General features: G+C 40.5%; 6 protein-coding genes across 7 annotated transcripts; 4 read left to right on the top strand and 2 right to left on the bottom strand.

Annotated features, from left to right (window-relative positions):
* Positions 1-16,531: 16,531 nt before the first annotated feature.
* Positions 16,532-46,520, top strand: LOC140727840 (superoxide dismutase [Cu-Zn]-like). Its single transcript, XM_073045674.1, has 5 exons — positions 16,532-16,630; positions 17,638-17,731; positions 28,066-28,135; positions 36,648-36,765; positions 46,249-46,520. Exons 1-5 carry the CDS (start codon positions 16,544-16,546, stop codon positions 46,357-46,359), a joined length of 480 nt encoding a protein of 159 aa, XP_072901775.1. The 5' UTR covers positions 16,532-16,543; the 3' UTR covers positions 46,360-46,520.
* Positions 46,521-60,193: 13,673 nt separating this feature from the next.
* LOC140727839 (superoxide dismutase [Cu-Zn]-like) lies at positions 60,194-111,160 on the top strand. The gene is made up of 5 exons (XM_073045673.1): positions 60,194-60,284; positions 66,704-66,800; positions 85,236-85,305; positions 104,977-105,094; positions 110,445-111,160. Exons 1-5 carry the CDS (start codon positions 60,207-60,209, stop codon positions 110,559-110,561), a joined length of 480 nt encoding a protein of 159 aa, XP_072901774.1. The 5' UTR covers positions 60,194-60,206; the 3' UTR covers positions 110,562-111,160.
* A 14,753-nt stretch (positions 111,161-125,913) lies between these two features.
* On the bottom strand, positions 125,914-205,557 carry scaf4a (SR-related CTD-associated factor 4a). Its single transcript, XM_073045671.1, has 19 exons — positions 205,342-205,557; positions 171,116-171,199; positions 170,598-170,642; positions 170,349-170,510; positions 169,683-169,824; positions 163,663-163,802; positions 162,919-163,068; positions 162,651-162,745; positions 162,231-162,351; positions 160,727-160,915; positions 160,551-160,642; positions 153,614-153,804; positions 153,221-153,321; positions 144,154-144,267; positions 143,563-143,719; positions 138,591-138,706; positions 137,472-137,631; positions 128,603-128,701; positions 125,914-127,529 (listed from the first exon to the last, which is right to left on the bottom strand). The coding sequence occupies exons 1-19, from the start codon at positions 205,369-205,371 to the stop codon at positions 126,673-126,675; spliced, it is 3,045 nt and encodes a 1,014-aa protein (XP_072901772.1). The 5' UTR covers positions 205,372-205,557; the 3' UTR covers positions 125,914-126,672.
* Positions 205,558-316,661: 111,104 nt separating this feature from the next.
* prrg1 (proline rich Gla (G-carboxyglutamic acid) 1) lies at positions 316,662-335,590 on the bottom strand. 2 transcript variants are annotated; one of them, XM_073045669.1, is made up of 4 exons: positions 335,495-335,590; positions 329,067-329,106; positions 326,204-326,364; positions 316,662-318,024 (listed from the first exon to the last, which is right to left on the bottom strand). In XM_073045669.1, exons 2-4 carry the CDS (start codon positions 329,074-329,076, stop codon positions 317,548-317,550), a joined length of 648 nt encoding a protein of 215 aa, XP_072901770.1. In that variant the 5' UTR covers positions 329,077-329,106; positions 335,495-335,590; the 3' UTR covers positions 316,662-317,547. The 2 variants fall into 2 exon arrangements, with proteins under 2 accessions (XP_072901770.1, XP_072901771.1); XM_073045670.1 differs by having other exon boundaries at positions 335,500-335,570.
* Positions 335,591-339,321: 3,731 nt separating this feature from the next.
* Positions 339,322-936,300, top strand: LOC140727211 (cilia- and flagella-associated protein 47-like). Its single transcript, XM_073044476.1, has 62 exons — positions 339,322-339,526; positions 358,274-358,428; positions 360,423-360,538; positions 371,310-371,448; positions 386,456-386,681; positions 390,153-390,322; positions 393,743-393,876; positions 400,521-400,750; positions 402,264-402,456; positions 412,777-412,999; positions 416,981-417,127; positions 422,686-422,863; positions 432,298-432,394; positions 434,457-434,673; positions 447,373-447,617; positions 455,497-455,627; positions 459,983-460,105; positions 466,920-467,051; positions 467,186-467,263; positions 469,440-469,584; positions 472,181-472,275; positions 487,036-487,201; positions 511,517-511,715; positions 529,767-529,973; positions 541,368-541,468; positions 543,754-543,891; positions 545,958-546,168; positions 549,720-549,884; positions 553,606-553,687; positions 556,715-556,822; positions 557,418-557,616; positions 565,643-565,740; positions 566,865-566,981; positions 567,675-567,809; positions 579,085-579,197; positions 582,897-583,047; positions 583,926-584,014; positions 585,213-585,326; positions 644,167-644,225; positions 649,038-649,183; positions 654,927-655,035; positions 657,916-658,145; positions 665,883-666,063; positions 719,061-719,260; positions 732,554-732,697; positions 741,791-741,964; positions 742,901-743,012; positions 745,954-746,100; positions 754,311-754,408; positions 775,104-775,279; positions 789,787-789,894; positions 798,515-798,626; positions 801,004-801,108; positions 807,399-807,555; positions 811,708-811,803; positions 855,987-856,146; positions 867,432-867,526; positions 871,265-871,414; positions 883,113-883,281; positions 885,483-885,644; positions 891,152-891,320; positions 935,617-936,300. Exons 1-62 carry the CDS (start codon positions 339,383-339,385, stop codon positions 935,839-935,841), a joined length of 9,195 nt encoding a protein of 3,064 aa, XP_072900577.1. The 5' UTR covers positions 339,322-339,382; the 3' UTR covers positions 935,842-936,300.
* A 116,390-nt stretch (positions 936,301-1,052,690) lies between these two features.
* On the top strand, positions 1,052,691-1,087,167 carry tmem47 (transmembrane protein 47). Its single transcript, XM_073045668.1, has 3 exons — positions 1,052,691-1,053,295; positions 1,068,387-1,068,527; positions 1,086,067-1,087,167. Exons 1-3 carry the CDS (start codon positions 1,053,073-1,053,075, stop codon positions 1,086,243-1,086,245), a joined length of 543 nt encoding a protein of 180 aa, XP_072901769.1. The 5' UTR covers positions 1,052,691-1,053,072; the 3' UTR covers positions 1,086,246-1,087,167.
* The last annotated feature ends 46,467 nt before the right edge of the window (positions 1,087,168-1,133,634 follow it).

Here is a 1,133,634-nt window from a genome sequence, read left to right as displayed (position 1 = left end):
CTGGATGAACTCAGCAGGCCGGGCAGCATCATTACAATGTCACTTTTATTTTGAGTTTCTCTGACTCAAGAATCAGCAGCAAACTCGTCCTCACCATTGAGAGGGAGAGTGCAATTGCCTGAGTGCAGAGCCTTTCGACAGCCTCATCCGCTGTCGCAGTGCGATATTTGTTCTCCCACAACGCCTCAGTTGGCAACACTGGCATGGAACTGGTTTGTCCACAGCTCTGCTGGGCCTCTCTCTGAATATTGTACACACGTCTTCCAGACCATATCCTAGGGGTTTTGAAAACAGCCAGTTGGCGAGCTCTGGAAGCGAGAACCATCACTGTAAAGAACTACAATTTGAATGCAGCTGTAGATCACGGACTCTGACAGAACCCCATCCACCATGAAAAGGAAGAAAGAGGAATTAAAGAGGAGAAATTAAGATGTTTCGCAGATGAGCTCAAATAAGCCATCCTCTGGTGACATCTTAGCTCCACCTCACTGAAGTTATTCCCACTAATTAGACAAATGATCAAATCTGAGGGAAATTTATGGGAATGTGGAAAAATAAAAACGGGATTAGTGTAGATGCCTGCTTGGTGATCAACACACCAAATGATCTTTTTCTTTGCTATATGACACTATGACCAAAACTTGAATTGGCGTTGCAGCACAGATCCAGGACAAGTGTGACTTGTATTGATAGTAGTTATTAACATAATGAACTAATACCTAGGGTCCTGCACTATTGATTCAACATGAGTTTGAATCCCAAATCTGTAACTAAAAAATTTAAATTGTTACTGTAATTAAATTAACCTGGACCTTAAAAAAACTAAAATCAATTATTACCATGGAAGCTCAGGATAGCTGTAAAAACATTAGGTTTACTAATTTCCTCTAGGGATAGACCTATTATTTTTATCTGATCTGGCATATATATTAATCTTAAATTTCTGCTGAAATAGCCTAATTAGTCATCGAAAAAGCCAATTAGGAAGGCAATAAATGTTAGCTTTGCCCATGATCCACATCCTGTTCATGAAGAACTTTGTGTTGTTTTCTCTGTTGTTATAATTTGGTGAACCTTTTATCAAGTAGCTTCATTTGTAATGAAGGCTACATATTTTAATTAGTAGGTGCGGAAAGTAATAGCAAATAACTCAGAGAACAAAAATCATAAACTTTCTGTACAAAGATTTAAATAACCTTTTTTTACTTCAGTGCATTAAAAATATATGCTCATTAGATATGAAGGAACTCTACATTTCTATACATTGAAAGTTCCACTTTGGAAGCAGGGAGATTTGGCATTATTGTTTCTTCAAGTCAGGTTGGTCTGATACTAGCATGGGAAGTCTTTAAATATCCCAAAGGCAGAGCACTTTCAATTGCTTCAGTTTACCAAGAGACTTGCAACTGAAATTTGCAATTGCTGGGGCAAGATCTTTACCCACATTCACAAGGGAAGCATAATATTGTCTGTATCTGTCAAGGTTATTACTTGAACTTTGGTGTTTCAATTCATTCCAATGTGTTGCGTCAGTCTTTTTAATACATTTTCCTAGAACCAGAACAGTACAACACAGTACAAGCCCTTTGCCTCACAATGTTGTGCTGAACTTTTAACCTATTCTAACATCAATGTAGCACTCTCCCCACATAGACCTCCATTTTTCTTTCATCCACGACCTTATCTAAAAGTCTCTTAAATGTCTCTAATATATATCCCTTTACCACCATCCATGGAGGTTCATTCCATGCACTTGCCACTCTTTGTTTAAAAAAAAGCACTTACCTCTGACATTGCTGTTATATTTTCCTCCATTAACTTGGAATTATATCCTTTTGTATTAGCAATTGCTACTCAGAAAAAAAAGTGTTGTCTGTTTATTCTATCTATGCCTCTTATCATCATATACATCCATCAAATCACCTCTCATCCTTTCTTGCTCCAAAGAGAAAAGCCCTAGTTTGTTCAGTCTTTTTTCATAAGGCATGTTCTCCAATCCAGGCAGCATCCTGGTAAATATACAGTGCACCCTCTCTAAAGTTTTCACATTTTTCCTTTAATGAGGCAACGACCACTGAACACAATTCCAAGTGTGGTCTAACCTGAGTTTTATAAAGCTGCAGCATTACCTTGTTGCTCTTGAACACAATCACCAAACTAACAAAGGCCAATACAGTACACCATATGTCAACTTGACCAACCTATTAACTTGCATGGCAATTTTGTGGGATCTGCGGACATGGGCCCCAAGAGCCCTCTGTTCCTCCATACTGCCAGGAATCCTGTAATTAATATTCTACTCTGACTTCATGTTTGACCTTCTATACTGTATCACTTTACACTTTTCCAGATTGAACTCCATATGCCACTTCTCAGCCCAACTCTGCAACCTATCAGTGTTCTGTTGTAACTTACAGCAGCCTTCTACACTATCCACAACACCACTACCCTTTATTCATTTATTTATTTTTATTTGGAGATACAGCACCCATTAGGCCTTTCCAGTCCAATGAGCCGATGGAATATAGTGTAAGGAAGTGTACAGTGATGCACTTTTGTAGAAGGAATAAAGGCTTAGACTATTTTCTAAGTAGGGAACAATTCAAAAATCAGAGGTGCAAGGGACTTCCAAAGGCAGTCCTTGTGCAGGATTCTCATAAGGTTAACTTGCAGGAAGCAAGGCATATGCAATGTTAGAATTCATTTTGAGAGGACTAGAATATAAGAGCAAGGATGTAATGCTAAGGCTTTATAGGACATTGGTCAGACTACACTTGGAGAATTGTGAGCAGTTTTGGACCCCTTATCTAAGAAAGTATGTTCTTGCATTTGATAGGGTGCAGAGGAGGTTCCCGAGATGATTCCAGGAGTGTTTGAAGAGCATTTGATGGCTCTGGGTCTGTACTCACTGGTGTTTAGATGAATGGGGAGAGGTGATCTTATTAAAACTTATTGAATAGTGAAAGGCCTAGATAAAGTGGATGTAAGGAGTATGTTTCCTATAGTGGGTGAGTCTAGTACCAGAGGCCAGAGCCTCAGAATAGAAGGATGTCCTTTTAGAACAGAGATGAGGAGGAATTTTTTTAGTCAGAGAGTAGTAAATCTGTGGAATTCACTGCCACAGACAGTGGAGGCCAAGTCATTGAGTATATTTAAAGCAGAGGTTGATAGGTTCTTGGTTAGCTAGGGCAACAAAGTTTACGGGGTGAAGGCAGGAGATTAGGGTTGAGAGGGATAATAAATCACCCATGATGGAATGGTGGAGCAGACTCGATGAGCTGAATGGCCTAATTCTGCTCCTATGTCTTATGGTATTATGGTCTTATGGACTCTACAACTCATGTTTTCAGTTTTTATTATTTATTTATCTATCTATCTATCTATTTATTGTGATTATTTGTTTTGATATTAGCATGTTGTCTTTTGCACATTGATTGCTTGTCAGTTTTTTTACTGATTCTATTGTATTCTTTGTTCTATTGTGAATACCTGCTATAGAATGAATCTGCAAGAAAATGAATCTCAACAGTGTTCGGTGGCATATACATACTTTGATAATAAATTTACTTATAACTTTGCAGTTAAGTTTTCATTGGTCCCATCCTCCTGACTTTCTGTCAAACACCTTAATAAAATCCATATACACTACATCTACCACTTTTCTGAGGATTTTTGAGGGATACTGAGGCCTTGGTTAAGAAGCAGATGGAGGTGCATATCAAGTGTAAGCAGCAAGGAACAAATGAGGCACTTGAGGAGTAGAAGAAATGTAACAGAACACTTAAGAGGGAAATCAGGAGGGCTTAAAGAAGATGAGGCTGCTCTTGTAGACAAGGTGAAGGAGAATCCCAAGGGTTTCTACAGATATATTAAGAGCAAAAGGATAGCTAGGGACAAAATTGCTAGGGAAGATCAGTGTTGTCATCTCTACATGCTACAGAAAGAAACGGGGGAGATCCTAAATGAATTTTTGCATCTGTATTTACTGGGGAGATTGACACAGTCTATAGAAGTGAGGCAAAATGGTAGTGAAGCTATGGACTATATCCAGATTATCTTGAGGCAAATTAGGGTGGATAAATCCCCAGGGCCTGACAAGGTGACAAGTGTAGAAAATTGCAGGGGCCATGTCAGAGGTATTTAAAATGTCCTTAGATAATGGGCGAGGTGCTAGAGAACTGGAGGACAGCTAATATTGTTTTGTTTAAGAAAGGCTAAAAATAAGCCAAGGAATTAGATCAGGTGGGTAAATTAGACTTCAGTAGTGGGTAAATTTTTGGAAGGTATTCTAAGGGGCAGGATATACATTTTTATATACATTATGTACAAAAATATACATTTTTGGATAGACAGGATGGGATTAGGGATATTTAACACAACTTTGGGAATGGGTATGTAACACTTACCCAACAGGCTGGTATATGTCTAGGGGAAAAGAAGATTCAGCCACTCACCAACCCCACCTCCCGTACATGCAGGTGCTGTGGGAATCAGGTTTATGTCGCACGCACACACACAATATCAAACTCACACCAGATACCGTTATGGAATACACTTTAAAGATTTTACTAAAACTAAAAGAGTACTATGCAATACAGTATATATGAAGGAAAAGAAAATAAAGTAAAAGGCACTAACTTATCAAAGTTCAGTCAGTTTAGTGCACATCGTTGTTGCTCAACCATCGAACTATTCGACCCCTCGTCACTTTCCTCCGACCTCCACTCCTCGCACCTGGGACCACCCCCGGTGGTCAACCGAGCAGTGCAGCACACGTCCACCTTCCTCGGCGTCTCCTTCCCGCCTCCCCTGAAAAGACCGCAAAACCCCCAAGCTCCCAGCCTCACAAGACAAAATAACATTCCCCATTGGTTAAAAAATGAATACAATCCCCTTATCAGCAAGTCCAAAGTTAAATAACTGCGAGAGAAAACACATCAACATAAAAGCATTCCTACTCTAGCAAACCAAAGCAGCCATTTTGATTAACATACACAGTACATTGTACAGGTAGGTCATGCATAACCAATTCTAAAGATCTGAAGGAAATGCAGTGGACATTGTCTACAAGGACTTTAGCAAGAACTTTGTCAAAGACCCAGATGGGAGGCTGGTTCAGTTCAGTTGTTTAGCATTCAGGATATAGTAATGAATTGGACTCAAAAGTAGCTTAGCAGGAGAAGGCAGAGATTGGTAATAGAGAGTTGTTTCTTTGACTGGAGGCCTGTGATTAGTGGTGTGCTGCAGGGGTCAGTGCTGGGTCCGTTATTGTTTGTCATCTATAACAACGATCTGGACGAAAATGTGGCAAACTAGATCTGCAGATTTGTGGATTACACTAAGGCTAATAGTGTAATGGACAGTGATAAAGACCATCAAAACTTGCAGCAGGATCTGCACCTGCTAGAAAAATGGGTTGATGAATGGTAAACAGGATTTAATGTAGACAAGTGTGAGGTGTTGTAGTTTAGGAGGACAAATCAACGATTCGGTTTTATATGGTGAACGGTAGGGCACTAAGAAGTGTGGTAGAACAGAATGATCTGGTAATCCAGATGCTTAATTCCTTAAAAGTGGTGTCACAGGTAGATAGGGTTGTAAAGAAAGTTTTTGGCACATTTGCCTTCATAAATCAAAGTAGTGGAGGTGTTTTTTTCCAAATGGCATATGACCAGTGATGTGTTGTAGGGTTAGGTGCTATGAACCCTGTTGTTTGTCATTTATGTAAACATTTTGGATGAGAATGTAGGTGGGATATTTAGTAAGTTTGTGGATAGATCAAAATAAGTCAGGTAGTGGATATTGAAGAAGCTTGTCTTAATATGACTGGAAAGTGGGGTAAGGAATAACAAATAAAATCTAACTTATATAGTCAATTGGCCTGATGGTAGGAAGCAGCCAATGATGGCAGAAGGTTGCTTTTTGAACTGGAAGCTTGTGACTAATGGTGGTCCCCAGGGGTTGGTGCTAGGTTCAGTACTAGTATTATGATTACATGTGTAATGGATAACGAGAAAGGCTATCGAATCTTGCAGAGGGATCTTCACCAGCTGGAAAAATGGGTCAAGAATGGCAGATGGAATTTAATTCAGACAAGTATGAGGTGCTGCACTTTGAGAGGACAAACTAGGGTAGGCTTACTCTGTGAATACTAGGGCAATGAGGATTGCGGTAGAGGGGTCTGGGAATATAGATCCATAATTCAAGGAAATCACAGGTTGTAATGAGAGTTTTTGGCAGATTGGCCTCCATAAATCAGAGTATTGTGTACAGGAGATGGGATGTTGTATAAGACATAAGGGAGGCCTAATTTGTAGTAGTATGTGCAGTTCTAGTCACCTACTTACAGGAAAATACTAATAAGATTGAATATACAGAGAAAATTTACAAGCATGTTGCTGTGTCTTGAGGACCTGAGAAATAGGGAAAAGATAAATAGGTTCAAATTTTATTCCCTGGAACATAGAAGAATGAGGAAAGATTTGATGGTGGCATGGAAAATTATGAGGGGTATAGATAGGATAAATGCAAGTAGTTGGGATTAGAACCAGAGGTAATAGGTTCAGGGTGAGAAGAGAAATATTTAACAGGAACTTGAAGGAGAACTACTTCACTCAGTGGATGGTACATTTGTGTAACGAGCTGCTGGATAGGTATATAGATGGGAAAGGTATGGCAGACTATACTCCAGGTAAAGAGTAAACGGGTATAGACAGAATAACACTTCAGCATGGACTAGATAGTCTCTAGGGCCTGTTTTTGTGCTGTAGTGGTCTATAGCTCTATGGTTCTAATGTTTTTTCAAAAGTTCCCCTTTCTTAACCATGACTTATTCCACCCGTTTAACTTGTTCTACACCGACTTTACATTCCTCAAGGTTAGCTAGGTCAAATTGGAACAGGTGAATGTAATACCCATCCTGTTATATGCCTTGTTGGAAAAACAATGACATGAAGCTTGGCTTCTGAGCATGTTTCCATACATTACTAGCTTAGGTTGTGGACTGCAGTAACAGCAAACTGAACAGCTTCACTTTAGTTCTAAAGATCAGCTTCAATAATACATAAAGTTTGTTGGAGTTGAGATAAGATGCAACATTGTAGAACAAAAGAGAAAAAATGTTGGTGCAATGTCATTACAGAGAATGGTTGAGTTTTAGACTTAACGGTTAATGATATGGCTTGTATGTGTTGTCAGGCAAGGATTTTTTAAAGATCCGATTGGTTTGAGATGATCTTTTATTATGAGGATATTGCAGAGGAATGATAAGTAGCAATTAAATAGAAAGACTTCTTTGGATGTGTTGCATTTATTGAAATATTGGTCTCAGGTCAAGAAAAAAAATCCTTTATTTCCAGCAATTTGTTTGTGTCCATCATTCCAATTAGTTTGGGCATTCTTCAGGTTAACACAGCTGGATCAAATTCCAGAACATCCCAGGATCAGATTTTGACTCAAATAGCATATTGGAGTCAAAGGTAATTAATATACTTTTCATTGTCTAGAATTACAGTAAAGTGCAAACTAGAATGGAAAATGCTGGCAATGCTCAGCAGGTAAGGCAGCATTTTTTGAGAAGCACAGCTGATGAAAGATAAACGACCTAAAATGTTAATTTTGTTCTTTCTCCACAATTGCTGCATGATCTATCATATGTTTTTTTTTGTTTTTACCTCAGATTGCCAGCAAATGTGTTTTATTGCATTTGCTTTTCAACTCCAAGGAACCACACTGCAATTACTAGCTGTGTGTCAGGTGGGGATCTAGGGTTTTGTCGAATGTCCTTTTCCCTCCATGTATACTTGACCTGCTGAGGTCCTCTAGCTTCTTTTTAATAATGGAGAAATCTTGATATCCAGGAATTTATCTGCCACATCCACGTTGCATTAGGAACATGGGAAACCACAGGCATAAAAGTTCAGAAATCTATTGTCTATCACCATGAGCTTATTTATTCGTGTATAAAATTTAACAACTACACAGATAAATGAATATACAAAGTAAACACATACAATTAGCAGTGCAATTTTCAAATACAGGGGGTTCCAGTTGATTGGTCCATTGGTTAATTGGGGCAGCTGCTTATTTGGGACATCTCTTAAAGAACAAAAGCTAATCAAAAAAATAGCCAGAATTCCCTTAATTTATTTGAGATACTATGCTGATGTCACTTAATAGCGACAAGAGATCATTGTCAAATAGTTTCCAACTCGTGTCAGTCATGTGAACTTTTGTGGGACCATTAGACACCACACTGTGCTTAGAACGAACAGTTTTTAAATAGTGTGAGTTAGATCTGTGTTCAAAAAGCAGTGATTATTTCCACTGTTGGAGAGAAATAAGCAGTAAGAATTTAGAATTGTTTTGCTCATCAAGGTTTTAAGCATTGAGGCTTGGAAATGCCAAAAAATGGGCGGGAGTGAAAACGAAACGATTTCAGTACTTCAGCAAGTTAGTAACTATGAAGATCTCGACAATCATCTTGAATGTTACAATGAAAATGAAGATTTGGAGGAAGTCATCGTAAAAATCATTGTATGAAGGCAGTCCATTATCTACACTAGGTGTCTGTGTTAATTTCGTTCATTTACAGTGAATCAAAAGAATACAGCAGCATGTTGATTGTCTATCATATCCAATGATGACAGTGAAATCTGTGCTGGAGAGTTTTAAAATAGAAACCCTAATGCACTGGGACAGTTCTGCTCTCTCAACCTCAGAGGTCTGGCTCTAGTGGTATGAGTAGTTGTCGTAAACTGGAGTCCTTCTTGGTTGCAGTAGATGACCATGGCTACTTCTGTGCCTTATCATGTCCTTCACTCTCCACGAAGTGTTGCAGAACCACCTTTATGACCGTTGGATCTCACTGTTGATCTCATCTGCCCAGTCCACAACAGCTGGGTTCACATGCTAGGACAGGCATGTCCATGTATCACTGGGCTATGAGACCCACCAGCCATCTTCAGCTGGTTTAGCCCGCCTGTTGAAATGGTGTAATGGAGTGTAGCTACTGTTGTATGCAAACAGCTACTTGGTGCTACAGGTGAGAGCTGAGTGTCTGGTGGGGATCAAAGGTGAATAATTTTCCCCAGAATGGACATGACAATCCCTTTCACAAGAGGTGCTACTCCTCCCAGAATAACCTATACATGGCAGTGTATCCTCAGTTTTATGGTACTGTAGTAGCATTGGCAGTGTTCTAGTTTGTTCTGTATTTGATTGAAATACATAATTTGTTACTCATTTAAACAGTAGTTTGTCATTTTTTATACCTTTTTACTTTCATGGAACTTTGGCAAATTGGTGCAGCCACTTAACTGGGCCAAAATGTATGATTCTGATGTGTCCCAATTAACTAGAATATACCCTTCTTCCTCTTCTTCTGACTTTTTATGTGGTTGGGCACTCCAACTTAAAGGTGCTTTACTGCCGCCAACTGGAATAGAGTGTGGTGTAGAGAACTGGGGGAAAAAACCTTACTGTGGCGACACACTTCCTAGCGCACTCAAACCGGCTCACAAATAGCCAGCGCGCCGGCATAAAGGCCAGTCCCAAAAGGGCGTCAAGTCTGCTTCACCAACAAAGGGAAAAGCCCGCGCGGGACTGTGAATACATGCCCCCTACAGCATCCGCGCGCAGGACAGCACTGTGAATACGTGCCCCCTACAGCATCCGCGCCCAGGGAGGGCGGGATCAAGGAGGCTTTAAAGCGAGGCCGCGATGTTCGAATAAAATATTTTTTAACTGCAGTTTACCGACTCAGTGTCGTTATTCCAGCGCTGTGTGTAACACACCGCTACAATTGGTGACCCCGACAGCCCAAACGATATTTGGGCCGAAGATGACCGACGCCACATCTGTTCATGCAGTTTCGTTGAAACTGCCAAGCTTCTGGATGCTGCGACCTCACCTATGGTTCCAACAAGCAGAAGCCCAATTCCACGTTCGGCAGATAACCTCGGAGGACAGACGTTACTACTACGTGGTGAGCTCCCTCGACCAGGACACAGCGGCCCAGGTTGAGGAGTTCATACAATCGACCCCAGCGGACGGCAAATACACGGAATTCAAAGCCCTGCTCATAAGGACTTTCGGACTCTCACGGCGCGAGCGGGCTGCCCACTTACTGCACCTGGATGGTTTGGGAGACAGACCTCCATCGGCTTTAATGAATGAGATGTTGTCTCTGGCCGGAGGACACAAGCCCTGCCTCATGTTTGAGCAGGCATTCCTGGAGCAGCTGCCCGAGGACATATGCCTGCTGCTGTCCGACGCAGATTTCAGCGACCCCCGGAAGGTGGCAGCCCGGGCGGACTTGCTGTGGAACGCCAAGAAGGGGAGTGGGGCATCCATCGCACAGATCACCAGGCCACGCTCCCAGCAGCAAACCAGACCAGGCCTGGCCACAGAGCCCGCTAACCCCAGAGGCAGGGGTGAGAAGACCAACGAACAATGGTGCTTCCACCACCAGCGGTGGGGTGCAGAAGCCCGCCGCTGTCGCCCGCCCTGCAAGTTCCCGGGAAACGCCAGGGCTAGCCGCCGCTGATGGCTACGGCGGCTAGCCATCGGGATAGCCTCCTGTATGTGTGGGACAAGCGGTCGGGATGCCATTTTTTGGTCGACACCGGTGCCAAGATCAGCGTCTTACCTCCGACGAGTTACGACACCCGCAACAGGGCACTGGGTCCCACCCTGAGGGCCGGGAACGGCAGCACAGTAAGGACCTACGGCACCCGTACGGTTCGGCTACAGTTCGGCTCCAGCCAGTTCACATGGGACTTCACACTGGCCGCCGTAGCCCAACCGCTCCTGGACGTGGATTTTTTGCAGGCTCACAGCCTACTGGTCGACCTGCAAGGGAAGAGACTGGTCCACGCCGAGACCTTTCAGACGTTCTCCCTGGGTGAAGCCCAGTTGCCGGCCCCACACCTCAACTCCATCACGCTGTCCGACAACGACTTCACCAGAGTCCTGGCGGATTTCCCATTGGTTCTGGCACCGCAGTTCACGGCAGCCATGCCCAGATACGGCGTACAGCAACACATCCCGACCCAGGGACCACCCCTCCACGCCCGTGCTCGAAGGCTTCCCCCGGACAAGCTCCGACTGGCGAAGGAGGAGTTCAAGAGGATGGAGGAATTGGGGATCATATGGCGGTCCGACAGCCCATGGGCCTCCCCCCTGCACATGGTGCCCAAAGCGACAGGGGGCTGGAGACCATGCGGCGACTACCGCAGGCTGAACGAGGCTACAACACCGGACCACTACCCTGTGCCGCACATTCAGGACTTTGCAGCAAACCTGCATGGTGCACGGATCTTCTCCAGGGTAGACCTCGTCCGGGGATACCATCAAATCCCGATGCATCCGGACGACGTCCCCAAAATGGCACTCATCACCCCGTTCGGCCTTTTCGAGTTCCTCCGCATGCCATTCGGCCTGAAGAATGCCGCACAGACGTTTCAGCGGTTAATGGACGCGGTGGGACGCGACCTGGACTTCGCTTTCATCTATTTGGACGACATCCTCATAGCCAGCAGCAGACATCAGGAGCATCTGTCCCACCTCCGTCAACACTACGCCCGACTGAGTGAATACGGCCTGACAATCAACCCGGCCAAATGCCAGTTTGGGCTTGACTCCATTGACTTCCTGGGCCACAGGATCACTACAGACGGGGCAGCCCCTCTGCCAGCTAAGGTAGACGCAGTCCGCCATTTTCCCCAACCCATCATAATCAAAGGCCTTCAGGAATTCGTGGGTATGGTAAATTTCTACCACCGCTTCCTCCCTTCAGCTGCCCGAATCATGTGCCCCCTGTTCGCCCTGATGTCAGGTCCGGGCAAGGACATTACCTGGGACGAGGAGTCCGCCGCCGCTTTCATTAAAACGAAAGAAGCCTTGGCAAACGCCGCGATGCTAGTGCACCCCAGAATGGACATCCCTACCGCCCTCACAGTGGACGCATCTAACACAGCAGTCGGTGGGGTACTGGAGCAACTCATTGAGGGTCGCTGGCAACCCCTGGCGTTTTTCAGCAAACACCTGCGACCACCCGAGCTCAAAGACAGTGCTTTCGACCGGCATACCTGGCAATCCGGCATTTCAGGTACTTCTTTGAAGGTAGGCCCTTCACCGCGTTCACGGACCACAAGCTGCTTACCTTTACGTTCACGAAGGTGTCCGATCCCTGGTCATCCCGCCAGCAGTGCCATCTGTCCTACATCTCTGAATACACGACGGATGTCCGGCACGTCTCGGGTAAGGACAATGTCGTGGCGGACGTGCTCTCTCGCCCTAACATTCATACCCTTTCCTAAGGGGTAGACTTTGAGGAGCTGGCAGAGGCGCAGCAGGCAGACGAGGAAATCCCTAGTTACAGAACTGCAGTCTCCGGTTTGCGGCTCCAGGACCTCCCCGTAGGCCCAGGTGAGAGGACCCTACTCTGTGACATCACCACCGGCCAACCCCGTCCCGTCGTCCCGGCAGTCTGGCGGCGACGCGTTTTCGACTCCATTCATAACTTAGCGCACCCCTCCATCAGGACAACCGTCCGGATGGTCTCCAGCAGGTTCCTTTGGCACGGACTCCGCAATCAAGTCAGTGAATGGGCCAAAACGTGCATGCACTGCCAGACGGCCAAGGTGCAGCGGCACACCAAAGCTCTGCCACAGCAGTTCTACCCCACCCACCAGCATTTCAACCACATTCATGTGGATATCGTGGGCCCCCTGCCAGTGTTGCGTGGAGCGCGGCACCTCCTCACTATCGTGGACCGGTTCACCAGATGGCCAGAGGCAATCCCGCTCACCGACATCACCTCCGAATCTTGCACCCGGGCACTAATCGCCACCTGGGTATCCCGCTTTGGTGTACCGGACAGAGCGTACCTCTGACAGAGGCGCCCAGTTCACCTCTGGCCTGTGGTCAGCTATGGCCAGCCTTTTGGGTACACAGCTGCACCACACAACTGCCTACCACCCGCAGTCGAACGGCCTGGTGGAGCGTTTCCACCGTCACCTAAAGTCGGCTCTCATGGCCCGCCTGCGAGGAGCTAACTGGGTGGACAAGCTTCCCTGGGTCCTACTCGGCATCCGCACGGCGCCCAAAGATGATCTGCACACCTCGTCGGCCGAGTTGGTGTACGGCGCACCCCTGGTCGTCCCGGGGGAGTTCATACCAGCCCCAAGGGGGCACGAGGAAGAACCCGCAGCAGTCCTGGGCAGACTACACGAGAGGCTCGGCAACCTGGCCCCCATGCCCACTTCGCAGCATGGGCAGAACCTGACCTGCGTACCCAAAGACCTGCAGAACTGTAAGTTTGTGTTTGTACGAAGGGGCAGGCATCGGCCACCGCTACAGCGGCCCTACGAGGGGCTGTTTACGGTGATCAGGAACAACGGGTTCACGTTCGTGCTGGACGTTGGGGGGAGAGAGGAGGTTTTCACGGTGGACCGACTCAAACCGGCCCATGTGGACGCGGCGCAACCAGTCGAGTTTCCGGCACTGCGGCGCAGAGGCCGACCTCCCAAACAGGGTCCAGCCCAGACTGTGGACATTGGGGGGTGTATCGCCGGTTCTGGGGGGGGGTTATGTGGCGACACACTTCCTAGCGCACTCGAACCGGCTCACAAATAGCCAGCGCGCCGGCATAAAGGCCAGTCCCAAAAGGGTGCCAAGTCTGCTTCACCAACAAAGGGAAAAGCCCACGCGGGACTGTGAATACGTGCCCCCTACAGCATCCGCGCCCGGGACAGGACTGTGAATACGTGCCCCCTACAGTATCCGCGCCCGGGACAGGACTGTGAATATGTGCCCCCTACAGCATCCGCGCCCGGGACAGGACTGTGAATACGTGCCCCCTACAGCATCCGCGCCCAGGGAGGGCGGGATCAGGGATGCTTTAAAGCGAGGCCATAATGGTGACAAAACCTACGCAACCCAGAATGATGTTTTCCAATGAGATACAAGGAATAATTAAGCATGTTATGCCCAATCACAAGTTATGTCATTTAATACTCAAGAAAACTGAAAAGTAATCTGAACAAATTCCAACTTCACATGGACAAATTTCCTTCACCCACTGTAAACCTAAAATGATGGCAACCAATTCTGTTGTATGTACTGTTAAATGGTTAATCAGTCATTTCTTTATCGTTACCAGTAATTCAGGCACAAAAACAGCCACACCAGTATTCCTAGTTAAAATATCTTCTGATACACCTGTAAAAATGGTTAACGTACCATAAAAATTTTCCTTAATATACTCATGAACCAACAGACTCTCAGACATAACAGAATCCTTAGACTTTATAAAAATCATGTAACCTAAAATCAACTGAAGTTGTTGGAAAAAAACAAGATGGGGTTTACCAAAAAAGCAACAAGACATATTGCATATTCCAACAAACCCACATTCCCAGCAAGATAAGAACCCAGCCTCCCAAAGCTATAAACACTCTTTTTGTGATGGTCCCAGCAGTCCTCTAACACACCTTTTAACAGGACAAACATTTTTTTGCCCCCTCAAATTAATCCAGTATGTTAACATCTACTTCAACCTCTACAATTTTAAGGATAATTGTCCCATTTCAACCAGTAAAGTAGAAACAGGGGATGACCTTATTGTACCACAACACAATCTTAAAGCCTGTGCTTGTATCATATCCAAGCACTTTAAAGTTGAAGAGGAAGCTGACCCATAAGCCACGCAGCCACAATCAAGAACAGATCCAATTAAACAAGTATTTTCAAAGATTTTCATGTAACACCCCAAAAACACCCATATAGACACCTGAGAATATTTAATACTCCCTTACATTTATCAATTATTTTATTGATATGATGTTTCCATTTCAGCTTATTTTCCATCCAATATGCCTAGAAATCTTACCAACAACACTTCTTGAAGAGTTTGACCATATAATTTCACATCAAGTTCAGGTCCATTAATCCTCTTTGTTAAACACATAACTTGAAGTTTAGCGACTGAAAGCTTAAATCCCTATCTATTTGCCCACTGTTTGATCTTATTCATCGCTATTGTATCCTATGTATAGTAAAATTAAAATTTCTACCTTTAATCTATAAAGCTCCATCATCTTCATATAGTGATTTACCCACCCCAGTCCTTATCTCAGAAAAAAATATTACTGATCAAAATATTAAATAATAAAGGGTAGCAAAAACTGCCTTGTGGGGTCCCATTCTCTATCTCTTAGAAACCCCAATATACCTTGCCCAACCTCACCTGCATAGACTGTCCAAAAAACTCAAAAAAATTATACAATCTCCCCCTCACTCCTAATCTCCGTAGTTTAATCAAAAGTCCTTCCTTCCATTATGTATCATATGCCTTTTCAATACCAAATATACTGCTATAACAATTTATTTATTTACCTGTTTCCTAATAGCATCTTCCAAACAGAAAACTGAACCCAATCTCAATCTACCCTTCTGAAATCCACTCTGATAAAACCTTGTATCACCTCTCTTTTCCAAAATATAATTCAAATGCTTTACAAGTATACGTTCCGTAAGTTTACACAAATGAGATGTTAACAATATAGGCCTATAACATGAAGGATCTGATGGAGATTTCCCAGCTTTAAAACAGGCCATTTTCCATGAGGAAAGAAGATGGCCAAACCACCAAAAATGATTCAACGTTTTTCTTATATGATCTCAGAAGAGCTGTCAGTCATATGTTCAATCAAATAATAACATATATCACCCTTTCTCAGAAATGTCTGGCCTGCATTAATGAAAGCCTTGGTAAATTCATGCAAAGAAAACTCAACATAAGTAATACTATAATACAGCTCACTTAGAACACATCATAGTCACTATCAACTTTATCCCTATTGTTTAACCACTTCACTTAAATTATTTTATTATGAATTGCAGCAAATGACCTAGCCAGTAACTCAACCTTCCCTATTTCAATAACAATTATTTACCCTCATCAATCAAGACTGAAATATTATTATCCCTACGACCCTCTCCCCGTTTTCATAATCATTCTTCAAACATCTCCGTTTAATATTCGTTGCATTATCACAATATGACCTCCAGTAAACTGCTTGCGCGATCTTTACCATTTTCCTCACCAAGGCCTGTGCCCTTTTATGCTAAATAATGTAACTTGGAGAGTGCTACTGCTTGACTTTCTTAAACTCCTTATTTCTCCGCCTAATTCCCTCTGCACACTCCTCAGTCCACCATGGTGCAATCTTTCTCTTAGTAAAGCCGTTTCTAATCGGAATCATTTCCAAAGCAGCTTCATGAATAATGTGATATAACTTTTTATTACAAAAATCCACGTCGTTATCAACCCTGACAGACGTTTTCCCAGACAAAACCTTAAACGTTGGCACAGCTTTTCTGAGAGGAAATCCACTGCATCCCGTCCATTAAGCATCGCGCGTGACCTTCGTACCGCGAGGCTTCGTCTTCACTCACGTGCCTCGATTTCCGCGCGCACGATGGAAGCGGAGGGACGGGAGGCGCATGCTCAGTTCAGTCGGTGCGAGTTGGTTAAAACATGATAGCCACAGGTACCTGTTTGCTGCGAGGCGACGAGGCGGAACAGGATAATTCCATCCAAGGGATCGTCACTTTCGAGTGGGATGTAAGTATCAGATTCAATTTGGTGGGTGGGAATGTGTAAACACAAACAATTGTGGGATGACGATTATTGATGTCTAGAAACGCCTAAAATAAAAAAAAAATCTTAGATGAACGATGTTACTAGCGTAAGGAGATTTGGTGTGATTTCTAATGGCCCGCGCGATTTTCTCCTGATCTAACGGTTCGGGGTCCTCGCGGCGATGGGCGGGGCGGGACCGGCTCTGCCGTTGCCCCTCTCCCTCCCCGATGGCGGGAGGAACCGTGTCTCCGGTCAGCGTCCGTGTGTGTTGCCGCGGGACTCATCGCCACTTAAACCGGATTTTGCGGGGGAATACGGGCATAACTTGATCTACGTGGAGACTGCCCGCTTGTGATCGACTGAGATCTGATGTCCAACAATGTTGCGTGAGTGCGAGTTTGTCGGGGAATCTGCTGAAACCACCTTGTTCGACGCACCTTATTATGAGTTATACAACAAGTTTTCTTCCACCCCCAAATTACCGTTCTTCAGATAATTTTGCATAAGTACTCAGCTTTCTAGATCTCGGTCAGCAACGGGCCTACCGAGAACTGCAAATTCTACCTCAAAACCTTAGGACGTTTGGCCCAAAATTTAGTCGGTGATTGTGTTTACTAGAGAAGCACCTTCAACGATTTCGTATTCCATGACCATAAGGTTTCTCTGGCCCTGCCCTCTCCCTCTCCATTTAGAATGTATCCCTATCTTTCTTATTTCTCATTTTTATGACGCCCTCAGCAGCACCAGTTTCCAGGTATTCAGAACTCTAAACCCTCTAACTACTACTGTCTCAATTCATCGATCGTCATGCTGATTGTCCAATATTCATGAATAGATGCACTGAAATTCCCTTCAATTAAACTGGAGAAACCCAAAATTATTCACTTAGTCTTTGAGTTCATGTGCATGATATATCCCTGAATTAAAAATACTTTTTAATATAAAAATACAAAGATTTGATGACTGAACAGGAAAATTGTATTTTGTAGGAAACTGAAGAAGTGCTCATAAAAGGGACCATTGAGGGACTCAAACCAGGAAAACACGGTCTTTACATTTCAGCACTGGGAAACGTTTCAAATGGTATCCATTATATCAAATTATTGTATTTATATTTTTAATCTGTACTTACCAGTATGCTAATACTTTCAAGGAATATCTGAACAATTAATTTCTCAACATTGTAATTGTGGTTAAAAGACTACTGGTTCTTGTAAACTGTTTTATAGTGGGCGCATCTTTCATTTGGAAATAAAAAAACTTGTTTATTCTCTGATAGGTTAAAATATTGTAAAATATTGTAGCTACTAAATTGGACTCTATAGTGTTTTATTGGTCATGTGCCTATATTTTCAACACAATTTGTTGTTAAGAGTTTGTATTAGGCATTGTTTGTGCATGGCAAAAGTAAGATAGAGAATGAGATTGTAATGTCGTCTAGTCATGAGGTTTGGTACCAACACCCCCAAATTGGGTTTCAGTGTTCAAATCTATGTCATGGATAATATAGTACAGGCATTCCCCGGGTTACAAATGACTTCCATTCCTGAGTCAGTCTTTAAGTTGGATTTGTACGTAAGTTGGAACAGGTACATCCTGTATTATTTAGCGTCAATTAGTGAAATGTTTGTCTTAATATATAGTATATATTTTACCTTTCTGTGCATATAAAACACTTAAGAAACATATGTATTCCGATAATTAAACCACTGCGTTGCTTAGTAATAAGTGTAGCTTTCATCAGGGCAGGGCCTTTCACATGCTCCATTATTCTCACTTTATCCTTTAAAATTGTTCCGATTGTTGACCGACTGTAGCCTGACGCTTTCCCAATGACTGATGACGTTTCACCTCTTTCCAAACGCTTTATTATTTCCACTTTATTTTCAATTGAGTCGTTTTCCATCAACGGAACAGAAACACTGCAGGCAGGAGTCCCTCCCTCCGCCAGCTCCCGAGGTCCACTGGGTCCTAAGGACTACCGCACTGAATTCCCCAGGTCCTAAAGTCCACCACACTGCGACAGATTAAACGCACTGAGATGGGTTAAGTGGGGGCTGTGCTGGGTTTGGGTATTTGATCCTCCTTGATATTCCACTTGGGAATTTAAACTGGAGGTGGCAGTGTTTTTTTTTTGAGGTCGAGTTGCGAGCTCAACATCAACCTGGCATGGATGGTACGGGGGTCACTGGATGGTCATCAACCCGGCACAGGAGCGATCTGTCACTGGATCAAACTCGGGAGCCTCTGTCTTTGAGCCTGGCGCTGATCTCAATGCGCCACCAGCCGACCAGAAGGTGGGGGGGGGGGGGTCGGGGTGAATCTTGCTAAGAAAAATCTAAGCCAAATACGAAGTTACACACTCAGCGCAGTGTCAACGGCAATGACTTAAAATGGTTGAAGGCATTGCGATCTGACTTAAAATGGCGGATGGCATTCTCCTTCCTCGGTTCATAAGTACGAATTGTTCATAAGTCGGATGTTCATAACTCGGGGACTACCTGCAATGGAGAATCTGCTCTTGCTACAAAAGAACTGGATATTTATCTATTGAAATGGATCAATATTTCCTGGCAGGTTTGTTAATAATTTACTGAAAAGAGAATTGGTTGTTTGAATTTGCCAGAGTGTTATTTCTGGGTAACTTTGGGGTTTGAAATTTTTTGAGAATTCTGTGGGTGAAAGTATTTAATCTTGACTTTGAAGTAGTTACTGAACCACATGATCTCTTCAGCATGAGCACAGATTTGGTTTACAGTGAGTGGGAGGGTGTGGTAATGTAATGAAGATTGGATGAGTAGTGCAGGGACTTGCAAAAATAATTTAGAGATACAGGAAATTTAAAAATGCATCTAAAATTAAATAGGTAAATATCAGAAATGGCTAAGTTACTGTGATTCAATAATATTCATTAGGGAAAGAAATCTATCACCTTTTCCTGGTCAGGCCTATATATGATTCCAGAGCCATACACTACTCTCCCCTGAAATTCCAAGGAAAGCTATGCAGTCCAGGAAATGGGCAACAAATATTGGCAGTTTCTGGTGGCAAATTCATAAAGTGAAAAAAAAGTAATTCAAAAAGAAAGAATGGGAAGAGCTTTAAGCACTCCTTATTTGCATAGGATTTTTCTACTAATAGTTGGCCTGTGCCTTCTAGACCAAAGAGGTTACAATTTACCACAAAGATGTTTTAGCTGGATGAATAATTACTTTGGTTGTAAGAGTTTACCAGAGCAGGATGTTTTGCAGTGAGTGACTTGAATTCTGCCACTGCAAAACCCTTGGTCTACAAGGCATGTGAAAAGTATAATGGAATTCCTTCACTAGTGATTACAGCTCAAAATGTGACATATGTGCTGAGGCTTTGTCAACATCTGTCTGACGGTGAATCCACAAAGAAGTGCAGGCATATTGTAGTTTCACAAAAGATCTCGCATCTTCTCAATTTTGAAATATATTTGTATTGCTTCATTGTCACTAGATCAAAATCCTGAAATTAATTACTCTACAGCATTATGGGAGTACCCTCTGCAGAGACTTGAGAAGACAGACCCCTCAGCTTGAGGATAATTGGGGAAAATGCTGACCTTAAACATGGTACTTAAATCCCAAGAGTGACTAAAAGTAAAATATTACACCATTCAACAACATTACTTGCTGATGTTGTGGATCATCCCAATTGACCGCAATTGATAAATATTATTATGGATTTTTACAGTATCCTTTGGAAGGAAATGCCTTAGCAGTAAGCCAGATACTCATACCCAGGCATTCATCACAAGCTCTCAGTCTTAATGTCTGAACAGATGTTTGTGAATGTTGCTTTAATTTTCTCATGGCTCAGCTGTTGATCAGTTGTGTTCTTGATGTGGTATGCACAATGATAGCCCTATTAAGAGGGGAAGAAATAAGCTTGTAATATCATTAACTTATAAGTTATAGGTAGTTTGGGATGGATTGGAAAAATGGGAGGAAGATGAAATATCAGCAGTCCCATCCTTTTAATTGGTTCTGTGTTGTCTTTTGGCCACAAGCTCTTGCAATCATCTAATAGTGAATACCACACTGTCTTTCTGGAGGTAGTAAGCTGTTAAAATGATGTTTGTTTCTACTGTATTCATAATAGACACAGTAAATGCAATAGTAAATGAATGGATACATCATTGCATTCATTCATTGTGCTACCAGTTCAATACATTTTTTAAAGTGCACCAGTGCCACTTGTGTTTCTGCAAACGATGCACCCATGGAGTATTTGAGAGTCTACTAGACAGATCCAAGCCCCTTAGGTTCCACTGGTGGCAGTACTGTCTCAGCATGTATTCCTCCACCTTGAAGTGTGTTGATCAGTAGCATTTTCCTGAAGATACCTCTACACTGGAAGATCAAGTTTTCAATAGACTGAGTTGATGTTCTTCCAGCAAAATTTGATGTTTGTATCAGTTAGTGCCTGAGAACAGTCAATGGGTTAGAGTCATGTAATGCAGCTGCAAAGGCAAACCTTAACAAAGGACTACTGCATCATTTTCTAAACCTTGGCAAATGCAATTAACAAGGAGGTGAATGATTGGCTCATCCTCATGCAGCCTTCTTGAAGCGTGTGTGTGGTGGGAGTGAGACTTTTGCCTGTATATGAAGAATCTGTTGGAGTATTTTTGCTGCCAGCCAAATGAGATCTTGATGCTTGTTTTTAAGATCTAGAAATGATATTGTGGTGAAGTACATATACCTGTCTGGACAGGCCCCCCCCCCCCCCCCCCCCCCCCCACCGCTGACTGCTCCTGTGGCTCCTCCCACAGACCCCTGTATAAAGGCGATTGGAGGCACTGCTCCTCCCTCAGACTCCAGGGTGTTGTGTGGTGGTCGCTTGCTGCTGACGGTGCTTTCTTCCAGCTAATAAAAGCCTACCTTGACTCACGTCTCCAAGAGTTATTGATGGTGCATCAGATATATTCTGCAAAATGACTTTGACAGTCTGCTTGGGAGACTATCTCACAGGAGCCATGGTGTCCTTCTCAAAAGACATTTTGTGTTGGCCACTGCCTGGTTAAAGGTGTTTCTCTGAAGATCAGGTAGTCAGTCAGGTCCATTGAAATGAAACATTGCCACAATGAGGCCAATTCATCCTTTGCAGTGCAAGGACAAGTAGAACTTAACAATAGTGACATTTGGTCTTTGAGCATTCTAGTTGTACTTACAGCTCAATACAGCCACATAAAGCTAATCACTTGTATGAAGACCATATTGTTTTATTCCCCTTTTTCTCTGAAGACTTGTATGCCACAAACTGACAGACTTGATCCATTCTTCTCTCCAGCAGAAATGGAAGATGACTTGGCTGATTGTATGACACAGGAGTAGACTATGGGCCACACCCTGTGCCATGTAAAGTAACCCTGAGGACATCTTGCACATGATGATGCTGTTCCCACATTTCTTATTTCTTGCCTATCTGTTCCAGCCAATTCTTGACCTGTGCCCAACAGACTAGACTCCCAGTACCTTCGAGTAATTGTGAAGGATACAGAGGATCAGTCAAGCCAGGTGCCACAAAACTTTTGGTCCCTGAGGTCTGTACAAACTGGTAAAAGATACTGATCAATCCAAATACCAGCTACAGGTTAGAGCAGAAGATGGTCCCATTTTAGTTCCTCAGTTTTGTGAGCTCCGCACTTTGATGTTTAACTTGAATGCCAACTTGTAAGCTCTGCAGTCTTCCTGTAGGTGACAGTCAGCCTGAAGGAGGGAGGGACCATTGCCTACTGGTTACTTGTCACTCAACTTGTGTCACTATCTCCAGCAACAGGAAAAAAAAGTGTCAATTTTAAAAGTTTAAGAGTTTAAAAGCGAGCATTGAAAAGGTGAAGGCTATTTCTTCAGCAGTTTGAACGGGGCACGACTGCGCAAGCGCATGGAAGTCGGCCAGTGAGAACAGCAGGAAGAGTTTAAAAAGAAGACAGCTTTACAGAGCGGACCGCGTTAGGGAACTGGAGATGCAGCTCGATAATCGTCTGGTCAGGGAGAGTGAGGAGCTATAGGCAGGTCACACTAGGGCCTGGGGAGACATATAAGGGATTGCTCACAAATAGAGAAAGCTTGGAGACAGTGTGAAAGGGAGGATAGGCAGGTGATAGAGAAGGGATACACTCAGACTGATGGTTTGAGATGTGTCTATTTTAATGTGAGGAGTACTATGAATAAAGCGGATGAGCTTAAAGCGTGGATCAGCACTTGGAGCTATGATGTTGCGGCTATTATATTACAGAGACTTGGATGGTGCGGGGCAGTAATGCTTACTTCAAGTGCCAGGCTTTAGATGTTTCAGAAAGGACAGGGAGGGAGGCAAAAGAGATGGTGGCGTGGCACTGTTGATCAGAGGTAGTGTCATGGCTGCAGAAAAGGAGGAAGGCATGGAGGGGTTGTCTACGGGATCTCTGTGGGTGGAAGTTAGGAGTAGTAAGGGGTCAATAACTCTATTGGGTGTTTTTCATAGACCACTGAATAGGAACAAGGACATTGAGGAACAGATAAGGAGACAGATTCTGGAAAGGAGTAATAATAATAGGATTGTTGTGCTGGTAGATTTTAATTTCCCAAATATAGATTGGCATCTCCCTAGAGTGAGGGGTTTAGATGAGGTGGAGTTTGTTAGCTATGTTCAGGAAGGATCTTGACGCAATATGTAGATAAGCCTACAAGAGGAGAGGCTATACTTGATCTGGTATTGGGAAATAAGCCTGGTCAGGTGTCGGGTCTCTCAGTGGGAGAGCATTTTGGAGATGGTGATCACAATTCTATCTCCTTCACCATAGCATTGGAGAGGGATAGGAGCAAACAAGTACCGTAGATGCCGGATTATAAGCTGCTACTTTTTTCCCACGCTTTGAACAGCTTTGAACACTGCGGCTTTTACTACGGTGCGGCTAATGCATGGTTTTTTTTCATGCCGCCAAAAACATTTTGCCTCGTAACAGTAGACCAATAAAATTGATGAGTAGTTCACAGAGGTCCAATGAAATTGTACGATAAATCAAGCGCACTTTCACAATTATTGTAAATCAGTCATTTGTACTCACCCTCATCAACATGGAAAACACTCGAAGAAAAGCATATGATGCAGCTTTTAAGTTAAAGGCGATCAATCTGGCGGTTGAAGAAGGAAATTGAGCTGCTGCACGTAATCTTGGCATAAATGAATCGATGGTGAGAAGGTGGAGACGCCAGCATGAAGAACTGAGTCAATGCAAAAAGACGACAAAAGCTTTCAGAGGTAATCATAGCAGATGGCCCGAACTTGAAAACTTTCTTGAAGACTGGGTTAACACACAGAGAGCAGGCGGCCGCGGTGTTTCCACCGTGCAGATCAGACTGAAGGCTAAAGCAATCACCACCAAAATGAAAATCGAAGATTTTAGAGGTGGGCCATCGTGGTGTTTTAGATTTATGAGACGAAAAGGCCTGTCCATCAGGGTACGCACGACTCTCTGTCAGCAGCTCCCCCCCGACCACGAGGAAAAACTTGCTAACTTCCACACATTCACTCAAACAAAGATAGTGGAGAATTCCATCGGGCCAGATGAAATCATAAATATGGATGAAGTACCTTTGACGTTTGACCTGCCTCTCACTCGGACTGTTAATAAAAAAGGTGACTCGTCCATCATACTGAAAACAAGTGGCCATGAGAGAACGCATTTTACTTGTGCTCTGAGCTGCACAGCATCCGGACTAAAGCTTCCACCAATGGTGATTTTTAAGCGGCTGACAATGCCAAAGGAAAAATTCCCAAAAGAAATCATGGTGAAAGTCAATAAGAAAGGTTGGATGATGGAGAGTCTAATGAAGGATTGGCTCAGAGAGTGCTACGCCAAGTGACGGGGGATTTTTTCACAGAAAAAAAGCGTTGCTCGTTATGGACAGCATGAGGGCCCATATAACAGATTCAGTGAAAGCTGCCATCAAGAGTACAAACTCAATTCCAGCTGTGATTCCTGGGGGCACCACGAAGTATTTGCAGCCACTGGACATCAGCGTGAACCGGGCATTTAAAGTGGTACTGCGCGTTGAGTGGGAGACTTGGATGACGAGCGGCGAGAAATCCTTTACCAAAACAGGCCACATGCGAAGAGCATCTTTAACTCAAGTCTGCCAGTGGATCCTAAATGCGTGGAGCCATGTCACAACATCCACCATCACCAACGGGTTTCGAGAGGCTGGACTGCTGCGTGATGAAGAGGATCGCGTGCGCTCAAGTGAGAGCGACAACGAAGAGACTGAAGTGAGTGACGAGATCCTGAGGTTGTTCAATTCGGACACTGAAGAAGAGGACTTTGATGGTTTTAGTGCGCAGGAGGAAGATGAAGAAGGCGATCAATAACTTTTCCTGGTAGGCTGCAGTATATATATATTTTTTACCAGTCGTTAGGAGATGTTGGAATGTTGTTCGTGCACTGTTCAGTAAAAAAGTATACGCAACGTAATTTGTGTGTTACATACGTATCGGTATATTTAAAAGTAGCCGTGTTACAGGCAAGGTTCGAAAAAAAGCATTTGCAATATGTATTTGTTTATGTTGCCATACGGGTTTAATTAAAAGTTAAAAAATCCTCACGTGTAATATCTTTCTGTGTAAATATCTCATATTACAACGTGGGACACCTGCGGCCTAAAATCCGGTGCGGTTTGTACAAGTACAAAATTGATTTTCTTTCTAAAATTAGAGCCTGCGGCTTTTAATCAGGTGCGCTCTGTAGTCCGGAATCTACGGTACTTAATTAAAGTACTTAAGCAGAAGTACTTAATGAATACTTTGCTTCAGTATTCACTGTGGAAAGGGATCTTGGCGATTGTAGGGATGACTTGCAGCGCACTGAAAAGCTTGAGCATATAGATTTTAAGAAAGAGGAAATGCTGGAGCTTTTGGAAAGCATCAAGTTGAATAAGTCAGTGGGACTGGAAGGGATGTACCCCAGGCTACTGTAGGAAGTGAGGGAGGAGATTGCTAAGCCTCTGGCGATGATCTTTGCATCATTAATGAGGAGGGGAGAGGTTCTGGAGGATTGGAGGGTTGTGGATGTTGTTCCCTTAAGAAAGGGAGTAGTGATAGCTTAGGAAATTGTAGGCCAGTGAGTCTTACTTCAGTGGTTGGTAAATTGATGGAGAAGATTCTGAGAGACAGGATTTATGAACATTTGGAGAGGCATAATATGATTATGAATAGTCAGCATGGCTTTGTCAAAGGTAGATCATGCCTTACAAGCCTGATTGAATTTTTTGAGGATGTGTCTAAACACATCGATGAAGTTAAAGCCATAGATGTAGTGTATATGGATTTTAGCAAGACATTTGATAAGATACCCCATGCTAAGCTTATTGAGAAGGTAAGAAGGCATGGGATCCAAGGGGACATTGCTTTGTGGATCCAGAACTGGCTTCCCTACAGAAGGCAGGGAGTGGTTGTAGATGGGTCATATTCTGCATGGAGGTTGGTGACCAGTGGTGTGCCTCAGGGATCTGTTCTGGGACCCTTTCTCTTTGCGATTTTTATAAATGACCTGAATGAGGAAGTGGAGGGATGGGTTAGTAAATTTGCTAATGAGACAAATGTTGGAGGTGTTGTAGATAGTGTGGAGGGCTGTCAGAGGTTACAGCAGGACATTGATAGGATGCAAAACTGGCCTGAGAAGTGGGAGGTGGAGTTCAACCCAGATAAGTGTGAGGTGGTTCATTTTGGTAGGTCAAATATGATGGCAGAAATCTAGTATTAATGGTAGGACTCTTGGCAGTGTGGAGGATCAGAGGGATCTTGGGGTCCGACTGAGTCCATAGGACACTCAAAGCTGCTACGCAGGTTGACTCTGCGGTTAAGAAGGCATTGGCCTTTATTAATCATGGGATTGAGTTGAAGAGCCGACAGGTAATGTTGGAGCTTTATAGGACCTTGGTCATACCCTGGGAATGTATTATACAGAGCAAACATGTCACATGAGCAGTGGAGTTGGAGTTGGACTATGATGCACAGTCATCAGAGGGACATAGGCCAGTTAAGTGGGGAATGGTTGATAGACCATAATGTGTGGAAATGTGATGTTATTCATTTGGTAGAAAAATAAGAAAAGTATTTTGTTATTTAAATATTAGAAGCTGGCCAGTGGTGCACAGGACTTCAAGGCGAATGGTCCTGAATTTGAATCTGGCCAGCTCCTCGGTTGAGCTAGCAATTTGACGTTATATAAAAATAGAACAGTCAAATGCTATGGAAGTGGCAAAAATACTGCCCAGTATGCCACAAGGCACAAAAAGAAACAAAATAACATTAGAGGTGATGTGCAATTCATAAATGCTGGTTGATAAACAAAACATTGCAAATTTGAAAATGTGAAATGAAAATAGAAAATATTAGAAATATTTGAGAGGTTGGACAGCAAGAGAGTTGTGTATTGAGAGATGACCATTAAGCAAGAGTCAAACATGTTTAGAGTTAAAGAGAAGTAGGAAGGTTGGACAAAGAGCTGAATGACCGATGATAATGGCATTGGTTGAAAGAGGGTGGCTCAGGTGACTGGAAGAAGTGTAAATCAAAGAGGTTAAATGAGAACAGTTTAACAAAACACTTCTGGTGCTGAAAATAACTTGTCAGATCAGGCAGTGTCAATGACGAGACAAAAATGCTAATGTTACAAATGGACATTACATTTAAACCAGCTATTTTTAACTGGAAAGGCTGATCATCTGAAATTGTTCAATTTAGTGTCGAGTCTTTACTGCTGTCATGTATCTGGTTGAAAGAGGAGATGCTACTCCTGGAGCTTTCGTGGACAAAGATAGATTAGAGTTGGAATGGGATGGGGCATTATGTGTACCTGCCTTGTGATTGTACCCTTCCATGCCTCTCTGCATTCCATTTCTAAAGCATTTAATCTAAGATGGGTAGCTGCTCCTGCAGCAAAAAGTTCAGGTAACTTTCTCATTGATGCTTTGCAACTTGTTCACATACAGCTGAAGTTCCTTGAGCAGCAGACACTTACTGAAAAAGTCCATAAGATCCCAGGTACTGCAGAAGCAATACATTGCATGTCATTTTTAGTAAATAGTTTATTGATTAAGTTACCTCATTTAACTTATTACAGTTAAATTAAGGTTGGCTTATACATTTATGCCTCTGGTAGGGAAAATGAGTAGTGAATATTCCTTTTTGTGTTGGATCAAAGAGCTATAAATCTACCAATACAAACACATGAAGTTAATTGAAATGTAGTAAAACACCATATATAATTTTGTGTCTATTTTATATTAAAGGTAAGCAAACATATAAACCAAAGTTCCAAAAACGAATTGTCAATTTGAAATGAGTATCAAAACAGATATGTCTGAGTTGTAAAACTTAATACAAAGTCATTGTTCAAATTATTTCAGGCTACACTAGTTCAGGAGTGCATTATAATCCCTGTGAGAAAAAACATGGTGGACCACAAGATGATGAGAGGTGAGGTTTATGAGTGTGTTACTAATAAGCACTGCAGTTAGCATGCTTTATTTAGTTCGTAAGTAAATCTGTAGAATATTTAAAAAATCACTGGTGAGTCAGCCAATTTTTATTTTTATTTTTTTTTTGCAAGTTCTTTTAGATAATAAACTTTTGGATAACCAGTGCTTTTAATCAGATTATTTGTCACTTCATATTGTATTCATGATGGTTGTTTAGTTCTTTTTAAAGTGCATTTATTATCAAGAGAATCATTATAGTTATTTTGTATTGACCCAAATCTTAACACATGCAAAAAAAATTGACTTTTAAGTGTAATTTAAATATTTCTCAATCTAGTCCCATTTCTTCCTTGTCAAACAGTTATTATAAAATATTTATTTAAACAAAACCTTCATTTTTTTTGTTTATTGCTTTAATGCATTTTCCTTACTTGTTCTGTCGGCAGTATCCATTCGTCTTGAGAGACAATGGTGTGACGGTTTTCTGATGGTTCCTGGGGTTGTAGACTTGGGGCTGTTTGCACTTTCTAGAGTGGCTGTACAACCCCCACTCTAGAGTGACAGTCTCTTTCACAGCAGGTGATGGAGGAAGGTGCTCTGGGTGATGCAGCTTTGGCGTTTCTGGCTCTCTTGTTGATGAGCATGTTGGTCCTTGCTATCTTAGCACTTTGTACACCACTTTTGACTGGCCTCCCCGTGCTGTCTGGTCTTCAACTGTTTTGTCCTGTTACAAACCCCGTAACTGGGTCACTTACCAGCAAAGATAGAGAGGTCCATTGAAGCCTGATGATACGATTTTTAACAGTATTTAATAGTAAACATACACAAAAATAATATCAATGCAAACATACAGATAATATACGTCGTCAATACTAAATCTAAAAGTGCGGGTATAATAATAATCAATAAGAAATAAGCTCTATCATTGTCTAAGGGATAATGTATTGTCCGATGGAAATATAAAGTTACTCAGTTCATGCAGGCTGCAGCCTTTGGGGACCGCTGGGTTTACAATGGTTGGAGAGAGAGAGAGATTTGGAGAAAAACTTGCCGACTCCTTTTATGATTTCGATCTGTCGGAGTCTCATTGGTGTGGCCGTTCACTTGTGGCCTCTCCTTTAGCTAAGCCGTTCTTCCGTGGTGAGCCCGCCAATCCCAGGCAAGGGAAGGACGCACAGGAGCCCCCCACCGGCTGTCGCTATTAAACGCTGTCACTGGATTTCCAGCGTTTCTCCTGGTGCATCTTAAGGGATTGTTCCCCAGACCCTCTTTTATCCTTACTCACGGGGTCTCAGATGTCAATCAGGTTGGGATGATGCAATCCCTCAACCAGCCCACTCTGGTTGTCCCCTGAGGGGCTTCAATGAATAGTACAGTACTCAATACACAATTCCGTCTCCAAGAGACAATAGCCGTTATCAATGGTTTTGTTTCGCTGAGGCCAGGACACATTCCAAACTTTGTGGATTCTCTCTCATTTCCTGGGTCCCAGACCCGAATTAATAGCGATCTTGCGATTCTCAAAAAGGAGGGGGCGACTTTGTACCCTTCGGCCCCTCAGAGTTGTGGCACATTTGTAACACCCCCTTCCTTGTAAGATTTTTACCACCGTTAAAAATGAATTAATACAGAGTCTTACAGGATTTTCAGAATCTAACACAATACAAAAGAGTTTTTTTCACTACAGAGTAATAGTTATACATTCAATTCAGCATCTAAACAGTTAGTGATTACATTGTCACTTCCTTTAATATCTTAACATCTTGTACCTTAATAAATTCTTGTAGCATCAGACTCCAATTTAATAACCACCTATTTTTATTCCCCTCCTTCAGCAAACAAAAACTAGAGTTGTGATCTTAGCTTACGTGTATATTACAAAAGTTCATGCAAACACTAATCTTTATTTTACTTTCAATCTTAACAGTCAATCTTCCATGGGGGTTGTCGTTATTATTCACATGCTTTGTCGAAATCCCTTAAAACCGGATCCTGTTATTTAAAATGGCATCCCGTCAACCCTCGCCCCTTTTCCAGTTAACTCCCACGTGGTTAACTTGTATACTAGTGTGGAATAAGCTTTTGCATGCTCCTTTCATATGAGTTATTTTATCAACAATTTGTTCCAAACTTAGACCATTTTCTGAATTTCCACACAATTCTTTAATTTTAAGCAAGTTGTTAGCATGAGTTTTCAGTTTAAACTCTGCAAGTGATCTCTCTTTGTCCAAACAGCATTTCAAATTCTGCCTCTTCACAGCACTCCCTTGAATAACAATAGTGTGTGGGGCACCTTTACATTCCAAATCAACCTGTAATTGATTCACAGGCACCGTGTTACCAAGCCATTGACTCTGTAGCCTGGTTGCTGCTGCTGACATCAATCCAGACTTTAAATTTTCTTCATTCAATTTAGGAACTACACTTTTCCCTTTTCCTTCAATAATAATATTCATCTCACCACCTTTTATCTCTTCACTAACTTTTAACACACCTTCGAACACAAACAACTGGGAATTCTCACTTCCCACTATTACCAAGGTTAACCCTTTCTTCACTGAACCAAGTCCATCTGACCCACAAGGACTGCATTCCTTTTCAACTGAATCAAATACCTCAGACTTTTTCTGAGCTCCATTACTAGGTTCAGTACCACGTGCATCCACATCTTGAACACACTCAAACGGGACATCTGCCTCTTCCAGGCTTTCAATATCCGTACCCTTTTCAAATTCTAAATTCCCCTGATCCTCCCAGTTACTCTCTGGGCAACTCCCTTCCGGAGTAAACTCAACCCCGCAGGCTGGAACAACCTCATCTGCCAACCCAGCAGACTTCTTCAAGGTAATGGCATCCTTTTCATCTAGGACTGCCCTCATTTCATTATCGGGAACGCCTTTAGAATTTTCAACTTCTTCAAACAGTTCTGCCAAACCAGACAGATCATCCATGTCCAACCCTGGACCTTTTAACAGCCTTATCTGTTTCTCATCTTCGTGCCTCTATAAATTTCCTCCTGGCTAAGGGCAGGTCTACCTCCTCTCCCTTACTCTCTTTCACTTTCCTATTCTCCATTTTACCACCCTCTAACTCCTCTTGGTACAGGGTCGGTAAAAACGTCTTGGCCAAATCGATACTGGCAGGATTTAAACTGGTCTCTTTCTCAGCTGCCTTTCTCGACATGCTGCGAGTGGTCGCGCATGCGGGGTAGATCTTTGAATCTAGGGGCGGGACCTCAACACTTACAGGCTGGCTCGTCAGCTCCATGGCCGACCAAACATCACCACCAGCTAAATCGTTACCCAGAAGGATGTCTACGTCAGTTCTCGGAAATTCTGATCGCACCCCTATTTCAACTGGTCCAGATACCAGCTCACAATTTATAACGATCCTATGCAAGGGCACTGCTTCTGTCCCTTTTCCTTTGCCTCTCAAAGCTACCTCTCCAGCCTGAGGACCAAAATCTAGTATCTTACTGTGAATCAATGACAGTTCAGCTCCCGTGTCTCTCCAGATCCGCACTGGAACTGGTGTGTCTCCCTCTTTCACAGACACGGTTCCTTCTGAAATACATTTCTCAGACCCCTCTCGCATTCTGTCTACCTTGGGCTTACTCGTCGATTTACTGATCACCACAATACATCCTGTAGGGACTGCTGCTCTCCATTTTCCTGTCTCCTTCCTCGGAGCAAGGCGCTTAGATGCAATATGACCCACCTTTCTACAATTAAAACAGGTCAAGCCAGGACCTCTCCTGTCGTCTTGCCTTTCCTCCTTAATTTTACCACCAGCTCCCGGCGGGATCTCTGCCTCAGCCGGCGGGCTTTCTCTACCGTTCCCACAGTCTCTCTGGTAACCTTTATTCGAGGAAAACTTTGTCTTGTGGGTTAGGGCATATTCATCTGCGAACCTAGCAAATTCGGAGATGGACTTATTCGGCTTCTCATTCAAATACATCCGGATATCATCCGAAACACAACCTTTAAATTCCTCAATCAGAATTAACTCCCTGAGATGCCAAAAATCTTCTTCCACCATTTCTGCTGCACACCAACGATCCAAGAGCACACCCTTCTCATAGGCAAACTCTGCATACGTCTAATTCCACCCTTTAAATTTCTGAACTTTTGTCTATACGCTTCAGGTACCAATTCATAGGTCCGAAGAATGGCCTCCTTTACGTTCTCATAATTCTCAGACTCCTCCTCCTCCATGGACAATGCTGCATATGCCCGTTGTGCCTTCCCTTTTAACACACTTTGTAACAATGCCACCCACTGATCTTTGGACCACTTCTGACTCGCTGCCACCTTTTCAAAATGCAAGAAATAACTATCAACATCCGTCTCCTCGAACGGAGGTACTAGCCTAAACTCCGGACTAACATTAAACCGCTCCTCTCAGTCTGACCCTTGAGCTCTTCGCTCTTGCCTTAACTTCTCCATGTCCAAGTCATGTTGCCTCTGTTTCTCTTTCTCCTCATACTCCTTCTCTTTCTCGGCCCTTTCCTTCTCCTTTTCAGCTGCTTCCAGCTGTTTTAACTGAATTTCATGCTCCCTTTGTTTCTCAGCTCTTTCCTGCTCCCTCTTCACCTCTAACTCCTTTAGCTGGAGCGCATGCTCCCTTTTCACCTCTAACTCCTTTAGCTGGAGCTCATGCTCCCGTTGCTTTTCGGCTCTTTCTTTTTCCTTTTCGGCTTTTTCTTTTTCAGCTGCTTTAACTTAATTTCATGTTCCAACCTTAATTTCTCCAACTCTAACTGAGCCATCCCACTAGCTGGTACCTTTTCAGGGATATTTTCCAATACCTCAGCAGAAAACACGTTCTTCACAATATAGTACTGAGTTATGGCCCTCCGCACCTCCCGCTTTTTCATCGACAACCTCACCTCTGCGAGATTTAGTCCTTTCGCAATATTTATCAAGTCCGACTTTGTGGCAGCCTCTAGCGCCTCCAGAGTCGGGTTTTCTATAAATTCGTCAACGTCCATCTTTGCTGGTTTCCCGTCTGGTTACCCGTGCAACCAGACCCACGTTTGGACTTAAAAGCCCGATTCACTGGCCCTCCAATTTGGTATCAAATCTTGAGACGAGGCCCCCACTTTGTTACGAACCCCGTAACTGGGTCACTTACCAGCAAAGATAGAGAGGTCCGTTGAAGCCTGATGATACGATTTTTAACAGTATTTATTAGTAAACATACACAAAAATAATATCAATGCAAACATACAGATAATATACGTCGTCAATACTAAATCTAAAGGTGCGGGTATAATAATAATCAATAAGAAATAAGCTCTATCATTGTCTAGGGGATAATGTATTGTCCGATGGAAATATAAAAGTCACTCAGTTCATGCAGGCTGCAGCCTTTGGGGACCGCTGGGTTTGCAATGGTTGGAGAGAGATTTGGAGGAAAAACTTGCCAATTCCTTTTATGATTTCGATCTGTCGGAGTCTCGTTGGTGTGGCCGTTCACTTGTGGCCTCTCCTTTAGCTAAACCATTCTTCCGTGGTGAGCCCGCCGATCCCAGGCAAGGGAAGGACGCACAGGAGCCCCCCACCGGCTGTCGCTATTAAACGCTATCACTGGATTTCCCGCGTTTCTCCTGGTGCGTCTTAAGGGGTTGTTCCCCAGGCCCTCTTTTATCCTTACTCACGGGGTCTCAGATGTCAATCAGGTTGGGATGATGCAATCCCTCAACCAGCCCACTCCGGTCGTCCCCTGAGGGGCTTCAATGAATAGTACAGTACTCAATACACAATTCCGTCTCCAAGAGACAATAGCCGTTATCAATGGTTTTGTTTTGTTGAGGCCAGGACACATTCCAAACCTTGTGGATTCTCTCTCATTTCCTGGGTCCCAGACCCGAATTAATAGCGATCTTGCTATTCTCAAAAAGGAGGGGGCGACTTTGTACCCTTCGGCCCCCTCAGAGTTGTGGCACATTTGTAACAGTCCCATGTGTTGAGATCGATGCCTACCAGCTTCATGTTGAGCTTGCAGACATCCCTGTGTAGTGAAGGCATGGTCTTTCTCATGGGTGGTAGCCCTCACTCAGCTCACCATGCAGCATGCCCTTGGGACTGCATCCCTGGTTCATCCATTTGACATGGCCCAACCTTCTGAGGTGTCTGTGGCTGAGTAGTGCATGGATGCTGGAGATGTCAGCCTACTGCAGAACTTCTGTGTTGGTGATTCTATCTTGCCAGGAGATGTGCAAGATATACCTGAGGCAGCATGGGTGGAACAAGTTTAGCCTCTTGGCTGATGTGTGGTGTCCAAGCCTCACTGGCATAGAGGAGTGTGCTGAGTGCACACACTTGCTACATGCAGCTTGGTCTTCTTTGTACTTGTTCTATATATGGATCAGAATTTGTAATTACCTCAGACTGTTTATGTTGGCTAACACAGCACCCTTACTCTTCAAATAAATATGATATCTGAAATTGATTTGGCTTCAAATCCAAAGATGAAATTTATTTTAATAGACCCTGGCTCCAGTAGAAATTTAGAAGATAAATAGTTAAAATTGTCTAGCTTGTAGAGCATCTCCCTGTAATGTAAACATTCTTTGAATTAAATATAGTACCTTGCACATTTCCTAGTTGCACAGAACATTGAACAGCTCTTTAATTAGGACAGATCTGTGTTTCTTAGTATCAGAAGTTGCTTTCTTATGAGCTACAGTGTTCAGTTCTGGAGTTGTTGGAATACAAGCATTATGCTGAACTTGCTGAATTGCTTTGAGAACTTGTGATGCACTGTGTCTAAATTTGCTAGCTCATTTGCTCATTTGCCTAAATTCTGGGACTTCACCTGTCACTTATAAATTATGACTGCGACAAGCCTAATGGAGTCTGGAGAATTGGAAAATGGAACAAAAAAAATCTGAGCATCAAGTAGCATCATTGGAGGCAGAGATATAGTTGACTTTGAGTTGAGACCCTACACAGCACAAGGGGAAATGACCAGTTTAAAGAACTATTGCTAAAAAGCAGAGTGACTGGAGAAGCTGAAGGTGGGTAAATCCAAGTAAGGAGTGTTTGATGGCCAGATGGAGCTGGGTGTGGGAGGGAGGAATGGAGATAACAACAGAGTTTGGGAGGTGGTGGTGGAAACAAAGAGTTGCACATCAGAAAACCTGATAAGAAATGAGAGGTGTGAAAACAGTTAAGGGAAGGATGCTTGGCAAAAGGATAACAGCGAGAAAGAGAATGTGGTACCAAGTAGTTGGAGTAAGTAGACCAGGGGTGGGGAGGTGGGAGAAACTGGGAAACCGTAGGGCAAGAGGACCTAACAAGAGAACAACAAAACAAACCCTTTCTCATTCCACCCCCTCACACAGATGCAAGCAGGCCTCTAACCCCAAGATAGGCTTCCTTTGGACCTCCATTCCTCAACTCCGAACTCTTAGGCTCAGAAATATCAAGCCTCTGACTTCTGACTTTGCTCCAGGACTCACCCGTTACAGACTTGATATGGATTAGATAACCTTTGCAAGTTGTTACCTAATGCTGTCAAAATCAGTCTTGCTCCAAATAAGGGCTTTAATTTGTGGATGAGCCCTGTATTTTTCCATTGCTATTTAAAATGAAAAAGATTGTCACTGGTCCCAAGGTGCACTCCCTATTGATACTTCAGCCATTTTTTCAGCCTCATTTCCTAATAGTTTGAGTGTTGCCTCCTTTCTACTAGGCCCATTTGCATATTAACTGAGAAAACTTTCCTGGACACACTTAACAAACTCTGTCCCATCTAATCCCTTGGGAAGTTGCCAGTTCCAGTCAACTGCCTGTTCCAACTCTATTGTTCTTGCAGCTATGAGTAATCTTCCTATATATTTGCTCCTCCGATTCCTGCCGAGATTTGGAGGCTTAATAGTACAATTCCACCAAAGTCACTTCTTTTCTATTTCTAAGTTCTATCTAACAGCCGCAATGGACATTCCTTTGAAATATCATTCAAGTTCTTCCATAATGCTGTGGGATCAGAGTGAATAATGGGAGGCCTCTCTTTTTAATGAAGGGGATCAAGGACAAGAGTCCACAAGGGAAGAAAATAGAGTGACATAAGGAAAGTTCTTGATGCAGGTCATGGTTGAAATGTAGAATGCATTGCCTGCATGTGTAGTGGAGCGAATTCTATTATGGCCCTGAAAAAAAATTGATTAAATGCTAGGAGGAAAAAATTTGTAAAGTTGTAGAGGAGACTGATAGATGTAACTGGAGTGTATTGCTTTGATAGAGAGACGGTGTGAATGAGATGAACTGTGTGACACGTGTCATAACCATACTGTGTGGCCTCCCTTTTGCATCTCTCCATTGCCTACCATTTCTGGGGTTGCAGTGATTCCCTGTCTTCCAAGGAGTCATTGGATTGCTTTCTTTTGTCTACTAATTGTTCATATATATCTTTTCATTAAATATACTACATAAATATGTTGTGGATGTGCTGTTTATCATTTGCTTCTTTGTAATTACTAATATTTAATATATTTAATTTTGTAGACATGTTGGTGACCTAGGTAACATAGAAGCTAATGATGATGGAATTGCGAAGTTTGAAATGCATGATCGACTCCTTCGTTTGGCAGGAAATTATTCAGTAATTGGACGCACTTTGGTGGTAAAATAAGTATTTTGTGTTATTGCAACTGTTCATGTTGGAGTGCAGACAAGACTTGTTCAAATTACAGTAGAAACTTAATTGTGCACCTCTGAATTTTTAAATATAATTTTCAGTGAAGCTTCAGTAAAGGAGGAGAGCCTAGTGAGAAGAGGGAGGATTTTTAGGTCACTACTTTCCCTCCTCTGCAAATAATGTTAGGTCTATCCAAACACCAAATCCATTAAGTACTAACAGAAGGCACAACATAAAAATTTTCTTGGACTTTATTGGGCATTTCCAGTTCACTGTGGTTGGTTCTCCTGTTCATTTGTTGTTCTCAAGCCACGTATCTAGCCTCTCAATTATTTTAGGATAGAACCATACTCATAAAATTGAATCTTGTTGTGAAGATTATCTAATTCCATTTTGAAAGTGAACTGGATCACCCAGCAATTATATTTTGTGGTTAAATAGTTCAAATTAAAGTTCAGTTTTGGTCATTGAACCCTACACGTGTATGCTGCCAAATGAAACAATGTTCCTCTGGACCAAGGAGCACAACACAGTACATATAACTCGTTCATAAAGTAATGATGCCACATTTTACAAGTTGTAAACAATGTAATGCTCCTGGTACTTCATACATGATGAGAGAAAGTAGTGAGGTTGGTGTTCATGGGTTCAATGTCTATTCAGAAATCTAATGGCAGAGGTGAAGAAGCTATTTCTGAATCATTGAGTGTGTGCTTTCAGGTGCCTGTACCTTCTTCCTGATGGTAGCAATAAGAAAATGGCATGTGCTGGATAATGGGGATCCTTAATGATGGATGCCACCTGTTTGAGGCATCACTTCTTGAACCTTTTCATTCCTGGAACCTCCTCTGAACTCTCTGCAATATCAGCACATCAAATTTCATGTCACAAGCCAGTGATAATAAAGCTGATTCTGATTCTTAAATAAGGGGCCAAAATCTATTCACAGTACTCCAAGTGAGGCCCCACATATGCCTTATAAAACCTCAGCATTACAACCTTGCTTTTATATTCTAGTCTTCTCAAAATGAATGCTAACATTACATTTGCCTTCCTCACTACTGACTCAACTTACAAGTTAACCTTCAGGGAATCCTGCACAAGGGATCCCAAGTCCCTTTGCACTACAGATTTCTAAATTTTCTGCCCATTTTGAAAATAGTCTACACTTTTGTTACTTCTACTAAAGTGCATGACCATACATTTTCCCAAACTGTATTCCATCTGCCACTTGTCCATTCTCCTAGTCTGTTTATGTCTTTCTGCAACCTCCTTGCTTCAATACTACCCACCCTTACACCTATCTTTGTATCGTCCACAGACTTGGGCATAAAATCATCAATTCTGTCATCCAAATGATTGAAATATAAGAAGATAAGGTCCCACCACCAGCCCCTGTGAAACACCACTAGTCACCAGAAGCCCTTTGTTCCCACTTACTGCCTCTTGCCAATCAAAAAATCCTCTACACCCAATCCCGTGGATTGTAGTTTTGTGCTAAAGGCAGAGTTCACCTGGGGTAAGAACTTGAGGCAGGTGAAGGCTTTTGTGAACTTGGGGGCAGTGGAATTTTTCTGGATATAGAAACCGTCCATTGATTTGACATACAGCTGCGAGAGTTGAGCCAGTCCTTGCCTGCAACTGGTTCAGACGACTAACCGCTAGGTTCCGGGCATATCTGGCAACAGATTGTGGAATGTTAGATGAGGATTGGGGATCCTGTGGAAGACATTAGTTTTTACCTTATTGACTTTACATTCATAGCCCTGATAATCAGGTACCCTTGGCTATCCCAGCATAACCCATCTGTGGACTGGAGAGAGGGGAGAATCATTGTTTGTCCAATCATTGTAAGAGGTTTTGTTTACAGCATAGTATTCCAATACCCAGATTCTCTTTCATTTTCGGGTTTCATCATTTCTAACAGTAATCTCGAGGTGGGCCCTACCAAGACCCAGGCAGTCAGAGACTGGCCACCACTATCTAATATCAAACGGGTCCAAATTCTTGGCACTTGCTAACTTCTACCGGAAGTTTGTCAGGAACTTCAGCTCTGCTGACATTGCTAACTAAGAAATCCACAGGCTCTTTTGTCTGGACTACTGAAATGGAGGCTGTTTTTGCTTAAACCACAGTTTACCACAGTTCCTATCGTGGTTTCTCCTAACCGGAACCTTCCCCTCATTGTGGAGGTGGACACCTCAGACATCAGAGCAGATGCCATCTTGTCTCAACGATCACCTTCGGACAATAAACTGCAGCTGTGTGCATTCTTCTCCAAGCAGCTATCCCAGGGAGAGGAACTATAACATTAGGAATCAGGAGTTTCTTGCAGTTAGGTTAGCTTTGGAGGAATGGCATCACTGGCTGGAGGGGGCTAAGAACCCTTTTATCATTTGGACTGATCATAAGAACCTTGGCCTATATTTAGGAGGCCAAGAGGCTAGATTCCAGACAGGTGAGGTGTTCTTTTTTTTTTTAACTGGTTTAATTTCGTCTTGGCCTATCGACTGGGGTCTAAGAACCAGAAGCCTGATGCCCTGCCCCACCAGTTTAACAAACTGGAACAAGAGGAACAGCTTACCACCAATTTGCCCCAAGCCAGGGCGGTAGTGCCAATTAGTTGGGGAACTGACACTTTAGTTCACAAGGCCCAAACACAAGGAGAGGTTCCTGAGAATGGTCCTCTGGGTTGGCTGTTCGTTCCAAGTTTCATCTGGTCCTAGGTACTGGAATGGGGACATTAGTCAAGAATGACTGCACATCCAAGGATCGCCAGGACCCTTGAGTTTGGCAGTATGTGTAGACATGCGAGGTGTGCGCCCGCACAAGGAGCCCATAGTAGATCTCAAAGGCTCCTCCACCCCCTTCCTGTTCGGGGAAAAAACCTAGGGCACACATCCCCATGGACTTTGTCACGGGTCTCCTGCCATCCAAAGGTAAGTCGGTCATCAATATGGTTGTTGATCGGTTTTCGAAACCCTGTAACTTCATTGCATTGGAGAAGCTACCTTCAAAGGCGGAGATGTCCGAGATGATCATAGAAACATAAAGAGCCTGCAGTACTATACAGGCCCTTCAGCCCACAAAGCTGTGCCGAACATGTCCTTACCTTAGAAATTATCTAGGGTTGCCCATAGCCCTCTATTTTTCTAAGTTCCATGTACCTATCCAGGAGAGTCTTAAAAGACCCTATTGTATCCACCTCCACCACCCTCACCAGCAGCTCATTCCACGAAATCACCACTCTCTGCATAAAAAAAACTTACCCCTGACATCTCCTCTGAACCTACCTCCAAGCACCTTAAAAGTGTGCCTTCTTGTGTTAGCCATTTCAGCCCCAGGAAAACTCTGTCAATCCATATAATCAATGCCTCTCATCATCTTATACACCTCTATCAGGTCATCTCTTATCCTTCATTGTTCCAAGGAGAAAAGGCTGAGTTCACTCAGCCTATTCTCATAAGGCATGCTCCCCAATTCAGGCAACATCCTTGTAAATCTCCTCTGCACCTATTCTATGGTTTCCACATTCTTCCTACAGTGAGAGGACCAGAACTGAGCACAGTACTCCAAGTAGGGTCTGACCAGGGTCCTATATAGCTGCAACATTACTTCTCGGCTCCTAAACTCAATCCCACAATTGATGAAGGCCAATCCACTGTATGCCTTCTTAACCACAGAATCAACATGCATAGCAGCTTTGAATATCCTTTGGACTCTGACCCCAAGATACCTATGATTCTCCACACTGCCAAGAATCTTACCATTAATATTATATTCTGCCATCATATTTGACCTACCAAAATGAACCACTTCACATTTATCTGGATTGAACTCCATCTGCCACTTCTCAGCCCAGTTTTGCATCCTATCAATGTACCACTGTAGCCTCTTGACAACCCCCCACACTATCCACAACACCTCCAACACTGGTGTCATCAGCAAATTTACTAACCCATCCCTGCACTTCCTCATCCAGGTCATTTATAAAAATCATGAAGAGTAGGGGTCCCAGAACAGATCCCTGAGGCACACCACTGGTCACCGACCTCCATGCAGAATATGACCAGTCTAAAACCACTCTTTGCCTTCTGTGGGCAAGCCAATTCTGGATCCACAAAGCAATGTCCCCTTAGATCCCATGCCTCCTTACTTTCTCAATAAGCCTTGTATAGGGTACCTTATCAAATGCCTTGCTGAAATCCATACACACTACATTACTGCTCTACCTTTATCAATGTGTTTAGTCACATTCTCAAAAAATTAAATCAGGCTCGTAAGGCATGACCTTCCTTTGACAAAGCTATGCTGACTATTCCTGATCATATTATGCCTCTCCAAATGTTCATATATCCTGCCTCTCAGGATCTTTTCCATCAACTTACCAAACACTGAAGTAAGACTCACTGGTCTATAATTTCCTGGGCTATCTCTACTCTCTTTCTTGAATAAGGGAACAACATCCATAACCCTCCATCCTCTGGAACCTCTCCCATCCCCATTGAAGCAAAGATTATCGCCAGAGGCTCAGCACTCTCCTCCCTTGCCTCCCACAGTAGCCTGGGGTAGAACTCATCCGGTCCCAGTGACTTATCCAACTTGATGCTTTCCAAAAGCTCCAGCATATCCTCTTTCTTAAAATCTATATGCTCAAGCTTTTCAGTCTGCTGCAAGTCATCCCTACAATCGCCAAAAACCATTTCCGTAGTGAATACTGAAACAAAGTATTAAGTACGTCTGCCATCTCCGGTTCCATACACACTTTTCCACTGTCACACTTGATTGGTCTTTTTTTCTCACGTCTTATCCTCTTGCTCTTCATAAACTTGTAGAATGCCTTGGAGTTTTCCTTAATCCTGTCTGCCAAAGCCTTCTCATGGCCCCTTCTGGCTCTCCTAATTTCATTCTTAAGCTCCTTCCTGCTAGCCTTATAATCTTATAGATCTCTATCATTACCTAGCTTTTTGAGCCTTTCGTAAGCTTTTGTTACACGACACTCCTGTACCATCCTTTCTGTCTCATTGGAACATACCTATGCAGAACTCCACGCAAGTATCCACTGGACATTTGCCACATTTCTGCTGTACATTTCCCTGAGAACATCTGTTCCCAATTTATGCTTCCAAGTTCCTGCCTGATAGCCTCATATTTCTCCTTACTCCAATTAAACTTTTTCCTAACTTGTTTGTTCCTATCCCTCTCCAATGCTATGGTAAAAGTGATAGAATTGTGATCACTGTCTCCAAAATGCTCTCCTGCTGAGAGATCTGACACCTGACCAGGTTCATTTCCCAATACCAGATAAGTACAGCCTCTCCTCTAGTAGGCTTATCTATATATTGTGTCAAGAAACCTTCCTGAACACACCTAACAAACTCCATGCCATCTAAACCCCTTGCTCTTGGGAGATGCCAATCAATATTTGGGAAATTAATATCTCCCACCACGACACCCCTATTATTATTACACCTTCCAGAATCTGTCTCCCTATCTGTTCCTCGATGTCCCTGTTACTATTGGGTGGTCTATAAAAATGCCCAGTAGAGTTATTGACCCCTTCCTGTTTCTGATTTCCACCCACAGAGACTCCGTAGACAATCCCTCCATGACTTACTCCTTTTCTGCAGCTGAGACACTATCTCTGAAACACAGTAGCATGCCCCCACCTCTTTTACCTCCCTCCCTGTCCTTTCTGAAACATCTGAAGCCTGGCACTCTAAGTAACCATTCCTGCTCATGAACCATCCAAGTCTCTGTAATGGCCCCAACATCATAGCTCCATGTACTGATCCATGCTCTAAGCTCATCTTCTTTGTTCATAATACTCCTTGCACTAAAATAGACACATCTCAAGCCATCGGTCTGAGCGCATCCCTATTCTATCACCTGCTTATCCTCCCTCTTGCACTGTTTCCAAGCTTTCTCTATTTGTGAGCCAAGCACCTCTTCCTCCGTCTCTTCAGTTTGGTTCCCACCCCCCAGCAATTCTAGTTTACTCTCACCCCAATAGCTGTAGCAAACCTGCTTGCCAGGATATTGGCCCCCGTTCTTTTTGTACAGATCACCCCTGTCCCAAAAGAGGTCCCAATGATCCAGAAATCTGAATCACTGCTCCCAGCTCCAATCCCTCAGCCACACATTTATTCTTCACTTCATTCTATTCCTATACTCACTGTCACATGGCACAGGCAGTAATCCTGAGATTACTACCTTTGAGGTCCTGCTTCTCAACTTTCTTCCTAACTCTCTGTAGTCTGTTTTCAGGATCTCCTCTCTTTTCCTACCTATGTTGTTGGTACCAATATGTACCACGACCTCTGGCTGTTCTCCTTCCCACCTCAGGATATCGTGGACATGATCAAAAACATCCTGGACCCTGGCGCCTGGGAGGCAAACTACCAACCGTATTTCTTTCCTGCGTCCACAGAATCGACTGTCTGACCCCCTAACAATAATGTTCCCTATCACTGCTGCCATCCTCTTCCTTTCCCTACCCATCTGAGTCACAGGGCCAGACTCTGCCAGAGACATGGCCACTGTTGTTTCCCCCAGGTAGGTCATTCCCCTCCCCTCCAAGAATACTCAAGCAGGAGTACTCTGTAGCATCTGCCTCTTGCCCTTCCCTCTCCTGACTGTTACCCACTTATGACTTCCGAGGCCCCAGTGTGCTACTAGCCTATTGCTCCTACCTATCACCTCCTCATTCTCCCTGACCAGACGAAGGTCATCAAGCTGCATCTCCAGTCCCTAACGCGGTTCCTAATGAGCAGCAGCTCGTTGCACCTGGTGCAGATGTGGCCGTCCAGAAGGCTGGGAGTCTCCAGGACTTACCACATCTGACACCAACCACAGAAAACCGGCCTCGCATGTACTTCCTGTCTGTATTCTACACAAGTAACGAACCTCGCCTCGACCTGTTATCACTGAAGCCCAGTTGAACCAAAGCCCTCCTACTCTGTTGCCCGCTCTATAAAGCTGTCTCCTTTAAACTCATCTTGCTGTTCTAACTGGCTGACCTCCATGCGCTTGCGCAGTCATGCTTGCCTCGATCCTGGACCAGATCTTCATGGTTCACGGGTTCCCGGTGGACATTATCTCAAATCGTGGTCCACAATTCTCACCGCATTTATAGAAGGCTTTCTGTAAACTAATAGAGGCAACAGGAAGCCTTTCCTCTGGGTTTTACTCTCAGTCCAACAGCCAAAAGAGTGGACTAACCAAGATTTAGAGCATATCCTGAGATACCTGGCTTCAGAAAGACCAGATGAGTGGTGTGACCATTTGATGTGGGCAGTGTTGGCCCACAACATCTTATAGCACTCAGCGCATGGGATGTCACTGTGTGCTCGTTTAGTTATCCTCCATCTCTCTTTCTGGAGCAAGAAACTGAGGTTGGGGTCCCTGTCAGAGAAGATCTTGTCCAACACTGCAAGGAGAAATGGATGAAGGCAAGAGAGATTTTGCTGTCCTCTACCTGGAGAGCGAAAACCAGGGCAAACCAAAGGAGATGTCTGGGACCCACATTGCAGCCTGGGCAACGTCTGGCTGTTCACTCATGATTTGCCTCCCTGAGTGGAATCTAGTAAGTTGACACTCAAGTTCATTGATCCGTTGAACATCCTGAGGAAAGTAAGCCCAGTGGCTTACACCTTGCAGCTCTCCAAGACCCAAAAGATCTACCCCACTTTCCACATCTTTAAATTAATACCTGGCTGCACCAGCCCCTTAACCCTACCACAATTGGCCCCGCTGCCAGCCAGGTCAAGGGGGACCAGGTCTTCATGGTGAAAAGAATTTTGGACTTGTATTCTTTGAGGCATTCAGCAATACCTAGTAGACTGGAGGAAAGGTGCTGGGTGCCAGAAAGAGACATCTTGGTTCCAACTCTCATCCACAATTACCATTACTGCCTCTCTGAGGAATCAAGGCTCTCAGGAGTCAGCCGTGGGGGAGGGGGTCCTGTTATGAGAACTACACCAGCTTCTGGGTTTTAAACACACTAACTCTCCGGAGAACAGATAGCAGGCATAGCCTCTTTAAGGGCTTAGGATATTCCCTCTAACTGACAATCATGTTTTGGGCACCAGGACTCGAGTATTTAAGGAACATCTGAATATAGGTCCAGTGCTCGATTGTAAGCCTCCCAGTGATTTCATCTAGCATTTGTTTTGTGCTCAGTTTCTCAATCCCGTTTGAGACAGTGTCTCGATCCCAGTCTCAAGTACTCCAGCATTTGGGTCCAAGCCATCCTTGTCAAGGACTGTCATCACAGATTGGCTAGCTTACCTTCATATTTCATCTTTTCCCTCCTTATGACTTTCTTAGTGGCATTCTGTTGGTTTTTAAAAGCTTCCCAACCATCTAACTTCCCATTAATTTTTGCTCTATTATATGCCCTCTCTTTTGTTTTTACGTTGGTTTATATTGTAGAGGGCTGAACTATCATCTTGGCTTCTGATAACAAGGAGGGCAGAGATTCTTTCAAGGCTACCACTACAGAAGCTAGCAACAATTATATATAATATATATAGATACCTTAAATATTATTTATCTATACATATGTGCAATAATGATTAATCCACTAACATTCCCTTTCTGTGTTCTATGGGGTAACACTTGAGGCTTGTACCAATCACAGATAATTTTCTGCAAAGAACAGAAAGTGACCGTTTCCTATATTTTGCAGAAGTAGAAGATCTGAATGTAACTTCTCTTTCCCAGAACAGGGATGTATGGCAAAGGTGTGAAAGGCTATGACTAGGAGGACCATTAAATCATCCCTTAATGAACTCATAGATAATGAATTACTGAGTTCTGGCACCTTTTGGGCAAAGCTTCATCTTTACCTTGTTGGTTCAGCTGAAGGTGGATGTCACAGTGGCCCTCTATTTCTTTGCCTCTGGGTCACCCCAAATAATGTATTTTGAGGTTTGCCGTATAAAACACATTGAAGTACAGAATGGGGATTTCTTTAGTCAGAGAAAAATTACTCTTTGCTAGAGTGTAACAGGCAGGGTATGCATATAGATTTCCTGGGATTGTGGTCTCGTGGAGACAATCTATTTATCAAGCCAAAATGTAACCACACTTCCCGAACATGCACACAGTGTGTGATCTCCATCAAAGGATGTTAAACACTTTCTGAGCTGTGCACACAGGGCATTTGACTAATTTGTTGATTCATTCTGGATGGTTTAATATTCCTGCAATATTTTCAACACAAAGATGTAATTCCACTTTCCTCCTCTATCTTATTACAAGTGAAAGCAAAGTGAAATCATAATTGAATATTTAAGCCACAGTGTCAAAAGACTTGAAAACACTTTACATATAGGTGAATTGATTTTTATCTGTCAAAAAATCAGTGAACTGAAAAAAAGCAGATTAAGCTATTTTCACCAGTAATTTTTAGAAACGTTACTATTTCCATTTGCAGATGTGGAACTATCTTTTTTTTTATTGAAGGTTACTGAAAATGAAGATGATCTGGGTAAAGGTGGAAATGAAGAAAGTCTTATCAGAGGAAATGCTGGAAAAGGTTTAGCCTGGGGTATCATTGGAATAGCTAATAAATAAATTAACATGATATGCATTATTCAAATAATAATATTGAATAATTAAATTAAATCAGTTGCCCAGGTAAGCATGCAACTCACTAAAATTTCTATTAAATTGTTGAAACTAGTCTGAGTAAAGATTGAACTTGTATTGCAACTCTTTTTTTTTGTGTAAAATGCATTGCCAAAATTGTAAATTGTATTGTTTCTTGTATCATCAAATAAACATATTGGTTTTAATTGTATCTTTGTTAATTATGCCTCTGCTGTGTGACCTTCATATAATGCTTTTCTTTGTTTAGAAGAGTAAAACAAAGCATAGAATTTTCTGGAGCATTTAACTGGTCAAATTTAAATCAAATTTAAATAATTATTATCATTTATTATAATGAATTGGGAAAATGTTGAAAAAGTGTGGAGGGATCTTGGTGTACATTCTGCAGATCCTTGTGCATAAGGAAACATTTAACATTTTATAAGTTTTTTTAAAAAAAAGATAGGAATAGGGTAAGCCATTCGATTCCTTGGATCTGCTGTCATAATATGATTATGGGTGATATTCAATCTCAATACAAAATCCTTGTTCTTTCTCTGTATCATTGATGTTTTTTATGTCCGGAAATCTCTTGTTTTGAAAAATATTCAGCATCTGGGCATCTTGTCGTTGTCTCCTAAACACAGTCCTGCCTCTTGCCCAAATAAGTGATGGCAACTCCTAATTCCAGACCACCTCACCCTGTCTTGCCCTCTAATGGCAAACATCCTCTCCCAGCATCTAGTCTCTTTGCTCGGAAAGAATTTTGTAGGTTTCAATGAAATCCCCTCAGAATCATCTAAACTATAATGAATAGATACCTAGTTAACCCAATCTTTCCTTATTCAACAGTTCTGCCATCCAGTAATTGTCTGAACTTTTGGGAACAGAGACCAAAACAGTGCAATACTCCATATGTGGTCTCATCAAGGCCCTGTATAATTGTATTAAGACATCATTTCTGCTGTACTTAAAACCCCTTGTAGTGAGGGCCAAGGATCATTTATAATATCTTAAAAAAAAAATCACCTGGGTTGCTCTCCTTTATTACACACGACAAAGAATTTGAGAGCACTGACGTTAGAATTGCTTATTAGGCCAGAGCTTCAATACTGTGTGTCGGTTTTGCCTATCATGATACAGGAATGTTGTGATTGCATTTAGAAAGGATGTATTGATGATTAAGGAAGATGGTACAAAGTCTGAAAAATTTAGCCATGAGAAAATACTGGATAAACCCAAAGGAGATTGAGTAGTGACTTAATTGATGTTTATAAAATTGAGGGGCCTAACTGAGAAAGAGTTGGGGTTTTTTTTTCGATATTGATTCCGGTGACAGGGATCTTGCAGCACAGCTAGCATTTAATTGCCCATCCCCAGTTGTCCTTGAAAAGTTGGTGGTGAGTTGTCTTTAAGAACTGTTCTTGTTAGCTGGAAGGTTGCATAGAGTTAAGTTTAATTTAAGGGAAGCATTTGAGAAGTGCTGATGAAGGAGAAAAAGATTTAAGCCAAAGGATGATGAAAATGTGGAACCTGAAAGGAGGGACTTTGAGTACAGAGGTAAGGTTAGAAATGGAAACTCTCACTTTATTTAAAAGTTCCTGGATATTGTACTTTTAAGGGCTGCCATAGGAACTACAGCCAAAGTGCTGGAAGGTGAGATTAATTTTGAGAGCTTTTTCTGATGGGCAAGGGTACTATGGGCCTTAATGACCTGTGGTGTATATTTTCTGTTTATGAAAAAAAGGATTCAATAAAAATAGGAGTTTCAAAGTTGTTAATAAGCAAAGCCCATGCTGTTACAGGTAAGATAGTTCAGCAGTTAACTTCATGCCTTTTCTGAAAATGCCCTCATGGAGTCTCTGAAAGCATGTCACTGAGGATGTTTGAAATGCAGAAATATCAAAAGTGTTTCACCCTCCACATATGCTGTATGACCTGATGAGTGTATCTATTACCTTCCATTTTTCTTCTACTTCATGAAAATTGCTCTTAATGAATGCTTGTGAGCTAGATATTTAGGTTTCCATTTTAGTGCCTCCAGTCTCAACATTGAAATCAACAAAAGTTTTAATATTGAGGTCCAAAACCTTACATTGAAATAACATGTCAATAACAGTATCTTTAAATTTTCATTTCCATAATAGGAAGAAGCAAGGAATATGGAATGAGCACAGATATTTGGAGTTGCGTGCCCAAAAGGCACTAAAACCTAGTATTGAGACAAATTTTAATTTTAAAAAGGTAATGGGTTGTTTGGCTTCATCTCAAAAGCGAAGAAAGTAATATTACAGTCATATAGAGGGCTTGATTCATCTCAACTGCTTTTGGAACCTATGTACATCAGTAAGATACATTGACCTTTAAGTGGATATAGAACAGATTCATCAGAAAGATATGGAGCAATAATGCCATACTTGCATTTCTGTGAGTGCCCTAAACTTAGTGATGAGCCAGCTGAGATACAACAGACTGTAGGTACTGGAATCTAGAGCAAATAACAAACTTCAAAGAGCTCAGGAAATATAGTAGCATCTCTGGAGACAAAGGGATGGTTGTCATTTTGGGTTGAGACATTGCATCAGTCTCAACTCCTTTGCCCCTTCAGATGCTGTTTGATTTGTTAAATTACTTCAACGGTCTTGTTTGCTGTTAATTTAACTAGAGTGTCTTTCATTACTAAAGGTCCTTAGTAATGGGTAGCTCTATCTTGAGGCACAGCCTGTTGAAGATGACCTTATGGTGGGGAGGGTTGTATCTGTGATGATGCTGACTGAGTCCATAGCCTTCTGCAGCCTCTTACAATCTTGTGTATTGGAGCCTACATAATGCAACTAATCTGAATGCTCTCAGCCATACACCTGTAGAAAATTGCAAGTTTGGTGACTTGCCAGATCTCCTCAAACTCTTAATGCAGTAGAGTGACTGGTGTGTCTTCATGATTGTATCAATGTGTTGGGCCCCAGATAGAAGTTGAAGCTGCTCACCCTTTCCACTGCTGATCAATGTTGACTATGGTCTCATGATGTAGAACTTGATGATCCAGTTGCAGAGGGGAGAGACAAAGGCCCAACTTTAGAGGTTTGGTGATTAGTACTGATGGGGATGATGGTACTGAATGGTAATTATATTAATGATAACTCAGTGACAGGAATGAGTGTACTGTGGCCAATTTGCTGATGATACAAAGGTAGGTGGGCAATTAGGAGAATATAGAATTGCAAAGAAATGTAGAAAGATAATGCGTTGTAACAAGATGGTATATGAAGTACAATGTATGGAAATGTGAGATTGGTCAGGCTGCATGAATGGAAAAATGATATTGTTAATTGGAGAAACACTACAGACTGCTATTTTAGAGAAATATAAAAGTCTGCAGGGATTGTTATATGTTAACATGCAGATAGGGCAAGTAATTTGCAAGACATAGAATACACTGTGAAATTAAAGAAGTCTTGTTCCAAATTTAGTTACATGAGGAGGGGGAAGGATTATGTTATCAGAAAATGGTCTACAATCACAATTTTCTGCAGTGGAAAGCTGCATTATCTGTATGTACAGGAAATGCAAGTTAGAATTTTTTCCCCACATAAATTCTCTGAGAGGATTTTATTCTGTATCTTAAATATTTTGTTTGTAACTTGTGAAATCTGCAAGAGCAAATTCTGTTGACTAAACCACCTTTCTGCAACTTGCCTTTGAAGTGCCTTCCATGGTCATTGGGAAATGTTACAAAGGATAATTTAATTGAATCAAATGAAGTCAGATGAGGTAGCACAGCAAAGTGTTTAGAAATGAAACTACGAAAGCATGGTGATTCTTAGAGTTTAGGCTTTCGAGAACATTACTTTGTTAAATGGAGTGCTTTCAGAGCTGCAACAGGGAAAATCTACAGCATGGTATCACAGATAAGTCAGATGAGTGACTAGTGCTAACTACGGGCAATGTATAGCATTTAATTAAATTGTGACAATTGTAATTGTAATGTTTTGGCAGGCTTGTTATATCGCAAGCAGTCGCTTGTTTGTGGAGATTGAGTGTGAGATTTAAAAAGCAAGGGGAGCCGTTTGGAACTTTCAGGTGGGCTTCAGATATTACTGTTTATCTTGCACTTGGCAAAGGCCTGTAAAAAGTGAGCTTTAAGTGGAGTGGCCATTGTTAGACTGGACTGCTTAGAGTGGAGAGCTTGAGGCTTTGGCAAGAAGATGTAGGGTCAGGTTGAAGTTCTTGTCAAGTTTCTCTTTCTTTGTTATTGCCTAGCTAGAATAGTGAGAATGGATCTCAGGTCAGTGATGTGTTCTTGATGCCAGATGTGGGAGATCTGGGAGACCTCCAGCCTCCTTGATAGCCACATGTGTGTGACGTGCATCCACTTGCAGCTCGTTACAAACTGTGTTAGGGAACTAGAGCTGCAGCTGGATGATCTGTGGCTCATTCGGGAGAATGAAGTAGAAGATGAGAGTAACAGAGAGGTAGTCACCCCTAAGCTGCAGGAGGCAGGTACCTGGGTGACTGTCAGAGAAAAAGAGAATAGTCAGACAGTGCAGATTACCTTTGTTCCCATTCCTCTCAATAACAGGTATACTATGGATACTTTTTTTTGGGGGGGGGGAAGGAATAGACCTACTAGGGGAAAGCTGTTAGGGCCTCCGGCATCAAACCTGGCTCTGTGGCTGAGAAGGAAAGAAGTGAGTGGTGGTGGTGATAGGTGATCCAATAGTTAGGGAAGCAGTCAGGAGATTCTATGAACATAAAGAAACTCCTGCGTGGTATGTTGCCTTCCACAACATTATAAAGGGGGAGGTGAGTGACCAGAAGTCGTGGTACAAATTGGTACCAATGTTGTAGGTAGGAAAAAGAATGAGGTCCTGAACAGAGAATATAGAGAACTAGGTTAGGAAGCTGAAAAGCAGGACGTCAAGAGTAGTAGTCTCTGGATTGCTGCCTGTGCCATACACCAGTGAAAGTAAGAATAAATATGGCAGATGGATATGTGGATAGGAATTCGTGCAGGTGGCAGGATTACAGATCTGTGATCATTGGGATCTCTTCTGTGGAAGGTATGATAAAAGGACAGGTTACATCCGAACTTGAAGGGTCCAATATCCTGTGGGCAGACTTGTTAGAGCTATTGGGGAGGGGGGTTAAATTAGTTAGACGGATGGAACCCAAGTGATAGATCACAGGATGGGGTGGTTGGTGTGCAGATAGATGCAGCATGTAGAGAGACTATGATAATAGACAAATGACAACAAAATTAATGTCAGATAAGTCAAAGTGGGCCTATTTTATTACAGAAATATCAGAAACAAAGGTGATAAACTTAGAGCATAGGTCAGTACATGGAAGTATGATGTGGCCATTATGAGGACTTGGCTGTCACAAGAGCAAGAATGGCTGTTGAATGTTCTGGAGCTCAGATGCTTCAAAAGGGATGGTGGGGGTGAGAACATAAAAGAGGTGGAAGAATGACATTGCTAATCAGGAATAGTATCACAACTGCAGAAAGTGAAGATGTCAGAGGGATCATCTACTGAGCCAATGTAGGTGGAAGTCAGATACAGGAGCAATCACTACTGATAGTATTCTATAGATCCCTCAATAGCAACAGAGATACTGAGGAACAGATGAGGAGGCAGATTCAGGAAAGGTGCAAAAGTAACAGGATTGTTGCCATCGGAGATTGCAAGTTCCCTAATACTGATTGTTACCTTTACAATGCTTCCTTTGAATTTATACACAAACCTCACGCATCCCTATTCGCACCCAGACCACAGACATCTAGATGAATTTTAATCAGTATTCTCTAGTCTGTGATTCAAGGCTTTTCGGAACCTATTGTTCAGAGTTGCATTTTACATCGAATCTACAATCTATATTCAGGTTTGAAGATTTGTGGCAGAGGTTATTTGCTATATGTGCTAAACCCAAAAATCACTCTTAACACTCCCTCCTTGTAGCCTTCCTGCACAAAAATAAATTTGCATCAGGAAAGGCCAACTTTAAGGAGGATCTACTCAAATAGGGCAGTAGAAATGCCCTGCCTCAGAATTCACCACCTTCTCCCCAATTACTGTGTCTGTCTATATCCACCATATCATCCCTGATCACAACTTACAAAATGCTAAGCAGAGAGATTGTTCCAGAAATTTGAACAACAGTTTTTAGAAATACGGCTGTGTTTGTATGCCTGGTAGCTCTTTCCTTGCTGGGCGATTGCAGCTTAATCACATTCCTTGACTTCACTCAGCGACACACACAAAATGCTGGTAGAACACAGCAGGCTAGGCAGCATCTATAGGGAGAAGTGATGTCGACGTTTTGGGCCGAGACCCTTCGTCCCGAAACGTCGACATCACTTCTCCCTATAGATGCTGCCTAGCCTGCTGTGTTCTACCAGCATTTTGTGTGTGTTGCTGTTTGAATTTCCAGCATCTGCAGATTTCCTCTTGTTAGCCCTTGACTTCACTCCATTTTCTGGAAGCTAAAACTCTTTCCAGGGGCACCAGCAAGGTAAGTGTATCAGGCTCACAGGCCCCTTCATTGAAGTATAGGAAGAGGTTGGAGTAGTCTCCATTTGAATGATTGCAAGGACCTCTCCCTGATGGCACCCCTTTCTGAACTGCCAGTTGATCGCTGGCCCCAACTGCTGAAAGGGGCCAGCTCACTTACATTCACTCCCCATTCAGGCTAGGGTGACTGCCTTCAGATGCTATGTGTAGTCTTTCTCAGTCTGTCATGTATGCCATCGAAGTTGTGGAACCTGATGTCTCTGTTTTAACTTAAATCTCTCCCCATCTATTTTCCCCAATATCTTTTATATCTTTGCTATTCAACTAATTGTCTACCTTCAGCAACCAGCCTTGATTACAGAGTATGGTTCACCATCACACTTTAGTATGCTATTCCTGGGTTTCTGTTATGCTCTCATTGTCTTCTACCTTTGCATTTGCTGTGGGTGTGTTTCAATCAACTGTGGTCAGGCCTGGTGTGGCTGGCTAGTGTTCATCTCTTAGGTTCTCTGTCATTACATGGTTACTGGGTACACTTGATACCCTGTTCTGTGGGGTCTACAAGAAGGTGAGTCAGACAGTTTAACATGAGTCCAATGTTTCCACTGGCTGCCGCACCAAGTCTGCACACAGACACAAGTGTCATTTGTTAAAAGTACCATCAGTGGTCCTATCTATCTGGGAGCAAACCCTATCCTTTCAGCAGCACCCTCACCATGACCTGGTCACCCAGCTCTTGGAGGACTGTCTCCTTTTCATCTGGCTCTCTTTGATCAGCAATGTGCTGTTGTTGTTTAGCTCGGTCCTTCAACACTTTTAAGTTGGTTACAAAGGTCTTTCATCTCCTGTGTCATTCCATCCCTGTAAGCCCCAGGCTCACCGCAACTCATAATTACCACATAAAGGGTCGTATTGCTCGCCCCATCAATAATCCGTAGGGGCTGAGACCCAGGGTGCAGTTTGGAGTTGCTCGCAATCTCATCAGGATTCCTGGTAATACATCAACCCATGTCTTTCCAGGCTCAGCTGTAGCTTTGGCTCAGGCATTCTTAATTGTTCAGTTCATCCTTTCTACCATTCCTGAACTCAGAGCATGGTAGGATACTTGGAACTGTTGTTGAATCCGTAACAGTCGACACATTTCCTTCATCACTTTCCCTGTGAAATGTGCTCCTGATCCGATTCCACCTGGACTGGGTTCCCCACCTTGGGAGGATTTCCTGAATTAGGATCTGTGCAGAGGTGCTGGCTGTGCAGTCCCTTGTTGGGAATGTCTACCTTCTGGGTGAAGTAATCTATAATTACTAGACAGCAGATTTTCCCCCTGCTTTTTGTCAGCCCCACCCCACCCTGTGACGTCCATCTGGATGTTTTCCCAGGATGTTGCCAGCTGTAGCTTTATGCCCTTACTAGGGCTATGTTGGGCACAAATGATAGAACGGTGGCAGAATTTCTCAATATCCCTGGCCAGTGGCACTCCTGCTGGGGAGTCATGATCATGCTCTGCCTTCCCTGATGCATCATACCATGATATAGCTTCAGTAGTACCTGCCTAATACATGGGGCCACCACTACTCCTTCCTCCCCATGGATCCAGCACTCATCTGGTCACTCCTTTGACCCTTTTCTCCTTCATTTTTCCTTCTTTTCTGCCTCTGTCTCTCGATATAATTTTACGAAACTGGCTTCAGTTGTTTCTTCCCACACACTTGCAATTTTAATTGCTTTCTGTACCTCTGCTGCCTTCTTCACAGTGATGTCTGCCTACTCATTTCCTTTCTGCTCCTTACTCTCTCCTTTCTGGTGAGATTTTACTTTTAATCACTGCCACCTCTGCTAGCAGACTCACTGCTTCCATCAGTTCTTGTAATAGGTGCCCGTGATGAACACCTGCACCCGTTGAGGTTACAAATCCTCGTCATGCCCACGCAATCAGATAATCATGCACCACCCCAAAGGCATACTGGTTGCCTGCATACTTGCTCGTCTGCCTTTATTGTAGCGCAGTGCTTTTATCAGGGCCACTAGTTCCACATCCTGAGTTGTGCAACCCCCAGCAGTGGTCCTGAAGCAAACTCTTCATCCGTTTCCTTCACTATGGCCCGTCCAGCCTGTGGCTTCCCATCTAAGTACCTCTAAGACCCATCTATTAAAAATTTTCTCTGCTTCCCCTTCCAGAGGTGTTTCCTTTACACCGATATCTACTTCCTACTTTATTTCCACTTTGCACTCGTGTGCCTCCCTCTCAGTTAGGATGGTGCTTCTGGGATTCATGCCAGTGTCCCTAACTATCATTACTGTCCTGTGTCAGCAGTCAGTGCGTTAGGTTTTCATAGGATACTGCTTATGGGTTTTATGCAGGCCCTCCTCTATATTAGCTGGTTCATCTTGACTCGACCACAATCTTGCTTGTGTCTAGCCCTCATTGTTGAGAACTGCTGACAAAGTAAGCAATGAATGCATTCCCGGTAGTTGCCTATGTACGTACTATCCCGCACCTCCTGGGCCACATTGTTCCACATATTCCTCAGGCACTTCACTTTTGCCAACACATGTATATCTTTGGGGTGCAAATGGTGAAATTCCAACATTTTCTCAAGCTTGCACCAGAATTCCAAATTCCCATATCCAACTTTAAGTGAGGGCAACTCTGCCAAAATGCTCTGTTTCTCCCCTGGGGCGAAGGGCTTCTGAATGGTTGTAATCAGAGTCAAGGCTGGCTTGGATCATCAGGGTTCTCGACCTGGCGTTGTTTGACCTCAATAGGTGCCATCTTCGACAGATACATCTGGGTAGACCCTCTTCCTAAAATATCTCCACACCAATTCCCACGCACGCAAAACTTAAATGACAGATACAAGTTAAAACCACAGAGTATGCACTTTGCAATTTGGCACATGTGCGTCTAAACGCATGATACTTGCTATTTTCCTTTGCATCACACTCACAAAATATGTATGTTAAAATGCAGCTCCTGGAACGAGTATACACTGGCGTCCCGAACCTTTAATAACCACCCTTCACAACTGGTGGCTCCTTCTTACCAAATTAACACACAAAATTTTGTCTCTTACATAAACACACATGCGCGCGTACACACTTTTATACCTACCAGTTCAGCACTCTGCGTTCGTGATACTTCACATTCCTGTGTACTACCATCCCTAACAGACCCAGGCATGAGTGCTAATTTTAAAGATGCTCACCCACTTAGACTGCTAAGATCACTGGCCACACGATGGGTCGCACAAAGGCATCCCACTGCTGACACCAAATGTTATTGCCTGAATGAAGTCTCCAGAGAAAAGTACTGGTATATATGAAGCAGCCTCTATATTCAACAAAATATGATACAGCAGGCATCATATTGAGATGCTTTCAGTGGAAATGTCTGGCTGGCCCAACGCTACCCGACATTTTATGTGCTAAACATCAAAGGACTATTCCATATTTTCAATGCATCCACAATGCTTTCTTTGAAACTATATACAAGCTTTACACTTTCTGATTCACATCCATACCACAGACATCTAAATGAATTTTAATTAGCACTGTCTGGTTTGTGGTTCAAAGCTTTTAGCAACCTATTGTTCAGAGCTGCATTTTAAATTTAATCTGCAATCTATTTTCAGCCTCCTTAAAAATTAGTAGCATTGGTGAGCTTTCTGATTGTGTAGGATGTGTTCTGGGATCATGAGAGGCTGCGTGAGATATGCATCCCCAAGAGTTTGAAACTGCTTGCAGTTTCCTCTGCTGTACCATTGATGTAAAGAGGGGTATGGATGTAGTGAGTTCTCCTGAAGTTGATAACCACCTCCTTTGGCTTGTTGACATTGAGGAAGAGGTTATTTGCCTGGCACCAGATGTCGAGCTCTTCCACCTTCTCTCTAGGCCATCTCATTACTGTTGGTGATGAGCCTCACCACTGTTGTGTCATGGGCAAACTTCACTATGTGATTACTAGGGTATTCGGCCATGTAGTTGTATTGTAAGCAGAGTGTACAGCTCTGGGCTCAACTCACAACCCTGATGAGCACCCATGTTTAGTGAGTACTTGTAAGGGGTTCTGGATAGGTTTGTCCCATTGAAAGGATAGTAGGGTGAAAGAACCATGGTTCATACAATATGTGGAATATTAATTTCAATAGGAAGATGGAAGCTTACTTAAGACTTCCATCTTAAGTAAGATGGAATCAAATAGGCCACCAGAGGTTTAGAAGGTAACCAGGAAGGAGTTTAAGAATGGAATTAAGAGAGCCAGAAGGGGGCTTGAGATGCTCTTGGCAAGTAGGATTAAGGAAATCCCAAGGCATTCTACACGTTGGTGAAGAACAGGAGGATGACCCGAGTGAGGGAAGGAACAGTTAGGGATAGAAGAGGAGACATGTGCCTAGAGTTGGTGAAGATAGGGGAGGCCCTTAATGAATACCTCAGTGAGAGTGACTTTGATGTTTGTGAGGACAGTGTAAAATGGGCTGATGTGCTAGAACATGCTGACTTTAAAAAAAAAAGATGTGCTGGAATGTTTGAAGAACATTAGGATAGATAAATTCCCATGGCTGGACTGGATATTTCCCAGGTTTCTACAGTAAGTGAGGGAAGAGATTCCTGCATCTTTGGCAATGAGCTTTGTGTTTCCACTGGTCGCAGGAGTAATACCAGATGATTGCAGGGTGGCAAATGATATTCCTTTGCTCAAGAAAGGGAGTAATGACCAGTTAACTGGTACATCTTTGGACTGTGGGAGGAAACTGGAATACCTGGAGGACACCTACATGCTCACAGGGAAAACAGTGGCAGAATTGAACTCCAACACCTGAAGCTGTAAAGGCATTGCACTAACTGCTACACTACTGCGGTGCCCATGATGGTATTAGAAGGATTTGCATCCCTGCTCCAATCCAATATATATATTAGGTTCATGCAGTCCCTGTGATGAAGTGTGGGGACTGCAACAGGTGAAAGCCACTTGGCAATAGCATTGTGGTGTGGGAAACTGTTCAAGTTAAAAGGAATGTTGTACTGGAGAACAGTATAGTTCAGGGAATGGTCGTGAGAAAATGAACAAAGGCTGTTTTGCTGGTAGTGCTAACGTAAGGGTCATTTTACCTTAATATGATGAATTGATACCAAGGCTTTTGGCCTACTCCGGGCTGCTCTGGGGATTCGGATCAATTTGGTTCCGAATGCTGCTGCTTGCTTCTACTGCTTGAATGATTTGTGTTTTTTTTCCCTCTTTCTTTGCTCATTGTGGGTTAGTCTTTATGTTTTTAATTGGGTTCTTTTGCGTTTCTTGCTTTGTGGCTGCCTGTAAGCAGACAAATTGCAAGGTTGTATAATTTATACATCCTTTGGTAATAAATTTGCTTTGAATTGTTGTCTCTGCCCCAGCTGTTGGAAAAGGGGAAGATCCAGTTTTCTTTATCCCCACAGGTATCAAGGACCTAAGGAATTTTAAGAAAGCAATTTTGATCAGAGTTTGTGCAACTAGAAGCTAACAAACGCAGAACCATAATCTGGGTCATTACCCAAGACACAAAAGCAATATGGAACAGGAATAGGGGTATTAAGAAGGTGATTATGTAATATACACAATGGAATGAGAGAAGTGGTTTGCAGAAGAAAGCGCCTCCATCAGGAAGGACTGTACATAAACCATGTAGGAGTTCTAGTTAATTGAATAACTAAGGATGCAAGTGAGGTTTTACACTAACTTAAGAGGAGTGAAGGGAGAATCTAGAATAATAGAGAGGAACCAGAAGGAAGCTGAGTGGGGAAGTAATTGAAGAACACGGCATGATAGAATGGCACTGAGGCAAATGGGTCTAGAGAACAAAATAAAATTACATCTCACAATCAGAATCATGTTTATCATCACTGACGTATGTGAAATTTGTATATGACATGGTATGTCATGAAGTTTGTTTTGCGGCAGCAGTACAGCACAATACATAAAAATTACTAAGTTGTAATAAGAAATATAGAAAGTAAATGGGTATTACAAAAAAAAAGCAAAAATGAGAAGTGCTATGATCTGGATGGTGAGTGTCCTTAATGACAGATGGCACCTTTTTGAGGCATCACCTTTCAAATATGCTCTAAATAGCTGGGAGGTGAGGGCTCATGATGGAGCTGGCTGTGTTTACAATCCTCTGCAGCTTTATTCCTGGTTGCATCTCCAAACCCAACAGTTCTTCAACCAATCAGAATGCACTTCACTGTACATCTGTAGAAAGTTGCTATCATCTTTAGCGACATACCAAATCTCAAACACGTAATGAAGTACAGCCATTAACACTTCCTTTTTGCGATTGCATCAATATGTTGGGCCCAGGATAGATCCTCTGAAACGTTGATACCCGGAAACTTGGAAGCTATTCAGCCTTTCCAGCGCCGACCACTTGATCAGGACTTGTGGGTGTGTTCTTCTGACTTCCCCTTCCTGAAGTCCACAATTAATTCCTCAATCTCACTGACGCCGAGTGTAAGGTTGTTCATGTAACACTACTCAACTCGCCAATCTATTTCACTCCTGCACGATCCCTCCACATCCTCTGAAATTCTGCCAATAGCAGATATGCCATCGGCAAATTTATAGATGGTGTTTAAGCAGTGCCTTGCCACAATATTACAAGGAATTGTTTGTAAATGCTCAAAAAATAACAAAATGTATGAAATAGGGTAAGGGAGGCATAAAGGAATAAGATTAGATTGTGGACATGTAGGGTGACCAAGGCTGTGAGCTTATAATTCAAATATTTTGGACAGTGTGTAGAATGGCTAGGTGGGGAATAGGCTATTCTAGGCTCAATATTGTATTATAATAATCTTTCTGTGCGGGGTTTATTTGGAGAGAATGGCATAACTGATCAAAAGCAGTTAGGTAGGAAACCAGAGACCTACAGCTAAACAAAGGTAACTGGGGAAGAATTGAGTGTGACAGAATAAGAAGCTGCAGTAAAAGATATAACAGATAATGGCTAACATTAGAGAAATACATGCAGGGACAAGAAGAATTATACATTCCTGCCCAACATGAAAAAACAAAACGAAAACTAGCCCAATCGTGGAGAAATTTAAAGATTACTTTAGTTTAATATTTTAACTTTTTTTGTGCATTTCACAAGATATAAAGAGACGACTGTGTTAATATGCCAAAGATTGCTCCCAGAGCTCTCAAGAATTTTTAACCCTAAATTCTTCGTTTTGGTTTACGGATATGAAACACGTTCCCCCAAATCGCACGTGCTCCGGGGCCGCGCCGCAAGGCGCCTGCGCAGTTCCTTCGCCCGCATTCCGACCGTTGTCAGGAGGAACATTATGGAGGTGGTCCCCATGGCGATTTGCGTGTTGAAGGGTCCTGGTGGTATCACTGGAATAATTAATTTGAAAGCGGGGGTAAGGAAAAAAAACACAATTGTTTTGGATTTGTGGTGACATCAGCTCTTGGTTCTCGAAACCGCGTGGTTAAGACGCGGCGGAAAAGTTAGTTTGAAAACGAATGTCTTGCGTTGGTGCCGTGACTCTTGCGCTCTGTACAGCCGTTAATCGTGCGATGTGGCGAGTGCCGGACAGCCGGGAATACATCCGGCGGTGTGGCCCAAGGGGAATAGGCCGAGGACGACGTGAATTCAGTCCTCGCGCCCTGAGAGGCAACGGTCGGCCGGCCGGCAGCGCCACTGGTGCCCGGCCGCTGTGAAAACCCCGCCGTATCCATCCGTACAAAAGTTGTGTTAGGTTGCTTCTCTCCCGCATGACTTTGGTAGACCTTTCAGTGATTTCTGCTCCATCGCCCCGATTTTCTCGAGTACTCTTTGCCATAAAACAAACCCGAGATTTCTTGAAAACAAGTATGACAGAAAGGCGACCAAGGAATCTGGCAAGTGGGAGGGTCTTCAAAGCGAGATAGAGAATAGTCCAAAGACAGTATGTTTCTATTGGAGAGGGGAGCAAGGCTGGTAGGATTAGGGAGCAAAAGAAAATTACTGGAGGAAAATAATGGGCCGATAGTGCAGGAGGGAGGATTTCAGATTTTTTGGATCATTGGTCTGTCTTCCAGGGAAGGTAAGACCTGCACAAAAGGGACGTTTTGCACCTGAACTGAAGGGGGACATATCCTTGTAAGAAGGTATGTCAGTGCTGCATTGGGGGGGGGGGGTGTTAAACTAGAGTTGCTGCAGGATGAGAACTCGAGTACCACAGCAAGTAGTGTTTCTGGGGATAGATGTTAAGTATATGTACAGAGTCAGAAATCGAAAGCTTGAACATGGAGGGACTAATGTTCTGAGTTGTGAATATTTCAATGTAAGTGGATTGTAGGAGGGGCGGATGAGCTTGGGAGGTGGATAAACACGTGGAATTGTAACACTGTAGCTATTAGTCGGACTTGGTTGCAGGAAGGACAAGACTGGCACTTCAAACGTCCAGGGATCTGTAGTTTTAGACGTGATAGAGCTGGAGGGATTAAAGAGGGAGGAGTGGCATTACTCATCAGGGAACATGTCATGGCAGTGCTCAGACAGGAGAGTGGAGGGCTCAACTACTGAGGCTATATGGGTTGATCTGAGGAATAAGAAAGGAATGACAACGTTAATGTAATTATATTACAGACCACCCAACAGTTCGCTGGAATTAAAGAAGCAAATTTGTAGAGAGATTGTAGACTGTAAGAATCACAAGGTTGTGATTGAAGGTGATTTTAACTGTCCACATCTATACTCTAAAAGGGCTGGATGGGATAGGGTTTGTCAAGTGTGTTCAGGACAGTTTTCTTAATCAGTACATGAGGTTTTTAATCAGTACATGAGGTTTTAACCATCGTGCGATACCAGATCTCCTATTAGGGGATGAGGCAGGCAGAGCAAATGACAGAAGTTTGTGTGGGGGAACACTTAGCAACCTGTAATCATATTGCAACCAGTGTCAAGACAGTTATGAAAAAGGATAGATCTAGTCCTCAGGTTGAGATTCTAAATTGGAGAAAAGCAGAATTTGATAGTATCAGAAATAAACCGGAAGTATGGATTGGGACAGGTTGCTTTCTGGCAAAGGTATACATGGTAAATGGGAGGCGATCAAAAGTGAAGTTTTGAGAGTACTGTACAGAGTTTGTATGTTCCTGTCAGAATGAAAGGCAAGTATAACAGGTTTAGGGAACCAAGGCATTAGGTTCTCTAGCAGATAAGGTGAAAGTGAATCCCAAAGGTTTTTACAAATACATTAAGAACAAAAGGATACCAAGGGACTAAAATTGGTCCTCTGGAAGATCAGAATGATCATCTGTGCATGGAGCCAAAAGAGATGTGGGAGATCTTAAATGGATATTTTTTGCATCTGTATTTACTCTCTGACGGTGATGTCTGAAAAGAGGATGCTGTCCAAGTTGCATGCCATCTTGGACAATGACTCCCATCCACTCCATAATGTACTGGTTAGGCACAGGAGTACATTCAGCCACAGACTCATTCCACCGAGATGTAACACTGTGCGTCATAGGAAGTCATTCCTGCCTGTGGCCATCAAACTTTACAACTCCTCCCTCGGAGTGTCAGACACCCTGAGCCAATAGGCTGGTCCTGGACTTATTTCCACTATTATTATTATTTAATTATTTATGGTTTTATATTGCTATATTTCTGCACTATTCTTGGTTGGCGCAGCTGTAACGAAACCCAATTTCCCTCGGGATCAATAAAGTATGTCTGTCTGTCTGTACTCGGGAGATTGACGCAGAGTCTGTAGAAGTGAGGCAAAGCAGCTGAGGTCATGCTCCATATACAGTTTACAGAGGAGGAGATGCTTGCTGCCTTGGGGGCAAATTAGGGTGGGTAAATCCCCAGGGCTTGACAAGATTTTTCTTCAGACATTGGGAAGCTAGTGCAGAAATTGCAGGGACCCTAATAGAGAAGTTTAAAAGCTCTTTGGCCTTGGTTGAGGTGCTGGAGGAATGGAGGATAGCTAATGTTGTTCCAGTGTTTAAGAAAGGCTCTAATAATAAGCCAGGAACTTATAGGCTGGTGAGCCTGACATCAGTAGTGGGTTAGTTATTGGAAGGTATTCGAAGAGACTGGATGTATAAGTATTTGGTTAGATGGGACTGATTAGGGATAGTCAACATGGCTTTGTGCATGGGTCATGTAGTGAATATTGAAGACGGCTGTCTTAATGTAATTGGAAAGTTGCAGGTGTAATCTAACTTGGATACTCAATTGGTTTGATGCTAGGAAGCAGAGAGTGATGGTGGAAGATGGCTTTTTGGACTTGAGGTCTGTAACTAGCGATGTTCTCCAGAGGTTGGTGCTAGGTCCATTACTATTTGTCATTTATATTAGTGCCTTGGATGAGAGTGTATGAGGCCTGGTTAATAAATTTGCACTGAAATAGTCGGAGTTGTTGACAGTGGAGATATTTACCAGAACTTATAGAGGGATTTTGATCAGCTAGATGTGGGTCAAGGAATAGCAAATGGTATGTAATTCAGATTTTTTTTTTAGATTGTGAGGATACTCAGTCCTCGTTTATTGTCATTTAGTAATGCATGCATTAAGAAATGATACAATGTTCCTCCAGTATGATATCACAAAAACACAAAACAGACCAAGACTAACTTACAAAAACCACATAATTATAACATATAGTTACAACAGTGCAAAGCAATGCCGTAATTTGATACGGACAGACCATGGACAGGGTAAAAAATCTCAAAGTCCTCGATAGCCCATCATCTCACGTAGACAATAGAAGGAAGAAAAACTCTTCCTGCCATGAACCTCCAGTGCCACAAAGCTTCCCGATGCCGCCTCTGAAAGCATCCGACCACAGCCAACTCTGAGTCCGTCCAAAAAACTTCGAGCCTCCGACCAGCCCTCCGACACTGAGCACCAAGCACCATCTCTGCTGAGCGCTTCGACCCCAGCCCCGGCTGCCAAGCAACAGGCAAAGCGGAGGACTTGGGGCCTTCCTCTCCAGAGATTTCCCGATTGCACAGTAGCAGCGGCAGCGAAACAGGCATGTTAGAAGTTTCACCAGATGTTCCTCCGTGCTTCTCACGTCCATCTCCATCAAAGCAGGATTGTGCACGGCCCCTACTCACAGATAACAGATATTCATTCCTGGAGTGGCCGCGCGCACTGCTGTTGCGCCTCCATTTTTACGCCAAACATGTGATATGCTCAAGGTGGTGCATTTTTGGAGAGATAAATCAAGATAGGAGTTTCACAGTGAATAGCAGGGCTCTGTGAAGTATTGTAGAACAGAGCAACCTAGGGATACAAGTGCATGTTTTCCTGCGAGTGGCATTGTGGCTAGACAGGGTGGTGAAGGTGGCTTCTGGCACTTTGGCCTTCACCAGTTAAAGCATTATGTCTAGAAGATAGGATGTTATGTTATAGTTCCCTCTTCTCTCTTTTTTCATTCACCATTCTGAGCCACCTTTGGAATATTGTATTCAATTTTTATCACCCTGCTAAAAGGTGAAAAGAGTGCAGAGGAAATTGACAAGGAAGTTGCCAGGAATTGTGAATTCCTGTTTTGAAGGGAGGTTGAGCAAGTTGTGACTTCTTTTCATTGGAGTGTAGGAGAATGAGGGGTGATCTTATAGAGGTGTAAAAAATCACAAGGGGTTGAATCATAGGGTGAATGCAAAAAGTCCCTCTCCAAGGACTGGGGAATTGAGAATGAGGTGGCATTGGTTTAATGTGAAAGGGGACATATTTAATAGGAACCTGTTGGACAAAATTTTCACCCAGAGATCAATCAATATATTGAATGAGCTACCAGCAGAAGTAATTGAGGCAGGTACATGAGCAACATTTCAATCAAATCACATTGTTTGATTATCATTTAACCATACATGGATACAGCTGAATGAAACAGAGTAAAAATTATTTAGACAGGCATGTAGCTAAGAAAGGTTTAGGTTAGAGGGGATGTGGGCTAAATGTGAGTAAATGGGACTAGTTTAGATGGGAATCTTGGTCAGCACGGACCAGTTGGGTAAAATGACCCTTTTCTGTAACTTTGGGAGACTGGATAGGCTGGGACTGTTTTCCCTGGAATGAACAAGGCCTGAGGGATGGAGATATATAAAATCATGAGGAAGCATTGATCAGATGGATGATCACTGTCTTTTTCCCAGGGTGGAGGAAATCTAAAACAGAAGGCAATAGGTTTAAGGTGAGAAGGGAATGATTTAAAGGAGAGCTCAGGGGAAAGCTTTTCACACAGAAGATGGTGGGTATTGTTATGATACCAGCCCCCTCCTTTGTGAGAATTGCAAGAGCCCTAGTGAAAGGGGGGTCAATGACCCGAGAGAGAGCAAGAGAGAGAGAGAGACATGCCGAATGGACACAGGAAATGGAAAGACAGCGACGTGCTGGATACCGCATTCCACTGGGACAAAAGCTGGCGACTGTGGCATTGTTCTCAGGAGACACCTGGGAACTGCAGACGTGCCAACTCGCAGGGACATTGTAAAGCCCTCGGGCAAAGTGGGCTGGTTGAGAGAGAGATTGCATCACCTGCAACCTGATTGACACCTGAGATCCCGTGAGGCAGTATAAAGAAGGGTCTGAAAGAGGACGACCCTCAGACGCACCAAGGAGACACCGAGAAGCACGATACCGCTTCCCGTGGGAACGGGAAGCCATTTTGAAGGAAGCCACGTGCGTTAAATTCCGAATGCGGAGTTTGTGGCTAGAACCAACGGAAAACCGCTTTTATTTAACACCAGGGAAGCCAAATCCTCTGAGGCTGAGGATTTGATTCATAAAGACAACGGCAAGTGTTCTCTTTTCCTAACAATCTCTCTCTCTCTCTCCAACACGTGAAACCAAAAGGGAAAAGCCTGCAGACTTCAGAGTGACTCTTTATATTTCCAATTGGACTCAGTATTATACCCTAGACAACGAAAGAGCTTATTTCTGAGTGATTATTAATGTACCTGCGTTTTAGATTGAGTATTGACGCATGTTATCTGAATGTTTGTATTAACCTTAATTTTTGTGCCCCTTTATTAATAAAACTTTTGAAAATAGTACCATTGGACTTCAACTGACATATCTATCTTTGCTGGTAAGTGAAACCAGTTACTGGTTTCATAACAGTATATATAGCTAGGGTACAGTTAGAATGTTTAAATTGGACAGGTCCAAGGTTTAGAGGGATATTGGCAAAATGGGTAAATGGGACCCGCTCAGAAAAGCACGTTGGTGAGCTTAGAGGGGTTGAACTAAAGGACCTGTTTCTCTCTTCACCCTTCTCTCCTTTTCCATTCACTATTCTGGCTCCCCTCTTACCCTTTCTCTTTTTTTCACCTGCCTGTCACCTCCCTCTAGTGCCCTTCGTCCCCTTTCTCCTATGGTCTATCAGATTCCTCCTTCTTCAGTCCTCTGCCTCTTCCAGCTAACACCTGCCAGCTTGCACTCCTTCCCCTCCCCCACCTTCTTATTCTGGCTTCTTCCCACTTTCTTTCCAGTTCTGATGAAGAATCTCTGCCTAAAACATTGACTATTTATTCCTTCACGTAGATGCTGCATGACCTGTTGAGTTCTCCAGCATTTTGTGTGTATTGTAGATGTGTCTTAGTGCTATGTAACTGATTCTATAGTTCTTAAGGCCTGATCGTTAGTGTCTGCCATGGTCTCTTAGCCACAATCTATCCAGTAAGTTTATATCATGACTATTCTTGACAGTTGGAAGTTTGAATTTGCACTATCTGTGCAAATACTGACTAGCCTGCAGTATATTTTCTACACTTCCATTTTTGCATGATACTATTTGTCAATATTTCTGAGATTAAATATGTAATATTTTTGCAGGAAGGTGGCCATACAACCATTGTGACAGGGGAAATTTCTGGATTGACTCCTGGAAAGCATGGACTACATGTGCACTCATTTGGAGATATTTCCAAAGGTATGAATATTTCTAATTTTTTTTGTAGAACTGTTCTGTTTTAATGAATGAAAGGGTGAAAGTTTTGCTTAGAAACAGTAGGGTTTTACCAAAATTTCATTTTGCAGACTACAAAGTAGTTTTTAGGTTAGTTAGCCAACAGTTTTTAGAATAAAAAGGCAAATTTCAGCCCTCTACAAATTATGACTTATTTATCTCCTTATTAGCCATCTAAGAGCCTTAAAAAACTGGAGATAAATTCTGAAGGACTGCTTAAGAAGATAGCTTGAGAATGTTTGATATGGAAAATCAGTGGAGATGGTGATTCCCAGTGCGGTGCTATAGAAATAAGAGCCAAAACGGCCTTCCTTAATGTCAACTTTGAAATCTGGCAATATATTTTGCATTTTCTACCTTTTATTTGGGATGACCTAAGTGACCAAATCTATTTGTGCCCTCATGATAAAATAATCCCATAGTGCTGTTGGTTAAAAAGTTGCAACAGTTAAAGTCTCAATGTGTGAATATTTTTTTAAACAAATAATCAGCCTAGGATTGCAAATGGCTTTAAGGAAACTTATTGGTTGTAGCTTGCCTTGCATTGCTACAGTATTTGTTAAATGTTTTATTGGTGTCAGATTTTTTTCTGACATCTGTGGGACAGCCCACCTAGCTGGGTTGCCCCCAAGTGAGGATATTTATTTTTCTCCTCACTTTGAGATTCCGTGGAATTCACCAAATTCTCTTCTCATCAGAATCATTGGGACTACCTTGGACCAAAAAAAATCAACAATGGCTGCAAGAGTAGGTTGAAGCAGGTCCTTTAGCCACAAGTAACTTGCTTTTTGATTACCAAAAGTTTCAGTATTACTTACAAACCAGTAATATGATGGAACATTCACCACTTACATAGATGAGTACAATCACAACAACATTTGTGAAATTTAGGACATTGCAGTCTAATGATGGACATCTGAATCACCTTCTTAGACATTCCACTATTAATCCACCTTTGCTGCCATATGTACTATTTACTAGATTTCTGACTGCAAGTCCTTACAAAGGATTGCAAGGACTGCTGAGACAATCATTGGGGTCTCGCTTCTACCTATTAGAGGTATTTATCAGGAGCTCTGCTAATGCAGAGCCCTTAGCATTGTCAGTGATCCCTCTCATCTGTCCAACAGTCTCTTTGTCTCCTTATCATCAGGCAGGAGATGCTGTAGCATTGGGACAAGAACTGTTAGGATGGGAAACAACTTCTTCCCCAAGACTGTGAGACTACTGAACTCCCTGCTACAACCCAGATCTCATTAGATATGAAGTGCCAGTAGCATTATACTCTTTACTTTTTAATTTGTATATGCACTTTACTGTTTGATAATTTATTTGTGGTTTGGAGGAGCGTTGTTTTATTTGGCAGTATACACATGTATGCTTGAATGACAAATTGAACTTGAATGTACAGCAGTACTAGCCTCCGTAGTACCCAAGATATCTTCAAGGAGCGGTGCCTCAGAAAGGCGATATCCATTGTTAAGGACCCCTATCCTTACTTTCTGCAGCCTACCTGTTTCTTCAACACTACTTGTCCCTCCACCAGTCTTTGTATCATCTGCAAACTTTGCAACAAGGCCATCTATTCCATCATCTAAAAATACAGCATAAAAAGAAGCAGTCCCAATGCCGACCCCTGTGCAACACAGCTAGTCACTGGCAGTCAACCCGAAAAGGATCCTTTTACTCCCACTTGCCGCCTCCTAGCAATCAGCCAATGCTCTAACCATGCCAGTAACTTTCCCGTAATGCCATGGACTCTTAACTTTGCAAGCAGCCTCATGTATGGTACCTTGTCAGAGGCCTTCTGGAAGTCCTAATATACAACATCAACTGCATCCCCTTTATCTATCCTTAAGGATGCCATGCTGACTTTGTCCTATTTTGTCTTGTGTCTCCAGGTACTCCATGACCTCATCTTTAACAATTGACTCCCCACATCTTCCCAACTACTGAGGTCAGGCTAACTGGTCTATAATTTCCTTTCTGCTGCCTTCCTCCTTTCTTAAAGAGTGGAGTGTCATTTACAATTTTTACAGTCCTCTGGCACCATGTCAGAGTCCAGTGATCTTTGAAAGATCATTACTAGTATGTCCACAATCTCCGCTTCATATACAAGCATATCCGTCATCATATACAGCCCTGAGATTCATTTTCTTGTGGACATACTCAATGTCTATAGAATATTAACTATAACAGAAGCAATGAAAGACTGCCCAACTAGGACGTTCAACTGTATCTCAAATGTAATCCTTTAAATCCTAAAAATCTGGTTGACCTATGTTGCATTCTTGCCTGAAGTTTGCTGATTAGAACTGTTTGCATTATTCTTGAAGAGATCTGAAACTTTCAATCCCAAACTGATGTGTAGATTTGTTGTGACCATTTTAAGAGCAAGCAAGTAGACTTTGTTATATGAAGCTGAATAGGGTTTCAGCGAGCATAGTAAGTAAATAGGTATCTTTCTTGTCAAATAAAGGACCTACTCTATTTCAGATACCATAGGCATGTAAATTTTTGTTGTGTTTTATTATGTTGAAGATTTATAACATTTATAATTATAAATTATAATTTATTTTTTATTGTCAGTTGTCAGTTTACTTGATTAGAAAGCAAAAGGCATAAATGGCTTTACCAGTTCTTGCTAAACACGTTTGCTTAGAAGGTCAGCAACATTGGCAATTGTGAATTCATCCTAGACAATATAAAGAATCAATCGAAACAACAGATACAAGATGCTGGAGGAACTCATCAGGTCAGGCAGCATCTATGGAAAAGAGTAAACAGTCGATATTACTGGCTGACTGAGAAAGAAAGGGGTAGATGCCAAAATAAAAAGCTGGCGTAGGGGAAAGAGGCTAGCTGGAAGGGTGATAGGTGATGCCAGGTGGGTGGGAAAAATTGAGGGCTGGGAAAAAAAGAAACTGATAGGAGATGAGAGTGGACAAGAGGAGAAAGGGAAGGAGGAGGAGACCCGGGGGAAGTAATAAGCAGGTGAGAAGTAGTAAAAGTTCAGAATGGGGAATAGAGGAAGAGGTGGGAATTTTTTACTGGAAGGAAAATCAATCTTCGTGCCATCACATTGGAGGGTTCCCAGATGGAATACAAGGTGTTGCAGACCACTCTGAGGGTGGTCTCATCTTGGCAGAAAAGTAGGCCATAGATTGGCAAGTTGGAACACAAATAGGATTTGGAATTAAAACATTTGGCCACTGGGAAGTCCTGCTTGTGGTGGGTGGTGCAGAGGTACTCGATGAAGTGGCCCCCTAATTTGTGATGGGTCTCACTAATGTAGAGGATGCCACTTTGGGAGCACCAGACACAATAGACCACCCCAGCAGACTTGCAGATGAAGTGTTGTCTCACCTGGAAGGACTGTTTGGGACTCTGAGTGGAGGTGAAAGAGGAGGTGTATGGGCACGTGTAGCATTTAGGTCACTGCAGGGATAAGTGCCTTAAGGGAGATTAGTGGGGAGGGATGAGTGTACTAGGGAAGTGCGGAGGGAGCAAACCCTGTGTGGAAGTGGAGTTGGGGGGAGGAGGTAAAGATACGTTTAGTGGTAGGATTCCTTTGGAGATGGTGGAAGTTGCGGAGGATAATGTGTTGGATATGGAAGCTGATGGGGTGGTAGGTAAGGACAAGAGGGGCTCTATCACTATTAAGGGGTGGGAAGATGGGGTGAGCGCAGATGTACAGGAAATGGAGGAGATGCGGGTGAGGACCACATCAATAGTAGAGGGAGGGAAACTCCTGTTCTTTAAAGAAAGAGGATGAGATCTCTGATGTCCTGGAATGGAAAGCCACATCCTGGGAAGAGATGTGGCAGAGGCAAAGAAACTGAGAAAAGGGAATAACATTTTTAGGGTACGAAGAGGTATATTTGAGATAATTATGGGAATCAGTACATTTATAAAAGATGTCGGTTGACAGTTTATCTCCAGAGATGGAGACAGAGAGATTGAGAAAGGGGTAGGAGGTGTCAGAGATGGACCAAGTGAATTTAAGGGCAGGGTGGAAGTTGGAGGCAAAGTTGATTTAAAAAAAATTGACGACCTCAGCATGAAGCAGTGCCAATGTAGTTGTCAGTATAGTGGAGGAAGAGTTGGGGAGTATAACTGGGGAAGGCTTTGACCATAAACTGTTCTACATAGCTGATGAAGAGGCAGGCATAGCTGGAGCCCATGCGAGTGCCCTTGAGTTTGGAGAAAGTGGGAGGAGCTGAAGGAAAAAATATTGAGGGTGAGGACCAGTTCTGCCAGACGGAGGAGGATGGTGGTGGAAGGGTATTGTTTGGTTCTTTTGTCAAGAAAGAAGCAGATAACTTTGAGGCCTTCATAATGGGTGATAGAAGTGTTTAGGGACTGAGCATCCATTGTGAAGATGCGGCGGTCAGGGCTAGGGAATTGAATGTTACTGAGGAGATCTAGAATCAACTAAACCTGTAAAGATTAGAACTATGTGTATATTTTAGTCTGAGATAAATTTACAAGTGGGCTTTTTATTTAGAAATTAGCAATGAATTCAAAAATCAGTGAAGCCAAATGAGAATAAAAGTATTACTATGTTTTAAAACTACTCAATGTTGTTTTGAATTCTGAAAATGGTTTTAAAGAGTGTGTATAAATTTCACATTATTTAAGCAGCATCACTAACTTAAATATGGGCTCCTGTTATCTCAGGGTAATATATGGTGATATTTTCATACTTTGATAATAAAGTTACTTTGAACTTTGAATGTAGATAATATAAACTGCCTTATTTTCTTCAATCTTCTGGGTCATTTCTTTAAATAAACTCAGTCAAATTTGTGAAAGATGATTTCCTGTGCATAAAGTAATAGTGAATCTCTCTAATCAGTCTTAGTCTTTCTAAATGCAAATATATTCCCTCATAATGCCTTAAAATAACTCTACCACTGCTGATGTATATTTTAAAATACCGCTGTCAGCACTTGATCAGTAAATCGTAAGGTGCTGATTGGGGTATCAATCAATCAATCACAAGCTATTTTGTCCTCAGTCAAGTATCTTATGTATTGTTGATTTGCAGTAATACAGTCAAGTAGACAGAATATTCTGTCAAGTTTTGGACCTTGTAATATTCTTTGCAAATATTTCCCATCCATTTGAAAGAGAAGGCAATTCCTCAATTTGAAAGTCTGCACCAATATCTCAGGATATTGCACATGTGGTCTAATCGTGAGAGAATGGTAAGTTGTACCAGTTTCCCACCTCTTGCATTGAAGAATTTACTTAACAACTTGGATGTAGTTAGCCCTGACATAGGGACAGCTTTATTCCTTTCAGTATAGAGAGCTAAGTTAAGAGGAGTTAATTTAGAATTTTTAAGAGTTTTAATTCTATTTCTAAAATATTAATAGTATTTGAGCCTGTCAATGCTTACATAATACTGTATAAGTAAATCACAAATTGAGTTGCAGTTTGTTAGTTCCTTTTTACATTCTGTTGTTACACTTTCTTGGAACATCTTGTTATCATTATAATTCCTATGCATGAATTTTGAATATATAAATCTGTGTCACAATGTATAAGTTATCTGTTGGATTTATGTTGAACTACAAACTGATTTTTCAAGCACCATTTTCCCCTCAGTAATTTATTTCTCATAGCCAAAGGTAAAGGTTTAAAATTATTTTTGATCTACATGCTTCACAAGGGATTCAACTTATTGATCGTATTGTAAGACTGAAGCCATAGTCTGTTAAAGACTGCTTTTGTAAATATAATTTTCACATTTTGAGCCAAACATAGATAGGAAATCAGAAGCACTATGTAATTTGTTTTCTTTTACAAAAAGAGGGAATTTATACAGGCCAACAAGCCCACTATGCTTTTCAGTGTTTGTGTTTTAACAAATAGCGGGAGTTGACTGTTATACATTGTAGTTTTGTGAATGTGATTTCCCACTCTCCTCAAGTTTCATTGCCACCCCCACATAATGAGAACCAGGATCCCACTGCTGAGTTTGGGACAATTACAGCAATTTCTTACCAGGAAAATCAATCTCCTTTTGTAGATTAAAAGGAAATTTACAGAGGGAATAGATTTTGGCTCTGTGATAGTGACTCTGCAGAAGTGTAAAATGGTTTATTCACAAAGTTGGTGGATGGTATATCTACAAACAAGAGAAAATCTGAAGATGCTGGAAATCCAAGTGTAGCCTCCATGCCCCCAGTTGACCCCCATTCGCCTAGGGTAAACTGCCGTCGCCCCACCAGTAGTACAATACTTCTGTGCAAATACAGTGTAATGCCCCCCAGTACATGCTCACAAGACAAATACTAGACAATACCCAAAAGCGAGTAAATAATTGCTACTTTATAGTGATTTCTTAGTGATGGGTTAGTAGTAACCTAAAGGCGCCAAAGTAATAATCAGTTTGTCAGTTTGTGCACATATTTTAATACGTTGGAGCTCACACCTCTGGTTCCCTTCCAAAACAACCTTCTGAGCCTTCGGCCACCGTCCAAACCGCTGACGTCCAGTATCCGTTGCTCTGGAACCGCTGCCCGCTCCACACATGTCCGTCCTCCTCACTTTCCTCCCGAAAAAGACCACAAACTCCCACTCAGCTTACACAGACAAGATAGCATAGCAATTCTCCAATGGTTATTTTTCCGTTTATCAATACCCATAACCCAAGCATATGAGACACAGGATCCCACTACAGCATTACAGAGAAGCCATTTCATTATAAAATACAGAGAAGCCATTTTGTTAGCCTGAACAGTTAACACCACTGTTACTGGTACTGAGAACCCTACACAAGCAACACACACAAAATGCTGGAGGAACACAGCAGGCCAGGCAGCATCTATTGAAAAGGTATAGTTGATGTTTTGGACCGAGACCCTTCAGCAGGACTGGAGAAGGAAAAGATGAGGGATGGAGTTAAAAGGTGCTGAGAGGGGAGGGAGAAACAAGGTGATAGGTAAAACTGGGAGGGCAAGGGGTGAAGTAGAGAGCTTAGAAGTTGGTTGTTGAAAGAGATGCGGGGCTGGAGAAGGGGAAATCTAATAAGTGAGGACAGAAGGCCATGGAAGAAAGAAAAAGGGGAGGAAAACCAGAGGGAGGTGATGGGCAGGAGAAGAAATAAAGTGAGAGAGGGAAAAGGGGATGGGGAATGGTGAAGGAGAGGAGGGGGAGTATTACCGTAAGTTCAAGAAATCAATATTCATGCCATCAGGTTGGAGGCTAAACAGACAGAATTTAAGGTTCCTCCAACCTGAATGTAGCCCTCATCACGATAGTAGAGGAATCCATAGATAGACATATCGGAATGGGAATGGGAGATCACTCCTGGGACTTACCCTTGCAAGCAGAACAAGTGCTACATTTGCCCCTATATCTCCTCCCTCACTACCATTCAGGGCTCCAAACAGTCCTTTCAGGTGAAACGACACTTCCCCTCTGAGTTTATTGGGGTCATATACTGTGTCTGGTGCTCCTGGTGTGGTCTTCTGTATATCCTGTTGGCTGCTCAAGGAACTTGGATAACTAAGGAAATAAAAGAAGGCATCAAACTAAAAGCTCGTGCAATCAAAGTCGCCAAGAGTAGCGAGAAACTGGAAGAGTGGGAACACTTTAAAGAGCAACAAAGACCACTAAGTGAGCAATAAAGAAAGGGAAGCTAGATTATGAAAATAAACTAGCACAAAATATAAAAACAGGTAGTAAAAGCTTTTATAATTATATAAAGCAGAAAAGGGTGGCTAAGGTGAACGTAGGTCCCTTGGAGGACAAGAAGGGGGAACTGATATTGGGTAATGAGGAAATGACAGAGGCTTTGAATGACTATTTTGTGGTCGGTCTTCATGATGGAGGACAAGTCTAACGTGCCAAAGAGAGATGCGATGGGAAGTGAGGACTTTGATACAATAGCTATCGCTAAAGAGGTAGTGCTGGTGCTGGGCAAACTTGTGGGCCTGAAGACAGATAAGACCCCAGGTACTGATGGAATGCATTCCTGGGTACTGAAAAATATGGCAGAAGTTATAGTGGAGGCTTTGGAGATAATTTACCAAAATTCTCTGAACTCTGGGCAGGTCCCGGCAGATTGGAAGATGCTGATCACGCCACTGTTCAAAAGAGGATGTGGGGAAAAGGCAGGCAACTATAGGCCAGTTAGTTTAATATCTGTAATTGGGAAAATGCTTGAAGCTATCATTAAAGAAAAAATAGCAAGGTATCTGGAAAGAAATGAATCCATCAGGCAGACGCATCACGGATTCAGCAAACACAGGTCTTGTTTGACAAACTTACTGGAGTTCTTTGAGGATATAATGAGTGCAATGGATAGATGGGAACAGATGGACGTTATTCACGTGGATTTCTGGAAGTGTTCGATAAGATGCTGCATAGAAGGATTATCCATGAGATACGGATGCATAGAAAAGGGGGTGATGTATTAGCATGGATAGAGGATTGGTTAACACGTAGAAAGCAGAGAGTTGGGATATATGGGTGTTACTCTGGTTGGCAATTACTGGTGAGTGGTGTGCCACAGGGGTTGGTACTGGGCCTGCAACCGTTCACGCTATACATTAACAATCAGGAAAATGGGACCGAGTGTAGTATATCTAAGTTTGCTAATAATACTAAATTGAGTGAAAGAGCGAATAGTGTAAACGATACAGAGTGTCTGCAGAGAGATATAGATAGGTTAAGTGAGTGGGCAAGGGTCTGGCAGATGGAGTACACTGTTGGTAAATATGAGGTCATCCACTTAGGAAGGAAAAATGAAAGAGCAGATTATTTAAGTAGTAAAAAAATTGAAACATGCTTGGGAGTGTTTGTGCATGAATCACAAAAGATTGATTTGCAGGTGCAGCAAGCTGTCAAGAAGGCATATGGAATGTTGGCCTTCATTGCTAAAGGGATTGAATTTTAAGAGCAGAGAGGTTATACCGCAACTGTACAGGATACTGGTGAGGCCACACCTGGAGTACTGTGTGCAGTTCTGGACCTCTTACTTGAGAAAAGGTATACTGGCTTTGAACGCGGGTACAGAGGAGGTCACCAGGTTGATTCTAGAGATGAGGGAGTTTGAGGAGAGATTGAGTCACCTGGGACTGTACTCACTGGAATTCAGAAGAATGAGAGATCTTATGGAAACAGGTATAATTATGAAAGAGATAGATAAGAGAGGCAGGAAAGTTGTTTCCACTGGTAGGCTAGACTAGAACTAGGACACGTAGTCTCAAGATTCAGAGAAGTAGATTTAAGCTAGAGATGAGGAGGAACTGTTTTTCCCCAGAGAGTGGTGAATCTGTGGAATTCTCTGCCCAATGAAGCAGTGGAGGCTACCTCAGTAAATATATTTTAAGACAAGGTTGGATAGAGTTTTGCATAGAAGGGGAATTAAGGGTTATGAGGAAAAGGCAGGTAGGTGGAGATGAGTCCATGGTCAGATCAGCCGTGATGTTATTGAATGGTGGAGCAATCTCAGTGGGCCAAATGGTCACTCCTTCTCCTATTTCATATGTTCTTGTATCAGTGAGACCCAGTGTAGATTGGGAGACCACCGCTGAGCAAGTACGCTCCATCCACCAGAGAATGCAGGATCTCCCAGTGGCCACCTATTTTAGTTTCACTTCCCATTCCCATTCTGATATGTCTATCCATGGCCTCCTCTACTGTTGCAATGAGGTCACACGCAGGTTGGAGGAACAACACCTTATATTCTGTCTGGTTAGCCTCTAACCTGATGGCATGAACATCAATTTCTCGAACTTCAGTTAATGCCTACCCCACCACCTTCACCATTCCTTATCCCCTTTTCCCTCTCTCATCTTATCTCCTTGGCTGCCCATCACCTCCCTCTGCCTTCTGGAGTTCCTTCCCCCTTTTCTTTCTTCCATGGCCTTCTGTCCTCTCCTATTAGATTTTCCCCTTCTCCAGCCCTGTATTTCTTCCACCAATCAAATTTCCATCTCTTTACTTCAGCTGTCCTCCTCCCAGTTTCACCGATTGCCTTGTATTTCTCCCCTCCCCTCCCCCCACCTTTCAACTCTACCTTTTAACGATCAAGGATGCCTACTGAGCTTTTCCACGCCCTCACTTCAGGAAGTCTGATCACCTAGCTGTATTTCTGCTCCCTGAGTATAGGCAGAGACTGAAGACTGCAACACCAGTAGTGAGGACCAAAAAGGTATGGTAAGAAGTGCCTACAGGACTGTTTTGAACCGATAGACTGGACTGTATTCAGGGATTCATCTTCGAACCTGGATGAGTATGTGCCTACAAACACTTGCTGTACATTTCCATACCAAAAGCTGTAGATTAACCAGGAGGTATGTCATCTGCTGAAGGCTAGATCTGTGGCATTCAAGTCTGGCGACCCAGGCCTGTACCAGAAAAGCAGGTATGATTTGCAAAGGGCTATTTCAAGGACAAAGAAACAATTCCAAACGAGGTTGGAGACGACATCGGATGCACGGCATCTCTGCCAGGGTCTGCAAGCCATTACTTCCTACAAAGCAAAATCTAATAGCATGAATGGCAGCAATGTTTCACTACCAGATGAATTCAAAGCCTTCTATGCCTGCTTTGAAAGGGAGAACACAACTACAGCTGTGAAGATCCCTGCTGCACCTGATGACCCTGTGATCTCTGTCTCGGAGGCCAGTGTCAGGCTGTCTTTAAAGAGAGTGAACTCTCGCAAGGTGGAAAGTCCTGATGGAGTAGCTGGCAAGGCTCTGAAAACCTGTGCCAACCAACGAGTGGGAGTATTCAAGGACATTTTCAACCTCTCACTGCTGTGGGCAGGAGTTCCCACTTGCTTCAAAAAGGCAACAATTATACCAGTGCCGAGGAAAAATAATGTGGGCTGCCTTAATGACTATTGCCTGGTAGCACTCACATCGACAGTGATGAAATGCTTTGAGAGGATGGTCATGACTACACTGAACTCCTGCCTCAGCAAGGACCTGGACCCATTGCCATTTGCCTTTCGCCACAATAGATCAACGGCAGATGCAATCTCAGTGGCTCTCCATGGGGCTTTAGACCACCTGGACAACACAAACACGTATGTCAGGTTGCTGTTCATCGACTATAGCTCAGTATTTAATACCACCATTCCCACAATCCTGATTGAGGAGTTGCAGAACCTGAGCCTCTGCATCTCCCTCTGCAATTGGATCCTCGACTTCCTAACCGGAAGACCACATGATAACATATCCTCCTTGCTGACGATCACCTCAGAGGTGTGTGCTTAGCCTACTGCTCTACTCTCTATATACATATGACTGTGTGGCTAGGCATAGCTCAAATACCATCTATAAGTTTGCTGACAATACAACCATTGTTGTTAGAATCTCAGATGGTGACGAGAGGGCATACAGGAGTGAGATATGCCAACTAGTGGAGTGGTGCCACAGCAACAACCTGGCACTCGACATCAGTAAGATGAAAGAGCTGATTGTGGACGTCAGGAAAGGTAAGACGAAGGAACACATACAAATCCTCATAGAGGGATCAGAAGTGGAGAGAGTGAGTAGTTTCAAGTTCCTGGGTGTCAAGACTGAGTCCCAACATATCAATGTAGTTATAAAGAAGGCAAGACAGCGGCTATACTGTATTAGGAGTTTGAAGAGATTTGGCATGTCAACAAATACACTCAAAAAACTTCTATAGAGGTACAGTGGAGAGCATTCTGACAGGCTGCATCACTGTCTGGTATGGGGGAGGGGGGCTACTGCACAGGACTAAAAGAAGCTGCAGAAGGTTGTAAATCTAGTCAACTCCATCTTGGGTACTGGCCTACAAAGTACCCAGGCCATCTTCAGGGAGCAGTGTCTCAGAAAGGCAGCATCCATTATTAAGGACCTCCAGCACCCAGGGCATGCCCTTTTCTCATTGTTATCATCAGGTAGGAGATACAGAAGGAGGAAGGCACACACTCAGCGATTCAGGAACAGCTTCTTCCCTTCTGCCATCCAATTCCTAAATAGACATTGAATCCTTGGACACTACCTCACTTCCTTTAATATACAGTATTTCTGTTTTTGGTACTTTTTAAAATCTATTCAATATATGTATACTGTAATTGATTTACTTGTTTATTTATTATTATTTTCATTTTATTATTTTTTCTCTTCTAGGTTATGTATTGCATTGAACTGCTGCTAAGTTAACAAATTTCACGTCATATGCTGATGATAATAAACGTGATTCTGATATTCCTAATTTTTTTTTGCTAGTCCTGCTGAAAGGCCTTGACCTGAAACATGGATTGTACTCTCTTCCATAGATGCTGCCTGGCCTGCTGAGTTCCTCCAACATTTTGTGTGTGTTCCTGGTATTATATCTAACTATTTTTTTCCATTCACCAGATCAGGAGATTTGCTAGCAGTGCCCCTAATGCACCACACAAATCATGATAACAAGGCAACAGCAAACCCTGCTCTAAATGTGTATAACTTAGATACTCTCCTTCGACTGTGTGATTTCAGCACTTTTTACTTGAAATCATTAAGTTACTTTGAGATAATGGTGGACGTGGTTTCAATGTTTCCAGGTTGATCATGGGAATTTTCAATTGTAGCAGGGAGTGCTCTGCAGGATTAATCCTTCAGTATTGATTTCAATGAATGTTATGTGCCATTACTCTCCCTGCCAGAAAATCATGATGATTTCAGCATTCAGCTATTCTGTTCCCATACTTGATAAGTTGCACACACAACGTGCAATATTTTGAATGGGTAGCTTCAGTTAAAGACAACATGAACTCCATGCGTTTTCTTGCTGGAGGAGGTACAAGCTGTCAGCTGGACATAAAAATGGTATGTAAAAAGGGCAGTGTTACAGTCGTGATGGGGGATTTCAATATGTAGGTGTATTGGGAAAATCAGGTTGGTGCTGGATCCCAAGAGAAGGAATTTGTAGAATGCCCACAAGATGATTTTTTAGTGTAGCTTGTGTTTGAGCCCACTAGGGAAAAGACAATTCTGGATTAGGTGTTGTGTTATGGACCAGATTTGATTAGGGAGCTTAAAGTAAAGGAACCCTTAAGAGACAGTGATAATAATATGATAGAATTCACCCTGCAGTTTGAGAAGGAGAAGCTAAAATCAGTTATATCAGTGTTAGAGTGGAGTAAAGGGAATTACAGAGGCATGAGAGGAGAGCTGGCCAAAGTTGATTGGAAGAGGACACTAACAGGGTTGATGGCAGAATAGCAATAGCAGCAATTTTTGGGAGCAATTCAAAAGGTGCAGGATAGATGTATATCTAAAGGGATGAAGCAACGGTAGATGCCTAGGGAAGTAAAAGACAGCTTAAAAGCAGAAGAACGTATATAGAAAAAAATTAGTAGGAAGTTAGAGGATTGGGAAGCTTTTAAAAACCAATAGAAGGCAAATGAAAAAGCAATGAGAAAATAAGAAATACAAAGGTAAGCTGGCTAATATAAAAGAGGATACAAAAAGTTTTTTCAGATATATAAAAAGTAAAAGAGAGGTGAGACTGCTGGAAAATGACACTGAAGAGGTAGTAATGGGGGACAAAAATGGCAATCGAACTTAAATATTTTGTGTCAGTCTTCATGGTGGAAGACACAGCAGTAGGTCAGAAATTTGAGTGTGTCGGGCAGAAGTGAGTGTAGTCTCTAAGAAGTAGGTACTTGGGAAGCTGAAAGGACTGAAGGTAGATAATCAACCTGGACCAGATGGATGACACCACAGGGTTCTGAAAGAGGTAGCTGAAGAGATTGTGGATGCATTAGTAGTGATCTTTCAAGTATTACTAGATTCTGGAATGGTTCCAGAGGACTAGAAAATTGCAAATGTCACTCCACTCTTTTAAGAAGGGAGAGAGACAAAAGAAAGGAAATTATAGACCAGTTAGCTAGCCTGACTTCAGTGTTTTGGAATATGTTGGAGTCCATTATTAAGGATGAGGTTTCGGAGAATTGCAGGCACATGATTTTAGATAAAGGCCAAAGTCACCATGGTTTCCTTAAGGGGAAATCTTTCTTGACAAATCTGTTGGAATTCTTTGAGGAAATAAGAGGCAGGATAGTCAAATGAGTGTCAGAGGATGTTCACAAACGAGTAAATCTGCAGATGCTGGAAATCCAAGCCGCATGCACAAAATGCTGGAAGAACTCAGCAGGCCAGATAATCATCTATAGAAAAAAGTACAGCCGATGTTTCAGGCCAAAACCCTTCGGCAGGATATCGGAAGGATTTTGGCCTGAAATATCGACTATACTTTTTCTATAGATGATGCCTGGCCTTCTGAGTTCCTCCAGCATTTTGTCAGTGGATGTTGTTTTCTTTGATTTTCAGAAGGCCTGGAATGAATTTCTATGTACTTGAATTCTTTGCCACAAAAAGTTAATCAAAGGGTCATTCAATGCTTATCTGCAATCGCATGCTTAGCCTTGGATACTACTTAATTAGACACATTTCCATCATTCAAATACCAAAAGTCTTTTAGAGGAATCATGGCCAGTATTCAGATGATCCACCATATCATTAGATGTTTGTAGTCTGCACATACCAATAGCCATTTAATAAAGATGGCCGTGATACTTAAAGTATCATATTACTCTTGTTGCATGTTCTGGCTAACCAGAAGGGAACAGATGAACTACATATGTGGTAACACCTGCAGAAATGATGCTGACCTTCTCAATTCTTCTTGGTCTATATACTCTTCTAATTTACAAATTGAAGTTGATGGAAACATATCAACTTTGCGGTTATGTCTTTTCAATTTTGAATGCTCAAGTACAGCAACCTTGAAAGAGTGAAAGAATAGCAAAAGGGTGATTGATCTGCTGCAGCCTTTGATTTTCTGTGGTGGTTGAAGAGCAGAGAATACAAAGGACTGCTGCTAGAAAATGAGGCATTGACCTACATGATCTAACTGTGATCATATGCCAGCTTGAGGATGAAGGTGTGACATCTCTTTCAGTTCTGGTATAGTTGTAGTTGGCTGTTTCCTACTGGTGTCTTTGCAGCAAATTGCACCCTAATTCATTGGAAATTTGTAAATCTTGCAGATCGATGGACTTTGCACACAAAACAGAATGAAATGTATTTTGCTATCTTTCAATTTTGAGCCTACAACAATGAGGGGTGTTTAATGAGATGCTGCAAATTACTTCAGCCTGGCAATGTGATCCTTTTATTGTACTGAGATTATAGTTGTGGCTGAAACAGATGCTAGATTTCATTAAGAACGTGCTTTGTTTTCTCCCTACTTTCCCTGGATACCTTTTGTGCAGATATGATCTACTAAGAGTTTTACTCCTGTCTTACTGTTTTTCCAGCAGGTTTACTGGACAGAAGTAACTATCTCATACAAAAGGTCATTCAGCAATTGTACCATGCCCTCCAGAGTTATGAACCCTCATTCAGTAATGGAACACCAAGTACTGTAGAACCATGATAACAACCAGGCCAAATTTGACTATCGTCTAGTTTATTAAATAATTGATGAGCTGTTCAAATTGTGTGGATTGGGTGAGGAGTTGGTGCTTCCTTTACTTTACTTTTATTGTCACAAAACAATTGATACTAGAGCGTACAATCATCACAGCGATATTTGAGTCTGTGCTTCACGATCCCTGAAGTACAAATTGAAGTAAATATAATAAAAATTTAAATTATAAATCATAATTAGAAAATAGAAAAGGGAAAGTAAGGTAGTGCAAGTCAGGTCCGGATATTTGGAAGGTACAGCCCAGATCCGGGTCAGGATCCCTTCTGCAGTCTTATCACAGTTGGAAAGAAGATGTTCCCAAATCTGGCCGTACAAATCTTCAAGCTCCTGAACCTTCTCCCGGAGGAGGAACCTTCTTCCTGCTGTTGAAATTATGTCAGTCATACAGAATTAAGAAGATTCTACTGTTTAACTGAATTTCTGTGTGTATTGTATGTCAGATTGGCTTTTATATGCTGATTTATGCTACCATCTTCTTCCTTCTATCAACAGATGTTGGCTCCTTGTTGTATATAATGACAAATTAGAAAATCATTTGGTAGAAAGAATTTAGAAAATTGCACCCATTTACTATCTATTGAGGAAACATCAAAATTCTTTGTGGATAACTGTCTTTCCATATGTATACAGAAACTATTCAGTTTATACATAAGATCTTGAAGAATAGTGAAATAACTATTGAAAAATGTCACAATATCTTTATCATGGAGGAACAACAGCAAGGGCCAAACTGTCCCAGGCCATCAGAGAGGCAAAGTGTGCACATGCCCAGCAAATCCACAGCCACTTCCAGAACAGCGGTGACACGCGGTGCATGTGGAAGGGCATCCAGGACATAAGCAACAACAGGACAACATCACCTGACTGTGCGGGTGATGCCTCCCTCCCAGATGCACTAAACAACTTCTACGCTCATTTTGAGGCGGAAAATGAAGTCCACCCCTCCTCCAAATGACCAGGTGCTGTGTCACACCGTGGCCGATGTGAGGAGAACCCGATGCAGGGTCAACCCACGGAAGGCTGCTGGACCAGACAATATTCCTGGAAGAGTGTTTAGAGGATGTGCAGACCAGCTAGCAGATGTTCTCATTAACATCTTCAACATCTCCGTGAGCAGTGCCATCGTTCCAACATGCTTCAAGGCCAGCACCATCAACCCCGTGCCAAAGAAGTGTTCAGTGTCCTGCCTCAATGACTACTGTCCCGTTGCACTCACATCCATCATCATGAAGTGTTTCGAGAGATTCGTCATGAGGCACATCAAAACCATGCTGCCCCCCTCACTGGACTCCCTGCAGTTCGCGTACCATCCCAACTGTTCAACAGATGACACCAGTGCCATCACCCTCTACCTAGCCCTAACCCACCTGGACAAAAAAGACACATATGTTTGAATGCTGTGCATAGACTTCAGCATTCAACACAATCTTTCCTCAGAAACTGATTGGAAAGCTGAGCCTACTGGATCTGAACACCTCCCACTGCAACTAGATCCTAGACTTCCTGATTGGAAGACCTCAGTCCGGATCGGAAGCAGCATCTCCAACACCATCACATTGAGCACCGGGATCCCCCAGGGCTGTGTGCTCAGTCCACTGCTGTTCACTCTGCTGACCCATGACTGCTGCAACATACAGCTCAAGCCACATCATCAAGTTCGCTGATGACACAACCGTGGTGGGTCTCATCAGCAAGAACGAGTCAGCATACAGAGAGGAGGTGCAGCGGCTAATGGACTGGTGCAGAGACAACAACCTGTCTCTGAATGTGAACAAAACAAAAGAGATGGTTGTTGACTTAAGGAGGACACGGAGCAGCCACTCTCCACTGAACATCGACGGCTCCTCAGTAGAGATCATTAAGAGCACCAAATTTCTTGGTGTTCACCTGGCAGAGAATCTCACCTGGTCCCTCAACACCAGCTCCATAGCAAAGAAAGCCCAGCAGCGTCTCTACTTTCTGTGAAGACTGAGGAAAGTCCATCTCCCACCCCCCCCCCCCACCCCCATCCTCACCACATTCTACAGAGATTGTATTGGGAGCATCCTGAGCAGCTGCATCACTGCCTGGTTCGGAAATTGCACCATCTCTGATTGCAAGACCCTGTAGCGGATAGTGGGGTCAGCTGAGAAGATCATTGAGGTCTCTCTTCCCACCATTACAGACATTTACAACCACACCGCGCATCCGCAAAGCAAACAGCATCATGAAGGACCCCTCCTGCCATTTGGGAAAAGGCACCGAAGCCTTTGGGCTTTCACGACCAGACTATGTAACAGTTTCTTCCCCTAAGCCATCAGACTCTTCAATACCCAGAGTCTGGACTGACACCAACTTACTGCCCTCTACTGTGCCTCTTGTCTTGTTTATTATTTATTGTAATGCCTGCACTGTTTTGTGCACTTTATGCAGTCCTGGGTAGGTCTGTAGTCTAGTGTAGTTTCTGTATTGTTTCATGTAGCACCATGGTCCTGAAAAATGTTGTCTCATTTTTACTGTGGACTGTACCAGCAGTTATGGTCAAAGTGACAATAAAAAGTGACTTGACTTGAAAACAGAGGAGTGCTTGAAACATTATAACAATGGAGAAATAACAATTGCATGAACATTTACACTGGAGTAATGATACAGGAAATAAAAGAAATAGCAATATTATAGATACCGCAAAGGCTAGAAAGTGAACTATAATCCAATATAAATTAGAGTTGGGAAGAGGAGTTGGTTTTTCTATTTAAAAATCTCAAGGCCAAAATTGAGACTATTGATTCTTAAGCCTATCTGTGACCTAGCTCCTCAAAACTATGCCAGATCCTTGTGTTTACAAGAATATGTGCAATGTTTGTGGCAGTTTTCACTGTTTATTACTAGTATGTTAATGAAGTGAACAATATTTCAAGTAATACAAAGTCTATTAAATATTTTTAGGGTCTGCCTGTACAGGACCTCATTTCAACCCCTGTAATGAACAGCATGGTGCACCACAAGATAAGAAGAGGTAAGTTTTATCTAAACAGTAGTGCTGGAAATGCTGTTATTTTTGATATCTTTATTTGTTACCATATACAGTGTACATTACTACATGATGCTGACTTAATCTTATTCATTTATCAACTCGGAATTTTCATAAATAAAATTACTCAGACCTTTTTTAGAGATTTTTCTTCGTTTGAATGCCTTTGTAAAGTTGTTATTGATGTGGATTAAGTTGTAATTCTTCTTAAGCAGCAAGATAATGATTATGCAAACTTCATGTAATTGGTTCCAAAATACAGTAGATAAATACATGAAGGTAGTACAAAGAGAAACGTAATAACTGAATGCAGAACATACTGTATTGCAAACGCGAAAATCTGCAGAAGCTAGAAATTTGAGCAACACGCACAAAATGCTGGGGGAGCTCAGCAGTCCAGGCAGCATCTTAAAAAAAAAGTACAGTCAACGTTCTGGCTGAAACCTTTCAGGAATTTGAAGCTCTCTACCACACCGGTGACACATAGAGGAGCATGTCTTTCTAATGTCAATGACCAACTCTTTTTTTTGCCCACATGCCAGAATTATTCTGGTTCTGCACCGCATTAATATGTTTTTGTTACTGGGTCTTGTCAAGCATTGGAAGATTAACTGTACCTTAATACTTACATTTTAAAAATCTCATTGCTTTGCTTACATTGTGAAACATTGATTAAATAATAAAAATGAGATATCAAAATAGAACTGGGCCATTTGGTCCACCAGGTCTATTTTCGAGTTTATTAGTTCCATAGTAGTCAGTCCAGATAAAACAGGAGGCAATGTCAATCTATTCATTAGTGTGGAACACCAACCCCTATAGTGACGATTTAATTATCCAGAGAAAAATCTAACCAAGGATCAGCAGACTTCCAGGGTAAATATGGTCAGTCATACTGGATCTGCAATATTTTAGTCCAAGAAAAACAACTTTTTTAAAAGCCATATTATCATACTTGATGTACTTAGTGGTAAGATCCAGTTGAAGCAGAAGTTATGTTGATTGATGTGCTGGATTTGGAGACTCATGGGATGGTGGATAAGGATAAAAGGAACCCTGTTTCTGTTATGATGGCAAGAAGATGGGGGTAAGTACAGATGTGCGGGAAAAAGAGAGAAATGCTGGTGAAGGCAGCATCTATGGTGGTGGAACGGAAACCCCATTCTTGGTTAACTCTGAATTTGACAATTCCACCAAACTCCTGGTTACACCCTGTATAAACAAACTCATCATCCCTAGCTGCATTCTAATTTATACTGTTTCTCGGTATTATGCAACTGGAATCACTATGTCTTTGGACATGGGGATTCTGCTAATATTTGGGTTTGTGGCATTAAAAATGCTACAAAATTAATTATAATCCAACCCAAATTGTGATTGCTTTTAAGTATTTATGATTTCAAAGGTTCAATACTTCATTTATTATCAAAGTATGCAACTCCAAAATTCTTCTCCAGATAGGCATGAAACCAAGAAAAGAAAGGCATCAACCCCCAAATACCACCTCTCTGCACAAAAAAATGAACTAAAACAGAACAAGTATATTAACCTCCAAATCCCCCACCCCTGCACACAAAAAACAAGAAAGACTGGGCGAAAAGCAGAATACTGAAAAAATCTGAAGACTAAAAAAAGCCCACAGTCCAAGTCCACATCCAGACACAGAAAACCTAGGCAATATTCTCCCTCTCCATAGCAGAGTAATCTCATCAGCAATTAAAAAGGTAGGCTCCAAAGGTTTCAGAATCACATTCATGAAAAACAAACGTAAAAGACATAAAAGAAGTGAAAGAAGGTTTCATGATCTATCCAGAAGACATCGACCAAAGGAGCGTTATATGCAGGTGCCATCTTGACAGGAAGATTTCCATTGCTTTTCATTTAAACAATGCCTCAGTTTTTAATATTCACATCCTTACTTTCAAACTTCCATTGTTTGACCTTTTGCTAGCGGAAGCCTTCTTCCTACTATCTCTTGCAATATATTTTCTCTAATTCTAGCCACCTTGAACATCCTGGATTTTAAATTTTGCATGATTAATGTGTGACTTTTTTATTAAATAAAAAATAATTGTCTTAATTCTTTTTTTCTCTATTTTAATATTTTTAAATAATTTTATTATACAATAAAAGGAATCTAATCCCACTACTAAGACTGAAGCTGTTTGGTAAAGAAAGAAATTAAGGAAAAAAATCCTTATCATATAGTGAAATGTGTTATTAGCCAACATCTGTACTTTAAGAGCAAATCAAAGGTTTTGAAAATAGTTCAAAAATGGTCCCCAAAATGTTTGAAAGTCTCAACCAGATTCAGAAATTGAACAACTGATTGTCTCTAAATTTAAGCATGACATAAGTTCAGATTCAGATTCAGTTTATTGTCATTTAGAAACCACAAATGCAATGCAGTTAAAAAATGAGACAACATTCCTCCAGAATGATATCACAAAACCATATGACAAAACAGACTGCATTAGAAAATCCACATAACATTTGGCAATCCCCAATCCAGAGTCCGGAGAGGCTGCTGCGTATTAATATCGTGCTACCGTCTTAACGCGTTCCCTGGAAAGGAGCTCCAAATCCACCAGACAAACAAGACCAAAAGCTAAAGCTACAAGACCTGCACAAAACCACGTAGTTACAACAATGCAAACAATAGCATAATTGATAAAAAAAAACTGACTATGGGCACAGTAAAAATAGTCCAAAGATGTTAAAGGACTATAAGTTCAAAAGAAATCACCACACAGTTTCCACAAGTCCCCAGGGTCCCGACAGACTCGCCATCCCAAGCCGGCGGCAGAAGGGAATACCCCCGCTATGGACTTCCACGGTGCCGCCCGACTCAGCCTCACAGACGCAGCACACATCAAAAGCAACCTGACCGCAGTGGACTCCGAGTCCATCGAACCTCCGAGCCGACGACCATCCCCTTTGGCACAGCTTCTCCAAGCACCATCCTCTGCCGAGCGTATTAAGACGGCCCCGCCAACGGCCATCGGCAACGCGACCCCAAGGACTGGGGGCCTGTTCTTCCCAGCAGAGTCCCGGACCTCGCAGCAGCAGCAATGAAAAAGGTTTTCCTGGAGATTTCCTGATGTTTTTCCATGCTCCCACGTCCATTTTCAATTGATTATGATTGTGCACAGCACCCCACTTCACAAATAACATAATAAGCTCCGGAGTGGCCGCTGCAAGCTGCGTCGCGCTGCCATCTTGGACATCGCGTAAACATTGAGCGTGAGTAGGCAGAACGACATCCTTCCATTTAAGCAAGAGCGCCCTCCTAGCTAAAAGAGAAATAAAAGGCAAAATGTACAAATCAGATGTCTGCAAAATAATATCTTTTCCTCCAACAATACCGAATAAGGCAGTCAAAGGGTTAGGCTTCAAATTTACTTTGAAAAGTACAGAGAAAGTTTGGAATACTTAAACATAGAACATAGAATAGTAGAGCACATTACAGGCCCTTTGGCTCACAATGTTGTGCCAACCCTCAAACCCTGCCTCCCATATAACCCCCCCACCTTAAATTCCTCCATATACCTGTCTAGTAGTCTCTTAAACTTCACTAATGTATCTGCCTCCACCACTGACTCAGGCAGTGCATTCCACGCACCAACCACTCTCTGAGTAAAAAAAAACCTTCCTCTAATATCCCTCTTGAACTTCCCTCCCCTTACAAAGCCATGTCCTCTTGTACTGAGCAGTGGTGCCTTGGGGAAGAGGCGCTGGCTATCCACTCTATCGATTCCTCTTAATATCTTGTACACCTCAATCATGTCTCCTCTCATCCTCCTTCTCTCTAAAGAGTAAAGCCCTAGCTCCCTTGATATCTAATCATAATCCATACTCTCTAAACCAGGCAGCATCCTGGTACATCTCCTCTGTACCCGTTCCAATGCTTCCACATCCTTCCTATAGTGAGCCATACTTCCAGTATTTTTCAAGACTCAGACATGTCCAAAACATATGAATTAGTGAAGCTTCTCTATTGTTACATCTATCACAATAGGGAGATATATCCGAATAAAAACGAGATAGCTTATCCTTGGTCATGTGAGCCCTATGAACCACCTTAAATTGTAGGAGGGAGTGGCAGGCACATAACGATGAAGTGTTAACCAATTTAAAAATTCCATTCCAAGTTTCCTCAGAAATTGAAATCTGTAAATCTTGATTACAAAGATTTTTAATTTTGTCTAAAGGCGCATTTCTCATTCCCAGCAACATGCCATAAATATTGGATATTGAACCATTATGAAAAGGTTTCAAATTAGAAATTACATCTAATAAGTTCTATCGGGACTTTTAGGAAATATATATAATTGAGATCGCAGGAAGTTTCTAATTTGTAGACATCAAAAAAAGTGAATTTTTGGTAAGCTATATTTAGCTGACAATTGCTCAAACAAAAAGAGACTTCCTCCAACAAACAGATCCTGGAAACATTTAATACCCAATCTATCCCACTCTTTAAAAACTGGATTGGTCATCGAAGGTTTAAAAAAAAAATTAGAAAAAAATGGGACTTGAAAAAGAAAATCTCAATAAGCCAAAGTATTTTCTAAATTGTACTCAGATCCTTAAAGTAATTTAACTACCAAATTGTCAGTTAATTTACTTAAAGGTAAAGGAAGTGAGGATCCAAGAAGAGAAATGATAGAAAATTTATTTACAGAATTAGCTTCTAAAGAAACCTATACCGGACAGTCCTCACAGTTAATATAGTATGACCAAAACGTAAAATTTCGTATATTGACTGCCCAGTAATAAAACCTAAAATTTTGTAAAGCCAAACCTCCATTCTTTTTAGCTTTTTGAGGATGATCTTTATTTAGTTGAGAATGTTTGTTTTTCCATATATAAGAAGATAGAATAGAATTGAGAGAATCAAAAAAGGATTTAGGAATAAAAACGGGTAAGGCCTGGAAAAGGTATATAAATTTAGGTAAGATATTTTAATAGAATTAATTCAGCCAATCAATGATAACGAGAGGGGCAACCAATTTGATAGTGCCCTTTTTACATAATTCAGTAGGGTAAGAAAGTTTTCTTTTTAAGTAGGTGTTTATAACTTTTTAGTAATTGTTACACCGAAATAGGTAAATTGATTTCTTACAATTTTAAAAGGAAGGTTAGTATTAATTGATAACCAAATCATTCAATGGAAAAAGTTCATTCTTATGTAAATCCAGTTTATATCCTGAAAACTGGCTGAAACAGGAGAGAAAAGAAAAAACAGAAGATAACAAAGTCTCGACATTAGAAATAAAAAGCATAGAACGAAACTTTGTGGGTAGTACCTCTCCTCCTTAAAATACCAGTGATGTCACTACATTCTCGAAAAGCAATGGTTACAGGTTCTAAGGCCAGATCAAAGAGCAAAGGGCTAAAAGGACAGCCTTGTCTGGTTCCACGCTGAAGTTTAAATGGTTTGGAATTCTGAAAATTAGTAAGAACCCGTGCAGAGGGAGATAGATAAAGAATGAAATTGGGCCCAAAATTAAATTTTTCTAAGGTTTTAAGTAAATAATTCCATTCAACCCGATCGAAAGCCCTCTCAGCGTCTAAGGATATCCACACATTCTGATATCTCCTTAGAAGGAGAATAGATAACATTTAATAAATGACAAATATTAAAGTGGGAATATCGATTTTTCGTAAATATAGTCTGATCATCAGAAATGACAGATGGTAAAATATTTTCAATCCGATGAGCCAGAACTTTGGATAAGATTTTAGTATCAACATTAAGTAAGGAAATTGGTCTATATGAAGAACATACAGTTGGGTTCTTATTCTTTATAAGGATAAGCAAAATAGAAGTTCATCAAAAGATTGTGGCAACCTACCCAACTTAAAGGAATCTGAAAAGACTGAACATAAAGGAGGTATAAGTGGTGAGGAAAAAGCCTTATAAAATCCTCCAGAAAATCTATCAGGACCTGGAGCCTTCCTCGAGTGCAATGAACGTACAGCCTCGGCAATTTCCTCATAAGTAATAGGTTGATCCAACTGTTTTCGGTTATCAACAGAAAGAGTAGGAATGTTTAATTGGTCTAAAAATTATTCATTACAGTGTTATCTTTAGGAGAGTCAAAACTATAAAGTTTAGAATAAAATTCTGTAACGGTATCATTTATTTCTAAATGGGTCAGTTGTCCGATCACTGTTAACTTTACAAATTTCTTTAATTTGCCGTTTAGCTATAAAGGTTTTTAATTGGTTAGCCAATAATTTACCTGTTTTGTGTCCATGAATATAAAATTGACTTTTATCTTTTAGGAGTTGAGTTTCAATTGGATATGTTAAACAGATCATATTTAGTTTTAATTTCAACATGCCTTTTATATAAAACAGGATCTGGAGCCAAGGCATATTTTTGAACTAATTGTTTCAACTGATTGGCTCAATGAATTCTCTCTTTATTAGCTTTTTTCGTAACACATGCAGTATAAGAAATTATTTGTCCTCTAATATAGGCTTTGAAGGCATCCCATATAATAAGACTAGAAGTCTCTTCCAGCGTATTCTCTTCCAAAAAAAAAGAATAATTTGTCTCTCCAGAAACTTTAAAAAATCCTTATCAGATAGCAAAGTTAGATTAAAACGCCAAAGTCTGTTTATTTGAGGGAGACCAGGGAGATTTAAAGACAAAAACACAGGAGCATGATCTGAGACAGTAATCTCTTTATATTCACAGGATCGAACTATTAGAATCATTTGGCTATCAATAAAAAAAAATCAATCCTGGAATATGTATGATGGACATGAGAGAAAATTGAATACAGGTTTTCCCCGCAATCCGAAGGTAGAGCGTTCCTATGAAACCATTTGTAAACCGCAATGTTGTAAAGCGAAGAAGCAATTGCCATTAATTTATACGGGAAAAATTTCTGAATGTTCCCAGACCCAAAAAATAACCTACCAAATCATACCAAATAACACATAAAACCTAAAATAACACTAACATATAGTAAAATCAGGAATGATATGGTAAATATACACCCTATATAAAGTAGAAATATTGTAGGTACGGTGTAGTTTCACATAGTTTCACTTATCAATATCAGGAAGACAACAAGCCAAAATCAATTTGGAGAAAAAAAATCGGCACGTACACGCATGCGCAAACAACTGCCTGCACAAGGCTTCATAATCATTGTAATCTTTTTTGGGATAAAGACTCATATAAGGCTGGTGTCTTTTTTTCGTAAAAGCAAAAATCCTCTTTAGTTAGCGAAAACAGGTACTAATGTAGGTCTTTCGTAACAGCGAGTTGTCGTAAAGCAAATGTTAGAAAGACAGGGGACACCTTTACTCACTGTCTACGGAATGTAACAATTGCCAGACATCAACAGTACTACATTTCATTAGGAAAGACTGAATAAACAAAGCTGATTTATTGAGTGTCTCTGGTTTAGAAGATGACTGATCTAAAATTGGATCTAACCAGCAATTAAAATCTCCTCCCATCACCAATGAGTAAAGACTCAAATCTGGCAAAAACGGAAAAAAAACGCTCAAAGAATCCTGGATCATCTATATTCGGGGCATACAGATTAGCAAATACCATTAATTTATTATCTAATTTTCCTGACACTATAACAAAACACCCATTAGTATCAGGCACTACTTTATGTTGGACAAATGGAACTGTGTTATCTATAAAGATTGAAACTTCCTTAGACTTATTCTGAAAAGAGGAATGAAAATTTAGGCCTCTCCATCAGCTAAAAAGGCGTAAATTGTCACATTTACGTACGTGAGTTTCTTGAACAAAATAATTGGGACCTTAAGTTTCTTAATATGGGCAAAAATCTTATTCCGTTTCACAGGGTGATTTAACCCTTTCACGTTAAGACTAAGTAAGTTAATAGTTTGATCCATTTTTAATACTATTTACAAGAAAGGTTAAAGTAATAATCATTGGAATATATATTAAAACCAAACAAAAAACCTTGAGATAGGGTAACCAAGCAACAGATTTGGCTGAGAGTCCAAAACAGCTTCCAGAAAAAAAACCCATAGTCCCAACCCTCTTCCCAAAGTCAGAAGTTCGACCAATAGACAGTTGACAGCTACACCTAACGATAACATCCCCACCCCTCCCAAAAAACCTATTGGTTTAGCTCCAAATTGATTTGAAAGTTGGCTGCATTCCAACCTAGACAAAACAACAGACGGAGACAAAACTTAGCTCTCGTAACAAGAACACATATAGATTAATTATTAGTTTCAAAATGATAAAATGAAAAATACCCATACTTATTGATATAAGAAAAACCTCAAGAAAAATAAGTATAATATAAAATAATAAAAAACCTATCAAAATTCAAAACATATGAACACACAAGGTATTAACTCGTTAAAATCTCATTCTCTAAGTAAACCATTAAAAGGTTCGAAAAGAGAGTTAGCTACAAAGGTTTACCAAAAGTAAAAGAAACAATTATTCATGTAGAAAGATACTGAACTGTCAATCTATAGATTCCAAGAATTCCAGGGCTTCTTTGGTCGAACGGAACCATTCCTTAGAGCCATCCTTCAGTATAATTCTGAGCTGAGCAGGATACCGAAGAGAACGCTTGAAACCTTTGTTGAAAAGTTCCGACATAACCTTTTTGAAAGCATGCTCATTCATGACCTCAGGTGAAAATTCCTCGATGATTCTAATCTTCTGGCTATTATAATCAATCATTCCTCTTTGATGGGATTCACAAATTAAAAGTTCCTTTGTTTGAAATTCATGAAAACAGATTATTACTGATCTGGGTCTTGCTCCTGGAGCTGGCCTAGGCATAGGCGATCTATGAGCACGATCAATCATAGGTAAAGACAATAAAATTTTGGGAAATAATTGTGCCAAAAAACTTGCAAAGAATTCCATAGGCTGATCACCTTCTGTTAACTCTTCAAGGCCCAGAATTCGTAAGTTATTTTTTCTGCTTCTATTTTCTAAATCGATAATCTTCTGTCTTAATCTTTCATTAGGCTTTGTTTTTCTCAAAGCTTTTGTAGGTCATCAATTTTTGCATCAAAAATTGTCAGTGTTGCTTCATTCTCTTCATTTATCATGTTCAGTTAAGGTTTTTTGAATAGAATCCAATTTTGCATCTATTTGTTTAATTTCAGCGGAAGATTCTTTTCTGTGTTTTCGAAGCAGCTCCATAATAGATTCCAAAGATGCAGGAGGATCTTTTTTAGTACCTTTGGCACCCTTTGTATTCATAGTAAAACAATATCATGTTTAAAAGTAAGGTTTCAAAACAAGTTGGAAACAGTAAAGTAAGAAAGATAGGAGCAATTGCAAAAAGCTGCTACTCCATTGGCAACCAGGAGGAAGTCTGACCTTTCAGATATTGAGGATTGGCTTCCTATAGAACTCCATCCTCCCCTTGAGGTCCTTGTTTCCTTTAAGGCTTATATTTTTGACCAAGATTTTGGTCTTCTCCTCAGATTTCCCACTGTTTAAAGCACTATCAACCTTTGTATGATAATGTTTCTATGTAGCACCTAGAACAAATTACTACATTAAATTCTGTCTATAAATGCATGTTAGCTGTTGATTTCCAGGAAGTTGACTCTCCAATATGAACTGAGGATTTCTTATGTTTTGAAGGGAATTTCTTAGTGTGTGCACAGAGAGTTGTGAAACTAATATTCTTCAACTCAACTGGTAAATGGAATTATTGAGTATATTGGAGGTGGAGATTCATTGACGTTAAAGCTATAGTAGAGAGAAGTATTGAGACTAAGATTGAATCAGCCATAAACTTACAGATGTTGCAGGCTAATGAGACATATTACTGCCTGCACATCACATATATTCTTATGTGATTTTCTGTTCTGCCCATTGTTAGAGATTTCAGAATTACAATTTTGGGGAAGCTTTGAGTTATTTCAGTGTAAATTGCAGATTGTTCCCAGTAGCCATTTTGTACCAGTGGTTGAGGAAATTAATGTTTAAATTACAGGTTGCATGCAGTCAGTTGAATTGATTTGTTGTGTGTGGAATCATACATTCTTAAAGTTGCTAGACTTGCACTCAGTTATTTTTTCTTCCATTATACCATCCAATTGCTGTGCCACAGAATATCTGATTTATTTTTCTAACTATAGTGTTTATGTGGCTTTTAATTAGTGGTAGACTGCCACTGGATAGGAGACTGGAAACGCTAGGGCTATTTTAGCTGGAGTGAAGGAGGCTCAGGGGTAATATTAATTGAGGGCATGATAAAAATTGTGAGGGACATAGATAAAGTGAATAGATGGTCTTCAGAGCTGAGAAGTCTAAAACTAGAGGGTATAGGTTGAAAGTTAATGGGAGAGATTTAAAGGTGAGCTGAAAGGCAAGTATTTCCACAAAAGATGGTGAGTAAATGAAACAAGCTGCCAGATGGTGCAGGTAGGAAAGTTTACTTGAGCAATAAAATTATTTATTGTGATTTTTATTTGTGAAGTAATAGAACCACCAAGCAAGCAGTTGAGAAAATCTAATTTTTTCCTTTTATAGTTGTCATAATGATGATTCTTCAACTGCGTAAAATAATGGAGATACCAGTTTGAATATTTATAGATATTGATAGTTGAAGATTTTGATGCAACTTGGGTATTGATTCACTGTTTTGAGCGATTGGCCTATATAATTTGAATACCCAGTTGCTACTAAACTCACCCACTTCTTTAAAATTACAAAATAGAATGAGTGTATGAACCAAATAGAGTTTAGTTTTTTGCTACAGATTTCAGGAACTACAGTTTTATGTATTGGTGTTCCTTTTGTGGGCTTTTTATTACTTTGGACCCCATTATAAATTAAACTGGAAGAGCTTTTTTGGTTAAGTAGCATTTGTGGAGGCAAAGGGATGGTAGATGTTTTCAATCAAAACTCTGCATCAGGACTGGAGTATAGATGCTGCAGGAAAAGTAGTTCCCCATGAGTTTCGAAGATTAGGTCTATTCCACATTACTATGCTAAGTGTTAATGATCATGTGCAGTAACAAGCCTTAGAAACTGGGACAAAGTTAGACAATAGACAATAGGTGCAAAAGTTGGCCCTTCGAGCCTGCACCGCCATTTTGAGATCATGGCTGATCAATTCCTATCAATACCCGGTTCCTGCCTTGTCCCCATATCCCTTGATTCCCCTATCCATAAGATACCTATCTGGCTCCTTCTTGAAAGCATCCAGAGAATTGTCCTCCACTACCTTCCGAGGCAGTGCATTCCAGACCCCCACAACTCTCTGGGAGAAGAAGTTTTTCCTTAACTCTGTCCTAAATGACCTACCCCTTATTCTCAAACCATGCCCTCTGGTACTGGACTCTCCCAGCATCTGGAACATATTTCCTGCCTCTATCTTGTCCAATCCCTTAATAATCTTATATGTTTCAATCAGATCCCCTCTCAATCTCCTTAATTCCAGCGTGTACAAGCCCAGTCTCTCTAACCTCTCTGCGTAAGACAGTCCAGACATCCCAGGAATTAACCTCGTGAATCTATGCTGCACTTCCTCTACAGCCAGGATGTCCTTCCTTAACCCTGGAGACCAAACAAGCATTGATAATAATGAATTTGGTCAGACTTTTGTCAAGTTATACTTGATTTTAAAAAGTGGGTGGCTATTTTTTTTAAACATCAGTTTTTCTCTGGAGGTAATTCCCACATGATTGAAGCCTCCCTTTAAAAGTCATTTAATGTGATAGAACTACCTGCTTCAACAACCCACAATTTCAACATCAGTTCTGGAGGAACCCATCATGAGTTATTCTGGACTAGGCGGATGTGACTATTAATTATTTCTCTAGTAACTTAATGGAATATATTCATAATATTTGGTTTAAGAGGGCGCTACCAAAGATGCGTGGCAGCTTACTGATAGTTCAAAAGCAAAGGAATTTGATTAAAATCATTATTAATAACACTTTTTAAAAAAAGTAAATTGTGATAAACTGGCACTGTAAACAATGAAGAGGCAAGTAAAGGCAAAGTTAATTCGTGAGATGTGCCCTGCTGGTGTGTTGTAAAATCGACACACTTGGAGTTGGAGCCATGCTGGTGGAAGTGGGCGATTTGGAGGGGAGATGGGACAGAGGAATTCTGATGCCCGTCCAACTAACCCAGGTGCGAGTGTGAATTGCTCTAAGTACTGAATACTGGCTTCTTTGGCAGCGAAATCCAGTTCTGAAGTGAATCGCTGGGCAGTTTGTTCTAGGCCCAGAGTGATTTGCCGTGTGGTGAGGCCCAGGTCCTAATGCATGGTACAATATGCTGTTTGGACAATCTAACTGCTGGCCCAGATCAACTGGAAGGCAGGGTGTTGGGCAAGGTTGGATCACTTTGGGAGCCAAGCCGATTTGGAGAGATTGAGAATGGCTTTTCTGGCAGCAAAATCAGGCATGAAGCAAATTGCCATGGTAGGACCAGTTCCTAGTGGGAGGTTCGGACAATTTAAATGCCAGCACAGTTAGTTTGGGGGCTCCTCTCTCCATGATGCTAAGGCTGTGAGATTCCCCCCAGTTGCTGTGCTTCGTGTCTGCGAACTTTGCGGCCATTTGTCCTGCTAATACGATGAATTGAATATCAGGGCTTTGAGCCTACTCCGAGCTGCTCCAGGGATTGGGATTTTAGGACTCCGCTTGGTTTGGAATGCTGTTGTTGCTCACGTCTATTGTTTGCATGATTTGTGTTTTTGTTCTCTTTCTTTGGGGGTGGTCTTATTTTTTTTAAAATTGGGTTCTTTCAGGTTCCTTTCTTTGCGATTGCTTGCACGCAAACAAATCTCACGGTTTCTATTCAACCTTTCTCTGTAACTTAGTTTCTCAAGTCCCGGTTTAATTTATACATTCTTTGATAATTAATTCACTTTGAATAATCACAGTAAATTAGACATGGCTTTTTTTCCTAATGGGATGGGTGTCATGTTAGCATAGCAATTAGCACAACACTTTACAGTGCCAGCTATTGGGGTTGAATAACTGCTAGTTAGGAGTAAGGAGTTTGTGTGTACTTCCTGTGACCACATGGGTTTCTTACAGGTTCTCCAGTTTCCTGTCACATTCCAAAGGGGTACAGGTTATGTTTGGATAGGCAGAGCCTTGTGCATGGGAAGTTGTGCTTGAACGTTTCAGGGTTTCTTTTTGAAGAGGTAAAAAAAAAGATGTGGGTAGGGTAGTGGATGTTGTTTCTATGTAGTTTATCATCTCTGTGGGTGGAGGTTAGGACCGGGAAGTGGTTAATAACTTTACTGAGTGTTTTTTATAGGCCGCCCAATAGTAACAGGGATATCGAGGAGCAGATAGGGAAACGGATCCTGGAAAGGTGTAATAATAACAGAGCCGTTGTGATGCGAGATTAATTTCCCAAATATCGATTGGCATCTCCCTAGAGCGAGCGGTATGCCTTCTTAACCACAGAGTCAACCTGCGCAGCTGCTTTGAGTGTCCAATGGACTTAGACTCCAAAATCCCTCTGATCTTCCACACTGCCAAGCGTCTTACCATTAATAAAATATTCTGCCATATTTTACCTCCCAAAATGAACCACTTCACACTTATCTGGGTTCAACTCCATCTGCCACTTCTCAGCCCAGTTTTGCATCCTATCAAATTCCCGCTGTAACCTCTGACAGCCCACAACACCTCCAACCTTTGTGTCATTAGCAAACTTACTAACCCATCCCTCCACTTCCTCATCCAGGTCATTTATAAAAATCATGAAGAGTAAGGGTCCCAGAACAGATCCCTGAGGCACTCCAGTGGTGACCGACCTTCATGCAGAATATGACCCGTCTATGACCACACTTTGCCTTCTGTGGCCAAGTCAGTTCTGGATCCACAAAGCAATGTCCCCTTGGATCCCATGCCTCCTTACTTTCTCAATAAGCCTTGCATGGGGGTACCTTATCAAATGCCTTGCTGAAATCCATACACACTACATCTACTGCTCTTCCTTCATCAATGTGTTTAGTCACATCCTCAAAAAATTCATCAGGCTGGTAAAGCATGCTGATTACTCAATCATATTATACCTCTCCAAATGTTCATAAACCCTGCCTCGGTGAGGATCTTCTCCATCAACTTACCAACCACCAAAGTAAGACTCACTGGTCTATAATTTCCTGGGCTATCTCTACTCCCCTTTCTTGAATAAAGGAACAACATCCATAACCCTCCAATCCTCTGGAACCTCTCCCATCCCCATTGATGATGCAAAGATCATCGCCAGAGGCTCAGCAGTCTCCTTCCTTGCCTCCCACAGTAGCCTGGGGTACATCTCATCCGGGCCCAGCGACTTATCCAACTTGATGCTTTCCAAAAGCTCCAGCACGTCCTCTTTCTTAATATCTACATTTCTTAATATCTTTCTTAATAGCTCAAGCTTTTCAGTCTGCTGCAATTCATCACTACAATCACCAAGATCCTTTTCCATAGTGAGTACTGAAGTATTCATTAAGTACCTCTGCTATTTCCTCCGGTTCCATACACACTTTCCCACTGTCACACTTGATAGATCCTATTCTTTTACGTCTTATCCTATTGCTCTTCACATACTTGTAGAATGCCTTGGGGTTTTCCTTAATCCTGCCTGCCAAGGACTTCTCATGGCCCTCTCTGGCTCTCCTAATTTCCTTCTTAAGCTCCTTCCTATTTACATTATAATCTTCTAAATCTCTAAGATTACCTAGCTCTCTGAACCTTCCGAAGGCTTTTCTTTTCTTCTTGACTAGATTTGTTACAGCCTTTGTACACCACGGTTCCTGTACCCTACCATAACTTCCCTGTCTCATTGGAACGTACCTATACAGAACTCCACACAAATATCCCCTGAACATTTGCCACATATCTTTCGTACTTTTCCCTGAGAACATCTGTTTCCAATTTAAGCCTCCAATTTCCTGCCCGATAGCCTCATAATTCCCCTTATTCCAATTAAATGCTTTTCTAACTTGTCTGTTCCTATCTCTCTCCAATGCTATTGTAAAGGAGATAAAATTATGATCACTATCTCCAAAATGTTGGCGCATAGCCAAGTGGTTAAGGCTTAGGGATGGTGATCTTAAGGTCATTAGTTCGAGCCTCAGCCGAAGCAGCGTGTGTGTTCTTGAGCAAGGCACTTAACCACACACTGCTCCTGCATGTTTATAGCCCAATGGCGGTGGTTGGTGCAGTGTGGACAAGACAAAATGCTCTCCCACTGAGAGATCTGACACCTGACCAGGTTCATTTCCCAATACCAAATCAAGTACAGCCTCTCCTCTTGTAGGCATATCTACATATTGTGTCAAGAAACCTTCCTGAACACGCCTAACAAACTCCACCCCATCTAAACCCTTTGCTCTAGGGAGATGCCAATTGATATTTGGGAAATTAAAATCTCCCATCACGACAACTGTTAATATTGCACCTTTCCAGGATCTGTTTCCCTATCTGCTCAATATCCCTGTTACTATTGGGGGGGCCTATTAAAAACACCCAGTAAAGTTATTAACCCCTTCCTGGTCCTAACCTCCGCCCACAGAGACTCCATGGACAATCCCTCCATGGCGTCCACCTTTTCTGCAGCTGTGGCACTATCTCTGATCAACAGTGCCTCTTTTGCCTCCCTTCCTGAAATACCTAAAACCCAGCACTTGAAGTAACCACTCCTGTCCCTGAGCCATCCAAGTCTCTGTAATGGCCACCACATCATATTTCCAAGTACTCCACACTCTAAGCCCACTCACTTTGTTCACAACTCTCCTTGCGTTAAAATAGACACATCTCAAGCCTTTGGTCTGAGCGCGTCCCTTCTCTATCACTTGCCTATCCTCCCTCTCGCACTGTCTACAAGCTTTCTCTATTTGTGAGCTAACCTCCTCTTCCCCAGTCTCTTCAGTTCAGTTCCCAACCCCCCAACAATTCTAGGTTAAACTCTCCCCAGTAGCCTTTGCAAACCTCCCTGCCAGAATATTGGTCCCCCTCGGATTCAAGTGCAAACCGTCCTTTTTGTACAGGTCACACCTGCCCCAAAAGAGGCCCCAATAATCCAGAAATCTGAATCCCTGCCCCCTGCTCCAATCCCTCAGCCACGCATTTATCCTCCGCCTCATTCAATTCCTATTCTCACTGTCGCGTGGCACAGGCAGTAATCCCGAGATTACAACCTTTGCGGTCCTGCTTCCCAACTCCTTGATGTCTTTTTTCAGGATCTCTTCCCTTTTCCTACCTATGTCATTGGTACCAATATGTACCATGACCTCTGGCTGTTCTCCCTCCCACCGCAGGATATCTTGGACACAATCTGAAACATCCTAGACCCTGGCACCTGGGAGCCAAATTACCATCTGAGTTTCTTTCCTGCATCCACAGAATCGCCTGTCTGACCCCCTAACTAGAGTCCCCTATCACTACTGCCATCCTCTTCCCTTCCCTATCCTTCTGAGCCAAAGTGCCAGAGGCACAGCCACTGCCACTTCTCCCAGGTAGGCTGTTCCCCCCCCCCCCCCCAACAGTACTGAAACAGGAGTACTTATAGTCATGGGGTGCAGCCACAGGGGTACTCTCTGGTACCTGATTCTTCCCCTTCCCCCTCCTGACTGTGACCCATTTGTCTGTCTCCCTTGGCCCCGGTGTGACCACCTGCCTATAACTCCTTTCTGTCACCTCCTCGCTCTCCCTGACCAGGCAAAGGTCATCGAGCTGCACCTCCAGTTCCCTAACTCGGTCCCTTAGGAGCTGTACCTCGACACACAGGGTGCAGATATGGCCGTCCGGTAGGCTGAAAGACATCTGACACCGAGCACAGAAACTGGCCACCTTTCTGCAATTATCACCTCATCCCATTACCACCTAAATCCGTTGAGCCAAAGCCCTATCACTCAGCTGTCCGCTGGATAGCACGGTCTTCTTTTTAAACCTTTTGCTCTCTACTGGCTGACATCATGCGCTTGCGCAGTCTCGCCTCTCTTTTACCCCCAGTAGTAAAAAAACTCCCTTCGCTCCGAAAGATCAGCCATTCACTCGCAGCATTCTTATTCCGAATCAAAAACCGTTGAAGATTCCTTGCCTATTTAAACCTTTCGCTGTCTACTGGCTGACGTCACATGCCTGTGCAGTCTCGCCTTTTTTACCTCAGGAACTAAAAAACTCCCATTGCTCCAAATGTGTGCCATCACAAAAATGTTTGAACTACTTCAATATCAATTTCCTACAATTCCTACCTTTTAAAAAGAACGACAGCTACAGGCAAAATTGAATATTCAAGCTGCATATTGTTCTGACTCAAATATATTGCTTACGTAATTCATCATTTGATTCTCTGCTTCTAATAGCATTGTAAGAAACTTCACCGGAGGGATGACAGTGATTCAACGCAACACCTATTTTCAAGGGCAATAATTTTTAGTCTGGTCAGTGATACTAAATCCTCTCAAGAAGGTAGACTCCCAAATTTAAATATAATGTTGTTTTAAACTTAACACAGGTAGACGTGACTATTTCTGGATTAGTAGATGTATTTTAAGAGCAATGATTCCTAATGGATAAAATAATAGATTATCCCCTAGCCCCATCCTGTTTCCTGATGGTTACTGATAGCGACAAGAGTTTAGTGCATTTATAGTGAATGCATAACTGTGTAGTGGGAGCAGGAAGCCTTAAAGGAAATGAAATAAAACGTGCTTCTTAGTCAAGGAAAGGTAATCAAACGACTTGTTACTTTACTTTATCAAATGGCTTATCTGAGAGTTGGTAAACACTTTAAAGCTTTGATAGTTTGACATTCTTTTCACATTAGGCTAGAGTTTGAAAAGGGCATGGAATAAATTCCACCAGTATTTTTCAAAAAAGATGACATGTTTACTTCTTTTCAAGGATAGGGATACAATTAAAATAGCAAATTGCAATTCATAGGAGTAAAAATAATAAAGAAATCATTTGAAGAATCCAGTTCTGATCATTCAATATTAGTCTTACCTGTTAGAATCTGATTCATAATTAATATTTTTGTTCAATAAAGTGTTTATAAAACATCACAGGTCTTTGGTCAGAAAGAAGTTGAGGGTGGCAGGTTCCTTTTTCTGAAAGATAGTATCACTTTCAAAACTTGGAACAAAGCAATTTAAACATTCAACCTTGATTTCTAAATAGGCATAAAAAAAGCTGAATAATTCTTCAGATTGGAAATCCAATTTTGTATCAGATCTTTTAAAATGTTTCATTACGGCAAATTTAAAAGTAGTATTTTAGAATTAGATTTAATTATATTTCTTACTGAAGCAATTAAATTTCCAGAGATAATGTGAAAAATTCTGCAGGTATACTACTTAAACTAGTCATGATTCTGGGGTTGAGTGAAAACTTGTAACAGAGTTCAGCTGAGCTGCTGAAGTCAATTTGAAGACACAAGACCATAAGAAATAGGAGCAGAATTAGGCCTTTCAGCCCATTTACTCTGCTTCACCATTCCATCATGGCAGATCCTGGATCCCTCTCAACTCCACACATTTGCCTTCTCACCATATCATTTGGTGCCCCAGCCGATCAGGAAATGATCAACTTCTGCCTTAAATATACCCACTGACTTGGCCTCTACTGCAGTCTGTGGCAGAGCATTCCACAAATTCACCACTCTCTGGATAAAAAAAATTCCTCCTTATTTCATTCTAAAATTGCCCCTCAATTTTGAGGCTGTGCCCGCCTGTTCTGGATACCCCCACCATAGGAAACATCCTCTCCACATCCAACTATAAGACATAGGAGCAGAATTAGAACATTTGGCCCATAGAGTCCACTCCGCCATTCAATCATGGCTGATCTTTTTTTGCCCTCCTCAGCCCTACTCCCCAGCTTTCTCCCCATAACCTTTAATGCCATGTCAAATTGAGCACATTGTCTAGCCCTTTCAGTGTTCGGCAGGTTTCATTGAGATCCCTCTGCATTCTTCTAAATTCCAATGAGTACAGGCCCAAAGCTGCCAAATGCTCCTCATAAGTTAACTTCTTCATTCCTGGACTCTCTCCAATGACAACACATCCTTTCTGAGATGTGGGGCCCAAAACAGTTGACAATACTCCAAGTCTGGCCTGACTGGTGTCTTATAAAGCCTCAGCATTACTGCATCTCCTTGCTTATATATTCCATTCCTCCTGAAATAAATGCCAACATTCCATTTGCCTTCTTTACCACAGACTCAACCTGTAAAGTAACCTTCTGGGAGTCTTGCACGAGGACTCCCAAGTCCCTCTGATGGTTGAACCTTCTGCCATTTAGAAAATAGTCTGCACTATTGTTTATTTTACCAAAATGCATTATTATACATTTCCCAACACTGTATTCCATAGGCCATTTGTTTGCCCATTCTTCCACTTTGTCTTAAGTCCTGTGGCAATTGCTTTGCTTCCTCAACACTACCTACCCCTCCATCTATCTTCATATCATCCACAAACTTTGCTACAAAGCCATCAATTCCATTATCCAAAATCATTGACAATGTGAAAGATAGTGGTCCCAATACTGACTTGAGAAATACTGGTAAATAGATTTGGGAAGTCTTAGCTCCCTCTAAGCCTTTAAAATGCATTGTCAATGAGAAAAAAGGCGTCACTTTAAACATGTATAAACGGTGAGCATTCCTTTGATTAAATTAAAATGTTTCAATTTATACAGGCATGTGGGTGACCTAGGAAACATTGAAGCTGATGGAAATGGCATAGCCCGCTTTGAACTGGAAGACCGGCTGCTTCGCCTGGCAGGAAAGCATTCAATTATTGGACGTACTATGGTGGTAAGTGTTAAAATTGTACTGCAAGCAAAATAGCAAATAGTGTTAATAGTGGAGAAAATGATTGAATTAATTCAACCAAAATGGATCAAAAAGTTTGAACTTCCCAAATTAGAATCATGTTTCAATTCCTTTCTTCACTTGAATTAATGAAAGACCACAAAATAGCTGTTTGTAGCGATGTGCTACACACAGCGCTGAAATAACGACACACAGTCGGTAAGTCGTTTCGAGACTAGTTTATTCAAACTCGTGGCGCTGGCATTTAATCCCTAGCGCCTGCCCTCTCCGGGCAGAAATGATGTCAGAGGTGCATTACCAAAGTCTCCCCCCGCACGCTGGCTATTTGTGAGCCAGTTAGCCTGCGCAGAAAGTGGGTCGCCACATAACCCCCCCCCACCCAGAACCGGCGATACACCCCCCAATGTCCACAGTCTGGATCAGCCTTTGTTTGGGAGGTCTGCCTCTGCACCGCAGTGTCTGAACCTTGACCGGCTGCGCCAAGTCCACATGGGCTGGTTTGAGTCGGTCCACCGTGAAAACCTCCTCTCTCCCCCAGTGTCCAGAATGTACGTGGACCCGTTGTTGTTGATCACCTTGAACGGCCCCTCGTACGGCTGCTGTAGCGGTGCCCGGTGTCTGCCCCTTCGTACAAACACAAACTTACAGTCCTGCAGGTCTTTGGGTACATGGGTCAGGGTCCGTCCGTGCTGTGAAGTCGGTACAGGGGCCAGGTTGTCGAGCCTTTTGCGTAGTCTGTCCAGGACTGCTGCGGGTTCTTCCTCTTGCCCCCTTGGGGCTGGTATGAACTCTCCAGGAACAGCCAGGGGTGCGCCACACCAACTCGGCCGACGAGGCGTGCAGATCCTCTTTGGGCACTGTGCGAATTCCAAGCAGGACCCAGGCAAGCTTGTCCACCCAGTTAGGTCCTCTCAGGCGGGCCATGAGAGCCGACTTCAAGTGACGGTGGAAGCGTTCCACTAGTCCGTGGTAGGCATGATGGTGGTAGGCATGATGCACCGTCAATAACTCTCTGAGACGTGAGGCGAGATATTGGCTTTTATTGACTGGAAGGAAGAACAAGCAGCAATTAACCACCATGCTACATCCTGGAGATTGAGGGGCAGGGCTCAGGCCCCAATTGCCTTTATACCGGGGTCTGTGGGAGGAGCCACAGGAGCAGTCAGCGGGGGGGGGGGGGGGGGGGGCGTGTCCAGACAGGTATATGTAGTTCACCACAAGGCAGTAGTGTGGTGTAGCTGCGTTCCCAACAGGCTGGCCACAGCCGACCACAGGCTGGAGGTGAACTGGGCGCCTCTGTCGGAGGTAATGTGGGCCGGTACCCCAAAGCGTGCTACCCAGGTTGCAATCAATGCTCGGGCGCAGGAATCGGCAGATGTGTCGGTGAGCGGGACCGCCTCTGGCCACCTCGTGAACCGGTCTGTCATAGTTAGGAGGTACTGCGCTCCTCAGGACACTGGCAGGGGGCCCACGATATCCACATGAATGTGGTCGAACCTCCGGTGGGTGGGTTCGAACTGCTGCGGCGGGGCTTTAGTGTGCCGCTGCACCTTGGCTGTTTGGCACTGCGCGCACGTTCTGGCCCATTCACTGACCTGCTTGCGAAGTCTGTGCCGCGCGAACTTGCTGGAGACTAGCCGGACGGTTGTCCTGATAGATGGGTGCGCCAAACCGTGTATGGAGTCGAAAACTCGCCGTCTCCAGGCTGCCAGGACACTGGGCATCTCGTCGTCTGCCTGCTGTGCCTCCGCCAGTGCTGCATAGTCCACCCCCAGGGACGGGGCCTGGACAGCTGGTCTGGAGAGTGCATTTGCCACAACGTTGTCCTTTCCCGAGACATGCTAGATGTCCATCGTGTACTCGGAGATGTAGGACAGATGTCACTGCTGGCGAGCCGACCAGGGATCGGACACCTTCGTGAACGTGAAGGTCAACGGTTTGTGGTCCGTGAACACGGTGAACAGCCTGCCTTCTAAGAAGTACCTGAAATGCCGGATTGCCAGATACAGTGCCAACAGCTCCCGGTCGAAAGCACTGTACTTGAGTTCGGGTGGTCGTAGGTGCTTGCTGAAGAACACCAAGGGTTGCCAGCACCCCTCGATGAGCTGCTCCAGCACACCACTGACTGCTGTGTCAGATGCGTCCACCGTGAGTGCGGTTGGAATGTCCGCTCTGGGGTGCACCAGCATCGTGGCATCTGCCAAGGCTTCCTTGGCTTTAACGAAAGCGGCCGCGGCCTCCTCGTCCCAAGTAATGTCCTTGCCTTTACCCGACATCAGGGTGTACAAAGGGCACATGATATGGGCTGCTGAAGGGAGGAAACGGTGGTAGAAGTTCACCATACCAACAAACTCCTGTAGGCCTTTGACCGTGTTGGGCCAGGCAAAGTGGCGGATCGCGTCTACCTTGGCGGGCAGAGGTGTTGCCCTGTCTTTGGTAATCCTGTGGCCCAGGAAGTCGATGGTATCGAGACCGAACTGGCATTTGGCCGGGTTGATCGGGGTCACCAATGTAGCGATGTGCTACACACAGCGCTGAAATAACGACACGCAGTCGTTAAGTCATTTCGAGACTAGTTTATTCAAACTTCGCGACGCTGGCATTTAATCCCTAGTGCCCGCCCTCTCCGGGTGGAAATGACATCAGAGGTGCATTACCAAAGTCTCGCCCCGCACGCTGGCTATTTGTGAGCCGGTTCGCCTGTGCAGAAAGTGGGTCGCCACATGTTCACAGAATACAAGGCCACTGAAACACAGTGAATTATGTAAACAAATTGGAAAAAGCAGGTAAAAGCAATAAAAGTGGTACATTTTCAGAATACCTTTTGATAAAGTTCGACTTTGAAGACTTAAATTCTTGCTACTTATGAACCAAGTAGCAGATTCAATTGAAAAAATATGACGGAAGGAGTAAAAGTCAGAGCTTGATCCAATTTACAGACAATGGGAAATAGCAAGCAAATAGTTTCAATTTCAGTATAAAATGTCAAAAGGTGTTGATTTCCAACAGGAAGGTAAGCTGACGAAAGGAAAATTAAGTTAATCATTTTGGCATAAACTTTAATTCTTAAAAACTTAGCAAACTAAATGGAGCAGAAACCAAACAAATCTGGCATGGATTTCTAAGATACTAAAAATATTTAGATGGGTTGAGACCATCAAAGAGCAAGAAAATAGTAGTAGGCTTTACTTATAAAGGATTACAATTTTTAAGTTAATTTGAGTTAATTAAATATTTTAACAATTACAGGAATGCAGCTATGAGAATGACTTTTTCGGGGACTTATAAGAAAATGTGATTTCTTTATGAATTTTTTGTAATTTTACTTGAAAACAAAAACAATTGCCATTTCTGGCCTAGTGCAGAATGGGGACGTGTAAAAGTAGACAACTTAAAAAGTGGATGTCAAATTTTTCTGCAGAGTGCTGAGAATATGGAGAGGTTGAAACAGGTAATCCCAATTAGTGCAATTATAAAACTTGAGTAGAGGTCACTTGGGTTAGATTGTCTGTTTCAAAGTCGCACAAATCTTGATGTAAGCACAAATGTATTGTTCATATCTTGATTTACTGAAGAACCCCATCTCCAGAGTTAAAGAATGTGATAAACAGCAGATATGCAAAATTCATGTTAGAGAATGGCAGTGTGTACAGAAAGCACATGTTCTACTCTTTTGTTTAAGATATAGCGCAGTAGCAGGTCCTTCTGGCCCAAAGAGCCTATACTGCCCAATTACACCCATGTGACTAATTAACCTACTAACCCATATGTGAGGGGAAGCTGGAGCTCTCAGAGCAAATCCACATGGTCATGGGGAGAATGTACAAACTCCTTACTGACAGCAGTGCAATTGAGCCCAAGTTGCTGGCACTGTAATAGTGTTAATGCTAACTGCTGCACTACCATCCCATCTTCCAGCATTTTCTGTGGTTGCTCAGTTCCTCCATCACCTTCTGTGGGTTTCTCAGGAATTCCAACAGCTACCGAATCTGTTGTGTTATGGATGTAATGAAATTAATTAGGGAACACAATTTGTATAATGTGGGCCAAAATGGTTACAGCGTAATTTCAGTTGGGTTGTTTTGGAAAATGACAAACAAATGTCCTAGGGAGAAAACTACTTAACATGTAAACTCCCAACTATTAATCAAGCACCATTTTTTTCTTAAGAACCCATGCTGCTAGGTTCAGTGGAAAATGATAAGCAATCACTTTTGATAATTGTGCAACCATTTGATAACCAGCACCCTTTAGATTAACAAAGTAAATTTACAGCTGTTAAAAGCTCCTTTATTTTTGAAAATCTTGCAGAAAACTAACTTCGTTGTTAGTCTGAAACGCCAGCTCTTGACCCTTTTTGCCATTTGCACAATATTTTTATTACATGACAATGATGCATGATTTCTTAGGAATGCAGCCATCACATTACAGAACTCCCTGTACCATTTAAAGACAGGAAACACTGAAAAGAGAATTGCAAAGATAATCTCAAAACATTTTAAAGTTTACAAATTGTGATTTATTATTTATTGATTTATTTTTAGATGTGACACGGGGCATCTTAAAACAAGTTAATTAAAATTGCAGTACAACAGCAGTTTTTGAATTTTGTGTTTTAACTTGAATGTGAACTATTTGAAGAGCTCTTTAACATCTTAAAAACAAAATGTAAGAAATTCAGTCTTGTAGTGGTAACTTATAGCGGCATACTACTGAAGAATGATTACCAGGATACTGGTGAGAGTATGTGTGTAAAATTGAGGTATCCCAAATAACATGGCTCCGTGTCCTTTAGCTGTTTAGATTAATGTTGTGGGTTGACAAGAACTTGCTTACTGAGGTGCCTCTCTCAATTTTCCTCGTCAAGGTGAAGTAGGATTATGTATTTTATTAACATTGAGGTTATGATGGGGCAGATCTGCTCATTTGGGTTACTATGGGAACATTGTGCAAAATATGTAAGCATTTGGTATTTTACTGCTTATGGATAAAGAACTTCAGGAAGTACCATACTTACACAATTGTAGCAACAGCCAGTACAAATTACAGGAGAATTAACACACTGGAAGTTGATTTCTTTTAAATAACACTGACTGAGCAGATCCAAGATTGTGCCTGTTCTTTGAGTTAGTTTGTGAAAAGTTACCAAGAGCACTGAGCCAATTCAGTATTTTCCTGATCAAATCATTCCTATTCAACTATTCCAGAAATACATTTTAATTTATAATTTTTGTTGTAATCCTATATGCTGTATCTGTGCAAAGTCTTTCCTGATTTGAATAAAATCTTGACTACTTATGGAATAAACTGATAGATTTTTCCCTTGCTTAAGGTTCACGAGAATGAAGATGACCTGGGCAAAGGTGGTAATTCAGAGAGTCTTGAAACAGGAAACGAAGGAGCAGGTTTAGCTTGGGGTATAATCGGAATAGATGAAGACCCCAAATAAATATGTAGCAGAAATTCTAATTTGAGACACTATGGCTGTTATTACTTTTCTTAACTGCAGTCCTTATTACTGCACAGCATTTGATTCAAAATTACATACAGATGCTGTAAATACAGATTGTGTATAGTAATATGCAAATAACTGTGCACTGCTAGAAACTGCATCCAGGCCTATTTTAAAGGCAGTGTTTTTCAAAGGAAAATTGAGATAAATTTTAGTTCTTTCCTTTAAGTATGAATATTGACTTCAAATGAATTAATTGTACGTCACTAGGCCCAGCAAACAGAATTCACATGACAGTGCTAGACTAGGGTAACCTAGTTTAATAACAGTATTATAGGTAATTAATTTTGGTACAGCATCGGAATAACTGACCTTTAAGTCAGTAACATTTATTTCATTGCTTGTTCAAATTAATCAATTACTTCTAATTTTAAAAGGGGCAAATGTAGGGATACTCCATATGCTACTTAGGAAGATAGAATAGTTTATTTTAATTTCTTAAACTAAAATATTTACCTAACATTTAAGTTTTTGAAATTGTCAAACTTTTTTATGCATCTGTTGGCAAGTCTGTCATTTCTCTGAAGTGGTCAAAATAAAGGTCTTCACTGCATTCACCTGTATGGTTGCAACTTTGTTCGATAAATGACATTCACCAAAAAAAATTTGGGGCGAAGTCAGAAGAATAATTGATCCACATTTCGTTGAGTTCTGGATCATCATACCAAAGACTATGATAAAAGTACAGTTGGATTTTCCATGCTTCAGAAATGCTGCAGTTTTAAAACTTCAAGATCGCAAACTTCTGCCAGTAATGAAGGACTGGAGGAATAGTCTTATCCCTCTGACATTTTCCCTTCTCTTGCACTTTAAATCAAAAGCCAATTCATTACAAGACACAAATGTTGTATGACACATACTCATTGGTGTAGATTTGAATACTGATGACCCCAATAGAAAATTGAGATGAATATTCATAATATAGATTTTGCAAATTTGTAATTTCAGAATAGAGGTATACTGAGCAAATCAATTTCCAATTAAATAAATGTAAACTGATGTTTAGTTGGAAAAATACCACAATGTTTCAATATTATGAAGCATACACGTTCTGGCAAGGAAATTAGATGTACGGTACTCAAATCACTAACAGCAGCATAGGAAGAAGACTATGTAAAAAAACTAGTCAAGCTGTAGGTTCACATTGAGTAATACTTAAAGCAGAATGGTCACAGCTTGAACTCTACACAGTTCTGCCTTCCAGATTTCAAGAAAGCTTTTGGAAGTAATGAGAGTTTTAATCTTAATACATGAAGAAGCACCAAAGCTGATACCAGAACATAGCATGTACTTTGTCAGTTCTAACAGAGGGACTGTAAGAGTAACCATATTAAGGTATTACTTAGTGTTGACAGGATATTACCTCTTGTGAGCAAATTTAAATCACCAGATCACACATGTAAAATAGGCACAAATGAGTCAACAGATTTAGAATGTTAAAGTTCAAAGTAAATTTATTATCAAAGGGTGTATGTGTGACCATATACAACCCTGAGATGTTTTCTTGGACGCATACTCAATAAATCCAATAACTGTAATAGAATCAATGAAAGACCACCCCCAACAGGGTGGTCAAGCAGTGTGCAAAAAAACTACAAATATAAAATTCAAAAAATAACAAGTAATAAATAGCAAAAATGTAAAACAAGTAATAAATGGCAAAAGGGTTGAAAGTGAGTCCATAGGTTATGGGGATAGTTCAGTGTTGGGACGAGTTAAGTTATTCTCTCTGTTTCAAGAGCCTGATAGTTGAATGGTAATAACTAATCCTGAACCTGGTGGTGGAGAGTCCTGGTGCTCCTGTATCTTCCTCTTGATGGCAATAGTGAGAAGAGAGCATGACCTTGGTGGTGGGGGTCCCTAACGATGGATGCTGCCTTCCTGCGACAATGCTTTGTGTAGATGCGCTCAATAGTGGGAGGGGTTTACCCATGATGGACTGGGCTGTATCTATTACTTTTTGAAGGGTTTTCTGTTCAAAGGCATTGGTTTTTCCATACTACACTGTGATGCAACTAATCAATATACTCTCCACGACGCATCTGTAGAAATTTTGTTTCAGATGACATGCTGAATCTTCGCGAACTCGTCAGGAGGTAGAGACGCTGCTGTGCTTTCTTTATAATTGCACTTACATTCTGGGCTCTGTAAAGATAACTCCGAGGAATTTAAAGTTGCTAACCCTCAAGTCAATCAGTTGCTTTGTTTTGTTGACATTGAGAAAGAGTTGTATTTGCTCAGCCAGATTTTTAATCTCCTTCCTTTATGTTGATTCATCAACTTTGATTTAGCCAATAACAGTGGTGTCATCAGCAAAATTAAATATTGCATTTGCTTAGCCACAGTCATAAGTGTAGAGCGAGTAGATTGGGGGGGGGGGGGGCAAGCACACAGTCATGTGATGTACCTGTGCTGATGGAAATTGTGGAGATGATGTTGCCAATCCAAATTGAGGATCCAATTGCACAAGGAGGTATTGAGCCGAGGTCTTGAAGCTTATTGATTAGTTTTGAGGGGATAATATTGAATGCCAAGCTGTAGTTGATAAGGAGCATCCTGATGTATGCATCTTTGCTGTCCAGATGTTCCAGGGTTGAGTGAAGAAGCAATGAATTGTCTCCTCTTGTGAACCTATTGTGATAGTAGGCAAATTGGAGCAGACCAAAGTTGCTTCTCAGGCAGGAGTTGATATGTTTCAGCACCACCTCTCAAAACACTTCATCACTGTGGATGTAAGTGCTACTGGAAAATAGTCATTGAGGCAGGTTACCACGTTCTTCTTAGGCACTGGAATAATTGAAGCCTGCTTGAAGCAGGTGGGTACCTCAGACTGCTGAAGCAAGAGGTTAAAGACCTCAGTGAACACACCAGCTAGTTCTTTAGTACTTGGCCAGATACCCGATCTGGGCTGGAAGTTTTCCTTCTGCAGAATGCTCTCAAGTCGGCTTTCAGCTAAAAATGATAGGAATGTGAAAGGGGTGGGGGAAGATAGAGCAGAAAAAGTGGTGTGGAATAATTATCTGAAAGCTGTTTGAGCAGTGTATAGTCCACCTACCACCTTACAATAAGGCAACTCAAGTCACTTCCAATGTAGCAAAGGCCAGTCACGTAAAACAGTACATGCTCCAAGATGTAGTGCAAACCTTTTAAACTATTCCAAGATCGATCTAACCCTTCTCTCCCACATAGACCTCCATTTCTCTTTCATACATGTGCCTATGTAAGAGACAATTTAACTGTTCCTCAGGTATCTGCCTCTACCATCATCCTTGGCAATGTTCCATGCACTTAACACTGTAAAAACCCCTCTCTGACATTCCCCTCTGCATTTTCCTCCATTCACCTTAAAAATATAAGCAGTTGTAACAGAGATAGTCTCCTCTCATCCTCCTTTGCTCCAAAGAGAAAAGCCTTAGCTCACTAAACCTTTCCTCATAATACATTCTCTCCAATCAAGGATTCCTGGTAAATCTCTGCTGCACCCTCTCTAAAGTTTCCACATACCTCCCGTAATGAGGTTATCAGAACTGAACACAATATTCCAGGTGTGGTCAAACCAGAGTTTAATAAAGCTGCAAAGTTTCCTTGAGGGTCTTAAACTCAACACCGCCCCCCAAAACTACTGAAGCCAAAACACCCAATGAAAGGTACCATGATGGGACAGCACTACTACAGCTTGGAGTGTTACAAAACTCAAGAGTTCAATTCCAGTGCTGTTCTGTAAGGTGTCCCTGCATATCCTACCTGTGGAATGCGTGGGTTTTCTCTGGGTCCTCCTGCTTACTCCCACAGCCCAAAGATGTAACGTGTAGGTTAACTTGCCATTGTAAATTGTCCCATGATTAGGTTAGGGTTCAGGGTGAACTGCTTCTCAGCCCAGCTCTACACAATTTGTTTTCCTGTAACGTACATCTTTCTACACTATCCAAAACACTATTAACCTTACAAGTCATCTGCAAACTTACCAACCCACCCTTCCACTTCTCATCTAATTATAAAATTCTCAGTAGATGTCAAAGAACAGATCCTGCAGAAACACCACTGGTCACCAAACACCAGACAGAATACACTCCATAATCTATCACCCTCTGCCTTCAGTGGGTAAACCAATTCTGAATCCACACACGTTTCCCTGGATACCATGCAGAATGCTGTTGGGACACCTTGCTAAAATCCATACATGTCACATCCACTGCTCTACCTTAATCTATTTGTTTTGTCACTTCTTCAAAGAATTCGGGTGCAGGTTATTCTCAAGAGGGAGGGCAAGAATCCAGATGTTGTGGTCCATGTAGGGACCAATGACGTGGGTAGGATGAGTGAAGGGGTCCTGCGTAGAGAGTTCAGTGAGTTAGGTGCGAAGCTGAAGAGCAGGACCTCCATGGTAACAATCTCAGGATTGCTACCTGTGCCACGTGCGAGTGAGGCAAGGAACAGAAAGATTATGCAGATTAATATGTGGCTGAGAGGATGGTGCAGGAGGGAGGGATTCAGGTTTTTAGATCATTGGGCTTTGTTCCAGGGAAGGTGGGATCTGTTCCGAAGGGACGGTTTACACCTGAACTGGAGCGGTACTAACATTCTTGCAGGGAAGTTTGCTAGTGCTTCTTGGGGGGGGTTTAAACTAAATTTACAGGGGGCGGGGATCCAGAATGTGAGCGGGGATAGCGAGAGGAAGAATAAAGGACAGGTGGGGACTACACGGTTCCGGAATATTAAGTGTGTAGTAGAGAAACGTGAGGCGGAACAAGTGATAAGGAGGACACATGTACAGAGGGATGGTCTGACGGAACATGGAGTTAAATGTGTTGAAAGAATAAGTAAATTTAGGAAGGACAACAAAATTCTAGGGGCGTATAGCCCGATGGGAGTTCGGGGAGCTGGGTTAAGCACAATAGGCAGCGATTCAAACAGAGAGAGGAGAAATGGGCTAAAAATTCTATATCTGAATGCACAAAGTGTCAGAAATAAGGCGGATGAGCTTGAAGCTCAGGTGTGAATGGGTAACTATGATGTTGTTGGGATAACGGAGACATGGCTGCAGGGAGATCAGATCTGGGAAATTAATGTACAAGGGTATACGTGCTATCGTAGGGACAGAAATGTGGGCAGAGGGGGTGGGGTGGCCCTGTTGGTGAGGAATGAGATTCAGTCCTTTGCAAGGGGGGGACATAGGATCAGGAGAAGTAGAGTCTGTGTGGATAGAACTGAGGAACAGTAAGGGCAAAAGGACCCAAATGGGTGTTGTCTACAGGCCACCAAACAGTAGCATGGATATTGGGTGCAAGTTGAATAGGGAGTTAACATTGGCATGTGGCAAAGGTAATGTCACAGTAGTTATGGGGGATTTCAACATGCAGGTGAACTGGGAGAATCAGGTTGGTGCTGGACCCCAGGATAGGGAGTTTGTAGAGTGCCTACGGGATGCATTCTTGGAACAGCTTGTACGAGAGCCGACCAGGGACAAGACTATTCTGGATTTAGTGTTATGTAATGAACAGGATTTGATAAGCGATCTTGCAGTAAAGGAGCCATTAGGAGGTAGTGATCATAATATGATGTTTTTATCTGCAATTTGAGAAGGATAAGGGCAGCTCGGAGGTGTCAGTGATGCAGTTGAACAGGGGAACTGGAGCCATGAGGGAGGAGCTGGCCAAAGTTAACTGGATGGATATCCTAGCAGAAAAGACAGTGGAACAGCAATGGCAGGTATTCTTGGGAATAATGCACAAGGTGCAAAATCAGTTCATCCCCCGGAGAAGGAAGGATTCAAAGGGGGGAAAGGGGCCACAGTGGTTGACAAAGGAAGTCAGATTGCATAGCATGAAAAAAAAGTATGACAGAGCTAAGGTGAGTGGGAGGACAGATGATTGGGAAGTTTTTAAGGAACAACAGAACTTAACTAAAAAGGCAATACGAGGAGAAAAAATGAGGTACGAACGCAAGCTAGCCAGGAATATAAAGGAAGATAGCAAAAGCTTTTTGTTTGGTATGTGAAGAGAAAGAAGATAGTTAAGAACAATGTTGGGACCTTGAAGAATGAATTGGGTGAAATTGTTATGGGAAACAGAGAAATGGCAGAAGAATTTAATGAGTACTTTAGATCTGTCTTCACTAAGGAAGACACAAGCAATCTCCCAGATGTATGGATGGGCCAAGGACATAGGGTGAAGAGGAAATGAAACAGATTGACATTAGGAAGGAAACGGTGATGAGTAGACTGATGGGACTGAAGGCTGACAAATCCCCAGGTCCAGATGGTCTCATCCTAGGGTACTAAAGGAGGTGGCTCTGGAAATTGCAGATGCATTGGTAATCCTTTTCCAATGTTCCTTAGATTCAGGATCAGTTCCTGAGGATTGGAGAATGGCTAATGTTATCCCACTTTTTAAGAAAGGAGGGAGGGAGAAAACAGAGAACTATTGACCTGTCAGCCTGACATTGGTGGTGGGGAAGATGCTAGAGTCCATTATTAAGGATGAAATAGTGGCATATCTAGATAGCAGTGATAGGATTGGGCTGAGCCAGCATGGATTTACCAAGGGTAAATCATGCTTGACTAATCTGTTGGGAGTTTTTCGAGGATGTAACCAGGAAGTTAGACGGGGGAGATCCAGTGGATGTAGTGTACCTCGATTTTCAGAAGGCATTTGATAAGGTCCCACATAGGAGATAGGTGGGTAAAATCAAAGCTCATGGCATTGGGGGGAAGACATTGACATGGATAGAAAACTGGTTGGCAGATAGAAAGCAAAGGGTAACAGTGAATGGGTGTTTCTCGGAATGGCAGGTGGTGACTAGTGGGGTGCCACAGGGCTCGGTATTGGGACCACAGCTGTTTACAATTTACGTCAACGGTTTAGATGAAGGCATTGAGAATAACATCAGCAAATTTGCTGATGATACTAAGCTGGGTGGCAGTGTGACATGTGATGAGGATGTTAGGAGAATTCAGGGTGACTTGGATAGGCTGGGTGAGTGGGCAGATACTTGGCAGATGGCGTTTAACATGAATAAGTGTGAGGTTATCCACTTTGGAAGAACAGGAAGGCAGATTATTATCTGAACGGTGTAGAGTTAGGTAAGGGAGAAATACAAAGAGATCTAGGAGTCCTTGTTCATCAGTCACTGAAGGTGAATGAGCAAGTGCAGCAGGCAGTGAAGAAGGCTAACGGAATGTTGGCCTTTATTACAAAGGGAATTGAGTACAAGAGCAAGGAAATCCTCTTGCATTTGTACAGAGCCCTGGTGAGACCACACCTGGAGTATTGTGTACAGTTTTGGTCTCCAGGGTTAAGGAAGGACATCCTGGCTGTAGAGGAAGTGCAGTGTAGATTCATGAGGTTAATTCCTGGGATGTCTGAACTGTCTTACGCAGAGAGGTTAGAGAGACTGGGCTTGTACACGCTGGAATTAAGGAGATTGAGAGGGGATCTAATTGAAACATATAAGATTATTAAGGGATTGGACAAGATAGAGGCAGGAAATATGTTCCAGATGCTGGGAGAGTCCAGTACCAGAGGGCATGGTTTGAGAATAAGGGGTAGGTCATTTAGGACAGAGTTAAGGAAAAACTTCTTCTCCCAGAGAGTTGTGGGGGTCTGGAATGCACTGCCTCGGAAGGTAGTGGAGGCCAGTTCTCTGGATGCTTTCAGGAAGGAGCTAGATAGGTATCTCGTGGATAGGGGAATCAAGGGATATGGGGACAAGGCAGGAACCGGGTATTGATAGTAGATGATCAGCCATGATCTCAAAATGGCGGTGCAGGCTCAAAGGGCTGAATGGTCTACCTTTGCACCTATTGTCTACTTACACCTATGACTGTGTGGCTAAGTACAGTTCCAACACCATCAGAATACAAGTTTTCTGATGACACCACTGTTGAGGACATTAAGAAAGGTGGTGATGAATCAGCATACAGGCGGAACACTGAAAATTTAGTGAGTGGTTTCATAACACCCTCTTACTCAATGTCAGTAAGACCAATGAACTGATCGTAGACTTGAGAGAAAATTCAATCAGGCTGGCGAGCCACAACCTGCCCCCCAAAAAGCCATGCTGACTGTCCCTAACTCAGACTATGCTCCTTCAAATGCTTTTAAGTACCATCTCCAATAGTTTGCCCAGTATTAATGTAAGACTCACAGGTCTATCATTCCCAGATTTACCTCCATTAACCTTTCTTGAACAAAGGAATAGTATTTGCCACTCTTCAATCTTCTTTTGCTACTCCTGTGGCCATTGAGGATATAAGGGCCAACAGATGTGGCAACCTCTTCCTATCCTAATTTCAGCAGGTACTCTTCAACATAATGGTAGCTTAGAAATTGGGACAATGCCATTACAGCTTGGGGTTTCAAGAGTTCAATCTGGGCATTCTTTGTAAGGAGTCTCTGTATGTCATCTCTGGAATACATAGGTTTTCTACAAATCCTACGGTTTCCTCCCCTAGTTCAAAGACACATCTGACAGGTTAACCAGTCATTGTAAATTGTCCTGTGATTAGGTAAGGGTTAAATCAGGGGTTGTTGAGAGTTGCTGGGTGGTATGACTCCCAGAACTGGAAGGGCCTATTCCATATTGTATAAAAATAAAATTAATATTGACATTTTCCAGCATATTCATGTGTTCTAGTGACCTCACAATTGTCAAGGTGCCTCTTACTGATAATACTGAAGCAAACTATTCATTAAATACCTCCCTTAGCTTTCAACTCCAGGTACATTTCCTCTTATCTACCTCTTGACTAGCTGATCCACTTCTCTTGTCAACTGTGGTTCCCTCACTCTACCTGAATGGGACAATCTTATCCAGAACCCCTGGCAAGTGCTCCCTAAACCACCTCCACATTTCCTTGGTACATTTCTCTGAGGACATCTGCACCCAATTTATGCCCTTAAGTTCCTGACTTATAAATCAGCTTCGCCTGTTATACTTTACTATACCATCTGCTCCTATGCCTGTCCAAGTCTATAGTAAAGGTCAGTTGTGGTCACTACCCCTAAAATGCTCACCACACCATGAGATGTGTCACCTGACCAGGTTCATTGCCTAGTACTCAATCCAATATGGCATCTCTTCTAGTCTGCCTGTCTACATATTGTCAGGAATGCTTCTTGGATACACCTAACAAATTCTGCCCTATCTAAACTGTTTGAAATAAGGGGGTGTCAATCAATATTAGCCAAGTTAAAGCCAACCATTCATCCATTACAATCATTATTTTTGCATCTTTCCAAAGTTTCTAGAAGCCTGTTGCTTGGTGTCTCTGTTCCTATGGTGGGGGGAGACACACTATAATCCCTACATGACACCCACCCCTCTGCAGCTGTGACACTATCCCTGATTAGCAATGCCACCTCTTTTACCTCCATTATTGTCTCTTTTGAAAGATGTGAACCCCGGAATGCCATTCACACCCTTATGACAGACAAGTTTCTCTAACAACTACATTGTAATTCGACGATTTAATCCATGCTCTAAATTCATCACCATTGTTCATGATCCCTCTCACATCAGACATATTTCAACCCATCCTACTGACTGTATTCATGCCCTATCCACAACGCAATCTTCCTTGCAGTCTCTGTACATGTTGCACCTACCTCTAAACCAACTGCTCCATCCTCTGACCCATCACTCTGATTCCCACTCCCTACCAACTTCATTTAAACCCTCAAAGTTCTAGCAACCCTGCCATAAGGATATTACCCCTCACCCTCAAGTTCAAGTGTAACCAGACCCTTTCAAAAAAAAAAAGCTCATACCTTCTACATAAAAAATCCCAATTATTCAGAAATCTGAAATCCTGTTCCCTACACCAATTCTTCAACCACATCATCCTATTCTTAACCCTCACTCATGCATGGGACAGCAATAATCCAGATTGTCAGATCTTGCCTTTCAGCTCCCTATCGAGCTCTCCATATTCTCACTTCAGGACCTCATGCCTTTTCCTACCTATGTCATTGGTACCAATATGTACAAAGACTTTTCGCCAACCTCCCTAAGAATGATTTTGACCCAAACGGAGACATCTCTGATCTTCCCACAAGGGACGCAACATACAATCCAAGAGTCTCATTCACATCCACAGAATCTCCTGTCTGTTCCCCTATCACCACCACTCTCCTCTTCTCCCCACTTCCCTTCTGAGCAGAGCCAGACTCTTTCGAAGTCATGTTTGCTGCAGATTTTCCCTCGTAGGTTGTCGCCCCTCCCCCAATGCATCAAAGCAGTATACTTGTAATTGAGGGTAACAGCCACAGTGGCACTCTGAACTGTCTGCCTACTCTCTTTCCCTTTCCCGTGTCACCTGCCTCGTGTAACTTGTGCATGACTGCCTGTCTGTAACTTTATCAACTCATTCTCCCAAATGATCTATAGGCTCCAGTTCCCTAATGCTATCTGCAAGGACCTGCAGCCACATGTACTCGCAGATGTAGTCACTGGGGACACTGAAAGTCTCCCAGACTTTCCACATCGTGCAAGAGCACACCACTGCTTTGTGATCCATTTTCACTACTCTACCAATAAAGTAACATATTCAGATTATTCCAAAATCCATTAAGCACACAATGTTTTTGAAGCCTTGAAAGTAATAAAGTTAACAGCAGTCAATGAGTTCATAGTGAAAATTCCTATAATGCTAATCAAACCAAATTCCCTGCATTAAGTGCTCAACAAAGAAATTAAGCACAATACTCCAGTTCAAGCTAAGTCAGGGTTTTATAGAGGTTCAGCATGACCCCCTGCTTTTATTCATGGTACCTCTAGAGTTAGCCTGAGCTGGAGTATTGTGCCCAATTTTTTCTTTATAGCAAGGGTATGGAGAGATATTTATGTCATTTGTTTATGGGATGTGATCAATAAAGATGGATTGAAGAAGCTGATACTTTTATCTTTAAAAGAAAGGCTGAGAAGATTTGATGTTGGTATCTAAAATGATCAATGGTCTGGATGGAGTGGATATAATGGCAGGTTGTTTCCTGGATGGAAGGTTCTACAATTAGAGGTCAAGATAAATGAATTATAAGTCACATAAGGAAAATCCTGTTAAAAATGTGGTTGCAAAATGGAATACAGGGCAGATGTAGTGGAGGCCCTTGAAGAGGGAATTGGATAAATACGGCAAAGGAAAATATACAAGGCGATGGGAAAAGGCCAGGTTTATGGAACCTGAATTGCAGCTGATACAGCAGGCAGATACAAGGAGCCAAATGGGTGACCATTTAATGGCTTGCTGAAATGCTGACAGCTCCCATTCTCATACCAAGATAATTGGTAGAATCTTGTATTGTTTATGCAATTCCACTGGATCTTTTATATACTTTTGGAAACAGGAAGGCTCATCCAAAAGCAGCACCTCTAAGCATAATACTTAAATAATCTAACTGAAGTGCATGCTTAATTCATGTAGTCAAGTTCACAGTATAACAGGAACCAATAATAGGCTTGGAAATATGCCTGCCCGATGAATGACACCAACAGAACACACTAAAAATCTCATCCATGAAAAGCCATGAAATAATGGAAGTGAATCATTGCTGTGACAGAGGTCCTGAATGCAATTCCGAATACCAAATCTGTATCTTTTGAACTTGTTAATCAACCCTTCTTATATCACTACAGGAATTCTACTTTGATCCTTTAACATTTACATTAATATTCTAAATTACAGATGCCAATTTATATACTCAGACCATAGAACATATACTCAGAGTCTGTTCTGTCATTTCACAACAGCTGATTTATTATCCCTCTTACTCCCATTATGCTGCTTTCTCCTCACAACCTCTGACGCTCTGACTAATCAGAAAACCAACAACCCCCACTTTAAATATGCCCAATGACTTGGGCTCTACAGCTACCTATAGCAATGAATTCCACACTTAGTAACCTCTGGTTAAAAAAAATGCCTCCTAATCTCTGCTCTAAATGGACATCCCTCTAACCTGCATCTGTGCCCTTTGGTCCTAGACTCCCCCACTAAAGGAAACATCCTCTCCACCTCCCAAAGGCCTTTCAATATCCAATAGATCTCAAATCATTTTTGTGAACCTCTGCTGGACCCTCTCCAGTATTGGTTCCAATAAGAGTCATCTCGATCTTAAAAATTCTCCTCCTAAATTCATTTGCGTTACCCAGGCCATAAATGACAATTACGAAGGTTGCTTGCCAATTTGCAATTCTCCACATTGTTTTCTTTTTATCTAGTCATCTTTTGGCAAACTCTATATACAATTTATGTGTTTTAAGTTATCCTCATTTGTTGTGACTTCATTATTTAATCACTTCCCAAGAAAAATAAGTTGAGATTCAATGATGTTCAAGTCATCAGTTACTGCAACTGCAAGGATCTGCTGGAAATCAATCATATGGTGATAATAGGGCTTCATTTAAAGGCACGAGTGCATACAACTAAATTTGGTGCTGGGAGAGACAAACCTGAAAAATACATTTATTTTATTTTCTAGTAAGGGATTTTCACATTAATTCCAAAGCAGGAATCATAATTAAAGGGAATTTAGCAGCACAATCTCATAAAGCTGATACTCATCTGCTTATCTTTCTACATTCAAAAACAAGGAGACTGCCAGATCCTCATCCTCAGAGATCCAGGTATAGATATTAATATTTGGCAATTTCAACAAATAACCAATAAGCATCCTTGAAGACATCTCTAGTTCCACTTCCCTCAACGTAACTAATTAAGATTTTCACTGACTGACAAAAAATGCAGGAATATTCTTATACTTTGAATCTTTAAACAATACATTGAGATGACAAGAGTACAGTAAGAAATGAAGCTTGTATACCAAATCAAATATGATTTAGTAATGTAACATGCATGACATTTACCTTATTTCACAGAAGCTGAAGAAATTTCGCTTGTGACTGTTGTGATGAGAATATTATTATACTTCCGATGATTTTTAAAACAATGATTTTTACTCTAACTGGAGAGCAAACATAATCACCTTGTAAATTACTAGTTTGTGCTAACATAAGGGTGTTTAAAAAGCCATCAACCTCCATTCTTACCTGGAAAAAGGCAAACATTTGTGTATTGTCTATGAAAAAAAATGCCAGTAAATGTTAAGGGGGAAGGAAAAAATCGCAACTTGTTTAGATGGTACATTTTCAGGATATTGCCATCATTTGACTATTCTTGGAGCCTTTTTAAACTGCAAAGACAAATTATTAGCATTTTCAAGTACAGCATTACACTGGTGTATAATAGTTTAAAATAGTTTCATAGGAACGTTGGATGGAAATTGGAACAAATCCACAGCTTTTAAGATTAGGTCCACTTTAGAGTAACTATAATTTTAAAAGTACAGTATCAAGGCAAGTCCTTTTTAAACAGTGAATCAAGCTATTTATAGACACAAACTAATTCCACAACCGTTCGTCTATCAGTGAAACAATCAAGATAAACATCAAACTAAAGATGAAAATAGTATTGATCTTTCGAAGATAAATACAGAAATCACTTCTACATTTTCAAGTCATATACTTGCCCTATACAGTCATATACAAATCATGATCTAGATGGAATTTAAAATAATTAACTTAGCAAATGGTCACACTAGAATTATTCAGACATTGGATTACAGGAACTGGTGTACTAAATCCTTTAAAACTAAGTTTGAGCTTTTAATTAAGATTACAATATTTCCTTGACATCTTTCTCCAAAATACTAAATCATGTACTTAATGTGTCTCCAATGAATTCAAACAGAATGCCTATAAAAGTTATGCATTACTGAAAAGTCCTTTTGACAAGACTGTGAAACAAAGTCAAACAAATTTCCTGGTTAAAAAAACTACTGCCAGAAGGCAGTGCTGTGGCCCATTAATGCATTCTTCCTGAAAATTTTCTTTAATAAGCCCAAGAATCCAATTAAATGTGTAAGGAATGGTGTCTAGACATGTAAACAGACCATGAAATATAATCTCCTAAATCCAACATTGCAAAATAGAATGTTCATTTCAGTCCCATGACAATAGGAAGAATTTTGCAATAAATGATAGTAACACCAACTTGATTTCAGTTGCCCATCATCTCTCAAAATATTTGACTAAATCCTGTTTTAACATCAGCGAAAAGAAATGTTGATAGTGTGGCACATGAAGATCATTTTGAATTCTCTGCTGCAAATCTGGAGTGGGGCTTGACCCACAACTCCAATTCAGAAGTACATGCTATGACTGAATAATAGGTGAAATGAAAAAAAATTAAGTACTTCTGAGGTTGGAGGTAAGAAAGGCTGAAAGAACTTATTTATTGTAAATGCATCCTTTGCTAACTGCAGAAATATTCATTAATGATGGAGAAATGAAGGAAGCTTTACTTTGTACACATGCTGTAATTTATTTGGGACTGCTTGATGCTTGCTGTAATTCTCCAAGTTTAGTCCTTAATGTTAACAACACTCATACATCACTTTGTGAAGAAACTTACCAACAATCACGAGAGAAAATGAGCTTTGATGACCTTTTACAATCGGATCCTACAGATGGGGAGAAAAAATGTTCTAACAACTCATAAAAGGCCCAAAATCAACATGACTTTTCACTGGATGACAAAATTAATGAATGAAGAAACAAGAGACTGAAACTTAATCAGAGTCCAAAACAAATACAACTATTCTTGCAGAGGAAGCATTACTAGAGGCATTTTATTCTGACTTATTTTTGAGTAGAAAGGAAACCCTCCAACTAAAAGGTGAATTGTTGGAATAAGAGGCATCTGAAGTAAGTATCTCTTTGGTGGAAAAATTAAGATTCAAGTTGCAATACGAGTTATGTATCAACAATTCAAAACCCCTACTTTGAGAAATATCTCAGAACCAGATACAGACAGCCCCCACATCATACCTGTTCACCAATTACTACCAAAACCTCGAGGCAGAATAATTCACTCTTATGGAATCTACATGAAAAATAAAAACATTCTTCTTTCAAAGTTGTGTTTCTTGACATATGTGCGGATGACACCATTTTGAATTGTGGAATCTGCCAGGACTGTCCTCTATGAATGCAGCGCTCTGCCATAAATACAGGGGCCGCCCATCCAATTACAATTTTTTTAAAAAAAGAGATTCATATTTATGAGAAATGAATGAATAATTTATGCTAAATTATGATTAAATCAATACTCAGCTATATATTAAATCTACACATTCATAACCTAGCTGCAATGTTGATGTCTATTTTTAAAATGGTAAACATATTTTTTTTGCAATTATGTTAACATTCAAAAGAGAAGAAAACAGGAAAACTGTTTACTTTTAAGAAACAGTCTGTATTTAAGGGCAACGAACAAATAAACTCCAAGAAACGTTCTAAAACAAAGTACTGTTCAGGCTATTCGTTTCCTTATCTTGAGTGGGCAAATTTATAATTTTTTTCTATACATCACCAGTGAAATACATTAATATTTTATAATACACTTCGCAAAGCAATCTGTCTTGGGTTGCAGTTGGTTGTTCAAAAGCAATTTCTGATTATTTTTTTTAAGAACACATACTAATGAGAGTCTAATTTAGACTTGCTTCCAATATAGAAAACATCAAACTTTAGGGTGTTTCACAATCTTATTCTTCCATCCCATGACATTCTTTTCTTCACAAATCTGAGGAAGAATATCACACGCTCTAAAGTTTGTTAAGAAAATAGAGTTTATTAAAAACAAATCCTAAGCTCAATTTTTGGAGGAGGTTTCACTGTTATCTTTTTTTTTAAATTAAAAAGAATAGAAAGCACTTCTACCTTACGTCAAAATTTTAAAAACATAGCAAAAATTTGATCTGTTTTCTGGTCATCAGGTGTTCAGACTGCAGAGTAAATTGTGTGGTCATTCTGAATACTGGGGAAAGCAAATAATTTGCTTGAAACTTTAAAACTAGACAGGACGGTGGGACAGCAGAAGCAAATATTTATACATCATTCTTTATACAACTCTAAAGCTTCATGGCACAATCCTGTGGTGAATACATCAATCATCACCACATTCTGTGCTTTATAACAATTAGTTTCTCTATCACTGAGCCTCAGCTATTGCGCCTGAATCTTTCATATCAGGTTGATCAGTAGATGAGGTAGGCGCTAATTCCACCATCCCTGAAGCTTTCAATTCCACATTTGATGAATTACATTCTCCTTGAGCAGAATTAGGAACTGGGATCACATCCAATTGTTTCATTATTTCTCCTTGTGTGTCTCCATTAGAATTGTGATGCTTTTCACTGCCCTCATCCATTTCTTCAGGTTTTTCCTTTCCACGTTGATCCACATCTCTTTCCCTGCGTGATTCCCTGTCTCGTGAGTCACGATCCCTATGTCCACTTGACCGTCTATTTCTTTCCTCTGAGTCTCTATATCTTTCTCGTTCAGCGCTTCTTCGTCCCCATTCCCTTCTCTCGCGTGCACCACAATGCCGATCATCTCTTTCCTCATGTCGATTTCCATAGCGATCACGGTTCTCATTTTCATTTCGATTTCCACCAAAAGGACGATTTCTAAACTCAGATCTGCCAAAGCGTTGTTCTTGCTCTCGATCCCTTCCTGGAGGAAATCCATGTCTGTCATTCCTAAACTGTCGCCCATCTCTATCTTCAGACACTCCAGGACGAGGAAAAACATTCTGGGGTGGAAAGGGACCCCGCATGGCATGAGGTGGAGGTACTCCAAATCCTCCCGGTCCTGGAGGTGGTGGACCTCTGTGTAGTAAGTGTGGCAGCAGGGGACGTGGTGGAGCAACAGGAAACCTCTGTAAATGAGGAGGGGGAACTCCAGGTGGTCTCTGTAAGGGTATTAATCCAGGCCGTGCACCCAAAAGACCAGGAGTTGGGGGCTGCACATTCATCATGGGAGCATGAGTTGTTCCACTCTGATTTCCTGAAACACAAATACATTAAAGTACATTAGGTAAAATTATTCACAGACTCTTATCATCATGGAAATTGTAATAGAAATCAAAACTCTCAAATTAACTACCAAGAGAAAATCTGCAGATGCTGGAAATCTGAGCAACACATACGAAGCACTCGAGGAACTCAGCAGGCCAGGCAACATCCATGGAAAAACGTACAGTTAATGTTTCAGCCCAAAACGTCCATTGTACATTTTTCCATAGATGCTGCCTGGCCTGCTCAGTTCCTCCAGCATTTTGTGTGTGTTGCTCGAACTTCCAGCATCTGCAGATTTTCTCTCATTTGTTTCCAGGTTGCACTAGCTGGGAAACCAACAGAATTCTACAGCTGACAATGAATGAAGGCTACCAAGTTCAAGACAGATGATTAGTGCTTATCCATTCAATCTGCCCATATGAATTAGTTACATGAAAGTGTGCTAAAATGTTGTGCAACCAGTTAGCGTCTTTATTACTTTTCAGCCACTGTTCTACTGCTAGCTGGAAGAAAAAAAAGTCAACTTTTCTTGCCACTTAAGCACTTATGTTCAAATTAAGCAATTTGCAGTTTTAAAAAAAAGTCCAATAATTAAATGGAATATTTTATGCATTTAATTATATAAATATTCAAAATGAATATTTTAATCAAATAAAACACTGCCTGAGTACATTATCTAGTCAGTTGTATTCTGTAAGTGTGCAATCAAGGTAATGAAGTGATATTGGATTTCAAGGAATAAATATAAAACAGATACAACTTTTATGCCTTTACTGCGAACAACAATGGATTTGCAAACGTAAAGACCATAGTTGAGGTACTTTTTGATTAATGAAACCTTGCCGAATGACAACCTACTCATTTAAGGCTATTTGTGGATGAACAGTCAATGATTAATAACATGCTATCAATAATAAAAGGCATTTAAAAGTTAACGGAGTCTGAAAAGTGCCATTTTGTTTGAAAAATTTAAAAAAACTTATGAATAGCAACAAACTTTAAAAATTGGACTCATGGTTTAGGGAAATTCACTGAAGGATAAAGTAATGGAAAATGTCTAACCAGGAAGCTGGGATGACTCGCATGTTGGAATGTTCGTTCCTGTATTCCCAATGGGCATTGCAGCACTCAGTGGAGGCATAGGTCCAGGTGGGAGGTAACCTGAAAAATCAGAAATATCGAAATAAATTAAAATTAAAATGGATCTTTCAACAAAGACAGTAGAGTCAAAACATGTTCTCACATTTCTTGTCTTTACATATTTCACATACATCATATTTCAAGATTAATTTGACTATACTGCCACAAGAATTTACGGCAAGTTCTTTTATGCTGATGTCATTTACTGAAGATTTAACCAAATCCTCCTCCCCTCACCTCCCTTTCATCTAGCAGAACTATTTCAACAATTTCCCTTTTGGCACCTCCCACTTTCTTCAAAGCAAAGGTGAAGCCCCAGCAATGCCCCTCTTTTCATCAGCTACACAGAATACTCCATGTTCCAAGCCAACACCAGTATTGCTCCCCACTCTTTATCCATTACATCAATGATTGCACTGGTGCTGCTTCCTGTGTTCATCAATTTCATCTCTCCTCTCTTTCTCAAACTCTGTCTCTCCATCTTCAGAGACAGATTATCTACTGACCTTTTCTACAAACACACTGACTCTTAGTTATTTTGACTCCACCTCTTCCCACCCGTCACTTACAAAAATGTTATTCCCTTCTCTAAGTCCCAACACACCTGTAGCATCTCACGATCAGGCTTTCCATTCCAGAACATTTGGAATGTCCTCTTTTGGCTCAAGACAGAGTTTCTTTTCCGCCATTCACTTGCATGTCCTCTATTTCCAGCAATCTGTCCTCGCCCGATGCAACGTCCCCTTACCACCAAGTCAAAGAACATTGTTCTCACCACCTAATTTCCACAGGGATAGTTCTCAAGGTGATTCACTTGTCCACTCATCTCCCCACAGATATACCTCTAAATCTATCCCTATGATTGGGACAAGTGCTTCACCTGTATGTTTATTAATTAGTGCAACTCTTTTTACAATGGCGAGACCCAAGTCAGACTGAAGGACCACTTTGCTAAGCGCTCTACCTCTGTCTGTTGCAACAGCCAAGATCTCCCAGGGGCCACCCATTTCACTCAAACTTCCCACTCATATTCTGGCATATGTGCTTATGCTAGACTACGAGTGGGATGATGAGACCAAACTCCGGTGGGAGGAACACCTTATATTTCCATCTTATAGCATTGATTTCTCTACCTTCCAGTAACCACTCCACTCTTTTTCAACCCCAATTTCCCCTCCCCCCACACTGCCCATTTTGGTGGCCCTCTCATCCTTTCTCTTCTCCCCCACTGTCATGACCTCCCTCTTGTTCCCCACTTTCTTCACTTTATTCCATGGTCTACTGTCCTCTTCCTCTGATACAATTAATGCGCATTTGGAAAAACAGCTTCCTTAGGGAAAGTTAGCATGGAATTGTGCAGAACAGGTCATGCCTTACAACCTGATCTAGTGCTTTGAGGAGGTGATGAAGGTGCTTAAAGAGAGAAGGAAGTGGATGTTATCTACAAAGACTTTAGTAAGATATATGATGTTTCCTCATGGTAGGTTGATTCAGAAGATAAAGATACACGGGATCCAGGTGAACTTCAAGTTTGGATTCAAACTGGCTTGTCCACAGAAGACAGATTAGTGGTGGAAGGTTGAATTTAAAGGTGGAGGTCCATGACCAATGGTGTTCAAGGATCAGTGCTGGGAACTTTGCTGCTTCTGATATTTATCAATGATTTGGATGAAAATGTAGATGGATGGATGAGCAAATTTGCAGATGACAGCAAGCCTGTAGGAGTTGTGAGATATAGATCAGTTATAGATTTGGGCAGAGAAGTGGAGATGGAGTTTAGTTCAGGCAATTTGAGATGTTGCATATAGGAATGTCAATGAAAGAGGAAGTATACAGTTAATGATTGACCCCTTAATAGCAGTGAGGTACAGAGATCTTGAGGTTCGGGTGCACAGAAGTGGCTATGCAAGTAGAAAAGATGATAAAGGCGGCATATGGCATGTTTGCCTTATTGGTAGAGGTGTTGAGTATTAAGAATATGCAAGTCATGCTGCAACCATATAAAACTTTAGTCAGACCACACTTGGTGTACTGGAACAACACGCACACACGAAATGCTGCAGGAACTCAGCAGGTGAGGCAGCATCTATGGTAAAGAGTACAGTTGACGTTTTGGCCAAGACCCTTCATCAGGACCAGAGGGGAAAAGAAGGAGTCAGAGTAAGAAGGTGGGGGGAGGGGAGCAAGAAACTCAATGTGATAGATGAAACCGGGAGAGATGATGTGAAGAGAGCTGGGAAAAAGATACAATGCTGGAGAAGGGGAATCTGAAAGGAGAGGACAAAAAACCAAGGAAAAAGAAAAGGGGCAGGAGCACCAGAGGGAGGTGATGGGTGGGCAAAGAGGTAAGGTGAGAGAGGGAAATGGGAATGGAGAATAGTGAAGGGGGTAGGGGGTCATTACCAAAAGTTCAAGAAATCAACGTTCATACCATCAGGTTAGAGGCTACGCAGAGGAAATATAAAGTGTTGCTCCTCAAACTGAATGGGGCCTCATTGCGACAGTAGAGGAGGCCATGGATTGATATATTGGAATGGGAATGGGAAGTGGATGGAGCCTAGGCGCTTACTGAAGTGGTCTCCCAATCTACGCTGGGACTCACCAATATACAAGAGACAACACCAGGAGCTCAGGATGCAGTAGATGACCCCAAAAGACTCATAGGTGAAGTGTTGCCTCATCTGGACTGTTTGGGCCCTGAATGGTAGTAGGAGCAGGTGTAACACTTGTTCCACTTGCAAGGATAAATGCCAGGAGGGAGATCGTTGGGAAGGGACGAATAGACAAGCAAGTCGCTTAGGGAGCAATCCCTGCGGAAAGCAGAAGGGTGAGGGGACAGGAAACGTGTTTGGTGGTGGGATCCCGTTGGGAGATGGAAGTGGAGAATTATGTGCTGGATGCAGAGGCTGGTGGGGAGGTAGGTGAGGACAAGAGGAACCATATTTCTGGTGGGATGGTGGGAGGATAGGGTGAGGGCTGATGTGCACGAAATGGAAGAGATGCAGTTGAGAGCAGTGTTGATAGTGTAGGATGGAAAGCCCCTTTCTTTGAAGGATTAGTACATCTCCTTAGCTCTGGAATGAAAAGCCTCATCCTGACAGCAGGTGTGACGGGTCAGAGAGGAGTTGGTTTTTATTAATACAAGTGATAGGGTGGGAAGAAGTATAATCCAGGTAGCTATAGACATCAGTAGATAGGCTATCTCCAGAGACAACTAGAAAGGGGAGGGAAGTGTCAGAAATGGAGCAGGTAAATTTGAGGGCAGTGTGGAAGTTGGAGGCGAAGTTGATGAAGTTGACGAGATCTGCAAGGGTGCAGGAAGCAGCACTGATGACATTGGGGAGTGATAGCAGTGCAGGCTTGGAACATTGTCTGTTGCACATAGTTGACAAAAAGGTAGGCATAGCTGGGACCCATACCAGTGCCCATGGCTACACCTTTTGTTTGTAATGTCGGAGGAACTGAAGGAGAAATTATTGAGGGTGAGGACAAATTCCACCAGATGGAAGAGAGTGGTGGTGGAAGGGGAACTGGTTGGGTCTGGTGTCCAGAAAGGGCAGCTTTGAGGCCTTCCTGGTGGGGCACAGAAGTGGTGTATAACATAAGAACATAAGTGGTATAGGACTAGATTCTTCGTGAAAATAAGATTATCAGGGCCAGGGAACTTTTAAACCACTGAAAAGATCAAGAGGGTGTGAAGTGTCACATATGTAGGTAGGAAGGGACTGAACCAGGGGGATAAAACTGAGTTGAGGTATGCAGATAAAGTTCAGTGAGGCAGGAATGAACAGAATCAATGGGTCTACCTGGACAAGCAGGTTTGTGGATCTTGGGTAGGAGCTAGAAATCGGAGCCGTGGGGGTGAGGGAACTATAAGGTTGATGGCAGTGGATGGAAGATCCCCAGAGTTAATGAGGTCAGTTATGGTGTGGGAGACAATGGCCCAGTGTTCCTTAGTGGGAGCCCATTTGAGGGGTAAGTAAGAGGGGGTTATCTGACTGTTGCTGCCAGGTCTCATGAAGGTAGAGGTCGGTCCATCAGACTACTACAGCACCCCCCTTATCTGTGGGTTTGATGGTGAGGTCAGGATTAGTGTGGAGAGTGGAGAGCAGTGTGTTCAGAAGGAGTGAGGTTGGAATTGGAGAGACGAGTGGCAAAGTTGAGACAGTTGATGTCCCATCGGCAGTTAGTGATGAAAAGATTCAGAGCAGGCAGAAGACCACAGCGGGGTGTCTAGGAAAAGGAGGGGGCTTGAAGATGGGAGAAGGGGTCATCAGTGCGGGGTGGAGAATCCTTGCCAAAGAAGTTGGCATGAAGACAGAGGTGGCGGAAGAAGAGCTCAGCCATGGTGGGCGCAGAACTTACTGAGGAACAGGTGCAAGGGGACAGAAGTGAGGCCCTTACTGAGGACAGAATGTTCTGCCTCAGAGAGGGGAAGGTTGGAGGGGATGGTAAAGACCCAGTATGGATGACAGCTGGGATCAGTGTGGGGGGAGGGGTAGGGGATTGATAGTGTCAAAGCAGCAGTGAAAAGATCCCGAGCAGTTCTGGAAGGATGTGGAGACTGAGGGGAAGATGCAGAATCAGTTTACCAGAATGCTGCCTGGATTAGAGGATATGAGCTATAAAGCTGGACAAACTTGGTTTGTTCTCCCTTAAGAGTCAAAAGCTGAGGGGAATTGTTTTAATCAATGACAGGCATAGGCAGGGTAAACAAAATTTTTTACCGGGGTAGAAATGACACACCCAAGAGGACATGCTTTTAATGTTAGAGGGGGTATGTTTAAATGCAACATGAGAGCCTTTTTATTTTAAACATAGGGATCGGTAGATGTCTGGAATAGGTTATAACATATATGTCAAACTCAAGGCCCGCGGGCCAAATCCGGCCCGTGGTGGAATTATCTTTGGCCCGCGAGATAATATCTAATTACTATTAAAGCTGGCCCCAGTAATCGAAGCGGCTATGGCGTATGATATGGCTAATGCTGAGTTTATTCAGGTACCAGGTTTTCAGGGTTTTTAGTGTTTATTCGGCAGTCTTCTTCATACGAAACGGAATTTGTAAAGTGAAACACTTAGTAGTTATAGCAGAGACTGAGACACATGAGAGCAGGCTGAAAAAACAGAGGCAACGAAAGCTGCGTTTGCACGCGTCCGATTGATCCGGCCCGCATGAAGCTGCATTTTGCTCAATCTGGCCCGTGACCTAAAATGAGTTTGACACCCCTGGGTTATAAGGTTATAGTAGAATAGAAACATATGAGTGATATAGAGGAAGATATTTAGTATAAATTGGCATCAAGATCGACATATCACAGGCCGAGTGGCTTATTCAATGCGATACAATTCTATGTTCTATCCACAATGTGCTTTCTTAACTACCGCTGTTATCAGCATCATTCATACCTTTAGTCCCGTCACCAGTTATTTACATAATGTGTAAAAACTTGAGGCACCAGCAGTGATCCCTGCAGCTCATTACACCATTATAATCATGGGAACAAAAACATTTGTTTGACAGCCAGCCAGTCTTCTATCTAAACTAATGTTACCTCCTGCACCATGGCCTTATCTTTGGTGCAGCACCTTACCAAATGCCAACTGGAAATCTAGGTACCAGTAGCATTTTATCCACAGCACATACTGTTTGTCCAAAACACTCCAATATATTGGTCAAACATCATTTCTCTTTCACAAAATAGAATCAACTGTGCAGAATTAACAAAATTTTCTCGGTGCTCCATCTTTAATTATACTTATAACTGCTTATAGTTTCCTGTTTTGTTTCTCATTCCCCAGCTGAATACAGGCTGAACTAATAATCTTCTAAACTAATGAAGCCTACTTTGACCCAAAATCTGTTTGATTATAGAAAATTAAAACAAATGCACTAATTGTATCAGCAAACATTTATTTTAAGACTCAAAAAGCAGTACATCTTAAGACTCAATAAACCCCCACAGCTTTATTTCTCACTGGAATGAGTTGACTCCATCTATTCTGTAAGATCCTCACATCAGCCATTGCCATTACTGTCTGGTTTGGTGCAACATTCTCTAACAATATATGAAAACTATATGAAAAAAGGTCATTGGCTGCAATCTATCATCATTGCGAGACTTACCTGTATATGAAGCAGGTAGAAAAAAAATCATTAGGTATGTGACCCACCCACCAAACTGCCTTTTCTAAAAGCTCCCTCTTTAATAGGGCTATTAAAACAAAAACTTCATGCTATCTTAAAGTTTCACACCCCACCCCCCAAACCAATTAATCTGATCAACCTTTCTAATTAGACCTCCACCCCCTCTATTATCTCAGTCACTGCACTGTAAATACTTTAAACCACTTTTAATAAATGCTGTTCACAATGTAAATACATGCTGGTATATACGTATGTATTTAAGCACATTTTAATCCATATCTGTACTTCTAACTTTTTATAGAATTCTTTACTCTGTATAACTGTTGAACGTTGTAATTTTTGTTGCATGTAGTGCCAACACACCACAGCAATTTCCTAATACAGCAAACTCCAGTTAATTGGAACACATTGGGACAAGTACATTTTGGCCCAATGAAATGATACGCCAAAGTTTCTTGGAAATAGTTAAAAAGGTATATTAAAAAAAACAATTTAACTGAACAACAAATACAGAACAAATTAGAACATTACCACAGTATTACAAAACTGTATTAGTTTCTAATAGTTATCGATAGAAGAATTCATCCAGTGTACACTGCCATGTATGGTGTGTCAAGGGATAGGTAGCACCTCTGGTGAAGGGGCTTGTCAAATCCATTATGGGGTAGCTCACTCACCCTTTGGTCCCCACTGGGCACTCAACTCTCACCTGTGGCTCCAAGGAGTTGTTTACATGTGACAATGGCCACACCCCAGTACAATGCTTTGACGGATGGGCTAACCAGGTGAGCGTAGGTGGTGGGCCTCATACCCTGATGAAATAGGGATATGACTGTCGTCGCATGTGAAGCCAGCTCTGGCGGATTAGGCAGATGAGATCAGAGATCCAAATGCTGTAGAAGACAGTTCTGCAAAGCTTTATGGAGAGCAAAGGGCATAAGGCACAGAAATAGTCATGGCTATCCACTGCAACCAAGGAAGTCGCCACTTCCTGATGACTACTTGCAGCATTAGCCCCAGACTTCCAAGACCAAGACTGTGGAACTGTCCCAGTGCAACAGCTTTCCCACTATAACTATACTGTGTATGTTTCACTGTCATCATAGAACCAGATGGACAACCAACACGCTGCTCTGTTCTTTTAATTAATTGTAAATTAACAAAATTAGCACAGAAACCAGTGCAGATAATGGATTGCTTTCATACAATGCTTTTGACAATTGCATCCTCCAAATATGCATTTTCACTGTAACAGTCAAGATGACTGTCGATAGTGAAAACGCTTCATTTTCACTCTTAGCTGTTTCTGGCATATCCAAGCCTGAGTGCTTGAAATCATAGTGATCAAAACAATTCTCAATTGTCTTAATGCTTATATTACTGCTTTTTGAACTCACATGCAACTGACACTAGTTAGAAACTGTACAGCAACAGTCCCCTATCCCAATTAAGCAACATAGTATCCCAAATAAAGAGATGAAATCTTGGCTATTATCTCAATGAGCAAATAATCAAATGCTCCAATTAATCAATGGACTAATTAACCAGAATCCATTGTACATGTAAATATAAATAGTTATGGCTGTTATTGCATTTCAGTTGACCAATTTCTGAAACTAATTTGCCAATTCAGTGTAGCTAGCTCTACCTTCATATCCTTAAATACCAGTCTTTAATCTATTCTTCTCTCCAACAATATATAATATAGTGCCCCTCCTCCACTCAGTTCCACCCAATACCCACACATTTCACCCACTGGCTCTTCCCCACCTGGTGTTAGTTTTACGTGTTCCTAGTGGCTCCTAATGGCTTCTATTATCACTTTTCTTCCTTATCAGATTGCAGCACTGGAGCCTTTACCTCCATCCAGCTTCACCCTCAACAGCCAACTGATTCCATCTTGTTTTATTTTGTTCTGTCTCTATCCACCCTGTTTCCCTAATTAATCTCTACCCATACCTGACTGGATCACACGTAATCCTTCATTACCATCTCTCCATCCTCAGTTTATCAATCACGTCTGGCCAGTGGTACCCTACTTCCCCTCTTCTCTTCTTACTGGTGCTCTCCGCTCTCAGTCCTGATGCGGAACTCCTTTCCCTCCACTTCAGACACTACTCGGCCCACTGGGTCCATCCAGATTATTTGTTGCTCAATCAATTGTTCTTGCCTTGAGCACCTTCACCATCAGCCATTAATTCATCCCATTCCACAGTACCAGTTCTGGTATCACCTGCTCCCTTCTTGGCCACACATGCCATTCTCATTAACTATCCTAAAATTACTAATTCCTCATATAGTCTCCTTTTTGTCATTCTGATTTTTACAGTTTATATGCTGATAGGATATTCTCCAGGATAATTGCTACATCTTTCTGATAAACTTACATGATTTCATCCCTTATATGCTTACATAAAAACTTTGTCTTTGATTTTTTGAAGAACAAAAAGGAACACGAAATGAACCTTTCACTTCCTACTGATGTTCAAGTCAAAAGAAATTACCTATAAAGATAAAGGATGGTACCATACAAGAGCAAAAGTAACATTTAGTCTTAATTACTTCACTTTGAAGGAACAAACTTGAGGCTCACAACATATTATCTTGTTCAGTGTCCTCAGCTACTTTAGTGAAGTGACATACCAGGTGGTGGCTGGACTGGATTGAAACCAGGACGCATAAATGGAGGTGGTGGCGGCGGGGGTGGTGGTGGTACTCCTGGATTGAACGTAGGTGGTGGGATTGTTGAAAAATTTGGAGGCTGCAGTCTATTAACAGCTGGAATCGGCTGAACTCCAGGCATCTGCAATAACACATTTTTACAGTAAAATTCTGTAATATTTTTAATGCACCTCATACAAATTTATAGATCAATATGATTTACATTTAAAAACATTTATCCATTTCTTTTCAACAAATACTCCCCCCCTCCCCCCCACACACACAGCAACTATACAAATAACATTGAAAATAAAAGCTAAGTGCGATATACAAACCAGAGCAATTCAGACTGACTGGATAGCGATTTTTCTTGACTGACTAGGATTTCAACTGCTGCTTAATGCTAATATTGATATAATCTCCCTCTTTGCTCCTAATCCTAAGGACTGCTAATTATGAGGGAAAAAAATGTAAATTGAGGATGAGTACTCAGGAGACAACTGGATTGCACAATAGAATTGTGATAACTCAGCAGTCAACTGTTCGTAGTCCTGATTAACTGACACATGGCTCTCTCACCAACTCAAGAGTGAGCTGGGGTCCAATGTATGTACAGAAGAGCTTGCGTCGGTGTCCATAATACTAAAAATTATGAACATGGACCAATGTGCAATCAGGACTGGGATCTGAATTCCTTGTACATTTCCTGCTCACTTTTGGCTCAATCTGCTGAATGGCCTATTTATTATGCTTCTATGGAACATTTAAAAAGCTACACAAAAACATAAAACAGCATTATTACTGAAGGGATATAGATACTAAACACTTAAGATATGAAGAAAGTGTATAGCAATCAGCTATATGTTGTGAACACAATGACACACTTCCTTCATTTCAGAAAGACTACAAATTAGGGTGACTGGTCTTATCCTCAGCAAATATTTAAATATTCACAAGTTGGCTTGCACCTATGGCAATGGAATCAGAATTCCTTTATCCTTTATCCCATGGAAAGATTGCACTCAACTAAATATAAATAACTTGGAAAATATCATAGTTCATTCTCACCTGTGTAGGGAAAATATCATAGTTCATTCGTACCTGTGTAGGCATGGGCAGGGAAGTTTGGGGCATTTCTTCTGATTGTGTTACAGCCGTGCTGCCATTTTCAGGAGTTTCAGCGACAGCTGGTGGTGCCTTTGTAATATTCTTCCAATCTAATACAAACACAAATCAGAATCAAACATGACAGCTAATTCATACAGTCCTGTGCAAAACTCTTAGGCACATGTAAAAAAGCTGTAAAGCAAAGATACTTGCAAAAATAATGAATGGAAAAGTTAAAATATCAAAAAAACTATAAAGAACAGTAAACAAAAAAACTAAATTAAACCAGTATTTGGTGTGACAACACCACTCTTTGCCTTTAAGACTGCATCAATTCTATTAGATGTAGCAGTCAAGCAGTTTTAGAAGACAATCAGCTGCCAGGTTGTTCCAAGCATCTTGGAGAATTTGCCACATTTCTTCTACAGATTTTGGCTGTCTCACTTGCTTCTGTCTCTCCAGGTAATCCCAGACAGCCTCGATGATGTTGTTATCAGGGTTCTGTGGAGGCCATACCATTTGTCGCAGAACTCCTTCTTTTTCTTCTTGTCACTTGAGATAGTTCTTTATGACCTTGGCCATGTGTTTGGAGTCATTGCCCTGCTGTAGGATGAAATTGGGACCAATCAGACGCCTCCCTGATGGAACTGCATGATTGATGAGAATCTGCTTGTATTTCTCAGCATTGACGATTCCTTTAATTCTGACCAGATCACCAACTCCATTTGCAGAAATACAGCCCCAAACCTATAGGAAATCTCCACCGCACTTCACTGTTAGCTGCAAACACTCATCTGTGTAGCGCTTTCCAGCCCTTCTATTAACAAACTGCCTCCTGATTGAGCCAAAAAATTCAAATTTTGACTTACCAGTGCAGAGCACTCACTGCCATCATTCAGCACCCCAGTCCTTGTGATTTTGTGTGCGAGTCTCTTAGCTTTGTTTCCACTTGAGAGGAATGGCTTTTTGGCAGCAACTCTTCCATGAAAACTACTTATGACAAGACTTCTCTGGACTGTAGAGGAGTGTACTTGGGTTCCAGTGGTTTCTGTGAGTTCAGAGTCGATAGCAGTTTTTGACATCTTCCAATTCAGAAGAGATGTCAGTTTGATGGATCCCTTGCCTGCTGCACCCAGTTTCCATGCCCAACCACTGTGTTTCTGGTCCTCAACCATGGCCATTTCTTAGTGCTTCTTCAAAAGAGACTGGACAGCAAATCTTGAAACTCTTATCCGCCATAAAATTACTGCCTGGGAGAGACTATGCTGATACAGGGTGATCACTTTGTGTCTTGTTGCTATGCTCACTCTTGCCATGGTGTAAGAATTGATCATTTGAAGGTTAATCTGTCACATTTGCCACACCCTCACCCTTTTGGATTGGTTGTCCTTTGCCCAGTTTGATTCCTTCTACACCTGTTTCAGTTAATCAGTTTAGCTCATTCAACTCATTTTGTCATTGATCATTAGTACCTGGTTATTATACACTGAGTTATACACCTACAAAGCAATCAAGTTTTTATTTGAAAAGTGGTCCTTTACTTAATGTTACTTTCTTTAACAAGATACAAAAATCTAACATTTCTTTTCATAAATGAATGTTCCGAAATCTAAAATATACTCTTTTCTACTGACACACTAATGCAGAAGACAAAATCATCTAAATCTAAATTTATATTAAAAATCTAGGGTGCCTAAGATTTTAGTACAGTAGGTGACTGAACAGGAAGTGGAATCCTTCACATTTTCTTATGGGTTGACGAGACCATGGTACAACATATGTTGTGTCCACAGGCACATATCTCCCACAGGTTAATCACTACAAAATCTCACCTGTCAAATATACTTATCACCAAGGCTGCAGAACTGCAGAAAGAATGGATTGCATACCTTTCCACTATTTAAAGATAAAAGTTGGAACTTCAATAGGTTCCACCTTATATTATTTTGGCTTTCCAAATCAACAAGTGATCAAAACACTGGTTAGGTGATGCTTGGTACACTGAGTGCAATTTTAGTTGCCCTACTAAAGGAGAGAATGCAGGGGATTCACCAGAATGTTGACTGGATTGAAGGATTTTAGTTATGGTGACTGACTAGATATGTTGGGTTTGTTTTCCCTGAGGTAAAAGAGATTCAGGGGAGATTTGATGGAAGTATACAAGATTGAGAAGCATTGCTAAGGTAGATAGGCAGAACCTGTCAGAGTAGGCTATTAAAACAAGGCAGTATAAGTGGTGGGAGGAAAGGGAAAGCTTTTGTATTTGCACAGAACATGGTTGATATCTAGAACATTCTAAAAGTGGCGATGATAAAAATCAGGTATCATTCAGTTTAAGAGGCATTTACAAAAACCACAGAAAGATACAGTTCTCCCGACACAGGCAAGTTGTATTTGCATAGCTAAGGAAAAAAACTCGAATGGATATGAAGGGCTCATTTCTGCACTGTGATTTGAAGTGAAGCAGGTCTACTCCTGAATTCAAATTCTCTTGTAATTAAGGTCAAGGTACCATCTGTCTTCCCAATTTCCTGCTGGTCCTCCACATTAACTTCAGGTGGTTCATCTATCAGGAAATTTGTCTCCCCCAAACTTATCCTACAGGCAATCTGCAAACTTTGTCTTCCCATTTTCCCAAGTGAAATAAATGTCTTTGCATTTTACTTATTATATTCTTTCTGCTGCACCTTCACCCACTGACTTCTCTTCTTTCCCCCCCCATGAAACTTCAATACATTCTACCTCCAACCCACATGGCAAGCAAGCTTTCTATCAGCAGCAAACTTGTATATACTATGCTTCATAACTTCATCCGAATCACTGATAAGAGGCTGTGGACATCTGGTAACCCTAAACCAATCACTGAAGTACCCTTGGGCCAAAGTCTTCCACTCAAAAATAAACCTACCCTGGCATTGTTTTCTGCCCTGTGAACAAACCTTCAATCCAGTACTGCCACAGCAATGCACTCTCATTTTGCTTAATAATCTCATGTGAATAATAATGCCGAAGGCCTTCTGAAAAATCAAAGCACACATCACTGCTTTCTCCCCTTATTTATCTGCTGATAATTTTCCTTCGATAAATTCATGTGAATCCTGTCTAATTCTGTTCTTATTTCCATCTGCTTTGACACCAACTGCTTTATAATATTCCAGACTTGAATCACTCCACAAGCCAGTCCAACTAATTGATGTTGACATATTACAGATGCTAGAATATACAGTTGATTAACAACGTGAAGAATTCAGCGGGTCAAGCAGTATCTGCGGGGGGAGAAAGAAATTATACAGGGCTTTGACCAGAGATGCTGACAATTTGTTTCCTTCTACAGATGCTGTATGACCCGCTGAGTTCTTCAGCACATTGTTTGTAACTATTTGCTGTTTCCCCATTTGTTCCTCTCCTTAAATAGTGCGGTTACATCAAGTAACATTGCCATTTCTAGGAACCATCCTCAAACCTATTGAAATTTGGAAATAACAATTTGTGCATTCACAATTTCAAAGATTCAAAGTACATTTATTATCAAAGTATGTATGCTGTATACAATTCTGAGATTTGTCTTTCCACATAAACAGCCACCGAATGAAGAAAAACCATGGAACCTGCTCAAAGAAAGACATCAATCTCTCAACACACAAAAAAAGAACAAATTACCGTAGATTCCGGACTACAGAGCGCACCTGATTAAAAGCCGCTGGCTCTAATTTTAGAAATAAAATCATTTTTTTTATTATACAGGCCGCTTCGGATTTTAGGCCGCACCGAATTTCAGGCGGAACGGATTTTCGGCGCACTGGATTTCCGGCGGACCGGATTTTCGGTGCACTGGATTTCCGGCGGACCGGATTTTCGGCGCACCGAATTTTCGGCCGCTTGTAATATGAGATATTTACACAGAAAGATATTACACGTGTTGGGCTTCAAATTCTGCCCTGTGTTCGTTTTGGAAGAGAGACAACCAACACCGGATTACAGTGCAGCGTGGCTTTATTGCAGAACGCGTTTTGCCTTCCCCTTACGTTCTGCTCTTATTTATACTCCTTTTTCCCCCAAACCAAACCCTCGCTACACATATTTGGTAAGGCTAAACTTTGTTATACCTACCGGTATTTGGTAACATCGGACACTTGTGTCCTTATTGGCCCGATACCATTCACACACGAGTTTTACTGTTTTTGTGCAGCGGAATCCTCAGTTTCGCTCCCTCCCTCCCTTGTACTGCTGTCTAATATCACGTGAGCCATTCCTGACCTGAAGCGGCAGTCCCAAATTAAATCTCCACCGTCTCACCATCGATTCATGTATGCCAAGATTACGCGCAGCAGCTCGATTTCCTTGTTCAACCGCCAGATTGATTGCCTTTAACTTAAAAGCTGCATCATATGCTTTTCTTCGAGTGTTTTCCATGTTGATGAGGGTGAGTACAAATGGCTGATTTACAATAATTTGTGAAGTGCGCTTGATTTATCGTACAATTTCATTGGACCTCTGTGAACTACTCATCAATTTTATTGGTCTACTGTTACGAGGCAAAATGTTTTGGCGGCATGGGAAAAAACTTTCTATTAGCCGCACCTTCTTATAAGCCGCTATGTTCAATGCTGTTCAAAGCATGGGAAAAAAGTAGCGGCTTATAATCCGACATCTACGGTACACAAAACAGCAAAAAAAAAATTAGGGCAAGAACTCAGAACGTAAAATACTAAACCACAAACCATCGAAACATATACAGTTGAGTTCAATCTAGCCCTGTTGTTCATTAACTTTAGGTCACAGAGCCTAAAGTCCATCAAAATTGCAACAAAATGGAGTGATCGGAAACATCATTGCCATATTCTCCAAAAGATGTAAACAATTAGGCCTGAAAAATTTACCCTCCTACAGTATACTGAAATAAAGTATCTAATTTTATTGAAAACACATTCTTTGAAAGAAAATATTCAGAGTTGACAACAATTACCTGGGCAAAGCGTTTCACTGTCCAACATTCCACCTTCACACAAACGCTCCAGTTCTTCCGGTTTAACTTTATCCCAAGGGATATATGAAACCCCAAGCTCCACATCCCAAAACTGCTTGTATTCTGCTTTCATTCCTTTGTTTAAGGCCCAGGCAATCTGGGGGAAAAATGTAAATACTGTTTGCATCATTTTGTTTTGCTCAAAATCTAATATTTGTCCTGTAATGAGATGTTAAGAGGTCTGCTCCCTCAAAATACTGTTACGAGTATTTCTATTGCAGACATTTCAGAAACAACATAACTGAAGTAAGATTATTACATTTCTGAGGAATAATTAATTCTACCATTTACTAAACAAATTCTTAAAAATATCCTTGCTTGAATGGAAAACTGAAAATTCATCCTAATCCTACCAAACTGATGGACATTCTATGCCCTAGCAGAATTAGCAGAGGGGTATACCAACAATAGATACATTCCATAAATTCTGTGCAGAACAAAATCAAATCATTTGGCCACTAGAAGTTACACTTGACAGAACTGAGCCCCAGTTCAGTAAACCACATACTTCAACGTCTACACAACGCATACCTTTATAGGCTTTTGATTAACTTTGAATGTTCCTCTGCTAAGTTTCTGTAAGGCTCGATATGCATCTTGTCTATGAACCATCACAATGTAAGCGCAGCCTCTTGGAGGAATCATCTATAATAGAACAAAAGGTAGATTAAGAACGGACCAATCTGTAATAGAGCCAGAAAGAATATACAACCAAGTTACAAACTAACATGCTGATAAATACTTATTAAACAAAGCACTAACTTTCATCCTCTCTCCACAAATGCTACTGGATCTGCTTATCCATAGAATTCTGCTTTTATAACTAATCACTACCAGGTTTTAATTTGCACTTGACTGTACATACAACTGTTTGTAATCCTGTTATAAAGACACTGCCATTGCCACCACACGTTGCTGTTATCATGCTCTCTATCTTCACATTGACTTGCTATATCCAAGAAGAGCACTTATATAAGAACAAAACTATTTGCAAAATTACTTCAAATGTTACATCATATTCTGGTATTCATTTACAAGGACAAGGAAGCATTCTTGTAGATAAGCAGTCTATCCAGCCCATCACACCTCTCATCTTTCTGTAGGAGCTAACCAATCGGGCCCCAACTCTGCACTTCCCATATACCTCTTCCATTATTTACTTGACTCTCCTTTGCTAGATCTGCTTTTGTTGTTCAGTCGTTTAGTGGAGTCCGACTCTTTGTGACCTCATGGACCATCAGATCCATAAGGTTTTCACGGCAAGATACTGAAGTAGATTGCTGGGCCTTTCTTCCGCACAGCTACTGCTGCCGCCTAGGATGGGACCCAGCAGGGTTTGAACTCAGGACCATCTGCCTTGAAGTTCAGTGCTGACATCATTACACCACAAGCCGGCCCTAAATAGCTTTCTGCACCACTAAATTGTAGACCACTTGAAGTTCACTTACACTCAGGTTCTTCCCTAAATTACCTTACAGCTCTGTTGTATGGTTGCTAATCCTTCTACTACTGGAAAGAACTACTTTGACTATGAAATTCCACCCCCCTCCTCATTTGAACAATTCTAATAAACTTCTAAAGATAAAATTTTCCCCTTCTAGACCAGAAGTAAATTAAATTTTGACTCATTAATGCTATTTTTATAAATCTCCTCTGCCACCTATCTACAGTTGCAAGAAAAAAAATTTATGAACCCTTTGCAATTACCTGTTTTTCTGCATTAATCACTCATAAAATGTGGTTGAACTTCATGTAAGTCACAATAATAGACAAACACAATCTGCCTGAATGAACACACAAAAAACTGTACTTCTTCTCATCAATACTGAGTACATCATTTCAACAATCTCAGTCGAGGTTCAATAAAGTACAGTTGGCCCTCCTTGACCTGTTGCGGATACCAAAATTCACGGATGCTCAAGTCCTTTATTCAACCTATCTCAATGCAGTGGATCTTAGGACCCAGTAGAACCCCAGACCTTCTTTAACCTGTCTTAGTGTGGTGGACATTAGGACCTGGAGGCAGAACTCTAAATCCACGGTGTTTCTGTTCATGAAAATAATCATGATCACGATTGAAAACAAAGTGGAAACAATAAAGTGATCGGAAAGAGGTGAAACGCCATTGGTCATTGGAAAAGCGTTAGGCTATGTCGGTCAACGATCGGAATGTGGCGACCCAATTACTAGCACACTCGAACCGGCTGACAATTAGCCAGAGTGCAGGCACAAAGGAAGAAAGCCTGAGGGGGTTTCAGTAGGGCCTCTCAAGGTATCTGGTGGGAGACAGGCTTTAAAGCAAGACTGTGAAGTTGAAATAAACTTAGTCTTTGGCTGCAGTTTACCTACTCCGTGTCGTTATTTTAGCGCTGCGTGTAGCACACCACTACAATTGGTGACCCCGACGGTCCAAACGTTTTTGGACCAGAGATGACTGACGCCGCATCTGTTAATGCGGTTTCCTTGAAGCTGCCAAGCTTCTGGATGCTACAACCTCACCTATGGTTTCAGCAAGCAGAAGCCCAATTCCACGTTCGGCAGATAACCTCAGAGGACACCCGTTACTACTACGTGGTGAGCTCCCTCGACAAGGACACAGCGGCCCAGGTCGCAGAGTTCGTACAGTCTCCCCCGGCGGACAGCAAGTACACGGAATTCAAAGCCCTGCTCATAGGGACTTTCGGGCTCTCCCGCCGCAAGTGAGCTGCCCGTTTACTGCACCTGGATGGCTTGGGAGACAGGCCCCCATCAGCTTTAATGAATGAGATGTTGTCTCTGGCCGACGGACACACACCCTGCCTCATGTTTGAGCAGGCATTCCTGGAGCAGCTGCCCGAGGACATACGCCTGCTGCTGTCCGACGCGGATTTCAGTGACCCCTGGAAGGTGGCAACCCGGGCGGACGTGCTGTGGAACGCCAAGAAGGTGAGTGGGGCGTCCATCGCACAGATCACCCGGCCACGCTCCCAGCAGCAAACCAGTCCAGGCCCGGCCGCAGAGCCCGCTAAACCCAGAGGCCGGGGTGTGGAGCCCAACGAGCAATGGTGTTTCTACCACCAGCGGTGGGGCGCAGAAGCCCGCCGTTGTCGCCCGCCCTACCAGTTCCGGGAAACGCCAGGGCCAGCCGTCGCTGATGGCTACAACGGCTGGCCATCGGGATAGCCTCCTGTATGTCTGGGACAAGCAGTCAGGACGCCGGTTTTTGGTCGACACCGGTGCCGAGATCAGCGTCTTACCTCCGACGAGTTACGACACCCGCAGCAGGGCGCCAGGTCCCCCCCTGCGGGCCGCGAACGGCAGCACTATAAGGACTTATGGCACCCGTCCGGTGCAGCTATGGATCGACTCCAGCCAGTTTACGTGGGACTTCACACTGGCCGACGTAGCTCAACCGCTTCTGGGTGCAGATTTCTTGCGGGCTCACACCCTACTGGTCGACCTGCCCAGGAAAAGACTGGTTCACGCCGAGACCTTTCAGACGTTCTCCCTGGGTGCAGCCCAGTTGCCAGCCCCTCACCTCGGCTCCATCACGCTGTCCGACAACGACTTCACCAGATTCCTGGCGGATTTCCCATCGGTTCTGGCACCGCAGTTCGCGGCAGCCATGCCCCGACACGGCGTACAGCACCACATCCTGACCCAGGGACCACCCCTCCATGCCCGCGCTCGGCGGCTTCCCCCGGACAAGCTCCGACTGGCGAAAGAGGAGTTCAAGAGGATGGAGGAATTGGGGATCATTCGGCGGTCCGACAGCCCATGGGCCTCCCCCCTGCACATGGTGCCCAAAGCGACAGGGGGCTGGAGACCGTGCGGCGACTACCACAGGCTGAATGAGGCTACAACACCGGACCGCTACCCTGTGCCGCACATTCAGGACTTTGCAGCAAACCTGCACGGCGCACGGATGTTCTCCAAGGTAGACCTAATCTGCGGATTCCATCAAATCCCGATGCATCCGGACGACGGCCCCAAAACGGCTCTCATCACCCCATTCGGTCTTTTGGAGTTCCTCCGCATGCCGTTCGGCCTGAAGAATGCCGCACAGACATTCCAGTGGTTGATGGACGCGGTGGGACGCGACCTGGACTTCGCATTCATCTATTTGGACGACATCCTCATAGCCAGCAGCAGTCGTCAGGAGCATCTGTCCCACCTCCGACAACTCTATGCCCGGCTGAGTGACTACGGTCTAACGATCAACCTGGCCAAATGCCAGTTCGGGCTCGACACCATTGACTTCCTGGGCCACAGGATTACCACAGACGGGGCATCCCCTCTGCCCGCTAAGGTAGATGCGGTCTGCCATTTCCCCCGACCCACCACGATCAAAGGCCTCCAGGAATTCGTAAGTATGGTCAATTTCTACCACCGCTTCCTCCCTTCAGCTGCCCGGATCATGCGCCCCCTGTTCGCCTTGCTGTCCGGTCCGGGCAAGGACATTACCTGAGACGAGGTGTCCACCGCCGCTTTCATTCAAACGAAGGATGCCTTGGCGAACGCCACAATGCTAGTGCACCCCAGAATAGACGTCCCTACCTCCCTCACAGTGGACGCATCTAATACGGCAGTCGGTGGGGTACTGGAGCAGCTCATCGCGGGCCGCTGGCAACCCCTGGCGTTTTTCAGCAAACACCTGCGGCCACCCGAGCTCAAATACAGTGCTTTCGACCGGGAGCTGTTAGCGCTATACCTGGCAATCCGGCATTTCAGGTACTTCTTAGAAGGTAGGCCCTTCACCGCGTTCACGGACCACAAACCGCTTACCTTTACATTCACAAAGGTGTCCGAACCCTGGTCGTCCCGCCAGCAGCGCCATCTGTCCTACATCTCTGAATACACGACGGACGTCCGGCACGTCTCGGGTAAGGACAATGTCGTGGCGAATGCGCTCTCTCGCCCTAACATTCATGCCCTTTCCCAAGGGGCAGAGGCACAGCAGGCAGATGAGGAGAACCCGAGTTACAGGACCGCAGTCTCCGGTTTGCAGCTCCAGTACCTCCCCATAGGCCCAGATGAGAGGACCCTACTCTGTGACGTCGCCACCGGCCAGCCCCGTCCCGTCGTCCCGGCACCTTGGCAACGACGTGTTTTTGACTCCATTCATAACTTGGCGCACCCCTCCATCCGCACTACCGTCCGGATGGTCTCCAGCAGGTTCGTTTGGCACGGACTCCGCAAGCTGGGCCAGAACGTGCATGCACTGCCAGACGGCCAAGGTTCAGCGACACACCAAGGCCCCGCCGCAGCTGTTCCACCCCACCCACCGGCGTTTTGACCACATTCATGTGGATATTGTGGGCCCCCTGCCAGTGTCGCGCGGGGCGCGGCACCTCCTCACTGTCGTGGACCGGTTCACAAGATGGCTAGAGGCGGTCCCATTCACCTACACCACCTCTGAATCTTGCGCCCGGGCACTGATCGCCACCTGGGTGTCCCGCTTTGGTGTACCAGCCCACATTACCTCCGACAGAGGCGCCCAGTTCACCTCCAGCCTGTGGTCAGCGATGGCCAGCCTGCTGGGGACTCAGCTGCACCACACCACTGCCTACCACCCACAGTCGAATGGACTGGTGGAGCGTTTCCACCGTCACCTGAAGTCGGCTCTCATGGCCCGCCTGCGAGGAGCTAACTGGGCGGACGAGCTTCCCTGGGTCCTACTCGGCATCCGCACGGCACCCAAGGACGATCTGCACGCTTCATCGGCCAAGTTGGTGTACGGCGCACCCCTGGTCGTTCCCGGGGAGTTCATACCAGCCCCAAGAGGGCAAGAGGACGAACCCGCAGCAGTCCTGGGCAGACTACGCGAGAGGCTCGGTGCCCTGGCCCCCATGCCCACTTCACAGCATGGGCAGCACCCGACCTGCGTACCCAAAGACCTGCAGAACTGTAAGTTTGTGTTTGTACGACGGGGCGGGCATCGGCCACCGCTGCAACGGCCCTACGAGGGGCCGTTCACGGTGCTCAGGAACAACGGGTCCACGTTCGTGCTGGAGGTTGGGGTGAGAGAGGAGGTTTTCACGGTGGACCGACTCAAACCGGCCCATGTGGACCTGGCGCAACCGGTCAAGTTTCCGGCACCGCGGTGCAGAGGCCGACCTCCCAAACAGGGTCCTGCCCAGACTGTGGACATTGGGGGGTGTATCGCCGGTTCTGGGGGGGGTTATGTGGCGATCCAATTACTAGCACACTCGAACCGGCTGACAATTAGCCAGAGTGCAGGCACAAAGGAAGAAAGCCTGAGGGGGTTTCAGTAGGGCCTCTCAAGGTATCTGGTGGGAGAGACAGGCTTTAAAGCAAGACTGTGAAGTTGAAATAAACGTAGTCTTTGGCTGCAGTTTATCGACTCCGTGTCGTTATTTTAGCGCTGCGTGTAGCACACCGCTACAGGAACAATTTTAAAGGATAAAGTGAGAAAGGCTCTGCCCCGATGAAAGCTACAATTATTACTAAGCAACGCAGTGGTTTAATTATTGGGTTTTTGATCCTCCACATTAACCCGGCACGGTGGAGAGCACACTCAGGAGCGGTCTGTCACTCGATTGAACTCGGGAACTTCCGTTCCTGAACCTGGCGCTGAAACATACGTTCTTAAGTGTTTTATATGCATAGAAAGGTAAAATATATACTATATACTAAGACAAACGTCTGACTAACTGACGCTAAATAATCCCGGATGTCCCTGTAGTAAGAGAACTTCTGATTTTTTTCCATCCCGATCCACGATAACCCACGCACATCCTCCCATATACTTTAAATCATCTCTAGATTTCTTATAATACCTAAAACAATGTAAATGCTATGTAAAATAGTTGTTATACTGCATTGTTTAGGGAATAATGACAAGAAAAAAAAAGTCTGTACATGCTCGAACAACAAGTGCTGGAAGAGCACTTCCGGGTTTTCGCGATTCACGGTTGGTTGAATTTGCGCATGTGGAATTCGCTGATAAGGAGGGCCGACTGTATGTGAACCTCTTGGATAATGCCTCCTACAAAAGCTATTTGGAGTCAGGTGTTCCAATCAATGAGATGAGATTGGAGGTGTGGGTTGTAGAGGTGCCCTGCCCTATAAAAAGACACTCAAAGTCAGGTCTGACAGAGCCTGCTCTTCTCAAAATAGATCTGTTTATGTGCACCATGCCTTGATCAAAACAACTTTCTGAAGACCTTATTAGAAGAATTGTTGAGAAGCATGAAACTGGAAAAGGCTACAAAAGCATTTCTAAAGACCTGACTGATAATCAGTAAGAAAAATTGTCTACAGATGGAAGAAATTCAGTACTGTTGCAACTCTTCCTACGAATGGGTGTCCCACAAAGATCACACCAAGAGCACAACGTGCATTGCTAAAGGAGGTGAAAAAGAACTCAAGGGTAACAGCAGAAAACTCTAGAACTTGCCAAAGTCTCTGTTCACGTGCTTACTAACAGCAAAACACTGAATGAGAATTGTGTTCGTGGAAGGACACCACGGAGGAAATCACTGCTCTCCAAAAAATACTTTGCTGCATGTCGCAAGTTTGCAAAAGGCCACCTGGATGGTCTATAATGCTTCTGAGACAGTGTTCTGTGGACAGATGAGACAAAAGTTGAACATTTTGGCAGAAATACACACAGGTATATTGGGAGGAAAAAGGGCACTGCACACCTACACCAAAACCTCATCCCAACTGTGAAGCATGGTGGAAGGAGCACCATGATCTGAAGCTGCTTTGCTGCCTCAGGGGCTGGACAGCTTGGAATCGTTGAAGGAACAATGAATTCAAAAATTGTATCAAGACATTTTACAGGAGAATGTCAGGGTAGTGATCCATCATCTTAAGTTTAATAGAAATTGGATGATACAAGACAATGAACATAAGAACATATGAAATAGGAGCAGGAGTAGGCCAACTCGCCTGTCGAACCTACTCCACCATTTAGTAAGATCATGGCTGATCTGACCATGGACTCATCTCCACCTACCTGTCTTTTCCCCATAACCCTTAATTCCCCTACAATGCAAAAATCTATCCAACCTTGTCTTAAATATATTTACTGAGGCAGCCTCCACTGCTTCACTGGGCAGAGAATTCAACAGATTCACCACTCTCTGGGAAAAGCTGTTCCTTCTCATCTCCTTCCTAAATCTACTCCCTCGAATCTTGAGGTTATGTCCCCTAGTTCTAATCTCACCTTCCAGTGGAAACAACTTTCCTGCCCCAACCTATCTGTCCCTTTCATAATTTTATATGTTTCTATAACATCTCCTCTCATTCTTCTGAATTTCAGCGAGTACGGTCATAAGCGACTCAATCTCTTGTCATAGTCTAACCCCCTCATCTCTGGAATCAACCTGGTGAACCTCCTCTGCACCGCCTTCAAAGCCAGTATAGCCTTTCTCAAGTAAGGAAACCACACAGTACTCCAGGTGAGGCCTCACAAGTACCCTGTACTGTTGCAGCTTAACCTCCAGCTCGTAAATTCAATGCCCCTAGCAATGAAGGCCAACATTCCACTTGTCTTCTTGATAATCTCCTGCAACTGCAAACCAACCTTTTGTGATTCAAAATGATCTGAAACACAGGAGTAAATCAACAAAAGAATCGTTCAAAAAGAGAAAAAAAAATTGTGTTTTGGAATGGCCAAGTCAGAGCAGACTAACTCAATTGAGATGCTGTGGCATGGCCTGAAGAGGGCTGTTTTGTGCAAGGTATCCCAAAAATATTGATGAACTGAAACAGCTTGCATGGAGGAATGAGCTACAGGAAACATTTGGTGGAGGTTATTGCCACTAAAGGAGGTTCTACCAGTTAATAAATACAAGTGTTCACATACTTCCAGCCTGGACTGTGAATGATTAAACAATGTGTTCAATAAAAATATGAAAAGTACAGTTGTTTGTGTTATTAGTTTAGACAGACTGTATTTGTCTATTATTGTGACTTAGACGGAGATCAGACCACATTTTATGAGCAATTAATGCAGAAAACCATGTAATTGCAAAGAGTTCACAAACTTTTTCTTGCAACTGTACAGAATTAATTCTGGCCCACATCAGCATGGAACTGACACTTGTATAAAGTAGACCACAAATGGTGAACAGAACTGTCATGTATGAGCAGAGGTAGCTTTAGATCGGAATGTTATACCTTACATCTTGCTAAGCTACACCAACCAGCAAATATGTAAAACATAAACATATGGTAATTAATTTTATGCAATGGCACAAAAAGTAATTTTGCTTTACAAATCTTAAAATACAGTTTCCCCCACCCTTAAATCTATTAATTTAATTTCTGAATAAAGGATGGATCCGATCCCAGCAACACTCAAGTATGAATTTTGCACTCAAAAATTACATTATATGTGCAGCAAAAAGCGCTTTTTTAAAAACTAAAACAGGCAAGTCAAAACCAGCTTAGATCTTACAACAGCAATATATTCATGACCCAGCAGCAATCAGAGGATGCAAATAGGTGGTAAAAACATTAAATGGTTTATTCATGTTTTCCTTGGCCAAGGCAAGAATCCAGCTCCATACAATGAAAAATAGATAATTTATACATTGGTACTTAATCCAATGCAATAAATGAATTTTCATTGATAAAATATACTTACATTCAAAGATTCTATCTGGCCAAACTCTTCCAAAAGATTTGCAACATCCTGCTGGGTTGCTCTTTTATCCAGTTGTCCTATCCAGAGAGTTGTGCTACAAACTGGATTCAAGATGAAAAAGCTTAAATACAGGGATATTTTTGCCTTAACAATATGAAATGTTTAAATAACAAGTGTGATTTGAGAACAGAAATAGCCCTTGTGTTTAGAAATAAAATTCACTTGCAAAAACCAATGATCTTAGCTAAATACTATAAACATAATTTTTTTAAGGTTAGTTGCAGAACAATTATGTTCATAAACTACATTAGTGGCAGAATGTTCCTTTAAAATATAATCCAATGTGTCTATGGTGGAAATAAGAGGATTTTTTACCAGACTCATTTTACCCACCGCTGACAATTTTAGACTTAATTGGAGGAAGCCCTTTTTGCCGTCGTTCTCGCTCCTTTTCTCGTTCACGTCTTTCTTGACTTCGGGATCGAGGAGAGTGCCTTCGCCTTTCTCTAGATCGTGATCGAGAACGTTTATGTCTTGATCTTCGGGACCTCGAACCTGACCGAGAACGTCTCCTCTTCGGTGATCTGCGAAAAATAAAAGAAATAAAAGCTGTATGTTCCACATGAGGTCTCATAAATCAATCTATACTTTAACAACCAGTCTTCTGAACAAATACAAATCCTTCCAATTTCCACAAAATAGCTAAAATTGAATGTCAATGCTAATAATTAAAGACAGCACTGTTCTCAGTACTCACATTCTGAACTGTAAGAATATCTTTCACATCAGCTAGGCCGCCTATTATCAATTATGAACAGATAACAAGATCTCAATTAAAACCTGGTTCCAGAAATGAATGGAATTTGTGAAGTTGATTAATGCACCTTTTCTGCTGCAATCTGTCAGGAAGTTTGGCTCTTAAAGTTATTAATTTATAAATTTGCATTTCAAACTTCCAAAGCATGTCTATGTATTCTGAATTTTTCCTGTAAGTTCTACCATAAGTGTGAACAGTGAACTGCAAAAATGATGGCCATTTAGCAATCATTTGAATATAAGAACAGAATACTGTCAAATTTGTTGTCTATGAGAGAATAAACATTTAGTAGCCAACAATTCAAATTTATCAAGACATAATAAATAAACCTATGTAGATTGACAAGTATTTAACTGCCAATGTATGATATAGAAGTTTCTAATTTACCACCATTTCTGCTCCTACATCATGTTTCACCAATCTCCATTCGATGATCATGGATACAATTTGTGAAAACTTGGAAAATTAGGTGTGAAATTTTCTTGCATTTTATTTGTGAGGACAATGAACATTTAAATTGGATGCAGGTTGGCAGTGGTAGGGTTTGCATGCCATATTTCGCACAAGTTGAAACATTTGGATCCTTGACTTCCTCCTTGAGAGACCATGTCAGTGCAGAGGGGAAATAAGTTCCTTTCCATTGACAATCAACACAGGAGCACCTCAAGGATGTATGCTTAGACCACTGTCTAACTCTCTCTACACTCACGACTGTTTGGCACGATACAGCAAAAACGCCAATTTGCTAATAACTACTGTTGGCTGAATCTCACATGGTGACGAGGAGGCATACAGGAGTGAGATAAATTGGCTAGTCGAATGGTATCACAACTACCTTGCACTCAACATCAGTAAGAGCAAGGAATTGATTGTGGACTACAGGAAAGGGAAGTTGGCATACCAGTCCTCTTCACGGTGTTAGCAGTGGAAAGGGTGAGAGCTTCAAGCTCCTGGGCATTGACATCTCGGCCCAAACAAACACAAAGACACACCAGCAGCTATACTTCATTAGGAATTTGAGAATATTTGGTATATCACTAAAGACAAGAAAATTTCTCCAAATGTACCACAGACAGCATTTTAACTGGTTGCATCACCGTATAGTATGAGGGTCCAAAGGATTGAACAAAAGCTGAAGAGGGTTGTAAACTCGAGACATCTCCATCATGGGCACAAGCCTCCTCACCATTGAAAACATTTTCAAAATCCAGTAAGAGGGCCGCACCCTCTCTGAGGCCAAAGCTGTTTTTGTCTTTTTAAAAATGTCTTTATTTATGATCAAATGATAATGCTGGACATTAAGAACTTCAAGTTCTGCAGGTCTACTCCATCAGCAACTTGATCATAGGCAGAGGAGCTGGAGGAACTAGACTTGGTGTAGATCATGCTGCTGTCTGCTATAGAAAAGTATCAGAGTTGGCGCGTGAAGGTAGTGTGCAGTCTAACAGTGAGTGATTGTTTTAGTTGTTTTTCCTCTGTTCACAAGACCCTGTTGAAAATTGGTAATGTGGAATGCTGCAAGTCCAGTTCACCGGTTTATTGGCGGGACCAACAACTGGGGGGAGCTGCCTGGCCTCAGTTGAAGAATAGACAATGCTGAAGCTGCAGGCTTGCCAGTTTGCAGTCCCCAGAAGAAGTCGCAGCCCATGCCCCGAGGTGATGCGGTGTGTTGTCCTCTTGGTATCATGCTGCCTCCAATGCTCACTCGGAGGAAGATGGATTATGTTGCCCTTGCCAACAACATACATGGACTCAGGGATTTACTGCTATCTTATGTACTACATGTGACTGTTGGCACTGTTTTGTACCTTGGCCCCAGAAGAACACTGTTTCATTTGGCTGTATTGATGGGCATTCATGTATGGTGAATGACAATTAAACTTGAACAAAAGACAGTGCCTCGAGAAAAGGACATACATTATTAATATCACTCACCACCTGGGACATGTCATCTTCATGTTACTACCATCAAGAAGGAAGTACAGGAGCTTGAAGAAGTTTTAGGAACTGTGAGTGACCCCCACCCCCGCCATCAGATTTCTTAATGGTCCATAAAATAAACACTACCTTGTAGCGGTGTGCTACACGCAGCGCTGAAATAACGACACGTAGTCGATGAGCTGCAGTTGCAAAAGAGATTTATTCGAACTTCGCGGCCTCGCTTTAAAGCCTTCCTGATCCTGCCCACCCCGGGTGGGAATGCTATAGGGGGCGCATATTCACAGTCCCGTCCCGTGCACGGGCTTTTCCCCTTGCTGGTGAAGCAGACTTGGTGCCCTTTTTTGGGACTGGCCTCAATGCCAGCGAGTGTGCTGGGAAGTGGTCGCCACATAATCCCCCCCAGAACCGGTGATACACCCCCCAATGTCCACAGTCTGGGCCGGACTCTGGGAGGTCTGCCTCTGCAACGCGGTGCCGGAATCTCGACTGGCTGCGCCACGTCCACATGGGCCGGTTTGAGTCGGTCCACCATGAAAACCTCCTCTCACCCCCAAATGTCCAGCACAAATGTGGACCCGTTGTTTCTGATCACCGTAAACGGCCCCTCGTAGGACCGCTGTAGCGGTGCCCGATGTCCGCTCCGTCGTACAAAAACGAACTTACAGTTTAGCAGGTCTTTGGGTACGCAGGTCGGGTTCTGCCCATGCTGCGAAGTGGGTATGAGGGCCAGGTTACAGAGCCTCTCGCGTAGTCTGCCCAGGACTGCTGCGGGTTCTTCCTCTTACCCCCTTGTGGCTGGTATGAACTCCCCTGGGACGACCAGGGGTGCGCCGTACACCAACTCGGCCGACAATGTGTGCAGATCTTCTTTGGGCGCCATGCGGATTCCGAGCAGGACCCAGGGAAGCTCGTCCACCCGGTTAGGTCCTCTCAGGCGGGCCATGAGAGCCAACTTCAGGTGACGGTGGAATCACTCCACCAGTCCGTTGGACTGTGGGTGGTAGGCAGTTGTGTGGTGCAGCTGTGTACCCAAAAGGCTGGCCATAGCTGACCACAGGCTGGAGGTGAACTGGGCGCCTCTGTCGGAGGTAATGTGGGCCGGTACACCAATGCGAGATACCCAGGTGGCGATCAGTGCCCGGGCGCAAGATTCAGAGGTGGTGTCAGTGAGCGGGACCGCCTCTGGCCATCTTGTGAACTGGTCCACGATAGTGAGGAGACTGGCAGGGGGCCCACGATATCCACATGAATGTGGTCGAAACGCTGGTGGGTGAGGTGGAATTGCTGCGACAGAGCTTTGGTGTGCCGCTGCACATTGGCAGCTTTGCTTGCTGGAACCATAGGTGAGGTCGCAGCGTCCAGAAGCTTGGCAGTTTTAACGAAACTGCATGAACAGATGCGGTGTCGTTCATCTTTGGCCCAAACGATATTTGGGCCGTCGGGGTCACCAATTGTAGCGGTGTGCTACACGCAGCGCTGAAATAATGACACGTAGTCGATGAGCTGCAGTTGCAAAAGAGATTTATTCAAACTTCGCGGCCTCGCTTTAAAGCCTTCCTGATTCCGCCCTCCCTGGGTAGGGAAGTGGGTCGCCACAACCTCACTATTTTGCTCTCTTTTAGCACTATTTATTTTTATATTGCTTTTTGGAACCTTTAGTAATTTATGTATTGTCCTGTACTGCTGCCACAAACAAATTTTATGACAGATTTGTTTTTAATTGTAAAGATACAGCATGGTAACAGGCCATTCCAGCCCAACCAGCCTGCACTGCTCATTTGCACTCATGGGACCAATTAACCCAATAATTCATGTGTGTTTGGAACGTGGGTGGAAACACACACAGTCACGGGGAGAACATACAAACTCCTTATAGACAGCAGTGGGAATTAATTAACCCTGGTCACTAGTGCTGTAATAGCATTGTGCTAACTGCTATGCTACTGTGTCGCCCCTAAAATAAAACTGATTCTGAATTATAGTCACTGAACAATTTAAAATGTGTAGAATTATTACCCCAAAAAAGGAGGAAATCCACACAATACAGAACAGTTGCCATTATGTACTGTGACACAAGTCCTTAAGAACCTGGCTCAGAAACTGCTAGTTCAGAGTTACAATGATCAAATGAAGTAGGAAACTAAATTATCAGCTGAGTGCAAACAGAAGAGAAACAAGTGCCTAAAGTTATTTGCTTACTTTTATAAGGAATCGCCTATGGAAGTAGGCGATTTAAATCCCTTAAACTTGACCTCAATGTGCTTATGGTGATCTGGGATTTAGTTTCTTCTGCCTGCTCCTGCCCCATAAATGTTGAAAACAGTAGTTAACCAAAGACCATCACTAACTTAAAAGTAAACAATTTATCTCGCATCTTCCAAACCTCTACACCCTTTGTGTCTTGTGCTAATTTTCAAGATACACCTACTCACACTGCCCTCCCAGCAGAAAATAAGTTCTCTCTCAATAATTTCTGCTATATATCTTGAAATCTTCATTTGTCAATTTGACAAATATATTTTGCACATCTTTAAGTCCTTCCCTGCTGTATTTACCAGATCTGCTCTAAAATAACTTAGCCAGGGTTTCATACAGCTGCACCCTGGGCACCAAAATATAAAGGCCAACATTCCCACTTGTAATTCCAATGATTCTCTGAACTAGCTGAGGACGCTGTCAAAATGTATTTGTTTAACTATTCAGAAGTATGTTGTCCAGAATATTCAAGTGACATTTTCTTAATGTCACATTATTACCATTACTTAACACTAGCAAATCATTAGTTATCATTCATGTGTAGCATTAATAAGAATGGAGCAGTGGTAAAGCCATATACCTCTCCAAAAATGACTGGCAAACATTTTTGCTCTGAAATAGCTAAGATTTACAAGCATTTCAGAGGGCACTTTCACTGCACTGATGGCTTCTCACAGCAAATGATATTTCTTTCAGCGTGTCCCCTCTGGGAACCTCAGATAAAGCCCAGAGGCTTATGTAAAACATCTGTTTGAGACAAACCATGACAAATAACCCAGTCTTTTCCCAGAATCTCCTGGCAAAGATGCCCTCTCTGAGGATGTGGGTCACAACCTTATTTCTCACACAACTCAATATGCCACATGATCAATACAGTCGGCCCTCCTTATCTGCGAATTCCGCACCTGTGAATTCAACCAACCGCGAATCGTGAAAACCTGGAAGTGCTCTTCCAGCACTTGTTGTTCGAGCACGTACAGACTCCTAAACAATGCAGAATAACAACTATTTTACATAGCATTTACATTGTATCAGCTGTTATAAGTAATCTAGAGATGATTTTAAGTATACGGGAGGATGTGCGTGGGTTATCGTGGATCAGGATCGAAAAAAAATCTGAATTTCTCTTACTAAGTAAGTCGGAACAGGTATATCTGGTATTATTTAGTGTCAGTTAGTCAAACATTTGCATTCGTATATAGTATATATTTTACCTTTCTATGCATATAAAACACTTAAAAATATATGTTTCAGCGCCAGGCTCGGGAAGTTCTCGAGTTCGATCTAGTGACAGATCGCTATCAGGTGCGCTCTCCACCGTGCTGGGTTGATGCGGAGAATCAAAAACCCAAAACCCCAAAACCCAAAAATTAAACCACCGCGTTGCTTAGTAATAATCAGCTTTTATCGGGGCAGGGCCGATGTTCCATTAAAATTATTCCAATCGTTGACCGACTGTAGCCTACGCTTTTCCAATGACGTTTCACCCCTTTCCAATCGCTTTATTACTTCCACCTTATTTCCAATCACGATCGTGATTATTTTTGTGAACAGAAACACCGCGGATTCAGAGCTACGCCGGGTCCTAATGCCCACCGCTTTGAACATGTTAAATAAAGTCCGGGGTTCCGCTGGGTCCTAAAGACCACCGCACTGATTCAAGTTAAATAAGGGACTTGAGCATCTGCGATTTTTGGTATCCGCGGGGGGGGGGGGGGGGGGGGGGTCTCGGAACCAATCCCCCGCGAATAAGGAGGGCCTACTGTATTCCAATTAAAGGTTTGAAGGGTTTCACATAAGGAACCAAAAATATTTGTACTCATTTGAAAGCTCTGATACTGAGGCATTATGTGACCTAACTTTGATAGTCTAATCAGGAAACCATCCCACAGAATGCACTGTCACATTGTCAGGGCAAAAAAAAAGACATTTTATGCAAGCAACTATCTAAATTGATTTGTACATACATTTTACTACAGTTTAATGATTCATGTACATAAAATCCAAGCCATATTTAGATCTTTACAATTTCTAGCTTTTACCACAAAAATTCCGTTTTATCCATTTTACGTCCTATGTGTTAAACCTCGTGGAATGATTTTTGTCCATTTGGTTTTGATATATGAAATTCAATGTTTCTCTTAATACAGTAAGCAACGAACATATTCTGAATATGTGGCTTTTCACCACATAATGCAAGTCATTAACATTCACAGTTAAGTTCTCAACATAGATCCTTGCAGGAGATATATAGTTATATCCTTGAAGCAGCTTCAAGTATATTCATATAATGCAAACTTACAGCCTATTACTAACCTGGATCCAGATCGAGTGCGTGATCTTCTGTTTTCAACACTACGACGTTTTGCTTCATGCATTTCAGGCTTTTCAATCTCCATATCTACTTCCTTGAAAAAACAAGAAAAAAAATCAATGATCATTTTGTTGGTACTATTTAAAGTGACTTGCACCACAATTTAAATTTAACTCACTTGCTGTTGTTGCTGCTGCTGTGGTTGCTGCTGTTGTTGTTGTGGTACCTCAGTGGGAGCATGATAGTCTTGCTGAAAAACTGGCTGTAAAGGTGGTACAGGAGGCATAGTAGGCTGAGGCATAGGTGCATAAGGATGAACAGGAACCATTCCATACGTTGGCAACTGTCCATTGGGAGGTGGGGGCATCTGAAAAAGAATAAATGACCATAAATTCTAAAATTATTCAGTTAAAATAAATCTTCAATATTAAAAAGCAACCTGACATAATGGACTTGTGTGATAACCATCCTCACCATCCCAGTTCCAACTTATCCATGGGCAAGCTTCAATTTATCTTATAACCTTTTTGAAAAGCACACATTTTCTCCTCTAAGCTACAACAATGCACCAAGCCCCCAATTAGTACACTAAATGGCTGGTTTCTTAGCTAATCAATGCAATTTTTGAAGTATCTAACCCTTAAAGACAGCTCTTAAATTCAGCAAAGCATTGTCACATTTGGACACCCAAGTAAATTTTAATTTTACATTTTCCCTATTGGGAGGACAATGAAGAACCCAGTAAAAACCTAAGAATTTAAGCTAAACTAAGAATCTTTTTTCTATGTTCAACAATTTTTTCTAACATACTTTCAAAGGTCCCCAAAGTCTTAACAAAAAGTAATCTATTGTGTTATGGACAAGTAAACAGATTCTATTCAGAATACTGATCACTGCTGCCAAAAGTTTGGACTGACTGCTCTGAACAGACTTCCCTTATTATCCTGCTAATACTGTTCAACACACATGCATTCATCAAATCTTTCATCAATATAAGGAAACAAAAATGATTCCCTTTTGTGATGATACAATAGCCAACATACTCTTAATATGTGATGATTCTCAGTTAAGTGAACATAACAAATTAAGTGTTTAATTTGGGTGCATGCATAGATGAAACTTTTCCTGGCTGTGATTCCTAAGAGTTTGTCTATTTGCGGGTCCTCAGGTGGCTGTAGAGGCTGATCGAGGATCCACGTATTCTAATGCAGTGTGGACAAGAGCAAGTGGTAACTGCAGTTAGTGGTTGGCAGGAAAGTAGCACCAAGTCAAAAGTCAACCATAAGCATAGTGAATTGTGCAGTGGGCACAAGGAATTGAATGGCTCACAAAAACGGCCATTTCTTATGCTGTACAAAAATGTTAACTGACCACTCCCCAAGTTACAAAATGAGGACTTCAACTGGCTCTTTCATTTGCACTAGTGGAAAAAGAACATTGTGAAGTTGCTCCATACTTAGTTAAGTACAACACTTATTTTTTATTCCATTAAGAGGTAGGAACTGTGGAAGCTCAGATTGTTTAATACACTGAGGACTATTTAATTGGTCTTCCTGTTCTATATTTGCATTTTGATACTGTAAATATTAATCACAACTATCTTAACTAAATAGCTAATGCACATACATTTTTCAGTTAAAAAATGTGGATTCCAGGATTTTAAACTTGTTGCATTCACTAACCTGTTGTTGCAATGTCTCTTGTTGAAGACCCATCAAAGTTTGCTGAAATTGTTCCATATTTGGCAGTTGTATTCCAAGCTGCTGATACATAGGCGGCTGTAAGCCTTCTCCTGAATAGGCACTAAAATTAAGCAGACAAAATAAACAATGTTTATTTCAGCAAACTAGAAATCCCATTAAAAGTACCCATAGAATGCATGGAGTTCCTCATGTACAACTATACATATTTAATATTTTCATGTGGTAAACAACTTGATACCGTTGATTAACAACAGCATATTCAAAAAGATGGCCATAGAATTACTATGACCAATTCAAATGATTTAACTAATTTTGTGTCCTATCATTCGTGACCCACATACAACTCATACATCACCAGTAACCACACGAGTTCAAGACAATCAGTTCACTGGTACTTACAAAGAAGTTTGAGCAGGTGGAGGTGTAGGCTCTTCTTTCTTTACTTCATCAACTTGTTCTGGCTCATCATCATAATCAAACCGGTCAAGCAATTTCTGCAGTAAAATTGTGAACAACCTGTCACATTTCATTCATGAGGAAAGCCCCTAAAGTAGTTATTCTATATTTTGAACATCTACTTACACAAATGTAACGTCTACTCAGTATTAAACACTCAATTGTCCTTGATCATTTTACTTTGCACCATACTTCAAATGTTTCTCCCTACCTTGTCAAAGGCAGCTTTTTGCTCTGGAGGCTGCGTACTAGGTGGTTTCAACTGAGCAGTTATTGCCTCCACTTGAGACATTATGGCACTGTCTACAACTGGTGACTGCTGCTTTGGAGCCTGCTGGAAGTTCTGCAATATTTGCTGTATCTAAGGTGGGGAAGAAAAATCAGCATTACCATTTGTGTACAAAATTGAAAAAGAGTGGAATTGCATCTTCCAGGATACAATGAACCTTAACACAAAACTAAAAGGTAATGAATCTTTCAACTTTTTTCCTGTACGAATTTAATCTATTTTAAGTTACCATATGTCAAGTGTTTTGTAAATATGGCAATAAACTTAGACGGGGAGTAACTTTAAACAACCTGGAACAGCACAAAAAAAAAACTTAACTTAGATTGCATTTACCTTAAAAACAAACTATCTTAAAGCAGTTAATCACTATGCTTTTATTTCTCATATGGTGAAGATTAGAATACAACAAATTAGTTTAATATCCTCACTGTCAGCCTTGAAATTCCAGATTTTAGTCAGTTTTTCATGATAAAATACACAACTCTTAATTTATCAAATGCAAGAAAATGTGGTTTTCATTCAGTATCACAATAAAATTGGAAACTGAACATAACTTGCACATTTCAAATCAATATACACAAAATTTATAGTGGTAGCAAAAATGTAATATGGAGCACAAGTCAATTAAGTGACTATGAATGTAAATATTATAAACTGTTACTTTACCTGTGCTCCTTGCGTTGACTGAAAAAGCTGAGCTACAGCTACGAAAGCATCAGAAGTGGGTAGTTGTTGTTGCATTGTAGATAAAGAATCAGAAGTAATCTGAGGAACTGCTGCAGGTGTGGGAGGTTCAACAGGAGGACCTAGAAAATATAATTTGAAGTAACTGAACATTATTTCTCCGCAATGCTGAATTGCTAATATTGTTAAAAAGTAACACCAAAACCTTACAGTTGCACAGATTGCAAAATAAAAACTGTGAAAATCCCTTTCCCATTGACTTGGGCTTCTGATTAAGGAACTGAGTGGTTAAAGTTTGAATTAATATATTTCATGAAAATTTGCAGTCAAGCTGCTGCAGACCTAATCATTCTGGGTTTGGCAAAGATCAAAATCCTAAGATTCCCACTCCTAATCCCAAACTCAGTAACTCTTGCAGGATGCACACTTAATATCTGGTCAGAGATAGAACTGGAGTTCTTTCTTCCTTTTCCCCCATGGCGCACTCTCATTTCCTATCAGATTCCTTCTTCTTCACCTTTCAGACCCATTTAGCTTCACCTATCAACTACCAACTAGTTGTCCTTCCCCTCCACCTACCTTTTTATTCTGGCATCTTCCCCCTTCTTTTCCAGTTCTAAAGAAGGGTCACAACCAGCTGTTTATTCATTTCCATAAATGCTGCCTGACCTGCTGAGTTCAGTATTGAGCATTTTCAATTTTTCTTTAAATTCCTAATTTTTAAAATTACGTGTACATCAAGCTCTTCAAGTGCTGGTTTGTACTTGGTATGTGCAAGAACTTCTGTCAAAGCATATTGTTGAGAATTACAATTGGAAAAGAAACCTTTAGTTGGAGCTTTGCAGAAATTCAACCAGCTTCCTTGTTTGTGATTCTATTCGGATACTGACTCAAAAGTACTAAGTGGCAAGGTTAGCAGCAATCATAGGCAAGAGACTCCCAAGGAAATCTGAGGTCAATGACATGGAGAAGGTACTAAAATATGACCAGGAATGAATGAACTTCTGAAAGAGAGATGAAAAAGGCTTGAAAGTGCAAGGTGAAACCAAGAAGGTTTCTTATCTCAAGAGCTACTCAGAGGAGAATCTTTATGTCAGACAGCAACGTGGTGCTGAAGAGGGCGACTGGTGGGAGAATCTTGGTCTTCCAGATGTCAAGTGGAAAGACAATCTTATAACATACTTTGGTGAATGATCTAGTGCTATGAAACAATGGATGCAAGGCAATTGCCTGCATCCTGTGGTAAAATCACTGAGGTTCGGGTGACATCTCATAGGACTGCGGTTGCAAATAGGTTTTCCATGAGATTTGTACTGTTATAGACCCATTGGGTAGTAAAATAGCTTGCATGTCATCTATTGTGGAGCTGCAGGTGAACTTCGGTGGCCATTTGAATTTGAGGAAGGCACTTCACAGTCTAAATGGTGTCAAATATGGTCATGTATCCTGAAATGTCGCTCTCTGCAATTTTCTTAAGAGTTAGCACTGTGAGAATCAAGATAGGCAGACAGAATCATTTTACAACTGCTTTCTATTGCTGCACATTTGATCCACAGTAAAAGATATGACTTCAGATGAGGTTTTCTACAGTAGGGATATCACAGCACGGGAAAAATCCCAATGACATCTCTACGAAATTCTCCAAGTTTATTGAAATTACACCCTATCCTCGTTATATGCACCTTCAGACTATGCGGATTCACAGTTATGCAAGGAACCTATTTCTACCAACATCTCCTTATGTGTGAACAAAACTCACAGTTATGTGAGGAGCTCTGCTTTCCTGCCAGTACAAGTCACATGCGCAGGCCTCACAGTCTCACTGTTGAGATGAGAAGCACCGCTTTCCCGCCAATACAAGTCAGGTGCGCGTGCCTCACAGTCTCTCTCCTGCCAGTCTCACATTGGTTTTGGTAAGGTGTGGATGTGCGATCTTGCGCTCTTAAACTTTTGTTGGTTTTACCTACGGTGCAGTGATTTTGTGCTTGAAATATTTAACTAGGCCTCCTAAGCGTCCGATTTCATGTCCTGAGCCATAAGCCGATCGTCAGAGAACAGCTTTAACATTTGAAAAAATGTTGGAAATTATAAACAGCGTGGGATCAGGTAAAGGTAACACAGCTCTGGGACGCTACTGCCAGGAACAGAATTTTGCCTTTAAAGTTCTGTTGCTTGACAATGTGCTAGCCTATCCTAAACATTTGGGCAGCATTTATCATAATATAACAGTGCGTTTCCTGCCGCCGAACACAACATCGCTGATTCAACCACTCGACCAAGGTGTGGTCCACATTCAAGGTGTTTTTTTTTTACGGCGAACTATCTCTCAGCAACAGACGATTTTGAAAATCCTGTGAGTTTACCAATAGTGAGAGAATGGTGGAAGTAAATGGTGATGGACGTGGACCCAAGTTTAGAACGGAGTCAGCATTTCAGTCGTTCCCTGCCGTCAACCCTTCTTCCCTACAAGCAAATTTATGCTGAAAAACAAAATGCTGCCAAGCAAACAACCCTCACCACTTTCTTCAAACCGGTGTCATCTCCTGCTGCCGTTCTGCGAGCCTTCCTTCACCCCTTGCTGTGCTCGATGTCTACCTTATCCATGTAAAGCTGCCCGACACCACAACCACCACTCATCTCCCAGAGCAAACACACCTGCCACTGTTGGTGAGCACTGTACACCCTAGTATGTTAACTTTCTATGATTTATTACATTGAATATTACCTTAAATTAATGAAATATAATATAAATGTTGCCTTGTGGTACTGCTTTTGTGTCGTATTGGTATGAAAATGTGAATAAATTACAGATAAAACATATTTAGGAAGCCGTCTGGAACGCATCCCTATTTTCTCCATTTAAATAATTATTCACATTATGCGTCGACTGCGAGGAACTTATCCCCTGCATATAATGAGGATAGGGTGTACTAGCAAATCAATACCAATGTCCTCTCCCAGACCAGCAGCTCCAGCATTGACAATATTGTGACTATCAGTCAGCTACATCGAGCTGACTGGGTCACTTTTCTGTCTGATATGAGATTCACAAGGCAGAAACAGCTCTAAGCTCAATTGTGGGAGGAGATCACCAAACAGATAAAAAGATTCAAGTTGTGCCCAAAGATTCCTTGAAGAAATGTAACATCTCAAGGCAACTATGTCCCATGTTTGCTGGATGTGGAGGAGATATATTCTGGATAGTACCAAATACCTCAAGGTCTGTAACAGGAGCTCACAGATGTCGTGAGGTCATATACAGTTTATTGCCTCACAAACTACCCACCCACTCCCTCAGCCACCTTCTGTTATTCCTATTTTGGCCTTATTTGCTACCCCAAAACCTAAAAGCCCAGAATAGAAGCAAGTAATCAATGATCCGAAGAGAATGCTCAAATAAAAAGGAGGGGAAATAAAGCAGCTAGCTTAATTGTGGTACTCAATTTTTCTATACTGAATGCTCTTACTACTATTATTAAACACCATAAAGAAAGCACGTAATGCCATTCAATTTCAAAGCAATCCTTAGAGATTAATATTCAATTCATCAGAGCACTATTCCTGTGTATATACAACACATATACAAGAAAAAATGAAATAGAATACATAGGAAGAAATTATCAATTCATTTGTCCAAAAGAATTCCTTTCTCCATTTTCCAAAACATGCATATGGCTTTATTCAAAGACAAGAGTCCATGTCAAATTCAAAGACAATGTTGATGTAGTTGATAATAAAGTTAATATCAGTCTAAAAGTCCCATGAAAATGTTGATACAAAGCTATCCATCAATTGAATCAATGCTTTTAGTCCTTTTTTTTTAAAAAAAACTTTTTTATTGTTTTCAAATAGTTACAGAATAAATGTGTATGAAAAAAAGTGTTACCCAGCCCCCCTCCCCTTAACCCCTCCCCCCTAACATCCCTATTAAAAAAATAAGAAAGAAAAAAAAAAGGGAATGCCTGGATGTTGGAAGATCCCCACATGCTCCACGGAGTTCTCATTTTTTTTAATATATGTTAAAATTCTTTTTCTTTTTACTGGCCCATTAAGCCCATTAACATTAAAACTTAAAAAATTTAGTAGATTAGTCATTATTTTTTTATTATATTACTCCAATCTATAATAATACCTAATCTTTCCACTTTCGTGGTATCCTGGGAAATCTTTATAAAAATCTCCATGTTGCTATGTGTGTCCCCACCAATCATCCAGGCAAAAAGATAGAAAAAAATTAAAATATAAAGAAAAAAAAACAAAATACCCCCCTACTAATGTTGTGGAAAGAAAACACAACATTACCCCCCCTCTGCTGTACGGGTCATGGCAACCGCCATGATTACACACGTGAATCCCGCAGTAACCGATCCACAGCCTCCCAGCCCCCCCGCAACATAAAAAAGTATATGTATAAGAAGAGAAAAAAAAATACTATTCTCATTTAGTATTTCTAAAATTTTGCTTTTCTCTTCTATAATATCCATAAATGTCCATCACTTCTGTTCCTTGGGTCTATCTTCATCTTTAATCCATTACGTTTGGAAGCCTCTATGTGTAATTAGCGAATAGATGGAAGTTCTTGTACAAACTCCTCCGCTTTTCGATAATCGGAAAAAAATTTTTTTCCCTTCTCCAAAAAAATTATCAGTGTTGCTGGATGACGCATTGTAAATTTATAACCCTTTTCCCATAAGGCTTTTTTCACTGGGTTAAATTCCTTCTTTCTCTTCAACAGGTTGTAACTTATATCCGGATAAAAAAGAACTGGTTTCCCTGCTATCATCAGTGGCCTGTTTCTATTTTTGGCACTTTGGGCAGCCGCCTTCAGGATCTTTTCTTTGTCTTGGTATCGTAAGAATTTTATCAAAATTGATCGTGGGTTTTGATCAGTTCGAGGTCTTGACCTTAAAGATCTATGCGCCCTTTCAATCTCAATTGGAGTTTCTCTTTCCATTTTCAATTTTTTAGGGATCCATTTTTGAAAAAAATTTATTGGATCTTCTCCTTCTATATCTTCTTTAAGTCCAACAATTTTAATATTATTTCGTCTACTGAGATTTTCAAGCTTATCAATTTTTTCCATAAATTGTTTTTTCTGATGTCCAAGCAGTATTTTCCTTTTCCATTTTGTCCATTCTTTCAACCATGTCTTCCGTTGTAGTTTCCAAGTCCGTAATTCTTTTTTCCATTTTTTCCTGTCTCTTTGTCATTTTATCAAGCATAATCTCCATATTGGTCATTTTTTTTCGAGTATTTTTTGATTATTTTTAATTACTTTTAATATGTCTAATTTACGCATTATTTGCCTCAAAGTCTTTTCTATATTTCTAGAAGGACTTTTAACTCCTTCTTCATCTGATCCTTCCGAGAGATTTGACTCTCCCTCCGATTCGCTATCACTTTCAGTTGCAGTGGTAGCTGGGCTTTGTAGTTTTTGTTGCTCCCGTTTGCGCATGCTCCATCCTTCGCGTTTGCGCAGTTCACGATGGTCTTTTCCTTTGGAAGTGGCCAATGTTGCCACAGTCTCCGGTTCCATATCGCCGGTGATATAATGTACCTGAGACCGCGGTTCCTCGGTAGACGTGGGCCTTGTTCTTGTTCCAATTTGCGTAGTCTTCCCGGTATTAGTTTTCTTCATCTTCCTTCCTTGAGGCATAGCTTGACACAGTCCAGAGTCGTTTATAAGTAACTTTTAGAAAGTATTGACTAACTTTTCTTCATTTAAACATTAATTTATTAACTTTTTACGGGAGAGCTGGGTCCCTGCGTCTCGATCCTACGTCATCACGTGATGTCCCCCCCAATGCTTTTAATCCTAATGCATTTGTTGCAATGTCCTTTAAAGAATTAAATAAAAAGTCCACTCCAGTAGAGGAAACCTGTTTGAATAGTTAATTACCCTTCAAACTGAGTTAAAGAACAAATCAGTTATGAAGCTGATTCACTTAGGCGCCATTATTATTGTGTTTTAAACAGACTACTTACAGCAAACTTGCACTTACTTGTATTATTAGGTGCATTTTCTAGTGCAGGTGGAGCAGAAGTTGGCGTTATCCCAACTGCCATATCTAACAACGGCTGGATAACTTCTATCTTGAAAACACAATTCTTCTGCCACAAGTTCAAAACACGAACAATCTTACTCTGTATAAACAAAATAACGTTGTGACTCTGATAAATGTAATATACAACTGATGTAACATTTTCACACATCTTTGCAATGCTGACATTTACCTCTGAGTACAACTTTCTAATGATCTTACTGGAGCATGAAAAACTGAATGCTAATCATTTTGGTTAATCTTTTAAATGGTGGTTATTCCTATGAAACTTCAGTATCAAGTCAAGAATCTTTAACAAAAAGTTACCAAAGTACTTCACTTAGGCCACTACACATCAAAACAAGTTATACAATTTCACTAATTTCTATTGTTTGCCACTTGGTTTGTCAGAAATATTGAAAAAGAAACAAATAGTATTGCTTGAAAAAAACTAAATCTATTATTCCATAACAATATATATTTCACAACCACCACTTATTATTGTTGTCAGTAAGGTTTTAATGACATGATAGAAGTGCAACTTCAATCAGGTACTCAGATCAAAACACTGAAGGAGAAAAAAGCTTAAAAAGACAAAAATATCTTCTACATGGACGATGCATTTACCTTTTCATCAGATGGGCACTTATACAAGTACTGGAATGTTGCAGTGATATTTTTACTGAAACGTGGCCCAAAAACATCTTTCTCTGCTCCAAACTGATGACGGGATTGGCGAACAATAGAATCAACCACATACAATCCTGGAACTTTGAATTCTGGTTTGCACTACAATATAAACAAAATCAACAAATAGTTTTGGACAAATTAACTTATTTATTGCTAATAAATCAAGAAAAAAAATCAGTTCCTTACCTTTTTAATAAACTTCTCTACAATTTGCACAACATGCTTGTAAAGCTGGAAAGACAGAAATATTATTGTAGATCCGTTTTTCATTTCTCATAATATTCAGTCAGACCTTTAGTGACCTTTATAGATATCCAAGCTATTAATGAAATAACTTCCCACATGAACACCAGTTCACTCCTGTCTCGATTTATTTTGTAACTTTGGCCAGGGATTTGTTGACTCATACAGATTAAACTATACCTATCAACAGCTATTTTTTGCATGAAATGAGATGAAATGCAATTTACTAAAAATGTTCATGGCAATTTCCAACATTGATTCACCTGAGATATTCAGTGACAAATTGAAAGTGTAATGATATGCAAAGAAACACTGTTTCATTCTTTTACCCATGAGAGGCAGCAGGGGAGGGGAAGAACATAACCTCATGCAAAAGAAACCAACCAGTAATTGAAAAGGGAAAAACAAGAGGAATAACATGAAAACAAGTACAATACAATGTATCATGTAAGATTTCTTACCTTAATAGCTTTAATGGCAGCTTTTGTGATAAGGATCATTTTTGCCCGTGAAATTGGTGGCTTTAGTTCCATTAAGGAAAAGAGCTAAAATAAACAAGAAAAATCAAAATTAATTAGGTTCTATAGATTTCAAAGTACATTTAGATTATACCTTTCCAAAGGGCAACATGTCATCAGGAACACAGCATTCTGGCATTTCTTGCTACATGGAACATTTCATGCACTGGAAATATCTGCTGTGCCAAGTAATTTAGATGTCAGAACATCTCTATCTTATTGCAAGGTCTCTACTGCAAGCCATCTCTAAAATCATTTACCGCACGGTCTCAAATATAAGATGACAGTATCTCAAACCTGTCCGATATTGCTGCTACAGAAGAGTACTTTAACTTTCAGAAGGCAGTATTCTACTACAACGACATGACATCAGCAATTGGAAGGGGATAAAACCCACCCCATTCATCCATCACACATTTATATTGAAAGCAATTCATTCTGATTTGCAACAGGTTTTATGAAGATCACAAAATTCACTTGCTTAATCACTGTAGTTTCCTTAATACAGGTTTGCAGATACTTAAAATGTGTTGAAGAATAACAATGAGTTAAAGTGTGCTCATCAAAATGATAATCTGGCAATGGCCAAGAACTCTTCTGCTTTAAAGCAAAAAAAAGATTGATTTCAATCAGCCATACAATTCTCTCTCTCTTTTCTAACAATTTTTAGTGGTTCTGTTATTCAGAAATATAAAATAATTTAAATTGCCTCTACTGACGAACTCTCACTTTGCATTCAGTTATAAACCCTCCCTGTCAAAAGTATCAAACAGACCCCTCTTTGCCACCTAAATTGTAAAACCACACTGGCATTCCTATCCATCCACAGTCCTCAAAAAAGTTAAAGATCAGTGACAGGAATTTTCACTTATATACAATTTCCAAAGAAGAATTAACATTTATGAATAAATTCTTCAATAATATTATTGCCTTATTGCAAGATTTTTGTAAGAAGTGAATTTTCAAAGGAAAAGTTAATTTACAATTGCTACAATGTAACTATCATAAAACAAGGAAGAAAATTCAACAGCATAATTTTACATATTCATGTTCAGCAAAATGAATTGTCAAATATACTTACAGAATTAAAATTATCTGATTCTCAAATATTAATTATGTAATGGTACTCTACTATTAAATAGTCAACCACAGTATTTAACTCTCAAGGAATCACAAAACAATTCAAGTCAAATATCACAGTATCATTTGCGAGTACAGCTGCTTGACGGTATGCCTACTGGATCTATACTTTTTTTTTTACAGGCTGCTAATCTAGAAACAAGCCCAAATCTCAGAACAGCTGAGAAATTAAAATTCAGTTAATCAAACCAAATTCTGCTCCATCCAAGAGATAGACCTGAAATAGTGCCATCCATACCCATATCCTTTTAATAGGCAAAATTTTCCCCATGCTTACTTTCTTGCCCAGTCCATACAATCCTGACATTAGGGACAACACGATAACATAGTGGTTAGTAAAACCTTGTTACAGTGTCAGCAACCCAGGTTTAATTCCACCACCGTCTCTGAGGAGCTGTATAGTTTCCTCCCACATTCCAAAGACATACAGGTTAGCATGTTAATTTTCAAATAAATGTGAGAGTCTGCATAATTGCTGTAAAGGAATGAACAGTTGATGTTTTGGGTCCTGAAGAAGAGTCCTCAGCTCAAAATGTTGACTGTTTAGCAATTTTCAGCATATACTTCTCAATATAAATACTGATATCCAAAAAGATCTCTCAGCTTCATACATTGAATATTCACTGTTCATTAAGTAGCAAATTCCTAGACTTTACCTTGAGAAATATCACCTGATTCTAGGCATCATCTGAAGAAACTAAGCCACTTGGGAATAACCTCCACAATCACAGATTTTTAAAAATTTTAGCAATCTCATCCATCAAAACTTATGAAATGCCAATTTTGGATCTTGGGCAATCTCACCCTATAATAGATCCTCATTCCAAGAATTTTCTGTCTTTCACCGCACTGCCTCCAAAACAACTACATCTTTTTTTTAACATCAAGACCCAAACAGACTTCCTTGTTATATCTTCAATAGACCATTACATTGGTGATCTTGTTAGACTGATCCTGTGTAATCCTGCTTTTCTACACTGTTAGCACATCTACAAATATTGAATTCTAGCATTTTGCCAATTATAGATGTTAAGATAACTGTTCTAGTTTCCCATTTTCCCCTACCCTTCCTTCAAATAAAGCTGTTACTTTGGTTACCTTCCAGTTGGTGTAATTTCCAAAGATTGCGAATTTATTTCTACTGCCATCACTTTGGGAATATAAACTTTCAATTTCTGGAAATGTGTTGTATTTTATGACTATTATCCATCCTAGGTTCTCCTTTAAATCTAATGCCACCCTTGCTTTCCTAAGTTAGCTCTCAAGTGATTATTTCCCATCTCTACGGAAGACATTTTGAAATATTTCACGCACTTCAGTGTTTACCTACTGGCAAACCTTTTTCAAATCTACCTCAGTTAATGTATTCCTCAAGATGTCTCCAATCATTTTGTGCATGCACTGAACTAAAAAATTATATACAAGATCACAGATAACCTTAGCAACATATACAAAATGCTGGAGGAACTCAGGTCAGGCGGCATCTATGAAAAAAAGTAGTCAATGTTTTGGGCCTGCTAAGTACCTCCAGCATTTTGTGTGTGTTGCTTGGATTTCCAACATCTGTAGATTTTCCCTTGTTTTTGATCTCTCAGATAGCCTGTTCGTATCTGGTTTTACCACACACCAACTTCACTACTATTAGTTTAAATCCATTTACAGCCTTAGTTTTCCATCTCACCAGACGACCTCCATAAAAATTTAAGCAAAGAGTAGCTCCTTTCCCCAATAAATGAATTAATGTCCAATGAATTCAAATACCTTCCTTCACCACATACAGTAATCTGTTATAAATGTATGCAAATTTACACTCAGGTGAGAATTTCAGTATTGTTACCCAAGATTCTGCACGCTGGTCTCAAACAAATGTCTTAAGTAGTGAGCAATTACCACCATTGGACAAAGTCAAAAGACTCATTAATAAAATTTTGTGTCACCCCAAACTGCCTGAGTCATTTTTCTGTCCATGGCAATTACTTAAATCCAGGGCAGCATCTAAGCAGTTACTCCCTTCTAAATTGTTTTATCTGGGCAACTCCCCCACCCCCCATCCCAATTCTCCAAAATATCAACAGCTTGTTCTTTTGATGTACAAGCTTTAATGTAAATATCCTGAATTTACATTATCCTGATGTGGTTACTGACTCTGTTGTAGCAATAGCTAAATCACATTACCTGATACACTGTACTATCATGATCAAATCCTACTTATTACTTGGTTTCATTTCAGTAGTTATTTCCTCAATTTGTTTTTCTGCAAGCCTTCTTAATTTAAAAAAACATAAACTTAGATTAAGTGCTGGAGAAAATTAAACACTTGGAGCTTTCAGTTACTACAAGCACCAAGTATTAAAATCAGAAAATAGCAACCTTCTTTCTTCCATGCACAAAATTCTCAAAGGGACCAAATTTCCATTCCAGTTGTCTCCATGTACCCACATTGATAAGGATAAACCAAGTGAGGTGTCATTCAAAGCAGTTTAAAAAAATGGTGGTGACTACAATTATAAGTTGTTGTAGTAATTAAGTTGTGAACAACATGTACAAGTATGCTGTTGCACTTCCTGTATATACAATATATATTATCTATATACATATATACCTCAGAGTAGCCTTTAAAAAGACAGGATTTTTACTGAGAGCAAATTATGTTATACTCAAAGTTTACATGCAAATTGGGATTTAAAAACACAAAGACATACATATATACACATACATATTATATACATACTTGTATATAAATTACTTGATCGCTTTTGTGCAAAATTGTGCAGTATCTTTATTCATTCAGCCGTGTACCACATGTACCATAATTATATACAAATACAAAAACTTACATTTCCTAATATTTTCTATTAAAATATAATTGAACTTTTCATACTAAAATAATTTTGTAATATCATTACAAAATAGTATAAACCTTAAGAAACAACCTTCTTCAGATTATCATACCTTGAGAAATGTTATGCACTTTTGGCAGAAAGTCTGCAATGAGATTTATTAACAAAGGACTTGTATTTTGTATGGTGTTTCCACGGATCCATGCTGATTAAGTGCTTCAAGATACCTTTACATCTGCCTCAATATCACTGGTCTTCTGGTACAAGCAGTAGTCCAGGAATGAATATGGCACATGGACACATTCTAAGGTCCAAGGTTATATTTTAATTGATCCACTTGAAACTTGGTAGAGGCAACACAAAGCCTTCATGGACAAAGACCATGGTTTTAGAGCCTCCCACCATAGCACGCTGACAAATTGGAACCTTTGAAGAAATCCCTCAGACTGCCTTCCAGAGAATAAAAGCAACAAAAAATTGATGTGTGATGCATGGAATGGCATAGCTTCTCATGAAAGTAAGGAAAAAATGTTCTGTATTATACACAATATGCAAATGCTAGGAATTCAAAATTGATAAAATAATCTGGACAGTTGAGAGACTCAACGACAGCAAATAATATTTATAACAGAAAGTTAGTGCAGAGCTCAAAAGAACTCAAGGGTCGAGAACAGTGGCCAATTTCCCAGCAGTAACAGCACCCTCCTCCACCCCAACATTTAGTGTTCCTTAGCAACTCCACACTTGGCAGAAATGGGCTTTGGTGGCAATTTCCTCCATTTAACAAGATGCAATGTGTTCACAAAGCAGCTTCAGCTGCAATTAACACCATCACTTACGAAGCTTGAATAAGCCTTACTCACAGACACCAGCTTTGATGCAACTTAGCTAGTAAAGGAAAACATCAAATTAGAATGCTTTGTCCCCAACATTCAAAATCTATAAAAATTAACCCCACTATTGAAATATATTTATCTATATTTTGAAAAGTCAAACTCATTAAGTTAAAAAAAATTCACAAGTGAACTCAAATGAATTACCCAAGAAGTACCTAGATCCCTTTAAGCCTTATTTCACCTATGAAGCAGTTATTGAACCTGTACCAGGTCTAATGTGGCACAGAAATTTTGAATAGATTTGCCTGTTTAACTGCTGAAATGAGCAAGAAATTGGTGCTCTTCCCTTGTACTCTTATGACAAATCCTACATACATGCACAACTAGGAAGTCCTGAAGTTCCGGTCTACACATTTGTGCTTGCCATCATCAGGAAATCCTGCTTTCCTGACTTTTGAAAAGGAAAACACTGGCAGTTTAAAGTGGAAATATTGGCATTTCTCTAGAAAATCAAACCATTAGGGTGCTTATGTTTACAATGCATTACAGAACTTGAACAACTAAAATGCTTAAGGGACTAGTCAAGTTAGTTAAAATGTGCATGCATGTTTCTGTTTTGAAAATGTAATTGGGAGTGAAGAAATATCAAAACAAATTCTGTTCCAATTTCTTGATATTTTAATCAGCCAACATTGGTGCTTCTGTCCCACTTTATACTACAAAGCTTAATTTACCATGGAATTGTCTGGGTTTTAAAATTATCCCTCATAACTGCCGACGACATTCTCAAGAGATCCTACACTTCAGCCTGAACAGAAGTATTGCTAATTCACTGTGCTATTTATTGTTCCTTTTGGAATTTTTTCTTCTGCTCTTCCACGATTCTCTTTTCCCAGTTTCTCTAGCACTGAATCAGGAGACAGTTGTCTCAAATCCGGATGTCATGCCCAGATTTTCAATGAAGTCCATTATATTTAACAATACTTCTCAGATCTGTACCAGTAGGCAAAAACCAAAGGAAAAATTAACCTTTGATTACTAACAGTGAATGAGCACAGGTACTGTAAAATAACAGCAGTTGTCTTCACTTTCTGGCATTCATTTCAATGGAATTCAAAAAAACAGGGACATATTTATTGCTGGCAAACAAAAGAATTCTTTACCCTCTTTCAATGCAGAATTCAAATCTTGGGCAATGTTTCAATCAGTAAATTCAGGTGCTTAATTATTCTCAGCTATATGGAAATATGTTTGTAAGGAAGACGGAGTCAAAATGCATTATAATCAGTCCAAAAAGTCAACAAATTTTTTCTACAACACTGCAATCAATATTTTTCATACTTTTTTTTAGATAAAAGAAAACCTGTCTAATTCTTTCAATTTAAGTTTAAAGAAAGGCATGTTAATTGGGGAAAACCTTTTCTTTTATGCCCTACCACAACTTATAACGTACTAACTATAAACTATGAGTAAATGAGTACAATTCTTGCCTATTAAAATGTGTCTTTTCACCCTTCAATTACACCTTTTAAATTTCATATAATTTTAAAGTATAGATGCTGCAGTGTATGAAACATTTTAAAATCATGATTAACATTAAAACAGGAATATGCAAAATAGCCATTTCTCAGAAGACCAGTTACAGAATGATCCACTGAATCCCGACATGAGTAGTCATTGTAGCCCTCAGCAAAAACTCTTGATGTAGCAAGTCAGATTTTCACATTAAAATTAGGCACTCTGGTAACTTGAAAAGTTTGAAATTTCTGCATGCACATCAGAAAGCATGCTAACCTGAACTTAATATTTAAAACATTCACCTTGGAATTCATTCTGGATGCAAGTTTGAAATACCAAGCTATATTAAATATTTTCCTTGTATGACTATTCTGAGATCCAGATTAAATGCCATTTCCTACTATATATTGGTAAGTGCTCTAACCAGAGATAGATTTTCAGTATTTACAAATAGGAAACAAATAATGGGGTGTGCTTCATTCTCTTTTGTTTCTTTCCACCCCTAGGATCAGCATTTGGTAATTGTATCGCTTGTAATTGTATGAACTGATGAATCTTTTAACTTTATTTCATACCACATCTCAATACTGTTTCATGTAAGTTACCAGCTTGAAATGTTAACCGTTTGTCATTCAATGAACGATGTTCATCCTGCAGAGTTCTTAAGTTCTTGAGGGATATCATATAACCATTTCAATTTATGTCCATTACAATTACTGTATATACTCTAAATAAATATATGAAATTATCCCATTTCATTTTAAGAGAATGCGTTAAAGGGCAAAACTTAATTCAAAATGCTGCCCAAATATACAATTAAAGGCTTTAATTTATATTAAAGGCTGTCACCTTTGCATACTGTCGCAGTGACATTCCCTATGATTGTATATGTTGCAAGTTTCAAAACCCAATCTAAAAAATAGCAATTTCAATTGACCTCTGCTCACATGCCATGCAAGGTTAATAGTGGGACTTAACATGTAAACTACCTACTAACTTTTCATAACACAATAATCATTAGCAACATGCAAAATCTTTCATCCTTTCAAAGTAAACATATAACCAAAATTGGACAAAAACTGAAGAGCAATTGTGTTCTAAATCACTACCCACCCCCACAGCTTCTTTTGTTTCATTTTCTTTCTGACAAAATCTTTGACTTAATAGTCAACTTTGTCTATTCTCACAGATGCAGCCTGATCTGCTGAGTATTTCCATTATCTGCAGTTTTTGACTTTCACTCATGTTCCAGGTCAATAATTTCCATCAGATCTGTCTTTAAACTTCTTCGCATCTTGGCTTTTTAACCAAATATGACTAAGAGCAATGAATTGAAATAGGGTTAACATTTCAGGCCAGGTATCCCGTTCCAGCTGATTAAAGGTCATTCTTCACAGATGCTACCTGACCTACTGAAGACTTACAATTATTTTCATTAAATTTGAAAGTATTTTTTCTTTTAAGTTTTATATGAATTGAAGGTAACATCCCCCTTCTGCATAACTACATACAAAATCAGAAAACTTCATGCCTGGAATCAAGTATGAAAATGCTGTTCATATGCTTATATATTCCCTAATGTGATATGAACAAGCTACAATTTGATGCATGAAAATTAAAGACAAGTTCTCAATTTACACATTTAGCTAGTTTATATCGCCATTCATCATTCCATGTGGGTGGGTGAATCTGTGGAATTCACTGCTATAAAAGCAGAGGTGTATATTTAAAGTGGAGGTTAGTAGGTTCTTGTTTAGTAAGGGTTTCAAAGATTATGGGAAAAAGCAGAATGTGGTTGAGAAGGAAATTAAATCAGCCATGACTGAATGTCAGAGGAGACTTGATGGCCTAAATAGTCCTATATCCTATGGTCTTATTTATAAGGTAAACAAAAATTCAGCATTCTCATCCAAACATTATGAATTGTTTTAGTGACAATTGTTCAAAAAATTCAAGGCACTAACTTTGGTTATTAAAAACTTACATATCATATATCAACATTCAGTTCCAGCATGCAGTGATATAGTGCTGACACATTAATTAAAACCACTTAATTTATTGTCACCTGTGGTTCATTGAACAAAACTCACATCTACATTTGAAGAATAAACATTTGATTTGCGCTAGTCTTGACTGCCATTATATAGATCAGTATCCTTGACGCCCAGACTAACAGATGGTCAGAATGCAGCCCTTCATTGAAGCATTAAACCAAGTTCAGCTAGTCCTTTAAGGAATAGTAAAGGTACTACAAAATTGCTTCCAAGAGCAGCAAGTGAATTAACCATCCTATAGGTCAAGGCACATCACTCACAATATAAAAGCAGCTTATATGTTTTTTAAAAATAAAACAATGTTTGTACAAACTTGTTGGAAAAAAAAGCTGGCTGGCCATCATATATTATAATTTACAAGGGTTACTAAATTTCTTTGGATGTAAAGTGTTCTGGTAGCTCAAAGTTGTGAAAATTATCTCTTCTATTTGAAAAGCAGCAAAGATTCAGAGTTTTGATGCATGTATTAAGTTTTTCATTCAGCTGAATATGCATCTGGTGGCTGTTAAAAATGACATTGTTAACAGGAAACTTGTCTGAAATAGAACTAATTTAAGCCCTTGAGTTTATGGCAGCATTCAATGAGATCTAGGCTGATCCATGACCTACCTTCATTTACCTGTATCCTCAGTTCCTTCGATAAACAGAAACCTTAGCAATCTGAGATTGAAAATAACAACTGATCTAACATCAACTGCCATTTGCAGATTGTATAGAAATACACCCCACCTGCACTCTTCGTAGGACTAACACTTTCCACCCTCAATAAGGACTGCTTCCTCTTCCCTGTCAGTATTCTTCAACTTGTCGGAATAGTTGTCAATTTAATCCTTGTTATCCTTGTAAACTCCAGGGAATACCAACAGGCCTTATGTTGCTTCTTCTCAATTTAACTGCCAACATATATTCCAAGGCCAATCCTCCCAAAGAAGCAGGATCCAGAAGTTCTTAGTCTAGATGCAATGTAACTAAAGTGTTTGCATCTGTTGCTTACCTTTGAGTCCCTCGTAGTCTACTCCATTAGAAATAAAAGCCAATGTTCAATTAGCTTTGCTTGTGTACTATGTGTATCCAGGATTGATTTTTTTTAAAACATCAATCACATACCTGAAATGATGCTTGACTCTCCATTGCCTCCAGTTTTTCCACATTTCTATTTTATCCAGTTTAGATCTAATTTTCAAATGATCATGGAGAAATCTACATTTTCTAGATTTCCACTGCCTCAAAACACAATTTCAATCAAATATCCTGAGAACAATCAGTAAACAGTAATAATTAAAGCACTGATGATTTATAATCACCACCTAGAACCTAAAAAATGTCATTAACTAGTTGTAAGAATGTCAATTTTTGTTTTGTTTCTAATGCAGATTCTACCCAATATTTTCCTCCCATAAATTCACACAAAAGATGAACAAATAATAAGCATTGCTTGGTCTTTACCAAACCTCAATTAAAATCAATGGGTAATTTTGTCTATTTACTACATTGTTTAGTTTAATTCAAACTGGATGATTTAACCCAAAAATGGCTTTCCAGTATAATATAAACCCAAGTCATTAGTGGTTAAGCATTTTAAAATGTTACTGTGAAGTCAAATGAAATGTAAAAGCCAGACTAAAGAGTTATCACTTTGTAAAGAATTTTCCAAGCCCATCTCTTTTGAAAGATCCCTAGTCTGTTGCTATAATTCAGATAACTTACTTTGCTCACCTTTAATTTATGCCTTTACACTCTCAAACTGAAGATGTAAAAAAAATGGTGCCACTGCACTTGTGTGTTCAAATATAGATTTAACAAACACAAATTCTGCTGTTTGATCCCTTTGGGAATTATGCTATTAAAAAAAGGTTGCTGTCACATTTTCCAGTTTAGGAACCACATCGCTAATGAATGGATACACTGCCAGTCTTTTCCTTGTTTACTCTTTTTGAAATTTGGTTCTAAATAGTAACTAGAAAAATAACATTTAAAAATAACTCAGTAACAATGCCAGTAATTAACATATTGAATCATGAGTTCTTCTCCAATTAAAAATAACATTGTTTGCTTTACTGAATCAGTTAGATTACCATGCTGTCTAATCCACTAGATTTGAAATGCTGTAATAGCAAATGACAGTGAGAAACAATCACATCAATTAATTTTGCAGATATTAAGAGCATACCTTTTTAATATAGTTACTTAAGAGTATACTGTATTTTCAGTAGATTAAAACACATTAAAAGATTGATTTATTTTTTTTATTTCAAATCAGCAGTTCATACAGTGTGATGCAAAACAAGACCATACAGTTTTACAGGAATATTAGGAAACCAATTTACAACTATGTCTCCAAAAAACAATTGTACTGTACAAAACACAAGCACATTAGCAGAAATGTAGATGTTGCTTTTAAAGCTAATTGTATTTTCTCAAAGTTTTTGATTCCATCCAGGAGTTCATATTTGGTAATGTTCACAGTGAAGGAAGTCCCATCATAGCAATGTAGAGTATTCTAGAATCTAAATTAACCAAAGTTACTACATTGGTAGTTATGTCTTCCTTCTTCAGAGGCCGGTTACACCCTCAGTATGTCCTACCATATAAATATTAAAATTTATAAAAATGTGCTTGTAGTCAAAAACTTCTCTCACAGCAAATCTTAAATAGTTTTGCAGCATCTTTTACAAGTTCTCAGCACACTTGTTACATAGACAATTTACAAATTTCAACATTAATTTAGTTGACTGCACAAGGTTCAAATATATGTCATAATGCAGTCCCACATATACACTTACTTCTGCATCCAATTTTCAGTTTGTACTTAGCAAATTGTTTGAAGTGCTACAGCATTCATTTTCAAAATTAACACAATGAAACTTAATTCCCTTCAATTAAAGCATTAAATTTAATAAATATTAATTGAACAAGTGTGCACCCCTTTTCTAACATGGATAGTGAAAAGGTGAAATCCTTTATAATTTTAAGTGCATTCTCATTTCCTATTTAAAAAAAATATATAAACTGATTTATCCAAACAGAAGACATTAGAAATTGCTCTTCAGGTTTAAAATGTTGTAATTTTATACTCTGTGATAAATTAGGACAGTTCAGTTTATCATTTAACATCCAAATCCTAATATTGGAAATGATACGTTTGATGAAATTATTCAGGAAAATTAATTACCATACTCAAAAGAAATGGCATGGTTCAACAAAGCACCTGGCTAGTCGTGCTAGACATTGTACAGCACCAACTCTTCTTCACAAACCCTTACTCAGCAATAGACGAAGAAAGTGGTTTGTAAATTGGTTTTGATGGTTGCTGTGGAAAACCCTCATCCCTGTGGCTGCAGAGAATCTCTCTTCAGGATTCTTCTGAACAAGTTACTTGCATTGAAAAGAAATAATGGATAACTGAAAGTTTGAAATTTTGCAGAATATCGGTAGCTCAGGTTGGCTACTTGGTTGATCGCTGAGCATGGCAAAAATGTTTTGCAGATATTTCAGCTCCAATCAGGAAACTGAGTAGCTCCAACGTCTGCAAAAATTTTGTCAAGCTTGCTGATCAACCAAACTTCCATAACTGAAGGTTCATGCAAAGAATCCTTTACATTCTTCGCCTGATCAGTAACTAATTGCTTCATTCTCAGAAGTATTATATACACACACATAAAGAGAGAAGCTCATGGAAGTTTTGAACTGAATTTAACTTCTTTTGGCAGTAGTTGATTTTCAATAGCATTGTATGTACTAATGCACTGTCACACTTTAGTAAATGGTTACTATGACTAGCAATTTAACTGGTTTGAACAGGATAAAACTATTCCCATTAAAATCTGAATGAACAACAAAGTTTATGGAATTTAGCTAATGATACATACAAATTATACATTCAGATGACACAGCCAATACAGTATATTGCATTATTAATCTAATATAAAAGAACATTGTTCATACAAAACAAACATAAAATCAGCAATGTACAAGCGTCGCCTTGACATTGATAGATTCTGTTGAAACAACGAATGAAAATATTGTTTATGATTTCTGCAAAATGGAAACACAAAAGTCCATTGAACATCTGGGCTTTCTGGAATCTTCTAAGCAATTTCAGGTGTAATTATTTTAACAATATATAAAAGGGAAAAACTAACATATTTAAAGTACTGAAGGTACTCCACAGTAACTAGTACAAATAAATGGTTGAAGAAGGGGAATCTATTTGGGATTGAAGTCTGCGTTGTACAAAACCATTTTCAGTCTCTGACATGAGCAGAAATTTGAATTAAATCAATTCTTGTCAGATAAAACCTTGTTCAACTGTATAATTAAGACGGTGATCAAATACATTGAATTTCATTTGCACGTGAAGATAGGTAATTTTTACCAACCAAGTGGAATACCTGCAGACAGTACCATACAAATGTAAACTGTAAAAACTGTATGATTATTAATGTATAGTTTCCACTGTGAAACCTGTGAAACAATAGAAATCCATAATAAACAGTACAACCTTTAAATAGGCCAAGTAGCAAGTTGATATCTCAAATGGGTTTTTGTGAACCAATGGGATTTCTTTTTTAACATTGTCAAAAATAATGTTGACTATTTTACAATCATTTGAGGTTTTGCTAGATAGTGATTTATATAAGTATGGTGATATTCCCTGGATTTAGTAATTAAAGACAAAATAAACAAAATAAAGAATTACTTGCTAATATTGGCTGCTAAAAATCAATCAGCACCTGGTGAACCAAATTCACAATGTTTTTTTTTCCAAAACATTAGTTAATAGTTCACATCTCCCATCTTTAGGCCATGTATTATGACAAATCTACCAGGACATCACTCATTGATTGACTCAATACAAATGTTGGCAGGAATGGAGAAAACAGAGAATGGGAAATTATGAAAGCAGGCTATGACTGAACTATTGTATTCCACCCCTTTCTGCTGTAAAAGGTGTGCTTTACTTCAAAGTGAAATTGTATAATGGGGATAATCAAACAATTTTGTTACTTATTTCCACCGTTTTCTAATGCTGATTTCCATTGCATCTAGTAAATATTTGAGCAGCACTGGAGGGAGTAAACTCAGGAAGTTGTGGTAAGCATCATAAGAGAAAGGAGCTGGACTGTAACAGGCAACAGAAATCCAAGTATAAACAAAACAGCTCCTCCATCTGGTTATTAATGAGTGATTTGTTGTCAACGTCAATTTCTTCAGTACTACAATGTTCCAAGTTTCAATACAGAAAAGAGATTTTGCGGTGCATTTAGTAATTAAAACAGGTGAAGATATAAACTCTGATGAGAAGCAAGGCGCAAATGTCCCATGTTTTAATCGTGAGGTAAAGGAATATTTGTACGAGATGAAAAATTTCCAATAGGATATTTTTATTTTGAGGGAGCTTGGTACTGCCGATTCTCAGCTTAGCATCACAATGTTCTACCTCAAATTTCCTTTAAGTTGATCGTAAATTTTTTTTGGGAAGCTCAAGACCATGAGCACAAAACAAAACTGGGACGAGCAATTCCTTGCAGTGTACTTTTTTAAAAAAAAAAGTCTGGATAAATCAAATTCAAGCTTCCGAGACAGATGAAAGATCTGTGAATGAGAAATGTCATGGAGGCACTTCAAATATGTAAGAATCTAATTTGACACCCAAGCTTCTATATTCCCCTCACCATTGTTCAAGTCAATGTTCTATAACATGCATGATATTCCCTCATAACCATGAGTCTTACTCACTGCAATACATTAAAAATATTTTCAATTTTTACTTTACAAATTTACATACAAAAACTAAACTGGTTATACTGCATCAAGCCTTTACCTGCTTGTTCAGCTCAACATTTGCCTTCTAATTAGGATGTATGCGAAACTATGTGCCCCTGAATACAGCATGTCAAACGCTTCTGTTAAACTACATGTACAATACTGACTCAAACCAATCATTGCTTTTGCTGCATGTTGAATACATCCTGCACCTCAAGATCAAATCAAATCAGTGCCAAATTAATTCTGCTGTTGCAGGGCTGGGCAATACCTTATGATTAAAAAGTCAAAATGCTATTTATTCATTTGACATAGTTACCTACTGAGACCAATAACTGTTTGCCAGAAGTTGAATAAGTATTGGGAAAATCCGAGGTTTCAGTGTACTGTGTTGTTAGTGATAGGGATCTGTTACTGTACATAGCAATACTTTTTTGAAACATGATATAAAAATGCTTGCATGTGCAAATTTTAAAATAATGGTATGTTACACATTTCAGTAATTAGCAAACAAGAAAGTCTGCAGATGCTGGAAATCCAAGCAAATACACAAAACGCTAAACTCAGCAGGACAGGCAGCATCTATAGGAAAAGGTACAGCTGATGTTTCGGGCTGAAACCCTTTGGCAGGAAGGGTTTATTAGCAGCAGAGATGTGTGACACCAGCAGGGCTTAACAGTACAGTACATCTGGACTTGGGTGAGGATATGATAAAGTACTGTAATGAGTAAAATAAAACAATGCAGATTTACAATGCAGAACTAAAGATTTGGCACAAAATCCTGTGGATTAAATTGTAGGCACCACCAGTGTTAGTTTATAGCAAGAAAGGGTATTCCAGGCTAAGAACAGCAAGTATCAATTCAGAATATTCCACAAATTTATGGCCTAATAGGATATTGTCACCATTTACGGGTGGATGGAGCCAGAATTCTCTTTTGAATGTACAAAACTTTTGAAAATACTCAAAAGAAAAACTTGATTTTGCAATATATTCAACAACACACACAAAATGCTGGTGGAACACAGCAGGCCAGGCAGCATCTATAGGGAGAAGCGCTGTCGACGTTTCAGGCCGAGACCCACCAGCATTTTGTGTGTGCTGTTGTTTGAATTTCCAGCATCTGCAGATTTCCTCGTGTTTGCTTTTGCAATATATTGCCTGTTTTGAAATAAGGGATTTTATAATTTTGGGGTATTAACATTTAGTTCATAAAAACATCTGGAATGAAAGTACTGAATTTCAGCTAATATATCCAGCTGATATAGTCTAAGAAATTCTCTAATTTAGACAATATCACAATTTAGACAAGCACTTTCACTATTTTAATAACAATAGTGTTCAATGTTCAGGCTATGAGGAAAGACAGATTAGATCTACTTAGTGTACTTATATAGACAAATATGTGCATTATAAAGCATAGCATGTAGTTCATGTCACTGCAACAATTATTGGCCATCATAACATGATTTGCAAGACAACATGCAGAGATGCTTATAAAAAACTGGATTGGATTTATGAAAATACCCCAGAATTCACTAAACAGAGATTTTAAAAAGTTTTAATATGTAGAAAATTGTATGTTTTCACACATTTGATTTGAAATTGAGGAAATTAATTGAAGACACTATAAAGCAAAAGGTGGTTGATGTCTTCTCACTGGCCAATCTGATACTCTATCATTTAACTTAAAACCAGAAGTCAAAATAGCTGCAGGTTTGCCAATAATGAACAAGTTCACTGAATGCTTATTCCATATTAATTATGAATGTTCTATCAGCATCAGCCATAAAGGATAACGTTAGTCCTATTACTTTAGACTTCTTCCAAGATTTTGCAAATACAAGAATGATTCTCAAGTTTCCTTGTATTCTTCTAGCAAAATAATCTTAATTTAATTGATCATATTTAGCTCCCAACCCCTCTTTAACGTTTTGCAAATGTTTGATCATAGGTCCTAGCTATATAATTACGTAAATGCTCATTTGGTAATTCTTTTGTAAAGTAACTTGGGACATTTTGCATCAATAAATGGCACATTATATAAGTATTCATTTTAATAGATTGAAGTGATAAACTGTTGGGAAAGCATAATCTGTCACAGTGAATGAAATTTTACAAGGGAGATACGAATCAAAAAGTTGATTATTAAAATAATGTACCTTTTCAAGTTACTGCAGATGTCACATTTGTACTTATCCCATTATCTACAACACAAGATTAGATCGCAGTTGACACTCTAATACTTTTCAAGGAGATCCTCCTAATTTTGTGAAAAAGTTTAGTTTAAAGGACAATAAAGAGAATATATTGGGTTAAATCATTTGGCTCTCAATCCATCATCATGTAGTTATATATACAAGTCAGTCCTCAGAAAACATGATGTTTGCCAAATACCTGATGAAATTAGGCCAGACTTCAGGTGCCTATCATACTACTTACTGACCATCAAAGCATGAAAATCACATGATCAGCCCATTCATTCCCCAACTGTACTTTGTCCTTTTCGTGAATGATTAATATGAAAATCCCAGCTGACAATGCATCCAATTTGACTTCAAAAAGGGGCACAGCTAAAAAATGTCAACAAGGCTTCTATTTCAATCACCGGGAAAGCATTTGTAAACATCTGTCTTAAATGTTTGCCCCAAATTATTTGTTAATTGGCATTTGGGGCACACATGATTTTTAAAATCCAATTCATTTACTACAACATCCCACCCAGAGTCCAAGACTCTGCAGCGGTCAGGGTATAGCTCAGATAGGAATACGGCAGTCCTGCACTGAAAGATCTCAGCAGTGATTGATCACTGAGCAGCAGAAATCTCACCCCATCCTATTCACCTTAAAGGCGTGGAAATTCCAGTTTCCAGCAGTACCAATGTTACTTAACATATGGCAGCCAGTACATTACTCAGCCAATCTTGCCATATTCAAACTGGAAACAAAGTTACTAGCAGCAATTCCATTAAATCTTGATCAGAGGGTTGTTTGATCCAGTCCATCAAGGACTGAAGTCACACAAGACGACTGACTGGCATGCAGATAAGGAAAAAAGTCAAATCCCATTCTAGATAGTTTGTTATTTTAGAGAACATTAATATCTACTCTGAAGACCAAGAAACTGTCAAAACTGACATCCAAGAACATTCAATGGATTAATTTACAAGATATTTTTAAAACAATTACATTGTATAAATATTTATCATACCTCAATAGCAGGTAACTTCCCAAGTGTGTAGCACATTGAAAATAATGTTTTTTGCTGAAGAATCCTCAATGAATAAAATTCTTATTGCTTCCAAAAAAGTTTAAATTCATGGGGCAATTTAAATAACCTAATCTTATTTTCTTACCAAAAGCTGAAGCACTCAAATGTAAATGTTTTAAAAACCATACCTAGAACATGAAAAACATGTTAGTATGAGCATACTATCACAAAGTAAAAGCAAACTTATCTCCAAACTCCTCAACCTTGTACTTGACAACTCCCGTAGTAACTGGATCCTTGATTTTTCTGGTCAACAGACTAATCAACAAGGATAGGTACAAAACCTCCACCACGATTACTATCATGGGTGCTCCACAAGGCTGTGTCTTCAGTCCCTTTACTTTCTGAACACCCACAATTGTGATCATATTTCCCTCTAACTCCATCTACAAGTTTGCAGAAAACACTACTGTGGTGGAGCTCAAAAAATGATGAGGTAGAGAAAGGAGGTGGAAGCCAAGCAATATGGTGTAAAGATAACATTTCCCTCAGCGTCAGCAAAATGAAACTGACTTTTGGAAGCAGTGTGGAGTGCATACCTATCTGCATCAACATAGCTGAAGCAGAGATGATTGACAGCTTCAAGTTCTTCGCATACATATCACAAAAGCTTGTCCTATTCCAATTAGGTAGGTGCTCTGGCCAAATAAGACCACCAGAAGACTTAAGGAAGTTTGGCATGTCCACAATGATCCTCACCAATTTTAAAGATGTACCATAGAAAGCATCCTCACCATCATCTCAGCTTGTTAAGGCAACTGTTCTGCCCAAGATCACAAGAAATTCCAGGGAGTTGTGGACACAGGCAGGTCAATCACACAAACCAGCCTGACGTGAAGAGTCTCAGCCATAAATGTTGACTTTATTTCCATCGATATAGCTGACTTGCAGAGTTCTTCCTGCATTTTGAGTGTGTTGCTGAAGATCTTCATCTGTAGAAACTAGTGTTTATGATTTGCTCCTCTACTGAATCCATCCAGGCTCAAGGACAGTTTCCATCCCATTGTTTTAGGACTCCTGAATGGCCTTCACATATGATATAGATGAACACTTGATTGTTTAGACTACCTCATAATGGCCTTGCAACTTATCTGTCTACCAGCAATGCACTTTCTCCAACCCGCTACAATACTATATTTTGCATGTTATTATTGTTTTCCCCTTTTCGTAATACGTCAATATACTTGTGTCTAAATGACCTGTCTGCATGGCACATGAAACAACATTTTTCACCATATCTCAGTATATGTGATACTATAAACTAATTACCATTTTGAATTCCAGGTACAAAATCTAGACTCCATATTTCCACAACTTTTTTTTGACAACTTAGCTCCACCAATAAAGGAGCTATTTTCCACTGTATTCCTAAATTTTGTTTAATGTTAATAATATCTCAGCTATTTCAATATTTCCATTAAGACACAATCACATATTTTGGTCATTTGCATAACAATTATTTAATTTTGAACAAAATTAAATATGAACAGCACACATACAGTTTACATATAATTGTTGAAGTTTAACTCATAACAGTTACAATCCTTAACCAAAATACTATTAAGTGCTGTATCTGATACCTATGGTAATAATGTAACATAATGAACGTGTTAACTATTGCTACACATTTTAAGTACAGGTAGTTCCCGAGTTATGAACGTCCGACTTATGGGCAACTCGTACTTACGAACCTAGGAAGGAGAATGCTGTCTGCCATTTTAAGTCATATCGCGACGCCGTCTGCCATTTTAAGTTGTTGCCGTTGACACAGTGTTGAGAGTGTAACTTTGTATTTGGCTTAAATTTTTCTTAGCAAGATTCAACCTGACCCCACCCCCACCACCCTGTTCCGGTCGGCTGGTGGCACAGTGAGATCAGCGCTGGGCTCGAGAACGGTTTGATCCAGTGACAGACTGCTCCCGTACTGGGTTGATGTTGATCCAGTGACTCCCGTACCATCAGTGTTGGGTTGATATCGAGCTCGCAATTCGACCTCACAAAAAAAACAAATCACTGCCACCTCCAGTTTAAATTCCCACGCGGAATATTGTGGAGGATCAAATACCCAAACACAGCACAGCCCCCACTTGTGCCATTTAACCTGTCTCGGTGCGGTGGACTTTAGGACCCGGGGAATTCAATGCGGTGGTCCTTGGGACCCAGCGGACCTCGGCAGCCGGCAGAGATCAGGAACCACCTCCCGCAGTGTTTCTGTTCCGTTGATGGGAAGCGATTGTACATGACAATAAAGTGGAAATAATAAAGTGTTTGGAAAGAGGTGAAACGCCATCGGTCATTGGAAAAGCATTAGGCAACAGTCGGTCAATGATCGGAACAATTTTAAAGGATAACGTGAGAATAATGGAGCATGTGAAAGGCCCTGCCCCAATGAAAGCTACAATTATTACTAAGCAACGCAGTGGTTTAATTATTGGAATACATACGTTTCTTAAGTGTTTTATATGCACAGAAAGGTAAAATATATACTAAGACAAACGTTTGACTAACTGACGCTAAATAATACCGGATGTACTTGTTCCGACTTATGTACAAATCTGACTTAAAGATGGACTTAGGAACAGAACTTGTTCGTAACCCGGGCCCGGACTGCCTGTACTTGTTTAACACTTCAAGAACTAAAAGACATGAAGATTCTTCATGAAAAACTTAGTAAACCGTCACAGTTGGCACTTTGGGGGTGGAAGCAGGGTGGAATTACAAGACTTTTGACATACCCACAAAGCAGTTACTAACACAGCAGCGAACTATCACCAATTACTGGATGAGATGTCAAAATCTGCACAACAGAAAATTTTGAAGTGTGGCAATAAATTATTGCAATAAAATATATGGTAATAAATTACAAAGAAAACTGGGAAATGGGCATAATTAAAGACAAATCACAGCAGAGGAAAATGATCTCATTTACCAGGGAAAACAATTTTATACATTATGGCAAAAGGAAATTTAAGGCACACAGATACAAGTGATGTGTTAACAATTAAACCTAAAGGGCTTACCGTAGATGCCGGATTATAAGCCGCTACTTTTTTCCCACGCTTTGAACAGCTTTGAACACTGCGGCCTTTACTACGGTGCGGCTAATGCATGGTTTTTTTTCATGCCGCCAAAAACATTTTGCCTCTTAACAGTAGACCAATAAAATTGATGAGTAGTTCACAGAGGTCCAATGAAATTGTACGATAAATCAAGCGCACTTTCACAATTAAATTATTGTAAATCAGTCATTTGTACTCACCCTCATCAACATGGAAAACACTCGAAGCATTGTGCTGCCTTTATGGCAGTTATTTAGTTTATAATATTTTCGCTTAGTAATTCATTTGTTAGTATTTTCTAGTTAAAGTTAGAAGTGTTTTAAGTATATTTGTTTTCTGTACTACATCCCGGGATGCTATGACGTCACATCCGGTTTCGCCGCGTCTTGTGGGAAAATACCGGTTTGCGATAAACGGAAAGGTGGGGGCGAGCGTATTAGACCCGCGCGAGAACGCTGCTTTTAAGTTAAAGGCAATCAATAACTTTTCCTGGTAGGCTGCAGTATATATTTTTTTACCAGTCGTTAGGAGATATTGGAATGTTGTTCGTGCACTGTTCAGTAAAAAAGTATACGCAACGTAATTTGTGTGTTACCGATACGTATGTATATTTAAAAGTAGCCGTGTTACAGGCACGGTTTGAAAAAAAGCATTTGCAATATGTATTTGTTTATGTTACCATACGGATTTAATTAAAAGTTAAAAAATCCTCACGTGTAATATCTTTCTGTGTAAATATCTCATATTACAACGTGGGACACCGGCGGCTTAAAATCCGGTGCGGCTTGTACAAGTACAAAATTGATTTTCTTTCTAAAATTAGAGCCTGCGGCTTTTAATCAGGTGCGCTCTGTAGTACGGAATCTACGGTAATTTTAATGCGACAGACTTGGGAACAGAATTAGGCCATTCAGATTTGGACTGTTCCACGATTCCATCTCAACCCCATTCTCCTGCCTTCTCCCAGTAAGAGGCTGTGGGTCCTCCTCTAACTTTTGCTACTTTACATATGTGGGGGAATTAATACAGTGATTGGTTGTGAGTGACTTTGACTGATTGAATGTTTACTTTAAAGACAGCCATTTGAGAAGTTTTAAGTGTTGTTCAGAATTAATTTTTGTCATTAAAAACTTTCAATAATGAATTGCATAACTGCGTTGAAACAAATTAGCACTATCTAGGGCTTGAGTGTACTTTTTTTGGGATGAACCAATCCTGTCTTCCAGATTACTCCCAGAAACTTCAGCCAATGCTGCTCTACCCTCATCCCTGCCAGTGTACCTGTCCATTCAATTTTGGCCAGCTCCTCTCTCATGCCTCTGTAGTTACCTTAACTAACTGTAATACCAAGATTTTAGCTTTTCCTTCGTACACTACGGGGTGAGTTGTATCATATTACGATCACTGCTTCTGAAGGGTTCCTCTACCTTAAGCTTCCTATTATACAACACCCAATTCAGAATTTCCATTTCCCTATTGGGTTCCATCACAAGCTGCTCTAAAAAGCTACCCCATGAACATTCTAAAAGTTCCTTTTGGGATTTAGCACGAATGAGATTTTCCCAACCTACCTGCATATTGAAATTTCCAATGATCTTAACATTACTCTTTTTACGTGGCTTTTCTATTTCCCATTGTAATTTGTACCCTATATCCTGCCTACTGTTTGGAGAACTGTACAACTCTCATCAGGGTCTTTTTACTCTTGCAGTTTCTTAATTATACTCACAAAGATTCTACATCTTCTGATCCATGTCTCATCTTTTTAAAGATCTGATTTTTTTTTTATATAAAACATACACCAAATGAGCCGATCCATCTCCTTTGCCTACCTGCCTGTCCTTTCAATACATTAAGGCTCACAGTTATGACCTTTCAACTATGGCTTTGTAATGTGCAATGTCCTGCCAGGGAAGGTGGTAGAGGCAGATACAGTTGAGACACTTAAGCGCCTCTTAGATATAGAGGCATGGATGAAGGAAAAATGGAGGGCAGGTAGGAGGTAAGGGCAAGATCTTGGTGCTGGTTCACAGGTTAGGACAACATTGTGCACTAAAGGGCCCTAACTGTACTGCACTGTTCTATGTTCAATTTTTCCCCCAATCCATCTGCACTATTAGCTTTTCAATTACTTTATTTTCTCTCTGGAAATGGAGGACATGCTCAGCATAATCCCTTGTCCTCTCGCTTTAATTCCACAACGCTCACTTTCCCCATTTACTTAATGGCCAGATTACCTTACAACAGCTTATCCCATGGTTGCCAGATTTACCCCAAAGACCTCCCTCTATCCCATTTTCCTTGCAGCTTCACAATCTTGTCTCAGGTTCTGATGAAATCTGACCCGAAACAATCTCTTCTCACTGTGATCTGATTTCCAGTATTCTGTTATTGCTTTAGTTATGCTTCCTCTTCGACACTCCTTCAGGACTGAGAATAAACTTGCTTCACTGATTCTGTGCTGAGGAAACTGGGATCAATGTTAGAACCATCAACTTCAGCAATGGGACAAGTGCCTGATGGGGAGAGGTGTTGTTGCAGAGTGGGTACTTTGTGAGATCATGCATTACTTCCCTATCACAAGGAGTTTTGGGTCTCTTATAAAAGGGGATGCACTAGCATTGCAGATGGTCCAGAAAGTGATCCCAGGAATTGAAAGGATTTACTTATGAGGAGTCTTTGTACTCACTGCAATTTAGAATGATCAAAACCTACTGAATAGGCTAGATAAAGCAGACGTAAAGGGGAATATAGGACCAGAGGGCACATCCTCAGAATAGGAGATCCCTAAACACAGATGAGACATTTCTTTAGCCAGAGGGTGCTGAGTCTGTGGAATTCATTGCCACAGATAGCAGTGGAGCCCAAGTCATTGGGTATATTTAAAGTTGATGTTGATTAGGTCTTTGATTAGTCAGGGCATCAAAGGTTATGGATAGAAGGCAGACAAATGGTATTGAGAAGGATAATTAATCAGCCATGACGGAATGGCAGAGCAGTCTTGTTAGGTCAAATGGCCAAATTCTGCTCTTATGTCTTATGCCCACATCATATTTGCCAAATTCTATTTGCACAAGATCATCTACCTTATTTCGTAGACTGCATACATTCAAATACAACATCTTCAGTTCTGTAATCACAATCTTTTTCAATTGTATCTCCATGTTGCTTGAGCTTTAATTCTTTCTAAACTTTGTTTTATTCTTTATTCTGGAGACTTCAGAAACCTCTCCTGTACAACCCTTCCTTTTTACTTCATGCATACTTTTCCAAGCCGTTGAACACACTCTCCTACTACTTAGTTTACGGACCCATTCACAGTCACAGTGATGCAATTTGCCAGGACCCCAATAAATCACAACTGCATAGTTCAGGTGGAGCCCATCATATTGGCACAGTTCCCTCCTTCTCCAATGTCCCACAAATTCAAAACCACTTCTCCCATATTTGAGCCACGCATTTAACTCACTCATCTTGGTTCAACAATTACAAAAAGTAAAAAAATGTAATCTGAACTAGTAATTTACTTAAAGACGCTACCAGTAAAGGAGGAAGCCAAGTACTTACTCCTGTTTTTCAATGTAGTGGACATTTAGCTTTGCAATGCCAACATTCAAAATACTCCTTCATATGCAATTATGCACATTTGCAACCCAACATAAGTTTATTAAATCTCAATTTAGACTATTTAAAATAAAAACAAGAAATGCTGGAAATACTCAAAAGGGATAGCATCTATGGTGCTTTGCTGAAAGGTCAACCTGAAAAATAATGTCTATGCTCAAATGCTGCATAATGAGCCGAGTACTTCGTGGATAGAATTTTCTCTTTTACATTTGAAAACAATGATAGCTTCATTATTACCACAGTCTTCCCCAAGAGCTTGCAGATTTGGACAGGTGAATTATATGGAACATTTCCATTCTAAGTCTGGATAACTTTACTTTTATTGTCAAATATTACAAATAGGTACTGTTTATTGTCAAATATCTTCCACTTTTTCAAATCCTTATACCCAGCCAATTTTGATTCAAAATGCAACTTCTGACACATCATGGGAGATCTGTTGCATCTGAAGAGCACTTCTTCCAATCCAGTGTATTCCATCTGGTGCTCTCAATAAGACCTCCTCTATACAAAGGACAATAAAGGTCCACTTCACTGAACACCTCGGTTTAGCCTACAGGATCCCAAGTCATATGTCACTTGAAATCTGAACCCCACTATGACTCCTGTCTTTGTCTTCCCACATTGCTCTAAGGAATACCAATGTAATCTCAAAAAACAGCACCTTGTTTTGGAACACTGAAGCTATTAGGAGTCAATTACTAAATTCAACTTTTGTGTTTGAACTGCCCAATTCTGATGTTAGGCCATTAACATTTTAATATTAATCAAAATATTTTCCACAGTGATGTTTGATCAGCTGAATGTTGTCTCCCCTTGTTTCAGATTTTCAGCAACTGTTCTTTTCCTCAGTTTCAGCCATTTCCTCCCATTTCAATTAAATGGATGGCTACTAAAAATCATAAACACAACTTAGACTTGATTATTCATCTTAGCACCCTCGGCTTATTCTCTCCTTTCACATTTTTCCAATTCTGATGACTGGTTGGTCATTGGTCTGAAATGTTATTTATTTTCACAGGTGCTGCCTGACCTGCTGAGTATTGCTAATGCAAATTGTATCATATTTCCAGAATCTGCATTTCTTTTTGCTATTTGAAGCAATATGTAGCTACAAATGTTTAACTTTCAGATTTCATCTATAAACAGTAACAAAGCTCAAGCAGACTGCAACACAATCGCTCATGTAAAGCAAAATTACACATTTAAAAACCATTAGCTAGTCATTCTCCACATCACAAAACATGCACCACCCAAAAGAAAAACCAACCCAACTCAAAGTCTTAAAAACTTAAAACTTCATTTTCTCACTCACCACCTCACCAACAGATTTTAAATCAATTATAGTTTATTTAAAATGTCACAATGTTGTTTTGATTTTACTCACACAATAGTGACTAAACTTAAAATTGAGCTTCTGATGGGGTTTCAACCTGAAAGATTAACTCTACTATTTCTGCCCACAGCATTTTCTGTTTTTGAAAATCAAGGAAGTTGATTCACGGTACATTAACAGATTACTTGATCATGTATGTTATTTTGCTCTGAAGACAAGATTTGTAAATAAAATCTATACACCAGTTCAGGTATAAAAACTGCAGTTCATTATCCACACAAATTCCACAAATAACGGCCCAAATCCACACAATCTGACATATTACCAATTTTGTGTTTGAATGTCAGGATAACTGCTCAACACAGCTGACAAGTTCAGAGTCCAAAATTTATGGTTCATTTGATATCAATGATGGCTCGTGACACACCATTGCCACAAGCAGATAGTCAAATAGCATGGACGCCACTGATCAAACTATAGTGATTCCTTTCACAATTCAAAACAACACAGAAGGAAAATTTCCTATCTATGCAATAGCAGGCCAACAAAAATTCTAGTGAAGGGGAAAAATATTTTACACTGAAGGCAGTCTTGCTATCTCACTATAATTCAAGACGTGGCTAAAGCTGTCTCAAATAAGCAAGAGTATAACTTAAGCCAAAGATTCAAACAGGAAAGTAAAGTGTTAGGTTTTATGAAAAAATAAAGCTTTTCCTCAAAATTAACATCTTCAAAAATCAAAAAATGTTCGTGACCTAAACTATTTTGAAAACTACAAAGATTCTGGTGCATTATCAATGGCAATATCTGAACAAATTATTCTGAATATGCTTTTAAGTTTATTTCCCTGTTTTAAGCTACTATATTGATTTCCATGTATACCAGTGCTTTCTCAACACTACCGAATGCAAGTTTAATGTAAAATTTTGAATTTACATTTGTTACGCTATTTTCATTGTAAGTTTCTGCACAATGCTGACTAGCTTTAATCTTGTGTTCAATATCAGTAATTTCTTCTGCACTGTGTACATCTTTAATATAACAAGAGCGAAATTAAATACAACTGTACAACTACCATCTGCTCAGTCCGAAAATACAGCTTTACAAATTTATCATTAATGAATGTTAATATGGCCAATTGTCTAGATCATTATCTAACTACAAAAATTCTTTTGCATCATCTTCACTAAATTGTTCTAAGAATGCTAATACTCATTAATGACAGGCTGTTTGGTTTAAGACTCAATACTACCTTTATAATCTTCTAGAACCTGACTTGCGCCACAAGCTTCCACCTGACAAGTAAAACCACAAACTCTTAAGATATTAGTTTATATCCTCCAATTGTCATTAGTTTCAATTTCTCATCAGGTAGTTTCTCAACATGAAATTAATCCAAATCTTTCATGCTTCATCCCTGTATGACAGGAGTCCCAACCTTTTTTATGCCATGGACTCCTACCATTAACCAAGGGGTCTGTGGACCTGAAGTTGGGAATCCCTGCTCTAGGACTTTGAAATGAGATATTTCTGAATTTGGTCATTTATTCTTTGTAAGTTATTAATGCATAATCTAACCCTTAAATAAAGGCTACATTTTAACCACCCTAAAACACCAGTGAACCTTCAGCTGATATAGGAATATTATCTCTTTCCTATTCCCCAGAATAACACATGACCATCATGATGACTAATGGACCAGCAATAGACTCTTTGTTCCAAAATGGTTCCAGTGCTTTACCGGCGTATATGACGCATAAACTCCTCTTGGGTTTCTAGCAAAATACAGTTGTCAATTTTAACTGATGTTTAGACGACAAACTCTGCCATCTTCATCAGGGATAATGCCTTGGCACATCTAGTCTGGTGGTATATATGCTCAACTCCCATCCCTCATCTCTCCTGATTGGTTGAGGACTAACCAATCAGGCTTTCGTTGTCTCACCTGGTTTAAAATCGTATTCCAGTTCTTACTTAGTTCATCTTTGTTAAAATTCTTACTCTCTAGACTTATTTCAATGGTGGAAACCCGCATCAAGGTGCAGAGAGGTGTATCCGCTTGGATTACCCAAAGAAATCAATGGTAGAACATTACATACTCAATGTTGACTTTGACATCACAAAACTACTGCACTGCGGCAATGACTTGGGACCACCTGGTAAAGGAAGCCACTGATATAAGATCAGAAAATAAGAATTTTAACAGACAGAGGTTCCACTCCAAGAACTGGAATACGATTTTAAACAAGGTGAGACAGCGGTAACCTGATTGGCTGAGGACTAACCAATCAGGAGAGATGGACAACAGGAGTTGAGTATGTATACAACAAGAGTTGAGTATGTATACAACCGGACTAAACGTGCCCAGTCTTTATCTCTGATGAAGATGGTAGTTTGTCAACAAAACGTCAGTTAAAATGACACTTCTCACTGGCTGGAAGCCCAAGAAGAGCTTGTACCTCTTTGGCCCACTTCAAGACCAAACTTACCTAGGCTTTCCCTGGGACCGACTACCAAATGCCATAAACCTACTGATTCCAGATATTCTGTGAGTTACTTGATTTAAGTTGCATATTACAATTATTATCCTAATGATCTCCTAATGGCAAGAACAAGTACCATTGTAATTGCATGCAAATTTTATTTCCGATACTTGAATTAAGAAATGCTTAGTTCCGGATATGCACACCTAATATACGGAAATTCTGGCAGAACTTAATTCCATTAGACAAGGCTTCTATTATACGATCTGATGTAGATCTGGTATTTTGGAAAAGATTCTGATAGAAAGGAAAAGACAAAAATTCACTTTCCTGATGCCACTAAATTAACACACAAGCAAATAAGATACAAATTTCATTTAGTAATATCAAGATCTTGCGCTCAACTAATGACAGCCAGTAAGCTCTGAATGTAAGCGATGCTGCACGACTTCCAAACTGTTTATGAGATTTTCTGCAAGAGCACATTAATATGCCCCAAGAGAGAAACAAGATCAACCTCAGCTTATTATGCCCTATCAAAATCAGTTTACCAAGATCACTATTCAGGCTCAACAATAACAATATATTAGAAAGGAATGGTGGGCACCAAACCCTTGAAGAGCCAATACCATTGACGGAACTGCGACCAGTATGAATCCCTGCCTTCGTGAAAAGAGGGATAAGATAAGAAAACCTGCAGAAACACATACAAAGATAAAAAATTGTTAGAAAATGCAGATAAACTTGTTTTAATAACTATCACCTCGTGCAAATCGATTTTATTTCAGGTACTGCATGAAGACATATGCATTAGATCATGTATGGACACCCGAAAATGTGTAATGCAAAAGGAAGCTTTGAAAATGTTTTAACAAAATCTCTAACCATAATTGCCAATTTAAAAAATTGATTTGTTAACAAAAAAATTGTGTTACCTTTTCCTTGCTTTCAAAGCAGAATCTTTCTTCACACAATAGATAACCCCTTATGATGAGCACGACGCACGAACCAATATAGGAGTTTGACAACTGGGTACAAATGGCATCATGTCATCATGAGCAATATATTACCCCTATATCCCAGAGTGTGGGTTTTATGAGAATTAAAAGAGTACAAATCTGAGGAAAACTTCAGATCTCTGCTTGAGATCTGAATTAAACTGGTGGATCACAAACTGATCCATTGTTTAAGGGTGGGGGTGGAAGAATTCAGACGGTTAGCAAACTGCCAGATCAACATTTGCCTACAAGTTGCTAGAATTAATCACTAGGATACAGTGACTCAGCAATTCAACAAATAAAAGATGACCATCCCAAGTCATTATGTGAAGGTTAGGCCATGCAGACTTGAAACATTTTGGAGAAGATTACAAGCATAGTGAGTACAGGATTTTTGAATGTCGTTTGGATTGCGAACTTTATGAAGTTCAAACAAGACAAAAATCAAAAATGAAAATACATGGAACTGGAAGCAGGAATGAACAAATGAAAAGATACATTCTCTGGGTATATGCCTTTTAAATTCATCTTAAAAATTATTCCCCCATTAAAGTAATGAAACAAGTTGTACCTACCAGGTTTACAAGTAACAGTAACAGATGATGAATGAATTACGCAGAAGGAAACAAAAAATTAGTGAATCTGAATGTGAACAAGTGAAATGCTTTGTGTGAAGTTTAACTTGATCTACACAGAATCCTTCAGCCATTTTGGATTCTTTTAAATGTTGAGAGAGAAGGAATTAACAAGCATTAAAAGGATTTAATATTCAGGTATCCAAAAGCACTAAAAGGTACAGCTAAGGTTCAAAACTAACCAAAAGCAAACATATTTTCATTTAAACTCAAAGGTTCATAGCATGAAAGAAATCCAAATCTGTTAAGAAAGGGTTCAAATGACATTCTCTTTCTGTAATGGATCACCCAGTCTCAGCATCTCCATGGTTATCAAGTAAAGAACATTATATTTTGGAACAACCGTCTTCAGCCAGCCTTTCTAAGAACCCCTTTGCAAGGACCTAAGCTGAAAACACATTTCCACCATTTGCTGTTTGGTTATGATGACCTCTTCCATTCTAAACACCAGTAACCATTTCCCTTCCCAAATCTGCATGGTATCATACCAATGGATGAACAGACACATCCTCAAATAATTCATGGACTGAACAAGCATCTCATTTAGAATCCAAGCACAAACTCAATTTCCTTGCCACTGACATACCAACCAACTTTCTCACATTGAAGTCACTACTTAAATTATAGCACTACATCTGGACCAAAGATGACCCTTGGACTTAACTGTGCTACTAACATCCACCTTCATGAGATTCTGCAGCAAATGTCCATTCCTTTGTTACCTCCAGGGTGCATTACTCCAGCCTTCCCATTTTCACTCTTTACAAACACCGTCATCTGAAACCCAGTTGCCCATCTTCCACTTGTCTCATTCACCCTACAATTGTTCTTTCTTTCAATTTTAGAATGTGACTGTTAGTAAACAATCTTTAATGAAAGTAGTAAGGAACTTTCTTCTATAAATAGAAATTAATGCAAGGTTAACTCTTAATTGTAAATCTAATATTAACAAATTTCAGTTTAAAAAAGCACCAATTTCTACTCCATTTCACAATTCTTTCTAGACTCCGCTCTCAAAGCTGTTACTTCCTTCCAGTCATATACCTGCACTTAAATTATGACTACCTGTTCATCCCTATGCTTATTCATTCTCCCACAGGTAACAACCCCAACATTTCTCAAGCCCTAAACTCCATGCCTTTTTCCTTCAAGATGCCGCTCACATTTCTTCAGTCATTTGCAGAATGTCTTCTGTCTTATCAATGTTTTGTGCTACACTGAAGACATTACAAATGCAAGTGTTGTAAAACATATGCAAATAACACGAGTATTGTTAAAGCCAAGTTTATTTTTAGTAAACATTGGTTATATCAGGCCTGAGAATTTTTAAAGCCTTTCTAACTATATATTAAAATCAGAACTATATTTTAATGTTTACTTTACTGTATAACCTTTCCATTACTCAAGCATTAGGATTGACTTCAAATCTTTACAAGGTCAAATAATGCTTTAATTAGCACTTCCTATAAAAATAAGTCCATTTTAAAACCATTTTCAGATGTGACAATTTCTGTTCAAAACTAAATTCTGCAAGTACAATTCTGAACATTTACACTAAGAATTTCACTTTATTAATTCCTCTACAATACATACTGAAAAATAAAAACTATTTACACACTTTGAGTAAATAAATACAATTTGTCTTTTCCCTATTTTCTCCTCCTTACCCAAGTCATTCCTGACACCACCAACTGAATGAATACGAGCCCCTTTACCTTTTCAATTATTATACAGGTTTATTGATACAACATTCATGACACAATGAAGATGCAGCCATGAGAACAAAGACAATGAGATATTCTAATCCATTTGTTTATAATTCCACCACTAATTCATTTACCTGGAATTCTGAACAGCAGAACTAACTGAATGTCTATCATACAATAGCAGCCAAATTGTATCAATTTGAAATCTCAGGAGTTCCCACACACCCAAAGAGGAGAAGACAGTGCATGGTTCCTGACACAAACATTCCATATTAAGTTTCAATTATTTGAAGTTAACACATGGAAATAGCTGAAAACATCCATGATGCAAGAATTTGAAAATCTAAACTACAACAGACTGACCAGAGGAGATTTACAAGTATTAAGACAGAGAGAAAACTCATGAGTTTTCCTCAGGAGTCAACTATACGATAAATCAAAGAAATGTATTCATTACAAAGTAACTTTTGCACTGTTTAAAAACTACAGTACATGCCCTTGCCAAAATGCTTTCACAAAGAACAAAGATGCTAAGCCAAGCAATGCACACAAAATGCTGGAGGAACTCAGCAGATCACTCAGCATCTACGGGAAAAAAGTTGACTGTACTTTTTAAACCACAGAAGCTGCCTGGCCTTCTGACTTTCTCCAGCATTTTGTGTGTGTTGCTTGGATTTCCAGCATCTGCAAATTTTCTCATTTGTGAAAGATGCTAGGACACCTTACCACACAAAATATCAATATAGATTGGGTGTAAACAACTTCAGTGTTACTTTCAACAGAATGTAAAATATTATTTCAAGTAGCTGTCTTATGATCTAGGAGTTGGACTTCATTATACAAGGCAGGAGACAACTCAAAGCACAGACCACAAAAACAATTATGAGTGAAGGCAAAACACACAAGACGCTGGAGGAACTCAGCAGGCCAGGCAGAAAAAGATCGACGTTTCAGGCCAAAATCCTTTGGCAGGACTGGAGGCAGCCATTTGACTCATCTAAACTTCTCTACAGGTGACAATTGTCCCATCAATAGAATAGTCATTTCAACATGACTGCCACAATAACTATATTCAGAAAATCAATTGGCACATCTTTCATTTCTAACCCCCCCCCCTCCATATTGGCCTTATCTATTTTGAACAGCAATTCCTGATTTTCTTTGAAAATATCATATATTGTTCACATTTTTCCATACATTCATCTGCAACTTTCCCAGTTTATTCTTACACCTTCCTTTAAACTCTAGTTTTTCTTCAAGCAAACTAGTCCCACTAGTCACAGTCTAGTTGCTTTTCTTTACACTGCTGTCAGCAAATAACTGCCAGTTATCAGGACTATATGCACTAATCAAGGCAGTCTAACCAGCATAACAAATACAATTTCAACCTCCTCTGACATCCTTCAATGTTTCTTCTATTTAACTGACCACTGAATTGGCTTCTACTGACAACTTGCATTGGTTGGATATGCTGTATCAAATTTATTAAGATTTCCCTCTTCTATCCATTTCTTGCCAAAATCTTGTTTTCCCTTACAATGTTGAACAGCGCATACATTGCTTGATTAATGTTAAATTAATTACTCTAATTTGCAGCAATGTATACCACACTAAATCAAATAGAATATGAAATTAGGTACATTACCAGCTTTCTATTCAACTTGAAGCATTCCTTTCAACTGCTATATATTTGACATTTTTGTTTCAGACATAGGGTAAATAGCACATATGACCTATCTACTGAAATTTCAATTGTGAACTAAAAGACAACTTTGTGTCTTTAGAGAAAAATACCTTTTGCTATGCACAAGGGCTTAACTTAGTGCCAATGTTTATTCAACATATAAAAGTCTGCACATGATATCAGTGCATTTAATGAAATCAAGATAATAAAGACTGACACAATCGAATGTGTGCTAAAATACAAATTAAGAGATTTCTTTTTGAAAAGTCTGAACTACCCTGTCAACAGTAAATGGTAATAATTTTTTAGAACTGCTGTTTATATTTTTTCAATTTATGTAACATATTCGCTTCTAAAAGTAAAGAATCACTGATGTTTAAAAAGTCCAGGTACTTCTGCTGAATACTGTCATATACTTATTGCTGAATAAGCAACAATGCGCGAACAGAACGAGTTATAGGAAGTATTGCCGTAGATCAGCCTTCAAAACAAAAACGCAGCATTTCAAGTTTTGTTGATTAATAAATTGCACAAATAGGACCACGAAAGGGCAGCTGTTAGTTTTACAATTTATAAAAAGCCAAAACAAGGGCTGGCGGACCAATTTGGCGCGATGTTACCGCAGAAAATTTGCAGGCCGCGGGTTTACCATCCTGTAATTACACACAAATCCAGGACTATTGTCCTCTTTCCCACTTATTCAATACCCTCCAGGATTTCACGACAAATAATGTTGGGGGAAAGAGAAAAAGAAACAAGGAAATCAATAGAATCCCTACGCAACCTGACCCAAACTCGTCTACAATAACTACACTGCAAAACTCTGGTCCCTAAAAGAGTAAGGACATCCAGGGCCGGGCTAATGCCTACCACCCACACCCCATTCCTCTCCTCCTCAACCTACTCCGATCATAACTCTGAAGCTTCAATATGACAACCGCCGCAGACAAGGCCCGGCCCAGCCGGGCCTGCCGCCATAACACGCCGCGCTCGCCAGCCTCCATCTTCTGATCGCTCCGCTTAACCAGCTCCTCCTCGGTAGCAGCGGGGTCTCAAGGCCTACTGCGGCCGGATTGAGTGCAGCAAGCGCCCGGAGAATTCGGATCGATGGTGCCAGATCGTACATGATATCCTCCCAGGGTTCCTCGGAAACCTTGCTTCGGGGAGGCTGAAGGAGGAAAGAGGCCGGTGCGAGCGGCTTCTGCTCTCACTCACCTCGTCGTTAAAGGCGTTGACGGCTTCCATATTGTCGGCGTCCGGCGTGCCACAAAGGCTCCGCGGTCCCTTCAGCTGTCTACCACTCAGCTCAGCTCAACTCAGCTCGGCCCTGCTGGCTCCCTTCGGCTCGGTTTCCGCTCCCAATCCGCATTCACCTCCAAAGTGGCTCCACACGCGCCCCGATCAACATGGCGGCGGCGGCTACACAACACCACCGCGGTGGCTTGTGGGAGTGTGTGCAGTCGCCCGCCTCACGGCGCGCGTCCCCGCACCCGCGCTCCGGTGACCGGGTTCGTGAAGCGGCGCTCGGCAGGGTCGGTCGGGTCGCAGGTGGGCTGCCCAGCTCGGTGGTGCATGTTGTATCCTAAAGAATCCTACTCTTGTTTTTTTTTGTCTCAGTAACTTCAAACACGTTCCAGTTTTAAGAGATTATATCTCACAACTTAGACAAGCGATCCAAGAGCAGTGAGGTTATAGCACGACAGGTGGTGCTGCTTATTCGGTCCACCTACTTCGAACCGCATCTAGATAAAAGTAATTATCTTTCTAACTTTCAGGTACTTGCCCAACCCCCTCTTGACCACCAATACTACTACAATGCAACACACAAAGTGCTGGAAGAGCTTAGCATCTGTGGAAAAGAGTAAATAGTCGACGTTTCGGGCAAAAAGCCTTTCTTCAGCACCGAATACTACTACTATGTATTTATATGTTTAGAGGTGCAGCGGGAAACAGGCCCTTCCAGCTGCACCCCCCCCCCCCAGCAAACAGGACAATTTACAATGACTAATTAATCACATCAATCAATTGCATTAATCACTAATTTATGCACAATCACAGACTTTGGACTGTGAGAGGAAACCAGAGCACCCGAAGGAAACCCACCCAGTCACAGAGAGCACATACAAACTCCTCATACATGGTAGCGGAATTGACTTCCGAACTCCAATGCCCGGAGCTGTAATAGCATCATGCTAACAGCTACATTACTGTGGCACCCCTAATGTATACCAGCACCGGTAATTTATTCCAGACTATAAGCAATTGGCTTTCTTCTGAATCAGTTTCATTTCTTCACTCCTATGTTCCAGAACTTTCTACGAATCAGAGCAATTTAAATGTACCAAGCCGGTTAGGCAGCAATTGCAACTAGGGAAACTGAGTTAATGTATTAAATTCTTAGTGCTCATCATCTCCCTGAGCTTTGGAATATTTCCAGCAATTCCTACTTTTATTATTAAGACCATAAGATAAAGGAGCAGAATCAGGCCATTTGGCCCATTGAGTCTGCTCTGCCATTTCATCCATTTTTTTCCTCTCAGCACCATTAAGATTCAGAGCGGTTTTATTTTCAGATTTTTCTCTATACACTCAGCCTAGATCCTTAATAACTTGAAGTACTTTAGTTCTCTTCACACTCCTTTGTATTAAGAAAACCCCAGCCTCTCCAGTCTGTCAGTGTAACTGAAGTCCCGCATCCCTAAAATCATGTTAGTGAATCTCTTGTGAATTTGCTCTAAAGCCTTTACATCTTTCTTAAATGTGGGGTTCAGTTTGTGGCAAACTATTTTCCTAAAGGTTCATTGTGACTTCCTTGTCGTTGCTTTGTGGATCTATGCATACATTCTTTTAGATTTTCCTAATTAATGTTTCCAGAACTTTGTGCACAAATTAGCTTAAATTGGCTGGTCTGCCATTACTGAGTTTATTAATACATCTTTATGAATACAAAATCCCAATTTTTTTTCTTCCATTCTTGGGCAACTTTGCATCCATAAAGGTTTGTGCGATTTTGGCTAAAATTGGGGGAAAAATTGTGTATTTTGATCAAAAGTGGTAGAGTGGATTGAAAAAGCTATTCAAGAAATCTAAGAAGGGACAATAACAAAATTTTAATTGAATAAGTATCAGAAAAAATTTATAAAAATTGCTTTGGCAGTAGCCAAAAAAGTTATTGCAGTTACTTGGAAATCTGATTTAAATTTAACTATGGATCGTTGGAATAATGAAATACATAGTTGTATTCCATTTGAAAAAATTACGTATAATTTAAGAAATGAATATGAGATATTTTTGAAAATTTGGTCACCATACTTATGAAAGATAGGATTGGATACATAGGTCCTTTGAAGATAAAATTATAGTAATTGGGGAAAGTGAAAATAAATATCAAAATTATTTTGAACTCCATGGAACATGTGGGGATCCTCCGATATCCAGGCGATCTTCTCTTTTCTTTCTTTCTTTCTTTTTTTTTTCTTTAGATAAGGATTAAGGGGGGAGGGTTAAGGGGAGGGGGGAGGGTTAATATCACTTTTCTTACCATTTCATTATTACATTTATTCTTGTAATTTCTAAAATTCAATAAATAAATAATATTTAAAAAAAGAAATCTTACTAGATAATGAGCCTTATAGACAGAGAAAGATGTTATGACCAAGGAGATCACAATGAACATCTATAAAGCAATTATTTGGCCATATCAGGAGTATTGAATCCTGTTCTGGCCGCCAAAAAAAGTGAAAGGGCAATCTGCAGAGATAATGAAGGATCTAGACAGAATAGATCATGAGAAATCAATGTTGGAAAGTCCAAGAAGCTACTCGCCACACAGCGGTGCAACTAGTTGAGTCAATGCCTCATAACGCTAGGGAACTGATCTCCAGTCTTGCCTGCACAGAGTTTACACATTCTCCCAGTGACAGTGCAGCTTTCCTTCAAAAACCCAGTTTCCTCCTGTGTCCCAAAGATATGTGGGTTGGTCAGTTAAATGGATAGTGTAAGTTATCCCTAATGTACCTAGGTGAGAAGTAGAATCTGGATGGAGTTGATGAAAATGTAGGGAGAATTTTTAAAAAAGTTATTTGTATACTCAATAACACACATGTAAATGACATGTTGTTGATGGCTGCTATGGACTTGGGCTAAAAGGCCTGTTTCTGTGCTGTATTGCTTTATGACACTAACCAGCAGACATAGAATGCAGCTGATGACAAAAAAAAACAGCAGTGATGAGGAAAATGTACTTTTTAAGTCAATGAATTGTTTGGATCTGGAATGCAGAACTCAGGCAGAAGAAGTTGGGTAATGAAGACAGTTCGGAAAGGAAACTGGGTAAGTACTTGAATGGAAAAAAAGTTGCAGGTTCAAACAGAGGGTGGGGAGGTGCAATTTGTTGGATCAAAAACACAAGAGACCTACAGAAGCTGGAATCCAGAACAACATGCACAAAATTCTGAAGGAATTCAGTAGGTCAGGCAGTATCTATGGAGAGGAATAGATGGTTGACATTTTGGACCTAGACCCTTCATTGGGGCTATAAAAGAGGGGGAGGGCACCAGAATAAGAAGTGTGGGGGAAGGGGGAAGGAGTACAAGCTAGATAGTGATAAGTGAAGCCAGGTGGGTGGGGGAGGGGGATAAGGTAAGTGGCCGGGAAGTGAAAGATCCCTTTATAAAGGGATGGAGAAGAAGGAATCTGATAGGAAAAGAGAGAAGACCATTGGAGAAAGAGAAATAGGGGGCCACCAGGGGAGATGATAGGCAGATGAGGAGAAGAAGGTAAGGGGGGAGATAGAGTGGGGACCTGAAGAAGAGGGAATGGGGAGGGTGAGAAAATTACCGTAAGTTGGAGAAATCAATGTTCCTCCAACCCAAGAGTGACCTCATCGTGGCAGAAAAGGAGGCCATAGACCAACTTGTTGGAGTGGAAATGGGGATTGGAATTAAAATAGTTGGCCAAAAGGAAATCCTGCTTTTTGTGGATGGAGCAAAGGTGCTCAACAAAGCAGTCCTCCAATCTACGTCAGGTCTCACCAATGTAGGGGAGGACACATTGGGACCACCAGATACAGCAGACAATCGGAACAGATTCCTTTCCATAGTTGGTGCCTGAGCTGCTGAGTTCATCCAGCATTTTGTGTCATATGGATCAATTTCGCATTGAACTGGCACAGGCTTAATAGGCCTCAATCAGCCTGCCAACTTCTCTACTGTAACATTTTTGTGGTTTTTGTATTCTAGTTTCATTTTTTTAGCATTCTAGCTAGATGTTTCCAGTAACTTCTGAGTTTTATTGTATGTTATTGGAAATTCTAAAACTGAAATGAAAATCAAAGATAAATCGTTTAAATATCCAGCCGACCATGGATTCCCTTCATAATTTTGTATGCCTTTGTCAAATCTCTCCTCATTCTCCTATGCTGCAGGGGATAAAGTCCTAATCTATTCATCTTTTCCCTATAACTCAGGACCTCATGTTCTAACAGCATCCTTGTAAATACTATCTGAACTCTTTTACTTTATCAACATCTTTCTTGCAGGAAGGTGACCAGAACTGGACACATATTCCAAATTAGGCCACACCAATGTCTTATACGACTTCAACATAACATCCCAACACCTCTAATCAATACTTTGATTTATGAATGCCAAAGGTATCATAGCTGGCACTTTGTTTGTCATTGCTGGCTACTCACTAACAGTTCTTTCATAAATTCAAAATCTCAAAAAATTTAAACTGCTTTTAATTCTTCAAGATTAGTATTTAACTTCAAGTAATTGGCACTTAGATACAGCTTTGCTTCTTTTTATCCATTTGGGTAAGAAATATGAAATTCCTAAGTTTCAGAACTTACATTGATATAACTAACTTATCCTTTGTACCATCTAACACTGGACACCGGGAGAATTATAAAGTATGGAGACCAGCAGCATAGAGAAGGACTTCTCTCTAAAAGAGCAAGTTATTCACCTTTTCCTACAGCCTACCATTGTTTCTCTTAAAATTAGTATTCTCTTTTCCTTCAAAAGTTACTATGGACTCAATCTATGGAGCTCTTGAAAAACTGTCTGTAAAAAAAGCATCTCTTTTAGTTGCCTTAGATTTTCATCAGTAAAATTTGTGAAAATATACTCTTATCCAATTAGAAATCATCAAAGCCTTTCAATGTATTTATCAACGCTTCGTAGTTTTTTTCTTTGTGAAAAGGGTCAAAATCTATCTGTTTTTCCTTAATAAATAATGCCTCTCAGCAAACCCTCAGACTCCTATCTGCTTCTCCTGAAATGATAAAGAGAGACCCTACACCCCTCTCCTTCAATCTATCTATGTTCTTGGGTGTCAATATCTCTAAGGACTTAACTTGGACCCAACGCGTTGACACAGCTAATAACGAAGGCAACATTGTGACTGTTTTTCATTTGGAATTTGAGGAGATTTGGTATGACACCAAAACACTCAAACGTTTCTACAGATGTACTGTGGAGAGTATTCAGACATCAGTCTGGTGTGGGGAGAGGCTACTGCATAAGATTGAAGTAAGCTGCAGAGTCATAAAATTAGCTAGTTCCATCATGGGCACTACCCTCCATAGTATCCAGGCCATCTTCAAGGAGTGGTGGTTCAGAAAGCCAGCATCTATCATGAAGGACCTCCAGCACCCAGAACATAGCCTCTTCTCATTGCTACCATCAGGAAGGAGGTACAGAAGCCTGAAGGCACACACTCAGTGGTTCAGGAACAGCTTCTTCCTCCTGCCATCCGATTTCTGAAGGGACATTGAACCCATGAACTCTACCTCACTACTTTTTGCCCTATTTTTTGCACTACTTGTTTAATTTAACTAATACATATATTTATATTACACTTACTGTAATTCACAGTTTCCTTTTTCTCTCTATTATCATGTATGGCATTGTACTGCTGCTGCAAAGTTAACAGATTTCACAACATATGCAGGTGATATTAAACCTGATTCTGATTCTCTGTCCAATGAATTGAGTCACTGGAGAGACACTGGTTGATATAAATGGTCTTTATTTATCATGACAATCAAGCATTCTCCTGGAGACCGTCTCAGTCGAGTCTTGCACACTTACTGTACATCAAGTTTTTATCCTCTGAAGAATAAAGGTAGCAGGTGATTCAATACAATTTCAATAGCTACAATGACATTGTTCACTTCAATATTCTGATTCTGACAATGATTTCATTGAGTTATATATCTACAATGGGAACAACCTCTGAATGGTTAAACATCTTTACTGGGGCAGAGTAATTCCAAAGGATAATCTAAAAAAAAGGACAGACAATCCAAGCAGTTGAAATTAATGTCGTAAGGACTGAAACTCGAAGTACGCAAATACTCCATCTTTACATCTTTCCTAAAACCAAGCCACCAAACTGAAAACTATTCTAACCAGCCTAAAAAATGACTTGTGCAGATTCACCATTTGTTTATATATTGTTTATACCTATTTGTAAAATCTATAATCCATGGGAAATTATAAATAGGTTTATTTAGGTCTTTGCTGGCTCTCAGAGCATTTTCATCAGTCCATTTCCTAGTATCCTTTTCTCCCACGCATGACTAATTTCCTGCCGCCCATCTACTCCAGGGCAATTTATAACAGCTAATTAACCTATCAGCATGACTGGTAGAAACAACACCTAGGGAAGAACCCTGAAGGGCGTACAAGCACCATCAAGGCTATGGATAAAATTGGTTTGCTGGGGCTGTGTGCAGCTGTTCCATTCTGCTGCTGTGGAGTGTATTTCAGAAAATGGAAGTAGATAAGAAATGCTGGAAAGAAGTAGGTTGAGATCATCCAGGTTAGTCGTGGGAATCAGTAAGTTTGTATTAAATGGCTGTGATAAAGCAAGTCCTGAAGACAAGGAAGAAAAGAAAAGAGAAATGTTATATAAAAGTCCTGTAATACAAGATAGAAATGGAAATTGGGGCACAATAAAGAAAATACTTGATGTCCACCAGAGCAAGTTTTACAGGACAAAAACAAACCAGGAAAACATAAAAATAAGAAACAACTATTTTGTATTCAAGTGAATTTTTGTGTAATAATTAGAAATGGAACTGGTTTATTATTGTCACATGTGCCAAAATACAGTGAAAAGTTTGTCTATTCTACTGATCATATGGATCAGATCATTACACCGTGCACTGAAGTAGAACAAGGTAAAACAATAATAGAATGCAGAATAAGGTGTAACAGCAACAGAGAAAGTGCAGAGCAGGCAAACAATGAAGCGCAAGAACATAACAAAGTAGGTTGTGAGGTCAAGTCCATCTTATCATATGTGGGAACACTTAATAGTCTTAAAACAACAAGTACAATTACAATATTTAAGAGACAGATATGTGGATAGAAAAGGCCTGGCTGTGCATGGACCAAATGCAGGCAAATGAGACTACCTCAGCTAGATATTTGAATGGTCAGGCCGGAAGGTCTGCTTGCATGCTGCATTTCTCTATAATACTTAGGAATGAAAATGCTAGAACCAATATATACAATATATATTCAGTGGCCACTTTATTAGGTACAGGAATGGAACCTGGGGCAGTCTTCTGCTGCTGTAGCCCATCCACTTCAGGGTTCAACATGTGTGTTCTGAAATGCTCTTCTGCACACCACTGTAGTAACACATGGGTATTTGAGTCACTGTTGCCTTCCTGTCAGTTTGACCCATTCTGGTAATTTTTGTCTAACCTCTCTCATTCACAAAGCATTTTTGTCCAAAGAACTGCTGCTCACTGGATTTTTTTTTTGTTTTTCACACCATTCTCTGTAAATTCTAAAGACTGTTGTGTGTGAAAATCACAGGAGATCAGCAGTTTCTGAAATACTCAAACCACCCCGTCTGGCACTAAACATCATTCCACAGTCAAAGTCACTTAGATCACATTTTTCCCCATTCATATGATTGGTCTGAATAACAACTGACTGTCTGCATGCTGTTATGCAATGTGTTGCTACCAAATGATTGGCTGATTGGTGTACCTATTAAAGTGGTCATTGACTGTAATTCTTAATTGGCTTGAATGTACACTCTTCAGAGAAAATTTACAAAGAGAAAGGCTATTTGGTCTATCATATCAGTACCAATTTTAAAAAAAGCTATCTATTCAAAGTTCAAAGTACATTTATTATCAAAATACAACCTTGATTCATCTCTTTACAGACACCCACAAAACAAAGAAACCCAAGAGAGCCCATTAAAAATGAAATAAAAGAAAAAGAAATTCCTTCTTTTCTAAATAATAGTACACCATTTGCAGACTATCAGTACTGCTACTTGTCTTCTGTAGCCAGAGAACATTGGAAAATTGTCATCTGAATCTCAGCAAATTCCTCTCTTTCTGCTCTTAACAGGCTGGGGAATATTTCAGACTGGGAATATTTCATCTTGGCTTATTTATCAAAAGATGCTCTGCCCTTAACGTGAGAAAATCAGCACATGCTGAAAATCCAAAGCCACACATCAGCACATGCTGAAAATACTGAAGGAACTCAGCAGGCCAGGCAGCATCTATGGAAAAGAGTAAACAGTCAATATTTTTAGCCGAGTCCCTTCATCAGGACTGAAAAGGAAAGAGGAAGGACTATGAGATGGAGGGAGGGGACGAAGAAGTACAAGGTGGCAGGTGATAGGTGAAGGGGTGACGTAAAGAGCTGGGAAATTGTTTGGAGAAAGAGATAAAGGACTGGAGAAAAGGGAATCTGATAGGAGAGGACGAAAGACCACAGAAGAAAGGGAAGGGGGTGAGCACGAGAGGGAGGTGATGGGCAAATAAGATATGATGAGAGAGGGAAAGAGGAATGGGGAATTGTGAAGGAGAGGGGTGGGCAATTACTGGAAGTTCAAGAAATTAATGTTCATGCCATCAGGTTGGAGATAAAAATGAGGTGTTGCTCCTCCAGCCTGAGAGTGGCCTCATCATGGCAGTAAAGGAGGCCATGGGCTGACTTGTCAAAATGGGAATGGGAAATAGAATGAAATGAGTGGCCACCGGGAAATCCCGCTTTTTGTGGCAGATAGAGTGAAGGTGGTTGACAAAGTGGCCTCCCAAACTACATCAGGTCTCACCAATATATAGGAGGCCTAACTGGGAGCACTGAAAACAGTAGATGACCCCAAGAGACTCTCAGGTGAATTGGTGCTTCACCTGGAAGGTCTGTTTGGAGCCCTGAATGGTAGTTAGGGATGAGGTGTAGGGGCAGGTGTAGCACTTGTTCCTTCTGCAAGAATAAGTACCAGGAGGGAGATCAGTGAGGAGGAATGAGTGGAGAAGGGAGTCACATAGGGAGTCATCCCTGTGGAAAGTGGGGGGAGGGAAATATGTGCTTTGTAGTGGGATCCCGTTGGAGATGGCGGAAGTAAGGGGGAACTCTACCCTTTAATGTTTTGTCTTATGTATGTTTATCCTTTCCAATTCCTTACACATGCTCCTTGAGAAACAGTAGTGTCATCTCTCCTATCCACACCCACCCATCATCTTTTGTGGAGTCAAGCCTCCAGTATGCCCTGCTCATTCTCTTTGTGCATATTGGGATTTTAATTTGATTTTATTTGCTAGTATATTTTCCAAATGCTGTCTTTGTTTTTCTTATTTTTTAAATTTCTCTTCTATGCTTTCATAAGACCATGCAACATAGGAACAGAATTAGGCCATTTGACCCATCGAGTCTTCTCCACCATTCTATCATGTCTGATTTATTGTCCCTCTCAACCCCATTCTTCTGCCTTCTCCCCGTAACCTTTAACACCCTTACTAATCAAGAACCTATCGATCTCCGCTGTAAACATACATTATGACTTGGCCTCCACAGACGACTGTGGCAATGAATTCCACAGATTCATCATCTCTAGCTAGAGAAATTCTTCCTTATCTGAATGGAAATCCTTGTATTTTGAGGTTGTACCCTCTTATCCTAGGCTCCCCCATTATGGAAAACATCCTCTCCATGTCCACTGTATCCAGGCCTTTCAGTATTAGATAGGTTTCATTGCAATACCCCCCCCCCCATTCTTCTAAACAGCAGTGAATACAGACCAGATCCATTAAACGCTCTTCATAAGTTAACCCTTTTATTCCCAGGATAATTTGTGTGAACAACCTCTGGATCCTCTCCAATGCCCACACATCATTTCTTAGATAAGGGGCAGAAAACTGCTCACAATACTCAAAGTATCACAGACCAATGCCTTATAAAGCCTCAGCATTACATCCTTGCTTTTGTATTCCAGTCTTCTCAAAATGGATACCGACATTGCATTTGCCTCCTTTACCACTGTCACAGTCTGCAAGTTATCATTTAGGGATTCCTGCATGAGTATCCTAAGCCCCTTTACACCTTTGGGTTCTAGATTTGCTCCGTATGAAGTTCTCACTGGCTCAGTAGCTTGCCTAATTAGAATAAGATTTATTATCACTGACATATGTCATGAAATATATTGTTTTGTAGCTGCAGTATAGTGCAAGACATAAAAAATTACTTTAATTTATAATAAATAAATAAATAGTGCGAAGGAGGAATACTGAGTTAATGTTCATGGGTTCGTAGAGCATTCGGAAAGCTGATGACGGAGAGGAAGAAACTGTGGCTAAAACACTGAATGCAGATCTTCAGTCTCCTGTACCTCGTCTCCGATGGTAGCAATGGGAATTGGGTATGTCCTGGATGGTAACTGTCCTTAATGATGGATGCAGACTTCTTAACCCACCACCTTTTGAGAATGTCCTCGATGTGGGAAGGGCTGTGCTCATGATAGATCTGGCTTAGTCTACTGATAAGTACCACAACCTCTGGCTTATCATCCACCTCTCTAGGAACGCTATGGATTTGATCCAAGATGTCCCTGACCCTGACACCAGGGAGGCAATATACCACCTGGGAATTTCATTCTCTTCCACAGACCCTCTTGTCTGTTCCCCTAACCAATGAATCCTCTCATCTTTTCTGCACTCCTTCCATTTTAACCATGTCTTTCCTATAACTGTACACAAAACTCTAAGTATGGTTTCACCAACAACTTATACAACTGCAACATAATGTCCCAATTCCTATACTTAATGCCCTGACTGATGAAGGCCAGCATGCTAAACACCTTTCTCACCACCCTGTCCATACGTGGTGCTCATTCTCTGATATTTTGCTGTACACTAGCCTTTATTGAAGGAGGGTTTGAACAAAATGTCCCCATTTTCTCTCTCCAGTAGAAATGCTACATTCCAGTGCATTGCAGACTCTGCGGAATGTTGGAAGATGAGCAGTGTATCCACTGTATTCACTGCCACCTCCTTCAAAACCCTGGGATATAGCTCAACAGGTTCTGGGGATTTATAGAATCATAGAACATTACAGCATAGAAACAGGCCCTTTGGCCCTTCTTGGTTGTGCCGAACCATTTTTGTGCCTAGTCCCAATGACCTGCACCTGGACCATATCCCTCCATACACCTCTCAGCCATGTACCTGTCCAAGTTTTTCTTAAATGTTAAAAGTGAGCCTGCATTTACCACTTCATCTGGCAGCTCATTCCACACTCCCACCACTCTCTGTGTGAAGAAGCCCCCCAATGTTCCCTTTAAACTTTTCCCCCTTCACCCTTAACCCACGTCCTCAGGTTTTTTCTTCCCTAGCCTCAGTGGAAAAAATCTGCTTGCATTTACTCTATCTATACCCATCAGAATTTTATATACCTCTATCAAATCTCCCCTCATTCTTCTACGCTCCAGGGAATAAAGTCCTAACCTATTCAACCTTTCTCTGTAACTCAGTTTCTCAAGTCCCGGCAACATCCTTGTAAACCTTCTCTGCAATCTTTCAACCTTATTAATATCCTTCCTGTAATTAGGTGACCAAAAACTGCACACAATACTCCAAATTCAGCCTGACCAATGTCTTGTACAAACTCACCATAACTTTCCAACTCTTATACTCAATACTTTGATTTATAAAGGCCAATGTACCAAAAGCTTTCTTTATGACCCTATCTATCTGTGACGCCACTTTTAGGGAATTTTGTATCTGTATTCCCAGATCCCTCTGTTCTAATGCACTCCTCAGTGTCCTACCATTTACCTTGGTTTGTCCTTCCAAAGTGCGATACCTCACACTTGTCTGCATTAAACTCCATCTGCCATTTTTCAGTCCATTTTACCAGCTGGTCCAAATCCCTCTACAAGCTTTGAAAACCTTCCTCATTGTCCACTACACCTCCAATATTTGTATCATCAGCAAATTTGCTGATCCAATTTACCACATTATCATCCAGATCATTGATATAGATGACAAATAACAATGGACTCAGCACTGATCCCTGTGGCACACCACTAGTCACAGGCCTCCACGCAGAAAAGCAATCCTCCACTACCACTCTCTGGCTTCTCCCATTGAGCCAATGTCTAATCCAATTTACTACCTCTCCATGTATATCTAGCGATTGAATCTTCCTAACTGACCTCCCATGCGAGACCTTGTCAAAGGTCTTACTGAAGTCCATGTAGACAACATCCACTGCCAACCCTTCATCCACTTTCCTGGTAACCTCCTTGAAAAACTCCAATAGATTGGTTAAACATGACATACCATGCACAAAGCCATGTTGACTCTCTCTAATAAGTCCCTGTCTATCAAAATACTTGTAGATCCTATCCCTTAGTACTTCTTCCAATAATTTACCTACTACCAATGTCAAACTTACCAGCCTATAATTTCCCGGATTACTTTTAGAGCCTTTTTTAAACAATGGAACAACATGAGCTATCCTCCAATCCCCTGGCACCTCACCCGTAGATACTGACATTTTAAATATATCTGCCAGGGCTCCTGTAATTTCCTTCAAGGTCTGAGGGAATACCCTGTCAGGTCCTGGGGATTTATCTACTCTGATTTGTCTCAAGACAGCAAGCACCTCCTTCTCTTCAATCTGTATAGGTTCCATAACCTCACTAGCTTATTTCTATATACTCCATTCCAGTTTCCTTAGTAAATACAGACGCAAAAATCCCGTTTAAGATCTCCCACATTTCTTTTGGTTCCATACGTAGCCAACCACTCTGATCTTCAAGAGGACCAATTTTATCCCTTACTATCCTTTTGCTCTTAATATACCTGTAGAAGTGCTTTGGATTATCCTTCACCTTGACTGCCAAAGCAACCTCATGTTTTTTAGCCCTCCTGATTTCTTTCTTAAGTTTTTTTTTGCACTTTTTATACTCCTCAAGCACCTTATTTGCTCCCTGTTGCCTATACATGTTATACATCTCTCTCTTCTTCTTTATCAGAGTTCCAATATCCCTCAAGAACCAAAGTTCCTTATTCTTATTCACTTTGCCTTTAATCCTGACAGGAACATACAAACTCTGCACTCTCAAAATTTCTCCTTTGAAGGCCTCCCACTTACCAATGTTCAAAATAGCACCAGCGAACAATGTTTCCTCGAGCAACATGTTCCAGATAGCTGATCTCTTCAATTACTTCACTTTTTCTACATGTAGCCCCCTGGTAAGCCTCAGGCTTGCTCAGCTCGCTTCCATCTAGGGGGAGCAGCCTTCGGTCCCACCAAACTGGGTAATCAGCTTGTGTAGATGCTGTGTGATGTCCCCACCATGCCAAATAACAGACAGTACACCATATGCGATTAAATGATTACACTTTATAGATATTACTGGAACTATGTACTTAATAGAAATAGAATATAAAAGGAAAAGGAAAAGGCGCCAAACTTATCAAAGTTCAACCACTTCGTGCACAACCGTTGGAGCTCAGTTGATGAAGTCTTCTTGCCACCATTCGATCCCCTCCGACCTCCTCAACCAGCCACCTGGGACCAACAACGGTGGTCAACCAGATGCTCCACACAAATCTGTCCTCGTCTCCTCTTCTCGCCGAAGACCCTGGGCCTCGGATCTCCTCTCCCTATCCCCATCACGCCTTCTCCCCAAAGACCGTGAAACAATAGCTTACAGACCCACAAGAAAGAATAACATCTATCCCAATTGGTTTACAAATGAATACAATTCTTGTTATCAGTAATTATAACCCAAACAAGCTGTGAGAGAAAAGCACTTTCTCAGCAGTTACCGTAAGAAAGAAGCATTTTTATTTTTAACATAACAAAGAAGCCATTTTATTAGCCTTAGCAGTAACATAAAAGAGGAAACCCCTTACATACACCTTCTGCTTGTTCTTTTTGGCTTGATTGTGGTTCAGAAAGAGTTGGAGCCTGTGATGTGCAGTTTGGTGGTCAATCGAATGATCTAGCGCATTGCTGTGTCCAGAGACTCACCAAGACCATGCGAAAGTCACTAGATGGTTACTATACATGAATACTCCAGATGGCTCTTGACGTGAGTTGGCAACAGCACATGACAAAAGTCGAGCTCTGTGACGACCTACTGATGCTCACTACTAAAATTGAGGTGAGAAGACTGCAACTAGCGGGGCACTGTCTATGCCACCCTGAGCTACCTGCCAGTCTAGTCATCACATGGGAGCCCAAGCATGGGAGGATGAACTCTGGGTGCCCTCCCAAGACCATGGTCAACACGTTCCTAGAAGATAGCGGTGTGGCTAATGTACATGAACTGAATACACTGATGAAGGAGAGGGAGGAGTGGAGAGACCGTCATCGTGCCCGACGCCAGCCTCCTAGGCCTGAGTCAATGTAGTACTATTAGTAGTAATGTGTCCGGAGAGGACCGAGAGCTTCCCCATGGAGAAGACCAGACACAGGATGCGGGGCCAATGTCAACTCCATTTTGAACTGTCGAGGAAGATTGAAGCATTGAGGCAAATACTGAGGAGGTCAGCAGTCACTCTCCATGGAAGCCAAGGGTCAATGGGTTGGTAGCGGAGTCGGTGGCATTCAGAAGGCCGCAGACCGGCAGGATGGTGATCACTCATCATGGAAGGACTGAGGATGTTTTGATGGAAGGATGTTTTCAAAATTCTAAGATTTATGTAATTATTGGACTGTAGCTTATATTGCGCTCCTTCAGTTTTCTGTGTTTTCTTTCTTGTTGCCGATTGACAGGTTGGGATTCCAGGTGGGCAATATGTTAGCTTTGTGTGAGCGAGAATGTGGGGGGGGGGGAAGCTTGGGGTGTGCAAGTTTTGTTTCTTTTTCCTTCTCATCTTGGGAGGGGTTTGATGTTTTTTCTTTTGATAACCTATGTTTTTTTTCTGTATTTCGTGGCTATCTGGAGAAGACAAATTTCAGAGTTGTAATGCACATGCATACTTTGTGATGGCACTACCGAACGTGGGCAACAGCTTCTGGTAGTCAAAAATATAAGAAATCCAAGTAAAAACATCACTAAAAATACCTGACACGAGGAAATCTGCAGATGCTGGAAATTCAAGCCTCTTGGCCCGAAACGTCGACAGTACTTCTCCCTATAGATGCTGCCTGGCCTGCTGTGTTCCACCAGCATTTTGCGTGTTACTAAAAATACCTTTTCTGTGGCAAATTGTGCTAAAGTATCGCCGCAAACAGTGATGGGGCAAGGCGAGTTTGTGAGATTAACTGAGTTTGTAGGGTGTTGCAGAATCATTGTAGATGGAGTTTCCATGCCTGTACAGCTGGCTGGGATGCAAGGTTGGATTGTTCTGGGGGCCAAAAATAAGTCGGGGACAGGAGAGAGATGTTCCAATGATGGCCCGGATGCAAGGTTGGATTGGTTTGGGTGCTGAGCTGATCTGAAGAGCTTGCGAGCAGCTTTGAGCTGGGCAATGGAATCTGGGCCTGGAGTGAGTTGCTGGACAATGAAACTTGGGCCTGGAGCGAGTCACTGGGCGGGGATATCTGGGCCTGGAGCGAGTCACTGGACAGCGTGGTCTAGGTCCAGAATCTTTTGCTGCAGCTGGGTCCTAGTGCGAGGTACAGTTTGCTGTCTAGACAATTTAAACATCAGCCCAGTTCAGAGGCATGAGCCAATTTTGCCTGCTCTCCAGGATCTTCAGACCTCTCTTCATGGCACGGAGCCTTTCACTGTTCCGTTGTTGAGTCAATTCAAATGCCGCCCCAGATAGACTGAAAAGGCAAGGTGTCAGGATAAGAGCCAATTTCACTTGCGACGGCCACTCCTCAAGACTGCCCCGGCTGCTGTGCTCCATGCCCACTAATATGATAAACTGATAAGTGAGGGTTTGGGCCAACTCCAGACTGCTCCAGGGTTCAGATCTGAGGACTCAAATTTGGTTTGGAATGTTGTTGTTGTTTGCTGCAATTGTTGGCATGATTTTTTTTTTCTTTCTCCTGATCATCAAGTGTTGGTCTTTAATTTTTAATTTTTATTCTTTTTTCTTCTTTAATTGTGTTCTTTTGGGTTTCTTGCTTTGTGGCTATCTGTGAGCAAGAAAATCTCAAGGTTGTTTAATTTATACATTCCTTGATGTATAAATGAATCCTGAAATCTTGAAATGACAATAAAATGAACTTTTGATTTCTTAACACAATATTTATCTATTATGAGCAAATAAAATGAAAGGTCAACAATACTGGAGAGTCTTCCAATTACGTATGACATTTTTTATGCACTGACAATAATCATAAAATGAACAGCAGTGTAATGATTTTTCAGTAAATAGTGGGTGGATTAGTAAGATGTCTATGAAGGTTCTCAGTCATCCAGGTCATTGAATATCAATCAATAGTAAATCAAGGCAACTGGACTTGCTGTGTTGTCTAGAAGATGTTTTAATACCCATCGAAGAGGTTTCTTCATTTCTAATCCATGGTGGGTAGTTTTCCAGTTTATAAACTCTGTGTGTTGTTTAAAGGTGTAGCAATCTCCTGAGGGGTGTTAAGAGTTGTAGGGCTGTTGAGAGGGTCATTAGTCTTATCTTTGCATGAATGGAGATGTGAACTGCTGTGGAGATGCCTGGGTAGAGATGTTAGGACTGCTTTGTAAGTAGCTAATAGGTGGTGTTGTACCCACCCCCTCTGTTCAGGGAAGAGTTTTCCAGTTTGACAAAAATGGCTTCTTTAACCCCTCTTTCAAACCGCCTGTCCTTTGTCCTTTAGGTGTAGATGTACAGCCAAGTCTTGACCTGGGGTGTCAGCCCTCCTATGTTAGACCATCCATTTGCGAAGTGGTTGTTTTGTCTCGCCAATACAGAGGGGGTTCATATGCAGAGAGATCTTGGGATCCAGGTCTATAACTCCCTGAAAGTGGATAAACATATTGATAGGGTGGTTAAGAAGGCATATGGCATGCTTGCCTTTATTAATTGAGGAACTGAGTTCAAGAGTCAGGAAGTTATGTTGTAGTTTTACAAAATTCTAGTTCAGCCGCATCCAGAGTATTGAATTCAATTCTGTTTACCACTTATAGGAAAGGTGGAGTGCAGAAGAGGAGTACTAGGATGCAGCCTGGATTAGAGGGAATGTCCTATAAGGAGAGATTGGATAGACTTGGGTTGTTTACTTTGAAGTGACAGAGGGTGAGGGGAGATCTTATTAAGGTTTACATGATTATGAGAGGCATAAAAGGATATACAGCTGGTAATTTTAACCCAGGGTTGCAAAGTCTAATATCTGAGGACATGCATTTAAGGTGAGAAGAGTTAAGTTCAAAGGGGAAGTGTGGGGAAAGATTTTTACTATGAGTGTGATAGGTTTAATTGTGCATTTGATTATTAATTTGTTAGTTTGACACAACATTGTGGGCCAAAGAGCCTGTTCTTGTGCTGTACTGTTTTATGTTCTATGTATGCAAAAAAGAATTAAAGATGAGCTTAGAAGGAATTTTGAAAATGTAAATGACTCCTGCATTATGTCTTTTCGGGTAACAGAGTTCACCTTTACCGGTGAGATATAAAATAAAATTCACTCTCTCACGGAATTTAATTGAGGGGATAGAAGAGTAATAAAATAAACACAATCTTTTCTCAATTTGTGTTTCTTGCATGGGCAGAGAGTGAGGTTTCATGTTATAGAGATTATGTTATGGATAATTTTCCAGGAATGCAAACACCCACCCCCACTCCACATTGCCACCACCATCCCCTTCCCTCATCCCAGTGGTCATGTGTATAGATTTTCCACCACAAATCATTCTTTAAAAAATCACAAATTATTTTAAAAGCAATCACACAATTGTTGAATAAACAGCATATTTAAAAACTGTATATAGATTTACACAATGAAAGAGAAGTCAACAATAATGAATTATTTCAACCTCTCCAACCTCCCTTGATCCTTTGTACATAACATGGCTCTCCAAATTTTCTTTACATGTTCTTATAAATTGTCTGAATTCTTCGTGGCTGTGATTTTCACATTGTCAGGAGAAAGAATTCCTTTTAGTTTCTTTGTATGATTTCTTGATGACTGCTTTGTACTTGTCTCCAGCACAATTTCTTTCAATTTCAATTTCATACTTCTATAAATAAAAGCATTAAATTGTAGATTCTCAAAATCTGGAAAAAAGGCAGAGAAAAATGAATTATTCCATGCCTAGACTTCATTTTGGGATATCTGATCACTTGGCTGTTCCTCTCCTACCTGCATACATGCAGAGGCTAAACAGCAAGACTCCAGAGCTAAGGATAACAATGGAAAATTCCACAAAAAGTAATGGATGTGGCCCAGTCCATTGCAGGTAAAGCCCTCCCCACCATTTGATCACATCTACATGGAGGGTTGTTGCAGGAAAGCAGCATCCATTATCAAGGACCACTGCTACTCAGACCATGCTCTCTTCTTGCTGCTGTATTCAAGAAGAAGTACAGGAGTGTCAGGACCCACACCACCGGGTTCAGGAACAGTTATTACCCTTGAACCAGAGGGGATAACCTTACTCAATTTCACTCACTCCCATCACTGAACTATTCCCACAACCTATTATTGTTGTTGTTCCTTTTGCCGGGTGACATTTTTGTCATTTCTGTAGCATTGGATTGTTCTTTATGAGGCCAAGTTGCTAGGTCAATGTTCAACCCATCATGCAAGGAGCTGGCCGGATTTGAACTGAAGGACCATTCACCTCGAAGTCTGGTGCTGATGCCACTACACTACTGGCTGGCTGCAATATTTGTTGTTTATTTATTTATTTATTTATTTATCTATCTATCTATCTATATATTAATTAATTAACATTATATATTTTTTCTCACCTCAAGCTGGTAAAACCTGAGGTACGGGCATAGCCAAGCACACACATTTCTCAATTACTAGGAAGTTTTGGACTATTCTATTCATGTTTAGTATTGTGGTTTACTGAAGATGTATATGAGTAATGCTGTGTAGGCTGAATTGTTTAATTCTATTGTGTAGTGAAGTTGGGATGATACCTGTTGTAAGCATTACTATCAAGACAATGTATACGCTTTGCATTTTCCATAGTCTCTTAACTTCCTCTTTTAATTCAACATATTTCAAGTGTTTCCCACATATTGTTTTCTGTATGTTAATGTGTGTTTGGAATGGCTATGACTATTAAGTAAGTTGTTTATCTTGTTTATCCTGTAATATTACATTTAACAGTTATTATAGATTGTCCTACCTATAACAATGGATCGGTAGTCATATAACTTGTAGAACTCTGACTCTAAAATTGGATCAGGCTTGTATTTATAGTAAGATATGGTATCTTTTATGAGTTTGTATTTTAAAGCAAGATTTTGATGAATAAGGTTATCACTTGATTGTGCATAATGTAAGTAATCAGATTGAGTTAAACTGCTGCAGGATCCTGTAAAGTTTTAGATTGTTTCTGGTTTCTCTTGGCATTTTCTACAATTATTATCTCGAATTTTATGGTATTTTTGCTAACTTTTTGATTAAACCACCTGGTTCTGTATTGTACCCCTCTGTTTCTGGGAAGAGGTCTCCACGTCTGAGCCAGGTGTTCGGTGCTTCCTTGGTGACATCTGCTCAGATCATGGGAATGTCTTCCACAGAGGGTCATGTTCTTCCACTGGTTAACTTTTTCTTCTGTCGTGATAGTTTCTTCATTCTTCTGGGTTGTGCTTTCACTTAAGTTTAGTGGAGTGTACTTCCTGTCAGAATTGTATATGCTCATGTGGAATGCTGAATCCTGTTTTCGTTGATGAAAGTCTGTCTTTAGAAGTCTTATCTGACTGTTGTGTAATTTGTTTCTACGTCTGTTATTCCTCTTCCTCTTTCTCTTTCTTTTTAAATCTTTTTATTGATTTTAAGAACATAACATAAGTAAAATATAAGTACAAAAAACATTTGAGAGTACACAATAGATTCATTAATAATCAATTATATATTATCAATGTAAAAAGTCTCCCAAACTTATAATATTAATATAAAGGATTTAAGACAAAAAGCACAAAAAAAAACCCCAAAAAGAAGAAGAAAAAAAACAATATATATAAAAAAAAACTAACATGGGCAATTGTATAATGTTAAGTACACACAGTAGTGCCAATGACTCCGAACCTCCATTTATACAATTCAGGATGGTAGCAATAAGGTTCAGGATCAGACCATTTAACTCACATGAAAATGTTGAATAAATGGTCTCCAAGTTTCCTCAAATTTAACTGAGGAGTTAAAGACCACACTTCTAATTTTTTCTAAACTCAAACAGGAAATGGTTTGAGAGAGCCACTGAAATACAGTTGGAGGATTAATTTCTTTCCAGTTCAATAAAATAGATCTTCTAGCCAATAGTGTAGCAAATGCAATCATTCGCTGAGAAGAAGCAGATAAGCACATATTATCTATCATAGGTAGACCAAAAATTGCAGTAAAAGGATGTGGTTGAAGATTAATATTTAAAACTCTTGAAATGATATTAAAAATATCCTTCCAATAGCTTTGTAAACAAGGACAAGACCAAAACATATGAGTCAATGTAGCAATATCAGAATGACATCTATCACAGGTTGGATTAACATAAGAATAAAATCGAGCAATTTTATTTTTAGACATATGGGCTCTGTGTACAACCTTGAATTGTATTAGAGCATGTTTAGCACAAATAGAGGATGAGTTTACCAATAATAAAATTTTTTCCCATTGCTCAGTAGATATAGGGCAATGCAATTCTTCCTGCCATTCCTTCTTAATTTTTTCTGATATATCCGGCTGTATCTTCATAATCATATTGTAAATGATAGCTACTAAACCCTTTTGATAAGGATTAAGAGTTAGAATTCTCTCTGTAATGTCCAGTGGACATTCTTTCGAAAAAGACTTTAATTCATTATATAAAAAATTTCTAATTTGTAAGTATCTAAAAAAATGGGTTTTAGGTAAATTGTATTTGTTAGATAACTGTTCAAAGGACATAATGTTATCATCCAAATACAGGTCACGAAAACATTTTATACCTTTTGTTTTCCATAGGAAAAAAGCCTGATCTATAGATGATGGCCGAAAGAAGTAATTAGATATTATAGGACTTGACAGTATAAACTTATTCAAGCCAAAAGATTTACGAAATTGAAACCAGATTCGTAATGTATACTTAACTATGGGATTAGTTATCTGTTTATTAATTTTGAGTAACGAAAAAGGAAGTGAAGATCCTAAGATTGAGATCAATGAGAAATCTTGCACAGATTTACATTCCAAATTTACCCAATCTCTTCCTCTTTCTGTCCTAGGCAGTGTTAATCTAAGTGTATTCGATTCAACTATAAATAGTGTTTTCTAAAATCGGTCATTTCAGTTCTTACTTTTCTTTGTAAATTTTCCAGATTGGTTTCAGACCAAAATATCATGCCAAGAGTGTATTTTAGTATACATTTAGTAGAAGTGTTTAATACATTTGTTATATTTTAACAATTAAGCTCTGTTTGGCAGATTTTCTTAAGCCTTGAAGTAAATTATGTTGAAAGTTTTCCCTTTATTGCACTGTGATCTATTTTCTTTGCTTGTTGATATCCCAGATACTTATATGTTTCATATTCCTCCTTCGATTTTATTGCATCCTATTGCTATGTTTTATATTTCATTAGCTCTATTGCACCTTTATTTAAGTTTTGCACTTATCTAGTTCGAAATTCATATTTGTATCTTTAGAAAATAGTTCTACTGCGTGGAAACAGAAAAAAAAGATAGCAGAAAATACAGTTCATAGAACTAGGGATCTGATGCACCATCAATAACTCTCGGAGACGGGAGGCGAACGATAGGCTTTTATTAGCTGCAAAAGTGACCACAACATCTTGGAGACTGAGGGAGGAGCAGCACCGTTTGAGGGCTCTGAGGGTGGTGGGAAGAAGGAGTTCCAACAGGGGGCGCATACGGTCAGGGTCAGGGAGAAGGTATGCCCTTCTCCACGACATACCCAAGGATAGCAAGTTGGGTGGTTCCGAACACACACTTGTCCCTGTTATAGGTGAGGTTAAGAGCTTTGGCCGCTTGGAAAAATCGTTGGAGTTTGGTGTCATGATCCTGCCAGTCATGACCGCAGATGGTGATGCTATCCAGATATGGGAACGTGGACTTCAGTTGGCACTGGTCCACCATCCGGTCCATTTCCCTCTGGAAGACAGAGACACCATTCGTGACACTGAAGGGGACACGCAGGAAGTGATAGTGCCTGCCGCCCGCCTTGAAGGCGATGTAGGGGCGGTCCTCGGGGCGGATGGGGAGCTGATGGTAAGTGGATTTCAGGTCTATGGTCGAGTACACCTTGTACTGAACTATCTAATTGACCATATCCGTGATGCGGGGTAGGGGGTATGCGTCAAGCTGCGTGAACCTATTGATGGTCTGGCTATAGTCCACGACCATCCTATTTTTCTGCCTGGTCCAAACAATGACCACCTGGGCCCTCCAAGGACTTGTGCTTGGCTCAGTGATCCCCTCCCTGAGCAGCCGCTGCACCTCTGACTTAATGAAGGCTCTGTCCCCTGAGCTGTACCTCCTGCTTTTAGTTGCCACAGGTTTACAGTCGGGGGTCAGGTTGGCAAAGAGCGGTGGGGGAGGGATCTTGAGGGTGGAGAGGCTGCAAGTAGTGTCAGTAGCGCAGCCGTTGGCATGGTGTTGGGTGGGATGTGTGGGTCGGTCTGTGTGTGTGGTCAACAGCGGGGCATATGACGAAGTCCCACAAAGCTGAGGATTTCTGACAGTGATTGGTGGGAGGGGCCCGTCATACTCCATTGTCACACTTTTCAGGTGGCTCTGGAAGTCAAGCCCCAATAGCACAGGGGCACACAGTTGAGGCATGACCAGTAATGCAAAGTTCCGATATTCTGTGCACTGCACCACCAATGTCGCTACACAACCCCCCCGGATGTCTGTGGAATGCAATCCAGAAGCCATGGTGACCTTCTGGCTTACCGGCTGTGTCACAAGTCCGCAGCGTTGCACTGTGTCCGGGTGAATAAAACTCTCAGTGCTGCCCGTGTCAAACAGGCAGCTAGTCCTGTGCTCCTCCACCAGGATGTCCATCATTGACCTTGCGAGCTGGTATGGAGCGCTTTGGTCGAGGGTCACGGAGGCCAGAGTTGCATCGCCGTCTAGGTGCCCGGTAAGCACCCGTGGGTCAAGGGCAGGGTGAGGTGGCGCTGACAAAGATGGCCGCCCCCATGCCTCGCACGCGGCGCTGCTTGACCCCGCTTGTGGTTTGGACTTACAGGCCTTGGCGAAGTGGCCCTTCTTTCCACAGCTGGAGCAGGTAGCTTCTCAGGCCGGGCAGCGTTTTCGGGGGTGCTTTTCGAGTCCGCAGATGCAACACTGCGCGGACTTGTGACTGGCAGCAGCCGAGGTCGATTCGCCGGCGGGAGATCGCGCGCCTGGAGAGCGTCAGCATTGTGCAGAGTGGCCTCCAGCGTGTCGGCCAGCTCGATCACCGAATGTACGGTAAGATCGGCATGTTCCAGCAGCTGCTGGTGCAAATACACTGACCTGATCCCCGTAACAAAGGCGTCTCTTACTAGCAGCTCCGCATGCTGCTCCGCCGTCAGTCCCCTGCAGTCACAGGCCCGCACGAGTGTCTGTAGGGCCTGGACAAACTCAGCGCTCGACTCTCCGGCCCACTGCCGCTGTGTCGCTAAGCGATGTCTTGCGTAGACGGTGTTCACTGGCCGCAGGTATTGTCTTTTGAGGGCGTCCGGTGCCCCTTGGTAGGTCGGCAGGTCCCTGATCAGGGAGTAGACCCACGGACTGACCCTGGAGAGGAGAATTTTATGCATCATTGCAGGCTCAGTCACATGAATCTCTTCCAGGTACGATTGGAAGCATGCAAGCCAGAGTTCAAAAGCGATGCTGGCTTTTGGAGATTGAGGGTCAATATCCAATCTGTCGGGTCATAAAATGCTCTCCATGTTTTTAAATTGCTGCTAATAAAATTGATGCACCATCAATAACTCTCGGAGACGGGAGGCAAACGATAGGCTTTCATTAGCAGCAAACGAGACCACTACATCCTGGAGACTGAGGGAGGAGCAGTGCCTCCAATCGCCTTTATACAGGGGTCTGTGGGAGGAGCCACAGGAGCAGTCAGCAGAGGGGCATGTCCAGACAGGTATACGTAGTTTACCACAGGATCCAAGAACAAAAATGATAAAAAATAAGCTAAGTGAAATTAAAGAAGCTTTTGAAGTGTTTTACAAAACTCTATATTCCAAAGTTCCGGGGGAAGCATAACCCAAAATGACACCCTCCTGAATTCTCTAGAGTTACCCACTTTAAGCAAAGAACAAAATAGAACAATGACTGCTGACATAACTGAAGTTGAACAAAAAGCAGCAATTAGTAGGCTTAAATTAAGCAAGTCACCAGGTTCAGATGGGTATAAGGCAGAGTGGTACAAAGAATTTAAAAATTATTTAATTCCTGTATTACTCTCCACACTGAACTGGGCTCTAAAAGAGGCACAAATGCCACCCAGCTGGAAGGAAGCAATAATCTCAGCTATACTGAAAAAAGGCAAGGATAAAATGGAATGTGGGTCATTTAGAGCAATATCCGTTCTTAATGTAGATTATAGTTTATTTACCCCCATCATGGCCAAATGATTAGAAGAGTTTCTACCCATACTGATACATAAGGATCAGACAGGTTTTATACAACAATGCAAAACACAAGACAATATATGAAGGACATTTCACATTATGGATCATATACAAAAAAAATAAAATTGAAGCAATAGTGATAAGCGTGGATGCTGAAAAGGCATTTGATCCGGTTAGTTGGAATTTTCTGTACAGAGTTTTACATAGATTTGGTTTCCATGACACAATTATTAAAACTATGACAACACTACTGCTAGGATTAAAATCAATGGATATTTATCAAATAGTTTTACCCTAGAAAGGGGCTCGAGATGGGGTTGTGTATGGTCACCGCTACTCTTCACATTATATCTGGAACCATTCGCTGAATTACTATTAAAGGGACAGAGCATAAATTAGCCTATTACGCGGATGACATTTTGATCTATCTAGGGCAACCAACATACTCTTTACCTAAGTTGATGCAATCCTTTGAACAGTATGGTCAATTATCAGGTTACAAGATCAACAGAGATAAAACCCAATTACTTACATGTAATTATAGCCCACCAAGAGAAATTGAAAGTAGATATCCCTGGGCATGGCAAACAGAGTTTGCCAAATATTTGGGCTTCATTATGCCAAAAGATTTGGCAAAATTATCAGAATGCAATTAATCAGCCTATATATAAAAAAATCAAGGACGATATAACAAGATGGAACCTAATTCCTTTTTTTAGTCTCAGTTCAAGGATTGAATCTATTAAATAAATATACCGCCCAGTCTATTATATCTCTTTCAGACCCTACCGATAGAGATTAATCAAAATCAATTCAATGAATGGAACAAAATGTTATCAAGATATATATGGCAAGGTAAGAGGCCTAGAGTTTGTCTCAAAACTTTGCAATTAGCCAAGGAAAAGGGGGGATGGGGCCTACCTTATCTTACAGATTATTATTTTGCAACACACTTGAGAGCTGTGATATGTTGGTGCAACCCATCATATGATGCTCAATGGAAAAACATTGAGGAGGGGATACTTCTCATCCCCATGCAGGCAATTTTGGCTGATAACATCCTGCAAAGGTACATAAATACTATTGATAACCCATGGGTGAAATAGACTCTTAAAATATGGAAAACTGTTATAAAAGAATATAAACTAGAGGGAGATATTGCAATTCTTAAATGGTGTGCATATGACTCAGATTTACGCCAAATAAGCTGGATGCTAGACTTAAGGACTAGATAGCTAAATGAATAACAGTTCTTTGCAATATAATGAAAGAAAGAACACTGTTTAGTTTTTAAATGCTTAAAGAGAAACACTTATTAGAGGAACAAGACTTTTATCAGTATTTACAGATGCAACAGTATGTTAATAGGACGGTTATAATGTAACCAAGGCAAGTACATGTTTGATAGAGCTATTTAGAAAAGCGTATAATTCAGATAACGGTAGTAGAATCATTTCAAGCTTGTATAAGGGTTTGTCAAATCTTAGAACACGTTCGACTTCAAAAATTAAAACAAAATGGGAGAAGGAAGGAGGGATAATTATATCTGAGGAAGAATGGACAATAATATAGAGGTATCAATGGAAGTACACCAGTTCACAGAAATGGAGGGAGTTCGGGTAGAAAAAGTTGATAAGATATTTTATTACACACTCTCAGAAATCCCATTATGATAGTAACCTCCCTGTTTGCTGGAGAAATTGTGGAAATCAAAATGCAAACCATTATCATATTTTCTGGGAATGCCCTGTTATCAAAGACTATTGGAGTGGGATACATAATGCCCTACAATCCATCTTTAAATGTGAAATACCCTTAGAGAGTAAAACCATATATTTTGGATATATACCTCAAGAATGGTTGAAAAGTGATAAATATTTAATGAATATACTGCTGGTGGCTGGTAAAAAGGCTCTTACCAGGAAATGGTTATCACAGGAGAGCCCAACTTTAAATGTATGGATGGAAATTACAATGGGCATTTACAAAATGGAGAAGGTAACAGCATCTGTTAATCATAAGTTGGAGCAATTTGATTCATACTGGGAAAAATGGTTTAACTACATAACACCTCATAGGCCTGATTTTATTCTCTCAAATCAGTAAATATGTTGTAAAAAAAAAAGGATCACTCCTTACTTGTACATAGTTTTCTCCTTTTGCTTGTTCTTTCTTTCCTCTCTTTTCTATAAGTGTATACCTCAGATAAATATTGTGTGGAGATTTGTGGCAAATATGAATATATGATATATATGTACGATATCTGAAATACATCTTATGGAAATGTTTGTTTGATGAACTTAAATAAAAAATAAATTACACAAAAAGAAAGCAGCTCTACTATTTAAATTAATTACTTTAGTTTTACTGATGAAGGAGCATACAGTTTCAAATTGTCCATGTATAGAAGGTGTGTATAGAAGGTATAGAAGGTATAATTCGTTTGATATCCTTTTTTCATCAGCTTCCATAAATTAGAGAGGGGTTTAAAGCTAGACAAAACCATGGTGCGCTTAGAGAGTTGCCCTGAACAATGCCTCAATTACTTTGATAATGGTTTTTTTTGTTGTTGTTGTTAATAGATAGGGTCACTATAATATGCCAATGCTTCATCAGATGTTGTCGGAATTTCACAAGTAATGGGTGTAGTTTATCTATATTAAAACTTAAATAAACCAAGAGTGTGGGACAGAAGGAAATGCCTCTTGGTAGTCAGTGTAACAATATGAACGATTTCTGCTTTTTTGCTGGGCTTGATTTAGAGTTACATAAACTATTTCAGTTGTTCTTTACATCCTTTCATACCCTTATGGCATCCTTTATGTTCTTCTGTACTTAGAGTATGGTTCTCAAAGTGTGTGGTGATTAGTTGAAAGATGCATGATGTTAGAATTTCAGATATAGTTTATAAAGAAGGAATAGGATGATATTTTGATGGGTCATTTGTGATTTCTCTTTTAGGTAAGAGATGTGTTTTACCTTCTGTCAAAATTCAGGCACTTTTTCAGGATTTTTAAGAAAATTGTTTAGATATATTAATGGGTGTGGATGAAGGTAAGTAAAATATTTATACCAATAATTATGAATGTTATCACTGCCAGTACTTTTCCAGGTGTGGGTGTTTTTTTATAACTGCTTTTAGCAGATTCATTGTAACTTCAGCTGTTTACATTTCTTCAACTGTATGTGTGTTCTTTTTCCTTCCTGATCCAGCTTGCTTCTTGAATGCGTATCACCCTGTTTGACCAGATATTAGAGCAAAATTTCATTACCTCTATGTTTGTTGGTAATTCTGTGCTAGGGCTGGTGACATTTTGGTGTGTCAAATTTAGTTTCAATGCTCTTAATAAGCTTTTGTCATTGTTCCTGAAATGATAATTGTTTTTCTCATCTGGTGCATTTCATGTATCTGTTTAGTCTGGCCTTGTATGCATAAATTCTACAATGCTTTTCTTAGGTTGATCATTTCTTGAAAGGCCCTTATATTTCTTTGGTAATTCCTTATCTCTTCCTTTAACTTTCTTGCTTGTCTTATCCATTTTATACTACATTTGGTGGGTTATTTCTGCTCTTAAGGCTTTTATTTTGTTTCTTAATCTCTTCTGCCTTTTCAGTGTTCTCCTTTCATTGCTCAGTTTTGGGTTCTATTAATGAGTGCCTCTATTTTGGAGCCATTGCACTACACTGCTGTTAATGCTGCACAGTATGTTATTGTGTGTAGTTCTTTAAATGTATCAAGTTTTCCTAAATATTGTCGTAGACTATGGTTGACAGCTTGTTCCAGCATTCCTAGTGGCCAGCACTACTTATTGTTCTTGATTTAAAATACTCTTGTGGTGTGCATGTTCAGTAGAATTATGGCAACATGTTCAAGTTCATTTATTTTAGCTCGGGTTATACAGTTGCTCACTTATGTGTTTAGGTCCCACCCTGAATGTAACCAAGGTGTGTAATAATCACCTCTCCTGTCTATATATGACTCATTTAGTTCTCTCCAAGCTATTGCGCTCTGACTGTTATTGTACTTGTCGCAGAAAAACAGCAGTTGAGATAAACGTGCTTTTCTCATCTGTCATCATGGACAGAATGCTTGCCATATTGGTGTCAGGAGTGGGATCAGAAACTGATGGTGAAATTAAAGAGCTATGACATGAGATGGAGCATCTTATGACCCGGGGAATAAGCCGAGGGACTGAGCGGAATGTCTTCCCAGCATCCCCGGGCTAGGCTTCTGAAGGCGAGACGCTGACCTGGGAACCTTTTCAGGGAACTCTGATGAGGCGAGCATACCCAGGTACACAGCGGTGTGCATCACATGTCTCCTTCGTGGCCATCGCTGGTGAACGCAAGATGCCACAGCCACGGGAGGGTAGGGAATGTGGCAGGCACTGCCAACACCAACAGAGATAGAGGAGGACCAACGGGCCCCACCCCAGCAATTAACACCCCAAGGTCCACCCCTGAAGCTCCCCAGGTACAATGGTGCCTGCCACCTGGAGCCTTACCTGGTGCAAGTCAAATGCCGCATGACACAGTAGGTGGAGTCCCACCAAGACAGCGATGCACCTTGCCCTGGAGCTGGAAGGGTGTGCCCTGTGGGCCCTCCACAACTTAATGCCGGCTGAGTAGCGTGACTACAGGGCCCTCGTAGAGGAGCTTCGAGCAAAAGCCATTGGAGGAGGCAATGAGGGAAGAACTGGGCAGCAGACGGCGCCGTGTGGGAGAAAGCTTGAAGGGATTTGTGGCAGATCTCCACTATTGCACTTGGCATGGCTGCCCCCAGTTCCCTCCTGCAGCCCAGGAAGAGCTTGCCCCCCACATCTTTGTAAAGGCTCTGATGTTGGAACGCCTTTGACAGCTGGTTCACCTGACATCACCATCATCACTGACCAAGGCACTGGTAGAGGCAGAGAGAGCAGAAGCAATTTTAGCCCCCAAGGCGTTCCAGCATTGCCTCGCATGCCGGGAGCCCGGACTTGTGTCTCCGAGGGTGGAGGAGGAGCCTGTGAGACAGGCCTGGCCTGCACTGCGCTGCATGCCATAGGGTGATCTCTGCTACTGATGTGGCGAGGAAGGCCATGCAGCCTGGAACTGCCCTGAAGCAGTGCCATAGCACAGTTCAGTGCAGCCATTGGGAAATGCTGAGCAGGCAGCACCATGAGGGAAGCGCCACCTGGGACCTCCAGCAGAGTCCCTCCATTGTTGTCGCTCCGGGTGGGCCACTTGGGTGAAGAGCAAGGCTTATATGTGGACTGCGTGGTAGAAAGCATCAGATGCCGGGCGTTTGTGGACACGGGATCAACCGTCACCATCATCCATCCAGGTGTCCTCCCCAACCTGGAGCAACTATCCCTGCCTGAGCTGACAATATCGGTGGTCCAGCTGGCTACGGTCACCAGCGACTGTGCAGCGATGAGAGGAAAGAGGTGGCTGCGCATTGCAGTGTGGGAAATCACAGTAGAGCATGAGGTACAGCAAGCCCACGCCCGGGACTCCTGCATCATTGGCCTGGACCTGCTGTCCCGCTGGGATATACCAGGGGCAATGCTCTACCTTGGCGCTGAAGCCGTGGCTCTCTGTCAGGCAGCTCCCGGAAGCAGACCAGGTGGGCGCAGCAACAAGCACCACCAGGCTCACAGTGGCCCGCCACAGTGCGGCACCCCCCATAGCAGCCCAACACAATGCAGAGCACTACGCCAAATTCTGCGACGGGGCGATGAGCCCCATCTCCAGCCACTCCAGTGCAGCTCACAGCGCACCCGTCATCAGCAAGCACATTGGCGCAGCGTTACGGTGGCACCCTCCTGTGGGACTGTCCAGGCGGTGCAGGAGCCGTGGCAGCGGAGCAGCAAGGGATTGTATCAGTACCAGCGGCAGTGGCTGAAAGACCTCCCGGACCAGCACATTAACACGCATATGCCTGCGGCCCCTTCGCCTGGCCCTCGCCAAATGCCAAGCAGCAGAGCAGCGGATCAAAGAGAGGCAGCAGCTGGCATCATCGAGCCCTCCAACAGCCTGTGGGCAGCCCCAGCAGTGCTGGTCAGAAAGAAAGGTGGCTTGTGACGTTTCTGCATAGATTACTGCCATCTCAGTGCCATGACCCAGAAGGACTCCTAACTGCTGCCCTGAATTGATGATGCCCTGGACTGTATTGCGGGTTTGGCCTAGTGCAGCCCTCTGGATCTCCGCAGTGGCTACTGGCAGGTTGAACTGGCCCAAGACTGCTTTCACTATTTAGTAATGCCCCAGCCCCAGCCACCTTTGATGGAGAAGGTGTTGGCTCACCTTCCATGGAGCTGCGGTGTCATCTACTTGAACGATGTCCTGCTGCACACGGCCATGTTTAGCGATGCTCTGTGGAACCTGGAAGAAGTCTTTGCTGCCATCTACCAAATCATATATGTCAAACTCAAGGCCCGCGGGCCAAATCCGGCCCGCGGTGGAATTATCTTTGGCCCGTGAGATAATATCTAATTACTATTAAAGCTGGCCCCAGTAATCGAAGCGCCTATGGCATATGATATGGCTAATGCTGAGTTTATTCAGGTACCAGGTTTTCAGGGTTTTTAGTGTTTATTCGGCAGTCTTGCTCGGCAGTCTTCTTCATAAGAAACGGAATTTGTAAAGTGAAACACTTTGTAGTTATAGCAGAGACTGAGACACATGAGAGCAGGCTGAAAAAACGGAGACAACGAAAACTGCGTTCGCACGCGTCCGACTGATCCGGCCTGCATGAAGCTGCATTTTGCTCAATCTGGCCCGTGACCTAAAATGAGTTTGACACCCCTGTACCAAATGAACCCATGCCTCAACCCCGCAAAATGCTGGGTGCTGCGCCGCCAGATGAATTTCCAGGGGCACATGGTTAGTGCGGAAGGAGTGGCAAAGGACCCTGAGAAGGTGGCCCATGATGTCTCTGAACTTTGCAGCTTCCTGGGGCTGGAGTCATATGACCGCTGGTTTATTAAGGAAAGTGCTGTGGTCAGTACATGGGCTGGTGGGGGCCAGACGTTACAAAGATGTTGGGTGAGCTGCACAAACGCTCCTATTGGCCCGAGCGCAGGCAGGATCCGGAGCTGTTTGTGCACTGCTGCAACGCTTGAACAGCCCACGAAGGGCCGGGCTGCCGGCCTAGGGCACCTATGCAGCTGTACCTAGTGGGGGCTTCAACAGAGTGTGTAGGGGTGGATTTCCTGGGTCCCTTCCCCCCGCACCAACACCAGGAACCACTACGTTCTCATGACCATGGATTACTTCACGGTGCCCAGAGGTGTACGCAGTCCCAGACCAGAGCATGGGCCACCACCACTGCTGAGAGACTGGTGGAGGAGTTCTTCTAAGGAACTCCACAGCAACTGTTGTGGTTTCTTGTGCCCCACAAACGACCAGGAGACGCAGAAGATTCTTCAAGAAGTTTCAAGAAGTGTTAAACTTTAATTTGCAAATCAAAGCTGAGACAGCCAGTGAGCTAGTCGCTGATTACCCACCGATCCTTGTGCATAGCATTTTTTATAGCAATCTTCCGGTTTAGTTGTATTAGCATATCCAATTGGTCTACAGTTGCGTATCACCAGTACATCAGCTCCCTACTTCCCACTATTGTTTCTACCCATTAACTTAATCATGTTCTAATCTACTTTTTGGGCCACGTGTTACCTCATCCCTGGCCACAGTTATCTCTTAGCTAGCCTCTCATTAACACACCATTATCTTCTTATTTGGCTACATTCTTAAGATACTGATGTGTTCAATAGTACAGAGACAATACAGAGATTTCATTCACCTACTAAATTAGATACATACATAGCAAATAGCAAACACAAAGCTGACTACATAGTTTTGGTTACACCTCTCATTAACACACCATTATCTTCTTATTTGGCTACATTCTTAAGTCACTGATGTGTTCAATAGTACAGAGACAATACAGAGATTTCATTCACCTACTAAATTAGATACATACATAGCAAATAGCAAACACAAAGCTGACTACATAGTTTTGGTTACACCTCTCATTAACACACCATTATCTTCTTATTTGGCTACATTCTTAAGTTACTGATGTGTTCAATAGTACAGAGACAATACAGAGATTTCATTCACCTACTAAATTAGATACATACATAGCAAATAGCAAACACAAAGCTGACTACATAGTTTTGGTTACACCTCTCATTAACACACCATTATCTTCTTATTTGGCTACATTCTTAAGTCACTGATGTGTTCAATAGTACAGAGACAATACAGAGATTTCATTCACCTACTAAATTAGATACATACATAGCAAATAGCAAACACAAAGCTGACTACATAGTTTTGGTTACACCTCTCATTAACACACCATTATCTTCTTATTTGGCTACATTCTTAAGTCACTGATGTGTTCAATAGTACAGAGACAATACAGAGATTTCATTCACCTACTAAATTAGATACATACATAGCAAATAGCAAACACAAAGCTGACTACATAGTTTTGGTTACACCTCTCATTAACACACCATTATCTTCTTATTTGGCTACATTCTTAAGTCACTGATGTGTTCAATAGTACAGAGACAATACAGCGATTTCATTCTCCTAATAAATTAGATACATACATAGCAAATAGCAAATACAAAGCTGACTACATAGTTTTGGTTACACAGCAAACAATGCAACTTTATACTCCAATACAACCAGGGGCACAACTTTGAGGCGCAGGCAGCTGGGAATCAGCAAAACACAGACCAGCCCACTTCACCCTCAAAGTGATGGGCTAGCAGGGCGCTTTAACCCCACCCTGGCTATGCAGCTTGCCATTCTCATTAGCCAGTTCCAGTGTGTCTCGGATCACCAAACCCCCCCCCCCCCCCCCCCTATTATCATGGGCATACCGGACAGCGGTTCAAGAGAGCACAAGGTGTACGCTGGATGTGCTTGCATTTGGGCGGGAGCTGCGCACGCTGGTGGATCTGGTGTTTGCCCCCTCACTGAACCACAGATTCCTGGGGAGGCTGAGCTGGAGTGCCTGCAGTACCTCAGGGGGAGCCTGCAGGCTGTTCACGATGTGGCTCAGCAGAACTAAAAACGGGATTATGATACTCGCAGTCAGGGATAGGACTTTACCGTGGGGGACCGAGTATGGGTCTACTGCCTCTCCCAGAAGAAGGGACTATCCCTCAAGCTTGGAAGCCACTGTCAGGGGCTGGGAGAGGTGCTCAACTAGGTCTCCGATGTGGTATAGCAGGTGTGGTTGCCTGAGTGGTGGAAGGCAGTTGTGCTTCACCAGGAGTGGCTGGCACCATACTGACACCAGTTGGCCATCATCAGCCCAATGAGACTGAGGGAAGGAAGTGACACTCCAAGTGCCCTGCCTTTTGCCTCACCTGAGAGGGAGGGGGAATTGAGTGGCCACAGACAAGTTCCAGCATCAACTACCACTGGAAGTTTTGGACTTTGGTCTGGTCTCTGGGATTGCCGAGGATGGCTGACTCTATAGGTGGGGGGCAGTGTGGCACTCCGAGGGCATAGTCGACAGCTCACCCCAGCATTCCGAGCGGCCAGTGCTACTTACAGTTCTTGTTTTAAAGTGTGTGTGTTCAGTAGAATCATGGTGAGATGTTCATGTTAATTTATTTTAGATCGGGTTGTACAGTTGCTCGTTTGTGTTTTTGAGTGCCACCCTGAATGTAACCGAGGTGTGTAATAATCACCTCCCCGTCTGTATGTTCTCACCGAGCTATTGCACTCTGTCTGTTTCTGTGCTTGAGATAAGTGAGCTTTTCTCATCTATCATCATGGACGAAATGCTCACCACAATAATATTGTTGAGAGTATTAACAATTTTTGTATATTTTGTTTTGGTATTTAGGGTCATTTGTTGGGTTAAATCCCATACATTCTGTTAATGTGGTGTTAAATATTAGGAGAATTTTGTCTGCAAGCTCAGTTTCATCATCAGCATTCTGTGTAGGCTCTGCATCTATGTTGCTGCTGCTATGGTCAGGTTGTCTTGCAGTTAAATAATTGTATCGTCATCAGCGCTTTGGTGGGTTGCATCTTCTTTATTTTCTTGATTAGCATCGTCATGGTCTTTAGGTTGGTTTATTTCTAGCTCTTGTGCAACTTCATGTTTTATTTGATTTAACATGTCTATAGGGACTAAATTATTTTTAACTTTCACTCCACATTGATCTGCTATTCGTTATACATTTACTTGCATGGATTGATATTGTGCTATAAACTGTTGATGAAGTTTGTCCCTGTACGCTGTTGTGTCAGTCTCAAGTTCCGTTACCTGATAATTTGCACACGTTAGAAATGTGTTTCCTTCTAATGGCCATTTCATGCATGACATTCTTCTCTTAACTGCTTGAGTTGTCTCAGTTGTAAGTGGACTGCTCCCCTGAGAAACACCTGCAGCAGTCACAGTCTGTGGTGTTTGCGGGCAACTTTGAATCTTTTCAGGTTTCCTGGAGCCTGACCGCCTACTCAGCAGTGCACCACTAGTGGTTCGCTGATCGTCACACCCAGCGCTATCTCCAGTCGTACACTGGTGATCCTCACAGCTGTATCACTCTATTCCATAGACATCTCTCCATTTCTAAAGTGAAAGGCTATTGCTTTTTATATCTACAGCCAGGTTTTGGTTTCAGCTGCGTCTAACATGGAGAACAGACACTGACCAGAGCACTGCATTACCTGGGTACAGGTGTGCCTGGATTTGTTTCTGTTTTGGTCCACGGGTGGTGTTTTATTTCCCACCTGACCTGCATCTCTGCTGAGCTTTCCCCAGTCCGCGACCTGGGGAAGTGCCTGATGGGGGACCGAAAAGCCCTCACAGATAGGTTTATTGTTAATATTATTACTATTGCTTTCTTCTGTATTTGACAATGGTTGTTTGTCCTTTTGGGTACTGTCTTTCATTGATTCTAATGTGTTTTTCGGATTTACAGCACATGCCCACAAGAAAATGAATCTCAGAGTTGTATACGGTGACATATATGTACTTTGATAATAAATTTACTTTGTACTTTGTATTTAGCTGTTAAGTCAGCATCTGTGGAAGACAGCACACAGACCTGGGGGCTCCCTTATTGAGGATGATGGGGAGGGAGGAGCCTTTGTGCATCCTGACCATCTGAGGTCTGTTCTTCAGGAAGTCCAACACCCAGTTGCACAGTGGTGTATTTAGACTGAGGGGTAGGAGTTTGTTCATCAAGGTGGGTGAGACAATAGCGTTGAAGGCCAAACTGAAATCCAGAAACAGCATTCTGACATAAGTGTCCTTGTTTTCTATGTGTTTCAGGGTCAGGTGCATGACAGATGTCATACAGTGCTTCTGTCAGTGAGTGTCCAATGTGGCAGCAATAGAGTTTTTGATATGTGCCATTATCAGATGTTCAAAGCACTTCAAGCTGATTGGCATCATTGCCACTGGGCGGTAGTTGTTTATTTCTGAAGGTGTTGAGTTCTTTGGTACAGAGATATTGGTGCCTGATTTGAAACATGTGGGGACAGCAGCCTTGATGAGTGAACTGTTGAAGATGTCCATGAAGACACCAGTGAGCTGGTGTACACACTTCCCGAGTACTCGTCTGGGATGTTGTCTGGCCTGGCCGCCTTATTGGGGTTGACTCTCTGCAGAGTCCTACTCACGTCTGCTGCTGTTATGGACAGCGGCTGCTCATCTGAGAGTGGTGTAGCTTTTGTGGCCGGCGTTGTGTCGCGTGGCTCGATGTGTGCATAAAAGTTGTTTGGCGTGTCAGGGACGGAGGCATTACCAGCGCAGTCAACAGTGTTTTTCCTTGCATAGTTTATAATGCCTTTGATGCCCAAACAGATATGCTGGAGATTATTATCGGAGCAGTGTTCCCGAATTTCTTTTGTGCATAGTGGTCTTTGCCCTCTGTATGTCTGAGATGAGGTTTCTCTTGGCTGCTCTGAGAGCTGTTCTGTCACCAGACTTGAAGGCAGTTTCCTGGGATTTTAGTAGGGAGCACACCTCCGTGTTCAGCCAGGACTTCTGGCTGGGCCTGGAGATGACCCTTCCTGAGGTACCAAAGTCCTCTACTCACTTGCTGAAATGGCTGGTGGCAGATGAGGCATATTCCTTGGGGTGTATGTCTTCACTGTTTGTGGCAGCCTCCTTGAACATCTGCCATTTAGTCCATTCAAAAGAGTCCTGGAGTATAGAGACTGCCTCATTAGGCCATACAGTAATGGTCTTCTTGACTGTTTTTAACTGGGCACTTAAGGTACCCCATTAGTGTTATCTTGTATCGAATTAAGATGGCCCTAAAGGAGTCCCATAAACCCTCATCTTATTTCTATACTTCCATTCTCTGGCACTTTTAGGTAGTGCATTTCAGATAGACTTATAATGAGAAAAAGACTTTCATTAATCTTCTTTTCTTTCGTCATTTACTGTAAATGTGTTCCCTCCTGCTTTTAATCCTCCATTAATATGATTTATCATGTGGTTGCTGCTGCAAAGACTAGCGTTTATTAGCCTGCCCTAATAAATCTTGAAAATTTGATGGTAGTGATTCACCCTCTTGAAATAATGCATTACAGGTTCATACATTCTTTGATTGCTGCTATTGTATGTCACTGTCTGAACACACTTCCAGGCAAATAAACACATTCGGAGAGCTACGTTTCTAAACTGCTTCATTAATTCATGCACATAAACCAATTACATTCACCATCACTGTTAATATGTGTCATTGCTTTTGCTTTCCTATTTCTCATCTGGGGTATAATCTGCAGCCTTATAAACTGATGAGTGGTTTTCCTGGCTTCCCATCCCACATCTGGGGAATCACCTTATTTCTTGCAGTAGTTTGTCTCCGGAGTCATCGTGGTTGACATCTCACACATTCTTTCACATAATGCCCAGATGCCTCCTGTTTTCCTTACAGCTAATTTTAAGTTTATGCATTTATATTTTCCAGAAGTTAATTATTTTTCCAACTTCTTCACTTACTATTTCCACTCTAGGCTTTGAGTATATCTCTCATCTTCAGCATCAATCATTGGGCCATTTATAACTGACTATCTTTCAATATACTATTATGAATTGCATTTCGGAAAAGTACTACAATGCTATAACAATACAGCAGGCTATAGATCAGTCACAGATACAATACGAATGGAAAATGGCAGATGGAGTTTAAACTGGTCAGATGTGAAAGTTGCACATTGGTAGGTCAAATGCAAAGTGCAAGATCCTTAACAGTGTTTATGAGCAGAGGGATCTTGGGTTCCAAGTTCATAGCTCCCAAAAAGAGTCTACACAGCTTGATAGGGTGATTAAAAAGGCATACCTTTATTAGTCGAGGCATTGAGTTCTAAAGTCAGGAAGTTATGTTGCAGCTTTATAAAACTCTAGTTAGGCCACATCTGGAGTATCTGGAGTATCTGGTCATCCCATTATAGGAAGAATATCGACACTTTGGAGAGGTTTACTAGGCTGTTGCCTGGATTAGAGGGCATGTACTATTTCAAGGGGTTGGACAAACTTGGGTGATTTTTCTGGAGTGGTGATCTATTTTTGTGCGTTGATGTTTTTCTTAGAACAGGTTTCGTGGTTTTCTTTGTTTCATGGCTGTCTGTGGGAAAGACAATTCTCAGGGTTGTATACTGCATCCATACTTTGATAATAAATGAACTTTGAATCTTTAAGATTATGAGAAGCACAGACAGAGTAGACAAAGGATCTTTATCCAAGGATTGAAATGTCTATTACCATAGAATACGCATTTAAGTTGAGAGAGGGTAATTTTAAAGGAGACGTGAGGGGCAAGTTGTTTTAAACAGTGGTATGCGCTTGGAATGCACTTCCGGGGATGGTGGTAGAAGCAGAAACATTAAATGCTTTTAAGAGATGCATAGATAGGTACATGAATATGAGGAAAATAGGATATGGACATTGGGTAGACAGAAGAGATTAGTTTAGTTGGCCATTTGATTACTGATTTAATTGGTTCGACACAACATTGTGGGCCGAAGGGCCTTTTCCTGTGCTGTACTGTTCTATGTTCTAGAAGAGGAAAAGGAATGACTCTGGGAGCCACTTAGTGGCAGCATCACACTTCATTTTAAATTTAGGGTTTGGGTTATGAATTGTTATCCAGGAAATTTGTGGGAAAGTATGCATTCAATTTTTACTGTTTTCTCATTTTATAATTGTTTTGGTAGTCAGCAGGGACAAAAATACCATTCTTGTTTGCATCTCAATGTCAAAAGAAGCAGCTGCCAAGGTTTGAGACTAGCATTTATGACACCAATTTATTCAGTCCACTGAATATCTGATCCTTCTGTCAGGAACCAAAGCACAGATGCTCAACGTTATATGTTTCAACCAGAAGTATTCTAGGTGCCCCTGTTTCCTTCCAAATCCCGAAGGTGTGTTGGTGGGTTAAGTAGCTCATGTAAATTACCTCCAGTATAGGCAGGCTGCTGGAGAATCAGGAGAGTTGAGGAGTTATGAGAGAGAATAAGCAACAGAGAAATAACTGGAGAATGACTTTGATTAGAACCTTCAGAGAGCCAGCATAGACTCAATGAACCATTTGAGTCCTATATTGTAAGGAAACATCAGAACATAATAACATGTACTAACAAGCTGGAGGAACTCAGCAGGTCGGCAGCATCCATGTAAACAAGTAGTCAACGTTTCGGGCCGCGATGCTGCCCAACCTGCTGAGTTCCTCCAGCTTGTTTGTACGTGTTGCTTTGACCACAGCATCTGCAGTGTACTTTGTGTTTATCAGAACATAATGTTGGCTAAAATTGCAAGATGAAAATGCTTTTAACAATAAGTGATAAACAAATGATTCCACGATGATAATGGTGTTCCTCAGGGGCCTGTTCTGGGACCCCTGCTCTGTGTTTTTTAGAAATAACTTGGATGAGTAAGTGGAAGGGTAGGTTTGTAAGTTTGCAGATGACACAAAGGTTGGTGGAGTTGTGGATAGTGTGGATGGTTATTGTAGATTCCAATGGGACATTGGCAGGATGCTGGGCTGAGAAGTGGCAGATGGAGTTCAACCCAGAAAAGTAGGAAGTGATTCACTTTGGAAGACAGAGTATAGGGTTAATGGCAGGAATTTGAAGGCCGAGTACAGGTGAATAGTAGGATTCTTAGCAGTGTGAAAGAATAGAGAGATATTAGGGTCCAACTCCATAGATCCCTCAAGGTTGCCACACCAGTTGATAGGGTTGTTAAAAAGACATAATATGTGTTGGCCTTCATTAGTTGGGGAATTGAGTTCAACGGCTGTGAGGTAGTGTTGCAGCTCTATAAATCTTTGGTTAGATCACACTTGGAGTATTGTTTTCGATTCTCATCATCTTATTAGAGGAAGGATGTGAAAGCTTTAGAGAGGATGTAGAGGAGATGTAACATGCTGCCTCCTGGACATGAGAATATGTCTTATGAGGATAGGTTGATTGAGTTAGGGCTTGTCTCATTGAAGCAAAGAAGGATGAGAGGAAACATAGAAACATAGAAAACCTACAGCATAATACAGGCCCTTCCGCTCATAAAACTGTGCCGAACATGTGCTTACCTTAGAAATTACCTAGGGTTACCCATAGCCCTCTATTTTTCTAAGCTCCATGTACCTATCCAGGAGTCTCTTACAAGACCCTATCGAATCCACCTCCACCACTGTTGCATGCAGCCCATTCCACACGCTCATCATTCTCTGCGTAAAATACTTACCTCTAACATCTCCTCTGTACCTACTTCCAAGCACCTTAAAACTGTCCTGTCATGCTAGCCATTTTCAGCCCTGGGAAAAAGCCTCTGACTATCCACACAACCTCTCATCATCTTATACACCTCTATCAGATCATCTTCCGTCTCTCCAAGGAGAAAAGGCCAAGTTCACTCAACCTATTATCCTAAGGCTTGCTTCCCAATCCAGCCAACATCCTTGTAAATCTCCTCTGCACCCTTTCTATGGTTTCCACATCCTTCCTGTAGTGAGGCGAACAGAACTGAGCACAGTACTCCGTGGGGTCTGACCAAGTCCTATATAGCTGCAACATTACCTCTCTGCTCTTAAACTCAATCCCACGATTGATGAAGACCAATGCACCGTATGCTTTCTTAACCACAGAGTCAACCTGCGCAGCAGCTTTGAGTGTCCTATGGACTTGGACCACAAGATCCCTCTGATCCTCCACACTGCCAAGAGTCCTGCCATTAATACTACATTCTGTCATCATATTTGACCTACCAAATGAACCACTTCACACTTACCTGGGTTGAAATCCATCTGCCACTTCTCAGCCCAGTTTTGCATCTTATCTATGTTCCGCTGTAACCTCTGACAGCCCTCCACACTATCCACAACACCCGCAACATTTGTGTCATCAACAAATTCACTAACTCATCCAGGTCATTTATAAACATCACGAAGAGAAGGGGTCCCAGAACAGGTCCCTGAGGCACACCACTGGTCACCGACCTCCATGCAGAATATGACCTGTCTACAACCACACTTTGCCTTCTGTGGGCAAGCCAATTCTGGATCCACAAAGCAAGGTCCCCTTGGATCCCATGCCTCCTTATTTTCTCAGAAAGCATTGCATGGGGTACCTTAGTAAATGCCTTGCTGAAATTCATATACACTACATCTACTGCTCTACCTTCATCAATGTGTTTAGTCATATCCTGAAAAAACTCAATCAGGCTTGTAAGGCGCGACCTGCCTTTGACAAAGCCATGCCTCTCCAAATGTTCATAAATCCTGCCTCTCAGGATCTTCTCCATCAACTTAACCACTGAAGTAAGACTCACTGGTCTATAATTTCCTGGGCTATATCTACTCCCTTTCTTCAATAAGGGAACAACATCCACAACCCTCCAATCCTCCCGAACCTCTCCCATCCCCATTGATGGTGCAAGGATCATTGTCAAAGGCTCAGCAATCTCCTTTCTTGCCTCCCACAGTAGCCTGGAGTATATTTTGTCTGGTTCCGGTGACTTATCCAACTTAATGCTTACCAAAAGCTCTAGTATATCCTTTTCTTTAATATCTACATGCTCAAGCTTTTCAGTCCGCTGTAAGTCATCCCTACAATTGCCAAGACCCTTTTCCATATTGAATACTGAAGCAAAATATTCATTAAGTACCTCTGCCATCTCCTCTGGTTACATAGACACTTTTCCACTGTCACACTTTATTAGTCCTATCCTCTCACGTCTTATCCTCTTGCTCTTCACATATTTGTAGAGTGCCTTGGGGTTTTCCTTAATTCTGTCTGCTGAAGCCTTCTCATGGCCCCTTCTGGCTCTCCTAATTTCATTCTTACGCCCCTTCCTGCTAGCCTTATAATCTTTTAGCTCTCTATCATTACCTAGTTTTTTGAACCTTTCGTAAGCTTTTGTGTTATTGACGAGATTTACAACAGCCTTTGTACAACACGGTTCCTGTACCCTACCATCCTTTCCTTGTCTCATTGGCATGTACTTATGCAGAACTCAACGCAAATATTCCCTGAACATTTCCCACATTTCTTTCGTACATTTCCCTGAGAACATCAGTTCCCAATTTATGCTTCCAAGTTCCTGCCTGATAGCCTTGTATTTCCCCTTACTCCAATTAAACACTTTCCTAACTTGTCTGTTCCCATCCCTCCCCAATGCTATGGAAAAGGAGATAGAATTGTGATCACTATCTCCAAAATGCTCTCCCACTGAGAGATCTGACACCTGACCAGCTTCATTTCCCAATACTAGATCAAGTACAGCCTCTCCTTTTGTAGGCTTATCTACATATTGTGTCAAGAAACCTTCCAGATCACACCTAACAAACTCCTTCTTCTTCTTACGTCACCGTTGACTCAGGCCTAGGGGGCCGGCATTGAGCATGATGACGGACTCTGCACTCTTCCCTCTCCCTCATCAGTGCGTTCAGTTCATCTACATTAGCCGCGTCGCTATCTTCTAGGAGCGTGTTGACCATAGTCTTGGGAAGGCGCCCAGGGTTCATCCTCCCATGCTTGGGCTCCCATGTGATGACTAGGCTGGCAGGTAGCTCAGGGTGGCGTAGACAGTGCCCCGCTAGTTACAGTCTTCTCACCCCGATTTTAGTAGTGAGCATTGATAGATTATCATAGAGCTTGACACCTGTCATGTTACCAACTCACGTCAAGAGCCATCTGGAGCATTTGTGTATAGCAACCATCTAGTGACTTACGCATGGTCTTAGTGAGTGTCCATGTCTCGTAACCGTACGTGAGAATGGACTCTATGACTGTTATGAAGATTCTCTTTTTGAGCCCTCTGGTCAGGTTCGACTTCCATATTTCCTTCATGTCGTTCATAGCCCCCCACGCCAGCGCCTTCCGTATCTTTATGTCCTTCTCCGAACTCATCATCCTTCACCGAGGTACTTGTAGTCTAACTCCACCCCATCTAAACCCCTCACTTTAGAGAGATGCCAATTGTTATTTGGGAAATTAAAATCTCCCACCACGACAACCCTGTCATTATTACACCTTTCCAGAATCTGTCTCCTTATCTGCTCCTCGATGTCCCTGTTACTATTGGGTGGTCTATAAAAAACAACCAGTAGAGTTATTGACCTCTTCCTGTTCCTAACTTCCACTCATAGAGACTCTGTAGACAATCTATCAATGACTTCCACCTTTTCTGCTACCGTGACACCATCTGATCAATGGTGCCACACCCCCACCTATTTTGCCTCCATTCCTGTCCTTTCTGAAACATCTAAAGCCTGGCACTCTAAGTAACCATTCCTGCTCATGAGCCTTCCAAGTCTCTGTAATGGCCACAACATCATCGCTCCAAGTGCATATCCACACTCTAAGCTCATCTACTTTATTCATAATACTCTTCGCATTAAAATAGACACATCTCAAACTATCGGTCTGAGTGCGTCCCTTCTCTATCACCTGCCTATCCTCCCTTTTGTACTGTCTCCAAACTTTATCTATTTGTGAGCCAACCACCCTTTCCTCTGTCACTTCAGTTCGGTTCCCATCCCTTAGCAATTCCAGTTTAAACTCTCCCCAATAGCCTTTGCAAACCTCCCCGCCAGGATATTAGTTCCCCTCAGATTGAAGTGCAACCCGTCCTTTTTGTACAGATCACCCCTGCCCCAGAAGAGGTCCCAATGATCCAGAAATCTGAATCCCTGCCCTCTGCTCCAATCCCTCAGCCACACATTTGTCCTCCACTTCATTCTATTCCTATACTCACTGTCATGTAGCACAGGTAGTAATCCCGAGATTACTACCTTTTTGGTCCTGCTTCTCAACTTCCTTCCTAACTCCCTGTAGTCTGCTTTCAGGACCTCCTCCCTTTTCCTACCTATGCCATTGGTACCAATATGTACCACAACCTCTTGCTGTTCTCCTTCCCACTACAGGATTTTGTGGATGCGATGAGAAACATCCTGGACCCAGGCACCTAGGACGCAAACTACCATCCGTGTTTCTTTCCTGCATCCACAGAATTGCCTGTCTGACCCCCTAACTATAGAGTCCCCTAACACTACTGCCATCTTCTTCCTTTCCCTACCCTTCTGAGCCACAGGGCCAGACTCTGTGCCAGAGGTGCGGCCACTGTTGCTTCCCCCAGGTGGGCCATCTCCCCCAACAGTACTCAAGCAGGAGTACTTATTGTCAAGGGGTACAGCCACAGGGCTACTCTCTAGCCTCTAACTCCTGTTCTTCCCTCTCCTGACTGTTACCCACCTATCTGTCTCCGAGGCCCCGGTGTGACTACCTGCCTGCAGCTCCTATCTATCACCTCTTCACTCTTCCTGACCAGACGAAGGTCATCAAGCTGCATTTCCAGTTTCCTAACTGTGGTGAACTACATATACCTGTCTGGACACGCCCCCCCCGCTGACTGCTCCTGTGGCTCCTCCCATGGACCCCTGTATAAAGGCGATTGGAGGCACTGCTCCTCCCTCAGTCTCCAGGATGTAGTGTGGTGGTCAATTGCTGCTTGTTCTTTCTTCCAGCCAATAAAAGCCTATATCTCGCCTCACGTCTTGGAGAGTTATTGATGGTGCATCACTAACACAGTCCCTAAGGAGCTGCAGCTCGACATACCTGGTGCAGATGTGGCTGGCTGGGAGGCTGGGAGTCTCTCAGACTTCCCACATCTGACACCCAGCACCGAATACCGGCCTCACACAAATACTTCCTGTCTGTATTCTACACAGGCAACCTACCTCGCCTTGACCCGTTATTGCCGAAGCCCCGTTGATTTAATGCCCTCCTACTCTTTCGCCCACTCCTCCAACACCCACTCTATAAGATGTCTCATTTTAAACTCTTCTCGCTGTTCTGACTGGCTGACGTCCACGCACTTGCATAGTTGTGCCTCAATCAATCCGCTGAAGAAATAACCGTCTCTTTTAAACTCTTCTCGCTTTTAAACTTGATAAAAAGAGGAGATTTGATTGAGATGTAAAAGATGGTAAGAGGCATAGTAGAAATGAATTTCCAGAGGCCTTTTCACAGAATGGAAATGGCTATTACGAGGGGGCATAATTTTAAGATGATTGGAGAAAAGTATAGGGGGATGTCAGAGGTAAGTTTTTTTTTACACAGAGAGTGGTAGGTAGTGGAATGTACTGCCAGGGGTGGTGTAGAGGCAGATACATTAGGGGTACTTAAAAAACTCTTAGCACACGGATGATAGAAAACTGGAGGGCTATTTTGGAAGGGATATTAATTGTAGGGTAGGTTATAAGGTCAGCACAACATCATAGGGTGAAGGTCCTGTACTGTGATGTAACATTCTATGTTCTAAATCAGAAAACTACTACACCGCTTCTTACTAGGATTCATTCCAATGGATTTTAAACTAAATCTTCTTGTCCTTGTCATCTTTGTTATTATGCAGATGCTTCCAAAAGGTGCTTCCTCGTGAGGGTGCCTGAGTTTGTAATATTAAGAGCTAAGCTTGTTACAGCCTGCAGCATAACAACAGTTCCCAGAGCATTCAAACCTAGCTGGTTCTCTAGCATACAACTTTGCACTGTTTTCAAGAACTTATAGTACGGTAGGCATGCTGTCATCCTGAGGGAGATTTCACAAACAAATGCATGAGGTTGTCTCTCAGCATTCAACTGTTCTATGCGATTAAAGAGGGCTAGTGTGATATCACCTTTTAGAAGACCAATTCATACTTTTCATAGTTTGAAGTGCAACAAAGTTGGAAACCACTGTGTTTCTTTAACCATACTTTTTATAAGATTTGTACTTTTTAAAGAACTCATGCATTTTTCACACTCACTGGCAGAAAGTGGTATAGCAGCTAAACTAACCTTTCTCATTTTTCATTGGCTAAGTATTATCACATTACCCATGTGATGTAATGTTTTAATTATGTATGCAATTAACAAATTCATTCCTATCTGAGGAATTTCTCTTGTCTTATCGATAAAAGTGATAAATTTTTCAGGTATCACCTGGTAAATCTCCTTTACCATAACATTGGAGAGGGATAGGAACAGACAAGTGAGGAAAGGAAAGTGTTTAAATGGAGTAAGGGGAATTATGAGGCTATCAGGCAGGAACTTGGTTCCAATGGTGCCTAAGCATGACGGTTAATATTTTGCGGGCTGGAACTCCACAGAAATTGCAGTCCAATCACACACGTCCTTTCTGAGGCTGTGCCAAACAAACTCTATTGCAGCCAGTTTCTGTGAGATCTTCTGGCCCAGATGTGAGAGGCCATGTATGGAGTCAAAAACAGTCTGTTTCCAGTTAGTGGGTATATTGGGGCAAGGGCGACCGGTTGAGACATCACACAGGAGAGAAACCCTAGCCTCCCTGAACTTAATGTCAGCCAACCGCAGGCCCATGACTGTTGTTTGGTAAGCCTGGACCTCTGGGTCAGAAACTTGATCTGCCATGCCTGCATAATCAACACCTATGTGTATGTTCTCACCAGCGGGCATGAGAGGCCTTCTAATTTTCCCCTTCTAATGTTGTATATCAGTTGTGACCTCTGATATGTAGGCCAGGTGGCGTTCCTACCATGCAGACTAAGGGTCTGATATCTTGGCCATTGTGTGCATGAGGGGCTTGTGGTCAACAAGTGCTGTGAAATGGTGAGTCTCTAGAAGAAAACAAAAATGGGGGAAAGCTAGGTAGAGACCGAGAAGCTAATGGTCAAATGTGCTGTACTTCCTTTAGGTGGGTGGAGGGGGGCATCCACAACACCCACAGCATAGTCTAGGGCATCTGTTGTAATGGTTATAGGTGCATTGGGGAACAGGTGCATCAGTAGGGTCACATTAGAAAAAGCTCATTTAGTATCATTAAATGCACTGGTCATGTCCGCTGATCTGTCAAGCACTTGATCAGTATTGCCTTTAAGCAAACTATATGGGGGTGGGGGTCATAAGTTCAGCAATTCATGGTAGAAGCAATGATTGAATTTCACCATGCCTAGAACCTCCTGTGAGTTTTTTAGTAGTGTGGGGCAGTGGGAAGTCCAAAATAGTGGGTACTTTTGATGTGAGTGGCTTCATACCTTCTGTGGAGATGTGAAGGTCAAGAAAATCAATGGTCGACAACCCAAACTGGCATTTAGTAGGGTTAATCATCAATCTGTGTTGGTTTAAGTGTTTGAAAAGTGTGCAGAGATGAGACAGGTGTTCAGATTTGGATGTCTTCCAGGTAAACAAAAAAAAAATCAAAGTCTTTTAATACAGAGTTCATCAGCTGCTGGAAAGTTTGTGCTGCATTTTTCAGTCAAAAAGCATGCGCAGAAACTCAAAAAGGCCAAGCAGAGTTATCATAGATGTTTTTGGAATGTCCTGCAAGCACACAGGCATCCGAAGGTAGCCCCTAACATGATCGACTTTATAAAAAAAGATTAACTTTCCGGATGAACATGTCAAAAATTCTTGAATGAGTGGGACTGGGTAATGATCAGTGCTGGTGACCTTTTTAAGGCATCGGTAATCAGCACATGGGCAGCACCCACCATCAGACTCGGAGACCATATGGAGGGGTGAAGCGCAGGGGTTATTTGACCAGTGTACGATGGCGACTCTTTCCATGTTGGCAGACTCAGCCCTCACAGCTGCCAGCTTTTCTGGGTCCAATCTATGCACACCATATTTTGCGACTGTAGTGGAGAATGGGCTTGGTGAGGTCCAGAAATTCGCCCAGCAGTTAAGTAAACTCACATGTGGAGGTGCATGTGCTTGATAGATTTGTTGTGGGGAACTCACTGAGGGAGCAGGGTAAGGACCCAAAGTCTTTGACATCTCCAGCCAGCAGTCCTTACCATCAACTAACAGTCCTTGGGCAAACAGGAAATCTGCACTGAGCAGAGGTCTAGGCACTTTAGCCAGATGAAGACCCATGTGTAACGTCGCTCACTGAAGCAGAGCATCTCTGGTTGTGTCCTGTAAGTCTGAATCCTGCTGCTGTTGGCAGCCTCCAACAAGGTTTCATCGCTTTTAGCCTTCTCATCAATAGACGATGCTGGCAGCACACTCACTTGAGCACCCATGTCACAACGGAAATATCACCCTGAAAGGGTGTCTGTGTTAAACAGTAGACAGCCCTGGCAGCTGGAACCCATGGTATTCACAGATCTCTGATGTCCTGATATGCTGGTACTGTTGAGGCTGCAAGGCATTTGGCACTTCCTAGTGCTCCTACCAAAGCGAGCATGGTGAAAGTACAGGCTTGGTATTGTCTGTTTCACAGTCGTGGACATCCTTATGTTGGGAGCTTTGCTGACTGGGTTTATTGAGGTAAAGAAAGAAGGAGGAATGATGCACCACTGTTAGCCATTTTAACAAGCTTCCTAAATCCATCACGTGCATTAGCAAGAGCTATGCGAACTGTATCAGGCATTTGCTGTATGAAGAGTTCTTTAAAAATAAAACAAATTGGTGATTTCCCAGAAGAGATAGCATGTGGTCCATTAGCTCCAAAGGCTTACCATCGCCGAGACCGGGTAAGGAGAGCAACTGTTTGGTGCACTCATACGCCGATATTCCAAAAGGCTGTAAAAGGTGAATTTTCAGTGATTGTATTTAATGTGTTCAGGTGAATGTTCAAGCAGATTCACCAGTCTTTCAGCCATGGAATTGCTGAGCGATGCTCCCACAAGGTAGTATTTGATGTCGGAGAATTTGGTGTTGTCGGTGGAGATTTCTTGCAGAGCGAACTGGGCCTCAGCTTGTATGATCCAAGCGGCAGCATCTTGCTCCCAAAAACTCTGGTAGTTTTAAAGTGACTGTGGCAGCTGACATATTCAATAACTCTGGAATCCTCCCAGAGCATTGAGGTCACCAAAGTAGGTTTCTGCAAATAATAAAATGTAGTCGTTTTATGTTTAACGAAACCCATAACACACTTTATTGAACTCCAAAACCTACACAAGTAAAACTTGCTAAAAACCTTTCACATAATAACATCATCACATCAGACCAGCTTCTTAAAGTGAAACCCCAACTCAGTGTTGGTGGTTGTGAATCATGTACATTTCTCCTAGTTACGTTACCCTACAATGGCTCCATGAACTCTAAGGTGGATGCCCTGTTATGACAGTACGACCCTGCTAAACTGGTGATCAACCCTCAGCCTTCCATTCCATCCTCCCAGATCTTCTCACTGATCATCTGGGACCTTGAGAACCAGATTCGTCAGGCCCTACAGTACGAGGTTGCTCCGATCAACACGCCTGATCACTGCATCTATGAGCTGGCAGCAGTGCACTTTGAAGAACTCAAATGAGCCCACTCCTCACCCCTCTCCAGCCATCCAGGCGTACAATGGACCCTGGATTTTCTACGATCCTGGTTCTGGTGGCCCATCGTGATCACTGATGTAAGTTAGTTCATTGCTGTCTGCTCTCAATGAGCCCAGTCCAATTCTTCCACCCAGCGGACCACTGGGCTCCTGTGGCACCTGCTGGTCCTTCGATGACCATGGTCTCACATCGCCATGGATTTCATTGCCTTCTGATATGGTCACGGTGATCATGACAGTGGTCAATTGGTTCTTCAAGGTGGCCCACTTCATTTCTCTGCCCAAACTTCCATTGGCTGCTGAGATGGCAAACCTGGTTCTCCAATGTGTACTTCACCTCCACAATTTCCCCCAGGATACAGTGTCAGATTGGAGCCCACAATTTGTCTCCCACTTCTAGCAAGCCTTCTGCTCCCTCCTCTGTACCCCAGTGAGTTTGCCTTCTGGCTATCATCCGCAGACCAATGGGTGATCAGAAAGAGCCAATCAGCAAGTGGAGAAGTTTCTGTGATGTTTGCTGCCTCTAACCCTTCCACATGGAAGAAGTATCCGTTCTGGGACAAACTGTCCCACGATCCATGCTCCTCCTCTGTCTCAGGCATGTCATCCTTTGAAGTGAGACCTGACAAAGACTGGGAGACCGTTTCGCTGAACACCTACAGCTCTGTCCGCTAGAGAAAGCAGGATCTCCCAGTGGCCACACATTTTAATTCCTCGTCCCATTCCCATTCTGATATGTCTATCCATGGCCTCCTCTACTGTCAAGATGAAGCCACACTCAGGTTGGAGGAACAACACCTTATATACTGGCTGGGTAGTCTCCAACCTGATGGCATGAACATTGACTTCTCTAACTTCCATTAATGCCCCTCCTCCCCATCTTACCCCATCCCTGACATATTTAGTTGTTTGTTTTTTTCTCTGTCTCTGCCCATCACTCTGCCTGTTCTCCATCTCCCTCTGGTGCTCCCCTCTCCCTTTCTTTCTCCCTAGGCCTCCCGTCCCATGATCCTTTCCCTTCTCCAGCTCTGTATCACTTTTGCCAATCACCTTTCCAGCTCTTAGCTTCATCCCACCCCCTCCAGTCTTCTCCTATCATTTCGCATTTCCCCCTCCCCCTCCTACTTTCAAATCTCTTAGTATCTTTCCTTTCAGTTAGTCCTGACGAAGGGTCTCGGCCTGAAACATTGACAGTGCTTCTCCCTATAGATGCTGCCTGGCCTGCTGTGTTCCACCAGCATTTTGTGTGTGTTCTTTGAAGTGCTTCATGGCTACCAACCCCCATTGTTACCTGCAGAGGAGCCAACAGTGGAGGCCCTGTCCACTAGGGTCCTGGTTTGCTGATGCTGAAATGCTTGGAAGAGGGCACGGAGGGCCTTTGCTGCTCTCAACCACACCTACATCCTCCAGGCTAACTGACGTCAGTGCCCAGCCAGACTACTCTGGCCTGGGGGTCACATCTGGCTCCCCAAAGCACCAATTCCTGCAAGCTCTCACCCTGGTTCATTGGCCCCTTTAAGATTACCCATTGCATCAACCCAATTGTGTAGTGTTCTCAGCATCCATTGTCCCTCAGGATCACACCTACCTTCCACATGTCCTGCCTTAAGCCCGCTGTCTGTGGACCACTCAGTCTTCCTGAGCCTGCACTTCGCGAACTAAGGATGGTGGAAGGCAGTCCAGTGTACATAGTTCACCGTTTGATAGATTCACGTTGTCATGGATAGGATTGTAGCACCCGGTCAACTGGGAAGGGTATGGCTCAGAGGAGAGATCTTGGGTGTCACCTAGTCTCACCTTTGATCAGTCACTCATAAAGTTTTCCACCAGAACTATCCAGATCACCCTACACTGTTGGGTGCCGGCAGTAGGGGGTCCCTGTCAGGCCTGTACAGGCTGACACCTCCCAGTCTCGACTCAGCTAACAAAATACTTTTGCAATGCACATAAAATGCTGGAGGAACTCAGCAGGTCAGGTAGCGTCTATGGAGAGGAATAAACAGTCATTTCCTCAGGCTGAGACTCTGCATCAGGACTGGAAAGGAAGGGAGAAGGAGCCAGAGTAATAACATGAGGGAAGGTGAAGCAGTTCAAGCTGGAAGGTGATTGGTGAATCAGTAGAGAGGAAAGATGGGTGGGTAGGGAAGTGCGATGAAGGTCAATGGGCAAAGAAGGAATCTGATAGGAGAGGACAGTGGACACAGGAGAAAGGGAAGGAGGAGGAGCACTAGAGGGAGGTGGTAGGCAGACAAGGAGAAGAGAAGAGGTAGGAAGGTAGCCACTATGGGGAATGGAAAAAGAGAGAGGGAGAAAGAGAAGAAATTACAGGGTTAAAACAAAGTTGATGTTCATGCTGTTAGGTTGGAGGTTACTCAGATGGAATATGAGGTGTTGCTCCTCCAACTTGAGTATGACCTCATTGTGCCAGTAGAGGAGGCCATGGACAGACATGCCAGAACGGGAATGGGAATTTGAATTGAAGTGGGTGACCGGGATAAAATCCTACTTTTTGTGGCAGATGGAGCGAAGAAGCTTGACGAAGTGGTCCCCCAATCTATGTTGTGTCTTACCAATGTAGAGGAGGCTACACCAGGTACAGTGGATGACCCTGGCAGACGTAGGTGAAGTTTCACCTCACTTGAAAGGACTTTCTGGGGCCCTAAATGGTGGTGAGGGAGGAGGTGAAGGTGCAGAAGTAGCATTTCTTCCGTTTGTAAGGGTAAATGCCAGGAGGGAGATTAGTAAGGCGAAACAAATGGACAAGGGAGTCATGTAGAGAGAAATCCCCATGAAAAGAGGTGACAGGGGAGAGGGTTGGGAGGATAGACTTGGTGGTAGAATCCTGTTGTAGATGGTGGAAGTTATGGAGGATGATGTGCTGGATACAGAGACTTGTGGGTGGTGCTAAGGACAAGGGGAAATCCTATCCCTGTTTGGCTGCAGGAAGATGGGGTGAGGACAGTTGTTTGGGAAATGGAGGACATACAGGTGAAGGCAGCATTGATGGTGGTGGAAGGGAAAACCTGTACTCTGAAGAAAAGGGACATCTCAGATGTACTGGAAAGGAAAGCCCTATACTAAACACAGAGATGGAGGAACTAAGAAAAGGGAATAGTATTTTTAACAAGTGACAGGAAGGGAAGAGGTATAGTTAAGATAACTGAGAGCCCATAGGTTTATAAAAGATAGTCTATCTCCAAAGTGATCAAGAAAAGTGAGAGATGTTTCAGGGACCTGCTGAGTTCCTCCAGCAATTTTTGCACATTGCTGTGGATTTCCAGCATCTGCAGAATCTCTTATATTAATAATAGTACAAGTTGAGGAAGAGACAAAAGCAATATAGTCTGAGGTTGTATTAGGGTATTTTTTTGGTTATTTCAAGAACCTGATATCAGTGAGGAAGAAGCTGTCGTTGAACTCTGAGGTGTGTGTTTTTCAAGCTTCTGTACTTCCTGTCCAATGGCAGCATAAAGAAGAGGTGATGGCCCAGATGATGGGGGTTCTTAATGATGTAGGTTGTTTTCCTGAGACATCACCTCCTGTAAATATCCTCGATGATGGTGATAATTGTACCCACGATACAACTGGGCAAATCCACCACTCTCTGTGGCTTCTTGATAGAATTGCCACTCAATGAATTTGTAGCCTTTGAGTTCACAAATAGGATATTAGGCCCATGATAGGAAGTGAGGAAGTCAATTCAAAATTTTTTATCTTCATTCTTATCCAGAACCATAGGAGTGACTGCTCCACAGTCCCTTAGAGACCAACGTTTCTTCTTCACACTTTCACTAGATGCTGTGTTGCATTATTAGTAGATAACATTGAATAGATGCACAGGTTATCTTATGCCTAGAATGTAATCAATTTCTGTGCTTTCTAAGGGAAAGTTTTCTAATGACATGTCCTAGAACAATAAGGGAGGTGGCCACGTTAGATTTAGTTCATTGACAAATGATGTGTAAACATTTCATTGAATTATAGAAACATGCAGCATCTAAATGAGCCATGAAGGCCACCTCTCCCAGGTCGATAGTGATGTCAGTGTATGTTCATCCCATGTTGACAGTGATGTCAGTGTATGCTCTTCCCATGTCGAGAGTGATGTCAGTGTATGTTCATCTCATGTTGAGAGGGATGGGGTGCAAATTTAATGAGAAGATCAAATAAAGTCAGCCATGGCTTTTGACCTTGAGTGCTATTTAGAAACTTACTAAAGCAGCAGCATCAGTTGCTATTCTGACCAATACTATAAGCAATGGACATTGGCTAGACTTGAAGCAATTAATTTAAGGCAGTGGGCCAGGAAGGGTAGAGCAAAAGTGTTTGGATAATTTCCTATTTTGTGAATGGGGAGATGGGGAAGGGGACAAGTAGTGTGGGAAAGAGAGAATATGGAAGGAGTACAACAAATCTGTGTCATTCTAATGAGATAGATAATGCATTAAACAATCTGTTGAATTTGATTAATACAGCACAGAAACAGGTTTTCTAGCCTATCAGGTCCATGCTAATTATCAAGTATCCATGTCTTCATAATAAGAGATTTCAGCGGACTTCATCACTGCTTTTATATCACAAGCTTGTACAATGTACAGTGCCTGCAATATCTGTGTATGCTCTTTCTAGTAACTGAGCCACCTAACATAAAAAAACATAATTCAGAATTACCTTTCAAGTTGTTCAATGTGCTTCTCAGTCCTTTCCTGCTCACCTTCAAAGGTTATCACCTTAACCCTCCCCCTGAATCTACCTCTTCATATTTGCCCTTTACTACATTTCCCATCCACAACCTGTCCAAATGATGTTGAATTTTATTAATGTACTGTGCATCTCCCTACTCCTCCTCTGTCAGCTCGTTCCAAATATTCATTACCCTTTGTATGAAAGAATTACCCTCTCAGATCTCCTTTAAGTTTCTCCAATCTTACGATAAATCTTTGCCCTCTCATTCTAGACTCCCCTGCCCGAGCATAAAGATTCTTACTATCCACCTTATATAAGAAACATAGAAAACCTACAGCACAATACAGGCCCTTCAGCCTACAAAGCTGTGCTGAACATGTCCTTACCTTAGAAATTACCTAGAGTTACTCATAGCCCTCTATTTTTCTGAGCTCTATGTACCTAACCAGGAGTCTCTTAAAAAGACCATATCGTACCTGCCTCCACCACTATCACCAGCAGCCCTTTCCACACGCTCACCACTCTGTGTAAAAAAACTTACCCTTGACATCTCCTCTGTACCTACTTCCAAGCATCTTAAAACTGTGCCCTCTCGTGCTAGCCATTTCAGCCCTGGGAAAAAAGCCTCTGACTATCCACATGATCAATGCCTCTCATCATTTTGTAAACCTCTGTTTAGTTAGAGTCTAAATTCTCATTTTTCTTACAGTTTAACTTTCTTTCTGCTTGCTTATATGTTTGCATACTCACCTGTTTGTAAATTTTCATTGAATATTTAATAAGTTGTGGTATAGCTGGCTTAGTATTTTTTGTTGCTTTGTCTGTAGCCTGCGTTACACCATTAATCAAACTGTTTCACAAGGCTGCTGTTACCAAGAAAACTCTATTTATTTAGAGATACGGTGTGGAATAGGCCCTTCCAGCCCTTCGAGCTGCCCCACTTTCGACAACCCTGATTTAACCCTAACCTAATCATGCGACAATTTATAATTACCAATTAATCTACCCAGTACGTCTTTGGATTGTGGGAGGAAACCAGAGCACCCAGAGAAAGCCTAGGCATTCCACGGGGAGAATGTATAGTGACTCCTTACAGAGAGTGCAAGCATTTAGCTCCAAGCTCTGGCGTCCTAAGCTGTAATAGTATTGTGCTAACCGCTTTGCTAATGTGGTGCACATTCAATGCTTCTCTGATATTCTATGATTGCAGATATACTATTTTAATATTGTTCAACATAATTGTAAACTTAAATCCAACGTTTTATAATGCACTGTTAAATTAGAAGTAATCACCAAAAGTCATGAACTGTGTAAGTACACATAATGAACATTAATCCTGGTTTTAAAAGGCTACTTATCAAATTTAATTGAGCAGCAGGTTTATGTTTTTCAATCAAGCCAAACTTATGGATATCAAGCCAAACTAATTTCCATAGTCAAAGAAGAGAAAAACACTGGCTGTTTTAAGCTGTTTAAAATGAGATCTAACAGCTTTATATAACATAACATGCCACCGGGCTATTGGTCACCACATAACTGCACTTAAAAGAACAATTTAAAAGGTTATTTTCTGCAGCAAAGCTCCACCAAATCCAAAGGCAATGTTTTCAATGCTCCATTTATGTTCTTTCATTCCTTGTACAATCTCTTGTAAAGTACTGTATTGATTTCTGTCTGGTTTGAACTAGTTGGCAGTATAAGATGGCCATGACTTCTTTGTTCTTTGTCATCCACTTATATTACAATCAACAAAGATCCAGCTCTCATCTTTGTAGTACAATACTTATTTCAAATTTCCAGTCAGAAAAATACCCATCCACAGCCACCATCTGCCTTCATCATCCAGCCAATTTTGGATCCAGTTTACCAACACAAATTGAATCTCTTGTGCCTGAACCTTTTACACCAGTCAACTATGCAGGATCTTGTCAAAAGCCTTATAGTCTATATAGAAAACATCTACTGACCTACCTTTATTCACCATGGATATCTCCTCAAGAAAATTCATCAGATTTCTGAGACATTATCTCCCCTGCACAAAACAATGCTGACCCTTTCTGATCTGTTTCTGCCTTTCCTGATGAACATAAATACTGTCCCTCAGAATCTTCTCCAACAACTTCCCTACTACTGAGATAAGGTTCACTAGCCTGTAATTTTCAGGCTTAATTGCTGCTGCTCTTTTTGAACAAGGGCACAATATGAGCTATCTTATGTCCTCTTGCAGCTAATAAAGATACAAAAATCTCTGTTGAAACTCCGGATATCCCCTTAGCATCCTGGAATGGTTTGTTTTCAGCCCTAGGGATTTACCCTTATGTGCTCCAGCATTTCTAGTATTCCTCCTTCCTGATACAAATGTAATTTAGGATATCAACCTCCCTTAACTCTCCAGCTTCCATGTCATTTTCCCTGGTGAATATAAATGAAAAACATTCATTTAACATTTCACTCATATCCCCTGACTCTATGCATGGATTACTCTTCATGTTCCTGAGTGGAATTATTCCTTCCTCTGCTCCCCTCTTGCTTTTAGTACATTTATACAGGTTACAGGATTTTCCTTAACCTGACTTGCCAAGATCATCTCATGGCACCACTTCGCCAGCTTAATTTCTTTCTCCTTTCCAATGTCCCCTTTACGTTCAAATGACTCATGTGATTACAGTTTCCTATACCTGACAAATCTACAATATCTTTTGGTTAACAACGTTTTCTAAGCTTACCATCTTTGCCTCTTGCCGTAACAGGGATAAACTCTAAACACCTCAATTTTAAGTTGCTTCCACTTATCAGGTGATGTTTTCCCCACTAGCAGATGTTTCCAAAATTCTTCTCCCTGGTCCTGGCTTATACTGTTGAAATCCACCTTATGGCTTGGATTTGAAACTTCTCAATCTTTGCTCTCCAACAACTTGTGCAACCTAGCAGGATCTCCATAAGTAAAGAATCCACCAGATGGCGCTACATTTCAGTACTTGCACAGATGAAAAAAGTTATGTAAGATCTCTTTACCAGAGAATACCTCATAGTTTGGATGCAACTTAAACCTATTTTCTGGATACATTGTTTATATTCTGTAGTTTACTCATAGATTAAGAAGAAAATTATTTGTTGCTGCACTTGATTTAATCATTCATTGAACTTAATTTTGAGATAAGCACATAGCATTTATAAACATTCAAAACATCTATCTGTCCATGTGCAATCACACATTGAGTTACTCATTGCACTGGTTATTTGTCTCTAATTTGTTTCCATAGTTTTATTCTTTATGTAATTACTTTAAAACCTGTATCTACTGTTTCAGTACGGGTTTTCTCTTTATGCTCTAAAACAGGTGTTCCCAATCTTTTTTATGACACGGATCAATGCCATTTAGTAAGGGGTCTGTGGACCTCAGGTTTGGAACCCCTGCTCTAAAATAATAATCCATGACTGATATCATAATTGCTAGCATTTTGTTATTAGGTGAAGAAGACGACAGCTGATACTCACTGGACTGAAGGAAGAACTGGAAGTTATGGATGAGAAATGAAAGGGATTTTGGATAAATATTAGTAAAGTGGGAGCAGGTAATGCTGACAGCAGTGAGAAGGGACATTGTCTTTGGTTTTGACATGTGCAGTGGATTTTTGTGTAAATTTGTTTCATTAGAACTTAAGAAATAGGAGCAGGAGTAGGCCATCCAGCCCATCGAGCCTGCCCCGCCATTCAATAAGATCATGGCTGATCTGTACATAAACTCAGCTTCATCTACCTGCCTTTTCCCCATAACCCTTAATTCCCTTATTATGTAAAAATCTATCTAACTGTATCTTAAGTATATTTACTGAAGAAGCCTCAACTGCCTCCCTGGGCAGAGAATTCCACAGATTCACCACTCTCTGAGAAAAACAGTTTCTCCTCATCTCCATCCTAAATTTCCTCCCCTGAATCTTGAGGCAATGTCCCCTAGTTCTAATCTCACCTGTCAATGGAAACAACTTTCCTATTTCTATCTTATCTATCCCTATCAAAATGTTGTATGTTTCTATAAGACCCCCTCTCATTCTTCTGAATTCCAGAGAGTATAGTCCCAGGTGACTCAATCGCTCCTCATAGGTTAACCCCTTCATCTCTGGAATCAACCTGGTGAACCTCCTCTGCACTGCCTCCAAAGCCAGTATATCCTTCCTCAAGTATGGAGACCAGAACTGCATACAGTACTCCAGGTGTGGCCTCACCAATACACTGTATAGTTGCAGCATGAACTCCCTGCTCTTGAATTTAATCCCTCTAGCAATGAATTTCTGATATGTGGGAATAATTCAAAGGTCACCTGGTCAAAATTCATGACCAATATGTTCCCATGAGGAAAAAAGACAAGGATGGCAATATTCAGGAACTTTGAATGAAGAGAGATGTTGGAAGTTTAGTGAAAAAGGGTAATAAAGAAGCAAAAGTTGCAGAGGCTGAAATCAGGCAGGCGCTTTGAGGAATATCATGGAAGCAGGACAGAACATAAACAGTGAATCAGGAGAGTAATGAAATGTCCTTGATGAATAAGTTTAAAGTGAATCCTTAGGTTATTAATACATAGGACATACGAGCAGAATTAGAAGTCTGCTTTGCGATTCAATCATGGCCGATTTATTTCTCCTCTCAACCCCATCTCCTACCTTCTTCCTCTAATCATTGGCACCCTTTCTAATCAAGAACCTATTAACCTTCTTTTAAAATATACCCAATAACATACTTTAAAAACAAAGGGGTAACTAGGGAGAGGGTATGACCACTCAAAGACAAGGTGGGGGGGGGGGGGGAATTTATGGCTGAAACCAGGGAAAGTGGGCAAGGACTAAATGAAAACTTCACAACTGTATTCACTAAGAAGGACAGTGAGATCAGATTGGGGTGTGCTGATATTTTAGGGCATGTTGATATAAAGAAGGAGGTATCTGGTTTGCTGAGGAACATCAGGCGTTTAAGCCCCTGAGGCCTGATGGAATCTCTCCCACGTTATTGAGAAAGGAGATTGCTGGGGCCTTGACAGAGATCTTTATATCCTCTTTAGCTGTAGGCAAGATCCCAATGGATTGGATAACAGCCAGTGTTATTCCTCTGCTTGAGAAGGGATAATGGAACAAACCAGGAAATTATGGGCTGGAGAGTATTACATTAGTGACGGAGAAAATATTGAAGAATATTCTCAAGGATAGGGCCTGCTAGGATCTGGAAAAGCATACACTTATTTGGGATGGCTTTGTGCGATGGGAGGTGATGACTTGTAAACTTGATTGAGATTTTGAGATGCTGAAAATGATTATTGATGAGGGTAGAGCAGTGGATGTTTTGTATTTAGACTTTGGGAAGGCTTTTGATAAAGCCCTGTGATTTATTGGATTTGGAAAGAGTGTAGAAAAAGTTTCTCCAAAGTTTCTCTAGGGTGTTGCCTGGATTACAAAGCATCAGGGTAGGACAAATTTGGATTGTGTTTTCAGGTGCATTGGAGGCTGATAGGCAATCTAATAAAGGTGAATAAAATAAGTAGGGACATAGATAGGGTGGATAGCTGGAGTCTTTTTCTCAGGGAGAAAATGTTGAATACTAGAAAACATTGCTTTAAGGTGCGGGTGGGGGAGTTTAAAGGAGATTTATGAGGCAAGACTTTTTTTTTAAAAAGCAGAGTGATATGTGCCAGGAATGCACTTCTAGGGGCGCTGATCTGTCAGCACAGTTTAAGTAGCATTTGGACAGGCACATGATCAGCCATGGAAAAGAAGCATTTGGAGAGGCATGTGATCAGTCATGGAAAAGAGGAAGATGGATCTTGTACAGGCAGATAGGATTAGTTCGATTGGCATGGCCAGCACAGACATTGTAGGCAAAAGTATATGTTTCAGTTCTATAAGAAGGAGTGTGCGAAGGCAACATTGGTGGAAGATTGGCTTCAGAGGACGTAGGAGCACTCAGATAGGATTCAGATATAGTTAAGATGCATGACATGTCAAAACATGTTAGAATTTGGAAGTTCAGGGAAAGAAGGTGCTTAGTTGAAGGACAGGACTTCTCGGGTTATCATCACAAGATTGCTACCTGCGTCATGTGCTCGTGAGGTGAGAGATAGGAAGATCATACAGTTTAATATGCAGCTAAGAGGATGGTGCAGGAGGGAGAGTATCAGATTTTTGCATCATTGGGCTTTCTTTCAGGGAAGGTGGAACCTTTACAGTTGGGATGACTTGTGCCTGAACTGGAGGGGGACTAATATCCTTAGTGAAATTATAACATTGTAGCCATTAGTGAAACCTGGTTGCAGGAGGGGCAGGACTAGCAGCACAATATTCTGGTGAGTGGGAGGAAGTTATTAGTCAGGGAAATGTCACAGCAGTGCTCAGACAGGGCAGACTAGAGAGCTTGTCCACTGAGACTATATGGGGGAACTGAGGTATAGGAGAGGAATGACCACATTAATGAGATTATATTATAGACCTCCCAATAGTCAACAGGATTTAGAGGGAAAAATTTGTAGAGAGATAGCAGACAGTGCAAGAAAAATAAAGTTGTAATAGTAAGTGATTTTAATTTTCCACATTTTGACTGCAAATTCTAAACTGTAAAAGGACTAGATGGGATAGAATTTGTCAAATGCATTCAGGAAAGTTTCCGTTATCATTATATAGAGATCCCAACTAGAGAGAGTGTGATACTCCCATGAGGGAATGAAACTGGGGAGGTGACAAAAGTGTATGTGGGGGAATACTGTGGTTCTGGTAATCAAAATTCCATTAGTTTCAATATAATTATGGAGAAGGATAAGAGTGGTCTTCAGGTTAAGATTCTAAATTGTAGAAAAGCCAATTTTGAGGCATCAGAAAAAATCTAGTGAATGTTGATTTGGTCATATTGTTTTATGGCTTAGGGTTGCTCGGTAGATGGGAGGCCTTCAGAAGAGAAATTTCGAGAGCATGGAGTTCATATGTTCCTGTTAGATTGCAAAACAAGGTTAACAGGTTGAGGGAACCTTAATTTTTGAGAGATAACAAGAAGTAGGAGGTGCATAACAGGTATAGGCAGCAAGGAACAAATGAGGTACTTGAGGAGTACAAGAAATGCAATAGAATACTAAAAAGAGAAATCAAAAAGGCATAAGGTTACTCTAGCAGACAAGGTGAAGGAGAATCCCAAGAGCTTCTACTGATATATTAAGAGCAAAATGATAGCAAGAGAAAAGCAGCACAGTCATCTATATATGGAGACAAAAGAGATGGGGAGATCTTAAATGGATTATTTTGCACCTGTATGTACAAAGAAGGAAGATACAGAGTCAATAGCACAGTGAGAATGACAGAGGAGGAGGTGCTTAGAGTCTTCAAACAAATTAAGGTGATAAATCCTTAGGGTTTGACAAGGTGCCCCTTCGGACCTTGTGGGAGGCTAGTGCAGAAATAACAGGAGTCCCAGCAGGGATAATTAAAATGTCTCTAGCCACAGGTGATGTGCCAGAGGATTTGAGCTTAGCTAATTTTGTTCTGTTGTTTAAGAAAGGCTCTAAGAATAAGACAGGATATTTTAGGCTGGTGAGCCTGACATCAATAGTGGGTAAATTATTGGAAGGTATTCTAAGGGACAGAATATATAAGTATTTGTATAGATAGGGCCTGAATAGGGATAGGCAACATGGCTTTGTGTGTGATGCGTCACGTCTAACAAATCTTATTAAGTTTTTCAAGAAAGTTACCAGGATGAAGATAAGGCAGTGGATGTTGGCTGCATGAACATTTCCAAGGCCTTTGACAAGGACCTGCATGAGAGATTGGTAAAGGTTCATTTGCTTGGCATCCAGGATGAGGTGCTAAATTGGATTAGGTGGAAGAAGCAAGAGAGTGGTAGAAGATGGTTGCCTCTCTGACTGGTAGCCTGTAACTAGTGTTGTGCTGCAAGGAACGGTGCTGGATACAGACAGACAGACAGACATACTTTATTGATCCCGAGGGAAATTGGGTTTCATTACAGTTGCACCAACCAAGAATAGTGTAGAAATATAGCAATATAAAATCATAAATAATTAAATAATAATAAGTAAATTATTCCAAGTGGAGTTGGCGCAGGGTGTATGACACTCCAAGGGAGGAGTTGTAAAGTTTGATGGCCACAGGGAGGAATGACTTCCTATGACGCTCAGTGTTGCATCTCAGTGGAATGAGTCTCTGGCGGAACGAGTCTCCTGTGCCTAACCAGTACATTATGGAGTGGATGAGAGATATTGTCCAAGATGGCACGCAACTTGGACAGCATCCTCTTTTCAGACACCACTGTCAGAGAGTCCAGTTCCACCCCCACAACATCACTGGCCTTACGAATGAGTTTGTTGATTCTGTTGGTGTCTGCTACCCTCAGCCTGTTGCCCCAGCACACAACAGCAAACATGATAGCACTGGCCACCACAGACTCGTATAACATCCTCAGCATTATCTGACAGATGTTAAAGGACCTCAGTCTCCTCAGGAAGTAGAGACGGCTCTGACCCTTCTTGTAGACAGCCTCAGTGTTCTTTGACCAGTCCAGTTTATTGTCAATTCATATCCCCAGGTATTTGTAATCCTCCACCATGTCCACACTGACCCCTTGGATGGAAACAGGGTTCACCGGTGCCTTAGCCCTCCTCAGGTCTACCACCAGCTCCTTAATCTTTTTCACATTAAGCTGCAGATGATTCTGCTCACACCATGTGACAAAGTTTCCCACCGTAGCCCTGTACTCTGCCTCATCTCCCTTGCCGATGAATCCAACTATGGCAGAGTCATCAGAAAACTTCTGAAGATGGCAAGATTCTGTGCAGAAGTTGAAGTCCGAGGTGTAGATGGTGAAGAGAAAGGGAGACAGGACAGTCCCCTGTGGAGCCCCAGTGCTGCTGACCACTCTGTCTGACACACAGTGTTGCAAGCGCACGTACTGTGGTCTGCCAGTCAGGTAATCAATAATCCATGACATCAGGGAAGCATCCACCTGCATCACTGTCAGCTTCTCACCCAGCAGAGCAGGGCGGATGGTGTTGAACGCACCGGAGAAGTCAAAAAACATGACCCTCACAGTGCTCGCCAGCTTGTCCAGGTGGGCATAGACACGGTTCAACAGGTAGACGATGGCATCCTCAACTCCTAGTTGACTCCTAGTCCAATGTATACATTGTTGTTTGTTACCTATATCAATAATCTGAGTGATAATGTGGTAAACTGGTTCAGCAAGTTTACAGATGACACCAGAATAGTGGGTGGAGTTGTCAGTGATGAAAGACCAGCTGGAAAAATGAGCTGAAAAATGGCAGATGGAATTTAATGCAGACAAGCATGAGGTGTTCCACTTTGGGAGGATAAAGCAGGATGGGAAGTACATAGTGGGAAGTATGGCACCGAGGAGTGCCATAGGATAGAGGAATCCAGGAATACAGATCCATAATTCTGTGAAAATAGCGTTACAGGTACATAGGATTATAAAAAGTCTTCTTGATATTTTGGCCTTGATGAAGCAAAATACTGAGTTATGTTGAAGTTGTATAAGACATCGGTGAGGCTTAATTTGGAGCACTAGCTACAGGAATGATATCAATAAGATTGAATAAGTGCAGAGCAATTTTCCAAAGATGTTACCAGGACTTGAAGACCTTGAATTATAGGGAAAGGATGAGTAGGTTAGAATGTTAATTCCCTAGACCACTGGAGCATGAGGAAAGATTTGATAGAAGTATACAAAATTATGAGACTGAGACTGTAGAAAGGATAAACGTAAGCAGGCTTTTCCCACTGAGATTGGGTGAGACTAGAATGAGAAGTCATAGGTTAAGGGTGAACATAAAATATTTAACAGGAACCTGAGTGGGAACTTCTTCACTCAGAGGATGGTGAGAGTGTGGAACGAGCTGCCGGTGGAAGTGATGGATGCAGGTTCATTTTCAACATTTAAGAGAAATTTGGATGAGTACAGGAATGGGAGGGTATGGAGAGGAATGGACCAGGGGCAAGTCAATGGGACTATGCAGAATAATTGTTCGGTATGGACTAGATGAGCCAAAGGGCCTGTTTCTGTGACATAGTGCTCTATGACTAAGGGGACTGGAGTTTTATGGAGATATAGAGTAGTAACATAGGATGGAATAGCCACACAAATATAATTTGATATGTTAAAAATATAATTTAGAGTGTTTTAATAGAATAGCATCAATCTCTGAGTACTGAGAGAAGCAGGAATCAGCAAGTAATCAGAGGAACTGGTAAGAAAAAAAATTAACTAGTAATGATGCCAAAGATAGGGATAGGTTGAGAGGAAAAATAAGAGTGAGGGTAGTCAAGAGACTAATGTACCTTCAAAACGAGGCAAATTCAGGGTGGGTAATTAATCCCACAGCAGTTTTGTTTGTGTGTCCCAGAATGTTATATGTCATTAATAATCGACTCACTGAATCTAAGTCTCATATTGAGACTTGGGCAATAAGAATTGAGTGGATAATTCCCCACTGGTTCGACTCCCAACCAACAAAAAGGGTGATTGTGGTTGTTGGAGATCAATCATCTTTACTGTTCGACATCATTGCAGGAATTCTTTAAGTCAGAGTCTATAGCTTGTTACCTTCAACTGCTTCATCAATGACATTCCAGTTATCATAAGTGGGTGTGTTTGCTGATTCATAGAACACAAAAGCACAGTACAGGCCCTTTGGCCCATGATATTATATTGTTCTTTTAACTTGCTTGATGATCAACCTAAACTTCCCTCCAAAAGAGCCCTCCAGTTTTCTATTGTCCATATATGGTACCCATCTAAGAGTTTCTTATCTGCCCCTACCACTACCTCTGGCAGCATGTTCCATGCACCCACCACTCTGTGTAAAAAACATATCTCTTGACATTCCTCCTATACTTCCCTCCAATCACCTTAAGAGTATGCTCCTTCGCATTAGCTATTTCTGCCCTAGGAAAAAGTCTCTAATTGTCCACTCAATCTATGCCCCTCATCATCATATACACCTCGTAAAAAGTCACCTCTCATCTAAAGAGAACAGCCCTAGTTCACTCAGCCTATCCTCAAAAGACATACTCTCCAATCTAGGTAGCATCTTGGTAAATCTCCTCTACACCCACTCTAAAGCTTCCATATCCTTCCTATAATGAGGCAACTGGAACTGAACACATGCTGATAAACCAGGCTTTTATACAGTTGCAGCATTATCTGGCTGCTCTTGAACTCAATCCCCTGACTAATGGTGCAACATACCATAATCCTTTTAAACAACCCTATCAACTTGTGTGACAACTTTGAAGGATCTATGGATGTGGACCCCAAGATCCCTCTATTCCTCCACATTGTTAAGAATCATGCCATTAACCCTATATTCTGCCTTCAAATTTAACTTTCCAAAGTGAATCACTTCACACTTCAGGTTGAACTCACCTGCCACTTCTCAGTGCAGCTCTGCATCCTGTCAATGTCTTGTTGTAATCTATGGCAATCCTCTACACTATCCACAACACCACCAACCTTCATGTCCTCTTCAGCATTCAATTCAAAACTCTACAGATAATGAAAAAAAAACATGGATGCAACAGGACTTGGACAAATTTCAGCAAAGGGTGATTCAAGTCAAGTCAAGTCACTTTTTATTGTCATTTTGACCTTAACTGCTGGTACAATACACAGTAAAAACGAGACAACGTTTTTCAGGACCATGATGCTACATGAAACAGTACAAAAACTACACTGAACTGTTACATAGTCTGGTCGTGTGAGCCCGAATGCTTTGGTGCCTTTTTCCAGATGGCAGGAGGGAGAAGAGATTGTATGAGGGGTGCATGGGGTCCTTCGTAATGCTGTTTGCTTTGTGGATGCAGCGTGTAGTGTAAATGTCTGTAATGGCCGGAAGAGAGACCCCAATGATCTTCTCAGCTGACCTCACTATCTGCTGCAGGGTTTTGCGATCCAAGATGGTGCAATTTCTGAACCAGGCAGTGATGCAGCTGCTCACAATGCTCTCAATACAACCCCTGTAGAATGTGATGAGGGTGGGGGGTGGGAGATGGACTTTCCTCAGTTTTCGTAGAAAGTAGAGATGCTGCTGGGCTTTCTTTGCTATGGAGCTGGTGTTGAGGGACCAGGTGATTTTCTCCGCCAGGTGAACACCAAGAAATTTGGTGCCCTTAACGATCTCTACCGAAGAGCTGTCAATGTTCAGTGGGGAGTGGTCGCTCTGTGACCTCCTGAAATCAACAACCATCTCTTTTGTTTTGTTCACATTCAGAGACAGGTTGTTGGCTCTGCACCAGTCCATTAGCTGCTGCACCTCCTCTCTGTAAGCTGACTCGTCATTCTTGCTGATGAGACCCACCATGGTTGTGTCGTTGGCGAACTTGATGATGTGGTTTGAACTGTGTGTTGCAGCACAGTCATGGGTCAGCAGAGTGAACAGCAGTGGACTGAGTACACAACCCTAGGGGGTCCCCATGCTCAGTGTGAAGGTGTTGGAGATGCTGCTCCCGATCCGGACTGATTGAGGTCTCCCAGTCAGGAAGTCTAGTATCCAGTTGCAGAGGGAGGTGTTCAGGCTCAGTAGGCTCAGCTTTCCAATCAGTTTCTGAGGGATGATTGTCTTGAATGCTGAACTGAAGTCTATGAGCAGTACGTGTTTTTTTTGTCCAGGTGGGTTAGGGCCAGGTGGAGGGTGATAGCAATGGTGTCGTCGGTTGAACGGTTTTGATGGTACATAAACTGCAGGGGATTCAGTGAGGGGGGCAGCAGGGTCTTGATGTGCCTCATGACGAGCCTCTCGAAACACAAGGAGAAATAATCTCACACAGGTATCTTGTAATGAACATCTCCAACACAATTTATTCATGTGCCTTTAACTTTCACCATCATTATATTCACTGAAACAGATCAGAACAAAATCTTGTCAGTCAGCATTGTCCAGCAAATTTTACTGTTCCAGCCAGAGCTGTGAGAGTAGGTTATACATTGGGTAACCACTTTCTGACTTCTTGAAGTCTTTGTGTTCTGAAGTGCTACATGCTATAGTAAATGTATTGATCTGGACTTTTATTGAGGCAGTTTGCTGTTAGATCTTTAGTTACATTCTCCCCTATATTTCAGTGAATAGTCAATTAAGATTTAAAGCTTGGATTCCCAAAATGTGTGCACCAAAGTATTGTCCATGTACCACAACTCGAAAACTGATTTGGATTCCATTTTAATGTGAAGTACCAACCAACATGAGACTTATTCAGTAAGATTAGATGATACAGAGGCCTAGGGTATTTGGAAGGCTTGCCTTTTTATATTTGAATTACCTGGACTATCAAAGAACTTTAATTTAAAGTTATTATTATTATTACATATATTCCACTGTGGTTGAAGGAGTGGTAGATGGAACGCAGGTGCAGGTTGTTGGTCTTGCAGAAGTATTAAATAGCAACAGGCTGAGGCGTGTGAAAAAAAAATAGCCCTTCTTTCCTTCCCCCTTACATCCTTCACTCACACTCCATTTACATAAATCTTGGTACCTTGAGGGTTCCCAACCTTTTTTACACCATGGACCAATACCATTAAGCAAGGGGTCCGTGGACCCCAGATTGGGAACTCTTGCCCTAACTTGAATCCTGCAGAACTCCATCTTGGCTAGATCCATTTCTGGAATACAGCTAAGAAATAGTACTGGGTGTTACACAGAACTCAAGTAAGGAAGCAACGCAAACAGTGAGAATAAAGGGAGTCTTTGCTGATTGGCTGTTGGTGACTAATGTTGTTTTGCAGGAGTCGGCTTTGGAACTGCTTCTTCTTACATTGTATGGCAATGATTTGGATGATGGTATTGATGGCTTTGTGGCCAAGTCTGCAGACGATATGAAGTTAGATGGAGGGGTAGATAATGTTGAGGAAGCAGGGAGACTGCAGAAGAATTTAGATAGGTTAGAAGAATGGGCAAAGAAGTGGCAGATGGAATAAAGATGGCAAGTATATGATCATGCATCTTTGTAGAAGGAATAAAAGCATTGACTATTCTGTAAGTAAGAAGGAAATTCAAATATCCAAGATGCAAAGGGACTTGGGAGTTCTTGTGCAAAATTACCTAAAGGTTTACTTGTAGGTAGAATCAGTGGTGAGGAAGGCAAATGTAATGTTAGCATTTATTTCAAGAGAACTAGAATATAAAAACAAGGATGTAATGCTAATGCTTTATAAGGCATTGGTGAGGCCTCACTTGGAGTATTGTAAGCAGTTTTGGGCTTCTTATCTAAGAAAGAATGTACTGACATTGGAAAGTGTTCAAAGGAGGTTCACAAAAATGGTTCCAGGGGATTGAAAGGATAATCATATGAAGAGTGTTTGATGGCTTTGGGCTTGTTGTTGTTGTTCAGTCATTAAGTCAAACCCAACTCTTCATGACCTCATGGACTCCTGCACACCAAGACTTCTTGTTGGAAATTGCCTCTCTAAGATCCCCCGAGGTCATACACATTGTCTGAGTAATATTATTTATCCATCGTAGCCTCTGTTGTCCTCTCCTTCTTTTACCTTCTGTTTACCTAACATGAGAGGCCTTGCTAAGGAATCCTGTCTTCTTGTGATGTGGCCAAAATATTTGACCTTTTGTTTCATAATCAAGCGTCCTAGTCAGCAGTCTGGCTGTATTTTTTCAAGTATTCACTTATTGGATCTTCTTGCTGTCCAGCAAACTCTTAACACTTTCCTCCAGCATCCAAGTTCAAAGGCGTTGATTATTTTGTATTCACCCTTACTAATAGTCCAGCTCTCACTGCCATACATCACAACTGGAAATACCATAGACTTGACTATATGGATCTTCGTAGACAATGTTATGCCTCTTCACTTCAGTATTTTATCTGATTTGCCATTGCTGCCTTCCACAGAAGTAAGCGCCATTTAATTTTGTGGCTGCAGTTACCATCTATAGAAATCTTTGAACCAAGGAAGACAAAATCCATCACTGCTTCCACTTCCTTTCCATTTATTACCATGGAATTAATCGGGCTGGTCGACATAATCTTGGCTTTCTTAATATCGAGCAACAAGCCAGCTTTTGCATTTTCTTCTTTCATTTTGATTAGAAACTTCCTCAGATCCTCCTCACTTTCAGCCATTAGAGTAGTATCATCTGTATATCAGAGGTTGTTAATATTTAATCCAGCAATTTTGATTCCAACATTTGAGTCCTCTTGACCAACATTCCTCATGATGTGTTCAGCATATAGATTAAATAAGTTGGGTGACAGTATGCAGCCTTGTTGTGCTCCTTTCCCAATCTTGAACCAGTTTGTTGTTTCATGTTCAGTTCTAACTGTTATTTCTTGATCTTCATAGAAGTTTCGCATAAGGCAGATCAGATGTCCAGCTATACCCCACTTTTTTAAGGATTTGCCATAGCTTATTTTAGTCTACATTGTCGAAGGCCTTAGAGTAGTCAATAAAATATAAATACTTTTCTGAAGTTCCGTCAATTTCTCCATTATCCAGCAATTTGGTCTCTGGTGCCTCTGCCTCTTCTAAAACCAGCTTTTACATCTGGCAGTTCTCATTCCATATATTGCTGGAGTCTTGCTTGCATGGTATTTAGCATTACCTTGGTATATGTGAAATTAGTGAAATTATTCGGTAATTTGAACATTCCTTTACATTTCCCTTCTTGGGAATTGGGATATAAACTGATCCTTTCCAGTTTAAAGGCTGCTGTTGGGTTTTCCAGATTTGCTGGCAAATTGCAAGCAACACTTTTACAACACTTCTACACTTTGAAAGTTTTAAACAATTCAACTGGAATCATATTGCATCCTGCAGCCTAATCATTGGCAATGTTTTCTGTTGCCCATTCGACTTTACTTTCCAGAATGTCCGGCCCTAGATCAATGAGGGAGTCATTGCGGGTGTCTTCGTTGTGGGATCTTTCCTGTACAATTCTTCTGTGTATTCCTGCCATCTCTTTCTGATGTCTTCTGCTTCTGTAAGGTCCTTCTTTTCTTTGTCTTTTACTATACTCATTTTTGCATGAAATGTTCCTTTGATTTCTCTAATTTTCTTGAATAGATCTCTTGTTTTCCAATTCTGTTGGAGCTTTGCATCGTTTCTTTATCTTTCCTTGCTATCTTCTTGAACTTTGTGTTTAGTTGGAGGTATTTGTTCCAATCTCCATTGGCCTTCACTTCTCTTCGCTACTCAGCCACTTGCAGAGCCTCCGCAGAAAGCCATTTTGCTTTCCTGGACTTCTTTTTGTTTGCAATTTTTTTGTTGCCACCTCTTGTATAATGCTCCTTACTTCTATATATAGTTCTTCTGGCTTTCTCTCTATCAGGTTCAATCTATTGAATCTGATCTTCACCTCCATGGCATATTCTTGAGGGATGCTATCAACATCAAACTTTGCTGGTACATTGGTTTTTCTGATGCTCTTCAGTTTCATTCTGAATATTGCAACAAGCAACTCATGGTCTGAGCCACAATCTGCTACTGGTCTTGTTTTAGCCGACTGTATAGAGTATTTCCATCTCTGATTGCAGAGTATATAGTCAGTCTGGTTTCGGTGTTGACCATCTGGTGATGTCCATGTATAGAGCCGCCTCTTAGGCTGTTGGAGGAGGTATTTGCTATAACCAGAGAGTTAATTCGGCAAAATTCTACCTTTCAATGTCCTGCTTCATTTCTTACTCGAAGCCAAAGTTGCCCGTTACTCCAGGTGTTCTCTGATTGCCAACTTTGGCATTCCAGTCTCCAATGATATATGTAACATCCATTGTTGGTGTCATATCCAGGAGGTGCTGCAGTTCATCATAAAACTGAATAATTTCATCCTCTTTGGCATCTGTGGTTGGAGCATAAACTTGGATCACTGTGATGTTGAAAGGCTTGCCTTGAAGTTGTATTGCAATCATTCTATTATTTCTGGAGTTGTATCCAATCACTGATTTTGATACTCTTTTTGACAATTAAAACCATTCCATTCTTCCTGCAGGTTTCCTGCCCACAGTAGAAGATCTGGTAACTGTCTGATGTAAAATGACCCATTTCAGTCCACTTCAGTTCGCTAATTCCCAATATGTCAATGTCTAGTCTCGCCATCTTATTTTTGAACGCATCTAGTTTACCTTGATACATGGATCTTACATTCCAGGTTCCAATGGTGTGTCGATCCTTACAGTATCGGACCTTCTTTTCATTTCTAGGCACATCAGCAGGTGGCCGCCCTTCTTCCGTTTTCCCGTGTTAACATGTTGGGCACCTTCAGACCTGTGAGGCTCATCTTCCAGTGTCATTCTCATATTTCTCTGGTTACTTTCATCCATAAGGTTTTCTTGGCAAATTACTGGAGAAGGTTGCCACTTCCTTCTCAACTGGACCATATTTAGTCTGACCTCTCTGCCATGACCTGTCCATCTTGAGTAGCTCTACATGGTATAGCCCACAGCATCACTGAGATACACAAGCCCCCATCACCATGACAATGAGGAGGCTTGTACTCACTGTAGCTTAGAAGAATGAAGGGGGATCTCATTGAAACCTATTGAATATAGGTATCAACCTAGATAAAGTGGATGTGGGAAGGATGTTTCTTATAGTCAGGGAGTTTAGGACCAGAGGACACAACCTCAGAATAGAGGAATGTTCATTTAGAATGGAGATGAGGAGGAATTTCTTTAGCCAGAGGGTTGTGAATAAGGGAAATTAATTGCCATAGATGGCTGAGGAGGCTCGGTCATTGAATGTATTTAAAGCAGAGATTGATAGATTATTGATTAGTCAGGGAGTGAAAGGTTATGGAGAGAAGACAGGAGAATGACGTCGAGAGGGAATAGATCAGCTATGATCAAATGGTGGAGCAAACTTGATGGGCCAAATGGCATAATCCTGCTCCAATGTCTTAAGCCACCAGATCTTAGCCTATCAGATGCTGGATCCTCTATCTCTCTAAACAGTTGCATTCACTGTGTCCACTTAATTAGGTGCACCTGTACATCTGCATGTTAATGTAAATATCTAATCAGCTGATCATGTGGCAGCAATTCAATCTATAAAAGCATGCAGACGTGCTCAGGAGGTTTGGTTGTTCAGGCCAAACATCAAAATAGGGCAGGTGTGACCTAAATGACTTGACTGTGGAATGATTGTTGGTGCCAGATGGGGTAGTTTGAGTGTCTCAGAAACTGCAGTTCTGAGATTTTCATGCACAACTGTCTCTAGGATTTACAGAGAATAGTGTGAAAAAACAAAAAAAAAGATCAGTGAGCCGCAGTTTTGTTGTCGAAAATGCCTTGTTTATGAGAGAGCTCGGAGGAAAATGGCCAGACTGGTTCAAGCTGACAAGAAGGTTACAGCAACTCAGATAACCACACATTACAATAGTGGCGTGCAGAAGAGCATATGTGAATGCACAACATGTCAAACCTTGAAATGGATGGACTACAGCTGCAGTACACTGGATTCTACTCCTCTACTTAATAACATGGCAACTGAGCATATATTATATCCAGTCCTAGCATGTGTAATTGAATTAACTAATATCATGGGAGGTCTAAGAATTGGTTTCCTTCTCAAGCTTATGACAGGTTGTGAATAGCATGAAACTAATCTAGTCAGTGTGGATCAAGTGCCTCATTTCCAACCTGAGCTTATACTTTCACATTTAATTACACGTTAGATCAACGGGTGAATGTTTAGACCCTTTGTTTGATAGTAACACATGAGTATAGCCAGTAAGAAAACAAAGTTATGCCATTCTTTTTATTGTTTGTAAATGAAAAAATGAACAAAATTAAGGCAGCAATACTAGACAGAAAATGCAGAGCATGAGAAATTATTATTTCTGAGGCTCATCTTGCAAGTTTTAGTTCATCCATTGTAACACAAATATCACAGTAAAATGGTATTCAATGTCAATATTATGAATGAGCTGTTTATTATATAGCAACAACAACTGATTACTTAGGAATGAATAGAACACAAAAGGCAGATAAATTACAGTTTATTTACTTGCTTCTTCATCAACCAGCTCTCAATCACCAGGAAAGGAACAGAAGAGGTAGTTGCCATGGATACTCATTCAACAATAGTCTCATTCACATTCAGCTCCTAGTCTGATTACTCTTTTGGGCAAGCATGATCAAAACAAATACTGAATTCTGGAGTTCAAATGAAAGTGATGGTTCAAGACATCACCCAAAGAAATTCCTGTAGCCATGTCCAAGCCCAATCATGCTCAGATGCCTCATCAATAACCTTCTGTCCATTATAAGATCAGTATTCACAGAAGATTGTAGGATGTTTAGTGTACCTGAATTTCCTGGGCATTGAAGGTGACAAGCCAAGTACTGGTAGATGGATTCAATATTAATTGGTGAACTGTGGTCAACCTGGATGTAATAGGCCAAATGGCCAGTTTTCCTGCTGTTCAACTATGAGTCTTAAAGTGACTCCTCATAAGACTGAGAGCCAAGGCCACAAACATGAATTCCTAAACTCAGACCAGAATTAATAATAAGCAATGACCAACTGAACAGAGAATCGAATCATTTACACTTGATGACCAACAGCATTCCAATAAGTTGTTCCACGATCAACATCCTAAGAATCATTTTTGAAGAGAAACCCATTGCAATATACCTATCACCACAATAGGTCAATGACAGACACAATCTCAATGGCTTGCCACACGGCTTTAGACCACCTAGACAACACAAACACCTACGTCAGGATGCTATTCATCGACTATAGCTCAGCATTTAATGCCATCATTCCCACAATCCTGATTGAGAAGTTGCAGAACCTGGGCCTCTATACCTTCCTCTGCAATTGGATCCTCAACTTCCTAACTGCAAGACCACAGTCTGTGCAGATTGGTGATAACATATCCTCCTCGCTGACAATCAACACTGGCGCACCTCAGGGGTGTGTGCTTAGCCCACTGCTCTATTCTCTGTATACACTTAACTGTTTGGCTAGGCATAGCTCAAATACTATCCACAAATTTGCTGACAATACAACCATTGTTAGTAGAATCTCAGGTGGTGACGATAGGGCATACAGGAGTGAGATATGCCAACTAGTGGAGTGGTGCCGCAGGAACAACCTGGCACTAAACGTCAGTAAGACAAAAAAGTTGATTGTGGACTTCAGGAAGGGTAGGATGAAGGAACATATACCAATTCTCATAGAGGGATCAGAAGTGGAGAGGGTGAGCAGCTTCCAGTTCCCGGTTGTCGAGATTGCTGAGGATCTAGCCTGGTCCCAACACATTGATGTAGTCATAAAGAAGGCATGACAGTGGCTATACTTTATTAGGAGTTTGAAGAAATTTCGCATGTCAACAAATACACTCAAAAACTTCTATAGATATACAGTGGCGAGCATTCTGACAGGCTGCATCACTGTCTGGTATGGAGGGGCTACTGCACAGGACTGAAAGAAGCTGCAGAAGGTTGTAAATCTAGTCAGCTCCATCTTGGGGACTAGCCTACAAAGACATCTTTAGGGAGTGGTGTCTCAGAAAGACAATGTCCATTATTAAGGATCTCCAGCACCCAGGGCATGCCCTTTTCTCACTGTTACCATCAGGTAGGAGATACAGAAGCCTGAAGGCACACACTCAGTGATTCATGAACAGCTTCTTACCCCCTGCCATCCGATTCCTAAATGGAAATTGAAGCTTTGGATACTACCTCACTTTTTTTAGTATACAGTATTTCTGTTTTTGCATATTTAAAAAAATCTATTCAATATATGTAATTGATTTACTTGTTTATTTATTATTATGTTTTTTATTATTATTATTTTCTCTCTCTGCTAGATTATGTATTGCATTGAACTGCAGCTGCTAAGTTAACAAATTTCACATCACATGTGCTGGTGTTAATAAACCTGATTCTGGTTCTGAACAGGCCTATCTCACAACTACTGTGGCTACAAGAGTAGGCTGGGCATTCTGAGAATATCCACAATCCTTTTTCTTGACTAACTGCTTGCTTATATGTAGAAACTCACTAGCTCTGTCATTATTTCTTCTCTACCCTACCACTGTCTTAATATTTTCACAAACGATTACAATTTGCCTTATTATCAACAACATTCAGACGTCATAGACTGATGAATAGGTTCTCAGGATGGATGAGAAAATTAAGTATGGAATTGGTAGATTTGAATCACAGCCCTAATTTACATAATTGTACAGTCAGGAGATAATGTGATAGGCAACACGAGTGAATCTGCAGATGCTGGAAATGGTTGATACCCCTGCCCCCCACCCTTACCCCCATCCCTATCTATTATTTTAGTCTGGTTCTCTTTCTCTCTCTTTTTCCCCCCTCACTATAATCTCTCCCCCCAGCCCTACCTTTCTTTCTCTTTTATTTCCCATAATTCTCCACCTTCCCCCAGCCCATTTCCCTCCAGCCTATCACTTCCCAGCTCTCTACTTTATCCCTCCCCCACTTCATATCCCCCCTCGACCATCCCATGTTACTTCACTCCTGATGAAGGGTTTCGGCCCGAAATGTCGTTATTACCTCCTCCCATAGATGCTGTCTGGCCTGCTGAGTTCTGCCAGCATTTTGAGTTTTTTGTTTTTTAGATAATGTGATAGAATGTTTACTGTAATGTATGTGAGTGTAGTAATATTCCACACATTTCTTATGGATTTAACGTTTACTAATGGCAATTAGAATTTGAATTACATAGAATTGGCAGCACTAATTATTAACTTTTGGTTTGTAAATTTCAGTATTGAGAAAACAACAAGAATGTGCTGAGCTGGAAGCAGAACAAAATAAGATACATCCGGAGCAACAGGAATATTTGGCAGTACTGGAATTAAACATACATGTAAACTGCCACACATCCAATAAAGTCATTGTGTCCAAATTTTGTGGTTATCATTAACACATTGGTTATAGTCTTGAATAATTAGTAACGATATATTATAATCACGTCTACAGATCAGGAACAGACCATGTTGACCCGTTGACCTACTCAGGTATTTGTGATTTGCATAAACATCCATATTTCCTGTGTTAACAGCAATCAAATTACTTATTTCCTTGCAGGTTTCCCCAGCTTTCCCTTAAATGCAGTTGTTCTCTTTGTTTTCATTACTCTGCATTATTGCTAACTTTATATCCTATGGCTCTAAGGGGACAGATCAGTGATTCTGTCGACATAAAAAGGAAACACAGATGGTAGTTTGCCTCCCAGGTGCCAGGGTTCTCAATTTTCCTGAATGTGTCCACAATATCCTGTAAAGGGAGGGTTAGCTGCCAGAAGTCGTGGTACATATTGGTATCAACAACATAGGTAGAAAAAGGGAGGAGGTCCTGAAAAAAGAATACAAGGAGTTCGGAAGGAAGCTGAGAATCAGGACCTCAAGGGTAGTAATCTTGGGATTGCTGCCTGTGCTGCATGGTAGTGACAATAGGAATAGAATGAGGTGCCAGATAAATGTGTGACTGAAGAATTGGAGCAGGGGGCAGAGATTCAGATTTCTGGATCACTGGGAGCTCTTCTGGGGCTGGTGAGACCTATAGAAAGGGTTGCAATTGATTCTGAGGCAGACCAATATCCTTGTGGGCAGGTTTGCTAGAGCTGTTGGGAGTGGTTTAAAATATATGATGGGGATGGGAACCAGTATAATAGAGCTGAGGATGAGCCAACAGATTTACGAGTAGATGATATAATATGTAATATGAATGTAAGGAAGGACAAGCCAATGATTGGGTACAACTGTAGAGAGAACAAAGAGTTAAGTTGTACCACAGAGGCGAAATTCATAAGGACAAAGAATGCAGGACTAAAGATGCTGTTTTTAAAAGCATGTAGCATTTGGAATAAGATGGACAAACTTGTGGCACAATTAGAGAGCATTTTGGAGATAGTGATCATAATTCTATCTCCTTTACCATAGTATTAGAGAGGAATAGGAATAGACAAGTTAGGAAAGTGTTTAATTGGAGTAAGGGGAAATATGAAGCTATTAGGCAGGAACTTGGAAGCATAAATTGGGAGCAGATGTTTTCAGGGAAATGTACGGAATGTACATTTCAGGCAAACGTTCAGGGGATATTCGCGTGGCATTCTGCACAAGTGCGTTCCAATGAGACAGGGGGGGATGGTAGGGTACAGGAATCGTGGAGTACAAAGGCTGTTGTAAATCTAGTCAAGAAGAAAAGAAAAGCTTATGAAAGGTTCAAAAACTAGGTAATGATAGAGATGTAGAAAATTATATAGCTAGCAGAAAGGAGTTTAAGAATGAAATTAGAAGAGCTGGAATGGGCCATGAGAAGGCCTTGGCGAGCAGGATTAATGAAAACCCCAAGACATTCTACAAGTATGTGAAGAGCAAGAGGATAAGGCTTGAGAGAATAGGACCAATCAAGTGTGACAGTGGAAAAGTGTGTATGGAACCGTTGGAGGTAGCGGAGGTACTTAATGAATGCTTTGCTTAAGTATTCACTATGGAAAAGGACCTTGGCGGTTGTAGGGATGACTCATAGTGGACTGAAAAGCTTGAGTGTATAGGCATTAAGAAAGAGGATGTGCTGGAGATTTTGGAAAGCATCAAGCTGGATAAGTCACTGGGCAAGATATACCCCAGGCTACTGTGGGAAGCAAGAGAGGAGATTACTGAGCCTCTGAGAATGCGGATGGAAGAGGTTCTGGAGGATTGGAGCGTTACAGATATTGTTCCCTTATTCAAGAAAGGGAGTGGAGAAAGTCCAGGAAACTATAGACCAGTGAGTCTTACTTCAGTGGTTGGTAAGTTGATGGAAAAGATCCTGAGAGGCAGGATTTATGAACATTTGGAGAGGTATAATATGATTACGAATAGTCAGCAAGGCTTTGTCAAAGGCAGGTCTTGCCTTACGAGCCTGATTGAATTTTTGAGGATGTGACTAAACACATTGATGATGTAAAGCAGTAGATGTCAAACATATGCATTTCAGCAAGACATTTGATAAGGTACCCCATGCAAAGCTTTTTGAGAAAGTAAGGAGGCATAGGACCCAAGGGAACATTGCTTTGTGCACACAGAAGGCAAAGAATGTTGTAGATGGGTCATATTCTGCTTGGAGGTTGGTGACCAGTGGTGTGCCTCAGGGATCTATTCTGGGACCACTTCTCTTTATGATTTTTATAAATGACCTGGATGAGGAAGTGGAGGGATGGGTTAGTAAATTTGCTGATGACACAAAGGTTGGAGGTGTTGTGGATAGTGTGGAGGGCAGTCAGAGGTTTCAGCAGGACATTGATAGGATGCAAAACTGGGCTGAGAAGTGGCAGATGGAGTTCAACCCAGATAAGTGTGAGGTGATTCATTTTGGTAGGTCAAATATGATGGCAGAATATGGCAGTGGGAAGGATCAGAGTGATCTTGGGATCTGAGTCCACAGGACACTCAAAGCTGCTGTGCAGGTTGACTCTATGGTTAAGAAGGCATATTGACAGACAGACAGACATACTTTATTGATCCCGAGGGAAATTGGGTTTCGTTACTGTTGCACCAACCAAGAATAGAGTAGAAATATAGCAAAATAAAGCCAAAAATAATTAAATGATAATAAGTAAATTATGCCAAGTGGAAATAAGTCCAGGACCAGCCTATTGGCCCAGAGTGTCTGACACTCCAAGGGAGGAGTTGTAAAGTTTGATGGCCACAGGCAGGATTGACTTCCTATGACGCTCAATGTTACATCTCGGTGGAATGAGTCTCTGTGTATTACTGTGTATTGGCCTTCATCAACTGTGGGATAGATTTCAAGAGCCGAGGGGTAATGTTATAGCTATATAGGACCCTGGTCAGACCCCACTTGGAGTACTGTGCTCAGATCTGGTCGCTCACTACAGGAAGAATGTGGAAACTATAGAAAGGGTGCTGAGGAGATTTATAAGGATGTTGCCTGGATTGGGAAGCATACCTTATGAGAACAGGTTGAGTGAACTTGGCCTTTTCTCCTTGGAGCAACGTAGGATGAGAAGTGATCTGATAGAGGTGAATAAGATGATGAGAGACATTGATTGTGTGGATAGTTAGAGGCTTTTTCCCAGGGCTGAAGTGGCTAGCATGAGAGAGCACAGTTTTAAGGTGCTTGGAAGTAGGTACAGAGAAGATGTCAAGGGTAAGTTTTTTTATGCAGAGTGGTGTGAGCGTGGAATAGGCTGCTGGCGACGGTGATGGAGGCGGATACAATAGGGTCTTTTAGGAGGCGCCTGGATAGGTATATGGAGCTTCGAAAGATAGAGGGCTATGGGTAACCTGAGGTAATTCTAAAGTAAGTACAAAGCATTGTGGGCCGAAGGGCCTGTGTTGCACTGTAGATTTTCTATGCTTCTAAGAAATTGGTCAGTATGGCATTGTGGGCATCACTGATCCATGGCCAAAAGAAGGTCATAGTTGAGAGCTTAAGATCAAAGGATATACTTTGTATCAAAAGGACAGATGGAAAGGTATAGGCGGTGGTGTGACTCTATTGGTAAGAGATGAAATTACATCTTTAGAATGACATAGGGTCAGAGAATGTTGAATCTTTGTGGGTGAAGTTAAGAATCTGCAAGGGTAAAACCATTATGGGAATCATACATAGGCTGTCAAATAGTAGCTAAGATGTGGGGTTGAGATTGCAAAGGGAGCTGGAAAGGGCATGTAATAAGGGTAATATCACAATTGTAATCAGGGATTGGGGAAATCTGGTTGATGTCAAATTGCAAGAGAGGGAATTTGTTGTATGCCTACAAGATGGCTTTTTAGAGCAGTTTGTGTTCGAGCCTAGAAGGGGAAAGGCCATCTTAGATTCGGTGTTGTGTAATAACCCAGATTCTATTAGTCAGCTTAATGTAAATGAACCCTTAGGAGGTATTGATCATTATACGATTGAATTCATACTGCAATTTGAGAGGAGAAGCTTAAGTTACAACAAGTCAAGTCAAGTCACTTTTATTGTCATTTTGACCATAACTGCTGGTACAGTACATAGTAAAAATGAGACAATGTTTTTCAGGACCATGGTGTTACATGACACAGTACAAAAACTAGACTGAACTACGTAAAAAAACAACACAGAGGAAGCTACACTAGACTACAGACCTACACAGGACTGCGTAAAGTGCACAAAAACAGTGCAGGCATTACAATAAATAATAAACAGGACAATAGGGCAAGTTGTCAGACCAGGCTCTCGGTATTGAGGAATCTGATAGCTTGGGGGAAGAAACTGTTACATAGTCTGGTCGTGAGAGCCCGAATGCTTTGGAGCTTTTTCCCAGACGGCAGGAGGGAGAAGAGATTGTATGAGGGGTGCATGGGGTCTTTCATAATGCTGTTTCCTGTGCAGATGCAGCATGTAGTATAAATGTCCGTGATGGTGGGAAGAGAGACCCTGATGATCTTCTCAGCTGACTTCACTATCCGCTGCAGGGTCTTGCAATCCGAGATGGTGCAATTTCCAAACCAGGCAGTGATGCAGCTGCTCAGGATGCTCCCAATACAACCCCTGTAGAATGTGGTGAGGATGGGGGGTGGGAGATGGACTTTCCTCAGCCTTCGCAGAAAGTAGAGACGCTGCTGGGCTTTCTTTGCAATGGAGCTGGTGTTGAGGGACCAGGTGAGATTCTCCGTCAGGTGAACACCAGGAAATCTGGTGCTCTTAACGGTCTCTACCGAGGAGCTGTCACTGTTCAGCGGGGATTGGTCGCTCCGTGCCCTTCTGAAGTCGACAACCATCTCTTTTGTTCACATTAAGAGACAGGTTGTTGGCTCTGCACCAGTTCATTAGCCGCTGCACCTCCTCTCTGTAAGCTGACTCGTCATTCTTGCTAATGAGACCCACCACGGTCATGCCATTGGCGAACTTGATGATGTGGTTCGAGCTGTATGTTGCAGCACAGTCGTGGGTCAGCAGAGTGACAGCAGTGGACTGAGTACGCAGCCCTGTGTGTATTAGTATCACAATGTAATAAAAGGAATTACAGAGGCATGAGAAAGGAGCTGGCCCGGGTGGATTGGACAGGATACTGGCGGGAATGACGGCAGAACAAAGATGGCTGAAGGCGCAGGATACATATATCCCACAGAAAATTTTGTTCTCAAATGGCAGGACTAGGCAACTGTGGCTGACAAGGGAAAGTAATGACTGCATAAAAGCCAAGGAAAGGGCATATAAGGTAGCAAAACTGGTTTTGAAAAGAGAATTTACAGAGCTAGGTAGAAAGCTGAGAAGCAGGACCTCCAGGGTAGTAATTTCTGGGCTGCTGCCTCTGCCACATACCAGTGAGGGGAGAAACAAGATGATTTGGCAGATTAATGCTTGGCTGTGAAGCTGGTGCAGGGGGCAGTGCTTCAGGTTCTTGGACCATTGGGATCTCTTCTGGGTGAGGTATGGCCTGTTCAAAGTAACGGGTTGCACCTGAACCTGAAGGGAACCAATATTCTTGCAGGCAGGATTGTTAGAGCTGTTGGGATGGGTTTAAACTAATTTGGCAGGCAGTGGGAACTGGAGTGAAGGGACTCAGGATAGGGTGGATGGTAAAAAAGCAAAGATAACGTGCAGTCAAACTGTCAGGAAGGGCAGGCAGAATGGGGGACCCATTGGGCGTAATAGGAAAAGAAGCCCAGGCACCGTCTGAGGGCTTTGAGAGTCGTGGAAAACGGGGTCATTGGCTCTGATCCCGACCGTATGCGCCCCCTGTTAGAACTCCCTCTTCCCACCACTCTCAAAGCCCTCAGACGGTGCCTGGGCTTCTTTTCCTATTACGCCCAATGGGTCCCCCATTACGCAGACAAGGCCCGCCCCCTGGTCAAGTCTACCACATTTCCCCTCTCTGCCGAGGCCCGCGCGACCTTCAGCTGCATTAAAGGGGACATTGCCAAAGCAACGATGCATGCGGTGGAAGAGACCATTCCCTTCCAAGTAGAGAGTGACACCTCCGATTTTGCGCTTGCTGCTACCCTCAATCAGGCAGGCAGGCCAGTAGCATTTTTTTCTCGTACCCTTCAAGCCTCTGAAATTCGGCACTCCACGGTGGAGAAAGAAGCCCAGGCCATAGTGGAAGCTATTAGGCACTGGAGGCACTATCTCGCCGGCAAAAGGTTCACCTTGCTGACCGACCAGCGCTCGGTTGCGTTCATGTTCAGCAACCAACAGCAAGGCAAAATCAAAAATGATAAAATTTTGAGGTGGAGAATAGAACTCTCCACCTACAACTATGATATCCTGTACCTGCCTGGAAGGCTCAATGAGCCCCCTGATGCCCTATCCCGGGGAGCGTGTGCTAGCGCACAGCTCAACCAGCTATACGCCCTCCATGCACATCTTTGCCATCCGGGGTGATGCACCATCAATAACTCACTCTGAGACGTAAGAAGCGAGGTATCGGCTTTTAGCGGCAGGGTCGGAGGTGTCCATGGAACCGGCAGGGAATCGCGCGGCTGGACAGCGTCCGCGTTGTGCAGAGCAGCCTCCAGCACGTCAGCCGTCTCGATCGCTGAGCGTAAGGTCAGATCAGCCTTTTCCAGCAGCCGCTGGTGCACATACACTGACCTGATTCCTGTAACAAAGGCGTCGCGTACCAAGAGTTCCGCATGCTGTTCCGCCGTGAGCGTTTCGCAGTCACAAGTCCGCACGAGTGCCTGTAGAGCTTGGAGAAATTCGGCGGTCGACTCCGCAGGGCGCTGTCTGCGCGTGGCCAAGCGATGTCTGGCGTAGACGGCATTCACCGGCCGCATGTACTGTCTTTTGAGGGCGTCAAGCGCCCCTTCGTAGGTCGAGAGGTCCCTGATGAATGAATAAACTTTTGGGGTGACTCTCGAGAGGAGAATTCTGTGCCTAACAGTGGGGTCAGTTGCACGAACTCCTCCAAGTATGATTGGAAGCATGCAAGCCAGAGTTCAAAGGCAAGAGCTGCTTCAGGGTCTTGGGGGTCCAAATCCAATCTTTCCGGACGTAAAACGGTTTCCATGTTTTAACTTCCAGTCAATAAAATTGATGCACCATCAATAACTCACTCTGAGACGTAAGAAGCGAGGTATCGGCTTTTATTGACTGGAAGAATGAACAACACTACATCCTGGAGAATGAGGCCGGGCATCAGGCCTCAATCGCCTTTATACTGGGGTCTGTGGGAGGAGACACAGAAGCAGTCAGCAGGGGTCTGTGGGAGGAGCCACAGGAGCAGTCCAGACAGGTATATGTAGTTCACCACACGGGGGTCACCCGATTTTACCATTTCGTGAAAGCCCGGAACCTGCCGTACTCCCTGGAGGACATCAGGACGATGACCAGGGACCGCCAAGTCTGCGCTGAGTGCAAACCACACTTCTACCGTCCTGAAACAGTGCAACTTATCAAGGCCACCCGTCCCTTTGAGCGACTGAGTGTTGACTTTAAGGGCCCCCTTCCCTCCACCGACCGCAATGTCTACTTTCTCAACATTATCGACGAGTACTCGCGGTTCCCCTTTGCCATCCCCTGCCCCGACACCACTACCACGTCCGTCATAAAAGCCCTGCGCCAGCTCTTCACTCTGTTCGGATATCCCTGCTATATCCACAGTGATAGAGGGTCCTCCTTTATGAGTGACGAGCTGCACCAGTACCTGCTGGCTAGGGGCATTGCTACTAGTCGGACAACGAGCTATAATCCCCAGGGAAATGGACTGGTGGAGAGGGAGAATGCCACAGTGTGGAAGGCCACACTTTTAGCCCTTAAGTCAAAAGGGTTGCCAGTCTCTCAATGGCAGGAGGTCCTCCCCGAGGCACTCCACTCTATCTGCTCCCTGTTATGTACGTCCACCAATGCCACCCCTCACAAGCGCCTATTCTCTTTTCCCCGGAAGTCTGCCACTGGGACCACCCTACCGGCTTGGCTGATGTCCCCAGGGCCAGTGCTGCTCCGGAAACATGTGAGGAGCAATAAATACTCCCCGCTGGTCGAGAGGGTTCACCTTCTACATGCGAACCCCCAGTATGCCTACATGGTCTTACCTGATGGGCGGGAGGACACGGTCTCCGTCTGCGGCCTGGCGCCCGCAGGAGCAGCAGACTACTATCCCGAACACTCCACGGTAACTATGAACCCTGTACCCAAGGTGACACCACGCACACCGAGCCCTACACAGACTCCTCACAACACTCCTATACCGGGCGTCTCGCACGCGCATATACCAGGCGCCTCGCACACGCATGAGGGATCACTGACGCCTAGTGGGCTGACACCTCCAGTTAGGCTGGATCCAGCACAACCTCCGTCTCCGGTGCAATCACAGCCGGTGCTACGTAGATCACAGCGACTGATTCGACCACCTGATAGACTTAACCTGTAAATATACTTGTAATAAACTTCGCCCCATGGGGACTCTCTTTTAAAACAAAGGGGGGGGGGGTGAATGTGGTGAACTACATATACCTGTCTGGACACGCCCCCTGCTGACTGCTCCTGTGGCTCCTCCCACAGACCCCTGTTGACTGCTCCTGTGGCTCCTCCCACAGACCCCGGTATAAAGGCGATTGAGGCCTGAGCCCGGCCTCTCAGTCTCCAGGATGTAGTATGGTGGTCAACCACTGCTTGTTCCTTCTTCCAGTCAATAAAAGCCGATATCTCGCCTTTACGTCTCAGAGAGAGTTATTGATGGTGCATCAGATGATAGGCCAAAATTGCAGCCAGCAGGATGAATGTCAGTGCATTAGAGATGCAGAATCAAAAAGGGTAGCAAATACAGTACTCAAAGTGTTATATCTCAATGCACAGAGTATAAGACATAAGGTGGATGATCATTTTGCACTGTTACAGATTGTCAGGTATGATATTGCGGCCATCACTGAATCATGGCTGAAGAATGGTTGTAGTTGGGAGCTGAATGTCCAAGGTTACACATTGTATTGGAGGGATAGGAAGGTAGGCAGATGGGGTGGCATTGCTCTGCTTGTGGCATCAAATCAATAGAAAGATGTGACATAGGATCGGAAGATGTTGAATCCTTGTGGGTTAAGTTAACAAACTGCAAGGGCAAAAGGACGTTGATGGCAGTTATGTACAGGCCTCCCAACAGTGGCTGGGATGTGGACCACAAATTACAACAGGAAGTAGAAAAGACATATCAAAAGGACAATGTTATGATGGTCATGGGAGATTTCAACATGCAGGTCAATTGGGAAAATTAGGTTGGATCTCAAGAGAGTGAATTTGTTGAATGCCTGTGAGATGGTTTTTTTGAGCAGTTTGTCGTTGTCAGGATCAGCTATACTGGATTGGTTGTTATGTAATGAACAGGAAGTGATTAGGGAGCTTAAGTTATAAGTACTCTTATGACGCAGTGATCACAATATGATTAAGTTCAATTTGAAATTTGATAGGGAGAAAGTAAAGTTTGACGTAGCACTAATTCAGTGGAATGAAGGAAATTACAGTGGTATGAGAGAGGCGTTAGTCAAAGTAAATTGGAAGGAGATGCTGCCAGGGGTGACAGCAGAGCAGCAATGGTGTGAGTTTCAGGAAAACATGAGGAAAGTGCAGGATAGAAGCATTCGAAAAGCAAAGAGTGACTCAAATGGTAAAAGAGCACAACCGTGACTGACAATGGAAGTCAAAGCTAATGTAAAAGCAAACGAGAGGGCATACAACAATACAAAATTTAGTAGTAAAACAGATGATTGGGAAGCTTTTAAAACCTACAGAGAGCAAGTAAATGTATCATTAAGAAGGAAAAGATGAAATATGAAAGCAAGCTAGCAAACACTATCAAAGTAGATAGTAAAAGCTTTTTCAAGTATGTAAAAAATAAAAGAGAGATGAGAGTGGGTATAGGACTGCCAGAAAATGAAGTTGGAGAAATGGTAACAGGGTCAGGGAGATGAACTAAATGAGTATTTTGCATCAGTCTTCTCTGTGGAAGACAATAGCAGTGTGCCAGTTGTTGAAGGGTATGAGGGAAGAGAAGTGAGTGCAGTTACTATTACAAGAGAGAAGGTGCTCAAAAAGCTGAAAGACCTAAGGGTACATAAATCACCTGGACCAGACCCTGACCCTAAAACTGCACTCTAGGGTTCTAAAAGAGGTAGCAGTAGAGATTGCGGAGGCAATAGTAATGATCTTTCAAAAATTATTAGACTCTGGCATGGTGCCAGAGGACTGGAAAATTGCAAATGTCATTCCACTCTTCAGGAAAGTAGAAAGGCAGCAGAAAGCAAATTATGGACCAGTTAGCCTGACCTCAGTGGTTGGGAAGATGTTGGAGTCAATTATTAAGCATGAGATTATGGAGTACTTGGTGACACAGGACACAATAGGACAAAGAATTATATGCTTTTCTAAATAGCTCTATCAAGCATGTACTTGCCTTGGTTACATTTTTAAGTGCCTTATTAACATATTGTTGCATCTGTAAATACCGATAAAAATCTTGTTTTTCTAATGTGTTTCTTTTTAAGCATTTCAAAACTGAACAGTGTTCCTTCTTTCATTATGTTGCAAAGAATTGTTATTCCTTTAGCTGTCCAGTCCTTAAATCTAGCATCCAATTTATTTGGTGTAAAATCCGAGTCATATGCACACCATTTAAGAATTGCAATATCTCCCTCTAGATTATATTCTTTTATAGTAGTTTTCCATATTTTAAGAGTCAATTTCACCCATGGGTTATCAATAGTATTTATCAATAGTACCTTTGCTGGTTGTTGTCAACCAAAATTGCTTGTATGGGGATGGGAAGTACCCGCTCCTCAATGTTTTTCCATTGAGCATCATATGATGGGTTGCACCAACATATCACAGTTCTCAACTGTGCTGCAAAATAATAATCTCTAAGAGAAGGTAGGCCCCATCTCCCCCTTCTCCTTTGCTAATTGCAAAGTTTTGAGATGAACTCTAGGCCTTTTACCATGCCAAATATACCTTGATAACATCTTGTTCCATTCATTGAATTGATTTTGATTAATTTCTATTGGTAGGGCTGCTTCCTCCATCTTGCTGCCAGGCCTCTTGGTAACAAAAACATTTGAGCTGGGAACACTCTTTGCATCAATATTGTTTGAATAAACTGGAGGGTAAGAGCCTGTGGTATTACAGGGAAGTTACTGGCATGGTTAGAGCATTGGCTGATTGGTAGGAGACAGTGAGTGGGAATAAAAGAACCCTTTACTGGTTGGCTGCCAAGGATTATTGGTGTTCCACAGGTGTCGGTGTTGGGATCTCTTCTTTTAATGCTGTATATTAATGATTTAGATAATGGCTTTGCTGCCAAGTTTGCAGATGATCTGAAGATTGGAGGAGGGGCAGGTACTGTTGAGGAAACAGGGAGGCTGTAGAAGGACTTAGATTAGGAGAATGGGCAGGAAAGTGGCAAATAGAAACATAAAAACATAGAAAACCTGTAGCACAAATGAAATACAATTTTGGAAAATGCATGGTCATGCACTTTGGTAGGAAAAATGAATGTGCAGACTATTTTCTAAATGGGGAGGACATCCAAAAATCTGAGATGCAAAGGGACTTGGGAGTCCTTGTACAGAACAACCTAAAGGTTAACTTGCATTAGAATTGATGGTGAGGAAGCCAAACACAGTGTTAGCATTCATTTCAAGAGGTTTTAAATATAAGAGCAAGGCTGTGATGCTGAAGCTTTATAAGGCACAGGTAAGGCTTCACCTTGAGTATTGTGAACAGTTCTGGGCTCCTCATCTAAGAAAAGATGTGCTGGCATTGAAGAGAGTTCCAAGGAAGTTCACAAGGATGATTCTGGGAACAAAAGGGTTAAAATATGAGGAACATTTGATAGCTCTGGGTCTGTGCTCACTGGAATTTAAAAGGATGAGGGGGATCTTATTGAAACCTTTTGAATGTTGTAAGTCCTAGACAGAGTAAATGTGGAAAAGATGTTTCCCATAGTGGGGAAGTCTAGGACAAGACGGCACAGCCTCAAAATAGAAGGGTGTCCATTTAAAACAGATGCGGAGAAATTTCTTTAGCCAGAGGGTGGTGAATTTGTGGAATTTAATACCACAGGCAGATATGGAGGCCAGATGCCTGTGTATTTAAGACAGAGCTTGATAGGTTCTTGATTGGACATGGCATCAAATGTTACGGGAGAAGGCCGGGGAGTGGGGCTGAGGAGGGAATAATAGGATCAGCCATGATTAAGTGGCAGAGCAGACTCAATGGGCCAAATGGCCTAATTCTATTCCTATGTCTTATGGTCTAAAAGAGAGTGGGAAGTTGGATGATTGGGATGTTTTTAAAATCCAACAAAAGACAACTAAAAAAGCTATAAGAAGGGAAAAGATGAAAAATGAGGGCAAACTAGCCGATAATATAAAGTAGGACACTACAAGTTGTTCAGTTATATAAAGGATAAAAGGGAGGTGAGAGTTAATATTGGACCACTGGAAAATGATGGTGGTGAGGTAGTAATGGGGAAACAAAGAAATGGCAGATGAGTTTAATACATACTTTGCTTCGGTCTTTACTGTGGAAGACACTCGGTGTATGCCAGAGGTCTGTGAGTATCAGGTAGCAGGAGTGAGTGTCATTGCTACTACAAGAAAAAAGTGCTAGGCAAACTGAAAGGTCTTAAGGTGGGTAAGTCACCCGGACCAGATGGACTGCATTCCAGTGTCCTGAGAGAGGTTCCTGAAGAGATAACAAATACATTGATCATGATCTTTCAAGAATCACTTGCTTCCGGCATGGTCCCAGAGGACTGGAAAATTGCAAATGTTACTCCAATCTTTAAGAAGGGAGGAAGACAAAAGAAAGGAAATTATAGGCCAGTTAGCCTAACCTCAGTGGTTGGGAAACTGTAGGAGTCCATTATTAAGGATGAAGTTTCACGGTACTTGGACATTAACGATAAAATAAGTCAAAGTCAACATGTTTGCTGTAAAGGGAAATCTTGTCTGACAAATCTGTTAGAGTTCTTCGAGGAACTAACAAGCAGGGTGGACAAAGGAGAGGATGTGGATTTCACTTACTTAGATTTTCAGAAGGCACTGGATAAGGTGTCTCACATGAGGCTGCTTAACAAGGTAAGATTCTATGGTGTAACAGGAAAGATACTGGCATGGGTAGAGGAATAGTTGACAGGCAGGAGGCAGCCAGTGGGAATAAAGGGGGCCTTTTCTGGTTGGCTGCCAGTAACTAGTGATGTTCCTCAGGGGTCAGTTTTGGGACTGCTGCTTTTCACATTATTTGTCAATAATTTAAATAGTGGAATTGATGGCTTTGTGGTGAAGTTTGCAGATGATACAAAGTTAGGTGGGGGGGGGGATAGCTAGTGCTGAGGAAGCAATGCAATTGCAGCAGGACTTCGACAAATTGGAAGAATGGACAAAAAAGTGGCAGATGGAATACCGTGTTGTGAAATGTATGATAATGCATTTTGGTAAAAGAAAAATAGTGCAGACTATTATGGGGAGAAAATTCAAACATCAGAGGGACTTAGAAGTCCTTGTGCAAGACTCCTATAAGGTTAATTCACAGGTTGAGTTGTGGTAAAGAAAGCAAATGCAATGTTGGCATTTATTTCAAGGGGAATAGAATATAAAAACAAAGAGATAATGCTGAAGCTTTATAAGACACTAATCAGGCCGCACTTGGAAACTTGGAGTATTGTCAACAGTTTTGGGTCCCTTATCTCAGAAAGGATGTATTGTCATTGGAGACACTCCAGAGGCGGTTCATCAGGATGATTCTGGGGAAGAAGGGGCGAACATATGAGGAGCATTAAGCAGGTTTGAGTGTGTACTCACTGGAATTTAGAAGAATGCATGGGGATCTCATTAAAACCTACTGAATGTTGAAAGGACTAGATAAGGTAGATGTGGAGAGGATGTTTCCTCTGGTGGGGCTATCCAGAACTAGAGGGATATGATAAGAAAGCAGGCGTATGGGGTTGAATGGGATCTGCGATGAGCCATGATGGAATGGTGGAGCAAACTCAATGGGCTGAATGGCCTAATTCTGCTCCTATGTCTTATGGTTTTATGGCTCTCTAGATAAAGTTTCTATTTCACTTCCAAGAAACAATAGCTCTGGCCATCCAAGCAATTTTATGTACTTCCTCTAATGTACACTTATTTGAACTCAACAAACTTAAAAGATCTTCTTCAATTTTTGTATCTTCCACAAACCAACCCCAAAAGGAAAGGAAATGTTAATCTTTTCTGATAAAGTTATCACTGGTTGTAGAATTATTCTTGCAAATGTATAATGACATTTACATTATCTGGGTATCTCAGAATACTGCATTTTAAAATACAAACTAAGCGTAGTCAATGCTTAGCAAACTCAGCAGCGAATTTGCACCCAGCTAACTCGTAAAATTATTGATGATGTTGATGGAGAAACAGTAGCAAACCAGAATCTCCATGCTGTTATTGAAATTATCCAATGAGATCTTCTGTTTCAAGAATTAGATGGGACCTCAGGTATTTTATGTAATTGAAACCCCGTTGCAACAGTATTAAGTTAATTTTCTATTGATGCACTACTAACCTTAAAACTCTGTGATCTTTAATTTAAGGAAGCAGAGGGTGGAGAGGGAAGAGGTGGTGGTGAGAGAGATCACATTTCATGCTAATAACTATTGAGAATATTTCCTTCATGAACTCTTTCACTTGATTTAAAGTTCAAAGCTGTCAGTAAAGCATGGCGGCTCCTTTCATCTTCCCAATTCCTGTCAATTATTTCCTCTATCAGTTTTGAAAACTTGCCCACATTTTGAAATGATTGGTATGTCCTTGCAGTCTGTTTGAAAAAGTGTGTTCTAGTTGCCATTGTGTGGTTCTCTGATGGTACACCCAAGTTAGAAGGGAGGGTTGAATGACTATCAATCATTTTGCAATCTTCATTTCCATCTTCTTCAACCAGTCAAGGTACATTCCACCTGGACCAGGTGACTCATTTACCCGAAACAAGGCCAGCCACATTGGAAATCATACATAAAAACATAGAAAACCTACAGCACAGTACAGACCCTTTGGCCCACAAAGCTGTGCTGAAAATGTCCTTGCCATAGAACTACCTAGGCTTACCCATAGCCTTCTATTTTGCTAAGCTCCATGTACCTATCCAGGAGACCCTTAAAAGACCCTATCGTTTCCGCCTCCACCACTGTCACCAGCAGCCCATTCCATGCACTCACCACTCTCTGTGTAAAAAAACTAACCCCGACATCTCCTCTGTACCTACTTCCTAGCACCTTAAAACTATGCCCTCTCATGCTAGCCAATTCAGCCCTGGAAAAAAGCCTCTGACTATCCACATAATCAATGCAACTCATTATCTTGTACACCTCTAACAGGTCACCTCTCATCCTCCGTCACTCCAAGCAGAAAAGGCCAAGTTCACTCAGCCTATTCTCATAAGGCATGCTTCCCAATCCAGGCAACATCCTTGTAAATCTCCTCTGCACCCTTTCTATGATTTCAACATTCTTCCTTTAGTGAGGCGACCAGAATTGAGTACAGTATTCTGTGGGGTCTGGCCAGGGTCGTATATAGCTGCACCATTACCTTTCGGCTCTTAAACTCAATCCCACGGTTGATGAAGACCAATGCCCGTATGCCTTCTTAACCACAGAGTCAACCTGTGTAGCAGCTTTGAGCGTCCTGTGGACTCGGACCCCAAGAGCCCTCTGATCCTCCACACTGACAGGAGTCTTGCCATTAATGCTATATTCTGCCATCATATTTGAGCTACCAAAATGAACCACCTCACACTTATCTGGGTTGAATTCCATCTGCCACTTCTCAGCCCAGTTTTGCATCCTTTCAATGTCTTGTTGTAACCTCTGACAGCCCTCCACACTATCCACAACACCCTCAGCCTTTGTGTCATCAGCAAATTTACTAACCCATCCCTCCACTTCTTCATCCAAGTCATTTATAAAAATCACGAAGAGTAAGGGTCACAGAACAGATCCCTGAGGCACCCCACTGGTGACCAACCTCCATGCAGAATATGACCCATCTACAACCACTCTTTCCCTTCTGTGGGTAAGCCAGTTCTGGATCCACAAAGCAATGTCCCCTTGGATCCCATGCCTCCTTACTTTCTCAATAAGCCTTGCATGGGGTACCTTATCAAATGCTTTGCTGAAATCCATATACACTACACCTACTGCTCTTCCTTCATCAACGTGTTTAGTCACATCCTCAAAGAATTCAATCAGGCTTGTAAGGCACGACCTACTTTTGACAAAGCAATGCTGACTTTTCCTAATCATATTATGCCTTTTCAAATGTTCATAAATCCTGCCTCTCAGAATCTCCTCCATCAACTTACCAACCACTGAAGTAAGACTCACTGGCCTATAATTTCCTGGGCTATCTCTACTCCCTTTCTTGAATAATGGAACAACATCCACAACCCTCCAATCTTCCAGAACCTCTCCCGTCCCCATTGCTGATGCAAAGACTATTGCCAGAGGCTCAACAATCTCCTCCCTCGCCTCCCACAGTAGCCTGGGTTACATTTCATTCAGTCCCGGCGACTTATCCAACTTGATGCTTTCCAAAAGCTCCAGCACATCCTCTTCCTTAATATCTACATGCTCAAGCTTTTCAGTCCGCTGCAAGTTATCCCTACAATTGCCAAGATCCTTTTCCGTAGTGAATACTGAAGCGAAGTATTCATTAAGGACCTCTGCTATCTCCTCCAGTTCCATACACACTTTTCCACTGTCACACTTGATTGGTCCTATTCTCTCACGTCTTATCATCTTGCTCTTCACATACTTGTAGAATGCCTTGGGGTTTTTAAAATCCTGTCTGCCAAGGCCTTCTCATGGCCCCTTCTGCCTCTTCTAATTTCATTCTTAAGCTCCTTCCTGTTAGCCTTATAATCTTCTAGATCTCTATCATTACCTTGTTTTTTGAACCTTTCATAAGCTCTTCTTTTCTTCTTGACTAGATTTACAACAGCCTTTGTACACCACAGTTCCTGTACCCTACCATCCTTTCCCTGTCTCATTGGAACGTACCTATACAGAACCCCATGCAAATATCCCCTGAACATTTGCCACATTTCTTCCATATGTTTCCCTGAGAACATCTGTTCCCAATTTATGCTTCCAAGTTCCTGCCTGATAGCCTCATATTTCCTCTTACTCCAATTAAATATTTTCCTAACTTGTCTGTTCCTCACCCTTTCCAATGCTATGGTAAAGGAGAATTGTGATCACTATCTCTAAAATGCTCTCCCACAGAGAGACCTGACACCTGACCAGGTTCATTTCCCGATGGAGCAAGAAGTTGCGAGTGAATGGCTGATTTTTCAGTGCAAAGGGAATTTTTTACTACTTGGATTAAAGAGAGGTGAGACTGTGCAGGTGCAAGAGTCAGCCAGTGGAGCGTGAAAGGTTTAAGAAGAAGACCGCTGTATCCAGCGGGCAGCGTCGGAGCAGGTAGTGGAGTGAGAGGCAACAGAGTGGTAAGGCTTTGACTCAATGGACTTAGACAGTAACAGGATGAGGCGAGGTAGGAAGTATGTGTGTGAGGCCAGTTTTCTGTGCTCGGTGTCAGATGTGGGGGATCCTGGAGTCTCCCAGCCTCCCGGATGGCCATATCTGCACCAGGTGTGTCGAGCTACAGCTCCTGAGGGACTGAGTTGGGGAACTGGAGATGCAGCTTGATGACCTTCGCCTAGTCAGGGAGAGCGAGGAGGTGATAGAGAGGAGTTATAGGCAGGTGGTCACACCAGGGCCATGGGAAATGGACAAGTGGGTCACAGTCAGGAGGGAGAAGGGGAAGAGTCAGGTACTAGAGAGTATCCCTCTGGCTGTACCCCTGGACAATAAGTACTCCTGTTTGAGTACTGTTGGGGGGCACAGCCTACCTGTGGGAAGCGGCAGTGGCTGTGCCTCTGGCACAGAGTCTGGCCCTGTGGCTCAGGAGGGTAGGGAGGGGAAGAGGAAGATATTAGTGATAGAGGACTCTATAGTTAGGGAGTCAGACAAGCGATTCTGTGGATGCAGGAAAGAAACTTGGATGGTAGTTTGTCTCCCAGGTGCCAGGGTCCGGGATGTTTAAGATTGTGTCCAAGATATCCTGCAGTGGGAGGGAGAACAGTCAGAGGTCGTGGTACATATTGGTACCAATAACATAGGTAGGAAAAGGGAAGAGGTCCTGAAAAAAGACTACAGGGAGTTAGGAAGGAAGTTGAGAAGCAGGACCGCAAAGGTTGCAATCTCAGGATTACTGTCTGTGCTATGCGACAGTGAGAATAGGAATTGAATGAGGCGGAGGATAAATGTGTAGCTGAGGAATTGGAGCAGGGGGCAGGGATTCAGTTTTCTGGATCATTGGGACCTCTTTTGGGGCAGGTGTGACCTGTACAAAAAGGACGAGTTGCACTTGAATCCCAGGGGGACCAATATCCTGGTGGGGAGGTTTGCTAAGGCTACTGGGGAGAGTTTAAACTAGAATTGTTGGGGGGTGGGAACTGAACTGTAGAGACTGGGGAAGAGGAGGTTAGCTCACAAATAGAGAACGCTTGTAGATAGTGCGAGAGGGAAGATAGGCAGGTGATAGAGAAGGGATGCACTCAGACCAAAGGCTTGAGATGTGTCTATTTTAATGCAAGGAGTGTTGTGAACAAAGCGGATGAGCTTAGAGCGTGGATCAGTACTTGGAGATATGCTGTAGTGGCCATTACAGAGACATGGATGGCTCAGGGACAGGATTGTTTACTTCAAGTGCTGGGTTTTAGATGTTTCAGAAAGGACAGGGAGGGAAGCAAAGGAGGTGGGGGCGTGGCACTGTTGATCAGAGATGGGGTTACGACTGCAGAAAAGGTGAATGCCATGGAGGGATTGTCTACGGAGTCTCTGTGGGTGGAGGTTAGGAACAGGAAGGGGTCAATAACTTTATTGGCTGTTTTTTATAGGCTGCCTAATACTAACAGGGATATTGAGGAGCAGATAGGGAAACAGATCCTGGAAAGGTGTAATAATAACAGAGTTGTCATGATGGGAGATTTTAATTTCCCAAATTTCGATTGGCACCTTCCTAGAGCAAGGGGTTTAGATAGGGTGGCAAATATTCAGGGATATTTTTGTAGAGTTCTGTATAAGTATGTTCCAATGAGACAGGGAAGTTATCGTAGAGTACAGGAACCGTGGTGTACAAAGGCTGTAATAAATCTAGTCAAGAAGAAAAGAAAAGCTTACAAAAGGTTCAGGGAGCCAGGTAATGTTAGAGATCTAGAAGATTATAAGGCTAATAGGAAAGAGCTTAAGTAGGAAAATAAGAGAGCCAGAAGGGGCCATGAGAAGGCCTTGGCGGGCAGAATTAAGGAAAACCCCAAGGTATTCTACAAGTATGTAAAGAGCAAGAGGATAAGAAGTGAAAGAATAGGGCCTATCAAGTGTGAAAGTGGGAAAGTGTGTATGGAACTGGAGAGAATAGCAGAGGTACTTAATGAATACTTTCCTTCAGTATTCACTATGGCAAAGGGTTTTAGTGATTGTACTGATGACTTGCAGCAGACTGAAAAGCTTGAGCATGTAGATATTAAGAAAGAGGATGTGCTGGAGCTTTTGGAAAGCATCAAGTTGGATAAGTCACTGGGACTGGAGGAAATGTACCCCAGGTTACTGTGGGAGGCGCGGGAGGAGATTGCTGAGCCTCTGGCAATGATCTTTGCATCATCAATGCAGATGGGAGAGGTTCCAGAGGATTGGAGGGTTGCGGATGTTATTCCTTTATTCAAGAAAGGGAGTAGAGATAGCCCAGGAAATTATAGACCAGTGAGTCTTACTTCAGTGGTTGGTAAGTTGATTGAAAAGATCCTGAGAGGCAGGATTTATGAACATTTGGAGAGGTATAATATGATTAGGAATAGGCAGCATGGCTTTGTAAAGGGCAGGTCGTGCCTTATGATCCTGATTGAATTTTTTGAGGATGTGACTAAACTCATTGATGAAAGAATAGCAGTAGATGTAGTGTATATGGATTTCAGCAAAGCATTTGATAAGGACCCCATGTAAGGCTTATTGAGAAAGTATGGAGGCATGGGATCCAAGGGGACATTGCTTTGTGGATCCAGAACTGGCTTGCCCACAGAAGGCAAACAGTGGTTGTAGACAGGTCATATTCTGCATGGAGGTCGGTGACCAGAGTTGTGCCTCAGTGATCTGTTCTGGGACCCCTATTCTTTGTGATTTTTATAAATGACTTGGATGAGGAAGTGGAGGGATGGGTTAGTAAGTTTGTTGATGACGCAATGGTTGGAGGTGTTGTGGATAGTGTGGAGGGCTGTCAAAGGTTACAGCGGGACATTGATAGGATGCAAAACTGGGCTGAGAAGTGGCAGATGGAGTTCAACCCAGATAAGTGAGAAGTGGTTGATTTTGGTAGGTCAAATGTGATGGTAGAATATAGTATTAATGGCAAGACTGTTGGCAGTGTGGAGGATCAGAGGGCTCTTGGGGTCTGAGTCCATAGGATGCTCAAAGCAGCTGCGCAGGTTGACTCTGTGGTTAAGAAGGCATATGATGTATTGGCCTTCATCAATTGTGGAATTGAATTTAGGATTCGAGAGGTAATGTTGTAGCTATATAGGACCTTGGTCAGACCCCACTTGGAGTACTGTGCTCAGTTCTGGTTGCCTCACTACAGGAAGGATGTGGAAGCTATAGAAAGGGTGCTGAGGAGATTTACAAGGATGTTGCCTGGATTGGGGAGCATGCCTTATGAGAATAGGTTGAGGGAACTCGGCCTTTTCTCCCTGCAGCGTAAAAACATGTGAGATGACCTGATAGAGGTGTACAAGAAGATGAGAGGCTTTGATCATGTGGATAGTCAGAGGGCTGAAACGGTTGCCACAAGAGGATGCAGATTTAAGGTGCTGGGGAGTAGGTACAGAGGAGATGTTACAGGTAAGTATTTTACTCGGAGAGTGGTGAGTGCGTGGAATGGGCTGCCATCAATGGGGGTGGAGGCAGATACGATAGAGTCTTTTAAGAGGCTTTTGGATAGGTACATGGAGCTTAGTAAAATAGAGGGGTATAGGTAAGCCAAGTAATTTCTAAGGTAGGGACATGTTCGGCACAACTTTGTGGGCTGAAGGACCTATATTGTGCTGTAGGTTTTCTCTGTTTCTAATACTAGATCAAGTATAGCCTCTCCTCTTGTAGGCTTATCTACATACATGAAAACTTCCTGAACGCACCTAACAAACTCCACCCATCTAAGCCCCTCACTCTGGAGAGATGCCAATCAACATTTGAGAAATTTAAATCTCCCACCACAACAACCCTGTTATTATTACATCTTTGCAGAATCTATCTGCCTACCTGCTCCTTGTTGTCCCTGCAACTATTGGGTGGTCTATAAAAAACACCCAGTAGAGTTATTGTTTCCTCCCTATTCCGAACTTCCACCCACAGGGACTCTGTAGAAAACCCCTCAATAACATTCTCCTTTTCTGCAGCCCTGATCAACAGTGCCACACCCCCACCTGTTTTTCCTCCCTCCCTGTCCTTTCGGAAACATTTAAAGACTGGCACTTGAAGTAACCATTCCTGCCCCTGCACCATCCAAGTCTCTGTAATGGCCACAACATCATGGCTCCAAGTGCTGATGCACGCTCTAAGCTCATCCGCTTTGTTCATAATACTCCTCGCATTAAAATAGAGACATCTCAAACCATCGGTTGAGCGTGTCACTTCTCTATCACCTGCCTACCCTCCCTTTCACACTGTCTCCAAGCTTTCTCTATTTGTGAGTCAACCTCCCTTTCCTCCGTCACTTCTGTTCAGTTCCCACCCCCCAGCAATTCTAGTTTAAACTCTCCCCAATAGCCTCAGCAAACCTTCCTGCCAGGATATTGGTCCCCTTGTGATTCAAGTGCAACCTGTCCTTTTTGTATAGGTCATACCTGCACCAAAAGAGGTCCCAATGATCCAGAAATATGAATCTCTGCCCCCGCTCCAATCCCTCAGCCACGCATTTATCCTCCACCTCACTCTATTCCTGTACTAAGAACATTGAGGCTGTCTACAAGAAGGGTCAGAGCCGTCTTTATTTCCTGAGGAGACTGAGGTCCTTTAACATCTGCCGGACGATGCCGAGGATGTTCTGCGAGTCTGTGGTGGCCAGTGCTATCATGTTTGCTGTTGTGTGCTGGGGCAGCTGGCTGAGGGTAGCAGACACCAACAGAATCAACAAACTCATTCGTAAGGCCAGTGATGTTGTGGGGTGGAACTGGACTCTCTGACGGTGGTGTCTGAAAAGAGGATGCTGTCCAAGTTGCATGCTATCTTGGACAATGTCTTCCATCCACTCCATAATGTACTGGTTAGGCACAGGAGTACATTCAGCCAGAGACTCATTCCACCGAGATGCAACACTGAGCATCATAGGAAGTCATTCCTGCCTGTGGCCATCAAACTTTACAACTCCTCCCTCAGAGTGTCAGACACTCTGAGCCAATAGGCTGGTCCTGGACTTATTTCCACTTGGCATAATTTACTTATTATCATTTAATTATTTCTGGTTTTATTTTGCTATATTTCTACTCTATTTTTGGTTGGTGCAACTGTAACGAAACCCAATTTCCCTCAGGATCAATAAAGTATGTCTGTCTGTCTATGCTCACTGTCACATGGCACTGGCAGTAATCCCGAGATTACTACCTTTGAGGTCCTGCTTCTCAACTTCCTTGTTAACTCCCTGTAGTCTGTTTTCAGGACCTCCTCCCTTTTCCTATCTATGTCGTTGGTACCAATATCTACCTCAACCTCTGGCTGTTCTCCTCACTTCAAGGTATCACGGACATGATCAGAAATATCCCAGACCCTGGCACCTGGGAGGCAAACTACCATCTGTGTTTCTTTCCTGCATCCACAGAATCACCTAACTATAGAGTCCCCTATCACTGCTGCCTCCTTCTTCCCTATCCCTACCTTTCTGAGCCACAGGGCCGGACTCTGTGCCGGAGGCACATCCCTGTTGCTTACCCCATGTAGGCCGCCCCCCCAACAGTACTCAAACAGGAGTACTTATTGTTAAGGGGGACAGCCACAGGGGTATCCTCTAGCATCTGCCTCTTGCCCTTCCCTCTCCTGACTGTTACTCACTTACCTATCTCCCCAGGCCCTTGCGTGACTACCTCCGTATATCTCCTCCTCACTCTCCCTGACCAGATGAAGGTCATTGAGCTTTTTATCTATCAATAACTATATGTTTTAGATTCCCTCCAATGCAAAGATGTTCTTAACATGCATACTTAGTGCAGGAGAAACAGAGAACTAAATCTCGGACACTGTAGGTTTCAGTTGTTTATTTTCTTAAAGCATTAGTGAGGTTGGGTTAATTTGAGGCTTCCTTTTTATTGACAGTACATACATGTTTGAATTTTTGAATTACCTTCCTGATACTTCCAAAGAAATGTTATGTATCTCACATGACCTATTATATGCCTGAACCTACAACAAATCTCTAAAACAATCAAATAGCACATCATTGCTGATCAGTCCTCTTAAAGACAAATATTTGTTTACACATGGATGTAAAATTAATAATTAAACTATATTAGAAAATAGTTAGGATAGTAATAACTGAATTCAAACTATCAAGTGCCATAGAATCGGAAAATTAAATTGAAAATACTTTGTAAACAAAGATATTTTAGGGAATCAAAATGGCCACCAAAAATTGTTGCAACACAGCTGCATCCTCAAAAACTCCATGTTAGGAGTTGGAGCTGGAAATGGATGAACTCCAGATCATTTGTGAAGCTGAGGGGTGATAGATAGGACATATAGAGAGGTAGTTACACCCGAGGTGCAAGGCACAGGAGAATGGGTGACCGTCAGCAAGGGGAAAGGGGTTAAAGAGCCAGTGCAGAGTATCCCTGTGGCCTTCCTCCCTACTAGCCATGTGCTAGTGATGCCAGAAACAGGAAGATCATACTGTTTAACATGTGGCTAAAGAGTTGGTGTAGGAGGAAGGGTGTCAGGGAAGATTAGACCTGTACAGAAAAGACAGGTTGCACCTGAACTGGAGGGGGACTAATATCCTAGTGCGAAGATCTGCTAGTGCTGTGGGTGGGGTGTTGGCGGGGGGTTAGACTGGAGCTGCGGGGGGTGGGGGTTGGTTAGACTGGAGCTGCAGGGGGGTGGCAACCAGAGTTCCAGAACAATTAGTGGAGAGGTTGTGGAGACACTGTTGTAAAGACCTCAGGCACAGTCAGGAATCAAAAGATTGAGCATGATGTGACTAATATCCTGAGCTGAGTATATTTCAATGCAAGAAGTAGGGGAGTCAAATGAGCTCAGGTCATGGATCAACACGTATTTATGACGTTATAGCCATTAGTGAGACATGGTTACAGGACTGGCCGCTGAATATTCTGGGGTTCTGCTGTTTTAAATGCAACAGACCATAATTCAGTGAAAGTGGTAGCACAAGTAGACAGGGTTATAAAGAAAGATTTTGGCACATTGGCCTTCATAAATCAAAGTATTGAGTACAGGAGTTGACATGTTGAAGTTGTCGAAGATGTTGGTGAGGCCTGAGTTGGAGTATTGTGTATAATTTTGGTTACCTACTTGCAGGAAAGATGCAGATACGTTTGAAAGAGTACAGAAAAAATTTACAAGGATTTTGCTGGGACTGGAGGACCTGAGTGAAAAGAAAACATTGAATAGGTTAGGATTTTATTCTTTGGAACGTAGAAGACTGAGGGGAGATTTGAAAGATGTATGCAAAATTATGAGGAGTTTAAATAGGGTAAATGCAAGCAGGTTTATTCCATCGAGACTGAGTGGATATATGTCTAGAATTCATGGATTAAGGATGAAAGGTAAAAAGTTTAAGGGGAACATAAGGGGAAACTTCTTCACATTTATCTGACGTAAGACCAGCCACTTTAGAACTCATACCTTCTATCTATCAACAACTATGTGCTTTAGATTCCATTCAGTGCAACGCTGTTCTTGTTTCAGGTAACAACTCCATATATGCTGGCCTAAATATAGAATTTAACCACACAATGAAAAAAGGTCACATTTATCTATCAGGCAGCATTTGGGCTGATAAATAGAAAGCCAAATGATCATTACTTAGTGCCTTTTATACTTTAAGAATCTGTTTGCAATCGATGAATTCCACAAAAAATGAAAATGGCAGATGGGGGCATGATGCTTCATTTTATACTTGAACACTTCAATTATCCATTACTCTTGCATATTGTTCATTAGTTTCTGCATGATAGGGTTTAGTCCTCTTGCTGTGTCCAAGAAACTCAGTCCTAGTTCTGACAACAGTTTTGCAAGCTCCTGTAGCTTCCATGGTTCTTTTGTGAGAGCTTTGGAAAGTTATCAAGTCCACTGAAGGGAAGCTCTTCAGTTGTCTCTGGAGAGCCATAAAATTTTTTCAGCTGCTGCCACAGCATTTGTAAACCCATAGCTGGATTATTAATGTGAACTGCCCTAACCTTTCTTGCATGTTGCAGAGACTCTCCACCAAGCCACTTTCAGAGAAGGTCTAGTTCTTTGCTAGGTACGAGACTTAGCCTTCCATGGTATTGGGTTCTCAATGAGCCAGATATCAAACCAAATCTAATGCACCAGTGACTCCTGAATTACTGTGGAGACTGGTTTGCAATATGTTTTTCCTGGGATGTATGGAAGTTTGGTCTGTCCATGTTTGTGCAGATGGGATTGACATCAATAGCAACTCTTGACCGAGGATTTTGGTGTGGTGGAATGCAAAAAGGGAGCGTAGTCTTTGCTGCTGTAGACCTTGACTGTCAATTGTTGGACTATGTGAAAAGCATGTTGGCTGCATGGTGTGGACAGTTTCTCCTTGTAGAGCTGTAGCACTGTCGAAATGTGTTTGGATGTATTCATTAATAAGCTGCATTGTCCGTTGTGATGACTATGCATGATGGATTCTGATTATAGACTCATGACTATCCAAGTCAGCTGCTGCTTCATACACCTTTGCCTCTTCTGAGGAAGCCTCAGCTTCATGCTCCTGAGAACACCTAATGTGCTTTGCTCATACATCTTAGAGAGAATTTTTATTGTCTGTCTTAGAGACCGTTTTTCTAAGACATATAATGTACCTTTTAGTATTGCTCAGCGTATCTGTCTTGGTCCCCAACTCCTTATACATGCTCCTCACAGGAGTCAACATTAGAGAGCATAAAATTGATTTCCACAGTTATGCAGATGATACACAATGGTATATCTTGATTGAGCCTGACAATGATAATGCCTTATCTTCTCTGACTTCTGGTATGGCTGCAATAAACAAATGGATGAGCAATAATTTCCAAAAACTAAATGTAAATAAAACTGAAATACTTTTAGTTGGTCCCAAAGCCAAAAGAGATAAACTTCTTGATAAACTTGGATATTTGGCTCCCTTGTAAAATCAAAAGTGTCAAACCTGGATGTTATCCTTGATTGAGAATCGAATTTTAAACCCGACACAAAGGAAGTGACCACAGCAGCATTTCTACACTTAAAAATATTGCAAAAGCTATGTCTATTTTTGTCATGTAATGATGCTGAAAAACTAATGCACACCATTATATCATATAGACTAGATTACCACAATACATTTTTACTGGTTTTTTAAAGCAATCTATTGACAAACTTCAACTCATTTGGAACACTGCTGCTAGACTTTGAACTAAAACCAGGTTGAGGGAGCATATCACTCCCATCATTACTACTCTGCATTGGCTGCTTGTATATTTTAGAATTGATTTTCACGTTTTCTTTCTTGTATTTAGACAATAGACAATAGACAATAGACTGTAGGTGCAGGAGTAGGCCATTCGGCCCTTCTAGCCAGCACCGCCATTCACTGTGATCATGGCTGATCATACACAATCAGTACCCTGTTCCTGCCCTCTCCCCATATCCCTTGACCCCACTATCTATAAAATCTCTATCTAACTCTCTCTTGAATGCATCCAGAGACTTGGCCTCCACTGCCTTCTGGGGCAGAGCATTCCACATATCCACCACTCTCTGGGTGAAAAAGTTTTTCCGCATCTCTGTTCTAAATGGCCTACCCCTTATTCTTAAACTGTGGCCTCTAGTTCTGGACTCACCCATCAGTGGGAACATGCTTCCTGCCTCCAGTGTGTCCAATCCCTTAATAATCTTATATGTTTCAATCAGATCCCCTCTCATCCTTCTAAATTCCAGTGTATACAAGCCCAGTCGCTCCAATCTTTCAACATATGACAGTCCCGCCATTCCGGGAATTAACCTTGTGAACCTACGCAGCACTCCCTCAATAGCAAGAATGTCTTTCCTCAAATTTGGAGATCAAAACTGCTAACAATACTCCAGGTGGGGTCTCGCCAGGGCCCTGTACAGCTGCAGAAGGACCTCTTTACTCCTATACTCAATTCCTCTTGTTATAAAAGCCAGCATGCCATTAGCTTTCTTCACTGCCTGCTATACCTGCATGCTTGGTTTCATTGACTGATGTACAAGAACACCTAGATCTTGTTGTACTTCCCCTTTTCCTAACTTGACAACATTTAGATAGTAATCTGCCTTCCTGTTCTTGCCACCAAAGTGGATAACCTCACATTTATCCACATTAAACTGCAACTTCCATACATCTGTCCACTCACCCAACCTGTCCAAGTCACCCTGCATTCTCATAACATCCTCCTGACATTTCACACTGCCACCCAGTTTTGTGTTATCAGCAAATTTGCTAATGTTACTTTTAATCCCTTCATCTAAATCATTAATGTATATTGTAAACAGCTGTGCGGTCCCAGCACCGAACCTTGTGGTACCCCACTGGTCACTGGTCACAGTACCTGGTACTGGTACCCCACTCTGCCATTCCGAAAGGGACCCGTTAATCACTACTCTTTGTTTCCTGTCAGCCAGCCAATTTTCAATCTATGTCAGTACTCTGCCCCCAATACCATGTGCCCTAATTTTGCCCACTAATCTCCTATGTGGGACTTTACCAAAAGCTTTCTGGAAGTCCAGGTACACTACATCCACTGGCTCTCCCTTGTCCATTTTCATAGTTACATCCTCAAAAAACTCCAGAAGATTAGTCAAGCATGATTTTCCCTTCATAAATCCATGCTGACTCGGACTGATCCTTCTACTGCTATCCAAATGTGTTGTAATTTCCTCTTTTATAATTGACTCCAGTATCTTTCCCACCACTGACGTCAGGCTAACCGGTCTATAATTCCCTGTTTTTTCTTTCCCTCCTTTCTTGAAAAGTGGGACAACATTAGCCACCCTCCAATCAGCAGGAACTGTTCCTGAATCTATAGAACATTGAAAAATGATTACCAATGCATCCACGATTTCTAGAGCCACCTCTTTAAGTATCCTGGGATGCAGACCATCAGGTCCCGGGGACTTATCAGCCTTCAGACTCAACAGTCTATCCAACACCGTTTCTTGCCTAATATAAATTTCCTTCAGTTCATCTTTTACCCTAGTTCCTTTGGCCACTATTACATCTGGGAGATTGTTTGTGTCTTCCCTAGTGAAGACAGATCCAAAGTACCTGTTCAACTCATCTGCCATTTCCTTGTTCCCTATAATAAATTCACCTGTTTCTGTCTTCAATGGCCCAATTTTGGTCTTAACTATTTTTTTGCTATTCACATACCTAAAGAAGCTTTTACTATCCGCCTTTATATTCTTGGCTAGTTTACCTTCGTACCTCATTTTTTCTTGGCGTATTGCCTTTTTTGTTATCTTCTGTTGCTCTTTAAAACCTTCCCAGTCCTCCGGTTTCCCTCTCATCTTTGCTATGTTATTCTTCTTCTCTTTTATTTTTATACTTCCCTTTACTTCCCTCGTCAGCCACGGCCGTTCCTTACTCCCCTTAGGATCTTTCTTCCTCTTTGGAATGAACCGATCCTGCACCTTCTGCATTATTCCCAGAAATACCTGCCATTGTTGTTCCACTGTCTTCCCTGCTAGGGTATTGTTCCATTGAACTTTGGCCAACTCCTCCCTCATAGCTCCATAGTTCCCATTGTTCAACTGTAATACTGACACATCCGATTTTCCCTTCTCCTTCTCAAATTGTAGGTTAAAACATATCATATTATGGTCACTACCTCCTAATGGTTCCTTTACCTCGAGGTCCCTAATCAAATCTGGTTTATTGCACAACACTAAATCTAGAATTGCCTTCTCCCTGGCAGGCTCCAGTACAAGCTGTTCGAAGAATCCATCTCGGAGGCACTCCACAAACTCCCTTTCTTGGGGTCCAGTACCATTTTGATTCTCCCAGTCTACCTGCATGTTGAAATCCCCCATGACAACTGTATCATTACCTTTGCAACATGCCAATTTTAACTCTCATTTAAAACTCTCATTGTTCTGGGACCAGAATACTTTACAGGATCACTTTCATTCTACAACCCTGCTTGAGCTCTCAGGTCTTCTTCCGCCTGTCTCTTAAATTTACACAATCTCCCTCAAAAGAAAATTGGCAGGTTAGCACCTAAACTGTGGAACTCAATACCTAAAACTGTAAGAGATGCAGTCAACATTTTTAAATGTCAGTTCAAAACCTATTTATTCAACCTTGCTTTTAACTAACAACATTTTTGTCTTTTATTTTTGTGTTTGCACTTTATCCCATTGTAAAGCACTTTGAACTACATTGTTGGTATGAAAGGTGCTCTATAAATAGGAGATTATTATTATTGTATTTTTATTTTTTCTCAGCTCAAATTAGTAAAACCTGATGCACAGGCATAGCTAAGCACACTCATTTCTCAATTGCTAGGAATTTTCGGACTGTTCGAGTGGAGATTTACATAAATATTGCTGTGTAGGCCTAATTGTTTAATGTTGTTGTGTAGTGACTTTGGGATGATAGCAGTTGTAGATGTTACTACTGGGACAATGTATACCCTGTTCATGTTCCATAGTCTTTCAGTTTCCTCTTTTAATTCAGCATCCTTCTGGTGTTTTCACTCATTGATTTATGTATGTTATGTGTGTTTGGAATCGCTATACCTATTAAGTGAGTTGTTCTTGCTTGTTCATCCTGTATTATTATATCCTGACAGTTATTATGGATTGTCATATCTGCAATAATGGATCTGTCGTAATATAATTTGTAGGACTCTGACTCTAAAACTGGATTAAGCTTATATTTATAGTAAGGAATGGTGTCTTTTCAATGTTTGTATTTTATATCAAGATTTATTATTATTATTATATTATGTACAAGAATATTAAAATACAAAATGACCCTAGTTTAATGTTCTCAAATTTGTTAACATGTCATTCAAAGAAAGATCGCCAAAAGCATGGGAAACCAGAACCCTTATCATTCTCAACAAAAATGAGACAGAAAACTGTCATTAACCATGATAGACATTGCCCAGTCCATAGGAAACCTTACCCCTTAAGGAAATGCAAAGGGTTCAAAGAAAAACCACTCACGGGCCAAAGATGCTTCCTAAAAGAGCACTCAATATGTTTCAAATGTGCTTCAATGGGACACCGACCAAAAGTCTGTAAAGCCAACATACACTGCACTGAGTGTAACGGTGACCAGCACATTGCGGCACTTCAATCAGGTCCAGCACCTTGGGCTATTACTGGTTCCAGCACACCCACAGCAGAGCATGGCGGGCAGCCATCTGAGCATCCTTTAGATATAGTTACTGCCACATCAACAAACACATGCAGGAAATGCTTCCAAGTTGAATCCTGCTGTAAAACATGTCTATCCAACCCAAATGAACATCCTTAGCAAAAAAATAAAGGCATGTGCAATATTAGATAATCAGAGAAATGTATCCTTGGAAGAATCTAAATTCTTTGACATATTCAGTATTCAGAATTGTGTTTCCCTGTACACTCTAAAGACATGTTCTGGAACATCAGAAATAGCGAGAAGAAAAGCCAGTGGATTTGTCGTGGAGTCTACAGGAGGGTAGGTCTGCTTACCCTTGCCAACCTTCACTGAATGTGACCACATTTCCAACTCCTGAAGCTGCATGCAGTCATTCACATCTTAAAAACATAGAAGACAAGATTCCCCCACTTGACTCTTCTGCTGAAATTCTCCTGTTGCCTGGCAGAGACACTATCTGTGCATATAAAGAACGTGGACAGTGCAACAGTCGGCACAATGCGCCTTATGTCCAATGACTGGACCTAGATTGGGTCATAGTGGGTGAAGTCTGCCTCAATGGTGCTTATCAGACCCCATTCATTTTCATTCAGCATGACAACTCCTTCCAGAGAGCAGGTCCTCAGTCGACTCATTGAGAAGGAACCCAGAAATGAAGGGCCATCATGTAGAATTCATGGACAGACTCTTCAGGAAGAATCATGCTGAGTTAGCTCCTCCACAAAATCCCATCAAAGAAAAATGTTATTTGCCCAACTTTGGTGTTTATCACCCCACAGATATGAATTCTTTGATTCAAGTGCACAGTTCGAAGGTTATCACTGAACAATATGCTCTTGCAATCAAGAATAGCCACACACTTCAAAACCGAGTCCATTGCAGTGATAGCAGACTTTGAACAAATGTTCCACAGTTTCCTGGTGAGAGAGGATCATCAATACTACCTCAGATTCTTGAGGTCTCATGACCACCAACTGGACAACGAGATTCTAGAGTACCGCATGAGAGTTCATGTCCCTCACCAGCTATGGCAGTCTATTGCCTTAAGAGGACAGCTTTTGAGAGAGAGAAGGCATTTGGAACTGAAGCACAATGATAAATAGAAAGGCATTTTTATGTTGATGATGGTATTAAATCATTTTCTGGTGCAGAAGAAGCAGTCAGCATGCTGAAAGCAGCGCAGGACATGTTGGCGCAGTCTAATCTCAGACTGCATAAAATCGTATACTTAGGGCATGCAATGTTTCCCATCTGAAGATATGGCCAAACGCCAAATGTCCACAGAGTCCTGGTCTTGGATGGGACTTCCCTCCTATATAGTGCTTTCTGGTCATCGGATGGGATCTCGTTACTAACAGCCTTACTTTCCAGGTCACTGATACAGGAAGACCCTTTACACAGCATGCTGTGCTATCGATTATCAACAGCCTATCTGACCCTCTTGGATTTGCGGCTGAAGTCAGGTTCCAGGGATGCTTCATGTTAAGAGAGTTGTGATGGCATGTCCCACTCCCAAAAGAGGAATATTGGTAGCAGTGGTGTTCTTCCCTTCAGGATCTTAAAGGTTTGAAGATTCAAAAGATCTACACAATTCCACTATCTGCAGCTCAAAAGAAAGAGATCTGTACCTTCTGTGATGTGTCAACTTAAGCCAATGCTTCTGTTGCATACCTGAAGGTCGCAGACACTGCTGGATATAGTGAAGATGGATTCATCCTGGGCAAGGCAAAGCTTGCTCCCAAACTAGATCTCACCAGAACAAGGCTTGGACCTGGTGCTGCTGCTCTAGCAGTTGAGATGGCAGAGATGATAACAGAAGAGCTGGACACTGAACTAGATGATATCAAGTTCCTTATCAACAACAAGCTTGTGCTTGGTTATATATTTAATGAAACAAGGAGATTCTATATTTATGTACATAATAGGATCCAAGCTATCAGGTGATTAACTCAGAAGAGCCAATGGAACTACGTATTTATTGATCTCAACCCAGCTGATCATCCCATACACGAGCTCCAAGCTAATTAGGTCACCCTCTCCTCATGGTTAACTGGCCCAGCATTCCTTGCTGATTTCCACTGGAAACAATATCAAGGCTGGTACATTTGAAATAAGAACAGTTAAAGATTGTGTAGTAAGACCTTTCAAAACCAGCCTCCTTCTTTTGCTAACAATTTAATGAAATAATCATTTCACTTTTAGTGTCAGTGGTTAAGCTTGACATCCTATGGATGTGGGGCATGGAGTTTTCTGGCCTCTAGAGGTATAGTTCATTTTGTATGAACATCACTTCCTGTATATAAGCTGTTTGTTATATCATTTCCTGTGCGAGTTAATTTGGATGCAATTTGAAGCACACAGTAGAAAGAAATTAGTTTCCGTCCCCTTTCTATGCCCATGAAACAGCAATATCTTTTCATAAGAAAATCTCATTAAAAACCCCAAAAAAGCTTTAATCTTGGGTGATTTTTGAGGGAGCGTATAGCTTTGCACATACACAATAGGAGGGCAGTAGTTACAATCTTACAGAGTTCTGCATCTGAAAGACTTGTAAACTTTTACATAGTTGCCATCTTTTTATGAGGTTGGCAGTATCTGTACTGTAGATATATTCCCCCTAATGGAAGTAATTTTGTGGCTAAAACATGTTGCCAATTCCTCCCATTTTGTAGTAGATACTGGAGTGAGGACATTATAGGTAGGTGCAGGGTCCAACAGTCGGTTTATCATTGAGAACCATATTTTTGAATCACTGCTTGTCTCTGTAATAATCTTAGAAAAAATGGGCTCTTCTAACAGAGTAGACAGCAATGTTAAAGGCTAGTTTTTCCTTGAAAATATTAGTCCTGTTTTCCTCCATTTTCTCTCAGCTGCTTTGCACGATCTGAGCTCACGACAGAAATGTCTAACTGTGACAACATTTTAATAAGTCATTTTGTTTTAACCCTAAGTGGGTCCACTGTCAAATTATTGTTGAAAGAATCAACCATTTCAATTACTGAGTAGTTCAGGTCACATGGGTCAGATAAATTAGTCAGCTCAGAGAATTTAAGTTGCATTGCAGTATTGAGGAACTTTTTTTAAACTAACTTCTTTTGTGGTCTTGATTACAGGCACGAGGACATCAAAAAGTACACAACAATTATCAGAGACAGTAGTATCAGACAGAAACATTAATAATATTTAACCCTTTTGTCATTACTAAGTCAATGTGTATCCAAGTCCATGGGTAGGCTCAGTGACTTGCTAGGTAATATCTAGGCTGTCTAATAAGATAGTTCACATTTGAGCGATCATCAGTATGAATATTGAACTCTCCAATGACAATCCTGTCATGGTTCAATATAATAGTGGATAAGATTTCTGAGAATTCCAAGAGAAAGAAGGCATTGGGTTTGGGAGAGCGATGAATGATTAGCACAAAGGATAGGATTCCTACCACAAACTTTAAACATAAACAACTTTTCAAGTTTTGAGTTGTAAACAGACAGATTGCACCTAAAATGTTGCTTGAACACTGTGGCAGGCTCTCCAATTTGGTCACTGGGCCTTGGTACGCTGAAATTGTCATAGTCAGGGGAACACAGTTTAGATAACTGGCTGTATTCATTTGGCACAATCATGTCTCTGTTAAGAACATAAAATCAAGGTCTGTAGAGATAATATCATTTAAGATGAAAGTCTTATTTGAGCTCACATTTAGAAGAACTAGCTTTAATTAGAATACCCCAGAGTGCCACAACAGGGGAGGTATATTTTACAAGTAGAAGGTAGTTTCTGTTAACACCTTTCATGGGATAGTTTAATCTGGGAGCCCTTTCAGTGAAAATGATCTGAATATGATGGGTAACATTTACTGGCTATAAAATAGGGTTGGGAAGTATAGAAGTCATATTCAGGACTGGTGGTGTTAGTGATAGAAGTAGTATATTGGAATGGCTGTGAAGAGCTGGTGAACGATGAGGAGGAATTTGATAGGGGAGGATCTCACATGTAGTTGACTGTAAACAGTCATACATGTTGGCTTGCCCGAGTGCCCTGGAATATGTTTACAGGCAGTTTCCATGAGCCCAGACAGTTTGGGTGAAGACTGTCAGATATGGAAAAAGGTGGCACATTCCCAAAATAGATTAAAATTGTTAATGAAGCCAATTATCATCACTCTGCATTGCGTCTGAAGCCAAACATGCAGACGGAGGAGCCGCTAAAACATCCAGAATCAGAACAGGAATCTGGAGATCACTCCCTCCACTATTTGAAAACAAAAGTTAAATCCTGTCTTCAACTTGAATCCTAAGTGCAAGATATTTTTAAAATCAAACAGCCATGTACATCAATTTAATATAGAGCTGAAGTATTTAACTTTTACCCCAATTTGTGCAAGTTTCTTAAGATTTGCATTGCTGAAGAAACAAGTTGTTTCAATCCCATTGTTCAACTGTAGCAAAAGTACCCACACTGCTTTCATTGCTCAGATGTGGTGATTAATCAACACTGTTTTTTGGGGAAAAAATTACTATGTGCTTTATTAGAATGAGAAACTTTTTAAAATCACAAGATATTCAACTTTATTTCATAATTATTTTGAAAGCAAAATATACTGTCTTTTCCAAATTATTTTCATGTTTTATATGGGAAAACAACAATTCTGGATCAGAGGTGTGACGATTAAACAATGATTCAGTCTGTAAATTAAAAAAGCAAATAACTTTTATTATTTAATGATTTATAATAATCTAAATATAACAATTATAACTTGTTCTGTATAATGCAAATTCCACTATCTACTCAACAGCAGCAGCAATGGGGCTAGTTTTAGTTAACATTTGATAATGCAGAACAAAGATATTAAATAACAATTTGAATCAATTAAGAACAAAATGAATTGAAGGAATTTCACTACCTCTGAACAGCATTTCCAGTTCCTTTCTAAACTGATTGGCAATGAAATATGAACAATATTAATTCTATCTTTGTAACAGAGACAATCTTTTTGAAGCACACAAGTGGAAACTCTGTAGCCATAAGCTGTGTCTAGCCTATACTGTATTAAAGTGTCAGTGCTATTTAGAGAGTTTTGATTCACCAGTGAAGTAAAATACTAACAGATGGGTATTTTTTGGCTCTTCCTATTTATCATTGTTCCCAAAAATATCAACTCAATTGAACATTAACTCAAGAAATAATATCTTATTCCTGTAACTTACCAAATTATAAGTTTCAAAAGGATTCAATTTTAGTAACAAAGCTGACCACAAAAACCACATCACATGTGGTACAAAGGAACCCTCTAATTGTAATATAATGCAAGTGTGAGAAGTTAATAACCATATTTTATTAAATAAAAATATTCAAACAGTGGCAACTTAATATACATCTTTATCTACGCCGGATTCATAATTTCTTCATACTTCGGAGGATCTTCACTTTGCCGCACTTCATTGTTGATTCTTACATTCTCCATTTGGTTAGTAGCTTCATCATAGGATGGAGGGGGATCTGAATTTAACCCAGACAATCTTACAGGGCTTCCATTTTGATTGGAGTGTTCACTGGACGTGCCTTCTGGCTGCAGGGTACGTAATCTATCAGGTGGACTGACAGAATGCCCATTATAACCAAATACAACCACTGACAAGTTCCTGGTGGCTTGGTTTGCCTGGAACTGAGTCTGGGCAAATGCATTTTGCCTGCGATTTGCCTTTCTCACCTGGCATCGCCAGATAACAAAGAGAATAATAATAATTACAAGGAGGCCAGCTATCAGAGGAGCCACAAGATAAACTGATTCCATGTTGATGTTGGCACCACTTCCTTGATTCTCATTTTGTCCCTTTATGTATTCTGACCAGAAGTCATTCTAAAAATAAAAAAAACATGTTAAATTGATTTACACCAATTTCAAAATATTGTTTAGCATGAAATCTTTCTGCACTATATTCCATAAAGTGACAGTTGACTGAAATTATTTTAATAGTTATACCCTCATGATGTGAAGGAAAATGTCTCAGGAGTTTTGTGCAAAAGACTAGAATGGGAATAAAAGGCAACACTCATACTTCCAGAAATTCTAGACCAAGCTGATTTTCCTCATTGTCTGACATTTACCATTTCCACCCCCTCCTCCCCAAGTCCTTCCATCATCCACAAGGCCTATCATGAATAGTGTGGAATATTTATCCAGATGAATACAGCTCTGACATTAAAGCACCGTGATACTACCCAAGACCAAACAGACCACTTGGCTGGCATATAAACCTTCAGTCTAAACATCCACAGCCTCCACCAACCCAATGCTTATTATCCACAAATGCATCACAGAAACTTGGCTAAGCTTCTTTGACAACACTTCTCAAACATGCAACTTAAAGCACCATACCACTACTTGCAAATACCCCTCAGACACTACCTTTACAAGACAATGTTGTTCCTTTACATTCTGTGCATTTTCAAAAAGAAAAATGCATAGACAATAATTCCTGACATTCTTAGGCTGTCAAAAAAATTGGTGACAGGAGCCCTTGTACTCCAACACTGGCAATTCTAAACAAGTGAAACATTATGTTATGGTACATTTTCCTGTAGTTTGTCTCCTGTGCTTTGCACCACATTGTTCAGGGGATCAGCTCAAGTCTCCTGAAAATCAGAAGCATCTACATTACACTGATTTCATTCAGGATATTATAAGTATAACAAAATCTTTATTTAATCAAATAAGTTAAGTAACAGATTTAATCATTACAATGGAGAGCAGTAATTAAAAAGATCCTGGCAGAATTAAAACTATAGAACATAGAAAACCTACAGCACAATACAGGCCCTTCAGCACACAAAGCTGTGCCGAACATGTCCTTACCTGAGAGATTACCTAGGGTTACCCATAGTCCTCTATTTCTCTGAGCTCCATATACCTGTCCAGGAGTCTCTTTTAAAAGACCCTATAGTATCCACCTCCACCACTGTCGCTTGCAGCCCATTCCACGCACTCACCACTCTCTGCGTAAAAAAATGTACCCCGACATCTCCTCTGTACCACGCCCTCTCGTGTTACCCATTTCAGCCCTGGGAAAAAGCCTCTGACTTTCCACGTGATCAATGCCTCTCATCATCTCGTACACCTCTATCAGGTCACTCTCATCTTCCGTCACTCCAAGGAAAAAAAAAGCCGAGTTCACTCAACCTATTCTCAAAAGGCATGCTCCCCAACCCAGGCAATATCCTTGTAAATCACCTCTGCACCCTTTCTAAGGTTTCCACATCCTTCCTGTAGTGAGAAGACCAGAACTAAGCACAGTATTCCAAGTGGGGTCTGACCAGGGTCCTTTTCAGCTGCAACATTACCTTTTGGCTCCTAAACTCAATCCCACGATTGATGAAGGCCAATGCACCATATGCCTTCTTAACCACAGTCAACCTGCACAGCAGCTTTGAGTGTCCTATGGATTCAGACCCCAAGATCCCTCTGATCCTCCACACTGCCAAGAGTCTTACTATTAATACTATATTCTGTCATCATATTTGACCTACCAAAATGAACTACTTCACACTTGTCTGGGTTGAACTCCATCTGCCACTTCTCAGCCCAGTACTGCATCCTATCAATGTCCTGCTGTAACCTCTGACAGCCCTCCACACTATCAACACCTCCAACCTTTGTGTCATCAGCAAATTTACTAACCCATCCCTCCACTTCTTCATCCAAGTCATTTATAAAAATCACGAAGAGTAAGGGTCACAGAACAGATCCCTGAGGCACCCCACTGGTGACCAACCTCCATGCAGAATATGACCCATCTACAACCACTCTTTCCCTTCTGTGGGTAAGCCAGTTCTGGATCCACAAAGCAATGTCCCCTTGGATCCCATGCCTCCTTACTTTCTCAATAAGCCTTGCATGGGGTAGCTTATCAAGTGCCTTGCTGAAATTCATATACACATCTACTGCTCTTCCTTCGTCAATGTGTTTAGTCACATATTCAAAAAAATTTAATCAGGCTCATAAGGCACAATCTGCCTTTGACAAAGCCTTGCTGACTATTCCTAATCATATTATGCCTCTCCAAATGTTCATAAATCGCTCTTCTCAGGATCTTCTCCATCAACTTACCAACCATTGAAGAAAGACTCACTGGCCTATAATTTCCTGGGCTATCTCATCTTCTTTTCTTAAATAATGGAACAACATCCGCAACCCTCCAATTCTCCAGAACCGCTCCTGTCCTCATTGATGATCATCGCCATAGGCTCAGCAATCTCCTCCCTTGCTTCCCACAGTAACCCGAGGTACATCTTATCTGGTCCTAGTGACTTATCTAACTTGATGCTTTTCAAAAGCTCCTGCACACTCTTTCTTAATATCTACATGCTCAAGCTTTTCAGTCCGCTGTAAGTCATCCCTACAATCGCCAACATCCTTTTCGGTAGTGAATACGTAAGCAAAGTATTCACTTTGGGCTGAGTTTTGGAAAGCCAAGCCACACCACATCCAATTTCTCATTCAGGCAGTGTATGATGTGCTTCCAAGCCCATAAAACCTACACACATTGGGCAAAGCAGAGTCATCAGCGTGCCCACTGTGTTCCAAGCAAGCACATCCTCAGCAGCTGCACAAGGGCACTTGGTGAGGGACGGTACTGATGGAGGCATGATCAGGTCCTGAAGACCATCGCTGAAGCCATCAGCGCAGGAGTGGAGTGGGTGAAGTGGTCCCGACTCTCCAAGCAGACCATTGCCTTTGTCAGAGCTGAGGAGCAGCCAATACCCACAAAAAGAACATCGGCAGGTATCCTGACCTCTGCAAGGGACTGGCAGCTGTTGGTGGACCTCAAAAGGCAGCTGAAGTTCCTCAACCATATCGCAGCCACCACCCTGAGACCAGACATTGTCCTTGTGTCCGAGTCTACGAAGCAGGTGGTGATATTGGAGCTAACAGTCCCATGGGAAGATCGCTTGGAAGAGGCCTTTGAAAGGAAGCTATCAAAGTACGCCGGACTGGTCAGCAACTGCCAGCAGGCTGGATGGAGAGCGAGGTGTCTCCCAGTGGAAGTTGGTTGTAGGGGATTCGCAGCCTGTTCCTTAGCCAGAGCCTTCAGCAATTTGGACCTCAAGGGAGACAGGAAGAGGAGAGCCATCCGCAATACCACCAATGCTGCAGAGAGGGCCTCAAGATGGCTATGGCTCAAGAGAGGGGAGCCATGGAGTCATAGGTAGCTAGCCATCTGGACACAAGCTGGGGTCTGATCAGCCCTGGCTGGGTCACCTGGAGAAGGTGATGTGTCCAGAAGCATTAGTAGATGTATGCACACAGCATTAAGTACCTCTGCTATCTCCTCCGGTTCCATACACACTTTTCACTGTCACACTTGATTGGTCCTATTCTTTCATGTCTTATCCTCTTGCTCTTCACACACTTGTAGAAAGCCTTGGGTTTTCCTTAATCCTGTCCGCCAAGGCCTTCTCATGGCGCATTCTGACTCTCCTAATTTCTTTCTTAAGCTCCTTCCTACTACCCTTACAATCTTCCAGATCTCAATCATTACCTAGCTTTTTGAACCTCTTAAGTTCTTTTTTTCTTCTTGACTAGATTTACAACAGCCTTTGTACACCATGGTTCCTGTACCCTACCATCCTTTCCCTGTCTCATTGGAACGTACCTATGCAGAACTCCACACAAATGTCCCTGAACATTTGCCACATTTCTTCCATACATTTCCCGAGAACATCTCCTCCCAATTTATGCTTCCAAGTTCCTGCTTGATAGCCTCATATTTCCCTTTAATCCAATTAAACATTTCCCTGTTGTCTGTTCCTATCCCTCTCCAATGCTATGGTAAAGGAGATAGAATTGTGATCACCATCTCCAAAATGCTCTCCCACAGAGATCTGACACGTGACCATGTTCATTTCCCAATACCAGATCAAGTACAGCCTCTCCTCTTGCAGGCTTAACTACATATTGTGTCATGAAACCTCCTTAAACACACCTCACTAACTCCACCCCATCTAAACCCCTTGCTTGAGGGAGATGCCTAGAAATATTTGGGAAATTAAAATCTCCCACCTGGACAATCCTGTTATTATTACAGCTTTCCAGAATCTGTCTCCCTATCCTCGATGTCCCTGTTACTATTGGGTTGTCTATAAAAACATCCAATAGAGTTACTGTTCCATTTCCTGTTCCAAACTTCCACCCACAGAGACTCCATAGACAAACCCTCCATGACTTCCTCCTTTTCTGCAGCCATGACACTATCTCTGATCAACAGTGCCACGCCCCCACCTCTTTTGCCTCCCTCCCTGTCCTGCCCAAAGAGCCATCCAAGTCTCTGTAATGGCCACAACATCATAGCTCCAAGTACTGATCCACACTCTAAGCTCACCTGCTTTGTTCAAAAAACTCCTTGCATTAAAATAGACACATCTCAAACCATTGGTCTGAGTGCGTCCCTTCTCCATCACCTGCCTATCCTCCCTCTTGCACCGTCTCCAAGCTTTCTCTATTTGTGAGCCAACCACCTCTTCTCCGTCTCTTCAGTTTAGTTCCCACCTACAAGCAATCCTAGTTTAAACTCTCCCCAATAGCCTTAGCAAACCTCCCCGCCAGGATATTGGTCTCCCTGGGATTCAAGTGCAACCTGTCCTTTTTGTACAGGTCACACCTGCCCCAAAAGAGGCCCCAATGATCCAGAAATCTGAATCCCTGTCACCTGCTCCAATCCCTCAGTCACAGATTTATCCTCAACCTCACTCTGTTGTTATACTCACTGTCACATGGCTCAGGCAGTAATCCTGAGATGACTACCTTTTTGGTCCTGCTTCTCAACTTCCTTCCTGACTCCCTGTAGTCTGCTTTCAGGACCTCCTCCCTTTTCCTGCCTATGTCATTGGTACCAATATGTATCACAACCTCTGGCTGTTCTCCTTCCCACTTCAGGATATCGTGGACGTGATCAGAAACATTCTGGACCCTGTCACCTGGGAGGCAAGCTACCGTTCGTGTTTCTGTCCTGCATTCACAGAAACACCTGTCTGACCCCTAACTATGGAGTCCCCTAACACTGCTGCCATCTCCATCCTTTCCCTACCCTTCTGAGCCACAGGGCCAGACTGTGTGCCAGAGGTGTGGCCACTGTTGCTTCCCCCAGGTAGGCTGTCCACCCCCCCCCCCCAAAACAGTACTCAAGGAGTACTTATTGTTAAGGGGTACTGCCACAGGGGTGCTGTCTAGTTTCTGACTCCTGCCCTTCCTTCTCTTGACTGTTACCCACTTATCTGTCTCCCGAGGCCCCAGTGTGATTACATGCTTGTAGCATCTGTCTATCACCTCCTCACTCTCCCTGACCAGATGAAGTCATTGAGCTGCATCTCCAGTTCCCTAATGCGGTCCCTAAAGAGCTGCAGCTCGACGCACCTGGTACAGATGTGGCTGGCTGGGAGTCTCCCGGACCTCCCACATTTTGACACCCAGCACAGAACACCAGCCTCACATTCATACTTCTTGTCTGTATTCTACATAGGCAACCTACTTCACGTTGACCTGCTATTGCTGAAGCCCCGCTGAGCCAAAGCCTTCCTACTGTCTCCCTCTACTCTGTTCCCTGCTCTCCTGACACCCACTCTATAAAGCGGTCTCCTTTTAAACTCTTCTCACTGGCTGACGTCCATGTGCTTGTGCAGTCATGCCCCGAAGAAATAACACTGATGAAGTAGTAATAATTATGAGGAAATTGTTGACAAGAAACTTTTCAAAAAGGTTAATGAACTATCAATGAATTTCTCCTGGAAAAAAATAATGCACAGAAAAGACATTTTCCATGTTTCCAACAGATAATTTTCCAAGTGGATAGTAGAAATCTTCTTGCCCACAGATAATAATGCATTCCACAGCTTAAACCAATATTTGCTCATAACATAGAAAATCCAGATTGTTTTGTTACCCATTTCCTGCATTAAGTGTTATCATCTGGCAGAAGCTGTATCCTAAATCCTTCATCCTTCCTCTTCACACACATAACCAATTTCTCATCATTATAACATTGCAACAGATTCCTCCCTTTAAACTTCATGTCACACAGAGATCTACTGCTTGCTTGATTACATATAAAAATTCTCTACCCAAAAAAAATTGCTTCATCCTTGCACTTAATTTTCAGCCGCTCCTGAGATTACTTTCAGATGCCCTTATCAAGAACATTAATTATCAACAACTATGCATCTTATTGTACAAGATCCTGAGGGGTCATGACAAGGTAGATGTTGACATATTTCCAATAGTAGCAGAATCCTGAACAAGGGGACATAATCATAAACTAAGGGGACTATTATTTAAAACTGAGGTATGCAAGAACTTCTAAAAGGTGTTGGAACTCCGGAATTGTAGACTCCAGCATTGTGGAGGTCAGATCAAATTTATAGTATACATTTTTGAAAGATGAGAGAATTGAAGTCTATGGAAAATTGGTGTAGCCACGATTACACTGAACAACAGTGTCATGGGATGGAGTTCTTAATTTTTTTTTAAACCTTTTACTATCTTTCAAAGTAGTTTTTGACAATTAATCCTTAACACACTTGGGTAGAAGGAAAGACAGAAGCAAGCAATAATTATTAACTTCAGTTGTGTTCCACAGGAGAAGGATATGATATTTATCAAGCAAACAAAAGTTACTTGCACTGATTGCACATTCCTAAATATAGGAATGAATTTTCAAACATCTCTGGCATTCAGTTCACCAAGAACATAATTAAGATAGAATGAGAGCTGCCTGCTCATCTTGCTGCTTAGTATCCATATAACTTTACTATCAGCCTCTTTCTTCCCCTTCATTCCTCAACATGCTTTTCATATTTATCTCCAAGCCACTTCTAATCCAACATGTATCATCTCAGCATTTCCCATATTACTCTCATTAGGTTCTTCCTCCATAGCCAAATTGTGCTTACCGCCAGTATTCAACACAATACCAGCCAAGTAATGGTGAAATAATCACTGTAGTTTTGTTATCAGTTTTTACTTTCCATACAAGTGTATTCCATGCCCAATGCTGAAATATGCAATGTGTTATGCTAGGCACTTGTTTCCCCAATTACTGAACCTCATTCTTCACACACAACTGCAACTGAAATTAAGAAAGATACTTTCTCACACAAACTAATGGAATTTTTAAATTTCTACTGCTTAGTGAAAAATGATTTGAACAAGGGACTTGCTTTGACAACGGCTATTTGTAAAGTCAACATAAAACGTTACAAAAGCAGATGACAATGTCAATTCTAAAATTTCTTTCATTGTGTTCAGTAAATGTGTGAATTCCAATGGTACAAACAGCATATTTACCACACATTTTATACTCAAATATTATACCCTCCCAGGTCTACAGTTTAATTTCAAATGCTTCCTTCACAACATTAGCATTTAAACCTTTTCCTATATTTGTAAATAAAATTCAATTGTTAAAACCAATAAAGTGTGCAGAACAGAAGGCAGTCATTGGTTCCTTGCAAAATAAAGCTAACATTTAACCCTAATCCTACGCTCTTTCACCTAGCAAAATCCCCACCCCCTTGAATTATTTATCCAATGCTCTTGGAAGTTTTTGAATCTGGTTACATCTGTTGTGTAATTTAATATTTCAGTAATATTGTAAATATATTGTTAGATTAAGCATTCTTTATTGTTTACATAATTCATTATAGGTTATATCTAAAAATATGTGAAGGGCATATATCATTATCCCACATCATATGTGCACACCTCACTAAAGTAAGACTGAAGTACAGACATGTTATCCCCAGTGTCAGGTTTTTCTTTCGATTAATTTTATGTTTTGCAGTTACAAAACAGATCATCCTTTGAGAAAAAGACTTCTGATCTTAAGTGTAAATTATGGATCCTTGTAAGTATAGTTAGCCACAAACTCTAACTCCTACAAGTGAGAAGGTAAAACAAATAATCACTTATTAGAAATGGTCATATCAAACCCAAATGTGAAAGCAAATACATCAGTACAACTGCAAACTAGCTAACCCTTGGTACTTACTGTCTTTTCATCATTTTCAAATGCTTCTCTTGCTTCTTCATAAGTACAAACTTCTTCCTGACATTCACGTTCAATATTGCCTTGTTGTATCTCTTCAAAGAGATAATTTTTTCTTCGATATCTTTTCAGAATAGAATTGGCCTCGCCCTGTTTCAGGAACACTACAAAAAATGCAAAACATTTTATGAACTATGCTGCTCTATAGAAAGAGAATCATGCACCGTGCACTAAAAAGAAAACAAACTCATTCAATTAGTCATATCAGAAAATATTGCACATACCTGAGTGTAGAGAGAAAATCCCTGAGTGTTTTAAAAGCTGTAAAGCAAATCTGTAGCATAATACCACAGGAATGGCAGGCATGTGATTGATTATGAATGTGGATTGCAAACTGAAAGCACTGTTAAATTTTAACAACCAAATTCCATCAATAAATCACAGATAAATAATTAACACAAAACAAAAAAATTTGTTACATGCTGTAGTACCTATATGTGGGAGCTTGTGGACATTTTTTTGTTTAAGGCAATTACAGCTGTGAGTCAGTGTTAAGAAACTGGAATCTAAATTGTGTTATTCCTACAGTGGTAGAGAGGTACCAAGACTTATCGCTGCAGCAGGCTGTCACATCCCAAATGACTTTAGTACTGGCAAGATCAGGGACAGGAGATGACTCCAGATCAGCCAGGTAGAGGGATCCAGAAGATACTATGACAGCAGATCAAGTTTTTGCATACATCCAATAGATTTGAGTTTCTTCACACTCTTGGGAACAAGCCTGGGGACTTAGTAGAAGGAAGTGATTTAACTGTGGCCAGGAAGTCTCTCAAATAGGGGTGAAAAGACAGAAAATGTTGAAGAGTGCAGTGCATTACATTAGAGGGAAAGACAATTCATTACAAGCGGAGTACAAGATCTACAGGTTATGTTACCTATCCAATACCAAAGCGAGGGCCATCTCCAAGGAAGAGAAATTTAATTTGAGAGGGGGCTGGAAGATCCAATTGTCACAATCCCATGGTCTTAACATTAAGAAACAGTAAAAGGTTCTGAACTTAAAAAACACAACAATTGAAGATAGTAAACTTTAGATTATAGTAACATATCATAAGCAAATTGCTATACAATAGCCAAGACTAAAACAAAATCCTGGCAACACTCAATAAGTGTGGAAAGGGAATCAAAATTTTCAGGTTGAAGATCCTTCATGAAATTTGTTTATTTCCCCAAATGTTGCCTGGTCTGCTGAGTGTTTCTGATATTTTGTTTTCATTTCAGATTTTTAGCATGTGTAATTTTCTTAAAATTTTCATTCAAGGAGAAGAAATGGTTTGGAGATGCTCAAGTACAATATTAATATTCAAATGCTTACTTTCTCTAAAGCTATGAACATGGCTGTATCACTAAGTCAAATTGATTGCATTGATACAGATTTCAAGTTTATGTAACCTAATTGTTCAGTTTCCTTTGACGACCACATCTGGGTTTAAGACAACTTAAAAGCATTTAAAACTGCTGCTTGATACTGCTTCTCTAATGATTGTTGATAATATTAACTTTCAAAGTCAAGTTAATAAGTTTTCTGTACTGCTTAAAATCAACATTCCATTCAAAGCGAGATTTTTTGAACAGCATGGTTAAGTGATACCACCAGGTTGAGGAACAGCTTTGAAACACGAGTAACCCTACATTGGAACACAATGAACCACTTCTTGCATCAAGATGGACTGATGTCTGAGTGTGTTTCCCCACCCCTATCACCGTCTGGTTTTATTGTCTCTACCTACATGCCTGTGATGTTGCTGTAATTTTTTCTGAACCAGTACTTCACTGTACTTGCACACATGACTTTTAGAGTAAAGTGGATGAAATGAATATTTTCAGGACTCAAGAACAAGAATATTGCATCTCTCAAGAGCTGAGCTGGATCATTCCCAGGCAGTTCTGAGCAGCCAGATTTATTCCAAAATAACTAACATTTAAACTGCCATGCAGCATGGAGGATGTGTGATGGTGCCATTATCTTCACCAGGATTATGTTTTAGACTACCAACAGTGTTGCTATTAAAAATCTGTATTTGCATCACATAGCTAGCTGGCTGAGATCAAGGAGGTTATATGATATGTTGGTTCCATTATGGTCCACTGCAGAACCACTCTGGCAGGAATCAGCAAGCCCAATCAAGCCTCATCTGTGGATACTGAAGTTCTCCACCCAGAGCAAATTTAAAGCCCAACAAATTGTGTTCTTTTCAAATTTGTTGAAAATGTAATGCCCAAAACCAGGATTAAGAACAAACAGCAGTAATAAGTGTTTCATGAAACGACTTGGTTGAATAGACACATCATTAATACAAGTTCACGTCACCCCCTCCTGATGTACCACTGCAGCACATTGGGCGATTCTGTCCAGCCAATGGAGCAGATCCCACTTGCAGATAATTCTAGAATAATCTGGGATTATAGATGCAATGTTTGTCTTTTGTTACATGTATCCAGTCTGTACTCAATTTATCGACGGGACAGCTTTAATTTAGACAACCATCTCCAAATGCTCTTATGGAAGGACCACTCAGAATCACTGGGTTGTTTAGGTATCAGGAAATGTTCCTTATTCAGAGGTTTCAGAAAGCATTCTTCTCAGCCTCTCAACAAAATCAGAAAGTTTAAGTGGAGTATTTGCTGATCAAGACAGATTAGTGAAAAAAAAGAGAAACAACGCAAGGGTGGGGCAAATTAAACTATGACTAATGAATATCAGGAACAACATTGAACAATACTTGCATAGAACTTAAAAAACATTAGTTTAGATTTTTAAAATGATATTTGACAAAACCTAAACAGTAACAGAATCCATACTCACCACTTTCCATGCTTTACTTTTACAGATAAAATCTGGATGTCTGAAAGAAGGAAAATACACATTATGATGGACACTAAACAACGGCTACAAGATATTCCTTAAGGTATATCTATCTAAAAATAAACACAAGGAAGTCTGCAGATTCTGGAAATCTAAAACACATGCAAAATGATGGAGAAACTCAGCAGGTTAGGCAGTATCTATGTTCAAGAGTAAACAGTTGACATTTTGGACTGAGAACCTTCTTCAGGACTGGAAAGGAAGGGGGGGGGGTGAGGGGAGAAGATGCCTGAATAAAAAGGTGGGGGAGGGGGTGGAGGGGAAGGAGGATAGCTAGGTGATAGGTGAAGCCAGCTGGGTAGGAAAGATAAAGGGCTGGAGAGGAAGGAATCTCATAGGAGAGGAGAGTAGACCATAGGAAAAAGGGAAAAGGCCCGGGGGAGGTGAGAAAAGGGGAGACCAGAGTGAGGAAAAAAAAAGGGAGGTGGGAGGAAAAAAAAGGGAGGTGGAAGGAAAACTGTTTTACCAGGAGAAGAAACCAATATTCATGCCATCAGGTTGGAGGCTACCCAAATGGAATATTAGGTGTCACTCCTCCACCTTGACACAAAAGGTGGCCATGGACTGGGATGTTTGGCCATCAGGAAGTTCCACTTTTGGAGGATGGAGCAGACAGACTTTCTTCACCACTTTCAGGGTGTCAAGTTTGGCAAGCATCATACATACCATAACTAAACTCCTCCCCCATATGCACTGAATGAATGGAATGCAGATTGACAACCCAGAGATGGTATTTAGACTGAATTCCACAGCTACAGCTTGAAAATAATACGGCCCATCCATAAACAATGATTTATTAACAATTGAGAAGAATAGGGAAGTTGTGCTAACAAGAAAGCTAGTGGAATAAGGGATAAATTGAAAGCAGGGTATGTGGTGGGGCTAGATGCACAAAGAAAGCAGCTGTTGTGCAGCAAAAAAAAACTTAAGCGTTGGACAACTGAATGACCCATTCCTGAAATTAAAAAATATTTTTAAATAAATCAGAACATTTATAAAACTTGCTTTTTAGAAAATTTTAAACATTTTAGAAAACTCTACAAAGTGACACATATTGCATGTAGGCATAATTTATCTCAAAAATAAAGTTATTATATTTAAAACTTGTAAGAATTACCAAAAGCCAAAATACGACTATCATTTTCAAATTTTCCATATGGCTGGAAAAAGTCTGAAGATGGGGCCAGGGAATTGAGAAGGGAATAGTTTTTATCTTTTAATAGTCATGCATTCTAACTGAAAAGAAACAAATTTATTTCACTTGGTGAGGAAGGTCACTATTCCAGGTGAAGATGGTGTTTTACTTCATGAACCCAAAATTCTGTGAGTTAGTGGATTTACATGAGCCAGAAATCAAATCAATCTTAAAAAATACAATATCCAGTTCCTCAAAACTGAATTTAATATCAGCAATTTCATTCTTTAGAGAATTAGATAAACTATGTCATTTACTAACAGGGAGACAGTGACCAATGAAAATAAACAACTTTGGTGTACAATTCTCCAAAACCACTGCTGAACTTATGAATAGGGAAAGCCTTCAAGTTCAGTTGGTAATTACAAAAGAGCTGTCCAATGAGATTTAACTACTGAATTGGGTTTAGATTCATTGATAAATTTGACAGGAAGTTGTTTCAAAGTCATCCAATTCTTTTTAAAGCTGCAAAAACTTTCAACAATAATTTATTTTGTTTAACATTTGACATAAATGTTACTTCACAAAACTGAGCTAAGAAATAATGAAACTAGAAAGAAAATTTTGTAACCAACTTTATTACATAGTAATCAATTTTTAAATATCTCCACACTGTAAGAGGATGGGGGGGGGGGGGTGTGGAGATGCACTCAACTCCTATGCAAGAACCTGAAACAGCACTAAAGTACTGGAAAATGATCAGAGAACAAAGTTCCACATATCCATGAAAAGGCAGGCAGAGCTGGAATTCATGACATTGGTTAGATAACAAAATGTCAAAAGATACTCCAAAAGGAAATGGACAATGACAGCAATGGGAGGCATGAGGAAAGATGGACAGAAAAGAGCTGTTGAGGTTTCAGGTCAAACCCCCCCCCACTGTTCGACCCACTGAGTTATATAAGCATGTTATTGTTCTAGATTTCAACTGCAGCATTTTTTGTCTCCTCTAAATAAAAACAGATCTTTTTGAATGATGATAGGTTAACAGTAACACAAGGAAATATGCTTTTCTGGGGACTAAAAAGACATCAAAACTTGAGGTATCTATTATTTGCGTTCTAAAGATGTTGCTGTTGAATGAGAGAGCACATCTTTGTGAGGAGGGCCCAATGTTCATACCAAACCACTTCTAAGGGCCACAAGTAAATCTCATTGATAAAATTACATGAAAGCTGCTTTTTCAAAAAAATTATTATTCATATTTTCCCCTCAGGAGATATGCATCTTCCTCCCCCCCCAATTTCTAATCAAGATACTGGACACATTATATCCATGTTTGTACTCCCAAGCCACAAGCATTCATATCAAAAAACACAATGCTGGAGGAACTCAACAGGCCAGGCAGCGTCTATGGATAAAAGTACAGTCGACTTTTCAGCCCCAAATGTCGACTGTACTTTTTTCCCCATAGATACTGCCTGGCCTGCTGAGTTCTTCCAGCATTGTGTGTTTTGTTTGGACTTCCAGCATCTGCAGATTTTCTTTCTTTTGAGCATTCAGATCAAGTTTGTTTCAGAATTTCTTAAAAGTAAAATCAGGTTGAAGCCTGAGCAGAGATAGCAATTCAAGGAATCTTATAATCATTTATGCCTGTATCTGCTCTTCACAAACCACAAATAGTAGCGAAATAGACCTGTACTCTTAAATACACTTAGAATTAAAGGGGTCAAATTTTAGGAGTCACAATTTATGACAGACAAGGTAATTATTTTACTGAGAGATGCTAATTTTTCTAATTCTCTTCCATTTGGTAATTTAAGGAAGAGGTAAATAGAAACTTGATAATCAAGAGCAAAAGGTAACAGGAGAGGTAAAAATGTGTAATCCATATTATGATTTTGTTTATTGGTAGAAAAGGTTGAGGTTTCATGACTTGCTCTAACTTTGTTTTATATGCACTGTAAACCATTAATAAAGAGCATCCAAACACATACCTACTAGTACAGCACACCAGTGTGTAAAGCAGGACACACATCTGAACTTAAGCATGACATAATAGCTGGGAATCTGATTCCCACTCATCTTTATCCCTATACCCTTGGACTGAAAGTTGTCATGGCTACTCCTTTTATACAGATGGGGCTTATCTGATGTAATAACAGGATTCTGGGCAAAATGACAACTGTGGCAACTAGCATGGCAAATTCCATACACCAGCTATCTAACCAGGACTAACACAAGTTTTCTAATATACAATATGGTCTTTGATGATCAACTTCAATTAGAGCTTAGGAACATTTACAATTGAGGCCATTGCGTTATGTTCTGGTTACTAAACTGCTGCACCTTCTGACTCAGAGTTCTTCAAACATTCATGCAGGTACCATTTTTAAAACTGTAATGAAGATTCCTCCAACAATTAAATACTGAATTCCAGACACTTAACTTAATGGGTGTAGAGAATTTATCGCTCCTCCAATCCTTCAACAAAGATAAGAACAAATAAAAACATTTACAATAGAAGCTTTAGCTATTTTTCCTTTGAAGAGGAATGAAAAATTATGAGGTGAGTGTGGGCCTCCGTCAGTCAGAGTTGACCACGGATATTGTGTCCCAGCTGTTTAGATACGCAAGCCTGGGCAGTATGATATGGAGAGCAAGCTGTTGCCACGTAGCAAGCTCCCCCTCTCCATGTAGCTGATGAACCCAAAGGAACGGCAGAAACTGATACAGTTTGGTACCAGCATTGAACTCAATATAGGACTGCCTTAACGACTACAGTTCAGGAATTCCAACCCCCCACTCCCTCAGGGTTTACTGCTGAAGCCTTCCCCATGCATGGGTACAGTCACAAGGCAGCGAAAGTTTGATGTCAGAGTTTTCCTTCTCCTAGATGTGCTGCCAACCCAAGGCTGACGAGCCCCATCTGCCCAAAGCGACAGTAACCCGCCTTAGCCCCTTCTCCTGTCAGTACAAATGGTTCTGCCAAGCTTAGTAGCCAAATCACATGTGAAGGCCAGGAGATGGACTTTGTGTCAGAGGCTATTTGAGGCACATGCCATTAGGAGTATTTAATAGGTAGTGGGAACTTGTCCCCATTACCCCCCCCCCCCCCCATTCAGTAAGGAAAACAGTAACATTATAAAAGAGGAACAAAATCTAAACTAAAAATTCCAGCAATAAATACTAATGATCAAGAGAAAGATCAATATCTTTTATCTTGTAACACATACAAAATAATATCACAGGACATAAGGAGTATAGTTTTTGGAATTCGTTGCACAGAAAATGGAACTCTGTTAAAGCAGTGCTCATACTATTACATGAACCACATCTCATTTAAATTCCATTTAATATTTTTAAAGAAAATAGAAATTTAGTAAATTCCTCCACTGGTTTAATGGTGGAGGACAGAACAAAATCTAAATTACTTCGATGAAAAGAACTACTTACATCCAAACTGCACCTTCAATTTAAACACTTGTCATATTGTAATTTGTCCAGAGTTAAAAACCACACCACTGCTAATGTTCCTTTAAAAAGCAGCTGTGCAGACCAATATTTGCTAGTAGGAAAAGTTTAAGGCCTGAAATACTACATTGCACTTTGATTTTTGTAGCATTCATACTATGAATATTTAGAATGAAAACTGTAAAATCACATCTTAATAGTTGAAGAGTATAATGAAGTATAATACAGTACAAAGAAAACCTTACACTTTTGTAAACTAATTCCACCTGTACAGCAACGAAGGCTACGTGCATAGAGGCATTTCAGTTACTGCATGGCCGTGCACCAGCACAGCTCAGTAATATTGCCACCCTTATAATAATCACGTTGACTCTCCAGAACTGGCTGAATCTTACTAAACATTATGTGGTAACTCCACTCTGCTAAAAACGTCATTAAATTGATGTGAAATGCCACAATGAATAGTTAATCATACAAATAAATGTTAAAATATGTAATGGTTATTTATTGTTGTGCACCATCTCAGGGCAGAGCAATAAATTTAGCCAATATTAAACATTCTACAACCTACAACTTCCTGCATGTTGTTGGCGGCGTTCCACTGATATTTAAGGTCAATTACAACTACTCAGAAGTGAAGAACTTCACAGTCAGTTTAATAGCTAGAATGTGTGAAGCAAACATCCGATTTTGAATTAAAGAATATCTATCGTTCATTTACAGGAATACACCCCCCTCCCCTACGTGCCTGAAGTGTGCTTAACCAGATATCCTTACTCAACAAAACTTCCTTACTATCAAAATCTGTGCAACCCATTGGTGGAATCACGCAAGTCGTCTCTGTCAAAGTAGCGGCATTCACTTATGGCCCCACTCCTATCGTTTCCGATCTCAAATTTATTTGTGTATAGAAGGCCCAGGCTGAATGCTTCGCCATGGAGAAGGGGTGGGGGAGAGAAACTAATCTGTTAGTTCATCAGATTTGCACGTAAACCAGACGGACTGATGCCAAACTACATCTTATTACCAACTGACAAGCGGTCCGAGAGAGAAAAAAGCTATGAAGAGTATCTAAGAAGGGTTGGGAGCGGTGACTGTTTTAACGCATTTTCTCCCTCGTTTAAACATTAAGAAAAATAATTTTTGCAGTTTTCGACGGAATAAACGGCCCCATGGCACCTGTACGACAGGGAGGTGGAGTGGAAATGTTAATTCAGTTATCCGGCTGAGCCACAGTAATACGCCATCGTCAGCGAGCAAGTAATTTATAGGCACCGGGACACGGGATTGAATCGCTAAATCTGAGATATACCCTAACGTCCCTTCTACCAACCCTTTTGGAAAGAGTTGCCGAACAACTCAAAAGTAACTTAAACTCACTTTAAGAAGAAAAAAATGATTATAATACTTTTTATTTGCTCGTTGTACTTTATCCAAATATCAATTAAACCAGCATTTGAATAAACGTCGTCAATGTTCTGGGTCGCGATTAAGCGTCCCAGATACCTAATTTCAATGCTACACAAAGAAGTTTATTAAAAAGAATGTTCCTTCATTGACTCAACTCACATGATCGCGGACAGCATTAATTAGTAACAGCACCACCAAAACAAAGCGAATTCAACACGCCACCAACCTCACTTTATTCGAGATTGTTTTCTCTCTCCCTAACAATTGTTGTATTATCAATATAGCTACAAAACAGTGTCTCGAACTAAGTACAGAAAATAGATTACAACGTAAAATATAGAATAATTACCACACTTTATTTCTCCACTCCGAAAACAACCAAAGCCTTGGAAAGTTTCCGTTCCCAATCTAGAAAAGAGCATGCGCACAACTAGGCCACGCTTTCCCAACAGCTTGATTTTTTAAATGGGCAATAACCACGAACTCCTTAAAGGAGCAGCTACACGTTTTCTCAATTTCAATCATATTGTTGACCTTTAGAAATATATGCTATTAGTAAGTACAACTCTTGGAGACTTTGTTATTATGTCTTATTATTTTGATCATGGGTCTCACTCCGAGCATCAGCTATTAACACTGTTTCACATAGTTATGGATAAGATATCATAATCGTTCTTCTGAGCTTCTCTGTCATCGAGAAATGTGTGTGCTGAAATGGTACTTGCATAAATTGTCTAGTCAAGAAATACAAAACAAACTTATTAGATGCGTTGAATGAGGTCGCATGTCATCCGTACATTATAGATTTCTCTCTCTCTTTTTCTCGGAAACAGTTTTGGTAATTTTTGTTCATAATATTGGGGCCACCTTCTGGTAGAGATTGATTAATTCACCTCAACCACATGCAGCCAGGAAAATCTCTCCTGTTGATGATTTCAATGAGGCAACTGGTTCTTCAAATTGTTTGAAACTTTGTTTTCTGTTCTTTATTAACTCATGTCCCTTTCAACATGCTCAACCACTTAAACATATAACAACCTTTTATTTTCACAATTTGTTACCATTTCTTATAGACAATGAAATGCCAAGAAAATGTTCAGCAAGTTAGGGATACAGCCACATAGGCTGATGAATGCTTAGTTTTACTGCTAGCCTTCCTGTGGGAGACAATTTCACCCATGTACATCAACAGACCTTAAAGATTAGAAAATAGTTGTTTTCCCAGTAGTAAGGTTATCTCCATTCTTTGCCTTTAGTTAAAAATACAGTGTATTTTCATTTCAAATCTTAAAACAGTAGAAAGATACATATTATCCTAGCATGAAACAGGACATTTTATTTTAATGCAAACTATATGTGGCAAAAGCTGTGTATTTTATTTGCAGAAAATGGTCAGAGCAATTCTGAAACTGTCTCTATACATACAATTAAATTAAATAATTTATGCTGTGAGATCACAACAACTGAATAAGAATGGAAGAGACTTGTCAGAAACAGCACGCAAAATTTTATCTAATCATTCAGTTTAATACTATGTCTAGAACATGCCCCTTTGAAACTCAGGTGAAAATAGGGTTTCATGATCAGATAACTAACTATCCATGAAAGGCATCAACTTGTTGTACTGGCCTTTCTTAAGACTCTCAAAAGATGCGACACAAGAGATTGTTCAACAAAATTTAAATAGAGAATATAGTGAGTAATACCTGATTTGGATTGAGGAGATTAACATTTTTTTTGAATTTAGGGAGTAATGATAATGGAGTTAGCAAAGAAAAGTGGGGTTGAAGTATAATCTTATTGGTCAACAGAGCAATTATCAAGGATGAAAACCTGATCCTGCTTCAATTTCTTATCAAACAAAAATTCAACCATATTTTACGATGCCATTGCAGATGAGTAAGAACTTAGTCAAAGAGGTGGATTTTGAAATGCATTTTAAACAAAGAGAGAAAATCAAAGAGATTGAGAAGTTTGTGGTGGCACCTTTATGGCCAAGGCAAATAAAAGTATAGCCACCAATGATAAAAGCATTTTTAGTAATTTGGAAAAAAATGCAAATATAAAACTCAGATCAATGGAACAAGTGGGAGAGACAGGGTTGATGTTTTAGAAAAAAGGACCCTTCATCAGAACAGGAAAGTAAGAATGTTTTAAGTGGCAAAGTGGGAGGATGGAAAAGAATAGTATGTTTATGATAGGGTGCAGACTAAAGTTGTCAAGGCAGGCAGCAGCTGAAGGCAGAAAGAATTAAAAACATTTAAATATCTGTGGGGAAGGGGAGAGAAAGGAAGGTGGAGGCAGAATGGCAGAGTGAAAGTAGAATGGAGAATTCTGGTGAAAGGTGATCAGAATCACCCTTGTAGACTAATGCCATACTAATTTTAATTCTTACAGTGTAGAGGATGTCACATTGTGAGCACTAAATTGGAATAAATATAAGTGAATCACTGCTTCACTTGTAAGGACTACTGAGCACCCAATCTCCTTTGATTACATGGGAAATGCCAAGAAAACTTGAATGGCAGGTCAAAATGGAAAAATGGACAAAGGAGTTGTGAAGGGAATAGTCACTTCAAAATGCTGTTTTTCCCACCTTCTCCAACTCCACAACCTAAAATACATGATTTCTCGTTTTACCAATTCTGAGTCAAAGTTCTTGACCTGAATAGTTGCCTCTACTGCTTCATCTGCTGAGCACTATCAACATTTTCTGTTTCAGTAAGTACATTATAATGTTGCATTAGAAACCAGGACTGGAGGAATGCAAACATTTAGGAGGTTGCTGAGTTGCGATATCTGTGTGTATTGATGCAGGAAAGGAGAGGGGAAATGATTGAAGCTATGGAGAGACAACTGTAATACTTTAAATTGAAATATTGATGGCAGTGGGAATGGTGAAAGTTAAGAAGGACAGATTTAAAACATGAATGAGTCTTGAGACAACTGGAACAGTTTACAGTGGAGCAGTCTAGTGACTAGAACTAATAAAGGCATAGTGTTAAATATCAGCAACAGATGAGATCAATGATGAATGGTGATGACAGGCAGATACAAATTGCAAGTTGGCACTTATAGGTTGGCAAGTTGCTCTGCAGTTAAATAAGGACATGGCTGAACGGATTGCAACCTCAACTCTGCATTCCCGTTTGTATCTGTTAATCTTTCTCCCCTACCCCCTTATCAAAGGTCTATCCAGTGTTGCCTTAAAATGCTCAAAAACTTTCTTTCCTCTGATGGTGAGATTTCCAAAGCCCTTCTGACAGAGGAAGACTTGCAGAATCAGCATCAAAAACTGATTTCGGTTATCGAAGTGGAGGGCTCAATCATTTAACGGTGCGATCTGAGGGATCAAAATGACAGCTGTGAGTGAACCAGCCTTCACGGATTCAATCGAAACACAACCCAATAGCACAAAAGATCGTGGAAAACATTTAATGTGTTTGGAAGTGTGTGGAACAGTCGAGCAATTGCCTGCTGTGGTCGCTATGCTGGAGACCTTAAATGCAACTTCCCTGTCTAATCGTTTCCCACTTATCAGATTTTAAGCTTTGTTGATCTCTGGTTTTATTCATACGAGATTTTCAACTCATCAGAGATTACCTCTTTGCAGCTCAGTGTGAAATGTAATTCTACTTATTTTTAGGTTGTTGAACCCGAGTACCAAAGATGAACAATAAATGTCAATGCATCCTGTTCTGAGATGAAGTAAACAAAAACAAGCCCAAAATAGTGACCGCCTACAATTTCTCAATGTTTGCGTCTACTATAAAAGGTGGAATTGAAAGCAAAATCCCTAATAACATTGACTGTAAGTCAACTGTTTTAAAATAAACTGCGATTTTAAAAACTGAGTTATTTTCACATTAAAATCAATTTCTCGAACTCTCTAACGCCCCCGCTGCTTTCAATGAAAATGGATTAAAATTCAGCAGCTGCACATTCCAAGTTTCTAAATCATAGAGTATATTTGCGGGTTATCTTTCCTCAAAAAATATTTCAAATATATTAGGCGAGATATGTTACTGACGTTTTAAATCTTTTGAATATTTAGAAAAATAGTTTAGTTTGTTTTAAGGGATTTACGCATCAGAAGGGGTTGCTGGATTTACCCAAGCGTTGCCGGGGTGACGGCGAATGCCTGGCGTCGCCGTTCCTTAGAGACGGTAAGTTGGTAACGACGAGGCGAAGGCACGCCACTGGCGAGGGGAATCAGGTCGACTCTTTGACCGCACAGATGGACATTGCAGGTGTGAGAATTTCGCATTCTGAAGTGATTTTCACTGCTACGGAGCCTGGAAAGATCTACCGTGCAACCCTCACCGTACAAAACATCAGCAGCGTCTCCAAACAGGTGTTCATTGTGCCACTGAAGAGAAAGGTAAGCCCGGCTTTTCACCATGGGGAAAAGGAAGCCTAGCCTCACGGAACCGCCTTTGCTGACCTGAGAATCCGAAGGATTCGACTTATGTAGGAGGTAGATATGATTGGCACGTGTAGGCAGTTGCAAGCCATCCCTGTATTCATAGCTTTACATCTGGTAAACACAAGAAACTGCAGGTGCTGGAGTTTGGAGCAAAATACAAACTGCTGGAGGAACTTGGGGGGGAGGGGCAAGCAACATCTTTTTTTTAAGAATCCTCGGTGGAATGAGAAGAATCGTTGGTTGAAAGTGTGATTGTGGTCTAAGTCTTTTCTCAGCAGCAACTGTCAATGTGCCGCCTTGCCCTGGAGGATATTTTAATGGTTAAGTAAAAACTGGCAAAATTGCCTCCTCCAGAGATAGACTAATCCACAATTTGTTCCAAATCATTGAATTAATCACAATTAACCCTTACAATAAATTTTAATACCTTCAAACTGCAAAGATAGCTATCATCTTACATTTACCAAGTGAGACTGCTCAATTGTTAAAGTGGTCTCAACAAATGAACATTCTATTTGCGAGATCATGATGGATGTAGTTGCAGCCAGGATTGGATAGCCTTGCTTTCTCAACAGAGCTTAGTATCTGGAAGTGGTAAGTAGCTGTAGCCAGAAAACAAATAGTGTCTACTAGCAGTTGAAGTAAAGCAAAATCCTATAGATGCTGGAAATCTGAACTAGAAACAGAAAGCCAGAAGTGTTCAGCATCACTGGGGAGAGAAACAGTCAACATTTTAGCTCATGCCAGAAGGAAATTTAGTGAGTACATAATAATCATAATCTATGGGTAAAACTTGTTGTTTTAAGTTTATCTAAACAAATTTGATCTACACCCTGTCACAGATATTACTTTATTTCTCTCCACTCTTCTCTCCCTGCAACTTAATATCTGCTTTTCTAGTTTCTGTCCTCACAGTTGCTGTGTGACCTGCTGAATGCTTTCATCTTTCTCTGATTTTGTATCTGTCAGTATGTCACAGAGTCATGCAGCACAGAAACAGGCCCTTTTCCTTAAACATTTGACCTTTCACACTTAACCCATGACCTCTAGTTGAAAAAAGCCTGCTTGCATTTACTCTGTCTATACCCCTCATAATTTTGTATATCTCTATCAAATCTCCCCTCATTCTTTAACACTAGGGAATAAAGTCCTAATCTATTTAACCTTTCCCTATAGTTCAGGTCCTCATATCCTGGCAAAATCCTTGTAAATTTTCTCTGAGCTCTTTCCATCTTATTGACATCTTTCCTGTAGGTATGTGAGCAAATTTGCTGTTTCAGTTTACCATATTATCATCCAGCTCATTGGTATACATGACAAACAACAATCCTATCCAACACTGATCCCTGTGGCACACCACTAGTCACAGGCTTCCAGGCGGAAAGGCAACCATCTACCCCACTCTCTGGCTTCTCCCACGAAGCCAATGTCTGATCTAATTTACTACCTTACCTTGATTGCCAAATGACTGAATGTTCTTGACCAACATTCCAATGGGACCTTGTCAAAGACCTTGCTAAAGTCCATGGAGACAATATCTTTTGCCTTGCCTTTATCAACCATCCAGGTAACTTCCTCAAAAGCTCTGCAAGATTGGTTAGACATAACCTGTCATGCACAAAGCAATGCTGACTATCCCTAGACAGTTCCTGTCTATCCAATTATTTATATATCTGGTTTCTTAGAATGATTTCCAATAACAATCACTACTGATGTCAATCTCAGTGGCCTATAATTTCCTGGCTTATTCTTAGAACCTTTCTTAAACAAGGGAGCAACATTAGTTATCCTCCAATCCTACAACTCATCTGTAGTTAAGCACATTTTAAATATCTCTGCTAGGGCCCCTGCAATTAATGCTCTGATGCACCATCAATAACTCTCCGAGACGTGAGGCAGATATAGGCTTTTATTGGCTGGAAGAAAGAACAAGCAGCAATTGACCACCACACTGCATCCTGGAGACTGAGGCCGGGGCGGAGTCCCCAATCGCCTTTATACCGGGGTCCGTGGGAGGAGCCATGGTCAGTGGGAGGAGCCATAGGAGCAGTCAGCAGGGGGGGCATGTCCAGACAGGTATATGTAGTTCACCACATTCACCCCCCCTTTGTTTTAAAAGAGAGTCCCCATGGGGCGAAGTTTATTACAAGTATATTTACAGGTTAAGTCTATCAGGTGGTCGAATCTGTCGCTGCGATCTACGTAGCACCGGCTGTGATTGCACAGGTGCCGGTGGTGGTGATTGCACCGGAGACGGTGGTTGTGCTGGTGGCCTAACTGGAGGTGTCAGCCCACTAGGCGTCAGTGATCCCTCATGCGTGTGCGAGGCGCCTGGTATAGGAGTGTCATGAGGAGTCTGTGTAGGGCTCGGTGTGTGCGGTGTCACCTCAGGTACAGGGTTCATAGTTACCGTGGGGTGTTCGGGGTAGTGGTTTGCTGCTCCTGCGGGCGCCAGGTCGCGGACGGAAACCGTGTCCTCCCGCCCATCAGGTAAGACCACGTAGGCATACTGGGGGTTTGCATGTAGAAGGTGAACCCTCTTGACCAGCGGGGAGTATTTATTGCTCCTCACATGTTTCCGGAGCAGCACTGGCCCTGGGGATGTCAGCCAAGCTGGTAGGGTGGTCCCAGTGGCAGACTTCCTGGGAAAAGAGAATAGGCGCTCGTGAGGGGTGGCATTGGTGGAAGTATATAACAGGGAGCAGATAGAGTGGAGTGCCTCGGGGAGGACCTCCTGCCATCGAGAGACCGGCAACCCTTTTGACTTAAGGGCTAAAAGTGTGGCCTTCCGCACTGTGACATTTTCCCTCTCCACCTGTCCATTTCCCCGGGGATTATAGCTCGTGGTCCTACTAGTAGCAATGCCCCTAGCCAGCAGGTACTGGCGCAGCTCGTCACTCATAAAGGTGGACCCTCTATCACTGTGGATATAGCAGGGATATCCGAACAGAGTGAAGAGCTGGCGCAGGGCTTTTATGACGGACGTGGCAGTGGTGTCGGGGCAGAGGATGGCAAAGGGGAACCGCGAGTACTCGTCGATAATGTTGAGAAAGTAGACATTGCAGTCGGTGGAGGGAAGGGGGCCCTTAAAGTCAACACTCAGTCGCTCAAAAGGGCAGGTGACCTTGATAAGTTGTGCCTTTTCAGGACGGTAGAAGTGTGGTTTACACTCAGCGCAGACTTGGCAGTCCCTGGTCATCGTCCTGATGTTCTCAAGGGAGTACGGCAGATTCCGGCTTTTATGAAATGGTAAAATTGGGTGACCCCCGGGTGGCAAAGATGTGCATGGAGGGCGTATAGCTGGTCGAGCTGTGCGCTGGCACACGATCCCCGGGATAGGGCATCAGGGGGCTCATTGAGTCTTCCAGGCCGGTACGGGATATCATAGTTGTAGGTGGAGAGTTCTATTCTCCACCTCAAAATTTTATCATTTTTGATTTTGCCCTGCTGTTGGTTGCTGAACATGAACGCAACTGAGTGCTGGTCAGTCAGCAAGGTGAACCTCTTGCCGGCGGGATAGTGCCTCCAGTGCTTAATAGCTTCCACTATGGCCTGGGCTTCTTTCTCCACCGCGGAGTGCCGAATTTCAGGGCCTTGAAGGGTACGAGAAAAGAATGCTACTGGCCTGCCTGCCTGATTGAGGGTAGCAGCCAGCGCGAAATTGGAGGCGTCACTCTCTACTTGGAAGGGAATGGTCTCGTCCACTGCATGCATCGTTGCTTTGGCAATGTCCCCTTTAATGCGGCTAAAGGCCGCACGGGCCTCGGCAGAGAGGGGAAATGTGGTAGACTTGACCAGGGGGCGTGCCTTGTCTGCGTAATGGGGGACCCATTAGGCATAATAGGAAAAGAAGCCCAGGCACCGTCTGAGGGCTGTGAGGGTGGTGGGAAGAGGGAGTTCTAACAGGGGGCGCATATGGTCGGGATCAGGGCCAATGACCCCGTTCTCCACAACATACCCAAGGATAGCGAGTCGGGTGGTTCCGATCATGCACTTGTCCCTGTTATAAGTAAGGTTCAGGGCTTTGGCCACTTGAAAAAATCGTTGGAGGTTGGCGTTGTGATCCGACCAGTCGTGACCACAGATGGTGATATTATCCAGATAGGGAAATGTGGCCTTCAGTTGGCACTGATCCACCATCCGGTCCATATCCCTCTGGAAGACAGAGACACCATTTGTGACACCGAAGGGGACGCGCAGGAAGTGATAGAGCCTGCCGCCCGCCTCGAAGGCGGTGCATGGGCGGTCCTCTGGGCGGATGGGGAGCTGGTGATAAGCGGATTTCAGATCTATTGTCGAGTACACCTTGTACTGAACTATCTGGTTGACCATATCCGCGATGCGGGGTAGGGGGTTCGCGTCAAGCTGCTTGAACCTATTGATGGTCTGGCTATAGTCCACGACCATCCTATTTTTCTGCCCGGTCCGAACAACGACCACCTGGGCCCTCCAAGGACTTGTGCTTGGCTCAATGATCCCCTCCCTGAGCAGCCGCGGCACCTCCGACTGAATGAAGGCCCTGTCCCCCGTGCTGTACCTCCTGCTTTTAGTTGCCACAGGTTTACAGTCGGGGGTCAGGTTGGCGAACAGCGGTGGGGGAGGGATCTTGAGGGTGGAGAGGCTGCAAGTGGTGTCAGTAACGCAGCTGTCGGCATGGTGCTGGGGATGTGTGGGTCGGTGTGTATGTGTGGTCAGTAGTGGGGTATATGACAAAGTCCCACAAAACTGAGGATTCCTGACAGTGAGTGGTGGGAGGGGCCTGTCATATGCCATAGTCACACTTTTGAGGTGGCTCTGGAAGTCCAGCCCCAATAGCACAGGCGCACACAGTTGAGGCATGACCAGTAGCGCAAAGTTCCGATATTCTGTGCCCTGCACCACCAATGTCGCTACACAACCCACCCGGATGTCTGTGGAATGCGACCCAGAAGCCATGGTGACCCTCTGGCTTACCGGCTGTGTCATGAGTCCGCAGTGTTGCACCGTGTCCGGGTCAATAAAACTCTCAGTGCTGCCCGTGTCAAACAGGCAGCTAGTCCTGTGCCCCTCCACCAGGATGTCCATCATTGACTTTGCATGCTGGTGTGGTGCGCTTTGGTTGAGGGTTACGGAGGCTAGAGTTGAACTGCTGTCTTGGTGCCCGGTAAGCACCGGTGGGTCGGGGGCGGGGCGAGGTGGCGCCGACAAAGATGGCCGCCCCCATGTCTCGCACGAGGCGGGCAGGCAAGATGGCGGCCCCCATGCCTCACACACAGCGCTGCCCGACCCCGCTCGTGGTTCAGACTTACAGACCTTGGCGAAATGGCCCTTCTTCCCGCAGATGGAGAGGGTCGCTTCTCGGGCTGGGCAGCATTTTCGGGGGTGCTTTTCGAGTCTGCAGAAGTAACACTGCGCCGACTTGTGACTGGCAGCAGCTGTGGTCAGTTTTGGGGAGTTCGTGGACTTGCGACTGGCAGCGGCGTTGGTGAATTTGCTCGCGGGCGGCAGTGGCGGGGTCTGCAGTGTCCACGGAACCAGCGGGGGATCGCGTGGCTGGACAGCGTCAGCGTTGTGCAGAGCAGCCTCCAGCGTGTCGGCCGTCTCGATCGCCGAGCGTAAGGTAAGATCGGCATTTTCCAGCAGCCGCTGGTGCACGTACACTGACCTGATCCCCGTAACGAAGGCGTCTCGTACTAGCAGCTCCACATGTTGTTCAGCTGTCAGACTTTTGCAGTCGCAAGTTCACACGAGTGTCTGTAGGGCTCGGAGAAACTGCCTGCTCGACTTGCCGGGTTGCTGTCACCACGTCGCTAAGCGATGTCTTGCATAGACGGTGTTCACCGGCCGCAGGTACTGTCTTTTGAGGGCGTCCAGTGCCCCTTGGTAGGTCGGTAGGTCCCTGATAAGGGAAATACTTTCGGACTTACTCTAGATAGTAATATTTTGTACTTTGTGGCAGGCTCAATCACTGGAATCTGTACCAAGTATGATTGGAAGCATGCAAGTCAGAGTTCAAAGGCAAGAGCTGCTTTGGAGTCTTGAGGATCAAGGTCTAATTTTTCCGGACGTAAAATGCTGTCCATGTTTTAAACTTCCAGCCAATAAAATTGATGCACCATCAATAACTCTCGGAGACGTGAGGCGAGATATAGGCTTTTATTGGCTGGAAGAAAGAACAAGCAGCAATTGACCACCACACTGCATCCTGGAGACTGAGGCTAGGGCGGAGTCCCCAATCGCCTTTATACCAGGGTCCGTGGGAGGAGCCACAGGAGCAGTCAGCAGGGGGGGGCGTGTCCTGACAGGTATATGTTGTTCACCACATGCTCTAGCCTCCCACATGATCTGAGAGAACACCTTATCAGCCCTGGGGGATTTAGCCATCATAATTTTCCGCAAGACTGCAAACATCTCTTCCTCTGTAATCTGTATACAGTCCATGATCTCAGTTCTGCTTTGCCTTACTTCTGTAGACTCTGTGTTCATCTCCTGAGTAAATAGAGATACAAAACAATCTATTTAAGATCTTCCCTATCATTTTTGGCTCCATGCATAGCTGCAAATTTCTACATATATAATGTGGAGAGCGTTCTAACTGGCTGCATCACTATCTAGTATGGGGGAGGTGGGCTTCTGCATAGGATCGAATTAAGCTGCAGAGATTTGTAAAATAAATCGGCTCCATCATGGGCTCTGGCCTCTGTAGTATCAAGGACATCTTCAAGGAGAGGTGCCTCAGAAAGGCACTGTCCATCATTAAAGACCTGCAATACCCAGGCCATGCCCTCTTCTCGTTCAGGAAGAGGTACAGAAGCCTGAAGACACACACTCAACAAATCAGGACCATCTTCCTGTCCGCCTTCTGATTTCCGAATGGACATTGAACCCATGAACACTACCTCACTACTTTTTTATTTCTAATTTTTTGAACTACTTATTTAAGTTAACTATTTTATATGTATACTTACTGTAATTCACAGTTTTCTTTTTTCTCTCTATTACCATGTTTTGCATTGTACTGCTGCCACGAAGTTAAAGAATTTCACAACATATGCCGGTGATATTAAACCTGTTTCTGATTCTGATTCTGAGATGACCACTCTGATCTTCCAGAGGACCAATTTTGTCCCTTTCTATCCTTTTGCTCTTAATGTATCTGTAGAAGTCTATGCTGGGTCTAAGAGCAATTTCAATTATCCAATTCACCCTCACATTTTTTGTAACCTGTTCTTTAAAACTGTCCTCATGCTGGTTGTAATGTACGGTGGACAATTCATCAACCAAACAGCACATCTTGGATGTGTCTCTTTGCTAATCACTTCTGTAGTGGTTTATCTCAGGATTGTGACTGCTTCATGAATCATCACATGCAGATCTTTTCCTAAGAACTGCAGCATGCAAAATGCCAATATTTGTGAGTTGATTGCTGTGAGTTTCATACTGACCACCATGATTCCCTTCATCTTCATATTGTAGCTCTTAAATTGTTACTTGGGTTGGCTAACCTTGGCCTTCTTAAAGAAAAAAGAAACAATGAGCGAGGGTTTTCAGTGTGCAATAGGAAGTGCTTGTACAATTTTGCACCATGTCCAGCTTGTAATAAAAACAAAGGCAGGTTGACAAAGAAATGGAATATTATAAGGTAGCCTCACTATGATATTCTGTTATTTCAATAATATCAGCCTGCCAATACCTACACTCTAGCAATGATCAACAAATTGTCCTTTGGCATAATTAAGACGTAGTAGTCATGTTTAGAGTCAGAATCATATCACACTACTGTTAACGCCCAAACAACAATGACACGTTTTTCTTTTACTTAAATGACTTTACTTTCAACGTCTCCATTCAACTCCTGAGGCCCTCACCTTTACATCTCACAATCTCCGACACGCACGTGCATAACAGGGTAAGTGTGCATGCATACTAAATACTTACATAGTCCAAATGAACAGAACTCAACAATCTCCCATCCTTTTTATGTGTATATTAAAAATTTAATTTGAAAAAAATTAAAGACAATTCAAATGTCCAAACAATTTAAATGTCCATCAGGATATGAGACTTAGTTATAACCCTTGATGTTAATACAATTCTTAAGATACCAAATGCCTTCGCTAACTGCCTTTAACAGCACAAATGCTGGAGCTCCCTTCTTAGTGAGATAATGAGATGTTCCTTTATAGTTGACCATAGCATGTGATGAATTTTCTACACTTGGACAAGTTCTTTGATGCTGCTTATCTCTAAGTGAAGCCTCTTCTCCGTAACTGACATGGTGGATTTGATGGCATCATTCAAAGAGTAGTTGTCTGTTACACAAGTTATTTGTAAACTGTTCTTCTTTGGGTCACCATGGAAAAACTCAGAATAGAGTGTGGCCAAAAAAACAGCATTGTCAATACCTTCAGACATTACAAGCGTTTCTCCTGCCAGCGTACTCTGTACAACTCTTCGGATCCTTTTTGACTGACAATGAAGAGGTGAAAATCTTCTCTCTTCTCCCATCAGTTAGAATAAAATATCCCCCTTGTGTACCTACATCAGGAAGATTTCTAAGTGAGGCATCACTGAAGACAATGAGCCTCAGTGAACATCTTTTCCAAGCTGTTGAAACCTCAAGACTACTTTTTCTGATTAAATTCTGTGCACTATCTTGTTTGCCTTGTGTAAGGTTTGTACTGTGGCATTTTTTTCTGCTGAATGCCAAGTTGCAGGCATCAAACATGATGTCTGTTCTGATCTATCTTTGACCGAAGTTGCTCAGCTTCAGCTTTACTGAGCGGTGCATCCCTTGTGTGGCACATGATTTCTTGTAGACATTGTCTTTTTGCCAAAGTCTCAAGCTTCCTCAAACACTCCATTATTTCTCTAACTGCACTCTCTTCCACACTGTCCGTGTCACCATTGAGCAACTCTATTGAGTCCTTAGCTGCATTTTTCTCCTTACTGTCAGTGCTACGTATGTGACCATGTGCCAGGTAAATGCTTTTCAGTTTTGGTGTCGTTCTCCATGGAGTTCTGATGGTCTTCAGTATATGCTTTATGTAGGCTGGAATGATGCACTCTCACATATGTACTTCCATGTCTCACGAATACCACAACTCCATCCAGACCAATGACAACTCTAGGACCTTTCCATTCTGTACAGTCTGAACTTTGTCCCAGTGTCATATTTGTCATTTGTAGGACGGACCTGTGCCCTCAGTGCTCTTTGAATTCTTTCTGAACACTCTGCTTCAGTGAAAGCCTTCATTGATGTATGCAGTGCTGAAATATGTTTCTCAGCCCACTCATTCCTTTTAGCGCCCATCAATCAGCAGGTGGTCCATCAATCAGCAAAGGGAAGGTTTGGATTCTTGTGGAACACCAATTGTTACGGGCTACAGCCATGTACATTGTGCATGATATTCTTCACCATAAGCGCCCAGTCCAGGGCTGTGTTCCAATCGCAGCCATTGCTTTTCTTTACCTTCAGCGTTATTTCAGCAAGTGTTTAATTATGTTACTCCAGAACTCCATGACTCCAAGGACTATATGACGCTGTTGTCTTTGTTTTAATGTTAAAGTTCTTTGCCATATCTCTGAATTCATCACTATTAAATTCACCATCATTATCGCTGAATACTTTACTAGGTGGGCTATGCACACTTATCCAGGAATGAATGAAGTTTTTTAAAACTATTTCTGAGGGTCTCCTTGTATTTACAATGCTACCAGTACTGAAAAGTGTCAACCCCTCAATAATGTGGGGATACCACCTTCCTGTTCCAGTTCACATAGGTCTATGGCTATTGTTTCATTGCATTCAGCTGCTTGTGGCAGATCAACTGCAGGCTTGGGCTTGGGCTTTCCAAACTTTTGGCATGTCTCACAGCTGTCAATTATCTGCTATAGAATGGAAATATTATTTGTATCTTTGTTTCCTGAACTCCTGAGCAGCTTCTGAAGTTTATCAGTTGAAATGCATCCAAACTGCTTGTGAAATTTGAGCAACACTATGCATTTCTCATCTATGGTCATGTTTTGTGTGACAGTACTTCATTCTCACATTGGTTCTCAGTAATGTCTTTATCTAGAATGTTCACACAATAATGTCTAGAGCTGGTGTGCACAAGAGACACTGGCTGTTGAAACATTGTTGCTTGGTCATTCTCCATATCCAGCACTGCTGTGGCTTTCCTCGGGAAGATTTAATCAAGAGTAATGGAATATTAACTGGTATGACCTCTGCTTCAATGTAACATTTTGAATGCCCTATTTTTGCGGGAATTTTCACTCTTTTGTTGGAATGTATAATCTTTCCATCTCTAAATTTGAATGCCCTCCCCCCCCTCTTCCCAGAAGCAACAATGCAACAGCCAAGGATTGCTTTGTCTTCGGTTCTGTAACACAAGTCCACATTTTAGTTTCAATTTTCCAGCTTTCCTAAGGCTTGCACTCATCAAATGTTGGTGGGATCCTTCAATTGGGAACCGTCCTCTGCTACCACTGTTAATGCTGGACAATAACTTTACTTTAAATATCTCCATTCAATACCTGAGGATCACCACCTTTATATCCCACAATTCCTACTCCTCCTGCGCACACGTACAAAACATGAAGAGTACACATGTGTACTAAATATTTGCATAGTCCAAATGAACTGAACTCAACAACTACAGCACAGAATCAGGTCCCTTGGCCCATCTAGTCAATGCTAAACTGTTATTCTGCCTAGTTCCATCAACCTATTGGTCCTTAGGCATCCATACCCCTCCCATCTATGTACTTACGGAAATTTCTCTTAAATGTTGAAATTGAACTTCAACTTCCACGGTCTGAGGGAATGCCTTGCCAGGCTTCTGGGGACGTATCTATCCTAATTTGCCTCAACAGCATGCACCTCCTCTTCTGTAATCTGGATACGGTCTAAGACCTCACTACTGTTTTGCCTCAGTACTATAGACTCTGAATTTGTCTCCCAAGTAACTACATATGTAAAAAATCAATTTAAGATCTCTGCCATCTCTTTCAGTTCCATACATGGATGACGGTGCTGATCCTCAAGTGGACCATTTTTCCTCTTGCTATCCTTTCACTCTTAATATATCTGTAGAAGCTCTTGGGATTCTCCTTTACCTTGTTTGCCAGAGCGACCTCATGCCTTCTTTTCACCCTCCTGATTTCTTTCTTAAGTGTCCTCTTGCATTTCTTATACTCCTCAATTACCTCATTTCTTCCTTGCTACCTTACTTGGTAAGTACCTCTTTCTGCTTCTTAACCAGAATTACAATATACCTTGAAACAGGTTCTTTCAACCTGTTAGCCTTGTCTTCCTCTACCATCAGGAAAGGGGCACAGAAACCTGAAGGCACACAATCACATTTCAGGAGAAGTTTCTTCCCCTCTGCCATCTGATTTCTAAGCGGACATTGAACCCATGAACACTACCTCACAACACTACTTATTTAATTAAATATTTAATATTCATATACTTACTGTAATTCAGTTTTTTTCTCTGTATTTACCATGTATTGTAATGCTGCCGCAAAGTTAACAAATTTTGCAACGTATGCCAGGGATATTAAACCTGCTTCTGCTTCTGATTCTGATTCTTGTATTCTAACAGGAATATACAAATGCTATACTCTCAATATTTCACCTTTGAAGGCTTCCAAATTATCAAGAATCCCTATGCCTGAAAACAATCTATCCCAATCCATACCTGCCAGATCCTTTCTTAAATTTATAAATTCAACCTGAGGACCAGATTTATCCTTCTTCATAATTATCTTGGAACTAATGGATTATGATGACTATATCTAAAGTGTTCCCTTACACAAGCTTCTGTCACCTGCACTGCATCATTCCCTAATGAGAGATCCAGTGTCACACTCTCTCTAGCTGGGACATATATATTGATTAAGGAAACTTCCCTGAACATGCTTGAGAACCTTTATTACACTTAGCCCTTTTACAGTGTGTGAGTCTCTTGTCAATATGTGGAAAATTAAAATCATGTACTATTAAACTCAGAAAACTGATTTTCAACCACAGGAGGAAGAAGCCATAAGCCAGTTCTCATTAGGGTTATTGGTGGCAGAGAAAATCAGTAACTTTAAATTCCTTGGTGTTATCATATCGATCTATCCTGTGACCAGCATGTAAGTGCCATCACAAAAAAGGTACTACAGTGCCTCTACTATCTTAAATTTGTTGTATCATCTAAAACTTTGACAAACTCTTATAGATGCACAGTATTTTGACTGGTTGCATCATGGCCTGGTATGGAAACACTAGTGCCCAAGAAAGATCTACAGAAGGTGGTGGATACAGCCTAGTCCATTACAGGTAAAGCCCTCCCCACCATTGAGCACATTTTCAAGGAGTGCTGCTACAAGAAAGCAGCATCCAATATCAAGGACCCTCACCATCCAGGCCATGCCTTCTTCTTGCTTCTACTATCACACAGGGGGTACAGGAACCATAGATCCCACACCATCAGGTTCAGGAACAGTTATTACCCTACAACCATCAGGCTCCTGAACCAGCATGGATAACTTCACTTGCCTGAACTCTGAACTGATTCCACAACTTACAGACTCACTTTCAAGGACTCTACAAATTCATGTTCTCAGCATTATTTTAAAATTTTAATTTGTACAATTTGTCTTTTCTTGCATATTGGTTGTTTATTATTCTTTGCTTATGCATAGTTTTTCATAAATCTATTGTATTTCATTCCTGTAAGTGCCTGCAAAAAATGAATCTTAAGGTAGTTTATGGTACTTTGATAATGAATTCACTTTAAATCTGACTATCACAACCTTATTTTTCTTGTAACTGTCTTCTATCTTTGTATAAATTTGTTCCTCTAAATCCCGCTAACTATTGGGAGGACTATAATATAATCCCATTAATATGATTTTCCCTTTCTTATTCCTTTGTTCCTCCCATATAGCCTCAGTGAACAAGCCCTCCAGTCTGACTTGTTTGGACACTGCCATGACATTTTCCCTAACGAGTACTGCCTTCCCTTTCCCTTTAATACCTCTTCACCTATTATGTCTAAAACAATGGAACCCTGGAACATTGAGCTGCCAGTCCTGCCCCTCCTGCAACTAAGTGTTTCTAATGAGTACAAAGTCATTAGATCCATGCTCTAAGCTCATCTGCCTTACTTGAAATACTCCTTGCACTGGAAAAGATGTGATTCTGATATGAGGGCAGGTGAAGGGGCAGGAAGTTTTGAGGAAATAGAGAGGCTGCAGAAGGACTTAGACAGATTAGGAGAAAGGGCAAAGGAATGACCGATGGAATACAGTGTTGGGAAGTGTATGGTCATGCACTTTGGTAGAAGAAATGAAAGGGTAGACTATTTTCTAAATGGAGAGAAAATACAAAAAACTGAGATGCAAAGGGAAAAGGGAGTCCTTGTGCAGGATTCCCTAGAGGTTAATTTGCAGGTTGGGCCTGTGGTGAGGAAGGCAAATGTAATGTTAACATTCATTTCAAGAGGGCTAAAATATGAAATCAAGGATGTAATGTTGAGACTTTATAAAGCACTGGTGAAAGCCTCATTTGGAGTATTGTGAGCTGTTGTATGCTCTTTATCTTAGAAAGGATGTGCTGAAACTGGAGAGAGTTCAAAAGGGGTTCATGAAAATTATTCCAGAATTGAATGGCTTGTCATATGAAAAACATTTGATAGCTCTGGGCCTGTACTCGCCGGAGTTCAGAAGAATGAGGGTTGAAACCTATTGGATGGTGAAAGACCTTGATAGAGTGGACGTGGAGAGGATGTTTGCTATGGTGGGAGAATCTAAGACCAGAGGACACAGCCTCAGAGTAGAATGGTGTCCTTTTAGGATGGAGTTGAAGAGGAATTTCTTCAGAGAGTGGTGAATCTGTGGAATTCTTTGCCACAGGCAGCTGAGAAGGCCAAGTCTTCATGTATATTTAAGGCAGAGGTTGATAGATTATTGATTGGTCAGGGCATGAAGGGATACAGGGAGAAGGTAGGAGATTGGGGTTAAGAGGAAATTGGATCAGCCATGATGAAAAAACGGAGCAGACTTGATGGGCTAAATGGTCTAATTCTGCTCCTATACCTTACAAGTCTTATGATTGAGAACCATGTTTGACCTTTTGATTCCTGTCTTTGTATGGAGGCTTAGCATCTACTTTCCCCACACCACTCCATTAGCTGCCCTGGCACTCTGGTTCCCATTCCCCTGCCACTCTATGTGAAACTCCCTGGAGCACTGGTAGGATTCTTTCCCTCAAGGATATTGGAACCCTTCCAGTTCAGGTGCAAATCATCCCATTTGTACAGGTCCGATAGAAGAAAGCCCAATGATTCAAAAATCTGAATCCCTACCTCTACACCAACTCTTTAGCCGCATGTTAAACTGTATTATTTTCAATTTATTTATTTATCTATCAATCTATTTATTTATTTATTTATTTATTTATTTTTATCAATTATGCTATTGTTTGCACTGTTGTAACCGTATGTTGTAACTATGTGGTTTTGTGCAGGTCTTGTAGCTTTAGTTTTTGGTCTTGTTTTGTTTGGTGGATTTGGAGCGCGCTAAGATGGTAGCACGATATTAATACGCAGCAGCCTCTCTGGACTCTGGATTGGGGATTGCCAAATGTTACGTGGATTTTCTGGTGTAGTCTGTTTTGTCATATGCTTTTGTGATATCATTCTGGAGGAACATTGTCTCATTTTTTAACTGCATTGCATTTGTGGTTTCTGAATGACAAATAAACTGAATCTGAATCTGAATTTCTAAACTCAGTAGCATGTGGCACAGGTAGTAATCCTGAGATCACTACCCTGGAGGTCTTGTCCTTTAACTTAGCAGCTAATTCCCTGAAACTCACTTTGTAGGACCTTGTCACCCTATGTCATTGTTACCAACAATGTTTCCTGCTGCTTTGTTTCTGTTGATGCAGGTTTGATGCTGTGTTCTATTAGAGAGAGGAAAGTGGGTATTATAGGTGCTTTTGGGTGATATTACCTGCTATGGTTAATGTGTGATTGTGAGCATTGAACAATAGCAAATATGTTAACATGAATATTAACTTATTAACTTAAAATAATTAAAATATTAACTTTAGAATAATTTTAATCCATAGTCCAGGTTTGGATGTTCTCTGAAGATGATGGTCTTATATCTTAATTACAGTCCCTCATTATATGTAGGGAATTGGTTCCAGGACCCCCCGCGGATACCAAAATCCACCAAAATCAAAATGCTCAAGTCCTTTATATAAAATGGTGCAGTATTTGCATATAACCTACACACATCCTCCTGTATACTTTAAATCATCTCTAGATTGCTTATAATACCTAATACAATGTAAATGCTATGTAAATAGTTGTTATACTGTATTTTTTAGGGAATAATGATAAGAAAAAAGAAGTCTGTACGCGTTTGGTACAGACGCAACCATTGTAGCTCTTCTGGGAACACTGATGCTGCCTCGGCATCAGCTGATGCCGATTTTCCTGTAAACTTTAAGTTCTTGTGGCTGTAGTGCTTTACATAGTTAGCCAGCCATCCCTTACTAGCCTTAAACTCCTTCCTCTTGCTCACAACACAAGTAGTGAACGAACGAGACGCGAGGTGAACAATGCTCAAACAACGAATGCTGGAGAGAGACTGAGGATCTGTGAAATGGCGGGAGGCTACAGCAGGGTATGCCTACACATTACTTCATTCGCGTGGATTCAGTGCAGTGCTCAGCATACGGCAAATTCAAGTTTTGCTTTTTGGAACTTCCTGGAATTTTTTTTCCCAAATATTTTCGATCCACAGTTGGTTGAATCCGTGGATGTGAAACCTGCGGATATGGAGGGCCGACTGTAATTTGCAACTCCTTGCATAATAAAACGACCTATTCTTTCAGGCAGTGAGACAGACAACAGACATCAAAGGCTAATAGGTGGTAGGTAACATTCTTTGTGTACAGTTGTACATAAACATACATAGAACATTACAGCACAGTGCCAAGCTCTTTGGCCTACAATGTTGTGTCAATCCCTTAACGTACTCTGAGATCAATCCAATCCTTCCCTCCTACATAGCCCTCCATTTATCATTCATGTGCCTGTCTAAGAGTTTCTTAAATGTCCCTAGTTTAGCTGCCTCCCTCATCACTCCTCACAAGGTGTTCCATGCACCCACCTCTGTGTAATGACTTTATCTGGACATCACCCTCATACTTTGAACAGTGTTACGTACCCCGTAACTGGGTCACTTACCAGCAAAGATAGAGAGGTCTGTTGAAGTCTGATGGTACTATTTTTTAAAAGTATTTATTCATAAAGGGGCACAAAAATAAGATTAATGCAAACATACAGATAATATACGTCATCAATACTAAATCTAAAAGCGCGGGAATAATAATAATCAATAAGAAATAGCTCTATCGTTGTCTAGGGGATAATGTATTGTCCGATGGAAATCTAACAGTTCGTTCAAGCTGCAGCGTTTTGGGTTTAAGAGAGACGGTTTAAACTTGCCCAGGTCTTTTATGATGCCAATCCTTTGAGTCGGGGGAGTTGGTTTCCCCGTTGTTAGCTAAAAGCCGTTTTCCGTGGTACCAGCCACCAGTTCCAGGCAACGGAACTGAACGCATGTGGCCTCCTTCAAATGGCTTCCCGCTATTATGGGATCGCTAGCGTTTCTTCTGGTGCGTCTGAGGGGCTGTTCCCACAGACCCTCTTTTATCCTGACTCGCAGGGTCGCAGATGTCAATCAGGTTGGGGGTGATGCAATCCCTCCCTCAACCAGCCCACTTTGCCTGAGGGCGTTCACGTAGCATAGTCTCCAATCCACAAATTCGCCTTCCGGAGACAATGGCCATGTCCCGTAGCTTTACATCGCCTGGGGAACGAGACATTCCGCATGTCTCTCTTTCATTTCCTGGGCCCCCTGACCCAACTCAACAGTGATCTTGCGATTCTCACAAAGGAGGGGGCTGCAGGCATAACAACAGAAACACTGTGGATTCAGAGCTCTGCCGCCGGGTCCTAATGTCTACTGCACTGAGACAGGTTAAATAAGGTCTGGGGTTCCGCTGGGTCCTAAAGTCCACTGTATTGATACAGGTTGAATAAAGGACTTGAGCATCCATGTTTTTTGGTATCCGCGAGGGGTCCTGGAACCAATCCCTCGAGGATGAGGAGGGCCGACTGTACATGAATGAACCTAGAGATGCAGTATTTGTGAAAAAGCAGAAAAATAGATTTTCTGTGTATAAATTGCTATTCCTCAAGAACATAGTGCACATGCAATAATAAGTTGTAAAGTCATAATGACCTGGATAAAGTTCTGAGCTGGGATGGCATGGCTTACCTAACCTGAACCTGAAAGTTTCATCAGAATGTACACTGTAATTGTATTACAATCCAACACACTCATTTCTGGCCCATTGGGCGTGAGTCAGGATGGTAGGCTGCAATGTGGATTTGCCTCTACAAGTAAAGCTAGACCTCCAATGTCCCACCACCAAGTACATCTTTCCCTTCCAAGGTTGAATGCCTTTTACACTCGATTTGATGCATGGAACAACGTGCTAGCAAGGAAGACCCCACCTGAGGAGCAGGCACTCTGTCTGTGAGGAAGACCTTAGAAAGAGTCAACACACATAATTCTGCGAGGCCTGATAATGTACATACCTGGTTGGGTGCTGAGGACTGTGCAGCCCAGTTAACAGTGGTTCTAATGGACAGCTTTAACATCTCTCTGGAACAGTCCACTGTCCTCTCAGGCTTCAAGGTGGGCACCATCATCCTGTTGCCCAACGACTACCATCCAATGGCATTGACCTCAACAGCAATGCAGTGCTTTGAGCGGCTGGTTATGGATTGCATCAAATATTATCTTCCTGCTATATTGGACTCTTTCCAGTTCATTTACTGCTCAAATTGGTGCACTGATAATGCCATAGCCTCTGCACTCCACTCCATCATGTTGAATCTGGAAAATGATGCTTCACGTGCCAGGATTCTGTTCATTGACTTCAGTTTGGTGTTTAATTCGATCATCCTTAAGAAGCTGATGGGTAAACTGTCCTTGTTGGGTCTCAACACCCCTCTCTGTAACTGGATCCTGGACTTCTTGACAGAAAGGCCGCAGTCAGTCCGTGTTGGTAGAAGCATTTCTCGCTCCATCACACTGAGCATTGGCTCCCTCCCATGGCTGCATGCTCAACCTGCCGCTGTTCAGGCTGCTGACACATGACTACACCAGAAAGCACTGCAGTGTCTCCACTTCCTGAGAGATTGAGCCCCATTCTGTAGAAAGGATCATTAGGGTTTCTCTTTAATCCATTAGAAATATTTATCAGGAGTGCTGGAAATGCAGGGCCCTTAGCATTGTCAATTATCTTGCCCATCCATCCAACAATCTCTTTGACCTCTCTACCATCAGGCAGGAGGTACCATAGCGTTAGGACAAGAATTGTTATGAGGGGACAGCTTCTTCCCCCAGTTTGTAAGATTACTGAACTCCCTGACACCAGCCAGGTCTCATCACGCATGAAACACTAGTAGTGTGATACTGTTTACTTTTTAACTTGTACGCATATACGCTTTTTAACTTGTGTCATAAATGCACCTTAATATTTGTTAATTTACTAGTTCTAATAAGTGTACAGTTGAAATTGAACTTGGAACGTAATTGTATGGGTTCAAAATAGTAACAATTATCTTTTCCTTTACAGTTATTTAGAGTAGATGTGAAGAATAGTGACAAAAAAATTGCTTCTGGAGTACGAATCTCTGCAAGTATAGAGTATTCTACGGAAAGAGAAGCGAATGCAACAGATGTATGCACTATAAGAGTAGATGATGATGTTATAACAGTCCCACTACGTGCGTAAGTATTGCTCAGTAATTAATTTCATTCATACAATAATATACAGGTTTCCCCCGCTATTCGAAGGTAGAGCGTTCCTATGAAACGGTTCGTAAGCCGGAATGTCGTAAAGTGAAGAAGCAATTACCATTTATTTATATGGGAAAAATTTGTGAGTGTTCGCAGACCCAAAAAATAACCTACCAAATCATGCCAAATAACACATAAAACCTAAAATAACAGTAACATATAGTAAAAGCAGGAATGATCTGATAAATACACAGCCTATATAAAGTAGAAATACTTTTCTACAATTATTGCAGCACTGTCCACCACAGCGAAAATTTCACGCAAGCGCTCTCAGCAGCACTCGTGGCAAAAACACATGGCGCAAGCGCTCCCAGCAGAAACACTTTTTCCAGTAACCTTTAAGCTGTGAAGCCACCGAATAACACATAAAAATACACAGCCTTTATAAAGTAGAAATAATGTACGCCCAGTGTAGTTTCACTTACCGGAATTGGGAAGACAGTGAGCACACTGATGATGGTGTGTTAGGCTGAGTCGTTGGAGGTTGGGGTGGTGGGACACTGGGGTGTCATCTCATCGTCCTCTGTTTCCATCAGGGCAGGCAGGCCACCTTCTTCTATGTCTGCCTGCCTCAATGTTGAAGGTCGAGTTTCATCGTTTGCTGTGGCTGATGTGGAAGGCTTGAAAAACGACAGTATGCTTGACTGCTTAGCCTCGCGCATTTTTCTATCATACAGTTCTTTGTAAGCTCTCAAACCATCCTGCAAACCTGCCCTAAACCTACGTACCCTTTCAAAATTAAAGTCATGCTTTTCTGCAATCATTGCAGTGCTGTCAATCGCAGTGAAAATCTCATGCAATTGCTTCACATTCAGTTCCTGAACGACTTCACTTTCGGGCCATTTGCTACTGCGTTTGGCTTCAATTGTTATCCCTTCCTCTTCACCAGCTCTTCATCTGTCAGTTCTTGGTCATGGGATGCCGAAATCTCTTCAACATCATCTTCGTCAACTTCCACAAACCCTTAGCCAAACTCACTCTATCCTTACTTCATTCACCACGATCAAAACGCTTTAGTATGTCTAGTTTTATGCTAAGTGTAATACCCTTACACACTCTTTTAGACTTTTCCGATACCTTAGAACTCATCTTGCTAACGGATGCACAAAATAAATCGACATAAAGCACAGATGCTCACAGGCACATGTTTAAGCAATGCCAGCTAGAATGCAGTTCCGGGGGAGGAGCTTGGCTGCTTGGCGTGCGCACTGCCTTTTTTCGTAACAGTGAAAACACCTTCTGTTAGCGAAAACAGGTAACTAAAGTAGGTCTTTCGTAACAGCGAGTTGACGTAAAGCGAACGTTCGAAAAATGGGGGACACCTGTACAACTGAGGGAAATTTACAATGCATATTAACTAGAAAAAAGGCACCAATAAAATTCGATTGCTTAGTCCCATTGCAAGTTAAGAGAATGTTTTACATAACAGTGAAGTTTCAAATTTGTCTGATAATGAAATCTTTTTTAATCTACTGAAAATGTAGGGTAGCTTAATTTGCTTTAGAAATCCAAAGCATTATATTATCAATGGAGGGCTGGAATGCTGTCTTTCAGATGAAACGTCAAACTGAGGTCCCACCTACCATATGCAGATTCCCTTCAAATTTTCTGCAGGGTAAAGGAATTCACCACAATAACACACACCTATTCCTGAAACCTAAAAGACTTATCAGAATGTACACTCTGATTCTATTAGAAACCAACACACATATTTGTGTTCCATTAGACTTGAGTCAGGATGGTGGGCACCAGTGCAGATTTACATCCAGATTCCTGTTTATTCACGTGAAGCTCTCATATTGCACCAGAATGATGTCATTTTGCACAGAAATGTGATGCTATTCTGTGCCATTTTTAGAATTCATTGAACTAATGCTATTAAAATTTTTTGGGTTGATCACTTTAGTTTTTGTTTTCTTTTGCAGCTTTACTTCTGTCTGTGATATTAGTATTGAGCCAGAAGTTGATTTTGGCACCGTTCTTGCCAATAGTAAAATTATTTTCAAGGACCTACATGTTGCAAATCATGGATCTCTCTCAGGTATGATTTTTAACAATATTTAATAAGGATAAATGACATTTATTCATGCTACTTTAACATTCTGAATTTGAAAGCTGAAAATATCTCTCCCTTTAGATCTCAGCTTTTAATATATTAGCTGACTGAGCCCCTGGAGAGAGAAAGAGAGATAGAAATCAAAAATATGTGGCATTAAAAAAACTTTTTCATTATCTCAAATCTATATGACTGACCTTTAATTGCATGTGACTGCTTCCTGGTTATGATTTCTCCCTTGAGGAGAAATGCAAAATCTTGAAAATCTTCTATGCTTCTCTGAGTGTCAGCCAAGTTTCCTCAATTATTATTCTTTGGAGAACCTTCTCCTCTAAGAGTCTAGCTTCTTAATCTCTGATGTGCAGTATTCAGCACTAGTCTATCCTTCTAAACGTAGTTAGGCTATAAGGGCACACAATAATCCAGATGTAATCTTACCAAGTTTCTGTGCAGTCTCAGTGGGAGTAATTTCTGTATTTCAACCAATTTGCAAAAAGATTAAGAAGGCAGTGGTTTTCTTATTGCTTCCTGTACCCAAATGTTTATTTTCTTAATTTCCTCAACTATCACACCCAGGTAAATCTATACATAAACATTCAACAATTTCTCAGCATCTTCAGTTTTTTCTATGCTTCCAATTGAAGTGCATACTTCACATTTTCCCACATTTTACTCCATCTGTTCCCTTCTTGCTTTTTTTTTTGCTTAATTTAAGTCCCTTTTCAAGGTCTTTGTATCCTCATAATTTACTTTTCTACTTTGATTAATTCATGTCTTCAGCAAACTTGAATACATTTAACAATGTTTCTTAATGGAAATTGTGACTAGCTATGCACCAAAACTTATTTCTTAAATATTTCACTATCAACATAGAACAGTACAGCACAGTACAGACTCCTTAGCCCAATATGTTGTGCTGAACTTTTAAACTACTTCAAGGTCAATCGAACACTTACATTCCACATAGTCCACACTCCCATTTTTCTTTCATCAATATGCCTATCTAAGAATTTCTTAAATCTCCTTAATGTATCCAAATTTACCACCATGCCTGACAGTGTGTTCAACACTCTTACCAGTCTCTAAGAAAAAAACCTATTTCTGAAATACCCTCTATACTTCCTGCTTACCTTATGCCCTCCTGTATTAGCCATTTTTGCTCTGGGGAAAAGGTGCTGGCTGTCTTTTCTGCCTATGTCTCTTATCTATCAAGTTGCCTGTCATCCTTCTTCACCAAAGAGAAAAGCCCTAACTCCCTCAACCTTTCCTCAGAAGACATGCTGTCTAATCCAGGCAACATCCTAGTAAATCTCTTCAAAACTTCCACATATTTCCTATATTGAGATGACCAGAATATGGTCTAACCAGAGTTTTATGGTGCTGTTGCAATATTACTTTGAGGCTCTGAACTCAGCCCCTGACTAATAAAGGCAAACACACCATATACTTTCTTAACCATCCTATCAGCTTGAGTGGCAGCTTTGAGGGATCTATGGATGTGGTCCCCAAGATCCCTCTATTTCTCCACACAGCTGAGAATCCTGTCATTAACCCGGTATTCTGCCTTTAAATTAGACTTTCCAAAGTGAATCACTTCACACTTTTCTGGGTTGAACTCCATATGCCAATTCTCAGCCCAGCTTGGCATCCTGTCAATATCCAGTGGTAACCTACAACAACCCTTCACCCTATACACCACTCCACCAACCTTCATGTCATCTGCAAACTTCCTAACCCACCTTTTCACTTTCTCATTCAAGTCATTTATAAAAATGAAAAAGAGCAGGGATCCCAGAACAGATCCCTCTGGAACATCACTGGTCACTGAACTACAGACAGAATACACTCTATCTACAGTCACTTTCTGGCTTCTATGGACAAGCCAATTCTGAAATCATGCAGCCAAGATTCCCTGGATCCCTTATCAAACTCTTTACTAAGGTGTATACAGTTGGCCCTCCTTATCTGCAAGGGATTGGTTCCGGGACCCCTTGTAGATACCAAAAAATGTGGATACTCAAGTCCCTTGTTTAACCTGTCTCAGTGCAGTGGACTTTAGGACCCAGCGGAACCCCAGACCTTATTTAACCTGTCTCAGTGCAGTGGTCTTTACGACCCAGTGGAGCTCTGAATCCACAATGTTTCTGTTCATGAAAATAATCACGATCATGATTGAAAATAAAGTGGAAATAATAAAGTGATCGGAAAGAGGTGAAACGCCATCGGTCATTGGAAAAGCGTTAGGCTACAGTCAATCAATGATCGGAACAATTTTAAAGGATAAAGTGAGAAAGGCCCTGCCCTGATGAAAGCTACAATTATTATTAAGCAACGCGGCGGTTTAATTATTGAAATACATATGTTTCTTAAGTGTTTTATATGCATAGAAAGGTAAAATATATACTGTACTACTAAGACAAACGTTTGACTAACTGACGCTAAATAATACCAAGTGTACCTGTTCCGACTTACTTAGTAAGAGAACTTCCATTTTTTTTCGATCCCGATTCAGGATAACCTACGCACATCCTCCTGTATACTTTAAATCATCTCCAGATTACTTATAATACCTAATACAATGTAAATGCTATATAAATAGTTGTTATACTGCATTGTTTAGGGAATAATGACAAGCAAAAAATGTCTATAAATGCTCGAACAGCATGTGCTGGAAGAGCACTTCCGGGTTTTCTTGATTCACGGTTGGTTGATTTTGCGCATGAGGAACTCGCGGATAAGGAGGGCTGTCTGTATACTCCACATCCATAGAAACATAGAAAGTAGGTGCAGGGGTAGGCCATTCCGCTCTTCGAGCCTGCACCGCCATTCAGTATGATCATGGCTGATTATCCAACTCAGAACCCTGTACCTGCTTTCTTTCCATACCCCCTGATCCCTTTAGCCACAAGGGCCATATCTAACTTCCTCTTAAATATAGCCAATGAACCAGCCTCAACTGTTTCCTGTGGCAGAGAATTCCACAGATTCACCACTCTCTGTGTAAAGAAGTTTTTCCTCATCTCGGTCCTAAAAGGCTTCCCCTTTATCCTTAAACTGTGACCCCTCATTCTGGACTTCCCCAACATCGGAAACAATCTTCCTGCATCAAGCCTGTCCAATCCCTTTAGAATTTTATACATTTCAATAAGATCCCCCTTCAGTCTTTTAAATTCCAGTGAGTATAAGCCTAGTCGATCCAGTCTTTCTTCATATGAAAGTCCTGCCATCCCAGGAATCAATCTGGTGAACCTTCTTTGTACTCCCTCTATGGCAAGAATGTCTTTCCTCAGATTAGGGGACCAAAACTGCACACAATTCTCTAGATGCGGTCTCACCAAGGCCTTGTACAACTGCAGTAGAGCCTCCCTGCTCCTGTACTCAAATCCTTTTGCTATGAATGCCAACATATCATTTGCCTTTTTCAGCGCCTGCTGTACCTGCATGCCCACCTTCAATGACTGGTGTACAATGACACCCAGGTCTCGTTGCACCTCTCCTTTTCTTAATTGGCCACCGTCCAGGTAATAATCTGTTTTCCTGTTCTTGCAACCAAAATGGATAACCTCACATTTATCCACATTAAATTGCATTTGCCATGAATTTGCCCACTCACCTAACCTATCCAAGTCACCCTGCATCCTCTTAGCATCCTCCTCACAGCTAACACCGCTGCCCAGCTTCGTGTCCTCTGCAAACTTGGAGATGCTGCATTTAATTCCCTTGTCTAAATCATTAATATATATTGTAAACAACTGGGGTCCAAGCACTGAGCCTTGCGGTACCCCACTATGCCATGTCCTTGTTCCCTATGATCAATTCACCTGTTTCTGACTGTAAGGGACCTACATTTGTCTTGACCAATCTTTTTCTTTTCACATATCTATAAAAGCTTTTACAGTCAGTTTTTATGTTCCCTGCCAGCTTTCTCTCATAATCTTTTTTCCCTTTCCTAATTAAGCCCTTTATCCTCCTCTGCTGCCTGCCATTCTGAAAAGGTCCCGTTTACTCCCACTCTTTGCTTCCTGTCTGCCAACCAATTCTCCATCCACATCAATACCATACCCCCAATACTGTGTGCTTTAAGTTTGCACACTAATCTCCTGTGTGGGACCTTATCAAAAGCCTTTTGAAAATCTAAATATACCACATCCACTGGCTCTCCTCTATCCACACTATTAGTTACATCTTCAAAAAATTCTATAAGATTCATCAGACATGATTTTCCTTTCACAAATCCATGCTGACTTTGTCTGATGATTTCACCTCTTTCCAACTCTGCTGTTATCACATCTTTGATAACCGACTCTAGCATTTTCCCCACCACCGATGTTAGACTAACTGGTCTATAATTCCCCAGTTTTTCTCTCTCTCCTTTTTAAAAAAAGTGGGGTTACATTAGCCACCCTCCAATCCTCAGGAACTAATCCAGAATCTAAGGAGTTTTGAAAAATTATCACTAATGCATCCACTATTTCTTGGGCTACTCCCTTAAACACTCTGGGATGCAGACCATCTGGCCCTGGGGATTTATCTGCCTTTAATCCCTTCAATTTACCTAACACCACTTCCCTACTAACATGTATTTCCCTCAGTTCCTCCATCTCACTAGACCCTCGGTCCCCTACTATTTCCGGAAGATTACTTATGTCCTCCTTAGTGAAGACAGAACCAAAGTAGTTATTCAATTGGTCTGCCATGTCCTTGTTCCCTATGATCAATTCACCTGTTTCTGACTGTAAGGGACCTACATTTGTCTTGACCAATCTTTTTCTTTTCACATATCTATAAAAGCTTTTACAGTCAGTTTTTATGTTCCCTGCCAGCTTTCTCTCATAATCTTTTTTCCCTTTCCTAATTAAGCCCTTTATCCTCCTCTGCTGGTCTCTGAATTTCTCCCAGTCTTCAGGTGTGCTGCTTTTTTTGCTAATTTATATGTTTCTTCTTTGGACTTGATACTATCCCTAATTTCCCTTGTCAGCCATGGGTGCACTATCCACTGCTCTATCTTCATCAACGTGCTTTGTCATATCCTCAAAGAATTCATTTAGGGTCATGACCTGCCCCTCACAAAGCCATGCTGTCTATCTCTAATCTGACTATGCTTCTCCAATTGCTCAAAAATCCTGTGTCTAAGAATTTAATCTAGAAATTTGCCCACCGCTGAAGTAATTATCTCAGTTCTATAATTTCTAGATTATCCTTACTCCCTTTTTTGATCAAAGGAATAACATTTGCCTCCCTCCATTCATCAATAGCCTGATACTAGTCAAGTGGCCAGTGAGGATGCAAAGATCATTGCCAAAGGTACAGCAGTATTTTCCCTCGCTTCCTGTAGTAACGTGGAGTATATCCCATCTGGCCCCGGGAACATATATTGTACTGTTCTTCAAAAGTTCCAGCACATCGTCTTTCTTAATGTTGACATGTTTTAGCACATCAGCCTGTCCTCACAAATAGAACCATAGAACATTACAGCATAGAAACGGTCCTTTTGTCCCTTTTTGGCTGTGCTGAACTATTTTTCTGCCTAGTCTCACTGACCTGCACCTGGACCATATCCCTCCATACACCTCTCAGCCATGTACCTGTCCAAGTTTTTCTTAAATGTTAAAAGTGAGCCCGCATTTACCACTTCATCTGGCAGCTCATTCCACACTCCCACCACTCTCTGTGTGAAGAAGTCCCCCCAATGTTCCCTTTAAACTTTTCTCCTTCACCCTTAACCCATGTCCTCTAGTTTTTTTCTCCCCTAGCCTCAGTGGAAAAAGCCTGCTTGCATTCACTCTATCTATACCCATTATAATTTTATATACCTCTATCAAATCTCCCCTCATTCTTCTATGCTCCAGGGAAAAAAGTCCTAACCTATTCAACCTTTCTCTGTTATCAGTTACTCAAGTCCCGGCAACATCTTTGTAAACCTTTTCTGCACTCTTTCAACCTTATTAATATCCTTCCTGTAATTCGGTGACCAAAACTACACATGATACTTCAAATTCGGTCTCACCAATGCCTTATACAACCTTACCTTAACATTCTAACTCTTATACTCTTTACTACCCTGTCTATCTGTGACGCCACTTTTAGGGAATTTTGTATCTGTATTCCCAGATCCCTCTGTTCTACTGTACTCCTCAGTGCCCTACCATTTATCTTGTATGTTCTACTTCGGTTTTTCCTTCCAAAGTGCAAAACCTCACACTTGTCTGTATTAAATGTCGAGGTCCTTCTCACTTGTGAATACTAAAGTGAAATATTCATTAAGGATGAATGTTAGGTGTGCAAAACATTGCTATCTCCTCCGACTCCAGACTCATCCTTCTCTACTATCCTTGATCTATTCTATCCTCACTTTTGCCATCCTCCTTTTCTTCCCATATGTGTAGAACATCTTGGTGTTTTCCTTTGTCCTACATGCCAAGACCTTCTCATTCCCCTTCTAGCTCTCCTGTCCATTATTCAGTTCTTTCCTGCTACCTTGTAACTCTAATGTTCTGTGTGAATCATGCTTCCTAAACCTTAATTATGCTTCTTTCCTCCTCTTGACTACATTTTCCACATCTCTTGTCAACCATGGTTCCTTCACCTTACCATCCTTTCCTTGCTTCAATGGGACAAATCTATCTAGACCACCCCCACCCCCGCAAAGTTACCATTTTTTCATTGTGCATTTCTCTGAGTACATCCAAGTTATGCTTCTAAGTTCCTGCCTAATAACATCATAGTTAACCACTTTTCACACTAAATATTTTCCCATACCATCTGTTCTTATTCCTGTCCAAGGCTATGGTTAAGGTCAGGGAGTTGTGGTTACTGTGTCTGCAATGGTCACCCACTGAGACATCTGACACCTGATGTGGTTCATTGCCGAGCACCAGATCCAGTATGGCTTCTCTTCTAGTCAGCCTGTCTACATATTGTGTTAGGACTCACCTAACAAACTTTGTCCCATCTAAATCTTTTGCACTATGGAGGTGCCAGTCAATATTAGGGAAGCTAAAGTCACCCATGGCAGCAACCCAATTATTTTTCCAACTTTCCAAAATCTGCCTCCCAGTCTATTCCTCAGTATTTCTGTTGCTATTGAAAGGGAGTTGTGTGGGTCTATAGAGTGGAGCCAGTAGAGTGATTACTCCCATTTTGTTTCTGACTTCCACCCCCACTGATTCAGTAGACAATCTCTCCATGATATCCTCCCTTTGTGCAGCTGTGATACTACCTCTGATTAGCAGAGTACCCCTGTAGCTGTTCCTGTAAATAATAGATATACTGCTTTGGAAACTGTTGTGGGGGTGGGTGTGGGGGGGGGGGTGTGGAACATTATACCAGGGGAAAGCCTGTAGGTTGTCTAACCTCTGCCTGACCATTTTTGTTCCCATCTTCCTGCCAAACTGGTTTAAACCCTCCCCAACTGCTCTAGCAAACCTGCTTGCAAGGTTATTGGTTCCACTCAAGTTCAGGTGTACCTGGATATTTCTGTGCAAATAATACCTTTCCCAGAAGAAATCTCAATGACCCCCAAATATGAAACCCTGCCACAGGTATACCTTGGTATTTTTGTACAAATCATACCTTCCCCAGAAGAAATCTCAATGACCCACAAATATGAAACCCTGCCACACATACATCAATGTAAATTGTCCTGTGACTGATTGGGCTAGGATCAAATTGGGGGAATGCTGGGCGGTGTGGCTTGAGGGGCCAAAAGGGCTTATTTTGCACTGTATCTCAATCAATAACTAAACAAATACCTTGTGTTTGAAATCCATTAGCCAATGGATCTGTCGATCACAAGTTTGCCAAATGACCCAAACAGTTCCTCTCACTCCTTCAAAACTTGCGCTCAAAATCCACAAGCCAATGCCTTTACCAATTGCAAAAGCACCAAATGATCTGACTGGCCCCTCTCTTTTTAATAAACCTTGTGCTCAAAATTCACAAGCCAACTGTCTCTCGTCGCTTTTTTCTTTTGAACAGCTTACTAAATCCATATACACCACATGCACTGCTCTACCTCATCAATTTGTTTTGTCACTACTTCAATGAATCCAGACTGATATATTTATTTAATGAGAAGGTTGATCAGTGTCACTCATTCCTATACAAATGAACAGCTGCAAATAAAAACCTGTAGGATGGATGTAGAACATTGGAGGAAAAGTATAACAGTGATTTTTACCATTTTTCACACATTTTCTTTTAAGTGAGCCGAGTTAAAATTGCCCCTTGTTATTCTCAGAATCTCCTTTTTATACAATTTGTAATTGGTGAAGTCAACATTTGCTTCCTGTTCCTAATTTTATTTATGAAGCTATTACTGAATTGTCTTCCTGAACTGCTAAAGTCTTTGTGGTACACTAACGTGAATGTCTTGGGGTCTTCCTTATCCTACTCACTAAGGCTTTCTCATGTCATCTTCCAGCAATCCTAATTCCTGGCTTAAGCTCCTTTCTGGCTAACTTATAATTTTCAAGAGCCCTGTTTGACCCTTGCTCCTTAATGCTCAAGTATGCTTCCTTCTGCTTCTTGATTAGGTGTTCCACTTCCCTTGTCAATTTCCTGTCCTCTCTCTGCATCATTGGAACAAACCTATCTAGAACCCCACACAATAGCAATGTGCAGGTTGCTTAGGGGTTCTAAGCAACCTCCACGTTGCCATTGTACATTTCCCTGAGTATATCTGTTCCCAACTTATGCTTCCGAGTTCCTGTTTAATAGCATCATAATTTGCCTTCTCCAAATTAAATACTTTTCCATACAATCTGCTGTAATATTTCCTCTCCTCTAGTTGATCTGTGCATATATTGTGTCAGGAATCTTTGCTGGACACAGCTGCCAAATTCTGCACCTTTTGCACCAAGGAGATGCCAAACAATGTTAGGGCAGTTGAAGTCACTCAGACAACTCTGTTATTTTTGCGCCTATCCAAAATCTGCTTCCTGATCTGCTCTTCAGTGTCTCTTTTGTTATTGAGGGATTTATGCAATACTCCCAATAGAGTGATTGCTCCATTCCCGTTTCTGAGTTCCACTCACACAGACTCAGTGATCCCTTGATGATGTTCTGCCATTCTGCATGCTATCCCTGATTAGCAAGGCCATTCAGTGATACCACCGTCAGTGATTCCAATTGTCTGATACAGTTGCTGATTAGCAATGCCACCCCCCCCCCCACTTCTTTTACCACCCTCCCTGTTCCCTTTGAAACATCTAACTCCTGGAACGTCTATCAGCTATTCCTGCCCTTTTTGACAGCTGAGTCTCTCTAATGGGCACAACGTTGTAGTTCCATGTACTGATCTATACTCGAAGTTCATCGCCCTGTTCCCAATACTTCTTGCAGTAAAATAGGCACATTTCAACCCATCCAATTGACTGCATTTATGTCCTATCCACTACCTATTCTTCCCCACAATCTCTCTACATGTCACACCAATCTGCTGCATCTTTTGACCTATCTGATTCCCATTCTCCTGCCAACCTAGTTTAAACCCTGTCTAACAGCTCTAGCAAACCTTCCTGCAAGGACATTGATACCCCTCAAGTTCAGGTATGACCTGTCCCTTTTGTACAGGTTGTACCTTCTCCAGAAGAGATCCCAGTGATCAACAAATCTGTAACAATCTGTATGACCAAAGAATTAGCATTTACATTTTGTCCCTTAACTGATCTGTGGCAAACACCATGCTTCCTTATTTTAAGTAAAAACTTATACTTCAATACCTTAAAAAAGTGCTTTATGAAGTTCCAGATGTACTGCTCTGACTCATTTCTCCATCTCCACACTGTTATTAAGCCTCAAATGCTAGAAATCTGAAATAAAAACTGAAAATGATGAGTTCAGAGCAAATCAGGCAGAATCTGTGGGAAGAAGAAAATTATATTTCTCAAATATTGTTTAAAGGACACTTTTTCTATAGACATCTGCTGTATATTACATCTATTTGAGGCCTTCAGCAATGTGTCAATTGAATATTTCATCTGAAGGATACGACATTCAATGGTACTGTATCAGATTGTTCTGTCAGGAATATTGTAATTGTTGTCTAAGACTTGAATCAACATCTTCAGTCTTAATATAACAATATAATGGACAAATTCAAGCAATACACATGAAACTGTCATCATGGTTGCACCACGTTTGTTGTTTCAGCTCACTGTTTAAGATTGATGGGAAAATCAAAATATTAATAGGACTAAGTGAGTTAAAGTTTTGGTTATGCTGAGTAAGCCAGCAATTAAAACTGAGAAATATAATGCATTTTGAACTTTTTGCATACTAGATACTTGCACTTTTCTCAAAGACAGATTATTTCTATTTAAATGCCACCCCCAAATATTAGTGGCAAATCAAAAGAATACGGATTCCATTTAGAAAATTGTTTTATTTTGCTTTGAATTTATCATGGTTTCAGTGCAATAGTTTTATGGCTTGTTTATGACTATGATACTAAATCTGTAAAATCAAACAAAACCCAAGGAGCATAAATATAATTGTTTTATCTTTTGTTGCGATCTTCTGCAGAAGTCATTTACATTACATAAATTCTTCACTATTTGGTTCAACTGCATTTACAGAAATGCTTGATGTTTATTCACATTCCTTTAAAGTTTTTAATGGTGTTCTAAAATGAAATATTGTCAATAAATATTTAAATGGTGCTTAAGTACCGGTAGTATGTTTTCAAACATTAAATTCTGAATGTTTGATAATGCAGGAATGGATAGAAATGTATCAAATTTTCTTTCTCCCTTAGGTCTCTTTGCAATTAATAGTCCAAAAAATCCATTTTTGACTATTATGCCGAGGAATGGAAGGGTTCAAGCAAAAGCAGAATTTTTGATCAAAGTTGAATTGGTGGCCCAACAGCCAATGGTTCTTGATGAAATGGTCATGTAAGTCTTTAAACTTTAATTGGTTCACAAGCTGCTGATATACACTTGCAGACCATCTGTACTCAATTATTCTGTTGAATCCCTTCGTTGTTCTAAGCTCCAGTGAGTATAGTCTTAATTCTCAAGAATTAAAATTTAAAATTGTTAATAATTTATGTCTTTTTTTGAGCATGTGCAAATCAATAGCATAAATATTTGCTTTGGCCTCTGCTACCACATCAGATTTGTCCCATGGCAGCTAATTGTAGCTCTCAGGAAAAATCAACCCGGAGTGTCAAGTGTCATGTGTCACCAGCAAATAAAGTAATTGCCACATTAATGTTTCTGGTCCTGAAATCAGGATCTTGGTTCTGACTCCTGATTTTTCTTGACTTCCAAGTTGCTGATTAATCCATTCACAGCCCTTTATGCCTTTAACTAACTTCAGATTGTTGCCTCTTGGAAGACTCACGTACTTACCTATTGTCCTCTGTGTGCATATGTAAGTAATTCTGTACATTTTGTTGTTTCTGACTTTCTCCTTTTTGATATAAGACTCTTATTCAAATTTTTAAGGGTTGTTCCTAAAATGCAGAAGTTCATATTTTATAGTTTATCATCTTGTATTTAATATCCCTTTGTATTTTCTTTTGGATGCTTATATCATCAGTGATTCTACCATTATTTTAACAAGTGACGTTCATCAGAGATGCTTGAGATGAAGGGATCAACAAGTTGTCCAAACCATAGCAGCTTTTTGTCTCTAAGACTTTTTATAATCTCAGTCAGCCTTCTGCTTGAAATTAGTAGAAAGCAGCAGTTATGCAGTGGTCTGAAGCCTGTATCGGCATTGTGAAGTAACTCCACAAGATTGAAAAATCAGTCATTCAAATAAATTACCGGAAGGCTTTCAGTGGTATAATCTTGCCAGTGATCTGGATGAACACTCTGCTTCTGCCAACAGCTTGTTTAATGTCAAAAGTCCTGAAGCCCTATCCGACATAGGTATCTATGGGTATCCTCAATGTAGAAAAGTTATTCTGTATCTGCCTACTCTTCAAGCACTAGCTTACTTCCCTTCTAACCTCTGCAGCGAGATTTAGCTGCCAATACCCACAGCTTGAGTTGTGGGATTGCCCCCCTCCCCCCAACACCCCACCAAGAAGGAGATACTTCCAGCTAACAAAGTAGTTTAAACAAGTTATTTTATTTTTAATGATACCTATTTAAATTCAAGCCAATAATTCACAACACACAATCACAGAGGACTTATCATTTATAAACGATTTATAAATTACAAAAGATTTACAAACTACAAATGATTTCGAAACATAGGTGCAATTCTTATGAACTATAAGAACATACCAATGAGTTGCGGACGAACGAGTCATCCATTGCAGAGACCAAAGATTGAGGAATATAAGCTAGTTTTTTCTGTAACCCCATCCTCCTGTTGTTTTCTTTGTCATTCCTAACAGTCCTGCCTTCTTCCTGATATTTATATTAATTTCTAATAGATGACATCATCTACATGTGATGTTTTCCTGATACTTTTGCTGGCACCAGAAACTTTTAAGACTGTAAAGTAATTCACAGAGATAGTCTTAAAAGGTTCTTGTGACAGTGATCCCAAACATCCACAGTTAATACTGAAAGGGCTGATTCTCTGAGTATAAACCAGGGAAGGGAGTGCACCCGTGGCTGACATGGGAAATTAGGGATAGTATCAAATCCAAAGAAGAAACATATAAATTAGCAAAAAAAAGCGGCACACCTGAGGACTGGGAGAAATTCAGAGACCAGCAGAGGAGGACAAAGGGTTTAATTAGGAAAGGTAAAAAAGATTATGAGAGAAAGCTGGCAGGGAACATAAAAACTGACTGTAAAACTTTTATAGATACGTGAAAAGAAAAAGATTGGTCAAGCCAAATGTAGGTCCTTTACAGTCAGAAACAGGTGAATTGCTCATAGGGAACAAAGACATGGCAGACCAATTGAATAACTACTTTGGTTCTGTCTTCACTAAGGAGGACATAAATAATCTTCTGGAAATAGTAAGGGACCGAGGGTCTAGTGAGATGGAGGAACTGAGGGAAATACATGTTAATAGGGAAGTGGTGTTAGGTAAATTGAAGGGATTAAAGGCAGATAAATCCCTAGGGCCAGATGGTCTGCATCCCAGAGTGTTTAAGGAAGTAGCCCAAGAAATAGTGGATGCATTAGTGATAATTTTTCAAAACTCCTTAGATTCTGGATTAGTTCCTGAGGATTGGAGGGTGGCTAATGTAACCCCACTTTTTAAAAAAGGAGGGAGAGAATAACCGGGGAATTATAGACCAGTTAGTCGGACGTCGGTGGTGGGGACAATGCTAGAGTCGGTTATCAAAGATGTGATAACAGCAGAGTTGGAAAGAGGTGAAATCATCAGACAAAGTCAGCATGGATTTGTGAAAGGAAAATCATGTCTGATGAATCTTATAGAATTTTTTGAAGATGTAACTAGTAGAGTGGATAGGAGAGAGCCAGTGGATGTGGTATATTTAGATTTTCAAAAGGCTTTTGATAAGGTCCCACACAGGAGATTAGTGTGCAAACTTAAAGCACACAGTATTGGGGGTATGGTATTGATGTGGATGGAGAATTGGTTGGCAGACAGGAAGCAAAGAGTGGGAGTAAACGGGACCTTTTCAGAATGGCAGGCAGTGACTAGTGGGGTACCACAAGGCTCAGTGCTTGGACCCCAGTTGTTTACAATATATATTAATGATTTAGACGAGGGAGTTAAATGCAGCATCTCCAAGTTTGCAGATGACACGAAGCTGGGCGGCGGTGTTAGCTGTGAGGAGGATGCTAAGAGGATGCAGGGTGACTTGGATAAGTTAGGTGAGTGGGCAAATTCATGGCAAATGCAATTTAATGTGGATAAATGTGAGGTTATCCACTTTGGTTGCAAGAACAGGAAAACAGATTATTATCTGAACGGTGGCCGATTAGGAAAAGGGGAGATGCAACAAGACCTGGGTGTCATTGTACACCAGTCATTGAAGGTGGGCATGCAGGTACAGCAGGCGGTGAAAAAGGCAAATGGTATGTTGGCATTCATAGCAAAAGGATTTGAGTACAGGAGCAGGGAGGTTTTACTGCAGTTGTACAAGGCCTTGGTGAGACCGCACCTAGAATATTGTGTGCAGTTTTGGTCCCCTAATCTGAGGAAAGACATTCTTGCCATAGAGGGAGTACAAAGAAGGTTCACCAGATTGATTCCTGGGATGGCAGGACTTTCATATGAAGAAAGACTGGATCGACTAGGCTTATACTCACTGGAATTTAGAAGATTGAGGGGGGATCTTATTGAAATGTATAAAATTCTAAAGGGATTGGACAGGCTAGATGCAGGAAATTTGTTTCCGATGTTGGGGAAGTCCAGAATGAGGGGTCACAGTTTAAGGATAAAGGGGAAGCCTTTTAGGACCGAGATAAGGAAAAACTTCTTCACACAGAGAGTGGTGAATCTGTGGAATTCTCTGCCACAGGAAACAGTTGAGGCTGGTTCATTGGCTATATTTAAGAGGAAGTTAGATATGGCCCTTGTGGCTAAAGGGATCGGGGGTATGGAGAGAAAGCAGGTACAAGGTTCTGAGTTGGATGATCAGCCATGATCATACTGAATGGCGGTGCAGGCTCGAAGGGCCGAGTGGCCTACTCCTGCACCTATTTTCTATGTTTTTATATATACATCCCAACTTGTAATTATGTTTGATGTGCTAAATGACATAACCTCATTGTCTTGCATTTGGCTCCTGGTCCCTTACTGTGCTTCCAGCTTCAAATTGATTGATGCTTGCAATTTAATTTGTTGGATCTCTCTCTATTTAATTTCTGATCCTTAGGGTTCTTACAGGAGTGAGGAATGACAAGCAGTCTTAATTCCAAGATTTCAGTTCATGTTAGTATACAAACATACAACTATTAAGTAAACTAAATAAAGAGCTGAGAAACAATGCTAAGAGGGGAATTAATGCTAAGGGGGGGGGGGGGCCTCATACAATCTCTTCTCCCGCCTGCCGTCTGGGAAAAGACTCCGAAGCATTCTGGCTCTCACAATCAGACTATGTAACAGTTTCTTCCCCCAAGCTATCAGACTCCTCAATACCCGAAGCCTGGACTGACACCTTGCCCTACTGTCCTGTTTATTATTTATTGTAATGCCTGCACTGTTTTTGTGCACTTTATGCAGTCTAGTGTAGGTCTGTAGTCTGGTGTAGCTTTCTCTGTGTTGTATTTTAAATTTTTTTTTATGTAGTTCAGTCTAGTTTTTGGACTGTGTCATGTAACACCATGGTCCTGAAAAACATTGTCTCATTTTTACTATGCACTGTACCAGCAGTTATGGTTGAAATGACAATAAAAGTTGACTTGACTTGACTTGAAGACAAAGGAATAAAGATGATGCTTCTGAAAAATCTATCACTTTTATAGACAAGATAAAAGAAATTCCTTAGATAGGAATGAATAAATTAATTGGCTACATAATTAAAACAATTACATCAAAAGGGTAATTGCTAATGCTTTGCAAATGAAAAATGAGAAAGATGATAAACCACTAGTTTAGCTGCTATACTGCTTTTTGCCAGTGAGTGTGAAAAATACTTGAGTTCATTAAAAAGTACAAATCTTATAAAAACTATTATTAAAAAAGACAGTGGATTTCAACAACGTTAAGAGCTGGGGACTGGTTCTTGTTTGCAACAAAAAAGCTGAGGAAAGGATGTTTGTTAAAAGTTTAACATTATCATTAGCAACTCTAACCCTTTGGAAAGGTCATGCAGCTGTGCTAGAAAGCTGAGTTCAGCAATAAACCTCTTGGGCCCTGCAAAATGAATATCTATTACAATCACAATGGCTGATTGAATTGGCAGTCTTTCCCTGTTGATGCTGATATAGCCCTATATATTAATGAAAAGGTTGATCAGTGTCACTCATGCTTACACAAGTGAATAAAACCCTGTTGGATGGATGTAGAACATTGGAGAAAGAGTATGACAGTTGAGTTTAACCACTTTTTTAAAACACATTTTCTTTTGAGTAAGCAGATTTACAATTGCCCCTTTACTCTCAAAATCTCCTTTTTATACAATTTGTAATTGGCAAAGCCAGCATTTGCTTTCATTTCCTAATTTTATTTATGAAGCTATTGCTAAATTGTCTTCTTGAACGACTAAAGTTCTGCGGTACTCCAGTTTGCTCTTGAGTGATGAATTTCAGATTTCAATCCAGCAGCAATGCAGTAATGCTGATTGTAGTTTAAACTTAGAACAGCTATTACTTGTGGAGGACATTGTAGATTATTGCATTCTGATACATCTGTTTCATTATCCTTGGTGATCAATCAGCATTAATGGTTTGGAGCTGCAAGTAAATATACCTCATAGAGTTAGAGGAGTTAGCCGATAGTAACCTATTTCAATAACTACAGTCTGATGGCACTGACCTTAATAATAATGAAGTGCTTTGAGTAGCTGCTCATAAGCTATATCAAATCTTGCCTTCCCATTGCATTTGATCCCTACAAGTTTGCATATCACCCAAATTGGTTCACCAATGATTCTATAGCCTCTGGCCCCTACTTAGTCCTGTCCCACCTGGAGAATGATGTACATCAGAATGCTGTTCATTGACTTTAGTTCAGCATTCAATACGATCATTTCTCAGAAGCTAGTGAGTAAACTATCCTTGTTGAGTCTCAACACCTCCCTCTTGCAACTAGACAACAAACTTTGCAAATGCAAATATAAGTAAATAGCAATAAAGAACGAGCATGAAGTAACATGATAAAGAGTGAGACCATCGGTTGTGGGACCACCAGAAGTAGAATGAGTGTAGTTATCCCCTTTTGTTCAAGAGCCTGATGACTGAGGGGTAGTTACCATTTTAGAACATGGTGGTGCAAGTCTTGAGGAGGCACTTGTACCTTTTACCTGATGGCAGCAGTGAGAAAAGAGCATGGCCTAGGTTGTGAGGGTCTTTGATGACAGATGCTGCTTTTCCACGGCAATGTTTCATGTTGGTGTACTAAATACTTGGGAGGGCTTTATCCATGATGTGCTGGGCCGAATCCACTACCTTTTCAAGGTTCAAAGGCATTGGTGTCCCATACCACGGGTTAATGCAGCTAGTTAGCACTCTTTCCACAACACATCTATAGAAGTTTGCCAAGGCTTTTGATGGCATGCTGAATCTCCACAGACTCCCGAGGAAGTAGAGGAGCTGTTGTGCTTTCTTTGCAATTATAGTTATATGATGGGTCCAGGACAGGTCCTCTGAGATAGTGACACCCAGGAGTTTAAAGTTACCGACCCTCTCCACCTCTGATCCTCTGATGATTACTATCCCCTGGACCTCTGGTTTCCCTCTCCTGAAGTCTACAATCAGTTTCTTGGTCTTATTGACATTGTGTGAGAGGTTGTTGTTATTACATCACTGAGCCAAATTTTCAGTCTCCTTCCTATCTGCTGATTCATCACCACTTTTCATACAGCCACAACAGTGGTGTCATCAGCAAACTTGTATATGGTGTTGGAGCTATACTTAGCCACACAGTCATAGGTGTAAAGTGAGTAGAGCTGGGGGATAAGCACTCATCCCTGTGGTGCTCCTGTGCTAATGGAGCTTGTAGAGGAGCTGTTTTTGCTAATCTGAATTGATGGGGTCTGCAAGTGAGGAAATCCAGGCCCAGGTCTTGGAGTTTACTGATTAGCTTTGAGTGCATGATGGTGTTAAATGCTGAATTGTAATCGATAAAGAGCATCCTGATATATGCATCTTTGTTGTCCAGATGTTACAGGGTTGTGTGAAGAGCTAATGAGATGGCATCTGCTGTGGACCTCTTGCTTTGGTAGGCGAATTGGAGCTGATCCAAGTCACCATTCAGACAGGAGCTTATATGCTTCAACACCAGCCTCTCAAAATACTTCATCACTATGGATTTAAGTGCCACTGGGTGAAGATATCTGTGAATACACCAGCCAGATGGTCAACACAGGTCTTTAGTACTTGGCCAGTACTTCATCCAGACTGGGCTGGAGTTTGTTGTCCATTGATCCTGTTTACAGTTACTGTTCTATAGATTTGCTAAGTATGCCAGCAGATAAAAGAATCTTAGGGTTGTATGTGGTGACATGTATGTACTCTGATAATAAATTCTACTTTGAACTTGAACTTTGAATTATGGACTTCTTGACAGAGAAACCTCAGACTGTTTGTGTTGTAGCAAAATCTTTACCTCTCACCTCCATTCTAACCACATTCTTCCAGAGAACCATGATGAATGTCCTGACCAGCTGTATCAAAGTTCAAAGTAAATTTATTATCAAAGTACATATGTGTCACCATATACAAATCTGAAATTCATTTCCTTGTGGGCGTACTCAATATATCTACAATAGAATAGTAACCGTAAACATACAGGCTGATGAGTCTGACATTAGTTGAGGGTAAGTTATTGGAAGGTATTCTATGGGATTGGATATATAAGTATTTGGATAGACATGGACTGATTAAGGACAGTCAGCATGACTTTATGCAAGGTAAGGAATGTCGAACCAATCTTAGAATTTTTTGAGGAAGTTACCAGGAAAGTGGATGAAGGCAAGGTAGTGGATGTTGTCTATGTGGACTTTAGTTAGGCATTTGATAACGTCCCGCATGGGAGGCTGGTCAAGAAGGTTCAGTCACTTGGCATTAGGGATAGTGGGAGAGACCAGAGAATGGTAGAAAAGGACTGATTTTCAGACTGGAAGCTTGTGACTAGTGCTGTGCCACAGGGATTAGTGCTGAGTCCTTTGTTGTTTGTCATCTTCTGTTTGTTTCTATCCTGTTTGTTCTGTTATCGGCAAAATAATAAAAATAAAGTTTTTAAAAAAGAAAATGTGGTTAATTAGATTGGCAAATTTGTGGATGGCACCAAGATTGGTGGTGTATTGGACAGTGAGGAAGGCGTTCATGACTTGCAGAGGGATCTGCATCAGCTGGAAAAATGGCAGATGGAATTTAATGCAGACAAGTGTGAGGTTTTGCACATTGTGTAGGTCTTACACAATGAACGGTTGTGCACTGAGGAGTGTGATAGAACAAAGGAATCTGGGAATATAGGTACATACCTCGTTGAAAGTGGTATCATAGGTAGATAAGGTATAAAGAAAGCTTTTGGCACATTAGCCTTCGTGAATCAATGTATTGAGTATAGAAGGTATTGAAGTTCTAAAAGACATTTGTGAGGCCTAATTTGGAGTATTGTGTGCAGTTTTAGTCGCCTTCCTACAAGAAAAATGTAAGCGAAGTTAAAAGAGTGCAGAGAAATTTACAAGGATGTTGCCAGGTCTGGCAACCTGAATTATAAGAAATGATTGAATAGATTAGGACTATATTCTTTTTGAACATAGAAGATTGAGAGGAGATTTGATAGAGGTATACAAAATTGTGACAGTATAGATAGGGTAAAAGCGAGCAGGCTTTTTTCACTGTGGTTGAGTGGGACTACATCTAGAGGTCTTGGGTTAAGGATGAAAAGTGAGAAGTTCAAAAGGGAACAAGAGGGGAAACATTCACTCAGAGGGTCATGAGAGTGTGGAATGAGCTGCCAGCACAAGTGATTCATGTGAGCTCAATTTCAATGTTTAATAGAAGTTTGGATAGGTACAAGGATAGTCGGAATCTGGAGGGCTATTCACGTGCAGGTCAATTGGAGTAGGCAGTTTTAATAGTTTTTGCTTGGACTAGATGGGCCGAAGAGCCTATTTCTGTGCTCTACTTGTCTTTGACTCTATAACAGAATCAGTGAAAGACTACCAACTTGGGTGTTCAACCAATGTGTGTTGAAAAAGAAAGAAATAATAATAATACATAAATAAGCAATAAATATAGAGAACATGAGATGAGGAGTCCTTGAAAGTGAGTCCATAAGTTGTATGAACACTTCAATGATGGGAAAAGTGAAGCTGAGAGAAGTTAACCCCTTTGGTTCAAGAGCCTAATGGTTGAGAGGTGGCAGAGAGATTAGAACATGTCCTGGGTGGTAGGGGTCTCGGATGATGGATGCTGCCTTCCTGCAACAGTGGTAGATGAGCTCAGTGGCGGGGAGGTTTTTCCTGTGATGGACGGCCGTATCTAGTACTTACTGTAGGATTTTCCTACATTGGTGCTTCCATACAAGGGTCAGATGCAGCCAGTCAATATACCCTCAATTATACATCTATAGATGTTTGTCAAAGCTTTAGATACCATACCAAATCTTCACAGACACCTTAGGAAGTAGAGATGCTGCTGTGCTTTCTTCATTATTGCACCTACGTGGTGGGCCCACACAGGTTCTCCGAAATAATAACCACAAAGGATTTAAAGTTGCTGATCCTTTCCACTTCTGATTTTCCAATGACGACTGGCTTGTGGACATCTGGTTTCCTTTACCTGAAGTTAATAATCAGCTCCTTGGTCTTGCTGACATTGAGTAAGAGGTTGTTGTTATAGCACAACTAGGCCAGATTTTCAATCTCCCTCCTATATGCTGGTTCTACACCAGTTTTGATTCGGCCTACAAAAGTGATGCCATTAGAAAATTTGAATACAGTATTGGAGCTATGTTTAGCCATAGTCATAAATGTAAAGCAGGTAGATCAGGGGGCTAATCACCTGCCTTGTGGTGTACTTGTGTTGATAGAGATCAAGGGAAAAATGCTGTTGTCAATCTGACGTGACTGGGGTCAGCAAGTGAGGAAGTCAAGGATCCAATTGGACAAGGTGGCATTGAGGCCAAGGTCTTGGAGCTTATTGATTAGTTTTGAAGGGACACTGGTAATGAATACTGAGCAGTAGTCTATAAAGAGCATCCTGATGTATCCACATGTTCTAGGATTAAGTGAAGAGCCAGTGAGGTGGCATCTGCTGTGGACCTGTTGCTCCCGTAGGCAAATTGCAGTGGATCCAAATTGCTTTTTAGGCAGAGGTTGATATGTTTCATCATCAAACTCTCAAAACACTTCATCACTGTGGATTTAAGTACTACTGAATGAGAGTCATGGAGGCGGGTTACAATGTTCTTCTTGGGCACTGGTATAATTGAAGCCTGCTTGAAGTAGGTGGTACCTCACGCTGTTAAGGCTGAAGATCTTGGTGAGCACTCCAGCTACTTGATCAGGCAGGTACCTGTCTGGTCTGGATGCTTTTTGTGGGCTTACCCTCCTAAAAACTGTTTGCATGTCAGCCTCAGAGACTGAAATCATAGGATTATCTGGGGCTGTGGGAGTTTGTGATGGTTCCTCCATGATTTGATGGACAAACTGAGCTAAGAAGGCATTGAGCTCATCAGGGAGTAAAGCCCTGTTGTTGCCTATGTTGTTCAATTTAACTTAATAAAAGGTGATAGTTTTCAAGCCCTGCCACAAATGTCAAGCATGTCACAAGGGGCCAGGAGGCTGGACACAGGTGCAGGACACAGGCACTGAAGAACTAGGGGCAGGACAGGAATAACTAAAGGATAGAACCAGATGGGGAGACCAGGGCATTCAAAAGAGACAGGGCATGCTCGGTAATCCTGGGGTTCAGAGAGAGTTCGTGGCTAGGCTGGGTCCCAGAATCCATGGCTTGGCTGGGTCCCAGAGTCCGTGGCTTGACAGGAGAGCTCCCTGGGCGGCCGCATAATTCCTGGGCAGGGCTGCCTCCCAGGCAGGATCATGGAGGCCTGGGCAAGACACAGAACACCTGGGCAGGTGTGGGCACAACCTGTAAGGAGCAAGGGGTAGGAAGGGGACAGAGTTCCCCTGCCAGGCAACGGCAGTCCAGCCTGCTACCCAACAGAGGCAAGGGATCAGAAGGGAACTTGGTCCAGGGTAACTCCAAGGCTGACTCACAGAACTTGAGGATGAAGCCATGAGCCCTCCAAGCCAGAACAAACAGAGCTAATCAGACAAAACACCTCAGAACATAGCCAACCAGCAAATAGGACAACCCTCCAACTAGGCTCAGTCCCAGAGTCCCTTATATCCACCTGCCAGCTGATAGGCAACAGGTGCACCTTCTTAAGCCAAGATGATCCTATTTGGCTTAAGGGTGACAGGAGGGATGGCTGCAAGACCCGGAGTCCGGAGTCTGTGGACCGGATCAAGACCTGGAATGCGGGCTCCAGACCGGACCATAACAGAGCATCCTTTATTGATTCAGGTTTAGTTCAGAATTGCCACTTCACTTGTGAGATGGCTTTTTGGAGATCATATCACCATTTGGCATGGCCATTGCAGGGCATCTGACCACAAGACCCTACAACAGATTGTGAGGACTGCTGAGAGAATCATCAGAATCACTCCCTCTTCCCTCATCCTGGATATACACCAGAAGCACTGCATTCACAGAGCCCTCAGCAATATCAAAGACCTCTTCCATCTGTCCTACATTCTCTTTGATATCCTACCTTCTGGCAGAAAGTACTGCAGTATAAGAACAAGGACTTTTAAGCTGGGTAAAGGCTTCTTCTCCCAGGCTGTGAGACTTCTGAGTGCTCTGTTATCACCCAGAATACATTATTTATAATAGTGCCAGTAGTAATAATATTGTTGAATATTTAACTATACGTTGTATATGCACTTTATGTCAACTTCTACAGCTATGGAGTACTTATTTTTATCCATTAATATTATTATTGTGTTTATGTGCTTAAGTGGTATATGTACTGTGTCTTGCACCTTAGTCTCAGAGGAACGTTGTTTCACTTAGCTGTATAGATTTATACAGATGACCAACAATAAACTTGAATTTGAACTTTGTTGCTAAAATCTGGGGTGTTTTGGTTGGTAGATAGATAGTCTGTTTTGGCTTGGATGATGTTGAGCTTCATAAACATTGCAGGAGACTTGGTCTAAATATGCATAAAAGAACGGATTTCATCAATGATATCATCAATGAAAATGATAGCTCTTAACTTCAAAACAGAATTTAAGCAAGTATGGGAGCAATAAATCATTTGAAATCAAAAACAAACTCTCCACCAATAGAACCTAAACCAACAAAAAAAAGATGGTCATAATTGTGGAAGGCTATTAATGCAGGGGTACTTCAGAAGAATGTTTTTGGCCTATTGATTTACTGTATACTGATACAATTTACCCATGTAACATTGAATTTGCTTTGGTCTGCAATGGCAAAAAATAATGGGATATGACACATTTTCTGGGCAAGCATGCAGTCCCTAGGACTGTCAATGCATTACCTTGAAAAAGTGTTTCACCCACCATAACTACTTTCAGATTTTACTGTCTCAGTTTCTAAATTTAAAATGTATGATCTTTTGAGCTAATTTGCAAAATGTTGTGCATCATGTTAAGTTAAAAAAATTTAAAACCAGTCAACAATTTATTAAAAATTAAAAACCAAAATTGTGAGATGAAAAAAAGTATTCATCCCCTTTGTAATTACTGTGCTAACTTATCTCAGGAGCAATATGTTATCTTACGAACTCACATAATTTGTTGATGTAGAAAATTGGAGGATAACCTGTTTTCAAAGAACTCATGAGAATAAATACCCCCTTTCTCTCAGCTGCATGGTAGATTTTTCAACAGACCAAACCAAAATGAAGATAAAGGAGCAGTCAAGACTGGTTATGGGAATGATAATAGAGAAGCACATATCTGGGGAAGGGTACAAGACCATCTCAGAGGCACTGAACATACCTTGGAGCTCAATGCAGTCCATTGTGAAAAAGTGGAAAAAATATGAAACCACAGCCACACTGCCTAGGTCAGGCCCTCCCTCTAAACTTAGTCGTTGGAGAAGAATGGCGGAGAAGAGAGGCTACTGTGATACAAACAGTCACTCTGAGTGAGCTGCAGAAGTCAGTAACAACAACTGGACATGAAGCTCATAGCTCCTTAATCTCTAAGGTGTTGCACAAGGAGGGTATTTATGGAAGAGTGGCGAGGAAGAAGCCCTGGCTTAAATAAAACATCCTTACTCGTAAAGACTTTGCAAAACATCACTTAGTAGATACTGTAAAATTGTGGAAGAAGGTCTTGTGGTCGGATGAGACTAAAATTGAAATTTTTGGCCCCATTGGCTCATATGGCGTAAATCTAATATGGTGCATCAGTCAGTTAACACCATCCCTACTATAGTGGAGGTAGCATCATGCTAATGAGATGCTTTTCAGCTGCTGGCACTGGAAATTCAGTCAGGATTGATGGGAAGATGAATGTTGCTAAGTACAGAGGGATCCTGAATGAAAACCTGTTAGTTTAAACTGGGGAGGAAGTTCATCTTTCAGCAGAAGAACAACCCACAGCACATTGCTAATGCAACCACGTGATTCTTCAATTTTCAAATGAAGAAAATTGATGTCCTTGAATGGCCTGTGGCCCAATCAGAGTCCTGACCTTAATCTGGTCTCTGGCAAGACCTCAAAATTGCTGTCTATTGCTGCTCCCCAACTAATTTGGCAAAGCTTGAGCAATTTTGCAAGGAGAAATGGGCAAATCTTGTTCCATCACATTGTGGAAAGTTAATAGAGATTTATCCAAAAAGACGACTGGTTGCAATAGCTGTGAGAGGTCGTTAGCTGAGAACTGAGCAAAGGGAAATGAATACTTTTGAACTGCTGACATTACAGTTTTTGAATTTTTAGTTCTTCATGCTTTACAATTTTCCATATTTTTGGGCTCAACTGTGAATAAAGGAGCATATGATTCACAAATAAAAATTCCCAGTTAAATTGATCAAAATCCCTGGTTGCAAATACATTTTTATGTGAATAAAGGGTTTAGAGGCTGAATAGTTTTACAAAGCACTGTAGACCCTGTGATCACTTCTTGTATAACCTTTCTGGTAACTTCCTATTACTGAAACTTCATTTTTGCTCAGGAAGGCTTCCTGGGACACAAATAATTCATTTCTCCCACTCTCCTTTATTTCCATGAATATGTTACACTACAGTATCCAAAAGATAGTGATTGTTTTGACATTGATGTGGTAAGCAATGATTAGAAATGATTTCTAGCAGAGGTTGTAGTCAGTGAACATCTCACTGTTAAAAGATGCAGCCATTACTTCAATCAATACCCGTTCAATTCATCTGAACTACGAGGGGTAATTGATAAGTTCGTGGCCTAAGGTAGAAGGAGTCAATTTGAGAAAACCTAGTACATTTATTTTTCAACATAGTCCCCTCCAACATTTACACACTTAGTCCAGCGGTTGTGGAGCATATGGATCTTGGACCTCCAGAAAGTGTCCATAGATGGATGATTGATAAGTTCATGGCCTAAGATAGAAGGAGATAAGTTATACAGCTCTTGTTGCATGCACATGCAGGTCAACTCTTTGAGTGATAATGCAGTAAGTTTGAAGTTATTAACTCATCTCCTTCTACCTTAGGCCATGAACTTATCAATCACCCTGATGAGTTATTAACTTCAAACTTTCTGCATAATCACTCAAAGAGTTGAACTGCATGTACATGTAATGAGAGCTGTATAACTCATCTTCTACCTTAGGCCACGAATCTATCAATCACCCCTGCTGTGGACACTTTCTGGAGGTCCAAGGTCCGTATGCTCCATGACCGCTGGACTAAGTGTGTAAATGTAGGAGGGGACTATATTGAAAAATAAATGTGCTAGGTTTTCTAAAATTGACTCCTTCTACTTTAGGCCATGAACTTATCAATCACCGCTTGTAAAGGACTTCTTAAACACCTTTATTGTCTGCTGATATGGAAAGCACTAATGAAAAGCTACACCCATCAGATTTGTGGGGTGTCCCCCCCCCCAAGACTTATTGTTGTGGTTTTTATTATTTGTTTGCATAGTTTCCTGCTCTTCTGAATTTTTAGGTGCACTTTTGAATTGCTGAACAAGATCAATTAATCCAGTTATTTGATTTGAGAATTCAAATTTTGTGGGCAACTGTGAGGAGAAAGCATTAATTAAAAACAATATTTTCACTATAAGTTCTTTTGCTTTATTTAGATTTTTCATTTTATTTCTAGGGTGAAGTTTGAAGGTGGTAGAGAAACGACTGTGAAAATTAAGGGAAACATTGTTCAGCCAGTTTTGGAACTTCTTGATTTTTCCAGCCAGAAGCTTGAATGTATTCATTTTGGCAGTACCTACTATGGAACCTCAAAGCAGGAGCAAGTTATTCTGTATAACAACAGCCCTGAACCTATCGACTGGGTGACTGTGATGAAAAATGATGCCGTTGGATCTGAAGTGGTAGTAAAAATTATTATTGGAGTAATATTAAATTAAGTAAGAAGCATTTGCCTTTAAATAAATAAGTAAGAGGATTATAATTAAATATAGGATATTATCCAGAAATACTAATAACTTTTTATTTTATGATTTATTTGATAATGGTATGTAATTGTCTTTATCTATAAGATTACATTCCTTTGCCGTACCTTTGTAAACTTCTTTCTACTAAATTAAAGCAATTATTTTTACACCTATATTGGCTCATCTGTCATTTCCATGCTCAATCACATCATCTAAAAATTGATGTACAAGTCAAATCTGGGTACTTTTGGAGATGCCAATGAAGGGGATATAATTTAGACATAAGTGCAATTTATATACTTGTGAATTCATCCATGATTTGGTAGAATTCAGCATTTAATTTTTAAACCATTACTTATCAATATCTTTATTTTTGTTTGTTTATAGTTTATTAAAATGATCGAACTTTGAAGCAAATATAGAGAAATGTAGTAGATCTGTGCTTTCTATTTCTATGTTTTCTGTTCTTCAACCATTTTGTAATTCATGAGATTATATGAAACATTTGGGTGTAATGATCTCATATCTGGTGTTTTATTGAGTGCTTTTATATTGTACACCTCAACAACTACTTTGCTGTTATTTACCCTATTAATTAGGCCCAATTAAATGACCTATTTGCAAGTTTGGAAATTTTACTCTTCACAGTAATATACATCAAAATAGTAATAGTCCCAGTACCAACTCCTAAGAAACACAATGTCTTCTTCCATCCAGTATGAAAACCAATTATTTACCACCCTCTCTTGGTCTCTGTCAATTCTTATTCTGGAGAACACTGGCCTTTTATTGCGTGGCATTAATATTAATGAACTGCTTTCATGTGGGTCTTTATCAACACAGATTCACAGTAACCATAATTATTATTTGTTCAATTAGCCTCCAGCTAAACTTTGGGAAAATCAAAGTCAATGTTTTTGGCCCCTACCAAATGTCCTCAAAGTGGCAATAGAACACAACATCTTATCCTGCAATACCATCATGACCCTGAGCTCTGTAACAGTATGATTAAGGTCTTGATTGTCAATGCTTTCATGACACCTTCATTCTGCACCAGTCTATTGCCCACCCAGGCTGTCAGCTTGCATGTGAGACCAAAGGGTGTCTGCTTGGGATAAGTGCTCAAATGGTGAGGAGAATAGCAGTAGTCTTCAGTATGGCATAGTATGGAATGTGGAGACAAATTGAAGATGACATTTAGTGAAGACAAGTGCACATTCATACACTTTGATTTGAAAAATAAGGAGAGGCAATATTGACAAAATAATACAGGATCATACACATCTGGGCTTTTATGTGAATATATCTTGCAAGATGGTAGGACAGGTTGAAAAGATATTACAAAAACATGGAATTTGCAATTTGTGGTATACAGCATAAATCAGGGTGATTAAAACATAGAACGTAGTTAAATTGATTGTACAGAAAATATTGGCTTTGCACAAACAGGTATTTTGTCAAATGCTGCATATTAGAATGGAAATGAAAGTGTTAGGGTATAGAAAAGATTTATATAAAGATTCTCATGATCGTCAAGAGCATCTGAAATTATTCTCCTTGCAGCAGAGATGTTTGAGATTTGATTTGACAGAGGTAATCAAAATCTTGAATGATTTAGTTTGTGTGAACCGATTAAAAATTGCAAACTTAAGTGGAGATGTTAAGGACGCATAACTGGATGTTTCAGTGATGCATTCTGGCATCATCTTGCCCCTCCTGTTCTTTCTCCTTCTCCTCCTCCTTTAACACTTCAGCTATTATCTCAAACTGATTATGGATTATAACCAGGTTGGGGGTGGATGAGGAGCAATTAAAAATAACTTAATTGGTGAGAATGCTTTGAAAGCAATCCAGGTTGTAGGAATGTTGTTCAGATTCACCATTGAGCAGTACAGTTATTTATTTTTAGTTAGACATATAGTGTGGAATAGTGCAGCAGCTCACCTATTTAACCCTACCCTAATCATAGGACAGTTTACAATGACTAATTAACCTACAAACCAGTACATCTTTGGACTGTAGGAGGAAACTCGAGCACCCAGAGGAAACCGACACACTCATGGGAAGAATATACAAACTATCTTACAGATGATGCTCCGAGCTGTAATAGCTTTGTGCTAATCACCATGCTGCTGCGGCACCCCAGTAAGATATCTGCAGTGGTGTGTCAGCATCTCTAAGAGAGTTCTTCTCTTTAAGTTGGGTCTGCAGTGAAATGAGGGGCAAGTTAAATGTGGATATCACTTCTCCCTTTTGGCTTACGTGCAAGCTGACATCCTGAGTGGACAATGGACTGGTGCAGAATGAAGGCGTCATGAAAGCATTGACAATCAAGACCTTAATCATACAGATACAGACCAGTTGTACTTTGAGGAGGGAAATTACTTACTGCTGTGTTACATTTCTCATTTTGAGGATGAGGTCATAAGGTAAAATTGGTGTGATCAAAGGCAGCCTGTATCTTTGGAACGACCAATTAACCTACTAGCCGGTACACCTTTGGACTGTGGGAGGAAACCAGAGCACATGAGAAAGCATATGTAGTCATGGGGAGAAAATACAAACCTCTTCCAGGCAGTGGCACAAATTGAACCCAAGTGATTGATACTGTAAAGCATTGTGCTAAACACTATGCTAATATGCTGCACTGTATTTGATGACTCTCAACTTGTATTATGTTATGTTATATTGACATTGATTTCTCCTGTATCTGTCTGCAAGAATCTGAGGCAATTAAGTTGAAAGCTGCTATTTTCACAGCCATTGCAGCATGGCTGTATACCTATAGTTGTGGCTAAAATATATATCAGATTATCAGATGTGTTAGGTGATAAGCATAACATTTTAGAACATAATGAGCCACAGCACTGAAACTCTGAAGGCAAGAGAATTTTGCCTGATCTGACAGTAGGAATCACAATACTCTGTTTCCAATCAAGTCTTTTGCCAATAACCCTGTAAATTATTGTGAATTCCTTTAATTAATATGGATGGATGGGGATGTAGAGGAGAAGTTTCTTCCTGTTTTTAAACACCAATTCCTGAAACTTGATAAACATATGGTATTAGCTAGATTATTGAGGCCCAATTTCACAGTACAGTCATCAAATTTGTATTATTGTAGAATTGACATAATAATTTCTTTACTCTGCATACTTAGTTACACAAACCACTGCATTTCCCAATTTGCTATGTAGGTCATTACTTGCAATCACAAATGGTGCAGCAAATTGGAAGCAAATATCAGCACCAATTGCACCAAATTAAATGGTGTTATAAAAGGCATGTCTTTAAAATCTTTATAGTTGTTTGTCTATGCAGATGGGTTTCTTAGTACTTTATTTTTAGTGAGTCAAGTGTTATAGGGAAATGTGTCAATTCATTTTCTAAACTACTTATATTTGACAGGGTACAGATCTATCCCTGAGTTCAGAGGCAGTTTTGGCAGATAAAGCGACAACTGAACCCAGACCAACGGCTTGTATTTTTGCACTGATTACATGTCGACCTTGCCAAGGGATTCTAAACCCTTATAACAAAATCATTGTTACTCTATGCTTCACCCCTGAAGATTTTGCGTAAGTTGAATGGTTCAAAGAATACTGAAAGTTTTGTTTATACTGCAACAAAAAATTAATGTTTTTATATTAATTTGAAAAGAGAATTCAAATTATGACTGAAAGAATAATGTCATCAATTTTATCATAGTAACATTTTATTGCCTGTAAGTACGTAGAACAGATTTAGACTATGGGTAGAATCAGAGAAGGTGGATAGTACTGAGCAATATGATCTGGATTAAAACCCATTTGACCTGTTGCAAACACACATAAGTATACCCTGGTCGTATCTAATTAAGAAAGATTATGTAGTCAAGAAAATATGAGTTTCTTCAGTAACTCCATTTCCACATACTACAGGCGTACCGTTCTGAGAGGCCAGTGCTGAATGAATCTATGCTTATACTTCTTAAGAGGGAGGTGCTTCTATCTTCCAACAGCAGGTAGAAATCCTAAAGAGTCTAGCTTGAAGCTTGAACTTGTCATGAAATAGAGCAGACATCCTGTTGTTGAAGACTAGCTACACATAATGAGATATGTGAGCCTTTGCTAGGCTTGCTTGTAAACCTGCATAGAATGTTGAGGAACAAGGTAGAACTGGGATCTTACTTTATGTAGGGTTGTGTGTTGATCTAAGAAGCAGTATGGTGAAGTTGCTGATGATTGTAAAATCAAGAGGAAATAAGGAGGCTACAAGGGAACATAGCTAGGTTCTGTGAGTAGGCCAAGATCTATCAGATGGAGTATAATATGGGAAAATATAACATTGCCTATTTTGACAGGAAAAATAACCAAGATTATATTATTCAACTACTGAGAATGCAGAGCTCTGAGAAAGATCTGGAACTCCTCATGCTTGATTGACAAAATACTTGTACCCAGGTAGAGCAAATACAGTGGATTCCAGTTAATTGGGGCGCATCGAGAACAGTACATTTTGACCCAATTAAATGGCTGCCCCAATTAGCCAAAGTTTCATGGGAATAGTTAAAAAAGACCAACTGAGTAATAAATTACTGTATATACTTAAGTGAAAAACAGAACAAATTTGAACTTTACCAACACTACTGCAGTACTATAAAACTAAATATTAGTTCCTAATACTTATCGATGAAGGAATTAATTAGTTCTTTTGACTGGAAATCAGTGCAGACACCTGGAGCAGATAATGGGCTGCCTTCACACAATGCTGTCAATGATTGCATCTTCCAAATCTTCATTACCATTGTAACATTCAAGATAATTGTTGATACCTTAAAAATTTTCAGTTTCTAAGTTGTTGAAGTTGTGAAATCCTTTTTTTTTGCATTTTCATTTTTGCATCTGTTATCTCTTAAGCCTGAATGCTTGGAACCACAGTGAACAAAACAGTTGTGAATTATCTTACTGCTTATTACTTGCCAGCTTAATGACCACAAAAGCACATGTGACTGACACTAGTTAGAAACTATCTCCAGCCCAATTAGTGGCATAGTGTCCCAAGTAAATGAAGGGAATCCCAGCTATTTATGCAATTATTTTTTGTTCTTAGAGATTTGTCCAAATAAACGGCTGCCCCGATTAACTGATGGCCCAATTAACCAGAATTCACAGCATTGTTGTCTAAGTGCACCAAGGTTGAGTGGAGAGCCAGTGTGGTTAAGTCTGCTGCTGACCTAGGCAAATTACAATGGGTCCAGTTCTTTGCTCAGGCAGGAGTTAAATTTAGTCGTGACCAACTTCTCAAAGCACTTCATCTTAGTAAATGTTGGTGCTACAGGACTATAATTGTTGACGCAGCTCACCCTGCTCTTCTTGGGCACAAGTATAATTACTGCCCTTTTGAAACAGCTAGGAACCTTTGACAGCAGCAGTAAGAGGTTGAGATCTCTTTGACCACTCTAGCAAGCTGATCAGCACAGGTTTTCTGTACCTTGCCAGGTACACTGTTAGAGCCTGAAACCTGGAATGAAGATTTCATGCTAGGAATGCTTGATGGCCCTGGGTCTGTAGTCGCTGAAATTTAGAAGGATGGTGGGAGAGGAGCTCATTGAAACCTTTTGAATGTTGAAAGGGCTGGACAGAGTAGATATGGAAAGGATGTTTCCCATCATGGGGAAGTCTAGGACAAGAGGACAGCCTCAGGATCGAGGGGTGTCCGTTTAAAACAGCGATTCAGATAAATTTCTTAAGCCAGAGAATGGCGAATTTGTGGAATTTGTTAAAACAGGCAGCTGTAGAGGCCAGGTTGTTGGGTGTATTTAAGGCAGAGCTTGATAGATTCTTGATTGGACGGCATCAAAGATTACGTGGAGAAGGCCGGGAGTAGCAGAATGGAAAAAAGGATCAGTCATGATTGAATGGTGGAGCAGTCTTGATGGGCCAAATGGCCTAATTCTGCTACTATGTCTTATGATCTTATGGTCTAAACCTTATGAAGGCTCACCCTTTTGAAGGATGTTTCAACGTCAGCCTCTGAGACAGAGATGACAGGGTCGCCAGATGCTGTGGGAATTCACACAGGAGTAACGCTATTCTCCCTTTCAAAGCATGCATAAAATGATGAATGAACGTGAACAAAGGCATGTGTGGCTAACTTCTGTGCCTCTTTTATGTTCATACGTTGTTGATTAAAAGCAATAAATAGGTGGAAGGTAAGGTTAAAAAACTAAGTTTCATTGACCCTGCTCAGTAGCAGTATGAAAATGGAAATTTTGATTAAGAAGTATTGAAAAGTTTATTGATGTTTTTATAATTTTGCTTGTGTGCAAGTTTAAAAATGTTGATGCAGGTTTTAAAAAATATTCATCATTCAATCTGTTGTAAATCTATATACCATTTAAAAAATATTCTGTATTTACAAATTAATTGAAGTGAATTTGACCTGAGAAAAGCACAGGGTATAAATACATTGTTAAATTAGTATTTTGCAGATAAGTGTTCTCTAGCGTGAAACATACCGGAGATGCATGGTCAACATGAAAGCCTCTCATTTGCATGAACCTGTATTATTCTTTGCCATACAGTTTGAAAATCTGGGGGCTCTCCATTCAAATCAGACTCAATCATTTAGCCAGAGGCTAGCATGTCTCATTCCTTTTCATGGACCCAATTGACCAGTTTTTCTCTAATGTCTTGTTGTGTTCTGCCTCTATCAGGAGTTGGAGACAATTTAGGACACTATCTTTCAAAATATTCAAATTATAGACATTATGATTACAGTTACAAAAATTTCATCTGAGAGGTGAACTTGAGGAAAGGTTTATTAAGATATTGTGGAACCAGCTGATCATCATTCATGATTTTAACAGTGATGATGTTAAAAGTCTTGAGTTTGATAGCAGATAAGCAATCTAGGCCACCTGATTATTGCTCCGGCAGTTTTGATGAATATTTATCTCCCAGATATTGTTGAACTTCAATGGATGAAAAACTGATAATATATTGATCTTCCTATAGTGCTACAAAATTTCACAAAAAAGAGGATGAAATACCAAAATTCAGAGAGTATGCTCTTTATGTGAGATTTGAAACTGGGCACAGCTGCAATGTTTTTATGCAGGAGTCATTCATTGGAACCAACGAGAGAAAAGGTACTCAACAAACTTTATTTTTTTAATGTATTAAAAGCATGATTTGTTTAAATCTATGACGTAGTCATTAAGCCAGAGGGGTATGAACTATATAAATGAACGAACACATTGATTTGTTCACATCACACAGCAAGCATTATATTTAATTCTGTGTACCTTAGGTGTGAAATTTAACTGCTAATAGATAAAGCTTTGGCATAAATATCATTGAAAGGTTATCAATTTTTGATGGCACTGTGAAATGGTTTGGAAATTTAAGAATGATGCTTCAAATTACATCATAGAAAAATACTTATAGAACTGAAGTTACTCTCCTTAGAGTAAAAGAATGCCAAGGGGATATCATTGAATGAAGACACTATCATTGATTTGCAGTTGCTGGAAGTCTGGAGCAACGCATAAAGGTACTGGAGGAATTCAACAGATCAGGCAACATCCATGGAGGGAAATGGGTAGTCCATCTATAGATTGCTATTTGTCTGTTAACTTCCACCAGTATCTCTGTGAGTTACTTGGGATATCATAAAAGTTTTTCTTTAATCCAGAGGCACAGATAATGTAATTTTGAATCTAGAACAAGTATGTTAATTTTTATAGTTAAGATATCTTGCTATTAGATTTCAGTAAAACATGACTTATTTGAGATTATTGTGGGGAATCTTGGAAAAAAGTCACTGATGTAAACAAAAGCTTGTTGAACAGTTACTGAATTAGAAAAATAAATTGACACAATTGATGATAAATCTTCTTCTGTCTTACTCATCAATCAAGTAAGTGATTTTCATGAAGACTAAATTAGTTTTGATGTTTTTGGAATCATGAATTCCCAATTTGATTTAAAAACAAGCAATTTTTTAAAGAATTTGATTGAACATAGAAATCTACAGTACATTACAGGCCCTTCAACCCACAAAGTTGTGCTGACCATGTAACCTACTTTAGAAACTGCCTAGAATTTCCCCACCACATAGTCTTCCACTTTTCTAAGCTCCATGTACCTATCTGAGAGTCTCTTAAAAGACCCTATTGTATCCGCCTCCACCACCATTGCCAACAGTGCACTGTACGCACCCACCACTCTGTGTGGAAAACCTTACCTCTGACGTCCCTGTTGTACCTACTTCCAAGCACCTTAAAACTATGCCCCCTCATGTTAGCCATTTCAGCCCTGGAAAAAAGCCTCTGGCTATCTGCATGATCAATACCTCTCATCATCGTATACACCTCTATTAGGTCACCATCATTCACTGCTCCAAGGAGAAAAGGCCAAGTTCGTTCAACTTGTTCTCATAAGGCACACTCTCCAGTCCAGGCAACATCCTTGTAAATCTCCTCTGCACTCTCTTTATAGTATCCACATCCTTCCTGTAGTGAGGTGACCAGAAATGAACATGGTACTGACAAAGGTCTTATATAACTGTAACATTACCTCCCGATGCTTGAACTCAATCCCATAGTTGATGAATGCCAACACACCATATGCCTTCTTAACAACACTGTCAATCTGTGCAGCAGCTTTGGGTGTCAAATGGACATGGACCCCAAGATCTCTCTGATCCTCCACACTGCCAAGAGCCTTACCATTAATATTATGTTTTGACTTCAAATTTGACCTACCAAAATGAACCACTTCACACTTATCTGGGTTGAAATTCATCTGCCACTTCTCAGCCCAGTTCTGCATCCTATCTACTACTTATTCTATTATTTATAAATCATAAATCATCTTTATGGATAATAGTATTTCTCATGTTTTAAGGAAAGACTGCTCAGAGAATCAATAAAAAGGCTAAATGATAGCAAATATGTAGACTTACCTTATTTTCAATAAGGACACTTAAATGATACTCATGAATGAACTAACATGACCTAAATAATACCAGGATTTCTGTTAAGATAGTGGCTCGTTTAGTTACAGCAGCTTCTATGGGGTCAACAAAAGGTGCTGCTGTCCTATTTAAATGTATTTTTTACGATCACAAGGTCCTGCTTTACATTATGAAATTAAAGTACTGCAGGTCTACCCCAAAAGCAGTTTGCTTGTTGGTGGAGAAAATGAAGGAGCTGCGCATTGTGCTGTTGACTGAGTCAAAGGAGACTTACAGTCTAACAGCGAGTGACCATCTTGGTCGCTTTTCTTGTGATTGAAAGACCCTTTTAGACATTGTTAATGTGGAATGCCGCAAGTTTGATTCACTGATCTATTGGCAGTGAGCAGGGGTGGTTGGTGGAGGAGCTGCAGGGCCTCATTCATGGTGAAGACTAGGCCTCAAGCTGCAGTATCACCTGTTTACAGCTGCCAGGAGAGAGGCGTCAGAGCTGGTACGCTCCATTAGGGGTGGCAGGGCACAGCATCCGGATTGGAGTTGGTTCTTTGGTGCTTCTCGCAGCCCGCTTGCCCCTCATGTTTATTCAGCAGAAGACAAGCTTAATTGTGGTCTCCAGTATTGAAGGAATAAGGGTCTGGACTATATATGTATGTATGTATATGTGTGTGTGTGTATATATATATTAGCCCCCCCCCCCCCCCCACTGGATGTTTTCATCTTTGGTTGTTTGATAACATTGAACCACACTGATTTTTTGACACTGATCAACAGAAAAGACTCTTGTGTAAAAGTGAAAACAAATTTCTACAAATTGGTCTAAATTTATTAGAATTGTTAGACACAAAATAATTGATTGTGTAATTACTCACCCCCTTAAGTCAGTATTTAGTAGATATGACTTCGGCAGCAATTACAGCCTTGAGTATATGTGGATAGGTCTCTTTCAGCTTTGCACTTCTGGACACAGCAATATTTCCCCATTCTTCTTTACAAAACTGCTCAACCTCTGTCAGATTGCATGGGGATCATGAGTGAATAGCCTGTTTCAAGTCCAGCTACAAATTCTCAATTGGATTGAGGTTTGGACTCTGACTTGGCCACTCCAGGGCATTAACTTTGTTGTTCTTTAAGCGATTTCTGTGTAGCTTTTGCTTTATGCATGGAATCATTATCTTGCTAGAAAACCAATTGTCTCCCAAATCGCAGTTCTCTTGCAGACTGCATCAGGTTTTCCTCCAGGTTTTCCCTGTAGTTTACTGCATTCTTTTTACCCTCAACATTCACAAGCCTTCCAGGGTCTGCTGCACTGAAGCAGCATGATGCAGCCATCACCATGCTTCACCTTAAGGTTGGTGTGTTTGGCTTACGTCAAACATAGCATTTAGTCTGATGGCCAAAATGCTCTATTTTGGTTTCATCAGACCATAGATTCTTCTTCCAGCTGACTTCAGAGTCTCCCACATGCCTTCTGGCAAACACTAGCCGAGATTTCATGTGAGGTTTTTTTTTAATAGTGGCTCTTTGCCACTCTCCTATGAAGCTGCAACTGATGAAGCAACTGGGCAACAGTTGTTGTATGCGCAGTCCCTCCCATCCCAGCCATTGAAGCTTGTACCTCCTCCAGGGTTGTCATAGGCCTCTTGATGGCCTGCCTCACTACTCCCCTTCTTGTCCAGTCACTCAGTTTTTGGGGATGGCCTGCTCTTGGCAGATTTACAGCTGTGCCATTTTCTTTCCATTTCTTGACAATTGTTTTAACTGTACTCCAAAACATATTTAATCATTTGGAGATTTTCTTGTATTCATCTCCTGACTTGTGTTTTTCAATAACCTTTTTGTGGAGTTGCTTGGAGCGGGTCTTTTGTCTTCTTGGTGTAGTTTTTGCCAGGATACTGTCCCACTAACAGTTGGACCTTCCAGTTACAGCGGTATTTTTATTACAATCAACTGAAGCACCTTGACTGCACACTGGTTGATCTCCATTACACTAAATATATGACTTCTAAAACCAATTGATGGTTTGGTGTGTTTTATTAAAGGGGGTAAATACTTGTGCAATCATTTATTTCGTGTCTTTCAGATTAATTTAGATCACTTTGTAGAGATCAGTTTTCACTTTGACACAGAAGAGTCTTTTTCTGTTGGCCAGTGTAAAAAACAAGCCGAATTAAATCCACTGTGATTCAATGTTGTAAAACAATAAACCATGAAAGCTTCCGGGGGGGGGGGGGGGGTGGGTGGGTGGGTGAATACTTTTTATAGGCACTGTACATGTATTTTGCATGGTTGTATTTTACTGATATCCAGTATGTGCTTGCTATCTTGTACGTGTGAGGACTAGGCCTCAAGCCGTGGTGTGGCCTGTTTATAGCTGCCAGGAGAGACAGTGGAGAACACTGTCAGAGCCGGTGTTCTCCACTGGGGGTGGGGGCGATGTGGCGCAGCATGCAGGCTGGAGTCTGTGTTGCTCCCAGTGTTCACTTTGCAGAAGCAAAGCTCCAGTGTTGCTTGAATCTAGACTCTGTTATTATTGTATGGCTGTATCTTGCTGAAACCTTTATGTGCTTGCTATCTTGTACATGCTACGTGTGCTATGTGCTGTGTGACTTTTGCACCTTGGTCCCGAGTAATGCTGCTTCGTTAAGCTGTATTCATGGGTATTCATGTATCGCTGAATGAGAATTAAATTTGAATTGAATTGAGTAATGACCAATATAACTTTTTGCGATGCTGTATTTTACTGTTGTTTTTGTTCAGTTTCTTTTTAGTTATATTAAAAGTGGTGAGGAATTATTGATTGCAGAACCACTTTGTTAATTCTATGGTGATCATTACTTTCCATGATTGAGGGTAAATCTTGCATCAGTCAACTGGGCCAGAGGAACAGCTCTGGAACTATATATTTCCAATGGCATTAGAAATTTAATAATATTTTCACTAACATCTGTTGAGCTGGAAGCATCATCAATGCAACGAGAAAACAGTGCTCACTGACAATGATAGTTGCAATCCCCAATTTTTAATCCTACCATTATGTAAGAAAATTTAGTTTATATTGTGCTTTTCAGGAGCTCAGAATAATTACAGCCAATAAAACACTTCAAGATATGTTCATTGTTCAGATAGAGAAAACATGAAATAGAAAACAATTTGTGCAAGACAGAATCCTACTAATAACAATATGATTAAAGATTAAGTATTTTTTAAAGTGATGTTTATTGAAGGATAAATATTGTCCAGTTTTATGATTAAACTTGAGAATCTTTCATTGAGAGAACAGAAGTAGCCTTCGTTTAGTGGCTCCTCCAAATATTGTACATCCCACAGGAATTTTAGAAAAGACTTTTATGCTTGATCTTCTGGATTGACACTTCAATCTCAACTTTCTGACATGGGGCAACTCAGTGTATCCAACTGAACCAAAACTAATCATTCACTATTTGTCTGGATACCTGCCTCAGAACCTCCTGTCCTGCTCTAGTTTTCGGTCTGGTTTGGAGATTGGAGTAATATTTAGTGAAAAAATGATAAAATTGCACTGGACAGTTTAAGATGGTGCTACTGAAGCCAAAAGACAATTTACTGGTGGTTTCTAAAGCAAGAAATGCAATTAAATACATTACTAGTAATTCTTTTTCTGTTAAAAATAATCATGGTAAACGATCTCTGCAAACAGTAAAGAGGCAAGCGAAGGCGTGACTGACTGTAGGGTCAAAGGGTGCAAGACAGATTTGGAGAGAGATCGAGGCATGTAAGAGGAGAAGTGGTTGGAGTGAGGTTGAAATGGTTGGGGCATGCGAAGAGGAGGAAAGTCAGAGTGGAGTGGGCCTGTCCACCTAAACTGAGAGCGAGGCTGATTGGGTATGGATTATAACTTGGTGGCAGGGTCCATGCCCAGAGTGCATTGATACAACAGGGATTGGGTCCTAGTGCGAGGAACAGCATGATGTTTGGACGATTCAAATGCTGGGCCAAATGGATTTAGTGGCAGGGTGTTGGAACCAGAGGTGAGCGTCGGACCAGTTCTGCTTGCTACTTCATAGTGTTTGCTCTTTGCTACACTGAGCCTGAGGTTGTGAGCCTGCTCCGGCTACTCCGGACTTCGAGCTCCATGATGTTTTGCTCCGTGATGTTTTACTCCGCTCTGTGATTAACTGAGGCTGAGGATTGGGCCCTGCTCCTGCTGCTCCAGGCTTGCTATCTATGGACTCACTTTCATTCTGAATCCTGTTTGCTTGCTTTCATTGTTTTCATTGTTTTACTTTCTGCATAGTTGGTGCTTGTTGGTCTTTTTTAATGGGTTCTTTTGTGTTTCATGTTTTGTGGTTGCCTGTAAGGAATGAATCTCAAGATTGTAGAATGTATACATACTTCGATAATAAATATACTTTGAAAAGCTGAAGTATTTGGAGAAGGTGGTTCAGAACTCTCATAAGTAAATAGAGTAGCCTTTCAAACAGAAAATATACTGCATTTAAAAAAAATTGTATTCTAAGCTTGTTACAATCTTCCTGTAGTTGATCAGGCTTGGTTTTGTTGAAATCAGGATGAAGATAAGATGTGCTTATTTCAGTTAATCAAATACACAATTAAATTTAACCATAATTTACTTCACATTGGCATTATGTCTACTGTGCACACTGTAGTGTATCCTATCATGCGTAGGCAGGAAAATTTGTGGCATATTATCAATAATGAGGTTGAATTGCAAAGTTTATTGTGCCAATCTCATCACTGCAGGAAATGTTTTTAACTTCTCGAGATCTTAATCTGAAAATATGCACCTGGAATTGTTTGTTTTATTTCTGTTTGTAGGTCAACAGCAAGTTGAGTTAGCACTTACTGGAATAGGGGTCCCTGTGAACTTAACCATCAGTCCAGTGACTGACTTTGATTTCAAGGAATGTCTTCTTGGTGAAAAAGTGAATGTTAAGAGCACCCTTCAAAATGACTCACTTTTACTTCCACTCACCTTCCAGTTTCGTAAGATAGCCCATTTTCGAGTTACTCCTGCAAAGGGAGACCTTAAGCCTGGACAGTCAATGGTAAATATTTTCCAAATAGTTTGTAATTTTCTCAATTACCTTATGTTAAAATCCATAGATTTGAGAGAAGTTAATGGATTATTGCTGTAGGAATTATCAAGTGATTGCCATATGTGGCCTTTCTTTTATTTTATTGAGGAAATTTTTAAGTGAATTGCTGACTTAAACAACTATGGGTGCTTTGTTTTGAGAGTATTTTGGTAATGTTGAGCATGCATTAAAATTCTTATCAGGGTAACTAAATTGGTGTGTGAAATGAGTTTATAATGGCTTCAAGTGAGTTCCTGTTGGATTTGGATTCATAGCAAACTTCCTTGAAGTACATGAAAGATATTTCCACTGTGCTTCACTAATTGTGCTAAAATGCACAGGAAACTGGTTTGCGATTATTTTTAGTAATGCATTTATTTTTGTTTAGTCAGCAGGATCTCTAGACTAAAACAGTTATGGAAAATAATAATAATTACCAGGCCGAAATGCCTGTTTCTGTGCTGTAGTGTTCTAGGTGAAAGTTCTCTGTTCTGTAGCTAGAAGTGTGCCGAATTGAAAGCTCACTGCTTGATCATCAAGACGGTATATTTTCACCTTTGGGTGTTTTTTTTTCTCTGATCAAAGAAAATTGCTGAGCTTCCCTTAACTTTATTTAACTAGTTTCCATTCATTTAACAATTTTCTTTAAATTAAACTGTTTCCCACATTATAGAAAAAAATGAAGCCTGCAGATTTGGTTGAATAGTTTAAAAATTGAAAGGTAGATATTCCTCTGGTAATTCCTTTTTGAAGGTGCTAATAACAAACTTCAGAATCTGAGCCTGTGGATCAAGACACAGTTTTACATTTGAGTATTTTGTTTTCATCTAGTGCTTCATAATTAAGTCTTAGGAAGCTAGAATGACAATTAATATCTTCCATAGGAATGGCTCTATTAGTCATTTTGAAGATGTCACTGCGTCATTTCCATATGCCATAGGGAACACATGAGGGTAAATCAGTTCATAATAGACATGTGAATCATCTGATGGTCAGAGCATCATTTGCCCACAAAAGCTCTTGCACTATTTTGTCCTTGGAATCATATTAAAAGGATGTGAGGGAGTTGCTCTTCAGTTTTCCAGGTTCTTTAATTATTATAAACAACATCAATTTAATTAGAGAATATAAAATACTTCTAATCTGTGAGTATGTATGTTGAGTCTGTTTGCATGTGTGGTGCTTCTTTTTAACCAATGCACCAGTCAACCATTATCTGAAGATGGAAGAGGACAGAACAATTGGCTCTAAAACATCTTTTGGGAAAAATTCTTCTTGTGGGCAACAGAGATGGTGGGATCAGAAGCAGTAAAATATATGGGAACATATGTGCTCATAATAAGGAGAAAGACAGTCCCATGTAGTGCAATTTTTTTTGTAGAATGCTACTAACATTATGTGTGCATGTGATTGCTTTTTTGATTTCATGACAAAAACTATTTATGTACTATTTAGTTAAATTGTTTTTACCTCTTTTGAACAGGAAGTTGTAATCTGTTTTGCTGCACGCCAGCTTGGCAGTTTTAAAGTAAATCAAGTGATAGACTTTTTTGGATTAGTCGTACTTCCTGACAATCCAGCAGAATTGAGGATGGAATCATTTCATCAGATAAATATCACTTTCACAGGTGTGTGCAAATCTCCCATGAAGAAACCGGATGGAAAGTGTATTCCTGGTAGGTTTACAGCTCAGTTAATCTACTTTGGTGTTCATTGCCAAGGACAATTGTATATATTTTGTTGCCCTACTAGTCTTGTACATTATTCTGTCTCTTAAATCTATTTTGTTATTCACGGCGTCTTGACTTTAGCTGAATTTTATTTACAAATGGCTTAAAGTTCTACAATACCCTTGGTTAGTACATCTTTGATTTAAAATTGTTAATTACATTTGGATGTAAGAGAAGAAGTGTTTCCTGACTTTCTACCTTGTTGAAAAATTGTTGCTACAAATGTGTAGCTGTTTGCCGTATGAGAACATTAATTGTCCTTAATATTACAAGGGAGATTTATTCTGTGAGATTGAAGTTCTCTTTTATAAATCTTTTAATTTTACTTTTGTGTTGCTAATTGGTAATTAGTTATACATGAGTTACTGTTGATTAAATTGGACAACAATTTTTTAATATTTAATATTGATCTTAAGTGAATAAAAATATTTAAATAATGAAATCTATTAAAATGAAATGATGTATTTTTGAGATTGATTTTGACTCAACGTAAGCAAGTGCAATTGGGAAAATGCAAAATATACTCAATAGTTTAAGCTTTTGAACTTACTTTCCACTCCCTATCCACTTTCCGTGTGGAATTAGTGCAAAGAATGGCAAGGCTGGAACTTTGCAGGCAATGCTGTTATTCCCAAGCTGATTGTAATGTTATGTGCTCCGTAACTGGGTCACTTACCAGCAAAGATAGAGAGGTCCGTTGAAGTCTGATGGTACTATTTTTAACAGTATTTATTGATAAAAATACACAAAAATAATATCAATGCAAACATACAGATAATATACGTCGTCAATACTAAATCTAAAAGCGCGGGTATAATAATAATCAACAAGAAGTAGCTCTATCGTTGTCTAGGGGATAATGTATTGTCCGATGGAAATATAAAAGTCACTCAAGTTCATTCAGGCTGCAGCTTTTGGTTGGAGAGAGAGAGAGACGGATTTTTAGAACTTGCCCGTTTTTCCTTTTTATGATGTCGATCCTTCGAAATGTCGTTGGGGCTGGTTTCTCCTTTTTAGCTAAACCCGTTCTTCCGTGGTGAGGCCCACCAATTCCGAGGCGAATGGAAAAGGACGCACGTGGGCTCTCCCCCGGCTGTCGCTATTACGCTGTCATGGGATTTCTAGCGTTTCTCCTGGTGCATCTAAAGGGGTTGTTCCCCAGACCCTCTTTTATCCTTATCCTTACTCACGGGGTCTCAGATGTCATTCAGGTTGGGATGATGCAATCCCTCAACCAGCCCACTATTGGTCATTCTCTGAGGGCTTCGATGAATAGCACAGTACTCAATACACAATTCTGTCTCCAAGAGACAATGGCCGTTTCCCGTGGCTTTGTATCGCTGAGGGGCCAGGACATTCCAAACCTCTTGTGGATTCTGTGTGTCTCTCTCTCATTTCCTGGGTCTCCTGACCTGAATTAATAGCGATCTTGCGATTCTCAAAAAGGAGGGGGCTACTTTGTACTCTTCGGCCCCTCAGAGTTGGGGGCACAGGCGTAACAGTAAAATTTAGGAGCATCTTGAAGGAGGGAAGTGCATATAAATCCAGAGAGAAAGTGTCTCTTTACTCTTCCTTCAAATCCATGAAGAAAGTTGCTGATGGTTGTCTTCAATGGCATGAATTTGTACAGGCTTGTACAGTATATTCCATCATTCAACCTCAAAAGTTCAAAGTAACTTTATTATCAATATGTATATGTTAACATATACTACTCTGAGATTCAATTTCTTGTGGGCATTCATGTAAATAGAAAGAAACAAGATAGTATCAATCAAAAAATCACACGACAGAGACAAAGAACCAACGTGCAAAAGACAATGAATTGTGCAAATACAAAAACAAAATAAATTAAATAATAATAATAAAAAAATAATAAATAAGTGATCAAAAATATTGACAATATGAGTTATAGAGCCCTTAAAAGTGAATCCATAGGTGGTGGAATCAGTTCAGTTCTGTTCTGAATGTAGTTATCCCCTCTGGTTCAAGAGCCTGATGGTTGAGGGGTAATAACTGTTCCTGAACCTGGTGGTGTGGGACTTGTTTGTAGATAGAAAGGCTCTGGGGACTCCTGAAAGAATACCCATCTCTGTGTTTATATGATTTATTCAATTAATCCTCTGATCAATGGAGACATTCTTCTGAAGTTAATGGTGTCAAACTCTATAATGGTAATGCTATCACATGCAAGTGTTCAAACTCTCTCTAATTATCAAATATCATTACCAAATATTTGTGTGCTTTAAGAGTTATTTGTCCTGCCTATCTAGGCATGGGCTGCAATTTTCAATGATTTATGACTGGATTGCAGCATTGTGCAACCATTAGAAACCATTCCATATTCTGATCTTATGGTGGAATAAAGGCAGTTGGTAATTGCTTAAGTAGCTGAAAATGAATGGCTGTGGGATACCATTTTGAGGAACTTCTGGTCTAATGTCCTGGAGCTGAGGGGAATAGGCTGTGTTAACCATAGTCATATTCCTTTGTGCTGAGAATGATTTTAGCTGGTGAAAGGCTTTCTCGATTCCCATTGCTTCAGTTTTATCAGGGCTACTTGAAGTTGCATATAAACAAATGCTGCTTTATGTCAAAAATCAAAATGTTGTTTTATTAACTGCTGGGTGGATTGATTCAGGTCAATGTTTTCTAACAGTTGTTAGGAACTGTTCCCACTTGCTTCAAAAAGGCAACAATTATACCAGTGCCCAAGAAGAATAATGTGAACTGCCTTAATGACTATCACCCAGTAGCACTCACCTCGACAGTGGTAAAATGCTTTGAGAGGTTGGTCATGACTAGACTGAACTCTTGCCTCAGTAAGGACCTGGACCCACTGCAATTTGTCTATCGCCACAATAGGTCAATGGTAGACGCAATCTCAATGGCTTTCCACACGGCTTTAGACCACCTGGACAACACAAGCACCTATGTTAGGATGCTGTTCATCGAATATAGTTAAGTATATAATACTATCATTCCCACAATCCTGATTGAGAAGTTGCAGAACCTGGGCCTCTTTACCTCCCTCTCCTAACTGGAAGACCACAATCTGTTTGAATTCGTGATAACATATCCTCCTCACTGACGATCAACACTGGCGCACCTCGGGGTGTGTGCTTAGCCCACTGCTCTACTGTCCATATACCCCTGACTGTGTGGCTAGGCATAGCTCAAATACCAACTATAAATTTGCTGATGATGCAACCATTGTTGGTAGAATCTCAGGTGGTGACGAGAGGACGTACAGGAGTGAGATATGCCAACTAGTGGAGTGGTGCCGCAGCAACAACCTGGCACTCAACGTCAGTAAGATGAAAGAGCTGATTGTGGACTTCAGGAAGAGTAAGACAAATGAACACATACCAATCCTCACAGAGGGATCAGAAGTGGAGAGAGTGAGCAGTTTCAAGTTCTTGGGTGTCAAGATCTCTGAGGATCTAACCTGGTTCCAACATATCGATCTAGTTATAAAGAAAGCAAGACAGTGACTATACTTCATTAGGAGTTTGAAGATTACTGTCTGGTATGAGGGGTGGCTACTGCACAGGACCGTAAGAAGCTGCAGAGGGTTGCAAATCTAGTCAGCTCCATCTTGGGTACTAACTTACAAAGCACCCAGGACATCTTCAAGGAGTGATGTCTCAGAAAGGCAGCATCCATTATTAAGGACCTCCAGCACCCAGGGCATGCCCTTTTCTCACTGTTACCATCAGGAAGGAGGTACAAATGCCTGAAGGCAGACACTCAGCGATTCAGGAACAGCTTCTTCCCCTCTGCCATTTGATTCCTAAATGGACATTGAAACCTTGGATAAAGGCACTTTTTTTGATATACAGTATTTTTGTTTTTTTACTTAAAAAAAAATCTATTCAATATATGTATGCTGTAATTGATTTACTTATTTATTATTATTATTTTCTCTCTGTTATATTATGTATTGCATTGAACTTCTGCTGTTAAGTTAACAAATTTCATGTCATGCTTGTGATAATAAACCTGATTCTGATTCTTCAGCATTACTATTGGGAACTTGGCATGGTTGAAAGCTTTTGCTTTATTCGAGTACATTATGGTGTTTATTGATATCATTTATTACAGAGGTTAATCTATGAGCAGATTTATGGGCAAACTCAAAAGTTGAAGAAGAAGGAAGACAGTGATGACTCCACAGCCAAGTGGTTGCCTGATGAGAGTTTGGCCTGTTGATGTAGGGATAGATCCCAATGCTGATTGAGAAACAAATTGAACACCACATTCCAGCAACATATGGACTCACATTCAAGGACTCTTCATCTCATGTTCTTGATATTTATTACTTATTTGTTGTTCTTATTATTTCTTTTTTAAAATTTTTGTATTTGCACACTGGTTGTCTGCCATGTTGGTGCGGTCATTCATTGATTCTATTATGGTTATTGGATTTATTGAGTATGCTTACAAGAAAAGGAATCTCAGGGTTGTTTATGGTGACAAGTATGTAGTTTGATAATATATTTACTCTGAACTTTGAAAGTTTATATGACCAGCCAGCTCCATCAGGATGGTTGCAGTGATGAGCGCTTTGGGCGGAGGACAAGGGACTCAAAACACTGTCAGGATGGCAATGAACGATCTCGATGATGGGAGCTCTTTCACCAGGAATCTCCTCATCAAGAGAGTCCTGACAGATTGCTCTATTTTCAAGATGAAGGACTCCTATTCCCACCAGTATTTATCAAGTAACAGGTATATTGATGTTAACTTCAGGTAGCTTGGTGGGATGGCAGAAGATGCCATAGGACTTTCAGGAGAAAGGAAATAAACATGTTTAATGTTATCAGAAAATCTGTCAGGGAGGGAAGGATGAAGAGCTGAAGGTGTGGCCACCTGTTGTGGATGACCTCACCTTACAGGCTTGATAGGTTGAGGGAACAGAAAACTGTGTTGGTATCAAAGACCTGTTTGGGATCTGCACCATGGTTACCTGATATATGCAGGACAACCCAGACTGTGTAGTAACTACAACAAACCTGGACATGTGATGGCCCAATGCATTACAATCATCTGCAAGATCTGCAAACGCTAGAGGTGGCCACTAGATCAAGAACTGCAGAGAAAGCAAAAGTTGTGACCTCTGTGGAGAGGAAAGCCATCTCTACAAGGCCTGCTCAAAACGTGCCTGTGTCTATGCTCAGGCAATAAGAGGGGATGCTGGGAACAACAATCACTAGAGAAATGCCAACTTACCCACTACTAGTGCAGAGCCCCCTGCAGAGATTGAGATTGACACCAGGACTGTAGAGAGACCATCCACCTCAAACTCCAGATGCAAACTCTCAGGCCCCTCGTCATTAGAAGAGAGGATGGCAGTGGAACAAGAAGGGGAATGGCATGTGGTGAAAAGAAAGAAGTCTCAGAAGAGAATATCTAAGAGACAGTGGGCTTATGAGCGTAAGAGTAATGAGAAAAATAGAGCAATGCAACAGGGAGATGTGAACTCTCCTCATTGAAGGATGACGTAATTAGGGGAAACTGACAAGGCAGGCAGAGAAAATATCAAAATAGAGATGACAAAGAGGAGGGGAGCCTACAGACCAATATAGTCAAGAGAGGCATAAAACCTGCCATCACCCAGCTCCAGGAAACTGGAATTGGTACAGAAGCCATTGGCCCACACTCCAGGAATCTGGGAGCAGCACAAGAGCCACAAGCCAGAAGCCAGTGGGCATAAAGGCTCAGGCTGATTGTCAATGGACTGTATCTATGATCCCTGAACTCAGATAAGTATGGAGATAAATCTGCCATCTCTAATCATGCACAGCATGAAGAGCACAGTACAATATCTTGCAACACCTTGCAATACCTCACCAAAGCTGGGCAGTTGTGATTTTTTTTTTCACAAGGGTTAGGCTGTCACACTTCAACAATTATTCGATGTGGTTGCAATGATGGTCCCAGGGATTCTTTATAGGATTGGGAGGGATGGATGTGGTGGGTATGATAGTCATGTCCTTAGTCTTGGGATTCTGCTATGTGGAGACAATTTCTCTATCACTGAAGTCAAAGAGATATTGGATGGGCAGATCCTTGTGGCTGATATAAATGATTTTAACAATATGCTTCAAATAATCCATTCATATGCTCTGCCCATGCTGAATGAACTGCTAGCTATGCTCCAGTAGCTCCCACTGTTGCTGAGACAGCTCTGTGCATCTCCTGGGCAGTGACTCATTTATGCACTTGGACAATCCGGCAGTAATGATAAGAATGGACAGCAGCTCCAGACTCCTGTCAGCATGGTTGTGTAGTGCTTAGCGCAATGCTTTATAACACCAGCAATAGGTGTTTAATTCTTACCACTGTCTTTAAGGAGATTGTATATTTTCCCCATGACTGTGTAGGTTTCCTCTGGCTGCTTCAGTTTCATCTCATGTATGGGTTAGGGTCAGTAAGTTGTGGTCATGCTACATTTAAGTCAAAAGCATGGAAACATTTGTGGAGAGTCTAGTCCAGCCACTGACCCTTGAAGAGCTGACTGTCTCCATCTTAAAGTTTAAAGTAAATTTATTATCGAAGTAATAAATGCAACCCTGAGGTACAAAGGAACACAATAGAATGAATAAAAATCCGCACACAAGACAAACAACCTGTGTGCAAAACACAACAAACTGCAAATACAAAAAGAAAAAAAGAAAAATAATAATAATAATTAATAAATGAGCAATAAATATTCAAAACATGAGATGAAGAATCCCTGTGAGTGAGTCCATAAGTTGTGGGAATAGCTTAGTCTTAGGGTGAGTGAAGCTGAGTGATCCCCAATGGTTCAAGAGCCTGATGGTTGAGAGATATTAACTGTTCCTGAACTGCTCCCTTGGCACAAATAAAACTCATGGAAGCGACAGCTTACAAGAAGAGTTGTACTCAGTTCTGTGGGTTTGGATGAGCCTGGACCTACTGGAAGTGTAGAATGCTAGTGTGTCAGATTCCATGAGGAAGGGCATCATCACCCTCGTCAACAAGCAGAAGGTGGTGTGGGAGGAAAGCAGGAGCTAGAGACCCATTGCACTTCTGACTGCAGATTATATGATCACGTACAAGGCTTTTGTCAACTTGGTCAAAACTGATCTGGGGTGAGGGATCCATGCAAACCATGTCTGTACTGTTGCTAGCAGGAAAACAGCCTTTCACTACTCAGGGAGACCCTCTTCTCAGAGGGGTGGATGCTTGCTTGGTCAGATTGGACTAGGAAAAGGCCTTTGACAGGATATCATACATGTACACGATGGATGTGCTCGCCAAAATAAGTTTTGGCAAGGGAATCAGAATTTGGATTCAACTGCTCTACGCAGATATCCGTAGTGCTGTTCAAATCAATTGGCAGGAGACATAGATTCCCCATTGTCTGGAGTCAGTTAGGGTCATCCACTTTCCTCTGTCTTGTTTGTGTGTTTCATGAAATCCTTTGCTGAACCCATCAAGAATGATAAGAACATAAGAGGGGTGATATAGTCAGATAATGGAGGCATACAAGTTAAAACTTCCCTGTATATGGATGTTGCCACTGTCTTCTTTTTGGAGCCACAGTCAGTTTGCAGATTGATTCAGCATCTGTGATCAGTTTGAGTTGGCATCTGGTGTCGGAGTCAGCTGCAGGAAGAACAAGGCCATGCTCTTTGGAATTGGTCCGACCATTCTAGTGTCCCCTTCACCATCATATCTGACTATCTGAAGGTGCTGGGAATCTGGTTCGCATGAGCTGAGGCATATTACAAGAATTGGCTGGTGTGGATTGGGAAAGTCAATCAAAAATTGGGCCTGTAGAAATGGTTTTCCCTGTCAATAACTGGGAAGAATTTAGTTATCAGTTATGATATGTTCTCAGGCCTGCTGTAAGGTAATCAACTTAGTGAAAGATGCTCTCTAGTCTTCCAGCACAGTGAAATCACTGTAAGTGATTGCTGCAGATTGGCTTTATTGCCCACACTGTGCATGTTGAACATCTTCCAGCTTACCTGGGTTCCAAGATGGAGTGAGTCCAGTGGTTCACATGTGCAAGTCCCAAGTCCTAGCTGACCTTGTTGTTGTGGAAGATAGGCTAGTCCTTTTACCATGTAACATCCCACTACCTGTTCTTTGTGGAAAAGTTCTTCCAAGTAAACACTTTTGACTACAAGTTCATCAGGCCTTGGTCAACGTGGAACATTCTGTAGACACTCCAATACAGAGTATCTATGGATTCTGTTAGCTTGTTTCTTCAGCAAATGTTCTGAGCAATCTGTCTCATTGCCTAATCTGACCAACAAGCAACAAGACCTTGCTTGGCTGGTGATAAGAAAGGCCCTCCCAGTCAGAATCTTCCTCTAGACAATTCTTCACCCCCAAAGTCCTGGAGACCACTGCTGTGGGGAAGAGACAGTCACCCACCTCTTTGTCAATAAACTATGAATTTAGTAAGAGGTTGTGGAGAAGGGTGCAAAGCTCTGTAACCTGGTTCATCCATCCCCAGCAGCTGACTAGCAGGCGGCTTTTTGATGTTTGGGTTGTTCCCAGGGACACACACTAAGACAGACATTATGTGCTTCTGTAAGGTAGTCAACTTGGTGAAAGATGCTTTCTGGTCTGTCTGATGGTTTTCCAACACAGTGAGATGACTATATGTGATTGCTGCAGATGAGCTTTAATGCCCACACTGTGCATGTGGAAAGAGCTGTGTAGCGAGTGAAACAACTTCTCAAAAATAACCTGAGGCAGAGGCGCTCTTTCAGGTTTTTAATGAAAAGACTTTTGTGAAACTTCAGAGTTAAGTAAAATACGTATTCAAGTCAATACAGAATCCTTGTGCGCCTGTATATACTAATATTGTTTATCATTTACACCACAGTTGTTAACCTACTTAGTACACATATGTAACACTCCATATCTATATAGTGTAAGCAAGAGTAAACATGTAGTACAAAGATAAACTTAAACATAATTATGTTCTTTAAATATGTCTACTCAATGTTTACTAATACTACAAAAAACTTAAGGCTCACAGACACTGCTGTTTCAAGGGCAAATAAAGAGTGGATGGAGATGAATGTCTTTCCTCCATGTGCTTCAGTTCAGAATAAGAACTATCAACCCAGGAAGTGGTATTTGTAGAAAAAATAGCTTGCCTACAGGAAGTAATGTCCATACAAAATGAACTGTGCTTCTGGCATAACCTAGGCTGCAGGAAATCAAAAACATAAGAGATTCTGCAGATGCTGGAAATCTTGAGCAATACACAAAAAATGTTGGAGGAACTCAGTAAGTCAGGCAGCATCTTTAGAAAGGAATAAACACTCAACGTTTCAGTTCTTGGCTGGAAACAGTGTCTATTTATTTGCCTCCTTAGATGCCACCTGACTTACTGAATTCCTCCAGCATTTTATGTGTGTTTCCCAAGGCTGCAGCACTGACTTTTGGTGTAGTCAATGACAAGGTTGTGTGGGGAAGAACCATAGTTTAGGTTTCTTCTGCTTCTGCACATGGGGAGACTGAGTTGGGTGGGGAATCTTCTCGAACAATGAAAGGGGTGTATCACCCCAGGGGGGGTCACATGAGTGGCAATAGTGCTGAATGTTTTGGTTTTTAAAGGAAGTTTACACTGCTGAATGTTACAACCATGAATTTAAAAATCTTTTCACTGGTTCTTCCTTTGTATCTTTTTTATTATGAATAAAGTTTACTTTTAAAATTTAATTAAAGGACCATTAGCTTCCCTGCCAAGTGCCTGAAGAAATTGTTTTGGTTACCGGTAATTACAATCTGGATTTCAAAGGGTGCTTTAAAACTCAGTGTTCAACTTCCAAGTTGGAAATGCAAGGTACCTAATACATATTTAATATGTTTGCCCTGAGTACTAATACTGGAGCTATTACAGTTTGGTAGGAATCATATTTTGGCCATCCCTTTTCCAAGTTGGTGAAAGTGGATTCATTTTAATGGATTGTCTTATTTTATGATGCTCTGCATTAAAAAATCTGGGACATTGTCTCAGACCTAAGCAAGATTTAAGCTCAGGAAGAGAAACCCACTTCAGGGGTAATCCCTCTTTCTCCCTTCCGAATATTTGTAACAATGAGATAAAATCCCTTATTAGTAATCTGTTTAATATCTACACAAGATCCGATGGAAACTTCAGGCACTGGCTGCTCTTTCTTTCATCACAGTTATAAATAAAACCTGTAGGAAGATCTGCTGGAATCCAATTTTTATTTTTGTTTGAGTAAGTTAACTATTGTGATTCACCTTTAGGCATAACTCCTGCTGTAACCAAAGAAACTGGACTTTTGGCTGAGAAGATAACTGATGAAATCAACATGAATAAGGATTTATCTCCTGTTAAGTTGCCTACTGGGCATCAAGGCATTTCTTATAGTAAGATTAAAAGTAAAAATTTTGAAAACAAAACAGCCTTATCTATTTCTGATGGAAGCATTAAAAGGAATGGACTTCGTCATAAATCTGAAAAATACATGTGAGTATTTATATTAAGTCTCTATTTTACACAGCATGCCTATCAAAGTCAGGATTTTCCAATGAACTTCACAACCATTTTATTACATTTGAGGTATAGTCCTTACCAATAACAATAAAATATTACCAGCTAACCTCTTTAATATATTAATTAAGAGATAATCTATTTTGTGTTGGCTGAAAGCAAAATATTGGACAGAAAATAGGGTGAACATCATTGTTCTTTCTTAACTAATGTTTTGGAAATTCTTACAGCTAACTGGTGCAGCAGCCCTTAATACTATACAGTAATCCATACCTTGAGAATGGAAGTTGGACACAAAACCTCGTGACTAAATCGTGAGAGTGCCTCCATTCCTTGCTCTGAGCCTCATGCTGGAAATGGTGTTGTTTAATTGTGCATTGTGGTCCAACACACTTCTTGGAGCAGCTTGTAACTTAGTCTTGTTAAATTCTCCACCAAGTTAGATATCTGGTCCTTCAAAGAATCCACTTTATTTTCCCTTCTTGTTAATGTTTCAGTTTGTCTCCGTTTATTGTGTCTTTTCCCATCCCTCCAGTGTCCTTATCCATCTCTGTTTTCTATTTTCTTTCCTTCTCTCTGTTTTACTACTTGCACGTTGTTCATTCACTCCGGAGAATGTAAAACCATCTCATTCCATGCTCATGTGCTGGTCTAGATATTTGTGCTTAGTTTTTGGACTATAAGTTGAACCTACAACCTATGTTCCTTCTAAGCTGTGCGCGTGTGCGCATGCACACACGTTTTTCAACCAGCGCACAAAGGAAATTAATGTGTGCACAAAAGAAATTAATGTGCGCACAAAAGGTTAGTTTCCTAAAATAATGTAGTAATTAATAATTATACTTATTGAAAATAATCTTTTAGCTAAATGTTTCTGTTAACTAGTCAGTCGGTTTTTCAAATACCACAATGCACATCACTAATTTACGTCACCTCACCTTTCCTGTTCCGGTTTGTACAGCTGCATCACAGCGGCAGCCATGTTTGGCGGGCAGTGTTCAGATGATGTACAAGAATGGTCAGCTTTTGATTTCTCTGCAATTGCAGATTGTGACTTCACATTCGGCGATGAACAAGTTAATACCTTATGTCTATGATATCATGATTTTCTAGCTGAAAATACTGTAATAGTTAGACAGTTTAATATAACATATAACATATAACCATATAACAATTACAGCATGGAAACAGGCCATCTTGGCCCTTCTAGTCCATGCCGACGCTTACACTCACCTAGACCCATAGGCCCGCACTCAGCCCATAACCCTCCATTCCTTTCCTGTCCATATACCTATCCAATTTTACTTTAAATGACAATACCGAACCTGCCTCTACCACTTCTACTGGAAGCTCATTCCACATAGCTACCACTCTCTGAGTAAAGAAATTCCCCCTCGTGTTACCCTTAAACTTTTGCCCCCTAACTCTCAAATCATGTCCTCTTGTTTGAATCTCCTCTACTCTCAATGGAAAAAGCCTATCCACGTCAACTCGATCTATCCCCCTCATTATTTTAAATACCTCTATCAGGTCCCCCCTCAACATTCTGTACAAGAACAGAGACCTAACTTGTTCAACCTTTCCCTGTAACTTAGGTGCTGAAACCCAGGTAACATTCTAGTAAATCTTCTCTGTACTTTCTCTATTTTGTTGATATCTTTCCTATAATTTGGTGACCAGAACTGTACACAATACTCCAAATTTGGCCTTACCAATGCCTTGTACAATTTTAACATTACATCCCAACTCCTATACTCAATGCTCTGATTTATAAAGGCCAGTATACCAAAAGCTTTCTTCACCACCCTATCCACATGAGATTCCACCTTCAGGGAACTATGCACCATTATTCCTAGATCACTCTGTTCTACTGCATTCTTCAATGCCCTACCATTTATGATGTATGTCCTATTTGGATTATTCCTACCAAAATGTAGCACCTCACACTTATTAGCATTAAACTCCATCTGCCATCGTTCAGCCCACTCTTCTAACTGGCCTAAATCTCTCTGAAAGCTTTGAAAACCTATTTCATTATCCACAACGCCACCTACCTTAGTATCATCTGCATACTTACTAATCCAATTTACCACCCCATCATCCAGCCCATTAATGTATATGACAAACAACATTGGACCCAATACAGATCCCTGAGGCACACCACTGGTCACTGGCCTCCAACCTGACAAACAGTTATCCACCACTACTCACTGGCATCTCCCATCTAGCCACTGTTGAATCCATTTTACTACTTTAATATTAATACCTAACGATTGAACCTTCCTAATTAACCTTCCGTGTGGAACCTTGTCAAAGGCCTTACTGAAGTCCATAATGATTTCAAATTTTTTGTACAAGAAAAAATTAAATCCAAACTGATTTCAAACTTTGCTCAAATGGTGGCATTTGTACTTCAATATAAACAGTTTTGTGACCTTGCATAGTTGATGGACATTGGGAGAACATTTCTTGCGTCTAGTGCGGACTGTGAGCGAGGTTTTAGTCTAATGAATCAACTCAAAAACAAGCTGAGAAACTGTTTAGGTGAATGTCATTTGGATATGTTAATGAGAATAAAAAGCTATCAATTGGATGGAAGTTCTATTGGTCTAGATAGAGTTTACAAAGAATGGGTAAATGCCAAAGACAGGAGAGAGAAAAAATAACTGAGTGCCTTAAAAATGTATGTTATTTTGTTGTTATTCTGTGCAGTTTTATGTCAAATAGTTTGTAAACCTACATAAACTGTGACATGTGTGCATTCAGTGTGCATATACTTTTGTCACAGGAAAAAAATTTGCACAAAATAAGATTTTTGCGCACACTGACTACTAAAAATTAGAGGGAACATTGCCTACAACATTGAAGGAAGAGAGTACTATGAACTGTAAGGAACCTGAGGGAGAAGGGACAGGTGAATAAGAATATGCTCAGTTGAGAGGAGGAAGGCAGCGGAAAAAGTAGATGAAAAAGAAAGGGAAAGGAAGATTTTGAAAAGAATAAAGGGAATGGGGAAGAAATCTATGGGTAAAAAGTGAAGGAAGTATTGAGCAATAAATAAGAAAATTAAAAGGAAGAATAGAAACCAGTTAGGAAGAAAAGAAGTACAAAGTGGGGGTGAAAGGAGGGGATGGTTGTCGGCTCGGAGGTTCGACAGACTCAGGTCGCTTTCAGTGTGTGCTGCGTCTGCGAGGCTGTTTTCGACGGAGCTTCCATTGTGTGCTGCGTCTGTGAGGCTGAGTCGGGCGGCACCTTGGAAGTCCATAGCGGGAGTACTCCCTTCTGCCGCCGGCGTGGGATGGCGATTCTGTCGGGACCCTGGGGACTTGTGGAAACTGTGGTGATTTCTTTTGAACTTAAAGTCCTTTAACATCTTGGACTATTTTTACTGTGCCCATAGTCTGTTTTTTTTTTATCAATTATGCTATTGTTTGCACTGTTGTGACTATATGTTGTAATTATGTGGTTTTGTGCAGGTCTTGTAGCTTTAGTTTTTGGTCTTGTTTTTGTCTGGTGGATTTGGAGCTCCTTTCCGGGGAACGCGCTAGACGGTAGCGCGATATTAATATGCAGCAGCCTCTCTGGACTCTGGATTGGGGATTGCCAAATGTTACATGGATTTTCTGGTGTAGTCTGTGTTGTCATATGCTTTTGTGATATAATTCTGGGGGAACGTTGTCTCATTTTTTAACTGCATTGCATTTGTGGTTTCTAAATGACAATAAACTGAATCTGAATCTGAATGATGTGGGCGGAGAGAGAAATAGGTTGGAAGAAAGTGAAAAGGGGAAAAAATGTTGGATAGGTCTTTCAAAAGTTGAATATTAAGTTTTTATTTTTGAACTGTTTGTCACGATTAACATCTTGATCAGAGTGTAGTATTGTAATTACTCAACACTTGGCAATATTTCTGATATGTAGCACAACATATTTTTATGACATGTTACTTTGCGGCAGCTCCTCAGAAATGAAACACTGCACCTGGGTGGATCCCGAATACACTCATAATGAAGAGGAGGTAGCAGCAATAAAAGCACAGAAGAAGTACTTTGAGCAATACATTCAAGGTCTAAGAATACGTAGGTTCCAAAAGCAGGATCGCAGGTAAACAGTGAACATAAAATGGCTACCTTTCTAATTACTTGTTTAATCCTTAGAAGGGATATATTGTATTCACAGGTTACCTCTTGTACCAGTGTTTGCTTAAATTGGAATAATTTCAGCAGCTTTTGTGTTGAACTAAACAAAGGAAATTATATTAACAGAATCAAATGAAGAATGTAAAATTAATTGATGCTATGTTCAATAAGCAATATTTTATCTTTCTGTGATGCAATTAAAAATAATATTTAACTACTGGTTTTCAAATTTAAAATCGTGACTTGATAAAGCACTCTGCAGATAATTTTCTTGTGTGGCAATATATAAATTACCGCTTGAGTGTTCAGTCTATTTTACATAATAGTACAGTCAGAATTACCTCGTGTGAGTGATTTACCAAAATGCTTAAGAATGGAATCGCAAAGAATTTGCATGTGGTATTTGCTTATTTTGACTATAATTGAAGATTACCTGCTACCAGCCAGCAGATTAGCATTTACACATCCAGTCTGCTTATTTTCTCCTTTACTTTCCCTAATTTATCTAATAGAAAAGTGGAATTCTCATTTTTTTCATTTGCATGTTATTGCAGCTATATAAATATTTTTCTCCCTCTTAGTGTGCATTAAACTTGTGCTACCTGTGATGTTAATGCTTAATACTGAAAATATTACAAATTTGGCTGAAAATATGTGAAAAGTAGTGAATGCTATTTAGCATATAACGATGCACTAAGATTGACTCAGAGGTCAGGGTCTTCACTAAATTTGCAACTGAAATATCATTGAAATGTTAACCATTACAAAGTGAGTCAGCATTGAAAGAACTTTCCTTGTATCAAGCAAGAAGAGACTGCTATGGAGGTGAAAGTAAAGGATATATAAAGGAGAAAGATCGTATTATTCTGCATTCTTTCTGGACACTACTCATCTGACGAACTGGGCTGATTGACTCTTGCACTGCAAGTGGACCTGAGCAACTATCAGCACTGAACTGATCAATATGTCAAATGATTTCTGCATGTTTGTTACCAGCGAATGTTAAAAAGTCAAAAGATAGCAAATGGAGCTCTATTTAATGATTTATCATAATGCTAGTCATTTAACAGTGAAGTTGGGAATGCTGTGTGCATAGCCTTGATAGAACAGTGCAGGTTCTTTAACTGACATCTCAAAACTGTGCACAATGGGCTCTAGGAACTTCTGTGAGTTAACAATGAAGGTCACAGATTTCCTTGAAAAGCACTGATTTATACTGGTAGTAGAGGAAATGTGCACTGTACAAGTTATATTGCCATTGGGTGTGTAGACTGACACCAGGTAAATGTGAAGGTGAAATGTGCTCAAAAGAGATAGAGCTAATTTATTGATAGCCATTAATCAACCCAGAATTGATTGATAATCTGAGTTAACAATATTATGGTTTTTGTATGGTGTTGGTGCATTGAAAGCAAAACAAAGAAATACTTGCATTACTATAGTGCCTTTCAAGATCTCAATCCCTGAAAGCTTGAAGATCCTCAGAGGATCTATCTTGGGTGAACACATTGATATAATCATGAAGAAAGCATACCAGCAGTTCTACTTCATTAGGATTTTGAGGACATTTGCTGTGTCATCAAAGATTCTAACAAACTTTAACAGAAGTGCTTTAGAAAGCATTCTGACTGTTTGGTATGGAGTGTCCAAATTAGAGGATCACAAGAGGCTGTAGAGGGTCATAGACTTAGCTAGTTCCATCATGGGCAAAACACTCTGCACCATCAAGGACATCTTCAAAAGGAGGTTCCTCAAGAAGGCAGCATCCATTATTGAAGCCCTTCACCATCTGGGACAAGCCCTCTATGTTTCTACCATCAGGGGGGAGATACACGAGCTTAAGACCCACACTCAATATTTTAGGAGCAGCTTCTTCCCTTCTGCCATCATATTTCTGAATGGTTCTTGAGCCTTTGAATACTGCTGTTTATCTTTTGTACTATTTATTGTTGTAGCTTATTGTAATTTTTTGTCTTGTGGTGTACCAACCTCATTGTTCACAAAGCCTGTACTAACCATTTCTACCTCCTGCCCAAGATCCACAAATGTAAATGCCCCAGAGTGCCAATTATTTCCACCTGCTCCCAACCTACTGAACTCATTTCCCTGCATCTCCACTCCAGCCTTATTTCCTTTGTTCAGCCCCTTTTGACCTGCACACCGGTGACACATAACATGCTATCCACCATTGTCACTATTTTCAGTTCCATGGCCCAACCACCTCATTTTCACCATGGGCATGCAGTTCCTGTACACTTCCATCCCTAGTCAGGAAGGCCACTTCTCTCTGGAAAACAGTTCCTTTCCGCCATCATGCAGAACTGGTACTCACCATCAACAACTTCTCTTTCAGTTTCTCCTACATTCCCCAGAGTAAAGGTGCAGCCATGGACATTCACATATTCCACAGTTATGCCTGCCTTTTCATTGGCTACGCAAAGCATCTGTGTTTCAAATGTCCACTGGCAATGCTCTCTAACTCTTTCTCCACTACATTGTCAACTGCATTGGTGCCATTTCCTCACACATGTGGAGCTTGTCAATTTAATCAACTCTGCTACCCATTTACACCCTGTCCTCACTTGGTCTACGTTCTGACACCTCTCTCTCCTCCACGTTAGGAGGCAGATTATCCACTTCTACAAACCCACTGACTCCCACAGTTACCTTAATTACACCTCTTCTCATCCTGTCATGTGAGAATGCTCTTCCCTTCTCTCAATTCCTTTGCCTCTGCTGCATCTATTACCATGATGAGGTTTTCCATTCTAGTACATCTGGGATGTCCTTGGTTCTCAGAAAACAGGGTGTTTTCCCGCACTGCCTTTGATGCTGCCCCTACTCACATCTCTTCTATTTTCTGCACTTTTGTCCTCATGCCATCTGCCCTTAAATTGATTGAAAAGGTCAGGGTGCTGGGGCCTGAGGTGAGGGACAGACTGGTTCAGACTGCTACTCCATACTCTGCTGAACTATGGGATTTTCTTTGCGGATTTAAGTTCAGAACACTATTTGCTTGTTGTTACTGTTTGCATGATGGTTTTTTTTCTCTGCACTTTGAGTGTTTGATGGTCTTTATTTATGGCTTCTTTTTTTCCGGGCATGATGTGTTTCTTTTCCCTCTGTACATTGGGTGTTTGACGGTCTTCTTAAAATTTGGGTTCTTTTGGTTTTCTTTGTTTCATGGTTGCCTGTTAAGAGACAAATCTCAAGGTTGTATAATGTATACATATTTTGATAATAAATGTACTTTGAACTTTTGGAACTTTTGAACTTAAATATAATAGAGATAGAGTTCCCCTTGTCCTCACCTCCTATCCTATGAGCCTCCATGTCTCGCATGTAGTATCTGGCATATGCACGAATGTTTCTGAATCCCAGTGTCTATAGGCTGGAGGCCGAAGAAAAGGCTGCCCCTACTCACATCTCTCAGGGTTAGAGAGCCGTGTAAGTGTGTGGGTGAGTGGAAGTAACGGAGCTTATTTAGTTGTTGTTGTTTCGTTGCTTTTTGTATTCTGATTTATTGTGTTTTGTGTTGTCTGCCAATTATTTTGGACATGCTGTGTTGGCTCCAGAATGTGTAGAGACATTTGCAGGCTGCCCACAGCACAACTTTAGGTGTGTTGGTTGTTAATGTAAATAATGCATTTCACTATGTTTTTGATGTACATAATACATAAACGTAAATCTTGATTTTTTTTCCACAGTTTCCACCATCTCCAGTGCAATCCCAGTAAATCTTCCCCACCCCTCCTCTCTCCACATTCTGCAGGGATCGCTCTCCGCAGTTTGCTTGTCCTTCCCCACTGATCACCCTCCAGGCATTTATCCCTGCAACTCTGCTAAGTGCTACTCGTTCTTCACATACCTTACCACTGTTCAGGGCACAAAACAATCCTTCCAGGTGAGCCAGCCCTTCATTTGTAAATCCATCGGGATCATTTATTGCATCTGATGCTCACTGGTGTGGTCTCCTCTACTTCAGTGAGATCTAACGCAGATAGGAGAATTGCCTCATTGAACACCTTCATTTCATTTACCATAACAGCCAGGATCTCCCAGTGGCAAACCATTTTAATTTGATTTCCACATCAAGATATCTGTCCACGACCTCCTCAACTACCAAGCTAAGGCGAGATGCAGATTAGAGGAACAGCACTTCTTATTCCTTCTTGGTAGCCTCCAACCTGATGGTCTGAACATCTATTCTATAGCTTCTGATAACCACTTCCCTCTACCCCCCCTTTTTCTTCCCTTTTCCCACCAGCCCTACACACATTCTCTTTACTTTGTTCCATGCTGTCAATCTGCTCATCACCCACACATTCTTCTCTTTGGTTCTTTTTCTAACTTTCTTCCCTTCACTCCATGGTCTAGTGTACTCTCCTATCAGATTCCATCTTCTTCAGCCTTTTGTCACTTCCATCTCTCACTTTCCCAACTTCTTACATCATTCCACTCCCTCCCCACTACCTGCTTACCTTCTCTCTCTCACCTGGATTCACCTGTCACCCACCAGCCCTCACTCAACTCCCTCCCTCAACCCTTTTTTTTTTACAAGCTATCTCACATCTTTCTTAGCAGTTCTGAAGAAGGGTCTTGACTTGAAGCAACAGCTGTCCTCTTGTATCTGTAGGTTGTGATTATCTGAGTGAACTCCTCCAGGATTTTGTGTGTTACTCCAGATTTCATCTGCAGTGTTTCTTGACTCATTTGTACATTTTTAAAGTGTGCCATTTATGGCATTGGTAGGTGCATCATGAATATTTTCTAGAGTAAAACTAGATGATGGCCTTTTCTGCTTTGTTTTATGTTACTCAGTATTTAATGAGCATATACTTGTGGGTGCTTCTGACTTAAGTTGCACCAGGATCCAGGTGGAAAACTTCTATCTTTCTGAGATTCCCCTGCATTTATACTGGGGCATTGCTTCTCAGATCTGGTGTCAGTTTTTAAGGAGAAAGGGGAAGGTAATTACCATAAAATTATTTTAGTTTGGTTTAATGTTTTAAATTATTTTATGTGTCTTTAGCTATTTTTCATGAATTATTTAAAGAATTATTTTCTTTATTTTTAAAAGATTTTAAAGCTATATAGCCAGTAGTATTTAAGAACCCTCATAACTTTCACAACTGGCAAAACTGGAGACAAGGCCTTGTCAGTGGCCAATACTCTTAAGAGTGTTTTGAAATTGGGGCTTCTTTGCTGTGTCATTGATATCCAAGCTACAACTGTGGGGTCAGAAAAGGCAGGCAAGCCAGAGAACAGATCAGAGAACAGTGGGATATCTTTCTGAGTTTCTTCCACAAAAAATGTCTGAGAAGATTACTTCGTGAATTTTGTAGTATAGCAGGACAAAGAGATGTAAAAATAAAGTTCAATTACTGGCTTTCTTAAAATAACTCAAGTATCTTTGAGGTCAGCCCTGCAAAAGATGTAATCCACATTTGACACTAATTGTGATGTGCTATTATTATATTTTCCATGCCATTATTAAAAAATATATTCATTGTATGTCTTTAGAGAATTTGAAGAGTTTAATAATGCAGTGGATATTGGCATGAGACCAGCAGAAGGACTGTCTTCTCCAAAACTTTCAGTCAAAGACATAAGTTATGATAAACCAATGTTGAGTAAATGTTTTGTGGTACAACCTATCGGAACACTCAAGCAGGAAGAGTTTGAAGTACCATCAAATCCTGTAAGTTGGTTACTTTTAAATTCTGCCAAATTAAGGTCAAATATGAGGCAGTTAGATATAGAGTATCTATAGTTAGATATAAATATAGAGTATGTCTGAAGAAAAAACAGGTTTATTCTTTTCCATTCTGCTGTATGCTGCCTAATAGGCTGAATTTTTATTTTTAGGTATTCAGTATCCAAAGTATTTTGTCAAAAAAGTACAGTGGCATGAAAAAGCTTGGGCACCCCTGGTCAACATTTCTGTTACTGTGAATAGCTAAGCAAGTAAAAGATGACCTGATTTCCAAAAGGCATAAAGTTAAAGATGACAAATTTCTTTAATATTTTAAGTAAGATTATCTTTTTATTTCCATTTTTTTACAGTTTCGAAATAACAAAAAAGGAAAAGGGCCCAAAGCAAAAGTTTGGGCACCCTGCATGGTCACACCCCCTTTGGCAAATATCACAACTTGTAAATGCTTTCTGTAGCCAGCTAAAAGTCTTTCAGTTCTTGTTTGGGGGATTTTCGCCCATTCTTCCTTGCAAAAGGCTTCTAGTTCTGTGAGATTCTTGGGCTGTCTTGCATGCACTGCTCTTTTGAGGTCTATCCACAGATTTTCAATGATGTTTAGGTTGGGGGATTGTGAGGGCCATGGCAAAACCTTCAGCTTGCCCCTCTTGAGGTAGTCCATTGTGGATTTTGAGGTGTGTTTAGGATCATTATCCTGTTGTAGAAGCCATCCTATTTTCATCTTCAGCTTTTTCACAGATGGTGTGATGTTTGCTTCCAGAATTTGCTGGTATTTAATTGAATTCATTCTTCTCTCTGTTACATACCCCGTGGGTATCTTGTGACTGTCTTATGACCATGATGTAATTGAGTATCTGGTGAGCATGATGTAATGGTCTTGTGATGGTGGGGTGATGTAATTTCCAGCCAGTGTGTCACATGATGACATGTTCCAACAAGTATAAAACGGGAAAGCCTGCTGTGACACAGGAGTTTTTGTGTTGAGTCATCATTTAATTCGTCAGTTACTCCGTTATGCTGCGTATTTGTCTCATGATGCAGTTTCATTTTAAAGTAGAGTTTTACTTTCTACAGTAAGGTACAGAGTCGTTGTGCCGGCAGTTTTGTTTTATATATCTTTGATTTAATTTTAAAGTCTAAGTATTGGAGAGTGAAGATTTTACTGAAGTACGGGAACCCAAAGGATTGAGTAAAGTTGGTGTCGTCGGCGGTTTACTACAGGAGCGACCTTATTGAATCTTTATTCAGGAAATAGTGACCTGCATCTGAGATAACCCCTACCTGTAAGAATAGAAAGGGTTGTGCAGTGTTCATTCACCAAGGAAAAGGTCAGTTCCTTTAAGCCATTTTTATTTCTTTAATCATAAATCCTTCGGACAAGGCATATTTCGGCTGGGATTAGCAGTAACGTCACGTCGTCGAGGAATTTGTTACTTCAGGAAAGTCTCTCCTAATTGACTGTATAAATCACTTTAAGACTGTGCTGGCATTTACCACTTTAAGAACTGTTCCAGAGTTGCCCTATAGCAGTTAACCTCTGGTTAAGTTAGTAGTTTAAATACTTTTCGCTATTGAGCAGAGTTTAATAAATGTTTATTTGTTTATAAAACCCGACTTAATTCTATATTCATTGTTGCCGGAGACGTATTGTAACACTTCTACCAGTGAAATGTTTCCCGTGGCACTGGCTGCAACACAAGCCCAAAGCATGATTGATCCACCCCTGTGTTTAACAGTTGGAGAGGTGTTCTTTTCATGAAATTCTGCGCTCTTTTTTCTCCAAACATACCTTTGCTTATTGCAGCCAAAATGTTCTATTTTAACTTCATTAGTCCACAGGACTTCTTTCCAAAATGCATCAGGCTTGCTTGGATGTTCCTTTGCAAAATTCTGACGCTGAATTTTGTGGTGAGGACGCAGGAAAGGCTTTCTTCTGATGACTCTTCCATGAAGGTCATATTTGTGCAGGTGTCACTGCACAGTAGAACAGTGCACCACCCCTCCAGAGTCTGCTAAATCTTCCTGAAGGTCTTCTGCAGTCAAATGGGGGTTTTGATTTGCCTTTCTAGCAATCCAACGAGCAGTTCTCTCGGAAAGTTTTGTTGGTCTTCCAGACCTCAACTTGTCCTCCACTGTTCCTGTTAACTGCCATTTCTTAATTACATTATGAACTGAGGAAACAGCTACCTGAAAACGCTTTGCTATCTTCTTATAGCCTTCTCCTGCTTTGTGGGCATCATTTATTTTAATTTTCAGAGTGCTAGGCAGCTACTTAGAGGAGCCCATGCCTGCTGATTGTTGGGACAAGGTTTGAGGAGTCAGGGTATTTATAAAGCTTTGAAATTTGCATCACCTGGCTTTTCCTAACGATGACTGTGAACAAGCCACAGCCCTAACAAGCTAACTAAGGTCTGAGACCTTGGTAAAAGTTATCTGAGAGCTCAAATCTCTTGGGGTGCCCAAACGTTTGCATGGTTAAGGTGCTCCTTTCCTTTTTCACTCTACAATTGTACAAAACAAAAATAATGCATTAATCTTGCTTAAAATGTTGAAAAGAATGTTTCATTTTAACTTTATGACTTTTGGAGGTCAGTTCATCTTCTACTCACTTAACTATTCACAGTAACAGAAATTTTGACCAGGGGTGCCCAAACTTTTGCATGCCACTGTATCATTACTTACTACTAGGATAACACAATCCTGTTTTTTTCATCTATTTATTTATTATTCCCTTTTTTTCCTTCAGGGATTGATCTGTAGTAGTGAAGTTGCTCATTCTTCAAAGGTGTGGTATATTCTGAGCAAGGGTGAGAAAAGAGATGTTGGTACTGTTGGTGAAGCAGAGATGAATCTTGTCTTGCTGCAGTCGCTTATGTTCTTATAGCCTATAGTTATAGAATCAAAATCAGTGCTTGCTGCACATCATTTAGGATTGGATGACAAAAATCTAGCGACAATCTCTCTCAGACAGAGAGCTAAAGGAAACAAAGGGAAAATCATCAGAAGTTGAAAATCAGGAATGTGAATGTCCTTGTAAACTCGGTCCCCCATCAAGTAGTCCTTCCAGCTCTCTGCTTCATTCTCAATGAAATACCCAACCAGTTCTCCTCCATCAGGTAGAACTGGTCCTCACTCTTAACAATTCCTCCTTTGGCTCCTTTCACTTTCTGCAAACTCAAGGGGTAGCCATGGGCACCCGCATGGGCTCCAGCTATGCCTGCCTTTTTGTTGGCTACCTGGAACAGTCCATGTTCCAAGTCTTTCCCAGTAATTCTCCCCAACTCAATGTGTGCTACATTGACAACTATAGCAGTGCTGCTTTGTGCACCCATGCTGAGCTTGTCAATTTCATCAATTTTGCCTCTAGCTTCCACCCTGTCCTTAAATTCACAGTCCATTTCCGTCACCTCTCTCCCCTTTCTCAATCTCTTTGTCTCCATCTTTAGAGACAAGCTGTTGACCAACATCTTTTATAAACCTATGTGTAATAAATAGATCTATTTCTTTTAGATTAATGACTCCCCTTAGCACTATGGACTGATAACTTACCTTTGCACATGATCTATTGTCCACTCTCTCCCACTGCAATGTAAATACACCAGTTAAAGCCATCTCCCGCGTGTGTGCTTTTATTTAACTGATATGTAGTTGCACTGACACAACAAATTGGTGATGAGTATGAACCTGAATGTCAGAGAGTATCACCAACTACACCGATAGTTACAGGATAATTACGGGACGAAACATCGAGAGGAAAGAGTTAAACAGTACAGACCAGATACTGACAAAGGGACACATGAGTAACTGCATAGTACACACTGAAAGATGCACAACAAGCAAAGTTAAAGTAAAAATAATGTGACGATGACTTTTGTTGAGAAATTTGATGAATTTGATTGTACTAATGAAGATTGGAAGTTGTATATTGAGAGGGTTGAACTGTAGTGTAAAGTACCGATGTGGATGATAAAAAAAAAGCTGCTACACTTCTTAGCTTAATGGTGCTAAGACATACAGGCTCTTATGCGTTCTAGTAACTCCTGAAAAACCAGAAAGCAAGATGTTTGATGAAATTGTTGTAATTTTATAAAATCAATTGAGCTCTAAAAGGCTGGTAATAGCTGAGAGATTTAGACTTCTCAAAAGCAACCAGTCAAAGGATGAGAGCATTCCTGAATATATTGCAGAACTGTGCAAACTTTCCCAGTACTGTGACTTTAGAGATGGACTTTCTGAAGCATTAAGGGACAGACTTGTATATGGTATGAATTATCGAAGCACTGATTAGAGGCTACTGTCAGAAAGAGACTTACCCTTAGAATGGGCATTGACCATTATATTATTGTTAGAGACTGCAGCAAAGGATGCTGCAGAACTACCGAATAAAAGGTTAGAATCTGAAATGCACAAAATATCCCTGAATGGTACAAAAAGCCAAAAATATTATTGATATGGTAAATCCTTCCATGATGCAAATGACTGTTGGTTCAAAGAAAAAGCTTGCATAAAGTGTCACAGATAAGGTCACATAGAGAGAGTGTGCAAGGCAGACAAAAAGCACAACCAAAGAGCAAAACCACACCGAGTGAAAAGATTCAAACACAAAACTAGGCAAATGCATAAAGTGACTGAATGTAAAACAGAATCATACAACAAAGTCTGACAAAGGTGAGCTGTCATGCCTAGAACTGCATAGTATTCTGAAGTAGATTGCAAAATCTTCTGGGTCACAATAGATGTGTCTGGTGTAAAACTGAACATGAAGCTGGATACTGGGTCAGTTTTGTTTATAATTTTAAAGGCTGACTACAACACTATTTTCTAAGCTAACATTAGAAAAGACCTCATTGATGCTAAAGATCTACACAGGTGAAAAAGTGTCTCCCAAAGGCAAACTAAAAGTGAATGTGATGTATGGAAGGCAAGCACAGCAGTTAGAGCTTTGTGTTGAATGGTTGGGAAAAATCCAACTAGACTGGCACACAATCAAAGCTCTCAATGTGTCATCAACAGGCAACTGCAGCCCAAATGGTAGCACTAATCAGAGACTGTCACAGCTAATGAGGTTTTTGAGAAGGGTGTCGGTAAACTCAAAGGCAAGAGGTCAGAATTGAAAAGGATGAAGCAGCAACACCAAGATTCCATAAAGTACTACGTTTAAAGTGGATGCTGAACTTCAGAGCTTGGAGACATCTGGAATTCTCTCCAAAGCTGAGTGGAGCAATGGGCCACACCTATTGTCCCAGTGATCAAGAAAGGGAAGGATGGAGCCATTTGCATATATGGGGATTTCAAAGTGAGCATCAACTCAGTGCCGTGTACTGTGAAATATGAGTTTTTCAAGAATGAAATCTCATATTGTGGATATGTCATTGACAAGCATGGCTTACATAAGTCACAAGAGAAGATTGAAGCAGTGCTACAGGCACTCAAACTGGAAAATGTGACATAACTCAGGTCATACTTGGGCCTTGTTAACTACTACCACCGGTTTCTCTCGAACATTGCTACATTGCTGCACCTATTGAACGCACTATTGCAAACAGGGCCAAATAGGGAATGGTCAGAAAGATGTGAAAGAGTATTCAAGGAAATAAAGGGACTAATAACATCTGATGAACTGTTCACCCAATATAACCTATCTCTGCCCATCAGATTGGCGTTTGATGTGTCCCCTTATAGCATTGGTGCCGTTTTGTCATACACTATGCAAGATAGATCTGAATGTCCAATTGCATTTGCTTCAAGATCACAGATGAGCCCAGAATGCAACTATGCATAGATCGACTGAGAGGTGCTTAGTTTAGTATGGGGAATCAAGAAGTTCCACCACTATCTCTACAGACAAAAGTTTACGCTAGTGACAGATCACCAGCCCCTTCTGTCCATTTTCAATCCCAGGAAGGGAATTCCAGTGATGTCTGTTACCTGGTTACAACTTGGCACCGTTCCTAGGAACCCACTCATCTGACTTAGAGTTCAAGGGTACCAAATAATGCAGCAACACTGACCCAGCAGAAGTGGTCCACACAGCACTGGTGGACCAGTTGTTGGCAACAAATTCTGAAATACAAAGAGAAACAAGGACTGCCCCAACATTGTCAAAAGTTTATGACATCACCATGCAAGGTGGCCAGCTCATGGTAACCCTATGTTTCCAGAGTTCTCAGTGAGAACAAGACTAACTGTTGATATGTCAGAAAATATTGATGTGTGGATCTCGTGTTGTGGTTCCTTCCAAACTGTGCACCAGAGTGTTAAAGAATCTGCATACAGGACAGCTGGGTACGGTCAAGATGATGAGTCTCACCTGGAGTTCTGTGTGGTGGCCAAGAATAGATAAACAGGTTGAAGACTTGACCAAAAGCTGTTCCTTCATGCCAATAAGTTCAAAATACACCCCCACAGGCACCTCTACACCAATAGAAATGGCTGTCAGCACCATGGCAAAGAGTACATATTGACTTTGCTGGGCTATTCATGGACTCCATATTTCTGATGGCTGTGGATGCTCATTCAAAGTGACCAGTGGTTATACCAATGAAGTCAACCATGTCAGCATGGACTGTTGCAGCTTTGAGGACTATCTTTGCCAGAAACAACTTACCAAAACAAATTGTCAGTGACAATGGGCCACAATGCACGTCAGATGAACTCCTACTGTTCATGAAGAAGAATGCCATCAGACATTTCAAGTCAGCTCCTCAACACCCAGCAACAAATAGGTTAGCTGAAAGGTTTATCCAAACCTTCAAGAAGTCTATTAAAGTGATAGGCAAGGAGGACATTTCTCTACTGCACAAGAAGGACAAGTTCCTTTTTGTTTATCGGAACTCTGTTCACGTGATGACAACTCAAGCACCTACAATGCATTCATAATCTGGTTGATAATGTGGTTAATTTTGGATCAGTAAATTTGCAGATGACACCAAGATTGGGGGTGTAGTGGACAGTGAGGAAGGCTACCATGGCTTGCAGAGTGATTTACAGCAGCTGGAAAAATAGGCTGGAAAATAGCAGATGGAATTTAAAGCAGACAAGTGCAAGGTGTTGCACTTTGGTAGGACCAACCAGGGTAGGTCTTACACAGTGAATATTATGGTACTGAGGACCAAGGGATCTGGAAATACAGGTACATAATTCGTTGAAAGCAGCGTCACAGCTTGATAGGGTAATAAAAAATGGCACATTGGCCTTCATAAATCAATGTATGGAGTACAGAAGATGGGATGTTATTTTAAAGTTGTGTAAGATGTTGGTGAGGCTTAATTTAGAGTATTGTTTGCTGTTTTGGTACCTACCTACAGGAAGGATGTAAACAAGATTGCAAGAATACAGAGAAAATGTGCAAGGATGTTGCTTGGTCTGGAGGACTGAGTTATAAGGGAAGATTGAATAGGTTAGGACTGTATTCTTCAGAACGTAGAAGATTGAGAGGTCATTTGATAGAAAATTATGAGGGGTATTGATAGGGTAAATGCAAGCAGGCTTTTTTCCACTGAGGTCAGGTATGGCTACAACCAGAGGCCATGGGTTAAGGGTAAAAGTTGAGATGTTTAAGTGAAGCATGAAGCCCTCTTCTCTCAGAGGGTCATGAAGCCCTCTTCTCTCAGAGGGTCATGAGAGTGTGGAGCAAGCTGCCTGCACAAGTGGTGCAATCAAGCTTGATTTCAATGTTTAAGAGAAGTTTGGATAGGTATATGGATAGTAGGGATATGTAGGTCTGTGGTCCGGGTGCCAGACTAAGGGAGTGGGCAGTTTAAATTGTTTCAGTGAGGACTAGATGGGACAAAAGCCCTGTATCTTTGCTGTGTTTCTCTATGACTCTACTTCCCCTTCTCCACTCTCCATTTTCCACAGGGATCCCTCCTCTATGATTCCATTGTCCATTCGTCCCTCCCCACTAATCTGTCTCCAGCACTTATTCCCGCAAGTGGCTTTAGTGCTACACCTGCAGATACACCTCCTTCCTCACCTCCATTCAGGGCCCCAAATAGTCCTTCCAGGTGAGGCAACATTTCACCTATGAATTTATTGAGTCATCTGTTGCATCCAGTCCTCCCAATGTGGCATCCTCTACATTGGTGAGACTGGATGTAAATTGGAGGGAACTGCTTTGTCGAGTACCTCTGCTGCATCCACTAAAAGTGGAATTTCCCAGTGGCAAACCTTTAATTCCTTTCCCCATTCCACTACTAACATGTCGATCCATGGCCACCTCCTTTGCCATGAAGAGGCCACTCTCAGGGTGGAGGAACAACATCTCATATTCCATGTAGATAACATTCAACCTGATGAAATGAACATTGAAATCCTTGTCCAGTATTTTTTCTTTTCCCCTCCCCCTTCCCTCTTCATTCCCCACTTTGGTCTCTTACCTCTTCTCCTCACCTGTTTGTTACCCTTCTCTAGTCCCCCCCCCCCCTTTCTCCTAGGGTCCACTCTCCTCTGCAATCAGCTTCTTTCTTTTCCAACCCTTTACCTTTCCCACCCATCTAGCTTCACCTATCAGCTTGTCCTCCATCCCCACCCTGCACCTTATTTTTCTGGCATCTTCACTCATCCTTCCCAGTCCTGATGAAGGGTCTTGGCCTAAAATGTTGACTATTTGTTCACTTTCATAGATGCTGCCTTGATCTGGTGAGTTCCTCCGCATTTTGTGTATGTTGCTCTGGATTTCCAGCATCTGCAGAATCTCTTGTGTTTATGTGAATTCTATGTTTATTTTGCACTGAGTCAAAGATGCATCATGATCTCTATATGAATTTCCTATTACTATCTAATTTCTCTTCCTTTAATGCTAACACTGCATCATGCATATTTCTCTTTTGGACAGAAAAGACAGCAGACAAAGAAGGTAACAAAAGTACTTAAAGAGTGCCTTCGATAAAGGCAAAATTCTTAATGCTCAAATAATTAATTAAGTACTTTCATATAGGAATGGCACCAAAGGTAAGTTGAGAGTTTAGCAGTTAGAAAGAAAAGTTAAAAAAAACTTAAAATGACAACCATGGCTTTAAGATTCCCAACCTACTTATAAGTTATTCTTGAAGTATTAATATTATTAAGAAATGCAGCAGCCAATTTGTATATAAGACGTTGGTGAGGCTTAATTTGGAGTATTGTGTGCAGTTTTGGTACCTACCTACAGGTACAGAAATACATAAATGAATAGTAATTTTTTATGTGATATATATGAAAGAAATGCTGGGCAAGACAACAAGGAGAACAGGAATCTAGGGAGCAAATGTACACATTTCACGTACTCAGACTGAGAATTGTTTGGGAAATTAATAATCTCACCTTTGTCTATTTTTCAAGCATTTTTTAAAGATACTTTTCCTTTTAGGAGGAGAATCAATTATTTTTATTCCCCTTTGAGTTTGAAGAATATTGATCTCTTTTCTATTGACTTCTTTCAGGTAAAAGATGGTCTTAATGCTGTTCCAACCACCCTTCAAGAAGAGAAGGATTGCAGTTTGACACTGACTCCTCAACAGCTTCACCAAATATTCATTGGTAGGTTGAATATTCATTTATTTATTTTATATTCAGAGGTAGATTGTGAATACTGCTGTTGTCAACACTGTGTCATCCAATAAATTGAAGGCAAGGCAGAGTGTTCATCTGTGCTCACTGTAAATGACTATACAATAAGAAGAATCATTCAATTAGTATTTAAAAAGATACATATCCTGTTTAGTATCCTTGTTGTAAGCAAGTGACCATTAATACACTTCTTCTTATTTGGTTATTAGAAATTTGCTTGTGAGTTTTTGGACCTTTTCTACATCAAATTACTTGTTGCTTTTAATCACTATTGCTTCTCGTACTAATGGAGTACCATTTAAACTACCAAAAGTCTGCTGGCTTTTGCTGAAGTTCAGACTTCTGACATGACACGCAAAAGAGAAAGAATTGATGCTTTAATGGTACAGAAGATAGATCAAACCTCATCCAGAATATTATGTTAAATTTTGGGCACTGCCACTCAGGAAGGGAATAATCCTAATCTGGAAGAAAAGGAAGGTGGAACATGGAACCACATAAGGAAGATGGGTGGGTGGATGGGAACAGGAGGGAGAGGGTCCCAGTGGGAGGACTGTTTCGATGATGCCAAATAAAGTGGAGGAGGGGAAAGAAATTGTGTGATATGGTGAATGGGAGTGGGATCTGTGGAGATTGAGAGGAACAAGAAAAGGGGACAGAGGAGAAGCATGTTACCTATCTATCTTCCTTACTTGGTCACACTCTACCTTCCTATCAGATTCCACTATCCATAGGCCTGGTTTCCTGCAACCTCCTATGGTTTCATTTCACCATTGATACCAACCAAGTCTTAGTAGCTCAGTTAAGAAGTCAGGTATCACAACGTATCTTGTGGTTGTTTGAGTTTAGAGGGGTAAGAGGCTATATATTTGAGATGTTTAAAATTATGAAAAGATTTAGAAGGTACAGAGGTGTTACTTTTGATGGGGAATCCAGAGCATTTAGTTAAGTTTAAAACAAGGCCTTTCAAGAGTGAAATTAGAGGGCACTATCTCTCAACCTCAGGGCTGTGGCTTGTGGGTCAAGAATATAATCAAAAACAAGATAAGCTGAGCTGAAGTAAGCTGAGTCGAGAGATAATAAAATGAAATAACAGACTAATGGGATGGTAAAGCCCATTTCTAGTCCTGCTCTCCTTTGTGCCATGTCAGCACTTGAAAACATGTAGAGACTATGAAAATTTAAGAAAATAATTTGTAAAAAAAAACCAAAATTGCCTAAAGTATGAAAACATTTTGAAATAATTGAAAAATCAAAGTTTGGTTTCTAAATATTGATAATCTGCAAGTACTGACCCAAGTATTCATCAGATACCTTGGAAATCATACTCTATTAATGGGTGAGGTTGGAATAGACATTTTTGTTTACATTTTATAATCTCTTCCATAGTAATTCATCAATTGAAACTATGTAATTTTCAAGAAAATGTGTACCTCCTGTATCTCCCTCAGGTAGCTGTGTTTGTGTGTGAACTTGGACAGTAAATTAATAAATAGTGAAATACTCTTGAGGAGTATAGTAGTGTTTTATAATTGTAACCGAGGTGCATCTCAAGTCTTTTATACTCTGCTTCCCGATTATGCTGTTTTTGCTGAAAATTGTAGTTTTATTTTTAAACCTATTTTAGACAAAAGAAATATTTTACTGCCATAGTTTTTGATTCTCTCTCAATAATGCACTAGAGGCATTATTTTTATTTTGTTTATTTTGCACACAGGTAAGATATATGTATAGGCTAAGTTAATATTGACTTATATTTATCCTTATTTTGTAGTACACTGTGCTGCTGCAGTAAAAACTAATTTTAATGGCATATGGTGTATACTGTAGCTTATTTATCTTTCTTTTAATTAGTAGAAGATATTCCCACCATCCACAGTTTAGCAATGCATTTTCATACTGGTTGATTTTTACAACTACAAAGACCACCTAACCTGTGTTGCAAGTATGATTGCATTTTGCACATAGGTAATTGCACTTTTCTTGCTAATTTTCAAAAGTTTTTACTAAAATTATACTTTTTTTTGACTAGGCCCATCAAACCTTGACTTTGGAGAAGTATGTTTACATTCATCATCAACCCAGAATTTGACTATTGTGAACAACTTAACTACACACATTTTAGTTGAAATGGATACATGTTGTACAGAGCTGCATGAATCTAGTCCATTATCTCAGGTGATCCCACCCATATCTACGGTTTACATACCAATAGGATTTGAAAGTAAAAGGATTGGAGCTTTTCAGAAGTAAGTGTGAAAGAGAAATTTCTTTTCTCTCTAGTGGAAAGAATCTTGAGGGAAAATATGAAATATAGACAACAATATTACTGTAGCTTTCAGTGACATACATTACTCAGTATTAAGCACTATATAAGTAAATAAAGTTGTAAAGAGCAATGCATATCATGTTTGTTTTAATAATCAAGCATATTTTGCAATCTTGTGTTGTTGATGTATTTCATAAGTGGTTTTCTTGTCTTATAAAACTTATACTTGTGAGAAAATTATCCAATTATACTTTGATTTCCATAGTAAAAAGGTCCATTGCTGATTAGATCGGCTGCAGTTTGACATAATGAACATACTTTGACCAGATCGAAAACCTTAGGCCAAGGCTCTGAAATATAGCCCATTTATTTGCTTTATTCATTTATCAAAGTTTTTTCTTTATCGAAGGTCTTTCTATAATCTCCCTTACTGTCTTCTTTCTTGCAGTTTCCACTATTAACCTTTACTTTATTTCTTTGTCTGCTTCTTTTTTCCTCTAATCTTTCCTTTGCTTTTCTTATCAGAAAATTCACAGTGTATCTTTCTTTTTTCTCTCTCTTTCTTATTTGGTGCATTTCTTTCTATATTTTGCCATCTACCCCAACTGTATTTTCCTTTCTGCTTTCTTTTATTCTGTTTTTTCTTATTCTCATCCTTCATTGTGCCCATCCATATTTTTCACAATATTCTTATCTGTCCTTCCTATTTTCTCTTTTTAAAATTATTTTAAATAGCGTGGTATTTAAAGCAGAGTAGATAAATCCCCAGGACCTGACAGGGTATTCCCTCAGACCTTGAAGGAGACTGGTGTTGAAATTGCAGGGGCCCTGGTAGAAATATTTAAAATGTCGATATCCACAGGTCAGGTGCCGGAGGATTGGAGGATAGCTCATGTAGTTCCGTTGTTTAAAAAAGGCTCAAAAAGTAAGCCGGAAAATTATAGGCCGGTAAGTTTGACATCGGTAGTAGGTAAATTATTGGGATGAATACTAAGAGATAGGATATACAAGTATTTGGATAGACAGGGACTTATTAGAAAAAGTCAGCATGGCTTTGTGTGTGGTAGGTCATGTTTAACCAATCTATTAAAGTTTTTCGAGGAAGTTACCAGGAAAGTGGATGAAGGGAAGGCAGTGGATGTTGTATCCATGGACTTCAGTAAGGCCTTTGACAAGGTCCCACATGGGAGGTTAGTTAGGAAGATTCAGTCGCTAGGTATACATGGAGAGGTAGTAAATTGGATTAGACATTGGCTCAATGGTAGTGGAGGATTGTTACTCTGAGTGGAGGCCTGTGACTAGTGGTGTGCCACAGGGATCAGTGCTGGGTCCATTGTTATTTGTCATCTATATCAATGATCTGGATGATAATGTGGCAAATTGGATCAGCAAATTTGCTGATGATACAAAGATTGGAGGTGTAGTGGACAGTGAGGAAGGTTTTCAAAGCTTGCAGAGAGATTTGGACCAGTTGGAGGAATGGGCTGAAAAATGGCAGATGGAGTTTAATGCGGACAAGTGTGAGGTATTGCACTTCGGAAGGTCAAACCAAGGTAGAACATACAAGGTAAATGGTAGGACACTGAAGAGTGCAGTAGAACAGAGGGATCTGGGAGTACAGATACATAATTCCCTAAAAGTGGCGTCACAAGTAGATAGGGTTGTAAAGAGAGCTTTTGGTACATTGGCCTTTATAAATCAAAGTATTGAGTATAAGAGTTGGAATGTAATGGTGAGGTTGTATAAGGCATTGGTGAGACCGGATTTGGAGTATTGTGTGCAGTTTTGGTCACCTAATTACAGGAAGGATATTAATAAGGTTGAAAGAGTGCAGAGAAGGTTTACAAGGATGTTGCCGGGACTTGAGAAACTGAGTTACAGAGAAAGGTTGAATAGGTTAGGACTTTATTCCCCGGAGCATAGGAGAATGAAGGGTGATTTGATAGAGGTGTATAAAATTGTGATGGGTATAGATAGAATGAATGCAAGCAGGCTTTTTCTACTGAGGCTAGGGGAGAAAAAAACCAGAGGTCATGGGTTAAGGGTGAAGGGGGAAAACTTTAAAGGGAACATTAGGGGGGGCTTCTTCATGCAGAGTGTGATGGGAGTGTGGAATGAGCTGCCAGATGAAGTGGTGAATGCGGGCTCACTTTTGACATTTAAGAAAAACTTGGACAGGTATATGGATGAGAGGGGTTTGGAGGGATATGGCCCAGGTGCAGGTCAGTGGGACTAGGCAGAAAAATGGTTCAGCACAACCTAGAAGGGCCAAAAGGCCTGTTTCTGTGCTGTAATGTTCTATGGTTCTATCCTTAATTTCTTTAATGCTTTCCCTTTGAATCCACTCCTTCTGTTCTATTCCCTCATGTTCTTTCTCTCCTTTGCCTCTTTTTACCATTTCTCCCATCTCCTCTTCTTTTTTCAGTCTTTTTACTTTTATTTTCATTTTTGCTTCTATTCTCTCACTGTCACTTTTCATTTTTATTTAATCTCATTTTATTCTCTTTTTAGTCTATATTTCTTCATTGCCTTTGGCTGTGATCTTTAAAAATGTTTGTTTCAGATCCCTTGGTTGGATACCTTATTAGAGTTCCTAACTAGGTTCCAGATTTGGAAACCTGGAGAAAGAAGTGACGGGTGTGTAGAAAAACTACTGATAGATGATGCTTTCCTGACTAACTGGCTCTTGTGTCAGTATGTATAAAAATGTTTGTAAAATACCAAATAACAAATGAGGAGGTTAGGTAACATGAGCAACTTTAGATATTGAAAAAGAGAAACCTTAAATCAATGTTTTTTCTTGATAATACAAATAAAGGTCAATATTTTTACTGTCATGCAAAGTTTAACAACCTTGTTATTTTAAAGCAATGGCAAGATTATTTTATGTGAACATTTTGTGAACTAATTTGGTGCAGTTAAAGAGCAGAATTTGAACCCTTTTGGAAAGTGAAAATCATAGAACTTAAACCATAGAACATTACAACACTGTACAGGCCATCTGGCCTGAGATGTTGTGCTGACCTTTTAAACTACTCTAGCATTAATCTAAATCTTCCCCTCTACATTGCCCTCCATTTTCTATTATTCATGTGCTTATATAAGAGTTTCTTAAATGCTCCTAATGTTTCTGATAGAGGCAGATATCAGATATCACCACACCTTGTATGGCATTCCATACACTCACCTTTCTTTATAAATATGTATCTTTGACATCCTCCCTATACTTTCCTCCATTTACCTTAAAATAATTACCCTTGTATTCACCAATTTTGTTCCAGGAAGAAGTATCTGGCTATCCACTCAATCAATGTCTCTTATCATCTTGTATATTGGCGTCATTCAATGTCTGCAGTGAGATGCTGAAGATGTTCTATAGGTCAGTTGTTGAGAGCGCCCTCTTCTTTGTGGTGGCGTGTTGGGGAGGAAGCATTAAGAAGAAGGACGCCTCACGTCTTAATAAGCTGATAAGGAAGGCGGGCTCTGTCGTGGGCAAAGTACTGGAGAGTTTAACATCGGTAGCTGAGCGAAGGGCGCTGAGTAGGCTACGGTCAATTATGGAAAACCCTGAACATCCTCTACATAGCACCATCCAGAGACAGAGAAGCAGTTTCAGCGACAGGTTACTGTCGATGCAATGCTCCTCAGACAGGATGAAGAGGTCAATACTCCCCAATGCCATTAGGCTTTACAATTCAACTGCCAGGACTTAAGAACTTTTTTTAAAGCTATTATTAATGCTTTTTGAGTTAGTGATTTAGATGCATATCATATTATTACTGAGTTAAGTATTGTATGTAATGAGTTTTTGCTACAACAAGTTTATGGGACATTGGAAAAAATGTTGAATTTCCCCATGGGGATGAATAAAGTATCTATCTATCTATCTATCTATCTATCTATCTATTAAGTCCCCTCTCATCCTCCTCTGCTCCAAAGAGAAAAGCCCTAGCTTGTTCAACCATCCCTCATAAGACATGCTCTCTAATCCAGGCATCATCTCAGTAAATCTCCTCTGCACCTTCTCTATCCTTCTTACAATGAAGCAAACAGAACTGAATGCAACATTCTAAATGTGATCTAATCAGGATTTTACAGAGCTGTAACATATTGTAACCCGGTTAATCGGAAAAGGACACCAATCCTGACACCACACACCAGACAAGAATGGCTGACTATCTGGTGCGACACGCTAAAAAATTTTTTTTAAAGTCAGGGGGCTGAGTTAAGAGCTGCAAAGTAATGTTACTTTTGAGGAGAATAATTGTGTTTTATAAATTCCTGGCTTGACCCTTGTATTTTTTTTTACAAGGCCAAGTGGCTAGCCTGATGCTCAACCTGGCACAAATGGAAAGCGTGCTCAGGGGTGGCCTGACTTGGATTCGCTCCCGAGTTCCGGCGCTGATGACATTGCACCACCAGCCGGCTAGTCCCCTGACTAATGTAGTCTAACACACCATAAGCCTTCTTAACAACCTTATCACTTGCACGGCAATTTTGAGAGATCCATGTACATGGACCCCAAGATCCCTCTGTTCCTTCACACTGCTAAGAATACTTCCATTAGCTCTGCATTCTGTCTTTAAATTTGACCTTCACTTCACTTCGCACATTTCTGGGTTGAACTCTTATCAGAGCTGGGCCACTTCTTAGCCCAGCTCTACATCCTGTTAATATCCCATTGTAATCATGACAACCTTCTACCCTATCCACAACTCCACCAAACTTTGTCAGCATGAAATCTTATAGCATTATTTAATAGGTTCCTGCAGTTCATTGAAATTATCATTTCTTATAAATAAGTTGACTGGATTTCAGTAGCCGATTCTAATCAAGTCCTTAAAATATTTCTGTTTCTAGAGGTTACTGAATAAGAATCACAAATGAGAAATGAATGCAACCAAGTTGCTTTTATCATTTATTCATATTGATAATAACTATACAGGTTGAGCACCCCTTACCTGAAAATCACTAATCAGAAAGCCTCTGAAATCCAAATGTTTTTTGAGCACTGACATGATGTAACAAATGGAAAATTCCACAAGGTGTTGGGAAGAATCCCAGGCGATGCACAAGTCTTTGCATACCACAGACAACTCTGAGCAGTGACCACACATACCCTGAGTAGGGTCCTGTTGGAGCCAGTTTGTCTTCAGCATTCATTATAGCCAGACCTTTGTGCATTACTCACAGTCATTACCATGTGTTTTGCACTTATTCTGTGCTCTGTGCTGTGAATATATTGTTGAAAATGTCAGAAAGGCCTGCAGTTATCCCTATGAGTAACAGTGAAAAGAAAAAGAAGAAGAATTTATGTTTATCTATAACACAGAAAGTCAAGTTGTTTGAAAAACTTACAATGGTGTAAGTTTGAAGCATCTGACAGAGGGAACAACCACCATCTATGACCTGAAGAAACAGAAAGACAAACTGTTAAAGTTCCATTCTGAAAGTAATTAACAGAATTTAATGAATAATTGAAAACATCAAATAAAGTGAAAAATGAAGACTTCGACATGTATTAAAAGAGTGGATTTGTCAGTGCTAAGAGTGAACATATGTTCCTTAACAGTATGTTGATCATGAAACAAGCAAAGATACATCACAACAAACTGAAAATTGAAGGAAATAGTGAATATTCAGCAGGCTGGTTGCAGAAATTTAAGAAGACACGGCATTCATTTTTAAAAGATTTGTGATTATAAAGCATCTTCGTGATCACGAAGCAACAGAGAAATTCATTGCAACACGCACAAAATGCTGGAGGAACACAGCAGGTTCAGGAGCATCTATGGAAGTGAACAAACAGTTGACGTTTTGGGCTTCTTCAAGGCAGGAAAGAAAAAGGGAAGATGCTAGAATACAGAAGTGGGGTGATGGTAAGGAAAATAGCTAGAATGTGATCAGTGAAGCCTGGTTGATAGAAAAGGTAAAGGGCTGGAGGGGAAGAAATCTGATAGGAGAGTAGAGTGGACCTGGAAGAAAGGGAGTAAGGAGGAGCACCAGGGGATAGGCAGGTGAGAGACCAGAGTGGAGAATAGAAGAAGGAAGGGAGAGGGGGATTTTTTTTACTGGAAAGAGAAAGTGATGTTCATGCCATTAGTTTGGAGGTGACAAAGATGAGGTGTTGGTCTATCACCCTGAGAGTGGCCTCATGAAGTTGGAATGGGAATAGGAATCGGAATTAAAATGGTTGGCAACTGGGAAGTTTCACTTTTGGCAAATGGAGCGGAGGTGCTTGACAAAGTGGTCCCCCAGTTTATGATGGGCCTCACAATGTAGAGTAGGCTATATTGGGAGCACTGGATACAATAGACAAACCCAACAGATTTGCAAGTGAAGTGAAGTATTGTGTCATCTGGAAGGACTATTTGAGGCTCTGAATGAAGTGGACGATGAGGTGAATGGGCAGATGAGAAGAGGTAAGAAATTCATTGTTGAGTTTGCCAAGGTTGTCAACACCTGAAATTTCTAAGACCTGATGTAGTTGTAGCGTTTGGTGCTGCGTATATGTTCTTTTGTAAGTGAAGATCATCATGTTTATCATGTCATTATGAAACATGTTATTTTTGCATGGTCTAAATTTATCTCCATCTAAAATTCATTGTATGAGTGTAACTTGACCAGCATCATTATTGCATTAAAATAATATGTATGACATTTTCACAGTTTTACCTGTAATTTACTTATTAAATTCAATCTTTTGTTTTTATACCTTACATAAAAACTGAAAGAAGTAAAAGTAAAATACTAATGAAGTGTACTGTAGCATTTTAATCAAAACATGGCATTGTAGTTGGAGACTAAAAACCTGCTGTTGATTTTCGTTGTTCAATGGATGACTCAAGTTCTGTCTCGATGCTGCTGTGCTGCTTTTTTTTTACCCTGCACACATTATATTTTCATTTTATTAATGGTGTGCTTTAATTTTTACTGTTAAGTGCATATGTGTGATGAACAAGTGTAAGATAAAGACTGCTTACTGCTTACACAAATTCAGAGTTGGGAATGACGAAGATGCCAAATAGCCACTGACTGTCCACCTGGGCAGTTGCGATAATGATAGCTTACCTTTCTCAATGCTGAATATACACATTATCCTTTCATGCACAAAATTATTAAAATATTATACAAAACAATCTTCATGGTACATGTCTAAACTGTGTATGTAATGTAAATGCATTTCATGTTTAGACTTTCATTTCATCCCCAAGCTATCTCATTATATAGTAGATGCAAGAATTCCAAAATCTGATATCTGAAATAGTTCTGGCCCCAAACATTTTGGATAAGGGGTGCTCAACCTGTAATATCACTATTGCTAATGAGATGAATACACTAGGCGAGTCTAACTTTCAAGCCAGAGTAGTTACTAATTGAGATATTGACAGAGCTTCTAAAATTAGATTTCTGATTTGCTTTCTGCAACCTCCAGTATGAAGCTATTGTCATTAGATATAACCCAAGAGAATGACATTGTGGTGTTGATTTGAAGGAATTTGAGTGTACATAAATTAAATTGTATTTAATTATAATTTTCTGATGTGTGACGAACAGTGGTTAAGTACCATTTATAGAATGGCATTAATTCATTGATTATTAGTTTTTAAAATGAAACTATAGAAGGTGGACCCATACAACACAGTTTATCATGTTCATTATGGTAAGAACTTAAATTAACCTTCTGTCTTTCTTACCTAACAATTCCCATTTTATAATTAAAGTTTTCCAGTCCAAGAAACCCAATTGCAAATCCCTTCTGTATTTTACCTATTTCTTTCCCATAGTGGATTAACAAGAACTGTGTGCAGTAGTCTCACTGAGGCTCAACTTGCTCTTAAGTTCTGTTACTTGACTGATAAGAGCTGTTGTCTGAATTGCCTTCTTAACCATCTTACATGCCCATTCTGTTACTCAGGGATTTGTGAACCTCCAATATTAAGATTCATCTGAGGAGAGTGCAGAGGTTACTGAAGTTTCCAGAATGAAAAATAGGATAGAAGGTTTAGAAAAGAATAAGAATTTATCTTCATGTCACATAGAGATGATGATGATGATAATAATAATAATAATAATAATAATAATAATAAAGTACTTTATTGATCCTGAGTGGGAAATTATTTCATTACAGCAGCAACATTTAAAAACACACTTAGCAGTGTGCAGACTTAACTAATAATAAAGTACAGAACAATAATAATTTTTCAATATTCAATAATGTGCAATAATGTATGAAATAGTAAAACAGAGACTATTGTACTATGATGTCTGTTCTGTTGCACAGAGATGAACTGTTGTATATGCTTATTGGATTTTCCGTAATGATCCTTGTGACAGTGGAGCTGAATGACTCTGTTCAAAAGGATGCTTTGCTGCTTATTCAGTGGGTCATGGAGAGGATGTGCCTGATTGTTCATAATGGATAACAGTTTGTTTAGTAACCTCCTCTCCACCACTAACTCAAAAATTTGAGACAAATTTGAGAAGAGGGGTAGGTGTTGAATACAGGACAGAAGGTGTTATATTTAAATGTACCGAACATACGACACAATGTAGATGAGCTTATAGTGAAGTTAAGAAGTTGGCAGATATGACGTGGATATCACAGAGTCATGGCTGAAAGATCATCACAGACAGGATCTTAACATTCAAACATACAGTATACATTGTATTGAAAAGACAGACGGATGGGCAGAGGAATTGGGTGACTCTGTTGGTAAAAAAAAAGAAATGAAATCCTTAGCAAAAAACGTCAGGATCAGAAGATGTACTTGTGGGTAGAGTAAGAAAATGCAAGGGTAAGAAAACTCTGGTGGGAGGTATATATAGTCCTCTGAATAGTAACCAGCATATAAGACCATAAGATCATAAGACATAGAAGCAGAACTAGGCCATTTGCCCATCAGTTCTGCTCCACTGTTCCAACATAGCTTATTTATTATCCCTGTCAATCCCATTTTCTTGCCTTCTCTCCATAACTTTTGACACCCTCACTAATCAAATACCTATCAACATTTGCTTCAAATATACTCAATGATTTGGCCTCCATAACTGGCTGTGGCAATGAATTCCACAGGTTCACCACCCTCTGGCTATAGAAATTCCCCCTCATCTCTGTTGTAAATGAAACTCCCTCTATTCTGAGACTGTGCCCTCTGGTCCTAGACTCAACTACGATAGGAAATATTCTCTCTACATCCTGTTTGACTAGGCCTTTGAATATTCAATAGATTTCAATGGGATTCTCCCACCCCCTTATTCTTTTAAACTCCAGCAAGAATAGGCTCAGAGCTGTCAAATGGTTCTCATGTGTTAACTCTTTCATTCCCAGAATTATTCTTGTGAACCTCCTCTGGAATCTCTCCAGTGCCAGGATATCTTTTCTAAAATAAGGGGCCCAAAACTGCTCACAATACTCCCAAGTACAGTCTGACCAATGCCTTATAAAGCCTCAGCATTACATTCTTGCTCTTATAATCTAGTTCTCTCAAAATGAATGCTAACATTGCATTTGCCTTTCTTAACACCAGCTCAATCTACAAGTTAACCTTTAGGGAATCCTGCACAAAGACTTTCAAGTCCCTTTTATTCCTACACTTTGCTTCCTGTTAGAAAGCCATTCTACTATCCGTGCCAGTATCTTTCCTCTGATACCATGGGCTCTTGTCTTGATAAGCAGCCTCATGTGTAGCACTTTGTCAAATGCCTTCTGAAAATCCAAGTAAACAACATCCACTGTCTCTCCTTTATCTATTCTGCCTGTTATTTCTTCAAAGAATTCCTACAGGATTTTCTGGAAAGATTTCCTCTTAAAGAAATATAGAGTACAAACTATAGAGATAAAAAGGCATGTATGAAAGACAATGTTAGAGAGGTAATTGGGGCTTCAATATACAGGTAGACTGGAAAAATCAGTTTGGTGCTGGATCCCAAGAGGAGGAATTTGTAGAATATTTATGAGATAGCTTTTTAGAGCAGCTTGTGTTCGAACTTACGAGGCAAGAGGCAGTTCTGGATTTGGTCTTGTGCAATGAACAGGCTTTGATTAGAGAGTGCAAGGTAAAGAAACCCTTTGGAGGCAGTGATCATAATATCACAGAATATACAATATTTCAAAAACTAGTGGGAAGCCAGAGGATTGGGAAGCTTTTAAAAACCAATAGAAGACAACTATAAACAATAAAGGAAGAAAAGATGAAATATGAAGAAAACCTAGCTAATAATATAAAAAAAAACAAAAGTTTTTTCAGATTATAAGGAGTAAAAGAGAGGCAAAAGTTGACATTGGACCACTGGAAAATTATGCTAGAAAAATCATAATGGGGAACGAAGAAATGATGGATTACCTTTCTGATGGAAGACACCAATAACATGCCAGAAATTTGAGAGAGTAGGAGGATGGAGTCAGAAGTAAGTGTAGTCACTGTTACTAAGGAGAAGGTGCTTTGGCATCTGAAAGGTCTGAAATTGGATAAGATACTTGGACCCGATGGACAGTACACCAGAGTTTTGAACGAGGTGGCTGAAGAGAGAATGGAGACATTAGTAGTGATCTTTTAAGAATCATTAAAGTCAGCAGTGATTCCAGAGGACTGGGAAATCACAAATACCACTCCCCTCTTTAAGTGGGGAGTGGAAATTTATAGGCCAGATAGCAGACTTGAGTGATTGTTAAAATTTTAGGTTCTATTATCAAGAATTAGGTTTTGGGTTAGCTGGAAGCACATGATAGAATAGGCTGAAGTCAGCATGGATTCTATAAGGGATAATCTTGTCTGAAAAAAAACCTGTTGGAATTATTTGAGGAGGTTTTAGACATGATAGTCAAAGGAGAATCAGTAAATATTGTCTACTTGGAATTTCAGAAGGCCTTGACAAGGTGCCACACACACACATAAGGCTGCTAAACAAGACAGAAGCCCATGGTATTACAGAAGAGATACTTGCATGGGTAGAACTGACTGACTGACAGAAGGAAAAGAGCAGGAATAAAGTGGGATTTTCTGGCTGGCTGCTGGTGACTAATGGTATTCCCCAGAGGTTACTATTAGGTCTGCTACCTTTCACATTATACGTTAATCACCTGGTGACGGAATTCATGGCTTTGTATCATCGTTTTTGAAGACGATACAAAGATAGGTGATGCTGTTGAGGAAACAGCAAATCTGTAGATAGATTTGGACAGGTTGGGAGAATAGACAAAGAAATGGCAGATGGAATACAGCTTAGGGAAGTGTATGGTTATGGACTTTGATAGAAGGAATAAAGGTGTAAATTATCTTCTAAATGGGAAGAGAATCTGGAGATTTAAAGGTGTTTGGGAGTACTAGTGCAGGATTCCCTAAAGGTTAACTTGCAGGTTGAGTAAGGAAGTAAAATTCATTTCAAGAGAACTAGAATATAAAAGCAGAGATGGAACATTAAGACATTATAATTTTATAATATGTTGGTTAGACCATATTTGGGACACTGTAAGTCATACCGAATCTCATATCCAGTGAAGGATGTGCTGGTGTTGAATAGTGTCCAGGAATTAAAAAGTAGATGCATGGGGAGCATCTGATGGCACTGGGCTTGTACTAACAGATTGGAAGAATGAGGAAAGATGTGGTGGGGGGGGGGGATATGTTATTGAAATCTACCAAATATTGAAAGACCTAGACAGAGTGGATTTGGAGAGGATGTTTCCATTAGTGGGAAAGTCTAGGACCAAATGGCACAGGCTTAGAATAAAAGGGCATCGCTTTAGAACAGTGGTGAAGAGGAATTTCTTTAGCTAGGGAACGGCTAATCTATGGAATTTAAGGCCACAGATGTTGAAACCATTGGGTATATTCAAATCAGAGGTTGATAGGTTTTTGATTAGTAATGATGTCAAAGGTTACAGGAGGATAGGGTTGAGAGGGAATATTAAAACAACAATGATCGAATAGTGGAGCAGATTTGATAGGTTGAGTGGTCTAATTCTGCTGCTGTATGATACGTTCTTATGGTCCTCTACACATCTTAGTACTTTACCAATTTTTGTGTAATCACTTGCCTCATATGCCCTCTTCAGATGCATTATGCCATGTTTTTCTGGATAGCATATGTAGCTAACTAACCAGATCATTGACATTTCCCTGTAGTCTTCAATTTATAAACACACTCTTCACCATCGATGATACTCTCAGTTTCGGTAATCATCTGCAAATTTTTAAAAATGGTCTCTATAAGCATGTCTGAATCAATGATATGTGCGACATAAAGCAGGGGATGCTGCTGAGCTCTATGGAACATTAACTGGTTCAATCTCCAGTGTTTTATATCATCTTGCAATCATGAAAATCTCATTTGACAATGTGAATACGCTTTAAACTCTTCTTAATCTGATGGAGGTTTGGAACAGAAATGAATATTGTTGCAATTGATGGTTTTCAGGGTAATCATGATTATTTTTCTTACTTCTTCCCCTCATTCACAACAAAATGTTTGCAGAATTTTAATTTTGGCCATACATTAGTAAAATGGAAGGCATGTAGTTGAGGAGTAATTACAAAAATCTATGATGGGCTGAGAGGAGGTCATAAATTTACAAGATTTTAAACAGAATAGTTTATAAGTATTAGAACTGTAATGCCACAACATTTTTATGAATTGATACTATAGAAACTTAAGCTAATTTTCTTTTATTTTGCAGATCAATCACCTACACAATAAATAGCATCCATACTGGCCTGTTATTGATAAAAGCAAACGTGGTTTATGTCGCTCTTGAGCTGTCAACCAGAAAGTTGGTCTTAACCCCAAACTATGGACTCCTGGGTGAATCGGGTTTTAGGACAACATTGCGACTCTATAACAGGAGAAACAACCCTGTTCAATTCAGCTGGTGTCCAGTAGTCGAAGAAAAAGGAATGGCATTCTTCATCCGACCTGATGGAGGTAGCTAATATAAAAATGAACTAAGCATGGTTGAGGAAAAAGAAGTTCAGAGTAAATAAATCAGATTACTTTTGTGAATATATTTGAGAGCAGCATTGACTAAAGTCTCTTCTTCACTGTACCGTTGCACTTTTCCTCCATTAAGCTCCATTAAGCTTCCTCCATTAAGCTTTCTGGAGTGTAACTAATCTACAAGACTATCAGAAACTGTTCAATCTGCATCACTTCCATTCCATTGTCAACCACATTGCACAACACTACCTGACACATGTCTCTTGTGGAACAAGGTTGTGTATATCCAAATGCAGAAACAAGCAAACAGATAGTCTGTGTGCCCTAACCCACTGGAGGAATTGGTGCTGTTAATGATTAAGATGGCTATTTTTATGCCAGTAGTAAGCAGCCATACTTAAGCAAACTTAATACTTAATCTCAAAACTAATCTTCATTCTCCCATCCTCTCCAGTCAAATCCTCCTTTGAAGCATATATTGGAGAAGGTTTAAATGTGCAGCTCTTAATCTTCATTCAACAAATACATGCTAATTTTGTGAACATGAAAATATATTTCTGCTAGAAATCTGAAAGAAACCAGAAAATGGTGGAAAGACTTCAGTAACTGTGGAATGGGAAACAAAGTTTATAGTTAGAGTTTAAAAATGCTTCATTTGGACTGGGAAAGAAACAAATTAGTAAAGTATGCAAGCAGGTTGTGGAGTGGCTGTTGTTGGAGTGGAAGGTTAGATTGGAGAACTGAGGCTTTGGATCAAGAGACTTTGGTGAGAAGAGGCGGAGGCTAGGTTGAAGTTTATGTCAGGTTTCTCTTTCTTGTCTATTAGTGTCGAGCTAGAGGAGTGAGAGTGGATTCTAGGTCAGTGTTGTGCTCTTCATGCAAGACGTGGGAGATCTGGGAAACCTCCAGCAGTCTCTGTGAATTCTACGTCTGCAAGAAATGCATCTGGGTGTAACTCCTTTCAGACTGTGTTGGAGAACGGGAAGTATATCAGGATGGCCTGTGGCTCATTCTGGAGAATACAAAGTATGAGGAGGTGGTAGATAAGAGCTACAGAAAAGTAGTCGCACCTAAAATACAGGGGGTAAGTAGCTGGGTTACTATCAGGAGAGGGAAAGGGAATAGGTAAATAGTGCAGAGTATCCCTGTGGCTGCCCCTCTCAATAACAAGCATACCACTTTGTATTGTAGTGGGCAGGGGTGCAACCTATCAGGGGAAACCTGAAGCGACCAGGTCTCTGGCACTGAGTCTGGCTCTATGGTTCAGAAGGGAAGGGGGAAGAAGAGGAGAGCAATGGTGATAAGGGATTCAATAGTTAGGGGAACAGACAGGAGATTTTGTGGATGTAACAGAGACTTACTGATGTTATGTTGCCTCCCAGATGGTGTACTTTCTTAAGGGGAGGGTGACCAGTCAGAAGTTGTTGTACATATTGGTAGAAATATTGGGACAATAGCCTTGTGAGGGGTAAAACATGCTGCTCAAACCTGAATGAATTCTTTGAGGCTGTGACAAAGCAGACTGATGAAGGCAGAACAGTGGTGTGTATGGACTTCAGTAAGGCATTTGATAAAGTTCCCCATGGTAGGCTCATTCAGAAAGTCAGGAAGCATGTGATCCAGGGAATCGTGATGGTATGGATTCAGAATTGGCTTGTCCATAGAAAGCAGAATGTGGCACCAATCGAGTGTATTTTGCTTGGAGGTCGGTGAACATCTAAAAAACTCTTACATAGACAAATAGATGATAGAAAATGGAGGGCTATGTAGGAGAGAAGGGTTAGATTGATCCCAGAGTAGGATAAAAGATTGGCACAACATTGTGGGCTGAAGGACCTGTACTGTACTGTAATACTCTGTTTTCTATGTTAAGGAAAAAAGATGAGATCCTGATGAGAGAATATAATGAGCTAGGAAAGAAGGTGAAATGCAGGACCTCCAAAGTGGTAATCATTGAACTGCTGCCTGTGTCATCCTCTAGTAAGGATAAGAATAAGATGATTTGGTAGATGAATGTATGACTGAAGAATCTATGTAAGAGACAGAGTTTGTGGATTATCGGGATCTCTTGGGAAATGTTTGGTGTGTACAAAATGGACATTGTTGCACTTGAACTTAAGGAGGGGGCTAATATTCTTGTGGGTAGTTTTACTAGAGCTGTTGGGGATGGTTTAAACTCGTTTGGCATGGGCATAGGAACCAAAGTGATTAGTCAGTGGATGGGGCATTTGGTGTAAAGGTAGTTGTCGTCTGTAGAGAGCCTGTTAGGAAGGATAGGAAGTGGAAAGGGCATAAATTGATTGGTTGAAATGTGTTTATTTTACTGTGAGAAGTATCAGGAACAGGAGTGATAAAACTTAGAACATGGATCAGTACATAGATCGACAATGATGTGACCATTATAACATCTTGGGGTTCTGGATAGGTTTATCCCACTGAGGCAGGAAATAGTTGGTAGAGTGAAGGAACTATGGTTGACAGGAGATGTGGAACACCCAGTCAAGAGGAAGAAAGACTTGAGTTTCAGTAGGCAAGGATTAAACAGGGACTTGAAAGTTACTAGGCAGCCAGGAAGAAGCTCAAAAATGGACTTAGGAGAGGTAGAAGGGGACCTGAGGAGGCCTTGGTTAGTAGGGTTAAGCAAATTCCCAGAATGTTCTACATATACGCAAAGAACAGGAGGATGATTAGAGTAAGTGAGTGTAGGACTGATCAGGGATAAAAGCAGAAACATATACCTGGAATCTGAGGAGCTGGTTTCAATAGGGACATTTAATGTCAGAGAAATGTATACAATATACATCCTGAATTCCTAATAAGGTAAGGTGCTTACTAAATACTTTGATTCAGTATTTACCAGTGAGAGACTACTTAACGAATGTAAGGTCAGCATACTCAAGTCTGATATGTTGGAATATGTTGACATTAAGGAAGAATATGTGCTGGGACTTTTGAAAAAACATTAGGATAATTAAGATCCTGGAGACAGACAGGACATACCCAGGTTACTACAGGAAGAGAGGGAAGAGATGCTGTGCCTTCAGTGATGACCTTTACATCCTTACTGGCCATAGGAGTAGTGCCAGATAGGAAGGTGGCAAATGTTACTTCTTTATTATTTCTTTAGAAACGTAATTGGGATAAACCTGGTAATTATAGATTCATGAATCTTATGTCAGTTGTGGACAAAATATTGAAGAAGATTCTTAGAAACAGGATTTATGAGCATTTGGAGAAGCACAGTCTGATTAGAGATATTCAGCATGACTTTGTGAGGGGCAGGTTATGGCTTACGAGCCTGATTGAATTCTTCAAGAAATTGACAAAACTTATTAATGAAGGCAGTGCTGCATATGGATTTTAGTAAGATATTTGACAATGTTCCCCATGACAGGCTCATTCAGAAAATCAGGAGACATGGCCGCATGGATTCAGAATCTGTTTGCTCACAAAAAGCAGAGTAGTAGTAGTAAAGTGATGTTCTGCAGGGACCTGTTCTCAACCCCTGCTCTTTGAGATTTTATTAAATGATTTAGATGAGGAAGTGGAAGGGTTGGTTATTAAGTTTGTAGATGATTACAAAGGTTGGTGGTGTTATGGATAGAGTAGAATGTTGTTGAAGCTTACAATGGGACAGTGATAGGATGCAGAGCTGGGCTGAGAGGTGGCAGATGGAGTTCGCATGAAAAAGTGTGAAATGTTTCACTTTGGGTGTTCGAACTTGATGTCAGTGGGGAGGAACAGAGAGATCTTAGGGTAGAACCCTCAGAGTTGCTGCACATATTGATAAGGTGGTTAAGAAGGTGAGTTATGTGTTGACCTTTACTAATTGGGGGATTAAATTCAAGAGCAGTTCTATAAAACCCTGATTAGACCACACTTGGAATATTGTGTTCAGTTCTGGTCACCTCAATGATTCAAAGTATATTTATTCTCAAAGTAGCTGGCAAGAGGAAGAGGAAGTCCAGTTAAATGCAGCCAGCTGGTGCCAAATGCCTATCCGTCCTCTATTTTGACTTCATTGACTTCAACCTTGCTCAACCTCTCAATCGGAGAGCAGCAATGGAGTCTTTATAGGAAGATGAGGAAGCTTTAGAGAGGATGTAGTGGAGATTTACCAGGATGCCGTCTGGATTAGAAAACATGTCTTATGAAGATAGGTTGAGTGAGCTAGTGCCTTTATCTTTGGAGGGAAGGTGGATGAGAGGTGATTTGATTGCTGTGCACAAGATTATATGAGGCATAGATAGAATGGACAGCAAGAGGCCTTTTCCTATGGTGGAAATGGCTAATACTCAGAGGCTTAATTTTAAAGTATTTGGAGGAAATTAAAGAAAGGATGTTGGAGGTAAGTTCTTCACACAGAGAGTGATGGGTATGTGGGAACATATTGCCATAGGTAGTTGAAGAGGCAGATTTATGAGGGGCATTTAAGAGATTCTTAGAGAGGCATGTGGAAGCAAGAAAAATGGAGTACTATCTGAAAGGAAAAAGTGAGATTGATCTTGATGTAGGTTGAAGTGTTGGCGCAACATTTTGGGATGAAGAGTATGAATAATGGTGTATTGTTCGATATGCTATGTTCTATATCTGTTAGGGTATAAAAACCAGAGTTGCTAAGTGAGAAACTAATGATGGAATCCATCTGATTTATAGTTTAGTGAGGATAATTGGAGAGCAAGAAAACAAAATGGAAGAATTGTGCGAGTAGTCATTGTGTGGGCAATGTTAGAGTGAGGAGTTGAGGCTTTGGCTCATTGTGGCTTTGGCGAGGAGAGGCATTGAGTGTAGATTTTTTTCTTTTTTTATTCTTTCTGTCTTATTGCGCATTTAGAGCTGTGGGTTGCCAGGCAGGGTAATGGAATAATCCTCTTGTGGGATGTGGGAAGGTAGGGAGACCTCCAGTGACATTGATAACTACATCTGTAGGAAGTGCACCCAGCTGCAGTTTCTAACAGATTGTATTGAGGAACTGGATGAACTCTGGATCATTGGGAGGCTGAGGCTTTGATAGATAGGACATACAGGGAGGTAGTTACACCAAAGGTGCAGGACATAGGTAACTGGGTGGCTGCCAGGTGGGGAAAAGGGCATAGGTAGACATTGTAGAATACCCCTGTGATTGTTCCCCTCAACAACAGGTATATCACTTTACATACTGCTGGGGGGTGGGAATGACCAAGCAGAGGATAGCCACAAAGGTCTTGTCTCTGGCACTGAGGCTGGCTCTGTGGTCCAGTAGGGAAGTGGGGAGAAGATGTGAGCTGTGGTAATAGGGGATTGGTTGGTTTGGGGTACAGAAAGGAGGTTCTGTGGCTGAGAACGAGATTCCTGGATGGTATGTTGCCTCCTGGGTGTCAGGGTCAGAGACAGCTCAGCATTCTTAGTGGGAGTGTTAGGTAGCCAGAAGTCATGGTCCACATCAATACCAATGACATGGGTAGGAGGTGTGATGAGGTCCTGCAAAGTGAGTCAAGGGAGTAAGGTGCTAAATTAAAGGACAGGACCTCCAGGGTTGTGATCTGAGGATTACTACCCATTATACGTGTTAGTGAAGCCAGAAATAGGAAGATCATACAGTTTAACACATGGCTAAGGAGTTGATGCAGGAGGGAGGTCTTCAGATTTTTGGATCATTGGGCTTTCTTCCAGGGAAGGTTTGACCTGCATAGAAGGGACAGTTTGCAGCTGAACTGGAGGGGGTTAATATCCTAGCGGGAAGGTTTTGCTAGTGCTGCTGGGTTGGGGGAGGGTGATAGTTAAACTAGAGTTGTACAGGGATAGGATTGCCACTCTGACTGGTGGCCTGTGACTAGTGGTGTAACGCAAGGATCAGTGCTGGGTCCATCTATATCAATGATCTGAATGTGATAAATTTGCAGAAAACACCAAGATTGAGGGTGTAGCAGGATCTGGACCAGCTGGAAAAAAGGACTGAAAAATGGCAGATGGAGGTGTTGCACTTTGGGAGGACTAATCAGCATAGGTCTTACACGGTGAACACTAGGGTACTGAGGAGTGTGGTAGAACAAAGGGACCTGGGAATACAGATCCATAATTCCTTGAAAGTAGTGTAACAAGTAGATAGACTCGTAAAGAAAGCTTTTGGCACATTAGCCTTCATAAATCAATGTACTGAGTACAGGATTTGAGATGTTAAGTTGAAATTGTATAAGACATTAGTGAGGTCTAATTTGGAAAATTCTGTGAGCAAACATGAGGAAATCTGCAGATACTGGAAATTCAAACAACAACACACACAAAATGCTGGTAGAACACAGCAGGCTAGGCAGCATCTATAGGGAGAAGCGCTGTCGAAGTTTCGGGCCGAGACCCTTCGTCAGGACTAACTGAAAGGAAAGATAGTAAGAGATTTTGACTTTCAAATCTCTTACTATCTTTCCTTTCAGTTAGTCCTGACGAAGGGTCTCGGCCCGAAACGTCGACAGCGCTTCTCCCTATGGAAAATTCTGTGCTGTTTTGGTCACCTACCTACAGGAAAGGTGTAAATAAGATTGAAAGAGTGTGGGGAAAATTTACAAGGGAGTTGCCAGGACTTGAGGACCTAAGGACCTGAGTTATAGGGAAAAGTTGAATAGCTTAGGATTTTATTCCCGAGAATATATAAGATTGAGGGGAGATTTGATAGAGGTATATGAAATTATTCTGGGTATAGACAGGGTAAATACAAACAGACTTTTTCCACTAAGGTTGGGTGAGAGTACAACTAGAGGTCATGTGTTAAGGGTGAAAGGTGAAATATTTAAGGCAGAAGTTGATAGATTCTTAATTGGACAGGGCATGAATGGATATAGGGAGAAGGCAGGAAGTTGGGGCTGAGAGGAAAATTGGATCAGCCATGATGAAGTGACAGAGTAGATTCAATGGGCCAATTCTATATCATATGGTCTTAATGGAACATGAAGGGGAACTTCACTCAGAGGGCGGTGAGATTGTGGAATGAACTGCCAGCTCAATTGGTGGATGTGGGTTTGATTTCAAGATTTAAGAGAAATTTGGAAAGGTTAATTGATGGGTGGTAGCTGGAGGGCTATGGTTCGGGTGCAGGTTGATGGGACTAGGCAGATTAAAGGTTTGGCACAGACTAGATGGGCCAAATAGCCTGTTTCTGTACTGTAATGGTTTATGACCCTATGACCCTAAATGTAAGAAGCTGTGAAATGAAGATGGAGCCAGAGGAAATGCCCGACATATCAGGTATAGTTTGTAAGAGAATGGAAAAACGGAGTTATTATTACAGATGGATAAAATCAGCTTTCAGTGCCCGGAATAACCTTAAACTTGCAGTTCCTTCTTTAATCTCTGTCCTCCCATTCTGGCCTGTCTGTATCTGGCCTCCTGCACTGTTTAAACAAAGCCAATGTAAGGTCATTGAGCTGCTCTCCATTTCTGTCTAGGTATGTTGCAATCTTTTGGACTCATTGTTGAATTCAACAACTTTGTGTAACTTATTTTCTCTTTATGTAACAGAACTGGCCAAGCTCTGCTGTAAGCTATCCAGCTGTAATATTAACTCACTTTTTCTCTCTCCGCTAACACTGCTTGACCTGCTGGATATTCTCTTTGGGTTTTGCCTATATTCCTCAGCTTTTTACATGTTTCTTAGTTTATTTTCTCTCTCTCTGTCTCTCTCCTCCCCTCTCTACCTCCCTCCTTGTTAACCTGTCAACCAGGTTGCTTCTTCAACAATTTGTCAAAATGTAACTCTGATCTCTTTTGATAAAATTGTGTTCCTTTGCCCTGGTTATCCTGCCTCCACCTTCTTTGCAACTTAAAACTGACCTGTTTTTTCTCTTATACAATTGACATATAGATTAAGAAACTAATTGGTCCTTTTTTTATGCAGGCATTGTAGATGCATTCAGTGATTTAGAATGTGAAGTAGTCTGGCATGCATCATTCTTCTCCCCTGAGGAAGGTGAATTCGATCTTATTGTACATGATGGGAACAAAGTCAGATTGAAGTGTATTGCTAAGGTACAGGATTGCATCTAGTTTATGTTTCTTTAGGTAAATGAAAGGCAAATATAATTTTCTTTTGAATGTAAATTGCCTTCTCTGTCTAAAAATTGGATATCTTACCTCTTTTGGGCATTTGGCTAGTTACACTTTGATGTGGCTTTGTCTATTCATTTTCTGCTGTTTAGCATGCCTTTAATTAATAAGGAAATACTGGATGCACTTAAAGGTCAGATCCTAGTGCATCTCACCTCTCGTTTGGCTGTGAGACTTGAGGCTGAGTTTAGGATTGAAGCATGTTTTTTGAACTGAAATACCAGATGCATTTCATATCTGACCTTTAGCCTTATACTGGTCATGGCTGGCAGATAACACCATGGTCCCATTCATTTGCAAAATTAGACAGAAAAAGAAAGTATTAGTATAATTTTTTTCTTTATTTCCCATAAATATTCATGTTTTAGATTAATTTACATCAAATGCGATTTGAAATATTTTAGATTTGTTGATTGTAATTTTTTAAATTAAATTTAAGTTTTTTTACAGAGAGTAGTAGGTGCATGGAATGCACTGTTGGGGTGGGGGCAGAGGCAGATATATTAGGGACATTTAAAAGATGCTTAGACATGTGAATGATAGAAAAATGGAGAGCTATGTGGGATGAAAAGGTTAGATTGATCTTAGGGTAGGTTAAAAGGTTGGCACAGCATCGTGGGCCAAAGGGCCTGTGCAGTTCTGTTATGTTCTATGTTCCATTAAATGTATTTGATTTGTTTCAAATGCTTCTGGTTTATCTGCACTCTGCATTTTCTCCAGGTTTCACTGCTGCATGCTGTTTTGCAGAACACAGCACATACTGAAAATACTAGAAACCCTGGTTGGAGCATTTTAAAGTGTGCCTCTATTTCTGACTGAATACATGATATATATTTACAGCAACCTGATTACTGGCTGAATAATACTTCACTTATCACATGCAAATAGCACTCTTTGTATCATTCCTGAAATGCACTGCCTGGGTTCCTAATAGGTTCACTTGCCAGCCTCTGAACAGTCAAATGAGAGAAATCAGGGAGAGTGAACTTCCAGAAAATGGAAACATTTCAGCAGGTGCATGTGCATCTTGCATGGACCTACATAAGCATCCTTTTTGGCTGAAACACCGGCTTCACATTGATAAAGTGGAAGCTGTTAAAGTGGATTATCTTGCTGCAGGGATGTCACAATTGTCATCTTTCACTACTTAATGTCTCTCATTACCACAGTAAAAGCTGACATAATTGCCTATTCTTGCAAGCAAGTCATCAGTCATAATTTTTCCTAATTTTTACAAGATATTTTAGCACAGACTTCCATTTCTGATTAAACAGCTAACAAACATCTAAAGCAGGTGGATTGCTTACTCATTCGCACTTTAGCTATCAGCTGCAAAATAGCATTCATGGTATCTTTCCTGAGCTGCACCCCAAGGATCCAAAGGCAAATAAACTGAGAGCAGTGGTGACAGATAGTTAATAATAAAGTAAAGCTCTAACTGGCAACTGATTTGTTCAAGCAGGCTGCATATATCTGCCCAACCTGAAACATGACCCATTACAGGAATCCTCAATTACTTATATTTTTAATTTATTGAGATAAAGTACAGAATAGGGCCGTCCAGCAATCCCGATTTTAATCCTAGCCTAATCATGGGAGTAATCTACCAACTGGTATGACTTTGGATTGTGGGAGGAAACCCATGCAGTCACAGGGAGATTGTCCCATGATTAGGCAAGGAGTAAAATCAGGGGATTGCTGGGCAGTGTAGATTGCAGGGCTGGAAGGCCCTATTCCATACTGTATCTCAATAAATAAAAAAGTATAAGTAATGAAGATTCCTATAAAGGGCTGTGTTTCAGATTGGGCTGATATATGCAGCCTGCTTGAATAAATCAGTTACCAATTAGAGCTATGCTTTATTGTTAGCCATCTGTCACCACTGCTTTCAGTTTATTTGCCTTTGGATTCTTAAGTGTACAAACTTCTTACATGTAGCGATGGGATTGAACCCAGGTCGTTGGTACTGTAAAGTGTCATGCTGACCACTGCGTTACCATGCTGCCCCTACTACATTTAGAAACATAGAAAACCTACAGCACAATACAGGCCCTTCGGCCCACAAAGTTGTGCCGAACATGTCCCTACCTTAGAAATTATTAGGCTTACCTATAGTCCTCTATTTTACTAAGCTCCATGTACCTATCTAAAAGCCTCTTAAAAGACCCTATTGTATCCTTCTCCACCACTGTTGCCGGCAGCCCATTCCACGCACTCACTACTCTCTGAGTAAAAAACTTCTGACATCTCCTCTGTACCTACTCCCCAGCACCTTAAACCTGTGGCAACCATTTCAGCCCTGGGAAAAAGCCTCTGACTATCCACACAATCAATGCCTCTCATCATCTTGTACATCTCTATCAGGTCACCTCTCATCCTCCTTCGCTCCAAGGAGAAACCACATCATTTATGCAATATTTTGTGAGACTAAAATGTAAGACAGTAGCAAAATTAATTTATGGTGTTTTCACTTACTGTTTTTGGACCAGTACTTGAAGAGCTTTTCATGTTGCAGGGAGAATGAGCACAGGGATCATGGCACAGAACTATGAAATACAAAAGAGGAGAGGAGGAGGATATTACTAGGAAAGTTGATGAAGCCAAGGCAATGGATGTTGTCTACATGGACTTTAGCAAGGTATTTGACATGGGAGGTCGGTCAAGAAGGTTCAGTCATTTGGCATTCAAGATGAGGTAGTAAATTGATTAGACATTGGCTTTGTGGGAGAAGCTAGAGTGTTATAGTAGATGGTTGCCTTTCAGACAGGAGGCCTGTGACTAGTGGAGTGCCACTGGGTGTGTTGTTGTTTGTCATCTGTATCAACAATCTGGATGATAATATGGTAAACTGGATCAGCAAATTTGCGAATGACACAAGATTAGTGGTGCAGTGGACAGCAAGGAAGACAAAGCTTACAACGGGATCTGGACCAGCTGGAATAATGGGCTGAAAAATAGCAGGTGAAATTTAATGCAGATGAGTGTGAGGTGTTGCACTTTATGAGGACCACCCAGGGTAGGTCTTACGCAGTGAGCAGAAGGACACTAGGGAGTTTGGTACAGCAAAGGGATCTGGGAATGCAGGTCCATAATTGATTGGAAATTGCATCACATGTTGATAGGGTCGTTAAGAAAACTTTTGGCGCATTGGTCTTCGTTGATCAAAATACAAGTACAGGAGTTAGGATGTTATGTTGAAGTTGTATGAGATGTTGGTGACTTCTATTTTGGAGTATTGTATTCTGTTTTGATCATTTACCTACAGGTAAAATGTAAATAAGATTGAAAGAGTGCAGAGAAAATATATAAGGATGTTGCTGGGACTGAAGGAGCTGATTTATAAGGAAGGATTGAAAAGCTTAAAACTTTATTACCTAGAATGTAGAAGACTGAGGGGAGATTATATGGAGGTACCCTTCATACAAAATTATGAAGTGTATAGATAGGGTGAATACAAGCAGATTTTTCCTCTGTGGTTGGGTGAGATGACAACTAGAGGTCATGGGTTAAGGATGAAAGGTGAAATGTTTAAGGGAACATGAGGGCAAACTTCTTCACTCATTGGGTGATGAGAGTGTGGAATGAGCTGCCAGTGCAAGTGGTGGATACGATTTTGATTTCAATGTTTAAGAGAAGTTTGGATGGGTACGTGGATGGGAGGGGTATAGAGGGCTATGGTCATAGATGCAGGTCGATGGGTCTAGGAAGTTTGAATGGTTCAGCATGGACTGGATGGTCCGAGGGCCTATTTTTGTCCTGTAGTTTTCTATGACTATGAGAAGGACTTGGATCTGGGGGCCTATTGCACAGAACATTCTGAGAGCACTTCACACATATCCATATAATTAAGGAATATTACCTCAGGACGTCGCATTTCACTGTAGAGATGATCAGTAAGATTGGCTACTTATTGCAAGGATGGTTTGTGCCACAGGGCCACTCTGTGCATGGAAACTCATTTTTGTGATTTTCAAGTATGTATTGTGTGCCACTGGACACCACTGTGTGTGTTCCATCTGTAAATCTAATCAAATATTTGGTGCACCAAAATGTAAAACCAACTTGATGTATCTAACTCTGCTTTCAAACGCTTTTGAATGGTGCCCAAAAATTATGGAGCTTTGTTTCCTGCTTCTGGGCTATTGTATTTTTTTGATTTGATCCAGTTTTGAACTTTTAATTAACTCTGCAGCCACCTGTTAAATATGTTAGAATTATAGATATTTTGTGCCTTCCCACTGTTTATCAAAACCACTTTGTTTTTTTTAAATTTAAAGCTTGGTCATGTTAATGTTCGCTTTGTTGAGAACCGTGTGCTTTTTAATTCTGCTGCTTTGAACTTAACTGCTATGAAGACAGCCATCATCAAAAATTGTGGGCAAAACCATGCATACTTTAAGGTATGTCATTAATTTTCTTTTCAGTTGGGCTTATTATGATATAGGCCCTGTAGGGTTATGAATGAATTCTGTTTTAATTTACCATAAATTGATTTTGTTCGTAAGTTAATAAGTACAAAAAATCACAAAATATGATTTAAAAAAATCTTTCCAAATTTAATTTCCATGCCGTCCACCTCAGTACCTTTCTAGCCACTTGAAAATCCTCATTAGTGACATTGAATAAGCCACTGGAAACAACCTGGTAAATGTAAAATGTCTTTATTCAACAAAAGCATCCCCCTACTCCTTTCCTTTTCCTGATGTTTTATATTTTTCTACACAAAGGTAACAAAAATAATTAAGTACAGTTTCAATGGTTCTCATTAATTAACTTTAACATTTTGAATGTGGATAGTAACTCTGTAGAATTACGTATTTACAATGGGAATGCATCCAAATTTATAGAATCTCTTTTAAAGTTTAACTACTGATGACTGGTTCTTGGGGTTCTGAGCACAAAATCCTGGACTCCTAAAATATACCTCTTTTGTTACAGTGTTGAGGGTGGTTTTCTGAATATACAGAAAAAGTATTTAGCCCTTCACCCTTTGTAATGAGTATTACATCCAGGGATTTTGATCAATTAACTTGAGAATTTTCATTTGTGAATCACATGCTCCTTTTTTCACCGTAGAGCCCCCTAAAACAGGGAAAATTGTAAAGCGTGATAAACTAAAAATTCAAAAATTGAAATTTCAGCAGTTCAAAAGTATTCACCCCTATTTGCTCAGTACTTCGTTGAAATGCCTCTCAGAGTTATTACAGTCTGTAGTCTTTTTGGATAATTCCTATTAGCTCTACACCACGTGATGGAATAAGATTTGCTAATTCTTGCAAAATTGCTCAAGCTGTGCCAGGTTAATTGAGGAGCAGTGATGAACTTCCCAGAGATGTTTGATTGGGTTAAGGTCAGGACTCTGACTGGACCACTCAAGGACGTCAACTTACTTCATTTGAAGCCGCTTCATGGTTGCTCTGGCAGTGTGTGCTTTGGGTCATTGTCCTGTTGAAAGATGAACTTCCTCCCCAGGTTAAGCTTTCTGGCAGAGGCTGACAGGTTTTTAGCTAGGATCTCTCTGTATTTGACAACATTTATCTTCCCATCAATCCTGACCAGATTGACAGTTCCTGCTGCTAAGAAACATCCCTGTAGCATGATGCTCCCTCCACTATGCTTTACAGTGAAGATTGTGTTGATTGTGTTACCTGGCTGATGTGCCGTATTATGTATATTCACACTACACTTACCATGAACAAAAGTATATCATTGCCAAAAAATACTTTCTAAAGCGTTGCTTAGAAGGTATTGTAAAGATGTGGAAGAAGGTTTTGTGGTCGGATGAGACTAAAGTGGAACTTCTTGGCTTCAAAAACTAAAATTGAACATATTTGAGAAAAATTATTGAAATGTTTCATTTTTCTTATATAACCATATAACAATCACAGCACAGAAACAGGCCATTCCGGCCCTCCTAGGCCGGGCCGAACTCTTAATCTCACCTAGTCCCACCTACCCGCACTCAGCCCATAACCCTCCACTCCTTTCCTGTCCATATACCTATCCAATTTTACCTTAAATGACACAACTGAACTGGCCTCTACTACTTCTACAGGAAGCTCATTCCACACAGCTATCACTCTCTGAGTAAAGAAATACCCCCTCATGTTTCCCTTAAACTTTTGCCCCCTAACTCTCAAATCATGTCCTCTCGTTTGAATCTCCCCTACTCTCAATGGAAACAGCCTATTCACGTCAACTCTATCTATCCCTCTCAAAATTTTAAATACCTCGATCAAATCCCCCCTCAACCTTCTACGCTCCAATGAATAGAGACCTAACTTGTTCAACCTTTCTCTGTAACTTAGGTGCTGAAACCCAGGTAACATCCTAGTAAATCGTCTCTGCACTCTCTCTAATTTATTGATATCTTTCCTATAATTCGGTGACCAGAACTGTACACAATATTCCAAATTTGGCCTTACCAATGCCTTGTACAATTTTAACATTACATCCCAACTTCTGTACTCAGTGCTCTGATTTATAAAGGCCAGCGTTCCAAAAGCCTTCTTCACCACCCTTTCTACATGAGACTCCACCTTCAGGGAACTATGCACTGTTATTCCTAGATCTCTCTGTTCCACTGCATTCCTCAATGCCCTACCATTTACCCTGTATGTTCTATTTGGATTATTCCTGCCAAAATGTAGAACCTCACACTTCTCAGCATTAAACTCCATCTGCCAACGTTCAGCCCATTCTTCTAACCGGCATAAATCTCCCTGCAAGCTTTGAAAACCCACCTCATTATCCACAACACCTCCTACCTTAGTATCATCAGCATACTTACTAATCCAATTTACCACCCCATCATCCAGATCATTTATGTATATTACAAACAGCATTGGGCCCAAAACAGATCCCTGAGGCACCCCGTTAGTCACCGGCCTCCATCCCGATAAACAATTATCCACCACTACTCTCTGGCACTGTTGAATCCATTTTATTACTCCAGCATTAATACCTAATGACTGAACCTTCCATGTGGAACTTTGTCAAAGGCCTTGCTGAAGTCCATATAGACTACATCCACTGCCTTACCCTCGTCAACATTCCTCGTAACTTCTTCAAAAAATTCAATAAGGTTTGTCAAACATGACCTTCCACGCACAAATCCATGCTGGCTACTCCTAATCAGATCCTGTCTATCCAGATAATTATAAATACTATCTCTAAGAATACTTTCCATTAATTTACCCACCACTGATGTCAAACTGACAGGTCTATAATTGCCAGGCTTACTTCTAGAACCCTTTTTAAATAATGGAACCACATGAGCAATACGCCAATCCTCCGGCACAATCCCCGTTTCTAATGACATCTGAAAGATCTCCGTCAGAGCTCCTGCTATCTCTACACAAACTTCCCTCAAGGTCCTGGGGAATATCCTGTCAGGACCCGGAGATTTATCCACTTTTAAATTTCTTAAAAGCGCCAGTACTTCCACCTCTTTAATTGTCATAGGTTCCATAACTTCCTTACTTGTTTCCCACACCTTACTCAATTCAATATCCTTCTCCTTAGTGAATACCGAAGAGAAGAAATCGTTCAAAATCTCTCCCATCTCCCTCGGCTCCACACATAGCTGACCACCCTGATTCTCTAAGGGACCAATTTTATCCCTCACTATCCTCTTGCTTTTAATATAACTGTAGAAACCTTTCGGATTTACTTCCACCTTATTTGCCAAACCAAACTCGTATCTTCTTTTAGCTTTTCTAATCTCTTTCTTAAGATTCCTTTTACATTCTTTATATTCCTCGAGCAATTCCTTTACTCCATGCTGCCTATATCTATTGTAGACATCCCTCTTTTTCCGAACCAAGTTTCTAATATCCCTTGAAAACCATGGCGCTTTCAAACCTTTAACCTTTCCTTTCAACCTAACAGGAACATAAAGATTCTGTACCCTCATAATTTCACCCTTAAATGACCTCCATTTCTCTATTACATCCTTCCCATAAAACAACTTGACCCAATTCACTCTCTCTAAATCCCTGCGCATCTCCTCAAAGTTAGCCTTTCTCCAATCAAAAATCTCAACTCTAGGTCCAGTCCTGTCCTTCTCCATAATTATATTGAAGCTAATGCTATTGTGATCACTGGACCCGAAGTGCTCCCCAACTCATACATCTGTCAGCTGACCTATCACATTCCCTAACAGGAGATCCAACACTGCCCCATCTCTAGTCGGTACTTCTATATATTGTTGCAAAAAACTATCCTGCACACATTTCACAAACTCTAAACCATCCAGCCCTTTTACAGAATGAGCTTCTCAATCTATGTGTGGAAAATTAAAATCTCCCACAATCACCACCTTGTGTTTACTACAAATATCTGCTATCTCCTTACACATTTGCTCTTCCAACTCACGCTCCCCATTAGGTGGCCTATAATACACTCCTAACAGTGTTACTACTCCTTTCCCATTCCTCAATTCCACCCAAATAGTCTCCCTAGAGGAGCTCTCTAATCTATCCTTCCAATGCGCCGCCATAAGATTTTCTCAGACAAGCAATGCAACACCTCCTCCTCTGGCCCCTCCTACTCTATCACACCTGAAGCAACTAAATCCAGGAATATTTAGTTGCCAATCACACCCTTCCTGCAACCATGTTTCACTAATAGCTACAACATCATAATTCCAGGTATCAATCCACGCTTTAAGCTCATCCACCTTTCTTACAATGCTCCTAGCATTAAAATAGATACATTTAAGATACTCTCCACCTCCTCCTCTCTTTTCATCCCTAACAATGCATTCAAATTTATTATCCTTTTCTTTCTTCTCCCCTACATCTTCGGGCTGAGCGCATCCCTTCTCCATCACCTGCCTTTCCTCCATCACACACTGTCTACTTACTTGCTCTACTGGTGAACTAACCTCCTCTCCCATAGTTTCCTCAAATTGATTTCCACCCCTCCATCTTACTAGTTTAAAGTCTGCCCTGTAGCCCTAGCAAACCTCCCCGCTAGGATATTGGTCCCCCCAGGATTCAAGTGTAACCCGCCCTTCTTGAACAGGTCACGCCTGCCCCAGAAGAGGTCCCAATGATCCAGAAACTTGAATCCCTGCCCCCTGCTCCAATCCCTCAACCACGCATTCATCCTCCACCTAATTCCATTCCTACTCTCACTGTCGCGTGGCACAGGCAGTAATCCCGAGATTACTACCTTTGCGGTCCTTCTTCTTAACTGCCTTCCTAACTCCCTATACTCTCGTTTCAGGACCTCTTCCCCTTTCCTACCTATGTCATTGGTACCTACATGTACCACGACCTCTGGCTCCACACCCTCCCACTTCAGGATATCTTGGACGCGATCAGAAACATCCCGGACCCTGGCACCAGGGTGCTTGTGCAATCAAGCTTGTTATATTTGTGGAGAATTGTGGGGAGACTGAATTAGTGAAAGGACAATTTAATCTGCATTATTTGAAAAGTGATTTTTTTCACAAATTGTAGATAGCTTAATCCTATTTCCTCAAATTATCGAGAGTTTAATATGATGCACCTATGCAAGGTGTCTCACAGAAAGAATTATGAAAGAGGTTAGATGAAGCAGTCCAATGATAACCAAATTTTAATGAGGATTCTCAAGTGGCGAGAGTAATACTGAAGTGGAGAGGTATTGAAAAGAAACTTGGAAAGAAGGTCAAAAACTGTATCATATCCAATAATGAGAAGATGTGGACAGTATATAGTGTTGTTGGGAGTTTAGTAGGAAGAGAAATGCAGGGCAGGGGCAACGTTATTGGCCTTGAAATCTGTGTTTTTCCAGAATGAATACTTCAATGATAATTATCACTCAAACTTTGAGAGGCTGGCCAAAAGATACTTGATTATATCATTTCTTAATGTGAGTTATAAGATGAAATTTAAATATATATATAGTTACAAACTGAAGTGTTGATATATTTTCAGTTGTAACTCTGATTTAACCGTAACAGAAAGTGTAATTGATTTCCTAATGGTCGCTTAGTACTCTTCTTTCCCCATAACCATTAGTTTTTTCCCTCCAGTATGTAATTTCTTTTCAGATGTTATTGTTAAATTTGTTTTTATCAATTATTCAGCAAAACAGGTTAGACAGGAACTCGTTTCCTTGTTTTAATTAACTCATTGGCGCAATTGGTAGCATTCTTTACTCTGAGTTAAAAAGTTATGGATTGAAATAGCATTTCAAGACTTGAGCACTAAAGTCTTGGCTGAAGCTTTAATGCACTAGCATTTGGGAGGATATAAGGTCTCAAACAGTTATTCCTAGTGTCCTGATGTCAATCAAGATCACAAGAAGTGCAGTATCTGGTCATTGTCACATCACTGTTTGTGTGAAATTTGGCTGGTGTGTCTTCTGCATAATAAAATGCTTCACTGTCTGTAAAATATTTTGAGAGGTCCTGAGATTGTGAAAATCTCTATAATCTTCCTTCGCACAAGAACAATCAATTCAACCCAAATAATACATTGCTCTCCTCCCCACTCCTTCTTACTCTGACTTATCTTTATTCCAATCCTGATAAAGGGTCTCCAGCTGAAAAGCCAACTGTTTACTCTACCATACGTGCTGCCTGGCCACCTGAGGTCCTCCAGCATTTTGTGTATGTTGCTTGGATTTCCAGCAGATTTTTTCATGTTTAACTTCAAACCAAATGCCTTCTGCTGGTATTTTTTTTTACTGCAAATGTGTTTCCTCATGCTGTTTTATATAATCTTATCAATATTGTATTCCTTTTGGTCTCATGTTCTTTGTCTCAATTACTCTGTCCAACTTCTGTCCATGCTCTCAGAAAAGAATTCCTGAATAGTTTTATTAATGGCTTATCTTGTAGTTATGATCTCAAGTTTGGCATTCCTACAAGTAGTTGTATTTTCTAAAGAACCACCTTCTAAAATTCCTCCATATACTAAAAGACCTTCCTTTGGTTTCACTGGTTCTTGAGAGGAGGTCCAGCTTATTCACAGTTTCTGAGAGATTGTGTTTTCAACCTTATAACATTTCTGCATCTTTTCCAATGATTCTATTATTTTCTTTGAAATCTGGAGAACAAATTGTACACAGTAGATGAAATGAATTCCAGTTAAGACAATACATATTTAATATACCTCTCACCTTTGAAAGTCAGGTCATTTAGAAAGTAATGCAGTGCTTTAGTTTGTGTTTAAAAGAATGCAACCAATAATTTTAAAATTTATTTATTTCTCCTAAAAGGTTGAAAATGTGAATCCTGTGCCTGGGATTACAGTAATTCCTACTCATGGCATCATACCTGTTGGAGGTTTTGTGTGTTTCAAAATTTTCTTCCACCCAACTACAATATTCAATTTTGATACCAGACTAAGGGTAAATTGAAATATATGCACATATATTTTTAGCATTATTACTTTTATAGCTCATAATTTCTGTAGTGCTGAAAATTTATACAAGATGCTGAGATTTAGAACTCGCTATATAAAATATTTATGGTATTTCCTCAGGTAGACATTCGCAATTCAAATGTGTTGAAACTACGGGTTGGAGGATCAGTGGTACAACCAAAGGCTGAAATTGATCTGGTTAGTATTTAAGTGGTTTATTTTTACTCTGCATGACATTTTATGATTCAAATTCTACTTCTTGACTAAAAACAAATGGTCCCTTTATTTTGACTGGCCAATTGTCCTTTGAAGACCTATGGTTAGAATAATCAAAGTTAACAAAAAGGTGGAGTGTGTGTATTGCAGATTCTATTCCATTCAATACAGATATCAGGTTTGCACTTTTACATCTTCTTGTTACTAATATTTGTACATTTAAACAGACATATTCTTTTTCCTGATGGCAAGATTGCCTATTTATGGCTACATTTTAAAATTGCATTTCTTCGGATTCAATGGGGCCTTATAAGGTTTTTAATTTTCTGCTGCCTGCTGGTGACTTATTGATTTCTCTGCTCTTCTCTAATTCTAACCTTTTGAGCATCTCTGATTTTCAGTGCTCATTGATAATCAGGCTTTCAAATGCCTTGGTTCTAAGTTCTGGATCACTCTATCTGAACTACTCTGCCTCTATACTTCTTTGACCTGTTTAAAGGCATTCTTTAACACCAACAAACTTTGTCCAAGCTTTCAGGCAAATACCTGAATATTTCCACTTATGGCTTGACATAAATTATGCTTGGACATGTTTCTATAAAGCATCTTTTGGTATTTTATGATATTAAAGCCCGTATATGACTGCAACTTCTCATTTTTGATTCACATATAATAACTTGATATCTTTGATTGGGTCTTGAAATTTTAGTACTCTCTGCCCACTGGGTAAGGGGTAGTTGTGCAAAGAAAATCATATTCAAAATACTACCTCAACATTTCCACCAGTATTGTATTTGCTGCCATCTTAGTTATTGTGGCTGGCTTTAAACAGCTAAAGTGTTCCCCATACTTTGAGTAAAATCCTCATTAAAAAATCAGGGGTCAACACTTTAATTTGTATACTGATCAAAACAGGCTATGTCCCTTTGTTAAAACATAGTTTCCATGAAAAAGAGGCTTTGGAAGGTGTGTGTTTAAATTTTCATTAATGGTGCCAAGGGAACAAGGAGCCACTGGATTTCACAATGAAAGTTTACACATTTGCTGTCATGTGCAGTATTCTTCCCATCAGTGAATACTTGCTGAATATGAAAGATAGAATTATTTTCAGACCACAAGTTCCCCTTGGGAGAACTGGACTGAGTAAGTCAAATTCTTTTCAAGATGATAGCGGCATGTTTCTGACCATAGATTCTGGGCCAGTGACTCAATGTCCCCAACATGATGTGAATTTTGGTATTCACCTCATGAGAAAGGGAAACTTTATCGAGAAATTATTTTCATATTCTAAGGTTATTATTTTTTCGTATTCTTGTTAGTTTATTATCCAGATAGTATGAAACAATGTTCAGAATCCTGAGCACAGAGAGAAATTTAAAGGAATGTAATTGTCTATCCATTGGATGTTCCCTTTTCCTGATTAGTACTCATAAAAAGCAGTTGAGGAAGGAGAAACTGCATAAACAGAAGACTCTGCAATGAATGGTTCATTATAACTTATTTTCTCTGCTCTCTAAGAATGCAGAGAACTAGTGTTTTTGCAGGCACTGCTGCAAAAGCATCCATCCAATTTCTACAGGGTATCTGATTTTATTAAGTGTACCTCACGTGTGTTTGATTCCTGTAGAAGATTTTCTATGTCCTCACATTAAACATCTATGATATTTTATTTTCATATCTTCTCACTCTGCAACATATATTGAAAAAAGTGTATAAGCAGACATTAGAAATTTCATTTTTTGTCATTTTATTCTTAAGTAATTTTAGACTTCCTTTACTTTCAATTTTAAGTAAATGTACCCTGTCATAATTGGACAAAATATCACAATACTGGCTTGAAACAGTTGCTGCTTTTTGTTTACATGGTTCAGTTTTATAAAGGTAACTAAATTAGTAATTAATATTAGAAAGCATGGGGAAATCTTATCCTGCCATAAGAGCAATGATATTAACCGGGACAGCAATTTAATGGAACATCTGCACAGGAAATTTTAGGTTTCTTTCTAGTTATCTTTCTGATGTCTATGGAAGCTGTATTTGCTAAAGTTTTAAAAATGTGATTCTGACAAATAACTCCATTTAACTGGTATTGAGTTATTTTTAATGATTTCTTCTATGTATTTATATCAAATGATTCATTTCACTTTTTTATCTGTAGAAATATTGTGTATTCTCTGGCATCTACTGTGGTTCGACTTCAATGATTCCGTTCACTTTATCGAACTTAACAGAATCACCCATCAAGCTTGAATTTGACTTTTCTAAATACAAAGATTTCTCACTGAAGTTTGAAGTAACTGAAGGTATACTTATAAGCAGATCATTAAGTTGTTAATTTTCTTCTCAAAGCAGAGGCATTAAGAAGTTAGAAAGTCTGGAAACTGAGGATTTTTTCTTGGATTTCTGAGCAAGTTCTATAGATGTTTAGGAAAGTGCCCATTCATTATATTCATTGTTGTTAGGTACTTCCACAAATTTACCAAGATATTTGCTGAATTCTGAAGTTCTGAAGACATTGAATCTTTTGACTCACTGAGTGTACATGCACCATCAAGCACCTATTTACACTAACTGCCACTACGCATTTCATTTTCTCCATAATCCTATTTTAAAAGTTGTCATATTGTTCTGCATGTAAAACATAAAATAAAATTTAAGAATGTTCTGACCTTCTCTTTTGTAATACCAAACACACTGAAAATCTACTACTGTCTCCAAGCATGGATCTATGAGTCGATGGCCTCCTCCTGTATCATAACAATTTTATGATTCAATGATTCAAGCATTCCTTATGCAGGCAAATGGGTTTAAGTTGGGCAGAAAGTTTGGCAATGATGTGGTGTGTTGAAAGTCCGTTTCTTTGCTATACATCTAACTCAGTGACTTTCTCTCATAGTACAATCCGAAGTTTCCCTTCATTGAAGTCTTTAAATTATTTTAATTACTTTGTCTACAGATTGCATGATTTACTTTCAGAGGGTTTGCATCACATTAATGCCAAAAGTACAATTATCCCCCAAAATTAAGCAGTGTACACTTTTAACAATAAAACAAATAATCCAAATGACAAACCATGTCAGTTTCCTTTCTGTTAAATGGTGGAGAATTTGGACTTATTATTACAGTACCTTTTTTTAAAAATGCAGTGACTTTTGAAATAGCATGTACCTAAATGGCATTGTTTTCTGTTTTGTACTATAATGCAGAACCACATCTTGTTGAAATAATGTCTAACCTTTCACTTAATGCATAGAATTTTAAAGGCATGGAAATCTGTGATGATCTAAAAAAAATCCCCAGTTTTCTATGTTTAAAGGATTTTTTTCAGAATGTGGAGAGAATTAGAATGCTATTGTTACTTCTGAACTTTATATTCATCTCAGTAGAAAGGAACTCAAGCAGCAAATTTACAATATAAGATTGGCAATCTGATTCATCTGCTTACCTGAAGATATTTGCCTGGGACATGATTGAAACTAGATTGTGGGCTATGGTTACATGCTACATATTTGAAGTCGTAGTCCTTTTTGATTTTCAGGACCTGATTCAGTTGGTCAAAAACAGCAGAGGTTTTGCAGGAGCAACATGTATCCATTATCTGGCTCTGCAGGATTAAAGGAAAACATTTTCCTGATCTCTTTGGAACATTTTTCAGCAATCCATTTGAGGGATGCTATTGGGCACAAATTTAAGAACATAAGAAATAAGAGCAGGGTTAGGCCATCTGGCCCATCTAGTCTGCTCTGCCATTCAATAAGATCATGGTTAATCTGATGTGGACTCAGTTCCACCTACCTGCCTATGCCCCATAACCCTGAATCCTTCTGCTATGCAAAAGTCTATCTAATTATGTCTTGAATGTATTTAATGAGGTAGCCTCTACTACTTACCTGGGATGAGAATCTCACAGATTCATTACTCTCTGGGAAAAACAGTTTCTCCTAAACTCTGTAGTAAATCTATTTCCCTAAACCTTGAGGCTACATCCCCTAATTCTAATCTCTCTCACCAGTGGAAACAAATTTCCTGCCTCTATCTTATCTATCCCTTTCATAATTTTATGTTCTTCTATAATATCTCCTTTCATCCTTCTGAATTCCAGTGAGTTTTGTCCAAGGTGACTCATTTTCTCTTTATATATTAACCCTCTCTAGAATCAAAATCCAGAATCTAAGTTGGTGAACCTCCTTTGCCAAAGCCAGTATACCTTTCCTCAAGTGATGAGACCAGAACTTCATGAAGTCCTCCAGTGTGGCCTCACCAGTACTTCATGCAGTTGCAGCATAACCTCCTTGATCTTAAATTCAATTCCACTAGCAATGAAGGCCAATATTCTATTTGCCTTTGTAATAGCCTGTTGCACCTGTAAACTAGCCTTTTGCGATTATGCACAGGTACACCCAAGTCCATCTACACAATAGCATGTTGTAATCTTTTATCATTTAAATAATAATCTGATCTTCTTATGTCCTTCTGCCTAATATTTTCTAAGTCAAACGCAATAGATCTTATATATTTACTAACTGTTGGGAATGTCCTCGATGTTTTCCCTTTTATCTCTAATTTGCCTGCCTGGCAGCTATGCAGGAGTCATTGTAGATGATTGTTGGACTTGAAATAGATTAAACATGCTTTTGAGATCCTCTGATTAAATAAAGAAGGACTTCTGTGTGCCCAGAAATTTCTGGCTTTTCCTTCCATTACCATACAGTCCCACTACTTCTGTGCTTCACCATAAATTTCAAGCATTCCTTTTGACTCCCCTTCAACCTGCACACTTGTGCTTTTCACACACAGCAATAAAGTAGCTTAAAGTAGAAATGCAAGTTTTTCTTTCACCTTTGACATGCAAGCAAATGTACATGGAAAGATTATTTTATTCATGTCCCTTATTTTCAGATGCAATTCAAGATCCATTGAATCCTCAACTCTTTGTTGTGAATCTAAGTGGACGGGAACGTACAAGGTGTGAATTATTCTTCAAACCTACAAATGTAAGTACTGACTACCCACAACACTAACTCCATGCACATACCATGTGAAATCAAGGTATATAGAGGCAGTCCCTGGTTTACGTGAAGTTTCTGTGTTTAAGAGCAGGTAGTGTAAGTTAGAAATGTCTGTTTCCTATAGTTACCTATATTTCATTGCTCTACCTATGCTTGCTATGATTTTCATTTCATTGAATAATCATCCACAGATTACCTATAATTAAACTAAGAGAATGCATACTTCATCCAGCCATTAATGAGTAACATGAAATATTTCAGTATTATTATTATATTTATTATTATCATTTATATGTTTCCAGGATGAGGCTTTCCTTTCCAGGACAAAAGAATAGAATTTCCCTTCCTCCACCATTAATATTGCCCTCATCCGCATCTCCTCCATTTCAAAGACATCCACACTCACCCTATCTTCTCGCAGCCTTAACAGGGATAAGTTCCTGTTTCCTCACCTAGCACCTCATGAGCCTCTGCATGTAACATCTCATTCTCCACAACTTCTGCCATCTTCAATGGGATCCTACCAACAAACACATCTTTAGTCCAGCCCCTCCCCCCACCAACTCTTCACTTTTCACAGGGATCAAGTTTGCAGACGACACAAAGGTTGGTGGTGTTGTAGATAGTGTAGAGGATTGTCAAAGATTGCAGAGAGACATTGATAGGATGCAGAAGTGGGCTGAGAAGTGGCAGATGGAGTTCAACCCGGAGAAGTGTGAGGTGGTACACTTTGGAAGAACAAACTCCAAGACAGAGTACAAAGTAAATGGCAGGATACTTGGTAGTGTGGAGAAGCAGAGGGATCTGGGGGTACAAGTCCACAGATCCCTGAAAGTTGCCTCACAGGTAGATAGGGTAGTTAAGAAAGCTTATGGGGTGTTAGCTTTCATAAGTCGAGGGATAGAGTTTAAGAGACGCGATGTAATGATGCAGCTCTATAAAACTCTAGTTAGGCCACACTTGGAGTACTGTGTCCAGTTCTGGTCGCCTCACTATAGGAAGGATGTGGAAGCATTGGAAAGGGTACAGAAGAGATCTTCCATGATGCTGCCTGGTTTAGAGAGTATGGATTATGATCAGAGATTAAGGGAGCTAGGGCTTTATTCTTTGGAGAGAAGGAGGATGAGAGGAGACATGATAGAGGTGTACAAGATATTAAGAGGAATAGACAGAATGGACAGCCAGCACCTCTTTCCTAGGGCACCACTGCTCAGTACAAGAGGTCGTGGCTTTAAGGTAAGGGGAGGGAAGTTTAAGGGGGATATTAGAGGAAGGTTTTTCACTCAGAGAGTGGTTGGTGCGTGGAATGCACTGCCTGACTCAGTGGTGGAGGCAGATACACTAGTGAAGTTTAAGAGACAACTAGACAGGTATATGGAGGAATTTAAGGTGGGGGTTATATGGGAGGCAGGGTTTGAGGGTGGGCACAACATTGTGGGCTGAAGGGCCTGTAATGTGCTGTACTAATCTATGTTCTATGTTCTATCATTGCTCCATCATTCCCTTGTCCATTCGTCACTCCCCACTAATTTTCCTCCTGGCACATTTCCCTGTAAGTGAGAAAAATGCTGCATCTGTCCATTCACCTCCTCCCTTACCTACATTCCTGGTCCCAAACAGTACTTTCAGATGATTTACCTGCGAATCTGTGTCTGGAGCTCCCAATGTGACCTCATCTACATTGGTGAGATGTGATGTAAATTGGGGGATCTGCTTTGTGGAGCACCTCTGCTCCATCTGGCAAAAGTAGAAATTCCCTGTGGCCAATGATTTTAATTTCTATCCCCATTCCCGTTTCAACATGTTGGTCCAGGGCCTCCTCTTCTGCCATGATGAGGCCACTTGCACAGTAGAAGAGTAGCACCTCATATTCCATTTAGGTAATCTCCAACCTGATGGCATGAACATCGATTTTTCCTTCCAGTAATTTTGCTTTCTCTATTTTTCTTTTCCCCTCCCCCTTTCCCTCTTCTTCTATTCCCCATTCTGGCCTCTTACCTCTTCTCCTCTCCTGCCTATTATCTCTCCCTGATGCTCCTCCTTCTTCCCCTTCTCCCATGGTCCACTCTCTTCTCCAATTGGATTCTTTCTTCTCCAGGACTTTACCATTCCCACTTACCTGTCTCCTAGATTGTCCTCTTTCCCCTTCCCCACCTTTTTATGCTGGAATCTTCCTCCTTCCTTTCCAGTCCTGATGAAGTGTCTTGGCCCAAAATGTCAACTTATTATTAATTTTCATAGATACTTCTTGACCTGGTGAGTTCTTCCTGCATTTTGTGTGTGTTGTTCTGGATTTCTAGCATCTGCAGAATCTCTTGTGTTTATAATTATTACTAGTTTGAAAATTGCTTTAAAATGTAAGGGAGAATTTGTGCAAAGTCTGATATCTGAATATCAGATCATTTATAACTCAAGGAGCTTCTGTATTTTAATTTATATGTATGGATCTGCTGAAGCCACTCGATGGCAGTAGTCATTCATTCAACTTTACAATGAATTGCAGAGGATGTGAAAGAAATTTTAATTAAATAAACAATTTCAAATTGCAGGTTTGATACAAGAAACATTAAATCCTTCATATACATTTGAATCATAATTGTAAAACAGAGTCATAAATTTGCCAGGAATAATTAAATAATGAAAAAATATTCAGTTCAAATCTAATTTAATTTAATTTTTCAAGAAATTACTGATATGTTCTATGAGTAATAAACTCTTGCAGCTGGGTACAGGTACCGATTATAACCGATAGTTACCTGATGAAGATAGTAGAGATTGTCATTGAAACATTGGTTATAATCAATCCCTATACCTGGCTGGAAGCTCAAGAAGAGTTTATTTGTCACACGCACCAGCAAAGTACTAGGTCCTTTTTCATGGTTGATGAGTGTTTATGGTTGTTTCAGTTCTAGAAACCATGAAGGTTTCCAATAATTTTTAAAAATTAAAGAATTTGGAACTGGGGATATTGTTGGAATGATGGTTTGTTGTGCTGTGGGCAATAAAGGTCCAGAAATCAGTTCAGGCTTATTTTTTTCATATCATGCAATGGTACATAATAAAGGAAGCCCACAAAATTAAAGGAATTTAGTTCTTAAATCTCAGATAATTATAATGGATTGCCACCAACTGATACAACTCTATAAACACTGATAGATAGGTCTGAGGGGTGAATTTGGAACCATCTATTTTTTCTCAATTATACCTTCATCAGACCCAGAAAGAAATTTGTAAGGAGATCTGGAGAGAGGCCAATCACAAGCCACATATCTCACATAGATTACAGGGGGATTTTGCTCAGTTACAGAAATGGACTGAGGAATGGCAATTAGATTTCAATACAGATAACTGGGAGGTGATGCATTTGGAAAGTCAGACTATTATAGAACTTCTATGATGCGTGGTCGGCAGCTTAGTGGAACAGTGGGACCTAGGACTGTAAGTGTATAGTATGTTGAAAGTGGCATCACAGGTAACTGGGTTGGTAAAAAAGGCATTTAACACACTGGCCTTAATCACAGATAGCATTATTTATCATAAGAGTAGTGTGAGCTGCCTCAATGACTCACATCCAATAGCACTCACATCTATGGTAATGAAATGCTTTGAGAGGTAGGTAATGGCTAGAATGAAACTCCTGCCTCAGCAAGGACCTGGTTGCTGTCAGTGACATGATGATCACTGAGAGCTAAGTCCGGTGACTGTAATATGTTGTCTTGTTGGATGCAATCGACTCTTCAGTTAAGAATCCAGCATCTGGTCCACATAACATCTCCATATATGTATCAGTGGTCCAGTTTGTGTAGCTATCCCTCCGGGTGCCTCTTGTCTTCTCAGTAATCACGCGCAAGGACTTACTGTCCAATCTTGCAGCTCCTTGCTGCTTCACTTGGCAACTGACTGAGCTGCTTATTTGTTTTCAGAAAGTCTATGCAAGATCTCAGATTTCTGCTCATGAACAGCATTGCAGGTGTTTGACTTATTGTCACATAAACAGCATTCTGATACACCAAAAAGGAAATCATCCTGATGAAGGGACTTGTCCTGAAACATCAATTGTACTCTTTTCTACAGATGTTGCTTGGCCTGCTATTCCTCCAGCATTTTTGTGTGTTGTTTGGATTTCCAGCATCTGCAATGTTTGTCTTTGTTGTCCACCTTGTGCTGGAGAGAAAAGTCCTCCTTGTCCATAGCTTATTGAATGTTTAGATAAACCTTTCAGCTAACCTATTCATTGCTGGGTAGTGAGGAGATGATTTGATGCCATTTTGTCTGATGCCATTTTCCTTCATGAACAGTCTGAATTCTTCTGACGTGATAAAAAACACAAAATGCTGGCAGAACTCAGCAGGCCAGACAGCATCTATGGGAGGAGGTAGTGACGACATTTTGGGCCGAAACAGTCACTACCTCCTCCCATAGACGTGAAAGAATAGGACCTATCAAATGTGACAGTGGGAAAGTGTGTATGGAACCAGAGGAAATAGCAAAAGTACTTAATGAATACTTCAGTATTCACTAAGGAAAAGGCTCTTGGTGAAAATAGTGATGACTTGCAGCAGATTGAAAAGCTTGAGCATGTAGATATTAAGAAAGAGGATGTGCTGGAGCTTTTGTAAAGCATCAAGTTGGATAAATCGCCGAGCCTGGATGAGATGTACCCCAGGCTACCGTGGGAGGTGAGGGAGGAGATTGCTGAGCCTCTGGCGATGATCTTTGCATCACCAATAGGGATGGGAGAGGTTCCAGAAGATTGGAGGGTTGTGAATGTTGTTCCTTTATTCAAGAAAGGGAGTAGAGATAGCCCAGGAAATTATGGACCAGTGAGTCTTACTTCAGTGGTTGGTAAGTTGATGGAGAAGATTCTGAGAGGCAGGATTTATGAACATTTGGAGAGGTATAATATGATTAGGAATAGTCAGCATGGCTTTGTCAAGGACAGGTTGTGCCTTACGAGCCTGATTGAATTTTTTGAGGATATGACTAAACACATGGATGAAGGAAGAGCAGTAGATGTAGTGTGTATGGATTTCAGCAAGGCATTTGATAAGGTACCCCACGCAAGGCTTATTGAGAAAGTAAGGAGACATGGGATACAAGGGGACATTGCTTTGTGGATCGGGAACTGGCTTGCCAACAGAAGGCAAAGAGTGGTTGTAGATGGGTCATATTCTGCATGGAGGTCAGTCACCAGTGGAGTACCTCAGGGATTTGTTCTCAGATCCTTACTCTCCGTGATTTTTGTAAATGACCTGGATGAGGAAGTGGAGGGATGGGTTAGTAAGTTTGCTGATGACACAAAGGTTGGAGGTGTTGTGGATAGTGTGGAGGGTTGACAGAGGTTACAACGAGGCATTGATAGGATGCAAAACTGGGCTGAGAAGTGGCAGATGGAGTTCAACCCAGATAAGTGTGAAGTGGTTCATTTTGGTAGGTCACATATGATGGCAAAATATAGTATTAATGGTAAGACTCTTGGCAGTGTGGAGGATCAGAAGGATCTTGGGGTCTGAGTCCATAGGAACTCAAAGCAGCTGCGCAGGTTAACTAAATGGTTAAGAAGATGTATGGTGTATTGGCCTTCATCAATCGTGGAATTGAATTTAGGAGCCAAGAGGTAATGTTGCAGCTATATAGGACCTTGGTCAGACCCCACTTGGAGTACTGTGCTCAGTTTTGGTCGCCTCACTACAGGAAGGATGTGGAAGCCATAGAAAGGGTGCAGAGGAGATTTACAAGGATGTTGCCTGGATTGGGGAGCATGTCTTATGAGGATAGGTTGAGTGAACTCAACCTTTTCTCCTTGGAGCAACGGAGGATGAGAAGTGACCTGATAGAGGTGTTGTAAGATGTTGAGAGGCATTGATCATGTGGATAGTCAGAGGCTTTTTCCCAGGGCTGAAATGGTTGCCACAAGAGGACACAGGTTTCAGATGCTGGGGAGTAGGTACAGAGGAGATGTCAGAGTTAAGTTTTTTTACTCACAGAGAGGTGAGTGCATGGAATGGGCTGCTGGCGACGGTGGTGGAGGCGGATACAATAGGGTCTTTTAAGAGACTCCTGAATAGGTACATGAAGCTTAGAAAAATTGAGGGCTCAAGGTAAGTCTAATTAATTTCTAGGGTAGAGACATGTTCAGCAAAACTTTGTGGGCTGAAGGGCCTGTATTGTGCTGTAGGTTTTCTATGTTTTCTATGTACTCTTTGCCATAGTGATGATGGCCATTCCCACGTGTATAATGGTGCCTGTGGGGGTGAATTTTCTACTTTTTGGCATTCTAAACGGCTTTTGGCCAAGACCTCAATTTGTTAACAATTCCTGACCGCCACACGTAGCTCCGGGTGAGACTCTTCATCTTGACTGCACCCAGGTGCCCTTCATGCAGATTCTTTAACACTCTGGTGCACTGTTTAAAGGGAACCAAAACATGAGATCCACACATCAGAGTCCTTTGACGTACAAGCAATTGGTCTCGTCTCACTGAAAATTCTGGAAACATAGGGTTACCATGAGCTGGCCATCCTTGCATGGTGATTTCATACACTTTTGACAATGTTGGGTCATTCTTTGTTTCCCTTTGTATTTCAGAATTTGTTACTGGTAACCAGTCCAGCTATGTGATGTGGAACACTTTTGCTTTTCTTCTTCAGTTGCCAACAATGGAAGACATGACAAGCTGTGAGCATTGCTGTGTTACTTGGCACCCTTGAACTCTATATCATAAGAGTGGGCTGCTAGGAACAATGCCCAACATTGTAACTGGGTAGCTGACATCACTGGAGTTCTCTCCCTGGGATTGAAAATGCACATAAGGGTCTGGTGATCTGTCACTAGCATAAAGCTTTGTACGTAGCGGTAGTGGTGGAACTTCTTTATTCCCCATACTAAACTAAGGACCTCTTGGTTGATCTGTAAGTAGTTTCTTCTGTACTTGTCAGTGATCATGATGCAAATTCAATCGGTCGTTCAGATCCATCTTTCATAGTGTGTGACAAACCAGCTCCAGTGCTATTAGGGAATGCATTGCACACCAATCTTATGGGCTGCAAAGGGTCATAATGGGTGTGCAGTTCAACTGATATGATTTGTCTCTTTGTTTTCTTGAATGCTCTTTCACATCTTTCTGACCATTCCCACTTTGCTCCTACCTGCAACAGTGCATTCAATGGGTGCAGCCCTGTAGCAATGTTTAGGAGAAACCGGTGCTAGTAGTTTACAAGGCCCGAGTATGACCTGAGTTGTGACACATTTTCCAGTTTGGGTGCCTGTAGCACTGTTTCAACCTTCTCTTGTGACTTATATAAGTCATGGTTGTCAATGACATGTCTGCAATATGAGATTTCATTCTTGAGAGACTCATTTCTCTCACTTTGCATGCAGACCATACTCAGCCTGGTTCTGGAGGTGCTGTTCATCATTTTTGCCAGTTGCAATGATGTCATCAAGGTAACATTGTGTTCTTGGGATATCTTAGAGCACTTGATCCATTGCTATTTGCCAAATTTCTGGAGCTGATATGACACTAAAGACAAAATGATTATACTGGAACAGTCCCTTGTGAGTGTTGATTGTGAGGAACTTCCTGCTTGACTTCTCAATCTCCATTTGCAGATAGGCTTGAGACAAGTCAATCTTTGCAAACCTATCTGTGCCTGCCAAAAGTGCAAACATGCCTTCTATTTGTGGCAGGGCTTACTGTAGAGTACACAGCACGGGGTTGATACTCACCTTAAAATCTCCATAAATGTGAATAACTCTGGCCATTTCCTTCTTGATCAACAGGTCAATGAGTGTGGCCCAATAACTCCACTCAACCTTGGAGAGAATTCCAGATGCCTCCAAACTCTGCAGTTCAGCATCCACTTTAGGTCATAGTACATAAGGCACTGGACATGCTTTATGGAATTTTGGTGTTGCTGTGACATCCAGTTCAATTCTGGCCTTCATGCCTTTGAGTTTACCAATCCCCTTACTAAATACCTTCTCATTAGTGTTAAGCAGCTGTGCTAGTCTCTGTTTAATACTATCATTTGTGCTGCCATTGCCTGTTGATGCCACACTGAGAGTTTTGATTGAGTGCCAATTTAGTTGAATTTTTCTCAACTATTCATGTCCGAAAGGTGCTGGCCCTCCACTTCTCACACATAAAGCTCTAACTGCTGTGATTTGGTTCCACATGGTCACATTCACTTTCAGTTTGTCTTTGGGAGACACTATTTCACCTATGTAGGTCTTTAGCATCACTGAGGTCTTCTCAAATGGTGTCTTAGAAAACAGTCTGTTGTAGTCAGCCTCTGAAATTATAGACAAAGCTGACCCTGTATCCTGCTCCTTTTTCAGTTTTACACCAGACATATCTATTGTGATCCAGATGATTTTGTGATCTGCTTCATAAATACTATGCAGTTCTAGGTATGACAGCTCACCTCTATCAGATGCTGTGTCTTCTGATTCTGTTTCACATTCGGTCACTTTATGAATTTGCTTAGTTTTATGTTTGAAACTTCACTCAGTTGTGCTTTTTGTCTGTCTTGCACCCTCTTTCTATGTGACCTTGTCTGTGACACTTCCAGCAAACTTTTTCCTTGAATCAACAGTCATTTGCATGATGGGAGGATTTACTACATTGATAACATTTTTGGATTTTGGCACCATTCAGGGACATTCTGTACATTTTGCATTCTGACCTGTTTTTCTGTAATTTTGCTGCATCCTTAGCTGCAGTTTCTAACGATATTACAATGGCCAATGCTTGTTATAAGGTTAGGTCTCTTTGAATGCTTTGACTATGCATGCCATGTACAAGCCTGTCCCTTAAAGCATCAGAAAGTCCATCTCTAAAGTCACAGTACTGGGAAAGTTTGCACAGTTCTGCAATGTATTCAGAAATGCTTTAATCCTTTGATTGGTTCTTTCAGTAAAATCAAACCTCTCAGCTATTACCAGTGGTTTTCCAGTTTAACAAAGAAGGATCCTACATCCAACATAAACAGAACAATATTGTACATGCTATCTAATGCAATGAGAACTGCACAGATCTGTGTATTGACTAAACAACTATTTCACAAACGGTTTGCCCAACATAGGAGGGCTAACACCTCAGGTCAAGAGTCGGCTGTATATCTACACCTAAAGGTCAAGGGACATTCCTTTAATTATAACATTGTACACAATTTGGACAGGGAGGACAGGAGGTTTGAAAGAGTGGTTAAAGAAGCCGTCATTGTCAAACTGAAAAGCCTATCCCTGAACAGAGAGGGGTGGGGTATGACACCACCTTCAGCTATGTACAATGTAGTCCTCACATCTCTACCCAGTGTCTCCACAACAGTTCACATTGCCATTCAAGCAAAGATAAAAGTAATGACCCTCTCATTACCTCTATAACTTTTAATGACCCTCATGTGATTGCTATATCTTGGAATAACTCACAGAGTTTATAAGCCAGAAAACTACCCAGAATGGATTGGAACCAAAGAAGCCTCTTTGAATGCTTTCTGTAGTGTAGAGGAGTGCAAAATGAGGAATACTGTTGATGAGAGAAGAAAGATTTAAAAGGGACTTGAGGATAACTATGAGCACCTTCATTAATGTTATTAAGGGAATCTTTTTCTTTTCTTAAGCATCTGCCATGAGACTCAAAGAAGGGCACAGTTATAGGTAATTGGTCAGTTTTTGGTCATTTGCATCAGTCTCAGTAGGGTTACGTTTAGGAGCTGGTGAATAATTAAAGAAAAACGAGATTGAGCAATTACTTGGAGGAAATCAAATTTCAGTGACATAAAGGTAAATTTGGCTCTTATGGTAAATTGGAACCAGAAGGTGACAGGCAGAGCTGTACTAGAACAACACACTGCCTTTCAGGAAAAGATAGTCCAACTCAACCACATTCCCATGAGGGACAGCGGAAGAGCAAACAATTCAGGATTTTCTAAATGTTATAAAAATTACAGAGGAAAAAACAAGAAAAGTTTACTTACAGATATTTGGTTGAAAATATCATTAAGAACCAGCTTGAAAAAGCAAAGAAAGTTGATGAGAAAAGATTAGCTGAATGCAAGAGGATCCAAATGTATTCCATAATAAAATGGTTATTACATAGAGGAATATGATCTATTAAGGCTGCTGAGTGAGTTACTAATTGAAGACTTCTCATCTCTTTTATCCATATAACCATATAACAACTACAGCACGGAAACAGGCCATCTCGGCCGTTCTAGTCCATGCCGAATGCTTACTCACACCTAGTCCCACTGGCCTGCACTCAACCCATAACCCTCCATTCCTTTCCTGTCCATATTCCTATCCAATTTTACTTTAAATGACAATACCGAACCTGCCTCTACCACTTCTACTGGAAGCTCGTTTCACATTTTGCCCCTTAACTCTCAACTCATGTCCCCTTGTTTGAATCTCCCCTACTCTCAATGGAAAAAGCCTATCCACGTCAACTCTATCTATCCCCCTCATAATTTTAAATACTTCTATCAAGTCCCCCCTCAACCTTCTATGCTCCAAAGAATAAAGACCTAACTTGTTCAACCTTTCTCTGTAACTTAGGTGCTGAAACCCAAAGAAAATAATGTTTTGGAACTAATAGTGAAGAAAGTTGAGAGCACTAGATAAGTTAAACATTGATATCATGAAGCAATTTGAAAAGCTGGCTGAAATTCAAGTAGTTAAGCCATCAGCACCAGATTGAGTAAATCACAAGGTTCTGAAGGAAGTCTTAGGGACACTAATGCTCTTTAAGCCACTTTGGATGATATAAGGTCATACCAGAGAACTGGACAAATGTGAACAACTTATTCAACAAAAAAAAAGAGAGTAAGATAAACCCAGCAATAACAGATTAATTAGTTTAACTCTGGTGATGGTGGCAGACAGTGCAACCAAAGGCGACATACTTCAGACAGTTCATGAACTCCTTCTTACAAATGTGATTCTGCTACTATTGGAATTTGTGATTTACTTTTTGATGGTGTCATTTCGGGCTATTTGAGTGATATGGTGCTTTGTTGTCTCTGAGGGAGTTCAGTGAGGTTTTGAGCAGAGTGTGCGGCCTGGAGGCCAAGAAGCTCATGATTGACTCCAGTTCTCGCCGATTTCACCAATTAAAGTGGAGATCAAGATTGAAATCAATGAGGGCAAGAGCAGAAAGTGAGCGGGTGTTTGGAACCATATACCTGTATTTGACTGGTCTGATGCTTTCTCTTGCTCATTGCTACCAGAGGAATGTGCATGCAACTGACCTGTCTCATGCTTACTCTTGCTCACTGCTCTCAGAGGAAGGTGCCAGAGTCTTAGTTTAATTGACATGGTTTATGGATTGGACTCTGCAGTTCATGTTATGATGAATCTGGTTTCTGGTTACTCCTTTTTCTTATTGCTATTTTGTGCAATTTTGATCGGGGTGGATTGTCTCTGTGGCCTGCAGTCAACAAGTGAAAGAGCACTAAATTGAACTGAACTGAAGAAAATGCTATGAACATTCCTAGACTATTTCAATGATTTGATGTTATATATTTTCACTTTTTTTTTACTATTTGCATGATTTGTTCTTTTTTTGCGCATTGGGTGTTTGATGTTTTCTTTGAATGGGTTCCATGGTGTCTCTTTGTTTCATGGCTGTTTGTGGGAAGATGAATCTCAGGGTTGTATACTGTTTGTATACTGCATACATATAACTGTATTTTGACTAATTAGATATTTGCATTAATGAGCAAACATACTGGTGCACCGAATAAAATGGCCATTGTGTGTAGTTCACTTTAGTTTGGTTTCTATTGGACGTGATCAGCAATCAATTAAAATTGGAGATCTTATTCCAATGCAATATTGGTTTTGCAAGATACAGTGAAAAGTTTGTCTTGATACTGTTTATACAGATCAAATCTATACACAGTGAACTGAGAGAGAAAAAGGTAAAGCAATAATAATACAGAATAAAGTGTAAAACTACTGAAAAAGTTCAGGTCAGGTAAACAATGATTATAACTTGTGAGGCCAAGAGTACATCTTTATTATCCAAGAGGTCAATGTATGAGTCTGATATCAGTGGATAGAAGTTGTCCTTGAACTTTGTGGTATTGTGGCTTGTGTATCTTATGTCTAATAGGAGAGGGAAGAAGAGAGAATGGCCAGGGTGGGTGAGGTCTTTGATTATACGGATTGCTTTACTGAGTCAACAAGAGGTATAGAGTTTTCTGTGGTTCCTGGGATGAGCTAAATATATCCACAACTCTGCTGTTTCTTGTGGTCACATGCAGAGCATTTGCCATACCAAGTCATAATGCCAGACATAATGCTTTCTATGGTGCATTGATAAAAATGGTAAGAATTGATGGGAAGATGTTGGATTTCTTTAGCCTTCTAAGGGAGCTGAGGCATGGGTGAAGCTTCTTGACTGTTACATGAATGCATTTGGATCAGGACAGGACTGTTGGTGATGTTTACACCTAAGAACTGGAAGCTCTTAACCCTCTCAACCTTACCATTGTTTTTGTAGACTTTCTTAAGTCAATGACCAGCTATTTTCTTTCAAGATTCAAGTTTGTTTGTCATGTGCACATCAAAATAATGCGTCATTTGCATTAACAACCAACATACCTGAAGGCAGAGCCCACAAGTGTCACCAAATGTTCCCGCGCCACCATACCGCAATGCTTAGCAAAACAACACAAAACCACAAGCAGAACGCAAGAAACAACAACAGCAAAGTCAAGCCCTGTCCTCCCTCCCATCCACAATACACAGTCCTTTATCTCCAGGACAGTAGACACAGTTTTAGGCTTGCAGACATTGGGCTGAGTCCTCCCCAGTGGACTCTCAGAAATTCGCAGACCCAGCTCCAGCCAACGGACATTGACTTCCAGATTTTTGATTTGACCCTTGGGCTACAATCTTCGATATTGATCCTAGGATACTAGGCCTTGAATTCCAGACTCATCAATGATGTGACTCTGAACACTAGGCCCTGAACTCCAGTCTTGTGAAATCAGGAACCCTGCGCGGTCATTGGAAGCTCACTCTTTCTGTCTGCACAGACCTCCAGCTCTAGAACCTGTTGACAGTTCATTGTCCTAGGTGGACCCTCAGTCATTCGCTACCAGTTTGACATTTGTCATTCAACATCTGACCATGGATGCTCCATATCTATGTCGCTGATCTGCAGATGAGGAGTGAAGACATAGACTCTGGTCTGTCTTCTGATTTTTCACACCTCTGTTTCTAAACATTAACCTGACATCTAACTCCCCTCTCTGTCCCCAAAACCATCCTTATGAACCTAAAACAATTCAAAATAAAACAAACAATTAGAAAAGCAGCTAATTCTGTGCTCTGACTCAATGAAGGTTGCAGCTCAGAGACATCTTTGATAGTTTGTTGACTTTGAGGAAACATTTATTGTCATGACGCCATGTCACTAAGCTCTCTATCTCCTTCCTATACTCTGATTCATTGTCATTGAGATGTGTCCCACTACAATGGTATTATCTGCAAACTTGTAGCTGGAGTTAGAGCTGGAATCTTGCCATGAAGTCATGAGTGTACAGGGAGTAGTGTAGGGGGCTGAGAACGCAATCCTTTGGAGTAACTGTGTTGAGAATAATAGTGGCAGAGGTTTTGTTGCCTATTCTTACTGATTGCTGTTTGTTGATCTGAAAGTCAAGAATCCAGTAGCAGATGGAGTCATTAACTCCCAGGGTCTGGAGTTTGGTGATGAGTTTGCTTGGAATTATAATAATGAAGGCAAAATATATTCAAAGGGATAATTACAAAGTGCAATGAACAGCACAGTTTTCTTAAGACAGTAAAGGGGATTACCTTGACTAGTCACACCTGGAAAGAATTTTTTAATCCTTGTGGATTTCTTATATGCTACATTAATTAGCCATAACAAATTGCCTCTAGTGTGGCATACTTGAGATAGTGGATATGGTGTGGGAGCAGAGAAAGAACATAGAACAGTCAAACATAGGAACAGGCTCTCTAGCTCAGAATACCTATGCTGACCATGATGACAATTTAAATTGCACATATGCCCACACCCGATTGATATACTCTGCTCCAACCTTCTTTCCCTATCTGTTCATGTACTTGCCTCTTAATCATTGCAATCATATCTGTATCCACCACATTCCCCGAGAGCATGTACCAGGCACTTACCATTTTCTGTGTAAAAAGACTTGCCTCATATATCTTCCTTAAACTAGCCCTTCTCATCTGAAAGCTATGTCCTCTTGTATTTGACATTTCTACTCTGGGATAGAGACTCTGTCTACCCTAAATATGTCTCTCATAATTTTGTATGTTTATCATTGACAAGATAATGAAGTAGTGGGAAGAATGAAGTAGTCTAGAGAAGGATCAGTATAAAAATGGTGCTTGATGGTTGGCATGAATTTGTTGGGCTGAATGGCCTGCTTCTGTGCATATCTTTTAATGACTTTATAATCCTTTAAGTAACCTGAGGCCCACTGATTCTGTTCTAGTGACATTTTTGATGTTTTCCTGCTTGATTGTGCTGATTTTCTATATTTTTTTAATAACCTGTGTTCCATCAGTGCATTAGTTTGGAAACTTACCCTTGAGAATCCTTGGAAATGTTTGGCATATTTTCATTGTATTTTGCCAATTGCATCCCTCACAGTAACTTCACATCAAATTTTTAGAAATACAATATTATAGTTATTCTCATTTTAGAAAGATATAACATATCAATTACTTTTTTTCTGTATTTAGGTAGCAGCCTATGATTTTAATCTGCCAATCAACATTAACGGCAATGCATCACCATCTCCTCCTCCAAGTTCTATGCCACCTGATCCTTATGATGATATGGCTACAGATTCTTCTTCAGGGCAACTTCAAAGTGCTCCTACACCATCTTGCAGAGTGAAAGCTACAGGTACTGTAGGTTAATAAGAAGAAGAAAATACCAATGTAAATGACCTCTTTCTTTTTTTAAAATTTATTTATTAATTAAATTTTTAGAAAATTACAAAGAATGATAAAATAGTAAGAAAGAGAAAAAATAATATTAACCCTCCCCCCTCCCCTTAACCCTCCCCCCCTTAACCCTTATCTAAAGAAAGAAAAAAAAGAAAGAAGAGAAAGATTGCCTGGATATCGGAGGATCCCCACATGCTCCATGGAGTTCAAAATAATTTAAATATTTATTTTTACTTTCCCCAATTACTTTATAATTTTATCTTCAAAGGACCTATGTGTTTAATCCTATCTTTTGTAGGTATGGGAGCCAAATTTTCAAAAATGTATCATATTCATTTCTTAGATTGTATGTAATTTTTTCAAGTGGAATACAACTATATATTTCATTATTCCAACGATCCATAGTTACCTCTTTCTTACAAAAACAAAACTATAGATGCTGGAAATCTGAAATTAAATTAGAGAATGTTGGAAATACTCAGCAGATCAGGCAGCAGTTTTGAAGGGGGAGCATAGTAAACCATTCACATTGAACTTAACTGTGAAAGAAGAATAAAATAGATAGTTATAAGTTGCAGAAAAGGTGGGAGCGATTGATAGGACAGGGGAATATCTGTGATGCAATGAGCCAATGTTGCTGTTGTGATGCTTTGTAAGGTCCTTTCATCAGATTGTCAGTGTAGTTATTGGGTGATAATACAGGCAGTCCCCAGGTTACGTACAAGTTCCGTTCCTGAGTCCGTCTTTAAGTCGGATTTGTACGTAAGTCGGAACAAGTACATCCGGTATTAATTTTGTCTTAGTATATAGTATATATTTTACGTTTCTATGCATATAAAACACTTAAGAAATGTATGTATTCCAATAATTAAACCACTGCATTGCTTAGTAATAATTGTAGCATTCATCGGGGCAGGGCCTTTCACATGCTCCATTATTCTCACTTTATCCGTTATCCTTTAAAATTGTTCCGATCGTTGACCGACTGTAGCCTAACGCTTTTCCAATGACCGATGGTGTTTCACCTCTTTCCAAATGCTTTATTATTTCCACTTTATTTTCAATCGCGATTGCTTCCCGTCAATGGAACAGAAACACTGTGGGCGACGGGTCCCGAGCTGCGCCAGTTCCCGAGGTCTGCTGGGTCCTAAGGACAACCGCACTGAATTCCCCGGGTCCTAAAGTCCACCACACTGAGACAGGTTAAATGGGACAAGTGGGGGCTGTGCTGGGTTTGGGTATTTGATCCTGCACAATATTCCGTGTGGGAATTTAAACTGGAGGTGGCAGTGTTTTCTTTTTGCGAGGTCGAGTTGCGAGCTTGACATCAACCTGGCACGGATGGTATGGGAGTCACTGCATCGACATCAACCTGGTACGGGAATGGTCTGTCACTAGATCGAACTCGGGAACCTTCGTTCTCGATCCCGGCGCTGATCTCACGGTGCCACCAGCCAACCGGAATGGGGAAGCGGGGTCAGGATGAACCTTATAAAGAACAATTTAAGCCAAATACAAAGTTAAACACTCAACACAGTGTCAACAGCAACGAGCTAAAATGGCAGACGGCGTCGCGATCTGACTTAAAATGGTGGATGGCATTCTCCTTCCTCGGTTCGTAAGTACGAGTTGTCCGTAAGTTGGACCTTTGTAACTCGGGGACTACCTGTACAGATAAAGATGCATAAAGTATTGGGCTATGGGACATGTCCTGGAGGTCAGGCTGCACCAATGCAGAAGAAGAACTGAGTCAGTGTCACAGAGTTAGTTGAAGTTGGAGGCTGGGGTATTGCATACAGTTCTGGTTGTCCCATTATAGGGAGGATGTTGAGGGTTTATAGAGGGTGTAGAAGAGGTTTATCAGGCTGCTGCATGGATTAGAAGGCATGTGTTCTCCATAAGGGGTTGGACATACTTGAATTGTTTTCTCTGATGAGGGGTGATCTGACAGAGGTTTATAAGATTATCAGAGGCATAGATAGAAACGTAGAAACATAGAAAACCTGCAGCACAATACAGGCCCTTCAGCCCACAAAGCTGTGCTGAACATGTCCTTACCTGAGAGATTACCTAGGGTTTCCCATAGCCCTCTATTTTTCTGACCTCCATGTATCTGTCCAGGAGTGTCTTAAAAGACCCTATCGTATCCGTCTCCACCACTGTCGCTGGCAGCCCATTCCACACACTCACCACTCTTTGAATCAAAAACTTACCCCGACATCTCCTCTGTACCTAATTCCGAGCACCTTAAAACTGTGCTCTCTCGTGCTAGCCATTTCAGCCCTGGGAAAAAGCCTCTGACTATCCACACAATCAATGCCTCTTATTCACCTGGTAAGATAAGAGTGGACAGACAGTATCTTTCCCAGGGTTGAAATGTCTAACACCTGAGGGCCTGTGCTTAAGGTGAGAGTGAGTAATTTTAAAGGAGATGTGAGGGGCAGATTTTTAATAGGGAGGAAGGATGGCGGTTGGCTAAACAACTAGATTGTGAATGGACGGAAGATGGCAGGAGGAAGTGACGATTCGGGAAGTGAGTTAGAGATGGAGATTGGCGGGAAAAAGGAATGAGTGGAAAAAGCAAGAAAAGATAACAGAGGTATGAGATGTCAAACTCTGAGGAGTCAGGGGATGACCGAAGTAGGATAGCAAAACAATGGAAAGAAGATGAGATTAAAGCAATTATAAAACTGAGCAAAGTCTTTTGATGATTTGAAATCGATTCATTTGACGAAGGTAATCAACAAACTTATAGGCGATTTTATGAAATGGATCGCTATTAGTAATTTGTCGGGATAGTGCTCAGCAAGGCAAAGTGATAAGATTAAATAAAACAGATGGCAAAAGAGTACAATGCTCAATACCCAATAATCGAAAGTGGACTAGAGGAGTTATTCTGGGGATACCAACAAAAGTTACTATGGATGAGATTAAACAGAACATAAAAGGAGTAAAAATTATTGAGGCCAAACGTTTGAAAGTTACAAGAAAAGAGAAAAAGTGTGGTAGTTTATCAGTTATGATTAACTTTGATGAAGAAAGATTGCTGACTAAAGTTTATTTAGGGTATATGTGTTATGAGGTCAGAATATATATACCACCGCCTTTAAGATGCTTTAAATATCAGTAATTCGGGCATATTGCGGTGGTCTGCAGAGGGAAACAAAGATATGGGGGATGCGCTGGAGAACATGAATACAGGAAATGTGAGGCGGGAGCTAGGCTGAAATGCTTTAATTGTGGCGGGGAACACAGTGCAGCATATCGAGGGTGCATTAATAGCAAGAAGGCAGTTAAGATGCAATATGTTAAAGTAACTCAAGGGATTAGCAACGCAGAGGCAGTGAAAGGAATCGCTGAAAAGAAGGCTATCAAGCAAACAAATATAGGGAATAATAAACCAGTGAACTGTGAGGGCTGTAATATGATAAATAAGGATACACTAATAATGAGTAGAAAGGATTTCGGACTGTTTATGGTAGATGCAATTAAGTGTTCAGTGCAAACAGACAAAAGAACTGAGAAAATTAATATTATAGTCAAATCTGCAGAAAAATATCTTGATATTACAGGGCTTAGGTAGGAAGAAGTTAAAGAAACGCTGAATGGAGGATCAAACAGTTCACAGGCGGGGAGGCGAGATCTTAATGGCAGTATATATTTTACAATGGAATGCAAGGAGTCATCACAAATGGTCAGGAATTTAAGAAGTATGTATCAGAACTTAAGGAAAAACCTCAGATTTTATATATACAGGAAACATGGTTGAAACCACAATTAGATTTTGTTTTACAAGGATATACAGCTATTAGGAAAGATAGAAGTAATGGCAATGGTGGAGGAGTATCAATATTTATAACCAGAGGGATGAGGTATAATATAATCAACATAGGGCAGAAATATAAATCAATAATAATCAAAATTTGGATAGGCAGAGAAAGCTTGGTAATAATAAATTATTATAATACATGTAGAAGATTAAGCAAAGATACATTAAACACAGTGGGTGGTGGGATGAAAGGGAAAATAATATGGTGTGCAGATTTCAATGGACACATTACACTATGGAGATGTAAAAATACCGATGGAAATTGATTAGTGATAGAAGAATTTATAGATGATGAAAAATTGGTATGTATAAATAATGGAGAAGGTATGAGATAAAATATAGCCCAAAACACAGAATCCATAATAGACTTAACATTTGTAAATAGAGAATTAGCAGGGATCAGTACTTGGAACGTATTAAAACAAACTACAATAGGAAGTGATCACTATCCCATACTCACAAGGTTTCAGATTAAAATAGAACAAAATAAAGGACCTAGAGTGTCAAGCTGGAAACTAAATAAGGCAGATTGGGAGATATTTCAAAGAAGTGAAGTAAGATGCATAAAGATTTTAGATGAAAATATATTGGATATAGAAGAAATGAATGATAAATTGGTCACAGCAACTATAAATTCGACAGAAGAAACAATTCCGAAAAGTAAAGGTAGAGGAGAGAGGAGAAGTGTTCCATGGTGGAATTGTGAATGTAGTAGAAGTATAAAAGTAAGAAATAAAGCATTGAAAGTGTGAGAAAGACAACATTCGGTAGAAACATTATTACAATATAAAAGAGCACAAGCAGTAGTTCGGAAAATAACCCGACAAGCAAAGCGAGCATATTGGAGATAATATTGTAACAAAATTGGAAGAGAAACTCAACTGTCTGAAATATGGAGCATGATAAGGAAAATGAATGGTATAAGAAGTAGCAGAGAGATTCCTGTGCTAAAAAGCAAGGACAAAATGGCAATTAACATTGTAGAAAAAGCAGAAATATTGGCAAAAACTTTTGTTAACATACATAGCTCGGAAAATTTGACAGTTGAGGCTAGACAGCAAAGGGAGGAGAGGCTTAAACAAAATTCAGGAATGACGGACTAAAGAGCAACATCAGAAGAAGTGCTGGAGACATCTATTAGCATAACAGAAATAGAAAGAGCCATTGTGAATGTGCGGCCACCTGCTCCTGGGAAGGACCAAGTACGGAGTAGAATACTGAAGCAATTATCAAGAAGTGCACTTCTAGTTCTACAGAGACTGTTTAATAATATATGGGAAATAGGTAAAATGCCATCTGTATGGAAACATTGTTATTGTTCCAATATTAAAACCTGGTAAAGATTCATCAAACCCAACAAACTATAGACCAATTGTATTAACTTCACAGCTAGGTAAACTTATGGAGCGAATAATAACTGATAGGCTTACATACTTTCTAGAAAAAAGAAGTCTTATTTCTCCCTACCAAAGTGGTTTTCACAGAGGAAGAACTACAGTAGATTCAATACTTAGCATGGAATCTGAAATTAGGAAGGCTCAAGCAAAAAAAGAAATGGTCCTGGCAGTATTCTTCGACATAGAAAAGGCATATGATATGCTCTGGAAAGAGGGAGCATTAATTAAATTGAAAGAATTAGGGGTGGAAGGAAAATTATATAACTGGGTTCAAGACTTTCTTTTTGATTGAACAATTCAAGTCAAGGTGGAAGCAGCGTACTCCAGGACATATTTGGTTGAAAATGGAACACCACAAGGTAGTGTCTGCAGTCTATTACTATTTACCATAATGATAAATGACATATTTGCGCAAGTTGAACACAGTGAGGGGAAATCCTTATATAAGATGATGGGGCTTTATGGGTGAGTGGAAGAAATTTAATTTATATACTAAGGAAAATGGAAGATGTAATTAATAAAGTGGAGGAGTGGGCAAATAAATGGGGTTTCAAATTGTCTATAAGTAAGTCGCAAGTGATATGTTTCTCAAGAAATCACAAACCAGTTTCCGTGAAATTATATGAACAAAAATTAGAGCAGGTAAAGGTAATTCGGTTCCTCCATTTGTTATTTGATGAGAAACTTACATGGAAAAAGCAAATTGAGAAAATTACAAACAAATGTAAAAAAATAAACAACTTATTGAGGTGTCTTGCTGGACAGGATTGGGGTGCGAGCAGGTTATCGCTGTTAAGTAATTATCAAGCTCTAATGAGGGCTCCATTGGATTATGGATGTGTAGCTTACATTTCAATTGCAGAAAGTAATTTAAAAATGCTGGATGTTGAACAAGCTCAGGCCTCAGGATATGTAGTGGTGCATCACCTGTATCAGCTCTTCAAGTCAAAACAGGGCATGCCATCAAGACTTAGAAGAATAAAGCTAATGCTACATCACTGGGTTAACGTCATGGGGCACAACTATTCACATCCAGCTAAAGCTATATTAAAAGACTGCTGGGAACATAATAATTCAAATTATAATAGCTTTGGATGGATCGGGGATGCAGTAGCACAAAAATATGGTCTACACAAGATGCCCTACAGTTCCATTGTCTGATGTTCCTCCATGGCTCTTTGCAATACATACAGTGGATATAAACCTGCAACAACTTTTAAAAAGAAGTCTAACTGTGAAATCAAACTGATAGTACAAGAATATATAGACCTGCATTTTAGAAACAAATTAGTAATATTTACAGATGGATCAAAAGACCATAGCTCTGGCCATACAGGTATTGCAGTCTACATTCCTTAGTGCAAAACTAGCATTAGGAAAATAACGTCAACCCATTTATCAGTGTATACAACAGGATTAATGGCAATATTGAGTGCATTATCTTGGATAGAAGAAAATAATGTCAAAAAGGCTGTTCACATAGTTTGTCTGCACTATCAAATCAAGAAAATCAGAAAGTAGACAGGATATTTTATTGGAGATTCTATGGAAGTTATATACACTGACCGAAAATGGGGTAGAGGTAAGCTTCCTTTGGGTTCCTGCTCATTGTGGTGTGGAGGGTAATGAAAAAGTGGATATTATAGCTGAAAGTCACTTAAATCGTCTATAATAGAGGTCCAGATCCCTCTAAGCAAAGAGGAAGTCAAAAGCATTATTAAAAACATGTATAGAGGAGACATGACAGAAGCACTGGGATGAGAGTGAAACAGGGAGACAACTACAAAGTACAAAGGCAAGTCAGATACCAAAGAATATCAGGTGGGCATAGAAAGAAGTGATCATGAGTCATTTAAGAATTGGACAAACAAGTCTTAATTACACATTATACAAAATAGGGAAACATCCAACTGGGTTGTATGCATATTGTAATCAACCAGAAACACTTGAACATGTATTGATAAAAGAAGTATCAAAGAGAAAGAGTGAAGATGATAGGAATGCTTAAGATAAACAAAAAACTGCTGTGGGTATAGAAGACATTTTAAGTGGGAGTTCAAGAGAAATATGGGCCTATATCATGAAGTATCTGAAAGACTCTGGTTTATTATGTAGAATTTAGGGAATGCAATTCTTTTCATTCCTCCTGTTTATCAAACGATCCACACTCCAGTCTAGTAGGTGGCAGAAATGCACCTTAGAGCTGGTTTGCCAACCACCATAAAACCATAAAACAACACAAGAAGAAGAAGAAGAAGGTGCTTTTTAATAGATTGGAGGGTGACAGAAATGTGCTGCCTGAGATGGTGGTAGAGGCAGACACATTAGGGAGTTTTAAGAGACATTTAGATAGGCTCATGAATGTGAGGAAAATGGAGAATACAGATATTAAGTAGGCAGAAGAGATTAGTTAGCCATTTGATTACTAATTTAATTGGTTCAGCACAACATTGTGTGACAAGGGGCCTGTTACTGTTCTATGTTCTATGTTACTCATTTTCTTTGTCTGCATTAGTCTGGTCATTTCTGCCATATATCTTTTTATCTATAATATGTTTTCCTAGCTTTGGTAGAACTGATTGTCATAAATTAGACCTGACTTATTGTTGCCAAGGTTCAGATCCTTCTCATTAAATTGCACCAGGTTCCCGCCAGTCCATATGAGAATTTTCTGGTGTTACTGAGAGTATGAATCAATTTTCACTTTGTATTTTATTCAGTGATAAATAAACAAGCACTGCTATGTTGGTCAGAGTAGCAATTATTAATTAACAAATTATTTGGTTTTGCTTTTCTCTCTCCCCCCCCCCCCCCCACCCCCGGCTCCACACCGCCTCCTACTGCTCAAAGTTAGCTACTTGTTCTCATTTTTGTATTGCAACCTTGTTATATAGGTCAGGGGTCATCTTTGGAACAATGTTGTCACACTATTTCACACAAATCACTTCAGCTTTCTCTAGCTAATCAACCAACTTCCTCTCTATTGTGGGCATTAACTTTCCCTGTTATGCTGTTGATGCTTTCTTTCGTGATCTATCCTATAATTTGAAATGTATTGTATCTTTCCAAATAAAGTTCAGGGCCATAAGTTATTTGAACAAATGGCAGAATTACCAGTGGAATAAGATTATCAGTGTAATAACTTATTTGTTGATGTCTTCAAAATGATTCGACTATGCAAGTCATAAGCAAGGATTTCTTAACATATTTCATGTCATCCACCCAACATAGACAATGTTGATTCCATTATTTGTAACGAATTGGAGATTTTACTATGATTATCAGATGCTCTTCATTTCAGGGAATCAGTCTTGTTTTGTGCATGTTGATCTGCTTTGAATGCTCATTTCTCTGTTACTCTATTTAGTCCTTGTGCTTGGTTATACTTGATGTATTGATGGACATTCTTTCTGGACTGGAAGGGGAAAAAGAGTTTAGCCAGGGATAATGGTATATTAAGTGAGTGGGCAAATAAATTACATGTAGAATGTGGGAATATGTGAGGTTATTTGGTGGAAGAATAAAAAGGCAGAATATTGTTTAAATGGAGAGAGGCTACAGAATGGTGCTGTCAGAAGGAACTCAGTGTCTTCAAACACGAAATGCTGAAAGAATTCATCCAGGTACATGCAGGCAGATGAAATGTTGGGTCTTTTTTAACAAGTGGGATAGAACTCAAAGGAATGAAGTCATGTTTCAACTTGTCAGGGCATTAATATTGTCATATCTAGAGTACCATGTGCAATTTTCTTATTTAAGAAAGGATCTATTTCAATTTGAGATAGTTCAGGGAAGCTACACTTGGATTATTCTGTGGAGGAAAGTGTTATTTTATGAAAAACAATTGGATTAGTTTGTAGGCTACTCCTTTTTTTTAAGGAAGGAAACATGATCTTAATAAAATATGATATCCTGGGGAAGTTGGGCGGGACAGAAACTGAAAGGATATTTCCTTCATGTGGGACTATAGAACTATAGGGCAAGTTTCAAAATAAGTTATTATCATTTAAAATCAAGGTGAGGAGGAACTTCCCTTGGAGATTTGTGAATTAATGATTTCTTGCTTCAACATAGGGAAATTGTGTTGCTAAAATTGATGTCAATTCAATCACCCTTTGGAAGGCAAACTATAACCATGCCAAAGTTATTATCTCATTTAAAATTGTGAACACTTATAACACCTCATTTCAGCACATAATAAAGAGTAAAAAATCACCATATTTATAGCAGGAATCTCCTTTGGTACCTATACTTATTCAGCACATTTTAAACAGATGGAAAATAAGGATGTAGACTTTATAATACTATCACCACAATATAGATTTAATCTGCCTGGTATCTTGGCATAGTATGTTGATCTGCACTTATGTCTTCCCTGTACCTATGTTCCTTTTGAAGTTCTTACATTTGGTTCAGAGACTATAATATTTGGGTGTCAAATGATCTACCAATTTGATGAAGATACCACAAGGGACTGATTGAATGCATACTTAACATGGAAAGTAGTTTGCTGTTGGCCTAGCTAAGTAAGCCCACAACCAGATGAAATCAAAACTTAGGAGTTGAACCACATTCAGTACTAACTGATGAATGACAATTGCAAGGAAGCTCAGTGAATATCTTCACCTTCTGTGGTGATAGAGCTCAATCTCTTGAGTGCAAACAACTAGTGTGCAGCATTTATTGTTATCTCCAAACCAGATGTGTGGAGTGAATGATCTGCTTCTGCCATCACATGAGTTCCCTACTATGCAGAAGTCAGTCTTCAGGCCAATTTGAATGACTCCACATTATATCAGAATGCTGCTGAGTACACTGGATACAGCAAAGACTGCGTAACATGATAACATTCTGGTTACAGTAGCAAGTCAGGAACAGTTTTATCCTTCAACCATCTGGCTCCTGAAACAGCATGGATGACTTCATTGACCTCAACTCTGAACTAATTCCACAACCTATGGACTCACTTTAAAGGACTCAACCAATGTTATCAGTATTATTTACATACTTATTTTAAATTTTCACAATTTGTTTTCTTTTGCATATTGGTTGTTCATCAATCTTTGTGTGTAGTTTTTTTAATTGATTCTGTTGTATTTCTCGGTTCTACTGTAAATGCCTACAGGAAAATGAATTTTCAAGGTAGTATATGATGACATACTGTATATGTATTTCCATAATACATTTTCCTATAAATATGTTCCAGAATGAGCTGTGGCTCCATCCGAGTTCTATAAATTTGGTGTCCACCTAATAATATGGAAAATTATTCAAGCGCTTCCTGTCCATCAAAGGCAGGACAAATACAACCTGGATATTTACTTCAATCATACAAACGAACTGTGCTGATCAACTGGCTGGAAAGTTCACTGTGATCTATAACCTCTCGATTCGACAGTCTGATGTACTCACCTGCTTTAAGCAGACTTCACTTATATTGGTACCTAAGAAGAACATGGTAACCTGCCTCAATTACTTCATCCAGTAGCACTTGCATTCACAGTGATTAAGTGTTTTGATGATGTAACATATCAACTTCTGCTTGAGAAGTGACTTGGATCCACTACATTTTGCCTACCGGGGCACCAGGTCCACAGAAGATGCCATTTCATTGGCTCTTCACTCAACCCTGGAATATCTGGACAGCAAAAATACATACATCAGTATACTCTTTATTAACTATACCTCAGTATTCAATACCATTATCCCCTCAAAGCTAATCAGTAAGCTTCAAGACCTCGGCCACAGTACCTCCTGTGGGATTAGGTCTTTGGAGCATAGAAGGTTGAGGGGGGACTTGATAGAGGTATTTAAAATTATGAGGGGGATAGATAGAGTTGACTTGGATAGGCTTTTTCCATTGAGAGTAGGGGAGATTCAAACAAGAAGACATGAGTTGAGAGTTAGGGGGCAAAAGTTTAAGGGTAACACAAGGGGGTATTTTTTCACTCAGAGAGTAGTAGCTGTGTGGAACAAGCTTCCAGTAGAAGTGGTAGAGGCAGCTTCGGTATTGTCATTTAAAGTAAAATTGGATAGGTATATGGACAGGAAAGGAATGGAGGGTTATGGGCTGAGTGCGGGCCAGTGGGACTAGGTGAGAGTAAGTGTTTGGCATGGACTAGAAGGGCCGAGATGGCCTGTTTCCATACTGTAATTGTTATATGGATTTCCTCACTTGCAGACCCCAGTCAAATTAGATTAGCAACAACATCTCCTCTACAATCTCCATCAACACAGTTGTACCACTAGGCTGTGTGCTTAGCCTCCTTGCTCTACTCACTTTATACTTATGATTGTGTGGCTAAGCACATATTCAAGTTGTTGACGAAATCAGTATTGTAGGTGGTGATGAATCAGCATATAGGAGTGAGATTGAAAATCTGGCTGGATGAAGCCACAGCAACAGCTTCTTACTCAATGTCAGCAAGACCAAGGAGCTGATTATTGACTTCAGGAGGAGGAAATCAGAGGTTCATGAGCCCATCCTCATCAGAAGTGGACAGGATCAGCAACTTCATATTCCCTAGTGTTATCATTTTGGAGGACCTGACCTGGGCCTAGCATATTGGTGCAATTACGAAGAAGGCACGGATGCACCTCTACTTCCTCAGGAACACACCCAAAATATTGGAGGAACTCAGGTGTTGCTCCTTCACCATGAGGATGGCCTCATCTTGGTACAAGAGGAGGCCATGGATCGACATGTTAGAATAGGAATAGGAGTTAAAGAATTTGGCCATCGGGAAGTTCCCTTGTGCCAGATGATGCGAAGGTGCCCAACGGAGCGGTCTCCCAATTTATGATGAGTCTCACCAATGCAGAGGACACAATAGACAACCATAGCAGATGTTGCCTCACCTGGAAGGACTGTGTGGGGTCCTGAATGGAGATGATGGAGGAGGTGTATAGGCAGGTGTAGCACTTAAACCCTTGCAGGGATAAGTGCCTAAGTGCCTGGAGGGAGATTAGTTGGGAGGGATGAATGGACAAGGGAATTGCAAAGGGAGTGTTCCCTGCAATGTGTGTGTGTGTGGGGGGGGGGGGGGTGTTTGGTAAGGATATGTTTAGTGGTAGGAGCCCTTTGTAGATGCTGGAAGTCATGGAGGACAGTGTATTGGAGTGGTAGATAAGGACAAGAGGTACTCCATAACTATTAAAGTGGTGGGAAGATGGGTTTTGGGAATTGGAGGAGATGTGGTTGAGGGCAGCATCAATAGTGGTGAAAGGGAAAACCTGTTTTTTAAAGAAAGAGGACAGGAGATAGTGTGGGAATAGATATAGCCGAGATAACCAAAAGATGTCAGTTGATAGTTTGTCTCCAGACATTGGTGAGACCCATTGTAAATTAAGGGCCTGCTTCATTGAGCACCTCTGCAACTCCACCACAAGTGGGACTTCCCAGTGTCCAAATATTTTAATTCCGATTTCCATTCCCATTCTGACATGTTGATCCATGGCCGCCTTTTGTGTTAAGATGAGGCCACCGTCAGGGTGGAGAGGCAATGCTCTATATTCTGTCTGGGTACCCTCCAAAATAATGGCATGAATATTGATTTCTCTTTCTGGTGAACAAATTTCCCCACCTTCCCCACTTCACCTTACGTTTTGCTTCTTCTCACCTGTGTATTATTTTCCCCTGGGTTCTCTCCTCCTTCCCTTTCTTCTATTGTCCACTCTCCTCTCCTACCAGATTCTTTCTTCTCCATTCCTTTCCCATCCACCTGGCTTTGCTTATTACCTTCTAGCTGGCCTCTTTCCCCTCCTCTGACCTTTTTATTTTAGTATCTTTCCCTTTCCTTCTCAATCCTGAAGAGGAGCCTCAGCCTGAAACATTGATTGTTTACGCTTCTCTATAGGTGCTGCCTGACCTACTGAGCTGCTCCAGTGTTTTGTTTGTGTTGCTTTGGATTTCTAGGATCTGCAGACTTTCTCGCATTTGTGATTGGTTACTTACTTTGGAGTTTGTGAAGATTTGGCATGACGCCTAAAACTTTGACAAACTTCTATAGCTGTGTGCTGGAGAGTATATTGCCTGGTTACATCACAACCTGGGAAGGAAACACCAATGGCCTTGAACAGAAAATCCTATAAAAAGTAGTGGATACAGATCAGTCCATCATAGGTAAGGCCCTCCCCACCACTGAGCACAGCTACACAAAGTGCTGTCTCAGGAAAGCAGCATCCATCATCAGGAGAACCCACCACACAGGTCATGGCCACTCCTCACTGCTGCCATGAGGAAGAAGGTACAGGAGCCTCAGGACTTTCACTATCAGGTTCAGGAACAGTTATTACCCCTCAACCATCAGGTCTTGAACCAAAGGGGATAACTTTTCTCAATGTCACTTACCCCATTACTGAAATGTTTCTTTAACCTATGGACTAACTTTCAAGGACTCTTTATTTCAAGTTCTCAATATTTATTACTTATTTATTATTATTATTTCAATTCTTTTGTATTTGCACAGTTTATTGTCTTTAGCACACTGGTTGAATGCCCAAGTTGATTCTATTATGGTTATTATTCTATTATGGATTTATTGAGTATGTCTGCAAGAAAATGAATCTCCGGGTTGTATATGATGGCACATATATACTTTGATAATAAATTTGCTTTGAACTTTGAATCATCACCACAGTGATGGAATCTGTTGTTCATGACTGTAGAGCAGCACTTGGTCACCAATCTCGTACAACAGGAAGTGTTTAGTTCTGTTGCTTCCAGTCCTTTGTTTAAAATAAATTAAAGAACTAAATTCCATAAGCAAACTGAAGATAATTTTCTTTAACAATAAGGCATCAGGAATAACCATCTTCCTTTGATATTCAACAACATTACCATCACCAAATATATTCAGTGCATATCAAATGCCTAACAGTACCTGCCACATAAATGCTGTAGTTATAACAAGAAGTCAGAGACTGGGTATTCCTTAAGTCCTACGACTGTTTTTGAGTCACATAGATCAGCACAGGAACAGGCCCGTTGGCTCAAGATGAGCAGGATGCCACCATAAACTGCATATCTGCCTGCACATGTTCTATATCCCTCAATTCCCTGCTTCTTCATGTGTTTGCCTAAATGTTTCTTAAGCATGCTAGCATATCTGTTTCTACCATCTCTCCTGGCAGTGCTTTCCAGGTACTTACCACTCTCTGTTTGAAAATAGATCTTACAATATATTTCTCCTTTAAACTTTCCTTTTCCACCTTAAAGCTGTTTCTTAATATTTGAAAAAGTCACTAACTCTCTATGCCTCTCATAATTTCATTTCATAATATCAGGTTTTCCTTCAGTGGTTCCCAACCTTTTCTATGCCCCACACCCTTAGGAAATGTTTGACTAATGTTCGCACCCCCTACAAAAGTAATATCACATTTGAAGATGAAGAAGCCTATTTTCTAATTTTTGAACCACAAATTGAACCACATACAATACTGCGGGTGAACAAATTGAACTTAAAAAATAAGCTTTTAACTCAGTGCATAAAATGCAAATATAAATTGAGCAATTAGATTCTAATTTATTCAGAAAAAATTGTAAACAGTAAATTGATGAGACTCCTCAACTCTGAGGTGTAACTTCCCAGGTAACACTGCTGAGAATCCTCAACGCTGACTCGGGCAGCGGGAGACTGGAGTGAGTTTACATCTCTCTTGACTTGGGCAGCGGGAGACTGGAGTGTGCTTGGGACAAATGTTACTACCACTTCTCAAGGCACACTGGCAGCTGGCTGAGTGATGACTCGTGACTTGTCACTCAGGCACACAAGCCACTCTTTGTCACACCCCCTGAAATTCCATCTCGCACCCCCTGGGGGTGCGGGCACCCCAGGTTGGGAACCTTCGCTTTAGACATAACTGTCTAAGTTTGTCCAACCTTTCCTTACGGCTAATACACTTGAATCCAGGCAACATCCTGCTGAAACTCTTCTGTAGCCACTCCAAAACCTTGACTTCCTTCCTCTACTGTGGGAAGCAGAACTACCCACAATCTCCAAAATACCTTACCAAACTTTTGTACAGCTACAACATGATTTCCTGACTTTTATGCTCAACACTGACTGATGAATACAAGCAGTCCATATGTCTTTTTTCGAGCTGCTTTCAGGGAACTATAGAATGACCACCTCATCTTCATGTTTGTTTGGTGAAGCACAAGCCAGCTGATCTCAGGGATGCTATATTATAGGATAATGCAATTGGTAGAAATGTACATAATTCATAACCACTGACATTTGAATTGGGGTTTCACTTTAAGAGGCTGGTGTGACGTGATGATATAATTATGTAAAGGGGTTTTAACATGCTTTGTGTTCAGTTTTTTGGTGTTCAATAAATGAGTTGCTACAGCTATTCTGAAGCGTAAAACATCCCTTCTGATTTACTTGCAAAATCCTACATTGGTAGCCCATCAGAACGATTCCAGAGTTATGGAACATGTTGATCATCACAGTCACTTTGAAAGTGCTGAGTTTTGGGAGCAAAATGCCAGTGTTTGGTTTGCACGAACTGGAGCTCAGTTCATGCTTTGAGAAATCTCCGCCAACAGCACCAGATATTTCTGTGTAGTAGTGTTGTTCAGCCACTCTACAGCTGCAAGAGTGGTAAGTCTACTAGAACACTCGTCTGAACATGATAAATACCAATCACTGAAAGCTCATCTGTTATGGATTTTTGGACTATCGGAGTCTGAGTGTGCCAAACAGTTGCATTCCTTGCCTGGCCTCAATAATGGTAAGCCTTCAGAGCTGATGGACCACATGCTGTCTCTCCTGGGAAAGCACCATACTTGTTTTATTTTTAAAGAGCTCTTTATGCAGCAAATGTCTGATCAGGTTTGCATAGCCCTTGCTAATGGATTTATGAAGGACTATAGGGAGCTTGCTGAAATGGCTGATAGTCTACACTCAGCCAGGCAACGATGCATCGTTCCTCCTCTCTCTTCCTCAATAGGCCCGGTCAGCAAGGTCCCCAACGTAAGGATGCTTGCCACTGTGAAGCAGACCATGCTGCTCCTGTGTTTTTACCAAACTCGCTTTGGTAGGAATGCTAGGAAGTGCTGACTTGCAGCTTCGACAATGTGAGTGCATTAGGACATAAGGGGTCTGTCAACACCATGGGTTACAGCTGCCAGGGTGGTCTACTGTTCATTACAGACACCCTTTCAGGGCAACGCTTCTTGTGTGACACGGGTGCTTAAGTGAGTGTGCTGCCAGCATCGTTTATTGATGAGAAGGCAGAGAGTGATGAAACCTTGCTGGAGGCTGCCAACAGCAGCAAGATACAGGCTTATGTGACATGACGGATGACACTGTACTTCAGGGATGATGTTAGACATGGAACTTTGTCCTGGCTAAAGTGGCTAGAACTCTGCTCGGTGCAGATTTTCTGTGTCCCCAAGGTCTGTTGGTTGATCTTAAGAACTGCTGGCTTGTGGATGTTAAGGACTTCCTGGTTTCCATACTAAGTTCCCCATAATGACTCTGTCAAACACATGCATCGCTGCATGTGAATTTACTCAATTGCTGGGCAAATTCCTCAGGCGCCACATTTCCACAACTTGCCCGCCAGTCCTTGCCCGCACACGTAGACAGGATCTATAAGAGTTGGAAACTGTGAAGGCTGAGTTTACCAACATGAAAAGACTTGGCGTTGTCCACTGGTTGAATAGCCTTCAACCAGGCTTTGTCCCTCCACATGGTCCTTAAATCCAAGGTGGTTGCCGCCCATGTGGCGATTACTGACGCCTTAATGAAGTCACCCCCCCTTGATTGTTACCTGGTCGTTTAGTGTGAAAGTCAATCTTTTTCCAAAGTTGATTTAATTACCATCAGTTGCCTTTGTGTTCAGAGGACATTCCCAAAACAGCTGTGATAACTCCATTTGGCCTCTTTGAGTTACTGCACACATGCTTTCTAATGGCTGATGGACTCTGTATTAAAGACTTAGACTTTCTTTGTGTTTACCTGGATGATACACTTGTCGCCAGTGCATCCAAATCTGAATACGTATTCCCATCTCTGCACACTTTTAGAGCGCTTAAGTCAACATGAGTTGATTATTAACCCTGCTAAATGCCAGTTTTTTTGTCTGTTACATACCCCGTGGGTATTTTGTGATTGTCTTATGACCATGATGTAATTAAGTAACTGGTGAGTATGACGTAAGGGTCTTGTGATGGTGGGGTGATGTTATTTCCCGCCAGTGTGAGGTCACATGATGTAATTTGCCCACCCAGTGAGAGGTCATGTGATGGCCTGTTCCAACAGGTATAAAACAGAAAAACCTTTCTGTGACACAGGTTAGTTCGTTGTTTAATTCGTCAGTTACTCCGTTATACTGCGTATTTGTCTCATGACGCAGTTTTATTTTAAAGCGGAGTTTTACTTTCAATTGTAAGTTGTGCTGGCAGTTTTTAAAATCACTGCTAGTTATGTTTGATGTACCTTCAATTTAATTTTAAAGTCTAAGTATTGGAGAGTGAAGAATTGCTGAAGTGTGGGAACCCAAAGGATCGAGTAAAGTTGGTGTCGTCGGCGGTAATACAGGATCGACCTCGTTGAATCTTCATTCAAGGAGGTAGTAACATGCAGCCGAGATAGCTCCTGCATTTGTGAAAGCAGGAAGGGTTGGGCACAGCGTTTTGCCAAGGAAAAGGTCAGTTCCTTTAAGCCGTTTTTATTTCCTTCGTCGTAAATCCTTTGGGTAAGGCATATTTCGGCTGGGATCAGCAGTAATGTCACATCGTCGAGGAATTCGTTACTTCAGGAAAGTCTCTCCTAATTGACTGTGTAAATCATTTGGACTTACACAATTACCACTTTTAAGAACTGTTTGAATTGCCTAAGAGCAGTTAACTTCCAGTTAAGTTAGTTGTTTGTTTACTTTTCATTTGTTGTTGAGCTGAGTTTAAATAAATGTTTCTTTGTTTATAAAAAAACCTGTCTCAATTCTATATTCATTGTTGCCATATCATAACAGTCAACCATTGACCTTCTTGGCCATTGAATCTCTGCATAAGGTGCAAAACCCCTCCTATCAAAAGTAGCTGCTATTATGGATTTCCTACCATATCAAACAACTAAAAAACTACAGAAATTTTTAGGCATGGTGGATTTCTATCAATGCTTCATTCTGTGAGCTGCTGAACTTCTGCTTCCCCTGTATAGTATGCTTAAAGGCAATACCCCTAATCATAGAAACATAGAAAATAGGTGCAAGAGTAGGCCATTCGGCCCTTCGAGCCTACACCGCCATTCAGTGTAATCATAGCTGATCATCCAACTCAGAACCCTGTACCTGCTTTCTCTCCATACCCCCGATCCCTTTAGCCACAAGGGCCATATCTAACTTCCTCTTAAATATAGCCAATGAACCGGCCTCAGCTGTTTCCTGTGGCAGAGAATTCCACAGATTCACCACTCTCTGTGTGAAGAAGTTTTTCCTCATCTCGGTCCTAAAAGGCTTCCCCTTTATCCTTAAACTGTGACCCCTCATTCTGGACTTCCCCAACATCATGTGCTTGATTGGTCGGCGGACATGAATAGGGAATTTGATAATACCAAATGAGCTCTTTCTAACGCAACCCTTGTGGCACACCCACTCCCCAATGCACCCATTGCCACTACTACTGACACTTCAGACTATGCTGCGGGTGCTGTGCATGAACAGTTGGTTGGAGGAATGTGGCAGCCACTTGCCTTCTTCATTGCCAGCTCCGTATCCCTGAAAGGAAGCACAGGACATTTGACTGTGAGCTTCTCAGTGTCTATCTGGCTGTCTGCCATTTTCATGGTCTTTTAGAGGTTGCCATTTCACAGCATTTGTTGACCACACACCCCTTGTGCATGCTATGGCCAAAATATAAAGTCTGCATGGTAGCATTGCCATCTGGCCAACATAGCCAAGTTCACAACTGATATACAACATATCAAGGGGGAAATAATGCTGTGGCTGATTGCCTCTTACGGCCAGCCATTGAGGCCATACACATAGGGGTTGACTATGATGGTATGGCAGCTGAACAAGCTACTGACCCAGAGGCCCAGGGTTACAGAACAGCAGTCACAGGCCTGCAGTGGCCTGACATTAAATTTAGGGAAGCTGGGGTTACTCTTCTGTGCAATGTCTCAACAGGTTGCACTCGGCCCATTGTGCCTACAAACTGGAGGCAGACTGCTTTTGACTCCATACATGCATCTGGACCAGAGTCCTCATGGAAAATGGTTGCACTAAAGTTTGTGTGGCACGGCCTTCAAAAGTATCTGTGTGATTGGACTGCAGCCTGTGTGGAGTGCCAGCAGGAAAAAATTAACCATAATGTTCAGGCACCGTTGGCACCTTTTGAGGTCCCTGAGCGACGGTTTAACCATGTCAATATGGGCCTTGTTGGTCCTTTTCCCTCTCTCATGGTTTCATGCAACTCATTCCATGGTGGAGCGTACCACCAGGTGACAAGAGGTTGTCTCCCTAGCAAAGACGATGGCTGCTGATGTGGCTCAGGCATTCATCAGCATCTAGGTTGCTTGGTTTGGCACCCCATCTGATATTTCCTTTGACCACGGTCCCCAATTTATCTCAAACCTCTGGACTGCGATGGCCCAGCTCCTCGATGTTAGGCTACATCACACCATGGCATATCACTCACAGTCTAATGGCCTATGAGAGCAGTTTCACCATTCCTTAAAGGCTACTCTGAGGGTTTCTCTGACTGATAAGTGTTGGCATGATCATTTACTGTGGGTCATGCTGGGGCTCAGAATGGCTGCAGTCGTCTATGGTTGTGTTGGTATACAGACAGCTGTTACAAGTGCCAGGCGATCTCATTCTTGATGACATGACTGCCTCATTCTCAGCTGTGTTCCACCCTCCTTAGTAAATTCAATTCCTTTCCACCTATTCCTACCTTCGATCATGGCATACAGCTCTCTTGGGATCCTGTTGACCTACATTTCGACTCGTTTGTTTTTGTTCACGATAATACACATCAACATCCCCTTAGGCCCCCTTATGATGGCCTGTTCTGTGTTTTGGAACAGGGAGAAGAGGCTTTTATCACGGATAAGAGGGGTAAACCTGTCTGTAAAAAACGTATTTTGGTAGATTGTCTTAAACTGGCCTACTAGGATTTGGAGGATTCCTCTACCATGCTCCTGCCATTATGACATGACCTTAAGCATGTCAATGCACCTCTGGATGAGCCAGAGGTACCTGCTGTTCCTCCACCCTTGGAATATAGGACATGAGCCAGGCAGCTCATTTGAGCTCCAGACTGGCTCCCATTAACGGTTTTAGTGAATTCTGGGGAGCGGCCTGTGTAGGGTTTTGTAATTGGTGGAAAGTACATAATTCATGACTACCGACATTGAGTTGGTGTTTCACTTTAAGAGACTGGTCTGATGTGATGACATAATTATGTAAAGGCTTATTAGCACTCTTTGTGTTCAGTTGTTTTGTATTCAATAAATGAGTTGTGTACGTGGTTTTATTTGTGAAAACTTACAGAATCATGACTATTTTCACAGAAGAGACAAAAATGTTTAAAGTAAAAACAGTAGATGGATGGTCCTGCTGATTACCGTAGGGACAGTTATCACTGAGGTATTTCTCAACTGCATTCTTTCAGCAGGGAAATAGCTGGTTCCTAAATCCCTGTTCTATTCATCCAGATGCGTAATGGGCATGATCTATAGACTAACGTCAAGGAAATTATAAGCAGTAATACAAATCATTGTGCATGGTCTACTTGGATTTCAGAAAAGCCTGATTGGAGAGGGAGAGAGAGAACAGCCTTTCACTATCTGAAGCATGTGTGAACATTAAAGAGTTCAATATAACACAAAAAATATACTCTACAGGTGGTCTTCTGAATACTTCTGCGAATACTTCTGGATTACTTATTGCAGATATTTTAAGCATTTGTACCAAAAAATGTGTTTTTTTTCAGGATGCTCCTTATTTATCTGAAGCAAGAATGAAGCTTTTTAGTTTCCTCCCCCAGGCCTACATCTAAGGTGTTAAAGCATCAATTGCACATAGTTAGCTATGATGAACCAACAATATGCCTGATGTAAGACTTCTAAAACAGACACTTTATTCTGAGCTCCACTCTGCTGAGCAATTGCCAAATGATCAGAAGAAACAGATGAAAGAATGCTCTCAAAGCCAACTTGAAAAAGTGTAACATCTCCACTGACTCAAGGGAATTCCTGGCCAATGATAAATCAAAGCAGAGAAGGAGCATTCAGGGAAACATTTAGGGCCTTGAGTTCATTCATTGGGCTCCATAGATTCACAGTGTAAATCGCAGAAGGAGGTACCACCTTCCATACCACACTGCTGCCATCCCCATCAAGGACCTCCTGATTTTCTTGTATTTGTGACTGCAGGTACCTCATTGGCCACATCAGCCACCTCAGCACCCAAAGAACTGTAATGGAATTACACAAATTATCCACAGTTTCAAAGGGCACCTTAGATAAAGTGAAGAAGGCTTTAATAAATTGTCTGTGGTATTATTTCCTGCAATTTAAGAGCAGTATTTCTATAAATCCAAGTAAAAATGCAGTGTTGTTAAAATTTTGTGTAACCATTGTGGATTTTACTAAGTAAGATTAAATGAAAACAAATGAGATCCATTCTGAATGCTGGTATTCTACTCTTTTGATGAGTTTCATATGTTGAAACCTTTAACCTGTTGCAGTGTTTCATAATTTATTTGGATTATCTTAATTCTACATGTGCCTTAATTATCTAATGTAGTGGGAATCAAATTTTGATATCTCTCCTGATCTGTAGTTTGTTGTTTTAATATATATTGCTTTTAATTTAGATAGTATTTAATTTTTTGATACATTTTCATGTTATTCATTTTATCATTCATAAAATTTTATATTACTTTTCTTTACTTGAAACAAAATGAGAGATCAACAGAATTGTTAACATTATCTTTCAGCTCTTCATCCACCAATTGAACTTTCAACTACAGAGGTGGAATTCTTCCTAATGACAGGATACAATGATTTAGGTGTTATTGCAGCAGAATCTTTTATAAAGGTACCATATTCTATGTCTATAATTAGTACTTTTTCTTACTTTTTGCAATTCCACCATCTTAAAGTGATATTTTCTTTGTTTTAATTGAAGAAAAGCGTTATTGACCATTGTTTTATTTTTATTTTTGTATAATCTGAAAGAAAATTGAAATACTGAATAATTCGAGTAAAGAGGTAAAATGGATGTTCGATTTAAATAGTCAACAAAGCAAAGCTCTCGATGAGGGTGTTTTCAGAATCTATGACTTTAATGGGAGTCTTCAACCCAGCCAAAGACACTGCATTACAGTTGGCTTTTGCCCACGTAGGTATTTATTGTGAAAATATGCTTTTAAAAATAATTTTCTTTTGAAGCTGTTTCAAAAAGCACAGTGGTACTTTAGATTCTAGCCTGTGGTAAGTGACTAACTTCTCAGAAGCAAAAGTAACTGGCTGTAAACTGATTTATTTGCAAATTATTTCATCATCTTGTTATTTTGTTGTTCTTAAAATTCTTGTTTTTGTCACAGCCAAGTGAACTGATGTTTTTTTAGCACCTGCTATAAATTTCACTTGAAAACAATTAGTTAAAGTCATTACAAAGGTCCGTCAGAGAGAGAAAGTTATAAAGCATAATTACTTAAGAAACTCTAGTGTATTCATTGTAGATGTTAGAAGACTATTTGATGGCCAGAAATTAATTGAATGGCATTCAACATTGTACAACATTATGCAAGATTCATACGATACATAGTATATGGCTCCAAAATGTTGTAAATGACATTAGATGTTTGAGTCTTCACCTGTCGTATAAGTTTGATGTACAACATCTGTTAAGATTATCCTTGAGCTGCTTAGGTTAAGCACATCTTTTCATATAACCTCCCACCACCCAACCCCATTCTCCATGAAAGCAACTATATTCCCAAGTCAGCTGTCATAACTTTGAGCCATGCATTTCAGGGTCATTCTTCTGTCTTTGAATTATCTTTGTGCAGTAGTATGCCTCAGAAAGTAGGTGTCTAAACTAAGTACCCAATACTAAACGTTGTGATATTTCCACTTTAGAATTATTGTCCTCAAAATACTTAATCTCTTCGCCAGTGGAAAAAATGTCACTTTCATCACCTGTTCATTTCTCTTTACGTTAGCCACAAAATCTTATTTCCAATCCTCCCATCCTGCGCACGGACTGTTTGATCTGCTTCCGTCTGGTAGGCGCTTCAGATCCCTCCAGACTAAGACTAATAGGCATTGGAGAAGTTTTTTCCCTACTGCGGTCACTTTGCTGAACAGTTAACTGCCAGTTAACTGTCGGCTAACTATTACATGGATTGCACTACCTGTATGTATAATCTATATTTTCATTTATATTTATCATTATTATTGTTATGAGCAGAGAGACAACATCTGCCGGAAGTAAATTCCTTGTATGTGCATAGGTACTTGGTGATTAAAGTCTGATTCTGATTCTGATTCTGATTCTGATAAAAGCTATCCTGCTTTGTATTATGAGTAAATGTAGAGATATAGATTCAGGCAAAACTTATTGCATGCTAGTCACACGTAGGTGTTTACATTTAGAATTGTCTTTATATTGCCAAGTATTTGAAATTAAGCTGATTAGCCCCATTAATTTCAAGAGCTTCAGTTTGCTTCATGACAAAAATCCATTTTTAAAATCCAAGCATCGTAGATTAAAACAGGTAGATTATTTTAAATTAGAAGCTTATGTTTTGCAAACTCCAAAACTAATCAAAATAAAAACACTTATTACATCTTATTACCACCTCAAAACATCTAGCTTTTTCTATGTTAATCTGTTTCATTTAAGTGGTATGCAACATTTGATCTGTGATTCCTTGCTTGTTTGAAAATTATTCTAATGTTTGCATATTTTTCTATGAGGATAGAGCAGAGGGAGTTTCTGGTGAGTGGGGAGAGTGTCAATAATTTGTATCATATTACCTTCAAAACTGATATTTTTTCTCTGCTTGCATATTTTTCAGGTTGCCCAGGCAATTATAAGGCTGAAATACCCATGTTTATTAACGAGGATAAAAGCACCCCTTATCGAGTAATTTCTGTGAATGGTATCATACATACCCCTAAAATGATTATAGATCCCCCCTTTGTGAACCTGATCCCAGTTCCTCTAAACAAGGAGACTTCAGCAACAGTCCAAATTACTTGTTTAAACTATTTAAGGTTTGAACATTTTATTCCTTTTGCTTACTCTTATTCTAACATGAAGTTAATTATTGTTAGTGTCTTTTCATTAGGTTTATAAAATAACAGAGAATATTTAGAAACATGCTGCAATTTGAAAAATAAAAGAAAATGTGAGAATTATTGGACTTTGAAAATATAAAACTGAAGTTGGTATAAATAAGTAACAGAATAAATTGAAAGAGATACAAAAACATTCTGGTCTTTGGGACCAATAGTCATAATTCTATTAGTTTTAATATATTCAAGGACAAGGATAGTACTGGTATACCTAAGTTAAAGCTCTAAAATCAAGCATGGCTAATTTTGATTGTATTCGACTGGAACCTGCCAAGTTTTGTTGGGAGAAGCTGTTAGCAGGTAAAGGGATATTTGGCAAGTGGGAGGCTTTTATAAGTGATATATGGAGAATGTGGGCTGGCGTGTTCCTGTTGGAGTGAATTAGAGACCCCTAGTTCATGAAGAATATTGAGACTCTGGTTATGAAGAAGATGGGGCATATGTTAGGTACAGGCAGCTGTGATCAAGCAAATCCTTTTAAGAGGTTTATATAAAGGATACAGGGATACACTTCAGAGGGAAAAAGGAATGCAGAAAGGGGGCATGAGACAGTTTTGGCTGATAAGGTAATGGAGAATCCTATGAGATTATGTAAGGGTAACTAGGGCATGAGTAGGACTTCTGTTGCTTCAGTTTAGTCATCTTTGTGTGGAGCAACAGCAGATGGATGAGATTTGAAATGAATACTTCTAATCTGTGTTTACCATGAAGGTGGTTTTGGAAGCTTGAGAGTTCAGAGAATAGTGATGTTTTGGAATATATCCACTTTACAAAAGAGGAGGTACTAGTGATCTTAATGTGCATAAATGTGGGTAGTTCCCTGGGCAGCCACAGTCGAATTGGTGCAGGAGGCTTCATGCATTAACAAGAGCAAATAAAAATAAAGCAGGGGAGGGTTTGGCGAGAACAGGCGTGGGTGAAGTACGTAACTGGTAAGTTTCTTCTTCTTCATTCTTCATTCTTTGTCTGTTAGTGCATGGCTCCAGGGGCTGTGTTGTGTTCATTGTATGAAATATGGGAATTCTGGGAGACCTCCAGCCTCCTGGATAACCACATCTATACCAGGTGCACCAAGTTGTAGAATGTGTTAAGGAACTGGAGCTGAAGCTCGATGACCTTCAGCTCATACAAGAAGCTGAGCAGATGACAGATAGGAGCTATAGATAGATAGATAGATAGGGAGGTAGTCACCCCTAAGTTGCAGGAGTCAGGTAAAATGGGTGATGTTAGGAGAGAGAATGGAAATGAGCAGCCAGTACAGAGTACCCTGAAACTGTTTCCTTCAATGATCTATATACCTTTTTGGATACTGTTGAGGTGGAACTATCTACCGGTGGGGGGAGCTGCAGTGACCAGCTCTCTGGCACTGAGTCTGGCGCTGTGGCTCAGAAGGGAATGGGAGGGAAGGGGACTGCAATAGTGATAGGGGATTCCATTGTTAGAGTAGTAGACATGAGATTCTGTGGATGCGATAGAGACACCAGTTGGTATGTTGCCTCCCAGGTGCCAGGGTCAGGGGTGTCTCAGATCGAGTCCACGACATTCTAAAAGGGGATGGTGAGCAGCCAGAAGCCTTGGTACATATTTGTACCAATTCCATCGATAGGAAAAGCAAGCAGGTCCTGAAGGGAGAATTTAGGGAACTAGGGACAAAGCTGTAAAGCAGGACCTCCAGAGTAGCAATCTCTGGATTGTTGCTTATGCCTCGTGCCAGTGTGGGTACGAGTAGGATGGTTTGGGCAAAATTGCAGTGAGTTGCAATGAAAAAGGGGACAAAATAGAAAAGGATGATGAATATAGGATTGATAGGTCTATATTTGAATATAAGGTGTTATATAGAATAAAGTAGATTATCTTGTAGCACAGTTAAAGATTAACAGCTATGACATTGTAGGCATTACTGGGTCATAGCTGAAAAAAATTATTGTTGGGAGCTTAATACTCAAGAATGCACATTGTGTAGATAGGCAGAGGGTGTTGTATGTCTCTTTTTTTAAAAATTGAAATCAAATTCTTAGAAAAAGGTGACATAGGTTCAGAAGATGTAGAAATCATTGTGGGTAGAGTTAAGGAACTGCAAAGGTAAAAAGACCCTGATGGGAATTATATACAGGCCTCCAAACAGCAGCCAGGATGCGGGATACAAATTACAACAGGAGATAGAAGAGGCATGTCAAAAGGGCAGTGTTACGATAGTCATGGGGGATTTCAATATGCAGGTACACTGGGAAAATCAGGTTGGTACTCAGTCTCAAAACTCTGCCATGGATGGTCCCAAGCTGCTGTGAAAGGAGGAGGGTTGGGCATGGGAATGGCAACCTCATCCTGTAAAAACCCAGTGCTACTAAATCACTAATGGAAGCTCCAAAGTTCTCATCCCTGGGAAAGATAGGATACACCAAGAAGGTGGGGTAAACCAGGAGATAACTTGAACAACTTAAAAATGGCCCAGGACAGAGGACCTTGGAGAGCTAGTGTCAGCTCTAGTAGGGTGGTTGGGAGCAATGTAATGCTGGATCTCAAGGGAGAGAATTTGTAGAATGCCTACAAGATGGCTTTTAGAGTAGCTTCTGATTGAGCCCACTAATGGATCAGCTAATCTGGATTCGGTGTTGTGTAATGAACCAGATTTGATTAGGGAGTTTAAGGTAAAGGAATCCTTTGGAGACAATGAACATATTATGAGAGATTTCACCCTGCAATTTAAGAAAGAGAAGCTGAAGTCAGATGTATCAGTATTACAGTAGAGTAAAGGGAATTACAGAGGCATGAAAGAGGAGCTAGCCAAAGTTGATTGGAAGGGGACACCAGCAGGGATGATGGCAGAGCAGCAAAGTTTGGAGGCTCTAGGAACAATTTGGAAGGGACAGGATAGATACACCCCAAAGAAGAAGAAGTATTTTAAATTCAGGATGATGCAACCATGGCTGACAAAAGAAGTCAAAGCGAGCATAAAAAAGAGGGCGTATAATAGAGCAAAAATTATTGGAAAGTTAGATGATTGGGAAACTTTAAAAAACAACAGAAGACAATTAAAAATGCCACCGTAGAAGACACTAGCAGTATGTCAGAAGTTTGAGAGTGCCAGGGGGCAGAAGTGATTGCAGTTGCTAAGGCCAGGGAGAGGGTGTTTGGGGAACTTAAAGATCTGAAGGTAGATAAGTCATCTGGACCAAATGGACTACACCACAAGGTTCTGAAAGGGGTAGCTGAAGAGTTTATGGAGGTATTAGTAAGGATCTTTACAGAATTCTGGAATTTATCCAGAGGATTGGAAAATTGCAAATGTCACTCTGCCCTTCAAGAAGGGAGGGAGGTCGAAGAAAGGAAATTATAGTCCAGCTAGCCTGACCTCTGTGGTTGGGAGGATGTCAGAGTTGATTGTTGCAGATGTAATTTTGGGGTACTTGGAAGCAAATAGGCAAAAGTCAGCATGGTTTCCTTAAGGGAAAATTTTGCCTGACAAATCTGTTGGAATTCATTGAGGAATTAACAAACAGGATAGACAAAGAAGAATCGGTGAATGTTGTGTACTTGGATTTTTGAGAAGGCATTTGACAAGGTGCTGTTCATGAGGCTACTTAACAAGATAAGAGCTCATGGTTTCACAGGAAAGATGCTGGCATGGAGAAAGCATTGGCTGATGGGCAGGAAGGAAAGAATGACAATAAAGGGAGCCGTTTCTGATTGGCTGCCGATGACAAGTGGTGTTCTGAAATGCTTGGTGTTGGGACTGCTTCTTTTTATGTTGTACATCAATGATTTGGATGATAGAACTGATGGCTTTGTGGCCAAGTTTGTGGATGATACAAAGATAGTTGGAAGAGCAGGCAGTGTTGAGGAAGGAGGGAGGCTGCAGAAGGATTTGGAAGGGGTAGGAGAATGGGCAAAGAAGTGGCAACTGGAATGCAGTGTATGATCATGCACTGTGGTAGAAGGAATAAAAGCATAGTCTATTTTCTGAATGGGGAGAAAATTCAAAAATCCAAGGTGCTACGAGACTTGGGAGTCCTTGTGCAGGATTCCCTAAAGGTTAATTTGCAAGTTGAGTCAATAATTTGCAAGTTGGGATAATGGTTGCATGGATAGATAGAGGCTTTTTCCAGGGCTGAACTGGCTAACACAAGGGGGTATAGTTTTAAGGTGTTTGGAAATAGCTACTGAGGGGATGTTAGGGATAAGATTTTAACACAGAGAGTGGTGGGTGCATGGAATGCACTGCCAGAAATGGTGGTGGAAGCAGATACAATAGGGTATTTCAAGAGCGTCTTAGATAGGTACATGAAGCGTAGAAAAATAGAGGGCTATGCACAAGGAAGTTCTAGGCAGTTTCTAGAGTAGGTTACATGGTCCACATAACATTGTGGGCCGAAGGGCCTGTAATGTGCTGTAGATTTCTATGTTCTATGTTCTAATAATGAGGAAGACAAATGTAATGTTAGCATTCATTTCAGGAGGACTAGAATATAAAAGCAAGGAGTAATGCTGAAGCTTAATACTGATGAGGCCTCATGTGGAATATTATCAACAGTTTTGGGCACCTTATTTAAAAAAGGATATTCTGACATTGGAGAGGGTTCATAAGGTGTTCATGAGAAGGATTCCAGGAATGAAAGGCTTATCATAAGAGGAGCCTTTACTCACTGGAATTTAGAAGAATGAAGAGGAATCTCATTGAAACCTATCAAATATTGAAAGGTCAAGATAGAGTGGATGTGGCAAGGATGTTTCTTCTTGTGGGGTCTCGATGATCGGAGCGCACAGTCTCAGAATAGACCATTTAGAATAGAGATGAGGAGAAATTTCTTCAGCCAGAGGATGGGGAATCTGTGGATGGCTGTGGAGGCCAGGTCATTGGGTCTATTTAAGGTGGAGGTTGATCTGTTCTTGATTATTCAGGGTGTGAAATGTTATGGAGAGAAGGCAGGAGAATAGAGATGAGGCGGAGGTGAATTGGCTGTGGTGGGATGGTGGAGTGGACTCGATGAAGCAAATAGCTTGGCTCTGTTCTTATGTGTTCTGGTCTGATGGTCTGACCAAGTGTGTCCTCGGACATTGTGTGAAGGTAGAGAAGAAGTTGGTGTGTCCCTGGCAGGGATATTTATACTATCATTAGCCACAAGTTAGGTACCAAAAGATTGGAGGATGGATAACATTGTGCTTTTATTTAAGAAGGGCTGCAAGAACAAGCCTGGACTGGTAAGCCTAACATCAATGGTGGGAAAAATACTGGAAGGGTATCCCAGGAAATATCTACATTTGGAAAGGGAAGGACTGATTAGGGATAGTCAGAATGGTTTTCTGTGTGCGAAATCACGTTTCATGAGTCTGATGAGTTTCTTTGAAGAGGTGACCAAGATGACTAATGAGAACAGGACAGTGGACATTATATACATGTACTTCAGCAAGTCCTTTGACAAGGTCTTATACGATTGGCTTGTTCAGAAGGTTAGATCATATATGATACAGGGTGAGCTACCCAATGGGATGCAAATTTGGCTTGGTATAAGGAATCAGAATGTGGTACTCGAGGGTTATTTTTCAGATTGAATGACTGCAACTAGCAGTCCCTGTTGTTTATCCTGATAATCAATGACTTGGATGAAAATATAGTTGGCATGGGTATTAAGTTTGAGGATGGCATCAAGATTTGTGATATAATGAACAACAAAGAAGTCTATCTAAGATTACAACAGGATCTAGATTAAAGGGAAACTGTAGACAAGGAATGGCAGAGGAATGCAATTGAGGCAAAGTATTGTATTTTGGCACTGAAGTTAAACCTGGACAGTAAACTGTATGGCCCTGGGGAGTTTAGTAGAAGATAACAAGTTATGCAACTATATAGTTTCCTAAAAACAGCAATGCATGTAGACAGGGTCATGAAGATGTTCAGCCTGCTTGCCTTCATCAGTCAGGATACTGTGTTCAAGAATTGGGATGGCATGTTACAATTGTGCAAGATGTTGGTGAGATCACACTTGGAATACTGTGCACAGTTTGATTTCTAGCTATTTGTAGGGTAAGGGTGCAGAAAAGATTTGTAAACATGTTACTGGGACTAGAAGGCTTAAGTTGTAAGGAGAAATTGGATGGGCTGGGGCTTTTTCCCTTGAACTTGAGAGGCTGAAATGTGAACTTATAGAGACATATAAAATCTTGAGGAGCATAGATTAGGCAAATAGTCAAGTCTTTTTCCCCAAGGCAGTGAAATCTAAAACTAGAGGGCACAGATTTAAGGAGAGTAGGGAAAAATTTAAAGGGAATCTGAGGAGCAATCTTCTAACACAAAGTATCGTGGATATGTGGAAAGATATTCCGGATGAAGTGGTAGCTGTAGGTACAATTATAGTTTACAACATATTTGAATAGGTACATGGATAGGACAATTTCAAGGGATATGGTCCAAACCCAGGTAAATGGGACTTCTTCTGGTTGGCAACTTAATCTGCATGTATGAGTAGGGCTGAAGGGCCTACCTCTGTGCTTTATGTCTCTATGGCTACGTCCACACTAGACCAGATAAATCCGTAACCGAACCCTTTTCTCTTCGCTTTGACCCTCTGTCCACACTGAAATGTCGTTTTCCTCCCCTGAAAATGGAGCTTTTCTAAAATGCCCTCCAGAATGTATAAATTTGAAAACGCTGGATTGGGCAGAGCAGTGTGGACCAGGTAACCAGAGAAATCTAAAAACACTGTCATGACGTGCTGGAACAGATAGTGACAGCAGCATGCTATTTCATTGTTTTCTTGAACTCAACCTAACAATTTCAGAACAGATGGCAATGAGATTGAAGCCAGAAGAGTTAGAAATGTACTTACCAAATACTTTGACCCATAACTTACTGAATAAATAAATATGCTCACTTTGCCCTGTTTTCTGTCCTCACTTGTATGAAGGTGGTTTACCTATTTATGCAAGTACTTCTCTGACTATAGATGTTTAACAGCCTAATGTAAGATTGTATGGAAATACAAGATAACACTGATGCAGACATGTTTTATACATTTAACAAGGTGCTTTATTAATGCAACAGAGTTAGTCAGTTTTTCAATGTTCGTCGTCAGCTGGGTCATACTGTCCATGAACTCCCTGTCGGTTGCCTCCATACGCTCCAATATTTGTTTTGTTTAGTTTTAAGTCCTCTTGCATGAGAGCCAACAGCTGTCCGTTGTTTGGCAATTAAGATTTTCTAGTCTGTAACTGGACAAATGCGCACCAAGTCTTTCACGGCGAGATTCGACACCAAACACATCGCTTGTTTTTGGTAGAAGTGTCCTGCACATGCCCAGTAGGAGGAGATTCGCCGAAATACCCGTTTTAATGTGGACGGAGGTATTTTCAAAAATGCTTGGTGTGGATGTCCTTCGTTTTTACGCGAAACCGGAATTTTCAAAATTATCCGGTCTAGTGTGGACGTAGCCTCAGACTCCAGTTATGAGTTTGTAATGTACTTTTGTTTTTCATGATAGCTACATTAATGCTTGAGTACAAGTGAAGATTATTATTTAGTTTGGTTGGTAATTGATAAGATATCTGTATTCAGTTCTGATGGATAGTTGTTAAAGTGGCTAAATGTCGATGTTTTATTTTTCAGAGTTGTTACCATTATTATATGAGATCTGATCCATTATTGTTGTTTCTATTAGCATGTTGCAAATAATTGGTTGACTTGTTCATAAGATAAGGATGGGAATGAGGTTTCATTTCATAAGACTGGTTGGTTGTAGTGTGAATGTTGATACCCCAAAGGTACTTGTGTTTGTATAAATTCAGGGGTTGTTTTGGTTGGGGTGAAAGTTACACTGAGCAAAGATGTAACACTATTTTATAGTGCAACACTGTTAATCAATGAGTGATATGCACTGACCATCTTCAAGAAAAGAGACAAGTCCAACAATGTTCTGCCTGCTGTACACCACAAGGAAAATCATTCCCAGGTCCCTCTCAGTTGCTTCCTTCTACTGATCTAAGTGTCGCTTCCACCAATTAATACATGGATTTGTCCAGCAAGAAGTACAGTTGACATGATTTGCTTGACAACTCTAGGGAATTTATACATTGTTGCTTTGGATCTCACATATGTTACTGAATCCTTCAATTGGTAGAGAGTTAATTTTAAAAAAATGAGGCTGAAAGTAATATGCTACTTTCCTTGCAATCTCTCATCTCAATTTGGTGATTTATCATTACTCCTAGAGCACATTTTCTATTCCACCTACTAATAGTTTTCCTGTTGTATTGTATTTCTGGTTGGATTGGTACCGAATTTAAGCTCAGGCTTGTAATAGATAGCTTTTAAGGATATTTGCCAGAATTTAAAGTAGCTGGAACTTGACAATTAAGCATATGGACTTAAGGCCTAGATTATAACCATATAACAATTACAGCATGGAAACAGGCCATCTCGGCCCTTCTAGTCCATGCCGAAAGCTTACTCTCACCTAATCCCACTGACCCGCACTCAGCCCATAACCCTCCATTCCTTTCCTGTCCATATACCTATCCAATTTTGCTTTAAATGACAATACCGAACCTGCCTCTAGCACTTCTACTGGAAGCTCATTCCACACAGCTACCACTCTCTGAGTAAAGAAGTTCCCCCTCATGTTGCCCTTAAACTTTTGCCCCCTAAGTCTCAACTCATGTCCTCTTGTTTGAATATCCCCTACTCTCAATGGAAAAAGCCTATCCACGTCTATCTATCCCCCTCATAATTTTAAATACCTCTATCAAGTCCCTCCTCAACCTTCTACGCTCCAAAGAATAAAGACCTAACTTGTTCAATCTTTCCCTGTAACTTAGGTGCTGAAACCCAGGTAACATTCTAGTAAATCTTGTCTGTACTCTCTCTATTTTGTTGACATCTTTCCTATAATTTGGTGACCAGAACTGTACACAATACTCCAAATTAGGCCTTACCAAGGCTTTGTACAATTTTTTTTTAATAAAATTTTTTTATTCGTTTTTCAAAACATTTTACAAAATTAAAAACCCCAAATCCCAATGAGGAGCATTAATACAGAGCAAGGTTAAGCATACAATAACAATATGCTACAAAGGAAGAGAATTTAACAAAAAAGCACCTAAATTAAAGACAAGTGAGCTTAGTGTCCTCCCCAAACCCCACAACACAAGAAAAAAAACAACAATTCCAGACCAACCACCACACAATATAGAGAGTATAAGTCCGGACAGTCAAACTCCCAGACTGTGAATACACTTAGCACAGAGGATAATAATGCCTACTACCAGAAAAAAAAAGGGAGCTGAAAGCAAGGGACCAAAAAGAAAAAAAAAACCCTAGTCAAGAGGAAGGTTATGAAAGTACTCGATAAAAGGCCCCCAGACCTTATGGAACTTTAAATCCGAATTGAGAACTGAATAATGAATTTTTTCGAGGTCCAAGCAGGCCATAATGTCGTTAAGCCATTGCGCATGAGTGGGCGGGGCAACATCTCTCCATCTAAGGAGGATCAAGCGTCTCGCCAGGAGAGAGGCAAAGGATAGTATTCGGCATTTGGACGGACCCAGACATAAATCTGTCTCGCCCCAAAAACCGAACAGAGCAATTAAGGGGTTAGGTTCTAGGTGCTGATTCAGAATACCGGATAGTGTAGTGAAGACATCTTTCCAGAATTTCTCCAAGCTAGGACAGAACCAGTATATATGGATGAGAGAGGCCACGCCCCTCTTGCATTTATCACAGAGCGGACTAATGCCAGGGTAGAATTGAGATAGTTTAGATTTAGACATATGGGCTCTATGAACAATCTTAAACTGTAAGAGACAATGGCGAGCACAAAGAGAGGTTGAGTTAACCGATTTGAGAACTGAGTCCCAGCTCTCCTCGGATAAGGAGATATTTAAATCCTGCTCCCAGGCCAATTTAATTTTATCCACAGGGGCCCGTCGTAAGGCTGCTAGTTTATCTTGGATAATTGAAATTAAACCTTTACCTAGTGGATTAATGGAGAGAAATAGGTCCATAGCATTTTTCGCAGGCATTTCAGGAAAGTTAGGAATTAAAGGAGCAGTAAAGTGTCGGATTTGGAGATATCTGAAAAAGTGAGCGTTAGGCAGGTTGAACTTAACAGAGAGCTGTTGAAAAGAAGCGAAGCGGTTATCAATGAAGAGATCTTCAAAATGTCTAATGCCCTTCCTGTACCAAACATGGAATGCTGAATCGAACATGGTAGGTAAAAAAAGGTGATTATGTGCGACAGGGCTAGAAATCGAAAACCCCTGGAAACCATAGCATTTCCTGAACTGAGCCCATATACGCAAAGTGTGTCTAACCAGAGGATTAGCTATTGATCTGGGCAGACTGCTAGGGAGTGCAGAGCCAAGAAGTGCAGATATAGATAATTCTTTAGTAGAGCTCAACTCCATTGCCACCCAGTTAGGGCACTCAGGTTGACCGTGGAAGAAAGACCAGAAGGCAGCACAACGTATATTAGCTGCCCAGTAATATAAGCGAAAGTTAGGTAAAGCCATGCCACCCTCTTTTTTAGATTTTTGGAGGTGGATTTTATTAATTCTAGAGCGCTTATTCTGCCACAGATATGACAAAATAATCGAGTCTAAGGAATCAAAAAAAGATTTAGGAATAAAAATTGGGATAGATTGAAATAAGTATAAAAATTTGGGGAGAACATACATTTTGACAACATTGATACGACCTACCAAGGACATAGATAGAAGTGACCATTGTACCAGACTCTGTTTTGTAGTATATGAAAGATTGACAAAGTTTTCATGAAAGAGATCTTTAAACTTCCTTGTGACTGTAATTCCAAGATAAATAAATTGATTATGGACTACTTTAAAAGGGAGATCACGAAATATTAGTTCTTGTGCTTCTTTATTAATTGGGAAAAGTTCACTCTTATGTAAGTTGAGTTTATAGCCAGAGATCTGGCTAAACTGGTCAAGAAGTGAAAACATTAGAGGTAAGGATGTAGACGGATATGAGAGAAAGAGTAATAAGTCATCAGCATAGAGAGAGACTTTATGCTCAACACCCCCTCTCCAAATCCCGGTCAGTTCAGGACATTTTCGAAATGCTATCGCCAGAGGTTCTATAGCCAAATCAAAGAGAAAGGGACTTAAGGGGCATCCCTGACAGGTGCCACGTTTGAGATTGAATACTTGGGATTTCTGAAAGTTAGTTAGAACAGAAGCAGTAGGACACAGGTACAGCAATTGGATCCAAGAGATGAAACTTTGGCCAAGGTCAAATTTTTCTAAGACTGCAAAAAGGTAGTTCCACTCTATACGATCAAATGCTTTCTCCGCATCAAGGGAGATAACACATTCAGGAGTCCCAGTTGGAACTGAGTATAAAATATTAAATAGACGCCGAATGTTAAAAAAAGGGAGACGGTTTTTAATAAAGCCTGTTTGGTCATCAGAGATAATGGAGGGAATAACGGTTTCTAATCTATGAGCCAACACTTTAGCTAAGATCTTTACATCAACATTGAGCAGAGAGATCGGCCTGTACGAGGAACACTCTGTTGGGTCTTTGCCCTTTTTTAAAAGAAGAATAATAGATGCCTCATTGAAAGAGGGTGGCAATTTGCCGTAGTTAAACGAGTCAGATAATACTGAAAGTAACTGAGGAGAAAGAAGTGAGGAGAATGATTTATAAAATTCCACAGGGAACCCATCAGGTCCAGGAGATTTCCCTGAGGACAGTGCAGAAATTGCAAAAGATATTTCTTCTAGTGATATAGGCGCATTGAGTTTGGCTTTGAAATCAGATGAAAGTGAGGGGATATTCAGATTCTGTAAAATTTGATCCACAGAGATATTGTCATTCAGGGATTCAGAGGAATAAAGCCGAGAATAAAAATTTTTAAATGCGTCATTAATTTCTAAATGATCCGATGTAAAGTTTCCGTTCTCCTTCCGGATCTTTGTAATATGTTGTTTGGCTTTGGAACGCCTCAGCTGATTGGCTAGGAATTTACCAGACTTATCCCCATGAATGTAAAAGCGGCTCTTGCTTTCGAGAAGTTGGCGTTCGACAGGTTGAGTGGACAGAAGGTTAAATTTAGTTTGGAGTTCAACGCGCTTCTTGTATAATTCAGGGTTCTTAGTTTGGGCATATAATTGATCCACATCTTTAATCTGGTTAATGAGGTCTGCTCGATCTGCACAGGATCTTCTATTGAGATTTGCTGTGTAAGAGATTATTTGACCCCTCAAATATGCTTTCATGGCATCCCAGACAATCTGGGATGGCACTTCAGGTGATGTATTAGTGTTAAAATAGAAGGTTATCTGGTCTTTAATAAATTTTATGAAATCATCATCCGATAATAAAATTGAATCGAACCGCCAGTGTTTGTTCCTCTGAGGGAGACCGGGAAAGTTCAGAGAGAGGGTAATTGGGGCATGGTCAGAAATCAGTATACTCTGATAGTCACAAGTGTGGGCAAATGGGATAAGTTGGTTATCAAGTAGGAAATAGTCAATTCTAGTGAAGGTATGGTGAACATGTGAGAAAAAGGAATAATCTCTCTCCGTAGGATGGAGGAAACGCCATATATCAGAGATACCAAAATTAGAGAGAAACGACTGAATAGCTAAGGCAGATTTGGTAGGTGATCTGGTAACAGAGGACGATCGGTCCAGTTTAGGATCCAACCAACAGTTAAAGTCACCACCCAATATAAGAGAGTATGAGTTTGTCTGGTAGTGAGGAAAAAAACCGTTCAAAAAAGTTAACATCATCAAAGTTGGGGGCATACAGGTTTGCTAGTGCAGCTTTAGTGTTATATAGTTTACCAGAAACAATAATAAAACGGCCATTTGTGTCCAATATTTTATCATGGAGTTCAAAAGGAATATTTGAGTTAATAAGAATGGAGACTCCCCTAGCTTTAGCGGCAAAGGATGAATGAAAATGCTGACCCGCCCACTTGGACAGAAGCCGGGAGTTATCAAAACAACGAATATGAGTTTCTTGGAGGAAAGCAATGTCAGCTTTGAGTTGTTTAATATGTGAGAATACCTTCCTCCTTTTAACAGGGTGGTTCAGTTCCTTTACATTCCAGCTCACAAATTTAAGTGCACTAGCCATTATCAATTACTAATGCATAAAAGGCAGCAGGCATATAAAAAATCAAGCGGTACAATAGCAGTCTGGGAGCAGAGATGTAAACATAGATTCGTAAGGTCAAAATATAAACATGTCCTAAACAATAAAGAAATGTTGGAACTGGAAAACCCACCCCATCCACACAACCCAAAACTAGACGGCTACCAAAACAAGTAGCTAGCTCTACCAAAAAAATTAACCCAAATACAACTTCCAGATCTGTGTCATTGACAGCAGTTCCGTATAAATGCTATAACAAACAGTAACTAGTTTATGCACTAGAAAACATAACTACAGATTAGAACACCTTCTGCCGAAATATACAACTTAATACAGAGAAAATCGGAAGAAAACCAAAACTAACCTACCCGCGAAATATTATAGAAGAATAAAGTAAGAGAAAGGGAAAAAAAAGGGTAAGAAGGAAAAAGAAAAAAAGAGGAAGGAGAAAATTATAAATTCAAGACGAGTATTTATCAACCGTTCACCGAGAAGGGAGAAAAAAAAATTCAGAGAATGGAAAAAAAAGGGGGTGAAGAAAAGAAAAAGATAAAATAAATAAATATTTAAAACAGAGGAAAAATAAATCAGCAGTTGAACTGTGAACCGACAAACAGGGAGGCCTTCACTAAAGACTTCAAACCTCCAAAACAAGTTAGAATTAGTTGTAGAACTCTGTAGGTAAAGTTATACAGAGGTAAAAATAGATTACACACACACCAAATCCCGGGAGAGATTGTCAACAGCCTTTAGAGTTTCAGTGAATAATGTCTGAGTGATTCAAGTGAATTCCGAGTCCAGAGAAAGTAATTTTACTACGAGGAGTACTTATCCACCATTTTAGGAGGTCCGATCAGATTCCGAAGATGACTGGATAGCCGGAAGACTTGCCACAAACGCTTCAGCTTCCCTCGCTGATTTGAACCACTTGAATTCCCCGGTATTAAACTTGATTCTTAGGTCAGCAAGATTACGAAAGGAAGGTTTGAAACCACGATCAAAAAGCACTTTCATTACGCCTTTATACTCAGCACGCATCTTTAAGGTCTGGGGTGCAAAATCTTCCACAAAGCGAATGGTTGTATCCTGGAAAGAAAAAGAGCCTCTACGACGTGCCTCCACAATGAGACTGTGTTTTACCTGGTATTGATGGAAACACAAGATTACTGGTCGCGGGCGGGAGCCCAGAATTCCGACGGGAACGTAAACTCTGTGTGCCCGTTCGAGCTCGGGCGGCTTCGGAAGCAGATCTTTCCCGAATATCTCACAGAGAAACTCGGCGAAAAACTTCACGGTTGACCCCTTCTCAGTTGCCTCTGGTAATCCCAGAATTCTGATGTTGCAGCGTTTGCTGCGATTTTTGAGATCCACCATTTTGGAAAGAAGTTTATTAGATTTTTCCTCTAAGCTGGAACAGAGAGTCTCCAAGTATCGAACCCGACTTTCTAAAGCTTCAGAAGTCGAATCAATGCGAGATAAGTGTTCAGCATGTTTGTCCACTTTATCGTTGATCCGATCCAGTTTCTCTTCTAACTGTTTGAAAGCGGTTTTAATTTCCTTTAAGATTTCGTCTCGGAGATTTTCAAGCGCCTCCATCGTCACGTCCGACGAGGTCGTAGTTTCTTTTCTCCCGGATTTAGAACTCTTGCTAGACATTGTAGGTTAGATATATTCACAGGCAAGTAAGAGATACCGAAATAATTCCTAACTAAGCTTTATAAAATGGAGACATTTAGTGCAAAGGTAGCGACAGTAATGGAACAAAAGTTCGGAGCAGCTAAGCAGTTGCCATCTTACCGGAAGTCCGGCTTTGTACAATTTTAACATTACATCCCAACTCCTATGCTCAGTGCTCTGATTTATAAAGGCCAACATACCAAAAGCTTTCTTCACCACCCTATCCACATGAGATTCCACCTTCAAGGAACTATGCACCATTATTCCTAGATCACTCTGTCCTACTGCATTCTTTAATGCTCTACCATTTACCATGTATGTCCTATTTGGGTTATTCCTACCAAAATGTAGCAGCTCACACTTATCAGCATTAAACTCCATCTGCCATCGCTCAGCCCACTCTTCTAACTGGCCTAAATCTCTCTGCAAACTTTGAAAACCTACTTAATTATCCACAACGCCACCAACCTTAGTATCATCTGCATACTTACTAATCCAATTTACCACCCCATCATCCAGATCATTAATGTATATGACAAACAGCATTGGACCCAGTAGAGATCCTTGAGGCACACCACTAGTCACCGGGCTCCAATCTGACCAACAGTGATCCACCACTACTCTCTGGCATCTCCCATCCAGCCACTGTTGAATCTGTTACGTACCCCGTAACTGGGTTATCAGACCAGCAGAAATGGAATGATACATTGGCGTCTGGTGGTACTGTAACTAAAGGTGTTTATTAGTAAACTAAGCAATACAGTATCAAAAATGCAAATATACATATAAAACAGGTTAGTAATAATAAAAACAGAGGTGTAGGAATCAGAATCAACAGTAAAAAACAAGCTCTATCCAAGTCTAGGGGTAAATGAATTGTCATAAGAGAATATAGAGTTCAGTTCAGTTCGTGCTGAGGTAGTTGTTGTTGTGTTGCAATGTTGGGGAGAGAGAGAGAGAGAGAGAGAGCGAGCAAGAGATGAGCAGCTGCAGCAGGCAAATCTTCTGTCGTCTTCTTGTTCCATTGTACCGTTGGGGTCATTGGTTATGACCCTTCCGTTCCAGGCTAGACCGTTTTTCAGTGATGGACTCGTCACCCAGGCAAGGGCGGACACACACATAAGTCCCCACCGGTCTGCCTTCATCCACCGTGCTCCAGACTGTTTCTCCTGAACCGATTCTCCAGGCCCCCACCTTCCTGTGGGTGCACAACACTCTTTCAGTGTCTACTGGTGTGTCTGAGGGTGTCTCCCCAGATCCGTCTTTTATCCCCACTGACGGGGTATCAGCCATCCATCAACTCCACATGTCCATGTCCATCAAACTAGTCCACTCCCTGCTGTCTCAGCAAGAATGTTAACGAGCAAAGAAGTGTTCTTGTAGCAAAGGGTAAGTAATCAGTGAAGAAGGCATAATACATAAATCACCCGTCTCTCTCTCTCTCTCTTATCTGTAGCAGATGCCTCTACCTCTGTTCCCGGGGGTTGGGGGGGGGGGGGTGATGGTGTCAGCTCTGCAGCTCTGGACAAATCCAATTTTCAAGATTCCTGTCATTAACTGCAGCATTTCGTAACATCAAATGCTTTGTCCTATCTTGCAGGATGGTTGTAAAATTACTGTGGAGGAGATTACAAAACACCCATGAAGGGCTACTGTAATCAGTTCTGGTGTAAATGGCCTGAATTTAACTGCATGTGCTCAATAATTGCAGCAATCCAGACTAACTTCAAATGCCATCACCAGCTGTAGGGGAATATATATTATTGCTGTAATAAAGGATAGCACATTTATATACCATTACGTTTCACTCTACCAGATAGGGTATCAACATTATTGGCATTCTGCTTGAAATCACTGGGGTTCTATGACACCCTTTTAATTTATATTGTGATGATGGTAGGCTGTATGAGAGAAGTCATCATGGGTTCATCTGTGCTACAGTGGAAGCTAAGTTTGCAATCAGCAATTGAAGTATAATGAAATCCATTTGTATTGAAATGCAGCTGGGTATCATACCTACGCTAAGAATGTGGTGTCAATAGACTTGGCAAAACTATGTGCAAGATTGGAGCTAGATTCCTACATTCCTTCATCTTCCTATCTCTTTCAGGCTTTTCAGAAAATCTAAAATTGCCCCAACCATCTCACTGTGCATGCACATCAGTGCACGTCCACAAGCTGTTCTATTGTAGTCCTCATCTGGGTGCTCTGAAGTAGCAGTGATAGACAATCTCACTTTCTGGTCAATGACACCCAAGCTGATGTTTATCCCTCTGGCTTGACATGATTTGATAACTAATGATGTGAGATGTGCTGGAGAAATTCCATGTGTAAATGTTTTTGGACCATTTGCATTTGAGGATTGATGGATAAGTGAAGGTGTGTGTATAGCATGAAATGTTCTAGAAAATTTCAATGTATGAGCATGTTGGGTTTCTATGAATTTTCAGAAACATTATTGTTATGTGAGTCTGAAAGTTAATGTGCAGTAAATAATTTATCAGTTGATAACTCATTAGGGGTGATTGATAAGTTTGTGGCCTATGTAGAAGGAGATGAGTTATTAACTTCAAACTTTCTGCATTATCACTCAAATAGTTGAACTGCATGTGCATGTAATGAGAGCTGTATAAGTCATCTCCTTCTACCTTAGGCCATGAACAACAATCACCCAAGCTATGGACACTTTCTGGAGGTCCAAGATGTATATGCTCCATGACTGCTGGACTAAGTGTGTAAATGTAGGAGGGGACTACGTTGAAAAATAAATGTGATAGGTTGTCTAAAATTGACTCCTTCTACCTTAGGCCACAAACTTATCAATCACTCCTTGTATGTTATGTTTAAGTGCAGAACTTATTACATTAGGATCCTGCAGAAATTTCTTGTGTGAAGAACATGGGGACTTTCAAGGATTTCTCATGCATCAACCGTCTAATGCTTCATTTTCAGCACAATCAAATTTCTACCTCTGTTCAGATAAACACACATAGCATTGTAGCTATTAATCAATTTGTCCATGATAGTTGTGAAACTATATTTCAATTTACTTTTAACAAATCTGATTAAGTAACTCATTTAGAAGTGTTTGAGACATTATGAATTACGTGGAAAACAGAAGGGAAAATTTCTTGACTGTAACAGCTATGTGTTGGAAAATTAAACTCTTAATTTGTTTTCAGTGACTGCAAGATCCAAGCTGAAATTCCAGAAGTGGAAACTGAAGATGGGAACTGGTTAAAGCCCATATCTTGTGAGTTCCCTGAAGGTTCAACTTTGCTGTATGAAAATGGAACAAAGAAAAGCATAACATGCTGCATCACCTTTTCTTCATTCGTCCCAATTTCGATAAATATGGATGTTATTTTCATGGATCAGGAAAAGGAAAGGTAAAATAGTCATCGTGGATATCATAAGATTTTCTTAGAGAATAAGATCTTAGTATGCAAATAAGATGACAACTTGACAAAATGTGGTTCCAAATACTGAAATATGAGTAGCACTTAGGTGCCTGGTCAGGGAAAGTGAGGAGTTGATAGAGAAGAGCTATAGGCAAGTAGCCACATCAGGGCCTTGAGAGACAGATAAGTATGTAACAGTCAGGAGAGGGAAGGCCAAGAGTCAGATACTATAGAGTACCCCCGTGGCTGTTCTCCTTAACAATAAGTACACCTGTTTGATTACTGTTGGGGAGGGGGGACCTATCTGAAGGAAGCAACAGTGGCTGCCTCTCTGCATAGATTCTGGCCCTATGGCTCAGAAGGGTAGGGAAAGGAAGAAGGCAGCAGTGACAGGGGACTCAATAGTTAGGGGATTGGACAGGTGATTCTGTGGATGCAAGAAAAAAACACAGAAGGTAGTTTGCCTCCCAGGTGCCAGGATCTGGGATGTTTCTGATCATGTCCTCGATATCATGAAATGGGAAGGTGAACAGCCAGAAGTTGTGGTACATATTGGTATCAACAACATAGGTAGGAAAGGGGAGTAGGTCCTGAAAACAGACTGCAGGGAGTTAGGAAGGAAGTTAAGAAGCAGGACGTCAGAAGTAGAAACCTTGGGATTACTGTCTGTGCCATGCGACAGGAATAGTGTGAGGTGGAGGATAAATGCAAGGCTGAGGGATTGGAGCAGGGGGCAGGGATTCAGATTTCTGAATCATTGGGACCTCTTTTGGGGCAAGTGTGACCTGTACAAAAAGGACGGTTGCACTGAAATCCGAGGGGGACCAATATCCTGGCAGGGAGGTTTGCTAAGGCTATTGCGGAGAGTTTAAGCTAGAATTGCTGGGGGGTAGGAACCGAACTGAAGAGAGGACGGAAGGGGCTGTTGGATTACAAGTAGAGAAAGCTTGAAGATAGTGCAAGAGGGAGGATAGGCAGGTGATAGAGAAGGTATACCCTCAGACAGATGGTTTGAGATGTGTCTATTTTAATGCAAGAGGCATCTTGAACAAAGCAGATGAGCTTAGAGTGTGGATCAGTACTAGGAGCTATGATGTTGTGGCCATTACAGAGACTTGGATGGCTCAGGGGCAGGAATGGTTACTTAGAGTGCCAGGCGTTAGATGTTTCAGAAAGGACAGGGATGGAGGCAAAAGAGGTTGGGGGCATGGCTCTGCTGATCAAAGATAGAGTCATGGCTGAAGAACAGGAGGAAGTCATGGAGGGATTGTCAAACTGAGTCTCTGTGGGAGGAAGTTAGAAACAGGAAGGGGTGAATAACGCTACTGGGTGTTTTTTTATAGACCACCCAATAGTAACAGGGACATCGAGGAGCAGATAGGGAGACTGATTCTGGTAAGGTGTAATAATCATGGGGTTGTCATGGAGAGAGATTTTAATTTCCCAAATATCGATTGGCATCTCCATAGAGCAAGGGGTTTAGATGGGGTGGAGTTTGTTAATTGTGTTCAGGAAGGTTTCCTGACACAATATATAGATACGCCAACAAGAGGAGAGGCTGTACTTGATCTGGTATTGGGAAATGAATCTTGTCAGATGTCAGGTCTCTCAGTAGGAGAGCATTTTGAAGATAGTGATCATAGTTCTATCTTCTTTACCATAGCATTGGAGAGGGATAGGAATAGAAAAGTTAGGAAAGCGTTTAATCAGAGTAAGGGGAAATATGAGGCTATCAGACAGGAATTTGGAAGCATAAATTGGGAACAGATGTTTTCAGGGAAATATACGGCAGAAATGTGGCAAATGTCCAGGGGATATTTGTGTGTCGTTCTACATAGGTACATTCCAATGAGATAGGGAAACGATGGTAGGGTGCAGGAACCGTGGTGTACAAAGGCTGTAATAAATCTAGTCAAGAAGAAAAGAAAAGCTTACAAAGGGTTCAAAAAACTAGGTAATGATAGAGATCTTGAAGATTATAAGGCTAGCAGGAAGGAGCTTATGAATGAAATTAGGAGAGCCATGAGAAGGCCTTGGTGAGCAGGATTAAGGAAAGCCCCAAGGCCTCCTATAAATATGTGAAAAGCAAGAGGATAAGATGTGAGAGAAGAGGACCAATCAAGTATAAAAGTGGAAAAGTGTGTATGGAACCGGAGGAGATAGTAGAGATACTGAATGAATACTTTGCTTCAGTATTGAAAAGAATCTTGGCGATTGTAGGGATGATTTAAGGCGGATTGAAAAGCTTGAGCATATAGACATTAAGAAAGAGGATGCACTGGAGCTTTTGGAAAGCATCAAGTTGGATAAGTCTCCGGGACCAGCTGAGATGTACCCCAGACTACTGTGGGAGGCGTGGAAAGAGAATGCTGAGGCTCTGGCAATGATCTTTGCATCATCGATGGGGACGGGAGAGGTTCCGGAGGATTGGAGGGTTGAAGATGTTGTTCCCTTATTCAAAAAAGGGAGTAGAGATAGCCCAGGAAATTATAGACCAGTGAGCCTTACTTCAGTGGTTGGTAAGTTGATGGAAAAGATCCTGAGAGGCAGGATTTATGAACATTTGGAGAGGCATAATATGAATAAAAATAGTCAGCATGGTTTTGCCAAAGGCAGGTTGTGCCTTATGAGCCTGATTGAATTTTTTGAGGATGTGACTGAACACATTGATGAAGGTAGAGTAGTAGATGTAGTGTATATGGATTTCAGCAAGGCGCTTGATAAGGTACCCCATGCATGACTTATTGAGAAAGTAAGGAGGCATGTGATCCAAGGGGACCTTGCTTTATGGATTCAAAATTGGCTTGCTCACAGAAGGCAAAGAGTGGTTGTAGACAGGTCATGTTCTGTATGGAGGTCGATGCCCAGTGGTGTGCCTCAGCGATCTGTTCTGGGACCCCTTCTCTTTGTGAGTTTTATAAATGACCTGGATGAAGAAGTGGAGGGATAGGTTAGTAAATTTGCTGATGACACAAAGGTTGGGAGTGCTGTGGATAGTGTGGAGGGCTGTTAGAGGTTACAGTGGGACATTGATAGGATGCAAAACTGGGCTGAGAAGTAGCATATGGAGTTCAACCTAGATAAGTGTGAGGTGGTTCATTTTGGTAGGTCAAATATGATGGCAGAAATCTAGTATTAATGGTGAGACTCTTGGTAGTGTGGAGGATCAGAGGGATCTTGGGATCCGAGTCCATAGGACACCCAAAGCTGCTGCGCAGGTTGACTCTCTGGTTAAAAAGGCATATGGTACATTGGCCTTCATCAACCACGGGATTGAGTTTAAGAGCTGAGAGGTAATGTTACAGCTTTATAGGACCCTGGTTAGACCCCACTTGGAGTACTGCACTTAGTTCTGGTCACCTCACTATAGGAAGGTTGTGGAATCTATAGAAAGGGTGCAGAGGAGATTTACAAAGATATTACCTGGATTGGGGGGCATGCCTTATGAGAATAGGTTGAGTGAACTTGCTTTTTCTTCTTGAAGCGGCGGAGGATGGGAGGTGACCTGATAGAGGTGTATAAGATGATGAGAGGTATCGATCATGTGATAGTCAGAGGCTTTTTTCCCTTGGCTGAAATGACTAACATGGGAGGGCACAGTTTTAAGGTGCTTGGAAGTAGGTGCAGAGGAGATGTCAGGGGTAGTTTTTTACGCAGAGTCGTGAGTGCATGGAATGGGCTGCTGGCAATGGTGGTGGAGGCAGTTTAGATAGGGTCTTTTAAGAGACTCCTGGATAGATACACGGAGTTTAGAAAAATAGAGGGCTATGGGTAACCCTAGGTAATTTTTAAAGTAAGTACATGTTCAGCATGGTATTGTGGGCTGAAGGGCCTGTATTGTGCTGTAAGTTTTCTATGTTTCTATGTTACATACTTTTCTGGACTAAATAGCTGAATTGTTTTTTATTTAAGCAGTTTAGGTGTCTCTGTCAGTTTTTTGCACAGCTGTCATTTATGTGGAGTCAGGAGAACAGTCTGCCCTTACTCAACTGCATTGAGTGTTAAGTGTAAAAGCTGAAAGAAAAGATAGCCCATGATGCAGTTGGAAGAGCTGCTGTCTCACAGCTCCAGGGATCTTTGCCAAATTCTGACTTCTGGTGCTCTGTGTGTAGAGTTTGCATATTCTTCCTGTGAGCACTTGGATTTCGTCCATATGTATAATTTTCTCCCATGCTGTGTGTTGGGGTGTTAAATAGCTATTATAAATTACCCCTAGAGTTTAGTAAGTAATATAATTGAGGGAGTTCTGAGTAATAAGGTTGGAATAAAGTGGTGTCAATACAAGTGTAGTTAAAGTTAGTACTCAATAGTCAGCATAGATGTGGTGGGCCAAAGAGCTTGCCTTCATGTTGTATAAGAACAGTTATAAGTGAAGAGCATAATCCAAATCCATTTTTAGGTAATCATAGAATCCATAAAGATCACAATAAAGATAATTTTGGAAAGAGATCTTGTATGTTGACACTGTTAGTGCCATAAATACACAGAAGAGGGAAATTGTGATGCCATTCAATATGAAATACTAACGATGGCAGTGGTGTTAAGAAGAACCTCAATGTTACAATTAATGCTACCTGTTTAAATCTTATTATCAGTCAAGTTTTTAACAGTTGGAAGGATGCCTTATTGTGTTTTTTGAAGGAATTTCTGATTATCAAGAGGTTAGGTAGGTTTGGTAGAGGTTAATGTTACAAACATAGAAACATAGAAAATCTACAGCACAATACAGGCCCTTTGGCCCACAATGCTATGCCGAACATGTACTTACTTTAGAAATTACCTAAGCTTACCCATAGCCCTCTATTTTTCTAAGCTCTGTGTACCAGTCCAGGAGTCTCTTAAAAGACCCTATTGTATCCACCTCCGCCATTGATACTGGCAGCCCATTCCACGCACTCACCACTCTCTGCATAAAAAACTTACCCCTGACATCTCCTCCGTACCTACTTCCAAGCACCTTAAATCTGTGCCCTCTCGTATTAGCCATTTCAGCCCTGGGAAAAAGCCTCTGACTGTCCACGCGATCATTCTCTCTCATTATCTTATACACCTCTATCAGGTCACCTCTCATCCTCTGTCGCTCCAAGGAAAAAAGGCCAAGTTCACTCAACCTATTCTCATAAGGCATGCTTCCCAATCCAGGCAACATCCTTGTAAATCTCATCTGCACCCTTTTTTCCACATCCTTCCTGTAGTGAGGTGACCAGAACTGAGCACAATACTCCAAGTGGGGTATGATCAGGGTCCTATATAGCTGTAAATAAGCTGTATACAGTGAATAAGAGACTCAATAATTTATAAAAGTCCTGCTGGAGTAGTGAAGGAGGTGGAAAAGTTGTGTGATGTCAAGGTTTAATTTAAATCCTGTTGTTCTTAGACATGAATGTTTTGGTTATCATTCACCAAGGAAGACAATATGAGAGGGAAAATGAGAGAAGTGGTAAAATAATTAATGTGTGAAGGGAGCAATAATATTCAGTGAGAAGCACTGCACGAGATAATTAAATTCCTGTAAGAAGACTCTATTAGGAAAATGTTATTGTACATTCATTAATTAGATCTTTTGAAGTAGTCAGTTTGACCCTCCATTTTAAAGTTATATCAAACAAACAGTGACTACTGAGTGACAAAGCAGGCTCTTCTGTGTAAATCTTATAGACATGGATTAAAAAAGGTAATGAAAGACATGATTTCATCCAAAACTTGATAATGCTAATCATATCATTCTGCTGACTGGACCATTCCAAAATATAGCAGAATTGGTCTCAATATTTGTGACAGTCTGCCAAGCCCTGTACAAAATTACAATCATATTGGCTCAGTTTTCACCATCTGATAGGACCAGAACAATATTGTCACATGCTGGTAAGTGTAAACTGACTAAGAACTTCAATTTTGCTTTACTGATGTAGGCACCATGCACTGCATTTCCCAAATTTTAGTACCCTGTTGTATTTTTGAGTCTGAGTGCAAGTCTGTTGTTGCAAAACCACTCTACGAGCTGACTGTCTCACTCCTGTACGCACCCTCATGTGAACTTCTGCCAAATACAGTGGTGTCATCAGCAAATTTGTGAATGGCCTTTGAGCTGTGAGTAACCACACAGTAATGAGTGTAGAGAGAGTAGAGCAGTGGTCTAATCACACATCCTTGAAGTGTGTCTGTGATGATTGTCAGCAATCCGATGAGGAAGTCAAGGATCCAGCTGCAGAGGGTGGTATAAAGGCCAGGTTTTGAAGTTTTTAAATTAGTAGTGAGGGATGATGGTGTTAAATACCAAGTTGTAATCAATAAACAGCAGCCTAATGTATTTATTGCTGTTGTCTAGCATCTCCAAGGCTGAGTGGAGAGTCAGTAAAATTATGTCTGTGGTAGACTTGTTGTGGCAGTAAACAAATTGCAGTGGGTCAGGCAGGAGTTAATTCTAGCCATGACCAATCTCTCAAAGCACTTCATCACAGTGGATGTAAGTGCTACCAGATGATAGTACTGAGGCAGCTCACCTTAGGCACTGATATGATTGTTGTCCTTTTGAAGCAGGTGGGAATTTCCAATTGCAGCAGTGAGAGATTAAAGATGTCCTTGAACACTCAGGTAAGTTGGTTGAAACAGGTTTTCAGAGACCTACCAGGTACCATCAGGGTGATGCCTGATGTCTTGCGAGGGTTCACCCTCTTGAAGATGTTCTGATGTTGGCCTCCAAGACAGATATCATAGAATAACCAGATGCTGTGGGGATTGTAATAGTTGTAGTCGTGCTGATACGCAATGAGTGAAAGCAACACACTGAGTCGAGCAGGGTCTGGTTGAACTGTTTACTGTCTCAATCAGCTCGGCTTCCAGGCTGAGCTCTGCCCTGCACTCAGAGCCCTCTCGGCTGCTGCTGGCTGTGGACTCGCCCGCGACTGCTGGAGCCAGTTCGCTTGCTGCGTGGGCGAGCCGCCACATGACCCCCCCCCCCAGAACCGGCGCTAGGAGGTGCAGAGTCCACAGCCTGCACATTGTCAGTTCTTTTAGGTGGCCGGCCTTGTTGTCATGGGGGTGGCACCACAACCGGGCGTTCAAGGTCTAGACGCGCTGGTTTGAGACAGTGAATCGTAAAAGTCTCTTCACGACCACCGATGTTGAGAATGCAGGTCATCCCATTATGGCGCTCCACCTTGTAGGGTCCTTTGTATGGTCGCTGTAGGGGTGGTCTGTGTGCGCCTCGGCAAACGAAAACATACTTGTTCTGTTGTAGGTCCTTGGGCACAAAAGTGGGTGCTATTCCGTGATGGAACGTCGGGACTGGGGCAAGTGTTCCAAGCCGCTCCCGAAGTTTAGTTAGGACCGCGGGGTTGATAGCCAGGCCATAGTCACTTAGGCGGCAGCAGAGCAGGCGTAAATGTGCTAAATATTCCTGGCGGGAGCGGCTGGCAATAAATATGTCATCCAGGTAGATGAACAGAAAGTCCAGCTCTTGCCCTACTGCGTCCATCAGGTGCTGGAACGTCTGCGCCACGTTTTTGAGCCCAAATGGCATCCTGAGGAACTCGAACAGGCCAAAGGGGGTGTGGTGAACTACATATACCTGTCTGGACACGCCCCCCTGCTGACTGCTCCTGTGGCTCCTCTCACGGACCCCAGTATAAAGGCGATTGGGGACTCCGCCCCGGTCTCAGTCTCCAGGATGCAGTGTGGTGGTCAATTGCTGCTTGTTCTTTCTTCCAGCCAATAAAAGCCGATATCTCGCCTCATGTCTCCGAGAGTTATTGATGGTGCATCAGGGGGTAATGAGGGCTGTCTTGGGTACATCGTCTGGGTGGACTGAGATCTGATGATACTCTTGGACCAGGTCAATCATCGAAAAGATGTACGCCCCGTGCAGGTTGGCAGTAAAGACCTGGATGTGCAGTACCGGATAGCGATCGGACGTGGTGGTATCGTTCAGTCTCCTATAGTCGCTGCACGGTCTTCACCCTCCCGCGGACTTGGGCAGCATATGGAGTGGGGAGGCCCATGGGCTGTCGGAACGCCGCACAATCCCCATCTCCTCCATCTTCTTGAATTCCTCTTTTGCAAGGCTGAGCTGTCGGGTGGTAGCCTGCGGGCCTGGGCATGGAGGGGAGGTCCCTGTGTGGGGATGTGGTGCATCATACTGTGCTTGGGGTCTGTTGAGAAAAACTGCGGTGTGATGATAGATGGGAACTCCGATAACACTCTGGTGAACTTGATGTCGGAATACGTGATGGAGTCCAGGTGCGAGGCCGGTAACCTGGCCTCACCGAGGGAGAAAGTCTGGAACATCTTCGCATCGACCAATCGTCGTCCCTTCAAATCCACGAGCAGGCAGTGCGCGTGGAGGAAGTCTGCACCCAGCAATGGCTGTGATACTGTGGCCAGCGTAAATGTCCATGTAAAGCGGCTGGAACCGAACTGCAAGGGGATGGTTCTTGCGCCGTAGGTGCAGATGGTGCTGCTGTTGGCTGCCGTAAGTTCCGGTCCTGTTCTTCTAGTTCAGGTATCATTGCTCGAGGGGGGTAGGACACTGAGTTCCACCCCCGTGTCCACCAGGAATCTACGCCCGGAGTGCTTGTCCCAAACGTAGAGCAAGCTATCACGGTGACCAGCCGCCGCAGCCATCAGTGACGGCTGGTCCTGGCATTTCCCTGGAATGAGCATGGCGGTCGGCAGCGGCGGGCCCCGGAACCCCATCTTTGATGATAAAGACACCAAGACTCAGAAGTGGTGCCGTCCCCTGGTGTGGGTGTTACGTGTTCCACTGCTGGGGTGTGGGAGGGCTGAGCTTTCAGCCGTGCCACAGCACTAATTCCGATGGTGGTTCCGCCATTTTGTTTGGCGTGCCAAAGCACGTCCGTGCGGGCAGCCACCCTGCGCAGGTCTCTGGTCTTCATCTGCTAGCAGGAGGCGGATGTCTTCAGGCATTTGCTCCAAGAAGATCTGTTCAAAAAGGAGGCAAGGCTTATGGCCGTCTGCCAGTGCTAGTATGTTGCTCATTAGGGCTGATCGCGTGTGGTTGCCCAGGCCATCCATATGCAGTAATCGCGTGGCCCGTTCACGGTGGGAGAGGCCAAATGTGTGGATTAACAGGGCCTTGAGTGCTTCGTACCTGTCTGTTGCCGGCGGCTGATGCAGAAAGTCGATAACGCGGCCCACTGTCTCCTGGTCGAGAGCGCCCACCACGTAGTAATACCTGGTGGCGTCTGAGACAATTTACCTGACCTGGAACTGGGCCTCTGCTTGCTCGAACCAGACCAGGGGCTGAGTGGTCCAGAAGGTTGGCAGTTTAAGGGAAACTGCATTCTGCAGAGCCGAGTCATTCATGCTGGGTCCAAATGCTGTTGGACCGTCGGGGTTACCAATGTAGTCGCGCTGATACACAACAAGTGAAAGCAACACACTGAATCGAGCGGGGTCTGGTTAACTGTTTACTGTTTCAATCCGCGCGCGCATAAGTGCCGGCTCCCAGCATCCACTGCTCTTTGCGGGGCGGAAGTGATGTTGACTTCCGGGCCGAGGTCTGCCCTGCTCTCAGAGCCCTCTCGGCTGCTGCTGGCTGTAGACTCGCCCGCAACTGCTGGAGCCAGTTCGCTTGCCGCGTGGGTGAGCCGCCACATAGTATAATTTTATTCTGCCAGTCAAAGCTTGTGGGGAGTGAAGCAACATTGCCACTTATATAGTTATGTTTACCATATAGGAAATAATGGCATGCAAATTGCCTCAGTGTTCTGCATCTGGCTACGTTACTAACTTCCAATGAAATTGTATTTTGAGTTTCACGACAGCCTTCTGTATGTTGTACCTGGATTTCTTGTAGGGTTCTGGCTCACCAGTATTGAATGCCACTGATCTAGCCCTCAGCAGACTGCAAATTGTCTGAATAATCTTTACTTCTGGTTGGGTATTTCTGGTATGTACTTGAAGGCACACACTCACCTATGCAGATCTTTATGAAGTTTGTGACAACTGTGGCATATTAATTTAGATCTAATGATAAATATCTGAATATAGTCCAGTCCACCAATTCAAAGCAGTCCTGTAAGTTTACTTCTGCCTCCCTTGACCATAGCTTCTTGATCCTCACCGCTGGTGCTGCAGTCCTCAGTCACTGCCTATATGCTAGGAGTAGAAGTACAGCCAAGTGATCGGACTTGCCAAAATGTGGGCATGGAATGGCATGGCAAGCATTCTTGATGAATTTTGATGATGAATTCATGTCCCAATTGAAGAAGCTCTACCTTACTTTCCCTCTGTTGTTAACCATCATATTGTCCTGCTCTCAATGACACAACAGAATTGATATCAATGAACATTCAATGTGAAATTTTTAGATAAACCATGACAAATAACATCATTCAAGCGCATTCCATTATTTCCTGAACTCTGAAAGCCTTTCCTTGTTCTAATGACTTTCTCAGTGCTTACCAGTGATTTCGAGAAAGTGCAGACTTTCTTTCAGGATGACCTCATGAAGTTATAGGTTTAGAAGGCCTATCTTTTGACTATATCTTTTTGTCAAAAATAGTTTCAATTTGGAATGGGTAACTGACAGGTTGAGGAAAGGCTCAAGTAATGTTGCAATAGTAATAAGGTAAATGCTTTTACCCTGACAAAAGTTGTCTTTGGGATGGATCTCTTCAATCTGTTTTCACATTGATATATGACTTTGTTTGCTGCAGTGGAAGGTGAGCTAATTGGCCTCAAACATTGATGGATGGTCACGCCTCATATATTAAAATGAATTGCGCACCCCATTAAATATACCTTCAAGCACTTTACAAAACCTCTGTTTGTGCTTAACTATTTCAGGCTCCTCAACATTTCAAACCTCTTTTCCAACAGGCATGCCAGTATGACAGAAATGCTTATTAATTTTCTTCTGTAGGTTTCTCTATTGAATTCCTTGACTCATTGAGTATTTTTATGATTTTACATTCCAAGGAACTGGCTTCATGACCTTTTAAGTATAGATTATCAAACTGCTTAAGTATAGATTAACTGCTGCAAAATATAATGAGCAGGGTTTGAGAGTTTGAAGATGTTCTTACACACTCTGGCCGGTAGGTTGGCACAAGTTTTCAGTAACATGCCAGATACACCATCAGGGTCCAATGCCTTGAAAAAGTTTACCCTCTTGAAGAATGTTCTGATATCCACCTTCAAGACAGATCACAGATGATGCCTGTGAATGTCAAGTTGTTGAACAGTTGTATGATGGTTTATACACAGCCTTTTGGGGGGGAAAACTTCCAGATTCCATAAGGCTTGTTGGAAAAGTACTTGAACCTATATTCAGGACGTTTGAGCAAAATAGAATTCTGCTTCGTTAAATTTCATTTATTGTGCAATGGTGTAATATATTTTACCTTTATTTCTATATAGGGTCAAGCTTTCAGTCTCTGCATCTGCGGATAATTGTCTGTTGACTCTGTATAGATACCTCGCTCTTCACCATGCAGACCAACAAATTGTCCTCAAAACTGGTAGGTATATCTGAAGATATATTTAAATTATATATTTTAAGAGTTAAATAGACATAATATCATTGGATTGTGATTATTTTCCTTTAAATTTGCATAATCTTGAAGGGTAAAAATGAGCCTTCGAAAGGTGATACTAAATTGATCTACATCTGTTGCCAAAAATTTTTGCCATGCACATTGTATTTTCTTGGATTTTATACTCATCTGACTGGTTCACTAAATCAAACACAAAGCATATAAAATATTTATTTCTTATCACATGTCAAATGAATTTTCATAAAACCCTATTGCAGTTACAATAGTGAAAACACATTTCTAAAATAATGTTCCAGATTCTTCAGCAGTGTGTTTATACATGAAGTCACTTGCATTGATATAAAATAGAATTTTTTGCTTCTTTGATATTTGTGAATATTGGACCCCACACAGTGAAGCAGTGTTTTCAGAAGGAGGCTTAAATTTCCTGATCCACTGCTAGAAGATAGGACAACTCATTGTATTCCATATGTGCTTTCTGTTGTATGCTTTTCTAAATATTCACTCATTCACACCCATTTCTTTGTTGCTGATGTGCTCTAGCCACTATAAACAGCTCTCTCTATGTTGTCTGCTTTTAATCCCTTCCCTTACTGTCTGCTTATCACTTAGCTAATTTTTCAACTTAATTTTCATCACTGTCCCTTCCTACTCAATCTGTATTGAATGGTAGTTGTAGTTGGAGATGAACTTCATTCCAACACCATACCTATGTTAAAATTTCTAAAAGTTTGAAAATACACTATCAACTGGACCAAAGTGAAAAAAAATCAAGAATACTAGTATGGGAAACATACAATATCAAGTCCGGCAACATTTGTGGATTTTATTTAGTGATACAGTGTGGAATAGGCCCTTCCGGCCTTTTGAGCCACATTGCCTCAGCAACCCCACAACCCCAATTAACCATAACTTGATCATGGAACAACTTACAATGACCAGTTAACCTACCCAGTATGTCTTCTGACTGTAGGAAGAAACTGGAGCATGAGGAAAACCCTCACATTCCATGAGGAAGATGTACAGCAACTTCTTACAGAACAGCACTAGAATTGAACTCTGAACTCCAGAATGCCCTGACCTGTAATAGTGTTATCCTAACTGCTATGCTACCGTGATAGAATATAGGAGGCAAAGTTTCAGGAATGGGCACTTGTTTCAAAATGGATAAAATAAAGCACAGGCATCCTAAATTTAATTACCGGTACTCCTTTTAATCATATTAAACGTGTTAAAGTTTTATTGTTATTATCTGTAAATTAAACTTTAAAGGTTTCATTTGGGAAATCCTGAAAAATAAATTGTTAGTTACTAAAAATCTAGGAGTTAAGTGAAGATTGAAACTGTTTATTGTTATATTTTATTTTTAATAATTCAAACATTTTAGAACAGTGAAATTGCAAATGAAAGGCCACTAAGATATTGAAGAAATATATGTTCTTCTGATTTCACAAATAATGTTTAAGTAGCTCAAAACTGGAATTTAATTATATCCTCTTTCTTCATTTTGTGAATGCAGCTTGATGGAGTTATTAGTTGAAAGCAAATTATCAATGAAGCAATTAGAAGATTGAACTGCAGGGCATTGTTCTACAACCAATAGATATTGGAAACACAGCCAAGAGACCATATGTAAAGTTAATCAGGAGGTGATTAGTTTAGGAAGGAGGGCTTTGTGCAAATCAGGTGAGGTTGGAATGAAAGAAAACAATAGTCTGCAGAGGATGCTGTAGGTTTGATTCTTAATTTATTCTGAAACATCATCAAGGCCTAGGGTAGGGATACCGAACCTTTTTTTTTATCCCATGGACCCCAGGTGGGAACTCCTGGCCAAGGGGATAAAGTTGATAACAAACTTTGAGCTTTATTTGGTGCAGGAGATAGTTATTTTAGCCTTCCCCATGTAAGTTGCAGTTCATCAAAGGCTTCTTTTGGCTCTGGTCTTTGAATTTCAATATTATTAGCTTCAAATAATTACTCAGTTTCAGTGAGATTTGTGCCACACGTCCAAGCACTTTCAGCCAGATTTTTCAGAAGTGTCTGTTCTTGTTTAAAATTTTCCCATATTTTACACTAATCAACATTGAAATAAGTAGTTGCTTGGAAATAAACAATTTTCCTGTCTTGTTCTATAGTATGATGAAACCATCTGATCATGCAGTTTTTCATATAAAATGGAAGTTTTGCTATTAGCAGAATAAATATAGAATAAGTGACCATTAACCAACAATCCTTTGTGTTCTTTTTAGAAAATAATTCAAACCATCATCAAAGCACTGGAAAAGTTGTTCTTCAACCGCATTATACCCCTGGAATTTCCTTACAAAGTTCATCTACAGTCAAAGTACCTTCTGTTGCAAGTTCTTATTCTGAACAATCTTCATCAGGTGAACTAATGGTTTACATTTATGTATTGAAATAAAAAGCTAAGTTTGTTCATTTGGCTTGGATTATAACTGAAGGCTATTTTAATAAATTCTAATAGTTTTGATGAAAGAAGACTTCACTGGAGCCAGGATTGAGAGGCAAAATATCAACCTTGTTTCATCAATGGGGGATCATTATGGCAATTCTTATGATTGTATCAGGCATACAAGTTGTAATTAGGCTATTGCAATGCAGATTGTTTGTCACTACAGTGATATTGTACTGTAAGTTTTAGCAGGGTTAGCATTGGAGATTACTGGCATTGAAAATATTCACAGGGATTATAACTTGTCTTTGAGCAGGTCATTAGTAGAAGTTAGAGAGATATTATTGGGATATCCAACTCCTACTAAATTTCCACCTGAGCAAAATGCATATTAGTAAGAGCATGAGGAAAGTTGGAAAAATATGCATCTGGTTGCTTCCTTAGATTAGTAAGAATACCTTCCTGAATATTGGGAATAATGAAATAAACTTACATTGAATGATGATGAATTTTGTCAGTGCAATTTTGATAATGCAAAATGGTGCATTAAGAAAGCTGCTGATATCTATCCAATTTATTAAATATGCAATTTATACATGATATCAAAATCAGGTTTATTTTCACCGAAGTTTATTGTGGTTTATTGTTTTGCAACAGCAGTACAGTGCAAAATATAAAATATTACTATCAGTTACAAAAATAAATACACTGTCAAAAGATAAATAATGAGGTAGTGTTCATGGGTACATTACCATGGCAGAGGATAAAAACGCTGTTCATAAATGTTGAATGTGGGTCTTCTGGCGTATTCTGGATGGCAAGAGTCTCTAATGGTGAATGCTGGCTTTTTGAGGCACTGTTTTTTGAAGATGTCCTCGAAAGAGGGGAGGAATGTGCCCATGATGGAACTGGCTGACTGGCTGATTCTGCAGTCCTCTGTAGCCTCTTGTGTTCCTGTTCTTTGGAGGCTCCGTACCATGCTGTGATTTTTACCAATCACATGCATTCTTAGTTAAAAGTGAAAATTTTTAAATTAAAGCCTTCAGTCTATTCAACCTTCTGAATATTACCATATTCTGAAGTTTACCTAGTGATTGGTTTATGAATGGGACTTTTAGCTTAACGTTGACAGTACAGAAATGCTTTGTTAATAGTCAATATGATCAAAAGAGGCATCAAATGCTAGTGGACATGGTATTCCAGGAAACTATCTTTATGAAAGAAAAGCATTGATCAATGTCCATTTGCTTTGCTATGGTTGCTATTTATGGCTTTCAAGAATCGTAATTAAGGGTCTTTATAATGATTTAAGTGCCTCTATAGTTGGCGTGGTGCACAGTTACAAAGGGTACACCATGAAAATGCTAGACCTGTGTAAGTGAAAGAAGATAAGAGCTGAGAAGGGGACAAAGCTGGTTACATAAACGACAAGCACCAAGTTATCAAAGGAACCAGTCAGTTCATTGCAAAAAATTAGATATAAATCAAGGGAAGGAAGAAGGAATCACTGAGAAAATGGCATTCATTGTAAGTTCTCCCTATCTTTTGTAGGGTGCAGAGATGAGTGATGAAATTCATGTTTAGTGTCGAAATCACCCACAAAGTTCGTCAAGAGTCACCATAGCATTCAGGAAATTTATGTAATTAATCAATTGGTTTAATGCCGTAGTTTTACAAATGTTTAGAAAAGCAGCACTTTGGTCTACAGTGGTTGGATTTTTGCATTAAGCTGTATATTTTCATACGTGATTGCTCATGAGCGATTTTGATAAAAATAATGTTGAGAATAGATTATTTTGTAGCATATTTTGCCCTTTATTATTTCTTTTTATTGATAGCAACTTTCTGATGCATGACATTACTGTTTACAACTCATAGACTAATATGATAATATTTCTGCCTGGCTTGTGAAAGAATAGTACTGTGGAAATGGCATTAGATTATATATATAGTAATTTATGGTTAACGTAGGTAGTAAAGCAATATTTACTGTTTAAAGTGAACAGTTTCGCAAACTTGAAGTATGATCTCTTTTTGTAGATACCAGTGGAAGTGGAGATTCCAAGTTAGAAATGAAGAGTACAGAAGATGATGTTGATGGTTTAGACAGAAAGAACAATTTAAAGGAACTAATGTTTTCTAGTAACAATGTATTCAGCCAAAAGGTTCTAACTGCTGTACAGATCTGGTTCAGTTTCTTTGGGTGGTCAAATGGAATGCATCCTATTTCAGTTCCAGAGTCACTGAGAAGGCAAGTGCATAAAATCAATCTGTTATAAGCAACTATGATTACCATTTTCAACAGCTTTTTCAAATTTGGAATACCTTTATTTGAACATTGGGAGAGAAAACAAATGGTTTGGCTTGAACACAAGTCACAATCTCAAGATGTTTCAATGTGTTTTGTAATCAACAAAGATTTTGAATGGCAGTTACGTTCCACTGTAAGGAAATGAACTAGCTTATTTGCACAGAGGTTTTTAAAGCACCAATTAATTGACAACATAATCTGTCTGGTGTCTGTTGGAGGTTAAGTTTTGATCAGTCAACATTCTGTTTTTACTTGAATAGTACCAATGGAATTGTGACATCCAAGCGAGAAACAGACCAAAACTATTATTTCATCCAATTTATCCAAAAGGTCACATGTTAAATAATTCATGAAGGTATCACAAGTGTTATTAAATCATATCCATAATCATTTGAGTTAGAGATGAAAGTGATATCATTCATCCAAAGTTTCCTCAAGATGTCAGACATGAGCACATATTATATAAATGAAACATTTTTTGTTGTAAAGAATCATATAGGTGTCTGTACATCATTAAGTCACCAGCTGGAAATGGTAACTAAAGGCTGTTGATTCAAGGCTTATGTTAACTGAATCTAGCTCCGTGAGTTCTGCTAAAACAGTGTGTAGTGTGCATGAAGTATTGTTTTCACTATTGTGGACTTTGGAGAATGATGGATACCTGTGAGACAAGGTCAATAGTGTAGCTTTATATCTAAAGAGTTAAATAAATTTAATGATCCTGGTTTATGCTTAGTACTAACCTCTGCAGAATGAGGTATGCAGGATAACTTGGACTTGTGAAATGAATATTTTCTGCTAATTGGGAATTTCAGGACATTTCCTCTATCCTAGATAAATATAAGTTCAGGAGGTTTCATTAGGTGCAGCAGCTTGAATTCTGGGTTGTGGAAATCAGGCAAATCTGACATTGGTATAGTTCAGCCATGAGACAGGGTTTTGTGGAGAGTCTGTTTCAGAAGATAGTCACCTTGCAGTTAGAGAAATATTTAAGTACCGGTAAGCCAGCCAGAATAAACCTTCTCTCAACAAATATTTACTGAGTGAGTGCCTCTGATTAATCTGTCCCTTTGAAAATGAAGGTTTATGTTGCCTCATGGAATAGACACAATATCTTACCCTGCATTGAAATGTAAGTAACTGGTCTGTAACAGCTTGACTTATTCCAACCTTCCTTTGTTAATCATTGTTTGGAATGTAAGAGAAGAGAGTTTATGCAACAACACTAGGTCAGATCTCATTTCAAACCAGGAAAGATGTGATTTCACTGGAGAAGATGTAGAGAGAATTTATGAATATTCTGCTGGGATTGGAACAAAGTAGTGATAAAGAAAACTAGCATTTTCTTCATGGACACGTTGAGGCTCTGAGGCAGAGGAAATAGGAAAGACTTTTTTCCTTTAGCAATGGGGGTCATTAAACAAGGGCCATTGATTTAAAGTTGTTAGTAGAATAATTAGATGAGAGTTATGATAGAATGTTTTCATCAGCTATGGTAGGGATCTGGAACTATCTGCTTGAAAAATGTACAGAGGAAGAAACAGATAAATTTGTTTACTATTATCACATGTACCAAGGTGCAGTGAATATGTGTTTTGCGTATCATTCATACAGATCAATTTATTATAACAGCACATTGAGATAGTACATGGTAAAACAATAACAGAGTGCAGAATAATGTGTTACAGTTGCAGAGGAAATGCATTGCAGGTAGACAATGTGCAGGTCATAACGAGGTAGATTGTGAGGTCAACAGTTAATCCTTCCTGTAGTCCAACTCATCATCATTAAAGATTCAGCCAACTATGATGATATCATCTATAAACTTGTAGATGGATTTAGAGCAGAATCTGGCCACACAGTAATGAATGAGTCAGGACACAGCCTTGTGGGGCACCTGTTCTGCGGATAAGAAAGGCAGAGGTGTTGCTGCTTATCCCTACTGATTGCAAGAAGTCAAGCATCCAAATGCAAAGGGAGGTGTTGAATCCTAGGTCAACAAATCAATAAATTTAGAAGAGAGTTTGCTTTGAATTATAGCATTGAAAGTGGAGCTGTAGTTAATAAACAATAGTCATTACACACATTTAATTAATACATTGCTGTATCTTTGAAGAACTATGATATGCAAGGCTAAAGAGTAAGTCCAGAAAACTATGTTGTGGTTGGGGAGATCTACTGACATGGATACAATGGGATAATGGTTTCCAATCTTAAACTTCATCCAATTTTATGAAAATTGTCCTTCATTCAGTAGAATTTAGAAAAATGTCATCAACACATACAGGTTTTGACAGCGTAGATGTTAAGAGGCTAGTTCTTCTAGCTTGATCTCCTTGAAGTAGGGATTGTAATCTCAGGACAAGATGTTAGCCATTTAGGACTGGATGCAGAGAAATTTCTTAATGTGGAGATACTTTTCTTGTCAGAAGACTGTGAATTCTTAGCTATTGACTGTACTTAAGCCTAAGATTGGCAGAATTTTGATGTGAGAGGAATCAGAGTATTTATTTATTTAGCGATACAGTGTGGAACAGACTCTTTCGGCCCAACGAGCCACAACGCCCAGCAGCTCACCTATTTAACACTAGCCTAATCACAGGGCAATTAATAATTACCAACCCCCTAATTGGCACATCTTTGGACTGTGGGAGGAAACCAGAACACCCGGAGGAAACCCATGTGGCTCACAGGGAGAACATTCAAATTCCTCACAGATGGCGCCAGAATGGAGCTCTGAACTCCAGAGCATGCTGAGCTGTAATAGTGTTGCACTAACTGCTATGTGACCATGGCACCCAGTGAATAAATCAGGATTATGTGGGCAACTGACACAGGTTCAGTCAATATGTTATTGAATTGTGATCCAGGCTTGAGGGACCTTGTGGCCACCATTATTTGCCTTCCGTTCCTTTGCCTTTAAGTGAATGGCAGGACTCTTCTCTGCACCTTTAGCTGCTGACCCTCATGGAAGATTCGAACACAGCAGTGAAACAGAAAACACCTAAATTTATGTGTGCAACGCAGACTAAATATAGGTTGAAAAAAATATTGTTGAAACCATACAAGAGAGAATGTGAAAGGGTAAAAAGGCAGAGGGAGTGAGAAAAGATTTGAAGACGATCCCAAGGATAAACTTGAAACCACAGAAATATTTGAGGCACTGTAAATAAAACTGAAAGGAAAGAAAAATTCAAGGTGAAACTAGAGAAGACCAAATGTATAATTATCAGATAAAAACCTTTTTTCTCTAATCGTTTAATTATAATGAACAGCTAACATATCCAGTTGGGATGAAGGGTCTCACCTATCTATTTTGCTCCGGAGATGCTGTCTGACCTGCTGCATTCCTTAAGTTCCTCTTTTGTGTGTTGCTAGGGCAAAATTTAAGTTCAGAACTAGAGAAGAACAAATAAAAGTTCTGTTAATAGTGAACTAAGTAAATTACAAAGTGACTGTATATCTAAAGAAAGCATTTTTTCTGAACGCAGCCAAAGGCCATGTGGTAAAGGAAACAAAACAATTTATGATCTGTTAAACCATTTGAGTGGCCAGCAGTTGCTTGGACTGACAGCAAGCCGGTCATTGCCTAGTCACCCTGCGGAATGTACGTTGCAGCTGCATTGGCAATATTCAATACTTCTCGTTTTCCTAAGGTAAAGTGATTATTTTGTATTTTCAAATTAATATGAAGTTGCACTCATATGGTTATTGTAAGAAAACTGAATGGCTGCAACGTAATGCCATTTCTTTTTAGAAGCACTGAATTCAAAACTCTGTAATGAGGTTTTCAAAACTTAAACGTACTCAAATTTGATCATTAGCACATCATTTTCAAGTTTACTATCATTTATATATTCTTATTTATGAAATTCAGACCACCATTGACCATTTCTATGGATTTAATATCTGCACTTTAATTTATAAGAAAATAGTCCTAATGAGGAGTCTGGGCCCGAAATGTCGACAGTTTACTCTTCTCCATAGATGCTGCCTGGCCTGCTGAGTTCCTCCAGCATTTTGTGTGTGTTACAAATATTTTTTTTCCCTAGGTCCTTCTGTTAAACCAGACCCTGCAACATCTTTCCACTGAGTTTATTTGCCTTTTCACATTCAAAACATCTATATATAACAGTACCAAAAATACATCCATCTTTCATTTCTGCTGTTTTCCCCTAATTTATGAAATATCCACTTATTCCAACCATTTGTTTCTGTATTCCTTTACAACAGTGCCACAAAAATATTCAGCAACTGGAATTTTGTAAGATTTCTTCTCTGTGATGTTATATTTTATCTATATTATTAGTCATCCTTATGATTCATTTTCCTTTCACTTGACCTATTCCTTGATGAAATTTCCTTTTCTGGTCTCTTTTGGTCCCCTTTGACCATCTCCATTCACTGTTTGATATATTCATCCATTGTTAAACTCCATGTTATTTTCTGCTCAACCAACTTCTCAATCAATTATTTGCTTTGAATCACATATCCATGCTATGTTTTCTGCATTTTCATAAAAAAGGCAAAATAGTGAAATTTTTCCCAGTTCCATACCTGTTATTTTGGTACTCTAGGGCCAACGTGCTTTTAAATCTTATGTATTATGCTTTTATGTACACTTATTTTCATATTCTGGAAATTGAAGAAAATACAAAGTGTGCAAATTTGTTAAATGAATATGGGGAGTAAGCAGATTATGATGACATCCACTGTGCACCAATGATTTCATATCAACAATGTCTAATTGCATCTCAGTGTTGTACCCCATACCATGTTTTATTTATAAATAGAATTTAACATTTAGCTACAGGGAGGACTTAGTACTCATGCTTTTTGAAATGGCAACACACCTACAAGTTAGCTCCTGACTGATTTGTGTATAATGTTGTTTATAGTAAGCTAGTCTTAAGTGTTCCAGAGTTTTAAGGATTTCAAGGGGAAACCAGAATGTTGTCTTTCCTTCAAGCTTTTGGCAAATACTGTTGCTTCTGGGCAAAGATACTTCATTTACTATTCATCTCAGTGAGCAGCTGTTCAGGGAGAATGAAAGAACAGACAGAGAGAAATAAAACATGTTTGAAGAATTAGGAGAGGAATCACAGTTTGAAATGCTATTCTCAAAGAATGCTCAGAAGCCATATTTCCAATATATGCATCAGCAAAGAATTTTTGAGACACCTTTGAATCACTAGAGGCTCTTAATGAAAATTGCAAACTCTGCTCTGGGGCCAATGTGACAAATGTGGATAGTTTCTAATGCCGTGCCATCTCTAATAGAAAGCCACATTTAGCTTTGGAGTAACTTTTCATATCTTTGATACCACAATGTAACTTCTCATAAAGAAGTGCTGAAAGCAAAGCAAGTAGCTTGAACTGAGACTTGCCACTCAGTTCACTGAATTGTTCACTGTGGTGATTCAATGAGACAATCAGTATCCCAATTAGTGTTGGCTAGACACTGAATTCATAATAATTGAATGTGCAGACTCCAAAGGGTTGAATGCACACATATTGTTATACATTGCCTCCTTAATATCTTTCATACTCTTTCAAGTGAGACTGTTATACACTGGTGTAGACGATTCCCCCTGATTGCAGGAAAAATGCAATAGTCAGATTTGCAGCTTTTATTCTATTTCTAAAATTATGTTTCATTGTATCATGTTTAGCCAAATAAATTTTCAGATTTCTTGCAACTTTTCTGATGCTCTCAGTTCAAAGATCTGCATCTTCTCTCAGTCTTTTTTTCTCTGAGATCCAAATTCATTGTTCATAATCCTTGACTTCGCATCAGTGATGAACATATTTCTGATAATGTCAATTCTCTGCTGATAATTTGCATGGTGTGCAGATGCAGTCATAGCTCATTTGGCAAAGTAGGGTGAGTTATAACAGGCAAAATTCACACTTGTTAAGTAACGGGTAAATCAAACAAGAAAGAATATTATTACCTCACCCCTTATCAATTTATTATTTGTCAAAGCAGCACCAGTGCCAGTGCCCAGCTTTCATCCCTTAGAGCAGGGGTTCCCAACCTGGGGTCCACAGATCCTCTGATTAATGGTAGGGATCCATGGCATAAAAAAGGTTCAAAACTCCATGCCTTAGAGGTAATCTTTCTCCAGAAATTTAAAAATATTCATATCAATACTGTGTCTACAATGATAGGGCAATAGTTTAGTATTCTGTAAGGAATACCACAATAAACAACACTCAAGTGGTGCTTGCACCTTTGGTGGAACAAGTACAGTTCTCACATTCAAGAGTTAGAAGTGTTTGTATCTCAGAGGAAAACTTGGAAGTAATAGTAGTTACTGAGTTATGCTGTCAAAGTAAACTTGTCAAATTCTTGCCTTACATCTTTTAGATAGCATATAATGCCTCGGATCACAAGATCACAAGACAAAGGAGCAGAAGTACCATTGAGTCTGCTCCGCCACTCCACCCTGAGCTAAACTATTCTCCCATCTAGTTCCAAACAATGAGGATGGGGATGCTAAATTTATTGCAAGAAGTACAAACTTTTTAGCTAAACATAGTCCTTTTAAAAACATGACTTCTGAGTTTTCTCTCTGAATCACAAACATTTCTGACATTAATCTGTTCTCATTTTCCTTCATAGTTGTTGAGTCAAATCAATCATTTCCCTATCTTGATGCCATTATAAGAACTGAAGAGATATCTGTCACTACAAAATGCAACCCATCAACACCTCCTCAGGCCAAATAGAAGTAGTATATCATGTAATGCTTCCCAGATATTGTCCAGATCTCAAGAACAAATTAAAAACAAATCCTACGGGTGCAGTAGTTTAAAATTGACTTCATATGATTAACTCTGCAGTTTTGATTGATGATAGTTGCAATAGGTATATTTATTTGATCTGTGAACCCAAGAAAACTGATAATTTTCTGAAACACATACAAATGCTGGATGAACTCAGTAAACCAGGCAGCATCTATGGAAAAGAGTAAATAGTTAATGTTTCGGGCCAAGACCATCGGTTCTTCCAGTATTTGTGTGTTGCTTTGGATTTCCAGCATTTGTAGATTTTCTCGTGTTTGTGATAATTTATTGTATTGGAGATTTTCCCTTTGCAACTTTTAGTCTTTTATCTATAATGCATTCATGTATAGCCTATTTGATTGGTTCTGAATTCAAGTTAAAGAATCCTTTTGGTTATTCAACTTTAAATCTTGAATATAGCTACATTTTCTAACTGTTGAATATGAAAATCAATTATGATGCCACAGGAGCAGAAGTTGTCCAAAATATTATATTGTTTGTCCAGAAAACTGTGAAACATAATTTATGAATTCAGTCCCTGGGTATAATTAACATGTTCCTTCCTGTTTTAATTTTGTCTTATTTCAGAGCTCAAGGAGCTTGCCTTGCTCACGTGAAACCAGAGTTCTTATTGGAGCCGGAACAGTTTAAACAATGGTATCAATTACAGGTATGAATCTTATTACTCAAACATATGTTAAATTTCTGAGGAACATTTTGTTCCACCTCAGAGAATTTTTATTCATGCTGTAAAACAAGCAGTTGGACAACTCTTCATCCAAAGAGAATATTTGACTTCCTGATTCTTGGTAGTGTGGTATTATGAAAGGTTAATATTTCCCCTTAATTATATAGCTTCCTTGAATATTGAGCACTGATGCACAATTGGCACACTAAATATCGTATATTTTAATGGCATGTATCAGTTATACAAATACTCTCACCTATTATTAATTGTTATCAGTCAATTTATATACCTTTAGTGGTACATTGCATTTAGCACTCTTATTTCTTAAAAGATGTAATAATCACAAATTTTAGACTAACACAAAGACATAACACAATCTTAAACATTGATGAATTTTACTACACATTTAACCCGATTCTACACATTCACCTACCTAACATTTTGAGCACCCACTCTAAATCTGAATTCAGATATCACATTTATTTGTTCTCTGTAAAGAGAGTTAAATCATGTGGTGCTGAAAAACAAGTGCCGTGTTAGTGATTAACCCATAGCCACCCAAGCTGGTGCAGGCAGTATGCAATTCAAGTTCTGCTCCACAGTAATATGATCATGGGATGACCAAACCCTTAATTATTCTGTGCAGAGTACTATGGGCTATTATGAAGTTTAGTGATTTGGTCAATTGTATTGTGTGTTGCACCGTGGCTTTCAGTGCAAGCATAGTGTCATTGTGTGTGCGAGTTGTAGAGTGAAATCAGAAATTCGGTGAAAAGTGATAGACATGGATGCTTGGAATCCTCAGGCTGCATAGATGTTGCGTATTGTTAAATGTTGCATATTTGTCAGAATTATGCTTGGTATATATGAAGACACCAACTTGGCATTCTGGAATGCATGTCTTCCAGTGCTGGCACATGAGTTGATACCAAACGCTATTAAAGTAATACACTTGCAAGCTAAAGTATTGTGTACCAATGGGATGCTTCCAATCAGCTTATTTCTTGCCAAGGAGAAAGAGATATATTCAGCTCTCTTGGAATAGGGAGCACAACACACTGTTCCTAATGTAGCAGTGCACAGCAAGCTGGGTTAGGTTACAGATCTATCCAGGTCTTTCCTGGAGGAAGCCTGAGATGCAGAAGATCAAGTGTTGGTTGAATTGTGATCATATTTCATATTTCAGTCATGATCTCTATAATATTATCTACTGAGGTAGTCATAAAAGATTTCTGCTGGAAGATCCCACATGGATTAGTTTTTCTGCTGAGAAGCCATTTACCCTTCTGCTCCTCCCTCTTCTTGAAAACAGTGTTATTTAGTACAGTATAGTTTCTACTTGTCATCATACTTGATAAAGAGGAATGATCGTTGAGGCATCTAACTTTAACTAATGAATTTTGTGAAACCTTGAACTCAACATAAGTCCTTCATCTTCTGGGCTAACACTCCATATAAATGTTATTATTCTCTAGAAATCAGCAGCATTCTTAATTTCCAGGTAATGATGAATCTTTCCAAATATTTAGGTGGGTGGTCCTTCCTTTTCCTGTTTGTTTGGTTTTCCATGTTTGTCAAACACGTTAACTGCATTAGGAGATCAATGTGATAAGACTGTTATTAAAACAGCAAAATTTGTAATTGATGTCATCATCTACCTGCACTGCAGTGTTCTGTGAAGCAGCAACTCTTGATGTCTCAGTTTGATTTCCAATATAGTAATTTGTGCAACTCACACCTTCAATGTGCAGATTACTTTACTTGTCAAATTGGGACACAACTGGGCATCTGTAACACGTAATCAATAGACACCGAACAGCCATACATTACAAATTATTCAGTTAAGTTTATCAGTTCTGATTTATTTACATTTAAAGGACTCTTAGAATTAACTGTTAAATGAGGGCACTTGGTATGGAAAACTTGAAGAAGAGTTGATAAAACAGTAATTCTAGATTATCAAGTTCTTTAAAATTCAGCTGTGATACACAACTGATCTACGGGTATTCATACAGGAGAAGTGTAGGTCTCTGATGTAGTTTTTGATTGCCATTTAGTTGTACATATAATTGAAACAAATTTGTTTGATTATTTTTAACAACTTTCATGGAACTTTTTATTTATCCTAAAGTACAGTTAGAAGAGGAAAGATAAATCACTCTATTTGTTATATATTTGGAGTAATAATGCTATTTGGACATTGAGGCATTTGTCAAATGTCCTACTCCCATGTTGCATTAAATGTAGCAAAAGTTTTGGAAAAATGAAGCACCAACACAGTTTTGAATATCAATAACAATGTCATTTGTTTCTGTTGCAAAAGAGACTAGTATCAATAAAGGAGAAAACTCTGCAGAGAAGGTTATTTTGATCAGATTGTAGCGATGTGCTACATGCAGCGCTGAAATAATGACACGGAGTTGGTGAGCTGCAGTTGCGAAAGACGTTTATTCAAACTTCGCAGCTTCGCTTTAAAGCCTTCCTGATCCCGCCCTCCCCGGGCGGGAATACTGTAGGGAATACTGTAGCAAATTCACAGTCCCGTCCCGCGCGCGGGCTTTTCCCCTTGCTGGTGAAGCAGGCTTGGCGCCCTCTTTGGGACCGGCCTCAATGCCGGCGCGCGCCACTTTGTGAGCCGGTTCGAGTGCGCTGGGAAGTGGGTCGCCACAAGATTGTCTTTTTAAAAAAATCCTATTGTAGAGATATTACTACGATTGGAACTGCAGATCATAGCCTTTGGTTGATTTCAGGTTTTTGGTTTATTCCTGAAAATGCTTCTTGTTATGAATGGGAGAAAATACGTTTGTAATGCTACTTTAAATTAGTTTTAGAATAAATAATACATAATAGCATAATAGTGGTTGTATATGATTACCTGTTTTTGTCCATATTTCTTAAAACACTGATAGCTAGATTAAATCCATCATTCAACATTGCAGTAATGTATGGATTTGTACTTTAAAAGTACCTCTAAAATAACATGGCATCAAAATTATGTCACCTTCTCAGCATTGTTTTCAGAACCCCGAAAGTGCTGACATTTTTGAACTGGATGATAGCGTCTTTGAATCAATAAGCAAATGTTCATGGTGTGATGTGTTGCTTCAAATTTACAAGGTAAAATGATTCAAATACATCATAGTTGTTTATACATGCAAAATTTAACATATTGAATTTTCTAATAATAAAACAGATCAGCACATTAACATCTTTTAATTGTTCAGTTGAATGAATGACCTTTTGTATGTTTAGAACAGGCATTATGGCTTTATTTAAAGGTAATAGCCTTTCTACAAATTCTAGACAATATTATTTGCATATGATATTATCAAATAAGGTTAAAGGTAATTGAATTCAGTTGATAGACTAAGTATCTACATTAATTTCTCTGGAAACACCTATATGCTTCATTATTTGAAATGTTGGAGCATTTTCTTTAGATGTTTTGCTGAAGTTTGTGAAAAGAAATAGGTTAAAGTGGTTAGCAGCAGAAGAGACATTATTACATGTCAATTGATACACATCAAACTATGGGTGGAGAGAAGAGAGTAGATGTTTCAAACTGGTATTTTGGGACTATTACACTCATCAAATGTAAAAGGAGTCAATTGTAAATTAACTGCTAGATGTTTATGCTTTATTTTCTTTGATGCACACATTTGCTGTAAAATGAATGATATAGTTTTAACGAAGATGATTTGTTGCTTCTTAGGTTTTTGTTCTTTCTCGGCTGACACTGAAGGATGTCAGCAATATACTGGGCAGTCAAAGCTGCATGGAAAACTTACCAAGAATAAATGCTGATCCCCTTTCCAGCAATATATATTCCACTGCTGAGCGTGCCCTGTTGATATGGCTCAACTTTCACTATGAATCCATGAGAAGTACTGTGTGGAAATGCTGCAAGAAAGGTAACTGTTAAATGATTCTTTTGCCTTTGGAATGTAAAAATAATTGGAGGTAAAACTGGTTCATTACTGAAAATAAGCATTGTGAAATTAACGTATGCCATTGTTTCTGAAGCAAGCAGCACATCACCTTCAGGTAAATTTGAGGACAGGGTGGAAGTTGGAGGATAAGTTGATGAAGTTGACGAGCTCTGCACGGGTGCAGAAACAAGGAGTGCCCATGGCTCCACCTTTTGTTTGAAGGAAGTGGGAGGAGCTAAAGGAGAAATTATTGAGAGTAAGGACAAGTTCTGCCAGACGGAGGAGAGCGGTGGTGGAGGGGAACTAGTTGGGTCTGCTGTCCAGAAATAAATGGAGAGCTTTGAGACCTTCCTGATGTTGTATTGGGACTGGATATCCATAGGAAAACAAGATGATTGGGGCTGGGGATTGAAATCATTGAAAAGGTCAAGAGCGTGCCAAGTGTCACTGATGTAGGTAGGAAGTTTATTGGCATATTTCATCCTTAATCCATGATATTCATGGAGGAAGGGGAAGGGCAAAGAGATGTGCTCAATCCGCTCAAGTTAAGTGGATTAATATACACTGACCTTTTAGATGGCAGTTGATAATCATGGTGGGAAATGCAGGTTCAAGCTCTAAAGATCCAAAAGCTGTACCTTGAGAAGTTCAGTCATCTCATACTTCTGTTCATAGTTAGTGAATATATCTGCATATGTCATAGTCTACTAAATGGACCATTAGCCTTCACACTTTCTCAGTTCACCACACACTCATCAAACAATTAGGACTGATATTGTACATTCACAGATTCACCTTTCTTTATTCATTCAATCCTATAGCTTATGCCTACTTTACACATTGAAACACATAGTATGACTCATGTTGCTCTCGACTCTCTTGAGCAGCAGCGAATAGCACACATTAGAACTGAAAACATTGAACCAATAGACAAAATTTTCTAACCTCTACAGAGGAAAATATGCTGGCCATCATGGGACATTCATTGCTGGGACTCAGAAGCGGATTGATTTGATAGAAGATGGCATTACCTTATAGCTAATCCTCTTTCTCACATTGCATTTCACTGTAATCAACAATTTCTTGTAGTTTTGAAGATGCTGACCATGAAAGTATACCTGTATGGGTCCCAGCTATGCCTTCCTTTTTGTTGGCTTTGTGGAATAGTTTATGTTCCATGTCTATACGGGTATCCATCCTCCACTTTTCCTTTGTTACATCAACGACTGCATTGGCACTGCCTCCTGCATGCATGCTGAGCTCGTTGACTTCATTAACTTTGTCTCCAACTTTCACCCTGCCCTCAAGTGTACCTGGTCCATTTTCGACACCTCCCTCCCTTTTCTCGATCTCTCTGTCTCTACCTCTGGAGATAGCTTATCTACTGATGTCTATTATAAACCTACTTTTTGATCTTTCTGTGTCCATCTCGGGATACGGCTTATCTACTGATATCTACTATAAGTCTACGGACTCTCACAGCTACCTGAACTATTTCTCTTCCCACCATGTCTCTTGCAGAAATGCCATCCCCTTCTCGCAATTCCTCTGTCTCTGCCGCATCTGCTCTCAGGATGAGGCTTTTCATTCCAGGACGAAGGAGATGTCTTCCTTTTTTAAAGAAAGGTGCTTCCCTTCCTCTACCATCAACCATGCCCTCAAACGCATCTCTCCCATTTCACGCACAACTGCTCTCACCCCATCCTCCTGCCACCCCACTCGGGATAGGGTTCCCCTCATCTTCTCCTACCACCCAACCAGCCTCCAGGTCCAACATATAATTCCCCTTATCTTCCACCACCTCCAACAGGATCCCACCATCACACATCTTTCCCTCCCCCCCTTTTCTGCTTTCCGCAGGGATTGCTCCCTACGCGACTCCCTTGTCCATTCGTACCCCCATCCCTTCCCGTAGGTCTCTCTCCTGGCACTTATCCTTGTAAGCGGAACAAGTGCTACACCTGCCCTTATACTTCCTCCCTCACCACCATTCAGGGCCCCAGACAGTCCTTCCAGGTGAGAGAACACTTCACCTGTGAGTTGGCTGGTGTGATGTACTGTGTCCGGTGCTCCCGGTGCGGCCTTCTATAGATTGGTGAGACCCGACGCAGACTGGGAGACCATTTCGCTGAACACCTACGCTCTGTCTGCCAGAGAAAGCCGGATCTCCCAGGGGCCACACATTTTAATTCCACGTCCCATTCCCATTCTGATATGTCTCTCCATGGCCTCCTCTACTGTCAAGATGAAGCCACACTCAGGTTGAAAGAACAACACCTTATATTCTGTCTGGGTAGCCTCCAACCTGATGGCATGACTATTGATTTCTCTAACTTCTGTTAATGCCCCTCCTCCCCTTCTTAGCCCATTCCTTATCTATTGATTGATTGATTGATTGATTTATTTATTTATTTATTTATTATTCCTTCCCCCCTTTTTTTCTCTCTCTGCTCCTCTCACAATCACTCCTTGCCTGCTCTCCATCTCCTTCTGGTGTTCCCTTCCCCTTTCTTTCTCCCTAGGCCTCCCGTCCCATGATCCTTTCCCTTCTTCAGCTGTGTATTCCTTTTGCCAATCAACTTTCGAGCTCTTGGCTTCATCCCTCCCCCTCCTGTCTTCTCTTATCATTTCAGATCTCTCCCTCCCCCCCCCCACTTTCAAATCTCTTAACTATCTTTTCTTTCAGTTAGTCCTGACGAAGGGTTTCGGCCTGAAATGTCGACTGTGCTTCTTCCTACAGATGCTGCCTTATCTGCTGCATTCTGCAGATCACAAGACAAAGGAGCAGAAGCAGGCCATTCGGCCCATTGAGTCCGCTCCACCACTCCACCATGAGCTAAACTATTCTCCCATCTAGTTCCAATTTACGGCTTTTTCTCCCATATCCCTTGATACCCTAACTAATTAGATACCTGTCAATCTCCTCCTTAAAATCCCTCATTGATTGGGCCTCCACAGCTGTATGTGGAAATGAATTCCATAAATCCGCAACCCTCTGGCTAAAAAAATTTCTCCTCATCTCTGTTTTAAATGGGCACCCTCTAATTCTAAAACTGTGACCTCTTGTCCTGGACTCACCCACCAAGGGAAACGGCCTTTCCACATCTACTCTGTCCAGCCCTTTCAACATTCGAAATGTTTCTGAGATCCTCTCTCATTCTTCTATATTCTAATGAATACAATCCAAGAGCCAACAAACGCTCCTCATATGTTAGTCCCTGCATTCCAGGAATCATCCTCGTGAATCTTCTCTGAACTCTCTCCAACATCAGCACATCCTTTCTAAGATAGGAGGCCCAAAACTGCACACAGTATTCCAAATGGGGTCTCACCAGTGCCCCACAGAACCTCATCAACACCTCCTTACTCTTATACACTATTCCACTTGAAATGAATGCCAACATAGCGTTCGCTTTCCTTACTGCCAATCCAACCTGGTGGTTAACCTTTAGGGTATCCTGCACTAGGACCCCCAAGTCCATTAGCGCTTCTGATTTTTCAATTTTCTCCCCATCTAAATAATAATCTCACACACAAAATGCTGGTGGAACACAGCAGGCAAGGCAGCATCTATAGGGAGAAGTGCTGTCGACGTTTCTGGCCAAGACCCTTCGTCAGGACTAACTGAAAGGAAAGATAGTAAGAGATTTCAAAACGTTGACAGCGCTTCTCCCTATAGATGCTGCCTAGCCTGCTGTGTTCCACCAGCATTTTGTGTGTGTTGTTGTTTGAATTTCCAGCATCTGCAGATTTCCTCGTGTTTGCTCACTAAATAATAATCTGCCCGATTGTTTCTTCTTCCAAAACGTACAACCGTACATTTCTCAACATTGTATCTCATCTGCCATTTCTCTGTCCACTCTCCTAAACTGACCAAATCTCTCTGCAATCTTTCCGTTTCTTCAACACTTCCTGCTCTTCCATTATCTTGGTGTCATCCGCAAACTTAGCCACAAAACCATTTAATCCATAATCTAAATCATCAATATACAGTGTAAAAAGAAGAGGCCCCAACACCGACCCCTGCGGAAAACCACCAGTAACCAGCAACCAACCAGAATAGGATCCCTGTATTCCCACTCTTTGCTTTCTGCCTATCAGACAATGCTCCACCCATTCCAATATCCTTCCTGTAATTCCATGGGCCCTCATCTTATTAAGCAGCCTCTTATGTGGCACCTTATCAAAGGCCTTTTGAAAATTCAAATACACAACATCCACAGCCTCTCCCTTGTCAATCTTATTCGAGATTACCTCAAAAAATTCTGATGGGTTCCACCAGCATTTTGTGTGTATTCTTTGATTTATATTTGTTTTGTATTTTTATTCATCTGTACTGTGAATTTATTGGTGAATTGCTTCTTGAACACTGAATGGATCTGATGGACCTGTTGAGAATCTTCCTCCCACTTCCTTTTTCTCTTATGACTCTTTGTCTTCTGAAGTATGACCTCTAGTTATTCTTCCAGTCATGTCAGGCATTCTAAGAGGAATGTCTGCTCTAGTAACTGAGAACAGCTGGTTTGTGCATAAGCCTTGAAGACAGGAGAAAGTATATGATCACTACTCTGAAGTTTCCTGTAGTGTTCAGTGACTTTAAAGAAATCAAGAAAACAAAGCTTTATAGTGTTGCTATAATTAGTAGAAGCCTATCAGCAAGCAATTTGTAGTTACTTAAAAAAGATACTGGCAGAAGGTTCCTCTGAAAACATATGATATCTGGAGGTATTTACTTCCAAAAATATCTGGACTGTGTTAACCAAGAACCTATGTTAATTCATTTTGCAATCTGCCTTGACAATAAATTTTAAGCATAATAATGGCTGGATATGCAATATTGTTCATTAACATTGCAAGTAATGCCATACATGTGCATGTACAAATTGAGGCTACTCTGCATTATGGCTGTTGAGAAATTTGTTGCAACAGAATTGATAAGTTACTACTTAAAATATGAGATACAGAACCAAATTTGCTCTTTTGGAATATATGTGGAAAAGAAGTAAAAAAATCATCACAGCATGAACTTCATTGAAATTCTTGTTTCTTGATGTGCAGACAGAACATTGCATTATAGAAAATCATGATGCATCCCATTTTCTAGGAATGTAATCCACACTTCCCCCCCCCCCCATAACAATGCAATTCTATTAATGGTGCATTAATATGCAGTACTAAACTGAACTTTGTTTCTTTTATCTACACATATAAATTAAACTTACTCAGTGAGAATTCAGTGTTTTGAAGTAGACAGTACTTTTAAGATCAGGACTGAGGGGCCTTTGGTTTGATGATAGTGATGATTTTCCCTAATCATGCAAATGACATTCTTTGATTAAAAATTTGTTTTTGTTCACGTTTATGTTCTGCTGTTGTTGTTTTCTATTTTTCCACTGTTAAATTGTTGACAAATAATCAAATGACGTCAATTAAAGTTTAACTCTGAAAGAACCAGCTGTGTTTAGACTATGTTTTAACAGAAGCTAACCATAAACAACCATAAGATGGATATAATAACGAAAAGGTTACATAATTGACTGCTGAATCTTGACAGTATTTACGAGGGGTGATTGATAAATTCATGACCTAAGGTAGGAGTCAGTTTTACAAAACCTAGCACATTTATTTTATAGAAAGTTTGAAGTTAATAACTCATCTCCTTCTACCTTAGGCCATGAACATACCAATCACCCCGATGTGTTATTAACTGATGAGTTATTAAGGTCAAACTTTCTGCATAATCACTCAGAGTTGAACTGCATGTGCATGCAACGAGAGTTGTATAACTCAGCGTCTACCTTAGGCCATGAACTTATCAATCACCCCTGCTGTGGACACTTTCTGGAGGTCCAAGATTCATATGCTCCATGATCACTGGACTAAGTGTGTAAATATAGGAGGGGACTAATGTTGAAAAATAAATGTGCTAGGTTTTCTAAAATTGACTCCTTCTACCTTAGGCCATGAACTTATCAATCACCCCTCGTATTTCCTGAGTTAAAATCACTCTTTACCATTTAGCAAAACTTATTTCCCGGGAATAAAACAAGATATGTCTGAAATAGTCAACAATGCATTAGCTTGAAATATTAACTCTATTTTTTCCTACACCAGTGTTTGTAGACATGCCGCGTCTTTCCAACACTTTTTGTTTTAATCAGATAGGTAACATTTGTTATTACGAATCCTAATAATTTCCAAGATTTGGTCTTGTGCATAGAGGAGAGCTATATGAATGCCCCCCTACTTAGCACTAGGGCTGCACAAAGTATTTTCACTGAGTTAATGTGTAAAAGTGATTTCTTAATGGGGAAGAATTCTTGTGGTTCCACTTGTTAACTCCCTTATTTATCAGACTCCAATATCTGTTGTGCTTGTCTCCACATCACCAACAAGCATTAATTTCTTACCCCACCCTTCCTTTGCCCTTTCTTCCCCCTTTATCTGCCCATCATCCCCTTCCTGACTTGGGTCCAACTATCACCTGCTAACTGTTGCCTTATCCCTCCCCCATCACCTCTTTACACTAGTAATCTTCCCTCTACGCACAGTCCTGATGCAGAATCTCAACTTGAAATGTTGACTATCCCTTTGCTCTATAGATTCTGCCTAACCTGCTGAGTTCTTCCAGCATTTTGTTTTTGGAAAACATAAGCACTAACCCGGAGATATACATATAATGTCATTGAATTCAATCTTTGGTGCTTGCCTCTTTTCATTTACCTCTTGAGATATCTGTCCCATCCACAAGAGGGTCGCTAAACCAGTCCTGCAGATTGATCTCACTACTGCTCCACCGAGGTTTCATTTGGAGTAATGAAAAGGAGCAAAGCCAACTTCCTTTCACTTAATGCATTGCTGTTTTGACCAAATTGCAGTTGCTGCTCTTCTCACTAATCCCCATTTCTTAGAGTCACTCAGCTTCTTTCAAGAGATGCAGGTAGCTTTATGTGGTACAGGCCAACTTTAAATGATGCTTGTCAGTTACAGTATTGGGTGCCTTTTGTTAAAGTGCAAATCACCAATATGCTTGCCAACAGAACTGCTCTACAACAGTCAGGATGCACAACCACTCCTTCAACCCCATTACCCTCAACGCAGGTGCCCCCCAGGGCTGTATGCTGAGCCCAATGCTGTACAATCTGCTCACTCCTGACTGCCTGGCCAAACACTAAAGCAATCGCATTGTCAAGTTCACTGATGATATGACAGTTGTAGGGCTCATCACCAACGACGATGAGATGGTGTACAGAGAGGAAGTGGAAAAGCTTGATTTTGATGCCTGCCAAATAACCTCTTCCTTAATGTCAACAAGACAAAGGATATGGCTGTCGACTTTGGGAGAACTTACATCATTCACACCTCCTTTACATTGGCAGCACAGCTATGGAAACTGCAAGCAGTTTCAAACTCCTGCGAGTGAACATCACATACACCCTCTCATGGTCCCAGAATACATCCTAATCATTAACACCTTAACTTTCTGAGAAGGCTGAAGAGAGCTAGACTTTGTACATCCACACTCATGTCATTCTACAGATATGCAGTAGAGAATAGTATGGAGTAGAGTATGGAAACTACACAGTGGTGGGCAGGAAAACTGGCCAACGTAATCACCTGTACCAGCTTACCCACCATCAAGGATATATATACATACAGAAAGATGCCAGGAAAGGGCCAGTAACATCATGAAGGATCCCACCTACTCTACTGATGAACTGTCCCACTCCCAACAGGAAGGAGACTACTTAGCATTTATGCCAGAATCACCAGACTCATTTATTATTATTATTATTATTATTATTATTATTATTATTATTATTATTATTATTATTATTATTATTATATTCTTTATCTTTTTTGTGCTGCATCAGATCTGGATTAACAATTATTTTGTTCTCCTTAACACTTTTGTACAGGAGATGAAATTAAGCAATCTTGAATCTTGTACCTTTGTTTTTTTTATTTTGGTATGATTGGTTTATCTTTATTCCCTTCTTTTAAATAGGTGGTGTCCCACCAATACGCTGGATAATTAATTTTGATTTAGATTTGTTGGATGGTTTGGTGCTGGCAGCTGTCTTGGCTGCTTATTGTCCTGAAGTGGTAGGTGGTTTTATTAAGTAACTCCTTTTAATTTTTTTGTTAATTCTTTAAAAACATAGATTTGTTTATTAGTCAATGAATTCCTTAAATGGACAGTGAGTTTTAGTTGTTAATTTTGATGTTGTACAGTTTACAGCAGTTCTTGATCTATCTCATGTTAAATTGAATGGTTTCCACAAAAAATGGATTCACATTTTTTATAGCCAACATAAAATGAAAAACAGATCAAACCAACAGTAAAACAACTCAACCAATTAAATTGATTTTGTACCAAATTTCTAATGCTTACTTCAGATTTTAAAGCAGATTGAGTTTGTTAATGCATGTTAACTTGCATTATCCAGAATCAAGTCAATTAGACTATTCAACAAATCTCACACAGAGTCTTGTCAAAAGACAAGGCTTTGTGTGATTTAGCAACATAGCATGTTATATAAAACATATAAAATCTAGATATAATGAAAGGGCGTAGTTATTTGGAATGGATTGAGTGGTTGGTATTTTGGCATTGACTGATTCATATATTTTTTCTCACAAAAATGAGCCACCATCCCTTGAGAGCTCTGGTCCTTTTGGCATTTGCCATATGGCTAGTGCAGGCCTGTGATTCACTTGTTGTGTATCTGGGAAAAGTTTCTGTGAAAATTTCCTGTGGCAGTCATAATTACAGCTACCTTGAGAATATTGTACATGCACAGGTAGTAATTCTTGCAGATGGATCATTTATATTTCAGCTAATGTGTTGGTGTCTCTTTAATCAGAAGCCAGTTATAAGTTAATGCAAAACAAAAGTGCCTTTTTTTAATCAATTTTTAATCAGTGGCTTTACCTAAGTTCCTTTTGAGCTCCATATCCTCATATAATTTTATTGGTAACTTGCTTGAGGAATGTTTCAAACTCACATCCAGGCAACATCCTGGTAGATCTCCTCTGCACCCTCTCGAAAGCTTCCACATCCATCCTATAATGAGGAGACCAGAAATGAACAAAATACTTTAAGTGTTGATAAGCTTGTATTCCATCTGCTTAACAATTTCTATTTTACATGAGATATTAAATTTCATTATCCAGATTTCACAGATATATTCAGTTATGCAGTGATGCAACAAATGTCTTCTTTATAGATTATGACTCATCTGATGTATATGTACACATATCCAACTAGTCCTGAGCAATGCCTCCATAATAGCCTGGTACTCCTCAATGCATTTAATGCTGTTGGCCTTGATTTTGACATACAGGTAAACTGAATAATTATTTTTATAAAAATCACAATTTGACCAGAATACAAAACTGTTAAATCAATAGCTTCTTGTACAGAGTAATGATAAAAAAATATTAGTCATAGTTAAGATATCAATAAAATTCAAAATGCATCAGTATTGTACTTCCTTTGGTAAACAGTATTTCCATTATGTAACATGTAGAATCTTCATAGCTATGCCTTTTAAATATAAGAACATTTTTTTCAGGATTTTTTTCCTTGTAGTTTGCTTGTCACTTAGATGACCATATTTGTTCTATCAATTCGGCTCTACCCTATTCTTCCTTAGTATGTTTACTCTCATAATTGTTCTTTTATTTCTTATGGAAAATATATTATAGATTCTCTTTATGTCATTGTTTCATGTTTTCTGTGCTGATATCCTTTTTGTAAATGCATTTATTGATGATTTTTGGTCGTAGCATTTACTTATTTCACCTTTTTGGCATTGTACTCTTCACAACTTTGATTCCTTTACCAAATATCTTTTTAAATCTTGCTAGCCTGATGAAAATAGCCTGAACTTTCCAATTGCTATATTTTTGAAGATATTTTAGTGCAATTGACATTCATAAATTTGTAATCAATTGAATACCTATCACTAGATCTTAATATATTAATTTTAATTTTTTGGTTAAAATGTAATATTCTTTTTATTTTAATTTAAAAGGCCACAGATATTTCAGATCCAAATCCTATCATGATGCTTATGCTGTGTGCTTACTTATTTGAACGGCTTCCCAGCTACCTTCCCAAGATGACTGTTAAGTTTGCTGGTGAACTCCATGCTACTATTGTTAAAAAAGTAAGCAAAATTAACTGTCCTTTCAAAAGCATTGCTTATTATGGATATATTTAATGATTATTTTAAGACAATAGTTCTTTTCTTTACTGTTTATTGTAGGGATTGAAATTCTTAAGCTCTAAATAATATTGCAAAATCAGAACTTTCAGTAGAGTAAGTAATAAAGTGATAAAGCAATGAAGAATGGGAACATGCCTTCATTCTAATTTGTCCATGCTGAACAAGCTGCCATATAAGCTTGTCCCATTTGGCTGTGTTTGGCACATATTCTTCTGAACCCTTCCTATCTACTTACAAAAACAAATTCAAGATATTCAGTTCAATTTTCTATTTCCAGAATATGGTTCACAGTCTCTTTCCCTGTATTGCTATTAATTGGATTGCAAATTTCATGAACATCAGGACCAACAAGAGTGTATGAGAAGGGGTTTGGAAATTTTCACAGTTTGCCATATTGTTTTAAGTGAATATCATATAAAAAGTAGCAGTTCAGGATTAATATTGCTTGAAACAGTTTTATTATTATTTTACATTTTTCTGACTATTTAGTGTATCAACTATTTTCTGCAATTTGAGATAATTAGCCCATAAGATAAAGGAGCAGAATTGGGCTTTTTCTGCCATCGAGCCTGCTCTGCCATTCCATTATGGCTGATTTATCAACTCAACTCCATTCTCCTGCCTTCTCCTTGTAACTTCTAATGCCCTTATTAATTAGGAGCCTCTGATTTAAATACACCCAATGACTTAGCCTCTACAGGTGTCTGTGGCAATGAATTCCACAGATTCACTATACTCTGGCTAAAGAAATTCCTCAACTCTGTTACATATTAGTAGATATCAATCCATTAAACTGATATAACTTCAATATTAATATGCGGTTTCTCGATCCAAACCTTGGTATACTGAGACTATCCTGAAGAGAATGAATGATATTTCAGAATGTGTGTGTAACAATTCACTGCATTGGACTAAGGTGTGAGCATGAAGCATAAAACTCTACAGAATGAAAATAATTTTTATGAAGCATTGATAGAAGGAGGGACATATTGATGAAATGAGAGAATAAGAGTGACAAAAGTGTTAGAAAGATCAACATGGGGAAAATAAAACAACATAGGGAGGCAAGAACAAAGAATCAAGATGGTAGAAAGGAGAGAGTGAGAAATAAATATAAAATTATCAGGTACAAAACATTACAGTTGCTGACAAAATGAAATGTAAGTGAATATTGGAAACAGACAGCATTTATGTGGATAAAGAAAAATGTCACATTTCCAGAACCTGGCCTTTCATTAGAACTGGACAATCCTAATACAAACAAAAGAGACTGTTTATCTGAAATCTTATCTGCAATTAAAGCAAGCTTTCTTTCAAAATTTTCCAAGTTCTAGTGAAAGATTATCAACCAAAAATCTCTCTTACTGAAAAGATATTGTCTGACTAGGAACAGACTTCCAGCACCTTTTGGTTTACACAGAAACAATGTTGTGCTGACCATGTAACCTACTCTAGAAACTACCTATAATTTCCTCACCGCTTAGTCCTCCATTTTTCTAAGCTCCATGTACCTATCTAAGAGTCTCTTAAAAGACCCTATTATATCCACCTCTACCACCATCGCTGGCAGTGATGCACCCACCACTCGCTGTGTGAAAAGCTTACCTCTGACATCCCCTTGTCCCCACTTTCAAGCACCTTAAAACTATGCCCCCTGGTGTTAGCCACTTCAGCCTTGTGAAAAAGCCTCTGGCTATCCACACGATCAATGCCTCTCATCCTCTTATACACCTCTATCACGTCACTTCTCATCCTCCAACACTCCAAGGAGAAAAGGCCAAGTTCACACAACCTATTCTCAGAAGGCATGCTTTCCAATCCAGGCAACATCCTTGTAAGACTCCTCTTTTTAAAAATATTTTTATTGAAGGAATGACACAATACAGAATACATAATGCATTACATTTTCCTCCATTTTGCTTTTATATCTTACCCCTAAACAAAACTCCCCTCACCCGCCCTCCCTGAACATACTATGGCAGCTAATGTATTTGCAATACCACACTTCACAAATACAAATATGGACATTTCACAGCCATACCCCCACACTACTTCAAGACGAAAGCCCACACACATCCACAACATGCCAGATGATCCAGAATACACTCATATTACAATTCATCAACCACCCTGTGAGGTAAACCATGTACATGTTAAAAGGGAGGCAACTTCCCAATTATAATCAAATGCCTTCAACTAGTAGGTAATTCCTTAAGACTCCCAAAATATGACAAGAAAGGTCCCCATTTCGAATAGAACTTTTTCACACACCCCCTCAGGGTGAATTTAATCTTTTCTAATTTCAGAAAATACATTACATCCTCTAACCAAGTGGCAGCAGATGGGGGAGTGGCAGATTTCCAGACCAGCAAGATTCTCCTATGGGCCAAAAGTGATGTAAATGCAATGATATCCGACTGGTTTGCATTTAAACCCGAAGCATCATCTGCCACACCAAATACAGCTATCAGTGGGCAAGGAATCAGTTTCACCCCCAAAACCTCACTGATAATTTTTAAAACCAGTGCCCAATAGCCATCAAGCCGAGGGCAAGACCAAAATGCATGCACTAAACCAGCCGGAGAGAAGGAACACCTGTCACAGCCAGCGTCTGTCCCAGAATATATGCAAGCCTTTAAGCAAGCCTGGCTTTACTTAAATGTACCCTGCGTAAAACTTTAAATTGTATGAGCCCCAGTCTAGCACATGATGATGAGGAATGAACCCTATTCAATGTTTTTGTCCATATTCCTCAGCCAGATCCATACCAAGGTCATCCTCCCACCTAGTCTTAGTTTTGTTTAGATCTTGAACTCCCAAAGGCATCAGCTGAGAGTATAGTACAGAGATCAGCTCTTTATTATTAAAGCTAAGAGTGAGTTTTCCACAACATAGCAGGTGGTAGATCAGGAAAAGAGGGAAATTTTTCCTTGACAAAGTGGCAAGTCTGCAGTTATTTAAAAAAATGATTATGCGGAAGGCCATGCTTACTGCACAGGTTATCAAAACTATCAAATATATTATCAGTGTACAAATCCTTAATGTGCATAAGACCGTTCAAACCCCATTGTCTAAAACTGAATCGAATGTGGAGGGAAGAAATAGATGGTTTCTATGAATGGAACCCAAAACTGAAGCTGATAGTGACAGCAAAATTGATTTAAAAACTTGGGGGTGGAGAGCACAACCGGGTTAGATGTGAATTGAGAGGATTTCAATGGCAAGGAAGAATACACTAAAGCTGGGAGAGATGAGGGTGGCAAGACCGTGGTCTCAAGCAGGCACCAGTTTATATCTGATGGGTGAAGCCAAAATAATACCTTTTGAATGTTCGATGCCCAGTAATAATGAATAAAGCTAGGAAGGCCCATTCCACCTACACCACGACCTCTTTGGAGCTTATTTTCCCAAATAAAGGAGGTTATAGCCTGGTCGACTGATTTGAAAAATAACTTAGATAAGAAAACTGGCAAGCACTGGAACAAGTAAAGAAATCTGGGAAGGATAGTCATTTTCACTGATTGAATTCTCCCAGCTATAGTAAGGGGTAAACTGCGCCGTCTCTCAAAATCAGCCTTCATTTGGCTAACCTGAGGTCTGTAGTTAGCTTCAAACAGAGATGTAAAAGAGTGAGTAACGTGTATTCCTAGGTATACAAAACCACCTTGCGATAAAGGAAAAGGCAAAGATTCCTGTTGGATCTGTAGGGCCAAGTTATTAATGGGAAAGCATTTGCTTTTTGGAAGGTTCAGTTTATAGCCAGAGAAGGCTCCAATCTGACCTAATAATGACACAATAGCAGAACTGCTACCTACTGGGTTGCTAACATAAAATAAGAGGTCATCAGCATATAGGGATACACGGTGTTCCTTGCCCCCTCGCCTAACGCCTTGAAATAATGTAGTTGACTTAAGTGCAATAGAAAGAAGCTCAATTGCAAAAAGAAGAGGGGACAATGGACAGCCTTGGTGAGTGCCACGTGTTAATGGGAAATAGTCAGATAGAAAATAATTTGTCTGTATACACGCTTCTCCCCAGCATTAATGGTAAAACTCTTTGGCTGCCTCTGGTGTATCGAAATAATGCTTTTTACCTTCATGAATGACCCAGAGCCAGGCAGGATACAAGAGGCCGAACCTGACCCCTTTCCCATAAAGCAGGGATTTCACCTCCTTGAACGCTGCTCGTTTTTTCCCCAGCTCCGCACTAAAATCCTCATGAAAAAACACCCAATGCCTGTGGAAATACAGCTCCTGCTTCCATCTACTGATGATGCGTTGCTTATCTTGAAAGAAGTGAATGAGAACCAGGAACATTCTTGGTCTCGTTTGCTTGGTTTCAGGGGCACTGGATGGTTTAGACCCGACTTGGTGAGCACGCGAAAGCACGAGAGGCCTTGTCCCCAGCACTTCGTCAAAAACTTCTGATGAAGGGTCTTGGCCCAAAACGTCGACAGTGCTTCTCCTCATAGATGCTGCCTGGCCTGCTGTGTTCCCACCAGCATTTTGTGTGTTGTATGAACTTAACAGGGTCTGAACCTTCCAAATTTTCAGGAATGCCAACCACTCTCAAATTGGATCTCCGCGACCAATTTCGAGGTCATCTCGCTTCTCCTTCAGAAATACGTTTTCACTCTGCAACGCTGCATTGGCAACTTTGGCACTTGCCAGTCGGTCACTATAATCATTCAGGCCATCTTCAACCTCATGAATGCGTTCATCGTGCAATTTGTAATAAGACACAATTTGTTCCATGGTAGAATTCACTGGTGACAAAGCATCTTCAAGTTCTCTTTTTAGGGCAGAGTGCACCGCTTACGTCATGTCAGTAAGAAGTACTAAATGAAGCTTCTCCAGGTCATCGGGTAGTGCAGGTCCAGCATCGTGCAACGGTGCCATAACCATAACATCAGCTTTCTTGCTCGAGGCTTTGCTATCTTTTTCCCCAGTTTTACTTCAAAGGTACATTTTATTTGCCATTTCAGTGTCCAGCAACATCCTGGGTTGTTCACAATGTTAAATATTCAGTTATCTCGAGCATAGGGAAAAGATAAACAGGTAGATTTTCAATAAAAATCGGGAGCCACACTCACACGCACCTACTCACTCCATGCTCAATCCAGAAGTCCCCCTTGTAAGACTCCTCTGCGCTCTCTCTATAGTATCCACATCCTTCTTGTAGTGAGGTGACTCGAACTGAACTCAGTGCTCCAAATGGGGTCTAACTAAGGTCTTATATAGCTTTAACGTTACTTCACAGCTCTTGAACTCAATCCCATGGTTGATGAAGGCCAACACACCATATTCCTTCTTAACAACGCTGTCAACTTGCACAGCAGCTTTGAGTGTCCTATGGAAACGGGTCCCAAGATCTTGCTGATCCTCCACATTGCCAAGAGTCTTACAGTTAATATTATATTCTGACTTTAAATTTGACCTACTGGAAGTGCTACATATCCTATTTGCCTATTGATATTTTACGCTTTGATTTTAAAACCTTGTCACTACAAAACAATTGCACAAATGATTGTGTAATGATGTGATTTTGAGAGCTGAGTGATTGAAAATCAATGATTTTGCTTGTAAAACATGAAAATGGAGGCCATTATATTAGAATAGTTTTGTTTGCCAAATTAGATCAATATCAGTATGCATGCATCAGAAGTGAGGCACACAATTCAGTAATGATAGCGATCAAAAAGAATCTCAAGATATCCTCTTGAAATTCAATGGCATTAGCTTTACATCTTCATCATTATGAAGCTAAGACTCTGCATTGACTGAAAGCTTAAATGTTGCAGTCATACAAGATAGAAGTGTGAGGGAGAAGTCTCTATTGGCCTGAGGTGTCACCAAACAATTAGCAAGAAGCTCAAGGTAATGTAGGATAAATCAAACGATTTGATTCGAACCCAATGCATTACTTAAACTCTCCACCCACAGCACATTATAGCTGCTGTATCCAGCAAAAATTCATTGCAATAACTTGTCAAAGATTTTTTTGTTGAAGACTTTATGACAATATTTTCCAAACCTCAAACTCTCCTAACTAAAAGGATTGCAACAACAAGGGCATGAGAATCCTGCCTTCTGTAAATTTCTTATTATCAGCATATCATGCTGAGCTTAGAAACATACTGGATGGCCTTTATTGTCACGAGAATCAATATCTATTTTGGAATAATAACACATTGGGAGTGCCTCTGTCACAAGAATTGTCATGCTTTAAGGAGGCTACTTACCACCATCTTGAAGGTATTAGGAATGGGAGAAATATGAGCAATTAAAAAATGTCTTGGTCAACTTAATTGTTTCCTTTCAGCAGTTATAAACAAACTTGTTTGCCTTGCAATTTAATACATGGTGTTTGGTTGTCAAGGTGGCTGATGGAAATTTAGAATTCAATTTCCATTGTTTACCTTATTGGGAAGGGCATGGGTGAGTGTAGCACTCATCTACGATAGAAATATGCTACATAGACAAATCATAATGCTGTTCTTGGTGCAAAACTAATTTGATGCTTTTCTGAAAACTTGCACCTCAAAAATGTAGCAAATGTTATTTAGCTTATTGGAATGATCTTTGATTTATTTGAGTCAGAGTCAAAGAACACTATAGCATAGAAACAGGCCCTTTGGCTTATCTAGTCCATGCTGAACTATTAATCAGCCTAGTCTCATCAACCTGCACCCAGACCATAGTCTCCATTCCTCTCCCATCCATGTACCTATCCAAACTTCTCTTAAATGTTGAAATCGAACCAGCATCCACCACTTCAGCTGGCAGCTCATTCCACGCTGTCACGACCCTCGAGTGAAGCTCCACTCATGTTCTCCATAAACATTTTACCTTTCATCCTTAACCCAAGACCTCTAGCTCTAATCTAACCAATCCTCAGTAGAAAAAGCCTGCTTGCATTTACTTGTATCTATTCGTGATGGGAGACCTAGGCAACGATGGTTGGACCCAAGTGCTGGAGTATCCGAGGCTGGAATGGAGACACGATATGAAACTGAAATGAGAACAGAATACTAAACTAAATGCTAGATGATAATCCAGGTAGAGCTGATAATTGAGTGCTGAAACTCAGTTCAGGTGCTCCTTAAATATTGAAAGCCTGGTGCCAAAACATAGCTGCGAATTAGCGGGATGGTCCTGAAATCTTAAAGGGACTGCACTAGTTCTTCATATTCCAGAGATTTAGAGCATCTAAACAACAAAAGCTGGTGTGGTTGGGTGCATATCATAACAGGACCCCTCCCCCTCTTCTAATGGCCCTGCTAGCTTGGAGAGATGGTGAAGGTGGTCATGGATGAGAGCTGGATCCAAGTTGTCACTTCCAGGAACCTAGCACCATTCCTTGGGTCTGAATCCTTCCCAGTCCATGAAGAACTGTGGAACATCCTGAATAATTTGTGATTCCAAATTTCTTCTCATGGTGAAGACTTGTTCACCATTGACAAATTTGGGTGATGGTGGGACTGATGGCGGTGGAGCTAAATGGCTGGTGTTGACAGGTTTTAATTTGCAAATGTGGAAAGTGGGATTGATTTTGAGAGTCTTGGGGAGCTGCAAAGTGTAAGCCACTGGGTTTACTTTTTTTTGAGAACTTTGAAGGGTCCAATGAACATGGGTGCCAATTTGCTAGACTCCATTCAGTGGCAAATTCTGTGTAGATAGCCAAACTTGTTTCCCAAGATGCAAAGCTGGTCCCAGTCTTCTCTTGTGGTTAGCCTTTACTTCAGTTTTGTGGATAGAGGTTAACAAAAATCTCCCTTGCTCTAGTCCATTCCTCCTTGCAGCGTTAAACGAGATCTTCAGTCGCAGGAACTCCAAACTCAACCTCCTGCTCAGGGAAGAGTGGCGGAGAATATCCAAATTGGCATTTAAACAGAGACATCCCATGTGCCAAATGCAGTAAAGTGTTCTGGGCGACCTCTGCCCCACATCAAAGGTCGCACCACACATCTGGTCTTTCTGAGGCCTGGCATCTTAGTGTTCATTACAATTTTTGGTTGGCCCACTCCATCTGGCCATTGGACCTGAGTGGAACACAGGAAAGACTTATTATTGCCCCAGCCAGCATACTGAACACCCTCCAAAAACATGACATGAATACAAACAAACTGGTGGTTGGCTTGCCTCTTGTTTGGGTTTATCAAACTGACAGGACAAGGCATCTGTTTCTGAATTTTTGACCCCGATCGATAGGTCAGGGTAAAATTAAAGGGGTTAAAGAAAAGAAACCACCTGGCCTGCCTAAAATGCATTCTCTTGGCCTCTTGAATATAAACCAGGTTCTTGTAGTCTGTTCAAACGATAAAAGGGTTCTTAGCTCCTTCAAGCCAGTGACGCCATTCCTTGAAAACCAACTTGACCGTAAGCAGCTCTCTATTCCCAATGTCATAGTTCATCTCTGCCGGTGATAGCTGCCTGGAGAAGAATGCACATGGGTGCAGTTTATTTTCTGAAGGTGTCCTTTGATACAACACTGCATGCACCTCCATGATGAAGAGAAGGTTTGGGTTAGGTGAAACCAAAATGGGAGCTGTTTGACTTCTGCAAATGCAGCCTCCATTTTGGTAGTCCAAACAAAAGGACCCATTGATTTCTTAGTTAGAGCTGACAGTGGAGCTGCTCCTGAGCTGAAGTAGCTGAGGAACATCTGGTAGAAGCTGGCAAATCCCAGGAATCATTGGACTTGTTTCACATTGGATGGTTATAGCCAATGGCTGGAAACAGCTTGTCTGTCTGAGGGCCGGACTGGGTCTCCAGAATGCTTCAGATTACCTGAAACTGAAGTCTGCCGCCTCATTGGTCGTTGGTCTTGGGAGAGTCTGAGGGTTGGAACACCACACTGAAAATATAACCTCTTGCAATGACTGGACCAAGCAATAATTCTCCCTTCCTTCCAGTTCACAGAAGGGTTATGCTGGGACAACCAAAGGTGCTTGAGGATCAGAGGTATGAGAGACAAATCGATGATTTAGAAACTAATGTCCTCCACGTGATCCTCAATCCTCATCCGCAAAACTATTATTTGCTGCTGAATCTGCTTGAAACTTAGCAGACGACTATCCAGAGCAGCTGTGAGCATTGACTGGCTCAACTTCTGCGGTGCTATTTTGAATCAACAGGCGATCCCCAAGTCCAGGAAATTACCAGCTGCCTTAGTGCCCACAAAACATTCACCTCTCTTTGGTACTTATCCAAAGAGATCTCTGCTTTCAGTGTGATACCAGAATCCATGGGGTTGGGAGTAGTGGCTGCTACTGTCACTGTCCTCCCAACACTGGATGGTCTTAGCAGTTCTCCTTAAAGCTGCAGCTTCAGATATTCAGCCCACAGGTGACCTGTTTCCTCACAGTAAACCAGCAACCTTGACTCTGATGCTGGGACCTCGAAGGTGGAGAGTCTTGTGCAGACAATTTGCATTGACTCATCAGGTACTGAGCAGGAGGTGGGCTGGACATTGTATGAGATCAGGGAGTGGAACTGCGATGCATTGAGGCCAGGCTCAGGCTAGCCCTCTTTGACCTCTGGAAGTAGTCCCACTTTCACCCAGCCAGACAATTATTGAGCCAGATGGACTGGCTGATCAGAACCTCCAAGTCCTCTGCAGGCTCTCTCAGGGTGAGGGCATCCTTTAGTTTGTCTCAGAGTCCGTGACAGTACAGAGTTGCCAAGGCTTCCCTGCTTCAGCTACTCTCTTGGGCCAAAGTCTAAAAGTCAATAACGTAGTTGGCCGATAGCCATCTACCCTGACACACCTTCGTCAGGCAAGGCTTGGCTGGCTCAGGCGGGCTAATGGAACACCTTCCTCATGTTGTGGCGGCCATGAATTCCTCCAAATCCAAGCAAATCAACCTTTGTGCTCAATGCATGGTGGTTCCGGCCAGGGATCTCCCATTCAGGAGGAAGATAATGAAGGCTACCTTTTCGCTCTCTGAAGGGAACTGGGATGGCTGGAGTTCGAACACTAATGATCTCTTACAGAGGAAGCCACGGGAAGAACCCGGGTCAGTGTCTAATCTCTCCAGGCTCCACAGAGTGACCAGCAGCCTCACCTGAGCACTCTGGCTTCCCCCTTGTGAAAGTTGCCACAAGGCAACCTGGAGGTTATGTATCTCCAGGCTCTGTCTAGAAATCCTTTCTCTCTGGTTGGCCACAGTGGGTGAGAGACTCCAATACCCTGCTGGGTCCACTTTTTGGTCAATCATACTGTGACAGGAGATCTAGGTCAGGATGGTTGGCACCAAGTGCTGGAGTATCCAAGGCTGGAATCAAGACACATGTAAGACAGAAACAAGAATAGAATATTAAACTAGATGCTAGACAATAATCCAAGTAGAGCTTACAATTGAGCACCAAATCTCCATTCAGATGCTGCTTAAACACTGAAATCCTGGTGCCAAAACGTGGCTGCCAATTAATGGGACAGTTCTGACTCTTTAAAGGGGCCACACCAGATAGCCATATTCCAGAGAGTTAGAGCATCTAAACCCCAGAAACTGATGCAGTTTCGTGCATTTTAATACTATACTCTTCATAATTTTGTTCACCTCAATCAAATCTCCCCTCATTCTCCTATGCACCAGGGAATAAAGTCCTAACTTATTCCCCCCTTCCCTATAACTCAGGTCCTCAAGTACTGGCAACATCCTTGTAAATTTTCTCTGCACTCTTTCAATCTTATTGATATCTTTCCTGTAGGTAAGTGATCAGAACTGCACACAATACACCAAATTAGGTCTGACCAAGCATCTTGTACAATGTCAACATAACAACCCAACACATGTACTCAATACCTTGATTTATGAAGACTAATGCATCAAAAACAACCCTATCTATCTGTAATGCTACAGTCAAGCAATTATGGACCTGTATTCCCAGATCCCTCTGTTCTGCACTCTTCAGTGCCTATTGCCATTTTTCCTGTTGATCTGGATCCCACTACAAGCTTTGATAGCCTTTCTTGCTGTCCATTATGTCTTCAATCTTGATGTCAACCTATTTGGTGAAGACTACCTCAATTTATGTCATCACCAAATACTTGGTGATTTGTTGATTGTTAATATACCAATTGAAGAAGGGTTCATGAGAGATGTTTTATTGAAAGGTTTATGGAAATATGTAGAATCAGGCATTTTAATAATCCCTGAACACTGTATAATAAAGTCTGTCAAAGATAAACTAATTATTATTTTTTAATGCAGATTCGATTGCAAAATCCAATTGACAAACGCGTAGTTTATTTTGCAATAATAGTAGGGAAAGATGCAGGAAGTTTCTCGTTGCCCAATGGAAACAAAGTGTCAATTCCAGCAAGGTAAATTATGATTTGATATGTGTTCTCTTTGATTTAGTTTGTACTTATGGAGACAACATGTTCTGTTTAATATCTGCCGTCTTTGAGTTCTGCTTCCCATACATTTTTTCTGATAGAGTAATTTTTCCCTAACAATCTATGTTACAAAATTTCAGCTAAACGTTTTATTATTTTACAAACCCAAGTGGAGCCTTGCCAGATATCTAAGATAGTCACAGATAATTTATGGTTTTACCTCTGCAAGAGGATTCACATGGTTCACAACCCATGCTATTGGATAAAAAGATTAGATGCTCTGCTGCTCTAGCCCAAATAAAAGATAACAAGGAGGGATTGCTTCAGGGAGGCTGACAGATCGAACATTTTCTTTTCCATTATGCTAACAAAATGGTATAATATGGCCAAAATTTCCAAACACCTTGTTTCTTTGTGTTGGGAGTTGGGATCATTCAACAGGAAACCCTTTTTGAAATGTACACAGCTTTTAGCAGTTTTAAAATGAAAGTTTTTAGCATTATTATTGTGTGAAACTGACTACAATTTTGAGATTAATTTGAAAATGTTATTTGTGAAAATCAGGTGTGCATCCTTTTCCATTATACTAATGGACAGCTAGCAAACCGATCAGATTTTGAGATGTTTGCAAGATAGTTTCTTCACAAAATACTGTGAAAATGATACATTTTGTGATTTAATTTTATGTGTATTTCAAATGATACACAAAATCATAATTACTGAGCCACTGATGCTGCAGTGTCAATGGAAGTCTTGCCTTCTGCACTTCCATGTACTGCAAGTAAGAAGTAAGGGCACCTGATTTCCCACTATGTCACTGGAATAATCATTGAGCCCACTGATAACTCTAGATCATACTAAGCTAAGGGACCAGATTCATTTAGGGTACGTCTTCTCAGCTTTATCAGTGCTATGGCAGATGTACAAGTGATAACCCTATTCATTTGAAATGGATTGTAAGTTTTGACTATGATGGTTATTTATTTTATTTTCATGTTATAATTAATTTACTGTATGTTGATGCTCTTTATCTAGATGTATCTTGTCTTTGTTTCCAATAATTAATTTTTAATTAAATTATGTTTAAACCCTTTAAATGCCTCCAAATGAGAGATATTTAATAAGAGTAAAACTTGTGTGCAGTTTTCACAAGCTGTCACAGAAGGACGATCTGAAGCTCCAGCATCCAAGGTCTGGAGGCTTGCGGTCTCTTCAGTTTGGACAAGGATTGTACAGTGGAGCTCTCCAGGGCAATTATCAGGAAGTATAAAGGAGGCTTAACTTAAAAGCAGAGCAGCAGAGATGATTTACTGTAGCAGTAAATGATATTTTACTAATAAATCGCAAAATAACAAGCCATGAGGGGCCAAAAAATGAGAGAACAGATACTTAGCACAACAAAGCAACAAGGTAACAAATGACTAGAGGAACTGGATGAAGCTGGCTGGTTTGATGGGTGAACAAAGGGCTGTGGATGAGAGCTGAGTTTAAATACTGTGCAGGTGATGACTTGGAAGCAAGTGGCAGGTGACTCCTGTTAGCTGGGCGGATACTGAGAGGTGCCTGCCTATGCAGGTCTGACACAACTGACCCTGTGTACCCACAAGTAGTTTGAGTGCCCATGTCAATTGTACAGGGGTGGGCGAGGGGTGAATGTGTGGTGCTGAGAACCCCATTCATCTAAATCCCCTTTACAATTAGTATTTAGTTCTCCCTCAGTGAATTACAACTGTGCAATCCCTGCGCCTAAGTTTTTTCCCCTAGTCCCAACACTTTTCCACTAAGGTCAGTACAAGAACCACTGTTTTTTTTAAAATATACAGTATATTAGTATGCATAAGCAGTGAGTATTTTCCTTGGAGCAAAGTAATGTTAAGAGGATATTTGATGGAAGTATATGCCATCAGCATGAGTTTTGATAGGATAAATAGAATCTGTTGCATAAGTGAATTGTTTTTGGATCAGAGAACAGAGCTAAAATGTGAAAGAGAAAAGAATCAGGGAGTATGTGAGGAAAATCATTTCTTACACAGAGAGTAGTTTTGATCTGAAATTCATTACTTGTAAATGTGGTATAAATAGCATATATCAGAACCTTCAAAAATAAATTATGTAGGCATTTGCAGAAAAATAATTTACCTGCCCTGTTGGAAAAATGAGAGCAATAGAACTAGCCAAACTGTTTCACAAAAATCAGACATGTATTTAATGGGATAATTGGCATCTTATATAAACAAAAGAGATTCTTCAGATGCTGGAAATCCAGAGTAACATGCACAAAATGCTGGAGGAACTCAACAGATCTCGCAGCATCTATGGAAATGAATAAACAATTGAGTCCTGATGAAAGGTCTCAACCTGAAATATCAACTGCTTTTTCATTTCCGGAGATGCTGCCTGACCTGTTGAGTTCCTTCAGAATTTTGTGTGTGTTGCTCTGGTATCTTGTGTGCTATGATGATCAATGGCCACTTCAGACTCTTATCTACTCTCTTGATGATTACATTCGGACATGATTATCCTAATTTCAAATGTTGATCACTACCCTTGAATGACTATCCCAAAATGCTATTTGCATTCCTGACTAGCTCACTAGGTCCTCACAGACTGATTTCACCCTGACCCTTCTGTAGATACTTGACTATTTCTTCTGCTTATCAGTCATTCCCTAAATCATTCTGAACCTGCGGATATCTACTCCCTATACCCCTGCTCCTCCCCCAACCTTTACTCCACCATTACCCTTTGTCTCCCTTACCTGCACTCGTGATATGTATATTTTGCTAGGCTAAGTTTATTTTCTCCTGTAAGGCTGAAGAACTAACAAACATTCTTTCGCAAGTGCTGATCAATTTTGAGACTTAATACTTTGATAAAGCAAATGCTCACACTGAGCTTTTGTTGTGAGATAATAATTTAGTATGGATTTGCTTTGGATCAAAACTCTGTAAATATGAGTGAACTTCCATATTTAGTCCAGAGGATGGCATTGTTTTGCAATTCTGTAAAGACCTGAACATCTTAATTTCAGGACTTTCATGATAGAATTGCAATATTACAGGACTGCGAAAACGGAGTCTTGTAACATGGGAAACATCAATGAGTATATATTTTTAGAATTGATCAGTAATTGGGCATCTGTGAACAAAACACACAATAGAACTTAGTTTCTAATGTTGTCACCTTGATAAAATTATCATCTTGTACTTGTCTCCACTGACATCATGTCCTGTGTGGCTTTCACTACGTTTCAAGATTTCACAGTCTGGTCCTAGCCAGTACAGAGAAAAGATCTTGACCTGAAGCATTATCTTCCTATTTCCCTCCATAGATGTTGCCTGACTCACTGAACTTCTCCAGTATCATATGTGTTGATTTTAATAAAAGTATTGAAATTCTCTGCATGTGATTTCAATAGCAGAATTGGAAAGTGAAACTAAACATTTCTAATAGCAAATACAGTTGTGAACACAAGTTAGTGTTGAAAGTGAAATTTAAACTTTATGAGGTCAACGCATAGGGGAGATAATATCTTTGTACATCTTATTACTTGGAAATACAACTCCACATTAGTGGCATTTCAGATAATCCTAATTGCAAGAGCTGCAATTTGCTTTTGTTGACTTAATGTATGGTATTTGATAGGTTTCTGTTTATTGAATGATAATCATTTATTTTAAGCAGGAGTTATGTTGATATAAATGTGGAATTCACAAGCCATTTCCTGAACCCAGAACGAGCTCTACTAATTTTTGTATCAAGATTAAAGAAAGGAATAGTGTGCTCAACAACAACATTTTCACTAATATCACAAATAAACAAGATAAATCCAACTGTAAGTCACTAATAATTTGCAATCTGATGTCTGTGCATCTTTCGAAAATTTGTTTTTGGTCTTCTTTATATCTTAATTGTGAGTACAGTTTTTTTCTCAAAATATATTTTATTCATAAAACACACTACATTCATACATTGCCATTCATTTGCTTACAACATTTACACCATATCAGTGTGCTTCCAATTTTTCTTCAACATAATTCCAATCCAAGTTGGTTTTTATTCATGCTTTGGTCCTTCATAGAAAGTCTAATCTTGTGTTCACAGAATGGGAGTTGTTTTCTATGATTTTTGTTATTTTCTCCCTATTTTTAATTTGGAGGAGAAGAACAATTATAACAGAAAATAATCACAGAAAATAGCTCAGTTCAGAATGGTTTCTTTTACTGAGTTATCTACCTTGAAATGAGAATTCAGCTGCAGTGTTAATCTAGTATCAACTGATCATAAGACCATAAGATACAGGAACAGAATTAGGCCATTTGCCCCATTGAGTCTGCTCTGCCATTTCATCGTGGCTGATCCAATTTTCCTTTCAGCCCCAGCCTCTTGCCTTCTCCCCGTATCCCTTCATGCCCTGACCAATCAAGAATCTATCAACCCTCTGCCTTAAATATACATAAAGACTTGGCCTCCACAGCTGACTGTGGCAAAGAACTCCACAGATCCACCACTCTCTGGCTAAAGAAGTTCCTCTTATTCATGTTAAATGAAAATTCTTTCTGAACTTTTATGTTTTGTCTTTTGCTATTGAATACTCCTTTTCATTTTATCAATCGCTCTTTTTTTGAGTTCAGTTGTTTTTGAATATGTAAGCATTTGAGAGCTTTATAGTAAATAATTTTCTTTTGTATTATGTTTTTCACAATTTTCTAGGACACTATTAAATGTGAATCTCCATGCTATGAGCAGAAAAGCATACAATTGAGTATTATCAACCCATTGGACGTAAAGGGAGATTTCAGGTATGAATTGTTGAATAGCTGAAATAAAATCTATTGACATGTTATTATTCTAGGATGCATGTGAATTAGACCAAAGCTTTCATTTTGATAAATGATATGCAAAAGTATAAAGGTTTAGGCTTTCTTTAAATCTTTGATCACAGTGCATTTTCTTCTATACATAGTTTGATAATACATATCAAAATGAATAATACTGAACTATTTCTTTGGAAAGAAAAACTTGTTTAACCATCAAAGTGATTGCATTTAATTGGTATCTATTTGTGTACAGGTGTCACAATTTTCAGCCAATATTAGAAATAGAATACCCATATAGATATGCATGGTGGAGAAAAATGAGTCACTTTCTGAATTGACATTTTAACATTGTATTGGAAGTAATTTAGTTCTTATAAGTAAGTTTTTGGAAAATGATACATTATTTTTCTTTAAAACATTTTCTCTTGGTATCTTGCTGGTGAGTCTACATCTTGTTGCGGTAATTTTTAAGATAGTGATACTTTATTTTGCAAGGGAGATAAAAGATGATTTTCTGCAAGAGTCTTTGCTCATTGTAATCTGGAAGATTAGTTGCTTAAAGATTCAGTTGTATAATTTCTTTCAGAGTTATGCGATTGAAATTTGATTTTTTGGGGAGGAAAATGAAGTGGAGTAACAGCTATTCGGCTCAGCATTTTAGGAATGAGTCATATGTGATGAAAATTTTGCATCAGGGTACATGCTACCTTTGGACCATGTTGTCCGAGGTCTGATCACCATGTTTCATTCCTGAAACAACTCAGATTTTCCATTGCATTACTTCCTGTAGAAGTAGTAGAGGCCAGTTCAGTTGTGTCATTTAAGGTAAAATTGGACAGGTATATGGACAGGAAAGGAGTGGAGGGTTATGGGCTGAGTGCAGGTAGGTGGGACTAGGTGAGATTAAGAGTTCGGCACGGACTAGGAGGCCGAGATGGCCTGTTTCCGTGCTGTGATTGTTATATGGTTATATGGAGACACCTGTGAAATGATAATTACTTACCTTTTATTCTCCATGGCTCTGCAGCAGTTGTCCTGATCTGTTTCACCTTGAATCCATTTTTAGAAAGTTCCTGTGGCATTTCTGCCGAAGTTACAGTAGGAGTATCCAATGAAAATTCGTTGCTTTTTAGTTTAATCTTTTTGTATTGAGTATGTTACCTTACTTCATTTTCCCCAGGGTTACTTTAATGGAACATCGGGATTCTCTTTTTAAGACCGAGGACTTCGAATGCATTACAGCCTTGTTCGCCAAACTGAAGGTGCAAAGTCAAAAAATGAATGTAACGTTTAGGTAAGTTGCAAGGCCAAATTATATTATTTAACAAATGAATTAGTTAGATGTAATTCAGTTCTATACTTATAATAGTTTTGAAATCATTAATCATCACGAAAAGTATCGAGGGGATTATCATACACAACTAATCCTATACTTTCTCAAACAGTGAACAATTATTCATATTGTATTGTGGAACACTAAATAACAATCATGAGCTGGAACTTTACTAATTTTTTTAGTCTTCCTTATCATGGGGTCTTTGGCTATTTCCAGTATTCCCAGTGATACTTTGGTTGAAATTAGGTATCACAGGGCTTCAAGAACTGAGCAAAAAAACAGCTCCCTGTTCTGGATCAGTATCATGTAGTAATGAACTTACAAAATAGTTACTGAACTTTATGTATTAAAATAATGGTAAGAACATGGGATGATGAAGTGTGCAGAATGAGTAGTTGTAGATACATGTTATAAAGCTGGTGAAATATTCCACAGTTTTATTTGCTTGACTTTTAGGACGATAGAGAGGTTTTGCAGAGCTTCCTCTGCCAGTTTATCAGTAATTGATTTCCTCTTTCAGTTTGGGGACACCATTGTGGGTAAGGTTATTCATGAATTCATGATGTGTGGAGGATATGTGTCAATAAATAGACTTGTCTTCCCTTATTCTATACTCAAGGTATGAAACATGGCACATTGATAGCACTGTCATCTACTGAGTAAGAGTATTGTAGTAGAGTCGCAGAGTCAAATAGCATGGATGCAAGCCCTCTGGACCAACTCATCCTCGCTGGCCAAGATACCCATCTAAGCTAGTCCCATTTGCTTGCGTTTGACCCATACTCCTCCAAACATGCCTATCGAAGTGCTTAACTATATGTCTTTTAAGTGTTGTCATTGTACCTGACTCAACCACTTCCTTTGGCAGCCTGTTCCATATTTCGCTGGCAGTCAGTTCCATATTCCTCTAGTAGCTTGTTTCTTATTCCTCTGTCAGCTTGTTCCATACTTGTTCCTTTCCAGAAGACTGAACATTTAATTACATAAAAAAAACTCTACTTGTATTTAAGAACTGCATTGTGAAAAGTCCATGTTTCAGTTGAGATATGAAATCAGGAATCCATCTGTCACTCTGGTAAAAACCGAAGCTTCACTGCCACTTTGCATAGAAGAGGAGAGGATGTCTGCTGGTATCAAGGCCAGTTCGGTATATTTCCTTTCTGCAAAAACAAACAGAAGGTAAAATGGTTAGCTTTGAAAGTAGCTGCAGGACTCACATTAGAACAGAGAACATATAACATTAGAGCACAGTACAGGTCCTGCAGCCCCCAATCTTGACCCGACCTTTTATCTAACTCTAATATCTAACCATTCCCTCTACAGAGCTCTATCTAAGAGTTTCTTAAATGCCTCAAATAAATTTGTTTATACGATGACCCCTGGCAAAGTATCCCACTCTGCGTGAAGAAAGTATCTTGGACATCCCTTGCAGACTTTTCTCTAATCACCTTAAAATTATGCCCCCTCATATTAGACATTTCCACCCTGAGAAAAAGTCTCTGACTATTCACTCTTATCTTTGCCTCATATCATCTGTCAAGTTACCCCATATCCACCTTCATTCCTAAGAGAAAAGCCTCAGCTCACTCAATCTATCCTTATAAGACATGCCCTCTAGTTCAGGCAGTATCCTGGTAAATCTCCACTGCGCCCTCTCTAAAGCTTCCACATCCATTCTATAATGATGTGACCTGAACTGAACACTATATTTAAGAGTAGTTTAACCAGTGTTTTATAGAGTTGCAACATTAACTTGTGGTTCTTGAACTGAATCCCTCGATAAATGAAGGCCAACACATCATACTTATCTACCATCAACTTGCATGGCAACTTTGTGGGATATATAGATGTGGACCCCAAAATCCTACATTCCTCCACACTGCTAAGAGTCCAGCTATTAACCCTGTGTTTTGCCTTCAAATTCGACTTTCCAAAGTGAATCACGTCACACTTTGTTAGGTTGTACTCCATTGCCACTTCATAGCCCAGCTTTACATCCTGTCAATTTACCATTGCAACCTACAACCTCCACACCATCCACAGCTCTACCAACCTTCATGTCATCTGCAAACTTACTAACTCACCCTTTAACTTCCTCATCCAAGTCATAAAAATCAGAAAGAACAGGGTTCCCAGAACAGATCCCTGCAAAACATTGCTGGTCACCAAACTCCATTACCATCTTCTATGGACAAGCCAATTCCGTATCCACACAGCCAGGTTTCTCTGGATTCTATGCCTCCTGAATAAGCTTACCATAAGGAACCTTAATGACCGTTTTTATATAAAATCCATATACACCACATCCACTGCACTACCTTCATCACTGTGGTTTGTCACATCCTCAAAGAATTTAGTTAGGCTGATATGGCATAATCTGCCCCTCACAAAGCCATGCTGATGAACCATATGTTTCTCCAAACACACATAAATCCAGTTTCTAAGTCACTTCAATAATTTGCCCATCACTAAATTAAGACTCACTGGTTTATAATTTTCCTAAGGTTATCCCTATTCCCTTTCTTGAACAAAGGAATAACATATGCCACCCTCCAATTGGCTGGCAAGTTAGGATGCAATGATTATCACCAAAAGCACAGCATTCTCTTTCCTCACTTCCCATTGTAACCTGGTGTATATCCCGTCTGGCACCGTGGGTGTATCTATCCAAATGTTTTTCGTAAGTTCCATCATGTCCTCTTTCTTAATTTCGACATGTTGAAGCATATCAGCCTTTTTATGCTGTCCTCACAAATGGTAAGGTCTCTGTTCCTGGCAAAAACTGGAGCAAGGTATTTATTAAGAATACCCTACCTCATCTGACTCAAGGGACCTTTTTCCTCTACCATCCCTGATTGGTCCTACCCTCTCTCTAGCCATCTTCCTGTTCTTCACATACATGCCTTCTCATGCTCCCTTCCGGCTCTCCTAACGTTGTGAAAGAAGACTGGGCACAGAGGATAGATAGGGCAAACTTTCTGGGGTGGGATGCCATCTAAACATATAAGGCTCCAGAGGTCAGTGTTGAACAAGAACCTGAATACAGAGTTGGAAAAATATTATATATTCTGCCACGTATGGAAGGCTTCTGACTTGAGCAGAATCCTGGTATTCAGCAGAAGGACTGAGTCTTTTAGAGTTAGCTACTTTCCCTGTGCAATATTTTTGAAATGTTCCATTTTGTAACAGTTTCAAAACTATGAATTCTGAATTTTTTTTCCACTACCCTTAATTCACTAAGAGGCATGTAATTTATATGTCATACTGCTTACTTTATAAGAGTGGCTAACTTGGAATGTACTTAGGGGCATCCTTAAGTTGTGAAAGCCACAAAATAAATAGAAGTATTTATTTGTTGTACTTTGAAACATTGTAGCATTTTAAGGATGGACAGGTTTGAAGAGGGCAGCCATACTTTTAATCAAAATGATAGTAATAAATCCAAATCATGGATGTTGTTAATTAAGGAAGTAGGGAGGTTGTAAACAAGTCTGAAGGGAAAGAAAATGGGTTAGAACTGAGAAGAATGAGTAGAAATCTGCAATGGAAAAGGTGACAGCTTTATTGAGTGCTAGTAAACTGATGAATCTAATTAACCTATACTTTTTCCAGGGGTGGTTCTGCAAAACGCTACATTTTTAATGAGGTGGACCAGCATACGCAAAGGAAAATGCTGATTCTGGGTGATGATACGTAATCTATTGAGAATAAAGCTTAGTAGTGATATCTTTATTGTTCATACAACCTGTAAAAGCCTTCAGAATGTAGCATGGGCGACCAAGTTCAAGTTCAAGTTTAATGTCATCTGATTGTACATATATACAGTACAATCAAATGAAATAATATTCCTCCAAACCATGGTGCACCCACACAACATGTATCATACACAGCACATAAACCAAAATAATATGTTCATAAACTATGCATGTAGTAAAGCATAGTTAAATAGTACAGTAAACAGCTCACTGTCCTATATTCATTAATATCACAACTTGAGGGAAGAAAGTGTTACTCAGCCTAGCAGTTCTAGTTCTGATGCTTCTGTACCTTCTTCCTGATGATAGTAGGTCAAAAAGTCTGTGGGACAGGTGGTATCCTCAACAGTGCTTTAGGCTGTTCATCTGCAACGCTCCTGGTAAATGCCGCAAGTGGGAGTGGTGGGTATGTGATCCCGAAGATCCTCTCAGTTGTGTTTGCTGTCCTCTGTAGGGTCTTCCATACTACACAATGATGTAGCCAGACAGAACTCTCTTGACAGTGTTCTGTAAAAAGTTGTTAGAATGGGGGCAGTGAGTCTTGCATGCCTCAATATCCTCAGAAATTGTAGAAGTTGCTATGCCTTTTGACTAGTGAGGGGGTGTTGTGAGTTTAGGTTAGATCATCCATTATGAGCACACCAAGGAACTTTGTACTGTTCGCTCTCCATGTCAGAGCCATTGATGCGCAATGGAGAGTGGTCAACCTGTGCCTTCCTAAGGTCCACAATCATTTATTTTGTCTTGTCCATATTGAGACTCAGGCTGTTATTCTTGCTCCAACAAGCCTCTCTACCTCCTCTCGGTTTGCAGACTCATCATTGTAGTCAATGTGGCCCACTAATGTAGTATCGTCAGTGAACTTGATGATGAGGATTGAGCTGAATCTGGCAGTGCAGTTGTAATTCAGCGGCATGAACAGCAGCAGACTGAGCACACAACCCCGGGGAGCACCAGTGCTCAGTGTGATATACCAATTGTGTATATTTCCTGTGCCCTCATCTCTGGAAAGAAAAATGGCAGGGTGAAAGAATGGAGTCAGAGCACAAAGAAATAAAAGTGGTATGAAAGGTACACCTGCAAAAGATTGTTCATTTTCAGTGGTAGGAATTATAAGGGCAATTACTGGAGGTTATGTGCATTGGTTTGGGGTTGATCAAGATTTTATCCTGACACTGATCAGGACTTAACCAGATTCTAAAACTGTGCAGGCTATAGGTGCCTCCTTTACTAGTGTAAAGACAGAGATATTGGATACATAATGACTACCATGGCCAGGCTATATTTTAGTCACGTGCATGTTGGAAATATCTGTATTACTGTTTGGATCGTGCACTTCTACGGAATAGATCATTGTGGCTGTGAGGTCAGATGATCAAAATGACCTTGAGGAAATGGTTTCTAATGTATGAGAGGGTCAGCCAATGATCAGCAGAACAATCAAATATCCTCAACTAAAATAGCCTATACCAACCTGTCCCTGCTGGAACACACTGCTCACTCTCAATAAAGTTTCTTGGCAAAACCCAAGAAAACGGAAATCACTTCCCATTTATCAGGATTTTTATATAACCATATAACAATTACAGCATGAAAACAGGCCATTTCGGCCCTTCTAGTCTGTGCCAAACACTTACTCTCACCTAGTCCCACCTAACGGCACTCAGCCCATAACCCTCCATTCATTTCCTGTCCATATACCTATCCAATTTTTTTTTAAATGACAAAATCGAACATGCCTCTCCCAGTTCTACTGGAAGCTCGTTCCACACAGCTACCACTCTCTGAGTAAAGAAGTTCCCCCTCGTGTTACCCCTAAAATTTTGCCCTTTAACTCTCAATTCATGTCCTCTTGTTTGAATCTCCCCTACTCTCAATGGAAAAAGCCTATCCATGTCAACTCTATCTATCCCCCTCATAATTTTAAATACCTCTATCAAGTCCCCCCTCAACCTTCTATGCTCCAGAGAATAAAGACCTAACTTGTTTAACCTTTCTCTGTAACTTAGGTGCTGAAACCCAGGTAACATTCTAGTAAATCTCCTCTGTACTCTCTCTATTTTGTTGACATCTTTTCTATAATTTGGTGACCAGAACTGTACACAATACTCCAAATTTGGCCTTACCAATGCCTTGTACAATTTTAACATTACCTCCCAACTCCAGTACTCAATGCTCTGATTTATAAAGGCGAGCATTCCAAAAGCTTTCTTCACCACCCTATCTACATGAGATTCCACCTTCAGGGAACTATGCACCATTATTCCGAGATCACGCTGTTCTACTGCATTCTTCAGTGCCCTACCATTTACCATGTATATCCTATTTTGATTATTCCTACCAAAATGTAGCACCTCACACTTATCAGCATTAAACTCCATCTGCCATCTTTCAGCCCACTCTTCTAGCTGGCCTAAATCTCTCTGCAAGCTTTGAAAACCTACTTCATTATCCACAACGCCACCTATCTTAGTATCATCTGCATACTTACTAATCCAATTTACCACCCCATCATCCAGATCATTAATGTATATGACAAACAACATTGGACCCAGTACAGATCCCTGAGGCACACCACTAGTCACCAGCCTCCAACCTGACAAACAGTTATCCATCACTATTCTCTGTCATCTCTCATCCAGCCACTGTTGAATCCATTTTACTACTTCAATATTAAAACCTAAAGATTGAACCTTCCTAACTAACCTTCTGTGCGGAACCTTGTTAACGGCCTTACTGAAGTCCATATAGACAACATCCACTGTTTTACCCTCGTCAACTTTCCTAGTAACCTCTTCAAAAAATTCAATAAGATTTGTCAAACATGACCTTCCATGCACAAATCCATGTTGACTGTTCCTAATCAGACCCTATCTATCCAGATAATTATATATACCATCTGTAAGAATACTTTCCATTAATTTACCCACCACTGACGTCAAACTTACAGGCCTATAATTGCTAGGTTTACTTTTAGAACCCTTTTTAAACGATGGAACCACATGAGCAATACGCCAATTCTCTGGCACCATCCCCGTCTCTAATGACATTTAAAATATTTCTGTCAGAGCCCCTGCTATTTCTACACTAACTTCCCTCAAGGTCCTAGGGAATATCCTGTCAGGACCCAGAGATTTATCCACTTTTATATTCTTTAAAAGTGCCGGTACTTCTTCTTTAATCATCATATTTTCCATAACTACCCTACTTGTTTCCCTTACCTTACACAATTCAGTATCCTTCTCCTTAGTGAATACTGAAGAAAAAAATTGTTCAAGATCTCCCCTCATCTCTTTTGCCTCTGCACATAACTGTCCACTCTGATTCTCTAAGGGACCAATTTTATCCCTATAACCATATAATAATTACAGCGCAGAAACAGGCCATCTCGGGCCCTTCTAGTCCGTGCCGACAGACTAGAAGGATCCCTCACTATCCTTTTGCTATTAATATAACTGTAGAAACCCTTTGGATTTATTTTCACCTTACTTGCCAAAGCAACCTCGTATTTTTTTTTAGCTTTTCTGATTTCTTTCTTAAGATTCTTTTTACATTCTTTATATTCCTCGAGCACCTCATTTACTCCATGCTGCCTATATTTATTGTCGATCTCCCTCTTTTTCCGAACAAAGTTTCCAATATCCCTTGAAAACCATGGCTCTCTCAAACTTTTAACCTTTCCTTTCAACCTAACAGGAACATAAAGATTCTGTACCCTCAAAATTTCACCTTTAAATGACCTCCATTTCTCTATTACATCCTTCCCATAAAACAAATTGTCCCGATCCACTCCTAAATCCTTTCACATCTCCTCAAAGTTAGCCTTTCTCCAATCAAAAATCTCAACCCTAGGTTCAGACCTATCCTTCTCCATAATTATATTGAAACTAATGGCATTGTGATCACTGGACCCGAAGTGCTCCCCAACACATACCTCCGTCACCTGGCCTATCTCATTCCCTAACAGGAGATCCAACACTGCCCCTTCTCTAGTTGGTACCTCTATGTATTCCTGCAAAAAACTATCCTGCACACATTTTACAAACTCTAAACCATCCAGCCCTTTTACAGAATGGGCTTCCCAGTCTATGTGTGGAAAATTAAAATCTCCCACAATCACAACCTTGTGCTTACTACAAATATCTGCTATCTCCCTACAAATTTGCTCCTCCAATTCTTGCTCCCCATTAGGTCGTCTATAATACACCCCTATAAGTGTTACTACACCTTTCCCATTCCTCAATTCCACCCAAATAGTCTCCCTAGACAAGCCCTCTAATCTATCCTGCCAAAGCTCTGCTGTAATATTTTCTCTGACAAGCAATGCAACACCTCCCCCTCTTGCCCCTCTGATTCTATCACACCCGAAGCAATGAAATCCAGGAATATTTAGTTGCCATTCACACCCCTTCTGCAACCATGTTTCACTAATAGCTACAACATCATAGTTCCAGGTATCAATCCATGCACTAAGCTCATCCACCTTTCTTACAATGCTCCTAGCATTAAAATAGATGCATTTAAGAAACTCTTCACCTCTCACTCTCTGTTTATCCCTAATGGTGCAAACAACTTTATTATCTTTTTCTTCCTTCTCCCCTACATCTTCGGTCTGAGCGCTCCCCTTCTCTATCACCTGCCTATCTTCCCTCACACACTGTCTAATAGCTTTCACTACTTGTGAACTAACCTCCTCTCTCCTAGTCTCTTCAATTTGATTCCTATCCCCCAATCGTTCTAGTTTAAAGTCTCCCCAGTAACCTTCGCATATTTCCCCACCAGGATATTGGTCCCCCTAGGATTCAAGTGCAACCTGTCCTTTTTGTACAGGTCACACCTGCCCCAAAAGAGGTCCCAATGATCCAGAAACTTGAATCCCTGCCCCCTGCTCCAATCCCTCAGCCACGCATTTATCCTCCACCTCATTCCATTCCTACTCTCACTGTCAGAAACATCCCGGACCCTGGCACCAGGGAGGCAAACTACCATCTGGGTATCCTGTGCGTCCACGGAATCGCCTATCTGGCCCCCTAACTATTTAGTTCCCTATTACTACTGCCTTCATCTTCCTTTCCTTACCCTTCTGAGCTATAGGGCCAGACTCTGTGCCTGACTCTGTTGCTTCCCATAGGTAGGCTGTCCCCCCCAACAGTACTCAAACAGGAGTACTTATTGTCAAGGGGTACAGCCACTGGGGTACTCTCTAGTACCTGACTCTTCCCCTTCCCCCTCCTAACCATGACCCACTTGTCTGCCTCCCGTGGCCCCGGTGTGACCACCTGCCTGTAACTCCTCTCTATCAACTCCTCATTCTCTCTGACCAGTCGAAGGTCATTGAACTGCAGCTCCAGTTCCCTAACACGCTTCCTTAGGAGCTGCAGCTCGGCGCACCTGGCGCAGATGTGGATGTCCAGGAGGCTAGGAGACTCCAGGACCTCCCACATCCGACACCGAGAACAACAAGCTGCCCTCACACTCATACTTCCTCCTTTCACCTAAACCTACCTTGCCTCGCCCGTTTCCGCCTAAGCCTGTTGAGCCAAAGCCCTTAAGCCTTCACTCTACTCCCAGCTCACTCCTCTGCTCGCAAACGATGCTGCCCGCTGGCTGTGGCTGTGTTCCTTTTAAATCTTCCGCGCTTCACTGCCCGATGTCACACACCTGCGCAGTCCAGCTTCTCTTAACTCCAATGAGAAGAAAAAATCAAAATGGTTCCCACCGCACTCCCACTCCGACGCTCAGCTTTCCTTTTCCAAATTATCTCACTGCAAAGGTTGTCAATGTGGCATCATAGCCTTTAGTAAAACTTGGGCTGTGGGCAGTAATGATCCCTGCCTTTCTAAATCTGTCTAAGGACTGAATTAATGACAGGTGACATCTCAAAGCAGTGGAAAAATTCCTCCACATTTGGTAGTAGGACAACAAACCAATATCAATATCCTCTACCAGTATGGTGCTTCTTACCACTGAATCAATTATGAATCCCATGTGATCTAACCTTCTGGACTAGCCTTCCATGTGGAACCTTGTCAAAGGCCTTGGTAAAGTCCACATAGACAGAATCCACCACCTACCCACATCTATCTTCAATATATCTTGTCACCCAATATTCCCAAAATCTGACAACCTTGCTCTTAACCCTCGTAGGAACATACAGGCCCTGAACCCTTAACATCACTCTCTTAAAGGCCTCCCAATTTACAGACACTCCATCTGTAAACAATCTCACCTAATCAACCACTGCAAGATTCCACCTAATGGCACCAAAATTTGCTATGCCCCTTAATCTGTGAACCAGTCATATCCTTCTTCATAACTCTTTAGAAATTGATAAGAATTATGGTCACTGTATCGGAAGTGCTTGCCAACAGGCACTTCCGCCACTTGTGTTACTCCATTTGCTAGGAGGAGTTCCAGTGTTGCATCCTCTCTAATAGGTCTGTCTATTTATTGATAAAGTAAGGTCTTTTGGACACACTTCACAAATTCTATTCTGTCCATGCCTTTTACGCTGTGGCTGGTCTAGTGAATATTAGGAAAATTAAAATTTCCCACTAGTACTATTTTAGCATGTTTACAATGAGCTGCAGTCTCTCCACTGTATATGACTACTCCTCAAATTCCTGCTGACTGTTGGAGGGTGGGAGGAGGGGTCTATACCTACAATCCCATCAGAGTGACCATCCTCTTCTTGAGTGTTTTTCCACATTTGCCTTGTTAGTCATCTCAGAACCAGAAGACGGAAAGGAAATTGTTATCCCTGATCCCGAAGCATTGTTGAAAAAGGAGGAAAGACAAAGACAGAAGTTCACATCAGCATGGTTTGTCTCATTCTGTGCCCTAAGGGAACCTGACATGGTTTACTTTCTTGATATCATAACTATCAGTGTTCACTAGCTTTCATAAAGGATGTCTAAGGGAGAAGCGGAACAATTTATCTCACTGGGAGGAAAGAACGAAATGGCAGTTGAAAAATTTGTTTATCTAAAGCACCACCCAATATTCCTCCAAAGGATATTCCTTAGATGAAATTCTAAAGAATTACTAATTGTAGAAATGACTGAGTTTGATTCAGTCTTACTTGGAAAGAGGAGTGGAGGATCAGAAAAGGGGCGATTGTGGTGGCACAGATTGTAATGCTGGGAGAGATATTTTCAAGTGGGAAATACAGTGAAAATACTCCCATCACCAGGGTTTGAAAGGTTGTCAAGATGGAGTCATGGGGAACTTGCAGAGGTACTGGCGTAATTGGTGAAAAGGGGACAATTGTCAAATGTTGATCAATCAGTACATTTTTATAACACTAAAGAAGATGTTGATTGAAAATGTAATGTGCAGAATGTGCCTGGAAGAATTTGTCATGCAAGCATGGTTTGGCAGGGCATGGGTTACAAGAATGTACGATCAGAAATTTATGTTGATGGTTAATATGCTATGGGAAGAAATAATATGTTAGAATTAAAGGCACCTGAAGTAAATAAAGATAGCTTTATAATTGTAAAGATCACAAAGGGGTTGGAAACCAGCAGATTGGTTAAATCAGTTGTTACTAGCTATATTTATATGCAAATATTTTGCATTCTGAAGTTTGTTCATGGTTATTTGACATTGATAGGCATAATTGGTATGGCATTGTTACATTTTAAAAGAATGCAGTGAATATATGGGTGATAATATGTTAGAACTGGACATGCCAAATTGATTTATTGCCTTATTAACCTCTGCTGTTGTTTGAATGTTTACTTGCTTTACTAAAGGATGTGATTCATTTAGTACCTGTAGCATTTTTACTCATTAGCAACACAAAAAAAGTCTATGATAATAAAAATTTGATTTATTTAAATTTTTACCTTTTCCAGTCACAGTTTTACATTTAAAATTTATTTTACCAGAATAATTATATTATCAGACATTCCAATCAAGATTTACTGCGAAACTAGTGGTATCACAGGTAGACATTTTGATTGACATTAAATAATTGGATAGCAGTAAACAAATTCAGGGCATCACACTTTAATTTGGTTCGAGATGTAACTGATAAATTACCTACTGGGCAACCTGGGACTGTAGCAAAATCTGGTTCCACTAAGTTCATTCTTGAAGGTTTATTTTAAAAAGGATAAATGGTATCTTGAAGGCAAATATTCAATCTATCAGCTCTTTGCAGGTCATCAAAGTGTGATTCCAGACAGCATTATCCTCTTCAATCAATGCTGATGAAAGATAAAATAGAGTTTGTTGTTTAGTCTTTCATAGTTTTTTTAACCCTTAGTATACATTGCTATATGTAAATTAGAATGTCTGCGGTTGGCATTGTATTACTCATTAGGTTATTCTATTAAATGTTCCCACTCAGATGTCATGTATCTTGCTCCCTTGATGTAGTCATTTTTGGGCCCCTATAGCTTCATGGAAAGAATATGATAAATGTTCAAACATATATATCATAAGATCATCTCCATATTAACCAATGGTTTTGATATTATGGACAATGCAGAGACTATGCAACCTGATAGCTAGTGTCTTTAAAAAGCAAATGTTCACACTCCACTTCTCATTAACCTTAATATTCACCACCATGAATTAACTCTAGAAGCATTGTCTATCTGTGTAAATATTAATTTGACATAAAATATTTAAGATCTATGAAGTTTAGTATGCTAGAATTGGTATGTGCTTTCTGCTTAACAGTGAGAATCATGAGAGTATATGAAAGATCACAAATGTTTGTTTCACTTTGTGAATATGCTACAAGTTGAAATTAAAAAAAAATTAATGAAATAATTTTATAATATTAATCTTTATAATTAATTAAGAACATTCTTCTCTGGTCAAATTGGTTCAGGAATAACTAACCATCTACTTGTAAATACGGGGCTGGGGCACAGTTGTTAGAGTATGCAGTAAGTAGTGAGAAGTTCAGTCCTTCAGAGTTTTGTTATATATGGATAACAAAACACAAAAGTTTGGTGATTGGGGAAATTTTATGCAAACAAGTTCAAACAAACAAACAAGTTATTTCCAAGATGGCAGCATGACGCAACTTGCAGCGGCCACTCCGGAGCTGATTATCTGTTATTTGTGAAGTGGGGTGCCGTGTGCAATCATAATCAATTGAAAACGGACGTGGGAGCACGGAGGAACATCGGGAAATCTCCAGGAAGACCTTCTTCGTTGCTGCTGCTGCTGTGAGGTCCAGGACTCTGCAGGGAAGAACAGGCCCCCAGTCCTCGGGGTCGCGTTGCCGATGGCCGTTGGCGGGGCCGTCTTAATACGCTCAGCAGAGGATGGTGCTCGGAGAAGCTGTGCCGGAGGGAATGGTCGGAGGCTCAGAGGTCCGACGGACTCGGAGTCCGCTGTGGTCATGTCGCTTTCGGTGTGTGCTGCGTCTACGAGGCTGGATTCGATGGAGCTTTCATTGTGTGCTGCGTCTGCGAGACTGAGTCGGGCGGCGCCATGGAAGTCCATAGCGGGGGTATTCCCTTCTGCCGCCGGCGTGGGATGGCGAGTCTGTCGGGACCCTGGGGACTTGTGGAAACTGTGTGGTGATTTCTTTTGAACTTATAGTCCTTTAACATCTTTGGACTATTTTTCTGTGCCCATGGTCTGTTTTTTTTAATCAATTATGCTATTGTTTGCACTGTTGTAACTATATGTTGTAATTATGTGGTTTTGTGCAGTTCTTGTAGCTTTAGTTTTTGGTCTTGTTTTGTCTGGTGGAATTGGAGCTCCTTTCCGGGGAATGCGCTAAGATGGTAGCGCGATATTAATACGCAGCAGCCTCTCTGGACTCTGGATTGGAGATTGCCAAACGTTATGTGGATTTTCTGGTGTAGTCTGTTTTGGCATATGCTTTTGTGATATCATTCTGGAGGAACGTTGTCTCATTTTTTAACTGCATTGCATTTGTGGTTTCTAAATGACAATAAACTGCATCTGAATCTGAAATATTTGATTTCTGTTTATTGAATTGATTTGATAATTAATTATGGTTTCACAGGGCACATTAGACCAATAGCAATGTAAATCCTGTGCTATGTGGAAATTCCACAATATTAGGCATTTCTGAAGTAATCACAAAGTATTTTCAGCTGTAGGTATTCAGGTATGGGTTTTGGATACCGATCAATAACTAATGTCACTGCAGACCATCCATGAAGTTTGGTGTTTTATCGGCAGACCAACATTCAAGAAAGGGCAGCAAGAGGGGAATGACCAGATGGACAAATAAGAACAAGTGAATTGTTCAGTATACTGCTGGGTGGTTTGCCATGTTAATTTTTGACTACTGACAAACAGTTATAGACAAATCCATTATACTATGAATGTTTTAGCAATACAGGGTGGGAGTAGAAGGATCAAGAGAGAAATGATTGTCATGATTTTTATAGTTGGGGACACAAGAAAGTTATTTCTGTAGTTGCAGATTTGCTTCCATGAAGATATGTTGGCACCTTTATAGATTCCATTGAGGAATTTCAGAACATTAGTGAAGCTGAACAGTCAGACAGCAATATCCATGTTGGCACCAACTACCAGGAAGAAAGTGGGATAAGGTTTGCAAGCAGATTTTAAGGAAGATGATTCAGAATATAAGAATAGAAATCTCAGGTTTACACTAAATACTCACTGAACCTGTGCCAACCACCAATCACCCTTTTCCAGTAATCTTCTATCAGTTACAATTTTGCATATTCTCATAAATTGACCTCCATATTCTATCACTCAACTACACACAGAAGGCAATTTACAATGGTCAATTAACTTATCACATCTGCAGGTCTTTGCAATGTGGAAGTAACTAGAGCACATGGAGGAAATCTGTGTGGTCATAGGGAGATCATACTAACTCCACATCGACAGCACCCATGACCAAGTTTAAAGCCAGGTTGCTGGTGCTGCAAGGCAGCAACTTTGCGAGCTGCTGTGCCACCCTGCCAGTGAATGGTCTATAGAAATAGGATTTAACACATCATCTTGTTTCAAAAAAGGTATCTATAGTATTGCCGTCCAATAAGAGACTGATGACCTGTCTCCATAAAATATAGAAATCAGACCATTCAGCCCATCAATTCTGTGCACCATTGCATCATAGCTGATTTATTATCCCATTCTCCTGTGTTCTCATAACTTTTGACATCCTGACTAATTAAGAACCTAGCGACCTCTGCTTTAAATATAGTTCAATAGTTCCATTTAATATCAGAGAATGTATACAATATACAGCCTGAAATTCTCGTCCTTCACAAACATCAGCAAAACAGAAGAGTGCCCCAAAGAATAAGTGGCAGTAAAAATGTTAGAACCCCAAAGCACCCCCCCACTCCCCCCTCCCATGCACAGACCACAGTAAATCATTGACTCACCCCTCCCCCACTTACTTCAGCAAAAAGCATCAGTACCCTCCACCCACCAAAGCAAGCAATAGCAAAGACCCCGAAAGAGACCATGATCTGCAGTACAACTAAAACTAATCGTTTACCCGACAATTCAACATACCACAGGCTCTCTCTATCTCTCTCTCTCTCCCTAATAAAGAGCAGAGAGGTGTCACTCTGCAAGAGGGGAGACATAAACAAAACAACTTGCTGGTTTACAGTGTTAAAGTCTGCAACATTGCATTTTTCTGTGTTCTCCAACTCCAGAGTCGACAACAAACTCTCCCCCACCAACAAGAGAAAGAGAGGGAGAGTGCGATCCGAGTATAGAGTCCCAGACAGCTGATCCACTCTTTCTGATATTCTGTTTTCCCCTGTGACGCTTCAGTTAGTGGCACTAGCATAGAATCAGCTCATTCCCAGGGTTGCAAAGCCTTAGAACCCTAAAGGCGTGCCTTTCTTCTAGGCCATATCTTTGGGTTGGTTGGTGAGCCCCGAGAGCAGGAACCAACATTGCAAGGAACTGAAGTTTGAGAGCAGCTCTAGATCAAGGTCTTTGACAGAATCCCATCCACCTTGAAGAAGAGAGAAAAAGAGACATTAAGGGTAGAAGTAAGCTATTTTTAGAGATTAGCTCAAAGTCATCGCTGTCTAGCGCCATCTTAGTTCAACCCACTCCCAATGACTTGTACTCTATAGCTGTCTGTGGCAATGAGTTCCACAGATTCACTACACTCTGGCTAAATAAATTCCTCCTAATCTCTGTTCTAATAGACATCTCTCTATTCTGAGGTGGTGCCCTCTGGTCATAGACTCCCCCACTATAGGAATCATCCTCTTCACATCCCATTTTATTGAGCCTTTTCAATATTCGATTGGTTTCAATAAGATCCTTGCTCATTTGTGTAAACTCCAGTGAGTACAAGCCCAGAGCCATCTAACACTCTTCGTATGCTAACGCTTTCATTCATGGAATCATTCTTGTGAACCTCCTCTGGACCCTCTCCAATGTTAGCACAAATTTTCTTAGATAAAGGGCCCAAAACTGCACAGAATATTCCAAGTGCAGATTGATCGATGCCTTATAAAGCCTTGGCATTAGATCCTTGCTTTTATATTCTAGTCCCCTTCAAATGAATGGTAACATTGCATTTGCTTTCCTTAACACTGACTCAGCTTGCAAGTTATCTTTTAGGAAATCCTACACTAGGACTCTAAAGTTCCTTTGCCCCTCTGATTTTTGAATTTTCTTTCCATTTAGAAAATAGTCTATACCTTTACTTGTTCTACCAAAGTTCATGACCATTAACTTCCCTACACTATATTCCATCTGCCACTTCTTTCCCCATTTTCCCTATATACCTAAGCCCTTCTGCCCTTCCTGCTTCCAAATTATTGATATATAATCTGAAAAGAAGCAGTCCCTACACTGACCCCTGTGGAACACCAAGAGGCACCCAGCCAGAAACCTTTTATTCCCACTCTTTCCCTCACGCCAATCAGCCACTCTTCTATTCACACTAGTGGTATCTTCTCTGTAATACCATGGGCTGTAATTTTTTTAACCATCCTCATGTGTGGCACCTTTTTAAAGGCCTGCTGAAAGTCCAAGTATAAAACATCCACTGACTCTCTTTTGTCTATCCTGCCTGTTTTTTCCTCAAGGAATTTCTACGGATTTGTCAGGCAAAATTTCCTTTTAAGGAAACCATGCTGACTGGGACCTATTTTATCATGAGCCTCCAAGTACACCAAAACCTCATCCTTACTAACAGACTCCAACATCTTCCCAATCACTGAAGTCAGGTTAACTGGCCTATAATGTCCTTTCTTCTGCCTCCTTCCCTTCTTAAACAGAGGAGTGACATTTGCAATTTTACAGTCCATTGGAATCATTCTCGAATCTAGTGATTTTTGAACGATCATTACTAATGTCTCTACAATCTCTTCAGCTGCTTCTTTTGGAACCTTGGGTTGTAGTCCATCTGGTTCAGGTGACTTGTTTACCTTCAGAGCCTTCAGCTTCTCAAGCATCTTCTACTTAGTAACAGCAATTACACTCACTTCTCCTCCATGACACTTGAATTTCTGGCATTTTGCTAGTGTCTTTCACAGTGAATACTGATGCAAAGTACTTATTAAGTTCTTCCGTCATTTTTTGATCCCCCATTACTGTCTCTTCAGTGTCATTTTCCAGCAGTCTGATATTTGCTCTCACCTCTATTACTTATATATCCGAAAAACCTCAGATTTTACATTATTAGCTAGCTTACCTTCATATTTCATCTTTTCTCTCCTTATGGGTTTTTAGTTGTCTTCCATTGGTTTTTAAAAGCTTCTCAAATCTCTAACTGCCCACTAATTTTTACTATATTATATACACTTCCTATTTCTTTTAAGCTGTCTTTGACTTGTTAGTCACAGTTGTGTCATCCCCCCTTTGTAATACTTCTTCATCTTTGGGATGTATCTATCCTGTACCTTCTGAATTGCTCCCAGAAACTCTAGCCATTGCTGTTCTGCTAGTGTTCTCTTCCAATAAACTTTGGTCAGCTCCCCTCTCATGCTTCTTTAACTCCCTTTACTCCACTGTAATACTGATGCATCTGATTTTAGCTTCTTCCTTTAAAATTGCAGGGTGAATTCTATCATATTATGATCACTCTCTCCTAAGGGTTCCATTACCTTAAGCTTCCCAAACAAATCTGTTTCATTACGTAACACCATGTCCAGAATTGCTTTCCCATAGTGAGCTTAATCGCAAGCTGCTCTAAAAAACCATCTCATATACATTCTCCAAATTCCATCTCTTGGGATCCAGCACCAACCTGTTATTCCCAATCTACCTGCATATTGAAATCTCCCATTGCTGTTGTAGCATTGCTCTTTTAACATGCTTCTTCTATCTCCCATTGTATTTTGTACCTCACTTCCTGGCTACTGTTCGGAGACCTGTAGATAACTCCCTGTATATATAGTAAGGATCTTTCTAGCCTTTCAGTTTCTGAACTCAACCCACAAGGATTCTACATCTTCCAGTCCCATGTCACCTTCTTCTAAGGATTTGATTTCACTTTTTACTAACAGAGCCTTCCCACCCTCTCTGCTTACCTTCCTATCCTAGATACAATGTGTATTCTAGGATATCATGCTTCCAATTCTGATCTTCTTTCAGCCATGACTCAGTGAAACCCACAACATCATACCTGCCAATCTCTAACTGCACTACATGATCATCTAACTTAATCTGTATACTATAACACTATCAATTCTAAATTCATCACTCTTTTTTTGAATTTGCTCCCATGTTACACTTCAGCTTACCCTATTGACTGCAATTTTGCCCAAATTTGCCTCAGCTGCCTGCCCTCTTCATAGTCTAACTATACACTGCATCTACTTGTATACTAACCGCTCCACGCTCAGCCCTATCACTCCGGTTCCCAAATTGCCAAATTAGTTTAAACAATCCCCAACAGCTCTAGCAAACTTTCTGCAAGGATCTTGGTCCTCCTTGGGTCCAGATGTAACCCTTTTTGTATACAGGTCATACCTTCCCCAGAGGATATCCCAATAATTCAGAAATCTGAAATTCTGCCCCTCACCGGTTCTTCAGCCACACATTCATCTGCCAAATCATCCTATTTTGACCCTCACTGTCACATGACCTGGGGGGGGGGGGGATCTGTAGGCATGTCACATTAATGTTGGAAGCATGGTGACAATTGCATGTTTCCCAAATGATGCATTTCACTATACGTTTCAATATTTTGATGAACATGTTGCAATTTAAAGCTAATCTTTAACACAAAAGATTCTACTGATGCTGGAAATCCAGAGTAACACATACAAAATGCTGGAGGAACTTAGCAGGTCAGGCAGCATCTATAGAAAGGAATGAAGAATCGACGTTTCGGGCTAAGACCCTTCATCAGGTCTTGAAAGGAAGGGGTGGGTGAGCTTTTTTCTTATGTTAGCTGCTTTACTGAGGCAGTGAGAAGTATAGACAGAGTCCATAGAGGGAAGGCTGGTTACTGTGATGTGCTGAGCTGTTGCCACAACTCTCTGCAGTTTCTTGCACTCAGATGCAGAGTAGTTGCTTTACTTATGAACATTGATAAAAATTCATAATGTTCAATGGAGGAAAGCTAATTTTCTTTAGCCTTCTGAGGAAGTAGAGGTGTTGGTGAGCTTTCTTGGCTGTGACATCAATGCAATTGGATCAGGACAAGCTTCTGGTGATTTTACTCCAAGGAACTTGAAACTCTCGACCCTCTCAATCCAAAGAACACTGATGTAGACAGGAACTTGTGCACTGCAAACCCCTGTCCCCACCTTTCTGAAGTCATTGATAATCTCTTTTGCTGCCATTGAGGAAAAGGTTTTTGTCATAACACCATGTCACTAAGGACTCTATCTCCTTGCTGTACTCTGACTGATTATTATTTGCGATGCAGTCTTCTATAGTGGTATCATTTGCAAACTTGCAGATAGAGTTAGAGCAGAATCTGTTCACATAGCAATGAGTATACAGGGAGTATAGTAGGGGTGTGAGGGTGCAACTTTGTGTATCTTCAGTGTTAAGCATAATTGTGGCAGAAGTATTGTTGCCTGTCCTTATTTATTGCAGTCTGTTGGTCAGGAAATCAAGGCTCCAATTGCGGAGGAAGGCTTTGACTTCTAGGGTCTAAAGATTGCCAATGAGTTTGCTTGGAATAATAGTATCAAAGCCAGAACGGTAGTCAATAAACCATGGTCTGACCTAAATGTTTTTACTGACCAGATGTCTCATAGATGAGGAGAGGAATAGGAAGATGCTTCTATGGAAGACCTATTTCTGTGCTAGGCAAATTGCATGGGTCGAGGTTGTCTGGAAAGCAGAAGCTGATGTGGCTTGGTATTGGAATTGCTCTGTACATGGCCACAAGAAACTGCAAGATGGACTCTTGGCCTCACAATTTACCTCATTATGCTCTTGCACTTTATTGCTTACCTACCTACACTGCACCTTTTTGGTAGCTTTTACATTTTATTCTGCATTGTTATTATTTTTCCTTATTCTGGCTTAATGCACTGTGTAATGATTTGATCCGTATAAACCATTTGCAAGACAACCATCTCCAACTATCTTGATACATGTGACAATAATAAACCAATAGAAATGCCAATACTATACCCCTACTGTGCAAAGAGCTGACTGTGCGTGAAAGCTATAGATATGAGGCTTGGATTGGTGTTAAGTGCATAATGGTTGGTGTACGTCATATGAATTTTAGGATCTGAATTCTGACTGATGGAACTTCGATGAGTAATGGGGTGTGTGACTTTGAACAGTGCATTGCAACTGTTGGTGTGGTTGATGAGAAATAGAACTCAAATACTTGTTTACTAATCTAGAATATGATGCTACAATGTATAATGCAATTGAACCTTTTTCTTCAATACATTAATATTTTGGGACTTAACTTCTCTTGATGACTTCATCAGCTTGCTCCTTCTATAACTGATTTAGCACTTGCTTAGCTGATTTCCTGGACCCTATATTACCAGGACATCCCATGCTGCACCGGTAGTTCTAAATGTCTATTCTCATGAATTGTCATGATTAGCTTTTGGGAAGCTCCAAGGGAACTATGCAGTGACATTCCACTACTTGTACCATCCAAAAGTGCTTGCTCTTTTAAATGCTTTCTGGTTTTAATTTGTGTTTGCTTGGAAAGATTGGTAGTTTAATTACAAACGTTTGTAGTTACTAGAATTAACTCCTAATGTACATAGCAATTATTAGCAATTGAGAGAGAATAGGATACCAGGAAGTAAGTAGGGAATGGGATTGGTCTGATAGGCAGCATAGACTTGATAGGCTGAATGGTATCCACCTCTGTTTACTAAAATATGAAGAATATGGTGCCAGCCACTTATGAAAATGGAGAATAAACTTGTGGTTAATGTTGGCTGGTGAATTAAATCATGATAATGAACTAGCAGCCCAAGTTTTGTCCAGCTTGCACTGAGTTTAAGGGAAACTGCATAACCATAAACAGATGTACAAAAGAAATTGGAGCAAAATGAAGATATTTGGTCATGACAATTTGAGTCTCCTCTATCATCAACAAGATCATGACTAATTCTTTTATATCTCTGTCATCTTCATGCTCTATCCTCATATTCATCAATCCCTGTAATATACAGAGACACATTGATCTCCATTTTGGATGCAATCAATGACCAAGTCCTCTGAGATAGAAAATTCCGGAGATTTATGACTTCTTCGAAAAAGAAGTCCACACTTTCTTGATGTCTTAACCAAAATATTCTCATTTTCAGTGGCAATACTTAAGTTCAAGTTTATTGTCATCTGACTGTTCATATATGTACAACCAAATGATACAAGGTTCTCCCCAGACCATGGTGCACCCTCGAAACATATATCACACACAGTGCATCAAACAAAGTATTACCACCAATAAGTTCATAAAATATGATTCAAAATGCATGTAATCTACAGCACAGGTAAATAGCAAACAGTAAAGAGCTCACTGTCCAAATGGCGAGACCTTTGTGGTGGCAGAGTATTAATTTATGTTGCAGCCTGAGGGAAGAAGCTGTTCCTGAGACTATTAATCCTAGTCTTGATGCTTCCATACCTCCTTCCTGATGGCATTGGACCAAAGAGATTGTGGCAGGGGTGGTAGAGATCCTCAACAATGCTTCAGGCCCTTTGTATACAAAGCTCCTAGTAACTGTCACAAATAGGGAGGAGTGCAATCCTGGTTATCCACTCAGTGGTTTTTGGTATCTGTAGAGTCTTGTGGTCTGATGCCTTACAGCTTCTCGACCACCAAATGATGCAGCCAGATAGGACGTTCTTGATGGTGCTCCTGTAGAAAGTTGTTGGAACGGAGGTAGGGAAACTTGCACGCTTCAATCTCTTCAGAAAGTGCTGTGCCTTCTTGACAAGTGTGGAGGTGTTGTATGTCTGGGTTAGATCATCCATTCTGTCAACACCAAGGAACTTCGTGCTCTTCAATCTTTCCGTGGCAGAGCCACTGATGTGCAATGGGGAGTGATTAACTTTCTGAAGTCCACAATCAGCTCTTGTGACTTGAACACGTTGAGACTCCGGTTGTTGTTCTCACATTATTTGACAAACCTCTCTATCTCCTCTCTGTATGCTGACTCATCGTTATTGCTGATTAGACCAATCATTGTATTATCAACATAGCTGATGATGTGTTTTGAGCTGGTTCTAGCAATTCAGTCATAAGTCAGCAGCATGAACAGCAGTGGGATGAGCATACAGCCCTGGACAGAGCTTGAGATTTTCCTGCAAACTCAGACTGACTGTATCTGGTTAAGAGGGGAGTGTTGAGTTCCAATGAGGACATTTACCCACCAGCCTCTGAGGGATGATCATATTGAACTCTGGGCTGAAGTTAATAACAACATCCTGGAAGATGAAGCTTCGTTTTCTAGGTAGGACAGGACGGAGTGGAGGGCCGAGTCTGTGATATCATTAGAGAACCAGTGTGAGCAGAAGGCGAATTGAAAAGGGTCCAATGTAGCTGGAATGTAGGTTTTATACGATCCATTTCCAGGTGCTCATAGCACTTCCATATGACTATAAGACAATAAGACGTGGGAGCAGAATTAGGTTATTCAGCCCATTGAGCCCACTCCAACATTTAATCATGCCTGATCGCAGATCTATTCAACCCCATACACGTGCTCTCTCACCATATCCCTTGATGCCCTGACCAATCAGGAATCTATGAACTTCTTCTTTGAATATATCCACAGACTTGGCTTCCACTACATTCTGTGGCAGAGCATTCCACAGCTTTACCGTTCTTTGGCTAAAAAAATTCCTCCTTACTTCTGTTCTAAAAGGTCACCCCACAATTTTGAGCTTGTGCTCTTTAGTTCTAGATACCCCCACCAGAGGAAACATCCTTTCCACATCCACCTTATCTAGTTTTTTTAACATTCGGTAGGTTTCAATGAGATCCCCACATATTCTTCTGAATTCCTGCGAGTACAGGCCCAAAGCTGCCAAACACTCCTCATATGTTAACACCTTCATTCCTGGAATTATCCTCGTGAACCTCCTTTGGACTCTGTCCAATGACAATACAACCTTTCTGAGATAAGAGGCCTAAAACTGTTGACAATATTCCAAGTCTCCAAGTGTGGCCTGACTAGTGTCTTATAAAGCTTCAGATTTATCTCCTTGTTTTTATATTCTATACCCCTTGAAATAATGTCATCATTGCATTTGCCTTTACTTGCTAACTCAACCTGTGAATTAACCATCTGGGAGTCTTGCACAAGGATTCCTAAGTCCCTTTGCACCTCTGATGTTTGAATTTTCTCCCCTTCTAGATAATAGTCTGCATGATTGTTCCTTTTATCAAAGTGCATTGTCTTATATTTGCCAACGCTGTATTCCAACTGCCACTTTTTTCCCATTCTTCCAAATTGTCTGCCCTGCTGCAATCATATTGCTTCCTTAGCACTACCTACCCTTCCACCTATCTTCATATCGTCTGCAAACTTTGCCACAAAGTCATCAATTCTACCATTCAAATCATTGACAAACAATGTGAAATGAAGCAGTCCCAATACAAACCCCTGAGGAACACCATTACTCACTGACAGCCAACTATAAAATCCCCTTCATTCCCAGAATCATCCTCATGGACCTCCTCTGGACTCTCTCCAATGACAGAACATTCTTTCTGAGATAAGGGGTCCAAAACAGATGACAATTCTTGAAGTGCAGCTTGACTAGTGTTCTATAAAGCTTCAGCATTATCTCCTTGTTTTTATATTCTATTCCCCTTGTAATAAATGCAACATTTCATTTGCCTTCTTTACCACAGACTTAACCTGTGAATTAACCTTCTTGGAGTCTTGCACAAGGACTCCTAAGTACCCTTCACCTCTGATGTTTGAATTTTCTCTCTGTTCAGATAATAGTCCACACTATTATTCCTTTTACCTTTTCGGGTAGCCGTTTCCTCAGTTTATAATGTAGTTAAGAAATGGCAGTTAACAGGAACGGTGGAGGTCAAGTTGAGGTCTGGAAGACCAAGGAAACTTTCCAAGAGAACTGCTTGTAGGATTGCTAGAAAGGCAAATCAAAACCCCCGTTTGACTGCAAAAGACCTTCAGGAAGATTTAGCAGACTCTGGAGGGGTGGTGCACTGTTCTACTGTGCAGTGACACCTGCACAAATATGATCTTCATGGAAGAGTCATCAGAAGAAAACCTTTACTGCATCCTCACCACAAAGTTCATCATCAGAAGTTTGCAAAGGAACATCTAAACAAGCCTGATGCATTTTGGAAACAAGTCCTGTGGACCGATGAAGTTAAAATAGAACTTTTTGTCCGTAATGGCTGCAATGAGCAAAGGTATGTTTGGAGATAAAAGGGTGCAGAATTTCATAATAAGAATACCTCTCCAACTGTTAAGCACAGGGGTGGATCGATTATGTTTTGGGCTTGTGTTGCAGCCAGTGGCAGGGGAATATTTCACTGGTAGAGGGAAGAATGAATTCAATTAAATACCAGCAATTCTGGAAGCAAACATCACATTGTCTGTAAAAAAGCTGAAGATGAAAAGAGGATGGCTTCTACAACAGGATAATGATCCTAAACACACCTCAATATCCACAATGGACTACCTCAACCTCAATGGAGGTTGAGGGCCTCAACCTCATGGCCCTCACAGTTCCCCCGACCAAAACATCATTGAAAATCTGTGCATAGATCTCAAAAGAGCAGTGCATGCAAGATGACCTAAGAATCTCACAGAACTAGAAGCCTTTTGTAAGGAAGAATGGACAAAAATCCCCCAAACAAGGATTGAAAGACTTAGCTGGCTACAGAAAGCATTTACAAGCTGTGATACTTGCCAAAGGGCGTGTTACTAAGTACTGACCATGCAGGGTGCCCAAACTTTTGCTTTGGGCCCTTTTCCTATTTTGTTATTTTGAAACTGTTAAAGATAGAAATAAACATGTAATCTTGCTTAAAATATTAAAGAAATGTGTCATCTTTAACTTTATGCCTTTTGGAAATCAGTTCATCTTTTACTCGCTTAGCTATTTACAGTAACAGAAATTTTAATCAGGGGTGCCCAAACTTTTGCATGCCACTGTATGCAGTGAGGCCATTTGTTACATCAAATCTGCTCCACCATTTTGTCATTGCTGATCCAATTTTCCTCTCAGCCCCAGTCTCCTGCCTTCTCCCCATAATCCTTCATGCTTTGACCAATCAAGAATCTATCACCTCTGCCTTAAATGTACCTAAAGTCTTGGCCTCCAGAGCTGCCTGTAGCTCAAATTCCACAGATTCACCACTTTCTCACTAAATAAATTTTTCCTCATCTCCATTCTAAAAGGGCGTTCCTCTATTCTGAAGCTGTATCCTCTGGTCTTAGACTTCCCTATCACAGGAAGCATCTTCTCCACACCTACCTTCATGATTTGAAAGGTTTTAATGAGGTCACCTCTCATTTTTCTGAATTCTAGTGACTGCAGGCCCAGAGATATCAAATGCTGTTCATATAACAAGCCATTCAATTCTGGAGGAAAGTGTACCAAATACCTTTTTTATCACTGTGTCTACTTTTGTTTTAATGTTCAAGAAACTATGTCCCCTGCAGATCCTCTGTTCTTCAACAACCCTCTAGGCCCCATCATTTACAGTGTTAGTGCTGTCCTAGTTTGTCTTGGAAAAATATGATACCTTTCATTTAATTGAATTAAATTGTTTTAGCTATTCCTCAATCCAGTGGCTCAGATGAAAAGATCCTGTTGTAATCTCAGATAACCTTCTTCACTGTCCTCAATACCACCAATTTTAGTGCAATCTGCAAATTTAGGAACCATGTCATCTCTATTCTCATACATGTCAGTAAAATAAATAACAAACAACAATGGATCCAGCATTAATCTGTGTGGTACATCTCTGGTCGCAGGCTTCCAGGCTGAGAAACCATCTCCACCCCCACCCTCTGTATTCTACCATCAAGTCAATCCTTCTCAGGTACCTCAGCTCTCATTCATCTGAAGTTAGAGGCAAAGCTACTTGGTCTCTCGGCAGTCTCAGGAGTCATGTGTCATTATTCTGGTGCTTTATTTTTAGTTCCAGTAGTTAACTGCTGTACAGCATCAGTTCTTGTTCCTGATGTCTCCTCCTACTAAACTAACACTGCGCAGGCTCTAACAATGGTTTGCATATTTTGCAAATGTGTATCTGCTTACTTGTGAGAATATTCATTAATTGGATTTGCCAGGTTAAATAAAATAACTTCCCATCATTGTGATGAAGGAAATATCAAAGTTTGAAGTAAATCTTTTTAGCAGAGTACTGAAATGTCACCACATAATACCCTGAGATTCTTTTTCCTACGGGCATACTCCCCAAATCTATAAAATAGTAACTATAACAGGATGAAGTAGAGCATAGAAAACAACAAACGGTGCAAATGCAAATATAAATAAATAGTAAGAAATAACAAGAGCATGAAATAACAAGATAAAGAGCTGTCAAAGTGAGATCATTGGTTATGGGAGCATCTGAATAGATGAGTGTAGTTGTCCGTTTTTGTTCTAGAGACTGATGGTAGAGGGGTAGTAACTGTTCTTGAACCTGATGGAGCGAGTCCTGAGGCTCTTGTACCTTCTACCTGATGACATTAGTGAGAAAAAAAGCATGGCCTGGGTGGTGAGGATCTTTGTTGGTGGATGCTACTTTCCTAACCCGAACCCTAATGCTCAATGTTCATGAAGGCTTTACATATGATGTGCTGGGCTGACCCCACCATCTTTTGTAGGATTTTCTGATCAAAGGCATTGGTGTTCCCATACCAACCCATGATGCAGCTAGTCAATACACGCTCCACTACACATCCATAGAATTTTGTCAAAGTTTTTGATGTCATGCAGAAACTCTCAAAAGCAGAGGTGGAGGTGTATGCCTCATGATCAACTCCTTGTGGTGTACTGATGTGTCAGTGACATCCCAATTGTGCTCACCAGACTTGGAGTACCTTGCAATTTTACCTGTCGCGAGAGGTTTCAGTGATACATTCCACCTCAGGCTAGTGTCAAACAGGCTCCAGATGAATGGTGCAATGTAATCGGTGACATGAAACAGCATGTGCTGATGCCTTCCCCATCGTTTTGGGGGATTTTAACCAGCCTGATTAAGTCACTAAATAATTACTATCAACAAATCACCCATAATACCAGAGGAAATAACTCACTGGGTCACTGTTACACTAAGTACAAGAGTGCCTACTGTGCTGTTCCATGCCCACACTTTGTCTGATCACCTGGCTGTACTTCTGCTTCCTGAGCATAGGTGGAGACTGAAGACTGCAGCACCAGTAGTGAGAACCAAGAAACTATGGACAGGGAGGCACAGGAGTGCTTACAGTACTGCTTTGAATCAATGGACTGGAATGTGTTCGGGGTATCATCTTCGAGTCTGGATGATGGTGTCATCAACTTCAATAACACTGGAGTGGATGAATGTATGCCTACGAAAACTTACTGTACATTCCCAAACCAAAAGCTATGGATGAACCTGGAGGTTTGTAGTCTGCTGAGAGTTAGATCTGTGGTATTTAAATCTGGCAATCCAGTTCTGTATAGAAGACCAGGTATTTTTTGTGAAGGGCGATTTCAAGAGCCAAGAAACAATTCTGGGAGAGGTCGGACGGGTCTTTGGATGCACATCAACTCTATCAGGTGTGCAGGCCATTATTTCCTACAAATTAAAGCATGAATGGCAGCGATGCTTCACTACCAGATGAGCTCAAAGACTTTTACACTGGCTTTGGAAGGGAGAATAAAATCGCAGCTATGAAGATTCCTGCAGTATCTGGTGACCCTGTGATCTCTGTCTTGGAGCCAATGTCAGGCTGTCTTTCAAGAGGGTGAACTCTTGCAAGGCAGCAGGGCCTGATGGAGTACTGGGTAAGGCTCTGAAAACCTGTGCCAACTAACTGGCAGGAGTATTTGAACATATTTTCAATCTCTCACTGCTACAGTTGGAAATTCCCACCTGCTTCAAAAGGGCAACAATTATACCATTGCCCAAGAAGAGCAGTGTGAGCTGCCTCAATGACTATCATCCAGTAGTGCTCACATCTAGAGCATCGAAATGCTTTGAGAGGTTGGTCATGGCTAGAATTATCACCTGTCTCAGGAAGGACCAGCACCCACTGCAATTTTCCTATCACCATAATACGTCTACAGCAGACAAGATCTCAATAGCACTTCACACAGCCTTGGACCACCTAGACAATGCAAATACCTATGTCAGGATGCTGCTTATTGACTATAGCTCAGAATTTAACACCACCATTCCTACAGTCCTGATTGAAAAGCTACAAAACCAACACCTTTGTACCTCCCTTTGCAACTGGATCCTTGACCTCCTAACTGAAAGACCATAATCTGTGCAGATTGGAAATAACATCTCCACCTCGCTGACAATTAACACTGGCGCTCCACAGGGATGTGTGCTTAGCCCGCTGCTCTACTTTCTCTACACTCATGACTGTGTGGCTAGCCATAGCTCAAACTGCATCTATAAATTTGCTGATGATACAACCATTGTTGGCAGAATTCTAGATGGTGATGAAAGGGCATATAGGAGCGAGATGTACCAGTTAGTTGAGTGATGGCACAGCAACAACCTTGTACTCAATGTCGGCAAGACCAAAGAGTTGATGGTGGACTTCAGGAAGGGTAAGGAACTCAAACCAATCCTCATAGACGGATCAGAAATGGAGAGAGGGACCAATTTCAAGTTCCTTGGGTGTCAATATATCTGAGGACCTAATCTGGACACAACCTATTGTTTTAGCTATAAAGAAGGCAAGACAGTGGCTATGTTTGATTAAGAGTTAGAAGAAATTTGGTTTGTCGACTAAAACAGTCAAATACTTCTACAAATGTACCATGGAGAGCATTCTGACTGGCTGCATCACCATTTTGTGTGGGAGTGTGGGTGGGGTGGCTACTGCACAAGATCGAAATAAGTTGCAGAAACTTGTAATATTAGTCAAATTTATTAATGTTACCAGCCTCTGTGGTATCCAAGACATCTTCAATGAGCACTGCCTTAGGAATGTGACATTCATCATTAAGGATCCCCACCACCCAGTACATGCCTTCTTCACACTGTTACCATCGGGAAAGAGGTACAGAAGCCTGAAAGCACATACTCGAATGATTCAGGAACAACTTCTTCCGTGTGCCATCCAATTTCTAAATGCACATTGAACCCATGAACACTACCCCACTACTTTTTTTATTTCTGCTGTTTTGCACTACATATTTTAACTTAGCTACTTAATATATATATATACACACTTAATGTGACTCAGGTTTTTTTCTCTATACTTTATTTATCATGTATTTCATTGTACTGTTGCTGTAAAGTTAACAAATTTCATGACATATGCTGGTGATATTAAATCTGATTCTGATCTCTGCAGATTCCGAAGCAAGTAAAGGCACTATGATGCTTTCTTTGCAATTATATTTTTATGATAGATCCAGGATAGGTTCTATGAGACAGTAACACACAGGAATTTAAAGTTACTGACCCTCTCCAGCTCTGCTTCTCTGATGAGGACTGGCTCATGGACCTCTGGTTTCCCTTACCTGAAGTCTGTAATCAGTTCCTTGGTCTTGCTGACATTGAGTGAGATGCAGATGTTACTTCTTAAAAAATTGATTTTGTTCTAACATATTTCTATTGGATTGCCCAAAGGAACCTTCTTCATCTGTGTTCCCAAATATTGCTGTAAAACTATGTCAACCACAACAAAATTAAATTGCCTTTTTAAAAAAATAGATATTCCCTTTTTAAGAAGCAGTAGTTTGTGGGTGTATAATGAAGAGAGCAACTTGGGTATTGTAATAAAGATGACAATACTTCCATTTAAAAATTAGGCACAATTTTGTGCTCTGTTAACTGCATTAATTGCACAGTACAGATATGTAAATATGTTAAACACTGATCCTGAAACTCAGTTTCATTGAACCGTGAAACTTTAATCGAATAAAATTTCAATAACACATAACCATGACAAAACTTTACAAGGGGTGTTCAATCTAATGTAATAGCCTGGAAAAGGTTTCACTACTAATGTAATGATCTTTCTGTAGAAGCATTGTTTGGGTTATGGGTAGAGATAACAGGTGCTTTGGAATGGGAGCCATCCGATAAAAGGGGTGTATTTTCATGTTGTGCGCCTGACACCGGGATGAGCTGGGTCTTTTGTTTGGTGGGAGATGAAAAGAAAAGACGCCAGAGAGAAGAGGTCATAGGTCTTGACCTGGAGCAGGGCCATGATCCGACGAAGCCCGGGGAGATTGAAGGAGGATTGGCGAAGGGGAAACCATGCCCTCCAACTTATACACATCAGACCGTTTCATTAAAATGGGCTCTTTTTTTGGCATTTTCTTTACTAACCCTTTAGTCAAATTAAGAATTATAAAGCGAAATCATTTAATTGTAAGCCGAGTACTGTCTGTTATTTTGTGGTACTTATTTGTAACAGAGTAACAAATAACGCAGCATCCAAACAGGGAGTTTTGGGGTGGGCTTGCACCTCAATCTCACAGGTTTGGTGGGGCCAGAGATTGTCTTCCCTAGATTTACACAGCCGACGGAACCAGAGTATTTCACTACATATATATTTAATGCATATAATAGTTGACAAATTACTCAATATTTTTCTTAAAGCTGTTCTTGGTTTCAGTTCAAAAACCATGAAGCTTTTCTTTGGGATTATTAATCTCCTAGTTTTGCATTTAGTTTTGCATTTTCCTTTAAGTTGGTGACACGTTCAGACATAGCAGACTCTCTAGGGCCAACTAAATGTGTTATTGTCTTTTTTAAACATTTGTTTTAAAATCACAAGACAATGCTGGACATGAAGATCTTCCCCATCAATGAGTTGCTTGTTGATGGAGGAGCTGGACAGCGCAGGCCGTGTTACTGTCTGCTACGCAAAGACATTGGAGTCGGTGTATGAAGAGAGTGTGCAGTCTCATAGCAAGTGATTGTCTTGGTCATTTCTCTTGTGATTGCAAGACCCTATTGGACATTGTTAATGAAAAATACTGTAAGTCTGTTTCCTTCCAGAAATAACAGAAAATCTGCAGATGCTGCAAATTCAAGCAACACAAACAAAATGCTGAAGGAACTCAGCAGGCCAGGCAGCATCTATGGAAAAAGAGTACAAAAGAGTCCCAATGAGGAGTCTTGGCACAAAATGTCGACTGTGCTCTTTTCCATAGATGCTGCCTGGCTTGCTGAGTTCTTCTAGCATTTTGTGTGTGTTGCTTAGTCCGTTTCCCTTGTTTATTTGTGAGACAGAAGGCAGGGGAGCTGTGTGACCTTGGTTGTAGTGTGAACTAGGCCTCAAGCCATGGGCTTACCTGTTGCAGCAACCCAGGAGAGGAGACACCAGAACCAGTATAGTGTGGCATCCAAGATGGGTTGGCCCTCCTATTGGTGCTTCTCTCCAGTGTCCTTTGGTGGAAGACAAGCTGGATTGGGTACATCTGTACATTCATCTGTGGACTGCTGAGAACTTTTTTTTTGCTGGTAACACCCAAGCACCATCAACATACAGGACATGTCACTCAGGGACTGGGCTACATATATTTTTTGTGTTACTGTATGTTTACTGCTGCCTCAATATGTGCCTTGTGATGTGTATGACTGTTGGTACTGTGTTTTTCACCTGGCCCCAAAGGAATGCTGTTTAATTTAGTTGAACACATTGGTATTCATGTATAGTTAAACGATAATTAAACTTGAACTTGAACTGGATCGTATATAAACAAAAGATGATGTACACTGGGAATATGCTACTGCAACAATTAGTGCTACAATCTCACAGTTCCTGTAATTCAAGTTTGATCCCAACCTCAAGGCAAGTGAATGGACATTAGAAAGAATAGGGTTCAGAGAGATATGACGGAGAAGATTGATAGAATTGCTTCATTAGGGGACAGCATGGACCTGATGGGTTGATGGGTATCCTTCTGAAATGCAATTTACAAATGTTCAATAAAACAGGGAATAAAACATTTAGGATATGAAGTGGATTTGCCTAAATGAGTATTTATCCTGCTGTGAACCATACTATAAAAATAATTTTAACTTTCTTTTTGTCGTGCAATGAATTTTAAAGCATCTTGTGAAATGACTTGTAAAGGTCACAGTCTTGGATAATTTATACTGGATTATCTCAATAACTGAAAATGACAACCAAATTTAGAAATTTTGAGGCACATTCCAAAGATTGAAATTTGATCTGTGAAGAAACTATCCTTAAGTAATAACCTTTCAGGGATTTTATTCAAAGTTGAACAATTTAATCTTTGTTTACTCTGTTTACTTGCAGTACTTTTAATTATACAAATGCACATCTAACTAATAAAAGCTGTGAAGTTCTTTTTGTAAAGCATCTTAACCTTTCTAAATGAATCAAGTCAATCCTATTAGTCATAAAATTAATAGTTAGTGTACAGTGCTTTTGTAATTTTTTATGTAGAAAAGTGACAAGCTCAGAGAAGGAAGGTTGAATGTGAAGTAAGTTTAAATTGCATTGTGTGCAGCAGAAATTCTTATGCAGATCAGAAACTATATCTAAATGTTAGTCCTTATTTTACATTCAATATATTAAACTGGAGAAAGCATCAAATTATACAAAGAAGTTGCATTTATAGATTACAAGAAATGGATTGTTAGCTGATTTAAAATGATGGACGTTGAAAGGGATTGGAATGTAAACAGGGTGGGAAAGGATATAACTGAATTACTTCATAACATCTTTGAAAGGAAAACCTGAGTTGTTGTGTATTTAATATTTTCGTAATATTGTAAATATATTGCTTGAGTAAGATCCCTTTTTAAAATTTGTTTAAATAATTCATTATGTGTTACATGTAAAAATACATGAATTGCATATGTCAGGACACTACTACATGGTAAGTGTGTCCCTCACTTTCAAAGTGAACTGAGATCCCTTTTCCTGGGCTCCTGTCTTTTCCTTATAATTAGTTTAATGTACTGCAGTTATAAAACATAACAGTGGCAATGAGGAAGTTTAAAACAAACCCAGGATGATTACCTCTATGTTGAAATGTAGCAAGAGGCTTGAGTTTAAAAAAAAATCTGTCTCGTTGGAAGGAAGAGTACTCAGGTAAAAAAACAAGACAGAAAATGGATAAAATCATGGGTTCATAAACAGTGAGTACTGGGTTAAAATAACCATAAATTTAAAAAAAGAGCAGAAATGGCTGGCTGCTCTGGAGCAATTGACGTGCTCGATTGCACTGGATTTTGTATATTGAGAGAATTGAGTGGTATTTTAAAGCAAAGGAAATAGTTAATGAGAAATGAGTATCAGTTTTGCTGAGTGCATTGGGTTAAAGGCATATAGCTTGCTTAGAAGTTTGTATGCTCCAACCAATTTAGTCAAAATGAGTTTTGCTGATATTATGAAAGTAATTCAGAAACATTTATAAATGAAACCATTGTTGAGTACAGAACTCTTTAGGTTTCATCAGTGGAATCAAAAGGAAGGGGTGTCCTTTTGATTCGTGTTTGAATTGAAGAAGTTGTTTGAGTATTGTCATTTCAATAAGGGGGTTAATGATGCACAGTGAGAACATTGGTGGAATCTTACAAGTAAGCATTCAAAAATGGCTCCTAACCGAAGCACAGTTTACATTGAAAAGAACAGTTGAAGTGGCTATACCAATAGAAACTCAATTGAGTTGCAGTCAGAAATGAAAGTGTGTGTGAACAAAATTGCAGCATTTAGATCAGGGGTTCTTAACCTGAGGTCCACAGACCCCTCGAGAGAGGATAGATTCCTGGGATCCATGAACTTGGATGAGAAAAAATTTACATCTTTTTTCACTAATATCTAACTGAAATTTAGCATTTCCTTCAATTATGAATATAGGCAACAAACCACAGTAGAATTAGCAGTACCTGCTAAGACATAGTGTTCTCATTTAAGCTAAGCAACAATAGGTTTCATACTGATATGTCTTTAAAAAATAAAATTTAATTTTAACTTGCCTATATTTTAAATGTATAGTTTTTTTTATTTAATGTGTTAATAAAGAAGCACATATATTACTATATCACCAACTGGTCCTCAGTCTCAATAATTTCTCCTTCGGCTCCTCCTACTCCCTTCAAACAAAAGGCGTAGCTATGGGCCCAGCTATGCCTGCCTTTTTGTCGGCTAAGCAGAACAATCTATGTTCCAGACCTACACTGGCATCACTCCCCAACTTTTCGTGTGCTATATTGATGACTACATTGGTTCTGCTTCCTACACCCATACTGATCTCATCGACTTCGTCAACTTTCTGTCTAACTACACCCTGCCCTCAGATTATGTTTTGTTCAAATCCACCATTGTTCCTGTACCTAAAATGACCAAGGTAACATGTCTGAACGACTGGCGTCCTGTCACACTCACCTCAACAATAAGCAAATACTTTGAGAGGCTATTCAAGGACTACATCTGCAGCATGTTGCCACCCACACTGAACCCCCTACAATTCACCTACCAACACAACTGATCGACAAATGATGCAATAGCTACAGCTCTACACACCGTCCTTACACACCTGGAGAAGAAGGATGCTTATGTGAGAATGCTGATGTTGGAGTACAGTTCACCATTCAACACCATTCCAGAACTAATGAGGTCTCCTCCTTCAAAAAAGTGGCTTTGTTTCCTCCACCTTATCTGCATCACTTCTATTTCATGCATGTCTATCCTCACCCCATCCTCCCACCACCCCACCAGGGATAGGGTTCCTCTTGTACTTCACCCCACTAGCCTCCACTTGCAGCACAACCTTTTCCATAACTTCAGCCATCTTCAATGAGATCCCATCACCAAGCACATCTTTGCCTCCCCCCCCCCACTCACTTTTCACTTTCTGCAGAGATCATTCCCAACACGACTCCTTTCTCCATTCATCCATCCCTACTGATCTCCCTCATGGTACTTATTCTTGCAAGCGGAACAAGCAACACACCTGCCTCTACACCTCCTCCTTCACCTCCATTCAGGGCCCTGGAACAGTCATTCCAGGTGAGGTGACACTTCAGCTGTGATCTTGTCTGGGTCATCTACTGTGATCTACGGTGCTCCTGGTGTGGCCTCCTGAATATCACTGACACCCGATGTAGATTGGGAAACCGCTTCATTGAGCACCTATGCTCTGTCTACCAGAAAAAGTAGGATCTGGAGGCCACCCATTTCAATTCTACATTCCATTCCCATTCTGACATTTCAGTCCATGGTGCTCGCTACTGCCATGATGAGACCACACTCATGTTGGAGGAGCAAGACCTTATATTCCATCTGGGTAACCTGCAACCTGATGGCATGAACGTCAATTTCTCTAACTTCCAGGAATTGCCCATCTCTCCCCACCCTTACTTTCACATTCCCCATTCCTGTTTCCCTTTCTCACCTTATCTCTTTACTTGTCCGTCACCTCCCTCTGGAGGGTGTTCCTCCTCCTTCCCTTTCTTCCATGGTCTTCTACCCTCTCTCATTAGATTCTTCCTTCTTTCTATATCTCTTTCACCAATCAACTTCTCAGCTCATTACTTCACCCCTCCCCCCTCCCAGTTTCACCTATAACCTACCACCTTGTACCTCTTTTTCCCTCCCCCACCTTCTTAGCCTGATCTCATCTTTTTTTCTAGTGCTGATGAAGGGTCTCTGCCCAAAATGTCGACTGTTTACTCTTTTCCATCGATGCTGCCTGGCCTTCTGAGTTCCTCCAGCATTTTGTGTGTATTGCTTGGATTTCCAGCATCTGCAGATTTTCTTGTGTTTGTGATATCACAAATTTGTTTTTTTTATATATTTTGGTTACTGTATTTCAATATTATTTTTTGAAATCCTATGTATTTTATTTGGAATATTTAAATATATTAAACTGAGAAGCAGTTTATAGGCTTTCCTAGGCTGCTGAATCAGTCCACGGCATAAAAATGGTTAAGTACTCCTGGGCTGGACTTTGCTAGCTGAACAAGGAGTGTTGCCGTGTGGCAGAAGCTCACTTATGCCAGACTAGTAGTGCGAGTTTTAAAGTGCAACTTGGAGAAAATGCAAGAAGTAGGACACATACAAATTGCACGTTAGACAGACAGATATAAATGGACTGCATATGGAAGAAAAAAAGATAAAAACTCAAGTTGCAGTTTCAAAAAGAGCACTAATCTGCATGCTTTTGATGAAAAAATGATCATGAGAGTAACGCAGCACTGGGTAGCTTTGGGATTTACAGTCTGAAAACTAATTGGAGACAAGCAACATGAATTGCAAATGATTTAAAATGGAATTGACTGTGCTCAGCTGTTTCATAAAATGAGTTTGAATGACATTTCAAAGATACTAAACGGCTATCCAACTAAGAACTTATATTGGAGAAAAGATCATTCCTGTAGGAATGACATTTGTAACAGTGAAATACAACAAGCCACATTGGGCTTGTATGTGGTAAAATGAGGGCCAGCATTGTGGGTTTGTGATTAGCTGAGACAACTAGAACTTGATTGGAGATCCATTCACCATTTGCCTGAAACATCCCCTGCAATAGAGTCTAGTGAAAGTGAAGTAAGAAAGGTGCTGGATGATGCCTCAGCAGTGTTCAGTGATAACATTGGAAAACTCAAATGTATAAGGGTAAAATACTGTTGAAGGAAAATTCCACACCCAAGTTTTGCAAAGCCCATCTGGTTCCTTATACCATTTGTGATAAAGTAGCCAATGGAGCTAGATCACATGGAGGCTGAAGGAATTCTTTCCAAGGTTGAGTGGAGCCCATGGACAATGCCAGTGGTCCCAGTTGCCAAGAAGAATGGGTCTGTCAGGATCTCTGTTGATTTTAAAGTCACCATTACCCCAATACTGAAAGTAGATTAATACCCTCTGCTCAAAATAGAGCATATCTTTGCAAACTTTTCTGGAGCGAAACACTTCACCAAAGTGAGATGGAAGAAGATTCCAAAGTGTTTCTCACCATAAACAGTCAGAAATGGTTTTATCACTATAATGGGCTTATTTTTGGAGTAGCATCTGCACCTCCACTTTGGTGCAGCAAGGCTGCCCAGGCACTCATTGTTACCTGGATGACATCATTGTTTCCAGTAATGATACAAGAAACACCTCCAAAATCTCAAGACAGTGTTAAAAAGATAAGAAGATTATGGGCTCAGAGTATGATGCAGCAAATGTGAATACTTCAAACCAAGCATCACTTACTGTAATCACAATATTGATGTACAAGGATTACACAAATGTCCTGAGAAAATTCAAGCAGTAGTGGATGCCCTAAGGCCAAAGGATGTGTCACAGTTATGATTCTTTTTAGGGGTTAACAATTAGAATCATAGAGTCATGGAGAAGTACAGCACAGAAGCAGACACTACGGTTTATTTAATCCATGCCAAAACCATTTATACTGCCTACTCTCAATGACCTGCATCAGGACCATAACCTTCCATATTCCTACTATCCATGTACCTATACAAAATTGTCTTAAATGTTGAAATCGAGCTTGCATTGACCATGTGCTGGCATGCTCATTCCACACACTCATGACCCTCTGAATGAAGAAGCTTCCCCTCATGTTCTCCTTAAACTTCATACCTTTCACCCTAAAGCTGTGGGAGAGAGCTTCATACCCTCATTAGTAATCAATGACCATTTGTGTTCATTTTCACTCCACTGAAGGGTGTTCCACTAACAGTAGCAGCAAGAATGCAGAGTTGGGTTCTGTTTCTTGGAGAATACAATGACAAGATTGAAATTAAGAGGACAACTAATGGAAATGCTGTTTACCCTTGGAAAAGGACATGCTTGAAAAATTTGCAAAAAAGATATTCCGTTTTACATATTTTCCCTAATACAAATTGAAAGTCTTCCCATTATGGCAGATATGATCCAAAAGGAAACCAGAAAAGACCTACTCTGTCTCAGACTACTTGACCACCCCAAATGGTTGGAATGGGCAGAGGAAACACCAGTTCCCCTTTTTTACCAGTGCTGGAATGAACTTGCCCTTGATGGTGGTTGCCTTATATGGGGATTGAGGGTTGTACCATCCCAGTTGAGAGCAAAAGTGTTGGAGGAGCTACATTTTCTGCAAGTTTCACTTCACTTTTAAGATAATTGGGATGTCTTCTGGGGGAGGTATGACCTGTTCAAAAGTGACGAGTTGCACCTGAACCTGAGAGGGACCAATATTCTCGTGGGCAGGTTTGTTAGAGCTATTAGGGAGTGTTTAATCTAACTTGGCGGGGGGGGGGGGGGTGGAAACCGGAGTAAAGGGACTCAGGATAGGACAGGTGGTACAAAAATAAAGATGGAGTGCAGTCAGAAAGGGCAGAAGGGCGGGCAGGTGATGGGACTTAGTTGCATCCAACAGGCTGAGTATCAAATCATCAGGGATGCAGAGTCAGAAAGGACAGCAAATACGATACTCAGGTGTTGTATCTAAATGACATAGCATAAGAAATAAGTTGGACGATCTTGTTGCAATATTACAGATAACCAGGTACTGTATGATGTTGTGGCCGTCAAAGAATCGTGGCTGAAAGATGGTTGTAGTCAGGAACTGAATGTCCAAGGTTACATGTTATATTGGAGGGATAGGAAGGTAGGCAGATGTGGCTCTACTGGTAAAGAATGGCATCACATCAGCAGAAAGATGTAACATAGGATCGGAAGATGTTAAATCCTTGTGGGTTGAGTTAAGAAACTGCAAGGGTAAAAGAATGTTGATGGCAGTTATATACAGGCCTCCCAACAGTGGCTGGGAGGTGGATCACAGGTTGCAACAGGAAATAGAAAAGGCAAGTCAAAAGGGCAATGTTGTGATAGTCATGGCAGATTTTAACATGCAGGTTGATTGGGAAAATCAAGTTGGTAATGGATCTCAAGAGAGTGAGTTTGTTGAAGACCTAAGAGATAGCTTTTTAGAGCAGTTTGTCGTTGAGCCTACTAGGGATCAGCTATACTAGATTGGGTGTTTTGTAATGAACTGGAGGCAACTGCGGAGCTTAAGGTAAAAGACCCCTTAGGAACCTGTGATCACAATTTGATTGTGTTCTATTTGAAATTTGATAGGAAGAAAGTAAAGTCTGATGTAGCAGTGTTTCAGTGGAGTAGGGAAATTACAGTGGTATGAGAGAGGAGTTGGCCAACGAAAATTGGAAGGAGATGCTGGCAGGGATGACAGCAGAGCAGTAATGGCACAAGTTTCTGGGAAAAATGAGGAAGGTGCAGGACAAATGGTAAAATAGTACAACTGTGGCTGACAAGGGAAGTAAAAGCAAAAGAAAGGGCATACAACAAAGCAAAAATTAGTGGGAAGATAGAGGATTGGGAAGTTTTTAAAAACCTACAGAGAGTAACTAAAAACATCATTAGAAGGGAAAAGATGAAATATGAAAGCAAGCTAGCAAATATTATCAAAGAGGATAGTAAAAGTTTTTTCAAGTATGTTAAAAATAAAAGAGAAATGAGAGTGGACTGCTAGAATATGAGGCAGGAGAAATAATAATGGGGACAAGGAGAAGGCTGATGAACTAAATGAGTATTTTGTGTCAGTCTTCACTGTGAAAGGCACTAGTAGTATGCCTGATGTTGTACTGTGTGAAGGAAGAGAAGTGGGTGCAGTTACTATTAAAAAAGAGAAGGTGCTCAAAAAGCTGAAAGACCTAAAGGTACATAAGTCACCCGGACCTGTGGAACTGCACCCTAGGGTTCTGAAAGAGATAGCATTAGAGATTGTGGTGGCATTAGAAATTATCTTTCAAAAGTCATTGGACTCTGGTATGGTACTAGAGGACTGGAAAATTACAAATGTTACTCTACTCTTTAAGAAAGAAGGAAGGCAGTAGAAAGGAAATAATAGACCAGTTAGCCTGAACTCACTGGTTGGGAAGATGTTGGAGTCAATTGTTAAGGATGAGGTGATGGAGTACTTGGTGACACAGGACAAGATAGTACAAAGTCAGAAGGTTTCCTTCAGGGAAAATCCTGTCTAACAAATGTGTTGGCATTCTTTCAGGAGATTACAAGTGGATAGATAAAGGGGATGTGGTAGAAGTTGTATATTTGGGCATTCAGAAGGCCTTTGACAAAGTGCCACACGAGGCTGCTTACCAAGTTAAGAGACAATGGTGTTACGGGAAAGTTACCAACATGGTTAGAGCATTGGCTGATTGGTACGAGGCAGCAAGTGGGAATAAAAGAATCATTTTCTGGTTGGCTGCCGGTGACCAGTGGTGTTCGGTAGGGGTTGGTGTTGGGACCACTTCTTTTTATGCTGTATAGAAATGATTTAGATGATGAAATAGATACCTTTGTTGTCAAGTTTGTAGATAATACAAAGATTGGTGGAGGGGTAGGTGGTGTTGAGGAAACAGATAGGATCCAGAAGGACTTAGACCAGTGGTTCCCAACGTGGGGCGTACGCCCCACAGGGGGGTAATTTGATTTTTAAGGGGGGCAATTCGAGAATGAGTTATTAACAGTGAATTTTTTCTAGTAAGTCTGTGTGAGTATGAGTGTGTGTGAGAGTTAATACATATGTGTATATACAGTATGCATACATAAAAATACTTGTGTGTATGTACATGTGTAATTGCGTATGTACTGTATATATAGTGTATCACCATCATTACAACCATCAAATGGCTTTCATAATTAAATTAATGAATTGACTGATGTAGGAAGGAACGAATGAACAAGTCCAAACGCGTAAGAAACTCGTACGAGGTCGCGCCAATGCTGCTTTTTGCAGTAGCTTTCGGTTCTTGGTGGTGTGAAGGTGTGTACATTGTGTCATCTCTTTTAAACGGTGTATCTGTCTTTGTATGCTGTAGAAACGAATCGGCATTGTTTTATTTATTTTTTATTATTATTATTTTAATATCACTTAATGTTCTTTTTTTTACAATTTCTTAGTAATTTCTTCCTCAAAACTTTAACAGTCCTTTGGTTCTTTTATTTTTCTCTTTCATGAATGCCATGTTCTTTGGAAACTTGTTTAAACCAAGTTAATGGTCTTTTAGGCTTCCTCCAGGTGAATAGGAGTTCACTTTTTGAATAATAAGAATTATATATCACCACAGGGGGCATCAGGATTTTAGAGGTGATTAGGTGGGGCATGGCCAAAAAAAGGTTGGGAACCACTGACTTAGACAGATTAGGAGAATGGGCAAAAAAGTGGCAAATGAAACAAAATGTTGGAAAATGCATGGTCATGCAGTTTGGTAAGTAGAAATAAATATCTAAATGGAGAGAAAATCCAGGAATCTGAGATGCAGAGGGACTTGGGAGTCCTTGTGTAGAACACCCTGAAGGTTAACTTGCAGGTTAAGTCAATGGTGAGGAAAGCAAATGTCATGTTAGCATTCATTTCAAGAGGTCGAGAATACAAGAGCAAGGATGCACTGCTGAGGCTTTATAAGGCACTTGTGAGGCCTCACCTTGAGTATTGTGAACAGTTTTGGGTCCCTCATCTTAGAAAAGATATGCTGGCATTGGAGAGGGTCCAGAGGAGGTTCACAAGAATTATTTTAGAAATGAAAGAGTTATCATACAAGGAACATTCAATGGCTCTGGATCTGTAATCACTGGAATTCAGAATGATGAGGAGGATCTCATTGAACCGTTTTGAATGTTGAAAGGCCTAGACAGAGTAGGTGTGGAAAGGATCTTTCCCATGGTGGGAGAGTTTAGGATAAGAGGGCACAGCCTCAGGATAGAGGGGCACCTTTCAAAACAGAGATGCAGAGAAATTTCTTTAGCCAAAAGGCAGTGAATTTGTGGAATTTGTTGCCACATGCAGCTGTGGAGGCCAGGTTGTTGGGTGTATTTAAGGCAGAGATCGATAAGTTCTTGATTGGGCATAGCTATGGGGCAAAGGTCAGGAACTGGGGTTGAGGAGGAGATAGAAAAAAAGGATCCGCCATGATTGAATGGCAAAGCAGACTGGATGGGCCAGATGACCTAATTCTGCTCCTATGTCTTATGGTCTTATGTCGGTCATCTAGGCATGCTCAAAATTAAAGCGTTGGCTTGAAGCTTTGTCTGGTCGCCTGGGATAGATCAGCAGATTGAGCAACTTACCATGCGGTGTTCAGGATACCAACATGTCTAGAAGATAAACAATAATAATAATGAACAATAAAAAAGATGCCTATAGCATCGTCCCACCATCCCTGGGAATGGCCTGCATTGCCTTGGCTGAGGATTCATGCAGATTTTTCTGGACCATTCATTGGCAGAAGTGTTCCTAATGGCCTACACACTGTTAATATGTTGAGAAGCCTCTTCTCAAGGATTGGTATTCCAGAACACTTAGTGACAATGGACGACAGTTTGTTGTGGAACAGTTTTAGTCAAGCCTGCAAATGAATGGAATAAGACATATTACATCAGCACCATACCACTCAGTTACAAATGACTTGGAGTAAGGGCTTGTTCAGAGTCTAAAGAATAGACCGCGATCAATATCAGCATAACACACCACACTGACACAGTGTACAGGCCAAACAGCTGAAACAAATTGGAGGCTCCTCAACAAGGAGGTTTAATTTTTCAGTCCTGGTAAGGGACTACAGAGGTAATCAAAAGTGGGTACTCGAAAAGATTAAGGACAGAACTGGACCACTCTATTACACATTGGAGATTGCGTCTGAATATCATCTGGAGATAATACACTGATCACTCATAGAGACAGACTCAATTGTTAGAGATGAAAGGTGACCAGAGCTGTCAGAAGCACTCCATGTTGTCCCAGAGTTAACTCCTTCAGCCATGACGCAGGAAGTCCCAGACTCTGAGGTTGTTTCTCAGCACACAGAGTAATCCCCCCTTGTCAGGAAAGATGTTATCCCACAGGAGAAACAAAGCCTCCACAGCGATTAAATCTTTAGGCCTGAATAGTGTGGATATCTGTATATAGTAGTATTTTTGTATTATATAGTATACTGTGAATATACTTAACGTGCATTCTCCATTGAGTTGGAGTTAATAGCTAAGCAGGGAGGAGTGTATTTAATATTTAAGTATTATTTGAGTACAATTGTAAGTATATTGTTTGAGTAAGCATTCCATATTTGTTTAAATAATTTATTACGGGTTATATGTAGAACTACGTGAATTGCATGCATCATGATACAGCCACATGGTAATTGTGCACCTTGCTTAAAGTAAAAATGAATTAAGACCTATTCTCCTGGGCTCCTGTATTTTTTTTGCAATTAGTTTCATGTTTTGGAGTTACAAAGCATAATATGAATAAAGTAAAAGTGGAACATATTTTAGTCTCCCTTATCTAGGGGCAAGAAAGTCCCTCATGTCTTGTATAGATTTTATTACAGAGAAGGGGATTTTATAACAATTTTCCTTGTTACAAATCTAATACCTGGTGCTTCATTGAATATTTGCTGGAATCTATAAAATAATGGGTGACCTTGTGGGAAAAGTACAAAACAAATGGGAAGCTGCACTATGTGATTTATGGATGAGGGATCCATTTGTTCAGGTATAAGATAAAAGATATGACAGCCAGATTTTAAGAAAACCACAGGAAACTCTCAACATTTATTCCTCAACTTGTACAACTAGAGGTTTTATTTGATGTTTTATTGGATTTTGTAGTATGTACATTGATTTAACTGCTTTTCTGAATGAGAATCTGAGAACATAGGGGTAAATTATAGAGGTGATTACTTTGGAATGCTTTAACGTTGTAGCAGATTTTTGGACCTACATCGTGCGTCAATTATTTCTCCTCAAAATTAAAAGTAAATCTGGAGGCATTTCAGATACATGAGTAGGCCAGGGTTGTGGGTGGGGTTTTGGGAGTGGTGGAAAATTGGACTAACTGAAGTTGCAACTGGGAGTTCCATACACATATTTTAGTGTCATATGCAAACCTACTAACCATGCCACCTCCATTCTCATCCAGATTGTTCTGATAAATTACAAACAACAGTGCACCTAGCACTGATTAATAGTTAATAGACCAGAACATAGTTGGATAGATGTCTCAAAGTCTATCACCCAGTTGCACTCAGATCTACTGTGGTGAAGTGCTTTGAGAGGTTGGTAAAGGCAGAATCAACTCCTGCCTTAGCAAGGATCTGGAGCTGCTGCAATTTGCCTATCACCTTAATAGGTCTACAGTGGATGCAATTGCACTGGCCTTGAATTACCTGGACAATAGCAATACCTATGTCAGACTGCTGTTTATTGATTACAGCTCAGCATTCAACACCATCATACCCTCAGTACTAATCAAAAAGCTCCAAAAGCTGGGCCTCTGATCACAAAAGAAAGGTCCAAGCTAATCACCCAAGGTTACACTGCACACTGCCTTTGTGCACTAATTCCAATACCTTCCTCTAACAGGCAACAGCAAGGTCTGCACCTGTACCAATGAGCAGCTCACTGATGGGGTAGACCGACAGTACCCAAAGTTCTTGGAATCCAGCTTTGTCTTGCTATTGTAAAAAAGATATTTACCAAAGAAAAAAACACCTGTGAACACCTATGGTTGGCCTCCGAGAGGCCGCTGTGTCCAAACGCACTGCCATCTTACTGGAAGTACTTGTGCATCTCAAGGGTGCAACTGCTCTACTCCCTCCACCCCCATGACTGTGTGGTTAGGCACAGCTTAAACGCCATCTATAGATTTGCTGATAACACAACTATTGTTGGGAGAACTTCAGAAGGTGACGAGAAGGTATACATGAGTAAGTTAGATCAGTTGGTTAAGCAGTGTCGCAACAGCAACCTTGCACTCAGCATTAGAAAGATCAAGAAATTGGTGATGGACTTCAGGAACGGACATCAAGACAACACATACCAGTTCACTTTGAGGGATCAGCAGTGGAAAGGGTGAACAGTTTCAAGTTCCTGGGTGTCAACATCTCCAAAGGTCTATCTTGGACCCAACATATTGATGCAATCACAAAGAAAGCCTGACAGTGGCTATATTTCATTTGAAATTTGAGGAGACTTGTTATGTCACCAAAGCCTCTTGCAGATTTCAGCATTCTAACTGGTTGCATCACCATCTGGTATGAAGGGCCATGCACAGGATCGGAAAAAGTTGTAGAAAGTCACAAACTCACCAGCTCCATCATGGGGATTATCTTTCCCAGGACTTTTTCATTAAAACATTCACTGTTTTTTAGAATCAGAATCAGTTTAATATCACTGGCATATGTCATGAAATTTATTGTTTTACAGCAGCAATAAAGTGCAATACACAATAAAATAACTATAAATTACAACAGGAAATATTCAAAAAATTAAATATGTAGTGCAAAAATCAGATAAAAGGAAAAAAAAAAGTGAGGTCGTGTACGTGGATTCCTGTCCATTCAGAAATCTGATGGCTGAAGGGAATAAGCTGTTTCTGAAATGTTGAGTGTGTGTCTTCAGGCTCCTGTACCTCTTCTTCGATGGTAGTAATGAGGAGAGGCATGTCCTGGGTGATGGGGATCTTTAATGGTGGATGCCAATTTTTGACAGCTCTGGCAGCTAGCTATGTCAGAGAGATGGTTTATCTCCCTCTTCCATTCCAATCTCCATGTGATAGGATTTGTACCTGAAGGTGCTTCCACAATGCAAGAGACTTGTCATATAAGGTCTAACTGTTCGCGTCCAACTAGTTTGAAATTTTTCTGAAAAGTATTCCAACATTATTATTTTTCTTGCATGTGCTAAACTTTGCAAGAATAGTTATAATGTGAGATTGCAATAAATTAACAGGCAGAATACATTGAAAATGGAAGAAATTTATTTAGTTTGATACCTCTGCGCTTACAGTACACGTAAAGTTTAGTATGTAACATAAGTTTGGAGATTCTTGATTTTAACAATCTTAAATACTTATAGATCTTTCAATGATCAACATTTGTTCCCCTTAAATCATGTCCAAAATGTAGGTTGGAGTTGTGATTTGCTTTCTAGTGAGCTATGATGCATGTCATCCTCCCCTCTTACTTTTGCACACTTTCCTTAGTACAATCTACTGTATGTAATGTCCCAAGATTCCAAATTTTATTTGGTGCACGAAGCTATGAGTGATAGAAAATAGCGAGTTGAACATTTTTTTCATTTCCTTCTTTCCTACCCTTGAGCCTTTAAATACTTTTGTATTTCTTTGAAGAAAAACTTAATGACCTCAGTTTGAAACAAAAAAATTGTAATGACTTCAGTTTTATATAACAAGCAATAACAATGTTATATTACAATATAGAAAAAATGAGTAAGTGGTTCACAATTTTATAATACCTTGCAGTCAAAATATATTGCTATTTCAGGTCGAAGAGTAAATTCCATTCAAATGAGACTTGTATTTTTTCAACTGGCAGACCTCAGTTTGGTGAACAATTGGAGTGCACTATTGGTGTAGTAGTTATGGCCAATATCGAAGTAAGCTGTTTAAAAAGATGGTTTTTGTTCCTGATCCTAATGAATAAAGCGAGTAGGCATATGTTAACACACACAAAATGCTGGGGGAACTCAGCAGACCAAGCAGCATGTATGGAGAAAGAGCTGATGTTTCGGGCTGAGACCCTTTAGCAGGAAAGTCCTGCTGAATGGTCTTGTCCTGAAACATTGACTCTATAATTGATCGAGGAACGACTGCACAGGTGCGTGGACATCAGCAAGTTAGACCGGCGGGAAGAGTTTAAAAAGAAGACAGTTTTATAGAGCGCGCTTCAGAGATGCAGGTGATGACGTAGAGGTAGACAGAGTAGGAGGGCTTTGGCTTAACGGGACTTCGCCGATAATGGGTTGAGGCAAGGTAGGTTACCTGTGAAGAAACAGGAAGTATGTCTGTCAGGCTGGTGCTCTGCACTGGGTGTCAGATGTGGGAAATCTGGGAGACTCCCAGCCTCCTGGAAGGCCACATCTGCGCCAGGTGCATTGAGCTGCAGCTCCTTAGGGACCGCATTAGGGAACTGGAGATGCAGCTCGATGACTTCATCTGGTCAGGGAGAGTGAGGAGGTGATAGAGACGAGATATAGGCAAGTAGTCACACTGGGGCCTCGGGAGACAGATAAGTGGGTAATAGTAAGGAGAGGGAAGGGCAAGGGTCAGACACCAGAGAGTACCCCTGTGGCTGTCCCCCTTAACAATAAGTACTCCTGTTTGAGTACTGTTGGGAGGACGGCCTACCTGGGGGAAGCAACAATGGCCGCACCTCTGGCACAGAGTCTGGCCCTGTGGCTTAGCAGGGTAGGGAAAGGAAGAAGGCAGAAGTAATAGGGAACTCTATATTTAGGAGCTCAGACAGGCGATTCTGTGGATGCAGGAAAGAAACAGGGATGGTAGTTTGCCTCCCAGGTGCCAGGGTCTGGGATGTTTCTGATCATGTCCACGACATTCTGAAGTGGGAAGGTGAACAGCCAGAGCTCATGGTACATATTGATACTAATGACATTGGCAGGAAAAGGGAGAAGGTCCTGAAAACAGACTACAGGGAGATAGGAAGGAAGCTGAGAAGCAGGACCACAAAGGTAGTCATTTCGGGATTACTGCCTGTGCCACACGACAGTGAGTATAGGAATAGTGTGAGGTGGAGAATAAATGCATGGCTGAGGGATTGGAGCAAGGGACAGGGATTCAGGATCATTGGGACCTCTTTTGGAGCAGGTGTGACCTGTACACAAAGGACGGGTTACACTTGAATCCGAGCGCAATCAATATTATGGCAGGGAGGTTTGCTAAGGCTATTGGGGAGAGTTTAAACTAGGATTGCTGGGGGTAGGGTGGGAACCGAACTGAAGAGAAGGAGGAAGGGGCTGTTGACTCACAAATGGAGAATGCTTATAGGCAGTGCGAGAGGGAGGATAGGCAGGTGATAGCGAAGGGATGTGCTCAGACCGATGGTTTGAGATGTATCTATTTTAATGCAAGAAGCATTTTGAACAAAGCAGATGAGCATAGAATGTGTATCAGTTCTTGGAGCAATGATGTTGTGGCCATTACAGAGCCTTGGATTGCTCAGGGGCAGGAATGGTTACTTAGAGTGCCAGGCATTAGACGTTTCAGAAAGGACAGGGAAGGAGGCAAAAGAGGTGGGGGCATGGCACTGCTGATCAGAGATAGTGTCACGGCTGCAGAAAAGGAGGAAGTCATGGAGGGATTGTCTACGAAGTCTCTGTGGGTGGAAGTTAGGAACAGGAAGGGGTCAATAACTCTACTGGGTGTTTTTTATAGACCCACCCAATAGTAACAGGGACATCAGGGAGCAGATAGACAGATTCTGGAAAGGTGTAATAATAACAGGGTTGTTGTGGTGGGAGATTTTAATTTCACAAATATTGATTGGTATTTTCCTAGAGCGAGGGTTTTGGATGAGGTGGAGTTTGTTAGGTGTGTTCAGGAAGGTTTCCTGACACAATGTTTAGAAAGGCCTACAAGAGGAGAGGCTGTAGTTGATCTGGTGCTGGGAAACGAACGTGGTCAGTTGTCAGGTCTCTTAGTGGGTTCCATCTACTTTACCGTAGCATTGGAAAGGGATAGGAACAGACAAGTTAGGAAAGCATTTAATTGGAATAAGGGGAAATATGAAACTAATGGCAGGAACTTGGAAGCACACATTGGGAACAGATGTTCTTAGGGAAATGTACGGCAGAAATGTGTCAGATGTTCAGAGTATATTTGTTTGGCATTCTGCATAGTTACATTTCAATGAGACAGGGAAAGGATGGTAGAGTACAGGAACCGTGGTGTACAAAGGCTGTTGAAAATCTAGTCAAGAAGAAAAAAGAAAAACTTACAAAAAGTTTAAAAAACTAGGTAATGATAAAGATCTAGAAGATTATAAGGCTAGCAGGAAGGAGCTTAAGAATGAAATCAGGAGAGCCAGAAGAGGCCATGAGAAGGCCTTGGTGAACAGGATTAAGGAAAATCCCAAGGCATTCTATAAGTATGTGAAAAGCAAGGGGATAAGACGTGAGAGAATAGGACCAATCAAGTGTGACAATGGAAAAGTGTGTATGAAACCGGAGGAGATAGCAGAGATACTTAATGAATACTTTGCTTCAGTATTCACCATGGAAAAGGATCTTGGTGATTGTAGGGATGACTCACAATGGATGAAAACTTGAACATATAGACCTTAAAAAAGATGATGTGCTGGAGCTTTTGGAAAGTATCAAGTTGGATAAGTCTCCGGGACCGGATGAGATGTACCCCAGGTTACTGTGGGAGGTGAGGGAGGAGATTGCTAAGCCTCTGGCAATGATCTTTGCATCATCAATGGACACAAGAGAGATTCTGGAGGATTGGAGGGTTGCAGATGTTGTTCCCTTATTCAAGAGAGGGAGTAGAGATAGCCCAGGAAATTATAGACCAGTGAGTCTTACTTCAGTGGTTGGTAGGTTGTTGGAAAAGATCCTGATAGGTAGGATTTATGAACATTTGGAGAGGCATAATATGATTAGGAATAGTCAACGTGGCTTTGTCAAAGGCAGGTTGTGCCTTATGAGCCTGATTGAAATTTTTTGAGAATGTGACTAAACACATTGATAAGGTAGAGTAGTAGATGTAGTGTATATGGATTTCAGCAAGGCATTTGATAAGGTATCCCATACAGGGCTTATTGAGAAAGTAAGAAGACATGGGATCCTAGGGGACTTTGCTTTGTGGATCCAGAATTGGCTTGCTCACAGATGGTTGTAGATGGGGTATATTCTGCATGGAGGTCGGTGACCAGTGGTGTGCCTCAGGGATCTGTTCTGGGACCCCTTCTGTTTGTGATTTTTATAAGTGACCTAGATGAGGAAGTGGAAGGATGGGTTAGTAAATTTGCTGATGATGCAAAGGTTGGGGGTGCTTTTGGATAGTGTGCAGGGCTGTCAGAGGTTACAGCGGGGCATCGATAGGATGCAAAACTGGGCTCAGAAGTGGCAGATGGAGTTCAACCCAGATAAGTGTGAGGTGGATAGTATTAATGGTAAGACTCTTGGCAGTGTGGAAGATCAGAGGGATCTTGGGGTCCGAGTCAATAGGACACTCAAAGCTGCTGCACAGGTTGACTCTGCGGTTAAGAAGGCATATGGTGCATTGGCCTTCGTCAATCGTGGAATTGAGTTCAAGAGCTGAGAGGTAATGTTACAGCTTTATAAGACCCTGGTCAGATTCCACTTGGAGTACTGTGCTCAGTTCTGGTCACCTCACTACAGGAAGGATGTATAAACTATAGAAAGGGTGCAGAGGAGATTTACAAGGATGTTGCCTGGATTGGGGAGCATGTCTTATGAGAATAGGTTGAGTGGACTCGGCCTTTTGTCCTCAGTAGAGATCATTAAGAGCACCAAATTTCTTGGGGTTCACCTGGCGGAGAATCTCACCTGATCCCTCAACACCAGCTCCATAGCAAAGAAAGCCCAGCAGCATCTCTTCTTTCTGCGAAGAATGAGGAAAGTCCATCTCCCACCCCTCATCCTCATCACATTCTACAGGGGTTGTATTGAGAGCATCCTGTGCAGCTGCATCACTGCCTGGTTCGGAAATTATACCATCTCGGATCACAAGACCCTGCAGCGGATAGTGAGTTCAGCTGAGAAGATCATCGGGGTCTCTCTTCCTGCCATTACAGACATTTACACTACATGCTGCATCTGCACAGCAAACAGCGTTATGAAGGATCCCTCGCACCCCTCATACAAAATCTTCTCCCTCCTGCCATCTGGGAAAAGGCACTGAAGCATCTGGGCTCTCACGACCAGACTATGTAACAGTTTCTTCCCTCAAGCCATCAGACTCCTCAATACCCAGAGCCAGGACTAACGCCAACTTACTACCTTCTACTGTGCCTATTGTCTTGTTCATTATTTATTGTAATGCCTGCACTGTTTTGTGCACTTTATGCAGTCCTGGGTAGGTCTGTAGCCTAGTGTAGTTTTTTTTCTGTATTGTTTCTAAGTAGTTCAATGTAGTTTTTGTACTGCTTCATGTAGCACCATGGTTCTGAAAAACAATTTTTACTATGTACTGTACCAGCAGTTATGGTCGAAATGACAATAAAAAGTGACTTGACTTGACTTGACTTGAAGCAGCCGAGGATGAGAGGTAACCTGATAGAGGTGTATAAGATGATAAGAGGCATTGATTGCGTGGATAATCAGAGGCTTTTTCCCAGTGCTGAGATGGCTAATACGAGAGGGCACAGTTTTAAGGTGCTTAGAAGTAGGTATAGAGGAGATGTCAGGGGAAAGTATTTTATGCAGAGAATGGTGAGTGCATGGAATGGTCTGCCGGCAACAGTGGTGGAGGTGGATACAATAGGGTCTTTTAAGAGACTCCTGGATAGGTACATGGAGCTTAGAAACATAGTGGGCTATGGGTAACCCTAGCTAATTTCTAAAGTAAGTACATCTTCGGTACAGCATTGTGCTGTAGGTTTTGTATGTTTTTATGATAAGATTTTAAAGTGGGCTGTCCGACATTATCTCAGAAACTATAAATAATTGTCGTCTTCTTTTACCTAAGACTTACAGAATCAGTGGCGAGAGACAGGAAACATATAACGATCAGTAACCTGGTGTTACATAGTTTTATAATAATTTGCAGGCAAATGTTTTCCTGTCTTTAGTACAAACTTTGTAAATACAATGCTTCAATATACTAGTGCTGTGTTTGTGTACAGGAGGATGTATTCTCCTTTTATTGACAGAATAGGCTGTAACTGAATTGAGGCCTGTGTTCATCCTGTGGCCTTTCATGTTATTAAAGGCAGAATGAGTGGCCAGGAACCAAAGGCATCACTGTCTGATGTACAGTGTTTTGCCCGTCCAAATAATACATACATTTTTCCACCAGATGTGGAGAGTTGTATGTTCATTGTAAAGTCTTCTTTGTTCTGCTATAGATCGTGTTTGTAAAGGCTTTCTTTGAAACAGTGATACTGAATTATAAAAACATTGGAAATATAAAGATGGAGTTAAAGGGAATGTGAAAATAGGAAAAGTTAAAAAGGACAACAGAATCAATGGAGCAGAAAGCTCAAGAAGAGATCATATAGTATGGCCAAGTGAAATAGGGAGTGATATGAAAGGTGAGGGGAGTAATGAATTAAAAGTATTATATATGAATGCACGAAGTATAAAGAATAAAGTAGATGAGCTTGAGGCTCAGTTGGAAATTGGCAAGTACGATGTTGTGGGGATAACAGAGACAGGGCTTCAAGCGGACAGGGCCTGGGAAATGAATATTCAAGGATATACGTCTTATCGAAAGGACAGACTGACGGGCAGAAGGGGTGGGGTGGCTCTATTGGTGAGGAATGATATTCAGTTCCTTGCAAGGGGGGACATAGAATCAGGGGATGTAGAGTCAGTATGGATAGAACTGAGAAATTCTAAGGGTAGAAAGACCCTAATGGGAGTTATCTACAGGCCCCCAAACAGTAGTCTGGATGTAGGGTGTAAGTTGAATAAAGAGTTATAATTGGCATGCTGCAAAGGTAATGATACTGTTGTCATGGGGGATTTCAACATGCAGGTAGATTGGGAGAATCAGGATGGTACTGGACCCCAAGAAAGGGAGTTTGTGGAGTGCCTCTGAGATGGATTCTTGGAATAGCTTGTACTGGAGCCTACCAGGGAGAAGGCAATTCTAGATTTAGTGTTGTGCAATGAACCGGATTTGATCAGGGACCTCGAGGTAAAGGAGCCATTAGGAGGTAGTGACCATAATATGATATGTTTTAACCTACAATTTGAGAAGGAGAAAGGAAAATCGGATGTGTCAGTATTACAGTTGAACAAAGGGAACTATGGAGCTATGAGGGAGGAGCTGGCCAAAGTTCAATGGAACAATACCCTAGCAGGGAAGACAGTGGAACAACAATGGCAGGTATTTCTGGGAATAATACAGAAGGTGCAGGATCGGTTCATTCCAAAGAAGAAGAAAGATCTCAAGGGGAGTAAGGGGCGGCCGTGGCTGACGAGGGAAGTAAAGGACAGTATAAAAATAAAAGAGAAGTATAACATAGCAAAGATGAACGGGAAACCGGAGGACTGGGAAGGTTTTAAAGAGCAACAGAAGATAACAAAAAAGGCAATACACCAAGAAAAAATGAAGTATGAAGGTAAACTAGCTAAGAATATAAAGAAAGATAGTAAAAGCTTCTTTAGGTATGTGAATAGCAAAAAATAGTTAAGACCAAAATTGGGCCATTGAAGACAGAAACGGGTGAATTTATTATGGGGAACAAGGAAATGGCAGATGAGTTGAACAGGTACTTTGGATCTGTCTTCACTAGGGAAGACACAAACAATCTCCCAGATGTAATATTGGCCAAAGGAACTAGGGTAATGGATGAACTGAAGGAAATTTATATTAGGCAAGAAACAGTGTTGGATAGACTGTTGAGTCTGAAGGCTGTTAAGTCCTCGGGACCTGATGGTCTGCATCCCAGGTAATTAAGGAGGTGGCTCTAGAAATCATGGACGCATTGGTAATCATTTTCCAATGTTCTATAGATTCAGGAACAGTTTCTGCTGATTGGAGGGTGGCTAATGTTGTCCCACTTTTCAAGAAAGGAGGGAGAGAGAAAACAGGGAATTATAGACCGGTTAGCCTGACGTCAGTGGTGGGAAAGATGCTGGAGTCAATTATAAAAGAGGAAATTACAACACATTTGGATAGCAGTAGAAGGATCAGTCTAAGTCAGCATGGATTTACAAAGGGACAATCATGCTTGACTAATCTTCTGGAGTTTTTTTGAGGATGAAACTATGAAAATGGACAAGGGAGAGCCAGTGGATGTAGTGTACCTGGACTTTCAGAAAGCCTTTGTTAAAGTCCCACATAGGAGATTAGTGGGCAAAATTAGGGCACATGGTATTGGGGGCAGAGTACTGACATGGATTGAAAATTGGCTGGCTGACATGAAACAAAGAGTAACGATTAACGGGTCCCTTTCGGAATGGCAGGCTGTGACCGGTGGGGTACCACAAGGTTTGGTGCTGGGACCGCAGCTTTTTACAATATACATTAATGATTTAGATGAAGGGATTAAAAGTAACATTAGCAAATTTGCCGATGACACAAAGCTGGGTGGCAGTGTGAAATGTCAGGAGGATGTTATGAGAATGCAGGGTGACTTGGACAGGCTAGGTGAGTGGGCAAATGTATGGCAGATTCAGTTTAATGTGGATAAGTGTGAGGTTATCCACTTTGGTGGAAAGAACAGGAAGGCAGATTACTATCTAAATGGAGTCGTTAGGAAAAGGGGAAGAACAACGAGATCTAGGTGTTCTTGTACATCAGTCAATGAAAGCAAGTATGAGGACCTATATTCATCTTTTAATACACAAAGCCTTTTCTGAATTTAAAATGTAGGATTGTATGGTCAGCATCAATTGGGAAATGGTTTCATGAAAGAACCAGCTGTTGGGAAATCTCCCTGCATTCACTGTAGCTGAAAATTGATTCCTTTTTAAAATTTCTTTTGCAATCCTTGTCAAATGATTTGAAAGTAATGGTAAGAAAAGGCAATTGATATTAGGTCCAATGATGCCCAGAATTTACAGATACCATTGTATTTCTTATTCTTCCTGTGTTACAATAAGACTGTAAGACCATGAGACATAGGAGCAGAATTAGGCCATTTAGCCCATTAAGCCTACTCCGACATTCCATCATGTCTGAATTTTTATCCCTCTCAACCCCATTCACCTGCCTTTTTCCCACAAACATTAACACCTTGACTAATCAAGAACCTTTCCAACTCCGCCTTAAATGTACCCAATGTCTTGGCTGCTACAGCCATCTGTGGCAATGAATTCCACGGATTCACCACACTCTGGCTAAAGAAATTCCTCCTCAACTGTGTTCTAAAGGGACATCCCTCCAGTCTGAGGCTGCACCCTCTGGTCCAAGACTCCCCCATTATAGGAAACATTCTCTCCACATCCACCCCATCTAGTCCTTTCCATATGTAGCAGGTTCCTATGAGATCACACCTCATTCTTCTAAACACAGGCAAGTAAAGACCTGGAGTCATCAAATGCTCCTCATCCCTATAATAGATCTCTCTATTTCTGCACTTCTTGGATCAGCACTCCCTAGTCGCTTGCCTAGACTAATTGTTAATTCTCTTATTAGACATACTCTGAGAATATAGGCCCAGTTTAGAAAATTTAAAGATCTTCAAGGTTTCTCCCTTTCTAGTCCTATCTTGCATAATCATCTTTTCTTACCTTCTATGCATGATTCAACATTTCATGATTGGTATAGAATGGGCATTAGGCATTTTGAAGATCTTTTCATTGATAATTGTTTTGCAACTTTTCAACAACTTTCTGCAAAGTTCAATCTACCTAATGCCCACTTCTTTAGGTACCTTCAAATTAGAAATTTCATTAATCCTTTATTACCCAACTTTCCTGCGATGCCTGAGAAAAACGTTGTGGACCTGTTTCTTTCTATTAATCCATTGGGTAAAGGCTTAATATCTTTTATTCGTGATAAATTAGTGCCCCTACGGCATGCCCCCTTTGATAAAATTAGAACGGCTTGGGAGCATGACTTAAATGTTTCTTTATCTGATGTGGTTTGGGACTCAATTCTCAAGTCAGTTAATTCAACCTCTCTTTATGCTCGCCATTGTCATTTACATAGGGCTCACATGTCCATATCTAAATTGTCTGGATTTTACCCTAACATTAGTCCTGTTTGTGATAAGTGTAAAGGTGGCGAGGCTTCTCTTATCCATGTGTACTGGGCCTGTCCTAGTCTAGAGAAATTTTGGAGAGAAGTTTTGTTAACCTTTTCCCATATTCTTAATTGCCACTTAGAACCTAACCCTCTGATTGCTCTTTTTGGTACCTTGGTTGAGGTGGATATACATTTGAGTCTGACTAAACGTCGTACATTATCTCTTGCTTCTCTTTTGGCTAGACGTTTAATTCTTCTTAGGTGGAGAGATGTTGCCCCACCCACCCATGCTCAATGGCTTAATGATATTATGTCCTGTTTAGACCTTGAAAAAATTCAATACTCACTTCTCAATTCGGACATAAAGTTTCATAAGGTGTGGGGACCTTTTCTTGAATATTTTCATAAGTCCTCGTTAGATTAAATCTTTTTTTTCAGTCCCTTACTTTCAGCTTTTTATTTCTTTCTTTGGTAGTAGGCATTATTATTTTTTTGTTCTTATTTTCATTTACAGTTTTGGGGGTTTGAACGCTCCGATTAATATTTCTTACATCTTGGAGTGGTTGGTCTGGAGCTTTTTTTTCTCTGCGGGAGGGGGTGGATACTAACTTTACATGATTTTACTTTGGGTACTTTTCATCATTGTTTTGAACTATATTATTTTATGTTTATCTTACACTGTATTAATCTTTATTTTGCTGTTGGGCTTTTGTTGTAGTGATTGTAGAAATGCATTAAAAAATCAATTAAAAAATGCTCCTCATCCCCAGAATTATTCTCATGAATCTCCTCTGGACCCTCTCCAATGCCCAGCACATCACTTCTTAGATAAGAGGCCTAGAGCTGCTCAAAATATTTCAAAAGTGGTCTGACCAGTGCCTTATAAAGCCTCAGCATTACAACCTTGCTCTTATATTCTAGTCCTTTTGAAATTGCACTTGCCTTCCTTATCACAGAATCAACCTACAAGTTAAACCTTAGGGAATCCTCCACAAGGACTCCCTAATCCTTTTCCACATCCGATTTTTGAATTTTCTCCCCATTTAGAAAATAGTCTATAACACATTCCTACCAAAGTGCATAACCATACACTTACAATTTGTCTAAGTCCTTCTGCAAACTCCCTGCCTCTTCAACATAAACTGCCCCTCTACCTATCTTTGTATTGTTCCCAAATATGGCCACGAAACCATCAAATCTGTTATCCAAATCAATGACATATAGTGTGAAAAGAAACAGTCACAACATTGACCCCTGTGAAGTACCACCACTCATTGGCAGCCAACCTGAAAAAGCCCCCTTGATTCCCACACTTTGCTTCTTCCAATCAGGCAATCTTCTATCTATGCTGGTACCTTTGCTGTAATACCATAGACTGTTAAGTAGCGTCATGTGCGGCACCTGGTCAAAGGCTGTCTGAAAATCAAACTAGACAATATCTACTACTCTTCTTTGTCTATTCCACTTGTTAATTCCTCAAAGAATTCCAACAGATTTGTCAGGTAAGATTTTCTTTTAAGGAAATCATGGTGACTTTGCCTATTTTATCATGCGCCTCCAGGTACCCCAAAACCTTATCTTTAATAATGGACACCAACACTTTCTCAAACATTGAAGTCAGGCTAATTTGGTCTATAATTTCCTTTCTTTATGTTCATCCTTTATTTAAGAGTGGAGTGACATTTGCAATTTTCCAGTCCTCCATAACCAATCCAGAATCTGGTGATACTTGAAAGATCATAACTAATACCATCACAATTTCTTCAGCTACCTCTTTCAGAATTCAGGGGTGTAGTCCCTCTGGTCCAGGTGATTTATTTACCTTCAGACCTTTCAGTACTTTCTCCTTAGTAATAGCTACACTCATTTCTGTCCCTTGATACTCTTGAATTTCTGGCACACTGCTGGTGTTTTCCACAGTGAATACTGAGCAAAATGCTTATTAAGTTCATCCATCATTTCTTTGTCACACATTACCACCTCTCCAGTATCATTATCCAGCAGTCCGATATCTAATTGTGCCTCTTTTTTACTCTAATACAGTGTATCTGAAAATACTTTTGATGTCCTTTTTATATTATTGGCTAGCTTACCTTTATATTTTCATCTCTTCTCTCTTTATGGCTTTTTTTAGTTGCTTTTTGTTGGGTTTTAAAAGCTTCACAATCCTCTAACTTCCCACTAATGTTTACTTTATTATATGCCCTCTCTTTTCCTTATATGCTGTCTTGGCTTCCCTTGCCACCCATGATTGTCTCATCCTTCCTTTAGAATACTTATTTATCTTTGGGACATATCTATCCTGGACCTTCCCAATTGTCCCTAGAAACTCCAGCCTTTGATGTTTTGCCGTCATTTCTGCTAGTGTCCCCTTCCAATCAACTTTGGCCAGCTCCTCTCCCATGCCGGTGTAATTCCACTTACTGCACTTCCTCCACTATCCACCTATCTGACTCCAGCTTCTCCCTCTCGAACTGCAGGATGAGTTCTGTCATATTATGATTACTGCTTCCTAAGGGTTCATTCCCTTAAGCTTCCTAATCAAATTACACAACTCCCAATACAGAATTGCCTTCCCCTAGTGGTCTCAACCACAAGCAGCTCTGGAATTCCATCTCATTGTTATTCTACAAATTCCATTTCTTGGGATCTAGCACCAATCTGATGTTCAAGGTCTGCATAGCGAAATTCTCCATCACTATTTTAACATTGTCTTTTTCACATGCCTCTCCTATTGTAATTTATATCCCATATCCTGGCAGCTGTTCTCACTGGTATGCTATTTTTTATAAAAAGGTTGCATTTAGTATTAATTTATTTACTTCAATGCATATAAGTAATTGTCTTCTGTTTTATAGTGACTCACCTGCTGAATTTGAAAACGGAATGGACAATCAAAGTGTGAATCTAAAAGACAGTAAGTTCTTTGCAGGAATAAAACTATATTATAAGGAACACTTGATAATAATATATTTTCTTTTGACAATTGCGTTATTGGGTATGATGTAAGAGAAACATGACCTTATTGTATTGTTCTGAATTGGTTCCACTCAACGTAACATTGGATTCACAAAAAACTGATATAACAATGAAAAATTACTTGTCTGCAGTTTGAGTTAACCTTGTGTGGTTAACGTTTCACTCTGCTACATGATAATTGATCCATATATCTAATAAGATCAGGCAAAGTCTTCATTTCAGTTTAAGTGAAGCAATTCAAGTTTAATGAGATTCATTAAGTTCAAATTGGTTGGTAGTTCTGTTAAAACATTAGAAGATTTACTTCGGGTTGACAGTGCAATTTTGTTTAAATTTAAATCTGAGCTGGTGTTTTACATTGCTTAGAACAACAGGTATGTAGTGACAACCCAAACATCTTTTCATGAAACCCATTGTTTTAGGAGATATGAACTGTCTTTAAGGTAGTTCACATAATAGAATGTTTAAAATTTGCTTTACCACGTGTTTTCATTGGAAATAGATCAGTCAGCTTGGGTCATTATGTATAATTACAAACATTTCTTAACAGGTGTTTATGTAAAATAAGAGGAAGTTTTGAAGAAGTATTTCTTCTCTCTTGTTTTTCATTTTCAAATCCCATCTGTCACCAACAATCATTCCACAGTCAAAGTCACTTAGATCACATTTCTTCCCCATTCTGATATTTGGTTGGAACAAGAACGTAACCTTTTGACCATGCATGCATGCTTTTATGCATTGAATTGCTACCACATGATCGGCTAATTAGATATTTCATTAACGAGCAGGTGTACAGATATACATAATAAGGTAGATACTGAGTGTACATCCATATTAGCTTAAATATCTGGTCAAATTATGATTACCTTTCTGTAATTTTGTTCATACATCAATATGCCAGACTTGTGTTTACATTGCATTATTAAGTTGCTTCACAGAGGCATGGCTCACCCTTAGCACTCCGGACTCAGCACTCCAGCCCAAGGGCTTCACTATCCACCACTTGGATCAGACAGCAATATGACACAAACACAGAATAGGTGGTGTTTGTTTCATGATTAATTCATTGTGATGCACAATCCTGCTCACCTGACATGGAATGTCTGGTAATCAAGGGATGTCTATTCTATCTTCTGAAGGAGTTCCTTGTGGTCATCCTGTTAGTAGTGTGCATTCCACTGCTGGCAAGTGTGAAGCTAGCAATGGAGGAACTGAGTGCTGTGATCAACAGTGGTATGACAGTGCACCCTGATGCCTTCCTTATCATTGTGAAGAACTTTAACCAGGATAACTTACAGAAATCACTGACAAACCACCACCACATGTCACTCTGGAACCAGAGGAACTAACACACCTGATCATTGTTATACCATTATCAATAATGTTACCTTGCCATTCCATGCGCACGTTTTGGCAAGTCTGATCACCTGGCTGTACTTCTACTCCCGGCACATAAGTGGAGACTGAGGACGCAACACCATGACCTTGAAGCTGTGGATTTACAGGACTGCTTTGAATTAGTGGACTGGACCATACTCAAGGATTCATACTTCACATCTGAATTAATCACCAACTTCAAGACTTAAATGGATGATTGTGTGCTTTCAAGAATATATTGAGTCTTCCCCAACCAGAAGCTATAGATGAATCAAGAGATTCAAAGTCTGCTGAGGGCTAGATCTGTAGAGTTCAAGACTAGCAATCCAGATCTCTATAAGAAGTCCATTTATGACCTACAGAAGGCCATTTTGAAGCAGAAAAACAATTCCTATATGATTCTATATGATTCCCCACAGTATCTGGTGACTGATCTCTGTGTTGGAGGCCTGCTATCAGAACATCCTTCAAGAGGGTAAAACCTTGCAAAGTGTCAGAAGACTGTGTAGCTAGAAGAGTGCTGAAAGTCTATTGCAACCATTTGGAGTGTTCATGGAGATCTTCTACCTCTCACTACTGAGGTTTCCACTTGTTTCAAGAGCAGGATGAGCTGCCTGAGCAAGGGCCTGAACCAGCTGTAGTTTGCCTGCCACCATAACAGGTCTACAGCAGAAGAAATCTCATTGGCTCTCCGCTCAGCTTTGGAGCACCGAGACAAAAGGAAAGCATACAACAGGCTGCTGTTTATCAATTAAAACTCACTATTAATCAACGAGCTTCAAAACCTAAAACTCTGTAACACCTTCTGATCCTCAGCTTCCTTATTGGGAGATCACAGTTAGCGCTGACTGGTAATAGCATGTCCTTCTTACTAACAGTCAATTCAGGTGTGACTCAAGGATGCATTCTTTGCTCACTGCTCTACTCTCTCTACACTTGTATCTGTGTGGCAAGCAACAGCTGAAATGCCATCTATAATTTTTTTAATGACAACACTGTTGGGAGAATCTCAGATGACAACAAGAAGACAAACAGAAATGAGATAGGTTTGCTGTTGCAACAACAACCTTGCACTCAACCTCAGAAAGATCAAGGAATTAATTGTAAACTTTAGGAAGGGGAAGTTAGGAAAATTTACACAGTCTCCATTAAAGGGTCAACAGTAAAAAGGGTGAGCAGCTTCAAGTTCCTTGACTGTCAATATCTCAGAGGATCTACCCCTGCCACTACATGTTGCTGCAGTCACAAAGAAGACATGCCAATGACTCTTACTTCATTAAATTAGGAATGTAACAAAAAAACTTTTGCAGATTTCAATATGGTGGAGAGCATTTTGACTGGCTGCATCACAGCCTGGTATTGAGCCTCCAGTACATAGGATTGCAAGAGGCTGCAAAGGGTTGTAGACTCAATCAGTTCATCACAGGTAATACCCTGTCATCGAGGACATCTTCAAGAGGCAGTGCCTCAATAAGTCAGCATCAATCATTAAAGACCCTAACCATCTGGAGCATGCCCTCTTCGCCTTACTGCCATCAGGGAAGAAGTACAGGAGTCTAAAGATGCATACACTGCATTTTAAGAACAGCTTCTATCCCTCTATCAGATTTTAGAATAGTCATGAATCCATAAATACTCCCTCATTTTTCATCATTTTTGTCTTGAGCAGTTGTGTGGAGTTATCCAGTGCATGTTTAATCTGAGTCTAGGCCTGGAAATGGTCCAGACTATGTGGAAAACATCATGAATGGTCCCAGTACCGAAGAAGGGCCAACAGGAAGTCTTGAATGACTACTGTCCAATGGCCCTGACCTCACACATCATAAAGGTCCTGGCCCACTTCTGATACATGGTCAGATTAGCCCTTGATCCCCTGCAGTTTTCCTACCAGGAGCACATTAGAGTCGACAATGCTGTCATCTATCTGCTGAACAGAGCCTACTCCCGTTTAGATAAGCAGGGCAGCACCATGAGGATCATGTTTTTTGTGATTTTTCAAGTGCCTTCACTAATATGCTGCTCTCATTGCCAGGGTAAAGCTCTGTTCAACACAGGTTGGCACTTCCTTTGTATTCTAGACTACCTGGCTGGCAGATCACAGTTCATGTGGCTTCAGAACTGTGTGTCAGATATGGATATAAGCAGCACCACGGCCCCACAGGGGACTGTATTGACTCCTTTCCTGTTTACCTTGTATACCCTAGACTTTAGGTACAACACTGGGTCATGTCATCTGCAGAAATTTTCTGATGCCTCAGAAATAGTTGGGTGTATAAAGGGAGGATGGGAGGATGAATACAGGGCCCTGGTGGAGGATGTGGTCCAATGGTGCAAGTTGTATCATCTGCAGCTCAACTTTGGTAAGACAAAGGAGATGGTGATGGACTTTAGGAAGACTAAGTGTGCATTGCTCCCTGTTACTATTGATGGTGAGGATGTGGATGTGGCGAGGACCTTCAAGTACCTGGGGATGCATCTGGATGACAGACAAATGGAGCACCAACACAGAAGCTGTGTACAAGAAGGGCCAGAGTCACCTTTACTTACTGAGGAAACTGAGGTCTTTTAGAGTATGCAGGCCTCTCCTTCACATGTTCTACCAGTCTGTTGTCACCCGTACTAACTTCTATGCAGTGGTGGGCTGGGTCAACGGCATAAACATGGGTGATGCCAACAGCATCAATAAACTGATTAGAAAGGGTGGCTCTGATATAGGAGACAAACTGGACACGCTGGAGGCTGTGGTAGAACAAAGGACCCTATGGAAAATCCTGGCAATTCAGGACAATGTTTCTCAACCTCTGCAAGCCACCTTGGCTGAACAGAGGGGCACTTGTAGTAATAGAGTAAGACAGCTGCACTGCTCCAAAAAGCGCTATATGAGGTCATTCTCACCCTCGGTCATTAAGCTCTATAATGAGTCAACCTATAGCCAAGGAAGTGAGGGCCCCCTCCTGCTAGACTGTTTGAGGTAACTTATATTTTATTCTTTCTTGTTACTCTTCTAATATTTATATATCTGTGCACTGTAATGCTACTGGACTCTGCAATTTTCTTTGAGATCAATAAAGTATCTATCTATCTTTTATTGTAACATTGTAATTTTATGCTTCAGACTGTACTACCACCACTAAACAACAAATTTCATGACATATATCAATGATAAGCCTGTTTCAGTGCTGCTGGGCTCTGTGACTCTAATAATTAATCTGATTCTGATTTATTTTTAAACTGTGAGATTTAGTACATTAAATTCTTGTAACATATTATATAAATATGACATTTAAACAAGAGAGTTCTAAATATCTCATCCTTCTTAAATTCTGTCTTGCTTAATTGCAATGATTGTTTCTAATTATCTTTTTGCTTACAGCTTTACTGGATAATTGGGTGCCAGAGTTCTTCACTAAAGTGGAATCATTGCAATTGGAAGCATGTGGTTCCTCCAGTATGGAAGTTATTTATCTTCCCTTTCACACAGGGAAATCCCACTGTACTATTTACTTTGTCAATGAGCAGGTATATTTAAATGATTTTTAAATTAATTTCTTAATAACTGAGTTTTTAATTAAAATAGTTTATTTTGATTTATTTAATTTGAAAATTGGAAGATGATGTAATTGGAGCTATTCATAGTAGTTTTATCAACTATGTTTTGACATGAAAGTGGGTTGTTGAGGCAGTTCGTCACTCTTCTGACCTCAAGGAATCCAGGCATTGGCCCAGTATTGGGTACCATCTCCACTCATTACAATGGTAGAATATAGCTGCAAAAGACCAAGTCTTAATTGTTCTGATGTTTTCACAAGTTCTTAGTTAATTTAACTAACAAACTCACAGCAAATTATGCATTCTTTTGGGATGTCTCTTACCTTCACCACCTCTCTTTCTTGAAGAAACCTTTTTAAATTTTTCAGATGTTTATAATTGCTTTAATTCCTTTTCATGGTTCTTTGCAGCCATTTGTATTTTCTTTTTGTAAACAGTCATCTTTTACATACAGCTTGATTTTACTTCCATCAGTTGCCTTAGCTTGTTTCTTTAAATTTTACTTTAGCTTCTTGGCTAATGCTGGGAACTCCAGCTTGGCCTGCAACAGTTGTTACTCTTGCGGGAAAATATTAAGACTATTGGAGTGGAATATTTCCCATTCCTTGTGCATTGTTTCATTTACCACAATTTTCTTCCAAATCTAATAAATGCAAACAATTAAAACACGTTGTATTAATGTTTATTGAAATATAGGAAAACAGCAAGGTGGGAATATGAAGATGTACTGATCAAAATGGCAAGGACTTATTTAAGTAACCAGTTGCAGACAGTTATTGACAATTACTCCTGCTGACAGCCAGACTGGTGATAGGAACCATAGACATAGTACCCTTTAATCATTAAAGGCAGTACAAATCAGCTCATGGTTGAGGCTGGGATATGGGAAGGAGATAAAGAACACCGAATATAGAATTGTTTTGACATGACAGAGAAGATTGAATCACTGTCGGCTCCAAGTAGAGCAATCTTGTTTTCCCAATTTTCCTGCTCTTTGCTCAGTCTTTCAATTTATTTTCTTTCATATGCAATTACTATTTTTTTTATTCAATGACAACTGTGGTGAATGTCAAATATATTAGGCCTATGGAACTGTGCTAATGGGTATGAAGTAGGGTGGTTAGAACTGGAGGGAAATGTGGTGGCAGTATCGGTGAAAACATGCTGACCTTCAGCACTTATTTTGTACTGTAGACATTCTTATACTGACAGCATGCCAGTAATCTAACCATGTGAAGCTCTCCCTACTTAGGTTCTGAAATTAAGTTGCGACACAGAAAATTATTTAATTAATTTTTCCAGCTTAAATATCAAATAATTGATAAGATCAACAAATGACGTCTTCCAATGATGTCATCGTCGAGAATGGCAGCTTAAGTCACTAGCTCCTCTGTAAAAATGCGTATTAACCCAACAAATATAGTATTTTTCAAAAAGTATTTGACCGAAAAGAGGGGCAAGAATGGGGAAAAGGAATGAAAATAAAAAAAGCAACACTGCGGAGCCTGTGGCTGATAGGAGTGCAGCGAGTGGCTCTCCTACCCAACCGCGTGCTAGCAAAGCGGACGCCGGGCCTCATTCAGGCGAAGCGGCGGATATGATCGAAATCCTGAAAGAGATAAGGGCGTTCCGGAAAGAAATAGAGCAGCAGCTGCGTGATATTAAGTCAGAGCTCACCAGTGTTAATCAAAAAATAGCGGTGGCAGAGACTTGAATTGAGAAGGTGGAAGATCGCATTCAAAACGTGGATACTGAGTAAGACAATAAAAATATTAAATCACCAAGAAGGTAAACTGCTTGACCTGGAGATACATAGATAAAACCCAGTTACTTTCATATTACTATAGCCCACCAAGAGAAATTGAAAATCAATACCCCTGGGCATGGCACACAGAGTCTTTCAAATATTTGGGCATTATTATGCCAAAAGATTTGGCAAAATTATCAGAATGTAATTATCAGCCTTTATATAAAAAAATTAAGGAAGATGTGGCAAGATGGAACCTGATTCCTTTTTTCAGTCTCAGTTCAAGGATTGAATCTATTAAAATGAATATAATGTCCAGACTGTTATATCTCTTTCAGACCCTACCGATAGAGATTAATCAAAATCAATTCAATGAATGGAACAAGATGCTATCAAGGTATATTTGGCAGGGTAAAAGGCCTAGAGTTTGTCTCAAAACTTTGCAATTAGCAAAGGAAAAGGGGGGGATGGGGCCTACCTTCTCTTAGAGATTATTATTTTGCAGCACAGTTGAGAGCTGTGATATGTTGGTGCAACCCATCATATGACACTCAATGGAAAAACATTGAGGAGCGGGTACTTCCCATCCCCATATAAGCAATTTTGGCTGATAGCAACCTGCAAAGGTACATAAATACTATTGATAACCCATGGGTGAAATTGACTCTTAAAATATGGAAAACTACTATAAAAGAATATAATCTAGAGGGAGATATTGCAATTCTTAAATGGTGTGCATATGACTTGGATTTTACACCAAATAAATTGGATGCTAGATTTAAGGACTGGACAGCTAAAGGAATAACAGTTCTTTGCAACATAATGAAAGAAGGAACACTGTTCAGTTTTGAAATGCTTAAAGAAAAACACTTATTAGAAAAACAAGGTTTTTATCGGTATTTACAGATGCGACAATATGTTAATAAGATGCTTAAAAATGTAACCGAGGCAAGTATATGCTTGATAGAGCTTTTAGAAAAGCATATAATTCAGATAATGGTAGTAGAATCATTTCAAACATGTATAAGGGGTTGTCAAATCTTAAAACACATTCGACTTCATACATTAAAACAAAATGGGAGAAGGAAGGAGGGATAATTATATCTGAGGAAGAATGGACAACAATATGGAGATATCAATGGAAGTGTACCAGTTCACAGAAATGGAGGGAGTTTGGATGGAAAAACTTGATAAGATATTTTATTACACCCTCTCAGAAATCCCATTATGATAGTAACCTCCCTGTTTGCTGGAGAAATTGTGGAAATCAAAATGCAAATCATCATCATATTTTTTGGGACTGCCCTGTTATCAAAAACTATTGGGGTATACACAATGCCCTACAAGACATCTTTAAGTGTGAAATACCCTTAGAGAGTAAGACCATATATTTTGGATATATACCTCAAGAATGGTTGAAGAGAGATAAATATTTAATGAATATACTGTTGGTGGCTGGTAAAAAGACTCTTACTATGAAATGGTTATCACAGGAGAGCCCAACTTTAAATACATGGATGGAAATTACAATGGACATTTACAAAATGGAGAAGATAACAGCATCTGTTAATCATAAGCTGGAACAATTTGATTCATACTGGGAAAAATGGTTTAACTACATAATGCCTCATAGGCCTGATTTTATTCTCACAAATCAATGAATCTGTTGTTAAAAAAAATCACTCCCTACTTGTACATAGTTCTTTCCTTTTGCTTGTTTTTTCTTTCCACTCTTTTCTATCAGTGTATACCTCAGATAAATACTTCATGGAGATTTGTGATATATATGATTATATGATATATATGAACAATGTCTGAAATACATCTTATGGAAATGTTTGTTTGATGATGAACTTCAATAAAAAAATTACAAAAAATATCAACAAATGACAAGTGATATTTAATTTCAAAAAAATTTGAGAATAGAAAATATAAATTAGAATTGTCAAGTATATTCCCTGTTGTTAGACTGCTTTATCTTAAAACAAGAATAAGAAATAAATTAAGGATTGTTTAATGCCATTTCCAGTACACAAGTGTAAAGGAGAACAAAATAATTGTTTCTCTGAATCCAATGCAGCATATAAAAACTCGCTAAAATAAAGAACGTAACAATAAAAAAAATCTATAACTACATAAGATAGCTTATATACATTGGTATGTATATAAGGTGACTAACAGGAAATGATAAAGTAGTGGTGGTGGATTAGTGGGTTGAGGTATTATTTAAGGCTGATTTATACTTGTGTATCGCATCTACGCCATAGGTAACGCATACCCTACACTGTAGGGTGACGGGCACCTCTCCAGAAAAGTTACTCATGCATTGCGGTGACGCAGACTTCAAGAACTGTGATTGGTCCACTTGGTAGCATTGCATCTCCTCCTATGCATTAACGGTTGTTTCTTCTCCACCATGTCTATAGGCTGTGTGTATACCGATGCGAAATAGATGAACAAAATTGTCAAATCTACCTGCCAACATGCGAAAATGTTTGAAATACATTTCCTCGTCCATGTCTCTCATGAAGAAACTCAATACAGTGGCATAGAAACCCCACCACCAACTAGCGTTTTGGCGCAGACCAATGCATGCTTGCTATGGCATAGAGCCTACGCAGAAGTGAAAATCAGGGCTACGGCGTAGGCTGTGGCGTAGCCCATACGCAAAAGTATAAATCAGCCTTTAGCCTTACTGCATGGGGAAAGTAACTGTTTTTGAGTCTGGTGGCCCTGACATGGATGCTACAAAGCCTCTTCCCTAATGGAAGTGGGACAAAAAGTCTTATCAGCAGGAGGGGCTGGATGCTTCATGACATTCTTGGCCTTATTTCAGGCACCTTTCTGTTGACATGTTCTTAATTGCTGGTAGGCTGGTGCCAGTGATGCTTTGGGTAATTTTGACTATCTGGTGAAACGTTTTCCTATGTGCCACAGTACAGTTTCCATACCGTATTGTGATGCAGCATGTTAGGATCCTTTCTACTGTGTATCTGTAGAAGGTCATAAGTATTGATGTGCATAACATTTTAATAGCAATCCAGTTTCCACAAATACTTTTGAAGGCAATCCCTTGGTGAGAAAATTTACATATCAGGATTCTACAATCAGCAATGAAAAGAAGTTAACCATTCCAGCAATTACGGTTTCCCTAGCAAAGATTGTGAAATACTGGCATCAAGGGTTAGACCGAAGTTGTACCAGTTAGTAGGTTAATTGGACATTGTAAATTGTCCTCTGATTAGGCTAGGGTTAAATATAGGTAGGTTACTGGATGGTACAGCTTGATGGACCAGAAAATCATAATTATACCAGTGATTATAGATAATATAATCATTTATGGACAGGAACATTTCAACAAGCTTCATGCTCCTTGCATAACCATTCTTCATATGTGAAAATCCAACAGCATGTTAATCTGGGATGCAACCATCCAGCAGCATGTCAATCTAGATTGCAAAACGGAGGATCTGATTTTTACTTGTAAGACTATTTGAATGGAATGTCAACCCTGTTCTTTCTCACTTGTTGGGAGCAAAATGGCTCCAGAAAGTCTCTGGCATCTTCAATTCTCTCTAGCATCTTCATATAATGTCTCGATTTCTTCAATTCATTACAGATTCCTTGTTTAATATTTCAACTGAGCATTGGAATTCTGACAATACAATACTGCATTGAAGATTCAGTATAATTTCAGCTAAGTCTCCGGTGTTTTGTTTTGTGAAAGCTGCTACATATTTGCATTATTTAATGGCGTATAAAGAAAATGGCTCTCATGCTTCAGGGTGGTTTCTCAGTGCCTTCTCCACTTTACACTTGCCATTTCTAATAAAAGGTTGCACTCAAATCATAGATCTTTTTTATATTTATTATACATTTCTAGAAATATAATTTGTTATTTGATTTTTTTTTCACCCAGCAGCTTTTATCAATGATGCATAGTATTCTGATTTTTTTTTTATATAGGTTGGTGAATTTGTGTACTGTCTCGAAGGAATCGGTGGTATACCATTACCCTCCACAGGACTAGAAGTGTTTAGTTCTAGTGCAATACGGAATTATTGCATTTCTTCAGGTGCTGTTAATCTTAATACATTTTTGTAACTATTCAGTTGAACAGAGAAAATAATTTCTGTCTAATTATGATATGAAAACAAGGACAGAAATTCACATGGGCTATGAAATCAACCTGACAATACAAAGAGAAAAGGAAAACTGTAAAACAGACTACTGATTTATTACTGTCTGCTTTGTTCTCCTATCCAGAATTAGTTTTAGACCCCGTAGTGCCATCCTTATTACATAAAATGTGAATCATTTAACTTCAGGGATTTCTATTATAGTTATAGTGACTAAACATAAATTTTTATTCTGTGAGATAGAGTGGTTGTAGTTATGATTTATACAAGTGCAAGAACAAGTTGCATATTAAAATTAAAAATCACTTGCCAGATGTTTTTAATATAATTATCCAGAAAAATTGCATTGCTTAATTTGTTTTGGAATGAAAACAGGTTATGTCCTAAAGCAGCTCATGGAGACAATTATCATTGAGCTTGCTGGCCAAAAGAAATCTAAATGCATGAAATACTTAATTATCCTGTCTTGCTTGCAGCCATTGAGATGAATAGTTATCTGTATTTACTTCATCCTTGGCAATGAGTTAACTGTATGTCTTTACACTGCAGTACAGGTCAATAAATAAGAACTTTCCAGCTTTCCTCTAGTTATGCTCTACAAATCTTGTCATAAATATGCCAATGAAGAAAATGACTTTGTTACATAGTGAGGAATTTCCTTCCTATTGCAGCTTTCAAAATTTTCTTCACAAATGCACAGTAAATTAATTTTCATTTTTTTTCTAAATTATTATCATTTTAACCTCTACAACACAGAATAATTAATAATTAATATTCTCAAATGTTAGCAAACTCTAATGGAGTTATTTTGTCTTTATTTAAAGGGGAAAGATATTTCGAAGTACATTTATTATCAAAGTATATATACAGTATACAACCCTGAGATTCATCCTCCCGCAGGCATCCATGAAACAAAGCAAAACCATGGAAACCATTTAAACAAAACTTCAAATATCAAATGTGATGTATCAATGACTGCAGACCTCAGCCACACATCCAGTTCTATGCCAAAGTTCCTCGATCAAATCGCACAAATAACAAAAAAAAATACATGTACCCAGAAACACATGGAACATGTACTGCAGAGTCCTCCAAAAATGAGTTTACAACCACGGAGAACATTTAGTGCTGGGGACATTAAACATCAAACCATACAGTTCCCCCAAAACAGAGTCCCACAGGCAGGCAAATGCAGTCAAATGCAGGCAGATGGTGCTGAACACCATCTCATCATCTGCTCTTGTCCTCATCGATTTCAATCTTGCTCAACACTTTAATCAGCTGACCGTGGATTCAAGTTGCACCATTAGGAGACAATGGCTGAACACTCATTGAATTCCCTAGGAGATAGCAAAAGCACTAGATCGCTTAGTCAGCCCAAAATTATCTGTTCTAAGGCTCCTGCTCTTTGTGATTTTTTTAAATAAACGATTTGGATGAGGAAGTGGAAGGGTGGGTTAGTAAATTTGCAGATGACACAAAGGTTGATGATGTTGTGGATAGTAGAAGGTTGTTGAAGGTTGCAATGGGACATTGATAAGGTGCAGAGCAGGGTTGAGAAGTAGCAGATGAAGTTCAACCTGGAAAAATGTGAAGTGATTCTCTTTGGAAAGTTGAACTTGAAGACAGAATACAGAGTTAATGGCAGGAATTTTGGTAGTGTGCAGGAACAAATATCTTGGAATCCACATCCATAGATCTCACAAAATTGCTGCACAATTATGTAGGGCTGTTAAGAAGGTATATGGCCTTCAGTATTCTAGTGATTGAATTGTGAAGTAATGTTGCAGCTTGATAAAACCCTAGAAAACCCTGGTTAGAACAGCCTTGAAATATTGTGTTCAGTTCTGGTCGTCTCATTATTGGAAGGATGTGGTAGCTTTAGAGAGGGTACAGAAGAGATTTACCAGGATGTTGCCTGGATTAGAGAGCACATCTTATGAGGATTGGTTGAGTGAGGTAAGGCTTTTCTCTTTGGAGTGAAGGAGGATGACAGGTGATCTGAAAGAGGTGTACAAGATGTTAAGAGGCATAGATTAAGTGGACAGAAAGACCTTTTCCCAGAGTAGAAATGTCTAATAAAAGAGAGCATAATTTTAAGGTGACTGGAGGAAAGTAAAGGAGTAAGTTTTTTACATAGAGTGGTGGGTGTGTGAAACATGTGCCAAGGGTGTGATAGAAGCAGATAGATTCATAGAGGTGTACAAAGTTATGAGGGGTATAGATAGGATAAATGCAAGCAGGCTTTCTCCACTGGGTTGGTTAAGACTAGAATTAGAGGTCATGGGTTAAGGATGAAAAGTGAAACGTTTCCAGGAACATGAAGGTGTGGTGAGAATGTGAAGTGAGTTGCCAGTGGAAATAGTGGATGCGGGTTCTATTTCAACATTAAAGCAAAATTTGGATAGGTACATGGAACGGATGGTTGCGGAGGGCTATGGTCCAAGTATAAGTCGATGGAACCAGGCAGAATAATATTTCAGCAAGGAATAGATGGGCTGATGGGGCTGCTTCTGTGCTGTAATGTTCTATGACTCTATATTCATACTTTGATAATATATTTACTTTAAATATTGAACTTTGATGTTTTTGTTCCCCTTGGTCTCTCTGGTTTTCGCTAGGTCAGTTGACATTTACTGTCCTGGTTTACCTTACTAAAATATATTATTTTGCATTTCTCTGCATTATATTCCATCTGCTATTTCTTTGCACACTTTCCCAATTGATTTATAATTTCAGGTTATCTCTTTTTCAATGGTTTCTTAACTCCTATTGTTGTGATACTCATACAGTGTATGTAATGTTTTTTGTTGCAGGCGAGAAGAATGCAGCACAAGTTACTCTATACTATAAATGTAATAACGCCTGCACCTTTGATCAATTACTAAAAATTCCATTGATAAATGAAGCCAGGGAAAAAGCTCTAGCAATTGTAGGACAACAGCGGATGTCAGAAATAGAACACAAGCGCAGAAAGATTGCCGGCACATTGGAAAGCAGCACTGTCCGAGCTTCAGTTGCATTTGCTGGCCTCAACCATACTGAGGTAGGAAGGTTTTCTCATGTTATGTTAAATGAATGTGTAATTTCAACAGCACACTGATGACAGGTAGAATCAAAGGAATGTATACATTTTTTTGGAGGGTGGAATAGTTGACAATGTATAAAATGGCAATTAGGGAAGTTGAGCCAATTAGAGCACTCAAGGATTAAGGGGAAGTAGGTGATCAGGGAGTGTAAATTGATCCAACAGAATGGGGTCTAAGATAACCTGTGGCAATTGGGTTTATCTGGAGAAGTTCATGATGTGAGATTGGTGGCTGGGCAGGGTGAGCCAAAGGAGAAGAGGTGATTAATTGTATTTATTTGAGTTCCACCCTGGAGTTATGTGGTGTTGTGGTAGCACAATGTAATAGGAGGTGCAGTCTTTTAAGTAATAAACAATGACTACACCTGTCTGTTTAGATCAGGGGTTCCTAACCAATTTTCTGCCATGGAGCCCTACCATTAACTGAGGGTCTGTAGATCTCAGGTTAGCAACCCCTGGTTTTGAAGAATGGAAAAGACACAAGGAATTCTTTAAAGCAAATCAGGAGGAAACTTCTCAACCAATAAACAAAAAAATTCATTCATCATACATTTAATTTTAAAGTTTTGAAGTTCCTAGTGCAAGCAAGCTTCCCCTTTTTTGTCCAAACCAAAACAAATTTGTGGCATTTCTTTATAAGCTAAGTTGATTAATTATTTTTAATCATTTCTCATAAGGCAACCCCCTATTCCAATGAGCAATTAACTGAACCTTTTATGATGGCTTCCAAAGCAAACCAGAGGAAGAACACAAAAGCTGTTCTCCAGCTGCAGTTTCATCAAAAGCTTGTAAAATTTCAATAGAACTCCTGCCTTTCAGACTCTGATTTTCTTGTGATGAAGGTCAATGTTTGATCCAACATGCGTGATCTACAAGGAAAATCAGGATTATATTACTATGTTATCTATTCCATTGTTCTCATAATTTCTGACAATGTTGAAGTAAGTAATTTGGCCTGCCGAGTCTGTGTTATTGTCAGAGCATCTCCATCAATGTTGTTCCCCCACTTAAGTCAAAGAATCATTCTATTTGGAAGCAGACCTTTTGACCCAACCGGTCCCTGTTGACTAAGATGCTGACGTATTTAATCCAATCTGCCCACATTTGGTATATATCCCTCCAATCCTTCCTATCCATATAACTGTTAAAACTACATTTTAAATACTGTTAATGCACCTGCCTCAACCACTTTTTCCAGTAGCTCGTTCCATATCTGCTCTATCATCTGCATGAATAAGTTTCCCCTCAGGTCTCTTTATAATCTCTTTCCTCTCATTTTAAACTTGTGATATCTAGTTTTTGGTTCCCCAATGCTGAAAAAAAGATCATGTACATACACCCTATCATGCTTCTCATGATTTTATACACCTCTATAAGATCACCTCACATTCTCCTACACTCCAATAAATAAAATCCCTGCATGCTCAACCTCTCATTATTTCCTTGAGTTATGGCAACATCCTCATAAACATTTGCCATACTCTTCCCAGCTTATTGAAATCTTCCCTACAGCAGGGTGACCAAAATTGAACACAGTATTTCCGCATGTGGTGTTATTAAAGTCAGGAATCATTGCAATATAACATCCCAACTGTATATACTTAGTGGCCTGACTTATGAATGCTAGTGTGCCAACAGCCTCCGTCACTACCCTGTCTACCAGTGATGCCACTTTTGGAGAACCATATCCTCGTAATCCCAAGACCCTCTGTTCTACATGAGGAAATCTGCAGATGCTGGAAATTCAAACAACACACACAAAATGCTGGTGGAGCACAGCAGCCCAGGCAGCATCTATAAGGAGAAGCACTGTCAGGTTTCGGGCCAAGACCCTTCGTCAGAGCTAACTGAAGGGAAAGATACTAAGAGATTTGAAATTAGTGGGGGGAGGGGGAAATGCAAAATGATAGGAGAAGACCGGAGAGGGTGGGATGAAGCTAAGAGCTGGAAAAATGATTGGCAAAAGTGATACAGAGCTGGAGAAGGGAAAGGATCATGGGACGGGAGGCCTCGGGAGAAAGAAAGGGGGAGGGGGGAGCACCAGAGGGAGATGGAGAACAGGCAGAGTGATGGGCAGAGAGAGAGAGAAAAAAAAACAACTAAATATGTCAGGGATGAGGTAAGAAGGGGAGGAGGGGCATTAACGGAAGTTAGAGAAGTCAATGTTCATGCCATCAGGTTGGAGGCTACCCAGCCAGTGTATAAGGTGTTGTTCCTCCAACCTGAGTGTGGCTTCATCTTGAGGCAATGGATAGACATACCAGAATGGGAATGGGATGTGGAATTAAAATGTGTGGCGACTGAGAGATCCTGCTTTCTCTGGCGGACCGAGCGTAGGTGTTCAGCGAAACGGTCTCCCAGTCTACGTCGGGTCTCACCAATATATAAAAGGCCACACCGGGAGCACCGGACGCAGTATACCACACCAGCCAACTCACAGATGAAGTGTCGCCTCACCTGGAAGGACTGTCTGGGGCCCTGAATGGTGGTGAGGGAGGAAGTGTAAGGGCAGGTGTAGCACTTGTTCCGCTTACAAGGATAAGTGCCAGGAGGGAGATCGGTGGGAAGAGATGGGGGACATGAGTGGACAAGGGAGTCGTGTAGGGAGCGATCCCTGTGGAAAGCAGAAAGGGGGGGAGAGGGAAAGATGTGCTTGGCAGTGGGATCCCGTTGGAGGTGGCGGAAGTTACGGAGAATTATACGTTGGACCTGGAGGCTGGTGGGGTGGTAGGTGAGGACAAGGGGAACCCTATTCTGAGTGGGATGGCGGGCGGATGGGGTGAGGGCAGATGTGCAGGAAATGTGAGAGATGGGTTTGAGAGCAGAGTTGATGGTGGAAGAAGGGAAGCCCCTTTGTTTAAAAAAGGAAGACATCTTCTTCATCTTGGAATGAAAAGCCTCATCCTGAGAGCAGATGCGGCGGAGACGGAGGAATTGTGAGAAGGGGATAGCATTTTTGCAAGAGACAGGGTGGGAAGAGGAATAGTCAGGTAGCTGTGAGAGTTTGTAGGCTTATAGTAGATATCAGTAGATAAGCCATCTCCAGAGATGGAGACAGAAAGATCAAAAGGGGAGGGAGGTCAGAAATAGACCAGGTAAATTTGAGGGCAGGGTGAAAGTTGGAGGCAAAGTTAATGAAGTCAATGAGCTCAGCATGCGTGCAGGAGGCAGCGCCAATGCAGTCGTTGATGTAGCGAAGGAAAAGAGGGGGACGGATACCCATATAGCCTTGGAACATGGACTGTTCCACAAAGCCAACAAAAAGGCAGGCATAACTGGGACCCATGCGGGTGCCCATGGCTACACCCTTGGTTTGGAGGAAGTGAGAGGAGCCAAAGGAGAAATTATTGAGAGTAAGAACTAATTCCGCTTGACGGAAGAGAGTGGTGGTAGAGGGGAATTGGTTAGGTCTGGAATCCAAAAAGAAGCGAAGAGCTTTGAGACCGTCCTGGTGGGGGATGGAGGTATATAGGGACTGGACATCCATGGTGAAAATAAGGCAGTAGGGGCCAGGGAACTTAAAATCATTGAAAAAATTCAATGTGTGAGAAGTGTCACAAACATAGGTGGGAAGAGATTGAACAAGGGGGGATAAAACAGTGTCCAGGTATGCAGAAATGAGTTTGGTGGGGCAGGAGCAAGCTGAGACAATAGGTCTACCTGGACAGGCAGGTTTGTGGATCTTGGGTAGGAGGTAGAAACAGGAAGTGTGGGGTGTGGGAACTATGAGGTTGGTGGCAGTGGATGGGAGATCCCCAGAGCTGATAAGGTTGGTGATGGTATAGGAGACAATGGCCTGGTGCTCCTTAGTGGGGTCATGATCAAGGGGTAAATAAGAAGAGGTATCAGAGAGTTGTCGCTGTGCCTCAGCCAGGTAGAGGTCAGTACGCCAACAGCTCCCCCCTTATCAGTGGGTTTTATAGTGAGGTTGGGATTGGTGTGGAGGGAGCGGAGAGCAGAGTGTTCGGAAGGAGTGAGGTTGGAATTGGAACAGGGTGCGGTGAAGTTGAGACGGTTGATGTCCTGTCGGCAATTAGCAATAAAGAGATCCAGAGCAGGCAGAAGACCAGAGTGGGGTGTCCATGAAGAGGAGGAGGGTTGAAGACAGGAGAAGGGATCATTGGTGGGGATAGGAGAGTCCTTGCCAAAGAAATAAGCTTGGAGACGGAGCCGGCGGAAGAAGAGTTCAGTGTCATGGAGTACGCAGAACGCGCTGAGGTGTGCGCGAAGGGGGACAAAGCTGAGGCCCTTACTGAGGACAGAGCGCTCTGCCTCAGAGAGCTGAAGGTTGGAGGGAATGGTAACGACCCGGCATGGATGAGAGATGGGATCAGAGGGGGGAGGGAGGCTGGTAGTGTCAGTGGAGAGGGATAGGTTGGGGTGAGAGGAAGATGGAGCCTCTGAGGGCCCAGGAGCTGATGATGGGGATCTGAGGGAGAGGGGATGGCAGAGTGGTGGTGGGGGAAGGGGAGACGGGAGTCACAATTGCAGCATGTGAAGACCCGGCCTGGAGTTCAAGTCTGGAGTTGCAGTCGGTGGTTGCGCAATCGCTTTGTCCATGGTCGTTGGAACCCACGTTGATGGTGCTGGAGTCCGGGTTTTCAATATGCCCTGGGTTGCTGGGGCAGCCGAGATCGACCACCGGGGCCAATCCATGGCCGTTGGAACATGCAGTGATGGTGCTGGAGTCCTGGTTTTGAATATGCCCTGGGTTGTACCCTCTGTTCTACATCACTTTTCAGGGCCCTACTGTTCACTATGAAATTCTGATTTGTTTTCCCAAAATACAAATTCTCACACTTAGCCAATTAAAATCCATCTATCGATCCTTGGCATACTTACCCAGCTGTTCAAGATCCTCTGTACTACTTGATACCACCTAACTTTATTTTATTTAGAGATACAGCATGGAATAGACCTTTTCGGCTCTTTGAGCTGTGTTGCCTGGCAACTCCTGACAAACCCCAGTTTAACCCTAACCTAATCAAAGTGCAACTTGCAATGATCAATTAATCTCCTAACCAGTCTGTCTTTGGACTGGGAGGAAACTGGAGAATCCAGAGAAAACCCACACATTTCATGGGGAAGACATACAGACTCCTTACAGAGGACAGCAGGATGGAACTCTGAACTCTAATGCCTGGTGCTGTAATAGCATCATACTAACTGTTAAGCCACCGTGGCAACCTTATTTTCTGATAACCCATTCTTTCTCAAATGCCCATATTATAACCAATTAACTTAACCAGCAACACATCTCTAGGATGTGGGAAAAAGCACTAAAGCTAATGGCACCAGAGGAAACCCATGTGTTCATGGGGGCACCAAGGTGATGGCATGTAAACTCCACAGAGACAGCAGTCTAAATCAGGATTCCAGCAGCACTGACTCCTAAGTCAGTCCTTTTACCTCTAGTGGATGAATACAAATTCAGCTTTCGAAAAGCTTTAGAAAATCTAAGGATCAATTATATTCAGCATATACATTGACATGTATTACGAACTTATTGTGGTGTGGTGGTCAGGGCACAAAATGTAACAAAAAACAACAACATTGAACCATTATATATATATAAAAAGAATTTCATGAAAAGCAAAGTTAGAAATTAAAAGTATGGATATGGAATATAAGGGGCATTAATACTTAATTGCCAGCATGTATTTACAATTTAAACAGCATTATAAAAAGCAGTGTAAAGTGTTTACAATGCACTGACTGGGGTAATAGATAGAAAGGGGTGGAGGATCTAACTAGAATGTCTGATCAGATTAACTGCCTTGGGGATGAAACTTTTAAGATGGTATGACTTTTTAGTTGTGATAACCCAATAGCACTTTCCAGAAGGGTGGTTTGGAAAAGGCAGTTTGCACATTGATATTCATGCCCACATCTTTGTCCTGGACACAGTGATGGTAGACTGCAGCCAACGGCCTTTTCTGCTGACTTGGAAGTTTGCTGGTGTTCATATATTGGGAGAGGATACTGCATCGAACCAGAGAGTAAAGGCTGATATGAGGATGCTCTCTATGATGCCAATGTAGAATTGCACCAGTGTGTAACGGGGAAGATGGAACTTTACCAACTGCCATAAGAAGTAATTCTTCTGTTGAACCTTTTTGTTTATGAAGGAGATGTGGTTCTCCCCAGATACCTTAATGTTGAAACAGTACTAATTGTAAAGTTATTGATGATGAATGTGTGGAGAGGAGACATATTTCTCCTCAATTTGATGTACATCTCCATGGTTCAGCTCCAAGTTGTTCTGATGGCACCAGTACACCAGCTTGTTTACTTCCTGGTGGTAGTTGGATTCGTAACCTCTGGTGATTAGTCCAATGACAGTGGTGTGTGGAATGTGGAGGTGTGCTTTGCCAGAACAACACAGTCCACTTTGATGCTGTAGGAAAGGCTCCTTTCAAGAGGAATTATTTTGGCCAAAGTGATATATTAAGAAAAAGCATCTGAGAAGCTAAATCAATGTCTTAAGCCAGATTAGTCACTATCTCATTGTCAATTCCCAAACAATTCCCTGACCATTCCCAAACAATGTTGTGTGAAGGTGTCATTCAAAATCTTAAACATTAGTGTGCGAATGCTTGGAAAAGGCGATGGTGTAAATTATGCAAATGATGTGATGAGGTACCATGTTGCCAGTGATTGTGTTTCAAGAAGAAAGGAAATTTTAGAGTTTTTAATTTGCTTTTAGCTGCTCAAGGAAATGATGGGCACTGAAGAGTCTGGCGTTGGAGGAATTCATCTTCTTGGGTCATGTGATTGCAAGAGATGAGAGATAGGGAGGATTTCAAAGAGAACTTCAAAATTAGGGCATTCGACAATATTGATGAATGAAATGGTGGGGCAGAATAATCATTTTATACAAATTCAGGAAGGGTGGAAGGTGAGAAAGTTGTTGAAAGCTGATGTTATTTGGATCTGTTCAGTTTGGAGGAAACAATCTGAAATATATGAGGATTCAGAGGCGGATTTGATAACTAAGGTGAAAGAAGACAGTTGTGATGGAAAGAATATAACATTTGAAATTAATTTTAGTCTTGCTGAACAGCTGGGTTCATGTCAGTCAGTGGTCATGAGATGGAGACAAAACTGAAATTTGGTGGAATTGGGCATAATTTTAACGTTTTTGGGTGATCTTGGAATAGTGAATTATTCTTGGAGAACGGGAAAACTTGGCCAAAGGAAGATTGAGATCAAAACTGAAGATGTTGTAAATCTGAAATAAAAACGGAAAATGCTGCAAGCACATATCAAGTCAAGTCAGGTATATTGTCATTTGAACAAGCACAATGAAGTAGAAGTGCATTTAAAAACAACTCTTTATAGTGAATGCACTTCAATTCAGGCAACATCTTGGTGAAGCTTGTCTGCACCTTCTCCAGAGCCTGTGATCATCCAGTCTGTGTTTGGTTTCTCCAGTATACAAGAGACCAAATTATGAACATTAGATGCAATAGACAAGATTGGAAGGAATGGAAAAGAATTGTTGTATCACTCAGTAGCACTGTTTGGGCTCTTGTTGGTGAGAGAAAAGGTGTTGCAACACCGAGCAGATTGATATTTTATGCTTTTCTGCACCAGAAGAATGAAGAGTAAAACAAGTATCATAATAAGTAAGTTCTTCATATTTAATTTCTCACAGAAGTAAATGTAATATTTCTTTACATTTCATTTAAACAGACAAAAGCACTGTACACTGTAAAAGATTCCAAAAGGCCAAAAATTATTAACTACAGTGTGGAAGTGTCCACGCCAAAACACTTTGAAAGTCCAAATGAAATATCGCTTCCTATTGCCAAAGTACACAGGATAAATTCCAAATCACACTTGATGACTGGAAGTCTGAACTTGAGTAAAATGGGTAAAGTATGAATGTTTTTTTTTGCATTCAGGCTTATTTTAGGGATTATAAAACATGTTTACTTTATAGATTTTAATGTGCATAGGTGCTGATTGTTTGAATAAATTCCTTCTTAAATTTTAATCTGTGATTAAAGTCAATTAGTACTTTTGTGACATCTAATAATTTACAACAAAAATGGGATTGTTAAGTTGTTTATCACGGCAACATTATTAGAGAAAATGATAAACACTGAATGCAATATGACGGTTATATTGTGAAAGCCTTTGACAAGGCAGCACACTTAAGATTATCAGAGAATATTAAGGATGTAGAATTATAAGATCAGCAAATTACAATAAACTCTCATTGCCTCAGTAAATAAAAACCACAATTTAATGCAAATCAAATAGTACAAATGTATCTGTCCAGAACAATGCTGGTATACCAAGGCATACAGTGCTATTTCTCACCATGAAACATTTCACTAGGACTAAACGTTCCTCAATATTTGTAGACTAAAATCCATTAAGGAACTTTGCCATTGAGACAGGAATTTCAAGAATTTGTTGTGGGAATGAAAATCGTTCATTAGAACTAAGAACTGCCCCAAAAGCTGTTGCTTAGTTCTTTATTCACTTGTGTGAGAAAAACAGTAAAACTATTTTCAACTTCCAAGTAATGTGGATTGATATGAAACAAAGATAAATTCAAAAAAAGATGTAATGAAGAATTAGAAAGCAGGGATGAATACACCTATGCTTTCCTTTGGTGCATGGAAATAGTTTCTTGCATAAGTATTTCATTTTCAGGACTGCAAAGAGTGCTGACTGGTTTACTTTTCATAATTCAAGATTCAAGATCATTTAATGTCATTTCCAGTATACAAGTGTAAAGGAGAACAAAATAAGTGTTACTCCAGATCCAATGCAACACAAAAAAAGCACAATGAGATAAAGAACAGAATAATAAAAGCACAATAAAAGAAGGTGCTCAGGAAGTTTAATGGTCTGAGGGTGGATAAATCTCCTGGACCTGATGGAATGTATCCTCGGGTTCTGAAGGAAGTAGCTGGAGAGACTGCAGAGGCATTAACAATGATCTTTCAAGAATCGATAGATTCTGGCATTGTACCAGATGGCTGGGAAATTGCAAATGTTGCTCCGCTATTTAAGAAGTGTGGGAGGCAGCAGAAATTAAATGTTAGCATGACATTAGTGGTTGGGAAGTTGTTGGAATTGATTGTTAGGGAGGAGATTATGGAACACCTGGAGGCACATGACAAGATAGGCCAAAGCCAGCATGGTTTCCTGAAAGGAAAATCCTGCCTGACTAACCTACTGCAATATTTTTGAGGAAATTACAAGCAGAGTAGACAAAGGAGGTATGGTTTATGTGCTGTACTTGGATTTTCAGAAGGCCTTTGACAAGGTGCCATACACAAGGCTGCTTAGCAAGATAAGAGCCCATGGAAATACAGGGGAGTTACTAGCATGAGTAGAGCAGTGGCTGATTGGTAGAAAACAGAGAGTGGGAATAAAGGGATCCTATTCTGGCTGGCTTCCAGTTACCAATAGAGTTCCACAGGGGTTAGTGTCGGGACTGCTGCTTTTAGCGATATATGTCAATGATTTGGACTATGGGATTAATGGATTTGTGGCTAAATTTGCTGATGATACAAAGATAGATAGAGGAGCGGGTAGTGTTGAGGAAACAGAGAGCCTGCAGAGAGTCTGAGATAGTTTAGGGGAATGGGCAAAGAAGTGGCAAATGAAACACAATGTTGGAAAGTGTATGGTCATGCACTTTGGTGGAAGAAATAAACAGGCAGACTATTATTTAGATGGGGAGAGAATTCAAAATGCAGAGATGCAAAGGGACTTGGGAGCTCTTGTGCAGGATACCTTAAAGATTAACCTCCAGGTTGAGTCAGTGGTGAAGAAGGTGGATGCGATTTTAGCATTCATTTCTAGAGGTATAGAATATAAAAGCTGGGATGTGATGTTGAGGCTCTATAGGACACTCATGAGACCACACTTGGAGTATTGTGTGCAGTTTTGGGATCCTTATTTTAGAAAGGATATACTGACATTGGAGAGGGTTCAGAGAAGCTTCATGAGAATGATTCCAGGAGTGAAAGGGCTACTGACTGGCAGCTCTTGTGCTGTATTTCCTGGAGTTCAGGAGAATGAGGGGGATTCTCATAGAAATGTTCAAAGGCCCAAACAGATTAGATGTGGTAAAGTTATTTCCCATGGTAGGGGAGTCTAGGACAAGAGGGCACGACTTCAGGATTGAAGGACGTCTATTTAGAACAGAGATGCAGAGAAATTACTTTAGTCAGAGGGTGGTAAATCTGTGGAATTTGTTGCCACGAGCAGCTGTGGAGACCAAGTCATTGGGTGAATTTAAGGTGGAGATTAATAGTTTCTTGATTAGCCAGGGCATCAAAGGGTATGGGGAGAAGGCAGGGGAGTGGGGATGACTGGAAAAATTGGATCAGCCCATGATTGAATGGCAGAGCAGACTCAATGGGCTGAATGGCCTACTTCTGCTCCTATAATTTATGGTCTTATGGTCTAATAAATATGAAAAGATAGCTTACATACATGGATTGTTTGTATGTCCATAAAGTGATGCTGGTCACTGGAATGTTTGTACATAAGGTGACTGACAGAAAATCATAAAGTAGTGTTCGTGGGAGGTGTGGAGGGGTGGGTTAGTGGGTGGGCAGGTGTTGATCAGCCTTCTGCTTGGGGAAAGTAACTGTTTTTGGGTCTTGTGGTCCTGGCGATGTTTCATCAGCAGTGTCCATCATATGCTTTATTTAAAATGTATTGGATATTTTGTTTATTTTTTATAATTGTCATCCTCAGTAAAGATGGCATTCATTGTCCATACCAAACTCCTTTGAAGATATTGTGGGCAGCAGTTCTTCTGGTGAAGGTACTAGCTGACAGCATTGTGGGAGGGAGTTACAGAAACTAAGCCTACTTACTCCAAAGAATTAGCAATGTATCTTCTATTCAGGATATTAGGTGACAAGACAGGAAATTTCAAGTGATGAAGATCCTCCGTGCATTCTGGCTACGTGGTTGTGGTTGTAGGTTTGGAAGCTTGCTGTCAGAATTGGCTGGGTTTATACAGTGGTATGCAAAAATTTGGGCACCCCTGGTCAAAATTTCTGTTACTGTGAATAGTTAAGTGAGTAGAAGATGAACTGATCTCCAAAAGTCATAAAGTTAAAGATGAAACATTCTTTTCAACATTTCAAGCATTTTATTATTTTTTGTATATTATTTTTTGCTTTGTACAATTTTAGAGTGAAAAAAGGAATGGAGAACCATGCAAAAGTTTGAGCACCCCCAGAGATTTGAGCTCTCAGATAACTTTTACCAAGGTCTCAGACCTTAATTAGCTTGTTAGGGCTATGGCTTGTTCACAGTCATCATTAGGAAAGGCCAGGTGATACAAATTTCAATGCTTTATAAATACCCTGACTCCTCAAACCTTGTCCCAACGATCAGCAGCCATGGGCTCCTCTAAGCAGCTGCCTAGCACTCTGAAAATTAAAATAAATGATGCCCACAAAGCAGGAGAAGGCTATAAGAAGATTGCAAAGCATTTTCAGGTAGCTGTTTCCTCAGTTCATAATGTAATTAAGAAATTGGTGGAGGTCAAGTTGAGGTCTGGAAGACCAAGAAAACTTTCCAAGAGAACTACTCGTAGGATTGCTAGAAAGGCAAATCAAAACCCCCATTTGACTGCAAAAGACCTTCAGGAAGATTTAGCAGACTCTGGAGTGGTGGTGCACTGTTCTACTGTGCAGTGACACCTGCACAAATGTGACCTTCATGGAAGAGTCATCAGAAGAAAGCCTTTCCTGCGTCCTCACCACAAAATTCAGCGTCAGAATTTTGCAAAGGAACATCCAAGCAAGCCTGATGCATTTTGGAAACAAGTCCTGTGGACTGATGAAGTTAAAATAGAACTTTTTGGTCACAATGAGCAAAGGTATGTTTAGAGAAAAAAGTGTGCAGAATTTCATGAAAAGAACACCTCTCCAACTGTTAAGCACGGGGATGGACTGATCATGCTTTGGGCTTGTGTTGTAGCCAGTGGCATGGGGAACATTTCACTGGTAGAGGGAAGAATGAATTCAATTAAATACCAGCAAATTCTGGAAGCAAACATCACACTATATGTAAAAAAGCTGAAGGTGAAAAGAGGGTGGCTTCCACTGTAGGAAAATGATCCTAAACACACCTCAAAATCCACATGGACTACCTGAAGAGGCACAAGCTGAAGGTTTTGCCATGGCCATCACAGTCCCCCGACCTAAACGTCATCAAAAATCTGTGGATAGGGGTTCCGGTGATGTCATCATCGAGAATGGCAGCTTAAGTCACTAGCTCCTCCGGAAAAACATGTATTAAGCCCTGTTATTCTATCAAATATAATATTTTTCAAAAAATATATGAACTGAAAAGAGGGGCAAGAATGGGGAAAAGGAATGGAAATAAAAAAAGCGACACTGCAGAGCCTGCGTCCGAGAGGAGTGCAGCGAGCGGCTCTCCGACCCGACCGCGTGCTAGCGAGGCGGCTACAGGGCTTCATTCAGGCGAAGAGGCGAATATCTTCGAAATCCTGAAAGAAATAATGGAGGTCCAGAAAGAAATAAAGCAGCAGCTCCGTGATATTAAGGCAGAGCTCGCCAGCATTAATCAAAAAATAGCGGTGGCAGAGACTCGAATCGAGAAGGTGGAAGATCGCATTCAAAACATGGAACGGATACTGAGTAAGACCTGGAGGGAAGATCACGGCAGAAAAATATCAGAATCTACAACGTTCCCGAAGGAGCGGAGGGCTCGTCTATGACAGAGTTTGTCGAAAAGCTACTGCGGGACACGCTGGATATTCCCTTGGTTATGAAGCTGGAAATCGAGAGGACGCACCGCGCGCTGGTTCCGAAACCTACCCAGGACAGAAAGCCACGCTGTATGATAATTAAATTCCTTCGGTACAGCACCAAGGCAGAGAATCTACAAAGGGCCTGGGGTAAGAAGAGAGTGTTTTTTGACGATAAATTAATATATTTCGACCAAGATTACCCCCCCCCCCCACAATCCTGCAGAAACGCAAAGAATACTCTGAAGTAAAGCGAGTACTAAAGCAAAATAAGATTAGATTTCAAACTCCGTACCCTGCTAAACTTCGAGTGTTTTATGACAACGGGATGCGGTTGTACCAGACAGTGGAAGAGGTGACTACAGACATGAAGGCCAGAGGTTTGCCCGTCAGTGTCACCAAAATGAGGGAATGCCTGACTGAGGAACTGTCCCGCTCCGCTTGGGAAATAGTGCGAGAATCAAGAAGGCAGGAGACGGGAGGAGGACGAGAGAAATATATCAGGAAGAGACCGGGTGTTTCCCAAAGACAGTCCTCACCCCCTTCAGAAGAGCCATTAGGTTTAGCTAACTTTAAAAATGTTGAGAAGCTAAATGAAAGCAAAAGTACACGGTGATATACCTATCTCGAGAAATACTTATTATAATGTGGATTTTATATTATTTAGTTGTTATTCTTTATTCACTCACTTACTCCTTTTTCCCCACCAAAATGAGAATATATATATATATATATATATATATGTGTGTGTGTGTGTGTGTGTGTGTAATGTATGTGTATATGTATATATAGGAGGAGTACACAGGGAAATCTTTTCTGTGTAATGGATTTGTTCACTGACTTTTATGAAATACTGCAATGGGGGCCCTCAACTCACAAGTAGGAGGGGTTATCCCCCACAGCTAGACATTTCCTCTAGCTCAACGCAGGGTCATCTACTAGTGACCTCAGCCATGGAATCACACATTCATTGCCATTTTTGTTATTATCTGTGTTTCTTGGTTTGTATTTGTTCAGGGAGTAGATTGATTAAGTTTTATTCTAATTTCAATGATACATTGACAGAAAAATACAGATGGCTAAGGGCAAGGTAAAATTCATTTTTTTAATGTCAATGGGCTATTAAATTCAATCAAACGTAAGAGAATTTTATCCAATTTGGAACAATTTGATTCATACTGGGAAAAATGGTTTAACTAAATAATGCCTCATAGGCCTGACTTTATTCTCACATATCAATGAATCTGTTGTAAAAACAAAAGATCACTCCCTACTTGTACAAAGTTCTTTCCTTTTGCTTGTTTTTTTCTCTCCACTCTTTTCTATAAGTGTGTACCTCAGATAAATACTTTGTGGAGATTTGTGATATATATGATTATATGATATATAGGTACAATGTCTGAAACACATCTTATGGAAATGTTTGTTTGATGATGAACTTCAATAAAAAAAAATAAATTACAAAAAAGAAAATCTGTGGATAGACCTCAAAAGAGCAGTGCATGCAAGGCGGCCCAAGAATCTCACAGAACTAGAAGCCTTTTGCAAGGAAGAATGAGCAAAAATCCCCCAAACAAGAATTGAAAGATTCTTAGCTGGCTATAGAAAGTGTTTACAAGCTGTGATACTTGCTGAAGTGGGTGTTACGAAGTACTGACCATGCAAGGTGCCCAAACTTTTGCTTCAGGCCCTTTTCCTGTTTTGTTATTTTGAAACTGTAAAAGATGGAAATAAACAAGTAATCTTGTTTAAAATATTAAAGAAATGTGTCATCTTTAACTTTACGCCTTTTGGAAATCAGTTCATCTTTTACTCGCTTAGCTATTCACAGTAACAGAAATTTTGACCAGGGGTGCCCAAACTTTTGCATACCACTGCATATGCTGTGCAATTTGTAGATGGTAAACAATATACTTGTTATAAAGGGGATGATTGCTTAGCATGATGGTTTGAATGCCAATTAAATGGGTAGCTTTGGCAGGGTGTGCTGAATTTTTTGAGTACTGTTGGGGCCTAACCTATCCAGGTAATTGGACAGTATTTCATCATACTTTCGATGTGTGACTGCTATCTAAAGAGTCATAGAGCACCATATCACACTTCGATCATGCCAGCCTAATCCCATCTACCTGTACCTGGATCATAGCTCTCCATACTTTTCTAATCTACGTACCTTTCCAAACTTCTCCTAAATGTTGCTATTGAACCCACATATACCAATTCCACTAGTGACTTGTTCCACATTCTCACCAGCCTCTGAGTCAAGAGGTTATTCCTCAGGTTCCCCTGAAACATTTTACCTTTCACCCTTAACCAATGACCTCTAGTTCTAGTCTCATGTGACCTTTTGAGCTTCAGAATTTCCTGCACCTTTGATTAAATCGTTCAATGCATTTATGAAATTAACAAAGTGGAGCAAATGTTTTGCTGTCTCCTATCAGGACAAAACAGAATAAATTCAGTTTGGCTAATTACTGCTCAGTTATTAGCAAAGTGATGCAGAATTTTGTCAACAGTCCTGCTAAATAGCACTTACTCACCAATTAATTGGTCTTTGATGCCTTGTTTGAATTTTGCTCAGTTTTCATAACTTTCATCAAACAAGGACTTAAGAGGTGTATTCCATTTGTGACCTAAGAGTAACTAATCTTGGCATCACGTCAGCACTTCATCAAGTCAATTAACCTTGAAATCAGTGGGCACCAGGGCCAAAACAATCCAATGACTGGTGATATATCTTGCACAAAAGAAGGTGATCATGGCTGTTGGAGGTCAATCATCCAAAACTAAGGACATTGCTATATGAATGCCAGAGCAGAAACTTAGGTATAATCATCTTCATGGGCTTCATCAATAACCTTCCTTCCATCATAAGGCCAGAAGTATTTCCTGATGATTGAACTGTGTTCAATTCCATTCGCATCTTCTCATCAAATGCCTGTCTGTTATAAGAACTAGACAATATTGAGACATGGACTGGTGAGTAGCATGAACCATTTGTGCAAAGGAAGTATCAAGCAATGATTATGTCCAAAAAGTCTAAATACCTACAGTACCTTAAACATTCAATGCCATTATCTTTGTTGAGTCTCCCATTTGGGTAATAACCACTTAACAGAAATTCAACCAGACAAGCCATATCTATCCTTTGGCTACAAGAGCTGGCCATGCTGAAGTGAATGACTTGTATCTTAACAAAAGTTTTTCCATCATTTATGATAATTCCTTGAAAGTGGCATCACACATAGACAGGGTCATAAAGAAAATTTTTGGTACATTGAGTTGTTATAAATCAGGGCATTGAGTGCAGGAGTTGAGATGTTATGTTGAAGTTGTATAAGATGTTGGTGAGGCCAAATTTGGAGTATTGCATGCAGTTCTGGTCACCTACCTACTGAGCAAGCTTCTTCATTCGAGGTGGAGAGAGTGTGGAATGAGCTGTCAGTGGTAATAGTGGATGTGGGTTCACTTCCAACATTTAAAAGTAGCATGGATAAATATAAGGATGGGAGGGATATGGAGGGCTATGCTGTCAGTGCAGGTTGATGGGACTAGGCAGAATAATAGTTCAGCATGGACTAGATAGGCCGAAGGGCCTGTTTCTGTGCAATATTGCTCTAGGACTCTATGATTCTATGGCTTCAGTACTACAACGAGGATAATGTTCACTCAATCATTTCTTGATATCATCAGGAGTAACGCCCCCAAAATGCTGGAGGAACTCAGCAGGTCAGACTTTAAAAGTTCTCTATCTCCTCCATACCATGAATCATATTTTGAAATATTTTTCCTTGTTCTTTATTCTCCCATTAAAGAAAGTAATTTCTCTGTCTCCATTTCTATTTGGATGTTAATACATGATTTCAATCATCATTCTGTAAAACTCATCTGTTATGAAGTGTGATTGTCAATGTTATAATTTCGATTATAGAAAATTTAAGAACCAACATGTTAAATTTTGAAATCTTCCATATTTAACAGTGCTTGAATAATTTCTCCAAAATTATGTTATCTGAATAAAAACTTACTCTTCTCTAGTTATGGAGAGTTGGTTTCCTGATATAATGGCTGGCAACCCTACCCCTGCCACCATAACCAGCTGCACCCACATTTAATCTACTCATCTACCAAGCTGTTTCTTCACCAACTTTAATGTCTGAATCTGACAAAAATATCTTCTCAGATAGTTTGCAGTGAATTTTCTTCCTGCACCAGCGATATAATTCTGGAATCAAAGTGAGCTTTCTGACATAGAGGCAAATTCTCTATCCTCATTGGTGTGGTTTTCTCATTCCCTTGGCTGTATCCCATGCATCTTCAACCATTCTTTAGATTCTCCTCTTCTTCATTCTCTGCTTTGTTCTCCTCTTTATTTCTCCCACATCTCTTCTTTTGCTCTTGTTTATCTATCATTCCTTTTACATTCATCCTTTTCTAATTTTATTTGTTCTCATTTATTATCATTGTGTCAAGTTCAATTGCAATGGTTAAGTCAGTTACTTTAATTCAGTCTGAGAGAGTGAGCAATGTCAGAGGCATTGACCATTCAATTAAATGTTAAGCTGAAATTTTGTCTGACTACTTAGGCAGATCTAAAAAGATACTATTATATTATTTTGAAGTGATCTAAGAATCTTTCTTGAATTAAAGTATTTTATCTGCATTTTAACAGAGTAATACTTTTCACCATGCCAAAATTTTAATATCACATTGATTAGTTGGCACCGCTGTCTTACTCCTACCTGGACTCAATAAATTTGCAGGCCATATGTTGCTGTCTCACACATTTCTGTATACAGAAATCTCTCCATTTTTGACACCCAAGTCATGCCTGCACAGATCTTTAATACTCCTGGAACCACTTAATTTTAAAAAAATGTTTTATTTTTCTGTTACAAGGATTACCACTTAGTAATGATTAGTTAGGCACAGAGAGAATCTGTATTTACTGACAAGTACCATTATTATCTCAACTAAAAAGCATACAAATTTATGCAACTGAATATCTGTGTGCACACCAACTAAGTTTCCCCAACCCTCCATGAACAGTCAAAGAATAGAAAAGGTAAAACCCAGGAAAGTAATCTATGCTGTGATGTGGGTTTTCCATGTCCACAATGTTTAGTCTTTGGAGAGATGTCGCTGCTTTGCATTTGAAGCTCCTTACACTTAAACACTTCCCATCAGTTTAAATGTTTCATTTCAATCTCGTTGGCTCTAGGTCATCTGACTTTACCTATGTCACCTTCTTATTGGCTCTGTGCAAACCAGCATGCATTTATTGCCCTATTCTGCATGCAACAACCAGTAATTTATAGCTCTTTGTTCTAAATCAGTTACCAAATGAGTAATCAGCTCAAGTCACTCAGGACAGACACAGAGTCCACTAGTCACAAACCTGCATGTCATATCATACCAAAGAACACCTCACAAATAATCTCTTATTTGAAAAGGATCTCTAGTCTAGCAGTTTACCTGAAGCATCATTGTCTCTACTTTAAAACACCGAATCAGCCGAGTAAAACAAGTTCACAAAATGGAGGATGCAGAGCAGCTTCACAAAATGGCAGCCTCCATTCCTTCAATTTCATGGCAAGAACCAATTCCATTGGTCTTTGTCTCCTTCTATTGTCCTTGATTCATCCGAATTAATTGTTTTGTAGAGTCTAATTCTTTCTAGCCAACATTTTCTAAGGACAAGTACACAAAAAGTGGAAATATGGTCTGTACACATATGGACCAAGAACAGTAGAGTACTTCAGCGTGACTGTTGTTAAGCTCAAAATTTTAGTTTTTATAATACAAAATTAAATGTTGTTCTTTAATCTTTTCAAAACTAGTCAGAGTTTCAGGTCATATTGAAAAGCAAAAAATAATGTTACCAGAAAACAGAAATATACAAAGCTGATCAATTATGCAAAACCCATGAGATGAAACCTGTCAATTTAGCTAAAAATTAATCATTATGGTAATCATGAAATCAAAATTTTGCAGTTGCTCTCAGCAAAGCTTATTTGGACACTTAAAGGCTCCATTGCTTAGCTATATACATTGTTCGTCATTAAATTATGTATTTTAGGATGACAGAGACTCTATTAATCATATCTAGCATCTTTGGGAATTATCTTTATGTGCATTCATTTGTAAGCTCTTAAGGGTTTGGTACATTAATGCAGCTATAGTAAAATTTCATTTTGCAGCAGAGCAATAAAATGTTTTATTGTCCCTCATATGTTACCATTTTTAACAATGCTGTGTTGCATGTTTCTTGCAAGATTTAATATAATTGTACGATTTTGGACTGGGGTTTGAGGGCATTTGGAAGATTTGCATCTTCATTTTCCATTCTATTATCCTATCTCCCATCTAATGCTCGAAGAAAATTGGTCGGAGTTGGAGATGAAGTTGGAGCGAGCGGAATGGAGTAGTTTCAGAGTCCGTCCACTTAAACCGAGAGCAAAGTTAAATTGATCTAAATACCAGGCTGATTTGTAAAGGTCGGGTAGGGTCTGAAATGTGGCAATGGGGTCCAGGTCCAGAGTGTATCGAAGCGACTGTGCCTGGACCCTAGTGTGGGGAATGACCCAGTGTTCGGATGATTTAAACGCTGGGCCAGATGAATTGAAAAGGCCGGGTGTCAGGATTGGAGGCGAGGGTCGGGCTGCTCACTGCCCTGCTCTCCGCTTCACTGAGTCTGAGGCTGTGGAAACCACTCCAGTTGCTCCATGCTTTGTGTCTGCAAGCTCCATGACAATTTGCCCCACTGTGTGATGATCTGAGGCTGAGGCTATGGGCCTTATCTAGGGTTTGTGTCTATTTTGAATGCTGTTCCTTGCTTTTATTATTTGCACAATGTTGTTTTGTTTTCTCTCTGTGCATTGGGAGTTTGTTGGTTTCTTTTTGAAATGGATTCTTTTCGGTTTCTTATTTTGTGGCTGTCTGTAAGCAGACAAATCTCACGTTTGTATAATTTATATATACTTTGTTAATAAATGTACTTTGAACTTTGAACAAATAAACTTGAATCTTGAGAGAGATGGGGCCCTGACAGAGAGTTTATATCTTTATTAGCCATATGTGAGGTAATGGAATACTGATGGATAGCTAATGCTGTTCATTTATTGATGAAAGGCAACAGCGATAAACTACAGGCCACTGAACCTTAGAAACCTATTGGGAAAAATTCCAAGAGGTGGGATTTATATACTATTGAAAAAGGAGGGACTGTTCAGGGATTATAAATGTGGGACAAATTTTACCTCACTAATTTGCTTTTTTTGTGAGAAGGTAACTAAGGTAATTGATGAAGGCAGAGCAGTAGACATTGCCTTTTTAGAGTTCAGTAAGGTCTTTGACAAGTTCCTGCATGGAAGACTAGCCAGAGGTTAAGGGATAAAGGATCCAACACTAGCTAGCTAATTGCCTCCATAATTGGGTTGGTGGAAGGAAGAGTTCATGGTAGGAGAAGATGGAAGATTGTTTTTTCAACTGGAGGCCTGTGATTAGTGGTGTTCCCCAGAGACTGATGCCAGGACCATTGCTGCTTGTCATTAATATCAGTAATTTGGATGAGAATGTACAAGGCATGGTTAGTGAATTTGCATATGCCACTAAAATAGATGGTGTCATTGACAGTGAAGATGGTTATCAGGATTTACCGAGGAATCATGATTAGTTGGGTAAGTGGGCCAAGGAAGGGCAAATGAAGTTTAATTCATATATGTGTGAGATGTTACACTATGACAAGACAAATGAGTGTAGGACTTTCAAGTTAGGAAAAGGGGAAGTACAACGAGATCTAGGTGTTCTTGTTCATCAGTCACTGAAAGTAAGCATGCAGGTACAGCAGGCAGTGAAGAAAGCTAATGGCATGTTGGCCTTCATAACAAGGGGAGTTGAGTATAGGAGCAAAGAGGTCCTTCTGCAGTTGTACAGGGCCTTGTTGAGGCCACAGCTGAAGTATTGTGTTCAGTTTTGGTCTCCAAATCTGAGGAAGGACATTCTTGCTATTGAGGGAGTGCAGCGTAGGTTCACGAGGTTGATTCCCGGGATGGCAGGAATGTCATATGTTGAACGATTGGAGCAACTGGGCTTGTATATACTGGAATTTAGAAGGATGAGAGGGGATCTGATTGAAACATATAAGATTATTAAGGGATTGGACTCGCTAGAGGCAGGAAACATGTTCCCGATGTTGGGGGAGTCCAGAACCAGAGGCCACAGTTTAAGAATAAGGGGTAGGCCATTTAGAACGGAGTACAGGAAGAACTATTTCACCCAGAGAGTTGTGGATCTATGGAATGCTCTGCCTCAGTGGAGGCCAATTCTCTGGATGCTTTCAAGATAGAGTTAGATAGAGCTCTTAAAAATAGCGGAGTCAAGGGATATGGGGAGAAGGCAGGAATGGGGTACTGATTGTGGATGATTAGCCATGATCACATTGAATGGTGGTGCTGGCTCAAAGGGCCGAATGGCCTACTCCTGCACCTATTGTCTATTGAACTATAGGGCTTTGTTGAGTGTTCAGAGAACAAATGGACCTGGGAGTACAGTTACATGGTTCCTTGGAACTGGAGTTACATGTAGACAGGTGGTGAAACAGGTGTTGGAGTGCTGGCCTTCATTAGTTAGGGCATTGAATATAGAAGGTAAGATGTTCTGTTGTTGTACAAGACATTGGTGAGACCACATAGGGAATGTTATATTCAGTTTTGGTTACCCTGCTAAAGAAAAGATGCTATTAAGCTGGAAGGAATACAAAGGAGAGTTTTGAGGATATATTGCTGAAGTTCAAAGTACCGAGTTATGGAGGGAGAGATGGAACAGTTTTTATTTAATGGAGCGGCGTTGAGCAAGACACATTTTTAATTGGAGCATAGGAGAATGAGGTGTGATCTTACAAAAGTGTATAAAATTATGATAGAATAAATGCTCCCAGAGTTAGGGAATCAAGAGCTAGAAGGCACAGACTTATGGCAAGAAGGAAAAGATTTAATAGGAATCTGAGGGGCAACTTCACCCAGAGGTCAGTAGATGGAAAAAATTGCCAAAAGAAATGGTTAAGGCAAGTGCATTAACAATATTTAAAAGGTGCTTTTCAGGTATCCTTAACCTGTATAATCCCCTAGATTGCCCTAATATCTGAAAAAGCTTATCAATTTCAGTGCTGAATATGTCCAATAAGTGAGGATCTACAGGTGTCTGGGACCGAGAATAACAGACTTATATTACTTCGATCTGGCACAGAAACGAATGAAAAGATATATGCAGTGAATCATGCTGCATGCCCCAGTTACAGCTCCAGGCACATACACAGCAGGATAAAGACTGCTTTTGCAGTGTTAACAGGTACATGGATGGGGAAGGTTTAGAGAGATATAGGCTAAACATGGGCATACGGGACTAGATTAGATAGCAATCTTGATCGGCATAGACCAGTTGGGCCAAAATGCCTGTTTTTATGCTATATAGCTCAATGATTCTAAGTAAGTTCCCAGGTTTCCTGTTCTCGTAATCATCCTATTACTATTTTACCATCTCATGCTTTGCAATAGCAAAAGACCAATTTAATAGCAAGACCTAAATGCTCCAGTCTGGAGATAGCCCCACGTTCTGCCATGCTAATCTGGTTAACATTGGCAAAAGCAGTCTTTATCCTGTCGTGTGCCTGGGGCTGTAGCTGGATCATGCAGCATGTTTCAATGCATATATCTTTTCATCTGTTTCTGTGCCAGATCAAAGTACTGCAAATCTGTTATTCTCAGTCCCAGAGACCTGTGGACATATTCAACACTGAAACTATTTGCTTTTTTAGGGCAGTCAAGGGGATCATGTAGGTTAGGGGAAGGATCAACCATAATCTTGAACTAGACATGAGCTTAAAGGACTGGATGGTCTACTTCTGCTCTTATTTCTGCTGGTTTTATCAACACAGTGTCAAAAAAATAATTCTTTTGACAGAATAGCTGTAGTCTAATTTTTAAATTCATGCCTGATTCTGCTAATGGAGGAAGGAGTCACCATCAAATTATCAATGTTATTTTAAAAATCTTGATTAGATCACTACTTAGCTGCCGAAACTCAAGGGAATACAAACTAAATTTAAATGTTTTATACAACCTAAGATTGCATTAAAATCAAGATTAATATACTCTTCAGTGACAGACACTTCTTCAGTATCACAGCTAAGTTTAATCATAAAATATATTCACTACTTTAAGCTCATTACCTGAGAAATATTTGTTGCATCTGTCCAATTTATTAAAAGTGCAAGGATATCAGCAACATCACATATGTTATACATTATGCAGGAACTGTGGCCTGAAGTAATATACTCTTAGGAGAGAAAAAGCTTTATGAAAATGTCCTCATAGTCATATTTAGTTGGTCTTTATTTAGTTGAAGTCACTGCCAGATTAATGCTTAAACGGGTTAAGTTAAATAAGCTCTTTTGTTTTTGAGAACATGACTGAAGCAAAAAAAGGAAATAATAATCAAGAGATAATTACCTTCCCATTATTAATGGTTTCAGTTTCACATTTGAGGTAGTACTGATAAGTTATGTTATTTAATTTATATTTTTCTGTAACTAAGAGAGCATATGAGAGTTGATGACTTTTAATTCAGGTTCACTATTTGGGACCAGTTGAATAGAAAGGGTTAAAAGCAATATGAGTTGGGATTTGAGTTACTAACAATGAGTTATCCCAAATCATACTCGGACAATGCATTTTTTGTTTTGTTGTTTTTGACAACATTTCACAATTTCTCCACATATATTTAACAAAGTAATAAATGTATCTCTTCCTGTTGCCTTTTGGCTTGACCATCTTAAGTTGCAAAGCCAAATTGAAAGTTATGTTGCATTTCCACCGCTACTAGGCATCACAAGTTTTAGGGAATTAAACTGCACTGACTAACGATGCATCAATGCCTCACTTAAAGTAAAAGACAAAGTTAGACTTGTATCTCTTTGCTCCTGTTTTTCTTACAATTAGTTTAAAATTTTCAATAAAAATATTGAAAAAGAGAAAGAAAATTTTCAAGTTACAAAACATTACAGTGGTGACGAGGTATTTTTAAAACAAACCTGAGGTGGCTATAAACCTGTTGCAGTGCAGTGAAAAAAGCATGGTGAGGTACAGTTGAGTGAAAAAACAGCACAGCACGCATAGAGACCATTAAGTTTTAAAAAAAGCATTCAAGTGTACGGTTAATCATGGAAATGCTGATGGATTGTCCAATTTACCCTTGGGAAAGGAAATACCAGAAAAATTTACTAAAAAGGACACTTGTCTTTATGTATTCTCCCTAATGCAAATTGTAAGTCTGCTTATTATGGCAAAGATGATCCAAAGAGAAACCAGAAAAGACCCCACACTGTCTCATGTCTATACAATGGCTGGAATATACAGTAGAAACTCCAGTTCCCCTATTTTTACCAGTGCTGGGATGAACTTGACCTTGACAGTGGTTGCCTTATGTGGGGATTAGGAGTTGTTGTACCATTCTAGCTGAGAGATGAAATGTTGGAAGAACTGCCTGATGATTATCTAGGCATAGTGAAAATGAAAGTGTTTTCTCAGAGCTTTGTCTGGTGGCCTGGGATAGATCAGCAGATCGAACAACTTGCTATGCACTTTTTGGGATGTCAGCACATCCAGAAAATGCCAAGAGCAGCACCTTTACATCCTTCGCAATGGGCAGCATTGCCCTAGCAGTGGATTCATGTGGATTTTGCTGGACCCTTCATGGGCACAGCTTTCTTAGTAGTCGTGGATACAGCTACAACGTGGCCAGAGGTGTTCCCAATAGCTTTCACTACAGCCTTGCACACTGCTGATGTGTTGAGAAGTCTCCTTGTAAGGACTGATGTTCCAAAACGCATAGTCAGTGGCAGTGGACCACAGTTTGTGGTGAAACAGTTTAAATCATTCCTGAAAATAAATAGAATAAGACATATTACATTTGCATTGTACCACAGAGCAATGAATGGCTTGGTGAAAAGGTCTGTTCAAAATCTAAAGAACACACTGCAAGCAAGGTCAGCAGAGCACACTGCACTAATACTGAATCAGAAGCTTGCCAATGTCTTACTTACATATCACAATGCAGCAAACTCCACAACCAACAACTCACCAACTACGCTGTTCCTAGGTCGTTCCTTGAGTTCACATTTGGAACTCCTCAAAGCCAATTTCAGAAGGAGATTGTAGGACAAACAGGTGAGATCAAATAGAAGACTCTTCAAAAAGGAGGTTCGATGCTTCACCCCTGGACAAACAGTCCTGGAGAGGGACTACAGAGGTGATCAAAAGTGGGTATTCAGAAAGATTAAGGACAGAACTGGACCACCCTCCTATTCAGTAGAGATTGTGTCCGTTATCATCTGAAGATGACACATCGTTCAGTTCAGTGCAGAGTCAACTGTTGCAGAAGAGCAGTGGCTACCGCTGTCAGAACCACTTCCTACAGTCTCGGGCTACATCCACACTATGCTGGATAAATCCATAACCAAAGCTTTTCCTCTTCGTTTTTACCCTCTGTCCACACTAAGATGGTGTTTTCGTCCCCCGAAACTGGAGCTTTTCAGAAACGCTTTCCGGGGTGGGTATTTTTGAAAACACTGCTCAGGTAGATCAGTGTGGATGGAGTAACCGGAGACTTTTGAAAACGCTGTCAGACGGCAGCACGCTATTTCATTGTTTTCTTGAACGTAACCTAACAATTTCAGAACAGATGGCAACGAGACTGAAGTCAGAAGAGTTAGAAATGTACTCACCAAATACTTTGACCCATAACTTACTGAATAAATAAGTATACTCAGTTTGCCCTGTTTTCTGTCCTTGCTTGTATGAAGGTGGTTTACCTACTTATGCAAGTATTTCTCTGACAATAGATGTGTAACAGCCTAATGTAACATTGTATGGAAATACAAGATAACACTGATGCAGACATGTTTTATACATTTAACAAGGTGCTTTATTAATGCAACAGAGTTAGTCAGTTTTTCAATGTTTGTCGTCAGCTGGGTCAATCTATCCGTGAACTCCCTGTCGGTTGCCACGGTGCCTTCCAGTATTTGTTTTTTTTTAGTTTTAAGTTCTGCTGCGTGAGAGCCAACAGCTGTCCATCATTTTAAGTTTTTCTAGTCTGTAACTACACAAACGTGCACTTTTACGGTGAGATTCAACACCAAGCACGTCGCTTGTTTTCGATAGATGTGTCCAGCGCATGCGCAGCAGGAGGAGATTCGCTGAAATCTCCATTTCAGTGTGGATAGAGATCTTTTCAAAAACGCATAGTCTGGACGCCTATCGTTTTTACGTGAAACCGGAGTTTTCAAAATTATCCGGTCTAGTGTGGATGCAGGCTCAGGGTCAACCTGTGCAACCACCATGGAGGAGGCTCTAGAACCTGAGATTGTTTCATGGCCACAAGTCTCACCTGTCAAGCAGAGTGATTCCCCCTTAGTAATCCTCCACAGTGATTAAATCTTTAGGCCTGAATGGGACAGTTTAAATATCTACTATGCTGTGGATGTATGTATAGTATTTTTAGTATATAGTATGCTGTGTATATAGTTGAGATGCATTCTACTGTTGGCCAGAACAACAACAAAAGGGCCTACAGGAGCGAGATTTGCTAACTAGTGGAGTGGTGCCACAGCAACAACCTGGCACTCGTCAGTAAGATGAAAGAGCTGATTGTGGAATTCAGGAAGGGTAAGATGAAGGAACACATAACAATCCTCATAGAGGGATCAGAAGTGGAGAGAGTGAGCAGCTTCAAGTTCCTGGGTGTCAAGATCTCTGAGGATCTAACCTAGTCCCAACATATCAATGTAGTTATAAAGAAGGCAAGTCAGTGACTATACTTTATTAGGAGTTTGAAGAGGTTTGGTGTGATCAACAAATCTCTCTCTACCGTGGAGAGCATTCTGACAAGTTGCATCACTGTCTGGTATGGAGGGGCTACTGCACAGGACCGAAAGAAGCTGCAGAAGGTTGTAAATCTAGTCAGCTCCATCTTGGGTACTAGCCTACAAAGTATCCAGGGCATCTTTTGGGAGCAGTGTCTCAGAAAGGCGGTGTCCTTTATTAAGGACCTCCAGCACCCAGGTCATGCCTTTTTCTCACTGTTACCATCTGGTAGGAGGTACAGAAGCCTGAAGGCACATATCAGCAATTCAGGAACAGCTTCTTCCCCTCTGCCATCCAATTCCTAAATGGACTTTGAATCTTTGGACATTACCTCACTTTTTTTTAAATACACAGTATTTCTGTTTTTGCATGTATTTTAAATAATCTATTCAATATACATAATTGATTTACTTGTTTATTTATTATTATTATTTTTTTCTCTGCTAGATTATATTTGAACTGCTGAACATTGAACTGCTGCTGCTAAGTTAACAAATTTCATTTCACATGCTGGTGATAATAAACCTGATTCTGATTCTGAGAAAGAACTACAGTCTGCAAATCATTGAGTTCGAATGAATCAGGGACAGTGGAAGTAGACAGACCAATTGCCTTTGTTCTTGCCATGAGGGAGGAAATGGAGGCTGCCATTTTATGAAGAGACTGTGTTCTCTCTTTTATGAATTAGTTGTTTGGCTTGATCGGTGTTTTAAAGTAGATGCAATGATGCTTTAGTTAATCCGCTAAATTAAGGATAATTTCCAAATAAGAAGTTATTTGTGAGGTGTTCTTTGGTTGGATATAACATGCAAGTTTTTGACTGTTGGGCTCTGAATCTAGTCTGTATGGTTTAAGCTAGTGGGATTGACAAAGAGCCATAAATAACTGATTGTCACTTGCTGGGAAGAGGGCAATAAATGGATGCTGACCTGGAGCAAAGTCAATAGAAGATGTTAAGGTCAGACACATGACCTACAGTCAATGACACTGGAATGTAATATTTGAATTGGTAAGGAATGAATATAAAAGCATAAAAGCTTTAAATATGCTGCAGTGGTAACTTCAATTGTGGATGTGAGGTGCCCCACTGATACGTGGAGATTCAAAATGACGGGACTATGAGGAACATGTGGCAGCAGCAGTAAGTCCTTTTTAACTGGTATTATATTTTCTATTCTTTAACTGTTGGTGAAAGTGAGGGTAACTTAGTAGGTGTGTACACAGGTATTTGGTTTTGAAAGTTCATGTGTTCCTCCACTGAGACAATAAAAGTACTTATCAGTAATTACAATTCTCTCTGTGCCTCACTGATCATTATTACAGGGTTAAGTCTTTTAATAGTATATTAAGTTGGAGTTTATAGCTATGCAAGGAGGAGTATTGTATATTTAATATTTCAATATATTTGTATAGTATTTCAAATAAATTGTTTGATTAAGCATTCTTTTTAGTTTAAATAATTCATTATGGCTATATGTATGAAATACATGAATTGCATACATCATGACACCATGTATTATGTGCACACCTTGTTTAAAGTAAAACACAAAGTTAGACTGTCATTCCTGGCTCCATCTTTTTCTTGCAACTATTTCATTATTTTCAAATACAAAACGTAACAGTCAGAATGCCTAGAGGCTACGGAACTAATCACAATAGCATTGTTTGGGTTTTACAGTCTTATTCTTTGATGGTCAGCTGGTTGGTTGTGATTAGATGGCTGTGTAGCTACGGTTGAGATGAGATAGGAGGGAGAAATATCTTTGATATTATTGTTGATAAGGTCAAGGGATGTTGAGGATCCTTGCTGTTATTTCTGGGGGATGGAATTGGGGGTGCTCAGCAAACAAATGTGACCAAAGTTGAGTTGACAATGAGTTTGAAAGTGAATGGTTAGGAGTTCAAAGCTTCTGTTGGGATCATCGTGGCAGAAGGCTGAGTCCAAGCCCTAAGAATTACTGAATCAGGATTTGAGGTGCTAGGAGGATCAAAACCCAAAGGATAACATGGTCAAAGGTCCAGGAAATTGGGCCTCAGCCTATTATTGCAGAGTCATGGAGTGGCATGTTGAGTACTTGAGTTTTGGGGTTAGTGAGTTTGGTGTTACAATGGTTTTGGAAATTGGAGCCTGGACTTCATGAAATCACAGAATTGGGAGTGTGGACTATCAAACCCTGGATCTTGCGGGATCAATGAACCAGACAGGTTGGGAAATTTTGGTTTAGATCATAAGAGTTCATAGAATAGGATTAGGAACTTAGGGTCTGTGTGATCAGGGAGCACATTGGTTGTATGGCTTGCAGTGGAGAGCAGGAGATGGTAGTGAATGGGGTGAGAGTGGTGTTTGGAGGAAACAGGGAGGAGGTGATGGTAGTGAAGGTGCTATGCAAGGAATGTTGGCTCAGTTAGAAGATAGCCCTTGCTTGTCTGAAAATGGCCAGCATTTTGCTGGATGAACTGCTTGTCCCATGAGGAGTCCAGAATGTTTGCTCCATAGGCAATGTGGTCCATGTTTACTGGCCATGTTTCAAAATCAGTATTTCATTTGGAATAATGCCATCCTGTGTGCAGAAATGCCCAATGAAATATCTGAAGTAATGTGAAACAATTTAGTCATGGTCTTTATAGTATTTTACTCAAGAGAAAATTTGATTTTTAATTGCATGAACTAGTTTGCATGATCCTTTGAGATAATTATATTTTATAAGAGGGTGGCACAGTGGAGCCTAGTTTCAGTCCTGACTTAGGCTGTTTTCTGTGTGGGGTTGTATGCTCCCTCTATAACTGTGCGGCTTCTTGCAGATTTTATGGTTCCCTTCCAAATCCCAAAATTGTGCAGGTTGATAGGTTAATTGATGATTGTAAATTGCTCCAAGTGTGTAAGTAAGTGGTGGAATTTGCGAAGAATTGTTAAGAATCTGGTGAGAAAAGAAAGTGGGATTGATCTAGGATTAGTGTAATTAGGTGGTTGATGGTAGGCGTGGGCTGGGTGGGTCAATGGTCCTGTTTTCAAGTTGTATCACTCTTTGATGAGAATTATAATGATAATCTGTTGTTTATCCCAAAGTTTCAACCTATCACTGGAATATCAACATAAGACTTTTTTTCTCCAAGCTGTTCCAATGGCATAAATAGTAAAATATTGCTTTATATATGCATGCAAGTTTATGATCTTTAGACTCCATTTAAAATATGATTATGTAGTTTCCAATTAAATCTGTTTTGAAATGAAGTTTTGTAAATTATAATTGACGTTTAAAATGAGAGCCAGTGTGTGATCTGCATTTAATCATAGTCATTTTCAACGATGTAAGTCGGCAATGTATGATAATTGCATTATTTAAATTTGATTATATGTGATTTAGTATTCCCCACATACTAATAAACTTACAGGCTGACAATGACACAGAATAATTCACTATTCCTTTTATGATGCTTTGTGTAAATAGAAATTTTGTAATTCTCCTAAATCGATGTAATTCATAGTCAGAGTGGATGGGATTGTATTGGAAATTCTGAACCCATTGAAAAATATTCAACATATTATTTATTTTTAAATTCAAGAAAGATATCTTGCCTTTAAAAGGTGCAATTGGACCTTAATTTTAAGTGGTTTTAAGTAAATTATTTTGGAATTCTTTCAGAACTGACCATTTTTCAGTGCTTAAATCTTCATTAAGTGATGTCTCAAGACATAAATCTTCAGCAACTATGTCTACAATTGCTCCCACTTTAGACATATATCCCACAATCTCACAGATCTGCAGGAAAAGAGCCCCAATGATTTTATTCATTTTGTGAACCCCATGAGTAAGTATTTCTGGTATTTGATGTCTTCTTTAATGTCTGAAAATCTCAAGAGATTAGATACTGGCAGTTATCCAGTCATATACGATTTGGCATTTGAAGTTTCCAAGTGAGAAACAATGTGATATAAATAAGAAAAACAGCAGCAGATACTGGAAATCTAAAACAAAAAATGCTCAATACATTCTACAGGTCAAGCTGCATCTCAGAATCAGAAGAATCAGACATATTTTCACTGACGTATATGGTGGGAAATTTGTTGATTTGTTGCAGGAGAAGTATGGTACAAGAGATAAAATTATTATAAATTACAAAAATAAATGAATGAATAGTACAAAACAATGTTTATGGGTTCATGGACTGACAGAAATCTGATGGGTGAGGGGCAGAGCTGTTTCTGAATCATTGCGTGTGGTTCTTCAGGGTACTTCTCTCTGCTGGGCATGTCCTGGATAGTAAGTGTCCTTAGTAATGGATGCCACCTTCTTGAGGCATTGCTTCTTGAAGATGTCCTGACGGTAGTGAGTACTTTGCATGTGATGGAGCTGCTGAGTCTATAACCTTCTGCAGCCTCTTCTGATCCTGTGCTGGAGCCTTAACAGGCTGCGATGCAACCAGTCATAATGCTTTCCACCATATAGCAATAGAAATTTGTAAGAACTTTTGGTGACATGCTGAATCTCCACAAATTGCTAATGAAGTCAACTGTTGATGTGCCTTTTTCGTGATTGTATTGATGTGTTGGGCTCAGAGTAGATTTTTCGAGATGTTGACATTGAGGAACATGAAGCTGCTCACCCTTTTCACTGTTGCTCCTCAATCAAGAGGAAAAACAGGACTAACATTTCAGAATCTGATGAGTATATTTACAATGAGTTTACAGTAGCTACTACTGTCAACAGCATTTGTTCCATTGATGAATCTCCTGTGCTTCGGGTCAATATATGTGTTTGTATCCATGTTAGCAAAGCCTGTTCTCTAGCCTAATACTTCCTATCCATCTTCTCCAAGCACCTTGTGTCATGTGTGACAGAACCTGCCGTCTTACAGTGGCCTCATCAGCTACTTTAGAACCCATGGAGCTAGATTGGAAGCAGGTCATTCTCAAAAGCTTAATCATTTATGCTTTATTCAAGTGCTGTGATGGTGAGGAAATTCCATTACTAGCTCCTGTTAGCTTCTTCTGGAAAGGGTGCAGTGTTTATTTAGTCACTTACCTTCCATATAACCATATAACAATTACAGCACAGAAACAGGCCATCTCGGCCCTTCTAGTCCATTCCGAACACTTAATCCCACCTAGTCCCACTGACCTGCACTCAGCCCATAACCCTCCATTCTTTTCCTGTCCATATACCTATCCAATTTTACTTTAAATGACAATATCAAACCTGCCTCTACCACTTCTACTGGAAGCTCGTTCCACACAGCTACCACTTTCTGAGTAAAGAAATTCCCCCTCGTGTTACCCCTAAACTTTTGCCCCCTAACTCTCAACTCATGTCCTCTTGTTTGAATATCCCCTACTCTCAATGGAAAAAGCCTATCAATGTCAACTCTATCTATCCCCCTCATAATTTTAAATACCTCTGCCAAGTCCCCCCTCAACCTTCTGTGCACCAAAGAATAAAGACCTAACTTGTTCAACCTTTCTCTGTAACTTAGATGCTGAAACCCAGGTAACATTCTAGTAAATCTCCTCTGTACCCTCTCTATTTTGTTGACATCTTTCCTATAATTTGGTGACCAGAACTGTACACAATACTCCAAATTTGGCCTTACCAATGCCTTGTACAATTTTAACATTTCCTCCCAACTCCAATACTCAATGCTCTGATTTATAAAGGCCAGCATACCAAAAGCTTTCTTCACCACCCTATCCACATGAGATTCCACCTTCAGGGAACTATGCACCATTATTCCTAGATCACTCTGTTCTATTGCATTCTTCAGTGTCCTACCATTTACCATGTATATCCTATTTTGATTATTCCTACCAAAACGTAGCACCTCACACTTATCAGCATTAAACTCCATCTGCCATCTTTCAGCCCACTCTTCTAGCTGGCCTAAATCTCTTTGCAAGCTTTGAAAACCTACTTCATTATCCACAATGCCACCTATCTTAGAATCATCTGCATACTTACTAATCCAATTTACCACCCCATTATCCAGATCATTAATATATATGACAAACAACATTGGACCCAGTACAGATCCCTGAGGCACACCACTAGTCACCGGCCTCCAACCTGACAAACAGTTATCCACCACTATTCTCTGGCATCTCCCATCCAGCCACTGTTGAATCCATTTTACTACTTCAATATTAAAACCTAAAGATTGAACCTTCCTAATTAACCTTCCGTGCGAACCTTGTCAAAGGCCTTACTGAAGTCCATATAGATAACATCCACTGCTTTACCCTCGTCAACTTTCCTAGTAACCTCTTCAAAAAATTCAATAAGATTTGTCAAACATGACCTTCCATGCACAAATCCATGTTGACTGTTCTTAATCAGACCCTGTCTATCTAGATAATTATATACACCATCTGTAAGAATACTTTCCATTAATTTACCCACCACTGACGTCAAACTTACAGGCCTATAATTGCTAGGTTTACTCTTAGAACCCTTTTTATACAATGGAACCACATGAGCAATATGCCAATCCTCTGGCACCATCCCCATTTCTAATGACATTTAAAATATTTCTGTCAGAGCCCCTGCTATTTCTATACTAACTTCCCTCAAGGTCTTAGGGAATATCCTGTCTGGACCTGGAGATTTATCCACTTTTATATTCCTTAAAAGTGCCAGTACTTCCTCCTCTTTAATTGTCATAGTTTCCATAACTTCCCTACTTGTTTCCCTTACCTTACACAATTCAATATCCTTCTCCTTAGTGAATACTGAAGAATAGAAATTGTTCAAAATTTCGCCCATCTCTTTTGGCTCCACACATAGCTGTCCACTCTGATTCTCTAAGGGACCAATTTTATCCCTCACTATCCTTTTGCTATTAATATAGCTGTAGAAACCCTTTGGATTTACTTTCACCTTACTTGCCAAAGCAACCTTGTATCTTCTTTTAGCTTTTCTAAATTCTTTTTTAAGATTCTTTTTACATTCTTTATATTCCTCAAGCACCTCATTTACTCCATGCTGCCTATATCTATTGTAGATCTCTCTCTTTTTCCGAACCAAGTTTCCAATATCCCATGAAAACCATGGCTCTCTCAAACTTTTAACCTTTCAACCTAACGGGAACATAAAGATTCTGTACCCTCAAAATTTCACCTTTAAATGACCTCCATTTCTCTATTACATTCTTCCCATAAAACAAATTGTCCCAATCCACTCCTTCTAAATCCTTTCACATCTCCTCAAAGTTAGCCTTTCTCCAATCAAAAATCTCAACCCTGGGTGCAGTCGTATCCTTCTCCGTAATTATATTGAAACTATTGGCATTGTGATCACTGGACCCAAAGTGCTCCCCAACACATAGCTCTGTCACCTGACCTATCTCATTATCTAACAGGAGATCCAACACTGCCCCTTCTCTAGTTGGTACCTCTATGCATTGCTGCAAAAAACTATCCTGCACATATTTTACAAACTCCAAGCCATCCAGCCCTTTTACAGTATGGGCTTCCCAGTCTATGTGTGGAAAATTAAAATCTCCCACAATCACAACCCTGTCTGTGCTTACTACAAATATCTGTTATCTCCTTACAAATTTGCTCCTCCAATTCTCGCTCCCCATTAGGTGGTCTATAATATACCCCTATAAGTGTTACTACACCTTTCCCATTCCTCAATCCCACCCAAATAGTCTCCCTAGACGAGCCCTCTAATCTATCCTCCCAGAGCACTGCTGTAATATTTTCTCTGACAAGTAATGCAATACCTCCCCCTGTTGTCCCTCCGATTCTATCACATCTGAAGCAATGAAATCCAGGAATATTTAGTTGCCAATCACACCCTTCCTGCAACCATGTTTCACTAATAGCTACAACATCATATTTCCAGGTATCAATCTATGCTCTAAGCTCATCCACCTTTCTTACAATGCTCCTAGCATTTCTTTTTCTTCCTTCTCCCATACATCTGTTCCTACACTCTGGTTCCCCTCCCACCTTGTATCTAGTTTAAATCCACTGGAGCCTCTCCAGCAAACCTACCTGCAAGAATATTTGTCCCCCTCCAGTTCAGATGTAGCCGGAACAGGTCCCACCTTCCCTGGAAAACTGCCCAATTATCTATAACTCTGAAGCCCTCCCTCCTGCACCATGTCTTTAGCCACATGTTGATCTGCGCTATGTTACTATTTCTAAACCCGCCTGCACGTGACACTGGTAGCAATCCTGAGATTGCTATCCTGGAGGTCCTGTCCTTTAACTTGGTGCCTAACTCCCTAAACTCACCTTTCAGGACCTCCTGACTCTTTCTACCCACATCATTGGTCCCTATATGGACCACAACATCCAGCTGCTCACTCTCCCTCTTGAGAATCCTGAGAACTCAATCCGAGATATCGCAGGCCCTGGCACCAGGGAGGCAACAGGCTATCCGGGATTCTCGATCTCTTCCACAGAACCTCCTATCTGACCCCCTAGCTATCGAATCCCCTATCACTACTGCTCTCCTCTTTTCCCTCCTTCCTTTCTGAGCTGAGGGTTCAGTCTCGGTGCCAGAGACTCAACCACTGCAACGTGTCCCTGGTAGGTTGTCCCCACCAACAGTGTCCAAAACGGTATACTTATTATTGATGGGAACGGCCACCGGGGTGCTCTGCTCATTCTGTCTAATCCCCTTCACTCTTCTGACAGTCACCCAGCTACCTGCCTCCTGACTCTTAGGGGTGACTGTCTCCCTGTAACTCATGTTTATTTCTGCCTCTGACTCCCGAATGATCCGAAGTTCATCCCTCTCCAGCTCCAGTTCCTTAACACGGTTTGTCAGGAGCTTCAGCTGGATGCACCTTTTGCAGGTGTAGTCATCAGGGACAATTGTGCTCGCCCTGACTTCCCACAAAGTATTCTTAGAGATAGTATTTATAATTATCTGGATAGACAGGATCTGATTAGGAGTAGCCAGCATGGATTTGTGCGTGGAAGGTCATGTTTGACAAACCTTATTAAATTTTTTGAAGAAGTTACGAGGAATGTTGACGAGGGTAAGGCAGTGGATGTAGTTTATATGGACTTCAGCAAGGCCTTTGACAAAGTTCCACATGGAAGGTTAGTTAAGAAGGTTCAGTCATTAGCTATTAATCCTGGAGTAATAAATGGATTCAACAGTGGCTAGATGGGAGATGCCAGAGAGTAGTGGTGGATAATTGTTTATCGGGATGGAGGCCGGTGACTAGCAGGGTGCCTCAGGGATCTGTTTTGGGCCCAATGTTGTTTGTAATATACATAAATGATCCGGATGATGGGGTGGTAAATTGGATTAGTAAGTATGCCGATGATACTAAGGTAGGAGGTGTTGTGGATAATGAGGTGGGTTTTCAAAGCTTGCAGGGAAATTTATGCCGGTTAGAAGAATGGGCTGAACGTTGGCAGATGGAGTTTAATGCTGAGAAGTGTGAGGTTCTACATTTTGGCAGGAATAATCCAAATAGAACATACAGGGTCAATGGTAGGGCATTGAGGAATGCAGTGGAACAGAGAGATCTAGGAATAACAGTGCATAGTTCCCTGAAAGTGGAATCTCATGTAGATAGGGTGGTGAAGAAGGCTTTTGGAATGCTGGCCTTTATAAATCAGAGCATTGAGTACAGAAGTTGGGATGTAATGTTAAAATTGTACAAGGCATTGGTAAGGCCAAATTTGGAATATTGTGTACAGTTCTGGTCACCGAATTATAGGAAAGATATCAATAAATTAGAGAGAGTGCAGAGACGATTTACTAGGATGTTACCTGGGTTTCAGCACTTAAGTTACAGAGAAAGGTTGAACAAGTTAGGTCTCTATTCATTGGAGCGTAGAAGGTTGAGGGGGGATTTGATCGAGGTATTTAAAATGTTGAGAGGGATAGATAGAGTTGACATGAATAGGCTGTTTCCATTGAGAGTAGGGGAGATTCAAACGAGAGGACATGATTTGAGAGTTAGGGGGCAAAAGTTTAAGGGAAACACGAGGGGGTATTTCTTTACTCAGAGAGTGATAGCTGTGTGGAATGAGCTTCCTGTAGAAGTAGTAGAGGCCAGTTCAGTTGTGTCATTTAAGGTAAAATTGGATAGGTATATGGACAGGAAAGGAGTGGAGGGTTATGGGCTGAGTGCGGGTAGGTGGGACTAGGTGAGATTAAGAGTTCGGCATGGACTAGGAGGGCCGAGATGGCTTGTTTCCGTGCTGTGATTGTTATATGGTTATATGGTTATACTGCAAACGGAGCACCCAACTGCCCTAACTGCTGCCTCCATTACCTACTCCTAAGGTAATTAAATTAATTAAAGGAGCTTACCTGGCCTTACCTCACTTGGAGTGAAGCTCGTCCTCAGCCTCTGCTTGCTTTTTAAATTCTCCCACTGATATCAGAGGCCGACTTTCACGTGCTTGTGCAGTTGTGCCCCGTTTAAACCTCGGCTCTGCCTGTTCTCACTGAAGCCTGTTTGAGCCAAAGCTGTCCCACTCTGCCTCAGTCCACTCCGACGATGGCTACTACAACGATGGCCGCTGTATATGGCAGTCTTTTTTTAGAACCTTTGGCGCGCTATGTCACGCGCCTGTGCAGTCTAGCCTCTTTTCCCCGATCAGTTAAAAAAAAACGTCTTCTCTCTGAGGTGCCTTTACTTCTTCCCTCTCCGCCTCTTGCTTCGATTTCCAACACAGAAACATGTATAAACGTGTTTGTATATATTTTTTTAAAACTAGCTGTAACTGTGAGTTATAGAAAGCAATTCACAGAGGACACTTTTATTTCAATACTATGGGTGCAAATTTGGTCAGAATTTTGGTACAATTAGAAATTATGTGATTGCATTGCTGACCTATGTTTGTCAAACTGAGTATCAATAGCAGATTAAACTTTTCCCAACTCCTGCAAATATAAAGCTATAAATGGAGGAAAACCACAGGACTTAAGTAGAAAAGATAAGAACCCTGTCTTAAGACTGTAGTGCCTTGTGACGCTGCAGCTGGGATTTGGGCAGGTGAAAAATCTTAGCTATTTGAATGCTGAAAGGAATAAAGGGCCTGTCATGAGAGGAGGGGATAAGAAAGTATTTGTAAACCACTTGGATCTTGTAAATGAGAAGAAATTGTGGAATGACTAGAATGTGAGGATGTGAGAATCCAATCATGTGCAATGATTTCTGTTTTGCCACGTGCAATGATCTCTGTTTAGCCTTCTGCCTGTCAGTTGAATATCGTGGATTTTGGAGCTTCTTGGACTTCTGGAAATAAAGGATGTCTCTCTTTGTCTTAGTCTTTTTTACAATATAATTAAAAATGGTATCCAAAACTTCCCAGAGCTGCATAACTTCCAGAAAAGGTTGGAGGTAACTGCTATCTTTAAGAGAGATATTTCCAGCTTCAGTCCTGACCCCTTGGTTAGCCTGGGGAAGGTAGGAATCCCTTAAAACTGCAACCTATTAGTATCTTTAAAATAAAGTGGATGATATTGGTTGGGTGCTACAATCATAATAAGATATAAAATATGCATCACATCAAATTGGTGAATATTATCTATGCATCACGATTCAACTGTAATTTGCTTTTTTTCCTTTCCTCAGTATTACAAGCTCTTCTTCCCTTTTGCCCATTTGCGTCCACAATGTAAACTTCTGAAATGAACACATTTACTTTTAAGTCAGGTAATTGTTCACTGTGTGTGTGACATATTGCACATTTCTCTCAGTTATCGTTGGGTCTTGTAATAGGTGTTGTCTACAGCCCCCCAAACAGTAGCATGGTTATTGGTTGCAAGTTGAATAGGGAGTTAACATTGGCATGTGGCAAAGGTAATGTCGCAGTAGTTATGGGGGATTTCAACATGCAGGTGAACTGAGAGAATCAGGTTGGTGCTGGACCCCAGGATAGGGAGTTTGTAGAGTGCCTACGGGATGCATTCTTGGAACAGCTTGACCGAGAGCCGACCAGGGACAAGGCTATTCTGGATTTAGTGTTGTGTAATGAACAGGATTTGATAAGCGATCTTGAAGTAAAGGAGCCATTAGGAGGTAGTGACCATAATATGATAAGTTTTTATCTGCAATTTGAGAAGGATAAGGGCAGATCGGAGGTGTCAGTGTTGCAGTTGAAGAAAGGAGACTATGGAGCCATGAGGGAGGAGCTGGCCAAAGTTAAATGGACGGATATCCTAGCAGAAAAGACAGTGGAACAGCAATGGCAGGTATTCTTGGGAATAATGCACAAGGTGCAAAATCAGTTCATCCCCCGGAGAAGGAAGGGTCCAAAGGGGGGGGGGGAAGGGGCCACAGTGGTTGACAAAGGAAGTCAGAGATTGCATAGCATTAAAAAAAAAAGGAAGTATGACAGAGCTAAGGTGAGTGGGAAGACAGATGATTGGGAAATTTTTAAGGAAACACAGAACTTAACTAAAAAGGCAATACGGGGAGAAAAAATGAGGTACGAACGCAAGCTAGCCAAGAATATAAAGGAGGATAGCAAAAGCTTTTTTAGGTATGTGAAGAGAAAGAAGATAGTTAAGAACAATGTTGGGCCCTTGAAGAATGAATTGGGTGAAATTGTTATGGGAAACAGAGAAATGGCAGAAGAATTTAATGAGTACTTTAGATCTGTCTTCACTAGGGAAGACACAAGCAATCTCCCAGATGTATGGATGGGCCAAGGACATAGGGTAACAGAGGAAATGAAACAGATTGACATTAGGAAGGAAACGGTGATGAGAAGACTGAAGGCTGACAAATCCCCAGGTCCAGATGGTCTGCATCCTAGGGTACTAAAGGAGGTGGCTCTGGAAATTGCAGATGCATTGGTAATCATTTTCTAATGTTCCTTCGATTCAGGATCAGTTCCTGAGGATTGCAGAATGGCTAATGTTATCCCACTTTTTAAGAAAGGAAGGAGAGAGAAAACAGAACTATCGTCCTGTCAGCCTAACATCAGTAGTGGGGAAGATGCTAGAGTCCATTATTAAGGATGAAATAGTGGCATATCTAGATAGCAGTGATAGGATTGGGCCCAGCCAGCATGGATTTACCAAGGGCAAATCATGCTTGACTAATCTGTTGGAGTTTTTCGAGGATATAACCAGGAAGATGGACAAGGGAGATCCAGTGGATGTAGTGTACCTCGATTTTCAGAAGGCATTTGATAAGGTCCCACATAGGAGATTGGTGGGTAAAATCAAAGCTTAGGGCGTCGGGGGGAAGACATTGACATGGATAGAAAACTGGTTGGCAGATAGAAAGCAAAGGGTAGTGGTGAATGGGTGTTTCTTGGAATGGCAGGTGGTGACTAGTGGGGTGCTACAGGGCTCGGTATTGGGACCACAGCTGTTTACGATTTACATCAACGATTTAGATGAAGGCATTGAGAATAACATCAGCAAGTTTGCTGATGATACTAAGCTGGGTGGCAGTGTGACATGTGATGAGGATGTTAGGAGAATTCAGGGTGACTTGGATAGGCTCGGTGAGTGGGCAGATACTTGGCAGATGACGTTTCATGTGAATAAGTGTGAGGTTAGCCACTTGGGGAGTAAGAACAGGAAGGCAGATTATTATCTGAACGGTATAGAGTTAGGTAAGGGAGAAATACAAAGAGATCTAGGAGTCCTTGTTCATCAGTCATTGAAGGTGAATGAGCAAGTGCAGCAGGCAGTGAAGAAGGCCAATGGAATGTTGGCCTTTATTACAAAGGGAATTGAGTACAAGAGCAAGGAAATCCTTTTGCATTTGTACAGGGCCCTGGTGAGACCACACCTGGAGTATTGTGTACAGTTTTGGTCTCCAGGGTTAAGGAAGGACATCCTGGCTGTAGAGGAAGTGCAGCGTAGATTCACAAGGTTAATTCCTGGGATGTCCGGACTGTCTTACGCAGAGAGGTTAGAGAGACTGGGCTTGTACACGCTGGAATTAAGGAGATTGAGAGGGGATCTGATTGCAACATATAAGATTATTAAGGGATTGGACAAGATAGAGGCAGGAAATACGTTCCGGATACTGGGTGAGTCCAGTACCAGAGGGCATGGTTTAAGAATAAGGGGTAGGTCATTTAGGACAGAATTAAGGAAAAACTTCTTCTCCCAGAGAGTTGTGGGGGTGTGGAATGCACTGCCTCAGAAGGCAGTGGAGGCCAATTCTCTGGATGCTTTCAAGAAGGAGCTAGATAGGTGTCTTATGGATAGGGGAATCAAGGGATATGGGGACAAGGCAGGAACCGGGTATTGATAGTAGATGATCAGCCATGATCTCAGAATGGCGGTGCAGGCTCGAAGGGCCGAATGGTCTACTTCTGCACCTATTGTCTATTGTCTATCTATTGTCTATTGACAGTTCAGTTATTTCACTGACCATACAAAAGTGGTGTTGAATTTGAAAAAGGAATCTGGGAAGTATGCGCTCCTGATGGGGCTCCATTGTTTTATTAAATGACACAGTCAGACTATGTTGGTATATTAAGATTGCCTTTCCTTTGCCATCTATAATTCAGTTAAGCTGTTCTGGAGTATGTTGTATAAGGCTGCCTTGATCCTATAGTTTAAACTGCCCTGAGTATATGATGTGTTGATTAACCTTGAATGGCATATATGAAGTCATGAATTATTTTTCAGCAATATACGCTCATCCTTGGAGTATGTTGCAACATAAATGGTAAACCATTTTCAATATAGGAACAATCTCTGATAATTATTCACTAGGGTATTAAATATTTATGTTGTGTTTTTGCGATGACTGAACAACTCTGAAATTGTTGAGTGTTTCCATCATTTTCTGGTTTTTGTTTCAGGATTTCCAGCATCTGTTGTGTTTTGCTCCAATTACAATGCACCAGTAATATGAAATATGTATAGTGGGTAATCATGTGTCATCTCCACCTGCAGGCAAATGAATGAAGATCTAAATGTTGTGCAATTATATTTAGGAAGTTCAGGGCTTGTTAAAGCAGTTAATAAATACATTTATTTGCAAGTATTCCCTTTGGTAAATACTTGTAAATAAAGCAAATCAATTTGCGTTATTTTTAAAATCTTGTAAGTGTGAGGCACTTCTATTTACAAGGCCTTACATTCTACACCTCACGAATACCAGAAAGTTGAAACGCTATCCCATGTATTTGTAATGGGAAAACCCATGCTAAATATGAATATTTCATTACCTGCCACTAGATGACACTATAGTCAATCGTTGAAGTTTTTGCATGTCAGCCATTTAGCAATTTATTGATAAATGTTTTTTAAAACTTGAAATAAACTTCTTAAATTTGGCCTTTTCCAGACTTCCAACTCACTTTTTCAAAATATTAGATACAATAGTGCAGTTTTTATAGTACTAAGCAATTGAAATCCTACCATGGAAAGTTATAAAATTGAATTCAGTATTCCTTGTGATTCATCATTTTGCATCATTTGCATCTAGATTTTAAAATGGAGTGGGAAACCCTGCTAAGTAGTTAGATTAGAATAGAACATCGAAGGAGAATAAGGCTATTTGGCCTAAAGAGGCTTCTCCACCATTCGATCGTGGCTGATTTACTTTCCCTATCAACCCTAATTTCCCACTTTCTCCCAATTACCTTTGATGCCCTTATTAATCAAGAACCTATTAACCTCAGCATTTAATGTACCCAGTGACTTGTCTGTCATTGTAATTTGTTGCAATGAATTGCGCAGATTATTCAAACTCAGGCTGAAGAAATTCGTCCTTGTCTCTTGCTTTTGTATTCTAGTCCTCCTGAAATTAATGTTAACAATGCATTTACCTTCCATTTTACTGATTCAACTTGCAAGTTAACTTTTCAGCAATCTTGCACTAGGACTTCCAATTCCCTTTGCACCTCTAATTTCTGTGTTTGCTCCCCCTTTAGAAATAAGTCTATGTTTTTATTCCTTTTACCAAGTGCATGACTATACACTTCTCTGCACGGTATTTCATCTGCCTTTTCTTTGCCCGTTCTCTTATTCTGTCCAAGTCCTCATGCAGAGTTTCTGCTTCCTCCACCTGCCTGCCTACCTCTCCACCTATCTTTGCAGCATCTGCAGTTTTGGCAACAAAACCATCACTTTCATCATCCAGATCATTAACGTGTATGGAACACATGACTGTTACATATTTAAAAATTCAGCGTTTACAGGATGGGGATGTGACAAGAAAAATTAAAATCCTTTTGTAAGGGGACACAAAATATATGCTTAGGAATCTTTATTTAAGCATTAGGAAAATTTATAATCTAGTTTATGAACTGCTGTTTTACACCTTGACATTCAAGGCCCTGTAGTTGTAAAGTAAGAGGATAATCCACAGCATAAGTGCCTGATCTAGTTAATTTCCTATCAATGGGTTGGTTAAAATCGCAGCTTGATATTAATATGATGGAACAGAACACTATTGACGGTAGTCTCGTGGAGTGAGTTGTCTGTTATTTGTGGAAGCCTTCTAAATTTTTTCTTAAAACCTGTAAAAGTTGGATTAGCACCCAGATGCAGGATGTGATTTTATCTCTGTGATTTATTAAATTAGTTCAGTCATTATCACTCACTTTTATTAAAAAATTCACTAAGCAACTGGTTTTGTCTGTGTGCAGAAAGCAAGTAAAACTTATGCTGTACTACTTTGCATCATGATTGACAATGAGTCAGAAATTCATGCATTCAAACTGCACTGCAGGAATTAAAGATGTAAGTGGAATATGAAAGTGCTATGCCACCGAGGTAGATGATCTGTTAAACTGCAGCTTTATTTGCTCATTTAGAGACATAAAGCTGGAATCGGTTGTTCTGATCTGCTTTATAACATTTATCATCAAACAGAATAAAAGTATTTTGTTTGATCATTATTTCATTGATGGTGGAAGGATTTTACTTGTTATAATTGGTTACTAGACCTACTTATCCCAGCAACACTTATTAAATGAAATATTTTGAAAAGTTTTACAACACCAATGTTTTTAGTAAGACCATAAGACATAGGAGCAGTATTAGCCATTTGGCCCATTGTCTGCTCTGCCATTCCATCATGGCTGATTTATTATCCCCTCAATCCCATTGTCCTGCCTTCTCCCCATAGCCTTTGATGCCCTGACTTATCAAGAACCTATTAATTTCCGCTTTAAAATACTCAATAACTCACCTCCACAGCCGTCTGTGGCAATGAATTCTACAGATTTATTACCCCCTGGCTAAATAAATTCCTCCTCATCTCTGTTCCAGATGTACGTCCCTCTATTCTGAAGCTGTGCCCTCTGGTCCTAGACTCACACATGATAGGAAACATTCTCCCCACGTCTATCTAGGTGATTCAATATTTGATAGGTTTCAAAGAGATTCTCTACCCCCCCCCCCCCCCCACCATTCTTCTAATTTCCAGCAAGTACTGGCACAGAGCCATTAAGTGCTCCTTGCATGTTAACCCTTTCATTCCCAGAATCATTCTTGTGAATCTCTGCTTGCACATCTCCAATACCAGCTGGACTTGGGTGTGGAATATGATGCCAGCTGTGTCAGAAAGGTATCAGTGTGCAAAGGAGGTGTGCAGTCTCACAGCACGTGATTGTCTTGTTATTGGTAAGACCCTGTTGGACATTGTTAATGTGAAATGCTGCATCCAATTCACTGGTTTATTGGTGAATGGCGGGTGCAGATTCCAGAGGAACTGCTTAGCCTCAGTTGTAGCAAGGACTAGGCCACAAGCTGAGGTGTCACCAGCATGCAGCCACCCAGCAGAGAGACATTAGAATTGGTATGCTGCACTGGAGTGTGGGAGGAGATGTGGCGTGATGTACGTGCTGGAATTGGTGCTGTCCTCTAGCGCTCGCTTGGTAGAAAACATGATGTATTGTGTTCAACTGTAGACTGCTGCAACATTCATGGACCCAGGGACCTTGAACTATCTTTTTGTTGTGTGACTATATCTTACTGCTGTCTTATGTGTTTTGTATGCTTTGTGCTATGTATAACAGTCTGTTTTTCACCTTTTCCTTGGAGTAACACTGTTACATTTGGCTGTATTCATGGGTACTCGTGTGGTTGAATGAACTTGAACTTGAAAATAAATGGTCCCAGCACTGATCCCTGTGGAACACCACTAGTCACCATCAGCCAACCAAAAAAAAGCTCCCTTTATTCCCACACTTTACCTCCTGCCAGTAGTCAATCTTAAATTCATGCTGGTATCTTTCCTGTAATACTGTGGGCTCTTATCTTGTTCACCAGCTTTATGCACGGCAGCTAGTCAAAGGCCTTCCATAAATTCAAGTCAACAACATCTACCAACTCTCCTTTGACTATCCTGCATATAATTTTCTCAAATAATTCCAACAGATTTGTCAGGCAAGACAATCATGCTGAATTTGGCCTATTTTATCATGTGCTTCTAAGTACCCTGAAACCTCATCCTTCATCATGTGGGACTCCAACATCTTTCCAACCACTGAAGTCAGGCTGACTGACCTATAATTTCCTTTCTCATGTCTCCCTTCCTTCATAAAGGGTGGAGTGACATTTACAATTTTTCAGTCTTCTGGAACCATTCCAGATTCTAATGATTCTTGAAAGATTATTACTAATGCCTCTACATTCTTTTCAGCTACCTCTTTCAGAACCCTGGCATGGAGTCCATCTGGGCCAGGTGACTTGTCTATTCAGACCTTTTAGCTTCCCAAGCACCTTCTCCTTAGCAATTACACTCACTTTTTCCCATGGGAACAGATCCCCATATGACCCAGATTTGCAGATTGGTCTGACGGGTCCTGCTCTCAAACAGGCTGGGTTTTGGGCTCAAAACCTCTTGGGGTCAAGAAGTACAGGAATGAAAATGTCATCATATGTGAGATACTTAAAACACAAGAGATTCGGAATATGCTGAAAATCCAGAGCAACACACATAAAATTCTAGAGGAAGTCAGCAGGTCGGTCAGCTTCTATGGAGAGGAATAAACTATTGATGTTTTGGGCCAGTACCCTTAATCAGAATAGATTTCTTGTTTTCCATTGGAAATTCCATACTTACTGCACATGGAAGCTGCCCCTGTAAATATCAAGGCCAAAATTTTTGTATAAAGATAAATTCGGTTCTGAGAAATACTCAAATTCATCAAAACAAAAAAAAAATTCTTGAGAATACTTTCTACACTTGACACTGATTTTGCAACAGCATGTGGCAGAGTGAAACTTGGGCATTTGCAACTACACCTCATTTGTAGATTAATAGATTGTGAAGAGTTAATGCATTATTGTTCCAGAGCATAAATGTCAAAGCATTTGCATTATATTGCATTTGCATTCGTAGTTGAACTAATTCCATTTTAACTGAATGAGTTGCCCTCAGAATCAGCAAAGTCTCTGGTGATTTTGTAAAATTATGTGCAAATAAATACAAAATGATTGAGCTATGTCGTTCAGACTCATTACAAAGTAACAAGCCATAAAGTCATTGTTCAGAATTCATCATATTACATTTGAACCACTGTAGAGTTTAAAGCAAATTGCATTATACACCAAAGCCTCACTGCAAATCAATGTGCTAATAGATGTATCAGAGATGAAATTTTTACTAAACATATTTGCATAATTATTCAGCTTCCCAAAGCAATTATTAATTTTTAATTAGTGAAGAAAGGTCTTGGCCCAAAATGACAACTGTACATTTCCATGGAAGCTGGCTGACCTGCTGAGTTCTCCAGCAGTTTGTGTGTTGCCTTGGATTTCCAGAATCTGCAGAATTTCTTGTGTTTATTATTTTTTCATCATTCCTGTCCAGTACACACAAAACTGAAGTCTTAAATGCCTAATCTATTATTCTATTGGGTCTGACTATTCTGGGCAATTCACTGTATGGAGTAAATACACACCATCCCTATTGCACGCAGAGGGCCAATCTTGCTTGCTCCATGCATTCAGTAGTCAAATAGGGAATAGATCTTCAGCTTCTTGCTTAGGCCCTATTGTATACCGACAAAATAAACTATGCTGAAGCTTTGTTTTTCAAAGGTTCAAAGGTTCATTTTATTATCAAAGTATGTATGCAGAATACAACTCTGAAACTTTTCTTCTTCAGATATTTATAAAATCCAGAAAAACCAAAGTGGTTGAAAGAAAAGGCATCAATTCACTCCCACCACATGAAGAGAAATAAACCAAAAACTCTCAAACCCCAACCCCACCAACCCCAAACCCTTCCCTTGCACAAAAATTAACAGATTGCCCACAAGTTGAAACAACAACAAGAACATTGAACCCCCAACAACAAGCCCACCAATCAGCAACAAGAAAGAATGGACAAGAAAACAAAATAAAAACAGAACTGAAAGAGACCAATATGAACTGCAATTAGTTTGCCCTACAGTCCAATATATAAATCTCAGAATTTCAATAACAACTCCAAGAGCATTCCCTCGAACCCAGCAGCCCCTCCGAGAGGAGTGACTACGACCCAGTGGCCCCTCTGAGGGGAGTGATTGCATGTTCTCTGGATTTGCCTTGATATTTCACCCTTAATACTTCAATTGGTGATAAATGTAGTCAATCATGGCCCCTCGCCTCATCTCTGAGCTTCTCCTTGTGGTAGCTCATGCTGGTGCTTCTCTCCTGGAGTTTGCTCGGGGACAGCAGAGTGCTAGCTCACTTGATCAAACTACAGACTGTAAAACACAGGCTCCAACAATTTCTCAAAAACAAAACTAAGATTAAAAGAATAAGTAGAAGATGCAGAAAAACTGAAATGATTGACTATCTGTAAGATATCGCCCGAGGAATTATGGTTCACTGTTGCCATCTTGACTGCATCTAGTGTTAAAACTGAGATAATGTTTAAATTCTAAATCTCTGACATTCAAAAACATTTAAAAATATTAAAATTGATGTAAATGATGTAAAAAGTAATTGTTTAAATCTTAAAGCAAATTAACACCCAAACAAGCAACAGAAATAATTTTAAAAAGCATTAAAAGGAAAATAAACAATTTTTATAAACAACTTTTCTGCAAGCTATCTCTAATCTTACAGCAGGTCTGATCTAATGTAACAATGAAAATGTGATTTCTCTGATGCCGATCTTCCAACGACAGATCTTCCAACACAGTAGCCATTCACTTCAAAACCATAAATCAAAACCAGAAGATTTGCACCACTAATCTTCTTAATCTACTATTAGTAATTAAATATTTTGTTGATCAAATGTTTATTTAAATGTTTATTTATTAGAATCAATCATTTGTTATTTTTTATTATATTTATTATTCCCTATATTCTCTCTTCAGGACCTTCGTCCTTTCCCTACCTTTGATGGGAAAGAGGAAGTCGTTTCTCATTTTTTTTTATTAGATCAAATGTTTATTTATTAGAAGGATGAGAAGGGATCTGATTGAAACATATAAGATTATTAAGGGATTGGACACACTAGAGGCAGGAAACATGTTCCCGATGTTGGGGGAGTCCAGAACCAGAGGCCACAGTTTAAGAATAAGGGGTAGGCCATTTAGAACGGAGTTCAGGAAGAACTATTTCACCCAGAGAGTTGTGGATCTATGGAATGCTCTGTCTCAGAAGGCAGTGGAGGCCAATTCTCTGGATGCTTTCAAGAAAAAGTTAGATAGAGCTCTTAAAGATAGTGGAGTCAAAGGATATGGGGAGAAGGCAGGAACAGGGTACTGATTGTGGATGATCAGCCATGATCACAGTGAATGGTGGTGCTGGCATGAAGGGCCAAATGGCCTACTCCTGCACCTATTGTCTACTGTCTATAAATAACTGCAATTAACTTTTATTTGTTGCCTTGAATAAAGCTAAACAACCCAAAACGCAGAATTTATACAATTTAGATGAGCCTTTCAATACAATTAAATTTACTCCGAACTACGCACACCACATAATTCTTTTCATAGTAAAAATCAGAAAAATCTGGGAACTTTCTAAATAAAATATCCTTAGATATTACCTAAATATTCCTAATTTATTGCAAATATGCAATAAACCTTACACCACTATTTGGTTATAGACTTGAGAGTGACAACCATATGTTTTCGTAATTTTAAAAACGACTTCCTCTTTCTCATCATAGGTAGGAAAAGGACGAAAGTCCTGAAGAGAGAATATAGGGAGTGAGGTAGAAAGCTGAAAATCAGGACCCCCAGGGTAGTAATTTCTGGATTGTAGCCTGTGCCATGTGCCAGTCAGGGTAAGAATAGGATGATTTAGCTGATAAATGTATATCTGAGGAATTGGCAAAGGGAGCAGAATTTCAGATTTCTGGATTATTGGAATCTCTTCTGGGGAAGGTATGACCTGTACAAAAAGGATGGGTTACACTTGAACCCAAAGGGGACCAACATCCTTGCGGGCAGGTTTGCTAAAACCATTGGGGAAATTTTAAAGTAATTTGGCAGGGAGATGGGAATCTGAGTGACATTGCTGAGGATGGAGCATTTGGTATACAAGTAGTTGCAGTGTGTAGTGAGACTGTAAAGAAGGACGGGCAGGACAGGGACAAAGTTGAACTGTAACATGGGGGGCAGAATCGAAAAAGGTGATGAATACAGGATGCAAGATTTTGTATTTGAATGCACGTAGTATACAGAATAAAGTAGAAGATCTTGTAGCACAGTTAAAGATTGGCAGATGCAATGTTGTAGGCATCATTGTGTCATGGCTGAAAGAAGATTATAGTTTGGAGCTTAACATTCAAGGATACACATTGTATCAAAAGGACAGGCAGGTAGGCAGAGGAGGAGTGTGGTTCTGTTGGTGAAAATTGAAATCAAATCCATCGAAAGAAATGATATAGGATCAGAAGATGTAGAATCCTTGTGGTAGAGTTAAGAAACTGCAAGGGTAAAAAGACCCTGACGGTAGTTATAGACGGGCCTCTGAATAGCAGCTAGGATGTGGATACAAATGGGAGATAGAAAAGGCATATAAAAAGGTCAATGTTATGATAGTTATGGGATTTCAATGTGCAAGTAGATTGGGAAAATCAGGTTGGTGCTGGATCCTATGAGAGAGAATTTGAAGAATGCATATGAAATGGCTTTTTAGAGCTGATTATGGTTGAGCCCACTAGGGGAAAGGCAATTCTGGATTTGGTGCTGTATAATGAGCTAGATTTGATTCAGGAACTTAGGTAAAGAAATCCTTAGGAGGCAGTGATCATGATATAATAGAATTCACCCTGGAGTTTGAGAGGGAGAAGATAATGTCAGATAGTTCAGTATTCCAGTGAAGTAAAGGGAATTACAGAGGCATAAGAGAGGAGCTGGTCAAAATTGATTGGAATGGGACACTAGCAGGGGTGATGGCAGTACAGCAGTAGCTGGAGTCTCTGGAGGCAAATCAGAAGGCACGGTATAGATACATCAAAGAGATGAAGTATTCTGAAGGTAGGATGAGGCAACAGTGACTGACAAGGGTAGTCAAAAACAGCATAAAAGCAAAAGCAAGGGCATATAATATTGCAAAAATTAGTGAGAAGTCAGAGGACTGGAAAACTTTTAAAAACCAACAGAAGCCAACTAAAATGCCATAAAATGGGAAAAGATGAAATATGAAGGTAAGCTACCCAATAATATAATGAAGGATACTAAAAGTTTTTTTTTCAGACATATAAAGTATAAAAGAGAATCAAGAGTGGATATCGGACTGCTGAAGAGGTAGTAATGGGGGACAAGGAAATGATGATCACAATTTAAGAATTTTGCAGCAGTCTTCACTGTGAAAGACACTAATAGTATGCCAGAAATTCAAAAGTGTCACCTTTTATAAATTCACTCAAATATTGCCCTTTTAGGAGGATTGGCGGAGGCATGGGTTTAGGAGACTGCATTCTAATCATGAAAGCTGTTCTCATTAAAAGACATGGATAAGCTAAGCTAGAGTTGAAATCAGTGATGATATGAACCATTAGTGTGCAAGATTAAATTGGATTTATGTTCATTTTAGTAATGAAGAAAGCATTATATATGTACTATAGTTATAATGAATTATTGTTTGCAAAGTCTACGATGTAAAGATATTTTTATGATTGCAAGACACTGCTGGACATCAAGAGTTTCAAGTACTGCAGGGTCTAATCCATCAGCGAGTTGCTGCTTAGCCAAGGAGCTGGACTTGGTGTGGACTGTGTTGCCGCCTGCTACAGAGAGGCATTCAGTGTGCAAAGGTGGTGTACGGTCTAAAAGCAAGTGATTGTCGTGGTCATTTTTCTTGTGATTGCAAGACCCTGTTTGCAAGACATTGCTAATGTGGGATGCTGCAAGTCCGGTTCACTGGTTTATTGACAGGACCGATGGTTGGAAGCTGCGTGGCCTCGGTTGCAGCATGTGCTCTGCCTCATGGTGTGGTGTTGCCTGTTGCAGCTGTCCAGCAGATGTGATGCTGGAGGTGATGTGGCATGGCATCCATGCTGGAGGAATGATGTTGCATTTGGCTGTATTCATGGGCATTCATGCAGGGATGAATGACAATTGAACTTGAACTTGAACATGACATGTAAAGAAAAGGAAGATATAAGTACTTAAGAAGTATAAGAAGGAGGAGGCCTTTCCATCCATCAAACTTGTTTCATTATTTCAAAGTACATTTATTATCAAAATACATATATGTCACTATTTTCAACCCCGATATTCATTTTCTTGCAGGCATATTCAGTAGATCCAATAATCATAATTGAATCAGTGAAGGACCACATCCAACAGGGCAAACAACCAGTGTGCAAAGGACAACAAACTGTGCAAACACAAAAGTAAATGAATAAATAAATAACCAATAAATATCAAGAACTTGAGACGAAGAGTCCTTGAAAGTAGTCCATAGGTTGTGGGTACAGTTCAGTGGTGGGATGAGTGAAGTTTAGGTTTCTCCTAATAGGAAGTACAATATTGTGCTTTCTCTAGTTTGGTCACCTATATATTGATTAAGGAAACTTTCATGAATATACTTGATTAACTTTATCCATCCTTTTACAATATGAGGGTCCCACTCAATAGGTGGAAAGTTAAAATCGCCTACTATCACAATTATTTTTCTTGCAACCATCTGCTAGTCCTCTACAATTTTGCTCCTCTGAATTCCACTGACTATTGAAAGGTTTGTTATATAATTCTGTTAATGTGGTCGTCTCTTTCTTATTCCTCAGTTCTACCTATATACTGTAGCCTCAGTAGAGAAGACCTCCAAGCTGTACTGTCTATGCACTGCCTTGACATTTTCCCTGATTAACACCATTCCTTTCCCTTTAATATTTACCCCTCTATCATGTCTAAAACAACAGAACCCTAGAATGTTAAGCTATCAGCTCTGGCCCTCCTACAACAAAGTCTCACTAATGGCTGCAACATCATACTTCCATGTGCCGATCTATGCTCTAAGATCTTCTGCCTTCCCTACAATACTTGCATTGAAATAGATCTGACTCAGAATATTAGTCCCACCATGTCCAGCCTTTCACTCCCTGTCTTTGTATGTAGGCTTAACAACAGTTTTCCCCAAAACAATTCTACTAGGTGTTTTGGCACCAAGTTTTCATCACCTGTGGCCTGTTTTCTAGTTATATTCCACTTAAGTGAAACAACTGCAAAAAAGAAGCTGTTCTTCTATAAAATAAAAAATGTTTAACATGGGCATCCTATGGAAGCAGTCGTGAGGTATGGGAAAGGACCAGTCAACTCTGTCCATTGTTGGCTTCAGGGAACATGAGAGCTCATTTTAACAATGTCCTTCTTTATTGATAACATCTTCCCTTTAAATTTTCTTTGAGAACAAGGTAGGTGCTGTAGGCTTTTATTTTCTAGCTTATATAATCTCCTTTGACACTGCAAGACGAATCCTGAGTAAAATAATGTGCAGTATGTTGGTTGAACTGTTGTTTTGAAAATATACAAATGTTATTGATGCAAGTGTCTTGAAAAGACACTTATTAATAGTAATAGTTATGTAATTGTATTATAATTTCTGTTATGAAATTTTAACACTTACTAAGATATGAGTCATTCAATTACTAATATATTTATAAAGGTAAATATAAAATGCATGACTGCACAGGCATTTATAAAGCAATGAAAACATTGGAGTCAATTAACCTCTTGGATGTTGGTATGCACTACTGTGGCTGATTTCTTGCACAATTTTGCCCATAAAGCCTTATTCAAATTTTTTGAGTATTTAAGTTTGTTGTATGGAGCCAGAATTGAGGAAACTAAGAAGCCAGGACATTTGTGGAACCTGATAATTGGGGCCTGAGTTCTAAAGAGGGATGAGTGGGAAGGTGGAATGTTCCTCATGCTAGGATTCAAAGTGAAGGAATAAAATTGATGAAAATAGTTAGTGCGGTATTCAAGAGCAAACAAGGACATAGATTTGGGAGTGATGAGAAAATGGGAGATGGGAATGATCAGGTGAGCATGGGTGTACATGCAGCTGAATGAGCAATGCTTGTGACCTGATGGAAAAATTCCAGAGGAGAGGGGTAAGTCAGAAAGGTTCTTTAAATGATGTCCCAAGTTCTTTTCAGGGACTTCTGGCATTAAAGTATGGTTGCTTTGAAATATGCCTGGAAACAGGCTAATCTCAGCAAATTACAACTTAGTCTTTCAGGTTATAAGGTATAAAAGTGTTGCACAGGGAATAACATCATTTTGCAACATTATTTTGCATGACTCGTGGTAAAGGGAAATCTTGCCTGTTTGAGTTCTTCGAGGAAGTAAGCAGCAGGGTGGACAAAGGAGAGGCAATGGATGTCATTTACTTGGATTTTCAAAAGGCATTTGATAAGGTGCCACTCATGAGGCTACTAAACAAGATAAAATCCTATGGTAATACAGGAAAGATGCTGGCATGGATAGAGGAATGGCTGACAGAAGCAGCAAGTGGGAATAAAGGGGGCCTTTTCTGGTTGGCTGCCAATGATTAGTAGTGTTCCTCGGGTCAGTATGGGAACCGCTACTTTTCACATTGTTTGTCAAAGATTTGGATAATGGAATTTATGGTTTTGTGGCAAAGTTTGTGGATCTTACAAAGATAGGTGGAGGGAAAGGTAGTGCTGAGGAAGCAATGTGATTCCAGCAGGATTTAGACAAATTGCAAGAATGGGCAAAAAAAAAGTGGCAGGTGAAATACAGTGTTGGGAAATGTATGATAATGCATTTTGATAAAAGGAACAATAGTGCAGACTATTATCTAAAAGGGGATAAAGTTCAAACATCAGAGGTGCTGAAGGACTTAAGAGTCCTTGTGCAAGATTCCCAGAAGGTTAATTCACAGGTTGAGTCTGTGGTCAAGAAGGCAATTGCAAATTTGGCATTTATTTCAAGGGGAGTAGAATCTAAAAGCAAAGAGATAATGCTGAAGCTCTATAGGACACTAGTCAGGCCACACTTGGAGTATTGTCAACAGTTTTGGGCCCCAATTCCCAGAAAGGATGTGTTGTCATTAGAGAGAGTCCAGAGAAGGTTCACAAGGATGATTCTGGGAATGAAGAGGTTATCATATGAGGAGTGTTTGGCAGCTTTCTTGAGAGGATGTTTCCTATGGTGCTGGTATCCAGAACCAGAGGGCACAGCCCTTTTTTTACCCGGAGAGTAGTTGCTCTGTCAAATGTTCTGCTAGACTGCAGTGGAGGCCAAGTCGGTGGATATATTTAAAGTGGAAGTTGATAGTTTCTTTATTGGTCGGGGCATCAAAGATATGGCAAGAAGGCAGGTGTATGGGGTTGAGTGGGATTCAGAATCAGTCATAATGGAATGGTGGAGCAGACTCGATGCGCTGAATGGCCTAATTCTGTTTCCTTGTTTTATGATCTTATTGAATAGGACCTAGAACATAGAAAAGTATAGCACAGTACAGGCCCTTCATCCCACCTTCTAACCTACTCCAAGATCAATCTAACCCTTCACATCCACAGAACCCTCCATTTTTCATCCATGTGCCTATCTAAGGGTGACTTAAATTCCCCTAATGTATCTCCCTCTGCCACCACCCTAGCAGTACTTCTATGCACTTGCTATTCTCAGTGTCAATTAACACCCTCTAACTCCCTTTCCCTATTTCCTTCCAAATACCTTAAAAAGCATGTCCTCTCATATTAGCTATTGCCATTCTGGGAAAATAGTGCTGACTGTCCACTCTTATAGTTTTATGATGATTAGGCAAAATATCCAGGCAGAATATGCTCAATCCACTCTTAACATCTTATGCCTCTTAACATTTAATACACCTTTATCAAGGCGTCTCTCATCCTCCTTTGCTCCAAAGAGAAAAGCCCTAGCTCACTCAACCTTTCCTCATGGGACATAGAACAAAACATAAAACATAGAATAATACAGCACAGTACAGGCCCTTCAGCCCACAATATGGTGCTGAGCCTTTAACCTACTCTAATGTCAATTTAACCTTTCCTTTCCACAAAACCCTCCATTTTATTTTCATCCATATATCTATCTAGGAGTCTCTTAAATGCCTCTAATATATCTGCCTCTACCACAACCTCTGGCAATGTGTTCTGCGTACCCACCACTCTACATGTAAAAGAAAAACCTACCTCTGACATGACCCTTATATTGAGCTCCAATTGCCTTAAATTGTCTTTTGTATTATCCACTGCTGCTCTTGGGGGGAAAAATTGTCTCTGGCTATGCACAGTATCTATGCATCTTATCATCTTATAAACTTCTATCGTCATCTCTCATCTTTCTTTGCTCCAAAGAGCAACGTCCAAGCTTGCTCAACCATTATTCAAGACGTCCTGTAGTTCAGGTAGCACCCTAGTAAACCTTTCTGCACCTTCTCTAAAGCTTCCACATCCTTCCTATAATGAGGCTACCAGAACTAAACACAATTCTCCAAATATGGTCTAATCAGGGTTTTATAGAGCTGCAACATTATCTTTCATCTCTTGAACTCAATCCCCTGATTAATAAAGGCCAACACACTATTTTTAGCCACCCTATCAACTTTGAGGGATCTATGGACCTCCAGGCAGAATATGCTCCATCGACTACCAGGTGCACATGCTCCTGTTCATATCTATGGTGCTGAGTTTGTGAGCATGGAGAACTTCAAGTTCCTAGGAGTGAATATCACCAATAGCCTGTCCTGTCTAAGCACGTTGACGCCATGACCAAGAAATCTCACCAGAGCCTCTAGTTCTGCATGAGGGTGAAGAAATTTGGCATGTCTCGTTTGACTCTTACCATTTTTATCAATGTATCATGGCTTGGTATGGTAGTACTCTGCCCATGACCTTATGAAACTGCAGAGAGCTGTGAACACACCTCAGCACACCATGGAAACCAGCTTCCCCTCCATGAACTCTATAATCAAAGACACCACCCACTCCAGATTTTTCTCTTTCTCCCCTGCTTTAGGGCAGAAGACACAAAAGCCTGAAAGCATGTACTGCCAAACTCAAAGGTAGTTTCTATCCTGTTGTTATATCACAATTAAATTGTTCCTTACTGTGATAAAATGGAGTCTTAATCTCACAATCTACCTTATTATGGCTTGCACCTTATTGTCTACATGCTGTGCACTTCCTCTGTAACATTTTATTCTGCATTCTGTTCTTGTTCTACCTTGTACTATCTTAATACACTGTTGTAATGAATTGATCTGTATGAATGGAATGCAAGACAAGTTTTCTTTACTGTACTTCGGTGCATGCACCAGTTATAAACCAGTTTAAATCCAGAAATTGTTAAAATAGCATTTTTCTCAAGGAGTAATCACTTTTCTTTCATATAGTGCTGAAAAATGGTGCCATGGATTTAAACGTATGGCCCATAGTGCATTGCTACATGTTGTGTATTTAATATTTCAGTAATATGAGTAATCTTGTATACATATTGGTTGATTGAGCATTCTTGCTTGTTTAAATAATTCATTAGGGGTTATATGTATAAATGCATGAATAGCCTACATCATCATGCTACCACGTGATACCACGTTATAACAGTGGTGATGAGGTATTTTTAAAACAAACCTAAGACAGCTACCAACATGCTGAGGTGCAGTGAGGAACGGTGAATTTTAAAAAGCAGCGCAGCGAGAAATGGTCAAGAAAAAAAAGCAGCGCAGCACGTGCAGCGATAGTCAAGTTAAAAAAGACAGAAAATGGGTTCATAAACAGTGAGTACCAAGTGATAATAATCATTGAAAAATCAGAAATGATTGGCTACATTGGAAAGATTGACTCATTTGATTATACACCGGGATACTGGCTCATGTATACTGAGCTAATTGAATAGTATTTTAAGCAAATGAGAGGCAAGTACCAGTTATGCTGACTGCATTAGGTTTAAAGACATACAGTTTGCTTCAAAGTTTGACTGTCCAACTAAACCAGCAGAGATTAGCTTTGTTGATATTATGAAAATAATGCAGGAACATTTATAACTGAAGCCATTGTTGATTGCAGAATGATTTAGGTTTCATAAGTGGAATCAAAAGGAAGGGGATGTGGCTGAATTGAAGAGATTGTCTGAGCGTTGTCAGTTCGACAATGGGCTTAATGATGCACAAAAGATTGTTTAGTTTGTGTAATCTTAAAAGAAGGTATTCAAAAATTACTCTTAACTGAAACATTTAAAAGAACAGTTGAAATTACTGTATCAATGGAAACAGCAGACAGAGATGCAACTGTGTTGCAGTTGGGAAAGAAAGTATGCATGAACACAATTGCAGTGTCTAAATAGAAACTGGCCTGGCTGAGTAAATTGTGATACCATTGTGGTATGGGCTAATATACACCAGACCAATGGAAGTTTAAAGGGAAAACCTGCAGAAAATGCAACAAAGAGGACACATACAAAGAGCATGTCAGGTAGACAAAAATAAATGAACTAAACAGAGAAGGGAAAAAGATAAAAATTCAAGTTGCAGTTTCGGAAAGAGCAACAAATCTGTATGTTGTTAATGAAAAATCTGATAATGATGGAAGTGACACAGGACTGTGTAACCTTGAAATTTACGATGTATAAACTCGCATTAATTAATTAATAGCTCCATCTGTCTAAGTAGACAATGGATGCACCCTTTTCAGTTTGCAGACCTGGGCGATGACTATGGAGATCCTGGGCTGCCCAGACATCAAGATCCCCCCCTTGGCCTCGCAGATGTGGTCCAAAGGAATGCGAGGCAGTACATTTGGCATCAGCTTGGCTGCAGGAGCTGCCGGGAGGTGACGTGATACATCATCCAACTGCCTTAGGGGCTCCACTCCGGATTTGTGTAAGGTTTACTCCTTAGCCTTCTCTTCTCCCGAAGATACCCACAAGGCAGTGGGATCCATATAGGAGCCCATACCAGGTACTGTCAGCTGGAGCCAGCTGAGCCTGGGACTCGAGTAAGGCAGGGTTGTCACACCCTGTAGGAGTGACATATGGAGCCACTACCCACTACCCACTACCCATAGTATAAACTAGCAATAGACAGGCAATATGGCATACACCAGAAGTGAATGGCAAATTAATTAAAATGGAATTAGACACTGATTCAGCTGTTTCTATCATTCTACAAAATGAGTTGGAAAGGCATTTTAAAGACACTAAACAGAAACCTGCAGATATCCAGCTAAGAACTTATACTGGAGAAAGTATAACTCCTGAGGGAATGACATTCGTAACAGTGAAATACAACAACCAAACAAGCCACATTGAACTTGTATGTGGTAAAAACAGGAGGACCAGCAGTGTGGGGGCGTGATTGGCTGAGACAACTACATCTTGATTAGAGATCCATCCAAAATTTTCATGCCATATCTCCTGCAATAAAGTAAACTGAAAGTGAATTTAAAAAGGTACAGGATGATCCCACAACAGGAGACAAATAGCGTTTGTGCCTACTTCTGTGCCTCTGATTGGAAAATATTTTGGACAAAGGAAGGACCATGTTGCTCAGAGGAATCATGAAAGAGACGAAAGCAGAGGTCTGACTACAGAAGTTTTTGTAGGCAACATATTTGAAAAAGCTTCTGATATGTTAATCAGGCAGTTACTCGCAAAATATGGCTTGGTTTTCAGCTGGAAGAGTGTTCAAGGAGCTTCAGACAAGTTGCAGGTATTTAGCTTTTGTGAGTATAAAGAACCAGAATCTACTTTGCGTGCATTAAGGTTATTGTATGAACTTCAAATGGGAGACAAAAAGCTACTTGTAAAAATAGGTGCAAAGACTAAAGCCCATCTGGATGAATGGAGGGCCAAAATGGAAGGATTCAATGGAGATACGAAAACAGTGGATTTGTCAGCTGATTTTGTGGATGAGGAAACCAAGAGGAGAGATCAGATCATAAAGCAGCAATAGAATAAGAGAACACTCCAGTGAACTAAATGCAGCTTCCCAAAATCAAGATGTACAAATTAGAAGAAGAAAAAGGAAGATGAAAAAAGGTGGCGGCTGCTGGCAGAATCACTTTTTGCAGCCTCAGAATCATCTCCTACAACCAGCATGGAGGAGGCCCCAGAACCTGAGATGATTTTCACAGCCTCAAGCCTCACCTGTCAAGCAGAGTGATACCCCTTGTCAGGAAAGACATTATCCCACAAGAGTAAGAAAACCTCCACAGTGATTAAATCTTTGGGCATGAATGGTACAATTTAAAAATTTACTATGTTGTGGATGTCTGTATGTTATAGTTGTTTTATATATTATACTGTGTATATAGTTGAGATGCATTCTTTATTGGGATGGAGGTTACAGCCAAGCAGAGAGGGGTGTTGTGTATTCAATATTTCAGTAATATTTGAGTAATCTTGTAATCTTGTATACATATTGGTTGATTAAACATTCTTTTTCATTTAAATAATTCATTGTGGGTTATATGTATAAATACATGAATTGAGTATGTTATCACACTACCATGTGATACATGCACACCTCACTTAAAGTAAGCATGAAATTAGAGTCACATTTCGGACTCCCGTATCTTCCTTTGAATTAGTTTAATATATTGAAACTACAAAACATTACAGAAATAGAAAACACTTCTGCAAAAACAAATATTTGTTTCAGTTCAGTATCTTTCATTTGAAATGGGATAAATTAGAAATTTGAGAGATTTTAAGCAAGAAGAAAGGCAGAAAAAAATAGGATGGGCAAGGAAAGAAGTCAAGTGAATCTAAGTGGCAAGTTAAGAAATCTGGAGAGATTTCATGCCAAGAGATGGTTGTGCAAGACCAAAGTAAGAAACAGAAGGTGAGTCTGTGTAAGGAGTGAATTGGAATAGCTAAAACATTGCTAATGGCTGCTGAAAAAAATGGAAGGATGTTTATTGTCTGAAATTGTTGAACTTTGTGCTGAGCCCAGAAATCTACAGTAAAAAGGGCAAAGTCCTGATCCTTCTCTTTAGGTTGAGTTTGTTTGAAACTGCAAAAAGGAAAAGTCAAAGAAGTCAAACTGGGAATGAAGTGGAGAAAGTAAATGATAACTGACCAGAATATATGGTCACATTTGCAAATGAACAAAGTTGTACAATATAGGAAATTATGAAGGGTACATATTAGATGGACATAAATAAGTATCCCCTTAGCAATGCTATCCATAAACAGAAGATAAAAGGCTTAACTTAAAAGATAAAATAGTAATAAGGGATTTGAAAATAAGTTTCACTCATCAAATGGTTGAAATGTGAAACACATTGCCTGGGTGGGGAGGAGCAGTTTGTGGGTAGTGGTAACAGTTACTCTCATAGCATTTAAAGAATACTTAGTAAGATGTCTGAAACACAATGGCATAGAAAGTTACAAGCCAAGTGCTGGAAAACGGAATTTATATAGACAGATATCCGATGGCCAGCAAAAATATGGTTGACCAAAGGTCTTGTTTTTGTTACATATGACTCCTTGATTCTGTGATTTACAATGTAATCATTAAGTTTGCATTTGATCTCTTCAATGCACAAGAAGGTATTTTCATTCAATTTTGAGGCCAGGATAAAAGCTATCAATGCCTAGGTAAGTGGCTTGATGCTCTTGATTGAGTATCCTTGAGAGTGCCAATAATAATTTTGAAATCTGTGGACTCTAGAATTCCTTTTGATATCAGTTTAATTACTGAATTTTTACTTGTATAATCTCAATCTAATATAAAGAAATAAAATACAGGAATAAAGTATTGAAATGCAAAAATTTAGAATAAGATGAAATTTATAATAAATATAATTTCTGAGAGTTGACTTAATTATAGCATTTTGGTGTCAAGTAATTTTGGAATTTGAATGTTGATATTTTTGCTTTTTCATTAAATCTAGATGAGGAAGATTCAATCAGTATGCCAATGAAATTTGTATCGAAAGGGCCAGGTCACTATACTTGTCAGGTCCTGTTGAAGTCCCAACACGACGTCCGTTTATACAATATCATGTGTGTGGTAAATCCTGAAGAATACTTCGAAAGTGAGTTGGAAATTGCAGCTTCTACCCACCAATCTGTCATTAAAAATATTCCTTTGGTAAGTGTTGAAAATGAAACTCAGTTTGAGAAAATTAAGTTAACTTCAGGCAATGTGTAGACAAATTTGAGAAGAGGGAAGATGATTACAGGACTGAAGGTGTTACATTTAAATGCATGCAGTATATGAAGCATGGTAGGTAAACTTATAGCACAGTTAGAAATTAGTAGTTATGATATTGTGGACATCACAGAATTCAAGGATACCCATCCTATTGAAAAGACAGGCAAGTGGGCAGTGGGGTGGTTCTGTTTGTAAAAAATTAAATTAAATGTTTAGCAAAAAGTGACATAAGATCAAAAGATGTGGAATTCTTGTTGGTAAAATTGAGAAACTTCAAGGGTAAAAAGACACTGGTGGGAATTATTTGTAGGCCTCTGAATAGTAGCTAGGATTTGAGGTTCAAACTACAACTAGAGATAGAAACAGCATATAAAAAAATTGACGTTGCAGTGCTCTTTGGAAATTTCAATATGCAGGTGGACTGGGAAAATCATGTTAGCACTGGATCCCAAGAGAAGAGATGTATGGAATAGCTTTTTAGAGCAGCTTGTGATTGACTCCATTGGGAAAAAGGCAATTCTGGAGTTGGAGTTGTGCAGTGAGCCAGATTTGATTAGGGAGCTTAAGATAAAGGAATCCTTTGGAGGCAGTCACCATAATATGATAAAATTCAGCCTGCAGTTTGAAAGAGAGAAAGTAAAGTCAGATGTACTGGTATTACAGTTAAGTAAAGACAACTACAGAGGCATAACAGGAGCTGGCAAAAGTTGATTGAAAGGAGAACATACCAGGGATGATGGTAGAGCAGCTATGGCAGGTGTTTCTGGGAGTAATTTCGAAGTCACAGGAACATTTCATCCCTAATAAGAAGAAGCAATCTAAAAGGAGAATGAGGCAACCATAGCAACCAGGGGAAGTCAAGGACAGCATCAAAGTAAAAGAGGGAGCATACAGTATTGCAAAAACTAGCGGGCATCTTTTATAAACCCACAGAAGGCAACTAATAAAACACAACTTTTAGTTGCACTTTCAAGAATCATTAGAGTCAGGAGAGGTTCCAAAAGAATTGTAAATATCACTTCACTCTTTAAGAAGGGAAGGAAGTAAAAGACTGGAAATTATAGACTGGTTGGTAAGATTTTAAGAGTCTATTATTAAATGTGAGGTTTCAGGGTTCTTGGAACCACATGAAAAAATAGGCAAAATTCTGCATTGTTTCCTTAAGGGAAGATCTTACCTGACAAATTTGTTGGAATTGTTTAGACCATAAGACAATAAGAGCAGAATTAGGCCATTCAGTCCACTGAGTCTGCAATGCCATTTCATCATGGCTGATCCCGGATCTCACTTAACCCCATACACCTGCCTTCTTGCCATATCCTTTGATACCCTGAACGATCAGGAAGTGATCAACTTTCCACCTTAAATATACCCATGGAGTTTGCCTCCATCATAGTTTATGACAGAGCATTTCAGAGGTCACCCCTCAATTTTGAGGCTGTGCCCTCTAGTTCTCGATATGTCCACCACAGGAAACTTCTTCTCCACATTCACCTTATCTAGTCCTTTCAACATTTGGTGGGTTTCAATGAGATCCCCATGCATTCTTCTAAATTCAAGTGAGTATAGGCCCAAACCTGCCAAATGCTCCTCGTATGTTAATCCCTTCATTTCTGGAATCATCCTCATGAACCTCTGCTGGATTCTCTCCAATGACAACACATCCTTTCTGAGATATGGAGCCAAATTAGTGGCAGACCAATCGATTCGAAGAGAGAGTGAGCCTTGCACAGGTTGGGAAGAAGTGCGTAGACACAGTAGCTCGTCATTGCGCAAGGATGCTGAGAAAGCTCTGAAATGAAAGAGAGACACTGTCTAATGGAGGGGTTGTCAGATTAGTGTAAGTCAGAATAGTAGGGCTTTGGCTCATCGGGGCTTCAGTGAGGACAGAAGTTAAGTTACTTTCTTTTCCCCTAACAAGAATAGTGGGTATGACTGTGAGGCCAGTTTTCTGTTCTGGGTGTCAAAGTGTTGGATGTGGGATATCCACAAGACTACAGCCTCCCTGATGGCCACATGTGTGCCAGGTACATTGAGCTGTAGCTCCTTAGAGGCTGAGTTAGGGAACTGGAGCTGCAGCTTGAGGACCTTCAGCTTGAGGAGGTGATAGACAGGAGCTGCAGGCAGGTAGTCAGCCTGGGGCCACAGGACACAAATAAGTGAGTATCCATCAAGAGAGGGAAGGGAGGATGTCAGGCAATTGAGAGCACCCTTGTGGCTGTCCCCTTTAACAATAAGTACTCCATTTTGAGTGCTGTTTGGAGGTGGGGGGGGGAGCGTACTTGAGGGAAGCAACAGTGGCCGTGTGTCTGGCACCGAGTCTGGCCTTGCAGCTCAGGAGGGTAGGGAACGGAAGAGGATAGCAGCAGTAATAGGGGACTCTATAGTTAGGAGGACAGATAGGTGATTCTGTGGGCATGAAAAAGAAACAAGGATGGTAGACTGCCTCCCAGGTGCCAGGGTTTGTGATGTTTCTGAGTGTGTCCACAATATCCTGAAATGGGAGGGTGATCAGCCAGAGGTCGTGGTATGTATTGGTATCAATGACATAGATCAAAAAAGGGGGAACGTTCTGAAAGGAGTTAGGTAGGAAGCTGAGAAGCAGGACCTCAAAGGTAGTAATCTCGGGATTACTGCCTGTGCTACGCGACAGTGAGTATAGGAGTAGAATGAGGTGGAGGATAAATGCGTGGCTGAGGGATTGGAGCAAGGGACAGAGATTCAGATTTTAAGATCATTGGGACCTCTCCTGGGACAGGCATGACCTGTACAAAAAGGACAGGTTGCACTTGAATCCGAGGGGGACCAATATCCTGACAGGGAGGTTTGCTAATGCTATTGGGGAGGGTTTAAATTAGATTTGCAGGGGGATGAAGAGGCAGACGATGGGAAGGTTGGAGCAAGTTGTTGGAGAAGATCCTGAGAGGCAGGATTTATGAACATTTGGAGAGACATATTCTGATTAGTGATATTCAGCCTGACTTTGTCAAGGGCAGGTCATTCCTTACGAGCCTGATCAAATTCTTCGAGGATGTAACAAAATACATTGCTGGTAGAGCAGTGGATATAGTGTATATGGATTTCTTTAAGACATTTGATAAGTTTTCCCATGCAAGGCTGCTTGAGAAAGTAAGGAGGCATGGGATCCAAGGAGACCTTGTTTTGTGGGTCCAATATTGGCTTGCCCACAGAAGGCAAAGGGTGGTTGTAGAAGGTTCATATTTTACATGGAGATTGGTGACCAGTGGTGTTCCATAGGGATCTATTCTAGGAGCCCTCCTCTTTGTGGGTTTTATAAATGAAGTGAATGAAGAAATAGAAGAGAAGGGTGGGTTCCTAAGTTAACAGATTACACAAAGGTTGTGGGTGTTGCGGATAGTCTAGAGGGTTGTCAGAAGTTACAGCAAGACATTGATAGGATGCAGAACTGCACTGAGAAGTGGCAGATGGACTTCAATCCAGATAAGTGTGAAGCAGTTCATTTTGGCAGGTCAAATTTGAAGACAGAATATTATATTAATGTTAAGACTGTTGGCAGTGTGGAGGATCTGAGAGATCTTGGGGTCCATGTCAATAGGACAGCTCGACAGTGCAGACATTATCTCCTTGTTTTGTTTTTATATTCTATTCCCCTTGAAATAGATGCCAACATTGCATTTGCCTTCTTGACCACAGACTTGACCTGTAAATTAACCTTCTAGAAATCTTGTACAAGGACTCTGAAGTCCCTCTGCACCTCTGATGTTTGAACCTGCTCCCCATTTAGATAATAGTCCACACTATTGTTCCTTTTACCAAAATGCATTATCATACATTTCCCAACACTGTATTTCATCTGCCACTTTTTTGCCCATTCTTGCAATTTGTCAAAATCCTGCTGCAATCGCATTGCTTCCTCAGCACTACCTATCCCTCTACCTATCTTTGCATCATCCACAAATTTTGCCACAAAGCCATCAAATCCATTATCCAAATCATTGACAAACAATGTGAAAAGTAGCAGTCCCAATACTGACCCCCTGAGGAACACCACTAGTCACAGGCAGTCAACCAGAAAAGGCCCCTTTTACTCCCACTCACTGCTTCCTGCCTATCAGCCATTCCTCTATCCATGCCAGTATCTTTCCTGTAATGCTATTGGATTTTATCTTGTTAAGCAGCCTCATATATGGCACCTTATTAAATGTTTTCTGAAAATCTAATTAAATGACATCCACTGCCTCTCCTTTGTCCACCCTGCTTGTTACTTCCACGAAGAACTCTAACAGGTTTGTCAGGCAAGATTTCCCTTCACAGAAGCCATGCTATGCTGACTTTGACTCATTTTATCATTAGTCTCCAAGTACCTCAAAATCTCATCCTTAATGGAAGTGTTGGAGACTCCAACACTTTCCCTACCACTGAGGTTAGGCTAACTGGCCTGTAATTTCCTTTCTTTTACCTTCCTCTCTTCTTAAAGAATGGAATGATATCTGCAGTCTTCTAGTCCTCCAGCACTCTGCCAGAATCAAGTGATTCTTGAAAGATCATGACCAATGTATCTGTTACCTCTTCATCAACCTCTCTCAGGAATCTGGGATGTAGTTCATCTGGTCCAGGTGACTTAGCCACCTTAAGACTCTTGAGTTTGGCTAGCACTTTTTCCTTTGTAATAGCAATGGCATACACTCCTGCTCCTTGACACTCATGGACATCTGGTACACTGCTAGTATCTTCCACAGTGAAGACAGATGCAAAGTAGCCATTGTTCAACTGCTATTTCTTTGTCCCCCATTACTAACTCACCAGCATAATTTTTCAGTAGTCCAGTATGAACCCTCGCATCCCTTTTATTCTTTATATAACTGTAAAAACCTTTGGTATCCTGTTTTATATTATTGGCTAGTTTGTTCTCATATTTCATCTTTTCCCTTCTTATAGCTTTTTAGTTGCCTTTTGTTGGATTTTAACAGCTTCTCAATCATCAAACTTTCCACTCATTTTTGCTAGCTTATATGCCCTTTCCTTGGCTTTTATGCAATCCTTAACTTTCTTTGTCAGCCACAGTTGCCTAGCCCTGCCATTTGAGAACCTCTTTTGTGGGACATATCTATCCTGTGCCTTGTTGCCAAGTTTGTGGATGATACAAATAAATATGGAGGTATAAATAATATTGAGGAAGCAGGGAGAATGTAGAGGACTTGGACAAGTTGGGAGAATGGGCAATGTAGTGGCAGATAAATGCAGTGTAGGGAATGGTATGGTCATGCATTTTGATAGAAGGAATAAAGGCATAGACTACTTTCTAAATGGGGAGAGAGTTCAGAAATTATAGGTACAAAGCAACTTGGGAGTTCTAGTGCAGGATTCCCTAAAGGTTAACGCAGTTTGAGTCGGGGTAGTAAAGAAGGCAAATGCAATGTTTGCATTTATTTTGAGAGGACCAGAATATTAAATGAAGTATGCAATGTTGAGGCGTTGAAGGCACTGGTCAGACGACATTTTCTGTATTTTGAGCAGTCTTGAGTCCATATCTAAGGATGGATGTGCTGACATTTGAGAGTGTCCAGAGTAGTCTTATGGGAATGAAACAGTTAACATATGAGCACTAATGTATGAACTCTCTAGGTCTGTACTTGCTGGAGTTTAGATGAGTGAGAGTAGAACTCATTGAAACCTAGTGAACACTCAAAGGCCTGGATTGAGTGGATATGAAGAGGATGTTTCCGATAGTCAGAGAGTCTAGGACCAGTGGCACAGTCTCAGAATAAAAAGCTCTCCTTTTAGAACAGAAATGAGGGGGAGTTTCTTTAGCCAGAGGATGTAAATCTGTGCAGTTTATTACCACAGTAGATGTGGAGGCCAAGGCATTGTGTACATTTAAAATGGAGGTTCATAGGTTCATGATTCATAAGGGTGTCAAAGATTATGGAGAGAAGGCAAGAGAATGATCCAGCAGTTGTGACTGAATGGTGGAGAATACTCGATGGGCCTAACTCTGCTCTGTCTTATGACCATGTGGTCTAATCACTGCATGAAATAATATGTTCATTCTGAAGAGCAGTGTAGAATTAACTTAAAATTCCTTTTACAATATTTGCTCATTTTAACTCATTATCTTTGAATTTATATAAAAGCAAAGAGCAGCAATCTTAAAAGTCATTTCAGTATAATAAGGCAAAGAGAACCATTTCAGGAAAAATATTGTTTTAAATATTTTATACAGATATTACACTATAATCACTATATTATTTATTTTAATTCATTGAAAATGTTAATCTTAAATATGAATTTTCTAAAGCAGCATTTTAACAATAGTATTTTACTCATTTCTGAATGATTCCAATGAACCTAATCAAAATTTGGCTCACTCATGGAAATAACAGATTTTTTGAAATCTTAATTTTATTTAGAGCAGACTCATTCATTGTTATTAAAGTTAAGATGATGTTTAGGAAATCACTTGCAAATGTTAAGAATATTATTCATCTGACTGGTTGAAAATCATCAGTGATTGCTTCAGCTAAGTCTACAGATGTGCTGATTTAAGACTAACATAATTTGGAGACTCTTTGTGAGTGCTGATTTTCAGTAAATTCATGGTTGATATGATCTTTACCTCAGATTTACTTTTCTGTTTGTTGCCTCTAATGCTTTACTGTCCCTTGAACAGGATATTTATCTGGGCCTTAAATGATTTTAATGATTTGGTCTCTGCGGGTTTCCGGCTAAGGGAATTCCAAAGATTTCCAGTCTTTTGGGAGAAAGCAAAATCCTCTCTTAAATGGATGTCCCCAACCCTGATATCAGATTCAGACTCCTTTCTTCATTGAAATCACCTGAGATAAAATCATTTATATTTAATATTTCCTGCTTTTGAACTTCATAATTTTATAAAAATCATTTGTGAAAGAATCCAAATTACATCACCTGCAGCATGTTGAAATGTTTTTGAGTTTTACTTAGATTTTAAAGCCATATTCCATAGTTCCAAAATCCCATCAAGCTGACAGAATCCCTTAATCTTGTGAAAATGTGAAATCATCTAAATTATTTTACATGCAAGTTCTCCTTATCATTTAACCCTTGGCACCTGATATCAATCCAGCAAATCTTCACTGCTCTTCCTTCAAGGTATTCTTCCTGATTTGTAGTTCCCAAAATTGGTCACAATATTCCAAGTATGATAAAACACAAACCATGAATAGTTATTTTTATTAGCTGCAGTGACAGATTCTTCCTTCTATATAATATTTCCATTTTATTGAAGTCCAGTTTTCACTCAACTTCTACATGATTATAGTTGGTAGTTAATAAACTGTAAGTAAGGAGATAAACACACAACAAATGAAAACAGAGCCATGCCATGCTTGCATTTTTACCTTACTGATTTACTGAAAAAAATCTGAAAAACTCTTGACCATGCAAGTATAATTACTGAAATCAGATGCCCACCCACAGAATTATTTGACATTATTGTCTAATCAAAATGAATTAAGCCACATCTGAATTTCCTTTGGACTGTTATAGATGTATTAGACAACATTACAGCAGACAGAATGATTAAAATAGTATTCTTTCTGGAGGAGGATCTGTAACCAAATTATTGGGTAATTATGCTTCTATTGCATGCCAACTGATAAAGAAGTATTAAAACTGGTCAATGGCAATTAGTAGCTATGAACTGAATCTTCTAGTTAAAAATTTCTATTGAAGAAACTTTAATCATTCATATGTATAGTATTCAACTTAATACTGGAGTTGTATTTGATTTTCAAACAGATAATGAGTGGTCAGTTCTTGAATCTGGCTTTTGATGTGAATCTGTAGGGTTTTTTCCCCCATTATCATGTATAGGCGAGAATCAATAAGTATGTTGGAGAAACAGATAGAACCACTGAAGCTCTATGAAAAGAAGTTGTGGCAAATTGATGTTGACAGCTGGAGTTGCATTTGGCATTTCTTAATAGAATTAATTTTATTATAATCTTGCATGTCAGTTTATTTGCATAGTGTAGATGTCATCCAAACAGGATTAATATGCCATAGTTATTTAAATATTACCTTGCAGTAACTATGGTATCCAGGAGATACCCAACTCATGACTTCCTCTGACCCCTGCTTAGCATTTCAGCTGCAAGTGGTGCTATTTAATCGTGGTGACCAATTGCTTTCTGCTGGGTTAAATGGGTCCATATCTCTTCTTTGAATTTAAATTGCAGTTAGTGCCCATTTAGACCCTGATCCCACCATAGACTGAGTATGTGTATTTTTTTTGGTTTTTAAGGTTGTCTAATAGATTTCAACTGTTCTTTATAAATTAGTCCCAGCACATTATGATCAATTTCACAATGTAGAAAAGGAAATCACCTTGTGTCAGGCTTATTTGCAAAATTTCACTTAGAATTGTATGCCTTGTACTGACTTGCTATCACAAAACAACAAATTTCACAACATACGTCATTTATCACAATCAACTTGATTTTAATTCTGAAAAATAATGATAAATCCGTTCATGAGAAGCACAATGAAATGCAAAAAATATTCTTTACAATTTAAGTTTTCTCATATTGAAGCTCAATGTACTTTAGTTTTTTTGGGTCAAATATAATATCATGTCCTATTGTAGATACTCAATTGAAGGATTAATCCTATGTTTGAGGTATGGAAAACAAAGTTAATGAAGTTAGAAAGTGTTAAATAGAAGAGAATGCTTTATTTGTGGTCTAATCCCTTTTGTATGAGACCTTTCAGTATTCAAGAAAATATTCCAATGCTTTCCAAATCTGATACAAGTTGGCAGAGGTATCTCAAAGACCTTTATGGAAGTTAAAGCTGCACAGGGCAACAGATGTTCAAGTCATGTGACCAGGAGCACACTGTAGAATCTCTCCAGAAAAATCAAAGCTGTATCTCTCTACAAAACTCAAATGTGACTTGGATGCACATTTTAATAGAAGCATGTGCTTCATTTTAGAATTCATCATACTGCTGCTGTTTGTAGTGCTTGAAAAGGGGTAGTAATCTATGAGTTCAAGGAGAGGGGGCCTTGTGATCCAGCGACCAGACTGACATGATATTCTTTCTTATAAAGCATTGTAAAGGCTGCCTTTAGAAGGATGAATACATTACGGGAAGTTGTAGCTAATCATATTTCAGAGAAAGTCAGGATGTGGTTTGAGTATTGTATACAGTATCAGGAGCTCAGAGTTCTAGATGTGTCAAGTTGAGTTATTATCAGTTTGCAACTATTCTGTTTTTGAAAATTATCTTTTGAATTGATGGCTGTAGGCTGCCTGTTTCTGAGTGATCTTATGGAAGGAAGGAGTGATGACCTTGTCAAGTATCTGAGCAAAGTTTTGCACAAAATTCATTGCAATGGTTGACAGATGATACTACTTCAAAAATGCAATTCCAGGATGATATGTTGTAAACTACCTGAAAAGCTATTACTGATGCAGTAAATTTTCATTGCATGGTGGCTTTCTTTCTTTATTTGTAATGATTAAAATTGTTTCAGTTATTAGTAAAAAATCATTTTTCAAGTTTAACATTTGACAGCTAGCCTAATATTTCCAAGTTTAGCTTGTGCAGAAGGTGCAATCATGTTTTATGAAAATATACATCTTGAGAATCTTGCATTTTGTTAGGTATGTAGAATTAAATATGGTAATTTTAATGATCCCATTATATTTGCATAATTCTGTTTTATACAGCATCAATGTTCCTGTTAAAATAATTGTGCTTATGTCATTAAATATACAAATAAAACTAATATACCAAAATTAATTACTTCGGCCAATTATTAGATTAAACAGAATTTATTTTAGTGAAGTTAAATAATCAAAATACTTGTATGCTTTTTTGTCTCAGCTAAAATATATTTTCTTTAGTCCCTGTTCAAGACTTCTGGTTACATTTCCTTTCCAACGATTGTGAAACATCTTTAGCGGATATGATCTCCCTGATTTCCAGATGCTACTTTACCCTTTTACGAACTCCAATCATTAACAAAATGCAACTCCTCAGCTTTTTCAGTACCTTTATGCAGCAGACTCTGAAATTTTAAGAAAAGAGTCTAGCATGTTACCCCCTGAACACAAGCTCTCTTTTATCTGAAGCTTCTATGAAAGAGTGTGCATGGTCTCTGCATAAATTCCTGTGCTCCTTGTGGAAACTTCTGAGTTCTGCACACTTGGACTGAATGCACCCTTCATTCAACATTCCCGCAGTGCAAGTGGTAGCAAGTGCAGTATCATTATATCAATGGTTCTAGCTATTAGGAACTATTAACAAGGCAAAGTTTCAGCTGCTATGTCTCCAAGTTGCTGTGTAGCTCCAACATATTCTCATATTTTCTTATGACATAAAAGAAAACCATTTGACCACTGGAGTTATTTTGGCTGTTAGAGCAATCCTATCAGTACTATTCTCCAGCAAACATGAGGAAATCTGCAGATGCTGGAAATTCAAACAACACACCCAAAATGCTGGTGAAGCACAGCAGGCCAGGCAGCATCTATAGGGAGAAGCACTGTCGACGTTTCAGGCCGAGACCCTTCGTCAGGAATAACTGAAAGGAAAGATACTAAGAGATTTGAAAGTAGTGGGGGGAGGGGGAAATGCAAAATGATAGGAGAAGACTGGAGGGGGTGGGATGAAGCTGAGTTTGCCGAAGTGATTGGTGAAAGTGATACAGAGCTGGAGAAGGGGAAGGATCATGGGACAGGAGGCCTTGGGAGAAAGAAAGAGGGAGGTGGGGGGGAGCACCAGAGGGAGATGGAGAACAGGCAGAGTGATGGGCAGAGAGAGAGAGAGAAAAAAAACAAACAACTAAATATGTCAGGGATGGGGTAAGAAGGGGAGGAGGAGCATTAACGGAAGTTAGAGAAGTCAATGTTCATGCCATCAGGTTGGAGGCTACCCAGCCGGTATATAAGGTGTTCTTCCTCCAACCTGAGTGTGGCTTCATCTTGACAGTAGAGAAGGCCATGGATAGACATATCTGAATGGGAATGGGACGTGGAATTAAAATGTGTGGCCACTGGGAGATCCTGCTTTCTCTGGTGGACCGAGCATAGGTGTTCAGCAAAACGGTCTCCCAGTCTACGTCGGGTCTCACCAATATATAAGAGGCCACACCAGGAGCACCGGACGCAGTATACCACACCAGCCGACTCACAGGTGAAGTGTCGCCTCACCTGGAAGGACTGTCTGGGGCCCTGAATGGTGGTGAGGGAGGAAGTGTAAGGGCAAGTGTAGCACTTGTTCCGCTTACAAGGATAAGTGCCAGGAGGGAGATCGGTGGGAAGGGATGGGGGGGACGAGTGGAAAAGGGAGTCGCATAGGGAGCAATCCCTGCGGAAAGCAGAAAGAGGAGGGGAGGGAAAGATGTGCTTGGTAGTGGGATCCCATTGGAGGTGGCGGAAGTTACGGAGAATTATACGTTGGACCTGGAGGCTGGTGGGGTGGTAGGTAAGGACAAGGGGAACCCTATCCTGAATGGTGTGGCGGGTGGATGGGGTGAGGACAGATGTGCGGGAAATGGGTGAGATGCGTTTGAGAGCAGAGTTGATGTTGGAAGAAGGGAAGCCACTTTGTTTAAAAAAGGAAGACATCTCCTTCATCCTGGAATGAAAAGTCTCATCCTGAGAGCAGATGCGGCGAAGACAGAGGAATTGTGAGAAGGGGATAGCATTTTTACAGGAGACAGGGTGGGAAGAGGAATAGTCAGGTAGCTGTGAGAGTCTGTAGGCTTATAGTAGATATCAGTAGATAGGCTGTCTCCAGAGATGGAGACAGAAAGATCAAGAAAGGGGAAGGAGGTGTCGGAAATGGTTCAGGTAAATTTGAGGGCAGGGTGAAAGTTGGAGGCGAAGTTAATGAAGTCAACGAGCTCAGCATGCGTGCAGGAGGCAGCGCCAATGCAGTCATCGATGTAGCAAAGGAAAAGAGGGGGACGGATACCCATATAGCCTTGGAACATGGACTGTTCCACAAAGCCAACAAAAAGGCAGGCATAACTGGGACCCATGCGGGTGCCCATGGCTACACCCTTGGTTTGGAGGAAGTGGGAGGAGCCAAAGGAGAAATTATTGAGAGTAAGAACTAATTCCGCTAGACGGAGGAGAGTGGTGGTAGAGGGGAATTGGTTAGGTCTGGAATCCAAAAAGAAGCGAAGAGCTTTGAGACCGTCCTGGTGGGGGATGGAGGTATATAGGGACTGGACATCCATGGTGAAAATAAGGCGGTAGGGGCCAGGGAACTTAAAATCATTGAAAAAATTTAAAGCGTGAGATGTGTCATGAACATAGGTAGGAAGAGATTGAACAAGGGGGGATAAAACAGTGTCAAGGTATGCAGAAATGAGTTTGGTGAGGCAGGAGCAAGCTGAGACTATAGGTCTACCTGGACAGGCAGGTTTGTGGATCTTGGGTAAGAGGTAGAAACGGGAAGTGCAGGGTGTGGGAAATATGAGGTTGGTGGCAGTGGATGGGAGATCCCCAGAGCTGATAAGGTTGGTGATGGTATAGGAGACAGTGGCCTGGTGCTCCTTAGTGGGGTCATGATCAAGGGGTAAATAAGAGGAGGTATCAGAGAGTTGTCGCTGTGCCTCAGCCAGGTAGAGGTCAGTATGCCAGACAACAACAGCTCCCCCCTTATCAGTGGGTTTTATAGTGAGGTTGGGATTGGTGCGGAGGGAGTGGAGAGCAGAGCGTTTGGAAGGAGTGAGGTTGGAATTGGAACAGGGTGTGGTGAAGTCGAGACGGTTGATGTCCCGTTGGCAATTAGCAATAAAGAGCTCCAGAGCGGGGTGTCCATGAGGAGGAGGAGGGTTGAAGATGGGAGAAGGGGTCATCGGTGGGGGTAGGAGAGTTATATGCACAGCCATTATCTTCCGTTTAATTGCAAAAGAAGTGTTTCCTTTAGTTAACTTAGCTATTTGAAATTTTTAAATGTAAACATAACGGTCTTTAAAAACTAGTACTGAACTATATTTTATGTTGGCCGCCATAACATTTGCTTTTATGCTGTATTTGATTTTATAGGACCAAAATGAAATGTAATACTGACTACCAGTTCAAAACTGTTTATTAGCAGGAATATATTGGTGAAAATAATTGATATATAATTAAAGAAATGATGTGAGCATAATATTCAGATGCAGTATAATCATTTGGATTGTATTAATTTCTAAGAGACAATTGAAAATAATTTTGATGCTAACATACTGAAAAACTTGTTTTTCAGCAAAATGAGACTCAAGAAGATTGGACAATTCAAGCTGTTCTGGAAGGGAAGGATTTCTTCGGCCCATCAATGCTTCATATACGAGCTTGTGAAACATCAATGTATCCGTTAATGTTCAAACCAGATTTTGAGTGTGTAACCAGGGTAAGACTTGATTGCTGTTAAATTTTGCATGTTGAATCCCTGTTAAGCTGTGTTTTGCAGGAAAATGGCCTTTCTTCTACTGAAAACAAAATAGCACAAATAAGTTCCTAACAATCAAGGGATGACTGCACAAGGGGGTGGACATCAGCAGGTTAGCGTAACTCTAAGAGTTTAAAAGGAGACAGTATTTTTTTCAGCATTTTGATCAAGGGACGACTACACAAATGCATGGGCATCAGCGAGTTGGAGCAGCTCGAAGAGTTTAAAAGGAGACATTTTTCTTCAGTGGTTTGATCGAGGGATGACTGCATAAGCGCGTGGGCGTCAGCGAGTTAGACCAGCATGAAGAGTTTAAAAGGAGACAGCTTTATGGAGCAGGCTTCGAGGAGTGGGCAACGTAGTAGAGGTAGACAGAGTAGGAGGGCTTTGACTGAATGGGGCTTTGGCGATAACAGTTCGAGGCGAGGCAGGTTACCTGTGAGGTATAGAAACAGGAAGTATATCTGTGAGGCCGTTGTTCTGTACTGGATGTCCAATGTGTGAAGTCCAGGAGATTCCCAGCCTCCTGGATGGCAACATCTGTGCCAGGTGCGTTGAGCTGCAGCTCCTTAGGGACTGCGTCAGGGAACTGGAGATGCAGCTCGATGATCTTTGTCTGGTCAAGGAAAGTGAGGAGGTGATAGAGAGGAGCTATAGGCAAGTAGTCACACCAGGGCCTCAGGAGACAGATAAGTGGGTAACAGTCAGGAGAGGGAAGGGCAGGAGTCAGATACTCAAGAGTACCCCTGTGGCTGCCCCCTTAACAATAAGTAATCATGTTTGAGTACTTTTGTGGGGGATGGCCTACCTGGGGGAAGCAACAGTGGCTGTACCTCTGGCACAGAGTCTGGCCCTGTGGCTCAGAAAGGTAGGGAACAGAAGAAGGCAGCAGTGATAAGGGACTGTATAGTTAGGGGGTCAGACGGGTGATTCTGTGGATGCAGGAAACAAACACAGTTGGTAGTTTGACTCCCAAATGCCAGGGTCCAGGATGTTTCTGATCGCGTCCATGATGAAGTGGGAAGGAGAACAGCCAGAAGTTGTGGTACATATTGGTATTAACGACATAGGTAGGAAAAGGGAGGAGGTCCTGAAAACAGACTATGGGACTTAGGAAGGAAGTTGAGAAGCAGGACCTCAAAGGTAGTAATCTCAGGATTACTGCCTGTGCCACACAACAGTGAGTATAGGAATAGAATGAGGTGGAGGATAAATGTGTGGCTGAGGGATTGGAGCAGGGGGCAGGGATTCAGATTTCTGGATCATTGGGACCTCTTTTGGGGTAGGTGTGACCTGTACAAAAAGGACGGGCTGCACTTGAATCCAAGGGGGACCAATATCCTGGCCGAAATGTTTGCTAAGGCTATTGTGGAGAGTTTAAACTAGAATTGCTGGGGAGTGGGAACCAAACTGGAGATGGAGAAAGGAAATGTTGGCTCAGAAATAGAGAAAGCTTGGAGACAGTGTGAGAGGGAGGATAGGCTGGTGATAGAGAAAGGTTGAGCTTAGACCGATGGTTTGAGATGTGTCTATTTTAATGGAAGAAGCATCATGATCAAAGTGAATAAGCTTAGAAAGTGGATCAGTACTTGGAGCTATGATGTTGTGGCCATTACAGAGACTTGGATGGCTCAGGGACAGGAATAGATACTTAAAGTGCTAGGCTTTAGATGTTTCAGAAAGGACAGAGAGGGAGGCAAAAGAGGTGGGGCATTGCTGATCCAAGATAGTGTCACAGCTGTTGAAAGGGAGGAAATTATGGAAGGATTGTCTATTGAGTTTCTGTAGGTGCAAGTTAGAAACAAGAAGGGGTCAATAACTCTACTGGGTGTTTTTTATAGATCACCCAATAGTAACAGGGACATCAAGGAGCAGATAGGGAGACAGATTCTGGAACGGTGTAATAATAGCAGGGTTGTCATAGTGGGAGATTTTGATTTCCCGAATATTGATTGGCATCTCCCTAGAGCAAGGGGTTTAGATGGGGTGGAGTTTATTAGGTTGTTCACAAAGGTTTCCTGACACAATATGTAGAGAAGCCTACATGAGGAGAAGCTGTACTTGATCTGGCATTGGGAAGTGACTCTGATCAGGCGTCAGGTCTCTCAGTGTGAGAGCATTTTGGAGATAGTGATCACAATTCTATCTCCTTTACCTTAGCATTAGAGAGGGATAGGAACAGACAAGTTAGGAAAGCATTTAATTGGAGTAAGGGGAAATAGGACACTATCAGGCAGGAACTTGGAAGCATTAATTGGGAACAGATGTTCTCAAGGAAATGTATGACAGAAATGTGGCAAATATTCAGGGTTCTGCATAGGTACATTCCAATGAGACAGGGAAAGGATGGTAGTGTACAGGAACCGTGGTGTACAAAGGCTGTTGAAAATCTAGTCAAGAAGAAAAGAAAAGCTTACAAAAGGTTCAAAAAACTAGGTAATGATAGAGATCTGTAAGATTATAAGGCTAGCAGGAAGGAGCTTAAGAATGAAATTTGGAAAATCAGAAGGGGCCATGAGAAGGCCTGGATGAGAAAGTGAAAGGATGGGTTTGTAAATTTGCTGATGACACAAAGGTTGGGGGTGTTGTGCATAGTGTGAAGGGCTGTCAGATGTTACAGAGGGACATCAAAAAATGCAAAACTGAGCTGAGAAGTGGCAAATGGCGTTCAACCCAGGTAAGTGTGAGGTGGTTCATTTTGGTAGGTCAAATATGATGGCAGAATATAGTATTAATGGTAAGACTCTTGGCAGTGTGGAGGATCAGAGGGATCTTGGGGTCCAAGTCTATAGGACACTCAAAGCTGCTGCGCAGGTTGCCTCTGTGGTTAAGAAGGCATACGGTGCATTGGCCTTCATCAACCATGGGATTGAGTTTAAGAGCCGTGAGGTAATGTTACAGCTATATAAGACCCTGGTCAGGCCCCACTTGGAGTGCTGTGCTCAGTTCTGGTTACCTCACTGTGGAAACTATATGGGATGTGGAAACTACAGAAAGGGTGCAGATGCGATTTACAAGGATGTTGCCTGGACTGGGGAGTATGCCTTATAAGAATAGGTTGAGTGAACTCGGCCTTTTGTCCTTGGAATGGTGGAGGATGAGAAGTGACCTGATAGAGGTGTATAAGATGATGAGAGGCATTGATCGTGTGGATAGTCAGAGGCTTTTTCCCGGGGCTGAAATGGCTAACATGAGAGGGCACAGTTTTAAGAAGCTTTGAAGTAGGTACAGAGGAGATGTCAGGGGTAAGTTTTTTATGCAGAGAGTGGTGAGTGCTTGGAATGGGCTGCCGGTAACAGTGGTGGAGGCGGAAACAATAGGGTCTTTTAAGAGACTCCTGGATAGGTACATGGAGCTTAGAAAAATAGAGGGCTATGTGTATCCCTAGGTAATTTCTAAAGTAAGTACATGTTTGGCACAGCATTGTGGGCTGAAGGGCCTGTATTGTGCTCTCAGTTTTCTATGTTTCTAACAAAAAAAGGGGGAGAATGTGTACTTCCATCAGAGAACACAGAAGTCATTTATGGAGCCTTCCTGTTCATGTAATGACATCTTAAAAAGTGTTTTGTGATTCCAGGCAATGTTTGATGATTTTACTTTTAATATTAGTTAATATATGCTTGCTGGAATAGATGAATTTTCAGTTTTGTCATTATAGGGTTTCCTTCTGATAATTCCCCTGGTAGAATATTCTACCACCTATGGGAAGTGTGTCCATCTGCAAGCTTTTGTTAAGCCATACAGAACAGTTGGAGTTGTGGTTAGATTCACAATGGAGGGAGGAACAGGTCATGAACAGTATATTGTGTGAGCTAGAGGTACAGAAAGAAAGAAGTTGGGTAACCATCAAGAAAGGCAGCAAGAGCAGGTGGGTAATGCAGAAGTCTCCTGTGCTCAGTGCTCTCTCAGTCATATTGTTTTGGTTGTTCTTTAGGAAAGAAAGGAGGCCTCCTTGAGTAATTTGGCAGCAGCAACCAAATTTAAGGCAGTACTGTTGGATCTGACCAACAGCAAAGAAGGGGAATAGTCTAGGCAAACAGTAGAGGTTGGAGATTCATTAGCGAGGGAAACAGAGTAAGACTCCAATGTGGTAGGTTGTTCCTGATGCAAGAGTCAGAGTAGTCTCTCAGGTTGCATGCAGAGCATTCTGAAGGGGAGTTGAGGGGCTTGTGGGGGAAGTAAGATGTTATTGTGGTAAACATTGGTACTAATAGCATTAAATAGGGATGAGGTCCTGCAAAGTAAATTAAGGGAGTTCGGCAGAACCTTTAGGAACAACTCTCAGGATAACTTCTGGTACTACTTGATACTGAGGGTAGAACTGAGAGGATAGGACGACAAACACATGGCTAAAAAAGTGGTGCAGGTGGACTTTAGGTACTTGAATAATTGGGATCACTTCTGGAGCAGATGGGACTTCCACAAGAAGGATAGGTTGCATTGAAACTGGAAGGGGACCAATATCCTTACTGGGAAGGAGGGTGGTTGTTCACAATGGTTTAAGAAAATTTGGTAGTGAAGTGAGATACGTAAGATGCAGGGGCAGCCATCAAGTCCGCTGTATCATTCCATCATGGTTGATTTACTTTCCCTCTCAACATTCTCCTGCCTTCTCCCTGTAGCCTTTGACAACCTTACTAATTAAAAACCTATCAATTCTGCTTTAAATATACCCAATGGCCTCCAGTGCGCAGGTGTAGAGAAAAATATGTAAGATACATCAAGTACAGGGAACAAAGGAAACAGGCATTTTAGGAATCATAGGAGAGCTAGTGGGCTCAAATGCGGTTACCTGAATGTAAAGAACCTTTTAGTTTAGATGTTGGATCAACACTTGAAATTATGATATCATTGTAACCATAAACACAAACACAAACACAAGAGATTCTGTAGATGCTGGAAATCCAGAGCAACACACACAAAATGCTCACCACAGGCAGCATCTATAGAGAGGGATAAAGAGGCAGTGTTTTGGGTTGAGACCCTTCATCACTCCTGAAATCACAGAAACATTGTTGAGAAAAGGCAAGACTGGGAGCTTAATGTTCTAGATGTTCTAGAAGTTCCAGATGTAACAGAGGGGAATGGAAAAGAATCAGAATCAGGTTTATTGTCACCGGCATGTGTTGTGAAATTTGTTAACTTATTCAATGCAATACATAATATAGAATAAAAAAATAAAAAATAAATCAATAAGTAGATCAATTACACTATATGTATATTGAAAAGATGAAAATCACGCACAAACAGAAATAATACAGATTTTAAAAAGTGAGGTAGTGTTCATGGGTTCAATGTCCATTTAGAAATCAGATGGCAGAGGGGAAGAAGCTGTTCCTGAATCACTGAGTGTGTGCCTTCAAGCTTCTGTACCTCCTTCCTGATGCTAACAGTGAGAAAAGGGCAATCCCTGGGTGATAGGGTCCTTAATAATGGATGCTGCCTTTCTGAGACACCATTCCTTGAAGCTGTCCTGTGTAGTCTATACCCAAGATGGAACCGATTAAATTTATGACCCTCTGCAGCTTCTTTCGGTCTTGTGCAGTAGCCCCCCCCCCCACGCTGCCCCCCAACCCCCCCCCCATACCAGACGGTGATGCAACCTGCCAGAACTCTCTTCACAGTATATCTCTTGAAGTTTTTGAGTGTTTTTGTTGACATACCAAATGTCTTCAAACTCCAAATGAAGTATAGTCACTGTCTTGGTTTCTTTATAGCTGCTTCAGTATGTTGGAACTACATTAGGTCCTCAAAGATCTTGACACCCAGGAACTTGAAATGCTCACTTTCTCCACTTCTGATCTCTCTATAAAGATGGGTATGTGTTCCTTCGTCTGACCCTTCCTGAAGTCCACAATTACCTCTTTCGTCTTACTGACATTGAGTGCAAGGTTGTTGCTGTGACCCCACTCCATTAGTTGGTATATCTCACTCCTGTGCACCCTTTCATCTCCATCTGAGATTCTACCAGCAGTATCAGCAGCAAATTTATAGATGGTTTGAGCTATGCCTAGCCACACAGTCATGGATATAGAGCGAGATGTGCAGTGGGCTAAGCACACACCCCTGAGGTGCGCCAGTGTTGATTGTCAGCGAGGAGGATATGTTATCACCAATCTGCACAGACTGTGGTCTTCTGGTTAGGAAGTTTAGTACCCAACTGCAGAGGCCCAGGTTCTGTAACTTATCAATCATGATCGTGGGAATAATGGTGTTAAATGCTAAACAACATACAATGAAAAGCAGTGAAGAGGAGAAGGAGTCACATTATTGATTAGAGAGGATATACTTTGGAAAAAGAGAGGGGAAGTCACTTTACTGGGATTATATTATAGGTTTCCCAATAGCCAACAGGAATTAGAGACACATATATGTAAGCAAATGACAAAAGGTCATAAGAACAATTGAAGTATAATAGTAATGATTTTAACTTACACATTATTGACTGGGATTGCCTTAGTGCAAGGGACTTAAATGGAGTATAATTATTTTACTTGCATTTAGTAAAGTTTTATTGAGAGAATATGGAGAAATTCCTGTTAAAGATAGACCATAAATTTGAGTTTATCTGAAATGAAACTGGACTGATGGTGGAAGTATCTATGGGGTACAGTGTCCAAGATACTATACTTCTCAAAAAATTATGAAAAGGGATGAATTTGGTCCTAAAGTTAAACTCTTTAATTGCCGAAGAGTGTAAGAGAGTACCTGGTGTAAAAAGATTGGATGCAGATGCAGATGGACCTCACAAGTCTGAGTCTTTTAATAGAGTATAAATAAGAGTACAGGACCAACATATTTCAATAAGAGTGAAAGGTAATGATGCCAAGATTAGAGAATCTTAGTGGAAAAGAAGTAAGCACATAGCAGAGGCAACTGGAATCGAGGGAGTCTACTGAAGAAAAAGGATGGTATAGAGAACTTATGATGATTCTAATACTAGCAGAAGAAGTACTAAACCTGCCCACTTACCTCCTCCCTCACCTCCATTCACTCTTTCCAAGCACTTCTTCCATGTAAGGCTACACTTCACCTGCAAATATTTTGGGGTCATTCTCTATATCTTGTGCTTCCGATGTGACCTTCTCTACATTGGTGAGACCAGGCGTAGATTGGGGGACTGCTGTCGAGCACCTTTGCTCCATCTGTTACAAGCAGGACTTCCTAATGGCTAGCATTTTAATTCCAATCCTCATTTCCATTTCAATGTGTTGGTCCATAGCCTCCTCTGCTGCAATGATGAGGCCACTCTCAGGTGGAGAAGCAACACCTCATAGTCTGTCAGGGTAGTCTCTAAATTGATGGCATAACATTGATTTCTTGAACTTCTGTTAATTTTCCCCCTCCCCTTCCCTTTTCTTCTATTCCCTACTGTGGCTCCCCTTTTACCTCTTCTTTTTCCCTCATCTGCATATCACCTCCCACTTGTGCCCCCCTCCTTCCTTTTCTTCCAAGGTCTACTCTCCTCTCCTAACATATCCCTTCTTCTTCTTCTTCAGATCTTTACCTTTTCCACCATCAGCTCCCAGCTTCTCACCACCCCCTCTCCTCATCCACGGTTTCACCTATCAGCTTCCAGCTTGTGCTTCTATCCCTTCTCCCACCTTCTCATTCTGGCTTCTTCCCACTTCCTTTCCAGCCCTGATGAAGGGTGTCAGCCCAAAACGTTGACTGTTTGTTCCTTTCCATTGATGTTGCATGACTTGGTGAATTCTTCCAGCATTTTGTTTGTGTTGCTCTGGATTTCCAGCATCTGCAAATCTCGTGTTTATAACTTAAGATAGAAATTAAGAGGGAGTAAAGGTGCCATGAACATCATGAAAACTTAAAGAGAATCCCAAGACATTTTATGTGTATCAGGAAGGTGTAGGTAGCCAGGGAAAGCTAGGGTCCCTGAAGGATATCATATACCTTTTGCTAAGTCTTATAACAGAGAACCAAAATACCATGAGTGGATCTGTTCACAGACTTGTTATTACTTACAAGGAGAAGCACCTCTACTCCTCATGGTGGCAGGGTGTTTCTAATTTTAGTTTTTAAAATTCATTTTCAGACTATTCTTTGGCTGTTATCCATATTGAAGATCCTGAGGGGCAATATTTATGAACGTTTGGAGAGGCATAATATGATTAGGAATAGTCAGTATGGTTTTGACAAAGGCAGGTCATGTCTTACGAGACTGAAATTTTTGAGAATGTGACTAAACACATTGATGAAGGTAGAACAGTAGATGAAGTGTATATGGATTTCAGCAAGGCATTTGATAAGGTACCCCATGCAAGGCTTTTTGAGAAAGTAATGAGGCATGGGATCCAAGGGGGCCTTGCTTTGTGGATCCAGAATTGGCTTGCCCACAGAAGGCAAAGAGTGGTTGTTGATGGGCCATATTCTGCATGGAGGTCGGTGACCAGTAGTGTGCCTCAGGGATCTGTTCTGGGACCCTTTCTCTTTCTGATTTTTATAAATGACCTGGACAAGGAAGGATGGGTTAGTAAATTTGCCGATGACGCAAAGGTTAGGGACATTGTGGATAGTGTGGAGAGCCACCAGAGGTTACAGCAGGACATCAATAGGATGCAAAACTAGGCTGAGAAGTGGCAGATGGAGTTCAACCCAAATAAGTGTAAGGTGGTTCATTTTGGTAGGTCAAATATGATGGTAGAATATAGTATTAAGGGTAAGACTCTTGGCAGTGTGGAGGATCAGAGGGATCTTGGGGTCCAAGTCGATAGGACGCTCAAAGCTGCTGTGCAGGTTGACTCTGTGGTTAAGAAGGCATATGGTACAGCTGCCGTTAGATTTTGTTTAATACTCCGTATTCATTGTTTATTACAGAAACCTATGCACCCTTCAAGTTATATGGATTATGTAATAGCAGATTATTTTAGTTGCTTTCATCAACTTTGTTAATTTTGCCAAGCATTTTACATTTTGTTAGGAAATAGTTACCCAATACACTGTAATATTTGATTGTATACAAAGGAATAAAAGCTCAACAATGAAAGAAGATTTTTTTATCTGACAATTTCTCTTGCACTTCTTCCTTTCTCACAGGGTAAACTTGTCCTGGCAAACCTAACAGATGGTACTGAGCGCATCTTCAACCTCAAAGGGATAGGCAAAATGCCAGCAGCAATGGATCATATTGTGATAGACTGCCAAGTAAAACAGATTACAAAGAAGGTCATAATGGTTCCCAATTACACTCAAACTAAATTAACATGTAAGGTGAGATGTTTAGACTTGACCACATTCAGCTTGATATCCTCTGAGAAAGAAAGTTAAGTCTTTGAGTGTTGTGGATATGTGAATTACTCTTAATAGAAAGGAGGAAATGATAAAGTGTTTGTAAATGTGTTTCACATGTTGATATTCTGCACTTTAAAAGATGTCATTGGTGGGTAAGTAAAGCATCTGCCTATATTTTGGTACCCAACAGACACTGTTAGAATTCAGCAGGTCAGGCAAACAGAAGCTGACTCAAAAGTTCAGGTCTAATGAAAGCTTTGATGAAGGATTGCTGATCTGAAGTGTTGATTTTCTCCATCGATACTGCCCAGTCTGTTCAGTGTTTCCAACTTCTTCTTCCTTTCTTTCAGATTTCCCAATTCTGCAGTTTTTGTTTTGATTCTGATTTTTTTTTGTAAAATATCACATACAAGATGCAAAGAAAGTTTTTATTAGATTCATAGAACCCCAATTGCTCTGATAATCCCAAGTATTTCAAACAGGTTTCCTGGCGATTGAGCCAGAGATTCAGTTTAGGGATCATAACAATACATTTGAGACTCACAGTTTTGCTTTTATTTAATTGAAAACTGGGCATCAAATTGGTGTTGCAGGAACATGTGGGTTGCAAGAAGGTCAAAATTGAAATTGACCCTGAGGCTATCTTGTTATTGCTTTGGCAATATAGGTGTACTGTATGTTACTTTGTAAGTACATGACTCTATACTGTTGAGTGTACCCGCAAGTAATGGACTGCGTACATAAATATCCAATTTGTTGTAGCTTTTCAATAATCTATTGGAGCTGTGGTAAGACTTGCCAATAAATTGCAGTTGTATTACAACCATTTACAAAAGTTAATAATTGTTAAAGTAAAATTACCTATGTGAATGAACTTGCCTTATTTTACTAAAATGGATAAAAATATGTTTCCAGGTTATTTCAGACTTGTTAATAGTGAGTGGAGAACCATTTGTTACCTTAAAAGCAGGACAAACTGTCCCCTATGAAATCAATGTTTTACCGTGGAAGCGAGGAAACTTTACAGGTATGGCTACCAATTAAACAAATAGAAAACATTTGAATAATTTATATTAATTTTCAGGGAAGTTATCAAGTGAACGTATTGCATGTGAATGCAGCTTATATGACATTTCAATATGATTTTGATGAAATAATGCGTAAGAAGCATGCGAAATTTAAAGCCCAAGTTTCAAAGGAAAAATGGGGGATTTTGATCTGGAGATGGTTGAATGATAGAAAACAGAAGTAATTGATCTAAAATATGTGGGTCATGCACAATGCATACCATTTTACTTGGACCACTTTGATTCTCCATCCGAATAAAGGATCTTGCCTCCAGATTTGGATTATGCATGCATTCACTTATAGATACAGTACTTTCTATCTTTCTACTTGTTCTTTAATTTAAGTTAATTGAATTTAACTATGAACAATCTTTTTGTGTCACAGCATTTAACTTTTAATACTTCTACTTTGAAGCCTTTATTTGACATTCTCTTCATGCCTACCCATTCTCTAGCCTCTAAAATGCACTGAAATTATTTTGGTGTTATCTTGACTCCATGAGTCTCGATAGAGTGACTTCAAGCCTTACATCAATACATTCTCTATACTGTACACAATACATTTTCTACCCACTCTTATAAAATGAAAAGAGAATTATGTAAACATTAATGTAATGTGAATTATGTACACATTAAAGTATGCAGGAATATACTGTATAAATGTTATATCTTTAATTTTCATTGTGGGTGAGCATTGACTATTTTTGTAGTCATTTTACCAGCTCTATGTTATCCAGTGCAAAGAATAAGTCAATGTCAGAATGCTACTTACCTGGTTATGCTAAACCAAGAAAATAAATAAAATCTGAGTCTTTTACCTTCATGGGTAAGGTAAAAAGTTTAGTTCTGTGAGACAATGCAAGTAAATTAAAAGTTAAGTAAATGTAAAAATGACCCAAGTTCAAGAAATAATGAAACAAAGTTTCATTTGAATTGGGTGATAGGTGAGGGAGGGATATTAAACACACAGGGACATTGAAGACAGTTCAGCTTATTTGAAAAAAATAAGTTTGAAAATTAAGCACAATGTATGATACAATTTCCAGAAGGTGTTCCTGGTGGCTAAGGTTTCTTAAGACATTGTTGCTTAACATTCTTGTATTGTTTGCAAATCTTTCAATGCTACTCCTTAAAGAGGAATTTTTTCAGTTTAAAACTTAACCCCCTTAAAGTCTATGTCTTAAGAAAAGTCCCTTGGATATCCATTAAGCATGATATTGTAAGATAGTTCATTGATCACTGAATTCTTCTGTCTGTCCCCAATGGAGGAGACATCATCAACAGATGTTTTTAACGTCCTTGTACCAGCTAGCTCTTTAGGTAAAAACAATTTTAGTTAACTTCCTGCTGCTGGATATTGATCTCGTTAATGAAACACACTTCAGAAGACTGAATTTTGCTTTGATAATCTTTTCTTGGATAAATGTTCTCTTTTTAGATACAGATCAAAAGTCAGTTTAGAGATGAAAAACAAATGGAAAAGATTTGGTGTAAACAGACTGATGAAAACAGACTGTGAAATTATTTGTGAAGTGAGAAACTGAATTAACATTTCAAGCTGGAATTTTTTATCAGGGCTGAAAAAAAATTAGAAATTAGACATATTTAAGCTGGAGAAAGGGGAGGGGTGGAATGACTATTGGTGTGATGGGGTAGCCAAGGGAGAATGCATGAAATAATCTATTGTGGTCAATGATTGACCATGAGAGAATGATGGTGGATATAAACATGGAAGATATTCCGGAAAAAATGTAAGTAGGAGATTAATAAAAATAGAAGATAAAAAAAGAAAAAAAATGAAAAACTGGAATTTTAAATTACACTGTACATGTGAATCACATTTGAAAAAGCTTGAAATTTCAAAATAAAAACAGAATGCTGCAAATACGCAACAACTCAGATGGAGAGAGAAGAAGTGAAGTAATGTATCAGGTTGATGATCTACTGGTCAGTTCTGATACAAATGGGAAATGCAATTTATTTGAATGCTTCTCCATTAAGTCCTTGGTTGGAAAGATGTGACTTGGAATTCTTCCTTGAATTTAAATCTGTCTTCGTTGGAACAGTGTGAGTCTCCAGAGAGATCAAAGTGGGAATAGGATGGAATTTAAAGTGACAGACAAATGAAACTAAAGCTCGCCCTTGTGGACATGCTGCAAATGTCACCATCCAATCTGTTTTTTCCATTTTGTACAGAGCACAATGTGAATACTTGATCAATGCACCAAAAATTGGAGTCTGCACTTGAATAGTAACTTTAAAAAACAGTACATATGGGTGCCATGCTGCATTTGTACAAAATTTTGGTTAGTCTGCACTTACAGCATTGTGCACCAATTTTGATCACCCAGAATCAAAAAAGATGTGGTAGCAATGGAAAAGGTTCATAGAGATTAACTAGGATATTGCCAGGAATGAAGGGATGTAGCTATGAGGAAAAGTTGGATAGGCTGGTTTATTCTTACTGAAACCTAAGGGGCTAAGAGGTTCATAAAATTATGAGGGGCGGGCCTGGATACGACAGACAGTAAGAATCTTTTTTTTTTCAGAACTAGATAGCACAGGTTTAGGTGAAAGGGGAGCAATCTAAGAGAGAAAGGTGTGAGTTTTTCCACTCAGAGGGTGATGAATATCTGGAACATGCTGCCAGGGGAGGTGATGGAAGCAGATTCAATTATAATGTTTAAAAGGCAGGTACTTGGACAGGAAAAGCATGGAGAGAAACAGGCCTAATGCTGGCAAATGGGATTAGAATTGATAGGCCTCATAGTTGGTATGGACAAGATGGGCCTAAAGGGTCTGTTTCTGTGCGGCATATTTCTATGATTTAATCAATACACTATGGAATAATTTCACCCAATAACTCCAGCTGACAGTGGATCTATTCTCTCTTTGTTTCAGGTGTAATTTCATTTGTGGCTGAAGATGAAACTCTGCAACAGGACCAGCTGCCTGACTGTAGTAGCTCAGTGGAAAAGCCTAGTGGTGAACAGTCAGTAACAAATGTGACATCAATGACATATGAAACAACTGGAGATACAAATTCTGGTCTGCTTTCATCAATTAGTAACTTAAAGCTGTTGCATACTACTTGTTTTTGACAAAATTATTTATGCTTCATAATAATGGTGTTCTGCAGGGATTGGTGTTGGGATCACTTTCTTCCATGCTACATGTCAATAATTTGGATAATGGAATTGATGGCTTTGTAGCCAAGTTTGCAGACAATACAAAGATAGGTGGAGGGGTAGGTAGTGCTGAGGAAGCTTGGAGTCTGCAGAAGGATGGATAGATTAGGAAAATATGCAAAGAAGTGCAGATGGAATACAGTGAAGAGAGGCATATAGTCTTGCATTTTGGTACAAGAAATAACAGTGTACACTATCTTAATATTCAAAAATCAGAGGTGCAAATAGACTTGGGAATCCCAGTGCAGGATTTGTTAAGGTTAACTTGAAGGTTGAGTCGGTAATAAGAAAGGTAAATGCAATCTAAGCATTCATTTTGAAAGGAGTAGAATATAAAAGCAAGGATGTAATGCTGAGGTTATATAAAACATTGGTCAGACTATGCTTGGAATATGGTGAGCAGTTTTGGGCCCCTTATCTAAGAAAGGATGTGCTGGCATTGGGGAGGATTCAGAGAAGGTTCATGAGAATGATCCTAGAATGGAAGGGGTAACTTATGAGGAGTGTTCTAGGCCTGTACTTGCTGGAGTTTAGAATAATGAGAGGGCACCTCATTGAAACCTGTCTAATATTGAAAGGCCTAGATAGAGTGGGCATGGAGATCTTGGCCATAGTGGAGAAGTCTTCGACTAAAGAGCACAGCCTCAGGATACAATGACTTTGCTTTAGAACAGAGATGAGGTGGAGTTTCTTTAGCCAGAAGATGGTGAATCCTTGGAATTCATTGCCGTAGATGGCTGTGAAGACCAAGTCATTGAATGTATTTAAAGTGGACTTTGATGAGTTCTAATTAATAAGGATGTTAAAGGTTACAGGGAGAAGGCAGGAGAATAGGGTTGAATGGAATAATAAATCAGTCATGATAGAACAGCAGAGAGAACTCAATGGGCTATATGGCCTAATTCTGCTCCCATGTCTTATGGTCTTAATAGTTTATCTTTTTCAAGTACTGTGGGAAAAACATGTGGGTGTAACACTGTTTAAAAAGCAGAGGAATTTTTAATTCCTCCTGCTTGAAGGCACTTCAGCCCATTTAGTGTGAAAACCAAGTGCTCAAAATTGTTTTGGAAACATTACATTTTGAAAATAAGTGAAATAAGGACCTGGACTCCATTTTGTCACTCATAGTTCAGTCCCTCACCACGTACATCCAGGATACATCCCTCCACCTCTTCAATAACTTCCAGTTCCCCGGTCCCGACTGCTTCATTTTCACCATGGATGTCCAAACCTTATACACTTCAATTCCCCATCAAGAAGGTCTCAAAGCCCTCCGCTACTTTCTTGACAATAGACCTCACCAGTTCCCCAACACCACCACACTCCTCCAGTTGGCGGAACTGGTACTCACACTTAATAACTTCTCTTTTGGCTCTTCCCACTTTCTTCAGACCAAGGGTGTAGCTATGGGCACTCACATGGGCCCCAGCTATACCTGCCTCTTCATGGGTTATGTGGAACAGTCTATGCTCCAAATCTATGCCGGTACTGCTCCCCAACTTTTCCTTCGCTACATTGACGACTACATTGGTGCTGCTTCCTGCACCCATACTGAGTTCGTCAATTTCATCGACTTTGCCTCTAACTTTCACCCAGCCCTCAAATTCACTTGGTCCATCTCGGACACTTCTCTCCCCTTTCTTGATCTCTCGGTCTCCATCTCTGGAAATAGACTGTCCACTGACATCTTCTATAAACACACTGACTCACATAATTACCTCGACTATACCTCTTCCCACCCTGCCAAATGTAAAAATGCTATTCCCTATTCTCAGTTCCTCCGTCTCTGCCGCATCTGCTCCCAGGATGTGGCTTTCCATTCCAGGACATCTCAAATGTCCTCTTTCTTTAAGAATCGTGGTTTCCCTTCTGCAGTCATCTATGATGCCCTCACCCGCATCTCCTCCATTTCCCACACTTTGGCCTTCACCCCATTCTCCCGTCACCACAACAGGGACCGTGTTCCCCTTGTCCTCACCTACCACCCCACCAGCCTCCGGATCCAGTGTATTATCCTCCGCAACTTTCGCCACCTTCAACAGGACCCCACCTCTAAGCACATATTTCCCTCTCTACCCCTCTCCACTTCTCACAGGGATTATTCTTTCCGCTGCTGCTGGTCCACACATCCCTCCCCATAGATCTCTCACCTGGCACTTAACCCTGCAAGCGTAAGTGCTACACCTGTCCCTACATCTCCTCTCTTACCACCATTCAGGGCCCCAAAGGCAACTCTTCACTTGTGAGTCTGTTGGGGTCATCTATTGCATCCGGTGCTCCCAGTGCGGCCTCCTCTACATCGGCGAGACCTGATGTAGATTGGGGGACCACTTCGTCGAGCACCTCTGCTCTGTCCACAACAAAAGACAGGATCTCCTGGTTGCCACCCACATCAACTCTGCTTCACATTCCCATTCGGATATGTCCATACATGGCCTCCTCTACGGCCATGATGAGGCCAAACTCAGGTTGGAGGAACAACACCTCATATACCGTCTGGGTAGTCTCCAGCCTCTTGGTATGAACATCGAATTCTCCAACTTCTGGTAATTCCCTCCCTCTCCCTTCCCCCATCCCACTTTCACTCTGCCTCCTCTTCCAGCTGCCTATCACCTCTCTCATGATTCTGCCTTCTTCTACTACTCATAGTGCTTTCCCCTTACATTCCTTCTTCACCTTTCCTGCCTATCCCCTCCCTGCTTCCCCTCCCCCACCCTTTGATCTTTCCTCTGATTGGTTTTTCACCTGGCACCTTCCCCCCTCCCCCCACCTTCTTTATAGGGCCCCTGCCCCCTCCTCCTTCAGTCCTGACAAAGGGTCTCGGCCCGAAACGTTGACTGCTCGTTTCAACAGATGCTGCCCGACCTGCTGAGTTCCTCCAGCTTGTTTGTACGAGTGAAATAAGGAATTGTTAGAATAGCTATGTTGCCACTGACACTTCAAAAATTGTTTTTATTGCTGAACCCTTGACTAAATGATTCAAAGGCCATCAAGTTCAAAATCAAGGCTTTAATTAAAAATGTTTACATCTCCCAGCCAACTAAAATAAGTCTGCTTATTCACTTGCAAAACAAAGTTCTATTGGTTTCAATTTCTACTTAATGCTGTAAAGATAAAACTGAGACGTTTGCTACATGGTGTATTTCCTCCCATTCCATTAGTTTTGTTGGCTAGAGCAGAACTGAAAACTATTTAAACTGGCTTGCGGCATAGTTTAAAATAATTAAATGTGAAGCAACAGAATGTGATGTAAAACTGAGCTAGTTATGAAAGAACCCAAAGTCAGCAAATGGGCAATAGTAAGAAATTTGTTGCCTAATGTTTGCTGGATGTTCCTGAAACAAGGAGAGTGATAAGTTAGCCATTATTGTTAATTAATATCCACTGAAATCTTTTAAGAAATGTGTTCGAATGTTAAACAGTTCTACCACCAAAAACTCTAAAATCCTGTTCCACATTTCCATTTTGCCTTCGACAATAGAAGGCCCATCATGTCTGCAATCCCAATTCCCTTACTGATTTTCCCCACATTTTTAGACCAGTGTGGAGTACCTGCGACTGCTTGAGCATTCTTCTGTATTGACCTTACTCTTTCAGGAGAGCAGAAAATATTTCCTCATGTAAGGGGTGGCAGAACTGAGGACATCTATTTCTCATGAAATGCAATGATGCATTCTCAATTTTTGGGAAAGGACCTCTGAGAAATGCTGGCAGATCTATGCTAAGCTATAAGTATCTGTGTCTGGGACTTTTGTTTGAATGCAGAGGCACTGAACTTGTTGGCTGATTTGACCAGCAATTTCTAGAATATGTTGTAGTTTTGGACATTATATCTGCCTATTAAACCTGCTTCAAATTAGACTCAGTGCAGGAACAGCAGGGAAAACAACCGCAAGAGAGAAGAATAAACTCATTTACATTTTTAACATTATTTATTATAAGTTACGTAATTATTGGTAGGTGAATTACATTCTGTAATTTTACATTTGTTAATTAAATTTTCTAATAGTTTTTGAATAGCAGTCTTGTTACATCACATCCTTGTGAACTTGTCCCCTCAGCAAGTTTTTTTATATATCCATTCAAAGGATGTGGACCTCACAGACTGAAATGGCAGTTAATGGCCCATCTGTAGTTGACCTTGAAGGCCATGGTGAGCTGCTTTCTTAAAACATTGCAGTCCTTGAGGTGTAGATACATCCTGAATGCTGTTCCCCAGTAACAGCTTACTGGGGAGGATATGTATTTGCTGGCACAAGAGTGAAGAGTTTTCCAGAGCATGATACTTCATTCTTATTTTTGAATTTGCATATCTTCCAGTAATTGCAATTTTCACACCATGCTTTTCAACATAGTCATTGAATCACAGTCATACAGCATGGAAACAGTCCCATCATTGGCCAAGCAACACATACACAATGCTGGAAGAACTCAGCAAGCCAGGCAGCATCTATGGAAAAAAAAAAGTGCAGTATCATTTCAGGTTGTGACCCTGCAGCAGCACTGGAGAAAAAAAGATGAGGAGTAGATTTAAAGGTGGGGGAAGGGTGAAGTAAAGAGATCGGAAGTTGATTGGTGAGTGAGATACCAGACTTTAGAAGGAGGAATATAATAGGAGAACACAGATGGTCATGGAAGAAAGGAAAGGGGGGAGAAGCACCAGAGGGAGGCAATGGGCAGGCAAGGAGGTGAGGTGAGAGAGGGAAAAGGGGATGGGGAATGGTGAAGGGGGAGGGGAGCATTACCAGAAGTTCGAGAAATTGATGTTCATGCCAGCAGGTTGGCGGCTACCCAGACGGCCAAACTGGTCTCTGCTAACCAAAATTCCCATCTAAGTTAGTCCCGTTTGCACTTGGCCTATGTCCTTCTAAACTTTTTTGATTCACATATTTTTCCAAGTTTCTTTTAAACGTTGTTAATGTACCTAAGATTGCCCTTCTGGTTCCTGTGAAATCTCTTCCCTCTCATTCTACATCTATGTCCTCTAATAACTGATTCCCCAACCCTGGGAATTTTCCTGATTAATGCCCCTCAATGATTTTATACATCTCTTTAAGATAACCCTTCATTCTTGCATGTTCCTAGCCTGCTCAGTCACTCAAATCTTTTCTGCATTCTCTTCAGCTGAATGGCATATTTCCGACAGCAGGGTGACCAAAACTGAATACAATATTCCAAGTGTGGCCTCAACAACATCTTGTACAACTGCAGCATAATATCTCATCTTCTCTACACATTGCCCTGACAAATGAAGGTCAGCATACCAAAAGACTTTTTCACCACCCTGTCTACTTACACTTGTATTCTTTGGTCCTCTGTTCTACAACACTTCCCATAGCTTTACCATTCATTGTGAAATTTATCTTCGCAAAATACTTGTCACAATTACCCCTCACACTTAGCTGACCTAAAATCACCTTCCCCATCTGTTTCAAAGTATTGATTTCTTTGTTAAACAAACAATTTCTTCTTAAACATATTTTGTCTAGATACATAAATTCATGAAAATAATAGAAAATGTGTTGGATTTATTAGGGAACCCTTACAAAGCTTAACATATTCCCACCCTGGGAAGCTTCTTGTTTAAAAATGCCTTTGTTAATTTAATTTCCCATTATTATTTCACCGTGCAAATATTATGCAGCAAGCAAGGAAAGCATAAATTTGTACCAGGAGGAAAATGATGTGATGATTTGCAGATGTTGTAGTTTCCAGGATGAAACTAGTTAAATGGACCAGCTGGTCTGTTCCTGTCCATTTTTATATCAATAAAATCAGCAATAAGTATGCATGAATTTAATTGTATGGTCATTTGGATGACTTCCTGGAGGGCTAATAGTAGGAACTGGCAATTTCACAAATGGAAATAAAAAGTGATTTTTAAAATTGTGTTATAGATCAAAATAGGTGACATTTTTAAACTAGGGTGATTATCACTTTAAATACAAGGATCTTCACATCTTTCCTTTTTCACATCTACTTCTAATGGTAACCACAAAATTATAATGAGATCAATCTTTGGAAATCTTTCATTTACAAACATCATCTTGACAGCATCTATTGCTCCCATTTTGAGGATGTTTCCCAGTTCATTCTCCAAGGCTGTTTTCTGTCTAGCCTTTAATTAATCTGCAGATTTAGCCTTCTTAGACAGAGCATAGTTGAACAATATTGAGTAACAAATACAAAATGCTGAAGGAATTCAGTAGGTCAGGCAGCATCTATGGACGTTTCAGGCTGAGAACCTTCTTCAGGATTGGAAAGAAAGGAGGAAGATACCAGATTGAAAAGGTAGGGTGGGGTTAGGAAGGAGAACAAGATAGAAGGTCGTAGGTGAAACCAGGTGGGAGGGAAAGATAAAGGGCTGGAGGCAAAGGAATCTGATGAAAGAGAAGAGTGGACCATGGGAGAAAGGAAAGAAAGTGGGACACCAGGGAGAGGTGATAGGCAGGTGACAAAAAGAGGTAAGAGGCCAAAGCGGGGAATAGAAGAAGAGGGAAGGGTAAGGGGAAAGGAAAAAACACGAGAAGGAGAAATGAATATTCAGCTTGGAGGCTGCCTAGATAGAATACAAGATGTTAGCCCTCCATCTGAGAGTGGCCTCATCATGGCAGAAGAGGAGGCAATGGACTGACATGTCGGAACAGGAATAGAGATAGGAATTAAAATGGTTGACCATAGGGAAATACTGCTTTTGGCAGATAAAACTCTCTCTGATGAGCTGTAAAATTCCAAGAAGTTCAGTTGCTCTGTCATTAATTTCAGATTACAGCAAGTTCCCCAAAGCTTATATTAAATTACTGGCCTATAATCCCCCAGTTCTTTTCTCTCACTTTCAACCTACATTGAAACGATCCATCAAAATCTGCAATCCATATCTAGTTCTGGACCATGGAGTAGCTTCATGAATGTTACCAGTGTAAACAATAGCTAAATCAGTGTGTAAGAACAAAAAGCTTAAACATTCACAATTTCTTTCAGTAGAAGACCCGAGTGAATGATCTTTCTTCACCCTATCCTGAGGTTTCATTTCTGCAGTTGCCAATTTTTTATTTGATTAGCTCAATATCTCATCAAGAAATAGCTGAAAGCACTCAACACTTTAAAAGAAAGGGATCCAACATTATCCAAATTTTAGCGCTGAATACTTAAACTGGAAGCGGTTGCATTCTTTACCTTTATCCCAGATATTCACCTGATAAGGTTTCCAGATATATCCAGTTCACAGGAGACAACATATCTAATCTGACCATCATTACATATAGTGCAACAATGAAATAACAAGACCCACCACATCTTCTCAAGTTCATTGAAGGAGCAATTGGCCTAAAAATACTGACTTTGCATGCAAAAACTGTATTTGTAATGGGCTGACAGTTTTGATGTTTGGCAAAACTTCAGTCCAAACTTTGGCAGTAATAAAAACTATTGAATAATTTTAAGAAAATGTATTCCTCTAAATCATTAACATATGGTCATAAATCTTTATTAACATTAAACCTGAATAATTAAAATAAAACAGGAACTCATCCTTTTGCTTCCTTCTCCTTTGCCTTGCAAAACCCATTTACATTAATGAAGTCAGACTAGGTCAGTATTTGAAAGGTTATGTCCAATGTAATCATTGAGGATTGTCAGCAAGGCTATCCTTGAGGAGGCCAATGGCAGAAAGAACTTAAAATATTTGGTATATGAATCTGTTATTAAATTTGCAACCTATGCATCTTAAAGTGTAGCGTTAAAAATCGTCTTCTTGTTTTCCTGTTCAAGCAGATCTGGGTCATTCAATCACATAGCATTCAACTACGAACTTATTGCAACCATCAAATCATGGAATAGATAGTTTCCACTGTATCAATTATATTGAGTTATGATTAATATACTGTATGTGTTGTAGATAAACATTTAAACTCCTTTACAGTAATATTTTTTGGTTTTGACTATACAAAATTATTGAATGGAATCTATTGGAGTTTGTTTCAAAATTTGTTGTGGAGAAATAGTGTTATTAGGATTAATAGGGTTAAAATATTATTCATGAAAATAGTTTTTCTCATTTTTCATCTATAGGAGAGAAGAGCAAATTATATAGAGTCTGGTTTTATTTAGAGATTAATACTGTTCCAGCTCCACCTGAACAACGGCTTTGTGTAACCTGTGCTGTACAGGTAAGTACTATATAAAGTTTACAAAATAAAATCACTTTCAATCATGTGTAAAATGCTACATACAGGTGATATGAATGTTGTTAGAATTCAACTTGTGATAGTTCCAGTTCCATATCAAATTAATTTGCACTCAATTACAATCAGATTCATTGGTATTTTAAACTACTTCAAATCAAGTGACCATAGCATTAAACTAAACTAAAGTAGTTAAAGAATAATTATGTTAACTAATTGAAAACATTAAACTGAACCAAAATATTTTAAAAATGAGCGGCCTTTCCATTTCCTTATCAACAGCTGAACAATATCCTTTGAAATTAATGGGGTCAGGCCTAATATGTGTGGTTGGCAAGGCACAATCACTTAATATAGTAAAGTTCAAATATTCCGAACTATTTGTTTTATGAAAAAATTTTAACATTGAAATACAATTCTAATCTCAAAATAGCTCTCATGTCTTTAGACATAATTATTACAATGTACTGGTATAAAAGTTCATTTATTTCGCTACTGCTAATTTTGGTCTGTGCTTTTTGTGAATACTGATGAGTACGGTCTCTACACACTGTAACTCAACAAAAATCTTGTTCACTACAAGTTGAATTCACTACAAATTTATTGTGCATTTTTGCTGTTAATTACCATATATTTATTTACTCAGTGGTAGACTTTATGCTTTCTACCCATGTCAATCTCTGAATATTAAGCAGCGAGTTATGCTGAACATAGCATCGGTATTACAAATTCAAGTCCTACTTTTTCAAAATATTACAAGTGATTCTGGTTAATTGTGGACTATCAAAAAATATTAAAAATGCTGAACTATTTATCACAAAAACAGTCTCACTTATTTCTATATGGGAAAGCAACTTATTATCTCTAGGTAACCTAGTCTGTTTAAGACAGTAGTCAGATATAAAATTTGTATATCCTGAGTGATGTAGAACATCAACTGTGCTTTGTACATTCTAAGTGATCTAGAACAGAAACTGGGCAAAAAAAAAGAGACTTGCATGTATTCTTATGGCATCTTGTGCTAGGCAATAAAAAAACAAACAACATTAACTTTAATGTTTCTGAATCTTATGCTCATCAAGTGATTATTTCTGGATTTGGATATTTTCTGCAGGGCGGCACAAAGTTGCAGTTATTACTCTATGTTGCTGAGTGGAATCACAAAATGCTGGAGGAGCTCAGCAGACCAGGCAACATCTATGGAAAAGAGTACAGTTGATGTTTCGGGCTGAAACATCAACTGTACTCTTTTCCATAGATGCTGAGTTCCTCCAGCATTTTGTGTGTTGCTTGGATTTCCAGCATCTGCAGATCTTCTCTTGTTTGTTATTGAGTGGAATGCAAGGATTTCCTGCAAATGTATACAAATATAGAAATCCAGAAGTTATTATCACTGATTGATGTGGCACAGGAAATTGTGTTCTGACATTGGACTTCATTTTCCTGTTTCTAAAAATGGAAATGCAGTTAGCTTTTTTTCTGATTATGTATTTTAAAACTGCTGTAATTCGTTAGTTCTAACTTTTCCCGATGGTTAATTTCCTGTTCTATGTCCAGTAGTTGCAGAATTAAATTGGCAGATATTTGGAAAGATGGAGGTTTGAGGTCTAAGAGTGTGAGTGTATAAATAAATGATTGACAACTGGATGATGTGGAATCTGGGGAGGGTGGGGGAAGACTTCTGTTAATGATTTCCATCTGCTGGATATCCTATTCCTTGATATTTTCATCTCTCTGTTAATGATTACTGATAAAAAGAATTTGAAAGTTCAGACATTGTTTGTTTTTTTGAACCAGACAAGATATTGATCATTTATAAGTTCTGTAGAAATCAGCTTCAAAGTGTTGCACATTCTCCTAATTTTTAAGACATTTTGATCAACAAATCACACAGGAGCATGGTGTGCTAAAAGCTTGGGAGATCTAGGCCAGATTTTCTTGAAGTATGCCCCCTTCATTAAACATGTTTGTGTATTAATTACTCATGAGGTTGATATCAGTAAATGGTTCAGTAAAGGTATTGAAGTGTTTGGACTTTTGATCCTGCCAATTTAGCACTCTAATCTACCTCATGTTGGAATCAGCTGGAACTGGATATTTTAGAAATGAGCCAGATGGTGAGAACATTCAGATGAACATTCTGTTGTAAGCAATAGATGGAAGACTATTTTAGGTGCATAAGGTTTTAAAGTAAGTTAGATTACAGGAGATGTAATAACTGAAGATAGCTAATAGAGTGAAATAAGGATTGAGCAAAAGGGCAAAGAGACAGACAAATAATAATTAAAAATTTGAGATTTTACTTTCTTTGTTGTTTTGATATGAATGTGTGCACTTTTCTGTGCAAATAAAGTTGATGGTAACTTCAAACAAATATCATATTATTTCAGCTTTTAATTGTATATTACTATAGTAAATATGATTGCATCTGCAACAACTTTATAAGATTCATGGGAAGTTTCAGATGCCATTTTGCAAAGTGACCAAAAGCTATACAAACCACAATTGGCAATTCACTTGTTATCTTACATTTACTGTAAATTGTAAGCACCTTTACTTATTATGAACAATGTATTATGTTGTCATCAAATGTGGCTTCAAATTGAGCATTTAGATCTGGCTCTGCACTTAAATCAGGAGAAGTAGAGTCTGTGTGGATAGAACTGAGGAACAGTAAGGGCAAAAGGACCCAAATGGGTGTTGTCTACAGGCCACCAAACAGTAGCATGGATATTGGGTGCAAGTTGAATAGGGAGTTAACATTGGCATGTGGCAAAGGTGATGTTGCAGTAGTTATGGAGGATTTCAACATGCAGGTGAACTGGGAGAATCAGGTTGGTGCTGGACCACAGGATAGGGAGTTTGTAGAGTGCCTACGGGATGCATTCTTGGAACAGCTTGTACGAGAGCCGACCAGGGACAAGACTATTCTGGATTTAGTGTTATGTAATGAACAGGATTTGATAAGCGATCTTGCAGTAAAGGGGCCATTAGGAGGTAGTGATCATAATATGATAAGTTTTTATCTGCAATTTGAGAAGGATAAGGGCAGCTCGGAGGTGTCAGTGTTGCAGTTGAACAGGGGAAACTATGAAGCCATGAGGGAGGAGCTGGCCAAAGTTGACTGGATGGATAGCCTAGCAGAAAAGACAGTGGAACAGCAATGGCAGGTATTCTTGGGAATAATGTACAAGGTGCAAAATCAGGTCATCCCCCAGAGAAGGAAGGATTCAAAGGGGGGGAAAGGGCCACAGTGGTTGGCAAAGGAAGTCAGAGATTGCATAGCATGAAAAAAAAGGAAGTATGACAGAGCTAAGGTGAGTGGGAGGACAGATGATTGGGAAGTTTTTAAGGAACAACAGAACTTAACTAAAAAGGCAATACGGGGAGAAAAAATGAGGTACGAACGCAGGCTAGCCAGGAATATAAAGGAAGCTAGCAAAAGCTTTTTTAGGTATGTGAAGAGAAAGAAGATACTTAAGAACAATGTTGGGCCCTTGAAGAATGAATTGGGTGAAATTGTTATGGGAAACAGAGAAATGGCAGAAGAATTTAATGAGTACTTTAGATCTGTTTTCACTAAGGAAGACACAAGCAATCTCCCAGATGTATGGATGGGCCAAGGACATAGGGTAACAGAGGAAATGAAACAGATTGACATTAGGAAGGAAACGGTGATGAGAAGACTGATGGGACTGAAGGCTGACAAATCCCCAGGTCCAGATGGTCTGCATCCTAGGGTACTAAAGGAGGTGGCCCTGGAAATTGCGGATGCATTGGTAATCATTTTCTAATGTTCCTTAGATTCAGGATCAGTTCCTGAGGATTGGAGAATGGCTAATGTTATCCCACTTTTTAAGAAAGGAGGGAGGGAGAAAACAGAGAACTATCGACCTGTCAGCCTGACATCGGTGGTGGGGAAGATGCTAGAGTCCATTATTAAGGATGAAATAGTGGCATATCTAGATAGCAGTGATAGGATTGGGCTGAGCCAGCATGGATTTACCAAGGGTAAATCATGCTTGACTAATCTGTTGGAGTTTTTCGAGGATGTAACCAGGAAGTTAGACGGGGGAGATCCAGTGGATGTAGTTTACCTCGATTTTCAGAAGGCATTTGATAAGGTCCCACATAGGAGATTGGTGGGTAAAATCAAAGCTCCTGGCAATGGGGGGAAGATCTTGGCATGGATAGAAAACTGGTTGGCAGTTAGAAAGCAAAGGGTAGCATTGAATGGGTGTTCCTCGGAATGGCAGGTGGTGACTAGTGGGGTGCCACAGGGCTCGGTATTGGGACCACAGCTGTTTACAATTTACGTCAACGATTTAGATGAAGGCATTGAGAATAACATCAGCAAGTTTGCTGATGATACTAAGCTGGGTGGCAGTGTGACATGTGATGAGGATGTTAGGAGAATTCAGGGTGACTTGGATAGGCTGGGTGAGTGGGCAGATACTTGGCAGATGACGTTTAATGTGAATAAGTGTGAGGTTATCCACTTTGGGAGTAAGAACAGGAAGGCAGATTATTATCTGAACGGTGTAGAGTTAGGTAAGGGAGAAATACAAAGAGATCTAGGAGTCCTTGTTCATCAGTCACTGAAGGTGAATGAGCAAGTGCAGCAGGCAGTGAAGAAGGCTAATGGAATGTTGGCCTTTATTACAAAGGGAATTGAGTACAAGAGCAAGGAAATCCTCTTGCATTTGTACAGAGCCCTGGTGAGACCACACCTGGAGTATTGTGTACAGTTTTGGTCTCCAGGGTTAAGGAAGGACATCCTGGCTGTAGAGGAAGTGCAGCGTAGATTCATGAGGTTAATTCCTGGGATGTCTGAACTGTCTTACGCAGAGAGGTTAGAGAGACTGGGCTTGTACACGCTGAAATTAAGGAGATTGAGAGGGGATCTGATTGAAACATATAAGATTATTAAAGGATTGGACAAGATAGAGGCAGGAAATATGTTCCAGATGCTGGGAGAGTCCAGTACCAGAGGGCATGTTTTGAGAATAAGGGGTAGGTCATTTAGGACAGAGTTAAGGAAAAACTTCTTCTCCCAGAGAGTTGTGGGGGTCTGGAATGCACTGCCTTGGAAGGTAGTGGAGACCAATTCTCTGGATTCTTTCAAGAAGGAGCTAGATAGGTATCTTATGGAAAGGGGAATCAAGGGATATGGGGACAAGGCAGGAACCGGGTATTGATAGTAGATGATCAGCCATGATCTCAAAATGGCGGTGCAGGCTCGAAGGGCCAAATGGTCTACTTCTGCACCTATTGTCTATTGTCTAAATAGGCCAAACATCAGGTTGTTCTTTACTCTCAGACCTAGGCCCAACCGCTTTGATATGCTCATGGGGCCAGTCATCGCCACCTCAGTTTGGCCCATATCCAACCTTTCTAATCTGGCCCGGTGTTTAAATCATTCAAACATTGGCTTGTTCCTCGCTCTCGGGCCCAGGCCCTGCCACCTCAACTCTACCTCGCCTGGTCTCAGTTCTACTGCTTCGAATTGGATCCAAGTCCACTCCAGCAATGGCCAAGTACTGGCTCATCCCTTACTCTTGGGCTCAGGGTCTGCCACCTTGATTCACACTGTACATGCCATCCTGCAGCCATCCTGCACCTTCCAGACTTCAGTTCACACTGCAGGGGGAGTTTCAGGCAATTGACTGCAGTGATTTTTTTTCTCTAGAAGAAGTGTGATTAATAGAGTAGTTAATAGTTTTATTTGCTGCCAGCAAGGTGTTGCTGTATTTCACTAGTGCCATCTTAAACCCGATGCAAATATTACAAATTTTGGGTTGGGGTTCAGTTTTGAAATGAGTTACCTTCTTATGCATTTCCTCTGTATGAATAACATTTTTTTCTAGTTTCTCTTGACTCATCCTTTTAGGTTGCATATCTTTGTCCTTGAACAGTCCTCAATTCCCATGAATATCTGCTAACACCTATTTCTGGAAAACCCATGTAAATGTGAAGAGGCCCATGTAAAAATACATAAATAATGAATTCCTTTTGTTTATTCATCAAAGTACCGGTATATGAGTTCAACTTTAATTGCCACAGAGAGAACATGAGTAGATACCAAAGAAATTCACTTTTTTGATGAATTGCTACCTTTTTTGGGTTTAATCTGGTTGAGTGTCTTATCAAGGTCTTAGGTAGAATAATAGATAATATGTTATCAATGGAGAAACAGGCCAGAGACTGTAGCGGCATCGACATGGAATAGTCATACCACGCCGTTTGCAGTATTGAGGGTTGAAATTTAATCCTGTTTGCTTTCAAGCTTGTGCTTCATCAGTAGTTGCAAATCTTGAAAATGATTGAAATCAATATACCAATGCCACAATTAACAAAAGGAGATATTTCTCTCTTCTACATAGGCAGTCCCTCAGAACAGAGGATGACTTGCTCCCATTTCTTTTTGTAGGTTCTAAGTTCCTGATGAGGCTATTGTGGATACAGCTGTCTCTTCTGATCTGATCCACAGATGGATCAGAAGTGGGTGAAGAGATGGTTATGTGCAGATACTTTGTGAGGTGGTGTAGTCCTTAGCCTCTTGTGTAGGGCTTGTATATGTAACCAAAGAATGGCCACAGTATTTTCCATATCGACCTTCTCCAAGTTAGTCAGTTGTGGAGGTCCTGAGGGGATATCTACAGAGTTGTTAGAGGTACAACTTGAAAGGCTGCTTTATTATATGTAAGACACCATATGATGGGTCAATATTCCATGATTTTAGGAATACTATAAGCCGAAAAAGACTATGTAACTAATAATGAATTTAAGAAGTCTTTTCCTAGAATTTGATTGTCAGATATTGAATGGAAGTCATTATTTGAAAATTTATTACTGACTTTTTATAAAATTTGAAAGGATCTTGAGTTATTTTTACCAGTTGTTATAGTATTCTGCCATCATTCACATTAAACATTTTTAAGTATGATTCCCTGAGATGTTTCATGAGTGACCTTCCAAGGCCATTCTTTCAGAAATGATGTACTTAAAAGGTATTTTAAATGTTGATACTTTCAGTTTGCTATTTTACCAAAAACAAGTTTGCCTGGAAATATGGGCTTGCTCACTGAAGCTAAATGAGCCACATAGCAGGACCAGTGTGTTTGAAACTACCAAATTGTTTCTGTGTATTTATTTCCACCACTAGGTCACTAGGTCTTGTAAGAGTGAAATTATTTGCATATTGAAGAAAGTAGGTCCAATTGAATTTTACCTTAGTCGAAGCAACAGAATGCAAAAACTATTAATTTTACAGGTAATCGTGTCATGTTTGGTTAGCATCAAACATTTTTAAAAATGAAACTCATTGCAACATTGTGAATGTGAAATAGCTTTTATTTAGCAAATTTATATGAAAGTAGTCAAGGGCCAAATAATATATGTGTGTATGTACAGTATATATATTTATTTGTAAGCAGTGAAATGTCACATAAATATATAATAATTAGAAATTATATATTAGCAGAAGGTGTGCAAATGTTCCATATCACACTTATTGTATCTTGTGGTAATGAAAATGCACTATTTGTGTACCTGATTCATAAGACTTATTTCTATTATGTTTCCTGAACATCAAATGTGCAAACAACAATTTTCTACCAACATCCAAGGCAGGCATTTAACATGTTGATCTCTCAGAAACATTATGATTTACAAATTATGAAATATGACAAATGCAAATGATATAAAGCAAATATATATAGATGTTAGAAAATATAATATATATAAAAGAAAAGAGGGAAGACTTGAAGCTTAAGAAATGTGATTTTTGAGGAGAATGATGAAAATATCGTGGAAGGACAGTATCAAATGAGGAATTGTTGCAAAAAGCTGGAGTAAGAAGAGAGCTGATATTATCAATCAGTAAATGGCAGCTGGAATTTCTGGGACATGTACTGAAGAAAGAGAAAATCGAACATCTTGCAGTGATGGGAAAAACAGATGAAAGAAAAAGTTGTGGTCAAGAATGCATGACATTTACATCAGGGGATGGACAGGCAAAAGTTTTGAAGACCTTATTAGAATTTCCTGGATTAAAGACAGATGGAAGACCATGATCGCCCACGTGATACAACACAGCACATAATGATGGTGATGATAGATGCTAGAAAATCTGAAATTAAAACAGGAGACCACAAAAGCATTCAGTCAGATATAATCTGTGGAAAGAGAAATGGTTAATGTTTCAGGTCTTGGCTGGAACGGCTGTTTAGGTCACTGGATAGTGGTGAGGGAGGAGGTGTAAGAACAAGTGTTATACCTCCTGTAATGTTTCATGTATGACCTTCTGTGGCCATCCTCTCAGAGAAGGTTTCACGGGTCAGGGAGTGATGAGTGGGCCAGAGTGTTGTGGCAAATTATCGTTGGTTTTTCTGACAGAGGCCTTTGATTCTTGATTTTGGAGACCTTCATATTGGTAAGAAGTTCTGCAGAGAGCTTTAAATTGGAGTATTAGCTTCTAGCTCCCAATTTTGTGATTTAGCTTAATATAAAATTTTGGTCTGGAATGATGTGCAGGTATGGTAACTTACTACAGTCACGAGTTCATTTGGGCTTCAAGTCCTGTCAGCCACATAATACTTTGGACAACTTTCTTAAATAACTCAAATGAATGACTTTTTATATCTTTGAATGATTTAGTATAACTCTATACAAATTCCAATGTTGGGAAGTGTGTAATTTTATTCCCTCCTATTCAGTTTGGAAATAAATATTTTGATGTGAACTTAGTTAAAGTAAACTTCTGATTCATTTTCTGGCAAAACACAGTGGTGAGATAATGAATTTAGTGGCAGAAAAATTGCCTATATTGTTAAATGTCTGCAGCCATAAATCAATTTGCTACTATAAATGTGAATATAACTTAGGAATCATTAAGTTAGCAAAATGGGAAGATGGTTTGTTATTATATACTGAATTATTGTACATTTGAAAATCTTTTTTTTAAGTCTTTTAGTTTTGCTTGTATATTGATCTGCCGGTTCAAATGAGTGGAATATTTTAAACAAACCCAACTTGTCAAATTTGTGTTAGAACTGGGAAGCAGAAAGTTTAAAAATTTATTTCTCATCATGTATAACAAGCAAAATACTGTAATTGTAAAAAATTGGAAGAGGATACTTTGTTTTTTTATGTTACATTTTTTACATGTTTTGGTTCTATTTAATATGAACAAACACCAGTTCTTTAAATGTCTCTGTTAACTTTCACTTATCAAATTCTGGCATGGGAATCTCTGTTTATCATTTAATTATCCTTGTACTAAAGAATGTACAAATGTATAAAAGCAGTGCAGCCTTGCAAAAATCATTCTCAAAAATGACTCTCAAATATTTAACATACTCTGCCACTCCACCAATGCTTTTAACTTGTATGCTTTTCAGTTATATTTATTTGGATGGAAGAATGAAAATACTAAAACTCTACCAATTATATAAATTTGAAGTGTCAAATTAGCTGAAGAAGTCAAAGAAAACATTTCTAGGTTTCGTTTCCATTATTGACTTAAAATATTCTCTCGGGAGATGACTCATGCAAGTTCATTTCAATAGGAGACTATAATGTGAAAACAAGTAAAACTGCAGATGCTGGAAACTGATGCATAAACAAAAATGCCAGCTCACATTTTGGGTCAGTGACCCTTCCTCCAGAAGTGGGGAAAGATTAAAGGGCTTACGGTTTTCAAAATAGAGGTGGCCTCATGAGTCAAGGTAAAATGCATATGGAAATAGCTTAAGAGACATTAAAGTGAACCAGCCTCCACGCATAAATTCACAAAATGCTGGAGGAAGTCAGCAGGCCAGGCAGCATCTATGGAAAAGACTATCGTTAATGTTTCAGGCCGAGATCCAGTCCTGCTGAAGGGTCTTTGCCGGAAATGTTGATTGTATTCTTTTCCATAGATGCTGCCTGGCCTGCTGAATTCTTCCAGCATTTTGTGTGTGTTGCTTGGACTTCCATCATTGGTAGATTTTCTCTTGTTTCTGATTGGATTCCACACATAAATAATTTATTTTGGCTTATTATTTTACTGTATACTAAAATAAGCAAAGAATAAATGAATTATTTCCCACATGCTGACAATCTGCTTGTCCAGTTCAGCTGGCAGGGGTGTTTGCAGACATTTTTAACCTCTCCCTGCTTCAGTCTGAGGTTCCCATGTACTTGAAGAAGACCACAGTTATCCCAGTTCTTAAGAAAAATAACGTATTGTGCCTTCACGACTACAGACAGACAGACATACTTCATTGATCCTGAGGGAAATTGGGTTTCGTTACAGTTGCACCAACCAAGAATAGAGTAGAAATATAGCAAAATAAAACCAGAAATAATTAAATGATAATAAGTAAATTATGCCAAGTGGAAATAAGTCCAGGACCAACCTATTGGCTCAGAGTGTCTGACACTCCGAGAGAGGAGTTGTAAAGTTTCATGGCCACAGGCAGGAATGACTTCCTATGATGCTCAGTGTTGCATCTTGGTGGAATGAGTCTCTGGCTGAATGTACTCCTGTGCCTAACCAGTACATTATGGAGTGGATGGGAGACATTGTCCAAGATGGCATGCAACCTGGACAGCATCCTCTTTTCAGACACCACCATCAGAGAGTCCAGTTCCACCCCCACAACATCACTGGCCTTACGAATGAGTTTGTTGATTCTGTTGGTGTCTGCTACCCTCAGGCTGCTGCCCCAGCACACAACAGCAAACATGATAGCACTGGCCACCACAGACTCGTAGAACATCCTCAGTATCGTCTGGCAGATGTTAAAGGACCTCAGTCTCCTCAGGAAATAGAGACGGCTCTGCCCTTCTTGTAGACAGCCTCAGTGTTCTTTGACCAGTCCAGTTTATTGTCAATTCATATCCCCAGGTACTTGTAATCCCCCACCATGTCCACTGACCCTTTGGATGGAAACAGGGGTCACCGGTGCCTTGGCCCTCCTCAGGTCTACCACTAGCTTAGTCTTTTTCACATTAAGCTGCAGATGATTCTGCTCGTACCATGTGACAAAGTTTCCCACCATAGCCCTGTATTCAGCCTCATCTCCCTTGCTGATGCATCCAACTATGGCAGACTCATCAGAAAACTTCTGAAGATGGCAAGACTCTGTGCAGTAGTTGAAGTCCGAGTACCATCTTGTGGCTCTGAAATCTATCATCATGAAGTGCTTTGATAGGCTGGTCATGGTCCAGCCTTCTAGAGCACTTCAACCCACTATGATTTGCCTACCACCAAAACAGTTCCTTAGCAGATGTCATCTCTCTGCCCCTACAATCTGGAGTAGCTGGACAGTAAAATCACCCACATTAGACTTTTGTTTATTGACTAAAGCTTTCTCTTCAATACCATAATTCCTAGCAAATTCATCTACAAATTCCTGGACCAAACTCAATATCACCCTTTGGAACTGGAGCCTTGACTTCCTGATCAAGAGACTTCAATCAGTAAGGATAGGCAGCAACAACTTTGCCACAATTATCCTCTTACTGGCACCCTTAACCTTCTAATTCCTACACACTCATGACTATGTGGTCAAATTGTATTCCAACTCCATCTACAAGTTTGTAGATACTACCACTGTAGTGGGCTATACAGGAAGGAGATAGAGAGCCTCATGTCATGGTGTCATAACAGCAGACTTTCCCTCAATGGCAGCAGAACAGATCTGATTGTTGACTTCAGGAAGTGGGGTAGTGTGCATGCTTCTGTTTACATTAATGGTGTTGAGACCGAGAGGATTGAGCATTTCAAGTTGCCAGGAGTGCATGTCACCAGTAGTCTCTACTGGTCCAACCATGTAGATTCCATGGCCAGAGGAACTCACCAACACCTCTACTTCCTCAAGACACTAAATAAATTTGGGAAGTCCCCTTTGACCACCAATTTTTATTGATGCAGCCTAAAACGCATCCTATCTAGATGCATCATGGCTCTGCCCATGACCACAAGAAACTGCAACAATTTGTGGACACAGCTCATCACATGATGAAACCAGTAAAGGAACCCCTCCATGGACTCCATCTACACTTCTTACTGCCTTTGGTAAAACAGTCAACATAATCAATGACCTCACCCACTCCAGACATTCCCTCTTCTTCCCCTCCCATTAGGCAGAAGGTCCAATTCTTGAGAGCTCATACCATCAGGCTCAATGACAACTTTATGAGCTGTTTTAATAAGACTATTGAATGGTCCTATAGTACGAAAAGATGGAATTTTGTTTGACCTTGCAAACTACCTCATTATGATCTTGTACCTTATTGTCCACCTCATTACACTTTTCTGTAACTGCATCATTTTGTTCTGCATTTTGTTATTGTTTTATCTTGGATTATCTCAAGGGACTGTTGAAATAAATTGATTTGTATGAATGGTATGCAAGACAAGATTTTCACTGTACCTCAGAACAATTGACAATGATAGAACAATTTACCAATTTTCAGAAATCACAGAACATTGAGTGCTTGAGAAATGTGAACTAATTACGTACTTTGTTGTGAAATATGTGTACCGATACTATATAGAATAAACGATGCTGTTCTCAAAGGAGAGATAGTGGGTATATATGAACAAAGCATTGAAAATGGCAGGGTTAATAAGGTATGTGCGTCATAGCTTTCTGTTTTATCAATAGGAACATAGATGATCAAAACAGTGAAATCATGTTGAACCTTTATAAAACTTGGATACAGCCTTAACTGGAGTATTGTGTCATTGTGTAATGATTTGATCTGTATGAACAGTAGATGAGACAAGCTTCTTATTGTATCTCAGTACATATGACAATAATAAAACAATGCCAATTCCAGTACCAATTTCAATTTCTGGCCACTGCATTATTGGTGGAATGTGAACATTTTAGATTGGATACATGCTGTAAGTGAATGGTTCCTAGTATAAAGGACTATATTTATAAGGAAAAGGTCTTCTTTTCAAATGTTTTTATTTTTGAATTAGAGAAGGCAGAGGAAGATTTGGTAGAAGAATTTAAAATAATGAGGGTTATGAGCAGACTAGACTGAGAGAAGTAGTTTCCTTTGATAGGATGCTTGAGGATGAGAAGTCAATAGGTTTCAATCGGTATATTTAATGCCAGAGAAATGTATACAATATACGTTCTGAAATTCTTTTTCTTCACAAACATCCATGAAAACAGAGGAATGAATGACAGTTAAATGTTAGAACACCAAAGACCCCCCAGCTCCTCCACCCACACATAAGCATCAAAGTGACAACCCCCTCCCCCACCAGCAAAAAAGCATTAGCACCCCCACCGAGCACTCACGTGTGCAGCAAAGCATCAATAAAGACACAGATTTGCAGTACCCCAAAGACTACACTTTCACCCAGTAATCCAATATACCACAGGCTCTGTCTCTCCCTAATAAGGGAAAATGAGGTGTCCTGTTTCACAGTGAGAGGGGGTACATAACAAAACAATTTGCTGATTTATGATGTTAAAGTCCATTGCCTCACTTCTTCTGAGCTCTGTGTCCAAAGAACTTGAGTCTCTGGGCACACAGCCAGCAGCCAGCTTGCTGCTTTCGATCTTCCGTCTCCCATGACACACCAGTTTTCTGAGGCAGCCCCGACCTCGACTCCACCCTCCTCCAGAGCCATGAAAAACTGGCACCCTGAAGGCGTGCTAATCTTCTAGGCCGCATCCTTGGCAAATGGGAGAAAAAGCCAGTCATGAGACCCCGAAAGTGGATCCCATTTCTGCAAAGAACCGAAGTCAACGTGTAACTCCAGGTCAGGGTCTTAAAAAAACCCTGAAAGGGAAAAATAGAGATATTAAAGATAGAAATAGAGCTGTTTCCAAAGAAGCAAGCAAAGGAATCACCATTAGGCACCATCGTCCTCCTAAGTCACAAGGTATTGGGGAAATTAACAAAGAGAAATGCAAGGGAACATCTTTATGCAAGATATGGTTGGAATCTGAGGTACACTGTTCATGGATGTGATAGAGACAGACTCCATTGTGGATTTGAAGTAGTAATTAGGTAAATATAAGGCAAAAATGAGTGCAAGGCTATAGAGAAAAGACCAGGGAGTTGAACTAGTGTGTTGCTCTGGTGGAGAGTTGTACAGACAAAAAAAAGCTAAATGGCATTTTCCTGTGCTGCTACCAATCTATGATGAAATTTTCATCATTGTGATGATATTGCAATATTATTACAGTGCATTGATTTGTAAAATTAACCTTTGTTCACAAGAAGCTTTATCATGTTTATTTTCCTCAAGTACCCTTTCTGAATGGACTTTTCTAGAATACATCTGATGATAAAATGCAAGGTTAGCAATCTTATAAATTTGCAACTCCATGGATTCTTAACTTTTGATTGATAGTTGACTGGAAGTGAATCAGTGATGTATAAAGAAAATAAGGGAAGTGTAGCAACATAAAAATTCATTACAACTGAATCAGAAAGAAGGATGCTGACATTAGAATTTTGGAATATTTTTATGATCAATTACATTCTTAAAAGTGTTGTATTTTGGTAAGCAATGGCTATTTTATCAGAAATTATAAGTAATTTGGCTCATAGGTATAATATGTTTCAATATGTTTCCAAGAAAAAAATGTTGATTGTAGCGTGTAATTTTGAGCCACTTTGTCACAAGTATGTTAATGTCATCCTTATAATTTCTATATTTCTCATCCTTCTCCAGATTCATGTACTTCATGGTGAAAAAATACCTTTTGAATAATATTAAGAACTTTGAAATCATTAATTCAATTTCCTTGTGGCAGCGTTAAATCCATTTCCTTCAGTTAAACTCTGTGTAATCCAATGCTTTTAAATCAATGGGATTTCACTGCACAGTTCTTTTTTGCTTGCAGCAGCAGATCAAGTCAAATATTTTCATTTTAGTTATATATCTCTATGTAATAGCTGAATTTAATGCAGGAAGTTTCTGATAGGTGAGCTATTCATGTAATTATTAAAACCAAAACATCTGACAGTGCAGAGCATGTCAGCTAATATCTGGAAAAAGTAGAAAAAAGTTTCAGCAATGAGTTTTTAAAGCACCTTTTGACAGAAAGAAACTTGTAAGAACAAAGCAAAACAAACAAGAAATGGAATAGTGAATATGAATAAAAGATAAAGAGATTTTTATAGAGGATAGTAAAAGGAGAACATTAAGTCAAACACAGAGAAAAATGGAAAGTTTTGGTGAGGAAATTTTGAAACCCGAGTTTTAGAGAGAATGATGTGGCTATTATTGATGCAAAAGAGCAAAGAAAAGTTAGATACAACAGAGGAAAATGTCATGCAGTTCATTTCAGCTATTTGGGGTGAGGGTATTATGGTAGAGATGCAGCAAAAATGAGATTTAGATTTCAAGATTAAAAATTGAGGCACTGTTCAATTAATTGAGCAAGATAGAATGGTAATGATGAATTCAGTGTAGGATAGAATAATACTGGGATGAGCTTAAAAATGAAAACAGGAATGAGAGGCTTGTTGGAAGAGGACTGAAATAGTTGATTCTAAATGGAAGAGTGTTTTAACACCTATTCTTTTCAATTTTCTTCCAAAATAGGGATTTTTTTACCTTTTTTCATAATAACATCTTTTGAAAGTCATGCATTCCCACAAAAAAAATCTCACCAACACCGTGGAAACACAGATCTCAGATTTTCATTCCCTAATAATAAAAGACTGTATGTACCCATATATGCCAATTTACTAGTTTTCTATCCCTCTTGCAAACAAACTAGTTTAACAGCAGAAGGGAACCAGAGCACCAGGTCAGAAAGTTGGGGGGTGGGGTGGGCAGACAGGGAAGTAGATAATCAGAGACAATGAAAACGGACAAGAGCGAAGTAATAGTTACTATGGGACAGATAGCTTGAAGTGTGTGTATTAATGCTAGGAGTATTATGGATAAAGGTGTTGAACTTAGAGCATGGATCATTACATAGAACTATGATGTTGTGGTAATTGCAGAGCCTTGGTTGAAAGAGGGACAGAAATCGGTTATTACTGCTCCAGGGTTTTGGTGTTTTAGAAAAGATAGGGAGCCAAGAAGGTGGAGGAGTTGCACTACTAATCAGGGACAATATCACAGCTGCACACAGAGGAGACATAACAGAGGGCTCATCTGCTGAGTATGTATTGGTAGAACTAAAAATGGGAATTGTGATAGGATTTTACTATAGACTCCCCTAACAGCCACCGAGACATTGGGTAACAAACACGCAGGCAGATTAAGGAGAGGTAAAAACAATAGAGTTGTAGTCATGAACTTCAACTTCCCTAATATAAACTGAAACCTTCTGAATATAAGAGGTTTAGATGGGGCAGAGTTTGTTAGATGCACCCAGGAGGGTTCCTTAGATCAATATGTACTATAGATAGTCCAACAAGAAAAGGAACCATATTGCTTCTGGTGTTGGATAATGAGCTTGGCCAGGTGACCAACCTTTCAGTGGGTGAACTTAGGGAACAGTGACCACAACTCCTTAAATTTTAAGATAGCTCTAGATAGGATAAGCATGGACCTTGTGGAGATTATTAAATTGGAGCAGGGCACATTATAGGAGCTTTAGGCAGGAATTAGGGAGAGTTAATTGGGACCGTTGTTTTTGGGCAAGTCTTCATCTGACATGTGGAGGGTGTTTAAAGACCACCTACACAGAGTACAGGATAGGTATAATCCAGTCAGAAAGAAGGACAAGGATGGCAAGGTAAGAGAACTTTGGATGTTGACAGAGGTGATCAATTTAGTCCAGAAGAAAAATAGAAATCTTAGGAAACTAGAATTAAATAGAGCCTTTGACGATTATATAGAAGTCAGAAAGGAACTCAAGAAGGGAATTAAGCTTGGAGGAGCCTTGAAAAATTCTTGGCAAATAGGATTAAAGACAATCCCAAGACATTCTATACATACATCAAGAGCAAGAGGATAACTAGGCAAATGAAAGGACCACTTGAGGATAAAGGGGGAATATTTACTTGGATGTGGAGGATGTGGGTGAGGTCCTTAATGAATACTTTACATCAGTATGTATCAAGGAAAAGGAGGATAGAGAGACCAATATCTTCATGTCCTGCCTAGCCACAGGTGAGGTTCTGGAGGACTGGTGAGTAGCTAATATTGTTCCAGGGATAATCCTGGAAACTATAGGTCAGTGAGTTGCACATCTGTAGTAAGGAAGTTACTGGAGATAATTCTTAGGGATTGTATTTATAAGCATTTTGGAAACCATGGTCTAATTAGGGAGAACCAGCATGGCTTTCTGTGAGGCAAGTCATATCTTATTAACTTGAGTTTTTTGACGAGTTGACAAGGGTGGGTGACTGATACAGGTAGAGCTGTAGTTGTTGTCTACTTGGATTTTAGTAAGGCATTTGACAAGCTTCCTCATGGAAGGCTCATTCAAAAGATTAAGGTGCATGGGGTCCATGGTGAATTGTCAGAACTGGCTTGCCAATAGAGGACAGAGGGCAGTCATTTAAAGGACTTATTCTAGCTGGAGGTCTGAAGGTCTATGATTAGTGGTGTTCCCCAGAGATCTATACTGGGATCTCTGCTGTTTCTTATAAATGACCTGGATGAAAATGTAGATGGTAGGTTAGTAAGTTTGCAGATGACACAAAAATTGGTGGTGTTGTGGATAGCGTAGAAGACCGGCAAAGAATACAATGGGATATAGATCATAAACAGTGCTTATCAGAAGTGTTCATCCACATACCCCCCCTGGAAGTTTTTATGTTTTATTGTTTTACAACATTGAATCACAGTGGATTTAATTTGGGTATATGGCACTGATCAACAGAAAAAGACTCTTTCATGTCAAAGTGAAAACAGGGGTGGGGGGTGAGAGAGGGAAGGGGGTTAGAGAGAGAGAGAGGGGGTGTAAAGAGAGGGGTGTAGAGAGAGAGAGTGGGGTCTAGAGAGAAAGGGGTGTAAAGAGAGGGGGTGTAGAGAGAGAGAGAGAGGGGTTAACAGAGGGAAAGGGGGTGTAGAGGGAGAGAGGAGGGTAGAGAGGGAGGTAGAGAGAAGGGTGGGTGTAGAGATAGGGGTGTTAGAGAGAGACGGGGTAGCAAGAGGGAGAGAGACGGGGTAACAAGAGGGAGTTCAGAGGTGGAGGGGGTAGAGATTCGGGGGGTTCAGAGGTGGAGCGGGTAGAGAGTGGGGGGGTTCAGAGGTAAAGGGGTAGAGAGCGGGGGTTCAGAGGTGGAGGGTGTTGTAATGTGAGTATTATTAAAAGTAAGTTAATACTAATCGGGGAGCTGTTGGTAACAAGAGGCGGGATCCGGGTTTGGCGGGGTTTTTACTCCCAGTATGCATTGTATATAGTTCCACCACCCATGCCGCATGAGGTACCTGAAAGCCTCTGTATTGTAAATATCATTTGCCGTCCCAGATAAAGATGGTTTTTTGGCCATAAAATTGTCAAGTGGTCTTTTGTAAAGTAGAAGTTACCACAAAGGGGGTATAGAGTGGGGAGGTTCAGAGGTGGAGGGGGTGGAGAGTGAAGGGGTTCAGAGGTGGAGGGGGTAGAGAGCAGGTGGGTCAGAGCGGGTAAAGAACTGTGGAGCAGAGGCGGAGGTGTAGAGAGGGGGATAAAGAGATAGAAAGGGAGGTAGAAGGAGAGGGAGAGAGGGATAGAAGGCGAGGGAAAGAGAGGTAGAGAGAGAGAGATAGAAGTAGGGAGGAGGGAGAGAGAGGGAGGTAAAGGTAGAGGGGTGGAGAGGTAGAGAGGAAAGGGAGAGGTAGAGCTGGAGGTAGAGAAAGAGGTAGTGAGAGAGACAGGTGGAAACAGGTAGTGAGAGGGAGAGATAGAGTCGAGATAGAATTAGAGAGAGACAGAAGTAGAGAGAGAGGTGGGGTGGGGTAGAGGGGTAGATGTAGGGGGAAGAGGTGGAGAGGAGAGGTAGAGGGGAGAGAAAGGGGAGAATGAGAAATGGGGAGAGAGGTAGAGAGAGAAAGTCAAGGGAGATGTGTAGAGAGAGAGGTTGAGGGAGATGTAGAGAGGTAGAGAGAGAGGGGAGTAGAGCAAAAGGTAGGGAGAGAGGGTGGGTTAGAGAGAGGGGTACAGGTAGAGAGAGGTAGATAGAGGTAGAGGTGGAGTGAGAAGTAGAGTTGGAGAGAGGGAGAGGTAGAGAGGCAAAGAGAGGTTGAGAGGAAATTTGGTAGAGAGAGAGATAGGAGAGAGGAGAGAGAGAGAGAGAGAGAGGGAAAGAGCACATAAGCAGCAGGTTTAAATCTAATGACGTTATCACTTTCAGTCTTTTATACACAACTATTATTTCTTTATTTATCTAATTGAATAGATTTGCTGCACATATTGCAAAAAGTTTGTTTGATCTGATAGCCAGTGTTGAAATGTGGTTGTAGGGTCAGTAATTATGCATTTTCCTACAAACCTTATGTTTTGATTTGTGTCTATATGACAGAGTCCACCTATCAGGCAAAGAGGATGGCCTTCCCAAATAGGGGTGTCTGGAACAGGGGAACATAGTTTTGAGATATTTTTCATTTATGATAGAGTTGAGCAGAAATTTCTTTTCTCAGGGGGCTGTGACCGTATTTCTATTGTTTCTAACCTTCCTCAGGTGATCAGTGAAGCCATCATTTACACTCTCAACACAACTTTGGTCATGCTACCTTCTGGAAAAGACAAGTATTAGAGATGAAAGCCAGAATCAAATTTTTTTAGAAGTAACAAATTTCTTTTCCCACTTGCACAAGCAATGAAACATGTTCCAGAAAACCATAGTTTGTAACATCATAAAGCAAACTATCAATTGCAACTGATAATTCAAAACATTCTTAGACCCCAAAAACTTATGTTGTCCCATTTTATCATACCATGTTGCATGTTGAGTAAATTGTGCTTGTTTGGCTTCCAAGAACATTTTGGAGCCCTTTTTAATGCAGTAAAATAAATTTCTCACTTTATCCGGCCCCTCCCCTCCTATATTCGACCACCCCCATCTGGTTCATAAAATTACCAACATGTAGTAAAATGCATGATAAAAAAGATGGTAAATATGTAAAAAACTGGTGTCAATTGAAATGTTGAAACAACTCTGGTTTCTAGTCATAACTTTGGATATTCTTAAATGCTTGAACATTATGACCTGGTAGCAGCATGCAGTTTTTGTGTTTTGATGAGCTTTATGTGGGGATTCAAATGTAGCAGTGGTTCATGCATTAATCTGCTCTAATCTACACAATTTGGTAAATTGCTTCAGCAAACAACCATAAGGAGAACTGCCTAACAGCTAACTGACTGTTAACTTGCAAATCTTGTACTATCCAATTTAAATATCCTAATTGTCCACACCAAATCCAATAATTTTCTCAGTTCAGTTCATTAATAATTCTTTCTCTGAAACTATTGTATATAGTTCATTGAATGAAAAATGCTAACCTTGCTAACTAAATCATGTCAGTTGTGTCATACCATTTAGTTTTACTGTGTGACTAATTATTTTTTCCAGATCTCTATTATTAACTAATATTTGATACACCACAGTTGTTAGATTGCATCTATGTCAGTCTGTACATTTTAGATTAAGTTTGAATTATCTGCCCTTTCAATTTGTAGAAATTAGTTGCTGAATAATATGTTAATATATAGCATTTTTCCAGGTTTATGAAATGCTGAAAATAATAATGTGTTAATCCGATACCTAGGATTCTATTGATGTGAAGATTATGATAAGTAATCCTGTTAATGAACCTTTGACACTTGATGTTATGCTGAATGGAGATGGAATTACAGGAGACACTTGTTTGGTAATTAAACCGAAAGAAGTTGCTGCCTATGTGGCTAGATTCACTCCAAGCATTGTTGGTAAAAGTATTGGAAGGTAAGATAAGTTACAAAATACTGTATATTGGGAGACAGTATTTCTTTAAAATGGTGAAGTTATTTTTATCAACGGATCTGAAGATTGCTAATGCAGATTTTGTAGTCAGTAGCAAACCTCTCGGTCAGGGGTTCCCAACCTGTTTGTGCTATGAACCCAATGCCATCAAGCAAGCGGTCTGTTGACGCCGGGTTGGGAACCCCTGCTCTAAGTTCATGGTTCTAAAATATCTTTATTAATTTGTATAGATTTCCCAGTACCAATATGCTCCTATTCTGGCCAGCTCCTCAATAGTGAGGCCCTAGGCAACCTCAGACTCTTCCAGAGTCTCGTATGTAGTAACATTACCACTAAGTAAAGAATTAGAGCAGGCTGAAACCAAGAAGCCCGAAGAAAAATCTATAGCAGCTATCTGTGAAATTTGTCAAATCAACAAATGCTTCTTAATTGCAATAATTATGATATTGAAAACACAAAATACAATAAAATTTTCCTCTTTCTATGTTATTTAGAAGTTTGGAATTTATTTTAAAAACAAGGAATGAAATATATATCTATTGAATGAGATTTTTTGCACATGCTAGGAAAAATGATAATGCTTTGTAGCTGGTGAGTTGGGATCCAAGCAGTTCTGGAGTGACAATGGACAGATAAAATCTGGAAAAATCAACAACAATGGAAATTTGACTCTAACTCATTTGCATTCAGTATTATAGGCTGTACTTGGAAAGTTCCATTGGGACAATTGCTTCAATTAAAGCTGCTGTTACCTTGGCTTTCCAGAACTTGCTGCTTAAATCAAGAGCTCTGTGCATAATGTGATGAAAGATTGAAATTGTAGGAGCTGATCACTTGACAGGAAAATCTGTCAGTAAATTTTCACATCTCATGGCCACCTTTCCACTTGCTTATTTGATCCTACTACTCTTACTGAAATGTTACTTTGACAATAAGATTATATATGCTTAATCTTAACTTTGGAGCTCTGATCTATCAGATCAGTATAAGTACTACTCATATGCTGCATTAAGCTGAGGACAAAAAACCAATCAGAATCAGGAACAGCTCCAGCAGTGTCAAGTACCACATAACAGTTACCAGCTCTAGCAACAACAAGAACTGGAGGTACAGTACCACCTTGTTTCTGACAGACTTACAGATCAATTAGAGAAAGGATTACTGTGGAGATGCAACTTGCAAGAGGCTGTTCCAGGTGCAGAGTTTGAACAGGCAGTGGATATAATACTACTACATAGAAACATAGAAACCTACAGCACAATACAGGCCCTTCGGCCCACAAAGCTGTGCCGAATATGTCCTTACCTTAGAGCTACCTAGGCTTACCCATAGTCCTCTATTTTTCTAAGCTCCATGTACCTGTCGTGTTGTCACACTGGTTTCCGAGGAGACTAAGCATCTTGTGTTATCCCGCTAAACTCCTTAAACCCATTTGGCCCAGCTTGTGTTTCCCTTACTCATCTCATTCAACTGCATTTGGTTCATATCTCTCTAAACTTTCCAATCAATGAATCTGTAAAAATGTCTTTTAAACATTGTCAACACACACAAGGTGCTGGAGGAACTCAGCAGGCCAGGCAGCATCTATGGAAAAGAGTACAGTTGACGTTTTGGGCTGAGACTCTTCATCAGGACTCTTTTGTACTCTTTTCCATAGATGTTGCCTGGCCTGCTGAGTTCCTCCACCATTTTGTGTGTGTTGACGATCTTCTCTTGTTTGCTTTTAAATGCTATGATTGTATTCATTTTCTCCACTTCTACTGACAGCTGGGACCATATCACCAGCACCCTCATTGAAAATCTTCCCTTTCAGGTTCCCTTTGCATGTTTACCCTCTCTCTTTAACCTCACACCTTCTTGTTTTAAAATCTTCTACCCTGGGTAAAAGACTGTTACCATCCACTTTATCTACAGTATGTCCCTCATGGGTTTATAAACCTTAGCAAGGTCACCATCAAGCTTCTTCAACTCCAGGGAAACCAGACCCAGCGTATTTATCTTCCTTCATAACTAAAGTCCTTCATCTTTGTGAATGTTTCTTCATTGTCTCTAGCTTCTTATTGTACAGTGATCAAAATTGCTCACAATATTCAAGATGTGGTGGCATCAATATCCTAAATCAGGAACATGAGACTGAACTACATAAAACACCACTTGAGTCCACTGTTATAGTACTGCACACAGATTTTGTCATCACAATGCCAGAAGTATGTGAAAGCTTTGGGGGATAGGGGGCGGGTACAGAAGGAACCTTAGTTGGCCAGTGGTGTAATGGTATCAGCACCTGACTTTGAGGCAAATGGTTCCACGTTCAAATCCAGCTGGCTCCTTTCACGCTTTGCATCCTTGCTGGGTTGAGCATTGAGCTAATAACTCGGCCTCATGAAGAAAAGTCAAAAGTCAAGACTAAAACCTGAACATACTTAAACAAATATATGGGATAGTCCGAAACTTGCAGGATAAAGGACCAAGAGCTGAATGTTGGCATTATTCAGAATTGCTCTTATTTGTGTTGAATTGTTTCCTTCTGTGCCCTTAACCTCCAACAATTATGTTAAGTTCGAATGCACCATTTTAAGCATTCATTACCTCCAGCATTGCTGCGAAGTATTTGCATCAAATCTTCAATGCTTTCTCAGGAACTTATCTAAACCAAGAAACATAGGGAGTAGGTGCATAGGGGCTTTACTACATCTCAATTCTCATCCAAGACACATATTGTACTCAGTTGGAAGTCTGATGCTGGTTTGTTATTCTTAGGGTGTGTAATTTCACTACATTGTTGGCAGCAGATGCTGAGGATAGTTTAGAATCAAAGTTAAAAGTAAATTTATTATCAACGTACATATGTGTCACTGTATACAACCCTGAGATTCATTTTCTTGTGGGCATACTCAATAAATCTATAGAATAATAACTGTAACAGTATCAATGAAAATCCACACCAACTTGAGTGTTCAACTAGTGTGCAAAAGACAAGAAACTGTGCAAATACAAAAAGAAAAAAAATATTGAGAACATCAGACGAAGAATCCCTGTAAGTGATCTCCATAGGTTGTGGGAACATTTCAATGATGGGACAAGTGAAGTTGAGTGAAGTTATCCCCTTTGGTTCAAGAGTCTGATGGTTGAGTGGTAATATCTGCTCTTGGACCTGGTGGTGTGAGTCCTGATGCTTCTGTACCTTCTTCCTGATGGCAGCAATGAGAAGAAAGCATGGCCAAGGTAGTGGGGGTCCCTGATGATGGGTTCTACTTTTCTCCGACATTGTTTCGTGTAGATGTGTTCAATAAAGGGGAGGTCTTTGCCCATGATGGACTGGGCCATATCCACTACTTATTGTAGGATTTTCTATTCCAGGGCATTGGTGTTTCCATACCAAACTCCAGTACATCAAAAATTGGTATCGTATGCAACTTAAGAAATGTTTTTGATTTCAAAGATAAAATCATTCAAAAAATGATCACTTTTTTCAATAACCATTCTTTACTTTCACTCTCCACTTTAAATCTAGAAGCCAATTGGCAATTCATTCTTTACTTATGCCCTGGTTCAACATACCCTGACATTCAGTTATTTATTATGGGTTAAGCATATCAACAAACAGTGAAAATCTAGGTAAATTATAGTCACCATGTGTTACCATAGTTTCTCTGTTACTTCCTCAAAAAACACAGTTAGGCTGGTCAAGTAATCTTTTCCCACTTGCAATCCATGCTGATTCTTCATTATTGTACTTTTCACTTCTGAGTAATCTTTTATTCTTCCTTTCAGGAAGAACTGCATTCATTTTCCTTATACCAATAATGAGATGGTATAAGTGCCATGATTGTAACATAAAAGATATGCAATTATGTTGTATCTCGTAATCACCGAAAGTTGTAGCAGTCCACCTCTGCACAGATTCTTCCACGAAGTTTTGAGTAGCTTTGCTACCATTGAGTCATTGCTCAGTGGGGACATCAACGAAATGTCCAATATGATTCCACAGAATAGCCAGATGTAAGTTCCTTCTCCTCTCTGTCACATTTGAGTAACATCTTGAGGATGACCACTTTCAAACACTATCTGCAAAGCTGCAGTAAATACTAGAATAAGTGCTTTGAAAATAAAGACATTTTAGTTACATAAGATGGCAGAGTGATTTGTGGTGCAAGAACAAATAGTCATCTCATGATAGCCACTCTCTTCTTGCAAGTGAGTAGAATAATATTTGGACAATGCATGTGAACAGCTGTGGTGACATATTCCTTGTATTAAAGGAGAATGTGTATTTGAATTGTCATTTATTTATCCTATTATTAGCAGTAAATAGCATACTTGTGACTATTAAACTTGCTATATTTGTGGATTTTCAGGGACTGGGCATTTGCCAGCATTTATTGCCCCAACCACTAATTGCCCTTGAGAAGGAGTTGATCGGCTTTCTTGAAAGACTGTTGTACTTCTGGTGAAGTCACTTTCTAGTGCTGTAGGGCATGAAGTTCCACAATTTAGACATAGCAAAAGATGAAGAACCAATTTTATGTTATTTAGTTCTGTCAGGATTGTGTACAACCTGGAGGAAATATGAAGATGAAGGTATTCCCATACATCTGTTGCCCTGGTCTTTGTGGTAGAAGTTGTGAGTTTAGGAGGTGCTGTTGCATTGGTCTGGATTAGCATTTTGCAGCGAACACTCACTGCAGGCAGGGAACATCAGTGGTAAAGGGGGGTGAGTGGATGATGGACAGTCAGGCAAGTGGGCTGCTTTGACCGAGATTGTTCCTTAAAGTTGATGGTGGTGCACTAATGCAAGTAAGTGGAGTTTATGTATTCTGTTGAGTTCCTACTTTGTATATGTTACTAAAGCTTTAGGGGGTCGTGGACTGGTTCTCTTGCCATAGGAAACCCAGCCTCTGACTTGCTCCTGAAGCTACTTATTGTGTACTTTGTTCTATTGAATTTCTGATCAAAGATAACCCTTAGGATGTTGATGGTGGGGATTTCACAAGGGTGGTATTAAGGAAGTCAGACATGATGCCTATCCAATTGTGCATGCAGCACTGAAGTTATGTTATTAATTTGACACCTATGAAATAGTCATATAGTTAGTACTAAAATAAACCATATTTGAACATCTTAGTAAGAGTTGATTTCTGATGCCCCTTACACTGTACCAAAGACTTGGTGGATCAGCATTTTCAGTGGGTGTTTAATGGATAAATAAAAGGGAAAAGGACTGCCATTGTTGAAAACTGAAATTAAAAACAGAAAATACTGGAAATAGCAGGTTTCTTCAGAAGCTGTGGAGAATTATGATAAATCAAAATTGACTGAAACCTTAAATCTGATTTTCTCTCTGCAGATGCTGCCAGATTTGCTGACCATTTCCAATTCTCTTTATTATTATTTGGTATTGAATAGGTGATGAAAATAAGATATGACTAAGCAATTTGACCAGGACACTGAATGCTACTTTCACTTGTTAATTTCTCTTAGCAAAACTTCACATGAAGTGGTCAGCAACACCACACATTCTTAGCAGCAGTTTTAATCTTTCACTCCCATTCTTCATCTGATTCAGTCACTACGTAATATTATAACACATCTCCTCTGCTGACAATCACACAATTAACACTTGCTTCTGCCTTAGAACAGATACAGCAACATTCTGCTGCCATATGGCTACACATAGATTGTATTTAACTGTTCTGTAAATTGATTTCACACTGGAAGCACTTCCTCCTACACCACCCACTTGCTGACAACTTGCAGTTTCTTCTGAACATTAACATTGCAAGAACCTGGATGACAAATTTTCATAAATATTTCAAACACTACATATTAATTTACCCCCCACTCAAGGTTGTGAGGTAGAGATGGGAAATAACTGGTGCAGGTGTAGCCAAGAAATTATTAACATATGCAGAATACTATCAGAAATGGAAGTGGGAGGTCTGATGGTCAAGTACTGCAGGACGTTTATCTATCTCAATGACAATTTTTTTTACTTCAATCGCATGAAGATTATTTAATGTGTTAAGACTATAAGACCATAAGACATAGGAGCCAAATTAGGCCAATCAGCCCATTGAATCTGCTCCACTATTCCATCATGGCTGATCCTGGAACCCACTCAATCTCATACACATGCCTTCTCACCATATTCTTTGATGCCCTGACTGATCAGGAAACGATCAACTTCCGTTTTAAGTATACCCACGGACTTAGCCTTCACTGCAGCCTGTGGCAGAGTATTCCACAGATTCACTACTTTCTGGGTAATAAATCCCTCAATATCTCTGTTCTAAAGGTTGTCCCTCAATTTTAAGGCTTTTCCCTCTAGTTCTGGATACCCACACCATTAGAAACATCCTCTCCACATCCTCCCTATCAAGTCCTTTCAACATTTGGTAGCTTTCAATGAGATCCACATGCTTTCTTCTAAGTTCCAGTGAGTACAAGCACAAAGCTGCCAAATGCTCCTCATATGTTAACCCATTCATTCCCAGAATCATCCTCATGAGCCTCCTCTGGACTCTCTCCAATGACAACACATCCTTTCTGAAATATGGGGCCCAAAATTTTTGACAATACTCCAAGTGCAGCTTGACTAGTGCCTTATAAAGGCTCAGCAGTATCTCCTTGTTTTTATATTCTATTCACCTTGAAATAAATGCCAACAATGGATTGCCTTCTTTACCACAGACTCAACCTAACAATTAAACTTCTGGGAGTCTTGCATGAGGACTCCTGAGTCCTCTGCACCTCTTATGTTGGAACCTTCTCCCCATTTAGATAATAGTCCACACTATTGTTCTTTTTACCAAAATGCATTATCATACATTTCCCAGCACTGTATTCCATCTGCCACTTCTTTGCCCATTCTTTTAATTTGTCTAAGTCCTGCTGCAATCGCATTCCTTTCTCGGCACTAGCTAACCCTCCACCTTTCTTTGTATCATCCGCACCTTTGCCATAAAGCCATCAATTCCATTATCCAAATCATTGACAAACAATGTGAAAAGTGGTGATCCCAATACTGACCCCTGAGGAACACCACTAGTCACTGGAGCCAACCACAAAAGACCGCTCATTGCCTCCTGCATTTCAGCCATTCCTCTATCCATGCCAGTATCTTTCCTGTAATGCCTTAGGATTTTATCTTGCTAAGTAGTCTCATGTGTGGCACCTTATCAAATGCATTCTGAAAATCCAAGTAAATGACATCCACTGCCTGGCCTTTGTCCACCCTGCTTGTTACTTTCTCGAAGAACTCTAACTGATTTGTCAGGCAAGATTCCCTTTACAGAAACCATACTGACTTTGACTTAGTTTATCATGAGTCTCTAAGCATCCTGAAACCTCATCCTTAGTAATAGACTCCAACACTTTCTCAACCACTCAGGCGAGGCTAACTGGCCTATAATTTCCTTTCTTTTGCCTTCCTGCCTTCTTAAAGGGTGGAGTGACATTTGCAATCTTCTAGTCCTCTGGGTCCATGCCAAAATCAAGTGATTTTGAAACGATCATGACCAATGCATCTGTTATCTCTTCAGCAATCTCTCTCAGGACTCTGAGATGTAGTCCATTTGGTCCAGATGACATATCCATCTTAAGGCCTTTGAGTTTGCCTGGCACTTTTTCCTTTGTAATAGCAATGGCACTCACTGCTGCTCCCTGACACTCTTGGACCTCTGGAATACTGCTCGTGTCTTTCACAGTGAAGACAGATGCAAAGTACCCATTAAGTTCATCTGCCATTTCTTTGCCCCCATTACTCCCTCAGCAGCATCATTTTCCAGTGGTCCAATATCAACTCTCACCTCCCTTTTACTCTTTATTTACTGAAAAAAAAACTTTTGGTATCCTGCTTTTTATTATTGTCTAGTTGGCCTCATATTTCATCTTTTCCCTTTTGTTGGATTTTAAAAGCTTCATAATCATCCAACTTCCCACTCACTTTTGCTACCTTGTATGCCCTTTCCTTGGCATTTATGCTGTCCTTAACTTCCCTTGTTAGCCATGGTTGCCTACCCCTGCATTTGAGAACTACATCTTCTGTGGCACATATCTATCCTGTGCCATGTGAACTACTCTCAGAAACTTCAGCCACCTCTATTCTGCCATCATCTACGCCAGTATCCTCCTTCTGGGCAAGCTCCCCTCTTTATTCCATTGCGATACTGATGCATGTGACTTATGCTTCTCCCTCTCAAACTGCTGTATGAAGTCAATCATATCATGATCACTGCCTCTTAAGGGTTTCTTTACATCAAACTCTCTAACAAGATCTGGGTTATTACACAATTATTCTGGAGTAAGCTCAAGCATAATCTGCTCTTAAAAGGCATTTCATAAGCATTCAACAAATTCCCTGTTTTGTGTTCCGTCTCCAAACTGATTTTCCCAATCCCCTTGCATATTGATGTCCCATGCTATAATTGTGTCATTACCCTTATCTTGTATCGTGCCTTTTCCAGCTCCCTTTGCAATCTCAACCCCACATCTTGGCTACTATTTGGAGCCCTATATATGACTCACATAATGGTTTTCTTACCCTTGCAATTTCTTAACTCCACCCACAAAGATTCTACATTCTCTGTCCCTATGCTACCTCTTTCTAAAGATGTAATTCCATCTCTTAGCATCAGAACCACGCCACCACCTATGCCTTCCTGCCAGTCCTTTTGATGCAAAGTATATCCTTCAATGTTAAGCTTCCAACTATGGCCTTCTTTTAGCCATGACTCAGTGATGCCCACAATGGCATACCAATCAATTTCTAATTGTAGCATAAGTTTGTCTAAATTATTCTGAATGCTACGCGCATTTAAATACACCTCCTTCAGTCCTGCATTCTTCACCCTTATGAATTTTGCCTCTGTGGTACAACTTATCTCTTTGCTCTGTCTGCAGTTGTACCCTATCATTGGCTTGTCCTTCTTTACATTCATGTTACATCCATCATCTACTTGTAAACCTGCTGGCTCATCTTCAGCTCTATTATACTGGTTCCCATCTCCTTGCCATATTAGCTTAAATCACTCCCAACAGCTCTAGTAAACCTGCCCGCAAGAATATTGGTCTCCCTCGGATTCAAATGCAACCCGTCCCTTTCGTAGACGTCCCAATTATTCAGAAATCTGAATTGCTGCCCCCTGCTCCAATTCTTCAGCTACACATTTATCTGCTACCTCATTCTATTCCTATCCTCTCTGTCACGTGGCACAGGCAGCAGTCCTGAGATTACTACCCTTGAGGTCCTGCTTCTCAGCTTCCTTCCTAACTTCCTGTATTCTTTTTTCAGGACCTCCTTTTTCTACCTTTGCTTTTGGTACCAATATGTACTTATGGCTGCTCACACCCCTCCAGTTTCAAGATATTGTGGATGCGTTCAGAAACATCGCAGACCCTGGCACCTGGGAGGCAAGCTACCATTCGTGTTTCCTTTTCTAGTCCATAGATACACCTATCTGTTCCCCTGACTATAGAATCCCCTATTATTGTTGCCATCCTCTTCAGTTCTCTACCCTGAGCTACAAGGCCAGACTCAGTACCAGAGGCACGGCCGCTGATGCTTCCTCCAGTTAGGTCATTCTCCCCCAACAGTACTCGAAATGGAGTACTTATTGCTGAGGGGGAACGACCACAGGCTGCTCTCCACTATCTGACGTTCTCCCTTCCCTCTCCTGACAGTCACTCCTTTATCTGTCTCCTGTATCCTTGGGATGACTACCTCGCTGTAGCTCCTGTCAATTACTGCTTCACTTTCTCTAACAAACTGATAAGGTGTTGTAAATACCTTAAGGTTCAGCCTTGAATTTTCTTGCATTTCACAGCCGTGAAGTGGAAGATCACAGCTCTGGGTAAGGGGCACTGCATTACTCTTATCTTTTTAAGAGTCAACCCATTAAAAAAGCACCCTAAACAGGACAGATTTTTTAAAAAATGTACACAGTCATAGAATGTGGAAACCACAGGCAAAGGCAATATTTAATTTCCAACCCTAATCATCTTTTAAGGTTTGTTGGCGTGGGTGTTCCAATGCACAGGATCAAAAGAGGGTGCAGTGACTCAGCCAGCTGTATCACAGGCACAAACCTCCTGAGCATCAGTGACATTTTCAAAAAGTGTGGCCTCAAGAAGATGGCATTCATCATTAAGGGACTTCACCATTCGGACATAACATTTTTCTCATTACTACCATCAGAGAGGGGGGAGCCTGAGGACACACTCAGTGTTTTAGCAACTGCTTCTTCCTCTGTGCAATCAAATTTCTGATTGTCCATGAACAAAATGAACACTACTTTACTATTCCTCTTTTGCACTATTTATTTATTATTTTGTTGTTACATGTAGTAATTTTTTTAATACCTTACATGCTCTCTTCTCCCTGCTACTGTCAGGAAGGTGGTACAGAGACCTTAGGACTCGCACCACCAGGTTCAAAATCAGTCACTGTCCCTCAACCATGAGGCTGCTGATCCACAGGGGATAACTTTACACAGCTTCACTTGCCCCATTAGTGAAATGTTCCCACAACCTTTGGACTCACTTTCAAGGACACACATCTCACATTCTCAATATATATTGCTTATTTATTTATTATTAATTTTTTTCTTTTATTATTTGCAGAGTTTGTTGTCTTTACATACTAGTTGTCTGCCCAGTTGGTGCGGTTTTTCATTGATTCTATTATGGTTATTGCATTTAGTCAGTATGCCCACAAGAAAATTAGTGTCAGGGTTGTATATGGTGACAGAAGTGTATTTTGATAATAAATTTACTTTCAACTTTGATGCCAAGAATGTAGAGGCATTCATGTCAGGAAAGGATGAATAAATTAATTTTTTTTTCCCCTTGAGAACAGAAGGTTGAAGTGTGACAAAAAAAGAAGTTGAAGCAGTAGACCTTTCACAGCTGTTCTGCCATTAAATGAGATCTTGGTAGATCTGTTTTTACCTCAAAGCCAGTTTTCTGTACCTACCCCCATTTTTCTTGATTTCCTTAGTTCCAAATCAAATCTGTTTCTGGTCTTTAAAAAGATGAAAGACTGTAACAGAGTTTGTACAGAGAAAATGTTTCCACCTGTGGGAAAAGCATAACTGCTGGTCATCAGTAAAACAAATCCTCACCAAAAAATTCAACGGCGAATTCTGAAGAACCAAAGAATGTTTGCAATTAATAACTGTGCTGATAGACTTGCATGAGGAGAGATATGAAAAGAGGAGGCAACTCCAATGGAATAGAGGTGACAACTTGGACTGGCTGTGCTGAAAGAGCTATTACTATACCATTAAGACAATGAGTGGAATTTCAGTCCACAATTTTCTAACAGAGTGTAATCCAGTAAACCACAATAAACACATTATATACCTCATCGCCATTTTTGTGTTCAGATTCAAAGCAGTGTCTAATAAAGTTAAATACAAGTATTCCATGGGAGTCTGGTTTTCCAGGAGAGCACACTACAGATACTAAATAGCAGGACGTGAGATCTACAGACCAGACATGTCAATAATTTAGGTACAGGATACGCTTGAATCCATTCTAAATTAAATGTGCTTCACAAATGGATCACAAAGACTGATATGAGATGATTCATTGCGCGCCATATTTATTCCTTATTTAACATTGCATTTAGAAGGAACAAAACCTTTATTTTCAGCTTAAGATGTCACTGACGTTAACATATTTCCAATCGTGACTCAGTCATATTATGGCAAGTTAATAAACCTCTTCCATCACTTTTGAAGTTTTATGAGTATGATTTCTGGCACAAAAGGGACATTTGATTTTATGTTGGTGTATAAAATGGCCAAGGTATAGTATATCAAGCATTTGCAATCCTTCCAAAGGTTCTACATTTTGGCAAAATATTTAGAAATGTATTAAAGGCAGAATATGCTAATTTATTTTTGAGAAAGTGACTAAATATATGGATAAGGGGAAGATGGTAGTTGTGGTATGTAGAGATATTCAAAATTGTTAATATTGTGTTGTCTAGGTTTAATTCATCAATGTTTACTGAAAGAAAATCTAAGATCAGCACCAAGTACTTAAAATGCTTTTAAAAAATCTGTTATCCCTATCAATTTGATTTCAGTTCATTGGCCAATCTTTTTATTCACACTGTTAACATTTCTTTCAGAATCTGCCCAATTTATTTTAACAAGCTTGCAATGAGAGTTCTGAAAATCTCAGCAAGCCATGTCCACTGCATTCCACTTATCTACAGTGCCCATCAAAAGTATTCACCTCCTTGAAAGTTTTCATATTTTATTGTTTTACAACATTGACTCACAATGGATTTAATTCAGCTGTTTTGATACTGATTAACAGAAAAAAGACTCTTTCATGTCAAAATGAAAACAGATTTCTACAAAATGATCTAAAATAGTTACAAATATAAAACACAAAATAATTGATTGCATAAGTATGCATCCCTTTCAAGACACTATTTAGTAGATGTACCTTTGGCAGCAATTATAGCCTTTTGTCTGTGTGGTTAGGTCTCTATCAGCTTAGCACATCCAGACACTGCAATTTTTCCGCATTCTTCTTTACAAAATTGCTCAAGCTCTGTTAGATTGCATGGTGTTCATGAGTGAACATCCTGTTTCAAGTCAGGCCACAAATTTTCAATTGGATTGAGGTCTGGGTTCTGACTTGGCCACACCAGGACATTTACTTTGTCGTTTTTAAGCCATTTCTGGGTAGCTTTGGTTTTATACTTAAGGCCATTGTCTTGCTGGAAAAGACATCCTCTCTCTAGTCACAATTTTCTTGTATGCTGCATTAGGTTTTCCTCCAGGATTTCCTTGTACTTTGCTTAATTCATTTTATCCTCTACATTCACAAGCTTTTCAGAGCCCGCAGCAATGAAGCATCCCCACAGCATGATGTAGCCACCACTGTGCTTCACGGTAGGGATGGTGCATTTTTGATGATGCGCAATGTTTGGCTTATGCCAAACATAGCGTTTAGTCTGATGGCCAAAAAGCTCAATTGTGGTTTCATCAGACCATAGAACCTTCTTCCAGCTGACTTCAGAGTCTCCCAAATGCCTTCTGATAAATTCTAGCTGAAATTTTATGTGAGATTTTTTCCCCCAGCAGTGGCTTTCTCTTTGCTACTCCCCCATAAAGCTGTGATTGGTGAAGCACTTGGGCAACAGTTGTACGCATATTCTCTCCCATCTCAGCCACTGAAGCTTGTAACTCCTTTAAAGTTGTCATAGCTCTCTTGGTGGCCTCCTTCACTAGCTCCCTTCTTGTGTGGTCACTCAGTTTTTGAGGACGGCCTGCTCTAGGCAGATTTACAGCTGTACCATTTTCTTTCCATTTATTGATGATTGACTAACTGCACTCCAAGGTATATTCAGTGACATAGAAATTCTTTTGAATCCATCTCCTGACTTGTGCTTTTCAATAACCTTTTTGCGGTGTAGCTTGGAGTGTTCTTTTGTCTTCATAGTGTAGTTTTTGCCGGGATACTGAATCTCCAGCAGTTGGACCTTCCAGGTACAGGTGTACTTTTACTACAATCAATTGAGACACTTTGGCTGCACACAGGTCTCCAAAAACAGATCTCCATTATGTGACTTCCAAAACCAATTGGCTGCACAAGTGATAATTTGGTGTGCCATGTTAAAGGGGGGGGGGGGGGGGGGGCTGAATACTTATGCAATCATTTATTTTGAGTTTAATATTTGTAACTATTTTAGATCACTTTGCAGAGATCTGTCTGCACTTTGACATAAAAGTCTTTTTCTAGTGTCAAAAAAGCCAAATTATATCCACTGTGATTCAATGTTGTAAACCAATAAAACATGAAAATTTCTGGGGGGAGTGAATACTTTTTATAGGCACTGTATATACTTGGTAAGTTTTTAGTGCATTCTGTCTTTCACACATTCCAATTTTCTCTTCTTGATTAATTCATATATTTCAAAATTCAGAGATATTATTGTGGACTTCAAATTTGCCAATGATCTATGTTAACCAATGATTATCCATTTCTCTTCCTGCTTCAATGGGTTGTTTATGTCCATTTCCCCAGAACTGCTTGTATTCATGAGATTCTGTTTCCTAATCTGGATATATACTGCTTATCTTTTGTTACCCCACCTATGACACTATAGTACATGAGTGAAGTTTGCAAAATTTTGCTTAATTTATGTTACAACTGCTAGCCTGCCTTTATCCTTCAAACCTTCCAGTTTGTTATTGCTAAGTTAGTTGCAATACAGTTTGATCAGTATAATAATCATCTTAATAGTTTTATTGACAAGACTATAATGGCATGTAATGAAATTCATACAGAGAATCTTTGCATATAAAATATATTGAAATAACCAGGCAATTTACTGTATCTGAGATAACAATCATGATGATTTCAGACACTGTCACCAAAAATATAACAATACAATGCCCATAAAAATTATTTCTATTTGTTGTTAGATGAGCAGAAAATTTACATTTCTAATCTTCTCTTATCTGCAGTGTTACTTTGTACTCAGCCCTCATAGGAGAATTTTGGTATGAACTGGACCTTATTGCAGTGCAGCCAACACCACTAACACTACCAGAGCTCCAAAGTGAGCTGGGGAAGTAAGTACTCCATTCCATAACACATTATTTCTGAGTAGAGACAGGTAATTATCCTGCATTAAAATTTCTTTGGCTTTTTCATGCTACTTTTGTTTAACAGATTTGATATATATTCCACAACTGAGCACAAATATGAAAGGCTCAGAGGGTTTGTAGATAGGAGTTAGAGGAGGCAGTCACACCGAGATTGCAGGATGCAGGTACCTGGATAATTGTCAGGGGAGGGAAAGGGATTAGGTAGCCATTGCAGCTTATCCCTGTGGCCAGTCCCTCAATAACAAGTACACACTTTGGATGCTATTGGAAGGGGACGACCTACCAGGGGTAAGTCACAGAGGCCAGATTCCTTGCAGTGAGCACACACGAAAAGGAAGTAGGGGAGGAAAGTAATACATTGGTTAGGACAACAGACAGTAGATTCTGTGGACAAGAATGAGAATCCAAGATGGTATGTTGCCTCCCAAGTCCCAGGGTCAGAGGCATCTCAGATCAAGTCTTCAGCATTCTTGAGAAGGAGGTGAGCAAACAGAGGGATTAGAGGCATTGATCGTGTGGATAGTCAGAGGCTTTTTCCCAGGGCTGAAATGGCTAACATGAGAGGGCACAGTTTTGAGGTGCATGGAAGTATGTACAGAGGAGATGTCAGGGGTAAGTTTTTTTTTAAAAAGAGAGGGTGGTGAATGCCGGCAATGGTGGAGGTGGATACAATAGGGTCTTTTAAGAGACTCTTAGATAGGTACATGGAGCTTAGAGAAATAGAGGGCTATGGGTAAGCCTAGGTAATTTATAAAGTAAGTACATGTTCGGCACAGCATTGTGGGCCGAAGGGCCTGTATTGTGCTGTAGGTTTTCTATGTTTCTACAAAAGAAGCTATAAAGCAGGTCCTCAAGGTTACCTATCTCTGAATTGCTGCCCATACCACATGCTATTGAGAGTAAGAATAGAATGATGTGGCAATCAAATGAATGGCTGAAGAGTTGATGCAGCATAGGTTTCAGGTTTGTGGATCATTGGGATCTCTTCTGGGGAAGGTATGTCCTGCACAAAAGGAAAGGGTTACACCTGAACTCAAGAGATGATCAATATCCTTGCATGCAGATTTGCTGGAACTGTTTGTGAGCGTTTGAACACGGTGGGGAGAGGGATGAGAACCAGAGTGTTAGGTCAGATGACAGAGTAGTTGCTGTAAAAATAGATGCATTGTGCAGACTGTGAGGAAGGATAAACAGTGGATAAAACATAAATGCAGTCAGTGGATCATTGAGAAGTGTCTACTTCAATGTGAAAAGTATTAAGAATAAGGGTGATAAACTTATATGGATCAGCACATGGAACTATGACATTATGGGCATTACAGGGACTCAGCTGACACAAAGGCAGGATTGGCTGCTGGATGTTTCAGGGTTTAGATGTTTCATAAGGAATAAGGATGGAGGTAAAAGAGGTGAGTGGGAGTGGCATTGTTAAGCTGCAGAGAAAGAGGACATCATGGAGGGATCTTTTACTGAGTCAGTGTTGTTGGAAATCAGAAACAGGAAGGGAGCAATCATTCTATTGGCAGTATTCTATAGGCTCTCTCCCCCCCAAAAACAAACTACCAGGACTCCAAGAAACAGATAAGCAAGCAGATTTTGGAAAGGTGTAAAATAACAGCTATCATGGGTTACTTTTGAATCTACTGTTTACTCCTCTAACTGTTGAATCCCCTATCACCACCACTGTGCCAGACTCAGTGCCAGATACCTGTCGCTCACACAAGCAGTATCCAAAGTGGTATACTTGTTATTAAGGAAATGGCCACAGGAGCACTCTGCACTGTCTGCCTATTCCCTTTTCCTCTCCTGACAGTATCTGTCTCCCTGTAACACCTTTCAATTAACCCTTTATTTTCCTGAATGATCTGTAGGTCATCTATTTCTAGCTACAGTTCCCTAACGGTTTGTAATAAGCACCATTAGAAAGCACTTCATGTAGGTATAGTCATCAGGATCATCAAAGACTTCCTATATCATGCAAGAGGGGCACACCACTGCCCTAGGTTTCATTTTTTTCTGCTTTCTCTATGCAATGATAAAGAAAGAAAGAGAAACATTTTAGAAACTCACCTTGGCTTCCATCACTTCTCAGTGAAATCTCTGAAACAATCTCAGTTCCCCACTCAACTACTTTTAACAACAGAGCCATTCCCCCACCCCACTATCCACCAGCCTGTCTTTTCAAAGGACGTGTGTCTTTGGATGTTTAGGTCCCAGTTGTGATCTGTCAGCCATGACTTTAGATACCTATACCAACTAATTTCTAACTTCATTATAAGCTCATCTGCCTTGTTTTGTATATTGTGTGCATTCAAATATAACAACACCTTCAGTCCTGTATACAGGATTATCTCCATGTTGCCTGAAGTGCAATTCTTATTCTTTTCTAAACTTTGTCTTATTTTCTGATTTTTCTGGAGACTTTTGTAACCTCTTTTTCCCTTTTATTTCATCCATAGTTTTCCATCTGTAGAACACCCCCCCCCCCCCAATATTTAAAATCCTATCCATAGTCCCATTAATGCAATTTACCAGGATCCTGGTCCCGGCATGGTTCAGGTCAAATCCATCCCATTAGAACAGTTCCCTTCTTTCCCTACTGATACCTTGTCCTACAAATTCAAACCCACTTCTCATATAATGCATTTACTCTAATTCTTATTGACCCTGTGCCATTTTGCACATTGTTTAGCTAGCAATCCAGAGAGTATTACCTTTCTAGATCAGCAGTTAATCTAATGGGTGTGATTGCCTCCCAAAACACAGTAACCAGGTAAAGCTCTCCCTTCCTGATGCATTACAGTGTTTGGAGCTCAGATTTCAGATTATCAGCTTTGAGTTCAAGTTCCTCAAGAAACCAATATTTGCTGCAGATATGGTAACCAGGAACCACAATGGGGTCCATCAGCTTTGATTTGTTTAAAGGTCGGTAAGGAATAATGAGGATATTTGTGGATGATACCAAAATAGTGGGAATAATAAATAATTGAGAAGATCAAAGGATGCTATAGTAATATACTTATAAGAGAAAGAATGGGCTAAATATTGGAAGATAGAATTCAGTTATAGTAAATGTGAAGTACTACAGTATTTTGAGGAAATCGATATTAAAATATGGTAGACCGAGTGTGAAAATCTGGAGATTCTGATTCAGATGTTAAAAGCAGCACATCATCCCAAAATATCATTAAAATAGTAAATAGAGTTCTATATTTCATCAATAAGTTGTAGAATGTAAAAACTGAGAATAATGACGTCAATGTCGTATCTTATAAAAGTCTCATGATCATTGTGTCCAGTAAGATGCTGCCAATTTTAAGAAATATAGTAACAAATAGAATGAGAAAGTTTAGTGCATTTTCATTAGGGTAATTAGAGCTGTGTGATACAAATGTCTTTGACAGAGGTAGACTCAATAGAAAGAGTTTCTCAACGCTGAAATGTCTAAAATCAGACATGCATGATGAAATGAATCAGAATCAGGTTTAATATCATTGGCATATGTAATGAAATTTGTTATTTTGCAGCACCAGTATATTGTAATACATAAATATACAAAAAATTATATATTACAATAGAGAAATAGAGAGGAAAATAGAGTGAGGTAGTGTTTATGGGTTCATTGCCCATTCAGAACTCTGAGTGGCAATGTCTTCAAGCTCCTGCACCACCTCTTTGATGATAGCAATGAGAAGAGGGCATGTCTTGGGTGATGGGTATCTTTAATAATGAATGCTGCTTTTTTGAGGCATTGCCATTTGAATGTGTCCTCAATGTTGGGGAGGCTAGTACCCATGATGGAGCAGGTGGAGTTTACAACTTTCTGCATCTTTTTCAGATCCTGTGCAGTGGTTCCTCCATGCTAGATGGTGATGCAACCATTTTTACTGCTCACCATGGTACATCTGTAGAATTTTGTGAGAGTCTTTGGCAACATACCAAGTCTCCTAAAACTACTAATGAAACATAGCTGCTGTTGTGCCTTCTTTGTAATTGTATCAATATGTTGAGCCCAGGATAGATCTTCAGAGATGTTGACATCCAGGAATTTGAAACTGCTCATCCTTTTCACTACTGATACCTCGATGAAGACTGGTGTATGTTCCTTCAACTTCTCTCTTCCAAAGTTCACAATCAGTTCCTTGGTCTTATTTACATTGATTGCAAGATTCTTGTTGTTACACCACTCTAACTGATCTATCTCACTCCTTTATGGCTCATCTGAAATTTTGCCAACAATCATTGTGTCATAGGCAAATTTATGGATGACATTTTAGCTGTGCCTACCCACACATTTGTGGGTGTGGAAAGAGTACAGCAGTGGGCTAAGCATGCATCTTTGAGGTGTGCCAGTGTTGATTGACAGCGAGGAGGTGTTATCGCTGATTCACACTGACTGTGATCCTCTGGTGAGGAAGTCAAGGATCCATTCCCAGGTTTTGGAGCTTATTAATTGGAGCTGAGGGGATGATTGTTTTGTAGACTGACCCTACAGCAGTCTGACATAGGTATTGCTATTGTCCATGTGATCCAAGGCCAAGTGGAGAGCCAATGAGATTGCATTTACTGTAGACCTATTATGGCAAAATGCAAATTGCTGCAAGTCCAGGTCCTTGCTTAGGTAAAAGTTGATTCTGGCTATGACCAACCTCTCAAAGTAATTCATCACAGTAGATGCAAGTGCAACTGGACAATATTCATTAAGGCAACTGTCTCTGTTTTTCTTGGGCACAGGTATGATTATCATCCTTTTGAAGTAGGTGAGAACCTCCAACTGTAGCAGTGAGAGATTGAAAGTGTCAATATACACTCCTGCTATTTGGTTGGCACAGGTTTTTAGTGCCCACCCAGGTACACCCTCAGGACCTGATGCCTTGCAACAGTTCACCCTCTTGAAAGATGTTCTGATGTTGCTGTCCAAGACAGATCACAGAGTCACCAGATGCTGCAGGAATTCAAAGGCGTAAACAAGGCTTTTTGTTGATCTGGGAGTGAAGCATCACAGCCATTCATGATTTATGTGAAATGATATTAGGGAAAACATATTCAAAGAAATGTGAACCTATGTTGATTACTAACATTATTGGTTAAGGGAATTTATCCGGATATTCAAAATCAGATTGGAAGGTTGAATGAAAGGAAAGGTGATAAAGGGATATTGAGATCAGGGAAGGTAAGTGTATTTAGGACAACTGCTTTCAAGGATTCCCTGTTTCTGTGTTGTAATGTTTATGTATTCATGCAAATTATTGTTGGAAACTGGTTTATGTTTAAGAAGGAAATTATACATCTTGAATTCCAGGTTTGATATTTATGATTTTTCTCATTGTAAATCACAAAAGAAGGTCCTAAGATATTCACTGTGATGGAAAAAAAGGATTATTTATTTTACTTAGAGATACAGTATGGAAGAGTCCCAATGAGCTGCACCACCCAGCAACCCTCTGATTTAACCCTAGCCTAATCACAGTACAATGTCCACTTAACCTACTAATCAGTATGTTTTTGGACTATGGGAGAAAACTGGAGCACCAGGAAGAAACCCACGCACAAACAGGAAGAAAGTGCAAACTTTCTTACAGAGGACGCTAGAATTGAACTCCAAACTTTGATGCTCCAAGGTGTAATTGCATCATGCTAACTGCTATGCTACTGTGGCACACACATTTATGGAGACTTTTTTAATGAAATGAAAGAGGTCAAAAGAAGATCAGACTGAATGTCCACTGACTTGGAATATCTTGTACCCATAACCATGATGCATTTGTTTCAAAGGCATTCAGATAAAGCTAATTCAATCAGAAGGGATTTGAATAGAAGGTAAAAGTAAAATTCTGCTTTTTTATTTAAGGAAGTGGAACTTGGAGAGAGCTATTTTATATTAGAAACAGGGGCTACAACCTCTGATTTTCTATTTCTAACCAAAACAAGGCAACTTTGTAGAACTAGTAGTTGTGACGATCTATCCAGGATTTGGAAAGTTTCTTGAAGGTTTATTTGTTGTAACCTCAATTAATTTGGTTATTCATTGAGAGGTTTTGGATAAACACCCTAAATGGGAACTATACTTTATTAACCCCGGTAAATTAGGATAACCCCTGAATATACCTGACAGCTGCATCTGAACTAACTTGATGGGAATTCAAAGTACAAATGGACCATAATGTACTTACTTTTGCCAACAATTATGTTGAGAACCACCAATGTTTTCCTTGCAAATCAGCTTGTCTCTGATGAAATCTATAAGGGGACAGGGATGGGATTTATCATTTGAGGCTAGTCACCAGTACCGGACCTTTGTCTTGCAGATGTTGTATTTTGGGAAGTCAGCTCCAGATTAGACCTTCACAGTGAACAGCAGAGCCCTGGGGAGTATTGTAGAACAGAGGGATTTTGGAGTACAAGTACATAGTTATGTGTAAGTGGAGTCACAAGCAGACAGTGTGGTGAAAAAGGCTTTTGAAGTCAGGCCATTAAGTATAAAAGTTGGGAGGCCGTGATGTAGTTGTACAGAACACTGGTGAGACCACACTTGGAAAATTGCATTCAGTTTTGTCCTCCAGCTATAGGAAATATATTAAACTGGAAAGAGTGCAGAAAAGATTTACAAGTATGCTGCCAAAATTTGATGGACTGGGTTATCATAAGAGGTTGGACCGGTTAGGCCTTTATTCTTTAGAGCATAGGAGACTGAAAATGATCTTATAGAAGTGTATAAATTAATGAAGGCCATAGATAGAGTGAATGTATTGTCTTTTTCCTCAGAGTCAGAGTATCAAAGACTAGAGGGCATAGGTTTAAGGTGAGGGGAAAAGATTTAAGAGGAACTTAAAGGACACTTTTTACAGAAAGGGTGGTATTTATGTAGGATCAGCTGTCAGAGGTAGTTGTTGAGGCATGTACCTTAACAACATTTAAAAGACAGTTACAGGGATTGGAAAGGTTTGGAAAGTTATGGGCCAAATGCTGCAAATGGGACTAGCTTGGATGGGGAATCTAGATTTGCATGGACCAGTTGGGCTGACTGGCTTGTTTCCATTATATGACATTTATGACTAACTCTCTATCCTATCATAGATCTTTTTTGTCTCTTCTGCCCAACTGAGTTTTTCTGAATTTATAATCTCCAAATCTGCTTTGTAACTTTTTTGAAACTGAGCATGGAAATATGCAGTTGCAAATAAAATTTGACTTGTTATTTAACTGAATAAATAACCTCACTGGAATATTCTCCTGATGAATTTACTGACAAATGTAGTCCACAGAGGATGAATTTCAATCCTATTTTGTTGATTTGTCAGCTCTTCATAAGTATGATTAGAGATGAAAAAATGAACTGAGCTTTAAAGACTAGCATCACAATCTAGATGTTCTATAAATAAATGATTCTATCTGTAAAGAATTACACATGATTAATGGCCTTTTTCGGTGTGACAGCAGAGAAAAATTGGCTTCCATGGACTTGGAACATAGCATATTTTAGAGGAGAAAAAAAATAAAATGGACTACAATGTCTTAAATTATAGTTAATTTAACAGCTGCTTTTGAAAATAAAAAAGGACTGGCAAGGTTTGAAATATAATATGGCTAATATGACGGGGATTAATTGTAAGGATTAAGTGATTGGAGGATGTATTGAGAGGATCACAAAGGTAGGTTTTCTTACACAAAGAGTGGAACTCACTGCTGGGGTGCTGGTAGAGGCAGATTCATTAGGGACGTTTAAGAGACTCAGGCACAGATGAAAGAAAAATTGATGGCTACGTAGGAGGCAAAGATTAGGTTGATCTTAGAGTAGGTTAAAAGTTTGGTACAAGATTATGCTCTGAAGGGACAGTATTGTACTGTACTATTCTAATTTCTATATAGAAAAAGAACAGAATAAAAACAAAGGAAAACATTAGATGCTATAATTTGCCCTCTCTTGTACATGAGTGGCTAACAAAACTGAGGAGTTAATGAGAGAGTATACTGTAGTGTTTTAGGGAAATAAGGGAAAATGGATTGATAAATTTGTTCTGCTGGGTTCTGATGGAACCCAATGGGCAAAAATGTCTACTTCTGTGATGTAATAAGGCAGTAGGTTATGAGTTAAACCTCAACAGGTCAGATAGCAGTTGTGAAGAGTGAAACATTAAATATTTCAGATCAATGATGCTTTGTAAGAACAGATGTTTACAACATCCTGCCTTCCGTCATCATTTCACAGAAGGGAATGTACAGTACTTTTTCTATAGATAAGTTTGTATTTACATTTAAAGAGTATGAGAAGGAATTTCAACCTATTCCTATGTAATTTTAAACAACTGTTTTGCATCTGTAACATGTCAAAATATTTAGTAATGATAAATCCCACCAGCATTATTCTGAAACTCAGTTATAGATATGTTAACTGGCATTGTTGTACTGTAGTACAATACATTACTGACTTTTTGAACATTATTTCAATGTTTTATATTCATACTTTTAGTGTACATGATATAAGTCATGCTGAAAAATGAAAATTGGTGATTTGTTAGATTTTTTATGTATAATGAAGTAGTTTTGTGCAAACATTATAGGCATGTGATTGTACTTTTTGCAGATGGGTTCGTCAGATCATCCCTCTCACTAACTCTACCATTGAAACTCTGAAATTGGAAGTTGACAATAGCAACCCAGCAAATTTTTCAGTAGATATTGATCCTAGAAAGCCCGTAAGTATCTGTATAAAGTGATGGTGTGATCAAAGGATTTTTTTTTCTGTTTTGGGTCTTGTAATTCACAGTTAAAGATTTCTTCTGTTTTCAAACTATTTATCCGATTCCTATTAGACTAACACAGATTTTCTCCAGTTAAACAAGAAGACCAGACCTTTACTGTTGTATGTTGGGAACAACTTTTTGCTGGTGCAGGATGTCTTCTCACTCATAATTGTCAATCACATCTACTATTGTGACAACAAAAACAGCAATGTGTAAAGGCTACTAGGGGAAGGGGAAAGAAAAAGAACTGTATATGTGACTCAATTTACCACAAGCCATCAGGAAATACATTTGTTATCTCAGAGTTACCATTTAGTAGTGTGTGAGCTGTCTGCATGTCAACATTTGTCCGAGTGATATACCATGCTGCAATAGATACGTTAGCAGCTTGCTGTTGGTGCATCAGGGAAGTAACAATGTCTCCAAGCAAACATTTATTTCTTTTCCCCCAAAAGATCCTGAATAACTCAGTATATTAACACCATCTTCAGACCTGTTATGGAGTTTTCAGTCAAAAAGGATGAACACCTCTACTAGAAGAAAGATTAAGAAAAGCAGCAGAAAGAGCAAGAGAACCATTACTTACAATACTACTGGTTGTCAAAGACAAACTTGTACCTGGTCTATTGCTCTCCTTCCCAATAAAATTTGTCATAACCGTTATCAGATTACCCTCCTGAAATTCAGTATCATGGCTACAAGTACAAATATTGAGACAGAATTTGCTCTTAGAGGGAAAGAGACTATGCTTCCTGTGACTCTATATTCTGTATTTCTTGATAAAGTAGAGCAAGATAATAGTTGCATATAGCCTGCTATGCCTCACGGACTAATCCCATTTCTTCAGTAACATTCCCTGTAACGTATTCTCCTTCTCCTCACATTTGCATGATTAGAGTGGTATGGGTGCAGCATTTTACCAGCTGTTTCAGTACTACTTTATGCTGTCTGATCCGAAATTGCAAGGCTATGTGCAGCAATAAGGTCCTTCCCAACATGGACAAGCCAAAGTAAGCTCTGCCCGTGAAAAAGCAGCTAACGTATATGACAGATGTCAAAGGCATGCCTGAGTTAGCCACCTGTGATATTTGTCATGGATTTTGAATTCTGTTAAGTGTCCCTAACATTTGCACACATTATAAAACACTTAAAAGAACTTTTTTTAAAATGAAGAAAATCATTGGGTAAAAAAAATTGGTGTTTTTTATTATTTCCAATTAAATTCATTCAAGAAATCTAAATTACCTGTAATTGCCCAAATGTAACCCATAAGACATAACTAACTTTACCATCAAGTTCAAAAGCTGATTATTGTTCTTCATAATAATAAAATGGTACACCCTATAAGTTATCCTTTGAGATCCTGTCCTGTGTTCTCATTACTTAATCCGGGTGCTAATACAAAGTGTTGTTAAGAGGCCACGGCTGCAGGGAATCACTAAAGTAAAACTTGAGCAATTTAGATTTTGAAATCCTGAATAAAGCTTCAAGTAGCAATATCTCTTTTCTGGCTGGGACACACTGGCAAATATTCTGTATGTTACTAACTAATAAATTGATGTGGGTGATGCTGGTGTAAGTATACTATCTCCCTGCTGAGTATTTCCAACATTTTCTGTTTGTATCCTGCACCATTACTCCTTATTCACTTAGCATATGTATATTTGTGTGCAATGTTTTATTGCTTTTCTTATTTCATCATGTATCACAAAAGGTCCTGACAATTTCTATACATGAAATAAAAGAGAGGGACAAAAACCATCTTGTAAGTAACAAAAATGAGGGGAGAGCGAGTTCTGTTTTTATACACTGTTAATTATCATACAGAAACTATGTGAGTAAAATGAAAAAGAGGTGCAAATACAACTTTCAGCATATCATAAGGGACCCATCTGCTCTCTGGGGTTGACGTAATAGTCCAAAGTGGTTAAATTGGTCATTTGGTCAAATTTATCAAGATTCAAAATTGCTTGTCACTTTCTGTATATATAATAAATGGGCTTAAAGAATTTTTAGCACAAATTCTGGAGGAAATTAAAACTAGCACTGAGAATCACAATGTAGATATCCTAGCTGATTCTGCTAAGGCCTAGCAGTTTTAGAGCCCAAACATATAACTTTTACAGACATTAATTGTGGTCTATGGTTTCCAAAGATGGCCATCAGATTCTGAAATTCTGTACAAAAGCAGAGGACCTCTTGATCCTAGCAATCTACTGCTGCTTGTAGAAAGATGCAGTAATTGCATAAAATATTGTATTGTCAATATAATACATTAAAAGCTTGAAAGTTAGCATCAATTTTATGATTTTATTTTTCCTGTTCACAGATAATTGTGAATCCTCAATCTACAACTGAAGTACCTGTTCAATTCTTTCCTTCAACATTAGGAAAAGGCAATCATTGTGCAAAGGTTACCTTCAAGTGTCCTCAGGTGTGTTTTTTTTTTCATTTCTCTTTATTTTCTATATAATTGATCTGGATGTAGGAATTAGGGGAACTGCCTTTTGGTAAAGAGATAACACAATTATTTCTGTTTTTGTAATACCTTATTTGAATCCATTTGCAAAAAGAAGGTGCATCTAATATAGATTGTGCACATATGTAGAACTGGTCTGTTCATACTGCATATTTTTCTGAATAAAAAGCTATTGAATAGAAAAATACCTATATGATAGAAGGCATGAAACTCTGAAGTTACAGAACCAGAATCATTTGGTGAAAAGCCATGAGTGGATGCAGAATGAAAAGCAAACCTAGTGAAAATACACATACAAATCAGAATAAAAACAGAAGAAAAAACAAAAGCAAAAATTAACCACCCCACAACATTAACCCAACCTTCCTCAACCACAGAATCTCCTCAGTTAAGCAAATACTCCTTTAATGCAACATGAGGCTGCCTTATCAATAAGATACCTTAAATAACACAAGGAATTATTGTAGCATCTCACAAAACCTTATTTAGACAACATCAAAAATACTGTAGTTAATTTTACTGCACTTTATTATTGGGTGTCAGAAAATTGTTTGCATTTTTCCAAGGTTGTTTCAGATTCATATGAATTAATTCATAAATTATTAATTTCCATAATAAAATTCATGATCATGCCTCTCTTAAGAAACTTCTTTGGTGCTCCTTTACCTATTGTTGTGTTCATTATAACCCCAGGATCTTGGCAAGCAGCCAATATCATCTCTGATTTCTATATAGAAATTAAACTTCGGAGAACTACCAACATCAGCTAAAGAGTTTTCAGAGGTCCAATGAATAACCTTTCTAAAATATCTTCATTGATATTTGAGGTTCTATTTGAAAGTACTTGTATCTTCTGAACCAGTAGCACAGCAAATTCTGGACCTCCAAGGCAGGCAGACAGACAAAGACATTTAGAATTCTAACAGATTTTATTAACAAACAGAAGTTTGTTAGAAACATTGTACATTGTCCAATTTGAAATAAAATACAGCCCCTGAGTTACCATAGACTGAGTAAAGTGCAATAGTACTATCTTTAGCTTATGGCTCATAAAAGGCTAAAATCTCAACTGTGTCACAGTGAAATAAAATGCATAAATGCAAAATTGAGTTAGGTAAAGTTACTGCATCAGTATAACAAAGTACATCAATGACCCCTCAGGTTCACATGAGTTTGAATACTAGCCATACAAATACCACGTTCAAGTTTAAGCAAAATTAGTTAAATAAAAGGCTAAAGTAATGACTCACACAAAGACCTACACCATTCTGCAGTGTACAAAAGGAGCTGCATAAGTAACACTCCTCACATGGTCACCAAAATAAATCAACCAAAAGGATCAGCAATGCTGTCTGTCACCTTCCAATATGGACCAGACACTGGTCCAAGCACATGTGAACAGCAAGCTTTTAGGCCATCTGGGGAGAAAGGTCCTATCCTATTTTCCCTCCTGCTGGAAACAACAGGCACAATTATCTGTTTCACCTGGCTACATACTGTTGTTAAATCCACATACCAATTGCAGCAACATTGGTGTCAGAATGTGAAAATTATCTTATGGTTTCCCATTGGAGGGATATTATGAATTACAGAGTATATTAGATGGCAACCAAGTTTTACAGTAAGCACATTAGATGGGGTGAAACTGCTCTGGAGTGTCAGTCAAGATTCTGGGCCCAAGTTTACAAACAGGCAGTTGAATGTGAATCCTTCTGACCGCAGTAACTCCTCCTGAACTGTTGGGAGGAATTTCCTGCAATGTATCACTGATCTGCCAAGAAGGTTTCAACTTCCTCATTGTCTTAACCATGGTGATCATTTCTGCCATCAGCACAGAGAGCTCTACACCATTGTAATTATTCTCTTGATTGAGTTCCCTAACCCAGTGTGGGCATTATGCCTGAACCTGTATAGAAATTAATATCAGTTAACTTCAATAATGGTAATTAATTACAAATTATCTAGTTATATGCGCAAAGAATACTGTAAGTGAAAATCTGTCCCAGTAATGACTGGGTGATTAAGAAAGGACTATAATAGTTTTGAAAATATATAGCAATCTCAACATGCTCATCATTCTTGGCCTTCTTACTGCTCATTACTATTCTTTACTACCTGCATAGCACCGCAGGTCCATCTATTTACTTTCTGCAAAGCTTGCCTTTCAGACAAAGTCAACAGTTTTTACTTTTAATGTTTTTGACTTCCTATTCTTGCTGGTAGCAAGCTCAGAATCAGAATCAGTCTACTCCACTCACAGCATATTGCATACAAAACTAGGCAAGGAGCTAAGCACCTCGTTAAAAATCACCCGAGTCAGAAGCTTTCTTCAAGGTTTTTAATGAGAAGACCTTGTGAAACTGCAGGAAGTTAAGTAAAACACATATTAAATTCAATACAGAATCATTGTGTGCCTGGATATTCTAATATAATTGATTATTCTCATGATCAGTGTTAAACAAGGTAATACACACATACAACATTCTAAAGCTATGTTGTGGACTAGAGTGAACTTGTGGTATGATAATAGCTTAATAGTGTTGAACAATAAACATAATACTTCAAAGTATATCTACCAAATGCTTACAATATTAAGAAAGTTTAAGGCTGTATCAAGGGCAAATAAAGAGTGGATGGAAATGGATGCCTTCCTACAGTGTTTATTCCAAGTTGAAATCCAAATTACACCACCCAGGAAATGATTTAAAGAACAGTTTACCTACAGGAAGTGATGCTTATACAGAACAAACTGCATACAAAATGAACAGTTTCTCTAGAAGCAGAACATTCCCTGCCTGACATGCATGATGTCAAACTTACCTTCTGAAACTAAAAGTCAAATGATCGCTTTATTAGGTCTTTGGCAAAAGAAGGGCAGTTTCAGAGACTGATCTTGAAGCAGTCTCATTGCAGTTGAAAATGTTGTCCTTGATGACATACTTGTTTGTGGTACTGTCTGATGTGCAGACCGGTGACGTGGTGCTCACCCAGAATGACGATTGTGTGAGATACCTCTAAAGTGAGCTGAGCTCCCTCAATACATCTTCCAAATCACCATAGCCCTTCACAATCAAGAAAGGGACAGTTGATTAATGTAACTTTGGATTGGGAGAGGTTCCTGCCTTCTGATGCACTAAACGTCCTCTGTATTCAAGAATGATTCTAAACTTTGCCCCATTCAGTTGCTCCTCATTGAGAGGTAGCTTACAAATGTACAAACTACTGCTACTCCTACTCTCTTCTCTTTCACATGGATACTACTCACATGGGTCTGAAAAGACCTTGACTCCCATTCTCCAGGACATTAATCTTAAATGCACTGACAGTGGGCTTATGAGCACCTTCAAGGCATACTTCACCCACACAGACCCAACCTAGGTCTAGTCATTGAGCATAAGGTCCATCATGCCAACCATTGCACTGTTCATGTACCTCATGTACACAGATGGTGTCTCTGCCAAGCAACAGGAGAATCTCAGCAGAAGATTCAAGTGGGGGGATCTTGTCAGCTATGTCCTTAAGATGTGAACAACTATGTGCCACTTTAGAAGTTGGGATTTCATCCCTGATGATGGGAATATGGTTGCAGTCAATGAGAGTTGGCATGGGTAAGCAGACCTCCCCTCCTATTGACTCCATGCCAAATACACCAGCTTTGCTTCTGGTAACTTCTGATGTTCCAGAGTATGTCTTTGGAGTGTCTGGTAAAATAGCTTCATCTGATGGAGGCTCAGCTGGCTCCCCACCATTCTCTGCTGCAGGTGTGCTGGAGCCAGTAGGCTTAGGTGCTGGCCCTGAATTTAAAGCTGTACCTGGGTCAGTGTTGATAGATTCTTGGCTTATTTTCCTGGAAACTACCCCGATGCATCCTACACCATGTGTCTGCATCCTGCACCATGTGTCTGCTCGTGTTCTGCAATATATTGTTACTGCTTCTCCAGTTCTCCTTGCTACCCTCCCCTGATTCTCCAACAGGCTCTAGATGACCATCTTATCTACATTCATACTTACTGTGCTTCAGGGCTTCTCTGGCCAATCTCAGCATCTCACTGAAATTATTGTCCAATGGTGATTTATCACCACAGCCTGGTGCAGAGATTGAGGGCTGTGCAGTTAGTTCTGCAGCAGCTTCTGTTAAAAGGTGAGTCACTGATGCAGTTGGTGCACTGCTGACCCCTTGTCTGCACTTATTAAGTGGCAAAACCACCTGAGAAAAGTTTCCAAGTTGGGTGACATTGGACACTTCTCAATTTGTACTTAAATGAGGGTTCATCTTTCTTTGGGTTTGAATCTGAAGTAGAGGATGAAAGTTCAGTAGGAGGACTGGGGAAACATTTGTTTTGAAATTTGACAGGAAGCTGGTTCCTATTTTTGTCTGCTGCTTTGATTTTATCCTCTGTTGAGCAACCATTGTAGCGTATGGCGTTCAGACGCATCTCCAGTCCACAGGCAATGCCTTTGAAGACAATTTATCTTTCCACTGTACTACCCCTGGAGTGCATTGTGAACAAAACTAGGCAAGGAGTTAAACACCTTTTCAAAAATAGCATGAGCTGGAAGCTTTCTTCAGGGTTTTTAATGAGAAATCTTTGTGAAACTGCAGAAAGTTAAGAAAAACACATATTAGATTCAATGCAGAATTGTCATGCATCTGAATATACTAAAATAATCGATTATTTTCACGATCAGTGTTAAATAAGGTAATATACACACGCAGCATTCCATGCAAACTTGTGGTGCAACAATAATTTAATAGCAATGAACGATAAACATAATTCTTCCTTCAAAATACATCTGCTAAATGTCTACCAATATAAAGAAAGCTTAGGATTCACAGATACTGCTGTTTCAAGGGCAAATAAAAAAATGGATGGAGATGGATGACTTTCTACCATGTTTGCTCCAAGTCCAAATCCAGCTTAACCTGTAGAGGAAATGATAAACCTTACAAATCATTCTTTGTTCCAGTAATGTTTGTACAAAATGTGAGTGGGTGGCATGGAGAAGAATTGAGGAAAGGGCTGGGATAATTTCCATGACAAATCACGAGGACATTCATAATGAGAGGTCAGATGAGAGAGATATCTGTGAAATATGGAATTTCACAAGAAGATATTGTGCAATGGGGGTTGATAGGCTATGAGTTAGCTGATTGGATGTATACTTAGCACCACACTACAGTAGTTCTGATCCTCACTACTGACTAACTGTGTGGTAAGACAGTTCATTATAGTAAGGACACGCCCTTCCTCTCAGCTGAGGCAGCGTGTTTGTGTCCTTGAGCAAGGCACCTAACAACACATTGCTCTGCGACGACACCGGTGCTAAACTGCTTGGGTCCTAGTACCCTTCCCTTGGACAACATCGGTGGCGTGGAGAGGGGAAGGCTTGCAGCTTGGGCAACTGCCAGTCTCCCATACAACCCTGCCCAGGCCTGTGCCCTGGAAACCTTCCAAGGCTCAAATCCATGGTCTCACGAGACTAACGGATGCCTATATACTCCCTTCCAATATGGTGAGGTGTTGAGATTGGAAGAGTTTTTCCTCCAGTTTTCTGCTGTGGGTATTAGTTGTGAACAAACTTCTCCCATAAAAGAGAAAAAAGGGTCTTATTTACTGAGTGTTTCATTATTTCTATGTGTGCTAATGATATTTCTGCTATGGTTGAATACTTGTAGATATGTGTGAGACTGTACAAGTGTTAGACAGCATGTAAATCAGTAAATGAAATATGTTTTGTCGGATGGTATTTGTGGCTGATTCTACCTTCCATAACTGGACAGATGAGGTTAAAATACAGAACAGTACATCACAGCAACAGGGTCTTCAGCCCAATATTAAACTAATTAAATTAGTACGAGACTAAACCCTTCTGTCCACATAATGTTCACATCCTTCCATTTCCTGCACATTAATCCACCTAAGAACTTCTTGAAGATTTCTGTCATATTTTCTCTTACTACTCTCATCCACCACCACCCCAGCAATGCATTCTGAGCACCCACCATTTTCAAACTTGATTCCCAAATTATTTGCATAAATTAACTGATTACTCCAATTAGCTAGCACGTACTTTTTTATTTTAAGAAGGGAAAGTAAATATTCTATATTTCAATATGCTTCTTCTTCATTCATCGACTGTTGAACGCCATTGTTACTCACATTTTTTGTAAACGTACTGTTAATGCTTACAGAAATATTTGTGGCTTTCTAATTTTGCTAACTACTGCCTATTTTTCTTAATAGCTACAAAACTGGACCTTTCATCTGTCAGGAATAGGCTTGCTTCCCCTTAAGATGGACCCCATTAGTATCAGCGCTTGTGTTAACTCTCATGCATCACTTATTGTGCCTTTCAAGAACCCAACAGATGATCTTCTTCTGATAGATGTGGTGCTAACAGGTGATGAACAAAAGCTCATTAAATTTGATCAATTTAGATATATCTTCCTGAATGTTCATTAATGATGAAGTCCTTATAATATTTATAGTTTAAAACTCAGTTGTGAAGCACATTTATTTTAATGAACTTCCCAGTTAATAATATATACTGGTGTTAATTATAGCTTACATAAATGCTTTTATTGGTTTGTTCTAATAGATTAGTGATCTTCTTTAGTAGGTTGTTGTGTCCATGGAATATATCTGTAATAAATAGTCAGTGACTTCAAAGACAAGGAAAACTTCCAACAAACATACAGTATGATAAAATTATTTCAATATGTAAATTCCTTGAGTTAGAATTGATGGAAAACACTTAAAACGACGGTACTCTTAGCCATGTAAAGTATTGAAGTATGTTCTTACAGTGAACAATTTTACACTATTTTATCCATTTCTGCAAAAATAAAATAAAATATTTGTTTTATCGTTAGTATTTCCTACAGTGAATATGCTTAGGAGCTGTTAGTAGCATTGGAGATATTAAGGCAACTGGTGGATTAGAAATGATCTGTTTTGTTCAATAACAATGCCAGATAGAACACAGCACATAGAACATGGGATGCTACAGCACAGTCTAGGCCCTTCAGCTCACAATGTTGTGCCGAGCCTTTAATCCACTCTAAAGATCAATTTGACCCTTCTCTCTCACATACCTCTCTATTTTTCTTTCATTTATGTACCCAAGTGCCCAAGTGTCTCTTAAATGTCCCTGATGTATTTGTCTCTACCACCATCCCTGGCATCCCGTTCCACACACCTACCATTCTCTGTGCAAAAAACCTCTCTCTTACATCCCCCCCCCCCCACCCTTTCCTGCAAATACCTTAAAGTTATAAGCCCTTGTACTAGCCATTTCCACCCTGGAAAAATGTCTTTGGCTATTCACTCTATCAATGCCTCTCATCATCTTGCATATTTCTATCAAGTCAACTTCTATTCTCCTTTGCTTCAAAGCACAAAACCCTAGTTTGCCCAACCTAGCCTCATAAGATGGGCTCTCATATCTAGGCAGCATTGTGGCAAATCTTCTCTGCATTCTCTGTAAAGCATCCACATCCTTCCTATAATGTGGCAACCAGAATTCAGCACAACACTTCAAGTAACTCAGCAGTCAGACAGCATCAATGGAGTGGAATAAAGAGTTGATATTTCAGGACAAGATCCTTGATCAGAAATTTCAACTCTTTATTCCTTTCTATAGATGCTCCCTGACCTGCTAAGTTTCTCCAGCATTTTATGTATGTTACTCTGGATTTCCAGCATCTGCAAAATCTCTTGTGTTTACATGATACAAGTATGATCTAACCAGAGTTTTATAGAGCTGCAACATTTCCTCATGGCTCTTGAACTCAGTGCCCTGATTAATGAAGGCCAACACATCATATGCCTTCTTATTTGTGCTGCAACTTTGATGGATCTATGGACATGGCCCCTGACATCCCTTTGTTCCTCCACACTATTAAGAATCTAGCCATTAATCTTGTATATTCACTTCAAGTTCGACCTTCCAAAATGAATCTCTTCACATTTTTCCAGATTGAACTCCATATGCCACTTCTGTTCAGCTCTGCATCCTATCAATATCCATTAATAACTTATGACAACCATCTGTACTGTCTACAACACCACCAACTTTCGAGTTAGCTGCAAATTAACTAACCCACCCTTCCAATTCTTCATCCAAGTCATTTTTTAAAAAAACGCAAAGAGCAAGGATCCCAGAGCAGATTTCATGCAGAATGCCACTGCTCACCAACATCCAGGCAGAATACCTTCCATCTACTACCACCCTCTGCCTTATGTGGACAAACCAATACTGAATCCTTGCAGCAAAGTTTTGCTGGATCCTACACCTGCTGACTTTCTACCTTTTCAAATGCCTCACTAAAATCCATACACATCACATCTACTGTTTGCCTTCATTAATTTGCTTTGTCACTTCCTCAAAGAATTCAGTCTCACAGCTGGCCCCTCGCAAAATCAGTTTGACTATCCCTCAATTTGAATCCCCTCTAATAATCTGCCACCCACCTCCTCCCCCCACAGATGTAAGACTCTCTAATCTATAATTCACAGGGTTAATCCTGTTAATATTCTTGAATAAAAGAATAACATTTTCCACCCTCCAATCATCTGGCACTACTCTTCTTTTCCTTTGATTCCCATAGTAACCTGGGGTATATCCCATTGGGCTCCGGGATTTATTCCTCTTATGTGAATAGTGAAGTATATCATTAAGGATTTCCTATACCTCCTCTCCCTCGAGACAAGGGTTTCCTCTTTTAGCCCTGATAAATCCTATCTGCACTTGAGTAATCCTCCTGTTTTTCACGGATGTGAAGGAAACCTTGGTGTTTTCTTTAATCTTGCTTGCCAAGGTCTTCTCATGTCCCCTTTTAGCTCTCCTAAGTTCATTCTGAAGCTTCTTTCTGGCTACCTTGCAACTCTCTAGAGCCCTATCTAATCCTTACTTCTTGAACTTAAGCTAAGATTCTTTCTTCCTCTAGACTAGATGTTCCATATCTCTTATCAACAATAGTTCCTTCACCCTACCATCCTTTCCCTGCTTCAGTGGGTCAAACCTCTCTAAATCCCAGTGCAAGTGCTCCCTAAATAACCTCAACATTTTTGTTGTGCATTTCCCTGAGTACATCCATCCCCAATTTACGGTCCGAAGTTTTTGCCCAATACCATCATAATTCACCCTCTCCCAATTAAATACCTTCCCATACTGTCTGCTCCTATCTCTATCCAAAGCTATGGTAAAGGTCAGGGAGTTTTGGTCACTGTCTCCAAAATGCTCAGCCACCAAGAAATGAGTCATCTGACCAGATTCATTGCCTAGTACCCGATCCTGTAGTCTGCCTGACTAAATATTATGTCAGGAATCCTTCCTGGACATGCCTAACAAATTCTACCTCGACTAAGCCTTTTGCATTAAGGAGATACCAATCAATATTAAGGAAGTTGAAGTCACCCATGACAACAACTCTTATTTTTGCATCTTTCCAAGTTCTGATCTGCACCTCCGTATCTCTGTAGATATTTTGGGAACGTATAGAATACTCCCAATAGAGTGATCGCTCCTTTCCTGTTTCTGACTTCCAATTATACTGACTCAGTAGATGATCCCTCCACAACATGCTCCCTTTCTGCAGATGTGATACTATCCATGATTAGCAATACCGCTTCCCCACCTTATTTTACCTCCCTCCCTATTCCATGTGGAACATCTACATCCCAGAACTTCCAGCAGCCATTTCTGCTCTTGTGACAGCCAAGTTGCTGGAATGGCTACATCTTAGCTCCATGCTCTTACTGTATCACTTTGTTCCTCATACTTCTTACATTAAAATAGACGCATTTCAACCCATCCAACTGACTTTAATTATGCCCTTTTCAGTGCCTATTCTTCCTTACAGTCTCTCTACAAGCTGCATTGACCTTTACAGCAACTGCCCCATCCTCTGATGTATCACTCTGGATCCCATCCCCCTGTCAAACTAATTTAAGCCCTCTCTAACAGCTCTAGCAAACCTGCTTCCAAGGATATCAGTCCCACTCAAGTTCAAGTGTAACCTATCCCTTTTTTATAGTCATACCTTCTGCAGAAGAGATCCCAATAATCCAGAAATTTGAAACCCTGCAGCAATTCTTCAGCCATCCATTCATCTGCCATACCATCCTATTTTTGCCCTCACTGGGGTGTGGCACAGGCAGAAATCCACCCTTGAGTTCCTGCTTTTCAGCTTCCAAAATAGCTCCCTATATATACTTTTCAGGACCTTATCCCTTATTATATATTTAAGGTATTAAGTTTTATTATTATTTCTATATTTCAGTTTTTTTATACTTAAGTTATAAACAGCACTTCGTTTCTCCTTTGGATCACAGAACTGAACGAATACATTCAAAGTTAATTTGTTTATATACGTTATTTCCTATCTTGTTTCAACACCAAATAAAGTGGAACTTACTACTTCTTTCATAAAATATTTATTCCTCCATATGCTAATTTAGCAATCACTTTGATTTGACATGATGAAAGAATACAAGAGTTATAGATTTATTCTTTGGATGCAATACTAAATTGTGAAAATTTCCATTTCAGATAATAAACAAGTCACACATAATCAAAGTCCTTCAGATCTGCTACACTGCGTTAACAAACAGGTTGTTTTTTGCATTCCCCTGAAACAAAGCAGAGGTAATGATTTTCAAAATCTTTTGATACAAGAGTGTATTTCTGTAGAGTTTTTAAGATCATGTGCATATTTAATAGTTAATCTCTGAAATTATTTAATTACATATTTATTCAATGCTTATCACTTTGGCAATTTTTATTTAATGTTTGAAGAATTCCAGTCAGCATGCAATATTATGCAAAAGCCATAGATCAAATCATTCAGCTAATTAATCCATTCCATAAATTTTCTTGAGCACTAACTTTTTATTATATCTATGTCCCTGTCACTATTTTTTATTTGTATCATCAAGTTCAAGTTCTGATCTAAGACATCTTATTAGTCTCAGTTGCTGAATTTTTGAAAGTCTAACATGAATTGGAATGAGGCATATATTCATTATTACCTTTCAAAGATGCATAGACCTAAACAAGACCTATATATATATATATAAACACAAACACACACACACACACACACACACACACACACACACACACACACACACACACACACACACACACACACACACACACACACACACACACACACACACACACACACACACACACACACCACACCCCCCCCCCACAAGATTAATTTTATTTTCTCTCAGGCATACAGTTAATCCATAATAGGGTAATAGCTATAATAGAATTAATGAAAGACCTCACCAACTTGGGTGTTCAACCAGTGTGCAAAAGGCACAAATTGTGCAAGTACAAGAAAGAAATAGTAATAATAAATAAAGAAACAATAAATATTGAGAATATGAGATGAAGAGTCCTTGAAAGTAAGTCCATAGGTTGTGGGAACATTTTAATGATGGGGCTAATGATGTTGATTGAGGCTCTCCCCTTTGGTTCAAGAGCCTGATGGTTGAGAGGTAATAGCTGTTCCTGAACCTGGTGGTGCATGTCCTGAGGGTCCTGTACCTTCTCCCTAATGGCAGCAGTGAAAAGAGAGCATGCTATGGGTGGTGTGGGTCCTTGATGATGGATGCTGCTTTCCTGTGACAACATTTCATGTAGATATACTTAATGGTGGCGGGGGGGGGGGGGAGCTTTGCCTGTGATGGACTGGGCCTTATCCACTACTTTCTAAGGAAGTCGAGGTACTGCTGTGTTTTCTTCAGAATTGTACTTGCATGCTGGACTCAGGACAGGTCCTCCAAAATAATAACACTGAGGAATTTTAAGTTGCTGACTCTCTCCAATTCTAATCCTCTGATGAGGATTGGCTCATGGACCTCTGGATTCCCCCACCTGACATCAATAAGCAGTTCCTTGGACTTGATGACATTGAATAAGAGGTTGTTATTATGCACTACTCAACCAGATTTTAAATCTCCCCCCCCCCCCATATGCTGATTTATCACCACCTTTGATTTGGCCTGTGACAGTGGTATTACCAGCAAACTTGAATATGGCATTTAGAGCTGTGCTTAGCCACACAGTTGTAAGTGTAAAGTGAATAGAGGAAGGGGCTAACCACATAGCCTTATGGTACACCTGTGTTAATGAAGACAGTGAAGGAGATGTTTGTTGCTAATTGCCTATGAATCACCACACACGATCTCTGGCTGCCTGCACCTATTAGAATCAGATGGAGACCTGACCAAGCTGACTTCCATTGCCAGGATATAGCCTTTGAGGCACAGTGGACATCAGAAGTGACTAGGTTTTAGGCAATATTCTACTGGGTGCCATTCTGGAACAATACTGACAATATTTAACAGATGGCAAAGCTAGAAGAGGAATGAATCTGTCAGATCTGTAAGGCTTTTCTGTACAGATGTTATATGTCTCTGATATTTAGTAACAAAACTAATAAAATCGCAGCAATGATTTTTCAAAATTATTATATGTTTTCAATTGTAATTGATTAAACGCAAAATATAAAGTTAACAAATAGAAACAGTAAAATGTTAACTTAAATATAATAGGTTTGAGAGTGGGCAAAGAAGTACAGATGGAATGTAGCACAGGAAAGTGTGAGGTTTCACACTTTGGTAGGAAGAGTAAAGGTGCAAACTGTTTTCTAAATGGAGATAAAATTCAGAGATCAGAGGTACAAAGGAATTTGAGAGTTCTGGTTCAGGATTTCCTTTTAGTTAGCTTGCAGACCGAGTCAGTAGTAAAGCAGGCAAATGCACTGTTAGCATTCATTTCAAAAAGACTAGAACACAAGTGTGAGGATGTACTGCCCAGGCTTTTTAAAGTGTTGGTCAGATAGCATTTAGAATATTGTGAAAAATGTGCTGGCTCTAGAGAGGATCAAGAAGAGATTCACAAGAATGATTCCAGGAGTAAAAGGCATAATGTATGAGAAACATTTGATGATTTTGGGCCTAAACTCAGTGGAATTCAGAAGGATGAGCTCGGATCTCATTGAAATCTTCTGGATACTGAAAGGACTGGATAGAGTGGATGTAGAGAGGATGTTTCCATGAGGAGAGTCAAGAATCTGATGGCATAGCTTCAGATTAAAGGAATGTCCTTCTAACTGAGATGACGAGGAATCTCTTCAGCCACAGATAATGAATCTATGGAATTCCTTGCCATAGAGGACTCTAGAGGCCATCATTGATAGACTCTTGATTGGAAATGGATTAATGGTTATGGAGAGAAGAGTGAAGATCTGGCTTGAAAAAATACTCAGCCATGACTGAATGGTGAAGCAGACTCAGTGGTCTGTACGGTCTAATTCTGCTCTGGAATTTTATGGTCTTACTTTACATAATTAATAAAATTACCTAACACTTGCATTTTCCTTGGGAATTTGAACAAGGCAATTTCAGTTCCAGTCTATGTAACCTCATATTGTTCTTCTTCCAACTATCTGGGAACTGGTGACTAAAATGGGAAAGCTGTCACACAGAATGACTCAGCCACAGATTTGTAGCTTGGAGTGTGCCAAACTCTTCCAAGATGGCACTGAAAATATATGGTGACATTTTGTGGGCAGCTCACAAGACCAATAGATATTTTATGACATACTTCTTCTGAACTATGATCACTGCAATCCATAACCTGTAATTTCCCTTTAAGAAATGTATTTTTGAACCGTCGACCTGAACTAGTAATTTTATGATCTTCTAGAGGATTTGGCGAACTTGACTCAGTGATGCAGGTATGGCACCTTGAAGCAGATGAAGGTTGGCCATACACAGGAGTGGACTTCAAGCCAGATTAAACATTGAGCAAAAAACAAACTGGTGTTCAGCCCCACTACTCCATGCCAGCTAAGATCTCCCACCTGAGCCCACCCCATCTGCCTGTGTTTGACCTGTCTTTCTCTCTTCTCATAACTAGCATTTAGTGGGAAGTAGAAGAGTTTTGGGTCCAAGTTCATGAACAGCTGTTGCCCTACAACCATCAGGCTCTTGGACTGATGTGGATGGATTCAGTTGCCTCAGTGCTGAACCTGCTACACAGTCTGTAGACTCATTTTCAGGGACTCTTTCAGTGATAGTACTATTCCTAATAGAGCTAGGTAAAGGTTTGAAAGACTTATCTTCCAAAATGTTCAGTTCAGTTCAGTTTCAGTTTATTGACATTTAGAAGCCACAAATGCAATGCAGTTAAAAAATGAGACAACGTTCCTCCAGAATGATATCACAAAAGCACACGACAAAACAGGCTACACCAGAAATCCACATAACGTTTGGTATTCCCCAGATCCAGAGTCCGGAGAGGCTGCTGCATATTAATATTGTGCTACCATCTTAGCGCGTTCCCCAGAAAGGAGTTCCAAACCCACCAGACAAAACAAGACTACCCAGACACACCAAGTCCGGAGACCAACTCTACCACCCAACAAACCAAAAACTAAAGCTACAAGACCTACACAAAGCCACATAGTTACATATCGTTATATTAACATATAGTTACAACAGTGCAGACAATACCATAATTGATTAAAAAAAACAGACCATGGGCACAGTAAAAATAGTCCAAAGATGTTAGAAGACTATAAGTTCGAAAGAAACCACCACACAGTTTCCACAAGTCCTCAGGGTCCCGATAGACTCGTCATCCCACGCAGGCAGCAGAAAGGAACACCCCCGCTATGGACTTCCAAGGCTCCGCCGGACTCAGCCTCGCAGACACAGCACACAATGAAAGCTCCATCAGACCCAGCCTCGCAGACGCAGCACACAGTGAAAGCACCTCAACCACAGTGGACTCTGAGTCTGTCGAACCTCCGAGCCTCCAACCATCCCCTCCGGCACAGCCTCTCTGAGCACCATCCTCTGCTGAGCGCACTACGACGCCCCCACCAATGGCCACCGGCAATGTGACCCCGAGGATTGGGGGCCTGTTCTTCTCAGCAGAGACCTGGACCTCACAACAGCAGCAGCAACAGAGAAGGCCTTCCTGGAGATTTCCAGATGTTTCTCTGTGCTCCCACGTCCATTTTTCATTGGGTTAGGATTGTGCACGGCACCCTGCTTAACAAATAACAGATATCAACTCTGGAGAGGCCGCTGCAAACTGCGTCATGCCGCCATCTTGCTCCAGTGCTCCAATCTATCTATGTCAATTAGTTATCAGACTAACCATTTTACAACATGATCTATATTTCTTCACGATATGAAAGAAAACCATTCAGCCATTGAGTCTATGCTAGCTCTCAGAGCAATTCCATCATTTCCCTTTCTCCATACATTTCTCTGTGCCTATGCCCATTAATGCTCATTTAATTCTTTTATTGCACTTACAGTGGTCAATTAACCTTTTGACCAACACATCTTTGGGAGCAACACACAAAATGCAGGAGGAATTTAGCAGATAGTACAGCATCTATGAAGGAAAATGGAGAGTTGACATTTTGGATTGAAACCCTTCACCTGGACTGGAGAACCTGAAGCATCCACACACAGTCACAGGACAAGCTCCATACAGAGAGCATGGGAGGTCAGAATTAAACTTGGGTTACTGGAGAAACTCAGCAGGTCAGGCAGCATCTATGGAAAAGAGTACAGTCAGCATTTTGGGCCGAGACTCTTCAGCAGGACTGGAGAAAAAATACTGATTTTCTCTTGTTTGTGACCGGATTACTGGAGCTGCAGTTCCATTGTGTCACCCCCTGAAGCATAACTCTGTTCGACTTCATTCACATAACCTATCTGTTGCTTTGGTTGTAATGTCCACCATACAGCTTTTGCCAAGTCTAAGTCCATCTTTATACCAAGTCCATATTTCATCATCTGCAGCATAACCTAGAAAACAAGGACACTTATGCCAGAACGCTGTTTCTGGATTTCAGTGCAGCGTTCAATATTTTTGTCCCTGTTATGTTTTGTAACTTCAAAACATTAAACTAATTCAAAGCAAGATATGTAAGTCTGAAATCTGTGTCTAACTTCATGTTTTACTTTAAGTGAGGCATACACATCTCACGTGGTGGTGTGATGACATATACAATTAACAAATTTATACATATAATCCATAATGATTTATTTAAAACAAGAATGCTTAATCAAACAATATATACTAGGTTACTCAAATATTATCTAGTCTGGTGGAAGAAGGCAGCATACATGAAGTTTAGGAAGCAAGGATCAGATGGGTCTATTGAGGAATATAGGGTAGCAAGAAAGGAGCTTAAGAAGGGGCTGAGAAGAGCAAGAAGGGGGCATGAGAAGGCCTTGGCGAGTAGGGTAAAGGAAAACCCCAAGTCATTCTTCAATTATGTGAAGAACAAAAGGATGACAGGAGTGAAGGTAGGACCGATTAGAGATAAAAGTGGGAGGCTGTGGAAGTGAGCAAGGTCCTCAATGAATACTTCTCTTCAGTATTCACCAATGAGAGGGAACTTGATGACGTTGAGGACAATATGAGTGAGGTTGATGTTCTGGAGCATGTTGATTCTAAGGGAGAGGAGGTGTTGGAGTTTTTAAAATACATTAGGACAGATAAATCCCCGGGGCCTGACGGAATATTCCCCAGGCTGCTCCACGAGGCAAGGGAAGAGATTGCTGAGCCTCTGGCTAGGATCTTTATGTCCTCGTTGTCCATGGGAATGGTACTGGAGGATTGGAGGGAGGTGAAAGTTGTCCCCTTGTTCAAAAAAAGTAGTAGGGATAGTCCAGGTAATTATAGACCAGTGAGCCTTACGTCTGTGGTGGGAAAGCTGTTGGAAAAGATTCTTAGAGATAGGATCTATGGGCATTTAGAGAATCATGGTTTGATCAGGGGCAGTCAGCATAGCTTTGTGAAGGGCAGATCGTGTCTAACAAGCCTAATAGAGTTCTTTGAGGAGGTGACCAGGCATATAGATGAGGGTATTGCAGTGGATGTGATCTACATGGATTTCAGTAAGGCATTTGACAAGGTTCCACATGATAGGCTTATTCAGAAAGTCAGAAGACATGGGATCCAGGGAAGTTTGGCCAGGTAGATTCAGAATTGGCTTGCCTGCAGAAGGCAGAGGGTTGTGGTGGAGGGAGTACATTCAGATTGGAGGGTTGTGACTAGTGGTGTCCCACAAGAATCTGTTCTGGGACCTCTACTTTTTGTGATTTTTATTAACGACCTGGATGTGGGGCTAGAAGGGGTGGGTTGGCAAGTTTGTAGATGACACAAAGGTTGGTGGTGTTGTAGATAGTGTAGAGGATTGTCAAAGATTGCAGAGAGACATTGATAGGATGCAGAAGTGGGCTGAGAAGTGGCATATGGAGTTCAACCTGGAGAAGTGTGAGGTAGTACACTTTGGAAGGACAAACTCCAAGGCAGAGTACAAAGTAAATGGCAGGATACTTGATAGTGTGGAGGAGCAGAGGGATCTGGGGGAACATGTCCACAGATCCCTGAAAGTTGCCTCACAGGTAGATAGGGTAGTTAAGAAAGCTTATGGGGTGTTAGCTTTCATAAGTCGAGGGATAGAGTTTAAGAGACGCGATGTAATGATGTAAACTCTGGTTAGGCCACACTTGGAGTACTGTGTCCTTTTCTGGTCGCCTCACTATAGGAAGGATGTGGAAGCATTGGAAAGGGTACAGAGGAGATTTTCCATGATGCTGCCTGGTTTAGAGAGTATGGATTATGATCAGAGATTAAGGGAGCTAGGGCTTTACTCTTTGGAGAGAAGGAGAATGAGAGGAGACATGATAGAGGTGTACAAGATATTAAGAGGAATAGACAGAGTGGACAGCCAGCGCCTCTTCCCCAGGGCACCACTGCTCAGTACAAGAGGACATGGCTTTAAGGTGAGGGGAGGGAAGTTCAAGGGGAATATTAGAAGAAGGTTTTTCACTCAGAGAGTGGTTGGTGCGTGGAATGCACTGCCTGGGTCAGTGGTGGAGGCAGATACACTAGTGAAGTTTAAGAGACTACTAGACAGGTATATGGAGGAATTTAAGGTGGGGGGTTATATGGGAGGCAGGGTTTGAGGGTCAGCATAACATTGTGGGCCAAAGGGCCTGTAATGTGCTGTACTACTATTCTATAATTACTGATATATTAAATACACAACACTTCTCCTTACCTAGCTATAAACTCCAACTCAATAGTGAATGCATCTCAACTAAATACACAGTATACTGTATATTACAACTACTAAATACAGACATCCAGAATATAGTAAATTTAAATTGGCCCTTCAGGCCTAAAGATTTAATTGCTGTGTAGGCTTTCTTACTCTTGTGAGATAAAGACTTTCCTGACAAGGGGGATCACTCTACTTGACAGGTGAGACTTGTGGCTGTGAAAGCAATCTGATGTTCTGGGGCCTCCTCCTTGGTGGTTATAGGAGCTGACTCTGAGACTGAAGAAAGTAGTTGTGACAGTTGTAGCCACCTTTCTTCTTCTAGTTTGTGTATCTTCTAGTTTTGGAAGGTGCATTTAATTTACTGGAGTATTTTCTTATTAATCCCTCTGTTGCTCTGTTTATGATCTGATCTCTCCTCTTGATTTCCTCATCCACAACAACAGCTGATGAATTCTCTGTTTTCGTTATTTCATTTGACTCCTTTCTTTTTGGCCTTCCATTCATCCAGCTGGGCTTTGGTCTTTACATCTACTTTTACAAGCAGCTTTTTGTCTCTCACTTGAAGTCCATGCAATTATCTTAATACATGCAGAGCAGATTCTGGCTCTTTCTACTTATAAAAGCCAATGCTTGCAGCTTTCCTGAAGTTCCTTGAAATCTCCTCCAGTTTAAAATCAGGCCTCATTTCACAAGTAACTGCCTGACTAGCATATCAGAATCTTTCTCAGATACATTGCTTACAAAAACTGTTTTAGTTGGTCCACTGCTTTTGTCACTTTCACAATTTCTCTCAGCAGCATGGTCCTTCATTAGTCCAATGTGTTTTCCAACCAGAGGCATAGAAGTTGGCACCAACACCTGTTTGCCCTCTTTTGGGCAATGGTTCATGATGTTCAGCATGGAGGCAGTTCTGGCATCATCCAGTAGTACTTTTCTTAAATTGCTTTCAGTTGACTTTATTGTTCAGGATGTGGCATGCAAATTGTGGAAGAATCTCCAATCAAGTTGTAGTTGTCTCGGCCACTTGCATCCCCACAATGCTGGTCCTCCAGTTTTTTTTTACCACGTATAAGCTCAATATTGCTTGTTGTTGTATTGCACTGCCATTCCAACAGAATTATCTTTTCTCCAGTAGAAGTTCTCAGTTAGATATCTGCATTCTTCAGTTCAGTATCTTTGAAATGCCATTCAAACTTAGTTTGTGGAATGACTGAAATAGCTGAACCAGTGTGCAATTCCATTTTAATTAATTTGCTGTTCACTTCTTGAATAAGCCATATTGCTTGTCTATTATTAGTTTTCATATTGAAAATCTCAAGGATACCAGTCTACGTCACTCTCATCATTATCAGATTTTTCATCAATGGCATGCAGATTAGTTCTCTTTTTGAAATTGCAACTTGCCTTTCTATCTTTTTCTTGTCCCTGTGCAGTTCATTTACTTTTGTCTGCCCAAATGCTTTTTGGTGCATTTTCTGCAAGTTTAGCCTTTAAATCTGTATTGGTCTATTGTATGTGTGCCCCTGCCACAACAATAACCCATTTTCTTTGTCCAAGCTGGTTTCTGTCTAGACCTGCAATTTTGTTCACGCTGACTTTTATTCTTGACTACAAATCACTTGCATCTCTGTCTGCTGTTTCCATTGATACAGCAATTTCAGCTACTCTTAAATGTAAGCTGTGCTTCAGTTAGGAGCTGTTTTTGAATGCTTTCTTGTAAGATTCCATAAATTAAACAATTTGGGAGTGCATCATTAATCCCATTACCAAACTGACAATGCTTAGACAACTTCTTCAATTCAGCAATGTACACTAAAACGGACTCCCCTTCCTTTTGATCCTGCTTCTGTAATCAACAATGGCTTCTAGATGTTCCTACATTACTTTGAATATTTCAGCAAAGCATATTTCTGCTCCTTTGGTTGGAGCAGTCAAATTTTGAAGCAAAATTGGTACTCATTTCTCATTGGCTAGTTAATTTGCTTCAAAATACTGTTCAATTAACTTACTATTCATGAACCAGCTATCTCTTGTGGAATCAAATGTACAAATCATTTTGATGTAGCTAGCTATTTCTGCTCTTTATGGTTATTATCACCCAGTATTCACTCTTTTTATGAACCCATGAATTCCTCTCTTTATTGCTTTTTTTTTTAACTTGACTGTCTCTGCACATGCTGTGCTGTGCCGATCTTTTTTCTTGTCGTTTCTCGCTGCACCTTTATTTGTTCGAATGTCTTGCTGTGCTTCAACAGTTGTCTCAGGTTTGTTTTAAAAATACCTCATCACTACTGTTACGTTTTGTAACTTCAAAACATTAAACTACTTCAAAGGAAGACATGGGAGTCCAAAATGTGAGTCCACCTCCATGTTTTACTCTAAGCTAGGAGTGCACATATCACGTGGTAGCATGAAATCATTTGTAATTCACGAATTTATGCATATAACCCATAATGAATTACTTAAACAAGAATGCTTAATCAAACAATATGTATACAAGAATACTCAAATATTACTGAAATATTAAATACACAACAGTCCCACAGACCTTGGTGAACAAACTCCTACTCCTCGGTCTAAGTAGAGTACCGTGCAACTTGGCATTGGACTTCCTAACCTCAGATAGGCAGTGGTCACCCACACATCCCTCCCCATCATCCTGAACACGAGTGCCCCCCCCCCCCCAGGACAATGTTCTGAGTTCATCGCTGTGCATTCTGTTCACATGACTGCATGGCCAAACACCTGAGTAATTAAATTGTCAAGTTTGCCAATGACACAATGGTAGTAGGGCTCGTTATCAACTATGATAAGATAGCCTACAGAGATGAGTTGGATGAGCTCAAGGCCAGATGCCAAGAAAATAACCTCTTCCTTAGTGTCATTAAGACAAAAGAGATGGTTATTGACATGAGGAGAACTCGCAACACTCACTCCCCCCCCCCCCCGAAGGTCTTGGCATCCAGGACCTTCAGGCTCTAAAACAGTTATTTTTCCCAAGCAGATCAACACCTCCATCCACTAACCCACTCCAGCACAACCCCCACCACCACTACATATCATTTCCTATCAGTACAGACATTCCTATGCCGAGCATCACTTTATGGACATACAATAAATCTATGTATATAAGCTATCTTGAATCTTGAACCTCCTGTTACATAGAGATAGATCACAATAAGCTTTTCCTCAGTAGTGAGCATCCATAATGAACTATGGACAAGCAGCAGCAGCAACAGAAAAAACATTCCACTGCTATCTCTAACCTCAATGAGATACCAACTAGTAAATTAGTAATTTGGGATTATATGCATACTAGGCGCAATAACAAAGCTAATGAATCCCACACCAACAGATTAGATCAGCATTTTTTCACTTTTGCCACATTTGATTGTGAATAGCAGTTGCCAGAACTAACAAGAGGAGGTGGCTCCTTGAACATATCTATCAACCTCATACTGTTAAGGCTGAAGCATATGAAGCCATGGCTGGGAATAACGGAATACTGCAAAGATTGTGGGACCAGATAACAGCCTGGCTGTGGCACAGAAGATGTTCTCTCTGGAACTAGCTTCAGCTCTAGCCAGGATGTACCAGTACATTTAAAACACCAACCTCCACCTAAAAAAAATGGGAAAATTGTTCAACTACATTATGTCCCAGATAAGTACAACAAATCCACCGGAGTCAATTACAGACTATTCAGAATTTAGCTTAAAGTACAATTGAACTAGAGAGGCAAAAGAAACTCAGGAAGAGATTGCAGAGCTTAGGAGGCTGGTCAATAAAAACATAGCTGACAAGTGTAGAGTAATAAACTGGAGGTGCACAAGAAGCCAGAACAATCCAATACCTTGGCAGATTTTAAGCTTGGAAAATGTAACAGTGAGGATAAAGGGAAAAGTTCCATAACAAGAATGAGAATTTTAAAACCTTTGACCAGCAGCCTGTGTAAGATGCATTTAACTGATTGCGAAAAGGAGCTGTAGACTTTTTGAGGATCTTAAATTTATGAAGAATGGAAAGAAATCAAACGCTCATTTGAATAATTAGAAATAAAATGTAAACAAGAGAGCACCCACTCATCTTGGATTGATTTATTTGCTGAGAGGATTGAAGACATTTTACAGATAAATTTCTTTCTCTTACTGATCAACTATTTTTTCTGATTATGATTGCAGAAGTGCCTATGATTTGACAATGTGATGGTATTTGGTTCCCTGTTCAGAAAGCCCTAAACTCAAAAGAAAATTTTGAGCTCTATCCGATGTAGATATCTACAGGTGCCCTCAAAATAGAGAGGTTACGTCGTATCCAGCTACTCTTCAAGGACGAGCTTCCTACTGTGTCTCATCTCTGTGGTGGGGTCTAGCTGCTAATACCCACTGCTTGAGTGGTGGATCCCCCTCCCTACCAAGGAGGAGATACTGCTTCCAGATAATGGTTTTTTTTATATACACAGTTTTTTTAATGATAGACATTTAAATATAGACAAATATCTCTTAACACAGATTTAACACTCAGAAGATTTCTGATTTATAAAAAGATTTCCAAATTACAAAAGATTTATGAACTACAAAGGTTTGCAAACACAAGTAAAATTCTTATGAATTAGGAGAACGTAGCAATGAGTTTCAGATGAACAAGTCGTCTGTCACAGAAAATGTAGTCTGCAGAATGAACTCTAGTTCTTCTTTCTGTAACCTCATCTTTCTGTCGTTCTCCTTGTCATTCCTAACAATCCCCAACACTTCAGATATTTACATTATTTTCTACTAGATGACATCATCTGCATGTAATGTTTTGCAGATACCTTTGCTGGGACAAAGTAATTAACACGGATGATCTTAAAAGCTTCTAATGACAGAGATCCCAAACATCCATAATTGATGCAGTAAAGGCTAACCATCTGAGTACACAAACGTCCTGACTTAAAGGCATATTTGATGTGCAAAGTGACATGACCCCATTTGTCTCGCGTTTGGCTAACGCAGACAAGAAGTTGCCTTCTGTGGGCTAGCAGCCTGTGCCTTTAACTTCAAAGTGAATATTGCTTACAATTTACATCAAGAACTGGAAACTGGTTCAAATTTCCCACAAAAAGTTGAGCAAAGAATATTTGTTAAAAGTTTAACTGGGTTCAACAATCTTGGAACCCTAACATGAGGTGATCTCATCTTTATACTCCTAGACTAACCTGCAATAATTGTCTTAATTTGTGCCATGCCTAGTTGTTTAGTACAGAGTTCACCAACTATGTATGTTTGCAGCACTCTGAGGTGATTACTTGGTGGCCCCATAGATTTAAGAACAGTTTATGGCTCCCTCAGAAATGGCGAAATGCCATTGCTCATACCTGTACCAAAGTCATTCCACTTCACAAGAGGGATATTTATATACTTGGCAGAAAATTACATTTTTAAGCATAACTCTTGCAATTTCTTCTGCCATAACTTCAAAATTATCGATATTTACTTGCATTCTAAACACCTTACTCTCTGTATTGACCTTTCCCTGTTCAAATGGAATCCTCAAGAGAGCATCAGCCATGGTGTTCTGTTTTCAAATAGATTATTCAATATCGTAATCACATTGGGAGAGTAACATACCCAATTTTTGTAACCCTCATTTTGACTTTACGGACATAGTTGATTTTGGTCTAAAAGTCTTGGTAGTTTTTCTTATTCCGAGTGTATGAAATGCATATGCCATCAGTCATCTGCACCTTGCATCCATTGCTTTAAATTGATGTGACGTTTGTGAAACTTCCAGAAGATTTATTCAAACACTGCCCGATGTGTCCCTTGGCTTCTGTGTCAACCAAAATGTCTTGATTGCAATATCAGTGTGAGATAGCAAATGTGTGGAGAAATCTTGACCTGCACTGTGGAGTCTACTAACGTATACAGCACTGTATTTTAACTTGCTTGTCTCATCAGGTTTCATACTTTCAGTTGGAACCTAACTTAGGTAAGCACTCTTTAATACTTAATTTCTTCACCTCCCACTCCAGTTACACACACAATCTTCTCAGCACTCTAGATACCATCAATGTTCCCTAAGCTTGCAAATCTCACACAACCCAGGGATAAAATGGCTAGCACACGAGGACACAGTTTTAAGGTGCTTGGAAGTAGGTACAAAGGAGATGTCAGGGGTAAGTTTTTTACTCAGAGAGGGGTGAGTGCGTGGAATGGTGCTGCCGGCGACGGTGGTGAAGGCGGATACGATAAGGTCTTTTAAGAGGCTCCTGGATAGATACATAGAGCTTAGAAAAATAGAGGGCTATGGGTAACCCTAGGTAATTTCTAAGTTAAGGACATGTTCAGCACAGCTTTGTGGGCCGAAGGACCTGTATTCTGCTGAAGGTTGTCTTTATTTCTAACTAACCACCCCTCCTTCCAATTAGGCTGAATTTAGATCTACCACCCCCAACTAGTGATTGTCTGTCCACTCAAAATCAATAAAATACTCCAACTACCAGTTGCACCTCCTTACTTGACCATTTCCACTTCTTAACAGCTAAGTATATTCAGTTCAACTCTGCCCTGGTTGGGGTTGGGGGAGGAATCCCCTCAATTACTGTGATATTGTCTGAATACGAAACCTCAGTGTGGCAGAATTATTTTACATTGTATGGAAAGTATTGACAATGCCCGTAAAGAATGTAGAATTATTGATGGGTTTATTCTGGTAAATAATTTTATTGTGAATAAAGTTTATTTTGCTAATTAAAATAACCCTGCCCTCTCTAGCAGCTGGGTGTAAAATTGACAACCAACTCCTGAACTCTCATATTTTCAGTTCTTAGAAATTAACCTTTGATCAACTTATCTTACTTGTATTTTCCGAACTTTATACTTACTGAATTGTGCAACTGTGTTTCTCTCCTTTGTAACCCACTGCCCCAGTGCTGCATCTCCCCTCTCAATGGAGGCATTAGATTTTCTTTGTGCATTCTGTACTTGTCCTAAATTCTGCATACAAATTTATAGCACTGAAGCACTTGTGCCTTTTGTGCTCCTGAATATCCTTACAATAGGTCTGTGAGCAAAACATTAGTTGGTTTGCCATGCAGGGAATGATTGCAGGCTTTTGGAGGCTCCAACCAATTTTCAGTCATGCAGTCTTTTACTGTTCACGATACTCAGCATGAAAGCACAATAATACAGTTTCTTTTCATCAAAATCTAGCACATGAGATGAATACAGTAAACTGGATTAAATATTTCTGACATTCAGAGCTACTGTGATTCGACCATGATAATGCCATTCCATTAAGAATCTTAATATTACTGTATTTGATACTATCTGATTAAGATTAATACCTCTTTTGCTTTATTAAAACCAAATACTATTGAGCTTCAGATTATAATTTAGAATGCACATCTTACAAAGGAAGGCTGAATAATTGGTGCTAAAATGGCAGTGTAATATGTTCTATTTTTAACTTGTCAAATATGGAATTACCCTTGTACGAGAGAATCTGAAATTTTGGATTAATCAAACCAAAGCTGCTAAAATACTGATTGCCAGCACATATGCGCTGCAGATGTGCCATAGATTGACAGAATGAATTTGTTAACAGTCAGGAGAAAATCTGTCTATGTTGAGAGTTGGAGTAGAGAAATCTGGCAGATCTCAGAAGACCCTTATTATAAAACAAAGTATAACTTTTGGCAAGGTAGAATCATTACAATTAAAGAAGTTTAGAACAATAAATCCATCAAAATATTGCTGATAATGCTGATAAGTGTGAGGTGCCACATTTTGGTAGGAATAATCCAAATAGGACATACATCGTAAATGGTAGGGCATTGAAGAATGCAGTAGAACAGAGTGATCTAGGAATAATGGTGCATAGTTCCCTGAAGGTGGAATCTCATGTGGATAGAGTGGTGAAGGAAGCTTTTGGTATGCTGGCCTTTATAAATCAGAGCATTGAATATTGGAGTTGGGATGTAATGTTAAAATTGTACAAGGCATTGGTAAGGCCGAATTTGGAGTATTGTGTTCAGCTCTGGTCACCGAATTATAGGAAAGATATCAACAAAAGAGAGCGAGTACAGAGAAGATTTACTAGAATGTTACCTGGATTTCAGCACCTAAGTTACAGGGAAAGGCTGAACAAGTTAGGTCTTTATTCTTTGGAGTGTAGAAGTTTGAGGGGGGACTTGATAGAGGTATTTAAAATAATGAGGGGGATAGATTGAGTTGACGTGGATAGGCTTTTTACATTGAGAGTAGGGGAGATTCAAACAAGAGGACATAATTTGAGAGTTAGGGGGCAAAAGTTTAAGGGTAACACGAGGGGGAATTTCTTTACTCAGAGAGTGGTAGCTGTGTGGAATGAGCTTCCAGTAGAAGCGGTAGAGACAGGTTCGGTATTCTCATTTAAAGTAAAATTGGATAGGTATATGGACAGGAAAGGAATGGAGGGTTATGGGCTGAGCGTGGGCCAGTGGGACTAGGTGAGTGTAAGCGTCGGCATGGACTAGAAGGGTTGAGATGACCTGTTTCCGTGCTGTAATTGTTATATGGTTATTCAGCGATGATAAATGCTAAATGGTTTCTTCTTAAAAAAACTTTATGAATAAATTCTACACAACATTATATCTTTGGGAACATGAACAGCAAATACTGATGGTTAAAGTGTCCTTGTTGGGACTCAACACCTCACTCTGTAACTGGATCTTGGACTTCTTGATGGAAAGGCCCCAGTTAGTCCGATTTGGCAGAAACATCTCAAGCTCCATCATGTTGAGAACTACTGCCTCCCAGAGTCGTGTGCTCAGCCAACTGCTACTTATAGTGCTGACTCAAAACTGCACTGCTAAATCCAACTCAAACAGCATCCACTTCACTGATGATACAAAAGTATTTGGCCTCATCTGCAACAGTGATGAGTTGGCATAAAGAGAGGAGGTAGGGAAGTTTGTCAGATGGTTTGAGAACAACCTGAGTCTCAACATGGACAAGCCAAAAGAGATGATTGCAGACTTCAAGAAGGCACAATTCAACTCCATTGCACATCACTGGCACTGCCATGGAAAGAGTGAAGAGCACAAAGTTCCTAGGTGTATACATAACAGACAATCTGACCTGGACCCTTAACATCTCATTAGTCAAGAAGGCACAGCAGTGCCTACACTTTCTGAGAAGATTGAGGTGTGCAAGCTTCCCACCCCTGTTCTAACAACTTTTCACAGGAGTACCATTGAGGGTGTTCTGTCTGGCTGAATTAGTTTTTGGCATGAAAGCTGCAAGCCGTCTGTTCACAAGACCCTACAGAGGATAATAGGGGGGCTGCTGCCCCTCTCACTGGACCCCCTGCAGTTTGCGTACCACCCCAACCGCTCAACAGATGACGTCATTGCCATCACTCTCCACCTGGCCCTAACCCACCTGGGCAAAAAAGACACATATGTTCGAATGCTGTTCATAGACTTCAGTTCAGCATTCAACACAATCATCCCTCGGAAAGCTGAGCCTACTGGGCCTGAACACCTTCCTCTGCAACTGGATCCTAGACTTCCTGACTGGGAGACCTCAGTCAGTCCGGATCAGGAGCAGCATCTCCAACACCATCACACTGAGCACGGGGGCCCCCCAGGGCTGTGTGCTCAGTCCGCTGCTGTTCACTCTGCTGACCCACGACTGTGCTGCAACACACAGCTCGAACCACATCATCAAGTTCGCCGATGACACGACCGTGGTGAGTCTCATCAGCAAGAATGATGAGTCAGCTTACAGAGAGGAGGTGCAGCGGCTAACGGACTGGTGCAGAGCCAACAACCTGTCTCTGAATGTGAGCAAAACTAAAGAGATGGTTGTTGACTTCAGGAGGGCACAGAGCGACCACTCCCCGCTGAACATTGACGTCTCCTTGGTAGAGATCGTTAAGAGCATCAAATTTCTTGGTGTTCACCTGGTGGAGAATCTCACCTGGTCCCTCAACACCAGCTCCATAGCAAAGAAAGCCCAGCAGCGTCTCTACTTTCTGCGAAAGCTGAGGAAAGTCCATCTCCCACCCCCCATCCTCATCACATTCTACAGGGGTTGTACTGAGAGCATCCTGAGCAGCTACATCACTGCCTGGTTCAGAGATTGCACAATCTCGGATCGCAAGACCCTGCAGCGGATAGTGAGGTCAGCTGAGAAGATCATCGGGGTCTCTCTTCCCGCCATTATGGACATTTACACTACACGCTGCATCCACAAAGGAAACAGCATTATGAAGGACCCCACGCACCCCTCATACAAACTTTTCTCCCTCCTGCCATCTGGGAAAAAGCACCGAAGCATTCGGGCTCTCGCGACCAGACTATGTAACAGTTTCTTCCCTCAAGCTATCAGACTCCTCAATACCCAGAGCCTGGACTGACACCTTACTGCCCTATTGTCTTGTTTATTATTTATTGTAATGCCTGCACTGTTTTGTGTACTTTATGCAGTCCTGGGTAGGTCTGTAGTCTAGTGTAATTTTTTTCCTGTGTTGTTTTTTTTACGTAGATCAGTCTAGTTTTTGTATTGTGTCATGTAACACCATGGTCCTGAAAAAACGTTGTCTCATTTTTACTATGTACTATACCAGCAGTTATGGTCAAAATGACAATAAAAGTGACTTGACCTGAATGTTGTATATGAAGGACCCAAATCCCACAGTCTCTGATCCACTGCCATCAGGAAGGAGGTACAGGAGCATCAGGACTAGGACTGCCAGACTGGATAACAGCTTATTCCCTCTGGATTACTTTGAAGTCATGGAGGCATTCCAGATTTAAGAATCAGGGCAGCTAAAACTGCCACTCAAACAGCTAGAAGAGATTTAAATACAAAACTGAACATCTTGAATATCACAGCTTTAAATTAGAAAACAAATAGAAATTATGAAGGTAAAATATAGTAGGTAATGGAGATTTAATTCTAGGAGATTAGAAAAATCTTAGAAGAAATTATGGTTTATAGATCAGTTTTTTTATCCTGTGTGTTTAGTGATTGAGCAAGTGTTTTAAATGGTAAGACTTTAATTTATGCTTGACCAGTTCCAACCATTATTCAAGTCATTATAAGGAGACAGATAGTTAGGTTTACTTCCTTTCTTTGAGGGAAGAAGAGCAATTACTCTATAATTTAATATAAAAAGTAAACAGTGTGAAATTAGCAAATAAATATGAAATACAAATAAGGTTATGTTGATCATCAACTTCACTAGTTAATTCAACAGCTTAAACAGTGAACAAAGTGATTTGATACAAGTACATTGAATGTTAGAAGACTAATTTCACTTTAAATCATTTCAAGGTTTTGAGGATTTTCACTGCAAATAAATGATCATCTTATATTTTGAAATTAGTGATGCATTTGGAATTGAGGCAAAATCAAATATAAACAGAAAACTTGAAAATTCGTTTCTGAAATAAGGAACTCATTGAGTATTTTGAAATAACATCAATATCTGAAGGACACAAAATGGAACATCTCCATTCCTTTGAAGGAGATGAGAAAAGCAGTCTGAATCAGGCACTTGGTTTACGTTGATGTTGAACTGACTCAAGCCTGATGAGAATGGCTGCAGAATTAATTTCTAAACTTGTTATGTGAGATTTCTTAAGCAGCAGAAAAAAGTCATTCAATTCAGTTGCAGAAAATTTGTAAATGAAAGTAATTTCCATATCAACCTGTATTTTGGCAGAAAATGATCCTTTTTTAAAATCATCAAAAGAATAATATAATTCTAATTATTTACTGAGCTGTATGTTCAAGTCAATTGCTCATTGTTTAAATTCAAGTTTAATTGTCATTCAACAGGATGATACAGATTACAAGATATAGGAGCAGAATTAGGCCATTCAGCCCATTATGTCTGCTCCACCATTCTATCATGGCTAATTTATTATCCCTTTCAACCTCATTCTCCTGCCTTCACCCTGTAATCTTTGTTGCCCTTACTAATTAATTACCTATCAACCTCCACTTTAAATATCCCCAGTAACATGGACTCCACAGCCAACTGCAGTAATGAATTTTGCAGATTCACCACCCTCTGACCAAAGAAATTTCTCCTCATGTCTGTGCTAAAGTGACGTCCTTATATTCTGAGGCTGTGCCCTTTGGTCCTAGAATCTCCCACCATTGGAAACATCTTCTCCACATCCACTTTATTAAGGCTTTTCGATATTCAATAGGTTTCAATGAGATTCCCCTCATTCTTTTAAACTCCTGTGAATACTCTCATGAATAACCTCAGGACCAGCATAATAACCCTAATGCCAGCATATCCTTTCTTCGACAAGGGGCCCAAAACAGCTCATAATATTCCACGTATGGTGTGATCAATGCCTTATAAAGCTTCGTTTATATATCCTTGTTTTTATAGTGTAGTTCTCTCAAATTAATGCAAACATTGCATTTGTCTTCCTTACTACCCACTCAACCTGCAATTTAACCTTTAGGGAATTCTACACGAGGACTTCCAAGTCCCTTTGCATATTTGATTTCTGAATTTGCTACCCATTCACTTCCCTACACTGTATTCCAGTTTACATTTATTTGGCCATTATCCTAATCTGTCCAAGTCCTTCTGCAGACTCCATGCTTACCTCAACACTGCCTGCCCCCCATCTATCTTTGTACTGTCCACAAACTTAGCCACAAACCCATCAATACAGTTATCCAGATCATTGACATATATTGTGAGAAGTGGTCCCAACACCAACCTCTGTGAAACACCACTAATCACTGGCAGCCCCAATCAGAAATTCCCCCTTTATTGCCACTATTTGTCTCTTGCCAGTCAGCCAGTCTTCTGATGTGCTGGTATCTTTCTCTTATCTGGTTTAGCAGCACCTTGTCAAAGGCCTTCTGAAAATCCAAGTAAACAAGATCCACTGACTCTTCATTGTGTATCCTACCTGTTACTTCCTGAAAGAAATCCAACAGATTTGTCAGACAAGATATCCCTTTTAGGAAACCATGTTAACTTAGGCCTATTTTATCATGTGCTTTCAAGTACCCTGAAATCTCATCCTTAATAATGGACTCTAACACCTTGCCAACCACTGAAGTCAGGCTAATTGGCCTGTAACTTTCTGTGTTTTGCCTCCCCACTCTGCACTTCTTAAAGAGTGCAGTGACACTTGCAATTTTCCAGTCATCCAGAACCATTCCAGGTCTAGTGATTCTTGAAAGGTCACTACTAATGCCTCCATGATCTCTTCAACTCCTCTTTTATAAACTTCAGGTGTAGTCTATCTGATTAAGTGACTTATCTACCTTCAGACCTTTCAACTTCTTGTTAATAGAGACTGCACTCACTTTTACCTTATGACACATATGAAGAATATGAATAATGTGAAGCATGTTTTATTTTTCATTAAGCATATTTACCAAACTGGGTTAGGAAACTTATGGTTTTGAGGTAGTTGTTTTGAAGCCTTGTAATTGAGTGATAGGCTCTAGAGAGAAATAATGGAATCTGGGTTGCCTTGATGGACAAAAATCATTGGTTTTTTTTTGAGAAAATCAGCTAAGTCTTGAATATATTGTTCATTTGTGTTCATTCGAAGATTAATGCATTCACTAATTTGCATTCACTAAAATGCATCCAACAAAGTGTAAGGAAAACAAAAAGACTAGTAATTTTAAGGCCAAGGATCAGATAGGAATAAAGAAAGTAATACAGATTTTTATTCTTTGCAAGTTTGGTATTCATATCACATTTGTGCATGTTAAAGTTTAAAAATAGAGTTGAAACTGAAAATAAAGCACTTCAAGATGTTATCATTTCCTTTCTGACAGCTATAATCTACAACATGTACCTGCCAAAAATAGAGTAAGAGAATAGAATCTTTAATATCACATTATTGTACTAATTCAAATAATTATTGTATCTAAGTAACTGCTGTTACAGATTTATGTCTTTCCTCTCCTTTTATTAGTTATTTTAATTGCTGAAGCTCTAGTGTAAGTAGAGAAATAACCGATGAAGTATATTTTATTGACCAACAGGATTTTGCATAAACCAAATGAATGGATTTGACAGATATTAGCTTTTAAATGAAACCATGGTAACTTTTCATTATCTGCATGTCATGCTATGAAAGCAGTTGAACATATTACTTCAAATTATTTTTTAAATAGATATTTATGCTCACAAATAACAACTGGTGGATTTTGTTCTTCATGCTTATACTGAAGCATTTGCTAAGTGGAATTGTTGAGGGTTCAGTTGATCTTTTTATTTCTTCTTTTCTTCACACATTTTATAATGTTTACATAAGACAGAAAATCAAAAATTTCATGGCTCTCTTCTTTTGCTGTTATCTTTTGCAATACTTACTATTGTTTTATTTTGTATTGCATTTTCTATTAATCCTCACAAAAACTGATAAATGATAAAAGCATAAATGATTAAATCTCTGATTCCATGTATCTTTGTGTTAAGTTCACTGGATGATGGAGTTTAATTGTCTAATGTAATATGCTTGCATATCAATATACACCAAATACCTTTCTCTCATGATCCACTCCCCTCTCCCATCAGATTCCTTCTTCATCATTCCTTTACCTTTCCACCTATCACCTCCCACCTCTCACTTCATCCCCTCCTCTCCACTTACCAACTGTCTCCCTCACCTGTTTTCACCTATCATTTGCCAGTTTGTACTCCTTCCCCTCCCCTACTTTCTTACTCTGGCTTCTTTCCAGTCCTGATGAAGAGACTTGGCCCAAAACTTCAACAGTTTATTCCTCTCCGTAGATGCTGCCTGACCCGCTGAGTTCCTCCAGTAGTTTGTTTTGTCCGCTTTTGCCGTCAGTTACTTCTTGCACTTGAGCTTTGGCAATTGAAATAGCTAATAAAAGGAATGCAATGATGTAAATTTTATACAGCAGTCACTTAGATAATTAATTGAATTATTACAATAATATGTTATTATAGATTCTATTCGCTTCCTCTATTTTTGGCATGTATATGTTGGCGATTATAGCTGTCAAAATGGAAATGAGAACATATTGGAGTGCTTTATTTTCAATTTCAAGTTTTTTTCTGTGTGGCTTTGAATTTCCAGAAATTGAAGAATCTCTTGTATTTATGCTTGCATAGAAACATAGAAAACCTATAGCACAATACAGGCCCTTCAGCCCACAATGCTGTGCTGACCATGTACTTAGTTTAGAAATTACCAAGGGTTACCCATAGCCCTATATTTTTTAAGCTCCATGCACCTATCCAGGAGTCTCTTAAAAGACCCTATTGTATCTGCCTCCTCCACTGTTACTGGCAGCCTATTCCACACACTCACCACTCTGCATAAAAAATTTACCCCTGACATCTCCTCTGTACTGTTACGAACCCCGTAACGGGGTTACTTACCAGCAAAGATAGAGACGTCCGTTGGAGTCTGATGATACTATTTTTAACAGTATTTATTAGTAAAAATACACAAAAATAATATCAATGCAAATATACAGATAATATACGTCGTCAATACTAAACCTAAAAGTGCAGGTATAATAATAATCAATAAGAAATAAGCTCTATCGTTGTCTAGGGGATGATGAATTGTCCGATGGAAATATGAAGTTCGCTGCAGTTCACACAGGCTGCCGTCATTTGTTTGTCGCTGTGTTGCAATTGTTGGAGAGAGAGAGAGATAGGAGAATGGGAACAGTTACCGCTAAGTGTTTTGCCAACCTTCCTTTATGATTTCGATCCGTTGGTGTCTCGTTGTTGTGGCCGTTCAAGTGTGTCCTCTCCTTTAGCTAAACCGTTCTTCCGTGATGAGCCCACCACCCAGGCAAGGGAGGACGCACACGAGCTCTCACCGGCTTTTGCTATAAAACGCTGTCCTTGGATCTCTAGCGTTTCTCCTGGTGCGTCTAAAGGGGTGTTCCCCCAGACCCGTCTTTTATCCTCACTCACGAGGTCTCAGATGTCAATCAGGTTGGGATGATGAAATCCCTCAACCAGACCACTCTGGTTGTCCCCTGAGGGGTTTCAATGAATAGTACAGTACTCAATACACAATTCCTTCTCCAAAAGACAATAGCAGTAATCAGTGGTTCCGTTCCACTTATGTCAGGAAACATTCCACCTAGTTGTGTATTCTGCGTCTCTCTCTCTCTCTCTCTCATTTCCTGACATGCTGTGTATCTCTCTCATCTCCTGGGTCTCATACCCGAAATACTAGCGATCTTGCAATTCTCAAAAAGGAGGGGGGCGACTTTGCACCCTTCGGCCCCTCAGAGTTGCTCCACATTTGTAACAGTACCTACTTCTAAGCACCTTAAAACTGTACCCTCTCATGCTAGCCATTTCAGCTTTGGGAAAAAGCCTCTGACTACCCACACGATCAATGCCTCTCATCATCTTATACTCCTCTATCAGTTCATCCTCTGCCGCTCCAAGAGAAAAGGCCAAGCTCACTCAACCTATTCTCATAAGTCATCCTCCCCAATCCAGGCAACATCCTTGTAAATCTCATCTGCACCCTTTCTATAGTTTCCACATCCTTCCTGTAGTGAGGTGAGCAGAACTGAGCAGAGTACTCCAAGTGGGATCTGACCAGGGTCTTATAAAGCTGTAACATTACCTTTCGGCTCTTAAACTCAATCCCACAGTTGGTGAAGGCCAATGTACCATATGCCTTCTTAACCACAGAGTCAACCTGCGCAGCAGCATTGAGTGTCCTATGGACTTTGACCCCAAGATCCCTCTGATCCTCCACACTGCCAAGTGTCTTACCATTAATACTATATTCTGCCATCATATTTGACCTACCAAAATGAACCAGCTCACACTTATCTGGGTTGAACTCCATCTGCCACTTCTCAGCCCAGTTTTGCATCCTATTGATGTCCTGCTGTAGCCTCTGACAGCCCGCCACACTATCCACAATACTCCCAACCTTTGTGTCATAAGCAAATTTACTAACCCATCCCTCCACTTCCTCATCCAGGTCATTTATAAAAATCACAAAGAGAAGGGGTCCCAGAACAGATCCCTGAGGCACACCACTGGTCACGGACCTCCATGCAGAATATGGCCCGTCCACAACCACTCTTTGCCTTCTGTGGGCAAGCCAATTCTGGATCCACAAAGCAAGGCCCCCTTCGATCCCATGCCTCTTTACTTTCTCAATAAGCCTTGCAGGGGTACCTTATCAAATGCTTTGCTGAAATCCATATACACTACATCTACTGCTCTACCTTCATCAATGTGTTTAGTTACATCCTCAAAAAATTCAATCAGGTTCATAAGGCATGACCTGCCTTTGACAAAACCATGCTGACTGTTCATAATCATATTATGCCTCACCAAATGTTAATAAATCTTGCCTCTCAGGATCTCACCAACCACTGAACTAAGACTCACTGGTCTACAATTTCCTGGGCTATCTCTACTTCCTTACTTGAATAAGGGAACAACATCTGCAACACTCCAATCCTCCGGCATCTCTCCTGTCCCCATTGATGATGCAAAGATCATTTCCAGAGGCTCAGCAATCTCCTCCCTGGCCTCTCATAGTAGCCTGGGGTACATCTCATCTGGTCTCAGAGACTTATCCAACTTGATGCTTTCTAAAAGCTCCAGCACATCCTCTTTCTTAATGTCTATATGCTCAAGCTTTTCAATCCGCTGTAAGTCATCCCTACAATTGCCAAGATCCTTTTCCGTAGTGAATACTGAAGCAAAGTATTCAGTAAGTACCTCTGCTATCTCCTCCGGTTCCATTCACACTTTTCCACTGTCACACTTGATTGGTCCTATTCTCTCATGTCTTATCCTCTTGCTCTTCACATACTTGTAGAATGCCTTGGCATATTTCTTAATCCTGCTTGCCAAGGCCTTCTCCCGGCCCCTTCTGGCTTTCCTAACTTTATTTTTAAGTTCCTTCCTGCTCGTCTTATAATCTTCTAGATTTTTATCATTACCTAGTTTTTTTAACCTTTCGTAAGCTCTGCTTTTCTTCTTGACTAGATTTACAACAGCCTTTGTACACCATGGTTCCTGTACCCAACCATCCTTTCCCTGTCTCATTGGAACGTACCTATGCAGAACACTACGCAAATATCCCCCAAACGTTTGCCACGTTTCTGCCATACATTTCCCTGAGAACATCTGTTCCCAATTTATGCTTCCAAGTTCCTGCCTGATAGCTTCATATTTCTCCTTACTCCAATTAAACACTTTCATAACTTGTCTGTTCCCATCCCTCTCCAATGCTGAGGTAAAGTAGATAGAATTGTGATCACTATCTCCAAAATGCTCTCCCACTGAGAGACATGACACCTGAGCAGGTTCATTTCCCAATACCAGATCAAGTACAGCCTCTCCTGTTGTAGGCTTATCTACATATTGTGTCAGGAAACCATCTAAATCCCTTGTTCTAGGGAGATGCAATCAATAGTTGGGAAATTAAAATCTCCCACCATGACAACCCTGTTATTATTACACCTTTCCAGAATCTGTCTCCCTATTGGTTCCTCTATGTCCCTGTAGAGTTATTGACCCTTCATGTTTCTAACTTGCATCCACAGAGACTCAGTAGACAATCCTTCCATGACTTCCTCCTTTTCTGCAGCCATGACACTATCTCTGATCAGCAGTGCCATGCCCCACCTTTTTCACCTCCCTCCCTGTCCTCTCTGAAACATCTAATGCCTGGCACTGTAAGTAATCATTCCTGCCCCTAAGCCATCCAAGTCTCTGTAATGGCCACAACATCATAGCACCAAGTACTGATCTACGCTCTAAACTCATCCACTTTGTTCATGATGCTTCTTCCATTAAAATAGACACATCTAAACCTTCAGTCTGAGCACATCCATTCTCTATCACCTGCTCATTCTTCCTCTCGCACTGTTTCCAAGCTTTCTCTATTTGTGAGCCAACAGCCCCTTAACTCCAACTCTTCAGTTCAGTTCCCACCCCCCCAGCAATTCTAGTTTAAACTCTCCCCAATAGCCTTAGCAAGCCTCCCTGCCAGGATGTTGGTCCCCCTCAGATTCAAGTGCAACCCGTCCTTTTTGTACAGGCCACACCTGCCCCAAAAGATGCCCCAATGATCCAGAAATCTGAATCCCTACCCCCTGCTGCAAACCCTCGGCTGCGCATTTATCCTCCACCTCACTCTATTCCTACACTCACTGACTCGTGGCACAGGTGGTCATCCTGAGATTACTACCTTTGAGATACTGCTTCTCAACTTCCTTCCTAACTCCCTGTGGTCTGTTTTCAGGACCTCCTCCCTTTTCCTACCCATGTCGTTGGTACCAATATGTACCACGACCTCTGGCTGTTCATCTTCCTACTTCAAAATATCGTGGACGCAATCAGAAACATCCCGGACCCTGGGACCTGGGAGGCAAACTACCAACTGTGTTTCTTTCCTGCATCCACAGAATATCCTGTCTGACTTTGTGAGCCGGTTCGAGTGCGCTGGGAAGTGGGTCGCCACAAAACAATAATAAACAAGTAAATCAATTACGTATATTGAATAGATTTTTTTAAATGTGCAGAAGCAGAAATACTGTATATTAAAAAATGTGATTCAATGATTCAATTCAATTCAAGGATTCAATGTCCGTTTAGGAATTGGAAGGCAGGGGGAAGAAGCTGTTCCTGAATCGCGGAGTGTGTGCCTTCAGGCTTCTGTATCTCCTGCCTGATGGTAACAGTGAGAAAAGGGCACGCTGCCTTTCTGAGACATCACTTCCTAAAGATGTCCTGGGTACTTTGTAGGCTAGTGCCCAAGATGGAGCTGACTAGATTTACGACCTATTGCAGCTTCTTTCGGTCCTGTGCAATAGCCCCTCCATGCCTGACAGTGATGAAGCCTGTCAGAATGAGTGTATTTATTGACATGCCAAATCTCTTCAAACTCGTAATAAAGTATAGATGATCCTGCCTTCTTTATGACTACATCGATACGTTGGGACCAGGTTAGAACCACAGAGATCTTGACATCCAGGAACTTGAAGCTGCTCACTCTCTCCACTTCTGATCCGTCTATGAGGATTGGTATGTGTTCCTTCGTCTTACCCTTCCTGAAGTACCCTCCCTCACCTTTATGTAATCGCTCATACCTCAAACCTCTATTGGGAATATGCATGAAACCAACCCTGATATATTTGGAGGCAAGACGTAAGTAATCATGATGTTGGAATTCTATGGATTATTGCCACAATTCTGAGTACTTACTCCTTTTGTTAGTTATTGCAATTGCCAACCCTCCAATACGAGCTGAGAAATAATTGCTGAAGAATATTTTTGTTCACCTGAAGGATTTTGCATAATATTGCATCAATATTGATGCATCAATATTGCATCAATAGATATTCCCCATGCAATGCTGTACGTTTGGAAGATCTTTCAGAAACTAAGAGAAAAGGACAAATTGCTGGAAGAGAAAGTAAAAGGCAGCACTCAGCAGAAGACATGAGTTTGTGGCTGGAATGTTCAAGGAGCAATCAGCGTACCAAATTCTCAACAAAGTACAACTTATAAAATTTATGCCACCTTCTGCAGACATAAAAGCAACATGAGTACAGAGGAAGAATTCTTACAAACTTGAATTAGAGATATTTGTTACATTTTCCAGATAGCTGTACTCTGTGTGTGTGGGGGAGAGAGCTCACCAAATCGCTCTCTGCAAACAAAGCTAAATCCATTTTGTCTCCTAAGTCAGGGATCAGAAGTTGGAGAGAGCACATGGCTTTGCTTATATTGTGGGAGAACCATTGACATCTCATGAACTGTATGCACCACATGGCCCTTCCAAAACAATTATACTTCTATATATACATTTATAAAACTATGTATACATGTGCATGTATATAGTAAAGTCAAATCACAAACAAGAGAAAATCTGCAGATATTGAAAATCCAAGCAACACACACAGAATGCTGGAGGAACTCAGCAGGTTAGGCAACATCGATGGAAGAGAGTACAGTCGACGTTTCAGGCCGAGACCCTTCATCAGGACTTGAAAAAAAGATGAGGAGTCAGAGTAAGAAAGTGGGAAGTGGGGGGAGGAAGAACCAGAAGGTGATAGATGAAACTGAGAGGGGTGGAGTGGTGAAATAAAGAGCTGGGAAGTTGATTGGTGAAAGAGATGCAGGACTGAAAAAGGGGGAAATCTGGTAGGAGAGGACAGAAGGATGTGGAAGAAAGAAAAGGGGGAGAAGCACCAGAGGGAGGTGATAGGCAGGCAAGGAAATAAGGTGAGAGAGAAAACTGTTGAAGGGGTGGGGGCATTACTGGGAATCGATGTTCATGCAATCAGGTTGGAGCCTACCCTGATGGAATATAAGGTTTTGCTCCTCCAACCTGAGTGTGGGAGACTCTGAAGTCATCTGGAAGAAGGTTCTATGGTTTGATGAAACCACAATTGAGTTTTTTGGCCATCAGACTAAACGCTATTTTTAACGTAAGCCAAACACCACACATCATCAAAAACACACCATCCATATCGTGAAGCATGGGTGGTGACTGTATCATGCTGTGGGGATGCTTCTTTGCAGCAGGCACTGGAAGGCAGAGGGTAAAATTAATGCAGCAAAATGCAAGGAATTCCTGGATACAAACATGAAGCCATCTGCAAGAAAACTGGAACTTGGGAGAAGATTTGTTTTCCAACAGGACAATGAATCCAAGCAGAAAGCCAAAGCAATGCAGGAATGGCTTAAAAATAACCAAGTTACTGTCCTGGACTAGCTAAGTCTGAGTCCAGACCTCAATCCAATTGAGAATTTGTGGCTAGACTTGAAAAGAGCTGTTCACTCATGATCCCCATGCAATCTGACAGAGGTTGAGAAGTTTTGTAAAGAAGAATGGGGAAAAATTGCAGGGTCTAGATGTGCTAAACTGATAGAGAGCTATTCACACAGACTCAAGACTGCAATAGCTGCCAAAGGTGGTACATCTACTAAATACGGACTTGAAGGAGGTGAATATTTATGCAATCAATTATTTTGTGTTTTATATTTGTAATTAACTTAGATCACTTTGTAGAGATATGCTTTCACTTTGGCATGAGAGAGTTTTTTTTCTGTTTTAGTGTCAAAAAAGCCAAATTAAATCTACTGTGATTCAATGTTGTAAAACAATAAAACATGCAAACTGCTGGGGGTGGGGTGAATATCTTTTATAGGCACTGTATGTCACCATATACAATCCTGGGATTCATTGTTTTGCATGCATTCTCAATGAATCCATAGAATAATAACCATAACAGAATCAACGAAAGACCGCACCAACTTGAACATTCAACTAGTGTGCAAAAGACAACAACTGTGCAAATACAAAAAAAATAACAATTATAAATAAATTATAAATAAATAATCAATAAATATTGATAGCATGAGATGAAGAGTCCTTAAGAGTCCATAGCTTGTAGGAATATTTCAATGATGGGGCAAGTTAAGCTGAGTGGTTATCCCTTTTGGTTCAAGAGTTTGATGGTTGAGGGGCAATAACTGTTACTGAACTTGGTGGTGTGAGTTCTGAGGCTCCTGTACCTTCTTCCTGATGCCAGCAGTGAAAAATGAGCACGTGTTTGGTGTTGGGGGTCTGATGATGGGTGCTGCTCTCCTGCAACTTAAATATGGCATTGGAGCTGTGCTTAGCCACACATCATAAGTGTAAATTGAACAGAGCACGAGGCTAAGCACACAGCCTTGTGGTGCACCTGTGCTTATAGAGATCATGGAGGATATGTTGTTGGCAATCTGAACTGACTGGGTCTGCAAGTGAGGAACTTGAGGATCCATTTGCACAAGGAGTTATTGAGGTTAAGGTCTTGGTGCTTATTGATTAGTTTTAAGGGAATGATGGTATTGAATGCTGAGCTGTATTTGATAAAGAGCATCCTGTTGTATGGATCTTTGCTGTCCAGATGTTCCAGGGTTGAGTGAAGAGCCATTGAGATCGTATTTACTGTGGATGTGTTGCCCCAGTTGGCAAATTCGAGCAGATCCAAGTTGTTTCCCAGGCTAGAGTTGATATGTTTCATCATCATCCTCTCAAAACACTTCATAATGTGCCTGGGCCAGATAGTTTTCATAGGCTCACTATTCTGAAGGCTGTTTGCACAACAGTGTTAAAGACTGATCGTCGGAGGCTGTGGGAGTTCATGGTAGTTCCTCCATGTTTTCAATGGTTCAATTTAAAATCAGAGAATGTATACAGTATACAACCTGAAACTCTTCACAAACAAAACAGAAAAACCCCAAAGAATGAATGACAGAACCATTAGAACCCTAAAGCCCCCTCCCCTTCCTCTACCCATCACCCCATTAGCTCCGGCAAGAGCACTGACCCTCACCACCCCACCATGCAAACAATAGCAAACCCCTCCTTAGAGCACATGTTCGAGTCCTTCAAAAATCTACTGCCCATCCCAACACTTCAACATCTCAAACAGGCTCCCTCTCTTACTAGTGAGGGAGAGAGATATTGCTCCTGCAACAAACGAAACGGGAGAACAGTAGTTCGCTGTTTCAGTGTTACAATCAGCCATGTCATTTGTCTTCAAGCTTCCAGACTTCAGAACTGTCAGACTCTCACTCACCATCAAAAGAGAAAGAGAGAGAAGGGAGGGAATAACGAGTTTAAGGGCCTTCTTCCAGTAGCAACACACACCGCTGGAACAGGTCACCAACAGGGCTGCACCCCGAAGGCACACATTTTCCAGGACGCACTCAGAGATATCAAAATGCCAGACTGCAAAGCGAGTGCTAGAACAAAAACCCACCATCCATGGAGAACTGTAGTTTGAGCTGCGGCTGTACGTCGCAGACTCTGACAGGACCCCAGCCACCTTGAAAAGAAAAGACTGACATAAGAAAAGAAGAAGAAGAAGCTGTTTCATGGATGAAATGGAAGAAATCACCTGGATCTGCAAAAACCGCTTGCGCCATCTTTTCTAGCATTTTTACGGTCAAAGCGACCATAGAAGGCATTGAGCTCATCTGGAAGCGAAGCCCTACTGTCTCCTATGTCACTTGATTTAACTTCATAAGAGATGATAGTACTCAATCTTGGAGTTAAAGGTTGGAGGAACATGAGTCTGACAAAACCACCACATCAGATCACCACCAAGAGTACAGCACAGAAACAGGCCCATTGACCCATGACGTCTGGCCTGACTATGATGCCAATTTAAACTATTCCTATCTGACTGCACATGATCCATATCTCCATGCCTTGCCCGTATCTGTGCTGCTCTTAATGATTCTTAAACTTAGTTATCATATCTGCTTCCACGACTCTCCCTGGCAGTATACTCTAAGCAACTACTACACTTACTGTAAAATAAACCTTTGCTTAAACTTATGTACTGCATAGGTTTAAGGGAATAAAATTGTGATTATCTATCCCATCTATGCTTCTTATAATTTTATATGCTTTTATCTGGTCACTCATCAGCCTCCCATACTCCAAAGAAAACAATCTAAATTTGTCCAAAGTCTCATCATAGCTAATACTCTCAAACCCTGGTGAATCGCTTCTGTACCTTCTCCAAAGCCTCCATGGCCTTCCTATTATATTACAACCAGAACAGCACTTTGCACTCCAAATGAGATCTAACTAGGTGCTTCACTGTAGGCTAATTAAGAAAATTAAGGTATGTGAGATCCATGGATGTTTGGACTTCTATTGCCTGTTATATATATGAATGATTTGGATGAAAATACAGGTGAGCTGATTAGCAAGTTTGCAGGCAACAGTCTGAGATCAACTATATAGGGTACTGGTGAGGCCGCACCTGGAATACTGTGTGCAGTTCTGGTCTACATACTTGAGGAAAGATATACTGGCTTTGGAGGCAGTGCAGAGGAGGTTCACCAGGTTGATTCCAGGGATGAAGGGTTAACCTATGAGGAGAGATTGAGTCGCCTGGGACTATACTCTCTGGAGCTCAGAAGAATGAGAGGGGATTTTATAGAAGCATACAAAATTTTGAAAGAGATAGATAAGATAGAAGTAGGAAAGTTGTTTCCATTGGTAAGTGGGACTAGAACTAGGGGACAGTGTCTCAAGATTCAGGGGAGAAGATTTAGGATGGAGATGAGGAGAAACTGTTTTTCCCAGAGAGTGGTGAATCTGTGGAACTCTCTGCCCAGGGAAGGAGTTGAGGCTTCCTCACTAAATGTATTTAAGAAACAGTTAGATAGGTTTCTACATAGTAATAGAATTAAGAGTTATGGGGAAAAGGCAGGTAGATGGAGCTGAGTTTACAGACAGATCAGCCATGATCTTATTGAATGGCAGGGCAGGCTCAATGGGCCAGATGGCCTACTCCTCCTCCTATTTCTTATGTTCTTAACTAAAAATTTATATGGCTGCAATGTGATTTCCCAGTTTTTATACTCAATACCCCTACCAAGTATGTCTTATGCTTTCTTTACTACCCTTTCTACACATGTTGTCACTTTCATTTTCAGTCATCTGATCTATGTCCTGTTGTATCCTTTGACAAGCTTCTTCATTAGCCCCAGGTCTGCCATTTCTTTTGTTGCCTGCAAACTTGCTAATCAGCCCACCTATATTTTCATCCAAATCATTCATATATATTACAGGCAATAGAAGTCCAAACATCCAAGTATCTCACATACCTTAATTTTCTTGATCAGCCTACAATGAAGCACCTTGTTGAATGCATTACTGAAGGCCATGTGAACAATATCCACTGCACTACCCTCAATTATCTTTGTCATCCCCTCAAAAAACTCAACTTTTTACAGAAAATGATATCTCTGCTTTTTCAGATGTTAGTAGAGCCTATCCCTAGGAATCTTATCCAGCTATTTCCCTACCACTAATGTAAGGCTCACCAACCTATAATTTCCTGGTTATCCCTAATGCCCTTCCTAAACAGATGAACAACAGTAATTCTTCTTCAATTCTCTGGTACTTTGTCTGTGACCAAAGAGAAAACAGAAGTCCTTGTCAAGGCCCCAAGCAATCTCCTGTCTTCCCTCTCACAGCGTTTGATGATAGGTCGTATCCAACCCTGAGGACTTATTCACCTTAATGATCTTCAAAGGATCTAGCACATCATCCTTCTTTATGTATTGACATACCTGAGAATATTTGCAAACTCTTCTCTGATCTTATTATCTTCAATATCTTTCTCCTTGGCAAATACCAAAGTGAAGTACTCTTGAGAGTGATTTCATTTCTTATGGTAGTCTACACAGATGCTGTATAAAATTACTGTTGTGATAGGATATTTTATTTGTCAGGAGCTAAACAGTGAACAGATGGGTGAAGGGAGATAAAGATGAGAGATGGTGACATTGAAATGATGGCCAAAAAACAAAAGTAAAAACCATTACAAAGTAAGAATTCCAAACAATATTTATGAATGAAATTATTCCCTACAGTACACTGTCAATTAATCTCCTTTAATGTGAGGAATAAAAGAACTACAGATGTTGAAAATATGAAATAAAGATCTGATCGGGCAGCATATGTGTAAAAAGAAACGAAGTTAATCCTTCAGCTTGAAGATCCATCATCAGACACTTTATCAATCCTCTGACTGCCTTGTTGAAGGACAGATTGCTCATCTGCTTTGACATCCTGCAGACTTATTGTCAGTTTAATCCATAGCCATGATGACAAAAGTACACTGCATCACTCGGACATTGGATGACTTCTGCTTGTATTTCAGTATCAGCCATCAGATACTTCATTGTGCCTGCAAATGGAGAAAGCTGCAAATTCCATAAAAGAGAATAAAACTCCAAACTGTGTACAAAGACCTTTTCCAAATTGTCAATACTCTTCAACATTGAACACGAGTGTCTGTGCAGGTTTCCAATACATCATCCTTTTTTTCTACACTCTTCCAATCAATGTCTTTATTTCTTTGCTGCAACAGAATTCATATGTGAGCTCTTGCCTCTTAGTGTTCTTACCTATTTCCTCGTGAATGTGGGATGCTCATGCCTGGTTCTTCACTATCTTTCATGTATAGAATCTGTCATTAGTGCTATACTCAGTTGAGGAAAGGATAATGATTGATCACCAAAAGCATCCTTTTGCACCATCTTTTTGACCATGTACCTGGAGACTTTTAATTCTGTTGTTTTGCCTCATCACCTTTCACCCTAAACCCATAACCTCTAGTTCTAGTCTCACCCAACCTCTGAGGAAAATGCCTGCATGTATTTACCCTTTTCATAGCCTTAATAATTTTGTATAGCTCTATAAGATCTCCCCTCATTCTCTTATGCTCCAGGGGGATAAAGGCTTAACTTATTCAACCTTTCTATATAACTCAGGACCTCAATTCCTAGCAACATCCTTCTAAATTTTCTCTGCACTCTTTCAAGCTGATTGATATCCTTCCTGTAGACAGGTGACCAGAACTGCACACAGTACTCCAAATTCAGCCTCAACAATGACTTATACAACTATCGCCTGGCAGCACTCACATTGATAGTGATGGAATCCTTTGAGGAGTTGGTCATGACTAGACTGAACTCCTGCCTCAGCAAGGACCTGAACCCATTGCAATTTGCCTTTCGCCACAAAAGTTCAATGGCAGACGCAATCTCAATGGCCCTCCACACAGCTTTAGACCACCTAGACAACACAAACACCTACATCATGACGCTGTTCATCAAATATAGCTCAGCATTTAATACCATCGTTCCTACAATCCTGATTGAGAAGTTGCAGAACCTGGGCCTCTGTACCTCCCTCTGCAATTGGAACCTTGAGTTCCTAACTGGAAGACCACAATCTGTGTGGATTGGTGATACCATATCCTCCTTGCTGACGATCAACACTGGCGCACCTCAGGAATGTGTGTTTAGCCCACTCTCTATATACATATGACTGAGGCTAGGCATAGCTGAAATACCATCTATAGATTTGCTGACGATGCAACCATTGTTGGTAGAATCTCAGGTGATGATGAGAGGGTGTACAGGAGTGAGATATGCCAACTAGTGGAGTGGGGCCGCAGCAACAACCTGGCACTCAACGTCAGTAAGATGAAAGAGCTGATTGTGGACTTCAGAGAGGGTAAGAAAAAGGAACACATACCAATCCTCACAGAGGGATCAGAAGTGGAGAGAGTGAACAGCTTCAAGTTCCTGGGTGTCAAGATCTCTGAGGATCTAACCTGATTCCAACATATCAATGTAGTTATAAAAAAGACAAGACAGCGGCTATACGTTATTAGGAGTTTGATGAGATTTGGCATGTCAACAAGTACACTCAAAAACTTCTATAGTTGTACCATGGAGAGTATTCTGACAGGCTGCATCACTGTCTGATATGGAGGGGCTACTGCACAGAAGCAAAAGAAGCTGCAGAAGGTTGTAAATCTAGTCAGCTCCTTCTTGAGTACTAGCCTACAAAGTACCCAGGACATCTTTAGGGAGCGGTGTCTCAGAAAGGCAGCGTCTATTATTAAGGACCTCCAGCACCCAGGGCATGCCCTTTTCTCACTGTTACCATCAGGTATGAGGTACAGAAGCCTGAAGGCACACACTCAGTGATTCAGGAACAGCTTTTTCCCTTATGCCATCCGATTCCTAAATGGACATTGAACCCTTGGTCAGCACCTCACTTTTTTCATATACAGTATTTCTGTTTTTTGTACAATTTTTTAATCTATTCAATATATGTATACTGTAATTAATTTACTTATTCAAAAATTCAGAAATTATTGATCAATGTTCCCAGATCCTTTTTTTCTGCTGCACACTTCAGTGTTCTACCATTCACCGTGTAATTCCTACCCTGGTTTGTCCTGCCAAAGTCCAATACCTCACACTTGAAATTCATGAAATTCCATCACTCATTTTTCATTCCATTTTTCCAGCTAATCCAGATCATGCTGTAAGCTTCAATAGCCTTCCTTGCTGTTCACTATTCCCCCAGTTTTGGTGTCATCCACAATTTTGCTGTGGAGATGGTGGAAAATAACTTTAGAATGCTAAAAGCTTATCAAATGCTAAAAATGTTCAAAGAAACAAGATGTGCAATAAAAACAGAAAATGCTCAGGAAGTCAGGTAACATCTGTGGAAAAGAAACAGTTTTGGGTCTATGATCGTTCAGAAATGCTCTATAGTGAGAAAGAACTTAATTCTTTAGAAACACAGCTTTCCATTAGACATTAAAGGCTGCCAACTGTTCATGATATTACAGTAGTCTCAACCAACAGCATTGTTTGCATTGGATGAAAGTTGATATGTTTATAATATACGGGCAGTTTGAAATTGGCTGCTACTTGCATTGCAATCAGTGGGCTGGAATTAATTATAATTCCTTGGCCTCAATGGAGATCAAATTTAGCCTGCTTTCTCTCTTTCCATATTATATCCATATGGCTGTGCTTATCCCAAAGATGAGCCATTCTTTATCCCAAAATTGAGTCAGCTGAAAGAAAGATGAATTAAATTCATTTTTAGCATTTGTCATATTTTGTTCAAAACATTATTGAAATATCGTTTGTCTCCAAGATAAAGACCATTTACCCAAATGACCTTACTCAATTCCACAGTCCACAGGATGATACTGCAAATTCATCCTTTCCTAGCTCTAAACTCCTTTTTCTCATTTCTTTATAATTTCCTCTATGTTTCTTATCTTCCCTTCAAAACAAATATCAATAACCCTTTCACTCCAGTGAACTACTGATCCATTTCTAAAATCCCTTTCCTATTTGAAACTCTTTTCTGTATGAACTTCATTGTTTGAGATCTTTCAATCCTGTTTGCCACTACCACCATTTTTATCAAGACTGCTTCCAACAATATGTGATTGTGTTAGAGCTTATCCATCTCAGCTTATCCATTTTGATTGTGCTTAAGTCTTAATGTGGTTGACCACATCACATCATCCTCTCCTGAAGTTTCTCCATCTACTTTCCTCTTGCTGGGATAACTGTAGTTCCATTTTATTCTGTAAATTATAGAAGGAGAATCATATGCAGTGAGCTGTCTTATACTCACAATGACATCATTGCTGTCACTTTTTGGAATATAACATTCATTTCTCATTCTGCATGCTGCCCTTTGGTAACATCCAAAAACAAAATGTTTGTTTCAATATGTTGGTTTCAATGAATTCTGCTTCATCCCTCTCTTGAATCTACAATTGTTCTTGAATTATCAGGCTGCTTGTCTGACATCCAAAACTGAATGAACTGAATATTACTACAAATAAATATTGGAAATATCAAAGCCTTTCTCATTTGTTTCCATCATAATCTGCATCCCTTAGTGACAGTTTTAGCCTTCAGTCTGGCAATAGGCTTCAAATGATACAAATACCAGATTAAGCTTCGGACCACAATCACTAAAGTAGTCGAAAACAGTGCTGGAAGCTGACCTTGCTCAAATTATTTGTGATTCAGACCTTTATTCACATCTTTGTAGCTTTCATATTTTACTACTCTATTCCTGACTGATTCCATAAGGTTGTTACAGCCAGGGGTGGTAATGGGGATAAGCTCACAATATCTATCATGTATCATGTCAACAGCTGAGATGCAATGTCCATGGTTGACCCCAACAACAGAGGGCCTCAATTTCTGACCAGACTTTCTCAATCTTGTCTTCTGCAAATGAGGTATTTTAGAAATTTGATATCCATGTGTCTTGACCAGCACTAAATTCCATTTATAGAGTCATAGAGATGCACTGCACAGAAACAGGACCTTTGGCCCAACTCATTCTTGTTGACTGATATATCTGCATAAGCAAGTCCCATTTGCCTACATTTGGCCCATATCTGTCTTAACCTTTCCAAATCTGCAAATTTATTAACCTAGTCCAAATGTCTTTTAAATGTTATGATTGTACCCACATCTACATTTCCTCTGGCATTTCATTTCACATACCCACCACCACCAGTGTGAAAAAGTTTTAAATCTTTTAAATCTTTTCTGTCTCATCTTATATCTATGTCCTTTTGTTTTAGGGAAAATACTGTGATTATTCATCTTATCTATGTCCCTCATGATTTTATATAACTTTTTGGCTTCCTATCCTCTAAGGAAAGATGTCCAGCCTTTCCAGTCTTTCCTTATGACTCAAGCTCTCCAGTCCCAGTAACATCTTGGCAAATCTTCTCTGCATTCTTTTCAGCTTACTAACATCCTTCCTATAAATAGGTGAGTAGAACTACACAGAATAATCCAAGCGTGGCCTCACCAGCGTCATGTACAGTTGCAACATAACATCCCAACTTATGAATTCAGTGCTTTGCCCAATGAAGGCCAGTATCCCAAATGTCTTCTTCAACACCATGTCTACCTGTGTTGCCACTGTCAGGGAATTATGTACATGTACCCCTTGGTCTCCCCATTCTACAATACATTCCATTGTCCTGTCATTTACTGTATAAGTCTTACTTATGTTTACATTCCCAAAATGCAACAGTTTGCACTGATCCAAGTTAAATTCCATCAGCTATTTCCTGGCCTACTTTCCCAGATGATCTAGATCCTGTTGTAATCTTAGATAGCCATCTCACTGACCATTATAGCTGCAGTTTTGGTGTCATCTGCAAATTTATTAACCAGGCCAAAAACATTCTTATTCAAATTATTAATATAGATGATGAACAACAGTAGACTAAATTCCAATCCCTGTAGCAGTGTTAATCCCAGGCCCCCAATCTGTAAAACAGCTCTCCACTACTATCCTTTGACTCCTTGCACCCAGCCAATTTATATCTAATTGGCTTGTTCACTATGGATTGCATGTGAGCTAAACTTCCAGACCAGCCTATCATGCAAAATCTTGTCAAAGACCTTACTGAAGTCCATGTATACAACATTTACCCCCCCCCCCCCCCACACACTGTTCTCATTAATCCTGTTGATTACTTCTTCAAAAAGTTCGGTCAAATTCTTGAGACATTTAAGGATAATATATGCACATACTGTATATTAGGAGGAATAAACTAGAGGCCCACTCAGTCCCTCATACTTTTTTTTTGTCTTTAATTACAATGTGATCGATCAACAACATGAGGTTTCTAACCTAAATTCTGCATTTTCATCCATCTGCTGTTACCACCCTTTACCCCTGTATTAAAAATATTTAGACTCTGTGCCCACTGCCCTTTTGGGAAGAGGATTCCCAAGACTCGAGCCTTCAAAGCAAACAAGTTCCTCCTCAACGTGAATGGGCAACTGCACATCTTTAGATACTTAGTTCTAAATAATCCCATAAGAGAAAACATCCTCTCCACAACCATCCTGTTAAGACCCCTTAATTTCTTCTGATTAAACTCCAGTAGAAACGTTGAGTCTGCCCATATTTTCCATGTTTGACAATTCACCAATTTCAGGTATAAGTCCAGTTCAACCTTCTCTGAATTGCTTCTAACATATTGACATCATTTCTGAAATAAGGAGACCAGCAATGTATACAGTACTCCAATGTTGGTCTCGCCAGCACCTGATTTAAGTCAAGCACAAGCTCCTCACTTTTGTAGTTCTCCTCTGTTTGAACTAGATTCTTGCTGCCATCTTGCTCTCACCTCCCCTTTCAGCATTCTAAAGGAATGCTCCCTTTATAACTGCCTTTCTGATCTGCCATCTTCCAGCAATCACTATGCTACTCATGCAGCTGCAGGAGATGCAATACCTATCCATCCCAACATTTTGGGACCCAAACAGGCGTTCCAGATGAAGTACTTCTTCTGCTTTAGTGTACTGCATTTTGTTCTCTTTGTTATGAGATACTCCCAAACACGCTGGCTTACAAGATTTAAATGCTCTAACTGTCTAGAGTACAGGTAGCTGGTGTGGCCTCTTTAAGGGCTTAGGACATTCCCGTTAACTGATAATCACGTTGTGGGTGCCAAGAATTGAGCACTTAAGGATCACCTAAACATAATTCAGTGCTCAATTGTAAGCCTGCTAGTGATATTACCTTGCATTTGTTTTGTGCTCAGATTCAGTTCGATAACGTGTCTTGAAACTTGCTTTGGATACCCCAGCATCTGGGTCCACACCATCCTCATCAAGGACTCTCATCACAATTGAGCCAACATGGAACCTGCAGGGTATCAGAGCCTTTTGTCAGCTGTGGCCAACCACAGTGAGAAAATTTCCAGACAGAGCTTGGAGATACATGACCTCCACGTCGCCATCTGCCAACTATTGCAGGGAGGAAGCTGAAGTTGCTCAGCTGAGGCTGTTGTTCGCTCTGCAGTGCCATTCCATCTTCCAATTCTGGAGAGGTTCAACAGTGACCTGGTTTTTGCCGCGGCTTCCTCGTCCAATACTCATTCATATTTGAAGTCCAGCCATCCCGGTTCCCTTCAGAGCGGAGAAAGGTGGCCTTCATTATCTCTCTTCTTACTGGAAGAGCCCTTGCCTGGGCAGCTTCAGAGTGGCAGCTCTGCTGGCAGCTCTGAGAGATCCATAGGCCCTTTCACGTGGACAACTGAAGCGGAGGCTGGTTTTCCAGAGCTTCAACAGAGGTTTAATACAGCTCCCATCTTGGTTTCTTCTAAACCGGACCTTCCTGTCATTGTGAAGGTGGATGCCACAGACATTGGAGTGGATGCCATCTTGTCTCAAAGATCACCTTTGGACAGTAAACTGCACTTGCGTGTATTCTTCTCCAGGCAGCTATCCCCGGCAGAGAACTATGACATTGGGAATCAGGAGCTTCTTGCAGTTAAGTTAGCTTTGGAGGAATGGCATCACTGGCTGGAGGGGGTTAAGAACCTTTTTATTATTTGGACTGATCAAAAGAACCTGGCTTATGTTCAGGAGGCCAAGAGGCTGAATTCCAGGCAGGCCAGGTGATTTTCAGTTTTTAATATTTATTTTCTTCCCACTTTTTCCCAAGCAATAATCAAAAGCATGCTGTTAGCTTTTCTAATTATTTTATATATCTGCATAGGAGCCATATGTAACTCAGCAACCAAATCCCTTCTCCAAGAAATCTTCCACTATTAGATTGTTTTTAATTTTTTCCTCCCAAACTGGGCAGTTTTACATTTTCCCACATAATGCTTGATTTACCAAATCATACCAGGGCTGTAAATTGTAAACTATGGATTTTTTTCCTAACTATCTGCCTCTAAATCTCATTTAAGTTAAAGTTAAGTCTGTCCCGACTCTTATTGGCTCATCAGGCCGGTGCTTATGCCGGTTTCCGTGGCGTGAAGTGACTGAGAGTACAAGACTCCCCCTCGGATAGGACGCCAGTCTATCGCAAGGTTAACCCCCAGCATTTTTCCGGTACCCATTTTTCAGCTGGATGGACTGTAGCAAAGTGTGGTTAAGTGCCTTGCTCAAGGACACAACACGCTACCTCGGCCGGGGCTCGAACTCATGACCTTCAGATTGCTAGTCCAATGCCTTAACCACTTGGCCACGCACCACACTGATTTATGATTTAAGATACCCATGAAAATGTACTTCTTCTGGTTAGATTCCCTAATTCCCTAATATGGGTTGATTTACGATTTTGCTTTCTTAAGCTCTTGTAAAGTATATAATGTAATGCTGCTACGTTAAGCATGTGTTCTTTTAATAAAAATAATTACACTGATACTAAGGGCCTTAATATCTTTTTGCAATCCTTTTCCAATTTTACTTTGTTATGATGTAGCCATTACCATTGCAGATATGCTCAGAGGATAAATAAACCCTTATAGAATAATGATCATGCATTCATGGTCTTTTATGGGTCCATGACACCCAGCCATATTGCTTCCAGCCCAATCAGTTTCTCTCCTGATATTCTCAGTCACCATCCCTCCTGCCTCTTATATTCCCATTATCCCAGATCTTCTTCTACCACAATCTATCATTCTGTCCAACAGACCACTTACAGTACCTTTTCCCAGAGTTGACCTCCTGCTCACTGAGAACTAATATAATGAGACAACAGACACAGGAAGCTTGAGACAAACTTTATTAGAGGTAATGACCTGTGACTCATACAATGAGAACTTTTCATCTTATGTTTAGCATAGAATGTTTTAAATGAATGGTTTCAGATGTGAAGGGCAGTCTACTGGAAAAAGTTCTAATGTACTGTAGCTAATATAAGAACATAAGAAATAGGAGCATTAGTAGGCCATCTGGCCCACCAAGCTTGCTCCACCATTCAATAAGATTATGGCTGATCTGGCCATAGACTCATCTCCACTAATCTGCTTTTTCCCCATAACCCTTAACTCTTTTACTATGCAAACATCTATCCAACCTTATCTTAAATATATTTACTGAGGTAGCATCCACTGCTTCTCTGGGCAGAGAATTCTACAGATTCACCATTCTCTAGAGAAAAGCATTTCATCCTCATCTCTGTCTTAAATCAACTCCCCTGAATCTTGAGGCTATAACCTCTAGATCTAGTCTCACCTACCAGTGGGAACAACCTTCCTGCCTCTATCTTATCTATCTCTTTCTTAATTTTATATGCTTCTATAAGATCTCCTCGCGTTCTTCTGAATTACATCGAGTACAGTCCCAGGTGACTCAATCTGTCATAGTCTAACCCCTTCATCTCTGGAATCAACCTTGTGAAACCCCTGTGCACTGCCTCTAAAGCCTATTTATCCTTTCTCAAGTAAGGAGACCAGAACTGCACTCAGTACTCCAGGTGCAGCCTCACCTGTACCTTGTACAGTTATAGCATAACCTCCCTGCTCTTAAATTCAATCCCTCTAGCAACATTCCATCTGCCTTCTTAATAGACTGCTGCACCTGCAAACCAACCTTTTGTGATTCATGCACAAGCACTCTCTGGTCTCTCTGCACAGCAGCATGCTGCAATTTTTTACTATATAAATAATAATCTGCTCTTTCATTTTTCCTTCCAAAGTGGATGACCTCACATTTACCAACATTGTACTCCATCTTTCAGACCCTTGCCCACTCACTTAACCTATCTATATCTCTCTGCAGACTCTCCGTATCTTCTACACAATTTAGTATCATCAGTAAACTTAGATACACTACACTTGGTCCCGTCTTCCAGATATTTAATGTATATCGTGAACAGTTGCAGTCCCAGCACTGACCCTTGCAGCTCACTGCTCACCACTGATTGCCAACCAGAGTAATACCCATGTATCCCCACTCTGCTTTCTATTAGTTAACCAATCCTCTAACCGTGCTAACACATCACCCCCAACTCTAGACATCCTTATCTTATGCAGAAGTCTTTTATGCAGCACCTTATCAAACACCTTCTGGAAATCCAAGTAAATAATGTCCATCTGTTACCCTCTATCCACTGTGCTTGTTATGTCCACAAAGACCTCAAAATAATGTATTTTAATACATTATCTCCTTGTCATTCTAAGAATATGTATACACATTAAAAATAATATTGAACTATGTCATATCTTTGTAAAGATGTAGCAAAGATTTACAATTGCTTGCCTATACAACTCCTCTACCTATGTGGTGTCAGGTTAATTTATAATTTAATACTTGCATAACACCACAAATTTAATAGTGTGCCTTAAATCTTAAATTTATCATAAGCAATAAATTGTATATCAACTGATTTGTCTGTGTGGTGCATCATATTTCTTTTAGTTGGCACCTTGTTCCATCAAGCCATTTACAGAATCTAATCTTTTAAATTAGATTTGTCATATGTGAAATACTATATGTGAAATACACATCTCATGTCTCTGGGACATAAGATTTTCTGACAATACATTCTAATACCATACATTTTTCATTTGAATAGATATATTACTTCTGCCAAAAGGGAAATTGGACATTCCTTTGATATTTGCACCAGATGACATGACATCTTATGAGGGGCTGATGGTGGTCCAAATCAGGAAACAGGATGGAAGTACTTGGCCTTATGCTGTGCCAAATATAACAACTCAAGAAATGAAAAGGTAAGATACTGACACATCGGGCATGGAAGCAGAAATATTTGTTTTTATAACTGTTTAAAGAATCAATTTAATATATGATATATTTTTGATGTAAATATGAGGTGATATGAGAGCTGTCAGTAGATTATTATGTGATGGCAATTAAATGCAAAGAAATAATGCAAAACTAAACAGATTCATGTGAGTCATTAAGACAAAAGAAGAATGTAACATCTAAGATTACTGATGACAAAAGACAGATGAAAAGAGTGCTAGGTGTCTGCAAAATGATAGGCACTAAATAAGTGAGGAATAGGCTTTCATGATAAGTATAATAGAGGAAACATGAAATTGTGCACTTTTGGAAGAAATATAATGCAAGTTTTTTTTAAGGGAAACTAGAAAATTTTTGTGTTCTGTGATTTATTTTGCTGGTTTATGAAGCACAGAAAGTTAACTTGCAGGTACTGTTAGTAGCATTGAAGACAGATGCAGATTTGCTTTTTATGCATTGTGGTATAAGAGGAATGGTGCTTAGCTGTTCAAAGCTTTTATGAAATCACAGCTGAAGAGTGTTGGTCTCTGCAGCTAAGAGGACTTAAGAATAACCATCAAAATGATTCCAGACACAAGTCATTTCTTAACCCCTCCATACTTTCAGCATTTCTCAGGAATTGTCCCCTTTGTGACTCCATAGTTCACACTTCCAATCCCACCAACAGCCCTATTTCTAATGGCAGTTTCCTTTCCAATCACAAGTGATGGAACAATTCCCAACATCTAGAAACTGAAACAGTTTCCAAGTTAAACAGTTGGACTTGTAGTTTCTTCCAGTCTAGTGCATTGTATGTGGTCTCCTTTACATTACAGAAATCAAAACACATTGGTGACCCCAAGCTTCCCATTGCCTACCACTTCAATTTCTCATCCCTCCCACGTTCTGACTGCAGTTTGTGACCCCCTGTACTGTAATATTGAGGCCAAATAAAGCTTGAGGAACTGCCCCTCATCTTCTGTATGAACACATTCCAGTCTCCTGGACTTGTTACTGAATTCTGCAGCTTCAGGTATTTTCATTTCTCAATCTGCATTGATAATCTATCTATGATATTAGCTGAGTTTGTTGTTTTTTCCTTCTCTTTGGAAATGGAGGACATATCCAGCCTGATCTGCTGGGCATGTCTTCCTGCTCTGCATATTGCAACTCAGACTAATTTGTCTAGGTTTAGGGAATCATGGCCTAACAAGGGACAGTCAACATGCCTGAGTGTGGGGCAAATTATGTCTTTCTTGCTTGATTGAGTTTTTCAAGGAGTTGACAATGATAATTGATGAAGGTAGAGCTGTCGATGTTGATTACATTGATTTTAGTAAGACATTTGACAATGTCCCTCATGGTAGGCTCATTCAGAAGAATTGATGCATGGGATCCATTGTGACTTAGCCATCTGAATTCACTCATAGAAGACAGAAGGTACTGGTTGTTGGCTGGAGGTCTGTACCTAGTGGTGCTGTATAGGGATTAGTATTAGGAGCTTTGTTGAATGTGATGTGTATAAATGATCTGCATAAAATTATGGACGGATGGACTAGTAAGCTTGCAGATGATATAAAGATCAGTGGTGTTGTGGGTAGTATAGAAGACTGGCAAAGGATACAACAGGAAATAGATCAATTGAAGATGTATGCAGAGAAATGGCAGGTGGAGTTTAATCCAACCAAATGTGAGGTTTTGCACTTTGGGAAGACCCTTAACTATAATGTTGTATAGAGGAATATTGGGGTCAAAGTCCATAGGTTTCTGAAGCTAGCTGCGCAGGTTGATAGGGTAGTAAAGAAGCCAAATGTCATGTTTGCCTTTATAAGTTGAGGCAATGAATTCAAGAGTTGGGAAGTTTTACGTTGCAGCTCTATTAAACTCTGGCTCTATCTGGGGTATTGCATCCAATTCTAGTTGCCCCATTATAGGAAGGATGTGAAAACTTTGGAGAGATTGTGAAGTTTACTGGGATGCTACCTGGGTTAGTGGGCATATAATATAAGGAGAGGTTAGAAAAATTTAGGTTGTTTTCTCCTGAGCAGCAGAGGATAAAGGGTGACCTGGTAAAAGTTTACAAAATTATGACAAGCATAGATAGAGTAGGAAGTAGTATCCTTTCCCAAGGCTGAAATGTCTAATATGAGAGGGTATGCATTTAAGGTGGGAGGAGGGTAAGTTCAACAGAGGGCATGAGTTTTTTTTACACAGAGAGGTGGGTGCCTGGAATGTACTGTTAGGGTAGTAGTGTAGGAAAATATGACAGAGGCACTTAAGAGACTCTTAGATAGGCACACGGATGCGTAGAGAATTAAGCGATTTGAATTTTGTTTAGGCATTTAATTACTAGTTGAAATATTTTGGCACAACATCAGAATCAGAATCAGGTTTATTATCACTAGTATGTGACGTGAAATTTGTTAACTTAGCAGCAGCAGTTCAATGCAATACATAATATAGTAATATAGAAGGAAATAAATAAGTAAATAATATAGAAATAAAATTATAATAAATAAATAAATAAATAACCCGATTACAGTATACATATATTGTATAGATTTAAAAATCGTGCAAAAAACAGAAATACTGTATGTTAAAAAAGTGAGGTACTGTCCAAGGGTTCAATGGCCATTTAGGAATTGGATGGCAGAGGGGAAGAAGCTGTTCCTAAATCGCTGAGTGTGTGCCTTCAGGCTTCTGTATCTCCTATCTGATGATAACAATGAGAAAAGGGCATGCCCTGGGTGCTGGAGGTCCTTAATAATGGACGCTGCCTTTCTGAGACACTGCTCCCTGAAGATGTCCTGGGTACTTTGTAGGCTAATGCCCAAGATGAAGCTGACTAGATTTACAACTCTCTGCAGCTTCTTTCAGTCCTGTGCAGTGGGCCCTCCATACAAGACAGTGATACAGCCTGTCAGAATGCTCTCCACGGTACATCTATAGAAATTTTTGAGTGTATTTGTTGGCTGAATGACCTATTCTTATGCTGTACTATTCTAGGTTCTAGGTTCTTTTGTCTATTTTCCTGCCCTCTAACTTCTGCCCTTCACTCATTGACCAATAACTTTGATTAGAAAACAGAAAGTAGTGGCTGATGGTGCTTATTCAAGCTGATGTTCCTCGTGGTGTTCCACAGAGAACTGTACTAGGACTTCTGCTGATTATGATATATATAATAACCTGGATGAAAGCGTAATTGGGTTAGTAAGCTGGTGTTTTTGATAGTATAGAAGACTGCCAAAGAATACAGCAGGATATAGATGAATTAAAGATATAGGGGTAAAAATGACAGATGGAGTTTAACCCGGCCAAATGTGAGATTTTGCAGTTTGCAAGACCCATAGTGGTGTTGTTGCATAGAGGGATCTTGTGGTCCAAGTCAATAGCTCTCTGAAACTGGCTGTACTAGTTCAAAGGTCCATTTATTATCAAAGTCATGGAACAAAGAAAACAAAAAAGTGATTCAGAGAAAATCAAACCCACCCTCCCACACTCAAACAAACACAAAAAGAACAGTGTCTTGATCATCAACCCCCGAAACCTCCCTCCCCCTGCACAAAACGGAACAGAAACATCAACCCACAAAAACCAAAACCTCCCACAAACAAAAACTAACAGAACATTAACCCCCAAATACCCTTCCCTTGCACAACAAAATGGAAAAAGAATGGGCGATAAAAAAATAGAAAAACCATAAGTCTGGAAAAAGTCCACAGTCCATAAACACAGTAGTCCAATCCATGTCTGCAGAACCATGATTCCACCCTGTGATATCACCAATATTCATCAAAGAGAGAGACACCACATGAGGCAGAGAGGCCTATCCACCTGCCAAACGGAGCCACACAGCGATTGGCTGCTCACAGACTCCTTCTCAGCAGCAATCAAAAGACAGGCAGTCTTTGAAGGTAGTCTCCCTCGCCTTCAGCATTTGCCTTCATGTCCCAATCTTCCTCAATGCTTTAATCAGTAACTTATGGATGCTTTGATTGGCGAAATGGAGTTGAACATCGGCTCGTGCCCAGTCTCATAGTTTCTTCGCATCAAGACCAACTGAGTTTGTGCTCACTTCCCGGAATCTTCTCAGAGACAGCAAAGCAAAGCAATGGATCACTCAATCCATCTCCAAACTGTAAATCTCATGATCTCACAGTCCTAGAAACAAATTTAAAGTGAAAAACAGACCTAAAAGAAGTAAAAAAAAAAGGCATTTTCGTGAGCTACCTGGAAGATGTTGACCAAGGGAGCATTGTACGCTGGTAAAGAAGGTAAATGGAATGCTTTCCTTTAGTGGTTGAGGCAATTAATCCAAGAGTTGAGAAGTTATGTTGCAGCTTTATAAACCTCTAGTTCTGTCTCTATTCCCATTCTTTAACTGCTCCCCTTCACTCATTGACCAAACAACCTTGATTACAGTTTATCTTCAGAGTCACCTTGCTTTCACCTGATCAGAGAAATCCCACTCTTCAAACTTCCTCACACCTTAACATGGTTATTTTGTCTCATTTTTAGTTCTAGTAAAGGGTGTCCAACCTGAATCAGGTTTAATACCTGATTAGAATCAGAATCAAGTTTAATACCACTGGGATTTGTCTTGAAATTTGTTGTTTTGCAAAAGCAGTACATTGCAATATATAATAGACACATTCCGCTTTTTTAAGGCATCGCCTTTTAATGATGTCCTTGATGCTGGGGAGGCTAGTGATGGAGCTGGCTGTGTTTACCACTTTCTGCAGCTTTTTCTGATCCTGTGTACTGGACCCCTCCTTACCAGACAATGATGCAACCAGTTAGAATGCTCTCCACAGTACATCTGTAGAAATTTGCAAGAATCTTTGGTGACATACCAAATCTCCTCAAACTCCGTATGGAATATAGCCACAGTCGTGCTTAATTTGTAATTATATTGATATATTGGGCCCAGGATAGATATCCAGAGATGTTGACACTCAGGAACTTGAAGTTACTCATCCTTTCCACTTCTGATCCCTCGATGAGGACTGGTGTGTGATCCCTTTACATCCCCTTCCTGAAGTCCACAAATAATTTCTTGTTCTTAATGATGTTGAGTATGAGGTTGTTGTTGTGACACCACTCAACCAGCTGATCTGTCATGCTCCTGTATGCCTCCTCGTCACCATCTGAAATTCTGCCAACAATAATTGTGTCATCAACAAATTTATAGATGGTGTTTAAGCTGTGCCTAGCCACAGTCGTGTGTGTAGAGAGAATGGAGGAATGGGTAAAGCACATATCCGTGTTGATTTTCAGCAAGGAGGAGATGTTATTTTTGATCCACACTGACTGTGGTCTTCTGATGAGGAAGTCAAAGTCCAGTTGCAGAGACCCAGTTTTTGGAGCTTGCTGCTGAATACTGAGGGTATAATGGTGTTGAACACTAAGCTGTAATCAATAAACAGCAACCTGATTGAGGTATTGCTACATTGATAAGCAAGGGAAAGAATAATGAATTGTTGATTAGCTTTACACATAGAAGCAATCTCAAGTCTGGTACTAAGCATGTAGAAATAAAGACAATTACAGTAGATTTTGGTTAATTGGGCCATTGGTTAATTGGGACAGCCACTGATTTGGTACAACTTTTAAAAAGCAAATATTAATCAAGAAAAATTCTGGGATTCCCTTCATTTATTTGGTTCACTATATTGCCTGATTGGGACAGGAGACTGTTGCCAAACATTTTCTATCTAGTGTCAGTTGTGTGCATATTGTGTGATCATTAGACACTACACGGTGCTTAGAAAGAATATAGCGTCAATTGTATGTCTTTGTGTTCACAAAACAGTGATTTTTGACACTGATAGTTGGTGAGAAATAAGCAGTAATATAATTTAGAACTGTTCTTCTCACTGTGGTTTCAAGCATTCAGGCTTGCAGATGCCAGAAACAGCCACAAGTGAAAATGAAACAATTTCATTACTTCAGCAGATAGGAACTATGAAGAATTTGTAGGTATTGGCAATAACCTTGAATGTTACAATAAAAATGATTTGCAGAAAGCAATCATCAAAAGCATTGTTTGAGACAGTTCATTATCTGCACTGGGTATATACATTGATTTTGTTCATTTACAGTCAATCAAAAGAACACGGATTAATTCCTCAGTCAGTAACTATTAGGAACTAATACACAGTTTTATAGTACTGTAGTAGTTTTGGTAGTATTCTAATTTGCGCTGTATTTCATTTAAATACTTAATTTGTTAGTCAGTTAACTGGTAGTTTGTCTTTTTTATACCTTTGAAACTATTTCCTCGAAACTGGCTAATTGGGCCAAAATATACTGTTCCCAATGTGTCCCAATTATCTGGAATCGGATAAGAAGGTTACAGTAGCACATAGTTAAACTAGCAGAGGATATAGATACAAATCAGAAAAACTTGCAGCAGTTAAGCCAGAAAGAAAAGAATAGCAAAATTAAAATCTGTTTACTTGGAAGTGAAAATGGGAATTAATAATGGGATAAAAGAACATGTCAAAGACAGTAAAGCAATAATTTGTAGTTTATAAAGAGGAAGAAAGCAAAAGCATACTAAAAATATGAGGAAATAATGGGGCAAAAGTGAGGGGAAAATTTAAAGGTAACATTACTACCAGACAGAATGTTATTGGCAATCAAATGGAATGAAAGTAACAAAGAGAAAATGCTGGAAGTACATAACAGGACAGGCAGGATTAAAGGGATTAAAGACAGACAATCCGCTGCCCGTATCTCCGTGATTTCAAAGAACTGGCTGCAGAGATGCATTATGTGTGACCTTTCAAAATACACATTTGATTCTGCAAAGGTCACAGTAGACTGGAAAACTTCAGGGACCTTTCCAGATTCTAATGGAACAGCATTTCACAAGAAGAAGTGAAAATGCAGGGTATTGTTGCTAGTTATTCTTACATCAACTACTTGGAAATTTTGAAATTCTTGACTGAGGCTGCAGTATAGACTCATTCTGAAAATTCTTATATATTTAGTTAGAGTGAAAGTTGGTTTACAAAGAATTTATGCATTTATTTGTATTGATTGAGACTGCAAATCACAGGTTGGAATAAAGAAAGAGGTGGTAGTGTGTTTGGATAATTAAATGAAGTTGCCAAGTTCACCACAAAGGGTTACTCCACAAATTAACTGCTCATGGTATTGATTGCTCATGGATAAAAGATTGGTTTTGTGACTGAAAGCAGAGAGGAAATAGGTCATTTTCACATTTGGAAACTGTAACTAGTGGGGTGTCATATATTGATCTTTAACTATTTATCTTAATTATTTAGATGATGGGACCAAGACAAATTTTGGCAATTAAAAAAGTTGTGGTGAGGACACAAAAAGTCTGCAAAGGATTAAGCATTCTATAAGTAGGCTAAGCATAGATAAAGTACAAGTAGGAAATGTGGCAGAGGTGTTATCCCTTTTTTAGGAGGAACAGAAAGGCACAATATTTTACTGGTGTGAGAATGATGAATGCTGTTTTTAGAGAGATCTAATGTGTCCCTATAAGAAACAGAAAAGTCAGATTGCAGATGATGAACAACCTGCTATCCTGGCCTTACAGTTGGTATTCTGTCTCCCATTAACTAAACAACCTCATGGTATAGATTCACCCCATATCTAGTTTTCCTTCAGATATTAACAGAACCACTGTAGTCGGTATGTAATACATTCCCTTGTTATTATTTTCTGAAAGTTATAGAAAAGAGTGGGGAAACAGTCAGAAGGGGGTGAGTAACCAATAAAAATTTGGCAGAGAAGGGAACTAAATTGCAGATCACCATTTTTGCAGCATTAATCAATAAAGAAAATCAAACCTTTAAAAGTATTATAATCAATATTGACATAATAAAAGTGACATAATCAATATTACAAAATATGCCACTATCTGAGTGCTATAAAACACAAATTTTATGGTAAATTGACATTTAGGAGGCAATGATTTGATGATCATATGATAAGACTGCTTTAATCTACTCTGAAACTTTGCCAGATAGATATCCACGAGTTGGGATAGTTTCATCAAAATAATGAAATGTGGCAATAAAAACATCCATTCAAGCACTTTCTAGTCTGAGACTCACTACGTAGGCCCCTTTGAATGCAAACACAAGTTGAGAAAATCTACTCAAATTGCAGTTACTTGCTTGAGCTTATTAGTGACCAGAATATCTTATTAGTGACTAGAAGAGTCTATAAGAATTAAATTGCACCTCTGCTCCATCTGCCAAAAGTGGAATTTCCTGGTAGCCAACCAGTTTAATTCTTATCTCCATTCCCACTCCAACACGTCAGTCCATGGTCTCCTCTTTTTCCACGATGAGGCCACTCTCAGGGTGGAGGAGCAAATTCCCTACTCTAGCCTCTTATCTCCTCTCCTCACCTGCCTATCACCTCCCTCTACTGCCTCTCCTTCTTGCATTTCTCCGACTCTCTTATCAGATTCCTTATTCTCCAGCCCTTTACCTTTCCCACCCACCTGGATTCACCTTTTTCCTTCTAGCTGGTCCTCCTTGCCCTCTCCCCACCTTTTTATTCTTGAGCCTTCATCCCTCCTTTTGAGTCCTGAAAAAGAGTCTTGACCCAAAACATTGTTTATTAATTTCTGCTGTGAGTTCCTCCAGCATCTGCAGAATCTCTTATGTTTAAAATTAAAAGTTGTGTTGCAGTTGGCCTTAACAAACATCAGATTTTTAAAAATATATTTCTGCATTTTAATGTTTCCATTATCTTTTCATTAATCAAATTAGTGTTTTGTGTCATATTTTCTGCTTTCTTATTTTCTCTTGTCATTTCTGTTTTTTATTCAGTGAATTATTGTCTTCCAGTGCAACTCCTACAGTGACCAGTTTGTTAATTTTTCTTTCTCCTCTTTTGTCATTGAGTAATGCAGATTACACATGGGAACGGATTTAGGTTGCGATTAGCAACAATCTAACCAGGATTACTGAGAAAATTTCAGAGGCTTAGATGGATTATGTTATTTATTTATTTGTTTGTTCATTTATTTACTTACTGAGATACAGTGTGAAATAGGCCCTTCTGGCCCTTCGAGCCACGCTGCCCAGCCACCCTTGATTTAACCCTAGCATTATCGCAGGACAATTTACAATGGCCAATTAACCTGCAAATTGGTACATCTTTAGATTGTGGGAGGAACCCTTAGCACCTAGAGAAAACCCATGCATCCCTTGCGGAGGACCAGACACCTTTCAGATAACGTTGGAATTGAACTCTGAACTTCGACATCCCAAGCTGTAATTGCACTGCGCTATCCACTATGCTACCACGGCACCCAAAAAGGAAGCATTGCAACTCAGAGGACAAAGAAAAACACATGAAGTGAAGGACATCTTCAATGCCCAATGATTTCCAGAGTACCCTCAATCATTTAGCTACTCGTTCCCCTTCACATAATTCCTTGCTCCCTATGCCCATTATGTTGCACCTTCTCCACTCCAACACTTAATGCTGCAATTACTAGCATATTTTCTCATTCTCACTCTCATCTTCAATGTCTACAATCTGTATCCTAGTCTCTCTGTTGTCTTATTTTATAACCATACCCAAAATCATCTACAAATCTCCTGATCCACCTTTGCCACTCATATTGCACGTCCAGAATCCTTTCACCATCTCTTCCCATCATTCTTCCTCAGCATTTTAACCTATATATTCCACCTCCCCAGATCATTCTCTGTTCTAGAAACGCTAATTTTTTTATCTTTAATTTTCACACATCAAGTAATTCCCATTCATTTTAAGTTGGCAGCAGTATCTCAAGATCCATCATACTGAGCACTGATATACCCCAGGGCTGTGTGCTCAACCCTCTGCTGTTCACACTGCTGACTCGCAACTGCACTGTGAGATCCAGCTTCAACCGTGTCATCAAGTTCGCTAATGATACAACAGTGGTTGGCCTCATCAGTAATAATGATGAGTCGGCATACTGAGAGGAGCTAAAGAGGTTTGTCAAATGGTATGAGAACAAGAAGCAGAATCTCAACATGGACAAAACAAAAGAGATGATTGTTAATTTCAGGAAGACACAGGTCTATCTCTCTCCATTGCACATTAATGGCTCTGCTGTGGAGAAAGTGAAGAGCACAAGGTTGCTTGGTGTGCACATAATGGACAATCTACCTTATCCCACAATACTTCATTAGTCAAGAAGGCAGAACAGAGTCTACAATTTCTGAGGAGAATGAGGCATTCAAGGCTCCATGCAACCATTCTAACAACTTTCTGCAGGAGCACCATGAAGAACGTCCTGTCAGGCTGCATCATTGTGTGGTACAGAAGCTGTAAGACCTCGAACCGCAACACCCTACAGAGGGTATTAAAAATCTCCAAGAGGATGACTGTGGTCTTGCGCCCCCACTATTTGTGACATTTACCAACAGCTTTGTATACAAAGTGTCCAAAGCATTGTTGAGGATCCCTACCACCTATCACAATTTCTGTGACCCATTATCATCAAGAAGGAGGTACAGGGACATCAGGACTAGGACTGCCAGACTGCATAACAGCTTCTTCCATCAGGCTGTGAGACTAATGAATACTCTGCCACCACTGAGGTCTCATCACTAGAACATCGAGCTGTTTACTATTCAATGTGCTGCATGCCACATGCACTTTGAATTATATTTTACTAACTTACAGTATTTGTGGAAATATTTTGTTTTATATGCTGTGTGTGATATATGTATTGTGGGTGCACCATGGCCTGAATGTTGTTTTGTTGACAATAGATGGCAGTAAACTTGAACTTGAACTTATTTATTTAGTCCCAGTTTCTCTTTACACTTTGTGCTCAACTGTCTGCTCACATGATGGTGATCCAGCTTGGCCCATGACTCATTTTGCACTATTTGCTAATTAACCTGTCTCTCATCTTCCAGATAGCATTTCATATAATAGTGGTGTCATCAAACCCATTTATCTTTGCTGGTAAATCAGTTTTGATTCTGAAAGTGCACAAAAATCTGAGCTGTTGATATCTGACAAAAATGACAGATGATGCTTAGAGAAGGCACGGGCTGTCGAATTTCAATAGTATGCTAATAAGGCAGATTATACATCAGGAAGTGCTATGTTCCATCAGATTAGTGCTTGGCTGATGAAGGAGAAAATTATCTCCCACCCTACACTGTAGCATAATTGTGCTGGCACTACAAGGAGTGAGGAGTGAGCCTTTAAATTCTTTTAAATCCAGATCCATAAGTTTTGTAAAAATAGCATTAATTCTATTCTGCCTCAGCTTTTGTAGATCGGAGGGGGGTGAAATTTCTGCAATTCGATGGCTGTATCCGATTTATGGTATCCCTGAAGCATTGACAGCAAAACTGTCCCCTGGTAAGTCACTAAAGGATATTTGTTTTCAGTGACATGTCATCAATCATTTATAAGTTGGTTAAACTGCAGCACACAGCTCAAACTATTAAATCACAGCACTGCAGTTCAAACTGTTTACAAATTCTGAATTGACAATTCAAACTGATTTTTATGGAAATTTATCCTTACTTGGCATATACAGTTCTTAAATAACTGTAAACCTATAAACAAAACAAGCATAAAGTAAATAGCATTGACTACAATGTTTAAGATTGCTCTGTTGGTATATAACTAATTCATATTTGTACACATCCCTTTATGAACAATTACTTTAATTTCAATCTAACCAGACAGGGAATATGTGTTATTTATTTAGCATACAGCATGGAGTAGGCCCTTCTGGCTGTCTAAGTAGTGCTGCCCCAGCAACCTCCGACAACCCTGATTTAACCCTAACCTAATCACAGAACAATTTACAATGACCAATTAACCTACCCAATACATCTTTTGACTGTGGGAGGAAACCAGTGCATCCAGGGAAAACCAGAACATTCTACAGGGAGGACATACAGACTCTTTACAGAGGATGCCTGGATTGAACTCCGAACTTCGACACCTCAAGCTGTAATAGTATCATGCTAACTGCTACGCTATTCTGGCGCCATAATTGGTGGATGATATATTGCATGTATTCTTTTGTCCAAGCAAACATTATCAGGGTTTTACCTAAAGAACAGATTTTACCCAAGCACAAAAAAATACAGATGTCATTAAACTGGGAAGAGTGCAGAGGAGATTTACAACAATGTTGCCAGGACTCAAGGGACTGGGTTATAGAAGGAGTTTAAGCATGTTGGGATTTTTTTTTATTGGAGCATGGGAGAATGAGGGGAGAGCTCGTAAAGGTGTATATAAATGAACAGCATAGATCTGGTGAATGCACACAGACTTTTTCCGAGGGTTGGGGAATGAGAGCACCTAGGTTTAAGGTGAGAGGGAAGAGATTTAATATGAACTTGGAAGACAACTTTTTTACCCTGAGTGTGGACAGTATTAGGGTATGAGCTGCCAGAGGAAGTGGTTAATGCAGGTACATTAGCAACATTTAAAAGGCACTTGGACAGGCATATAGATGGGAAAGGTTTAGAGGGATCTGGGTCAAATATGGACAAATGGGATTAGTTTAGATGGGAATGTCAGTTAGCACAGATCATTTGGGCAACAGGACCTGTTTACCTGTTGCATGATTCTATGACTCTCCAAGTTTTTTTTATCTGTAATACTAGGTACAGTATACTCATTTATAAGTATACAGTTCATGCCTCTGCCTAATATTTTTATCCACTGCAAATGGATATCAAAAACTGCTTTTACTTTGTTTCTCCCAATCTTCTGCCAAAATTATTGTGACAGATCAAAAAAGAGGAATTATTGTTCTAGATTTTTCTGTGAACCAAATCATATTGGTCAACGCCAAAAGTACAAAACAGCTGAACCTCAAGTGCAATATGGTACTTATGAAATAACCACACTTTCATTAATGGAACATTAAGTAAATATAATCTTTATTTGTGATAGTTGGCTTGAAACTTAACATGTGACTTGTTTCCTTAAAGGAGATGCAATTTAATCATTTTTAAAGTAACACCTTTACATTTTTTTAATATACATAAAAACATCTACATCTACCATGTTTTAACATATGTTGTTTTTAATTCAAAACCTCTAACCAAGACCATTCACTGCCAGAAGTTATAATTTCCTCAAAAAGACACACCAAAATTAAAGGTTATTGCAGTTCTTAAAAAAAATACTCAGATTCTTTAAAACAAAAAGGTGATGTTGAATAGCTTTTGAATTCATCTGTGGTGGTTTTCATATGAAAGGTGACTTACATGAGATCTTCTTCAGCTCCCATTGGCAATGGACGTATACCAAGTATTCTTTGAACATAAAGGCATGCTGCACCATAGCCTGATGTTATTGCTGATCTAGTTGTTACGTACTTTAAAGAAGGATCAACTAGAACAGTTATTGGTTAGTTGAACCATTTAGAAAATATAATGATTCCACTTGGAAGTAAATGAATATTCTAATAAATGATTGCCTTGAATTGAAGCCTTCGTAAGATACTTCTCCTTGTCCAGAACAGTAAAACTGAAGAATATTACCTTCAGTTGAAGGGGAACAAATACAACAATTCCACAGCTCAACTCAAAGATTTTTGTGGCATTCCTTAGCCAATTGCCTTAGAATTCACCACTTCTATATGAACAGAGAGTGGCAGAACAAACAATTAATTGTCTCTCATCAAGACTTGTCAAACACTGACATATTTTGACGAATTGTATGTTCTGAATCAAGTCACCCATCCCATCATTCCTGTGTTTGCTGAACTACAATGTCTCCAGCACCATTTTACTTGTAAAATTCTCCCTTTTGTTTTCAAAACACTTCATGGCTTCATTTAGAATCAGGATTATGGCTATTATCACTGACATACACTCAGTGGTTACTTCATTGTGTACAGGATTGGAACCCAGTGTGGTCTTCTGCTGCTGTAGTCCATGCACTTACAGATTTGACATGTGGTGCATTCAGAGATGTTCTTCTGCACACGTGTGGTTATTTGAGTTACTGTTGCCTTTCAGTCAGTTTGTACCTGTTTGGCCATTCTCCTCTGACTGTTCTCATTAACAAAGCATTTTCACCTACAGAACTGCCACTTACTGGCTGCATTTCATTCTTCGCACCATTCTCTGTAAATTCTAGGGACCATTGTGTGTGAAAATCCAAGGAGATCAGTAGTTTTTGAAATATACAAACCACCCCATCTGGTGCCAACAATCATTCCAAAGTCAAAGTCACTTAGCTCAAATTTCTTCCTCATTCCTTTCTTCAGTCAGAACAACAACTGAACCTCTTGACTATGTTGGCATGTTTTTATGCATTGAGCTGCTGCCACAAGATTGGCTTATTAGATATATGTGTTTAATGAACAGGTGTACGGTACTTAATAAAGTGGCCATTGAGTGCATGTCATGAAATTTGTTGTGTTGTGGCAGCAGTACTGTGGAATACATTTTTTTTAAATCACTATGTTACAATAAGAATATGCATATAAAAATAAATAAATGGCGCAAAAGAAGAGCAAAATACTGAGGTCATGTTTATAAGTTCATGGACCATTTAGAAATCTGATAGCAGAGTGGAAGAAGCTGTTACTGAAACATTGAATGTGTGACTTCAAGCTCTTGTACCTCCTCGTGGATGGTAATAATGTAAAGAGAGCACATGTTGGTTGGTGAAGGTCTTTCACTTCTCCAACACTACAATCTAAGATCTCTGCTGTTCACACATTTAGAATTTACCCCATCCCAGATTTTCATCACTCTACCACTGGTCGACAAGTCAGGCTTTAAGTATGAGGATTACCTCTATAGTTCTTAGTCTCTTAATATCTTTTTGCACTTCTCAAATGCTCAAGGATTTTGTTCAATCATTCATCAGCTTGATCTAATAACTTACGTTGTTTAGTGATGAATTTTGTTTGATCGCATTTATGTGAAGTGCTTTGGAATATTTTATTATATTGAAAATTTTATATGAATTTAGGTTATTGTGCTTATCTTATATACATCTAAGCAAATGCCATAAAATACTCATATTCAGGAGCTGCAGAGATTTTTGAAATGTACTGTTAAAATTTCTGAGCAAGCCCCTAAAATCTGAAAATAAAAATGTTCTTGTTTTCCCTAGCTGTGATCCAGTGCCAAGCTAGACAAAGAATAGAAAAAACAATAGAAATTGTCCTGACTGGTGCAGTTCCTGGTTCTTCACAAACAGTAGCAACGGAGACTACAGCTACTGTTCATACTTGTGATCATGAGGAGATTCAGGAAAACAATGGTAAGTTGCAGAGTTCAATGTAGTAGTTTTCTGTCTATCTTCTTCCTCTCATTATAAGAAACAGCCAAACATTGCATGGCATCTCATGAAATGTTTTTTTTTTCATATAACTAACCTTAAAGCTTTACTGGCTGTATAGATATCAAAAGACATGACAAAATTCTTTGTAATTCTAATTGCTCATAGTATCTTGTTGTCTACCAGGGTATATTTTCTCTTTTAAAATGATTTGCAAATACACCAATAATAGTTATTCTTATAACAACTTGGGCTGAAACGCAATCAAGTTTATAAAATTCACAGAAATATTTATGGAGCTTTAATTCTCACTGCCTGTTGCATTATTCCAATAAATCCATGGTAACAGCTATGATACCCACTGAGCCTTAAGGTGTCAATTAAAGACCTAGTATATTCATATCAAATGCTTTTCAGCAGGCAAATAAGTAATAGGCTTGTGGACTTTGTACTATTAAGTATCATGGTTGATAAGTATCTCCTGCATCAATAAACGTAAGCTTTTGTATTTTATAAGATTCCCCCATTGCCCTCACTATGACCCACGTAACTCTCTTGATCACCAACACATTCAGGCAGGCAATGAGCAATTTCAGGACAATGGAACATCTGTCTGGTCTAATAATGTTGTGGTTGAGTATAAGATCTTAAATTTCACTTGGGAAATGCTTTCCTGATTATTTAAAAACAAGTATTTCTCAAAAAGAAACCAACATCAGCAGATAGATTATTTGGCCAAAATATTACATAGACAAACAACACTCAAGAAGTGTTATTATAAAAATGTTAATAACATTAGAATGAGGTTAGGGTGCAACAAAATGAATAGAAAAAAGGGAAACATTTGAAAGTGGTAAAATGAGCACAGTAATTCTGAAGATTTATGGCTCTTCCCAAACATTCACTGTTATGGCTGGAAAAAAAATACAAAGAAGACTATATAATAGGATAAATGCCAGTTGTATCAGATTATAATCTTCCACTAAAACACTTGTTTCCCTGATGTGAGGGTCCTACATCAATGTTACTTGATGTTAGCCTTCAAGAGATTGACCATACAAACACGTATCGAATTATCCACTTGCAAGTATTATGCTAGTCTTAAACAAGTGAACAATCCAGATTATCCATTTATTTAAGACTTGTATAATACTTACATGAAGAGCCCAAATTAAATACTAAAACTTGATACATTATCCCTTCAAATTTTACATATAAACACTTTGTGCACAACAGAATGACTGAAACACACAAGAAAATAATTATCTGCCTATCACCTCCCCCAGTGACCCTCCTCCTTCCCTTTCTTCCATGATCCACTCTCCTCTCCTGTAAGATTCCTTCTTCTCCTGCCCTTTGCCTTGTCCACTTATCACATTCCAGCTTCTAACTTCAACACCCCCCCGCCCAGCCCACCCTTTACCTACCATCTTCAAGCTCTCCCAAACCCCACCTTCTTATTCTGGCTTTCTCCCCCTTTTCAAGTCCTTCTGAAGGGTCTCAGCCCAAAAACATCAATTGCTTATTTGTTTCCATCGATGCTGTCTGACTTGCTGAGTTCCTCCAGGATTTTTTTTTTGCGTGTTGCCCTAGATTTCCAGCATCTGCAGAATCTCTTATGTTTAGCATGGCTGAAAAGAAAGATTGGTTTATTTGACCTGGTGCAGTCAACTACCAAGAGGAAGAATCACTCCAGTACATAGCTCTCTGTATTACCGAGACTTCAAATAATATTCATTTTAGTGTGTATATAATTCAGCAGCTATGGAAGATATACAGTAAATGATAATGCATATGGATCAACTTTCATTCTGAGGGACTTGTAACCGATGTCACCATCCATTACCACAGCAGAAGAATTTGTTATGTTCTGAAATGACATGGGTAAACCTGGAAGTATACATGGTGTGGCTGCTTTAATGGTTATTCCAGTTATCTATTTTCCATGGAATGTTCCCTTAATGTTTACCAGCACAAAGCAGATGGACCCATCTTAGCAAATGTAGTTAGGTTTTCTTCCCTGAGCACAGTTTAGTTTGTTTAATTGACTGTGTACTGACACAGAGTCATAGAATTATAGAGAACTACAGCACAGAAATAGGCCCTTCAGTCCATATAATCCTTGCTGAACCATTTAAACTGCCTATCCCATTAACCTGCACCAGGACCATAGCCTTCCATATCCTTACCATCCATTTACCTATACAAACTTCTCTTTAACGTTGAATTCGAGCTCGCACTTGCTCTGGCAGCTCATTCCACACTCACAACTCTCTGAGTGAAGGAGTTTCCCCTCATGTTCCGCTTAAACTTTTCACTTTTCACCCTTAACCCATGACCTCTAGTTGTAGTCCCACCCAGCCTCACTGGAAAAGGCCTGCTTGCATTTACCCTATGTATAGCCTTCATAATTTTGTAGACATCTATAAAATCTCTTCTGAATCTTCAATGTTTCAAGGAATAAAGTCCTAACCTATTCAGTCTTTCCAGATAACTCAGGTCCTCCAGACCCTTAACATCCTTGTAAATTTTATTGTTGGCTGAAAAATTTAAACACAAGCAAGCCTTCACAGAAATGGAAAATTAGTATTTAAACAAATGAAAAGGAGTAGTTCAAAGTACATCTATTATTGAAGTATGTATCCTTTATACAACCTTGAGATTCACCTCCTTACAGGCGGCCACAAAACAAAGAAATCCAATAGAACCCATTTTTAAAAATAAGCCCGTCAAACACTAAAAGTGTAGAGAGAAAAGAAACAAATCATGCAAACAATAAAAGTAAGCAAATAGCATTCAGAACTGAAGTTCGTGGAAGTGAATCCACAGACACAAAGCCAGGCATCACTATAGCAGATTCAAGAGCCCACTGAGGCCACAGCCTCAGTTCAGCATAGAGATGAGTATGCCTCATGGAGCAGCAAGCTGAACCAGCCCATCTCACGCCTTTGGCCCCAACACCCTGAACTTTTCAAACTAGTCCGGCACTCAAATCAATCAAACCTTGGGTCTGCCCTTGCTCTTGGGTGTGGGCTCTGCCTGAATTCTGCCTCACCTTACCTCATTTCTGCCACATACAGTTGCCTCCAAGTCCACTCCAGCAATGGAAAAACAATGGCTCATTCCCCACTCTCGGACCTGAACCCTGCTGCCTCAATTCAGCCCATACACACCATGCCACAACTGATGCACCATCAATAACTCTCTGAGACGGGAGGCAAGATATCGGCTTTTATTGACTGGAAGAAAGAACAAGCAGTAATTGACTACCATACTACATCCTGGAGACTGAGGGCAGGGCTCAGGCCTCAATCGCCTTTATACCGGGGTCTGTGGGAGGAGCCACAGTCAGTGGGAGGAGTCACAGGTGCAGTCAGCAGGGGGGCGCGTCCAGAAAGGTATATGTAGTTCACCACAACAACCATCCTGCACCTTCAATATTTCAGCTCACATCACAAAGAATGCCATTGTACAGACAGTACAAAAATTCATTTCCAAAACAGAAGTAACGTGCTATTGTTTGTAGTGATTGTTTGCCTGAAAAAAATGTGATTAATAAAGTAGTTATTTCTTTGTTGTAAACCATAATCAGAAGACCATAAGATATAGGAATAGAATTAGGCCCATACAGGTTCTGGTTGAAATGTTTTATACCTCAAACCAGACAAAAAAACATTCTGTCAGTCTCTGTGTAATTTTTATTTGCAGTGGTAAGGGAACATGGTTCAAAGGCTATGGGACATTCACTTGTATCGTGCATAAAAGGTAACTTAACTGCACCAATACCATAGAGCTGTCAAGACAAGTATCTCTGGATGATATTGATCATAATGTATGAGTACAGTGTCTGACATCACCATTTCCTTCATATTTTTGGAAAGCAACCTCACACTGTCTTGTCTATTGCTATTTCTTCCTGATCTGCGGCAATGAGTTCAAGGGGCGGAGCACAATAGCCAGGTTTGGAAGGAACCTGTTATAGTAATTGACAGATCCTAAAATGGACCACAATTGTGGCATGTCCTTTGGTCTTGGGGCATCCATCACAGCTTTAATTTCCTCAGGTAACTTGTGTAAACTTTGTGCATCAGTGGGGTGATCACTGTAAGTGATGCTTGGTTTAAAGAATTCACACTTGTGTCATGCTTTGAGCACACAATCTTTGAATCTTTTAAACACTGTTTTGACATTTTGGAGATGTTCCTTGTCTTCTTTACTGGAAATAATGATGTCATCCAGGTAACACTGAGTGCCTGGGCAGCTTTGCTGCACCTGGTCCATAGCTTTCTGCCAGAATGTGGGTGCAGATAGATGCTACTCCAAAAATAAGACTATTGTAGCAATAAAGCCCTTTCTCAGTGTTTATGATGAGAAACATTTTGGACTCTTCTTCCATCTCCATCTGTAGGTAGGCCTCAGCAAAATCCACTTTGCTGAAGTGTTTCCCTCCAGAAAAGTTTGCAAAGATATCCTCTATCCTGGGCAGAAGGTATTGATCTACTTTCTGTACTGGGTTGACAGTGACTTTAAAATCACCACAAATCCTGACAGACCTATCCTTCTTGGCTGCTGGGACAACACGGGTGTTGCCCATGGGCTTCACTTGACTTTGAAAAAAATTCCCTTGGTCTCCATGCGATTTAGCTCACTGGCTACTTTGTCACAGATGGTAAAAGAACCGGACGGGCTTTGTAAACTTGGCTGTGATATTTTCATTTAACACTATTTTACCCTTGATATGTTTGACTTTTCCAATGCCACCCTGGAACACTGCTGTGGCATCATCCAGTACCTCTTAATTTGCTTTCAGTTGACCCTAGTACAGGAGATGTGGCATACAAATAGTGGATGAATCTCCAATCAAGTTGTAGTTATCTCAGCCAATCATGACCCCAGAATGCTGGCCTCTTATTTTATAGCACATGCAAGCTCAATGTGGCTTGTTGGTTGTTTTATACCACTGTTAAAAATGTCATTCTTACAGGAGTTACTTTTTCTCCAGTGTAAATTCTTATTGGATATCTGCAGGCTTCAGTTCATTATCTTTGAAATGACACTCAAGCTCAATTTGTGGAATGACCAAAACAGATGAGGCAGTGTCCAATTCCATTTTAATTAATTTGCTGTTCACATCTAGTCACTTGTTAATTTGTCACATTGTAAATCTCAAGGCTATCCAGTTAGACCATAAGACTATAAAACATAGGAGCAGAATATGCCATATGACCCATCAAGTCTGCTCTGCCATTCAATCATGGCTGATCCTTTTTTTTCCTTCCTCAGCCCCAGTCCCCTGCCTTCTCCCTGTTATCTTTGATGTTATGTCAAATCAAAAACCTAACAAGCTCTGCCTTAAATACACCCACAGCTGCCTGTGATCACAAATTCCACAAATTCACCACCCTCTGTTTAAAGAAATTTCTCTGCATCTCTGTTTTAAATGGATGCTCCTCTGTTCTGAGGCTGTGCCCTCCTGTCCTAGACTCCCCACCATGGGAACATCCTTTCCACATCTACTCTATCTAGGCCTTTCAATATCCGAAAGGTTTCAATGAGATCCCCTCTTCTTCTAAATTCCAGCGAGTACAGACTGAGAGCTATCAAATGTTCCTTGTATGATGTCCCTTTCATTCCTGGAATCATCCTTGTGAACCTCCTCTGAACCCTCTCCAATGCCAGCACGTCTTTTTTTAGATGAGGAGCCTAAAACTGTTCACAATACTCAAGGTGAGGCCTCACCAGTGCCTTATAAAGCCTCAGCATCATGTCCCTGCTGTTGTATTCTAGACATCTTGAAATGAATGCTAACATTGCATTTGCCTTCTTCACCATTAACTTAGCCTACAAGTTAACCTTCAGGGTGTTCTGCACAAGGACTGCCAAGTCCCTTGTTGTCTCAGTTTTTTGCATTTTTCGCCATTTAGAAAATAGTCCGCACATGTATTTCTACTACCTAAGTGTATGTACGTGCATTTTCCAACATTGTATTTCATTTGCCACCTTCTTCCCCATTCTCCTAATTTGTCTCAGTCCTTCTGCAGCCTACCTGTTTCCTCGATACTACCTGCCCCTCCATCAATTTTCGTATCATCTGCAAACTTGGCAACAAAGTCATCTATTCCATCATCTAAATCATTTTTATGTTGCACAAAAAGAAGCAGTCCTAACACCAACCACTGCAGAACACCACTAGTCACTGGCAGCCAACCAGAAAATGATCCTTTTACTCCCACTCACTGCCTCCTACCAATGAGCCAATGCTCTAACCACACCAGTAACTTTCCTGTAATGCCATGGACTCTTAATTTGGTAAGCAACCTCATGTATGGCACTTTCTCAAAGGCCTTCTGAAAGTCCAAATTACAATATCCACTACATCCCCTTTATCTATCCTACTTGTAATCTCCTCAAAGAATTCTAATAGGTTCATCAAGCTTGATTTTCCCTTAAGGAAATCCCTGAAAGATGCTAACTTTATCCTACCTTGTTCTGTGTCACGAAGTACTCGATAACCTCATCCTTAACAAGTGACACAGTTCTGTGTCACATTCATTATTATCAAACTTTTCATCAACAGCATATAGATTAGTGCCCTTTTGCAACTGCAACTTGATTTTTTTATTTTTTTCTCTTCCCTGTGCAGTCCATATATTTTTATCTTCCTGACATGCGTAGTATGTGTCCTACTTTCTTGCCTTTTTTGCAGGTTTCACCTTTAAACCTGGATTGGTGTGGTATATATGAGCCCCTGCCACTATGGTAACACAATTTTTTTGGCCAGGCCAGTTTGGACGTTTTTGTTCACTCTTACTTTCATATCTGACTACAACTCAATTGTGTCTCTGGCTGTTTTTTCTATTGATACAGTGATTTCAACTGCTATTTTCCATATAAGTTGTGCTTCAGTTAGGAGCAATTTTTGAAAGCTTTCTTATAAGATTCCACAAACTAAACAATCTCTCAGTACATCATTAAGCTCATCACTCAACTGACAATGCTCAGACAATTTCTTCAATTCAGCCACATAAGCTGAAGTGGACTGTCCTTCCCTTCGATTTGACTTATGAAGCCTAAAGCGTTCTGCAATCAACAATGGTTTTAGATAGATAGATAGATAGATACTTTATTCATCCCCATGGGGAAATTCAACATTTTTTCCAATGTCCCATACACTTGTTGTAGCAAAACTAATTACATACAATACTTAACTCAGTAAAAATATGATATGCATCTAAATCACTCTCTCAAAAAGCATTAATAATAGCTTTTAAAAAGTTCTTAAGTAGTTTACTTAAATACATTAAATACAATCAACCCCGGCACTTTAACATATCTTACTCCTGGCGGTTGAATTGTAAAGCCTAATGGCATTGGGGAGTATTGACCTCTTCATCCTGTCTGAGGAGCATTGCATCAATAGCAACCTGTCGCTGAAACTGCTTCTCTGTCTCTGGATGGTGCTATGTAGAGGATGTTCAGGGTTTTCCATAATTGACCGTAGCCTACTCAGCGCCCTTCGCTCAGCTACTGATGTTATACTCTCCAGTACTTTGCCCACGACAGAGCCCGCCTTCCTTACCAGCTTATTAAGACGTGAGGCGTCCCTCTTCTTAATGCTGCCTCCCCAACACGCCACCACAAAGAAGAGGGCTCTAAACATTAGAACATTGGTTCTAAATGTTCCTGCATTACATTCACAATATCAGCAAATCTTATTTCAACTGGTTTGGTTGGAGCTGTTAAACTTCTGCACAAACTCTATGCTTTTCCACCCATTATTTCTTTTTGTTTCAAAATACTGTTCAATTTGTTCACTATACGTCATCTAGTTATTTGTTGTGCAATTGAATGTGTTGATCTTTCAGGTGCAGCCAGCTACTTCTACTTTTAAAATATTTATTATTATGATCACCCAGTACTCATTGTTTATGAGCCTATCGCATACTAGTTGCTTGCTGATTTTGTCCACTTTTTGCCTTTTTTTAAAATGAAACATCTCTCTCCCGTTCCAAAGAAAAAATGTGTTGCACTTCAGTAGTCATCTTGGATTTATTTTAAAACTTCCTCATCGCCAATGTTATGTTTCCTAACTCCAGAAACTAGTTGAAAGAAAAACACAGGAGCTGAGATATGTTTTGTCTACTTTGTTTTTTACCTTTTTAGTGAGGTGCTCACATATGACCTGGTGGTCACACATATGATATATGCTATTCATATATATTACCTCTTATATATAGCCCATATTGAATTATACAAACAGACAAAAACATGCTTCGTCAAACAATATATTTACAATATTACTCAAATATTACTGAATATTGAATACACTACATTGATTGACTTCTTGATCTCCCAGCTTATCTCGTAGTGGCCCGTGCAATTTATTTGTCCACCTGCACTTCACTCTCTCTGTTACTGTAACAATATATGCTGGATTCTGTTTTATTGTTACTACCTTGATGTAATTATGTATGAAGGATCTATCTAGAAGATACACAAACCAAAAGCTTTTCACTGTATTTCAGTATATGTGACAATAATAATAACATAAACCAATCCTTATTAGCAGCTGCAGACCAATTGTTTAATTCAACATTCCTGCTGATTCACTTGTGCTGCAGACTGATCCAAATTGATTTCCAGTTTCTTGTTCTATCCCAAAAATTGCATAAACAATACACTTTTAACAAATCTAGGAGTATTTCTGGCCCTGGGACAGATAGCTGGTTTTGTGTGTTTCTGTGCATTTGCACTGACCATGAGTAGTGTTCTATCAATTGCTGCCTGCAATTATTCATCTAAATTCAACTCTCTTAATTCACAGTAGAATCACAGAAAACTAAGATGGATTTAATGGTTTAAATACAGAGAGAGTGCTGAAGGGTGTCTATCTTCTGAAGTCTGAACCCTTGAAAGTCAGTGTAAAAGCATCTTGTGTACCAGCACTTTTTTTTTGTTGTTCTCATAAATCCTTATCAGCATTTCTCTCAGACCTTTTGTCAAGGACTTCAATCTCTGTAGTGTCCTCTTGAAGCATTAATTTCCTGAATACTCCCAATATTTTATTCCACAGATTGTTGAGATGTAGATCAAAATCTCTTAACTTCCCACACAGTGAACTCTGGATTTCAAGTACGTTGCCATGGGGAATTGCCAAGATGAGGCCAGGCATTTCCTCATAAAAGGAAAAAAGAAATATTTGTATTAATGGTGTCTGCTCCTTTAGATTGAATTAATGAAGAAGAATTAAATGAGCTCTGTTACAAAATGCAGGAACTTGGGAATGTAACTTAAGTTTCTATTCTAAACATAATGATTTTGAAACTGCATTCCATTAACTCTTTAATAATTAACTAATTCGGCCAAATTGGTTGGGTATTATTTTAGCTGTTATTTCAATGTCAATTATGTTAAAAAAAATTTGAAATTGGTGACGAATGAATTTCGTTTCAACAAGTTCAGTGTTTCTGCTCAACTTTTCATACGATGGATTTCAAAGCTTGATTATGATTAATTGGACAGCTGACATAGAAAAAATCAGAAATTCAGCAGATTCCAGTTAATTGAGCAATCAGTTAATCAGGGCAGCCGCTTATTTGGGACAACTCTTAAAGAACGAAAACTAATGGAGAAAATTGCCAGGATTCTCTTCACTTACTTGGCATAGTATGCCACTTAAATGGGGTAGGAGTCTCTTGCCGAACAGTTTCTAATTAGCATCAGATGTAATGCACTTGTGTGGTTGTTAGAGCAACCATGCTTAGAGCAAAAAGTTTTAAGATATCATCAGTTGCATGTGCTTGTGTTCAAAAAGCAGTGATTTTTGACACTGATATTTGGCAAGAAATAAGCAGTAAGGCAACTCAGAATTGTTTTGCTCACTGTGGTTTCAAGCATTCAGGTTTCAGATGCCGGGAGTGTAAATGAAGGCTGTCCATTATCTGCACTAGGTGTCTGTGCTGATTTTGTTCATTTACAGCAATCAAAAGAACACAGCAGTGTACACTGGAATTCCTCTGTCGATAACTATTAGGAATTAATGCATAGTTTTATAATACTGTAGTAGTATTTTTAGTGTTCTGTATTTCATTTAAATACATAATTTGTTACTCAGTTAAATGGCAGTTTGTCTTTTTTATACTCTTTAAATTATTTCTATTAATCTGTCTAATTGGGGCAGCTATTTAATTGGGCCTAAGTGTATTGGTCCTGATGTGTCGCAGTTACCTGGAATCCACTGTATTGTCCTTCAGATCACAAATATCCAAAACATTCCAAGACAGTTTTGCTTTTTTGGAGGAATTATGTACTAATAATAAAGACAAACTGTTTTAACAGGAACCAGATCAAGGATGTGGCAACACACACAAAATGCATCTGCAGATTTCTTTGTGTTTGCAAGGATGTGGCAAGCCCACTTTCAGTGAGATCTCCTGCAACTATTATGCAGCACTAATGTGACACCTCAGCAATGGCAAAAGTCACTTGTAGTATAATATTTGATCCACCTTCTTAAAATTATGTTCATCTCTTACAGTGGTGCACGGGAGACACAAATAATCTCACAATATTGTCTTTACAATAATCTCATACTTCCACTTTCCCCAATAAGTAAGCAGATTATTGCTGGAACAGAGCTACATTCTTATCCCTGTGCTCTGGATTCTTTCTTTACTCAGATGGTCATTTCCCATTCATCTCGCCCTTTAGTCTTTGGTACATAGCACATATCTAACCGGCGTACATTACTGCAGCACTAACAAAATACTGGAGGAACTCAGCAGGTTTGGCAGCATCTATGGAAATGAATAAACAGTTGATGTTTCAGGTCGCAATCCTTCTGCAGGACTGAGAAAGAAAGGGGAAGATGCTAGAATAAAAAGCTGGGTGGGGGTAAGGAGACTAGCTGGAAGGTGATAGGTGAAGCTAGGTGGGTGGGAATAGTCAAGGGCTGGAGAAGAAGAATCTGATAGTAGAAGAGAGTGGACCACAGGAGAAAGGGAAGGTGGGGGACCCAGGGGCAAGTGATAGGCAGGGAAGAGGTAAAAGGTAAGAATGGGGAATAGAGGAAGTGGGATGGGGGGGGAAATATTTTTTACTGGAAGAAGAAATCGATACTCATGCCATCAGGTTGGAAGCTAGCGAGATGGAATAAAAGGTTTTGCTCCTTCACCCTGAGGATGGCCTCTTTTTGGCAGAAGAGGAGGCCATGAATCGACATGTTGGAATGGAATGAGAATCAGAATTAAAGTGTTTGTCCACTGGGAAGTTTCACCAATGTAGAGGAGGCTGCATTGAGAGCTCTAAACACAGTAGATGACCCCAGCAAATTCACAGGTAAAGTGTTGCCTCACCTGAAAGGACTGTTTCTGATTCCCATTCCCAGAGTTATAATCTCTAAGGCAATCCTATGTTGAATTCAATGCTAACTGACAGCCTCCATAATGGCGCTTGTGCCAAACTATTGTATATTGCTGTCTGCTGTTCTTTTGGATTCATCTGCTGCATGGAAAGGGGTAGCATGCTCTCCATATTGTACAGCTCAGGCTTGTGTATCATGTAGATAGTTGGGATGTGACTCCATGGTCAACCCCCACCAACAGAGGGCCTTAAGTTTCAGAGCTGGGTGTTTGCATTATAAATTATATCATAATTTTTTCCTATTTGCCTTATATAATAGGTCAGAACATGGATGAATTTTTTTATGAAATTCTGTATGAGACAGAGAAGGCAAGAGTTCAGATGGAGTCTACAGTTGCAATAAGCTTTGTGAAAAAGGAATGGGACTCACAGACTGGTGTTGTCATGCTGACCTTCAATATCGTTTTTGCCCCTCCCAAACCAATAAGGTGAGTGAAGTTAAATTTGCCAATATTACCAATGCAAACTTTGTGAGAAAATAGCAAAAACTTTATTTTTTAAATCCATGAGCAATTTATTTTTAATAATTACTTGTTGGCAACTGGTAAATCTACTATTAAACCTATACTAGTGAATCTATTCAGAAACCCCTGGCTGAGGTGTTGTCAAATTGCTCTTTGATGTAGTAATATGTGTGATCAAGCTGGACAATAAATAAAAATATAGATGGGAGAGATTTTAAACATGTTGCACTTTGTGTTGCTGTTGTGTTGATGGCTTCACCATCTATGACGAACCTTTACGTTTGGTCAGCTATATTTTGACATAATTCCATCAGTGGATCCTGCTTCTTAAGGCAGAAAATTCTTTTAATATTGTAGGACCCAGTTTGACATTTAATTAAGACTTCTGGACTTGCTCCATGTGCATTCCAATAAATTTCTAGATCTAGGTTTGAACAGGCTCATAAATGTTAAGTTCTATGTCAATCTTGTAGAGCTTGCAGGAGTATTAGCACAAAAATAATGTTGACCTCTGCCACTCTGAGGCCTGCTGAACAATCATGAGTCACTTTCCTATATTTATCTGAGTCCAGCTGTTGGCAATGGACAATCTTTCTTTGAAAGTGAACATCCAATTTTCTGATGAACTGTTTAAAAGTCAATAGTTGATCCTTAACACTCCTTAATATGAATATCATTTTGTCTATTTGAATAAAATAAATATGGGGGTATTTTGTGGATGAAAACATATCTCCAGCTTACTCTTGAAGTTAAAGAATAAATTTCTTCTTGCTTATAGCTGGAGCGCTGAACTCCCTATCATGAAAAATAAGTGTCCATTCACAAAATGTCCATTCATGAAAAATAAAATTTTAATGTCCATTAAAATCTTGTAAATACTATTGAAAACTAATTATTAATGTAGAATTCCCAAAAACATAATCTGAGCCTCAGCCATCTTGACACCATCCACTCAGCAATCATGAGCTATGTTCCCATATTTATTAAAGTAGTTACAATGGTGTAACAAATTGATGTGGATTTTTTGGCCTATTCATATACTACAGTTTATGTTGCTGAAAGAATTGCTTAAAGTGTTATTATGTTTCATCGCTCTGAGGAAGTGGTAATGAAAGATACTACTACATAACAACAGAGCTGTCCTACAGTTATGTTCTGCTTGAAACCATCTATATCAATTACAATTAAAAATTGTATTTGTACTAAAGCAAGCCAAGTATAAATGTCTGTTGCCCATGCTTAGAAATGAAGAACTTCTCTTCTGTTTGAAAATAATCAGTTGGGGCAATCTTTTATTTTTGATCACACTCAGGAAACAATCAAATTATAATCAATTATACTTAATTTCAAAGTCATTAATTCTACCATTTCTGTTTTGTAATGGAATGCATTGTGACCTCTCCCTGCATCATATTCTTATCTGGAAATAAATTGGATGAGATTTCAGGAAGCATTTCAAATCTCTGGAATGTGCCTGCAGCAGAGTCTGTCCTTATTTTTATTAATTGACCATTTTTCAAAGTCAAAGTTCAAAGTAAATTTATTATCAAAGTGCATATATGTCACCATTTACAATCCTGAGCTTCCTTTTTTGTGGGCATTCACAGTAAATCCAAGAAACACAATAGAATCAAGGAATGACTGCACAAAACAGGACTGACAAACAACCAATGTGCAAAAGACAATTGTGCAAATACAAAAATAAATTAAAGAAATAATAAATGGATAGATAAATAAGACAAACAAACAAATAAACAAGCAGTAGGTATCAAGATCATGAGATGAAGAGTCCTTGAAAATGAGATCATAGGTTGTGGGAACATTTCAGTGCTCAGGTAAGTAGAGTTGACTGAAGTTATCCCCTCTTGTTCAGGACTCTGATGGTTGTGGAGTAATAACTGTTCCTGTTTTGTTATATCTGAAAAGTTAACCAACATAACCATCACAATAATAATAGCATTGAATGGATGAAATAGATCAATACCAAATTGCCATTATATGGCATAAGTCATTATTTCTTTTTGATGTAGCTGAGTGCCTTTTTATGCCAGGGTAAATATTTTAACTTCGTTAAAGAACACTGAAAATGCCCACGTTTCACAATATGTCAAACACAAATGCATTTCATATAATTACATTATAACCATTTTATAATTTTAATTTAGCCAGCCAACAATGTTGAAGGTGCAATCTGCTACAGGTGGAGTCTGGAAATTCCCATTGCTGTTTACTGCCACTGAGCCACAGGTAGACGACATCATCAATATTGAAACAATTGGGCTGAATAAAGAGTCTGTTGTTTGCTTTCGGCTTACAAGCCAGACAAGGTACTGTAATAAGTTCTGATTACTTGTAGTACTCTAGAGTTAAATATCCTTAATGCTCCACAAATAGCAAATTTGTTATTGTAAAATATGGATGAAACAAATTAATTTCTGAGTATACAATAGGTTAGATTTTGACTTCAATAGTGAAGGAACAACAGTAGTTTTCATTGCATACTGTAAGTATTTGCCTACAGACTTTCTATGGATTTTGTACAAGGACTGAATATGCTTAGGGAACCATTTCTGTGTAGTATTCCCCTGAGAAGATGAAACTTCTCTGAAGAGGGGAAACTACAATATTTCCTGACAACCAATTGAGTTGGACAACCTTTACTGAAAGTGTAGACATAAGTGTTAGAAGTAAGCAATAAGACATTCTCGAAAATTTCATCTGCCAAGCAAGATCTATTGAGAAGAACTAAGTTATTAATAAACACCAGAGTTTATGCAGATGCAGGAAATCCAGGGAAGTTCAGATAACAGACATAAAACGCTGGAGGAACACAGCAAGTCAGGCAGCATCTATGGGGAGGAAAAAGCAATTGATGTTCTGGGCCGAGCTCACAATTACTCCTCTATATCTTTTTATATTTTTGCTGTAAATCATAGTGTTACACTAGATTTTTGGCCCTATTTTAGTAAACTCTGAGACAGGATGGATAAATTATCAACTCTAAATTCTCTTGCAGTCCAGATGAAGGGTCTTGACCTGAAATGTCAACTGTCCATTTCCCTCCACAGATGTTGTCCAACCCATTGTATTCCTCCAGCATTTTGTTCATTGCTGTAGCTTCCAACATGTGCAGTCTTTGCTTCTCCAACTCTAAATATACTTATAACTTCCAGTGATCTCTGTCTTAGAGCCAATGACAAAACATCCTTAAAGACTGTGAACCATCGTAAGGCATTAGACCCCAGTGATATTCCTGGTTGGATACTGAAAACTTGTTCTGACTAACTGGCTGGTCATTTTTGTCCTTCAAGAACATTTTCAGCCTCTTTCTTCTGTGGTTTGAGGTTCTCACCTGCTTCAAAAGAGCAGCAAGCATATCAGTGCCTGAGAAGAGCAGGGTAAGCTGCCTCAACGACTATCACCTTTTAATACTCACATGCTTTGAAAGGTTGGTTATGGCTAGAATTAACTCCTGAGCAAGGACCTACTGCATTTCATCTACTGCCTCAACTGGTCTACAGCAGACACATTCACTGGATCTCTACTCTGCTTTGGAGCATCTAGACAACCGCAAGACATACGGCAAACTGCAGTTTATCAAATAGGCAGCCAACACCATCATAACATCACTACTAACAACCAGGTGTCAAAACCTGAGCTTCTGTACCTCCTTCTGCAACTGGGTCTTCAACTTCCTCATTGGAGAACCACAGTCAATCAGATCATAATAATATATCCTAGTCTATCAGCTGAGATACCTTAAGGATGTGCGCTTAGCACACTGCTCTGCTGTCTCTGTACTCAAGACTGTATAGCTAAATGCAACTTAATGGCAACTATAAACTGACTGTTGACACCTCTGCTGTTGGTAGAATCTCAGATGGTGATGACAAGACTTGCAGGAGTGAGATAGATTGGCTGGTTGAGTGTCATCACAACAAAAGTCTCACACTTAGTGTCAGCAAGAAAAAGAAATCCATTGTGCACTTCAAGGGAAGTTGGGAGAACACAAACCAGTTGTCATTGTGGGTTTAGTGGTGGAAAGGATGATAAGAATAGTGTTCTTGGACATCAATATCTTAGAGGATCTATCCAGAGTTCAACACATTGATGCAATCATGAAGAAGACATGACAAAAACTCTTGGGAATTTGAGGAGGTTTGTTTTGTCACCACAGACAAAACAATTTTCTATTGATGCAAATTTCTATTGATGTACAGTGGAGAGCATTCTGCTTGTTTACTTCACCACTTGGTACAGAGGCTCCAATTTACAGAGACCGCAGAGGGCTGTAGACTCAGCCAGCTCCATCACGGATACAAGCCTCCCCACCATTAAGGACATCTTTGAAGGTCTGTGCCTTAAGATAGCGGCCTCCATCACTAACCGTCCTTACAATTGAAATATGCCCTCTTCTTGTTACTGCCACTGGGGAAAGGTACCAGGAGCCTGAAGACCCATATTCAATAATTTAGGAACAGTATATTTTCCTTCCACCATCAGATTTCTAAATGGTTATGAACCCATGAACCTCGTTATTTCTATGTGTTTGCACTATCTATTTACTTCTATTTAATTTATTGATTTTTATGTTTTTGCATTGTACTGCTGCTGCAAAACAACATATGTCAACGACAATAAATCTGATTCTGATTCCTCAGTCAGGTACTCTTAAGACCTCTGAAACACAATTCCTTCCCTCCCAAAGATGCAGCTTCATTCAGCAGATTATTTGTTGGTCATAGATCCTTTTAATTGATTTTAGAGTGGAGGTCTATTATTGTCATCTATATCCTTTCTTGAAAGTTGTCTTTCTTTCATTATTTTCTGGTCCAACACATTAATGGTCTAAAACTGTATTCCAATGGGGATATCGTGCTTGTTCTTCAGAATCTTTCAAAATAAATGGTAAGTGGATGGGTGGGGAGGTTATAATTTTCTAATGTTCCACAGGTTATGAAGCAAGTCCAAGAAAAAAATAAAAGAATTTGATCATTTCAAGAATTTGTTCCTACCTGCATTTCTACAATCAAGGATCAACTTTATTCACCATGTACATTTACAAAGTTTGTACATGTATCAGGAATTTTCTATAGTGTGTTGGCACAACATGCAACTAAAAACATTCAACAATTATAAAGAATAAAGAATTATGTGAAATATAAAGTTATACATTAAAGTACAGGTATGGAATAAAATGTGCATTAATACATACACCCAGTGGCTAATTTATTAGGTACACCTTTAAACCTGCTCATTCATTCAACTATTTAATAAGTCATTCCTGTAACAACTCAATACATAGGTTCAATTGTTCAGAAAAAAAACATCAAAATGGGGAAGGAATGTAATCTAAGTGACTTTGACCATGGAATAATTGTTGGTGCCAGATAGGGTGGTTCAAGTATCTCCTAATAAACTAATGAGTTTACAGAGAATGATCAGAAATACAAAATACACCAAGTGAATGGCAGTTCTGTAGGCAAAGGGATCTTGTTCACTGGATTTCACTCACCCCCCCATTGAACTATGGACTCACTCACTTTCAAAGACTCTTCATATCATGTCCATGATGTTTATTGTTTATTTATTTACCTTTTTTTTTCTTTTGTATTTGAGCAGTTTGTTGTCCTTTGCACATTGGTTGTTCATCTGTTGTGCTGGATGTGGCCTTTCATTAATTCTATTGTGTTTCTTGGGATTTACTGTGTATGCCCACACAAAAATCAATCTCAGAGTTGTATATGGTGACATATATGTACTTCAATAATAAACTTACTTTGGACTTTGAACTTTATTAATGAGAGAGGTGAGAGAAGAATGGTCAGACTGGTTCAAGCTGACAGGAAGGTGGCAGTAACTCAAATAATTACATGTTACAACAGTGGTGTGTGGAAGAGCATTTCTGAATGCACAACTCATTGAACCTTGAAGTGGGTGCCTATAGCAGCAGAAGAACATGTAAATGCCAGTATTTATTTACAATGTAAACAGCATTATCAAAAGTGGTTTAAAGTGTTTACAGTGCAGTGATAGGAGTAATAGATAGAGATGGATAGAGGGGATGGAGGGGGTGCTAACTAGACTGGTTGATCAGAGTAATTGCCTGGGAAAAGAAGCTTTTAAGATGGTGTTAAGTTTTTGTTTTAATAGCCCTATAGCACTTTCCAGAAGGGAGCTTTTGGAAAAGACAGTTTTCAGGAAGGTAGCGTCCACAATTATTTTTTTCTGCCTACTTATTTGTCCTGGAATGATGGTAGACAGCAGTCAATGATCTTTTCTGCAGACTCGACAGTTGCTGTAGTTTTTGTATATTGTGAGAGGATGCTGCATCAAGCCAGACAGTAATGGCTGATGTGAGGGGATCTCTATGAGGGCTGTGTAGAACTGTACCAGCATGTTCTGGGGAAGATATAATTTTACCAGCTGCTGCAAAAAGTACATCCTCTGCTGAGCCTTTTTGTTAATGAAGGAGATACTATTCTCCCAAGTGAGACCCTACAAAATATTGATGCCCTGGAATTTATGGGTTTCTCCAACTTTCAGCATTCTTCAGGTTCCAAACCTCTTTGATGGAATCATGGGAAAATATAGCTTCAGTAAGTCATTTGACATCTGAACCAGACTATTGAAAGAGAATGGAATTAATCCCATTCCTCTGCTCTGTTCATTTCACTGAGAAACACTTCCTTTTTCAAGTAGACATTTGATTCAACTTCAATCATTTCATTGCACCGAAAGTTACTTACTTTGATTGTCTTAGGTTCTTTGTCTATTATTTTAAATCAATGACCTCTGGTACATCAGCACGGGAATCAGCTCTTCAAGTATTTGAATAATCTTTCAAATTTTCTCTCAGCCTATAGCAGTAAACAAGAGTCTTTCTTCTCTGGTACTGTTCAACTAATTTGTGTCTTCATTCATTCTAGGACTGGGCCCGACCAGTGTTTAACCAAGTATAATTCCATTACTTTTGTTCTCTGTACCTCTGTTCCTAAGCCAAGAAACCCATATAGAACATAGAAGATAGAAATCTGCAGCACATTACAGGCCCTTTGGCCCACAATGTTGCGCCGACTATGTAACCTACTCTAGAAACTGTCATATACCTCTGTAGATCAAGTGAAGTTTTATAACCAGTCTTTCAGTGAGCTATTAATGATGATTACCAATAGAAATAAGAAAATCTTGTATATACTGGAAATCTGAAATAAAAACAGAAACAGCTGGGAACATTCACCAGAATTAGAATTAACATTTCAGGACAAAGACTGTGTGAACTGGAAAAAGTAAGGAAACAAGTTGGTTTAAGTTCCAGAGAGGGTAAGGGAGGGAGGAATTGGACAAAAAGATGTAATCTTGATTGGGAGAGACTGGGGTTAACATTGTGATAAGTGATGATGAAGCTAGCTAGTTAATGTTAATAAGGGTTATTAAGAAAGATAGAAAAAAAGTATCTGTACAGTGAAAAAAATAACTGAGTTAATGTTACACATGGATAATGTAAAAGAACTGGCCAGTTGTGACAGAGAAAGCTGTTACTTTAAATGGTTAAATTCAGTGTTAAATCTGGATGGCTGCAAGATGTCAAGATGGAAGTTGAGAACTTGTATTTCAAGTTACATTGAATCTCTTTAGAATTGTGCAAGAGGCAATAGACAGTGGGTATGAGATGATCAATTGAAGTGACAAGCAATTGGAACCTAGGGTAGTCCTTGCAGACTAAGTGCATCCAATCTATATTTGGTTTTAACAGTGTAGAGGAGATCACATTGTGACTTCTAAGTAATTTTTGATTCTAAGTAATTTTTGACTCATTCCCTTTAACTTTTAGGGATCCCATGCCATTCACAGCACACTTCTTACCTTGCAGTGATCCAGAATTTGAGGTATCACCTCAGACTGGAGAACTGCTTCCTCTTGGCTCATCTGGGACATTAATTACTGTTGGATTCACTCCACGAATGTACAGCAAGAAATACAAAGCAAGACTGCTCATCCAGGTGAGTGCAATAGACAGAAAATACATAGCATGATATTCTAAATTTGCCAATGCAATAAATAGTCCAAATCCCTTAAATAGCTCAAAATGGTGTTACTTTACTTTGTAAAGCAGATGATATATTTTACCATTTTTCTTACTATTAATGTATTGATTGGACATTAATATCAGTTTTAAGAAATGGGTTTGATTCTCATTTGAATTCATTGAGTACTATGAATTCATGATTTATATGTAGAATGAATGTTCTCTTTACCATATGCAAATAAAAGTCTCTAATTTCATTCTGAAAGCATCTCTTTAATGTTTCTTTTATATCCATCCAAGCCTCTTTACAAATTCCTGAAGTGAAATTAACAATTTAATGTTGCTAGGGCAGCAAAGGAGTGAGTTTAATAATGCAGCCTGTCAATTGCAAAGCAGTGCCTTACATTTAAATGAACTCATCTAAGATAGTAGATTTACAACCATTAGCTAAAAAACTTTTACTTTGCCTAGTATTCTAGACCTCCAGAGGCTTCAGAAATAACAAAAATACCTGAATATTATAGGATCTTACAATAGGTAAAAGCCTCCATTCTTTTAGAAGAAATATAGCTTTATTAATACATGTGCCAATATATGATAAAATTATACTTTGTCTGTTTTGAGAAACATTAGAAGGCATTAGGATGAAGAGAAAATCAACAGAAGTGTGTTTTATGTGACTTCTGTCTTAAACAGTATGCCTCAAGCAATAGATTTTATAGTGGAGTGTCAAAATGTATTAAGCTGTTATCCACACTTGCTGGTAATTTTTTTGTTCCTTGCATTAAAATTTTGTTTCTATTTTGAGTGAAATTATCTTGTTTTCTCTAACTTGGTATCAACTGTCTCTTCTTCATACACATGTGGAGTTAGGATTTCTTTTGGACCACCATTGCTGTTAACAATCTTATAAAACAAAACACTTATAAGATGTATTATCGCTGGTCAGGCCGTCATTTATTGATCTCCCCATTTTTACTGAGAAGGTGATAGCAAGTTACTTTCTTTAAAGATTACAAGTCCTTGTAATGAAGATACTTTCATGGAGCTGTTGAGTAGGGAATTCCAGGATGTTAAGAATTCTACAAGAATGTACAGAAATTAAATTCTTCTCCCATTCTGCAAGTTTCCTTCCAGTTGAAAGTCCAACAGTCACTGAAAGTGACACATGATGAAGTGGGTGATGAAGGAGACACATAGGGTTCTTCCCTTCATCTGCCATGGGCTCGAAAATTAGAGTTGCACCGCTTGTGGAATAACATGTGCAGTTCTGGCCACCTCACAAGCCAAAAAAAGATGTGATAGCACTGGAGAGAGTACAAAGGAGATAACCAGTCTTTTTAGTGGATTGAATTATTATAGTTATAAGAGAGGTGGGATGGACTGTGTTTGCTTATCCTAGAACAGAGGAGAATGAGGAATGACTTGATAAAGATATACAAGTAAATGTGTTGGAATAGGTGAGAACCATTTTCCTGTTTTAGTGTGTCTAAAACTAGAGGCATAGGTATAAGGTAAGAGCCAGTACATTTAGAGGGGATCAGAGAGGGATCTTTTTCACACTCTGGGTGGTTTCTGTCTGGAATGTGGTACCTGAACAGTTGGCAGAACACAGGTACTCTCAAAATATTTGGGAAGTATTGAGACAAACGCTTGAGTTCCCAAGCCATTGAAGGCTATGGAACAAATTTGAGTAAATAGGACCTGTACAGATAAGCGCAATGGTTGGCTGAAGAGTTTCTTTTTGTTGGCATGATCTCAATGCATAAAACAGGTTCTGGAGTTCCTTTACTCCAAGGATCTTCCAGTGGCTTTGGCACACCTCTACACGGTTGCTGCAACCCAGAGACTGGTCAGTCACATAACTCTATACATAGTGACTAGTGGAGTTCTGCAGGGCTTAATATTAGGAGCACAACTTTACGTTGGGAGCCGTTCAACTATTAATCTACGAACCCATATTTCCCAAGGATGTACAGTTTGATTGGTTAATTGACCACTATAAATTGTCCCTCATGTGTTAGTGAGTGGTGGAACCTGGAAAGAGTTATCGAGGATGTGGGGGAAAAAAACAGTTCATTAACATAGGATTAATATAAATGGCTTTTGATTGTTTGAACAGGCATGCCAAAGGGTCTTTTTTCCATTATCTATATGCTCTATACTCTGTGCTGCTCTTATCTAGCAGGACAAAGGAAGTAGGTACACTGGAAATAAATTGTCAGTTCCCATCTAAGTCTAACATCACTCTAACTGAAAAAAATGTAGGAATAGATCATTCCCACCTTTAACCTCTATGGTTTCCTGTGGTCACATGCACTAGCAGTCATGAAAAAGGCCAGAATGCAATAGGTAAACAAGTCTTAGATGGCTGATCTTGAGGCAATATCCCAGAATGCCCTGATGGGCTTTTGACAGTTTGCTACTGGCAATTGCTTTTGAACTATTTTTAAATCTCCCTACTGCTCAACAGTTACATCAGATTAAAATAATCAAAAAAGGACAATTTAATGTGATTAAAATACATTAAGCTACTGAATTTTTATTTAAAATTTACTGTTAAGTAACAAAAAAAAGAATAAACCATCAACTTTGCTGAACTTTCTCAACAATATCAGCAACCCTATTCCAAAGAATGAGACAAGTGCAGAAATTGCAAGGGCCCTACCAGAGATATTTAAATCATCCTTAGCGACAGGTGAAGTACCAGAAGACTGGGGGATAACTGATTTTCATCCACTGTTTTCGAAAGGCTGTAAAAATAAACCAGGAAATTATAGGCCGGTGAGCCTGACATCAGTAGTGGGAAAATTATTGGAATGTATTTTAAGGGACTGGATATATACTGTAAATATTTGAATAGATAGGGAGTGATTGAAGATAGCATAGCTTTGTGTGTGGTAGATCATGTCTAACTAAACTACCAGGAAAGTTGATGAAGGCAAGGCAGTAAACGTTGTCTGCATGGGCTTTAGCAAGGCATTTGACAAGGTCCCGCGTGGGAGCTTAGTCAAGAAGGTTCAGTCGCTTGGCATTCAAGATAAGGTAGTAAATTGGTTTAGACATTAGCTTTGTGGGAGAAGCCAGAGAGTGTAGTAGATGGTTGCCTCTCTCACTGGAGGGACTGTCACTAGTAGAGCACTGCAGGGTTCAGTGCTAAGTCAGTTGTTGCTTGTCATCTGTATCAACAATCTGGATGATAATGTGGTCAACTAGTGTATTGGACAGCGAGAAAGCCTATCATGGCTTGCAGCAGGATCTGGACATACTGGAAAAAATGGCTAAAAAAATGGCAGATGGAAGTTAATGCAGTTAAGTGTGAGGTGTTTGACTTCAGCTGACCAACTAGGATAGTCTTACACAGTGAATGGTAGGGCACTGATGAGTGTGATGGAACAAAGGAATCTGGGAATACAGGTCCATAAAGTAATGTCACAGGTGGATAGGATCGTAAATAAAGCTTTGGCATATTAGCCTTCATAAATTAAAGTATTGAGAACAGGAGATGAGTTGTTTGTTGATACTGTATAAGACATTGGTGAGGCCTAATGTGGAATATTGTGTGCAGTTTTGGTCACCTACCTACAGGAAAAATGTAAGTAAGATTGAAATAGTGCAGAAAAAATTACAAGGATGTTGCCAGGTCTGGAGGACCTGACTTATATGGAAAGATTGAATAATTTAGGACTTTATTCCTTGGAACGTAGAAGATTGAGAGGAGATTTGATAGAGGTATAGAAAATTATGAGGGGTATAGATAGGGTAAATGCAAGCAGACTTTGTCCACTTAAGTCGGGTGGGATTTCAACTAGAGGTCATGGGTTAAGGGTGAAAGATGAAAAGTTTAAGTGGAACATGAGGGGAAAACTTCTTCACTGAGGGGTCATGGGAGTGTGGAACTAGCTGCCAGTGCAAGTGGTGCATGCGAGCTCAATTTCAACATTCAAGAGAAGTTTGAATAGGTACATGGATGGCAATGGTATGGAGAGTTATGGTCCCAGTGTAGATCAATGGGAGTAGGCAGCTTCAGTTGTTCAGCACAGGCTAGATGTTCTGAAGGGCCTATTTCTCTGCTGTACTTTTCTATGACTCTACATGGATAGTGCAAAACTGAGGAACCAAATTGAATGCACCACTGCTGGATCATTGATTGCACAGCAGGAAGTCAGCAACATGCTTACCCATGAGGTGATCATCACCAACAGTTGTTGAAGGGATCAGTAGCAAAGTGGAAGCATGTTTAAGCCCATGTTGCAAGTCCTGATCCAAGGTTTTGACCTGAGATGGCGATATTTCCTTTCATCCCACAGGAGATGCTCAACCCACTGAGTTCTTCCAGCAGGTTGTTTTTGCTTTAGACCATGTTGCGCAACTTCAGCACAATTGGTCTATTTGCTGGAACTTGTTATCCAAGAGTACATTAGCAGACCTTCATCACATGAACTGCAATGATTCAAAGCTCTTCATCACTATCATCTTCCAAAAGATGAATGGTGTTAAACATCAAGTGCTCTCATCTTAAGCTTAAAAACAACCTAACTAAAATTGCCCAAGCTAGCTTAATAAGAATAACTAAGTTGATTCAAGTTCTCTTCAACCAATCAATAAATATGACTGTTGTAATGTAGCATAAAATCAGATATTCTACATGAGTGCAAAGTTGTATGGAGAAATTTCCATTTGAACAGTGGGAATTTCACAAACCTATTGCTATTGAATTTTCATGCAATAATTAATGGGAATCTTGCTCAACCATTTATCAAGAATGCTACTTGTAAGTGCTCTGTAGGGCCAAGCCAAATAAAGCCCAATAGGTCAGTGCACTTAAACATTTATTGAATGGTTTACTGATGTAAATCCAAGTTTAATACAATACTATCTTAGTTGTCTTTCAAAAGCCAAGTCTACATGAATTTTATAAAAATAGGATGAAGAATGGCAGGTAAGTGGGAATTTGCCTCTGTTTCTCTTCATTTAATATGTTACTTCAACCGTTGCAATATCATTCTAAGTTATGCCTGGAGGAAATTCCAATTCTTGAGAATCCTCAGTGTAGATTGGAGGGAAAATTCATAATTTTTCAAGGACCTTCAAGACTTGCAGGCAAAATCATAATTAAGCCCAAGGGGTAGATTCCAAACAATACTTCAGAAATTTGTTCTTTGCTGTAGTGATCACTGCACAACATTGCAGCAGACTCACCCCATTTCAAATTTTCTCACTTTTTCTAACCTCAGCTGTTACTGAAACAGCTGCATCTGAACAGTATGACATCTGTGTTCATTTGATCAATGCATTACACTTTCTTTAACTTATCTTTCTTAATACTGTTGTTCAATGGATCCTCCATTGTTTCATAGGACTATAGAAAATGAAGGAATGATTTACTGAAGGCTTTGGGAAGGAAGTTAACATGAGAAACTAATGAGTTGAGGGAAAAGGATGTAGGAGTAAATCAAGGGACCTCTCAATCCTGTAGGTCAATGGATATGGCTGATCTGATTCTAAATCGGCATTCCTGTCTTTTAAAGGTAACCCTTCATCACACAAAATACTTTATCAGGGTCTAGACCCAAAACATTGACCATTCATTTCCTTCCATAGATGCTGTCTGACCTCAGCAGTTTCTCCAGCATTTTGTGTATGTTGATAAAGATTTCTTATCGAGATCTACTTCTGCCTTAAAGTATTCAGAGACATTATTTCAACTGCTTTTGAGGAAGAGTTTGAAACACTCAAAATCTTTCACGGGAGTAAATTTCCTTTCAACTTTGTCTTAAATAAACAACCCTTTGTTTTTAAACAACTTTTAGTTCTAGTTTCTTCCACAAGTGGAAACACCTTTCCCATATCCATCCTGGCATTATCCTCCTGCATCTTAATGCTTAAATGAGCAATTCTGTCTTCTAAACTTCAATGGACTCAAATCTAGCCCAACTAATTTTTCTCAAAAGATTTTAAGCCATTCAAGATATGAGTCAAGTAAAACCTATCTGAATTACTTTCAATAGACTAATAACCTATTGAACCTATTGAAATAAGGAGATCAAGACCACACACAACACTCTAGAACTGGACCTGTTCCTGTGTTTTCTCCAATAAGCTTTGATGCAGCATTTCATCAAATGCTTTCTAGAAATCGCAGTATAGTACACCCATCAGTGGCCTTTATCCACAATACATGTTACTCCTTCAAAGAACTTCAATAGATTAGTCAGATATAATTTCTTTGTCACAAAACTTTGACCAATTTTTCTCAATCCCCTGCTGTAATATAAAAGCTAGTACCATTGGGAATAACACTATAATGTTCTGTTACAGCTTTAGCAATCAAGAAACCTGGACCAAAGACTCAGAGTCAGATATTCAAATCCCATCAAAATAGCTTAGGGATTTAAAAGTTGTCTCTCAAATAATCAGAAATTTGGAACAATTACTGTTTGCCTCTCCAATATTCTTTTAGGAAAAGAAAACTATTGCCTACCTGAGAAAGCAAATCTGCAGCAAGCCATTTGGTTGTATCAAAGCTGCTTCATAAACCATTATAATAAAATGGAATAGAGCATACAGCAGGGAGTTTTATGAAAATCTAAGAACTTGAGCCTAAATTATGAGGGCTGTCCAGCAGCATATTCAATGAACAACATGATATGGTTGTTCTCGTAGAATCATTCCTTTCAGTAACATTTCATATTCCTCGAACAGGATCATAGAATAAATTCTGTCCTCTCTGGACTGATTCATTAAAGCTGGCATAATAACATATAGTCACGAAGGTGTGGACATAGGAAGCCTGAAAATCTCATGAAATCAGATTAAATATGGGCAAAAATAAATCTTGTCATGAATGTCACTTACTGTACTCGATCTCTGCTATTCTTCAGTATATATCAAGGAGAAAACTGCTGAGAATTATAATTAGAATTAAAATTTTATTTCTTACATCCTTCTTTATTTATGTTTATGTTGTGTCTCCATTGCTATGTACAAGCAATAAGGAAGGAAAGTGTGGGAGGATAGTGCCCAAACCTTGCCAAACAGAAGCAGCTGAAACAGTTTGTGGTCGGGGTGGCTGGAGTCCCTGGTGATCCTCTGGGGCCTTTTTACACACCTGCTGCTGTAAATGTCTGAATAGAGGAAAGTTCACATCCACAGATGCGCTGGGCTGTCCGCACCACTCTCTGCATACCCTGCGATTGAGTTCCCGTACCAGGCAGTGGCATAGCCAGTTAGGATGGTCTCAATGGTGCCCCTGTAGAAAGCCCTGAGAATTTGGGGTGTCATGCCAAACTTTTTCAGCTGTCTGAGGTGGAAGATGTAATAAAAGAAGTAAGAGCACAAAAATCTGGGGTCTTCAATCTCTATCATTGACCATCTCACTGACATCACTGCAGTCTCAGAGCCATACAGCATGGAATTAGGCCATTCACTCATCATGTCTATGCCAACATTACTACTAGACTGGACCTTTGATAACTGGTGAAAGAATCAACAAACTCACCCCCACCAACCTACCCATGCAGTATACAAAGAATTATCTGTGGAGACGAAGTCCTTCACATTGAGGGTGCTTTCCAACATATTGTGTTGTATCAGCACCATGTTGAACAGTAACAGAATTTGAATTAGATAACTTAAATTCCGAGTGGATAAGTTTTTCAAACTTCAGCCATGTGGTGGTTCAGTCCGAAGTCCGTGGTCCGGTCCGCAGACTCTGGACTCCAGGTTTTCCGGCAGTCCCTTGCTGCGGTTGGACTTAACCAGAAACACCTGAGGGTCATATTGGAACTGGGAATATAAAAGGCCCTGGATTGAGTGTGGTTGGGGGTTGTCTTGTCAAGTCAGTCATGACACAGATGGCTGGTGTGGAAGGTTAGAATGGACTCTTGCCATCCTTGGGGCTGTGTTGGAGAACCATGGCTTCTGGGAGCCTTGCTGGTAGTAGTTGGAGCAGTCATTGAGTTATGGATTCAGCTGTTTCCTGGGCCAGATGGGTGGCTGTCAGCCACTCTGAGCTAAGTAGGGATCCGGTTGCTTCTGTAGCCAGCCAAGGCTGCTGGCTGTAATGGCTACTTGCAGCTACCCTGATGCAGAGGTGGAACTGTCTGTTGTTCCTTGGTGTTTATCTCTTCCTGTCCTCACCCCTGTGGGGTAAGTCTGGCTGTTCTGCTGTTGCCCTGTGGGGGGAATCTGTCTTGTCTTTGCCTCTGTCAGGTAGGTCAGGCCATTCTGCTGTACCTGATGGATGGTCCTGCCCCAACTTGGTGTGGAGTTATAGATGAGTCCTGGCTCTATGTCTGTGTACTGTCCTGTCTCATGTCAGTGTCCTGTTGAACAATTAAACATTTGTAACAAGGTGGATGAATTGAATGTGCAGATAGTTATTAATGAATATGATATAGTTGGGATCGCAGAGACATGGCTCCAGGGTGACCACCGATGGGAGCTCAACATCCAGGGATATTCAATATTCAGGAGGGATAGACAGGAAAGAAAAGGAGGTGGGGTAGCATTGCTGGTTAGAGAGGAGATTACCGCAATAGAAAGGAAGGACATTAGCCTGGTGGATGTGGAATCGATATGGGTAGAGCTGCATAACACTAAGGGGCAGAAAATGCTGGTGGGAGTTGTATACAGGCCACCTAACAGTAGTAATGAAGTTGGGGATGGCATTAAACAGGAAATTAGAAATGTGTGCAATAAAGGAACAGTAATTATAATGGGTGCCTTCAATCTACATATAGATTGGGTGAGCCAAATTGTTAAGGGTGCTGAGGAAGAGGATTTCTTGGAATGTATGCGGGATGGTTTTCTGAACCAACATGTCGAGGAACCAACTAGAGAGCAGGCCATTCTAGAATGGGTATTGAGCAATGAGGAAGGGTTAGTTAGCAATCTTGTCGTGCGAGGCCCCTTGGGTAAAAGTGACCATAATATGGTGGAATTCTTCATTAAGATGGAGAGTGACATAGTTAATTCAGAAACAAAGGTTCTGAACTTAAAGAAGGGTAACTTTGAAGGTATGAGATGTGAATTAGCTAAGATAGACTGGCAAATGATACTTAAAGGGTTGACGGTGGATATGCAATGGCAAACATTTAAAGATCGCATGGATGAACTACAACAATTGTTCATCCCAGTTTGGCAAAAGAATAAACCAGGGAGGTTGTGCACCTGTGGCTGACAAGGGAAATTAGGGATAGTATCAAGTCCAAAGAAGAAACATATAAATTAGTCCAAAAAAGCAGCATACCTGAGGACTGAGAGAAATTCAGTGACCAGCAGAGGAGGACAAAGGGCTTAATTAGGAAAGGGAAAAAAGATTATGAGAGAAAGCTGGCAGGGAACATAAAAACTGACTGTAAAAGATTTTATAGATACGTGAAAAGAAAAAGATTGGTCAAGACAAATGTAGGTCCTTTACAGTCAGAAACAGGTGAATTGATCATAGGGAACAAAGACATGGCAGACCAATTGAATAACTACTTTGGTTCTGTCTTCACTAAGGAGGACATAAATAATCTTCTGGAAATAGTAAGGGACCAAGAGTCTAGTGAGATGGAGGAACTGAGGGAAATACATGTTAGTAGGGAAGTGGTGTTGGGTAAGTTGAAGGGATTAAAGGCAGATAAATCCCCAGGGCCAGATGGTCTGCATCCCAGAGTGCTTAAGGAAGTAGTCCAATAAATAGTGGATGCATTAGTGATAATTTTTCAAAACTCCTTAGATTCTGGATTAGTTCCTGAGGATTGGAGGGTGGCTAATGTAACCCCACTTTTTAAAAAAGGAGGGAGAGAAAAACCAGGGAATTATAGATGGATTAGTCTGACATCAGTGGTGGGGAAAATGCTAGAGTCGGTTATCAAAGATGTGATAACAACACATTTGGAAAGAGGTGAAATCATTGGACAAAGTCAGCATGGATTTGTGAAAGGAAAATCATGTCTGACGAATGTTATAGAATTTTTTGAAGATGTAACTAGTAGTGGATAGGGGAGAACCAGTGGATGTGGTATATTTAGATTTTCAAAAGGCCTTTGACAAGGTCCCACACAGGAAATTAGTGTGCAAACTTAAAACACACGGTATTGGGGGTATGGTATTGATGTGGATAGAGAATTGGTTGGCAGACAGGAAGCAAAGAGTGGGAGTAAACGGGACCTTTTCAGAATGGCAGGCAGTGACTAGTGGGGTACCGCAAGGCTCAGTGCTGGGACCCCAGTTGTTTACAATATAAATGATTTAGATGAGGGAATTAGATGCAGCATCTCCAAGTTTGTGGATGACATGAAGCTGGGCGGCGGTGTTAGCTGTGAGGAAGATGCTAAGAGGATGCAGGGTGACTTGGATAGGTTAGGTGAATGGGCAAATTCATGACAGATGCAATTTAATGTGGATAAATGTGAGGTTATCCACTTTGGTTGCAAGAACAGGAAAACAGATTATTATCTGAACGGTGGCCCCTTAGGAAAAGGGGAGATGCAACGAGACCTGGGTGTCATTGTACACCAGTCATTGAAGGTGGGTATGCAGGTACAGCAGGTGGTGAAAAAGGCAAATGGTATGTTGGCATTCATAGCAAAAGGATTTGAGTACAGGAGCAGGGAGGTTCTACTGCAGTTGTACAAGGCCTTGGTGAGACCGCACCGAGAGTATTGTGTGCAGTTTTGGTCCCCTAATCTGAGGAAAGACATTCTTGCCATAGAGGGAGTACAAAGAAGGTTCACCAGATTGATTCCTGGGATGGCAGGACTTTCATATGAAGAAAGACTGGATCGACTAGGCTTATACTCATTGGAATTTAGAAGATTGAGGGGGAATCTTATTGAAATGTATAAAATTCTAAAGGGATTGGACAGGCAGGAAGATTGTTTCCGATGTTGGGGAAGTCCAGAACGAGGGGTCAGTTTAAGGATAAAGGGGAAGCATTTTAGGACCGAGATGAGGAAAAACTTCTTTACACAGAGGGTGGTGAATCTGTGGAATTCTCTGCCACAGGAAACAGTTGAGTCCGGTTCATTGGCTATATTTAAGAGGAAGTTAGATATGGCCCTTGTGGCTAAAGGGATCAGGGGGTATGGAGAGAAAGCAGGTACAGGGTTCTGAGTTGGATGATCAGCCATGATCATACTGAATGGCGGTGCAGGCTTGAAGGGCCGAATGGTCTACTCCTGCACCTATTTTCTCTGTTTCTATGTTTCTAAAGATGAGTCCCGGCTTGTTGGAGGATAAATCCTGGCTTCATGTTGATGTACAGTTCCTAGTCTACCCCTATCTCCAGCCTCCGAGTTCCCCAAGCTCCAAGCCTGCGGCCTCTCTCCTCAAGCCTCGACCCAAGCCTGCGGCCTCTCTCCTCAAGCCTCGACCCAAGCCTGAAGACCCCAAGTCCCTAGCCAAGCCTCGTCACGTCCTCGCCTGGGTTTGGGGGTCCAAGTCTGAGGCAAGAGCCAAGTTCTGGGTCCTTGTCCAGTCTTGGGCTTGGAGTCCACCCCAGGCTCCTTGTTCCCAGTCCCTCGTCCTGGTCCTGCTTCCCCTGCCTAGACTGCATTCCATCTCGTCCTGTTTCCGGGACTCCAGTGTCTGTGTCCTGCAGTTGGGTCCTGATTCAACACCTGACTTATGACAAGGCATGCAATTCTAGCTTCTGTTGTGAACTGAGCAGAAGCTGAAATTGCATAACTGAAACTTGATTAATATGAAGGCCAACATCACTTTAAGATTTAGTATTTCTTTAACACTCAATGCAATATGCAACTTCTCCAGTTCAGCTGGCAAACTACCAAACTTGCAACTGAATCTAGTCACAACATTGCAAAAACTGCTGATTCCAGACATGGTCTGACTTCAGCATATTCAATCCATACTCCCTTCGGGTAAGAACATTATTAGAGAAACTTGATTCTATTCTGTTCTTACAGCTTACAAATTTGAGAATCAACCTTGCAATCTGGAATAATTTATAATGATAACCTTAACAGAAATAAACAGTGTGATAATTGAAAAATATTTGCAAACATCCAGAAAACATTTCAAGTTGTACCCATCATCAAAAAAGAGTAATGCAAATAGAACTGCCCATGGATTATTTTGTCTCATTTACAAACAAGTGCAGAGCAAAGTTTCATCTAACTTTTAATGACCAGTGTGTGCAAAAAATCTTGTGCTGTGCAATTTTTTTGCCCTGTGACAACATGTACGCACTGAATTTTACATGTAAAGGTATTCATTTTAACAGTCAGCAATACACTGTCAATAAGGACTTTAATCTCCTTTGGTTTTGAATGTTTTCTCTCTCATTCATCTGCACTCTCATAAAACATATGAAACCCCTCTGGTTTCCTTGGCTGAGTAAGTCCAGGGAATACATGCTCCAGTCCTGCCAAACCCATGAGATTGAGACAGCTCTCCCACCCCAAACCCTGGTTTGTGTGGATGCTATTTAATTTGCTACCCTGTTGTAACTCAGTGCCAAGAAACAGCTCACAGCTTATGATTAAATGAATTATATTTATGAATCTTAACTTAAGGTTTAGTAAAGAAAAGAAAAAAAAACAAAAAAGGCCCATTATAATTAAACAGTCAAATGTGCACAAGTTGGAGCTCAACTCTATCAAAAGTTACTCATTTTCACCAATCCTCAGAAGACCCCGGCATCTTGCTCCATCGAATCGCAGTCCCCCATCAGGTTGAATCCTATGACCAGTTTTGTCTAGTGTCTTCTCTCCATCTCCTGACGAACAAAAACCCAAAACCAACCTTAGTGTCCCTCACAAAACCTCCCAGTTCCACCATCCTAATTGGATGATACATATTCTTCAGCATCCCTTATCTTCAACAACAACCCAAACAGGATGAAAGCAGAACAGACTCCTCTTACAGAGCTGCTAAAATGAAATACCTATAGCATAGCAGTAAAAATATGAACCACATACATAATGGACCTGGAGCAAGTAATGAAGGAATTTCTTGCCAGAGCTTTTGCACACTGTCCATATGTGATTTACTTGCTAAATGACATTTTAAAAATTCAAGTTTCCAAAAATCATTCCACTTCTTTCCACTTGCAAATTCTCCGGCAACATTTGTATTGTGACAATACACGCAGGTAACACCAGTTTCTGTATGGTACAGAAGTATTTCTTGTTGCTGCACATTCCTGGCTGAATGAGCTTTTGGTGTCGCAGTTTCTACTGTTTCATTAAGCCATTCCACTTCAAATGAACCAGCAGTTCTTTTGCACTTCACGCCGTTTGCTCCTTTGGAATTCAACATAGTAAATCAATAATTTCTACAAAACAACAGTGTAAATAAGCCATTTCTGAAATCTGCGGACAAATCATCACAAGCTCCACATTGTCAACACCATCTGCATCAGAAACCGGAAAAGGAAATGTGATTGAATATGATTGTGAAATGTAATTAACATGCCAACGAGGTAGAGGGTGACAACTTTATATGCATAATTTAAGTTCCTTTATGCGCCGGGAGCAAAAGATTGTGTGTGCATGCGCACGCACACACACTTACTTTCTCTTCCCCCCCCCCCCATTAGAGAGAACATTGCTGCTGAGTCCCAGTTAGCTGTAATACCATTTAAAATTAAGAATGTTTCTAAAATTGCCAGGAAAGCAACATACATATAAATAATTCTTCTTATTCCCTCCAACATTCCCTTCTCTGAGGCAGAACGTCCTGTCCTCGGTAAAGGTCCAACTTTGTCTCCCTGCACCCACACCTCAGTGAATTCCATGCCCACCATGATGCTGAACTCTTCTTCCGCTGCCTTCGTCTCCATGCCTACTTCTTTTGCCAGGACTCTCCAGCCCACACCAATGACCCCTTCTCCCATCTCCAACCCTCTTTCTCTTCCTGGATACCCCGCTCTGGTCTTCTGGATCTTATTTGCACATCCTTCTGGTGCTCCTTCTCCTTCCCTGTCTTCCATGGTCTTATCTCCTCTCCTATCAGATTCCCCCTTCTCAAGCCCTTTGTCTCTTTCACCAGTTAATTTTCCAGTTCTTTACTTCACCCATCTCGCTCTCCCAGTTTCACCTTTCACCAACCACTTTGTACTTCTTCCTCCCCTCCCCCCACCTTCCTACTCTGACTTCTCATCTTTTTTTTCTGTCCTGATGAAGGGTCTCAGCCCGAAACATCAACTGTACTCTTTTCCATAGATGCTGCCTGGCCTGCTGAGCCCCTCCAGCATTATGTGTGTATTACTTGGATTGCCAGCATCTGCAGATTTTCTCATGTTCATATAAATAATGAACTGTTGTAACACTAAGATACTTCTAATATAATGAAAATAAATCTTCTCTTATGAGAGTGAACTATGTGGAACTTTCTATGGAATCTGTCACATCTAAATTTTTTTGATGATGTTTGTTCAGTGTCCACTTTATTAGGAACACCTGTACACCTGCTTATTAATGCAAATATACAATCAGCCAATCATGTGGCAGCAACTCAATGCATAAAAGCTTGTAGATATGGTCAAAGGGTTCAGTTCTTGTTCAGACTAAACATCAGAATGGGGAAGAAATGTGATCTCAGTGACTTTGACCGTGGAATAATTGTTGGTACCAAATGGAGTTGTTTGTGGATTTCAGAATCTGCTAATCTCCTAGGATTTTGAGACACAATAGTTTCTAGGGTTTACAGAGAACGGTGTGAAAAACAAAAAACATACAGTGAGTGATAGTTCTGTGGGCACATGCCTTGTTAATGATAGAGGTCAGAGGAGAATGGCCAGACTGATCCAAGCTGACAGGAATGTGACAGTAACTCAGATAACCACATATTGCAACAGTGGTGTGCAGAAGTGCATCTTTGATTTGATGCAGATGGGCCACAGCAGCAGAAGACCACATCGGGTTCCACTCCTGTACCTAATAAAGTGGTCACTGCTTGTCTGTGCAAGTACAAGTGAAGACATAGTTCATTGAACAAGTTGTAAACTCACTTTAAGACCTAATTGGGTTTTGCAGAGAGTGAGATCAAAGTGTAACTGGGCTTTGCCGGGTATTTTGACAAAGTTTTTTTTGAAAAAGTGAGGAACCCAGTTTCTTCCTTTTCTTCCTTTCTGAGAGTTGCTAAGGCAGCTCAAAGAATGTTTAAAAAAAATGTTTGTTAAGTTTTTTGTACAAGTTTAACTAATTTGAATTGGTTATATTTGAATGCTGCAGTTGTGTTCTATTTACAAAAGAAGCAGTTTAAAGCAAAACAAGGGAGAGTTTATTTGAGCGGACAGTCTTAAACTTGAAAACTGACTGTTAGGATTAAGCTTTTGAACAGCTCTTTAGAAAAGAAAATACTAAAGAGGCATTTGACAATAAGAATCCGATTAGGAGCATTTCTTCCAGCATTATGCTTAAAATAGTAGCTTTGTTGCCCTTTATCGACATAAACGGAATTCTCATTGAACATTCCTCATGCTCCTGATAAAATGCTTCAAGAAAATGCAAATGCCTGGAAATTCATTTGCAATTTGTGGCATTCCACATTGCTCATACAGTTTATCTAGGTATATTCTGGCATCAGTCATGCTCACAAATTTGTTTTAGTTTTCATGTGTTTGCACATAGGAAGTCACCATTCCCTGTGCAATGCTCCTTTTGAAATATTACTGAGGAACCTGTCATGCAGGCACTCATCATGGGCGTTCTATAGATAAGGTGGGGTTACTTGTACAGTGAGAACTGGACACCTTGTATCCTTGACCTTTCTATGAACTCTTCTAATTTGCATCCCACATTTGGCACTCATTTCTCGTACTCCACCATCCTTCCAAACTGAAAAATGCTGTTTCTGATTTTCCTTCCCTGTGTTCTCCACGTCTGTGTGATGCTGAACCCAAACCTAAACCCGATATCCCTACTGCCAAAAACCAGCCTTCACTGAGTTCCTGCCTGCACCAAGCACTGGCTTATTCCAATTCTTCTCAGGCTTGGCAAAGTAGTATCAGGCTGTACAGTCTTTTTCTGGCTGAGTCTGTGCAGTTCCTAGCCTTGGGAGCAACTGGTTTTTAGCCATGAGCTCACAAGTAAAATAGTTACTGCTGCCTGTTGTTGTGTCCTTCTCATACATTCTCTTAAGTTTATGATTTCCTGCTTCTTTCAAAGTCAGTTTCTACTTATTTCTAGGCTTTGCTGGTGGACTTTCATGAAGTCACCTTAATAAGATTGACACCTCCTAATTTCAGAACACACTAGTTAATCAAATGTACAACAGTAAAGTTGAAAATGTTTCAGTCATCTAGCATTTTCCCTTTCAGTGTTTAGTGGAAACATTAACAATTCAGAATTGTTACTTCTGAACATTATATAAAGAAGCTCTTAATCCTCAAGTTTAATTAAACAAATGTTAAAATGTATTTATTTATTGGTTGAGATACAGTGTGGTATAGGCCCTTCTGGCCCTTTGAGCCAACAATCTCCTCAATTTAATCTGAGCCTAATCACAGAACAATTTACAATTAACCTACCAGCCAGTACACCTTTAGACTATGATGCACCATCAATAACTCTGAGATGTGGGTTAAGGTAGGCTTTTATTGGCTGGAAGAAAGCACAAGCAGCAGGTGACCATCACACAACATCCTGGAGACTGAGGAAGGGTTTGTGCCTCCAATCGCCTTTATACTGGGGTCTGTGGGAGGAGCCACAGGAGCAGTCAGCGGTGGGGGGCGGGGGGGCATGTCCAGACATGTATAAGTACTTCACCACAGACTATGAGAGGAAACCGGAGCATCCGGAGGAAAGAGATACAGTCATAGGGAGAAATTACAAACTCCTTACAGAACAGTGATGGGAATTGTGTGGTTAAATCAAAATATTAGGGTGCTCAGGTAATCATACCAGTGCAGATTAAATGACATATGTGACAGTTTGTGTTATAAAACACTTGAAATATTTTAATAAATTCTCCATGCTTGAATGAAAACCTTAAAACTAAAATTAACTCTGGTATTGATAGATTGAAGATAAAGATCAATAATATTTATAGATTTTCCTACCTGCTTTCATGCTTCCCAGCTTCAATCTGACATCTTGCCTCAGCATTAGTTGAATGCTGTCCAAATGTTGGATGCGACTTTATCTGAACCTAACTGTGCCCTATTTACAAAACTTTCATAAATCCTTCTTAAGATTCAACATTCACACCAAACAGAGAGAGGAAAGCTGGCTGATGCTACCCTCCTTGCAAATATATAATGACAAATTCAGAATATTTTGACCTCCTCACTTCCTGTACTATGATTCATTCTGCTGTAGTTTGAAGGAAGGGAATTTAAGATCATGGAACTGTTCTTTTATCCTTAGTGCAATGCAAATATTCTGGTCAAATTGTATCATTCCGAAATTTCAATAGAGCACTTCATGTGCTTTAGCCTGTAATGTATGTTCCCTGTACATACTGAAACATTAGTCCTCAGACAACACCATTTTAGAAATGAAATTGTTTGGCTTTGGTTCAAAGCATAGATGTTAATAGGCAGTCACAACCCATGCAGGTTTCCAGAATATAACTTCCTTTGCAGCTTTGCAAATTTAAGGGCCATTGAGTCATCAGGCCCTTTGGCATGTTGGTCCATCTCATCTAGGCTATCCAAGATGCCTTTCAAAGCTAGTCCCATTCACCATGTTTGGCCTATTTTTAACTAAATATTCTTTACCATTGTACCTATCCAATGTACCTGGCTCAACCACTTTTAATAGAGACCAACTGGTCATTCTACTAACTGTTCTATTGACCATAAAGAAATACAAAGAGCCCACTGCCCATTCATTATTTGAAATATTTACATTGGGTGCTTGCTTAGTAATCCCATTCACTGAATGGGAGTTTCAGGCCCAGCAAAGCAGATACTGTAGGCACAAAGTGGACCCTGAGGGAGATAATACTGGAAGTACTCGAGTCTATGGATCCTGTTCTCTGCATCTAAAGATAAATCCGCACCTATCCTAACCTCTCCAAGCAGCAATATCTGCTATGTTTATCAAAGTAATCGCTATCAAGATAGACCACAATCTATGGCCTGACCTCTATGTCTGTGTGTCTCAGCTACTGTGCTTGTTGGAATCATGATCAGATTTATTGTCATGTGTGAAATCTACTGTTTTGTGGTAGCAGTACAGCGCAAGGCATAAAAATACTATTAAGTTACAATAATAAATACGTAGTGCAAAAGAGGAATAGTGAGGCAGTGTTCATGGACCATTCAGAACATTAATGACAGAGAGGATAAAGCTGTTCCTAAAACGTTGAGTGTGTGTGTTTTAGGCTCCTATACCTCCACCCTGATGGTAATAGTGAGAATGGAGTATGTCTTAAATGGTAAGGGTCCTTAATGATGGATGCTGTCTTCTTGAGGTACCACCTTTTGACAATACAGTATCCTCATTCGTGGGGAGGTTTGTGCCCATGATGGAGCTGCTGAGTCTACAAACATACTGCAGCCTCTTACAATCCTTTGTATTGGATCCTCCATATCAAACTGCGATGCAACTAGTTAGGATGCTCTCCAAGTCAAGTCAAGTTGCTTTTTATTGTTGTTTCGACCATAACTGCTGGTACAGTACACAGTAAAAATGAGACAATGTTTTTCAGGACCATGGTGCTACATGAACAATACAAAAACTACACTGAACTACGTAGATCAACACGAAAACTACACTAGACTACAGAACTACCCAGGTCCGTGGTACACCTGTAGAAATTTCCTAGAGTCTTTGGTGACACACCAAATCTCCTCAGACTCCTAATGAAGTGAAGTATAGTGCCTTCCTTGTGATTATGTCAAAATGTTGGTCCCAGATTTTTTCCTCTGAGATGTTGATGCCCAGAAGCTTGAAGCTGCTCACCCATTCTACCGCTAAGTCCTCAACAAGAACTGGTGTGTGTGTTTCCTGGTTTCCCCTTCCTGAAGTCCACAATCAATTCCTCGGTCTTACTGATGTCAACTTGCCAGGCTTGGGATCATTCCTGATGATTTGTGCGATGTCTGAATTTTCTCCTAGCCATACTGCTAAGGAGATTATGAATATTTTGTACTTCAGGTGAAGCAAGCCTCTGCTATTCCTGAGGCTAAGCATGAATGTGCATTTCTAACTAGAGGAAGTCTGCAGATGCTGAAAATCCGAGACCCCTGCGGATACCAAAATTCGCGGATGCTCAAGTCCCTTATATAAAATGGCATAGTATTTGCATATAACCTACGCACATCCTCCTGTATACATTAAATAATCTCTAGATTACTTATAATACCTAATACAACGTAAATGCTATGTAAATAGATGTTATACTGTATTGTTTACAGAATAATGACAAGAAAAAAAAGTCTGTACATGTTCAGTACAGCCACAACCATCGTAGCTCTTCCGTGAGCCCTGAGCAGCGAGAGTGGCGGAAAGCAAAAGTAGCGTTCAGCATTTGTTTTGCTCTCAGTAAAATAAACACTCAGCATCAAGCCGCCATAGCTTTGAACCGCGTGAGATTTTCACTACGATTGACAGTGCTGCAATGATTGCAGAAAAATATGACTTTAATTTTGAAAGGGCACATAGGTTTAGGGCAGGTTTGCAGGATGTTTTCAGTGCTTACAAAGAACTGTATGATAGAAATATGTGTGAACCTGATAGTCTGATCGCTGTCTACCTGATTCTGATAAGTGAAACTACACTGTACATACATTATTTCTACTTTATATAGGCTGTGTATTTATCAAAACATTCCTGCTTTTACTATATGTTAGTGTTATTTTAGGTATTATGTGTTATTCGGTATGATTTGGTAGGTTTTTTTGGGTCTGGGAACACTCAAAAACTCTATTTTCGGATAGCGGGGGAATCCTGGTACAATGGAAATGCTATGTAAATAGCTGTTACACTATTGTTTAGGGAATAAGAAGAAAGAGAGAGAATTTCCGGGGTTTTTTTCGATCCCTGTCCAAGGTTGGTTGAATCCGCGGATGCGGAACTCGCGGATATGGAGGGCCGACTGTACACAAAATGCTGGAGGAACTCAGCAGGCCAGACAGCATTTATGAAAAAAGGTACAGTCAACGTTTCAGGCCGAAGCCCTTTGGCAGGATCCATGAAAGCCCAAAATGTCCACTGTACTTTTTTCCATTGATGCTGCCTGGCCTGCTGAGTTCCTCCAGCACTTCATGAATGTGGATTTGCCATTATTGCTTGCATCCCCAATGTACATTAACAAAAGATTGTACTAATATGGTACTTCTGGATACTCTTCAGAACCCAAAGCTCTTCATGAGCTACAAGACTCCTAAAAAAAATATATATTAATGAAGCGGAATTCTAATTGTCAATACTCAGTGTCTGGAAATCTCACAAAATTTTTTCCAGTCTTCAGGATTCCTCTTTACCAATCCCCTTTTGGGTCAATAATATCATGGATCTCTTATAATCCATCAATTCCATCTGAGTGTCAGTACTATGAATGTCATCATTATCAGGACCCAAGTAGATATTGTCATGTGTCCATCAACAGAGGAAGAGAATGAGTGGAAATGTGACACTGGAAGAATATCACATGATGTACTATTGAAGGAAGTCTCTCTCTGGATATGTAATTCAAAAAAAAAATGTAACACCTTGTCATTCTCATTAACACTCCCTTGCATCTTTTCACCACAATTGTGATACATACTGCAGCGTGGAGCTCATTGATCTTCCACAAAACTATTGACGTTTATCCTCAGCAGTAATAGACCTTGTTAAAATGTAACTGTGCCATGGGCACCATTAACCTCTACAAAGTTGTCAGTTATCACTATGCCCACATGGCTCAAAGATTCATGTAAGTTGGAAGCAAGCAGATAATTCTTACCCTCAAAAGTGCTCTATCCTGTAAGTGCCTTGTCTGAGAGCATTATATACAGATATGTACATACAAATTAGTAGCACCAAAAGGCAACTCAACCTCTTCCTTTGCTATTGTACGAGATCATGGCTGAACTGATCTTTTGCCCCCCCCCCCCGCCCCCCAAGCACTGAAGAATAAAGTTCAAAAAGCACATTAGACTCTGAGGGGAAATAATTGCTCATCTCTGCCTTGAAAAGTTGTCTCTTACCTTTAAACAATGACCCTTAGTTCCATATGATTCTATAAAGATGAAACACCATCTTTACATTCACCCTATCAAGACTTATCAATGCCTTAAATGTTGAATCAAATTCCGTCACAAAATGAGCAGATAACCAGCCTATTCAATTTTCATTCATGAGAAACTTGCTCATTACAAGTCATCCAGTAAGCTTCTTTGTATTGTTTCAATGCATTAACATCTTTACTTGAAGAAAAGGATCAATGTTGTGCAATATTTCTCAGATATAATATAACCAATGTTATTTACAACCATAAAAATTATCACAGAGCCACTTTATTTCTGACCTACAGCACCCATGCTTATTGCATCATTCAACGTGAAAGGAGAATTGCCAAATAGTATTCAGGTTTTGCCATCAGGGATAATTTAGCATTCCAATCAATTGTGTTACTTTAGCAGCTCAGTATGCAATTTTCTTGATAGATGATTAAATTAGCAATGAACCATTCAGTTTATTATCAATAAAATGGATCATGAGATTCCCTGAAACTGATTATTTCAATTAGTATCAGCTATAAACATCATAAGCAATGGTTGATCCTGGTGAAATGTTTAAACTCTCTGCTAAATACTAAAAGTACTATTTATGAGCAATCAGATGGTTTGGAAGACAAATGCTGCCCGTACTTTGCTACTCTCATTGCTAAGCATATTTCAAAGCTATTGAGGTCCATGTCTGGAATCCAAGGGTCAGAAATAATTCACCCAATTTCCATCACAGCAGAAATCATTGCCATGCATGGTGCTGCTAATAATGGAGATACTGCTGTGTGTTCGATTCACAACAGAATCAGATTAGTGAGTTAGTGGATGAGACAGTGATGGAAAGGTAGCCTTAAGTGTTGATCTTCAGATTTTGGAATTTGGGTAATGGCTAATACAGGAAATTCAATGGGATGCCCCTCTGGCTAGAAAGATTACATGATGGTACATTTACCCGCTACAGGATTAACTCTTTAGCTGTAAAGTTCCAGATTTCAATGGCTAAAGAGAGTTTTAACATTCAACTCTGATATCTAGCAGATAACTGTCCTCCCAAAGCTGGTTGGCATTCAGACTTTGCTGCTTTAGCAAATTCCTACTAAAGAAGCCAGATATGTTTTTTGCAATGTAGATGCTGTTAATGATATGGAAGCTAGTTTGCTTATCCCCATGTGGGTTTCCAGTTCAATTTGGGCATTCAGCTAGCTTGCTTCCCCCTACCACTGCACTGCAACACTGATTGCTGTCTGTGGTCCACCTATATATAGCACATATTGTATGTAGCTCTGTGAGAAGATCTTGCACTGTATTCCAGGTGGGGTCCAGCCAACATCATTTGGCCCATTAATGAATTTTGAAAAGATCTGGCAATCAAAGAATTGCAATCTTGCATTATTTCGCTCGTTCAGAAATTAAATTAGATTGAAGATACGTTCCAATAAAACACATTCTTTGAATATATAAATGGGTAATACATTTGATAGCCCATGACAAATATTATTAAACATTATTTCATTCTAAAAGAAATCAAAAATGTCCATAATATTGGAAAGCCACCTTAGTTTTCACAATTGTAAAAGATTTTAAAAAATGGATTCTGATCAAGTAAGATCTCCAGAGTTGGTTCAGAACACATGGCTTCAATAAACTTCTACATTTTGAATAAATTATAGTTAAGAGTTTTAATTAACTTCTCCAACAGATGTAAATTGGTTACAGCTCAATCTATCATGGATTGATCTCCAGTTAAGGTATGAATGAATAGTTAGAACATTTAGCCGCCTCACCACAGAGTTAAATAGGTTTTAAAACTTACAGTTTGGGCATTGTGCTAGAAAAGAGCTTTTAGCTCCAAAGCTTAGCACAGTAATAAAATAATTGAAAATAAGAGAACATTTTGGAATAGCAAGATTCTGATGAAAAACAAAGATCTGGTGCTCTAATGCAATTACTATTTGTGATCTGGAAACAGATTTACAACTCTCAGGATTCTTTCAAGTAACACCACATCCGTGATATGGCAGGTAGATATAGTTTAATATATGAGATCCTCATTCAGTTCTGAACTTGAGCTTGTGCAGGCTGGTCTACCCCATCACCTTCAACCAGAATTACTGTTCGTTCTCCACCCACATGAGTTCATCTCTCACTGGCCACCTGCACCCTGAAGTCCAGTGGTGTGATTGCAACAGCAACTAGCAGACTGGTGACAGAGTGAGGAGGGCCTGGCTCAAAAATAACTGTACCAGTTTTTGATTGCCTGTAAAATTAGGTTGGGGGGGGGGGTTTGTTGGCTGTAAAAAGATGCTATTGATATTAATATTTAAATGTCTTTGACATTCAGTTACATATAATAACCTCTAAAAATGGAAGCAAAAAGAAAAAAATTATTTAAGCAATAAAATTGTTACTTTAGGTAATCAGATCAATAACTAAAAGCATTTAACTAATGGGAAATCATCTTTAACCCAATGGTATTCCTCTTCATCTCCAAAATCTTGGCCTACAGTCAATGGGAGGCCTCAGATCATGCCCCATGACTGATCTGATGCAGGATTTAGGGGATGATGTCTTTAGCATAGTTCTGGGGAGTCAATAGGTTTCAATAGGTATAGTTAATGTCAGATAAATATATACAACATACATCCTGAGATTCTTCTTCTTTGCATACATCCACTAAAACAGAGGAGTGCTCCAAAGAATGAATGACAGTTAAATGTTAGAACCCCAAAGTCCCCCCACACACAAGCAGCAGCAAGACAACAACCCCGCCCCTCCACTCTCCCACCAGCAAAAAAAGCATCGGCACCCTCTACCGAGCACTCTAGTGTGCAGCAAAGCATCAATAAAAACATAGGCTTGCAGAACCCCAAAGACTACTCGTTCACCCAGGATTCAACATACCCTCTCGACATACAGGCTCTCTCTCTCCCTAATAAGGGAAAAAGAGGTGTCCCTATTTCACAGTGAGAGGGGAGACAAAACAAACAGCTTGCTGCTTTATGGTGTTAAAAGTCTGTTGCATCAGTTTTTCTGAGCCTTGTGCCCTAAGAACTCTGTTCCTCCAACCTAAGTGTGGCCCATCACAACAGTGGAGGAGGCCATGGATAGACTTATAAGAATGTGACTAGGAAGTGGAATTAAAATGGGTGGCCACTGGGAGGTCTCGCTTTTTCTGGTGGATGGAGTGTAGGTCCTCGGTGAAGCAGTCTTCCAATCTATGTCAGGTCTCAACAATACACAGGAGGTCACACCAGGAGCACGTGACACAATATATGACCCCAACAGACTCACAGATGAAGTGTTACCTCACCTGGAAGGATGGCTTGTGGCCCTGAATAGTAGTGAGGGAGCAGATGTAGGGGCAAGTATAGCACTTGTTCTGCTTCCAAGATTAAGTGCTAGGGGGAGATTACTGGGGAGGGACAAATGGACAAGGGAGTCACGTAGTCCACTGTCATGATGAGGCCACACTTAGGTTGGAGTAACGACATTATATTCCGTCTGGGTAGCCACCAAACTGATGGCATGAACATCAATTTCTTGAACTTTCTGTAATGGCCTCCCCCTCACCTTCTCCATTCCCCATCCCCTATTCCCTCTCTCACCTTATCTCCTTGCCCACCCATCACCTGCCTCTGGTGCTTCACCCCCTAAATATATATGATATTGTTTAAGTTAGCCTTGAATTTACATAACCAGATCTGTCTTTTAAATTATATCAACCTATGTTGGCTGAAAAACTCCATAATCTGTTATCTGAATGCTCCCCCATACCAATAATGTAAATAACTTCTTAACATTTCCCAGCTTTGCTCCAAATACAAACGTTGTGGAATCAAGCTTAACAATTTCAATACACATTAGTAAGTAAATAATGGATCATTTAAGGTAATCATTAAGTGAGAGGTTGTACACCTTACTGTATGGATCAACAAAGAATGGAGTTCTATGTTGACATCAGGAAATAATGCTTTTGTTTTAAAACTGCTTTGGGGAGTTGTAAAAGAGATAAATTAAAACCTACCAGTTAGACACAAACAAGAGAAAATCTGCAGATGCTGGAAATCCAAGCAACTCACACAAAATGCTGGAGGAACTCAGCAGGCCAGGTAGCATCTATGGAAAAGAATACAGTCGATGTTTTGGGCCAAAACCCTTCAGCAGGACTGGAGAAAAAGAGATGAGGAGTAGATTTAATAAGTGGGAGGAGTGGAAGGAGAAATACAAGGTGATAGGTGTAACCAGGACGGGTGGGGAGGGGTGAAGCAAAGAGATACAGGGCCAGAGAAGGGGCAATCTAATAGGAGAGGGCAGAAGGCCATGAAAGAAAGAAAAAAGGGAGAGGAGCACTAGAAGGAGGTGATGGGCAGGGAAAGAGATAAGGTGAGAGAGAGAAACAAGAATGGAGAATAGTAAAGAAGTTTGAGAAATCGATGTTCATGCTATCCAGACAGAATATAAGGTGTTGTTCCTCCAACCTGAGTGTAGCTTCATCATGACAGAAAAGAGGTCATGGATAGACATATCAGAAAGGGATTGGGAAATGGAATTAAAATTGGTGGCCACTGGGAGATCCTGTTTCTTCTGGCAGACGGAGCACAGGTTCTCAGCGAAGCCGTCTCCCAACCTGTGTCAAGTCTCACCGATATACCGGAGGCAACGCCGGGAGCACCAGACACAGTAGAAACATAGAAAACCTAAGCACAATACAGGCCCTTCGGCTCATGCTGCTGTGCCAAACATGTACTTACTTTAGAAATTACCTAGGGTTACTCATAGCCCTCTATTTTTCTAAGCTTCACAAAAGCTTAGAAACCTCCAAACCTCAAAAAACCTCCACACGATCAATGCCTCTCCTCATCTTATACACCTCTATCAGATCACCTCTCATCCTCTGTTGCTCCAAAGAGAAAAGGCCAAGTTCACTCAACCTATTCTTATAGGACATGCTCCCCAATCCAGGTAACATCCTTCTAAATCTCCTCTGCACCCATTATATAGTTTCCACTCCCTTTATATAATTTTCACACCCTTCCTGTAAGTGAGGTGACCAGAACTGAGCACAGTACTCCAAGTGGGGTCTGACCAGGATCCTATAAATCTGTAACATTACCTCCCAACATCAACGCTGCCCTAAACTGCATCTCTTCCATTTCACACAATTCTGCCCTCACCCCATCCTCCCACCACCCTACTCTGGATAGGGTTCCTCTTGTCCTCACCTACTACCCCAGCAGCCTCCCCGTCCAGCACATAATTCTCCGGAAGTTCTGCCATCTCCAATGGGATGCCACCACCAAGCACATCATTCCCTCCCCCCCCATCCCCCAACTTTCTGCTTTCCACAGGCATCACTCCCTACATAATTGCTTTTTCCATTCATCCCTTCCCACTGATCTCCCTCCTGGCACTTATTCTTGCAAGTGGAATAAGTGCTACACCTGCCACTACACCTCCGCCATCACTACCATTCAGGGCTTCAAACAGTCCTTCCAGGTGAGGTAAACTGTTTCACGAACTTCTGGTAATGCCCCCCCTTCAGCATTCTCCATCCCCTTTCCCCTCTCTTATCTCATCTCTTTGCCTCCCCATTGTGTCTCTTTGGTGCTCCTCCCCCTTTTTCTTTCTTCCATGGCCTTCTTTCCTCTCCTATTAGATTCCCCCTTCTCCAGCTCTCCATCTCTTTCATCAATCAACTTTCCAACTCTTTACTTCACCCCTCCCTCTTCTGGTTTCACCTATCAGCTTGTGCTTCTCCCTTCCCTCTCCCCCACCTTTTAAAATCTATTCCTCATCTTTCTTTCTCCAGTCCTGCTGAAGGGTTTCGCCCTGAAACATTGACTGTACTTTTTTCCCTAGACGTTCATTTTGTGCGCGTTGCTCATATATATTTAGTTTTGTTTTATCATGGTGTTTTCATTAATTTTCACATGGAAATGTAATCGGCAGTCACTGGTATCTCAGTGATAGTACTATTAAATTGGGCAATGCTTTTTAATTGGGCTGAATTGAAAATCATTCAATTTGTTGCAATGGCATCCACCTCTGTTTGACTTGATGGCAAGCTGCTTTAAATTGCAGCAGTTCCTGTGGTAATTCTGCACTTGTATTGGCGATTGGTAGGAAATGCCACATTCCAGAGAATTTTAATGAAAGCTTATAAAAATTCGGCTGTTTCATGTCGGATGAGAGATCAGACTTGGAATAACTATTCCAGACATAAATAGCAAATTAGTTAATTGGGGAAGGTGTTCCATCCCTAAATGCTCAGGCTTCAATAAGTACATACTATTTCACCCAAACTGTAAAATTACTACATTCATTATCTAAATTAGCGTTCAGTATAATATATAGGCACTGAATCTAGGAGACTAAGAAAGGGTGGAATTGAGCAGTATATATATTCATGCTAAAACTCTACTTTTGGCTGCCATCTCAATATGAACAGTGAATGTGAGTAAAGAAATGCCTGATTGCTCACTGTTTGTAGTGGAAAATATGTGATGAAAATATAGTTTTGTACTGTATGTTAAGCAAAAAAGTAAACAGAATATACACATTCTGAGGGCCTAGAAGTAACAAATCATTGAAACACCAGAAGATTCAATTCTTTTTTCAAATTCTTTGAATGCTCTAAGAGCTAAGATTTACATATGATGCATAAAAGAAACAATAAAGGAAATCATTCTAGTTTTAAGTAAGTTCCAGTAGATAATAGCATTCATCAGAGAAAAGGGAATACCAACAGGTTTAAAGAGTGTGCTGCATTTATTTGGTATTTTCAGGTTTTTGTGAATGTTTTTGTTAATTGAGGTATTATGAGCACTGGAAAATCAAACATATTTCACTTAGACACCTACTGATTATATGAAAAGCTTTCAGTTAAGAAACAGTGTGATTAGATGGAAATTAATGAACCATACACTATGCATCAAGAATCAGCTTCAGATGTAATTTCTGAAAACTCATTGTCCCCTCATTCTGGGTCATCAGTGTCAGTTGTTACCAGCTTAGAAGACATTGTGTGCCAAGTTTTAGAAGGAACTATCCAGCACCAACTCAATTCAACAATTTATCAAGCAGACCATATTTTCTGACTGTGTTCCCAAGCAGATAATTGAGTCTGCTTTCACTGAATCAGCAACAAATTGGTTGAATCCTTCAATAATAAATTACTTTAAGCTGATTTGGTTTCACAGAGGATATTCTTGACTCATTGTTTGGAAATAGTGGATTTTAGCTTCACTTCGTTTTCTGATTGCATAATCATTGTTGAAAGATTTTCCAGCATTCATCCTATAAACAACTTTTACATAAAATGAATCAGTTGGTCATTCATCTTGTAGGTGGTTTGTGAGCATTTATGTAATCAGACTGCTATATTTATGACTAGAAAGGATGAAGACAAACTTCATTAATAATATAATAATACTCACCCATAAAATATTCTATCGTAAGAAACAACTTTTTATTAAGTACCAATGCATGGATACTTGAATAATATTTGCACTTTAATGGTTCTTTATCAGTTGTTAAAGTAATCCTTGATTCTTTAAGAATACACTAGATACTTTGCAAATAATGGAACACATGGTTTGAGTTTGGACGTACTTACTTGGATCACTCCAATCTTGCCTCAAGCAGGTTTCACTCAGCATAATTAATTATTGTAAACAAAATCTCCAAAACTAACACTTGTCAACCCACTTCCTAAATACAATAATCACATTTCTCTTAATCATAATGGATCCACATTGCAGCCATTAACTGTATCAACTAGAAATACCTGGTATATAGCAAAGTATACCAAATTTAAATAAACAGGTGCAAAGTAGAAAATACATGAGATTTATTCAGTTATTATTGTTTAGTTAGGTCCTATTCAGTAAACAGAAACACAGGAACATAAGTGAAATATTGAGTCTCATGAGTCTTCACCTTGATTCAGTTAGATAATGCCTGATCAGTTGCCTAAGTGACTTCCCATTTTTTGTTGTTTATCTAAAATATATTATCAAAATCTTGAAATTTTTAATGATGCCTGGGCATTGGAATTCAGTCAGAAAATTCATGTTTTTCCAGTGCTACAGGACTGAACTGTAGCATAAAATAAATTACCTTACGGTACATCTTGAAATACTTGGCTACTTGGTTCTAAGGGATTCAATCACATACAGTATATCAGAAGCACACAGTAGGATGATACTATTGCTTTGTTTATAACCCCACTGTAAAACATCTATACACATACAGAATTTCTACATTCATGACTTGCAGTGAGTCACTTTTGCCCTGAATTTGTCCACAGAACATTTATTAATCATCATCTTTTTCCACCTTTTCCTGCAAGAAGGAAGGAATGATGCTCATATACGCATGCAACATATAAGTGTGATATGCCACCATTAGCTGGAAGTGATGTTTGTGCATGCACGTATGTGGAAAGATGGGAAATGTGCATGTAAGTTTTGAATGGTGACACTGGTTCGTGCATTGCAATGTGGCTATTTCCACTGACTTTGATCAGACGTGGAATTATCGCTTCTGTGTTATAAATCCCAGAAAGACATTGTCTTTCTCTAAACCAAAAGTAAATTGCTTTACAATTTTCCCTTTCAAGTTCCATCTGCTAAAATGTTGCCCATTCAACTTATTTGCAATTTGTTGCTTCTATTCTCACAAAAATGTATGAAATAAATATTCCGTTCAGAAACATTACGCAGTTTAAAAATCAGAATCTCTATTTACTACCTAAAATGTGGAAGGTCATTCATTTGAAAATTAGGACCAATTACGGATTTACTAGGTTTCCACCCAATTAAAAACCCTTAAATTGTACCAGGAGAGAGCAAATAGTTTATCCATGAAACAATGTGTCTGCATTATCTGTCCCTAAGTTCAGTTGTTGTGACCTAGCATACGTTCTCAGATTTAAGTCTCCATAAAACATTTCACAATGCATTATCTAATGGAAGCTTTGATAAGATCTTGAAGTGAATTGCTACTGCTTTATTAAGCTATTATGTTTATGGTCAGATCACAAGACTGCAATCATTTTAAATAGATTCACAATTTTCCAAGTTTCTCTGGGAGCTCTTTAGATTGTTTTAAATTTTGAAGATTTGTTATCCTCTACAGCAGCATGTATGTATGGGGTGTCCAGGGAGGGGTAGCACCTCTGGTGATGGGGCTTGTCGGGCCCATTTGGGGGCAGCTCACTCACCTTTAAGCCCCACCAGATACTTAGGTCTCACCTGTAGCTTCAAGTGGCTGTTTGCATGGACAGCAGCCACACCCTGGTACACCACTGCAACAGGTGAGCTAAACCAGGTAAGATTAGCCAGTGGGCCTCATATCCTGGCCATATTAAGACACGTCTGTTCTAGTCTGTGAAGTCAGCTCCAATGGACTGGGCAGATAAGATGAACAGTGAAGGCGGTTCTGCAATGTTTCATGGAGAGCAAAGGGCATGACAAGGCACAGAAGAAGTCATGGTCAGAAAGTCCCCAGTTTGAGACAACTACTCATATAACTGGACCTGCATTTCTGAAGCCACATGCGTGTAACTGCCTCAGTGCAACAGCTTTTCCACTTTAAAAACTTTTATCCTTAGGTCTCCTTTCACTGTTGGATACAATAGACAACTATCAAAACAGTATTTTCTAAAGGGAAATGCCCTCTCAATATTATTTATTGGACAGGAAGAGAATAATTAGATTAGATTAGATTCAACTTTATTGTCATTGTGCCGAGTACAGATACAAAACCAATGAAATGCAGTTAGCATCTAACTAGAAATGCAAAGAATAGTGTTATTTACAAAATAACTGCAAATAAAAAGTAAGTGTTACAGCATACAAATATAAAAGTACTGAGACAGTACAATATGGGTGCAATACTGCTTAGCGCTGTGATGTGAGGTTCAGCAGGGTCACAGCCTCAGGGAAGAAGCTCTTCCTGTGCCTGCTGGTGCGGGAGTGGAGGCTCCTGTAGCGCCTACCGGATGAGAGGAGAGTAAAAAGTCCATGGTTAGGGTGAGATGCATCCTTGATAATGCTTTTCGCCCTGCCCAGGCAGCGTTTATGGTAGATGTTCTCAATGGTGGGCAATTGGGTGCCGATAATCCGCTGGGTAGTTTTCACCACACACTGGAGTGCTTTGCGGTCTGATACGGAACAATTGCCATACCACACTGAGAGTATGTTCTCAGTGGTACAGCAGTGCCATTGCAGGAATGATCAGCAGGAAGCCAAATAAATTAAATTCATAGGTCAAAACTATGGGTGCACAGTAGCGTAGTGGGGTCGGAGTTCAGAGTTCAATTCTGGTGCATCTGTAAAGAGTCTGTACGTCCAGCCTGTGAAATGCATGGGATTCCCTTGGGTGCTGCAGTTTCCTCCCACAGTCCAAAGGTGTACTGGGTTGGGTAGGTTATTTGGTCATTGTAAGTTACCCTGTGATTAGGTTAGGGTTAAATTGGGGTTGTCGGTGTTTGCTAGGATGGTGCAGCTTGAAGGGCCGGAAAGGCTTTTTCTGCGCTGTGTCACTAAATAAGTTAATAAATAAAACTGCAAGAGTGCCTAAAAACCATTCTCCTTTACTTATACCACATGTGCTCCAAATAAAATTGAACCACGAATTGCTGGAACTGCTGAGCAGGGCAGGCAGTATCTGTGCAAAGAGAAGCCAAGTTATGTTTTGAATAATTTTTGGACAATGTGCATCAAGACACAGTTCTTAGCACCTTTCTGCTGACTTCCATTGAATTGAAGGGAAAAAAGTCCAGTGGTGCACAGTGACCACAAGATCTTTTTCATTAGAGAAAAGCTTTCATGCAGAAATCATGAGAAATTTTTGCATCAACCTGCACACGAAATAAGTAAATTCTTACTGTGGTCCAGAAAGTAATAACAGTACTTAATTTCCCAGTCTCTGGATCATTTAACAGGATAACACATGACCTCTCAAAATCAGTCAATATTCTTGCATGGAACAAATGATTAATTATCTGTTTTCCAAGAAACCTTACTAATTGTTTTCAATGCAGGAGCAGGATGAATGAACAATTAGCCTATTAATCGTTAAATGTATCACTGGGTTTCATTAAGTGCTTCAATACATTGCATGGTTGTACAAGATCTTTCCATCATCTTATTTATATGAAAAATAAAAGGAATTAATGCCCCTTAATGTTCTAATAATGTACGGCAATGGCTAAAATGAAGAGAAAAGCCATTTTTTATCTATTCTTTTGTTATCTAATAAATTTTCTTTATTTCAAATTCAAAGGTAATTGTTGGTTTCGTGATGATGAAGACACTCAGTAATTAGGTAATAGAGCAATAAAGAAGTACAGCACAGAAACAGGCCCATCTAGTCCATGCCAAAACCAGTTAAACTGCCTACTCCCATCGACCTGCACTGGGACTATAACCCTCCATATCCCTACTATGTACCTATTGAAACTTCTCTTAAACATTAAAATTGTTAAACTGTCATGGCAATGAATGCCGTTAGTACAGACCAATAAAGTAACAGCTAATCATCCCATCCAGAGTATAACTAGAGGGAGACCAGGGAAGATATGGTACCTTGACCCAGTAGATGGATGTTCCTGTGTTAACCACTTCACCAGCATGTTACGTTTCATCATGCCTTAACTTTGTTAGCCCCTTAAAATATGTAAAATAAATATATGGTACAAGTCCAGCATCATAATTAATTTAGTCATAGGTGAAAAGCTCTTCTTGCTGCTGTAGATCTTCTAAAAATGCATACAGAACGCTGCTTGATATCTTTCATGCTTCCATTCAGCAGTATCATTCCCCACGTGTAATACCTTATTCTTTGGCTCTATCGCAAATTATGCACCACCTGGTATTGATATTTAATCTGAACTATCTTAACCAATTATGACTTAATCTTGGCCAATGAATATAAGTTATAAATAGATGACAACTGAAGAATTTAATAGAATAAGTAAGAAATAGGAAAAGGAAGGGACATTACAGTCCCTTATGTTCTACCATTCAATAAGATCGTGATTCATCCAATGTTTATCAAGTTCACTTTCCTGCCCCATCCTCACCATCTATGATTCCTTACTGAATAAAATAAAAAATGATCTTACTTTTGAATATATTTGATGATTCTGTCTCCATGGATTTCTAGGGCAAGTATTCTAAATACCCACAACCCTTTGAGAGAAACAGAATCCTCATCTCTAACTGAAGGGACAGTCCGTTTATCTGTGACTATTTCCATTATCATAGACTCTCCCATAAGCCTTTTACTGCCACTCAAATAGACTCCTCAGCTTCTGAGCTTACATCAGTTCTCACTACCATACATATTTCATCTCTTATCAGAAGACCTAGCCCACCACCTTTAACTACCTACTTAAAAGTCAAATGTCCTTGAATATTGAGTTTTCCAGCTTTAACCACATCTACTAGATGATGTTTATTTATCTCTCATTATGCTGCTTTTATTTTTTTTCAGATATCATATGCATTCAGAAGTAGAGTTCTTAATTTAATATCTTAAAACATCTTTCCTGACATTAACCCCATCTGTAGAGTCTATTATAGCTCTCTTTGTTTCTCACCCTTCTTTCTCCAGTCTTCTCATTTGCTTTCTATTTTTCTTTTGTGTCCCAGTCTTCTAATTCCTTGCTTTGATACCCATCCCATACAATTCAGGTTTAAAGTCCTTTCAACAGCAACATCAAACACTTCTGCAGGGATATCAGTGCCAATCCTATGTGGATGTATCTATCTAGTTTATACAAGTCCTATTTTCTTTAGATCTGGTCTCAGTGCCTCAGAATCTAAATTCCCCCATTCCAACATTATCCTTCAGTCAAATGTCCAACTCATCTAGCTTCTTATTGCAGCTACCACTTGTACGTGCCACTGGGAGTAATGTAAGACTACTTTAAGGTCCTGCTTTCTAATTTATTTCCTAACTACCTAAGTTTGGCTTGTAGGACTTCATATCAATTTTTATGTATTGTGTGTCATTTGTATTAATCTGTTCTAATCTGTACTATAACCATTGGCTGTTCACTCACCTCTGTCCAGAATGTCCTGAAGCCATTCAATAATATTCTTAATCTTAGCTGCAGGAAGCAATATGCCATCCTGGAATCACATTTGCGGTTTTAGAAACAGTTCTCCATACAACTGAATCTCTATTACCATGGCTCTTCCACTCATTTTCCTCTCTTATACAGCTGAGCCACACATGACTCCACAGACTTAAGTTCTTGCTGAATTCTCATAAGACATCTTGTCCTGCAACATACATACATACCAAATTGATATATATATTTACAAGAGAAGGCCCAGTGGACTCTTGCACTATTTGCCTTCTTTTCAATTCTTACCTTTCTGCTCAATATTTCTTCTACGCAATAAGAATGTGAAAAAAGTAGCAGGCCATTTGGCCCTTTTCACCTGCTTTGTCACATTCTTGTAGTATCCCTATATCTACTGATTCTTTCATATCCAAAAATCTATCATCTTTTGCTTGAATATGTAACTCAGTAACTGAGTTATCACAGTCCTCTTGGAGAGAGAATGCCAAAGATTAGCCACTCACTGGGTAAAGAATTACCTTTCCTTTTAGTTCATTAGACCCAATCCCTTTCATTGAAACTGTAACTCCTGTTCCTCGTCAACCCAGTCAGTGGAAATATCATCCCTATATTTACTCTATCAGGTCCTCTAAAAATAGTGTGTGTTTTGCTGATGATATTTCCCATTCTTCTAAAACCAGGAGGTTACAAGCTGAGACTCTTCTCACAATGCAACCTAAGCCCATCCCAAGAATCAATCTGTAAACGAGTATTTCCCTCAAAAGTATTTCCTTCCCTGGGTTTGGAGACCAGACCTGCACAATATTCCAGCCATGGTTGTTTCTGGCCTTCTCACCTCCTTGCACACTAACTTTCAATGATTAAGACAACCAGCACCTTTAAAACACAGGCTTAATTTACTCCTATGAGTGAATTTCCTTTACTCTGTCAAGCACCTTCACACCATCTGCAACAAGCAGGATTTCCCTGTGGCCAACCATTTTAATTCAAATCCTCATTCCCATTCCAACATGTCAGTCTGTGGCCTCCTCTACTGTCTGGGCAGCCTCCAAAACTGATGTCATGAACATCAATTTCTCTAACCTCTGGTAATTTCAGACCCCCCACCCCACCCCAGTTCTCCTTGTTTCTATTCTGCATTCTGGCTCCCCATTTACCTCTTCTCCTCAGCTGCCTATCAGCTCCCTCTGGTGCCCCTCCTCCTTCTCTTTATCCCTTGGTCCACTCTCCACTTCTACCAGATTCCTTCTTCTTTAGCCCTTTACCTTTTCAACCTATTACCACCAGTTTCTCACTTCCCCTCCCCCTGCTCATCTGGCTTTATTTATCACCTTCTAGCTTGTACTTCTACCCCTACCCCACCTTCTTATTCTGGCTTCTTCCCCCTTCCATTCCAGTCCCGATGAAGGGTCATGACCAGAAACATTGACTCTTTCCATAGATGTTGGCTGGCCTGCTGAGTTCCTCCAGCATTTTGTGTGTGTTACTCTGCATTTCCAAAGTCTGCAGAAACTCTTGTGTTTAAGAGTTAATTGACTCACTTTTTTTTTTACGTGCTTTCCATATGCCATTCTCACATGCTTCCCCATTTTTCAGGTCAGCTGTCATATTGAAATCGTCACAACTGACAATATCAGTTAAACTTGAATGTATTTTATTTGATCCTCTCATCCAAATAACTGATATGGATCATGAAAACAGAAGGGCCATTAACAATCTTTGCAGTATCTAACTGACCTTGGCCTCCTAGGTTAAAAATGACCAGGTTTTTTCACTTTTCCCCATCTTCATTGTGTTCCCAGATCCTCAAGTCTCAAACTATGCTAGTGTATTACCCACAAGACTAATTATGTTTGATAGATTTTCTGTGAACCTTATCAAGGCCTTCTGAGAGTCCGAATACACCATATCCCCTAAACACAAAATACTCTGCAGATGCTGGGGTCAAAGCAACATGCACAACACGCTGGAGGAACTCAGCAGGTCGGGCAGCATCTGTGGAAACGAGCAGTCAACGTTTCGGGCCCAGACCCTTCAACAGGACTGAAGAGGGAGGGGGCAGGGGTCCTATAAAGAAGGTTGGGAGAGGGCGGGAAGGAGAAGGCTGGTAGGTGCCAGGTGAAAAACCAGTCAGAGGAAAGATCAAGGGGTGGGAGAGGGGAAAGCACTATGGGTAGTAGAAGGAGGCAGAACCATGAGGGAGGTGATAGGCAGCTGGAGGAGGCGGCAGAGTGAAACTGGGATGGGGGGAGGGAATTACTGGAAGTTGGAGAATTCAGTGTTCATGCACAGGGGCTGGAGACTACCCAGACGATATATGAGGTGTTGCTCCTCCAACCTGACTTTGGCCTCATCATGGCAGTAGAGGAGGCCATGTATGGACATATCCGAATGAGAATGTGAAGCAGAGTTGAAGTGGATGGCAACTGGGAGATCCTGTCTGTTGTGGCGGACGGAGCGTAGGTGCTCGACGAAGCGGTCCCCCAATTTGCGTTGGGTCTCACCGATGTAGAGGAGGTCACACTGGGAGCACCGGATGCAATAGATGACCCCAACAGACTCACAAGTGAAGTGTTGCTTCACCTGGAAAGACTGTTTGTGGCCCTGAATGGTGGTAAGAGAGGAGGTGTAGGGACAGGTGCAGCACTTCACTTGCAGGGATAAGTGCCAGGTGAGAGATCCATGGGGAGCGATGTGTGGACCAGGGAGTCGCAGAGGGAACGACCCCTATGGAAAGCGGAGAGGGGTAGAGAGGGAAAGATGTGCTTAGTGGTGGGGTCCTGTTGAACGTGGTGGAAGTTGCAGAGGATAATGTGCTGGATCCGGAGGCTGGTGGGGTGGTAGGTGAGGACAAGGGGAACTCCGTCCCTGCTGTGGTGACAGGAGGATGGGGTGAGGGCTGAAGTGCGGGAAATGGAGGAGATGCGGGTGAGGGCATCATTGATGACAGCAGAAGGGAAACCACAATCCCTAAAGAAAGAGGACATTTGAGATGTCCTGGAAAGGAAAGCCTCATCCTGGGAGCAAATGCAGCACAGACGGAAGAACTGGGAATAGGGAATTGCATTTTTGCATGTGGCAGGGTGGGAAGAGGTATAGTCGAGGTAGTTATGAGAGTCAAAATTCTCCAACTTCCGGTAATTCCCTCCCCCTCCCTTCTCCCATCCCAGTTTCACTCTGCCTCCTCCTCCAGCTGCCTATCAGCCCCTCATGGTTCCGCCTCCTTCTACTACCCATAATGCTTTCCCCTTACATTCCTCCTTCACCTTTCCTGCCTATCCCCTCCCTGCTTCCCCTCCCCCACCTCTTGATCTTTCCCCTTACTGGCTTTTCACCTGGCACCTACCAGCCTTCTCCTTCCCACCCACCCCCACCTTCTTTATAGGGACCCTGCCGCCTCCCTCTTCACACCATATTCCCGGTTTCCCTTTCCCTTTTCTGCAAACTCCAGCCTTAAAATCCTGGCAGATTTGCTATCAAAAGTGAGGCTTTCATAAAACAATTTTGATCCTGCACAATCTGAGTATTATCAAAATATCCTGTCACAATTTTCCATATTGCTGATGTCAGGCTAACTGGTCTGCAGTTCAGCCAGACAACATATTTTATTGATCCCGAGGGAAACTGGGTTTCATTACAGCCACACCAAGAATAGTGAAGAAATATAGCAATATAAAACCTTAAATAATTAAATAATAATAAGTTAATCATGCCAAGTGGAAATAAGTCCAGGACCAGCCTATTGGCTCAGGGTGTCTGACACTCCGAGGGAGGAGTTGTAAAGTTTGATGGCCACAGGTAGGAATGACTTCCTATGATGCTCAGTGTTGCATCGCAGTGTAATGAGTCTCTGGCTGAACGTACTCCTGTGCCTAACCAGTACATTATGGAGTGGATGGGAGTCATTGTCCAAGATGGCATGCAACTTGGACAGCATCCTCTTTTCAGACACCACTGTCAGAGAGTCCAGTTCCACCCCCACAACATCACTGGCCTTACGAATGAGTTTGTTGATTCTGTTGGTGTCTGCTACCCTCAGCCTGCTGCCCCAACACACAACAGCAAACATGACAGCACTGGCCGCCACAGACTCGTAGAACATCCTCAGCATCGTCCAGCAGATGTTAAAGGACCTCAGTCTCCTCAGGAAATAGAGACGGCTCTGCCCTTTCTTGTAGACAGCCTCAGTGCTCTTTGACCAGTCCAGTTTATTGTCAATTCGTATCCCCAGCTATTTGTAATCCTCCACCATGTCCACACTGACCCCTTGGATGGAAACAGGGGTAACCATTGCCTTAGCCCTCCTCAGGTCCACCACCAGCTCCTTAGTCTTTTTCACATTAAGCTGCAGATGATTCTGCTCGCTCCATGTGACAAAGTTTCCCACCGTAGCCCTGTACTCAGCCTCATCTCCCTTGCTGATGCATCCAACTATGGCAGAGTCATCAGAAAACTTCTGAAGATGGCAAGACTCTGTGCAGTAGTTGGAGTCCGAGGTGTAGATGGTGAAGAGAAAGGGAAACAGGACAGTTCCCTGTGGAGCCCCAGTGCTGTTGACCACTCTGTCTGACACACAGTGTTGCAAGCACACGTATTGTGGTCTGCCAGTCAGGTAATCAATAATCCATGACACCCAGGAAGCATCCACCTGCATCACTGTCAGCTTCTCACCCAGCAGAGCAGGGCGGATGGTGTTGAACACACTGGAGAAGTCAAAAAACATGACCCTTAGTCCTTAGTCTTCGATCATTAGGTCTTCAGGACTTACTGGCTTTCAATCCCAATAATTTCTCAATGGTATTTTTTTTAATGCTGGCTTTATCTCTTAATTCACTCTAAACCTGTTGTTGTCTGCAATTTCTGGAAGGTTTTCTACATCTTCTTTGAAGATGAACAGAAACTGTGTTTTATTTATTTCCAATAATCCTATTCCAGAAGACCATAACACAAAGGAACAAAATAAGGAGATTCAGCCCAATGAATCTGCTTTGCCATTCCATCACAGCTAATTTATTATCCTTTTCAACCTCATTCTGCTACCGTCTTCCCATAACCCTTTACACCCTTACTAATCAAGAGCCAATCAACCTCTGCTTTAAATATACCCAATGACTTGGGCTCTATGGCCATCTGTGACAATTAATTTCACAGATTCACCACCCTCTAGCAAAAGAAATTGCCTTCATCTTTATCATAAAGGGGCACCCTTCTATTATGAGGTTGTGCCCTCTGGTCCAAGACTCCCTACTATAGGAAGTGTCCTCTCCATGTCCACATTATCTAGGCCTTTCAGTCTTCAGTAGGTTTCAGTGAGATAGGCCTTATTCTTCTAAGCTCCAGTGAGTACAGACCCCGAACCATCAAACACTCCTCATACTATAATCTTTTCATTCCTGGGATCATTCTCGTGAAAATTCTCTGGACTATACATATTGCCCAATATAATTTTTCCTGTCTCAGCCTTTAATGCAGCCTTTCTCAACCTTTTTGCCCAGGAGGAACCCTTGAAATAATTTTCAGGTCTCAGGGAAGCACTGCATAAAAATTATTATACTGTATCTATGGATTGTGGTATGTTAGTGTGATCAGTAAGTTGTAGATATAATAATCCAAAAATAATTGTCAATACTCTTTCAAGTAGAGAATTATTTTTTAGCCAAACTTTCTAGAAAAAATAGGTTGCTGAGCTTAGCTTACCTTTCTTGAAATTAATCTCTTTATTTCCCTTTCATAAATTTTAAGAACTCATATGGCAAACATAATAAATGACTGTTAAATAACTGGCTTCAGCCAAAATGGGATTTAATTTTTCTAAAGGTAGGCTCGGTAGATTTAATTTAAATAAAGGTTGTAAATTGATCTTATTTAATGCTATTTACAACATGAAAGACACAATTTTATACAGGACTTTGTAAAAACATCTTCTCACCAAGTGACATGATCAGGCTCAAATATAGGCCTAGCTTGTGAAACCTGTGCTCATGTTTTGCTGCACAAATACTCAATTCTGATCGAACTTGAGATAAGCATGCACGGATATTACCTTCAACTGAAATGTGATGAATTCTATCCTTGCTCTTGATGCTTATTAAAAAAGAAAAAGCTTGCTCACACATGTAAGAGGTTGAAAATCACAGAAAAATATTCATTACTTTCCTGTGAATGGCAGGATACTCTTACAGAAATCCAGACTTGTCCAGGGGCAAGTCAGTAAATCTCGTCTTGAGTGCACAATCAGACTGCAGCTCATGTAGTTCTTCCTCTTCTCACAATCAAGTTCTCAGACTGAACAGAAGATTCAGAGAAAGGGTCCATCATCCAGTTGTACACTTGTGTTGAAAGGGAGGAAAAATACTGTTCAATTTTGTTCTGCAGTTCTTCCAGGTGGTTTTCAATAAGACTCGAGATTTTCTGATATCCTTCCTCACTCTCAAGCTCAAACGGCAGTGGAAACATTTCAAAATTTCCCTTTGCAACATCATTTTTCCAAAGATTCAGTTTCCTTTTAAATCCAAGAATATTGTCACTTTTCTCTAGGTCTGAAAGCAAACTACAGGGAATTAGGAAGAAAGTTGAGAAGCAGGACCACAAAGGTAGTCATCACAGGATTATTGCCTGTGCCACATGACAGTGAGTATAGGAATAGAATTTACTGACTTGCCCCTGGACAAGTCTGGATTTCTGTAAAAGAAGAGTATCCTGCCATTCACCAAGGCCTTCTTATGGCCCCTTCTGGCTCTCCTAATTTCTTTCTTGAGCTCCTTCCTGCTAGCCTTATAATCTTCTAGCTCTCTATCATTACCCAGCTTTTTGAATCTTTCATAAGCTCCTCTCTTCTTCTTACCTAGATTTACAACAGCCTTTGTACACCACAGTTCCTGTACCCTACCATCCTTTCCCTGTCTTATTGGAACGTACCTATACAGAACTCCACACAAATAGCCCCGATCATTTGCCACAGTTCTTCCATATATTTCCCTGAGAACAATCTGTTTCCAATTTATTCTTCCAAGTTCCTGCCTGATAGCCTCATATTTCCCCTTACTCCAATTAAACACTTTCCTAACTTGTCTGTTCCTATCCTTCTTCAATGCTATAGGAAAGGTGAAAGAGTTGTGATCTCCAAAATGCTCTCCCACTGAGAGATCTGAAACCTGACCAGGTTCATTTCCCAATACCAGATCAAGTACAGCCTCTCCTCTTGTAGGCTTATCTACATATTGTGTCAAGAAACCTTCTTGAACACACCTAACAAACTCCACCCCATCTAAACCCCTCGCTCTAGGGGCATGCCAATCGATATTTGGGAAATTAAAATCTCCCACCACGACAACCCTGTTATTATTACACCTTTCCACAATCTGTCTCCTTATCTGCTCCTCGATGTCCCTGTTACTATTGCGTGATCTATAAAAAACACCCAGTAGAGCTATTGACCCCCTTCCTGTTCCTAACTTCCATCCACAGAGACTCCACAGACAATCCCTCCATGTCTTCCTCCTTTTCTATGGATGTGACACTATCTCTGATCAACAGTGCCATGCCCCCACCCGTTTTGCCTCCCTCCCTGTCCTTTCTGAAACATCTAAAGCCTGGCACTCGAAGTAACCATTCCTGCCCCTGAGCCATCCAAGTCTCTGTAAGGCCACAACATCATAGCTCCAAGTACTGATCCACGCTCTAAGCTCATCCTCTGTTCATAATATTCCTTGCATTAAAATAGACACATCTCAAACCTTAGGTCTGAGCGTATCCCTTCCCTCTCGCACTGACTCCAAGCTTTCTCTATTTGTGCGCCAGCTGCCTCTTCCTCCGTCTCTTCAGTTTGGTTCCCCCCCCCCCCCCCCAGCAATCCTAGTTTAAACTCTCCCCAAAAGCCTTAGTAAACCTCACCACCAGGATATTGGTCCCTTGGGAATCAACTGCAACCTGTCCCTTTTTTACAGGTCACTCCTGCCCCAAAAGAGGTCCCAATGATCCAGAAATCTAAATTCCTGCCTCCTGCTCTAATCCCTCAGCCACACATTTATCTTCCACCTCACTCTATTCCTATACTCACTGTCATGTGGCACAGGCAATAACCCTGTTATGACTACCTTTGTGGTCCTGCTTCTCAACTTTCTTCCTAATTCCCTGTAGTCTGCTTTCAGGACCTCCTCTTTTTTCCTGCCTATGCTGTTGGTACCAATGTGTACCATGACCTCTGGCTGCTCTCCTTCCCAATTCAGGATATCATGGACGCAATCAGAAACATCCTGGACCCTGGAGGCAAACTACCCTCTGTGCTTCTTTCCTGTGTCCACAGTATTGGCTGTCTGACCCCCTAACTATAGAGTCCCCTATCACTACTGCCATCCTCTTCCTTTCCCTATCCTTCTGAGCCACAGGGCCAGACTCTCTGCCAGAGGCACAGCCACTGTTGCTTCACCCAGGTCGGTCATTCCCCCCAGCAGTACTCAAGGAGGAATACTTATTGACAAGGAGGCAGTTTTTGACATCAGCATCTCTCTGTGAAGGAAGCAGTGTGTTGTGATAATGTCAAGATTTTCTTTTTTACAAGAGAATCAAAACCTCTCATGGAGCCAACCATTGATGGGACGCCATAAGTACAGGTGCCAACATAGTTCCTCCAAGACAGACCTTTTGTTTCCAGATATTAAGAGAAAGCATTAAATATATCTTGACCTTTGCTTGTTTTGGGCAACTCTTTACAACCGAAAAAGTTTTCTTGAATTTCACCATCACTTACAAATCTTACAAATGCTAAAACATGACATCTATTACTGAAATCTGTTGACTCATCAAACTGGATAGAGAAGCTGTTGTTTTTCAGTTTGTCACACAAAACCTATTCAGCATCATGTGACATGTCATCAATACGTTGACTTATTGTACTGTTTGATAGTGAAACCTTTTCAATTTCTCATACTGCATCTTGTCCTAGCATTTTAGCCTCTTTAATTTTGCATGCTGGCATTATTAGGATTTCACCAACTGTGTGACTTTTCCTTTTCTGGGTAATAACTTGCTTCCTAAGCCTTTTTATTTGGATAACCAGTCCATGTAAAACCAATTGATAAGTAGCTTTCATTGTATCCCTTGTTGCACTAGTACAGTGAAATGACTCAGGAGATAGTAATTCTTCATCATTAGCCTTATCAAAATTGTCCGTAGGCCAAGGCCTAGAATCCTCCTCTTCCATCTCACAACCTTGTCTTCAAACTTCGCCACATTGGACTGTCTTCAGAATAAAAATTTCCTTCCAATTTTCTACTACAGTAGAGTTTGTTTGCTCCCATAAATCAGTCAGTGGTACATCAGGGGAAGTTGGGGTAGATAATTCAGGAGGGAGAGGCTGAATCACAGCCCAAAATGGGCGAGTCCATTCAATGCTCGGAAAACACACTCCTCAACATCAGCCTATTGTCATCCCCTCTGTGCAATACAGCGCTCACCAATTATCAACGGCCTCCCCTATCTCACATCAGAAACTGAGAATGGACTCAACCAAATAAACACGGTCCTACTGCGCACTGCCATACTGGGCTGAGAGATCTCTAACAAGATTGCTAATGAGGCTGCTCGGTTACTGTCCACCACTGTGCATCACTAGCATCGTGCATTATGTGAAGTTCACAAAATGATATTTTTTTTAAATCACTATCTCTTGCAGAACCCCTAGAGACCTCTTGCGGAAACCCAGTTAAGAACCCCACTTTAATGACTCACATTATCTTCACCCAATCTTTTACTCTTCACATTTCTATAAAAGCTTTTATGGTATATTACACTTCTCAATGGATTACACTATTATGCTACTTTCTCTTTCTTAATCCATTTCATACCTTTCTCAACTGATGGAAGGACTTGTATTCTTGCCTGATCAGCACTATATTATTAGATGACATAAGCTTTCTGCTGGGATTAGTGCATTGGCCTTTGTGAAAACAGAAGTTCTGTCTCAATTCTAGAATTTTTGATAGTGTTTTGTATATGAACTAAATTGAAGCTATGAAAAATAAATGCTTGACCTCTTATCACTTGTATTTATAGACTGCAGATATGCAATGGATGTATGAGATCAATAGTTTGGATCCCCAGTATAATCCTCCTAACGTTCAACATGGTAAAACCATCACAACAGGATTCCATCGCTGTGTTTCAGTACAACAACGCAACTTTATTCGTGAAAATCTCAAGGTGAAAGCAACTGCAGTGTCCTCTCCTCTTAAAGGTGCTCCTCTGGTCACATTAAGGAAAACAAGTAGAGCAAAGTAAATATAAAGTAATTTACATTTCAATTGAATTTTATTTGCCAAATGCTTAAATTTGAAAAGAACGCTAATTACTTTGTTCTGATGTGCAAATAAAAACTGATAACTTTTAAATGATTTAGATGGAGAAATTATCATATTTTCATTAACTGCTATAAACGTGTTTGTTGCATGACTATATCTAATGCGTTGTATTTTTCCAATAATCCTTTTCAGTGTAACCAATGTCTATTCATGTCGTTTTGTTTGTACAAGAAGAATTCTGTCTGCATTCACAATATTAGAAAAAATTCTCTTTGATCATCCAAATAGCTTGTCAACAGAACTGTAATCTTTGGTATATGAGTTAGAATTAATGCTCATCATCAATAATAAACTGAAAGAAATAATTATTTGTCAGTTTTTCTGCAGATAACACTTGTTTTTATGGTTTGATAAAACATTTGTTCCATATACTTCAATTAATGTTACTTTATTAACAAACAAAATAAATTAAATAAGTATTTAAAGTGAAGAATTCTGCTTAAACAGTGAATTATAAAATGCAAAATTTTCATCACTGTATAATGGAAGGTATATTTAAAACCAATTCCATTTGCAGTGGAGTATTTCATATTTCACATTCACTGACATGTTTGTGGTATTTTCATTTAGTTTTTTATGAATCTTGAAAATGGTCTGTCTAATTTTGCTGGTATGGAAAATATCATAAAAGGGACAATTGAAAGATGAATGTTGAAATCTGGACATTGTCAAGAAATGGCCAAGCATTCACGGATTAGGAGTCAGTTTCCTTCATAGTGGCAGGTAATGTTTGATAAAAGAAACATGTTCTTCATCCACAGCAATTCTCATTTTATTAATAGTTTAAGAACTAGCTAGGAGGACCTTGAGCTACTTTGTATATCCCACAGCCTGGGCACCTCTATGGCTAACATCACAACTCCTTCCCTCCACACCCTTCTCCAATCCCACAATGGAATATCATAACAACATGTCTTTACACGCAGGGAACCATTTGATTTACCTTGTGGGGGGAATAAGAGCTTTAAGATACAGTTTCAGAATAGTGGCAGCCAATTTAAGATGGAGTTGAGGAAGAATTTCTTCTTTCAGAGAGTTATGTCTTTGATATTGTCTGCCAGAGAATATGAAGCTGAAGAATCCAATACATTCAAGGCCAAGGTAGACAGGTTTTAAGTTTAGATAGATAGATACGGTACTTTATTGATCCCAAAGGAAACTACAGTGTCACAGTAGCATTACAAGTGTGCGGGTATAAATATTAGAAGAGAAGTAGAAAGAATAAAAAATAAGTTACCACAAACAGTCTAGCAGGAAGAGGGTCATCACTTCCCTGGCTATAGGCTGAATCACTATAGAGCCTAATGGCGGAGCATAAGAATGACCAAAAAGAGTGCTTTTTGGAGCAGTGCAGTTGTCTTAGTCTATCCACTCAAGTCTGTCATTCAGGTGCACCCCCAGGAACCTGTAGCATTGTCAGGGGTTATGGGGAACAAACAGGGAAGACTAACAAGAAAAAATCCATAATTTTAATGAATGGCTTGGTGGTCTTAAGGGGCCTTAAGCTAACTTCTACTCATATTTCTTGTGATGCTTTTTGTTATGTTTAGTATCTTCAAAACATTAAACAACGAAAGACACGGGAGTCCAAAATGTGAGTCTGACTTCATGTTTACTTTAAGCAAGACGTGCACATATCACGTGATAGTGTGATGTCGAATGCAATTCATGTATTTATTCATATAATGAATAATGAATTATTTAAATGAACAAGAATGCTTAATCAACCATATACTGTATATACAAGATTACTCAGATGTTACTGAAATACTAAATACACAATACTTCTTTCTTCTGAGCTATAAACTCCAGCTCAATAGAGAATGTATCTCAATTGTATACACAGTACAGTAGATACTACAACAACTATATAGACATCCACAGCATTGTAAGTCTTAAATTGTCCCATTCAGATGTGAGAAAACATCTTTCCTGACAAGGTGGATCACAGCGTGGCTAGTGGAATTTGAGGTTGTGGATCAATCTCAAGTTCTGGTTCTGGGGCCTCCTCCGTGGCAGTTGTAGGAGTTGACTCTGAGATTGCAGGAAGTGGTTCTGACACCGGTAGCCACCTTTCCTCTCTAAGAATTGACTCTGCTTTCCTCAACTGATTGATATGTCCTTTCTAGATGACATCAGATGCAAACTCCACTGTGAAAGAGAGCGGTACAGTTCCATCCTTAATCTTTCCAAATACCCACTTTTGATCACCTCTGTAGTCCCTCACAATGATTGCTTGTCTAGGAGTGACATATAGAACCTCCTTGTTTGAGGAGCCTTTAATTTGTCTCAGCTGTTTGTCCTGCATAATCCATCTGAGTTTGGTTTTGAGGCGATCCAAGAGTGAATGCAAGGAATGACCCAGGAACAGCATAGCTGGTGCAGTGTTGGTTGTGGAGTGTGCTGCATTTCGATATGCTAGGAATAAATCGGCAAGCATCTGATTCAGTGTTATTGTCATGTGTTCCACTGATATTGCTTGCAGTGCATTCTTTAGACTCTAAACAAACCTTTCCACCAAGCCATTTGTAGCTGTGTGGTATGGTGCAGATATATTATGACTTATTCCATTCTTTTTCAGGAATGACTGAAACTGTTCCCCCACAGAGTGTGGTCTGTTGTCACCTAATAATTGTCTGGAACACCCATCCTTGCAAAGGGGGTTTTCAGTAAAAACATAGAAAACAATACAGGCCCTTCGGCCCACAATGCTGTGCCGAACACTTACTTACTTTAGAAATTACCTAGGGTTACCCATAGCCCTCTATTTTTCTAAGCTCCATGTACCTATCCAGGAGTCTCTTAAAAGATCCTAATGCATTCACCTCCATCACTATTGCCAGCAGCCCATTCCACGCACTCACCACTCTCTGCATAAAGAACTTACCCCTGACATCTCTGTACCTTCTTCCAAGCACCTTAAAACTTGCCCTCTCATGCTAGCCATTTCAGCCCTGGGACAAATCCTCTGACTATCCATACGAACAATGCCTCTCATCATCTTATACACCTCTATCAGGTTACCCCTCATCCTCCGCCACTCCAAGGAAAAATGGCCGAGTTCACTTAACCTATTCTCATAAGGCATGCTCCCCAATCTAGGCAACATCCTTGTAAATCTCCTCTGCATCCTTTCTATGGTTTCCACATCCTTCTTGTAGTGAGGTGACCAGAACTGAGCACAGTACTCCATGTGGGGTCTGACCAGGATCCTATATAGCTGTAACATTACCTCTTGACTCTTAAACTCAATCCCACGGTTGATGAAGGCCAATGCACCGTATGCCTTCTTAACCACACAGTCAACCTGCACAGCAGCTTTGAGTGTCTTTTGAGTACATCAGCAGTATGACAGGCTGTAGTGGAGGTTATTGGGAACACTTCCAGCATGTTGTAGCTGCAGCCACTACTACCAAGCAATTTGTGTCCACGATAGTCTGGCAAAATCCACATGAATTCTCTGCCAGGGCAATGCAGGCCATTCCCAGGGAAGGAGATGCACTGCTGTTGGCATCTTCTGGACATGTCAGCATCCTGTACGGTGCATGGCAAGCTGCTTGAACTGCTGATTTATCCTAGGCCATCATACTAAGCCAACACTTTGCCATTTCTTCCTCATCTGCAGTAATGAGTTCAAGGGGTGGAGCACCGTAGCCAGGTTTAGCAAAGATCTGTTATAGTAGTTGACTAATCCTAAAAAGGACCACAACTGCACTATAAACCGGCATTGTTGTGTAGACAAGTGATAGGATCTGTGGGGAGTTGCTGCATTGGGAGAGAATAAAATGGGGATGATGTAAAGATGGGATTAGACAGTTTAAATGGTTTGGCATGGACTAGATGGGCTGAGAGGTCTGTTTCTGTGTTGTACTTTTCTTTGCCTTTGGCTTTATGTCCTTTAGCCTTGGGGCATGCACCAATGCTTGTATTTTCTTATGTAATTCTTTTGCATCTATAGTTGACCATAGTAAGTAATGCTTGGTTTAAAGAGTTAATGCCCTGAGCTTATAATCTTCTAATCTTTTTAACTCTGTGTTGAGTTTTGGAGATGTTCCTTTTCATCCTTACTGGTAACAATGATGTCATCCAGGTACCCATTCTTCTTGGCTACTAGGACCATGAGCATTGCCATGGGCTCCATTCAAACTTTGAAAGAAGTCCTTCAGCCTCCATGCGATCTAGCTCACTGGCTACTTTATCACAGATGGTATAAGGAACCGAACGGGCTTTGCAAAACTTGGGTGCAGCATTTTCATTTGGCACCATATTATGATTGATATATTTATGAATTTTCCAATGCCGTCCTTGAACACTGCTGTGGCATCATTGAGTGCCCTTCTTAATTCACTTTCAAATTGCTTCATTGCAGGGGATGAGGCATGCAAATTGTGGATAGAACTCCAATCAAGTTGTAGTTGTGTCAGCCAATCATGACTCCATACTGCTGACCCTCCTGTTTTTACCACATACAAGCCCAATGTGGCTTGTTAGTTGTTGTATTTCACTTGTACAAATATCATTCCACAGGTGTTACCTTTTCTCTAGTATAAGTTCTTAGTTGGATATCTGTAGGCTTCTGTTCAGTATCTTTAAAATGCCATTCAAATTCATTCTATAGAATTACTCAAACAGCCAAGCCAGTGTCCAACTCCACTTAATTTGCTGTTCACTTCTGGTGTAGGTCATTGTCACTAGGTTTGAATATGACTCAAATGCGGAGTGAGATACAGTGAAGCAGGTCGATAGTTCACAGACTTTAATGCAAACAAAGTTAGAGGGAAAAGAAAACAATAAATGCTAGACCAAACAAGGCCATTAGCTAAAATTCTCAAATAGGAAACATTGTGGATGAAAGGAATAACTGAATATAAAACGAATACTGCTAGTCTACAGAGTCAGTTGACTCAACAGTCCAATCTCTCAGGCAAGGCCCAATGCAAGCAGGCAGCGAAGCGTTTCAGTGCTGGGTTCAAGTTTCAACAGCACTACGACGGAAAGAATGGAGTTAAATATCATCACAATGAAATAATAATTAGCTGACACATGCATATTCACAAGTGCAATTGCCATATCTGCTGCGCTGCTGGATCCGTGGTTGTGACAGTCATATGGCTTGTCTCCTGTTAGTTTACGCATTGCAAATCTCAAGGCTATCCAGTCCTGTGTCACTCATATCATTATCAGATTTTTCATCAATAGCATGCTCTTTTTGAAACTGCAACTTGACTTCTTATCTTTTTCTCTTCCCAGTGCAATCCATTTATTTTTGTCTGCCTGGCATGTTCTTGGTATATATCCTACTTAGTTGCATTTTCTGTAAGTTTCACCTTTAAACCAACATTGGTCTGGTGTATGTGAGCCCCTGCCACAATAGTAATACAATTTATTTGGCCCGGCTGGTTTCTGTTTAGATGTTGCAGTTTTGTTCACACTCACTTTCATTCCTGACTGCAACTCAATGGCATCTCTGTCCACTGTTTCCATTTTTGCAGCAATTTCAACTGTTATTTTAAATGTCAGTTGTGCTTCAGTTGGGAGCCGTTTTTGAATGTTTTCTTGTAAGATTCCACAAACTCAATGATCTTTCAGTGCATCACAAAGACCATCACTGAACTGACAATGTTCAGATAATCTCTTCAATTCAGCCATGTAAGCTGAAATGGACTCGGTTTCCTTTTGATTCCACTGATGAAAGCTAAAGCATTCTGCAGTCAACAACAGCTTTGGTTCTAAAAGTTCCTGCATTGCTTTCATGATATCCGCAAAGTTTATTTTGGTTGTTTTGGTTTGAGCAGGTGAACTTTTAAGCAAACTATGCTCTTCCACACTCAACAAAACTGGTACTTGCTTCTCATTGGCTATTTTATTTGCTTCAATATACTGCTCAAGTCATTCAGTATAGATATTCCCGCTTTATGTCATGTAATTGAATGTGTCTATATTTCCGAGATTTATCTATTTATTATTATCATTATCATTTGGTACTGTCTATGAACCCATGGATTTCATTTCTTTTATGCCTTATTTTAATCTCGACCTTCTCTCCTTTTCAAAAAAAAAGTGTGGTGTGCTTTTTTTACTCAACTATTTCACTCCTTCTCAGAATAATAAAAACATGTTCTACTTCAACAGATAGGTATTCGCTTCAGTTTGTCTTAAAACTACCTCTTTGCTACTATTATGTTTTGTAACTCCAAAACATAAAATTTATCAAAAGTGAAACGTGGAGTTGGGTAATAATGTGTTCACTTCATTTTTACTTTTTCCTGAAGCACTCATGATGACGTATGCCATTCACATATTTTTACATATAACCCATAATGAATTATGTAACCAACAAAAAATGCTTAATCAAACAATATTACTCAAATGTTACAGAAATATTAAATAGACAGCCCTTCTGAGCCCACAACACAAAGTAACTTTGAAACCCCGTGTAGCTCTGAGACTGGCCTATGGGTTCCTGACTGTATTGCTAAATATCTGCCTTTTATCTTTGCATCTGTATGAATTAAATGAACAAAATGTGCCACGTCTGTCTTTTTTTCCTTCTGTAAAAGTCTTGCATGAGATTTGCAGACAATTCACAGTGCAACATGTAATTGCTATTTAAACATGTCTTGAATATTGACTGATTATTTTTAAACAAAATTCTTCCATCTTATTGCAGATAATGACTTACTGAAGCATGTTAAAATTTAAAAGAGTACAATTAGTAATATAATTGTCTCATAAAATACTTGCACCAAACAAATGATCCTTTCAAGAAATAGGCCATAAATCTTTGAGTTCTGGAAGGTCACAATTAATATCTTATTTTTAACAAAGGTGTGAGGGTTCGACAGTAGGTGTAAACCAGATGTAGTTTTCTTTCAGAGTAGGCACGCTGACAGGAAGATGTAGCACCCACTCATTTAGAAGTACAAGTGCCAAAATGATAAATATAGGGAAAAGTAACATATTCAGTTAGAAATCTGTTGTTTATGGATTTGTAATCTACCATTTTAAGAAATACCTGTGAAAATCAACTGAAGGCTGTGAGAAAATGGATGGTGGGATGAACTAAACTTTTTATGAACTTCAACAGTCTTGAAAGATCTACTTGTTGCCTTTAATTCTAGCTGCATCTTGGTGAAAATTGCCGTTGTCATTTGAGGTCATTAGCTGCAAATTCAGTTGATCCACAGCCATGCAGGATACTATAGCATAAAATATTGAATGCAGCCAAATGGAATCCCAATAGGGATCAAAAATATTGAGGACCCAGTGACAAAGATGGCCATTTGTTCATTATTAAGCTAGTTCCATGGTAGATTGAGTTGTACTCACCAACTATTTCACTGCAGGGTATTCTCTGCCCTTTTTGTGTTTGAAAATATATGGAAAAGGCTTCAGTTGGAGATGTCTGACTAGTTGTGTTACAACTACTGACTCTGCTGCACCCAAGCAGGTGGGCTGACAATTGCACTCACGAGTATGCGCTTTTTAGCTAATTACTGTTTCATTATTGTGGTATTTAACTCCCTTCTTTTCGTTCTAGTCTTATCCAGGAAAAAGAAGTATCGTTTCAACAGACACTGTAAAGGAGTATTTATTATTTAGTTATTGCTTCCATCTGTTGTGTTGGCATTTAACTTTCAGTTTGAGAGTTTTCATTAACAATCCTGTTGACCTTGCATTTATTGTTTTTCTTTTCCTTTAAATTCTGCAACAATTCTCATTAAAGTCAGTGATCTGTTGACTCACTTCACTTGGTCCATATCCTAATGTTTTGACAAGTTACTGCTTTTAGAATTTTATCTCTACCTTTCATAGATGAGCTAAAGGGAGATCATTCTTCAAATCACATTAGTTTCTCAGTTACTGATCTGGATTATGGACACTGGTATCAAAGCCTTCACATGATACATTAGTGGTACACTGGTTATATTTTTAAGGAGATACAGTAAGATATTCTGACAATGTTACACACTTCTTTGTGCAAAGCATGAATAAAATGAGCCTTGTACTTCATTGCTAATGCCATCAATTTTTTTTTACATCTTTTGAAACGTTACAAAGACTCTGCTTTGTAAAGCTCATTGTCAATATATTTCTTGGCCTGATCTATGAGACAATAATCCACTCAATCTTCTCCTTTGGAATGATATTTCTGAAGTCTACATTCAGCACCATCATGATCCACCACAAAACAAGTACTGATGATAAACATTACCCAACCTATTGATAATTTCTTCCCAGCTCCCACCACAGATACTGCTTGATCTGCTGGGTTCTTCTAAAAGATTATTGCTTCATTCTCCACCAGGTGCTGTTTCTTGTGTTTCCATCCTAATGTCTTGCATCCTCAATTTATTTGATAGAATAATTAGAAGTTACTACAGATGATTCCAATTTTTAGATTAAACATTCTGTACCATAGTTACTGTACCCATATTTCTTTGGTAAGATTTAAGTTTATTGTCTTTTGTCATTTCCTGTGTCAAAGAAACTGAAAATATGATCTAAAACAAAAGTCCATTTATATTCAGAAAAGACTGGATGTGTGCATGGAATTTTAATCATTAATACTCCTCAAGGACTGAAATGGAGAGATTTTTTTTGCATGCAATAAAAATATCTATTAAAGTAAGGAACACCAGGTAATTATTTCTTTGGTACTGTTATTTCTTCAGTAAAATGCAATAGCAGAGTGGTTAATTTACTGAACAAATAATCTCGGACCATTATTTCAGAGATATGAAGTTAACTCCCACCACAACAAGTGGTGAATTCAATTCAATTAATTAAATGATGCCAGAATAAAAACACAGGAAAAGTAATAGCAATCACTGAATTGCTGGATTGTTGGAAATAATCACTGGGTTCATCAAAATCTTTATAGGAAGAAACTCTGCCATATTTAATCCTGACTGACCTCAATGTGATTCCAGACCTACAAATAACAGAGGACAGTGGAAAAAAATAGAAGAGGAGGATAACCAGAGGAATCTGATGGGTAGGTGAGGAGAAGGGAAATGGGCAAGAATGTAACCAATATAGGGAATGCAAAAAGAGAGAAGCAAGAGTGAGAAAAATTACCAGAAGTTAGAGAAATCCATGTTCATACCACCAAGTTTGAGGTGAGGGTTTTCTCCTCCAAAATGAGTTTATCCTCATCATGGAGGAGAGTACACCATGGACTACATGTCAAATTAGCAATGGGAAGCCAAAATGAAATGGGCAGCCATTGGGAGATCCTGCCTTTTGCAGTACAGAGTGAAGGTGTTTGACAAAGCGATCCTCCAATCTGCACTGGGTCTCAAAGATGTGCTACACTGAGAGCAGAGGATACAACAGATGGCTCTGACAGATGCTCTATTCTGGTTACCTTCTCAGTCCTTCTCTTCTCATTGATCACCTCATCCTTCCCTTTCTTCCTTGGTCAACTATACCCTCCTATCAAATTCCTTCTTTTTCAGCCCTTTACCTCCTCCACCTATTACCTTCCAGCTTTTTACTCATTATCCCTCCCCATCCACCTTCCTCTCACCTGGTCTCAACTATTGCCTGCCAATTGGTAGTCCTTCCCCTCACCCTGCCTTCTTAATATGGCTGCTTTCCCCTTCCTTTTCAGTCCTAAAGGTCTTGGCCTGAAATGTCAGTTGTTTATTTCCCTCTGTAGATCCTGTCTGACTTGCCAAGTTCCACAACATTTTGTGTGTGTTGCTCAAGATTTCCAGCATCTGAAGGGTCCCTTGATTTCTTGCCTTCTGAAGTAACCTAGCTAACCAAATCATTCAATTAAGAGCAACAGTAAATCTGGGATTCTCATAAAGTTGAATGGTAATAATCTCTGCACTCAAATACTTTGATTTTCTTTTCAACAAATGAATAGAATTAATTCCCCTGAATAATTGACAAGAAATGAGGAAAACAAATTGCTTTGCTGGCATCTCAACTCAAACATTGACCAGCACTTTGCGTCTTGAGATGGTCTCTGCCCCATTGACTTCTCCAGCAGTTTTTTGGTCCAGATTGCAGCATCTGTTGCCTCTTATGTGTCCAGTCTACAACTACACTGCTAATTCTCTTCAAGGCGTACAAACTTTAAAGGAAAGTTAAAGTTCTCTTCTCCTTGGCAGATGTTCAATGAGTCTCTTTCTCTCAATGTACACCCTCTGTTGTTTCAATTGTTCTTCTATTCTTCAACAACGTTCTCTATCTATCACATACCAGCCTCTGCTGTACATCTCCTTCTTAGTTCTTTGTACTGACTATCTTCACTCTTCACCTTTACTTCTGTTGCAGGGTTGTGTTCCAAAATGTTGACTATCCCTTGGCCTTCACAGATGCTGCTTGACCTGCTCGGTTCATCCAATAGTTGGCTTTTTGGCTCCAGGTTGTAGCATCTGTAGTTTCTTGTGTCTCCATTATATTTTTATGCCCTTTGTGCTGAAGGCATGTGCTATTATTCGTAAGCAATCATCTAGATCAAGCTGCTTTTGAATTATGATGACTAATATTTTTGTTTTTATGAGAAATTGTATGTTCAGCTTCAAACAAATATTTGGAGTGACGGCAATTTTAATATAACAATATATATTTATTGTTAATGTTGTACTTGACTTAGAAAGATTTCATCAAAGAGCAATTTGCTGAACATAATTAGTCATCTGATGCTTCTACATTGCCCTGCCTTCACCTCAAAGTCACCCCAGGGAAAAGGCCATGAGAATTATTCTAATATACGCAAGCTTATTTATTTATTATTATTATATTATTTTGTTCATTTTGTATTTACACAGTTTGTTATCTTTTGCACACTGGTTGAATGCCCGAGTTGGTGCGGTCTTTCATTGATTCTATAATGGTTATTTTTCTATTATAGATTTATTGAGTATGCCTGAAAGAAAATGAATCTCAGGGTTGTATTTGGTGGCATATATGTACTTTGATAATAAATATACTTTGAATTTTGGGTATAATCACAAAATGCTAGAGGAAATCAGCAGGCCAGGCTGCATCTATGCCAAAGAGTACAGTTGACGTTTCGGGCAGAGTCCATTCGCCAGGACTGAAGAAACAAAGATAAGCAGCCAGAGTTACAAGGTGGGGGAGGGGAGGAAGAAACACAAGGTGATATGTGAAACTGAAGGCGGGAGGGGTGAAGTAAAGTGCTGCGAAGTTGATTGGTATAAGAGATACAGGGCTGGAGAAGGGGGAATCTGATAGGAGAGGACGGAAGGCCATGGAAGAAAGAAAAGGGGTAAGAGAACCAGAGGGAGGTGATGGGCAGGTAAGGAGATAAGGTGAGAGAGGGAAATGGGGATTGGTTAAGGGGGAGGGGGGAGGTGCATTGCCAGAAGTTTGAGAAATCAATGTTCATGCCATCAGGCTGAAGGATAACAAGAGGGAATATAATGTGTTGCTCCTCCAACCTGAGTGTGGCCTCATCGCGACAGTAGAGGAGGCTATGTAGTGACATATTGGAACAGGAGTGGAAAGTGGAATTAAAATGGGTGGTCACTGGGAGATCCTGCTTTTTCTGGTGGACGGAGTATAGGTGCTCAATGAAGCAGTCTCTGATATACAGGAGGCCACACCAGGAGCACCTGATACAGTCGATGACCCCAACAGACTCACAAGGATACAAATAGACAAGGGAGTCATGTAGATCCCTGCAGAAAGCAGAAAATGGCGGGGTGGAGGGAAAGATATGCCTGGTGGTGGGATCCCATTGGAGATGGCTGATGTTACGTGCTGGACGCGGAGGCTGAGGAAAAGAGGAGCCCTATTCCTAGAGGGGTGGGTGTTGGGAAGATGAGGTGAGGGCAGATATGTGAGAAATGGAGGAGATGCGGTTGAGGGCAGCGTTGATGGTAGAAAGGAAGCCCCTTTCTTTGAAGGAGGAGCACATTTCCTTAGTTCTGAAATGAAAAAAAACTCATCCTAAGAGGAGATGTGGTGCATCTCTTCCATACCACATCTACCACCCCACCAGTCTCCTCTTTAATTTCAAGAAACCAGGACAATGGTAGGAAGGGAGGAGCAAATGGAGGTAAGAGAAATGAAGTGGGGTTTGAAAGGAAGGGGAGAGAAAGATAGGAGAGGAGGGAGAAATCTCAGGGAAGGAAGGTGGATGTTTTTAACAAAAGGGAATTCTTAATAGAGTAAGGTCAAGGTTGCCCAGGTAATTGCAATGTCTACAGAGCCAACTGGTTAATTGACCAATGAGAGCATCTAGAGAGAAAACAAAGGGAGCCCATAAAGCTGTGAAAACATGAACCCAAAAGGAAAATGCTGAATACGCTCAACACATTAGACAGTGCCTGTGAAGGAACAAGAACTGAATTATTATTATAAATGGATAACCAACAGCAAAACTAGCCAGTTCTGGTACATTTAGAAAAAGCACAGAAAACTGAAATTGTCAGATTTGATATTGATCACTGAGGGCTGCATTTGGAGTGTTTTAGGAAGCCGAGATGATTGATCAAAAGTCGAATAAAAGGAGAGAAGATGCATTATGACAATAAATTATTTTTGTAGGACCAAGGTATAGTTGAAAAGGTAAGGTTAGCATTTGTGATCCATCCATAATTGCCATTGAGAAGGTGGTAATGAGCTGCTTTTTAAAACCTCTACAGTCCTTCATGTGAAAGCCCTCCTGTAAAAGCAGAGTGAGTTCCAGGATTCTCTGAAAATAGCTGACAGGTATATGACTTTGAGAGGAATCTGCAGCACTCTTCCAAAGTGCCTGTTGCTACTGACCGTCTTAGTGTCTTATTTACACAATGCCTTAGGAGTAACCTGATGAATTTTGTGTCACTGGTGGACTGAGTCCAAATTAAGGGGACTATTTTGATAGTGTCAGACTTCTCAAAAGTTATTCTAAGATTCATTCACTTAGGCTAGTAATTCCTGATTTGTGCTTTGTACTTTGCTGATGGCATTTGGGGTGTCAGGACTTGAGTCACTCATGTATAACGTCTAGTCTCTGAACTGTTCCTGGAACAGCAGTATTAACAAGGTTGGTCCAAATGGGTTTTAGGACTCCCCACCCACCACCAAATGGTGATGTTAAAGGGCATGATGAAGAGGAAAGTGTCAGGAGCAGATAATTACTCTCACTTGTTAGAGATGCTCATGCCATGGAACTTCTGTGGAGCAAATACAACATACTACCTATCACCTATGCTTAAATTTCATCCTGGTCTTGTTGCATGAAGCCTTAGTCTGGTTCATTTGCTGAACAATACAGATTTAGTGCGCAGTTGAAAGTCAACCAAATTCATTAGTCTATATTTCTCAACTAGGGTTCCACGGAACCCTGGGGTTCCATGAAAGGTTGCTAGGGATTCTGCGAGAGATTATGATTAGAGAAAAACATTATCTTTTGAACTTCATGCAGTGTGCGATGCTAGTGCTCGCAATGGTGGGCAGTGACCAAGCAAACCCGTTAGCAATCTCATTAGAGGTCTTTCAGCCAGTATGGCAGTGTGCAGTAGGAGCGTGTTTACTTGGTTGACTGCATTCTCAATTTTTGACACAAGATAGGGAAACCCATTGATAGCTGGTAAGCACTGCATTGCACAGTTGAACTACTCTCTGCAAGGCCCTGGAGAAAATGTTTTGACCTCAAGCGACAAGGTTTTTGGATTTCAAAGGAAACTGAATCTTTGGAAAAATCATGTTGCAAAAGGAAATCTTGAAATGTTTCTACTGCTGCTTGGGCTTGAGAGTGAGGAAGGCTATCAGAAGGTCTCAGGTCTTATTGAAAACCACCTGGAAGAACTGCAGAACAAAATTGAACAGTATTTTTCCTCCCTTTCAACACTAGTAAATGACTGGGCGAGGGATCCTTTCTCTGAATCTTGTCTTCAAGAGAAGAGGAAGAACTTTGTGAGCTTCAGTCTGATCATGCATTCAGGATGAGATTTACTGGCCTGTACCTGGATAAGTTCTGGAACTCTGAAAGAAGAGTATACTGTCATTCATAGGAAAGAAATAAAGAATTTGCTGCAATATTCAACTTCTTACATATGTGATCAAGCTTTTTCTACTTTAACAAGATGAAATCTGTGTGTGCTTTTCTCAAGTTTGACCCAGAATCAAGTATTTCTGCAGCAAAAACACAAACACAGGTTTCACATGCTAGGCCTATAATTGAGCCTGATCACATCACTTAGTAAGAAAATGTTTTTTCAAAATCTTGTATAAAATTGTGTCTTGGGCTATGTTTTTATTCCTGTTGCCTTGGCTATGTTTTTTAGTAACTATACTATTCAACATTGTCAATAAATTTTCATGTTGTAAATAGCATTAATTAAAATCAATTTACAACCTTTATTTAAATTAAATCTACCAAGCCTACCTTTAGAAAAAATAAATCCCATTTTGGCTGAAGCCAGTTATTTAACAGAAATTTATTATGTTTGCCTTATGAGTTTTAAAAATTTATGAAAGGCAAAGGAGATTAATTTCAAGAAAGGTAAGCTAAGCTAAACTAACTTTTTTCAGAATAGGTAGCTAAAAATTCATTCTCTATTCAAAAGAGCATTGACAATTATTTTGGATTATTATATCTACAAGTTACTGGTGACACTAATGTACCATGAGCTATAGGTATATTATTTTTTTACATAGGTGCTCCCTGAGACCTGAAAATTATTTCAAGGGTCCCTCCAAAGCAAAAAGGTTGAGAAAGACTGCTCTAGAGTCACACTTATTTTTAAATATAAAAGAAGCCACCAGAGAAGTTAAGGAGACTAAGATTGGTCAAGTCCCTGTACAAAGGAGTTTGCAACCCAGATTCTAAAAGAAGTAGCTAAGAACAGAACTTATAGTAGATTTTCCAAAATTTCCCAGATTCCAGAATATTTCAACTGCAAGGAAGGGAGCAAATATATTGAAGGAAAGGGGGAAGAGAAAAAAAAAGAGGAAGTACAGACCTGTTAGAGTGACATCTTGTGTTAGTGAAATATTAGAATCAACAAACAAATTGATAGGATTTGGAAAATCATAAAATGATTAGATAGGGCTGACCTCATTCAATGAGAGGAAATTGATGTTAATAATTGTATCTGTTATTTCAAGAATAGAACCAGCAGAGTGGATGAGAGGTGCTAGTTGACATTGTGGACCTGGTTCTTATTAGAACAACTGCAAAACTACAACACACTAATATTACAGAAAATGAGGCCTGACAGGGCTGGGAAACAACACAACAGTGTGGGCTGAGGATTGGGTAAAGGAGCCAAAAACAGGGATATGTGGACAATTTAAAGGTTTAAAGGTTGTCATTTGTGGGACTCCAGAGGGAACTATACTGCACTCTCAGTTATTCACAATTTGTTAATAATTTAGATGCAGAAAAGGGTGTAGTGTTTCTACTTATGTAATTTTAAGTGAGTGGTAATGCTGGAGAATAACAAATGAAAAAGTGAACAATGTAGTAGGGCAAATGCAAAATCAGAATTATTTTTAATACTGAGAAGTTAGAAAGTTTGGTGTAGGGAGGAATCTTAATCCGTGTTTCATAAAAAGCAGGAAATAAATAATCATAAGGAAGAGAAACTCTGCAGATGCTGGAAATTCGAACACACACACAGAATGCTGGAGGAACACGGCAGGCCAGGCAGCATTAGGAAAAGAGTACAGTTGACGTTTCAGGCCAAAACCCCTTGGCAGGACTGGAGATAAAAAGGCTCTTGTGTAGATTTAAAAAGTGGGGGGGAGAAAGAAACACGAGGTGAGAGGTGAAACCTGGATGGGGGAGGGATGAAGTAAAGAGCTGGAAGTTGATTGGTGAAAGAGACAGAAAGCCATGGAAGAAAGAAAAGCAGTGAGGAGCACTAGAGGGAGGTGATGGGTGGGCAAGGAGATGAGGTGAGAGAGGGAAAAGGGCATGGGAAATAGTGAAGGAAGGGTGTGGAAGTCTGAGAAATTGATGTTCACGCTATCAGGTTGGAGACTACCCAAACGGAATATAAGGTGTTGTTCCTCCAACCTAAGTGTGGCCTCAACACAACAGTGGAGGAGGGTATGGATGGACATATCGGAATGGGAATGGGAAGTGAAATTAAAATGGGTGGCCACTGGGAGATCCCGCTGTTTCTGGCAGATGGAGCGTAGATGCTCGGTGAAGCAGTCTCCCAATCTACGTCAGGTCTCACTGATATACAGAAGGCCACACTGGGAGCACCGGATGCAGTAAACAACCCCCAACAGACTCACAGGTGAAGTGTTGATTTACCTGGAAGGACTGCTTGGGGCCCTGAATGGTATTGAGGGAGGAGGTGTAGGGGCAGGTGTAGTACTCGTTCCACTTGCAAGAATAAGTGCCAGGAGGGAGATCATTGGGGAGGATCTAAGTAAATAATCAATTGGGAAGGTAGATAGTGTGTTTGCTTTCAGTCTAACTGGTTTGGAATACAAATGAAAGGAAGTGTTGATTACAGTGGTCATTTACATTCTGTTTGCAGTATTGGTGTTTCCACTGAAAAAATGATTTACTTCCTTTGGATTTTTCAAATGAGGGATTTCTCCCCAATGAATAACATTGGCCTTTACTCAATGACAATTGGAAAAAGAATGTGAGTAACACACACAAAATGCTGAAGGAACTCAACAGGTCAGGCAGTATCTATGGAGGGAAACAAACATTTGATCTTGCGAGCCAAGGCCCTTTATCAGGGCTGGAAAGGAAGAAGGCAGAAGCCAGAATCAAAAGGTGAGGGAGAATGATAAGCACAAGCTGGCAGGTGAGAGGTAAGTCCAGGTGAGGGAAAGGGTAGGTGATTGAGGTGGAAGATAAAAGGGAAGGAGGTGAGAAACTAAGAGGTGATCAGTGTAAGAGGAAAAAGACTGAAGAAGAAAGAGTTTGCTGGGAGTTAGACTGGAATAAAGAGAAGGATGTGGAGAGCCAGGAGGACTTGGGCAGGTCATGAGGGCAAGCGAGGGGAAGAGAAAGTGTAAGAGGGCCACCAGAATGAGGGAAAGCAAAGTGCCGGTTGGGGGTAAGAAACAGAGGAGAGTGATTAACGGAAGTTAGAGAAATTGATGTTCTTTTTGTCACTTTGTAAACTACCAAGATGGAATATGAAGTGTTGCTCTTCCATCCTGGCCTCACTGTGGCTGTAGTGGAGGCCTTGTCATTTCCCTCCCTAGACCTAACCTGACCTGCTGAGTATCTCTAGCATGTGTTTCTCAAGATTTCCAGCACCTGCACAATCTCCTGAGTCTCAGATAAAGAAGTTACTACTGTGGTGACAGGATTCTTGGAGGGATTGATAGAGACAATGTCAAGAGGCTGCTTCCTCTGTCTAGAAAATCTGGAACCAAAAGCCATCATCTTGGAATGAGGGGTTAGCCATCCGTAATAGAAAAATTCATTTACACAGAGGATTGAAAATCATTTGCATTTTCCACCTTAGAGTGCTGAGGATGCTCAGACAAATACATTTTTGGAAACTAAATCAATCAGTAGATATAGGGATTGAGTGGGAAACTAGCTTCAGGCAAACGATCAGCCAAGATCTTACTAAGCAGGCTTGGGGAGCTTTATGGCCTTCTGCTCCGACTTGTTGTTCTCACAGACATAATAAGATAATAAAAATGCAAGTCAACCTCTAATATATAAAAAAATCGAACTCATTGCTCTAAGTAAAAATGACTGTGCATTGAGCAAAATCCATGTGAAGTGAGAACTATTTATAGCCCTTAAAATATCTATCTTCTTCTACTATTGATGCAAAATGCATTATTGAATCTCTCAGAACATTGGTTTAAATCACCTAAGGGGTTAAAAGAGAACTTGAAACATTATCAAGGTTCCTTTGAAAGCTTGTATTTGGCCAGAACAAAGAGACCAGTATCAAAAACTCTTGAGGCAATTATGCAGAAAATCTGAAAAAAAGTAAAAAGTATGGAACTATTTGAACTTGCTCAACAAATAGTAGGAATTCTTTGAAAAAAAATTCAAAAATACATGTTCATGAAATGAGATCTAAATCCGTTCTTAGGATAATTGGCACATTATTTTTTGAACCTTCTCAATATCATGTGTAATTGTAGGTACATGTGAATGGGTTATGATGAATCAAGTCATAACTTGTTGGGAAAATTGTGTGAATAATTACATAGCCTGTAGAACACAAACAAACCATTCTGTCCAGCAGTGATTATGCCTCTTTCCACTCTTCTGCACTTATCATTTGAAGTTGCTCACGCTTTCCACCACTGACCCCTCAATGAAAACTGATGTGTGTTCTCCTGACTTCCCCTTCCTGAAATCCACAATCAGTTCCTTGGTCTTGCTGATTTTGAGTGCAAGGTTGTAATTGTGACTCTACTCAATCAGCTGATGTGCTTCACTCTTGTACGTCTCATTAGAGACATCGCTCAGCATATAGAGTGGACAACACTTGACCGCCAAATATTTCAGGTCAAGGGAGCAGGACAGAGGAAGAACCACGATGTCTGTGCACCATGGAGAGTTAATCATAAAGGAAACATGACTGCCTCTGCCTTTACCTGATGCAAGCATCCAATCCCTATGTGAAAGGTGAAGCCTTTAGTCTGGAGTGCTGGGGGGTGAGCCGTGTCCCTGTGAAGCAAAGTACACAATAGTCTCTGTTGTCCCTCTGGAACTGCAGTTTTCTTCTGAAATCTTCAGCTTTATCTTCTAGAGTCTGTTGATTAGTTGGGGAGCCTTAGGGCCCTGCACCAGTTTTACCTGGAATGTTTCCTGAGACAATGGCAAAATCCCACCCCCACCCTCCGACTGCTGCACTCATTCCTGAGGGGTCAGGAGTGGTCAGGTTATTAAGATCACTAGTTCACATATTATGTCAGGAATCCTTCCCAGATACACCTGACAAATTCTGCACCATCTCAATCTCCTGCACTAAGAAGGTGCAAATTCAATATTAGGGAAGTTCAAGTCACCCATGACAACAACCCTGACATTTCTGCAGAATCTGCCTACCAATCTGTTGCTCAATGTCCCTATTTCTATTAAGGGGTCTATACAATACTCCCAATAGAGTGATTGCTCCCTTCCTGTTTCTGACTTTCACCCACACTGCCCCACACTACTCCTCCATGACATGGAGAAAGGGTCAACTATGTGCACTGAAGGCTCCTAAACAAAGAAAGAGAAGAAGTTAAAGAAGACAGAAGAGAAGCTGTGGACTCAAAGCTTAAAGTGATAGGAGTATAATGGAATAAGTTTAATAGCTACTTCAAAAGTAAATACAAAGTTCTTCAGCAACATTAAAGTCTAGAAAGTGTCAATCCTTTGTAGAATCATAACAACAGCTCACAGATGTCAGTTGAAGTCTAATCTGAAAATAATTGATGATCTCATTAAATAACACAAGTGGGGATAATTTTCCTGCTGCAAATTCTGCATATACTAAACAAGCACCAAAGCTGGATATTATGTGGTAACATTTCAGAAATTTAAGGGCTCCCTGCAAGAGATTTTTTATCATAAAATCCAGATACATATTTATAAAGAATGTAGGGCAAAGAATAAAAAAAAGAATACTGTGGAAATTAAAAGTAAGGAAAAAATTGTGTTAATTTCCATGTTAATTGCAGCACCAACTAAAAAAAGTGGAATTAACTTGGTGAAGCCACAACAACAAAAGTGATATTCAGATCTGCATCACCTGGAAAAATGGGCTGAAACAGGGCAGATGGTATTTAATGCAGACAAGTGCAAGGTTTTGTACTTCGGTAGGACCAGCCTAGGTAGGTCTTACACAGTGAACAGTAGGCCACTGAGGAATGCAGTAAAACAAAGTGATCTGGGAATACAGGTCCATAACTTGTTGAAAGTGGCATCACCATTAGATAGGGTTCATAAAGTGTGGGTTGTAAAGAAAGCTTTTGGCACATTGGCCTTCATAAGTCAATCCATTGAGAGTAGGGGAGATTCAAACAAGAGGACATGAGTTGAGAGTTAGGGGGCAAAAGTTTAAGGGTAACACGAGGGGGAATTTCTTTACTCAGAGAGTGGTAGCTGTGTGGAATGAGCTTCCAGTAGAAGTGGTAGAGGCAGGTTTGGTATTGTCATTTAAAGTAAAAGATAAAGTTTATCGATCCTGGATCCAATAGATCAGATCAGAGCTGCCAACATGGTGTACCTGTGGGCTCAGTTTCAATGGTTAAGAAAAGTTTAGATAGGTACATGGATGGCAGGTTTATACAGGGCTATGGTCCAGGTTCAGGTTGATGGGTGTAGGCAGTTTAAAAGGTTCGGTGTGGACTAGATGGGCCAAAGGGCCTGTTTCTGTGCTGTACTTTTCTATGACTCTATGACTATGACTCTTTCAAAGCTTGCCAGTTATGTCGCATCTCATCATGAATGGTGATGGATAATTAAATCACTAATTGGAAGAGGAGGCTCCAACGACAATTTCATGCCAGAGGGTGGTGAATGTATGGAATTTATTGCCATGGAGCTCTGTGGTTCTCAAGTCATTGAGTATATTTAAGGCAGAAGTTGATGGGGTCTTGATTGGTAAGGGACTTAAAGATTACAAGGAGAAGACAGTGCAATGGGGTTGAAAAAATATCAAATATATATTTGAATGGCAAAGCAGACTCAAATAGCCTAATTCTGCTATTTTTTATTGTCATCTTTTGGATTAGAAAACATGTCTTCTAAAAGTAGGTTCAGCAAGCTAGGATTTTCCTCTTTGGAGTGAGGAGGATGAGAGATGACCTGATAGAGGTGTTCATGATGATAAGCGGTATTGATACAGTGGACTGCCAATGCCTTTTTCACAGGCTAGAAGTGGCTAATACGAGAAGACCTAATTTTAAGGAGGTTGTGGGAAAGTATAGGGGGATGTCAAGGTAGGTTTTTACACAACGAGTGAAGAGTGTGTGAAATGCACAGCTAAGGATGGTGGTAGAGGCATATACAGTAGGGACACTTAGGAGACACATAGATAGGCACATGGATGAAAGAAAAATGGAAGGCTAAGTGGGAGTGAAGTGCTAGATTGATATTGGAGTAGGTTAAAAGGTTACACAACATTGTTGGCCAAAGAGCCAGTACTGTGTTGTGTTGTTCTATGTTCTTTGATAGTGGGCCTAACATCTGATTGCCAAAATCAAGACTTAAGCATAGTAACAACCTTCACCCAGAGATGCTGGATAGCTGAACTCTCCTAAGTACTAACTGGGATTCCCCCACCATCATGCGTTCCAACTGTCTGCTGTTTGGATTCACTCCTGTTGTGTATTTAATATTTCAGTAATATTGTAAATATATTGATTACGCATTCTATGTTGTTTACATAATTCATTATGGGTTATGTGTAAAAGTATGTGAATGGCATATATCATTACGTCACCATGACATACGTTTGCACCATTATGCCACCACATCATATGTGCACACCTCACTAAAAGTAAAAGAAGTACATACATTATGCTGGCTACACTGGTTTTCTTTTGAGTAATTTTACAGTTACAAAACATAACAGTGGTGGCAAGTAAGTTTTAAAATGACCTGTTGAAGCGCAGCATGTTTTTTCTTCACAAGGGGGAGAAAGAGATGTCAAGTTTTTTTAAAAAGTGCAATAAGTTTTTTCTTTGGAAGCACAGCAAAATGGTCAAAGTAAAAAAATTCAGAAAAAAGACAAAATTCACAGGTTCATAAACAGTGAATACTGGATGATAATAACCATAAATAAAAATAAAAGCAGAAATGGCAGTCTATATCAGAAAAATAGATGCATTTGATTGCACAAGACTGGATATTGCATATTTAGCAAATTGAGTAGTAAAAGAGATAGCCAATGCAAAGCGAGTGCCTGTTTTGTTGGTGCATTCGTTGGAAAGGCAATTCAGTTTGCTTAGATGTTTGACTGCTCTAACAAAACCAATAGAACTTAGCTTTGCTGATATTATAAAAGTAATGCTGAAATATTTAGATTTGAAACCACTGTTGATTGTAGATCACTTTAGGTTTCATAAATGGAATCAAAAGGGAGTCCACGTCAGTATATGTGGCTGAATTGAAGAAATTATCTGAGTATTGTCAATTTGGTAATGGGCTTAATGATGCACTGAGAGATTGTTTAGTTTGTAGAATCTTATAAGAAAGCTTTCAAAAATGACTCCTACCTCAAGCACAACTTATATTTAAAAGAGCAATTAAAATCACTGTACCAATGGAAACTGCAATCAGAGACAAAATTGATAGCAGTCAGGAATGAAAGTAAATGTGAACAAAATTACAACATCTGAACTGAAACTGGCCTGGCCGAACAAATCGTGTTTCCATTGTGGCAGGGGCTCACGTACATCAGACCAATGCAGATTTAAGGGCAAAACTTGCAGAAAATGCAATGAAGTAGGACATACAATAGGATGTTGGGCTTGGAAGAGAAAAAGCTAAAAGTCAAGTTGCAGTTTCAAATAAGGGCACTAATCAGCATGCTGTTGATGAAAAATCTAATAATAATGTGAGTGGCACAGGACTGACTGGCCTTAAGATTTTCTGTGTGAAAACTAACAGTAGACAAGCAATATGGCTTACACCAGGAGTGAATGGAAAACTAATGAAGATGGAATTAGATATTGGTTTGGCTTTGTCAATCATTCCGCAAAATGAATGGCATTAAATGGGATTTCAAAGATACTGAACTGAAGCCTCCAGATATCTAACTAAGAATTTATACTAGAGAAAATATAACTTCTGTGGGAATGACATCCGTAACAGTAAAGTACAACAATCAGCAAGCCACATTGGGTATGTAAATAGTAAAATGGGGGTGGGGGGCAGCATTATGGAGTGTGATTGGCTGAGATAACTACAACTTGACTGGAGATACACCCACTATTTGCATGCCACATTCCCTGCAAGAGAGTCAACCAAAAGCGAATTAAGAAAAATTTTAGATGATGTCACAGCACTGTTCAAGGATGGCACTGGAAAACTCCAACATATCAAGAGTAAATTAGTATAAAATAAAAATGGAACAAGTTTTTCAGAGTCATCCAGTTCCTTATACCATCCATGATAAAGTAGCCAGTAGTCTAGATCACATGGAGGCTGAAGGAATTCACTCCAAGTTTGAGTGGAGCCCATGGGCAACAACAGTGGTCCTTGGAGACAAGAAGAATGAGTCTGTCAGGATCTGTGGTGATTTTAAGGTCACCATCAACCCAATACTGAAAGCAGATCAATACGTTCTGCCCTGGATGGAGGTTATTTTTGCAAACAGTTCAGCAAATGGACTTAGCTGAGGCCTACCTACAGGTGGAGATGGAAGAAGAGTCCAAAATGTTTCTCACCGTAAACACTCACAAAGGGTTTTATCAACTTATTTTTGGAATCGAGCTGCACTTGTACTCTGGCTGAAAGCTGTGCACCAGGTACTGAAAGGCTGCCCAGGTACACAGTGTTACCTGGATGGCATCATTGTGTCTGGAGAGGATGACAAGGAACATCTCCAAAACCTCAAGACAGGTTAAAAAGATGAGGAGATTATGGGCTCAGAGTACAGTACAAGTGTGAATTCTTTAAACCAAGTATCATTTATTGTTGTCACGCCATAACACACAAGGATTACACGAGTGTGCTGAGAAATTTCAAGCAGTGGTGGATGCCCCAAGGCCAAAGGACATGTCACAGTTGTGGTCCTTTTAGAATTTGTCAATTACAATCAGGTTCCTGTCAAACCTGGTTACTGTGTTCCACCCCTTGGACTCATTAATACAGATCAGGAAGAAATGACAATGGACAAAGCAGTGTGAGGTGGCTTTCAGAAATGCAAAACCACATTATCCAGTGAAGCTTGTCTAAGTTGCCTTGCCTTATAGTATATGTGCAATCATGTCACATGTTATGAGTGATGGGAGTGCCTATGCAGAGGAAAATTACACACAGATTGACAAGAAGGCTTTGAGTCTGGATTGGAATGTAAAACATTTCAACTAGTATTTGTATGGGCGACAGCTTACCCTAATTACTGATCATCAACTACTAGTGCCAATTTTCAATCCACAGAAGGGTTTTCTACAAACAACAGCATCATGTATGCAGAGATGGGCTATGTTTCTTGGAGCACACCATGACCAGCTCTAATTCAAGGGGACAATTAATCATGGAAATGCTGATAGATTGACCCATTTACCCCTGGACATATGCCACAACCAACAACACATTAGCTATGCTGTCACACACACAAAATGCTGGTGGAACGCAGCAGGCCAGGCAGCATCTATAGGAAGAAGTACAATCGATGTTTTGGGCTGAGACCCTTCGTCAGGACTAACTGAAAGAAGAGATAGTAAGAGATTTGAAAGTGGGAGGGGGAGGGGAAAATCTGAAATGTTAAGAAAAGACAGGATGGGGAGGGATGAAGCTAAGAGCTGGAAAGGATACACAGCTGGAGAAGGGAGAGGATCATGGGACAGGAGGCCTAGGGAGAAAGAAAAGGGGAGGGGAGCACTAGAGGAGATGGAGAGCAGGCAAGGAGTAATTGTGAGAGGGACAGAGAGAGAATGAGAGAAAGTAAAAAAAGGGAAACAATAATAAGTAAATAAATAAATAAGGGGTGGGGTAAGAAGGGGAGGAGGGGCATTAACAGAAGTTAGAGAAATCAATGTTCATGCCATCAGGTTGGAGGCTACCCAGACGGGATATACGGTGTTGTTCCTCCAACCTGAGTGTGGCTTCATCTTGACAATAGAGGAAGCCATGGATAGACATATCAGAATGGGAATGGGATGTGGAATTAAAATGTGTGGCCACTGGGAGATCCTGCTTTCTCTGGCGGACAGAGCGTAGGTGTTCAGCGAAACGGTCTCCCAGTCTGTGTCGGGTCTCACCAATATATAAAAGGCCACACTGGCAGCACCGGACACAGTATACCACACCAGCCGACTCACAGGTGAAGTGTCGCCTCACCTGGAAGGACGTCTGGGGCCCTGAATGGTGGTGAGGGAGGAAGTATAAGGGCAGGTGTACTTCTTCCTATAGATGCTGCCTGGCCTGCTGCGTTCCCCTAGCATTTTGTGTGTGTTGCTTGAATTTCCAGCATCTGCAGACTTCCTTGTGTTTGCGTTAGCTACTGCTGTTCCTGGGTTATCCTTTGCACTCATGCTTGGATCTCCTCAAATCCAATCTCAGAAGGACTATGCAGGATAAACAGCTGAGACAAATTGAAGGCTCCTTATCAAGGAAATTCGATGTTTCACTCCTGGGCAAGCAGTCCTGGTGAGGAACTACAGAGGTGATCAAAAGTAGGTACTTGGAAAGATTGAAGGCAGAACTGGACCACTCTCCTACACAGTAGAGATTGTGTCTGATGTCATCTGGAGATGACAGTTGAGGAGATCAGAGTCAATTCTTCGGGAAGAAAGGTGTCCAGAGCTGTCAGAAACACTTCCTGCAGTCCAGAGCCAACTCCTACAACCACCACAGAGGATGCCCCAGAATCTAATATTGTTTCACAGCTACAAGTCTCACCTGCCAGGCAGAGTGATCCCCTCTATATATACGTTCGTGTAAGTTGAGATGGATTCTGAGTTGGAGTTCATAGCTAAGCAGGGAGGAGTGTTAAGTATTTAATATTTGAGTAATATTGTAAATATATTATTGGATTAAGCATTCTTTTTGTTTATATAATTCATTATGGGTTATATGTAGAAGTACATGAATGGCTTACGTCATTACGCCACCATGTCATATGCATGCACTTCGCTGAAAGTAAAAATGAAGTCAACATGTTTATTTCTGAGTTTCTGTGTCTTTCCTTGGATTCACTTATGGAGTTACAAAGCATAACAACCTGATGTGATATCAAGAAGCTGCTATTAGTGTTTAGTACAACAAATTTATGGGATCACATTAGTTATCTACAGTACAATCAGGCCACAAATTTCTTTCGGAGGGAAAGGGATTGTAACGTAGCAATGACCGTGCTATCAAGTGACATTAGCCTGCTGAAAATCTCCTCAGCACTGCCTAATCAGAGGGTTGACAGGATCATTTGGCTTTGGATCTGATGAGAGCACGAGCATCCGAATCCCAGAAGGTGGTAACAGCGTCTGCACTTTGACACCAAGTTTGACAGAGAATGACATCAAGAGCACCTGATAAAATTAGTGATAATGATTTCCAAGGAGAAAAATCTGAAGTGTATGCAAGCATATTTTGTTTCCTACTGGCACAAGTCCTTCAACCATACCTGAATACCCAGGAACACAGCCAAATGAAACAGCATTACTCCAGGGCAAAGCTGCAAAACACAGCACGAGGCACACATTGCACATATAAGGCAGCAATAAAATACAGTCACACAAAGAAATAGAGCCCGGACTCTGAGCCCACTAATGTTGCAGCAGTCTGAACACAATACATCTTGTCATCTGCTGAATGAACACTGGAGAACAGCTCCGATTTCAGCATGTACACTTCCCCGGGCACACTACCCCCGGCACTCTGGTGGTACATACCAACTCCAACGCCTCTTTCCTGAGCAGCTGCAAGCAGGTTACACTGTGGCTAGAGGCCCTGAACAAGGCCAGGTAGCTCCCCCACCATCCACCCCCATTGTTTGCCAACACACCAATGAATCGGACTTGCAGTGTTCCACATTAACAGGGTCCAACAGTGTCTTGCAATCACAAGAAAAGTGACCGACACGATCACTCGCTGTTGAGCTACGCACCTCCACCACCTCTCTGACGCATGCAGCAGCACGTCCACAGCAAGTCCAGCTCCTTCAGTTTCTCCACCAATGAGCAACTTGTTGATGGAACAGACCTGCAGTACTTTAAGTTCTTAATTCCAGCAGAATCTTACGATTATAAAAAAGCACATTTAAAAAAGACAATAACACCGTTGTTTTGCCCTGTAGAAGCCTCAGTGTCTGAGCATGCCAGAAGTCTATGGAAGAACCTTAAAGAAATGTATATGGCTGCTGCAAGTCATTTATTTAAGCTCTAGGGCAGGGATGGCACATCCAAAGATTTTGTTGGTAAGCAGCATGCAATGCCTCTACTTGATTTTTTAAACAGCATCCAAAAATAAGAAAAGGCTACATAATGATATTTCTTACTGCCACATGAAACAGTGAATGACTTTTTACAACCCAAACTCACTGAGGTGTTTTCAGAGGAAATGTCTTATCAGTTGGGCACCAACTACACAGTTAAAAGAACATGTGACACTGGATGATACGTGATTAAATCTTCACAGACCTAGTGTACGTATTAGTATTTGGATGGTAAACAGTTAAAATAACTATAATATTTGGAAATGATGTTTATTCCAATTGTCTTTGTAAAAGATTAATATTAATGATTTTTGAATAGATTTTCTAAAATACTTTGTTTATTTCAATGTATCTCTGTTAGGCTTTTGTTAATAATGCAGCACAGAATATCTGTAAATAAGCAAGAGGACTCATTCTTTTTCCCTAAAAAGTGCATATTTATTGTTCCTAATTTTTTAATCAATGATAATTTCTGATCAATATTATCATGGTATGCACAAGAATTTTTCAGAAGATTATTACCAGTTTAGGGATATGCTCTCAAAAAGGTTGACACTCTAGCTCTAGGGCATTTCAGCAGCAGCTTTTCCGGGCCCATTGACTTGCTGATGGTGAGGTCTCAAGAAGCATCAATACCTTTCCTTCCAGCATCAGGTACGAAGTGAGGATTTTACTGATGAGAAAATGCACAGGAATGTTACCACCTGCAGGTTCCTCATTAGTGCAACATTATCCTGTCTTGGAAATGTCTTAAGGGTTTTATCATGGCTAAGTTTAACATCTGGATCTCTTTTCTACTGTACTGTGAGAGGACTTCCAAAGAAAGACAGGAGCATTTCAAATTGGTTTGCAACACACCTTTCACAACAGTGATTAAGGAGAGGCAACTAATATTATCCTTGTCACCAGCATTCCAAAAAACAATCATACAAAATTATTGTTATCCACCCACTATAAAAATAGCTAGATTTTAACCTTCTTACAACAAAAAGTTAATGCTAAAAGCATGTCTGCTGCCCCTTAATGCTGGGAGAGTGAAGGGTTATCTTGTAAAATTGACGGTCTGTATACTCTGTCTGAAGAAAGCATTTAATAAGATTCACAAACACAAGAACTTCTGCAGATGACAGAAATCCAAAGTAACACACACAAAATGCCAGAGGAACTCAGCAGGTCAGTCAGCATCTATGGAAATGAAAAAACAGTCAATGTTTCAGGCAGAGACCCTTCTTCAGGACTGGAAAGGAAGGGGGTAGATGCTAGAATAAAAAGATGGAGGGAGGAGAAAGAGGATAACTAGAAGGTGATAGGTGAAGCCAGGTGGCTAGAAAAAGTAAAGGGCTGGAGAAAAAGGAATCTGATAGGAGAAGAGAGTGGACCATAGAAGAAAGGGAAGAAGGGAGAAGGCATGTGAGAAGAGATAGAAGGTCAGAGTGAGGAATAGAAGAAGAGTGAAAATATTTACCAAAAGGAGAAATCAATATTCATGCCATCAGGTTGGAGGCTACCCAGACAGAATATGAAATGTTGCTCCTGCACTGAGTGTGGTCTCATTGTGGCACAGGAAGAGGCCAATATGTTGGAACAGGAATAATAAGATTCCCAATCTGTTTAATCTTCCAAATGGATCATAGAGTGCAATTTGGTAAGCAGAAGAAAAACCTTGCAGATCTCACTTGGCTGAAAATGGAATGTACATGACTACCTTTGGGACCTAATTTCAAATGCCAGTTTTATTCACTATGGACAGTGAATGAAGAGATCCAGATTGTCTGTATCTTCCTAACTTCTACCAAATGAAGCTCTGGGGATCTGGTTTGGTAGATTGCTATTTTGCATGATCCTTCAGAAATACTTTCTAGAGAAGTTTGAATTGTAATATCTATTCATGCTTACATAAATTAGGACATTTTAACTTCAATACAATATTCTATGTCCTTAATTTCTTTTCCTTTTTCTTCATTTCTTTGAAATTGACCAAAATTAAATATGGTGTTTTAAAGATAAATGTTTGGTTCTGTTTGTGCTATGCTTCATTAACCAAAAGGAAGTTAATTTGTTGAAGTTGTCGGAAGCCTACTCCAAACCATTAACCAGCTGGAATAATACTTTTTTCCAAAATTCATGATTTATTTCTATCAAAGGATCGAAAATTTTGCATACTGTCTTAACGTACAGCACAAGGACATCATAGTGAATAACACAAAATAACATTCTGATAAAGAAAGTAGTTAACCTGAAGTGTGAGCATTGTTTTCTCCACAGATGCTAAGTGTTGCAACTTCTATTAATATTTTGAGTTTTTAACAGATGCAATATTTTATTTTCGTATGAGTATGACCAGTGAACACACTTAAAGTTTGAAGCAATGTTTTCTCTCTTAATTCTTGAGTCAAACCTCTTGAGTATGAGCTTTATTATTTTCTAAATACACTAACATGTCTCTCAGATAAATTATACCAAAATGCACAAAATTGTACTTCTTGCTAGAAGGAAGCAAGTGGGATTTGAGGGTCTGCAACTGGTGGCACAGAGTGCATAAACCAAATTAAAGTTCAAATTGTCTGTGTGTATCCTCTCATTTTAGTTTATAATAGTGTACATTATGCAAATGAAAATATTCCATCATTTATGCTATTGAAGCTCCTGGTTAAGGGATTCAATATTTTAATCTATAGTGGCTGTGTGCAGTTATTAGTTAACTGCCAGTAAGTTTTCATCATTTATGTTTTAATTTTCCAACAATAATTAATGCAAGAAAAAGCTAAATGTAAAATCTAAATGATTGAAATGGACTATGATCAATAATTCTAAGAATAGACGATTAAGCTGAAAGACTTCATTTGGTGGAGTGCTCTGTGGTACACTTGAAATAGTTTACCATTTTAAATCTGTATGGCATTGACTATTTGATAAGTATATTTTCAGTATAGTGGAAATTAACCCAATAGCATCGTTCAATTGGAAAAAAATATGCTTATCATAATTACATTCAGGTTACTCTCCTGGGTGAGATGATACTGAAATAGGATTGCTCTGTCATTATATTTTGCTTGAATTATTATAGCAGGTTCCCTTGATTCCACAGTGGAAAACAGACATCCTATAGATCAACACGAGGAAATCTGCAGATGCTGGAAATTCAAGCAACACACACAAAATGCTGGTGGAACGCAGCAGGCCAGGCAGCATCTATAGGGAGAAGCACAGTCAACGTTTCGGGCCGAGACCCTTCGTCCTGATGAAGGGTCTCGGCCCGAAACGTCGACTGCGCTTCTCCCTATAAATGCTGCCTGGCCTGCTGCGTTCCACCAGCATTTTGTCCTATAGATCAATGCTTTTCCCTGGTATACTGAGATGAGTGGCAAGCCACCTGCGATTACTCTGAGCAACAAGGATCCTCAAATCTGGCCTCTGAGCAGTGAAGGATTTCCTGCTACAAGCAACAAGCCCTGATTTTCTCCCTAAGTAACATAGATAATCAGCCAAGTCTTGACCTTGTGCCCATCAACCGACAAAACTGTCAAAGACTGTTAGATAAATATTCAAAGAATATTTTAAACTAAAAAGGTTAACTTTTTAAAAATTGTGAATATTAAAAATTAACATTCAAAAATACATCTTGATCATTTAACTATTAAAAACATTTATGTATAACGGTAGAAGTTAACTTTAATAGAACCTAATGTTGCCATATGAATGGAATGTCAGTGATGAGGTAGTCCTGGAAAAATTCAAACTTAATTCTTTCTAATTTTAGCTCCTTTTCTCATCCCCCAGATCTGTGACTCCCTCCATTCTAACAGTTTTGCCAACTGGTTCATTTTCACTGCATATATCCATCTCCATTCCACATCCACCAACTCCTTTCTTCTGACTGACCTGTTTCTCACCTTGAATGACTTTTCAAAGAACTCTCTCTCCTCACTACTTCAGAATAAAAGATGCAGCTTGTGGAACCATTATGGGTTGAACCTATACTAGATCTGTATGGCAAGTGGAAACATTACTTCCATTTCCACCCAGGCCCTTTCCCTCACCATTTTTTAATGTGTTCTGTTATGGTATATACTTCAAATTGTTCATCATTTTTCTCTCAGTTTCAACCGAGTATTCATTTTTACACAGCCGACCCATGAATCTTACTTTCTCTATCTCCATTACAGGGCTAGATCACTGAGCAAGGTCCATAGCAAGACCACAGACTTCTGCAGCTGGTGATACACTTCCTCGCATCTATTTTCCATTCTAACCAGAGTCATTGGTTCGATTGCCTTTGGATTGATGATTCCATCTTCCACACGAGTACCTATGTTATCGCTTCCTTCATACTTGACCACGAATATCCCTCCACCAACCTAAGAAGCTGTCAGTCCCTTTTCCCGTCTTCCCTTTCCTCCCAACATGCTTGGCATAGGGTTCCCTCATCCTTGCCTTCAATTTTCAACAGATCGTCCCTGGAATTTCCAACAGCTTCAATGCAATGCCACCATCGTGCATTTCTTTCACCCTCTCATCGTCATCTCCCCACCACATCCTTTTTAAGGATTCTGAAGTGAATAGTGCATTTCCATCTTTTCCAACATCTGCTCCGCTTCTTGTAACATTCTTCTTAGGTGACTGCAGGTGGTGCAAGCCCCTATCCTTTTCAACACATACAAAATACTGGAGGAACTCAGGAGGTCAGGTGTCGTCGATGGAAAAGAGTAAACAGTCAACGCTTCATCAGGACAACAGAAAAGGGGTAAAAGGACCCCTACACTTTTACCACTTTCCCTGTTGCAAAGGGCCCTGTGCACTCTTCCCCATTGATGCAGAGATTTACTTGCACTTGTTCCAATATAGTGGATTGTATTCAGTGTCATGATGTGGTCTCTATGTTACGGAAACCAAACACTGATTAAATGACCACTTTGCAGAACAACTGCCTGGGTGACCCTGAGCCCTGAGATGCCCATCACTTTATAATTCTCTATGCCCCTTACACTCTGCATCTTATTCCTTAGTCTTTTATACTGCTCCAAAAAGATGCAACATCCACATGTGGAATTGCAATGTGTGCATGTGGAATTGCAACTCAACTTGCAATAAGCTACATGGTACCTTTTTACAGACCCAAATTCAAACATTTTAGATTATCAGCTATTCCTTGTGTCTCATTTCCAGCATTCTGCTTTCGTCTATTCTCTTTTGCTACTTTCATATTTCCTATTTACTTTTTGTAATTCAGCAATTTTCTCTAACCTCTTCCTGTTGGAGGTGGCACCATTCAAATTATTTAATCTCTTGTTGTCTCTACCAAATCACTTGTTTCCACTCCTCCTCCTTCTGCCTGTGACCTGAAACATTTGTGTTTCTTAATTCAGATTAAAAATCATTGACTGGCAATTTCAATGTGTCCCATTCCACAAATGCTGTCAGGACTGCCACGTACATTAATTCCAGTATTTTTCATTTTCCTTCGTTTTCTCAACGTTAAGATATTTGTATATTTAAATTCAGAACAATCTTGAATTTAAATATACAAATATTTTGATATCAAGCTGATCTGTAATTTATTTTGATTAAAGTAGAATGCCCTGCCAATAAATTAGTTTTCTTTCCCCTGAGCAATGGTAATTTCTTTGGTTATGATGTGTCATGAGTATCTTGTAATCATCAAAGTTAAATTATTTTTACCCAGTTTTAATGTATGCATTGTTCAGAATAAAAATCAGGTTTATTATCATTGACATATGTCATGAAATTTGTTGTTTTGCAGCAGCAGTACAGAGTGAAGCATACGATGGAACTGGCTGCCTCTACAGCCTCTTGTGATCCTGTACAGTGGAAGCTGTACCACACGTTCATTATATACACAAATAAATTAGTTAAACATATTGACTGAATAGGAATCTGTTTATGTTATTATAAACTGAATCATGAAGCCTTTCCTCTGAGTTAAGTTTTACTTTCATACTTTATTGGAGTCATTTTACTCAGCAGCCTATTAGGATTGGGAGAGTGGATTGATATCAGCTTTGGCTGATGTGTCGTTTACCTTGGGCTGACATTGGGAGATCCTTTATGGAATGCAATTTCACACAGGATAATGTCGATTAATGTGTAAACATTATCTATGATGAATCATTGCCACTCTTGGAACTGCTAATATTTTTAACCATTACAAGTTGCTGCAATTTAGTCATCTTTAAGTGGAGTTGTTGTTAATTAACACCATTATCATTGATTACAATGTAAAGGCATGATTTCAGCAAATAGATTACCAAATAAAACTCAAAGGAACCCTACATTACAAGATTACATGTTCAGCTTTCAAACACTTCATCACAGGTCTGTTTCCAAGTTTTTTTTCCCTATTGTTTAATGAAAGAAGAGATGAGTAGGAGAAAATGTCAATTAATCCACTAAAATATACTTGGTAGAATGCAATTACTGTCGGCAACGATGAACAATTTTCTTGAACTACATGATACATTATTAGCAGAGTCAATAACAAAAATTGCCTTTTCAGTTATAAGAAAATAAGTCATTTGATCAAAGTCAACAATTGTAGTGACGTGTTTCACTAAATAATGGAAATATTGTGAGTACCTCAGTGAAGGACATTATCTCAAATGCGATCATATAGTCAGAGTTTGTTATTTTATGACATTGCACCCACATTCTCATTAACTGGGAGATAAAATTTAATTTTAGACAAATGTAATTACATTTGTAGAAAAATGGATAGTACAATGAGCCCATGAACACTACCTCACTATTTTGCTCCCTTTTTGCACTATTTAGTTTTATATTTATATATATATATCTTCTGGCAATTTTTTATGTATTGCACTGTACTGCTGCTGCAAAACAACACATTTCATGATGTGTCTGTGATAATAAACCTGATTCTTATTCTGATTCTGATCAAAGTTAATTCAACTGAGTTTACAGGAACACAAATGTGTGAATTTTCTTTGCCTTTTTTCTCACTTGCAATCTCAGTGCAATATAAGCAGAAGCCCAAGTTCTGAGGAAATTCATCTAGTCCAACCAGAACATGAGTTCTGTTACAACTTCTAGTAACTGAAACATAGCATTTTTAAGCCTGTTAGTTGCGGACTCTGGCCAAATAATTTTTCATGGCTTAAAATTGTCAGATCTCATGTCCCCTAGGAGCAGAGCTTTCCAACTTGCCCTTATATGAGCACACTTAGGAGCATATCTGAAATCAGAGAAATATTCAGTGTTTATTGCATGGAACAGAGCAGAAAATTGTTAGTAAAACTTAGATTAAAATAGACAAGAGGTATTGTTCAATTCAGCACAAGTAATTGGTAATCTCTTTTCCCTGAAAGAGGAAAATCAGATGCATATAATCTTTTGCTCCAGCTAGCTAGCTTCCAAGGAAAAGAAGATGAACATGTAATTGATCTTGTCCTATAATTATCTATTTTAACAGGTTGAGTTTTCTCTCACTGAAAATGGTTGTGAAATGGTGTGTAATGCATAGCGATAAGATACATTCAAAATGAGGTAGCAAACTAGATTAGATATTGGCTTTGTGGCAGAAACCAGAGAGTGGTAGCAGATAGTTACTCTCTGACTAGAGATCAGTGACTAGTGGAGTGCCACTAGGATGGTGCTGGGTTCGATGTTGTTTGTCTTCTATATCAATGATCTGGGTGATAATGTGGTTAAATGTATCAGCAAATATGCAGATGTCAACAAGATTAGGGGTGTAGCGGACAGAGAGGAAAACTATCAGAGCCTGCAGCAGGATCTGGGCCAGCTGGAAAAATGGGCTGAAAAATGGAAGATGGAATCTAATGCAGATGTGTAAGCTGTTTCACTTAGGTAGGACCAACCAGGGCAACTCTTACACAGTGAATGGTAGGGCACTGAGGAGTGTGGTAGAACAAAGGGATCTGGGAATACAGGTCCATAATTCATTGAAACTGGCAGCACAGGTAGATAGGGTCATAAAGAAAACTTTTGGCATCTTAGCCTTCATAGGTCAAAATACTGAGTACAGGAGATGGCATGTTATGTTGAAGTTGTATAACACATGGGTGAGGCCTAATTTGGAATATTGTGTGCAGTTTTGGTCACCTACTGACAGGAAAGATGTAAAGAAGGTTGAAAGAGTACAGTGAAATTTTACAGGGTTTTGCTGGAACTGGAAGGCCTGAGTTATAGGGAAAGATTGAACAGGTTAGGATTTTATTCCTTGGATAATAGAAGATTGAGGGGAGATTTGATAGAGGTATACAAAATTATGAGGGGTAAAGATAAGGTAAATGCAAGTAGGCATTTTCCACTGAGATTGGGTGGGACTACAACTAGAGGTTATAGGTTAAGTGTGAAAGGTGAAATGCTGGAGGGGAACATTAGGGGAAACTTCCTCACTCAGAGGGTCATGAGAGTGTGGAACGAGCAGCCAATGCAAGTGATGTATGCGAGCTCAAGTTCAATGTTTAAGAGAAGTTTAGGTAGGTAGATGAATGGGAGGGATATGGTGGGCTATGGTTCGGGGTGCTGGTTGATGGGACTAGGCTGTTTAAATGGTTTGATTAGATGGGCTGAAGGGCCTGTTTCTGTGTGTACTTTTCTATGACTCTATAATAAATTCATTCCTCCCTTCCTACTATCTGTGAACATTGAAAGTGTGATTTCATTGTTAAACAAGTCAAATACCATCCATTGCTTATAATTAGAACTGCAAGAAAATGGTTAATGTTTCTGTATTTTCCAAACCTTTTGGGAGAGGGAAGGGGGTAGCTGATTTGAGTAAATATCATTCATTTTTGCAGCTTTTGTTTGCTAATTGTTGAGTGCAGAATAATTTACTTAGCCAGCAGCTGTTCAAAAATAAAACTGTTTATGAATTACACAAGAAAAACGAGTGATAAATGTGAGGTAATAAAATGCAGTGCAATAAAGCACAAAATAAAGCTTAAGATTTTTTGAGAGATTGCCTTAACCTCTGACTTTCAATCAGTTCACTGTTTGTGGGAACTTTCTATGTAAACTGAGTGTTGTCTTTCCTCCATTTATAGAAGTCATTCAATTTCAAAACTATTTAACTGGCTTGTAGTAATAATTTCTAACAACTTGAGGCTGTGAAAGGGAGAATATTCAACATGATATCAGTACTATGTAAGGCATATATGTCAAACTCAAGGCCCGTGGGCCAAATCCGGCCCGCGGTGGAATTATCTTTGGCCCGCGAGATAATATCTAATTACTATTAAAGCTGGCCCCAGTAATCGAAGCACCTATGGCATATGATATGGCTAATGCTGAGTTTATTCAGGTACCATGTTTTCAGGGTTTTTAGTGTTTATTCGGCAGTCTTGCTCGGCAGTCTTCTTCATAAGAAACGGAATTTGTAAAGTGAAACACTTTGTAGTTATAGCAGAGACTGAGACACATGAGAGCAGGCTGAAAAAACGGAGGCAACGAAAGCTGCGTTCGCATGCATCCGACTGATCCAGCCCGCATGAAGCTGCATTTTGCTCAATCTGGCCCGTGACCTAAAATGAGTTTGACACCCCTGTAAGGCATGGTTATACTTCATGTGGTCCATCCACTGAATCCAACATAATCTATTTTCTATATAAACACACATCCCAGGGTCAGTCAGAGATTACCCACTGAGGAAATTTTGTAGCATGACTGTTGCTGCTATTTCTTGATCAGTTCCTTTTAATGTGGATCAACTTCAAAGTTGAGAGGCAACAAATACATTTGAGGAATTTTGCATTTTTAGTAAGCCAGGTGGAAAAGATGTATAATTTTCCAAGTTTAGTACTTTGAAATATTCTGATATTGCCAGATACAAGTCTTTAAGTACACAGATGCATAAATAAGCAAAGAACATGTTGAAAGGGGTTTATGAATGTGAGTACTTTGCAGTCGATGATTTAATCACACTACATTATTCACTTAAGAGTAAATGCAAATATTCAATAAACAACTCTTATTATTTTAACCAAAATACTAGCTTAACATTTGAATTGTGAAATGTTGTTTAGCAAATTGTTATTTAAACAAAAGTGCAAGCAGTTCAAACTTTGGGGGACAAAATGCTTGTCTACTTATTTTTGTCACATTATAAATACTGTATTGAGCTTGATATTGCTATATATAAGTAAAAACTAAATACCAGCAGTTCTGTTGCACTATTTCTAATTTTTCCAGCTTTTGACAAAGAATGTGAAAATAATGACAGTGAATTTTAGATCAGGCAGTTTGAGAAAAGCCAAAATGCCTCACAATACTAAATAAACATCACCCATATTTTTGGAAAAAAAATGGGTTTATGAAGTTCTTTTACTGGAATCCAGGATTATGCTGGCTCAGTGAAAGTGTTCTCACCTCCGCTTCAGAAGGTTGTGGCTTCAACTCCCATGGTGCAAACACTTGAATATATAATGAAGACAAATGTTTCAGTCGGCTACCAAGGGAGTGCTTCACTGCAATTGTTGCATTTTCAATGAGATCAGACTGAAGCATCATCTGCTTATTCTGTGGAGAAGAAAATATTTTTTCTGTAAAGAGAAACAATATGTTTGGACTAACTCTTAAGTTATCAGTAAAACAGATAAACTGGTTATTTTCCATTGCTATTAGAAGTTCTTTGTTGTGACCAGGTTATTTACCCCATTTGCCAATGAACAACAATGGGGGAAGAAGGTGTGCCTTTCCTGTAAGGTGCTTCAGGAATGAAACCTCGTGCTTTAAACAAATGATAGAAATGATGGAAGAAAATGCACAACAATGCTTTCAATGCATCCATGGCTACATGGAAGTAATCTACTTGAGCTGCACTGGGATCAGATTGCATTGTAGCCCATCTCGAAAGATGGAGACAACCTCAATTCTTGCTGGGAGGACTGAATAACTGCTTTGACTGACCAAACATCTGGCTGACTGACATTAAGGATTTCTAACCAAATTAAAGGAATGGAGATCAGAGGGGTAACTATTCTGTAATACTTACAAAATAGAACACAGAACATAAAACTGTACATCACAGTACTGGCCCTTTGTCCCATGATGTTGTGCCGATCTCTTAAGAGTCACAGAGAAGTACAGCACAGAAACAGGCCCTTTGACCTACCTAGTCCATACCAAAGCCATTTCGACTGTCTACTCCCATAGACCTGCACCAGGGCCAAAGCCTTCCATCCACAACTATCCATCTACCTATCCAAACTTCTCTTAATCATTGAAACCAAACTCACATGCACAACTTGTGGTGGTAACTCATTCAATACTCTCACGACCCTCTGAGTGAAAAAGTTTCACCTCATTTTTCACCCTTAACCCACGATCTCTAGTTGTAGTCCACCCAATCGTACTGAAAAAGCCTGTTTGCATTTACCCTCTCTATACCCCTTATAATTTTGTAGGCCTCTGTCAAATATCCTCTCAGTCTTCCACGTTCTAAAGAATGCAGTCCTAACCAATTTAATCTTTCCTTATAACTTAGGTCCTCCAGACCTGGCAACTTCCTTGTAAATTTTCTCTATATTCTTTCATCCTTGTTTACATCTTTCCTGTATGGAGGTGACATAAACTGCACACAATACTCCAAATTAGGCCTCACTAACATTGTATAAATTTCAACATTTCATCTCAACTCCTGTACTCAATACATTGACTTATGAAGGCTAATATGCCAAAAGTTTTCTTTACAACCCTACCTACCTGTGGCACCACTTTCAAGAAATTATGAGCTTGTATTCCCAGATCCCTTTGTCCTGCCACACTCCTTAGTGCCCTATCACACATCATTTAAGACCTACCCTGGTTGGTCCTCCCAAAGTGAAACACTATACACTTGCCTGCATTAAATTCCATTGTCCATTTTACCTGCTGGTCCAGATCCCACTGCAAGCTTTGATAGCTTTCCTCACTGTTCACTACACTCCCAATCTTGGTGTCATCTGCAAATTTGCTGATCCAGCTTACTACATTATCATCCTGATCGCTGATATTTTTGACAAAGAACAATGGACCTAGCACAATCCCTATGGCACAGTACTAGACACAGGCCTCCAGTCAGAGAGGCAAGCATCCACTACTTCTCTCTGACTTCTCCTTCAAAGCCAATGTCTAATCCAATCTACCTCCTCATCTTGAATGCCAAGCAACTGAACCTTCTTGATCAATCTCCCATGCGGGATCTTGTTAAAGAACTTGCTAAAGTCCATGTCGACAACATCCATTGCCTTGCCTTCAGCAATTTTCCTGTTAATTTCCTCAAAAAACTCTATAAATTTGGTTAGACACATCTTCCCATGTACAAAGCCATGTTGACTATTCCTAATCAGTTCCTGTGTATCCAAATACTCATATATCCCATTCCTTAGATTACCTTCCAATAACTTCCACACAACTGATGACATGCTCACCAGCCTATAATTATCTGGCTTATTCTTAAACACTTTCTTAAACAATGGAAAAACATTAGCTATCCTCCAACTCTCCAGAACCTCACCCATGGCTAAGGATACATTAAATATCTCAGCTAAGGCCCCTGCTGTTTCTGCATTAACCTCCCACAGGGTTCAAAGGAACAAATTGTCAGGCCTGGGGTATTTATCCACCATAATTTGCATCAAGACAGCAAACACCTCATGCTCTGTAATCTGTATAGAGTCCATGACCTTCCTGCCGCATGGCCTCACATCTATAGACTCTATGTCCATGTCCTGAGTAAGTACAGATGCAAAAAGTCCTTTTAACATTCCCACATCTCTTTCAGCTCCACATATAGATTACCATTCTGATCTTCCAGAGACCAATTTTAAGACCATAAGATATCGGAACAGAATTAGACCTTTGACTCTGTTCCACCATTCTGTAATGGCTGATCTATTCTCTCGCTCAGGCCCTATCGTTTCTCCCTGTATCCTTTTATGTCTTGACTAATCAATAATCTATCAACCTCTGCCTTAAATATACCCAATGATTTGCCTCCACAGCTGCCTATGGAAATGCAATGAATTCCACAAATTCACCACTCTCTGGCTGAAGAAATACCTGCTCATCTCTATTCTAAAAGGATGCCCCTCTATTCTGAGGCTGTGTCCTCTGGTCCTAGACTCCCCCACTATAGGAAACATCAACTCTCTTTCAACATTCAAGAGGTTTCAATGAAGCCCCCCCCCCCATTCTTCTGAATTTCAGTGAGTTGAGACCCAAAGTCATCAAATGCTCTTCATCTGACAAGCATTTCAATGTCGAAATCATTTTCATGAACCTCCTTTGAACCCTCTCCAATGTCAATATATCTGTTCTTAGATAAGGGGCCAAAACCGTTCACAGTACTCCAAGTGAGGCCTCACTCGTACTTTATAAAGCCTCAATATTACATCCTTGCTTTCATATTCTAGTCCTCTCAAAATGAATGCAAACATTGCATTTGCCTTTTTACCAGACTCAACCTATCCTCTCCTATTAAATTCCCCCTTCTCCAGCCCTATATCCCTTTCACCAATCAACTTCCCAGCTCTTTACTTCATCCCTTCCCCTCCCGGTTCCACCTATCACCTTGTGCTTATCTCTCCCCTCCCTCCACCTTTTAAATCTACTCCTCATCTTTTTTTCTCCAGACCTTTTGAAGGGTCTCAGCACGAAACATCGACTGTACTTTTTTCCATAGGCACTGTCTGGCCTGCTGAGTTCCTCCAGCACTTTCTGTGTGTCGATTGCATTTGCCTTCCTCATCACTGACTCAACCTGCAATTTAACCTTTAGGAAATCCTGCACAAAGACTCCCAAGTCCCTCTGCACATCTTTTTTTTTTGAATTCTCTCTCCTTTAAGAAATAGTCTACCCTTTTATTTCTTCTACCAAAGTGTATGGCCATACACTTCCCGACACTGTATTCCATCTGCCACTTCTTTGCTCATTCTTCGAATCTGTACAAGTCTTTCTGTAGCCACCCTACTTCCTCAAAACTACCTGCCCCTCCACCTATCTTCATATCATCTGCATACTTGGCCACTAGGTATCAATTCCATCATCCAAGTCATTGCATTTCACATTTAAAAGAATCAGTCCCTACACAGACCCGTGTGGAACCCGGTAGTCACTGGCAGCCCACCAGAAAGGGCCCCCTTTGTTCCTACTCTTTGCCTCCTGCCAATCAGCCAATGCTCTAGCCAAGCTAGTATCTTTTCAGTGATGGAGTGACATTTGCAATTTTCCATTCCTCTGGAACCATGCCAAAATCTATTGATTTTTGAAAGATCTATACTAATGCCTCCACAATCTCTTCAGTTACCTTTTTCAGAACTGTGGGGTATATTTCATCTGGTCCATGTGACATCTACCTTCAGACCTTTCAGTTTTCCAGCTGCAATGAGGCCACACTCAGGTTGAAGGAGCAACATCTTATATACTGTCTGGGTAGCCTCCAGAACTTCTTGAACTTCTTGTAATCCCATTCCTGTTTCTCTCTCTCACTTCATCTCCTTACCTGCCCATCACCTCCCACTGGTGCTCCTCCCCCTTCTCTTTCTTCCATAGTCTCCTACCCTCTCCTATCAGATTCTCCCTTCTCCAGCCTTTATCTCTTTCACCTATCAGTTTCCAAGCTCTTTACTTCACCTCTCCCCTCTCCCATTTTCACCTATCACTTACTGCCTTGTACTTCTTCCTCCCTTCCCACCCCTCACCACCTTCTTGCTCTAACTTCTCATCTTTTTTTCCAGCCCTGATGAAGGGTCTTGGCCCAAAATGTCATCTATTTATTCCTTTCCGTAGATGCTTACAGCCAAGTTCATTCAGCATTTTGTGTGAGTTGTCTGCTCCTCAGTTGTCTCTATTGCAATTGTGTGGTCAAGAGAATACTCCAAATACAGTGATTGGTTCCTTCCTGTTTCTTAATTCCACACACACTGACTCAATAGATGGTCCCTCCACGACATCCTCTCTCTCTGCGGCTGTGATATAACCCCTGATTAGCAACACCACCCTCCCACCACTTTTACCTCTTTCCCTGTCCTTTTTGAAACCCTGGAACAGCCAGCAGTCATTCCTTCCTCTTATGGGGGCCAAATCTCTGTAATGGCATCAACATCATAGTTGCATGTACTGACCTATGCTCTAAGTTCATCACCCTTGTTGCTGAAGATAGACATTTTTCAACCCATCCAACTGACTGCATTTATGCCTTATCCACTGTCTATCCTTCCTCAATGTCTCTCTACGTGCTGCATCTAACCTTACACCAACTACTCCATTTCTGACTTTTACTGTTTCCCATCCCCTTGCAAAACTCATTTAAACTCTTCCCAATAGCTCTACTGTATCTGTCTGAAAGTATATTGGTCCCCTCATGTTCAGAACTAACCCGTCCCTTTTGTACAAGCCCCACTTTCCCCAAAACTGATCCCAATGATCCACAAATCTGAAACCTACACCAATTCTTCAGTCACATATTCATCAACCAAATTATCCTATTCTTACCCTCACTGGCATGGAAAGGACTTCCAAAATATGTAGACCACCCAACTCATCACTTCAAATACTACAGAGGGTCCATGGACAGACTATGAGCTGACCTTTCAGTAATGTTATGAGTAGGGCTAATGTTTGCAAATATTTGTAATTCATATTACCTTTAGAATGTCATCAGCAGGAATTAAAGAGTAAACGGCCCTAAACCGTGGGAAATAACATTTGCACAGAATTGGACACGCCACATAAATGTAATGACTATGGGAGCAAATCAGAGGCAGGCAACTTGTGGTAGGCAGTTCACCCTCTTGTTTACCTTTCCCATCAGAAGGTATGGCTGAGGAGTGTAAGGAATGCTCTATATTCACCAAGATGGGTAAATCACTTTTTACCAACTTAAAACACTCTCTCTCTCTCTCTCTCTCTCTCCCCCACCCCCACCGACCTGAAGCAGTTCTGTGAACATCTACGCTGTACAGTGGTAAAGCTTCATTGCAGTACCCACCAAACTTGCACCTATTTCCCAATCTCTCCAGTTTCACAACAGGACGGGAGGAGGATGGGAAAAATTTCCCCAAATTCTTCTCTATCTTACGTGCCATCTTGGATATTTTTCTTTGTGGTGTACTTTGGCTGTATCTTTGTGGTGTACTTTGGCTGTATCTCTGCTTGTGGATTGAAAGGCAGCCTGCACAATCTTCATGAGAGCAATTGGGTTAGTCAAAATGTCAACTTAGAGAAGCCCACATCCTGAGAAATAAAAGGAAACAAACCATGCATTCAGAGATTACCTGTTAACTTCATTTCTAATGTACTGTAATTGATGAGTGGATTGTTTGGAAAAAGGTTATTTGTTTAATTACTTACATAAACAATGTCTTCTTATTCAGTGTTTGTAACTTATGTTTCAATTTGCATTTTATTTCAGGATTAGAATAGAAAATTGATTCCCAGATATACACTCCTGTAAATGTGCAGCTATTTTGAGTACCATGGTAAATTACCCATTGAAATGAACTACTGTTTCTTGTTATTAATAATACAATTGTCATTAAATATTTTATATCTCATGGACATTATATGACAACTAATAATAGATGACAGCCTGCTGGAAAGAAAATCATAGAACAATTACTGAAGTCTTCCTGCAAAAACACACACATTAATGTATTTAAAATTTATGTCCAATCATTGTCAGTTTCATTTGACTAATGTATGATATAAACAGAATACTTGATAAAAGAATCAAAGGATGTGTCCTGCACTGAATCAATGGCATAGGCAGTAACATTCTGGAAAATGAATCAGGATTTATGTTTGTCAAGAGGGGTTAATATGATCTAATTCATATGACTCTGAGTTACCCTACACAAAGTGCATCAATTAACATCAATTAACCAGCTGATCAGCATTGGCAATAATATATTGCAGCAATGGTTACCATTTAACTCCAAACTAGAAAGCCAGTAAATATTTTCAAGTCACACGATGCATTCTTAAGTTTATTTCATGTTGCTTGAATCTATAAGTATATAACTATAATAAATGTACTTAATGCCAGCATTACAATATGTTGACCATGCCTCATTATTTAGATTTATTTTAATTTCAGATAGTTCAGTTTAATATTTTAGCAAGGTAGATTCAACAATGTTTAACATATGACTACAGAATATATTGACAAAATGCATCATCTTCCTCATTCAATCTGCCTGTTAGAGTGATAAAAGGAAAATATACAATTTCTCTGTGGTTGTAATCAAAACTGGTACAGAAAAGCATTTGTTTCAACTGCAAGATGTTACCTTCCTCTGCAGGTTACATCTCTAATGAATCATTTCTCATTTTTGATTTGTCAATAACTCAGTCTTAGGAATCTCAATTTTGAGAATTTATCATCAAAACTGGGACAAGTAATCATCAGACTTTGACTGGAGGAAAATAATCAACTTGTATTAGTGTTTAATTGACAAATGAGCCAATAATTGTGAAGCTGTATTATTTGGTAGGAAGAATTGAAACCTGATGGTACATAGAAAATAATGGTAAGAGGAACTTAGGGGATATAGTGATGCAATTTACACTTCAATAAACATATGATTAAAATGCAAAAACAGGACTACAGTTCCTTCCTGGAGAAATGGGAATAAAAGCAGAGAAGTTGTGTTAATTTTATGAAGACTAATTGTCAGATAACAATTGGTGCACTGTGAACAGTTCTGGTTTCCAAACAATCAAAAGGAGGCACTTAAATAGATGCATAAAGTGATTTCGTGGAATTATACCAGAACTAATCAGTTATACGTCATAAAAGATTTAACAGCTTGAAGTCCCTCAGAAGGAAAGACCAATAAAACAACTTTTATCTAGATTGTGGTAGAGTTTCAAGGTTAATAAGAAGTAAAGGTGTTAAATGCAACAAACAGTTGCTTGGGATTAATATGTACCCATGTGACTGAGCCAATAATATACAACTTCATTTGTGCAGATGATTAGGTTCTGAGCAGTCCTTCTCTCATCATATTAAATCAACCTATTGCAGGAATCAAGTTAGTTCACTGATTATTAAATCCAGAATAAATTATTGTTACCAAGATTGGTGCCAATGAAATTGCTAGATTACTATTAAATCCCATGGTTCCACTTTCCATGCTTGGCCTGTCCCAGATGGACACCAGCGCCACAGTGATGTGTTTCACTTAGTAGCCTCTCAGTTGTATCAACCTTCCAACAAAAACAATTATGACCTAGCTGTTGTGGGGAAATGGAACCAGTTTCACCAGGTCATTTTCCAGATATGAAAATAAGAAGAGATGAATGAACAGCTCTCTTGTGCTTTTGCATTTTATCTGAAGATCTTGCCTGAGTAGTGGTGGGCAAGGGGTTCCAATATGTAATACTGAGAGACACTGGAAGGATGACAGTATATCCCCATTTGTATGTGACGCGGATGAGAACTTACAGCCACTGGCATGACACATACAGTACTGGTTCTTTAAAATAGATGAGGCCACAGGGTCAGAAGCTCCAGGGAAGAAGTCTTGTTAAGTTGCAGGACAGCATTTTCTAAACAGTGCAAACTATAGCAAGGTTGTGCAGCTAACGGAGGGAGTGAGTGTTAATAATAATAAATTACTTCAAGGCTTAAGAAAATCTGCCAAACAGAACTCAGTAGTAAAAAATATAACAAAGGCAATAAACACTTTCGCTATGCCATATTAATGTATTCTTTTGACATACTATCTTGGTCCAAAACTGATCTTGAAAATTTACAATGAGAAAGAAGAACTGAAATGGCAAATTTTAGAAAACACTATGTACATTCAAACACACTTAGATTAACACAATCTAGGACAGAAAGAGGAAGAGGATTAGTGAGAGATCTTTCAGTCAGGGTCGACCATGGATGTTACTCATCTAGATACACAAGCCTGGGCAGTACAATATGGAGAGCAAGCTGGTGCCCATGTAGCAATCTCACCAGGCACCTGATGAACCTAAAGAAATGGCAGAGACTGATACAGTTTGGTACAAGTGGCATCGCAGGAGTTGCCAGTCAGGAGTTGAACTCAATATAAAACAGCCTTAGGAACTCCAGCTCCAGATTCTTCCTTCGGGGTTTACTCCCAAAGCCTTTCCCATGAGTGGGTATAGCTGCAATGCAGAGGAGGTTTGAATTCAGAGTTTTCCTTCTCCAAGATGAGGTGCCAATGAGCTCTATCTGCCCAAAGTGACTGGTTTTAAGGCACCAGTAACCCACCTTTGCTCCTTCTTCTGTCAGCAGAAATGGTTCTGCCTGGTTTAGTAGTTAAGCCAAACATGAAGAGAGGATTTGGACTTGGTTGTCAGAGGCTATTTGAGGTGCACACCATTGTGAACATGTAATAGGCGGTGGGAGCTTGTCCTCATTACCACCCCTGGTTATAGCAACATTAACAAACCAGGAACAGGAAAAAAAGACATAAAAAATTTACACAACTGTTAGATAAAACTTCTAAGATATATTTTCATCAATGAAAACAGGATTCAACACTCCACATACAGTTCTGACAGGAAGTACACACCACAAAAATAAATGAAAGCACATCCCAGAAAAAATGAAGAAATTATCACTATAGAAGAAAAAGCTAAGCAATGGAAGAGCATGACCCTCCACGGAAGACATCTCCATGATGAGTCAACTTACAGAGAGGAGGTGCAGCGGCTAACAGACTGGTGCAGAGCCAACAACCTGTCTCTGAATGTGAACAAAACAAAAGAGATGGTTGTTGACTTCAGGAGGGCACGGAGCGACCACTCTCCGCTGAACATCGACGGCTCCTCGGTAGAGATCATTAAGAGCACCAAATTTCTTGGTGTTCACCTGGCGGAGAATCTCACCTGGTCCTCAACACCAGCTCCATAGCAAAGAAAGCCCAGACGCATCTCTACTTTGTGCGAAGGCTGAGGAAAGTCCATCTCTCACTCCCCCCCCCCCCCCACATCTTCATCACATTCTACAGGGGTTGTATTGAGAGCATCCTGAGCAGCTGCATCACTGCCTGGTTAAGAAATTGCACCGTCTCAGATCGCAAGACCCTGCAGCGGATAGTGAGGTCAGCTGAGAAGATCATCGGGGTCTCTCTTCCCACCATTACGGATATTTACACTACACGCTGCATGCGCAAAGCAAACAACATTATGAAGGACCCCACACACCCCTCATGCAAACTCTTCTCCCTCCTGCCATCTGGGAAAAGGCACCAAAGCATTTGGGCTCTCACGACCAGACTATGTAACAGTTTCTTCCCCCAAGCTATCAGACTCCTCAATACCCGAAGCCTGGACTGACACCTTACTGCCCTATTGTCCTGTTTATTATTTATTGTAATTCCCGCACTGTTTTGTGCACTTTATGCAGCCCTGGGTAGGTCTGTAGTCTAGTGTAGTATTTTTTACATAGATCAGTCTAGTTTTTGTACTGCGTCATGTAACATGCGCCATGCGCCTGAAAGAAAAAACGTCTCATTTTTACTATGTACTGTACCAGCAGTTATGGTCGAAATGACAATAAAAGTGACTTGACTTGCTGATCTGAGCTGACTAGATGTTGACATGGAAGCATCGAATACCTGGCTCCAATTTAGAGACTTCTTCCCAGAAACTGGGGAATACAGGACACAAACAATATCAAAAATACATGATAATAGACCAACAAATTGAAAATAATTAATGCAGGAAATGCAAAGAGAAACCAGAAACTATCCAACACATTGCAGGATTCTGCAACAGTTTAACTCAATCTATCACGTTCACAAGCACAGGCAAGTGGCAAACATCATTCACTAAAATATTGCTTTAAAAAACAAACTCATAAAAGACGCCATACCTTACAAGCATGATCCAGTTTTCAAGTCAGAGCCCTGTAAACCGATCCATTATTACAGATAGGACAACCATAATAACTGTCCAGGTATAATATTAGAAGGTAAATGAGCAAGAACAACTTATTTAATAGATACAGCCATTCCAAACACATAAAACATACAGGAATTAATAAATGAAAGGCATAAGGAATATGCTGAATTATAAGAGGAAATTGAAAGACTATAGAACAGTCCCAATAATAATATCTACACCTGCTATCATCCCAAATATCTTTAAACAATTAGACCTGTATTTATACAAATCTTCAAAAAAGCCACAATACTAAACACAACTAGAATTGTCCGAAAGTTCTTAGCAATTGACAAATGAGTCTGCTTTGCTTTTCCCATCCCTTGGGTTTTACCAGCTTGAGCTGAGAAAAAATAAAAACTAATGATAATAACACTTATAGAGCACTTTTCATACAGGCTATGAAATTCAAAGTGCTTTACAAAGGGAGAAATGGGATAAAGTGCAAACATGAAAATAAAAGACAAAAAGATGTTAGTTAAAAGCAAGGTTTTAAGCTGGTGTTTAAGAGAGTCAGATGAGTCTGCATCCCATATTGTTTTAGGTTTTGAATTCCACAGTTTCAGAATGCAGTTTAAAAATGCTGACCTGCCAATTATCTTTTGAGGGTAGAGGATTTGTTATCGGGCGACTTTGTTCTCATTGGTAATAATCTTCTTAATGTTATCATCATACCGGGTGTACATTGATACTGACCTGGCTCTCAAGGAACTGTACGAGACCATCGACACGCTGGAGACTGCACACCCAGAGGCTGCCCTCATCATCGCCGGTGACTTTAAGCAAGAGTCACTGACGGAAGTGTCTCCAAAGTTTTGTCAGCACATCCAGGCGAGCACTCGTGGAGAAAAGATACTTGACCACTGTTAACACTCCCTTCGCAATGCTTACAGAGCTCTCCTTCGCCCAGCTTTTGGAAAATCAGATCACTCTTCGATCCTGCTTTTGCCAGCGTACAGGCAGAAGCTGAAACAAGAGAAGCCATAGTTGAAACCGTCCACTGTTGGTCTGACCAATTGACCTCCCTGCTGCAGAACTGCTTTGATGACATCGACTGGAATATCTTCCATGATGAGGATGTCTCCGAGTTCACGGATGGAGTCACGCGCTTCATCCAGACATGCATCAAAGATGTTGTCCACCAGAAGTCGGTCAGGGTCTTCCCGAACCAGAAACCCTGGATCAATAGTTCCGTGCGAGCAGCACTTACCAGGCAACGCAGAGGTTACGCTGCCAGCAATCAGCAAGAGCTCAAGGGAAGCAGCTACGATCTGCACAAAGCTATCAACGCTGTGAAACAACAATATAGGGACAGGATTGAGTCAAGATTCTCAATGAATAGCACACGTGACTTGTGGTGAGGTCTGCATACCATCTCAGACTTCAAAGCCAAACGTTGTGGTGTCACCAACATCGCGGCCTCTCTCCCAGATGAGCTCAATCACTTTTACGCTCGGTTCGATGTTGCTAATTCTGAGCCTCCGAGGAAAGCCACCGCTACAACCTGCAGCCTGGTCATCTCTGAGGCTGAGGTTGGCAGATGTTTCCAACAAGTGGACAGTCGCAAAGCTGCAAGACGGGATGGCATCCCAGGGCGAGTACTCCGGGTGTGTGCAGCACAACTGGCAGGTGTGTTCACTGACATTTTTAATCTCTCCCTCGCCCAGTGTAGAGTGCCCTCCTGCTTCAAATTATCCACCGTTGTCCCTGTACCAAAAAAGTACGAGGTAACATGCCTGAACGACTAGCGTCATGTCACACTCAATAATAAGCAAATGCTTTAAGAGGCTGGTCAAGGACTACATCTGTAGCTTGCTAACACCCAAACTGGACTCCCTACAAATCACCTACCGACACAACTGATCAACAGATGACACAATAGCCACTGCTCTACATACCATCCTTACACATCTGGAGAAGAAGGATGCTTATGTGAGAATGCTGTTCTTGGACTACAGTTCAGCATTCAACACCATAGTTCCATCCAGGCTCGAAAGGAAGCTCAGCGACCTCGGCCTCGACCCTGCCTTGTGCAGCTGGATCCTGACTTCCTGTCAGATCACCGGCAGGTGGTAAGAGTGGGCTCCCTCACCTATACACCTCTGACTCTCAACACAGGAGCCCCTCAGGGTTGTGTACTAAGCCCCCTCCTTTACACCCTGTATACCTATGACTGTATTGTCACCCACAGCTCCAATCTGCTAATTAAATTTGCTGACGATACTACATTGATTGGCCTAATCTCAAACAATAACGAGGTGGCCTACAGGGAAGAAGTCATCTCTCTGACACAGTGGTGTCAAGAAAACAACCTCTTCCTCCATGTCGCAACATCAAAGGAGCTGGTTGTGGATTACAGGAGGAATGGAGACGGGCTAACCCCTATTGACATCAACGGATCTGGGGTTGAGAAGGTAAACAGCTTTAAGTTCCTCAGCATCTGTCGTGGTTTCTCGTGCCCAACAAATGACCAGGAGACGCAGAAGATTCTTCAAGAAGGGTTAACCTTTAATTTGCAAATCAAAGCTGAGAGTCATTGAGCGAGTCGCTGATTGCCCACCGGGTATCCTTGTACATAGCATTTTTTATAGCAATCTCCTGGTTTAGTTGCATTAGCATATCCAATCGGTCTACAGTTGCGTATCACAAGTACATCCGCCACTATTGTTTCTACCCATTGACTTAATCATGTTCTAATCTACATCTCTTCGCTACCTCTTATTAACACACCATTGTCTTCTACATTCTTAAGATTTCATTCTCCTACTAAATTGGATACATGCATAGCAAATAGCAAGTTCAAAGCTGACTACATAGTTTTGATTACACAACAAACAACGCAACTTTTATACTCCAATATATCCCCCCTTTGAGACCCATAGGGTCTCACACAGAGAAAGAAGACTAAGAGTCCGCGCACAAAAGCCCCAATAAACTCAAGCACTTATTCCCAAATCTCGGGTTAAACTATAATTTTCTGCGCCAAAACCTCAAAGTATTCTCTCCCTGTTACCCTGGGCCGCTGAGCCACAAACCTGTCCCTTTGTACCTGAGACAGGGAAAAAAACTCAGAAGCCCTTACAATCTACTCCCACACTGTCGTTTTGCTCTTGTTCATCCTGCAGGTGTTGTAGGCTGTAACGATACATTTTTGGTGTTTCTTTCTCCACTAAGCTTGCTTCAGTAATTGCCACGAGCATCGGAAATTGTTTGGTTGCAGCACGCACTACAAGAGACTTGAGACAAGGAAGAAAACAGCACAGCACAAGCGCACAGCTCAACAATACAATACTGACAGTTATTGCCATTTTAGTCAGCCATGCTCCCCATCCTCCGAGTCTACTTTCTAACCAGTCAAATAACTGATGTCTGAACCCTGCATTCTGTGCGCATACCTCGCACTGTGACAAGACAAAGTCCACTGAAGCCTGTAAATAAGGTGACCAAAAACCATCCTTCTTCATTTTCTTTATCACTTCCCCCCTTGCACAATGGTCAATCCCATGCGCTTCTGAAATCAGAATCGTCAGTAGAGGGGTGGGCGCTACCAACAAACCGTCTTCCATGCTCCACAAGCCTTCCGGGTTCTGCTTGGCCCCCCTTCGTCTCCACATTGTCTGTTCTGCCAAAGTTGCCTTACCTTGTATTTCAATTAGGTCCTCTACCACAGGTTCTGGAGCGAGGCTTACCTGGGGGGCAATGACAGCTGATGTACATCCAGACGCTTTTCTGGCTGCCTCGTCCGCAGCTTGATTTCCCTTTGTTATGACATCATTTCCCTTTTTATGTGCCTAGCATTTTACTATAGCTAATTCTTTCATTATGGCTTTTATTAAGTCTAGAATTTGCTGACAATGTTGTATGGGATCTCCACTGCTTTTTTTAAAAACCTCTCTGTTTCCACACTGCCCCGAACAAATGGCATACTCCATGAGCATATGCCGAATCAGTATAGATGTCTACTTTCTCACCTTCCATCATTTCACACGCAGCTGTCAGGGCTTTGATTTCCGCTAGTTGGGCGGAACACGGTTGGGGACAGGACTCCATCCTAATAATCTTATAGCTCGACTGATCCTGCTGCACTACTGAGAACCCTGCATGATTTCCATCATAATCCCTATAACAAGAGCCATCTATGAACAGAACCTTTTTATCTGCATCCTCTAGTGGTTCTGACCGTAAATCTGCTCTTAATTTGGCAAATGCCATCGTCTTCCCTACACAATCATGGGGTTCTCCTTCATAGCCCAAAGGGACAAAATCGGCTATATTACTGGTAGTGCATCTCTGTATAGTTATGTCAGGAAATGTCAATAGCATCTGATACGCTGCTATCCTGGCTGGCGTCAGCACAAATTTCCCTCTTTCCAGCAATTCTGCTACTTTGTGGTGTGTGTACAGAGTCACAGGATAGCCCAGGGTTACAGATGATGCCTTTTCATATGCATAGTACAGCACCGCCAATCCCTGATAACAGGGTGGATACCCCCGAGCCACCTCATCTAGTCTCGTACTGTAGTATGCTATCGGCTGCTTTGCTTTTCCTGTGCCTGTCTCTTGTGTTAGAACTGCTGTGACATAACCCTCCTGTCGGTTTGGATACATACAAATGAAAAACCTTCTCGTTGTCAGGCAAAGCTAATGCTGGTGCTGACTGCAATTCCTGCTTAATAGTATTGAAAGCTATCTCTGCCTCTCCATTCCACTGTAAGCCGTTCTTCAAATTTGTATGTCCTGCTTCTTTCATTATCTTTCTCAAAGGTGCCACAATCTCAGCATATTCTCCTATCCAATCTGAGCTGTACCCTGCCATTCCCAAAAACGTCATCATCTGCCCTACAGTCTGGGGTTTTGGGGCCTTAGTTATTGCCTCAATCTGATCTGGTGCTATCGCCTTCACTCCCTTGGATATTATCCTGCCTAAGTATTCCACTTGCTGCGTGCAAAATTGCAGTTTCCTTTTGGATACTTTATGTCCTCCGTGTGCCAGCTTCTCTAACAGAGTTATAGCGTCCTGCTCACACTGTTCCTTACTGTGGGAGCAAATCAACAGGTCATCCACATACTGTAACAATGTACTTTCCAATGGCATGCCCTCTAGGTCTGCCTTCAACACCTGATTAAAAACACGTGGTGAATGTTTAAACCCTTGCGGCATTCTGGTATAGGTATACTGAGCACCTCTGTAAGTAAATGCAAACAGATACTGACACTGGTCGGCTAGAGGAATGCTGAGGAAAGCCGAACACAAATCAATCACTGAAAAGTAACTTGCTTCTGGTGGAACATTAGTCAAAAGCGTGTGTGGGTTGGGGACTACCACTGGCCAGTCCTCTACCACATCATTTATCGCTCGCAAATCATGCACCAATCTCCACTTAGATTTATATGCTTTTAAGACCGGCAGCAACGGGGTATTGCATGAACTGTTTGTTCTTTTAAGCATTCCTATTTCAAGCAACCCCTGCACTGTCGATGCTATTCCCTCTTCTGCTTCTGGTCTTAGAGGGTATTGTGGTCTCCTGGGTGGAATTGCTCCTTCTTTCAGCCTTATTTCCACCGGACTAGCTGTTTTTATTTTCCCTACATCCGTGTCATGCTGTGACCACAGAATAGATGGCAACTCATCTAACCTTCTATCTTTCTGCTGACCTCTTTCCTTTCCCTGCAATGGCATGTGTGGTTGGGGAGTTATTTCGACCTCTCTCACTGTCCCTACCACATCTACACTTACCATTATTTTAATGCAATTGTTGTCTTCCAATATCCTCACCTCTGGCGTGATTTTCCTCCACACTGTTACAGTTTCAGCACTCTTAACTAAGGGTCCTAAGTCTTTAGACTGATATCCCTTGTTTACCAATAACGTTACGTGGGGCGCAGCCGCTGGTATCCTGTACCATTTTTCTAAAAAGGTGTTCCACTTAACTTGTAAAGCTGCCCCTTGCTTTCCAATTATCACAGCCTCCCCTTCTAGGTGCTGTTGGGTACATGCCTCCAGGTGCCATCTCTCCTCTGAGACTCCTCTGAGTCTCGTCAAAAATCACTGTACAATGTAGCTCAGATTTGGGCATTACAGCCCTGGGTAATATAGCCTGCACGTCCTTTTTCCATTTTTCCCAGGTTTCCTGAATCTGATCTGCGATGTCTCCTATCCAAAAGACATTAGCCTTCTTGTCTTCTCGCACTATCAATTGAGCCCCTGCTCTTTCCACACTCAGCCCATTTCTGGTGCATTCTAATTTTAATTCCAGTTTCAATAAGGCATCTCTGCCTAACAAATTAATCAGAGTTCCTTTAAATACTAGCACCGGCAAAACAATTCCTTTATTTCCCATTCTCAACTGCACTGGAGCCGTGCACTGTGTCAACTGTGTTTTCCCCGAGAACCCTACCGTCTTAATAAACTTTCCTGACATGGGAAGGTGAAGGGCATACTATGGCTGTACACAAGTGTACGTGGCTCCAGTATCTATCATCATTGGTGTCAGTTGCCCTTCTAACATAACCTGAACAATGGGTTCCTCGTCTGCCTCCCTTGTTATCATTGGGTAATGTCCCTTCCCACTCAAGTTCTCGGGGCACCCCTAATACCTTGCATAGGGGTTCACAGGTCCGCTTGGGCCTGTGGGGTCTGGTCCTTGGCTAAACTTTAGTTCCCTTCTTATCGGTTCCTGCTGGTGTGTGACAGGCCATGGTGTAAACAGACAATCTCTTCTCATGTGACCTGGCTGATTACATCCCCAGCACAATCTCTCTACCTCTCTTTCCCGCTGTTTCCTCACTGGTCCCCTCTGCCCATAGCTCCTCTGTCCCCCTCCTTGGGACTTCCAGTCCTGTCTGGGCTGTTTGAATTTAGTCTGTTCCTGATAGGGCATTTGTGGGAATGCTCCTCCAAAGACGTTGATTATTGGCATGGGGTTTTCCGGCCCTTGTCTTACAGTATGATCGGTTCCTCCATATAGCAGTGCTTCATCCAGTTCGATGGCTGTACTCGGACCGGTGGTTGCTGGCAGCATCTTTTTGCTTTTCTCTTTTTCCTTCTTTTTGAGTTCTTCGAGCTGCATTTGTATTAACTTTCTTTGCACCTCTTCCTGCTGCTCAGCCAACCTTCGTTTGTCTTTCCAGTATTTCTCAACCGCATGGACTACGTGGTCTCTAAATTCTTGTGGGGTCATTGACGTCAGCCCAACCACTTCCTCCAGTTTGGATTTTACTTGCGGAGGCATTGCATCCAAAGTGCTGTGTCAGAACAGTGTGGTGATAAATAAGCTATTTTCCACCTCTTGCTCAGTTTCCAGTCTCCACCTTTTCAACTGGTTTTCTACGTAGGCTGCTGGGTTTTCAGTGTCTCCCAGTGGATCCCCCTTTAAGGCTTTGGGGTCCACTTTGGGTGGATAAAGCTTCCTGAGGGCCTGCCATACCCTCTGCCTCACTCTGTCAAACCCGTCTCCATCAGTTCTCGGGTCGTTCGAGTTTACTATGCCAGCCATTTCCATTAGTTCGTTAAATTTGGAGGTTCCCATCAACCTTATCAATAGTGCCTTCAAATCTCCCATAGCCAATAATCGTTCTGCCGTTTCTTCTTCAAAGGCTCTAATCCATTTCCCTGCTCCTTCATGTAGATTGGGCAGAGTGTTTTTCAGCCCTTCTAGGTCCTGGGATCCCCAAGGGATGTACTGCACTTGTCCTGATCCTTTAACTAACAACGGCATCATTCTTCCTCCTTCTTCCCACCTGCCCTGGCTCTCCTCCTCGCCTGACTCCCCATCTATCTCAGGGTATGTCTTTACTGCCTCCCACACAAATTTCTCCGGGGTCCTCTTCTTCCCTTGGTCTCCCTGTGGAGTCCTTCCTTTCTGTCCTGATTCAATACTTGCTTGGCCCCTGGAGTATTTTTCACATCTCCTCTCCCCTCTCAGTAACTTATCTAGCTCTCTCTCTACTTCCGCAAGTCGCTTCCCTACCGCCTCCTTCTGCTCTTCTAGGCTTCTGCCTCCTACCTCTTCCCCACAGATTCTCGCATCCTCTCTCTCTCCACTTAACTCTTGCTCCTCCAATGAGTCACCTTCTCTTTCTTCCTGTCCGTGTCTGTACACCTGTGGCAGGGACTCCTCATGATCCTTACTCGTGCTCGATTCCCTTCTCTCTTGTGTTTCTCCAAGACTCTCATCTCCTATCTTTTTCCAATTCCTCTTGAATGCCTCATCTCTTCCTGCCCTGATGAGCCACTTTCTTTTCTAGTCTGTTTATTTCTATGATATAACCGATACTCCTCATACGCCTTTTCCTCTCTCAAGTATTTCATCCGTTCAATCTCTTCTTTCATTTCTCTCTTAGCCTGTTCCACCTTTATCCTTTCTGCCTGTATCTCCTTCCATATCGCGGCTTTTTCCTTCTCGTATTGTCTTTTTTCCTCCTCATTATCCCAAACTTGTACTTCTCCCTGCAAGTTTACTGTTCCCGTCAGCAGGGGGCACTGCTTAGAGGTTCCTTCCTCATTATAGGGAGGGGGCTTTACTGTTTCTTTCACATCCGGGTACGGAGCTGAAGCCAGCTTCTCACTGTACCTTCCTCTCTCTCTAACAGGCAGTTTCTCCAGCACCTTAGTATCTTCCTCACTTGTAATCAATATTCTACCTGTCTTCCTCAGCCTTTCTCCCTCCGTTCTGAAGAGTTTTAGCACTTCCATTTCTCGTTCTCTTTTTTGCCCTCTTTTATTAGATTTATCTTTTGGTTTGTAATTTTTAATTAGTGCCTCCATTTCTTCGCACAAGCTTACATCAAACGTTCCTTCTCTTGGCCATTTCGTGACCAGGTTTTTGGTTCTTTTCCCATTTTTCTTTAGTTTTTGTGATCTCATATTTATTTACCGGGATTTTTTTGCTCAGAATCTCTAATGCCGTTCCTTTACCTGTCATGTTAATATAACATATAATATAATTTAGATGCATATCATATTATTACTGAGTTAAGTATTGTATGTAATGAGTTTTTGCTACAACAAGTGTATGGGACATTGGAAAAAAATGTTGAATTTCCCCATGGGGATGAATAAAGTATCTATCTATCTATCTATCTATCTATGTTGTTCTCTCTTTTTAAAGTATTTCAGAGATTCACATTCGTTTACTGTATAATATTATTTACTCTAATTCTATGCCTAGTCTATCATCTATCTACCAGTGCTTTAAACTATATATTGGACTGTCCTTGTTTCCTATTCTGTTCTGCCCGTACAGACCTCTATTCAGAGCGGTATCCACAGAACTTTCTCTATGCACCTCGTCTATTCAGACCCTTATCTCTTAAGGCAGTATCCACGAGGATTTTCTCTATTTTCCCTTTCGCTGCCCATTCAGACCTTCGTTTCATACGAAGCGGTATCCACAGGGATTTTCTCTATTTTCCCCTTTTCCTGCCCATTCAGACCTTCGTTTCATACGAAGCGGTATCCACAGGGATTTTCTCTATTTTCCCTTTCCCTGCCCATTCAGACCTTCGTTTCATACGAAGCGGTATCCACAGGGATTTTCTCTATTTTCCCTTTCCCTGCCCATTCAGACCTTCGTTTCATACGAAGCGGTATCCACAGGGATTTTCTCTATTTTCCCCTTTCCCTGCCCATTCAGACCTTCGTTTCATACAAAGCGGTATCCACAGGGATTTTCTCTATTTTCCCCTTTCCCTGCCCGTTCAGACCTTCGTTTTATACGAAGCGGTATCCACAGGGACTTACCAACACCACGTGGAATTTTTCTTCACTTAACTTCTTATTAGCTTATTTGTACTTACCCTCACTGCAGTGATCAATCCTCTGAGCCTCCTGTTAACCCCCAATTCTGCCAGATTCTTTGGACCGGAGAGACCCTTCGGCAGTGGTTCCACACTTCTGAGACTCCAAGACCTCCCCAAAACCAACAGAATTCTTAGTCCAAATTGTCGCAAAAAGCGCTTACTTTTTGTTTGGGTGCACCCTTAATTCTGTTAGCCTTGTGGGGGTCCCTAGAGGACTGGGAAGCGTCTCCAATCTGCCGTTTCTTTTCCGCGGGTCTCTTTCCGGTCCTGTCACGGTCGCCAATTTTGTCGTGGTTTTTCGTGCCCCACAAACGACCAGGAGACGAAGAAGATTCTTCAAGAAGGATTAAACTTTAATTTGCAAATCAAAGCTGAGACAGTCAGTGAGCTAGTCGCTGATTGCCCACAGATCCTTGTACATAGCATTTTTTATAGCAATCTCCTGGTTTAGTTGCATTAGCATATCCAATCGGTCTACAGTTGCATATCACAAGTACATCCGCCACTATTGTTTCTACCCATTGACTTAATCATGTTCTAATCTACATCTCTTCACTACCTCTCATTAACACACCATTGTCTTCTACATTCTTAAGATTTTATTCTCCTACTAAATTGGATAATGCATAGCAAATAGCAAACTCAAAGCTGACTACATAGTTTTGATTACACAGCAAACAATGCAACTTTTATACTCCAATACATCCACATCACTGAGGACCTCACGTGGTCTGTACACACCAGCTGTGTGGTGAAAAAGGCACAACAGGCCTCTTTCACCTCAGATGGTTGAGGAAGTTTGGCCTGGGCCTCCAAATCCTAAGGACTTTATAGAGGGGCACAATTGAGAGCATCCTGACTGGCTGCATCACTGCCTGGTATGGGAAACTGTACCTCCCTTAATCGCAGGACTGTGCAGAGAGTGGTGCGGACAGCCCAGTGCATCTGCCGTGTGTACTTCCCATGATTCAGGACATTTACAAAGACAGGTATGAAAAAAGGGCCCGTAGGATCATTGGGGATTCAAGTCACCCCAACCACAATCTATTCCAGCTGCTACCATCCAGGATACGGTACTGCAGCATAAAAGCCAGGACCAACAGGCTCTGGAACAGCTTCTTCCACCAGGCCATCAGACTGATTGACTCACACTGATTTTAGTGTATTTCTGTGTTACATTGACTATTCTGTTTATTATAAATTACTATGATTGCGCATTTAGACAGAAATGTAACGTAAAGATTTTTACTTCTCATGTATGTGAAGGATGTAAGAAATAAAGTCAATTCAATTCAATTCAATTCTTGAGTATTGTCTGAATTAAACTTATCCAAACAAGAGTCACATTATTGACTTATGATCTGTAGTTTGTTGAAAGGCTTCACAAACCCTCCCTGTGAGACTTTTGACACAGAATGTAGACCCTGCCATTTTACTTCATGTATAGTTTCGACGTAACTGGTCTTATTAAGTTTCAGTCATAGCCAGGTCAAAGATGGAGTATCCTATACCCATATACAGTGCCTATAACAAGTATTCAGCCCTCCTGGAAGTTGTCATGCTCTTTTGTTTTCCAACATTAATTCACAGTGGATTTAATCTGGCTTTTTTGACACTGATAAACAGAAAAAACTCTTTCATGTCAAAGTGAAAACGGATATCTACAAAGTGACCTTTAATGGCACACCAGCATCACTGGTGCAGCCAATTGTCTTGAGAAATCACATAATTAGTTAAATGGAGATCACTAGTGTACAGTCAAGGTGTTTCAATTGGTTGTAGTAAAAATGTACCTATATCAGAAGGGTCCAGCTGCTGGTGAGTCAGTATCCTGGCAAAAACTACAACATGAAGACAAAAGAACACTCCAAGCAATTCTGTAAAAAAGTTATTGAAAAGCACAAGTCAGAAGATGGATACAAGAAAATTTCCAGGTCACTGATTGTCCCTTGGAATACAGTCAAGTCAATCATCATGAAATGTTAAAAATATGGCACAGTTGTAAATCTGCCCAGAGCAGGCTATCATTAAAAACTGTGTGACTGTATAAGAAGGGGGCTAGTGAGGAGGCCACCAAGAGATCTATGACAACTCTGGAAGAGTTAAAAGCTTCAGTGGCTGAGATGGGAGAAACTGCGCATACAACTGTTGCCCGAGTGCTTCACAGCTTTATGGGAGAGTAGCAAAGAGAAAGCCACTGTTGAAAAAAACTCACGCAAAATCTCAGGTAGAGTTTGCCAGAAGGCATGTAGAAAAATCTGAAGTCAGCTGGGAGAAGGTTTTATAGTCCAATGAAACTAAAATTGAGCTTCTTGATCCTTAAACATTATGTTAAGCCAAACACCTCACATCATGAAAAACATACCATCCCTACTGTGAAGCATGCTGGTGGCTTTATCATGCTGTGGGGATGCTTGAATGCAGCAGGCCCTGGAAGGTTTGTGAAGGTAGAGGATAAAATAAATGCAGCAAAATACAGGGAAATTCTGGAGGAAAATCTGATACAGCCTGCAAGAAAACTGTAACTCGGAAGAAGATCTGTTTTCCAGCAAGATAATGACCCCTGAGGGCTGATCACTTGTGATCTCCAATGCAATCTGACAGGGCTTGAGCAGTTTCATAAAGAGGAATTGGTAAAAATGGCAGTGTCCAGATATGCAAAGCTGATAGAGAGCTATCCACACAGACTCAAGGCTGTAATTGCTGCCAAAGGTGCATCTACTAAATGCTGACTTGAATGGGGATAAATACTTATTCAATCAATGACCTTGTATTTTATCTTTGTAATTAATTTAGATCACTTTGTAGAGATCTGTTTTCACTTTGGCATGAAAGTCTTTTTCTGTTGATCAGTGTCAAAAAAAAGCCAAATTCAATCCACTGTGATTCTATATTATAAAACAATAAAACTTCAAACCTTCCAAGGGGAGTGAATACTTTTTATAGACACTGTAAGATATAGGATATATACCCCAAATGTACTGTCTATAATATATGAGTTGGGAGTGTGATGGAATAGCATCCAGTTTTCTGAATTAGTTAACTCCAAGAATGCTTAAGAAACTGGACAGAATTCAGGACAAAGTTGTCTCTTTGGCTAAAAACCCAGCCTCTATAAATAGTCATTCTTTCCACCATCAGCATTGTTCACCATCTTCTAAAAGTATTGCAAAAACTCAGCTAGCCTACTCCAGGACTACCTCCCAAAGCTCCAACCATGATCATTATGGGGACAAGGAAATGGACACAACGGAGTACTATCATGTGTGGTCACCCCTCCAAGTTGGACACCACCCTGAATTGGAAATGCATTGGTCTGCCATCATTGTTGTTGAGTCTGAATCCTGGAACATTCTTCCCAAACATATTGTGGCAATAACTTCACCAGAAGTACTGCAGCAATTTAGAAGGATGGCTCACCAACATCAGCTCAAAGCTAATTAGTAGGTAATTAATGCTTGTGTTGGATTTAATATCCACATACTGAAAGATAATATAAACTCCTCTCTATTTGTGCAATAATTAAATTCAGTAACCAGTTCCAGAAATTGAACAGATGTAATGAAAGACATTCAGCTCTTGTTGAATTACCAAGGTAGGCATTAGTTTAGAAATAATCAGGTTGTACAGAAATTTCAAAGAACATATAGTAGCAGCTTGGGGGGAAATTAAGTGTTCCATTTCATTTGAGTTTCTGAGAAAGCAAGAAATTAAAGTCATTATTAATTATTAAATTTCATAGTGGGGGACTTCAACCAGGCTCGTTTGAAGAAAATTCTGCCCAGTTACTATCACCGTATCAGCTGTAGCACCAGAGGTCCCGACACACTAGACCACTGTTATACTAAGACAAGGAATGCCTACCGTTCCATGCCCAGACCGCATTTCAGTAAATTGGATCACTTGGCTGTCCTTCTCCTACCTGCATACTGGCAGAGGCTAAAGAACAAAGTTCCGGAGATTTGGACTGTAATGTATGGATCTATTTCTTTTCATACAATGACTCCCCTTAGCACTTAGTATTGACTGATAACTTATGCATGCACATTGATTTGATCCTCTCCCTACAAAGTGAATTTACACGTTAACTTCTCCTGAGTGTGTGCCTTTACTTATTGATATGCAGTTGTACACACACAACAGATTAGCAATGAATATGAACCTGAATGTCAGCAAATATCACCAGCTGCACTGACAGTTACGAGATGACAGAATTCGGAGGAAGGGAGACAGACAGCAAGTGGAACGACTGATTTGAACCAGTATGGAGAAGCTGGTCACAGATGCTAGAGAAGGGCATGCGAGTAATGATGTACAGTACACAGTGAGAGACAAACAACTAGCAAAACTAAAGTAAAAATAACGTGCTGATGGCCTTAGTCAGGACTGGGAATCAAATATCGAGAGGGTTGAACTGTATTGTAATGCTAATGATGCAGATGAGGTAAAGGAAGTCTCCACAGTTCTAGAACGTACGATCTCTTACGCAACTTAGTAACTCCTGAAAAGCCAGCAAGCGAGACATTCAATGAAATTGTTGCAATTTTGCAAATTTCACTTGAGCCCCAAAACTGCTAGTATTAGATGAGAAATTTAGATTTCACAAAAGGAACCAGTCAAAAGATGAAAGCATTTGTGAATACATTGCAGAATGGTGCAAACTTTCCCAATGTTGTGTCTTTAGAGATGGACTTCCTGATGCGTTAAAGGACAGGCTTTGTACGTGGCATGCAAAGTCAAAACACCCAGAAGAGGCTACAGTCAGAAAGAGATCTAACCTTAGAATGGGCATTGAGCATTGTAATATCATTAGAGACTGCAGCAAAGGAAATGGCAGAATGACAGAAAAAGAGTTTAGAATGTGAAATGCGCTAAATGCCCCTGAATGGTGCAAAAAGCCAGAAATGTTATCGATGTGGCAAATACTCCCATGATGTAAATGACTATTGGTTCAAAGAAAAGGTTTGCAGAAAGTAGAGACACAGACATGATCACATAGACAGAGTGTGCAAAGCAGACAAAATACACAACCAAAGAGAAAAACCACACAGTGAGAAGTTTCAGGCACAAAACTAAACAAATGCACAAAGTGACTGAATTAGACAACAATGCATAGCATTACTGAAGCAGATCGCAAAATCAAATGGCTGACAACAGATGTGTCTGGTGTAAAACTGAAAATGGAACTGGATACAGGGTGAGCTTTGTCTATAATTTCAGAGGCTGACTACGACAAACCGTTTTCTAAGCTACCATTAGAAAAGACCTCAGTGATGCTAAAGATCTACAAAGGTGAAAAAGTGTCTCCCAAAGGCAAACTGAAAGTGAATGTAAAGTACGGATGCAAAACACAGCAGTTGGAGCTCTATGTGTTGAAAAGTGGAGAGCCAGCACTGTTCAGACATGAATGGTGGAGAAAAATCCATCTAGACTGGCACACAATCAAAACTCTCAATGTGTCAGGCAACTGCAGCCCAAATGGTAGCGCTAACCAGAGACTGTCAGTGCTCCTTAATACTAATGAGTAGGTGTTTGAGAAGGACATTGATAAACTCAAAGACATGAAGGCCAGAATTGAACTGGATGAAGCAGCAACACCAAGATTCCATAAAATGCATCCAGTGCCTTATGCAATATGTCCTAAAGTGGATGCTGAACTTCAGAGCTTGGAGGCATCTGACATTCTCTCCAAGGTTGAGTGGAGCAATTAGGCCATGCCCATTGTCCAGGTGATCAAGAAAGGGAAGGCCAGAGCTGTTTGTATATGCAGGATCTTCAAAGTGATCCTCTACCCTGTGCTATGTACCGGACAGTATCCGCTGCCACAAATAGAAGAGATTTTTGCATCTTTGGCAGGCAGGGAGAGGTGTTTAAAAATTGATTTGTCACAAGCCTATCTGCAAATGGAGATTGAGGAGTCAAGCAGGAAGTTCCTCATAAACAACACTCACAAGGGACTGTTCCAGTATATAACGTCTTGTCTTTGGCAGCACATCTGCTCCAGCAATTTGGCAAAGAGCAATGGACCAAGTCTACAAGATATCCCAGGAGCACACCTTGATGACATCATTGTGACTGGAAAAAGTGATGAAGAGCACCTCAACACTCTTGGTAAATTGTTTACCAGGCTGAGTGAGTATGGTCTGTGCGCAAAGAGAGAGAAATGTGGGTTTTCCAAGAATGGAATCTGATATTGTGGATATGTCATTGACAAGCATGGCTTACATAAGTCACAAGAGAAGATTGAAGCAGTGCTGCAAGCTCCCAAACCGGAAAATGTGTCACAACTCAGGTCATACTTGGGCTTTGTAAGCTACTTACCACCGGTTTCTCCAAAACATTGCTATGGTCTGCATCCATTGAACACACTGTTACAGACAGGAGCAAAGTGGGAATAGTCAGAAAGATGTAAAAACGCATTCAAGGAAACAAAGAGACTAATCACATCAGATGATCTGCTCACCCATCATGACCCATCTCTGCCCATCAGACCGGTGTGCGATGCGTCCCCTTATGGCATTGCTGCCGTTTTGTCACACACTATGAAAGGTGGATCTGAACATCCGATTGCATTTGCTTCAAGGTCATTGATGAATGCAGAACACAATTACACACAGATCGACTGAGAGGCCCTTAGTCTAGTATGGGCATTAAAGGAGTTCCAACACAACCTCTACGGACAAAAGTTTATTCTAGTGACAGACCTCCAGACCCCGAGTCCATTTTCCATCCCAGGAAGGGAATCCCAGTGATGTCCGCTACCCGATTGCAACGTTGGGCACTTTTCCAAGGAGCCCATTCTTATGACATAGAGTTCCAGGGTTCCAAACACCACAGCAAAGCTGAAGGCTCATCATATCTTCCACTGTTGACAACTAAAGAAGAAAAGTCTTCTTTCTGTGACTCAGCAGAGTTGTTCCACAGAGCATCGGTGGACCAACTGCCATTAACAAATTCTGAAATACAAAGAGAAACAAGTAATGACCTGACATTGTCAAAAGTCAATGTTATCACCATGCAAGGATGGCCAGTTCATGGAAGTCCTATGCTTCTAGAATTCTCAGTGAGACAAAACCAACTGTCTGCATGTCAGAGAATGCTGAGGTCTGGATCTCATGCTGTGGTTCCCTCTAAACTGGATACCAGAGTGTTAAAGAATCTGCATGAAGGACAGCTGAGTACAGTCAAGATCAAGAATCTTCACCCGAAGCAAAGGATGCTTCACAGTCGTGGCAGTGCTTGAGTACTCTCAGCTCTTTTAAAGTTGAATCAAGCAGCATAGGCTTCGCATCCAGATGAACTCAATGCCTTCAATGCTTGCTTTCCTTTCCAATATTTTTATTAATTTACATATAAGAATACGGAGTACAAAAATATATATATATCAATACATTATACTAAATCGCATATAAAGACTCCTTACCCTATATTCATACAGATTAATCAATTTGTAACATTGAAGTATAGTAATTTTATTATATAAAAAAAATCTAACCCACTGCCAAGATTGAAGCTGATTAGTAAAGAAAAAAAGGAAAAACATTATTCATCATCATCTGTGCTTAACAGCAAATCAAAGGTTTCGAAAATAATTCAAAAAAGGTCCCCACAATGTTTGAAAGTCTTGGCTAGATTCAGAGATTGAACATCGAATCGTCTCTAAATTTAAACATCACATCACATAACCACTGGGCATGATTAGGAGGGGCCGCATCTTTCCATTAAAGCAAGAGTGTCCTTCTGGCCATAAGAGAAATAAAAGCCAAAATGTGCAAATCAGATGACTCCAAAATAATATCCTTTCCTCCAACAATACCAAATAAAGTGGTCAAAGGATGAAGCTTAAAGTTTATTTTGAAAAGTATTGAGAAAGTTTGAAATACTTCTTTCCAATATTTTCGAAGACTCAGACATGTCCAAAACATATGAATAAGTGAAGCTTCTCCATTATTACATTTATCACAATACGGAGATATTGTGGCGACCCACTTTCTGCGCAGGCGAACTGGCTCACAAATAGCCAGCGCGCGGGGGAAGACTTTGGTAATGCACCTCCAACATCATTTCCGCCTGGAGAGGGCGGGCGCTAGGGATTTAAATGCCAGCACCGCGAAGTTTGAATAAACTAGTCTCGAAACGACTTACCGACTGCGTGTCGTTATTTCAGCGCTGTGTGTAGCACATCGCTACATTGGTGACCCTGACGGTCCAAACGGGATTTGGACCAAAGATGATCGACTCTTCATCTGTTCACACAGTTTCGCTAAAACTGCCGACTTTCTGGACGCTGCGACCATGCGTGTGGTTTAGCCAAGCAGAAGCCCAGTTCCAGATTCGGCAGATATCTTCCGATTCCACGCGTTACTACCACATGGTGAGCGCCCTTGACCAGCAGACGGCCGCCCAGGTTGCGGATTTCATACAGTCACCCCCGGAAGAAGGCAAATATGAAGCATTCAAAGCGCTGCTCATTGGGACCTTTGGCCTCTCACGGCGTGAGCAGGGTGCCCGCCTGCTTCACCTGGACGGTTTGGGAGACAGACTGCCGTCAGCATTGATGAACGAGATGCTGTCCCTGGCTGACGGACACAAGCCCTGCCTCATGTTCGAGCAAGCGTTCCTAGAGCAACTGCCCGAGGACATACATCTGCTGCTGGCCGATGCAGATTTCAGTGACCCCCAGAAGGTGGCAGCCCGGGCAGATGTGCTGTGGAAAGCCAAGAGGGAGAGCGTGGTGTCCGTCAGTCAGATTACCAGGCCACGCGCCCAACGGCGGACCAGACCAGGCCCGGCAGGGGGGCACACACAACATAGAGGCAGGAGTGAGGAGGACAGTGAACAGTGGTGTTTCTACCACCAGCGGTGGGGCACAAAGGCCCGCCGTTGTTGCCCGCCCTGCAAGGGCCAGGGCCAGGGCCAGCTGCCGCTAATGACTATGGCGGCTGGCCACTAGGACAGCCTCTTGTACGTCTGGGACAAACAGTTGGGACGCAGCTTCTTGGTCAACACCGGAGCGGAGATCAGCGTCTTGCCCCCGACGGGGTACGACACCCGCAACAGGAAGCCAGGACCCACCCTGAGGGCCGCAAACACCAGCACGATACGGACCTATGGCACCAGCACAGTGCAGCTGCAGTTCGGCGCCAGCCGGTTCACGTGGGACTTCACACTGGCTGCCGTGGCCCAACCACTCCTGGGGGCAGACTTCTTACGAGCTCACAGCCTGCTGGTCGACTTGCAAGGGAAAAGACTGGTGCATTCTCCCTGGATGAAGCCAAGTTGCCGGCCCCACACCTGGACTCCATCACGCTGTTGGACAATGAATTCACCAGAATCCTGGTGGACTTCCCATCGATTCTGGCACCACAGTTCACGGCAGCCATGCCCAGACACGGGGTACAGCACCACATTCCAACCCAGGGACCACCCCTCCAAGCCCGCACACAAAGGCTCCCCCCGGAAAAGCTCCGCCTGGCGAAGGAGGAGTTCAAGAGGATGGAGGAATTGGGGATCGTACGGAGGTCCGTCAGCCCATGGGCCTCCCCCCTGCACATGGTACCCAAAGCAGCTGGGGGTTGGAGACCATGCGGCGACTACCGCAGACTGAACGAGGTTACAACTCCAGACCACTACCCCGTGCCGCACATACAGGACTTTGCAGCAAACCTGCACGGGGCAAGAATCTTTTCCAAAGTAGACCTCGTCCGGGGATACCATCAAATCCCGGTGCACCCTGAAGACATCCCCAAAACAGCACTCATCACCCAGTTCGGCCTGTTCGAGTTCCTCCGAATGCCGTTCGGCCTGAAGAATGCCTCACAGACGTTCCAGCGGCTAATGGATGCGGTGGGACGTGACCTGGACTTTGCGTTCATCTATTTGGACGACATCCTTATAGCCAGCAGTAGTCGTCAGGAGCATCTGTCCCACCTCCGCCAGCTCTACTCCCGCCTGAGTGATTTCGGCCTCACGATCAAGCCGGCCAAATGCCAGTTCGGTCTCGATACCATCGACTTCCTGGGCCACAGGATTACCAAAGACGGGGCAACACCTCTGCCCGCCAAGGTAGACGCGATCCGCCACTTTGCCCGGCCCAACATGGTCAAAGGCCTGCAGGAGTTCGTTGGTATGGTGAATTTCTACCACCGTTTCCTCCCCTCAGCAGCCTGCATCATGCACCCTTTGTACACCCTGATGTCAGGTAAAGGCAAGGACATTACTTGGGACGAAGAGGCCACGGCTGCTTTCGTTAAAGCCAAGGAAGCCTTGGCAGATGCCACGATGCTGGTGCACCCCAGAGCGGACGCTCCGACCGCACTCACGGTGGACGCATCCGACACAGCAGTTGGTGGGGTGCTGGAGCAGCTCATCGAGGGGTGCTGGCAACCCCTGGCGTTCTTCAGCAAGCACCTACGGCCACCCGAACTCAAGTACAGTGCTTTCGGCCGGGAGCTGTTGGCACTGTATCTGGCAATCTAGCATTTCAGGTACTTCTTAGAAGGCAGGCCGTTTGCCACGTTCACAGACCACAAACTGTTGACCTTCGCGTTCACGAGGGTGTCCGATCCCTGGTCGGCTCACCAGCAGCGACATCTGTCCTACATCTCCGAGTACACGACGGACATCCAGCATGTCTCGGGAAAGGACAACTTTGTGGCAGGCGCACTCTCCAGACCAGCTGTCCAGGCCCTGTCCCTGGGGGTGGACTATGCAGCACTGGCGGAGGCGCAGCAGGCAGACGACGAGATGCCCAGCTACAGGACCACAGTCTCGGGTTTGCAGCTGCAGGACTTTCTCGTAGGTCCAGGTGAGAGGACCCTCCTGTGCGACGTGGCTATCGGCCAACCTCGCCCCATCGTCCCGGCAGCCTGGAGGCGGCGGGTTTTTGACTCCATACACGGTTTGGCGCACCCAACTATCAGGACAACTGTCCGGCTGGTCTCCAGCAAGTTCGCATGGCACGGACTTTGCAAGCGGGTCAGTGAATGGGCCAGAACATGCACGCAGTGCCAAACAGCCAAGGTGCAGTGGCACACTAAAGCCCCACCGCAGCAGTTCAAACCCACCTACCGGAGGTACGACCACATTCATGTGGATATTGTGGGCCCCCTACCAGTGTCCCAAGGATCGCGGTACCTCCTAATGATGGTAGACTGGTTCACGAGGTGGCCAGAGGCGGTCCCGCTCACCGACACATCTGCCGATTCCTGCGCCCGGGCACTGATCGCAACCTGGGTAGCACACTTTGGGGTACCGGCCCACATCACCTCCGACAGAGGCGCCCAGTTCACCTCCAGCCTGTGGTCGGCTGTGGCCAGCCTGTTGGGAACACAGCTACACCACACTACTGCCTACCATCCACAGTCGAACGGACTGGTGGAACGCTTCCACCGTCACTTGAAGTCGGCTCTCATGGCCCGCCTGAGAGGACCTAACTGGGTGGACGAGCTTCCCTGTGTCCTGCTTGGAATTCGTACAGTGCCCAAAGAGGATCTGCACGCCTCGTCGGCCGAGTTGGTGTACGCCCCTGGCTGTCCCGGGAGAGTTCATACCAGCCCCAAGGGGGCAAGAGGAAGAACCCGCAGCAGTCCTGGACAGGCTACGTGAAAGGCTCGGCAACCTGGCCCCCGTACCAACTTCACAGCATGGACGGACCCCGACCCATGTACCCAAAGACCTGCAGAACTGTAAGCTTGTGTTTGTACGAAGGGGCGGACACCGGGCACCGCTACAGCGGCCGTGCGAGGGGCCATTCAAGGTGATCAACAACAACGGGTCCACGTACGTTCTGGACATTGGGGGGAAAGAGGAGGTTTTCACGGTGGACCGACTCAAACCAGCTCATGTGGACTTGACGCAGCCGGTCGAGGTTCAGGCACCGCGGCGCAGAGGCAGACCTCCCAAACAGAGGCTGATCCAGACTGTGGACATTGGGGGGTGTATCGCCGGTTCTGGGGGGGGGGGGGGTATGTGGCGACCCACTTTCTGCGCAGGTGAACCGGCTCACAAATAGCCAGTGCGCGGGGGGAGACTTTGGTAATGCACCTCCGACGTCATTTCCGCCCGGAGAGGGTGGGCGCTAGGGATTTAAATGCCAGCACCGCGAAGTTTGAATAAACTAGTCTCGAAATGACTTACCGACTGCGTGTCGTTATTTCAGCGCTGTGTTTAGCACATCACTACAATATATCTAAATAAAAACGAGACATCTTATCCTTAGTCATATGGGCCCTATGGACCACTTTAAATTGTGGGAGAGAGTGGCGGGCACATAATGCTGAAGTGTTAACCAATTTATAAATTTGACTCCAAGTTTCCTAAGAAATTGAAGTCTGTAAATCTTGTTTGCAAAGATTTTTAATTTTATCTAAAGGAGCACTTCTCTTTCCCAACAGCATATTATAAATATTAGATATAGATCCATTATAAAAAAAGTTTCAAATTAAAAATTACATCTAGTAGATTCTTATCAGAACTTTTAGGAAATGTACTTATTTGAGACTGTAAAAAATCTCTTATTTGTAGGTATTGAAAAAATGAGTTTTGGGTAAACTATATTTAGTTGACAGTTATTCAAACGAAAAGAGACTTCCCTCGACAAACAAGTCCTGAAAGCATTTAATACCTAATCTATCCCATTCTTTAAAAGCCACATCAATCATAAAGGGTTTAAAAAATAATTAGAAAAAATGGGACTTGAAAGAGAAAATCTCAATAAGCCAAAGTATTTTTGGAATTGTATCCAAATTCTCATAGTGTGTTTACCTTTATAAATCAAAGTATTGAGTATAAGAGTTGGAATGTTATGGTGAGGTTGTATAAGGCATTGGTGAGGCCAAATTTGGAGCATTGTGTGCAGTTTTGGTCACCAAATTACAGGAAGGATATTAATAAGGTTGAAAGAGTGCATAGAAGGTTTACAAGGATGTTGCCGGGACTTGAGAAACTGAGTTACAGAGAAAGGTTGAATAGGTTAGGACTTTATTCCCTGGAGCGTAGAAGAATGGGGGAGACTTGATAGAGGTATATAAAATTATGATGGGTTTTGATAGAGTGAATGCAAGCAGGCTTTTTCCACTGAGGCTAAGGGAGTAAAATACTAGAGGACATGGGTTAAGGGTGAAGGGGGAAAAGTTTAAAGGGAACATTAGGGGGGGCTTCTTCACACAGAGAGTGGTGGGAGTGTGGAATGAGCTGCCAGATGAAATGGTAAATGCCGGCTCACTTGTAACATTTAAGAAAAACTTGGACAGGTACATGGATGAGAGATGTATGGAGGGATATGGACCAGGTGCAGGTCAGTGGGACTAGGCAGAAAAATGGTTCGGCACAGCCGAGAAGGGCCAAAAGGCCTGTTTCTGTGCTGTAATGTTCTATGGTTCTAACTACCAAATTATCAGTTAACTTAGTTAGAGACAAAGGAAGTGAGGATAAATGCTTGCTTTCACCATCAAAATTGGGAGGAACCATCAAGAACTCCCGCAGCCCCCTATGATCCTGTGATTTCAGAGGCCGAGGTACAAACAGCCTTCAGGAGTGTGAACCCACAGAAGCATTCAGCCCAGATGGGATACCTGGTCAAAAACTAAAAAACTGTGCTGATCAAATTGCTGGAGTGTTCACTGAGATCTTTAACCTGTCACTTCAGCAATCTGAGGTACTTACCTAACTGAAACAGGATTCAATTCTACTGGTACCAAAGAAGAATCTGCAACCTGCTTCAATGGCTATCATCCAGTAGCGATTACATCCACAGTGATAAAGTGTTTTGAGAAGCTGGTGATGAAACATATCAACCCCTACCTAAGAAGTGACTTGGATCTGCTCCAGTTTGCCTACTGGAACAACAGGTCCACAGCAGATGCCATCTCATTGGCTCTTCACTCAACCCTGGAACATCTGGACAGCAAAGATGCAAACATCGGGATGCTCTTTATCGACTAGAGCTCAGCATTCAATACCATCATCCCCTCAAAACTAAACAATAAGCTTCGAGACCTTGGCCTCAATTTCTCCTTGTGCAATTGGACCCTCAATTTCCTCACTTGCAGAACCTAGTCAGTTCAAATTGGCAACAACATCTCCTCCACAATCTCCATTAGCACAGGTGCACCACAAGACTGTGTGCTTAGTCCCCTGCTCTACTTGATTTACACTTATGACTGTGTGGCTAAGCACAGCTCCAATGCCATTTTCAAATTTACTGATGACAACACTGTGATGAGTCGAATCAAAGGTGGTGACAAATCAGTGTAAAGTAGGAGTGAGATTGAAAATCTGGCTGAGTGGTGCCATATCAGTCTCTTGTTCAATGTCAGCAAAACCAAGGAGCTTATTATGGACTTCAGGAGGAGGAAACCAGAGGTCCATGAGCCAGTCCTCATTGGAGGATCAGAAGGAGAGAGAGTCAACAAATTCAAATTCCTCAGTGTGATTATTTTGCCAAACCTGCCCTGGGCCCAGCACTTACGAACGTGAAATTACAAGGAAAGCTCAGCAGTGCCTCTACTTCCTTAGGAGTTTGCAAAGATTTGGCATGGCATCTAAAACTTTAACAAACATCAAGAGAAGTGAAATGGAGAGTATATTGATGGCTGCATCACAGCCTGGTATGGAAACACCAATGCCCTTGAACAAAAATTCCTACAAAAAGTAGTGCATTTGGCCCAGTCTATCATGGTTAAAGCCTTCCCCACCACTTAATACATCTACACAAAGCATTGTCGCAGGAAACCAGCATCCATCATCAGGGATTCCCGCTACCCAGCCATGCTTTCTGCTCACTGCTGCCTCTGGAAGAAGGTACAGGAGCCTCAGGACTCACAACATAGGTTCAGAAACAGTTATTAACTCTCAAATATCAGGCTCTTGAACCAAAGGAAATAACTTCACTCAACTTCACACGTCCCATCATTGAAATGTTCCCACAACCTACAGGCTCACTTTCAAGAACTCTTCATCTCATGCTCTCAGTATTCATTGCTTATTTTTAAATTATTATTATTATCCCTTTCTTTTTATATATGTTTCTTTTGTTGTCTTGCACACAGATTGAACACCCAAGCTGATGCAGTCTTTCATTGATTCTGTTATGGTTATTATCCTCTTATGGATTTATTGAGTATGCATGTGAGAAAATGAATCTCTGGGTTGTATATGGTGATATAAATGTACTTGGATAATAAATTTGCTTTGAGCTTTTACCTTTGAAATATAATTACCCAAGGAACTTATGAAAACAATCTGGGATAAAATATTTAGTTTTCCACAATGCAGCTTTCCATATTATTAAATACAAATGTTCAACTTGGAACTTTGCTAAAACAACACTAAATTTGCACAATTCCACATTAAAAAATAACAGATTGGGAAATTAGATAACCAGCCTGTCTTGTGTTTCCCTATAACCTTCCAATAAGTTATTTGAAGGTAAAAATTAGATTTCATCAGCAAATGTGGCCACCTTGTTGAACATCTTGTTAAAATTGAACAAGTTAGACTCCTTACCAAATTACCCATTTCATTGATACACTTGTCCTGAATAATTTATCCTGAAACCTAGAAACTAGGGAGTTGTGCAACACAATGTTCCAGCAAGCTGCTTCAATGGATACAGGGACTACTGCTGATGCCTCAGTCACAGATATTAATGATCCTTGCTGCATTTGACTCCAAGACTTTATTGCTCCGTTATGGCCTGGTCTCATGTTTCTGTGTTCCCTTGCCTCAGCTGTACCTTTAGCTTCTGCTGGTATCAACATCAAAAACAACAAAGGTTTGAAGATGGTGATCACTTTATAGAAACATAGAAACCCTACAACACAATACAGGCCCTTCGGCCCACAAAGCTGTGCTGAATATGTCCTTACCTTAGAACTAGCTAGGCTTACCCATAGCCCTCTATTTCTCTGAGTTCCATGTACCCATCCAGGAGTCTCTTAAAAGACCCTATCGAATCCGTATCCACCACCGCCGCCGGCAGCCCATTCCACGCACTCACCACTCTCTGCATAAAAAATTACCCCTGACATCTCCTCTGTACCTATTCCCCAGCACCTTAAACCTGTGTCCTCTTGTGGCAACCATTTCAGCCCTGGGAAAAAGCCCCTGCCTATCCACACGATCAATGCTTCTCACCGTCTTGTACACCTCTATCAGGTCACCTCTCATCCTCCGTCACTCCAAGGAGAACAGGCCGAGTTCACTCAACCTATTCTCATAAGGCATGCTCCCCAATCCAGGCAACACCCTTGTAAATCTCCTCTGCACCCTTTCTATGGTTTCCACGTCCTATCAGATCTGAATATTCCATGAATTGAAATTCAAAGCTCAAAGTAAATTTAGTATTTAAGTGTGCATATATTACAGTATACTGCCTTACGGCTCATTTTACTGGGGACATGTTAAAGGAAAAAATAACACAGAATTTACTAAAATCTATATATAAATAGACAAAGACTGACAAACAACTAATGTGCAAAAAAAGACAAACTGTGGAAGTAACAACAAAATATTGGGAACATGAGATGTAAAAAGTCCTTGAAAGTGAGTTGGTAGGTTGTAGGATCGGTGCAGAGCAGCGATGATTGGAGTTATCCACAAGGGTTTAGGAGCCTGATGGTTGTAGGTTGATAACTGTTCCTGAACCTGGTGGTGTGGGACCTAAGGCTACTGTACCTCCTGTCAGATGGTAGTAGTGAACAGACATGGTCTGGATGGTGGGGTCTTTGATGATGGGTGCTGCTTGTCTGTAGCAGTAAATGAGGATGGCTTTTCCTGTGATGCGCAGGGCTATATCCACCATTTGCTGTAGCCTCTTCATTCTTGAATATTGGTGTTTCCATACCAAACTGTGATGCCCCCAGTTATGATACTCTCCACTATGTATCTATAGAAGCTTATCAAAGTTTATAGTGACATGCTGAATCTATGCAAACTTCTTAGAAAGTAGAGGTACTGTCATACCATCTTAGTCTTGATACTCATATGCTCGTCCCAGAGCAGATACTGTGATATGTTAATGCCAAGGAATTTAAAGCTACTGACCTTCTCAACCTCTGTTCCCCTAAATGACTACTAGTTCATGGATTTTTTACTTCTTCCTCCTGTAATTCATAACTGATTCTTTGGCTTTGCTGACGTTGAGAAAGAGGTTGTGTTGAGGCAGCACTCAGTCAGGTTTTCAATTTCCCTCCTGTATGCCGATTTGACACCGTAGTTAATAGATTTGAGGGAGGTAAAGTTTTCTTAGGAGCCACCAGAAATACCATCTGAGGCATATTGGAGATGCTTGCTGCTAACCTATAATATCTACAAACTTCTCTAAAAAATGTCAAGGGAGGAATGTCTTCTATGTTTCTGTTACTCAAGACAGGGTTTGACTGTGTTGTGCCAGTTACTGCATAATACCTTCTGGAAAGCACCTGAAATCATGAATAGCTTTTCATATCAGTACAGCTTTAAGCTTTCACACGGTCAGATCATTCCAAGCACCCTAGAGACATCAGCCTTATCAGGCAGTTTGCAGTGCACAGATGTATTGAGCAAGTGACAAATGTTATGTTTGGGAGGGTATAATATACTTATCAATTTTCTGTGCAAAAAGGAAAGCATAAGCTGGACAGGATTTTCAGTTTTAATCAGGAGCTGTTCCTTTATGTTCCTACAAAATTATTACAAATTATTGTCCCCTCTCGTCTATACAAACATTAACCCTTTACATCTTCTACCTCGCTTCCCCGATCTCCACACTATTTCAAGAGTCCTGGTCATGTTTTGCTGCTCTACTCCCGTAGACCTTCAACCTTTCAACCATCTATTCAATCTAACCTGGATTGCTGCCTCAGTGTCAGCCTCATCCATTAATCCTGGAAACAAAATCTACAGTCTTGTACCTCTTCATTAAGAAATTTCCCTTTTACATTTCAAATCTTTTAGTCTAGCAGCATGAACTTAAATCCTACTTAAATCATTTCATACTTCCAAATTACATCAACCAGTAATATATTTTTTCTTGTGGGGGGGGGGGGAGAAATGAGCGTACAGCATGATACTTGTGTATAAATTGTCACGCTTAACACCCCAGTAATCATCAGAATTTGCATTCCAATCTCATGGCCTTCAAGATCAGACAGCAATTCCACTGAAATAATATTCAAGTGCCACAGAGGCAAAACAATCTGAATCAGTCACAACTGTCTAGAATCCACCCATGCTGCATGAAGTGTTCAGTTCTGTATGAACACACAAGGTAGCAAAACTATTTGAAAAATAGGCAGTTTTGTACTTTTTAGGGCTGCTGATTATACCGAGGAAAAGTACCAACAATGAAGGAGAAATTTTACTTGAACATGTTATTGCACAGCTTCCTCACGCACAAGGAAACGGTGTAAAGGACTGCCTCTGTTATTAACTTTAAGAAAGGAAAACAAAAGAGTTCAACCTGAAAGCACAAAATTAATTTGCATCAATCAACATAAACCTTGATTAGAACAAGTAGTTCCTCGCCTGATGAACGTAATGAATTTCTTTAAGGAGGTTACAAATTACCTGAATAAGGGTGAGACAAAACAAGATTTCCAGAAGGCATACGACTCTGTCCAAAGATGTTTGTCCTCAATACTAGAATGGATTTAAGAATGTTAGTAAGGTCGAATGTGCAACATAGTGCTGTACTGTGGACCTGCTATCCCTCAGCTCCAGCAACCCTGGTTTGATCCTGGCCTTTGGTGTGGAGTTTAGGTTCTTCCTGTGACCATGGGGATTCTCCTGTCTCCTCTCACATATCCAAGGCTGCTGGTACTATATCTATCCACAGTAAATGAACTGTAGTGAAGGTAGGTAGCAGGAGAATTGGGGTGGGTGGAAGGGGGGAGCAAATTGAAGGGTATTGAGAGAGAATAGTTTACAGGGAAATACACAGAGGAAGACTCTGAGGGCCAGTATTATCTGTAGGCTGAATGGACACAGTCTGCATTTAGGAAATATGAGGGAAAATGATAAATTTATTTTTATGAATCAAGCTAAATTGTATTCATAATAGGCAATGTTTTCATTAGTGTTCTGTTATGTCCTTACATATCAATAGCACTGTTGGGGGTTGAAAAAATGGCTGTGTGTAATGGCCATTACTAATGCATTCTGACATGGTCTAAAACACTGAAAATGGTGGAGTCCTTTTAAATCTCTCCTCTCAGACTCCAGCTCTTGCATAACTGTGGGTGAAGTCAGAGTCCTAACTAATCAGTAGAGTGTATGAAACTGGTTATCATGATTGATGCACCATCAATAACTCACTCTGAGATGTAAGAAGCGAGGTATCGGCTTTTATTGACTGGAAGAATGAACAACACTACATCCTGGGGAATGAGGCTGGGCAACAGGCCTCAATCGCCTTTATACAGGGGTCTGTGGGAGGAGCCACAGAAGCAGTCAGCAGGGGTCTGTGGGAGGAGCCACAGGAGCAGTCCAGACAGGTATATGTAGTTCACCACAATGATCCTATGTCAATCATTAATGCTGCGCAGTAGAAATCACAGCATTCTATAAATTACAGGTTACATTTTCTGAAAAGGTGAACTTATTTCTGGTGCCTTGGTGCCTGCTGCCTTCTGGTCTCTTGTACAGAATAAGCTGAAGTCGCACCTCCACCCACCTTTCCGCCCCCCACCCAATATTTCCAAAGTATTTTGTAGGCTTCCAAAACACTTACAGGGAAAATTTTATCTAAGTAAAACAAGATAAAACAAGTAAATAATTGCTAAAACTGAAGAGTGTGAATGAAAAGAGGCTAATCAGTTTGGCAGATTGGAGGTATAGCAAGAGATAGATCACAGACTGAAGAAGTGAGATATGAGGAAAGGGATTGTTTGCAGATGCTGCACATGCAACTACTGTTCATTTTCAGTGCCAAGCGCTTGATTCTTACATAATTTCAGCATCTCCTTTCTTTTAGAGGACATTTATGATTTCCCTGCCATTATACTAAGTCCAGAAAACAAATTCCTAGTTTAATCATATAAATAATGAACTGACAAGACAGCAATCAAACAATTTATTATCTTGTATTATGTAAATTGTCCATGAGACCCATTTGGGGAAAATCTTTCTTCCCCAAAGTTACTGCTTTCTGTGAGAGCACTTCCTTTGATATCATTTCAGTCTTTGCTTCATGGAAGGAGGCAAATTTGAGAGCCTCTCCATATAAACAGATATTCAATTAAAAACAAATTGACCCTCCTTTTAGAATGCAGCAGGCCTGCAAATGTTTCTCAATTCCTAATCCCAACCATGTATTTCGAGGTAACTCAATACTCACTGTGCATAAGAAAATCATGCATGACATTTATTTAATTCTGCAAATTACTGACCTGGCTTTGTTTGGCAGCATCATGCTGTTACTTTACTGGCAAATGTGCAAGTTACAAGGGCAATCCAATGTCTTTTGCCTAATTCTAGAATTGATCCAAATGAATCAACATTAAGAAGATACACTTATCCATTTCCTTGATGAGCTTTAAAAAAGGAAACAAATGAGCAGTGTAAACAAGTACAGAGGGTGCACAGAAAGCAAGTGCTACCAATTCCAAAGACAGATGGCTCAGAACTGCAGAACCTGTAATGTAATTGTTTGAATACAAGTTGTAGTTTAAAGTGGCCAGACATGAAAATACATGGCATGATGACAGAAGCTGCAGTGATGACTGAATTGGAAATCTGCACTGCAGCCTAATAAAGCTTCAGATTGTCATTTTGTTGATTAATAATTACGTTAAAGAATTTGTTTTGATAACATGATTAAATATGTAAATAAATCAGATTTATAAAGTTAGATGATAATGTTTATTGGGGTAAATTGTGCAGTTCTGTTATGTTTTGTAACTCCAAAAACTAAGTGAAAGAAAAACACAGAAGCTGGGGATACTCATGTACTTAGTTTTACTTTTATTTTCTTTAGTGAGGCACGTGCATGCGACATGGTGGCGTAATAGTGTATGCCATTCACATAATTCTTACATGTAACCCAAAATGAGTAAATAATCAAAGATTGCTTAATGAAACAATATATTTACAATATTACTGAAACATTAAATACATTACACTCCTCCCTGCTTAGCTATAAAATCCAACTCAATATAGAATGTATCTAAACTTAATTATGTAATGTATTGTTCTCTAGTTATCTTTTATATATAGTGTATATAAGATGACTCAAGAACAACACATTACATAATCCACAGCACAGTAAAATTTTAATTGCCTATTCAGGACTTAAAGTTTAATCGCTGTGGAGAATTTTTTTACTCTTGTTGGATCTTTGAGACTTTGGCTTCAATACTTCCTTGTGCAATTGGATCCTTGATTTCCTCACTTGCAGACGCCAGTCAGTTCAGACTGGCAACAATGCAATCTCCATCGGCACAGGTGCACCACAAGGCTGAGCTTAACCCCCTGCTCTACTTGCTTTACACTTATGACTGTGTGGTTAAGCACAGCTCCTATGCCAGATTTAATTTTGCTGATGAGACCACATTCGTAGACCAAATCAAAGGTGGTGGCAAATCAGCATATAGGAGGGAGATTGAAAAGGTGACAGAGTGCCACAAATGCCGCAACAACAACTTCTTATTCTTTGTCTGCAAGTCGAAGGAGCTGATATTGACTTCAGGAGGAGGAAGCCAGAGATCCATGAGCCACCTTTCATCAGGGGATCAGAGATGGAGAGGGTCAGCAACTTTAAATTCTTCAGTGTTATTTCAGAAAACCTGTATGGGGCCCATTCGTAAGTTCAATTACAAAGCAAGCATAGCAGCACCTCTTCTTCCTTAAGAGTTTGCAAAGATTCAACATTCTGTCTGTAACTTTGTTTAACTTCTATAGATGTGTGGTGGAGAGTATATTGACTGGCTGCATCGCAGCCATGTATGGAAACACCAAAGCCCTTGAACAGAAAATCTTTCAAAATATTGTGTATATGGCCCAGTCCATCATAGGTAAAACCCTCCCCACCATTGAACATAATAACATAGAATGTTCTGGCAGGAAAGCAGCATCCATCACCAGGGACCCCAACACCCAGGCCATGCTTTCTTCTCTCTGCTTCCATCAGGAAGAAGGTACAGGAGCTTCAGGACTCATATCACCAAGTTCATGAACAGTTATTGACCTTCAACCATCAGGCTCCTGAACCAGAGGGGATAACTCATTCAGCTTCACTTGCCCCATCAATGAACTGTTTCCACAATCTTTGAGTTCACTTTCAAGGACACTTCATCTCATATTCTTGATATTTATTGATTATTTATTTATTTATTATGTGTTTGCACAGGTTGATGTCTTTTGCATACAGTTTGTCTGATTTTCATTGATTTTATTATGATTGTTGAATTCATTGAGTATCCCCACAAGAAAATGGATCTTGGGTTGTATATAGTGACATACATAGATACAGATCTATATATATATATATATATATATATATACACTTCAGTAATATATTTACTTTGAACATCTTTCCTGACAAGGCTGATCATACTGCTTGGCAGGTGAGACTTGTAACTGTGAAACATTCTCAGGTTCTTAGACTTTCTCCCTGATAGTTGTAGAAGTTGGGTCTGGAACTACAGGAAGTAGTTCTGACAGCTCTGGACACCTTTCTTTTCTAACAATTGACTGCTCTCCACTACTGATCAATGTATCATCTCCTGATTACATCAAATGCAACTCCACTGTGTAGAAGAATGGTCCAGTTCTGCCCTTAATCTTACCAAGTATTGATCACCTCTGTAGTCCCTCACCAGGAGTGAAGTATTGAACCTCCCTGTTTCAGGAGCCTTTAATTTGTCTCAGCTGTTTGTCATTCCATACTCCTTCTGAGATTTGGTTTGAGGAGACCCAAGCATGCGCACAAAGGACGTCCCAGGAATAGCATAGCTGGTGAATTGCTGGTTGTGGAGTGTGCTACATTGCGGTATGTAAGGAGGAAATTGGCAAGCTTCTGACTCAGTGTCAATGTAATGTGTCCTACTGATATTGCTCACAGTGCATTCCTGAGACTTTGAACAAATCTTTCTGCAAGCCATTTGTAGGTGGGTGGTACAATACAGATGTAATATGTCTTATTCCATTCACTTTCAGGAATGACTGAATATGTTTGGCAACAACCTTCAGTCCACTGTCACTGACTAAGTGTCTGGAACATCAATCCTTGAGAAGCGGCTTCTCAAGTGTGCAAGGCTGTAGTGGAGGCTATTGGGAACACTTCCGGCCACTTCGTAGCTGCATCCACTTCTATCAAGAAATTTGTGCCCATGAATGGTCCTGAAAAATCTACATGAATCCTCTGCCAGGACAATGCATGACATTCCCAGGGACTGAGGAACACTGCTCTTGGCACCTCCTGGGTGTGCTGGTATTCCGAACAGCTCGATCTGCTGATCTATCCCAAATCACCAGACAAAGCTTTGAGTCAACGCTTACCTTTTGACCATGCCTATTTGACTGCCATACATGTACTTTTTGCTCTCAGCTCGGAAGATATAACAACTCTCAAACCCCACATAATGCAGCCCCTGTCAAGGGAATTTCATCCTGGCGCTAGTAAAAATGGGGAACTGGAATTTCTGCTGTATATTCCAGCCACTTTGGCTTGCCATGTAGACCTGAGACAGTGTGGGTTCTTTTCTAGTTTCCTTTGGATCATCTTTGCCATAATAGGGAGACTTTCAATTTGCATTAGTGGGAATACATTAAAAGGACTGTCCTCTTTTGTAAATTTTTTTAAGCATTTCCTTTTCTAAGGGTACACAGGACAATCCATCAACATTTCCAGGACCAGTTGTGCTCTTGAATTCAGTCTTGTAATGGTGGCCTCCAAGAAACAGAGCCCATTTCTGCATTCATGTTGCTGCTGTTAAAACACCATTCTGTGGATTTAAAATGGGGACTAGTAGTCAATGTCAGTAATGAGGATAAACTCTCACCCATACAAGTATTGGTGGAACATTTCACAACCCAAACCAGACTCAAGGCCTGTCGATCTATTTGTAATTTTTCTCTGCAGCAGTAGGGAACATGACACAAAGGCTAAGGGGCGTTCACTTTCAACACTCATAACATGTGACCTGACTGCACCAATGGTCAATAGTGCGACTACAGTAAGTGATGCTTGTTTTAAAGAATACATACTTGTTGCTTCATGGTCTGAGCCTATAATCTTCTAATCTTTTTAACACTCTTTTGAGATATTGGAGATGTTCTTCATCATCACCAGTAACACAGAGGTGATCCAGATAATGCTGAGCCCCTGGGCAGCCTTGCAGCACCTGGTTCATAGCCTTCCGCCAGAGCGCAGGTCCAAATGCCACTCCAAAAATAAGCCTATTATAGTAATAAAGCTCAATGAGTGTTTATGGTGAGAATCACTTTGGATTTCTCTTCCATCTCCATTTGTAGGTAGGCCTCAACTAAGTCCACTTTGCCGAAATATTCGCTGCAGAAAGTTTTGCGAAGATATTCTCTATGAAGGCAGAAGCTGTTGATCTACCTTCAGATCCTGACAGTCCCATCCTTCATTGCTATTGGCGTCGCCCATGGGCTCTACTCAACCTTGGAGATAATTCCTTCAGCCTCCATGTGATCTAGCTCGCTGGCTACTTTATCAAAGATAGTATAAGGAACTAGACAGACTTTGTAAAACTTGACTGTGGCATTTTCATTTAACTCTATTTTACACTTGATGTGTTTCAGTTTTCTAATGCCATCCTTCAACACTGTTGTGGCCTCTTAATTTGCTTTTAGTTGAACCTATTACAGTGAACGTGGCATGAAAATTGGGGATGGATCTCCAATCAATTTGTAGTTGTCTCAGCCAATCATGACCCCATAATGCTGGTCCTCCTGTTTTTTCACATACATATGGTTTGTTGATTGTTGTATTTCACTGTTATGAATGTTATTCCCACAGAAGTCATCTTTTCTCCAGTATAAGTTCTTAGTTGGATATCTGTAGGCTTCTGTTCAGTATCTTTGAAATGCAATTCAACTGATTTTGTGGAATGACTGAAACAGCTGAGCCCATGTCCATTTCCATTTTAATTAATTTTTCATTCACTTCTGGTGCAAACCACATAGCTTTTTCTCCTGTTAATCACTTAGTCACTGTATGGTTATCAACAGATTCATTTCATCCTCTACCTCCTTCTTCCTTTTTCTTGACCAGAGCCTCAATACCCCTCGAATGCCAACGTTCCCAAAACATGCCAGGTTTACCCTTCACCAGGAACATTGTGCATCTCGATTCCTGATATCACACTATTAAAATCCTTCCCACGCAATTCATTACTTCCCCTTACAACATGCTCACTGAATTAACTTTTGCTGGAACTTGCCAAATTCCTCTGAAAATATCCCTGCTACAGTTTAGGGTCCTAACCCGTGGGTCTGTCTTTTCCTTTTCCAACACGAACGTAAAATTATTTGAATTTTGATCACTAGTGCTCCTTGACCACTACTTCTATTACTTGCCCATCCTCCTTCCCCAAGAGGAAGTCCACGATTGTACCCTACTGAGTCGGTCCTTCATACACTCTGCAGCCACTTCATTAGGTACACCTGTTCGTTAATGCAAATATATAATCAGCTGACCACACAGCAGCAATTTGATGCATAAAAACGTGCAGACATGGTCCAAAAGTTCAGTTGTTACACAGACCAAACATCAGAATGGGGAAGAAATGTGATCTAAGTGACTTTGACCGTGAAATGATTGTTGGTGCCAGACACTGTGGTTTGAGTAGCTCAGAAACTGCTGATCTCCTGGGATTTTCACAGACAGCAGTGTCTCAATTTTATAGAGAATGGTGTGAAAAACTGAAAGTATCCAGTGAGCAACAGTTCTGTGGGCAAAAATGCTTTGTTAATGAGAGAGGTGAGAGGAGCATGGTCAGACTGATTCAAGCTGACAGAAAGGCGACAGTAACTCAGCCGGTTAACTGTCGACTAACCATTACTTGGATTGCACTACCTGTATGTATAATCTATATTTTCATTTATATTTATCATTATTATTGTTATGAGCAGAGAGACAACATCTGCCGGAAGTAAATTCCTTGTATGTGCATAGGTACTTGGCGATTAAAGTCTGATTCTGATTCTGATAACTGTATCAAGTCAAGTCAAGTCAACTTTTATTGTCATTTTGACCATAACTGCGGGTACAGTGCATAGTAAAAATGAGACAACGTTTTTCAGGACCATGGTTTACATGACACAGTACAAAAAACTAGACTGAACTACATAATAAAAAAACACAGAGAAAGCTATACTAGACTACAGACCTACACTGGACTGCATAAAGTGCACAAAAACAGTACCGGCATTGCAATAAATAATAAACAGGACAGTAGGGCAAGGTGTCAGTCCAGGCTTTGGGTATTGAGGAGTCTGATAGCTTGGGGGAAGAAACTGTTATATAGTTTCCGATGTTGGGTAAGTCCAGAACAAGGGATCACAGTTTAAGGATAAAGGGGAAGCCTTTTAGGAGCGAGATGAGGAAAAACTTCTTCACACAGAGAGTGGTGAATCTGTAGAATTCTCTGCCACAGGAAACAGTTGAGGCCGGTTCATTGGCTATACTTAAGAGGAAGTTAGATATGGCCCTTGTGGCTAAAGGGATCAGGGGGTATGGAGAGAAAGCAGGTACAGGGTTTTGAGTTGGATGATCAGCCATGATCATACTGAATGGTGGTGCAGGCTCGAAGGGCCGAATGGCCTACCCCTGCACCTATTTTCTATGTTTCTACAGTCTGGTCGTAAGAGCCTGAATGCTTCGGAGCCTTTTCCCAGACGGCAGGAGGGAGAAGAGATTGTATGAGGGGTGCGTGGGGTCCTTCATAATGCTGTTTCCTTTGCGGATGCAGCGTGTAGTGTAAATGTCCGTGATGGCGGGAAGAGAGACCCCGATGATCTTCTCAGCTGACCTCACTATCTGCTGCAGGGTCTTGCGATCCGAGATGGTGTAATTTCCGAACCAGGCAGTTATGCAGTTGCTCAGGATGCTCTCAATACAACCCCTGTAGAATGTGATGAGGATGGGGGGTGGGAGATGGACTTTCCTCAGCCTTCGCAAAAAGTAGAGACGCTGCTGGGCTTTCTTTGCTATGGAACTGATGTTGAGGGACCAGGTGAGATTCTCCACCAGGTGAACACCAAGAAATTTGGTGCTCTTTACGATCTCTACCGAGGAGCTGTCGATGTTCAGCAGGGAGTGGTCACTCCGTGCCCTCCTGAAGTCAACAACCATCTCTTTTGTTTTGTTCACATTAAGAGACAGGCTGTTGGCTCTGCACCAGTCTGTTAGCCGCTGCACCTCCTCTCTGTAAGCTGACTCATTGTTCTTGCTGATGAGCCCCACCACGGTCGTGTCATCGGCGAACTTGATGATATGGTTCGAGCTGTGTGTTGCAGCACAGTCGTGGGTCAGCAGAGTGAACAGCAGTGGACTGAGCACACAACCCTGGGGGGCCCCCGTGTTCAGTGTGATGGTGTTGGAGGTGCTGCTCCTGATCCGGACTGACTGAGATCTCCCAGTCAGGAAGTCTAGGATCCAGTTGCAGAGGGAGGTGTTCAGGCCCAATAGGCTCAGCTTTCCAATCAGTTTTTGAGGGATGATTGTGTTGAATACTGAACTGAAGTCTATGAACAGCATCCGAACATATGTGTCTTTTTTGTCCAAGTGGGTTAAGGCCAGGTGGAGGGTGATGGCAATGGCGTCGTCTGTTGAGCGGTTGGGACGGTACGCAAACTGCAGGGGTTCCAGTGAGGGGGCAGCAGGGTCTTGATATGCCTCATGACGAGCCTCTCAAAACACTTCATGATGATGGATACTGAAGACAGCGGGACGGCAGTCATTTACGCAGGACACTGAAGACTTCTTCGGCACGGGGACGATGGTGGCGGCCTTGAAGCATGTTGGAATGGTGGCGCTGCTCAGGGAGATGTTGAAGATGTCAGTGAGAACATCTGCTAGCTGGTCTGCACATCCTCTGAGCACTCTACCAGGGATGTTGTCTGGTCCAGCAGCCTTCCGTGGGTTGACCCTGCACAGGGTTCTTCTCATGTTGGCCACGGAGAGACACAGCACCTGGTCATTCGCAGGAGGGGTGGACTTCCTCGCCGCCATGTCATTTTCCACCTCAAACTGGGCGTAGAAGTTATTCAGCACATTTGGGAGGGAGGCATTACCTGCACAGTCAGGTGATGTTGTCTTGTAATTGGTGATGTCCTGGATGCCCTTCCACATGCGCCGCGTGTCGCCGCTGTCCTGGAAGTAACTGTGGATTAACTGGGCATGTGCACGCTTTGCCCCTCTGATGGCTCGGGACAGTTTGGTCCTTGCTGTTGTTAAAGCTGCCTTGTCGCCTGCTCTGAAGGCGGAGTCACGGGTCCTCAGCAGCGCACGCATCTCTGCGGTCATCCATGGCTTCTGGTTGGCACGTATAGTGATGGTCTTGGACACAGTAACATCATCAATGCACTTGCTGATGTAGCTGGTCACTGATGCTGTGTACTCCTCTAAGTTGGTAGAGTCGCCATCGGTTGTAGCCTCCCTGAACATGTGCCAGTCAGTGTGCTCAAAGGAGTCTTGAAGAGCAGAGATGGCTCCTGCTGGCCAGGTTTTCACCTGCTTCTGAACTGGTCTGGAGCGCCTGACGAGCAGTCTGTATGCTGGGATTAGCATAACAGAGATGTGGTCTGAGTAACTGAGGTGGGGGCGGGGCTCTGCCTGGTACACGTCGGGAATGTTTGTGTAAACCAGGTCCAATGTCTTCTCCCCCCTCGTTGCAAAGTCCACATACTGATAGAATTTGGGGAGCACTAACTTAAGGTTAAAATCACCAGTGACAATAAACAGGCCGTCTCAAATAACTGTATTAACCATGCATTCCAACAGTGGATACAGAAGAGCAACTCTGAGCGCACAACACATCAAACCTGGCAGTGGATGGGTTACAGCAGCAGAAGACCATACATAGGAGGTGCCAAACATAGTGGCTACTGAGAGTATATTGACTCTGGAAGCTTTGCTGTGCACTTACCACAAATTTCATTTCATCCAGACCCTTAACACTCTGGGTAGTCCCGTCAACACAGGGAAATGATGTAGAGTGAATTCTCCCAGTTAATCCAGCTTCTTTGCAAATGTTTTAATGATGACTTTCAATCTCAATTGTATCTGTTCTTATGTCAACAGCTTTATAGCCAGTACTTCTGAGATGTCTTCTTTTTCCTTAACTATGCTTTCCACTCTACCAGAGTTAACAGTGCTCACAGTCACTCCTGCTCTGTTAGGTACACTTCTACTCTTTGCTCTTTTATTTGCACCAGGACCACAAAGAGTTCCCTTTGTCCTCATATTCTACCAAATCATCTTCCACATTCAACAATCATCTTCTGTAATTCTTGCTGCCTCTAGGTGTATCTTCCCTTTCCCTTCCAGCATTCAGAAGGGATTCTTCCATTTGGTTTCATTCTTCCTCTCCACCAATTCTAACTCTACTTGTTGTGCAGATCCATCCACTGGAGATGCAATCTCTGCTCTTTTACCTCTTCCCTTACCACAATGCAGGGACTTAGCCACTTCTTGCTTGTGAAGCAATAACTCTCTTGTGCTTCTTCCAATTTAATACATTGCACACTGTACTCACAGTGTGGTCTCCTCTAGATTGAAGAAACATTACAGAACCTCTGCTCTGTTTCCAGGGCTTTAATTCTCCATCCTACTCCCACTCTGACATTTTACATGGTTCCAGCAAAGTCCAAAGTAAAATTGGAGAATGGCACCTCTTCAATCTCAGCACTTTGTGGTTTTCAGGTCTTGATATTGAATTCAACATTCAGATATTCATCATACACCTACTGACACAACCGATCGACAGATGACGCAATAGCCACAGCTCTACACACCGTCCTTACACATCTGAAGAAGATGGATGCTTATGTGAGAATGTTGTTCTTGGACTACAGTTCAGCATTCAACACCTTGTCCAGGCTTGACAAGAAACTCAAAGACCTCAGCCTTTACCCTGCCTTGTGTAGCTGGAACCTGGACTTCCCGTTAGATCACCGGCAGTTGGTAAGAGTGGACTCCCTCACATCTGCCTCTCTGACCCTCAACACAGGTACCCCTCAAGGCAGTGTCCTAAGCCCCCTTCCATTACTCTCTGTCTACCCATGACTGTGTTGCCACCCACAGCTCCAATCTGCAAATTAAATTTGCAGATGATACTTCATTGATTGGCCTTATCTCAAATAATAATGAGGCAACCAACAGAGAAGAACTAATCATCTGAACACAGTGGTGTCAAGAAAACAACCTCTCCCTCAGTGTCGCAAAAACAAAGGAGCTGGTTGTGGACTACAGGAGGAATGGCGACAGGCTAACCCCTATTGACATCAATGGAGCTGAGGTTGAGTGGGTGAACAGCTTTAAGTTCCTCGGCGTACACATCACTGAGGATTTCACGTGGTCTGTACATATCGGTTGTGTTGTGAAAAAAGCACAACAGTGCCTCTTTCACCTCAGATGGTTGAAGAAGTTTTGGTATGGGCCCCCAAATCTAAGGGGCACAATTGAGAACATCCCGACTGACTAAATCACTGCCCGGTATGGGAACTGTACCACCCTTAATCGCAGGACTCTGCAGAGTAGTGTGGAGAGCTCATAGCATCTGTAGATGTGAACTTCCCACTATTCAGGATATTTACAAAGACAGGTGTGTAAAAAGGGCCTGAAGGATCACTGGGGACCTGAGTCACCCCAACCACAAACTGTTCCAGCTGCTACCATCCGGGAAATGGTACCATAGTATAAAAGCCAGGACCAACAGGCTCCAGGACAGCTTCTTCCACCAGGCCATCAGACTGATTAATTCACGCTGATACAACTGTATTTCTACGTTATATTGACTGTCCTATTGCACATACTATTTAATATAAATTACTATAAATAGCACATTGCACATTTAGACAGAGATGTAACGTAAAGATTTTTACTCCTCACATATATGAAGGATGTAAGTGATAAAGTCAATTCAATTCAATATTGCAAACAAAGTTTCTTTAGAACAAGTCAGTTCAAAGCTAAGATCATCCCTTGTAATAATATCTCAGTTCTTCTCTCTCCAGGTATGCCCAATTTTTCCAGTATTCTTTGTTTTTGTTTTGTTTCATTTTTGCAAGCTTTGGTGCTGTGAATGTTTTGAAAGTAATTTTGAGATATTTTACTAGTATTTATACCCACTGATATATAACTTACAGAAGAATAACCTTTGCTGAAGTTTTCAAGGTCTGTTTTATCTTTAATATGCAAACCGTGTGCTTTCAGTGAACTATTCCAGTTGAAATTAAGATTTAGAAATGTGTAAAATCATCTGGTAAATAAAAGATTTCAAGGAGTGATACAAAAGTCGCAACAAATAAAGTCAATAAAAGTGCAGTAAGTTAATTTTAAAAGCCATAACAGGTTTTGTATAGATTTCCATCAATAAAGATTTCCATCAACATCCCTAAACTGAAATTCTGTAACGGCTATCTTTATTATTTTGTTCCTCATTATTTCCAATTTGTGCACTGATTCAGCCGATGTTTTTTTTAAATCAACACTTTAGATTGAAAATAAACAGATTTTAAAACAGTGTAAGGTATGGAGATACTCTGAAGAAAGTATTACCCTAACTTGTCTTGCTCTTGAGTTATTTGCTCCTCTGAGAAATTATTTTCATTGAAAGAGCAATCCAGAGAAACATTTTTGCAATTAAAACCTGTTTGTTTTCTAACATGAAATTATTATATGCTTCATTACATGAAATGAAGGAGTTTGCAAATTGAGCATTACCAATAGTTTGGCAAAATGGAAGAAATAGGAGGTTGTATTCATAGAAACCTCTGCAAATGCCACAATTATCCAAAATTGCATGAATGCTTGTAATTCTGAAATGTTTTCCTGAACTATAGATGACCCTAATTTGGGTTGGCTCTCCAGTTTTACTAACTGTGAAACTGATCTGAATATTTATGTGCCTTATTTGTATGGACAGATAAGTCCATCCTATTCTGAGCAAACTATTCTGGTATATATTATCTGATCATACTTCAACAAACCATAAAGAACAAAATAAAAGGCAATGAAATTCTGATCTCTGGACTCTCTTGGTTCAACCCAGTCACTGATATAATCATTAACGTCAATGCTAGCGGGGAAACTGCAGGAAAAAGAACACAGTTCAAAGAAAGACCATGTCTTTTAGTTGAAATGTACAGTATAAACATTTTTTAAACAAATAAGCAAGAGGTGTTTGGAGTGCAGAATAGCTCAAAACATGAGATCAAATACACTAGCTAAAAATAGTTTGAAGTCAGATCCTTTACTCCAAGTGAACTAAGGATAAAATAATTGAATTTAGTTTAGGCTTGTCAGAGCTACTGTACATAGTCAGAAATTAAATGGTGCCTGACTTGATGCATTCACAAGAGGGCCAAACATCATAGTATTTAAGAGGCATTCTCTGGGATATTTATAAGAATATCAGTGTGGTGAACTACATATACCTGTCTGGACTGCTCCTGTGGCTCCTCCCACAACTGGAGCAGGTCGCTTCGTGAGCTGGACAACTGTTTCTAGAATGTTTCAGGAGCCCACAAAAGTAACAAAGTTTACTGCCTGACGAGTTCGGGGAGTTCGTGGAACCGCGACTGGCAGCGGCGTTGGCGAATTCGCTCGCGGGAACCGGTGGCGGCGGGGCCGGAGACGTCCACGGACCCGGCGGAGAAGCGCGCGGCTGGACAGCGTCGGCGTAGAGCAGAGCAGCCTCCAGCATATCGGCCATCTCGATCGCTGAGCGTAAGGTCAGATCAGCTTTTTCCAGCAGCCGCTGGCGCACATACACTGACCTGATTCCGGTCACAAAGGCGTCTCGGACCAAGAGTTCCGCATGCTGTTCCGCTGTGAGTGTTTTGCAGTCACAAGTCCGCACGAGTGCCTGTAGAGCTCGGAGAAATTCAGCGGTCGTCTCCGTAGGCCGCTGTTTGTGCGTGGCCAAGCAATGTTTGGCGTAGACGGCGTTCACCGGCTGCAGACTACATATACCTGTCTGGACTGCTCCTGTGGCTCCTCCCACAGACCCCTGCTGACTGCTCCTGTGGCTCCTCCCACAGACCCCTGTATAAAGGCGACTGAGGCCTGTTGCCCAGCCTCATTCCCCAGGATGTAGTATTGTTCATTCTTCCAGTCAATAAAAGCCAATACCTCGCTTCCTATGTCTCAGAGTGAGTTATTGATGGTGCATCAATTTTATTGACTGGAAGTTAAAGCATGGAAACCGTTTTACGCCCGGAACGGTTGGATTTGGACCCCCAAGACCCTGAAGCAGCTCTTGCCTTTGAACTCTGGCTTGCATGCTTCCAATCATACTTGGAGGAGGTTCGTGCAACTGACCCCGCTGTTAGGCACAGAATTCTCCTCTCGAGAGTCGCCCCAAAAGTTTATTCATTCATCAGGGACTTCTCGACCTACGAAGGGGCGCTTGACGCCCTCAAAAGACAGTACCTCCGGCACCTGTGCAATTGCAGCTGGAGCTACGTAGATCGCAGCGAAAGATTCGACCACCTGATAGACTTAACCTGTAAATATACTTGTAAGAAACTTCGCCACCTGGGGACTCTTTTAAAACAAAGGGGGGGTGAATGTGGTGAACTACATATACCTGTCTGGACTGCTCCTGTGGCTCCTCCCACAGACCCCTGTATAAAGGCGACTGAGGCCTGTTGCCCAGCCTCATTCCCCAGGATGTATTGTTGTTCATTCTTCCAGTCAATAAAAGCCAATACCTCGCTTCCTACATCTCAGAGTGAGTTATTGATGGTGCATCAATCAGTTCCCAGGAACCATGTGCTGCTGAATGGGCCTACTTGATGAAAGATCTTCCCTTTGTGTTACAAACACAGTGGTACAACAATATGCTGGTCCATGGAACAGAGAATGAAGAGATCCATAAAAGGTGGTTTTGTGGATTAGGAAGGAAGCAATCAGCCCATGATTTGGTGAGGGATAGGGCTGGTTTTGAGGGTAGGACAATGCATCATGCCCTGATTGGAAGAAAACCAGGATCAGAAGCTTACAGATCGAGGGTGGTTAAGGATGGTAGCACACACAAAATGCTGGTGGAACGCAGCAGGCCAGGCAGCATCTATAGGAAGAAGTACAGTCGACATTTCAGGCCGAAACCTTCGAGTCCTGACGAAGGGTTTCAGCCTGAAACGTCGACTGTACTTCTTCCTATAGATGCTGCCTGGCCTGCCGCGTTCCACCAGCATTTTGTGTGTGTTGCTTGAACTTCCAGCGTCTGCAGATTCCTCGTGTTTGCGTGGTTAAGGATGGGTTTGGTTGGGATTAGAAAGATGCAAGGGGTGAAAAGAAGTTGGCAGAGGATTTATGCTCCCAGTGGAGTCATGTAAAAACATTAATTAAAGAGTCATTATCTAAGAGCTGGAAACCTATTAAGGCAAAGTCCTTCAAGTAATGCTGAAGCAGACCTCAAAGCTACCATGTTTTGACTCTTTTGAGATCAGTTCATGTTCAAAGACACAACACTTAGACTAGATAAGTATATCACTACCATCACAGACTTGATCAGTAAGTGAGTTGACAATTGTGTACCAATGAAGTCAATCCAAGTGTTCCCAAACCAGAAACTATGGATAAATGGGAGATCCACTCCATCCTCATGTCCAGAACAGCAATGTTCAAATTAGATGATTATGCCTTTTACAAGAAATTGAGGTATGACCTCCATAAGGCTATCAGGAATGCCAAGAGATAATACCAGTCCAAAAATAGAATCCCAGACCAGCGGTCAACTTACATGCTATAAAATAAAGACAAGCAACATTGCTGACAAAAATGCATCATTTCCTGATGAGTTTAATATATTCTATGCACATCGTGAACAGAAGGGGATTGGAATGTCACTGCCCACCTTTGCAGTCTCCAAAGCAACTGAACCCACATTCACAGTTGCTGATGTAAGATCAGTCTTCCGGAGAGTGAACTTACAGAGGGCAATTGACCCAGATGGTGTCTCTGTCTGTGTCCTTAGAGCCTGTGCAGATCAGCCGGTGGGGGGTACTTGCAGACATTTTTAAACTCTTCCTGCTTCAATATGTGGTTTTCGACTGCTTTAGGAAGATCAGTATCATCTTGATACCTAAGAAAAACAAGGTGTACATTAATGACTAATGCCTGCTGGCTCTGACATTTACTATTATGATGTGCTTTGAGAGGCTGTTCATAATATTTATTAACTCCAACCTTCCAGAGAACCTCAACCCACTGCAATCTGCCTACTGCTTAAACAGGTGGACACCATCTCCCCAGTCCTCAAGTCAACTCTGGAGCACCTGGACAGTAAAGACGCTCATGTTAGACTATAGTTTATTGATTACAGCTCTACCTTCCATACTATAATTACAAACAAACTTACTACCAAAGTTCTGCGCCTGGAGCCCAAAACCTCCCTTTGCAACTTGATCTTTGACTTCCTGACCAACAGACAGCAATCAGTAAGGATAGGCATCAACAATTCCACCACAATTATCCTCGATGCTGGCACCCCACCAGGCTGCATCCCTAGCCCTCTGATTCTACTCCCCATACACTCAGGACTGCACAGTCAGATTCAGCTCTAACTCTACCTACAAGTTTTCAGGTAACAGCATCTTAGTGGGCTGCATCTCAAGTAATGATGTTGGAGTACAAGAAGCAGGTCAAGAGCCTAGTGTCTTGGTGTCAAGACAACAATCTTTTCCTCAGTGCCAGCAAAGTAAAAGAGCTGTTCATTGACTTTAAGAAGGGAGAGGGTTGGTGCACATGCTCCTGTTAACATCAATAGAGTTGAGGTTGAGTGGATTGAAAGTTTCATCTTCCACAGAGTGAACATTCCACAGACTAACCTGGTCCAACCATGTTATCACCAATTTTTTATCAAGGCACTATTAAAAACATTCTATCTGAGCACATATTGGCTTAGGATGGCAGTTGGTTTGCCCATGGCCGCAAGAAACTGCAAAGAGTGGAGCACACAGCTCAGCTCATCGTGGACTCTTTATACACTTCTGCTGCTTCAATAAAGTGGCCAGCATAATCAAAGATAGCACCCACCCTATATATTCCCTCAACACACACCCACAGAATGCTGGAGGAACTGAGCAGGCCACGGAGCATCTATGGAAAAGAGTACAGTCAACACTTCAGGCCAAGACCCTTCATCAGGACTGGACAAAAAAAGATGAGAAGTCAGAGTGTAGAAGGCAGGGGGAGGGGAGGAAGAACTACAAGGTAGTAGGTGATAGGTGAAACCAGGAGGGAGGAGGGGTGAAGTAAAGAGTGAGAAAGTCGATTGGTGAAAGAGGGAAGTGGAATTAAATATGTCCCCTCTTCTCCCTCCTCCTATCAGGGGGAAGATATAAAAGCATGAGGGGGGTAATCTGATAGGAGAGGACAGAAGGCCATGGAAGAAAGAAAAGGGGGAGGAGCACCAGAGGGAGGCGATGGGCAGGTAAGGAGATAAGGTAAGAGAGGGATTTGGGAATGGGGATTGCTAAAAAAATGGGGGGGGGGCATTACCAGAAGTTCGAGAAATTGATGTTTATGCCATCAGGTTGGAGGCTACCCAGACGAAATATAAGGTATTGCTCCTGCAACCTGAGTGTGACCTCATCAGGGTAGTTGAGAAGGCCATGGATAGACATACCAGAATGGGAATGGGAAGTGGAATTAAATATATATTCCCTCCTCCTATCAGGTAGAAGATATACAAGATTGAAAGCATGTACCACCAGATTCAAGGGCAACTTCTTTCCTGCTGTTATAAGATTATTGTATGGTTCCCTGGAATGATAAAATGGACTCCTCTCCTCACAATCCACCTTGTTGTGACCTTGCACTTTACCATCTCACTGCATTGCACATTGTTTTACCTCAACGCACTGTTGCAATGAATTGATCTCTTTAGACAGTGTAGGCTTCGTTTTTGATTTGAGTGTTTTAGTCAACGGCCTTGTTTGGCCTATCATTTGTTTTCTTTTTCCCTCTAACGTTGTTTGCATTGAAGTCTGTGAAATATTGACCCACTTCAGTGTCTCTCACTCCACACTTGAGCTATATACGAACCCAGTGACAGAAAGTTTTGAACACGCAAAGATGGACCCAGCGGAGAGAGAGCAGCTGACCTTGGCCATCAGATTCAATGGTCAGAGTGATTCGTCGAGGCAACAATGTTCTGTTGAATTCCTTGGTGGCTTGAGGAGAGGGTGCCTCCTATTCTTAGTGCATGTCCTGACTATATTCCCAGAGTCCTGAGTCTACATTCTGAGCTTCTCTAGTCTCCATTGAGTTTCTCCGGTATCCATTCCAAGCTTTTCAAGTCACAAGTACCCAGGTTCCCAGCGTTGTGTTCCTGTGACTCAGATCCACATAACAAATGAGCGCTTCAAGCAAGCTTTTCAATTGATTCAACAAATCATCATTCAAGTCAATAGTGTAAATTCTGGAAGAGCCTACTCCAAAAGCTAATTCCTGCCTGGAGCATGCAAAATCATAAGAAAAGTAACCCTATCAAGAATATTTTTAAGCCCTTGGTGAAAGTCATGGTACAGACTGGGAAAATTGAACTTCCATGTAGCAAATTAAACAAGATCTACAGTGAACCACCTAGCTTGGCGATGAAAGAAACCTGTCTATGCTGTCTTGATCTGTAAAATTGAGGGTATATCCTAATTGCCCCTGGAAAAAATTGTGAAAGATAAAACACCGTGAACAAGATTTGGAAAGGTTCCTTCTCTAGCTTTCACGTTTCATGGTTTCAAGGCTTCCCAAGGACTTTTCTCTATGTTCCCAGGGTTTTCTTTTTCTGATCATTTCCAAGGCTTAATGTGTTCAGGGTTTTTCAATTTCCTCCCCATCTCAGACTCCCAAGCCTCCCTCTCGGCCCTGCCCGAGGTTTCTTGATCTCAGTCTGTTTGGGTTCCCAGGCCCCTCAGGGTTCCCCGGTCTCCAAGTCTGTTGGGGTTCCCATGTCTCTCTCTCTCTCTCTCTCTCTCTCTCTCTCTCAAGTTCCCCAGGTCTCTTGAGTTTTCAGGTCTTCCTGGGCCATCAGGTGTCAGCTATGGGGAGGGGGGCCCTGTAGCGACTTCAGGCCTGTGCAGGGCATCACAGAACTTTTGAGCTCTGAGGTTTTTAAGAGCACCTGAAATAGTTAATTGTTTAATTGGTTAATTGGTTTTAGAGTTTCTTGTGATTTTCTCGAATGACCTGCCCTTTGTAATGCGGTTTCCTGGTGCTTCGTATTCGTTTTATTCTTAGTTGTTCTCTCTAGCCGCAGTGTAGGCTTCGTTTTCCATTTGACTGTTTTAGTCAACGGCCCTGTTTGGCCAATTGTTCATTGTTTTCTTTTTCCCTTTAACATTATTCGCATTAAAGTCTGTGAAATATTGACCCACTTCAGTGTCTTTCACTCCGCACTTGGGCCATATCTGAACCCAATGACACAGTATCTAAGACAAGATTTTTACTGTACCTCAATATAGGTTTCAAAGGTACATATAATGTCAGAGAAATGTATACATCCTGAAATGTTTTTTCTTCGCAACCATCCACAAAAAACAAAGGAATGCCCCCAAAGACAGTTAAATGTTAGAACCCCAAAGTCCCCCCCCCAGCTCCCCTCCCTCCCGCGTGTAGGCAACAGCAAGCACAATCCCCCCTCCCCCCACTGGCAAAAAAAAACATCGGCACCCGTCACAAATCACTCAAGTGTAAGCAAAGCAACAGCAAAGACACAGATTTGCAGTACTCCAAAGACTACTTGTTCACCCAGTATTCAACATACCCCAGGCTCTCTCTCTCCCTCATAGGGAGAAAGAGGTGTCTCCGTTTCACAGCGAGAGGGGATACATAACAAACAACTCGCTGGTTTATGATGTTAAAAGTCCATCGCATCGCTTTTTCTAAGCTCTGTGTCTCTGGGCACACAGCCTTGGATCTTCTGACTCCCACGACACACCAATTTCCTGTCTGGATACTGACCTCCAATCCCCCCGTCTCCAATGCCATAAAATCTCAGACCTCCAAAGGCGAGCGAAGCTCTTAGGCCATGCCCTTGGTGTGCCGAATAACGGCCAGTCATGAAATCCTGAGAGCGGGTCCCATTCCCGCAAAGAACCATTGTCAGCATGTATCTCCAGGTCAGGCTCTTCAAAAGGACCCTGAAAGGGAAATATAGAGATATTAAAGATAGAAATAGAGCTGTTTCTGAAGATGCAAGCAGAGAATTCGCCATTAGGCGCCATTGGTTCTCCTAAATTCCTCCTCCCACATTGGATGATACATTGGACAACAATTGTTTTTGAAAATGTTGCTTCCTCAGAAATGATTTATTTATGATAGACCCTCTTGAAGCTGAACACAAATATAATTTCAGACTACTTGTATCATGTAGGAATTTGGAGAAATAAGAAATTAACCTATATTCAATATAAAATGTTTAATTGCGTAACAATGTTGACATTTTGCAATAGTTCAACTAAGGTAAAAATGTTTTGTTGATGATTTTCATTTGTACTCAATGTCTGAGGCTCTAACTTATGTATCCAACAATAATCAGCTAATACTGGTGGATTCCAGTTGCCCTGATACCATTTCTTCATTACCGCAATGTCCTGGTGAAACCTTTCACCATGCCGATTACTGACAGCTGCTAGATTTGCAGGGAGGAAGTCTTAATGGGAATGCAGAAAAATGAATCTTCATTGCCATGTAACACTTCATGGTTTTGTATGGCTAAAGTATGTTGTCACCAGCTGTGTGTAGTTTGCTGCTCTTAGTTGTCAAGAAAATTTTCAACAACATCCTTGAATGCCTTCCATGAGATTTTCTCTGGTCCCACAAGAAGTTCTTTGAATTGCCTGTTATTGTCACTGACCTGTTTGATTTGGCATCAGTTATTCTGAAAAACATCGGTCTCAAATATTGAATTCCTTCAAGGAAATTTATAGCCTTTCTAAAAGACTATGCAGCATCCATCCTGTCTAAGCAGGCCCAGGCATGGCTGGACAAGATAGAAAACTTTTCATCTTACATTGTGGGCAACATTTTAATTTACATGAATTATGAATTGAAATAACAAATATAGCAGATTCCAAAAAAAAGGTGCATGATAGGGAAACTTCATGGTGATTTTCATGATTGGCAGCCCAAAATCCATAAGGTACACCCAAAAGTATTTAGGAAGCAAAGTCCTTGTTCTCCGGTGTAATAAAGTAATTTACGAATTTACCAATTGAAGTTCTGCTTCGTCACATGTGGACAATGTTTGTCCTCTGGCACTTCTGTTTGTCAAAAGTCCCAGAAGTTATCCCATTGGACATCACTTTGATTGTACTGAATCCTGGTGTCCAGTATCTTAGAGGCCATGCAATTTGCAGGAAATGCCCAATTTTCTTGATGGTTAATCTTTATCGAATTGTGTTGTCCAAAATAAGAATGGCACCACACAACTCAGATTTGGAACAGCATAACCTGACTGCTATGCATGATACATGAACAGAGGGATATTAAAAACTCACCGAATTATAAATTAAAACAAAGGCAATTATAAAATGGGGATTGAATGAAATATCATTAGACTCTCCAGACCTTGTTAACTGGTGGTGTAGCCACTATTTTTGCAGTACAACAGTGATCAATGAGTACATCATTCATGCTTTTGCTACTCTCAAGTACTTTAGGACACAAATATTGTTAATAGTTTCATTGATGTCAGCACTCATCTGGGTCAGAACTTATTGTGGAAAACATGGAAGTGAGCATGGGTGCAGGAATGGGAAGTCAGTTTGGTGATGGGGGGTAGAACAGGTTTCTCTTGGGCTTTGCCACACTTAAGGCCTGGATCACATCAACGTTTATTGTCTCTTTTTATGAGCTGAAAACAGGCTGATTGTGGGACCATCTGGATGCCGGCCAGGTGAATGTTAAAATATATGGAGTGCCTTGCCAGTTAGGAGCAGATTGGTGGGCTGTTCATTTCCCAGCCATCTGCATACCCACCTACAAAGCTACTTGCATTAAAATCAATAGGTTGAGTAGAACTTTGAGCTTATTAACAATTTTATATCCCACCCAATTACCAGTACTAAAATTCCCCCTTGTATACCAGCATCTTATAACAGCAGAATCATTCTTCAAAATGTCAATATATACAATGGGGAGAAGAACAGATCAATATTTTATAATGTCAAAACTCTATAAAATTTAGATTCAATGGCACATAATATAATCTGTAATTAAGTTAGGCCAAATTTTCTTTGCAGTAGGGTATCTAGCTGGAGGTCTGATTTGCCCACTCTAGTTTAATTTTACCTCCTTTATCTCACTGTGTCAAAATTCACAATATGAAGTACAATGCCAAAGGTTCAGAGTGCCTACTCTAATTCACTGGTCAGTTGTGAATAGCGAAAATAGAGAAAAGTCAGCATTTCGAAACTGCAAAATCCTACTTCAATGTTTCAGCATTTTTACAAAGGGAACACGTGTCAACTTTGCAAGCTTTTAGTGGGTCAATATTTATAATGTAAATGATGTCTCACAATTGTAAAGCTCTGTTTCAATGGATACCATTTACAAAGGAACATGGTCATATGGGTTACTATGTGTAATGGGAAATAGTATATTCATTTTACATAATGCAAAACTCTACATTTAGTATCAATGTTTACAATAGAGAATTGTGTGTCAAAGTATCTTTGGAAAATAGCCCTGTATGCTGTCTAAAAATAAAAGATCCTATTGTATAATTTCAAAGAGCAATGAAGTTATCCCTGGTATCCAGCCAATGTTTATGCTGCTGTCAACATTATTAACCACTACAATGAAACCACAAAATCAACAGCAGAAGGGCATGTTTGGGAGCAGTACCAGGCATAATTAAAAATGAGGTGTCAATCTGGTGATGCTTGAACAGAGGGCTATATGTGTAACTAACAGCTTGTAACAGACAGAGAAAAACAATTCCACAACCAAAGGATCATCCAAGATTTGCAGTCTGTCACATCTAGTTTTGAGTGGAGGTGGACTTCAAGAATATCCCTATCTTCAGTCATGGAAAGGCCAAATGAGTGGGCTGAAGCATTCACAATCATGTTCAACCAGAAGAGCAAATAGACAATTCATCCCGGTTTCCTATAGAAAATTCCACAATCACAGAAGACTACCAATTGTAGAGCTGAGGACTTGCTCTCCAGATGTACCCATAGCTCAATCTAAGCTGCTTCAATACAATTGCAGCACTGGCAACTACCCATCTATGTAGAAAATGTGCAGTTATGTCCTGTTGACAAAAAGACAAATCTGATCCTCTTAATTGCTGTCCAATTAAACAGAACATAGAACAGTACAGCACAGGAACAGGCCATTCAGCCCACAATGTTGTGCCGAACCAGCGATAAAGCAAATCAAAAACACCCCAACACTAATCCCTCCTACTTCCATATCCCTCCATTTTCCTTACATCCATGGGCCTATCCAAACATCTCTTAAAAGCTTCTAATGTAGTTCCCTCCACCACCATACCAGGCATCATAGCTTTCTGAGTAAAAAATTTACCCTTCACAGCCCCCTTGAACCTACTCCCTCTCAACTTCAATGTATTAGTCTGCTCTCAATCAGCAGAGTGATGGAAGGTGCCGTTGAGGGTCCAATCAAGCAACAATTACTTCCCATCGACCTATCCACCAGTGCTCAGCTGGTGTTCCACTAGGGCCACTTACCTGCAGACCCTATTGTAGCCATTGTTCAGAGACCGATAAAGCTGGTTTCTGGAGATGAACTGAGAGTGATTACTTTTGACATCAAAGTGGCTTTTGACTGAGTAGGACAACAGGAATCTTGGTAAAAATGAAATCAAATGGTATCAAAGTGAAGTCATTCCTGTGGCTTTTGTGATATCTTGCTCATAGGAAAGTAGATGTGGTCATTGAAGCTCAATCCTCCCAGCCCAAGGATGTCACTGTATGAGTTCCTATAAGGCAGTGCCTTTGGCCTAGCAACACTTTAGCTGCTTCATTAAGCTTTTTTCTTCTTTTATAAGGCTAGAAGTGGAGATATTCACTTATAAACCCCTGTCCCGCCCCAAGTAAATTGAGCTGGCCCATTCTTGACCTACACAGCATTAGACAAGGGCTGGATTTTGGCAAGTTAATTGCATGTCACAAAACTGCCATATCCAATAAGAAGGAAGCAAAGAACTATCTTTATCATTCAGAGTCATCGCTATTACTAAGTGCAGCAGCTTCCACATGTTCAGCATTAATCAGAAATTCAATTGGATCAGCCAAATGAATACAGTGCTTGGCACAGCAGGTCAGAGGCTAGGTTTCTTGTGATGACACATGCCCTGGCATCCAGAAGCATTTCTACCATTTACAATATATCAGTTAGGAACACAATGAAATATTTCCCACTTTCCTGAACAAGTGGAGCTCTAAACACATTCAAATCTCAATGCATACCAAGCCAGAGCAGAACATCATCTATCAAATATGTAGTCACTCAACCAAGCTATTCTGTCAGCACCTCCCCAAACCATAAACTTTGTCACCGAAAGTATAAGGGTAATAGGCATAAGTTCAAGAGATTATGCAGTTGCTGGATATCCAGAACAACACACACAAGAACTCGGAAGAACTCAGCAGGTCAGGCAGCTATGGAAATGAATAAATAGCCGATGTTTCAGGCCAAGACATTTCTTCAGGGTAGCAGGCATACAGGAACACACATCAGCAAGTTCAAGTCCCATACAATCTGTTGTTTTGAAACTCTAAAAGATTCCTGAAGAGGAGGGGTAGGGGTCACTCTGCTTGGCAGGGAGACTTGTGGCTGTGAAACAATCTCAGGTTCTGGAGTCTGCATGGTGGTTGTAGGAGTGGATGCTGGGACTGCAGGAAGTGATTCTGACAGCTCTGGACATGTTAGCATCCTGAGCGGTGCTTGGCAAGCTGCTCGATCTGCTGATCTACCTCAGGACATCAGACAAGGCTTCAAGTCAACATTTTCATTTTGACCACACCTGGATGACCAGCATGTCGTGTCTCCAACACTTTGGCTCTCAGCTTGGATGGAACAATAACTCTCAATCCCCACATAAGGCAGCCCCCATCAAGGGCAAGTTCATGCTAGCACAGATCACAATGGGGGAACTGGAATTTCTGCTGCACATTCCAGCCATTTTGGGTTGCCATGTAGACCTGAGACAGTGTGAGGACTTTTCTGGCTTCGCTTTGCATCATGTCTGGTGTAATAGGAAGACCTTTGATTTGCACTGGGGCAAATATGTCAAGGAGAGTGTCCTTGTTTGTAAATCCTTCAGGTATTTCCTTTTCCAAGGGTAAACAGGACATTTCATCAGCATTTCCATGATTAGTTGTCCTCTTGAATTCGATCTTGTAATTGAACAGAGTCCATTTCTCCACATTTGTGCTCCTGCTGTTAGTGGAACTCCCTTTTGTGGATTGAAAATAGACACTTGTGGTTGATGATCAGTAATCGGGGTAAATTCTCTCCCATACAAGTTCTAGTTGAAACATTTTACTCCTCTAGCTAGCCTCAAGGCCACTCTATCAATCTGTGTGTAATTTTTCTCTGCAGTATGGTAACATAATGCAAAGGCTATGTGCATTCACTTCCAGCATTCATAACATGTGATATGGCTGCAACTATACCATAAGATGTGGCATCACAGGCAAGCTTCACTGGACAATGTGCATCATAGTGTGTGAGTACAGTATCTGATGTCACTATTTCTTCCCAATCTATAGTAATGAGTTCAAAGGGTGGAGCATTCGCAAGGTTTGGTAGAAACCTGGTACAGTAATTGATAGATCCTAAAAAAAGGACCACAACTGTGACATGTCCTTTAGCCTTGGAGTATCCACCACTGCTTGAATTTTCTCAACACACTTGTGTAAAGCTTGTGTGTCAATAGTATGACCACAGTAGGTGATGCTTGGTTTAAAGAAATCACACTCGCCACATCCTGCTCTAAGCCCACAATCTTCTGTTCTTTTTAGCACTGTCTTGAGATTTTGGAGGTGTTCCTTGTCATCCTCACCCGCAACAATGATGTCATCCAGGTAACGCAGAATGTCTGGGCAGCCTTGCAGCACCTAGGCCGTAGCTTTAGTGGAGTGATAAAGCCCTTTGTGAGTGGTGATGGTGAGAAACACTTTGGACTCTCCTTCCACCTCCATTTGTAAGTAAGCCTCAGCAAATTCCAGTTTGCTGAAGTATTCCCTCCAGAAACATTTGCTATATACAGTCTGATTTTAACCATTTTGTTTCTTGTTGTTTGTGGTGCTTGATATGTGCAAGTTTCATTTCAAAAGGACTTTATAAAAGTTTTAGAATATATTGAAAAGAATCTGGATGATGCAATAGAAATACAACATTCTTTATATTTTCTTGATTCCAACTGAGTTTCATTGTAATTATTAACTTATGAAGTCCAGCAGATCCTTTTACTATCCCTTGTTTGTTGCCTGTGTTTTGTTGACAATAATAAGCCATAAATCATAAGCGATGAGCAACCCATGCCAGAGACAAAGAGAGTGAGTCAATGTCAAAGAGAACTGATTAAGAGCAACCCACATAATATATTGATGGAATTATATTATTTCAAGAAGTTATATTAAGTGCTGTTTAGCCAGATAAGCCTCCCTCCTCCTGTCTGCTGTTATCAGGCATATAAATTTCTACTCCTATTAGGCAAAAAATGGAGAGTCCGTATTTAAACACAACCTGCCACCTCTGTTTATTTATAATAGCACAAAATGAAGCTCTTTCACCAATATTTAAAGCACACAATTCCCAAATCTCTGCCTTCACAACAATGGTAACCCAATATCTGGTTAAACTTTGTACAGAAACTTGTTTTGGAAGATGCAGCAGAGTCCTAAAACCAGTTCAGACTTCACCAACTCGGATAACAATGCAATATTATTGACATGCTCCATTTTTCCAATTGAACTTTGCTTTAAACATTCCTGAAAGAGTTGAGTTAGTAGATTTGTTTCGATAGATCCAAACCTTTGATTAAAAAAAAAGAGGAAGGTATTTTTCTTACTACTTTGCATTTTGTTCACTTCAATGTGTTCTGCAACTTTCCAGTTTATTCTTGCACTTGTCTGCATCTTAAGGCTTTTTGATTGTTCTTTATTTAGTACTGACTAGACTATCATCAAACTTGGTCTAATCTTAATTTCCAATATGACTTAATTTGTGTTTTACCACTTGGAACAAATCAAGCTGACATTACTTCAAGGTAGTAGTGAGATGCCAGTGTCTGCTTATACAGGAAATGTAACTTGCATTAGCACTGATCAGATTGTAATCAGCACTTTGAGGATATCCATTTGCATTTGTCATCTTCACAAAATTTAATTTTTGAAATTCTTTCAAACTGCATCAAAGGAGATTAGCACACCGATTAGTTTTACTGTGAATATATTTATTGACGAGTTAATTCATAGTATAGTGCTGTTCATAAACAGTAACTGGTGTTTACCAGTGTGTGTGAAGCTAAACAAAAATACTGGGAACATGGAGCAGGGCAGCCAGCATCTGTGGAAAGAGGAACAGGGCTAACATTGCAGGTCAAAGATCTTGTGTCAGACTGGGAAAGATAGTAAAACAGAATCAAAATTCAAGAGAATATTGGGAAGGGATAATGCAATTGGAATGAAAAATGATGGGTTGAGGTCTAAGAGATAAGTAGTAGTCAATGAAGCAGGTAAAGCCCTCCAACTACTGGGCACATCTCCATGAAATGCTTCATAGGAAAGCAGCATCCATCATCAGAGATCCTCACCACACAGGACAGGCTCTCTTCTCACTGCTGCCATCAGTAGAAGGTACAGAAGCCTCAGGACTCACATCACCAGGTTCAAGAACAGTTATTACCCCCCCAACCATCAGGCTCTTGAATAGAAGGGGACAACTACACTCACTTGCCCCATCATTGAAATGTTCCCACAGCCAAAGATCTCACTTTAAGGATTCTTTATCTCATTTATTTCAAATTCTCATTATTTATTTATATTTGCATTTGCACAGTTTGTTGTCTAATGCACACTGGTTGATCTTTAATTGATCCTGTTATAGTTACTATTCTATAGATTTGCTGAGTATGCCCACAGGAAAATGAATCTCAGGGTTGTATTTGCCATTCAGTATATGTACTTTGATAATAAATTTACTTTGAACTTTGAGAGATGGTGGCAAATTGAATATAAGGCAGACAAAGAAGTTACAAAATACAGGGTGGTTTGATGGGCCATACAGACTGGACTATGCCAATGGGCGGAGAAAAAATTGAGCCAAAATCACAGAGGAGTGACTTACAGCAGAAATGCCAGTTCAAATACAGATACAGAAAATGAATTATTGGATGTTGTAGAAGTCAATATTGGGTCTGGAAGGCTGCAGTATTACTGGATGGAAGCTGATGCATTGCCTTTCAAGCTTGCTTTCAGTATGACAACCAGGTGGCCAGAGACAGATAGCTCAGAATGGGCTGGACATTGAAGCACTGTTGATTTGTAAAGGGGTCACCCAAAGTGTAACTAAAGGAATTGTCCACTAGTGACCGCATTCTCTCAAACATCATCACTAAATCAGATTATCTATGCAGTAGGATTTTATTGCCAAAATAGGCCAAAAAGAAAATAATTTAACATGCATTCATGCAGTTATTAGTAACATAGAAATCCTACAGCACAATACAGGCCCTTCGGTCCACAAAGCTGTGCTTAACATGTCCTTACATTAGAAATTACCTAGGGTTACCCATAGCCCTCTATTTTTCTAAGCTCCATATACCTATCCAGGAATCTCTTAAAATTCCCTATCATATCATATTCCCTACCATCGCTGGCAGCCCATTCCACACACTCACCACTCTCTACGAAAAAACTTACCCCGACATCTCCTCTGTACCTACTTCCAAGCACCTTAAAACTGTGCCCTCTTGTGCTAGCAGTTTCAGCCCTGGGAAAAAGCCTCTGACTATCCACATAATCAATGCCCCTCATCATCTAATACATCTCTATAAGGTCACCTCTCATCCTCCTTTGCTCCATGGAGAAAAGGCCGAGTTCACTCAATCTATTCTCATAAGGCATGCTCCCCAATCCAGGCAACATTCTTGCAAGTCTCCTCTGCGCCCTTTCTATGGTTTCCACATCCTTCCTATAGTGAGGCGACCAGAACTGAGCACAGTACTCCAGGTGGGGTCTGACCAGGGTCCTATATAGCTGCAAATTTACCTCTTGGCTCCTAAACTCAATCCCACAATTGATGAATGCCAATGCACCATATGCCTTCTTAACCATAGAGTCATTATTAATGTTCTTTTTTGTTAAAGATATTTAAAGTTTTTTTAATATACACTGAAAATGCTGAAATTTTTCAGCAGATCAGTCTCCTTATTTATAGAGAGAAAGAAAGTTAATGTTTTAGGTCAATATCCTTTCATCTATGACTCAGCTTATGCGCACTACTAATTTCTACTGCAGCAGACCCATCAGCCAAATTGAAAGACATTTAGTAGCATGTTTAACTATCCATTATAGAAGAAGGGGTACAAAATAAGGAACAACATTTGCAACATAGTGGGAAATAATTTCAGCTCAAATGCTCAATGCTTGAAGAACAAGAAGGGAGCAATCACAATTGGAAATACTCTATAGACCCTCCTACACCCCCCCCCCCCCAATAGCAACAGAGACACTGAGGAACCAATTGGGAGGCAGAGTTTGGGAAGGTGCAAAAATAACAGGGTTGTTGCCATGGGGGACTTCAACTTCCTTAAAGTTCATTGGCATCTCCATAATGTGAAAGGTTTGGATGGAGCAGAATTTGTTAGGTGAGTCCAGGAAGGATTCCTGACACAACATGTAGACAGGCTGACTAGAGGAGAGGCCATACTGGATTTGGTCCTGGGCAATGAACCTGGTCAAGTGTCAGGTCTCTCAGTGAGAGCACATTTCGGAGACAGGACCACAACGCCTTGACCTTTATTACAGCCTTGGAGAGGGATAGAGGCAGATGGTATGGGAAAGTATTTAATTGGGTGAGCGGGAATTATACTACTACTAGGCAGGAACTGGGGAACATAAACTGGGAACAAATGTACACAGGGAAATGCAGAACAGAAATGTGGAGGTTGTTTCAAGAGTATTTGCTCATGCTTCTGTATAGGTCTATCCCATTGAAGCAGGGAAAGGATGAAAGGGTGAAGGAACCATCGTTGATAAAAGATGTGGAACACCTAGTCAAGCAGAAGAAAGAAGCTTACTTAAGGTTTAGGAAACAAGGATCCCGACAGCGCTCTAGAGAGTTACGTCAGCTAAGAAAGAGTTGAATAATATTTATTGGCCTTTGGTAGTTGAGAGTTTGAGTTCAAGAGTCACGAGGTAAGGTTGTGGATGTATAAAACCCCTGGTTAGACCATACTTGGGATATTGTGTTCAGTTCTGGTCACCTCATTATAGGAAGATGTGGAAACTTTAGCGAGGGTGCAGAGGAGATTTGCCAGAATGACTCCTGGACTGCAGGGCATGCCTTATGAAGATAGGTTGAGTGAGTTAGGGCTTTTCTCTTTGGAGTAAAGGAGGATGAGTGCTGACCTATTAGAGGTGTACCAGAGGGTAAAGGCATAGATAGAGTGGATAGCCAGTGACTTTTTCCCAGGGTGGAAATGTCTAATACAATGAGGCATAATTTTACGGTAATTGGAGGAAAGTATAGGGGGGGAACTATAGAGGAAAGGAGAAAAGTATAAGGGGTGCTTCTGGTAAGATGATGGTGCATTTGGATGCAGCGGCATCTCGGGGGCCAACCAAAGGTGTTTTGATCTTTTTTAAACATCTTTTTTTATGACCACAGGACAATGCTGGCCATGAGGAAATTCAGGTTCTGCAGGCCTACTCCATAAGCAAGCTGCTCGTTTGAAGGGAACTGGAGCAGCTGGACTCGGTGTGGACCATGTTACTGCCTGCTACAGGAAGGCATCGGAGTCAGTGCACGAAGGTGGTGAGTGATTGCCTTGGGTGTTTCTCTTGCAATTGCAAGACCCTGGTGGACTTTGATAATGTAAAATGCTACAAGTCCACTTCCCTTATTCATTGCTGAAATAGACAGTGGGAGAGCTGCGTGGCCTTGGTTGTAGTGAGGACTAGACTTCAGGCAATGGGTTTGTTTATTGCAGCAGTCCATGAGAGGAGAAGCCAAATGTAGCGCAGTGCTCTGTTGGTGCTGCTCTTCAGTCTTTGAATGATGGAATGACAAGTTGGAGTGAGGTGTGTGTGTGTGTGTGTGTGTGTGTGTGTGTGTGTGTGTGTGTGTGTGTGTGTGTGTGTGTGTGTGTGTGTGTGTGTGTGTGTGTGTGTGTGTGTGTGTGTGTGTGTGTGTGTGTGTGTGTGTGTACACATCTTTTGCTCCTGGCGCATAAAGGAATTTAAATTACGCATATAAAGTTGTCACTCTCTACCTCGTTGGCATGTTAATTACATTTCACAATCATATTCAATCACATTTCCTTTTCCGGTTTCTGATGCAGATGGTGTTGACAATGTGGAGCTTGTGATGATTTGTCCGCAGATTTCAGAAATGGCTTATTTACACTGTTCTTTTGTAGAAATTATTGATTCACTATGTTGAATTCCAAAGGAGCAAACGGCGTGAAGTGCAAAAGAACTGCTGGTTCATTTGAAGTGGAATGGCTTAATGAAACAGTAGAAACTGCGACACCAAAAGCTCATTCAGCCAGGAATGTGCAGCAACAAGAAATACTTCTGTACCATACAGAAACTGGTGTTACCTGCGTGTATTGTCACAATACAAATGTTGCCGGAGAATTTGCAAGTGGAAAGAACTGGAATGATTTGTGTGGGCACGCGCGCACACGCTTTCATCTGTAGATTGCTTAGGACTCTTTATTCTTGCCAATAACACCTATGCACTATCAATTTATAGGACATGTCACTCAGGGACTTATGCTATAGATATTTTTTTATGTGTGACTCTATGTCTACTTGCTGTCTTCCATGTACTATATGTGCCTTGTGCTGTGTGTGACTGTTGGTACTGTGTTTTGCACCTTGGCCCCGGAGGAACACTGTTTTGTTTGGCTGTATTCATGTATGGTTGAATGATAATTAAGCTTAAACTTGGAACTTGAACTTGGGTGCCGAAGGTAAGTTCTTACGCAGAGTGATAGGTGTGTGGAACGCGCTGCCTGGTCATGGTAGAGGCAGGTGCATTAGGGACCTTTAAGAAACTCATAGATAGGCACATGAATGATAGAAAAATGGAGGGTTATGTAGGAGGGAAGGTTTAATTTGATCTTGGAGTAGGATATAAAATAGGCACCACATCATGGGCTGAAGGGCCTGTACGGTGCTGTAATGTTATACCTTCTAGGTTCTATTATTAGAACAGACTCTTCTGACTGTACAGCGCTTTCTTATGACTGCATTTACCTATCTTCCAGAGCTATTTTGACATACTCCAACCAGAAATGAGCACAATGCTTGCTGAGCACAGCAGAAAGAAATGGAAATATGGTCAGTGGCACAAGAGATTCAAGAATAGCCTACGTTCCCTCTAAGTGTGAACTTGACCAGTTGTATAGAAGGTAGCACTTGTTTCCAAGTAGCCACCTGCTGGTCTAGTATGATTACCTCAGAAAAAAAGGGCACCAGAGCCCACTGCAGAGTGTATACTCAAGAAGAATAGCAGGTATGGGGTATATTACTTTTTAGCCGTTAGTTGCGGACCACCTGATCATTCAGGGAGTGCATTGCCTTGCAGCTCTTCCACATCTGCAGATTCTTGTGTGGTGCCCTCGAGGTGGTTAAGCTGTTGTCTGAAGCTTGTGGTCTTTGAGAATCATTGCACTTGTGCTTCCTACTGTTCTCCAACCAGGAACATGAAATTGAATCTATACATATAGATGAACCATGCTGAGGGAACCTGACCACCAAGTCAGAAAGTGGAGGGATGCAGAGGAAGGTAGATGCCAAGGCCAATAAAAACAGGGTGGAGCAAAATAGTAGATGCCATAGCACGGATAGTTTGATGTGAGTGTATTTTAATGCTAGGAGTATTATGGGTAAATGTGATGAACATAGAACATGGATCATTACATGGAACTATGATATTATGGCCATTGCAGAGATGTGGTTGAGAGAGGTACAGTAGGCCTCCGTTAGTCTCGATAGACCATGGATTGGCACCTTGGAAAGTTTCCAGGGCACAAGCCTGGACAAGGTTTTTTTTTATGGAAGACCGGCAGTTGCCTAAGCTGAAAGTCTCCCCTCTCCATGCCACCAATGTTGTCCAAGGGAAGGGAATCAGGACCCCTACAGCTTGGCACCGGTGTTGTCGCAGAGCAATGTGTGATTAAGTGCCTTGCTCAAGGACACAGATGCAAGCCTCAGCCAAGGTTCGAACTAGCGACCTTCAGATAACTAGACGAACACCTTAACCACTTGACCATGCGCCAACAGTAATGGGTGCTTAATGTTCATGGTTTTGATGTTTTAGAAAATGAAGAGAGGGAGGTAAAGAGGGGGAGATTTGTACTACTAATCAGTGACAGTATCAGAGCTGCATTCAGAGTGGACATATTGGAGGACTCACCCACTGAGTTCAAATGGGTAGAACTTAAAAATAGGAAGAGTGTACAATAATCACTCTGATCAGATTGTACTACAGACCCCCCCCCCCCCCAATAATCACCAGGACACTAAGGAACAGATATGCCAGCAGATTTAGGAAAGGTGTAAAAACAACAGAGTTATTATCATGGGGGACTTCAACTTCCGTAATATAATTTAGGACCTTCTTAGTTCAAGTGGTTTAAATGGGGCAGAATTTGTTAGATGCATTCAGGAGAGTTTCTTAAAACAATATATAAATAGCCCAACAAAAGGAGAGGTGTACTGGATCTGGTGTTGGGTAATGATCCTGGCCAGGTGACTGATCTTTCAGTTGGTGAGCAGTTAGGTGACGGTGACTACAACTCCTTAAGTTTCATGATATCTATAGATAAGGGTAAGTATGGACCATTAGGCAGGAACTGGGAGAGTTAATTGGGAACAGCTGGGTTTTTTTGGGCAAATCCACATTTGACATGTGGAGGATGTTTAAAGACCAAATGTACAGGATAGGTATGTTTCAGTCAGAAAGAAGGATGACAAAATGCTATAAGAGAACCTCAGATGTTGAAGCAAGAGATGAATTTATTCAAGGAGAAAAAGAAAAAGTATGTAAAGCTTAGGAAGTTAGAATCAAATAGAGCCTTTGACAATGATACAGAAGCCAGAAAAGAACACAAGAATAGAATAAGGAAAGCCAGGAGGGGCCATAAAAAGTCCTTGGGAAATAGGATTAAAGAAAATCTCAAGGAATTATATACACAAGCCTGGAGCAACAGAATAACTAGGGAGAGTGTGGGACCACTCAAGGAGAAAACAGGGAGCATTTGTTTTGATGCAAACAATGAAGATGTGGTCCTTAATGAGTACTTTAAATCAGTATTTTCCAAGGAGAAGGACATATTGGATATGGAGATCAGTGCCAAGTGTATTAAAATGCTAGGGCATTTCAAAGTAAAGGAAGAGGTAGTGCTGGGTCTCTTAAAGAGCATTAAGGTGGATAAGTCTCCAGAGCCTGATAGGATATGCCCCACGTTATTGAGAGAGGCAAGTGAAGAGAATGCTAGGGCCTTGACTAATAACTTTGTGTCCTCTCTAACTACAGGTGCGGTCTTGGAGGACTGGCAAGCAGTAAATGTTGTTCTATTGTTCAAGAACGGAACTAGGAATAATCCTGAAATCTATAGACCAGTGAGTCTCATGTCAGTAGTAGGCAAATTACTGGGAAAAATTCTTAGGGATAGGATTTATGTGCATTTGGAAAACCATGGCCTAATTAGGGAGAGCCAGCACGGCATTATGCAGGGCAACTTGATTACCAATTGATTGAGTTTTCTGATAAGGTGATGAGGGTGATTGATGAAAGTAGAGCTATGGATGTTGTCTGAATGGATTTTAGTAAGGCATTTAACAATATCTCTGATATTTATGGGGACCTCTGATATTTATGATGTATATAAATGACCTGGATGGAAACATGGAAGGGAGGGTTAGGTGGTTTATAGATGATATGTTCTTTTCTGGATACCGTACATGACTGGCAAAGACTACAGTGGGGTATAGATTAGTGGCAGAGGTAAGGGCAGAAAAATGACATACAGAGTTTAACCCGACCAAATGTGAAGTGTTGCACCTTATTAGAGTGGATGTAAGGAGACAGTACACTGTTAAAGGCAAGTCCCTTAACAGTGATGATGAGCAAAAGGGTCTTAGGGCCCAAATTCATAGTTCCCTGAAAGTGGCTACACAAGTTGATTGGGTGGGTAAGGAGGTAAAGGCATGCTGTATTAGTTGAGATATTGAGTTCAAAAGTCAGGAAGTTATATTGCAGCTTTATAAAACTAGTTAGCACAAGCTGGAGTATTGTGTACAGTTCTTGTCACCCCATTATAGGAAGGATATTGAGGCTTTGGAAAGGTTGAAGAAGAGGTTTACTAGGATCCTGCCTGAATTAGAGGAATGTGCTATAATGAGAGGTTGGGCAAACTTGGGATGTTTTCTCTGGGGCAGTGGAGGCTAAATAGCGAACTGATAAAGGTTTATAAGATTATGAGAGGCATAGTCAGATTAGACAGACAGCATCTTTCCTCCTGGGTTTTGAAAATTTTAATACCAGAAGGCATGCTTTTAAGATGAAAGGGGGTCATTTTAAAGGAGATGGTTTTCTTACACAGAGAGTGGTGGGTACCCCAAATGCACTGCTTGGGGTGGGTGATAGAGGCAGATACATTAGGGACTTTAAGAGAGACAATAAGATAGACACATGAACATGACACAATGTGAGGAAAATAGCAGGATAAAAACATTGTGTAGGCATAAGGAATTAGTTTAGTTGGCCATTTGACTACAAGTTGGTTTGGCACAACACTGTGGGCAGAAGGACCTGTTCCTGTCCTGTTCTATGTTCTATATTGAGAACATACATAGAATGTTCTATATCTATATAGAACATATATAAGGCCTTCAGTTCATATTGTCCTACTTTAGTTGATGTTGTAAACTGTTTTACAGTGCAGATGTCCACAGTATCAGCTTAGAAAGACTTGGAGATGAAAAATGTAATGGCCATCACCACTCTTACTATTTCTTGAGAACATTGTAATTGCCCAAGCTCAAATGGGTTGATGAGTAAAATATCAATTTTCCAATAAACATACAGGATACCTAAGGTTTGGGTGTCATTGAAAAGAACAATGGACTGAGGTCTTTATGATTTGATCTAGTCTTCAGCAATCATAGCTTAACTTCAGAAATGATGTTCCTTCCAAAAGTGTTCTATATATTCATAGTCTAAGCAGGGCATCACCTAGAAAAGATTTACAAAATGGAAAATCTCTAAATTAATTTACAGTGGGCTTTAGAAGTCATGCTTTATTTGAACTTTTTTTTATTTCTGACCACTTCTTTGGAAGCAGATAGAACTAAACTGATCAACCATGAAGTCAATTTTGTTTCTTCTTAGGCACATTGTTTCAGGAATTAAGAAAATAGTCACAATGTTTGACCAGATTAAATATAATTGATATGAAAACCATTATAATGGGTCAGATTATCTGATGCTGGGATAAATGGATAAGCTTAACCACTTTTGCGAAGTCTTTCTGTAGGATTTACACATTAATTTTTTTAGTAATTTATTCAAATATGACTAAAACATTTTATAACACAAGGGCATCTAGTACTTGTGTCAATAAGACAAGTAATGTATGCTTCTTAAACCAATCGGATTGAAAAAATCATTAATTATTAAATGAAGGAAAAATAAACTTTTTTAGGACAACAGCAAATAATAATAATGGTAAGAACAATATTACCTCACAGTCAAAATTAAATTTCAGTGCTCAGGAGGTGTGAATTAACACGTACAATGCCATTGTAAGGGCCTTAGGGTAGCTAAGCTATTACTGGCAAGTTTAGTCTGTAGTATAAAGTCAGTAGAAGAATTTGGCTTCAGTTAATATGTGAAAAAGAGTTTGTGTCAGTGGATTTTCATGTTGATACCGCCACTGCAGGAGTGATACATCTCAGAAACAACTTCTAGATTTATCATAAGATATTGCTCCTTTCCTTCACATTTGCATCATTAGCATGCACAACATCTCCCCACAAGGAAATAGCCAAAATCTATTGTCTTGTATTTGGAAGTACCCTCTGTGGCCATGTTATTAGGTAAACCTGTACACCTACTCATTAATGCAAATATCTAATCAGCCAATCATGTGGCAGCAATCCAATACATAAGAGCATGCAAAAATGGTTAGGGGGTTCAGCTGATGTTCAGACCTAACATCAGAATAGGGAAGAAATGTGATTGTCTTGTGGGGGCGTGCCTTATTCTGATTGTCGAAAGTTCCTTCCATTTTCATTGGTTAGCTTAGAAGCTGCAGCTGCTTTTCCCATTGGATAGATGCCTGGTGTCCAGTTTCAAATATCCCAGGTATGTAAAATAGCACATGGAAGGGGCTTGCTTTCTTCTTCTTTTGTTTAAGACAATGATGCACATGATGATTGAGAAGGTATTCTCTACGTACACTTTTAACTAAATATGTCTGTTGAATGTATGCACATTTGTTGAGTCTTTGTAGTGTCTGTAAATTGGGAAACTTGATGCTTGGTCCAATTTTTACTGTTTGTAAATAGATGATTAATAGATCTATTCAAAGTCAGAGCATTTCCTATCTCACCTACCAGACCCATGAACCTGATTCAACATTACAGTGACCTGAGTGATTTTGACCATGGAATGAATGTTGGTGCCATGCAATGTGATTTGAGTATCTCAGAAAGTCCTGATCTCCTGGCATTTTCACACACAACAACCTTTAGAGTTTACAGAGAATGGTGCAAAAACAAAATAACATCCAGTGAGCAGCAGTCCCGTGGGCAAAACGCCTTATTAATGAGAAAGGTTATAGAAGAATGGCTAGGCATGTTCTATCTGACAGGAAGGTGGCAGTAACTCAAATAATCGCATATAACAACGGTGGTGTGCAGACGAGCGTCTCTAAATGCACAACACATCCAACCTTGAAGTGAATGGGCAGCAGATGATCATGAATATACACTCTGTGAACACTTTATTAGCTACAGGAGGAATATTGTACTCAGTCCATCGTAAAGTACAAAATCCCTTGCCAATTTACAGATGAGCTCTCAGGTCTAGTTTCACAAAATGCAGCTAAACTGCACAAGAGTCATTTGCGTCAAAATGATAAACATTTTGAAAAAGATGCTTTGGTTAACAATCTTTTGATTGTAACAAGAAAGGAAAAAAGAGGATTTATTGTGCCTTGGAGAATTGCAGCCATGGGCTCTGAGCCAATCAAGAACCAACTTGCTGAGTGAACAATTTTACCTGGATTTTGAGTTTTGTTTGTGATTTCCTAAACTTCTATGTCTTCTATAAATTAATTTCCTCAACATTGATCCTCCATGATCTGGATGATGGGGTGGTAAATTGGATTAGTAAGTATGCTGATGATACTAAGGTAGGAGGTGTTGTGGATAATGAGGTGGGTTTTCAAAGCTTGCAGGGAGATTTATGCCGGTTAGAAGAATGGGCTGAACGTTGGCAGATGGAGTTTAATGCTGAGAAGTGTGAGGTTCTACATTTTGGCAGGAATAATCCAAATAGAACATACAGGGTAAATGGTAGGGCATTGAGGAATGCAGTGGAACAGAGAGATCTAGGAATAACAGTGCATAGTTCCCTGAAGGTGGAGTCTCATGTAGATAGGGTGGTGAAGAAGGCTTTTGGAACGCTGGCCTTTATAAATCAGAGCATTGAGTACAGAAGTTGGGATGTAATGTTAAAATTGTACAAGGCATTGGTAAGGCCAAATTTGGAATATTGTGTACAGTTCTGGTCACCGAATTATAGGAAAGATATCAATAAATTAGAGAGAGTGCAGAGACGATTTACTAGGATGTTACCTGGGTTTCAGCACTTAAGTTACAGAGAAAGGTTGAACAAGTTAGGTCTCTATTCATTGGAGCGTAGAAGGTTGAGGGGGGATTTGATCGAGGTATTTAAAATGTTGAGAGGGATAGATAGAGTTGACGTGAATAGGCTGTTTCCATTGAGAGTAGGGGAGATTCAAACGAGAGGACATGATTTGAGAGTTAGGGGGCAAAAGTTTAAGGGAAACACGAGGGGGTATTTCTTTACTCAGAGAGTGATAGCTGTGTGGAATGAGCTTCCTGTAGAAGTAGTAGAGGCCAGTTCAGTTGTGTCATTTAAGGTAAAATTGGATAGGTATATGGATAGGAAAGGAGTGGAGGGTTATGGGCTGAGTGCGGGTAGGTGGGACTAGGTGAGATTAAGAGTTCGGCAGGGACTAGGAGGGCCGGAATGGCCTGTTTCCGTGCTGTGATTGTTATATGTTATATGGTTATTGGCGGTTTCAAAAAGTCTACATCCCAGGATCAGATCATGACAGAAAGTCTTGAAAAAGATTTCATATATCCAGATACAATTTTTAACTAATCATATTTTTTCTGACTGTTGGTTGGAACGGTTGAGTCAGGAGGTCTATTTCTGCCTACAAGCATTAAAATCACCAGGCAGAATTGAACATTCACAGCTGCACAAACACTGAGAGGAGGCATTAAGACTGAAGGATGAATATTGAGAGCGGGTTGGGAGAAGGGCCAGAAGGTGGTTTTTGGGGAGGCGTGATGGAGCGATATTTGGAGGTTGATCACATGAAGGAGGTGCTGGGAGGATGGTTTGGGGGATTTTTGGAGGTAAAAGGGGAGAAGGTGATGGAAAAGCGAGGGGGCAAGTTTGGGGAGAAAGAGCTGGGCAGAGAATAATCACCAATGGGAGTAGGGAAGCATTTCGAAACGCAGAGCGATGTTTGGGACGAGGCGTCAGGGCCAGAGGGTGGGAAGGGGGAGGTGTTAACGTTCAGCGCTTTCCCAGCAAGGAGCTGACTCACACGTTGACTGCAGAAAGTCCGAGAGATCTTGTGAGGAAAGGAGCGGAGGGAGAGAGAGAGAGAGAGAAAGAGGGGGAGAAAGGGAGCCTGTGAGCAGGACTGAGCGAGGCGCCAGCCACAGGGCTCTGTGCGAGCGAGGTGCAGAGAGTGAGAGCTCCCGCTTTGACGACTGGCGGCTGCATGATGTCAACAACCGAGGAGAGCCAAGTGACGGCGGTAACTCCGCTCAAACTGACCGGCTTGGTGTGCGTGGTCATCTCACTCTGCCTGGACGTGGTGGCCTTACTGAGTCCCGCCTGGGTCACCGCCGACAGCCACTTCTCCCTCTCTCTCTGGCAGAGGTGTTTTCGAGCCGGGTCGCTTCCCGACGGCGAGTGGGACTGCAAGTGGGCGCTGGACAGCGGTAAGCAACACCATTCCCTCACGGGAGATTGGGCACGGGACCCCGGCGAGCCGGGACGGGAGAAAAGCAGGAGAGCCGGGGTCAGAAAGGGGCTGAGAACAACTGAAAATCAATAGCGAATTTCCAACGGACTGTTGAGTAACTGACAAGGTTGCAGGAACAGGGAATTTTCGGGAAATTAAGAACTGCATGTAACAGAATGCAGGGCTGCCGTTAGATATATAAATAGCTTTGTAAGGAAAGAAGATGAACGTCTTAATCTGTGCCAGGCAGAGTTAAACAGGCAGATTTCACAACCAGAAGGGAATGGTGGGTGCACAGGCGCTTAGATCAGTTGAGAACTACTTGACGGAAATTCTAACGGTTAGAATTACCCAAAGGACGCGGAAAGGAGAAATCGTGAATAGGGCCGTGTTATGTGTTAAAGAGAAATCCTGACATTTGCACAGAGCAAGTGTCTGTACTCAACAGAAAAAGATATCCATTAGGACATGCTACATGTTGACAAACCCAGGATGCACGTTGTGAATACTCTGAACTGGGAGAATCACGGAACTGCACTGGGACCCAGGCAGAAGCATTCTTGGATATTCTGTTGAGAAACATTGACGTACGATTTCAACCTGTTAGGTATTGGCAACAAGAAGTGTTATAGGGACAGACGTGTAAGACAAGTTTGTTTACAGGAAATATTGCAAACAAGTAAAACAAGTTAAATCCTGAAAGAAACAGATCGAATCAAAACAGAATTTAGATATGCTGCGCACTGATGATAAATAATGAGAAATTATCACATTGAAGGGGTGATATAATCGGACAGATGTTTATATAGGAAGAAATTATACTACTAGAAATGTGCACTTGAACTGAGGTGATAGACTGGTGGTGATTGTTGTCCATGCAGCATGATATGCTAACTGAACCCAAGATAAAAACATAAAGGTGGAAAATGCTGAAAATATTCAGCAGTTAAAGTAGCACTCTGGGAAGAAAAATGGTTAATGTTTCAGACCTGGAACCCGTCAGGGATCTTGATTTTCATCTAAGTATATCATAGCAATAGATACGTGTCCAATAAAATGTGGAAATTACTGAGTGCTGTACTGATGCAAACAATAATGAATTTGAGGAAACAAACTAAAATGGAGAGAAATAATTATACTGACATAAATCTTGCACTAACTTCATACCTGCACGGGGAGTAAATGTGAAAATTACCATTGGCCTGACAGAAGAGGGACTGAGAATTTTTTTTAAAAAAAAAGAGGCAGAAAATAAAGATTGTGAGTGGCTTCGATGCAACAGTGAGTGGAGAAGAATCCAGAACAGGAGCACAAAGATTGGAAGGAATGCTTGGAAAAAAAACAAGGAGTACACAAGGTGTGAATAGCAGATTGGGAAAACAGAACATTGAACAATAGAGACATCTAAATTGCCTGCAAGTGTGGGATAGATTCAAAATAAAGACCAAGATAAATGAGAATCATGGCATCAAGAAATGAAGATAAAGCAATAAAAATAAAAAGCAAAACTTGAAGTGAATAGAGACTGAAAGATACATTAAGCGTGGAGAAGGAACTGACAAACTAAAATAAAAAGATAGTAAGCCAAGGTATATATTGCTCATGTAAATCAGTCTGATGTGAGCTGGCCTGCTTGAATAAGTCCAGCAATGCGAGACTCCAGAATGCAAAGTGGTTTTCTGTTATTTTGCCACTTCTTGAATTGCAACCTTAACAATCGAGACAAATGTGTAACTTTAATGTAAATGCATTTTAAAATGCATTACCTGATGATTATATTTGTGAATGGCAGTACAAGATAGCTGCAGAGAAATTTTAAAGTAATTAACAGAAATTCAGGAAAAGAGAAATCAGTAATGCCAAATGCTGATAATTTGTGCAACCATTCGTCGTAACAACCCCATTGCTTCACTGTCTATTTTAGTTGCATTTTGCTATTTTTTCATATTTTGTGTCTTCATTGTTGTGAGTTGTCAGCAAGCCTCTAAAAATACCTTCTGCCAAGAAATCCAACAACTCTGTGCTTTTTCATTTTGCCTTTGCACAAATACTTTAAAAAGTACCCTCATCAACAGTTTTATTTGTGACTATTCATTAATCAGAGGTAACATGGAAGGACCCTCAGTAAAATGTCAACTCATTATGCATTGGCCATTCACCCTTCACTGGTACCCCCAACCTCACCTTCCTGGTTTGCTGGCAAAACCTTTATTATTCTGAGGTTTAATTGGAGCAATACAGCATGTTGTTTCTTGGGAGATTTACTATCTAAATGCTCTGGTTATTTTTATGAAGACTTTTGTCAGATAACGCAAGTCCCACAGCACTCAACAGTTGACAAGTTAATGGTGCCTATTTGGTAAATATGAATAATCCACTCCTACTGGATTAAAAAAAAACATTCAGTTACTGGGGAAATGAGAGGAAAGCAGCAGCAGTTTGGTTTGCATCAGTAATTAACTAGCCATAAGGAAGAAGAAATCAGTTAGCAATCCCGTACTCTCCTTCTTACACTCGACTCCTGTTAAAAGCTATTCTTGTGCTGTTCATATTCCTCACACAACAGTGTGACTTATAAATACAAATAAAGCATTGGTGCTTAAAGAGTCTCCAAACTGAAACAAGCCAAGGTTATTAAACTCTGGCTGTCAGTATGCTTCTGGACATGATACTTAGTCCTGATATTGTGCACATTTGTTTTCTGGAAAATTCTGAGTTTCCTGTTGTAGAGTTTAACTCACCCAGGGCCAAAGTGTTCAGAAAGGATTCCCAGAAATGCTGTCCTTAGAAAAAGAATTCATTAAAAGATGTTTCTTCTTGCCAAGTTGTATTTAAATAGTGATGGTATTAAAAATTAAATATAATCTCTGATACTGTACTGCTGCCACAGAACACAAAACAAAATCACATCATATAAGAGAGTGATAATAAATATGATTCTGATTCTGAGCCTAGCGTCTTCACCTATAGAAAATAAGAATTAAATTCATTCCACAGTTTGGGCATGATTTCAGTCTCTGGCTGTTCAGTGAGTTGCACTTATTTTCCAGTGAGGGCTTTTATACAACATAAATCATTCAAATAATTTGGCACTGATTACTAGCCTCAGAGAGACACTGTGATAGAGTGGGACAACAAAACATACTTAATAGTACAATAAAGAAAACTTATCTGTTTTTGAATAGATTTTTTAAAAATTACATTGCAGAATGCAAGCTAAAATAAAAGGAGACTCTCTGGACTACAAGAGTGTGTATCATTTCAAAAATCTTATTCAGATGTCCCAGAAGGAGTTTTGGTTTCTAATGCTCATGCCATTTCTGCAACATGCATGGATCTTACTCTGGCTGGAGGTTCCTGATCAGGGGTGTTATGTGGGGATCGGTGCAGGGACCTCTGTTGTTTGTAATATATACAGTATCAACGATTTGGATGAAAATAAGGATGGGTGGATTAGGAAGTGGGATATCAATCTATTACAGCTCTGGGCAAAAAATGTGGCAGATGAAGCTTAATCCAGGCAAATCTGAGGTGTTGTATTTCAGGAGGTCAAAGGAAGGGAGAATATTAATGGTAGACCGCTTAATAGCAAGGAGGCACAGAAAGATCTTGGGGTCCAGGCCCATAGTTCACTGGAAGTGGTTATACTTACGGTGGTAAAGGAGGTGTATGACATGCCTATGTTCATCGGTAGTGGTGTAGAGTGTAAAAGTGAGGAAGATTTGTTGCAATTATATAAATCTTTAGTCAGTCTGTGCTAGCTGTATTGTGTGTATTATAGAAAGGAACTGGAGACTGTGGAGAGGATGTAGAAGTAATTTAGCAAGACATTGCCTAGATTAGAGGCTGTGAACTATAAGGAAAGATTGAACAAACTTCAGTTGTTTTCCCGAGAGTCAGAGGCTGGTAGGTGATCTATTAGAGGTTTTCTTAGATTATGAGAGGAATAGGAAAGACAGTCAGAATCTTTTCCTCAGAATAGAAATGACAAACACCATTCTTTAAGGCTATGTGGAGAAGCTTAAAGGTTCTGTGAGGGGCATGTTTTTTTTTAATGCAGAGGATGGTAGTGCTTGGAATAGGTTACCAGGTGTAGTCATGGAAACAAGCAGTTTGGTGGAGTTTAAGAGGCTTTTAGATAGACACATGAATATGAAAGGAACGGAGAGTATGGGTAATCCACGAGAGGGGGACATTTACTATAAATTGGCATCTAGATCAGGCCAACATCATGGGCTGAATGGCCTGTCCAGTGCTATAATGTTCTAGATGCTAATTAGAATGACCAAAATTTACATTTTAATAAAGTGCATTTTATATTAGCCAGTAATGTTGATATTATAGCAATTAAATAAGATGCATGACAGATCTGACAGAAATATGTCAATATGACAAATGTTGATGTGTCTGTAGAAAAGATTCAGATTATTGAGTTGTGGCAGAACAGAACAAATTCATGATGCAGTTATCCAAGATTGGTAATGAAATGGTTACTTTCAAGGTATCTTTTGCAGGTAATAATTTTCATATTTAGGAATTTCTACCTGAATATGTTATTGGTGATATGAAGCACTTGAATTATTAAACTCTTTTATTGCTGTCAGGTGTTTCTTTCTGCACAGCTAAGGCAGGACTTGTCAATGACATGTGATGGCATCAATTGGAAATACTGCTTGGAGGCAGCTGTCTTGCTGGTTGCAGTGGGTGTCATCCAGTGGCTAACAGAGATGGTAGAAATAATGTCAACGAGATGCAAACTTTGAAATTTGCAGCAATTGTTGAGAATACATATGATGCTGCAGTGAGGATGTGATTTCAGGGAAATAAAGGAACAAGAGTGGTTGTACTTTTTGTGGGCAAGGGCCCTCTTAAAGAGAAGGAATGATATTAGTGAGGTCTCCAAATGAAATTTGCATTGTTTGGGGGAGGCCTAACTCATTTGGGTGTATGACTAGACTGGCATACTGGAAAATTAATCCCCAAAACTAAGTTTGTTGTAATAAAGTTTAAAACTGTTTTAAAGAAGATTTGGCATTTAAACCTATTTAGCTCCCAATATTCATTTCTATCATTGTAGAATGTTTCCACCTCAGAATTCATTGCTTTTTCGCACAGTTGTTGCTGCAAACATTTAGGATGGGGAGAGATTGGAACCTCTTTGGGTGAAACTTATGTTTGAGGATTTAAATCAGCAAGGCAAATTCATAAAGATTAATAAATGCAGGTAAAATGACTCCTGAAGAATTATTCCTTCAGACAATACTAGCCTGGGAGCTGCAGTTACGGACCCTGGTGATCTTAAACTGGCATGGCAGGTGAAGAGCCGTCTTCTCTTTGTCAGGCAACTTCTTACTGAGCTCTGCCATATGTTCCAGAGTGACCCAGCAGATAGCTGTTTGGACAAGGAAGTGTCCTCCCATGAATAAAAATTATCACAGCGGCGAGCTTTTATGCAACTGAATTCATCCATGTCACGGCCGGGGATGTGTGAAAGATCACCTGCTGTGCACAACAGTATACTGTGCACAGAAGTGTCAAGCCAGTGACAGATGCTTTGTCTTGAACCAGCAACACATTAATCAGCTTTCCTGTGGAAAGGTAGCATATGTTGAAGGAGAAACAAGGGGAAATTTTTACGGAGAACAGTGAAATGGTACCCATATGAGTGAACAACGTCTTCCAGATTGTTATTCATGTCATCTTACTAGTCAGTACCTGTTACTGTAGATGCCTTTATTATGTGGAAGTCACATTTGCTTGTACAGTTGGAAAGTTCAAGTAGATCGTATGAATAGCTGGTGGCAAGCCAGAAACATAACAACTGTCAGGCCAGCACATGCTGTCTCCTCCCAGTCTCTATCCGGCTAACAGGAGTCACCTGCCACTTGCTTCATGTTAAGTCAAGTTTATTGTCACTTAACTTTATACATGCATACTGCCAAATGAGACGTTTCCCTGTACCAGCGTGTAAAGCACAGTAGTACACATAACACACAATAATTTAGGAAAGTAAGAGTTAAATCTACAAATGAATTATGCATAGATAAACAAAGTAAAGTGTGTAAATTAAGTATTATATAGTATATAATTATATTAAGTATATAAGTAGGGTATAGTACAAATTATCCGGTGACACTTCAAATGCGATGTGGCAGGGAGTTCAGAAGCAGGGAAGAAGCTGTTTCCCATCCTGATTCTTCTTGTCTTTATGCATCCGAGTCTCTTTCCCAATGGTAGAAAGTGGAGGTGCTGCTGTGCCTTCTTGTTCAGGAAGGTGACATTGAGGGACCAGATAAAGTCATCCATTATGTGAACCAGGAACTTGGTGCATTTAACTCTCTCTACAGTGGGGGATGGTTCATCTGTACCTCCCTGAAGTCCACAATCATTTCCTTGGTCTGCTCCAAGTTCAGACTGAGGTTACTGTTCTCACACCAGTCCACTAGCCGCTCTACTTCATCTCTGTACTCTGACTCATCGTTGTTGTGGATGAGTCCAGCCACTGTAGCGTCATCCGCAGACATAATGACATGGTTTGATCTGAATCCTGCGACCCAATCATGTGTCAGCAGTTGGCTGAGCACACAGCCCTGGGGAGCGCCAGAGTAATGGGACTAGAGATGATGCTGCCCATTGTGGCCTGTCTTGTCAAGAAGTCAAGGATCCAGTTGCAGAGGAAGGCACTGAGAACCAGCAAGGACAGTTTCCCCACCAGTTTCTGGGGTATGATGGTGTTAAATGCCAAACAGAAGTCTGTAAACAGCAGCCTGGCATATGAGATCCCATTTTCCAAGTTGGACAGTACAGAGTGGAGGGCCCAGGCCATGGCATGGATCAAGTAACTCATACCCTGCAACCCATTTAAACACAACCCTCATCATACAAACGACTCAAACTCATACAAACCAGCTTGCTGCAACCGGTTGCACAAGGTACCTTATTGCCTTATCATGTTTAGTATCTGCTCTCTCGTGGTCTTGTGGCCGCTCATGTCTTGTTATTTTGCAGTTTTTTATGAAAGTTATCACTCACCACTAAGTCTTCTCCACTGCTCTGCTTTTGGGTCAAGCCTCAACTACATTTTCTGACATCCAACAGGTGATGAAGCCCCATCACTGAGGCTTCTCTCATATTCTCTAACTCCTTACACCTCAACTTTCTGAGAGGTGTGTTTGTTAAGGCGCATTTCCATATTTCCTTCTGACACAGGGAACATTGAGTTCAATGGCAGCTTACAAAGCAATCCAGTCCTTCCAGTCTTTTACTTGTAACTCATGCTCATCACATTCACATCAGTTCTATTATCCACCTGCAGCAGGGGCGTTTGTACAAAGGCCATTTAATCGGCTGAACATCATTGATCGAGGACTAATCTGGAGCATATTTCTGATGTGGTAAAGCAAAGATTCTGCAATTGGACTGTAGAGGTAGAGTGCTTAGTGTTACGTATCCCGTAACTGGTTCACTTACCAGCAAAGATAGAGAGGTCCACTGAAGTCTGATGGTACCATTTTTAAACGTTTTTATTTATAAAGGGGCACAAAAGGAAGGTTAATACAAACATTTTGATAACATACGTCGTCAATACCCAATCTAAAGCGCAGGTATAGTAATGATCAATCAGAAATAAGCTCTATCGTTGTCTAGGGGATAATATCTTGTCCATTTGGAAAATATAACAGTCATTCAAAAGTCGGCAGGCTTCAGCCTTTTGGGAACCGCTGAGTTTCCCGTGTTGGAGAGAGAGAGAGAGATTGGTGAGAAAAGGAACACTTGCCCGGGTCCTTACGAAGCAAAGCCGTGGAATCAGGAGAGCAGGCTTTCCTGTTGTTAGTTAAAAGCGATTTTCCGTGATTCCAGCCACAGACTCCCGATTCCGAATCTAACGCACGTGGCTTCCTTCAAAATGGCTTCCCGCTACGACGGGATCGCTATCGTGTCTCCTTGGTGCGTCTGGAGGGGTCCCCCCCCCCCAGACCCTCCTTTATACTTCCTCACGGGATCGCAGGTGTCAATCTCTCTTTCAACCAGCCCACTTTGCCCGAGGGCTTTACACATGGTCTTCATGAGACAATATTCAGGGTCGCTTTATGCTTCATCCCGGTGGAACGTGGTATTCAGCACGTCTCTCTCTCCCATTTCCTGTGCCTATTCAGCACCTCTCTCTCTCTCTTGGGTCATTGACCCCCCCCCCCCCCCCCCCCGCACTAGGTCTCTTGCGATTCTCGCAAAGGAGGGGGCTGGTATCATAACATTAGAGAAGACCTCCAAAGTTATCAAAATTATTGCAGTCTGCTTCATCTTTGTGTGTAGAGGAGTCATTGTGCAGCAAGTTGAATGAAGCATGAGCTGATGTGGAAAGCCATCAAGAAAGCTGAGCTACAGTCAAGATGTTTAGTGCAATTTGCTGGTGAATGAAATGCAGTCCTGTGTGCCAAAGACAGCATGCTCTGTATTTCCAACTTGGCAACTTACACTGTCCCACATTCAGTCATTACCTTAATATGACCATCCATAGCAGAACCAGTCCATGCTTAGGATAAGCTCGAGTACATCTGAGTGTCTGCTTTTGAGTGCTACCGGTCTCAAGGGGAAAAACTAAAGAGGTGACGTATTGTAGCTTCTGTCCTTAAAATGAGCTGCTTTGAATGAATTGAGTCGGCTAGATCTTTCTTTCTCTCTTACTGTAATGCAGCTGCCAGGCACTTAGTAAAAATGGTTTATAAATTGTATGATGGCACTTTACTGCCAATCCCATCCCAATGTCTTCAGAGTCAGAATCCTGAGCTTGTCCTGTTCACAGACATGGACAAAGACATCAATTGCCTTGATTTCAGTGCCATGAGAAGAACATTTATCAGCATAAGACCATTTTGCTTTCAGTGACTCCTCTATCATTGTCTCTGTGAGGTAACCCAAAGCATATTTTCTTTTGGATTACCTCACAACATAAGAAATTCTCTCATTAAAATGTGCCTTTTGTAATTGTACTAATGATCTATTTTTGAAAAAAAACTGCTACTGTGGTTTTGTGGGAAACATGGCAGTAATTTTTCAATACCTCAGATTCCCACAGAGAGCATTGCACAAATGTCTAAATTATCAGTACTGATTGACCTCATATTTAACCCTATTTTCTTAAAAGTAAAGGTATGGGCTGTTTTATGACTATTTAATCAAGTATGTAGGTATTGCTTTAGCATTTGATATGAAGGACAACACTTCCACTGGTATAGCACTCCCTCAGTACTGATCTGGAACGTTAGCTCAAATAGTTGTGTTGTGAGCCTGCAACTCCTTGGCGTAGAAGCTGAATATACATGAAGCACATTCATTGACAAGAGTTGTAGCATGTTCAAGTTGCCTTTGCTCATCTTATCAGTTGCCTTCTGAAGTCATCTAAGGTATTGATCCACTATTCATGCATTTAAGAAAGGTGGCTGGTGGGAATTCCTGGCAAATACTTCTTCGCACTACTTCTCCTTGCTCTTCCTTATTTGTGATTTGTGCCACACTTGGTGCTTACAATCCAAAAGATTAAAATGGTGCTTTAGAGGGATATGGCTTAACTTAATGCTGTGTCTGGACCACTGTCTGCATGGGGGAACGTTTGCTACTGCTGTTCAGGAGGCTTTAAACTAATGTGGCAGTGGGATGGGAACAAGTGCAGAGAGACAGAGATGTGTAAAATGAGGGTAGAAGCAAAAAGTAGTAAGGTGAAAAGTAAAAGTGGCAGGCAGGCAAATCCAGGGCAAAAAGCAAAAAGAGCCACTTTTCAACATAATTGTATAAGGGCTAAGAGTGTTGTAAAAACAAGCCTGAAGGCTTTGTGTGTCAATGCGAGGAGCATTCGTAACAAGGTGGATGAATTGAATGTGCAGATAGTTATTAATGAATATGATATAGTTGGGATCACAGAGACATGGCTCCAGGGTGACCAAGGATGGGAGCTCAACATCCAGGGATATTCAATATTCAGGAGGGATAGACAGGAAAGAAAAGGAGGTGGGCTAGCATTGCTGGTTAGAGAGGAGATTAACGCAATAGAAAGGAAGGACATTAGCCTGGAGGATGTGGAATCGATATGGGTAGAGCTGCATAACACTAAGGGGCAGAAAACGCTGGTGGGAGTTGTGTACAGGCCACCTAACAGTAGTAGTGAGGTTGGGGATGGCATTAAACAGGAAATTAGAAATGCGTGCAATAAAGGAACAGTAGTTATAATGGGTGACATCAATCTACATATAGATTGGGTGAACCAAATTGGTAAGGGTGCTGAGGAAGAGGATTTCTTGGAATGTATGCGGGATGGTTTTTTGAACCAACATGTCGAGGAACCAATTAGAGAGCAGGCCATTCTAGATTGGGTATTGAGCAATGAGGAAGGGTTAGTTAGCAATCTTGTCGTGCGAGGCCCCTTGGGTAAGAGGGACCATAATATGGTGGAATTCTTCATTAAGATGGAGAATGACATAGTTAATTCAGAAACTAAGGTTCTGAACTTAAAGAAGGGTAACTTTGAAGGTATGAGACGTGAATTAGCTAAGATAGACTGGCAAATGATACTTAAAGGGTTGACGGTGGATATGCAATGGCAAGCATTTAAAGATCGCATGGATGAACTATAACAATTGTTCATCCCAGTTTGGCAAAAGAATAAACCAGGGAAGGTAGTGCACCCGTGGCTGACAAGGGAAATTAGGGATAGTATCAGTATCAGGATAGGGATATATATCAGGATATATAGGGATATAGGGATAGTATCAGGAGATTAGTGTGCAAACTTAAAGCACACGGTATTGGGGGTATGGTATTGATGTGGATAGAGACTTGGTTGGCAGACAGTAAGCAAAGAGTGGGACTAAAAGGGACCTTTTCAGAATGGCAGGCAGTGACTAGAGGGGTACCGCAAGGCTCAGTGCTGGGACCCCAGTTGTTTACAATATATATTAATGATTTAGATGAGGGAATTAATTGCAGCATCTCCAAGTTTGCGGATGACACGAAGCTGGGCGGTGGTGTTAGCTATGAGGAGGATGCTAAGAGGATGCAGGGTGACTTGGATAGGTTAGGTGAGTGGGCAAATTCATGGCAGATGCAATTTAATGTGGAGAAATGTGAGGTTATCCACTTTGGTTGCAAGAACAGGAAAACAGTTTATTATCTGAATGGTGGCCGATTAGGAAAAGGGAAGATGCAACGAGACCTGGGTGTCATTGGACACCAGTCATTGAAGGTGGGCATGCAGGTACAGCAGGCGGTGAAAAAGGCAAATGGTATGTTCGCATTCATAGCAAAAGGATTTGAGTACAGGAGCAGGGGGATTCTACTGCAGTTGTACAAGGCCTTGGTGAGACCGCACCTAGAATATTGTGTGCAGTTTCGGTCCCCTAATCTGAGGAAAGACATTCTTGCCATAGAGGGAGTACAGAGAAGGTTCACCAGATTGATTCCTGGGATGGCAGGACTTTCATATGAAGAAAGACTGGATCGACTAGGCTTGTACTCACTGGAATTTAGAAGATTGAGGGGGGATCTTATTGAAACGTATAAAATTCTAAAGGGATTGGACAGGCTAGTTGCAGGAAGATTGTTTCCAATGTTGGGGAAGTCCAGAACGAGGGGTCACAGTTTGAGGATAAAGGGGAAGCCTTTTAGGACTGAGATGAGGAAAAACTTCTTCACACAGAGAGTGGTGAATCTGTGGAATTCTCTCTGCCACAGGAACCAGTTGAGGCCGGTTCATTGGCTATATTTAAGAGGAAGTTAGATATGGCCCTTGTGGCTAAAGGGATCGGGAGTATGGAGAGAAAGCAGGTACAGGGTTCTGAGTTGGATGTGATCAGTCATGATCATACTGAATGGTGGTGCAGGCTCGAAGGACCGAATGGTCTACTCCTGCACCTATATTCTATGTTTCTATGGGCTCCCTCTATCTTTGGTAAGATAAGTATGCCATGGACTGCTTTCTCAAATTAGTTAGCTGCTTTAAATGTTGTATCATAGATTTTTTACAACTTTACTTAATTTACAGTTCAGCATCTTTTGGGGAAAAGAAGACAGCATCCAATTGATGCAAGTCTGTCAGGCAGGGTCCATTGTAAGAATCTTCCAGTGGAGTATAATCTGTAGCAGAACGCTTGTAGATTTCTGAGGCCATTGTCAGCTCTGAGCATCTCCCAACTCTTATTTACGTGCCATGCTGTGAGTCTGGAAATTAAAAGCTGCACTGTACAGTTTTTCTGGAATAGCATAGGGTTATAGAAAGTTCCTTGGCTTGTGTTAGCATAACACCACCTTGGTACCACACAATTTTGAACTTTCCAAGTGCAATTGAAATCAACTCAAGGAAGGCAAGGACCAAGTGACAAATAAGGGTGGCCTACAACAGCCTAGAAATTCCAGACCAATATTTTGTGGATGAATCATCATCACCAGTGGAGCCAAAACATGACTACTTCCCAGAACAGTGTTTCAATGCCCTTTACAAACACCAGATCTGGCATACTGCATGCCTCATCAGGGAATGTAAAAGTGTAATTTCATTTGAATAGGGTACTTACTACATAAAAGTATAATTGGTAAGACCTCTGAGTTATCTAGTTGATGTCCTTTTGACAATGGATCAGGAGCTAGTGACTTGTATAAATGTCTCTTTTAATGCCTGGCATGAATATAATGAGCAATAAGGCCCCTATCAGTCTCCAAGTTTCAACTGCTGTGAGGAAGAGTAGCTATTAATAAGTTACTTATTCTTCCATTTTAACATTTTCTCATGCTTTAATTTCCATGCCAATTAAAACATTATGCTCAGGCTGAGAACGTAAACAACTTGCTATTAAAGGTTTGCCAAAATCATTCCACACGAACTCACAAGCAATCAGATGAGAGTAGTTTCATTATTTAGCATATAATGTTATGTGAACCATAGCTCGGTGGCAGCAACTGCTGATGTTGATGGGGGCAAGGTGTGGATTCAAGTGCTACCACCTTCACTTGAGCATATTTTCCAGGCTGATATTTTTGCTTAGTAACAAAACTATCATTTGAATGTGGTGTTATTTTGAGACTTTGTCTGTGTAGTTGAGTTGACTTAAAATATCCTCAGCACTTTTTCTGAAGAAGAACCATGTGATTCTTTCTGGGTTTTTTTAGATGATAATTATTATTTTTACCTCATTAAAACAAGGTTATCTAGTCAAAATATCACTATAAATCAATTGTTGCTATGTTTCCTACTTTACAAGAAGCAACTACATTTAAATTGAATTTCATTCTCAATAATGTGTTCTGGAGTTTTCCGAAGTCCAAGCCCACTGTTTTCTGTAAGGAGTTTGTACGTTCTTCCTGTGACTGTGTGGGTTTCCTCCAGGTGCTCCGGTTTCCTCCCACAGTCCAAAGACATACTAATAGGTCATTGCAAATTGTTTCATGATTAGGCTAGGGTTAAATCAGGGGCTGCTGGGCAGTGTAGCTCGAAGGGCCTACTCCACACTGAATCTCAATAAATCAATAAATAATATTTTGCTTTATTTAAAAAAAACTCAAACATGTCCTGTTTTGATCGGTAGAAGGAGATGAGTTAATAACTTCAAACTTCAAACTTTCTGCATAATCACTCAAAGAGTTGACCTGCATGTGCAGGTAACGAGAGCTGTATTACTCATCTCCTTCTACCTTAGGCTACAAACTCATCAGTCACCCATCTGTGGACACTTTCTGGAGGTCCAACATCCGTATGTTCCATGACCACTGGACTAAGTGTGTAAATGTAGGAGGGGACTATGTTGAAAAATAAATGTGCTAGGTTTTCTAAAATTGACTCCTTCTACCTTTAGGCCACGAACATATCAATCAAACCTTTAGGCCACGAACATATCAATCATCCCTCGTATTTTGAGCTGCAGAAAACTGATTGACTAACAGTCAAACCACCTGAGGTATCTCCTGTTCATTTAGTTTATGCAATGTTCTCCTGCAGATTCTCTCTTTTGCCTTCTATTGTTCAGTGACCATAGCACAAGGCTGCTTGCAAGGCTCCCTGGTAAAAACCAGTCCTACATTTAACATACAGTAATTGTTTGTTAGAGAAAACATCAGCTTGAGGGGTTTCTGGCTTCTCATCTCTTGCTACTACTTTCCATCCAGGTGGCATATTTCTTTGTTGAGCAGTTAATTATGGAAATAAAACAGACAATTCCAAGTGTTCATTAAAGCACATCTGAGCTTTAAAAAGGGGAAGCTTTAAAATAGTCTGTTTGCTTCAAACAGATCACAGAAAACAGCACCAAAATAATTTTATGCATTTTCAGTGAATACATAATAGCAGGCTTGGTCTACTCATGGGAAACACCTTATCTCAAACTTGTAGATTTTGTGGTTTTGTTAATCAGTGCTATTCATCTGAGAGCTGCATTCACATCCAGGGATGTTCACACGCATTTAGATCTTACCTTTTTTGGAGAATTTCAAATAATTGTGCATACTTCCTTAATGTGCTCAATGTTTATTAGATTGGGGATACTCCCTTTATATAGTTTTCCCCCAAATGGCTGTGCTTGCAGTATTACTGGTCCCAAAGCAGTTCAGCTTCCTATCAGACATAGAATGCAGGAAATACACATTTTAGACTGTTTACATCCAATGGAAAAACCCCAAATACTGACATTATAGTAACATTGCTGGAAGCATCCAGAAATGTTGAAATTAAGAAATGATTGTGTTCATTTTTAAAGTTTTCCATCTGCTTACGTCAAATAGCCCCTGGAGTAACCCACAGGAGGTGAATTGAAAATCCATGGGAAAGTAAAGAAACAGTTATTTAGGTGGATGGGGAGCCTGCTTTTCTTGCATGAAACAGATTGACAGATTACTACTGTACTATTTTTTGCACATTACAGTCTTTAAACCTGCTGTTCAAATGTTACAGATTAACAGTGGGAGGACATGTTTGTTTTTCCATTTATCCAAATTTGTGCATTTATTTTAGTAAGTGATGTAAGTTTACATTAGGCAATCAACTGTGTCTTAAGGATTCTCAAGTTGTACTCTTAATTTCTTTGTTACAGACTGGGAGATTGCCACGGTTGCCTTGCTTCTGACTGGAGCTGCCATTATTCTCATTGCCTTTCTGGTGGCTTTGATCTCAATCTGTCAGGGGACTCGTCGAAAATTCTACAAACCTGTGGCTATCCTTTTATTTTCTGCAGGTAATTTGTTAATAAATCCAAATGATTTAGCTTTGATTTATGTGTCTTACGTAATAGAGAGAGAGGATAAGTTGTGTGCTATGTTTATTAATACATTGGCTATTTAGTCAACAGATATTTTTAGTTACAGGTCAGAGTTGTGTCCCTGGGAACTGTCTGTAACTGTCTATAACCTCAAGAGTTCGCAAGTCAGAAATGTGGCCACCCAGATATATATTTAAATAAAGACTAAAGCCATCAAAGGGCAATATGTAGTTAAACGAGGGCATTTAACTCAACCATACAGATATTGCCAAGGAAAGAGATCCTACTTAACAAAAGAAGCCTGCAGTCCCACAGCAGCTGGCAAATAAATCCCAGTGGTCTCCCAAATACTCCTCCATGTGTACCTTCGAGCAGTCTGTACTCAAGCCATTTGTAACCTGGAAAGGATCTGTGTATAATTTTATTGGCTGGTTTAATGGATTTTCTAAAACGTGAAAGAGAAAATAAATGGGAGGGTGAAAAATCTTTGAATATTTGCCTCCCTTTCCACTATTTCTTCATGGAGCAATGTTTCATGTTTGCTGATATCCAAGATTAGAGACTTTGAGCATTATCAACCTATTCAGTGTGGTGGAATTATAGCTCATCTCAAGCCAGTTCCCTTACAGCACATAGGAGTTACTGAATGGTGATCAAAATGTTTGATAATTCCCAGCCCTATATAGTTGCCCTTGCTGCTTTCTCAGCTGAGAACTAACAAAAACTGTGCTGCCTGATTACACAAGGAATCCTGAAAAACTGTTAGTTCTCCTCATCAATTCGTACAGGATTTTCTGGGCCTTTCCAGTCACCTTTGGGAATACTCCTGGGAAGTGTAGACAAATGTCCTTGAACCTAGTATTCAAAACATGCAATTACACAAAATCTGTTTCAAGAAAAGTAAACATATTTGCTTATTCCAATGACCATTATGTTATGCCTGTGGCAAAACTGCTGAATAAACTTGTGTTGTATGGTTGGATAATTGTTGACCTACTACATATGTGGAATTCCTGACTTATGTTTGACACATGGTGTTTAAGAAGCAATTTTAACCACTATTTTGGCACATAGCAGAATGACTGTTAAAATGGGTGGGGAATGCATGTTTCTATAGTTGGCCTTTGACCTCATCTGGAAGTAAACCAATGTTTTCTTGAGATATTTCATATGTTTTCCTTAAGGTTCACATTTTCTCAGTTATGCTGTAGTCGCTGGACACTACATTCAAGGCAGCAATGAAAGTCCCTTTGAAGGCTATACAAACATATTGGGGCCCTTACAATTTCACTTGGTCTTCAGCAATAATTGACAAAGGTAGACCCCGAAGGAGGTACAGTGAAACACTGCCAGTTGGGCTTAGAAGTTGAAGAGAAAATGAGAAGAGAACAATAGGGAACAAAATGCAGAAAATGCTGTCCATTATATCAGCATGAACAAAATATTGGATTGTGAAAAATACAGCAATCAGGCAAAAGGTAAGAGAGAGGAAAAGAGACATTTTACCAACAAAAATAAATTAAGTTAGCAACAAGAAAGGCAAAGTGTGAAAGGAATGGAAAATCAAATTGTAAAGAGAAGAGACAATGGCATAAATTATGAGATAAAGGGCAAAAGGCTATTGAAATATGTGCAAGGAAGAACTCTTGGTGTACTAAAGTATGTCAAGGACTAAAACAAGCTCTCAGCCATAACTGAATCACAACGCTAGAGATGTTAGGCATTAGTAGTGTTAAGACGTAAATAAGCGAATTCCTGGAAGAAGGACAATGTGGAAGAAATTACTATAACAAAGGCCACATACAATGGTTTATGTCCTACTCAGGTCTACATAATGAGTCTCACATTATGTTACCTGAATTTCACCCTCACACAGATCATCTGGGTTTAGGTGAGGGTAAGTCAGTAACTTTAGCATTTCTTCAGAGTAATGAATGACATTATTGTGGTTTGTGTCAAGGAATGAATGTACTCTTTGGAGGTGATTAGGAGCTTGTGAAAGAAGAATGGGATGTTTGAATTTTGAAAATTAGGATTGGGGTGGCCTTCAGGTCTGGCAGGGATTGCAGACATTCAGGTTGGGTTAGGAGTAAAAAGTATCTTTTGAGTTTGGACCTTTAAGAATTCGACTGAGATTTCAAATTGAGTTTGGGAGATTGGGGTTTGATGTAGTGAGTGATCAGTGAGAATGATCAGCAAGAGGTCCTAAAGTGAATAGATTTTCAACCTTTGGATCAGAAAGAGATGGCATTATTACACTTTATGTTTGAGACTGAATGGGATCCTGCCCATTTAGGTTGTGGTTGTGGTCAGGGAATGATTGACTATTTGGGGTTAGAGTTGGCAGATGATAAATTTTCAATGGTGTATTAGGATCACTGAGGTTTGGATTGGTGGGTTAGCTGAACTGATTGTGGAGTCTGTTTGCATAAATTAAACATATTTCTTGCTTGGGCATGAAATCTCCTTGCCCCTCTAGCTCACAAGCAGTCATCTAAAGTACTGAGAAGTTGGGTTTAGCCTGTCAGGTGGATTTCCTGAGAACAACTGCTGATACTAAAGATGCTGTAAAATTAAAATGTAAGCACACAGTTTCCTTAAAATATTTTGATGTCTGCTCCTCTTTCAGAGATTAGTTACTTGGTACCCAGCCCTGTTAAAGCCAGAAGAGGGCAGATCCATTTGTTTTCATTTTTAACTTCCACTTACAGCCTAAGTAGATAAAATTCCCATTGACTCATATTTTACTGCATTTATTTCATCTGCATTTTTGCTGTATATTATATTTTCTAAACTATGTTGAAAATATGATTTTAATTCTGTCCTTTACAATGTTGAGCCTCTTACTCTATTCTACCTCTGCATTATTTATTTACATCTGCTAACACACTTTGTTTCATGCTCTGCAGTTTCCTTTTGCACTTGATCAAACATATTTTCTTTACCTTTATTAATAAGTCTTTAAATCTGCTCTGTTGAAATATAGATTTTATTTTGTTTTATTCTTCTAATTGTATATTGATGCCGCTGCTTGTTAATTTTAAGTATAATTATTCTAGATTATTTAATTGGCTGCTACTTATTATTAAGAAACACAAAAAAAGCAATAATGTGGAAAAACTGCCATTTCTTTGCAATCCCCTTAATTCCTAGTTTGCTCTCTTCTTTCTTGAATTGGGCTGTTTCACAGATTTGGTGCTGCCCATAAATTTAAACAGGACTGTGTCATATAGTTTGCATTAAAAGAACTCAACTGTGTTGCAGGAACACCTGAGCAAGCAGCTGTTGCAAGTGACTGGATCTGTTTCAATGACTGAGATGTACAGGGAGGTGAATAATTCATTACTCAGCTGTTTAATGACCAATTTATTTTCTGGATGAGAGATTACCTTTTGCTTCCAATGCAGTTTTCAAATTGCCCATCAGCGATGTCACAATTTAGTTATATTAGAAGTTTTTTGTGTGTTAAGGTGGTTTGCACTTGTGAAGGGAAAAATGCAGATTTTGAAATCAGGTTTCAATTTACTTTACAAGTAGATACATTAATGATGATAGCACAGTCCTGAAAAGTGCCGTGATCAAATTTACCAACTGTATTCATTGGCCCAGATCATACTTACCTGGAGCTGCAGGCATGTAAGAGAAAAGCTGGCTACATCCTTACTGTGAGTCAGTGTGTTCAGGGCTTCCATAGCTGCACATTGCACAAAAAAGTACCAATGATGATGGAAACTGGGAAACCTGGCCTTCCACTCAATTGCAGGTCTCGTCCCCAAGTCCAGGAGCAGTTCTTGATTTTACAAGCTGAGAAGTCAGACATAATTTATATCTCCTTAGTTTTATGCCATGCAGGATTTGTGTGGCCCCTTTCAAGGTTGCAAATTTTCATGAAAAAATTTGTTTTTTTTAAATTTCACTTCATATTAATATTATCAATTAATACTTGGCAGTTTAGTGTGGTTTCGATGTCTATTTTACATGTGTTTAAAAAATCATATTTTTGCACAAATTTATTACAAAACATTCATACTTCTGAATAAATCAATTTATTAATAATGTTTCTGGTAATCAGAATAAATTAGAGGCAATTGAAAAGGCATTTCACAGGCATAGACTCTCAGAAAGCCATCAGGATTGTCCAGGAGTGAGTTATCAGGTTCTGTTCCCCAAGAGAGAGGTGCTTCTAATGAGCCAGTCTGCCTCATAGGAAGGCTGTGGTTGCAATGTTGTGACAACACTTCAAGCTCTCTGGCTGCAGCAGGAATGTGTACTTTAGGACTAACTTGATACTGATAGGTGCTCAAGTACAATTTAGACCACGATTATTTCTCTTGCATTATTTTAATTAGATAACATAAGTCACTTTTTAATCCTTTAAATAATTGCAATTTATTTCTAATCTTTCAACACAGCAAATAGCACTTTACTAGTGACTAAAACATTCAACCAAAAAACAAAATTAGTCAGAGATGCACAATGGTTTTGAAAACTGGCAGCTGGAAATTAATGATTGGCAAATTTATCTGACCATTGAGCAAAAGACGTATTCTCTGGCAACGATAGAGCAAGGTTGGATAAACAGTCCAAAAGCAGATCTTTCTGCAACTTTGCTCTTTCAAATTTATTGCTCCTCCTTTTCCTGGATATTATTCATGCAAGTTGTCGGTGCCTGAAAGGATACAGTAGCTGACAATTAAATGTTTAATATTTTATTAGTTCAGCCCCATAGCTTTTCATTCCATGTCATCTGGGGTAATTTAGCTCATTTTGTTTAAGTGCCAGTGCTCATTACATTTGAAATAGACACATTTGCTTAAAAAAAGATTTACTAACCTTTCAGAATATTAATGTACTATCAGGGGAAAAAGTAGAGTTATTATGCAAAAAGTAGAAATGTGTAATATTCTCAATAGAGAAGATTGCTTTTGGCTTTAGTAAGATATGGGTTTCTGTGAGGCAGCATTTTATCTTGCATGAAGCAGTGAATTAATTTTGAAATTAAACCTTTCAGGAATCTGCATTATTAGTTCTGGTGATTTTCAAATTCTTCTGCATGAGTAGAGGTGGGGGGGGGGGGGATTTTCTAAAAATAATGATACCCTTTCATGGACGTTCTGAACTGTCAATAATGAATTGGATTCAATCCAAAGAAATGCAGTGATATTGCTGATGAAAATGTTGTTTTGTTTGTACTATTAGGCAGCCATCTTGTCATTGGGTTATGGCATAAAATGGGTAGCCAGTCAGTGACCCCATGGCATCCTGCACTGGTGGTCTGGTACCATGTACAGATATGATGTACACCATAATTTGCCACTGCCTAATCCATTGAAAATTTACTGAACCAAAATAAATAAATACTTTATGGTTTTAAGTTCCAAATGTTTGGCCAGCATTAAAAGAAACAAGTTTCACTGTGATCTGCTGAAACTTCAGAGCCCAAATGCTTCATTAAATTATTTATTTGTCAGCCTTTCTTCATCTCTTCTATCTCAAGTTGTATCAATGATTGGGGAAAAAATAATTTCTCCGCCTCCCTTTGACTGTCATTGCAAGATTTTATAGAAAATATTTCATTCATGTAGCTCCTGATCATTGAATTAAACACTACAAACTAGACCTGGATGATTGAAAAGCATGGACTGTGATATTAGAGATCAGAGATATTTCAGAAATATACCTGCAGGGCAAGCATCAATCCCTTCAGTATTAAGATAAACTCACAAAATGCTACCATCTGTTCAAAATATACTGTATATTCATTTGTGGAAGACATTAGACATGATAATTGATGCATTTTTTCCACAATGGGTTTTCCAGTTCTATTTAAATTTATTTTCATGGTGCACTCACTGGTGTTTGGTATCTGCATGGAACACCATTTATTCTTCAGCATCTTGGGTGCCTGTGATGGGTAATCACTGACCAGGGTTGAGGTCCTTTGCACCAAGCTTAGATTTCAAACATAGCAGCTAACACTTCTAGAGATCAAAGAGTTGTTTTTATGTAAGTTAAACTTCCACCAATATTCTTTGTTCAGCCTCTTGTCATAAGTGAGAACCAATCTTCTGTTCTTAATATAAATGAAAAACAATAACCAGTTTGAAGTTAAAATGACAGCTTTGCAAATCAAACGGCACTGTCTATAGAGCATAGGCTGCTGGCTTACAGCACACAGTTGATTGCAGTGTAAAACAATGGGTTATGTAATTGGGCTTACTTCAACAATACTGCTTAAGTTATTTAGTTCCAGTAAGCTTGCAGACCAGTTTGATGCTATCAATTCGCACGTCAAATAGCAATCTATCAATAGTAGGAAGATTTGTGTACTCAGAGGTTCAGCATTAGCAGCATTAATTTAGGGTATCTGGGAACTCTATCCACTGAAGCTTTTAAACCATCTGCATGAAAAGGTATGTTAAAAGAAATCACCCAAGTGGCAGAGAAAAAGCAGTATAAATGTAAGAGAGCAGTCAGGCTTGTTAGGAAAATCTTAAGCCTTGTGAGGCTTAAAGGAGCCTTTAAAAAATACAGAAAGGCAGGGTGACCGAGAACCTATTCCTCTGCCTTGGATTTCTGCGACAGACAACTCGTTGGTATATTTTTTAGCTTATAGGAATTGTACCTGTGTTTTGGAAATTAAATGTGTTTTAAGGATTTTATCTAAATTTAAACGTGCATCACTAAAAACAAATGAAAGGTTTTTAAAACTACTTTGTTAGCTAGAAGTATCTCCTCCTTGGGAGGGAGGGTTACCCATCATTCAAATTGTGGTCACTGGCAGCTAAACTCACAGTGGACGATACACAAAGGTTCAAAGGTCCAATTTAATGTCAGAGAAATGTATACAACATACATCCTGAATTGCTTTTTCTTCACAAACAGGCAAGTAAACTGGTCTTTGGAATAGATAGTTACAGTATTACTTCCCTTTAGTGAGGTTATATCTATAAGCTGATAAGGCTTAACATCTTCATTTGAGTTTAGAACTTCATGGTCAGCAAAACCTACACCATTATACCTGGGCCTTGGTGCTACTATGTACATAAAACAATACAGTGACAACAATGCAAATAATGAGCACAAAGGAAGATGGAAGCTTATGGCCTTAAGTACATTAGAAATCTCAGGGTTTCTGGCAGACTATGTTTATTTGGCAAAAGATTGAAGAACATTTAATTACTGAAAAAGATTTTTCTTTCCAAATCTGCTGTTCACTTCACTTTCTTACCATTCGCATTCTCTTACATAATGCCTCTGACTATGATGAATGATTACTTAAATGCAATGGCTGTCAATTAATTAAATAGTTTTCTAATATCAGCATTATGTTACAAATTAGCACCCAGAACTTCCACGGAGGTTCTTCTCTGAGAGATTGCAATATTAAATGGTATTTGTTAATAGGTTGAACTCACTGAGAAAAGAAAGTTGAACCCTAAAGTAATTATTAATCAAGGAAAAAACTTTATAACATTGAAGATGATAACTATCTCAATAAATTATCTTTAAGATTATCTTCTATTTTATGTAAAGTTTTGTTTTTATAATACATTATAAAGGTACAATAGCTCTGCAGTGAAGGGGAATAATCTACTTATTGCAGCAAATGTGGGAGACTGGCAAATTAATATACAGCTAAAAGCCATTGCAGTACAGAAATCCAATTGGACCATAACAATGTGACTGAATTGTGTCTCACCTAACCCTTAAATCTCTTGCAATCCATCCCCTTCAAACTCTTCCTATTTTCTATGCCTTCATTATTTCTTACCCTTTGAGACAAGAGCCCAAGATGATCCCCATTATCATTTACCTGATCTATATTTTTCAACATGCAAGTGTTAGATTGAAGTAGGAATTTATGTGATAGTCTACTCCGGATGTAATCCAGGACCTTTCCAAAAGGAATTTTGCAGGGAAATTGAGGAATTGCAGGACATGGTGAATAAAATACATTTCACCCAATCATTGTGACTTAAAATAGATCTGAAACAAGTATCTTTATTGCTGCAATAATTTGGCATAGGTGTTGCATGAAATTATCAGCACATCTCTGTTAAAGTGCCACTGAATTTGTGTTTCTCCTGACTAGAGACATGAATATGGAAGTCCCAAACTAACAAATCATCCTTACACTTTCCTTGACTATGATTAAATATTGGACTCAGTGAAGGATGAGCATGTGGCATTTTTCCAGTATTTATGCTGGGGGAATTCACCTGTAGAATTGGGCTAGATTTTTCATCTCCATTTACATGAGGCCATGAGACTCAAGGCATGATTTGCAGATAATTCCAGCTCCATGTTTCTCAGTCAGAGATAAATGCCGAAAATTTCCGTCTCAGACAATCGAATATTAGTATAAAAGAAGTTGAATCGTGCTTCACAATGCTTTTGACATTAAATATTTTAGCAATGATATAAATGAAGACCCTCGAGCCTGAATGTAATAGATGAACATGCACTCTGTTTGGACTTACTCAGTTTAATACATGAATCCTGCAATTCTAGCTTTCCATTTTCAATCACTGTTTCACAGTAAAAATGGAATAGCTGAGGACGTCATTGAGAGGTTGAGGAGCATTCTAATGAGTTTAGGCATGATGGATGAATTGCTGAATTGAGAAATCCTAATTACACACTCTCAAATAACTATGAACATGATTATGAACAGAACGGACCATCGTTGCAGCTGCAAGCCAGACAGGGTTGTATTTGATTTTTGCTCTAAACTGCTACAGCAAACACTGTAGTGTTTATGCACGCCATTGCTTCCACGCACCCCCTGCCCCAATACCCCTACCACCCCTCCACATCCCTTTTTGTGATAATAATATATAACATAGTGCCCCAGGGAAGAGCGCATGTATTTCTTATTGAGCTACATTTTTAACACTGTATTCAAGGAAAATTGATGATACTATGTAAAAATAATCTCTCATTCCCATCTCTAAAGTGCCCCCTTCTGATTAAGGTTGCAGAAAATGAGAATCAACTTTCAATGTTTTATTGCATCCAGGAAAATAATATTTTAGCGTTGTATCCCAAGACCCAATGATAGTCAATGTAATTCTTAAAATTACGATTGGATATACATAGATTATAACTATTTTCATGTGGTTTTCTGTATCCTTTCAAGAAGGATACAAGTCCTGGTATCTGGACAAAAAGTTATTGAGAGACACCCCACCAGAAATATAATTTGCTTAGTGTAGGCAAGAATGGCTCAGTGGTTAATTTCAGGTAATAATATTCTCACATTGTTGAGATGCATATTCATTCAGAACCTGGCCACTTTATTTCTGAAGAAATGTTGGCTTCCTTTTCCTTTTCACGTCCGTTGCCTACTCACTGTCTCCTCTGTACTTGGTGAATTGATTGCCCCAGTTAGTCTCCAAGCATTTCACTTTCTAATGCAATCCTGACCATTCTGAATGGGTGCATGGTCCTGGTATACATCTGCAGTGGACTATCACATAAGTACCTCCCTTAATCTAACACCTGGATATTAATCGGGTAAATGGTTATAGGGATCACAAACTCCATCCTGCCTCTATACCTCATGAGGTGAGGAAGAGCTAAATGCTTTGGGCTTAGAATATAGGAAGAGTTTGAACAGGCAGGTGAATTGCAAGTGAGATTCAAGTGATAAGTAAAAAATCAGTAGGTCAGGGTCTCTACTCATCAATACTTAAAACAACTAAGCTGCAGTGGTAAGGTTTAATTTGCTTGACATGAGACCAAGTAACTTCATTCTTGACAGAAAGGCCAGGATTTTGTGGCCATCAGGAAAGCAACAGCATGTGCCATCAGTTTCTAAGAATCTGTATTCAAAGACCTACTGAGCACTATGACATTGCCTTCTGCTTTGCTGGGTGTCTCTGGTGTTAATAGACCAAAATACGTAGAAACAGAATTAGACCAGTTGGCCCATCGAGTCTGCTCCGTCATTCCATCATGACTGATTTATTATCCCTCTCAACCCCTTTCTCCTGCTTTATCCCTGTAATCTTTGACACCCTGACTAATGAAGAACCTATCAACCTTTGCTGTAAATATATTCAAAGATTAGACCACCACAGCTGTCTGTGGCAATGAATTCCACAAATACATCACTCTCTGGCAAAAGAAATTTTTCCTCATCTCTGTTTAAAATTGACTTCCCTCAATTCTGGTGCTGTTCCCGCTGGTCCTATACTCCCCCACTACAGGAAACATCCTCTCCATATCATCTTGATCTAAGCCTTTTCATATTTGATAGTTTTAATGAGATCTCCCTCTTTCTTCTAAATAGAGTCATCAAACAATCCTCATATGTTAACCGTTTCATTCCTGGGATTATTCTTGTGAATCTCCTCTGGATCCCTTCGAATGTCAGCACAACTTTCCCTAAATAAGGGACCCAAAACTACTCACAATACTCCAAGTGCAGTCTGACCAATGCCTTATAAAGCCTCAGTATTGCATCTTTGATTTCGTATTCTGGTCCTCTTGAAATTAATGTTAACATTGCACATTTGCCTTCCCTACTAACGACTCAACCTGCATGTTAACCTTTAGGGAATCCAGCACGAGGATGCCCAGGTCCCTTTGCACCTCTTTTTAAATTTTTCTCTCCAATTAGTAAGTAGTTCATGCCTTTATTTCTTCTGCCAAGGTGCATGACCATGCACATCTCTGCACTATATTTGATCTGCCACATCTTTGCCCATTCCCGCAATCTGTTTAGGCGCTTCTGCAGATCCTGTGCTTCATCAACACTACCTGTCCCTTCATCTATCTTCATATTATGGAGATTCATAATATGGATATTCTATCTTCATATCTTCATATCCGCCAACTTGCCCACAAAGCCATCAGTTCCTTCAGCCAAATCATTGACATATATCGTGAAAAGAAATGGTACTGACCCTTTAGTCACTGACAGCCAGCCAGAAAATGCCCCCTTTATTCCCACTCTGTGCTTTTTGCCAGTTACTAAAATTGTTCATTAAAATTGACATAATTAACAAACTGAGCAGCCAGTAACATGGAAGAATTGTCAGGCATCAAACCAGGCAGTAAAAGTATCACTTGGAACATCTAAAGGAGGTTATGTTTGAAGGAGAAGTAGTTTAAATTTTAAAGCAGGAAATAAAATCTTGCAATTTTCAAGTATTTATACTAATGAATTTGACTTGGAATATTACATCTAGTTTAAATTCTAAAGTGATTGTTAAAATATAATTGTGGCTTGGTGTTCTATTGAAACTATAATGGCAAAATTGTCGATGTTTATAACATTCAGAAAAGAAAGTTTCTTATCCTAACTCACTGATGCCTTTAGAAACTATAACAATGTATGGAGCAAGATGTCACTGACAGCAACTTCTAGACTTCTACAAGGTCCACAAGTTGCTTCTAATTTCAAGTATTGTAACAGCGAGCATGAGATCACTGTTGTTATTATATGCTCTGGCAAAGAGGACCAAAACAGAGGGAAAGAAAGATGTTTTTATGGCTTCAGAAAACAACCACTGCCATCTCTCAATACATCTGGAAAGGGATTTCTATGTGCCTTGTAAATATAGGTCATATGATGTGTTTTCAATGAAGTCATTTACAAGTTTCTAACATTCAATCAGTATTTACGTCACACCCATGAAATATTAAATTATCAAGTGTTTTCTGTGAAGAAAGCCAGGTATTCAAGTAACGTGATCAGGTTTAGTAGATGTGACTGAAGATGTGATTTTGAATAGGCTTTTGGGGATATGGAGAGAGTGAGCAAAGATGGGCTATTTAGAGAAAGGTTTTACTGGTGAGCACCAAGACCACAGAAGACTCTGAACTCTGACCACTGAACACGTTACTAGATGCGTAGAGGAAAAGAAAAAATGGAGAGTTGGCAAGGTGAAGCACTTGTGTACTGCAGTGTCAGGATAGATAGAGTCATAGGCCTATACAGAATGAAAACAGGCTCTTTGGCCCATCTTAACTGTGCTGACCAATTTGCCTAACTGAGAATAGTCCCATTTGTCTGTTTGACACATTTTGTGTTTGACCTTTATTGCTCCACACCTTTTCTGTCTAAGTACCTGTCCAAATGTCTTTTAGATGTTGTGATTGTACCTACCTATACTACCTCCTCTGGCAGCTTGTTCCATATACCCACCATCCTCTGTGTGGAGGAAGTTATACCTTAGGTCCCTTTTAAACCTTTCCCTTTTTAGCTTAACCCTTACCCTCTAATTTTGGACTCCTCTACCCTGGAAGTAAATGACACTGAATGCAGAGGGAAAGATAAAGCCAATTAAGTGAGGAAGCAAACTATGAACTTACTAGGTAAGTAGTATGTCCCGGAGGAGCCTCCACAAATGTAACACTTACACAATAGGCTGGTATATGTCTAGGGGAAAAGGAGATCCAGCCACTCACCAACCCCACCTCCCGTACACGCAAGTGCTGTGAGAATCAAGTTTATGCCGCGTGCACACACACCATATCAAACTCACACCAGATACTGTTATGGAATACACTTTAAGATTTTACTAAAACTAAAAGAGTACTATGCAATACAATATATATGAAGGAAAAGAAAATAAAGTACTTATCAAAAAGTAAAAGGCGCCAACTTTCACATCGTTGGAACTCAACCATCGAACTATTCGACCCCTCGTCACTTCCCTCCGACCTCCACGTCCTCGCACCTGGGACCACCCTGGTGGTTGACTGAGCAGTGCAGCGCACGTCCACCTTCCTCGGCGTCTTCTTCCCGACTCCCCTGAAAAGACTGCGAAAACCCCCAAGCTCCCAGCCCCACAAGACAAAATAACATTCCCCATTGGTCAACAAATGAATACAATGCCGATATCAGCAAGTCTAAAGCTAAACAACTGCGAGAGAAAGCACTTATCATAAAAAGAAGCATTCCTACTCTTAACAAAACAAAGAAGCCATTTTGATTAACATACACAGTACATTGTACAGGTAGATAACTAATGAGTCAAGGTTGATACAGGCAGCTGGTGTGTTGTGGAAGTTCAATTGGTGAAACTTATGGAAACTATGAGGTGACTCTGGAAATAAGGTAGGAATAAAATTTTGGTGGAGAGGTGCAATTTTGAATGTGAAAACCGATGTTCTGTTTGTGAAATAATAAAGTTTAGGGATATCTTTGTCCAAATGGAATATTGTGATTATGCACACCCTGAATTAATTAGGGCAAAGAATTTGGAACAGAAAGGAATGAAACCAAGAGCTAAGGTGCTGAATGTTTGACAAAGGTAAATAGAATGGTTTTTCATGCAGCCCTTAACTGAGGAAAGATCTTGGAATATCCACAAGAAGACCCTCATCTTAGGATGAGTGTTGGTTACAGAGAAGAAAAATATTTGAAAGAATGCCATTCACAAGTACTGATGTCTGAAAGGAATTTAAGCATCCTTGACCAGCATTGGTCAAAAACAAGTTTATTATAAATGTAATAAACTCTCACGGGGGGGCTCGTAAGCTAACTCTGCTAACAGCCATGTGACTCAGTGGTGAGAAGGCCACCTTTCATAAACAATATACGTATAGGGTTGGTACAATTTGGGGTTCAACCAAACAGGAACGCCGTGACATTCCGATTAAAGGAACCTCAGTCTGAGTGAATGCTGTGTAAATACTGCCCACACACAGTTATCAGCAGCCCAGAAATGACAGATCATATTCCAGCATAAAATTACAGGTAGTCCCCGGGTTACGAACATCTGACTTACAGACAACTCGTACTTACGAATCGAGGAAGGAGAATGCCGTCTGCCATGTAAAGTCGGATCGCAACACTGTCCGCCATTTAAAGTCGTTGCTGTTGACACTGTGTTGAGTGTGTAACTTTGTATTTGGCTTAACTTTTTCTTAGCAAGATTCACCCTGACCCTGCACCCCCCCCCACCCCCCCCCCCAGTTCCAGTGGCTGGCAGCACAGTGAGATCAGCACCGGGCTCGAGAATGGAGGTTCCCAAGTTCAATCCAGTGATTCCCGTACCATCCATGCCGGGTTGATGTCGAGCTCGCAACTCGACCTCATAAAATAAACACTGCCACCTCCAGTTTAAATTCCCACGCGGAATATTGTGGAGGATCAAATACTCAAACCCAGCACAGCCCCCACTTGTCCCATTTAATCTGTCTCAGTGCAGTGGACTTTAGGACCCGGGGAACTCAGTGCTGTGGTCCTTAGGACCCAGCGGAGCTCGGGACCTGCCGCCCGCAGTGTTTCTGTTCTGTTGATGGGAAGCGATCACGATTGAAAATAAAGTGGAAATAATAAAGCGTTTGGAAAGAGGCGAAACACCATCGGTCATTGGAAAAGTGTTAGGCGACAGTTGGTCAATGATCGGAACAATTTTAAAGGATAAAGTGAGAATAATGGAGCATGTGAAAGGCCCTGCCCTGATGAAAGCTACAATTATTACTAAGCAATGCAGTGGTTTAATTATTGAAATACATACATTTCTTAAGTGTTTTATATGCATTGAAAGGTAAAATATATACTATATACTAAGACAAACATTTGACTAACTGACGCTAAATAATACCGGATGAACTTGTTCGGACTTATGTACAAATCCGACTTAAAGACGGACTCAGGAACGGAACTTGTTCGTAACCTGGGGACTGCCTGTATAAAGAAAGTACATTTACCAAATGTTCAACTTCAATAAACAGTTAAAGAAAAAAAATAAAAGTGTCCAGTACAATTAAACCAGTCCAATGTCATATCTCATTATTCACACTCTGGACCCAAGGTCTGCATGAAAGCACCCACCTCATTCTGAACTCCCCTCGAAGACCACCTCAGACAAACTGGCTCTCTCTCAGGAGTATTAGCCTTCCTCCTTGGAGCCTTTCATCTGCACAAAACACTTCTTGCAATGGGGACTCTCCTTCCAAAGTCATTCTCTGGCATCTTCCCTTGAGCCCCACTCTGCAGCTCCCTCCAAAAAACTCTATACCAGACTACTACCCTTCAGAAAACTCCCCGCCAATAGTTCTCTTGAACCTTCTCTCACATCCCACAATCCTGAATGGCTGACACATATTCCTAAATTGGACAACATAGCTATCTCAGCGAAAGCCAAAACACACTTTCCAGCCTGGCACACTGCTTTTACAGAAAGCTGCTAATATAAACTACCTCACAGCATAGCAGTAGAAATCTTAACCAGGGCATTACATAAGGAATGGAATTGATTGAAATGTTAATTCCTTAGTTTAGAGTTTAATCTGAGCAGGAAAACAAACTGTGGTGGAAAGTACAGGCAATGATGTTACCATGCTATTAGTCCACATTATAAATGCATGAACTTGATTATGATTATGTGCTGTTTTGTGGTACCAATCAAGATGTTCATCCCCTAGACCTGGTTAATATAAGGAGTTTACACCCCAACTGAAATTAACTACCACTAATTGTTGACATGTCTGTGTTTCTTCAATTCAAGTGCTCCCATATAAATCACCAAGAGCTAAAATGAAGCTAGAAGTGGAAGGATTTGATCAAAGAGATCAGTACCCAGAGTGGTGTTCCAAGGATTTGGTTCTTCCGTCAGTATAAGAACATAGAACAGTACAGGCCCTTCAGCCCACGATGTTGTGCCAACCAAGATCAATCTAATGTTTCCCTCCCACATAGCCCTCCACTTTTATTTCATCCACGAGCTCACATGAAGTCTAGCTAGGTCAAAGAAAATAGAACAAATCCCATCTCCCGACACATGGTCGTGTAGTGGCATCTGCACTGGACTTTGAAGTGAGTGGTCCCGGGTTTGAAATTGGTCAGCTCCTTTCATGCTTTCCATCTAAGCTGGGTTGAACATCGAAGTAGCAGCTCGGCCTCGTAAAAAAAACAGACAATAGTTTAGGAAATGGCAAAAGGTTGCCACAAGGCGCGGAGAGGAAAAGTGATGACCACAATACGTATGCACCCCAGTTCTACTCCAGTATTTATGGATCTCACACCTTATAAACAAGCCATTTAGTCTGTCAGAAAATACCATGAACATAAATTTCAACGTGCTTTCCTGTTTTGCAAGATAAAGTTAAATACATTGTGTCAGTACAGCAGCAGAGGAGAAAAGGCTCTTGTTGTCTCTGAACGTTCAGTCATGTGGAGGAGAGGGAGTTGGTGTTCCCTGTCTCAGTCATCACAGGCCTAATTCTGATTAGTGAGGACGATGATGTAGCCTCATTCATCTTACCATCTCACATCCCATTTACTCCTCATCACACAATCCCTTATGACATGTAGACAGTGCAAATGTGCTTTTCCTGCCAATCCTCTCTGCTCACCATCCTTTCTCATATTGGCAGTGGAACTTCCGAGGCAGAGGAAGATGAATAAGCATCACCTCATCTGAGATTGGCACCCATCAGCTAGATTCTGGCACTCTATAGGCACTAGCATCTGCATACAAGGAGTCACCGTCCATTGGAACTCGGGGTTGCAGGCAAACGATACCATGTGTATCAAGACAGTCTGGTTGCAGATCAGTTTTACTGGTAGCAGACTAGCTCAGGCTAAACATCACAAGCAAATACCCAAGATAATTGGAACTAAGCATGAGGGGATTTACTAATTATCATAGGCAATGAAAATTTACAGTGAATGAGAGCCTTTCTGATCAAGAAAAGATCCAGCTTTGCACATGAAGTGCTTCAAGGAAGAAGGCCATTCACTGGAATTTTCAAAGCCACAGGACTGGCTGCCGTTTACTCACTATAAATGAATCCCACTCTTCTTATATAGCAAACAACTATGAGATTCTATTTGCAGCAGTGAACTGCATATGATGGTATGTGACATTTATGAGCTGCTGCCTGGAATAACCATGAGGTACTTTTGTGACTGTGACCCTCGCCTCTGAAGGCAGTGGCATCCAGGCTTGGGTGTATGGCTGCAGCTTTAAGGTGAAATCGCTATGTATCCACCACATTAGAAAACAATTTGCTTCAGGGCCATTCTCCACAGGTAGATGGAGATAGGGTCATAATTCCCAGAAGGCCTTTTCAGGAATGACCTGTACAGACTAGATAGTGCAATGTGAAGTCTTAAATGTGTTTTTGATAAATAACTACACATATTAAAAAGAAATACAGATTGCAGAATTTTCTGTGGCTTTGTGTGAAATACTTCTAACTTTCAATGGTTTTCATTGGAAAAAAGGGACTATCATTGTCACACTAAACATCAGAAAGATTAAACTTGTCAGGCAAAATCTCCAAAAATATTAACTCTGTTGCTTTATTGATATGCTGAGTAACTGCAACATTCACTGGGTTTTACTTTTACCTTTGAATTTTCAATTTGCACATTTTAGCACATGCATTATACTGGAATATTTATTTAATTACTACTGTAAGTGAAAGATATGCTACAGATTGATTATAACTGGAGGAAAAAAAGTGACATTAATTTTTTTTTCGCTGTATCTTTGTGGTTAAAGAAACACATGGGCATTGTTTAATCATTGGCTTTTCTTTACAGTTGTTCTCCAAGTATGTGGACTGGTTTTATACCCAATCAAATTTGTGGAGACAGCCACGATGCGAACATATCATGAGTTCAACTGGGGATATGGCATTGCCTGGGGAGCCACCATCTTCTCATTTGGGGGAGCTGTACTTTACTGCTTAAACCCGAAGAACTATGATGATTACTACTAGAGCAGAACTAATTCTACCGAAATTAAGCTCACCTCCTTTGCTAACTTGCTACTTTCTAAGTTGAAGTGTGGTATTTAACCTGTTCTCTCTATGCACTATTCACTTTGGCTGTAATGAAGATAATTGCTTTAACTCCTGCACCACAAATATGGAACTCTGGAAGAGGTCATGGCTGAAATTTTGTATATTGGCAGTTTCATGTACAGTGTGCTGGAATGCAGACTTCTGTTAGTTTCACATCAGCTGAGCGGAATCACAAAAGTGTGCATTGAAGAACATGAATCAAAATTTACCTTCTCAAGAATGTTCAATTCAATTTGCCTTGAAGAAAGAATTTGTGCTGGGTATGAAGGACATGAGTTTCCCATAGTGAGGTTGGAAAATTTATACCTCATATTTGGGTTGAATAAAGTGCTGATTGTTCTGTGGCAACTCAAGTAAAAGTGCATGCTTGCATTCATTTTCAAAAGCTCAGCAACATCCTTTGTAAAATATTATTGTGCTGATGCAAAATAGAAATGTATTACTCTTGTTTCTAATTATTACAGAGAAATGGGAACACTATACTGTTGTAGAGCATACTAAAGTTCCATTTGTATCATTCAATTAAAATTGTAGCATTTCAGTTATCATTTTCCTATGCCTATAGATGAATTTTATGAAATATGTTTTTAAAACAAAAAGCATAGCAAATGTCAGTATACTTAAGTACCACTAGATGTAGTGTCAAAGATGAGCATTTTGATGAGCTGAGTATCTAGAAAGAATCTGATATGCTATTGTAAACATTCTAATTTATTTGAGCGACTACTGTATTTTTATATAGACTTCTGAACACTATTTCCTGTATGATTATACTATTCCTTATATTGTGCCTAAAAAGTTATTTTGACTTGTATCTCAGATAAATTCCATATTTCCAGCAATTTGTTATCTCCTTCTTTCTCTGTAACTTTCCTTCTCTGTATCATACAGTGATCCTTGAATACATTAATTTACTATAAAATATATTAGTTTGGGGAGGAAAAGGACATTTTCTTGGAGTTGTACAGGGAAAACCTACATTGAATTTGTAGAACTATTTATATAAAAGGCCTGTGTACTTAATTTTTCATTTTATTATTTCCTACATGATCAACAACCTGATACAAAGGTATCATTTAAGAACCATTCCTAACCTTGCCTGGACTTCTGCAGGGTAAGTTGAACATTTATTTAATCTTTCATAGAACTATCAATTTACTGAAATGATGCTGTAAGCATTCCCACTGCAGGTGAACAGAGTCCAACAAACAGAAATGACCAACAAATGTGCTCCAAGCTATAATTCCTGCAGATCGTTTCTTGTCTGCTATGCTATCATAATATAGTTTTTGGCCATATTCCTGGCAGTAAGTCTGTCTCATATTTTATTGCCTTCAGCATTTGGACAATTATTGGATGTGTAAAAACTTATTAACTCCAGAGAAAAACTCATATATATTTTCAGCAAAATACATAACTCATAGGCATGTGAAAGGTGAATGTGAAAAATATTGTTCAAGTGTATTTTGCGTCAGTCTTCAGTGTGGAAGACACTCGCAGTATGCCAGAAATTCGTGAGTATCAGGGGGCAGAAGAAAGTGTAGTTGCCATTACTAAGGAGAAGGTGCTTAGGAAACTGAAAGGACTTAAGTTAGTTAAGTCACCTGGACCAGATAGACTCCACCCCAGGGTTTTGAATGAGGTGGCTAAAGAGATTGTGGAGGCAATAGTAATGATCTTTCAAGATTATTAATAATGGTTCCAGAGAACTGGAAAATTGTAAATATCATTCCAGTCTTTATGAATGGAAGGAGGCAGAAGGCAGGAGGTTACAGACCAATTACCCTGATTTCAGTGGTTGGAAAGCTGTCGATGTCCATTATTAAGGATGAGGTTTTGGGGTACTTGGAGGTGTATGATAAAGTAGGGCAAAGTCAGTTTGCTTTCCTTAAAGGGAAGTCTTGTCTGACAAATCTGTTGGAATTCTTTGAGGAAATAACAGACAGGGTGGACAAAGGAGAGTCAGTGGATGTTGTTTACTTGAATTTTTTTAAAGTCCTTTGACAAGGTGCCACACATGAGGCTGCTTAACAAGGTAAGAGCCCATGGTGTTACAGCACAGTTTGCAGATGATGCAAAGGTAGGTGGAGAGGCAGGTCATGTTGAAGAAGTAGGGAGTCTGCAAGAGGATTTGGACAGATTGGGGTATTGGGCAATGAAGTGGCAGATGAAATATAATGTAGGGAATTGTATGGCCATGCACTTTTGTAGAAGAAATAAAGACATAGTCTGCTTTCTAAAAGGGGAGAAAATTTAAAAATCAGAGGTCCAATGGACTTGAGAGTAAGATTCCCCAATGGTTAACTTGGAGGTTGAGTCAGTGCTAAGGAAAGTAAATGCAATGTTAGCATTCATTTCAAGAGGACTAGAATCTAAAAGCAAGGATGTGATGCTGAGGCTTTATGAGGCATTGGTTAGACTACACTTAAAATGTTATGAGCAGTTTGGGCCCCTTATCTATAAAAAGATGTGCTAGCATTGGAGAGGATCCGGGGTGGACCATGAGAATGATTCTGCGAATGAAAAGGTTAACATATTGGGAACGTTTGATGGCTCTGGGGCTGTACTCACTGGAGCTTAAAAGAATGAAGGGGAATCTCATTGAACCTTATCAAATATGGAAAGGCCTAGACAGAGTGGATGTAGAGAGGATGTTTCCCATAGTGGGTGAGTCTAGGACCAGAGGGCACAGCCTCAGAATAGAGGGACATCCATTTCGAACAAAGATGAGAAGGAATTTCTTTAGCTAGAGGGTGGTGAATCTGTGGAATTCATTGCCACAGATGACTGTGGAGACAAAGTCATTGAACATATTTAAAGCAGAGGTTGATAGGTTCTTGACTGGTCAGGGTGTCAAAGGTTATGGGGAAAAGGCAGAGAATGGGGTTGAGACAGATAACAAATCAGCCATGAGGAATGGCAGAGTAGACTCAATTGGCCATGCGGCCTAATTCTACTCCTGTGTCTTATGGTCTTATTGTCTTATGGACTGCTTGGCCCATTAAGCTATCTGTCAGCTCCTTAATCAGAAACTAACTGAAATGAGCATAAAATCCTACGACATTTACTCCAACCCTTGAATGCTCCACAAACATATTCTGGCCTTTTACTTCTAGTCATTACTTCATATCTTGTACATTGAAACATGCTGTTTTCTTTCAGGAATTTATCAAGTTCCCTTATTAACTATATGGAATGCATGCATCTGTAATTTGTTCCAGAGGGAAATGTCTCTCTGTGAAATGAAATATTTCCTGGCATCTAATCTCACTCCGCCTGAGGATTTTATATGCATGTTCATCAGTCTTGCCATCCCTATTGATCTCAAGTAACAATCCAATTGGATTGAATCCAATCCTCTCTTCTTTTTAAAAGCCTTTAATCATACCCCCTTCTAAGTTAGCTGTTTCCCAAAGTACTTTACCATTACACTTTAGTTTCCCTTTATAGTAAGAACTTGGTATTTCAGAGAATCAAGATTTTTCACTAAATGTAGATGCATCAAAGTCTTCCATGATTTATTTATAAGGTCTGTTCATCTGTTCAACAATCTCTGCAGCATTCTACAGGAATACCAGTGCCCCACACCTCACATCACCACTTAATAAGTTGTCATCTATGAATCTGTTTCAGTCATAGTTTTGAAAGGGGTGATGAAGTAAATATTGTTTATTAAATGATAGTCAATTAGAATTATGCTATTTGCAGAAAGGTACTTGTTTATATGTAAATAAAAAATATACTGGTTTTAACAGAATGTTAAATAGATGCATGAATATGCAAAGAATAGAAAGATATGGATCTTTTACAGACGGAAGAGATTGGTTTAATTCACAGTGTGTTCAGTGCAGACATTCCCGTGCTGTATTGTTTTATGTTCTAAGATATGGAATGTTTAAAGAACAGTCAGACTGAACACATTCAACACATAGTAGTTTTCACCATTGTTAATTTATCGTATGTTTCCCTTTCATCTATTGCTTTTGGTAGGAAGTATATGGCAATAGTAACAACAGCTACACAAAAATATATTTACCATTCTTTAGAATATATTAAGCCAATACTTTGTCCATTGGTATGCCAAGTTCATAAATATGAAATTGAGTGGCTGAAGGGATATCTGAAGATTTTGAAAAAGGTGAATTGCTCTGTGAACATTTGTGTTATGCCTTAATTGACCCAACTATGGTATCTTTGCCATGGAAATGTAAACATGATTTTACTAGACAACAATCTACCGGTAATTTCAAAATTAACCTGATCTAATTTTTGCAAGAGTTAGCGTTTGTAACATCCATTCTTTTTATTCTAATTATTGTAAAATTCTCTTTGAATTCTGTGACTGTTAATTGCTGTGTAAAAATTTCAGAACAAAGATTGAATTTTAATTGAATGGCATTCATTGTGCACATTTAAGCAACAGAGGGCTCTACAGTTACAATAGTTTTAATGAATGTAAGTAAAAGATTGCAAAGCAGTGTCAGTGAGTACAGTTGAGAATCAACACTTTCTAAAAGTTAAATGCATACAAGGTGGTTGGGTGGTGGACTTGCTGTGATCTCAGATAATAACAATGAATTTAATACAGGGAGAAATCCTGCAGCACAATAGAGAGAAAAATAAGTATATAGTGTCATTGAGTATATTATTGCTTAGAATATAAGTATAAAAGAGGACCAGTTTTTCAGTATATCTTCACAAGGCATTCCTCGACTAGTGAAGTCCTTTTATGACAATCAATGCCAACATTTGTTAATCTAAAGTGAAGTTTAACGTTTTGACTGGGTTTTGTATTGGTTAAGCAATCTTTTTGTCTTAAGAGTTGAATGCAAGGTATATATCTGATGCAAGAGAATAAAGAACAATGGAAAATTGTCCTCTGTATGCAGGATATGTGCCTGTGTTAGAAACATAGAAAACCTACAGCACAATACAGGCCCTTTGGCCCACAATGCTGTGCTGAACATGTACTTTAGAAATTACCTAGGGTTACCCATAGCCCTCTATTTTTCTAAGCTCCATGTACCTATCCAGGAGTCTCTTAAAAGACCCTATTGTATCTGCCTCCACCACCATTGCCGGCAGCCCATTCCACGCACTCACCACTCTCTGCACAAAAAAAACTTACCCCTGATATCTCCTGTGTACCTACTTCCAAGCACCTTAAACCTGTGCTGTACTGACCCTACTAAATAGTGCCTTTATAGTAAAAAAAATTCCCAAGTACTTCATTGTGTAGACCTTTAAGATCCATAATGTACATCTGAAATACCTTGCTCTCTCCCACAACAAAAAGGCAAGGATTTCCAAGTTGGATTTATAATCATATGCTCAAGTGCCATGAGTAACTTACTTGCAGCAGAATCACAGGCATATAAGCAAGATTCATAAGGAAACATAAACTAAGCACAAATTAAACAAAATTTTTTATAAGAACTCAACTAGAACAGAAGACAGTCCATTTTAGTGCAATGTGATCAAGGTGGTCATAGTGTTGCTAAACTGGTGATTAGGGTTTTTCAGGTTGGTTCAAGAACTGAATGGTTGAAGGGAAATAGCTGTTCTCAAACCTGGGGATGTGGGACTTCAAGCTTCTGTACTTCCTGTCCAATGATTGATGTGAGAAAAAGACATTTCAGGTGATACTTGTCATTAATGCAACAATGTTGAAGGGTCAAGTTTGAAGCGTGGTGTCAGATCTTGCTGAGATTTGCAATAGTTCTAATTTCAAACCTTTCAATTCATTTAGAGCTTTGACAGCAGGTGAAACCTCAATCCCAGTTTTAATATCAGAGATATTTATAGTGCTTGGCCTCTGCACCATAAAGTCTGTAGCCTAGTTGCTAATTGGACCATGTGCCTCATTTGGAGTGTCAGAGAAAGAGGTAGGTACTCAACCATAACCCTGGTAAATGTGGGATTGCAAGGACCATAGTTGGCATTTCTGGCAGTTAACCTTGTCCAGCCTTTATTTATGGTTACCCTTTCTTATTGTTATTCAAATATGTTAGTCAAGCTCCATACTAGCACTTTGTGTTTGTCTTTCACATCTGGAACAAGCCACTGTCATTTCAGACACTGTAACACTCTTACCTCTAAGATAGACATCAAAGATTTCAGCTCCAAAGTCATGAGTGCATAATCAAGTCCAAAATTCCAGGGCCATACTGAGTCGTTTCTCTGCTGTGTCAATAAAATAAACCCCTCAAGCAGCATCAGAGATAATCTGACCATTTCTGTCAATGGAGTTGACGGAAGAATGCTCTGGGTAAAAAGAAAGGGAAATTCTTGTACATATTGAGGAAAGTTGTCACGCTGCAACCGAGGAGAAAGGGACTGAAAGAAAGTGATATCTTGAATGTACATCAGAGGTAACAGGGAAAGAAGAAAGTAAGAAATATACTGGACACTATTGTGATCACCTTCTGGGCAGTGTTGCCCAGTTGCTGCCAGTACTTTCAGCCAGCTGCTTGGCCAAAAAAAAGGGTCCAATTTTGATTCGTGATCTTGATAATGCATCACTTCAGGAAGTGGAAGCTAGCAGAGAATCTCTGCAATTTGCTTATCCAGAGGACTCAGGCAGCTGGAGTGTCCTCAAAAAATATTCAGCCCACACAACTATTTTACAAATTAAAAATGTATTGAAGTAAAATTTTTGAATAAATCTACAAAACTATTGTGGATTGGGAGCTGGGGGAGTACTTTGGTGTTCTAACATTTAACTGTCATTCATTCTTTGGGGCACTCTTCTATTTTTGTGGATGGTTGCAAAGAAAAAGCATTTCATGATGTAGATTGTATACGTTTCTATGACATTAAATGTGCCTTTGACAACTTTGAAACATTGTGCATCATGTCAAATCAAAAGAAAATTTCCAAACCCTGTCAACAATTTACAAATAATTAAAAACCAACATTGTGAGGCTGAAAAAGTATTATTACCCTTTGTAATTACTACACTAACTTTCCCCATGTGCAATTACTATACCAACCTACCCAATTTGTTGATGTAGAAAATTGAAGGATCACCTGTTTTCAATGAATTCATGAGAATAAATACTCCCTCTGTCTGTAAGGTGCAACAGTCTGGTAGATTTTTAACAGACAAGCCAAAATGAAGACAAAAGTGCATTCAAGCCAAGTTATGTAATTCAAGCCAAGCTGAATGATAATAAAGAAGCCCAAATCTGGAGAAGGGTATCAGACTATCTCGAAGGCACTGAGCATAGATCAGAGCTCAGTGCAGTCTATTGTGAAAAAGTGGAAGATGTATGAAACCACAGCCACAGTGCCTAGATCTGGTCAGCCCTCTAAACTGAGTCATGAGAGAAGAATGGCGCTTGTCAGAGAGGCTACTGTGACACCAACAGTCACTCTGAGTGAGCTGCTGAAATCAGTGGCTGCAACTGGAGATGAAGTATGTGGCTTCACAATCTCTAAGGCCTTGCACAAAAAGGGTATTTATGGAAGAGCGGCAAGGAATGTGTTGTCATTGGAGAAAGTCCAGAAGTTCACCAGTATGAATCTGGGAATGAAGGGGTTAACATATAAGGAGCATTTACCAGCTTTGGCCCTGTACTCACTGGAATTTAGAAGAATGCAGAGGGAACTCATTGAAACCTACCGAATGTTGAAAGGGCTAGAAAGGGAGAATGTAGAGAGGATATTTGCTATGGTAGGTGTATCCTGAACTAGGGTCACAGCCTCAAAATTGAGGGGCAACCCTTCAGAACACAGGTAAGGAGGAACTCTTTTAGCCAGAGAGAAGTAAATTTGTGGAATGCTGTGCCACAGACTGCAGTGGAGGCCAAGTCCATGGGTTCATTTAAGGTGGAAGTTGATTATTTCCTGATCAGGCAGGGCATCAAAGGATATGGCGAGAACGCAGATGTATGTGATTCAGTGGGATTCTGGACAGCCATGATGGAATGGCAGAGCAGACTTGATGGGTTGAATGGCTTAAGTCATAATTTCTTATGGAAGAAGCCCTGACTTAAAAAAACATATCCTTGACTGTAAAGACTTGGCAAAGCGTAACTTAGAAGATACTGTAAAGATGTGGAAGAAAGTATTGTGGTTGGATGAAATTAAAGTTGAAAATTTTTGGCTTAACAGTACATATAGCATAAATCTAATACTGTGCATCAATCAGGTAATAACCATCTCTACTGTAAAATATGGTGGAGGTAGTATTGTGATGTGGGGATGCTTTTCAGCAGTAGAAATTGGAAATCTGGTCATAAATAATGGGAAGTTGAATGGTGCTAAATACAGAGAGATTCTGGATAAAACATGCTAGCCTCTGCCAGAAAGCTTAAACTGGGGCAGATGAACTTCATCTTTCAACAGGACAATGACCCAAAGTACACTGCAAGAGCAACATGCAATGGTTTTAAATGAAGAAAATTAATGTCCTTTAGTGAGCCAGTCCAAGTCCTAAACCTAACTCAATTAAATATCTCTGGCAAGATCTCAAAATTGCTGTCTACTGCTGCACCGCAACTAACCCGGCACTGTTTGAGCAATTTTGCAAAGAGGAGTGGGCAAATGTTGCTCCAACACATTTTGCAAAGCTAGAAGAGACTTATCCAAAAAGTCTACTGGCTGTAATAGCTGCGACAGGTGGCTCAACGAAGTACTGAGGAGAGGGGGATGAATACTTTTGAACTGCTGACAGTGTGGTTTTGAATTTTCAGTTTTTTTAGGCTTTGCGATTTTCCCTTTTAGGGGCTCAACTGTTGGGGAAAGAAAGGAACATGTTATTCACAAATAAATACTCTCAATTAAATTGATCAAAATCCCTGGTGGAAATACTCATTTATGTGAACAAAGTGTTGGGGGTTGAATACTTTTACAAGGCACTGTATATGTGAGGACAGATCAGCCATGATCAATCTTTAAGATGGTCATGTGGTCCGCTCCTGTTCTGACTTTCTTGCATGGGTCACAAACTGTCAGAGCCCCACCAATTGTCCCTCCCCCTATTTTTAACGGGTCGTGTTTAAAGATAAATATATTTCTTAAAGGGAGCTGTTGTTACAGTATTCTGCCTTCTGACTGGTGGAAATTGCAAAGAGTGCTTATAGTTATAGAGTCCTTCAGAATTTCAGGTGCTGCTGTTAAAGGGTACACAGTTTCAGTATTTGCTGTTTCTTCCGTGTCCTTGATTGGATGATACTGTAGATTCTGCTTTATCAGTCTGGAATGGTAACATCTACTCTGTGTCAAGTGTGTGTGCTGCTTGATTTAACAATGCCACACAGCAGGAGCAGGCGCAAGAGAGGAGTCATCTCTACCCTAATGGATAGCACCGAAGCAGAAGTGCCTGGAAAATTAATCGTCTTCCACACATTTCTACACACAAATCTCTAATTAAAACAGTTTCCCACATGTCAGATCACGCCAGTTATTACTTCCTTGTCGATTATTGCCATCAGAGAATTGGCCTGGTTTATGACTCACCTCAGAATAGCTGAATTTCACTCACTGGGTGTCAACCACTGTTCATTACCTCTGTTGATAGCAGAAGTTGGACTTTTGTGATACATTTATGACCTTTACTGCTCACTCACAAAACCACAGTGAGTATCAGGGTATGAGAAAAAGATGGCAATTTAACAGATCTGCATTGTGATACCAATGTCTTGCACACAGAATCTCTCAGGCTCACTTCTCACAGATCTGGAGTACATTAAATTATTCATTGGAGCTTCCTTCACTGATCACAGCCATTTTGCCTGTCAATAGTGAACTACATGTAGTAATCACTGGTCCCTTGATCTGCCTGTGTCTTGCCAGGTTCATCACAGCAGTGTCATGTCCTGACAGACAGATGTGCCACACCCCCCAACCCCCACATTTTCCCTCAACTCCTTGAGATCTTGGATTGCTGCTGCATTTTGTCCTGCGTAATTTCCCAGCTGTCAGCGCAGTCTTGATGTGGCAGCTATAAGCTGTGCACACAGCCCCTGCTGGGAGCTACATTCACAGTTTAATTCATGGTTCCATTGCCAGTCAGCATGGTGCTGCTTATAACATGGCCTTTTGCCCAATTTGCCAGCCTTGTAGGGGAGGTGAATCGAAAGGGAGTTCTGTCAAATGAGGAGAAGTTCAAATTTCCAGGCAAACCAGATGGGAAGTTGAGTTTGTGTGGGGCTGCCAAGCTCACTGCAGTGTACTCTGTCGACCACACTCCATATATTGGATGTATTAGTCAAGTGGTACAACAGAAGTATTTAGAGCAGAGGGCACTTGAAGAGCAGACCATAGTTTGCCAGTCAACATGTCTGAGTCCTATTTCTGTCAGTGCAGATGAACGTGCAGTTCTCAGAGAAAAACACTTAAAGAGAGCCCTTGAGAATTCCCAGTTACTCTATCTGTGGGAGGTAGCCTTTGAATATCACCTTTGAACTTTTCCCTCTTACCTTAAATGCAGATCCTCGAGAATTAGACATCTCAACCCTGGGGGGAAAAGATATTGGCTGTCAAGCTATTTTTCTGATAATCTTATAAACATTTACAGTATCAGGTCCGTCCTCAGCCCAAGTTTGTCCAAACTCAGATGCCCCCTCAGGTGATAACATGATGTTGCTGTCTGTATTCTGGACACCGCTCATTATTATGTGCACACTGATCTCATGCCAGCTGCACAATGAGTGAGCAGATCTCCTGGTTTACTTGTGCCATGCTTGCACCTGCTCCCCGTTTGCCACCGTTATTTCCTGCTACATCTTCACACCAAACTTGTGACAGAGCCTGGTGTAAAAATGATGAGGATAGCTAAATGAAACAGTGAAGGACAGGCTGTCCTGATGGATGTTCCACTTTCTGATCATGGAGAATAAACTTTCTGTGTGAGCTCTTGATCATTGATTCTACTTCGATCGTGCAAGAGTGGAGGGTGGGGACACCCACATAATTCCATGGTACCTTTTGCTACTGCTCCAGAATGCTTGGCTAGAAGCTGCAGTTGTTCCTACCCCTCCACCTTTATAATTAAGCATTTACAGTCCCAAGTGAAGAAAGGGAAACAATTCATTCACTTTTTAAAAAAATTTTGAATTATCTTTCATGTAAAAGGCAATTCTTCCATTCTTATTGTTGAGGTATATTTCAGTTGAGTTAGGTATGGATTTTCATCTCTCTAAAGGTGGATAGTCACCTGGGTCAGATAAAAGAAATGCATGTTGTGACTTTGCAGTCAAGCAAATGGCCACCATTGAGATGTATTCTATACGTGATATCCATCTACCTTTTCTTTGGAACTCCCATTGTGAACAAAGAAGAAGAGCTTATTATGGATACCAGAGTTTTAAACTGGCCCAGGTCAATAGACTCAAATTCTTATCTCAATTGGTTGTAAGATTTATACGTGAAGTAACTTGGCAGAGGTTTGGCTCAAGTTCTTATTGTTATGATCAGGAAGTGTTCCCAATTGCACACTGGTGTCACAATTTGCCTCAGAGGAACCACAAGGAGAACTAAACTGGGAAATGGAAATGACGCCCTGTTGCAATGGCAATAGTGTTCCGAGGCTGGAGTATTCATTTCTCATGGAGGTCTGTTTCCTAAGCTACATAACACCTAAATATACTGTATGTTTTTGGACTATTGATGCAGTGTTCAAATTCCAACCTCCCACCTGGAAAAGTTAAATTTGGTCATTATAAGTAAGATGGATTGCTGCTTAAAAAAAAATCATACTAGCTACCATTTCCATTAAACTCCCAGATTTTCAGGAAAGCCTGCTGTTTCCATCAATGTCCTTGAAGGAACACAATCTGTCATCCTTATTCAGCCTGTAACTCCGGATCAACAGCAATGTGGTTGAATCTTAACCTGCTGCCACAAGGTATCTTAGTTTTAAATTTTCTCATTTACCTGCTATTCAATATATATAACATTTTAAAAATTCAAATGTTCTAAGGAATAAAAGTAATAAATGTCTTTATAATGTTTTAAAACAAACAAATTTAAAACATGAAGAAAAATAGATCTCTATACTGAAATGCTTCCCAGCATTTATCTTTTTCACAGAGTAGCAACTCCCACCCACTGATGGCACTGCAAATCACCTGTCAGTACCCCCCTTCCCCCGGTGTAAAGCTGAGGGGCAGCCACAAGGTACATCTGGACTTCTTTTCCAGCAATCCTCTGTTCACTGATAAGTATAGTCACTGAGTGGGAAGTCAGAAATTGGACATTCAGCACCGAATTTTGCAATCTGCCAGCATGATTCAGACTACTGAGAATAAAACTGAGTGGATCATCTAGTACTGAAAGCTCTTGAGTGGTTCATATGGACACCACCATGGCACTGCTGTCTCACAGTTCCAATGAGGCAAGTTCAATCCTGACATCAGGCATTGAGTATACGCAGTTTGCACATAATCTCTGTGACTGCATGGTCACAGGTGCTCTGGTTTGCTATCACATTCTAAAGACCTGCAGGCTGGTGGGCCATGGTAAATTCCTCCTAGTGCAGGTGAGAGGCAGAATTTGAAGTGATGGGGAGTTGCTGAGAATAATATAGAATTGGTATAAATGAACGTTTAATGTCCAATACAGACTCAGGAGGCTGAAGGTCCCTTTTCCAAGTTGTCTGATTCAATGACTTTCTGCAAGTCCAAGTTCACTGCAAGTAATGGGCAGCTGTCACGTCCCCACTACCCTCATCACCTGCACCAATATCCTTCTAGACCAATGAACACAACTTATTTAAGAAGAGAATGTCTTTAGTTTGTTGAAACCCTTTGAATATGAAATAGCACATGGAACCTGCCCATTTTAAAATAGAATTAATAAAAACTAATTTGCATCATATGAATAAATCATGTTCTTGTGCAGCCATTAATAACCATTATCCATAGCAAGGTTACATTATCTAATTGATGAAAAGTTTGTCACAAATTGAGCACCCTTCTCTTTTCCTGAGATTTTCGACTGCAGAAATTGATTTCTTGCTACCTAAAGGCAAACTGATTAATGCTTGATTGTAAATGGCAGTTTAATTATAGGAAATGCCATGTTCATTGCAAGGTTTGAGTTAGAGAAGTAAATTCCCTAATGTCTCAGTATGAACGAGCAATATCAATCATGGAATGATCTATTTTTATCTTAGATATCTATAAGATTTTTTGAATAATGTAACGCAAATAATGGGTTAAAATTTGTCTTGAAAAGTAAAGAAAATATCCAATGGTGATGAGGCAGCATGTTTTCCAACAGCTCTACCTTTAGTGTAAAGTGAATTGCTTATATTCCATCACCTGCTTTGCAGTTAAGACCACCTTCAGTTGCAATGACTTGTGGAAATGGCTTTAGTGGCATATTACTGTGAAGGGTGAGTATTGCTTTAAGGCCGGTGGAAATTGTCAGGTGGTTAATTCATGAGCCAAGCAGCAGGTTTAACGTAGTCTCAGCTGCCACATTAAACAGGTACGTTTCTCTTGGTGTTCTTTGTCTGAAAGAGTTTTTCCACAGGAAGAACATGAAGACTTTACTTGAGCAACAATGTTGAAAACTTCCTGTGAGAGTCTGTCTTGCTGGAATGATCTGGTTAATCTGTGGCTCGGACAAAGCGAGAGTGAATTTCTCAATATTGAAGTAAATAGAACACATGGAAATGAGGCTTGGGATGAGATGCCATAAGGGTGCTGCGGATACGTCAGAAAGCAAAAGTTTATTTCAGCTTCAAAGTTCCTTGCCAGCTAAGAAGCTTGACTACTAATCCCTTTAACGTTTGGTCCACATCTCTCTATTTTCCAATCCTACATGTCCGGATAGCTTTTAATCTAATTGTATATGCCTCTATTACCTCCTCAGGCAGCTCATTACATGCACTCACCATCCTCTGTGTGAAAAACCTACCTTCAGATTCCTTTTAAGTATTTCCCCTCTCACTTTAAACCTTCTAGTTTTAAACTCCACTACTCTGGGGTAAAGATGATGACCATTTACCTTATCTGTGCCATTCATAATTCCTTAAAAGGGTCACCACAGCTTCCTTTTCTCCAGGAAAAATAGTCCAACCTGCCCAATCTCTTCTTTCAAGTAATATTCTCCAGTCCTGGCATCATTCCTCTGAATTTTTATGCTCCTTTTTCAGTTTAATCTCTCCTTTCCTATAACATGGTGATCAGATTGATACATAATACTCCAAGTGCAGTACAGCAGCATAGTCATTAGCTCAATTGCGGTACAGTGCCAGTAATCACCTATCAGGGTTTAATTCTCACAACTTCCTGTACTTTCTTCCCATGACCGTGTGGGTTTCCTACAGATGCTCCAGTTTTCTCCCACATTCCAAAGATATACAGGTTAAGGTTAGTAAATTGTGAGCATGCAGTGTTGGCATTGGAAGTGTGGCAATACCTGTGGGCTGCCACTGCACAATCCTTCAACTGTGTTGGTTGTTGATGCAAAATGATGCATTTCACTGGATGTTTCAATGTGCATGTGACAAATAAAGCTAATCTTTCCAGTCTTTAAAAAGAGTGCAGCTTTGTACAACATGAAGTCTCAACTCCTAATCTCATTGGCTCAGCCAGTGAAGGCAAGCATACTCTCTGCCTTCTCCATCTATCACCACTTCCAGAGAACTAAGTACTTAGACCCCAAGGTCTCTCTGTCAACAACACCCCTCATGGTCCACTATTAATTGTGTATGTCCTGTCCTAGTTTAACTTACCAAAATGAATCACTTCCTACTATTCTGAATTGAATTCCCTCAGCTGTTCCTTTGCCCGCTTTCTCAATTGATCTAGATTCAGTTGCAATGTTATACGCCCTGCTTCACTGCCCACTAAATTTTGCTGTCATCTGTAAACGTACCACACCACCTATATTTGCCTCAAAATCATTAATATATATGACAAACAATAAAGGACTCAGAATACATCGTTGTATCCATTATGAAAAGCAGCAGACCAATAGTACCCTCTACCTCGAATGACCAAGAGAATTCTGTGTCCAATTTTCCATTTTACCTTGTATTTCACATATTATTGCCTTATTGACCTGTCCACTCTGCAGAACCTTGTGAATGGCCTTGCTAAAGTCCATGTAGACAACTTCAACTGCCCTGCCCTCATTAATCCTCTTCATCACCACCACAAAAATGACTCAATCAAATTTGTAAGGCATAACCTCCCACTGCATATAAGTATATTAATCATATATTTACAAACAGTAAAAATTTGACTAAACATTCATGCTCCCCAAGTTACAGAAACAACAAAGCTGATTATTCAACAAGCACACTTAGTTAAAAGCCCACACAAAGCATATCTTCCCAACGGTTATGTGCACCGCTTGCCTTCAATGAAGACAGAGAGAGCAGGCCCCTTCCTGTTTTATACCTGGGATATTTGAAACTGGACACCAGGCAGCTATCCAATGGGAAAAGCAGCTGCAGTTTCTAAACTAACCAGTCATGATGGAAGTTATCTTTGACAATCAGAGTAAGCCGTGACCCCACAGGACAGAAAGGTAAAAGGCTGGAGATGAAGAAATCTGATAGGGGAGGAGAGTGGACCATAGGAGAAAGGGAAGGAGGAGGGGCACCAAGAGACGTAGTTAATTGTCAGAATAACTAGGAGGAGATGAGGAAAAATTTCAGGCAGCAAGCATAATTGCATTTTAGACATACTAGGATGAGTACTTGTAAAGATAGAACTGATAAGGCTACCTTGCGAACTGAGAAATAGGATTAATCTGTACAGCTCTACTTCTGGACAATGTAGGTGTATGACTCAAACATCCCCTTCTTGTGCAGAAAATCTCTATTATTCCAAGATGTGCACTCTAATGACATGATATTATATAAATATATGTTGAATCAAACCTAGGACTGTCCCATATTATGAAACAGGAGCAGCACCCTAACTTAGTAATGCCACTAGTTTCAGTGGTTACAGTACACTGGTGCTAGTGTTCTTAACTTCTGTTGTGTTTATAGATATCACATTTAATGCACTAACGTATCTTAATACTGATCTTAATCTCAGCAGATGTTTTCCTCATATGCACCCAAATAAGGGAAGCTGGGTCAATAAAATCATTCAGTCAGACCTGTCCCTCCATTCAGCCGAAATCTATGCTTTTACAAGTTTTTGACCTTATTGGGCTACTTTCTTTCAGTGCAGGGCCATCATTTCTTGGATTTGCATCTGCCTGTGTCTTGATAAAAAGAACAATGAGGCCTTGACTTGATCAGCCACATAATTTTGCTTCAGGTTTCATTGCTTACGGCGTAGGTGAGCTACAGGCACACTGGACAAGATTTTCGGAAGTCTGTAATACATTCAGAGATTATTCACCCTCCTACTTTAAGTAGATACATCACTGGGCACTGAGCCAGGAGAGCCATCACTATAAGAGATCTATCCAATTAGTCACCTCCCTTCCTCTTTCTTTTTATTCTGTAGATGCCTTCTCCTAAAGCACTTAAGCAATTCCTTTTGAATGTTACTCCTGAATCTCCTTCCACTACCCTTTCAGGCAATGCAGTTCTTATGAATAGAAACTGAAACTTTTTGACAAACAGGGGAAAAAAAACTGCTTACTCTTTGTCCCTTTGTCAGACATAATCTTTTATCATTTGAAATGTTGTGTCATCTACAGCAGTTTAAAAAAATCTTTCAAGCCTTTTACCTGTTGTTATTCTGTTCTGTCTGTACCTGTGCCATGCTCAGAGCTTTTATGTATTCTTGCAGTACCCACACTGTGTATAAGATGCTCAAGGGCCAGGCATCCTAAAAGATAGCTTGTGTTACTGGGCGTTTTTTTATAGATGCAAGGTAAGAACTTTCTGTCTCTCCAGAGATACAATGCAATCAAGATAGCTTGGGCTGCAGATTTGAGTGTCCTCTCCACAGAATTACAGACAGCTCTGGTTTTTGGGTAAACATGTGTTGCAAACATGCAAAGTATACGTCATGATGGAGCGCAGCATTCCTGCTGCCTCTGTTTATGTCTGCTCTCTTCAGATCATTGCTGCCCAAAGGATTCTGAACAAATAATGCATGTTGAAATGGGGTGAAAGAGGCACCAGGCTCTCAAAATCAGAGTATGTGAAAGCAGTCAGCAGCTTGTGAAGAGGAGGTGGTGCGATGCTTGTCACTGCCATGTTTCTGTGTAAAGATAAAAGGCTGGTTTTGACAAAGTGTTGTTTGATCTGAAACATTCTGTTTCTGTTTCCATAGATGCTGAGTGTTTGCAGCACTTTCTGCTTTTGTTATGTTGCTGTGCTCTGCAGATAGCTTTGCCAAAACGGCATTTCTACCTAATCTATGCCTCCATGAGTTTCATGGTGTTATTGAGTCAGAGTTGTACAGTACAGAATCAGGCCCTTCAGCTCACCACCCCAATCTGACCTTCTCGCCAATCCACACTAATCCAATTTGCACACACAAAGGCCCATAAAGTTCTATACCATACTATTCAAGTGTCTATCTAACTGCCTCTTAAACGTAGTAATTGTAATTTATTCCTGGACCTCCTCTGCGGTGTTTTCCAGATTCAAGCACGTTTTGCACATTCTGTGTAAAATACCTACCCCTCAGATCCCACTTAACACTCTTCCCTTTCACCTTATGGGAAAAAGACTTTGTCCATCTCTCCTATCTAAGCTTCTCATCATCTTTTAGGTCTTTTCTATCAGGTTGCACCTCAGTTCCCTCCACACTCCAGTGAAAACAATCCCAACGGATGGATTCTCTCCCCTCATTGAAAGTGCTCTAATTTAGTCAACCTGCTTTCATCAAACTTCTCACTGACCTGCTCAGATTTGTGAAGTACAATTTCCCCTGCACAAAGCAATGCTAGTTCTCAGCATTCACTGTCTTTCCAAATGTACATAAATCTTGTCCCTTAGAACTGTTTCCAAAAATGTCACTGCCAGTGACGTAAAGTTCATTTGTGATAGTTGCCTGGCTTATCCCTTACAATCTTTCTTAAATGAATAGCATTATCTACCTCCTCCAGGGCTTTTGACTATCTCCTTTCTTGTTTTCTATATCATTCTGGGTTAGATCTCATTTTGCACTAGGGTTTTATCCATCTTATGCACTGCAACACATTTAACATTTCCTCCTTCTTAATGAGTTTTCATGAGCTTCATTAATCTCAGTAAAGAAATCATTAACAATGTGGTTTTAATAACTTGCAAGTAATCTCCTATGTGAAGAACATATTCCTTCAAATTATAAGAACAGTTTTATAATTTTCAGGAGACTTTTAACATGTCAGCTTTAAAGCTTTGTGGGATTTGTTTTTTCTTTCCTCTCTCAAATCAGTATTTCCTTTTCCTTATTGCTTTTATTGACATGTTATTCATGTTTTTATATTCGCTCCCTAGTGTTTCCTCTCAATAATTTCCCAGTCTTCTGTTTTTATTCATTAAGGAAGATGCACTCCTTTATGGATTGCTTGCTGAGAGCTGAGATACCAAGCTGCCCTTGCCATTCTATTTTTTACTACTTCCAGTAATTTCTTCGGCAGGAAATGTTACAACATGCATCTACAGGTACAAATTTCACAGCCATTTCACACTTTCCCAGCAACCAAGGAGAAAGCCAGTGACGTATTCATTTTGGGGATCTTGCAATACCTGGAGAAAATTGAAGCTACTTTGTAAATATTTTTGCCAAACGTTGCTCAGAATGGAAAAATCAAAGCCAGACTGTTGATTCAGGTAGTTGAATGCTGAGAATAATCTGTGCTTTGTATTTTACTATTAAAATCATGACAAAACACATTAAAAGTTAATTAAAATCACTGTTAAGATGTTAAATATCATGATAATCTTTCCACTGGTGCTAATTATTCACCTTCTGGGAACATTGTGATGAGTACATGACAAATGTGTTGTTGACGACGAATGTGATAACGAACTGTACAAAGAGAAATAAGAGCCTAATATCTTGTTCAAAACAGTTCCTTACAAATTCAATTTTATTACATTAATAATAATTTTATAGCATTGCCAATTGTTACAGCAAAGATGCTTTCAGATTTGATTTGGTTTCTTTGCAATCTGAGCCTTCTCCATCCAGAAAGGTTGCTGAGAAGGAGAGGCAGCGTGTCTGGAGATGAATGGAGAGGAATTACTTTGCAAGAGAATGGCCCGTGTGGAAATCTAGAAAACCGAGGAGACTCCTATGAAGCCTTCCATCTGTGAGCAGTTGAGCCAAGATCTCTGTCTTCAACTGCTGTGAGGATGTTAGTGGCAGGTGAGTGTCCATGATTACATGAAGAGAGTTTCCAACCTCACTTAGAGCATTAGGAAAAGAAGTAAGCAATCTTTGAGTGTGGGGTTGCAAGAAAATGGTAATGAAAAGGTATAAGACCATAGAGTGCTGGAGTTATAAAGAAGTACTGTACAGAAGCAAGCGCTCAGTGGGAAAAGCCTGCTTGCATTTTCCCTATCTATACCCCTCATAATTTTGTATACCTCTAGCAAATCTCTCAATCTTCTACGATCCAAGAAATAAATTCCTAACCTTTCAATCTTTCCTTGTAACTTAAGTCCTCCAGTCCTGACAACATCCATGTAAATTTTCACTGTACTCTTTCAACCTTATTTATTGTACATCTTTCCTGTTGGTAGTTGACCAAAACTGCACACAATGCTCCAAATTAGGCCTCATCAATGTCTTATACAACTTCTAAATAACATCCCTACTCCTACGCTCAGTGCTTTGATTTATGAAGGTTAATGTGCCAAAAGCTTTCTTTCTGACCATATCGACCTTTGACGCCATTTTCAATGAATTGAGGAGTTGTATTCCCAGACTCCTCGGTGCCCTGTGTAAGCTTACTCTGGCCAGCCCTACAAAAGTGCAACAGCTCACACTTGTCCACATTAAATTCATCTGTCATTTTACAGCCTATTTTTCCAGCTGATGCAGATCCTGCTACAAGCTCGTCCTCATTGTCCACTACTCACCTAATCTCAGTGTCATCCACAAAACTTGCTGATCCAGTTAACAACATTGCCACCCAGGTCATTGATATAGACTACAATCAACAATGGATTCATCACCGATCCCTGCAGCACCCCAATAGTCACGGGCCTCCAGACAGAGAGGCAACCATCTCCTACCACTCCCCGGCTTCTCCCATAAAGCCAATGTCTAATCCAATTTACTACCTCATTCTGAATGCTGAGTGATTGAACTTGTGAAATTTATCATTTATTTTATTTATTGAGATACTGTGTGCAATAAGCCCTTCCAGCCCCACCACCCAGCAAGCTCCCTAATTTAACCTGATGCTAATCACAGGGCAACTTACAATCACCAATCAACCCATCAACCAGTCTTTGGATTGTGGGAAGAAAACGTGCCCTGCTAAAGTTCATGTAGACAACATCCACCACCTTGCCTACATCAACTTCCATCAACTTTCCTGGTAACTTTCTTGAAAAGCTCTGTAAGTTTGCTTAGACACGACCTACCATGCACAAAGCCATGCTAACTATCCCTAATCAGTCCCTGTCCATCCGAATTTCTTATAAGGATCGGTCCCTTAGAATAACTTCCAGTAACTTTCCCACTAATGATGTCAGGCTCACCAGCGTATAATTTCCTGGTTTATTTTTAGACCCTTTCTTAAACAGTGGGACAACATTAGCTATCCTTCAATCCTCTGATTTAAATATCTCTGCTAGATTCCCCGCAACTTCTGCACTTGCCTCCCACAGGGTCTGAGGGAACACATTGTCAGGCCTTGGGGATTTATCCACCCTAATTTGCCTCAAGACAGTCAACACATCCTCCTCTGTAATCTGTTCCTTAGGGATCGGTGCTGGGCCCACAACTGTTCACGATATACTGTACATTAACAATCTGGAAGAGGGGGCCGAGCATAGTGTACCTAAGTTTACTGATGATACTAAATTGAGTGAAAAACAAATTGTGCAGAAGATACGGAGAGTCTGCAGAGAGATATAGATAGGCTAAGTGAGTGGGCAAGAGTCTAGCAGATGGAGTACAATGTTGGTAAATGTAACGTTATCCACTTTGGAAGGAAAAATGAAAGAGCAGATTATTATTTAAATGGTAAAAAATGCAGCATGCTGCTGTGCAGAGGAGCTTGGGAATGCTTGTGTATGAATCACAAAAGATTGGTTTGCAGGTGCTGCAGGCCATCAAGAAGGCAAATGGAATGTTGGCCTTCATTGCCAGAGGGATTGAATTTAAGAGCAGGGTTCTTTATACTGCAACTGTGCAGGGTACTGGTGAGGCCACACGTGGAGTACTTTGTTGAGTTCTGGTTTCTTTATTGAGGAAGGATATACTGACTTTGGAGGTGGTGCAGAGGAGGTTCATCAGGTTGATTCCAGAGATGAGGGGGTTGGACTACGAGGAGCGATTGAGTCACCTGGGACTATACTTGCTGGAATTCAGAAGAATGAGAGGAGATTTTATTGAAACATATAAAATTTTGAAAGGGATAAAGTCCCTCCCAATGCAAATTCCTCTGCAGGTCAGATGAGATATCCCGAACCCAGACACCAGGCAGGAAACACAGCCTTCGGGATGCTCGATCCTTGCAACAGAGAACTCTGTCCAATTACCACTGCATTTCTCTTCTCTCCCCCCTCTTGAATGGCTTCCTGAACTATGGTGCCACAAGTAAGTTGCTCACCCTTCCTGCAGCAAGGGAGCAAGAATCTCAAACCTGTTGGACAAGCTCAAGGGCTCCTCCAGCATTGTCTCTTGGATCCCCCTACCTGCCTCATTCACTGTCATACCCTCTAGTCCCTGACCACAGACCAAATTTGAGGCTGCTAATCTAATGGGTGTGACTACCTTCTGAAACAGAGATTCCAGGGAATGCTCCCTCTCCCTGATGTGCCACAGAGTTTGAAGCTCAAAATCCAGGTCATCAACTTTGAGCCGGAGTTCCTTGAGCAGCCAACACTTGCTGCAGATGTGGTCACCAGGAACCACAATGGAGTCCACCAGCTCCCACATCATGCAGCTACAGCACATCACCATCCTGTATCATCTCTACTTTATTTAATTAGGTGTAATTTAGTGACTTTTTATTCAACAACTTCAAAAGCCTTACCTGCTACTTACCTGTGCCTCCTCGCCATAGCCTTTTGAGCCAAAGCCTTAAGTTCCCACTGCTACACTGGTCCACTCACACAATAGCCACTCTGCTTTGACCCTGCTTTACTTTTATTTGCTGCTGCTAAGGATTGGCAAATTGATTAGTCCGCCACTGATACCAACTCTTAGACCAATTCCTTAGCCACATGTTAAACAGTATGATCTTCCTATTTCTGGCCTCACTAGCACATGACACAGAGAGCAGTCCTGGAGGTCCTGTCCTTAAATTAGCACCTAACTCCCTGAATTCACTGTAGAATCTCATCACTCTTGCTACCTATGTCATTGGTACCTTGGTACCTACATGGCCACCACCTTTGGCTGCTTACCCTCCCACTCAAGAACGCTGAAGGCTCGATCCTAGATATCTCGAACCCTGGAGCTCGGGAGGCAACATACCCTCCGGGAATCTCGTTCTCTTCCGAGCCACAGAAACAGACTCCGCCAAAGCCCTGACCGCTGGTGACTTTCCTCTGCTAGGTCTCCTCCCCCACCACGCCCCCAACAGTAGCCAAAGAGGTATACCTGTTGTTGAGTGGGGTGGCCAATGGGATCACTTGCATTGGCTGTTTAACCTGTTTCCTCTTCCTGTCACCTAACCTCCTATCCAGCACTTTGGGTACAACTACCTCTCTCTATGCTCTATCTATCACCTCCTCAACCTCACGAATGATCTGGAGTCTATCCAGTTTCAGCTCCAATCCTTAACACGGAGTGTTAGAAGCTGCAGCTGGGTGCGTTTGCTAGTGAAGTTGTCAGGGACACTGAGGGTCTCCCTGCCTCCCTCCTGCAGGAGGAGAATTCATCTATCCTGCTCTACCAAAAATAACAAAACTAAGAAGGTATGAGCGTCACACTTTCTGAATGGTATTAAATCCTAGTCCTAGTGTTTCTGATAAGCTTCAAATTCTCATGGCTTTAAAGGTTTCATTCTAACTTTGCTGCTGGATTTCAGCAGACATCTCAGTGTTTTCCCTAGAGAATATGATCCACATCTATAGATTCACTTGATCCAGGTTCAATATTATTGCTTGAACACCCTTCAATTGATACAAGAGTAGTTCAATATGCTGACAGTGACATAAATAATGCAGCAACAACAATTTCCATTTACCTAGTATCCTTCACATCCTATTAGGACCTCAGGAATATTATCAACAATGTTTGGCACTCAGTTAAGCAGGTGAATAAGAATTTGGTCAAAACAAAAATTTTTGCAGCTTTCATTTTCTGGACTGTTGAAGGTATAACTACCAGTCATGAAATTATTAAAATTAGGGATGTGTAGTGGTCAAAAATGGAAATCAGGATTTGTTGATGCACACTGGTTATGTAGTTTCACTCCCACGAAAGGTATGATCTTTTTGATTACATTGCAAGTGATTATCCACTTCTGAAGTTCCAGCTCAAGTAGCAGGAAGAAAAATGGAAAGTGTTGTGTTGGCAGATGGAAGTCATCTTTATCATGTGCCCTATTTGTGCATTAAATTTCTGGGCAGATGAAAATCATAAGTAACACCAGATTTCTCACCAACATCAATTCTCACCCTTTTCCCCAGTACAAGGATTTTGTTTGTGGTGGGTCTTATCAGCAAGAACAACGAGTCAGCTTACAGAGAGGAGGTGCAGCGGCTAACAGACTGGTGCAGAGCCAACAACCTGTCTCTTAATGTGAACAAAACAAAAGAGATGGTTGTTGACTTCAGGAGGGCACAGAGCAATCACTCCCCGCTGAACATCGACGGCTCCTCGGTAGAGATTGTAAAGAGCACCAAATTTCTTGGTGTTCACCTGGTGGAGAATCTCACCTGGTCCCTCAACACCACCTCCATAGCAAAGAAAGCCCAGCAGCGTCTCTACTTTCTGTGAAGGCTGAGGAAAGTCCATCTCCCATCCCCCCATCCTCATCACATTCTAAAGGGGTTGTATTGAGAGCATCCTGAGCAGCTGCATCACTACCTGGTTCGGAAATTGCACCATCTCGGATTGCAAGACCCTGCAGTGGATAGTGAGGTCAGCTGAGGAGATCATTGGGGTCTCTCTTCCGCCCATCACGGACATTTACACTACCCGCTGCATCTGCAAAGCAAACAGCATTATGAAGGACCCCACACACCCCTCATACAAACCCTTCTCCCTCCTGCCGTCTGGAAAAAGGCACCGAAGCATTCGGGCTGTCACGACCAGACTATGTAACTGTTTCTTCACCCAAGCTATCAGACTCCTCAATACCCAAAACCTGGACTGGCACCTTGCCCTATTGTTCTGTTTAATATTTATTGTAATGCCTGCACTGTTTTTGTGCACTTTATGCAGTCCTGTGTAGGTCTGTAGTCTAGTGTAGCTTTCTCTGTGGTGGTGGTGTTTATTTTACGTAGTTCAGTCTAGTTTTTGTACTGTGTCAAGTAACACCATGGTCCTGAAAAACATTGTCTCATTTTTACTATGTACTGTACCAGCAGTTATGGTCGAAATGGCAATAAAAGTGACTTGACTTGACTTGGCAAGTGCTCTCTAGAGTTCTTCTTTAGAGGAGCACTGATGTTTGCAACTGATCACTGCCATTCTCCTTTTCCTTGCATGACACAGTTTTTTAGTTCAACACAAAAATGTTGAGAGTTACCGAGTGACAGTTCATAAATTGGGAACATGTGAGGCCACTGAAACTGTTCTATGCTATGAAAGGTGGGGAAGATAGTATGGGAGGCAAGAGGGATATAAAATTCGGAGTATGTAACATGGAATTTGGCGTTGTGTGAAAACAAGGTAACTTCTGTGGATGGCACGTACAGGGAAAGAAGAGCTGATTGGTGTAAGAACGGGGACTGTTCCAGAGAGATGATAAAGATGTCTGTTAGAACGTCAGTTAACTGGGCTGCACAGTTCTTCAGTACCAGGTATATTATCAGGATCTACAGTTTATCGCTTGATCTGAAGGCAGCATCCTGATCTCTCAGCCATGTATGGACCTCTGCTGTCAGTCATGGCTTCTGATTTGCCCTCACATACATAGCGGGGATACCTCAGAGCATTCTCTATGTACCCAGACACAGATCTTGCATATTAATTTATGTTAATATGATAATTGTAGGTAGTCACCTCCCTGAACACATTCCAGTCCATGTTTTCAAAACAGTGCCGTGTAACGTGGAGGTTGCTGCTTCTGGCCAGGTCTTTATCTCCCTTTGAAATGGTTTGACAACTTGAAACAGTGGTCCATATGCAGGAATTGACTTAACAAGAAGTGGTCAGAGAACCTGGTGTGGGGTTGAGGAACAGCTTTGAATGCACCAGGAATGTTGTTGTAAGCCAGGTCTAATATGTTCTCACCTCTGGTAGTAAAGCTGATAAAATTTAGGCAGGACTGTTTTTAAAGTTAGCATGGTTGGAGTCAGGCCAGCAACAATAAAGAAAAGGTAAACACGAGGAAATCTGCAGATGCTGGAAATTCAAACAACACACACAAAATGCTGGTGGAACACAGCAGGCCAGGCAGCACCTATAAGGAGAAGCACTGACGAAGGGTCTCGGCCCGAAATGTCGACAGTGCTTCTCCTTATAGATGCTGCCTGGCCTGCTGTGTTCCACCAGCATTTTGTGTGTGTTGTATAAAGAAAAGGTGTACGGTTTTCAAGTCACTGATGGTACTGTAGAGCTCACACAGGGCTATCCCTGCATTGGCAGCAGGGGGATGTATACAGCCACAACCACAATAGCAGTGAATGTTCTTGATAAATAGAAGGGCCTACAATTCACCATTAGGAACTCTACCATAGGCGAACAATGGAATGTTTACACACCAGTTCTTATTAACATAGATACATACATCACCACTACAGGTCTTACCAGACATCATAGGAATTCTGTCAATCCGAAAAGAGATGAAACCCTCTAGCTGGATGGCCGTATCAGGGATGGTGACCTGGAGCCACGTTTCTATCAGATTGAGTGCACACCTGTCCTCATCTCACACTGATTCAGTCTCAGATGCAGGTAATCTAGGTTATTTTCTAGAAATTGAACATTTGAAAGCAGAATCAACAGGAGAGCTGATCTGAAGGGTTTCACCTCTAGCCTTGCATGAATACCAGCATGCTTTTCTCCCTTTGACAACACAGTGCGCAATAAGTCCATGCTGCAGAGCTCACCTGCTAACCAATAACTCTTGAGTGAAATAGACATGCAGTACTTGGCATTTTTAATATCCATCAGTGTCTTGCAATCATAAGAAAGACATAAAGGAGCAGGAGTGGCAGCTGCTTATCTCTTCTGCAGACCCACATGATCCTGTTGATTTTTGTTTTGCTGATTTTGACAAAGACCTACTGACACTTCCTTAACACCAAATGGATATGGAAAGGAAAACCAAATGGTACCACAAATGAGATTTTAACTGTAGGGCTGCCGATATGTTTCTCTAATGAATGGTCCTCCACATTGCAGCTTTCAAATACATTCAAGCAGGTCATCTATCTGTGAGTTCAACTGTCAAATGTCACCTCCAGAATTTATCTGAAGGAGGGATTCACCTCTTCATGAAAGATTCTAACCTCTGCATTCATTTTCATTTGAAGAATTTCATTAGCTTGAGCCCTGACAATTTTCAAATGTTTCTCCAATCATGCCACTGTTTTTCTATGCTTCCCAGGGCAGGGAATATCTGAGCTACTATTATGCAGATCCAGTAAAATGTGGTTGATATGGTCAATGCCATCTATTAAACCATTGTCTACATTCAACATACAGCAAGTTTCCTCATCAGAGCAGAAGGACCATGCAGACCATGCTCCTTTGACTCTTCACCAGACAAACATCAAAGCACTGTGCAAAACTCCAGTTAACATCCCAAGGAGTCTCCTCATGTATGCATCTCATTTCCAAAGTATGCTCTTCAAACACAACAAGCCCAAAATGCTGGAGAAACTTAGCACGTCAGGCAGCATCTGTGGAGGGAACTGAATAATCAATGCTTCAACCCTTCATCTGGAAAGGATGAAAGTAGAAGCCAGAATAAAAGGCGAAGTGAGGGAGAGGAGCACAAGCTGATAGTAGACAGGTGCATCCAGGTGTGGAGGGGGGGTAGGCAGGAAGGCGAGCGGGGGAGCGAGGGAACAATGTGATAACTGGGAAGTGGTAGGGGGAAGAGGCAGACAGCTGAAGAAGAAGGAATCTGATAAGAGAGTACAGTGGACCATGGGACGATGGGAAGGAAATGAGGAACCAGAGGGAGGAGGGTGATGGGCAGGTTGTGAAGGTGTGGGAGGGGAAAGAGGAGGGATATATGGGCTACAAGGATAAAGGATAAAAAGGGTGGGGTGAGTTGCTGGAAATTAGAGCAATTGATATTGATGCCATCAGGTTGGAGACTATCAAGGCAACATATGAGGTGTTGCTCCTCCAGCCTGCATCTGGCCTCAGCATGACAGTTGGAGAGGTCATGGCCAGACATGAGTGAATGGGAACAGGAATGAAAATAGGTAGCCATTGGGATATCATACCTGTGATGGTGTACAGAGCGAAGGCTCTCACCAAAGTGATTCTCCCAATCCATGTTGGGTCTCACCAATGTAGAAGAGGCCACATTAAGCACCGAATGCAAGAAACCAGCCTGACAGACTCACGGGTGAAATGTTGTCTCACCTGGAAGGACTGTTTAGAGCTCTGAATGGCAGTGAGGGAGAAGGTGTAGGAGCAGCTGTAAAGTTCAGCATGCTTGAAGGTGCAAGCACCTGAAGGGGGTTGGAGGGGAGGGTTGAGTGGACAAGGGAGTCAAGGTGAAAGTGACCCCTGGAGAAAGTACAGAGGATCATGGTCCCTACCACCTTCAGTTTCAACCATGGTCCCAGCTACCTCTAGGCCAAGATCTCTGAGATGCTGTTGCTCCTCTTCTTCAACTACCACTCCTCACCGAGCCCCGGTCTCTCATACATCTCCGTCTCTCACCCCCCCCCCCCCCCCAACCCTCTTGTTCCCACCCTACTTTCCTTTCATTCTTTCTGCCCTCTGAACTTAATTTCTGATACCTCCACTCCATTTTGTCCCCTTGGTTCAATCACTTCCCACCTACATCCGTGACACTTCAGATGCTCTCCACCACGTCAGCTAATTTCTGTTCCCTGGGCTTGACCACCTCATTTTCACCATGGACACCCAGTGCCTGTACAATTACATCTCCCATCAGGAAGGCCTTAAGGCTCGCTGCTTCTTTCTTGACTGCCATTTCCTTTTCTCCACCATCCTCCTCCATCTGGCAGAACAGGTTTCCTCCCTTAGTGACTTCTCTTTTGGCTCCTCTCAAAGATGTAGCCATGGCACTCACGTGGGCCCCAGATATGCCTGCCTGTTTGTTGGCCATGTGGAAGAGCCCATGTTCCAAGCTTACACCAGTAACATTCTCCAACACTTTCTCTGCTACAGTGCATTGCTGCTGCTTCCTGCACCAATGCAGAGCTCATCAATTTCATCAACTTCGCCTCCATCTTCCACCTGGCCTCAAATTCACATGGCATCTGTCTCCCCTTTCTTGATCTCTCTGTCTCCATCTCTAGAAACAGATTATCCACCATCTTTTACAAACTCATTGACTCCCATAGTTACGATAACATCATCTTTTCCCACCATGTCACTTATAACAAAGCTATCCCCTCTCTTAGTTCCTCTGCCTCTGCCACATCTGTTCTCTGGATGAGACTTTCCATTCCAGGACATCTGAGATGTCCTCTTTTTTTTAGAAAATAGTGTTACCACTCCACTGCTACCAGTGCTACGTTCACCCGCATCTCCTCCATTTCACACATCTACCCTCACCTTATCACCTCCTGACATACCAGGGATAGGGTTCCCCACATCTCATCTGCTACCCTAAAAGGCTCCACATCCAACACATTATTCTTCACGACTTCTGCCATCTCCAATAGGATACCCCTACCAGGCACATCTTCTCCTTGCTGCTTTCCATAAGGAATACTCTCTTCACGATTGCCTTGTCTGCTCGTCCCGCCCCACTGATCCTACTCCAGGCGCTTATCTGTGCAACGTTCCCTGGCCTTACAGCAACTCCCTCACCACCATTCAGCGTCCAAAGCAGTCCTTCTAGGTGAGGCACCACTTCACCTGTGAATCCATCAATGTCATTTATTGTAACCTGCACTCCGAATGCAGCCTCCTCTACACTATTGAGACCTACTGTGCTGTAGATTTGGCAGATCGACTCATTGACCTCCTTCGACCCATCTGCCACAACAGCCAGGGGCTTCCTGTGGCCACCCTTTTTAATTCCACTTCCAATTCCCACTCTAACATGTCTGTCCGCAGGCTCCTCCACTGCCACATTGAGGCCAAATACAGACTGAAGGAGCAACACCTCATATTCCAGATTGGTAGTCTCCAACCTGACAGCATCAACATCCATTTCTCTGACTTCCATTAATCACTTCCCCTCTATTTCCCATGCACCTCTTTTCTCTTATCCTTCTGCTCCTTTTACCCTTCTCTGTCCCCTCACTCACTCTCACAACTTGTCCTTCTCCTTCACCTTCTTCCCTCTGATTCCCCACCTCCTCTTTAAGACATGGTCTACTGTCTGCTCTTATCAGATTCTTTCTCCTTCCACCCTTTGCCTCTTCCACAGCACCTTCCAGCTTCTCACTGTCATGGTCTGGTCTGTGAAGTCCACGTTCCGGTTCACAGTCCGGTCTGTCGACTCCAGGTCTTCCAGCTGTCCCTTGTTTCAGTTGGGCTTAATCATAGGCACCTGATGCTTGTCTTGGGCTGGGAATATAAGTGGCCCTGGGTTCGCGTGTAGGTGCTGGTTTGTCTTGTCAGTATCCTGTTTTTGCTTCTGTGGGGTAAGTCAGGCTGGCTTTGCTGTTACCCTACGGTTGGATCTGTCCCTTCCTGTCCTTGCCTCCATTGGGTAAGCCAGGCTGTCTTTACCGTTACCCTGCGGTTGGATCTGTCCCTTCCTGTCCTTGCCTCCATTGGGTGAGCCAGGCTGTCTTTGCCGTTACCCTGAGGCTTGACTGTTCCCTTCCCTTCCCCTTCTTTCTGTAGCCCTTTGCTGAAGCCTTGCCTGCTACCTTTTGCCTGGGACCTCGCTGTCAAGTTCTACTGCCGGAGCAAGACTGGAGCCTTGCTGTGTCTAGATAAAGGACTGTCTTTTGTTGTTTGGAACTATCTCTCTGTGTCCGTGCCTTCACTAGGTAGGTCTGGCCGTTTCCTGCTACCTTGTGTTGGGAACTGTCTCGTCGTGTTTGGCTTTCTGTGCATGAGTCCCAGCCCTACATCCTGTCTCCCAAGACCAAGGCTCTGTGTTCCAGTCTCCCAAGTCTGAATCTGAGCTTCATGTCCTCATCCAACCCGGGAGTTCCGTGTCCTGCCCCCACGTCCAGTCCTGCTGCCTCGCCACATCTTGTGCTCGCCTAGATCTGGAGTCCAAGCCTGAGTCAAGACCCAGGTTCCAGGTCCCTGTCCAGTCTCTGGCTCGGAGTCCTTGTCCAGGTTCCAAGTTCCTAGTTCCTCATCCAGGTCCCACATACCTAGTCTAGTCTTAGCCCAAGCCCTGTATCCTAGTCTTGTCCAGGGCCTGTGTCTTGTCCAGCGTTGTTTCTTCCCCACTTCCCTTACTTTCCTGACACACCTAGTCCTGTTCCTAGTACTTCAGTGTCTGCGTCTTGCATTTGAGTCCGCTCTCAACGCCCACCCTATGACACTCACATTATTCCCCATTAAAACTCCTCCCTCACCTTCCTGCTTACCCCTCACCTAGATTTAACTATCACCTGTCAGCTCATGTTCCTCCCCTCCACCTACCCTTTCATTATAGCTTCTTCCCACTTCCTTTCCAGTCCTAATAAAGGGTCTCAGCCTGAAATGTGGACTCTTCATTTCCCTCTATAGATGCTACCAGACCTGCTGAGTTCCTCCAGCATTTTGTGTGTGTTGCTCAAATCTCCACCATTGGCAAAATCTATTGGGTCTATTTTTTAATAATTTGTCTGGCATGGTAATACATGGCACTACACGATACAGTTTCTAGTCTGTTTCTATGTGGATCCATGTACAATAAAATAGAAGCCATTTTCTTAGTGTTCTTCAATGAAGTATCCAGCGTGACTTACTTGTGGTTAGTTGGCACAGGGTAATTCCTGTTGTCACAGAGGAGGAAGTACAGAATTAAATCATTTATTAACAAGTTGGATATGTTATGGCTTACATGACCTTTATTCAGCATATTTTAATGCAAGACTCAAAGGTCGGTGATCAATTACTTCTGGGGAAGACAGTGATCTGTTTGTTACTGATGCTTTCACGAAGAATAACACAAAATGTGTTTCTCGGTTGGCTCTTTCTACTGTGAGAGAACATGTATCTGGGACTTACTGTGTACATTCACTCACTTGTATCTGAACTACAACTACAATTTGTAGGAGAGGAGAGGAACTAGAAAACAAAGCATCACTTTTGAATTGAACATTGTGCCGCGCATACACACATGTTTGCGTCCCTATCCGACCCTGTCAGCTAACAATTGTCCCATCCCTTCAGCAAGCAAGTCAGAAGCAACAGAAGAACTGCATGATCTACAGCTCCTACATACACTGTGCCGTATGTAAGGTACAATCTGACATCTCGCGGTGCCAAAATCACCTGTGGGGGCAACGTGTAGAAACCTCATCCATCAGTAATGTTGAGGGGGAGTAGCATTTTGACAAAAAATAATGTAGGGGCCAAACATTTCTGATTGTGTCTTTCATTAGTTTAGAGTATATCAAAGCATTTTATAGTTAATGAAGTCCTTCCAAAGCACCATCTTCTGTTGTAATGTGGGAAACCTGCAAATTACCACATATAAATATGAAAGAACCATATAGGACAGAAACAGAACATTTGGAAATCAATGTAGTATTAATGTAAATACATGTTGATCAATTTATATTAATACTACATTAATTCTATCTTACTCTCCCACAATCCCTTCAACTCCCTTCAGATTCCTTCACTCAGGCAAGTTACAGTGCCAAAATATCCTATCAACCAGTACAGCTTTGGGATGTGGGAAGAAACTGGAACATCTGTGGGAAACCTATGCATTTATAAATAGTACACAGACAACACGAGAGGACAGGGCTGAATCTGGGTCTTTGGAGTAGAGGCAGTGGCACTTTGAGTGGTCCCTCTGTGCACAGATAATCAGTTTTAGTAAAAAGTAATGACCAACCACCATTGACATGGATGACACCAAGACTGGGAGCATAGTGAACAATGAGGAAGGGTATCACAGCTTGCAACTGGAAAAATGGGCTGAAAAATGGCAGATAGAACTTAATGCAGACAAGTTTGAAGGGATGTACTTTGGGAGGACAAATCCGGGTAGGACGTACACTGTGAATGGTAGGGTATTGAGGAGTGTGGTAGAATGATGGATCTGGGCATACCGATCCATAATTCTTTAAAAGTGGGGCCACAGATAGATAGGTTCATAAAGACACCTTTTGCCACATTGGTCTTCATAAATCTAAATGCTCAGTACAGGAGTTGGAATGTTATGCTGACATTGTATATGACTTTAGTGAGGCCAGCTTTGTATTTTTTCTACAGTTCTAGTTACCTACCTACAGGAAAGATATCAATACAATTGTAAGAGTACAAAGAAAATTTACAAGAATGTTTCCAGGAACTGAGTGCCTGAATTATAGAGAATGGTTAAATGGGTTAGGATTTTATTCCCAGGAGAATAGGCGAATGAGGGGAGACATGATAGAGGTATACAAAATTATGAGGGGTTTAGATAGAGTAAGTGCAAACAGGTGTTTTCCAGAGACTGAGTGAGCTTAGAACTAGACGTCATGGGTTAAGAGTGAAAGGTGAGAGGAACCTGAGAGGGCCAATCACAAACAGAAGAAAATCTGCAGATGCTGGAAATCCAAGCAGCACACACAAACTGCTGGAGGAACTTAGCAGGCCAGGCAGCATCTATGGAAAAGAGTAAATAGTCACCGTTTACTCTTTTTCATAGACGTTGCCTTGGACTGCTGAGTTACTCCGGCACTTTGTGTGTGTTGCCTGAAACCTGAGGGGGATCTTCTTCACTCTGAGGGAGCTGCAAGTGTGAAATGAGCTGCCAGTGTAAGTAGTGGATACTAGTTCGATTTCAGCACTAAAGAGAAATTTAGATATAAGTACATAGACAGGAGGGGTATGGGGGGCTATGTCCAGTTGTGGGTCAATGGAACCAAGGAATATTATAGTTGACATGGACTCGATGTGCCAAAGGGCCTGTTTCTGTGCTGTAGCGCTCTACGCCTCTGTGACTGCACAGATCCTTATTTGGCAGAAGAGCAATGATGATAGGCAGAAACAACTAATTCAAAACACAATTTTGCAGAACTAATAGGGAAGAAAATAAGAATGGAATATTTTAGTTGAAGAAGCAAACACTCTGAAGACCAATCATCAAAGAAGTGGATGACCCAAATGGAAAATGTGGAGATAGTTGTATATTTAATACTTAAGTAATATTTGAGTAATTTTGTAAAAATATTGTCTAATTAAGCAATCTTTGTTGTTTACATAATTGATCATGGATTATATGTATAAGTACGTGAATGGCATACGTCATTATGCCACTATGTCATAAGAGTGTGCCTCACTAAAAGTAAAAACAAAGCATACACGTTCTCCTGGGCTCCCACGCTTTTCTTTTGATTAGTTTTGGAGTTACATTGGGACCAAGAAGGATACCTGGCCAGTGTGAGCTCCTCTTCCCAGATACTGATATTTCTCTCTTTTCTTTTCAGGGACTGTCAGGTGGGTGTGTATACAGACAGCTTGCTTTGGGTGAATTTCATGTTTACTTTTAACTAAACTGTAAGAATTTTGCATGCTGTCTTTAACTGAGCCAATAAAGATAATTAACAGTTAATATATGTTCTCTCTGTGTCTGACCAAGTATTGTTGTCACGGGTAAATTTACTGCACAGCAAATTCTGTATTTTTCTCTCCATTTGTGCCATGGTACTGTTTACATTCTCGAGAGCAGTCTGGCTTTGCTTTAATGCATTAATCATAAGAGAACACCTCTGACAATGCAGAGCTCCCTAAATCCTGCACCAGAGATTCAAGCTCAATTTTATTGCCCAAAAGGAATTTGAACTTGTTTCCTCCTGACTCCAAGATGAGAATGCTATTAGGTGAGCTACAGTTTACAGCGTTACTGAGCTATCCAAAAAATTTCATCTGGATTTGCTACACTGACTTTTGTACATCCATCACTAACCAAGGGAAAGAAGCAATTGACATTCTTATGAGAGAACAGAGAAATGTCTGATTGATGCACCATCAATAACTCTCGGAGACGTGAGGCGAGAGATAGGCTTTTATTAGCTGGAAGAGAGCAGTCAGCAGCAAGAGACCATCACACAACATCCTGGAGACTGAGGGAGGAGCAGTGCCTCCAGTTGCCTTTATACAGGGGTCTGTGGGAGGAGCCACAGGAGCAGTCAGCAGGGGGGGCGTGTCCAGACAGGTATGTGTAGTTCACCACACTGATAAATATGACAATAGCTTCTTTTCTACTGTTGGCAGTATTGGGCTTTAGGTTTAAATGGTTACAGATTAGTTGCAAGTTTTACAGGCCTAAAGTTGCTCAAAGCAAGAGCATGGAGGCCATCAAGATTGACGTCATTGATGTAAGTGCCCAATTTATGGCATTCAGATAATGTGCAGCACATATTAACCACAATAGTTGGTATTAACTGCATCTAAAATATTAATACAGTGCTATCTCTCCACACTTTCAGAATGGACTGTATGGAATTGCTAAGATCAATATTCAGGCAGAGAGTTGGCAGAGTTTCACAGTGAAACACTGAGCCTTCACTGATCTTGCTGCAGACATACAGAAGTGGAGGGGAAAGTTAAACTGTTGGCCACAGGGACTGTACAGGTTGATCCACAGACAGAAAGGAAATGTTTGACCAAGCAGCCACTAACCCAATCTGTTATGTTTTAGCTTCCAAGTACAAAGTGCACACCATCAAAAAGAATAAATGTTGTAAAATATTCTGGAGAAATTCAATGTGTATTGGTGTCTCAAATGGGGAAAAAAAATTGCTTCAGGGCTTAAACTGTGATTTGGGAGAAATTGAAGAAATAGGTGCTCCATCTGTTATTGCTAGAAGCACAAAAGAACAAATAACAGCATCTCAGCAGCATAGCTCACATTAGAATGAAAGTTATAGTTTGCCAACCCACTGATAAGCTTGCTTATCTTTCAGGTTTTAGTTCTAATGGAGTTCTGGGCAGAATAACACTGCTTGTCAGCCAGCAGCTCCATGGAGATTGGCCAGTCAGCTGCAATGCACGAGTTCCTGTGAAAGTCATGAGCAAGTGTGAAGAACTTGCCAAAGCATTTAGCTGTCATTTCAACAAAGAACTATACCCCATGCTCTGGTCCCTGTATTCTCTTAACAGAAACTGAATACTTTCCAGAGCTCCTTATTTCAAATCTGTAGTTTTGTCAGTTTTCTTGGGCAAGACTAACTTATTGCTTTTGTTGTTAAGACTTATTTATTACAATAATACCATAAGACATGAGCAAATTAAGCCATTCCACTCATTCAACCTGCAAGTTAACCTTTAGGGAACTCTGTACTAGGATTCCCAAGTCCCTTTGTATCTCCATGTTTGAATTTGCTTCCTGTTTATAAAATAGTTCTGATACTAGAATGAATCCTGGTATCAATAGGATTACCTTGTAAATAGAAACAAAGAGTGACTTTACGATATTTTAGAATGGCTCTCACAAATAGAAATTCTATTTATTTCAGTACATAAGAATATAACCAAGAGATCAAGTGATACAGCCAAATAACTGGAAATTTATGTCACTGACATCGCCTCAGTCAAAGTTCCCATAATTCCAACACTACCTGTTGAGTTTTCACATTGCTGAAGAGGATGCTATTTATATTTCCACTTTATTACCATGACTGAGTGTTGCAAACACATATCCTGCAATGTTTATCACTCCTACTCCACCCCCGTAACATCTGGTGCACTCAGGATTCTGACCCTGCTCCACCTCTTCCAGTCAAAATCCTCTCTTTTTGTGACATTATTTGCAAGCATGCGACCATCTTTCATGTGCGCATTTCCACACTCTGGGCTAGAGCTGTTTGACTCAGAGGGAGAAGCTATTCTTGGACAGCAGTGCCAAAGCGGCTTTGAAATTACCAATTGCTGTGGGATTTTTTTGTGAGAACCATGGAATACAATAAAGGCCGAATGTAAAATGAGTGTCTGACTTTGACAGGTGGCCGAAACCCATGCACTCTTAGTGTTTCTTGTACTGTCTAGTTCTCAAGAGGTTTTGAGTCATTTATAAACTAGTAGCATGGTTGAACATGTACAACAGTGATGTCATCATATTTGCATTTCATTCCCCTGAACACCTCCTACAGTATAGTACTTGCTACAGTATAGTATTTGCCTCCAGATGGTATGTCCGCAATATCTCCAAATCTCAAACATCACCTAAATTGGTACATCTTTTTTATTATTATTATTATTATTATTATTATTATTATTATTGTCAAATGCACCATGGTACAGTGAACAACTTTGTTTTGCAAGCCATTCCTACAGATCATTTAATCACATCAGTATTTCAAGGAGGTAAAAGGGAAAAGCAATAACAATGCAGAGTATGTGTTACAGTTACAGACACAGTGCAGTGCAAGCAGGCCATAACCAGGTAGACTGTGTGATCAAGAGTTCAACTTATTGTACCAGGGGACCAGTCAATAGTCTTATAACAGTATAACCTGTCCTTGAGGCTGGCGATACATGCTTTCAGGCTTTTTAAATTTTCTGCCCGATGGGAGCAAGGGAGAAGAAAGAACTCCTGTGTAGGTGGAGTCTTTGATTATGTTGGCTGCTTTACCCAGGCAGTGAGAAGCATAGACAGAGTCTAGGTCTCCATGGTGTGTTGAGCCATGCCTACAATTCTCTGCAGTTTCTTTCATTCTCGGGCAGAGCTGTTACTGCACCAAGCCACTATTCATTTGGATAGGATGCTTTCTGTGTTGTATATGTAAAAATTGGTAAGGATAAACAGAGACATGCTAGATGTCTTTAGACTCTTGAGGAAGCAGAGGCACCAATGTGCTTTCTTAGCCATGGCATCTATGTGGTTGGATGAGGACAGGCTATTGGTGAACTTTGTACCTTGGAATTTAAAACTTTCATCCCTCTTGACTTTGGCACTATTGACGTGAACATGAGTAACCCGCTTCCTGATGTCAATGACCAGCTCTTTTGTGTTGCTGAGTCTGAGGAAAAGGTCGTTGTCATGACTCTATGCCATTAGGCTCTCTTGCTCCTCATTGTACTCCAGCTCATTATTATCTGAGATTCAACCTATCTGTCCTGTACTTCACACAAGCTCTAAAGAGCACCCTCTGATGAACTTCTGGAGATATGGGCACCCCAGTGGCACAGCGGTTAATGTGATGCTATTACAGCTCAGGGTGCCAGATTTCAGAGCTCAGTCCCAGTGTCCTCTGTAAGGAGTCTCTGTATGTCCTCCCTGTGGAATACATGGGTTTTCTCTGGGTCCTCTGGTTTCCACTAAAGTATCCCATGATTAGGTTAGGGTTAAATCAGCATTGTCGGGGTTTGCAGGGCGGTGTGGCTCAAAGGGCCAGCAGGCCCATTTCCTCGCTGTATCTCAAAATTAGTAAGTAAATAAATTGATATACAGATTCATCAATAGAGGTGGTGCTTAATTTGCAAGCAGAGCACACAACATATATACTGAGCCAATTTGGACTTCAGGTTCCTCCTCTAAACTATTCTAATCATCACAACATTGTTAAAATGCAGAAACATCATGAGACTCTCCTCCACAATAGGAGCACAATATATCTGCACAAATAGAGAACAAAGCATCTAAATCGAATGATATTTATCAGGCGTGTGTTTCATTAACTACTTACTTGTGATTACAGATTAAAGGCTTTGTGAGTGTCAAGCATTGTTTCCAGAGTATTGAGTGATAGGTAGATGTTAGCTGGTGCTTCTCTCCAACAATTCCTTCTTTGAATTTCTACTTTAGTCACAATCTTATTGGAGTTGCTAACTGAGCTGGGAAAGGCATCGAGGATGGCTTAATGATAGTATTGAGTTCTGCATTGAAAATCATCAATTCCAGAGATTTCAGCAGATGATCTCCACTAATAATTTAGTGCTGAGTTAAAAGCCCATTTCCAGAAGCATCATCTTTTCTCACAAGATATAAATTAATATCCCAACCCAAACAGTCCACACTATAAATACTGATTAACTGCTTTGTGATCAAATTGGATATGTGATTACACAATTCTATCTAATTTTTCCTGAACTTCCAACTTTTTTTTACTTTCTTTAAATTTATCATTCTCATTTGTGATCTTTCATGACCCTTTTCCAAATAAGTCTCCAGGAACAGATGCGAATCAACAGTTGATAAGGTGTCATGTTGTATCATCAGGTTCTCTTTAGCTTTATGTTTGTAATAGGTTAAAATTCATGATTCTTTTTGCTCCTTAGTTCTGCAGAAGAGTGAATTCCTTTCCAATCAGTGAGCTTAAACACTAATTGGTTAACTTGTCACAAGATTTTCTTTGGTAGCTGTTAAAAGTGAATATTAAAATAATAATTTGAATCACCTACTAAATGCAGTTAATTTATACTATCCCTGGTTTAATGAGATGCCAAAAATATCAAAACTTTCATTGATGATCAGAATCAAGTTCCTGGCACACATGCTATTTTGTCAACACAGAATGAAATGCCCAGGCACTATACTGTATATTGCAATCAGCCAGTGCTGTCTTGAACAATAATAGATAATATGGAAGAGTTAAAGTTCATTAAATTTAATTCACAATTGCAAACTTCACAATTAATCATAATTTAAATCACAGGGGTTATAATATTCATACTCAAGCTTTGTAGACAATAAATAAGCCATCTATGGTTTGCATGCAATCACTGACATCACTGGCTTTTGCATGTAAAAATAAAATTTGAATTGATAACAAGTGACCTTTCAGCCATTATAAATGGTGTCATTTTATTGTTCAGTTCTGGTCATTGTCCTAAGTACTGTGTGTGGCTTATCTCAGGTTCTCTTCCTCTGTACCAGCTTTCCTTTATTTTTGTTGATCTCTTGCCTCAGGTTTGCTGCATATTGAGACAATGATTGTCCAGTTGATGGCATTTTCATTAGCTAAAGTAAAGTTTATCTGCAAAACTCAACCTGGAGTATTTGCCTGTCCAATTAAATCAACTTCAGTCAGAATAATAGATTACCTCCGCTTTATAACTTTGACTCTCTCAGATAATGCTGTACATTTGAAGACCTTAAGTACATTTTCACTACCTGCCATATGGACTGAAAAGTGCAGACCAAGTAAGAGATGACTAGTTATAAAGTTCCATGAACTGAAATCCAGTGCATTCCCCATAGGCCCCATAGGCGAGTGATTCCATTTTCTCTTGCGCATACTATATGTATCAGTCTTTCTGCCTGAACTTTTCAAATTGCTGGGTTATAAATAGGTACTCTCCGACAGATTGATTTAGACCAATAAAGAATAGCCTTTTAACTTTATTAGGAGATGTTGTATACTGTCAGCTTATTGATTAATATTGAGGATGAATCTTAATTTTTTCTCTATCTGTTTATCACTTATTGTTCTTTCTTAAGGGCAATTTGTTATATTATGTTCGGCAGAGATCCCGTTCCTATGCTCTTTTGTTCTATGTTCTATTTTATATGTCCATGAGAGACTAGAGCCCTTGAGTATTTTGCTTATGCTGCAATTCTCCATGTGTAAGCTGAGGCCTGATTACTCTTCCACCCACAATGGTACTGGAGCATGTGACTTATTCAGAAACTAGCAGGTAAATTTGGAAATCAACAAGTAAAGTGAAACTCATCATATTTCTCTCCCCTCACGGAGATGAACAACACCGCCTGTGCCACAGCGAAGAAGTAGTTACTCACGGTCCAGCCATCTGAACTACTGGATCAATCACACAGTAAGTGGTAGAAGATTCTTGGGGTGAACCGTGCTATTGGAAAATGGTGGTTCTGGGCTTTATTGAGAGACTTCTCCACCATAATCCTGGCTGCAGTTTACATACTGCCAAAGGCACTTGTCAAGTTAGAACTCGATGTATTGAGTGCCATGATTAACAAACAAAAAACAGCCTACCCTGACACCTTTCACATCCTTGCAGTGGACTTCAATCAGGCTAACTTGATGAAATCTTTAACACATCACCTGCAGCACCAGAGAACCTAATACAATCGGCCACTGCTACACTACTATCAGGAATGCCTACAATTCTATCTCACTGCCGCACTTTGGGAAATCTGATCATCTGGCTGTTCTCCTGCTACCTGTGTATAGATAGAGATGAAGGAGCAAGGCACTAAAGGTAAGGGCAACATAGGAGTGGTCACAAGAAGCAGAGGTACAGCTGTGGAATTGTTTCAATTTGGTGGACTGGCCCATGTTCAAGGACTCATTAGAGGACATGAAAGGACATACCTCAGTTGTCATGGACTTTATAAAGACACTCATGGACAAGCGTGTCCTCGCAAAATCATCTAGAGTCCTCCCCAACCAAAAGCCCGGATGAACCACACAATTGGCAATCTCGTGAGGGTTAGATTCATGGTATTCAAGACGCAGGACCTGGGAACGTATGAGAGGTTTGCACCTCTGGAAAGCCATCTCAATTGCAAATTGGCAATTCCAGACTGAACTTGAATCACAGAAGGACACTCGACAACTGTGACAGGGTTTGAATGTCGTCACCTCCTACAAAGCAGAAGCAACTGAGCTCAATGCCTTTTATGGTCACTTTGACCATCAGAACATGGAGGCACTTTCACAAAATCCCACAACCCCTGACAACCTTGTGAGTTCATTCTCTGAGGCAGGGACAAGAGCATGCATCAGGATGATGAATCCACAGAAAGCATCTGGCCCAGAAGAAATACCTGGCTGAGTACTGAAGACCTGCATGTATCAATCTGCTGGAGTGTTTATGAACATTTTCAACCTCTCACTTCAGCAGCCTGAGATACCCACCTACTTCAAGCAGCATTCAATCATAACTGTACCCAAGGAGAACGTGGTAACCTGCCTGAATGACTATCTCCCAGTAGCACTTACATCCACTGTGATAAAGTGCTTTGAGAGGTTGGTCATGAAGCATATCAACTCCTAGCTGAGGAGTAACACGTATCCTTCCAACTTGCCTACCATCACAAGAGATCGACAGCAGATGCCATTTCATTAGCCCTTCACTCAGCTCTGGAACGCCTGGACAATGTAGATGCATCCATCAAGATGCCCTTCATTGACTATTGCTCAACATTTGACACTATCATCCCCTCAAAACTAATCACTAATCTCCTAGACCTGGGCCTCGATACCTCCCTATGCAATTGGATCCTCGATTTCCTCACTAGCAGACCCCAGTCAGTATGGATTAGCAACAACAACTCCTCCACAATCACCATTAGCACACTACTAAGATTGGGCAGGAGGTACAGGAGCCTTAGGTCCCAACACCACCAAGTTTAGGAACAGATTTGATTCCACAACCTAGAGACTCACTACAACTACAGCACACATTCTCATCATAATTTATTTGTTTGTTTGTTTGTTTTGCAGTTTTTCTTTTGCACGGTAGCTGTTTGTCAGTCTTTATGTATAGTTTTTCATAAATTATATTGCATTTCTTTATATTCCTGTAAATGGCAACAAGAAAATGAATCTTAAGGTGACATATACATACTTTGACAATAAATTTATTTTGACTTGGACAGCTGAAGATGCATCTACACTTCGTGACTGGACTCACTGCACTATTTTTGGTAGCATCTTTTTCATTAATTAAAATATTTGAATCATTTTTTAACTGTCGCTGAATACCTTTGGTGGAGGGTGAGATTGTTCCAGCTTTGACTATTATTCATTTGTTGAGTGGTAGAGTCACAGTTAGACTGAGTCCTGATCATCGCTGAGTCTGTACCTCCCCAGAAGACTCCCAGATCAGCAGAATCAGTTCTTCTGATCCTGACCGTGTGTGGGAGTGAACCACAGGCGATGATTCTGGATAATAAGTCAGATTCACGTAATTTAAACCATCAAATTGGATGTAAAATATTCAAATGTAGAAATTAATATTGCTAATAGTAATTATTGATAATATTCATTAGTGTATAGAGTTAACATTTACTACATTTTATGAATATGTTCAAAATATCAATTGGAAATAAATCTACAGTACTGTGCAAAAGTCTTGGGTATATATATATATATATAGATAGGGTGCCTAAGACTTTTGCACAATACTGTAGAAATTTTATGTATTGTACCATTTTCGCAAAAAAAAATCAAATTTCATGACATATGTGAGTGATAATCAACCCGATTCTGATATGGGTATCTATTGTGGACTGAGAGTGGGAAGGGGCCAGGGAGAGGTGAATCATAGTTGTGAGAAGGAGAAGGGCAAGGCAGCGAAGCAAGAAGCGCCCTCAGAGAGGCTTGCTGTAATGATCAACAAATCAATTATTTGGAATTAAATAACCTTTCCTGGAGTCTAAGGTCTGGGTGTGTCTGCACCCTCACCACACCCTACCTCTGGCACTCCCTCTCTACCCTCAGCATTTCCAATACCCTTTGCTCCCACCAGATTTACAAACTCACTTTCCAGGACATATTGACAAATACAGTACTGTGCAAAGTGTTGGGTACCCTTGCTCTGTATATACCTAAGATTTTTGCTCAGTGCTGTATACATTTGAACAGTAGAGGTTCTTGGGTCCTATTGAAATACATAAACCAACTTTAAGGTTGCAAGAGAACTCAGAATGCCTCACACAAATATTAGCTCTCTTGCCATTCCTCTAAGTCTAGATGGCCAATATCATAATGAAAGAAGTAGTTTCTAGGCAGCACTTTAAAAGGAAATATTGACTTGTAACTTTAGCGAGAGTGTTATGCTTCAACAGCTGAAGGCACACCTGGCTTTGCTGGAATAATTAGAAAGGCAGAAATGGAGCAGCACTCACATCTCATGAACTTGTGGAGTTAGAGTAGACAATAGAGAATGGGTAACATGAGTGCTTTGAAAATGAGGAGAATTTTGCAACAGATTTTCGATTGGGCACCAGTGCAGATCAGCAAACTGAGAGGTGGTGAGTGACGGAGATTTGAGCAAGAGAACATTGACAGCAGAGTCTTGGATAACCTCCTTCATGTGAATCGTATTTCCTTATTGATTTTCAATATGGACACATTAATGCAATCTCTTTTATTTACTTCAGTCAAGAATTTTAAGGCATTTGTTACCTGTGACAGAGTGTGCAGTTCTTTGATGAGTTCATCATCAACTGAGCAATTCATTTCAACCACGTATTCATGGAGCAGCCCTAAAGTAGGGTCAATCACTCAAACCAAATAAGCATGTAATGTTACAGTGATATGCAAAAGTTTGGGCACCCCTGGTCAGAATTTCTGTTACTGTGAATAGTTAAGTGAGTAGAAGATGAACCAACTCCAAAAGTCATAAAGTTAAAGGTGAAATATTCTTTTCAACATTTTAAGCAAGATTAGTGTATTATTTTTGTTTTGTACAGTTTTAGAGTGGGGGGAAAAATAGGAAAGGAGCACCATGCAAACGTTTGGGCACCCCAAGAGATTTGAGCTCTCAGATAACTTTTACCAAGGTCTCAGACCTTAATTAGCTAGTTAGGGTTATGGCTTGTTCACAGTCATCGTTAGGAAAGGCCAGGTGATGTAAATTTCAAAGCTTTATAAATACCCTGACTCCTCAACCCTTGTCCCAACAATCAGCAGCCATGGGCTCCTCTAAGCAGCTGCCTAGAACTCTGAAAATTAAAATAAATGATGCCCACAAAGTAGGAGAAGGTTATAAGAAGATAGCAAAGCGTTTTCAGGTAGCCGTTTCCGCAGTTCGTAATGTAATTAAGAAATGACAGTTAACAGGAACAGTTGAGGTCAAGTTGAGGTCTGGAAGACCAAGGAAACTTTCCAAGAGAACTGCTTGTAGGATTGCTAGAAGGGCAAATCAAAACCCCTGTTTGACTGCAAAACACCTTCAGGAAGATTTAGCAGACTCTGGAGTGGTGGTGCACTGTTCTATTGTGCAGTGACACCTGCACAAATATGACCTTCATGGAAGAGTCATCAGAAGAAAACCTTTCCTGCATCCTCACCACAAAATTCAGCATCAGAAGTTTGCAAAGGAACATGTAAACAAGCCTGATGCATTTTGGAAATAAGTCCTGTGGACTGATGAAGTTAAAATAGAACTTTTTGGCCACAATCAGCAAAGGTTTGTTTGCAGAAAAAAGGGTGCAGAATTTCATGAAAAGAACACCTCTCCAACTGTTAAGCACGGGGGTGGATTGATCATGCTTTGGGCTTGTGTTGCAGCCAGTGGCATGGGGAACATTTCACTGGCAGAGGGAAGAATGAATTCAATTAAATACCAGCAAATTCTGGAAGCAAACATCACACCGTCTGTTAAAAAAATTCTGGAGATGAAAAGAGGATGGCTTCTACAACAGGATAATGATCCTAAACACACCTCAAAATCCACAATGGACTACCTCAAGAGGCGCAAGCTGAAGGTTTTGCCATGGCCCTCACAGTCCCCTGACCTAAACATCATTGAAAATCTGTGGATAGACCTCAAAAGAGCAGTGCATGCAAGACGGCCCAAGAATCTTACAGAACTAGAAGCCTTTTGCAAGGAAGAATGGGTGAAAATCCCCCAAACAAGAACTGAAAGACTCTGAACTGGCTACAGAAAGTGTTTATAAGCTGTGATACTTGCCAAAGGGGGTGTTACTAAGTACTGACCATGCAGGGTGCTCAAACTTTTGCTTCGGGCCCTTTTCCTTTTTTTTTGTTATTTTGAAACTGTAAGAGATGGAAATAAAAAAGTAATCTTGCTTAAAATATTAAAGAATGCGTCATCCTTAACTTTATGCCTTTTGGAAAACAGGTCATCTTTTACTTGCTTATCTATTCACAGTAACAGAAATTTTGGCCAGGGTTGCCCAAACTTTTGCATGCCACTGTATATCTCTTTGGTCAGGACAAGACAAAGTGAGATACACATCCTCCCTACATCACTAACACTCAACTGCTGGACACACTTTACATACAAACAAGCATTTGGGAGACTGATATGGATAGGAATGGACTTCTTGGCTGCTGCATGACCACAGGCATCTTCTGTAGAGTGGGATTGGGACATTTCAGTATGCCTTCTCTCCCTCAGTCCCTGAGCCACAATGATCAGGCCTGGGTCAAGCTGAGCAGAGCTGGGAGCACTGTGCTCACTCACTGAGTCAGTAAAGCTGTTCATCTCGTGCCTGTTTGCTATCCTGTTACAGCTGCTCCTATTCACATCTGACATGCAAACAGGTGCAGAACCTTGTTGTAATCTATAATGTTCTCTCAGGCCTCTGGGATTCAAATTGTCAGTGGACACATTCAATCACATTACGAAAGTGCTCCAATAACATGTTTTCTGTCTTTTAAAAATGCTGTACTAAAACTTCTAAAGTCGCTGATAGAATGCTTACACTACCATCTAGTGGATGACTTTTTACAGATTCTTTTCCAGGATTTTTATTCCTTTTTCCTCATCACAGAAGTCCATCAGTATCACACACTTAACCTGTCCACATCTGGAACGATAATCCTACCGTCTGAGACTATCCTGGAGCCAAGCCTCATTCAATATAATGGAGACAAAAGGTTGGGCAGCCGGTTGAGACCCAGATTCCGTCCTAACCCCAGGTGCCATGTGTGTAGAGTTTATATGCTCTGAGACTGTATGGGTTTCCTCTGACTCCCTCCCACGTCCAAAGACCACGTGGATAGATGGGATAATAGACCACTGTAAATTGTCCATCACGTGTGATAAAATCTGGAGAAAAGAGATGGGGATATGGGAAGATTGATGTAGAATTAGTGCAAATAGTTGCTTAATAGCCAGTGCAGACTCAGTGGGCTGATGGGCCTGTTTCTGTGTTATATCTCTCCATGTTATTCTATAACACTTGAACAATCACAATCACAAAAAGCTTCTGTGGCAAAAAATGGACTAATTAAAAATGATGAATTATTACATTTTAGAATAGTTATAAAGTCACCAAAATCATGTTTACATAGTAAATGCAAGTACACACAATTAAAATGTTACTGACCTTCATTTTGGGTTTCTACAATGGAGTTTTTAAAAATCCCCTTTGAAATTAATGAGCCCATAAGTCTGATCGGGGTCTGAGAACAGACTTCTGATTATGTATCCTTGCAGACTCTGACTATACCAACGGATTCTGTATAGCCAGATATCTATGTCCCTGTGAGTCCCCCAGCCCTGTGACAATTACAAGTGTGAATGCTGTCAGTTCCATGTAAAACTCAGACAATAAAGATAATCCCTCAAAAAGGCAGCATCCATCATTAAAGACCCTCATCACCCAGGACATCCTCTCCTCATTGCTACCATCAGGGAGGAGGTACAGGAGCCTGATGGCACACACTCAATGATTCAGGAACAGCTTCTTTCACTCTGCCATCAGATTTCTGAATGGACATTGTACCCACAAACGCTACCTCCCTACTTTGTTTCTCTTTTTGTACTATTTATTTAATTTAAATATATATATTTACTGTAATTTACAATTTTTATTATGTATTGCAAAGTACAGCTGGTGCATAGCAACAAATTTTACAATATGTGCCGCTGATATTAAACCTGATTCTGATTTACACCGCAGCAGTCCAATATTCAACCTGGGATCAATATTCCAGTGTGCATATCAGACCACCGGTCAGCAGAGGGTGCCAGTGAGCTGATGGACCATGATGCTCAGTCCACTCAGAATGTCATTGGCTTTGAGTCATTGCAATCAGGCCTAGCGACAGATGAGAAGGTGGAGACTCAGCACAGCAATGGCTGAGGTTGTCTTTCAGGTGTCCTGAGGTGGACAACTGCCACAGGAAAAATAGTTTCTGCCAAGCATTTGGTTTGGGAGATTTTCTGTCTTTATCACAGACTAGAATACTGCT

Source organism: Hemitrygon akajei, chromosome 5, assembly GCF_048418815.1.
Source record: "Hemitrygon akajei chromosome 5, sHemAka1.3, whole genome shotgun sequence".
In the NCBI taxonomy this organism is placed as follows: domain Eukaryota; kingdom Metazoa; phylum Chordata; class Chondrichthyes; order Myliobatiformes; family Dasyatidae; genus Hemitrygon; species Hemitrygon akajei.
The sequence above is the reverse complement of the archived record's forward strand: the minus strand, read 5'-3'. Positions and strand labels throughout refer to the sequence as shown.

Coding starts and splice junctions, on each gene's coding strand:
- prrg1 (XM_073045669.1), bottom strand. Junction 318,025..326,203: donor TTGAAAATGATGAAAAGACA/GTAAGTACCAAG, acceptor TTTTATTTTTAG/AATGACTTCTGGTCAGAATA.
- LOC140727839 (XM_073045673.1), top strand. CDS start 60,207: ATGGAGGTGGTCCCCATGGCGATTTGCGTGTTGAAGGGTCCTGGTGGT. Junction 66,801..85,235: donor ATTTGGAGATATTTCCAAAG/GTATGAATATTT, acceptor AAATATTTTTAG/GGTCTGCCTGTACAGGACCT. Junction 85,306..104,976: donor GCACCACAAGATAAGAAGAG/GTAAGTTTTATC, acceptor CAATTTATACAG/GCATGTGGGTGACCTAGGAA.
- scaf4a (XM_073045671.1), bottom strand. CDS start 205,371: ATGGAAGCCGTCAACGCCTTTAACGACGAG. Junction 170,511..170,597: donor TAGAGAAGTTTATTAAAAAG/GTAAGGAACTGA, acceptor TTTATATTGTAG/TGCAAACCAGAATTCAAAGT. Junction 162,746..162,918: donor AAAAAGCTGCCTTTGACAAG/GTAGGGAGAAAC, acceptor ATTTTACTGCAG/AAATTGCTTGACCGGTTTGA.
- LOC140727840 (XM_073045674.1), top strand. CDS start 16,544: ATGATAGCCACAGGTACCTGTTTGCTGCGAGGCGACGAGGCGGAACAG. Junction 17,732..28,065: donor ACTGGGAAACGTTTCAAATG/GTATCCATTATA, acceptor AAATTATTTCAG/GCTACACTAGTTCAGGAGTG. Junction 28,136..36,647: donor GGACCACAAGATGATGAGAG/GTGAGGTTTATG, acceptor TTAATTTTGTAG/ACATGTTGGTGACCTAGGTA.
- LOC140727211 (XM_073044476.1), top strand. CDS start 339,383: ATGGACATTGCAGGTGTGAGAATTTCGCATTCTGAAGTGATTTTCACT. Junction 469,585..472,180: donor GAAGTTTGAAGTAACTGAAG/GTATACTTATAA, acceptor CCTTATTTTCAG/ATGCAATTCAAGATCCATTG. Junction 811,804..855,986: donor TCCCCTGAAACAAAGCAGAG/GTAATGATTTTC, acceptor TCATTTGAATAG/ATATATTACTTCTGCCAAAA.
- tmem47 (XM_073045668.1), top strand. CDS start 1,053,073: ATGATGTCAACAACCGAGGAGAGCCAAGTGACGGCGGTAACTCCGCTC. Junction 1,053,296..1,068,386: donor CAAGTGGGCGCTGGACAGCG/GTAAGCAACACC, acceptor TCTTTGTTACAG/ACTGGGAGATTGCCACGGTT. Junction 1,068,528..1,086,066: donor TATCCTTTTATTTTCTGCAG/GTAATTTGTTAA, acceptor TTTTCTTTACAG/TTGTTCTCCAAGTATGTGGA.